Source organism: Pogona vitticeps, chromosome 2 (genome assembly GCF_051106095.1).
Source record: "Pogona vitticeps strain Pit_001003342236 chromosome 2, PviZW2.1, whole genome shotgun sequence".
NCBI lineage: Eukaryota > Metazoa > Chordata > Lepidosauria > Squamata > Agamidae > Pogona > Pogona vitticeps.
In genome coordinates, this window is record NC_135784.1 from 9245153 (window position 1) to 10395166 (window position 1150014).

Genomic DNA, 1150014 nt, shown 5'->3' on the forward strand with positions numbered 1-1150014 from the left:
ATCCTTCAGTAAAGAAGAAAGAAAGGAGGGAGGGAGGGTGGCCTTTGAGCTCCACCCTCCCCTTCCCCTCAAAACCAAAGAGCACCCCGCCCCGCTTGCTTCCACTTGAGGGCACACGGAACTCAAGAGTTGAGGCGAGGCTCTGGCGGGAAGGGAAAAGAGAGCGCACCTCGCGGAGTTGGCGGAGGGGGAGATTCTCTAGAAACCCAGCCACCTCCCTTCCCTTCTTCCTGGTGGTGGAACTCTAGGGACGGGAACTCTATGGATCAAGAAAGTATATTTTTCAAAGGACGCTTTGGCTCAATCCTAGAGCGTCCCTGCCGGAAATACAGAAGAGGTGGAGGGACATATGTATATATAAAATTCCTAGACGGTACCAACCCTCCCGGAAAAAGAGAGGAGGTGGCGACGAAACAGTTCCTAGAGTGTCCCACACCCATACACAAGCGGAGGGCGAGCTTCCCCGGGTGGAAGGCCCTCTTGGCAAACCGGTGAGCCTCCAGGCGGGGACGGGGGGCTTGCCTTAATTTGGGGGGAAGGAGCGACAGGGGTCAGCGAAGGTCGTGGTGGTGGGGGCTGTGGGGAAAAGGCATGTCCCTGGAAGAGCCCCCTCCCCCACTGGGGTTCCCGCAGGTCGGGTGGCCTCCCTTCTTTTTATGCCTTCTGGACTTCAATATGACTCCTTCCCTCTCTCCCCCCCCAAAAAAGAAGTCCAGGTGGGGCTGAAAGCGAGGGGGCGGTAGGGGGAGGGGCGCGTCCGGAATGGAGGGGGGTGAGATTGGGGGGAGGGGCGAAGGGAAGTCTGTCCTTCCTTCCTTTCCCCCCCTCCTCTCATCATCCTCTTATCTTTGCAGAGAGGAAGGAGGCCCTTGAAGCGGGGGGGGGGTGAGGTGGGTGGAGGGTCTCGTTGTCCTTCGAGTTCACCTCAGTTTCTTCTTTTTTCATTCATTCATTCATTCTCTCCCCCCCCCCCCCCCCAGAGGATATGAAAGTTCATAAGGGGCTTTTCATCCAGAAGGTGGGCTTTAAGGCTTTTCCTTCTGTTTTATTCCCTGGCTACACCTTTCTTCCTTCTCCTGAGGAAATCCTGCTAAATTGGGGAAGGGAGGGGGGAGATAAGAAAAAAAGGATAGATAGGTAGGTAGGTAGGTAAGTAGGTAAGTAGGTAGATAAGAAAAAAGGAAGGATAGATAGATAGGTAGATAGGTAGATAAGAAAAAGGATAGATAGATAGATAGATAGATAGATAGATAGATAGATAGATAGATAGATAGATAGATAGATAGATAGATAGATAGATAGATAGATAGATAGATAGATAGATAAGAAAAAAAGAAGGATAGATAGACAGACAGACAAGAAAAAAGGAAGGATGGATAGATAGATAGATAGATAGATAGATAGATAGATAGATAGATAGATAGATAGACAGATAGATAGATAGATAGATAGATAGATAACCCACCTCCCAGGGAGCTGGGAGGTAGTCCTTTTTTGTGCATTCCTGTGTGCAAATTGCCCAGCCCGCTTTGCAAGGTGGACCTTTTTTGGGGTTGGTCTCCTAATTCGGAATATTCTGGATGGAGATTTGTGGTCTGTGTGGGTCCACATCCCCCCTCTAGGGACAAGGGGATTCCCCCATGCCAGATGATCAACTGGAATTCCAGTCCTTACCAAGAAGCTTTGGAGTTCTCCAAAACTCTTTGTTAGCCTTGGTGATTAAAGTGGGGGGGGGGGGGAAACAGGTGTGCCTTTGTGGGTAAAGAGAGAACAACAGAGGCTGAAATATTTCTTTAAGGAATGGGCGAGAATGAGCTAAAATGCCTGGAATGGGGAAACAGTTCCGAATTGGTGCCAAGAGCTAAGAGGAGGCAGGTGAGTCTGTGTTGGGCAAGGGGGGCGGGCACAGAAATGACATTTCACAGGGCAAGGAAGGCTCTTCCCTTGTAAAAATATGACTTGGGGGTTTTGAGAGGGTCACCCTTGAAGCTCCTGCTGTGAGAGTCGCTGGCCCAGGATCACCAGGAGGCTTAACGTAGGATTCCCTGCGACCTGAGACTCACTTTCCCTGCTGGGTTTTCCTTGTGACTGCTGGGGGAGAAAAGGGAAAGAAAAGACTCCAGAACTGGTGTTTACACCTGTTTTCTCCCTGGGTTGGCAGCCCTTGTCATGGTTATTAGCCTGAGGCAGATCTTGGTGTCCCTCCGTGTTGCCTCATCTAAGGAAGAGCAGCTGGGGGCTGAAATAAAATAAGCCTTCCCTGTGATCCAGAAGACCTGTTTTATTTCTCCGCTGCTTTCTGTGGATAACAGTGATCCACATTGAGCTGTTCGATGACACAGAACAGGAAGACCTCTGACTGTTTCGTGCAATGAAAAGGGATCTTCCCCCAAAGACAACTGTGTTGTTGTTATGTCTGACCCTTCGTGACCGCATGGACCAGAGCACGCCAGGCCCTCCTGTCTTCCACTGCCTCCCAGATTTTGGGCAAATTCATGTTGGTCGTTTCGATGACCCTGTCCATCCATCTCATCCTCGGTCGTCCCCTTCTCCTCTTGCCATCACACCTTCCTAACATCAAGGTTTTTTTCCAAGGACTCTTTTCTTCTCATGAGATGGCCAAAGTCTTGGAGCTTCAGCTTCGGGATCTGTCCTTCCAGTGAGCACTAAGGGTGGATTTCCTTCAGGATGGATAGGTTTGTTCTCCTTGCAGTTCAGGGCATTCTCAAGAGCCTCCTCCAGCACCACAATTCGAAAGCATCCATTCTTCGGCGGTCAGCCTTCTTTATGGTCCAGCTCTCACTTCCATACATCGTTACTGGAAAAACCATAGCTTTGACTATGCGGACCTTTGTCGGCAAGACAAATGTAGAGGAGCAGAATTAATGGCGGAATCCCTCATTTCAATGGCTTTCCAGTGGGAACCAGCATAGGCTCAGAGGGCTGGTGGCTAATTTTTATTGTTGTTGTTGTTGACGTTGATGGGTGTCTTGGTTTGGCTCTTCCCCCCCCCCCACTTCTGAAAAGTCAGGAAAAGCAAGGAGGGGAGGCTACTATTGGGGACTGTTCTTACATCCACAGAGTCCTGGCAGAGTGACCATATGGCCTAGCAGTCATGCAGGAGGGGAAAAAGGGATGCAAGGAAGAAATGACCCAAGGGTCTCATCCTACTCCAACTGCACTGCTTGGGTTATTTGGTTGTTTCTGTCTCTGGTGTCCCTTTTTTCTCTTTGAGAAAAGAAGGATCCCCCCCCTTCCACTCGGCCAGCCAAGGTGGAGCTGCTGGGCAGGGCAGCCTATTGCTCAGACTGGACAAAAGGGCAGTTGACTTCACAACCCAAAGCCGTGGCCAAGGGTCAGGGTGTTGAGCCTCTGGCAGAGCCTTGCGGGAGTACTGCAGTCAAGTCTCCGCTCAAGACCTGGCTTCAATCCCAATGGGCTCAGGCGATTGACTCAAAGTTGACTCCACCTTTCATCCCATAATCAGGTCCTCTCTATGGTGGTCGCCTCGCTCTGCGATTCTCTTCGCCCAAAGTGTGCCTGGCCCCATCCCTCCCACGTCTCAGAAGGCAACTTAAGACCGGGTTGGTCTTCCAAACATTTCTTTTAATTTCCCCCAAAGTAATGTTACATTCTCCTGCTGGCCTGCCAGCCATTAATTCTTTGCAGCCCACGGGGCTTTGTGATCACTGTATCCATAGGATCATAGCTATCATGGTCCTGGAGCTTTGAATTTTTCTTTTCCAATTTTTAAAATTTCTTTCTATTGTATTCGCGAAGGCTTTCACGGCCAGGGTCTAATGGCTGTTGTGGGTTTTTCGGGCTTTTGGGCCGTGTTCTGGAGGTTGTTCTTCCTAACATTTCGCCAGTCTCTGTGGCCGGCATCCCCCACACTACACCAGAACACAGACAGAGTTCTGACTCCTATCCTCTGAAGATGCCGGCCACAGAGACTGGCAAAACGTTAGAAACAACAACCTTCAGAACACGGCCAAAGAGCCCGAAAAACCCACAACAACCATTTCTTTCTATTATTTTTATAGTTTTTTGTGTCTGCTGCTCAGAGTAGGAAGGCCGCTACTAACTGGGCAGGATAAAAAGGCAAATGAATGGATAAATAAAATAAAGGTTTCATCTGCATCTTCTCCTTGATTGGACAGTCCGTAGTCGATTCCAACATCCATATTCCTTCCATATTCCTATTTTCCTCCCAAATCTATTCTGTTCTGTTTGATAAAGTATTTTAACCTACCTTTCTTCTTTAAAAGGACCCGAGGTGGCTTACAACAATTAAAATACAGTATTTAAGGTTAGTATCAATGAGTATACAATACTAAAAGCATCAAGGAATACAATACCATATGTTTTTGATGGGACAACCAAGGTTAGTCTTTCTGCACTTCTGGGCAGATATATGTGTTTTTGACATAAACTGCAAACTCTCTTTTTGTTCTTTTGAACAATTTATGTTCTTAATAAATTAAAGCATGTAGAGTCCATAAGACATGTACTTGTAGTACTTCTAATTTTTTTAAAGGTTGAAAATAAAGCTTTTACTAGACAGACAGTATGCATTTCAAATGAATCAAAGACCCAAGTAAATCCTGAGGTTTGATTCCCAATGAGATTATCTCCAGGACTGTATTCTTTGCCAGAAATTCAAAATATTTGAATTTATGGGGTACAGAGGGGTGCCTTAAAAATGAAAAGTTATTTAAAAGTGTGCCCCAGAGAGGTTTGTTCAATGTGAACGTAAGTGCTCTGTGAAGATAGTTTATTTTACAAAACCAGGCCACCTCACTTGTTTTGATGCACGAGCTATTGATAAGATAACAAGGCAGAAGTAACCATTCAGTTTTGTGACAGTTTTCTTGAGAAAGAGTAAACAACAAGAAGATGATGATGATGTCATATGAAACAGGACAAAAAAGGGGGGAAATGAAGTGCATTTCAAAATGCTGGTTGTGCTGATGTTAATTAACAAAATAGATGTGGAAATCTGTGTTGAATTGATTTTGTTGAAGAGAATATAAAATTGCATGGGTACTGTAGTGTATTGACAACTATACAGTGGTGCCTCGCTTAACGAGTGCACCGTTTAACGACGAATCCGCATAGCGATCTATTTTTTGAGCTCGCTAATGCGATCGCATTGCAATGTTTTAACAGGCAAAACATTGCATTGCGATGATTGGTAAGCGTTTCGCTTACCGATCTTCACATTGCGATGTTTTGGGAACAGCTGATCGGTGGTTCCAAAATGGCCGCCGGGTGCCCATAATGGCCACCGCAGCCATTTTCGTGTGCTGCCCTTGCTTACCGAGGCGGCAAAAATGGTGGCACTAGGGAGGATCTTCACATAACGGTGAGTGGCATAATATAACAGATGGGTGGGATATAAATTAATTAATTAATTAATTAATTAAATAAATAAATAAATAAATAAATAAATGAGTTTTCGCCCTATAGGAATGCATTAAACAAAGTTTAATGCGTTTCTATGGGGTTTTCCTGCCCGCATTGCGATGTTTCCGGATAGCGACGATTAATCCGGAACGGATTAACGTCACTATGCGGGGCACCACTGTATTGCATTATACTGTCCATAGCTGCGGAAGGAAGGGGGAATTTTAGCTTTGACCTTGACATAGTCAGATGTTGTAGACGCCAGAAGTCTTTCCAGGCTCTGGAATCGGCAGGGTATAGGCTGCCAGAGGCTGTAGCCTTAGACCTCTGAGCTTCTGAGAGGCTGAGAAGTCTAAGTCTTGCAAAGATTTTCTTTTGGCTTTGTGCAGGCATTTTGAGTTGCGACCAGCTCCTGCTGCAAAATTTAGCTTCAACTTGCAGCCGGAGCTTCGAGTTGTGGCCGGAGCTTCGAGTTGCAACAGGAAAAAGGGAGGGGGGAAAAGGCAGGGAATTCAAATTTGCTAACCGTTGGTTGGCGAAGAGGCTGCTGCTTTGTAGTTATTTCACCCCAGCAGTTAGAGTGAATGCAATTGGAGGAGGCTTCGGACTGCCTGGAGCTGCTTTCTGCTGCTGATTAAGTACATTTACTCTGTTTTGCAGGGTGGGTTGGGGCGGGGGGGTATGTTTCTGTGCTGTGATTGTTTTTGTGTTTGTGTTGGTGTGTTTTTTTCCCCCCCTGCCCCATAGCGTTCTGCTGGGGCTGGCTGTGGCGGGTTGTTTTTGTGTGTGTTTTTTCCAAGCCCCATGGCATTCCACTGGGGCTGGCTGTGTGTGGGGGGGGTTGTGTTTTTTCCCCCAGCCCCATCGCGTTCCACTGGGGCTGACTGTGTGTTTGTGTGTTTGCGTGTGTTTGTGTTTTTCCCCATCCCCATGGCATTCCGCTGGGGCTGGCTCTGTGTGTGGGTTTTTGTGTGTGTTTTTTTCCCAGCCCCATGGCGTTCTGCTGGGGCTGGCAGTGTGGGTTTTGTGTGTATGTGTGTGTTTGTTTGTTTGTTTTCCGGCCTCCAGTCCTATGGGGCTTGTAGTGTTTAATTTTTGTTTGTTTGTTTGTTTGTTTTTCTGGCCGGAATGGATTAATGGGGTTTCAATGTATTTCTATGGGAAATGGTCCTTCGACTTAATGACCATTTTGAGTTACGCCCATCTTCTGGAATGGATTATGGTTGTAAGTCGAGGCACCACTTTACAGGTATTCTTTTTCATATGCTTTTTAAATTTATTTATTTATTTATTTTTTGGACTTATATACCGCCCCATAGCGCTACAAGCATCTGTAACGGCCTCCTTCCACCTCACAAAGGAAGGTCGCTACGTCACCACACTTCTACACTTCCGGTAGTCTGCCACCAACCATTCCCTGAACTGAGTCACACAGACTGGAATGGATTTAGAAATAAAAAAGAACTAAATGTTTATTGATTGGTACACACGGATTGGTAAAACACAAATATCATGTAATCAGGTAAAGAAAGGCTCAAGCTTATACAGACTCTCCACACGTGTTCACACAGAACCCAACTCCTTCTCCCTCACATCAAAACTCTCACTCTCTATATATACAACACAGCTCCTCCCCCTGATGTCCCGCCCTCCGACCACCATTGGATGACATCTTTCCCTCCAAACCCTTGAAGGACAGGTGACATCAGAGCTGACTGTAACACCTCCCCCCTTTATAAGTTGTTTTTGCGGGGGAAAGCTAGATTGCTTTTCTCCCAAAAACAACTAGGAGCAAAATCAACACATTATAACTTTATAACATTGCATTATTCACAAACTTACCAACACTATGCAACATATACTTAAATTATTTCATGCATCAAAACAATTATACTTACATCTCCATTGTTCATCTTTATTCATATACATAACACCATTTTAATCAACATGTATGCATAAACATTTAACCTTTTCCACCAAATTGCATAGTCCATAGTCCACCTGGTCGTCTTCATTCTTCTGGTCTTCGGGATAAGGCGTCAGCCACACAGTTCATCGTCCCTTTGACAACCTTAACCTCGAAGTCGAAGTCCTGTAACATCATAGCCCACCTCATCAGTTTGCTATTGTGGGTTTTCATTGTCTTTAACCACTGTAGTGGGGAGTGGTCCGTGCAAAGAACAAAATGTCTCCACCAGATGTAAGGCGATAACTTCTGGACTGCAAAAACGATGGCAAGACACTCCTTCTCCACGGTAGCTAAGTGTCTCCTTTCTGGAGCTTTTTACTAAGGTAGGACACTGGATGCTGGTCTCCGTTGTCATCAGCTTGGCACAGGACAGCTCCTACCCCGGTGTTGGACGCATCTGTGTACACGATGAACTCCCCGTCGAAGTCTGGAGCACGCAGCACTGGATGGTGGATTAGCGCCTCCTTCAACTTCTGGAACACCTCCTCGCAGTCGCTGGTCCACGGGACATGGTCATCGGTCTTCTTCCTCATCAGCTCCGTTAGCGGCGCTGCCATCTCGCTGAACCTAGGGATAAATTTTCTATAGTAGCCTACCAGACCAAGAAATGATCTGACTTTCTTCTTGGTATTGGGTCTAGGCCAATCACTTATTGCCTCTAGGCTTCTAGGGGTTTGATCACTCCTCCCCCTACCATATGACCCAAATATTTGATCTCTGGGCTACCCAACTGACACTTGCTTGCTTTCACAGTTAGCCCTACTGCACTTAACCTCTGCAGCACTACTTCTAGGTGGTTCAGGTGATCTTCCCAGATGTTACTGAAGACCCCTATATCATCGATGTAGGCTACTGTGAAGTCACTGAGACCTTCTAAAGTACGGTCCATCAGCCTTTGGAATGTAGCTGGTGAATTCCTGAGGCCGAAACTGAGGACACGAAATTCAAACAAACCGAAAGGGCTGCAAAAAGCGGTCTTCTCTTGATCTCTTGGATCAATCCTCACCTGCCAAAATCCCTTTACCAGATCTAATGATGATATGTACCGACAACCCCCTATGGTCTCAATCAGGTTGTCTAATCTGGGCATGGGGTAGGCATCAGGTGTGGTCACTAGGTTTAACTTCCTGTAGTCAACGCAAAACCTGACACTCCCATCTGGTTTGTCCACAAGTACTATAGGAGAGGACCAAGAGCTAGAAGATGGAACTATGATATTCTCCCTGAGCATCTCATCCAACTCCTTACGCACCTTGTCCTTATAGGGTCCTGTAACTCTGTATGGGGATACTGCCTGCGGGGGTGCATTCCCTGTATGGATCCTATGCATCACTCCCTTAGCTATCCCAGGCTTATTTGAAAAGACCTTATAATATTTGTTGATCAGCAATTTTAGTTCTTGTTGCTGATCTTGGGTGAGTGCCGGACTGATCTTCACCTCCTCTGGGTTGTATTTCACTTCACCTCTACCCTCCCAGAAAGGCAAGTCAGCTTCCTCACTATCAGCTGCTTTCATGGCAAATAAGACTCTCGGTTCCCCCCTGAAGTAAGGTTTCAGAGCGTTAACATGCACTACTCTCCTGACTTGGTGTTCCTCATTCTCGATAATGTAATTCAGGTCATTCATTTTTGAAATGACCCTGTATGGTCCTGCCCAATTTAACTGTAACTTGTTCCCTTTGCAGGGTTTTAACCACAACACCTCATCTCCCGGGCCAAAGTGCCTTTCTCGTGCCTTTTTATCGTACCAGGCCTTCTGTCTAGCTTTTTGTGCTTGCAAATTTTCTGACGCTAACTCTAAATTTCTCTTCAGATCATTCATTAGCGTGTCTATGTAGGTAACTACATCTTGGGGATCATCCTCTATGATCTGTTCCCAATTCTGTTTAATCAGCTCCAGTGGTCCCTTCACTTTCCTCCCAAACAAAAGTTCAAAAGGACTGAACCCTGTGCTGGCTTGTGGCACTGATCTATACGCAAACAACAATGACTGCAATTTCTGATCCCAGTTGTTCGGGTTTTCTGCCAGGTAAGCCCTGATCATTCTCATTAGGGTCCCATTAAACTTTTCCATTAACCCATTACTCTCAGGATGATACGCGGTGGTTTCTTTGTGTTTGATTCCACAAATTTGCCATAATCGTTTCATGAGCTTAGAAGTAAAAGATGTTCCCAAATCTGTTATTATTTCCGAAGCGAATCCCATCCTAGACATGTACCCTACCAAGGCATCAGCCACTGTGTTAGTTTCTATGTTACTTAGGGGAATGGCTTCTGGGTACCTCGTGGCATGGTCCACAATGGTAAGGATGAATCTGTTCCCTCTCTTTGTGGCCTTAGGCAATGGCCCCACAATGTCCACCCCTATGCATTTAAATGGCATAGATATCATGGGTAATGGGCATAACTTAGCTTTAGTTCTGTCGCGGTTATTCCCCTGCCTTTGACAAACATCGCATTGTCTGCAGAACTCCTTAATCTGCTTCCCCATCTCAGGCCAATAAAAATTTTGTGTGATCCTGTGCTTAGTTTTATTTACTCCCAAGTGTGCAGCAAATATGTCAGAGTGTCCCCTTTCTAATATCATCTGGCGATATTTAACCGGCACTACTATCTGACTTCTAATCCCATCTCCCCCTTTTGAGATATTCATTAGTGTCTCCCTGTATAATATTCCCTGTTTGATGTGAAATCTCTCTGGCGTTTCTGGTGTTAACTGGGTTTCTGTCATCTCACCAAAGCAATTTTTAAGCGTGCCATCTTCCTTTTGCTCTTGTGAAAATGTGCTGTCTTTGGGTAATACCATTTTAACTGCTTCATCTTTGTGTCTACCCTCATCTCCTTTCACCTCCTGTTCCTCAGTAACTTCCTGAACTGTCCCTGTTGGGTCTTGTGAACGTGTAAGCATTAACACCCTCTTGACATGTTCCGCCAAGTCATTTCCCACAAGCACGGCTGCTGGCAACTCCGATGAAATTCCAATCCGCCAATTGCCCCTCCAGCCTTGATAACGCACGAATACTTCAGCCACTGGCAGAGAAATTACTTGTCCTTCTATCCCTTTAACTTTTAGGCTCTCATGTGGGATAATATGCTCCTTAGGAATAATATCAGGGTGACAAAGAGTCACCTGGGAACAGGTGTCCCTTAGGGCCAAATAATCATGATCAAATATCCCTATTTTAACTCCAGCAGTCTCAAAAAGTTGGGAATTCGTCCTAACTACAAGACAGTACTTTATTTCAGCCAGAGGAATACACTCCGCATCCCCCTCAGCTGCAGTATCAAGTCGTGCCGGGGTCGCTATGGCAACGGTCTCTCCCAGTGGAGAAGAACTTTGCTCCTGCTGTACACAATAAACAGCTTTTGGCTTGTTCCCGCTCAAATTTTGAGGCAAATTTTCCTTTCTGTGTTTTAGTTTCTCACAGTTGGAGATCAAGTGGCCTTTTTCTTGGCAAAAGTAACATATTCTGTTGTTCACTGAGTATTTCTCATTTATCTTTGGTTTTCCCTCCAAAATCTGAGGTCTCTGTTGTTTATGGTCCGAGGGCTTCCCTTCAACATGGCTACCTCCACCCTGCTGACTCTTTACTTGTCCCTGAGAGAACCTATTATGTCTCCCCTGTCTTCCTCACAGCTTTTCCCTCAGAATATAGTGGTTTTCTGATCTGAGATATAAAATCAGCGATTTCCGTGGCCTCTTTCAGAGTTTTCGGTTTCTTTTCCTTAACCTGGAATTTTAATTCCCCATGTAGGATAGAATAGAATTGTTCCAACGCTATAACATCCTTCAATTGCTGGAATGTCTCTATCCCCTCTTGAGACAGCCATTTTTCCAAAAACCTCACCAGATCGGATCCTAACTGTGTGAAAGTTTGGTCTGGCCGTTTGGTAAGTGATCTGAACTTTTGACGCAACTGTTCAGCGTTGATACCATGCCGGGCAAACACCAGTTTCTTAAACTCTGAAAAATCTTTTAACATCTCTACTGGCATCTCGGCATAGACCTCAGCCAGGCTTCCACTAATTAAAGACCTCACAATGGTCATCTTTTCTGACTCCCTCACTGAGAAATCTATAAACGTTCTTTCCAGAAGAGAAAAGAAAACTTCAGGGCAATCTCCCTTCCTGTAAACTGGGAATTTCTTCAGGTCAGCTTTTGACAATTTGCCCTCATCACTTGGATTAACATTATTGTTATTATTTTCATTCATTACTTCCAACTTCCTCAGTTCAAATGCCATCCGTTCTTTCTCTATATTTATTCTCTCTCTCTCCAATTCAAATTGTCTTTGTTTCTCTCTTTCCTCCTTCTCTAGGGCAATCCTTTCCCTTTCTATTCTTTCGTCCTTTTCTAATTGTCTCATCCTATATTCATGTTCCTGAGCTAATTGAATTTTCCTCAGTTCTGATAACTTCCCCATTAATTTCTTCCTCCCGCTCTGAGGTAAATTCTTCTTCAGCCCCCTCATCCACCAGTGGGTCCCTCAGTTCCCCCATCTCTGACGTCTGACTGCGTGTTAGTGGCATACTCTAACCACACAAGGCTTTTTCCCAATTTCCAAGCCTCAGAATAAACGCACACCACTCTTTTTTTCTTTACTTAGAGTCTGTACTGTACACTGTTGCTGTCCTTCTAGCACCCCCCAGCTAGAAACAGTAACCAGGCAGGCTTCTGCTCCTTTCGCTAGGCCTCTCAGTAAACAGAGTGAAATCACTTTGCTCTGTCTGTGGTACCAATCTTAATTTCACACAGCTCTGCCTTTCCTCAGGCTCTGCTGTTCACAAATGGGAAGTTCCCTCAGCGTAGCTGTCTTTTTGGCTTCAGCCTTGTCCCTTCAGAGCTTCACTAAACTCAGGACAGACCAGCCCCACTACAGCCTCTGCCTTCTGGGCACTTTTCCCGCCAAAAGGTTACCTCAGAGCTTCCCTGTCTAGTCCCAATCTGAAGTTTCAGCGCCCCTCTACTAGACCTGCTCCCCGTGAGCCAGATCCTAGAAGGTTACCCACGCTTCGCCTCAGATTTCCCTGACTAAAAACCCTTGCTCTGGGCACGATTCAGCCAAGGCCTCACTGGATCTCTTCGTAATCCCACCGCTGCCACCACTTTTATATGTAACGGCCTCCTTCCACCTCACAAAGGAAGGTCGCTACGTCACCACACTTCTACACTTCCGGTAGTCTGCCACCAACCATTCCCTGAATTGAGTCACACAGACTGGAATGGATTTAGAAATAAAAAAGAACTAAATGTTTATTGATTGGTACACACGGATTGGTAAAACACAAATATCATGTAATCAGGTAAAGAAAGGCTCAAGCTTATACAGACTCTCCACACGTGTTCACACAGAACCCAACTCCTTCTCCCTCACATCAAAACTCTCACTCTCTATATATACAACACAGCTCCTCCCCCTGATGTCCCGCCCTCCGACCACCATTGGATGACATCTTTCCCTCCAAACCCTTGAAGGACAGGTGACATCAGAGCTGACTGTAACAGCGTCCTTTATATGACCTCCTTTTTGATTCAGACATGACCAAAGTCCTTGTCTAGATTTTGTTACAGCCTTACAATGGACACAAGTATTTTTCCAAAGCTTACATTCAGTTTTTAAGCATAGGTGCCTATGGTTTTTTCCCTCACAACTGTATGACTGTCTTTGATTGATTTATTTATTTATTTATTTATTTATTTATTTATTTATTTATTTATTTATTTATTTATTTATTTATTTATTTATTTGATTTATATGCCGCCCACTCTACCCAAAGAGTAGATATATATATATATATATTGGATTTGCTATTTTTAACACCGAACCTAGAAATGTTATAAATTAATATAACGTACAGAATTAACAAGTTTTGGAATTGCCTGGAATTATTGCAATGAAGGAAAGTCTGATACTGAGGTATGCAGAGGAGTTTGTAAAAGCTTTTCTGGTTTAATCCTTAGATTAACTCTTCATTGAGATAATGTCAGCTGTGATGAACTATAGCAGTGACAGTGAATCTTTTTGGGCTCATGTGCCAAAACTGGGGGGGGGGACACACACAGAGGGTGGCGGCAGAACCAGAAGTGGCACCGAAAGGGGAAATCCTGGGCATGGGGGTGCCTCAAGAGCCCACTCCAGATCCAGTACCCGCTGCTCCAGATCCTGTCCTACTGCCTGTCAAAGTCCCAGCACTGCAGCTGCCTCGTGAGGTTTGGCTGCGTGGGGGGGGGGGGGAGAAGCAGCAATCCAGCGACTTATGGCTCACGTGCCCGCAGAGAGGGCTCTGTATCCCAGCTGTGGCACATGTGCCATAGATTCACCATCGCTGAACTATAGGCTTATGTTCCTTGCCTGGGAGGTCTATACATTTCTGTAGGATTCCTGGGGGAAATCAGATATCCTTATCACGAACCCTACACTCTTCATGGTATCGTCTTCTCTTTTTCTTCATTAGGTAACAAATAAAACAGCCAGAATTATACAGAGCAACTTGTACTGCCACAAAAAAGGACCAAGTGTGAAGTAGGAAAAGGAACTGTAAAAAGAAGGGGAAAAAACAATTAGAAGGGAAGCTAGGCAACAATAAGGAAATGCACATCTCCAGTTTCACAGGATGCTGATGTTGGAGAACTTCTGGCCATCCAGAAAGAAAAATGAGAAGGACGGAGAAAGTGTCCCATGGGCAGAAAAGACATTCATATATATGTCAGATTTTAAATGCGCATAGCAGAATCCACCAAAAGGAAAAACAAAATCAGTGCATAGAATACAGAAGAAGTATCACTATGAATAGTAAGCATATTTCATTTGAAAACTGAGCCAAAGTAAATACCTTCGTTATCATCAAAGAACCCATGCTAGGGAGAAACCATATAAGTTCAGAGAATGTAGGAAGCGCTTCAGTGAGAATGCTACCATTACTTTACACTTTAAGAACTCATACTGGGGATAAACCATACAAATGCATGGAATGTGAAAAGAGTTTTAACCACAGCAGTGCCCTCAGTAAACATAAAAGATCCCACACAGGGGTGAAACCATATAAATGTATGGAATGCGGAAAGACCTTTAGTGACAGCAATCATCTCCATAGGCATCAAAGAACTCACACTGGGGAGAAACCCTATAAATGCATCGAATGTGGAAAGAGTTTCAATGACAGCAGTCATGTTACTGTACATCTAAGAACTCACACAGGGGACAAACCCTATAAATGCATGGAATGTGGGAAGTGCTTCAGTCAGATTGATCACCTTCGTACACATGAAAGAACGCATACTGGGGAGAAACCATATAAATGTACAGAATGTGGATTTAGCTGCAGCCATAAGTGTATTATTGATTCACATCAAAGAACTCACACAGGGGAGAAACCATATCAATGCCTGCACTGTGGATTGAGATTCAGTCAGAGCTGTAACCTCAGTTCGCATGAAAGAACTCACACAGGGGAGAAACCGTATAAATGCATAGAATGTGGAAAGAGCTTCAGACAGAGCAGTGCCCTAAGTACACATCAAAGAATTCACACAGGGGAGAAACCCTATAAATGCATGGAATGTGGGATGAGCTTTGGCCAAATCAGTAACCTCAGTCAACATCAAAGAAGCCATACAGAGGAGAAACCATATAAATGCATCGAATGTGGAAAGAGCTTCAGTCAAAGCACTCACCTGAGTAACCATCAAAGAACTCACACAGGGGAGAAACCATATAAATGCCTGTACTGTGGATTGACCTTCAGTCACAGCAATACCTTAAGTTCACATGAAAGAACTCACACAGGGGAGAAACCCTATAAATGCATGGAATGTGGAAAGAGCTTCATTCAGAGTGGTCACTTGAGTTCACATCAAAGGACTCACACAGGGGAGAAACCATACAAATGCCTACAATGTGGAAAGAGCTTCAGTCAGAGCAGTACCCTCCGTTCCCATCAAAGAACCCACACAGGGGAGAAACCCTATAAATGCATGGAGTGTGTGAAGAGCTTCAGTCAGAGTGGTCACCTGAGTTGCCATCAAAGAACTCACACCGGGGAGAAGCCATACAAATGTATGGAATGTGGAAAGAGCTTCAGCCAAAGCAGTAGCCTCAGTAAACATCAAAGAAGCCACACAGGGAGAAAATGTAACATTTCAAGGAATATCAATTGACTTGGACAGCTTGAATTCACATCAAAGAATTTGCAAAGGTGGGAAACCATGTAAATGCATGGAATATGGAAAAAAAAAATATCAATTGTAATCATAGCCGGAGTGTCCATAAAATAACACGCACTCTTTAGAAACCATATAAATGCACAGAATGTTGAAAGGACTTCAGTTCAGCTCAAAGAACTCACACACAGGGATTGGGAACGACATTAACACACACTTCATAAAAATTCAGTGAGAGAGAGGAGAACTCCTATGTATCGAATTGCTTCATCTGGCTGTACCGGGGTCGTTATCAAGGCCTACCACAGATGTTGCTGCTGTTGGAAGGGGAAGCAAAATAAGAGACAGTGGTTGTTTGAGTTTAGTGATAAAGGTCAGGATATAAAAGGACAAGAGGAAACAGAGAAACCCATAGAGTATGAGACACACATACCTTAACTTCATTAGAAGGAAGGTGAGGGGCTTTGCTGGTTGAGATTATTTTTTCTGATGTGATTTTTTTAAAATGCTACAATTAATGCAACATATTTTGCTTATAATGCTTTTGCAATTCATATAATATTTTGTTGTCTCTGTTTTAGGTAAAGGTAAAGGTTCCCCTTGACATTGAGTCCAGTTGTGTCCAACTCTAGGGTGTGGTGCCCACCCCCGTCTCCAAGCCTTAGAGCCAGCATTTGTCCATAGACATTTTCCATGGTAATGTGGCCAATGCAATTAGACACGGAATGCCGTTACCTTCCCACCATGGTGGTCCCTATTTATCTACTCGCATTTTTACATGTTTTTGAATTGCTAGGTTGGCAGGAGCTGGGACAAGCGACGGGCGCTCACTCCATCACATGAATTTGATCTTACGATGGCTGGTCTTCTGACCTTGCAGCACAGAGGCTTCTGTTTTTAAATTTTTAAAATGTTAAGGGCATCCTTTACTCAGTGTATTCCACAATACAATTTTTTCAAGTTATACTAATATAAATTTAAGGTTTATATGTTTGTGTGTGTACTCATTTTTAGCTAAAATAATGTTTAGTCATATTAAAAGACAAGACCTTTTAATATGAATGTTTAGATCTTGAGGCACTCTTATAGACTTTTCTAAATAAATATTAGAACAGGAAAAATTCTTTCTGGACATTTGACTGTTGAAATATTAGAAGTCAAAAAGACAGTCAGAAAAAAGACTTTGACTGAGTTTTAAGGGGTAGAAGATCTCTGGGACCACAGTAGATGCCTCTTTTAATAAACATTGTCAGGTGTGTCTGCAGAAATTAATATAGCTAAGTGAACTACTTTAAAACTGGTTATAAATTATATGAAGTCATCATCTTTACATTTGTTTTCCCGCCTACCATGTTCCAGGTTAAAGAGTTTAGTGAAGGAGAAGGGACAATAGAGTCAAGGAGCTGTTTTGAGTCAGCATGAACACAACCATTAAAATGGGCTCCAAAATTCATAAAGAGGTCCACTTACTATTTATTTATTTGTTTGTTTGTTTTGTTTTGTTTATTTATTTATTTATTTATTTATTTATTTATTTATTTATTTATTTATTTATTTATTTATTTATTTATTTATTTATTTATTTATTTATTTATTTATTTATTTATTTATTTGATTTATACCCCGCCTATCTGGCCCACCGGACCACTACTAGGTTTTGATTCTGCTTGTTTAATGTGTGTCCCTGATTTAGAATTGTGCAACATTCTGATATGAATTTTAAAAAACGACGCATTGGTAATCTCTAAAACAGAGTACTACAATGGTCTTTACATATGTCCGCCCTTGAAATCCGTACAGTCCAAAATGTGGTGGCCAGACTGGTTTCTGGGTGTCATAAATTCAGTCCTGCATCCCGAGTCTTAGCATGTCTTCAGTGACTCCTTGTTAATTTCTGTGCTCAACTCAATGGTCTACTCATGACCTATGAAGATCACAACTGTTTAAGACCTTGATACTTGTTGGAATGTTTATCCCAGAAATCAGGTACCTGTTTCACCCACTCTTCTTAAGCCGTGGTGGTAAAAATGGCTACACCGAAGGGAGTTCCCTCGAGAAAGATGAAGACAAGGAATTGGGACTTTCTCAGTTGCGGGCCCCAAGTCTCTGAAATAGTTATCAACTGAAATACACCAAGCTCCTTCCTTCCTTATCTTCATAAAATTGTTGAAAATTTAACTATTTAAAGTTGCCTTTTATAACCGAGTCTCCTGGATGCTGTTAATATTAGTATTTTACTTTTTTTTGTACACTGCTGGGGTAGTATATAAAACAAGTAGACAGCTAGACAGATAGATAATAAATAAAGGGTTTAAGTCATTTCCCCTAACAGTTCTGGTGATCGGGTGCACTGTGCACTGTGAATAGAGTCTGGTTTTTTAAAACCTCTTTAGCCCTGTTTATTAGATATAATTTGTTTTTTGTTGTACTTTTTAAAAATTCCAAATGAAATTATATTGAAGTTCAATTGTGACTGTTGTGAAAATTTCACGTGGTCAAGAGAAGAAGAAAAAATTAATATTCCCCTTTCTGTAGCCGAGTAGGGAGTGCGTTGGCATGAGCGTAGTCAGTCTCGTAACAGGCCAGAGAGAAAGGAGGACATGCTGTTTTTATAATGAGGGGAAAATCTAAATGCCAAAATATACCACCAGTATATAAACCCCATCCAGGGAAGCCCTCACTCAGGTGACAACACACATGCCACGGGACTCTATTTATTTAAAAGATTTTTACCCTGCCTTTCTCCTTGAAAAGGACACAAGGCAGCTTATAACAGTGAAAGACAATAGTGAAAGCTAAAAACAAAGAGTACGCAAAGAGTCGGCAGGAGCTGGGACAAGCAACGGGGGCTCACTCCGCCGCGTGGATTCGATCTTACGTCTGCTGGTCTTCTGACCTTGCAGCACAGAGGCTTCTGCGGTTTAACCCGCAGCAGCACCACGTCTGACTCGTGGTTTGTTCGTTCGTTTAGTCGTTTAGTCGTGTCCGACTCTTCGTGACTCCATGGACCAGAGCACGCCAGGCCCTTCTATCTTCCACTGCCTCCCGGAGTTGTGTCAAATTCATGCTGGTTGCTTCGCAGACACTGTCCAGCCATCTCATCCTCGGTCGTCCCCCTCTCCTCTTGCCGTCACACTTTCCTAACATCAAGGTTTTTTCCAAGGAGTCTTTTCTTCTCATGAGATGGCCAAAGTACTGGAGCCTCTGCTTCAGGATCTGTCCTTCCAGTGAGCACTCAGGGTTGATTTCCTTTAGAACTGATAGGTTTGCTCTCCTTGCAGTCCAGGGGATTCTCAAGAGTCTCCTCCAGCACCACAATTCAAAGGCATCAGTTCTTCGGCGGTCTGCTTTCTTTATGGTCCAGCTCTCACTTCCATACATCACAACAGGAAAAACCATAGCTCTGACTATTTGGACTTTTGTTGGCAATGTGATGTCTCTGCTTTTTAAGATGCTGTCAAGATTTGTCATCGCTTTCCTCCCAAGAAGCAGGCGTCTTTTAATTTCATGGCTGCTGTCTCCATCTGCAGTGATCATGGAGCCCAGGAAAATAAAATCTGTCACTGCCTCCATGTCTTCCCCTTCTATTTCCCAGGAGGTGATGGGACCAGTGGCCATGATCTTAGTTTTTTTTGATGTTGAGTTTCAGACCGTTTTTTGCACTCTCCTCTTTCACTCTCATTACAAGGTTCTTTAATTCCTCCTCACTTTCTGCCATCAGAGTGGTATCATCTGCATATCTGAGGTTGTTGATATTTCTTCCGGCAATCTTAATTCCGGCTTGGGATTCATCCAGTCCAGCCTTCCGCATGATGTATTCTGCATATATGTTAAATAAGCAGGGGGACATAATACAACCTTGTCGTACTCCTTTCCCAATTTTGAACCAATCAGTTGTTCCATGTCCAGTTCTAACTGTTGCTTCCTGTCACACATATAGGTTTCTTAGGAGATGGATAAGGTGGTCAGGCACTCCTATTTCTTTAAGAACTTGCCATAGTTTGCTGTGGTCCACACAGTCAAAGGCTTTTGCATAGTCAATGAAGCAGAAGTAGATATTTTTCTCGAACTCTCTGGCTTTCTCCATAATCCAGCGCAAGTTCGCAATTTGGTCTCTAGTTCCTCTGCCTCTTCGGAATCCAGCTTGTACTTCTGGGAGTTCTTGGTCCACATACTGCTGAAGCCTACATGGCAGGATTTTGAGCATAACCTTGCTAGCGTGTGAAATGAGTGGAATTGTACGGTAGTTGGAGCATTGCTTGGCACTGCCTTTCTTTGGGATTGGGATGTAGACTGATCTTTTCCAATCCTCTGGCCACTGTTGGGTTTTCCAAACTTGCTGGCATATTGAATGTAGCACCTTAACAGCATCATCTTTCAAGATTTTAAATAGTTCAACTGGAATGCCATCACCTCCACTGGCCTTGTTGTTATCCAGGCTTTCTAAGGTCCACTTGACTTCACTCTCCAGGATGTCTGGCTCAAGGTCAGCAACTACATTGTCTGGGTTGTACGGGATATCCAAATCTTTCTGATATAATTCCTCTGTGTATTCTTGCCACCCCTTCTTGATGTCTTCTGCTTCTGTTAGGTCCCTCCCATTTTTATCCTTTATCATGTTCATCTTTGTGCAAAATGTTCCTCTAATATCTCCAATTTTCCTGAACAGATCTCTGGTTCTTCCTTTTCTGTTATTTTCCTCTATTTCTTTGCATTGTTTATTTAAGAAGGCCCTCTTGTCTCTCCTTGCTATTCTTTGGAAGTCTGCATTCAATTTTCTGTAACTTTCCCTATCTCCCTTGCATTTTGCTTCCCTTCTCCTCTCTGCTATTTCTAAGGCCTCATTGTACAGCCACTTTGCTTTCTTGCCTTTCCTTTTCTTTGGGATGGTTTTTGTTGCTGCCTCCTGGACAATGTTACGAGCCTCTATCCAAAATTCTTCAGGCACTCTGTCCACCAAATCGAGTTCCTTAAATCTGTTCTTTACTTCCACTGTGTATTCATAAGGGATTTGGTTTAGATTATACCTGAGTGGCCCAGTGGTTTTTCCTACTCTCTTCAGTTTAAGCTTGAATTTTGCTATGAGAAGCTGATGATCAGAGCCCCAGTCAGCTCCAGGTCTTGTTTTTGCTGACTGTATAGAGCTTCTCTATCTTTGGCTGCAGAGAATATAATCAATCTGATTTCGATATTGCCCATCTGGTGATTTCCATGTATAGAATCGCCTCTTGTGTTGTTGGAAAAGAGTGTGATGACCAGCTCATTCTCTTGACAAAACTCTATTAGCCTTTGTCCTGCTTCGTTCTGAACTCCAAGGCCAAACTTCCCTGTTGTTCCTTTTATCTCTTGGCTTCCTACTTTAGCATTCCAGTCCCCTAGAATGAGAAGAACATGAGAAGACTCGTGGTTACCTGGACTTAATGTGCTGTCTGCCTCGGCTTTAGAGGTTAAGACCAGCAATTTGAATTGTGCCTGGTAACGGATTGGCAGCCAGTGGAGCTGCTGTCACAGCGGGGGTGGGGTGGTGGTGGTGGTGGTTATGTGATCCGTGTAACCAGCCCCAGCCAACAATCTGGCTGCATTTTGGACCCATTGAAGTTTCCTGATACTTTACATCAGTAACCGCACATAGAGCACGTTGCAGTAATCCAGCCAGGACGTAACTAATCTGTGCATGTCCTGTAGGCATCCTTCAGCCTTGAGAAACTATGGTAACGTGCTCTGTATGGAGATCTTGGAACAGTGTCTTGTGTGGCTGAAGAGGCCAATTCGAGAGTGACAATCTCTTTCACATTGAAGACAAATATAATCTGTCCCCTGTCCAGCTCCCTGGTTTTGCTTGTTTTGGGACTGCCTCTTTGCCTCGGCCTGCTGTACAAGTGTCTCTTCAAATTGCGAGAGGCCATGATGCACCACCTGCCTCCAGGCTGAACGCTCAGATGTCAAGGTTTCCCATCTGTTGAGGTCCATTCCTAAGGCCTTCAGATCCCGCTTGCAGATGTCCTTGTAACGCAGCTGTGGTCTCCCTCGGGGGCGGCTTCCCTGGACTAATTCTCCATACAGGAGATCTTTTGGAATCCGACCATCAGCCATTCTCACGAAGTGCCAAACCCAACGTAGACAGCGCTGTTTCAATAATGTATACATGCTGAAAATTCCAGCTCATTCTAGGACTACTCTGTTTGGAACTTTGTCCTGCCAGGTGATACCAAAAATGCGTTGGAGACAACGCATATGGAAGGTGTTCCTCTCCTGCCATGCATAAAGGGTCCAGGACTCGCTGCAGTATAGGAGTGTGCTCAGGACACAGGCTCTATAGACCTGGATTTTGGTGTATGCCGTCAACTTCTTATTAAGCCATACTCTCTTTGTGAGTCTAGAGAACATGGTAGCTGCTTTCTCAATGTGTTTATCCAGCTCAACATCTAGGGAGAGGGTGTCAGAGATTGTTGAGCCATGGTACACAAATTCATGAACAACCTCCAATTCTTGCATGGAGATAGTAATAGAGGGAGGTGAGTCCACGCCCTGGCACATGACTTGTGTTTTCTTCAGGCTGATAGTTAGTCCAAAGTCTTGGCAGGCCTTGCTAAAACTATTTATGAGTTGTTGGAGGACAGGGGACAGATTGTATTTGTTTTCAGTGTGGAAGGAATTGCCACTCTCGAATTGGGCTTCTCAGCCACACTGGAGCACATTACCACAGTCTCTCAAGACTGAAGGATGCCTCCATGCCTACACACACTTCCCCGTGGTCTGAATAGGCTCCTTAGACGGACAAAGGACTAGGGGTGAGGGATAATCCCCACTTGGATACGTAGTGAAACGTTTCAAGCTAACAAGAAAAAAATCCAGTAGCCATGACTCAAGTTCCAGATTCTTATTCAGATCTTGTTTCGGAAACCTGAAACACCAGGAAGCCCATAGAAATCTTGGATCTGGTTTATTGTGTGTTAAGCATTGTTGATTTCAATGGGATAAGAGAGCAATCTTTTTTTTTCTTTCCTGTATCTGAATTTCTGGATTCACAAACAGCCCTCTCTGTCCTGATGAACTTGTTATAGTGGGAAGGGAAAAGAGGGTGCACCTCGGAATCAGCAGGGGAGGAGGAGGAAGAAGAAGGAGAAGAAGAGAGGCGCTCTAGGAATGAAGGCATCCCTTCCCTTCTTTCTTTGGTACTCTAGGAACGGAGACTCGATCATTTTATTTCCAAAGAGGCCCCAGAGAATATTTGGCTATTATTTCTTGGTTTCAACATCTTTCTCTCTGAAAGAGTTTTTTTTTAACGCAGAAAGGCTTTTGGAAAAATAAAAAATTAAAACAAATTCTCTTCCTATTCATTCCAAATAGCTGTCCTTCCTACTCTATTCCTTAATTCATTCCTAGAACGTCCCCATCGGAAGGCTAGACGAGAGGCAACGACCGGCCCCTCCCATCATTCCTAGAGAGTCCTCCTCCCCTGGAAGGACGTCAGAGAGAAAGGCAGAGTCCTTCCTAGAGAGGCATCCCAGGAAAGTGAGTGAGGTGGGGATGCTTCACTCCTAGAGTGTCCCCCTCAGGGAGAAGATGAGCCGTGGAGCGGAAGTGGGTCCTAGAGCGTCCTCACACACAGGCGGAAAACATTTCTTCCGCTTAAGGAGCCTCTTTAGAAGGTGGGAAGCCTCCAGGTGGGGAGGAAGGAAAAAGGGCTCCTGGTTAGGATTGGGGGGGGGGGCAGCGGTGTGTGTGGGGCGCTAGGAGGGACTTGGGGGGGTCGGTTGGCGGGTGGGGAGCCCTTGGAAGAGCCCAGGGCGTGGGCAAGAAGATGGGGGGAAGGGGTCTGGCTAAAGGAAGTCTGTCCTTCCCCTTCCCCCAATCATCATTATCCTCTCATCTTGGCAGGGGGGAATGAGAAGCCCTTGGGGCGTTTCTCCTCTGGACCCGTCTGTATTTCACTGCTTTTTATTCCCCCCCCCAACTTCTGGAGACCCCCCAAATGTGTGTGCGTGCGTGCGTGCGTGAGTGAGTGAGTGAAGGGGTTTTTCTCCTCTCCCTGCCATTCAAAGGTGGTCTTTAAAGCCACCCCTTTCTTCCTTCTCTTGAGGAGACCCTGCCAGGCTCAAAGGGGGGGGGGTATCTGGGCTGATGCAGGTCAGACAGAGGAGCTTCCCCCCCACTCTCCATCTTTTAATGCTCTGAAACCAGGCTTGAGGGAAGAGACTTCGGCGTGTGGGTCTCCTTGGACAGCCGAGGGGGGACCCCTTCCCCCGGGGAGGGTGATGTTCCCGGCGAGCCTTTCAAACTGGCCTGTTCTCTGGAGGAGGAAACCAGTTAGAAAGTTGAGTCTATCACAAAACATAACAAGATGGTTTAGGAAATATATTTCGAGAGGAAGCTGAGGCGTCTTAGCGCTGGGCGAACTGCACCGGACAGATTCCCACCTGTGGTTCCTCATTTGCTTTCTGTCATGGCACCATGGTTAAGCAGCCATCTGGCTTTGGCATCTTCTGCCTTTATTTTCAGAAGTTTGGGTGGTTTGATGGCAAATCACTCATCTTTGCCATCAGGGCAGCCATCTTCTTCCTGTTGTGATCGAAGGCAACTCCTATCAAACACAATTTTTGTAACTCCTGAAGGGATTCACATCAATAGTAAACCTGTGGGATATTCTCACGGGTAATCCTTTTTGTTTGTTTGTTTTTACAGAGAGTCTCCAGAGTCTCAACTTGTGTCACCCTCAGATCACCACCGGAAAGAGAGTCCTCGGAACGTCCTCCAGGCATTGCCTCTTCCACTTTGCTGTGGGTCTTGCCGGCCGGGTTGGCTGGTGCCTCCCAAGCTGGAGGGAGGTGAAGGCTGGTGGCCCACCGGATTTTCGATGTGTTGAGGATCCAACGTCTGAGAGGCAGAAAGATCCACATGCCCGGCTTTGGAGGCCAACGAAGAACACTCTCCTGTCAAGCAGCAGGCTTCTAATGACCTTAACGCGTTGGCACCTACTGTTCGGAGGTCCAGTGGCAGGTAAAAGGTTTCCATCTGAAAGTGTGCTCCTTTTGACACTTCAGTTGTTGTCCTAGAACTGGCTTTCCCCAAACAACCCACAAAGATTCAAGATTTTGTGTGTGTTTGTGTGTGATATGAGACAGCTACAGATATTTCATCTCTCAGTATAGAAAATTATGGAAATAAGGTACATATTACAAGGTTGAGAAGTGTTCTTCTTAAGCAGAGAGGTTGAATCACAGAATTGTTGAGCTGGAGAAGACCCCAAGCTTTGTCAAGCCCAGCTCCCTTGTTGGCCTGGCGTCCTCCAATCATCGCCTCTTGGCCCCTTTCCTACCGCAAGAAGAACCAAAAGGCCGGTTGGGGAGATGTCAGGAGTGGCTTCTCTGCCCCCTTTGAACTCTGTGGGTCCTCTTTCTTTCCCGCCCTGATGGTGAGGCTGTTCTCCCTTGGGTTCTCTCTGTGCCGTCAGTGTCCCAAGAGCCTGTTTGGTAAAAGGGAAAGGCAGTGTGGTGTAGCAGATGGAGTGTCAGGCTAGGAATCGGGAGACATGGGTTCAAATTCCACCTTAACCAGAGAAGCTCACTGGGAAGGTTTGCAAGGATAAATAACTCTTCACATATGTCCCATAAAGGTTCCTGTAAGGTGGAAGAGATAAGCCGAAACATAGAAGAAAATAAAGTATTATTGGGCACTATTGTATCAGATTGTTGTTTGTTCAGGGAAGACCTGTCTAAACAGCCAGGTTTTAGTTTTTGAAAGGGCCGAGTGAAGGGGCCGGCTGGGCTTTGGGTAGAAGAGAGTTCCATAATTGTGGGGCTCTCGCCGAGAAGGCCCTATATCTGGTGGTTGTTTTCTGGGCCTCTCTCAGGGTCAGAACTCTGCCGCCCTGCCCGGGGCCGAGCTTATAGGATGGGCAGACCTAACTGGGAGGAGGCACTTGGGCAGATATCAAGGTCCGCGTGAAATGGGGAGACATGGAGAGCCCTAAGGAAAGGAGGCAGCCAACTTGTGACAGGTAGCTTATGTACGTAGTTGGTTCTAGCTTTTTTTTAAAAAAAAAAAGAAGCCAAAGTGGTTTGTTAGTTTTGCACCCCCAGATGTTCTTGAATGAGAGCTCTGAAAATGCCTAGATAGCACCGCTTGTGGTGAAGGCTTCCAAGCATTTGTGTCCAAGGGCATCTGGGGACCGAAAGTTGGAAACCACTGGGATGATCAGAGGGATTCGTCATGGGAAGCAGCCATGGATTTGTTGCAGGTCTCTCTATGTGTGAACCAATCTCTCTCTCTCTCTCTCTCTCTCTCTCTCCAGAGAGCTGGAGCAGCCTGTGGTTCACACAGGCATCCTATGTCTTATCCTGGAGCAGAGAGAGTGATGGCCTGGCCCTCCAGATATTTTGAATTCCGGTTCCCGGAAGCCTTGGCCCCATGGCGGATGGTCGGGGGGTTGTAGTCAAAAAAGGACCTGAAGAGTCAAGGGTTCCCTAACCCACCCTGGCAGATGTCTGCCACGACCCTTTGGGGACCTGCATTTATGATTTTCTATCCTAGGCCTGAGGAAGAGATTTTTATCCATGTCTTTTGGGGCGGGGAGCATGCCAGCCATTGCATGAAGGCACAGGGACACCCCCCTCACCCACCCTTATGATTCTGGTTCCCATTCATAGAGAACCCTTGGTTCATGCATGGGGTGGGGGTGGAAAGAGCCATTCTGCCTCTTTGTCCCCCTTCCTCTTCCAAGGAAGGGTGTGGAAAGACCTTCTTGTTGTTTAGTCGTTAAGTCGTGTCCGACTCTTCGTGACCCCATGGACCAGAGCACACCAGACCCTCCTGTCTTCCACTGCCTCCTGGAGTTGGGTCAGATTCATGTTGGTCGCTTCAGTGACCTTGTCCAGCCATCTCGTCCTCTGTCGTCCCCTTCTCCTCTTGCCGTCACACTTTCCCAAGATCAGGGTCTTTTCCAGGGAGTCTTCTCATGAGATGGCCAAAGTATTGGAACCTCAGCTTCAGGATCTGTCCTTCCAGTGAGCACTCAGGGTTGATTTCCTTCAAAATGGATAGGTTTGTTCTCCTTGCAGTCCAGGGGACTCTCAAGAGTCTCCTCCAGCACCACAATTCAAAAGCATCCATTCTCCGGTGGTCAGCCTTCTGGAACAGATCGTGAAGCGGTCATTGTGCAAGCACCTAGAAAACAAGGCAATCATAACTAGAAGCCAACATGGATTTGTCAAGAACAAATCCTGCCAAGCTAATTTGATTTCATTTTTTGATCAGGTCACCTCCCTGATAGACAGAGGGAATGCTGTAAACGTAGTATATCTTGACTTCAGCAAAGCGTTTGACCAAGTGCCCCATGATCTCTTGATTAGCAAGCTAACTAGGTGTGGGCTGGATAGATCAAGGGTCAGGTGGATACACAATTGGCTACAGAATTGTACTCAGAGGGTGATGATGAATGGCTCCTTCTCTAACTGGTAGGACGTCACAAATGGGGTTCCCAAAGGCTCAGTCCTGGGCCCGGTGCTCTTCAATATTTTTATTATTGACTTGGATGACAGAGAGCAGGGGAATGCTTGTCGAATTTGCAGATTATACCACATTGGGCGGAATAGCTAATACCCTAGAAGGCAGAAACAAAATTCAAAATGACCTTCATAGGATGGACAACCTTAGCCAAATGAAGTTCAACAGGGATAAGTGCAAAGTCCTGCACCTTGGAAAAAGAAACCAATGGCACAGTGACAAGATGGGGGATACATGGCTCAGCAAAACTACAGTACGAGCCAGAAGTATCTTGGAATTGTCGTAATATGAGCCAACCGTGTGATGTGGCAACAAAAAAAGCCAATGCTATTTTAGGCTGCATTAATAGAAGTATAGTTCCTAGATCCTGTGAGGCGCTAGTGTTACATACAGCACTGATGTTACCTGTCTGTCATGGGTTTGGAGGGAAAGTTCCATCCTATGGGGAGTGGAAGGCGGGACATCAGGAGGAGGGGCTGTACTGTGTATATATATGTGAAGCCTGTGTGGTGAAGTTGAGACGCTGGGATGTGAAGAAGCAGCAGCTGGGAAGAAGAAGCTGGTGTGGGAGTCTGTGTGTCAGACAGGGTACTACTGTGTGTCAGAGTACCAACCTGATAGGTTCAGGTGTCTGTTGGTTAGCCAGAACTGATAGGTTCAGGGTCTGTGCTTCAAGTTAAGGGTTCTGTGTGAACCAAACTGTATGTATGTATGAGTGAAACTAAGCCACGTTACTATATCTTATTCACCTGATCGTTTTATTTTCCCTGTGTGTTGTATTTAAATAAACCTTATTCTTTTATTTGTTTAAAAATCCATCCCTGGTCTGTGTGACTTCTTACAGGGAATGGTTGGTGGCAGCTTAGTTAACGTGTGGCAGATCCCAGTAGGTCTGGGTTTGTCACATTGATTGGTGTCCAGCGTGTGGGATACGACTGGTCCAGTTGTCCAGCGGTCCAGCAAAGCCTTGGCAAGTGTGCCCAGAGCAAGGGGGGTCTAGTCAGGGACAATCTGAGAGCACGTAGGTAATCTTCTAGGTGTACCTCACGGGGGGGTGCACTAGTAGAAGAACGTGTAACCTCAGATTGGGGACTAGATTAGGGTGCTCTGAGGCAGCCTGTTTTTGGCGGGAAAAAAGCTGAGGCAAAACTGTAAAGTAGAAGTGATTTAGCCTGCCTGCTGAGAGGCCCAGCAGAGGGGGGTAGACTCTAACTCGCTACAGTTGCAAGTAGTGCTGAAGGACAGCAGCAATCTATAGGGAAAGCTGGTTCTGAGGCAAAAGAAAAAAAAGTGGTCGTTTTATTTTGAGGCTTGACTTTTTAAAGCAGCCTGTTCTGAGGGGGGATTATGCCCTTGACTCGAAGCCAAATGGCAGAAATGGGTGAAGTGAAAGACCCCCAGGTAGACCAAGGTTCTGAGGATGAATTTGGCTCAGTGCAGGGTGACAGCACAGGAGAGCAGAACCCAGAACTCAGAAAATTGCTCCTAGCCCAACAGCATGAACTGAGGGTGAGGGAAATGGAGGAAAGATTAGAGAGAGAAAGAATGGAGGAAAGAGAAAAACAAAGGCAATTTGAAATAGAGAGAATGGAAAGAGCAGAAAGATTGGAGAGAGAGAAAATGGTGTTTGAATTAAGAAAATTAGAAATGATGAACCAGAACAATAATAACAATAGGGATTCTGAGGGAGGCCAATTGTCTAAAGCTGACCTGAAGAAATTCCCTGTGTACCACAAGGGAGATTGTCCTGAGGTGTTCTTTTCCTTAGTGGAAAGAGCGTTTGTGGACTTCTCAGTGAGGGAAACTGAGAAGATGACCATCATGCGATCTTTAATCAGTGGTAGCCTGGCCGAAGTCTATGCCGAGATGCCTGAGGAACTGATGAAAGATTTTGCAGAGTTTAAAAAACTGGTGTTTGCCAGACATGGGATAAATGCGGAGCAGCTGAGGCAAAGATTCAGGTCAATCACCAAGAAACCAGAGCAGACTTTTACCCAAGTGGGGGCTCAATTGGTGAGGCTGCTAGAGAAATGGCTATCTCAGGAGGGGACAGAGACCTTTCAGCAGCTCAAAGACGTGATAGCGCTGGAACAGTTCTATTCAGTCCTGCATGGGGAACTGAAATTCCAGGTGAGGGAAAGGAAACCAAAATCTGTGGCAGAAGCAGCCGAGATCGCAGATTTTATTTACCAGATAAGAAAGCCCTTAGGTGAGGAGAAATCTGTAGGAAAATCCAAAGAAACCTACAGCAAGTACTCTCAGGGACCAGGGAAAAGCCAGCAAGGGGGAGGGGCCCATGGTGCAGGGAAGCCCTCAGAAATGAAACCAAGACCTCAGATTTTGGAGGGAAAACCAAAACAAGATGAGAGAGAATCAAAATACACCAGAAAATGTTATTTCTGTCAGGGAAAGGGCCATCTAATCTCAGAGTGTGAGAAATTAAAGCAGTTAAAAGGAATTGTGCCTCAGGATTCGAGTGGAACCAAGCCAAAAGCTGTGTTCTGTGTCCAGGAAGAGCAAGGCTCATTGTCACTGAGGGAGCCTGTTGCCATGGCTACTCAATCTGGAACAGCTACATCTGCTGATCAGGCTGAGGAAAATGGTCCTCTTGTGGAGGTCAAGCGATGCTTGCTCGTGAGAACAGATTCTCAGTTGTTTGAGACAGCAGGGGTGGACGTAGGAATACTTGGCCATCAGTATCGGGGGCTGCGGGACACTTGTTCCCAGGTGACCCTGTGCCATCCAGATATTATTCCTAGGGAGTATGTAATCCCAAATGAGAGCATGAAGGTGGCAGGGATTGAGGGGCAGGTGATCTCTCTGCCAGTAGCGGAGGTACCTGTGAACTTTCAAGGCTGGAGGGGAGTTTGGCGGCTAGCAATTTCATCGACTCTGCCAGCAGCCGTGCTCGTGGGAAATGACCTGGCTGAACATGTGAAACGGGTGCTAGTGATTACACGCTCACAAGCCACCACGGGGACAGTTCAAGGGGGTAATGATGAGCCAGAGACGGAAGCAGAGGGGAGTTCAGAAGCTGTGGTGGAAACCTTAACCACAGACAGCAGATTTGGACAAGAGCAAAAGGCAGACGCCACTCTCCAAAAGTGTTTTGAACAGGTGACTGATGCCCAGCTAACACCTGAAACCCCAGTGAGATTTCTGGAGAAAAAGGGGATTTTATATAGAGAGACCCTGAGGAATATCTCAAAAGGGGGAGATGGGATCAGAAGTCAGCTGGTGGTACCTGAAAAGTATCACCCCATGATCTTACAAAGGGGGCACTCTGACATGTTTGCTGCACACTTAGGGGTGAACAAAACACAGCAGAGAATCACACAGAATTTTTACTGGCCTGACATAGGGAAGCAGATCAGGGAGTTCTGTAAACAATGTGATGTGTGTCAAAGGCAGGGGAATAGCCGCGACAGGACCAAAGCGAAGTTGTGCCCTTTGCCTGTGATTGACACTCCGTTCAAATGCATAGGGGTGGATATTGTGGGACCTTTGCCCAAGGCCACAAAGAGGGGGAACAGGTTCATTCTCACCATTGTGGACCATGCCACGAGGTACCCTGAAGCCATACCCTTGACTAACATTGAAACTAACACAGTGGCAGATGCTTTGGTGGGGTATATGTCCAGGATGGGATTTGCCTCAGAAATAATCACAGATTTGGGAGCATCGTTCACATCGAAGCTCATGAAACGCTTATGGCAAATCTGTGGAATTAAGCACAAGGAAACCACTGCCTATCATCCTGAAAGTAATGGGTTAACTGAGAAGTTCAATGGGACTCTAATGCGCATGATTAGGGCTTACTTGGCAGAGAATCCAAACAATTGGGACCAGAAGCTGCAATCCCTTTTGTTTGCTTATCGATCAGTGCCACAAGCCAGTACCGGGTTCAGTCCGTTTGAACTTTTATTTGGGAGAAGGGTGAAAGGGCCCCTTGATTTGATCAAACAAAATTGGGAGCAGATCACCCAGGATGACCCACAAGACGTGGTGACATACATAGACACCTTAAGGAATGACCTAAAGAGAAACCTAGAGCTAGCAGCAGAGACCCTGCAAGCTCAAAAGGTCAGAAAGAAAGCTTGGGATGACCAGAACGCCAGGGGGAGGCACTTTAACCCAGGGGAGGAAGTGCTTTGGCCTAGGCTCTGCAAAAAGAACAAACTGCAGCTGGGTAGCCCAGAAATAAAATACTTGGGTCACATGGTAGGGGGAGGAGTGATAAAACCCCTGGAGGCCAAAATAGAAGCTGTTCGTGATTGGCCCAGACCCAACACCAAGAAAAAAGTCAAATCATTTCTTGGGTTGGTGGGCTACTACAGAAAGTTCATCCCGAGGTTTGGCGAGATAGCGACTCCGCTGACCGATCTGACGAGGAAGAAGACTGATGACCGCATCCCGTGGACCAGCGACTGTGAGGAGGCGTTCCAGAGGTTGAAGCAGGCGCTCATCAACTATCCAGTGCTGCGTGCTCCAGACTTCGACCGGGAGTTCATCATCTACACCGATGCATCTAACAGCGGGGTAGGAGCGGTTCTGTGCCAGGAGGATGAGAATGGTGACCAGCATCCAGTGTCCTACCTGAGTAGGAAACTGCAAAAAGGTGAGAGACATTTGGCAACCGTGGAGAAGGAGTGTTTGGCCATAGTCTACGCGATCCAGAAGGCCAAGCCTTACATCTGGGGAAGACATTTTGTTCTGTGCACTGACCATTCACCACTGCAATGGTTAAAGACAATGAAAACCCACAATAGCAAACTTATGAGGTGGGCTTTAAACTTACAGGACTATGACTTTGAAGTGAAGGTGGTCAGAGGGTCAGTGAACTGTGTTGCTGACGCCTTGTCAAGAAGACCTGAAGATTGAAGACGGCGAAAGAACATGGACTATGTATATATATTGATGACAAAAGGTTAAATGTACCTGGTTTTTTTTGAATTTGGTTTGTATGAATAAAGGTAAATTGATGTAATGTATATGGTAAATGTTTAAATGCCTAATTGATATGGTTAACTTAGAATGTAAGTATAAGTAAGTATGATATTGTATGTATAACTGTTGTTGTGTGTTTTATCCAGGTTGTTTTTTGGGAAAAAGCACCTTAGCTTTCCCCCTACAAAACAACTTATAAAGAGGGGAGGTGTTACATACAGCACTGATGTTACCTGTCTGTCATGGGTTTGGAGGGAAAGTTCCATCCTATGGGGAGTGGAAGGCGGGACATCAGGAGGAGGGGCTGTACTGTGTATATATATGTGAAGCCTGTGTGGTGAAGTTGAGACGCTGGGATGTGAAGAAGCAGCAGCTGGGAAGAAGAAGCTGGTGTGGGAGTCTGTGTGTCAGACAGGGTACTACTGTGTGTCAGAGTACCAACCTGATAGGTTCAGGTGTCTGTTGGTTAGCCAGAACTGATAGGTTCAGGGTCTGTGCTTCAAGTTAAGGGTTCTGTGTGAACCAAACTGTATGTATGTATGAGTGAAACTAAGCCACGTTACTATATCTTATTCACCTGATCGTTTTATTTTCCCTGTGTGTTGTATTTAAATAAACCTTATTCTTTTATTTGTTTAAAAATCCATCCCTGGTCTGTGTGACTTCTTACAGGGAATGGTTGGTGGCAGCTTAGTTAACGTGTGGCAGATCCCAGTAGGTCTGGGTTTGTCACACTAGTCCCCCTCTATTCAGCATTGGTTAGGCCTCACCTTGAGGATTGTGTCCAGTTCTGGACACCCCACTTCAAGAAGGATCATCTTGATCTTGATCATCCCAATTCTTGATCAAAATCAGCTCAGGTTATGGGAAGCCAGATTTCTGCTCAATATCAAGATAAACTTGGACAACCATCTGTCAGATTTACATTGATTTTGAATCCTGCACTAAGCGTATGGTTGGATTCGGTTGCCTTACATCCCCTTTCCAAGTCAGTTATTCTATGAGCCTACGATTTTACGTGTTGTGAAAAAGAATTCTCTGCTATGCTGAAAGCTAAGAAAGTAAGTTTTAAAAATACTTTTGTTCTGTTACCCACTGCTTGAGAGGTAAGTGTGGTACAGTGGATAGCGCGACAGACTAGGAGGACTTTGGACAGACCAAGGTTCAAATCCCTGCTCAGCCAAGGAAATGCCCTTGGGGCTCTCTTGTGCCTTGGTCCCTTCCTGCCCCTCCTCTCTCTTGTGTGCCTTCTTCCTTGAAGAAGGGCCATTTTTCCCAAGATGGAGATGGCCTGAGCACATGTTTATCTGACGGTTCCCTTTCTCTCTACATCCACACTTCCCTCCAGGCCATCCAGCTTTAGGGGGTGGTTCACCCCTAATTCATCAAAGCTAAAGAAACTTGCCTAGAATATGTAAGACAAACAACCTTCCATTTTTCATTCAAAGGCTACATTTTGACTTTTGCTACTGAAATACTAAAGTCTGTACAGTGGGCTCTTGACTTAAGAACGGCTCGAGTTAAGAACATTTTGACTTAAGTACCACTCTCATAGGAAAATATTGACTTGACTTACATACTTAGATTTGAGTTAAGAACTGAAAAAAACCCACGTGGGAGGCAGGGAAAGTGCAAAATGTGAACTTTCAGTTAACTGTTGGCCAGTGAAAAGGGTGCCTGTCTGCTTCCTCACTCCTCCCAGCGTTTAGAGAGTGGATTGGGAGACAGTCTTCAGACTGCCTGGTACTGTACTGTCTGGACTGTATTTTCCCTGCCTTCCCTGAACCTTTCTTGACCTAAAAAAAAAAGAAACAATATATCCCCCTCCAGTGGTCGAAGGCGGAATAGCAGCTTCCCATTAGTTTCTATGGACAGAAAAAAGCAGATATGGATCAAATGGTTTTCAATGCATTCCTATGGGAAATGCAGATTTGACCTGAGAACTTTTTGACTTGAGAACCGCCTTCCAATACAGATTAAGTTCTCAAGTCAAGACCCCACTGTATTTAATAAACCTAAAGTTATTGCAAGGTCACTCCATCTTTTTGAGTTAATTTAGCTCATTGAAGATAATGGGTCAGAACACAAGATAGTCTCTAACCACTGGGAGAGTGGAATTCCTTAAATATCTCATATACATTGAATATCTCATATACATTGAAACCCCTGTAAGTCAGTTCTGACTTATACAGCTTTGAACTCACTACTTAGGTTGCACATTTATATATATATATATACGATTGAAATTTCCCAAAATCATGTGTAAGAGTTCCCAGCAATGGATATTTACATTTCTAGTTCTAAAACCTATGCAAAGTTGCCCCGTCTCAATAATTAAATATGGAATAATTTTCTTCCTTTGACTGCCTAGAGTTTCTTCTTTTACTTTTTTCTGTAGTACTATCTGTCCTGTTTCACTGTATCAAACTGTATCTAAACCCCTTGAGGATGCCTCCAAAATTTAGCCATGACTAGTCTGGCTATCTAACAAGTAGCTTATAAAAGATTTAAAAAGTACATTTGCATTATTATTATTTACATAAGGTGATCAAAATTCTAACTCTGCAGATTGGATTATGGATGGCCAGTAATCCTTTTTTATTTATTGAATACTGTGCCCTCTTAAACCTGGAACATGAGCCTCTTGCTTCAGGAATTCCTTCAATGAAAAGGTGAGTAAAGGGATTAAAGTCCTCATCTATAAATGGTTCTATTGGTGGTATCAAATGGCCCTTAAACTGGGTTGACTTCATGGATTTTTTTTTAACCATGTTGACCCTCTTCCCGATTTTAGGGCCCCAATCGTGTTCCTACACGACACGGAATCCCAGCAGAGGGGCCCGTTTCTAAATCCAGAAGACAAGAACGTAATTTTGATCATTACTTCCTTGATGCCATGTAACGAATCAGATGCCAGATTCCCCTAGTGCAGCAATGGCGAACCTATGGTAGATGGGCCACAGCTGGCATGCAGAGCCCTCTCTGCGGGCACGCAACCGATAAGTCACAGGATCGCTACTTCCCCCTGCACAGCCAAACCTCAGGAGGAGGTTGCAGCTATGGTGCTGGTGCCCTGATAGGCGGCGGGCCAGGATCCAGAGCAGCTGGTGCTGGCAGCGGATCTGGAGTGGTGTCTCGAGGCATCTCTGTGCCTGGGATTCCACCTTCCGCCACCACCACTTCCACTTCTGCCGCCGCTGCCCGCTGGGTTTTTTTGTGTTTTCTTTCCAGTTTCCTCGGTCCCAAAAAGGTTCGCCATCACTGCCCTAGTGGATTCTTCCAATCATCTTTTGGAGAGGGGTACGGATTGAGATAGAAATCTGATAATGCCTCCAACCAAACAAAAATGAATGATGTCTCAGATTCTTTCCTTCCTTCTGCTGGTCTTGGTGCAGCGGTGGGGTGCCTCCATTTCTCATGACAGTCGTAAACAAAACAAATGCCTAACAGTGATCCCCAATGAGGTTCCCTTCTGTAATTCATTCCTCCTTCTTTTTTTCTCCCCTCAAATAGCTTGAAACAGGACAACAGAATTTTACAGAAGTCACTTGTTCTGTCACTGAAGAGAACCAAAAAGGGAGGAAAAGGCAGAGTGGAAGCTGACCAACAACAGGAGAAAAGGCATCTGCAACTTTACAGAGAGTCCTTCTGTGAAATCCTGACAGTGAGAAGAAAAGAAAAAGGACAGAAAACTGTCCCTTTGGTAGAAATACATTGAAATACATTGAACAAACAAGGTGTAGGCATCCTTCAAGTCTCAAGAGATGATGTGGTCTGAAGAGAGGTCTTGGAACCAGCGTCTAGTGTGGCTGAGAAGGCCAATTCAATTGGGACCATCCCTTCCACACTGAAGACAAACAACGAAGTCCAACCAAAAGAAAAAAACAAACCAATGTATGGAACATGGAAGGAGCACCATTATGAACAGTAATCATCTTTCACGTGAAACGTTCCTGAGAGGTGAGAAACAGTATAAATGTCTGCAGTGTGGAGAGGCCTTCAGCCAAAGCTGTCAACTGAGTTTACATCAAAGAACTCACACTGGGGAGAAACCATACAAGTGCTTGGAATGTGGATGGAGTTTTAGACACAACTCTAACTTGACTTTGCATCAAAGAACTCATACGGGGGAGAAACCGTATGAATGCATGGAATGTGGGAAGCGATTTGGTCGCAGCAACCACCTTAGTTCACATCAAAGGGCTCACACGGGAGAGAAACCCTATCAATGCCTGGAATGTGAAAGGAGCTTCAGCCACAGCAGTCACCTGAGTACGCATCAAAGAACTCACACAGGGGAAAAACCATATGAATGCCTGGCATGTGGGAAGAGCTTCAGTCACAGCAGTAGCCTTAGTTCGCATTATAGAACTCACACTGGAGAGAAACCCTATGAATGCACGGAATGTGGAAAGAGCTTCACCCACAGTAGTAGTTTTAGTTCCCATCAAAGAACTCACACAGGGGAGAAACCATATACATGCATGGAATGTGGAAAGACCTTCAGTGAGAACAGTAGCCTTACCAGACATCACAGAACCCACAAAGCTGATAAAGAAGAAAAAGCATTCAGTTGCTTGGAATGTGCGAAGAGCTTCCATCATAGTGGTAACCTTATCTTACATCAAAGAACTCACACTGGAGAGAAACCCTATAAATGTATGGAGTGTGGAAAGAGCTTTAGTGACAGCAGTACTCTCAGTAGACATCAAAGAACTCACACAGGGGAGAAACCCTATAAATGCATTGAATGTGGAAGGAGTTTCAATCAATGCAGTAACCTCAATAGGCATCAAAGAACACACACAAGGGAGAAACCATACAAATGTATGAAATGAGAGAAGAGCTTTCCTTTAACATCAGATGCCTTAATTCACATCAAGGACTCACACTGGGGGAAAATGGATAAATATTAGATATATGGAAAAGCCTTCAATCATAGTACAGTGGTGCCTCACTTGGCGACGTTAATCCGTTCCAGGAAAAATGTTGCTAAGTGATTTTTAAAAGCCCATAGGAACGTATTAAAATGCATTTAATACGTTCCTATGGGCTAAAAACTTACCTTAAAGCGAAATTCCTCCATAGCGGCGGCCATTTTGGGTGCCTCTAAAGCGAGGCAAAACAGCGGTCGGCCATTTTGGGACTGCTGATCAGCTGTGCTTCCTCCAGGGAGACTGAGGCACTGTGCCGCCACCCCAGCCGAGAAAGACCCTCTGCGCCTGCAGCAAAGGTTGCTGCAGGCGCAGAGGGTCTTTCTTGGCCGGGGCGGCGGCAGCGGCGCCTCAGTCTCCCTGCCGAGGCTGTAGCTGCAATGGGTGGAGAGAGAGAGAGAGAGAGAGAGAGAGAGAGAGAGAGCAGCTCATGGACGGGCGGTCTCAAAGCGCTTCCCCACGATCATCGCAATGCGATTTCCCCCCATTTAAAACATCGCAATGTGATCGCTTTTGCGATCGCAAAAACTCCATCGCTATGCGGATTCATCGTTAAACGGGGTGCTCGTTAAGTGAGGCACCACTGTACGTATTTATGTTGACACCAAACAATTCTCACAGGAGAAGCCATAAAAATGTGGGAAGAGCTTCATGAACAGCTGTGCTGTTTGTAGGAGAGACCATATTAATAAAGATATACAGAATGGTGAGGAAGCCAACTCAAAGTAGGGAGAAACTATGAAGTGCATGGATGAAAAGCAGACCCCAGGGTGAAACCACACAAGCTAAATGGAATGCAGAAAGAGCTGCATTACTAGCAGAAACCTTGTTAAATGTCAAAGGAGTAACATATAGGGAAAAGCAAAGTGCGCCACTTAGCACTTAAAGGACTCTTTGGGTGGTTTCCAATTTAATTATGCAGGCTTACACATTGCACCCCCAGTGAGCTGGGCATTCAGTTTAATGATCTTGGAAGGCTGAATGAACCTCAAGCCAGCTACCTGGGATGGAGCCCGGGTTGTGAGCAGAGTTTTGGCTGCAGTACTGCAGTTTAAGCACTGTGCCACGAGGAAAGTGCCAAGATTTTAGGATGTGGGATGAATGAAGGCATTCATTTAAAGGAGAAAATGTATTTGACATCATAGAAAAGGCATTAGAGAAAATATGAATAGATGTTCAGTAGAAGAACATTCCGTTCCCTTTCCTCTTTCAAGGGAAGACAAAACTGCCATTCTAGATAGCAAAACTAGATCTTTGATTGATGAGCTACCTTTTTCTGATGCAAGATTTTATTGACAGAATGAATTTTGAAGGGAAAGGAAGAAATAGAAAACCTGTGTGAAGATCTATTTGAGTTTTTCAAGAGAATGAGCTCCTGTGGCTGGGGTCGTTGTCTTTAACTGGCTGATAAATCAGTTGAAATTGTTCTAGTGTAAAATTCAACCAGGTTATGCCCAAACAGTTCCATATTCACATTCACTGGACAACCACTTTTGCAAACAACTGTGCAATTTGATTATGGGACGAACCCCACAACAGAATATTCGACTATGTCCATGGATGTGACTTTCCCCTCTTGTGCCAGTTTGACAGCAATTTTCACAATGCCCCAAGTTTTTTTGCAGGCAGAGAATGATTTTGTCCCATTGTTCGTGTCACTGTTCATTCCATTCCTCCAAGCTGCACAAGCCTAACTGCACAGTGAGGTTTTGAGAAGTAAATGCATGAATCGCATACCGCTGTGATAAGGAGAAATCAGAAATTAGGATTTGGTAGTGGGGATACTGAGAATGGCTGATGTAAAATTGATGAACCACCCAGAGGTCTGTGTGGACATGAGCCCAAGACTGAGCTAGATGGAGGAGGTGTGGGGAAGTGGGTGCTTATTTAGAATGTAAGGAAGATTCAAGAGTGACATCCAGGAGTTTCCAAACACATTCTCCTTCTCGCCCCTGACTGTGCTGGGATTGCAATTTATCCATGGTGACATGTATTATGTGAACCACAGGAAGCTATCATGCATTTCTGTCCCTCACAGGACAGCACCCTAAGAACAAAATGGAGATACAGTTTAGAAACAGAAGTCCAGTTGGCCTGGGGTCCTCCCAGCATCTCCTCTTAGCCCCTGTCCAGCTGAAATGATCAGAAGTGGATTGGGGGGGGGGAAGAGAGGAACCAGGAGTGGCTTGTCTGTCCTTTTGATTTTCTGACCTCTTATTTCCTCCTGCGCTGGTTGTTAGGTACAGTGGTACCTCGCTTAACGAATGCCCCGTTTAACAAAGAATCCGCAAAGCGATTTGTTTTTTGCGATCGCATAGCGATGTTTTAAAAACAGCTGATTGGTGGTTCCATAATGGCCACCAGGGGAAAAAAGGGCCACCCACAGTGTTTTCGCGCCCATTCCTCGCATACCGGGCAGCGAAATTGGCGGCCGTATGGAGGATTTTTGCATAACGGTGAGTTTTAAGCCCATAGGAACGCATTTAAACTGGGTTTAATGCATTCCTATGGGCTTTTAGATTCCGCATAGCGACGAATCCGGATAGCGATGATTTTTCCGGAACGGATTATCGTCGCTGTGCAGGGCACCACTGTACTCTGAAAGGGCTGTCTACCAGCAGCAACTTTCTCTAAGAAGGAGCATGGAACTAACTCTGTCACACAGAGAGAAATACTTTTCTCTTTCAGTGCTTTTCTTCTCTTGATCTGACAAATTTTCACCACAGTTTCCCCATTGTCCCATTGAACCTAAGACCAGTGAGCTTTTTAAGTGAGATTAGTGGCACAAGGTTTAGTAAAGGTTGCCCTTGACATTTAGTCCAGTCGTGTCCGAATCAAGGGCATGGTGCTCATCCCTGTCTCCAAGTCGTAGAGCCAGTATTTGTCCAAAGACAGTTTCCGTGATCACGTGGCCAGTGCAACTAGACACGGAACGCCGTTACCTTCACACTGTAGTGGTACCTATTTATCTACTCATATTTACATGCTTTCGCACTGCTAGGTTGGCAGGAGCTGGGACAAGCGACAGGAGCTCACTCCGTCACGTGGATTCGATCTTAAGACTGCTGGTCTTGTCCGACCTTGCAGCACAGAGATTTCTGTGGTTTAACCCGCAGTGCCACCACGTCCCTTGAGAGATTACAGTACTAGGCAAATACTGGTAAATGATATATTAACAGATTAAGAGATTTAACATAAGTCCGTTGGGGGCGGGAATAGCACAAACACTGATGTTTAAGAGAATATAGTTCATGACTTCAGTTGAGGCCTTGAATCAATTCATCACTGCCATCCAAAACGCAGTGAACTTTGAGACATGTAACTTTGGCAGAACTTTCTCCTTATTCTCTCCTTATTTTGCTGTACTTTGCTAATGTTTTCCCTTGACCCCCGAAATCCACTTCCCCTTCTCTTTTTAGGAGAGTGCCTCCCTTATGTCATCCTTTCAGAAGATTCTGTCATCCAGAAGGGAAAACTCCTGGCGGGGAGAGTATAGTGGAAAGGGGAAGGCTGTAGGAGAAGAGGAGGACAGAACATGAGAGAGATTGACTCAAGAAGATAATCTTGAGCAGGACTATTAAAGAATAGGAGTTGTGGAGATCCTTCACTCACCGGATCTTGCTGCATCAGAAGCCACTTGTTGAAACAGAAAAACAACACCCATCATTGTTGATGTTCCCTTCCGAATGTAGGACACTCAAGATAGCATTCTAGTTTTTTGCTTTCCCTTATATTCAGCCTCATCAGGATCTTTGTACCTTTTCTCCATTCTATGTCAGGAACCAAAGCTCACTCATTCAATGTAATCCCACCCCTGCTCCTCCAGAACTGTCCAGGTGAAGAGGGTGCATGAATCTGTGGGGCAGGCACAGGCAAAGAAAGACACGGATCAGCCACAACGTTAACTCCACCAACAGGTGAAGAGAATGCCATTGATTATATCATTGCAATGGCACCTGTTCAGTTCAGGAAACCTGGGACCCACCGTTCATGTGGATGTTACCTTGACACATAGCACCTGACCAGAGAGCGTTGGAGGCCACACACACCCCTTCATGGCCATGGTGTTCCCAGAAGGCTGTGACCCCTTCCAACAGGTTTGTGCACCATGCCACACTGCAAAAAATGCTTCAGGTGTGGTTTTGAGGAACTTGACAATGCGTTCAAGGCGTTGCCTTGGCCTCCAAGCTCCCCAGATCTCAGTCTGATTGAGCACCCATGGGATGTGCTGGAGCACCCAATGGGATCCACATCACGACTTGCAGGATTCAAAGGAATGTGCTAATGTCTTGGTGCCCCAGGACACTTTCAGAGGTCTTCACAAAGTCCATGTCTCTGCGTGTCAGGGCTGTTTTGGCAGCACGACGGGGACCTACATAATATTAGGCAGGTGGTTTTGCCAATCAGTGTAGACGTCTAGCTAAGGCAGTGGCTATTTGGAATGAAGAGATATTGCCAAAGTGTTCCTCCAGTGGCTGTCCCAATCAATCTCACAATCCTCTTCCTCTCCCCTCTTGAGATCATTCAGGAGCTATCTGGGAGTGATGGGTGAATAGAGCATTTAATGTTTGTTTTCTGCATGTGTTCATAGAATCCTCATCGTAGGGTTGGAAGGGACCTTAAAGGTCTTCTTGGCCGACTTCCTGCCCGAGGCAGAAGAACCTCATCCCATCCTGGACCAGTTGAGAGAGAACTGCCCTTGACTGTCCTTGGACTGAGAAAGTTCCCTGCTTTTTCCCCTTCTGTTTTTGTGGGATGGGGGTGTCGAAGCAAATCTGGCCCTTTTTTTTCCTTTGCAGAGCTCCAGCCTCAAAGCAACAACAAGAGGGACGTCAGACAGGAATGGCCCCCATCTAGACTCACTGTTCAGCGGGCACTCCGGGCATCCCCTTAGTTGCAACTTAAGTTTGTTTTTCTACATTTTAGTTGGGTGTTTTTAAAAATAACTTAATGTTATTGTCATTTAATTCTTTCTAATTTGCCTTTTTTTTGGTGCTTTGACTATTACTGGTGTTAACATTGTGAGCTACCTGGGGTCCCCTTAATGTGAGAAAAGAGGCCTGCTAGGATTACTAATTTTCCAACTACGTAACTAAATAAAGGTGTATGTAAACTGGCATGTTAAAGCCTAGTCCTTGCCTCGCGTATGACGAACAACAGAGACCTTTGGGTAGTGTGGGCGGCATATAAATTAAATAAATAAATAAATAAATAAACTCAAGAGAACGCAGCCGGAGAAAGGCTTCTAATAATACTGTAGGTGGAACCGGTGGAAACAGCAGAAAGGGTGAAAAGACACCACGGGAGTCTGGGAGAATGACGGTTTCCTTCCCGTTGTGGTGTGCTCCAAAGTCACTTCAGACCTACGACAACCCTTTTTAGGGAAAAGGTTCAAGGAGTGGTTTTTCATGACCAAATGGGTTTCCTAGGCTTAGGAAGGATTTGAACCCGGATCTGTCATGTCCTGCTCCAACATAGCCTCTTGGGTGGGCTGGGGCATTGGTCCAAGGCTATGGAGCCATGTGCACTTCTTGTTTCCTCCTTTTAGGATGCGACTTTCCCCCATTTCGGCTTTTGTAGGTGTGCGTCCAGGCTCCTCCCCAGCCGGAAATGTTCATCCCTGTTTGTGACTTGGGGCTGGCTTTGCTACACTTCAGCCACCACAACAGTACCTGTGACAACTCAAGAAGGTGTCCTTCATAGAATGGTATAGATTTACCAGATGAGCGGGATATAAATCAAATAAATAAATAAATAAATAAATTCTTCACTGCAGCAATGAGTTCCATGCTCCCCATTTCTCACCCACACTCTGCACACTCATACCCGGCCACTTACAGGAGATGCTAATTCTTGGGGCTTATGAGACAAAACAGATGCATTTTTTTCATTTGTTTCCTCCTTTCCTGGTCCTTTCTCCCTCCATCCCCCCCAGCTGCACCCCACAAAAGCAAGAAGCCAAGCCCCCTTATCCCTGCTTAGCATCCTTCTTCAACTAGTCCACGGTGGGTGGCAATGACAAGCTGTTTCTTTTCTCCCAGCGACTGGGTACTCAATTTACTAACCTTAGGATGGAAGGCTGAGTGAACCTTGAGCTGGAGACCTGATCCTGTTGGGATTAAACTCAGGCTGTGAGCAGAGTCTTGTTTTAGTCCTATTTTTAATCCCGCCTTTTTCTAAAGGACCCAAGGCAGCTTATATGGCTAAGACAGTGAAAACAGTCAGAATTGGTGCCAGAAACTACATATGGGAAGTTGAATCCATGTTGGGGAGGCGGACAGATGACAATTGCAGGAACAGCTGGATAGCTCTGTGGTTAAGGTCTCCGGCTGCAGAGCCAGAGGCTGGGAGTCCGATTCTCCCACTAAGCCTCTTTGACAGGGGCTGGACTCGTTGATCCATAGAGTCCTTTGCAGTTCTAAGATGATGATGATGATAAAAGACAATAGAAAGGCTAATAACAGTGAGCATATAAGCAATACCAAAACACTTTCAAAGCACCCTACAGTCTGGACTGCAGTGAAGCATTTTAACCCCACACCACTTGCTACCTGGTCTTTCTTTTTTTAAAAATGGAAATGCTATTGAGGGATGTTGCAATTTCCATTATGCACAAGGCCCATGCTCTACCGGCAAATGCTTCTCCCTTAGGATCTCCAGGACCCTGATATCACCATCGCAAAAACTAATCGTCTTGCGGATTAATCACCCCGCGAGGTAATTGTCTTGCAAGCCACCACTGTACACTATATTTTATTTTATCAATAATTTCTGGCATTATATTCAATAATAACATTTCAGGTTTAAAACTTAATTTTTGCTGAACAATTTCTTGTAACATTTCCCAGACCTGTAACCAAAGCTTTTTTGCTTTCTCACATGACCACATGATCAGTCCCCGTATTTTTTTTTTACATTTCAAACAAACATTACCAATCCCTTCTGACATTTTTGCCAATCTTACAGGAGTAAAATGCCATCTATGAAACATTTTAAGGATGTTTTCTCTAAGATTAACTGGTTTAATCATTTTGTAGTTATCTTTCCACATTTTTCTACAATATTGTAGCCAAAGTTTTGTGCCCATTTTACCATCGCCTCCTTTACGCTCTCATCCTCTAGATCAGGGGTCCCCAACCCCCAGTTGGCGGCCCCGTGCCGGTCTGTGGGCTTCACAGGACTGGGCTGCCGAGACAGATCTCCCACCCACCCGCACGCACACATGGTGGGTGCCATGCCCCACTCACCCACAAGTGTGCCACGCCCATCTGCGCACATGTGGTGCCCCCACCCCGGGTAAAGACCCCACTCCCCCAAACAGTCTGCGGTTCCAAAAAGCTTGGGAACCACTGCTCTAGATCATACTCTAATACATATGTGTACTTTTTTGATTTTCTCTTTCGTATAAATCCATAATTCATCCACCTGAACATCTCCCTCAAAAAAGCCCATATCTTTTGTCCTTTTCACCAGGGATGTGGTGGCGCTGTGGGCTAAACCACAGAAGCCTGTGCTGCAGGGTCAGAAGACCAAGCAGTCGTAAGATCAAATCCACATGATGGAGTGAGCTCCCGTCGCTTGTCCCAGCTCCTGCCAACCTAGCGGTTCGAAAGCGTGCAAGTGCAAGTAGATAAATAGGGACCACCTCGGTGTCTAAGTCGCACTGGCCATGTGACCACGGAAGATTGTCTTCGGACAAAACGCTGGCTCTATGGCTTGGAAACGGGGATGAGCACCACCCTGTAGAGTTGAACATGAGTGGACAAAAATTGTCAAGGGGAACCTTTACCTTTACATATCTTGATTTTAGTTTCAACATTGATCGCTAGACCCTGTTTCTCTAGATCTTGTTTATCTTCCATAGTTTGATCTTTAGTTAACGAAACTTTATACCTGAGTAAAACTCCCTCATGGCTTAACACTTTCAATGTGGAAGCCTCTGTTGGGGCTAGCCATATTGGAATTTTCTTATAAGTTTGCATTTGAAATATTTCTGCCATAGTAGACATAACACTTTCCTCACAGTACGTTCTGAGAAATGTGTCTGTTCTTTGAACTTTCCATACCACACATATGCATGCTGGCCTGTTGGGTTATTATTGTTTGTTAGTACAGTGGACCCTCGACTTAGGCAGGACTCCACTTATGAAATTTTTTAGCTACGGGCTTCTCCAGCTGCAAAATTTATCTTCGGCTTGCGGCCGGAGAATAGACCTACAGACCTGAAGGGGGAGGCAGGGAAAGTGCCAAATTCAAATGCACATTCAAATTCAAAGTGCCGATCCAGGTGCCTTCCAGGGGTTCTCTGCCACCATGGGAGTCATCTCGGGGGTCCCCGCCACCGCCAATCATGCTTCGGAGGCACGATTGGCGGCGGCGGGGGGACCTCTGAGATGCCTCCCATGGCAGTGGAAAAGCCCTGGAAGGCATCTGGAGGTCCCCCTCCCTCTTCCTCGCCGGAGCCTTGCCTTACCTGGTTGCCTCTTTGGAACTTTGCGCTCACCTCATACCGCCTGCTGCCAACTTTTTGACTGGTGCGGCGGCAGCTTCATCTCCTCCTCCCTTGGCTCCTCAAGGTTGCAGCTGCCGCGGTGGTGGTGGAGAGGTGAGACACCGCTGGAAGGGCAACAGGGCGCCATATGGGGAGCAGCATCATGATCTGAACGCAGGACCCCAGTGGTGGCGGGAGGTTGCTTCTCCGCCGTCAGCGGCTGCCACCAGAACAAGGCAAGGCGACCATTGCTGCAGTGAAGCCGATGGATGGGAAGTCCCTGCTTCTCTTCCTCCTCCTCCAGCTGTGCCTGGGGATCCTGCATGGCTCTCCCCCTCCCCACTTTGCCTTTGTCTGCAATGCTATGAGGAGGTGAGTGGATCTCCCTGCCTGATCAAGAGCTCGTCTTTGCTCGCTGCCTCCTGATTTGGCAGCCTCCCTCATTTGGGCCCCTGAAGGCATCCCCTTTCTCCCTTTACAACTCGGGTAGGGGAAAAACCCGCCTCAACTGTGGGGCTGAAGTCTACTCCTGGGAAAGCTCTGGAGGGGGACCTCCAGATGCCTTCCAGGGCTTCTCTGCCACCATGGGAAACCTCTCAGAGTCCCCCCGGCCAATCATGCCAGCTACAGATTATGGGGTTTTCAATGCATTCCTATGGGAAATGGACCCTTGACCTATGGAATTTTCGACCTGCGGCCACCATTCCAATACAGATCAATTCCGTAAGTCGAGGGGCCACTGTAGTCTGGGTTCACTCCTCTTAGTTCTGTACACAACAAATAATGAAAAGAGATTGTTCAATCCATCAAACAGAATTTTTTATTTAGGAACTATATGTAAGAAGGGAAAAGTAAGTTTTGGAGTTTAGCTGATATGGGTGAAAACTCCTCAGTTGTCCCTACACACAGAGAGAGACACAGACTCCCCTACCTATACAGACTTTTCTTCATAAACTTTACTCCAAAACACTAGTCTCAAACAGACGTCTAATTTCCTTCAGCTCTCTCCTCTTTTTGATCCCCTCTTTAGACAACCGTGTAGAGCTGCTGGATAAATGAGTGGTTTAGGCATCGGGCTGCAGAACTAGAGGTTGGGAGTTAGATTCCCCACTGTGACCTTGTTGACAAGGGCTGGACTCGATGACCCATAGGGTCCCCTCCAGATCTGCAGTTCTACGATGATGATGACGACATCTCAACTCCATTCTCAAGAAACTATGCTATTCCCAAAAATCATGCAAAACTGTTTATATACAAACTTGGTATAAATACTGTAGCTGCAAACATACTGTCCTCAAAATGGTAGGGAGTTCCAAAGCCTGGGAGCATCTATTCTCTTCCATATCTACATGACACTGTTGATGTGACTAAAAAGGTCTTCCCCTGAAGATGCAGTATAAGACTCAAGTCTATACAAACACTTAATGAACAATATACAAAATCCAGCATTCTGTTCATATAATGGACAAGAGTGCAACACCAAGATACTGCCTCTAATAGAGATCAAACAGCATCTTCACTGTGTTGTGTGCTGTTGTGATGTTCAGTCAATTATAATTTATAGCAACCCTAGCAGGGTTTCAAGGTATGTGAGATATTTGAGGAGCAGTTTTGTACATGCCATTACCCCAGTGAACTTCCAAAGCCCATCCATGATACATAGCATGGATTGGAACCCAAGTCTTTTGAGTTTTAGCCTAATCAACTACATTGTCCTGACCCTCCATCTTCACCAAGGCTGGCAGTTCATGAAAAGCCCCCATAAATTCGTCCAGCGTGTCTTCATCTCTATGTCTTGTAGAAACAGATGAAAGGTTTTCTACACACCTCTCAAGCTCTAAATACTAAACCAGAATAGGCTAGGCTAAACCTACGGAGAGAAAAAGCTTGCTAAGTGGATAAATGCCAGAGGGTCTCTTCCACCAAGTCTAGATGCACCATCCGGAAATCACTTAAATAGACTTCCAAGTGAAGTAGGAAGCTCAAAGACTAATTAGGTAAAACAGGGCTAATTGTGGATATATGACAATTTTTCTGTGACTGTTGTTGTTTAGTTGTGTCTGACTCTTCATGATCCCGTGGACCAGAGCATGCCAGGCCCTCCTGTCTTCCACTGCCTCCCAGAGTTGGGTCAAATTCATGTTGGTCGCTTCGATGGCCCTGTCCATCCATCTCGTCCTCTGTCGTCCTCTTCTCCTCTTGCCTTCACACTTTCCCAACATCAAGGTCTTTTCCAGGGAGTCTTCTCTTCTCATGAGATGGCCAAAGTCTTGGAGCTTCAGCTTCAGGATCTGTCCTCCCAGTGAGTACTCAGGGTTGATTTCTTTCAGAATGGATAGGTTTGATCTCCTTGCAGTCCAGGGGACTCTCTGACTGTACAGGAATTCAATCTACACACTACTTATGGGTATGCAAGTTAGGCCTCCGTGTGGAAAAAAGATGAGTAGCCTACTTCTGGTCAAAATAGTCTTATCGTTTTAGCTTTTTAAATATTTCTTAATATTTTGAATATTATTTGTATTGCATTTCTATGATTTTAAATTGTTCAATGCTCATATACGAAGAAAGAAAGGAAGGCAGTGGATTCCACAACATCTCTTCCTTTTAACTGCAAAGGACCCCTCATAATTCAGCTTCCGTCTACGGGCACGTTGGGTTCTAATACAATGAGAGATGAAGGAAACGCTCCATCCTCCTGTTTTCTCATGAATAGCTTTATACACTGATTGACAGCAAAGTGGCCAAGATCACGTTAACTGAAAGCCACTGCAAAAATCGCACCAAAAAAGGAGATTAAAAATGTGCTCTCTGGAATGAGTTCAACGACCAAAAAAAGCATGAACATAACAACAGGTTAAAGCCGCATGTTTGTGTGCTCTTCCATAATAACTGATCAGTCCTGTTTGTGACGTCTCTAAAGATTCTTAAGGTTGACTTATGAATGAAGTAAAATTTTCACAGAGTCTCTGCCAGGATTGGATCTTCTAAAATGAAGAAATCTGTGCTAATAGACGGTCTCCCCACATTCCAATCATCCCTAAAATGAATTTTTTGATGTCTTTTCAGGGGCGTGCTGTGACTAAAACACTTCCCGCACTCGGCACATTTGTAGGGTTTCTCCCCCGTGTGGATCCTCTGATGCCTCTTGAGGGGTGCACTCTGAGTGAAACACCTTCCGCACTCAGAACATTTGTAGGGCTTCTCTCCTGTGTGTATTCTTAGATGCACCTTAAGGATTCTGTTGTCACCGAAACCCTTCCCACATTCGGGGCACTTGTGCGGCTTGTCCCCCGTGTGGGTTCTCTCATGTCTCTTCAGAAGGGTACTCTGGCTGAAGCTCTTTCCACACTCTGAGCACGTATAAGGCTTCTCGCCCGTATGGGTTCTTTGGTGCAGCTGAAGGTCGGACCGGTGGGTGAAATGCTTCCCACAGGTGGGACATTCATGGGGCTTCTCTCCGGTGTGAATCTGTTGGTGTCTTTTAAGGTGGGAACTCCGACCAAAGCACCTCCCGCACTCGGCGCATTTATACGGCTCCTCTCCCGTATGGATTCTCTGGTGTATATTAAAATGGGAACTGTGACTGAAGCTTTTCCCGCAGTCTAAGCATTTATAAGGCTTCTCCCCTGTGTGGATCCTTTCGTGCGACTTAAGGTCGGTGCCACGGCTGAAACTTTTCCCGCACTCGGCGCATTTATAGGGCTTCTCACCCGTGTGGATTCTTTGATGCGACTCCAGGGCTGACCTCCGGCTGAACTGATTCCCACAAACGGAACACTGATGCAGCTTCTCGCCTGTGTGGATTTTCTGGTGCCTTTTAAGGTGGGTGCTCTGGCCAAAGCTCTTCCCGCACTCCGCACACTCGAAGGGCTTCTCCCCGGTATGGATCCTTTGATGGGCTTTGAAGTAGGAACTCTGGCTGAAACTTTTCCCGCACTCCGAGCAATGATAGGGCTTCATCCCAGTGTGAATTCTTTTATGGGCATTGATGTGCGAACTCTGGCTGAAACTTTTCCCGCACTCTGAGCAATGGTACGGCCTTTGTCCGGTGTGGATTCTTTGGTGTGACTTTAGATAAGCTGTCTGAGAGAAGCTTTTCCCGCACACCAAGCATTGGTAGGGCTTCTCCCCTGTGTGGATCCTCTGATGCAAGTTAAGGTCTGACTTGGAACTGAACTGCTTCTCACACTCGGAGCATTTGTAAGGTTTCTCTTCGGCATGATTCACTTCATGTCTTTTAAGGTTTGAGCTCCAACAGAAGCCTTTCCCACACACTGAACATTTATAGGGCTTCTCCCCTGTGTGGATCCTCTGATGCAAGATAAGGCTTAGGCTATGGCTGAAGCTCTTTCCACATTCCATGCATTTATAGGGCTTGTTGCCAGTATGACTTATTTCATGCCATTTAAAGCTTATGCTGTGACGAAAACTCTTTCCACACTGGGAGCACTTATAGGGTTTCTCCCCGGTGTGAGTTCTACGATGCAGTTTAAGATACTGGCTGTGGGAAAAGGACTTCCCACACTCCAAACACTTGTAGGGCTTTTCCCCCGTGTGAATTCTCTGGTGCCGTTTAAGCCTTCTTCCGTCACTGAAACTCTTCCCGCACTCGGAGCATTTATAGGGTTTTTCCCCGGTGTGAATTCTTTGGTGCACGTTAAGGCCCGAACTGCGCCTGAATTGCTTCCCACACTCTGAGCATTTATAGGGCTTCTCACCCGTGTGAATCCTTTGGTGTCTCTTCAGGTTTGAACTCCAGCCGAACTTTTTCCCACAGTCAGGACATGTGTAGGTCTTCTCCGCTGTGTGCTGCTTTTGATGTAAAATAAGGCTCGTGACTTGACTGAACTGCCTTCGACATATCAAGCACAGATAGGTTTTCTTTGCAGTGTGAATTCTCTGATGGATTTTAAGGACCGTACTCCGACTGAAGCTCTTTCCACATACCGGACATTCGTAGGGCTTCTCTCCGGTATGGATTCTCCTGTGCAACCGTAGGTCAGTCTTGCACCGGAATTGCTTCCCGCACTCCGAGCATTCATAGGGCTTCTCCCCCGTGTGGATCCTTTCATGCGACTTAAGGTATTTGCTTTCACTGAAGCATTTCCCGCACACTGAACATTTATAGGGCTTCTCTCCTGTGTGACTTCGCTGATGAGACTTAAGGTACGTGCTCTGACGGAAGCTTTTCCCACACACCAGACATACATAGGGCTTCTCCCCTGTGTGGATTCTTTGGTGGGAGTTAAGATGCGACTTGCACACAAATTCTTTCCCGCAGTCAGAACATTTATGGGGCTTTCCTTTCGCATGGTTTACCTGATGTCTTCTAAGGCTTGAGCTGGAAGAAAAACTTTTCCCGCACTCTGAACACGTATAAGGCTTCTCTCCTGGGCAGTATACTGGAGGCACGTGAAAATCTAAGCCGTACCCCCACTGCTTTCCGCTCTCTAAATGCTTTTGGTTGTGAATGCGTTGATGAATAAGGTACATCTTGGGAGTGTAGCTCTTTCCGCACTCCGAGCATATTAACAACTCTTCCCCAGGGTCTTCTTCAAGTGCTGGAAATGTATGCCGATCAGTTCCTTCAAAAGCAGTATACATGTTCCCTTTTGATCCGTCTTTAGTTTCTTTCATTCTCTCCTGTTCTCCTTTCTTGCTTTCCTTCCTTTTACCTGAAACAATCGAACAAGAAATCTAATCAAGTCATGGGCAGAAACAGAACCCGACACCAGGGAAGAAACACAATTAAACAATTCTTTAACGAAAAAAAGTTAGCCTTTTCCTCCTAACTCTCCACTTTCTTGGACTGATAAAGGATCTAGCCCAAATAGACTGCTTCCAGACTGCATATCTAATGGCACTGTTGACCCAATAAGGCGTTGATTTATGGAGGGTCCCTCAATGGCATCTGAGAACACTTCTTGCTTCTTTGATTTTGGTTCCTGGCTTTAGATCTTTTGGACTACAAATCCGACAATCAACCACTTTGCGAGTTCCACCCAGCAAACTCCTATAGACAGTAAATATGGCGCACATGGGAGAAAGGTCTAAGCTGAAAAGCAATGTTTATTTTTTTTAATTGTTGCCTGGGTAATCCAGGTGCCACCCAAACGTCCTGTTCAGAATGGAAGCTTCCCAGTGCTACCTGGGAGCTTCCTTTCTGAACAGGAAGTTAGGCTGAGCTAGGCCTAGCTAGGCCACAAAGGCCTAGCTAGCTAGGCGGCCTAGTTTCCAGCTTAGGCCTTTCTCCTAGCTGAGCCACACTTAAGTGTCTATGCAGTGGAACTTCTATAAAGGAGAATTATATATATATATATATATATATATATATATATATATATATATATATATATATATATATATATATATATATATATATATATATATATATATATATATATATATCCCACCCATCTGGTAAATTCTTCCACCCTGGGCGGCTTGGTACAAACCATCCAAATGCTATAAATTCCACTGCTTCTGCACAAGATTCACTAGCACTTGCTGCAAAAATAATGAATTTCACGCAGTTGGATTAAATTTCCTTATTAATTAATTTCACTTAAAACGTTCTTACTCCACCTTTCTCTTCAAAAAGGACCTGAGGCATATTGATAAAACAAAATTAAAAATTAAGAACAGCAGTTACAGAATTATTTTCTAAAGGGCCAACGAATATAACACGAAAGGGTAAACAAAATCAATGTCAACAAAGGACGTAAAGCAACAAGGCACTGCCATATATTTAAAAACCCCGAATCTCAGACAGAGACACTCGGGGGGGGGGGGGAAGCTTGCAGTTTTGCCTGCAAAGCATTGTGCGAATTCTTCACAGGGAGCTCCAGTGTGGTCTGTGCTCTCTTCCTGCAGACCGGCATGTCACGGGGCCTTGACCACTTGATAGCGGCCCACCGGGCGACTCTGTGCAGATCCAACCATGGCAGAGAAGAAGGACTTCTTTGCTCCCACTGCTGCCATGGATTATGGAGATTTCTATCTCCATGACAAAGGTTCTAGGCACACTAAAACCCTTCCCTGACGATCCCCCACCCTCCATGGAGAGTTCGTCAAAGCTCAACAGATCTTCCTTCCACCAAAAGATGAAGTTGGAGACGGGATTCTGCAACCCTTGTGAGGAGAATCAAAATGGAGTCCTTAGCGCGATGCCCAGCTGAGTTTAAACGTACTGCATGTGTGGCAACAGTGCAAAGAATGTTAACAGGGTAAAAGATCAATATATACATAAGTTGGTGTCCATGAAAGGAGGAGAAGAGAGGAAAATTTAGAAAGTACAGTGGTGCCTCGACTTATGAACACCCCTGCATACGAACAGTTCGATTTATGAATAGCTCCATTTACAAAATTTTGCTTCAACTTGCGAACAGAGCTTTGACTTTCGAACAAAAAAAAAAACATGGAAAAAGTAGGAAATGGACTTTGGACTGCCTGGTACTGTAATTTTAAAATGTAAAGGCTGGTTTAAAAGGTGCTTGGTTTGGTTTAAAGCTGCTTGGTCCCCCCTTTCCTGCTCTTTTTTTAACCTTAGGTCATCTTAGGTTAAAAAAAATTTCTCCACCTAGTGGTAGAGGACGGATTAACCACTTTTACATTAGTTCCTATGGGAACAAATGCTTTGACTTACAAACAGCGCCTCTACATAAGAACAAAAAACAGCCGGAACGAATTAATCGGTTTTCAGTGCATTCCTATGGGAAATGCTGATTCGACTTACGAACATTTTGAAACACCATTTCATTACTGATTAAGTTCATAAGTCGAGGCACCGCTGTATTCTTCCTGTGGCTACATTACTCAAGTGACAAAACAATAAATAGTGAAGAAACAAAATAAAGGGTGTTTTGACAATAGTATGTGATAGAAGGGCATTTAGGTTCTATCACCCCCGTGAAGATTTTTAATGATCCAAAGAATAATGGCCCTCTTTTAACTTGTCCTCGAAGGATGAAATGAGGAAGAAGGACACCATTATAACCAAAGGAAGACGCATTTGAGTGAATCGGTGGGTTCCAAAATCATAGCGCAAAAGCAATCCCGGGAGAAATCTTAGAACACTGTGAGTTTGGAGGACTTCTTGTGGGGGAGGGATAATTAAGATGGGGAAGGAAAACGGCATCCATGCTGTCGTAACCAAGTAGGCACCTGGATTCCATTTTGGTTTGGACTCCAAATGCCATAATCCTCCATTCTGGGAGGTGTTCCACCTGCCACACCCGTCCCCTACTGACCACTCTGGCTGAGCTTGGTCGTAGAACTCCCAGCAGGCACTGGGACAGCTTCCTGTTCTAACAGGAAACTAGGCCTAGAAGGTCCTTCCGTTCTAGGCCTTGCAGCTCCCCACTTCAACCTTCCTCCAGGTGAGCACAATTTAGGTGTCTGTAGGGGTAGGTCTGGCAGGCAAAATTCCCGACAAAGAGGATGCTGGGATTTGGAGTCCTAACCAAAAAGGAATGTGTGAGCCTGTGACCCAGGGCTTCTGTGACACGGAACTGGCATTATAAACTTTGGGGACTGGGTGGATTTAGTCTTCGCCTGCTATTATAGAGGACCTCACCCAAGATAATCAGAGACTGCAACAGGATTCCCATCTCCAAAAACGTCCAGGATCTGCCGTCTTCCCACAAGCAAGCGTTCATCCTTAAAGCAGTTACCTGGGAAGTTATCGGCCACTCTTTTCTCCTCCTTAGGATCCAGGACAAAGGGATCTTCCCCTTCTTCCAGACAAGTGACGAGGTTAGGTCTGGGGACTTCCAGGGGTCGGAGCAGGGAGGCAAGCAGACACGAAACAAAGTCATCACGCCAGCCACAAAATACGGAGGATCCCACAGCAACCTACGTCATAAGCTCCCCCCCAAAAGGCAACTAAGGAGTTTCCCCCACCGCCACAACATGGACCATCCAAGCTCATTTGGCTCATTCTGAAATATTAATTGGGAATGAAGTGGGAAAGATGACCCCCAATGGTGATGTTTCCCCCAGAATGGAAAAAGTTACTTTTTTCACACTACAAGTCACAGAATTGCCCCAGTAGAGGTTTTTCCTTGGGATTATTTTCTCAAGAAGCTCCTTATGTGAGCCAGTGGCTTCTTTCACCACATCTCAGCACACGGGAGGGGAAAAGACCCAGCTGAGAAGACAACGACCGGCCAGCTTCCCAATTTATAGAGAACAGTGCTAGTGTGTGGGGAAGGTGCCCACCGGTGTAAAGCCAAGGTTGCACTCAAGGCGGGGAAGGGGTGAAGAAGCCTTTCATCCTCTCTGTGCCCTCCAGCTGTGGTTCGGGACCTTCCCCTGGAAAATCTCCGCCCCCTCACTTAGGTTCACTACATGGGGTGGTGGCCACTTTCCTCCAGGAAGCGAAAAGGCTGGGTGGAGGGAGAAAGTGCCTCAGCGCTAGATCGGCAGGATAAAAATGACAGATGGATGGATGGACTGACGGACGGACAGACAGACAGACAGATAGCAATACAAAATACATTTGGATGGATGGATGGATGGATGGATGGATGGATGGATGGATGGAGAGATGGGGAAGAGAGAATCAAAAGTTGGGCAGAGAATGAAAAATAAGGTGTGTCCTTGGCCTTCTAAAAATTTCCTTAGTCCCCAAGTCAGTCACGTTGGAGGAAAGGCTCTTTGGAGGGTCTCCCGTGTATGGTCTGCAGGAACACTCACATACGTCTTGTTTATTTATTCAAAATATTTATACGCCAGCTTTCTATGAAAAGGGGTTGAAGGTGACTTATAGTATTAAACGAGACAATACTCGAAGCTAAAACAACAGACTGTCACACTATTAAACAAAAGAATCAAGCAAAGGTTGAACAATGCTCTAAGAATTCAAGAGAAACTTAGATCACCATCTGGCAGATCTGCATTTATTGGGATTCCTGCCTTGAGCAAGAGGTTGGACTCGGTGGTCTGAGGGGCCACTTCCAATGCCATGACTCTATGGTTCTATGAAACATATGATATCAAAACTAGGACTATCCAGCGTGGCACAGCGGACAGAGCAATGGACCACGACTCAGGGACCTTGGGTCCAAATTCCCACTTGGCCGGGGAAGCTCACTGGAGTTGTCAAATGGGCAAAAACCACTCTTTAACCATCTCAGAATCTTAACTATCCTCAGGATGAAGGAAGGGAACCAGTCCTTACCCAGAGAGGCCACGTTTCCAAAATTCTCCACCATGACCTCTACGTACGAAGCTCTCTGGCCGGGATCCATCAGTGACCATTCGTCCTTGGTGAAATGCAAGGCCACCTCCTCAAAAGACCACAGACCCTGGACACAGCAGAAGAACAGGCTTTCTTTCGAGAAAGATAATTTACACACAAGGAACCAAAACAAACAAATGCGAATGGGGTGGGGTGGGCAGCTCACCCCAAATCTTTAGGGGGGGTGCTTATTCTGTGTACAGAAACACACTTTTGCCCATCGATTGAAAAACCCAAGATCAGGTAATATGGTATTTACTTTTTTTAAAAAAGCAGTCATTCTAGAAAAGGTAAAGATTCCCCTTGACATTTAGTCAAGTTGTGTCCGACTCTAAGCTCATCCCCGTTTCCAAGCCGTAGAGCGAGCATTTTGTCCGAAGACAGTTTCCATGGTCACATGGCCAGCGCGACTAGATACGGAACGCCATGACCTTCCCACTGAGGTAGTACGTATTTATCTACTCGCGTTTTTCAAACTGCTAGGTTGGCAGGAGCTGGGACAAGCGATGGGAGCTCACTCCATTGCATGGATTCGATCTTACGACCGCAGGTCTTCTGACCTTGCAGCACAGAGGCTTCTGCGGTTTAACCTGCAGCACCGCCATGTCCCACCTAGTCACTCTAGGGTTGGTCTAATACCGAGATACCAGCAGACAATCAAAAAAATGTAAGCACTGTCTCACCACAAATACAGGAAGACCATGTTATTGGCCTCTATGTATGTCAAAAAATGTATAGAGTGGTGCCCCGCATAGCAATGATAATCCGTGCAGCAAAAATCGTCGCTATGCAGATTCGTCGCTATGCAGATTCGTCGCTATGCGAAAATAAAAAGCCCATAGGAATGCATTAAAACCCGTTTAATGCGTTCCTATAGGCAAAAAACTTACTTTTAACCGAAAATCCTCCATACGGCCGCCATTTTCGTTGCCCGGTAAGCAAGGAATCTGGGCAAAAACACAGCGGACGACCATTTTTTTTTAACCCGGTGGCCATTTTGGAACCAGCAATCAGCTACTGGAAAATCATTGCTATGCGAAAATCTGTAAGCGAAACAGCTTACCGATCATCGCAAAGCGATATTTTCCCATTAAAAACATCGCAATGCGGTCGCAAAAACCATTGCAAAAAAATCATTGCTATGCAGATTTGGGGTTAAACGGGCCGCCCGTTAAGCAAGGCACCACTGTAGAGTGCTCTCCATTGCATGGTCTCTGTTAACTACAACTTGGAAATACATACCTATTTCTGTCTGTTACATTCTGTCATCCATGCCTCTTTTTAAAAATGCCACTCCCATAATCCCTTGTGGCACACTTGGAGCTCAAGAGGAACCCATTTTCAGTCATTAAAGACTTCCACTCTTCTAGTCCAATTCACAAGCAGTCCAATTCATTGCATGGAAGCCATGGGACAGGAGGAGGAAGTCTTTGGTTACCAAAACTCTCCCTTGCTGGTGAAGTCTCTTCCACAGGTGGAATGTAAAACAACAGAAACCTCATGCCGCAGGGCTTTAGACTGCAAGGATGCAGCCAAAACTGGGATCATGACCTGGGGTTGAATCCCAGGGAGCCGGCTCAAGGTTGACTCAGCCTTCTGTCCTTCTGAGGTCAATAAAATGAGCTTGCTAGGGGTGGGGTGGGGACAACGTGTAACTCATAAACCACCCAGAGAGTGCTTGAAGCACTATGGGAGGGTAAACAAGGAGCACGCTTGGCTTTTTGCTTTGATTTTGGCCGGCCGCTAACCTGATGATGCCATTGACTGTTGCTATCCCTTTCCAATCCTTCAAAAGGAGGTAGAATACTCAAGTGTAACGAGGAGTAGATCTGTCAGCCTCTTACATACGGGATACAGTGATCCTGCAGAGAGAACAGCTCAGCTCTCTAGGGCAACATTCAAGGGAGACCTCTCATGTGCATTGAGACCCTGATTTTTCAGGGTCTGGCTCCTGACTCACAGAGGAGAGCCACTTTAGATTGCTAGAAAAGTGAAGTTGGAAGGGACCTCTTAAGGCCATCTGGTCCAACCCCCGGCTCAAGGCAGGAATACAAATCAAAGCAGATCTGCCAGGTAGCGATCTCAGTTTCTCTTGAGTGCCTCCAGGGTCGGAGAGCTCGCCAACTCCAAAGGTCACCGGTTCCACCGTCGTACGGCTCTAACAGTTAGGAAGTTTTTCCTGATATTCAACCAAAATCTGGCTTCCTTTAACTTGAGCCCATTGTGGCGTGTCCTGCACTCTGGGATAATCAAGAACAGGTCCTGCCCCTCCTCTGAAGGACAGCCTTTCAAATATTTGAAAAGTGCTATCCTATTTCCCCTTCCGTCTTCTGTTCTCCAGGCTCAACATGCCCAGCTCTTTCAGCCTTTCCTCACAAGACTTGGTTTCCAGCTCCTTGATCATCCTCGTCACCCTCCTCTGAACTTTGTTAACATCCTTCCTGAAGTGTTGGTGTCCAGAACTGGACACAATCCTCAAGGTAAGGCCTAACAACTGCTGAATAGAGGGGGACCAGCACCTCGTGGGATTTGGAAACAATACCTCTATTAATGCAGCCTAAAATAGCATTGGGCCTTTTTGCAGCAACATCATGCTGTTGGCTTATTTTTAGCTTGTGACTGTAGACCGTACAGGCTGTCCCGCTTCAGACTTCTCCTCCTCTAACATGTGACAGGTTTCTGGAAATGACAATGGAAAGAATGGGGCTACAGCACTCCCCTTTCTGTGTCCATATTCTACTCAATTTTGAAAGCATAAACAGAGTGAAACAAGGGGGTATTCTTGACTGTCTATCTGACAATATTCGTATCTTTAAAATAGGTTTAGCCTGCCTTTCTCCTTAAAAAGGACCTGAGGCAGCTTATACAGTGGTGCCTCGCATAACGAGCGCACCGTTTAACGACGAATCCGTATAGCAATGCGGATTTTGCGATCAAAAAAGCGATCACATTGCAATGTTTAGATAGGGTAAACATCGCATTGCGATGATCAGTAAGCGTTTTGCTTACCGATCTTCGTATTGTGATGTTTTGGAACAGCTGATTGGCGGTTCCAAAATGGCTGCCGCATCAACAAAATGGCTGCCTGCAGCGTTTTTGCGTCGATTCCTCACTTACCGAGGCGGCGAAAATGGCGGCCGGCTGGAGGATTTCCACTTAGCGGTGAGTTTATCCTCCATAAGAACGCATTAAACGGAGTTTAATGCATTCCTATGAGGTTTTTTGCCCCGTATAGCGACGTTTCTGGATAGCGACGATTTATCTGAAACGGATAATCGTCGCTATGCGGGTCACCACTATATTATTAAAAAGGTAGCATTAAAAAAACACCAATTGTATAAATTGTCTATTAAAAATGATAAATAAAATCAATACTAAAACACATTAAAGCCAACAAGGTACAATAATCCATTAAAATAACCTTCACGGACAATTCAATCACTAAGGGAAAAGCTGCCTGAAGAGAACCGTCTTCGCCTGCTTGTGGAGGGACAGCCAAGATGGGGCCAGGCTGGCCTCTAGTGGGAGGGAGTTCCAGAGTCTCTGGGAGCCTCCACAGAGAAGGCCCTCTCCTGTGCCCCAACCAAACACACTGGTGAGGGTGGTGGGGCCAAGAGAAAGGCCTCTCCTGATGGATACGGTCCTTGAGATTACTTATGGGAACAGCAGCCACCAAGAATCTTCTGCTTGATGTCAATGTTTGTCTCCCAGGCTGCAACGTCCTTGCTCCTTCTCACCACTATCACACTTGTGAGTGACACACCCTCAAGGTCGCCCGAGTCATCTCTCCGGCACCTTCAACCTAAAAACCAGCCACCTCTTTCTCCTTAGGGGATATGAAGGTGAAAGGGTCGTCCAATCCACCTTCCGCCTTGCACCCAGCTCTCCTGTTCTCCATGCAATTCTCTCATTCGAGCCCCGAGTCTTGGCCCTGGAGCACTAGGTGGGCTCACCCCTCATGCATCATCCACAGGGACACACCGCATGAACCCGCTCTCACCATCCTACGCCCGTCCATCTCTAGCCAGACCGGGTGGAACGGCCGCACCGGCCACCTCGGTGGAAGGTGACTTGGTGGGACAGAGAGAAAAAAGAAGCTGGAGCTCCTTGAGGTGGAAAAGGAAAGAGGAGGAGGCTGTTTCCTCACCTTCCTGGCGATCTTCCCCCCCTACCTGTGCGGCTCGGGCAGGTGCTCTTCCCGCTCCCTCTGAAGGAAGAGGCCACTCAGAACTGGCCTCCAACGCCAGAGCACAGCCTGCAAAAATGAAGCAAAAGGGATGGGTGGGAAGACCTTCTTTATCCTTCATGTCATAAAAGCTTGTGGTTTTCAAAGGCATGTCCTCCCTCTGGCTGCGGAACGAATAAAAGGTAAAGCGGGGGGCAGGGGGGATCGTTAAAGCCACGTGCTTTCCAATGCAGAAGCTTGTGTGGCTTCACCCGTTTCGTTAGGTGTTCTCAAATATTTCTCACAGGCTTCCATCCAAGGATTTCGAAGCACTGCAGAGCATCAAGAATCACGGGCAGGCTATAAAAATGAGGCAACAAGACTTCTCTCCTATGAGACTGCCATGGAGATCTCTTCAGACCAACAAACAGCAATCCAGGAACACAGCTTCTTAAGCTCTGAATCACTTGCGTCACCTGAGGATGAGGGGGTGACTTGATTTCATAAATAAATAAACAGCCAGCCAGCCAACTAATATTTTTATTGATATAGCAAGTGAGATAGATAGACAGATAGATACACACACACACACACACACACACAGATGGAAGAGTGTGGAAAAGGGGAGGGAGGGAGAGAGAGAGAAAGAAAGAAAGAAAGAAAAAGAGGTAGGTAGGCAGGCAGGCAGGCAGGCAGGCAGGCAGGCAGGTAGGTAGATAAGTAGGTAGGAAGGGAGGGAGGGAGGGAGGGAGGATGGAAAGAGAAGGAAGGAGAGAGAAAGAAAGAAGGAGGGAAGGAGGGAAGGAGGGAAAGAGAAGGAAGGAAGTAAGTAAGTCATATCACTTTGCTGTATCTAAAAAAAACCTCTGAAAAATAATATTAAAAGACTGGTAAAGTTAGAAACTGGATAAAACATGTAGCAACCCCCGCAGAAAGTTATATTTTCAGCTTTCCTGTCAGTTACCAAATCCTGAGCAAAGTGACAAATCTTGGCCTCCTAGTGAAAAATATACCAGGGGGAGGGCTGACGTAACCTCATGTGGAAGGGAGTTCCACAGGCTGGAATCAGCCTCCAAAACATCTTCCCTCCCATGGTGCTAACCAAACCTGCCTTGCGAGGGTGGTGAAACTGAGACAACGGCTTCCTCACAGATATTAAAACTGGAGGAGGTTCATACAGTGACACATGCCCCCACAGAAGTATTTTAATACTTCTCTCTCCTTAGCTACTGCAATAAAGAGAGAGACAGAATTCTCAGTATCTCTCTCTCTCTCTCTCTCTGATTTCCTTTCATTACGGGGTTGCTAATCAAAACAGGGCCTTCTCGGCTGTTGCCCCCCCAACTTTGGAACACCCTCCCTATAGAGATCCTCTTGGCTCCAACACTTTTGGCTTTTCGGCGCCAGGCAAAGAGACCTTTCTGTTCGGCCAGCATTTTAATTAAACAGTATCCTTTCGCTGGCCATACGAGCAGCAGGATTTATTAATATCAATGTTTTAATGATTGTTTTTAAAATAGGATATTACTATAATATTGCCTATATTTAATGGTTTTCATCTTTTTAAAGTTTGAATATTGTTGTACGCCACTCAGAGGCCACTCAGAGGCCACTCAGAGGTGGCTAAAAAAAAATCTTGTAAGTAAGTAAGTAAGTAATCCATCAACGGAGCCTGTAAAAGCCAAAGGGTTTGCCGCTATTGACTGATGGCGGTCCTAAAACCAGCCAATTTTTGGCATGACCAATTCCTGCCTATTTACCGTATTTTTCGCTCCATAAGACGCACCTTTCCATAAGACGCACCAGTTTTTTAGGAGAAGAAAACAGGAAAATATAATCTGTTTTCTTCGCTCCATAAGACACACAGACTTTCCACCCCCCTGTTTTGTGGGGAAAAAGTGCGTCTTACGGTGCGAAAAATACGGTATGTATTTATGCATTGATTTATTTCTGCCTTTCTACCTCACCCGTCCACAGCATTTGGTGATCAGGTGAATAAAACCACCGCAAGCCAATGTAACGTCTACATACAGTTAAAACTATCACTTGGCATTGAACATAGTTTTGGGGAACCAGTTAAATCAACCAGCCAACCCAGATCCGTCAGTAAGAGTCATAAATTGCTCAGGGCTCCCGGAATGGATTGAGGGAGAGAGAGAGAGAGAGAGAGAGAGAAGGTGTTTGTACTCAGCTGACATTTGCCTTTTCAAGGCTTAGGCAGTACGGAACATGCCTAGAACTCTCAGTATTCAATAATAATATTCGATATTAGTTAATATTTTTATTTATTTATTTATTTAAAATACCCTGCCTTTCTCCTTAAAATGATCCAAGGCAGCTTGTAATGGTTAAAAGAGAATATTTAAAAGCTCAAAACATGGAATAGACAAATATTTAAAAAGGAGTAAACAAGTATTATATTAATAAGAGTCAATAAAAACATCATTTAAGAGCATCAGAGCAAAACAATCCGTTCACATTAAAAACAACCCTATTCATATATATATATATTTTTTAAAAAACCCCAAACTGCTTGTCTTTCATGAACAAGACAAGCTCTCTTTGACAGAAAAGAGAGAGAGTAACTTACCCAGGAAGGCTAAATTCCCATAATTTTCCAGCATGACATCGGTGTACAGATCTCTCTGAGTGACATCCAGCAGAACCCATTCTCCTCTGGTAAAATATATGGCCACCTCCTCAAAAACCACAGGACTCTGGAAAAGAAGAGAAAAAAAAACTTCAGTTCAAAAGAGATTCCCAAGGAGACTCTGGAAATTCACCTCAATTTTTTTTTTTGCAGTGAAGGTAAAGGGAGAGACTCAACTCAGGAAGATGGACATAGCAATTTTCTGCAGAGCGCAGACTTTCAAATGAGAAAATCAATATTTGTCTTGTGGCGCAGGGGTTAGACTGCTGTCCTGCAGCCAAAACTGTGTTCGCCACCCAGGATTCAATCCCAGGTAGCCGGCTCAAGGTTCACTCAGCCTTGTATCCTTCCGAGGCTGGTTCACAGACTGGAATAAACCAAAAGATTTCTTATGATCCTCATAACAAAATGAGAAATCTACCAAAAAAATACCCCTTTCCCCTCTTCCAGATAATATAGTCCATACCTGAGGTGGCTGCATTGGGTTTGTTTCCGACCCACCACGTTGAAAGGTTCAATGGCTCACAGGTGGCTGTGAAGGAGAACCATGAACTTTACTTTACATTTACTTTTCCATTTTCTTCTGCGAAGACACAGCCAAAGCCGAGGGTTACAAAGAGGAAAACCTAGATCGGATCCCTGGTTCAGCACAAAACTTTTTTGGAGAGCCGGAGTCCATCTCTACCCCCTGTGAAAATATAATGGAAAGCAACATGTTGAACTCTCTAGGGGAAAAGAGTGAGCAAATGTTTCTAGACACAAATGAAAATCCTTATTGAAGAGAGGTGATAATCTGGGACTGGAATCAGGTCTGTACCCAGCGTTTAAGCTCAGCTGTTTCGAATGATCCACTAATTTTGTGGAAAGGGCCCCAAAACAACAACATACAACTTAGCTGAACCCACAAATATACATTGCCAGATAAATTCTAAAATCCACATTGCATGTCACGGTGATAATGTTAGCCCAATTTTTAAATTGTTATTATTATTTTAAACTTCTAAAACCACCCATCTGGATAATGGTCACTCTGGGTAAGGTACAACTGTGTGACAATTCAATTAGCAACAAACTGAGAGTTAATTCAAAAAAGAACACCAAACATTTGAAGCAAGATGTAATCACTCGTCTTGCAAAAGTTGCATTTCAGCCCCTCGTCTATCGAATCTCTACACAGAACACATCATATGGAAAGCCAGACTAGATTCAGAGGGAGGAGGAGTGGAAATGGGCGGAAGAAGCATCAGTAGCCTAAGACGCATGGATGACACCATCTTTACTGGGAAAAACAGCAAGGACTTGATTTCTGATGAAAGCTGAATGTTAAGAAGGCAACAGATAGACATGCTATCAAAGAATTACCTAACTTCATTATTCATGAAGAAGAAAAAATGTCTATACCTTGATTCAGTCATGAACTTTTGGGTTATAAGAGAATACATATATTTTAGGGGTGGGGTAATAAATATATGTAATTATATAACAATAAATAAACCCATGTGGAGACCACAGCCAAGAAATTGGAAAAAGACTGACATCTGTTTTTTAAAAATCCATTTAAACTTATTTTTTAAATACTCAGGAGGAACTCTCTCTAGAAGAGAAAATACTTAAACTGAAACTATTATATTTTGAACCCATCGTGAGAAAATATGATTTGTTGGGAAAGACAATAATGTGGGTCAAAACTAAAGCCAGTGGGAAAAGAGGAAGACTGAAAGAACCCACTTGATTGCACATCCCGGCCAGATCCTGCTGCATGGTAGCATCTTGCAACCTCAGAGAAAAGTAATCTGAAAACCCACATCTTCTGTTTTTCCTTCCTTTTCCTCAAAAGTGGGATAGAATGGGGATGTGGAGACCTTAAGATCTGCTCTGTTTTTCTCCTCTTTTTGTCCATTTTTCTCATTCCTCTTCCCCCCCCCACCAAAACCTCGCACATCATTTTTGCGCCTTCTCATTTTTCTTAGGTTGGCCTAAAGCTGACGATACAGAACGCTTGGATTTTTGGAAATTGGTTCGCCTGGTTTCTTACCAATTGCGGTAAGCGACCACATCACTTCCTTCTGTCTCTTTTCATGTCATGAAAATGGCCATTTTAAATAATATACATTTTTTGGTCCTGCTTCGAATTAAATTTGTCTGGAAACACAATAATATATATATATATATATTTATATATATATATAAATTAAGGAGACACAGATCTCATTCCGAAAACATTGTTCTCCTCTGTGTGAGGCAATTAAAAAATACATCTGTTCCAGTCAGATCTAGTTCTAAGAAGAAGAAAAACGCTCACCAAGGTGTTCACTTCCTAAGAATACATTGATTTCTAAGTCCCTTATGTTTGAGGGTTGCTGTAGGTTTTTCGGGTTGTCTGGCCGTGTTCTTGAGGTTTTTCCCTTGAGAGCCTGAAAAACCCACAACAACCATTTTCCCCTTGTGTTTCTCTCTCCCCCCCTCCCCAAGTATTTTCTTTTTGTTTTAATGGGGACAGTTGATGTCTATTGCTGTCCAGGCAAAACCCACATTTCAGGGTTCATCTTCCCCAAAGTTTGGAATTTTTTTTTTACTATAGCACCCAGAATCCCCCAGGCAGCAACGCTACAACGCGCGCGCGCGCGCACACACACACACACACACACACACACACACACACACACACACACCCCACAGCCACACTCAAACATCCTCTCCCATCCTTCACACCGAAGATGCAAGATTGGGGGCTGGGGGGGAGAAAACCCCCCAAATTGATCAGCCTTAAAAGAGCCCCCCCCTTTTTGTTGGTATTTGAAGGGAGGGTCTTTCTCCCCCATAGACCCCCCACCCCCAACCCCACCCAGAGGGCACAACCCCCCCTTCGCCACCCCAAAAGCCGCCCCCCCCAATTGACGCTCACCCGCGCTCGCCCTTTGGTCCGGGGAAGCGGAGGCGTGGGAAAATCCCCGCCCGAATTCCCACGAGTGGAGGGAGGGGCCGGAAGTGGGGAGGAGGAGGAGGAGGAACAGCGCCGGAGGGCCTGCCTTTCCTTCCTCTCTATCCCTCTCTCTCTCTCTCTCTCTGCTCCTCGCCCGCCAGAGGTCTCTCTCTAGGAAGCACGACTCGTTGGCTTTAACTCTTCAGAGGACGGGAGCCTGGTTAGGCTTCCTGCTCGATCCCCAGCGCTTCATTTTCAGAGCCCGAGGCCTCGAAAGCCTCGAGGCTCTGGTTCTTCCCTCTGCGGCTTCGGACTACAAACCCCATCATGCGCCCCAGCCAACCCTGTCCACTGGGGTTTGTAGTCCCTAAAATGTCGAAAAGTCACAAGACTATTGCTTGTCTTCTGTTTTATTTTACTTTTATATATACCGGCCTCTTGGCACCCTGCCCGAATTCTGGGTGGAAATAAACAAAGAGATCGCAATAAATATACCAGTAAAGTGATTTTAGAAATTCACAAATATCATTAAAGCGGGCACTTAAAGGGAAAGGTTATCTCAGCCACGGCAGGACGGTGTGGAGTTCCCACAGTATACATGGAAATCATGTTGGGGGAACCTCTGGGGGCACCACAATTTTTTAATTTTTGCCTAAACATTTTTTTTCAATTTCTATGAATTCCATTTGGAACTTCACCTCTTTTGAATAAGGCCCTCCAAAGATTCATTCATCGTTTGGTGCAACGAGGCCTCGTCTCTTTTTTTGGAGATGATGGGTCTCTTATAGGGGGAAGCCATGTAAACCCCTAAAAGACTGGTGGGTGGATTCTGGGATTTATAGTCCAAAAGAGAGGGAGAGGGATTGAGAGAGAGAGAGAGAGGGAAGAACCTTTCCATCATTTCCTAGGCATGAATGTTCATGGAGAGAAGATGTCCTCATTTCCACTTGAAATGACTTTAATAGGCAGGCGACGGTCACTGCAAAAGAGAGAGGGACCTCCAGACCTTGACCAAGGCCGGCTCATTTTCACCGCCATCTTTTTTTGGTCTTCAAAGTATCTCAGAGGCCTGAGTGGGAATCTTTGCCCGATGCCTTGCCAAGCCGTGCCGGACCAGAGGAGATGGCGATGGGCGGGTTCCCCAGAGGCTCTGAGCCGGCCGGCATAAGTACCGTTTTTCCCCAAAAATAAAAACGGGTCTTTTACTAATTTTTGCTCCAAAAAATTGCCTTAGGGCTTATTTTCAGGGGATTTTTTTTAATTTTACAGTCCTGTCATCTTCTTCTGGTTGCTGCACAAGGGTTGGGGGCAGGGTTTCACTTAACCAGGGCTTATTTTGGGGGGTAGGGCTTATTTTCAGGGAAACAGGGTATGTGTGTATGTGGTATGCTTTGAGCTTTGTACTTAAGCATGGAAATGCCCACTATTCAGCCACTTTGTGTTTCATTGCTTCTATCTGCCTCCCGCCTTTCTCCACGGAGTTTGAGGGGAGATAGGCGCAGTCCAGAAACACAAGCATGCAGACTCCACCGTATTTCTCTCCCTCTTCTTGCCTTCCTTCAGCCTGTTTCTACTTTCAGGAACGAAGAAGCTGCCCGGTGGCTATTTGGGAGTCATAGCCCTTTCTGGGAGTGGTAGTCTCACTGCCAATTCAACTATATATAGAGTGCTTACCAAATAATTTTATTTTCTTCTCTCTCTAACAGCAGGAAACAAAGGCCAGAGCAGCTGACGGGTGGAAGCAAATTTATTTATTTATTTACTTAAAATATTTCTAACCCATCTTTCTCTTTAAAAAAGGACCCAAGGTACAACAGTCCATTTTAAAAAAACCCAATTGGTGGCTATTACACAGGGGACGCTTGCTTGTAGAGAAGGGTCCTCACCGTTTGTCTCTGAGCCTGGATGCCCAGGTTTGGACTGTGACCATGAGAGCATTTGCACAGTTAAAACATGTGTGTCCATTCCTGGAGAGATCTAATTTGGCCACAGGGAACACATGCCTTGGTTACATGCCGGCTGGATTACTATGATGTGCTCTACCTGGGGCTGCCTCTCGGAAATGGATCACATAACCTGTTATGAAAGCTCCACTGGCTGTTGATCTATATTGTGCACAATCGTGCACGTTCTTCACAGCGTGCTACAGTGTGGCCCGCATCCTCTTCCTAATACGCCCGCTTGAAAGCGCTCCACAGGAGAACTCGGTGCAGAGATGCAATGGGGGCAGAAAGGAAGGACTTCTTTGCTGCCGACGGGGTCTTGCCCGTGTTCACTTGGATTCACTCCCACGTTTTCTGCCATCACCATTCCAATCTCCATTGGCTTCGGCACTGCCAGCTGCCTCTTGGACTCCACTTTGCAGGAGGTGATGCTGCCGCAAGGATACAGCCAAGGGCAAAGGTAACAGAGGAACGTAAGTCCTGGCTCCTCAGACAGGCCTTCCGTCCTGTCAGTACCTATTTTAAAGAGTGTTGTTAGCCGCCCAGAGTAGACTTTGGTCTAAATGGAAATTTAAAAAATGAAATGAAAAAATTTAGTTCAATAAACCATCCTAAAAGTATAATAATTCTAGTGATTGATTTTTTTATAGATTCTTTCTTTTGCATTCTTAGCTAACCAATTACATCTCAGGATATCAATGCTTTACAATCACAAGAAATCAACATTCCAAAAAACCAACAGATATATTTATCTAAACTTAACTGTACAATCATATTATAATTCATATATGCCTAATATCTCTATGTGAGTGCCTTATAATCTCCAATATAGTGTTCATTCTAATATACATCTATGCATACATATCAATGTTTCAAATGTTATCAGCATTTAAGAAGACAGAGTTTACTTAATCATATTACAATTCATATATACTTCATTTCTCTAAGTAAGTGCCTTACAATCAACAATTTCTAATACAGTGGTGCCCCGCATAGCGACGATAATCCGTTCAGGAAAAAACGTCGCTATCCAGATTCCTTGCTATGCGGGGCAAAAAACCCCATAGGAACGCATTAAAACATGTTTAATGCGTTCCTGTGGGGAAAAAACTCACCTTTAAGCGAAAATCCTCCATCCGGCCGCTATTTTCGGTGCCCAGTAAGCGAGGCAACACCAGGCGGCCATTTGGAACCGCCAATCAGCTGTGCTTCTGCGCTGGCTCCGAGGGGAGAGAGAGCCAGCGCCGAAGCACAGCTCATCAGCGGGGGTTTGCAAAGATCGCGGGGAAGCCAGCTTCGCAAACCCCGCTTCATCTCTCTCTCTCTCTCTCTCTCTCTCTCTCTCTCTCCACCCCTCGCAACTCCAGCCTGGGCAGGGAGACTGAGGCACCGCGCCGCAATGGCCAGAGTCGGGGGGACTCATAGAAGCTGAGGATGTTGGCTCGTGGAGCAGAGCACGGGGCGAGGGGGCGGCCTCCCTCTGGGGCCCCTCCGAACCCCGGGATGCCAGGATGCCGGGACTCTCGGCATGGGCAGAAGAGACGGGGGGCGTCCAGGCTTGGAGGGGGGTGGAGGAGCCCCCTCTTCCCCTGTGGGGGCCCAGCGCTCCTGTCCCGTTGACCTGGGTTGCTCCGCCTGCCCACCTGGCTCACCCACCCACTCACCGGGGCCCCTCCGTCCCTGGATCCCTCCCTCCGTCCCGCCGGGCTTACCAGGCCAGAGGAGCAGCTTGTTGTGGGCCTTGGCCTGGGAGCCGGAGTCGCCAGCCAGGAGGGTGGAGGTGGTGCCGTAGGGCAGCGGCTCACCCAGGCAGGTGTGCTCCTGCAGGAGTTCACAGGGTGCGGCGTGCCAGCACCACTCCCCGTCCACTGCAGCCAGTTCAGCGGCCATGAGGGGAGGAGCCCCCCAAAGCCGAGGCTGAAGCACAGCAGCCCAGCGCTCCCATCCCATCGACCTGGTTGCTCCGCCTGCCCGCCTGGCTCACCCACCCACCCACCCATCGGGCCCCTCCGTCCCTGCATCCCTCCCTCCGTCCCACCGGGCTTACTGGACCAGAGGAGCAGCTTGTCGCAGGCCTCGGCCTGGGAGCCGGAGTTGCTGGCCAGGAGGGTGGAGGTGGCGCCGTAGGGCAGCGGCTCCACCCAGGCAGGCGCACTCCTCCAGGGGTTTGCAGGGCGTGGCGTGCCGGCACCACTCCCCACCCGCCCCGGCCCATTCAGCAGCTGCGAGGGGGGAGCCCCCGGACACCCAGGCCAAGGCTGAAGCACAGCAGCCTGAGCCCCAGGCCCAGCCCGACCAGCCGCCCACCCCGGCCATCACGCCCCACCATGTGCCATGCGCCTAGGGCACGCCCAGCAGGGCCACCACTGCCACCTCCGCTCTCTGTCCCGGGAGCCAGGCCTCTGAGGGGGCGGCCGTGCCAGCCAGCAGCGGCACCCTCCCCGACGGGGCCATGGGGACCTCTGCCGGGCCCGGCCCGGCCCACAAAGCCGCTCAGGCGCCGCGTGCAAACTTCAGCCAACTTCGGCCCAACTTTCGCCTGTCCGCCCGGCAGTCGTGGCGTGCCCCCGCCAGGCGCCCCGCACGGCCCCGGGAAAGAACTTTCGTGGGGTGGGAGTGGGGGACTCCCCCACGCCCTGAAAAGAGGAGGAGGAGGAAGAGGAGGAGGGGAGGGAACCTAAATTCCAGCCCGCCTCATCTCGCCTGCCGCCTCCTCTCTCCTTGCTCCCATCCCCCCGCGCGAGCCCTGAGGGGAGCGCGCAGCCCAGAGGAGGAGGAGACCCTGGAAGGAGGGTGCGCATCTGCCAGAAAGGAAGGAGGAGGGAGGGAGGGAGGGAAGACCGAAGGGAAGACGGTGAAGGAAGGAAGGGACCGAGAATGGAGCGAAGGAAGGAAAAAGGAAAGGAAGGAAGGGAGACTGACAAGATAGGAAAGACAGAAGCAATAAGAGAAGGAGCGCTCCCCTGCTCAAAGGTGTAAGCCCCCGCGGAAGGGGAAGAGAGACCCCACACACACCCTGCCGGGCCACATCCAGGAAGCCAGAAAGGGGAGCCGGGGATGCGCCCCAAGCGAAGCGGCGGCTGGCCCCCAGGGGCACCCCTTCCCACCACCCCTTTGCCCAGAGGCGTCGGCGCACGTGAGAGCTGAGGCGGGGGTTTGTGAAGCTGGCTTCCCTGCGATCTTCACAAACCCCCACCAATGAGCTGTGCTTCGGGGCTCTCACTCTCCACCCCTCCCAACACAGCTGATCGGCGGGGCCTTTGGGATGATTGTGGGGAAGGGCCATCGATCGCAAAAACCTCATCGGTATGCAGATTCATCGTTAAACGGGGCGCTCATTAAACGAGGCACCACTGTATTATATTCATCATAAGCATTTTTCAGATTACATAGTTAGAAATTCTTAACTACCATTTGAATCCAAACATAACCGGAATTGCTTACAGTATACAACTCACATCGATTTTATGTATAAATGTGTGCCTCTCAATCCATAATTTCTATTGTTATATATTCAGCAAGTAACATTCCCCCTTTTTTAATTTATGTATCTTAGCTCCATGCACAGGCCAGGAATCCCAAATCACTTATAGCATTATAAACCTAGAATTAAATTCTTGCATCCTTTTTACTAGTTTTAAAATACCATCTATAGAACTTCTTTAAGCCATTTTCTCTCTGATTTTCCTCTGAACTCTCTGATCAATTAGAATATGATTCATATTCCTCTATCAATCGTATTCTGCCTTTGAAGCCAGTTGATATCTAGTCTGTAATCAACATTTTGTTGCCCTTTCAGCTTTTCCCATCAGATAAGAGTCTATTTTTGGAGTGATCTTCTCCTTTCTACATATCTCTTTTTCATCCACCTGCTCCTCTCTCTCACCATACAAATTAATTTTTCTGGCCTCCGTTTTGGGGGTTTCACCCTCCTTTCTAAAAAGAAATAAAGTCTTTCTCTCTCTGGTGCTGCCTCCATTTCAATGAGCTGGTCTGACGTCTCCCGATGCTCTTCTTTTCCCTTCATACCTGAAAGCAATGTCTTAAGTTCAGAGATCTGGGTCGAAATGCAATTCACAATATTAATTTGCACCTCCTGTAAGGCGTCCATTAGGTCTTCCATTAGGTCCTCCTCCATTGTAAAGTTGATGGGCAAAAGGTGCTTTCTGATTCCTAAATATAAGTCTCGCATGAAGAAACGTTCCCTGTCGTAGAGAGAATAGCCACCAAATCAGCTTGTTTATTCTTTCTTCCAGCCAAAACCCATAAAATAATTAAGTAATAAAAGTCAATTGCTTAGTACAGCTCGTAATTTATTATGCTAGCCCAGACTTAACTTTCACCAAGCAGCTTCAATTGTAGATCCAGCCATAATAAAAGTTCCTTTAATTTATAATCCACCTCTTGCAGCACAGTTCAAGATCACTTAAGTTTCTCGCCTCCTTATACATCTTGTCTTCTAGTATAAAAGTTATTCCATCTATCAGAGGACAGGGGATGAGAAAGAAAAAGTCTCTGTCTGTATCTTTATCTGGTTTCTGTTTCTATTTCAGGCGTGATGCAGTAATAATTTATCGATGTGTCTGGGTTTAAAAGCTTCCTTGTGGCTTCAGGTAACACTATCTTCTTTAAAATCAGCCTCTTAAGTTTATTTTGTACTGTGTTGAGATCAATTAATCTCTGTTCATGCAGTCAGACGTAAATCTTTGTGCCTCCCTCCTGCCCGTGGAGCTTCACAGCTAAGACAACATTAGAAAATAGGTGTCAGAGGAATCCTCTGTCTGGAGAGGAAGAAAAGCCTGGGGGGGTTGCTCATCCACTCCCCCAGGATATCTCAGCTCTCATACGACTCGGGGTGTCCTCTTCTGCCTTACTGCACATGGATATAAACGAATAAGCATGTTTGTTATTTCATAACCAGAAAGTCCTGAAATTCAAGGCAGCTGAAGGTCTTCCCATGTTCGATGCATTTATGAGGCTTCTCACTTGGTGTGGGTCCTTTGATGTGAATGTAAATGGCCACTCCGGCAGAAGCTCTTTCCACATTCCATGCATTTATAGCATTTCTCCCCAATGTGAGTTATTTGATGTTTGATGAGGTTACTGCGCGAACTGAAGCTTTTCCCACATTCCATGCATTGATGTGCTTTCTCCCCGGTGTGGATCCTTTGATGTAAATGTAGAACGTCACTCCGGCAGAAGCTCTTTCCACATTCCATGCACGTAAAGGGTTTCTCCCCTGTGTGGATCCTTTGGTGTACACGTAGACCTCCACTCTGACGGAAGCTCGTCCCACATTCTAGGCATTTAAAAGGTTTCGCCCCTGTGTGGATTCTTTGATGTGTATTCAGCTGACCGCTGTGACTGAAGCTTTTTCCACATTCCATGCACGTAAAGGGTTTCTCCCCTGTGTGGATCTTTTGGTGTGCACGTAGATTTCTACTGTCACGGAAGCTTGTCCCACATTCTAGGCATTTAAAGGGTTTCTCCCCGGTGTGAGTTCTTTGATGTAAACTAAAATTACTGCTATATTTGAAGCTCTTTCCACATTCCATGCATTTATATGGTTTCTCCCCTGTATGGATTCTTTGATGCTTTCTATATGATCCACTGTCGCTCAAACTCTTTCCACATTCTAGGCATTTATACGGTTTCTCCCCTGTATGGATTCTTTGATGTGTATTCAGATGACCACTCTGACTGAAGCTCTTTCCACATTCCTCACACTTAAAGGGTTTCTCCCCTGTGTGGATCCTTTGGTGTTTATGTAGCTCTCCACTCTGACGGAAGTTCGTCCCACATTCTAGGCATTTAAAGGGTTTCTCCCCTGTGTGGATCCTTTGATGTAAATTAAAACTACTGCTCAAATTGAAGCTCTTTCCACATTCCATGCACTTAAATGGTTTCTCCCCTGTATGGATTCTTTGATGTTTTCTGTATGATCCATTGTCGCTGAAACTCTTTCCACATTCCATGCATTTATATGGTTTCTCCCCAGTGTGGATTCTTTGATGTGTGCTCAGGTGGCTTCTGTGACGGAAGCTCTTCCCACATTCCTCACACTTAAAGGGTTTCTCCCCTGTGTGGATCCTTTGGTGTTTATGTAGCTCTCCACTCTGATGGAAGCTCATCCCACATTCTAGGCATTTAAAGGGTTTCTCCCCTGTGTGAATCCTTTGATGTAAATTAAAGCTACTGCTCCGATTGAAGCTCTTTCCACATTCCATGCACTTAAATGGTTTCTCCCCTGTATGGATTCTTTGATGGTTTCTATATGATCCACTGTGGTTGAAGCTCTTTCCACATTTCATGCATTTGTATGGTTTCTCCCCTGTGTGGATTCTTTGATGGTGTCTATATGATCCACTATAACTGAAGCACTTGCCACATTGTGTGCACTTATAGGGTTTCTCACCGGTGTGGATCCTCTGGTGCAAATTTAAGTGTCCACTCCGATTGAAGCTCTTTCCACATTCCATGCACTTAAATGGTTTCTCCCCTGTATGGATTCTTTGATGGTTTCTATATGATCCACTGTAACTGAAACTCTTTTCACATTCCATGCATTTATATGGTTTCTCCCCTGTGTGGATTCTTTGATGTGTATTCAGGTGACTGCTCTGACTGAAGCTCTTCCCACATTCCTCACACGTAAAAGGTTTCTCCCCTGTGTGGATCCTTTGGTGTGTACGTAGATCTCCATTCTGACGGAAGCTCGTCCCACATTCCAGGCATTTAAAGGGTTTCTCCCCTGTGTGAGTCCTTTGATGAAAATTAAAACTACCACTCTGATTGAAGCTCTTTCCACATTCCATGCACTTAAATGGTCTATCCCCTGTTTCGGTCATTTTGATTCCAGGACTTCTCTGCTGCCCGTTTTTGGTCTTCTTTGATTTCCAACGTCTTTTTTCCTGCTTCTGACTCAGTTCTTTCCTGATTGTTCTTACTGTTCTGTTCTTTACCTGAGTGAAAAGGAAGAAAGAAATCTTATTCCTAGTTCAGAATAGAAATGGAAGACATCAGAGATTATACCCGGTTTCATCATCCCCAAGGCTCCTTCCTTCCTTCTTTATACCATCGGCTCAACTCTGTTTCCTTCAGAATAGGAAAACCTTTCCCAAGCTAAACTCTTTGATTCTGGGACTGAATCCTAATTCCCTGAAGGGTGTCATGGAACTCCAAGAAAATAGGAGCTTGTGGTAAGTGAATCAGCGGGTACTTGATCACATGGATATGGGGGTGCTCCTGTATTCTTTTATCTGGTTTAGTCATCTCCTCAGCTGCAAAGGTTATCTATCCTATCAGTTTTCTAACATTGTACCTTATGAAATAAGAACAAAATTCTCAAATGCTTCTATACAAATCTACATCTTCTCTGCATACGCAGTTAATCACTCTCACAGTAAATCAGCTAAGGCAGTGGTTCTTAACCTTTTTGAAAGAAACGCCCCCTTGAGTCATTGAGGAAGTTATCATCGCCCCTCTCCCCGCAGTGATGATATCTTATTTATTTATTTATTTATTTATTTATTTATTTATTTATTTAAGACACTTAAATGCAATGACCCCTGAAAACAAAATTCAATTCCAAGAAAATGAAATGCCTCCAAAAAGTAACATTTAATGATTTAGTTGCAAGCGAATTTTAAGACGCAAAAAGAAATATAAAAAGGGCATAAGAACAAACCGCAATGCAGGAACTAAAAATTTCAAGACGAAAACTCTGAACCTAAATTAAGATTGGAGGAAAATATATATTCATGCACATTGTAAAAAGGCTGCAGCCATCTTCACAGTTTTGGCTTGCTCCAGCACCACCCTACCACCCCCCCTTCTGCTCCAGCGCCCCCACACCACCCCTTTTTGTTCTACCGCCCCCCTGAGAAATGAAATCGCTCCCTGGGGGGCATTATCGCCCACGTTAAGAACCACTGAGCTAAGGTAAGTGGTTTATAGTCATTAGATATTTCAGATGTCAACAACTGTGTTTTAAGAGTTTTACATCAAAACATGGAGCTTCTCCCCACGTTCGACCCACTGATCTCAGACAGGAGGCTCATGAAGGTTTAATCTGAGCTCAAATGCCTTGGTCTGCATGATGGGGGGGGAGGCTTCAGCAGATAAATTCTTAAGATAAATTCTTTTCCATAGGTCCTTACCAAGTGCTGTTTTTTTGGGGGGGGGGAAGTATTTCCTCTCCTCTGTGAGGGCCCCACAAGGAGGACTGGACCAAGGCAGACTAGCCACATCAGCTGAAAGGGACTGATGAAGCAGGCGCGGCATTTAGTCAAAGGAAGGGGATTTGGGGCCTCCGGTTTCAGGCCTGCTCTCCTGAGGTGAGTGAATAAATTGTGAAAACCAGGCAGCCCTCCCTCCAAGTTGGAGGTACCTGGGTTGTGAAAAAAGTCCAGTTTGAGGAACTGGCTGGTTCCCTGAGCCTTCCTCCAGCAACGCCCCTTTCTGCCAAGTGGAGGAAAGCTTGTCCGGCAACCCAAGGAGCTCCCGAGGCCCCTTTTCCACCCTTTCCTCGGGAATTGAGGGCAGGACATGTCCCAACGGGCTTAAGCGACAGGAAGCCGGATTTCAGTTGAAGATCAGGGCAAAAGTTCCTAACGGTTTGAGGAGTACGACAACGGAACCTGTGACCTTACGAGGAGGTGGTGAGCGCTCCAAGGCTGGAGCCATTTCAAGGGGAAATTGGGCCACCCTCTGTCTGGCCAGCTTTGATTTGGATCCCTGCAGTGAGCAAGAGGTGTGGACAGGATGGCCTTGTTCCAGGATTCTAAGAAACAGAGAGGCAGGCTGCGCTGGATGGATTTTCGATCTCTCTGAAAACTCAGCTGCACAGCTTGGGGGTCCTCCTGGATTCATCCCTGAGCCTGAATGCTCAGGGTTTGGTGTCCCTTTTCATTCCCAAAGGACAGCGTTCCCTGGAAAATCCTGTTGAAAAATTGACATTTCATGTCCCTTTTCTCCATTTTCCAAGGATGAGGAGCTTAACCCAGCAGGCCAGGGAGAACGGGTTTCACCATTTATCTCTTTTTTCCTGAAACAAAATTGGGCCCCCGTTGGCATTGCTCTCCCACTCTGCCCTAAGTCAGTTTTTTAAGGTGGAGAAGTAAGAAATCTTCAGTTTTGGGCAGTTCGTGAATTGAAAAAAAGACCAAAGGCAGGAGAAGAAGCCTGGATTCCCAGAGGAGAAGACGAGGCCTCTGGGCTTTTTTTTTCCAGCCGGGTCAGTCCCTAGAGGGCGATGTGTCACCCCCCTCCTTCATGGCTCCTGGCCTCTCCTCCTGGCCCCAAGGAGCCCCTTCCCGGATCCTGGATTCCCCCCAAATGGCATGTGTTGGACCCCTCCCAGGACCTCGAAAGAGGCCATCCCCTCCCCACTCCCTTGGTGCACCTTCGCCCCCCCTCCTGGGGGGGCCTTATTCTCTTCCTCCTCCTCCTGTCCTCTCCTTTCCTTTTCCTGCAGCCTACACGAGAGGAGGAGGGGGTCCAGTACCTGTTTCCCTTTCTTGCCTCTTATTAGGTGGCCCTCGGAAGAGGGGCGGTGGGGGCTTCTCAGGGGCTCCTCTTTGGTGATGCCTCCCACCCTCAGACCCCTTTGGAGGAAGCTGCCTCTCAAAAAAACCCCGAGACCTCTTATTATTATTTTCCCTTCCTGAATGGAGGGAGGGGCCCTGAGACCCTCCCCCAGTTTGTGACCCCCAGCCAGAGAGGAAGGGGCTCCGACTTCTGGCTGGAGGGCTGCCCTTCTTTCCACCTGGGGCTCCAGAGAAGGCAGAGCCGCCCAACGGTTTCCTGGGGGGATCAGGATTATCATCTTCATCATCCCCTCTCTCTCTTTTGGGGGAGCTGTCAGAAGAGTTCCTGCAACCAGGGAAGTAGCCCGGATCAGGCCCCTCCTCTTCCCCCACAGCTGACCCCCCATCATCAACCCCCCCAAAGCTCCCATGTCTGGGACCCCCAACCCTCGCCCCCCCTTGGCAGCCCCTCCTGGAGCCCAGGGACCCCCCTCCTTCCCTTCTGACACCCATTTCATGTGACAAGGGGGTCTCCTCGCAGGAAAGGCCAGGATAATGCCCCTGAAGATGCACGGGGGGCAACGGGGGTGGGGGAAGGACCAACGCACCAGGTGTTTGTGTGTGGGGGAATTGCAAACCTGACAGCCCAGAAAAGATTCTCCCCCCAACACACAGACAAGCACAGGGTTTCCTTTTTCGCCACCCCATATCTCTCCCCCCCATCCATGCGGCGCACCTCCTTCCAGGTCCTGAGGGTTGAAAACCCGGAAGAATATTCCTCCACCGACCATAGAGATGAGGGGAGGGAGGGAAAGAGAGCCCAGCCCCCTCCTTCCACTTCCGGTGGCACCTAGAGCTACAAATAGACCCACCTCCCACTTTTTTCTAGCTCTAGGTTCCCCCACCCCGGCTTTGACGCCCGAATGAATGAATGAAAGGGGGGGGACTGGGGTGTGGGTGTGAAAGTGTTAAAACAAAACAAAGGGGGGGAGAAGAGAAGAGGGGGGCTTTTGTGTTCCTGCAAAAAAAGAGAGGGGGAGATCTCACAGATTCCCAGACCCCTCTCCCCCACCCCCTTCCTCTCCCTCCCTGATCGTTGCTGATTATTTTGTTTTTTATGTTATTGTTTAATTCTGTTTTTGTAAACTGCCCAGAGTGGCCTTGGCAGCCAGATGGGGGGTATCAAATTTTTTAAAAAATCAATAAATAAAAGAAGGGGGATGGGTCTCCATTAAAGTAAGGAATAGATTGTCTCCTTTAGTCCTAGGAGCCCAGTAAGTGTATATGTGGATTTGTTTTTTTGGGTTTTTTTGGCACTTTTAAAAACAAGAAAACACTGGCCAGTGTATTCTGAGGTTTGCAGTCCAAAAAAAGTAACTTTTCCAGTCTTGACCTTTCAAGACTGAGTAGGTTGAATGCTCATGGTATTGCCCCATATTCAAAGAGCTATTCTCCTCAATAGCTAATTCCAAATGCGACATGCCCCAACCTCACCCCGTGCAGAGAGCCCCCCCCAATACATCCTCCTTTGTCCTCATTTTTGGCTTACTATGTCCTCCTTTTTGTACCCATATATCTGGCAATCCTATTTCAGGGGGGCTTCCGCAACCCAGGTAAGGAAGCGGGCACCCTGGAAAAGCCACTGCCGCAGCACTGCCTGAAGGACAGACAGATGGACAGGGGCTGGGTTGGCCAGAGATCAAAAGGAGCTGGTATATTCCCAATGTTCTCCCTCCCCGCGAGGTCTCCCATGCTCAGCCGCACCATTTTATGATGATGATGATTTTCATTATTATTATAATATTTATTACTCATTGATTGATTTATTTTCTTTCTAATTTTTAATTTATTTATTTTTTACCTTATTTTGTGCTTTAAAAAGAGAGGTTTGATCAGATTGGAAATTTGTGAACAAAGCTTTTCTAGTGGAAAATCTGATGCGGACCAGCCTCAACCAGACTTTGCGTCCAGCGGCCCCCAGGTAAATTGATTTTGAGACCCCTGACGTACATTATGCTCTCTACTCATGTTTATTTCTTATAACAGTGGTCCCCAACCTTGGCCCTCCAGATGTTCTTGGACTAAAACTCCCAGAAGCCTTCACTACCACCTCTGCTGGCCAGGATTTCTGGAAGTTTATTTATTTATTTATTTATTTATTTATTTATTTATTTATTTATTTATTTATTTATTTATTTATTTATTTATTTATTTATTTATTTATTTATTTAATATCGCGCCTATCTAGTCACTTAAGACCACTCTAGGCGGCTAAGTCCAAGTTGAAGTTGAAGTCCAAGAACATCTGGAGGTCCAAGGTTGGGGATCACTGTCTTATAACACTGCCTCCATATCCTCCCCTTTTTTTGCCAGGAGGTGATGGGACCAGTGGCCATGATCTTAGTTTTTTTTTATGTTGAGCTTCAGACCATTTTTGATCTTTCAGTTGTAACTGTTGCTTCCTGTCCCGCATATAGATTTTTCAGGAGGTAGATAAGGTGGTCAGGCACTCCCATTTCTTTGCCATAGTTTGCTGTGGTCCACACAGTCAAAGCCTTCTGCATAGTCAATGAAGCAGAAATCGATGTTCTTCTGGAACTCTTCGGCTTTCTCCATCATCCAGCGCATGTTAGCAATTTGGTCTCTAGTTCCTCTGTCCCTTCAAAATCCTACTTGTACTTCTGGGAGTTCTCGGTCCACATACTGTTGAAAATATAAGCCCTACTCCCCCCCCCCAAAAAAACCAGTTAAGTGAAACCCTAACTTCCACCTTGTGTAGGAACCATAAGAAGATAACATGACTGTATATGAATAAAGGTAGATTGTTGTATATAAAGAAAAATAAATTGTTCCGGAAAATAAACCCTAATGTGTATTTTGAAGCAAAAATTAATATAAAACCCTGTTTTATTTTTGGGGAAACACGGTATTCAAAAGAAATAAAGAAGGCAAAAGCTGAGAATCAGCTAGCTAAAAGCCTGTAGCTTTATTGCAGAGTTGGTGCCCATATACGCGTATTTTTCACTCCATAAGACGCACCTCTCCATAAGACACACCAAATTTTTAGGAGAAGAAAACAGGAAAAAAGAATCTGTTTTCTTCCCCTAAAAATTGGAGAGGTCCATCTTATGGAATGCACCCTAGGATCCTTTGGAGGCTCACCCAGCCCCCCCCGGAGGCCAGAGGGGGCAAAATCGCCACCTTCTGGGACTCTTCTGAAGCTTCCCAAGCCTCAAATGAGTCCCAGAGGTGGTGATTTCGCCCCCTCTGACCCCCGGGGGGCAGGGTGAGTCTCTAATGGGTCCTAGGGTGTGTTCCAGGACCATTTAGAGACTCACCCTGCCCCCCTGGGGATCAGAGGGGGCAAAATCACCACCTTCTGCGACTCTTCTGAGGCTTCCCAAGCCTCAAAAGAGTCCCAGAAGGTGGTGATTTCACCCCCGCTGGCCCTATGGGGGTGGGGGAAGCCTCCCAAGGATCCTGGAAGGCAGACTCGGACCCTTGGGAGGCTCCACCCACTCCCGCAGGGCCAGAGGGAGCAAAATCACCAGCTTCTGGGAATCTTCTGAAGCTTCCCAAGCCTCAAAAGTCTGCCAGAAGCTGGCGATTTTGCCCACGCTGGTCCCGTGGGGGGAGATGGAGTGTTCCAAGGGTCCAAGTGAGCCTTCCCGGATCCTTCCAACACTCCCCCCACCTGGATGCTGGTGATTTCGCCCGCGCTGGCCCCGTAGGGGGGGAGAGCAGTGCAAGGGTCCAGGAAGGCCAGCAGGGGCGAAATCTCTGCCTTCGCTCCATAAGATGCACAGACTTCCCCCACACATTTTTTTTTTGGGGGGGAGTGCGTCTTAAGGACCAAAAAATATGGTATTTTCTATGGGGTGCTCCTGGATGTGTGTTAGTAGGTTGGGGGCTAGGAAAGCAACTGAGGGGACATCATTTTCTCCCATCCCTCTGTTCTGGTGGCAAGGAGTTTTTCCTTGAGGCAAACACTTTTGAAAAAGGAGGCACCTGCTTCATGCTGAGCTAAGACAACTCTTACTTTTATGAGTGTGTCAACATCCCTAGGCAGGAAAGCCCTGGGTTGCTTGGGTTCAGCAGGAGGGGTAACCCTGTAGGGGCTTGGGGTGGGTTGCTGTGTGTGTGGTCCTCATCATAGGGGAAGGACGATAGCCTTAATGAGAATATGTAGGGCCATCGCAGAGGGATCTCCAGCTTGAATGACAGAGAAAACCTGGGCCGTGAAAAAGGGCAGTCAGTATCACGCATTGACCTGGCCGATGATGTGTCATGAGTTCTGCCGAAGAAGATCTGGAATCTGAGGGGTTAATTACAGCTGAGGAGAATGCTAGGCAATCAGAATCACGGAGCTGAATCACCACCAGATTCTCCTCCTCCAGTAGCCAGAGTAAGGGACAAGCTTCGGCAAGGACTCATGACATGGAGAGCTTAAGCCCGCAGGAATGCTTCCCATAGGAACATCAAGTCGACCAACCCTGAGTTTTAGCAGGATGAGGTGTTTATATGGCTGCTGTTGCTATAAAATCTGCACCCAGATGCTGGCAAGTTTATGGAAGCAACAAGTCAAATCTCTGGCTCACATCCATGCTCCTGACTACCTTGAAGCTTGTTCTCTGGACCCTTGGCTTTGGACCCTGACCTCAGATTACGGTTTGTGATTTGGCTTTGGCATTTTGATATCGGCTCTGCATTCTCTGAACTTCTGACATTGTACTGGCTTATTGCACTCCACTGTTGAAACCCCCAGGAACGTGACATGATGGTGTTTTAAACATGTTAGAAAACAGACAAAAAGCAAAGGTGCACATCAAAGGCAAAGCAAAATTGACAGCTTGCTTTGTTTATGCACCCAGTTAAATAAGATTCCCCATAAGCATGGCTAGATGGTGTTTGTTAGCCTTGGAAGGCAGCCCATCTAGGAGAAAGAAAACTCTGATTTCAAACCTTCACTGCCTTGTGGCTATATTTGTCGATGGAAAAGGCTTCAGGAGTAAGGTCTTCTTCAAAATATTCTTAGTTGTGTGAGGCCTTTGGCAAGAAGATCAAGGTGCGGGCAAGTAGGCCTGCCAGAAGTAGAAATACGAGAGAAGAAACCTGCGCTGAGAGGAACCATCTGATGTATGACGACTCCCCCTTTTCTCCCCCACCCGTTTCGGTGTTCCCCCTTTTTGTTGTTCCTCTTCTAGTCCCTCCTTTGTTTTGATTTGTTTTATGGCTAGGGAGAAGAGGGAGGATAGATTAAGAGGTAAAGATCCTAAAAGGGCAATAAATAAAATAAAGAGGGGAGGGTATTAATGGAAAAAAGTAGGGTAGAATAGAAGCGAGAATTTGGCTGGGGTTTGGACTGGTGGGGGTGGTGTCTTCCGCCCCCCCCCCGAGCTCAAGTTGAATCCTAGTATGGTGCAGGGAAGTGGGGGGGGGGAGAAAAAGAGGTTATTTGTAGGGTGGAGGGCTAGGGATAAAGGATTGGAAAGTGTATTAGGTGAATTTGGTTGGTTTTTTTAAACTTTTTTTTGTTTTGTGGGGTGCCTTACAGGACCTAAAAAAGAGATGGGATCTAGAATGGACATGGGGAAAAACATAAGGGTGGCTACTTTAAATGTGAAAGGTCTAGGGTCTGTAAAAATGAGAGCAAAGCGTGCTGTTTATATACCGCCCCATAGCACTTCAAAAACTCTCTGGGCGGTTTACAAGGTAATTATGCAGGCTACACTTTGCCCCCCCCCCCCAGCAAGCTGGGTACTCATTTTACTGACCTCGGAAGAACAGAAGGCTGAGTCAACCTTGAACCGGTTACCTGGGATTGAACCCCATGTCGTGAGTGCAAAATATGAAAAGAACAGAAACATTATTGAAGAAGAATGAGATGGCCATTATTTACTTAAAAGACAGCCATCAATCAAAGGATGGAGTTAATGAACTGAAACTTCAAAATACACATATTTGTGAAAAAAGATTTGGGAGTATGGAATAAAAAGGTGTAGCAATATTGATCTCTGAACTGAAGAGAGTAGGAAAAAACACTGGGCTAGTCAGGTATAATCTAAACCAAATCCCTTAGGAATACACAATAGAAGTGAAGAACAGATTTAAGGAACTAGTTTTGGCGGACAGAGTGCCTGAAGAACTTTGGATAGAGGCTCGTAACATTGTACAGGAGGCAGCAACAAAAACCATCTCAAAGAAAAGGAAATGCAAGAAAGCAAAGTGGCTGTCCAAGGAGACCTTACAAATAGCAGAGAAGGGAAACAAAATGCAAGAGAGATAGGGAAAGGTACAGAAACTTGAATGCAGACTTCCAGAGAATAGCAGGGAGAGACAAGAGGGCCTTCTTAAATGAACAATGCAAAGAAATAGAGGAAGATAACAGAAAAGGAAAGACCAGAGATCTGTTCAGGAAAATTGGAGATATAAAAGGAACCTTTTGTGCAAAGATGGACATGATAAAGGACAAAAATGGTAGGGACCTCGCAGAAGCAGAAGACATCAAGAAGAGGTGGCAAGAATACACAGAGGAATTATACTAAAAAGATCTGGATGTCCCGGAAAACCCAGATACTGTAGTTGTGGACCTTGAGTCAGATATCCAGGAGAGTGAAGTCAAGTGGGCCTTAGAAAGCATGGCTAACAACAAGGCCAGTGGAGATGATGGCATTCCAATTGAACTATTTAAAATCTTGAAAGAAGATGCTGTTAAGGTGCTACACTCAATATGCCAGCAAGTTTGGAAATCTCAGCAGTGGCCAGAGGATTGGAAAAGATCAGTCTACATCCCAATCCCAAAGAAGGGCAGTGTGAAAGAATGTTCCAATTCCCGTACAATTGCACTCATTTCATATGCTAGCAAGGATATGCTCAAAATCCAGTAGTGATGCATGGAAGTGAGAGCTGGATGATAAAGAAGGCTGAGCACCAAAGGATTAATGCTTTTGCACTGTGGTGCTGGAGGAGACTCTTCAAAGTCCCCTGGACTGCAAAGAGAACATATAAATTTTGAGGGAAATCAACCCTGAGTGCTCACTTGAAGGACAGAACCTGAAGCTTTGGCCATCTCATGAGAAGGCTCCCTGGAAAAGACCCTGATGTTGGAAAAGTGTGAAGGCAAGAGGTGAAGGGGACGACAGAGGATGAGATGTTTGGAAAGTGTCATCAAAGCTACCAACATGAATTTGACCAAACTCCGGGAGGCAGTGGAAGACAGGAGGGCCTGGCGTGCTCTGGTTCATGAGGTCACGAAGAGTTGGACACGACATAATGACTAAACAATAACAAACCTTTCTGTTATTATGGGAACAGGCTGAAAAAACGGGGCAAAGATTAGTTGCATTCACAGGGGTGTCGTCTCCACATCCCGTCAGGTCTTCCTTCCACTCTACTCGGCAATTGCTAGGCCTCCTATAGACTCCTGTGTCCAGTTCTGCCCTTTAAGAAGGATGCTGGGGCATTAAGGATCACTGAGGAGGAACTAGAACACAAGTCCCAGGAGGAAAAAGTGAAAGAACTAGGGATGTTTAGCGTTCAGAAAAGAAGGCTGAAGGGTGATATGAACACACTCTTCAAATATTTGAAAGGTTATCATTCTGAGATGCAGGATCTGTTCTTAGTCTTAACAGAGTGTAGGACTCAAATTAATGCTCTCATGGGGCCAGATTTTGATTGAGTATCAGGAAAAACTTTATAACTGTCTCAGCAGTACAACAGTGGAATCGAAGGCTGAGGGATAATTGGGCTACCATCAGTCAGATACACTTTAATTTCTGCATTGAGCTGGTCATTGGGCAATATGACCTTTTAAGATTCCTTCCAATGCCATGATTCTGTGCTATAAATAAGGAACTACATCTTGCTTACCTTGGAAATGTTAAGAGGGATTTAGAATTGGGCTATTCCTTTTTCGTCCAGAGAAAGTGAGTGGAGATCTGCTCACTTTCAACCCCTGCCTTGGAGAGAAGAAAAACGATTAGTCTGGAGGCATCTTGGATGAAGCAAAGAAAACATGTTTCCTAATAGTGCATGGTTTTGTAGTTTTCATATTATGTGGAGACACCTCTCCATCTGTATCTCTCCCCTTTGGAAAGCAGAAAAAGGAAAATGGAAAGGCACCTAACAAACAAACCGCCAGGAGGGAGGAGGGAAAGAGGAAGGTGGAGGGGCCTCCCACAGACCTAGAGAAAAAAAAATCGGTCATTCAAGTTAGCTGGCCTGGATGGTGTAAAACAGAGAACTACAGACCATGCTTCCCTTTTGACACATGCAGGGAAAGAAGGGGCACCAGAAAAATGGGTTGGGGGCTGTAGGTGAAAGTGAGCTGAGTGGGCAGGGACAGATCCAGCCAATTTGCCTGAAATCAAGGATGCCTTGGAAGGGGTCAAATCCTTGCATGGCAATGGTGAACCACTTTCTGAACCCTGCATGGACCTCAAGAACCCTCCTACATGTGGTAATGTTGTGTCCTTTACACAATGTTTAAATATAATGTTTAAGATTGGGACTTCTGGTGGGTTGCATTTCTTCCCTCCTTCCCTCAATTTCTGTTGGTAGAAGGGGAAGTCGGGAGTTTGGCAACACCTGCGTCTGCTTGACTCAACTCGGTCCCTCCTTGCAAGTAAAAAGAGAACCTCAAAGCAGCACCTTTGCAGCACACACAGTGCAGTCGAGCGGAGTTTTATAAAGGACTACTTTCACAATGACATCTTGGGACTCCTTCCTTCCTGAAGGTTTTAAAGCACCACCGCCTCCCTAAATGCTCCGCTCCTCCTTTTCGTTCTTGTGTGAGATCTATCCCCACTCCCAGCCAGTTCAGGGGAGAAGCTGCTCACTTGGCCTTTGTCTGTTTGTGGAGGGATGTCTTTTGATGGTCTCATTGTGTGTATGTGGGGGAGAGAGAGAGAATCAGTGAGCAGCTACAGGACTTGTTCAAGGCAAAGGGAGATATGGTGAGGGGGAAGCACTCACAGCCCATTTGAGAGAGAAAGGGGGGGAAGGATATTGGTTGCCCCTAAGCCGTCCCCAAACTTAAACAGCTGGGATAGCCTGGGTGACCAACCCCCTGGGTTGAAACTCTTGCTGCCAAATGTCAGGTCATTCGAGGGTGCAAAAGAACTGCCATCTGGGACTTGATCCTGCAGGATCTGGCCCATCTGGTCTGCATCACCCGAGACTTGGTGGGATGAGGCTGGGAGTGTCCCTCCCACCAAACTTTGTCCACCCAGGATCTCCGGGGTGCAGCAGGCAATCCCCAGCACGGGGGGCAGTTCTAATGGTCTCTCGTGACTCACATCGTGCCACATTCCCCCCCCCTCCATTTCTAGGTTTGAAGGCGTGCCTTTGCAAGTAAGAGCCTGGATGTGCCCCAAATGTCTCCACTCCCATTCACGCTGCAGGGCACACTTCCAACCTGGTTTCCTCGACTGGGGAGGAGGGTGATGATCTGGATGTGCAGAGACTCTGTGGAAGCCTTAGATGGACCTTCCCAAGCTTTCACCATTGGGGCCCCTTGAACCTTGAGCAAGAGAAGGCGAAACTCAGAGGAAAGCCCAGTGACTTTCTCTCATCCCCTTCTTTGCACTGACGGGTGGAGGCAGGATGCAGAGGAAAGGTGGGGTCTCCTCGCAGGAAAACTCAGGAGCACTGGTCACCGACCTGGATGCCTTGCATGTAGGGGACATTGGGGGGGGGAGCTTTGTCTCTCTGCCCCTCCCTTGAGGAGGAGATATTGACACACACACCCCTCATCACCCACCCAGACATCCCGGCTCTTCCTTTAATATCCCTAAATGGGAAACTCTTTTTTAAAAAAAAGAGGGGGTGGGATCAACATTACTGTATAATCTATTAATGGCCGGATTGGAAGGGACCCTGTAAATAGATGGTCAATTCAAGGGGGAGCCATGGTGGGATGGAAACCCCCTTCCCCAAACCAGGCGACGAAACCACGGCAATCTGGCAAAGCATGCCAAACGGAGAGCCTGGCGACCGGGATTGCACGAGAAATGGGGTTGATTTTTAAAAATGCACCCCCCCACCCCTCCAAAGAGAAAGCCTTCCACTCTCCCCCTCCCAGCAACACACACAAAAGGCTCACCGCCTTCCTGGTCCTCCAGAGACAGGAAAACGCCCGGACAGACCACAACCCAGCGCGTTCGCCGCTGATCATAGAGATAGAGTGGGGGGGGAGGCGAGAGAATGAGTAGGGGGTGCCAGCGCCCCCAGCTTCCGCTTCCGGCGAGGAGACGCTCTATAAATCCTTTCCTCCCCCTCTCTCCCCCTTCTGCCCTCCGAGGAAAGCCTCCCGCAAGGAGCGTGGGCGGGGCTTACAAACTCGTGGGGTTGTTTTTCCAGGAGGCAGGTTTCTATGGGGGGGGGGGGTTCGGGTGCACAAAAGAGACATTAAGACAAAGTTTAGGTTTGTGGGTGGACACACATAAAAGGAGCTTGTGCTTTGCTGAGAGAAAGGGGGGGCGGGTGTTTTTTCTCACGTTCCCCCCCCCACCAAGGCTTCGTTACTTTCCCTGAAACGCCAGAGAGAAACCCCCTCCCTCCCTTGGCGTCTTCTTCCCCCCTCTTCCTCTCTCTCTCCCCCCCATCTCGCCCTTTTCTCCTAGGGGGTGGGAAGGGTAGCTCCCCACTTTGCCTTTTCTGGGCCGTCTGGGTGGGGGCAGAGAAGGAGCAACCGCCTACCAAATCCCCCTTCCCCCCCCATTACTGTCACATTGATCTGCATTGGAGCCTTGTGGTGCAGTGGTTAAACTGCAGTACTTTTGGTGACAATTTGCAGCGTTTAGCAGAGTTTTGTGCCGGTCCAGGCAGTCCAGTTGAATAACACATACACAGGCAGCTTCTTCCCAACACCACATATATTTACAATATATACTGAGGTTCTAGCAGTACAAACCGGCAGCACGAGAGCATGACATTCATCAGAAGAGATCCCAACATCTTTCTCCACATGCCCACACATTTATACACATGCACAGGTACATACAGCCAACCAGCACGGACATTGCATCACCCCAGACACTACACATCCCGCATGACACAGCACTTTGCCCGCCTGTCCAATACGGCTGCTGATTATCCTAGGCCTGGTTCTGCCTCAGTGTGGAAATTATCCTTGACAGTACTGCAGTCAAGACTCTGCTCATAAACTGAAAACAATCCCGACAGGGGCAGGTAGCCAGCTCAAGGTTCACTCAGCCTTCCATCCTTCTGAGGTTGGTAAAATGAAGTACAGTACCCAACTTGCAAGGGAGTGGGAGATGTGTAGTCTGCATAATTGGATTGTAGACTGCCTAGAGACTGCTTTAAGAGCTGTTGGTGTGGTATATAAGGAGCACACTTTGCTTTTGCTTTGCTATATCAGGATTGTGCCAGAGCCTCAAGACTCTGTGGGGGTCTCCACAAACATCCACACAACTGCAAGGCCTGAGGTATGTTTGTATGCAGAAAAACAGGTGTACATTTGAAAAATACAAGTGCATAAAGAGATGTATCACTGAAAAATCTGTGTGCACACATGCACAAACATGATTTAAGTCACGGGGAGACACATATAAAGGTACAGTCATAAGGAAACAAATATATATAAACCCATCTATCATGGGGCATGTGGGTGGGAATGAAAAAGTGAATCTCACAATACTATGGAGCAGGAATGGGGTGGATTTTGGAGAAGCACAGCCCAATTTAGACCCTGCTTTTGCCACAGGTCTTGCTATGAGCACACATGACCATGTCAGGCTTCTAGACGACTGCCCTTCCTCGCCCTGCCTGGAGATGCCTGGTGGTCTCTTGTCCACCCACGATCCGTGTGCAGCCCTGCTCAGCATCCCCATATCAATGAGATCACAGCCTTCAGTGGGGGTGGCAAAATCAGCCCTTACCTGGCTGATGGCTGTGGTACTGGACCCTTTCTCTTGAGGAGGCCCCATGGCCTTCACAAAGAAGTAGACGAGGAGTGGCCAGACCCCCTCCACTCGACAGAAGTGGACCTCATCCCAGAAGGTACACACTTGGAAATTGCCGAAGGTGGCACAGAGCTGGTGGCCTGGGGGGTGGATGTGCTTTTGGGCACAGTTCTTCTCATACATTGCAGATGTTCGGGGAGACTGAACCCCCCTCCCTATGGGGCCCAGCCATTCTGAACCAGGAGATGTGGGAAGTGGTGAACAACAGAGTGGGACATGAGGGTCCCACGGCAGGTGCCGGCCGGCATCCTCTGAGCACAGCTTCAGAAGGACTGCCCGGGGGGGCGCACAGGAGGTGGCAGCATCTCTGCCGGGGAGAGGCCTTTTAAGTTTTCCTCAGCAGCCTGATAGGCTGAGTTGCAACAGGAAATCCTGCAGTGGGCATGAACTGCAAAAAGGAAAAAAGGAATTAAACCACAGGAAGGGAAAGGGGGAATGTGTTAGCATGCACACACACACACACACACACACACACACACACACACACACACACACACGCACGCACGCACGCGCGCACACACACACACACACACACACACACACACACACACACACACACACACACACAAAACACCCTGAACCAAACCTTCTGAAGAGTACATCTCAAAAGTTTGGAAGATGGTCTTGAAAGGAATATCTCTGCCTACTTCCAACCCTCCTCACCACTCGCTTGGTTGTGGGTCACGTGAATTGCTGTGAAAGCTCTAAAAGCAAGTTACAGAGGCAAGATGGTTGCAGTTAGGCTAAGTTTTTCTTTTATATACAGTAAATGTGTGTTGATTTGACCCCTTCAGCTCAACACTAGCCTTTTCCCTTCAGTTGTAGAAGGCAAGGCTGCGAGAAATTGCTTTTCTTGACTCAAGGAGGTGGATGGAATCCCTGGGATTCATGAGATGCTCCCTCTGACCTCAGACTTCCCACTGCCCTTGAGGGATGGGGCTTGTGGGGTGGGGAGGAAAGGGGATGCCCAGAACCAAAGAATGGGGGCAGCCCCATTGGAACTCATCCCCACATGCACAAAGGCACCCAGTGTGCTTTCCACAAGGCGCCAGGAAGCAGTCCCAGAAAGGCAGGGAAGTGAGGAGGAGGTTTTGATGGCTCCCATTCACAAAATCCAGCCTGGCGGAGGAAAGGGGGTGGAAGAACCATCACATCCTGGGAAGGGAATTTTATTTATTTATTTTTCCACAAGTCTCATCCCAAATGCCTTTCTTTCTATCTTCCATCCTCTTTTTTTCATCTAACTCTCCCATGTTACTCCAGGGCCTATCTATATGTGAGACTGAACATTGTTCCTCCGCACGGGAAACCATGGGAAAGATTTTCAGCGCAACCTTAATGTGGGAGATTCTTCACATGAAAGCAGCAGCCTGGCTTGTTTTTCACACGTCCTCTGCTCTTGAATGTTTCATGCCATTGTGAGAGAGATGAAAAGAAGCAGGATGTAACATTTGTCTCCTCCTTCCTCCTCTCCCCCATATAATTTTACCCACCCATCCTGGCTTTGTAACTGTGTTCTGTTATCTGCACTGTTGTTTCAAGTTCTTAATAAAGAGGTGCATTGAACTGTGCAATTTCTCTTCATGCCTCCGACTGCATAACTATCAGCTTCCAGTGGCACATATTGTCTCCAACCCTATGCAGAGAATCCGAATGTGATGCTCAAAACCCAAAAGCTTGCACGCTGCAGTGGTGACTTGTCGTTGCCTCGGATTTCATATTAACTCCAATGGTAGTTGAGTTCACAGGCCTGATGGGAAGCAGCTCTCCCCCCTCCCCCAAATGACATTCTTTGCATAACTTCGACATTTACATCCTCTCATGGTCATCATCTTAGAACTGGAAAGCTGGAAGGGACCCTATGGATCCTTGTCTCCAGCCTCTGACAAGGAGTGCCAGTGGGGAATCGAACTCCCAACATCTGGCTCCACAGCTGGAAACCAAAGCCCCTGAGCTATCTAGCAGTCCCCCCCCCGCAGTCTCACTTCTCTATAGTTTCCCCTTTAATCCACAAAAGAAAATGCCCATTTCAGCCAACATCATCCTTTCTGGATCGCTTCTTACCTTAATACAGTGGTGCCTTGCATAACGAGTGCACCGTACAACGATGAATTCGCATAGCGATCCCTTTTTTGGGATCGCTAATGCGAAGGCATACCGGCAGCCCCAATGGGCAAAACTCGAGGGCGCGAAAATGGCTGCCGGCTATAGGAAAACTTCGCTGAATGGTGAGTTTTGGAGACTATTGGAACGCATTAAACTAAATTTAATGCGTTCCAATGGCTTTCCCCCTTCTGTACAGCGATGTTTTCACATAGCGACGGTTAATCCGGAACGGATTAACCTCGCTATGCAAGGCACCACTGTACTGGAGTGGCTTGCCAATGCCTGCTCCAGGTGGATCGCGTTTAGTCAGAACTCTCCACTATGACCTGTCCGTCTTGGGTGTTCCTGAACAGCATAGCCCATAGTTTCTCTGAATTACTCAAGCCCCTTCGCCACGATAAGGCAGCAATCCGTGTATTCTGCTTACTAATTTAAAAAAGAGGGATAAAAGATGCCCGTGCCAGTCAATTAATGCCCTAGAGATGGAGAAATAAGTGGCTTGGGATGGCATGAGAGAATATAGGGAGTTGTGGTTCAAACCCACAAGACTCTCCTCTGGCCCCCACCCTGACTGCTTGCACTGACCTTGCGAAGGTTTCAAAAGAGTGGACAGGACTTGGTGATTTTAACACCTTCGAGCTCTCCCTGGGGAGCAGCAGGACAGAAAGACCTCCAATTTTCCCTCCTCCCCACTTTCTCTTCTAAAGGGTCCAGAAGAAGTCCCTCAAACAGTCACTTCCTCTCACTGCGCGTCCTTATTTATGTCCTCCATTGACCACTTGCCCTCAAACAGGTGGCCACTTTTAGGCATTAAATCCAGGGCTGATGGAACATCTCTCTCTCTCTCTCTCTCTCTCTCTCTCACACACACACACACACACACACACACGAATTTTCCCCATGTTAGGGTTGCCAGATACACTGGTACCAAAAGGAGGACATAAAAAGACAAAAAAGGAGGACAAAGGACAACATATTGAATGTTTCATTTGAATCATTCCAGATTAAACCCACAATCAATACAATGTTATTACAATTGCTGCCAATAAACGTCTCTTAGTGAACTGACCAAGAAACAGTCATGTTAAAAAATAAAAATAAATTCAATGGAGGCTTTTTTCCCCAAAATACCAACAAACATTATTTAAACAGCTAATTGTACAATTATTACCTTTTAATTTTTATTAATTACATGACATATTTCTCAGAGGAGACAATGTTTTGCAGAAGATCTTCATTAGCAATCACATATGCATAAAACTGTTCACAAGTAATATTCTTCAAATTGTACTTTGTGAAAACGATTCCTTTTACAGAGTCAACTAGGAGTCTGTTCCTTTCCTTTGTCCATTGAGCATTAATCAAGGAGAACAGTCTTTCCACATTGCCATTGTGTCCAGAAATACACAAGAATAATTCACAAATTTTAAGTAACTCTGAAAAGCAACTTGCATTTGGGCAACTTTGGAAAAATAAACTCCACTGTTCATGCAAGAGTCTTTCAAAAAACTGTTCATTGTCTTGCACAAATGATTTAAGACTGCAGAAAAGTGGAAGAGTCAAGTCTCTATGTGTGTCCCCCCCCCTCTCTCTCTCTCTCTCACACACACACACACACACACACACACACACACACACACACACACAAACCCTTCCTCAATGTTCAACAATCAGTTGCTTCAGTTCAGTATGCCCATTTCCTCTTCAGTTTACTATGTCCATTTCCACCCATCCCTCCCTTCCACCTTTGAGCCTTCTCCCCCTTGCAGTCACGGCCTTTTTTCATGGTTTTATTAAAGTAAGTCTCTCTTTCACATACACCCTCCCTCCCTCCCTCCCTCCCTCCCTAAATTTTCTACAATCTTGCTGTTAAACAAGTTCTGTGAAGCCACTGTAACAGCCTCCTTATACCTCACAAAGGGGCCGTTACGTCACACTCAATCACTCTTGTTTCCGCTGACACCAACCATTCCCTCAAATGAAGCTTCAGGCCAAAGTATGATTTCAAAATAAAAACTTAGGTTTATTGTGTACAAACAAAAGGAATGGTAAATCACTTGAACATAAATAATAAAGCAATCACTATAATAATATAACCATCACACACACACACTCTCACAGACCCTGACTATATAGCACAGTTCTTATCTCACAGTATCTCCAAGCCCTATCTCACTATCTCAACCCTATCTCAAAGCCCTATCTGGCCCTATCTGAATCACTCACACCATTCACTCCCCTTATATACAACAGCTCCACCCCTTATGTCCCACCCTCCGTCATGCCATTGGCAGATGACACACAGCTTCAGCAGTGACGGGCAGGTGATGTCATAGCTGTATGTAACAGCCACCAGTCCCTCTCTCACACCTTTCTTCCCTCCTTAATTGAAGTTTTCCCTCATGCTCTCAGTCACCTCCAGCCGAAGCAGTCATTGATAGCCCTGAGCTTTGTTGTACAGCTGTAACCAATCAAGCTGGCTTATCTCCCATCTCTAAATGAAAGGAGGATTTACAAGTGCCTTACAACCAAGGAAGGAGAGGTAGTTTACATTTTGAGGTTGGGCTGGAGTGGATGGGGGTGAAGATAGAAAAGCCGAACATTTTAAAGCTTTTTAGATTTGCCTGCCGGACAGAGGACTTTAGCTTCAAAATGAGGACATATCCTCGTTTTGCCAGATATCTGGCAACTTTACCCCATGGCGTTTGTGCCAAAACTTTCTCTTCCATTCAAGAGGGTCCAGGCAGGAGCCTCTCCCAAGGACCCCTTGCCTGAAGTCCCTCTGATTCCCCTTTACAGCGGCAGCATCTCCTCCTCCTCCTCGCCCAGCATCCTCCCCCTGCTTCCTCTCTGTCCCCTCCCTGTTTATTCCTCCTCCTCCTCCTTGGGATTTCCTGGGACTCTTGATGCAATATTTTGGGGGATGGGGGTGGTTGATTCCCAGGGGACCCTCCCCAGGTCTCATGTCCTGCTTCAGAGATGATGTCGTCACTACCAAGTGTGAGACAGAGTTCCAGTGAGACTTTAGAAAGCGTGTGTGTGTGTGTGTGTGTGCGTGTGTGCGTGTGTGTGTGTGTGTGCGCATGCGCTCCGGAGGGGGGGAGAACCCTCCTGAAGAAGAGGGAGGCGGGAGAGAGAGAGGAAGAAGCCAAAATGGGGGGCTCCCAAGAGGGAAAGGGTTTTCTCTCTGGCGTTTCTGGTAGGAATCCCCTGCCTTCAGGGAAAGCAATCAAGACTTTGGGGGGGCTGAACGTGAGAAAAGACACCATCCACCCTCTCAGAAAAGCACCAGCTCTGTGTGTACGTGGGTGTGTGCGGGCGCCCCTCCTTGTGTTTGGAAGCCCCGCCCCGCCCACTGCTCTTGCGAAGGCACGCGTTGGAGGACAGAGGGGGAACATAGAGGAGGAAAGGGGTAGAGCGTCTCCTCACCGGAAGCGGAAGCAGGGAGCGCTTCCTCCTTTCTTTGTCTCTACGTTCAGCGGTGATTGCGCTGAATGGCGGCCTGTCTGGGCGTTTCCTGCCTCCGGAGGACCTGGAAGGCGGTGAGCCTTTTTCGAGAGGAGGGAGGATGATGAAGAGGAAAGGGGGGGGTCGTGGAAGGCTTTGTCTTTGGAGGGGTGGGAGTGGGGTGTGCGTTTTTAAAACCAGCCCCGTTACCCCGTGCAATCCCGGTTGCCAACCGCCCCTCTTCGCATCCCTTGCAGGAACGCGGCGGTTTCAGAGCCCGGTTGAGGGGGTTCGATCCCCCCACGCCGCCCCTTTGACTTCACGATCCATCGGGGGCCCCTTCCAGTCCGGCCATTAATCGATTATTGTATAAATCCATCCAACCCCACCCCTTTTTTCCCCCTGAGCGATTCCGATTTGGGGATATTCATGGAAGAGCCAGGGGATGTACTAAACGGATGATCACTGAAAGGGATGATCGGGATGATTGCCTGCAGTTCACCTCCAAGCCGCTAGATGGCACTATCTTTTTTCACTCAAGCTCAATTTAAACAAATAATAACCAACATAAAGCTTGTAAATATGTATGACTAATCTAAAAATGGGTTATTAGTGCATATATGTATACCTGGCACTGGTCTCTATGCGTTTCCTGTGGGATGATGGCTGTATCTTTCTGATTTACGTGGGATGATGGGGTTATTAGTGCATATATGTATACCTGGCACTGGTCTCTATGCGTTTCCTGTGGGATGACGGCTGTATCTTTCTGATTTACGTGGGATGATGGGGTTATTAGTGCATATATGTATACCTGGCACTGGTCTCTATGCGTTTCCTGTGGGATGACGGCTGTATCTTTCTGATTTACGTGGGATGATGGGGTTATTAGTGCATATATGTATACCTGGCACTGGTCTCTATGCGTTTCCTGTGGGATGACGGCTGTATCTTTCTGATTTACGTGGGATGATGGGGTTATTAGTGCATATATGTATACCTGGCACTGGTATCTATGCGTTTCCAGTGGGATGACGGCTGTATCTTTCTGATTTACGTGGGATGATGGGGTTATTAGTGCATATATGTATACCTGGCACTGGTCTCTATGCGTTTCCAGTGGGATGACGGCTGTATCTTTCTGATTTACGTGGGATGATGGGGTTATTAGTGCATATATGTATACCTGGCACTGGTCTCTATGCGTTTCCAGTGGGATGACGGCTGTATCTTTCTGATTTACGTGGGATGATGGGGTTATTAGTGCATATATGTATACCTGGCACTGGTCTCTATGCGTTTCCTGTGGGATGACGGCTGTATCTTTCTGATTTACGTGGGATGATGGGGTTATTAGTGCATATATGTATACCTGGCACTGGTCTCTATGCGTTTCCTGTGGGATGACGGCTGTATCTTTCTGGTTTACGTGGGATGATGGGGTTATTAGTGCATATATGTATACCTGGCACTGGTCTCTATGCGTTTCCTGTGGGATGACGGCTGTATCTTTCTGGTTTACGTGGGATGATGGGGTTATTAGTGCATATATGTATACCTGGCACTGGTCTCTATGCGTTTCCTGTGGGATGACGGCTGTATCTTTCTGATTTACGTGGGATGATGGGGTTATTAGTGCATATATGTATACCTGGCACTGGTCTCTATGCGTTTCCTGTGGGATGACGGCTGTATCTTTCTGATTTACGTGGGATGATGGGGTTATTAGTGCATATATGTATACCTGGCACTGGTCTCTATGCGTTTCCAGTGGGATGACGGCTGTATCTTTCTGATTTACGTGGGATGATGGGGTTATTAGTGCATATATGTATACCTGGCACTGGTCTCTATGCGTTTCCTGTGGGATGATGGCTGAATCATTCTGATTTACGTGGGATGATGGGGTTATTAGTGCATATATGTATACCTGGGACTGGTCTCTATGCGTTTCCTGTGGGATGATGGCTGTATCTTTCTGAAGATGGCGCCGGTAGCGGGCGGTTAGCGTTCTCCTCCGCCGCGCCGGCTTGCCTCTTGCGATTTTCATCCTCTTTTTTCTTTTTTTTTTTTCTTTTCTCCCTTCTCGTCTCCACTTCTCTCTTTTTCTTTTTCTCCCCTCCCCCCGACTTCTTGGACCCTCTCCTCACCTTGCGAACGCTCGCTGCCGATTTGAGTGCGGGGCCGCGGGCTGGAGCCAGAGCTTAGGCGCGGAGCCGTGCTGAGTTCGATCTGGGCTTCCTGGCTTCGGCGCAGCTCGGACGCTCGGGTGCCTGCGGTCCGAAGAAGGTGGCTGTTTGTTGTTTGTGGCGCTTGCCGCCTGAAGCGTTCTCCGCGCCATTGAAGACCCAGCTTAAGATCGCCCGGGGATTGTTTGCCGAGAACGGGCTTGTCGGCCAGGAGCCTTTCTGAAGTGGAAAATCGTCCGCTGGTGGCTGGTGACTAGTCGCTTACCCCCCCCCCGGGCTTGGAAGCCTAGAGCTTGGAGCCTAATTGGGAGATCTTTCGGGGTGAATGGTGGGGGCTTGCGTTTTTTCTGAAATTTGTGGTCCCTGCTGCTGGAATAAAATAAGGCGAAATTCCGGGGGTGAGGCGGTGGAAGGAAGACCCTCTCTGACTGATTTCAGCTTGTTGGATGACCGCCATGTTGGGCTCCCTGTGGGCAGCTCCTGCTTCGCTCCTAACCCCAGACTGCTTACCCTGCCTTCCCTGGACTACCTGCAGAAACATCTTGCTACTCCTTCAAGGAAGGGTAAAGGGGAAAACAGGGACTATTCATCATTGCATTTGGCTTTTGTTGTTCCCGCTGCTGCCTGTTGTCTATAAATTGAACAACTTAGTGAGTAACATCTCCACTCTGGCACTTTCTCTGGACTTAACATTAACTCAAACAGCCTGGGAAAAATCTACTACCATCAATAATATTACCAAGATCAGTAAAGCCCAAAAGGCAAGGCTGCGAGCCACTAGAGGATGGACTTGAGCCAATTGGGGAGTGGGGGGGGAAACACTATTATTCTTTTTATGTTTATTTATACCTATATATATTTAATTTAAATTAATTTACTTTGTATATGTTTTAAAATTGTATTAGAATATTTGTGTTATTAGTTAATTTTTTTTCTTTTTTCTTTTTTCTTTTTCTTTCTTTCTTTATTCTGCCTGGTATGGAGGGGGAGGCCTGTTTGACCAGCAAGGGGCCTTTCAACATCCCTGTGGTTATGGGTAGAGGGCGATATGGCGTTGGCGCAGCCCCCACTCGTGTTAGTAGAACGGTGAACAGATGTTTGAAGGCTGTTCACTGTTCTGAGGCTGTGACCAACCCCCAGAATCGAGGTAACCAGTTCAGCCAGCCTTCCACTCTAACTCTGCTGCTGTTGAATGCCAGGTCTGTATCCAATAAGCCCCAGCTAATTCAAGATCTTATTCTGGAGGAGGATGCAGACCTGGCATGCATAACCGAGACGTGGCTTAATGGGGAGGGTGGTCCTCCTCTGGCTCTCATCTGCCCGCCCGGTTATGATGTCCAGCACCAGGGTAGACTGGAAGGGCGGGGGGGGGGAGTAGCCATTGTATATAAATCCATCTTGGAGGTTACCAGGCGCTCCTCGGCGGTAAGGCCTGGTCTAGAGGCCCTTCACGTGTCGATTGGGGCCAGGGATGGAATTGGGATTTTGCTGGGCTACCGCGCTCCCTGCGGCCCAGCCACTTCCCTTCCGGAGCTGGCCGACTTTGTCTCCGCGGCATTGTTGGGATCCCCGAGGCTTTTAGTCCTGGGTGATTTCAACGTGCATGCGGAGGCAGAGGTTACTGGGCCAGCTTCTGAGTTCTTGGAAACCATGGCTTCCTTGAACATGTCCCAACATGTCAACGGCCCCACCCACGTGCGCGGTCACACACTGGACCTGGTCTTTTCCTCCAATTGGGGCGAGAGTGGTCTGATGGTGGCGGACCTGGTGTCAGTCCCCTTGTCATGGTCAGACCACCACCTGATCAAATGTAACCTCACAGTGGCTCTCCCCCCACGCAGGGAGCAAGGGCCTATTGCTATGGCCCGCCCTCGAAGACTACTGGATCCGATTGGTTTCCAAGATGCCATGAGAGGGATTACTGCTGACCTGGCTAGCGCTCCTGTCGACGTTCTGGTGGATAGCTGGTCTACCGCTGCCACCCGGGCAGTAGACACGATCGCGCCCAAACGCCCTCTCCGACGCAGAACACGTCCGGCGCCCTGGTTTTCCCAGGAGCTCCGGGCGATGAAGCGAATAAGGAGAAGGCTAGAGCGTAGATGGAGGAAGAATCCGACGGACGATAACTGGATAGCCGTCAAGGTCGCAACTAACCTTTACCTGAGTAAGGTGAAGGCTGCTAGTAGATCATTCTTCGCTAACCGGATAAGCGAAGCATCCAACCAGCAGGCGGAACTTTTCCGTATAGTACGCGACCTATCCGGAGTTGGCCCGGGAGATCGGCCTCCCCCTAGTTTTTCTCCGGACCAATTTGCGGCATTTTTTAAAGCTAAAGTGGAGGCCATCCGCCGGGAGCTCTCTCCCTTTTTAAATACAGTGAATCGAGCTGAGATGTCCAGCGCTCCGTCTTGCCCGGTTATTCTTGACTCTTTTCAGCCAGTTACACCTGACTCTGTGACCAGAGCGCTTGACCGCTGTCGGGCCACCACCTCCTCCTTGGACCCTTGCCCGGCCTGGCTAATCAAAGCAGCCAGGCCGAAAACAACTGAATGGGCCACAGCTATAATAAATGGGTCTTTCCTTGAGGGCAGATTTCCATCTGCCCTCAAGGAGACACTCATTAGGCCCATACGAAAGAAATCTAATTTGGCGGCGGACGAAATTGGCAATTATAGGCCCGTCGCCAATATTTCTTTCATGAGCAAAGTGGTGGAGAGGGTGGTGGCAGACCAGCTTCAGGCGCTCTTGGATGAAACAGATGCACTGGACCCATTCCAGTCGGGCTTCAGGCCGCGCCACGGGACAGAGACGGCATTGGTCGCCCTGTATGATGACCTCCTGAGGGAGGCCGACAGGGGCAAACTGTCTCTGTTGGTCCTCCTCGATATTTCGGCGGCCTTTGATACCGTCGACCACGGTATCCTCCTGGGGAGGCTCTCCGAGTTGGGAATCGGTGGCCAGGCGTTAGCCTGGCTCCGTTCCTTCCTGGAGGACCGTCCCCAGAGAGTTCAGCTTGGGGAGAGGGTCTCGGCCCCGTGGAGCTCCAATTGTGGGGTTCCACAGGGTTCGATTATCTCCCCAATGTTATTTAACATCTATATGAGGCCACTAGCGGGGGTCATCAGGAGGTGTGGAGCGAGGTGTCACCAGTACGCTGATGACACTCAGCTCTATATCTCCTTTTTGCCAACTGCAGGTGATGCCGTCCTGACCCTTCAGCGCTGCCTGGAGACTATACTGGAATGGATGCAGGAAAATGGTCTACGGCTGAACCCGGACAAGACGGAAGTCCTGAGGGTGGGGCCCCCCGTGGTTGGTGGCCTGGTTGGCCCTCTCTCTTTTGGGGGGGCGGCCTTGGCCCCGGCGAGTGGGGTCCGCAGCTTGGGCATACACTTGGACCCGACGCTCACCATGGAAACACAGGTGACGTCGGTTGTCCGCTCCGCCTATTTCCATCTTTGGCGGATTGCCCGGCTGCGGCCCTACCTCGACACGGGGGCCCTCACTACCTTAGTACACGCACTCGTAATCTCAAGATTAGATCACTGCAACGCGCTCTACGTGGGGCTACCTTTGAGGCTGATACGGAAACTTCAGATGGTGCAGAATGCAGCAGCCAGACTTCTCACCGGTGGGAGAAAATACCATCATATTTCTCCCATTCTGGCTAGACTGCATTGGCTGCCCATTTGTTTCCGTATCGACTTCAAAGTCTTAATGCTCACTTATAAGGCCCTAAACGGTTTGGGACCTCGATACTTGGCGGAACGCCTTCACCCACCAAGTTCTACCCGAACCACCCGCGCGAGCCTGGAGGTGAGGCTGAGGGGCCTGACGCCGAGGGAGGCCCGGAGAGAGAAGACAAGAAACCGGGCCTTCTCGGCGGTGGCTCCTCGCCTTTGGAACAATCTCCCTCCTGAGATTCGCGCGGCCCCTTCGCTGGGCACATTTAAAACTCAATTAAAAACTTGGCTTTATATCAAGGCCTTCCCTCCTGCCAGCGTTTAATTTAATTTAATTTACTTTTCTCTTCTTTTTTAGTTATTATTTATGATTCATTATGTTTTGCTAATTGACATTTGATACTTTTGGTTTATGCTGTTATAATTTGTATATTTTATGTTAGCCGCTCAGAGTGGTACTGACCTACCAGATGGGCGGGATACAAATCAAATAAATAAATAAATAAATAAATAAATAAATTTACGTGGGATGATGGGGTTATTAGTGCATATATGTATACCTGGCACTGGTCTCTATGCCTTTCCAGTGGGATGATGGCTGTATCTTTCTGATTTACGTGGGATGATGGGGTTATTAGTGCATATATGTATACCTGGCACTGGTCTCTATGCGTTTCCTGTGGGATGATGGCTGTATCTTTCTGATTTACGTGGGATGATGGGGTTATTAGTGCATATATGTATACCTGGCACTGGTCTCTATGCGTTTCCTGTGGGATGATGGCTGTATCTTTCTGATTTACGTGGGATGATGGGGTTATTAGTGCATATATGCATACCTGGCACTGGTCTCTATGCGTTTCCAGTGGGATGACGGCTGTATCTTTCTGATTTACGTGGGATGATGGGGTTATTAGTGCATATATGCATACCTGGCACTGGTCTCTATGCGTTTCCAGTGGGATGACGGCTGTATCTTTCTGATTTACGTGGGATAATGGGGTTATTAGTGCATATATGTATACCTGGCACTGGTCTCTATGCGTTTCCAGTGGGATGACGGCTGTATCTCTCTGATTTACGTGGGATGATGGGGTTATTAGTGCATATATGTATACCTGGCACTGGTCTCTATGCGTTTCCTGTGGGATGACGGCTGTATCTCTCTGATTTACGTGGGATGATGGGGTTATTAGTGCATATATGTATACCTGGCACTGGTCTCTATGCGTTTCCTGTGGGATGACGGCTGTATCTTTCTGATTTACGTGGGATGATGGGGTTATTAGTGCATATATGTATACCTGGGACTGGTCTCTATGCGTTTCCTGTGGGATGACGGCTGTATCTTTCTGATTTACGTGGGATGATGGGGTTATTAGTGCATATATGTATACCTGGCACTGGTCTCTATGCGTTTCCTGTGGGATGATGGCTGTATCTTTCTGATTTACATGGGATGATGGGGTTATTAGTGCATATATGTATACCTGGGACTGGTCTCTATGCCTTTCCAGTGGGATGATGGCTGTATCTTTCTGATTTACGTGGGATGATGGGGTTATTAGTGCATATATGTATACCTGGGACTGGTCTCTATGCCTTTCCAGTGGGATGATGGCTGTATCTTTCTGATTTACGTGGGATGATGGGGTTATTAGTGCATATATGTATACCTGGCACTGGTCTCTATGCCTTTCCAGTGGGATGATGGCTGTATCTTTCTGATTTACGTGGGATGATGGGGTTATTAGTGCATATATGTATACCTGGCACTGGTCTCTATGCGTTTCCTGTGGGATGATGGCTGTATCTTTCTGATTTACATGGGATGAAGGGGTTATTAGTGCATATATGTATACCTGGCACTGGTCTCTATGCGTTTCCTGTGGGATGATGGCTGTATCTTCTGATTTACGTGGGATGATGGGGTTATTAGTGCATATATGCATACCTGGCACTGGTCTCTATGCGTTTCCAGTGGGATGACGGCTGTATCTTTCTGATTTACGTGGGATGATGGGGTTATTAGTGCATATATGCATACCTGGCACTGGTCTCTATGCGTTTCCAGTGGGATGACGGCTGTATCTTTCTGATTTACGTGGGATGATGGGGTTATTAGTGCATATATGTATACCTGGCACTGGTCTCTATGCGTTTCCAGTGGGATGACGGCTGTATCTCTCTGATTTACGTGGGATGATGGGGTTATTAGTGCATATATGTATACCTGGCACTGGTCTCTATGCGTTTCCTGTGGGATGACGGCTGTATCTCTCTGATTTACGTGGGATGATGGGGTTATTAGTGCATATATGTATACCAGGCACTGGTCTCTATGCGTTTCCTGTGGGATGACGGCTGTATCTTTCTGATTTACGTGGGATGATGGGGTTATTAGTGCATATATGTATACCTGGGACTGGTCTCTATGCGTTTCCTGTGGGATGACGGCTGTATCTTTCTGATTTACGTGGGATGATGGGGTTATTAGTGCATATATGTATACCTGGCACTGGTCTCTATGCGTTTCCTGTGGGATGACGGCTGTATCTTTCTGATTTACGTGGGATGATGGGGTTATTAGTGCATATATGTATACCTGGGACTGGTCTCTATGCGTTTCCAGTGGGATGACGGCTGTATCTTTCTGATTTACGTGGGATGATGGGGTTATTAGTGCATATATGTATACCTGGGACTGGTCTCTATGCGTTTCCTGTGGGATGACGGCTGTATCTTTCTGATTTACGTGGGATGATGGGGTTATTAGTGCATATATGTATACCTGGGACTGGTCTCTATGCGTTTCCTGTGGGATGACGGCTGTATCTTTCTGATTTACGTGGGATGATGGGGTTATTAGTGCATATATGTATACCTGGGACTGGTCTCTATGCGTTTCCTGTGGGATGACGGCTGTATCTTTCTGATTTACGTGGGATGATGGGGTTATTAGTGCATATATGTATACCTGGCACTGGTCTCTATGTGTTTCCTGTGGGATGATGGCTGTATCTTTCTGATTTACATGGGATGATGGGGTTATTAGTGCATATATGTATACCTGGGACTGGTCTCTATGCCTTTCCAGTGGGATGATGGCTGTATCTTTCTGATTTACGTGGGATGATGGGGTTATTAGTGCATATATGTATACCTGGCACTGGTCTCTATGCCTTTCCAGTGGGATGATGGCTGTATCTTTCTGATTTACGTGGGATGATGGGGTTATTAGTGCATATATGTATACCTGGCACTGGTCTCTATGCCTTTCCAGTGGGATGATGGCTGTATCTTTCTGATTTACGTGGGATGATGGGGTTATTAGTGCATATATGTATACCTGGCACTGGTCTCTATGCGTTTCCTGTGGGATGATGGCTGTATCTTTCTGATTTACATGGGATGAAGGGGTTATTAGTGCATATATGTATACCTGGCACTGGTCTCTATGCGTTTCCTGTGGGATGATGGCTGTATCTTCTGATTTACGTGGGATGATGGGGTTATTAGTGCATATATGCATACCTGGCACTGGTCTCTATGCGTTTCCAGTGGGATGACGGCTGTATCTTTCTGATTTACGTGGGATGATGGGGTTATTAGTGCATATATGCATACCTGGCACTGGTCTCTATGCGTTTCCAGTGGGATGACGGCTGTATCTTTCTGATTTACGTGGGATGATGGGGTTATTAGTGCATATATGTATACCTGGCACTGGTCTCTATGCGTTTCCAGTGGGATGACGGCTGTATCTCTCTGATTTACGTGGGATGATGGGGTTATTAGTGCATATATGTATACCTGGCACTGGTCTCTATGCGTTTCCTGTGGGATGACGGCTGTATCTCTCTGATTTACGTGGGATGATGGGGTTATTAGTGCATATATGTATACCAGGCACTGGTCTCTATGCGTTTCCTGTGGGATGACGGCTGTATCTTTCTGATTTACGTGGGATGATGGGGTTATTAGTGCATATATGTATACCTGGGACTGGTCTCTATGCGTTTCCTGTGGGATGACGGCTGTATCTTTCTGATTTACGTGGGATGATGGGGTTATTAGTGCATATATGTATACCTGGCACTGGTCTCTATGCGTTTCCTGTGGGATGACGGCTGTATCTTTCTGATTTACGTGGGATGATGGGGTTATTAGTGCATATATGTATACCTGGCACTGGTCTCTATGCGTTTCCAGTGGGATGACGGCTGTATCTTTCTGATTTACGTGGGATGATGGGGTTATTAGTGCATATATGTATACCTGGGACTGGTCTCTATGCGTTTCCAGTGGGATGACGGCTGTATCTTTCTGATTTACGTGGGATGATGGGGTTATTAGTGCATATATGTATACCTGGGACTGGTCTCTATGCGTTTCCTGTGGGATGACGGCTGTATCTTTCTGATTTACGTGGGATGATGGGGTTATTAGTGCATATATGTATACCTGGGACTGGTCTCTATGCGTTTCCTGTGGGATGATGGCTGTATCTTTCTGATTTACGTGGGATGATGGGGTTATTAGTGCATATATGTATACCTGGGACTGGTCTCTATGCGTTTCCTGTGGGATGATGGCTGTATCTTTCTGATTTACGTGGGATGATGGGGTTATTAGTGCATATATGTATACCTGGGACTGGTCTCTATGCGTTTCCAGTGGGATGATGGCTGAATCATTCTGATTTACGTGGGATGATGGGGTTATTAGTGCATATATGTATACCTGGCACTGGTCTCTATGCGTTTCCTGTGGGATGACGGCTGTATCTTTCTGATTTACGTGGGATGATGGGGTTATTAGTGCATATATGTATACCTGGCACTGGTCTCTATGCGTTTCCTGTGGGATGACGGCTGTATCTTTCTGATTTACGTGGGATGATGGGGTTATTAGTGCATATATGTATACCTGGCACTGGTCTCTATGCGTTTCCAGTGGGATGACGGCTGTATCTTTCTGATTTACGTGGGATGATGGGGTTATTAGTGCATATATGTATACCTGGCACTGGTCTCTATGCGTTTCCTGTGGGATGATGGCTTTATTTTTTTAGTGGTCCCTCAACATGGAATATTAATTCGTTCCAGAACAGCAAATATATGTTGAACCCATAAATATATGGAAAACTGGTAATCTGTTATGGACCCATCAAACATGTAATCCCAGTATAAAAGAAAATAAATAAATGAAGGCATGTAAGCACACAAATAGGTCATAGAAACAGCTACTTGCCAAAAAAGTAGCAATTGTGTTCAAAGCAATTCTTTTTTTTTTTTTTTTAGTATGGAGCTCATGACTTGCCTGTTACCATTCACAGTACAGCTGCTATGTTTATTTTATATAAGGAGTATTATTTGTTTGCAGCTTATCAGGTGCTTTCACCTGCCTTGGTGCTGGCTGTTCTGTGGCCGGCTCCAATGGCCAGTGCTAGACATAGCAGGAAAGGATAAGACTACAGCTGAAGTCTGTATCTGATATCTCCCCATAGTGTACTCAGGTTACAGCGTAGCCAGCAGTGTACAGCAGCAGCACAGTTTAGCTTTAAAGGGTACCAGACACCTAGGACAGGCTTCCCCAATAACCCCAGTGGATTAAACTAGAGGTTATAAGATAAAATTTATTATATTGATTATTTATATTGTTACTTTGTTGTATTTTTTGTGATTGCTTATTGATCACTATGCAGTAAGGATTGTGTAATTTGCATATCAACCCAGCATTTGTCTGCATCCATTATCGGGTTTTTTATTCTTGTCTATTTATTGTCTGTTTATTTAATATTTAATAAAATGTATCATTTTTAATAAAGGCTGTAGTTTATGTCTTTTTTTTAGTGCATATGATCTAGTTTGACATATTGGCCCATATATTTGACCGTATTGGTCAGTTGTTTATAGGTAGTATATTGTAATTAGTATATTGTAATGCAGTATTGCTATCAAGCGGTCGCATAGTCTAATCTAGTCCCATAATGGGGCTAAAAACAAAACAGAATTAAAACACAATATTTAAAAAATCAAATAACCCTAAACCCAAACCGTAGGCCCAAAACCTAACCCTAACAATAAACCCTATGTTTAACCCCTAATCTTAACTCCAACTACAACCCATAACCATAATTCAACCTTCCACATGAGTTGACCTCATGCCCGTCAAACTTTCACAGTTAACCTAACGGCCATTGATTAAACAGCTGGAACTGCTGTGTTGATAATCCAGGTATCAGTACAGCGCACCCTTACTTTAGGCACATACTGTGATAGAACCTGTAACCCTGCATCACCTGTCTGTGAAGGCAAGCTGAGACCTATTGTACCACAACCAGTTTTGTCTGTAATAGCTGATTTACTCTCAAGGGTGACAGGTTAGTTTATTGGGGATCTGGCCGTCTATGGCCAGTAGGTCAATTCTCCTTAGGTCAACTGTGGAAAGTCGACAAGCAGAACATCGGCTCTTGTGCAAGATTGACTATATAAAATGATCGACTTGCAGAAGATCGTCTGTTCTGCAAGGTCAACCTCCACAAGGGTAATATTCTGACTGTCGAGTGTCCTATCATCGATATTATGAAATTAACCTTTAAAGGTTTGTGGTTAGGGTTACCCTAACCATATACTGGGATGACTCGCTGCAGGACCAACTCCCATTTGACTCCTCCTATATTTACCAATGCACATTCTGGCACACTCAATGCGCACGTGATGTGCAAAGAAAATTGATGGATCTTATGGTCAAATAGAAGGAACATAAGATTCAACGAACGTTGAGCGGGAGTGCGCGTTTAAACAACATCTTACATAAAAATATACTGTGACCACACGATGCATGATGTCATCCTAGTGTATGGCCAGCATTAGAGTTCAAACTAACAGATCTAGTTTATTGTTTTATCTATTATGGACAGTTTGTGATGCTGGAAGTTGTGGTTCTGCTGGAATTATTCAGTATAGCCAGTCTTTGAGAAAAATTATTTATTGAAACCATGCAGAAGAAGTTCATACAGTGTTTTTGCAACTATTTCACTGTATCCATTAGGATACCACACTAAAAGGTGTCAGACAGTTCCCTAACAGATGCTGTAAGAAAGCCACAGCAATCCCATGGGGGACAATAGAGCAGTGTGAATCCGGCCTACTCCGGTGATATCTCAAGTTGGACAGAAGGTCAGCAGGTTGGCTTGTCTGATGAAGAGTTGGTTAGATTTATGCCGCGCTGTTTTAGTTGGACAAACAGGTTTGATGGATGAAAGTTTGGAGGGTTGTGGTTAAGTGAGGCTAAGTCCACACCAGGTCCGTGCAGCCTCCGTTCGTGCTGCACGGACCTAGCACGGAATGTAGACAGAACACCGACGGAGCATTCTTCCGCCGATGTTCCGTTCAAGCCTATGGTTAGGCTTGTACGGAAGATCGACGGAAGAATTGCTGCATTCTCCGTCTATGTTCCGGCTAGGTCCGTGCAGCCCGAACGGAGGCTGCACGGACCTAGTGTGGACTTGGCCTTAGTCTGATGTATGGCCAACATTAGACATTGTATGCAACCATTTTTGAATCCCTTGTTAGGCTCTGTCCCCTTGCAGACACCCACTCCCCCCCACCCCCCTCATTCTGAAGGAAAAAAAAATATTGCATGACACATTTTTTATTCCATTTAAAAATAACAAAATTTTATGGACTTACAGAACCCCCAAAGAAGTCTACAGAGGTCACGTTTGTTCAGTCTGTATACACATGCAGACGGAAGAAATATGCCCATTCAGTCCGCTGAGCTGTTCTGGATGGAAAAGCTCTGCAGACTTTGTAAACACCAGTGTGGACCCAGCCTAAGCATTATTAAAGTATATCAAGTTCTTTGTGGGGGATTCTCTCTTCTTATCTTTGTCTACCTCTTGATAATTTCTGTTAATTATTCTGACCTGTTTATGACCTCCATGTATCTTTACCAATATACAACAATCTGGTCACATGTCCTTTCTGTGAGATGCAAAGAAGATACATTTAATTGAAAGCATAAAACCCTGTGTGATGCAGAGGTAAGTCAGATCTGTTGGACCTCTGAGATCTTTGAAGGTGCTCATAACTCCAGCTACTTGAGTATTTGTTACTGCTGAAAACTGGTCTTTGGAATTTTTCATCATGGCCAATAGACCATTTTTACAACATCTTCAAGAAGAACTCACATATGAATACATTTCTGATCTTATTGAAAAAGTATTCAAAAATGATATATCTGGTGAATGTGTCATGCACCAACCACCAGTGGCTCCAAAAGGAGGAGAAGTCTACATTTTTGTGGCTCTGGAAAGCCTACACAAGAATGACTATTCAAGGGACCAGTACAGATGGATCTCACGTGGAAACAACAAGCAGCAAAAATGGTTTATTGAAATGCAACTATACAAAGCGTAAGTACACTTAGTGTAATCTTTTTATGTTAGTTACAATAGTATCCTTTTGTTAATTATATATATATATATATATATATATATATATATATATATATATATATATATATATATATATATATATATATATATATATATATATATATATATATAATCCCAGTGGGGTGTGTGTGTGTGTGGCTGTGGCCAAAACTACCTCTGACAGCCAGCAGGTGGCAGCATCAGAAAGGGCATGTTAAAAAAGGGCTCTTGCCTCGGGAAGTAACTCACTTCCCCTGAGGAGGCCTGGGCTAGGCCGAAGCGCATGACAAGAACCTTTTTAACATCTTAAGTAGCTTGATTTGACTAGAATGCACGAGTATTAGTGCTGGAAAGGTACAGGTTTTTGTAGGACCCTTCCAAATGGGGACACCTTGGCGCTCGGTGAAAGGGTTCGACTTAAATGTAGGTGCCATGAGCCCCATTCATTCACTTTTGCCAGTTGGTAAGCTGGTGTTACATATTGTTGCAATACATGCTTATATCTTGGTACATTTAGCAGTGTGTCACTATAAGCATATATTGCAGCAATATGTAAAACCAGCTTACTGACTGGCAAAAGTTCAATATAGGCGTCATGAGCTCCTCTTTTTAAGGCAAACCCTTCCACTGAGCTCTATGTTGTCCCTGTTAGGAAGGGTCCTACAAACACCTGTCCCTTTTGCAAACTAATGCAAGAACTGCAATAGCAGCTTGGTTAGTTTAATCCATTAGACTCTGCCTGTTCTCCAATGTATGCTGTGACGCCCAGAAACCGTGTGTTCTACAAAACAAAAGCACATGTAGCCCAAATCCCATCGGCTCCATCATGGGCCTTTTTTTGCGGTGTACCAGCACATATTGTGCAACAACAAGCAAAATTCCGTGTGAACACTGCCTCAGTGTACATCATCATCATCATCATCATCATCATCATCATCATCATCATCATCATCATCATTATTATTATTATTATTATTATTATTATTATTATTATTATTATTATTATTATTATTATTGTTTATTACATTTTTTTTTATGTTGATAATCATTAAAGAAGTTTTGCTCAGTTTTAAACTGTATTTTACGCATTTGTTTTCTAGGTATTTTGCAATAAAGGATCCTAATGGCAGAGGAAAAAAATGTATTTTGTCGTTCAAGAAAAATGTATGGAAATATATCACGGGACGAAAGAAAAACATTGTAATAATTCATTATCTTGGCGATCATTCACTTTATCACCCTACTCAACATGGTAATGCGAAATCTTTCCGACCATTTATACCATCAACACCATCATTATTTGTGGAAGGAAGGTTAGAGTGTATTAAACATAATGCTCCTAAAAAAATATATTCTGAGATGCACAGTAAAGCGTCTGCAGAAGGAGATAATGCGAGAATTGCAGTAAACCGTCCCAGAGATTTGAAACAGATTCAAAATCTAAAATACTCTGAAGACCTTAAGAAGAGGAATAAAGATGATTTGTTTGCAACACTACAGCTTGCTTACCAAATAGAATTTATTCGAATTATTAATTTTTTTCCAGATCTTGTTGTATTAGCATGGAAAAAGGAAATAAGAGATCTAGCAAAAGACCTTTTAACCATGGCACAAAATGATCCAACAACTAATCAGATGATTTCCTATGATACAACATTCAACCTTGGTGACTTCTATGTTTCTAGTTTTGTACTAAGAAATACTATTTTACAAAATGATCCAATTTTTCCTGTTGCGTTTATGATTCATGAACGGAAATTTCAAAAACACCATGAAAAATTTATAAGTGAACTTTCACCTAGTCTAGACCTGAGCAGCATTAAACATATTCCTGTGGTAACTGATCGTGAAAAAGGAATAATTAGTGCATTCAATAAAGTTTTACCCAACATTCCACTAGTTTTGTGTGGAAATCACATCCTAAAAGATGTTGAATTTTGGGTAAAACGTGCTGGTGGAAAAAAAGACGACATCAAAGTTTTAAAAGATCACATTGAACAGTTACGAAATGCAGAGAGCAAAGAAGAGTGGGTAATTAAATATGAGCAATTTAGAATACTGTGGTCTGAGTCTTTTAGCAATTATTTTGAAAAATACCTACATGAGCCAATGTTTCAATTTTCAAGCAGGTTTTATACCAAACAGTTTCATGCATTTAAGAACAAAACATCAACCAATAATGTCAGTGAAAGTATGAATCGCATTTTAAAGGATGCAACTGATTGGAAGGAACTACCGTTGGACAGCATTCTACTTTGTTTTGAACATCTACAGACATTTTATTTGTATGAGTTCGAAAGGGCTCAATATGGCCTTGGAAAATTTAGACTAAAAGCTACATTTCAAGATCTTTTGAAAAGGCCAACAGAACATACACAGTTTCCAGACTACTTACCCATAGAAAAAATTGTTTTTAAGGTAAAATCACAGAATCCGGATACAACACCAACTATAAATAAACAATCATGTCAAAGAATGACACAGACTTCCATAGCCAATTGTGAAGGAGTGAGTCTGAGTGTGCCGTCCTCCGAAAGAAAGGAACAGTCAGAGGAGAGTGGCTGCGTGGAGGGCGTCCTGGTTGAGATAGAGCAGGACGAGGGAGTGAAGAGGAGGCCCACGGAAGTCTGCTTGGCAGATGAAGAAGGGGTGGAGTTTGATTTAATCATGTGGGAGGACATAAAAGAGGGGGAAAAGGCGCGGGAGTTCAGTTGGCTGGGGGAAGGAGCGCTAGCAGGATACGTAACCCGAGGGGTTCAGACGGAGCCCATGCTTGGGGCTGAGGGGTTTGGAGACTTCGCGCGCGACCTTCCTAATTGGGGACAAAGACGAGGCATATCGCCCGAACCATTACCTCCTGGTCGTAGCGGCCGCGTATACGACCAACTGGAATGGATAGTATCGGTCTACCCACGGAATTTCCTTGGTGGCCGGAAGGTGATCAGGCCGGGGCCTGAGTTCCAGCAGAGGCCATTGGAGGGAGATTGGGCCCGCCACCCCTGTTGCGGGACGGTGTGCGCGGTAAGAAGTGCCCCGTTATGACAGATGACGGATCGGGAGCGTTTTGGCCCGGCCCCCTGGTAGACTTCGAGAGTGGGGAGCCGCGGCCCCCTAAACGTTATCATTTGTTGTCTGATGATGTTCTAAAGGACCCATTTGATCCCGTTGAGTTGCATGTTCGTTCTAATAAACTTGTTAATTTTGAAGAAGACTCGCCTCCGCGCCTGTTTCCCGCCTTTACCACTCAGCCCCCCCCCGGCTACCGTACCCACTTATCACACCAATTTATGTATAGAAAGAAATTTAGTTTCTCTGAATACACAGTTACAGGTGTTTATAGTTAAAAATCCTTTTAAAAAAGAAGTGCATTCTGTCTTTTTATCCCCAAAGCCAAGTTGCTCATGTAAAAGCTCTGGTCTCTGCTTTCATATAATCGCTGTGCAAAAAGCTACTGGAATTTTTATACAAGACACTTTTTCATACTGCCTATCAACATTAAGAAAACAAGCAAGAAAAAAGCGCTGCGAGGGAAAATCAGGTCGCAAAAAACCACGCAAAGAAGATTATGCATATATAACAGAACCAGCGCCTGATTCAATGCTTGCACGTAGTACACAATTTGCCACAAAAGAAGAAACATCCATTATAGAGTTGTCATCAGAAAGTAATTCTGTTGATTTAATTGTTGAGGATTTCCCATGTCCAAAAAACACAAGTACCCCAAAGAAGATAAACATTCAGAAAGAGAATTATCCCTGGCACAATATTGAAGGCGACTTTGACATCCGCACACCATGTCTAAAACCCCAGGCTTGGCTGGAAGGAGACATTTTAGACTCTGCATTAATAAACATTATAAAGTCATCTGCTCTTTCCAGCTGTTGTTTTGCTGTGCCAACCCATTATTTCCATGCTGTGGCCAATGGAGGGTACTTGCCTTTTTTAAAACTGGCAGATCATATGTCCCTTTTAAACTTTGATGCCTTACTTTTTCCTATAAATACAGACCTATCTTTGTATGGTGGAGGGGTACATTGGCTTTTAGCTGTTGCTGATCTTCGCCAGAAGAAAGTAATAATACTGGATTCATTGTCAAACAATGCATATGACAAGTATTGCCAAATAATACAAAAAATACTTTATGGCATTTATGCTTTATGTTCAAATGTACAGTATCTAGAGACTGAATGGACCTGGATAGTAAGTGCAGACTGCCCAAAACAAAACAATGCCTATGACTGTGGATTACACGTTTTAATCCACACATATAGCATATGTAATGGACTTCAATATATAAAAATTTTTGACAGTTTAAAAGTGCGAAAGTGGCTAGATGCAGTGGTGAAACTACTGGATTACCAGCACATGGAAAAAAAAGGAGAAAAAATACACCAAAGAATATCACAAAAAATGTTAATTTATAATCCACCCATGATACAACTAATGGAAAGAAATACAGAAGAGGACATAAGAAATTTTGCATCCCACTATGGCAGTGCAGAAGGTTGGACAATGTGCTCATCAAGCCATTGTTTTCTAGACTTAGAACACGAAGAGAAACAAATTTTTTGTGTCATATGTCGAAAGTGGTATCACCAAAAATGTGAAGCATCAAAAGAAAGAATACCAACATATTATATATGCTTACAATGCAAAAGAGATAAAATACCTTCTTAAAAATTGGTTTACATAAAATGTTTATACAGGAAAAGCTTACCTCCCACCACTTGATAGAGATTGTACTACATCTCACTAATTACTTGCTTTGTTATTTTATTCTTAAACAGTATTAAAAAAAAAAGTTTGTACCAATTTTTTGCTTGTGGATTACTCTGTTGCATTTGGGGGTGTATACAGTATATCGGAGCATATTTGTGTGGTTACATGTGTGTATGTATACATCTATGTAGATGACAGATGATCATGAGCAGTGGGGACACTTTAACCCCTTCCTGATACATTTGTTTTTTTCTGAGCGTTCGTTTTTTCATCCTCGCCTTTCAAGAACATAATATTTATTTATTTTTTTGGTCTACGACCAAAAGGGGCTTAAGGGTTTGTTTTTTGTGCTTGTACTTTGTGTTCACATTGTTTATTTTAGCCTGTAATGTACTAAGAAATCAGTAAAAAATTACTATGTGGGGTAAAATGTGGGAAAAAAATGCAATTATGCAATTTTTGAGAGTGGTTACTTTTTTTGGAGTTCATAGTTCGTATAAATGACAAGTTGTCTTTTATTGTGCAGGTTGATACTATTCCAGTGAAACCAAATATGTGTAGTTTTTGGTACACTATGGTTTTAATACCTAAAAAAAAAAAACCTTATTTTTATTTTTTTATGCTCAAAATTAACAGGATTTTACAGACATTTATGGAATCCTCATTAAAGTCTATGGGTGTCCCTTCTGTTGTGTGTGCATAAGGAGGAAAACAAAAAAAAATAGGTCCATAAAGTGCCACTCAGCTGTTTCAGACGGAACAGCTAAGCAGAACTTGGAAACTCCAGTGTGGACCCAGCCTTAAACATGTTATACTATATTAAAGACCTCCATACACTACGGCGATATCTTGGACCAACAATGAGACTACCCCCCCCCCACTTTTCACATATATGAAGCCTATAGTAGACCACATTACACACACTAGCCAACAATGTTTATGGCCTGGACTACTTTACCCACTATAAATGCATTTCAGTCACACAAATGACTATTTCATTTTCTCAAGAAATATATACTATTCTAAATAGTCCAATGTGTTAGCAGAAGAAATTGAAGTTCCATATAAGTGTTGAAATTATTTACCCCATCATCCCACGTAAATCAGAAAGATACAGCCATCATCCCACTGGAAACGCATAGAGACCAGTGCCAGGTATACATATATGCACTAATAACCCCATCATCCCACGTAAATCAGAAAGATACAGCCGTCATCCCACTGGAAACGCATAGAGACCAGTGCCAGGTATACATATATGCACTAATAACCCCATCATCCCACGTAAATCAGAAAGATACAGCCGTCATCCCACTGGAAACGCATAGAGACCAGTGCCAGGTATACATATATGCACTAATAACCCCATCATCCCACGTAAATCAGAAAGATACAGCCATCATCACACAGGAAACGCATAGAGACCAGTGCCAGGTATACATATATGCACTAATAACCCCATCATCCCACGTAAACCAGAAAGATACAGCCGTCATCCCACAGGAAACGCATAGAGACCAGTGCCAGGTATACATATATGCACTAATAACCCCATCATCCCACGTAAACCAGAAAGATACAGCCGTCATCCCACAGGAAACGCATAGAGACCAGTGCCAGGTATACATATATGCACTAATAACCCCATCATCCCACGTAAATCAGAAAGATACAGCCGTCATCCCACTGGAAACGCATAGAGACCAGTGCCAGGTATACATATATGCACTAATAACCCCATCATCCCACGTAAATCAGAAAGATACAGCCGTCATCCCAAAGGAAACGCATAGAGACCAGTCCCAGGTATACATATATGCACTAATAACCCCATCATCCCACGTAAATCAGAAAGATACAGCCGTCATCCCACAGGAAACGCATAGAGACCAGTCCCAGGTATACATATATGCACTAATAACCCCATCATCCCACGTAAATCAGAAAGATACAGCCGTCATCCCACAGGAAACGCATAGAGACCAGTGCCAGGTATACATATATGCACTAATAACCCCATCATCCCACGTAAATCAGAAAGATACAGCCGTCATCCCACAGGAAACGCATAGAGACCAGTGCCAGGTATACATATATGCACTAATAACTCCATCATCCCACGTAAATCAGAAAGATACAGCCGTCATCCCACTGGAAACGCATAGAGACCAGTCCCAGGTATACATATATGCACTAATAACCCCATCATCCCACGTAAATCAGAAAGATACAGCCGTCATCCCACTGGAAACGCATAGAGACCAGTGCCAGGTATACATATATGCACTAATAACTCCATCATCCCACGTAAATCAGAAAGATACAGCCGTCATCCCACAGGAAACGCATAGAGACCAGTGCCAGGTATACATATATGCACTAATAACCCCATCATCCCACGTAAATCAGAAAGATACAGCCGTCATCCCACAGGAAACGCATAGAGACCAGTGCCAGGTATACATATATGCACTAATAACCCCATCATCCCACGTAAATCAGAAAGATACAGCCGTCATCCCACAGGAAACGCATAGAGACCAGTGCCAGGTATACATATATGCACTAATAACCCCATCATCCCACGTAAATCAGAAAGATACAGCCGTCATCCCACTGGAAACGCATAGAGACCAGTCCCAGGTATACATATATGCACTAATAACTCCATCATCCCACGTAAATCAGAAAGATACAGCCGTCATCCCACAGGAAACGCATAGAGACCAGTGCCAGGTATACATATATGCACTAATAACCCCATCATCCCACGTAAATCAGAAAGATACAGCCGTCATCCCACTGGAAACGCATAGAGACCAGTGCCAGGTATACATATATGCACTAATAACCCCATCATCCCACGTAAATCAGAAAGATACAGCCGTCATCCCACAGGAAACGCATAGAGACCAGTGCCAGGTATACATATATGCACTAATAACCCCATCATCCCACGTAAATCAGAAAGATACAGCCGTCATCCCACAGGAAACGCATAGAGACCAGTGCCAGGTATACATATATGCACTAATAACTCCATCATCCCACGTAAATCAGAAAGATACAGCCGTCATCCCACAGGAAACGCATAGAGACCAGTGCCAGGTATACATATATGCACTAATAACCCCATCATCCCACGTAAATCAGAAAGATACAGCCGTCATCCCACTGGAAACGCATAGAGACCAGTGCCAGGTATACATATATGCACTAATAACCCCATCATCCCACGTAAATCAGAAAGATACAGCCGTCATCCCACTGGAAACGCATAGAGACCAGTGCCAGGTATACATATATGCACTAATAACCCCATCATCCCACGTAAATCAGAAAGATACAGCCGTCATCCCACTGGAAACGCATAGAGACCAGTGCCAGGTATACATATATGAACTAATAACCCCATCATCCCACGTAAATCAGAAAGATACAGCCGTCATCCCACAGGAAACGCATAGAGACCAGTGCCAGGTATACATATATGCACTAATAACCCCATCATCCCACGTAAATCAGAAAGATACAGCCGTCATCCCACAGGAAACGCATAGAGACCAGTGCCAGGTATACATATATGCACTAATAACCCCATCATCTCACGTAAATCAGAAAGATACAGCCGTCATCCCACTGGAAACGCATAGAGACCAGTCCCAGGTATACATATATGCACTAATAACTCCATCATCCCACGTAAATCAGAAAGATACAGCCGTCATCCCACAGGAAACGCATAGAGACCAGTGCCAGGTATACATATATGCACTAATAACCCCATCATCCCACGTAAATCAGAAAGATACAGCCGTCATCCCACTGGAAACGCATAGAGACCAGTCCCAGGTATACATATATATGCACTAATAACCCCATCATCCCACGTAAATCAGAAAGATACAGCCATCATCCCACAGGAAACGCATAGAGACCAGTCCCAGGTATACATATATATGCACTAATAACCCCATCATCCCACGTAAATCAGAAAGATACAGCCGTCATCCCACAGGAAACGCATAGAGACCAGTGCCAGGTATACATATATGCACTAATAACCCCATCATCCCACGTAAATCAGAAAGATACAGCCGTCATCCCACAGGAAACGCATAGAGACCAGTGCCAGGTATACATATATGCACTAATAACCCCATCATCCCACGTAAATCAGAAAGATACAGCCGTCATCCCACTGGAAACGCATAGAGACCAGTGCCAGGTATACATATATGCACTAATAACTCCATCATCCCACGTAAATCAGAAAGATACAGCCGTCATCCCACAGGAAACGCATAGAGACCAGTGCCAGGTATACATATATGCACTAATAACCCCATCATCCCACGTAAATCAGAAAGATACAGCCGTCATCCCACAGGAAACGCATAGAGACCAGTGCCAGGTATACATATATGCACTAATAACCCCATCATCCCACGTAAATCAGAAAGATACAGCCGGCATCCCACAGGAAACGCATAGAGACCAGTCCCAGGTATACATATATGCACTAATAACCCCATCATCCCACGTAAATCAGAAAGATACAGCCGTCATCCCACTGGAAACGCATAGAGACCAGTCCCAGGTATACATATATGCACTAATAACCCCATCATCCCACGTAAATCAGAAAGATACAGCCGTCATCCCACTGGAAACGCATAGAGACCAGTGCCAGGTATACATATATGCACTAATAACCCGTTTTTAGATTAGTCATACATATTTACAAGCTTTATGTTGGTTATTATTTGTTTAAATTGAGCTTAAGTGAAAAAAGATAGTGCCATCTAGGGGCTTGGAGGTGAACTGCAGGCAATCATCCCGATCATCCCTTTCAGTGATCATCCGTTTAGTACATCCCGTAAACACCCTCCCAGGCTTTCCTTCGCCCACACTTGTCTGTGTGGCATTTGGATTCCCTTTGGGGGGGGGATCCAGAAGGAAGAGGCGATGCCCCACCCATTGGTAGGAGAAGCCTAGGGGTGGGTGGGGCATCTCTCTTTTGCTCCACCTCTTTTTTGCTTCTCCTAATCGCCCACCCCATGTCCTCCTCACCATAGGTGTGGGCAGGTGTCAGGGATGGTCTGGTACTTTCTTATGAGGATTTCCTTCCCCAACACAGTGCCAAAGCCTTACCGAGAAAAGGTAAGACTCTTTTCTCCTTCCCACTTCCAGTGGCCTTTGAGGAGGTGACCCGGTATTGACCCCAATAGAGTGTGGGATCTTCTGGATCACGGCTTGAGGTCTCTGCACGAGGACTACCTGCTGGAGATTTCTGGAAATAATTTCTCTCCAGGTAACTCTTTTTTTTAAAACAAATGTCTTGAACATCTACAATGCAATAGTAATTCTCATTACTTACTCTCTCCTCCCAGTCCACTCTCTGTCCCATTGCAGACATGGGATATAAGAGCTTTGAGACATGCTATTAAAATGTTCACATTTCAACCTGGCTCACAATCCCCCCAAATGTAAGACCCTCAGAGGCTGATATTAGCTTAGCTGCTCATCAGTATCTATGAAAGATTCTCCCTCCTCAATAAATAACATTAACGAGGTAGGTGAGTAGATTTAATTTCTTTGGCTGCCTGAAGCTTCTTTGTTAATTTTCCCTGTACTTCCATCTTCCCCCTTTCACTGTGTCGTAGGACGAGGAAATCGCTAGACAATTATTTTTTGCGAACACTATAGTGCTTCGCAAACCAGTTTTTCCTATGGGCGATTTTCGCTGGACGATCTTTTGTTCCACGCGTCACAAGTGGTTTTTTTCCCGAGGAACAATGCCTCGCTAGATGACGATTTTGACAGCTCGGTCCGTGCTTCACAAAACTGGTGTTTTCGGGACCGATGCTTCGCTAGCTGACGATTTTAACAGCTGATTGGTGCTTCTCACACCAGTTTTCTTATGGCCGATCTCCGCAAAACAACAATTTTCCCCCATTGGAACGCATTAAACGGATTTCAATGCTTTCCAGTGGGGAACCGCGCTTCACTAAATGATGTTTTCACAAGACAGTAATTTTGACAGAACGGATTAACATCATTTAGTGAGGCACCACTGTAATGGGTTATTGTTTGTTGTTTAGTCGTTAAGTCATGTCCGACTATTTGTGACCCCATGGACCAGAGAATGCCAGGCCCTCCCGTCTTTCCCTGCCTCCTGGAGTTTGAACACCTCTCCCTGTCCCGCCTGTCCCTCCTGTAGAATTTATATTCTGGGATTGCGGTATCCCACTGGTTCTCAGAATCCCACCAGGTTTCAGTTATGGCCACTCTATCAATCTTACATCTATTCTCCAAATGAAAATTAAGTAAATAAAAAAGTTAAATAAATAAAATGTTCCAGTTCTCTCATCTTTGCTCAGACGCTTCAGGTGTTTGCATGAAAGCACCTGCGTATGGGGTTCCCCAAGAAGGGTAGCTTGTTTCCTTCTCCTTCCTGTGGACCAACAATCCCATCCCATCACGCTCCTAGTCCTAATTCTGACACTATCATCATTTTGTTCTTTTCTGCCCCCTCCACCCTCATTCCACAGGGATGAGGAATTCCAAAATGAATGCTTGTCTCCTGTGGGCTTTCCCCCAGGATTCAGTTTAAAAGCTGCTCTGCCACCTTTTTAATGTTATGCAACAGCAGTTCAGTTCTGTGTTCATTCAAGTGAAGCCCCTCCCTCTTGTACAAGCCCAGCTTGTCCCAAAAAATTCTGGAGTGCCAAATCAATCTAGACTCCTCCTCTTAACACCACGTCTCATCCACGTGTGGAGACCCCTGAGCTCCACCTGTCTGATGACAACCAGCTCTACATCTCCTTTTCTCCAATCACAGTGGATGCTGTTCTGTCCCTTCAGCGCTGCCTGGAGGCTGTACTGCAATGGATGCAGGAGAATGGACTGAGGCTAAACGTGGACAAGACGGAGGTCCTGAGGGTGGGTTGCTCCTCCATTGGTGGTTTGTGAAATTCCCTCTCTTTTGGAGAGTGACTCTCACCGCAAAGAGTGAGATTTGCAGCTTGGGGGTCCATCTGGATCCGGCGCTCACCATGGAAACCCAGGTGGCTTCTGTGATCCGCTTTGCCTATTTCCATCTGTGGCAGATTGCCCAGCTACTTCCTTATCTTGATGTTGGGGTGATCACCACTCTGATTCATGCGCTTGCAATCTCAAGGTTAGACTACTGCAATGTGCTCTACATGGGACTACCTTTGAGACTGATGCGGAAGCTTCAAATGGTGCATAATGTACGAGTGTTTTCTAATAACAAGTCTTGGCTAAATAGAGAAGTGCGCCTTTTACTAAAAGCCAGAAATGCTGCTTTTCATTCTGGTGATGAACTACAGTATAGAGAGGCCAGAGCTAAACTGGAAAGGGGCATTAGGGATGCCAAAGCTATGTACAGCCAGAGAATTGAGCAACATCTTGAGAGTTCTGACACTTGTCGTGTATGGCATGGCCTACGACAAATCACGGGGCAGAGTAACAAAAACAGTCTGTGTAGCAGCAGCAATTTTTTGGCTGAGCAGTTAAATCAATTTTTCAGCCGTTTTGAGGTGGAAACAGGAACAACCATTATTCCAGCACCTACTGTCTATAATACATCACTAGAATCTACCATTGACAGACAACCACTACTACTGCAGATTTCAGATGTGAGACACGCTTTTCAGAATATTAACGTTCGAAAGTCAGCTGGACCAGATGGAATCATGGGACGAGTTGTTAGGGGCTGTGCTGCAGAATTAGCTGGAGTTTTTACGGGTATTTTCAATCTATCCTTGTTGCAGTGTTCTGTCCCCACTTGCCTGAAGACATCTATTATAGTGCCAGTCCCCAAGCAGTCAGCTGTGGTATCTCTCAGTTATTATAGACCAGTAGCGTTAACATCTGTTATTATGAAATGTTTTGAGAGATTGGTGCTGGATTACATTAAAGCTAGTCTTTCACCTTCTTTGGATCCATGGCAATTTGCATACAGGAGAAATAGATCTACTGATGATGCTGTATCCACTGTACTCCATACTGTATTGAGCCACTTAGAACAACAGGGAACTTATGCGAGACTGTGGATTATAGCTCTGCTTTTAATATCATTCTGCCAAATAGGTTGTTTTTTAAAATGATCAACCTGGGATTACCTCAGAAGATCTGTGTGTGGATAAAAGACTTTCTGACAGATAGGCCACTGTCAGTTAGGATGGGATCTCACCATTCTTCTACCCTGGTAATTAATTGATTGATTGATTGATTGATTGATTGGTTGATTGATTGATTAAATTTATATCCCGCTTATCTGGCATATCTATGCCACTCTGAGCGGCTAACAGCAACATATACTGTATACATTAAACCATAAACGTCAGCTATTAACAAAACATACCAAAATAATAAAGATAGATAAATAAAGGGAAAGATTAAATTAAATTAAATGCTGGCAGGAGGGAAGGCCTGGACAAAAAGCCATGTTTTAAGTTGAGTTTTAAATGTACCCAGTGTAGGGGTCGCGCGGATCTCAGGAGGGAGATTGTTCCAAAGGTGAGGAGCCACCGCTGAGAAGGCCCAGTTTCATGTCTTTTCCCTCCGGGTCTCCCTTGGCATCAGGCTCCTCAGCCTCACCTCCTGGCTCGCGCGGGTAGTCCGGGTAGATCTTGGTGGGAGAAGGCGTTCCGCCAAGTATCGAGGTCCCAAACTGTCTAGGGCCTTGTAAGTGGGCATTAGAACTGAAGTCGATACAGAAGCAAATGGGCAGCCAATGCAATCTGGCCAGTATAGGAGTAATATGATGGTATTTTCTCCCTCCCGTAAGGAGTCTGGCCGCTGCATTCTGCACCATTTGAAGTTTCCGTATCAGCCTCAGAGGCAGCCCCACGTAGAGCACGTTGCAGTGGTCTAATCTTGAGATTATGAGCGCATGCACTAAGGTGGTGAGAGCCCCCGTGTCAAGGTAGGGCCGCAGCCGGGCGATCCGCCAGAGATGGAAATAGGCGGAGCGGACAACCGACGCCACCTGCGTTTCCATGGTGAGCGTCGGGTGCAGATGTACGCCCAAGCTGCGTACCCCACTCGCCGGAGCCAGGGCTGTTCCCACGAATGAGAGAGAGCCGCCCAAACCACCGATCACGGGGGCGCCCACCCTCAGAACTTCCGTCTTGTCCAGGTTCAGCTTCAAGCCGTTCTCCTGCTTCCATTCCAGTATAGTCTCCAGGCAGCGCTGAAGGGACAGGACGGCATCACCTGTGGTTGGTAAGAAGGAGATGTAGAGCTGGGTGTCATCAGCGTACTGGTGACATGACACTCCACACCCCCTGATGACCCCAGTTAGCGGCCTCATATACAGTGGTGCCCCGCATAGCGAGGTTAATCCGTTCCGGATTAACCCTCGCTATGTGAAATCGTCGCTAAACGGGTAGGGGAAATGTATTGAAACGCATTAAACTTCGTTTAATGCGTTCCAATACCTTTGTTACTTACCCGTTCAGCGAGGATTCCAAGTGCCGGCAGCCATTTTCGCGCCTTCGCTAAGCGAGGGCAGGGCGCGAAAACGGCTGCCGGCAGCCATTTCCGGGCTTCCGGCGGCCATTTTGGAACCGCTGATCAGCTGTTCGGCGGCTCCAAAATGGCCGCCGCAATACCCGATCTTCGCAATGCGGGTTTTCCCCATTGCGACGATCGGGGATGTTTCCGTATAGCGATCCCGAAAAAGGGATCGCTATACGGAAACATAGCTATACGGTGCACTCGTTAAGCGAGGCACCACTGTAGATGATAAACAGCATTGGGGAGATAATCGACCCCTGTGGAACCCCACAGTTGGAGCTCCACGGTGCCGAGACGCTCTCCCCAAGTTGGACTCTGGGGACGATACTCCAAGAAGGAGCGGAGCCAGGCTAACGCCGAGCCACCAATTCCCAGCTCGGAGAGCCTCCCCAGGAGGGTACCGTGGTCGATGGTATCAAAGGCCGCTGTGATGTCGAGGAGGACCAACAGAGACGTTTTGCCCCTGTCGGCCTCCCTCAACAGGTCATCATACTGGGCGACCAATGCCGTGTCTGTACCGTGGCGTGGCCTGAAACCCAACTGGAATGGATCCAGGGCATCTGTTTCGTCCAGGAGTGCCTGAAGCTGATCTGCCACCACCCTCTCCACCACTTTGCTCATGAAAGAAACATTGGCGACGGGCCTATAACTGCCAATTCTGTCCTCCGCCAAACTAGATTTCTTTCTTATGGGCCTAATGAGTGTCTCCTTGAGGGCAGGTGGGAACCTGCCCTCAAGGAAAGACCCATTTATTATTGCTGTTGCCCATTCAGTTGTTTTTGGCCTGGCTGCTTTGATTAGCCAGGCCGGGCAAGGGTCCAAGGAGGAGGTGGTGGCCCGACAGCGGTCAAGCACCCTGGCCACAGAGTCAGGTGTTACTTGCTGAAAAGAGTCAAAAATAATCGGACAGGACGGAGCGCTGGACATCTCGGCTCGACTTGCTGCATTCAAAAAAGGAGAGCGCTCCTGGCGGATGGCCTCCACTTTAGATTTAAAAAATGCTGCAAATTGGTCCGTTGAAAGACTAGGGGGAGGCCCATCACCCGGACCAACTCCGGATAGGTCGCGAACTATACAGAAAAGCTCCGCCTGCTGATTGGATGCTTCGCTTATCCAGTTAGCAAAGAATGATCTACATGCAGTCTTCACCTTGTTCAGGTAAAGGTTAGTTGCGACCTTAACAGCTATCCAATTGTAATCCGTCAGATTCTTCCTCCATCTACACTCTAGCCTTCTCCTTATTTGCTTCATCGCTTGAAGCTCCTGGTTGAACCCGGGCGCTGGACAAGTTCTGCGCCGTAGAGGACGTTTGGGCGCGATTGTGTCTATGGCCCTGGTGGCAACAGTGGATCAGCTGTCAACCAGGGCATCGACAGGAGCACCAGCCAGGTCAGCTGTAGTCCCTCTCATGGCATCCTGGAATCCATCCGGATCCAGTAGCCTTCGAGGGCGGACCATAAAAATAGGTCCTTGCTCCCTGCGAGGGGGATGAGCCACTGAGAGGTTACATTTTACCAGATGGTGATCTGTCCATGACAGGGGGACTGACACAAGGTCAGTCACCCCCAGACCACACTCGTTCCAATTAGTGGAAAAAAACAGGTCCAGTGTATGGCCACCCACATGGGTGGGGCCGATGACATGTTGGGACATGTTCAAGGAAGCCATGGTTTCCAAGAACTCAAGATGCCTCTGCCTCCGCATGCACGTTGAAATCACCCAAGACCAAAAGCCTCGGGGATCCCAACAATGCCGCGGAGACAAAGTCAGCCAGCTACTGTACTAAGTACAGGAGCACGGCCCTGGGGAGCTCCTGTATTAAGTACAGGAGCTCCCCAGGGCTGTGTGCTAAGTCCCTTCCTCTATTACCTGTACGCACATGATTGCCCCCCACTGTTTAACATCAACACAATTATTAAATTTGCAGATGACACGACAGTGGTGGGGCTCATAAATAAGAACAATGAGTCTGCTTATAGAAAAGAAGTACAAAGGTTGATGTGTGTGTGTGTTTAGTCGTTTAGTTGTGTCCGACTCTTCGTGACCCCATGGACCAGAGCACGCCAGGCCCTCCTGTCTTCTACTGCCTTCCGGAGTTGTGTCAGGTTCATGTTGGTTGCTTCGCAGACACTGTCCAGCCATCTCATCCTCGGTCGTCCCCTTCTCCTCTTGCCATCACACCTTCCTAACATCAAGGTTTTTTCCAAGGACTCTTTTCTTCTCATGAGATGGCCAAAGTACTGGAGCCTCAGCTTCAGGATCTGTCCTTCAAGTGAGCATTCAGGGTTGATTTCCTTTAGAACTGATAGGTTTGTTCTCCTTGCAGTCCAGGGGATTCTCAAGAGCCTCCTCCAGCACCACAATTCAAAGGCATCAATTCTTCGGCGGTCTGCTTTCTTTATGGTCCAGCTCTCACTTCCATACACCATGACAGGAAAAACCATAGCTTTGACTATTCGGACTTTTGTTGGCAAGGTGATGTCTCTGCTTTTCAAGATGCTGTCAAGATTTGTCATCACTTTCCTCCCAAGAAGAAGGCGCCTTTTAATTTCAGGGCTGCTGTCTCCATCTGCAGTGATCATGGAGCCCAGGAAGATAAAATGTGACACTGCCTCCATATCTTCCCCTTCTATTTCCCAGGAGGTGATGGGACCAGTGGCCATGATCTTAGTTTTTTTGATGTTGAGTTTCAGACCGTTTTTTGCACTCTCCTCTTTCACTCTCATTACAAGGTTCTTTAATTCCTCCTCACTTTCTGCCATCAGAGTGGTATCATCTGCATATCGGAGGTTGTTGATATTTCTTCCGGCAATCTTAATTCCGGCTTGGTTTTCTTCCAGTCCAGCCTTCCGCATGATGTATTCTGCATATAAGTTAAATAAGCTGGGGGACAATATACAGCCTTGCCGTACTCCTTTCCCAATTTTGAACCACTCAGTTGTTCCATGACCAGTTCTAACTGTTGCTTCCTGTCCCACATATAGGTTTCTCAGGAGACAGATAAAGTGGTCAGGCACTCCCATTTCTTTAAGAACTTGCCATAGTTTGCTATGGTCCACACAGTCAAAGGCTTTTGCATAGTCAATGAAGCAGAAGTAGATATTTTTCTGGAACTCTCTGGCTTTCTCCATAATCCAGCGCAAGTTAGCAATTTGGTCTCGAGTTCCTCTGCCTCTTCGGAATCCAGCTTGTACTTCTGGGAGTTCTCGGTCCACATACTCCTGAAGCCTACCTTGCAGGATTTTGAGCATAACCTTGCTAGCGTGCGAAATGAGTGCAATTGTACGGTAGTTGGAGCATTCTTTGGCACTGCCTTTCTTTGGGATTGGGATGTAGACTGATCTTTTCCAATCCTCTGGCCACTGTTGAGTTTTCCAAACTTGCTGGCATATTGAATGTAGCACCTTAACAGCATCATCTTTCAAGATTTTAAATAGTTCAATTGGAATGCCATCACCTCCACTGGCCTTGTTGTTAGCCAGGTTTTCTAAGGCCCACTTGACTTCGCTCTCCAGGATGTCTGGCTCAAGGTCAGCAACTACATTGTCTGCGTTGTCCGGGATATCCAAATCTTTCCGATATAATTCCTCTGTGTATTCTTGCCACCTCTTCTTGACGTCTTCTGCTTCTGTTAGGTCCCTCCCATTTTTGTCTTGTATCATGTTCATCTTTGCGCAAAATGTTCCTCTAATATCTCCAATGTTCCTGAACAGATCTCTGGTCTTTCCTTTTCTGTTATCTTCCTCTATTTCTTTGCATTGTTCATTTAAGAAGGCCCTCTTGTCTCTCCTTGCTATTCTTTGGAAGTCTGCATTCAATTTTCTGTAGCTTTCCCTATCTCCCTTGCATTTTGCTTCCCTTCTCCTCTCTGCTATTTCTAAGGCCTCGTTGGACAGCCACTTTGGTTTCTTGCATTTCCTTTTCTTTGGGATGGTTTTCGTTGCTGCCTCCTGGACAATGTTACGAGCCTCTATCCAGAGTTCTTCAGGCACTCTGCCCACCAAATCTAGTTCCTTAAATCTGTTCTTTACTTCCACTGTGTATTCATAAGGGATTTGGTTTAGATTATACCTGAGTGGCCCAGTGGTTTTTCCTACTCTCTTCAGTCTAAGCTTGAATTTTGCTACGAGAAGCTGATGCTCAGAGGCACATTCAGCTCCCAGTCTTGTTTTTGCTGACTGTATAGAGCTTCTCCATCTTTGGCTGCAGAGAATATAATCAATCTGATTTTGATATTGCCCATCTGGTGATTTCCATGTATAGAGTCGCCTCTTGTGTTGTTGGAAAAGAGTGTTTGTGATGACCAGCTTATTCTCTTGACAAAACTCTATTAGCCTTTGTCCTGCTTCATTCTGAACTCCAAGGCCAAACTTCCCTGTTGTTCCTTTTATCTCTTGGCTCCCTACTTTAGCATTCCAGTCCCCTAGAATGAGAAGAACATCTTTCTTTGGTGTCAGTTCTAGAAGGTGTTGTAAATCTTCATAGAATTGTTCAATTTCAGTCTCCTCAGCAATGCTGGTTGGTGCATAAACTTGGATTATTGTGATGTTGAATGGTCTGCCTTGGATTCGTATTGACATCATTCTATCATTTTTGAGATTGTATCCCATTACAGCTTTTCCCACTCTTTTGTTGACTATGAGGGCTACTCCATTCCTTCTACGGGATTCTTGCCCACAATAGTAGATATGATAATCATCTGAGCTGAATTCGCCCATTCCTGTCCATTTTAGTTCACTGATGCCTAGGATGTCGATGTTTATTCTTGCCATCTCCTGTTTGACCACCTCCAGCTTCCCAACGTTCATCGATCTTACATTCCAGGTTCCTATGCAGTATTTTTCTTTGCAGCATTGGATTTTCCTTTCACTTCCAGGCACGTCCACAGCTGAGCGTCCTTTCGGCTTTGGCCCAACCACTTCATTAGCTCTGGAGCTACTTGTACTTGTCCTCCGCTCTTCCTCAGTAGCATGTTGGACGCCTTCCAACCTGAGGGGCCCATCTTCCAGCGTCATATCTTTTAGCCTTTTGTTTCTGATCATGGGGCGTTCTTGGCAAAGATACTGGAGTGGCTTGCCATTTCCTACTCCAGGTGGATTGCGTTTAGTCGGAACTCTCCACTATGTCCTGTCCGTCTTGGGTGTCCCTGCACGGCATAGCCCATAGTTTCTCTGAGTTACTCAAGCCCCTTCGCCACGACAAGGCAGCAATCCATGAAGAAGTTGATACAAAGGTTGATACTTTGGTGTAAAGAAAATTATCTCACACTTAACATTAAAAAAACTAAAGAACTCATAATTGATTTTAGGAGGAAGAGAAATGTACATTTACCACTGTACATAAATGGCGAAGAAGTGGAGAGAGTTGGTAGTTTTAAATTTCTGGGCACTTACATCTCAGAGGACCTCTCATGGACTATAAATGCCAACATGCTAGTGAAGAAGGCACAGAAGAGGCTGTATTTCCTGAGAATGCTCGGGAAGTTAAATTTATCTCAGCATTTACTTCTGTCATACTATCGTAGCACCATTGAGAGTGTCCTAATCTATGGCATTCTGGCATGGTTTGGGAGTAGCTCTGTAGCGGACAAAAAAGCTCTACAGAGAACCATTAAAATCAGCGGGCTCCAGCTACCAACCCTGGATGACATCTTCACATCCCACTGTCTGAGGAAGTCACACAGCATCCTGTGATACTCTTCCCATCCTGCTTATAACTTTTTTGAACTGTGCCGTCTGGCAGAAGATATAGAACAATTAAGACTCGGACCACACGTTTTCAGAATAGTTTTTATCCCAGAGCTATAATTGCACTTAATAATGAGCTTAAAGACCACCAGTAGTGAATAGTTAGTTGGACTGTGTTACTTGGCCTGCGGTGTAGATGTTTGTATTTTAGTGGGAACATTTAGTGGGTAGGGAGTGTTGGGGGATTTTTTTAGTGGGTGGGGAGTGTTGGGGAATTTTATGTGTGTGCATGTGTCTGGTCTCTGGATGTCTGTGAATTTCATTGTATGGGTATACAGTACTGTGTATATACTTACAATGACAATAAATAAATAAAATAAAAATAAAATAAAATAAATAAATAATGCAGCGGCCAGACTTCCCAGTGGGAGGAGAAAATATCAGCATATTTTCCCCACTCTGGTTGCCTTGCGTTGGCTGCCCATTCATTTCCGCATTGTTTTCAAAGCATTTATGATGACAAAAAGCCCTAAACGTTTCAGGACCTCGATATCTAGCAGAATGTCTCCTCCCAGCTATATCTACCTGAATCACTCATTCTAGCCAGGAAGGGTGGCTGAGGGGCCTAACGCAGAGGGAGGCCCAGAGAGAAAAAACAAGAAACAGGGCCTTCTCAGCAGTGGCCCCTCGCCTTTGGAACAGTCTCCCTTTCGAGTTCTGATTGGCTCCCTCGCTGGGTGTTTTTAAGAGCAAACGTAAGACCTGGCTTTTTAGGCAGGCTTTCCCTCCTGTCATCACTTGAATTTTTTCCCTCCATCTTGAACTATATTACCATTGTTGTTGTTTTTTATTGTATTCTTTTTATTTCTTTTTTAATATTATCTGCCAGAGTAGACTTTGGTCTTGATGGGCGTTGTATAAATTTAATAAGTAAATAAATAAATAGCTGGCCCTGTGCTTTTAACAGGTAGCACTTCCAAGAACAAGACATTTGAGGTACAGTAGTATCTCCTTTTATGTACACCTAGGTTTACATAATTTCTGGTTTACGAATGGAAATCAGTTAGAAATAATGCTTCGGTTTAAATGTCTCCCCCCCCCCATTTCTTTCACTTTGTGAAGGAAGTTTCCCTATGCCTGGAGGTTTGTAGCGCCACCACCATCGCTATGGCAATCCACATTACGGTTTATGTATATTTTTTTGCATGATGTAATGTCCTGGATAACACATTGATTTCATAAACCGAGGTACAACTGCAATATCTAGCATTTAGGATTTGTAATAATTAATTTAGCTGGGGTCAAATACCTTCTGACTTTCAATGTTTAAATGTTTACTTTTATTCTCATAGATGTGGTTTATCAAATTCTTCCCTCCCCCCTTTCCATACACATTGATTTAAGTACCTAACTCCGGAGCCAGAAGTTGGGAGTTTATTCCCTTCTAGCTCTGCAGTTCTAAGATTATACTAACTGAACGATTTTAATTGGTTCCAAAAAAATCATCGCTATGGGAAAACATTGCTAAGCGAAACGCGTTTTCCCATAGAGATGCATTGAAAACCGGATAATCCATTCCAATGGGAATGGATTGCCGTCCTTAAGCAAAAATCGCCATAGGAAACATCACTAAGCAAAACAATGTTTCCCCCATTGGAATGCATTGAAGCCTATTCAATGCATTTCAATGGGGGGGAAAATTACAAAAAATTCAAAAAGAGTCAGAACGAAGCCAAATCATTTTAACAAAGGGTTTATTAAGTGCACTTTATGATTTCAAACATTTTAAACAGTAAACTTTAGCTTTATAAATATAGTAACAGAAAAAGATTTAAACAACAGTAGACATGAGTCAGGAACTTTAAGTTCATACCCTTTGCAGTACAGTACAGTAGCATAGAAAAACATTTTTAAAAACAGCAAACGATGCAGGAACATTGGATTGTACATAAACATTTTTAATAACAGCAACCTTTAACATTTTAACATTAACTGTGCAGTACAGTAAACATTAGGGTACAGTACAGGTACAGAAACATTTTTAAAGTGAACAAGCCTCTAAACCACCCGGACCAGTGTTCAATGCAGGGACCTGGAGGCACACAGAACTGTCCCTACATCACAGCAGCAGTCTTCTAGGAGGAGGAGGGGGGAGCAAGAAGAGGAGATGGTAGAAGGCAACTGGGCACTACTGGTGGAAGGAGCAGGTTCCTCTTCCTGTCTTAGCCTCTTTGTGAGGAACCTCTCCATAGTCAGCTGCCTCTGCCGCCTTTTCAGCATTCCTCTGAAAGGGGACATGATCCTTTCATCATAGGAGTTTGAAAAGTTATGTGCCAGAGCTGTGCCCGGGTGGTGCTGCTGTGCTACAGTCTGCACAAACTGCTAGTAGTGCAAGAACTTCTTTAGGTTGCTGGTGGACAGCTGTTCCTCCTCTGGCTCTTCTTCTTCTTGCTCCTCCCTAGCCTGTGCCTGCATCTCGACCAGCTCCTGGGTGGACAGTGCCTGGTCGTGGCCCTCCACCAGTTCAGCAATGTCCTCCTCAGTGACCTCGAGACCCATGTTCCTCTCCAAGTCCACAATGTCCTGCATCACTGTGGACTCAGGTGCAGGCGCAGAAGCACCAGTAGCCACACAGTCTGGCCAGAGTGGCCGCCACGCAGAGTTCAAGTTCCTCTGGCTGATGCCATTTCAGGCCCTGATGATCATCTTCAGGCAGCTGACGATGTCAAAGTGTTCTTTCCAAATATCACGGAGGGTGAGGTGGGTGGCCTTGGTCACCTTGAAGCACTCACGGAAAAGCTTCTTTGTGTAGCTCTTTTTAAAGTTGGCTACCACCTGCTGGTGCATCGGCTGGAGTACTGGGGTGGTGTTAGGCAGCAGGAACATGATTTTGATGAAACTAAACTCCTGCAACAAGTCGTCCTCAAGGCCTGGAGGATGGGCAGGCGCATTGTCCATGAGGAGCAGGGCCTTCAGTGGCAGGTCCTTCTTCACCAGGTAACGCTTCACAGCTGGGCCAAAAGCATGATTGACCCAGTCCACAAACAGAGTGCATGTGACCCAAGCCTTGGCATTGGATTGCCACATCACCCTCAGCTGGGCTTTGTCCACCTTGTGTTTTTTGAAAGCCCGTGGATCTTTAGGTCCCCGCTGGCATTGGCGTAGAAGAGGGTGAGACGGTCCTTCATGGGCTTGTGGCCAGGCAGCTTGCTCTCCTCTTGCGTCAGGAAGGTCCTTTTGGGCATCCTCTTCCAAAACAGCCTGGTCTCATCGCAGTTGAAGACCTGCTGTGGAAGGTAGTCCTCTGTTGCAACAACATTGAGGAACTCCACGGCAGTCCTCAGCTGCAGGAACATTGGAGCTGGCAGCCTTTCCATGTCTTGCCATGTTGTGGATTCCGGATCTGGTTTTGAAGCATTCAAACCAGCCTCTGCTTGCCTTAAACTCTTCTGGCTCAGCAGAGGTTCCAAGCTGTTGCTCAACAAGGTCCGCATACAAGGCCCTGGCCTTCTTGCAGATGACAGCCTCAGTCACTGTGTCCCCTGCACGCTGCGTCTCCTCCATCCAGATGACAAGGAGCTTCTCCACCTCCTCCAGGACAGCTGACCGGTTCTTTGCAATCCTGTGACCCCCTGCGCTGCATCCGTGGCAAGGATCTTCTCCCTCATCGCTACAATGGTGCCAATGGTGGATGCATTCCTGCCGTATTCCCTGGCAATGTCCACAATGCGCTTTCCTCCATCGTACTTCCAGAGGATCTCCTTCTTCATCTCCAGGGTAATCTCCTCCCTGGTTGGCTTACCAACCTGGGCAGAAGCAGGCTTCTTGGGACCCATGTCAGCTGTTGCTACGTTAAAGGGGGGAAAAACAGTCAGTGCTTTACATCTGCTTCACCTTCCCACGCCTGGCCAAAACTGCCCTGGACAAACAAGTGGCGTAACACCCCCCCAGCACAAGCTAAGAAAAAAAAAACATAGGAGAACAAATTCAGACCTACCTCTTCTGGTCCCAGAAGCTATGGAGAACTAGACTGCAGGCCACACCACACCACATCCCAGGAGGATGCCTGAACAAAGAAATTTAGAGAGAAATTAGACTTAGCATAACAAACTCCGCCCCAGCACAAGGTAAGAAGCAATCCGAGGGAAAAAATTAGAAAGGCAGTTTTAAATTTTAAATCCCTCGCAGCCCCCCACACCCCAAATAAGAATGAGACCTCTGCAGAAGTCCCTCACAACGAAGGAACCTCTGCAGAAATCTCTCACCCTGAAGAAAAGCAATCCAAGGGGGAAAAAATCAAAAAGGTAGTTTTAAACTTTAAATCCCTCTGCAGCCCCCCCATGCCGCAAATAAGAATGAGACCTCTGCAGAAGTCCCTCACACCCAAGGAACCTCTGCAGAAATCTCTCACCCCCAAGGAAAGCAAGGGAAAAAATTCAAAAAGGCAGTTATAAACTTTAAATCTGCAATTTTAAAAGGCATGCACAAATCAAACCCCAGCAATTTAACCAATACAGTACAGTATAGTAATAAGGAAATAAAAAATACAGTACAGTACAGGTTTTAATAGTAGGCATCCTTCAGTCTCAAAAGACTATGGTAGCGTGCTCTGTATGGAGGACTTGGAACAGAGTCTAGTGTGGCTGAGGAGGCCAATTCGAGAGTTACAATCTCTTCCACACTGAGGACAAATCCAATCTGTCCCCTGTCCGTGTGTGTGTTCAGTCGTTTAGTCGTGTCCGACTCTTCGTGACCCCATAGACCAGAGCACGCCAGGCCCTCCTGTCTTCTACTGCCTCCCGGAGTTGTGTCAGGTTCATGTTGGTTGCTTCGCAGACACTGTCCAGCCATCTCATCCTCGGTCGTCCCCTTCTCCTCTTGCCGTCACACCTTCCTAACATCAAGGTTTTTTCCAAGGACTCTTTTCTTCTCATGAGATGGCCAAAGTACTGGAGCCTCAGCTTCAGGATCTGTCCTTCCAGTGAGCACTCAGGGTTGATTTCCTTTAGAACTGATAGGTTTGTTCTCCTTGCAGTCCAGGGGATTCTCAAGAGCCTCCTCCAGCACCACAATTCAAAGGCATCAATTCTTCGGCGGTCTGCTTTCTTTATGGTCCAGCTCTCACTTCCATACATCACAACAGGAAAAACCCTAGCTTTGACTATTCGGACTTTTGTTGGCAAGGTGATGTCTCTGCTTTTCAAGATGCTGTCAAGATTTGTCATCGCTTTCCTCCCAAGAAGAAGGCGTCTTTTAATTTCAGGGCTGCTGTCTCCATCTGCAGTGATCATGGAGCCCAGGAAGATAAAATTTGACACTGCCTCCATATCTTCCCCTTCTATTTCCCAGGAGGTGATGGGACCAGTGGCCATGATCTTAGTTTTTTTGATGTTGAGTTTCAGACCGTTTTTTGCACTCTCCTCTTTCACTCTCATTACAAGGTTCTTTAATTCCTCCTCTCTTTCTGCCATCAGAGTGGTATCATCTGCATATTGGAGGTTGTTGATATTTCTTCCGGCAATCTTAATTCCGGCTTGGGTTTCTTCCAGTCCAGCCTTCCGCATGATGTATTCTGCATATAAGTTAAATAAGCTGGGGGACAATATACAGCCTTGCCGTACTCCTTTCCCAATTTTGAACCACTCAGTTGTTCTAACTGTTGCCTCCTGTCCCACATATAGGTTTCTCAGGAGACAGATAAAGTGGTCAGGCACTCCCATTTCTTTAAGAACTTGCCATAGTTTGCTGTGGTCCACACAGTCAAAGGCTTTCGCATAATCAATGAAGCAGAAGTAGATATTTTTCTGGAACTCTCTGGCTTTTTCCATAATCCAGCGCAAGTTAGCAATTTGGTCTCGAGTTTCTCTGCCTCTTCGGAATCCAGTTTGTACTTCTGGGAGTTCTCGGTCCACATACTGCTGAAGCCTACCTTGCAGGATTTTGAGCATAACCTTGCTAGCGTGTGAAATGAGTGCAGTTGTACGGTAGTTGGAGCATTCTTTCGCACTGCCTTTCTTTGGGATTGGGATGTAGACTGATCTTTTCCAATCCTCTGGCCACTGTTGAGTTTTCCAAACTTGCTGGCATATTGAATGTAGCACCTTAACAGCATCATCTTTCAAGATTTTAAATAGTTCAACTGGAATGCCATCACCTCCACTGGCCTTGTTGTTAGCCAGGCTTTCTAAGGCCCACTTGACTTCGCTCTCCAGGATGTCTGGCTCAAGGTCAGCAACTACATTGTCTGGGTTGTCCGGGATATCCAAATCTTTCTGGTATAATTCCTCTGTGTATTCTTGCCACCTCTTCTTGAAGTCTTCTGCTTCTGTTAGGTCCCTCCCATTTTTGTCTTTTATCATGTTCATCTTTGCGCAAAATGTTCCTTTAATATCTCCAATTTTCCTGAACAGATCTCTGGTCTTTCCCTTTCTGTTATCTTCCTCTATTTCTTTGCATTGTTCATTTAAGAAGGCCCTCTTGTCTCTCCTTGCTATTCTTTGGAAGTCTGCATTCAATTTTCTGTAACTTACCCTATCTCCCTTGCATTTTGCTTCCCTTCTCCTCTCTGCTATTTCTAAGGCCTCGTTGGACAGCCACTTTGCTTTCTTGCATTTCCTTTTCTTTGGGATGGTTTTCGTTGCTGTCTCCTGGACAATGTTACGAGCCTCTATCCAAAGTTCTTCAGGCACTCTGTCCACCAAATCTAGTTCCTTAAATCTGTTCTTTACTTCCACTGTGTATTCATAAGGGATTTGGTTTAGATTATACCTGAGTGGCCCAGTGGTTTTTCCTAATCTCTTCAGTCTAAGCTTGAATTTTGCTATGAGAAGCTGATGCTCAGAGGCACATTCAGCTCCCAGTCTTGTTTTTGCTGACTGTATAGAGCTTCTCCATCTTTGGCTGCAGAGAATATAATCAATCTGATTTCGATATTGCCCATCTGGTGATTTCCATGTATAGAGTCGCCTCTTGTGTTGTTGGAAAAGAGTGTTTGTGATGACCAGCTTATTCTCTTGACAAAACTCTATTAGCCTTTGTCTTGCTTCGTTCTGAACTCCAAGGCCAAACTTCCCTGTTGTTCCTTTTATCTCTTGGCTTCCTACTTTGGCATTCCAGTCCCCTAGAATGAGAAGAACATCTTTCTTTGGTGTCAGTTCTAGAAGGTGTTGTAAATCTTCATAGAATTGTTCAATTTCAGTCTCCTCAGCAATGCTGGTCGGTGCACAAACTTGGATTATTGTGATGTTGAATGGTCTGCCTTGGATTCTTATTGACATCATTCTATCATTTTTGAGATTGTATCCCATTACAGCTTTTGGCCCCCTGTCCAGCTCCCTGGTTTTGCTTCCTTTGTGACTTCCTCTTTGCCTCAGCCTGCTGGACAAGGGTCTCTTCAAATTGCGAGAGGCCGTGATGTACTGCCTGCCTCCAGGCTGAACGATCAGATGTCAGAGTTTCACATCTGTTGAGGTCTATTCCTAAGGCCTTCAGATCCCTCTTGCAGATATCCTTGTATCGCAGCTGTAGTACAGGTAGAGGAATATTTTTAAACTTTTAAAAGGCATGCACAAAACCCCCCTGCAATTTAAAGAAAGACTTATGCAATACTGTACAGTAAAACCCACCACCCACACAAGAGAACAAATGCAAACTTACCTTCTGCTAGGCAAGTTCCACAGAAGAAGCCAAATTTCTGTTGCTGCAAGCGAAGTCAGCTCTGGAACTTCAAGTGCAAGAGTAAAGCCAGGCAGCATGGGGACCGGTTTTTAAACCTTCCCTGCACAAGGCACAATGCATCCTGGGTATTGACTGTTTAAATGAAAGAAAGCAGCAACAGGGAAAAACAGCCAATGCATCCTGGGTATTCACAGTTTAAATTAGAAAGATAATAGCAACAAGGAAGAAAACACCCTGGAGCAGGAGGGTACTCAAACTGTGAAGAAGCATTGCAAAATGACCGTTAAAAAGACATTCAAGCAATGCACATTCCCCGGGCTGTCAAAAGCATTGCAAAGCCTAACGGGGACCGAAAACCTAATCGTTATGCGAAGCATGGTCCCAAAATTGCTAAGTGAAAATCACCCATAGGGAACATCGTTAAACAGAGCGCAAACCCACTCCGAAAAAATCATCGCTAAGCGAATTCATCGTTATCCGAAGCACTCATTATGCGAGGCACCACTGTATCTATTTCCCTGACCAATCTGCTTCCTATACTGTTTTCAGAAATTCCTGATGATTCTCTACCCATAATTGTAGCAGTCCGGCCGCCACACAGGTGTGGAAGAATCACACAGGACACAAAGATCAGGGCCCAATGAGTTCTGGAGCGACACGGTCAGCCGTGGTGTATTTTGGCTTGAGGGAAGAAAAAACTCTGCCCTGCACGCCTGTGGCCCTTTTTTATGAAAAACAAAATGTCCTCCAATACAAGGGTTACACAGCCAATCACCATACAGTATACGAACTTACATAACATATCTTCTTACAGAGCATGCTCAGGGTAATACAACATTACCATGTATGGCATAGAACGTAAGTTTCCTAGCTTGCTGGTGTATGCAACTGCTTCGCTTAAGCATAATGGCATACTCCCACATCTCCTCCGTTTTTATTTTAATTTGTTCTAGAAGCCATTGCCAATTAACTACTCCTTTATATAAACAGTTCTTCATCTAGAGGAAGGGATCAGTATTAAGCACATGGTAACGGATTTGGTATAATTGCTTCAGGGTTAAGGAGAAGGTAGGAGTAGCACGAGCAAGGCAATTACGAAATGTGTGAATCAAGCTTGGAATATACTGTATGCAGCAATAAATCAATAGAAGCAACAACAAGCAACAATAATGAAGTACATATGTAATTGTCGAAGCCATCCAAAACCGAATGATGGTATGAGTCCCAAAAGGGAAAATCTGATAGCTAATTGAATTAAGTAATGCAATGTTCCATGTCAGAATGTCTTTGAGAAATACAGTGGTGCCCCGCATAGCGATGATAATCTGTTCCAAAAAAATCATCGCTATACGGATTCCTCGCTATGCGGGGCAAAAAAACCCATAGAAATGTATTAAACTCTGTTTAATGCGTTCCTATGGGGACAAAACTCACCGCTCAGCTGGGGGGAAATTCCGGCGGTAGCCTCGGAAGGTCCCCTTTATGCAGAAAGTGTTAAAAGCAAGAATAACAGCAGCTAGTTCAGAGCGTTGAGCAGAGGAGCAAGAAGTAGTGTAACGAGACTGCCATTTGCCTTCTTCATCTTTCCAGGTAACAACCCCGTGGGATGGAGAGCAATAGGTGAAAACAGTAGTAGTGGAATCGGACGATCTGCAAAAAAGGAACTAAGAGTATAAGAGACATAAGAGAGAAAGGTAAGCCATCTATCCTTAGGAGGATTGGCGAGTACAGCACCAGAGAAGCCTGCGAAAGCCACCTGAAAAGGAACAGAGGTTTGTAGGAGTCTTTCTACTTCTCCCGGGGAGAAAGGTAAGTAAAGTGACACAGGATCTGTCCCGGTGAGTTGAAGAACACGGGAGCGAGCCTTGGCAAGTAAGTCTGAAGTAGCTTCAATCAAGCTGTAGGTCTTCTTCGGTGGAGTGTGTGGAAGATGAAGTCATTCTACTGTATAGACTTGATTTGGACCGGGAGAGTAGATAATTCCCGTTGGTAATGCTGTAGGAGATGAAAGCGGGAAAATAGCACAGGCAACACACCAGTCTGTCTCTCATCTGGAGAGTGAAACCCCTGGGATTTTACGGGGCCTGGGGCTGGCCCCCTCTTGCCCGAGCCTCTTCGTTTTCCACTTGACGTTCGGTGGCAGTCATGAGCCGACTAACGAAGTCTGAATATGACTCAGTGGCTCCCTGTCGAATACTGTAAAAACCAAGAGATCCGATACCATCACGGAGGCTGGGAAGCTTCGACCATGCCTTCTGAATAAGTTGTGCAATTTGCTGAATTGCCACATCTGTTAAAGCGAGTTGCTGAGTGACCATTGCAAAATCACGAGTGCCATTACGCTGACCCTCAGTGATAAGCCGTACAGCGGCAATATTTGATTGTGCATTTCGGGCAGCCTGCACTTCCGCTAAAAATCTGAATTCATCTAGGACAATGAGGGCCTGAGCAGGGGGTAGGGCAGACCTAACAAGCAATTTCCAGTCACCAGGTGTCAAGCTTAAGGCAGATATGTTAGCGAGCAGTGCCTTAACAAAATAAGAGTGAGGACCCTAATCTTGAACAGCCTGCATAGCGATCTGGCGTAGCAGGGATGCCTGCGACACCTGGGTATTGATCGTTCCCAGGCTGCCCAGGAATAGCCGGATTTCCCCGAATAATAGCAAATGCAGTGGCAGTGGCAACAGTAGAATGGTGAGAGTTTCCCGTCTCTACCAGAGCTGCAGCAATGGAACAAGCAATAGGAGAAGGTTGAAATAGCTTAGGAAGTGGCTTCTCATAAAATAGCTTGTCATGTTCATCCTCAGAGAACAAATTAAAGTTGTCCGAGTTGTTATTAGCCCATTTTTTCAATCCTTGATCCAGTGGTATAGGATGGATCTGTCAGGATTTGGTGACAGTAGAAATACGCAGAGTTATTGAAGACACAAGTTCTTCTTTTGTTGCAAGACGGTTGTATTTACAAATATTTACAGTTATTTACAGGCAGGCTTCTCAACAGCATGGCAGGAAATTTTTATACAATCTGACATAATGCATGGCAGCAAGTGGTGGAGGAGGAAGAGAAAGACATAAAGACACTGTCCACTTATATACATGTATATGGCATTTTTAGTCCAATCAGAAGACAGATGACTTCATCCTTTGCACCTGGTCTTCTTCTTGTTTCAAGACATTGCATCATCTCCAGAGTGATTCAGCATTCTCACATCTGTGCACAATGGCAGCTCGTTAATGATACACTTATACATGTTCGTTTGTTTCGTCGTGTCCGACTCTTCGTGACCCCATGGACCAGAGCACGCCAGGCCCTCCTATCTTCCACTGCCTCCCGGAGTTGTGTCAGATTCATGTTGGTTGCTTCGGTGACACTTTCCAGCCATCTCATCCTCGGTCGTCCCCTTCTCCTCTTGCCATCACACTTTCCTAACATCAAGGTTTTTTACAAGGAGACTTTTCTTCTCATGAAATGGCCAAAGTACTGGAGCCTCAGCTTCAGGATCTGTCCTTCCAGTGAGCACTCAGGGTTGATTTTCTTTAGACTTGATAGGTTTGTTCTCCTTGCAGTCCAAGGGACTCTCAAGAGCCTCCTGCAGCACCACAATTCAAAGGCATCAATTCTTCGGCGGTCTGCCTTCATTATGGTCCAGCTCTCACTTCCATACATCACAACAGGAAAAACCCTAGCTTTGACTATTCGGACTTATGTTGGTAAGGTGATGTCTCTGCTTTTTAAGATGCTGTCAAGATTTGTCATCACTTTCCTCCCAAGAAGCAGGCGTCTTTTAATTTCGTGGCTGCTGTCTCCATCTGCAGTGATCATGGAGCCCAGGAAAATAAAATCTGTCACTGCCTCCATGTTTTCCCCTTCTATTTCCCAGGAGGTGATGGGACCAGTGGCCATGATCTTAGTTTTTTGATGTTGAGTTTCAGACTGTTTTTTACACTGTCCTCTTTCACCCGCATTACAAGTTTCTTTAATTCCTCCTCACTTTCTGCCATTAGAGTGGTATCATCTGCATATCGGAGGTTGTTGATATTTCTTCCGGCAATCTTAATTCCGGTTTGGGATTCCTTCAGTCCAGCCTTCCGCATGATGTATTCTGCATATAAGTTAAATAAGCTGGGGGACAATATACAGCCTTGTCGTACTCCTTTCCCAATTTTGAACCAATCAGTTGTTCCATAGTCAGTTCTAACTGTTGCTTCCTGTCCCACATATAGGTTTCTCAGGAGACAGATAAGGTGGTCAGGCACTCCCATTTCTTTAAGAACTTGCCATAGTTTGCTGTGGTCCACACAGTCAAAGGCTTTTGCATAGTCAATGAAACAGAAGTAGATGTTTTTCTGGAACTCTTTGGCTTTCTCCATAATCCAGCGCATGTTAGCAATTTGGTCTCGAGTTCGTCTGCTCCTTCGAAATCCAGCTTGCACTTCTGGGAGCTCTCGGTCTACATACTGCTGAAGCCTACCTTGGAGGATTTTGAGCATAACCTTGCTAGCGTGTGAAATGAGTGCAATTGTACGGTAGTTGGAACATTCTTTGGCACTGCCCTTCTTTGGGATTGGGATGTAAATTGATCTTTTCCAATCCTCTGGCCACTGTTGGGTTTTCCAGACTTGCTGGCATATTGAATGTAGCACCTTAACAGCATCATCTTTCAAGATTTTAAATAGTTCAACTGAATTGCCATCACCTCCACTGACCTTGTTAGCCAGGCTTTCTAAGGCCCACTTGACTTCACTCTGCAGGATGTCTGGCTCAGGGTCAGCAACTACATTGTCTGAGTTGTCCGGGATATCCACATCTTTCTGGTATAATTCCTCTGTGTATTCTTGCCACGGCTTCTTGACATCTTTTGCTTCTGTTAGGTCCCTCCCATTTTTGTCCTTTATCATGTCCATCTTTGTGCAAAATGTTCCTCTAATATCTCCAACTCCTTCATGGATTGCTGCCTTGTCGTGGCGAAGGGGCTTGAGTAACTCAGAGAAGCTATGGGCTATGCCGTGCAGGGACACCCAAGACGGACAGGACATAGTGGAGAGTTCTGACTAAACGCAATCCACCTGGAGTAGGAAATGGCAAGCCACTCCAGCATCTTTGCCAAGAACGCCCCATGATCAGAAACAAAAGGCTAAAAGATATGACGCTGGAAGATGGGCCCCTCAGGTCGGAAGGCGTCCAACATGCTACTGAGGAAGAGTGGAGGACAAGTACAAGTAGCTCCAGAGCTAATGAAGTGGTTGGGCCAAAGCCGAAAGGACGCTCAGCTGTGGACGTGCCTGGAAGTGAAAGGAAAATCCAATGCTGCAAAGAAGAATGCTGCATAGGAACCTGGAATGTAAGATCTATGAACGTTGGGAAGCTGGAGGTGGTCAAACAGGAGATGGCAAGAATAAACATCGACATCCTGGGCATCAGTGAACTAAAATGGACAGGAATGGGCGAATTCAGCTCAGATGATTATCATATCTACTATTGTGGACAAGAATCCCGTAGAAGGAATGGAGTAGCCCTCATAGTCAACAAAAGAGTGGGAAAAGCTGTAATGGGATACAATCTCCAAAATGATAGAATGATGTCAATACGAATCCAAGGCAGACCATTCAACATCACAATAATCCAAGTTTATGCACCAACCAGCATTGCTGAGGAGACTGAAATTGAACAATTCTATGAAGATTTACAACATCTTCTAGAACTGACACCAAAGAAAGATGTTCTTCTCATTCTAGGGGACTGGAATGCTAAAGTAGGGAGCCAAGAGATAAAAGGAACAACAGGGAAGTTTGGCCTTGGAGTTCAGAATGAAGCAGGACAAAGGCTAATAGAGTTTTGTCAAGAGAATAAGCTGGTCATCACAAACACTCTTTTCCAACAACACAAGAGGCGACTCTATACATGGAAATCACCAGATGGGCAATATCGAAATCAGATTGATTATATTCTCTGCAGCCAAAGATGGAGAAGCTCTATACAGTCAGCAAAAACAAGACCGGGAGCTGAATGTGCCTCTGAGCATCAGCTTCTCATAGCAAAATTCAAGCTTAGACTGAAGAGATTAGGAAAAACCACTGGGCCACTCAGGTATAATCTAAACCAAATCCCTTATGAATACACAGTGGAAGTAAAGAACAGATTTAAGGAACTAGATTTGGTGGACAGAGTGCCTGAAGAACTTTGGATAGAGGCTCGTAACATTGTCCAGGAGGCAGCAACGAAAACCATCCCAAAGAAAAGGAAATGCAAGAAAGCAAAGTGGCTGTCCAACGAGGCCTTAGAAATAGCAGAGAGGAGAAGGGAAGCAAAATGCAAGGGAGATAGGGAAAGTTACAGAAACTTGAATGCAGACTTCCAAAGAATAGCAAGGAGAGACAAGAGGGCCTTCTTAAATGAACAATGCAAAGAAATAGAGGAAGATAACAGAAAAGGAAAGACCAGAGATCTGTTTAGGAAAATCGGACATATTAGAGGAACATTTTGCGCAAAGATGAACATGATAAAAGACAAAAATGGGAAGGACCTAACAGAAGCAGAAGACGTCAAGACGAGGTGGCAAGAATACACAGAGGAATTATATCAGAAAGATTTGGATATCCCGGACAACCCAGACAATGTAGTTGCTGACCTTGAGCCAGACATCCTGGAGAGCGAAGTCAAGTGGGCCTTAGAAAGCCTGGCTAACAACAAGGCCAGTGGAGGTGATGGCATTCCAGTTGAACTATTTAAAATCTTGAAAGATGATGCTGTTAAGGTGCTACATTCAATATGCCAGCAAGTTTGGAAAACTCAACAGTGGCCAGAGGATTGGAAAAGATCAGTCTACATCCCAATCCCAAAGAAAGGCAGTGCCAAAGAATGCTCCAACTACTGCACAATTGCACTCATTTCGCACGCTAGCAAGGTTATGCTCAAAATCCTCCAAGGTAGGCTTCAGCAGTATGTGGACCGAGAACTCCCAGAAGTACAAGCTGGATTCCGAAGAGGCAGAGGAACCCGAGACCAAATTGCTAACTTGCGCTGGATTATGGAGAAAGCCAGAGAGTTCCAGAAAAATATCTACTTCTGCTTCATTGACTATGCGAAAGCCTTTGACTGTGTGGACCACAGCAAACTATGGCAAGTTCTTAAAGAAATGGGAGTGCCTGAGCACTTTATCTGTCTCCTGAGAAACCTATATGTGGGACAGGAAGCAACAGTCAGAACTGGTCATGGAACAACTGAGTGGTTCAAAATTGGGAAAGGAGTACGGCAAGGCTGTATATTGTCCCCCAGCTTATTTAACTTATATGCAGAATACATCATGCGGAAGGCTGGACTGGAAGAAACCCAAGCCGGAATTAAGATTGCCGGAAGAAATATCAACAACCTCAGATATGCAGATGATACCACTCTGATGGCAGAAAGTGAGGAGGAATTAAAGAACCTTGTAATGAGAGTGAAAGAGGAGAGTGCAAAAAACGGTCTGAAACTCAACATCAAAAAAACTAAGATCATGGCCACTGGTCCCATCACCTCCTGGGAAATAGAAGGGGAAGATATGGAGGCAGTGTCAAATTTTATCTTCCTGGGCTCCATGATCACTGCAGATGGAGACAGCAGCCCTGAAATTAAAAGGCGCCTTCTTCTTGGGAGGAAAGCGATGACAAATCTTGACAGCATCTTGAAAAGCAGAGACATCACCTTGCCAACAAAAGTCCGAATAGTCAAAGCTATGGTTTTTCCTGTCGTGATGTATGGAAGTGAGAGCTGGACCATAAAGAAAGCAGACCGCCGAAGAATTGATGCCTTTGAATTGTGGTGCTGGAGGAGGCTCTTGAGAATCCCCTGGACTGCAAGGAGAACAAACCTATCAGTTCTAAAGGAAATCAACCCTGAATGCTCACTTGAAGGACAGATCCTGAAGCTGAGGCTCCAGTACTTTGGCCATCTCATGAGAAGAAAAGAGTCCTTGGAAAAAACCTTGATGTTAGGAAGGTGTGAAGGCAAGAGGAGAAGGGGACGACCGAGGATGAGATGGCTGGACAGTGTCTGCGAAGCAACCAACATGAACCTGACACAACTCCGGGAGGCAGTAGAAGACAGGAGGGCCTGGCGTGCTCTGGTCCATGGGGTCACGAAGAGTCGGACACGACTAAACGACTAAACAGACAGAATATCTCCAATTTTCCTGAACAGATCTCTGGTTTTTCCTTTTCTGTTATTTTCCTCTATTTCTTTGCATTGTTCATTTAAGAAGGCCCGCTTGTCTCTCCTTGCTATTCTTTGGAAGTCTGCATTCAATTTTCTGTAACTTACCCTATCTCCCTTGCATTTTGCTTCCCTTCTCCTCTCTGCTATTTCTAAGGCCTCGTTGGACAGCCACTTTGCTTTCTTGCATTTCCTTTTCTTTGGGATGGTTTTCGTTGCTGTCTCCTGGACAATGTTACGAGCCTCTATCCAAAGTTCTTCAGGCACTCTGTCCACCAAATCTAGTTCCTTAAATCTGTTCTTTACTTCCACTATGTATTCATAAGGAATTTGGTTTAGATTATACCTGAGTGGCCCAGTGGTTTTTCCTACTCTCTTCAGTCTGAGCTTGAATTTTGCTATGAGAAGCTGATGCTCAGAGGCACATTCAGCTCCCAGTCTTGTTTTTGCTGACTGTATAGAGCTTCTCCATCTCTGGCTGCAGAGAATATAATCAATCTGATTTCGATATTGCCCATCTGGTTATTTCCATGTATAGAGTCGCCTCTTGTGTTGTTGGAAAAGAGTGTTTGTGATGACCAGCTTGTTCTCTTGACAAAACTCTATTAGCCTTTGTCCTGCTTCGTTTTGAACTCCAAGGCCAAACTTCCCTGTTGTTCCTTTTATCTCTTGGCTCCCTACTTTAGCATTCCAGTCCCCTAGAATGAGAAGAACATCTTTCTTTGGTGTCAGTTCTAGAAGGTGTTGTAAATCTTCATAAAACTGTTCAATTTCAGTCTCCTCAGCAATGGTGGTTGGTGCATAAACTTGGATTATTGTGATGTTGAAAGGTCTGCCTTGCATTTGTATTGACATCATTCTATCATTTTTGAGATTGTATCCCATTACAGCTTTCCCCACTCTTTTGTTGACTATGAAGGCTACTCCATTCCTTCTACGGGATTCTTGCCCACAGTAGTAGATGTGATAATCATCTGAGCTGAATTTGCCCATTCCTATCCATTTTAGTTCGCTGATGCCTAGGATGTCGATGTTTATTCTTGCCATCTCCAGTTTGACCACCTCCAGCTTCCCAAGGTTCATAGATCTTACATTCCAGGTTCCTATGCAGTATTTTTCTTTGCAGCATTGGACTTTCCTTTTACTTCCAGGCACGTCCACAGCTGAGCGTCCTTTCGGCTTTGACACAACCACTTCATTAGCTCTGGAGCTACTTGTACTTGTCCTCCGCTCTTCCTCAGTAGCATGTTGGACGCCTTCCGACCTGAGGGGCCCATCTTGCAGCGTCATATCTTTTAGCCTTTTGTTTCTTTTCATGTGGTTTTCTTGGCAAAGATACTGGAGTGGCTTGCCAGTTCCTACTCCAGGTGGATTGCGTTTAGTCGGAATTCTCCACTATGTCCTGTCAGTCTTGGGTGTCCCTGCATGGCATAGCGCATAGCTTCTCTGAGTTACTCAAGCCCCTTCACCACGACAAGGCAGCAATCCATGAAGGGCCTTATTGGATACAGACCTGGCATTCAACAACACGAGGCGTAGAGTGGTCCGGCCGCCACACAGGTGTGGAAGAATCAAACAGGACACAAAGATAAGGGCCAAATGGGTTCCAAAGTGACACAGTCAGCTGTGATGTATTTTATGAAAAACAAAATGTCCTCCAATACAAGGGTTACACAGCCAATCGCCATACAGTACAGTGGTGCCTCGTATAACAAGTGCCTCGTATAACAAGGAATCCACATAACGATGGCTTTTTTGCGATGGCTTTTGCGATTGCGTACCGATGTTGCCTATGGGGAAAAATTGCTTTGCGATGTTTTCCGCATAGGCACCATTTGCCAGCTCAAGAAGCGGGCGTTCGCTTGGGAGGAGGTAGGGGAATCTTCCCACCTCCTCCTGCCCGATCGCCGGCCTGTCAGCAGGCTGAAAACCCGGCGTTCGCTCAGGAGGAGGTGGGGGAATCTTCCCACCTCCTCCTGCCCGATCGCCGGCCTGTCAGCTGGCTGAAAACCCGGCGTTCGCTCGGGAGGAAGTGGGGGAATCTTCCCACCTACTCCTGCCCGATTGCCGGCCTGTCAGCCGGCTGAACAAGCAGGCATTCGCTTGGGAGGAGGTGGGGGAATCTTCCCACCTCCTCCTGCCTGATCGCCGGCCTGTCAGCCAGCTGAAAATCTGGCGTTCGCTCGGGAGGAGGTGGGGGAATCTTCCCACCTCCTCCTGCCCAATCGCCGGCGTCTTAGCCGGCTGAAGTCCGGCTATGCTTCCGACCCTCCCCCCATGGCTTGGATCCGAGCCACGGGGGGAGGGTGGTGGGATCCGGATGCCTTTCAGGCATCCCGGGCTTGGATCCTCCCGCCGCTGGTTACCCATGGCTTGGGTAACCGGCAGGGGGTGGGATCCAAGCCCGGGATGCCTGAAAGGCATCCGGACCCCCCACTCTTCCCCTGCGGCTTGGATCTGAGCCGCGGCGGCTACCCCAGCCATGGCCGGACTCTAGGGAGTCCAGCCATGGCTGAGGTAGCCACCGCGGGTCAGATCCAAGCCGCGGGGGAGGGAGAAAACTGGATAATCCGTTCCTATTAGAACGGATTATACGGTTTTCAATGCATCTCTATGGGAAAACTCATTTCACTTAACGATGTTTTCCCATAACGATGTTTTTTTACAACAAATGAACCTCGCTATGCGAGGCACCACTGTATATGAACCTACATAACATATCTTCTTACTGAGCATGCTCAGGGTAATAGAACATTACCATATATGGCATATAACATAAGTTTCCTAGCTTGCTGGTGTATGCAACTGCTTCACTTAAACAGAATGGCATACTCCCACACATAATAGCCTTTTATAAATTCTACGTCCCATCCGTTTCGTGGACTTGTCCTTTCTCTTCTCCCTCTGAATAATAATCTCTGCAGACTTTGTCAGTTCCCAGCATCTACCACTAACTTCTCTTTACCCGTTCTTGAGTCAAATAATCTAGCTGCATTCATCCACTTTCACACTTCCTTTCTAACACTGTCCTTTCCCCCCTTGTTATTCATTTTTGCTTTTAAAAAATCCTTAAATTCAATTATTTGGCTCCTCTTTAATCAAGTTTGAGGAATTCCTTTCTGATTTTCTGGAAACTTAAGTATAATCATTGGGGAGAATTTGCGAAGGAAAAAAGTTAACATAACTTATTTTGAATTCTATGTACTTACATGGGTGTGGAAATGATCCTCCCTTCATGACTCCTTGCTCCATATGGTCCCTCACTCAAGAGCCCATCCAACCTCAAGCCCAAAGGAATAATCTCCGGTCTGGCATCATCCCCTCCCCTGGTTCTCTTCCCTCACCTTTTTGGCTTTCTTTCCTTCCTACTCTGTGACTCAGGTGGAACCCGGACACATCATTCCTTATTCGTGCAGATTTTGGATGTGATTGTTTTCTTCTTTTTCTATTCTACTAGATGATGAACAGGCGGAGAATTGCCCGGCAACATCTGGGAAAACCTGGTCAGGAACTCACAATCAAGCAGGAAAACAGAGAATTGAAAATAGGAATGGGCAGGCATGGACTTTACATGGAAGGACTGATGCAGGAGAGAAACCACATAAATGCATGTCACCTCAATAGACATAAAAGAACATATGAAGGGGAGAAAATGTATCCATGTATGGAATGTGGAAAGAGCTTCAGTCAGAGTACTATCCTTAGGTCACATCAAAGAACTCACATTGGGGAGATACCACATACATGCATGGAATGTGGAAAGAGCTTCGTTCGCAGTAGCAATCTTAGGCTACATCAAAGGAGTCACACTGGGGAGAAACCACATAAATGCTTGGAATGTGGAAAGAGCTTTAGTCAGAGTGGTCACCTTAGGTTACATCAAAGGACTCACACTGGGGAGAAACCACATAAATGCATGGAATGTGGAAAGAGCTTCAGTCAGAGTGGTCAGCTTCGGTTACATCAAAGGACTCACACTGGGGAGAAACCATATACATGCTTGGAATGTGGAAAGAGCTTTAGTGACAGCCGTGCCCTTAGGTCACATGGAATCACACACACTGGGAAGAACCCACATCAATGCATGGAATGTGGAAAGAGCTTCAGTCAGAGTGGTCACCTTAGGTTGCATGAAAGGACTCACACTGGGGAGAAACCACATAAATGCATGGAATGTGGAAAGAGCTTCAGTCAGAGTGGTCACCTTAGGTTACATCAAAGGACTCACACTGGGGAAAAACCACATAAATGCATGGAATGTGGAAAGAGCTTCAGTCAGAGTGGTCACCTTAGGTTACATCAAAGGACCCATAGTGGGGAAAAACCACATAAATGCATGAAATGTGGAAAGAGCTTTAGTCGGACTGGTGAACTTAGATCACATGAACGAACTCATACTGGGGAGAAACCATATAAATGCACGGAATGTGAAAAGAGCTTTAGTCACAGTAGCGATCTTAGGTTACATCAAAGGACTCACACTGGAGAGAAACCACATAAATGCATGGAATGTGGAAAAAGCTTCAGTCAGAGTGGTCACCTTAGGTTACATCAAAGGACTCACACTGGGGAAAAACCACATAAATGCATGGAATGTGGAAAGAGCTTTAATCGCAGTAGTAACCTGAGGTTACATCAAAAAACCCACACTGGAGAGAAACCACATAAATGCATGGAATGTGGAAAGAGCTTTAGTCACTGTTGTTCCCTTAAAGTACATCGAAGGACTCACACTGGGGAGAAACCACATAAATGCATGGAATGTGGAAAGAGCTTTACTCACAGTGGCAACCTTAGGTTACATCAAAGGATTCACACTGGGGAGAAACCACATAAATGCTTGGAATGTGAAAAGAGCTTTAGTCAGAGTAGTCACCTTAGATTACATCAAAGAACTCACACTGGGGAGAAACCACATAAATGCATGATATGTGGAAAAAGCTTTAGTAACAGTGGTGTCCTTAAAGTACATCAAAGGACTCACACTGGGGAGAAACCATATATATGCATGAAATGTGGAAAGAGCTTTCGTTACAGTGGTGTTCTTAAATTACATCAAAGGACTCACACTGGGGAGAAACCACATAAGTGCATGGAATGTGGAAAGCGCTTTAGTGAGAGTAGCCACCTTAGGATACATCAAAGGACTCACACTGGGGAGAAACCATATAAATGCATACACTGTGGAAAGAGCTTTAGTCACAGTGGTGTCCTTAGATTACACCAAAGAATTCACACTGGAGAGAAACCATATAAATGCTTGGAATGTGACAAGAGCTTTAGTCAGAGTGGTCACCTTAGATTACATCAAAGGACTCACACTGGGGAAAAACCACATAAATGCATGGAATGTGGAAAGAGCTTTAGTGACAGTAGCGCCCTTAGGTTACATCACAAGAATCACACTGGGTAGAAACCACATAAATGCATGGAATGTGGAAAGCCCTTTAATGACAGTGGTGTCCTTAAGTTACATCAAAGGACTCACACTTGGGAGAAACCACATAAAAGCATGGAATGTGGAAAAAGCTTTAGTTAGAGTGGTCAGCTTAGGGTACATCAAAGGATTCACACTGGGGAGAAACCACATCAATGTATGGAATGTGGAAAGAGCTTTAGTAACAGTGGTGTCCTCAGATAAAGGTCCCTTTTTACTATTTTTTTCCAGTTGTGTTCGACTCTAGGGGGCAGTGCTCATCCCTGTTTCCAAGTCATAAAGCCAATGTTTGTTGGAATGCAATCTTCCGTGGTGACATGGCCAATGGGACTTTGACACGGACTGCTGTTACCTTCACACTGAGGTGGTCCCTGTTTATCTACTCACATTTGCATGCTTTCGAACCTCTAGGTTGGCTCAGTCCATCACATGGATTCTATCTTACAGTTGAAGATCTACAGACCTTACAGCAGAGAGGCTTCTGTGGTTTAACTCGCAGCGCCACCACATCCCCGGTTTTCGCAAAGCGAATTTTTCCCCATTAGGCATCCGAAGGGGAATCCTGGCAGTGACCTCGGAAGGACCCTTCGGAAGGGTCCTTCCGAGGCTACCGCCGGCATTTTCCCCCAGCTGAGCAGCGGGGCTCCCGCTCAGCTTGGGGAAAATGCCCCCTCCGAAGGGGAATCCCGGCGGTGGCCTTGGAACGACCCTTCGGAAGGGTCCTTCCGAGGCTACCACCGGCATTTTCCTCCAGCTGAGCAGCGGGAGCGGTCCTTTGGAGGCTCCCACCACTCAGCTGGGGGAAAATGGGGCCCATGGGGAAAACATCGCAAAGCGATTTTTCCCCATAGGCAACATCGCAAAGCGATGGCAAAAGAGTTTGCTTTTTTGCCATCGCTATGCGGATTCATCGTTAACCGGGGCACTCGTTAAACAAGGCACCACTGTATGTATATATATATAGATATAGATATAGATATATAGATATATAGACATATAGATATATAGATATATATAGAGAGAGAATTATTTATGAATAACTAGGCGCTTCTATGCAGAGTAGTCTGCTTTGTCATGGCAGGAATTGTTGGAAGAAGTGTAAAGTTTTGTTTTTTAAGTTCTGGTTTCTTCAGGCCCTGGACTGCACTGGGTCAGAGGTTTTTCTGACTGATGCAGAATAAAGGAATATAAAAATTGGAAAAGATCTCTCACAAAGTGTTATTTCTATGGACAGAAAAGAGCAGATACGGATTAAATGTATTTCTATGGGAAATGCAAATTCGACCTACGAACTTTTCGACCTACGAACCACCTTCCAATGCTGATTAAGTTCGTAAGTCGAGACCCCACTCTAGTGAAGAGTGAGAAGCTGTCATTTGTTTTAGAAGGCTTTTTCCTCCTAAATAATAGTAATTGAATTTTAAAGAGGGTGTCAATGAGTTTGTATTACTTAATTTTAATAAACAAATAAACAGAAAGGAATGGAGAAACATATTGTAGATATTTGGTTTCATGATGCTGGGTGAAAATCCTTGGAAGAGCGGAAAGATAACAGTGTGGCAATGACAGCCACCAATGGATTTTACAAACGTCTGGGTGAGAACAACATTTTCTGTTTCTTAACAACACACTTATAGCCAAATAGTGCTTTTAAAAATGTATTTGCGAAGGCTTTCACCGCTAGGATCTAATGGTAGTTGTGGGTTTTTCGGGCTCTTTGGCCGTGTTCTGAAGGTTCTTTTTCCTAACATTTCACCACTCTCTGTGGCTCTGGTTGCTGTCCTCTAAAGATGCCAGCCACAGAGACTGGCGAAACGTTAGGAAAAACAACCTTCAGGACACGGCCAAAAAGCCCGAAAAACCCACAACAACCAGTGCTTTTTTTTTACTTTGTATTTATTTATTTTAAATTTTAAAGAATTTTGCATTTCTTTCATGGAAAATAATACTTTTAAAATTATTTTTATCGTATTCTTAGGAAGTTCAAAGTGTTCTGAAGATGTATTCTGTTTTTCCGGATTATGAGCACCAGTGTTTTAATGTGTTTGGATTTTAGATTCAAACACGCCTTAAATTTTCCCTATTATCCAAATTTAAGTTGCTGCATCTTTTTACGTGGTGCAAGGATGTATTTTAATTAAGCCTGTAGTTTTTGCGTAACTGTATGATGTTTGGATTTAGAGATCTCTACCAAGAGTTTTTTTTCCCTCACGCCTGTAAGAGTGCCTTATATTTTCTTTTTAATTTAGTGTATTTAAGTATGGAATCTAAAACAATGTAAATAAATGAACTTGTACAGAATTAACAAGTTTTGGAATTGCCTGGAATCACTGCAACAATGAAAAGACTTCCTATGAAATACCCAGATGAACTTCAAACACCTTGTCACTGGCTGTCTATCTGACCAAGAAAGTCGGGCTGAACCCATCCTGACTGGATTGCCGTCCTTTCCTGAGAAGAGGAGGAAGAAGCCCATGGAGCCCCAGAGACAGAACATATGACCTGTCAGAGAAGTGAAACCTCTTTGGGGAGAACAGAAAGATAGAGAGATGAGGTCACAGAGAAAACCAGGAAGATAGAGATAGTTCCGGGTGAAGAATCCAAGGTCTAGGCCAATGAAGGGAAGGGAGAGTCTGGAAATAAAGAGCCAGGGGTGTCTCTTCCTCCCAAGGAGGGAGACAGCGGAAGCTGGAGAGGCGGATAGCCCAGCTGCGGCCCTATCTCGATGTGGGGGCGCTCACTACCTTGGTGCATGCGCTCATAATCTCAAGATTAGACCACTGTAATGTGCTCTATGTGGGGCTGCCTTTGAGGCTGCTGCGGAAACTTCAGGTGGTGCAGAATGCAGCGACCAGACTTCTCAGTGTGATGAAAAAATACCAATACGTCTCACCCAATCTGGCCGCATTGCATTGGCTGCCCATCCACTTCCGCATTGACTTCAAAGTGTTGATGCTTACCTATAAAGCCCTAAATGGTTTGGGGCCTACTCACACCAAGATCTATCCGTGTCACTCGCGCGAGCCAGGAGGTGAGGCTGAGGAGCCTAAAGCTGAGGGAGGCCCAGAAGGAAAAGACAAGAAATCGGGCCTTCTCAGCGGTGGCTCCTCGCCTCTGGAATAATCTACCTCCTGATATTCGCGCAGCTCCCTCGCTGGGTATTTTTAAATAGCAACTAAAAACATTGATGTTCTGGCAGTCCTTCCCCTCAGTCAATTCCTGACCTCCACTTCCTCCCCTTTCCCCCCTTCGGAGGACCAGCCTGCCTCCCCCACCCTCATCCCCATCCTCAGCAAAGGCCTTCTGTGGGCCGCAGCTGGGCAGAAAGGTTTCTCAAGATGTCCAAACAGTTGGAGACCCCCTTCCAGTCAGATGTAGTGGGAAGAACAGGGACAACTTGACCACAAGATGCAGTGATTGCTTCTCTGGTTGCAAGGAAATAAATTCAGAGTGGTTTGGCGGCATCCACCCTCACCAGTCAGGATGGCGGTTAATGATTAGGTTGCAAACTGACCAATACCACTTGTTGTGGAACATGACCCACAAGCTACCACCCAGTTAAGCTTGGGTTACTCAGGAGTTTTGGACTGCAACTCCCAGAAGCCTTCACCACCAACTGTGCTGGCTGGGGTTTCTGGGAGTTGCAGTTCAAAAACATCCGAGTAACAAAGGTTAAGAACCACTGGCTTAGTATAGTAAATCCCGCTAGAGTATGACCATTGAATTAACTGGGATTTAGGGAATCAGCTCCTTCATAAACTCTATTGATTGAAAGGCAGCTTCTCTCAGTGCCTTGCTCTGCTACAATAAGTTGCATTTAGAGCAGGCTTGTCAGAGGAATTTTTGGATGAGCTGAATTACTGAATTCCTCAGGGATGCAAGGAGCCTCCTTGAGTGCACTTTTCTACACTAAGGAACAGGATTTTGGACTGGGAGTGCAACCATCTGCCCGCCCTCCCTTCTCTGATGGGTTTCCCACTGGGACTGGTGGCTGATCACTGCCTGGACCAAATGCAAGGGCCAGAAAGATGACCTTCGTTCTGATCCACCTTCAGTGCTTTCCCGGTAGTCCCATCCACGGAGCCATCCTGAACGTCCTAGCCCAGGATCCTGTTCCATTTACTTCAGACAGGTAATCATTTTCTCCGTTCAGGAAGGTGTGTGTCTGTTGCATGGCTTATGGCACATCCAGTTCTGCAACTAGGTGTACAAGAGACAACCCCTCCGCAAATACTGGCCTTCAACTAGCCTTCCTCCTCATCCCTTCCTGGTTCTTACCCGGCTTCTCCACAGCTGGGTCAGGATCCCTGAGCAGGCTGTCGTGCTCCACAGTGCAAAGATATTGGTTGCGCTCCTCAGGGTCAGACTCAATACTGAGCCAGGTGTGGAAGGTCCTGTCTGAGTTAGGAAGCACATTCACGCAAAGAGTCTTGGCATCCAAGCCCCCTCCGTTCTTCCACCACCTGGCATCAATTGCCTTGGGGTAGAAACCGTGAATGTGGCTGATGAGTTATTTTAAAAAATGAGCGGCTACTAAAACTCGCCAACTCCTACCCCTTATCAGTTGAAATCCCAAAGCAGGCCCTGAGGGAAAACTAATCTCTCCCTTTGTCCTGATTTGGAGACCTTCCTGGAAGACGGCCAGTCTCAGGCCACCTGGACAGGAGCTGGATTCCATCCTGTCCCCTTTTGCGCAGGCCAGCTTTTGCTGCCTTTCAGGGCCCCTAAATCAGGCAGGAGATGGCTCGGGTTGCAGGGGAGGCCGGCCTTCTTTTGAGTTTATGGGGGCTTATTGAGGGCAAGTTCCGTGGAGAGGGTCTGCTTCGCGTGATCTCCTTGTGATGACCTTCTAACCACTAGGACTTTTTGGAAACCAATAGGGAGCCATCAGTCTTCAGGGGAAAAAAGGGCGGCTCTCCTTTCCTCGCCTACCAAGATCTCAGGTCAGCCTTTCCCTCTTCTGTCAGGTCTCATTGGACCCACCCGGCTTTTAACAGTCCCATGTGCAGATCAGAAGGTCGGCTGATAGGGCTACCTTGATTCTGCTGGCTGAGAGGAGGAGGAGGGGTAACAGACCATCTCCCACCCAATATCATCACAACTGGTATAACCCCACTCACAAGGGCATTGCCCACAAGGGTATTGACCTAACTTTGGGAGCCTGGATGTCTTTTCTCTTTTTTTAGCTAAAAGCACTAGCATTCTATCCTGAGGGCGAGGACAAAACCCTGCAGGTTAAACAGAACAGGCTGGGCAGCGGAGGTGGGGCAGGGATTGTCACTAGACAACATGCGACCTGGGTTTTGCGAGGCGCAGAAGGCAGGCTGCCTCTGTCATGAGAGACTCCCTCCCTCAGACTCTCTCCACTGGAGAGGGGAAATCTGGCTGCGCTACACGGCCAGGGGGTCGGAGTGCAGCCTCTTGGCCCCTCCTCACAGATGAAAGGGCCCAGTGCTCCTTCTCAGCCCCCTCGGCCCCATCCTGCAGAAAAGGGACGAAAGTGGGGAACAAGCTGGATCAGGACGGAGGAAGAAAATCCCCTCCCCAACAAAAAAAATACTAAAAAAGGATAAAGAGTGGGATGGTGGGGGTCTCTCTGTAGAAAGGAGGGGGGCAAAACAGAAATCTGGGGTGCAAGGTTACCTCCCAGTTGACTCTGGGCAACCACCATGACCTGCTCCAGTCTCTCCCAGTTGGGTTGCATAGTGTGACTCCAATGGGTAGTCCCGGTTGAGTCTGGAGAAAGAGGGAAATTTCTTCAAGGGGGAGATTTTTATTTCCATGGGGGTGTGGGGGTGGGCGGGAACGCAGCTTCCTGTGAAGTCCCTCTGGGAGAAACTGGCCAGGAGCCCTGTGGAGCCCTGAAGTGGATGGCCTCAGTTTCCTTGTGATTTCAGGCCAATTTTCCGAGAAAGGGGAGGTTACGCTGGGGGTGTCTCCCGACCTTCAGCCTTTCAAGGGACCTCCTCCCACTTTTCCTCCCCAGGAAGCCCAACGCCCTCCCTGCCTTGGAGTCCACGCAGGGCATAAAGGGGGGAGGCTTCGCTTGCCATCTCTCCGCCCCCCACTCTCCATCCAGTCCTTCGCCCCCTTTAATGATGGTGGGGGTGGTGGCCCCCCACCGGAGTTCTGCTGTCCCAAGAGGACAAGGCTGAAGGGGGGGAGACTCTGACTCCGTCTGCAGGCTGTGGCTCCGCCCAGGGAAGAACAATGGGGACCCAATGAGAACTTCTCTCGCGCGTCACCTGTTCCTGGGCGGAAGCCGTCCTGGGGTGCTTCCCTTGGGCTTCGCCCTGCCGTATTATGGCTTCTATGAGGGGGTTGCCTGGCAACCCGGGAACACTCAGGGTATAGGCTGAAGACAATGGAGACCCTATGAGACGTCGCTCCTCCTCTTGCTCCGGGCAGAAGCCCATCCCTCTGAAGGGTTGGCTGGGCAAGAACGGCCGTTTCCCCCACCCCTTTTCTTCCCCGTCAAGTGACTGACAGGCTGCCTTCCAAGCCCCACTCACGGCTCGTCTCTGCGCAAGCGCAATATCCCCTCACTGGCTGCTCGGGCTCGCTCTCCCTCTCGCGCATGCGCTCCTCTTTCTCACAAAGGGGGGCTAGCCAGTGGGGCGCATGCGTAGTTGAGAAGGCAGCTGGAACGTCTCGCCTCAGGAAGGCGGTTGGGCGAGTTTTAGGAACCTCTTCTGGTAAGTAGCCCCCCCCACGGTCCCCAGTAGAGTGGGGTGAGGTGGGGTGAGGGGCTGAGTTTTCCCCAACAGGTTTCAGGATCGTGGGCGAGGCGTCACTTCCTAGAAGCATCTGGCCGGACCAGAGAGAGCCATGGTCTCATTTAGGAGGGCTTTCCTCATGTTATTTTTAGATGCGTTTAGCTTCTTTTACCACGAAAATGTGTTTACAATGTCCGCAACATCTGTTCACCCGTGAAGTTTGGCCTAAATTTCAAATTCCACCCAAGAGCTAACTACCTGGAAAAACCTAACTGCCATCCCAAATTACTGGCAGGCCTTTTCAGGAGCTAGATTTAACTGCCTTCCATCTGCAGTTTTAGAGGGACGTTACCACAGTATACCCCATGAAAATCGATTGTGCCCCTGCAGTGATAAACTGAAACATTAGACCATGTCTTTTTCATATGTAGTTTTTACAGGGATGATTTATGGGGAGAGAGAGAGAGAATGAGAGAGAGAGTGCAGGGAATCATCTTGGGGGGGTGGGGGTGGTTTTTTCCCCTCCTGTGTATAGAGACCTCCCTTTTCTGTTTTGTTTTCTTTCCTACATTTGGGAGGGTTTCCAAAGGGAAGGAGAGGCAGTGACTCTCTGGGTAAACCCTCCCAGGCTTTCCTTCGCCCACACTTGTCTGTGTGGCATTTGGATTCCCTTTGGGGGGGGGATCCAGAAGGAGGAGGCGATGCCCCACCCATTGGTAGGAGAAGCCTAGGGGTGGGTGGGGCATCTCTCTTTTGCTCCACCTCTTTTTTGCTTCTCCTAATCACCCACCCCATGTCCTCCTCACCATAGGTGTGGGCAGGTGTCAGGGATGGTCTGGTACTTTCTTATGAGGATTTCCTTCCCCAACACAGTGCCAAAGCCTTACCGAGAAAAGGTAAGACTCTTTTCTCCTTCCCACTTCCAGTGGCCTTTGAGGAGGTGACCCGGTATTGACCCCAATAGAGTGTGGAATCTTCTGGATCACGGCTTGAGGTCTTTGCACGAGGACTACCTGCTGGAGATTTCTGGAAATAATTTCTCTCCAGGTAACTCTTTTTTTTTTAAAACAAATGTCTTGAACATCTACAATGCAATAGTAATTCTCATTACTTACTCTCTCCTCCCAGTCCACTCTCTGTCCCATTGCAGACATGGGATATAAGAGCTTTGAGACATGCTATTAAAATGTTCACATTTCAACCTGGCTCACAATCCCCCCAAATGTAAGACCCTCAGAGGCTGATATTAGCTTAGCTGCTCATCAGTATCTATGAAAGATTCTCCCTCCTCAATAAATAACATTAACGAGGTAGGTGAGTAGATTTAATTTCTTTGGCTGCCTGAAGCTTCTTTGTTAATTTTCCCTGTACTTCCATCTTCCCCCTTTCACTGTGTCGTAGGACGAGGAAATCGCTAGACGATTATTTTTTGCGAACACTATAGTGCTTCGCAAACCAGTTTTTCCTATGGGCGATTTTCGCTGGACGATCTTTTGTTCCACGCGTCACAAGTGGTTTTTTTCCCGAGGAACAATGCCTCGCTAGATGACGATTTTGACAACTCGGTCCGTGCTTCGCAAAACTGGTGTTTTCGGGACCGATGCTTCGCTAGCTGACGATTTTAACAGCTGATTGGCGCTTCTCACACCAGTTTTCTTATGGCCGATCTCCGCAAAACAACAATTTTCCCCCATTGGAACGCATTAAACGGATTTCAATGCTTTCCAGTGGGGAACCGCGCTTCACTAAATGATGTTTTCACAAGACAGTAATTTTGACAGAATGGATTAACATCATTTAGTGAGGCACCACTGTAATGGGTTATTGTTTGTTGTTTAGTCGTTAAGTCATGTCCGACTATTTGTGACCCCATGGACCAGAGAATGCCAGGCCCTCCCGTCTTTCCCTGCCTCCTGGAGTTTGAACACCTCTCCCTGTCCCGCCTGTCCCTCCTGTAGAATTTATATTCTGGGATTGCGGTATCCCACTGGTTCTCAGAATCCCACCAGGTTTCAGTTATGGCCACTCTATCAATCTTACATCTATTCTCCAAATGAAAATTAAGTAAATAAAAAAGTTAAATAAATAAAATGTTCCAGTTCTCTCATCTTTGCTCAGACGCTTCAGGTGTTTGCATGAAAGCACCTGCGTATGGGGTTCCCCAAGAAGGGTAGCTTGTTTCCTTCTCCTTCCTGTGGACCAACAATCCCATCCCATCACGCTCCTAGTCCTAATTCTGACACTATCATCATTTTGTTCTTCTCTGTCCTCTCCACCCTCATTCCACAGGGATGAGGAATTCCAAAATGAATGCTTGTCTCCTGTGGGCTTTCCCCCAGGATTCAGTTTAAAAGCTGCTCTGCCACCTTTTTAATGTTATGCAACAGCAGTTCAGTTCTGTGTTCATTCAAGTGAAGCCCCTCCCTCTTGTACAAGCCCAGCTTGTCCCAAAAAATTCTGGAGTGCCAAATCAATCTAGACTCCTCCTCTTAACACCACGTCTCATCCACGTGTGGAGACCCCTGAGCTCCACCTGTCTGATGACAACCAGCTCTACATCTCCTTTTCTCCAATCACAGTGGATGCTGTTCTGTCCCTTCAGCGCTGCCTGGAGGCTGTACTGCAATGGATGCAGGAGAATGGACTGAGGCTAAACGTGGACAAGACGGAGGTCCTGAGGGTGGGTTGCTCCTTCATTGGTGGTTTGTGAAATTCCCTCTCTTTTGGGGAGTGACTCTCACCGCAAAGAGTGAGGTTTGCAGCTTGGGGGTCCATCTGGATCTGGCGCTCACCATGGAAACCCAGGTGGCTTCTGTGGTCCGCTTTGCCTATTTCCATCTGTGGCAGATTGCCCAGCTACTTCCTTATCTTGATGTTGGGGTGATCACCACTCTGATTCATGCGCTTGCAATCTCAAGATTAGACCACTGCAATGTGCTCTACATGGGACTACCTTTGAGACTGATGCGGAAGCTTCAAATGGTGCATAATGTACGAGTGTTTTCTAATAACAAGTCTTGGCTAAATAGAGAAGTGCGCCTTTTACTAAAAGCCAGAAATGCTGCTTTTCATTCTGGTGATGAACTACAGTATAGAGAGGCCAGAGCTAAACTGAAAAGGGGCATTAGGGATGCCAAAGCTATGTACAGGCAGAGAATTGAGCAACATCTTGAGAGTTCTGACACTTGTCGTGTATGGCATGGCCTACGACAAATCACGGGGCAGAGTAACAAAAATAGTCTGTGTAGCAGCAGCAATTTTTTGGCTGAGCAGTTAAATCAATTTTTCAGCCGTTTTGAGGTGGAAACAGGAACAACCATTATTCCAGCACCTACTGTCTATAATACATCACTAGAATCTACCATTGACAGACAACCGCTACTACTGCAGATTTCAGATGTGAGACACGCTTTTCAGAATATTAACGTTCGAAAGTCAGCTGGACCAGATGGAATCATGGGACGAGTTGTTAGGGGCTGTGCTGCAGAATTAGCTGGAGTTTTTACGGGTATTTTCAATCTATCCTTGTTGCAGTGTTCTGTCCCCACTTGCCTGAAGACATCTATTATAGTGCCAGTCCCCAAGCAGTCAGCTGTGGTATCTCTCAGTTATTATAGACCAGTAGCGTTAACATCTGTTATTATGAAATGTTTTGAGAGATTGGTGCTGGATTACATTAAAGCTAGTCTTTCACCTTCTTTGGATCCATGGCAATTTGCATACAGGAGAAATAGATCTACTGATGGTGCTGTATCCACTGTACTCCATACTGTATTGAGCCACTTAGAACAACAGGGAACTTATGCGAGACTGTGGATTATAGCTCTGCTTTTACTATCATTCTGCCAAATAGGTTGTTTTTTAAAATGATCAACCTGGGATTACCTCAGAAGATCTGTGTGTGGATAAAAGACTTTCTGACAGATAGGCCACTGTCAGTTAGGATGGGATCTCACCATTCTTCTACCCTGGTATTTAATTAATTAATTAATTAATTAATTAATTAATTAAATTTATATCCCACTTATCTGGCATATCTATGCCACTGAGCGGCTAATAGCAACATATACTGTATACATTAAACCATAAACGTCAGCTATTAACAAAACATACCAAAATAATAAAGATAGATAAATAAAGGGAAAGATTAAATTAAATGAAATTAAATTAAATGCTGGCAGGAGGGAAGGCCTGGACAAAAATCCATGTTTTAAGTTGAGTTTTAAATGTACCCAGTGTAGGGGTCGCGCGGATCTCAGGAGGGAGATTGTTCCAAAGGTGAGGAGCCACCGCCGAGAAGGCCCAGTTTCGTGTCTTTTCCCTCTGGGCCTCCCTCGGCATCAGGCTCCTCAGCCTCACCTCCTGGCTCGCGCGGGTAGTCCGGGTAGATCTTGGTGGGAGAAGGTGTTCCGCCAAGTATCGAGGTCCCAAACTGTCTAGGGCCTTGTAAGTGAGCATTAGAACTGAAGTCGATACAGAAGCAAATGGGCAGCCAATGCAGTCTGGCCAGTATAGGAGTAATATGATGGTATTTTCTCCCTCCTGTAAGGAATCTGGCTGCTGCATTCTGCACCATTTGAAGTTTCCGTATCAGCCTCAGAGGCAGCCCCACGTAGAGCACGTTGCAGTGGTCTAATCTTGAGATTATGAGCGCATGCACTAAGGTGGTGAGAGCCCCCGTGTCAAGGTAGAGCCGCAGCCGGGCGATCCGCCAGAGATGGAAATAGGCGGAGCGGAGAACCGACGCCACCTGCGTTTCCATGGTGAGCATCGGGTCCAGATGTACGCCCAAGCTGCGTACCCCACTCGCCGGAGCCAGGGCTGCTCCCATGAATGAGAGAGAGCCGTCCAAACCACCGATCACGGGGGCGCCCACCCTCAGAACTTCCGTCTTGTCCAGGTTCAGCTTCAAGCCGTTCTCCTGCTTCCATTCCAGTATAGTCTCCAGGCAGCGCTGAAGGGACAGGACGGCATCACCTGCGGTTGGTAAGAAGGAGATGTAGAGCTGGGTGTCATCAGCGTACTGGTGACATGACACTCCACACCCCCTGATGACCCCAGTTAGCGGCCTCATATAGATGTTAAACAGCATTGGGGAGATAATCGACCCCTGTGGAACCCCACAGTTGGAGCTCCACGGTGCCGAGACGCTCTCCCCAAGTTGGACTCTGGGGACGATACTCCAAGAAGGAGTGGAGCCAGGCTAATGCCGAGCCACCAATTCCCAGCGCGGAGAGCCTCCCCAGGAGGGTACCGTGGTCGATGGTATCAAAGGCCGCTGTGATGTCGAGGAGGACCAACAGAGACGTTTTGCCCCTGTCGGCCTCCCTCAACAGGTCATCATACAGGGCGACCAATGCCATTTCTGTACCGTGGCGTGGCCTGAAACCCAACTGGAATGGATCCAGGGCATCTGTTTCGTCCAGGAGTGCCTGAAGCTGATCTGCCACCACCGTCTCCACCACTTTGCTCATGAAAGAAACATTGGCGACGGGCCTATAACTGCCAATTCTGTCCTCCGCCAAACTAGGTTTCTTTCTTATGGGCCTAATGAGTGTCTCCTTGAGGGCAGGTGGGAACCTGCCCTCAAGGAAAGACCCATTTATTATTGCTGTTGCCCATTCAGTTGTTTTTGGCCTGGCTGCTTTGATTAGCCAGGCCGTGCAAGGGTCCAAGGAGGAGGTGGTGGCCCGACAGCAGTCAAGCACCCTGGCCACAGAGTCAGGCGTTACTTGCTGAAAAGAGTCAAAAATAACCGGACAGGACGGAGCGCTGGACATCTCGGCTCGACTTGCTGCATTCAAAAAAGGAGAGCGCTCCTGGCGGATGGCCTCCACTTTAGATTTAAAAAATGCTGCAAATTGGTCCGGTGAAAGACTAGGGGGAGGCCCATCACCCGGACCAACTCCGGATAGGTCGCGAACTATACGGAAAAGCTCCGCCTGCTGATTGGATGCTTCACTTATCCAGTTAGCAAAGAATGATCTACATGCAGTCTTCACCTTGTTCAGGTAAAGGTTAGTTGCGACCTTAACAGCTATCCAATTGTAATCCGTCAGATTCTTCCTCCATCTACGCTCTAGCCTTCTCCTTATTTGCTTCATCGCTTGAAGCTCCTGGTTGAACCAGGACGCTGGGCAAGTTCTGCGCCGTAGAGGACGTTTGGGCGCGATCGTGTCTATGGCCCTGGTGGCAACAGTGGATCAGCTGTCAACCGGGGCATCGACAGGAGCACCAGCCAGGTCAGCTGTAATCCCTCTCATGGCATCCTGGAATCCATCCGGATCCAGTAGCCTTCGAGGGCGGACCATAAAAATAGGTCCTTGCTCCCTGCGAGGGGGATGAGCCACTGAGAGGTTACATTTTACCAGATGGTGATCTGTCCATGACAGGGGGACTGACACAAGGTCAGTCACCCCCAGACCACACTCGTTCCAATTAGTGGAAAAAAACAGGTCCAGTGTATGGCTACCCACATGGGTGGGGCCGATGACATGTTGGGACATGTTCAAGGAAGCCATGGTTTCCAAGAACTCAAGATGCCTCTGCCTCCGCATGCACGTTGAAATCACCCAAGACCAAAAGCCTCGGGATCCCAACAATGCCGCGGAGACAAAGTCAGCCAGCTACTGTACTAAGTACAGGAGCACGGCCCTGGGGAGCTCCTGTATTAAGTACAGGAGCTCCCCAGGGCTGTGTGCTAAGTCCCTTCCTCTATTACCTGTACACACATGATTGCACCCCACTGTTTAACACCAACACAATTATTAAATTTGCAGATGACACTACAATGGTGGGGCTCATAAATAAGAACAATGAGTCTGCTTATAGAAAAGAAGTACAAAGGTTGATACTTTGGTGTAAAGAAAATTATCTCACACTTAACATTAAAAAAACTAAAGAACTCATAATTGATTTTAGGAGGAAGAGAAATGTACATTTACCACTGTACATAAATGGCGAAGAAGTGGAGAGAGTTGGTAGTTTTAAATTTCTGGGCACTTACATCTCAGAGGACCTCTCATGGACTATAAATGCCAACATGCTAGTGAAGAAGGCACAGAAGAGGCTGTATTTCCTGAGAATGCTCAGCAAGTTAAATTTATCTCAGCATTTACTTCTGTCATACTATCGTAGCACCATTGAGAGTGTCCTAATCTATGGCATTCTGGCATGGTTTGGGAGTAGCTCTGTAGCGGACAAAAAAGCTCTACAGAGAACCATTAAAATCAGCGGGCTCCAGCTATCAACCCTGGATGACATCTTCACATCCCACTGTCTGAGGAAGTCACACAGCATCCTGAGATACTCTTCCCATCCTGCTTATAACTTTTTTGAACTGTGCCGTCTGGCAGAAGAGATAGAACAATTAAGACTCGGACCACACGTTTTCAGAATAGTTTTTATCCCAGAGCTATAATTGCACTTAATAATGAGCTTAAAGACCACCAGTAGTGAATAGTTAGTTGGACTGTGTTACTTGGCCTGCGGTGTAGATGTTTGTATTTTAGTGGGAACATTTAGTGGGTAGGGAGTGTTGGGGGATTTTTTTAGTGGGTGGGGAGTGTTGGGGAATTTTATGTGTGTGCATGTGTCTGGTCTCTGGATGTCTGTGAATTTCATTGTATGGGTATACAGTACTGTGTATATACTTACAATGACAATAAATAAAATAAAAATAAAATAAATAAATAATGCAGCGGCCAGACTTCCCAGTGGGAGGAGAAAATATCAGCATATTTTCCCCACTCTGGTTGCCTTGCGTTGGCTGCCCATTCACTTCCGCATTGTTTTCAAAGCATTTATGATGACAAAAAGCCCTAAACGTTTCAGGACCTCGATATCTAGCAGAATGTCTCCTCCCAGCTATATCTACCTGAATCACTCATTCTAGCCAGGAAGGGTGGCTGAGGGGCCTAACGCAGAGGGAGGCCCAGAGAGAAAAAACAAGAAACAGGGCCTTCTCAGCAGTGGCCCCTCGCCTTTGGAACAGTCTCCCTTTCGAGTTCTGATTGGCTCCCTCACTGGGTGTTTTTAAGAGCAAACGTAAGACCTGGCTCTTTAGGCAGGCTTTCCCTCCTGTCATCACTTAAATTTTTTTCCCTCCATCTTGAACTATATTACCATTGTTGTTGTTTTTTATTGTATTCTTTTTATTTCTTTTTTAATATTATCTGCCAGAGTAGACTTTGGTCTTGATGGGCGTTGTATAAATTTAATAAGTAAATAAATAAATAGCTGGCCCTGTGCTTTTAACAGGTAGCACTTCCAAGAACAAGACATTTGAGGTACAGTAGTATCTCCTTTTATGTACACCTGGGTTTACATAATTTCTGGTTTACGAATGGAAATCAGTTAGAAATAATGCTTCGGTTTAAATGTCTCCCCCCCCCCCATTTCTTTCACTTTGTGAAGGAAGTTTCCCTATGCCTGGAGGTTTGTAGCGCCACCACCATTGCTATGGCAATCCACATTACGGTTTATGTATATTTTTTTGCATGATGTAATGTCCTGGATAACACATTGATTTCATAAACCGAGGTACAACTGCAATATCTAGCATTTAGGATTTGTAGTAATTAATTTAGCTGGGGTCAAATACCTTCTGACTTTCAATGTTTAAATGTTTACTTTTATTCTCATAGATGTGGTTTATCAAATTCTTCCCTCCCCCCTTTCCATACACATTGGTTTAAGTACCTAACTCCGGAGCCAGAAGTTGGGAGTTTATTCCCTTCTAGCTCTGCAGTTCTAAGATTATACTAACTGAACGATTTTAATTGGTTCCAAAAAAATCATCGCTATGGGAAAACATTGCTAAGCGAAACGCGTTTTCCCATAGAGATGCATTGAAAACCGGATAATCCATTCCAATGGGAATGGATTGCCGTCCTTAAGCAAAAATCGCCATAGGAAACATCGCTAAGCAAAACAATGTTTCCCCCATTGGAATGCATTGAAGCCTATTCAATGCATTTCAATGGGGGGGAAAATTACAAAAAATTCAAAAAGAGTCAGAACGAAGCCAAATCATTTTAACAAAGGGTTTATTAAGTGCACTTTATGATTTCAAACATTTTAAACAGTAAACTTTAGCTTTATAAATACAGTAACAGAAAAAGATTTAAACAACAGTAGACATGAGTCAGGAACTTTAAGTTCATACCCTTTGCAGTACAGTACAGTAGCATAGAAAAACATTTTTAAAAACAGCAAACGATGCAGGAACATTGGATTGTACATAAACATTTTTAATAACAGCAACCTTTAACATTTTAACATTAACTGTGCAGTACAGTAAACATTAGGGTACAGTACAGGTACAGAAACATTTTTAAAGTGAACAAGCCTCTAAACCACCCGGACCAGTGTTCAATGCAGGGACCTGGAGGCACACAGAACTGTCCCTACATCACAGCAGCAGTCTTCTAGGAGGAGGAGGGGGGAGCAAGAAGAGGAGATGGTAGAAGGCAACTGGGCACTACTGGTGGAAGGAGCAGGTTCCTCTTCCTGTCTTAGCCTCTTTGTGAGGAACCTCTCCATAGTCAGCTGCCTCTGCCGCCTTTTCAGCATTCCTCTGAAAGGGGACATGATCCTTTCATCATAGGAGTTTGAAAAGTTATGTGCCAGAGCTGTGTCCGGGTGGTGCTGCTGTGCTACAGTCTGCACAAACTGCCAGTAGTGCAAGAACTTCTTTAGGTCGCTGGTGGACAGCTGTTCCTCCTCTGGCTCTTCTTCTTCTTGCTCCTCCCTAGCCTGTGCCTGCATCTCGACCAGCTCCTGGGTGGACAGTGCCTGGTCATGGCCCTCCACCAGTTCAGCAATGTCCTCCTCAGTGACCTCGAGACCCATGTTCCTCCCCTAGTCCACAATGTCCTGCATCACTGTGGACTCAGGTGCAGGCGCAGAAGCACCAGTAGCCACACAGTCTGGCCAGAGTGGCCGCCACGCAGAGTTCAAGTTCCTCTGGCTGATGCCATTTCAGGCCCTGATGATCATCTTCAGGCAGCTGACGATGTCAAAGTGTTCTTTCCAAATATCACGGAGGGTGAGGTGGGTGGCCTTGGTCACCTTGAAGCACTCACGGAAAAGCTTCTTTGTGTAGCTCTTTTTAAAGTTGGCTACCACCTGCTGGTGCATCGGCTGGAGTACTGGGGTGGTGTTAGGCAGCAGGAACATGATTTTGATGAAACTAAACTCCTGCAACAAGTCGTCCTCAAGGCCTGGAGGATGGGCAGGCGCATTGTCCATGAGGAGCAGGGCCTTCAGTGGCAGGTCCTTCTTCACCAGGTAACGCTTCACAGCTGGGCCAAAAGCGTGATTGACCCAGTCCACAAACAGAGTGCATGTGACCCAAGCCTTGGCATTGGATTGCCACATCACCCTCAGCTGGGCTTTGTCCACCTTGTGTTTTTTGAAAGCCCGTGGATCTTTAGGTCCCCGCTGGCATTGGCGTAGAAGAGGGTGAGACGGTCCTTCATGGGCTTGTGGCCAGGCAGCTTGCTCTCCTCTTGCGTCAGGAAGGTCCTTTTGGGCATCCTCTTCCAAAACAGCCTGGTCTCATCGCAGTTGAAGACCTGCTGTGGAAGGTAGTCCTCTGTTGCAACAACATTGAGGAACTCCACGGCAGTCCTCAGCTGCAGGAACATTGGAGCTGGCAGCCTTTCCATGTCTTGCCATGTTGTGGATTCCGGATCTGGTTTTGAAGCATTCAAACCAGCCTCTGCTTGCCTTAAACTCTTCTGGCTCAGCAGAGGTTCCAAGCTGTTGCTCAACAAGGTCCGCATACAAGGCCCTGGCCTTCTTGCAGATGACAGCCTCAGTCACTGTGTCCCCTGCACGCTGCGTCTCCTCCATCCAGATGACAAGGAGCTTCTCCACCTCCTCCAGGACAGCTGACCGGTTCTTTGCAATCCTGTGACCCCCTGCGCTGCATCCGTGGCAAGGATCTTCTCCCTCATCATTACAATGGTGCCAATGGTGGATGCATTCCTGCCGTATTCCCTGGCAATGTCCACAATGCGCTTTCCTCCATCGTACTTCCAGAGGATCTCCTTCTTCATCTCCAGGGTAATCTCCTCCCTGGTTGGCTTACCAACCTGGGCAGAAGCAGGCTTCTTGGGACCCATGTCAGCTGTTGCTGTGGTAAAAGCGTTCCTTAGAACTGCCTTTACATGAGACAGAGAGGGATTCAGAATGATCAGTCCCTATTGCCAGCAAAATCGGGTCCTGTAATTTTGCTCTAGGCGACTTCTCACTCCTTCACCCAAGTCTGTCTCGATTTTAAATAAACAATCTGGAAGGTCTGCTTTTCCTCTTTTATTACTTTAGGACCCTCCTTTGGTAGCGTAATGTGGCCAGATCAAAACAATCCTAGTTCTAAAATATCCAATTTACTACAGTAGCTTGGTCTAAACAAGGAGACAGCTTACAGACAATTTGTCTTTTTATATTTTATTACAAAAGATATCATTTCAACAAACTCATTTTAACGTCATTCAGTATTTCCAAAATAACCCCCAGCCTTAGCCACCAGTCATTTCCTCTATAAAGTGAAAATAATGAAATGTCTAACTATATCTTAAATAAGCATTCTTACGCAATCTCAAAATAAAGTCCTGTCGGCTGCATTTCTCTCGGTGTCGTCTCTCTTCCTTCCATCTCTTCTCCGTCCTTCTTCTTCCGTCTCTCTTAAATTAAGAAGTTATGTCCTTGTCCATCGGAGTTGAGATAAGATAAGGGTCAGCTTGCTCTTCTTAACTCTTTTTTTTTTCTTTAGCTGGAGAAGAACTGACCTTGTACATTTTTCTCTCTAATTAGCACCTGGACACAAGCAGATTTCTAGCTTTTTCGTTGCAGCTCTGAACTAAATCCTATGAAATACAACTCTATTCTATTTTCATAATCAAATTCCTGACAGTTGCTACGTTAAAGGGGGGGGAAACAGTCAGTGCTTTACATCTGCTTCACCTTCCCACGCCTGGCCAAAACTGCCCTGGACAAACAAGTGGCGTAACACCCCCCCAGCACAAGCTAAGAAAAAAACCCATAGGAGAACAAATTCAGACCTACCTCTTCTGGTCCCAGAAGCTATGGAGAACTAGACTGCAGGCCACACCACACCACATCCCAGGAGGATGCCTGAACAGTACAGTATAGTAATAAGGAAATAAAAAATACAGTACAGTACAGGTTTTAATAGTAGGCATCCTTCAGTCTCAAAAGACTATGGCAGCGTGCTCTGTATGGAGGACTTGGAACAGCGTCTAGTGTGGCTGAGGAGGCCGATTCGAGAGTTACAATCTCTTCCACACTGAAGACAAATCCAATCTGTCCCCTGTCCAGCTCCCTGGTTTTGCTTCCTTTGTGACTTCCTCTTTGCCTCGGCCTGCTGGACAAGGGTCTCTTCAAATTGGGAGAGGCCGTGATGTACCGCCTCCAGGCTGAACGATCAGATGTTAGAGTTTCCCATCTGTTGAGGTCTATTCCTAAGGCCTTCAGATCCCGCTTGCAGATATCCTTGTATCGCAGCTGTAGTACAGGTAGAGGAATATTTTTAAACTTTTAAAAGGCATGCACAAAACCCCCCTGCAATTTAAAGAAAGACTTATGCAATACTGTACAGTAAAACCCACCACCCACACAAGAGAACAAATGCAAACTTACCTTCTGCTAGGCAAGTTCCACAGAAGAAGCCAAATTTCTGTTGCTGCAAGCGAAGTCAGCTCTGGAACTTCAAGTGCAAGAGTAAAGCCAGGCAGCATGGGGACCGGTTTTTAAACCTTCCCTGCACAAGGCACAATGCATCCTGGGTATTGACTGTTTAAATGAAAGAAAGCAGCAACAGGGAAAAACAGCCAATGCATCCTGAGTATTCACAGTTTAAATTAGAAAGATAATAGCAACAAGGAAAAAAACACCCTGGAGCAGGAGGGTACTCAAACTGTGAAGAAGCATTGCAAAATGACCATTAAAAAGACATTCAAGCAATGCACATTCCCCGGGCTGTCAAAATCATCGCAAAGCCTAACGGGGACCGAAAACCTAATCGTTATGCGAAGCATGGTCCCAAAATTGCTAAGTGAAAATCACCCATAGGGAACATCGTTAAACAGAGCGCAAACCCACTCCGAAAAAATCATCGCTAAGCGAATTCATCGTTATCCGAAGCACTCATTATGCGAGGCACCACTGTATCTATTTCCCTGACCAATCTGCTTCCTATACTGTTTTCAGAAATTCCTGATGATTCTCTACCCATAATTGTAGCGGTCCAGCCGCCACACAGGTGTGGAAGAATCACACAGGACACAAAGATCAGGGCCCAATGAGTTCTGGAGCGACACGGTCAGCCGTGGTGTATTTTGGCTTGAGGGAAGAAAAAACTCTGCCCTGCACGCCTGTGGCCCTTTTTTATGAAAAACAAAATGTCCTCCAATACAAGGGTTACACAGCCAATCACCATACAGTATACGAACTTACATAACATATCTTCTTACAGAGCATGCTCAGGGTAATACAACATTACCATATATGGCATATAACATAAGTTTCCTAGCTTGCTGGTGTATGCAACTGCTTCGCTTAAGCATAATGGCATACTCCCACATCTCCTCCGTTTTTATTTTAATTTGTTCTAGAAGCCATTGCCAATTAACTACTCCTTTATATAAACAGTTCTTCATCTAGAGGAAGGGATCAGTATTAAGCACATGGTAACGGATTTGGTATAATTGCTTCAGGGTTAAGGAGAAGGTAGGAGTAGCACGAGCAAGGCAATTACGAAATGTGTGAATCAAAACCGAATGATGGTATGAGTCCCAAAAGGGAAAATCTGATAGCTAATTGAATTAAGTAATGCAATGTTCCATGTCAGAATGTCTTTGAGAAATACAGTGGTGCCCCGCATAGCGATGATAATCTGTTCCAAAAAAATCATCGCTATACGGATTCCTCGCTATGCGGGGCAAAAAAACCCATAGAAATGTATTAAACTCTGTTTAATGCGTTCCTATGGGGACAAAACTCACCGCTCAGCTGGGGGGAAATGCCGGCGGTAGCCTCGGAAGGTCCCCTTTATGCAGAAAGTGTTAAAAGCAAGAATAACAGCAGCTAGTTCAGAGCGTTGAGCCATTTGCCTTCTTCCTCTTTCCAGGTAACAACCCCATGGGATGGAGAGCAATAGGTGAAAACAGTAGTAGTGGAATCGGACGATCTGCAAAAAAGGAACTAAGAGTATAAGAGACATAAGAGAGAAAGGTAAGCCATCTATCCTTAGGAGGATTGGCGAGTACAGCACCAGAGAAGCCTGCGAAAGCCACCTGAAAAGGAACAGAGGTTTGTAGGAGTCTTTCTACTTCTCCCGGGGAGAAAGGTAAGTAAAGTGACACAGGATCTGTCCCGGTGAGTTGAAGAACACGGGAGCGAGCCTTGGCAAGTAAGTCTGAAGTAGCTTCAATCAAGCTGTAGGTCTTCTTCGGTGGAGTGTGTGGAAGATGAAGTCATTCTACTGTATAGACTTGATTTGGACCGGGAGAGTAGATAATTCCCGTTGGTAATGCTGTAGGAGATGAAAGCGGGAAAATAGCACAGGCAACACACCAGTCTGTCTCTCATCTGGAGAGTGAAACCCCTGGGATTTTACGGGGCCTGGGGCTGGCCCCCTCTTGCCCGAGCCTCTTCGTTTTCCACTTGATGTTCGGTGGCAGTCATGAGCCGACTAACGAAGTCTGAATATGACTCAGTGGCTCCCTGTCGAATACTGTAAAAACCAAGAGATCCGATACCATCACGGAGGCTGGGAAGCTTCGACCATGCCTTCTGAATAAGTTGTGCAATTTGCTGAATTGCCACATCTGTTAAAGCGAGTTGCTGAGTGACCATTGCAAAAGCACGAGTGCCATTACGCTGACCCTCAGTGATAAGCCGTACAGCGGCAATATTTGATTGTGCATTTCGGGCAGCCTGCACTTCCGCTAAAAACCTGAATTCATCTAGGACAATGAGGGCCTGAGCAGGGGGTAGGGCAGACCTAACAAGCAATTTCCAGTCACCAGGTGTCAAGCTTAAGGCAGATATGTTAGCGAGCAGTGCCTTAACGAAATAAGAGTGAGGACCATAATCTTGAACAGCCTGCATAGCGATCTGGCGTAGCAGGGATGCCTGCGACACCTGGGTATTGATCGTTCCCAGGCTGCCCAGGAATAGCCGGATTTCCCCGAATAATAGCAAATGCAGTGGCAGTGGCAACAGTAGAATGGTGAGAGTTTCCCGTCTCTACCAGAGCTGCAGCAATGGAACAAGCAATAGGAGAAGGTTGAAACAGCTTAGGAAGTGGCTTCTCATAAAATAGCTTGTCATGTTCATCCTCAGAGAACAAATTAAAGTTGTCCGAGTTGTTATTAGCCCATTTTTTCAATCCTTGATCCAGTGGTTTAGGATGGATCTGTCAGGATTTGGCGACAGTAGAAATACGCAGAGTTATTGAAGACACAAGTTCTTTTTTTGTTGCAAGATGGTTGTATTTACAAATATTTACAGTTATTTACAGGCAGGCTTCTCAACAGCATGGCAGGAAATTTTTATACAATCTGACATAATGCATGGCAGCAAGTGGTGGAGGAGGAAGAGAAAGACTTATAAGTGGACACTGTCCACTTATATAGATGTACATGGCATTTTTAGTCCAATCAGAAGACAGATGACTTCATCCTTTGCACCTGGTCTTCTTCTTGTTTCAAGACATTGCATCATCTCCAGAGTGATTCAGCATTCTCACATCTGTGCACAATGGCAGCTCGTTAATGATACACTTATACATGTTCGTTTGTTTCGTCGTGTCCGACTCTTCGTGACCCCATGGACCAGAGCACGCCAGGCCCTCCTATCTTCCACTGCCTCCCGGAGTTGTGTCAGATTCATCTTGGTTGCTTCGGTGACACTTTCCAGCCATCTCATCCTCGGTCGTCCCCTTCTCCTCTTGCCATCACACTTTCCTAACATCAAGGTTTTTTACAAGGAGACTTTTCTTCTCATGAAATGGCCAAAGTACTGGAGCCTCAGCTTCAGGATCTGTCCTTCCAGTGAGCACTCAGGGTTGATTTTCTTTAGACTTGATAGGTTTGTTCTCCTTGCAGTCCAAGGGACTCTCAAGAGCCTCTTCCAGCACCACAATTCAAAGGCATCAATTCTGCGGCGGTCTGCCTTCATTATGGTCCAGCTCTCACTTCCATACATCACAACAGGAAAAAACCATAGCTTTGACTATTCGGACTTTTGTTGGTAAGGTGATGTCTCTGCTTTTTAAGATGCTGTCAAGATTTGTCATCACTTTCCTCCCAAGAAGCAGGCGTCTTTTAATTTCGTGGCTGCTGTCTCCATCTGCAGTGATCATGGAGCCCAGGAAAATAAAATCTATCACTGCCTCCATGTTTTCCCCTTCTATTTCCCAGGAGGTGATGGGACCAGTGGCTATGATCTTAGTTTTTTGATGTTGAGTTTCAGACCGTTTTTTGCACTCTCCTCTTTCACCCGCATTACAAGTTTCTTTAATTCCTCCTCACTTTCTGCCATTAGAGTGGTATCATCTGCATATCGGAGGTTGTTGATATTTCTTCCGACAATCTTAATTCCGGCTTGGGATTCCTTCAGTCCAGCCTTCCGCATGATGTATTCTGCATATAAGTTAAATAAGCTGGGGGACAATATACAGCCTTGTCGTACTCCTTTCCCAATTTTGAACCAATCAGTTGTTCCATAGTCAGTTCTAACTGTTGCTTCCTGTCCCACATATAGGTTTCTCAGGAGACAGATAAGGTGGTCAGGCACTCCCATTTCTTTAAGAACTTGCCATAGTTTGCTGTGGTCCACACAGTCAAAGGCTTTTGCATACTCAATGAAACAGAAGTAGATGTTTTTCTGGAACTCTTTGGCTTTCTCCATAATCCAGCGCATGTTAGCAATTTGGTCTCGAGTTCCTCTGCTCCTTCGAAATCCAGCTTGCACTTCTGGGGGCTCTCGGTCTACATACTGCTGAAGCCTACCTTGTAGGATTTTGAGCATAACCTTGCTAGCGTGTGAAATGAGTGCAATTGTACGGTAGTTGGAACATTCTTTGGCACTGCCCTTCTTTGGGATTGGGATGTAGATTGATCTTTTCCAATCCTCTGGCCACTGTTGGGTTTTCCAGACTTGCTGGCATATTGAATGTAGCACCTTAACAGCATCATCTTTCAAGATTTTAAATAGTTCAACTGGAATGCCATCACCTCCACTGACCTTGTTAGCCAGGCTTTCTAAGGCCCACTTGACTTCACTCTGCAGGATGTCTGGCTCAAGGTCAGCAACTACATTGTCTTAGTTGTCCGGGATATCCACATCTTTCTGGTATAATTCCTCTGTGTATTCTTGCCACGGCTTCTTGACATCTTTTGCTTCTGTTAGGTCCCTCCCATTTTTGTCCTTTATCATGTCCATCTTTGTGCAAAATGTTCTTCTAATATCTCCAATTTTCCTGAACAGATCTCTGGTTTTTCCTTTTCTGTTATTTTCCTCTATTTCTTTGCATTTTTCATTTAAGAAGGCCCTCTTGTCTCTCTTTGCTATTCTTTGGAAATCTGCATTCAATTTTCTGTAATTTTCCCTATCTCCATTGCATTTTGTTTCCCTTCTCCTCTCTGTTATTCCTAAGGCCTCATTGGACAGCCACTTTGCTTTCTTGCATTTCCTTTTCTTTGAGATGGTTTTTGTTGCTGCCTCATGGACAATGTAACGAGCCTCTCTCCAAAGTTCCTCAGGCACTCTGTCAACGAAATCGAGTTCCTTAAATCTGTTCTTTACTTCCACTGTGTATTCATAAGGGATTTGGTTTAGATTATACCTGAGTGGCCCAGTGGTTTTTCCTACTCTCTTCAGTCTGAGCTTGAATTTTGCTATGAGAAGCTTATGCTCAGAGGCACATTCAGCTCCCAGTCTTGTTTTTGCTGACTGTATAGAGCTTCTCCATCTCTGGCTGCAGAGAATATAATCAATCTGATTTCGATATTGCCCATCTGGTTATTTGCATGTATAGAGTCGCCTCTTGTGTTGTTGGAAAAGAGTGTTTGTGATGACCAGCTTATTCTCTTGACAAAACTCTATTAGCCTTAGTCCTGCTTCGTTTTGAACTCCAAGGCCAAACTTCCCTGTTGTTCCTTTTATCTCTTGGCTCCCTGCTTTAGCATTCCAGTCCCCTAGAATGAGAAGAACATCTTTCTTTGGTGTCAGTTCTAGAAGGTGTTGTAAATCTTCATAAAACTGTTCAATTTCAGTCTCCTCAGCAATGGTGGCTGGTGCATAAACTTGGATTACTGTGATGTTGAAAGGTCTGCCTTGGATTCATATTGACATCATTCTATCATTTTTGAGATTGTATCCCATTACAGCTTTTCCCACTCTTTTGTTGACTATGAAGGCTACACCATTCCTTCTACGGGATTCTTGCCCACAATAGTAGATGTGATAATCATCTGAGCTGAATTTGCCCATTCCTATCCATTTTAGTTCGCTGATGCCTAGGATGTCGATGTTTATTCTTGCCATCTCCAGTTTGACCACCTCCAGCTTCCCAAGGTTCATAGATCTTACATTCCAGGTTCCTATGCAGTAATTTTCTTTGCAGCATTGGACTTTCCTTTCACTTCTAGGCACGTCCACAGCTGAGCGTCCTTTCGGCTTTGACACAACCACTTAATTAGCTCTGGAGCTACTTGTCCTTGTCCTCTGCTCTTCCTCAGTAGCATGTTGGACGCCTTCCGACCTGAGGGGCCCATCTTCCAGCGTCATATCTTTTAGCCTTTTGTTTCTGATCATGGGGTTTTCTTAGCAAAGATACTGGAGTGGCATTGCCAGTTCCTACTCCAGGTGGATTGCGTTTAGTCGGAATTCTCCACTATGTCCTGTCAGTCTTGGGTGTCCCTGCATGGCATAGCCCATAGCTTCTCTGAGTTACTCAAGCCCCTTCACCACGACAAGGCAGCAATCCATGAAGGGCCTGATTGGATACAGACCTGGCATTCAACAACACCAGGCGTAGAGTGGTCCGGCCGCCACACAGGTGTGGAAGAATCAAACAGGACACAAAGATAAGGGCCAAATGGGTTCCAAAGTGACACAGTCAGCCGTGATGTATTTTATGAAAAACAAAATGTCCTCCAATACAAGGGTTACACAGCCAATCGCCATACAGTACAGTGGTGCCTCGTATAACAAGTGCCTCGTATAACGAGGAATCCACATAACGATGGCTTTTTTGTGATGGCTTTTGCGATTGCGTACCGATGTTGCCTATGGGGAAAAATCGCTTTGCGATGTTTTCCGCATAGGCACCATTTGCCAGCTGAACAAGCGGCCGTTCGCTTGGGAGGAGGTAGGGGAATCTTCCCACCTCCTCCTGCCCGATCTCCGGCCTGTCAGCCGGCTGAAAACCCAGCGTTCGCTCGGGAGGAGGTGGGGGAATCTTCCCACCTACTCCTGCCCGATCGCTAGCCTGTCAGCCGGCTGAACAAGCGGGCGTTTGCTCAGGAGAAGGTGGGGGGAAGCTTCCCACCTCCTCTTGCCCGATCGCTGGCCTGTCAGCAGGCTGAAAACCCGGCGTTCGCTCAGGAGGAGGTGGGGGAATCTTCCCACCTCCTCCTGCCCGATCGCCGGCCTGTCAGCTGGCTGAAAACCCAGCGTTCACTCGGGAGGAGGTGGGGGAATCTTCCCACCTACTCCTGCCCGATTGCCGGCCTGTCAGCCGGCTGAACAAGCGGGCATTCGCTTGCGAGGAGGTGGGGGAATCTTCCCACCTCCTCCTGCCTGATCGCCAGCCTGTCAGCCAGCTGAAAACCTGGCGTTCGCTCGGGAGGAGGTGGGGGAATCTTCCCACCTCCTCCTGCCCAATCGCCGGCGTCTTAGCCGGCTGAAGTCCGGCTATGCTTCCGACCCTCCCCCAATGGCTTGGATCCGAGCCACGGGGGGAGGGTGGTGGGATCCAGATGCCTTTCAGGCATCCCGGGCTTGGATCCTCCCACCGCTGGTTACCCATGGCTTGGGTAACCAGCAGGGGGTGGGATCCAAGCCCGGGATGCCTGAAAGGCATCCGGACCCCCCACTCTTCCCCTGCGGCTTGGATCTGAGCCGCGGCGGCTACCCCAGCCATGGCCGGACTCTAGGGAGTCCAGCCATGGCTGAGGTAGCCACCGCGGGTCAGATCCAAGCCGCGGGGGAGGGAGAAAACTGGATAATCCGTTCCTATTAGAACGGATTATCCGGTTTTCAATGCATCTCTATGGGAAAACTCATTTCACTTAACGATGTTTTCCTATAACGATGTTTTTTTACAACAAATGAACCTCGCTATGCGAGGCACCACTGTATATAAACCTACATAACATATCTTCTTACTGAGCATGCTCAGGGTAATAGAACATTACCATATATGGCATATAACATAAGTTTCCTAGCTTGCTGGTGTATGCAACTGCTTCACTTAAACAGAATGGCATACTCCCACACATAATAGCCTTTTATAAATTCTACATCCCATCCGTTTCGTGGACTTGTCCTTTCTCTTCTCCCTCTGAATAATAATCTCTGCAGACTTTGTCAGTTCCCGGCATCTACCACTAACTTCTCTTTACCCGTTCTTGAGTCAAATAATCTAGCTGCATTCATCCACTTTCACACTTCCTTTCTAACACTGTCCTTTCCCCCCCTTGTCATTCATTTTTTGCTTTTAAAAAATCCTTAAATTCAATTATTTGGCTCCTCTTTAATCAAGTTTGAGAAATTCCTTTCTGATTTTCTGGAAACTTAAGTATAATCATTGGGGAGAATTTGCGAAGGAAAAAAGTTAATATAACTTATTTTGAATTCTATGTACTTACGTGTGTGTGGAAATGATCCTCCCTTCATGACTCCTTGCTCCATATGGTCCCTCACTGAAGAGCCCATCCAACCTCAAGCCCAAAGGAATAATCTCCGGTCTGGCATCATCCCCTCCCCTGGTTCTCTTCCCTCACCTTTTTGGCTTTCTTTCCTTCCTACTCTGTGACTCAGGTGGAGCCCGGACACATCATTCCTTATTCGTGCAGATTTTGGATGTGATTGTTTTCTTCTTTTTCTAATCTACTAGATGATGAACAGGCGGAGAATTGCCCGGCAACATCTGGGAAAACCTGGTCAGGAACTCACAATCAAGCAGGAAAACAGAGAATTGAAAATAGGAATGGGCAGGCATGGACTTTACATGGAAGGACTGATGCAGGAGAGAAACCACATAAATGAATGTCACCTCAGTAGACATCAAAGAACATATGAAGGGGAGAAAATGTATCTATGTATGGAATGTGGAAAGAGCTTCAGTCAGAGTACTATCCTTAGGTCACATCAAAGAACTCACATTGGAGAGATAGCACATACATGCATGGAATGTGGAAAGAGCTTCGTTCGCAGTAGCAATCTTAGGCTACATCAAAGGAGTCACACTGGGGAGAAACCACATAAATGCTTGGAATGTGGAAAGAGCTTTAGTCAGAGTGGTCACCTTAGGTTACATCAAAGGACTCACACTGGGGAGAAACCACATAAATGCATGGAATGTGGAAAGAGCTTCAGTCAGAGTGGTCAGCTTCGGTTACATCAAAGGACTCACACTGGGGAGAAACCACATACATGCTTGGAATGTGGAAAGAGCTTTAGTGACAGCCGTGCCCTTAGGTCACATGGAATCACACACACTGGGAAGAACCCACATCAATGCATGGAATGTGGAAAGAGCTTCAGTCAGAGTGGTCACCTTAGGTTACATGAAAGGACTCACACTGGGGAGAAACCACATAAATGCATGGAATGTGGAAAGAGCTTCAGTCAGAGTGGTCACCTTAGGTTACATCAAAGGACTCACACTGGGGAAAAACCACATAAATGCATGGAATGTGGAAAGAGCTTCAGTCAGAGTGGTCACCTTAGGTTACATCAAAGGACCCATAGTGGGGAAAAACCACATAAATGCATGAAATGTGGAAAGAGCTTTAGTCGGACTGGTGAACTTAGATCACATGAACGAACTCATACTGGGGAGAAACCATATAAATGCACGGAATGTGAAAAGAGCTTTAGTCACAGTAGCGATCTTAGGTTACATCAAAGGACTCACACTGGGGAGAAACCACATAAATGCATGGAATGTGGAAAAAGCTTCAGTCAGAGTGGTCACCTTAGGTTACATCAAAGGACTCACACTGGGGAGAAACCACATAAATGCATGGAATGTGGAAAGAGCTTTAATCGCAGTAGTAACCTTAGGTTACATCAAAAAACCCACACTGGAGAGAAACCACATAAATGCATGGAATGTGGAAAGAGCTTTAGTCACTGTTGTTCCCTTAAAGTACATCGAAGGACTCACACTGGGGAGAAACCACATAAATGCATGGAATGTGGAAAGAGCTTTACTCACAGTGGCAACCTTAGGTTACATCAAAGGATTCACACTGGGGAGAAACCACATAAATGCTTGGAATGTGAAAAGAGCTTTAGTCAGAGTAGTCACCTTAGATTACATCAAAGAACTCACACTGGGGAGAAACCATATAAATGCATGAAATGTGGAAAAAGCTTTAGTAACAGTGGTGTCCTTAAAGTACATCAAAGGACTCACACTGGGGAGAAACCATATATATGCATGAAATGTGGAAAGAGCTTTCGTTACAGTGGTGTTCTTAAATTACATCAAAGGACTCACATTGGGGAGAAACCACATAAGTGCATGGAATGTGGAAAGAGCTTTAGTGAGAGTAGCCACCTTAGGATACATCAAAGGACTCACACTGGGGAGAAACCATATAAATGCATACACTGTGGAAAGAGCTTTAGTCACAGTGGTGTCCTTAGATTACATCAAAGAATTCACACTGGAGAGAAACCACATAAATGCTTGGAATGTGAAAAGAGCTTTAGTCAGAGTGGTCACCTTAGATTACATCAAAGGACTCACACTGGGGAAAAACCACATAAATGCATGGAATGTGGAAAGAGCTTTAGTGACAGTAGCGCCCTTAGGTTACATCACAAGAATCACACTGGGTAGAAACCACATAAATGCATGGAATGTGGAAAACCCTTTAATGACAGTGGTGTCCTTAAGTTACATCAAAGGACTCACACCGGGGAGAAACCACATAAAAGCATGGAATGTGGAAAAAGCTTTAGTTAGAGTGGCCACCTTAGGTTACATCAAAGGATTCACACTGGGGGGAAACCACATCAATGTATGGAATGTGGAAAGACCTTTAGTAACAGTGGTGTCCTCAGATAAAGGTCCCTTTTTACTATTTTTTTTCAGTTGTGTTCGACTCTAGGGGGCAGTGCTCATCCCTGTTTCCAAGTCACAAAGCCAATGTTTGTTGGAATACAATCTTCCGTGGTGACATGGCCAATGGGACTTAGACACGGACTGCTGTTACCTTCACACTGAGGTGGTCCCTGTTTATCTACTCACATTTGCATGCTTTCGAACCTCTAGGTTGGCTGGAGCTAGGACAAGCGATGAGCCCTCAGTCCATCACATGGATTCTATCTTACAGTTGAAGATCTACAGACCTTACAGCAGAGAAGCTTCTGTGGTTTAACTCTCAGCGCCACCACATCCCAGTGTCTTTAGGTGACATGAAAAACTCACACTGGTGAGAAACTACATAAATACATTGAATGTGGAAAGGGCTTTAGTCACAGTGATGCCCTTAGATTACATCAAAGGTTTCACACTCAGGAGAAACCATAGAAATGCATGGAATGTGGAAAGAGCTTTATTACGTGCTCCTGATAATTAAACAAGGCATAAGAAGCTCATTGAGTTTTGTGCTGGCTTCCAGTGTAAAGATTAAGCAACCAAAAGCTGACAATGCAAAACAGAGAGAAAAAGTGAAAAAAATGGAGTGCATTTTGAAGTGCCACTTGTGATGTGTTTTACTTCTATCGTTAATTAACAGATAGATAGCACAAAATAGACGTGGAACTTTTTGCTAAAAAAATGAGAATAAGAATATATGATGCTATGGAAGCTTTTACAAAATTAATGTAAAAAGAAAAATATGGATTTTCTAAGGCTAACTGTTGAAAGAAAAGCAAGTAGTGAAGTGAGAAACTGTCATTTGTTTTAGAAGGCTTTATCCTATTTTAAAGGGAGTGCCAATGAATTTGTAGTACTTAATTTTTATAAACAAATGTATGTATGTATGTGTGTGTATGTATATATATATACACACACACACACACACACAGTGGTGCCTCGCACAACGATTGCTTCATACAACGATGAATTCACATAGCGATGGGTTTTTTTGAGGAATTTTCCCCATCGTTTAATGATGTTCTCTATGGGGGAATTTCATTTAATGATGTCCATTTTTGCTCATTTAAAAGTGTCTTATGTTTGAAACCTGTTTTTAATGCTTGGATTCCATAGTGTACCTTGTGAAACATGTGCAAACGTAATTTGGTTTTGTTCTGAGGCTTCATTAATTTTTGGTGATTTTTTTCCCCCATTTAAATCAATTGAATGTACAGTTCAATGCGTTTAAATAGGGAAAACAAAAAATCAACAAAATTAAGGACGACTCAGAACAACACCAAATTAAGTTTGCATAGGGTTCAGGAGGTGGGCTAACGATTGCAAGCATTTAAAACCTGTTCCAAACATTGTAAGACACTTAAAAATGAGCGAAAAGGGACATCGGAAAAGACTTCAAAAGCACTGAAGCCGGCTTCAGTGCTTTTGAAGCTCTTCCATTTTTGCTCATTTTTAAGGGTCTTACAATGTTTGGAACAAGTTTTAAATGGTTGTAATGGTTAGCCCACCTCCTGAACCCTATGCAAACTTAATTTAGTGTTGTTCTGAGTCGTCCTTAATTTTTAGTGATTTTTTGAATTTTCTCTCATTGGAATGTATTGAACTTTCCGTCCAATGTATCCCAATGAGAGAAAATTCAAAAAATCACCAAAAATTAAAGACAACTCAGAACAACACCAAATTAAGTTTGCTTAGGGTTCAGGAGGTGGGCTAACGATTGCAAGCATTTAAAACCTGTTCCAAACATTGTAAGGCACTTTTAAATGAGCGAAAAAGGACATCGGAAAGAGCTTCAAAAGCAGGAAAACGGAGGCACCACTGTGTGTGTACACACACACACACACACACAGAGAGAGAGAGAGAGAGAGAGAGAGAGAGAGAGAGAGAGAGAGAGTGAGTGGTGGCTCGCATAGCGAGGTTAATCCGTTCCGGATTAACCTTCGCTATGCTGAAGCATCGCTGAACGGGGCAGCGATTTCCATTGGAACGCATTAAACATCGTTTAATGCGTTCCAAATAGGCCAAATACCGTTCAGCGAAGCTTCAGGATGGCCTGCAGCCATTTTCGCGCCCTCGCCTCGCTTAACGAGGGCGCGAAAATGCTGCGCGCGGCCATTTTGGGCCATTTCCCAGCTTCCGGCGGCCATTTTGGCCGCCGAACAGCTGATCGTCGGGGTTCGTTTTGCGAAGATCGGTAAGCGAAACACTTACCGGTCTTCGCAAAGCGAATTTTCCCCATTAAAAAAACGTTCAGCGATCGCATTAGCGATCCGAAAAAACGGATCGCTATGCGATTTCATCGTTATACGGTGCGCTCGTTAAGCGAGGCTCCACTGTAGAGATATATATATGCACAGTGGTGCCTCGCATAGCAACGTTAATCCGTTCCGGATTAATCGTCGCTATACGAAAACATCGCTGAATGGGACGGAAAAAGCCATAGGAACACATTAAACTTTGTTTAATGTGTTGCTATGGAGGATAAACTCACCGTTCAGCGATGTTCCTCCATAGGGGCGGCCATTTTCGGTGCCTCTAAAGCGAGGCAGCACAGCCGGTCGGCCATTTTGGAACCGCCGACCAGCTGACCGAAAATGGGGCCTTTGGCATTTTCCCCCAGCTGAGTGGCGGGAGCTTCAAAGCCCCGCCACTCAGCTGCGGGAAAATGTCGGCAGTCGGCGGTGGCTTTGGATGCACCCCAAAGCCACCGCTGACCGCCGACATTTGCCTTCCGAGCTCTCAAAGGGCTTCCCCCCACACACATTGGAGAAAGCCCTTTGAGAGCTCGGAAGGCTCTCAGCAGCGGCGGGGACAGGGTAGGGGGTGTCCCAATGGCTTCCAGGTGAAGCAGTGGAAGCCATTCGGAACCCCCCTGCCCCCGCCGCCCCCGCTGCTTGGAGCCGCCCCACGCCCGGCTTTCCCTTCCATGGTCGGACTCTCAGGAGTCCAGCCATGGATGGGGTAACCGGCCGGGGGGGCAGATCCAGGCCCCTACCGCTGCTGCCGCCGCTTGGATCCGTCCCCCGGACGGTTCCCTTTGCATGGTCTGATCCGACCATGCAAGGGGAACCGGCCGGGGGCCGGATCCAAGCTCCTACCGCCGCCGCCGCTTGGATTCGCCCCCTGGCCGGCTTTCCCTTCCATGGTCGGACTCTCAGGAGTCCAGCCATGGATGGGGTAACCGGCCGGGGGGCGGATCCAATCCCCTACCGCTGCCGCCACCGCTTGGATTCATCCCCCGGCCGGTTCCCCTTGCTTGGTCTGATCCGACCATGCAAGGGGAACTGGCCGGGGGGCGAATCCAAGCGGCGGTGGCGGTAGGGGCTTGGATCCGGCCCCCGGGCGGTTCCCCTTGCTTGGTCTTATCTGACCGTGCAAGGGGAACCGGCTGGGGGCCGGATCAATGCTCCTACCACCGCCGCCGCTTGGATCCGGCCCCCAGCCGGTTCCCCTTGCATGGTTGGATCAGACCATGCAAGGGGAACCGGCCGGGGGGGGGCGGTTCCAAGCGGCGGCGGTGGCGGTAGGGGCTTGGATCCGCCTCCCGGCCGGTTACCCCATTCATAGCCGGACTCCTGAGAGTCCGACCATGGAAGGGGAACCGGCCGGGGGGCGGATCCTAGCCCCGGATGCCTAAAAGGCATCCGGACCCCTGCCGCCACCGCCGCCACTTGAATCCGCGTCGCGGCCGGCTACCCCATCCATGGTCGGACTCCTGAGAGTCCGACCATGGCGGGGGTAACTGGCCGCGGGGTGGATCCAAGCGGCGGCGGCGGCGGCAGGGGTCCGGATGCCTTTCAGGCATCCGAAGGGGAATCCCGGCAGTGACCTCGGAAGGACCCTTTGGAAGGGTCCTTCCGAGGCTACCGCCGGCATTTTCCCCCAGCTGAGCAGCGGGGCTCCCGCTCAGCTTGGGGAAAATGCCCCCTCCGAAGGGGAATCCCGGCGGTGGCCTTGGAACGACCCTTCGGAAGGGTCCTTCCGAGGCTACCACCGGCATTTTCCCCCAGCTGAGCAGCGGGAGCGGTCCTTTGGAGGCTCCCGCCACTCAGCTGGGGGAAAATAGGGCCCATGGGGAAAACATCGCAAAGCGATTTTTCCCCATAGGCAACATCGCAAAGCGATGGCAAAAGAGTTTGCTTTTTTGCCATCGCTATGCGGATTCATCGTTAACCGGGGCACTCGAGAGAGAGAGAGAGAGAGAGAGAGAATTATTTATGAAGAACTAGGTGCTTCTATGCAGAGTAGTCTGCTTTGTCATGGCAGGAATTGTTGGAAGAAGTTTAAAGTTTTGTTTTTTAAGTTCTGGTTTCTTCAGGCCCTGGACTGCACTGGGTCAGAGGTTTTTCTGACTGATGCAGAATAAAGGAATATAAAAATTGGAAAAGACCTCTCACAAAGTGTTATTTCTATGGACAGAAAAGAGCAGATACGGATTAAATGGTTTTCAATGTATTTCTATAGGAAATGCAAATTCGACCTACGAACTTTTCGACCTACGAACCACCTTCCAATGCGGATTAAGTTCGTAAGTCGAGACCCCACTGTAGTGAAGAGTGAGAAGCTGTCATTTGTTTTAGAAGGCTTTGTCCTCCTAAATAATAGTAATTGAATTTTAAAGAGGGTGTCAATGAGTTTGTATTACTTAATTTTAATAAACAAATAAACAGAAAGGAATGGAGAAACATACTGTAGATATTTGGTTTCATGATGCTGGTTGAAAATCCTTGGAAGAGCGGAAAGATAACAGTGTGGCAATGACAGCCACCAATGGATTTTACAAATGTCTGGGTGAGAACAACATTTTCTGTTTCTTAACAACACACTTATAGCCAAATAGTGCTTTTAAAAATGTATTTGCGAAGGCTTTCACCACTAGGATCTAATGGTAGTTGTGGGTTTTTCGGGCTCTTTGGCCGTGTTCTGAAGGTTCTTTTTCCTAACATTTCACCACTCTCTGTGGCCAGCATCTTCAGAGAACAGCAACCTGTGCTCTGGTTGCTGTCCTCTAAAGATGCCGGCCACAGAGACTTGCGAAACGTTAGGAAAAACAACCTTCAGGACACGGCCAAAAAGCCCGAAAAACCCACAACAACCAGTGCTTTTTTTTTACTTTGTATTTATTTATTTTAAAGTTTAAAGAATTTTGCATGCCTTTCATGGAAAATAATACTTTTAAAATTATTTTTATCGTATTCTTAGGAAGTTCAAAGTGTTCTGAAGATGTATTCTGTTTTTCCGGATTATGAGCACCAGTGTTTTAATGTGTTTGGATTTTAGATTCAAACACGCCTTAAATTTTCCCTATTATCCAAATTTAAGTTGCTGCATCTTTTTACATGGTGCAAGGATGTATTTTAATTAAGCCTGCAGTTTTTGCGTAACTGTATGATGTTTGGATTTAGAGATCTCTACCAAGAGTTTTTTTCCCTCACGCCTGTAAGAGTGCCTTACATTTTTTTTATTGAGTGTATTTAAGTATGGAATCTAAAATGATGTAAATAAATGAACTTGTACAGAATTAACAAGTTTTTGAATTGCCTGGAATCACTGCAACAATGAAAAGACTTCCTATGAAATACCCAGATGAACTTCAAACACCTTGTCACTGGCTGTCTATCTGACCAAGAAAGTCGGGCTGAACCCATCCTGACTGGATTGCCGTCCTTCCCTGAGAAGAGGAGGAAGAACCCCATGGAGCCCCAGAGACAGAACATATGACCTGTCAGAGAAGTGAAACCTCTTTGGGGAGAACAGAAAGATAGAGAGATGAGGTCACAGAGAAAACCAGGAAGATAGAGATAGTTTCGGGTGAAGAATCCAAGGTCTAGGCCAATGAAGGGAAGGGAGAGTCTGGAAATAAAGAGCCAGGGGTGTCTCTTCCTCCCAAGGAGGGAAACAGTGGAAGCTGGAGAGGCGGATAGCCCAGCTGCGACCCTATCTCGATGTGGGGGCGCTCACTACCTTGGTGCATGCGCTCATAATCTCAAGATTAGACCACTGTAATGTGCTCTATGTGGGGCTGCCTTTGAGGCTGCTGCGGAAACTTCAGGTGGTGCAGAATGCAGCGACCAGACTTCTCAGTGTGATGAAAAAATACCAATACGTCTCACCCAATCTGGCCGCATTGCATTGGCTGCCCATCCACTTCCGCATCGACTTCAAAGTGTTGATGCTTACCTATAAAGCCCTAAACAGTTTAGGGCCTACTCACACCAAGATCTATCCGTGTCACTCGCGCGAGCCAGGAGGTGAGGCTGAGGAGCCTAACGCCGAGGGAGGCCCGGAAGGAAAAGACAAATCGGGCCTTCTCAGCGGTGGCTCCTCGCCTCTGGAATAATCTACCTCCTGATATTCGTGCGGCTCCCTCGCTGGGTATTTTTAAAAAGCAACTAAAAACATTGATGTTCCGGCAGGCCTTCCCCTTAATCAAATTCTGACCTCCCCTTCCTCCCCTTTCCCTACTCTTTGTCCTACCTTGCTGTAAGTTTTGTCTTTATGTAAAATTGTTTTTTATAGCTGTATGTTTTGCTGTCAGCCGACTAGAGTGGTCTTAACCAACTAGATAGGTGGGATATTAAATAAATGAAGAAAGAAAGAAAGAAAGAAAGAAAGAAAGAAAGAAAGAAAGAAAGAAAGAAAGAAAGAAAGAAAGAAAGAAAGAAAGAAAGAAAGAAAGAAAGAAAGAAAGAGAAGGGCAAAAGAAGGAGAGGATATTACCACAAGGCTGGGAGTGGATATGAATGGAGAATCCCTGGACCAAACAGTGGGAGAACTTGATGATACCTCATGAGAGGCAGAAAGAAGACAGAGAGAAGTAAGACGGGAGAAACCCTCCTATTGGGGAGAGAAAGAGGTTAGAAAGTGGAGGTGAAAGATCAGGGAGGAGAGAGGCACGGTAGCTGAATAGTGAAAGGGAGAGATGGACCAACCTCTCGGAGAGGGCTTTTGGCAGGACCCTGGTGGATCAGTTGTCTTCCAGTAGTGACAACATTGATGTACTTAGACTCTCCTTGATGGTGCTGGCGGTGCCCTTCAGAGATCCAGCCTGCCTCCCCCACCCTCATCCCCACCCTCAGCAAAGGCCTTCTGTGGGCCACAGCCGGGCAGAAAGGTTTCTCAAGATGTCCAAACAGTTGGAGACCCCCTTCCAGTCAGATGTAGTGGGAAGTACAGGCACAACTTAACCACAAGATGCAGTGATTGCTTCTATGGTTGCAAGGAAATAAATTCAGAGTGGTTTGGCGGCGTCCACCCTCACCAGTCAGGATGGCGGTTAATGATTAGGTTGCAAACTGACCAATACCACTTATTGTGGAACATGACCCAAAAGCTACCACCCAGTTAACCTTGGGTTACTCAGGAGTTTTGGACTGCAATTCCCAGAAGCCTTCACCACCAACTGTGCTGGCTGGGGTTTCTGGGAGTTGCAGTTCAAAAACATCCGAGTAACAAAGGTTAAGAACCACTGGCTTAGTATAGTAAATCCTGCTAGAGTATGACCATTGAATTGGCTGGGATTTAGGGAATCAGCTCCTTTATAAACTCTATTGAATGAAAGGCAGCTTCTCTCGGTGCCATGCTCTGCTACAATAAGTTGCATTTAGAGCAGGCTTGTCAGAGGAATTTTTGGATGAGCTGAATTACTGAATTCCTCAGGGATGCAAGGAGCCTCCTTGAGTGCACTTTTCTACATTAAGGAACAGGATTTTGGACTGGGCGTGTAACCACCTGCCCGCCCTCCCTTCTGATGGGTTTCCCGCTGGGGCTGGTGGCTGATCACTGCCTGGACCAAATGCGAGGGCCAGAAAGATTACCTTCGTTCTGATCCACCTTCAGTGCTTTCCCGGTAGTCCCATCCACGGAGCCATCCTGAACGTCCTAGCCCAGGATCCTGTTCCATTTACTTCAGACAGGTAATCATTTTCTCCGTTCAGGAAGGTGTGTGTCTGTTGCATGGCTTATGGCACATCCAGTTCTGCAACCAGGTGTACAAGAGACACCCCTCCCGCAAGATACTGGCCTTCAACTAGCCTTCCTCCTCGTCCCTTCCTGGTTCTTACCCGGCTTCTCCACAGCTGGGTCAGGATCCCTGAGCAGGCTGTCGTGCTCCACAGTGCAAAGATATTGGTTGCGCTCCTCAGGGTCAGACTCAATACTGAGCCAGGTGTGGAAGGTCCTGTCTGAGTTAGGAACGACATTCACGCAAAGAGTCTTGGCATCCAAGCCCCCTCCGTTCTTCCACCACCTGGCATCAATTGCCTTGGGGTAGAAACCGTGAATGTGGCTGATGAGTTATTTTAAAAAATGAGCGGCTACTAAAACTCGCCAACTCCTACCCCTTATCAGTTCAAATCCCAAAGCAGGCCCTGAGGGAAAACTAATCTCTCCCTTTGTCCTGATTTGGAGACCTTCCTGGAAGACGGCCAGTCTCAGGCCACCTGGACAGGAGCTGGATTCCATCCTGTCCCCTTTTGCGCAGTCCGGCTTTTGCTGCCTTTCAGAGCAGGGCCCCTAAATCAGGCAGGAGATGGCTGGGGTTGCAGGGGAGGCCGGCCTTCTTTTGAGTTTATGGGGGCTTATTGAGGGCAAGTTCCGTGGAGAGGGTCTGCTTCGCGTGATCTCCTTTTTGGAAACCAATAGGGAGCCATCAGTCTTCAGGGGAAAAAAGGGCGGCTCTCCTTTCCTCGCCTACCAAGATCTCAGGTCAGCCTTTCCCTCTTCTGTCAGGTCTCATTGGACCCACCCGGATTTTAACAGTCCCATGTGCAGATCAGAAGGTCGGCTGATAGGGCTACCTCCATTCTGCTGACTAAGAGGAGGAGGAGGAGGGGTAACAGACCGTCTCCCACCCAATATCATCACAACTGGTATAACCCTACTCACAAGGCCATTGTCCACAAAGATATTGACCTAACTCTGGGAGCCTGGATGTCTTTTCTCTTTTTTTAGCTAAAAGCACTAGCATTCTATCCTGAGGGCGAGGACAAAAATCTGCAGGTTAAACAAAAGAGGCTGGGCAGCGGAGGTGGGGCAGGGATTGTCACTAGACAACTTGCGACCTGGGTCTTGCGAGGCACAGAAGGCAGGCTGCCTCTGTAATGAGAGACTCCCTCCCTCAGACTCTCTCCACTGGAGAGGGGAAATCTGGCTGCGCTACACGGCCAGGGGGTTGGAGTGCAGCCTCTTGGCCCCTCCTCACAGATGAAAGGGCCCAGTGCTCCTTCTCAGCCCCCTCGGCCCCATCCTGCAGAAAAGGGACGAAAGTGGGGAACAAGCTGGATCAGGACGGAGGAAGAAAATCCCCTCCCCATCAAAAAAATACTAAAAAAGGATAAAGAGTGGGATGGTGGGGGTCTCTCTGTAGGAAGGAGGGGGGCAAAACAGAAATCTGGGGTGCAAGGTGACCTCCCAGTTGAATCTGGGCAACCACCATGACCTGCTCCAGTCTCTCCCAGTTGGGTTGCAGGGTGTGACTCCAATGGGTAGTCCCGGTTGAGTCTGGAGAAAGAGGGAAATTTCTTCAAGGGGGAGATTTTTATTTCCATGGGGTTGTGGGGGTGGGCGGGAACGCAGCTTCCTGTGAATTCCCTCTGGGAGAAACTGGCCAGGAGCCCTGTGGAGCCCTGAAGTGGATGGCCTCAGTTTCCTTGTGATTTCAGGCCAATTTTCCGAGAAAGGGGAGGTTACGCTGGGGGTGTCTCCCCCCCCTTCAGCCTTTCAAGGGACCTCCTCCCACTTTTTCTCCCCAGGAAGCCCAACGCCCTCCCTGCCGTGGAGTCCACGCAGGGCATAAAGGGGGAGGCTTCGCTTGCCATCTCTCCGCCCCCCACTCTCCATCCAGTCCTTCGCCCCCTTTAATGATGGTTGGGGTGGCGGTCCTCCTCCTCGCTTCCTTTTATTTAATTTTATTTAATTTTCTTTTTATTATATAAATCCATCCATACTGATTTAACATCGTGCCACCAGGGTACAGCTTATAATCCTCCTGCCTTCCCAGCTGCCATCGTCCTCCTCCTCCTCAATGGCGGACTGATCCAGACTCTCCACCCACCCACCGGAGTTCTGGTGTCTCAAGAGGACAAGGCTGAAGGGGGGGAGACTCTGACTCCGTCTGCAGGCTGTGGCTCCGCCCAGGGAAGAACAATGGGGACCCAATGAGAACTTCTCTCGCGCGTCACCTGTTCCTGGGCGGAAGCCCTCCTGGGGTGGTTCCCTTGGGCTTCCCCCTGCTGTATTATGGCGTCTATGAGGGGGTTGCCTGGCAACCCGGGAACACTCAGGGAATAGGCTGAAGACAATGGAGACCCTATGAGACGTCGCTCCTCCTCTTGCTCCGGGCAGAAGCCCATCCCTCTGAAGGGTTGGCTGGGCAAGAACGGCCGTTTTCCCCACCCCTTTTCTTCCCCGTCAAGTGACTGACAGGCTGCCTTCCAAGCCCCACTCACGGCTCGTCTCTGCGCAAGCGCAATATCCCCTCACTGGCTGCTCGGGCTCGCTCTCCCTCTCGCGCATGCGCTCCTCTTTCTCACAAAGGGGGGCTAGCCAGTGGGGCGCATGCGTAGTTGAGAAGGCAGCTGGAACGTCTCGCCTCAGGAAGGCGGTTGGGCGAGTTTTAGGAGCCTCTTCTGGTAAGTAGGTTCCCCCCCCCCGTCCCTGGGGGGCTGAGTTTTCCCCAACAGGTTTCAGGATCGCGGGCGAGGTATCTTTCTAGTAGGATCAGGAGGCTTAAAAAGTCCCTTCAAGGTAGAGCCTGGGCCGGAGGGGACTTCTCAGGCTCCCTCCCTGGCTCAGCGCCTGGCTTAAAGCTGTAGAGAAAGGCCTGTTTTCCAGTGGAAGCGAAGGCCTCCAGAAGGAGGCGAAGGGGGATTCAAAGGGGAGAGGGGATCTCTGGGGCCCTAGATCTCTCTCTCTCTCTCTCTCTCTCTCTCTCTCTCTCTCTCTCTCTCTCTCTCTCTCTCTCTCTCTCTCTCTCTCTCTCTCTCTCTCTCTCTCTCTCTCTCTCTCTCTCACACACACACACACACACACACACACACACACACACACACACACACACACACACACACACACACACACACACACACACACACACACACACACACACACACACCCCTTCTCTTCCAAGGCTTCTCCGTGTTCTTTGCGATTCCTCCCCTTCCCCCCCACCTCCATCACATGCTTACAGTCTTCCTAGAAGCATCTGGCCGGACCAGAGACAGCCATGGTCTGATTTAGGAGGGCTTTCCTTATTTTTAGGTGGGTTTAACTTGTCTTACCAAGAAAAGGTGTTTACAGTGTCCGCAAAAATCTGTTCCCCCGTGAAGTTTGGCCTAAATTTCAAATTCCACCCAAGAGCTAACTACCTGGAAAAACCTAACTGCCATCCCAAAATACTGGCAAGCCTTTTCAGGAGCTAGATTTAGCTGCCTTCCATCTGCAGTTTTAGAGGGACGTTACCACAGTATACCCCATGAAAATCGATTGTACCCCTGCAGTGATAAAGAAACTGAAACATTAGACCATGTCTTTTTCATATGTAGTTTTTACAAGGATGGTTTATGGGATGGAAAGAGAGAGGAATGGTCACAATCCCACCCTGTGGGGACACTAAGCTCGAGGGATCTCTGTTTATGTGTGTGTGAGAGCGTGCGGGTAATCATCCTGGAGTGGTGGTGGTTGTTTTTTCTCCTGTGTATAGAGACCTCCCTTTCTCCTGTGCATAGAGACCTCCCTTTCTCCTGTGCATAGAGACCTCCCTTTCTCCTGTGCATAGAGACCTCCCTTTCTCCTGTGCATAGAGACCTCCCTTTCTCCTGTGCATAGAGACCTTCCTTTTCTGTTTTTGCTTTCCTTCCTACATTTGGGAGGGTTTCCAAAGGGAAGGAGAGGCAGTGACTCTCTGGGTAACCCCTCCCAGGCCTTCCTTTGCCCACACTTGGCTGTGGGGCATTTTGGATTTCCATTGGGGGGAATCCAGGAGGAGGAGGAGGAGAAGAAGATGCCCCACCCATCGGTAGGAGGAGCCTTGGGGTGGGTGGGGCATATCTCTCTCTTTTGCTCCACCTCTTCTTACTTCACTTCTACCCACCCACCCGATGTCCGCCTTGCCATAGGTGTTGGTGGGTGTGTCAGGGTTGGTCTGGGACTTTCTTATGAGGAACTCTTGCCTGCCCCGACACAGTGCCAAAGCCTGACCGAGAAAAGGTAAGACTCTTCTCTCCTTCCCGCTTCCAGTGGCCTTTGAGGAGGTGACCCGGTATTGACACCAATAGAGCTTGGGATCTTCTCGATTGGGGCTTGAGATCTCTGCGCGAGGACCTCCTGCTGGAGATTTCTGGCAACAACGTCTCTTCAGGTAACTCTTTTTTTTAAAACAAATGTCTTGAACATATACAGTGCAATAGTAATTCTCATTACTTACTCCTTCCTCCCACCTCACTCTCTGTTCCATTGCAGATGTGGGATATAAGAGCTTTGAAACATGCTCTTAAAACGTTCACATTTCAACCTGGCTCATAATTCCCCCAAAATGTAAGAGCCTCAGAGGCTGATATTAGCTTCATCATCAGTATCTATGGAAGATTCTCCCTCCTCAATAAATAACATTAACTCGGTGGGTGTGTAGATTTAATTCCTTTGGCAGCCTGAAGCTTCTTTGTTATTTTTTTCCTGTACCGCCATCTTCCCCCTTTCACTGTGTCCGGTTGGTAATATACAGTGGTGCCCAACTAGACGATTGCCTTGCAGGCTGAGGAATTAGCTAGATGATGGGTTTTTGCGAGCGCTATAGCGCTTTGCAAACCGCCTATCCCTGTGGGCGATTTTCACTGGACGATCTTTCGTTCCGCGCTTTAGAAGACTTTTTTTCCCCCTGGCACTGATAGCATGGTCCGCGCTTCGCAAAATGAGTGTTTTCAGGGCCGATGTCTCACTAACCGATGATTTTAACAGGTCTTCTCTTCTCATTAGATGGCCAAAATATTGGAGCCTCAGTTTCAGGACCTTGCGTAGCTGCTGTCATAATCTGCAGTGGTCATGGAGCCCAAGAAACTATAATCTGTCACTGCCTCCATACCTTGCCCTTCTATTTGCCAGGAGGTGGCGGGACCAGTGGCCATGATCTTAGTTTTTATGCATGTTGAGCTTCAGACAATTTTTGGGCTCTAATCTTTCATCCTCATTAAGAGGTTCTTTAATTCCTCACTTTCTGCCATCAGAGTGATATCATCTGCAACAATCTGCGGTTGTTGATATTTCTTCCAGCAATCTTAATTCCTGTTTGGGATTCCTTCAGTCCGGCTTTTCACATGGTGTATTCTGCATATGTTAAATTAGCAGGGAGACAATATACAGCCTTGTCGTACTCCTTTCCCAATTTTGAACCAATCAGTTGTTCCATATCCCTTTCTAATTGTTGCTTCCTGTCCCACATATAGATTTCTCAGGAGGTAGATAAAGTGGTCAGCCACTCCCATTTCTTTAAGAACTTGCCATAGTTTGCTGTGGTCCACACAGTCAAAGGCTTTTGTGTAATAGATGCTTTTCTGGAACTCTCTGGCTTTCTCCATAATCCAGAGCATGTTAGCAATTGGGTTTCTAGTTCCTCTGCCCCTTTGAAATCCAGCTTTTTATGTGTGCACATGTGGGTTGGTCTCTGGATGTCTGTGTGAATTCTGTTGTATGGGTATGCTATGTATATACTTACAATGACAATAAATTTATTTGATTTATTTGATTTGTAATTTTGGGATTTCTCGGTCCATATACTGCTGAAGCTTACCTTGGCGGATTTTGAGCATAACCTTGCTAGCGTGGGAAATGAGTGCAATTGGAGGGTAGTCGGAGCATTCTTTGGCACTGCCCTTCTTTGGGATTGGGATGTAGACTGATCTTTTCCAGTCCTCTGGCCACTTCTGAGTTTTCCAAACTTGCTGGCATATTATTTGTAGCACCTTAACAGCGTCATCTTTTAAGATTTTAAATAGTTTCACTGGAATGCCATCACCTCCACTGGCCTTGTTGTTAGCCAGGCTTTCTAAGGGCCACTTGACTTCACTCTCCAGGATGTCCGGCTTAAGATAAACAACCACTCTATCTGGGTTGTCTGGGACATCGAGATCTTTCTGGTATATTTCCTCTGTGTATTCTTGCCACTTCTTTTCGATGTCTTCTGCTTCTGTTAGGTGCCTACCATTTTTGTCCTTTAGTACGATTCTGTAGCCAACTCTGTATCCTCATGGCAGTTATTCTATCCAGCCCATATATATTTAGCTTGCTAATCAGAAGATCATGGGGCACTTGGTCAAAAGCTTTGCTAAAGTCAAGCTATACAGTGGTGCCCTGCATAGCTATGATAATCCGTGCAGCAAAAATCGTCGCTACACGGAGTCGTTGCTATGCGAAATTTAAAAGCCCATAGGAATGCATTAAAACCCGTTTAATGCATTCCTATAGGCTTAAAACTTACCTTTTAAGAGAAAATCCTCCGTACGGCGGCCATTTTAGCTGCCCGGTAAGCAAGGAATCCGTCCCTGTTTTACCCGGCGGTCATTTTGGAACCGCCGATCAGCTGGGGAAAAATCATCGCTGTGCGAAAATTGGTAAGCGAAACAGCTTACCGATCATCGCAAAGCGATTTCCCCGCATAGGAAACATTGTTATGCGATTGCATCGCTATGCGAATTCATCATTAAACGGGGCGCCCGTTATGCGAGGCTCTACTGTACTATGTCTACAGTATTCTCTCTTTCTGTCAGGAAGGTTAAACATGAGATCAAGTTAGTCTAGAAGGATTTGTTCTTCACATATCCATATGAGCTTCAATTTTTTTATAGCAGTGTTTTCTAGGTGCTTGCGTAATGTCTGCTTAATAATGTGTTCTAGAATTTTCTCTCGAATTGATGTTAGGCTGATTGGTCTATGTGAGGAGATTGATTTTGTAGTACTTGTTTTTTAGAGTTTCCACAGGTGGTGTATCTGCTTGGGAAGCAGGTGTGATTGGAAACTATGGACTATCTTCTATCTAACTATTCATTTTTAAATCTCATGTTGTTAAAAGAAAATGCCCTGTAAATCTTGTCCAGAGTACAGGACCGAAACAGACGAGATCAAACGCCAGATCCCCCCGACCTTTGGAAGGCAGTTGGGCTTTTTATTACCATCTGAGGCACCACCATCCTATTAAAACAGTCATCATCATCCTTCTCCTGGGACGGTGGAGCTGGCCCAAGGCTGTCCCGGCTGGCTGTTCTCACGGGAGGTGGCCCAATTGGGGGGGAATCAAATTCCCAACCTCTGGCTTCACAGGCACCGATCCGAAATCCCAGAGCTCTCCAGCCAGCTACTCTCCCGTCAGCAGAAGGCGCTTTCTTGTGCCACTTGGATAAGGACGTCGGAAGATTTGAGCCCCATCGCCAGCAACCCCAGGAGCCTTTTAGGGAGGGGGTCGCCACCCCCATGTCTCCTGTATCCGCTCTCGAGGGGCAGAGAGGCCACGGAGATGGGCTTGACCCGACCGGTCCTTCTTCTCCATCCTTCGCAGAGGACTGGGATTGTGCAGCTGAACCAAAGTCCAAGCAAGACCCAGATTTATGGCCTTCAGCCTCTCGGTCCCTGCTGTGTTTTATATTTTGACTATTTTGGATCATCAGCTAGGAGAACTGATATGACTGTATTACAGTTCCGAGCAGGGGGTTGGACTTGATGGCCTTCTAGGCCCTTTCCAACTTCACTTTCCCATGATTCTATGCTTCTATCTGTGTTTGGCCTCTGGGCAGCATTCCTAACTGGGCCATCTGTTAGTTGAAAGGTGGGGGACTGGAAGGTGTGAAATATAGGCCTTTGACTTAATACACAGCTCAAGGGAGAAGAAATATTGGGAAAAATATGTAGAAGAAGATTATCTACCCCAAGACCAGGAATAAAACTAATTTTGGCCATATCCAGGCATCACTTCCCTCCCCCTTTTTAAATTTCCGACAATAGAAATGATGGTGAATCTAAATCTCCTCCTCTTTGTTTAGCTGTTCCTGGGCTTGGAGTTGTAGAAAAAGCAACACAGAGAGGCAAAAGTCTAGATATAGCACATACAAATAATCCCCAAATAATAAGAACCACAATTTGAATTACAAATGGTCCCGTGACAACACAGGGTCCGGTCCAACCCTCAGTCCACTCCATCACACGGGCTCGGGTGTTTTCTAGATGTTGATTTTGTTTACCATCCATAGTGTAGCTTTGGTGTGATTCATTTTAATGCTTGTAGTCTTGAAGTTCTTCACTTTTAAAGATTGCCTTTTTCTGATGCACGTAAGCAATCTTGGGTCTTTTTTAAGGACAAAGGCTAGATTAAAATATTTTATATAAACAGTGAGAGACATGTCATCTTGTAGGTGTTACATACAGCACTGATGTTACCTGTCTGTCATGGGTTTGGAGGGAAAGTTCCATCCTATGGGGAGTGGAAGGCGGGACATCAGGAGGAGGGGCTGTACTGTATATATAGGTGAAGCCTGTGTGGTGATGCTAAGAGATGCTGAGAGACACTGGGTTGTGACGAAGCAGCAGCTGGGAAGAAGAAGCTGTTGTGGGAGTCTGTGTGTCAGACAGGGTACTTCTGTGTGTCAGAGTACCAACCTGATAGGTTCAGGTGTCTGTTGGTTAGCCAGAACTGATAGGTTCAGGGTCTGTGCTTCAAGTTAAGGGTTCTGGGTGAACCAAACTGTGTGTATGTATGAGTGAAACTAAGCCACGTTACTTTATCTTATTCACCTGATTGTTTATTTTTCCCTGTGTGTATTTAAATAAACCTTATTCTTTTTATTGTTTGAAAATCCATCCCTGGTCTGTGTGACTTCTTATAGGGAATGGTTGGTGGCAGCTTAGTGTAACTGTGTGACATATCCCAGTAGGTCTGGGTTTGTCACATTGATTGGTGTCCAGCGTGTGGGATACGACTGGTCCAGTTGTCCAGTGGTCCAGCAAAGCCTTGGCAAGTGTGCCCAGAGCAAGGGGGGTCTAGTCAGGGACAGTCTGAGGCGCGTAGGTAATCTTCTAGGTGTACCTCACGGGGAGGTGCGCTAGTAGAAGAACGTGCCAACTGGGGAGACTTAGATTAAGGTGCTCTGAGGCAGCCTGGTTTTGGCGGGAAAAAGCTGAGGCAAAACTGCGTAGCAACAGCGAGCTAGCTTGCCAGCTGAGAGGCCCAGCAGAGGGGGGTAGGCTCTGACTTGATACTGTTGCAAGTTTAGTGCTGAAGAACAGCAGCAATCTCTAGGGAGAGCTGGTTCTGAGGCAAGAAGGAAAAAAGTGGTCGTTTTATTTTGAGGCTTGACTTTTTAAAGCAGCCTGTTCTGAGGGGGGATTATGCCCTTGACTCGAAGCCAGATAGCAGACATGAGTGAAGTGAAAGACCCCCAGATTGACCAAGGTTCTGAGGATGAATTTGGCTCAGTGCCAGGTGACAGCACAGGAGAGCAGGACCCAGAACTCAGAAAAATACTCCTAGCCCAACAGCATGAACTGAGGGTGAGGGAAATGGAGGAAAGATTAGAGAGAGAGAGAATGGAAAAGGAAGAAAGATTAGAGAGACAGAGAATTGAATTGGAATTGCAGAGAGAGAAAATGGCGTTTGAATTAAAAAAATTGGAACTGATGAACAAGAACAATAATAACAATAGGGATTCTGAGGGAGGCCAACTGTCTAAGGCTGACCTGAAGAAATTCCCTGTGTACCACAAGGGAGATTGTCCTGAGGTGTTCTTTTCCTTAGTGGAAAGAGCGTTTGTGGACTTCTCAGTGAGGGAAACTGAGAAGATGACCATCATGCGATCTTTAATCAGTGGTAGCCTGGCTGAGGTTTATGCCGAGATGCCTGAGGAACTGATGAAAGATTTTGCAGAGTTTAAAAAACTGGTGTTTGCCAGACATGGGATAAATGCGGAACAGCTGAGACAAAGATTCAGGTCCCTCACCAAAAAGCCAGAACAGACTTTTACCCAAGTGGGGGCCCAATTGGTGAGGCTGCTTGAGAAATGGCTATCGCAGGAGGGGACAGAGAACTTTCAACAGCTTAAAGATTTGATAGCGCTGGAACAGTTCTATTCAGTCCTGCAGGGGGAATTGAAATTCCAGGTGAGGGAAAGAAAACCGAAATCTGTGGCAGCAGCCGCAGAGATTGCAGATTTTATTTCCCAAATAAGAAAGCCCTTGGGTGAGGGGAAATCTGTGGGTAAACCCAAAGAAACCTACAGCAAGTACTCTCAGGGACCAGGGAAAAGCCAGCAAGGGGGAGGGGCCCATGGTGAAGGGAAGCCCTCAGACATGAAACCAAGACCTCAGATTTTGGAGGGAAAACCAAAACAAGATGAGAGAGAATCAAAATACACCAGAAAATGTTATTTCTGTCAGGGAAAGGGTCATCTAATCTCAGAGTGTGAGAAATTAAAGCAGCTAAAAGGAATGGTGCCTCAGAATTCTAGTGGGACCAAGCCAAAAGCTGTGTTCTGTGTCCAGAAAGAGCAAGGCTCAGTGTCACTGAGGGAGCCTGTTGCCATGGCTACTCAGTCTGGAACAGCTACCTATGCTGATCAGGCTGAGGAAAATGGTCCTCTTATAGAGGTAAAGCGCTGCTTGCTGGTGAAAACAGATTCTCAGTTGTTTGAGACAGCAGGGGTGGACGTAGGAATACTTGACCGTCAGTATAGGGGGCTGCGGGACACTTGTTCCCAGGTAACCCTGTGCCATCCAGATATTATTCCTAGGGAGTTTATAATCCCAAATGAGAGCATGAAGGTGGCAGGGATTGAGGGGCAGATAATCTCTCTGCCAGTAGCGGAGGTACCTGTCAACTTTCAAGGCTGGAGGGGAGATTGGCGGCTAGCGATTTCATCGACTCTGCCAGCAGCCGTGCTCGTGGGAAATGACCTGGCTGAACATGTGAAACGGGTGCTAGTGATTACACGCTCACAAGCCACCACAGGGACAGTTCAGGGGGGTAATGATGAGCCAGAGACGGAAGCAGAGGGGAGTTCAGAAGCTGTGGTGGAAACCTTAACCACAGACAGCAGATTTGGACAGGAGCAAAAGGCAGACGCCACTCTCCAAAAGTGTTTTGAACAGGTGACTGACGGCCAGCTAACACCTGAAACCCCAGTGAGATTTCTGGAGAAAAAGGGGATTTTATATAGAGAAACCTTGAGGAATATCTCAAAAGGGGGAGATGGGATCAGAAGTCAGCTGGTGGTACCTGAAAAGTATCGCCCCATGATATTACAAAGGGGTCACTCTGACATGTTTGCTGCACACTTAGGGGTGAAAGGGCCCCTTGATTTGATCAAACAAAATTGGGAGCAGATCACCCAGGATGACCCACAAGACGTTGTGACATACATAGACACCTTGATGAATGACCTAAAGAGAAATCTAGAGCTGGCAGCAGAAAACCTGCAAGCTCAGAAGGTCAGACAGAAAACATGGTATGACCACAAAGCTAGAGAGAGGCACTTTGACCCAGGGGAGGAAGTGCTTTGGCTTAGGCCCTGCAGAGAGAATAAACTGCAGCTCAAATGGGCAGGACCATATAGGGTCATTTCCAAGATGTCAGACCTGAACTACCTTATAGAGCAGGAGGAGAACCAAGCAAGGAGGGTGGTTCATGTGAATGCCCTAAAACCCTACTACCGAGGGGAACAGAGGGTTTTATTCGCGATAAAAGCAGCTGAGAGTGAGGAAGCGGAATTACCCTTCTGGGAGGGTAGAGGGGAAGTAAAATACAACCCAGAGGAAGTAAAGATCAGTCCTGCACTCACCCAAGACCAGCAGCAAGAACTAAAAATGCTGCTTAGCAAATATCAACAGGTGTTTTCCAACAAGCCGGGGATAGTGAAGGGAGTGATGCATCGGATCCACACAGGGGATGCACCCCCGCAGGCAGTATCCCCATACCGAGTAACGGGACCCTATAGGGACAAGGTGCGGAAGGAGCTGGACGAGATGCTGAGGGAGAACATAATCGTCCCCTCTTCTAGTCCTTGGTCCTCTCCGATAGTCCTTGTGGACAAGCCTGATGGGAGCATTAGGTTTTGTGTTGATTACAGGAAATTAAACCGTGTAACCACTCCTGATGCCTACCCAATGCCCAGGCTAGACAACCTGATTGAAACCATAGGGGGTTGTCGGTTCATCTCACCATTGGACCTGGTAAAGGGATATTGGCAATTAAGAATTGATCCCAGGGATCAAGAAAAGACTGCCTTTTGCAGCCCTTTTGGTCTCTATGAGTTTCGAGTCCTGAGCTTTGGTCTCAGAAATGCACCAGCCACATTCCAAAGGCTGATGGACCAGACCTTGGCAGGGCTCAGTGACTTTACAGTGGCCTACATTGACGACATAGGGATCTTCAGTAATACCTGGGAAGATCACCTGATACACCTGGAGTTAGTGCTGCAGAGGTTAAGTGCAGCAGGGCTAACAGTAAAGGCCAGCAAGTGTCAGCTGGGTAGCCCAGAAATAAAATACTTGGGTCACATGGTAGGGGGAGGAATGATAAAACCCCTGGAGGCCAAAATAGAAGCTGTTCGTGATTGGCCTAGACCCAACACCAAGAAAAAAGTCAAATCATTTCTTGGGTTGGTGGGCTACTACAGAAAGTTCATCCCGAGGTTTAGCGAGATTGCGGCTCCGCTGACCGATCTGACGAGGAAGAAGGCTGATGACTGCATCCCGTGGACCAGCGACTGTGAGGCGGCGTTCCAGAGGTTGAAGGAGGCGTTAATCAACTATCCTGTCCTGCGTGCTCCAGACTTCGACCGGGAGTTCATCATCTACACCGATGCGTCTAACAGCGGGGTAGGAGCAGTTCTGTGCCAGGAGGATGAGAATGGTGACCAGCATCCAGTGTCCTACCTGAGTAGGAAACTTCAAAAAGGTGAGAGACATTTGGCAACCGTGGAGAAGGAGTGTTTGGCCATAGTCTACGCGATCCAGAAGGCCAAGCCTTACATCTGGGGAAGACATTTTATTCTGTGTACTGACCATTCACCATTGCAATGGTTAAAGACAATGAAAACCCACAATAGCAAACTTATGAGGTGGGCTTTAAACCTACAGGACTATGACTTTGAAGTGAAGGTGGTCAGAGGGTCAGTGAACTGTGTTGCTGACGCCTTATCAAGAAGACCTGAAGAATGAAGACGGCGAAAGAACATGGACTATGTGTATATAATGATGACAAAAAGTAAAATGTACCTGGTTTTGAATTTGGTTTGTATGAATAAAGGTAAATTGATGTAATGTATATGGTAAATGTTTAAATGCCTATTTGCTATGGTTAACTTAGAATGTAAGTATAAGTAAGTATTATATGGTATGTATAACTGTTTTTGTGTATTTTATACAGGTTGTTTTTTGGTGAAAAGCACGTTAGCTTTCCCCCTACAAAACAACTTATAAAGAGGGGAGGTGTTACATACAGCACTGATGTTACCTGTCTGTCATGGGTTTGGAGGGAAAGTTCCATCCTATGGGGAGTGGAAGGCGGGACATCAGGAGGAGGGGCTGTACTGTATATATAGGTGAAGCCTGTGTGGTGATGCTAAGAGATGCTGAGAGACACTGGGTTGTGACGAAGCAGCAGCTGGGAAGAAGAAGCTGTTGTGGGAGTCTGTGTGTCAGACAGGGTACTTCTGTGTGTCAGAGTACCAACCTGATAGGTTCAGGTGTCTGTTGGTTAGCCAGAACTGATAGGTTCAGGGTCTGTGCTTCAAGTTAAGGGTTCTGGGTGAACCAAACTGTGTGTATGTATGAGTGAAACTAAGCCACGTTACTTTATCTTATTCACCTGATTGTTTATTTTTCCCTGTGTGTATTTAAATAAACCTTATTCTTTTTATTGTTTGAAAATCCATCCCTGGTCTGTGTGACTTCTTATAGGGAATGGTTGGTGGCAGCTTAGTGTAACTGTGTGACATATCCCAGTAGGTCTGGGTTTGTCACAGTAGGTTGCTCCTTTCATTGTATGTGCCAGAGGGAAGATATGCCTTCCTGCCTGCCCGCTTTTGTGTTCGTCTTGTTCTGCTGCCTGAAGACAAGAGAGAGATGGGTATGGAGCCCCATTCGATATAGGCATTAGGAAGAAACCTCCCACAAGGAAATGTCTTTGATTTGCTTTTATCCATGAAGCCTCCAGAGTGATCTTTTCTATTTTTCTTTCCTCCCAGGAAGGAGTGAAACAGAGCTGTTCTCTTTGCAGTTTTTGGGACCAGAAACAAAGAATCAAATCCCAGATCCCTCCAACATTTGCAAGGTAAGTGAGATTTCAAAAGGTGGCTTAAGTAGCCTTGCCAACCACTCTCTCTCTTCTGTCACTTTCCCTGATCCAGCAGGGATTTGAATCCAGGTCTCCTGGTTTCCAGTCTGGTCCTCCATCCACGACACCACACGTCTTCTTTGAACATGTGCACAGTGGTGGTGTTTTGGGGTATGGCTTACTTTGCATCTTATTTAGTTTTTTTTTTAATAGCTCAATCCTGCTCACCCCAACCCCATGCTCACCAAGGGCCGGTCCTGTTGACAAGAGGCAAACCTTTGTTGTCCTGATTTGGGGTGTGTGTCTGGGGGGGGGGTTCCCCTTCAAGGCTCCCTTCTTGTCCCTCCTCGACAGACAAGCCAGACTGGGGAATTTTGCTTTGCACCCTCCACCTATACTTCAGACTCTTATGATAATTGATTAACAGGGAACGTCATTTCTGTTCCCACCTTCTCCTTCAATGGGAGGGTAAAGGGACCATAGACGAAGGCTGAACCCAAACAATATGGGGATCCTCCAACCGTGTTGTCTGTGATTTGGGTGTTTCTCAATGCAATCTGGGTGTTCTTCTGGAGCCGTCACTGTCAGTGGAGAAGCAGGTGGTGCCCGTGGTCTGATCCACCTACAGTGGGGTCTCTACTTCAGAACTTAATCCGTATTGGAAGGTGGTTCTCAAGTTGAAAAGTTCTTATGTTGAATCTGCATTTCCCATAGGAATGCATTGAAAACCATTTAATCCGTATCTGCTCTTTTCCTTCCATAGAAACTACAGTGGAACCTCTACTTAAGAACTTAATCCATTTTGGAATGGTGTTCTTAAGTTGAAATGTTCTTAAGTTGAAGCAAAATTTCCCATAGGAATGGACTGAAAACCAATTAATCCGTTCTGGCTGTTTTTTTGTTATGTAGAGGTGCGTTCGTACATTTACCAAAGCTGGTTAATACGTACTCTACCACTATGGGGAGAATTTTTTTTAACCTAAGACCCAGACCTACTGGGACATGCCACACGTTAACTAAGCTGCCACCAACCATTCCCTATAAGAAGTCACACAGACCAGGGATGGATTTTCAACAAATAAAAGAATAAGGTTTATTTAAAACAACACACAGGGAAAATAAAATGATCAGGTGAATAAGATATAGTAACGTGGCTTAGTCTCATTCATACATGCCCACAGTTTGGTTCACACAGAACACTTAACTTGAAGCACAGACCCTGAACCTATCAGTTCTGGCTAACCATACAGACACCTGAACCTATCAGGTTGGTACTGACTGACACACAGTAGTACCCTGTCTGACACACAGACTCCCACACCAGCTTCTTCTTCCCAGCTGCTGCTTCTTCTCCAAACTCTCCACACACGCTCCACATATATATACAGTACAGCCCCTCCTCCTGATGTCCCGCCTTCCACTCCCCATAGGATGGAACTTTCCCTCCAAACCCATGACAGACAGGTAACATCAGTGCTGTATGTAACACCTCCCCTCTTTATAAGTTGTTTTGTAGGGGGAAAGCTAACGTGCTTTTCACCAAAAAACAACCTGGTTAAAACACACCAAAACAGTTATACATACAATATCATACTTACTTATACTTACACTCTAAGTTAACCATATCAATTTGGCATTTAAACATTTACCATATACATTACATCAAGTTACCTTTATTCATACAAACCAAGTTCAAAAAAACCAGGTACATTTAACCTTTAGTCACCAAAATATATACATAGTCCATGTTTCTTTCGCCGTCTTCATTCTTCAGGTCTTCTTGACAAGGCGTCAGCAACACAGTTCACTGACCCTCTGACCACCTTCACTTCAAAGTCATAGTCTTGCAAGTTTAAAGCCCACCTCATAAGTTTGCTATTGTGGGTTTTCATTGTCTTTAACCATTGCAGTGGTGAATGGTCAGTGCACAGAACAAAATGTCTTCCCCAGATGTAAGGCTTGGCCTTCTGGATCGCGTAGACTATGGCCAGACACTCCTTCTCCCCGGTTGCCAAATGTCTCTCACCTTTCTGGAGTTTCCTACTCAGGTAGGACACTGGATGCTGGTCACCATTCTCATCCTCCTGGCAAAGAACTGCTCCTACCCCGCTGTTAGACGCATCGGTGTAGATGATGAACTCCCGGTCGAAGTCTGGAGCACGCAGCACTGGATACTGGACGAGCGCCTCCTTCAACCTCTGGAACGCCGCCTCACAGTCGCTGGTCCACGGGATGCGGTCATCAGTCTTCTTCCTCGTCAGATCGGTCAGCGGAGCCGCAATCTCGCTAAACCTCGGGATGAACTTTCTGTAGTAGCCCACCAACCCAAGAAATGATTTGACTTTTCTCTTGGTGTTGGGTCTAGGCCAATCACGAACTGCTTCTATCTTAGCCTCTAGGGGTTTTATCACTCCTCCCCCTACTATGTGACCCAAGTATTTTATTTCTGGGCTACCCAGCTGCAGTTTGTTCTCTTTGCAAGGCCTAGGCCAAAGCACTTCCTCCCCTGGATTAAAGTGCCTCTCCCTGCCTTCCTGGTCATCCCAAGCTTTCTTTCTGACCTTTTGAGCTTGCAGGGTCTCTGCTGCTAGCTCTAGGTTTCTCTTTAGGTCATTCCTTAAAGAGTCTATGTATGTCACAACGTCTTGTGGGTCATCCTGGGTGATCTGCTCCCAATTTTGTTTGATCAAATCAAGGGGCCCTTTCACCCTTCTCCCAAATAAAAGTTCAAATGGACTGAACCCGGTACTGGCTTGTGGCACTGATCGATAAGCAAACAAAAGGGATTGCAGCTTCTGGTCCCAATTGTTTGGATTCTCTGCCAAGTAAGCCCTAATCATGCGCATTAGAGTCCCATTGAACTTCTCAGTTAACCCATTACTTTCAGGGTGATAGGCAGTGGTTTCCTTGTGCTTAATTCCACAGATTTGCCATAACCGTTTCATGAGCTTCGATGTGAACGATGCGCCCAAATCTGTGATTATTTCTGAGGCAAATCCCATGCTGGACATATACCCCACCAAGGCATCTGCCACTGTGTTAGTTTCAATGTTAGTCAAGGGTATGGCTTCAGGGTACCTCGTGGCATGGTCCACAATGGTGAGAATGAACCTGTTCCCCCTCTTTGTGGCCTTGGGCAAAGGTCCCACAATATCCACCCCTATGCATTTGAACGGAGTGTCAATCACAGGCAAAGGGCACAACTTTGCTTTGGTCCTGTCGCGGCTATTCCCCTGCCTTTGACACACATCACATTGTTTACAGAACTCCCTGATCTGCTTCCCTATGTCAGGCCAGTAGAAATTCTGTGTGATTCTCTGCTGTGTTTTGTTCACCCCTAAGTGCGCAGCAAACATGTCAGAGTGCCCCCTTTGCAAGATCATGGGGCTATACTTTTCAGGTACCACTAGCTGACTTCTGATCCCATCTCCCCCTTTTGAGATATTCCTCAGGGTCTCTCTATACAAAATCCCCTTTTTCTCTAGAAATCTCACTGGGGTTTCAGGTGTTAGCTGGGCGTCAGTCACCTGTTCGAAACACTTTTGGAGAGTGGCGTCTGCCTTTTGCTCTTGGCCAAATCGGCTGTCTGTGGTTAAGGTTTCCACCACAGCTTCTGAACTCCCCTCTGCTTCCGTCTCTGGCTCATCATTACCCCCCTGAACTGTCCCTGTGGTGGCTTGTGAACGTGTAATCACTAGCACCCGTTTCACATGTTCAGCCAGGTCATTTCCCACGAGCACGGCTGCTGGCAGAGTCGATGAAATTGCTAGCCGCCAAACTCCCCTCCAGCCTTGAAAGTTCACAGGTACCTCCGCTACTGGCAGTGAGATCACCTGCCCCTCAATCCCTGCCACCTTCATGCTCTCTTTTGGGATTATATATTCCCTAGGAATAATATCTGGATGGCACAGGGTCACCTGGGAACAAGTGTCCCGCAGCCCCCGATACTGATGGTCAAGTATTCCTACGTCCACCCCTGCTGTCTCAAACAACTGAGAATCTGTTCTCACGAGCAAGCATCGCTTGACCTCCACAAGAGGACCATTTTCCTCAGCCTGATCAGCAGATGTAGCTGTTCCAGATTGAGTAGCCATGGCAACAGGCTCCCTCAGTGACAATGAGCCTTGCTCTTTCTGGACACAGAACACAGCTTTTGGCTTGGTTCCAGTCGAATCCTGAGGCACAATTCCTTTTAGCTGCTTTAATTTCTCACACTCTGAGATTAGATGGCCCTTTCCCTGACAGAAATAACATTTTCTGCTATATTTTGAGTCTTTCTCATCTTGTTTTGGTTTTCCCTCCAAAATCTGAGGTCTTGGTTTCATGTCTGAGGGCTTCCCTTCACCATGGGCCCCTCCCCCTTGCTGGCTTTTCCCTGGTCCCTGAGAGTACTTGCTGTAGGTTTCTTTAGGTTTCCCCATCGCTTTCCCCTCACCCAAGGGCTTTCTTATTTGGGAAATAAATCTGCGATCTCGGCTGCTTCTGCCACAGATTTCGGTTTCCTTTCCCTCACCTGGAATTTCAGTTCCCCATGCAGGACTGAATAGAACTGTTCCAGCGCTATCAAGTCTTTGAGCTGTTGAAAGGTCTCTGTCCCCTCCTGAGATAGCCATTTCTCTAGCAGCCTCACCAATTGGGCCCCCACTTGGGTAAAAGTCTGCTCTGGTTTCTTGGTGATTGACCTGAATCTTTGTCTCAGCTGTTCCGCATTTATCCCATGTCTTGCAAACACCAGTTTTTTAAACTCTGCAAAATCTTTCATCAGTTCCTGTGGCATCTCTGAATAAACTTCAGCAAGGCTGCCACTGATTAAAGATCGCATAATGGTCATCTTCTCAGTTTCCCTCACTGAGAAGTCCACAAACGCTCTTTCCACTAAGGAAAAGAACACCTCAGGACAATCTCCCTTGTGGTACACAGGGAATTTCTTCAGGTCAGCTTTAGACAACTGGCCTCCCTCAGAATCCCTATTGTTATTATTGTTCTGATTCATCAGTTCCAGTTTTCTTAACTCAAACGCCATTCTTTCTTTTTCCAGAGCAATTTTCTCTCTCTCCCTCTCCATTTCCATTCTCTCTCTCTCTACTTCAAATTGCCGTTGTTTCTCTCTTTCCCTTTCCTCCATTTCCCTCACCCTCAGTTCATGCTGTTGGGCTATGAGCAATTTTCTGAGTTCTGGGTTCTGTTCTCCCGTGCTGTCACCTTGCACTGAGCCAAATTCATCCTCAGAACCTTGGTCACCCTGGGGGTCTTTCACTTCACCCATTTCTGCCATTTGGCTTCGAGTCAAGGGCATAATCCCCCCCCCCAGAACAGGCTGCTTTCAAAAGTCAAGCCTCAAAATAAAGCGACCACTTTTTTTTTTCTTTTGCCTCAGAACCAGCTTTCTCTATAGATTGCTGCTGTCCTTCAGCACTAACTTGCAACAGTTGCGAGCTAGAGTCTACCCCCCTCTGCTGGGCCTCTCAGCAGGCAGGCTAAATCACTTCTACTTTACAGTTTTGCCTCAGCTTTTTCCCGCCAAAACAGGCTGCCTCAGAGCTCCCTAATCTAGCCCCCAATCTGAGGTTACACGTTCTTCTACTAGTGCACCTCCCCGTGAGGCACACCTAGAAGATTACCTACCCGCTCTCAGATTGTCCCTGACTAGACCCCCCTTGCTCTGGGCACACTTGCCAAGGCTTTGCTGGACCGCTGGACAACTGGACCAGTCGTATCCCACACGCTGGACACCAATCAATGTGACAAACCCAGACCTACTGGGATATGCCACACTTTAACTAAGCTGCCACCAACCATTCCCTATAAGAAGTCACACAGACCAGGGATGGATTTTTAACAAATAAAAGAACAAGGTTTATTTAAAACAACACACAGGGAAAATAAAATGATCAGGTGAATAAGATATAGTAACGTGGCTTAGTCTCATTCATACATGCCCACAGTTTGGTTCACACAGAACACTTAACTTGAAGCACAGACCCTGAACCTATCAGTTCTGGCTAACCATACAGACACCTGAACCTATCAGGTTGGTACTGACTGACACATAGTAGTACCCTGTCTGACACACAGACTCCCACACCAGCTTCTTCTTCCCAGCTGCTGCTTCTTCTCCAAACTCTCCACACACGCTCCACATATATATACAGTACAGCCCCTCCTCCTGATGTCCCGCCTTCCACTCCCCATAGGATGGAACTTTCCCTCCAAACCCATGACAGACAGGTAACATCAGTGCTGTATGTAACAGAAATGTTCTTAAGTTGAAGCAAAATTTCCCATAGGAATGGACTGAAAACCAATTAATCCGTTCTGGCTGTTTTTTTGTTATGTAGAGGTGCGTTCGTACATTTACCAAAGCTGGTTAATACGTACTCTACCACTATGGGGAGAATTTTTTTTAACCTAAGATGACCTAAGGTTAAAAAAAGAGCAGGAAAGTTTTTTTTCCTGTTCTTATCTTGGATTTCTGTTCTCAAGTAGAAGCAAAATTTAGCAAATGGAGCTGTTCTTAAGTTGGATTGTTCTTAAGTAGGGACGTTCTTAAGTAGAGACCCCACTGTACTTCCCTCTTAGATGGATTGTGCAGCTGGGCCCCTGCCTGGATGTAATTATCACTCCCCGGATTGGTCCACGCTCAGATAGTTTCAAGAGTAGACTACCGTAATCCGCTTTCTGTGGGGCTTCCCTTGAGGCTGACACCAGCCAATACAAGAGGGGTAGCATCTCCTCAGTTCAACATTCTCCCCCTCCAGTCGTCTCCTCTGGGAAGGCGATTCCACACTTCTGTGTGGGTGACGGTTCTTCCGCTTTGCATTCTCTCTTTTCTCCATTTGCTATTTGCGTCCACTCTTCCCTTAACTTTCGGCTCCATCCTGTACTTTCCCGATTGCCCCAGTAGAAAGGTTTCCTGGCTGAGCTATGTTTTCTTCCCCTTCATCCTCTGCCCCTGTTTGCTGACTTCAACTCCCTCCACTTTTTTTGGGCAAAGGGTAGGACCCTTCTGCCCCCTTTCTCTCATGGGGCTCTTGTGAGTCCAGAACTGTCTGCATTTACATTTTTCTCATACTGAACCGTATTTGTCATTTTGCCACCCATTCTCCCAGTTTGCAGAGATACTTCAGGAGCTCTTCACAATCCCTTCTGGCCTTCACCACCTGGAAAAGTTTCATGTCATCTGCAAACTTGGCCACCTCACTGCTTATCCCTGTCTCCAGGTCATTGATGAACCGGTTGAAAAGCACTGGTTCCAGGACCAGTCCCGGGGACACGCTGCTCTTTTCCCATCCCTCCATGGTGAAATTTGCACATTGACATCTCCTTTGTTGTTTTAAACATTTTATTAGTTTTCCGGTCTATCTACATTGTTTTGTGCTTATCAGACATCGTGTTACATATTTTGCTTACAATTATTTGTTTTTTACATCTCAGTATTTTCCTGGTTGTCCCCCCCAATTCCAAACATCTTTCAAGCATTGAAACCATTCACATACAGATTTTAGTACACAATATGACCACTATCCTTCTTCATGGATTGCTGCCTTGTCGTGGCGAAGGGGCTTGAGTAACTCAGAGAAACTATGGGCTATGCCGTGCAGGGACACCCAAGACGGACAGGACATAGTGGAGAGTTCCGACTAAACGCAATCCACCTGGAGTAGGAAATGGCAAGCCACTCCAGTGTCTTTGCCAAGAACGCCCCATGATCAGAAACAAAAGGCTAAAAGATATGACGCTGGAAGATGGGCCCCTCAGGTCGGAAGGCGTCCAACATGCTACTGAGGAAGAGCGGAGGACAAGTACAAGTAGCTCCAGAGCTAATGAAGTGGTTGGGCCAAAGCCGAAAGGACGCTCAGCTGTGGACGTGCCTGGAAGTGAAAGGAAAATCCAATGCTGCAAAGAAAAATACTGCATAGGAACCTGGAATGTAAGATCTATGAACATTGGGAAGCTGGAGGTGGTCAAACAGGAGATGGCAAGAATAAACATCGACATCCTGGGCATCAGTGAACTAAAATGGACAGGAATGGGCGAATTCAGCTCAGATGATTATCATATCTACTATTGTGGGCAAGAATCCCGTAGAAGGAATGGAGTAGCCCTCATAGTCAACAAAAGAGTGGGAAAAGCTGTAATGGGATACAATCTCAAAAATGATAGAATGATGTCAATACAAATCCAAGGCAGACCATTCAACATCACAATAATCCAAGTTTATGCACCAACCAGCATTGCTGAGGAGACTGAAATTGAACAATTCTATGAAGATTTACAACACCTTCTAGAACTGACACCAAAGAAAGATGTTCTTCTCATTCTAGGGGACTGGAATGCTAAAGTAGGGAGCCAAGAGATAAAAGGAACAACAGGGAAGTTTGGCCTTGGAGTTCAGAACGAAGCAGGACAAAGGCTAATAGAGTTTTGTCAAGAGAATAAGCTGGTCATCACAAACACTCTTTTCCAACAACACAAGAGGCGACTCTATACATGGAAATCACCAGATGGGCAATATCGAAATCAGATTGATTATATTCTCTGCAGCCAAAGATGGAGAAGCTCTATACTGTCAGCAAAAACAAGACCTGGAGCTGACTGCGGTTCTGATCATCAGCTTCTCATAGCAAAATTCAAGCTTAGACTGAAGAGATTAGGAAAAACCACTGGGCCACTCAGGTATAATCTAAACCAAATCCCTTATGAATACACAGTGGAAGTAAAGAACAGATTTAAGGAACTAGATTTGGTGGACAGAGTGCCTGAAGAACTTTGGATAGAGACTCGTAACATTGTCCAGGAGGCAGCAACAAAAACCATCCCAAAGAAAACGAAATGCAAGAAAGCAAAGTGGCTGTCCAACGAGGCCTTAGAAATAGCAGAGAGGAGAAGGGAAGCAAAATGCAAGGGAGATAGGGAAAGTTACAGAAACTTGAATGCAGACTTCCAAAGAATAGCAAGGAGAGACAAGAGGGCCTTCTTAAATGAACAATGCAAAGAAATAGAGGAAGATAACAGAAAAGGAAAGACCAGAGATCTGTCCAGGAAAATTGGACATATTAGAGGAACATTTTGCGCAAAGATGAACATGATAAAATACAAAAATGGGAGGGACCTAATAGAAGCAGAAGACGTCAAGAAGAGGTGGCAAGAATACACAGAGGAATTATATCAGAAAGATTTGAATATCCCGGACAACCCAGACAATGTAGTTGCTGACCTTGAGCCAGACATCCTGGAGAGCGAAGTCAAGTGGGCCTTAGAAAGCCTGGCTAACAACAAGGCCAGTGGAGGTGATGGCATTCCAGTTGAACTATTTAAAATCTTGAAAGATGACGCTGTTGAGGTGCTACATTCAATATGCCAGCAAGTTTGGAAAACTCAACAGTGGCCAGAGGATTGGAAAAGATCAGTCTACATCCCAATCCCAAAGAAAGGCAGTGCCAAAGAATGCTCCAACTACCATACAATTGCACTCATTTCGCACGCTAGCAAGGTTATGCTCAAAATCCTCCAAGGTAGGCTTCAGCAGTATGTGGACCGAGAACTCCCAGAAGTACAAGCTGGATTCCGAAGAGGCAGAGGAACTCGAGACCAAATTGCTAACATGCGCTGGATTATGGAGAAAGCCAGAGAGTTCCAGAAAAATATCTACTTCTGCTTCATTGACTATGCGAAAGCCTTTGACTGTGTGGACCACAGCAAACTATGGCAAGTTCTTAAAGAAATGGGAGTGCCTGACCACTTTATCTGTCTCCTGAGAAACCTATATGTGGGACAGGAAGCAACAGTTAGAACTGGTCATGGAACAACAGTGGTTCAAAATTGGGAAAGGAGTACAGCAAGGCTGTATATTATCCCCCAGCTTATTTAACTTATATGCAGAATACATCATGCGGAAAGCTGGACTGGAAGAAACCCAAGCCGGAATTAAGATTGCCGGAAGAAATATCAACAACCTCAGATATGCAGATGATACCACTCTGATGGCAGAAAGTGAGGAGGAATTAAAGAACCTTGTAATGAGAGTGAAAGAGGAGAGTGCAAAAAACGGTCTGAAACTCAACATCAAAAAAACTAAGATCATGGCCACTGGTCCCATCAACTCCTGGGAAATAGAAGGGGAAGATATGGAGGCAGTGTCAAATTTTATCTTCCTGGGCTCCATGATCATTGCAGATGGAGACAGCAGCCCTGAAATTAAAAGGCGCCTTCTTCTTGGGAGGAAAGCGATGACAAATCTTGACAGCATCTTGAAAAGCAGAGACATCACCTTGCCAACAAAAGTCCAAATAGTCAAAGCTATGGTTTTTCCTGTCGTGATGTATGGAAGTGAGAGCTGGACCATAAAGAAAGCAGACCGCCGAAGAATTGATGCTTTTGAATTGTGGTGCTGGAGGAGGCTCTTGAGAATCCCCTGGACTGCAAGCAGAACAAACCTATCAGTTCTAAAGGAAATCAACCCTGAATGCTCACTTGAAGGACAGATCCTGAAGCTGAGGCTCCAGTACTTTGGCCATCTCATGAGAAGAAAAGAGTCCTTGGAAAAAACCTTGATGTTAGGAAGGTGTGATGGCAAGAGGAGAAGGGGACGACCGAGGATGAGATGGCTGGACAGTGTCTGCGAAGCAACCAACATGAACCTGACACAACTCTGGGAGGCAGTGGAAGACAGGAGGGCCTGGCGTGCTCTGGTCCATGGGGTCACGAAGAGTCGGACACGACTAAACGACTAAACACACATGACCACTATCATAATATTACTCTCATATTATATAAAATTCTTCTAATAATTCTTCTATTAACAGTCTTCTAGTAACATTTTTATTAAAGGTGGTTCCAGATCCATAACGCAGCTTTATATCTAATTTAGTTTACCTAAAATAAAAAAATCACCATATTACATCTTTACTCTAATTAGGCCTCCCTTATTTCAATTTAATTCTCCTTTTTAATATACAGAATATACCCTTTTACAAATCCAAATGGTGAATATAAACCTGTTTTCAATATTAAGGGGCCCTTCCTTGTTTTCCCTTTTTTCATCTTTCTAGGTAATTCTCTCTCTAATTTCATTCTCATGTAATATTACTGTGTTTTCAAGTTTTCTGTCATCCCTCATGTCCTCTGAAACCATTTATAGGTCTGATCTATGCCCACCAACTCTCTATGCACCCAGTCCATCCTCAGTGAGTCCTCCAGGCATCTTCTGGTTAATTTTGCTGTCTTTTCCCCCTTGTCCCTCCCTGGCACTCCTCCCTGATCCAAGACCGGTGCCTCTCTTGGAACAATTTCCTCAAGCTGCTGTTTTAATTGGGATGCCTCATCTGAGATATTCCCATCTCCTTCCTTGCAGCTCCCTGCTGCCTGCAGACCACAATCCATCTGATGTTGATTAGCTAATTTTGCTTCTTCATTGTGAGATTTCACGGTGTCCAAAATTCTTTCAAGTGCAAGTTTTATTCCGTTCCAGAATTCTCCTTGTTGGGCCATCGCAATATTGTATCCACAGCTGATGGCCTTAAAGTCCACTTTAGGGTTAATTTCCCACCCAAGCTCAGAGGAAGTCAAAAGCTCCTGGGCTCCACGCCAAGAGATTCCAAATAGTCAAAATAAAATTCAGATTATCAAATATAGGTTGCCTAAGGCTAACTGATGAAAGAAAAGCAAGTAGTGAAGAGAGAGACGCTGTCATTTGTTTTAGAAGGCTACAAATTGACACAACTCCGGGAGGCAGTGGAAGATAGGAGGCCCTGGCGTGCTCTGGTTTATAAACAAACGTTTATATATATATACACACACATACATACAGTGGTGCCCCGCACAGCGAGGTTAATCCGTTCCGGATTTACCTTCGCTGTGGGAAACATCGCACTACGGAACGGAAAAAGGCTTTGGAACGCATTAAACAGCGTTTAATGTGTTCCAATGCCTGCAAATACTCATCGTTGTGCGATGTTTCCCAGGGGCTGGCAGCCATTTTCGCGCCCGCCCCTCGCACAACAAGGGCGCGAAAATGGCTGCCATCAGCTGTCCGGTGGTTCCAAAATGGCCGCCGGAACAGCCGAAAGGGGCCGGGGCGCAGTGTTTTCGTGCCCTTGGTAAGCAAGGAGGGGGTGCAAAAACGCTGCCGGAAGCCCCGAAATGGTTGCGCGCAGAGGTGCAGGAGAAAAAGAAAGGAATAAGACAGGAGGAGGGAAGAGAAATATATCTTCTAGGAACAATCAAGAAGGGAGACAGTGGAAGCTGGAGAGGTAGAAGGGCAAAAGAAGGAGAGGATATTACCACAAAGCTGGGAGTGGATATGAATGGAGAATCCCTGGACCAAAGAGTGGGAGAACTTGATGATACCTCATGAGAGGCAGAAAGGAGGCAGTGAGAAGTAAGACCGGAGAAACCCTCCCATTGGGGAGTGAAAGAGGTTAGAAAGTGGAGGAGAAAAATCAGGGAGGAGAGAGGCACGTTAGCTGAATAGTGAAAGGGAGAGATGGACCAACCTCTCGGAGAGGGTTTTTGGCAGGACCCCGGTGGGTCAGTTGTCTTCCAGTGGTGACAACATTGATGAACTGTAGAATCTCCTTGAGGCGCTCGCAGTGCCCTTCAGAGGACTAGCCTGCCTCCCCCACCCTCAGCCCCACACCCAGCAAAGGCCTTTTGTGGGCCACAGCTGGGCAGAAAGGTTTCTCAAGATGCCCACACAGTTGGAGACCCCCTTCCAGTCAGATGGAGTGGGAAGAACAGGCACAACCTGACCCCAACCTGATCGCTTGTATGGTTGCCAGGAAATAAATTCAGAGTGGTTTGGCGGCATCCACCCTCACCAGTCAGAATGGCAGTTAATGGTTATGTTGTAAACTGACCAGTACCACTTGTTGTGGAACATGATCCACAGGCTACCACCCAGTTGCTTAGTATAGTAAATCCCGCTAGAGTATGACCATTGAATTAACTGGGATTTAGGGAATCAGCTCCTTCATAAACTCTATTGATTGAAAGGCAGCTTCTCTCAGTGCCTTGCTCTGCTACAATAAGTTGCATTTAAGGTAGGCTTGTCAGAGGAATTTTTGGATGAGCTGAATTACTGAATTCCTCAGGGATGCAAGGAGCCTCCTTGAGTGCACTTTTCTACACTAAGGAACAGGATTTTGGACTGGGAGTGCAACCATCTGCCCGCCCTCCCTTCTCTGATGGGTTTCCCACTGGGACTGGTGGCTGATCACTGCCTGGACCAAATGCAAGGGCCAGAAAGATGACCTTCGTTCTGATCCACCTTTAGTGCTTTCCCGGTATTCCCATCCACGGAGCCATCCTGAACGTCCTAGCCCAGGATCCTGTTCCATTTACTTCAGACAGGTAATCATTTTCTCCGTTCAGGAAGGTGTGTGTCTGTTGCATGGCTTATGGCACATCCAGTTCTGCAACCAGGTGTACAAGAGACAACCCTGCCGCAAGATACTGGCCTTCAACTAGCCTTCCTCCTCGTCCCTTCCTGGTTCTTACCAGGCTTTTCCACAGCTGGGTCAGGATCCCTGAGCAGGCTGTCGTGCTCTACATTGCTCCTCAGGGTCAGATTCAATACTGAGTCAGGTGTGGAAGATCCTGTATGAGTTAGGAACCATGCTCACGTAAGGAGTCTTGTCATCCAAGCCCCCTCTCTTCTTCCTCCAAGTGGCATCAATTGCCTTGGGGTAGAAACCGTGAATGTGGCTGATGAGTTATTTTAAAAAATGAGCGGCTACTAAAACTCGCCAACTCCTACCCCTTCTCAGTTGAAATCCCAAAGCAGGCCCTGAGGGAAAACTAATCTCTCCCTTTGTCCTGATTTGGAGACCTTCCTGGAAGACGGCCAGTCTCAGGCCACCTGGACAGGAGCTGGATTCCATCCTGTCCCCTTTTGCGCAGGCCAGCTTTTGCTGCCTTTCAGAGCAGGGTCCCTAAATCAGGCAGAGATGGCTGGGGTTGGAGGGGAAGCTGGCCTTCTTTTGAGTTTATGGGGGCTTATTGAGGGCAAGATCCGTGGAGAGGGTCTGCTTCGCGTGATCTCCTTGTGATGACCTTCTAACCACTAGGACTTTTTGGAAACCAATAGGGAGCCATCAGTCTTCAGGGGAAACAAGGGCAGCTCTCCTTTCCTCTCCCACCCAGCTCTCAGGTCAGCCTTTCCCTCTTTTGTCAGGTCTCATTGGACCCACCCAGCTTTTAACAGTCCCATGTGCAGATCAGAAGGTCGGCTGATAGGGCTACCTCGATTGTGCTGGCTGAGAGGAGGAGGAGGAGGGGTAACCGACTGTCTTCCACCCAATATCATCACAATTGGTATAACCCTACTCGCAAGGTATTGACCTAACTCTTGGAACCTGGATGTCTTTTCTTTTTTTAGCTAAAAGGACAAGAATTCTAGCCTGAGGGTGAGGACAAAACTCTGCAGGTTAAATAGAAGAGGGTAGACAGCGGAGGTGGAGCAGGGATTCCAACTAGAAGTTTGGGTCACACTGAGATGCCTGCGGGAAGGGCAGGTATGACTCGCAACATGGGTCTTGTGAGGAGCAGAAGGCAGGCTGCCTCTGTCATGAGAGACTCCCTCCCTCAGACTCTCTCCACTGGAGAGGGGAAACCAGACTGCAAATACAGGGCAGAGGGGTCGGAGTGCAGCCTCTTAGCCCCTCCTCACAGATGAAGGAACCCAGTGCTCCTTCACAGCCAGCACAGCCCCATCCTGCAGGAAAGGGACGAAAGTGGGGGACAAGCTGGATCAGGAGAGAGGAAGAAAGTCCCCTCCCCCCTCAATACCAAAAAGGGGATCAAGAGTGGGATGGTGTGGGGTCTCTCGGTAGGAAGGAGAAATCGGGGGGCAAGGTCGCCTTCAAATTGACTCTGGGCCACCATCATCACCTGCTCCAGTCTCTCCCAGTTGGGTTGCAGGGTGTGACCCCAATGGCTACTCCCAGTTCAGTCTGGAGAAAGAGGGAAGTTTCTTCAAGGGGGAGATTTTCATTTCCATGGGGGTGTGGTGGGGGTGGCGAATGCAGCATCCTGTGAAGTCCCTCTGGGAGAAACTGGCCAGGAGCCCTGTGGAACCGCGAAGTCTATGGCCTCGGTTTCCTTGTGATTTCAGGCCAATTTCCCCACAAATGGGAGATTACGCTGGGGGTGTCTCCCCCCCTTCAGCCTTTCAAGGGACCTCCTTGGCTCTCAGACCCACTTTTTCTCCCCAGGAAGCCCAACGCCCTCCCTGCCTTGGAGTCCACGCAGGGCATAAAGGGGGGAGGCTCAGCTTGCCATCTCTCCCACCCCCCACTCTCCATCCAGCCCTTTGCCCCCTTTAATGGTGGTGGTGGGGTGGCGGTCCTCCTCCTCGCTTTCATTTCTTTCCTCCTCGCTTCCATTTCTGAGGGGTCGCCCCGGCCGCCATCCTCCTCCTCCTCCTCCTCAATGGGGGACCGACCCAGACACCCCCAACCCCCCGCCCCACGCCCGGACTTTTGGGATCTTAAGAGGAGGAGGCTGAAGGTGGGGAGACTCTGAGTCCATCTGCAGGCTCTGGCTCCGCCCTGGGAAGAACAATGGGGGCCCAATGAAAACTTGCTGCTCTTGCGCGTCACCCGTTGCTGGGCGGAAGCCCTCCTGGGCTGGTCTCCTTGGGCGTCCCCCCCATCTCTCTGGTTGGGTGGTTGGGGCAAGAACGGCCGTTTCCCCTACCCCCTTTCATCCCCATCGAGTGACTGCCAGGCTGTCCTCCAAGCCCCACCCGCGGCTCGTCTCTGCGCACGCGCCAGATCCCCTCACTGGCTGCTCAGCTCGCTCTCCCTCTCGCGCATGCGCTCCTCTTTCCCACAAAGGGGGGGGCTAGCCAGTGGGGCGCATGCGTAGTTGAGAAGGCAGCTGGAACGTCTCGCCTCAGGAAGGCGGTTGGGTGAATTTTAGGAGCCTCTTCTGGAAAGTAGGGCCCCCCCACGGTCCCCAGGAGAGTGGGGTGAGGTGGGGTGAGGGGCTGAGTTTTCCCCAACAGGTTTCAGGATCGTGGGCGAGGCGTCACTTCCTAGAAGCATCTGGCCGGACCAGAGAGAGCCATGGTCTCATTTAGGAGGGCTTTCCTCATGTTATTTTTAGATGCGTTTAGCTTCTTTTACCACGAAAATGTGTTTACAATGTCCGCAACATCTGTTCACCCGTGAAGTTTGGCCTAAATTTCAAATTCCACCCAAGACCTAACTACCTGGAAAAACCTAACTGCCATCCCAAATTACTGGCAGGCCTTTTCAGGAGCTAGATTTAACTGCCTTCCATCTGCAGTTTTAGAGGGACGTTTCCACAGTATACTGCATGAAAATCGATTGTGCCCCTGCAGTGATAAACTGAAACATTAGACCATGTCTTTTTCATATGTAGTTTTTACAGGGATGACTTATGGGGATGGAGAGAGAGAGAGAGGAAGGGTCACAATCGCATCCTAGGGGATAGGAAGCACCAGGGATCTCCTCCATGTTTGTGTGTGTGTGTGTGTGTGTGTGTGTGTGTGTGTGTGTGTGAGAGAGAGAGAGAGAGAGAGAGAGAGAGAGAGAGAGAGAGAGAGAAAATGAGAGAGAGAGTGCAGGGAATCATCTTGGGGGGTGGTGGTTTTTTCCCCTCCTGTGTATAGAGACCTCCCTTTTCTGTTTTGTTTTCTTTCCTACATATGGGAGGGTTTCCAAAGGGAAGGAGAGGCAGTGACTCTCTGGGTCAACCCTCCCAGGCTTTCCTTCGCCCACACTTGTCTGTGTGGCATTTGAATTCCCTTTGGGGGGGGATCCAGAAGGAGGAGGCGATGCCCCACCCATTGGTAGGAGAAGCCTAGGGGTGGGTGGGGCATCTCTCTTTTGCTCCACCTCTTTTTTGCTTCTCCTAATCACCCACCCCATGTCCTCCTCACCATAGGTGTGGGCAGGTGTCAGGGATGGTCTGGTACTTTCTTATGAGGATTTCCTTCCCCAACACAGTGCCAAAGCCTTACCGAGAAAAGGTAAGACTCTTTTCTCCTTCCCACTTCCAGTGGCCTTTGAGGAGGTGACCCGGTATTGACCCCAATAGAGTGTGGAATCTTCTGGATCACGGCTTGAGGTCTCTGCACGAGGACTACCTGCTGGAGATTTCTGGAAATAATTTCTCTCCAGGTAACTCTTTTTTTTTTAAAACAAATGTCTTGAACATCTACAATGCAATAGTAATTCTCATTACTTACTCTCTCCTCCCAGTCCACTCTCTGTCCCATTGCAGACATGGGATATAAGAGCTTTGAGACATGCTATTAAAATGTTCACATTTCAACCTGGCTCACAATCCCCCCAAATGTAAGACCCTCAGAGGCTGATATTAGCTTAGCTGCTCATCAGTATCTATGAAAGATTCTCCCTCCTCAATAAATAACATTAACGAGGTGGGTGAGTAGATTTAATTTCTTTGGCTGCCTGAAGCTTCTTTGTTAATTTTCCCTGTACTTCCATCTTCCCCCTTTCACTGTGTCGTAGGACGAGGAAATCGCTAGACGATTATTTTTTGCGAACACTATAGTGCTTCGCAAACCAGTTTTTCCTATGGGCGATTTTCGCTGGACGATCTTTTGTTCCACGCGTCACAAGTGGTTTTTTTCCCAAGGAACAATGCCTCGCTAGATGACGATTTTGACAACTCGGTCCGTGCTTCGCAAAACTGGTGTTTTCGGGATCGATGCTTCGCTAGCTGACGATTTTAACAGCTGATTGGCGCTTCTCACACCAGTTTTCTTATGGCCGATCTCCGCAAAACAACAATTTTCCCCCATTGGAACGCATTAAACGGATTTCAATGCTTTCCAGTGGGGAACCGCGCTTCACTAAATGATGTTTTCACAAGACAGTAATTTTGACAGAATGGATTAACATCATTTAGTGAGGCACCACTGTAATGGGTTATTGTTTGTTGTTTAGTCGTTAAGTCATGTCCGACTATTTGTGACCCCCATGGACCAGAGAATGCCAGGCCCTCCCGTCTTTCCCTGCCTCCTGGAGTTTGAACACCTCTCCCTGTCCCGCCTGTCCCTCCTGTAGAATTTATATTGTGGGATTGCGGTATCCCACTGATTCTCAGAATCCCACCAGGTTTCAGTTATGGCCACTCTATCAATCTTACATCTATTCTCCAAATGTAAATTAAGTAAATAAAAAAGTTAAATAAATAAAATGTTCCAGTTCTCTCATCTTTGCTCAGATGCTTCAGGTGTTTGCATAAAGGCACCTGCGTATGGGGTTCCCCAAGAAGGGTAGCTTGTTTCCTTCTCCTTCCTGTGGACCAACAATCCCATCCCATCACGCTCCTAGTCCTAATTCTGACACTATCATCATTTTGTTCTTCTCTGCCCCCTCCACCCTCATTCCACAGGGATGAGGAATTCCAAAATGAATGCTTGTCTCCTGTGGGCTTTCCCCCAGGATTCAGTTTAAAAGCTGCTCTGCCACCTTTTTAATGTTATGCAACAGCAGTTCAGTTCTGTGTTCATTCAAGTGAAGCCCCTCCCTCTTGTACAAGCCCAGCTTGTCCCAAAAAATTCTGGAGTGCCAAATCAATCTAGACTCCTCCTCTTAACACCACGTCTCATCCACGTGTGGAGACCCCTGAGCTCTACATCTCCTTTTCTCCAATCACAGTGGATGCTGTTCTGTCCCTTCAGCGCTGCCTGGAGGCTGTACTGCAATGGATGCAGGAGAATGGACTGAGGTGAAACGTGGACAAGACGGAGGTCCTGAGGGTGGGTTGCTCCTCCATTGGTGGTTTGTGAAATTCCCTCTCTTTTGGGGAGTGACTCTCACCACAAAGAGTGAGGTTTGCAGCTTGGGGGTCCATCTGGATCCGGCGCTCACCATGGAAACCCAGGTGGCTTCTGTGATCCGCTTTGCCTATTTCCATCTGTGGCAGATTGCCCAGCTACTTCCTTATCTTGATGTTGGGGTGATCACCACTCTGATTCATGCGCTTGCAATTTCAAGATTAGACTACTGCAATGTGCTCTACATGGGACTACCTTTGAGACTGATGTGGAAGCTTCAAATGGTGCATAATGTACGAGTGTTTTCTAATAACAAGTCTTGGCTAAATAGAGAAGTGCGCCTTTTACTAAAAGCCAGAAACGCTGCTTTTCATTCTGGTGATGAACTACAGTATAGAGAGGCCAGAGCTAAACTGAAAAGGGGCATTAGGGATGCCAAAGCTATGTACAGCCAGAGAATTGAGCAACATCTTGAGAGTTCTGACACTTGTCGTGTATGGCATGGCCTACGACAAATCACGGGGCAGAGTAACAAAAACAGTCTGTGTAGCAGCAGCAATTTTTTGGCTGAGCAGTTAAATCAATTTTTCAGCTGTTTTGAGGTGGAAACGGGAACAACCATTATCCCAGCACCTACTGTCTATAATACATCACTAGAATCTACCATTGACAGACAACCACTACTACTGCAGATTTCAGATGTGAGACACGCTTTTCAGAATATTAACGTTCGAAAGTCAGCTGGACCAGATGGAATCATGGGACGAGTTGTTAGGGGCTGTGCTGCAGAATTAGCTGGAGTTTTTACGGGTATTTTCAATCTATCCTTGTTGCAGTGTTCTGTCCCCACTTGCCTGAAGACATCTATTATAGTGCCAGTCCCCAAGCAGTCAGCTGTGGTATCTCTCAGTTATTATAGACCAGTAGCGTTAACATCTGTTATTATGAAATGTTTTGAGAGATTGGTGCTGGATTACATTAAAGCTAGTCTTTCACCTTCTTTGGATCCATGGCAATTTGCATACAGGAGAAATAGATCTACTGATGATGCTGTATCCACTGTACTCCATACTGTATTGAGCCACTTAGAACAACAGGGAACTTATGCGAGACTGTGGATTATAGCTCTGCTTTTAATATCATTCTGCCAAATAGGTTGTTTTTTAAAATGATCAACCTGGGATTACCTCAGAAGATCTGTGTGTGGATAAAAGACTTTCTGACAGATAGGCCACTGTCAGTTAGGATGGGATCTCACCATTCTTCTACCCTGGTATTTAATTAATTAATTGATTGATTGATTGATTGATTAAATTTATATCCCGCTCATCTGGCATATCTATGCCACTCTGAGCGGCTAACAGCAACATATACTGTATACGTTAAACCATAAACGTCAGCTATTAACAAAACATACCAAAATAATATAGATAAATAAAGGGAAAGATTAAATTGAATGAAATTAAATTAAATGCTGGCAGGAGGGAAGGCCTGGACAAAAAGCCATGTTTTAAGTTGAGTTTTAAATGTACCCAGTGTAGGGGTCGGGCGGATCTCAGGAGAGAGATTGTTCCAAAGGTGAGGAGCCACCGCCGAGAAGGCCCGGTTTCGTGTCTTTTCCCTCCGGGCCTCCCTCGGCATCAGGCTCCTCAGCCTCACCTCCTGGCTCGCGTGGGTAGTCCGGGTAGATCTTGGTGGGAGAAGGCGTTCCGCCAAGTATCGAGGTCCCAAACTGTCTAGGGCCTTGTAAGTGAGCATTAGAACTGAAGTCGATACAGAAGCAAATGGGCAGCCAATGCAATCTGGCCAGTATAGGAGTAATATGATGGTATTTTCTCCCTCCCGTAAGGAGTCTGGCCGCTGCGTTCTGCACCATTTGAAGTTTCCGTATCAGCCTCAGAGGCAGCCCCACGTAGAGCACGTTGCAGTGGTCTAATCTTGAGATTATGAGCGCATGCACTAAGGTGGTGAGAGCCCCCGTGTCAAGGTAGGGCCGCAGCCGGGCGATCCGCCAGAGATGGAAATAGGCGGAGCGGACAACCGACGCCACCTGCGTTTCCATGGTGAGCGTCGGGTCCAGATGTACACCCAAGCTGCGTACCCCACTCGCCGGAGCCAGGGCTGCTCCCACGAATGAGAGAGAGACGCCCAAACCACCGATCACGGGGGCGCCCACCCTCAGAACTTCTGTCTTGTCCAGGTTCAGCTTCAAGCCGTTCTCCTGCTTCCATTCCAGTATAGTCTCCAGGCAGCGCTGAAGGGTCAGGATGGCATCACCTGTGGTTGGTAAGAAGGAGATGTAGAGCTGGGTGTCATCAGCGTACTGGTGACATGACACTCCACACCCCCTGATGACCCCAGTTAGCGGCCTCATATAGATGTTAAACAGCATTGGGGAGATAATTGACCCCTGTGGAACCCCACAGTTGGAGCTCCACGGTGCCGAGACGCTCTCCCCAAGTTGGACTCTGGGGACGATACTCCAAGAAGGAGCGGAGCCAGGCTAACGCCGAGCCACCAATTCCCAGCTCGGAGAGACTCCCCAGGAGGGTACTGTGGTCAATGGTATCAAAGGCCGCTGTGATGTCGAGGAGGACCAACAGAGACGTTTTGCCCCTGTCGGCCTCCCTCAACAGGTCATCATACAGGGCGACCAATGCCGTGTCTGTACCGTGGCGTGGCCTGAAACCCAACTGGAATGGATCCAGGGCATCTGTTTCGTCCAGGAGTGCCTGAAGCTGATCTGCCACCACCCTCTCCACCACTTTGCTCATGAAAGAAACATTGGCGACGGGCCTATAACTGCCAATTCTGTCCTCCGCCAAACTAGGTATTTATTGTTGCTGTTGCCCATTCAGTTGTTTTTGGCCTGGCTGCTTTGATTAGCCAGGCCGGGCAAGGGTCCAAGGAGGAGGTGATGGCCCGACAGCGGTCAAGCACCCTGGCCACAGAGTCAGGCGTTACTTGCTGAAAAGAGTCAAAAATAACCGGACAGGACGGAGCGCTGGACATCTCGGCTCAACTTGCTGCATTCAAAAAAGGAGAGCGCTCCTGGCGGATGGCCTCCACTTTAGATTTTAAAAATGCTGCAAATTGGTCCGGTGAAAGACTAGGGGGAGGCCCATCACCCGGACCAACTCCGGATAGGTCGTGAACTATACGGAAAAGCTCCGCCTGCTGATTGGATACTTCGCTTATCCAGTTAGCAAAGAATGATCTACATGCAGTCTTCACCTTGTTCAGGTAAAGGTTAGTTGCGACCTTAACAGCTATCCAATTGTAATCCGTCAGATTCTTCCTCCATCTACGCTCTAGCCTTCTCCTTATTTGCTTCATCGCTTGAAGCTCCTGGTTGAACCAGGGCGCTGGGCAAGTTCTGCGCCGTAGAGGACGTTTGGGCGCGATCGTGTCTATGGCCCTGGTGGCAACAGTGGATCAGCTGTCAACCAGGGCATCGACAGGAGCACCAGCCAGGTCAGCTGTAATCCCTCTCATGGCATCCTGGAATCCATCCGGATCCAGTAGCCTTTGAGGGCGGACCATAAAAATAGGTCCTTGCTCCCTGCGAGGGGGATGAGCCACTGAGAGGTTACATTTTACCAGATGGTGATCTGTCCATGACAGGGGGACTGACACAAGGTCAGTCACCCCCAGACCACACTCGTTCCAATTAGTGGAAAAAAACAGGTCCAGTGTATGGCCACCCACATGGGTGGGGCCGATGACATGTTGGGACATGTTCAAGGAAGCCATGGTTTCCAAGACTCAAGATGCCTCTGCCTCCGCATGCACGTTGAAATCACCCAAGACCAAAAGCCTCGGGGATCCCAACAATGCCGCGGAGACAAAGTCAGCCAGCTACTGTACTAAGTACAGGAGCACGGCCCTGGGGAGCTCCTGTATTAAGTACAGGAGCTCCCCAGGGCTGTGTGCTAAGTCCCTTCCTCTATTACCTGTACACACATGATTGCCCCCCACTGTTTAACACCAACACAATTATTAAATTTGCAGATGACACGACAGTGGTGGGGCTCATAAATAAGAACAATGAGTCTGCTTATAGAAAAGAAGTACAAAGGTTGATACTTTAGTGTAAAGAAAATTATCTCACACTTAACATTAAAAAAACTAAAGAACTCATAATTGATTTTAGGAGGAAGAGAAATGTACATTTACCACTGTACATAAATGGCGAAGAAGTGGAGAGAGTTGGTAGTTTTAAATTTCTGGGCACTTACATCTCAGAGGACCTCTCATGGACTATAAATGCCAACATGCTAGTGAAGAAGGCACAGAAGAGGCTGTATTTCCTGAAAATGCTCAGCAAGTTAAATTTATCTCAGCATTTACTTCTGTCATACTATCGTAGCACCATTGAGAGTGTCCTAATCTATGGCATTCTGGCATGGTTTGGGAGTAGCTCTGTAGCGGACAAAAAAGCTCTACAGAGAACTATTAAAATCAGCGGGCTCCAGCTATCAACCCTGGATGACATTGTTACATACAGCACTGATGTTACCTGTCTGTCATGGGTTTGGAGGGAAAGTTCCATCCTATGGGGAGTGGAAGGCGGGACATCAGGAGGAGGGGCTGTACTGTATATATATGTGAAGCGTGTGTGGAGAAGGGAAGACGCTGGGATGTGAAGAAGCAGCAGCTGGGAAGAAGAAGCTGGTGTGGGAGTCTGTGTGTCAGACAGGGTACTACTGTGTGTCAGAGTACCAACCTGATAGGTTCAGGTGTCTGTTGGTTAGCCAGAACTGATAGGTTCAGGGTCTGTGCTTCAAGTTAAGGGTTCTGTGTGAACCAAACTGTGTGTATGTATGAGTGAAACTAAGCCACGTTACTTTATCTTATTCACCTGATCCTTTTATTTTCCCTGTGTGTATTTAAATAAACCTTATTCTTTTTATTGTTTGAAAATCCATCCCTGGTCTGTGTGACTTCTTACAGGGAATGGTTGGTGGCAGCTTAGTAAACGTGTGGCAGGTCCCAGTAGGTCTGGGTTTGTCACATTGATTGGTGTCCAGCGTGTGGGATACGACTGGTCCAGTTGTCCAGCGGTCCAGCAAAGCCTTGGCAAGTGTGCCCAGAGCAAGGGTGGTCTAGTCAGGGACAATCTGAGAGCACGTAGGTAATCTTTTAGGTGTACCTCACGGGGGGGTGCACTAGTGGAAGAACGTGCCAACTGGGGAGACTAGATTAGGGTGCTCTGAGGCAGCCTGGTTTTGGCGGGAAAAAAGCTGAGGCAAAATTGTAAAGTAGAAGTGAGCTAGCTTGCCTGCTGAGAGGCCCAGCAGAGGGGGGTAGACTCCAACTTGCTACAGTTGCAAGTTAAGTGCTGAAGGACAGCAGCATTCTATAGGGAAAGCTGCTTCTGAGGCAAAAGAAAAAAAAAGTGGTCGTTTTATTTTGAGGCTTGACTTTTTAAAGCAGCCTGTTCTGAGGGGGGGATTATGCCCTTGACTCGAAGCCAAGTGGCAGAAATGGGTGAAGTGAAAGACCCCCAGGTTGACCAAGGTTCTGAGGATGAATTTGGCTCAGTGCAAGGTGACAGCACAGGAGAGCAGAACCCAGAACTCAGAAAATTGCTCCTAGCCCAACAACATGAACTGAGGATGAGGCAATTTGAAATGGAGGAAAGGGAAAGAGAAGAAAGATTAGAGAGAGAAAAAAGACAATTTGAATTAGAGAGAGAGAGAGAGAGAATGGAGAGGGAAGAAAGAATGGAGAGAGAGAAAATTGCTCTGGAAAAAGAAAGGATGGCGTTTGAATTAAGGAAATTGGAAATGATGAACCAGAATAATAATAACAATAGGGATTCTGAGGGAGGCCAATTGTCTAAAGCTGACCTGAAGAAATTCCCTGTGTACCACAAGGGAGATTGTCCTGAGGTGTTCTTTTCCTTAGTGGAAAGAGCGTTTGTGGACTTCTCAGTGAGGGAAACTGAGAAGATGACCATCATGCGATCTTTAATCAGTGGTAGCCTGGCTGAGGTCTATGCCGAGATGCCTGAGGAACTGATGAAAGATTTTGCAGAGTTTAAAAAACTGGTGTTTGCAAGACATGGGATAAATGCGGAACAGCTGAGGCAAAGATTCAGGTCCCTCACCAAGAAACCAGAACAGACTTTTACCCAAGTGGGGGCCCAATTGGTGAGGCTGCTTGAGAAATGGCTATCTCAGGAGGGGACAGAGACCTTTCAACAGCTTAAAGATTTGATAGCGCTGGAACAGTTCTATTCAGTCCTGCATGGGGAATTGAAATTCCAGGTGAGGGAAAGGAAACCAAAATCTGTGGCAGAAGCCGCCGAGATTGCAGATTTTATTTCGCAAATAAGAAAGCCCTTGGGTGAGGGGAAATCTGTAGGTAAACCCAAAGAAACCTACAGCAAGTACTCTCAGGGACCAGGGAAAAGCCAGCAAGGGGGAGGGGCCCATGGTGAAGGGAAGCCCTCAGACATGAAACTAAGACCTCAGATTTTGGAGGGAAAACCAAAACAAGATGAAAGAGAATCAAAATACACCAGAAAATGTTATTTCTGTCAGGGAAAGGGCCTTCTAATCTCAGAGTGTGAGAAATTAAAGCAGCTAAAAGGAATGGTGCCTCAGGAGTCGAGTGGAACCAAGCCAAAAGCTGTGTTCTGTGTCCAGAAAGAGCAAGGCTCATTGTCACTGAGGGAGCCTGTTGCCATGGCGACTCAATCTGGAACAGCTACCTCTGCTGATCAGGCTGAGGAAAATGGTCCTCTTGTAGAAGTCAGGCGCTGCCTGCTGGTGAGAACAGATTCTCAGTTGTTTGAGACAGCAGGGGTGGACGTAGGAATACTTGACCGTCAGTATAGGGGGCTGCGGGACACTTGTTCTCAGGTGACCCTGTGCCATCCAGATATTATTCCTAGGGAATATGTAATCCCAAATGAGAGCATGAAGGTGGCAGGGATTGAGGGGCAGATAATCTCACTGCCAGTCGCGGAGGTACCTGTGAACTTTCAAGGCTGGAGGGGAGTTTGGCGGCTAGCGATTTCATCGACTCTGCCAGCAGCCGTGCTCGTGGGAAATGACCTGGCTGAACATGTGAAAAGGGTGCTAGTGATTACACGTTCACAAGCCACCACGGGGACAGTTCAGGGGAGTAATGATGAGCCAGAGACGGAAGCAGGTGGGGGGAGTTCAGAAGCTGTGGTGGAAACCTTAACCACAGACAGCAGATTTGGACAAGAGCAAAAGGCAGACGCCACTCTCCAAAAGTGTTTTGAACAGGTGACTGACGCCCAGCTAACACCTGAAACCCCAGTGAGATTTCTGGAGAAAAAGGGGATTTTATATAGAGAGACCCTGAGGAATATCTCAAAAGGGGGAGATGGGATCAGAAGTCAGCTGGTGGTACCTGAAAAGTATCGCCCCATGATCTTACAAAGGGGGCACTCTGACATGTTTGCTGCGCACTTAGGGGTGAACAAAACACAGCAGAGAATCACACAGAATTTCTACTGGCCTGACATAGGAAAACAGATCAGGGAGTTCTGTAAACAATGTGATGAGTGTCAAAGGCAGGGGAATAGCCGCGACAGGACCAAAGCAAAGTTGTGCCCTTTGCCTGTGATTGACACTCCGTTCAAATGCATAGGGGTGGATATTGTGGGACCTTTGCCCAAGGCCACAAAGAGGGGGAACAGGTTCATTCTCACCATTGTGGACCATGCCACGAGGTACCCTGAAGCCATACCCTTGACTAACATTGAAACTAACACAGTGGCAGATGCCTTGGTGGGGTATATGTCCAGGATGGGATTTGCCTCAGAAATAATCACAGATTTGGGCGCATCGTTCACATCAAAGCTCATGAAACGCTTATGGCAGATCTGTGGAATTAAGCACAAGGAAACCACTGCCTATCATCCTGAAAGTAATGGGTTAACTGAGAAGTTCAATGGGACTCTAATGCGCATGATTAGGGCTTACTTGGCAGAGAATCCAAACAATTGGGACCAGAAGCTGCAATCCCTTTTGTTTGCTTATCGATCAGTGCCACAAGCCAGTACCGGGTTCAGTCCATTTGAACTTTTATTTGGGAGAAGGGTGAAAGGGCCCCTTGATTTGATCAAACAAAATTGGGAGCAGATCACCCAGGATGACCCACAAGACGTTGTGACATATATAAACTCTTTAAGGAAGGACCTAAAGAGAAACCTAGAGCTAGCAACAGAAACCCTGCAAGCTCAAAAGGTCAGAAAGAAAGTTTGGGATGACCAGAAAGCCGGGGAGAGGCACTTTAACCCAGGGGAGGGAGTGCTTTGGCCTAGGCTCTGCAAAGAAAACAAACTGCAGCTGGGTAGCCCAGAAGTAAAATACTTGGGTCACATAGTAGGGGGAGGAGTGATAAAACCCCTGGAGGCCAAAATAGAAGCAGTTCGTGATTGGCCTAGACCCAACACCAAGAGAAAAGTCAAATCATTTCTTGGGTTGGTGGGCTACTACAGAAAGTTCATCCCGAGGTTTAGCGAGATTGCGGCTCCGCTGACCGATCTGACGAGGAAGAAGACTGATGACCGCATCCCGTGGACCAGCGACTGTGAGGCGGCGTTCCAGAGGTTGAAGGAGGCGCTCGTCCAGTATCCAGTGCTGCGGGCTCCAGACTTCGACCGGGAGTTCATCATCTACACCGATGCGTCTAACAGCGGGGTAGGAGCAGTTCTGTGCCAGGAGGATGAGAATGGTGACCAGCATCCAGTGTCCTACCTGAGTAGGAAACTTCAAAAAGGTGAGAGACATTTGGCAACCGTGGAGAAGGAGTGTTTGGCCATAGTCTACGCGATCCAGAAGGCCAAGCCTTACATCTGGGGAAGACATTTTGTTCTGTGCACTGACCATTCACCACTGGAATGGTTAAAGACAATGAAAACCCACAATAGCAAACTTATGAGGTGGGCTTTAAACCTACAGGACTATGACTTTGAAGTGAAGGTGGTCAGAGGGTCAGTGAACTGTGTTGCTGACGCCTTGTCAAGAAGACCTGAAGATTGAAGACGGCGAAAGAAACATGGACTATGTATATATATTGATGACAAAAAGTTAAATGTACCTGGTTTGTTTTTTGAACTTGGTTTGTATGAATAAAGGTAAATTGATGTAATGTATATGGTAAATGTTTAAATGCCTAATTGCTATGGTTAACTTAGAATGTAAGTATAAGTAAGTATGATATGGTATGTATAACTGTATAACTGTATGTATAACTGTTGTTGTGTGTTTTATCCAGGTTGTTTTTTGGTGAAAAGCACCTTAGCTTTCCCCCTACAAAACAACTTATAAAGAGGGGAGGTGTTACATACAGCACTGATGTTACCTGTCTGTCATGGGTTTGGAGGGAAAGTTCCATCCTATGGGGAGTGGAAGGCGGGACATCAGGAGGAGGGGCTGTACTGTATATATATGTGAAGCGTGTGTGGAGAAGGGAAGACGCTGGGATGTGAAGAAGCAGCAGCTGGGAAGAAGAAGCTGGTGTGGGAGTCTGTGTGTCAGACAGGGTACTACTGTGTGTCAGAGTACCAACCTGATAGGTTCAGGTGTCTGTTGGTTAGCCAGAACTGATAGGTTCAGGGTCTGTGCTTCAAGTTAAGGGTTCTGTGTGAACCAAACTGTGTGTATGTATGAGTGAAACTAAGCCACGTTACTTTATCTTATTCACCTGATCCTTTTATTTTCCCTGTGTGTATTTAAATAAACCTTATTCTTTTTATTGTTTGAAAATCCATCCCTGGTCTGTGTGACTTCTTACAGGGAATGGTTGGTGGCAGCTTAGTAAACGTGTGGCAGGTCCCAGTAGGTCTGGGTTTGTCACATTGATCTTCACATCCCACTGTCTGAGGAAGTCACACAGCATCCTGAGATACTCTTCCCATCCTGCTTATAACTTTTTTGAACTGTGCCGTCTGGCAAAAGATATAGAACAATTAAGACTCGGACCACACGTTTTCAGAATAGTTTTTATCCCAGAGCTATAATTGCACTTAATAATGAGCTTAAAGACCACCATAGTGAATAGTTAGTTGGACTGTGTTACTTGGCCTGCGGTGTAGATGTTTGTATTTTAGTGGGAACATTTAGTGGGTAGGGAGTGTTGGGGGATTTTTTTAGTGGGTGGGGAGTGTTAGGGAATTTTATGTGTGTGCATGTGTCTGGTCTCTGGATGTCTGTGAATTTCATTGTATGGGTATACAGTACTGTGTATATACTTACAATGACAATAAATAAATAAAAATAAAATAAAATAAATAAATAATGCGGTGGCCAGACTTCCCAGTGGGAGGAGAAAATATCAGCATATTTTCCCCACTCTGGTTGCCTTGCGTTGGCTGCCCATTCACTTCCGCATTGTTTTCAAAGCATTTATGATGACATAAAGCCCTAAATGTTTCAGGACCTCGATATCTAGCAGAATGTCTCCTCCCAGCTGTATCTACCTGAATCACTCATTCTAGCCAGGAAGGGTGGCTGAGGGGCCTAACTCAGAGGGAGGCCCAGAGAGAAAAAACAAGAAACAGGGCCTTCTCAGCAGTGGCCCCTCGCCTTTGGAACAGTCTCCCTTTCGAGTTCTGATTGGCTCCCTCGCTGGGTGTTTTTAAGAGCAAATGTAAGACCTGGCTCTTTAGGCAGGCTTTCCCTCCTGTCATCACTTGAATTTTTTCCCCTCCCTCTTGAACTATATTATCATTCTTGTTGTTTTTTTATTGTATTCTTTTTATTTCTTTTTTAATATTATCTGCCAGAGTAGACTTTGGTCTAGATGGGTGTTGTATAAATTTAATAAGTAAATAAATAAATAGCTGGCCCTGTGCTTTTAACAGGTAGCACTTCCAAGAACAAGACATTTGAGGTACAGTAGTATCTCCTTTTATGTACACCTAGATTTACATAATTTCTTGTTTACGAATGGAAATCAGTTAGAAATAATGGCTCGGTTTAAATGTCTCCCCCCCCCCCCATTTCTTTCACTTTGTGAAGGAAGTTTCCCTGTGCCTGGAGGTTTGTAGTGCCACCACCATCGCTATGGCAATCCACATTACGGTTTATGTATATTTTTTTTGCATGATGTAATGTCCTGGATAACACATTGATTTTATAAACCGAGGTACAACTGCAATATCTAGCATTTAGGATCTGTAATAATTAATTTAGCTGGGGTCAAATACCTTCTGACTTTCAATGTTTAAATGTTTACTTTTATTCTCATAGATGTGGTTTATCAAATTCTTCCCTCCCCCCTTTCCATACACATTGGTTTAAGTACCTAACTCCGGAGCCAGAAGTTGGGAGTTTATTCCCTTCTAGCTCTGCAGTTCTAAGATTATACTGAGTACAGTGGTGCCTCGCTTAACGATTTTAATTGGTTCCAAAAAAAATCATCGCTATGGGAAAACATTGCTAAGCGAAATGCGTTTTCCCATAGAGATGCATTGAAAACCGGATAATCCATACCAATGGGAATGGATTGCCGTCCTTAAGCGAAAATCGCCATAGGAAACATCGCTAAGCAAAACAATGTTTCCCCCATTGGAATGCATTGAAGCCTATTCAATGCATTTCAATAGGGGGGGAAATTACAAAAAATTCAAAAAGAGTCAGAACGAAGCCAAATCATTTTAACAAAGGGTTTATTAAGTGCACTTTATGATTTCAAACATTTTAAACAGTAAACTTTAGCTTTATAAATACAGTAACAGAAAAAGATTTAAACAACAGTAGACATGAGTCAGGAACTTTAAGTTCATACCCTTTACAGTACAGTACAGTAGCATAGAAAAACATTTTTAAAAACAGCAAACGATGCAGGAACATTGGATTGTACATAAAGAAACATTTTTAATGACAGCAACCTTTAACATTTTAACATTAACTGTGCAGTACAGTAAACATTAGAGTACAGTACAGGTACAGAAACATTTTTAAAGTGAACAAGCCTCTAAACCACCCGGACCAGTGTTCAATGCAGGGACCTGGAGGCACACAGAACTGTCCCTACATCACAGCAGCAGTCTTCTAGGAGGAGGAGGGGGGAGCAAGAAGAGGAGATGGTAGAAGGCAACTGGGCACTACTGGTGGAAGGAGCAGGTTCCTCTTCCTGTCTTAGCCTCTTTGTGAGGAACCTCTCCATAGTCAGCTGCCTCTGCCGCCTTTTCAGCATTCCTCTGAAAGGGGACATGATCCTTTCATCATAGGAGTTTGAAAAGATATGTGCCAGAGCTGTGTCCAGGTGGTGGTGCTGTGCTACAGTCTGCACAAACTGCCAGTAGTGCAAGAACTTCTTTAGGTCGCTGGTGGACAGCTGTTCCTCCTCTGGCTCTTCTTCTTCTTGCTCCTCCCTAGCCTGTGCCTGCATCTCGACCAGCTCCTGGGTGGACAGTGCCTGGTCGTGGCCCTCCACCAGTTCAGCAATGTCCTCCTCAGTGACCTCGAGGCCCATGTTCCTCCCCAAGTCCACAATGTCCTGCATCACTGTGGACTCAGGTGCAGGCGCAGAAGCACCAGTAGCCACACAGTGTGGCCAGAGTGGCCGCCACGCAGAGTTCAAGTTCCTCTGGCAGATGCCATTTCAGGCCCTGATGATCATCTTCAGGCAGCTGACGATGTCAAAGTGTTCTTTCCAAATATCACGGAGGGTGAGGTGGGTGGCCTTGGTCACCTTGAAGCACTCACGGAAAAGCTTCTTTGTGTAGCTCTTTTTAAAGTTGGCTATCACCTGCTGGTGCATCGGCTGGAGTACTGGGGTGGTGTTAGGCAGCAGGAACATGATTTTGATGAAACTAAACTCCTGCAACAAGTCGTCCTCAAGGCCTGGAGGATGGGCAGGCGCATTGTCCATGAGGAGCAGGGCCTTCAGTGGCAGGTCCTTCTTCACCAGGTAACGCTTCACAGCTGGGCCAAAAGCGTGATTGACCCAGTCCACAAACAGAGTGCGTGTGACCCAAGCCTTGGCATTGGATTGCCACATCACCCTCAGCTGGGCTTTGTCCACCTTGTGTTTTTTGAAAGCCCGTGGATCTTTAGGTCCCCGCTGGCATTGGCGCAGAAGAGGGTGAGACGGTCCTTCATGGGCTTGTGGCCAGGCAGCTTGCTCTCTTGCGTCAGGAAGGTCCTTTTGGGCATCCTCTTCCAAAACAGCCTGGTCTCATCGCAGTTGAAGACCTGCTGTGGAAGGTAGTCCTCTGTTGCAACAACATTGAGGAACTCCACGAGAGTCCTCAGCTGCAGGAACATTGGAGCTGGCAGCCTTTCCATGTCTTGCCATGTTGTGGATTCCGGATCTGGTTTTGAAGCATTCAAACCAGCCTCTGCTTGCCTTAAACTCTTCTGGCTCAGCAGAGGTTCCAAGCTGTTGCTCAACAAGGTCCGCATACAAGGCCCTGGCCTTCTTGCAGATGACAGCCTCAGTCACTGTGTCCCCTGCATGCTGCGTCTCCTCCATCCAGATGACAAGGAGCTTCTCCACCTCCTCCAGGACAGCTGACCGGTTCTTTGCAATCCTGTGACCCCCTGCGCTGCATCCGTGGCAAGGATCTTCTCCCTCATCATTACAATGGTGCCAATGGTGGATGCATTCCTGCCGTATTCCCTGGCAATGTCCACAATGCGCTTTCCTCCATCGTACTTCCAGAGGATCTCCTTCTTCATCTCCAGGGTAATCTCCTCCCTGGTTGGCTTACCAACCTGGGCAGAAGCAGGCTTCTTGGGACCCATGTCAGCTGTTGCTACGTTAAAGGGGGGAAAAACAGTCAGTGCTTTACATCTGCTTCACCTTCCCACGCCTGGCCAAAACTGCCCTGGACAAACAAGTGGCGTAACACCCCCCCAGCACAAGCTAAGAAAAAAAAACCATAGGAGAACAAATTCAGACCTACCTCTTCTGGTCCCAGAAGCTATGGAGAACTAGACTGCAGGCCACACCACACCACATCCCAGGAGGATGCCTGAACAAAGAAATTTAGAGAGAAATTAGACTTAGCATAACAAACTCCGCCCCAGCACAAGGTAAGAAGCAATCCGAGGGAAAAAATTAGAAAGGCAGTTTTAAATTTTAAATCCCTCGCAGCCCCCCACACCCCAAATAAGAATGAGACCTCTGCAGAAGTCCCTCACAACGAAGGAACCTCTGCAGAAATCTCTCACCCCGAAGAAAAGCAATCCAAGGGGGAAAAAATCAAAAAGGTAGTTTTAAACTTTAAATCCCTCTGCAGCCCCCCCATGCCGCAAATAAGAATGAGACCTCTGCAGAAGTCCCTCACACCCAAGGAACCTCTGCAGAAATCTCTCACCCCCAAGGAAAGCAAGGGAAAAAATTCAAAAAGGCAGTTATAAACTTTAAATCTGCAATTTTAAAAGGCATGCACAAATCAAACCCCAGCAATTTAACCAATACAGTACAGTATAGTAATAAGGAAATAAAAAATACAGTACAGTACAGGTTTTAATAGTAGGCATCCTTCAGTCTCAAAAGACTATGGTAGCGTGCTCTGTATGGAGGACTTGGAACAGCGTCTAGTGTGGCTGAGGAGGCCAATTCGAGAGTTACAATCTCTTCCACACTGAAGACAAATCCAATCTGTCCCCTGTCCGTGTGTGTGTTCAGTCGTTTAGTCGTGTCTGACTCTTCGTGACCCCATGGACCAGAGCACGCCAGGCCCTCCTGTCTTCTACTGCCTCCCGGAGTTTATTTTATTTTATTTATTTATTTATTTTATTTCTATCCCGCCTATCTGGACATATTAGCCCACTCTAGGCGGCTTACAATAAAAGAAACAATATAATTTTAAAACATTGCACCTAGACTAAGATAGAAATCAAAGAAAGATATAAGAAAAGAAAAATCGTCAGGAGTTTTCTGTTGGGAAAGCCTGCCTATACATCAATGTTTTTAGTTGTTTCTTAAAAATGTCCAGCGAGGGAGCCACGCGAATCTCAGGAGGTAAGTTGTTCCAGAGACGAGGAGCCACCGCCGAGAAGGCCCGATTTCTGGTCTTTCCTTCCGGGCCTCTCTCGGCGTTAGGCTCCTCAGCCTCACCTCCTGGCTCGCACGAGTGACACGGGTAGATCTTGGTGGGAGAAGGCGTTCCACCAAGTATCGAGGTCCTAAACCGTTTAGGGCTTTATAGGTAAGCATCAACACTTTGAAGTCGATGCGGAATCGGATGGGCAGCCAATGCAGTGCGGCCAGAGTGGGCGAGATATGTTGGAATCTTCTCACTCCACTAAGTAATCTGGCCGCAGCATTCTGCACCACCTGTAGTTTCCGCAGCAACCTCAAAGGTAGCCCCACGTAGAGCGCATTACAGTGGTCTAATCTTGAGATTACGAGCGCATGCACCAAGGTAGTAAGCGCCCCCACATCAAGGTAGGGTCGCAGCTGGGCTATCCGCCTAAGATGGAAAAAAGCGGTACGGACCACAGACGCCACCTGAGATTCCATAGTGAGCGCCGGGTCCAGATGGATCCCCAAGCTGCGGACCCCATCCCTGGCGGGCAGAGTCACACCCCCAAAAGTGAGGGAGTTTCCCAAGTCCCCAACTGTGGGAGCGCCCACCCTTAGTACCTCCGTCTTGTCCGGAGTTGTGTCAGGTTCATGTTGGTTGCTTCGCAGACACTGTCCAGCCATCTCATCCTCGGTCGTCCCCTTCTCCTCTTGCCATCACACCTTCCTAACATCAAGGTTTTTTCCAAGGACTCTTTTCTTCTCATGAGATGGCCAAAGTACTGGAGCCTCAGCTTCAGGATCTGTCCTTCCAGTGAGCACTCAGGGTTGATTTCCTTTAGAACTGATAGGTTTGTTCTCCTTGCAGTCCAGGGGATTCTCAAGAGCCTCCTCCAGCACCACAATTCAAAGGCATCAATTCTTCGGCGGTCTGCTTTCTTTATGGTCCAGCTCTCACTTCCATACATCACAACAGGAAAAACCCTAGCTTTGACTATTCGGACTTTTCTTGGCAAGGTGATGTCTCTGCTTTTCAAGATGCTGTCAAGATTTGTCATCGCTTTCCTCCCAAGAAGAAGGCGTCTTTTAATTTCAGGGCTGCTGTCTCCATCTGCAGTGATCATGGAGCCCAGGAAGATAAAATTTGACACTGCCTCCATATCTTCCCCTTCTATTTCCCAGGAGGTGATGGGACCAGTGGCCATGATCTTAGTTTTTTTGATGTTGAGTTTCAGACCGTTTTTTGCACTCTCCTCTTTCACTCTCATTACAAGGTTCTTTAATTCCTCCTCTCTTTCTGCCATCAGAGTGGTATCATCTGCATATTGGAGGTTGTTGATATTTCTTCCGGCAATCTTAATTCCGGCTTGGTTTTCTTCCAGTCCAGCCTTCCGCATGATGTATTCTGCATATAAGTTAAATAAGCTGGGGGACAATATACAGCCTTGCCGTACTCCTTTCCCAATTTTGAACCACTCAGTTGTTCTAACTGTTGCCTCCTGTCCCACATATAGGTTTCTCAGGAGACAGATAAAGTGGTCAGGCACTCCCATTTCTTTAAGAACTTGCCATAGTTTGCTGTGGTCCACACAGTCAAAGGCTTTCGCATAATCAATGAAGCAGAAGTAGATATTTTTCTGGAACTCTCTGGCTTTTTCCATAATCCAGCGCAAGTTAGCAATTTGGTCTCGAGTTTCTCTGCCTCTTCGGAATCCAGCTTGTACTTCTGGGAGTTCTCGGTCCACATACTGCTGAAGCCTACCTTGCAGGATTTTGAGCATAACCTTGCTAGCGTGTGAAATGAGTGAAGTTGTACGGTAGTTGGAGCATTCTTTCGCCCTGCCTTTCTTTGGGATTGGGATGTAGACTGATCTTTTCCAATCCTCTGGCCACTGTTGAGTTTTCCAAACTTGCTGGCATATTGAATGTAGCACCTTAACAGCATCATCTTTCAAGATTTTAAATAGTTCAACTGGAATGCCATCACCTCCACTGGCCTTGTTGTTAGCCAGGCTTTCTAAGGCCCACTTGACTTCGCTCTCCAGGATGTCTGGCTCAAGGTCAGCAACTACATTGTCTGGGTTTTCCGGGATATCCAAATCTTTCTGGTATAATTCCTCTGTGTATTCTTGCCACCTCTTCTTGAAGTCTTCTGCTTCTGTTAGGACCCTCCCATTTTTGTCTTTTATCATGTTCATCTTTGCGCAAAATGTTCCTTTAATATCTCCAATTTTCCTGAACAGATCTCTGCTCTTTCCCTTTCTGTTATCTTCCTCTATTTCTTTGCATTGTTCATTTAAGAAGGCCCTCTTGTCTCTCCTTGCTATTCTTTGGAAGTCTGCATTCAATTTTCTGTAACTTACCCTATCTCCCTTGCATTTTGCTTCCCTTCTCCTCTCTGCTATTTCTAAGGCTTCGTTGGACAGCCACTTTGCTTTCTTGCATTTCCTTTTCTTTGGGATGGTTTTCGTTGCTGTCTCCTGGACAATGTTACGAGCCTCTATCCAAAGTTCTTCAGGCACTCTGTCCACCAAATCTAGTTCCTTAAATCTGTTCTTTACTTCCACTGTGTATTCATAAGGGATTTGGTTTAGATTATACCTGAGTGGCCCAGTGGTTTTTCCTACTCTCTTCAGTCTAAGCTTGAATTTTGCTACGAGAAGCTGATGCTCAGAGGCACATTCAGCTCCCAGTCTTGTTTTTGCTGACTGTATAGAGCTTCTCCATCTTTGGCTGCAGAGAATATAATCAATCTGATTTCGATATTGCCCATCTGGTGATTTCCATGTATAGAGTCGCCTCTTGTGTTGTTGGAAAAGAGTGTTTGTGATGACCAGCTTATTCTCTTGACAAAACTCTATTAGCCTTTGTCTTGCTTCGTTCTGAACTCCAAGGCCAAACTTCCCTGTTGTTCCTTTTATCTCTTGGCTTCCTACTTTGGCATTCCAGTCCCCTAGAATGAGAAGAACATCTTTCTTTGGTGTCAGTTCTAGAAGGTGTTGTAAATCTTCATAGAATTGTTCAATTTCAGTCTCCTCAGCAATGCTGGTCGGTGCACAAACTTGGATTATTGTGATGTTGAATGGTCTGCCTTGGATTCTTATTGACATCATTCTATCATTTTTGAGATTGTATCCCATTACAGCTTTTGGCCCCCTGTCCAGCTCCCTGGTTTTGCTTCCTTTGTGACTTCCTCTTTGCCTCAGCCTGCTGGACAAGGGTCTCTTCAAATTGGGAGAGGCCGTGATGTACTGCCTGCCTCCAGGCTGAACGATCAGATGTCAGAGTTTCCCATCTGTTGAGGTCTATTCCTAAGGCCTTCAGATCCCGCTTGCAGATATCCTTGTATCGCAGCTGTAGTACAGGTAGAGGAATATTTTTAAACTTTTAAAAGGCATGCACAAAACCCCCCTGCAATTTAAAGAAAGACTTATGCAATACTGTACAGTAAAACCCACCACCCACACAAGAGAACAAATGCAAACTTACCTTCTGCTAGGCAAGTTCCACAGAAGAAGCCAAATTTCTGTTGCTGCAAGCGAAGTCAGCTCTGGAACTTCAAGTGCAAGAGTAAAGCCAGGCAGCATGGGGACCGGTTTTTAAACCTTCCCTGCACAAGGCACAATGCATCCTGGGTATTGACTGTTTAAATGAAAGAAAGCAGCAACAGACTAAAACAGCCAATGCATCCTGGGTATTCACAGTTTAAATTAGAAAGATAATAGCAACAAGGAAGAAAACACCCTGGAGCAGGAGGGTACTCAAACTGTGAAGAAGCATTGCAAAATGACCGTTAAAAAGACATTCAAGCAATGCACATTCCCCGGGCTGTCAAAAGCATTGCAAAGCCTAACGGGGACCGAAAACCTAATCGTTATGCGAAGCATGGTCCCAAAATTGCTAAGTGAAAATCACCCATAGGGAACATCGTTAAACAGAGCGCAAACCCACTCCAAAAAAATCATCGCTAAGCGAATTCATCGTTATCCGAAGCACTCATTATGCGAGGCACCACTGTATCTATTTCCCTGACCAATCTGCTTCCTATACTGTTTTCAGAAATTCCTGATGATTCTCTACCCATAATTGTAGCAGTCCGGCCGCCACACAGGTGTGGAAGAATCACACAGGACACAAAGATCAGGACCCAATGAGTTCTGGAGCGACACGGTCAGCCGTGGTGTATTTTGGCTTGAGGGAAGAAAAAACTCTGCCCTGCACGCCTGTGGCCCTTTTTTATGAAAAACAAAATGTCCTCCAATACAAGGGTTACACAGCCAATCACCATACAGTATACGAACTTACATAACATATCTTCTTACAGAGCATGCTCAGGGTAATACAACATTACCATGTATGGCATAGAACGTAAGTTTCCTAGCTTGCTGGTGTATGCAACTGCTTCGCTTAAGCATAATGGCATACTCCCACATCTCCTCCGTTTTTATTTTAATTTGTTCTAGAAGCCATTGCCAATTAACTACTCCTTTATATAAACAGTTCTTCATCTAGAGGAAGGGATCAGTATTAAGCACATGGTAACGGATTTGGTATAATTGCTTCAGGGTTAAGGAGAAGGTAGGAGTAGCACGAGCAAGGCAATTACGAAATGTGTGAATCAAGCTTGGAATATACTGTATGCAGCAATAAATCAATAGAAGCAACAACAAGCAACAATAATGAAGTACATATATAATTGTCGAAGCCATCCAAAACAGAATGATGGTATGAGTCCCAAAAGGGAAAATCTGATAGCTAATTGAATTAAGTAATGCAATGTTCCATGTCAGAATGTCTTTGAGAAATACAGTGGTGCCCCGCATAGCGATGATAATCTGTTCCAAAAAAATCATAGCTATACGGATTCCTCGCTATGCGGGGCAAAAAAACCCATAGAAATGTATTAAACTCTGTTTAATGCGTTCCTATGGGGACAAAACTCACCGCTCAGCTGGGGGGAAATTCCGGCGGTAGCCTCGGAAGGTCCCCTTTATGCAGAAAGTGTTAAAAGCAAGAATAACAGCAGCTAGTTCAGAGCGTTGAGCAGAGGAGCAAGAAGTAGTGTAACGAGACTGCCATTTGCCTTCTTCATCTTTCCAGGTAACAACCCCGTGGGATGGAGAGCAATAGGTGAAAACAGTAGTAGTGGAATCGGACGATCTGCAAAAAAGGAACTAAGAGTATAAGAGACATAAGAGAGAAAGGTAAGCCATCTATCCTTAGGAGGATTGGCGAGTACAGCACCAGAGAAGCCTGCGAAAGCCACCTGAAAAGGAACAGAGGTTTGTAGGAGTCTTTCTACTTCTCCCGGGGAGAAAGGTAAGTAAAGTGACACAGGATCTGTCCCGGTGAGTTGAAGAACACGGGAGCGAGCCTTGGCAAGTAAGTCTGAAGTAGCTTCAATCAAGCTGTAGGTCTTCTTCGGTGGAGTGTGTGGAAGATGAAGTCATTCTACTGTATAGACTTGATTTGGACCGGGAGAGTAGATAATTCCCGTTGGTAATGCTGTAGGAGATGAAAGCGGGAAAATAGCACAGGCAACGCACCAGTCTGTCTCTCATCTGGAGAGTGAAACCCCTGGGATTTTACGGGGCCTGGGGCTGGCCCCCTCTTGCCCGAGCCTCTTCGTTTTCCACTTGACGTTCGGTGGCAGTCATGAGCCGACTAACGAAGTCTGAATATGACTCAGTGGCTCCCTGTCGAATACTGTAAAAACCAAGAGATCCGATACCATCACGGAGGCTGGGAAGCTTCGACCATGCCTTCTGAATAAGTTGTGCAATTTGCTGAATTGCCACATCTGTTAAAGCGAGTTGCTGAGTGACCATTGCAAAATCACGAGTGCCATTACGCTGACCCTCAGTGATAAGCCGTACAGCGGCAATATTTGATTGTGCATTTCGGGCAGCCTGCACTTCCGCTAAAAATCTGAATTCATCTAGGACAATGAGGGCCTGAGCAGGGGGTAGGGCAGACCTAACAAGCAATTTCCAGTCACCAGGTGTCAAGCTTAAGGCAGATATGTTAGCGAGCAGTGCCTTAACAAAATAAGAGTGAGGACCCTAATCTTGAACAGCCTGCATAGCGATCTGGCGTAGCAGGGATGCCTGCGACACCTGGGTATTGATCGTTCCCAGGCTGCCCAGGAATAGCCGGATTTCCCCGAATAATAGCAAATGCAGTGGCAGTGGCAACAGTAGAATGGTGAGAGTTTCCCGTCTCTACCAGAGCTGCAGCAATGGAACAAGCAATAGGAGAAGGTTGAAATAGCTTAGGAAGTGGCTTCTCATAAAATAGCTTGTCATGTTCATCCTCAGAGAACAAATTAAAGTTGTCCGAGTTGTTATTAGCCCATTTTTTCAATCCTTGATCCAGTGGTTTAGGATGGATCTGTCAGGATTTGGTGACAGTAGAAATACGCAGAGTTATTGAAGACACAAGTTCTTCTTTTGTTGCAAGACGGTTGTATTTACAAATATTTACAGTTATTTACAGGCAGGCTTCTCAACAGCATGGCAGGAAATTTTTATACAATCTGACATAATGCATGGCAGCAAGTGGTGGAGGAGGAAGAGAAAGACATAAAGACACTGTCCACTTATATACATGTACATGGCATTTTTAGTCCAATCAGAAGACAGATGACTTAATCCTTTGCACCTGGTCTTCTTCTTGTTTCAAGACATTGCATCATCTCCAGAGTGATTCAGCATTCTCACATCTGTGCACAATGGCAGCTCGTTAATGATACACTTATACATGTTCGTTTGTTTCGTCGTGTCCGACTCTTCGTGACCCCATGGACCAGAGCACGCCAGGCCCTCCTATCTTCCACTGCCTCCCGGAGTTGTGTCAGATTCATCTTGGTTGCTTCGGTGACACTTTCCAGCCATCTCATCCTCGGTCGTCCCCTTCTCCTCTTGCCATCACACTTTCCTAACATCAAGGTTTTTTACAAGGAGACTTTTCTTCTCCTGAAATGGCCAAAGTACTGGAGCCTCAGCTTCAGGATCTGTCCTTCCAGTGAGCACTCAGGGTTGATTTTCTTTAGACTTGATAGGTTTGTTCTCCTTGCAGTCCAAGGGACTCTCAAGAGCCTCCTGCAGCACCACAATTCAAAGGCATCAATTCTTCGGCGGTCTGCCTTCATTATGGTCCAGCTCTCACTTCCATACATCACAACAGGAAAAACCCTAGCTTTGACTATTCGGACTTATGTTGGTAAGGTGATGTCTCTGCTTTTCAAGATGCTGTCAAGATTTGTCATCACTTTCCTCCCAAGAAGCAGGCGTCTTTTAATTTCGTGGCTGCTGTCTCCATCTGCAGTGATCATGGAGCCCAGGAAAATAAAATCTGTCACTGCCTCCATGTTTTCCCCTTCTATTTCCCAGGAGGTGATGGGACCAGTGGCCATGATCTTAGTTTTTTGATGTTGAGTTTCAGACTGTTTTTTACACTGTCCTCTTTCACCCGCATTACAAGTTTCTTTAATTCCTCCTCACTTTCTGCCATTAGAGTGGTATCATCTGCATATCGGAGGTTGTTGATATTTCTTCCGGCAATCTTAATTCCGGCTTGGGATTCCTTCAGTCCAGCCTTCCGCATGATGTATTCTGCATATAAGTTAAATAAGCTAGGGGACAATATACAGCCTTGTCGTACTCCTTTCCCAATTTTGAACCAATCAGTTGTTCCATAGTCAGTTCTAACTGTTGCTTCCTGTCCCACATATAGGTTTCTCAGGAGACAGATAAGGTGGTCAGGCACTCCCATTTCTTTAAGAACTTGCCATAGTTTGCTGTGGTCCACACAGTCAAAGGCTTTTGCATAGTCAATGAAACAGAAGTAGATGTTTTTCTGGAACTCTTTGGCTTTCTCCATAATCCAGCGCATGTTAGCAATTTGGTCTCGAGTTCGTCTGCTCCTTCGAAATCCAGCTTGCACTTCTGGGAGCTCTCGGTCTACATACTGCTGAAGCCTACCTTGGAGGATTTTGAGCATAACCTTGCTAGCGTGTGAAATGAGTGCAATTGTACGGTAGTTGGAACATTCTTTGGCACTGCCCTTCTTTGGGATTGGGATGTAAATTGATCTTTTCCAATCCTCTGGCCACTGTTGGGTTTTCCAGACTTGCTGGCATATTGAATGTAGCACCTTAACAGCATCATCTTTCAAGATTTTAAATAGTTCAACTGGAATGCCATCACCTCCACTGGCCTTGTTGTTAGCCAGGCTTTCTAAGGCCCACTTGACTTCGCTCTCCAGGATGTCTGGCTCAAGGTCAGCAACTACATTGTCTGGGTTGTCCGGGATATCCACATCTTTCTGGTATAATTCCTCTGTGTATTCTTGCCACGGCTTCTTGACATCTTTTGCTTCTGTTAGGTCCCTCCCATTTTTGTCCTTTATCATGTCCATCTTTGTGCAAAATGTTCCTCTAATATCTCCAATTTTCCTGAACAGATCTCTGGTTTTTCCTTTTCTGTTATTTTCCTCTATTTCTTTGCATTGTTCATTTAAGAAGGCCCTCTTGTCTCTCCTTGCTATTCTTTGGAAGTCTGCATTCAATTTTCTGTAACTTACCCTATCTCCCTTGCATTTTGCTTCCCTTCTCCTCTCTGCTATTTCTAAGGCCTCGTTGGACAGCCACTTTGCTTTCTTGCATTTCCTTTTCTTTGGGATGGTTTTCGTTGCTGTCTCCTGGACAATGTTACGAGCCTCTATCCAAAGTTCTTCAGGCACTCTGTCCACCAAATCTAGTTCCTTAAATCTGTTCTTTACTTCCACTATGTATTCATAAGGAATTTGGTTTAGATTATACCTGAGTGGCCCAGTGGTTTTTCCTACTCTCTTCAGTCTGAGCTTGAATTTTGCTATGAGAAGCTGATGCTCAGAGGCACATTCAGCTCCCAGTCTTGTTTTTGCTGACTGTATAGAGCTTCTCCATCTCTGGCTGCAGAGAATATAATCAATCTGATTTCGATATTGCCCATCTGGTGATTTCCATGTATAGAGTCGCCTCTTGTGTTGTTGGAAAAGAGTGTTTGTGATGACCAGCTTGTTCTCTTGACAAAACTCTATTAGCCTTTGTCCTGCTTCGTTTTGAACTCCAAGGCCAAACTTCCCTGTTGTTCCTTTTATCTCTTGGCTCCCTACTTTAGCATTCCAGTCCCCTAGAATGAGAAGAACATCTTTCTTTGGTGTCAGTTCTAGAAGGTGTTGTAAATCTTCATAAAACTGTTCAATTTCAGTCTCCTCAGCAATGGTGGTTGGTGCATAAACTTGGATTATTGTGATGTTGAAAGGTCTGCCTTGCATTTCTATTGACATCATTCTATCATTTTTGAGATTGTATCCCATTACAGCTTTCCCCACTCTTTTGTTGACTATGAAGGCTACTCCATTCCTTCTACGGGATTCTTGCCCACAGTAGTAGATGTGATAATCATCTGAGCTGAATTTGCCCATTCCTATCCATTTTAGTTCGCTGATGCCTAGGATGTCGATGTTTATTCTTGCCATCTCCAGTTTGACCACCTCCAGCTTCCCAAGGTTCATAGATCTTACATTCCAGGTTCCTATGCAGTATTTTTCTTTGCAGCATTGGACTTTCCTTTTACTTCCAGGCACGTCCACAGCTGAGCGTCCTTTCGGCTTTGACACAACCACTTCATTAGCTCTGGAGCTACTTGTACTTGTCCTCCGCTCTTCCTCAGTAGCATGTTGGACGCCTTCCGACCTGAGGGGCCCATCTTGCAGCGTCATATCTTTTAGCCTTTTGTTTCTTTTCATGTGGTTTTCTTGGCAAAGATACTGGAGTGGCTTGCCAGTTCCTACTCCAGGTGGATTGCGTTTAGTCGGAATTCTCCACTATGTCCTGTCAGTCTTGGGTGTCCCTGCATGGCATAGCCCATAGCTTCTCTGAGTTACTCAAGCCCCTTCACCACGACAAGGCAGCAATCCATGAAGGGCCTTATTGGATACAGACCTGGCATTCAACAACACGAGGCGTAGAGTGGTCCGGCCGCCACACAGGTGTGGAAGAATCAAACAGGACACAAAGATAAGGGCCAAATGGGTTCCAAAGTGACACAGTCAGCCGTGATGTATTTTATGAAAAACAAAATGTCCTCCAATACAAGGGTTACACAGCCAATCGCCATACAGTACAGTGGTGCCTCGTATAACAAGTGCCTCGTATAACGAGGAATCCACATAACGATGGCTTTTTTGCGATGGCTTTTGCGATTGCGTACCGATGTTGCCTGTGATGAGATGGGTTTTTAAGTTAAAATCTTTTAAAGGCATATGGGTTTTGTAATTATGAAGTGAGCCAGAGAGGTTCCATTTTGTTTCTTTGTATATAATATCTGTGCTATGCTGACAAGTTGTTTTCTAGGCGAGCAGAGAGCATGTTATTCTGAAGGCCTGAGAAGGACTCTGTGTGATAAGATAGATGGAAATTGTTGTGACTCTTTGAGAAACCACCGTAACCCAAATAACATCTGCTGTGTATGAGAAAGAATTCATGTGATGTAACAGGACTGTTTGCCTAGTAACGGACCCTGATTGGATGACATCGTGGGAAGGTGCATTAGGCCCTTGCCAGTTACTCTTGAAAAAGGAACTTTTTACCTATGGACTTTGTCTTTCCAAGACCGACCTTTCAGTGATTCGTGACCTACATTTCAGCCATATGGGACTTACCCTGATGTCTTGAGAGAGTGTGTGGTGGCCTACCTACATGGACTGGTTTCTATGCTTTGCTGGATTGCTTTTGGACTTATGGGATTTTACCTAAGGACTGTACATGGACTATTTTCTATGGACTGTTACCTATGGAATATTCTTTATGGACTTCTTTTCTTGGAATACTCCATATGGACTATGCTCTTGTAATTTAGTAAGGACTATGGTATATTTACTGGATTTTTCTTTTCTAAGGACTATGGGACATATAATGGATTTTTACTTTTGTTTAGGGGTTTTTATTCTATAGGATCACTGAGGACTATAGCCTTGTTATAACCAACTTGGATTATTTTGTTTACTAATGATTTCTTGGACTGGAACTGTTTTTATTCTTTTTAATGGCTTTTTGGGTTTTTGAATACTTTTCTATTTTTCATGTTTTCTTTGCCTCACTACAACTGTGTAACTAAACAGCACAATGCTAGTTTATTTGTTTTGGTTTAATTTGGCTTAGTAACATGCTTTTTCTTTAATAAAATAAAGAATATAAAACTCATTTGGTTTCCTGAACAGTACACTTGCCATAGGGTCATCTGAGAGTGCTGCCTCGGCCTAGCTTACTTAGAGTCCTGTCAGTGGTGCAAGTTAAGTCTAAGGACTACAAAGCCCACTTGACCTGTTCACAATAATATCTGAGAGTACCAGGGTGTTCTTATGTGGGCAGACTTGTGAGAAGGAGTGTTGTAGCATGGCTGGCTGAATTGGACTCTTTCAGCTCATTTTAGCATGTGCAAACTCCTGATTGCTCTCTGTCCAAGCGTACACGTGTGTTTTCGAACCCGTGTTCGTCACATTGCCTATGGGGAAAAATTGCTTTGCGATGTTTTCCGCATAGGCACCATTTGCCAGCTCAACAAGCGGGCGTTCGCTTGGGAGGAGGTAGGGGAATCTTCCCACCTCCTCCTGCCCGATCGCCGGCCTGTCAGCAGGCTGAAAACCCGGCGTTCGCTCAGGAGGAGGTGGGGGAATCTTCCCACCTCCTCCTGCCCGATCGCCGGCCTGTCAGCTGGCTGAAAACCCGGCGTTCGCTCGGGAGGAAGTGGGGGAATCTTCCCACCTACTCCTGCCCGATTGCCGGCCTGTCAGCCGGCTGAACAAGCAGGCATTCGCTTGAGAGGAGGTGGGGGAATCTTCCCACCTCCTCCTGCCTGATCGCCGGCCTGTCAGCCAGCTGAAAATCTGGCGTTCGCTCGGGAGGAGGTGGGGGAATCTTCCCACCTCCTCCTGCCCAATCGCCGGCGTCTTAGCCGGCTGAAGTCCGGCTATGCTTCCGACCCTCCCCCCATGGCTTGGATCCGAGCCACGGGGGGAGGGTGGCGGGATCCGGATGCCTTTCAGGCATGCCGGGCTTGGATCCTCCCGCCGCCGGTTACCCATGGCTTGGGTAACCGGCAGGGGGTGAGATCCAAGCCCGGGATGCCTGAAAGGCATCCGGACCCCCCACTCTTCCCCTGCGGCTTGGATCTGAGCCGCGGCGGCTACCCCAGCCATGGCCGGACTCTAGGGAGTCCAGCCATGGCTGAGGTAGCCACCGCGGGTCAGATCCAAGCCGCGGGGGAGGGAGAAAACTGGATAATCCGTTCCTATTAGAACGGATTATACGGTTTTCAATGCATCTCTATGGGAAAACTCATTTCACTTAACGATGTTTTCCCATAACGATGTTTTTTTACAACCAATGAACCTCGCTATGCGAGGCACCACTGTATATGAACCTACATAACATATCTTCTTACTGAGCATGCTCAGGGTAATAGAACATTACCATATATGGCATATAACATAAGTTTCCTAGCTTGCTGGTGTATGCAACTGCTTCACTTAAACAGAATGGCATACTCCCTAACATAATAGCCTTTTATAAATTCTACGTCCCATCCGTTTCGTGGACTTGTCCTTTCTCTTCTCCCTCTGAATAATAATCTCTGCAGACTTTGTCAGTTCCCAGCATCTACCACTAACTTCTCTTTACCCGTTCTTGAGTCAAATAATCTAGCTGCATTCATCCACTTTCACACTTCCTTTCTAACACTGTCCTTTCCCCCCTTGTTATTCATTTTTGCTTTTAAAAAATCCTTAAATTCAATTATTTGGCTCCTCTTTAATCAAGTTTGAGGAATTCCTTTCTGATTTTCTGGAAACTTAAGTATAATCATTGGGGAGAATTTGCGAAGGAAAAAAGTTAACATAACTTATTTTGAATTCTATGTACTTACGTGGGTGTGGAAATGATCCTCCCTTCATGACTCCTTGCTCCATATGGTCCCTCACTCAAGAGCCCATCCAACCTCAAGCCCAAAGGAATAATCTCCAGTCTGGCATCATCCCCTCCCCTGGTTCTCTTCCCTCACCTTTTTGGCTTTCTTTCCTTCCTACTCTGTGACTCAGGTGGAACCCGGACACATCATTCCTTATTCGTGCAGATTTTGGATGTGATTGTTTTCTTCTTTTTCTATTCTACTAGATGATGAACAGGCGGAGAATTGCCCGGCAACATCTGGGAAAACCTGGTCAGGAACTCACAATCAAGCAGGAAAACAGAGAATTGAAAATAGGAATGGGCAAGCATGGACTTTACATGGAAGGACTGATGCAGGAGAGAAACCACATAAATGCATGTCACCTCAATAGACATAAAAGAACATATGAAGGGGAGAAAATGTATCCATGTATGGAATGTGGAAAGAGCTTCAGTCAGAGTACTATCCTTAGGTCACATCAAAGAACTCACATTGGGGAGATACCACATACATGCATGGAATGTGGAAAGAGCTTCGTTCGCAGTAGCAATCTTAGGCTACATCAAAGGAGTCACACTGGGGAGAAACCACATAAATGCTTGGAATGTGGAAAGAGCTTTAGTCAGAGTGGTCACCTTAGGTTACATCAAAGGACTCACACTGGGGAGAAACCACATAAATGCATGGAATGTGGAAAGAGCTTCAGTCAGAGTGGTCAGCTTCGGTTACATCAAAGGACTCACACTGGGGAGAAACCATATACATGCTTGGAATGTGGAAAGAGCTTTAGTGACAGCCGTGCCCTTAGGTCACATGGAATCACACACACTGGGAAGAACCCACATCAATGCATGGAATGTGGAAAGAGCTTCAGTCAGAGTGGTCACCTTAGGTTGCATGAAAGGACTCACACTGGGGAGAAACCACATAAATGCATGGAATGTGGAAAGAGCTTCAGTCAGAGTGGTCACCTTAGGTTACATCAAAGGACTCACACTGGGGAAAAACCACATAAATGCATGGAATGTGGAAAGAGCTTCAGTCAGAGTGGTCACCTTAGGTTACATCAAAGGACCCATAGTGGGGAAAAACCACATAAATGCATGAAATGTGGAAAGAGCTTTAGTCGGACTGGTGAACTTAGATCACATGAACGAACTCATACTGGGGAGAAACCATATAAATGCACGGAATGTGAAAAGAGCTTTAGTCACAGTAGCGATCTTAGGTTACATCAAAGGACTCACACTGGGGAGAAACCACATAAATGCATGGAATGTGGAAAAAGCTTCAGTCAGAGTGGTCACCTTAGGTTACATCAAAGGACTCACACTGGGGAAAAACCACATAAATGCATGGAATGTGGAAAGAGCTTTAATCGCAGTAGTAACCTGAGGTTACATCAAAAAACCCACACTGGAGAGAAACCACATAAATGCATGGAATGTGGAAAGAGCTTTAGTCACTGTTGTTCCCTTAAAGTACATCGAAGGACTCACACTGGGGAGAAACCACATAAATGCATGGAATGTGGAAAGAGCTTTACTCACAGTGGCAACCTTAGGTTACATCAAAGGATTCACACTGGGGAGAAACCACATAAATGCTTGGAATGTGAAAAGAGCTTTAGTCAGAGTAGTCACCTTAGATTACATCAAAGAACTCACACTGGGGAGAAACCACATAAATGCATGATATGTGGAAAAAGCTTTAGTAACAGTGGTGTCCTTAAAGTACATCAAAGGACTCACACTGGGGAGAAACCATATATATGCATGAAATGTGGAAAGAGCTTTCGTTACAGTGGTGTTCTTAAATTACATCAAAGGACTCACACTGGGGAGAAACCACATAAGTGCATGGAATGTGGAAAGCGCTTTAGTGAGAGTAGCCACCTTAGGATACATCAAAGGACTCACACTGGGGAGAAACCATATAAATGCATACACTGTGGAAAGAGCTTTAGTCACAGTGGTGTCCTTAGATTACACCAAAGAATTCACACTGGAGAGAAACCATATAAATGCTTGGCATGTGACAAGAGCTTTAGTCAGAGTGGTCACCTTAGATTACATCAAAGGACTCACACTGGGGAAAAACCACATAAATGCATGGAATGTGGAAAGAGCTTTAGTGACAGTAGCGCCCTTAGGTTACATCACAAGAATCACACTGGGTAGAAACCACATAAATGCATGGAATGTGGAAAGCCCTTTAATGACAGTGGTGTCCTTAAGTTACATCAAAGGACTCACACTGGGGAGAAACCACATAAAAGCATGGAATGTGGAAAAAGCTTTAGTTAGAGTGGTCAGCTTAGGGTACATCAAAGGATTCACACTGGGGAGAAACCACATCAATGTATGGAATGTGGAAAGAGCTTTAGTAACTGGTGTCCTCAGATAAAGGTCCCTTTTTACTATTTTTTTCCAGTTGTGTTCGACTCTAGGGGGCAGTGCTCATCCCTGTTTCCAAGTCATAAAGCCAATGTTTGTTGGAATGCAATCTTCCGTGGTGACATGGCCAATGGGACTTTGACACGGACTGCTGTTACCTTCACACTTAGGTGGTCCCTGTTTATCTACTCAAATTTGCATGCTTTCGAACCTCTAGGTTGGCTCAGTCCATCACATGGATTCTATCTTACAGTTGAAGATCTACAGACCTTACAGCAGAGAGGCTTCTGTGGTTTAACTCGCAGCGCCACCACATCCCCGGTTTTCGCAAAGCGAATTTTTCCCCATTAAATAAACGTTCAGCGATCGCATTAGCGATCCGAAAAAACGGATCGCTATGTGATTTCATCGTTATACGGTGCGCTCGTTAAGCGAGGCACCACTGTGTATATATATATATATATATATATATATATATATATGCACAGTGGTGCCTCGCATAGCAACGTTAATCCGTTCCGGATTAATCGTCGCTATGCGAAAACATCGCTGAACGGGACGGAAAAAGCCATAGGAACACATTAAACTTTGTTTAATGTGTTCCTATGGAGGATAAACTCACCGTTCAGCGATGTTCCTCCATAGGGGCGGCCATTTTCGGTGCCTCTAAAGCGAGGCAGCACAGCCGGTCGGCCATTTTGGAACCGCCGACCAGCTGACCGAAAATGGGGCCTTTGGCATTTTCCCCCAGCTGAGTGGCTGGAGCTTCAAAGCCCCGCCGCTCAGCTGGGGGAAAATGTCGGCAGTCGGCGGTGGCTTTGGATGGACCCCAAAGCCACCGCCGACCACCGACATTTGCCTTCCGAGCTCTCAAAGGGCTTCACCCCCACACACAATGGAGAAAGCCCTTTGAGAGCTCGGAAGGCTCTCAGCGGCGGCGGGGACAGGGTAGGGGGTGTCCCAATGGCTTCTGCCGCCCCCACTGCTTGGAGCCACCCCGTGCCCGGCTTTCCCTTCCATGGTCGGACTCTCAGGAGTCCAGCCATGGATGGGGTAACCGGCTGGGGGCGGATCCAAGCCCCTACCGCTGCCGCTGCCGCTTGGATCCGTCCCCCGGACGGTTCCCCTTGCATGGTCTGATCCGACCATGCAAGGGGAACCGGCCGGGGGCCGGATCCAAGCTCCTACCGCCGCCGCTTGGATCCGTCCCCCGGCCGGTTCGCCTTGCTAGGTCTGATCCGACCATGCAAGGGGAATCGGCTGGGGGCCGGATCAAAGCTCCTACCGCCGCCGCTTGGATTCACCCCCGGCCGGCTTTCCCTTCCATGGTCAGACTCTCAGGAGTCCAGCCATGGATGGGGTAACCGGCCAGGGAGGCGGATCCAAGCCCCTACCGCTGCCGCCGCCGCTTGGATCCATCCCCCGGGCGGTTCCCCTTGCTTGGTCTGATCTGACCATGCAAGGGGAACCGGCTGGGGGCCGGATCAAAGCTCCTACCGCCGCCACCGCTTGGATTCACCCCCGGCCGGCTTTCCCTTCCATGGTCGGACTCTCAGGAGTCCAGCCATGGATGGGGTAACCGGCCAGGGAGGCGGATCCAAGCCGCTACCGCTGCCGCCACCGCTTGGATCCATCCCCCGGGCAGTTCCCCTTGCTTGGTCTGATCTGACCATGCAAGGGGAACCGGCTGGGGGCTGGATCAAAACTCCTACCGCCGCCGCCGCCGCTTGGATCCGGCCCCCGGCAGGTTCCCCTTGCTTGGTCTGATCTGACCATGCAAGGGAATCGGCTGGGGGCCGGATCAAAGCTTCTACCACCGCCGCCGCCGCTTGGATTCGCCCCCTGGCCGGCTTTCCCTTCCATGGTCGGACTCTCAGGAGTCCAGCCATGGATGGGGTAACTGGCCGGGGGGCGGATCCAAGTCCCTACCACCGCCGCTGCCGCTTGGATCCGGCCCCCGGCAGGTTCCCCTTGCTTGGTCTGATCCGACCATGCAAGGGGAACTGGCCGGGGGGCGAATCCAAGCGGCGGCGGTGGCGGTAGGGGCTTGGATCCGCCTCCCGGCCGGTTACCCCATTCATAGCCGGACTCCTGAGAGTCCGACCATGGAAGGGGAACCGGCCGGGGGGCGGATCCTAGCCCCGGATGCCTAAAAGGCATCCGGACCCCTGCCGCCACCGCTGCCGCTTGAATCTGCGTCGGACCGGCTACCCCATCCATGGTCGGACTCCTGAGAGTCCGACCATGGTGGGGGTAACTGGCCGCGGGGTGGATCCAAGCGGCGGCGGCGGCAGGGGTCCGGATGCCTTTCAGGCATCCGAAGGGGAATCCCGGCAGTGACCTCGGAAGGACCCTTCGGAAGGGTCCTTCCGAGGCTACCGCCGGCATTTTCCCCCAGCTGAGCAGCGGGGCTCCCGCTCAGCTTGGGGAAAATGCCCCCTCCAAAGGGGAATCCCGGCGGTGGCCTTGGAACGACCCTTCGGAAGGGTCCTTCTGAGGCTACCACCGGCATTTTCCTCCAGCTGAGCAGCGGGAGCGGTCCTTTGGAGGCTCCCACCACTCAGCTGGGGGAAAATGGGGCCCATGGGGAAAACATCGCAAAGCGATTTTTCCCCATAGGCAACATCGCAAAGCGATGGCAAAAGAGTTTGCTTTTTTGCCATCGCTATGCGGATTCATCGTTAACCGGGGCACTCGTTAAACAAGGCACCACTGTATGTATATATATATAGATATAGATATAGATATAGATATAGATATATAGATATATATAGAGAGAGAATTATTTATGAATAACTAGGCGCTTCTATGCAGAGTAGTCTGCTTTGTCATGGCAGGAATTGTTGGAAGAAGTTTAAAGTTTTGTTTTTTAAGTTCTGGTTTCTTCAGGCCCTGGACTGCACTGGGTCAGAGGTTTTTCTGACTGATGCAGAATAAAGGAATACAAAAATTGGAAAAGATCTCTCACAAAGTGTTATTTCTATGGACAGAAAAGAGCAGATACGGATTAAATGGTTTTCAATGTATTTCTATGGGAAATGCAAATTCGACCTACGAACTTTTCGACCTACGAACCACCTTCCAATGCTGATTAAGTTCGTAAGTCGAGACCCCACTCTAGTGAAGAGTGAGAAGCTGTCATTTGTTTTAGAAGGCTTTTTCCTCCTAAATAATAGTAATTGAATTTTAAAGAGGGTGTCAATGAGTTTGTATTACTTAATTTTAATAAACAAATAAACAGAAAGGAATGGAGAAACATACTGTAGATATTTGGTTTCATGATGCTGGGTGAAAATCCTTGGAAGAGCGGAAAGATAACAGTGTGGCAATGACAGCCACCAGTGGATTTTACAAACGTCTGGGTGAGAACAACATTTTCTGTTTCTTAACAACACACTTATAGCCAAATAGTGCTTTTAAAAATGTATTTGCGAAGGCTTTCACCGCTAGGATCTAATGGTAGTTGTGGGTTTTTCGGGCTCTTTGGCCGTGTTCTGAAGGTTCTTTTTCCTAACATTTCACCACTCTCTGTGGCTCTGGTTGCTGTCCTCTAAAGATGCCGGCCACAGAGACTGGCGAAACGTTAGGAAAAACAACCTTCAGGACACGGCCAAAAAGCCCGAAAAACCCACAACAACCAGTGCTTTTTTTTTACTTTGTATTTATTTATTTTAAAGTTTAAAGAATTTTGCATTTCTTTCATGGAAAATAATACTTTTAAAATTATTTTTATCGTATTCTTAGGAAGTTCAAAGTGTTCTGAAGATGTATTCTGTTTTTCCGGATTATGAGCACCAGTGTTTTAATGTGTTTGGATTTTAGATTCAAACACGCCTTAAATTTTCCCTATTATCCAAATTTAAGTTGCTGCATCTTTTTACGTGGTGCAAGGATGTATTTTAATTAAGCCTGCAGTTTTTGCGTAACTGTATGATGTTTGGATTTAGAGATCTCTACCAAGAATTTTTTTTCCCTCACGCCTGTAAGAGTGCCTTATATTTTCTTTTTAATTTAGTGTATTTAAGTATGGAATCTAAAACAATGTAAATAAATGAACTTGTACAGAATTAACAAGTTTTGGAATTGCCTGGAATCACTGCAACAATGAAAAGACTTCCTATGAAATACCCAGATGAACTTCAAACACCTTGTCACTGGCTGTCTATCTGACCAAGAAAGTCGGGCTGAACCCATCCTGACTGGATTGCCGTCCTTTCCTGAGAAGAGGAGGAAGAAGCCCATGGAGCCCCAGAGACAGAACATATGACCTGTCAGAGAAGTGAAACCTCTTTGGGGAGAACAGAAAGATAGAGAGATGAGGTCACAGAGAAAACCAGGAAGATATAGTTCCGGGTGAAGAATCCAAAGTCTAGGCCAATGAAGGGAAGGGAGAGTCTGGAAATAAAGAGCCAGGGGTGTCTCTTCCTCCCAAGGAGGGAGACAGCGGAAGCTGGAGAGGCGGATAGCCCAGCTGCGGCCCTATCTCGATGTAGGGGCGCTCACTACCTTGGTGCATGCGCTCATAATCTCAAGATTAGACCACTGTAATGTGCTCTATGTGGGGCTGCCTTTGAGGCTGCTGCGGAAACTTCAGGTGGTGCAGAATGCAGCGACCAGACTTCTCAGTGTGATGAAAAAATACCAATACGTCTCACCCAATCTGGCCGCATTGCATTGGCTGCCCATCCACTTCCGCATTGACTTCAAAGTGTTGATGCTTACCTATAAAGCCCTAAATGGTTTGGGGCCTACTCACACCAAGATCTATCCGTGTCACTCGCGCGAGCCAGGAGGTGAGGCTGAGGAGCCTAAAGCTGAGGGAGGCCCAGAAGGAAAAGACAAGAAATCGGGCCTTCTCAGCGGTGGCTCCTCGCCTCTGGAATAATCTACCTCCTGATATTCGCGCAGCTCCCTCGCTGGGTATTTTTAAATAGCAACTAAAAACATTGATGTTCTGGCAGTCCTTCCCCTCAGTCAATTCCTGACCTCCACTTCCTCCCCTTTCCCCCCTTCGGAGGACCAGCCTGCCTCCCCCACCCTCATCCCCATCCTCAGCAAAGGCCTTCTGTGGGCCGCAGCTGGGCAGAAAGGTTTCTCAAGATGTCCAAACAGTTGGAGACCCCCTTCCAGTCAGATGTAGTGGGAAGAACAGGGACAACTTGACCACAAGATGCAGTGATTGCTTCTCTGGTTGCAAGGAAATAAATTCAGAGTGGTTTGGCGGCATCCACCCTCACCAGTCAGGATGGCGGTTAATGATTAGGTTGCAAACTGACCAATACCACTTGTTGTGGAACATGACCCACAAGCTACCACCCAGTTAAGCTTGGGTTACTCAGGAGTTTTGGACTGCAACTCCCAGAAGCCTTCACCACCAACTGTGCTGGCTGGGATTTCTGGGAGTTGCAGTTCAAAAACATCCGAGTAACAAAGGTTAAGAACCACTGGCTTAGTATAGTAAATCCCGCTAGAGTATGACCATTGAATTAACTGGGATTTAGGGAATCAGCTCCTTCATAAACTCTATTGATTGAAAGGCAGCTTCTCTCAGTGCCTTGCTCTGCTACAATAAGTTGCATTTAGAGCAGGCTTGTCAGAGGAATTTTTGGATGAGCTGAATTACTGAATTCCTCAGGGATGCAAGGAGCCTCCTTGAGTGCACTTTTCTACACTAAGGAACAGGATTTTGGACTGGGAGTGCAACCATCTGCCCGCCCTCCCTTCTCTGATGGGTTTCCCACTGGGACTGGTGGCTGATCACTGCCTGGACCAAATGCAAGGGCCAGAAAGATGACCTTCGTTCTGATCCACCTTCAGTGCTTTCCCGGTATTCCCATCCACGGAGCCATCCTGAACGTCCTAGCCCAGGATCCTGTTCCATTTACTTCAGACAGGTAATCATTTTCTCCGTTCAGGAAGGTGTGTGTCTGTTGCATGGCTTATGGCACATCCAGTTCTGCAACTAGGTGTACAAGAGACAACCCCTCCGCAAATACTGGCCTTCAACTAGCCTTCCTCCTCATCCCTTCCTGGTTCTTACCCGGCTTCTCCACAGCTGGGTCAGGATCCCTGAGCAGGCTGTCGTGCTCCACAGTGCAAAGATATTGGTTGCGCTCCTCAGGGTCAGACTCAATACTGAGCCAGGTGTGGAAGGTCCTGTCTGAGTTAGGAAGCACATTCACGCAAAGAGTCTTGGCATCCAAGCCCCCTCCGTTCTTCCACCACTTGGCATCAATTGCCTTGGGGTAGAAACTGTGAATGTGGCTGATGAGTTATTTTAAAAAATGAGCGGCTACTAAAACTCGCCAACTCCTACCCCTTATCAGTTGAAATCCCAAAGCAGGCCCTGAGGGAAAACTAATCTCTCCCTTTGTCCTGATTTGGAGACCTTCCTGGAAGACGGCCAGTCTCAGGCCACCTGGACAGGAGCTGGATTCCATCCTGTCCCCTTTTGCGCAGGCCAGCTTTTGCTGCCTTTCAGGGCCCCTAAATCAGGCAGGAGATGGCTCGGGTTGCAGGGGAGGCCGGCCTTCTTTTGAGTTTATGGGGGCTTATTGAGGGCAAGTTCCGTGGAGAGGGTCTGCTTCGCGTGATCTCCTTGTGATGACCTTCTAACCACTAGGACTTTTTGGAAACCAATAGGGAGCCATCAGTCTTCAGGGGAAAAAAGGGCGGCTCTCCTTTCCTCGCCTACCAAGATCTCAGGTCAGCCTTTCCCTTTTCTGTCAGGTCTCATTGGACCCACCCGGCTTTTAACAGTCCCATGTGCAGATCAGAAGGTCGGCTGATAGGGCTACCTTGATTCTGCTGGCTGAGAGGAGGAGGAGGGGTAACAGACCATCTCCCACCCAATATCATCACAACTGGTATAACCCCACTCACAAGGGCATTGCCCACAAGGGTATTGACCTAACTTTGGGAGCCTGGATGTCTTTTCTCTTTTTTTAGCTAAAAGCACTAGCATTCTATCCTGAGGGTGAGGACAAAAATCTGCAGGTTAAACAGAACAGGCTGGGCAGCGGAGGTGGGGCAGGGATTGTCACTAGACAACTTGCGACCCGGGTCTTGCGAGGCGCAGAAGGCAGGCTGCCTCTGTCATGAGAGACTCCCTCCCTCAGACTCTCTCCACTGGAGAGGGGAAATCTGGCTGCGCTACACGGCCAGGGGGTCGGAGTGCAGCCTCTTGGCCCCTCCTCACAGATGAAAGGGCCCAGTGCTCCTTCTCAGCCCCCTCGGCCCCATCCTGCAGAAAAGGGACGAAAGTGGGGAACAAGCTGGATCAGGACGGAGGAAGAAAATCCCCTCCCCAACAAAAAAAATACTAAAAAAGGATAAAGAGTGGGATGGTGGGGGTCTCTCTGTAGAAAGGAGAGGGGCAAAACAGAAATCTGGGGTGCAAGGTGACCTCCCAGTTGACTCTGGGCAACCACCATGACCTGCTCCAGTCTCTCCCAGTTGGGTTGCATAGTGTGACTCCAATGGGTAGTCCCGGTTGAGTCTGGAGAAAGAGGGAAATTTCTTCAAGGGGGAGATTTTTATTTCCATGGGGGTGTGGGGGTGGGCGGGAACGCAGCATCCTGTGAAGTCCCTCTGGGAGAAACTGGCCAGGAGCCCTGTGGAGCCCTGAAGTGGATGGCCTCAGTTTCCTTGTGATTTCAGGCCAATTTTCCGAGAAAGGGGAGGTTACGCTGGGGGTGTCTCCCCCCCCTTCAGCCTTTCAAGGGACCTCCTCCCACTTTTCCTCCCCAGGAAGCCCAACGCCCTCCCTGCCTTGGAGTCCACGCAGGGCATAAAGGGGGAGGCTTCGCTTGCCATCTCTCCCCCCCACTCTCCATCCAGCCCTTCGCCCCCTTTAATGATGGTGGGGGTGGCGGTCCTCCTCCTCGTTTCCTTTTATTTAATTTTATTTAATTTTCTTTTTATTATATAAATCCATACATACTGATTTAACATCGTGCCACCAGGGTACAGCTTATAATCCTCCTGCCTTCCCAGCTGCCATCGTCCTCCTCTTCCTCAATGGTGGACTGATCCAGACTCTCCACCCACCCACCGGAGTTCTGGTGTCTCAAGAGGACAAGGCTGAAGGGGGGGAGACTCTGACTCCGTCTGCAGGCTCTGGCTCCGCCCAGGGAAGAACAATGGGGACCCAATGAGAACTTCTCTCGCGCGTCACCTGTTCCTGGGCGGAAGCCCTCCTGGGGTGCTTCCCTTGGGTATCGCCCTGCCGTATTATGGCGTCTATGAGGGGGTTGCCTGGCAACCCGGGGACACTCAGGGGATAGGCTGAAGACAATGGAGACCCTATGAGACGTCGCTTCTCCTCTTGCTCCTTTTGCGTCACCTGTTTCCGGGCAGAAGCCCATCCCTCTGAAGGGTTGGCTGGGCAAGAACGGCCGTTTCCCCCACCCCTTTTCTTCCCCGTCGAGTGACTGACAGGCTGCCCTCCAAGCCCCACTCACGGCTCGTCTCTGCGCAAGCGCAAGATCCCCTCACTGGCTGCTCGGGCTCGCTCTCCCTCTCGCGCATGCGCTCCTCTTTCTCACAAAGGGGGGGGCTAGCCAGTGGGGCGCATGCGTAGTTGAGAAGGCAGCTGGAACGTCTCGCCTCAGGAAGGCGGTTGGGCGAGTTTTAGGAGCCTCTTCTGGTAAGTAGGGTCCCCCCCTCGGTCCCTGGGAGAGTGGGGTGGGGGTGGGGTGGGGCTGAGTTTTCCCCAACAGGTTTCAGGATCGCGGGCGAGGTATCTTTCTAGGAGGATCGGGAGGCTTAAAAAGTCCCTTCAAGGTAGAGCCTGGGCCGGAGGGGGGGGAGGGGGAGGAGGGGAATCCACTCCCCCCCCCCCCCCCGTTGAGGAAGCCGGCCGGGGCAGGGACTCGCCCGGCTCCCTCCCTGGCTCAGCGCCTGGCTTAAAGCTGTAGAGAAAGGCCTGTTTTCCAGTGGAAGCGAAGGCCTCCAGAAGGAGGCGAAGGGGGATTCAAAGGGGAGAGGGGATCTCTGGGGCCCTAGATCTCTCTCTTACTCTCTCTCTCTCTCTCTCTCTCTCTCTCTCACACACACACACACACACACACGCACGCACGCACGCACGCACACACAAACACACAAACACACACACCACCTTCTCTTCCAAGGCTTCTCCGTGTTCTTTGCGATTCCCCCCCCACCTCCATCACATGCTTACAGTCTTCCTAGAAGCATCTGGCTGGACCAGAGACAGCCATGGTCTGATTTAGGAGGGCTTTCCTTATTTTTAGGTGGGTTTAACTTGTCTTACCGAGAAAAGGTGTTTACAGTGTCCGCAAAATCTGTTCCCCCGTGAAGTTTGGCCTAAATTTCAAATTCCACCCAAGAGCTAACTACCTGGAAAAACCTAAATACCGTCCCAAATTACTGGCAAGCCTTTTCAGGAGCTAGATTTAACTGCCTTCCATCTGCAATTTTAGAGGGACGTTTCCACAGTATACCCCATGAAAATCGATTGTGCCCCTGCAGTGATAAAGAAACTGAAACATTAAACCATGTCTTTTTCATATGTAGTTTTTACAAGGATGGTTTATGGGATGGAGAGAGAGAGGAATGGTCACAATCCCACCCTGTGGGGACACTAAGTTTGAGGGATCTCCTCCGTTTATATGTGTGTGAGAGCGTGCGGGTAATCATCCTGCAGTGGTGGTTGTTGTTTTTTCTCCTGTGCATAGAGACCTCCCTTTCTCCTGTGCATAGAGACCTCCCTTTCTCCTGTGCATAGAGACCTCCCTTTCTCCTGTGCATAGAGACCTCCCTTTCTCCTGTGCATAGAGACCTCCCTTTCTCCTGTGCATAGAGACCTCCCTTTTCTGTTTTTGCTTTCCTTCCTACATTTGGGAGGGTTTCCAAAGGGAAAGAGAGGCAGTGACTCTCTGGGTAACCCCTCCCAGGCCTTCCTTCGCCCCCACTTGGCTGTGGGGCATTTTGGATTTCCATTGGGGGGGAATCCAGGAGGAGGAGGAGGAGAAGATGCCCCACCCATCGGTAGGAGGAGCCTTGGGGTGGGTGGGGCATATCTCTCTCTTTTGCTCCACCTCTTCTTACTTCACTTCTCCTACCCACCCACCCGATGTCCGCCTTGCCATAGGTGTTGGTGGGTGTGTCAGGGTTCGTCTGGGACTTTCTTATGAGGAGCTCTTGCCTGCCCCGACACAGTGCCAAAGCCTTGCCGAGAAAAGGTAAGACTCTTTTCTCCTTCCCGCTTCCAGTGGCCTTTGAGGAGGTGATGCCTTATTGACACCAATAGAGCGTGGGATCTTCTCGATTGAGGCTTGAGATCTCTGCGCGAGGACCTCCTGCTGGAGATTTCTGGCAACAACGTCTCTTCAGGTAACTCTTTTTTTTAAAACAAATGTCTTGAACATATACAGTGCAATAGTAATTCTCATTACTTACTCCTTCCTCCCACCTCACTCTCTGTCCCACTGCAGACGTGGGATATAAGAGCTTTGAAACATGCTCTTAAAACGTTCCCATTTCAACCTGGCTCATAATTCCCCCAAAATGTAAGAGCCTCAGAGGCTGATATTAGCTTCATCATCAGTATCTATGGAAGATTCTCCCTCCTCAATAAATAACATTAACTCGATGAGTGTATAGATTTAATTCCTTTGGCAGCCTGAAGCTTCTTTGTTATTTTTTTCCTGTACTGCCATCTTCCCCCTTTCACTGTGTCCGGTTGGTAATATACAGTGGTGCCCAACTAGATGATTGCCTTGCAGGCTGAGGAATTAGCTAGATGATGGGTTTTTGCGAGCGCTATAGCGCTTTGCAAACCGGCTATCCCTGTGGGCGATTTTCACTGGACGATCTTTCGTTCCGCGCTTTAGAAGACTTTTTTTCCCCTGGGACTGATAGCATGGTCCGTGCTTCGCAAAACGAGTGTTTTCAGGGCCGATGTCTCACTAACCGACGATTTTAACAGGTCTTCTCTTCTCATTAGATGGCCAAAATATTGGAGCCTCAGTTTCAGGATCTTGCGTAGCTGCTGTCATAATTTGCAGTCGTCATGGAGCCCAAGAAACTATAATCTGTCACTGCCTCCATACCTTGCCCTTCTATTTGCCAGGAGGTGGCGGGACCAGTGGCCATGATCTTAGTTTTTATGGATGTTGAGCTTCAGACAATTTTTGGGCTCTAATCTTTCATCCTCATTAAGAGGTTCTTTAGTTCCTCACTTTCTGCCATCAGAGTGATATCATCTGCAACAATCTGCGGTTGTTGATATTTCTTCCAGCAATCTTAATTCCTGTTTGGGATTCCTTCAGTCCGGCTTTTCACATGGTGTATTCTGCATATATTAAATTAGCAGGGAGACAATATACAGCCTTGTCGTACTCCTTTCCCAATTTTGAACCTATCAGTTGTTCCATATCCCTTTCTAATTGTTGCTTCCTGTCCCACATATAGATTTCTCAGGAGGTAGATAAAGTGGTCAGCCACTCCCATTTCTTTAAGAACTTGCCATAGTTTGCTGTGGTCCACACAGTCAAAGGCTTTTGTGTAGTTAATGAAGTAGATGCTTTTCTGGAACTCTCTGGCTTTCTCCATAATCCAGAGCATGTTAGCAGTTGGGTTTCTAGTTCCTCTGCCCCTTTGAAATCCAGCTTTTTATGTGTGCACATGTGGGTTGGTCTCTGGATGTCTGTGTGAATTCCGTTGTATGGGTATGCTATGTATATACTTACAATGACAATAAATTTATTTGATTTATTGGATTTGATTTGTAATTCTGGGATTTCTCGGTCCATATACTGCTGAAGCCTACCTTGGAGGATTTTGAGCATAACCTTGCTAGCGTGGGAAATGAGTGCAATTGTAGGGTAGTTGGAGCATTCTTTGGCACTGCCCTTCTTTGGGATTGGGATGTAGACTGATCTTTTCCAGTCCTCTGGCCACTGCTGAGTTTTCCAAACTTGCTGGCATATTATTTGTAGCACCTTAGCAGCGTCATCTTTTAAGATTTTAAATAGTTCCACTGGAATGCCATCACCTCCACTGCCCTTGTTGTTAGCCAGGCTTTCTAAGGGCCACTTGACTTCACTCTCCAGGATGTCTGGCTTAAGATAAACAACCACTCTATCTGGGTTGTCTGGGACATCGAGATCTTTCTGGTATAATTCCTCTGTGTATTCTTGCCATTTCTTTTCGATGTCTTCTGCTTCTGTTAGGTGCCTACCATTTTTGTCCTTTAGTACGATTCTGTAGCCAACTCTGTATCCTCATGACAGTTATTCTATCCAGCCCATATATATTTAGCTTGCTAATCAGAAGATCATGGGGCACTTGGTCAAAAGCTTTGCTAAAGTCAAGCTATACAGTGGTGCCCTGCATAGCTATGATAATCCGTGCAGCAAAAATCGTCGCTACACGGAGTCGTTGCTATGCGAAATTTAAAAGCCCATAGGAATGCATTAAAACCCGTTTAATGCATTCCTATAGGCTTAAAACTTACCTTTTAAGAGAAAATCCTCCGTACGGAACTAATGCAAAGCCGGTTAATCTTTTCCTACCACTAGGGGTAGTTTTTTCCCTTTTTTTCCTTTTAACCTAAGATGACTTAGGTCTTTAAAAAAGGGGGGGGGAAAGAGGGAGGGAAGGAGGGAACAGAACACCTTGAAAAGCACCTTTTCAGCCAAGACAATCACCTTCTGGGAAAAACCAAGCACCTTTCAGACAACAGATCACTTTGAAAAGTACCTTTTCAATCAAGACAAGCCAATACAAGCACCTTTTGGGGAAACAAGGGAGCAGCAAAGGAGGGAGGGAACGCCTTTAAAAATCCAAAAATCAAAAATTTTTTAAAAGCCAAAGAATAAAAACACAGTCCATACAGCACTGTACCAGGCAGTACCAGGCAGTCTGAAGACTGCCTCCAAATCCTCTCTCAAAACACTGGGAAGAGCGAGGAAGCAGTCACGCACCCTCTTCACTGGCCAACGGTTAACTGAATGTTGAGATTTTGCTCTTTCCCCACCTCCCGCGCAGTTTTTTCGGTTTGTCACTCAAATCTAAGTTTGCAAGTCGAGTCAATATTTTTTCTATCAGAGCGGTTTTTAAGTCGAAATGTTTGTAACTAGGGCCGTTTGTAAATCGAGGGTTGACTGTACAATTGGATGTGTTAAAAGGGAGTTTGGACCTGGACTGACCCATTTAACACAAAGACTGACTGACCAATAGTTTTACTGTTTTGTGGATCTTGACTGAATTTGGAGTACAGGAAAGGGAAAAAAAATGGATTTGCTGGAGGTGGTGTTAACTGGAGAGAAAACGGAAGCAGAGATGAAACTGCCGGATTTATAAGAAGTGGTATCAAAGTATCTGAACTTGCTAAAAGCTGAATTGCTTATTTCTCAGTGGAAAGTGTTGTCTTAAAATAAATCTATGCCCAAGAAACAGAAACGACAGCCTTTAGTCATTGTACAAGTCAATCAAGATTCTTTTACAACTATATACAGGAGTTCCAAATGAACATTGTTAATGAATTTAAGAATCAGATTAAAACCCAGACGTTAGAAATTAAGGTGGTAACTTCAGGATTTAAAGAGGACGTGGAACGGAGTATTCAGAATGAAGACCATTTTACCAGAGCAGCGGGAACAGCAGGAAAAAAAAGATTTTAGAATCAAGATTGAAGAAAGATAAAATGATTGGTTTTTATGGGAGGAAGGCCCAGGTGGATGAGCTGTGGATTTCTACTCATGAGAAGATTTTTCAAAAATGTATAATTGTTTATTAGAAGAGAATTCAGAGATGAGTGAAAGCAGTGATGATGGAAGGGATACAAAATCTTGGCAATAATTTAGACATATGTTATTGGATTCTGATGTGGAATAATAATTACAGAGGAATTAAATCAGTAAATTTGTGACAAAATATTTTAAAGATGTTCTATAGATGGCACTTCAAAACTGGCAGAAAGAGTGTTAGAAATTAGAAGAGTCTGTGTCGGTCGAGTCTTTCCTTGGGCAGCTGTGAGAACCTCTCCACTCGGCCATTTCCCTCTTTGGAGCCTCCCTGCCTTTCAAGCCCCCCCCCCCCGCCCGCCTGCCTTGTTTCTACATTCTCTCCCCCCCCCTCGTTCGTGCAGGAGGGGGAAAGGGGAGGAACATGGAGCTACGAAGGGGAAGAAAGAGCCCCTCCCCTGGACGCCCTTCGAACGGGAGCCGGAAGAAGCGGGGATCGCTGCGCCTGCCTCTTCCCCCTTCGGCCCAAGAAAGGCGCCTGGAGGAGAGAAGCGGGGCTTTTGGGGCGCCTCCCGGATCGGGACCTGGACGGAGGTGGGCGCTGGAGGGTGGGGCAGGTCAGGGGTGAGGATTGCATGGGGGGTGAGATGGCCGCATCCCCGCCAGTCTGGGAGGGGGAGCGGGGACGGCTTCTCCAGGCATTGTGTGTGGTGCCGGGTTGTGGATTGCCCTGCTCGACCTTCGTGCAAGGCAGTTTTTCCTTCTGGGTCTCCTCCTCGGGAGGGGGAGGGGCATTCAAAGGGGAGAGAGGATCTCGGGAGCCCAGATCCCACCCCCCAGAGGCAGGGAGACCAAAACCCCTTGCAAGGTTATCTAGGGCTTCATCGAGTGCGTGTGTGTTTTTGTGTGTCGGGAGGGGGGTGGTAAGGAGTCCCTGCCTTCCCTTGAATCCTGCGAACAAAGGAACGGGAGAGAAAGTAACTTCCCTTCCATCTTCCCCCCCCCCGTTCCTTCTAATGACGGAGGACACCCCCCTCCCCTCCCTTAAAAGGACAAAAGTCCCAGGTGGGGCTGGAGAGGCAAAGGGGGCTGCGATGGGGGGGCGACAGGCGGGAGGTGGAGGACTTGGGGGGCCGGGCAGGAGCAATGGGGTTTGTGAGGGTGGGGTTTCCTCCCTGAACTTTCCCTGCCAGGGGGAACATCTGCTGGACCTCTTGCACTTTTGCACACATGCGCTATATATCTGTGTGTGCGCCCCGGCTTCTCTCTCTGCGTGTTTCTCTTTTCCTGGATGATCTGGCAGAGAGGAGGGCTGAGGATGAACTGCTGGAGGAGGAGGGAAGACACACACACACAAAGACACACACACACACAAAAACACACAGGCTTGGCAGCTTCCTTGTTGCGTTGTTGTTTGTGAACACAGAACCTTTTTTTCTGAAAGGCAAGCAGGAGAGAGAAAGTGGTGGACTTTCCTCGGTGGGAGGTTTCCTAGCGGAGGCTGAACTGGAAATCTCCCCAGGAACGTTCATGAAATTTGTTCTTCCCGCAGGGCCAAAACTGTTCTGGTCTTTGGGTTCTGAAGGCACAATTCAGGGCCATTCACTGTACAAAAGACCTGCCCCTCTTCCTAGGGGTTCTCCCTCCTGCCTCCAATTCGTGGCCCTCCATGGGGTGGAGCAAAGGGGGCTTTGGAAAGAGGCCGAAGGAGTTCCTGTCCTTCCACATGGAGGGCAAGAGGAAAGAAGGACCGGAAAGCAACACAGCCTCTCCTTCTGGGACACTCCCTCTCCTGGCAGGTCTTTTGCGGAGTCAATGGCTCTGAATTGATCGTGAAACACTTTGTTTTACAGCAGGGGGAACCAACACCAAGACGCCCCACCCTCGGTTGCCCCCCTTCCAAGCCCCTGTGAGTTTCGCAGAGCTCAATGGGGAGAGCGAAGCCTAAACAAGGTTGGGGGCTGGAAGACAGCAGGCAAGAAAAGTCCTGAGACCGGAACTTGGGCTGGCAACCCCACAACACAGGGCACTTGGCACGGAGGGCACGGAGGCCGAGGAGCCCCTTTGGAGACCCCCCCCGTGTTAGAATCCCTGAAGTGACAGAAATAACGAACGGTCTCACAACAACAGAGGGCCTCGTGCAAACCTCGGTGCAGTACATCACACTGTGTTCTGTGTTTTCGAGATCTTGATTTTGTTTGCCATTTTAGAGTAGGTTTGGGTTGATTCTTAAGATTTCTAGACTTGCTGTTTTTAACTTCTAAATATTGTGTTTTAAACATTTACATAAGCCACCTTGGGTCCTTTTAAAGGAGAAAGGCGGATTAAAAATATTTTAAATAAATTGTGGGTGAAATACACTCTTGTATGCTGCTGCTTTCATCGCATGTCTCAGCAGGAAGAAGGTCCTGTTGCTCTCTCGTTCCCTGCTGTTGCCCCCTCCTCACTGGGACGGTGGGAGCTTTTATCCTGGAAGCTTGCCTGCCTGCCTGCCAGTGGGGTTGATTTCATTGTCGGCTGCCTTTCTGTTTCTCCTGTTCTGCTCCCTGAAGGAGAGAGAAGGTATGTAGGGCCGTTCAACAGGAACATGACAAAGGCAGATCCTGGAAGGTAATGTTTTTTGTTTGCTTTATCTGTAAAACCTCCAGGCTGATCTTTTCTATTTTTTCTTTTCTCCTAGGGAAGGGGCGAGACTGAACTGATGTCTCTTTGCTTTTCTTGGGACCAAAAACGAAGAACCAAACCTCATATCTTTCCAACATTTGCAAGGTAAGTGAGATTTCAAGAGGTGGCTTAAGTAGCCTTGCCACACTCTCTCTCCTCTCAGTTTCCCCGGCCCAGCAGGGATTTGAATCCAGGTCTCCTGGATTCCAGTCTGGTACTCCATCCACGACACCACACTTCTTCTTTGAAGATGTGCAAATTGGTGGTGTTTGGAGGGTATGGTTTTCTTTCATCTTATTTAGGTGGCGTTTGTTTTGTTTTGAAGAAATCTCGGTCCTGCTCACCCCGAGCACATGCTCTTTTAAAAAAAATATTTTATTGTGGTTAAGGGGAAGAGGAGAAACAATGTCATACTAACATCCATTCTATACATATTGCCATATCAAAATTCCAAATTGCTCTTTTTACTATTTTCTGCCTTCCAGATTTAAGTTCTCATTTTAATGCACGTTGTTCAAGCGATGTCTGATGACTCAAACCATTTGTAGAATAAGTCCCATCTTTCAGTTGCTTTTTGTAGAAGACAGTCCTTCATCACTTCTGATAAAACATCCATTTCCGCTGTTTCCCGTATCTTCTTTATAAGATCTTGTTTCAGTACCGTTGGACTTTTCCAATTTTTGGCATAAAGAATTCTAGCTGCAGTGACTATGTATATAACTATATACTTCTCTGCCTTATCTATATTATCAGGTATCATACTCAATAAAAACAGTTCTGGGGTTAATGGAACCTTACAAAGCAATATTTGTTGCAGCACAGCATGCACTCTTTTCCAATACTGTTTCGCTACTCTACATGACCATCACATATGATAATAACTTCCCAGATGTGCTTCACATTTCCAACACATATTTGGTACATCTGTATACATCTCCAACATTTTTTCTGGAGCCATATGCCACCTGTAAAACATGTTATATATATATTCTCTAAAATTAACCGATCTTGTAAGCTTTATATTATTTTGCCATATTTTCAGCCATTGATCAATATCAATATTATGCCCTATGTTTTGTGCCCACTTAATCATAATTCTTTAACCATTTCATCTTGCATTTTGATTTCTAACAGATAATTATACATTTTCTTAACTATTTTACCTTTTTAACCTAATAAAAGCTTATCAAATGTCATTTGTTCTGAATAAAAACCTTCTATTTTGTCTTTTGTATACATTCGTGCCCCGCTTAGCGATGAACCAATCATCGGTAAGTGAAAAAAACCCATTCAAACATCGTTTTGTGATTGCTTTTGCGATCGCAAAAACATCATCGTGAAGGAGATTCATCATTAAACGGGGTAATCGTCAAGCGGGGCCTCTCCTGGGACGTTTCCTCTCCCGGCCGGTCTTTTGCAGAGTCAATGGCTCTGAAGGGTCCATTCCAGACCAATTGAATGTGAAATGCTTTATTTTATGGCAGGGACACATAACACCAAGACCTCCTCCCTTGGTTGCTGCCCCTCCAAGCCCCTGTGAGATTTGGAGTGAGCTCAATGGGGAGAGGGAAGCCTAAGCAAGGTTGTGGGTTGGAAGACAACAGGCGAGAAAAGTCCTGAGACCTGATCTCTGCCCACCGTGGGTTGGCAACCCCACGACACAGGGCACTTAGCATGGAGGGCACTGAGGCCGAGGAACGCCTTTGGAGATGCCCCCTGTGTTAGGATACTTGAAGTGCCAGAAATAAGGAACGGTCTCGTGACAACAGAGGGCCTGGTGGAAGCCTTGGTGCACTACATCACAGTGTGTCTTGTGTTTTCGAGATGTTGATTTTGTTTACCATTTTTAGTGTAGGCTTGGGTTGATTCTTTTTAAGATTTCTAGGCTTCCTGTTTTTAACTTTTAAACCTTGTGTTTTGATGATTTATATAAGCCGCTGTCATGCACCCGTTCCCCTGTTTGTTTCTCCACAGAACCCAGGTTCACTTTTGGAAAATGACATTTATTTTTTCCAACCCTTTTCCGCTGCCACCAGAGGGTTTCTCCTCACTCTTTCAAATAGAACTCTTCAATCCGTGTTGTTCAAGAAAACAGTGTTTATCAAAGTGTTCATAAGTAAATCATGGATTGTCTTATTTTATTAATCAACTGTGCTTTTATAACATTTATATTTGCTTAGATAGAATCATGTTAATCTATGTATTTATTCATTTCATATCTGATCCTCTATCTCTCTATTCTTCTCTAACACATGACTGGTCCTAACTGCCTAAACGTCTCTAACTGAAGTTCCTAACTCATCCCTAACTGAAACTCTTAACTGATCCCTAACTGAAATTCTCTCTTACTGCTCTTTAACTGTCATCCATACTCCTTATATTTCCTTAGTTCCGCCCCTTCTGTACACCCATTGGCTCCTGAATCAGGGTTTCATTGTGATGGACAGGAGTGGTCACTGACCTGTCCGTCACAGCCGCCTTGGGTGCTTTTAAAGGAGAAAGATGGAGTAAAAAAAAAATTTAAATAAATTGTGGGTGAAATACACTCTTGTATGCTGCTGCTTTCATCACTATTTGTCAGCAGGAAGAAGGTCCTGTTGCTCTCTGGTGCCCTGCTGTTGCCCCCTCCTCACTAGGACGGTGGGAGCTTTTATGCTGGAGCTTTGCCTACCTACCTGTCTGCCTGTGGGGGTGGTTTCTTTGTTGGCTACCTTTCTGTTTCTCCTGTTCTGCTGCCTGAAGAAGACAGAAATTCAGCATTCAGAATTTGTAATATTTAATTTTGCTGGGGTCAAATACCTTCTCAATTTCAATGCATACATTATTGCTTTTATTCTTACAAATGGGGTTTATCAAATTCTTCCCTCCCCTCTTTCCATACATATTGCTTTAGGTATCTAACTCTGGAGCCAGAGGTTGGGCGTTGACTTCCCTTCTAGCTCTGCATTTCAAAGATTCTATTACCTCAGTACCCATTTCTCTGACCATCTTTGCTGCCTATCCTGTTTTTAGAACTTCCTCCTGATTCTCTACCTGTAACAGCATTTATAAGCTGTACATCCCATCACTTTCATGGACCTGTCCTTTCACTTCTCCCTCTGAATCATGCAGACGTTGTCCATTCCCGGCATTGACCACTGCTCTTTCCCCGTTCTGCAGTCCAATAATCTCGCTGCATCACATTCATCCACTTTTACTCTTCTTTTCTAACACTGTCCTTTCCCCCCCTCTTGTTATTCATTTTTTGTATTCGCGAAGGCTTTCACGGCCGGGCTCTAATGGTTGTTCTGGGTTTTTTGGGCTCTTTGGCTGTGTTCTGAAGGTTGTTCTTCCTGACGTTCGCCAGTCTCTGTGGCTGGCATCTTCATTTTTTATTAGTGCGTGAACATGCAGAAATGACTCACTCAGACACGATCAGCTTTTTCCACCACCAGACGTGTATTTACAGGATATTTACAAATTTACAGAGTGACAGCATGACACCATGAATTCATCAGAAGAGCAGGAATACATCTTCTCTGCACAGACCACATATATACACTAATGCATCTGGCTGTATCCAATCAGCACAGATGTTGCATCATCTTTGAGCCAGCCCTCCTGAGTCACTGTGATTCAGCATTTTGACACAACTGAACATCATGGCTGCTCATTGATCCATTTGTTCTGCTCAGGCCTGTAAATTTTATACTCTGACATTTGCTAAACAGTCTTTTAATTATTTGATTCCCCTTTAATGATTTTTGAGAAATTCCTTTCTAATTTTCTGAAAATTTAAATACAATCATTGGGGGGAATTTGAGAAGGTAAAAAAGTTAATATACTTTGAATTTAATTTACTTATTTGGGTGTGGAACTGATTCGCCCCTTCATGACTCCTCCATCCAAATGGTCCCTCAGTGAAGAGTCCTTCCAACCTCAAGCCCAAAGGAAGAATCTCTGCTCTGGCCTCATCCCCTCCCTGGTTCTCTTCCCTCACCTTTTTGTCTGTCTTTCCTTCATCCTCTGTGACCCAGGCGGATACTGCACACATTCCTTATTCCTGCAGATTTTGAAAGTGGATGTTTCTCCTCTTTTTCTAATCTACCAGATGATGAACAGGAGAAGAAAAATTGCCCAGCAACTTCGGGGCCAAACCGGACAGGAACTGAAAAGCAAGCAAGAAAACATAGAATTCAAAATCGGAATGGGCAGGCAAGGAGTTCACATGAAAACAGTGACGCAGGGGAGAAACCATGTAAATGCATGTCACCTCAGTAGACTTCAAAGAAAACATGCAGGGGAGAAACGGTATCCATGTACAGAATGTGGAAAGAGCTTTAGTCACAGTGGTGTCCTTAGGTTACATCAAAGGACTCACACTGGAGAGAAACCACATAAATGCATGGAATGTGGAAAGAGCTTTAGTCAGAGTGGTAACCTTGAGTTACATCAAAGAATTCACACTGGGGAGAAACCACATAAATGCATGGAATGTGGAAAGAGCTTTAGTCAGAGTGGTCAACTTCAGTTACATCAAAGGATTCACACTGGGGAGAAACCACATAAATGCATGGAATGTGGAAAGACCTTTATTCATAGTGGTCACCTTAAGTTACATCAAAGGATTCACACTGGGGAGAAACCACATAAATGCATGGAATGTGGAAAGAGCTTTATTCAGAGTGGTCACCTTAAGTTACATCAAAGGATTCACACTGGGGAGAAACCACATAAATGCATGGAATGTGGAAAGAGTTTCAGTGATAGTGGTAACCTTAGATCACATGAAAGGACTCACACTGGGGAGAAACCTTATAAATGCATGGAGTGTGGAAAGAGTTTTAGTCATACTGGTCACCTTAGATCACATGAAAGGACTCACACTGGGGAGAAACCACATAAATGCATGGAATGTCAAAAGAGCTATAGCAGTAGTGGTGAACTTAGGTTACATCAAAGGACTCATACTGGGGAGAAACCACATAAATGCACGAAATGTGGAAAGAGCTTTAATGAGAGTGGTGAACTTAAGTTACATGAAAGGACTCACACTGGAGAGAAACCTTATAAATGCATGGAATGTGGAAAGAGTTTTTGTTGCAGTGGTGGCCTTCGGTTACATGAAAGGACTCACACTGGGGAGAAACCATATAAATGCATTGAATGTGGAAAGAGCTTTAGTCATAGTAGTAACCTTAGGTCACATGAAAGAACTCACACTGGGGAGAAACCACATAAATGCATGGAGTGTGGAAAGAGCTTTAGTCGCAGTGGTGCTCTAAGGGTGCATCAAAGAACTCACACTGGGGAGAAACCACATATATGCATGGAATGTGGAAAAAGCTTTAGTAGGAGTGATGACCTTAGGTCACATGAAAGAGCTCACACTGGGGAGAAACCACATAAATGCATGGAATGTGGAAAAAGCTTTAGTCGGAGTGAGGTGCTTAGGTCACATGAAAGAACTCACTCTGGGGAGAAACCATATAAATGCTTGGAATGTGGAAAGAGCTTTAGTCATAGTAGTAACCTTAGGTTACATCAAAGGACTCATTCTGGGGAGAAACCACATAAATGCATGGAATGTGGAAAGAGCTTTAGTCAGAGTGGTCACCTTAGGTTACATCAAATGATTCACACTGGGGAGAAACCACATAAATGCATAGAATGTGGAAAGAGCTTTAATCGCAGTGGTCACCTTAGATCACATGAAAGGACTCACACTGGGGAGAAACCACATAAATGCATGGAATGTGGAAAGAGCTTTAGTCAGAGTCGTAACCTTAGGTTACATCAATGGATTCACACTGGGGAGAAACCACATAAATGCATGGAATGTGGAAAGAGCTTTAGTCAGAGTCGTAACCTTAGGTTACATCAAAGGATTCACACTGGGGAGAAACCACATAAATGCATGGAATGTGGAAAGAGCTTTAGTCAGAGTGGTAAGCTTAGGTTACATCAAAGGATTCACACTGGGGAGAAACCACATAAATGCATGGAATGTGGAAAGCGCTTTAGTCACAGTAGCACCCTTAGGTCACATCAAAGGACTCACACTGGGGAGAAACCACATAAATGCTTGGAATGTGGAAAGAGCTTTAGTCAGAGTGGTCAACTTCAGTTACATCAAAGGATTCACAGTGGGGAGAAACCACATAAATGCATGGAATGTGGAAAGAGCTTTAGTCAGAGTGGTCAACTTCAGTTACATCAAAGGATTCACACTGGGGAGAAACCACATAAATGCATGGAATGTGGAAAGAGCTTTAGTCATAGTGGTAGCCTTAGATCACATCAAAGGACTCACTGGGGAGAAACCTTATAAATGCGTGGAATGTGGAAAGGGATTTAGTCGCAGTGATTACCTTAGGTTACATCAAAGAACTCTGACTGGAAAGAAACCACATAAATGCATGGAATGTGGAAAGAGCTTTAGTCAGAGTGGTCAACTTCAGTTACATCAAAGGATTCACACTGGGGAGAAACCACATAAATGCATGGAATGTGGAAAGACCTTTATTCATAGTGGTAAGCTTAGGTTACATCAAAGGATTCACACTGGGGAGAAACCACATAAATGCATGGAATGTGGAAAGCGCTTTAGTCACAGTAGCACCCTTAGGTCACATCAAAGGACTCACACTGGGGAGAAACCACATAAATGCTTGGAATGTGGAAAGAGCTTTAGTCAGAGTGGTCAACTTCAGTTACATCAAAGGATTCACAGTGGGGAGAAACCACATAAATGCATGGAATGTGGAAAGAGCTTTAGTCAGAGTGGTCAACTTCAGTTACATCAAAGGATTCACACTGGGGAGAAACCACATAAATGCATGGAATGTGGAAAGAGCTTTAGTCATAGTGGTAGCCTTAGATCACATCAAAGGACTCACTGGGGAGAAACCTTATAAATGCGTGGAATGTGGAAAGGGATTTAGTCGCAGTGATTACCTTAGGTTACATCAAAGAACTCTGACTGGGAAGAAACCACATAAATGCATGGAACGTGGAATTAGGTTTAGTCACAGCTTCTGGTAAGTTAAGGCATAAGGAGCTGATTGAGGTTTGTGCTGGTTTTCACTGGAAAGAATAAACAACCATATGCTGATGTAATGCTAAACAGAGAGAAAAGACAAAAAATTGAGTGCCTTTTGAAGTGCCTCTTGTGATCTATTTTACTTTTGTCGTTAATTGACATAGAGATATCAGAACATAGACTTGGAACCATGTGCTATAAAAATGAGAATAAGCATATATTGTGCACCAGAAGCTCTTACAAAATTAATGTAAAAATAGAAAAGGGTGTATGTTCTAAGGCTAACTGATGAAAAAAAAGCAGGTAGAGAAGAGAGAGTAGCTGTCTTTTGTTTTAGAATGATTTACCATTTGTTTTCTCTTTTTTTATGAACAAAAATATATATTGTATGATTTATGAAGAACTAAGTGTTTCCAAGCTATTATATTGCGAGTATACTGCTTTGTAATGGCATGGATTGTTGGAAGGTGTGGAAATTTTGGTTTTTCAAGCTCTGGTCTCTGCGGGCCCTGCACTGCACTGGGTCGGCGGTGACCAAGTCCTTCGATCCTTAACATCTGAGCTTCTCTGAGGCTGGGAAACCCAAGCTTTGGGAAGATTTGTTTTTTCTGACTGATGCACAACAAAGGAATATAAATATTGGGGGAGATCTTCCACAAACTGTTATTAGAAAGGAACAGAGAACCGTAGATGTTTGGTTTCAAGGAGTACAACAGATGATGGAACTGATGCTGGGTGAAAGTCCTTGGAAGAGCAGAAAGATAACGGTGAGACAGTGACAGCCAGCCATGGATTTTACACATGGCTGTGTGAAAACACAATTTTCTGTGTGTAAACAACACACTTGCATCCAATAGTGCTTTTTTTTACTTTGTTTACATTCATTTTTAATTTTTAAATACTTTTGCATACCTTTCATTGAAAATGATAAACTTTTTTCTTTTATGTCATTGTATTCTTAGGAAGTCTGAAATGTTCTTAAAATGCATTCTCTGTCTTTCTAGATAATGAGCTCCATTGTTTTAATGTGTTTGTATTTTAGTTTCAAACACGTCTTAATTTTTCCCTATTATCTAAATTTAAATTCCTGCTTCTTTTTACAAGGTGCAGTGAGGCATTTTAAATAAGCCTGCAGTTTTTGCATAACGGTATGATGTTTGGATTTGAAGATCTGTACCTAGAATTTTTTCTTCATGCTTGTAAGACTCCCTTACATTTTTAAATTTAGTACATTAAATAAATGAATGTCTACAGAACTAACAAGTTTTGGAATTGCCTGGCATGATTGCAACAAGGAAAAGACTTCTTATTAGATACCCAGATGAGCTTCAAACACCTTGTCCCTGGCTGTCTATGTGACTGAGAAAGTCGGGCTGAACCCATCCTGACTGGAGTGCCGTCCTTTCCTGAGAAGAGGAGGGAGAAGCCCATGGAGCCCCAGAGGCAGAACATATGACCTGTTAGAGAAGTGACACCTCCTTCGGGAGAACGGAAAGAGAGATGAGAACGGTCACAGAGGATGGAGATAGTTGCAAATGAAGAATCAAAGGTTTAGGCCAATGAAGGGATGGGAGAGTCTGGAAATAAAGAGCCAGGGGTGTCTAAGGTGGAAGAAGTTCCAGTGAGGGAAGCAGAAGGTCCATCAGAGGAAAGGATCAACTAGGTAAAGGAATATGAGGATACCAGCAGAGGTGCAGGAGAAAAAGAAAAGAATAAGAGGAGGAGGGAAGAGAACTATATCTTGGGGAACCATCATGAAGGGAGACAGCGGAAGCTGGAGAGGTAGAAGGGGAAAAGAAGGAGAGGATATTACCAAAAGGCTGGGAGTGGATATGAATGGAGAATCCCTGGACCAAACAGTGGCAGAACTTGATGATACCTCATGAGAGGCAGAAAGGAGACAGAGAGAAGTAAGACGGGAGAAACCCTCCTATTGAGGAGAGAAAGAGGTTAGAAAGTGGAGGAGAAAGATCAGGGCGGAGAGAGGCACGCTATCTGAAGAGCAAAAGGGAAAGATGGACCAACCTCTCAGAGAGGGCTTTTGGCAGGACCCCGGTGGATCAGTTGTCTTCCAGTAGTGACAACATTGATGAACTGTGGAATCTCCTTGATGGCCCTGGCGGTGCCCTAAATCAGGCAGGAGATGGCTGGGGTTGGAGGGGAAGCTGGCCTTTTGAGTTTATGGGGGCTTATTGAGGGCAAGATCCGTGGAGAGGGTCTGCTTTGCGTGATCTCCTTGTGATGACCTTCTAACCACTAGGACTTTTTGGAAACCAATAGGGAGCCATCAGTCTTCAGGGGGGAAAAGGGCGGCTCTCCTTTCCTCTCCTACCAAGATCTCAGGTTAGCCTTTCCCTCTTCTGTCAGGTCTCATTGGACCCACCCGGCTTTTAACAGTCCCATGTGCAGATCAGAAGGTCGGCTGATAGGGCTACCTCGATTCTGCTGGCTGAGAGGAGGAGGAGGGGTAAGAGACCATCTTCCACCCAATATCATCACAACTGGTATAACCCCACTCGCAATGACATTGCCCACAAGGGTTTTGACCGAACTCTGGGAACCTGGATGTCTTTTCTCTTTTTTTAGCTAAAAAGGACTGGAATTCTATCCTGAGGGTGAGGACAAAACCCTCCAGGTTAAACAGAAGAGGCTGGACAGCGGAGGTGGGGCAGGGATTCTAACTAGAAGTCTGGGTCACACTGAGACGTCTGCAGGAAGGGCTGAGATGTACAACTCGCGGCGGGTCTTGCGAGGAGCAGAAGGCCTCTGTCATGAGAGACTCCCTCCCTCAGACTCCCTCCACCAGAGAGGGGAAACCTGATTGTGCTACACGGCAGGGGGGTTGGAGCGCTGCCTCTTAGCCCCTCCGCACAGATGAAAGAACCCAGTGGTCCTTCTCAGCCACCACGAGCCCATCCTGCAGGAAAGGGACGAAAAGGGGAGAACAAGCTGGATCGGGACAGAGGAAGAAAGTCCCCTCCCTGCCCCCTCATAAAATACCAAAAGGGGGATCAAGAGTGGGATGGTGGGGGGTCTCTCGGTAGGAAGGAGGGGGGCAGAAGAGAAATCAGGGGTGCAAGGTCACCTCCCAATTGACTCTGGGCAACCACCATTATATGCTCCAGTAGTCCTGGTTGAATCTGGAGAAAGAGGGAAGTTTCTTTAGGGGGAGATTTTCATTTCCATGGGGGTGTGGTGGGGGCCGTGAATGCAGCATCCTGTGAAGTCCCTTTGGTGGAAACTGAGCAGGAGCCCTGCGGAGCCCTGAAATGTGTGGCCTCAGTTTCCTTGTGATTTCAGGAGGTTACGCTGGAGGTGTCTCCCCCCTTCAGCCTTTCAAGGGACCCCCTTGGTCCTCAGCCCCACTTTTTCTCCCCAGGGAGCCCAACCCCCTCCCTGCCTTGGCTAGGTAAAGGAACATTAGCGTACCAGCAGAAGTGCAGGAGAAAAAGAAAGGAATAAGACAGGAGGAGGGAAGAGAAATATATCTTGGGGAACCATCAAGGAGGGAGACAGCAGAAGCTGGAGAGGTGGATAGCCCAGCTGCGGCCCTATCTTGATGTGAGGGCGCTCAGTACCTTGGTGCATGTGCTCATCTCAAGATTAGACCACTGTAATGTGCTCTACGTGGGGCTGCCTTTGAGGCTGCTGTGGAAACCTCAGGTGGTGCAGAATGCAGCGGCCAGACTTCTCAGTGGGATGAAAAATACCAATACATCTCACCCACTCTGGCCGCATTGCATTGGCTGCCCATCCGCTTCCGCATCGACTTCAAAGTGTTGATGCTTACCTATAAAGCCCTAAACGGTTTAGGGCCTCGATACTTGGCGGAACGCCTTCTCCCACCACGATCTATCCATGTCACTCGCGTGAGCCAGGAGGTGAGGCTGAGGAGCCTAACGCCGAGGGAGGCCTGGAAGGAAAAGACAAGAAATCGGGCCTTCTCGGCGGTGGCTCCTCGCCTCTGGAATAATCTACCTCCTGATATTCGTGTGGCTCCCTCGCTGGGTATTTTTAAAAAGCAACTAAAAACATTGATGTTCCGGCAGGCCTTCCCCTTAATCAAATTCTGACCTCCCCTTCCTCCCCTTTCCCTACTCTTTGTCCTACCTTGCTGTAAGTTTTTTCTTTATGTAAAACTGTTTTTTATATATTGCTGTATGTTTTGCTGTCAGCCGATTAGAGTGGTCTTAACCGACTAGATAGGTGGGATATTAATAAATAAATAAATAAATAAATAAATAAATAAATAAATAAATAAATAAATAAATAAATAAATAAATAAATAAATAAAAAAAAAAAAAGAGAAGGGCAAAAGAAGGAGAAGATATTACCACAAGGCTGGGAGTGGATATGAATGGAGAATCCCTGGACCAAACAGTGGGAGAACTTGATGATACCTCATGAGAGGCAGAAAGGAGACAGACAGAAGTAAGACGGGAGAAACCCTCCTATTTGGGAGAGAAAGAGGTTAGAAAGTGGAGGTGAAAGATCAGGGAGGAGAGAGGCACGCTAGCTGAATAGTGAAAGGGAGAGATGGACCAACCTCTCGGAGAGGGCTTTTGGCAGGACCCTGGTGGATCAGTTGTCTTCCAGTAGTGACAACATTGATGTACTTAGACTCTCCTTGATGGTGCTGGTGGTGCCCTTCAGAGGACCAGCCTGCCTCCCCCACCCTCAGCCCCACACCCAGCAAAGGCCTTCTGTGTGCCACAGCTGGGCAGAACGGTTTCTCAAGATGCCCACACAGTTGGAGACCCCCTTCCAGTCAGATGGTCTGGGAAGTACAGACACAACTAGACCACAAGATGCAGTGATTGCTTCTATAGTTGCAAGGAAATAAATGCAGAGTGGTTTGGCGGTGTCCACCCTCACCAGTCAGGATGGCGGTTAATGATTAGGTTGTAAACTGACCAATACCACTTGTTGTGGAATATGATCCACAGGCTACCACCCAGTTGCTTAGTACAGTAAATCCTGCTAGAGTATGACCATTGAATTAACTGGGATTTAGGGAATCAGCTCCTTCATAAACTCTATTGATAGAAAGGCAGCTTCTCTCAGTGCCTTGCTCTGCTACAATAAGTTGCATTTAGAGTAGGCTTGTCAGAGGAATTTTTGGATGAGCTGAATTCCTCAGGGATTCAAGGTGCCTCCTTGAGTGCACTTTACTACAATAAGGAACAGGATTGGGAGTGCAACCACCTGCCCGCCCTACCTTCTGATGGGTTTCCCGCTGGGGCAGGTGGCTGATCACTGCCTGGACCAAATGCGAGGGCCAGAAAGATGACCTTCGTTCTGATCCACATTCAGTACTTTTCCAGTATTCCCATCCACGGAGCCATCCTGAATGTCCTAGCCCAAAACCCTGTTCCATTTACTTCAGACAGATAATCATTTTCTCCGTTCAGGAAGGTGTGTGTCCATTGCATGGCTTATGGCACATCCAGTTCTGCAACCAGGTGTACAAGAGACACCCCTCCCGCAAGATACTGGCCTTCAACTAGCCTTCCTCCTCGTCCCATCCTGGTTCTTACCAGGCTTCTCCACAGCTGGGTCAGGATCCCTGTGCAAGCTGTCATGCTCCACTGTGCAAAGATATTGGTTGTGCTCCTAAGGATCAGACTCAATACTGAGCCAGGTGTGGAAGGTCCTGTCTGAGTTAGGAACGACATTCACACAAAGAGTTGGCATCCAAGCCCACTCCCTTCTTCCTCCACATGGCATCAATTGCCTTGGGGTAGAAACCATGAATGTGGCCAATGAGAAATTTTTAAAAATGAGCGGCTACTAAAACTCGCCAAGCCCTTCCCTTCTCAGTTCAAATCCCAAAGCAGGCCCTGAGGGAAAATTCATCTCTCCCTTTGTCCAGGTTTGGAGACCTTCCTGGAAGATGGCCATTCTCAGGCCACCTGGACAGGAGCTGGATTCCATCCTGTCCCATTTTGCACAGGCCAGCTTTTGCTGCCTTTCAGGGCCCCTAAATCAGGCAGGAGATGGCTGGGGTTGGAGGGGAGTTTATGGGGGCTTTCTCTCTCTTTTTTTCAAAAAAATATTTATTTCTAAAGAATAAAAAGACTATCGACCATATTACAACTATTAAATGTCAAAATATAGAAATTTTATAGGCCTGAACATGTATAAGTGTATCATTAACAAGCTGCCATTGTGCACAGATGTGAGAATGCTGAATCACTCTGGAGATGATGCAATGTCTTGAAACCAGAAGAAGACCAGGTGCAAAGGATGAAGTCATCTGTCTTCTGATTGAACAAAATATGCCATGTACATGTATATAAGTGGACTGTGTCTTTGTGTCTTTCTCTTCCTCCACCACCACTTGCTGCCATGCATGCTGTCCAATTTTATAAAGAGTTCCTGCCATGCTGTTAAGATGCCTGCCTGTTAATATCTGTAAATACTTGTAAATACAACCATCTTGCAACAAAGAAGAACTTGTAAGTGTCTTCAATAACTCTGCGTATTTCTACTGTCGCCAAAACCCTGCAAGAGGTCATGGGCTCAGCAACGTGTGCTGCGCAAGCCAGATAAAGTCAAGACGGTGGTGAGTAACATGGGTGAAGTATATAAATGAAGGAGGAGAGCGAAAGTGGCAGTGAAATAGAAGATTTGGGAGAAGACAGTTCATCTGTTAGCCCAGGAGGGGAAAGGAAACAGAGAACTGCAAGAGAAGGCAGGATGTCGTACAGCGCAGGAAGCATAGGGGGATTAGCCATAAACAGGCTGAATGACAAAAACTATAGAACATGGGCAGTGAAAGCAGAGATGCTGTTACGAAGAGAGTCTTTATGGTCATATGTGAGTAATCCTCCAGCCCAATTAACAGAGGAGCAAGAGGAAGAGCATCAGAGGGCTTTGAGTACCCTCATTTTGTCCCTTGAAGATGAACAGTTAATGCATATACAAGGACTGACCACAGCCAAGGCAATCTGGGAAGAGAAACAGCAGGCACAACCAGAAGGCTGTATAAGTGCCAGATGCAGTCTGGGGAAAGTGCCTCTAAGAATCTACAAACCATAAAGGGGCTGTTCAATGAACTGCAATTAATGAACGTTAATTTTCCAGAGGAGCAGAAGGTCTTCTTGATTCTGAGCGGTTTATATCCTGAATTTAATATGCTTATTACAAGTTTGGAAAATCTGCCTGACACACAACTAACTCTTGAGTATGTTACAAGTAGAATCTTGCAGGAAGAGGATCACTAGAAGGAGAGATTCCAGGCTGCTGAAGGAAGCCATGTGGGAGCTGACCGGGAGAGACGGAGACAGACTCCGGACGGCAGCATGAGAAGAAGGACACCAGCTACAGACAGAGAGCAGCGTGGACGTGGCATGATGATTAAAGCCTGTTTTAAATGTGGATAGGAGAGACGCCTTCAAACAGCAGAAAAGCAGCAGATTACAGACGCTCTGCAGAAAGCGGCAGCAGGAAAGCAATTAACAAAACAAGAAATAAGGCGTCCAAGGTCGCAAACACAGCTGAGTGGTTAATAGACTCAGGAGCTGTAAATCACCTCGCTAATGATTTAGAGATGTTTTCTCTTCTAGGGAGGACGGAGCTGAGGAATGTGACGCTGGCAAATGGACAGAAAACAGACGTTGAAGCACAAGGGAAAGTGTATGTTCCCAGTCTGAAGGAAGAGATAAGTAACGTTTTACTGGTTCCCAGCATTGACTATCACATTTTAAGCGTCTTAGCCCTTGACAGACAAGGGTTTTGTGTGATGTTTGAAAAAGGGGAATGTATAATTAAGAAAAATAACAGAGTAGTTGCAAGAGCAAAGCAAGAGGACAATTTATATGTGTTAAAAAGCAGAACACATAGAGACACGCACATGGTACATAAAAACAAACCCCAACATGACAGTTGCATCCACTTACTACACAGGAGACTGGGTCATGTGAACTTTAAAACTGTGCAGAGAATGAAGAACATGGCTAGAGGTGTGAACATAAAAGATTGTAAAAATTACTTGGATTGCCAAGTTTGTAAACAATGTAAAACACATGTGGCTCCAAAGGGGAAACAGAGTCTCAGAGAGACAAGCAGGCCTTTTGAATTGGTACATGCTGATCTGATAGGGCCATTTCCACCCTCATTAGGAGGGGCAAAATTTGCACTGGTGATAGTGGTAAAAATACACGCTTTTCGTTCTGTTTTACACTGAAATAAAAAACAGAGGTCTTTCAGACATTTAAAAATTGGGTGAAATCAATTGAACGACGCTTTGGCCACCAGGTGGCGCAATTGCAGTCTTATAGAGGTTCAGAGTTCATGAGCACACAATTTCAAAGGTGGCTAGAGTGCACAGGAATCAGACACAGAAAAACTAGCCCATATAGTCCATTTCAAAATGGTGTGGCTGAAAGGAGAAATGGGGTGCTCCAGGAAATGAAGGATGCACTGCTAGCGGACGCAGGGATGCATCATGGGTACTGGGCCGAGGCCCTGAAGACGTCGAATTTTTTGGTGAACAGAATTTGGTCATCTGCCGTAGATCAGACCCCATATTTCATGCTGTTTGGGAAGGAACCTTCGTTAAAGCACTTAAGGGTATTTGGTTGTGCTGCATGGGTACACGTGCCAAAACAGCTAAGGAGAAAAGGTAAAGCTAAAACAAAGAAAATGAGGTTCCTAGGTTGAGCCTGGATCAAAAGCATATAGGTTTGTGGATGGTAACAGAAACATAGTGATATCCAGGTCTGCTAGCTTCAATGAGGGAGAGAATTGGGATAAGGTACATGCGAATTCACAAATATATATCCCATTAAATGACAGCAGAAGTCAGCTTAGACAGACAGAAACATATGAACAAGACACGAATTCCTCTGCTGATGAAGATGATGAAGAACATGAAGAACACGAAGAAAGACATATTAGCCAGTCAGAGATAGAGACAGAAACACAGGGTCCCAGGAGGTCTGAAAGGACAAACAAGGGTGTGCCACCCAAGAGATTTGGAGTGGGTGGAGTGAGAGTCTGTCATGTTTATGTTGAACCCAGAAATTACAAAGAGGTTATGGAACTTCCTGATTTTGAAAAGAGAAAATGGCTAGATGCCATGGATGAGGAAATGAAATCCATGGAGAAGCAGAAGGTGCTTACAGAAGCAAAGTTACCTGCAGAACACAGAGGTTACAGGTAACAAATGTGTGTTTAAATGAAAGTTAGAAAATATATAGTTAAAGAATGAAACAAGTGGTGCAATAAAAGTGACTGAAGACAACATAGCAGACGTACTGACTAAGCCTTTATGTACAGAGAAGCATGAGAAATGTGTAAATGAGATGAGAATTTGTTATGTTCAGGCATAAAAATTAGGAGGGGTGTCAGAATATAGAAATGTTATAGGCCTGAACATGTATAAGTGTATCATTAACGAGCTGCCATTGTGCACAGATGTGAGAATGCTGAATCACTCTGGAGATGATGCAATGTCTTGAAACCAGAAGAAGACCAGGTGCAAAGACCTCAGCGGCCTTTGATACCATCGACCACGGTATCCTTCTGGGGCTCTCCGAGCTGGGAATTGGTGGCCTGGCGCTTGCCTGGCTCCGTTCCTTCTTGGAGGACTGTCCCCAGAGATTACAGCTTGGGGAGAGTGTCTCAGCCCCGTGGAGTCTCAATTGTGGGGTTCCACAGGGGTCGATTATCTCCCCAATGCTGTTTAATATCTTTATGAGGCCGCTGGGTGGCGTCATCAGGGGATGTGGGGCGTCGTGTCATCAGTATGTGGATGACACCCAGCTCTACATCTCCTTTTCACCAACTGCAGGTGATGCTGTCATCTCCCTTCAGCGCTGCTTGGGGGCCGTACTGAAATGGATGCAGGAGAATGGGCTGAGGCTGAACCCGGACAAGACGGAGGTCTTGAGGGTGGGTGCCCCCACTGTTGGCGGCTTGGGCGACTCCCTCTCATTTGGGGGGGTGACCCTTGCTGCAAAGAGTGGGGTTCGCAGTCTGGGGATCCATCTGGACCCAGCGCTCTCCATGGAGACTCAGGTGGCGTCGGTGGTCTGCACCACCTTTTTTCATCTCTGGCGGATAGCCTGACTGCGACCCTATCTCAATGTGGGGGCGCTCACCACCCTGGTCCATGCGCTCATAATCTCAAGATTAGACCACTGTAATGCGATCTACGTGGGGCTACCTTTGAGGCTGACGTGGAAACTCCAAGTGGTGCAGAATGCAGCGGCCAGACTCCTAAGTGGAGCACGAAGATATCATCACATTTCTCCTATTCTGGCCACGCTGCATTGGCCGCCCATTTGGTTTTGACGCTTACGTTTAAAGCCCTAAACGGTTTAGGGCCTCGATACTTGACGGAACACTTACTCCCACCAAGATCTATCCATGTCATCCGGGCGAGTCAGGAGGTGAGGCTGAGGAGCCTGATGCCAAGGGAGGCCCGGAAGGAGAAAACAAGAAACCGGGCCTTCTCGGCGGTGGCTCCTCACCTGTGGAACAACTTACTTTCTGACATTCGCGCAGCTCCCTCACTGGGTATTTTCAAGAAACAACTCAAAACATGGATGTTCAGGCAGGCCTTCCCCCCTTCCATCTAATGTCTAATTATTATTTTTTCTTTCTGTTATAATATACCCTGTTTCTCGCTATCTTTTAATTTTGTAAATCTGTTATGTGATATAAGTTTGTTTTTAGTCTGTGTTGTAAGCCGCTTAGAGTGGTCTTAACTGACTAGATAGGCGGGGTATAAATGAAATAACTAACTAACTAACTAACTAACTAACTAACTAAATAAATAAATAAATAAATAAATAAATAAATGTAGAATTTGAAAAATTGTTGAGATTTGTGGAAAGGAAAACTGGAAAGAAAGTGAAACAAATCCAGACTGACAATGGAACAGAATTTACTAATGCTAAGTTCCAATCAATTTTGAATAAAAATGGGACTATATACCCTAACCCAAAATGCATTTATTGAAGGAGAGGCCAAACACTACAGAATATGGCAGAGGCAATGCCAAGAGGTAGCAAACTATCTGATAAATATTGGGGACACCTGTTCTTTGTGCGAAATTTTATATGAATAACCTGTGGCATACAGGAATAAATAATATTCCCTACACAATTTGGACAGGGAGAAAACAAAATTTAAAATGTTTACATGTATTTGGATCACCAGCATGGGTGAACATTCCTAAAGAAACAAGGAAGAAAGTTGACAGGAAGGCAAAACTAATGTATTTTCTTGGCTATCAACAAAACAAGAAAGCATTTAGATTTGGTCTACCTAATACTAACAAAGTAATTATAAGTAGTAGTGCATCTTTTAATGAACATGCATACTGGGATAAAATTAGTTTACCACCTGAAACAATCATCCATATCCCAAACATGCAAGAGAACAGGGAAACTAAGAAAAGAGTAAATTTACAACCAGAACAGGAAATTAAGCAAGAAAGTGAACCTGTTGAATTACAGCCAGACCAAGAAATCCCTTCTACTTCAGAGGAGAGGGAAACTCAGGAGGAGGGGAGAGTAATTCCAAGGAGATCTGCCAGGGAGCACAGACCCCCTGATCGATTTAAACCTGGGACATATTACTGTCTGAATGTAACTGAGCCACAGACATATAAAGAAATATGCAATATGCCTAAATTAGAACAGGAGAAATGGAAAGAAGAAATAGAGAAGGAATTGAATTTACTAAAGAAACTTAATGTATATGAAGAAATAGAACAACCTGCTAACACTAAAGTAATAGGATGCAGGTGGATATTTAAAAGAAAAGTTGATGCAGATGGGAATCTGAGGTACCGAGCTAGATTAGTAGCTAAAGGCTATTCACAGACATCTAATGACTATGATCAGATATTCTCACCTGATTTGAGGCCTGAAACACTGAGATTTGTATTAACTTATGCTGCAAAACATAACTTAGTGTCAAGGCATATTGATATTGAAACTGTGTACCTATATGCTAATCTTCAACATAAATTTTATATGAAAACACCACCCAGCATAAATAATACAGTGGTGCCTCGAATAACGAGGTTAATCCATTCCGGATTAACCTTCGCTATAGCGAAACATCACTGAACGGAACTAAAAAACCCACTGGAACGCATTAAACTTAGTTTAATGCGTTCCAATAGGCTCCTTTACTCACCATTCAGCAATGTTTTCCTATGGCCGGCAGCCATTTTCACGCCCTCGTTAAGCGAGGGGAGGGCGCAAAAACGCTGCACGCGGCCATTTCAGGGCTTCCGGTGGCCATTTTGGAGCCGCCGAATAGCTGACCGCGGGTCACAAAGCGAAGGTTGGTAAGCGAAACGCTTACCGATCTTCGCAGAGCAATTTTTCCCCATAGAGGCCATCGGTATGCGATTGCATTTGCGGATTCGTCGCTCATTATGTGGATTCTCGTTATGCGGATTCGTTGCTCTACGGTGCACTCGGTAAGCGAGGCACCACTGTAGGTAAATGTTGGATACTAAAGAAGAGTTTGTATGGATTAAAGCAGAGTGGATATGAATGGAACCAGCATCTTTCCAAAACACTCAAGAGTAATGGGTTTCTGCAAGGGATAGCAGATCCATGTTTATTAAGAAAGATGAACAAGCAATTATTCTAATTTTTGTAGATGATATTGCAATATTTACTAAAAATGCGAAATCTGCTGAAAAAATTATAAAAATGCTAAAGAAAAATTACAATCTAAGAGATCTGGATCAGTAACTATTGAGGAGTTGAAATTGAGAAATACTCTAAAGGATTTAAGATATCTCAGAAAACCAAAATATTGAAACTTCTAAAACAATACAATAAGGAAAATTGTAAAGAAGTTAACACACATGACGATTGAATTTGAGAAAGAATCATTTACAGGTCCTGAGTGTGACTCAGAATTGTATAGATCTTTAATAGGAAGTTTGTTATATTTGTTGGTCCAGACCAGATATTTCCATAGCTACAAGCCTATTATCCTGTAATGTAAGCAAACCAAGTGAGAGACACTGGCAGGCTGCAAAACGTGTCTCAGATATTTAAAGGAAACAAAAGACAAGGAATTATACTTAGAACCAAAAGGAGAGTTATTATTAACTGCTTATGCTGATGCCAACTCTGGTAACGATGAAAATACTAGAAGGTCAACATCTGGTATGACGGTTCATTTAGGTAAGGCACTGATTAATTGGAAAACTGCTAGATAAAAGTTCATTTCTCTATCTTCTGCAGAATCAGAGTACACCACACTTTCAGAACTGTGCACAGACCTAGTATTTTATAAACAGCTAGCAAAAGATATAGGGATTGATACAAATGAACCCATAGAAATAAATGATCAAGCAGTGATTCAAATGGCAACATCTCCAGGTATTAAGAATAGGTCTAAACACACAGACATTAGATACCAAAATGTAAAACAGATCATAGAAAAGGGTTTGATAAAGCTGATTTATTGTGCAACAAAGAATAATGTTGCTGATTATATGACCAAAGTACTTGGACCAACAAAACATGAACATTCATGTACAGTGGTGCCTCACATTGTGACGTTAATTCGTTCTGCAAAAATTGCTGCTAAACAAAAATGTCGCAATGCAAAAATAAAAAACCCAAAGAAAGGCGATTAATGTGTTCCTATGGGCTTAAAACTCACAGTTCAGTGAAGATCCTCCATAGCGCTGCCATTTTCGCTGCCTCTAAAGCAAGGAATCCATCCCAGAAAATAGCGGGTGGCCATGATTTTTCCCAGTGGCCGTTTTGAATCCACCGATCAGCTGTTTGAAAAGGGTTGCTTTGCGAAGATCGCAGGGAATCAATCATCGCAAAGCGAAAATACCCCATAGGGAACATCGCAAAGTGATCGCTTTTGCGATCGCAAAAAATGTGTTCCTAATTCATTTGGTCACTAAACTGAGCGATTGCTAAGCGAGGCACCACTGTATTATGTTAGGAATAAAATAAAGAATGATTATGTATATGTGTAATTTAAAAATGAAAAATGATTTAAGAAAGTATACATGTAAACAAAACTGCATGAACAATTGGCGGAGATTGACAGGTCTGATAAGAACCTGATGGGAATTAATACAGTTTTGTGAAACTAGTTGTAAAGAGCCTGAAATATTGTAAGTAATTGTAAGGATATATGTAAAGAAAGCCTGAAAAATAATGATTTATACAGCTGTGAAGATACAAGATATATGTGGTGAAACCTATAAGAGCTGTGAGAGAAAACCAAGGATTGGATGAAGCTGGAATAAAGCCAGCAGTCTCAGCACACACAACCTCGTGGCGTCGTGGTGTGATGTGGATCATGGATAAGAAGAAATGCTGCTGGATGGATTTACAAGGCCATTGACTACTGAACTGATTTATGGACTGAACTCTGTTGATATTGCTGTGCATGACCATTGGACTGGATAAGGACAAAGCTTTGGCACACTACCAACTCTGTCACCTCTTGCTCATAGTTTCGCTGAGACATGTATCCCCCACCTTGTAACTGTGCAATTTGTTTCTTTTTCCAAGGTGCAGGCCTTCGCACTTAACCATGGCCAGGTAGGATCTTACCGAAAAGAGGGGGAAAATATTATTAAATGTAGTGGTGAGGGTTTATGGGTTAGGTTTTTTTTTTAAGGAAAATACTTCATGTTTGAGGATTTGTTATTATTGGGTGTTGCTTTGCTGGGGTATGTCATCAGAGTATGGAACCAAATGGAGATATGATGCTAAAATGGAATGGTTCAAAGTCTTCATAAATAAATGTTAATGGATGAAGAGGAAGATAAGTTAAACCCTACCAAGGATGAAAGAAAGTATAATATTACAATATGAAATAAACTGATAAAAAGAAATGACATGCAAGATGTTTGGAGAGAAGTGAAAGGAGATGTAAAGAAGTTTACTTTGTATTCATCAGCACATAAAAGTTATTTTCGGATAGATTATATATATTTGCATCTAGTGATTGTGATTTAGAGTTTGTAAGACAAACGTAGGGTTAATAAAAGTAGCAGATCACACATTGGTGAATATGTATTTTGAGGGTGTCATGGGTTAATTTATGTGGTTTAAATCATGTATTGAAGATGGGATATGTAGAAGGCGGAGCTTGATTGCAGTCAAGCCAGCAGCTCCCGGGAAAAGTTGGAACTGCGCAGTCTGGGGTCCCTCTAGAAAGGGCGGGACCAAAGGGGAGGCCAGGAAAAGGTCACCTTGAAGCAGATGGTGAGCCCAGATGGTAGACGATTTGGCAGCAACCGGAACTTTCTTCCCTCTGGAAATTCACCCGAGCACAGACCGGAGTCCATTTTATGGCAGAAAGCTGTGAGAAACTCCATCCCCAAATTCCCGAGGAAGGAGAACAAAAATACGGCCGAAAATATACAATAACAAAGTAAGTCTTTGATTTATGAATAACCTCAGTAAGATGTAAAAGAAATTAAAGTGAAAATACTTGACTGAAAGAAGAGAGAGGAAGCGGTGAGCTGTGCCTGCCAGCCTGTTTCTTCAAAGCGAACTGACTCTTAAACAGCAAGTTTATAATTAACAGGCTGGCTCAAGGTCAGTGAGATAGACCAGTGGTTCTTAACCTGGGCGATAATGCCCCCCAGGGATTAAATGTCTTAAATAAATAAACAAACAAACAAACAAACAAACAAACAAACAAACAAACAAACAAACAAACAAACAAACAAATAAATAAATAAATAAATAAATAAATAAATAAATAAATAAAAAGATATAATAAGAAATAAGAGGGGGGCGATGATAACTTCCTCAATGGCTCAAGGGGGCGTTTCTTTCAAAAAGGTTAAGAACCACTGAGATAGACCATGAGATGGAAAAAAATTGTGTTTCTGGGGAAAAAATCCCAGAGGAAATACTACTCAACAGGCTTCAAGGGACTGAAATCTTGTCAATGCTGTGCAGTCTGGATTTTTCTCTCTAATTTTGACAGATAAAGAATGGCTGGTTACCATGCAAATGACAATAATAACAAGATTTCAGCAGGTAAATGAGCGCCTCAACCAGGTAGAAGACCTGATGAAAGGGAAACCATCAGAGGTTAAACAACAGTTAAATGAAACTGTATTAACTCCAAAATAGTTTTTATTGAAAGCGATGCCAGGTAACATAGCTGAGATTAAGAGTTATCCTGTGAGCTACTCAGCTATAATAGTCAGAAAAGGTGATGTTAAAAATCAGACTACTGTCCTGGATTCAATTTTATCTCCCCAAAACTGGAAGAAAATCCAGTCACAGAAACAAGAGAAGGCTACTGAGAAAATATGGGAAGTGCTAGAAATGGATGTCTTTCCAAGACAGAAGGAAATTGAAAGAGGGGATGTATTTTATAATTGGTCTTGATTTCTTGATAGAGTTGGAATAACCTAGATTTAAATTAAAACATGAATATAAGCTGATATTTAGAGGATAACCAAACAGTATATATATTTAAAAGAATATAAAGTTGTTTTTTGCATTGAAAAATGAATAGATCAGATGCATGTATACCTAATATGAATAGATTGGATGACTGTATACTCTGTGTTCTCCTATCCTTAAAACCCTTTCCCCATCCCTTACACTTCCTTTTTCCTTTTATATTCCCTACCCTATTCCTAGTAGTTTAAAAATAAAATATTTAAATAGAGCAAAGAAGATGGGATATGTAGATGTGAACAATGTAAAATGGATTCCATATTGGTTCTCTGTATAAATGATTTTGCATGCTGGGAGTGTATTTCCAGAGAGCTGTGGGAATGCTTTTCCTTTAGGCCTGGACAAGCCATTACAAGATAAGAAGACCAGACACTTGTTGTGGTGTAGAAGGCGATAAACTGAGAAAAACAACACCTGTTTCTCATGAGAAGAGAGGGAGGGACTGTTTCCATAACCTTATGTTGTGATTGGATGACAGCTTGAGAGGCGGAGGAGAAGGGTGGTTCCAAAGAAGCTTGAAAAAGGAATTTTACTATGTGCAGAGATTCCTTCTTTTGTTCTACAATTTTTCTCCTATTTTTCCATCATAGTTTTCCTAGGTCTGTTTGCCTGCTGCCCAGTGCAGGCAAAGGACTGAGGGAGATGTAGGGAGACAAGGAAGTAAGGAAGGGGGGCTTTATGCCTTTTGCCTACCTTAAGAAAGCTTTTAGAAATTTTTAGAGCTATTGTAATTAAAGGGAATTACTGCTTTATTTCTATTTTATATCAAGCCTTGAAAACGGTAATATGCTATGCTTTTGCATCAAACTGACTTTATTCTGTAAATCTTTATTTTTTCAATAAAAATAATAATTATAAAATCTTTTGGTCTCTTGAACAGTGAAGCTGTCTTAGTAATACCCTGAGGGGAAAGCAAGGCCACAGTAAGCTACTGAGTCCTACCTTATTGAGCCAAGTAGGTCTAAGGGCTACAAAGCTCATATGTAATTTCTTATTGATTTTTCTTAAGGTTGAGCAAGTATCTTTTTAGGGCAGATTTGTAAGAGGAAGTTTGTTGCTTGCCTTGGCTGAGGTCACCTAGGACTCAAGCCAGCTGCATGAGGGTGCAAAGACGTCCAATTACTCTGTGTCCAACCAGTCAAGCATTCCTTTAGAGGAAGCTGATCATGACAGAGGGTACATATGATTACAAAGAAGCTAGGAGGTGGAGGTTACATACAGGAATATTATGCCAAAATATTTTTATGCATCAGGTCACGGAGAAAGGGACGTGGTGGCGCTGCGGGCTAAGCCGCAGAAGCCTGTGCTGCAGGGTCAGAAGACCAAGCAGTTGTAAGATCGAATCTTTTCACTACTTGCTTTTGTTTCAACAGTTAGCCTTAGAACATCCATCTTTTTCTTTATACACTAATTTTGTAAAAGCTTCCATAGCACAATATATGCTTATTCTCATTTTTTTAGCAAAAAGTACCACGTCTATTTTGTGCTATCTGTTAATTAACGATAGAAGTAAAACACATCACAAGTAGCACTTCAAAATGCACTCCATGTTTTCTCTTTTTCTCTCTGTTTTGCACTGTCAGCTTTTGGTTGCTTAATCTTTCCACTGGAAACCAGCACAAAACTCAATGAGCTTCTTATGCCTTGTTTAATTATCAGGAGCACCTAATAAAGCTCATTCCACATTCCATGCATTTCTATGGTTTCTCCTGAGTGTGAAACCTTTGATGTAATCTAAGGGCATCACTGTAACTAAAGCCCTTTCCACATTCAATGTATTTATGTGGTTTCTCACCAGTGTGAGTTCTTTCATGTGACCTAAGGACACTGGGACGTGCTGGCACTTAAACCACAGAACCCTCTGTGCTGTAAGGTGTGTAGATCTTCAGCTGTAAGATAGAATCCATGTGACAGACAGAGCGCCCGTCGCTTGTCCTAGCTCCAGCCAACCTAGAGGTTTGAAAGCATGCAAATGCAAGTAGATAAATAGGGACCACCTCGGTGGGAAGGTAACAGCGTTCCGTGTCTAAGTCGCACTGGCCATGTGACCACAGAAGATTGTCTTCGGACAAAATGCTGGCTCTATGGCTTCGAAACGGGGATGAGCACCGCCCCCTAGAGTCGAACACGACTGGACAAAAATTGTCAAGGGGAACCTTTACCGTTACCTTTTACACGGATAAATAAATTAAAGTCTTCAACATACTCACATAGGAAAGCTGGAGAAACAAACTGCATGTAAGTCACCTAAACCCCTGAAGCTGATTTACTGGGAAAGTTTGAGGCTGCTGTAGCCACAGGCAGGCGCCTGCGATTGTAGGGGCTGAAGTTTGTATAAAAGCAGCTTAAGGGCAGTCAGGCTGACAGTGGGTTCGTGAGCAAACAGTCATATGTTCTGTACATGCTGTTATGCAGACATTAAGCTATTTAAGTTAAATATTTAAATACAAAGTATTTTTCTAATTCCGTTCGCCTATCATAAGTTTTTGCATCCGGAGAGAAAGACAAAGCACGGAGTTTGTCAGCTCTCTCTCATTCCTTCCACAGGGGCAACATCTACACTTCCACCAAGGATACTGTTTGTGTCCATGTATCAAATGTTTCTTGACATTTTACAACATAAACATATATTAGAGAAAATGGACAAAGAATAGACGGAAATATGGAAATTATGAAATAATTCATAAGAGAGGACAGTAAGGAAAGCCTAATTTGACACACTATGAAATGTGTAACAAAGGGTTGCTACCTAAAATTATTTTTTTATGATGAAACTAATAAAGATTTGAAAAAACTGGAAAAACACAATTAACAGACTTTGAAATGGTGATGAAAAAGCAAGGATTAATAAAAAGTACTAGAATTAATATCAGAAACAAGGAGGATTATGTTAGTTATTTTTCTACATTGTTTTAATGTGTTTTAATGTTTGTAAGCCGCCCTGAGTAGACGTTGTCTAGAGGGGCGGGGTAGAAATTGAATAAATAAATAAATAAATAAATAAATAAATAAATAAATAAATAAAATTTACCAAGGAGTGGGGAACTAGCACCTCATGGGATTTGGAGACTCTCCCTCTCTTAATGCAACCTAAATAGCATTGGCCTTTTTTGCAGCCACATCACACTGTTGGCTCATCTTTGGCTTGTGACCTAAGATGATTCAAAGGTTCTTCTCTCTCCTAGTACTGCTGAGCCAGGTGTTACATACAGCACTGATGTTACCTGTCTGTCATGGGTTTGGAGGGAAAGTTCCATCCTATGGGGAGTGGAAGGTGGGACATCAGGAGGAGGGGCTGTACTGTATATATAGGTGAAGCCTGTGTGGAGAAGTGGAGACGCTGGGATGTGAAGAAGCAGCAGCTGGGAAGAAGAAGCTGGTGTGGGAGTCTGTGTGTCAGACAGGGTACTACTGTGTGTCAGAGTACCAACCTGATAGATTCAGGTGTCTGTTGGTTAGCCAGAACTGATAGGTTCAGGGTCTGTGCTTCAAGTTAAGGGTTCTGTGTGAACCAAGCTGTATGCATGTATGAATGAGAATAAGCCACGTTACTATATCTTATTCACCTGATTATTTTATTTTCCCTGTGTGTTGTATTTAAATAAACCTTATTCTTTTATTGGTTAAAAATCCATCCCTGGTCTGTGTGACTTCTTATAGGGAATGGTTGGTGGCAGCTTAGTGAAACTGTGGCATATCCCAGTAGGTCTGGGTTTGTCACATTGATTGGTGTCCAGCGTGTGGGATACGACTGGTCCAGTTGTCCAGTGGTCCAGCAAAGCCTTGGCAAGTGTGCCCAGAGCAAGGGGGGTCTAGTCAGGGACAATCTGAGAGCACGTAGGTAATCTTCTAGGTGTACCTCACGGGGGGGTGCACTAGTAGAAGAACGGGTAACCTCAGATTGGGGACTAGATTAGAGTGCTCTGAGGCAGCCTGGTTTTGGCGGGAAAAAAGCTGAGGCAAAACTGTGTAGTAGCAGTGATCTAGCCTGCCTGCTGAGAGGCCCAGCAGAGGGGGGTAGACTCTAACTCGCTACAGTTGCAAGTAGTGCTGAAGGACAGCAGCAATCTATAGGGAAAGCTGGTTCTGAGGCAAAAGAGAAAAAAAAAAGAAAAAAAAAGTGGTCGTTTTATTTTGAGGCTTGACTTTTTAAAGCAGCTTGTTCTGAGGGGGGATTATGCCCTTGACTCGAAGCCAAGTGGCAGAAATGGGTGAAGTGAAAGACCCCCAGGTTGACCAAGGTTCTGAGGATGAATTTGGCTCAGTGCAAGGTGACAGCACGGGAGAACAGAACCCAGAACTTAGAAAATTGCTCATAGCCCAACAGCATGAACTGAGGATGAGGCAATTTGAAGTGGAGGAAAGATTAGAGAGAGAAAGAAGGGAGGAAAGAGAGAAACAAAGGCAATTTGAAATAGAGAGACAGAGAATGGAAATGGAGAAGGAGAGAGAGAAAATTGCTCTGGAAAAAGAAAGAATGGCGTTTGAGTTAAGAAAACTGGAACTGATGAATCAGAACAATAATAACAATAGGGATTCTGAGGGAGGCCAATTGTCTAAAGCTGACCTGAAGAAATTCCCTGTGTACCACAAGGGAGATTGTCCTGAGGTGTTCTTTTCCTTAGTGGAAAGAGCGTTTGTGGACTTCTCAGTGAGGGAAACTGAGAAGATGACCATCATGCGATCTTTAATCAGTGGTAGCCTGGCTGAGGTCTATGCCGAGATGCCTGAGGAACTGATGAAAGATTTTGCAGAGTTTAAAAAGCTGGTGTTTGCAAGACATGGGATAAATGCGGAACAGCTGAGGCAAAGATTCAGGTCCCTCACAAAGAAACCAGAGCAGACTTTTACCCAAGTGGGGGCCCAATTGGTGAGGCTGCTTGAGAAATGGCTATCTCAGGAGGGGACAGAGACCTACCAGCAGCTTAAAGACTTGATAGCACTGGAACAGTTCTATTCAGTCCTGCATGGGGAACTGAAATTCCAGGTGAGGGAAAGGAAACCAAAATCTGTGGCAGAAGCAGCCGAGATTGCAGATTTTATTTCGCAAATAAGAAAGCCCTTGGGTGAGGGGAAATCTGTAGGTAAACCCAAAGAAACCTACAGCAAGTACTCTCAGGGACCAGGGAAAAGCCAGCAAGGGGGAGGGGCCCATGGTGAAGGGAAGCCCTCAGACATGAAACCAAGACCTCAGATTTTGGAGGGAAAACCAAAACAAGATGAGAAAGACTCAAAATACACCAGAAAATGTTATTTCTGTCAGGGAAAGGGCCATCTAATCTCAGAGTGTGAGAAATTAAAGCAGCTAAAAGGAATTGTGCCTCAGGATTCGAGTGGGACCAAGCCAAAAGCTGTGTTCTGTGTCCAGAAAGAGCAAGGCTCATTGTCACTGAGGGAGCCTGTTGCCATGGCTACTCAATCTGGAACAGTGACATCTGCTGATCAGGCTGAGGAAAATGGTCCTCTTGTAGAGGTCAGGCGCTGCCTGCTGGTGAGAACAGATTCCCAGTTGTTTGAAACAGCAGGGGTGGACGTAGGAATACTTGGCCATCAGTATCGGGGGCTGCGGGACACTTGTTCTCAGGTGACCCTGTGCCATCCAGATATTATTCCTAGGGAGTATGTAATCCCAAATGAGAGCATGAAGGTGGCAGGGATTGAGGGGCAGGTAATCTCCCTGCCAGTAGCGGAGGTACCTGTCAACTTTCAAGGCTGGAGGGGAGTTTGGCGGCTAGCAATTTCATCGACTCTGCCAGCAGCCGTGCTCGTGGGAAATGACCTGGCTGAACATGTGAAACGGGTGCTAGTGATTACACGCTCACAAGCCACCACGGGGACAGTTCAGGGGGGTAATGATGAGCCAGAGACGGAAGCAGAGGGGAGTTCAGAAGCTGTGGTGGAAACCTTAACCACAGACAGCAGATTTGGACAAGAGCAAAAGGCAGACGCCACTCTCCAAAAGTGTTTTGAACAGGTGACTGACGCCCAGCTAACACCTGAAACCCCAGTGAGATTTCTGGAGAAAAAGGGGATTTTATATAGAGAGACCCTGAGGAATATCTCAAAAGGGGGAGATGGGATCAGAAGTCAGCTGGTGGTACCTGAAAAGTATCGCCCCATGATCTTACAAAGGGGGCACTCTGACATGTTTGCTGCACACTTAGGGGTGAACAAAACACAGCAGAGAATCACACAGAATTTTTACTGGCCTGACATAGGGAAGCAGATCAGGGAGTTCTGTAAACAATGTGATGTGTGTCAAAGGCAGGGGAATAGCCGAGACAGGACCAAAGCAAAGTTGTGCCCTTTGCCTGTGATTGACACTCCGTTCAAATGCATAGGGGTGGATATTGTGGGACCTTTGCCCAAGGCCACAAAGAGGGGGAACAGGTTCATTCTCACCATTGTGGACCATGCCACGAGGTACCCTGAAGCCATACCCTTGACTAACATTGAAACTAACACAGTGGCAGATGCCTTGGTGGGGTATATGTCCAGGATGGGATTTGCCTCAGAAATAATCACAGATTTGGGCGCATCGTTCACATCAAAGCTCATGAAACGCTTATGGCAAATCTGTGGAATTAAGCACAAGGAAACCACTGCCTATCATCCTGAAAGTAATGGGTTAACTGAGAAGTTCAATGGGACTCTAATGCGCATGATTAGGGCTTACTTGGCAGAGAATCCAAACAATTGGGACCAGAAGCTGCAATCCCTTTTGTTTGCTTATCGATCAGTGCCACAAGCCAGTACCGGGTTCAGTCCGTTTGAACTTTTATTTGGGAGAAGGGTGAAAGGGCCCCTTGATTTGATCAAACAAAATTGGGAGCAGATCACCCAGGATGACCCACAGGACGTTGTGACATACATAGACTCTTTAAGGAAGGACCTAAAGAGAAACCTAGAGCTAGCAGCAGAGACCCTGCAAGCTCAAAAGGTCAGAAAGAAAGCTTGGGATGACCAGGAAGGCAGGGAGAGGCACTTTAACCCAGGGGAGGAAGTGCTTTGGCCTAGGCTCTGCAAAGAGAACAAACTGCAGCTGGGTAGCCCAGAAATAAAATACTTGGGTCACATGGTAGGGGGAGGAGTGATAAAACCCCTGGAGGCCAAAATAGAAGCTGTTCGTGATTGGCCCAGACCCAACACCAAGAAAAAAGTCAAATCATTTCTTGGGTTGGTGGGCTACTACAGAAAGTTCATCCCGAGGTTTAGCGAGATTGCGGCTCCGCTGACCGATCTGACGAGGAAGAAGGCTGATGACCGCATCCCGTGGACCAGCGACTGTGAGGCGGCGTTCCAGAGGTTGAAGGAGGCGCTCGTCCAGTATCCAGTCCTGCGGGCTCCAGACTTCGACCGGGAGTTCATCATCTACACCGATGCGTCTAACAGCGGGGTAGGAGCAGTTCTGTGCCAGGAGGATGAGAATGGTGACCAGCATCCAGTGTCCTACCTGAGTAGGAAACTTCAAAAAGGTGAGAGACATTTGGCAACCGTGGAGAAGGAGTGTTTGGCCATAGTCTACGCGATCCAGAAGGCCAAGCCTTACATCTGGGGAAGACATTTTGTTCTGTGCACTGACCATTCACCATTGCAATGGTTAAAGACAATGAAAACCCACAATAGCAAACTTATGAGGTGGGCTTTAAACCTACAGGACTATGACTTTGAAGTGAAGGTGGTCAGAGGGTCAGTGAACTGTGTTGCTGACGCCTTGTCAAGAAGACCTGAAGAATGAAGACGGCGAAAGAAACATGGACTATGTATATATATTGATGACAAAAAGTTAAATGTACCTGTTTTTTGAACTAGGTTTGTATGAATAAAGGTAAAATTGATGTAATGTATATGGTAAATGTTTAAATGCCTAATTGCTATGGTTAACTTAGAATGTAAGTATAAGTAAGTATGATATGGTATGTATAACTGTTGTTGTGTGTTTTATCCAGGTTGTTTTTTGGGAAAAAGCACCTTAGCTTTCCCCCTACAAAACAACTTATAAAGAGGGGAGGTGTTACATACAGCACTGATGTTACCTGTCTGTCATGGGTTTGGAGGGAAAGTTCCATCCTATGGGGAGTGGAAGGTGGGACATCAGGAGGAGGGGCTGTACTGTATATATAGGTGAAGCCTGTGTGGAGAAGTGGAGACGCTGGGATGTGAAGAAGCAGCAGCTGGGAAGAAGAAGCTGGTGTGGGAGTCTGTGTGTCAGACAGGGTACTACTGTGTGTCAGAGTACCAACCTGATAGGTTCAGGTGTCTGTTGGTTAGCCAGAACTGATAGGTTCAGGGTCTGTGCTTCAAGTTAAGGGTTCTGTGTGAACCAAGCTGTATGCATGTATGAATGAGAATAAGCCACGTTACTATATCTTATTCACCTGATTATTTTATTTTCCCTGTGTGTTGTATTTAAATAAACCTTATTCTTTTATTGGTTAAAAATCCATCCCTGGTCTGTGTGACTTCTTATAGGGAATGGTTGGTGGCAGCTTAGTGAAACTGTGGCATATCCCAGTAGGTCTGGGTTTGTCACACCAGGTACCCCCCGTCTTGTAATGGTGTGAAATAGGATGGGAAACCATGGAACCAGGAGACACTCCAGCGGCCAGGAGGTCAAGGGGTGGAGCAGGAGTCCCCGAGCACCACTACCGTTCACAGAGCAACACCCCACAAGGGGAAATCCCAGAAGCTGACAGTCCAACAGTCCACTGCTTCTCTCCCAAACCCAAGGCAGTGGTCAGGGCTGTTTTTCAACAAGTGTGGAAGGCAGGGAGCAGAAGAGAGGGTGTCCTGTGTAGACCATCTTCACTGCTCCCAGTCCTGCTGTCAATATTCAGGCTGCCCTTTCCTAGGGGGAGCCTGGCAACTTTTTCTCCTGCTGGCAACACAGGCATGACATTATGCAGCAATATCGTGGCTACAGAAGCACACTATCCCACATTCACACTGTCAGGTTATATAAAATAAGCCAAAGAAAACAGAACCTGAATTTTACAGCCACGAACACTCAGCACAGAGATCACATACAAAGTGTCAGCAGGTGTCCCCGACAAGGACACTGGAATACACAAGTTAAGGATGAAGATGACGTCAGGTCTCTGACCACCGACTGGACAGTATGATAGTCTATATGGACACTGGGTAATGATTTTTTTCCCTCTTGGCTAATGCAGATGGTTATGGACTGTTACACTGCTGTAGCTATATATAAATGTTAATAGATTTAGTTGATACAAATCTAATGTCTCTCCCTGATTTTCTTGACTGCTGGGACTGGAACAAGGATCTTCGGCAACAGGCACTGGTAAAAAAACTGTGCCACTCTGACATAAGCACCATGTAGGTTGATGAAGAGCTCTGGAGGACTCCTATGCCGCTCAGATTTAGATTTGGTTTAGATGGGCAGGGTAGAAATGCAATTAATTAATTAATTAATTAAATAAGCTTGCACACCAGGCTGGAATTTCACAGCTGACCCTAATAAAGGAAAGCTCACCCACCTGACCGCAAACCGCCTGTGCACCGAACAGACCTCCTCGGCCTTTGCTTTTTCATTTACTTTCTTCCCAAGCACACCAGGGTAAAGATCACTGTGGAATTTATTTATTTATTTATTTATTTATTTATTTATTTATTTATTTATTTATTTATTTATTTATTTATTTAGTTGTTTATTTAGTTGTTTATTTAGTTGTTTATATGTTTATTTATTTATTTATTTAGTTGTTTATATGTTTGTTTGTTTGTTTGTTTGTTTGTTTATTTATTTATTTATTTATTTATTTATTTATTTATTTATTTATTTATTTATTTATTTATTTAATTTATATGCCGCCCACACTACCCAGAGGTCTCTGGGTGGCTTACAATAATTAAAATTCAATACAGTAAAAGATAAAATAATTAAAATACAATTAAGATACAATTAAAATTGCCATTAGCACCCACAGTTGATATTATTTCAATTAAAAGCCTTCTGGAACAGGAAGGTTTTGACCTGGCGCCGAAATGTCATCAGCGTTGGCGCCAGACGAATCTCAGTCGGGAGGGCATTCCATAGTCTGGGGGCAGCTGCCGAAAAGGCCCTTTGTCTACAAGCCGTCCCTCTTACCTCCTTAAGGGACGGCTCTTTCAAAAGGGCCCCCTGGCTAGATCTTAACTGCCAGGTAGGTTCATATGGAAGGAGGTGGTCCTTCAGGTATCCAGGGCCCAAGCCGTTTAGGGCTTTATATGTCAAAACAAGCACTTTGAATTGGGCCCGGGCAGCAACTGGTAGCCAATGTAACTTATACAGAATCGGCTTGATATGTTCCCTGGCGGCTGCTCCACTCACCAGCTGCGCAGCTCGATTCTGGACCAGTTGCAGTTGCCGGACTGTCTTCAAAGGCAGCCCCACGTAAAGCGCATTGCAGTAATCTATGCGGGATGTTGCCAGTGCATGTGTGACTGTCATGAGACTCCGCTCGTCCAGGTAGGGCCGTAGGTGGTATAATTTCCGCAGCTGAAGGAAGGCGCCCCTGGCCACCGAGTCCACCTGGGCTTCCAGTGTTAGACTGGGGTCCAGGAGCACCCCCAAGCTGCGGACCCTGTCCCTTAGGACTGTAACCCCATTCAGGGCAGGGAAATGGCCCTCCAGCCTGTCCGGTGAAGCACCCACTAACAGCACCTCCGTCTTGTCTGGATTGAGTTTCAATTTATTAACCCTCATCCAGTCCATTATCAGGTCCAGACACGAGTTCAGCACAGAAACTGCCTCACCTGGTTTGGTGGAAAACGAGAGGTAGAGCTGAGTATCGTCAGCATATTGCTGACTCCTCAGCCCAAACCTCCTGATGACCTCTCCCAGCAGTTTCATGTAGATGTTGAACAGCATGGGGGACAGTATCGAGCCCTGAGGAACCCCATGACATAACTGCCATGGGGCAGAACAACTATCCCCCAGCACCACCCTCTGGACACGGTCAGCCAGGAAGGAGCGGAACCACCGTAAAGCGGTGCCCCCAACTCCCAACCCAGTCAGCCTATCCAGAAGGACACCATGGTCGATGGTGTCGAAAGCCACTGAGAGGTCCAGGAGTATCAACAGGGTCACACTCCCCCTGTGTCTCTGTACCAAAACCCGGCCTGAAACCCGATTGAAATGGATCCAGAAAATCCGTTTCATCCAGCAGTGCCTGGAGTTGCCCGGCCACAACCCGCTCCAACACCTTGCCCAAATAAGGGAGGTTCGCCACTGGTCAGTAGTTGACCACCAGCCTTGAGTCCAGGTTAGGCTTTTTAAGGAGTGGTCGAATTACCGCCTCTTTCAAGGCGGTAGGGACCACTCCCTCTCTCAGAGAGGCGTTCATGGCCTCCTGGACCCAGGTGCGAACCCCCCTGGCTGATCTTCCAATTAGCCAGGATGGGCAAAGGTTGAGCAGAGTGGTGGTAGAACGGACAGATCCAAGCACCGTGTCCACATCATCAGGTCTCAACAATTGAAACTTATTTACAAGATGTATTTAAAATGAACTTGGATAGGTTGAGAAAAAAGAGGTGAAAATATAAAATTTAAAAACATTAATTTTTTCTGGTTTTGCAGAATGATGATGATGATGATGATGATGATGATGATGATGATGATGATGATGATGATGATGATGTTAGGTTAGTTTAGTTTAGTTTAATATATATGCCGTATTTCTCCCAACAAGGGACTCAAAGTGGCTCAGATAAATATTAGAAAACAAATTAAACAATATATGGTTTAAAATACAATTAAAAGGTTAAAACAGGAAAAAATTAATATTGTCTGATAAAATGGTTTAGTCGTTTAGTCTTTTCTTCCTTCCTTCCTTGGAGTGGCGGGGGGGTTACAAAGGGAAGGAGAAAGGGCCACTTGTTCTCCCCCCCTTTAGTCTCTTCCTCCCCCTCCTTGCCTTCCCCAGACAAAGCCCCCCCCCAAGGGTCCCTGTGTGTGAATGAGTTGTGTTGCGGGTGGGTGGGATTTCAGACAAGAACACTAGCTCTTCCTTCCCCACTCCCCAGGGAGGATCCCCTCCAGGCAATTGGGGGGGGGAATAAGCGCAGCAAAGCCCCCTTCCCTGTTGCTCCAGATGGACGGAAAGAAGGATGTCCTTTCTCTCTGGGGGTGGGACAAGGAGGCTCACCGGAATCCACTCCATGCCTTGTGCGTGTGCTTGTGCAGGGAATCATCGGGGGGGGGAGCTTGGTGTTTTTTTCCCCTCCTAGATAGACACTCACCTTTTTCCTTTTTTGCTTTCCTTCCTTCCTTTCTCGGGGAGGTAACCCTTGTCCTTCAGGGACCTCCATTGTTAACATGCATGGCTTTTCTGTTTTCTGGCAGATTCAAAACACAAGCCTTGTTTTCCTCTGTGCTAGGGAGAAATACTTAGTAGCTTAGACAGCCTAGCCTAGGCTTGCTTCGCTACTTTTGTTATTCCAGGCACTCTCCCTGAGCTCCTTGTGGGATACACTATTTCTTTTGGCTTCCAGCCACACACTTATTACTGTTTATTTTTCTGATTTCCCAACTTCTCTGCTTGTTTCTATTTCCCTCAGATCTGTGTTTTGACCCTGGCTTCCGCTTCTTGTCCCCTCAGAACTCTCTTTTCAGAGCCCAGGACCCCAAAGCTAGCCCCCCTGGTCTTTCACAATCTTGAGGTAAATTTTAAACTGTTGAATTTTCCTCAGAGCTTCCCCTTTCTGTAGTCTTTTCCTGGTCTGCCTCAGGAGTCCCTTTTTAAGCTTTTCACCAAGCTACTTTCAAGGGCCCCACTCCTGCCCTGGCAGCATCAGACTGTTAGGTTCCCTAAGCTCAGGAAATTCAAGTTTTATTTTGCTTTCTGAAATCTTTTGGATCACTGGATTATCTTTCGAATCCCACCAAGCCGCCAACCACTTGTGGCGCTCTCCCTTGTTGCCCCTTATTTCCCTGGGCTCCACAAAGGTAAACACTGATGAGGGATCCTAGCCCAGGATCCAGCAATCAAGACACGGAGACAAGTGTCATGAACCAAAAGCTCTCTCTCACCCAAGTGAGAGGTTTATTTTATAGTACAGAGTAAACAATACTACAGCTAGTAAGCTTCATAGTGATGGAGTACATCCGTGCGTTGATGAGCAATGCTAATGAGCAGGTGTGTTATCAATGTTTTGTCTTCATGCAAGGCCTTGGCTCCAGATAAAGGCAAGATGATCTAATTGTTTTCTGGCTACTGAATCAGGGTCAACATGACCTTTCCAGTCGTGGTTTGCCAGCGATCTAGACGAGGTCACATCTCCCCCTTTTCTTTAGCCGTTGATAATAAACCTGTCGAGGTGATAATGGTTTTGTTTTGGAGCATGAAGACATGAAAAGATTGAGTAAATTTGGCAGGCATTGCAAGAAGCAGCAAAGGGCGATTAAAATGAACCCAGACATGATAAGCCATTGCACTACCTTTCGAATCCAGCCCACAGGTAACCAGCTCCAGAGAGCATCCCACCATGCTGGACCGATTTGCTCTTTGATAGAGGCTGCATAACTTTTTAGAGTGTTGATCTGTTGTTGAATTCTATTACTGTTGTCTGTTAGATTAAAGCAACACATTTCTTTTATGGCTTCACAGCCCAAATGCTGTTGTAATAATAGATAATCAATAGCAGCCCGATTGTCCAAAATGGCTTGTCGCAGTTCCTGCTGTTCAGTTGCCAATAAACTGATAGCAGTTGAAGTAGTGTTAATGGTTTTTGCTAATAAGCAGGCAATTCGTGCAGTGTTGCGAGCATTTACTTTTACCATAGCTGGTAAGCCTACAAAACTTAAAATAAGAGCAGAATATTCAGCTTTTGAGTATAAGATTATACTGTAATATGAGTGATGTTTCTGGTACAATTCCATTGGGGATTGCCAGGGTTCAGAACCCCCAAAAACCTTTGAGTGGGTACAGTTTATTATGCGGGCACATGTGGTGACTGCATTAGCAACATGAGGTGTAAGTACCTGAAATGCTTCTGCAGGCAGCTGTTGTTGAATAGGTCCCCAATTCGGTAGAGAGGAATATTGTATCTGTGACTCATTCATGAGTTTACTTAATCCTGAGTCAGTACCAATATTACCAGGGGCTTTACAAACTGGTACAAGACAAGTACTTAATAAGCCATGTATGTCAGGTACTTGAGAAAGACAGAAGTCAGTAGTGTTAACCTCCTCAGCAAGACGAACCAAAATGTTATATTGTAAGCGATCGTGTAAAAGCAATGCATGTGTTGGTGCACACAACATAATTGGAAAGATACAAATAAAATACATTACAATAGTAAGAGCAGAGTTATAATTAAGAATGGTGATAATGGCGACCAGGAAATTCTCGGGTGTAGGTTCCATCTGAGTAAATTGCAAATGTCCTGCGGCCTCTGCTGAGAGAGTCTTAAGAGCACCCCATGTCACAGGTGGCGGCTGAGGCTCCTGCTGTTGCCATCTCTGTTCCCTTGGTGTCATCCTGGGACTGTTCTGGCGTGAGCTGAAGTCTGAGATTGGAGTGGTCAGATGTCGAGGCCACAACATGATGTGGTCGCACCGAGCTGGCACCCTCAAAGGACCGTCTGGAGTGTCAACCGCCACGTAATCAGCCAACCTGGACCTGGAGGCTTCCGACAGCGAACTAAGGGTTGGACAGCTAGAGTGACTATGAACACAAGTGGTTAGTTTGGAAGAAAAAGAAACAAAGGATTTAATAAAATGATAAAGGACAAAGCATTGATGAACGTTAAACTAACGTGGAAGCCTTTAATGGACTTTGTAGGTCTTTGACTGTAATAAAGAATGATGATATATAGCTAAGGAGACCTTTAAAACTTTGAGTATGAACAATTATTAATGCAGTAACTATTGAAATGATTCTTAGAAGAAAGTGAAGAGAATTGATGCAAGAGTGAATTCTTTATACATGAGACCATGGATTCTTTATTCATGAGACCCATCCTTGAGACCCAGGCCTAGGGATAGTCCAGGGATCATTCCCCCTTTTCTTTTAATTGTGCTAAGGCTGACTTAATACCAAAAGTATCCATGGGCCATAAGTGATTTGGCTCTAAACCATGTGGAGTGGGATAGATACGTAAGTTCAATTTGATTAGCAATATTAAAGACTATTTACAATGAGACTGAATTCTTGTCTAGTGAATTAAGAAAGACTAAGATAGCAGCAGCCAACTTTGCTCTTTGAGTTGTTGTTTGCAGTCCTGTAAATTTGGATCTTTCAGAAACATGTGAACACAGATAAAACCTGATCTTGTAATTGTACAGTTAGCTGGCATGAAAAGAAAATTTAGATAGATATCTCCCAATGTGGAATGTTCTAATTAGGGAGGTATTCAAACATTGTCACATATAGTAGAACTCCTTAAAGCTTTAAACACAAAAACGTGAGTGTGGTGTGCGAACAGCTATGTATAAACACTACAGCATTTCTTCAACCTATCTACTGGGCTTAGCTTACATGCCCCTATAGGACCTAAATATGGAAAGATACATAACCAGAATTAGCTAATAAGCTCTATGTTTTACCATCAGTAGAACCATTGCAAAATCCATCTCTGCGCAATCAGTGAGTCATAAGCATCACCTTGTTTCCATTGCTAGGAGTGCATGAACACAGCAGACTGCTACAAGGAAAAAGGCAGAAAACGTTAAGGTACACAGAACTGTTGCATAGAAATATCTGGAGAATTAAATGTTAAATGTGCGCTTTCCACAATTTCTTGCTCTGTAGACTTAAAAAGAAATCCTATGCTTCAGGGTGATTCCTTATTGAGCACACAAGATATTCAAATACAGTGTTAGATCACATATCTTAAAGCAAGTAACAATTAAAGTCATAGAAAAAATTCAAAAGCTGTCACGTAACAAAACCTCGAGAAGATGAACTGTCTGTGAAGAGAATACAAGATGCTGGGAAGAAAACAAATGGTTAATTGACAGAAAACACAGAGAAGCAGGTGCTTGTCCTTTGGAGAATTCAACATTACATGCAGACGACAAAAAATTAGCAGAAGTTGATTACGGCACTATCTGGAACAAGCTTTGGCAACACAAATCTGTAACTGCTTTAACGCGGGAGTACAAGTTCAAAGGAGTGTCTGATAAGTGCATCTTTCACTAATTGTAAGCCTATCCTTCTAGTTAGGGATGAAGAAGAGAACTGTAATTGACAGCCGTGGTATAGCTAAGATTGACAGACCATCCACAGATGAAGCTGTTGAGAGATCATGTGTATACAATGCTAAAACTGACATGCACTAGATGTGTTAAAGATGCAAAATTTTTATGCTCAGGCTGCACAAGCATTTTGCAGGAGGTAAGTGTTAACAAATGATTCTCCCTTAGACTGTCCGAGATGAATAGCATTCTCTTGCAGAACGCCCAGAATCGCTGATAAGAAGTCTGGGCTTTACGCCAGGCTATGACCTAGAGTTTTCTACTTCACAGAGCAGGGAAAACAATACAGACTTTATGTCCTAGCAGGCTGCACTGTATCCGTGGATGAGATTAGACCCATCACGCTGAGATATTTAGGAAACTACTAAGCAATGCAAGGTATGATAGAGGAACAATGCTTTCATGTTATAATAAATATGAAGTGAATATTAGCTTCCATACATGTCCCAGTATTTTTACTGCTGGGTCACTAATTAAATTACCTGTTGATGAATGACTGGCCTCATAACAAAAAATTACCTGTAAAAATGCTTAGGTGTCATCATGGAGCTGTGATCATAACACAGTCCTACAGTATACAGACTTGAACAGCCATAGACTCAGAGCAAATTTAACCCTATGCAATAATGGCTCTTTGACAGTAATCTCAAGAAAACTTTTACATCTGTTGAATTTATTTTGCCTCTTATTACTGTAAGAAATAGGGACAAAGCTTTCGCATTTTCTGAGCTTTAAACTAAGAATTGTTTCTCTGAAATTCAATACTTATTACCCTTAAATATCTGGCCAGCTGATAAGACAGAAGAAAGCGCTCCTTAACGACAGCATTCCACAGAAAAGAACATAAACAGTTCCTGACACAAGCAATCATTTACTCGGAGATATAGCAAACTGCATTTAGCAACCATGAGATCAACTCCTGTGGAGGTGTAACAGCTGCCCCCTTACTCAGGGACGTAGCAAACTACCTGCACAGAAGACACACAGCAAGCTTCCCTTGCAAACATGACCTGAAATAACTCTCGCAAATCCCCTGGGGGCTGCCCTGGGGGCTGCCCTGAATCCCATTTCTCTCCGCTGTAATGTGACCCCATCAGCAATGTGGCTGGTGCATCCAGACCTGCCCAGAAAGGAGGCAAGCAGTCAGCTGTTTCCCCTGTTCTGGCTATCTCTGATTTTTGAAGACCATCAGTGGCTGATGCAAGATTAATTTTCATTTGCTTAGGGCAAATGAGTCCTTCCTCTTGTGGCAGGAGACCCCTGCTCCAGTCACTAGGGACTGACTGTTGGACAGATGAGCATTTGGGGAGAGCCTCTGTCCCTTTGTCTGTAAGACTGAGTTGCAGTTCACAGACCCCTTGAGATGGGAGCAAGTCACAGCAAGCAGAAACAGCTGCCTCATCTCTCTGAGCTAAAATCACACAAGCAGGGTCCAACACAGGAAGACTGCGAGGCATCCCAGGCGGTTCCACAATTAGCAGGGAGGCCGAAGGGAGGGGAAGAAGAATTTGAGGGAGTTGTTTAAACAAATTACTTTCACCTTCTGGAGCAAGAAGAATGTTACGTTGACTCACTGGGGTCTCTCGTATGCCAGATACTACACAACCCTCTCGAGAACTCTCACTTAAAGTTTCAGTTTTTTCCTCTACAGGAGCAGACGGTAAAGGATCTAAATTTGGTGGAGGCAATGCTGAAGAAGCAGCAGCAAGGGGGGCCGGTGGAGGCAGCGCTGTAGAAGCAGCGGGGGGGGCTAACACAAACTGCGGAGATGAAGGTTTTTCCTCTGCTCCTTTTAAAAGCAAATTGTAGTTTCCATGAAATACAGAGAGTGCCTCATAAATAACTTTCCAAGTTAACAAACATGTAATACTTGCTCTTGGCTCTGACTGCAATTCTTTCCCTATCCTTTGCCAAACTTCTAACTTCAAACTTCCATGCAGAGGATACCAAGCACAACTCTGATCTATCTCACTTAACAATTCCAATATTTCTTTATCTGACACTTGTCTCTTGCAATTCTGCTGAACGAGCCTACTTAGCTCTCGAGCGTGTTGCTCCTGTTCCTTAGTATATGAAGAGCCCATGCTTACCCGGGGAGCCCGTGGGCTGGGTGCACGAAGACTATTCCAGTCGAGGGCAGCAGGGTGATGGGAGCTGAACCTACATCAGAAGACTGTCGGCTCGGCTGATGGGAGCTGGCGTATCACGTCGGGGTCACCAACTGATGAGGGATCCTAGCCCAGGATCCAGCAATCAAGACACGGAGACAAGTGTCATGAACCAAAAGCTCTCTCTCACCCAAGTGAGAGGTTTATTTTATAGTACAGAGTAAACAATACTACAGCTAGTAAGCTTCATAGTGATGGAGTACATCCGTGCGTTGATGAGCAATGCTAACGAGCAGGTGTGTTATCAATGTTTTGTCTTCATGCAAGGCCTTGGCTCCAGATAAAGGCAAGATGATCTAATTGTTTTCTGGCTACTGAATCAGGGTCAACATGACCTTTCCAGTCGTGGTTTGCCAGCGATCTAGACGAGGTCACAAAACACACCTTTTTCCTTCTTTTCGCTGCCACCAGGTATTTCTCCTAATACCACTACAATTCCCACACACAGGAGCTGCTCATATAACTTAGGAATCAGGGGTTTGATCAAATATTCTTTTATTAATGAACAAAATCATAAGGAGAATCAAATATATAACTGTGTCAGGTGTGCATATATTAGATCATGTATTCAATCACTGGTATTTCTCATGTTATGCTTATGTGTTCATCCCTGCTTGTTTAATATATTTTACTCTTTCAATTTCCTTTCTTAACCCCTTTTTAGCTATTCCTAAACCCTAGCACTCTCTCCACATCTTCTTGTCCCTACTTCTCTCTATCCCTATCTGACTCCAACTGTCCTCTTCCAACTGTCCAATTGTCATTCTGACTCCGCCCCTCCTGCTCTGTCCTCTGATTGACATGCAGAAATGATGTCATCTTTTGGGGTCCGCTACATGGACCTAATTGTCAACCTGAGTCATTTGGGGCCTTTCGGCCACAGGTGGTGCAACAAAGGGATTTCCAAGTGTGATTGGGTTCTTTGTCTAAGGTAGGCGGGCCCAGGGATTTGGCAGGAATGACAGCCGGAGTGGACGTTTTGGTTCCAAACGGTTTAACTTTATTATTCTTAAAATCAGATAACTCAGGACCAACAGCGTATACTTTTTGGGTTTAACAACATTCCCCACTTTTCCCATTCTTAAGGTTTCTTCGCTCCGAAAAGGAGGGTTTTGGTTGGGTTCATTACGGGAGTGCTCAACACTGCACATGTCGTCCCGCAACGGGGATGCTTCATGACAAAGCCCTCCAGCCTGGCTAGAAAGGGGGTGATCCCATAAGAGGTCTCGCAGGCCTCCAGGGATGGGATAGCTGAACCCACTTCCCAATTCCATTCCTTCTTTCTCTCACCTGCTCCAATCCTTCTTAGCTCTTTGGGTAAAGGCAGCAGTCCATCCTCTCTCATGAGGTTTGGGAAATCTCTCACTAATTTGGCTATCCTTTCCCTTTCAGCTCCCGTCTCCTCCGTCTGTGTCTCTCTCGTCACCCTTGATGTTCTAACCCCTCCTCCTTTCTCCCCTTCTTTTATATCATTGTCCCATCTCCACTCACTAGACTCCTCCCCCCAGTCTCTCGCTCTCTCTGCCAAGAACACTAGTATGGCTTTATTTGTTCCTCCTTCATCCTCATCAAGTTTTATCAGTTCACCTACAGCACAGCCTTTACTTTCTTCCTTCGCTTTCTCACACGAGGATGGCTCACTTCTGTTCCTCCACTCACACCAAGACAGAAGCTTTTTAATGCTGTTTGTGGAAGAACAATATTCTCAAGACAATGGTGTAGCTTATAGGGCAGGGGTTCCCACCACGAGCTGTGCCGGCCAGGATTTCTGGGAGTTGTAGTCCAAGAACATCCAGGGACACAAGGTTGGGCACCAAGGTATAGATCATGAGGTGGACTCTGTGGTGTTGCATCATTCTGCAGCTGCTCCTTTCTGCTCAAAGTAGCTACAGGAGTCTGCTTAATGTTAGGGCTGACCCCAGGGTATGCGGGACAGTTTGAGGACAATAGATGGAGGTGTGCCCCAAAGCAAATGGACCATTGCCCTCTGAAGAGCAAACCTAAATGACAGAGGCTATGGTCATGGCATAGCATGCTTTATTTCTGAATTTACTGTTCCCCCACCCATCCATCTTTGCTTTTTGTACCTCCTAACTCAGTGTTAGGAAAATTGCCCATCCAAATCCTTTGGGGCTGCCCCTGTTGTCATGTCTCACCGCTGGCTGTGCTAACTAGAGTAGCAGTTCCCCACCTTGGGTCTGCAGAGGTTCTTGGACTAAAACTCCCAGAAGCCTTCAACCCTTGCTGGGTTGGCTGGGGTTTCTGGGAGTTGTAGTTGAAGCACAAATGGGAGTTCCCAAATTTGGGAACCACCAGACATTATTCTGTTGAGCAGAGTTAAATCGGTGTATGTCCTTGGGTGATTCGTTCCATTCCAGACCCATAAAAATAGATGAAACCGTGAAAACAAAAATAGCTAACTTTATTGAGAAGGTTGGAAAGTTGAAAAGCCTGCCTCATTTTTTTATGAGGAAAAGGAAGGGGTCGGTGCAGCGAGGCTCACCTTGTTGAAGGATATGGCAGGAGGGGAAGCCTGCCCAAATAGCCAGGTTTTAAGTTTAGGTCCATATATAAGACACCCTTACATTTTTAGTGTAATGATTTTATGGAAAAGTAGCATCTTATACATGGAAAAATACAGTAACTCAATGGAAAATACAATTACAACAATTACGATCTTTATTTTGCGGTCTCCAACCCATTAAAATACATACATATAATATTTAAAATAAATGGAAACTATTAAAACATTTCAAAACAGCTAAAACTGTATAAATTGGTAAAATGGATTACCTATACAATGTTTTTTTGTTTTTGTTTTTTGATTTTTAATCACAGGATTAGGTAGAGGTTAAGATTGTTTTTCGTATTCTTTGGGCAGAGAGGAGGAATTTGGCCACTGATTTGGTGGTTTTCTTGTTTGTGTCACTTAATAAATATTTTGTATGCCAAATCAGAGTCCTACCTGGGAAGACATTCATTATGGGCTTAAGGAATTTAATATGCCCGTTTCTGTAAAAAGTGCACTCAAAAAAGAGATTCAATAGTTTCAATTTCTCTATCCTTACAAGGGCACAATCTTTTTTCATGAGGGGTACCAGAATATCACCCATCTAAGATTGCGGATTGGAGACGGTTAAATCGGGCTCTTGAGAATACATGCCTGTATTTTGGGGTAATCAAGTTCTCTAAATACCAAGCACTTTGGGAGAGATTATAGTTTAGGCCAAGGTGCAAGATGGAGCATGTTTTGCAAGCCATTGAAATAGAATATTGGAAGTCAATGTCCCTGATCCGCTTTTCTAAGCTAGAGTTGGCTGCCTTGGATTCCTGGGCATAAAGGAAGTCTAAAGAGAGCCCTAATAGATGCAGTTTGGAAAAGCTTTAAGCCATGAGCTGTTATGGACCTCTTTCTGTAGAAGGTTAAGATATCCCATGAAGGGATCAGCATGTATTACTTTGTTCCAATATCTAAAAGCAAAGAGCCAAGTGCTGCATTCTAGTGATGTTAGACCAGTCTCTAATCGTAAGGCAGCTGCAGGGACGCATCTCAGCATTCCCAAAATGGATCTTAGAAAAATCAAAAGAATACTCTCTATACTTGTGTGAAATCCTAGGATCCACGTTGGTATACCATATAACAGTTGGGGCAGAATCTTGAGCCTAAAAACTTAGATAACAGCTGGTATAAATTGTAACCCTTAATAAAGAAAAAATTCAAGATAGCTTTCTGCATGTTCTGGGCTGCTTGGATTATGCACCATCTATGGGCAGCCCAGGAAAGTTTATGGTGGAATGTAATACCTAGATACTTTAGCTGTTTTACTTGCTCAATGCAAGAACCATTAATTGTCCAATTTCTAGGTGTTATAGACTGAGCAAAAAACATACTTTTGGTTTTAACAAAGTTTATAACTAATTGGTTGTTCTTACGTCGTTGTTTAGTCATTTAGTCGTGTCTGACTCTTCGTGACCCCATGGACCAGAGCACGCCAGGCCCTCCTATCTTCCACTGCCTCCCAGAGTTGTGTCAAATTCATGTTGGTTGCTTCGATGACACTGTCCAACCATCTCATCCTCTGTCGTCCCCTTCTCCTATTGCCTTCACACTTTCCCACCATCAAGGTCTTTTCCAAGGAGTCTTCTCATGAGATGGCCAAAGGATTGGAGCCTCAGTTTCAGGATCTGTCCTTCCAGTGAGCACTTAGGGTTGATTTCCTTTAGAATTGATAGGTTTGTTCTCCTTGCAGTCCAGGGGGCTCTCAAGAGCCTCCTCCAGGAGGAGGTTGTTCTTACAATAGCCCATAAATGTACGGATCAGCCAATTGGTCTCTGCCAATTTAGGAGGATGGAAGTCTGTTCCAAGACACCGCCCAAGCAGACCGTTTAAATACAGGATAAATAATGTGGGGGCTAATATACAGCCCTGTTGAATCCCTTTATTAGCCTGAATAGGTTTTGTCAGGTTTCCTTCTATACCACATCTAACACGGAGTGTGGTGCCTTGATAGAGACATAAAATAAGATATAGGAGTCGCTTATCTATGGAGGTTTTGTATAATTTTGTCCATAGAATATCTTTTGGGAGATAAGCCTTTAACATTTCAGGGAGAATGGCATCTGTTCCCTGGGCCTTGCCTGATTTCATACTTCTAATCATTGTTTTGGTTTCAGTCACTGTGACTGGCCTCCATAGAGTGTCATTTAAATTTATAGTTGGAGAGAAATTTGTTGAGTTCTCTTTAATGTCCCCGAATAAAGTAGAGAAGTGCTGTTCCCAGATGTCTGGTGAAATGTTACAGCTGAGGTGGTTTGAGGACAAGCTCAGGGCATCAGTGACAAGAGCCCAGAAGAGTTTAGATTTTTTATTTAAAGTACATTCTATTAATACATTCCATCCCTTTTGAATTTCTTATCTCTTTTTATATGCTATTAATTGTTTATATTTCTTTCTATAGTTGTTATATACCTCTCTCAGTCGTTTTTTAACTGCATAACATTCCCTGTCAAACCACGTAGGGCCGCTTATCTTAAATAAGGCTTGTGGAAGCAGTTGTTTGAAGGTTAGGGCCATATTCATCGCCTTGATTAGGATTGAGTAGCTATTTATGGCAGTAGTGGCATTTGTGGCTCCTATGATTGAATTTTTAAAACATTTTTAGTTTTTCAATCTATCTACATTGGTTTGTGCTTGTCAAACATCGTGTTACATGCTTTGCTTACAATAATTTGTTTTTTACATCTCAGTGTCTTCCCGGTTGTCCCTCCAAATTCCAGACATCTTTCAAACATTCAAACCATTCATGTACATATTTTACTATAAAATATGACTACTATCATAATATTACTCTCATATTGTACAATATTCTCAAGGTCTTCTAATAAAATTCTTACTGAAAGTGGTTCCAGATCCATGCCCCAGCTTTATATCAAGTTTTCGTTCATTCGTTTAGTCGTTCAGTCGTGTCCGACTCTTTGTGACCCCATGGACCAGAGCGCGCCAGGCCCTCCTATCCTCCACTGCCTCCCGGAGTTGTGTCAAATTCATGTCGGTTGCCAACCATCTCATTCTCTGTCGTCCCCTTCTCTTGCCTTCACACTTTCCTAACATTAAGGTCTTTTCCAAGGAGTCCTCTCTTCTCATGAGATGGCCAAACTACTGGAGCCTCAGCTTCAGGATCTGTCCTTCCAGTGAGCACTCGGGGTTGATTTCCTTTAGAATTGATAGGTTTGTTCTCCTTGCAGTCCAGGGGACTCTCAGGAGCCTCCTCCAGCACCACAGTTCAAAAGCATCAATATCTAGTTTACTTAAAATGAAAAATCACCATATTACATCTTTACCCTGATTAGGGATCCCTTATTTCAATTTATTTCTCCTTTTTAATATAAAGGATATACCCTTTTACAATTCCCGACGTTAAATATATAGATGTTTTTCAACATTAAGGGGGCCCTTCTTGTTTTCCACGTTTTCATCTTTCTAAGTAATTCCCTCTCTCATTTCTCGTTTTTCACTTTGTCTTTGTGTCTCTAAGCATTCTGCCATCTTTCATGCCGCCTGAAACCATTTTGTGCATCTGATTTATGTCCACTAGCTCTTTATGCACTTGGTCTATCTTCAATGGATCTTCCAGGCATTTTTTTTGTTAATTTTGCTGATTTTTTCCCCTTGTCTTCCCTTAGTACTCTCCTCTGATCCAAGACTGACGTTATTTCTCGTAGGTTTTCCCCATTAATTCCTTCCAGTTCCTCTTTTGATTGGGATACATCATCCGGCACACTCTCATTTCCTTCTTTGTTGTTCCCCGTTGCTTGTTGACTATAATTTTTCAGATGTTGATTTAATAATTTTGCCTCTTGATAATGGGATCTCACTATTTCTAGTATTGTTTGAAGGGTAGATTTTGTTTCATCCCATAATTGTCCTTGTTGTGCCATTCTGTTCCAGCTACCCAAGCGCTTAAGCCAAGATTCAAAGTCCCCAAGTTTCACAGTCCAGATCGATGATTGTATCTGTGTCCTAATTGATCCTTGGCAAATTGATGCCAGCTAAACAGATATTCCAAGTTTCCAGAGTGATTTCAAAAAGTCCGCTTTGGCTAAATAGGCCTGAACCAAATTTAAACCCCCAAAGTACCAGGGTAGAATGCAATGGTTGTATCCACAGCCTGATGGCCTAATTCCCACAGGTTTACTAATTCCCAAGGCACAGTTTTTTAAAAAGTCCACTTTAGGGTTAATATATCCAGCCAGGCATAAAAAAAATCAAAAAGAAATAAACAGGTTTCCAAGCTTTAAGCAGCAGTAGAGTACTCAAGGTCCTGGGCTTTTTGCCAAAAGACTTCAGGTAGAAAAAACAAAGTCCAGATTTATCAAGTATAGCTTATGAGAAAATTTCTTAAGATTTATAATGCCAAATTATAATCTTCTTGAAGTATATTTTAAATGTATTTGAATGAGTAGTTAATGTCCCATTAATCTTTAAATTACCGTATTTTTTGCTCCATAAGACGCACTTTTTCCCCTCCAAAATGTGGGGGGGGGAATATCCGTGCGTCTTATGGACCGAATGCAGCAATTTCGTCGCCGCTGGCCCCATGGGGGGGAGCGTCGCAAGGGTCCGGGTGAGCCTTCCAGGACCCTTGCAAGGCTCCCCCACCCCCCACGGGGCCAGCGCCAGCAAAATCGCCAGCTTCCAGGTGGGGGGAACATTGCAAGGGTCCTGGAAGCTCACTCAGACCCTTGCGACGCTCCTCCCACCCCAGCATGGGCCAGCACCGGCAAAATCGCCAGTTTCTGGGAGTGTTTTGAGGCTCACCAAGCCTCAAAACACTCCCAGAAGCTGGCGATTTTACCCTGCCTGGCCCCATGTGGGGGTGGGGGGAGTGTCACAAGGGTTTGAGGGAGCCTCCCAGGACCCTTGCCATGCTCCGCCCCCGCACAGGGCCAGCACCGGCAAAATTGCCAGGTTCTGGGAGTGTTTGGAGGCTTGGGGAGCCTCCAAACACTCTCAGAAGCTGGTGATTCTACCCCCTGGCCCCATGGGGGTGGGTGGGGGGAGCTTGGCAAGGGTCCAATGAGCCTCCCAGGACCCTTGCCAGGCTCCCCCCACCCCCACCCCACGAGGCCAGCGCTGGCGAAATCACCAGGTTCTGGGAGTCTTTTGAGGCTTGGGAAGCCTCTGAAGAGTCCAAGAAGGTGGCAATTTTGCCCCCTCTGACCCCCAAGGGGGGCAGGGTGAGTCTCTAAAGTGTCCTGGAACACACCCTAGGACCCTTGCCAGGCTCCCCCCACCCCCACCCCATGAGGCCAGCGCTGGCGAAATCACCAGGTTCTGGGAGTCTTTTGAGGCTTGAGAAGCCTCTGAAGAGTCCCAGAAGGTGGCGATTTTGCCCCCTCTGACCCCCAAGGGGGGGCAGGGTGAGTCTCTAAAGTGTCCTGGAACACACCCTAGGACCCTTTGGAGGCTCACCTTGCCCCCCCCCCCCGCTGGGCCAGAGGGGGGAAATCACCAGCTTCTGGGACTCTTCTGAAGCTTCCCAAGCCTCAAGTCCCAGAAGCTGGTGATTTCGCCCCCTCTGACCCCGGGGGGGGGCAGGGCGAGCCTCCAAAGGGTCCTAGGATGTGTTCCATTAGATGGACCTCTCCATAAGGCTCACCAATTTTTAGGAGAAGGAAACAAATTATTTTTCCTGTTTTCTTCTCCTAAAAATTTGGTGCGTCTTGTGGAAAGGTGTGTCTTATGGAGCGAAAAATACGGTATTTTCTTTACATCAGCTATCTCTCCAGATTTTCTGCCGCTTTATGATTACTGAGATTGATAGCAGGTTCTTTTTTCTGTATATAGGAATTGTCTTCTCCAGGGGTAATCATAAGCCATTAGTTGTAAAAATATATCTCACGCGATAGTAACACTGATGCCAGATAGCTGATTGTTCCTTCTCTTAGCCGGCTGCCGACGACTTGCAAGCGAGCTAAGCTGCTTGTTTCTGCCCGTTGGCTGATTAGGGAGTTTCCTGTATCAAACGGGGGTGACCACCATCCCCCCCCGTGATCAACAGGCTTCCCCCCCAGTTCACCACATCTCCGGGGTGGTTTCGACACCCTGGGGTGTCCCAAACAGATCAGAATTCAGCCCAGGGGACAGAGCTCTGTCCTCCTCCTGCTGTCTCGTAGCAGCATCAAGCCGGAACTATGATTGAATTTTTTTAGGGACTCCCCTTTGGTGGAGCCAAAGAAGCCTTCTAGCTTATTGTGGGTTTTCTCAGTCCAGTGTATTCTCTTTTGTTTGAAGCTTAGAAATTTCTCTTGGAGATGAGGTTTTGCACTCAGATGGACACATTGTGAGAGAAGGAGGGTGGTATTAAGGGGGAGGTGGTCAGTATCCAGGTCACTATCCTTAGACCTGCAGAAAATTCCAGTACCTCTTTAGATAAAGAGTGGGAGATTAGCACAAAATCCACTGCACTGCTTCCATGTCCTGATACATAGGTGAATTCAGGGCATTTGTCATAGTGGGGGGTTCCCGTTTAATATTATAAGCCCAAGGCGGTACACCATTTGGATCATACAGAGGCCACCATAATTCACCTTAGTATCTTTGGACATTGTATCATAGCTCGGGGCAAAGATCTCATTGACAACTGCCCCCCTAAGACTAGAAGAAAAGAGTGTGCTGTTATTTGAGCCTAATCTTGCATTAAACTCCCCCATTATGAGTAACTGGGCTCTAGGAAGTTTGCATTCTAGTCCTATTATATAGTTTTCCAGGTCTTCCAAAGCTTGTTTTGTGCTCTTCTGAGATGAGAAAGGTGGGATATAAACACTGACCAGAAGAAGGGTCTTAGGCCCAAAGACTATATGCCTGGCCATTGCTATTTTCCCACAAATAGAGAGTGAGTTGACAGATGCCTGGAGAGCAGTAGATATTATTGCTAAGCCTGCTTTAGGTCTACCTTTCCTTTTGGTGGTCTCAGTGGACATATCATATACAGCATATCCATTTAGCTTGATTTGTTTGGTGAACCATGTTTCCTGAATAAAAATTATATTGTGATCCCTCAGATGTTCCAGAAACTTGGGGTCATTTTGCTTCGAGGTCCACCCTGCTATGTTCCATGAGACAACTTTGAGTTTATTTATTTATTTATTTGATTTATATCCCGCCCATCTGGTATATTCTACCACTCTGGGCGTCTTACAGAATATAAAAAACAATTAAAAAGAGTTGATCCTGTGATGCATTCAAGATCTCCCCTTTATCCCATGGATAGCTATCAGGTTGTTCATATACGTATTTTACATTCATATACATAATTTAGTATATAATACAGTGGGGTCTCTACTTAAGAACTTAATCCGTATTGGAAGGTGGTTCTCACGTGGAAAAGTTCTTATGTAGAATCTGCATTTCCCATAGGAATGCATTGAAAACCATTTAATCTGTATCTGCTCTTTTCCGTCCATAGAAACTAATGGGGAGCTGCTATTCCGCCTTCTACCACTAGAGGGGGATATTTTTTATTTTTTTCCCCCTTAGGTCAGGGAACAGTGTTAAAAGCACTTCTGACGAAGCTAATTTTGAAGTAATGGACTGAAAACCAATTAATCTGTTCTGGCTGGTTTTTTTGTTATGTAGAGGTGCGTTCGTACATTGAAGCATTAGTTCCCATAGGAACTAATGCAAAGCTGGTTAATACGTACTCTACCACTAGGGGGAGAACTTTTTTTTAACCTAAGATGACCTAAGGTTAAAAAAAGAGCAGGAAAGTTTTTTTTCCTGTTCTTATCTTGGATTTTTGTTCTCAAGTAGAAGTAAAATTTAGCAAATGGAGCTGTTCTTAAGTGGAATTGTTCTTAAGTAGGGACGTTCTTAAGTAGAGACACCACTGTATTGGTTACTATCGTAATATTACTTTCATAGTGTACAAGATCTTCTAATAACATACTTAATAAAAGTAGTTCCAGATCCATGCCCCAACCTTATATCTAGTTTAATTTATCTAAAACGAAAACCCACCATATTACGTCTTAACCCTGGGTAGTTTATTTCTCCTTTTTAATATAAAGGATATGCTCCTTTACAATTCCCGAAGTTATACACATGCTTTTCAACTTCAAGGGCCCCCTTCCTATTTTTCCCTTTTTCATCTTACTAAGTAATTCCCTCTCTTATTTCTCATTTTTCACTTTTTGTTTCTGTCTCTCTAAGCATTCTGCCATCTTTCATGCCCTCTGAAACCATTTTGTGCATCTGATTTATCCCCACTAGATCTTTATGCACTTGGTCTATCTTCCATAGATCTTCCAGGCCTTTTAAAATTAATTTTGCTGATTTTCACCCCTTGTCTTCCCTTAATACTCTCCTCGGATTCAAGATTGAAGTTGTTTCTCTTAGGTTTCTGCCATTAATTTCCTCCACCTCCTCTTTTGATTGGCATACATCATCCAACACTCTCTCATTTCTTTTGTTTGTTATTCCCTGACTCTTCTTGACTATAGTTCTTCTTCTGAGGTTCGTTGAATAATTTTGCCTCTTGGTAGTGGGATCTCACTATTTCTAGGATTGTTTGAAGGGTAGATTTAGTTTCATCCCAAAATTGTACTTGTTTTGCCATTCTGTTCCAGCTGCCCAAGAGCTTAAGCCAAGATTCGAAATCCCCAAGTATCACAGTTTAGTTCGATGATTGTATCTGTGGCCTTATTGATAGCTGGCAAACAGATATTTCAAGTCTTTAGAGTCAATTCAAAGAGTCTACTTTGGCTAAATAGACCTGAACAGAAGTTAAACCCCCCAAGTACCAAGGTACAATAAAATAGTTGTATGCGTGGCCTGATGGCCTAATTCCCACAGGTTTGCACCAGCTAGTCAAACACAAACACTTCCAGCTCCCAGGGCAGTTTCAGTGGATCTACTTTGGCCAAATAGGCCCAAAACCGAAGTTCAAAACCACCAAATTTCACAGTCCAATTCAGTGTTTGTATCCATGTCCTGGTAGCCTAGTTCCTGCAATTCTGCATCAACCAAAACTGAAATTCCAGGTCCCTGGAGGTGGTTCAAAAAAGTTTACTTTGGCCCAATACACTGATTCCCAAAGTACAGTTTAAAAAGATCTACTTTAGGGATAATTTGTCCATGTTCCAGCCAGGCATGAAAAAAAATCAAAAGGAAATTAAAAACAGGTTTCCAAGCTTTAAACAGCAGTAGAGTGCTCAAGGTCATTATGCCAAAAGACTTCATGTACCCAAAACATGAGACGATAACTCCAAACTTGCTACTTAACTGATAATAGCTTACGAGAAAAGTTTCTTGAGATTTATAATGCCAAATTATAACATTCTTAAAATATATTTCAAATTTATTACTCTTTAAATTATTTCCTTTGCATCAACTATCCCTCTTTCCAGATTTTCTGCCGCTCTACAAATGAGATTGATAGAAGATTCCTTTTTCTGTATACAGTAATAGCCTACCAGCCCAAGAAAAGATCTAACTTTCTTCTTAGTGGTGGGTCTAGGCCAACTACTTATAGCATATACTTTAGCTTCCAGGGGTTTTATTCTACCTCCCCCTACTACATGACCCAAGTACTTCATTTCAGGGCTACCCAGCTGGCATTTGCATGCTTTCACCATTAGCCCAGCTGCTTTTAATCTTTGCAGCACTATTTCTAAGTGACAAAGGTGATCCTTCCAGGTGTGACTGAAGATACAGTACCTATGTCGTCTATATAAGCTACAGTAAAGGACAAAAATGGGAGAGACCTCACAGAAGCAGAAGACATCAAGAAGGGGTGGCAAGAATACACAGAGGAATTATAGCAGAAAGATTTGGATATCCCAGACAACCCAGATAATGTGGTTGCAGACCTTGAGCCAGACATCCTGGAGAGTGAAGTCAAGTGGGCCTTAGAAAGCATGGCTAACAACAAGGCCAGTGGAGGTGATGGCGTTCCAGTCGAACTATTTAAAATCTTAAAAGATGATGCTGTTAAGGTGCTACATTCAATATGCCAGCAAGTTTGGAAAACTCAACAGTGGCCAGAAGACTGGAAAAGATCAATCTACATCCCAATCCCAAAGAAGGGCAGTGCCAAAGAATGCTCCAACTACCGTACAATTGCACTTATTTCACACGCTAGCAAGGTCATGCTCAAAATCCTCCAAGGTAGGCTTCAACAGTATGTGGACCGAGAACTCCCAGAGGTACAAGCAGGATTCCGAAGAGGCAGAGGAACTCGAGACCAAATTGCTAACATGCGCTGGATTATAGAGAAAGCCAGAGAGTTCCAGAAAAACATCTACTTCTGCTTCATTGACTATGAAAAAGCCTTTGACTGTGGACCACAACAAACTATGGCAAGTCCTTAAAGAAATGGGAGTGCCTCACCACCTTATCTGTCTCCTGAGAAACCTATATGTGGGACAGGAAGCAACAGAACTGGATATGGAACAACTGATTGGTTCAAAATTGGGAAAGGAGTACGACAAGGCCGTATATTGTCCCCCTGCTTATTCAACTAATATGCAGAATACATCATGCGAAAGGCTGGACTGGAGGAATCCCAAGCCGGAATTAAGATTGCCGGAAGAAATATCAACAACCTCCGATATGCAGATGATACCACTCTGATGGCAGAAAGTAAGGAGGAATTAATGAACCTTGTAATGAGGGTGAAAGACAAGAGTGCAAAATACGGCCTGAAGCTCAACATCAGAAAAACTAAGATCATGGCCACTGGTCCCATCCCCCTGGGAAATAGAAGGGGAAGACATGGAAGCAGTGACAAATTTTACTTTCTTGGGCTCCATGATCACTGCAGATGGAGACAGCAGCTACGAAATTAAAAGATGCTTGCTTCTTGGGAGGAAAGTGATGACAAATCTTGACAGCATCCTAAAAAGCAGAGACATCAACTTGCCAACGAAAGTCCGCATAGTCAAAGCTATGTTTTTTCCTGTTGTGATGTATGGAAGTGAGAGCTGGACCATAAAGAAAGCTGACCGCCGAAGAATTAATGCTTTTGAATTGTGGTGCTGGAGGAGGCTCTTGAGAGTCCCCTGGACTGCAAGGAGAACAAACCTATCAATTCTAAAGGAAATCAACCCTGAGTGCTCACTGGAAGGACAGATCCTGAAGCTGAGGCTCCAGTAGTTTGGCCATCTCATGAGAAGAGAGGACTCCTTGGAAAAGACCTTAATGTGAGGAAAGTGTGAAGGCAAGAGAAGGGGATGACAGAGAATGAGATGGTTGGACAGCATCATCGAAGCGACCAACATTAATTTGACCCAACTCCGGGAGGCAGTGGAAGATAGGAGGGACTGGCGTGCTCTGGTCCATGGGGTCACGAAGAGTCGGACATGACTAAACGACTAAACAAAAGTCGCTAAGCCCTTGCAAAGTCTTGTCCATAAGTCTTTGGAACGTAGCTGGTGAATTCCTTAACCCAAAACTTAGGACACGAAACTCAAATAGGCCAAAAGGGCTACAAAATGCTGTTTTCTCCTGATCCTTGGGGTCAATTCTCACTTGCCAAAACCCTTTGGTCAGGTCTAGGCAGGAAATATACTGACATCCCCCTATGGTTTCTATCAGGTTGTCCAATCTGGGCATAGGGTAAGCATATGGCTTGGTTACCAGGTTAAGCTTTCTATAATCAACACAGAACCGAATACTTACATCTGGTTTGTCCACCAGGACTATAGGAGCAGAACAAGGGCTTGATGATGAAACAATAATATTCTCCTTCAACATTTCATCTAGCTCCTTGTGCACCTTGTCAACATATGGCCCAGTGACTCTATATGGAGTTACTGCTTGTGGGGGTGCATCTCCTGTATCTATCTTGTTCACCACTCCCTGGGCTAACCCAGGCTTGTTAGAGAAAACATGTTGGTACTTTGTAACTAAGGATTTCAATTCATTCTGCTGCTCTTGGGAAAGTAAAGGGCTGATTTTGACTTCAGGGTTGTACCTAACTTTTTCTCTTCCTTCCCAATAAGGCAAATCATGTTCCTCCTTGTCAGCTGCTTTCATGGCAAATAACACCCTATTCTCCTCTCTATAATATGGTTTAATCATATTCACATGAACCACCCTCCTGCCTGGTTCTCCATCTTCTTTAATGATGTAATTAAGATCATTCATTTTGGCAATAATTCTGAATGGTCCTGCCCAGCTCAATTGTAATTTGTTCCCTTTGAGAGGTCTCAGCATCAGTACCTCATCCCCAGGGTTAAAACGTCGTTCTCTGGCTTTTCTGTCACACCAGACTTTCTGTTTGGTTTTCTGCACTTGTAGATTCTCAGCTGCTAGTTCTAAATTTCTTTTCAGGGTGTTCATCAGGGTGTCTAAATATGAGATTACGTTCTCAGGATCTTCTTTTATTTGCTCCCAATTCTGTCTAATTAAATCAAGGGGTCCTCTCACTTTTCTCCCAAACAGCAACTCAAAAGGACTGAATCCTGTACTGTCTTGGGGTACTGATCTATATGCATACAACAGTAACTGTAATCTCTGGTCCCAATGGTTAGGGTTTTCAGCAGAATAGGCCCTAATCATGCGCATCAGGGTACCACTAAATTTTTCTGTTAGCCCATTTGATTGCAGGTGATATGGGGAAGTATTTAAATGTTTGATCCCACATATTTGCCACAGTCTCTGCATGAGTTTTGAGGTAAAAGATGTTCCTAGGTCAGTCACTATCTCTGACGCAAAGCCCATTCGACTCATATAACTTAGCAGGGCATCATCCACAGTATGAGTCTCAATATTCCTCAGAGGAATAGCCTCTGGGTATCGTGTGGCATGTTCCACAATAGTTAGAATAAATCTGTTCCCCCTTTTCGTGACTCTAGCCAATGGCCCTACAATATTCACGCCAATACGTTGAAATGGGGTAGAAATTATGGGTAATGGGCACAGCTTTGCCTTTGTTTTATCTCTGTTATTACCCTGTCTCTGACAAATATCGCAACTCTGACAGAAACTCTTAATCTGCTTTCCCATCTCTGGTCAATAGAAATTTTGCGTTATTCTTTGTTTGGTTTTAGTAATTCCTAGATGAGCAGCAAATATATCTGAATGTCCTCTTTCTAATATTTCCTGGCAGTATTTTACAGGAACTACTAACTGCTTTTGAATATCTTCCCCTCCTTTCGTGGGGTTTACCAGGGTCTCTCTGTACAATAATCCCTGTTCACGGTGGAAACTTTCAGGTGTTTCAGGGGTTAACAGTATTTCAGACACTTTCTCAAAGCAGCATTTTAGTGTGGGATCTGCTTGTTGTTCTTATCCAGTGTAAATAGCTCAGCTGTGTCTCTATTGTCGGTCACTCCCTTCCCCTGACTGTCACTCTTTTCTTCAGCTGCTTCTGCTTGCTCTTGTTGTGAACGTGTTAGAACTAGAACTCTCTTAATATGCTCAGAGAGGTCTGTACCAATCAAAATGGTCGATGGCAACTGTGAGGAAATTCCTACGGACCAATTTCCCTGCCATCCCCGATATCGAATTGGTAATTCAGCCACAGGCAAAATAACAGTTTCTTGTCCTATTCCCTTCACTGCCATGCATTCTTCTTTTAAAATGTATTTCTGAGGTACGATATCTGTCCTATTCCCTTCACTGCCATGCGTTCTTCTTTTAAAATGTATTTCTGAGGTACGATATCTGGGTGACATAGAGTTACTTGTGAACAAGAATCTTTCAGAGCCATGTATTTGTTATCTAAAACACAAATATTGTCCCCAGCCGTTTTAAATAATTCCTGATCCGTTTTAATTAGAAAGCAATGTCTAATCTCGGCAAAAGGAAAATCAGGTTCAATATTATCATCTTGTATAGAGAGCTCTGCTGCTGGACACAGTAAACAGCTTTAGGTTTGCTTAAATTTACTTTCTGTGCTAAAAATTCTCTGTTTTCTCTGTTTTTACCACACTGGGACGCAATATGACCTTTTTCATTACATTTAAAGCAGGTTCTAACATTCCATTGGTCATTTCCAGGACCTTTTCCTACTTTGCCCTCCAAATTTTGCCCTCTGGCTTGGCTCCGTTTTGAGGACTTTACCCCAAAATGGCTGCCAACCCTCTGCTGGTCTTTGAATTGTCCTCTGGGATATTTATTAGAGTCCTCCCAAGTTTTCCTCACACTTTTTCAATCAGAAAAGCTGGTTTTTCATATCTGGGAAATGAAATCAGCAATCTCCCCTGCCTGTTTCAAATTCTGGGGTTTCTTGTACTTTACCAAATATTCTAGTTCACCATGTAAGAGAGAATAAAACTGTTCCAACCCCACAACATTTTCCAGATCCTGAACTGTCTGAACTCCCTCCTGTAACAGCCATTTGTTTAAATATCTGTACAAGTTTGCCCCTAATTTTGAGTAGGATTCATCAGGTTTCTTAGTTAGTGACCTGAATTTTTCCCTCAGATGTTCTGAGTTTATGCCATACCTGGCAAACACTAACTTTTTGAATTTAGTATAATCTTTAATTAATTCGATTGGCATCTCCGCATATATCTCAGCCAGGCCTCCACTAATTTGGGATCTCAATATAATCATCTTTTCAGATTCCCTCACTTGAAAATCCTCACACACTCTTTCATACATCACAAGGAATGATTCTGGATCATCTCCCTTCCTAAAAACAGGGAATTTCTTCAGGTCTACCTTAGATAACTGACTCCTCTCAGGGTTGCCCCCCCTATTGTTATTATTGTTTTGATTTTCCAATTATAACCTTCTGAGTTCAAAAGCCATATGTTCTTTCTCTAATTGGGCATCCATTTCTCTCTGCCTCAGTCTTTCCTCCCTCTCCATTTTCTCTTTCTCTTTCTCCATCTCCATTTTCTCTTTCTCCATTTGCAAGGCTCTTTCCTCAGCTTTGGCTTTGGCCTGCATTTCTAGCTCCTTCAACCTGTATTCATGCGCTTGCGCTAATTCCAACTTTCTGAGTTCTGTTGGGTCTTCCTTTGAGGAGTTTTCTCTCTCCTGATCAGAGGTAAAACCTCCCTCAAAATCCCCATTTTCCTAATCTGTCCCAGCTGCTGTTTCACACGGCACCTGCTCAGTTTTCTTGCCTCTAGTCAAAGGCATTTTCCTCTCTTAAGGCTTATTATTCCCTTTTAAAAGCCTTGATTTTAAAAGTCCACTTTTTCTCCTGTCAGTGAGTGTCTGTGATATAATCTAGCTTCCAGCACTCATTCACTGGCAAGCTATCTACTGTTACCAGGCTTCAGCCTCCAACTAGGCCTCACACCAAAGACAGAATTTCTCTCTCTGCCTCAGGCACTAAAATCTTAAACACACAGCTTCACCCTGTCCCAGGTTTAGCTGTTTTGAGTCCCCTCAGCCTCACTGCCCTTGGCTCCACTTTGTCCCCTCAGAGTTTTCCCTAAACTCAGGACAAGCCAGCCAATCTGCCACAGATTTTGCTTTGGGCAACTCTCCACAGAAATGGTCACCACAGAGCTTCCCTGTCTTAGTCCCCAATCTGAGGTCCCGCGCCCTTCTACTAGACTCGCTGCCCGTGAGACAAGTCCTAGAAGGTTACCCACGCATTCACTCAGACCTCCCTAACTAAAGACCCCTGCTCTGGGCACTGTTCCAGTCAAGGCTTCACTAGATCTTCGAATCCCGCTGCTGGACACCAATTTTATTGTGACGTAGCATCAGGCCACTGATGTCACTGCCAACTCAGGCTTCTCAGGATGCCCTCCACACTACTTCACTCACTGCCAACAATTGTAATGACTATTTAAGAAGGACAAAGGTTTCCTTCAAAACAAAACAAGTTTATTGAGATAACAAAATAAAATATGAAAATCACAAGTAGCTAATCATGATGTCAATCACTGTATCTTATTTAATCAATCACAGACTTCCCTCACTGAACACTTTGGCACGCAGGCCTCTAAACAAGCTCTTTCTCTCTCACACTCCAGATCTGATCTCCCACACTCTCTTCACACACCTTTTTATTCAAGCTCCTACCTCTTCAGCTCCACCCTCTGTCACCCCATTGGCTGATGATTCACTGCCTAGCCATGATGGACAGGTGAGGTCAGGGCTGCCTGTTACAGGCACCACTATGACTAAAGCTCTTTCCACATTCCATGCATTTATGTGGTTTGTCCCCAGTGTGAGTCCTTTGATGTAACCTAAGTTTATCACTACGACTGAAGCTCTTTCCACATTCCATGCATTTATGTGGTTTCTCCCCAGTATGGGTCCTTTGATGTAACTTAAGTTTATCACTACGACTGAAGCTCTTTCCACATTCCATGCATTTATGTGGTTTCTCCCCAGTGTGAGTCCTTTGATGTAACCTAAGTTTACCACTCAGACGAAAGCTCTTTCCACATTCCATGCATTTATGTGGTTTCTCCCCAGTGTGAGTCCTCTGATGTAACCTAAGGTGACCACTCTGACTGAAGCTCTTTCAACATTCCATGCATTTATGTGGTTTCTCCCCGGTGTGAGTCCTTTGATGTAACCTAAGGCCAGCACTGTAACTAAAGCTCTTTCCACATTCGATGCATTTATGTGGTTTCTCCCCAGTATGGGTCCTTTGATGTAACCTAAGTTTATCACTACGACTGAAGCTCTTTCCACATTCGATGCATTTATGTGGTTTCTCCCCAGTATGGGTCCTTTGATGTAACCTAAGTTTATCACTACGACTGAAGCTCTTTCCACATTCAATGCATTTATGTGGTTTCTCCCCAGTATGGGTCCTTTGATGTGATGTAAGGTGACCACTACGACTAAAGCTCTTTCCACATTCCAAGCATTTATGTGGTTTCTCCCCAGTGTGAGTCCTTTGATGTGACCTAAGGGTGCTACTGTGACTAAACCTCTTTCCACATTCTATGCATTTATGTGGTTTCTCCCCAGTATGAGTCCTTTGATGTATCCTAAGGGCACCACTCTGACTAAAGCTCTTTCCACATTCCATGCATTCATGTGGTTTCTCCCCAGTATGAGTCCTTTGATGTAACCTAAGGTCAGCACTGTAACTAAAGCTCTTTCCACATTCAATGCAGTTATGCGGTTTCTCCCCAGTATGGGTCCTTTGATGTAATCTAAATTTATAACTCTGACTGAAGCTCTTTCCACATTCCATGCATTTATGTGGTTTCTCCCCAGTATGGGTCCTTTGATGTGCCCTAAGCTGACCACTCTCATTGAAGCTCTTTCCACATTCCATGCATTTATGTGGTTTCTCCCCAGTATGAGTCCTTTGATGTATCCTAAGGGCACCACTGTGACTGAAGCTCTTTCCACATTCTATGCATTTATGTGGTTTCTCCCCAGTGTGAGTCCTCTGATGTAACCTAAGGTGACCACTGTGACTGAAGCTCTTTCCACATTCCATGCATTTATGTGGTTTCTCCCCAGTATGGGTCCTTTGATGTACCCTAAGCTGACCACTCTGATTGAAGCTCTTTCCACATTCCATGCATTTATGTGGTTTCTCCCCAGTATGGGTCCTTTGATGTACCCTAAGCTCACTACTCTGATTAAAGCTCTTTCCACATTCTATGCATTTATGTGGTTTCTCCCCAGTATGAGTCCTTTGATGTATCCTAAGGGCACCACTGTGACTGAAGCTCTTTCCACATTCCATGCATTCATGTGGTTTTTCCCCAGTGTGAGTCCTTTGATGTAATCTAAGGTCAGCACTCCGACTGAAGCTCTTTCCACATTCTATGCATTTATGTGGTTTCTCCCCAGTATGGGTCCTTTGATGTAACCTAAGTGTATCACTCCGACTGAAGCTCTTTCCACATTCCATACATTTATGTGGTTTCTCCCCAGTGTGACTCCTTTGATGTGGACACAGATTTCTTCTTCCGCAGAAACTCTTTTCACTTTCCATGTTTTTGTATGATTTTTCCCCAGGATGACTTTTTTAAAGTCAACTAGCGGCAGTGGTCTGAAGCTGTCTATTTAACCCCTTGTTCCTCTAGTTCATGGGTTTTTCCCCCCAGCTTCACACTTGAGTCTTTTCAGGGCTAGAAAAAGTGGCTCTGTATAATTCTGCCCATCAATTTTTTTAACCTGGTAAGAGAAAAAGAAGATGTCTTGAAAATGTAGCACAGAACAGAATCTAACTGGAGGTCAAACCAAATAATTTGCTCTGAGTCCTTTGAAAGTCATATGTCTCCTGAAGGCTTTACTGGCAACATTTGAAAAATTAGCCCTATTTTGAAAACAGCATGGACTCTCCAAAGGGGTAGTGATGGGAAAATATAGTTGATTAAAATTAACCACTATCCAAAATAATATTAAACATGGGCCATCAAGTCCATTCTGACTGATGGCAACCCTTTTTTCAGGGGGTTCTAGGTAGAGAATACTCAAAAGTCGTTCCCTGCCTCTGGGATTGTGCAGTTTCCCAAAGGCCACACAGTCTGACCTTACCCGTGGGAGACACAGTGGGGAACCTCTAGTTCTGCAACCAGATATTTAAACCACTATACAGCCAGCTTACTCAGAAATACAAGGACAGGGTTTGATTAGAATTGAGGTTTTACTGGAAAGGTTCCATGGTTTAAATGCAAATTTCCTCCACTGTGTGTTTAGTCGTTTAGTCGTGTCCGACTCTTCGTGACCCCATGGACCAGAGCACGCCAGGCCCTCCTATCTTCCACTGCCTCCCAGAGTTGTGTCAAATTCATTTTGGTTGCTTCGCAGACACTGTCTAGCTATCTCATCCTCGGTCGTCCCCTTCTCCTCTTGCCGTCACACCTTCCTAACATCAAGGTTTTTTCCAAGGACTCTTTTCTTCTCATGAGATGGCCAAAGTACTGGAGCCTCAGCTTCAGGATCTGTCCTTCCAGTGAGCACTCAGGGTTGATTTCCTTTAGAATTGATAGGTTTGTTCTCCTTGCAGTCCAGGGGATTCTCAAGAGCCTCCTCCAGCACCACAATTCAAAGGCATCAATTCTTCGGCGGTCTGCTTTCTTTATAGTCCAGCTCTCACTTCCATACATCACAACAGGAAAAACCATAGCTTTGAGTATTCGGACTTTTGATGGCAATGTGATGTCTCTGCTTTTCAAGATTCTGTCAAGATTTGTCATCGCTTTCCTCCCAAGAAGAAGGCGTCTTTTAATTTTGGGGCTGCTGTCTGCATCTGCAGTGATCATGGAGCCCAGGAAAATAAAATCTGTCACTGCCTCCATGTCTTCCCCTTCTATTTCCCAGGAGGTGATGGGACCAGTGCATGGTCTTAGTTTTTTTCATGTTGAGTTTCAGACCGTTTTTTGCACTCTCCTCTTTCACTCTCATTACAAAGTTCTTTAATTCCTCCTCACTTTCTGCCATCAGAGTGGTATCATCTGCATATCGGAGGTTGTTGATATTTCTTCCGGCAATCTTAATTCTGGCTTGCAATTATACGGTAGTTGGAGCATTCTTTGGCACTGCCTTTCTTTGGGATTGGGATGTAGACTGATCTTTTCCAATCCTCTGGCCACTGTTGGGTTTTCCAAACTTGCTGGCATATTGAATGTTGCACCTTAACAGCATCATCTTTCAAGATTTTAAATAGTTCAACTGGAATGCCATCACCTCCACTGGCCTTGTTGTTAGCCAGGCTAAGGCCCACTTGACTTCGCTCTCCAGGATGTCTGGCTCAAGGTCAGCAACTACATTGTCTGGGTTGTACGGGATATCCACATCTTTCTGATATAATTCCTCTGTGTATTCTTGCCACCTCTTCTTGACGTCTTCTGCTTCTGTGAGGTCTCTCCCATTTTTGTCTTTTATCATGTTCATCTTTGCGCAAAATATTCCTCTAATATCTCCAATTTTCCTGAACAGATCTCTGGTCATTCCTTTTCTGTTATTTTCCTCTATTTCTTTGCATTGTTCATTTAAGAAGGCCCTCTTGTCTCTCCTTGCTATTCTTTGGAAGTCTGCATTCAATTTTTTGGGTAACTTTCCCTATCTCCCTTGCATTTTGCTTCCCTTCTCCTCTCTGCTATTTCTAAGGCCTCATTGGACAGCCACTTTGATTTCTTGCATTTCCTTTTCTTTGGGATGGTTTTTGTTGCTGCCTCCTGGACAATGTTACGAGCCTCTATCCAAAGTTTTTCAGGCACTCTGTCCACCAAATCTAGTTCCTTAAATCTGTTCTTTACTTCCACTGTGTATTCATAAGGGATTTGGTTTAGATTATACCTGAGTGGCCCAGTGGTTTTTCCTACTCTCTTCAGTCTAAGCTTGAGTTTGGCTATGAGCAGCTGATGATCAGAGCTGCAGTCAGCTCCAGGTCTTGTTTTTGCTGACTGTATAGAGCTTCTCCATCTTTTGCTGCAGAGAATATAATCAATCTGGTTTGATATTGCCCATCTGGTGATTTCCATGTATAGAGTCGCTTCTTGTGTTGTTGGAAAAGAGTGTTTCTGGTGACTAGCTTATTCTCTTGACAAAACTCTATTAGCCTTTGTCCTGCTTCGTTCTGAACTCCAAGGCCAAACTTCCCTGTTGTTCCCTTTATCTCTTGGCTCCCTACTTTAGCATTCCAGTCCCCTAGAATGAGAAGAACATCTTTCTTTGGTGTCAGTTCTAGAAGATGTTTTAAATCTTCATAAAATTGTTCAATTTCAGTCTCCTCAGCACTGGTGGTTGGTGCATAAACTTGGATTATTGTGATGTTGAAAGGTCTGCCTTGGATTCGTATTGACATCATTCTATCATTTTTGAGATTGTATCCCATTACAGCTTTTCCCACTCTTTTGTGGACTATGAGGGCCACTCCATCCCTTCTACGGGATTCTTGCCCACAGTAGTAGATATGATAATCATCTGAGCTGAATTCGCCCATTCCTGTCCATTTTAGTTCACTGATGCCCAGGATGTCGATGTTTATTCTTGCCATCTCCTGTTTGACCACCTCCAGCTTCCCAAGGTTCATAGATCTTACATTCCAGGTTCCTATGCAGTATTTTTCTTTACAGCATTGGACTTTCCTTTCACTTCCAGGCACGTCCACAGCTGAGCGTCCTTTCGGCTTTGGCCCAACCACTTCATTAGCTCTGGAGCTACTTGTCCTTGTCCTCCGCTCTTCCTCAGTATCATGTTGGACGCCTTCCGACCTGAGGGGCCCATCTTCCAGCGTCATATCTTTTTTCCTTTTGTTTCTGATCACGGGGCATTCTTGGCAAAGATACTGGAGTGGCATTGCCAGGTCCTACTCCAGGTGGATTGCGTTTAGTCGGAACTCTCCACTTTGTCCTGTCCGTCTTGGGTGTCCCTGTACGGCATAGCCCATAGCTTCTCTGAGTTACTCAAGCCCCTTCGCCACGACAAGGCAGCAATCCACTGTACAGTACTTAATTTAAAGGCATTGCAATTCCATAAATATATTAAAAATGGTGAACCGATGAAAGGAGAAAGGGAAGGAAGAGTTGGAGAACCTTGATTAAGAAAAAGCCACTATTGGCTCATATTTAGCTTGCGATCTACAACAATTCTAACATCCGTCTTGACAGGTCTGATAAGAACCTGATGGGAATTGTTAATACAGTTTTGTGAAACTAGTTGTAAAGAGCCTGAAATACTGTAAGTAATTGTAAGGATCTATGGAAAGAAAGCCTGAAAAATAATGATTTACACAGCTGTGAAGATACAAGATATACATGGTGAAACTTGTAACAGCTGTGAGAGAAAACCAAGGATTGGATGAAGCTGGGATAAAGCCAGCAGCCTCAGCATTCACACTCTTGTGGCGTCGTGGTGTGATGTGGATCGTGGAGAAGAAGAAATGCTGCTGGACGGATTTACAAAGACATTGACTACTGAACTGATTCATGGACTGAACTCTGTTGATATTGCTGTGCATGACCATTGGACTGGATAAGGACAAGGCTTTGGCACACTTGGCATGCTACCAACTCTGTCAATGATTATGGGCCCAGGAATACACTGCCAAGGTGAACGCTGACCTGAAGGAACCCAGAGGGAGTGAGCCAAGCAGCAGCAGTAAATAAAACAGCTTTAATCTACAGTCTGAGAAATGGCCAGTGAAATCATGATATCGGGACTGACAATAACGAAACTGAATGGGGAGAATTACCCCACATGCCAGGAAAAAAATCCAGCTACTTCTCCAGAAAGAGTCATTATGAGATATAGTTGAAAGTCCACCAGCTGTGTTAAATGAAAGAAAGAAGAAACTTATTAATAAAGCACTTGCAATAATTGGCTTGATTCTAGAAGACCGTCTCCTAATCCATCTTAGAGGCTTGACTTCAGCGAAGCAGGCGTGGGAGGATCTAAGGGGACTCTTTGTACGAGTCAGCGTTGGGAGTCAGATACAGCTTGCAAGGAAATTATTTTGTACAAGGTTACAAGCAGGTGAAAGTATGCTGCACCATTTAGAGGAAATGAAAGGAATGCTCATGGATTTAAGAGAAAAGAATGTTGTATTTATAGAGCTGCAAGAAGCTTCCATTATTCTTTCTTCATTAGACCAGACATATGATCAATTTGTGTCAAATTTGGAAGTTCTACCCCAAGCTGAACTGACTGTTTTGAATGTAACTAGTAGGCTTTTGGAGGAGGAACAGAAAAGGAAAGATAATATGCAACTCCGTGACACTAAACCCTCTAATCAGTATAGGCATAGGCATAGGCATCCTTCAGTCTCGAGAGACTATGGTAACATGCTCTGAATTGAGGGGTGTCCTCTCCAGAGCATGAAGCCCGGGTAAGGTAATATGGAGGATAGGCTGTTACCCAAACAGCAGATCCCCCCTCTCCACATTGCTGAAATGGTCCAATGGAAAGGCAGGAGCCAGTACAACTGGTTCCAGCAGTGTCGCAGGAGTTGGCAGAACGATACATGCTGCCTTCGGGACTCCAGCTCCGGATTTTGCCTCGAGGTTAACTCCTGAAGCCTTTTCCATGAGTGGATATAGCCACAAGGCAGTGGAGGTTTGAAATCAGAGTTTTCCTTCTCCTTAATTTTAATTAATTTTAAGAAATGGCAGAGATTAATTTTAAGAAATGCCAGAGATTTATGTGAACCAGGTCATAGAGAGGCTCCAACTTGGAAAAGTGGTGACTGCCATGACCCTATAAGAGAGTACAAGTTTCCAATTAGACATGCATTTATATGTGAGCAAAGCTTGAATTAGCTGTCACTATACCAATACATGTTGAGTGAGAATTTCTTTACCCTCCACTAAAGAATCACTCCGCCCAAAAGAAGTATTATTCTCAAAATTTTTACGTACCTGCGTCTCTCTCTGACCTCTGATGTTGAGGACACAGTGCCAGAAGTAGTAGTAGTCAAGGCTGTGGTAGCTGTTGTGGTGTTCACAACTGATGGTGCAACAGGAACAGTCACCGCTGTAGGAACATTATCCTTCTCTCTCTCAACACTATCCTCAGCCCATAAACGATTTGAGTATAAACTTCAGTATAAACTTCAAAGAAACATGCCAAAAGAACTTGGGGAGGAGGAGGAGGTAACAGCTGCAATTACTCAACCAGGAAAGCGATGTTTTGCCTGCAGTTCAAGCAAACACTTAGTGTATATGAAGAAATACAACAACCTGCCAACACTAAGGTAATAGGATCCAGGTGGATATTTAAAAGAAAAGTTGATGCAGATGGGAATCTGAGGTACCGAGCTAGATTAGTAGCTAAAGGCTATTCACAGACATCTAATGACTATGATCAGGTATTCTCACCTGATTTGAGGCCTGAAACACTGAGATTTGTGTTAACTTATGCTGCAAAACATAACTTAGTGTCAAGGCATATTGATATTGAAACTGCGTACCTATATGCTGATCTTCAACATAAAATTTATATGAAAACACCACCCATATTTATTTGTTTGTTTGTTTGTTTGTTTGTTTGTTTATTTTGTATTCGCGAAGGCTTTCACGGCCAGGATCTAATGGTTGTTGTGGGTTTTTCGGGCTTCTTGGCCGTGTTCTGAAAGTGGTTCTTCCTAACGTTTTGCCAGTCTCTGTGGCCGGAATCTTCAGAGGACAGCAAACTGTGCAAAACAGTTTGCTGTCCTCTGAAGATGCCGGCCACAGAGACTGACAAAACGTTAGGAAGAACCACTTTCAGAACACAGCCAAGAAGCCCGAAAAACCCACAACAACTATTTATTTATTTATTTATTTATTTATTTATTTATTTATTTGATTTACATCCCACCCATCTGGTATATTATACCACTCTGGGTGGCTAACGACAAACATATATATAATTAAAATAATATACATCCATTAACATCATTACTAACAAAACATTCCAATGGATAATAAATAATAGATAGCCAAGAGAAAGAAAATTAAATTAAATGCTGGCAGGAGGGAAGGCCTGGATGTAAAGCCATGTTTTACATGTAAAGCGGCAAAGGGGCCACGTGAATCTCAGGAGGAAGATTCTTCCAAAGGTGAGGAGCCACCGCTGAGAAGGCCCGATTTTGAGTCTTTTCGCTCCAGGCCTCCCTCGGCATCAGGCTCCTCAGCCTCACCTCCTGGCTCGCGTGGGTGGTCCGGGTAGATCTTGGTGGGAGCAGGCTTTCCCCCAAGTATCGAGGTCCCAAACCTCAAAGGCCGCCGAGATGTAGAGGGGAACCAACAGAGACATTTTGCCTGTCAGCCTCCCTTAACAAGTCATCATACAGGGCGACAAATGCCATCTCTGTGCCGTGACGTGGCCTGAAACCTGACTGGAATGGATCCAGGGCATCTGTTTCATTCAAGAGTGCCTGAAGCTGATCTGCCACCACCCTCTTCACCACTTTGCTCATGAAAGAAACATTGGTGATGGGTCTATAATTGCCAATTTAATCTGCCGCCAAACTAGGTTTCTTTCTTATGGGCCTAATGGGTGTCTCCTTGAGGGCAGGTGGGAACCTGCCCTCAAGGAAAGACCCATTTATTTTTGCTGTGGCCCATTCTGTTGTTCAAGGAGGAGGTGGTGGCTCGACAGCGGTCAAGCACCCTGGCCACAGAGTCAGGCGTTACTGGCTGAAAGGAATCCAACATTTACCTTCACAGCATAAATAATAGTGAAGGTAAATGTTGGATACTAAAGAACAGTTTGTATGGATTAAAGCAGAGTGGATATGAATGGAACCAGCATCTTTCCAAAACAGTCAAGAGTAATGGGTTCCTGCAAGGGATAGCAGATCCATGTTTATTTATTAAGAAAGATGAACAAGCAATTATTCTAATTTTTAGATAATATTGCAATATTTACCAAAAATGAGAAATATCTGCTGAAAACATTATAAAAATGCTAAAGAAAAATTACAGTTTAAGAGATCTGGGAGAGATCAGTAACTACCTAGGAGTTGAAATTGAGACTCTAAGGCAGTGGTTCTTAAAGTGGGCAATAATGCCCCCCAGGGGCGATTTCATTTTTCAGGGGGGTGGTAGAACGAAAAGGGGCGGCGGAACAAAAGGGGGCGCTGGAGCGACCCAAACCTGTGAAGGTGGCTGCAGCCGCGGTGCTGGCAGTAGATCGGGGGGCCGCCAATGCCAGACAATCCAGCTCTTTCTGCCTGCCACATCTCGCCTTTCTCCCTTAGGTGAGCACCAAGTGTGGATTGGGTGGAAGGAAAGGGTATCTCGGGTACCCGTCCTTGCCCGCTGATGTGCTGCCTCGCACCCTGGTGGGGAGGGAGAGACGAGCCCCGTTTGTCCTGCCTTCCCGCCCACCTTCCCACCCATTGCAAGGGAAGCACAGAGAGAAACAGGTAGGTTTGGGGTGGCGCGGCAGGATTTCTAGGGACAGGGCTGGCTCGGGTCCATCCTGGGTGGGTGGGAATTCGACAGCTTTTTCAGCCAAGAAAACCCCATGAACAGAAACAAAACGCTAAAAGATATGATGCTGGAAGATGGGGCCCTCAGGTCGGAAGGTGTCCAACATGCTACTGCAGAAGAGCGGAGGACAAGGACAAGTAGCTCCAGAGCTAATGAAGTAGTTGGGCCAAAGCCGAAAGGCGCTCAGCTGTGGACGTGCCTGGAAGTGAAAGGAAAATCCGATGCTGCAAAGAAAAATACTGCACAGGAACCTGGAATGTAAGATCTATGAACCCTAGTAAGCTGGATGTCGCCAAACAGGAGATGGCAAGAATAAACATTGACATCCTTGGCGTCAGTGAAGTAAAGTGGATGGGAATGGGAGAATGCAGTTCAGACGATTACCATATCTACTATTGTGGGCAAGAATCCCATAGAAGAAATGGTGTCGCCCTCATAGTCAGCAAAAGAGTGAGAAAAGCTATACTGGGATATAATCTCAAAAATGATAGAATGATTTCAATAGGAATCCAAGGCAGACCTTTCAACATCACAGTAATCCAAGTCTATGCACCAACCACCAATGCTGAAGAGGCTGAAATTGACCAATTATATTAAGACTTACAACACCTTCTAGAACTGACACCAAAGAAAGATGTTCTTTATTCTAGGGGACTGGAATGCTAAAGCAGGGAGTCAAGAGATAAAGCTTATTGGACTTATATGCAGAATACATCAAAGGCTGGACTGGAGGAATCCCTAGCTGGAATCATGATTGCCGGAAGAAATATCAACAAGCTCAGATATGCAAATGATACCACTCTGATGGCAGAAAGTGAGGAGGAATTAACGAACCTTTTAATGAGGGTGAGAGGAGATTGCAAAAAATTGTCTGAAGCATAACATAAAAAAACCCTAAGATCATGGCCACCGGTCCCTTCATCTCCTGGAAAATAGAAGGGGAAGATATGGAGGCAGTGCCATATTTTGCTTTCCTGGGCTCCATGATCACTGCAGATGGAGACAGCAGCCACGAAATTAAAAGACGCCTGCTTTTTGGGAGGAAAGCGATGACAAACCTAGGCAGCATCTAAAAAGCAGAGACATCACCTTACTGAAAAAGTCCACATGGTTAAAGCTATGGTTTTTCCTGTTGTGATGTATGGAAGCGAGAGCTGGACCATAAAGCAAGCTGACCACCGAAGAATTGATGCTTTTGAATTGTGGTGCTGGAGGAGGCTCTTGAGAGTCCCCTGGACTGCAAGGAGAACAAACCTATCCATTCTGAAGGAAATCAACCCTGAGTGCTCACTGGAAGGACAGATCCTGAAGCTGAGGCTCCAATACTTTGGCCGTCTCATGAGAAGAGAAGCCTCCTTGGAAAAGACCTTGATGTTAGGAAAGTGTGAGGGCAAGAGGAGAAGGGGACGACAGAGGATGAGATGGTTGGACAGTGTCATCGAAGCAACCAACATGAATTTGACCCAACTCCAGGAGGCAGTGGAATACAGGAGGGCCTGGCATGCTCTGGTCTATGGGGTCACGAAGAGTCGGACATGACTAAATGACTAAACAACAACAATGAAGACTAACTCTTGGTGAAACTAGAATGGGCCATTAATACATAGTCCTGGCTATGTTTTCATCAGGATGTGGCCAGAAGCCATGGAGACATATTGTTTTTAATTGCCACCCTTTAGCCACATTTAAATATCAGAGGTAGTTTGTGGAAGATAAAGCGAAACTTTTATCAAGATGCATTTTTCGAGCTTTGGAATACACAGGTTTGTGTCCAGTAAGGATCATCTTGCTGGTGGAAGGAGAAATTAGGCTGCTTCCCTACCCCAATTTTCTTTCTCCTGTGCTGTCCTCATTCTCCATTGCCACCACACCAAACTCAGTTACCCAACTCACACTTAACAGCAGATCTGAAGTGGGAGGGGCATCACTGAAAACTGTCTTCCCTCTTCTGAAAGGGACAGCGCCTTCTATCAGTGGAGTGACTTCCACTAGATAAAAACATCAGCACCCTTTTTTTCATTTTCATGTCTTGTTTTGGGTTTTGCCCATTGATTGATTAGGCATCCTTCAGTCTTGAGAGACTATGGTAACGTGCTCTGTATGGAGGACTTGGAACAGTGTCTAGTGTGGCTGAGAAGGCCAATTCGAGAGTGACAATCCCTTCCACACTGAAGACAAACATAATCTGTCCCCTGTCCAGCTCCCTGATTTTGCTGCTTTCAGGACTGCCTCTTTGCCTTGGCCTGCTGGACAAGGGTCTCTTCAAATTGGGAGAGGCCATGATGCACCGCCTGACTCCAGGCTGAACGCCCAGAAGTCAGGGTTTCCCATCTGTTGAGGTCCATTCCTAAGGCCTTCAGATCCCGCTTGCAGATATCTTTGTATCTCAGCTGGGGTCTCCCTCTGGGGCAATTTCACTGCACTAATTCTCCATATAGGAGATCTTCTGGAATCCGATATCAAAGGGATCTGATGTTGAGCCATCAAAAACTACGGTGTCCTTCATTCCCTCATAAAAGGACCTGATTATGTTAAGGAATCGAGATGGACATCCAGTCTTGGGAAGTATTTTAAAAAGGCCATCTCTGCTAATTAAATCAAAGGCCTTAGCTCAAAATCCACACTGTGATTCTGGACAGACTCTATCTGCAAGCACCTGGAATCTCTTCAGCACAACACAGGCAAGCAACCAGGGTAGTTATTGCAGTCGCCCCTGTCTCCTTTGTTCTTATACAGTGGGACAATGTTTGCTTCGTTTTTGAATTCTTGTTGTGCTCTGTAAAACATTTTGTGTATCTCTTAGTATTGTACTTTTTTAACGTGGGGAGGGGGGCATGATATCTTCCTCAATGGCCCAAGGGGGCGTTTATTTCAAAAAGGTTAAGAACCACTGTTCTCAGGGATTTAAGATATCTCAGAAAAACAAAATATTGAAACTTCTAAAAACACACAGACATTAGATACCAAAATGTAAAACAGAGCATAGAAAAAGGTTTGATAAAGCTGATTTATTGTGCAACAGGGCATAATGTTGCTGATTGTATGACCAAAGTAATTGGAGCAACAAAACATGAACATTCATGTATTATGTTAGGAATAAAATAAAGACTGATTATGTATATGTGTAATGTAAAAATGAAAAATGATTTAAGAAAGTATACATGTAAACAAAACTGCATGAACAATTGGAGGAGATTGACAGGTCTGATAAGAACCTGATGGGAATTGTTAATACAGTTTTGTGAAACTAGTTGTAAAGAGCCTGAAATACTGTAAGTAATTGTAAGGATCTATGGAAAGAAAGCCTGAAAAATAATGATTTATACAGCTGTGAAGATACAAGATATACATGGTGAAACTTGTAACAGCTGTGAGAGAAAACCAAGGATTGGATGAAGCTGGAATAAAGCCAGCAGCCTCAGCATTCACACTCTTGTGGCGTCGTGATGTGGATTGTGGAGAAGAAGAAATGCTGCTGGATGGATTTACAAGGACATTGACTACTGAACTGATTCATGGACTGAACTCTGTTGATATTGCTGTGCATGACCATTGGACTGGATAAGGACAAGGCTTTGGCACACCTGGCACGCTACCAACTCTGTCATCTCTTGCTCATAGTTTTGCTGAGCCAAGTATCTCCCACCTTGTAACTGTGCAATTTGTTTCTTTTTCCAAGGTGCAGGCCTTCGCACTTAACCATGGCCAGGTAGGATCTTACCAAAAAGAGGGAGAAAATATTATTAAATGTAGCAATGAGGATTTATGGGTTAGGTTTTTTTTAAGGAAAATACTTCAAGTTTGAGGATGTGTTATTACAGTGGGGTCTCGACCTATGGAATTAATCTGTATTAGAACGGAGTCCGTAGGTCGAAAGGTTCGTTGGTTGAAAATGCATTCCCCATAGGAATGCATTGAAAACCTATTAATCCGTATCTGGCCCAAGAACCCACACACACACAGAAAAAAAAATTTAAAAATTAAAAAAACACTTTACCTTTCTGAAGTCTTCAAGGGGTCTGCCGCCGCCACCATCGCTGCTGTTGGAGGACTCCGAAGGCTTCGGCGTGGCTGCCAGTGGCCTCTCGGAGGTCTCCTGCCGCTGCTGATAGTGCTTTGCAGGCACTATTGGCAGTGGGGGGGGGACATCCAAGAGGCCTCCCATGGAGGAAGGGAAGGCCTTTGGAGGTCCCACGCACCCACCGGGAGCCGCGCCACGCCCGGCTATCCCAGCCATGGTTGGACTCCCAGGAGTCCGACCATGGCTGGGAAACCTGGCGCCGCGCGGCTCCAAGCGGCAGCGGCGGCAGGGTAGGGGGGTCTGGATGCCTTCCAGTGCTTCACCTGGAAGCCATCCGGATCCACCCTACCCTGCCCCCGCCGCCGCTGAGAGCCTTCCGAGCTCTCAAAGGGCTTTCTCCAATGTCGGGGGGAAAGCCCTTTGAGAGCATGGAAGGCAAACAGGCAGTGAGAAAAAGGCTGGAAATTCGAATTTCCTGCCTTTTCTCCCTGCCTTCTTGCTTTCGGAGCTCTGAAATGGCTTCCTCCGATGTGGTGCAGAAAGCTCCGAGGCATCCGGACACCCCTACGCTACCGCCGCCGCTTGGAGCTGCGCCACGCCGGGTTTCCTATCCATGGTTGGACTCCTGGGAGTCCAACCATGGCTGGGATAGCCGGGCGCGGCTTGGCTCCCAGCGGCGGTAGAATGGGGAACTCCGGATGCCTTCCAGGCAGAGAAGCACTGGAAAGCATCCGGACACCCCCTACCCTGCTGCCGCCGCTGCTGGAAGCCGCGCCGCGCTGGGCAACCCAAGCTGGGCTCAGACTGGAGTCCCACAACAACCAAATAAAGAAACCACACTAGGATCTGCACTAGGATATGCAGACAGCTCTAACTCTCCTGGTTGCAGGTGTGATTCAACAGCACATATAAACACTACCAATGGCTGTTACTAAAGCCCAGAAAACGTGTGCTGGAAGTAACAATTCACCAGAAGTAAAAGTCAAAGGGATATAGTAGACTTCTGCATGCTTTTAACCTCCATAATCAACAGGACTTTTCGCAGACACTGTCCAGCCATCTCATCCTCAGTCGTCCCCTTCTCCTCTTGCCGTCACACTTTCCTAACATCAAGGTTTTTTCCAAGGCGCCCTATCTCCCTTGCATTTTGCTTCCCTTCTCCTCTTGGCTCCCTACTTTAGCATTCCAGTCCCCTAGAATGAGAAGAACATCTTTCTTTGGTGTCAGTTCTAGAAGGTGTTTTAAATCTTCATAAAATTGTTCAATTTCAGTCTCTTCAGCACTGGTGGTTGGTGCATAAACTTGGATTATTGTGATGTTGAAAGGTCTGCCTTGGATTCGTATTGACATCATTCTATCATTTTTGAGATTGTATCCCATTACAGCTTTTCCCACTCTTTTGTGGACTATGAGGGCCACTCCATCCCTTCTACAGGATTCTTGCCCACAGTAGTAGATATGATAATCATCTGAGCTGAATTCGCCTATTCCTGTCCATTTTAGTTCACTCATGCCCAGGATGTCGATGTTTATTCTTGCCATCTCCTATTTGACCACCTACAGTTTCCCAAGGTTCATAGATCTTACATTCCAGGTTCCTATGCAGTATTTTTCTTTGCAAGGCTATAGCAAACACAAAAAAGTCATTGTCCTGCGGATTCGTCGTACAGCGGGGTCATTGTGTAGCGAGGTACCACTGTACTCCTTCTATCTTAGACAATCAAGTGGGCCTTAGAAAGAATGGCTAACAACAAGGCCAGTGGAAGTGGTGCCTCGCAAGACTATGTTAATTCGTTCCATGAAAATCGCTGTTTAGCGAAAACATCGTCTTGGGAAACACGTTTTCCCATTGAAATGCATTGAAAATCTGATAATCCGTTCCAATGGGAACGGATTGTCATCGTTAAGCAAAAATTTCCATAGGAAACATCGTTAAGCAAAATGCGGTTTGCTAGCAAAGAAAGCGGTCTAACGAAACAGACCATTAAAAGACTCGTAAAGTGAAGCAAGACCAAGCTGTCAAAAACATCGTAAAGCGAAAAACAGGGACCTAAAATTTAATCGTCTTGCGAGGCAAGGTCCCTAACATGGTAAAGCGAAAATTGCCCATAGGAAACATCGTTAAACGAAGCGCAAGATCACTCCGAAAACTTCATCCTAAAGCGAATTCATCGTTAAATGAAGCAATCGTCTAGCAAGACACCACTGTATTTAAAATCTTAAAAGATGACGCTGTTAAGACTCAATATGCCAGCAAGTTTGGAAAACTCAACAGTGGCCAGAGGATTGGAAAAGATCAGTCCACCTCAGTCTCTTGACAAAACACTATTAGCCTTTGTCCTGCTTCGTTCTGAACTCCAAGGCCAAACTTCCCTGTTGTTCCCTTTATCTCTTGTGTGTTTAGTCATTTAGTCGTGTCCGACTCTTCGTGACCCCATGGACCAGAGCACGCCAGGCCCTCCTGTCTTCTACTGCCTCCCGGAGTTGTGTCAGGTTCATGTTGGTTGCTTCGCAGACACTGTCCAGCCATCTCATCCTCGGTCGTCCCCTTCTCCTCTTGCCATCACACCTTCCTAACATCAAGGTTTTTTCCAAGGACTCTTTTCTTCTCATGAGATGGCCAAAGTACTGGAGCCTCAGCTTCAGGATCTGTCCTTCAAGTGAGCATTCAGGGTTGATTTCCTTTAGAACTGATAGGTTTGTTCTCCTTGCAGTCCAGGGGATTCTCAAGAGCCTCCTCCAGCACCACAATTCAAAGGCATCAATTCTTCGGCGGTCAGCTTTCTTTATGGTCCAGCTCTCACTTCCATACATCACAACAGGAAAAACCATAGCTTTGACTATTCGGACTTTTGTTGGCAATGTGATGTCTCTGCTTTTTAAGATGCTGTCAAGATTTGTCATCGCTTTCCTCCCAAGAAGCAGGCGTCTTTTAATTTCGTGGCTGCTGTCTCCATCTGCAGTGATCACGGAGCCCAGGAATATAAAATCTGTCACTGCCTCCATGTCTTCCCCTTCTATTTCCCAGGAGGTGATGGGACCAGTGGCCACGATCTTAGTTTTTTTCATGTTGAGTTTCAGACCGTTTTTTGCACTCTCCTCTTTCACTCACGTTACAAAGTTCTTTAATTCCTCCTCACTTTCTGCCATCAGAGTGGTATCATCTGCATATCTGAGGTTGTTGATATTTCTTCCGGCAATCTTAATTCTGGCTTGGGATTCATCGAGTCCAGCCTTCCGCATGATGTATTCTGCATATAAGTTAAGTAAGCAGGGGGACAATATACAGCCTTGTCGTACTCCTTTCCCAATTTTGAACAAATCAGTTGTTCCATGTCCAGTTCTAACTGTTGCTTCCTGTCCCACATATAGGTTTCTCAGGAGACAGATAAAGTGGTGAGGCACTCCCGTTTCTTTAAGAACTTGCCATAGTTTGCTGTGGTCCACACAGTCAAAGGCTTTCGCATAGTCAATGAAGCAGAAGTAGATATTTTTCTGGAACTCTCTGGCTTTCTCCATAATCCAGCGCAAGTTAGCAATTTGGTCTCGAGTTCCTCTGCCTCTTCGGAATCCAGCTTGTACTTCTGGGAGTTCTCGGTCCACATACTGCTGAAGCCTACGTTGTAGGATTTTGAGCATAACCTTGCTAGCGTGTGAAATGAGTGCAATTGTACGGTAGTTGGAGCATTCTTTGGCACTGCCTTTCTTTGGGATTGGGATGTAGACTGATCTTTTCCAATCCTCTGGCCACTGTTGAGTTTTCCAAACTTGCTGGCATATTGAATGTAGCACCTTAACAGCATCATCTTTCAAGATTTCAAATAGTTCAACTGGAATGCCATCACCTCCACTGGCCTTGTTGTTAGCCAGGCTTTCTAAGGCCCACTTGACTTCGCTCTCCAGGATGTCTGGCTCAGGGTCAGCAATGACATTGTCTGGGTTGTACGGGATATCCAAATCTTTCTGATATAATTCCTCTGTGTATTCTTGCCACCTCTTCTTGACGTCTTCTGCTTCTGTTAGGTCCCTACCATTTTTGTCCTTTATCATGTTCATCTTTGCGCAAAATGTTCCTCTAATATCTCCAATTTTCCTGAACAGATCTCTGGTTTTTCCTTTTCTGTTATTTTCCTCTATTTCTTTGCATTTTTCATTTAAGAAGGCCCTCTTGTCTCTCCTTGCTATTCTTTGGAAGTCTGCCTTCAATTTTCTGTAACTTTCCCTATCTCCCTTGCATTTTGCTTCCCTTCTCCTCTTGGCTCCCTACTTTAGCATTCCAGTCCCCTAGAATGAGAAGAACATCTTTCTTTGGTATCAGTTCTAGAAGGTGTTTTAAATCTTCATAAAATTGTTCAATTTCAGTCTCTTCAGCACTGGTGGTTGGTGCATAAACTTGGATTATTGTGATGTTGAAAGGTCTGCCTTGGATTCGTATTGACATCATTCTATCATTTTTGAGATTGTATCCCATTACAGCTTTTCCCACTCTTTTGTGGACTATGAGGGCCACTCCATCCCTTCTACAGGATTCTTGCCCACAGTAGTAGATATGATAATCATCTGAGCTGAATTCGCCTATTCCTGTCCATTTTAGTTCACTCATGCCCAGGATGTCGATGTTTATTCTTGCCATCTCCTATTTGACCACCTACAGTTTCCCAAGGTTCATAGATCTTACATTCCAGGTTCCTATGCAGTATTTTTCTTTGCAAGGCTATAGCAAACACAAAAAAGTCATTGTCCTGCGGATTCGTCGTACAGCGGGGTCATTGTGTAGCGAGGTACCACTGTACTCCTTCTATCTTAGACAATCAAGTGGGCCTTAGAAAGAATGGCTAACAACAAGGCCAGTGGAAGTGGTGCCTCGCAAGACTATGTTAATTCGTTCCATGAAAATCGCTGTTTAGCGAAAACATCGTCTTGGGAAACACGTTTTCCCATTGAAATGCATTGAAAATCTGATAATCCGTTCCAATGGGAACGGATTGTCATCGTTAAGCAAAAATTTCCATAGGAAACATCGTTAAGCAAAATGCGGTTTGCTAGCAAAGAAAGCGGTCTAACGAAACAGACCATTAAAAGACTCGTAAAGTGAAGCAAGACCAAGCTGTCAAAAACATCGTAAAGCGAAAAACAGGGACCTAAAATTTAATCGTCTTGCGAGGCAAGGTCCCTAACATGGTAAAGCGAAAATTGCCCATAGGAAACATCGTTAAACGAAGCGCAAGATCACTCCGAAAACTTCATCCTAAAGCGAATTCATCGTTAAATGAAGCAATCGTCTAGCAAGACACCACTGTATTTAAAATCTTAAAAGATGACGCTGTTAAGACTCAATATGCCAGCAAGTTTGGAAAACTCAACAGTGGCCAGAGGATTGGAAAAGATCAGTCCACATCCCAATCCCAAAGAAGGACAATGCCAAAGAATGTTCCAACTACTATACAATTGCACTCATTTCACACGCTAGCAAGGTTATGCTCAAAATCCTCCAAGGCTGGCTTCAGCAGTATGTGGACCGAGAACTCCCAGAAGTACCAGCTGGATTTCAAAGGGGCAGAGGAACTAGAGACCAAATTGCTAACATGTGCTGGATTATGGAGAAAGCCTGAGACTTCTAGAAAAACATCTACAGTGGTGCCCCACATAGCGACATTAATCCATTCCAGGATTAACGTCGCTATCCGGAAACATCGCTAAACTGAACAAAAAAACCCCATATTAACGCATTAAACCCTGTTTAATGCATTCCTATGGGGTAAAAACTCTCCATAGGGGCGGCCATTTTTGGTGCCTCTTAAGCGAGGAATCCGTGAAGAACACAGCGGGCGGCCATTTTGAAACCACCGATCAGCTGTTAAAAAAGCATTGCTTTGCCATGATTGTTTCCCCAAGCAGGAAACCAATCATGGTAAAGCACTGCCAGCCAGCCAGCCAGCCCGGGAGACACCGGGTGTCCTAGGCAGTGGGCGAGCGAGGGCTCGGGAGGAGAGCACCCCCATCCCCGTCGCTGCTGCAGATGCCGGGAGGAGAGCAGCCGGGGCTTGCTCTTCCTCCTAGCTCTCCCCCACCCCAGTCGCCACCACCACCAGGCCGCAAAGGCAGACCTCCCACCCAACCCTGTGGAGACACACCCCTTACCCTTGTCTCCGCTGGGAGGAGGGCTGCCGGAACACCTGGGCCTTGCCCTGCCTCCCAGCTCCCCCCAAGCCACCCCCTCACCCCCGTCGCCGCCGGCGGGCGGAGGGCGGGGAACACCTGCCCCCGCCGGTCAGCTGGGGGAAGGTATGGGGGAAAATCACAAAGCGATTTTCCCCATAGAGAATATCGCAATGCGATTGCAAAAGCGATCGCAAAATCTTCATCGGCATGCGGATTCGTCGTTAAACGGGGTGCCCGTTAAGCGAGGCACCACTGTACTTCTGCTTCATTGACTATGCAAAAGCCTTCGACTTTGTGGACCACAACAAACTATGGCAAGTTCTTCAAGACTAAAAAATAAGAAAAAAAATACTTTGATATGTAAAATGTATATAATGGAAGCTATATACGACCATTTGGTCTCCTCCACTCTATTCTCCATCCTGTGCCCAGGAACACAAACAGTGAATCTGTTGCTGAAGAGCATAGTTGTTTCACTTTTCTGAACAGACACTTGTGTTTTCTTAAAGCTACGCAGCCAGCAGAAATTCACTTTTTCCTGATCAAAGTACATAACTGCTGGGAACACTCAACATGCATAATATTTACCTATTGTTCCCTATTTGGGATAGGGCATTGACTACCTTTCTGTTTTTATGGGAATCGACTGCACAAAAAGATAAATAAATAAAGACTCTATTGAGCTGCATTCACAGGGGGGTCGTCTCCACATCACATCAAGTCTTCCTCCCTACTCGGCACTTGCTAGGCTTCCTATAGACTATAGACTACCGTGTCCAGTTCTGCTCCTTAAGAAGGATTCAGGCCAACAGGAACAGGGTCAGAGAGAGGAGCAGTAAGGACGACTGGGGAGGAACTAGAAACCAAACCCCAGGAGGAGAGATTGAAAGAACTGGGCATTTTTAGCATTCAGAAAAGAAGACTGAAGGATGATATTAACCCACTCTTTAAATACATGAAAGGTTATCAGACAGAGAGACAGAATCTATTCTGTCTCACCAGAGTGTAGGACACAAATTAATGCACTCAGAGAGCCAGATTTTGATTATCAGGAAAAACCTTCTAACTAATTGACCAGGACAACAGTGGAACTTGAGGCTGAGGGAAAATTGGGTTGCCATCAGTCAGATACACTTTAATTTCTGCATTGAGCTGGTCATTGGGCTATATGACCTTGTAAGATTGCTTCCAATGCCATGATTCTGTGCTATGAATAAAGAATGACATCTTGCTTACCTTGGAAATGTGAAGAGGGATTTGGAATTGGGCTATTCCTTTTTCGTCCAGAGAGACATGAACGGAGATCTGCTCACTTTCAACCCTGCCTTGGGGAAAAGAAAAACAATCAGTCTGGAGGCATCCTGGATGAAGCAAACAAGAGACATTTCTTAATAGTGCCTGGCTTTGCAGTTTTCAGATCATGCAGAGGAGTCTCTCTCTCCTTTGGAAAAGAAAAAAGGAAAATGGAAAGGTAGCTAACGAAGAAACAACAAGGAGATAGGAGGGAAAGAGGAAGATGATGGAGGAACCTCTCACAGATCCGGAGAGAAAAATTTGGTCATTCAAATTAGCTGGCCTGGATGGTGGGAAGCAGAGAACAACAGAACGTGCTTCCCTCTTAACACACGTAGGGAAAGAAGAGGCGCCAGAAAAATGGTTTGGTGCTGTAGGTGAAGGTGAGCTGAGTGGACAGGGACTGATCCAGCCAATTTGACTGAAATCTATGATGTCTTGGAAGGGGTCAAATCCCTCCATGGCGATGGTGAACCCCTTTCTAAACTCTGCAAGGACCTCAAGAACCTTCCTACAAGTGGTAATGTCATGTCCTTTACAGCAGTTGTTTCCAACCTTGGGCCTCCAGATGTTTTTGGACTTCAACTCCCAAAAATCCCGGCCATCAGAGGTGGCGGTGAAGGCTTCTGGGAGTTGTCATCCAAGAACATCTGGAGGCCTAAGGTTGGGGACCATGGCTTTGTAGTACAATGTGTTAGACTGGGACTTCTGATGGGTTGTATTTCTTCCCTCCTACACTCAATTTCTCCTGGTGGAAGGCTATATCAGCAGTTTGGCTACACTTGGGGGGAGCTCCCTGATTCGTCTCGTTCCCTCCCTACAGGTATAAAAAGAACCTCACCGTCACATAGTGCAGTCGAACCGAGAACCTCTGCCCCAGCCTCCAAGGAAGCTTCATAAGGGACTCCTTCCACAAGGACATCTTGGGAATCCTCCCTCCCTGGAGATCTGAAAGCACCACTGCCTCCCTAAATATCCCCTTCTCCTTTTTGTTCTTGTGTAAAATCTTCTCCCCATTCCCAGCCAGTTCAGGGGAGTAGCTGCTAAATTGGTCTTTGTCTCCTTGTGGATGGATGTATTTTGTTGGTAAAGATCACTGTGTTTGTGTGGGGGGGGGAATTAGGGAGCAGCTACAGGACATGTTCAGGCAAGAGAGAAGGGCGGGGAGGATGTTGGTTGCCCCTAAGCTGCCCCGAAACTTAAAACAGCTCGGATAGCCTGGGTGACGAACCCTCTGGGTTGAAACTCTTGCTGCTAAATGCCAGGTGAGTCGAGGGTGCAAAAGAACCCCCATCCAGGACTTGATCCTGGGCGATCCGGCCGATCTGGTTTGCATCATGGGAGACTTGGTGGGATGAGGCTGTGGGTCTCCTTCCCACTCAGCTTTGTCCACCCTTGTTCTATGGGGTGCAGAAAGCAATCCCCAGCAGGGGGGTGAGTTGTAGTGGTCTCTCGTGATGCTTCCCCCCCCCTTTTCTGGATTTGATGGGTGCCTTTGGAAGCAAGAGCCTGCTTCTGCCTCCAATGGTCTCCACTCCCCTTCACGCTGCAGGGCACACTTCCAACCTGGTTTCCTCCATTGGGGTGGAGGTTGGCGATCTGGGTGTGGGGCGACTCCCAGGATGCCTCTGAGGGACCTTCCCAATGTGGGGCCCCTTGAAATTTGAGCGGGAGGAGGAGAGACTAAAGGGAGAGACCAGTGATTTTTCTCTCGTCCCGTTTTTTGTACTGCCAGGTGGAGACAGGATGCAGGGGAGAGGTGGGGTCTCCTCGGAAGAAAAACCAGCAGGAGCGCCGGCCACCCACCCGGATGCCTTGCAAGGAGGGGGACATTCGGGGGGATTGACCCCCCATCCACCCAATATTGAAAATATCCGTGGGTGGGGATTTATATAATAAGCGATTAATGGCCGGACTGGAAGGGGCCCCCGATGGATCGTGAAGTCAAAGGGAGCGCCGTGGGAGGGGGATCGAACCCCCTCAACCGGGCGGTGAAACCACCGAGTTCCTGCATGGAAAGAGGAGCGGTTGGTAACCGGGATTGCATGGGGTAATTGGGCTAGTTTTAAAAACGCACCACCACCACCCCGACACCCTCCCCTCCAAAGACAAAGCCTTCCACGACACCCCCCCCCCCCCCACCGTTTCCTCTTCTTCCTCCTCTCGAAAAAGGCTCACCGCCTTCCAGGGTCCTCCGGAAGCAGAAAAAGCCCAGACAGGCCGCCGTCCAGCGCGGTCACCGCTGAACGTAGAGACAAAGAAAGGAGGAAGCGCTCCCTGCTTCCGCTTCCGGTGAGGAGACGCTCTACCCCTTTCCTCCTCTCCATTCCCCTTCGGTCCTCCACCGCACGCCGTCGTAGGTGGAGGGGGCGGGACGGGGCTTCCAGACACAAGGAGGGGCGGACGCACAAACCCACAAACACACATACGCTCAGAGGGTGGTGATTTGCTGAGGGGACAACGGTGGGAAGGGAGGGCGGGTGCCCTTTCTCACTCCCCCCCCAAGGCTTGGTTGCTTTCCCTGAAGGCAGGAGATGCCTCCTGAAACGCCAGAGAGAACCCCCCCCTTTCCCTCTTGGGAGCCCCCTCCCCTTTGGCGTCTTCCTCCTCCACAAATCACACACGCACCTTCCCAATACAGGGGAGAAGCAGAGGGAAGGTTTGCAGGCAGCCAGGCAGAAAGAAAAAAGGCACTTTCAGCTCTTCAGTCTCTCTCTCTCTCTCTGTTCAGATTATTAGATGAGTTTAACTTTTAGGTGGATATGCAACATTTATATTTAATACATATTGAGATCAAAATCTCAAACAAGAAACTGTACAAAAATTAACCCTTCTGTCCAAGTTTGCAACTCCCCATCGTGTGCTGGTGGGGAGCATGTGAAGGTGCATTCAGATATCAGGTCCCCAGATCTTGCTGAAACTAAATCTGAAAAGCCACTTATTCTGAAATCACTCCCTCCCCAAGGTAGCGGAGTTGGAAGCACTAGTTGTTGCTGCCGTTCTAGCCAAAGGAAGGTGGGTAAACATATAAACAGACAACCGTTTCTCTTTCCTGCCATCTCTCTCTCTCTCTCTCTCTCTCTCTCACACACACACACACACACACACACACACACTAAACAGACAACCGTTTCTCTTTCCTGCCATATCTCTCTCTCTCTCTCTCTCTCTCTCTCTCTCTCTCACACACACACACACACACACACACACACACACGACTTTGGAAAGTTACATGTTTCCGTAGTACTGATGGGAAACCTTTGAAAATGAAGCCTCTGTTAGAGAGACTCATGGCTACTTTACTTTTCCCCTTGAAATTGCTGTAGTTCATTGCTGAGGTCACCAAATTGGTGACAGTCCAGTGGTGTTGTTCTTTAGTCGTTTAGTTGTGTCCAACTCTTCGTGATGCCACAGACCAGAGCACGCCAAGCTCTTCTATCTTCCATTGCCTCCCGGAGTTGGGTCAAATTCATGTTGGTTGCTTTGATGACACTGTCCAGCCATCTCATCCTCTGTCGTCCCTTTCTCCTCCTGCCTTCACACTTTCCCAACATCAGGATCTTTTCCAGGGAGTCTTCTCATGAGATGGCGAAAGTATTGGAGCTTCAGCTTCAGGATTGAGCACTCAGGGTTGATTTCCTTCAAAATGGAAAGGTTTGTTCTCCTTGCAGTCTAGGGGACTCTCAAGAGTCTCCTCCAGCACCACAATTCAAAAGCATCCATTCTTTGGTGGTCAGCTTTCTTTATGGTCCAGCTCTCACTTCCATACATCACGACAGGAAAAAACATAGCTTTGACTATGCAGACTTTTGTTGGCAAGATGATGTCTCTTCTTTTTAAGATGCTGTCGGGGTTTGTCATCGCTTTCCTCCCAAGAAGCAGCCATCTTTTAATTTCAGGGCTGCTGTCATCATTTGCAGTGATCATGGAGCCCAAGAAAGTAAAATCTGTCACTGCCTCCATATCTTCCCCTTCTATTTGCGTGGAGGTGATGGGACCAGTGATCTTAGTTTTTTGATGTTGAGCTTCAGACTGTTTTTTGCACTCTCTTTCACCCTCATTAAGAGGTTCTTTAATTCCTCCTCACTTTGGACTACAGTGGTGCCTTTCTTAGTGATTGCCTCGTTTAACGATGTAATCACTTAACGATTAGTTTTCCAGAGCGATCTTGCGCTGCGTTTAGTGATGTTTCCAATGCACGAATTTCACATAGCGATGTTTGGGACCTTGCTTCGCTTAGCGATGACAGTTTAGGTCCCCCTGTTTCGCTTAACGATGGTTTTGACAGCCCCGTGTTCGCTGTTTTTTTAAGTTTTTAAAATGTTTTTAAAAGGTTTAGAATGCTTGAAATCGTTAGCACACTTTGTTAAACTAATTTGGCTTCGTTCTGACTCTTTTTGAATTTTTTGTAATTTTTCCCCCATTGAAATGCCTTGAATAGTTTCAATGCATTTCAATTGGGGAACCGCGTTTCTCTTAGCGATTTTTCCTATGGCGATTTTTGCTTAAGGATGGTAATCCGTTCCCATTGGAACGGATTATCTGGTTTTCAATGCATCTCTATGGGAAAACGCGTTTTGCTTAGCGATGTTTTCTCATAGCGATGTGGTGGGTTTTTTTGCACCAATTAAAATCCTTAAGCCAGGCACCACTCTATACCAAAAGAATACTCCCCTTTTAATCCATCAAAAATCAACATAAGTGCCGCTAAGGGTCAAAATTAGAAAACAGAGGAACGAAGGGGTCAAATCAATCCATATAAACGCTGGGACTGGCTCTGGATCTCAGTCTAGCAAGGTTTTGAAAGTCTTTTGAAATGCAACAGCAGGGCAGGAAGCCTGCTCGGTGGTGTTTTTGGTGGTCCCAGAAGGAGAAGGGAAGAGCTCATGTAAAGAAAATCCATCTGCAAAATTTTATCCTAGTCAGGTATGCAAGGAAGGAGCAGGAGCTGAGGGACTGGTGATCATAAACGGCAAGAGGAAGGCAACTTCAGATGATGCCTATTTAAAGAAGTGTAAAAAGGATCGCAGTAGAAGACCACAGTCTTGTGTCGGGATCTGCAAGATGAGGGGAAGTAGGGGTCTTGCAGATGAAGCCAGTCTCGGGATCTGCAGATGAAGCCTCCCTCCCCTCTTGACCAGCAAGGAGAAAGGAGACAAGCGCTGAGGGGTATGTTTCAGGGCGGGATCCGGATGAACAAGGACAGCTTACTCACAGGCATCTGTCCAGAGGAATCTCCTCCTCCTTTGCCGCACCCCCTTTTTTATTGTACTCTACTACCTTTGCACTAGTTAATCAATACAGAGGTAACTAATTTCCTTGAATACACAGCAGAATAACCAGAGTGCTGGTAAACAGAGACAGCTAATTTCCTTGAATACAAAGGCATCAGTAAACAGAGTGGTTGGTAAACAGACAGGCTGGTAAACAGACAGTTAATAGTAAACAGACACAGATAACTCCAAATATACAGACAATGTAAACATTCCTGAGGAAGACACTTTAACTACATTACCCAGAGACAATAGACAGCAGGCTAATGATCATCCTTACTGGAAACTAGTGACTTGCAGTTTTAGCATGAGGCCTGCCATTGTCATAGATATACATTTGCTACTGCCACAGACATATACATTGTAACAGCATAACAGCATAAATTTTCCCCACATCCCAACCGTTTTTTGTTGTTGTTGTTGTTGAAGACAATGGCTGTTGTCAACTCTTGAATATTCTGAGTCCAAGGAGTTCTGGTATGATGGCATGAAGTCAGGCTCATCTTCAGCAGAGGACGGAATAGCATGTTCCAGGCCACTGGGAATAAGGAAAGCATTCAAATAGCCTAACCTGCTTCCTTGTTGCGCTGAGAGGCAAAACTCATTCTTTACAACTTTAAAACATTGTTCAGATGGAATGAAACCTGGAATCTTGCAAGAGAATTAGATGGCATATTCTGATGACATCAACATTACAGATATATAAGCACAATATATTGCTAAGAGGCAAAAGCAAAACATTTTAAGGTATACAGATTTTTTGCATAGAAATATGTGACACAGACAACTTCCCCACTGAAGACACACACACCATGAATTTCTTGTATGATACTTGACTGGAGAGATACATATAGAGCTTGGCAAAAGAACAGCAACTTATTTTGAGGGATGAGTAGTAAAGAATGGTGCTTGTATGCATCTGCCTGGCTCCGGGCAAAGCTCTTAAACTGTAGAACTGACTGAATTAAAAAAAGGTGTCTGCTAGTGCCCTTAAATTTCCCCTGGATTGAAAATGTGTTTCTACAGGCAAGCATATCAGATGTATCAGCATCACAGTGTACAAAATTGCCTACTGTGGGGCCTACTTGTAGGGAATAATATGCTTCTCTGTCTCAGGGATAAACAGACAAAGTTTTCATATTACATTAGAAAATAATTTTCAAGGAAAACTGTGACGTAAAAGAATAAACATACAGTGTCTACAACAAAATTAAATTCATATTAGGAAAAACTCAAAGGCTAAAACTGCATTTAATTCTGAGCATAAAACTAAGAATTGCTTCTCTAAAATTCAATACGTTAAGATCTGGCTAACAGAGGAAACACATGTCATGCACTCTTATCCTGCAGAAAGAAAAACAAACATTTTTGACAATTTACAGCATTTGCAACAAACATTTTCTCAGGGATGTGACACTGTTACTCCTGGAAGGCAGAGACAGGAATGCAGGCTTGTATGAAGTCCCATATGCTCACAGCAATGCAAGGTGTGATAGGATTTGTAGTTCTAAGAACATGGAACCTAGAGTGTGCAGGACATCATTTGGATCCTTACAAATGGCTTGAGTGTAAACAATGCTTTCTCTAGATTGGAAGGTGATGGGGGAAAACTTTCTGGTTCGCCTCCTCCCACCCCAATATGCAGCATTAGTCTCTCTACTGGCCAGATGGGAGGCATTCTTTGGTGATCTATATAATTGCCATGTCCGGCTGAGTAGGACTTTTCATTCAAACAGGATTAGCACATGGAAAAAGCAGTTCAAAACAAGCTTCATGTTGGGGTGTAGCAGTCACCCCCCCTTAGATTCTCTTCCTTCTCCCCTTCTTTATATGATCCATCCAATGCTTGTAGAGCTGCTTTTGTACCCCAGTCCATGATATCAAAGAAATCTGGGCCTGGGTCCCAATTCGCTAGGACATAATGCAACTTTGGCTGAACCGGCGGAGATACTGAGGTAGCTGCTGCTTCTTTTAGACCAGCAAGGAAGGGAGTCAGGCATGCAGTTTGATTTGCTGATTGGAATGCATTTATAGCTACTCCTGCTGCTTGAGTTAAAGCTGTTTTTGTGAAGCCTTGCTGAACAGTAGTAGCAAATGCAGCTCCTCCCATAAACATTAGAGGACTATCAGGGGATGCACCAGCATTAATTTTTGCTCGCTTGAATGCTAAATCTTGCCATTCTGGAAGGCAAGTGAGTCCTTCTGCTGGTGGAAAGGAATCTTTTGTCAAGGCCTTGCAGTCATTAAACCATGGGGCAGATAAAGAGTCCATCCCATTGTCCTGGTTACTGCTTTGCAGTTTGCGGATGCCTTGAGATGGGGGCAGTTCACAACTAGCAGAAACAGCTGGCACATCTCTCTGTGCTTCTGCTGCTCCTTCAATGACAGGAGGGGCAGAAATGACACCAGTTTCTGCACAAGAACCTGTTGTATCCATTGAAGGATGGTTATCAATCTCAGTTGCTTGAGGTGGCAGTGCTTTTAATTCATCAGGCTGGTCAGAATGAGACGAAGGGTGCAGCAGGGAAGCCAAAGAGGCTGAAGGGAGGGGAGGCAGAATTTGAGGGAGTTGTTTGACTAGATTAGCCTCGAATTCTGGATCGGAAAGGATGTTACATGTGTCTTGAAGGCAAGTACACACTAGAAATTGTTCCTGAAGATTTGATAAAGAAGTTCCCATGTTTCTAAAAGTGTAGGTGTCTTACTTGACCAATTCCACTCACCCGAGGGATCCTTGCGGATGATTGACGCGTCTTGGGGCCTGTGCCAGGCGAGATGAGTGCGAATTGTCGAAAGTTGACCTCAGTCCTACTCATCGGGATCCAGAGGATGCGTGCGCGCGCTGTAGCCCTTCCACACCGGGCGTGATGAGTAGGACGATAGGTGAATTACCTCAGAGAGGGCACCATTTTGTCGGGATCTGCAAGATGAGGGGAAGTAGGGGTCTTGCAGATGAAGCCAGTCTCGGGATCTGCAGATGAAGCCTCCCTCTCCTCTTGACCAGCAAGGAGAAAGGAGACAAGCGCTCAGGGGTATGTTTCAGGGCGGGATCCGGATGAACAAGGACAGCTTACCCACAGGCATCTGTCCAGAGGAATCTCCTCCTCCTTTGCCACACCCCCTTTTTATTGTACTCTACTACCTTTGCACTAGTTAATCAATACAGAGGTAACTAATTTCCTTGAATACACAGCAGAATAACCAGAGTGCTGGTAAACAGAGACAGCTAATTTCCTTGAATACAAAGGCATCAGTAAACAGAGTGGTTGGTAAACAGACAGGCTGGTAAACAGACAGTTAATAGTAAACAGACACAGATAACTCCAAATATACAGACAATGTAAACATTCCTGAGGAAGACACTTTAACTACATTACCCAGAGACAATAGACAGCAGGCTAATGATCATCCTTACTGGAAACTAGTGACTTGCAGTTTTAGCATGAGGCCTGCCATTGTCATAGATATACATTTGCTACTGCCACAGACATATACATTGTAACAGCATAACAGCATAAATTTTCCCCACAGTCTTGGAGGTCATCTCTAAAAACCTTTTGCAACCCATCCCTTTAGGACGAGAAAGTGGAGTGGTCTTGCCTGTCGCTGAAGCACATATTGCTAATAAAAAGGGAGGGTAGGAATTAACTGTTCTGTAAATTCTTCAGAAGCAGAAGCAAGCCTAGGCAGGAAGGTCAGGCCACTGGCTTACAAGGGGCTTGAGGGAGCCCAGAAAGAGGAGGAAAAAGAGGACCCAGAGAAGCCGAATACACTCCTCAGGTCAGGCTTCTCGTTTTATTTTTCATCGTTTGTTTTAATCTTATGTGTTTTTGATTGTAAACCGCCCAGAGTGGACTTGTTCCAGATGGGCAGTAGAAAAATCAAATAAATAAATATATAAAAATATCCTAGCTTTACCATAGCCATCTTGCTTTCTGTAACTTCCTTTGCTGTATGGTGTAAACCAGTTTTCAGCAGGCAAGAATGAACAAGGGAGGAGGAGGTGTCCGTCTGAGGTTCTTTCACTTTATATTAAAAGGTTTCGAATTGGAAATTTGTCCTTGGAGAAGACTGGGCGCTTGACACGGAGCTAGAAGTGTGAATTATTGTCCTCATTCCGGACACCTGCAGAATCACCTCCCATTGCTCCTCCTCCTTAGCCCTTCTTTCATGTTTGCCTCATAAAAATAAAGACTTTTTTTATTGGGGCATGCTTCTCCACATGTTTCTGTGGGTTAAGTTGGTGTCTGTTTCCTTGCTCGACGTACGTAAGGAGCACACTTTGCTGCAATCTATCATGTCATTCCTTATCACATACTGTATTGTCTGTACATACCATTGTATTAAGACCTGCTGTATCTGTTATTTATTTATTTATTTTATTTTATTTATTTTATTTATACTCCGCCTATCTGTTCAAAATGACCACTCTAGGCAGCTGTTAATTGCCTATATACCTCCAACTAGAGTTATTTGACTATTTTGCACTAAAATTATCGCATTTGGCTTTCAAATTCTAGAACGGATCCAGTTATATATAGGTTCCCATTTTTGGACTGAATTGCCTTTCAAAGCTTTTTTTTACTATGCCCATCTCTGCCACTTCCATAATCTTTTCCATTAATTCTTCAGTTTGGTATTTAAAATTTCTTCCATTTCCATGCATATAATATTCCGGCTGCGGTTATTATATGTATTGACAAATCGCTCTCTTTCCTATCCAAAGTCTCTGGCAACATTTTTAATAAAAATAATTCTGGTTTAAATGGAATACTACATATTAGAATTTTCTGCAAACATTCATGTATTGGCATCCAATAGTTTTTTGCTTCTCTACATGTCCACCACATATAATATAAGGTTCTCTCTTGTAATTTACATTTCCAACATGTCATCTGTTTCTAATAGTCACCATTTCTTTTTAGTAATTATTTGTATCGTAGGTGGACAGGAGACCACCAGGCATCTCCAGCCTGGACCCTTTCTCTTGAGGAGGCCAAAGAGGTAGTGGTTGTCCTGTGGTGGCCAGGCCCCCTTCACTCGACTGGTGTGGACCTCATCCTGGAAGGTCCACACTTGGAAATCGCTGAAGGCAGCACAGGGCTGATGGCCTGGGGGGTGGCTGTGCTTTGGGACAAAGTTCTTGTGTGTTGCACACATTTCGGGAGGTTGAACCCCTCTCCCTGCTTTTTCCACCCTCCATGCATTTAGATGATGTCCCCCCCAGTGTGAATTCTTTGATGCGACTGAAGGTTGTTGCTGTTTCTGAAGCTCTCCCCACAATCCATGCATTTCTGTGGTTTCTCCCCAGTGCAGACACTTCTATGTGAATGAAGGACACTACATTGAGTGAAGCCCTTTCTTTCCACAATCCAAATCCAGAGCAATACTTTTGGGCCTGAACTGCTCTTCATGCCTGCTTGTCTTTCTCAGCTGATTTGTATGTGGGTCACGTGAGCTGCCGTGAAAGCTCTAAACTAGCCCATTCCCTTCATATGCAGAAGGCAAGGTTCAAAGAAATCACTTTTCTTGACTCATGGAGGAGTGGAAAATCCCCAGGATTCATGGGATGATCCCTCTGACCTCAGACTTCCCACTGCCCTTGACGGATGGGGCTTTTAGGTGGGGGAGGAAAGAGGATGCCCAGAGCTTGAGAACCGGGGCAGCCCCCATTGGAACTCATTCCCACACACACTTTTGTGTGTCCCAGGGAATCCCTGCGACTCACAAAGGCACCCAGTGTGTTTTCCACAAGGCACCAAGAAGCAGCCCCGGAAAAGCAGGGAGGTGAGAGGGATGCGGTTTCGATGGCTCCCATTCACAAAATCAGGCCTGGCGGAAGAAAGGCGGGGAATTTTTTTTCCTTCTCCATGAGTCTCGTCCCAAATGCCTTTCTTCCTGCCTTGCATCCCCTTTTCCCCATCTAATTATTCCATGTTACTCCAGAGCCTTTCTATATGTGAAATTCTTCACGTGACAGCTACTGTTTCCTGGTTCTGAACCAAATCTCAATCCATCAGCGGACCTGCCCTCTTATCCCCTGACTGTTGAGTTTTCTCAGCAGCCTTTGGTGAGGGATCATGTCAAACGCCTCCTGAAAATCCAGATAGACCATCTCCACTGGTTCACCTGCATGCTGCATCCACATGGCTGCTCACTGTTTCAAAGAAGTCTAGAAGGTTTGTGAGGCAAGACATGCTGATTCTCCCTCTCATCACCCACTGAGAATCACGCTAGACAAAGTCGTACAGCTGTTTGGTGCCTGCCATGCCACCTTAAGGACCATCCCCATGACACTGGCAGCCGATTTTATATTGTTCTCTTGTTTGTTGAGCGCAGGTACCTCAGTCTTTACTAAGGTACCCAAGACATTTTCCTGTTTTTACATGAACGTTTAAAAATACATCCAAATGGCTCACACCAACTTTGCTTTCTTGTATTCTGCTTACTACAGTGGGGTCTTGACTTACGAACGGCCTGAGTTATGAACATTTAGACTTACGAACCGCTCTCATAGAAAAATATTGACTTGACTTACGTACTTAGATTTGAGTTACAAACTGAAAAAAAAACCACGTGGGAGGCAGGGAAAGTGGAAAATTTGAACTTTCAGTTAACTGCTGGCCAGTGAAAAGGGTGCCTGTCTGCTTCCTCACTCCTCCCAGCATTTAGAGAGTGGATTGGGAGACAGTCTTCAGACTGCCTGGTACTGTACTGCCTGGACTGCACTTTTCCCTGCCTTCCCTGAACCTTTCTTGACCTAAGGAAAAAAAAAAAGAAACAACATATCCCCCTCTAGTGGCAGAAGGCGTAATAGCAACTTCCCATTAGTTTCTATGGACGGAAAAGAGCGGATACAGATCAAATGGTTTTCAATGCATTCCTATGGGAAATGCAGATTTGACCTGCGAACTTTTTGACTTGAGAACCGCCTTCCAATACGGATTAAGTTCTCAAGTCAAGACCCCACTGTAATTTTAAAAAAGAGGGATAAAAATCACACCCGCAAGTGAAACTTTCCCCTAGAGATGGAGAAATAAAGTGTTTTTGGATGGCCACTCCTCAAAGTGCATGAGAGAATCAGGAGAGTTTTGGTCCAAAACCACAACACTCTCCTCTGGCACCCTGACTGCTTGCACTGACCTTAGGAAGCTTTGAAAAGAGTGGAGAGGACTTGGTGATTCCCCCCCGCCCCACTTTGCCGCTGCCCCTGGGGAGCAGCAGGACAGAAAGACCTCTAATTTCCCCTTCCTCCCCACTTTCTCTTATAAAGGGTCCAGAAGACCCCCTCAAACAGCCACTTCCTCTCCCCGCCTGTCCTTATTTATGTTCTCCATTGATGATGTCACTTCAAGTGTATGTGAGGGTGAAAGAGAGATCCCATGAAGAGCTGAAGGTGCCTTTCTTTCTTTCTTTCTTTCTTTCTTTCTTTCTTTCTTTCTTTCTTTCTTTCTTTCTTTCTTTCTTTCTTTCTGCCTGACTGCCTGCAAATCTTTCCTCTCTTTCTCCCCTGTATTGCTTGCACCCCATAACGGGTAGTGAAGGGGGGAGAGGTCTCCTGAAGAAGAGGGGGGAGAGAGAGAGAGAGAGAGAGAGAGAAGAAGCCAAGGGGGGGGGGCTCGCAAAAGGGAAGGGGTTTCTCTAGGGGCTTCCTGGGAGGTATTTCTTGCCTTCAGGGAAAGCAACCCAGCCTTTGGGGGTGTGTGAATGTGAGAAAGGACACCCGCCCCCCTCCTCTCAGCAAAGCACCACCTCTCTCTCTCTCTCTCTCTCTCTCTCTCTCTCTCTCTCTCTCTCTCTCTCTCTCTCTCTCTCTCTCTCTCTCTCTCTCTCTCTGTGTGTGTGTGTGTGTGTGTGTGTGTGTGTGTGTGTGTGTGTGTGTGTGTGTGTGTGTGTGTGTGTTCAGGCGTGCACCCAATCCTGGAAACTGCCCCCTCCCGCCCCAGCGAAGGCATGCGTTGGAGGTCAGAGGGGGAGCACAGAGGAGGAAAGGGCTAGAGCGTCTCCTCACCGGAAGCGGAAGCAGGGAGCGCTTCCTCCTTGTTTGTCTCTAAGTTCAGCGCGCTTGATGGCGGCCTATCTGGGCGTTTCTTGCCTGCAGAGGACCCTGGAAGGGGGTGAGGAGGAGGAAGAAGAGAAAATGGAGGGAGGGTCGTGGAAGGCTTTGTCTTTGGAGGGGTGGGAGTGGTTGCCAAGCTCCCCCCTTTACATACTTTGCAGGAACGCGGTGTTTCCGGCAGCTAGTTGGAGGGTTCGATCCCTTCACTAGGTGGTCCATCGAAGGTCCCTTCCAGCGGGGACGTTAATCGATTATTATTATTATAAATTCCCACCCACCGCTTTTTTAAAAAAAGGGGTTTCCGATTTGGGGATATTCAAAGAAGAACTAGGATGTCTTGGAGGGTGGGTGAGTGGGTGGGTCAGGATGTGACCCTCTGGGGACAGAGAGACAACCCCCCTGCCAATGTCCCCTCCATGCAAGGCATCCGGGTGGGTAACTGATGCTCCTGCTGGGTTTTCCTGCGAGGAGACCCCCCACCTCTCCCCTGCATCCTGCCTCCACCCGTCAGTGCAAAAAACAGAACGAGAGAAAATCACTGGGCTCTCCCCTTGGTTTCGCCTTCTCCTGCTCAAGGTTCAAAGGGTCGTATTAGCAAAAACTTGGGAAGGTCCCTCAAAGGCGTCCTGAGAGTCGCTCCACACCCAGATCACCAACCTCCACCCCAGTGGAGGAAACCAGGTCGGAAGCGTGCCCTGCAGCGTGAAGGGGAGCGGAGACCATTCGGGGCAGACCCGGGCTCTTGCTTCCAGAGGCACCCCTTCAAACCCGGAAAGCAGGGGGGGGGGAGATGTGCCACCAGGTGAGGGGAATAGCACCACGAGAAACCACTAAAACTCTCACACACATACCTGGGGATTGCCTGCTGCACCCCAAAGACCCCAGGTGGACAAAGCTGGGTGGGAGGGAGACCCCCCAGCCTCATCCCACCAAGTCTCTGTTGATGCAAACCAGATTGGCCGGATCACCCAGGCTCAAGTCCCGGATGGCGGTTCTTTTGCACTCTCGACTCACCTGGCATTTAGCAGCAAGAGTTTCAACCCAGAGGGTTCGTCACCCAGGCTATCGGAGCTCTTTAAGTTTGGGGCCAGCTCTTTCCCCCCCTTTCTCTCTTGCCTGAACATGTCCTGTAGCTGCTCCCCAACTCCCCCCCCCACATACACACAATGTGACCTTTACCGTCAAAAGACATCCATCCACAAGGAGACGAAGACCAATTTAGCAGCTTCTCCCCTGAACTGTCTGGGAGTGGGGAAAAGATTTCACACAAGAACAAAAAAGTAGGAGGGGAGCATTTAGGGAGGTGGTTGTGCTTTCCAATCTCTAGCGAGGAAAGATTCCCAAGATGTCCTTGTGGAAGGCCTAAGGTTGGAAACCATTGCTGTAAATGACACAACATTACCACTCGTAGGAAGGTTTTTGAGCTCCCTGCATAGTTCAGAAAGGGGTCCACCATCGCCATGGAGGGATTTGACCCCTTCCAAGACATCATAGATTTCAGTCAAATTGGCTGGATCAGTCCCTGTCCACTCAGCTCACCTTCACCTACAGCACCAAACCATTTTTCTGGCGCCTCTTCTTTCCCTGTGTGGGTTAAGAGAGAAGCACGTTCTGTTGTTCTCTGCTTCCCACCATCCAGGCCAGCTAACTTGAATGACCAAATTTTTGTCTCTAGGTCTTTGAGCGGTCTCTCCATCTTCTTCCTCCTCTTTCCCTCCTATCTCCTCGTTGTTTCTTCGTTAGCTGCCTTTCCATTTTCCTTTTTCTCCTTTCCAAAGGGGGGAGGGAGAGATGTATCTCCTCATGATCTGAAAACTGCAAAGCCAGGCACTATTAAGAAATGTCTCTTGTTTGCTTCATCCAAGACGCCTCCAGGCTGATCGTTTTTCTTTTCCCCAAGGCAGGGATTGAAAGTGAGCAGATCTCCGTTCACGTCTCTCTGGACGAAAAAGGAATAACCCAATTCCAAATACCTCTTCACATTTCCAAGGTAAGCGAGATGTCATTTTTTATTCATAGCACAGAGTCATGGCATTGGAAGGAATCTTAAAAGGTCATATAGCCCAATCAGCAGCTCAATGCAGAAATTAAAGTGTATCTGACAGATGGCAGCTCAATTTTCTCTCAGCCTCTAATTCCACTGTTTGGAGGTTTTCCCTGATAATCAAATCTGGCTCCCTGAATGCATTAATTGCTCTCCAATCCACCCCCATTCACACACTGTGATCTTTACGGTCAAAACTCAACCCTCCAGAAGCAGACAAAGACCAAGTGAGCAGCTTCTCTCCAGAGTTCGCTGGGAGTGGGGAAAAGATCTCACACAAGAATGAAAAAGAGAGGGGGGAATTTAGGGAGGTGGTGGTGCTTTTAAACCTTTAGGGAGGGAGGAATCCCGAGATATTGTTGTGGAGGGAGTCCTTTATAAAGCTCTCTCGAAGGCAGGGGCTCAGGTTCCTCAGCTCGACTGCGCTGTGGGCGCTGCATAAGTGCTGCCTCGGCAGGGTGAGGTTCTTTTTATACTTGAAGGAAGGGAACAAGACGAGTCAGGGAGCCCCGAGGTGTTGCCAATACATGACCTCTCCTTCCGCCAGCAGAAATTGAGGGTAGGAGGGAAGAAAAGCGATGATTGCCACATTAGGAGGGTTCTTGTGATCCATGCAGAGTTCAGAAAGGGATTCTCCATTGCCGTGCAGGGATTTGATCCCTTCAAAGACATCCTCTCCTTCATGGATTGCTGCCTCCTTCATGGATTGCTGCCTCTCCTTCATGGATTGCTGCCTTGTCGTGGCGAAGGGGCTTGAGTAACTCAGAGAAGCTATGGGCTATGCCGTGCAGGGACACCCAAGACGGACAGGACATAGTGGAGAGTTCCAACTAAACGCAATCCACCTGGAGTAGGAAATGGCAAGCCACTCCAGTATCTTTGCCAAGAACGCCCCATGATCAGAAACAAAAGGCTAAAAGATATGGCGCTGGAAGATGGGCCCCTCAGGTCGGAAGGCGTCCAACATGCTACTGAGGAAGAGTGGAGGACAAGTACAAGTAGCTCCAGAGCTAATGAAGTGGTTGGGCCAAAGCCGAAAGGACGCTCAGCTGTGGACATGCCTGGAAGTGAAAGGAAAATCCAATGCTGCAAAGAAAAATACTGCATAGGAACCTGGAATGTAAGATCTATGAACCTTGGGAAGCTGGAGGTGGTCAAACAGGAGATGGCAAGAATAAACATCGACATCCTGGGCATCAGTGAACTAAAATGGACAGGAATGGGTGAATTCAGCTCAGATGATTATCATATCTACTATTGTGGGCAAGAATCCCGTAGAAGGAATGGAGTAGCCCTCATAGTCAACAAAAGAGTGGGAAAAGCTGTAATGGGATACAATCTCAAAAATGATAGAATGATGTCAATACGAATCCAAGGCAGACCATTCAACATCACAATAATCCAAGTTTATGCACCAACCAGCATTGCTGAGGAGACTGAAATTGAACAATTCTATGAAGATTTACAACACCTTCTAGAACTGACACCAAAGAAAGATGTTCTTCTCATTCTAGGGGACTGGAATGCTAAAGTAGGGAGCCAAGAGATAAAAGGAACAACAGGGAAGTTTGGCCTTGGAGTTCAGAACGAAGCAGGACAAAGGCTAATAGAGTTTTGTCAAGAGAATAAGCTGGTCATCACAAACACTCTTTTCCAACAACACAAGAGGCGACTCTATACATGGAAATCACCAGATGGGCAATATCGAAATCAGATTGATTATATTCTCTGCAGCCAAAGATGGAGAAGCTCTATACAGTCAGCAAAAACAAGACCTGGAGCTGACTGCGGTTCTGATCATCAGCTTCTCATAGCAAAATTCAAGCTTAGACTGAAGAGATTAGGAAAAACCACTGGGCCACTCAGGTATAATCTAAACCAAATCCCTTATGAATACACAGTGGAAGTAAAGAACAGATTTAAGGAACTAGATTTGGTGGACAGAGTGCCTGAAGAACTTTGGATAGAGGCTCGTAACATTGTCGAGGAGGCAGCAACGAAAACCATCCCAAAGAAAAGGAAATGCAAGAAAGCAAAGTGGCTGTCCAACGAGGCCTTAGAAATAGCAGAGAGGAGAAGGGAAGCAAAATGCAAGGGAGATAGGGAAAGCTACAGAAACTTGAATGCAGACTTCCAAAGAATAGCAAGGAGAGACAAGAGGGCCTTCTTAAATGAACAATGCAAAGAAATAGAGGAAGATAACAGAAAAGGAAAGACCAGAGATCTGTTCAGGAAAATTGGACATATTAGAGGAACATTTTGCGCAAAGATGAACATGATAAAAGACAAAAATGGAAGGGACCTAACAGAAGCAGAAGACGTCAAGAAGAGGTGGCAAGAATACACAGAGGAATTATATCAGAAAGATTTGGATATCCCGGACAACCCAGACAATGTAGTTGCTGACCTTGAGCCAGACATCCTGGAGAGCGAAGTCAAGTGGGCCTTAGAAAGCCTGTCTAACAACAAGGCCAGTGGAGGTGATGGCATTCCAGTTGAACTATTTAAAATCTTGAAAGATGATGCTGTTAAGGTGCTACATTCAATATGCCAGCAAGTTTGGAAAACTCAACAGTGGCCAGAGGATTGGAAAAGATCAGTCTACATCCCAATCCCAAAGAAAGGCAGTGCCAAAGAATGCTCCAACTACCGTACAATTGCACTCATTTCGCACGCTAGCAAGGTTATGCTCAAAATCCTGCAAGGTAGGCTTCAGCAGTATGTGGACCGAGAACTCCCAGAAGTACAAGCTGGATTCCGAAGAGGCAGAGGAACTCGAGACCAAATTGCTAATTTGCGCTGGATTATGGAGAAAGCCAGAGAGTTCCAGAAAAATATCTACTTCTGCTTCATCGACTATGCGAAAGCCTTTGACTGTGTGGACCACAGCAAACTATGGCAAGTTCTTAAAGAAATGGGAGTGCCTGACCACTTTATCTGTCTCCTGAGAAACCTATATGTGGGACAGGAAGCAACAGTTAGAACTGGTCATGGAACAACTGAGTGGTTCAAAATTGGGAAAGGAGTACGGCAAGGCTGTATATTGTCCCCCAGCTTATTTAACTTATATGCAGAATACATCATGCGGAAGGCTGGACTGGAAGAAACCCAAGCCGGAATTAAGATTGCCGGAAGAAATATCAACAACCTCCGATATGCAGATGATACCACTCTGATGGCAGAAAGTGAGGAGGAATTAAAGAACCTTGTAATGAGGGTGAAAGAGGAGAGTGCAAAAAACGGTCTGAAACTCAACATCAAAAAAACTAAGATCATGGCCACTGGTCCCATCACCTCCTGGGAAATAGAAGGAGAAGATATGGAGGCAGTGTCAAATTTTATCTTCCTGGGCTCCATGATCAGTGCAGATGGAGACAGCAGCCCTGAAATTAAAAGGCGCCTTCTTCTTGGGAGGAAAGCGATGACAAATCTTGACAGCATCTTGAAAAGCAGAGACATCACCTTGCCAACAAAAGTCCGAATAGTCAAAGCTATGGTTTTTCCTGTCGTGATGTATGGAAGTGAGAGCTGGACCATAAAGAAAGCAGACCGCCGAAGAATTGATGCCTTTGAATTGTGGTGCTGGAGGAGACTCTTGAGAATCCCCTGGACTGCAAGGAGAACAAACCTATCAGTTCTAAAGGAAATCAACCCTGAATGCTCACTTGAAGGACAGATCCTGAAGCTGAGGCTCCAGTACTTTGGCCATCTCATGAGAAGAAAAGAGTCCTTGGAAAAAACCTTGATGTTAGGAAGGTGTGATGGCAAGAGGAGAAGGGGACGACCGAGGATGAGATGGCTGGACAGTGTCTGCGAAGCAACCAACATGAACCTGACACAACTCCGGGAGGCAGTAGAAGACAGGAGGGCCTGGCGTGCTCTGGTCCATGGGGTCACGAAGAGTCGGACACGACTAAACGACTAAACACACAAAACACAAAGACATCCTGGTTTTCAGTCAAGTTGTCTGGATCAGTCCCTGCCCACTCTGCTCACTTTAACCTACACCGCCCAAATCATTTTTCTGCTGCCCCTCCTAAGAGGGAATTACGGTCTGTTGTTCTCTGCTTCCCACCATCCAGGCCAGCTAACTTTAATGACCAAATTTTTGTCTCAGAGTCCGTGAGAGACGCCTCCATCTTCTTTCTCCTCCTTTTTCCCTCATCGCTCCTCATTGTTTCTTCGTTAGCCACGTTTCCATTTTTGTTTTTCTGCTTTCCAAAGGAGGTAGAGAAAGAGAGAGAGAGAGAGATGGAGATGTAACTCCACATGCAAACAAAACTACACAGCCAGACACTATTGGGAAATGTCTTTTGTTTGCTTTATCCAAGATGCCTCCAGACTGATTCTTTTTCTTTTCTCCAATGCAGGTGATGAAAGTGAGCAGATCTCTGCTCACTTCTTTCTGGACAAAAAAGGAATAACCCAATTCTAAATCCCTCTTAACATTTCCAAGGTAAGTGAGATGTCTTTCTTTATTCATAGCACAGAATAATGCCGTTGGAATGACTCTTATAAGGTCATATTGCCCAATCACCTGCTCAGCGCAGAAATGAAAGTGTATCTGACTGATGGCAGCCCAATTTTCCCTCAGCCTCACGTTCCACTATTGTCCTGCTCAAATAGTTAGGAGGTTTTCCTGATAATCAATCAAAATCTGGCTCTCTGAGTGCATTAATTTGTGTCCTACACTGTGGTAAGTCTGAGAATAGATCCTGCCTCTCTATCCAATAACTTTTCATGTATTTAAAGAGTGGGTTAATATCATCCTTCAGTCTTCTTTTCTGAATGCTAACCGTGCCCAGGGAGTCTTCTCTTCTCATCAGATGGCCAAAGTATTGGAGCCTCTGCTTCAGGATCTCACTTTCCAGTGAGCACTCAGGTTTTTTATTTTTTTATTTTTGGCAGTATAGAATTTATTTTATTAGTATTTGAAAATAATTTTCTAACATACAGAAACCCATAAAACACAAAAAGAGAGAGAGAGAGAGAGGAAAAGAACGAAAAAAAGACAACAGAAAAAAAAAACCAGACCACATATGCAAGGAAAAAAAAACTAACTCCTCTATTTAAAGTACAACCTCCCCCCTTTGGAGTCAGAGACTCCAGCCTTGTTAGCTCCTTCACTCTCCCTGTATCGATTTCCAATATATACTAAATGGACATACATATATCATAAATTTTACCCTACACTCCTGTCTTTTTCTGGGCCCAGAAATACATTAGTCCCCAGCTTTGTTTTACATAGTCTCTTGGTTGTCCCCGTAGTGCTTCTGATAGTGTGTCCAGTTCTGCAATGTCCCATAGCTTCTTTAACAGCTCTTCTATCGTCAGAACCTCTTCCGTTTTCCATTTTTGGGCCCAGAGTAGTCTAGCTGCTGTGAGTATATACATGAGACAATGCTTCAATTTTTTATCATTTACTCCTGAAATGACGTTCAGTAATGCCATTTCAGGTTTTATATCTGACTTCTGCTGAGTACAGTGGTGCCCCGTATAGCGAGGTTAATCCGTTCCGGATTAACCCTCGCTATACGGAATCATCGCTAAACGGGTAGGGGAAAGGTATTCCTTTGTTCCAATACCTTTGTTACTTACCCGTTCAGCGAGGATTCCAGGTGCCGGCAGCCATTTTCGCGCCTTCGCTAAGCGAGGGCAGGGCGCGAAAACGGCTGCCGGCAGCCATTTCTGGGCTTCCGGCGGCCATTTTGGAACCGCCGATCAGCTGTTCGGTGGCTCCAAAATGGCCGCCGCAATACCCGATCTTCGCAATGTGGGTTTTCCCCATTGCGAAGATCGGGTATGTTTCCGTATAGCGATCCCGAAAAAGGGATCGCTATACGGAAACATCGCTATACGGTGCACTCGTTAAGCGAGGCACCACTGTAATTTCTTTTGCTAAATCCCATACCTGGGTCCAATATATTTTGACCTCTTCACATGTCCACCACATATGATAATAAGTTCCTGCATTTTTCTTACACTTCCAACATAACCCTCTCATCCTCTAAATCATATTCTAATAAATATGTATACATTTTCTTGATTATTCTTTCATCCGTATATATCCACAATCTGTCCACCTGGACTTTGCCCTCGAAAATCCCACAGTCCTATCTTTTTTTATCTTGATTCTAATTTTACCATTGACCACCAATCGACAGCTATACCTATTGTTTCAAGCTCTTGTTTGTCCTTTATCTTCAGCTCTTTGGTTAACAGATTTTCATATGTGGTTAACCTTCCTTTCTGGTTCAGAGTTTTTAATGTAAATGCTTCTATCGGTGCCACCCACAATGGGATTTTCTCATAGGTTTGCGCTTGAAATTTCTGCCATACCATCCCTAGGGCCTTCCTAATCATATGTTCTCCAAACTGAGAGTGTTCCTTGTGTCTCCCATACCATACATATGCATGCCAAGTGAGCACTCAGGGTTGATATCCTTTAAAATGGAAAGGTTTATTCTCCTTGCAGTTCAGGGGACTCTCAAAAGTCTCCTCCAGCACCACAATTCAAAAGCATCAGTTCTTCAGAGGCCAGCCTTCCTTATGGTGCAGCACTCACTTCCATACATCACTACAGGAAAAACCACAGCTTTGACTATGTGGACCTTTGTTGGCAATTTGATGTCTCTGCTCTTTAAGATGGTGTCTAGGTTTGTCATTGCTTTCCTCTCAAGAAACAGGTGTCTTTTAATTTCGTGGCTGCTATCACCATCTGCAGTGATCATGGAGCCCAAGAAAGCAAAATCTGTCACTGCCTCCATATCTTCCCCTTCTATTTGCCAGGAGGTGATGGGACCAGTGGCCATGATCTTAGGTTGTATTTTTTTATGCTGAGCTTCAGAACATTTTTGGTGCTCTCCTCTTTCACCCTCATTAAGAGGTTCTTTAATTCCTCCTCACTTTATGCTTTAGAGTGATCTCATCTGCATATCTGAGGTTGTTGATATTTCTTCTGGCAATCTTCATTCTAGTTTGGGATTCTTCCAGTCCTGCCTTTCGCAGGATGTATTCTGCATATAAGTTAAATAAGCAGGGAGACAATATACAGCCTTGTCGTACTCCTTACCCAATTTTGAACCAGTCAGTTGTTAGATATCTAGTTCTAACTGTTGCTTCCTGTCCCACATATAGATTTCTCAGGCAGTTAGATAAGATGGTCAGGCACTCCCATTTCTTGAAGAAGTTGCCATAGTTTGTTGTGGTCCACACAGTCAAAGGCTTTTGCGTAGTCAATGAAGCAGAAGTAGATGTTTTTCTAGAACTCTCTGGCTTTCTCCATAATCCAGCACATGGTAGCAATTTGGTCTCTAGTTCATCTGCCCCTTTGAAATCCAGTTTGTACTTCTGGGAGTTCTTGGTCCACATATTACTGGGATGTAGACAGATCTTTTCCAATCCTCTGTCCATTGCTGAGTTTTCCAAACTTGCTGGCATATCAAGTCTTAACAGCGTCATTTTTAAATATTTTAAATAGTTCATCTGGAATGCCATCACCAGTTGATGTCAGCAGGGCTTTCTAAAGCCCACTTGTCTTCACTCTCCAGGATGTCTGGCTCAAGATCAGCAACTACACTATCTGGGTTGTCCGGGACATCCAGATCTTTTTGGTATAATTCCTCTGTGTATTCTTGCCGCCTCTTCTTGACGTCTTCTGCTTCTGTGAGGTCCCTCCCATTTTTGTCCTTTATCATGTCCATCTTTGCACAAAATGTTCCTTTAATAACTCCAGTATTCTTGAACAAATATCTGGTTTTTCCCTTTCTATTATTTTCCTCTGTATCTTTGCACTGTTCATTTAAGAAGGCTCTCTTGTCTCTCCTTGCTATACTTTGGAAGTCTGCATTCAATTTTCTGTTACTTTCCCCCTCTCTCTTGCATTTTGTTTCCCTTCTCTGCTATTTGTAAGGCCTCGTTGGAAAGCCACTTTGCTTTCTTGCATTTCCTTTTCTTTGGGATGGTTTTTGTTCCTGCCTCCATCTGTAGGTCCTCAGCCACTCTGTCCACCAAATCTAGTTCCTTCAATCTGTTCTTCACTTCCATTTCTGAGGGTTCGATTCCAGGCTCCAGTTTTGCTTCAAATAAATCACTGGACGTGCGAGGTTTTTGTAGCTGGCATAACATTTGTTGCATTATTTAAAAAGAAACCTGTATCAGCGAATGCATTCTAAACCTTTTCTCCCTCCAACAACAGGTCCTATAGGGGTTCCTCCCTTGATCATTCCATGGCCCCGGCCAGTCTTGGGATAAGTTAGGGTTCGATATCTGTCCTGGTTCCCCTTCCAGTAAGGGGATCGTGTCCTCGTCCCGGTCATCCAGCCAGGCCAGTTCTCTGGAGGGGGTGTACATCTGCCAGGGTCCCCTCTGTGTCCCTTCGTCTCGAGCTCCCTCACCCTCCATTTTAGTCTTTCCCTCCTCTCCCCTTCTACTTTCTCCTCTTCTTCTCTGAGCTTCCTTCTCCACTCCCTCGCTTCTCTTTCACCCCAATAAGATGGTTTAGGGGTGTTTTCTCTCTTTCTCCCCACATCCTCCTCCTCCTTGGGGATCTGGAGCTTCTCTGCCTTTCCTGTCCAAGGATTCTCTAATCATATCCATTCCCAGCCTGCGTAGAACTCCTGTTCCTCCCTTTTTATATCCGCCAGACCAGTTTCAACCTCCACCCATGGTTTCCATTCCACCCAAAATAGTCCCAGTCTCTCCGACTGTTAGTCTCTTCAAATCTTTCTCTATCTTCCCCGAGTCAGGCTCTGGCGGTCTTATCTTCCTGGGAGGGGGAATAGGTATCATCTGTATTTCCTTGTCAGCAGTAGGTGGGAGAGGGATGGCACTCCCGTGAGAGGGGCTTTACTCTCACCTCCAGTCTTAGATACCCCCCCATCCGAGAGGACCGTCCATTCTGCCTTGCTCCTGGCCGATGGACCCTGCCGAGAGAAATAGTCCACGTTAGCATGCTCATTCTCTTTTATATACTGTGCAATAAAACCAAAAGTTTGGAGTGAAAGGTACCAACATGTGAGTCTGTGATTGGTGTTCATTTGTACCAACCACTGCAGGGGTGCATGATTGAGGGAATTAACACTGAGGGAAGGGTAACCAGAGTGAAAGGGCCCCCAATAGGTAGTATCTGTCGGTGCCTGTTTCTCGATGACAGCATATTTCCCTTCCCTCGGTGTTAATTTCCTACTTAATATAGGACCCGGTACTCAATCCCATTGCGCACCTGGGCCAGAACAGCTCCTAGGCCTAAATCTGAGGTATCTGTGAACAAGACAAAGGGTAAGCTGTAATCTGGGGCAAACCTGGTGGGGAGTTCACATAAAATAGATTTAAGGGTTTGGAGCCCCCTCTCTTGGGGTTCTCCCCACTGTACCCATCAACTGGCTCTCTTTCTAGTGAGGTCAGTTCAAGGGGCAGCCAAGGTAGAAAATTTGGGAAGGGGTCTCAGGTCCCAGTTCTACTTCTCCATAGTCTCCAAACAAGGCTTCTCTGTCTACCCATAAGTTTAACAGGTTCACATGGAGTGCTTGTAATTTCCTTTTCTTATCTACCATGTTTACCTCATAATCCACCTCACTGACTCTACATGTTACCTTATATGGCCCCTGCCACTTTGCAAAACGTTTGGCAGATTCGGTGGGTAGCAACCTTCTGGCTGGGTTGAAACTCCCTAGGTCTTACCCTTTTGTCATATCTCTCCTTTTGGTTTCCTTGTGTTCTGCCCAGGGCTTCTTGAGCCAGGCCCCAAGCCATGTGTGGGCTCTCCCTCAAATCCATGATCTGCTGTAATACCAGCTTGGAAAGATTAGTCCTTTCGTCCTATTTTTCCCTCAGGAGGTCTAAAACCCCTCTAGGGTTTCTCCTGTACAGTAACTCGAATGGGGAGATCCCGGTTGAAGCCTGGGGAACCTCCCTTATTGCGAACATTAAGGGCGCTAGGAAAGTATGCCACTGTTGTGATTTCTCCTGGACCAATTTTCGGAGCATCCTTTTCAAGGTCCAGTTAAACCTTTCCACCAGGCCATTTGCCTGGGGATGATAGATCGAAGATTTCATTGGTTTCACTCCCAGTAGTTCCCACATTTGTTTAAATGTCAAACTCATGAAATTCGACCCCTGTTCAGTCAGTACCTCCCCGGGGAACCCCATCCTAGAAAAAACCCCAATTAATTCCTTGCCCAATACCTTTCCTGTAGTAGTGCACAATGGTATGGCCTCCGGGTAGCTGGTGGCATAATCGATTATTACCAGGACATATAGATGCCCCCCTGGCAGATTTTATCAATGGTCCCACAATGTCCAAGGTGATCTGATAGAAGGGGTGGTCGACCAGGCATCAGTTCTCCCCCTGGTCGGGGCTTTGGTTGGGTCACCTGGCATTTGGGGCATGAGCGGCAGTAGTCCTCAATGTCCTTGCTGATGCGTGGCCAAAAGAACCTTTGCTGAACCCGTGGCAATATCTTTTGTACTGCCAGGTGTCTTGCCATCAGCACATCATGAGTAAGCTTCGAAACTGTTCATCTTAGTCTCTCTTCTATCTCCCTGTTGAGGGCCTCGACCTCTGTTTGAGTTAATAGTTCTATGCTGGGCCAGTCTCTTCCTAGTAGCATTTCTCTACCCAAACTGGGGACTAGGCCTACCTCAAGTTCTCCCCGATTTCTATCTGCACCATCACTACGTATGGTTTAACATCACCATGTATGCATCTAACATACATTGGCTCGGAGGGTTCATTTTCCTTGTATTTCTCTAACAAGAGTCCTAGTGCAGCGTGTATCGACGAGGGCCTCCTTCCACACTCGGTTGACCCTAGCATCTAACTACCTAACCCGGATGATCTTCTGTACCAACCTTGGCCGACAAGGCATAAACATTCATCCAGACGTCCTCCTTGGCTGGGCAATGCTTCTTGATATGGCCGTACTGGCCTCCTCCGCTCCTTCTGGGTGTACCACGTGGCCAGCTGCTTCAATTGCCCTGCGTCTGTTGTGATGGTGGATCTGGGTACCCAGTTGCCGGTTGGGTTCACAAACTCCACTTGGCCAGGTCTTGCTTTTTGGATATTCATGTTCGTCGGGCCACGTGTGTTTGCTCCTGCTGTATTCGCCATCTTCTCTTGGCTTCTGGACTTTTCTACCTGCGTCACCATTTTATATATCTACAGCTTTTCTGCTCTCAGGTAATCACCAGTAGGGTTACAGCACTTCTTCACCACCCAATTCCTGTGTCACTTCAATCCTGTGCACCTGTGGAACAATACCAGCATGAAAATGAAGAGTTGTAGACCATGGACCCATTTTCTTTTCTCCCTTAGGACAGTATGGCCTCACAGAAATCTCAGAGAGGAAGTGGAAACAAAAATAAGATAGGAAGCAGAAGGAAGGTTAATGCCACTAAGAACAGAGATGATTAGCCAAGAACTTCAAGAATGGCATTAGAAAGGCAAAAGCTGATAATCAGCTTAGCTAAAAGCTACAAAAACGTTATTCATTATGTACGTACATAAAAACTTTATTGTTTCTCACCATAGCCCTTTACAATGTACTAGCTACTGTAACATATCAAATCCAATTAAAACAGGTAATTACCTTAAAACCATCAAAACCAATAAAACCCGGTCATAACGTATAATGTCAGTCCACTATATTCAGCGTTTATATGGCATTATGATCCTTGACAAATCGAAGCCTCAGCTTCTTAGCTGCTAGTGCAAAATGTGCTACACGATATGTATTGTGCAACTGTGGATCTGCAAGCAATCCTACTACTGTTTCAGTGGTGTTGCAGTTAAAATACATCTGAATGATGGGTGACAGAAATCTTTCTCTAGGATTTTTATAGAGAGGATAGAACAGGTTCTGAGAAAGACTCTCTTTTTTAAAATCATTTTTTCAGCCCAAGCGATGGGGATGGAGGCCTCGTGCCCAGGGAGAGCTTTTGCTAATAAAGCCCCTTTCTCCCTTTTTCTTTCCCCAGAAAGGGCTGTGATCTGCTGCTGAGTGGGCAACCCCAATGAAAAGGGAGGGACCCGCCATGGTTTCTCCCCCACGGCTCCGCATCTCTCTCTGTGTGTGAGTTGCCCGAGTCCCCATTTGAGTTTTTGTTTTTTCCCATCCCTTTTTGTTCTCTCGGCTTTTTTTTTCCAGCCATGGCTGCTTGCTTCCCCCTAAGGAAGTGAGGAGGCAGCCGCTGATATATTTGTGTATGTATGTGTGGGTGTGTGGGTGTAAAAAGGAAGAGGAAACTGGGCGAGCAGAGCTGGGAGGGGGAGAAGCAGAGCCGAGGATTTCTAGCAAGTAAGATGCTCCTGGCCCACTAGACCCAAGACTACTTTTTTAACTTTAATTGGATTTATACCCCGCCCCTCTAGACAAGGTCTATTAGTGGCGGCTTACATACACAAAAACATAACAAGCAACATCTTAAAAGCATTTAAACATAAAAATTTTAACGATTATATAAAAGCCTTGCCAAGATGGAAAGATTAAAGAAAGTGAAGGTCAGTTTAATTGATTGGAGGGAAAGCCTGCCTGAAAAGCCATGTTTTCAAATGGTTTTAAAAAACATCCAGTGAGGGTGCCAGACGAATTTCTGTCGGAAGGCAGTTCCAAAGCCAAGGGGCCACTGCCGAGAAGGCCCAGTTTCTTGTTCTTTCTTTCCAGGCCCCTCTCGGCATTCGACCCCTCAGCCGTCCCTGCTGGCTTTGTCCGGTGATTCAGGTAGAACTAGGTGGGAGAAGACACTCTGCCAGGTATCGAGGTCCCAAACCATTTAGGGCTTTACACATCATCGTTAGTACTTTGAAGTCAATGCGGAAACGAATGGGCAGCCAGTGCAGAGCAGCCAGAGTGGGGGAGATATGCTGATATTTCCTCACCAAAGGAGCCTGGCTGCCGCATTCTGAACCATTTGAAGTTTCCTCATCAACCTCAAAGGCAGCCCCACATAGAGAGCATTATAATGGTCTAATCTTGAGATTACGAGCGCATGGTGAGAGCCCCCCTATCAAGATACAGGCGCAGCTGGGCAATCCGCCATAGATGGAAATATGTGGATCAGGCCACGGACACCACCTGGATTTCCATGGTAAGCGCCGGATCCAGGTATATCCCCAAGCTGCAAACTTCACTCTTTGCAGCAAGGGTGGTCCCCCCAAAAGCGAGGGAGTCACCCAGACTGCTGAGGGAGGAACCACCCACCCTCAAGACCTCCATCTTGTCTGGGTTCACCTCTCCCTAAATAGAATATAAACTTTGAACAAGGAGTCACTGTGAGCGCAAAACTACCACTTTTATCTCTGAGGTAGGTCCTTTAGGCCTCAGAAGAGTGTAACATAAGCCTCATGGACTATCTTGGCCTTAAAAGAAAACTTTGCTTACTTTCAAAGCAATCAAGCATTGACTTTCTGTTCCTTTGTTGCAGAATAGTTCCAACTTGATTCCTTGCGATTGTAACAGAATTCAAGTCACAGTATTCTCTGTATAAGGCATTTCTGTTGCATGTAAAATTTATGATTTGTATTAGGGTTTTGAATATATATTTTGGCTTCTAGTCAGATTTAAATATATTTGCATATTGTGCAGTTTGGTGCCTTTTTGGTATACTGGATGAACCTTTTCTTGAGTGTGGATTTGCAGTTTAATTAATACATTTTCTACGCATTAGAAGAGGCCATATGCTTTCTAATGAAGTTAAAGAATGGAAAATATTCCTAATGTTATAGTGACTCACAAAAGCTAAAGCGGTCTTAAAATCATCAAGTCCCAAATTCCAAAATGTTGTGGAAAGCCTAGATTTAAAAAAAAAACAGTGTAGGTAACAATTTCCATACAATAGGCACGGTTGCTTATGATTCTTACTCTTAAAGGTAAAAATCACAATAGTAATTAGCTCAGAGAACACACTGTTACTAGCTTTCAATGAAAACTAGATGGAAAATACTTAATTTGGATGTGGACAGAATACATTTTCCTATGGACATAAGTATAGACTCTTCTAGAGTCCTTATGTTCTGAGTTCTTTCCTTGGTAGGCACACTGATAATTTGGATGTACACGTGCAGATTTTAATAAGTAATTCAATGTTTGATTGCATCGATGTTCCAATAAACTCTTAACAAGGTACCAAAGTGTAAATTGACATCCCTTTTACCCAGATTTGATTATTTCTCATGTCTCCCACCCGTTGCATTGATAATGTGACTGAGAGATTCTGCGGTAGAAGCCTACTGCTCCAAAGTCATGGCAACAGGGTGGTTCCTTCAGATATAAAAATTCACCAATCCTCTTTGGGAGGACACTAGGAAAATTTTGTGGGTTTTTCTTTGCTGTTTAAAATTTTCATTTTTCCAAACAAATACACCAATACAAAATACTTACTAATACAACCAAAAAACCCCATACCCATGGGACCCTTTGGAGGATTTCTTTATTACAAACCTTCTTTCAAAAATTGTATTGGTTGTTGCTTAGAGGCTTTCCTCTTTCCTTTCACTAAGAGAAATTCAATAAATCTACTCCAAATAGCATAGAAAATATTTAAACTTATTTCCCCTCTTTTCATCCTATGTTCAGTAGTCAGTTTGTCATTTAGCACAATTTTCCATACTTCATTATGTTGTTGTTGTTTTTAGTTGTTAAGTTGTGTCCAACTCTTCGTGACCCCATGGACCAGAACATGCCAGGCCCTCCTGTCTTCCACTGCCTCTCAGAGTAGGGTCAATGACACTGTCCCATACTTCATTATACCAATCTTCTAATTTAATATCATGTTTGTCTTTCCAGTATCTAGCTATTAATGATCTAGCACTTGTCATAAAATTAGAAACCAATTCCTTTGATCAGGTTCTATCTTATCAAAAAATGACAGCAAGGCAAGTTTAGAATTAAATTCATTATCTTTTCCAAATATATCACTTATTTCCTTTTCTGTCTTCTCACTCTCACAACTCATTTTAAGCAAAAAGGTTTTCTTTATTTCTTTTGAATATTTATATCCCATCTAGTATCTCAAAACTTTGCAGCTGGGTTCATCAAGAATGACAAAGTCCATAGTTCAAACTGCACTAAATCATTACTAAAATACTTTTAAAAGTAAAATGTAAAATAATTGAAGCTACATAGAACCATTTGGTCTCCTCACCTCTATTCTCCATCCTGTGACCAGGAACACAAAAAGGGTATCTGTGGCTGAAGAGTGTAGTTGTTTCACTTTTCTGAACAGACACCTGTGTTTTCTTAAAGCCACGGAGCCTGCAGAAAATGTGTTTTTTCTCATAAATGTACCTAACCAGTGGGGAACACTCTACAAGATAATATCTGCCTGTTGTTCCCCAACCTTTGACAACCTTTCTGTTATTATGGAAAGGAACTTAAAAAAAAAAACAGGGCAAAGTCTCTTTTCAGCAACATTTACAAGGATGTAATCTCCAAATCTTGTCAAGTCTTCTTTCCTCCCTACTCAGCACTTGCTAGGCCTCCTATAGATTACAGTGTCCAGTTCTGTCCTTTAAGAAGGATGCCAGTCAATGGGAACAGGCTCAGAGGGAGGGCCAGGAAGGACGACTGAGGAGGAACTAGAAACCAAGCCCCAGGAGGAAAGACTGAACAAACTGGGCATGTTTTGCCTTCAGGAAAAAAGACAGAAGGGTGATATGAACACACTCTTTAAATACTTGAAAGGTTTTTATACAGAGGGGCAGGATCTGTTCTCAGCCCTACCAAAGTGTAAGACACAAATTAATGCACTTTTTTATTTGAAAATTTCTTTTGCTCAGTGGGAGCAACTGGGGTGGAGGGCCAGAGGAGAGTGTTGTGGTTTGGGGCCACAACTCCCCAGATTCTCTCATGCAATTTGAGGAGTGGGCATCCAAAAACACTTTATTTCTCCATCTCTAGGGGAAAGTTTCACTAGCTAGTGTGCTTTTTATCCAGCTTTTTAAAAATTAGCAAGTAGAATACAAGAAAGCAAAGTTGGTCTGAGCTATTTGAATGTATTTTATTTATTTATTTATTTATTTATTTATTTATTTATTTATTTAATTTATATGCCACCCACTCCACCCAAAGGTCTCTGGGCGGCTCACAAACATTTTAAAACATTAATGTAAATACAGGAAAATGTCTTCGGTACCTTATTAAGAATTGAGGTACCTGCACTCAGCAAACGGAGTCTTGCAAAGTCACAGCTGTGGATTCCCTTCTGAAGTCAATCCATCTCACATTCGGTCTTCCTCTCTTCAGGCTGTCATCAACTATTTCTGGTGAATCTTGTCCTGTCGCAATGTGTCCAAAGCACACTGACTTCTTTTTTCATTTGTTTTTACTTATACACTGGTGCCTCACTTAGCGATGTTAATTGGTTCCCAAAAAAACATCGCTATGGGAAAGCATCGCTAAGCGAAACACCATTTCCCATAGGAATGCATTGGAAACGTCGTAATCCGTTCCAATGGGAACGGATTGCCTTCGCTAAGCGAAAATTGCTATAGGAAACATCGCTAAGCGATACACGGTTCCCTCATTGAAATGCATTGGAACCTATTCAATTCATTTCAATGGGGGGAAAAATTCACGAAAAATTCAAAAAGACTCAGAACACAACCAAATTTATTTATTTATTTATTTATTTATTTATTTATTTATTTATTTATTTATTTATTTATTTATTTATTTATTTATTTATTTATTTATTTATTTGATTTATACCCCGCCTATCTGGACCGATGGTTTTATTAGGTGCACTAACGAAAACAAGCACTTTAAACATTTGTAAAACATTTTAAAACATTTTTTAAATAGCGAAAACGGAGCTGTCAAAGAGATCGCTAAGTGAAACAGGGGGACATAAATTGCCATCGCTAAGCAGGGCAAGGTCCTGAAGATCACTAAATGATATTCCCCCATAGGGAACATCGCTAAACGGAGTGCAAGATTGCTCCAAATTCCTAATCGCTAAGCGAAAACTCGTTAAACGAGTCAATGGCTAAGCGAGGCACCACTGTAGAGGTACTTTAGAGTTTATTGTGTTTCCCAAGTCTAATCAGCCTCATCTAAGCTCAATATAAAAAAAAAACTAAGATCATGGCCACTGGTTCCATCACCTCCTGTCAAATAGAAGGGGAAGATATGGAGGCAGTGACATATTTTACCTTCTTGGGCTCCATGATCACTGCAGATGGAACAAAATTAAAAGACTCCTGCTTCTTGGGAGGAAAGCAATGACAAACCTAGATAGCATCTTAAAAAGCAGAGACATCACCTTGCCGACAAAGGTCCGCATAGTCAAAGCTATAGTTTTTCCAGTAGCAATGTATGGAAGTGAGAGCTGGATCCTAAAGAAGGCTGACTGCCGAAGAATTGATACTTTTGAATTGAGGTGCTGGAGGAGACTCTTGAGAGTCCCCTGGACTGCAAGGAGAACAAACCTATTCATTTTGAAGGAAATCAACCCTGACTGTTCACTGGAAGGACAGATCCTGAGGCCTAAAGGAAAAACCTTCCCACAGCTCTCTGGAAATACACTCCCAGCATGCAAAATCATTTGTACAGAGAACCAATATGGAATCCATTTTACATTGTTCACAACTACATATCCCATCTTCATTACATGATTTAAATCACATAAATTAACCCATGACACCCTCAAAATCCATATTCACCAACGTGTGATCTGCTACTTTTATTAACCCTATATTTGTCTGACAAACTCCAAATCACAATCAATAGATGCATAAACCCTTACTGCTACATTTAATAATGTTTTCCCCCTCTTTTCGGTAAGATCCTACCTGGCCACGGTTAAATGCAAAGTCCTGCACCTTGGAAAAAGAAACCAATTGCACAGTTACAAGGTGGGGGGATACTTGGCTCAGCAAAACTATGAGCAAGAGGGATGTTGGAATTGTTGTAGATTGCAAGCTAAATATGAGCCAACAGTGGCTTTTTATTAATCCAGGTTCTCGATCTCTTCCTTGCCTTTCTCCTTTCATGGGTTCACCATTTTTAATATATTTATGGATTTGCAATGCCTATAAATTAAGTACTGTACAGTGGAGGAAATTTGCATGTAAACCATGGAATTTTTCCATCAAAACCTCAATTCTAATCGAACCCTGTCCTTGTATTTCTGAGTAAGCTGGCTGTATAGTGGTTTAAATATCTGGTTGCAGAACTAGAGGTTCTCTGCTGTGTCTCCCACGGGTCAGGTCAGGCTGTGTGGCCTTTGGGAAACTGCACAGTCGCAGAAGCAGGGAATGACTTTTGAGTATTCTCTACCTAGAACCCCCTGAAAAAAGAGTTGCCATCAGTCAGAATTGACTTGATTGCCCATGATTAATATTATTTTGGATAGTGGTTAATAGTAATCAACTATATTTTCACAATATGGCTAATTTTTCAAATGTTGCCAATAAAAACTTCAGGAGACATTTGACTTTCAAAGGAGTCAAAGACAGAGCAAATTCTTTGGTTTGACTTCCAGTTAGATTCTGCTCTGTGCTACATTCTCAAGACATCTTTTTTCTCTTATCAGGTTAAAAAATTCGATGGCCAGAATTATACAGAGCCACTTCTTCTAGCCCTGAAAAGACTCAAGTGTGAAGCCGGGGGGGGGGACCCATGAACTAGAGGAGAAAGTGGTTAAAGAGACAGCTTCAGACCAGTGCCACTAGTTGAGTTTAAAGAACTCGCCCTGGAGAGAATACATACAATAACATGGAATGTGAAAAGAGTTTCAGCGGGAGAAGAAATCTGTGTTTACATCAAAGGACCCACACTGGGGAGAAACCACATAAATGCATGGAATGTGGAAAGAGCTTCAGTCGGAGTGATACACTTACGTTACATCAAAGGACCCATATTGGGGAGAAACCACATAAATGCATGGAATGTGGAAAGAGCTTTTGTCGAACTGGTGACCTTAGGAGACATCAAAGAACTCACACTGGGGAGAAAGCACATAAATGCATGGAATGTGGAAAGAGGTTTAGTCAGAGTTGTGACCTTAGGTTACATCAAAGGACTCACACTGGGGAGAAACCACATAAATGCATGGAATGTGGAAAGAGATTTAGTCAGAGCTCTCACCTTAGGACACATCAAAGGACCCATACTGGGGAGAAACCACATAAATGCATGGAATGTGGAAAGAGGTTTAGTCACAGTGGTGCCCTTAGGTTACATCAAAGGACCCATACTGGGGAGAAACCACATAAATGCATGGAATGTGGAAAGAGGTTTAGTCACAGTGGTCTCCTTAGGATACATCAAAGGACTCACACTGGGGAAAAACCACATAAATGCATGGAATGTGGAAAGAGCTTTAGTCGCAGTGATAAACTTAGGTCACATGAAAGGACTCACACTGGGGAGAAACTACATAAATGCATGGAATGTGGAAAGAGATTTACTCAGAGCTCTCACCTTAGGACACATCAAAGGACCCATACTGGGGAGAAACCACATAAATGCATGGAATGTGGAAAGAGCTTTAGTCAGAGTGGTCAGCTTAGGTTACATCAAAGGACTCACACTGGGGATAAACCACACAAATGCATGGAATGTGGAAAGAGCTTCAGTCGTAGTGGTAACCTTAGGTCACATCAAAGGACTCACACTGGGGAGAAACCACATAAATGTATGGAATGTGGAACGAGCTTTGGCCGGATGCATCAGCTTAGGGTACATCAAAGGACTCACACATGGGAGAAACCATATAAATGCATGGAATGTGGAAAGAGTTTCATTAGTAATGTTCATTTGAATTCACATCACAGAACCCATACAGGTGAGAAACCATATAAATGCCTGAAATGTGGAAAGAGGTTTAGTCACAGTGGTGTCCTTAGGTTACATCAAAGGACCCATACTGGGGAGAAACCACATAAATGCATGGAATGTGGAAAGAGCTTTAGTCGGAGTGATCACCTTAGGCTACATCAAAGGACTCACACTGGGGAGAAACCACATAAATGCATGGAATGTGGAAAGAGCTTCAGTCAGCGTGGTCACCTTAGGTTACATCAGAGGACTCACACTGGGGATAAACCACACAAATGCATGGAATGTGGAAAGAGCTTCAGTCGTAGTGGTAGACTTAGGTCACATCAAAGGAGCCATACTGGGGAGAAACCACACGAATGCATGGAATGTGGAAAGAGATTTAGTGAGAGTTCTCACCTTAGGACACATCAAAGGACTCACACTGGGGAGAAACCACATAAATGCATGGAATGTGGAAAGAGCTTTAGTCAGAATGGTCTGCTTAGGTTACATCAAAGGACTCACACTGGGGAGAAACCACATAAATGCATGGAATGTGGAAAAAGGTTTAGTCACAGTGGTGCCCTTAGGTTACATCAAAGGACCCATACTGGGGAGAAACCACATAAATGCATGGAATGTGGAAAGAGATTTAGTCAGAGCTCTCACCTTAGGGCACATCAAAGCACCCATACTGGGGAGAAACCACATAAATGCATAGAATGTGGAAAGAGCTTTAGACTGAGTGGTCAGCTTAGGTTACATCAAAGGACTCACACTGGGGAGAAACCACATAAATGCATGGAATGTGGAAAGAGGTTTAGTCACAGTGGTGCCCTTAGGTTACATCAAAGGACCCATACTGGGGAGAAACCACATAAATGCATGGAATGTGGAAAGAGCTTTAGTCAGAGTGGTCAGCTTAGGTTACATCAAAGGACTCACACTGGGGATAAACCACACAAATGCATGGAATGTGGAAAGAGCTTCAGTCGTAGTGGTAACCTTAGGTCACATCAAAGGACTCACACTGGGGAGAAACCACATAAATGTATGGAATGTGGAACGAGCTTTGGCCGGATGCATCAGCTTAGGGTACATCAAAGGACTCACACATGGGAGAAACCATATAAATGCATGGAATGTGGAAAGAGTTTCATTAGTAATGTTCATTTGAATTCACATCACAGAACCCATACAGGTGAGAAACCATATAAATGCATGAAATGTGGAAAGAGTTTTAGTCAGTGTGGTCACCTTAGGTTACATCAAAGGACCCATACTGGGGAGAAACCACATAAATGCATGGAATGTGGAAAGAGCTTTAGTCGGAGTGATCACCTTAGGCTACATCAAAGGACTCACACTGGGGAGAAACCACATAAATGCATGGAATGTGGAAAGAGCTTCAGTCGTAGTGGTAGCCTTAGGTCACATCAAAGGACCCATACTGGGGAGAAACCACACGAATGCATGTAATGTGGAAAGAGATTTAGTGAGAGTTCTCACCTTAGGACACATCAAAAGACTCACACTGGGGAGAAACCACATAAATGCATGGAATGTGTAAAGAGCTTTTGTCGAACTGGTGACCTTAGGATACATCAAAGGCCTCACACTGGGGAGAAACCACACAAATGCATGTAATGTGGAAAGAGATTTAGTGGGAGCTCTCACCTTAGGACACATCAAAGGACCCATACTGGGGAGAAACCACATAAATGCATAGAATGTGGAAAGGCTTTAGACTGAGTGGTCAGCTTAGGTTACATCAAAGGACTCACACTGGGGAGAAACCACATAAATGCATGGAATGTGGAAAGAGGTTTAGTCACAGTGGTGCCCTTAGGTTACATCAAAGGACCCATACTGGGGAGAAACCACATAAATGCATGGAATGTGGAAAGAGCTTTAGTCAGAGTGGTCAGCTTAGGTTACATCAAAGGACTCACACTGGGGATAAACCACACATGCATGGAATGTGGAAAGAGCTTTAGTCACAGTGGTGCCCTTACCTTACATCAAAGGAGTCACACTGGGGGGAAACCACATAAATGCATGGAACATGGAAAGCTTTAGTAGTCAGCTTAGGGTACATGAAAGGACCCACACTGGGGAGAATCCGCATAAATGCATGGAATGTGGAAAGAGCTTTAGAGTGGTCAGCTTAGGGTATATCAAAGGACCTGTACCGGGGAGAAACCACAGAAATGCATGGATTGTGGAAAGAGCTTTAATCACAGTAGCTTAGGTTACATCAAAGGATTCACACTGGGGAGAAACCACATAAATACATGGAATATGGAAAGAGCTTTAGTCAGAGTGGTGCTCTTGGATTTCATCAAAAGACCCACACTGGGTAGACTGGCTTGGAGACTGGCTTGATGCCACGACAGCAGCAGGAGGATGGAGCTCTTGTCTCTTGGGCTGAATTCTTACCTGTTTGGGACACTCCAGGGTGTCGAAACCACCCCGAAGTGGTGGAAGCCTGTTCATCACGGGGGAGACTGCGGTCATCCCCCTTTGATCCAGGAAACTCTGCAATCAGCCAACAGGTAGAAACAAGCAGCTAGGAAGCTTGCTTGCAAGTCGTTGGCAGTCAGCAATAAGAGAAGCAACAGTCAGCTATTCAACATCAGTGTTATTATTGAGTGAGATATATTTTTACAACTAATTGATTATGATTACCCCTGGAGTAGACAATTCCTATATACAGAAAAAGGAATCTTTTATGAATCTCATCATTTGTAGAGCAGCAGAAAATCTGGAGAGAAGGATAGTTGATGCAAAGAAAATAAATTAAAGATTAATACTGCTGTATAAAGCTTGGAAACGTGTTCTTAATTTCCTCTTGATTTTTTCATGCCTGGCTGGAACATGGACAAATTAACCCTAAAGTGGATCTTTTTAAACTGTACTTTGGGAATCAATACAGTGGTGCCTCGCTTAACGATTGCTTCATTTAATGAAATATTCGCTTCGCGATTGCTTTTTCAGAGCGATTTTGCGCTCCTTTTAACGATTTTCCCCATGGGTGATTTTCGCTTAGCGATTTCGGGACCAAGCTTTTCATAACTATTAGGTTTTGGGTCCCCCTGTTTCGCTTAACGATTTTTTTGACAGCCCCGTTTTCGCTATTTTTAAAATACTCTGAAATGATTAAAAAGTTTAAAATGCTTGGAATCGTTAGTGCACCTAATAAAACCTTCGTTAAATTAATTTGGCTTTGTTCTGAGTTCTTTTGAATTTTTTGTGATTTTTTTCCCCATTGAAATGCATTGAATAGGTTTCAATGCATTTCAATGGGGGAACCGTGTTTCACTTAAAGATGTTTCCTATGGCGATTTTCGCTTAAGGATGGCAATCCGTTCCTATTGGAACGGATTATCCGGTTTTCAATGCATCTTTATGGGAAAACGCGTTTCGCTTAACGTTTTTCCATAGCGATATTTTTTAACCAATTAAAATCATTAAGCGAGGCATCACTGTATATTGCGCCAAAATGAACTTTTTGGAACCACCTCCCAGGGACTTGGAAGTTCAGTTTTGGCTGATGCAGAATTGTGGGAACTAAGCTACCAGGACATGGATACAAACACTGAATTGGACTGTGAAATTTGGTGGTTTTGAACCTAGGTTTAGGCCTATTTCACCAAAGGAGATCCACTGAAACTGCCCCGGGAGCTGGAAGTGTTTGCGTTTGACTAGCTGGTGCAGACCTGTGGGAATTAGGCCATCAGGCCACAGATACAATCGTTGTATTGTACCTTGGTACGTGTGGGGTTTAAATTCTGTTCAGGTCTATTTAGCCAAAGCGGACTCTTTGAATTGGCTCTGGAAACTTGGAATATCTGTTTGGCTGGCATTGCCAGGGATCAATTAGGCCACAGATACAATAATCAAACTGAACTGTGATACTTGGGGGTTTCGAATCTTGGCTTAAGCTCTTGGGCAACTGGAACAGAATGGCACAACAAGGATAATTTTGGGATTAAACTAAATCTACCCTTCAAACAATCCTAGAAATAGTTAGATCCCACTATCAAGAGACAAAATTATTCAACAAACATCAGAAGAAGAATTATAGTCAACAAGAGTCAGGGAATAACAAAAAAGGAAATGAGAGTGTGTCAGATGATGTATGCCAATCAAAAGAGGAGCTGAAGGAAATTAATGGGGGAAACGTAAGAGAAACAACTTCAATCTTGGGTCCGAGGAGAGTATTAAGGGAAGACAAGGGGAGAAAATCAGCCAAATTAATTTTAAAAGGCCTGGAAGATCTATTGAAGATAGACCAAGTGCATAAAGATCTAGTGGGGATAAATCAGATACACAAAATGGTTTCAGAGGGCATGAAAGATGGCAGAATGCTTAGAGAGACAGAAACAAAAAGTGAAAAAAGAAATAAGAGAGGGAATTACTTAGAAAGATGAAAAAGGGAAAAATAGGAAGGGGGCCCTTAAAGTTGAAAAGCATGTATATATCTAACTTCGGGAATTGTAAAGGAGCATATCCTTTATATTAAAAGGGAGAATTAAATTGAAATAAGGGAGCATTAACCAGAGTTAAAACATAATATGATGGGTTTTCGTTTTAGGAAAATTAAACTAGATACAGTGGTGCCTCAATTAGCGAGCGCTTCGATTAGTGATGAAATTGATTAGCGATGACTTCCTGGGCATTTTTGCACTTCGATTAGCGATGGTCCCTATGGGCGATTTTCGACTAACAATGGTTGGGACCATGTTTCAAATAGCGATTAAATTTTGGGTCCCCTGTTTCGATTAGCGATGGTTTAAACAGCCTCATGTTCACTGTCTTTTAAATGTTTTTCTGTTATTTATAAAGTTAAAGTTTACTGTTTGAAATGTTTGAAATCATAAAGTGCACTTAATAAACCCTTTGTTAACCAAATTTGACTTTGTTCTGACTCTTTTTAAATTTGTTGTTGTATTTTTCCCCCCATTGAGATGCATTGAATAGATTTCAATACATTTCAATTGGGGAACCGTGTTTCTATTAGCGATGTTTCCTATGGAGATTTTCACTTACAGATGGCAATTCGTTCTCATTGGAACGGATTATCCAGTTTTCACTGCATTTCAATGGGAAACCCATTTCGATTAGCCATGAAATCGAATAGCAGCGATTTTTGAGGAATGCATTAACATTGCTAATCGAGGCACCACTGTATAAGGCTGGGGCATGGATCTGGAACTACTTTTATTAAATATGTTATTAGAAGATCTTAATAATATTGTACACTATGAAAGTAATATTATGATAGTAGCCAATATTATATACTAAAATACGTACATGAATGGTTTGAGTATTTGAAAGATGTCTGGAATTTGGGGGGATAACAGTACTTCGGGAATCAGTATATTTGGCCAAAGTGAACTTTTACTGAGATGTAAAAAAACAAATAATTGTAAGCAAATCATGTAACACAATGTTTCACAAGCACAAATCAATGTAGATAGAGTGAAAAACTAATAAAATGTATTTTTTTTAAAAAAGACCCACACTGGGGAGAAACCACATAAATGAATGGAATGTGGAAAGAGCTTTAGTCGCAGTGATGCCCTTAGGTTACATCAAAGGATTCACACTGGGGAGAAACCACATAAATGCATGGAATGTGGAAAGAGCTTTTAGTTACAGTGATGCTCTTGTATTACATCAAAAGACCCACACTGGGGAGAAACCACATAAATGGAATGTGGGGGAGGAGGTGGAGCCAAGATGGATGGAGGTTGCAAAGTGAGAGTTCTCTCTCATTTGTAACCACTGATGGGGGTTCTGTAATAATTTTCCAGGAGGGGAAATATATTCCAAAGAAGAGAAGTGTTGTCTGAGAAGGCAGGGGGAGTCGGTTGCTGCCTCCCTATCCATGCAGGTCTGAAAAATTGAGACAGTCCAGAAGGCTGGAGGAGGACGGACACACAATTATATTCGAGATTTACAGACATTGCTGCAAGCAAATGCATGACATTATTATATTCAAGCTGAACATTTATAAAGCTACTGTGATATATGAGGATTGCGGGAGTAGGCTGGAAGACTGAACGGGAGAAACGGGTTGCTGAAGAGGATGGGAGGAACACAGAGCATTGAAGCTTGCTAAAAAGAGATTTCAGCCTGATAAGCTGCTAAACTATTTATCTGTAAAGTTCCCCTTTAGACTTTTCTCTGTTACAAATGAACATTATTGAATAATCTTACAATACTAACTATTCCAAAGGTGCCTACACCCACTGTGAGTTTATCCAATGAAGATTATTTATCCATTTCAATTCAACTTTCTCCAAGAAGATTGCTTATGATCGGAGTGACACCTTGGATTATGAAAGGGAAGAGATTGGGGTTTGATTTCCTTTTTTCTGACTTTATTTCTTTTGTTGAGTGTGGTTGGGGGAGGAGTTGAAAAAATAATCTTTTGGGTTTTATTATTTAATTTCCCTGTCGTTTTTGAAAATCTGTGACGATGCTGAAAGAGACTGCTCTTCCTCCCCCCCCTCAGGAGCTTATATTCCACAAAGTTGCTCAGAATGCTGAACTAGCTGGCTTTGCCTCTTCTTTTTTTTAACCTCAAATTTAGACATAAATAGACATGAAGTGGAGCAATATGGACTATATATATTATATTTAGGATACATTCTCCTTGGAAAGTTTTTTAATTATATATATGAGGGACGTGGTGGCACTGTGGGCTAAACCGCAGAAGCCTTTGTGTGCTGCAGGGTCAGAAGACCAGCAGTCGTCTCAGAGCTCAAATCTGCAAAAACTGTTAGCTCAGGATTCCGTGAGAAATGGACTACAAGACATTCAGACGAGCATTGTTAAACAGTTATCGGAACAAATGCAGGAATTCAGAAATGAAACCAAAGCTAGTGCATCGACACGCTCTGTGAAACTCTCCAAAAAACACTATACAGGTTCACAAGAATGGAACAAGACATACAAGAGCTGAAAGCTGAAAGAGATGAGATGCAAACACGCCTTGCAACTCTAGAGATGGAAAAAGCCTCTTACTTTCTATGAATTCAGAATGTGGTCCAACTCGAGGGAGAGACAGAAGAGGACCTACTGACATTAATATCCGAAGAATTATTGGAGCAAACAGGGATAGAGCGACAGGAATTTACTCAAGCTGTGGAGAGAATCTTCAGAGTCAGCAATGCATATACCAGGCGCAACAAGTTACCAAAAGAGGTCCACATAAAATTCTTAAGGAGAACAGTGGAGAAAAGCTCCTTAAAGTAAACAGAGAAAAAGAGCTAACAATAAAAGGAGTAAAAATCAATATACTTAAACAGGTACCCTGGACGGTGAGAAAGAAGAGACAAGAATATGCCTTCTTAACTAAGATATTACTGGACAGGAAGATACCATTCCAACGGAGAATCCCGGAAGGGCTGCTTCTGAACTTCCAATCCAGGAGATTCAATATCAACAGTAAAATGAAAGCCAGAAACTTTATGAGAGAAATGAGGCAGGAACTGAAACTATCAGAAAGTGATCTACAATTCTCAAGTGAAGAATCAGAAGAGGAAGAGGAGGAGGAGGAGGAGGAGGAACAAGAAACAAGAGGGGCCGGAAGCCAAAGGAAATCATCTCCAGGAAGGAAAATCAAGGGAAAGAAACAGAGAAATAAAAGGTAGTAAAGATCAGCAAGATGTCTAAACAAACTAAGTTTCTCTCAGTGAATGTTAAAGGACTCAACTCACCCCCAAAAAGAAGGAAAATATTTACTAAACTTCTCAAAGCCAAGGCAGACATTATATTTATTCAGGAGACTCACATTATAGAAAAAGATAAAAAACTGCAAGAAAATCTAAAATTAGGCAAAGTCTTTATAGCTTCAAGTAAACAAAAGAAAAATGGAGTTGCGTTGTACATCAAAAAGGAATTAGAGCCAGAATTAGTGCTTGCCGCTGAAGATGGGAGACTATTAATGGTAGAAATTTCCAAGGAAGGAGAAAAAATCCTCTTGCTAAATATATATGCACCAAATGAAGCCCTGGGCAAATTTTACTCCCGATTGAAAAACCAATTAGTACAAAGACCAGAACAGAAAATATGTATCATGGGAGATTTCGATGCAATAATTGATAAAGAGAAAGACACATCCAAAAGAGCCTCGTGGCGCAGTGGTTAAATCGCTGTACTGCAGCTAAAACTGTGCTCACGACCTGGGGTTCAAATCCCAGGTAGCCGGCTCAAGGTTGACTCAGCCTTCTATCCTTCCGAGGTCGGTAAAATGAGTACCCAGCTTGCTGGGGGGGCAATGTGTAGCCTGTATAATTAAATTGTAAACCGTCCAGAGAGTGCTTGAAGCGCTATGGGGTGGTATATAAGCAGCACGCTTTGCTTTTTTTGCTTTGCAAAGAAACTCAACACGGGAGGAAAAAAATCAAGGAATATGATACCCAAGGTGTTTCTTGAAATGGCAGAGGAACTGAACCTAATTGATCTATGAAGATTAAGAAATCCGAATAGAAGAGATTACACATTCTACTCTAACAGACATAAATCATGGTCAAGAATAGACAATTGCTGGATATCAGCAGAAGTTACACACCAAGCAGAGGACATTGAAATTCTACCAAATACATATGCAGATCATAACCCAATACTGATAACCTTGGGACAGAGAATAAGAAATGGCTCTTGGAGACTTAATACCCAATTGCTGAGAGAAGAAACCTTTGTAAATAAAATTAAAAACGAAATGAACATTTTTTTTTCAAATAAATAAACCTCAAGATACAGGAATGACAATACTATGGGACGCAGCCAAAGGATATTTTTGAGGGTTAGGTTAGGCATCCTTCAGTCTCGAAAGACTATGGTAGCGTGCTCTGTATGGAGGGCTTGGAACAGCGCCTAGTGTGGCTGAGAAGGCCAATTCGAGAGTGACAGTCCCTTTCACACTGAAGACAAATCCAGTCTGTCCCCTGTCCGGCTCCCTGGCTTTGCTGCTTTTGTGACTTCCTCTTTGCCTCGGCCTGCTGGGCAAGGGTCTCTTCAAATTGGGAGAGGCCATGATGCACCGCCTGCCTCCAGGCTGAACGCTCAGATGTCAGGTTTCCCCATCTGTTGAGGTCTATTCCTAAGGCCTTCAGATCTCGCTTGCAGATGTCCTTGTATCGCAGTTGTGGTCTCCCTCTGGGGCGCTTTCCCTGCACTAATTCTCCATAGAGGAGATCCTTTGGAATCCGACCATCAGCCATTCTCACGATGTGCCCGAGCCAACGTAGACGTCGCTGTTTCAGTAATGTGTTCATGCTGAAAATTCCAGCTCGTTCTAGGACTGCTCTGTTTGGAACTTTGTCCTGCCAGGTGATACCAAAAATCCGTCGGAGGCAACGCATATGGAAGATGTTCAGCTTCCTCTCCTGCCGTGCACAAAGAGTCCTTGATCACTGCAGTACAGGAGTGTGCTTAGAACACAGGCTCTATAAACCTGGATCTTCGTATGTGTCGTCAGCTTCTTATTGAGCCATACTCTCTTTGTGAGTCTAGAGAACATGGTGGCTGCTTTGCCAATGCGTTTATCCAGCTCGACATCTAGAGAGAGGGTGTCAGAGATGGTTGAGCCGAGGTACAACCTCCAATTCTTGTATGGAGATGGTAATAGAGGGAGGTTAGTCCACGCCCTGGCCCATGACTTGTGTTTTCTTCAGGCTGATTGTTAGTCCAAAGTCTTGGCAGGCCTTGCTGAAACGATTCATGAGTTGTTGGAGGTCTTCAGCAGAGTGGGCAACAATGGCTGCATCATCTGCGAAGAGGAAGTCCCGCATGCATTTCAGTTGGACTTTGGTCTTCGCTCTCAATCTAGAGAGATTAAAGAGCTTTCCGTCTGATCTAGTCCGGAGATAGACGCCCTCGGTTGCAGCTCCAAAGGCATGCTTCAGCATGACAGCAAAAAAGATCCCAAAAAGTGTTGGTGCGAGGACACAGCCCTGTTTCACTCCGCTTTGGATGTCAAAGGGGTCTGATGTTGAGCCGTCAAAAACTACAGTGCCTTTCATTCCCTAATGGAAAGATCTGATGATGTTAAGGAGACGAGGTGGACATCCAATCTTGGGAAGTATTTTAAAAAGGTCATCCCTGCTAACCAGATCAAATGCTTTTGTAAGGTCTATGAAGGCCACTAAGAGTGGCTGTTGTTGTTCCCTACATTTCTCCTGCAGCTGTCGGAGGGAGAATACCATGTCAGTGGTGGATCTATTAGCTCGAAAACCGCACTGTGATTCTGGATAGACTCTATCTGCAAGCACCTGGAGCCTCTTCAGCACAACACGGGCAAGCAGCTTCCCTATCACACTAAGAAGAGAGATGCCACGGTAGTTATTGCAGTCACCCCTGTCTCCTTTGTTCTTGTACAATGTGATAATGTTTGCATCCTTCATGTCCTGTGGTACTCCACCTTCCCTCCAGCAGAGACAAAAGACTTCGTACAGTTCGGAGGTGATGATCTCCTTACAGCATTTCAGCACTTCAGCGGGGATGTTATCCTTTCCAGGTGCCTTGCCGGAGGCGAGGGAGTCCAAGGCCGCTTTTATTTCTGCTAGGGTTGGTTCACTGTCCAGCTCTTCCAAGATGGGCAGGCACTCAATGTTATTTAATGCTTCTTCGGTTACTACATTCTCTCTGGAATATAGCTCAGAGTAGTGCTGTACCCAGTGTTCCATCTGCTGTGCTCGGTCCTGGATGAGCACACCTGTAGCAGACTTCAGGGGAGCAGATTTCTTCTGTACTGGACCTAAGGCCTGCTTGATACCGTCATACATTCCTTTGATGTTACCTGTGTCCGCTGCTAACTGTATCTGAGAGCAGAGCTGGAGCCAATAATTGTTGGAGCATCTCCTGGCAGCCTGTTGGACTTGACTGCGAGCAGCTCGAAGAGCTTGCAAGTTGTACTCACTAGGACAGGCTTTGTATGCTGCTAGAGCTCTTCTCTTATCCTTGATGGCTGGCATTAACTCCTCTGAATGGGCTTCGAACCAGTCAGCCATCTTTTTGGTCATCTTGCCAAAGGTGGACAAGGCGGTGTTATAGACAGTGTTCTTGAAGTGTTCCCATCGTTCAGGTGCATTTGCATTAGCCGGACCTGGAAGGACTTCCTCAAGTGCTTCGGCAAATTCCTTCACTTTTCTTTGATCGCAAGTCTTGCTGATGTCAATGCGTGGTCTTCCTTCCTTTTTTCGTGTGATATACTCTCTTTGTTCGTAGTTTTACTCTACTACACACCAGGGAGTGATCAGAATCACAATCAGCACTCTGGTAACTGTGTGTGATCGTAATACTAGGAAGGCTGGAACGTCTAGTGAGGATTAGATCAAGCTGATGCCAATGCTTGGATCTTGGATGCCTCCAGGAAACTCTGTGTTGCAGCTTCGTGTTAAAGAATGTGTTGCTGACACAAAGACCATAATAGCAGCAAAACTCCAGCAAGCGTTGGCCATTTTCATTCATCTTTCCAATGCCAAAACGGCCTAGACAAGTGGGCCAAGAATTATGATCAGCACCCACTCTAGCGTTAAAGTCTCCAAGAATGAACAGTGCCTCTCTTTCAGGGACTTTTTGGATAGTAGCTGCCAGATTGTCATAGAATTTGTCTTTCATTTCTGGAGTGGATGACAGTGTTGGTGCATATGCGCTAATGAGGGTTACTGGTCCTGCTGATGAGTGGAGCTGCAAAGACAGGATTCTTTCACTCCCCACAGTAGGTGGAACAATGCATCTCAGGAGAGTATTTCTGACTGCAAAGCCAACACCATATTCCCTGGTCTCATTCGATGGTTTTCCCTGCCAGAAGAATGAGAAGTTTTTTTTCTTTGACAGATCCTGAGTCTGGCAGTCTTGTCTCTTGTAAGGCAACAATGTCCATCTGCAGTCTACTCAGTTCCATGTCAATGACAGCTGTCTTGTGCACATCGTCTATTTCTTGCAGGTCGTTAGGAAAGCCGTAGTCAGGAAAGCCAGGGGTCATTGTCCGTACATTCCAGGTGCCCAGCTTAAGGGCAGAAATTTTCTTACGATTGTTGCATGGTGCACGGTTATCGATCTGCTTGTCGGGTTTGACCCTAAACCCCACGCACCCTGTGAAGTTAACAGACCGTGGCGAGGTAGCACCTTACTGGCTGGGGGCTGCCCAGCTTAAGGCGGGCGGTATCTACCTAGTGAGGTGCAGTGACCTCTCCCACCATCAGAAGTAGCCCCTGGAGTCCTGCTCCACGCCAATTGAGCAAAGACTTATAACCGGTAACTGCTACTTCCCGTGTTGTTTCGACGCTGTATGCAAAGCTGGAGTGTCCTCTCCAGAGCACGAAGCCTGGGTAAAATAAATCACTCAGACAAGTTATAGGATATGATATGTGTTGCGACTGCCACCTCCTCCTACGTCACCACAAGAACTGACAGGTCACGATCCTTCACTCACCCATACACAACTTCGCTGCCACCAACCACACATAAACCTGACACATCAGACTTACTATGGATTTCAAAATAAAAATGATGATTTATTGAATACAAAAATAAAATGTAAATCACTGAATGAAAGAATCACTTGTCACACTATATTTCTCAGACCTTAACCCTGCACAGTTCTTTGTTACTTAACACTCAATTACCTAACCTATATCTAACCCTGTCTACAGATTTTCTTTCAAGCTCTCACTCAACTCTCTCTCCAACCCTATCTCAACCCTCTCCCCTTCTCTTTGCACTTCACCCTTATATACATAAACTCCACCCCTTTAAGACCCACCTCCTGTCCTGCCATAGGCCAGGAAACCCCAGCCTTAGCCAAGACAGGCAGGTGACGTCATGGCACACGTCACATACCTTCCCCCTTTAATAAGTTGTTTTGTGGGGGAAAGCTAAGGTGCTTTTTCCCCAAAACAACTGAAAACAACATCAAGCATTACATTTCTTACATATCAACACAGTTTTATATAACCACATTATTCAAATATACTTACACGTCCGCCATACAGGTATATGAAAACATGCAATGCATAAAATTTATCATAACACAACACATAACTGTCCAAACATTTTACTTTGCCATATACCATGTACAGAGTCCATAAGTTCTTCAGATGTCGTCTTCCGGTCTTCTGGATAAGGCGTCAGCCACACAGTTTATAGTCCCTCTGACCACCTTAACCTCGAAATCATAGTCCTGCAAAAGAAGCGCCCACCTCATCAGTTTACTGTTCTGTGATTTCATAGTCCGCAACCACGACAGAGGTGAGTGATCGGTGCACAAGGTAAAATGTCGACCCCAGACGTAAGCCTTCAACTTCCGGATCGCGAAGATGATCGCCAAACACTCTTTCTCGATGGTAGAAAGACTCTTCTCCCTGGGAAGCAACTTCTTGCTCAGGTACGCCACCGGATGTTGGTCTCCGCTGTCATCCTGTTGGCACAGTACCGCTCCCACACCGGCATTAGACACATCTGTGTAGATGATGAACTCTCTGCTGAAGTCAGGAGCATGCAGCACCAGATGGTTGGTTAGAGCATCTTTCAGCCATCTAAACGCCATCTCGCACTCTTCCGACCAGGAAACGCTGTTGCTTCTCTGCTTCTTTGTCAGGTCGGATAAAGGTGCAGCAATCTCACTGAAACCGGGTATAAACTTTCTATAATACCCTGCCAGACCTAAAAAGGATCTCACTTTCTTTTTAGTGGTAGGTCTGGGCCAGTTCAGGATTGCTTCTACCTTGGCCTCTAAAGGTTTGATTAGGCCTCCTCCCACTATGTGACCTAGGTACTTCATCTCTGTGTTACCTAGCTGACACTTACTAGCTTTAACGGTTAAGCCAGCATCTTTCAACCTTTGTAGCACTAATTCTAAATGATGTAGGTGATCTTGCCAGGTGTTGCTAAAGACCCCTATGTCATCGATATAAGCTACCGTGAAGTCACTGAGCCTTTTCAGAGTATGGTCCATGAGCCTTTGAAATGTTGCTGGTGAATTTCGCAAGCCAAAACTAAGGACTCGAAATTCAAACAGGCCAAATGGACTACAAAACGCGATCTTCTCTTGGTCCTTAGGATCAATTCTCACTTGCCAAAAACCTTTAGTTAGGTCCAAGCAAGAAATGTACCTACACCCCCCAATGGTTTCTATAAGGTCATCAAGCCTGGGCATAGGATATGCATCAGGTTTGGTTACTGCATTTAGCTTTCTGTAATCTACGCAGAACCTCACACTGCCGTCCGGCTTGTCCACCAAAACTATAGGGGCTGACCAAGCACTAGAAGAAGGTACAATAATCTGATCCTTCAGCATTTCATCCAGTTCCTTCCTAACTTTCTCTACATATGGCCCTGTTACTCTATATGGAGTTACAGATTGAGGGGAAGCATTCCCTGTGTCAATCTTGTGTAACACTCCCTTGGCAACACCAGGTTTGCTTGAGAACACTTCACGATATTTTGTCACTAGTGCTAAAAGACTATTCTGCTGTTCAGTGGATAGGGAAGGGTTGATCCGCACATCCTGTGGATTATATTTTTGCTGCCCTCTCCCTTCCCAAAAGGGTAATTCAGGCTCCTCCTTGCTAGCGGCTTTCATCGCAAACAGCACATGGTTGGTCTCTCTGTAATAAGGCTTCAGGGCATTGATATGAACAACTCTCCTGCCTGAACCTTCCTCATCCTCAATAATATAATTGAGGTCACTCATTTTCTCAATCACTTTGTAAGGACCATCCCATTTAAGTTGTAATTTGTTCCCTTTTATGGGTTTCAGCCTGAGAACATCATCTCCAGGGTTGAACTGACGTTCTCTTGCCTTTCTATCATACCATTGCTTTTGTTTGGCCTTTTTAGTGGTTAAATTTTCCACAGCTAAATCCATATTCCTCTTTAGGCAATTCACTAGGGAGTCAATATAGGCTACCACGTTTTGTGGATCATCTTCAAAGCATTGCTCCCAATTTTGCTTGATCAAATCTAGCGGTCCCCTCACTTGCCTTCCAAATAATAATTCAAAGGGACTGAAACCGGTGCTCTCCTGGGGTACTGATCTATATGCATAAAGGAGTAGCTGTAACTTTTGGTCCCAGTTATTTGGATTCTCTTGTAAGTATGCTCTGATCATTCTTATAAGAGTTCCATTAAATCTTTCTGTCAACCCGTTGCTTTCTGGGTGATAAGGGGTGGTTTCCAGGTGTTTGATCCCACAAATTTGCTATAACCTCTTCATTAGTCTGGATGTAAAAGAGGTTCCTAAATCTGTGATTATCTCAGAAGGAAAACCCATCCTACTCATGTAATTTACTAAGGCTTCTGCTACAGTCTGGGTCTCTATATTACGTAATGGGATCGCTTCCGGATATCTCGTTTCATGGTCTACTATAGTTAAAATAAATCTGTTCCCCCGCTTAGTGGCGTTGGGCAATGGACTACCCATATCAGGCCAGTAAAAGTTTTGGGGCTATTCTTTGTTTGGTCTTATTTATCCCCATATGAGCTGAGAAAATGTCTGCATGTCCCTTTTTCAGAATCATAGGGCGATATTTCTCAGGCACCACCAACTGTCTCTTAACTTCAGGCCCCCCTTTTGAAATATTATTCAGTTTTTCCTTATAAAGTAAACCACCCTTAATAATAAAACGTTCTGGGCACTCAGGTGACAAATCTTTATCAGTCACTTTTCCGAAACAGTCTTTTAAGGTGGGGTCTGCTGTTTGTTCCTTGACAAAGAGGCTTTTCTGAGGTATCTCAACTGAGAATGCCTCAGGTTGGGGTACAAATTTCTCTTGCTCTTGAGAGTCAGTCTCCTTACTGGCTTCACTTTGTACTGATTGTGAACGTGTTACCACCAGGGCACTCTTGACTTGCTTTGTTAAGTCATTACCAATAAGAAATGGGGTAGGAATCTCAGAAGACACCCCCACTCTCCAAAATCCGTTCCAACCTTGATATTCAATTTTCATATCAGCTACAGGTAATGAAATTAGTTCTGAACCAATCCCTTTCACAGATAGAGTCTGGCCAGCAATCATACAACTTTGTGGTACTATGTCTGAGTGGCAAATAGAAATTTGAGAGCAAGTGTCTCTCAAAGCAGTATACTGTAGTTATTTTCAAAAATCTTTATTCTGTCCCCAGCAGATTCCAGTAACTGAGAATTAAGTCTCTATGTAATAACAGTGGACAACTTCAGCGAGAGGTAGCTCCTTCAATGTATCCAATTCAGAGCTCCTAACTGCTTCTGCCTGGGTTTCCATGGTAACAGAACTTTCAGTAGAAGAAGCTTGAGGTTTACTCTGAACACAAAATACAGCCTTTGCTTCTTTTACATTAACTTTCTGAGGTGGAATTTCTTTATTTTGCCTTGTATTAAAACATTGTGCTGCAATGTGGCCTTTCTTTTTGCAAATGAAGCAGATTTTCTCCCCCCATGAGCTTTTCCCATCAAATCTTTCAAGTTTCTCTTTTCCCTCCAAAACTTGTTTACTGTGCTGGCCCTGTTCTGAGGGCTTTTCACTAAAATGGCCGCCTACTTTAGTCTGTCTCTGTCCTTGTTCCTTAGAGAACTTTGGGTCCCATGTTTTCCTCACACCTTTCCCCTCATAACAACTAGGACCCCTTATTTGAGAAATAAAATCAGCTATTTGAGCAGCTTTTCTAACGTCAGTTGGTTTCTGTTCTTGAACTAAATATTTAAGTTCCCCATGGAGTAAGGAATAAAACTGCTCCAGGCCCACAACATTTTTCAATTCCTGAAAAGTTTTTACATTCTCCTGTTCAAGCCACCGATCTAAACACTTTTCTAAGTTAAAACCAAGTTGGGTATAAGATTCATCTGATTTTCTAGTAAGTTTTCTGAACTTCTGCCTAAGATGTTCTGAATTAACGCCAAATCTATTGAAAACCATTTTTTTGAACTCTGAATAATCTTTACTGAGCTCAACTGGCATATCAGCATACACATCAGCCATTTTTCCACTCAGGAGAGACCTCAAAATTATCATTTTCTCTGTTTCCCTCACAGAAAAATCAGCACAACTTCGTTCAAAGATTTTAAGGAAGTTTTCAGGACAATCCCCCTGTTTATATGTAGGAAATTTCTTCAAATCTGATTTTGATAACTGGCTCTCCCCATTTTCCCTATTATTATTATTGTTCTGGTTCAGTAATTCCATTCTTCTTATCTCAAATGCCATTTTCTCTTTCTCTAAGGCAATCCTCTCTCAGCCTCCCTTTCCATCTTCTCTCTCTCCAATCTTTCCTCTTTTTCTAATTGTCTCATCCTATATTCATGTTCTTGGGCTAATTGAATTTTCCTCAGTTCTGATAACTGTCCCCCATTAGCTTCTTCCTGCACTGAGGCAACTCTTCCCTCACCATTTGACTCATCCCCAGACCAGTCTGACGTCGCTTGGTCTCTTAGTTCACTCATTTCTGCCATTTGACTGCGTGTGAGAGGCATTTTACTAACTCAAAAGGCTCCTGTCAATTTCCACGCCTCTGTGTAAAATACTTTTCTTCTTGCTGTGCTTTAGGACTGACACTCTTTAACAGGGTATACCAACAGGTACGGCTAGGCTTGTTACTGTAATCTCTAATGGCTTCTACCCCTTCACCGGGCCTCTTGCCAGATTTAGAGCTACTTTAATTTTCTGCCCTTGGCTCTACTTCAGAATCCACCACAGCTTCACCTTCTCTCAGGTTCTGTAGTTCACTAGAGAAATCCCAAATCTTCGCTGTCCTTGGTCTGTCTGTCCCTTCCGAGTTCTCCCAACTCTGGACTCTCAGACCAAGTCACAACAGCCTCCTACTTTGGGCCAATCTCCCTCACAAAATGGACCTTCCAGAGCTCATAAGTCAGTTCCCTCACTCTGATGTTTAGGTGCCTCTCTATTAGATCTGCTCCCCCCTTGAGACAAATCCTCGAGAGTTACCCACATCTGACTTCAGGTGCACCTAACTGAAATCCTTTTGCTCTGTCCACAATAGCCAAGGCTTTTCTGGGCAACTGGGCAACTGGACCCTCGTATCCCAACCGCTGGACACCAGTTTTGTCGTGACTGCCACCTCCTCCTACATCACCACAAGAGCTGACAGGTCACGATCCTTCACTCACCCATACACAACTTCGCTGTCACCAACCACACATAAACCTGAGACATCAGACTTATTATGGATTTCAAAATAAAAATGATGATTTATTGAATACAAAAATAAAATGTAAATCACTGAATGAAAGAATCACTTGTCACACTATATTTCTCAGACCTTAACCCTGCACAGTTCTTTGTTACTTAACACTCAATTACCTAACCTATATCTAACCCTGTCTACAGATCTTCTTTCAAGCCCTCACTCAACTCTCTCTCCAACCCTATCTCAACCCTCTCCCCTTCTCTTTGCACTTCACCCTTATATACATAAACTCCACCCCTTTAAGACCCACCTCCTGTCCTGCCATAGGCCAGGAAACCCCAGCCTTAGCCAAGACAGGCAGGTGATGTCATGGCACACGTCACAATATGCAATAGAATTTAATATCCGAAGAAAAAAAGGAAAGGAACAAACAATATCAAACTCTAATAACATCTCTAAAAAATGAGGAAGCAAAGCTTAAGAAGGCATCAACAAAGAAGGAACTACTCAAAAAATAAATATCCTACAGCACAAAATTAACCTATTAGATCAGGAAGAGATGGAGAAAAAAATTAAATTTACAAGGCAAATTTTTTTTGAAAACACAAATAAACCAGGAAGATGGCTAGCATATAGAATAAAAAGAGAAAGAGAGAAAATGATGATAACAACATTGCTTGACAAGCAAGGGACAGAAATATACAAAGAAAAGGAAATCGAGGAGGAGATCTGTGGATTCTTCAATGAACTATATAAGAAAAGAGAAGGAGAAGAACAGGGGATTGGAAATTATTGGAATAATATTCCAGAATGGAAACTGAATCCCCAACAACTGGGAAAAAAATGAATAAACCAATTACAACAGAAGAGATTAGTGAAGCATGGAAGAAACAAAAAAACGGTAAATCGCCTGGCCCGATGGACTTCCAGCAGTATCTTATAAGACATTTGAAGAAATCTTAAGCCCAAACTTCAAGAAATTAACTGAAGATATACAGACTAAAGGGAAAATTCCGGAGTCATGGAAAGAAGCACATATCTCCCTAATACATAAAGAAGGCACGGATAAAAGATCAGTCAAGAATTATAGGCCAATCTCTCTATTAAATGTTGATTATAAGATCTTCACAACCATCTTAGCCACAAGACTAAAGGAGATACTCGAAACAATAATACACAAAGACCAAACAGGCTTTTTATCTAAAAGGATACTATCCTCAAATATAAGGACAATAATAGACATATTGGAATATTATGAATTACACCCAGGAAAACATGATGCTAATCTTCCTGGATGCAGAAAAAGCCTTTGATAATGTCAACTGGGACTTTATGTTTTCATTACTGGAAAGAATGGGCATACAAGGAACATACCTGAAAATGATCAAGGCAATATACACTAAACAAATAGCCAAGATAAAAGTGAACGGTAACTTAACTGGAAATATACAGATCGAACAAGGAACAAGGAAGGCCGGCAATTATCCCCCCTATTATTCATCTTAATATTGGAAATACTTAACAGACCGATCAGGAATAATGAAGCTATTAAAGGACTTAAAACTGAGGGAGAAGAATTCAAGTTACAAGCATATGCGGACGACTTAGTGATAATATTAGAAAATCCTATGGAAAATCTTGAAGCATTGATGGAAGTTATAGGAGAGTTTGGGCAGGTGGCAGGCTTTAAAATAAACTATCAAAAAACAAAATTTATGACAAAAAACATAAAGCAAGAAGATGTGGAGAAATTAGCACAGAACTCTAATTTTGAGGCGGTAAAAAAAAATCAAATATTTAGGGGTGATCATCACTAGAAAACCAAGCAATTTAATGAAAGAAAACTACTTGGCAATGCAGAAAGAAATTCAGAAAAATCTGGAGGAATGGAGCAAACTACAAATCTCATTTATGGGAAGAGTATCAACAATAAAAATGATGATCCTACCTAAACTTTTATTTCTATTTTCAAATCTCCCAATATTACTGAACTTTAAATATTTCAAGGACTTGGACAGACTAACAGCAAACTTCCTTTGGAATCACAAGAGGTCAAGAATAAAACTTAAACTGTTGCAAGATTTGAAAGAAAGAGGGGGAGTGGGCGTGCCGAACTGGTTACTATATTACAAGGCATGTGCAATGACTTGGATTAAGGAATGGATAACTCTAGAAAATCAAAGACTGCTGAAATTAGAAGGACACGACTTAAAGATGGGATGGCATGCATATGTATGGTATAGGAGACTCAAAGAACACTCAGTTTGAAGAGCATATTATTAGGAAGGCTTTAGGGATGGTATGGCAGAAATTTCAAGCACAAACTTACGAGAAAATTCCAACATGGGTAGCACCAATAGAAGCATTTTCATTAAAAACCTTGAACCAGAAAGGAAGGTTAACCACATATGAAAATCTGTTAACAAAAGATAAGGGATAAACAAGAGCTCGAAAAAATAGGTATAGCGGTGGACTGGTGGTCAATGACAAAATTAGAATCAAGATACAAAAAAGACAGGACTGTGGGTTTTTTCAAGGGCAAAGTCCAGGTGGACAGACTGGTTGTATACGGATGAAGCAATAATTAAGAAAATGTATACCTATCTACTAGAATATGAACTAGAGGATGAGAGGGTGAAAGAAACAATGATAAAATGGGCAAACATTTTTGGGTACAATGTAGACCTTGATAACTGGACTAAGATGTGGAAAGAAAGCTATAAGATTTTGAAACCAGCAAATCTAAGAGAAAACATACTCAAAATGTTTTACAGATGGCACTATACACCTGTAAGATTGGCAAAAATGTCAGAGGGTAACAGCAACATATGTTGGAAATGCAGAAAAAAATGTAGGAACTTACTATCATATGTGGTGGACATGTGAAAAGGTCAAAATCTGTTGAACACAGGTATGGGATCTAGCAAAAGAAATTATACAGCAGAAGTTAAGAGCTAAAACCTGAAATGGCATTATTGAATGTCATTTCAGGAGTAAATGATAACAGATTGAAGCATTGTCTTATGTATATACTCACAGCAGCTAGATTACTCTGGGCCCAGAAATGGAAAACAGAAGAAGTTCCGATGATAGAAGAGCTGTTAAAGAAGCTATGGGACATAGCAGAACTGGACACGCTATCAGAAGCACTACGGGAACAGCCAAGAGACTATGTAAAACAAAGCTGGGGACTAATATACTCTTGGGCCCAGAAGAAGACAGGAATCTAGGGTGAAACTTATGATATATGTATGAACTAATTAGTATACACTGTAAACTGATATAGGGAGAATAGAGGGGTTAACGAGGCTGGAATCTTTGACTCCAAAGGGGGATGGGGGGATTTCAAATAGAGGGGGTAGCGAGGTTTTTTTTCTGTATATGTAGTCTGGTTTTCTCTTTCTGTTTTTGTCTTTTTCTTATTCTTTTCCTTTTTTTAGTGTTTTATGGTTTTCTGTATGTCAGAGAAAATAAAATTAAACAAAAAACAAAAAAAGAAGACCGGCAGTCGTAAGATCGAATCCATGCGACGGAGTGAGCGCCCGTCGCTTGTCCCAGCTCCCGCCAACCTAGCGGTTTGAAAGCATGCAAAATGCAAGTAGATAAATAGGGACCACCTTGGTGGGAAGGTAACAGCATTCGTGTCTAAGTCAAACTGGCCATGTGACCACAGAAAGATTGTCTTCGGACAAACACTGGCTCTATGGCTTGGAAACGGAGATGAGCACCGCCCCCTAGAGTTGAACACAACTGGACAAAAATTGTCAAGGGGAACCTTTACCTTTACCTTTACATGACAAAGTGGAGCCAGCAAACCCAGTCACAAATCAGTCAACCAGCAGATAAAGATCTCCCTTTATCTGGGCCCATAACAAAGGTTATGGGCCCAGCGATGCGCACACGCGCACACACACACACACACACACAAACACACACTAATTACTAGATTACTTAAACTTGTGTAAGAAGGGAGGGGAGGAAAGTATGTATTTGGGAAGACTACTGAAGAATTTATATAAAAAGGTATATTAAAAAATGAATGCTAAACCAAAGTTGGGGAAAGGAAGTCCAGCAGCAGAAATCACACCACTAATGCAGGAAACTCAATCTTCTATATTAAGAAAATAAAATGTTGAGAAGTTTATGAACACCATGTTCAGTCAACAAACAGTTCATTTTGACAAGAAGTTTGATGAGATTAAGTCTGATATCTCAGCCTTGGAAACGAAAGTATCAGATCTCACTAAGTAACAGGAGGAATTAAAGCTACAACTGAGACAAATGAAAGATGAGGTAACACAACAAAATAAAGAATTATAGAAGACAATGAAAACAGCAAAGAAAATGGAGAAGAGAATGACAGAACTTCCGGAGGATTTAAGAAAGATGGAAACCTGACAAAAGCAAAATGAGACATCAATGATTTGAATCCAGATGGAAAATGCTTCTCACATCTTAAGCATTCAGAATGCACCGGAAACCCAGAATGAAGACCTCCTGGAAGTCACAAGTGATCTATTATCAGATTGGGTGGAGAGTGACAAGGTGGAAATTAAGGAATACATAGACGGGGTCAGCAGAACTTCTTCACAATTTATCAAAAAAAAACACCCCTAGTTCCTTCTACTCTTGTTTGCATATAAGATACTCAGCTTGTGGCAGAAGACTCCGAATTAAAGTTTTCCAATCCATAGGGATCACCCATTGTAAGGCTAGAGTCTGTCAGAGTACAGTATTGAAAAGTTACAGGCCTGAACAGACCAGAAGTAATGAGCTGCCATGATATACAGGTGTGTAATATGCTGAGTCACAGTGACTCTGGAGAGGTGGTAACTTGGATGATGCAACACCTGCAGAGATTGGATAAGGGCAGAGGCTCAACTGTATATATATGAACTGTACAGAGAACATGTATCACCACCTTCATTTGATGATGCCATACTGTCATGCTGCCGCTTTCTACACTTGTATACATGCTGTAAATACATGTGTTGTGCTGGAGGAAGCTGAACTTGTCTGAGTGATTTATTTTGCCTTCTGGACCTCTGCTGGATTCTATGTGGGTTCACGATAACAAAGGTTATGGGCCCAGCGATGCACCCTGTGCAGACCGCCTAGTGAGAAGATCCTTGGTAAGTACCAGAGGGTGCCACTGTAGTGAATGAAGGAAGAAATAGAGGTCCTAGAAGAGAGCAGTTCTGCCGTTAGGAGCCCAGCAGGAGAAAGAAACTGGAGGACTGATAGAAGAGCAAACAGCTTAACTAAATTAAATGCTTTACGAAGTTAAATGACAGTAATTACCAGACCTGATCCGTGAAAGCAGAAATGCTGTTAAGGAGGGAAGAATTATGGCAAATTGTTGCCAATCCCCACCAAGCTTTGATGAGAAGGAAGAGAAAATTAATGAGAAAGCTTTGAGTACACTGATACTTTGTTTAGAAGACAACTAACTAATCCATGTGCAAGGCTTAACTACAGCGAAAGCAGTTTGGGACTGTCTCAAAAGGATTTATGTCAGAGACATGGCAGGCTCTAAAGTGTCTTTAACCAGGGAGCTCTACAGGTGTAGATTACAGTCTGGTGAAAAGCCTATTTAATGAGCTACAGCAAAGGGGAGTCCAGTTCCCAGAAGACCACAAAGTTTACTTAATTCTAAGTAGTTTATCTCATGAATATGATACTCTAGTTACGAGCTTAGAGTCAATGCCTGATGCAAATTTGACTCTGGAATACTTGGCGGGCTGTTTGCTTGAGGAGGAGCAACGTCAGAATGAGAGATCTGATAGCAGAGAAAAAACAGATAGCCTGCTTCAAAGGAACCAGGACAGCTTAATGCAGAAGACAAATGACAGCCCACAGCATGGGGGAGAAAACAGCCCACAGTGCAGAAGAACTGCTTCCAGGAGGGGAGATGGCCGTGCCATGACCGTGAGACGCTGTTTCGGCTGTGGATCTGAGCAACATCTTCTGAGAGACTGTGAAAAAGCCAGCATCAGATGCAACCAAGAAGCCAGCAACAGAAGCAGCAGAAACAAAAAGTGAAAGGGGAGGATTTCTCTTGTTCAATCAACAAGAGATAAGTCCAAGGACACTGTGCAGGCTTGTCAGCGAGCCTCCCGGATAATTGATAGTGGTGCAGTTGTAAACTTAACTAATGAGAAAGATTTATTTTCTTCTTTAGGTGTATCGGAGCAACGAAGTGTGAGCCTGGTGAATGGACAGAAATTAAAAGTTGCTGCTGAAGGGATAGACTTTATACCAGGTTTGGGACAGAAACTTGAAAGTGTGTTATATGTTCCACATCTAGATTGCAATATACTGAGTGTATCTGCATTAGATAAGCAAGGCTATGTAATAACATTTGAAAAAGGTGAATGTGAAATTAAGAAAGGAAATTATGTTTGTGCAAGGGCAAAACAAGAAAATAATTTGTATGTATTGAAGTGTAAAATGCAAAATGACACACACACATTTGGAAGAAACACCACAACATGACCAGTGTGCACATTTATTACACAGGAGATTAAGTCATGTGAAATTCAGAACACTTCAGAAAATGTAAACAATGGCAAAAGATGTTCAATTAAAGGAGTGTAAAAACTACTTAGACTGCAACATTTGTAAACTGGCAAAATCTAAGGTGTCTCCTAAAAGTAAAGAACCAATTAGTCAGACAAAAAGGCCTTTTCAGCTAGTGCATGCAGGCTTAATTGGACCTTTTGCCCCATCTTTGGGTGGAGGAAAATATGTGCTGGTGATAGTTGACGATTATTCGAGGTACTCATTTAGTTACCTTTTGAAGTCAAAAGCAGAAGTGTTCAATAATTTCAGAAATTGGTTGAGATTTATTGAAAGACATTATGGCCACAAGGTGGCACAAATTCAAATGGATAGAGGCACAGAGTTCATGTCAAGTAAATTTCAAGGTTGGTTACAAGAAAATGGGATATATCACAGAAAAACTAGCCCTTATTCACCCTTCCAAAAATGGTGTGGCAGAATGAAGAAATGGCATTCTGCAAACTATGAAAGATCCTTTGTTAGTTGATGCTAACACGAGTCACGGTTTGTGGGCAAAGCCCTGCTTACCTCGAATTACATAGTGAACAGACTGATGTCATCCACGATAGGGCAAATGCCTTACTTCATGTTGTATGGAAAAGAGCCATCATTAAAGCACATGAGGGTGTTTGAGTGCAGTGCAAGAGATCAGAAGGAAGGGAAAACCAAAGGCAAAGAAAATCAAATTTTTGGGTTATGAGAGAGGTTCAAAAGCATACCGCTTTTTAGATGGGAACCAAAATGTAGTGATATCTAGGTCCACTAATTTCTGTGAGCATGAAAATTGGGATAGAGTACATGGTAATTCTCAAGTTTTCATGCCCATTTCAGACACAAGAAGAAGAAGTGAGAATAGACAGTTAAAGCCAAAAGAAGAAGAGGCTGAAGAAGGCAGGAGCCGGTCCATGACAGAAGAACAAGAAGAGGATGATAGGCAATGCAGTGAGTTAGAAAGTGAGATAGGAATTAAGCAGGAGTACGAGTCGGGGAAGAACCACAAATCCCCAGATCTGAGAGGGCCAACAAAGGGATTCCGCCTACAAGGTTTGGAGTAGGGGAAATAAGGGTGTGCCATGTGTACCAGGAGTCTAAAACTTATGAAGAAGTAAAGTCATTTCCTGATGTAGAAAAGAATAAATGGCAGGAGGCCATGAAGGAGGAAATGAAATCAATGTATGACCACAAGGTCTTCACTGAGGCTAGGCTGCCACCTGAGCATAAGGTGATTGGCAGCAAGTGGGTTTTCAAAAGAAAATTGCAAAACAATGGGGAATTTAGGTACAAAGCGAGGTTGGTGGCTCAGGGCTTATAATGAGGTGTTTTCATCTACTGTAAAAGCAGAAACCATGAGGGTAGTGTTGGCTTTAGCAGCATCCAGGAATTGTCTCATAAACCATTGTGATATAACAACTGCATATTTAAATGCAGACTTGAAAGAAGAGTTGTACATGGCAAAAGCACCTGGCTTTGAAGGGTCAAAACCAGGGATGGTTTATAAATTAAGTAAGGCTATTTATGGGTTACGGCAATCGGCTCAAAATTGGAACCAATGTCTACATGCAGTGTTAGAAAAAATGAATTACAGGAACAGTCTGGCTGATCCATGCCTATACATAAAAGAGAATGGAAGTGAATTGAATATATTGTTGGCATATGTGGATGACCTATGTTTCATGTCAAGGGATCAGAGCCAGATAAACATATTTGAAAAGCAACTGAAAAAGGAATTTAAATTGAAAAAATTGGGTCCAATACTAAATTATTTAGGGGTGCAAATAAAGAAACAAAACAAAGGTTTTGTACTAAGTCAAAAGATGAAAATTTAGCAGATGCTAGAATGATACAATTTGCAGGATTGTAAAAGTATACAAACCCCTATGGTTATAGATTTCCAAAAGTGATGAAATAAACAAAAAGTTCAAAAATCAAGGAATTTACCAATCTGCAATTGGGAGTTTAATGTATTTAGTGAATTGGACCAGGCCAGACATTGCAGCAGCAGTGAATATACTTAGCAGACATGTGTCTAAGCCAACTGTAAAACACTGGCAATATGTTAAAGGAGTATTTAAATATTTAAAAGGAACAAGTGACAAATGTTTATTTATAAAGCCTTCTAAAGAATTGAATTTAATGGCTTACGTTGATAGCGATTGGGTGAATGATGAAGGGGATAGAAAGCCAATGTCTGGATTTGTAATAATGTTTGCAAACACCCTAGTAGGATGGAAATCTAGGAAGCAAAGTTTAGTTGCTCCTTCTACAGGAGAAGCTGAGTTTGCTGCTTTATCAGAACTATGTTCTGAAGTAGTCTGGTATAAGCAAATGATTAAGGATTTAAAGGTTGAAACACATAACAATAAAAGTGTTAGAAGACAACACAACCTGCATACAGATGGCTGTAACTGAAAAAATGAGGAATAAGAGCAAACATGTAGATATTAAGTATCATAATGTGAGAGACGCTATAAAAGAAAAGTTAATAGAATTGCAGTACTGCGAAACAAAAGAATATGGCCAACATTATGATGAAACCTTTGAATGCACAAACACATGATGAAATAACTAAGGAACTGGGTATGATTTCTGTTCAGGCGTAAATTAGGAGGGGTGTCAGAGTATTGAAAATTTACAGGCCTGAACAGAAGTAATAATGAGCTGCCATGATATACAGGTGTGTAATATGCTGAGTCACAGTGACTCTGGAGAGGTGGTGCCTTGGATGATGGTGGTGCCTTGGATGATGCAACACCTGCAGTGATTGGATAAGGGGAGAGGCTCAACTGTATATTTATGAACTGTATAGAGAACATGTATCACCACCTTCATTTGATGATGCCATGCTGCTGCTTTCTACACTTGTATATATGCTGTAAATACACTTGTTGTGCTGGAGGAAGCTGAACGTGTCTGAGTGATTTATGTTTCCTGAAAATATTATCTCTGCAGGATTCTACACAGGTTCGCGATAACAGAGTCTCTAGAATGGCTTTGGTGTATGAAGCTTGCGTCCCATTTTCTTTAATACTACATTGCAGCTTTTGATATACTGATATGGGAGTGGTTCGTATCTGTCAGGAACTGCAGGGTTATTTCCCTGACAGGGTGTGCATCGATGGACGGGATAAGCAGCAACCATACTGCTCAAGGGTGGCAGCTGCAAGAATTATTTCAATTGAGCGCCTAGTAGGAGGCAAGTTGGTAGAACTAGAGGGGACCTCGACACTTGGAGGAGGATTAGGGGAGTCCAGATGTGATGGTCTGGGTTCATCCGGAGGCTTGGGAGGAGTAGCATAAGAAGACTGATAATCCAGTGGTGGAGCTGAGGGAGTTGGGGCCAGTGGCAAGAGCTGTGGTAACAGTGTAGGGAGGCCATTTTCCAATTGTTGATTAAAAAGAATATTATTGGGCATCAAACCTTGAAGGCACGCATGCACCTTACACCAAGTGAAGAAAACGTGAGCAGTAACCCATGGGTGTCCTTGAAAGCAGCTTGTCATGAGTGCAGCTGAAGACTTGGAACCAGAACGGTTAACTGAGACTGAGGAAAATGCTGACAAATCAGAAACACCTGAACTGCCTCCAGATTCTCCTTCCCCAGCAGACAAGCTTCGGGCCAGGGTTCGGGAAAGACTTAGGACAAAAAGGTCAGAGGATCGCTCAAAGGCTGTCCACAGAAATATCCGTTCAACTAGCCCTGAGTATTAACAGGATGGAAAGGTTTCTAGCAGCACAAGGGGCTGTTTTACTCTAAAACAGCTCCTAATCAGCTAGAATTTCTGTGGAAGCAACGAGTCAAAACCCCTGACTTGCATCCACACTCCTTGAACCGTGTTCCTGACTCTGGACTCTGACCCTGGACTACATTGTGTATTTGACTCTGGACTCTGACCTTGGACTACGTTCTGCGAGTTGGTTTATGGATATTGGCTTTGCATTCTTGGTATTCCTGACCCTGGACTAGTTTATCGGACTTTGGCTGTTGTATCCCCTGGGAACGTGACACAGCTGCCTTCACAACAGTCCTTCAAGTCCAATGTTCCCCCTTCTGGAACCCAGGGACAGACATCATCAGTAGTGTGAACTAAGTCTTCCACTTCTTTATGGGTGGAGGTATGCCCATTGCATGGTAAGAGAAAGTGGAGGTCTTTTGCATATTGTTGTTGAAGGCTTGATATGGAACTTCCCATGTTAGGTGTCTAATTTGACAATCACACTCACCTGGGATCTGAAGATGTGTAGCATGCCTGAAACGTTTGCCGGGCGTGGGTGAGCAATAGGCGGATGCGAAGATTGTTAGGCCTCACACAGAACACCACTTGTCGGAGTCCTGCTCCGGCAATCCGTGGTGGAGGGAGATCTCTGAATGAACAATGCTAATCCGTGGTGGAGGGAGAGATCTCTGAATGACCAAGACTGCAGTCGGGAATTGGAGTATAAAGCATGTTCCAACGAGGTCTCTCGAGAACTGCCCAAAACCTCCTTTTATTAACACAGCACGCTACATAAGAAAAACATCTTAACCAATCGGGCATCGAGTACAATCTGCCCGGTAACAGCTAGCACAGAAGTGGCCTTGCCCTGTTCCATGCATGTGTCTCAGCCATACCATGTAATGGCGGATTCCTACATATTACCTTTCTAGTTGCACTGCAAATAAATTGTCAAGAGGGAGGTCTGTAGGTATCTAAGTTTGTGGCCAAAAACGTGAAAATATTTACATGTATTCTGGTTCAGATAAAAGGAAGAAGCGTGCTTTTGACTATGTAAGGTTTCTTTTTTCTTATCCTTTTTCCTTTGCAGAACTCTGAAACTGTTTTGTTGACTTTCCCTCAGGCTGTCTAGAGCAGATCCCTAAGGAAAGATGAATTCACATTTGGCAAACTTCCAAATGATACTTGGGTTACACAGAGCTTTTATCAGAGCTGTGGGCAAATTAGGAGAGCACTTGAATTATTGAACATTCTCACAATTTCTTCTGCTTCCCTCTCGTGGATGAAGTTGGGAACTAAGTGTAGCTGAACAGCAAAAGAAATCATGGTAAAGATTTTTACAGTCTGGTCTAAATCCTGCTTCTTTTTCTTCTGTAAGCAAGTCCCATAGTTTGTTTTGTTTTGTTTTCTTACAATATGAACTTATAGGTATTGAGGCTTAAGGTTGCAGTTCTGCGCACCAGTCTCATCTAAGAATACTAACTTGAAGCAAAGTCAGTGGCTCAGTAGCAGAGCTTAGAAAATGTATAAGAGTAACCCACTTATCTGTAGAAAGCCTTATTTAACTTAGTGGAATTTACTCCTTAGTTGACATGATAACTGGTGTAATGTGTTGGCCTTTCAGGTTTCTTTTTTAAAGCTAAAATTATGTGCGACACAGCACTAGTTTAGTGAGCTTGATACTTTTCTTCCAAAACCCTAAGTGTAGGAGACTGTAATTGTATTTGATGTATGGTTCCGGTAGGGAGTTGCGTCCCTCATGTTCCTGCTCTTTTGCTTTTATTCTACTTTTTAATTTTTATACATAGTTTTTTTAAACTATGTTTAACTCTCTCTAAATAGCTTCAAATTAGCTCTTGAAGAAGCTTTTGAAGCCAAGCATTTAGGGAGTTAAAACAACCTCTGGAATTTTCCGCTGTTTTACCAATACGACAAAGAAAAGGAGAGAAGAAACAACTGAACTGCTGACCTACTGCTCTGAAGAATTTATTTTCAGGCAGAGGTTGTTTGAGGCAGCGCAGGAGCCATCCCCTTCCCCCCTTGAAATAAAAGGCCACCAGGAAAGGCAAACGAAGTGGAGATGCTGGTTCCTCATTTTTACTAGAGCAAGTGCGAAATATGGACATAGATTTACAGCTTGCATTCTGGTGATCTCCCAAGCCCTTAGAAGGTAGTGGACATGTATTTGCCTTTACAACCTTACAACGTTGGGTGAAAGCCATATATCCTCACAGCCTCATTGTTAAGCAAATACTTACAATCAAGCAGCGACTCCACGGTGCAAGAACATCAGGTGTGGTAAGCAAATGGAATTTTCTGCTCCGCCTTCCCCCAATTGTTTAAAAGTATTGCTGAAAATCTTAGCAGACTAAGACAGATTGTTTTTATTTCTGGACAATAGGGGATGAATGGGGCCTAAGGCAGATACTTGATTGTGGGATCTCTAAGCACTCCAAAGTAATTGAGGGCCCCCGTTCTGTGCTTGTATCTGCACACCTACCTCTGGGTTTAGGTCAAGCATGTATATATCTTATGGTCTAGTACAGGAATAACCTGCTCTTGTTGGACAGTGGTTTTTACTAGATGGGGTTATAAAGAACATGGGGTTTCTCCAATACATGGAAACTTAGTAGCAGAGAGGAAAGGGAGACAAGAGAAAATTACACATTTCTTTTCTCCCAAAGAGGTCACTAAAAATACCCAAGAAATTACAACAATATCATCACCAGCTTCCAATCTAGACTGGTCAGTTGAGTATCGATGTTCAATAATAGAAACAAATAAGGAAGATTATGCTTTTGACCTGGCGACAGAGTTAGCAGCTGCAGAGAACGTTTTGGACTCCAGCAGGGTGGAAAAGAAGGGGGAAAAGGAAGTAGATTATCTTATGTTAAAACAAACAGATGAATTGGTACAAGGATATTTGGTCCAGGGATTCTCCAATCATATCCACTCCCAGCCTTGTGGTAATGTTCTCTCCTTCTTTTGTGCTTCTGCCTCTTCATCTTCCTCCGTCCCCCTTCTTGATTGTTCCTCCTGATTTATCTCTCTTCCCTCCTCCTGTCTTCTTCCTGTCTTTTTTCTCCTGCACATCCCCTGCTCCTAACGTTCCCTCGCCCAGTGGATTCTTCCTTTCCTCTGATGGACCTTCTGCTTCCCTCACTGGAACGTCCACCTTAGACACCCCAGACTCTTTATTTCTGGGCTCTCCCATCCCTTCCCTAGTCTGAACTTCAGATTCTTTACCCAGACCTATCTCTACCTTCCTGGTTTTCTCTGTGACTCTTCTCATCTCTCTATCTTCCTGTTCTCCCCACAAAGTTGTCACTTCTCTGATGGGTCATATGTTCTGCCTCTGGAGCTTTATGGGCTTCTCCCTCTTCTTTTCAGGAAAGAACAGCATGCCAGTCCAGATGGGTTCAGTCTGACCATCGCCCTCAGACAGACCATCAGTGACAAGGTATTCAAAGCTCATCTGGGTATCTCACAAGAAGTCTTTTCATTTTTGCAATGATTCCAGGCAATTCCAAAACATGTTAATTCTGTACAAGTTCGTTTATTGACATAATTTCTGGATTCAATACTTAAATATATTAAAGGCAGTATTACATGTGTGAGGAAAAAACTGTAGGTACAGATCTACAAATCTAAAAGTCATGCAGTTGTGCAAAAACTGTAGGCTTCCTTAAAACACATCCTTGCACCTTGTAAAAAGATGCAGGTATTTAAACTCAGGTTATTTAAGACATGTTTGAATTAAAAATATAAACACATTAAAACATATGAAAGCTCAATCTAGAAAAACAGAGAATGCATTTTCAGAAAACTTCAAAGTTTCTAAGAGTACAATGAAAAAAAGGCAAAAACCCTTTCAATGAAAGACCTGCAAAAGTATTTAAATGTTCAAAATAAATATATGCAAAGTAAAAATCTTTATTTGGAGCTAAGTGTGTTGTTAACACAGAGAAAATGTTCTTCTCACCCCACTGTATGTAAAATCCATTGCTGGCTGTCACTGCCATATGGTTACAGCATCTTTCCACTCTTCCCAGGACTTCCACCCGGCATCAATTCCATCATCTGTTGTACTCCAAGAAAATGAAGCCTGCGTGATTGGTTCTCCATTGTTTTCTAATAGCAGTGTGAGCAAGAGCTCTCCCGATATTTCTATCCCTTCTTCTGCAACAGTCGGCAAAACCAAATCTTCTCTAGGCTTGGGTTTTCTCAGCCACTCAGAAGCTCAGATGTTGAGGATCACAGGGTTTGGTCACCTCCGACCCAGTGCAGTCTAGTGCCCGAAGAGACCAGAGCTGGAAAATGCCTAGTTTTTCATAAAGGTATGTATTGATTTATACCCTCTTCAAAACTCAATTACTATTATTTATAAGGGAAACGTCTCATAAAACAAATGGCACCTTTTCTCTTTTCCTAATTGTTCATCTTTCATCAGTTAGCCTCAGAACATCCATCTTTTTCTCCTTCTACACTATTCTGTAAAAGCTTCCATTGTACAATATATTGTTCTCCTTGGTTTGACAAAAGTTTCCACATCTACTTTGTGAGATTTTTTTGTTAATTAACGTTAGAAGTAAAAGACATCACAAGCGAAAGTTCAAAATTCACTTCAATTTTTCTCTTTACTCTGTTTCACATTACATGAATTTTGTTGGTTATACTTTCCAGTGGAAGCCAGCACATAACTGAATGAGCTACTTATGCATTGTTAACGTAACAGTGTTTTTAAAAGCAAAACAAGGGGCTCCAATGTAAATTATACCCACAGGTGTAATTATTTCTAAAAGCTTTCACTTTTGATGCACCTCTGAAGCATCTTTCAAAAAGCAGTTTTCAGTTTTAGGTGAAATAGTTTGCCTCCCATTAAGTTAATTTTTAGAATACTTCAGACAATTAAGATTACCTCTTCAACTGAAGCTGTTGCCATATTCTCTATATTTCTATAGTTTCTCCCCCATGCCAGTTCTTTGATTTGAACTAAGGCAATTTGTCAAATTAAAGATTTCTTCATACAATGCATTCAGATGGTTTCTTCCCTCAGTGAGTTCTTTGATATGAACAATGAAAACTGCTCCTATTGAAGTTCTTTTTACATTCCACATGTTTCCATGGTCACAATTATTCCCCAGTGCGAGGTCTTTGATGTGACCTAAGCTGAAGATTGTCTGAAGCTCTTTCCAGATTCTGTGCATTTATATGGTTTCTCCTTTCTGTGAGTTCTTTGATGTGACGTAAAGTTATCACTGTGAATAAAGCTCTTTCCACGTTCTATAGATTTATATGGCTTCTCCCCAGTGTGTGTTCTTTGATATATCCTAAAGTAATCACTCCAACTAAAGCTTTTTCCACATTCCATGCATTTATATGGTTTCTCCCCTGTATGAGTTCTTTGATGTGACCTAAAAGTATTGCTCTGATTGAACCCTTTCCCACAGGCTAAGCATGTATATGGCTTATCCCCAGTTTGTTTTTTTATGTAAGCTAAGGTGACCACTCCGATTGAAGCTTTTCCCACATTCTATGCATGTATATGGTTTCTCTCCTGTGTGAGTTCTTTGATGTGCATTCAGGTGACCACTATGGCTAAAACTAATTCCACAGTCTATGCATTTACAGTGGTGCCTCGCTTAATGTTTGCTTCATTTAACGTTTTTTTCGCTTAACGTTTATTTTTTCAGAGGCAGATTGTGCTTCGTATAACGTTTTTCCCTATGGGCGATTTTCGTATAGCGTTTTTGGGACCATGCTTCGCTTAACCTTTTTGGTTTTAGGTCCCCTGCTTCGCTTAACATTTTTTTTGTTTTCAATTTAAAAAGTGTCTTAGACGGGTCCAAAACGGTTCTAAATGCTTGGATTCGTTAGAGGACCCCTTAAGTCATGTGCAAACCTGATTTGGCTTTGATCTGACGTTTCGTTTATTTTTTGTGAATTTTTGTTTTTTGGCCCATAGATGCACCTTCTCCTTCCTTTTCCTAGACGTTTTCCCAATCATCAGGAGTTGTTATCTGAATAAAAAAAAAGACGAATATAGCATAGAACCAATTAAAAACATGCAGAAATGGTTCATCTATTCAGAATGATAAAATCATAGAATAATTTAGTTGGAAGGGGCCTTTAGAGCAATACGACAGTAAAACCAGTTACTTCGGGAGCTGGTGAGTGCCCCAACACAGAAGTACTAGAAAAACTTGCATAATCACCTGGCAGATACACTTTGATAGTAGTGTTAAACAGGGGATTGGACTTAATGGCCTTGTAGGCCCCTTCAAATTTCAATTTTCTATGATTCTATAGGTTCATTGATACCCCATCTCCAGGAATCACAATCAACATATATCAAAAATCTGGTGGTCTTCACATCTCTTTCCGACATCACTGATTTAATGATCAGACTGCTCTAATGTTTAAGGTTTTTTCCTAATATTCAATAAAAACCTGGGTTTCTCTGTTTCCTGCATTTTGCAATGATTAAGAACAAATCCTGTCCCTCCTCCTTCAAGGTTGCCTTTCAAGTCTTTCAAGCTGCTATAAACTACAAATGAATCCATCCAAGACATAGGTGTTGTTGGTCAGCCAAAAGACTCATGAAAGAATAGGGATTCAGTCTGTAGTGGATATGGTGACATTACCCCTGAAAACTCTAGTGTGAAGTTTGGTGGTGATCCTGGAGTCATCTATGTGCCTGCATGCCCAGTTGTTGGTGGTGGCCAGGAGTGCCTTTGCACACTTAAAACTAGTGTGCAAGCTGTACACATTTCTGGAGACGTCTGAGCTGGCCATAGTCTCTCACTCCTTGGTTACTTCCTGACTCAAGGACTGTAATTTGTGCTATATGAAGTTTTCTTTGGTGAATTATTTGGAAATTTGAGCGGTTAAAAAATGCTGGTGCCAGATAGAAACTGGGGCTGGTTACAGGCAGCATACAACTTAAAGCAGCACCACTGGCTGCTAATCCATTTACGAGCACAATTCAGGGTGTTAATTCTAACCCACAATGCCCAAATAAGTTGGATTCAAGCAACCCAAAATACTAATCTCCCATTATTAGCCTATTTGGATATTGATATCATTGCGAGATATCTTTCTCGTGGTCCCTTTTTCACAATCACATCTCACTATTGGCTCATATTCAGCTTGTGAATCAAAACAATTTCAATTTCATTCTCTCTTTTCGTATTATTTCATTTATTTATTTAATTTATACCCTGCCCATCTAGACTGAAGTCTACTCTGGGTAGCTAGCAATAAAAAATAGAATAAAAACAATATGATAAAATAAAAAACAAGAATAATAATATAGTTCAAGATTATGGAGCCAATAATAGGGCACCAGGCTCACCACTGAGACTTGTGGTTACCTCACTTGTTACCTCTTCCCTGTTTGAGAAGGAGCCATTGATAGCCGCTCAGAGTGGTCTATTTGATCAGATGGGCAGGATACAAATCAAATAAATACATAAATAAATAAAATGATAAACGTCCTCTGAGTATGATTCTGTAGCCAACGGTGTCCCCACCGGCCATCCAACCCACACTGGGGTAGCATGCAAATCAAGATCTCATGGGGCACTTGATCAACAGCTTTGTTGAAATCAAAATATGTATTACATTTAGAGCAATGTTTCCAAACCTTTTTTATAGTTTTTTCTTATTTTTTAAAAACATATCAACATACAAACAAAAACTTACAAGACAAAACAAAGAAATATACAGTGGTGCCTCGCTTGACAAGGATAATCCGTTCCAGCAAAATCACTGTTAAGCGATATCCTCATCAAGCGAAATAAAAAATCCCATTGAAATGCATTGAAAATCCATTCAATGCGTTCCAATGGGCTGAATAACTCACCGTCTAGTGAAGATCCTCCATAGGGCGGCCATTTTCTGCTCCCTGTATTGAGAAAAAGGCTTCCTAAACACAGCAGGGAGCCATTATGTACACCCGGTGGCCATTCTGAAACCCAAAGATCAGCTGTTTTTGATCGCCGTAATGCAAATAATCGGTTCCCGAAGCAGGGAACAGATCATCACAAAGTGAAAAAACCCATTCAAACATCGTTTTGTGATCACAAAAGCGACCGCAAAAACTTCATCGTGAAGCGGATACATCGTCAAGCAGGGTAAGTGTTAAGCAGGGCACCACTGTATAAGACAGACACAACATATAGGCAGGGAGGTATTTTCCATACATACTTATCCATTATATACTTCTGACTACAGTAGATCTTATACCATATTTCCATACTCCCTCATGTTATATACTCATATTATATTTCATATGAGTTATATACTCATATTATATTCAATAAATTGAATAAATAAATATCTCTATTTCAAAATATAGTGGTGCCCCGCATAGCGATGGTTAATCCGTTCCGGATTAATCATCGCTATGGGGAAACATCGCTAAACGAAACCAGAAAACCATTTGGGAGGCATTAAACTTTGTTTAATGCATTTCAATGGGCCCCAAATTTACCGTTCTGCGAAGTTTCCCCATAGCACAGGCATTTTCACGCCCTCGGTAAGCGAGGGCAGGATGCGAAAATGCTGCGCGTGGCCATGTTGGGTCATCCGGCGGCCATTTTGGAACCGCCGAACAGCTGATCCCCCGACATCACAATGCGAAGATTGGTAAGCAAAACGCTTACCGATCTTCGCAATGCAATGTTTAGCCATTCAAAACGTCGCAATGCAATCGCATTTGCGACCTGAAAAAATGGGTCGCTATGCGAATTCTTCGTTAAACGGTGTGCTCGTTAAGCGAGGCACCACTGTATCTAAATTAATCTTACATTCTAAATTTGTAATAATTTTATAAATTCTTTCACCTGCATTACCATCTATCCAATACTCATCATAAACATTCCTAATTCTATCTTTAAGATTGCTTATCTACCAAAAAGATCCAAGCCAGGACAATACATTCCTCAAAAATCTCCATTTTGCAGACAAAAAGATATTATAATGTTATCTAATAAATCACTGTATTAATGCACACATATTTGATCTCTATGTATGTGCCTTAGAAAACAAAAGTATATAAATGTTGTTATTCATCATCAACATTTTAAAAAATCATAATTATACAGTGGTGCCTCGCACAGCGAGGTTAATCCATTCCGGATTAACCCTCGCTGTGTGAAAACATCGCTAGCGGGGCAGAAAACTCCATTGGAATGCATTAAACAGTGTTTAATGCGTTCCAATCGGCTGCTGTACTCACCGTTCAGCAATGTTTCTCCGATGGCCGGCAGCCATTTTCGCGCCCTCCCCTCGCTTAACGAGGGCGCGAAAACGCTGCGTGCTGCCATTTTGCGGCTTCTGGCGGCCATTTTGTAGCCGCCGAACAGCTGATTGGCGGGTCGCAAAGCGAAGGTCGGTAAGCGAACCGCTTACCGACCTTCGCTCTGCGATTTTTTCCCTATTGAGGCATCGGTATGCGATCGCATTTGCAATCGCAAAACCGGCCTCGTAGAGCGAATTCATCGCTCTACGGTGCACTTGTTGTGCGAGGCACCACTGTATATGCTTGTCTATCCTTGGGATTCCTACCTGGCCATTATTGCTTATAATATATTACTCATATTGCTTTGAAATGTAAATATATATCTCTCAAACCAATGATTTTTATTATTTAGTCAGCAAGTAACTTTTCCTTTTAATTTTTGCTTATCAGCTTATCAGCTCCCATTGCTTATAGTATAGTATATGTCAATTTATATGTAAATATATATCTCTCAGACCAATGGTTTTTATTATTTAATCAGCAAGTAGATTTCTTTTCAATTTTGCTTAACAACTCTAGTATCATAGGTCCAAGATTCGCCTCTTGCCTACTTTTTCCCAGTTTTAAAATGTTATATATGGAATCTCTTTACAGCATTTTCTGAATTGCTTACAGTATATTACTCATATATTACTTTATATGTAAATACACACCTATCAAACCAAAGAGTTTTATTATTTAATCAGCAAATAACTTTCTCCCTTTTCATTTTTACTTATCAGCTTCAGTATCATAGGACCCAGATTTGCCTCTTGCCTCCTTTTTGCCAGTTTTAAAATGCCATCTGAAAACTCTATTTAAGGCATTTTCTATCCAGTTTACTAGTTTCAACTCTGTATAAAAAAGTCTTGATTTTGGAGCAACATGGATCTGTCCGATCTCTGATCATAAATTTCTCCCCCCAAATTCGCCCATCTCTCCTCTTTTACATTTTCCCCTATCAACGCAATCTCCTTATGCTTTTCCCCCTCATCCCAACCCCTCCCCTCCTCCTTTTTAAACACATCCTTTTTAATGATAACCATCTTTTTCTCTCTCTCTCCATTGATGGCAAATGTTCAGTGAGTTCAATTGGTTTGCCCTCCATCTTCTGCTTTGTAAGAAAGCCTCTCTCTCTGTCAATAGCAGTTGTTCCGTGGATTAAAAGTCGATTCATCTCCCATCTTCATTTTAATTTCTAGGTCATGAAAAAAATGCCTTGATTTCTGTTTAAAATTCTGAAATTTCCGCCTTAAAATGGTTTATGATATCCTCTTGGAATTCTTGAAGAAATGTCTCCATTGTAAAATTTCAATAAATAAGTCTTGGCATCTATCTCCAAACCGTGGCTATAAAAGTCAAAACAAGCTACTTGCCCTTCATAGTTCCTTTAGTCAGCCTGAACTGAAAGTCCTGCAGAGAGCAATCTAGTCGTAAAGATGATTATTTGATTTATAATCCACATTTATAGCCCCACGGAGAGTCACATAGATTAAATTATTCAAAGTTATTTAAAGTCCTCAAGCCTCTCTGATTTATAAAAAGCCAAATTCTTGGGAAGGAAGGGAGGGTTGGGGGGAAAGACAGATTAGTTTCTCTTTTGCCAGTTCTCTCAGCTGTGACGCAGTGAAAAAAAAGCTCCAAAATTGTAGGGGTTACCAAAGTTCTTGCCGTTTGAGATCTATTTCCACAATCACCTTCCAAGAAGAAGAAAAAAATACATCTGATATTTTGCTCGCCATAGAAATAGCAGTTCCTTTAGTCTTTGTTCTTGTATTCAGGTCATAAATCTTCATACCTCCCCCTTCCTCCAGGCAGCTACACACCATTCATCATGGCATCTTCACGAGTCAGTTGCGATGTGGAAAGGAAACTCTTCCGAAAAAAGATTGCAGGTCTGAATCTCGGAGGCTTCCAAGCCACACTTGCTGCAAGTCCACTCTCCTGTGGAAAACCTGCCCCCCTTTCCTGGGGGGGGGTCCACTGACTTGGAGTAAAACCCAGGGGTTCTCAGAGCCCTGAGAATTCCCCTGTTCTTGCTGTCCGTTGCTCCTCCCTCCTCCTTTCCAAACCTTTTTTGAATGGCCACTCTCTACAGTAACCTGCGACCCCACCACGTTTACATAAGAAGACTTTTTAATGAGTAAAGAAAACACATAAAGAACAGAGTTTTTTAAATATAATTCTACCCTAATATTTAATGGAATGGTTGGACTTGCATATTGGCAATAAAATTAGTGCAGAAAATTTTCATGGTGAGATTTCATATAAAAGTATTTGCAGCTAAAAATAACCACATTGACTTTTCAAAGGACAATCTCTTTAGGTATCATTCAACCCCCAGCTTGGTGATTGCTGAAAATCAGGATGAAGCTAAGAATAAAACATATGAATCAAAAAAAAGAGAGGAAAAAGTGTCTTCTGGTATTGGGGGGGAGTTCATATTGGGGGTGCAAAGGGAATTCCTCAGAGATCCTTGAGGAGTCTCTAGAGGAAGATGGAGGAAAAGGGATGCCACCGCCGAGCCCTGAGGCTGATGACTCAAGAGAGCCGCAGTGGAGACCTTGAGGATGGAATGAGATAAAGCTTGTTGAAGAGAAGCAGAAGGAAAGGGAGGAGAGCGTCCAGAGAAGGGGTCGTAGCAGGCAGACTGTGAGCCTCTGCAAACTTGGAGAAAACATTCCATTTGTAGAATACAAGTTGTTGACAGTTTTATCGTTCTGGCTAGGGCAAGGGCTATCGAGGGTGAATTCTCCATGCTATGAGGTGGAGAGTCTGAAGGATGAGAGATGCTGCCATTGTCTTGAGGGAGTAAATGAGACAGTATCGGGAGTGGAAGGAGGTCAGCTGCCATTGACTTCAGCGTTCTGAATCATGACTGGCCAGGCCATAATGCCACCATTAGTATTGCCTCCGACTGATCTTGTCAGAGCTTGACTATAACTCTTTGCAGAAGTGGGAAAGGAGGGAAAAGATACAGGAGGCTTGGAGATCATTGTGTCATGAAGGTGTCTCCTAATGATCCTCTGCCAATACCTGCTTTTGAATGGTAATGGCCACATTCCTTGTTTCTGGTAGTAGCAAAGACGTCCAGGGAAGAGGTGCCCCACTTGTGGCACAGCAGAAGAACAACCAGCGAAGCTTCAAATCAGCAGGCGGAGCTCTTCCGCATAGTTCGCAATCCTATCCGGAATTGGTTTATGTGATGGGCCTCTCCATAGTATCTCACCAGACCAATTTGCAACATTTTTAAAATCTAAAGTGGAGACCATCAGCTGAAAACTCTCTCCTTTTTTTGGGTACAGCGGGCTGAGCAGAGATGTTGCCCTGTGAGATTTGATCATTTTCAGCCAGTGGACAAGATTGTGGACAAGGTACTTGATTGCTGTCATACCATCACCTCATCCCTTGACCCTTGCCCGGCCTGGCTAATCAAAGCAGCCAGGCCCTAAACTACTTTTCCAAAATCTACCAATATTATTGAACTTTAAATAGTTTAAAGAACTGGATCACCTGACAACTAAATTTACATGGAAGACTAAGAAACCAAGAATAAAACTTAAGCTATTACAGGACTTGAAAGAAAGGGGAGGTGTTGGACTTCCAAACTGGCTATTATAAGGCGTATGCAATGACATGGATAAAAGAATGGATAACCCTGGAAAACCAAAGATTACTGAAACTAGAGGGGCATGACCTAAGCATGGGTTGGCATGCATATGTGTGGTAGGAAGGATAAGGAACAATCACGCTTTATGGAACATATTGTAAGGAAAGCATTGGGGCTAGTGTGGTATAAATTCCGAGTACAAACATATAAGAAAACCCCATTATGGGTAGCCCCCATAGAAGCCTTTACAATGAAAATGATGAATCAGAAAGGGATGATGCTAACCTACAAAGAACTACTTAATAGAGAACAAAATATAAAAAGTAAGCAAGAATTAGAGGAACTAGGGGTGGCAACAGACTGGTGGTCATTGAATAAATTCGAATCAAGATACAGAAAAGATAGAAATTTGGGTTTTTTTGAAGGTGAAGTACAGGTAGATAAACTCTGGTTTTATACTGACTAGAAAATAATAAAGAGAATGTATACATATTCATTGGAATATGAATTGGAGGATGAGAGGGTAAAGGAGACAATGATAAATTGGGTAAGGGATTTCGGCTATAATATTGACATTGATCACTGGACGATGATGTGGAAAGACTGTTATAAAATGATTAAGCCAGTAAATTTAAGAGAAAATATCCTCAAAATGTTTTATAGATGGCATTATACTCCTATAAAACTGGCAAAAATATCAGAAGGTAGCAGTAATATCTGTTGGAAATGTAAAAATAAGGTGGGAACTTATTATCATATGTGGTGGTCATGTGAAAAAGCCAGGGTTTATTGGTTACAGTTGTGGGAAATGATAAAAGGAATTATTCAAAAGAAATTAAATTTCAAACCTGAAATAGCATTATTAAACATTATGCCAGAAATTACTGACAAGAAAATTAAATATTGTTTGATGCATATATTGATAGCAGCTAGGTCACTCTGGGCCCAAAAATGGAAAAGTGAAGACGTACCTACAATGGAGGACCTCCCGAAGAAGCTGTTGGACATTATAGAACTGGATTCACTATCAGAAGCGCTATGAGAGCAACCAAGAGACTATGCAAAACGAAGTTGGAACTTAATACATGCTTGGGCCCAGGGTCAGACTTGAAGATAGGGCAAAATGATTGATGGGCTTTGTCTTTTTTTAGTCTTTCTTTTCTTTTTTTCAATGCTCTCTGGAGTTTGGGAAAGCTGGAATGTAATGAGGTCTGAATCCCTGTCCTCAAAGGGGGGGGGGAAGGTTTGGGGTGTCTGTACTATGTGTTTGTAGTTGAAATAAAATTTTAAAATTCAAAAAAAAAAGCCAGGCCTATAACAACAGAATGGGCAACAGCAATAATCAATAGGTCTTTCCTGGAGGCAGGGTTCCCCTTGCCCTCAAGGAGACACTCATCAGGCCCATTAAAAAGAAACTAAATTTGGCAGTGGATATACAGTGGTGCCCCGCTTACCGATCGCTCCATTTAGCGATGAAATCGCTTAGCGACGGGGTTTTGGCCATCACCAGAGCGAGCGGTTAGCAATGGCCCCTATGGGGATAAATCACTTTGCGATCATGGCAAAGCGACCCTTGCACGTCTGGGAGGTGGGAGGATCCACCCAGAGGAGAGCAGAGCAGCAGAGGGGGGGGTTAAGGGGAAGGGGCCAAGGGATCCCGTGGAAGCCCACCCTCCACTGGGAGACCCCACCACCACCACGCTCTCTCCTCCACCGGCTTCCCCCTTTCGCCTTCTAGCCCGGAGTCTGTCCTCCCCCCTCCTCGCAAGGGGTGCCTCTGCAGCCACTTGGGCCATCAGGACACCCACACGTCCACCTCCTGCCCCTCCAAGCCGGGTGTGTGTGTCAAAGACTGTCCACCCCAAAAACCCCCCGCATACAGCCGCCTCCTTCTCCCACCCTCCAAATGGCAGCCTTGCTCTGCGGTGGGGAAAGAAGTGCCACCCCCCCACCACACACACACACTCCCTCACTGACCAGCTTCATCATCTGCAGGCTTTGCTTGCCTTTTTGGCCTGGTCGGGCTCTTCTTGTCGCCCATGGTCATGGACTGGCGGAGACGAGCCCCCCGCCTGCCTTGCCTTGCCTTGCGCCCAAGTAGGAGAGAGGGCTACGGGGCTGACTCCTCCTCAGACCAGCAGGCTCCGGTGGCGGCTGCTCCTGCTGCTCCGCCGCTGCCAGGCTCCCACTCCAGACTAGGCAGCGCAGGGAGCGCGGCCCCGCTATTCTACCCTTGCCTCGCCTCCCTTCTCTCTTTTCCCCCTTCCTTCTCACTCTCTTGCTTTCTTCCAAGCCAGGCTCAAACAGGCAGAGCTGGGGGCCCTTGGCGGCCAATCCCAGCCGTCTGGCCTTGGGCTCCGTTGGGGCGAGGGGAAGGGGAACGTGCACCCACCCACACACAAACCACACACTTGGTCGAGGAAAGCAGTGGCGGGCTCAGGCAGGTGGGCAGGAAAGAAAAAAGTAGAGGAGAAATGGCTCCCTCGACAAGGAGAGCAGAAGGGGATGCTCCTTAACGCTTTTGCAATGCAAACAGTTCAAGAGAAGTTCCCGGACCTGATCGGCGGTTTCAAAATGGCCCCCGCTGTTTTGCCTTGCTTAAGAGGCACAGCTGCCTTTGAGACTGATGCAGAAGCTTCAAATGGTGCAAAATGCACCATATTAGTGGGGTGAGGAAACACCATCATATCTCTCCCATTCTGGCTGCATTGCATTGGCTGCCCGTACTCTTCCACGTCAATTTCAAAGTCCTAATGATATTACTTATAAAGCTCAAAACGATTTAGGACCTCACTATTTGACGGAATGCCTTCTTCCACGAAAGTCTACCTGTTTCACTAGTCTGGAGGTGCAACTGAGGGGCCTAATGCCGAGAGAGGCCCAGAAGGAAAAAAACAAGAAACCGGGCCTTCTCAGCGGTGGCTCCTCGGTTGTGGAAAAACTTACCTTGAGAGATCCGTATGGCCCCTTCGCTGGGTGTCTTTAAAAGCCAATTAAAAACATGGCTGTTTAGCCAGGCCTTCCCTCTGCCCATTATTTGATTTATTTTTGTTTTCCATCTTGAATACTTATTTATTTTATTTTTGGATGTTGATATTATTTTAATTGTTTTTGTTGTGTTTGACGTATGCCGCCCAGAGTAGGCGAAATGACTAGATGGGCGGGATAAAATGTAATAAATAAATAAATAAATAAATAAATAAATAAATAAATAAATAAATAAATAAATAAATAAATAAATAAATAAATAAATAAATAAATAAAATAAAATAAAATAAAATAAAATAAAATAAAATAAGTAGGGAGTTAAGAGATAAAATAACGTCTGGGCAGAAAGAGAAAAAAACAGAGAGACAAACCAGAAATGGCTGGTGTATCTTTTTCGGGCTGTTTGGCTGTGTTCTGAACATTTATTTATTTATTATTTATTTTATTTATATCCCGCCTATCTGGTCGGGTCAGGACCACTCTAGGCGGCTAGAGTAGGTTTTTTGGGCTGTTTTGGACAAACACCCCAAAAAACCTACAACAAGCATTGGATCCCGGCCCTGAAAACCATCGAAAATAGAAACCGGAAATGGTTCATTTTGTCATTTGTTTATAGGAACAAATGAACGTTTTGGAGTACTTTTAATGCTATTGCGATATCTCTACGTACTCTACATCCAAGCGCAGGTGCGCAGAATACAGTTTTGTATTTATATGCAGTGTCTGAACATTGCGGCTGAAGACTGCACCCCTGTCCACTTGGTCTAAGTACGTTTTCTGCTCATTATATGTTCAATGGTGTGAGGTTTGGATCGTTTCTGTCTTCCCATTCTCACAACTCATTTTAAACTCTAAGGTTTTCTTTATTTCTTTTGACTATTTATATCCTATCGAGTATCAGAAACTGCAGCAGGGCTCATCAAGAACAACAATTCCCATAGTTCAAACTGGATGAAATCAGTACTAACATACTTTTATAAGTAAAATGTAAAACAACTGACGGTACATAGAACCATTTGGTCTCCTCCCCTTTATTCTCCATCCTGTGTCCAGGAACAGAAACAGGGAATCTGTGGCTGAAGAGTGTAGTTCTTTCGCTTTTCTGAACAGACACCTGTGTTTTCTTAAAGTGACGGAACTGGCAGAAAATGTCTTTTACCACATAAAAAATGCTGGGAACACTGAAAAAGCATAATATCTACCTATTGTTCCCCATTTGTGATAGGGAATTGACAACCTTTCTGTTATTATGGGAAATGGCTGCAAAAAAGGGGGGAAGGATCTTTACAGGGGCGTAATCTCCAAATCATGTCAAATCTTGCTCCCTCCTACTCAGAACTTGCTATGCCTCCTATAGACCACTGTGTCCAGTTCTGCCCCTTAAGAGGATGCAAGCCAACAGTGACAGGCTCAGAGGGAGGGGCAGTAAGCACTGAAAACTGAAGGGTGATATGAACACTCTTCAAATACTTGAAAGTTTATCAGACAGAGAGGCAGGATCTGTTCTCAGTCCTACCAGAGTGTAGGACACAAATTTATGCACGGAGGGAGCCAGATTTCGATTGAATATCCAGAAAAAACTCCTAACTATTTGAGCAGGACAACAGTGGAACTGGAGGCTGAAGGAAAATTAGACACCCACCTGTCTGATACACTTCAATTTCTGCATTTTATCTATCTATCTATCTATCTATCTATCTATCTATCTATCTATCTATCTATCTATCTATCTATCTATCTATCTATCTATCTATCTATCTATCCATCCATCCATCCATCCATCCATCCATCCATCCATCCATCCATCCATCCATCCATCCATCCATCCATCCATCCATCCATCCATCCATCCATCCATCCATCCATCCATCCATCCATCCATACAAATGTAGCAACCCCAGACCTACTGGAGTATCCCACCCTGTAGTTATGCTGCCACCAACCCTTCGCTCTCCCAAGTCACCCAGACCAGGGATGGATTTTAATAAACAAGAGAACAAGGTTTATTGAAAAAACAAACAGGGTAAATAAAAGGATCAGGTAAATAGGATACTGGAACTTGGGATAGTCCCAATCATACACATACAACAGATTGGTTCCCACGGAACACTTTAAGGTAACGCACAGACCCTGAACTTATCCGTTCTGGCTACCTAGATAGAAACCTGAACCTATCAGGTATGTACTATCTGACGAACAGTTGTACCCAGTCTGACCCACAGACTCCAACTCCACTTCTCCACGTCAGCTCTCTTACGAAGGACTTCCCCCAAATATATACAGTACAGCTCCTCCCCCCTGATGTCCCGCCTTCCACTCCCCATAGGATGGAACTTTCCCTCCAAACCCATGACAGACAGGTACCATCAGTGCGGTATGTGACACCTCCCCCCTTTATAAGTTGTTTTGCGGGGGAAAAGCTAAAGTGCTTTTCTCCAAAAAAAAACAACCAGGATCAAAACACATAAACAGTTATACATTATAATACAATCCCATTACCCATACTTACTCACTCTAGGTCAAACATATCACTTATGCATTTATACATTAATATTTGCAATACATTAAGTTACCTTTATTAATACAAACCAAGCCTGTTCAATAAACAGGTACATTTAACTTTTGGTCACCAATATACACAGTCCATGGTTTCTTCGCCGTCTTCACTCGTCGGGTCTTCTTGACAAGGCGTCAGCAACACAGTTCATTGTCCCTCTGACCACCTTCACTTCAAAGTCAAAATCTTGCAGGTTTAAAGCCCACCTCATAAGTTTACTATTATGGGTTTTCATTGTCTTTAACCACTGCAGTGGTGAGTGGTCAGTGCACAGAACAAAATGTCTTCCCCAGATGTAAGGTTTGGCCTTCTGAATCGCGTATACTATGGCCAGGCACTCCTTTTCCATGGTTGCCAAATGTCTCTCACCTTTCTGGAGTTTCCTACTCAGGTAGGACACTGGATGCTGGTCACCATTTCCATCCTCCTGGCAAAGAACTGCTCCTACCCCGCTGTTAGACGCATCGGTGTAGATTATGAACTCCCGGTCGAAGTTGGGAGCACGCAGCACTGGATAATGGATGAGCGCCTCCTTCAACCTCTGGAACGCCTCCTCACAGTCGCTGGTCCACGGGATGCGGTCATCAGTCTTCTTCCGCGTCAGATCGGTCAGCGGAGTCGCCATCTCGCTAAACCTCGGGATGAACTTTCTGTAATAGCCCACCAACCCAAGAAATGATTTGACTTTTTTCTTGGTGTTGGGTCTGGGCCAATCACGAACGGCTTCTATCTTGGCCTCTAGGGGTTTGATCACTCCTCCCCCTACTATGTGACCCAAGTATTTTATTTCTGGGCTACCCAGCTGACACTTGCTTGCCTTTACTGTTAGCCCTGCTGCACGTAACCTCTGCAGCACTATCTCCAGGTGTTTCAGGTGATCTTCCCAGGTATTGCTGAAGATCCCTATATCGTCAATGTAGGCCACAGTAAAGTCACTGAGCCCTGCTAAGGTCTGGTCCATCAGCCTTTGGAATGTGGCTGGTGCATTTCTGAGACCAAAACTAAGGACTCTAAACTCATATAGACCGAAAGGGCTGCAAAATGCGGTCTTTTCCTGATCCCTGGGATCAATCCTTAATTGCCAGTAACCCTTTACTAGGTCCAACGATGAAATGAACCGACAACCCCCTATGGTTTCAATCAGGTTGTCTAGCCTGGGCATTGGGTAGGCATCAGGAGTGGTTACGCAGTTTAATTTCCGGTAATCTACACAAAATCTAATGCTCCCATCAGGCTTGTCCACCAGGACTATCGGAGAGGACCAAGGACTAGAAGAGGGGACGATTATGTTCTCCCTAAGCATCTCGTCCAGCTCCTTCCGCACCTTGTCCCTATAGGGTCCCGTCACTCGGTACGGGGATACTGCTTGCGGGGGTGCATCCCCTGTGTGGATCCGATGCATCACTCCCTTCACTATCCCCGGCTTATTTGAAAAAACCTTATGATATTTAGTGAGCAGCACTTTTAGTTCTTGCTGCTGGTCTTGGGTGAGTGCAGGACTGATCTTCACCTCATCTGGGTTGTATTTCACTTCCCCTCTACCCTCCCAGAAGGGCAATTCAGCTTCCTCACTCTCAGCTGCTTTTATGGCAAATAAAACCCTCTGTTCCCCTCTGTAGTAGGGTTTCAGGGCATTCACATGTACCACCCTCCGTGCTTGGTGTTCCTCCTGTTCTATAAGGTAGTTCAGGTCCGACATCTTGGAAATGACCCTGTATGGTCCTGCCCATTTGAGCTGCAGTTTGTTCTCTTTGCAGGGCCTAAGCCAAAGCACTTCCTCCCCTGGGTCAAAGTGCCTCTCCCGGCCTTCCTGGTCATCCCAAGCTTTCTGTCTGACCTTTTGAGCTTGCAGGGTCTCTGCTGCTAGCTCTAGGTTTCTCTTCAGGTCATTCATTAAAGTGTCTATATACGTCACAACATCTTGTGGGTCACCCTGGGTGATCTGCTCCCAATTCTGTTTGATTAAATCAAGTGGACCTTTTACTTTTCTCCCAAACAAAAGTTCAAACGGACTGAACCCGGTACTGGCTTGGGGCACTGATCGGTAAGCAAACAAAAGGGATTGCAGCTTCTGGTCCCAATTGTTTGGATTCTCTGCCAAGTAAGCCCTAATCATGCTCATCAGAGTCCCATTGAACTTCTCCGTTAACCCATTACTTTCGGGGTGATAGGCAGTGGTTTCCTTGTGTTTAATTCCACAGATTTGCCATAACCGTTTCATGAGCTTTGATGTAAACGATGTGCCCAAATCTGTGATTATTTCTGAGGCAAATCCCATCCTGGACATATACCCCACCAAGGCATCTGCCACTGTGTTAGTTTCGATGTTAGTCAAGGGAATGGCTTCGGGGTACCTCGTGGCATGGTCCACAATGGTGAGAATGAACCAGTTCCCCCTCTTTGTGGCCTTGGGCAAAGGTCCCACAATATCCACTCCTATACATTTGAACGGGGTGTCAATCACAGGCAAAGGGCACAACTTCGCTTTGGTCCTGTCACGGTTATTCCCCTGCCTCTGACACACATCACATTGTTTACAGAACTCCTTGATCTGCTTCCCTATTTCAGGCCAGTAAAATTTTTGTGTGATTCTCTGCTGTGTTTTGTTCACCCCCAAGTGCGCAGCAAACATGTCAGAGTGCCCCCTTTGTAAGATCATGGGGCGATACTTTTCAGGTACCACTAGCTGACTTCTGATCCCATCTCCCCCTTTTGAGATATTCATCAGGGTCTCTCTATATAAAATTCCCTTTTTCTCGTGAAATCTCGCTGGGGTTTCAGGTGTTAGCTGGGTGTCTGTCACCTTTTCAAAACACTTTCAGAGAGTGGCATCTGCCTTTTGCACTTGGCCAAATTTGCTGTCTGTGGTTAAGGTTTCTGCCACAGCTTCGGGACTACCCTCATCTGCTTCAGCCTCGGGCTCTTCAGTACCCCCCTGAACTGTCCCCGTGGTAGCTTGTGAGTGTGTAATCACTAGCACCCGTTTCACATGTTCAGCCAGGTCATTTCCCACGAGCACGGCTGCTGGCAGAGTTGATGAAATCGCTAGCCGCCAAACTCCCCTCCAGCCTTGAAAGCTCACAGGTACCTCAGCTACTGGCAGTGAGATCACCTGCCCCTCAATCCCTGCCACCTTCAGGCTCTCATTTGGGATTATATGCTTCCTAGGAATAATGTCTGGATGGCACAGGGTCACCTGGGAACAAGTATCCCTTAGCCCCCTATACTGATGGTCAAGTATTCCTACGTCCACCCCAGCGGCCTCAAACAATTGTGAATCTGTCCTAACTAGTAAGCAGCGCTTGACCTCCACAAGAGGACCATTTTCCCCAGCCTGATCAGCAGATGTAACTGGTCCAGAGTGAGTCGCCATGGCAACAGGCTCCCTCAGTGGCAAGGAGCTTTGCTCTGTCTGGACACAGAACACAGCTTTTGGCTTGGTTCCACTCAAATCATGAGGCAAATTTCCTTTTAGCTGCTTTAATTTCTCACACTCTGAGATTAGATGGCCCTTTCCTTGACAGAAATAACATTTTCTGCTGTACTTGGAGTCTTTCTCCTCTGTTTTTGGTTTTCCCTCCAAAATCTGAGGTCTTGGTGGTTTCATGTCAGAGGGCTTCCCTTCAACATGGGCCCCTCCCCCTTGCTGGTTTTTCCCTGGTCCCTGAGAGTACTGGCTGTAGGTTTCTTTGGGCTTACCCACAGTTTTCCCCTCAGCACCTAAGGGCTTCCTTATTTGGGAAATAAAATCTGCGATCTCCGCCGCTTCTGTCACAGTTTTAGGTTTCCTCTCTCTCACATGGAACTTTAGTTCCCCATGCAGGACTGAATAAAATTGTTCCAGCGCTATCAGGTCTTTGAGCTGCTGGAAGGTCTCTGTCCCCTCCTGAGACAGCCATTTCTCTAGCAGCCTCACCAGTTGGGCCCCCACTTGGGTAAAAGTCTGCTCTGGTTTTTTTGTGAGTGACCTGAATTTTTGCCTCAGCTGTTCAGCATTTATCCCATGCCGGGCAAACACCAGTTTTTTAAACTCAGCGAAGTCTTTCAGCAGTTCCACTGGCATCTCTGCATAGACTTCTGCCAGGCTGCCACTGATTAAAGATCGCATAATGGTCATCTTCTCAGTTTCCCTTACTGAGAAGTCCACAAACGCTCTTTCCACGAGGGAAAAGAACACCTCAGGGCAATCTCCCTTGTTGTACACAGGGAATTTCTTCAAGTCAGTTTTAGACAGGCTGCCTTCCCCATTCCCTGGGTTCCCCTCATTATTATTGTTATTCCTATTTCTACTCATTATTTCCAGCTTCTTCAGCTCAAACGCCATTCTTTCTAACTCCAACTGTCTCTGTTTCTCTTCCCTTTCCATTTCAAATTGTCTTTGTTTCTCCCTTTCCCTTTCCTCCATTTCCCTCACCCTCAGTTCATGCTGTTGGGCTAGGAGCATTCTTCTGAGTTCTGAGGTCAGTTCTCCCGTGCTCTCATCCTGCACTGAGCCAAATTCCTCCTCAGAACCTTGGTCTCCCTGTGGTTCTCTCACTTTCCCCATTTCTGCCATTTGGCTTCGAGTCAAGGGCATAATCCCCCCCCAGAACAGGCTGCCTTCAAAAGTCACGCCTCAAAATAAAACGACGACTTTTTTCCTTTTGCCTCAGAAACAGCCTTCTATAGACTGCTGCTGTCCCTCCAGCACCCACTTGCAACTGTTGCCAGACAGAATCCACCCCCTCTGCTAGGCCTCTCAGCAGACAGGCTAGATCACTGTTACTTCACGCAGCTTTGCCTCAGCCTTTTCCCGCCAAAACGGGTTGCCTCAGAGCTCCCCAATCTAGTCCCCCAATCTGAGTTTGCACGTTCTTCCACTAGCCTACCTCCCCGTGAGGTAAGCCTAGAAGATTACCTACGCGCCCTCAGATTTTCCCTGACTAGACCCCCCTTGCTCTGGGCACACTAGCCAAGGCTTTGCTGGACCACTGGGCAACTGGACCAGTCGTATCCCACCCGCTGGACACCAACAAATGTAGCAACCCCAGACCTACTGGAGTATCCCACCCTGTAGTTATGCTGCCACCAACCCTTCGCTCTCCCAAGTCACCCAGACCAGGGATGGATTTTAATAAACAAGAGAACAAGGTTTATTGAAAAAACAAACAGGGTAAATAAAAGGATCAGGTAAATAGGATACTGGAACTTGGGATAGTCCCAATCATACACATACAACAGATTGGTTCCCACGGAACACTTTAAGGTAACGCACAGACCCTGAGCTTATCCGTTCTGGCTACCTAGATAGAAACCTGAACCTATGAGGTATGTACTATCTGACGAACAGTTGTACCCAGTCTGACCCACAGACTCCAACTCCACTTCTCCACGTCAGCTCTCTTACGAAGGACTTCCCCCAAATATATACAGTACAGCTCCTCCCCCCTGATGTCCCGCCTTCCACTCCCCATAGGATGGAACTTTCCCTCCAAACCCATGACAGACAGGTACCATCAGTGCGGTATGTGACACCATCCATCCATCCATCCATCCATCCATCCATCCATCCATCCATCCATCCATCCATCCATCCATCCATCCATCCATCCATCCATCCATCCATCCATCCATCCATCCATCCATCCATCCATCTACCTATCTACCTATCTATCTTTTACCCCACCTATCTAGATTCATACAAAACTACTCTGGGAGGCTTACAGTCTGGGCAATAAAAAAAAGAAATTAAAACAGACAATATCCAAACAGAAAAGAGAAAAAAGCAAAGTCCAAGATGGGAAAACGCAGGGAACTAAGTGATGGAAGGGGAGAAGTCTTCCCTGAAGAACCAAGTCTTCAGCTTGTTCTTAAAAACTCCCAGCGAGGTAGCCAGGCGAATCTCAGGGGGCAAAATGTTCCAGAAGCGAGGGGCCACCACCGAGAAGGCCCAGTTTCTAGTTCTCTCCCCCTGGGCCTCTCTCGGGGTTAAGCCTCTCAGCTGCCCAGCCTGGATAGATCGAGTGACACAAGCAGAGCTAGGTGAGAACATGTGCTCTGCCAGGTATTGAGGTCCTAAACCCTTTTGGGCTTTATATGTAGGCATTAATCCCTTGAAGTCAATGCGGAAATGAATGGGCAACCAGTGTAAGGACGCCAGAGTGAGGGGAAATGGCGAGGATATTTTTTCACCCCAGTTAATAGCCTGGTGGCCGTGTTCTGTTCTCAAGGGCAGCCACACATAGAGTGCATTGAGCTGGTCATTGGCCAATATGACCTTATAAGATTCCTTCCAATGCCATGTTTCTGTGCTATGAATAAAGAAAGACATATCGCTTACCTTGGAAATGTTAAGAGGGATTTAGAATTGAGTTATTCCTTTTTTGTCCAGAGAGAAGTGAGTGGAGATCTGCTCACTTTCAACCCCTGCCTTTGGGGAAAAGAAAAACGATCAGTCTGGAGGCATCTTGGATAAAGCAAACAAAAGACAATTCCTAATATAATGTCTGGCTTTGTAGTTTTCATAGCATGTGGAGATACATCTCCACCTATCTCTCTCCCCTCTGGAAAGCAGAACAAGGGAAATGGAAAGGCAGCTAACGAAAAAACAACAAGGAGGGAAAGAGGAAGAAGATGGAGGGGCCTCTCACAGACCCAAAGATACAAATTTAGTCATTCAAGTTAGCTGGCCCGGATGGTGGGAAGCAGACCGTGCTTCCCTCTTAACACACACCGGGAAAGGAGAGGCGCCAGAAAAATGATTTGGAGGCTGTAGGTGATGGTGAGCTGAGTGGGCAGGGACTGATCCAGCCAATTTGCCAGAAACCTAGGATGTCTTTGAAGGGTTCAAATCCCTGCATGGCAATGGTGACTTCTTTTTGAATGCTGCAGGGACCTCAAGCACCCTCCTATGAATGGTATGTCGTGTCCTTTACAGCACAATGTGTAGGGCTGGGACTTCTGGTGGATTGCAGTTCTTCCCTCCTACCCTCGGAGAAGAAGTCGGGATTTTAGCAACACGTGGGGGCTCCTTGACTCATCTCGTCGCCTCCCTGCAGTTATGAAAAGAACTGCACCAGCTGAGGCAGCACCTCCGCAGTGCACACAGTGTAGTCCAGCAGAGGAACCCGAGCCCCCGCCTCCGAGAGAGGCTTATAAGGGACGCCTTCCTCCCTGAAGGTTTTAAAGCACCACCGCCTCCCTAAATTCTCCCCTCTCCTTTTCGTTTTTGTGTGAGATCTTTTCCCCTCCCCCAGCCAACTCTGGAGACAAGCTCCTTACTTGGGTCTTTGTCTGCTTGTGGAGGGATGCGTTTTGATGGTAAAGAACACAGGGTGTGTATGGGGGGGTAATCGGGGAGTGGCTATCGGACTTATTCAGGGCAGGGGGAGAAATTATGGGGGGAAAGCACTCACAGCCCCATTCAAAAGAGAAGGGGGGAAGGGATATTGGTTGCCTCTAAGTCATCCCCAAACTTAAAAGAGCTTGGACTGTTACCTTTGAAATTAATGTTCAGAATCTCTGGCAAGAACAACAGGCTAAGACACACACAGCTGATACTGAAGCCAATTTTTATTTAAAAAGTACAGCCGGACTCTTCATCTTAAAAGCAGAGAAGAGCCCCGATTAGAAATTGCATAGGCATTTTATAGGGTTTTACACAAAGAGCCATAAAGAGAAGTATTACGATTGGTGCCTTGAACCCATACCTTTCAATCCTGCTTGTTATTGGCCACAGATATTTTGTAAATTCATTCTATTGGTCCCGTTTGAATTTCTTACGTAGTACCTCGTGTCCCTACCCCAAAAAGAGTCAACGTGTCTACTCTGAGCATGTCTGGATTTCCCTTATCTCTATTCGCATGTTTATGTAACTCTTGTCTGTCTTCCTGGGCCTTGATATATGGCCTTCAAAAGAAGCAATTCTCCTCAATGTGTCAAACTCCAGATGACTGTAGCTTCCTCCCCCCTCATTCCGTCTCTAATTGTTATGGGAAACGAAACCCAAATACTCTCTTCTTGGAGACATTATCTCTTATGCCTGCTTTGGCATGCAGGAATGTGAAATGCTAGGTGTAAGTCTTTCTGGCCCAAAGGTCAGGAGTTATGGGGTTGAATTAAAGGCACCCAGAAAAGAGATACACATACACATATAGATATAAATGTATACTAAAATAATCAATAAATGCAAGGATTAAATCATAGTACATTACAAAATAGCATAATCAATGCAGGAAATAGTGTTATGGGTGAGGGTGAAGACAAGAGCAAGAAGATCTCAAAGAAGAATCCGGCCATAGCTGTTCTGGCAATGCTTAAGACTCATTACAGAAAAATCTATTATTGAAAATATACATCAACCATTAACTATGAATAAGAATGAAACATAAAAGAATAAAGCATAATATTGCTTGTTAAAATAAGGTTTCATCTTGGCTCACTCACAAGACAGCCTGGGTGACCAACCCTCTGGGTTGAAACTTTTGCTGCCAAACAAGGTCAGTCAAGGGTGCAAAAGAATCGAGGACTTGACCCTGGGCATCACCAGAGATTCAGTGGAATGAGGCTGGGGGTGTCCATCCCACCCAGCTTTGTCCACCCTTGTTCTCTGGAGTGCAGCAGGTAATCCCCAAGTGTGTGTGTGAGTTGTAGTGGTCTCTCCTGAAGCTTTCCCCCTCACCTGCTGCCACATCCCCGTTTTCTGGGTTTGAAGGGGTGCCTTTGGAAGTAAGAGCCCAGGTCTGCCCCAAATGGTCTCCCATTCACGCTGCAGGGCACACTTCCAACCTGGTTTCCTCGACCGGGGAGGATGTTGGCGATCTAGGTGTGGAGCGAATCTCGGAAAGCCTTAGACGGACCTTCCCAAGCTTTTGCCAATGGGGCCCCTTGAACCTTGAGCAAGAGAAGGCGAAACTCAGGGGAGAGCCCGGTGACTCTTCTCTCCTCCCCTTCCCATCACCCACCCAGACTTCCCGGCTCTTCCTTGAATAACCCCAAATGGGAAATCAATTTTAAAAAGGCTTTGTCGGGATTTTATATAATCATCTTAGGATGGAAGGCGTGACAGGGCACCCTATGGATCGTCACGTGAAGGGGGGGGATCGAACCGCCAACTGCAGTGCAAAAGGAGCCAAGGGGAGCGCTGGCGACCCGGATTGAATGAGAAATGGGTCTGGTTTTTAAAAACGCATCCCGGAACCCTCCCCCACCCCTCCAAAGGCAAAACCTTCCACGAAGCCCCTCCTCCCTTCACCCCCCCTCCACACCGCAAAGGGCTCACCGCCTTCCAAATCCGCCAGAGGCAGGATAAAGTCTAGGTTGGTGGGTACACATACATACACAGAGCTGGTGCTTTCCTGAGAGTAGGGGTGTCCTTTCTCACGTCCCCCCCCAAGGCTTGGTTGCTTTCCCTGAATGGAGGAAACCCGCCTCCCCCTTTGGGAGACCCCCCCCTTGGTGTCTTCTTCTTCTCCCTCTCCATCTCTTAGTTTTGTCCTTTGGTCTTTGTACACCAGCCCTACCAGGTAGGACAGCCCAAATAACCAAAACAGCCGATGAAACCTTTGTGGGGCCCCCCATGGCTTCTTCTCTCTCTCTTTCTCTCCCTATTCCCAATAAGGGTTCTCCCCCCCCATCCACAAGCACACACACCTATTTTACCTCTGAGTTAAGGGGTGCCGGCAATACAGGAGAGATACTTGCACAGATCTCCGTCACCAGAAAAAGAAGCGAAGGTGATATGTATTGACTTCAGAAGGGAATCCACTGCTGAGACTTTACAAGAGTCTATTGAGTGCAGGTACCTCAATCCTTAATAAGGCACCCAAAATATTTTCCTTTTTTTTACATTCACGTTTAAAAATACATGCAAAGGGCTCACACCAACTTTGCTTTCTTGTATTCTACTAATACTGTAAAAAAAAGGGATAAAAAGCGCACCTGCAAGTGAAACTTACCCATAGAGAGGTAGAAATAAACTGTTTTTTGGACCCCCACTCCTCGAATTGCTGGAGAGTTTTGGTCCAAAACCACAACACTCTCCTTTGCCCCCCCCCGTTGCTCCCACTGACCAGAGGAAGCTTTCAAAAGAGTGGAGAGGACTTGGTGACCCCCCCCCCCCGAAGCTCTCCCTGGGGAGCAGCAGGAGAGAAAGATTTCCCCCTTCTTCCTCCCCACAAGCCATGCGCATGCGCGCCCACCAACCTAGTGTGTGTGTGTTTGTGTGTTTAGTCGTTTAGTCGTGTCCGACTCTTCGTGACCCCATGGACCAGAGCACGCCAGGCCCTCCTGTCTTCTACTGCCTCCCGGAGTTGTGTCAGGTTCATGTTGGTTGCTTCGCAGACACTGTCCAGCCATCTCATCCTCGGTCGTCCCCTTCTCCTCTTGCCATCACATCTTCCTAACATCAAGGTTTTTTCCAAGGACTCTTTTCTTCTCATGAGATGGCCAAAGTACTGGAGCCTCAGCTTCAGGATCTGTCCTTCAAGTGAGCATTCAGGGTTGATTTCCTTTAGAACTGATAGGTTTGTTCTCCTTGCAGTCCAGGGGATTCTCAAGAGCCTCCTCCAGCACCACAATTCAAAGGCATCAATTCTTCGGCGGTCTGCTTTCTTTATGGTCCAGCTCTCACTTCCATACATCACGACAGGAAAAACCATAGCTTTGACTATTCGGACTTTTGTTGGCAAGGTGATGTCTCTGCTTTTCAACCTAGACTGCATCCTATTCCCGGATCCTATTCCCACTAGTGTTGGGAAGCCCCGCCCCTGGCCCCGCCCACTCCGCCTGCGGGGAAAACTTTCATGGGAGGACAGAGAAGGAACAGAGAGAGAGGAAAAGGTTAGAGCGTCTCCTTGCTGGAAGCGGAACCGGGGGGGGGGAGGATTGCGGGGGCGACGTGCTTTCTCTCCACCTCTATGGTCAGCGGTCTAGGCGCTGGATGGCGGTCGGTCTGTCCCGGCGTTTCGTGCTTCTGGAGGACCTGGAAGGCGGTGAGCCTGTTTGGGGGGAGGAGGAGGAGGAGGGGGTCGTGGGGGGTCTTTGTCTTTGAAGGGGTGGGGTGGGGGGGTGCATTTTTAAAACGTGCAATTCGCTGGCCAACCGCTCTACTTGGAATGTTTTGCAGGAACGCGGTGGTTTCGTCGCCTGGTTGGGGGGTTCGATTCCACACACACACCTCACATTGCTCCCTTGACGATCTAACCTCCCCCCAATGTCCCCTCCGTGAAAGGCATCCGGGTGGGTGACTGGTGCTCCTGCTCGGTTTTCCTGCGAGGAGACCTCCACCTGTCCCCTGCATCCTGCCTCCACCCGTCAGTGCAAAAAAAGGGAAGAAAGTCCCTGGGGTCTCCCCTGAGTTTCGCCTCCTCCCGTTCAAGGGGCCCCGTTGGCAAAAGTTTGGGAGGCACCGTCTAAGGCTTTCCGAGAGTCACTCCACACCCAGATCGCCAACATCCTCCCCAGTCGAGGAAACCAGGTTGGAAGCGTGCCCTGCAGTGTGAAGGGGAGCGGAGACCCTTTGGGGCAGACCCTGGCTCTTACTTCCAAATGCCCTCCTTCAAACCCAGAAAACAGGGGGATGTGGCAGCAGGTGAGGGGGAAAGCATCACGAGAGACCATTACAATTCCCCCCCACACACACACACACCTGGGGATTGCCTGCTGCACCCCAGAGAACAAGGGTGGACAAAGCTGGGTGGGTGGGAGACCCCCAGCCTCGTCCCACCAAGTCTCCGGTGATGCAAACCAGATCGGCCGGATCGCCAAGGATCAAGTCCTGGATGGCGGTTCTTTTGCATCCTCGACTGACCTGGCGTTTGCAGCAAGAGTTTCCACCCAGAGGGTTGGTCACACAGGCTATCCAATCTGTTTTAAGTTTGGGGGGGGGCAGTTTAGTAGAAACCGACATCCTTTCCCCCCCTTCTCTCTTGCTTGGGGTTGTGAGTTCTTTCCCCCCACCATTTCTCTCCCAGCCCTGAACAAGTCCTGTAGCTGCTCCCCAATTTCCCCCTCCCACATACACACCCTGTGATCTTTATTATCAAAACACATCCCTCCACAAGGAGACAAAGACCAAGTGAGCAGCATCTCCTCAGAGTCGTCTGGGAGAGGGGAAAAGATCTCACACAAGAATGAAAAGGGAGCATTTAGGGAGGCTGTGGTGCTTTTAAACCTTCAGGGAGGAAGGAGTCCCGAGATGTCCTTGTAGAAGGAGTCCCTTATGAAGCTCCTTGGGAGGTGGGGGCTTGAGTTCCTTGGCTCGACTGCATTGTGTGCAGGTAAGGTTCTTTTTATACCTACAGAGAGGGAACAAGAGGAGTCAGGGAACCCCCAGGTGTTGCCAAACTCCCAACTTCTCCTTTGGGCAGCAGAAATTGAGGGCAGGAGGGAAGATACGAAATGTAATGCTGTACATTATACTGTAAAGCATGGTCTCCAACATTGGGCCTCCAGATGTTCTTGGACTTCAACTCCCAGAAATCCTGGCCAGCAGAGGTGGTGGTGAAGGCTTCTGGGAGTTGTAGTCCAAGAATATCTGAAGGCCCAAGAAAAGGACCACTGCTGTAAAGGACACAACATGACCATTCGTAGGAGGGTGCTTGAGGTCTTTGCAGCGTTCAAAAAGGAGTTCACCATTGCCATGCAGGAATTTGATCCCTTCAGAGAAATCCTAGGTTTCAGGCAAATTGCCTGGATCAGTCCCTGCCCACTCAGCTCACCTTCACTTACAGCCCCCAAATTGTTTTCCTTTCCCTGCATGTGTTAAGAGGGAAACACGTTCTGCTGTTCTCTGCTTCTCCCTATCCAGGCCAGCTAACCTGAATGACTGTAATTTTGTCTCTAGGTCTTTGAGCGGTCCCTCCATCTTCCTTCACTTTCCCTCCTCCCTCTTCATTGTTTCTTTGTTAGCTGCCTTTCCATTTTCCTTTTTCTGTTTTCAAAGAAGAGATAGAGATGTATCTCTGCATGATACGGAAACTACAAAGCCAGGCACTATTAAGAAATGTCAGCTGCCTTCACTCATGCTTAGCTTTCCTTTACAGCTCTGATCCTTACCATACTTATGCTTGGTTGCCAAACTGCATTTAACAATTTCTCCACAGGTTTAGCCCAATCCTGTCATGCTCAAATAGTTAGGCAGTTTTTCCTGATAATCAAAATCTGACTGAGTGCATTAATTGCTCCCCAATCCACCCCCATATACACCCTGTGATCATTATCATCAAAACGCATCCCTCCACAAGGAGACAAAGACCTAGTGAGCAGCATCTCCTCAGAGTCGGCTAGGAGTGGGGAAAAGATCTCACACAAGAATGAAAAGGAAGAGGGGAGCATTTAGGGAGTCAGGCTGTGATGCTTTAAAACCTTCAGGGAGGGAGGAGTCGCAAGACATAGTTGTCCTTTATAAAGCTCTCTCGGAGGCAGGGGCTCAGCACTGCACTGTGCAGGCGAGGTTCTTTTTATACCCACAGAGAGGGAACGAGAGGAGTCAAGGAGCCCCCAGGTGTTGCCAAACTGCCTTTCCCTGCGGGTGTTCAGAGGGAAGCACGGTCTGTACAGTGGTACCTCAATTTACAAACTTAATCCATATTGGAACGGCGTTCGTAAGTCAAAACATTCATAAGTTGAAGTACCATTGAAATGCATGAGAACAGAATTAATCCTTTCGAGCATTTAAAAAAAAAAACCACCACCAAAATAAATATAAACATAGCAAGTCCCACATGCTGGGACTGCAAAAAACAACACGAATCCAAAAACAAAACATAGAAACATAACCCCCCCAGTGCAAACCCACCCTCTAAAACCCACCCAAAACAGTTTCTTTAAAAAGGACTTACTAGTCCGAAGCCTCCCGGTGCTCCACTGCCTCCGCCGCGGCTGAGGGCGAGCAGCCAAGCGTCTGGCCAGCTCAAGCAAGCCAGTGGTGAGTGGCCAAGCACCCGGCCATAGGCCCGGTTTACTCCCCAGGAAGGCCCGGTAGACTGGGCCTACCAGGGGAAGCCCTCCTGAGTGCTTCCCCGATAGGCCCAGTCTACCCCCCCGGAAAGCCTGAAGGCGCCGATCATGGTGGCGGGGGCCCCCCAGGAGATCTCCAATGGTGATGGAGAAGCTCTCAGGGCTTCCCTGCCGCCATCAGAGGCCTCCTGGGGGTTCGATGGGGGTGGCGGAAAAGGGCGGGAAATTTAAAATTGCTCCCCTGGGACCCTTGGAGCTTCCATGCCACCACTGGAGACCTCCTGAGGATCCCTTTTTCTAACCGTTGGGGTGAAAGAGCAGCCTCTTTGCCACCAACAGTTTGAATGGAACAAAAAAAGGCAGGGGAAATTTTAATTTTCTGTCCTTTTCCCCTTCCTCTTTTTTCGTAGGTCGAGGCTCCGTTTGCAAGTCGAAGTAGATTTTTGCAAGCGGAGCCATACGTAAGTCGAATCGTTCGCAGGTAGGGACGTTCGTAAGTCGAGGGCCCACTGTAGTTCCCTGTTTTCCACCATCCAGGCCAGCTGACTTGAATGACCAAAGTTTTATCTCAGTGTCTGTGAGAGGCCCCTCCATCTTCCTCTTCCTCTTTCCCTCCTCGTTTCTTCATTAGCTGCCTTTCCATTTTCCTTTTTCTGCTTTCCAAAGGGTAGAGAGAGAGAGATGGAGATGTATCTCCACATGATATGAAAACTACAAACACATGCACTGTTAGAAAATGTCTTTTCTTTGCTTTATCCAAGATGCCTCCAGACTTATCGTTTTTCTATTCTCCAAGGCAGGGGTTGAAAGTGAGTAGATCTCCTCTTACTTCTCACTGGACAAAAAAGGAATAACCAATTCCAAATCCCTCTTAGTATTTCCAAGGTAAGTGAGATGTCATTCTTTATTCATAGCAGAGAATTATGGCTTTGGAAAGAATCTTATAAAGTCATATAGCCGAATCACCTTCTCAGTGTAGAAATTAAAATGCATCTGACAGATGGCTGCCCAATTTTCTCTCAGCCACCAGTTCCACTGTTGTACTGCTAAAATAGTCAGAAGGTTTTTCCTGATAATTGAACTCTGGCTTCCTGAGTACATTAATTTGTGTCCTACGCTCTAGTAGGACTGAGAACAGATCCTGCACCTCTGAATGATAACCTTTCAAGTACAGTGGTGCCTCGCACAACGAGTGCCTCACACAACGATAAATTCACACAACAATGGCTTTTCCTAAAAAATTTGCCGCCTCACACAATGATGTTTCCTATGGGGAATTTTCACACAAAGATGTCCCTTTTCGCTCCTGTAAAAGTGCCTTAAACTGTTTGAAACCTGTTTTAAATGCATGGCATCGAAAGTCCAGCTTGTGAAACGTAATCAAACTTAATTTGGTCTTGTTCTGAGGCATTGTTAATTTCTGGTGAATTTTTTTATTCTCCATTGAAAGCCATTGAACGGTCCGTCCAATGGCTTTCAATGGAGAAAACAAAAAAATCACCAAAAATTAACAAAGACTCAAACAACACCAAATTAAGTTTGCATAGGTTTCAGGAGGTGGGCTAACGATTGCAAGCATTTAAAACAGGTTTCAAACAGTTTAAGACACTTTTACAGGAGCAAAAAGGGACTTTGCAAACCCATTCAAATGCATTGAGTCGGCTTCAATGCATTTCAACTGGGGAACCGCGTTTCCCTCAACAATGTTTCCTATGCCGATTTTCACTTAAGGACGGCAATCCGTTCCAATTGGAACGGATTAACCGGTTTTCAATGCATTCCTATGGGAAATGGTGTTTCACAGAACGATGTTTCACAGAACCTTTTTTTGAACCAATTAACATTGTTGTGCGAGGCACCACTGTATTTGAAGAGTATGTTCATTAGCCTTCAAGCTTCTTTTCTGAAGGCTAAACATGCCCAGTTTGTTCAGTCTTTCATTCTGGGGCTTGGTTTGTAGTTCCTCCTCAGTTGTCCTTACTGCCCCTTACTGACAAGAGGTGTCAAATGTTTGTTGGAAATGTGAAGCACAAGAGGGAAGCCTTTACCATATGCGGTTGACTTGTAGAGTAGCGAAACAGTATTGAATAGCATATATATTCTGTAACAAAAATATTTCTTTGTAATGTTCCACCGACCCCAGAATTGTTTTTACTGAGCATTGTACCAGGCAGCATAGATAAGACAAAGAGCTACCTAGTTAGATATACGTATAGTCACTGCAGCCAGAATTCTTTATGCTAAGAATTGGAAGAAATCGGAGATACCAAAACAAGCGGAACTCATTGAGAAGATGTGGGAAGCAGCTGAAATTGATATTCTATCAAAAGTGCTGAAAGACTGTCCAATACAGAAGGCAACTGAATGATGGGATTTATTATACAAATGGCTTCAGTCTCCAGATGTTACTCAAGCACTAACATAGATTTAAACTTAGATGTAACTAAGTTGAAAGCTGGAGGGCAATCAAATTGTAGAAAGGCGGAAAGTCGACTTGATATCGCAACATGAATAGATGGGATGATTGTACATTTTGTCTTCTGCTACCCCCCTCCCCCCCATATCCCCTTTATCCTCCGTATTCCCTACCTTAATCCTAATTGTTAAAAAATAAATTTAAAAAAGACCTGCTGGTTTTCTACCAGCTTTGTGCTTTCAAGAAAATGCAGATGTCTCTTCAGAAAAGTGAAACAAATACACTCTTGAGGAAGAGATTCCCTCTTTGTGTTCCTCTGCATAGGATGGGGCATAGACGGGAGGAGACCAAATGGTTCTGTCTGTCTGTCTGTCTGTCTGTCTGTCTGTCTGTCTGTCTGTCTGTCTGTCTGTCTGTCTGTCTGTCTGTCTGTCTGTCTATCTATCTATCTATCTATCTATCTATCTATCTATCTATCTATCTATCTATCTATCTATCTATCTATCTATCTATCTATCTATCTATCTATCTATCTATCTAATACCCCGCCTATCTGGTCTTAGGACCACTCTGTGTAGTTTCAATTGTTTTACATTTTACTTATAAAAGTATTTCAGTATTGATTTTATGAAGTTTGAACAATGGAAATTGTTGTTCTTGATGAGCCCAGCTGTAAAGGATTGTAATACTAGATGAGATATAAATACCCTGTTTCCCCAAAAATAAGACGTATCCTGAAAATAAGCCCTAGCATGATTTTTCAGGATGCTCGTAATATAAACCCTATGTACCAAAACAAGTCCCGGTTAAGTGAAGCCCCACCCTCCACCATTGTACAGCAACCAGAAGAAGATAACATGACTGTATTTGAATACTGTGCAGCGAAAATGGCGGCCGTATGGAGGATTTCCGCATAACGGTGAGTTTTTTGCCCATAGGAGCGCATTAAATGTGTTTTAATACGTTCCTATGGGCTTTTTCCCCCGCATAGCGACAAATCCGTATAGCGATGATTTTTTTTGAAACGGATTATCGTCGCTATGCGGGGCACCACTGTACTGTAAGATACAGATAGGAAGCAGAAGGTAGGCCAGGCCACTAAAGATAGAGGAGGATAAATGATTAGCCAAGAATTGCAAGAATGGCATTAGGAAGGCAAAAGCTGAGTGACGCCTAAAGAGATTGTCCTTTGAAAAGGCACTCTGGTTATTTTTAGTTGCGATTATTTTATACAAAGTCTCACCATGGTTTTCTGCACTAATTTTATTGCCAACATGCAAGTACAACCATCCCATTAAATATTCGGGGAGAATTATATTTTGAAAGCTCTGTTCTTCATGTATTTTCTTTACTCGTTAAAAAGCCTTTTTACGCAAACGTGGTGGGGTCACAGGTGACTGCAGAGGGTGGCCATTCAATAAAGGTTGGGAAACATTGCTCTAGATGTAATATACCTTGATTTCAGCAAAACCGTTGATCACGTGCCCCATGAGATCTTTATTTCCATGCTAACTCAGTGTGGGTTGGATGGAACAAGTGGCAGCTGGAGACACTGTTGGCTACAGAATTGTACTCAGAGAGTGTTTATCAGACGTGGGAATAGTAGGAAGTGAGGTAACTACAAGTCTCAGTGGTGAGCCCAGTGCACTATTATGAGTTGGATGAGAGAATGCAGCCATATTTCTCCAATTTGCAAATGACACAAAATTGGATGGAATAGCTAATATCCTGAAAGGCTAAAAAAAAACCTGAAGATCTTGATAAATATGAGCACTGTTCTGCGAAGAACAGAGTGAAATTTAACAGGGATAAGTGCAAATTCTTACACGGGGGAAGAACACACACGATGAGGGTTAATTGGCTGCATAATGCTAAAAGATAGAATGATCTTGGAATTGTTGTTACTCACAAGCTGAATACGAGCCAATAGTGCGATGGGGCTGCGATAAAGGGACGAGAAAGGTATCTCGTGATAATCTTAATACCCAAATAGGCTCATAATGGGAGATTGGTATTTTCGGTAGCTTGAGCCCAAGTCATTTAGGCTTTGCACACATTGAATTGTATTCGGAAAGCGAGTGGAGCTGCTTTAAGTTGTATGTTGCCTGTGTCTGGCCCCAGCGTTTTTTAACCGATGATATTTCCAAACAATTCACCTCATATAGTGCATGTTACAGTCGTCGAGTCAGGAATCAACCAAGGAATGTGAGACTATGGCCAGCTCAGATGTCTCCAGAAACGGGAAAACCTGGCACACTAGTTTTAAGTGTGCAAAGGCACTCCAGGCCACCTGGGGAAGCAGGCTAAGAGATGATTCCATGACCACCCCCAAACTTCACACCTCGGGTTTCAGGGTAGTGTAACCATATGTAGTATAGACAGAATCTCTATTCTTTTGTCTGCATTTTGGCTGACCGACAACACCTCTGTTTTGGATGGATTCGTTTGCAGTTTATTTGGGCTCATCCAGTCCACTGATGTTCAGTGTCAATGTTCAGAGAATTCAGTGTCATCCGCATAGTGATGACATCCAATTCCAAACCTCCTTTCCCAGCTTGGCTTCATCTTTAGAAAGGATGCTGGCAAACTAGAGGTGGTTCAGAGAAAGACAAGAAGGATGATTCGGGGACTGGAAACCAAGCCCTATGAGGAGAGACTGCAAGAACTGCGCATGTTTAGCCTTGAGAAAAGAAGACTGAGGGGAGAACTGATGGCAGTTTTCAATGACTAGAAAGGTAGTCTTGAAAGAGGAGGGGCAGGATCTGTTCTTAGTCATCCCAAAATAACTAAACGTATTAGAGAAAGCCAGAGTTTAATTGAATATCAGAAAAAAACTCTTAAGTGTTAGAGCAGTCTGATCATGAAATCAGTTGTCTCAGAAAGTAATGTGAAAATTAAGTCAACCATATTTCTGCTATCTTTGAATATTGATTCCAGCAGGTGGAGTATGACCCTATAGGCCCCTTCCAACTAAATTATTCTATGATTCTATTCTTCTGAATAGTTGAACCATTTCTATATGTTTTTAATAGATTCTGTGCTATATTCCTCTTTTTTAAACCAGATAACAAACCAGGAGAACCGCAAATCTGTACACTAAGCTGTTCAGTCAGTTACAAGAACAAAGTGTGAAGCAAGAAAAGAAAACAGACAACGAAAAGTAGACAAAAAGACAGAATGGAAGCCGACCAATGACAGGGAAGAGTATATCCCCAATTTCAGAGTGCTGAGTTTTAGGAACTTCTGATCATTGGTAAAAACAGCAAGGAAAAGGAAGGAGAAGGTGCTTCATGGGGATAAAAGCACTGAAAAGATCTTCAGATACCAATGCACATGGCAACATCGACCCAAAGGAAAAACTGAATCAATGGAACATGGGAAGACCATGAATATGAACAATAATTTTTCTGGTGAAAAATTCCTTGGGGGCTGAAGCAGTATAAATGTTTGCAGTGTGGAAAGAGCTTCAGCCAAAGTGCTAACCTTAGTACACATAGAAAAACTCATACAGGAGAGAAACCATATAAATGCATAGAATGTGGAAAGAGTTTCAGTCAAAGTGGTCACCTAAATTCACATCAAAGAACTCACACAGGGGAGAAACCACATAAATGCGTAGAATGTGGAAAGAGTTTCAGTCAAAGTGGTCACCTAAATTCACATCAAAGAACTCACACAGGGGAGAAACCATATAAATGCATAGAATGTGGAAAGAGCTTCAGCGCAAACGGTCAGCTTAGTAGATATAGAAGAACTCACACAGGAGAGAAACCATATAAATGCATAGAATGTGGAAAGAGTTTCAGTCGAAGTGGTCAACTAAATTCACATCAAAGAACTCACACAGGGGAGAAACCATATAAATGCATAGAATGTGGAAAGAGTTTCAGTGAAAATGGCCACCTAAATTCACATAAAAAAACTCACACAGGGGAGAAACCATATAAATGCATAGAATGTGGAAAGAGTTTCAGTCGAAGTGGTCACCTAAATTCACATCGAAAAACTCACATGGGGGAGAAACCATATAAATGCATAGAATGTGGAAAGAGTTTCAGTGAAAGTGGTCACCTAAATTCACATAAAAAAACTCACACAGGGGAGAAACCATATAAATGCATAGAATGTGGAAAGAGTTTCAGTCAGAGCAGTTCCCTGAGTTCACATCAAAGAACTCACACAGGGGAGAAGCCATATAAATGCATGGAATGTGGAAAGAGTTTTATTCAGAATGGTACCTTTAGGTCACATCAAAGAACTCACACAGGAGAGAAACCATATAAATGCATAGAATGTGGAAAGAGCTTCAGACTGAGTTATACCCTTAGGTTACATCAAAGAACACACACAGGGGAGAAACCATATAAATGCATAGAATGTGGAAAGAGCTTCAGGCAGAGCGGTCAGCTTAGGTCACATCAAAGAACTCATATTGGGGAAAAACTATAGAAATGTGTGGAATGTCAAAAGAGCTTCAGGAGGAGGAGATCATTGTTCATATCAAAGAACTTACAATGGGGAAAAAACCATATGAATGCATCAAATATGGAAAGCTTTAATTAGACAAATAGACTTAATTCTCATGAAAGAACTCAGATGGGGGAGAAACCATGGAAACACAAAATGTGGCTTGAGCTTCAATCAAAGTTACAACCTTAGTTGTGTGAATTATTCCAAAATTTTATCATAATGGGAGGGAAACCTGTCGACCGAAAACTCAAAACTGCTTTTTGAAAGATCCTTCAGAGATGCATTAAAAGCGAAAGCTTTTAGAAAAATTACTATCTGGGATATAGTTCATATTGCAGCCCCTTGTTTTGGTACAAAAGGTACTGATAAGTTATCAAGGCATAGAAAATGCTGACATAATGCAAAACGGAGAGAAAAGAGAAAAACGAATCAATTTTGAAGTGTTGCTTGTTATGTTTTTTACTTATACTGTTAATTAACAAAGAGTTAACACAAAATATATGTGGAACTTTGTATTAAACAAATGGGAATAAATATATTGCACAATGGAAGCTTCTACAGCATTAGTGTCAAAGGAGAAAAAGATGGATGTTCTTATGCTAACTGATGAAAGATGTGCAATTAGTGAAGAGAGAGGTGTCATTTGTTTTATAAGGCTTTACCCCCATAATTAATAATAATAATAATAATAATAATAATAGTAATAATAATAATAATAATAATAATAATAATAATAATAATAATAATAATAATAATAATAATAATAATAATAATAATAATAATAATAATAATAATAATAATAATAATAATAATAATATAATTCTGAAGGGGGTATCAATGAATGCATATTCTGCATTCTTTATGAAGATATAGGTATATGTATGCCATTGTATTGAGAGCATACTGCTTTGAAGAGGCAGGTATTATTCAAGGGAGGGGAACTTTTGTTTATACTTTGAGTTTTTCAAGCTCTGGTCTACTCAAGCCCTGGACTGCAGTGGGTGGGAGGCAACCAGACGAAACCGAAGCTTTGGGAAGAATTTTATTTTGTTGACATGCAGAAGAAGGGATAGAAATAGCGGGAGAGATCTTGCTCACACACTGTTATTAAAAAGGAATGGAGAACTATAGAAGCTGAGAATGGGAGAAGGCCATGGGTCCCATCTTGCCCCATCTTGGTGATTCTCTAGCAGCTCCACACACTTGTGGCTGGGTGGAGATTTTTCCTGGAGCTTCACGGTGTTGAAACAGACCAGAAGTGATTGGCCCAGTGATACCTTTCTGAGACCGGGGGCATTTTTAGAAGGGTGTTTATTATTTTTTTGGGGGGGGGGTTGATCTGCATTCCTGTCTGAAGTGTCCTTCTTTGCCACAGGAAAAACATTTACAATCACACACAGTGTTCAAGGAGGTAGCCATGGCTGTGGCCAAAAGCTGTGTCTTGTGAGTTTCTGTCCCAATGTTCTGACACAATTTTAGCACAACAGCAATGTCAGTCTCTGGTTTGTTGTCAATAGTACTAAGGGCCGTTTTACAATCCATGTTATGATTTTCAAACAGGACGCGGACAAAAATGGAACAAATTCAGAGGAGGCTAAACAAGGATGATTCGGGGACTGGAGACCAAGCTGTATGAGGAAAGACTGAATAAACTTGACATGTTTAGCCTTGAGAAAAGAAGACTGGGGGAGTTAGCACTTTTCAAAGATCCATGGGGCTGAGACACTCTCCCCAAGCTGAACTCTCTGGGGACGGTCCTCCAAGAAGGAACAGAGCCAGGTCAGTGCCAGGCCACCTATTCCAAGCTCGGAGAGCCTCCCCAGGAGGATACCGTGGTCAATGGTATCAAAGGCCTCTGAGATATCAAGGAGGACCAACAGAGACACTTTGCCCCTGTCAGCCTCCCTCAATAGGTCATTGCACAGGGCAACCAATGCTGTCTCTGTACCATGGCGGAGCCTGAAGCCCGACTGAAATGGATCCAGGGCGTCTGTTTCATCCAGGAGCGCTTGCAGCTGATCGGCCACCACCCTCTCCCCCACCTTGCTTAGGAAGGAAACGTTGGCGACGGGCCTACAGTTGCCAATTTCATCTGCCGCCAAACTAGGTTTTTTCCTTATGGGCCTAATGAGTGTGTCCTTCAGGGCAGATGGAAATCTGCCCTCAAGGAAAGACCCATTTATTATAGCCGTGGCCCATTCCGTTGTTAAAGGCCTGGCTGATTTGATTAGCCAGGCCGGGCAAGGGTCCAAGGAGGAGGTGGTGGCACGGCAGCGATCAAGCGCCCTGGCCACAGTATCAGGCGTAACAGGCTGAAAGGTATCAAGAATCACCAGGCAAGATGGAGCGCTGGACATCTCTGCTCGACTCACTGTGTTCAAAAAAGGAGAGAAGTCCCGGCGGATGGCCGCCACTTTTGATTTTTAAAATGCTGCAAATTGGTCTGGCGAGAAACTAGAGGAAGGCCCATCACTCAGACCAACTCCGGATAGGTCGTGTACTATATGGAATAACCGCCTGCTGGTTGGATGCTTCGCTTATCCGGTTAGCGAAGTATACTCGACTGGCAGCCTTTACCTTGGCCAGGTAAAGGTTAGTAGCGACCTTGACAGCTATCCAGTTATAATCCGTCGGGTCCTTTCTCCATTTGCGCTCTAGCCGTCTCCTGACCCGCTTCAACGCCCGGAGATCATGGTTGAACCAGGGCGCCAGGCAGTCTCTGCGGCGGAGAGGGCGTTTAGGAGCGATCATGTCTACAGCCCTAGCCGCGGCTGCGAACCAGCCATCAACCGGAGCCTCGACAGGAGCGCCAGCCAGGTCAGCCGTAGCACCTCTCATGGCTTCCTGGAATCTAACCGGATCCATTGGCCTTCGAGGGTGAACCATAACAATAGGTCCCTGCTCGGGGACATGTTCAAGAAGGCCATGGTCTCCAAGAACTCAAGAGCTGGCCCGGAAGTCTGTGCTCCCGAATGCACATTGAAGTCCCCCAGAACCAATAGTTTTGGGGAACCCAACAGTGCCGCAGAGACAAAGTCCACCAGCTCTGGTAGGGAAATGGCTGGGTCGTGGAGAGCACGGTAGCCCAGCAAGATCCCAATACCATCCCTGGCCCCATTCGACACGTGCAGAGCCTCTAGACCTGGTTTTATTACTGAGGAGCACCTAGCCACCTCCAAGCTGGATTTATAAACAATGGCTACTCCCGCCCTGGTCTTCCAGTCTACCCTGGTGTTGGACAGCATAACCGGGCGGACAGATGAGTGCTAGGGGAGGTCCCCCCTCTCCGCCAATCCATGTTTCGGTTATGCATGCCAGGTCTGCATCCTGCTCCAAGATAAGATCGTAAATTATTTGGGCCTTGTTGGATACAGACCTGGCATTCAACAACACCAGGCGCAGAGTGGATTGCCAACTGAACTGGCTACCTCGATACTGGGGGTTGGCCTCCGTCTCAGAACAATGAACAGCTCTTAAGCATCTGCCCATAGTTCTTCTAACATGAGCAGGGACGAGGCCAACGCCGTATCTCCCACTACCCATGACCACTGAGATGTTTTGGGGGCCCTCTCTGGGAGGCAGGCCCTCCATTCCATAACCAAGGGAAGAAAGAGGGAGGAGGGGAGAGGAGAAAGGAAGAAAGAAAGAAAGAAAGAGAAAAGAGAAAAGTGGAACTTAATATAAACAAATCAAATAATAATAAAAAACGTAATCATATACAGTGCAGCGAATAGAAATAATATACATACATTTTTAAAAAAGTCTTTTCAAAGACTTGAAAGGCCTTCATTTAGAGGAGAAGCAGGACTTGTTCTTGATCAACCCAGAGTGCAGGATACGCAACCATGAGCGGATACAGGAAGCCAGATTTTGCTTCAATATCAGGAAAAACACCCTAACTGTTAGAGCAGCAAGACAGTGGAAGCAATTATCTTGAGAGGTGGTGAGCGCTCCAACACTGGAGGGAGTCAAGAGAAATTTAGACAGCTACCCGCAGATTTCCTTTGATTTGTGTTCCTGCATTGAGTAGGTGGTTTGACTTGATGAGTGGCAAAGCACTCGCCAGGCTGCTGTTCCAGAGAGCCTGAAGAAATCACACGGGTCCCCTCAGGATGGGGGCAAGGTGAAACCTCCTTCCCCCTATAAGCCATTCAAAAATTCATCTGTATACTTGCACACTTATCTCTGTGCAGTGTCATGATAGACTATGAGACAAGGGAATACATCCCAACAACCATTGGCATCAGCTGGTGTTGACCCATGGAAAGATCCCAAGCCAATTCCCTGTTTAACAGATCACCCACCTCTATGTTCTTATTCAGTCCTTGCCAGTTGTCATCTATGCGCCAAGAAAGTTTTCCCACATCTCACTAAGGTTTAGAGCTTTCCTTTGGGTGCCCCTCTTGTTTTCAAAACAAGCGCCTTACAAATACCATATGTTGGAGAGTGTTGGGCCGAGTATGTAGAGGAAATGGTCTGACTTCCATTTGGAGCTGCTTCATCCTTCTCCCAGTTTGGAGAGAGTACGAAAGATGGACAGGAAAGTCTCATCAGCTTTTGGGAAGAGAAGTGTGCTGGAGACAACAGGTGTGCTTCTCTAATGCTGCTAAAAAGTGTTTTTCTATTTTAGCCGTGCACACCTGAGCTTGTCATAGTGGGATACTGAACAGAGCATAGTTCACACGTCTGTCATGGTTGTGAACATTAAGGTTAAAAACTGAAGATGGGATATGTAACTGTGGAAAGTTATAGAATGAATCCATATTGGATCTGTGTTAGCAGGATTTTGTACCATGGGAATGTTTTCTCCAAGATGGGATGGGAAAGTTCCATGTAAACAGCCATGTTAGGAGTCAAGACACAACTCCATTGTCTGGATCTAGACCCGAGACGAGGAGATGGAAAACAACACCTGTACTTCTCATGGGAAAAGGTGGCATGAGGGGAATGGACTGTCCTTTACACCCATTGGTCAACATCTCGAAGAGACAAAGAAGAAAGGTGATGCCAATAAGATAGAAAATGGAGGATGGTGCCACATGGACAGAGCTGGAAGAGATTGGTTGGCTTAGAGAGCTTCCAGACTCAGATGCCAGATTCTAGTTTCTAAAGAGCCATTTTGTATGCTTTATGCTAAGATGTAGTAGAGAGAGAGAGTTAGAGGGGGGCTAACAGTTGCCTACCCTTAAAGAAGCTTTTTAGAATTTTATTTTATTTTTGCTAGTTGAATTCTGTTAAGATTCTAATTGCAATATCTTATGGAAATGTAACATTCAACAAACTGAATATCTCTAAATACATTGTTTTTTCAATAAAAAATATTCTTAAAATCCTTAAAATTGGTCTCTTGAACAGCAAGTCTGCTAAGCCTCCTTCCAGAAGAATAGTTAGGCCACAGAATGCTACAGAGTCCTTTTTCCCTGAGCTTTGTTTGTCCTGGCACACTCCAAAGCTCATTATTTTTCTCTTTTATTTTCCTTGTTTAACTTACTTAAGTATAAGCAAGGAATTTCTTTTGAACAGACTTGTGGTGAGGGATTTGTGTTATGTCCTGGCTTAGTCACCTGGACTCTGCTCAGCTAATTAGGAATACACTAACAGCTGGACAAACTCTGTTTGGGAAATGAGCAATCCTTCTGGGGATCTCAGTTCTATATCACATTTTAAACTCACAATGACAAGAAGATTCAGTGGGTCCAAAATGCCGCAGCCAAATTTCTGGCTTGGGATGGTCTCCGTTACCACAATACCCCCACTTTGATCCTTTAGAGGAACTAGAGACCAAATTCCTACCATGCGCTGGATTATGGAGAAAGCCAGAGAGTTCCAGAAGAACATCTACTTCTGCTTCATTGACTATGCGAAAGCCTTTGACTGTGTGGACCACAACAAACTATGTCAGGTTGTTAAAGAAATGGGAGTGCCTGGCCACCTTCTCCTTCTCCTGAGAAACCTATATGTGGGACAGGAAGCAACAGTCAGAACTGGATATGGAACAACTGATTGGTTCAAAATTGGGAAAGGGGTACGACAAGGTTGTATATTGTGTCCCTGCTTATTTAACTTACATGCAGAATACATCATGCGAAAGGCTGGACTGCATGAATCCGAAGCCGGAATTAAGATTGCCGGAAGAAATATAAACATCCTCAGATATGCAGATGATACTACTCTGATGGCAGAAAGTGAAGAGGAATTAAAGAACCTCTTAATGAGGGTGAAAGAGGAAAGCACAAAACATGGTCTGAAGTTCAACATCAAAAAAAAAGAAGATCATGGCCACTGGTCCCATCACCTCCTGGCAAATAGAAGGGGAAGATATGGAGGCAGTGAGAGAGTTTACTGTTTTGGGCTCCATGATCATTGCAGATGGTGACAGCAGCCATAAAATTAAAAGATGCCTGCTTCTTGGGAGGAAACCTAAACAGCATCTTAAAAAGCAGAGACATCACCTTGCCGACAAAGGTCTGCATAGTCAAAGCTATGGTTTTTTCCAGTAATGACGTATGGAAGCGAGAGCTAGACCATAAAGAAGGCTGACCGCCAAAGAATTGATGCTTTTGAATTGTGGTGCTGGAGGAGACTCTTGAGAGTCCCCTGGACTGCAAGGAGAACAAACCTTTCCGTTCTGAAGGAAATCAACCCTGAGTGCTCACTGGAAGGACAGATCCTGAAGCTGAGGCTCCAATACTTTGGCCACCTCATGAGAAGACTCCCTGGAAAAAATCCTGATGTTGGGAAAGTGTGACAGCAAGAGGCGAAGGGTATGACAGAGGATGAGATGGTTGGACAGTGTCATCGAAGCAACCAACATGAATTTGACACAACTTCAGGAGGCAGTGAAAGACAGGAGGGCCTGGCGTGCTCTGGTCCATTGGGTCATGAAGGGTCGGACACGACTGAACAACTAAACAACAACATAATTACCTTTGAGAGCTTTAAATATTTTCTTTTAATGTTGTAAACCACCTTTGGGTCCTTGCTAAGGAGAAAATATTTCAAACAAAGAAATATAGCAGAAATGTATTAGCAAGCTCTAACTTATTGATGGAAATTGGAAAAAAAAGTGGGAATTCAGACTTCATGCTTTGATTACTCAGCCATGTTTAAGTAATGGATGCCTCTGTCACTTATTTGGTCAACTTTTGTCCATGTAAGGAACCATGGTGTTTATCTGTTGTTTCCTTGGGATTTGTCCAATCTTACTCCCATGGCAGGCAGGTGATAGGGAGGGGATTTTCCCCATCCCTGAGCTATCCAACATTTCGTATGTGCTCCACTGTCATTGAAACCCTTCCTTACGCCACAGGCTTATAAATTACTTCCATGTGGGTTTTTGGATATATCCTAATGTTTCTGCTCAGACTGAAGCTGTTTCCACATTGTTTGCATTTCAAAGGTTTCCTCTTTGTATGAGATCTTTGAATAGGAAGATGGCTGCTACATTCTATGCATTTCAATGGCCTCTCCCCTGTATGACAAGGAGATTCTACAATTTATCAATTTTGATATGATTGCAGGAATGGAGGTTTGGTATTCTCAGACATCTAGAGACATGCACTTTCTCCTGTGAGTTCCAATAGACAACTGATCCATCAGGGTCCAGCCAAAAGCCCTCTCTGAGGGGTTGGCTCATCTCTCCCTTTCTCTCTTCAGCTAGCTTGCTTCTCTCCTCCCTGATCTTTCTCCCCCACTCACTCACCTCTTTCTCTCCCCAATAAGAGGGCTTCTCCGGTCTTATTTCCCTCCAACTCCTTTCTGCCTCTTCGTAAGGTATCATCAAGTTCTCCCACTGTTTGCTCAGTTTCTCCATTCATATCCACTCCCAGCCTTGTGGTAATATCCTCTTCTTAGTTTTCCTTTCTACCTCTCCACCTTCCACTGTCTCCCTTCTTGATTGTTCCCCAATCAAATCTTCCCCCCTCATGTCTTATTCCTTTCTTTTTGTCCTGCACTTCTGCTGCTCCTAACGTTCCTTTACCCGGCGGATCCTTCCTTTCCTCTGATGGGCCTTCTGCTTCCCTCACTGGAACTTCCACTTTAGACACCCCCATTGGTCTCAACCTTTTATTCTTCACCCGGAATTATCTCTATCCCCCTGGTTTTCTCTGTAACCCTTCTCATCTCTCTATCTTCCCATTCTCCCCATGAAACTGTCTCTTCTCGGACAGGTCATATGTTCTGTCTCGGGAGCTCCATTTAGTTCTCCCTCCTCTTCTCAGGAAAGGACGGCAATCCAGTCAGGATAGGTTTAGCACGACTTTCTCCCTCATATAGACAACCAGTGACAAGGTGTTTGAAGCTCATCTTTTTAGTTCTGAAGAAGTCTTTTCATTGTTGCAATGATTTCATGCAATTCCAAAACTTCTTAATTCTGTACATGTTCATTTATTTACATCATCTCTAGATTCCATACTTAAATATACTAAATCAAAAAAATGTGTAAGGCAGTATTACAGGCATGAGGAAAAAACAGTAGGTACAGTTCTTCAAATACAAATGTCACAGTTATGCAAAAACTACAGGCTTGCTTAAAATACATCCTTGCACCTTGTAAAAAGATGCAGGAATTTAAATTTAGATAATAGGGAAAATTCAAGACGTGTTTGAATCTAAAATACAAACACATTAAAACACTAGAGCTCATAATCTAGAAAGACCGAGAATATATCTTCAGAATACTTAAAACTTCCTAAGAATACAATGATAATAAGAAAAAACTTTATCATTTTCAATGAAAGACAAGCAAAATTATTTAAACTTTAAAAATAAATATAAACAAAGTAAAAAAGCACTATTCGGCTGTATGTGTGTTGTTAACACAAAGAAAGTTTTGTTGTCACCCAGCCATGTGTAAAATCCATGGCTGGCTGTCACTGCCTTAGGATTATCTTTCCGCTCTTACAAGGACTTTCACCCGGCATCAGTTCCATCATCTGTCGTACTCCATGTACTCCATGAAACCAAACATTTATGGTTCTCCATTCCTTTCTAATAAGAGTTTGTGGGAGGTGTCTCCCAATATTTATATTCCTTTCTTCTGCACCAGTCAGCATAACCAAATCTTCCCAAGGCTTGGGCTTCCCAGCCTCTGAGTAGCTCAGATGTTAAGGATCAAAGGATTTGGTCAATTCCGACCCAGTGCAGTCCAGGGCACGAAGAGACCAGAGCTTGAAAAATCAAAATTTCAATTCCAAAAATCCATACCATTACAAAACAGTATACTCTCAATATGATAGCATAGAAACCCCTAGTTATTCATAAATCATACAGAATATATATATTTTTTGGTTCACAAAAATAGAAAAAACAATTCATTTGTACCCTCTTTGAAACTCAATTACTATTATTATTCATGAGAGTAAAGCCTTCTAAAACAAAAGACAGCTTCTCTCTTCATTACTTACTTTTCCTGTATCCGCTAAACTTAGTACATCCATCCTTTTCTCTTTCTACAGTAATATTGTAAATGCTTCAATTGCACAATATATGCGTATTCTCATTTTTAGCACATCATTCCATGTCTATTTTGTGATATCTTTGTTAATTAACGATATCACATGTGGCACAGCAAAACGTGCTCCATTTTTTGCCTTTTCTCTGTTTTCCAATACATCAGCATTTGGTTGTTCATTCTTTCCAGTGGAAACCAGCATAACACTTAATCAACTCCTTATGCCTTAACTTATCAGGAACTCTGAAAAAAAGCTCTTTCCACATTCCATGCATTTCTATGGTTTCTCCCCAGTGTGAGTCCTTTCATGTGACCTAAGGTTACTACTCTGTATAAAACTCTTTCCACATTCAATGCATTTATATGGTTTCTCCCCAGTGTGAGTTCTTTGATGTGACCTAAGGTTACTATTCTGACTAAACCGCTTTCCACAGTCCATGCATTTATGTGGTTTCTCCCCAGTGTGAGTCCTTTGATGTAACCTAAGGACAGAAGTGCGACTAAAGCTCTTTCCACATTCCATGCATTTATGTGGTTTCTCCCCAGTGTGAGTCCTTTGATGTGACCTAAGGTCACCACTCAGGCTAAAACTCTTTCCACATTCCAGACATTTATGGGGTTTCTGCCCAGTGTGAATTTTTTCATGTGACCTAAGGTTACTACTCACACTGAAGCTTTTTCCACATTCCATGCATTTATGTGGTTTCTCCCCAGTGTGAGTCCTTTGATGTAACCTAAGTACATAATTGCGACTAAAGCTCTTTCCACATTCCATACATTTATGCGGTTTCTCCCCAGTGTGAGTCATTTGATGTGACCTAAGTTCACCACCCTGACGAAAGCTCTTTCCACATTCCATGCATTTATGTGGTTTCTCCCCAGTGTGAGTCCTTTGATGTGATCTAAGTTGACCACTCTGGCTAAAACTCTTTCCACATTCCATGCATTTATGTGGTTTCTCCCCAGTGTGTGTCCTTTGATGTGACCTAAGCTTATCACTCTGTCTAAAACACTTTCCACATTCCATGCATTTATGTGGTTTCTCCCCAGTGTGAGTCCTCTGATGTGACCTAAGGGCACCACTGTGACAAAAACTCTTTCCACATTCCATGCATTTATGTGGTTTCTCCCCAGTGTGAGTCCTTTCATGTGACCTAAGGTCACCACTCTGATTAAAACTCTTTCCACACTCCATGCATTTATGTGGTTTCTCCCCAGTGTGAGTTCTTTCATGTGACCTAAGCATATCACTCCGACTAAAGCTTTTTCCACATTCCATGCATTTATGTGGTTTCTCCCCAGTGTGAGTCCTTTGATGTAACCTAAGCTTAGCATTCTGTTTAAAACACTTTCCACATTCCATACATTTATGTGGTTTCTCCCCAGTGTGTGTCCTTTGATGTGACCTAAGGTTAGAACTTTGTCTAAAACACTTTCCACATTCCATGCATTTATATGGTTTCTCCCCAGTGTGAGTCCTTTGATGTGATCTAAGGTCACCACTCTGATTAAAACTCTTTCCACATTCCATGCATTTATGTGGTTTCTCCCCAGTGTGAGTCCTTTGATGTAACCTAAGTACATAATTGCGACTAAAGTTCTTTCCACATTCCATGCATTTATGTGATTTCTCCCCAGTGTGAGTCATTTGATGTAAACTAAGGTGACCACTCTGACTAAAGCTCTTTCCACATTCCATGCATTTATCTGGTTTCTCCCCACTGTGAGTCCTTTGATGTGACCTAAGTTCACCACTGCTACTATAGCTCTTTTGACATTCTATGCATTTATGTGGTTTCTCCCCAGTGTGTGTCCTTTGATGTGACCTAAGGTTAGCACTCTGTCTAAAACACTTTCCACATTCCATGCATTTATGTGGTTTCTCCGCAGTGTGAGTTCTTTCATGTGACCTAAGGTGAGCTCTCAGACTGAAGCTCTTTCCACATTCCATGCATTTATGTTGCTTATGCCCAGTTTGAGTCCTTTAATGTATATGGATGCTCTTGTTCTGACAGAAGTTTTTGCCACATTCCATCTATGGATACAGTTTCTTCCCTGCATGTGTTCTTTGTCTACTGAGGTGACATGCATTCATGTGGTTTCTCCACTGCCTCAGTCCTTTCATGCCTGCCCACTCCAATTTTCCATCCTCTTTTTTCTCGCTTGATTATGAGTTTCTGCCCAGGTTGCACAAAATGTTGTTGTGCAATTCTTCTTCTCCTGTTCATCACCTGGTAGATTAGAAAAAGAAGAGAAACAACCACTTCCAAAATCTGTAGGAGTAAGTAATGATTTGTTCCAGCTTCGCCTAAATCATGTAGGAGGAAGGAAAGAGAGCCAAAAAGGTGAGGGAAGAGAAGCAGGGAAGGAATGTGGCCAGACCAGAGGATGTTCCTTTGGGCTTGAGGTTGGAAGGGCTCTAAACTGGGCATTACGTTATGCAAAAAATATATAAACCAGAACGTGGATTGTCATAGTGATGGTAGCAGAGCTACAAACCTCCAGGCACAGGGAAACTTCCTTCACAAAGCAAAAGAAACGGGGGAAAAGAAGTGTAAACTGGGGACTTATTTCTGTTCATAAACCAGAAATTATGTAAGCTGAGGAGTACGTAAACCGAGATGCTACTGTACCTCAAAGGTAGTGTTCTCGGAAGTGCTACCTGATCCTGTATCAGGTTTTTTGTCAGAGTGTGACTGTTCCTTAGTTTTGGAGGGAAATGGCAAGAGATAGAACCCTTAGATTTCTCAACAACAACCTCAATGGGTTCAAAATGTCCAACACCAACAGGAACATCTGTCCATAACAACGGTAAAATCTATTCATAACTATCTTCAATTGGGGGCATGTCCGAATCATTCCTGGTCTGTTGGCTTTCTCAAACAGCTACTCCTGACAGCACATATCATCCCGCAACAGGGATGACAAGACTAATCTCCCTCGGGTGGCTTCTCGTTTGGTTGAAGAGTTCTTGGCCAGATTACCTTTCTCCAGGGACCCGGTCCTCGAGGGTATACTAGTACCGTCCATTCTTCAGGTCCTAATCCTTCTACTGGCAATTTCACTTCCTTCCCTTTTATATCTGATTCTTTGTTATCGCAACTTCCATCTCCTATTTCTCCCTTCGGAGGTATCTTAAATACCTTTGGTCCTTCTTCTTCCACCTGCCATTCATCTTCTAAAACAACCACTTTTCTTGTTTCCCCTGATTTCTCCCCCTTCTTCATTGTCAAGAAAACATCTACCATCTTTCTGCCCCTCTTTTCTAACTCCTCCCCCTTCCCCCCCGCGGTCAGCTCTTTAACCCTTTCCATAACTTCCATTACCTCTCTCTATCTCTCTCCTCTCTATCTTTTCCCTCTCCTATAGACATATGAGCGGACTGCTCGCTCTCTCTCTCTCTTCTTGTCTTTTATCCTACGGGTCACACGCCCCCCGATGAATGGGCAGTCGTCCCTTTGTCTAGGTCTTCCCATGTGGCCTGTCGGGAAAAATAATCAGCCTTACCATGTGTGATCCCCTTTTTATATTACACCTGAAATACAAAAGTTTATAGGTTTAAATACCACCTAGTTAAGCTTGCACTAGAGTCCTTCACTCAATTTAACCATTGTAGAGCATGATAGGTTATCAGAATAAAAGGTGCTCCCAATAAATAATACTTCAGTGTTTGTACTGTCCACCTCACTGCTAAAGATTCTTTATTTATACTTGCACATTTTTGTTCCCTATCAGTCAACTTTTTGCTCATCTACATCACTGGATACTCTAGGCCTTCTCTCCTTTGGGTCAACACTGCTCTTATGCCCCTATCAGAAGTGTCGGTTTGCACCAAAGAGGGCAAATTGAAATCAGGAACATACCGAGAGGGTAAATGGCTTAACATTTCTTTTAGTCGGCCAAAGGATTTTTGTTCTTATTCACCTCATCTAATTTTTTTTCGTCAGTGGGGTCATTAAGAGGCACTGTCACTTCTGCAAGGTTAGGTACGAACTGTCTATTATATCCAGCTGAACCTAGAAATTGTTGGACTTCTTTTTTAATCCTGGGAACTAGTCATCCTGAAACTTTTTAAAATATTTTTATTTATCTAAAACATAAACATAAAATACACAAATCAAAATACAATATAACTGTGTTCCCCACCACCGCAGATGGGACCTCTTGCTATAATCTTCTTCCTCCATCTATATTCTTCCTCATCTTTTATTGTTCTCCAGAACTGCATTGATTTGAAGCTTTCCCCCTTTCCTCTTAATACATATTCCAAGAATCTGCCCCATATTTCATAAAAACTATTCTTTTTCAATTCTCCTTTCTTAACCTTTAAATTACAAGTTAATTTATCATTTAGAGCTATACTCCATATTTCACTATACCACTCATCCATTTGAAAGTCGGATTTTGATTTCCATTGCCTAGCTATTATTAATCTTGCTGCTGTTAATAAATTAGTTATCCATTCTTTAATCATCTTATCATACTCCACATTCTCAAATATTGATAACAAAGTGATCTCAGGATTCAATTCAATGTCTTTTCACATATCTCATTTAATTCTTTAAAAATTTGTTTCCAAAATCTTTGTACTTTTTCACATTCCCACCACATATGAAAGTATGTACCAATTTCCTTCTCACATTTCCAATAGACATTCAGATAACTAGCTTTAATTTTATTTAATTTTGTTGGTGTTAAATACCATCTCAAACACAGTTTAAATTTTTCCCCTTATTCTCACTGACATAATCTTAAAACCCTCATATTCCACATATTCTTCCATTCTTCCTCTTTTATCCTTTTTCCAAGGTCTTGTTCCCACACTAACTTCACCCTTTCTTTATCACTTTCATCTTCTTCTAAATTGATCAGGAATCCTTAAATTTAACACTGTGCCCTTTACTGAATCAGTCATGTGAATGTCTTCATGTGATTATAGAAATTGTTCATACTTCCTGTATTCTCTAGCTTTGTTATATTTCTTTACCCAGTCATTAGTCCATCTTTCTAATTGTAAATAGTTCAACCATGAAATATTCTTACTGTGAAGAAATTCTTTCATTTGCTCTATTGATCTCATTTTGTTCAACCAATATTTCAATCTAATCACTTTTTTCTTTAAATAATTCCGCATAAACTTTCATATTGACAGGAAAATTTTCTATTTCTTCCACTAATCCAAATGGAGAGTAAGTTGAGCATAAATTCTTTCTATATTTATACCATATATTTAACATTGTCTTTAAGAACGGGTTTTTAATTTCACTTATTTTATACTTCATATCGTTCATTTTATTTTCTATTTATTACAGAGCTTTTTCTTTCCACCAATCATAAACTAAATTCCAGATTAGGTAATAAATTGATTTTTCTTGCCCTTATAATCTCTTTGTTAGTCTATTCATTTTGCGCATTCTAGTATGTTTTTTAATGATCATATCATCCTTTGGTGGATCTCCCTCCTTCCAGAACTGTGCACATATTAATCTGGCTGCTCTCAGAACATGTGATATTAGGTAATAGCTTTACATATTTATATTATTTGGTAATATTCCCAGCAAGAAAATTTCTGGTTTGAATTCTATTTCTTCCTTGGACATTTGTTTAATCCACATAAGAAGTTTGATCCAATATTTTCTTTGTATGTCACATGATGCATGGTAATAAGTTCCTTCCTGATTTTTGCATTTCCAACATTTGTTGGATACATTTGCAGAGATTTTTCAAGTCTGGATGGATGGAGATGTCATGTGTAGAACATTTTATATAAATTTTCTTCATAAGAGGTTGCTAATGTAAGCTTGAAGTTATCATCAAGAGTCTGAAGTACATGTTGATGGTGCAAAGCAAAATTCCCGTCTGGCTTGTCTGTTCAGGGGGAACAAGTAGGGAGCCTTGAAGGGGAATCCCCACACCCCAAATCAGGATGACCAAAGATTGCCTTTTATCAAGAGGACCTGCCCTTGGTGACCGTGGGGTTGGGGTAAGCAGGATCAAGACTTAAAAAAAAAAAACTGAGTAAAATGCAATGGAAACTATACCCCCCAACGCCAACACTTTGCACATGTTCGAAGAAGACCGGTGGTGTTTCGGATGGAGAACCAGATTGGAAACCAGGAGACCTGGAAGTAAATCCCTGCTGGGCCAGGGAAACTGAGAGGAGAGAGTGTGTGTGTGGCAAGGCTACTTAAGCCACCCCTTGAAGTCTCGCTTACCTTGCAAATGTTGGAGGGATCTGGGAATTGGTTCTTTTTTCATCAACTCAAGTCTCACCCCTACCTAGGAGAAAATAAAATGAAAAAGGGTTTATGGATGAAGCAGATCAAAAACATTTCCTTCCTGGATGTTCCTTTCTTGTGTTTATATTGAATGGGTTCACATCCCCATCTCTCTCTCTCTTCTTCAGGCAGCAGAACAAGAGGAACAGAAAGGCGGCCAAGAAAGAATCGACGGGTGGACAGATGGACGGAAGGACGGAGCGAGCATATGCTGGGCTCTGAGCTAAAAGCTCCCCCATCCCAGTGAGGAGGGGGCAACAGCAGGGAACCAGAGAGCAACAGGTCATGCTTTCCACCGACACATGCGATGAAAGCAGCATGATGTTATAATTTCCCACTATTTATTTTTTCCCCGCCTTTCTCCTTAAAAAGGATGTAAGGCAGCTTCCTTGAAAGGCAATATTTAAAAATGAAAAACAGCAGGTCTACAAACGTTAAAAAGAAACACATTTAGCTACACTAAAAATTGTATATAATAATAATAACATCTAGAAAGCACCAGAGCCCGTGTGATGTAGTGGACCGAGGGCTGGACTAGTCCCCCTGTTCTCACGGGACCATTCATTATTTTTGTCATCCCAAGGGTTCTAAGGCAGGGGGCGTCTCCAAAGGCGCTCCTCGGCCCCCGTGCCCTCCGTGCCAAGGGCCCTGTGTCGTGGGGTTGCCAACCCAAGGCGGGCAGAATTCAGGTCTCAGGGCGTTCCTCGCCTGCTGTCTTCCAACCCCCAGCCTCCCTCAGGTTTCACTCTTCCCTTTGAGCTCACTAAAAAAAACACAGTGGCTTGGAAAGGCAGCAACTGAGGTGGGGGTCTTGGTGTTGGTTCCCCCTGCTGTAAAAGAAAGCCTTTATACGACCACTTTGCCTGGAACAGACCCTTCAGAGCCATTGACTCTGCAAAAGACCTGCCAGGAGAGGAAATGCCCCAGAAGGAGAGGCTGGGTTCCCATCGGGTCCTTCTTTCCTCCTGCCCTCCATGTGGAAGGATCGGAGCTCCTTCGGCCTCTTTCCAAAGCCCCCTTTGCTCCACCCCATGGAGAGCCACGAATTGGAGGCAGGAGGATGAGGGGCAGGTCTTTTGCACAGCCGATGGACCTGAAAGACCAGAACAGTTTTGGCCCCCTGGGAAGGACGACTTCGAACAGGAGAGCGTCCCTGGGGAGATCTCCCCTTTCAGCCTCTGCTAGGAAACATCCCAGGGAGGAAAATCCACCCCCTTCTCTCTCTCCTGCTTCTCTCCTGCCTCCCTTTCGGAAAAAGACGGTCTGTGTTCACAAGCAACACAACAAGTTCCTCCCCCATTCTGCGGGTGATTGAAAAAAACACAGAGAGAGAGAGAGAGACAGACACACTGCAGGGTGGGGATCTGGGCTCCAGAGATTCCCTCTCCCTTTTGAACCCCTTCCCCTCCCTCTCGAGGAGACCCAGAGGAAACAAACCACAATCGGGCACCTTTTGGCTCCTTCCTTTTGTTTCCATCCACCGGATGCTCCTCGCAGGATTCAAGGGAAGGCAGGGGCTCCTTAACCCCCCCTCCGACACACACTCACACACACGCACGCACGCACGAACGCGGACTCGATGAAGCCCTAGAGAGTCTTGCAGGGGGGTTTGGTCTCCTTGCTCCTGTGGGGGGTGGGATCGGGACCCCAGAGATCCTCCTCTCCCCCCTTTGAATCCCCCTCCCCCCAGGAGACCCAGAGGGGAAAAAAGGCCTTGCATGAAGGTTGAGCAGAGGAAACCACAAAGGGACACCACCGGCAATGCCCGGAGAAGCCGCCGCCCCCCCCCACGGGGGTCCGGCCATCTCCCCCACCCCCACCCCCGACCTGCCCCCCCCAATCCAGCACCCCACCTCCGTCCAGGTCCCGATCCGGGAAGGCGCCCCCAAAAGCCCCGCTTCTCTCCTCCAGGCGCCTTTCTTGGGCCGAAGGGGAAGAGGCAGGCGCTGCAGGATCCCCCGCTTCTTCCGGCTCCCGTTCAAAATGGCGTCCAGGGGAGGGGCTCTTCCTTCGCCTTCGTAGCTTTAGGTTCCTCCCCTTCCCCCCCCGCACGAACGGGGTGGTGGTGGGGGGAGAAGAGAAATGACCTCACATCAGCTTCTTCCATCATCTGGTCTTGCAAGGGGCTGGGACCTGGTCTGTTCCCAAAGGGAGCAACCATGAGGAAGGGACAAAAGGCTTCTGGGGAAGGAGGGAAACAAGCTTGCTTTGCCATGACTGTAGAAAAGGGTCAGGATCCTTACCCCAGGGTCTCCGCTTGGCTGGGCAACCCTAGAGGTGTGGATCCATATTTACTCTGTCCTGTTTCATGAAACCAGGAAACGAACACCCGGGTGACCCAAGGTGGGGGGCGAGGACTAACTGCTTATGGGGAAGGGCCTGTCCCTTCAATCCTTTGAGATCTCCTTGAGCGTCCCCTTGGATTGTGCCTCGGATGGGGCTGATGGTGTTTGTTCCCTTTGGGATTCATTGGACCATCCTCCTGAGATGTAAGAGGCATGAAATATAAAACATTGGTACTATATTCAGGTCTTAGTTGTTTAAAATGTGCTTATATATTTCAGGCATCCCTATACTGCTGACAGTGATTAGCACTACTCTAGATGTTTTACCGCAGCATGATATATATAAAATGATCACCCAAACCCACGTGAAACACCTTTTCCCTTATTTTGATTTGTAACCCCACCCCCCACAATGGCTCAAATTGTTTTTAACACTGAGCTGGGAAATGCAGATTTTTCTAAGAAATCTAGGGAATAACATCAAAATAATAAAAAAGCAATAGACCTTTTATATAAAATTTAAATTATTAACCGCTTACAACTCCAGCAAGCTCAATCACAAGGGAAGCTGGTGGGGGACAGAGTGATTTCCCCCCCTTCTCAATGAATGCACTCTGTCCTGCTTCCTTGCTAATTACTGTATGCTGATTACATGACCCATTCAGGTTTCCTTTAGCCCAAGATGCTGCATTTCTCCTACCCCCCATGGAAGATCATGATGCTTGTTTTCCTCTTCTCTTTCATCCCCACCTTTATTCATCCCCTTTCTCCTCCTCTGCCAGAATCATGATCTCCCCTCTCTGACATTTTAAAGCTCACACCCTTTTCCAGTCCTACTACTCCTGATGTATAAGTGGGGTATAAACTTCCAGATTTTCTTGGAGACAGGGGTTCTCCACGATGTTTTTCCATGCATGTATTTCTTGCTTCTCTTGCATGAAGCCATTGGCTCAGGCCAATGTTACTTTTCACATGCAGTGATTTCTGGTCTATGTTTGGTGGTAGATTCTACCATAAACATTCCTACAGGAGATACACAAGAGATGACAGGTGTGAGCACAAGGGAGTGAGAAGAAGAAGTGGGAGTGTGAAGACTTAAAAACTCAAGGGAAGAGCTGTAAGAATATAAAAGAAGAAGAAGATAAGAGAGGAGGAAATGTGTGGTATTGTAGAGAATGTTGACAGTTTTTACCTTTCAGACTCCTGAAGAGAGATGGCCCTGGTAGTTGTGAAGGAAAATAGAGGGGCAGTAGTAAAGACCTGATTTACTTGCTCCACAAAGTTCACCATGGTGTATCTGCCTCAGTGCAGGATTTATTGACACATTTATAGAGTAGGAAAAAAGTATAGCTGAAAACGGTCTCCATAGCAGTTTTACTCTTGGGCTGGTGATGGACTACGAGGAACTGGAAATCTTATTCCAGCTGACTGAAAAGTTTTGGTTAAAGCAATGCTCACTCCTGCTCAATACGTATTGCTTATACAGGAATGGAAAGACGCCACAGCTATACTGGCCATGGATAATCTACAAAACAATATTGCTGTTTCTGCAGCTATGCTAAATGGAGATGGACTCTTTGTCACCATAGCACAGCAAATTACCATGCCTAACAGGGGATTGGCACAAGTGGGTGACATTGTAAAAGCAGCCTGGTTAAAAATCCCAGACAAAGGTGCCCCTTTAGGGACTTTTGCCAATTTGCATCAGGGTCCTACAGAGGACTATATTAACAAATTGCAAAGAGCGATTGAGTGGCAAGTGGAGAATACTAAGGCTACTGACATTTTCATGAAACAGCTGGTGTTTGAAAATCATAACATGGATTGTAAAATGGCCCTTAGTACTATTGACAACAAACCAGAGACTGACATTGCTGTTGTGCTAAAATTGTGTCAGAACATTGGGACAGAAACTCACAAGACACAGCTTTTGGCCACAGCCATGGCTACCTCCTTGAACACCGTGTGTGATTGTAAATGTTTTTCCTGTGGCAAAGAAGGACACTTCAGACAGGAATACAGATCAACCCCCCCAAAAAATAATAAACACCCTTCTAAAAATGCCCCCAGTCTCAGAAAGGTTATCACTGGGCCAATCACTTCTACTCTGTTTCAACACCGTGAAGCTCCAAGTCGGGTGGACCTCCAGCCCTGGGTCCAGTGGGGGGAACTCAGTGAATACTACCCCAGTTCAAGAAATCTCATCTGCTACTCTTAAAAATGCCGGTCATGATTCTATCACAGCCGAAGAGGCTGACTATCAATCCCCTCTTGCTGTCTACAAAGTCAAAACAGCACATCATGGACCAATACCCAAAGACACTTTGGGTCTCATTCTCCCCCGCTCTAGCATCTCTGCACTGAGTTTATTTGTTGTACCAGGTGTCATTGATAGGGATTTTGAAGGTCCCCTAATTATTCAAAACTGGTCTAATATACCGCAAGTTCTTCCTGAGGGTGAATCGATCACTCAATTGTTGTTGTTTACATTAACAAAGATTGGTCCTTCTACCAACCCTTGTAGTGGGGTTTTTGGTTCTACTCGAGTTGCTGCCTTAACTATCATTGAGCACTCGCAGTCCCAACTCCCCCTAAAAATGGGATTGCTTGTTCTTAATGGCCTGATTGATAAAGGAGATGATGTTATCATTATTGCAAAGAAAGACTGGCCAAAAAGCTATCCCACCCAGACGGGGCATGACATTTGGGGAGTTAGAGGATATGAGCAAGCCCAGAAATGCCTTTAGCCCATTGTTCTGGAAAGTCTAGGTGACTCTCCTCGACAAATCATAATCACTCCTTACCTTCTACCTATTACCGTTTCCATCTGAGGTTGGGATCTCTTGAAAAAGTACAGCTCACCTAATCCAAATCTGATACACCTATTAGCTTATGGTAGTAGCCCTCAAGGAGACACTCATTAGGCCCATCCGAAAGAAACCTAGTTTGGCGGCGGACAAAATATATTATAGGCCCGTCGCCAATGTTTCTTTCATGAGCAAAGTGGTCAAGAGGGTGGTGGCGGATCAGCTTCAGGCCCTTTTGGATGAAATAAATGCCCCGGATTTTTTTCAGTCGGGCTTCAGGCCGCGCCACAGTACAGAAACAGCATTTGTCACCTGTTGAGGGAGGCCGACAGGGGTAAAACGTCTCTGTTGGTCCTCCTCGACATCTCGGAGGCCTTTGATACTGTCGGCCATGGTATCCTCCTGGGGAGGCTGTCCGAGTTGGGAACTGGTGGCTCGGCGCTTGCCTAGCTCCGTTCCTTCTTGGAGGACCAGCCTCAGAGAGTACAGCTTGGGGAGAGTGTTTTGGCCCCGTGGAGTTCCAATTGCAGGGTTCCACAGGGGTTGATTATTTCCCCAATGCTGTTTAACATCTACATGAGGCTGCTGGGTGGGGTCATCAGGGGTGTGGAGCATCGGGTCATCAATATGCGGATGACACTTAGCTCTAAGTCTCCTTTTCACCAACTGCAGGTGATGCCGTCCTGTCCCTTCAGCACTGCCTGGGGTCTGTACTGCAATGGATGCAGGAAAATGGGCTGAGGCTGAACCCAGACAAGACGGAAGTTCTGAGGGTGGGGGCCCCCGTGGCTGGTGGCCTGGATGACTCTCTCTCATTTGGGGGGGTGACCTTGGCTGCCAAGAGTGGGGTCCACAGCTTGTGCATGCATTTGGACCTGATGCTCACCATGGAAACACAGGTGGCGTCGGTAGTCCGTACCGCCTTCTTCCGCCTTTGGCAGATAGCCTGGCTGTGGCACTACCTTGACACAGGGGCGCTCACTACCTTGATGCATGCGCTCATAATCTCAAGATTAGACCACTGTAACACGCTCTACGTGGAGCTGCCTTTGAGGCTGATGTGAAAACTTCAAGTGGTGCAGAATGCAGCAGCCAGACTCCTTACTGGAGTGAGAAAACACCAGCACATTTCTCGTATTCTGGCCATGCTGCACTGGCTGCCCATTCGTTTCTGCATTGACTGTTTCTTCACTATTCCAGGGGAAAAATTGCCTTTACATTCCCTGCGTACAACAATTCCCAACCTACTTCTAGTAGGTTGAAAATCTTGCCCCAGAGAATGTTGAATTCCCCAACATTATGTCAACATTTTGTAGATCTAGCCTTTTGTAGATCTAGCCCTACAGCAATTTCCCTTGGAATATCCTGAATTGCTTGTATATCATTACATGGATGACATTTTGGTGGCCGGGCACTACTAGGAGAAAGAAGAGCTCAGGGGATGGAAGGAAGATTGTGGGGAAGTCACAGAACAAACCCCACGTATGCCCCTCATTACTCCACAGAGGCCACCCCCTGCAATGAAGTAGTGTGGGCTGCTCTGACTCCGATCACAAGAGGAACACCCCTGAGGCACTTTCCTCCTCCTTTTCCTCCATCGTCATCCCTCCATTCCCCATCAAGGACCAAGTAGGCCTTGAGCAGAAGCATCTTCCTACCTCAGCAGACTCTCTTGTCCCATCTTGGTGGTTCTCTAGCAGCTCCACGCACATTTGGCTGGGTGGAGATTTTTCCTGCATAAGATCCAAAGCCTTATGTTGCCAGAGTTCATGGGATGTTCACATGTATGGCTCAGAGAGAGGCCAAGCAAGAGCTGCTTGCTTTTTGGCTACTTTTCAAGAGGTTGAGAGGCCATCAGCCTCTCAACAGGAAAAGCTGCGAGCTCCGATGCAGCAATATCAGTCTCTCTTTTCCAGTTAGCCAGGTTGAACTTCACGGACTACACATTCTGTAGAAACGGGAGAGCATCCACCTGTTCAGTTTGCTCCTTAGAGAGCTGTGGGCCAGTGTGCCAGGCTCATGGAACAGGAAATCGAAGCCATGTTAGACACGGGAGTGACAAAACACTCTAACTCACCCACCAATGAGTGGGTGAGTAGAGTGTAACTTGCATGACCAGTGGTGGGGGATGTAAAGAAGAATACTTTTGGAAACGTTCTGTCAGGACTGGGGCCATGCCGGCACCATGGAACCTCAGTGCATGCGGGATTTGACCCATCCCTCTGGGGAGAACTGTTCTAGAGATTGCAGGACTGGACTCTTTCCCTGCAGCTGTTGCCCAGCTCCTTGGGAGTGCCACCGAAGGAATCAGAGGACTGGCCTATATGAGAACAGCCTTTCACTGCAGACCTCTGCCTCAGCTGTGCTGTTGTGTTATTCCTGCCTTGCCTTGCCTGCCAGCCTCATTGTCCCTGCCCTGCCTGGTGGTTCCTGCCTTGCTTGGCTGTTCCTCCTATGTCTGCTTACCTTGTTGCTCCTGCCTTGCCTCTTCTTGACTCCCTGGACCCGCTGCCTCAATCCTGTTCCTCCTGGCTTTGACTCCTGGACTGTCTGACCACAACTCGCCTCATCCTTCGACAGCTGTTTGGACTAAAAATCCCAGCTGGTTGGTCTCTACATGGGCTGTGGGGTTGTGTTACATACAGCACTGATGGTACCTGTCTGTCATGGGTTTGGAGGGAAAGTTCCATCCTATGGGGAGTGGAAGGCGGGACATCAGGGGGGAGGAGCTGTACTGTATATATATTTGGAGCTGGTGTGGAGAAGGTGTTGGAGTCTGTGTGTCAGACTGGGTACAACTGTTTGTCAGTTAGTACATACCTGATAGGTTCAGGTTTCTATCTAGGTAGCCAGAACTGATAGGTTCAGGGTCTGTGTGTTACTTTAAAGTGTTCTGTGGGAACCAATCTGTTGTATGTATATGATTGGGACTATGTCACGTTACAGTATTCTATTTACCTGATCCTTTTATTTACCCTGTTTGTTGTTTCAATAAACCTTGTTCTTTTGTTTATTAAAATCCATTCCTGGTCTGTGTGACTCCTTATAGGGAATGGTTGGTGGCAGCAAAAATAAAGGGTGGTATACTCCAGTAGGTCTGGGGTTGTCACAGGTTGTTTCTACCTTGTTCCTGTGGTCTTGCTCTGGACTGGGTCCTGGCCTCTTTTCTACTGAACCCTGGCAGTTAGCCGAGGCCACGTCCACCACAACCAGTTCATTATGACCACAGATGTAAGACATGTCATCCAGGGTCTACAAGCAGAGGTCCCGGCCCTGCATCCCCAGGTTGGTACACTTCAGAATGTGTCAACACTTTCACCACCAGTCAGGGATCCAGCACCCCTTTTACCAACCTGTTTTTTGGGGGACTGCAAGGAGTTAAGGGGGTTCATTAACCAATGCTGGATTTTTTTCTTATGTGTCCTGATGCCTACTCTAGTGAACAAAGCAAGGTGGCACTGATGGTCAGTTTGCTGTCAGGCCCTGCATTAGCCTGAGTGTCTCCTCTACTGGGATCAGACCACACATCATTGGGAGGTCTGACTCTGTTTTTACAGGCTCTTGAGCAGATGTTTGGGGACAGTAATCAGCAGCATTCAGCTACAGCGTTGGCTCTGCTGTCACCAAGACAGAGCCGCCGATCAGTGGCTGACTACGCAGCGGAGTTTCACTGCCCTGCAGCTGATACTGCTGGGAATGAAGCGGCACAGCAGTTCTATTTCCGGGCTGTCTGGAAGGGTGCTCCTACCACCTTGAATGAATTCATTTCCCTCTCTATTAACATAGACGCTCAGTTGGTGGGGCGGGAATGTGAGCACCATGAGTCTTGGTTTGAGAACAGCTGCCATCATGCTGGGGTTGGGCCTTCCCCATCCCCAGAGCCTATGCGGGTGGATGGTTTTCTTTGCCACTTAACCGCTGCTGAGAAGCAGTGCCCTCACAAAGAGGAACTCTGCCTTTTCTACTTAAAGCCACTATGCGGCCACCTGCCCTGCCAAGGGTCGGCCAGCAGGAAATGGCTCCTCCCAGCAGTTGTGCGGGGTAACCTACGAGGAGCTGAGTTTTCACCCCCACACTTTGTGATAGGTAAAGGTTCCCCTTCACATTTAGTCCCGTCGTGTCCGACTCTAGGGGGCGATGCTCATCCCCATTTCCAAGCCGTAGAGCCAGTGTTTGTCTGAAGACAGTTTCCATTGTCACGTGGCCAGCGCAACTAGACACTTTGTGATACCAGTGCAATTACTGCTATCGCAGGGGGCTACCCTTGTCATGTGGCTACAAAAAAGGCCAACACTATTTTAGGCTGCATTAATAGAAGTGGAGTCTCCGAATCCGCAATGTACTAGTTTCCCCTGTGTTCTGGCCCCGGTTAGGTCTCATCTTCTAGAGAACTTTGTCCACTTCTGGACACTGCACTTCAAGAAGGACGCGGACAAAAATGGAACAAATTCAGAGGAGGCTAAACAAGGATGATTTGGGGACTTGAGACCAAGCTGCATGAGGAAAGACTGAATAAACTGGACATGTCTAGCCTTGAGAAAAGAAGACTGGGGGAGGTCTGTTAGCAATTTTCAAATACTTGAAATGCCTTCATTTAGAGGAGGAGCAGGACTTGTTCTTGATCAACCCAGAGTGCAGGATACGCAACTATGAGCAGATACAGGAAGCCAGATTTTGCTTCAATATCAGGAAAAACACCCTGTTAGAGCAGTAAGACAGTGGAAGCAATTATATTGAGAGGTGGTGAGTGCTCTAACAGACAGCTACCTGCAGATTTCCTTTGATTTGTGTTCCTGCATTGAGTAGTGACAGAGTTAGCGGAATTTCATTCTCCAGTACTTTATTACACTTATCCAGCCCAGACCTAGGCAACTTACATTTATTTTTATTTTTCACAGGCTCTTCTATATTCACACAATGAAATGTTTCTGGCTTGTACCTTTCAGGTTGTCTGCGTTCCCTTGCAGACCTCCTTGGTAGTACTCTCTCCTCCTCAGGAGTTTCCTTTTTCTCAGGTGTAGATGGCACTTCACTATCTGTCTGCAGCTCAACAGGTTCAATCTCACCTTTTATTCCCTGTTCTGGGTGTGAGCTCTCCTCCTCACAGTCTTCACTCTCTTGCATGTCATGTGTGTGGATGATTGTTTCAGGTGGCAAACTTACTTTATCCCAGTAGGCATGCTCATTAAATGTTGCACTACTGCTAATTACAACTTTATTGGTATTGGGTACAGCAAACCTAAATGCTTTTCTGTTCTGCTGGTACCCTAGAAAGTACATTAGTTTTGCCTTCCTCTCACCCTTTCTCCTGGTCTCCTTGGGTATGTGCACCCATGCAGGTGACCCAAACACATGCAAAAATTTTAAATTTAGCTTTCTTCCCGTCCAGATAGTGTAAGGTATGTCTTTAATGCCACTATGCCAAAGTATATTTAAATAAAAGTTTGCGCATAAAATCGCTTCACCCCTGTAGTGGTCTGGTAACTTACTCCCTCTCAACATGGCCTCTGCCATATTTTGGAGTGTTTGACCTCTCCTTTCTATGAAGGCATTTTGTGTTGGAGTGTAGGGTGCAGATTTTCTGTGACTTATACCATGTTGTTTCAATATTCCCTGAAATTTAGCATTGGTGAATTCCGTACCATTATCAGTTTGAATCTGTTTCACCTTCTTGCCTGTTTTTCTCTCCACAAATTTCAACCATCTCTCAAACTCTATATGTGTTTGCCCTTTGTCCTTCATTAAATAACAAAATCCAAACCTTGACTTTTGGTCCTGAATTGAGAGAATGTATTTTGCTCCTCCCAAAGATGCTCTATTACATCTATTGACACTAAATCTAGAATGTTGCCAACTTCTATGTTACTAGGCTTCTTTACAGGAGCACATTTACTTTTTGCTTCTTGACAGACTTGGCAATTAATGTATTTCTCACATTGCCTTAAATTCACTCCATTTGCATTTTCAATTGTTTTTCTTACTGCCTTATAATTTGCATGTCCCAACCTCAAATGCCACAAATGTATGCATTCATTATGAGGTTTTACATTCTCATACACATTGTTTGCCTTAGCACTACTTAGCCTATATAGGTTGTTTCTTACATAACATGTTAGCTTTTCATTCTTTTCACCATTTATAACACACTTGTTTCTATAGAATGTGCGAACAAGCCCCTTTTGCTAATTGGCTAACTGACAATAAATTGTGTTTTAACTTTGGCACGTATAATACCTCTATTGGCACCTTTAAACATGGTAATTTTACTTTACCTTTACCCATGATTTTTGCACTCACTCCATCAGCCAACATTGCTTGCTGATCAAACACAGCCTTAAAATTGGTTATCAGCCTCTTATCTCTGCACATGTTAGCTGTTGCCCCTGAGTCTACTACCCATTCTGCTTCTTGGTGGTGGTTGTAAATAGTCTCTGTTAGGTTTGTTGCTACTTTCTCATGTCGTGGCTGTTTTCTTATCTTCTTTTTAAATTTGCATTCTTTGATAAGATGCTGTCTGGACCCACAGGAAAAACATCTCCTCCCAGGCTGGATATTTGCAGCTGTGACCTCCTCCTTCCCAACCACACTTGGCTTATTGCTTACAGAGTTTTTGGAGTCACGCAGTTCCTGGTTGTCTTTCCTTTTCTGTTCCTCCTCCAGAAGTCTACTGGTCACATTTAGCACTGTTAGTTCAGCTTGTGGTAGTACCTCCATGTTCGCTACAAGCTGGTCATATGACTCATCAAGTGAAGAGAGAATTATAAATGCTTCTTGAATTTCAGTAAATGTGATATTTTTCTCTCTCAAGTCCATAAGCATTGCCTTCATGTGCTCTAAATGTTGCAGCATGCTCCCACCAGGTTGCAATCTGGTACAAAATAGCCTCCTTGCAATTTGTATCTGGCTACCCATGCTGACTCATACGAAGAGTCCCCTCAGGTCCTCCCATGCCTTTCTTGCTGAAGTCTGGCCTCTTATGTGGACTAGGAGACGATCTTCTAGAGTCAGACCGATGATTGCAAGTGCTTTGTCATTCTGTACCTTCTCTTCATCATCTAGCACAGCTGGTGCATTCACTACAATGTCCCATACTGATTCCTTCTGGAGCAATAACTGGACTCTCTGCTGCCAGGTGGAGTAGTTATCTCCATTCAACTTACTGATAGACAGTCCTGACATTAGCAGCTCACTTGCCATTTTTCACACAGACTGCAGGACAAAGCTGTTCTACTCACTGCTGCTACATGGACACCTCTGGGCACTTCCTTCTGGATATTTCTGGTCAGCAAACTCACTGGTATCTTCCTGGGCGTGTCCCTTGGCGCACCGCTGGGCCCATAACCATTGACAGAGTTAGCAGAATTTTACCAGGTTTTTCCCAGGTGGTGATAACCAGCAGAGTTCCCAGTGAAGTGCAGACACAGTCAGCAAACACTCTTGTAGCAGAAATTCTTGGTTTATATGCAGAATATTTACATATATATACAGCTTCAGTCCTTGTTCTATACACAGCAGTTTCACAGTCACAGAGCCTTAAATCAGTGTCACAGTCCAGTAAATAGTCATATACCATATATCAGTCCGTTCTGCCTGAGTTCCACTCTCCAAGCACGTAGGTACGGCTTCCTCTGAACTCTCAGGCTTGGCTCCACGGCTACAGCACTTCACGACGATACAACACACAGCAACAATCCATCAGCAACCCACAATGTTGTGTTCTAGTTCTCTAGCTATATACTAGAGTTAACCAATCATATTCACCCTTCTGGCACATTCTAACACAGCTGTTTATGCTCATGCTTGGGTTTCCTTTGCAGTGCTGGTCCTTGTAAATACTTACATCTTGGTGTTAAATTGCATTTCACAATTTTAGGTTTATCCAAACCCTGTCAAGTAGGGGGTTTGACTTGGTGAGTGGCAAAGGGCTCACCAGGCAGCTGTTCCAGAGAGCCTGAAGAAATCACATGGGTCCCCTCAGGATGGGGGCAAGGTGAAACCTCCTTCCCCCTATAAGCCATTCAAAAATTCATCTCTATACTTGCACACTCTTATCTCTGTGCAGTGTCATGATAGACTATGAGACAAGGGAATACATCCCAACAACCACTGGCATCAGCTGGTGTAGACCCATGGAAAGATCCCAAGCCAATTCCCTGTTTAACAGATCACCCACCTCTATGTCCTTATTCGGTCCTTGCCAGTTTTCATCTATGCGTCAAGAAGGTTTTCCCACATCTCACTAAGGTTTAGAGCTTTCCATTGGGTGCCCCTCTTGTTTTCAAAACAAGCGCCTTACAAATACCATATGTTGGAGAGTGTTGGGCCGAGTATGTAGAGGAACTGGTCTGACTTCCATTTGGAGCTGCTTCATTCTTCTCCCAGTTTGGAGATAGAATGAAAGATGGACAGGAAAGTCTCATCAGCTTTTGAGAAGAGAAGTGTGCTGGACACAACATGTGTGCTTCTCTAATGCTGCTAAAAAGTGTTTTTCTATTTCAGCCGTGCACACCCGAGCTTGTCATGGTGGGATACTGAACAGAGCATAGTTCACACATCTGTCATGGCTGTGAATATTAAGGTTAAAAACTGAACTGAAGATGGGATATGTAGTTGTGGAAAGTTACAGAATAAATCCATATTGGATTTGTGTTAGCATGGTTTTGTACCATGGGAATGTTTTCTCCAAGAGGGGATGGGAAAGTTCCATGTAAACAGCCATGTTAGGAGTCAAGACACAACACCATTGTCTGGATCTAGACCCGAGATGAGGAGTTTGAAAACAACATCTGCACTTCTCATGGGAAAAGGCAGTGTGATGTGAATGGACTGTCCTTTACACCCATTGGTCAACATCTCGAAGAGACAAAGAAGAAGGGTGATGCCAAGAAGATATAAAATGGAGGATGGTGCCACATGGACACAGCTGGAAGAGATTGGTTGTCTTAGAGAGCTTTCAGACTCAGATGCCAGATTCTAGTTTCTAAAGAGCCATTTTGTATGCTTTATGCTAAGATGTAGTATAGAGCAGTGGTCCCCAACCTTGGGCCTCCAGATGTTCTTGGACTTTAACTCCCAGAAATCCTGGTCAACAGAGGTGATGGTGAAGGCTTCTGGGAGCTGTAGTCCAAGAACATCTGGAGGCCCAAGGTTGGGGACCACTGATATAGAGAGAGAGTTAGAGGAGGGCTAACAGTTGCCTACCCTTAAAAAAACTTTTTAGAATTTTATTTTATTTCTGCTAGTCTTTTCACTGTTGCAATAATTTCAGGCAATTCCAAAACTTCTTAATTCTGTACATGTTCATTTATTTACATCATCTCGAGATTCCATACTTACATATAATAAATCAAAAAATGTGTAAGGCAGTCTTACAGGCATGAGGAAAAAACAGTAGGTACAGATCTTCAAATCCAAACATCACAGTTATGCAAAAGCTACAGGCTTGCTTAACATACATCTATGCACCTTGTAAAAAGATGCAGGAATTTAAATTTAGATAATAGGGAAAAGTTAACACTTGCTAGAATCTAAAATACAAACACATTAAAACATTGGAGCTCATAATCTAGAAAGACAGAGAATATATCTTCAGAACACTTCAAAGTTCCAAAACCAAATCTTCCCAAGGCTTGGGTTTCCCAGCCTCTGAGTAGCTCAGATGTTAAGGATCAAAGGATTTGGTCAATTCCGACCCCGTGCAGTCCAGGGTAAAAAGAGACCAGAACTTGAAAAAAAAAATTTCCGTTCCTTCCAAAAATCCATATCATTACAAAACAGTATACTGCTAATATGATAGCACAGAAACGCATAGTTTTTCATAAATAATACAGAATATGGTGCCTCGCATTACGACAATTCGTTCCAGCGAAATCGCTGCAGAATGAAAATGTCGTAAAGCGAAATTAAAAAGCCCATAGAAACGCATTAAAACCCGATTAATGTGTTCCTATGGACTTGAAACTCACTGTCCAGTGAAGATCCTCCATAGCGCGGCAATGTTCGCTGCCTGTGCAGCGAGGAATCCATCCCAGAAAAGAGCGGGGAGCCATGGTTTTTACCATGCGGCCATTTTGAAACCACTGATCAGCTGTTTTAAAATCGTCGCTTTATGAGAATTGGTTCCCGAAGCAGGGAACCAATCATCGCAAAGTGAAATACCCCACTGAAACCATCATAAAGCGGTCGCAAAAAGCTCCCCGTCAGGTGATTTCGTCGTAAAATAGAGCACTCGTCTTGCGAGGCACCACTGTATTTTGGTTTACAAAAAATAGAGAAAACAATTCATTGATACCCTCTTTAAAATTCAATTACTATTATTATTCATGTGAGTAAAGCCTTCTAAAACAAATGACAGCTTCTCTCTTCATTAATTACTTTTCCTATATCTGTTAACCTTAGTACATCCATCTTTTTCTCTTTCTACATTAATATTGTAAATACTTCAATTGCACAATATATGCTTATTCTCATTTTTAGCACATCATTCCATGTCTGTTTTATGATATCTCTGTTAATTAATGACAGAAGTAAAAGATATCACATGTGGCACAGAATTTGCCTCCTTTTCGCAGTTTTCCATTACGTCAGCATTTGGTTATTCTTTCCAGTAGAAACCAGGATAACACTTACTCAACTCCTTATGCCTTAACTATCAGGAACTCTGAAAAAAGCTCTTTCCAAATTCCATGCATTTCTATGGTTTCTCCCCAGTGTGAGCCCTTTCATGGGACCTAAGTTCACCACTGCGATGAAAGCTCTTTCCATATTCCATGCATTGATGTGGTTTTTTCTCCAGTGTGAGTCCTTTGATGTAACCTAAGGCCATAAGTGCGAGTAAAGCTCTTTCCACATTCCATGCATTGATGTGGTTTCTCCCCAGTGTGAGTCCTTTGATGTGACCTAAGGGCACCACTGTGACAAAAACTCTTTCCACATTCCATGCATCGATGTGGTTTCTCCCCAGTGTGAGTCCTTTCATGGGACCTAAGGCCATCAGTGCGACTAAAGCTCTTTCCACATTCCATGCATTTATGTGGTTTCTCCCCAGTGTGAGTCCTTTCATGGGACCTAAGGCCATCAGTGCGACTAAAGCTCTTTCCACATTCCATGCATTTATGTGGTTTCTCCCCAGTGTGAGTTCTTTCATGTGACCTAAGGTGAGCAATCCGACTGAAGCTCCTTCCGCATTTCATGCATTGATGTGGTTTCTCCCCAGTGTGTGTCCTTTGATGTAACCTAAGTTCACCACTACTACTAAAGCTCTTTTGACATTCTATGCATTTATGTGGTTTCTCCCCAGTGTGAGTCCTTTGATGTGACCTAAGGTTAAAACTCTGTCTAAAACTCTTTCCACATTCCATACATTTATGTGGTTTCTCCCCAGTGTGAGTGCTATGATGTGACCTAAGGTTAGCACTTCGACTAAAGCGCTTTCCACATTCCATGCATTTATGTGGTTTCTCCCCAGTGTGAGTCCTGTGATGTAACCTAAGATCAGCACTCTGACAAAAACTCTTTCCACATTCCATGCATTTATGTGGTTTCTCCCCAGTGTGAGTCCTTTGATGTAACCTAAGGTCACCACTGCGACTAAAGCTCTTTCCACATTCCATGCATTGATGTGGTTTCTCCCCAGTGTGAGTCCTTTGATGTAACCTAAGGTCACCACTCTGACTAAAGCACTTTCCACATTTCATGCATTTATGTGGTTTCTCCCCAGTGTGGGTCATTTCATGTATCCTAAGTTGACCAATCTGACAAAAACTCTTTCCACATTCCATGCATTTGTGTGGTTTGTCCCCACTGTGAGTCCTTTCATGTGATCTAAGGTTAGCACTCTGTCTAAAGTTCTTTCCACATTCCATGCATTGATGTGGTTTCTCCCCAGTGTGAGTCCTTTGATGTAACCTAAGGCCATAAGTGCGAGTAAAGCTCTTTCCACATTCCATGCATTGATGTGGTTTCTCCCCAGTGTGAGTCCTTTGATGTGACCTAAGGGCACCACTGTGACAAAAACTCTTTCCACATTCCATGCATTGATGTGGTTTCTCCCCAGTGTGGGTCCTTTGATGTATCCTAAGTTGACCACTCTGAATAAAACTCTTTCCACATTCCATGCATTTATGTGGTTTCTCCCCAGTGTGGGTCATTTCATGTACCCTAAGTTGACCACTCTGACTAAAACTCTTTCCACATTCCATGCATTTATGTACTCTCTCCTCAGTGTGAGTCCTTTCATGTGTCCAAAGGTTACCAGTTTGACTAAAGCTCTTTCCACATTCCATGCATTTATGTGGTTTCTCCCCAGTGTGAATCCTTTGATGTGACCTAAGCTTACCACTACGACTGAAGCTCTTTCCACATTCCATGCATTTATTTGGTTTCTCCCCAGTGTGGGTCCTTTGATGTGTCCTAAGTTGACCACTCTGACTAAAACTCTTTCCACATCCCAAGCATTTATGTGGTTTCTCCCCCGTGTGGTTCCTTTGATGTGTTCTAAGTTGACCACTCTGACTAAAACTCTTTCCACATTCCAAGCATTTATATGGTTTCTCCCCAGTGTGAGTCCTTTGATGTAACTTAAGGACACCACCATGACTAAAGCTCTTTCCACATTCCATGCATTTGTGTGGTTTGTCCCATTGTGAGTCCTTTGATATATATGGAGGCTCTGGTTCTGACAAGCTTTTTCCACATTCCATATATGGATACAATTTCTCCTCTGCATGTGTTCATTGATGTTTACTGAGGTAACATGCATTCATTTGGTTTCTCCATTGCCTCTGTCTTTTCATGTCAAGTTCATGCCTGCCCACTCCAATTTTCAATTCTCTCTTTTCTTGCTTGGTTATCAGTTACTGCCCAGGTTGCACGAAATGTTGCTGTGCAATTCTTCTCCTGTTCATCACCTGATAGATTAGAAAAAGAAGAGAAACAGCTACTTCCAAAATCTGTAGGAGTAAGTAATGATTTGTTCCAGCTCCGCCTAAATCATGTATGAGGAAGGAAAGAGAGCCAAAAAGGTGAAGGAAGAGAAGCAGGGAAGGAATGGGGCCAGACCAAAGAATGTTCCTTTGGGCTGGAGGTTGGAAGGGCTCAAAGCCAATTAAAGAAGAAACAAATAATTGAATTAAACAATTATTTAAGAAAAATGAACAACAAGAGGGAAAAAGGACAGTGTTAGAAAGGAAGTGGATGAATCTGATGCAGATAAATTGTTGGAGAATGGGTAAAGTGCAGTTACTGGTAAATGCCGGGAACTGACAAAGTCTGCAGAAATTATTATTCAGAGGGAGAAGAGAAAGGATAGGTCAATGAAAGAGATGGGATGTAGAGTTTATAAAATGCTGTTACGGGTAGAGAATCCTCAACATTTTTTTTACAGGATAGGAAGCAAAGATGGTCAGGGAAATAGGTATTATGTAATAGAATTATAGAAATGCAGAGCTAGATGCCTCCAGAGTTAGATACCTAAACCAATGTATATGGAAAGGTGGGGAGAAGAATTTGATAAACCACATCTGTGAGAATAAAAGGAGAATTGTAAACATTGAAATTGAGAATGTATTTGACCCCAGCAAAATTAAATACAGTGGTGTCTCGTATAACGAGCGCCCCGTTTAACGACGAATTCACATAGTGATGGCTTTTTCCCATCGCTTTTGCGATCGCATTACGATGTTGCCTATTGCGAAAAATTGCTTTGCGATTTTTCCCCATAGGCACCATTTCCCCCCAGCTGACCGTCGGGAGCCTCTGAAAGACCGCTCCCGCCGCTCAGCTGGGGGAAAATGCCGGCGGTAGCCACCGCAGATATTCCCCTTTGGAGGGGGCATTTTCCCCCGAGCTGAGCGGGAGCCCCACCACTCAGCTGGGGGAAAATGTCGGCAGTGGGCGGCGGCCTCGGAAGGTGGCTCCTTCCTTCGCAAGAGCCCGCTGCCCAGCTGGGTAGAAAGGCTCTTGCGAAGAAGAGCGGGGACCTCCAGCTCCCTCCTTCGCAAGAGCCTGCTGGTGTTTCAGCTGGGCAGCAGGCTCTTGCAGAGGAGGGAGGTGGCTCCCTCCTTTGCAAGAGTCCGCCACCCAGCTGATTGACGGTTCCAAAATGGCCGCCTGTTTCGCGCCTCGCTTACCGAGGGCGCGAAAATGGCGGCGTTATGGAGGAACTTCGCTGAACGGTGAGTTTATCCCCCATAAGAACGCATGAAACAGAGTTTAATGCATTCCTATGGGGTTTTTCTTTCCGTTTAGCGATGTTTTTGTATAGCGATGTTAATCCTGGAACGGATTAACGTCGCTATGCGAGGCACCACTGTATTACAAATTCTAAATGCTGCATATTACAGTAGTACCTCAATTTACAAAATCAATATATCCTCCTAGACATTACGTTATGCAAAAAATATATAAACCGGAATGGGGATTGTCATAGTGATGGTGGCGGAGCTACAAACTTCCAGGCACAGGGAAACTTCCTTCACAAAATATAAAATAAAAAACCGGGTGAAAAGAAATGTAAACTGAGGACTTATTTTTTTTCATAAACCAGAAATTATGTAAGCCGAGGTGTACGTAAACCGAGATACTACTGTACCTCAAAGGTAGTGTTCTCGGAAGTGCTACCTGATCCTGTATCAGGTTCTTTGCCAGAGTGTGACTGTTCCTTAGTTTTGGCGGGAAATGACAAGAGAAAAATTTCTTTAACAATAAACTCTTTTTAAATAGAACCCTTAGGTTTCTCAACAACCTCAATGGGATCAACAAGTCCAACACCAACAGGATCATCTATCCATAACAACGGTAAAATCTATTCATAACTATCTTCAATTGGGGGCATGTCCGAATCGTTCCTGGACTGTTGGCTTTCTCAAACAGCTACTCCTGACAGCACATATCATCCCGCAACAGGGATGACAAGACCAATCTCCCTCGGGTGGCTTCTCGTTTGGTTGGAAAGTTCCTGGCTTAATTACCTTTCTCCAGGGACCCGGTCCTCGAGGGTATACTAGTACCGTCCATTCTTCAGGTCCTAACCCTTCTACTGGCAATTTCACTTCCTTCCCTTTTATATCTGATTCTTTGTTATCGCAACTTCCATCTCCTATTTCTCCCTTCGGAGGTATCTTAAATACCTTTGGTCCTTCTTCTTCCTCCTGCCATTCATCTTCTAAAGCAACCACTTTTCTTCTTTCCCCTGATTTCTTCCCCTTCGTCATTGTCAAGAAAACATCTACCATCTTTCTGCCCCTCTTTTCTAACTCCTCCCCCTTTCCCCCTCTGTCATCTTTTAACCCTTTCCATAACTTCCATTACCTCTCTATCTCTCTCCTCTCTATCTTTTCCCTCTCCTATAGACATATGAGCGTACTGCTCTCTCTCTCTCTCTCTCTCTTCTCTCTTTTATCCTATGGGTCACACGCCCCTGATGAATGGGCAGTCGTCCCTTTGTCTAGGTCTGTCAGAGTATAGAAATTTTATAAGCCTGAACCTGTATATGTGTTTCATTAACGAGCTGCCATTGTGCACAGATGTGAGAGTGCTGAATCACTCTGGACATGATGTAATGACTTGAAACCAGGAGAAGACCAGGTGCAAAGCATGAAGTCACCTGCATTCTGATTGGACTGAACAAAGCCATGTACATGTATATAAGTGGACCGTGTGTTTGCTTCTTTCTCTTCCTCCACTATCACTTGCTGCCACGCATGCTGCCAGTTTGTATAAAGAGTTCCTGCTGTGCTGTTAAGATACCTGCCTGTATATAACTGTAAATACGTGTAAATACAACTGTCTTGCAACACAAGAAGAACTGGTAAAGTGTCTTCAATAACTCTGCGTATTCTACTGTTGCCAAAACCCTAACAAGGTCTTCCCATGTGGCCTGTCGGGAAAAATAATCAGCCTTACCATGTGTGATCCCCTTTTTATATTACACCTGGAATGCAAAAGTTTATAGGTTTAAATACCACCTAGTTAAGCTTGCACTAGAATCCTTCATTCAATTTAACCATGGTAGAGCATGATCAATCATCAGAATAAAAGGTGCTCCCAATAAATAATACTTCAGATTCTTTATTTGTTGTCATTTAGTCGTTTAGTCGTGTCCGACTCTTCGTGACCCCATGGACCAGAGCACGCCAGGCCCTCCTATCTTCTACTGCCTCGTGGAGTTGTGTCAAATTCATGTTGGTTGCTTCGCAGACACTGTCCAGCCATCTCATTCTCAGTCGTCCCCTTCTCCTCTTGCCATCACACCTTCCTAACATCAGGGTTTTTTCCAAGGACTCTTTTCTTCTCATGAGATGGCCAAAGTACTGGAGCCTCAGCTTCAGGATCTGTCCTTCCAGTGAGCACTCAGGGTTGATTTCCTTTAGAACTGATAGGTTTGTTCTCCTTGCAGTCCAGGGGATTCTCAAGAGCCTCCTCCAGCACCACAATTCAAAGGCATCAATTCTTCGGCGGTCTGCTTTCTTTATGGTCCAGCTCTCACTTCCATACGTCACGACAGGAAAAACCATAGCTTTGACTATTCGGACTTTTGTTGGCAAGGTGATGTCTCTGCTTTTTAAGATGCTGTCAAGATTTGTCATTGCAGGCGTCTTTTAATTTTGTGGCTGCTGTCTCCATCTGCAGTGATCATGGAGCCCAGGAAAATAAAATCTGTCACTGCCTCCATATCTTCCCCTTCTATTTCCCAGGAGGTGATGGGACCAGTGGCCATGATCTTAGTTTTTTTGATGTTGAGTTTCAGACCGTTTTTTGCACTCTCCTCTTTCACCCTCATTACAAGGTTCTTTAATTCCTCCTCACTTTCTGCCATCAGAGTGGTGTCATCTGCATATCGGAGGTTGTTGATATTTCTTCCGGCAATCTTAATTCCAGCTTGGGATTCCTCCAGTCCAGCCTTCCGCATGATGTATTCTGCATATAAGTTGAATAAGCTGGGGGACAATATACAGCCTTGTCGTACTCCTTTCTTTATTTGTACTTGCACATTTTTGTTCCCTATCAGTCAACTTTTTGCTGATCTACATCACTGGATATTCTAGGCCTTCTCTCCTTTGGGCCAACACTGCTCTTATGCACCTATCAGAAGTGTCGGTTTGCACCAAAGAGGGCAAATTGAAATCAGGGGCATACCGAGAGGGTAACTGGCTTAATACTTCTTTTAGTTAGCCAAAGCATCTTTGTTCTTATTCACCCCATCTAATTTTTTTTTAGTCAGTGGGGTCATTAAGAGGCACTGCCACTTCTGCAAGGTTAGGTACGAACTGTCTATTATATCCAGCTGAACCTAGAAATTGTTGGACTTCTTTTTTAATCCTGGGAACTAGTCATCCTGAAACTTTTTTATATATTTTTAATTATCTAAAACATAAACATAAAATACACAAATGAATACAATATAACTGTGTTCACCACCACTGCAGATGGGACCTCTTGCTATAATCTTCTTCCTTCATCTATATTCTTCCTCTTCTTTTATTGTTCTCCAGAACTGCATTGATTCTTGATTTGGAGCTTTCCCCCTTTCCTCTTAATACATATTCCACAAATCTGCACCATATTTCATAAAAACTATTCTTTTTCAATTCTCCTTTCTTAACCTTTAAATTACAAGTTAATTTATCATTTAGAGCTATACTCCATATTTCACTATACCACTCATCCATTTGAAATTCGGAGTTTGATTTCCATTGCCTAGCTATTATTACTCGCTGCTGTTAATAAATTAGTTATCCATTCTTTAATCATCTTATCATACTCCACATTCTCAAATATTGATAACAAAGCGATCTCAGGATTCAAGTCTATGTCTTTTCCACATATCTCATTTAATTCTTTAAATTTAACTTTTTCATATTCCCACCACATATGAAAGTATGTTCCCACACTAACTTCACCCCTTCTTTATCACTTTCTTCTTCTAAATTGAGCAGGAATCCGCAAATTTTACTCACTGTGCCCTTTACTGTATCTGTCATCTGAAGATTTCTGTGAGGGTTCAGTTTTCGGGGCTGTCTGTTCCTCCAATAAAGGACGAGTCGGTTGAGGTAAATCAAAGGGTTCAGTATTTATTGCAACATCTACTCCAACAGGGTTCCCCCCTAAAAAGGGGTTCAAAGATTCTTGCAACATATTGCTCAGTTTTAACGGGGTCCATAAACCATTTATAAAAGGGTTTGTTGTCTCTGGGTTCCAAGTCCTGTTAATAACGGCACAGTCCCTTGCCCAGGGTCCAGTTCTTTGTCCAGGGATATCAACGGTAGAGTCTCTTCATCCCCGCTCCACTCACCCCAGGACGACCCATCTCTTCCTTCAACTCCCCAAGGGCCGGGTAACCCCCCAGCTTCCTCAATTTGGCTATATGCCATTGCTTCTTCCATTCTAGCTCTCTGGCTACCGCTTCCCTCTCTTCCTGGAGCTTCCTCCTCCACTCCTTGGACTCGGTTTCACCCCAATATGAAGGGCGAGGCTTCAGCCCAAGTTGGCGGCGTTTCTCCGCCTCCTCATGGGGGACTCAGACTTGCTCCCACTTGTGGGTCCAGGGATCCTCCATCCAGATCCACTCCCATCCCCCCGGTATCTCTGTCGGCTTCCCTCTTATATCTCCCGCCGCTGCCTCAATCTCCTCCCTCCTTCTTCCCGCCAAAGATTCCCCGGGTTCCGGGGAAAGGGTTAACCCTTTCATAGTCGCCTCCAAGTCTTGCATATCTACCCCCTTATTCAAGGTAAAGGGGTCGGCGACCACTTGTTCCCAATCTGGGGTCTCCACGCCTTTCTCTTCCCAACGCGTTGGGAACGGAGGTGGGGATGTCTGCGTGTGAAGGGTTCTCTTCGAGAGCGAAGGCACTCCCACTAAGGCCTCCAGTTTGGGGGCCTCACACTTCATATGATAGATATTGTTTGTACTTCGTGTATTCTCTGCCTTTATTATATTTCTTTACCCATTCATTAGTCCATCTTTCTAATTGTAAATAGCTGAACCATGAAATATTCTTACTCTGAAGAATTTCTTTCATTTGCTCTATTGATCTCATTTTGTTCAACCAATCTTTCAATCTAATCACTTTTTTCTTTAAATAATTCCGCATATACTTTCATATTGACAGGAAAATTCTCTATTTCTGTCACTAATCCAAATGGAGAGTAGGATGAGCATAAATTCTTTCTGTATTTATACCATATGTTTAACATTGTCTTTAAGAATGGGTTTTTAATTTCACTTATTTTATGCTTCTTAAGCATACCAAATAAATATCTACCTGTATTTCTGATGATACCACTTTCTACCTGTATATCTACCTGTATTTCTGATGATACCACTTTCCATCAAATTAACCTTTCTGTGTTATATAGAATTTCTCCAATAAACCTCATCTGCTTAGCCAAATAATACTTTTTTTATATTTGGTAAACATATACCACCCTTTTTTGTTGTTCTATACCAATCTTTTTTTATTTATTCTGGCTCTCTTCCCCTCATTACAGTATTTGTTAATCATTTCTTGCCAAAATTTCAAATTTTCCTCTGTTAACTGTAATGGTAACGTTCTAAAAAGAAAATTAATTTTTGGTAAGATTTTCATTTTTATCAATGTGACCCTTCCAAACCAAGAAAGTTTGAAATAATTAGTATATTTAATTTATTTTTAATTACTTTCTTTAATTTATTATAATCATACTCCTTCATTTTTTGTATTTTTTGTAAATCTATACCTAAATATTTGACTGATTTGCATATCCTAAAATCATATTTCTCAGCAAACCTTTCTTGTTCTAATTTAATATAATTAAACAACATTAGTTCAGATTTTTGCTAGTTTACATATAATCCAGTTAGTTTTCCAAATGAATTTTAATTCTATCTATACTTTCTAATGGGTTTATCACTATCAATAAGGAATCATCAGCAAATAAATTAATCTGTATTTTATTTTCACCCATACCTTTTATTATGTCATCACTCCTTATTACATTTGCTAACATTTGAATAATCAGACAAAACAGAACTGGAGAAAGAGGGCAGCCTTGTCTAGTGCCTCGGCCTAAAGCTATCTGTTCTGTCATTCCATCATTGACTATTACTACAGCGGTATTTTCCACATATAGTTGGTCTATTATCCCCCTAAATTTCTTTCCCAAACCCCAGCCCTTTAAAAGAATCTTTAATGTTGGCCATTCAACACAGTCAAATGCCTTAAAAATATCTAATGATACCTGCCTTTAATTTATCTTTTTCTATATTATATATAATGTTCAAGACTCTCCTAGTTAAATGTATTCGTGAAGGCTTTCACGGCCGGGATCTAATGGTTGTTGTGGGTTTTTCGGGCTCTTTGGCCATGTTCTGAAGGTTGTTCTTCCTAACATTTCGCCAGTCTCTGTGGCCAGCATCTTCAGAGGACAGCACTCTGTGCTCTGGTTAAATTTTCTCCTCTCCTAGTTAAATTTTCCATTTCTCTTCCCTTTAGAAACCCATTCTGATCCTCTTCAATATATTTTGTGATAAACTTATTCATTCTATTCACAGGTATTGCTGTAAATATCTTTGCATCTTGGTTTAATAATGAAATGGGTCTATATCAACTTGGGTCTGTTAAATCTATTGGGTTCTGGAATAAGAGTTATCAATGAATGTTTCCAAGAGTCTGGTATTTTTTCTCCTTTTGCCTGGTTGAAAACCATAGGAACATGACAGATTGCTTCCACCACACTCTCTCTCCACAAGATGGAGGGAGAAGCAAGCAAAGGTTCTGGTCAGCTGAATGCTGTGCTTACTCAGGTGCAGTTTCTTACACATACGGTGGCACAGCTTCAGCAGCAACAACTGCAATCCCAGGCCAATGCTGCTGCCCAGGTCAAGTGCCCTGTGCTTCCTCCAGAAAAGTTTGGAGGAAAGGTGGAGGAGTTTCCAGCATTCCTGGCACAGTGTAAATTGTATATTAGGCTGTGTGCCAGAGACTTTCCCACGGACAAAATCAAGGTATGCTTCATAGTCAGCCTTCTCAAGGGACAGGCAGCTAAATGGGCTACTCCTCTACTCCTTCACCCCTGTTAACCAATTACCAGGGCTTTTTGGACCATATTTCAGCAGCTTTTGCTAATCCCTTGCAAGCTGTTACTGCCAATAGGAAGATTTGGGCCCTGAAACAGGGTAAGGGTTCGGTCTCCCAGTATTCCACTGAGTTCAGACTCTTGGCTCAAGACTTGCTATGGAATGAGGCAGCTCTCATGGACCAATATATGGAGGGGTTGGCTGATGATATCCTGGATGAGCTGGTGTGTGTAGACCGACCCAATACGCTGCAAGAACTAATCACGCTGTGCCTTCGCATTGATGGCCACCTAGAGAGTCAACGCCTAGTATGGGGCAGTTCTCATCCCTCGCACCTACTCCTGACGCCCATCAACACTAGACAAGAGGATTCTGAGCCCATGCAGTTAGGGGCTGCTCGGCCACGCCTCACCCCTGAGGAAAAACAACAACGCTGTTCCCCAAATCTCTGTCTGTACTGTAGGGGGAGCAGGACACTTCGCCTCCGGCTGCTCTGTCAAGCCGCGCATCCCCAGCTCCGCACTACCACCACCAGCGAAAGTTTTGCCCCATGTCTGGGTGGACCCTCAGACATGGGGCACTTAGCTGGGTCCCTCAAACCCTATGTTAATATCCAGGGTCCATTCCTTGTGCCCATGAAGCTTTGCTTACTGGATGGGTGCTGGCTGTTTATGCCATGGTCAATTCTGGGGCCAACCACTGCTTCATTGACATGGCCTTCATGAAACAACATTGGATCCCTGTACAGGACAAAGAGACCCCGACCCTAGTTGAGTCCATAGACCGGCGTCTCCCCAGCTCTGGCCTAGTGACCCAGGAAATCTATCCACTTATTCTCCAGGTCCAACACCATCAGGAGCAACTGCAATTCAGTGTTGCACATATGCCCTGTTTTCCGCTCATTCTGGGACTTTCCTGGCTCCGAACACATAACCCCCTAGCAGACTGGGCACAAGGGGTGTTGTGCTTCAGGGACCCATGTCCACATTTGATTCCACCGGCCACCTTGGCTGCAGCAGGATCAACAGACAGTCCCATGACACCTTGGGAATACAGGGACTTTGCCAATATTTTCCGACCAGCTACCCCCGCATCGACACTATGATTGTGCCATCAATTAGGTGCCTAGATCTAGGATAGATCCTGTGGCGTGGATCTATCCTATATCTGAACCAGAACTTACGGCCCTGCGGGCCTTTCTTGACAAAAACCTGAAACGGGGATTCATCCGGCCATCCACGTCACCCGTCTGCACCCGTTATCTTTGCCAAAAAAATGGCAGAGAGCTCAACCCCTGCAATGATTACTGGGCCTTGAATAAAATAACTATTCGGGACCACTACCCCCTGCCATTGACCGGTGAACTCCTGGATCACCTTAAGGGGGCACGTATCTATACCAAATTGGACCTCTGTGGCGCCTTCAATTTGGTGAGAATCTGTGCAGGTGACTAGTGGAAAATGGCTTTCGGGACTCGTTATGGCCAGCATGAATACCTGGTTGTGCCTTTCAGCCTGACCAATGCTTCGGCTGTATTCCAGCGGTTCATGGACATCATCTTTCGAGAGCTGCTTGATCATTTTGTGATCATTTATTTGGATGACATTTTGATTTACTCCCAAGACCCAGCTCGGCACACAGAACACATTCGTCAGGTCTTACAATGACTACGAGATCACCGACTCTACGCCAAGCTGGAGAAGTGTGAGTTCAACCTGCAGGAAGTCGAGTTCCTAGGCCACATTGTATCACCCCAAGGGATCCAGATGGACCCAAAGAAAACAGAATCGGTTCTGACCTCGCAGAAGCCCTGGAACCGTAAAGATGTGCAGCAGTTTCTTGGCTTCGCAAACTATTACTGCGAGTTTATACCAGCCTATGTGGACATAACCACGCTGCTGACCCGTCTCCTCCGGCCCTAAGAGCCTTTTCTTTGGACTCCAGAGGCAGACCATGTCTTCACCACACTGAAAACTTGCTTTGAAACCAAGCAAATTCTGCATTATCCAGAGCCCCAACTACCATTGGAGATGGATGCCTCCAGTGTCACCCTCGGTGCAGTGTTGTCTCAGCAGGAGGACTCCTAACAGACACTGCAGCCCTGCACTTTTTCCTCCCAGCACCTCACTCCTTCAGAACGCAACTACACCGTCTGGGAGAGGGAACTCTTGGCCATCAAAACCACTTTTGAGGTCTGGAGGCATTACTTTGAAGAGGCCCATCACCCCGTCCAAGTTTTGACTGACCACCGGAATCTGGAACACTTGCAGACAGCCCGACGCCTCAATCAATGCCAGATCAGGTGGCGCCTCTTCTTCTCCCGGTTTGACTTCCACATTACCTATATCCCGCAGACTCAGAATCGGAAAGCCGACACCCTGTCCCGCAAACCAGAATACGCTGTGTCACCCTCTGAAGAGTCTCTGACTGCATCTATCCTATCACCCTCAATCTTCACAGCTACAGCCCGCTTGTCCCTGGTGGAGGAAATTCAAGCCAGCCAAGCTCAAGATCCCTGGGCCAAGCAACGCTTGCAGGCACTCCAAGAGGGCCCTGCTGGAGACTTTGCTAACCACCAGGGTCTCCTACTGCACCGAGGGTGCATGTTCCTCCAGGGCCCCTCTGAACCAACGTGCTCTATTTGACCTATGATTCCCCTTCTACAGGACACTTTGGTCAGTAAAAGACTCTGAATCTACTCACATGGGAGTTCTGTTGGCCCCAGGTTCACTCATTATGTCGATTCCTGTGAGATTTGTCATCAAACCAAGAACGTACCAGCCAAACCTCCAGGGGTGCTACATCCACTACCCATGCCAGCTGGCCCTTGGGACACAGTATCTCTGGACTTCATCACTGATCTCCCACGGTCACAAGAGTACACCTACATTTTGGTAATAGTGGACCTGTTCACCAAAATGGCTCATTTTGTCCCGTGTTCCAAGCCTCCCACAGCTCCTGAAAGAGCTCAGCTCTATCTTCAACATGTTTTCTGTCTACACGGGCTCCCGACACACTTAATTTCCCATTGGGGCTCCCGATTTACCTCCCACTTCTGGTAAGCCTTGCACACCAATTTAGGTACCCAGGTGCACTTATCGTTGGTGTACCATCCTCAAGCAGATGGACAGACCGAGCGTACTAACACCACCCTTGAACAGTATCTACATTTCTATACCTCCTATCAGCAAGATGATGGGGCTACATTGCTAGCTCTGGCTTAGTTCGCCCACAACGCTATACATTTGTTCACAAAACAGACCCCATTTGCAGCCACCTATGGATACCACCCTCATTTTTCCCAGCTGTCCTGCCGTCGACCATAGTTCCTGCTGCTGATGCTCATGTATGTGAGTTGCAGGCTCTCCAAGATTTACTCTGAGAGCAGCTTCAGCAAGCTAAGGATGCCTATAAGACAGCGGCCAACAGAAAACGGCAAGAAGGGCCACCGCTGAAACCAGGGGACCAGGTATGTTCTCCTGCTGATTTATTCAAAGTGCTCCACTATATCTAAACCTGTCTATATCTAAACCCCACTGCATCTAAACCGGTCAAAGGGATGGTCTACTAAAGGCATAAGTATTAATGGTGCTCTGGGTTTGGGCTTAGATTGGGTAAGCAGACACCCCTTATACATCTTGCAATATTCTTCTATTTCATGATTTATCCTTCTATTTCATGGTTTATCCTAGGCCACCAAATCTCTGTAACACCCAAGGTCCCATCTTCTCAGCAGAGCCAATTTCAATAATGCCATATACTGTATACATATTTCTTTTGGCAAGATCTTCTCCATATTGTTCATTTTATTGATTTTTCTTGTCCTTGTAATCTCTTTGTTAGTCTATCCATTTCTGTGCATTCTAGTATTTTTTTAATGATCATATCATCCTTTGGTGGATCTCCCTCCTTCCAGAACTGTGCCCATATTAATCTGGCTGCTCTCAGAACATGTGATATTAGGTAATAGCTTTGCATATTTATATTATTTGGTAATAATCCCAGCAAGAAAATTTCTGGTTTGAATTCTATTTCTTGCTTGGACATTTGTTTAATCCGCATAAGAACTTTGATCCAATATTTTCTTGGTATGTCACATGTCCACCATGCATAGTAATCAGTTCCTTCCTGATTTTTGCATTTCCAACATTAGTTTGATACATTTGCAGAGATTTTTGCAAGTCTGGATGGAGGGAGATGCCATCTGTAGAACATTTTATATAAATTTTCTTTATAGGAGGTTGCTAATGTGAGCTTGAAGTTTTCTGGCCACATTTGTTGCCATTATACAATTTTTGAATTTGATGTTTTTCTGTAGTGAATAATATTCTATCAAATATTGTATATTATTTATAGAATCCTTGTGTTTTTTTGTCTTGATTGTAGATTGACTGATTGTAATTGCATTTGAGGCAACCAGTAAAAAGTTAGTCCTTGGCACTCTAGTTGAGCTTTTGTCTTTAATAGTTCCTCCTCATTTAGAAGCTCATTATAAGTCATTATTTTCCCAAAATGTAACAGGTTTGGGTGAGTAAATGCTTCCATGGGTGAAATCCATCTAGGTGTTTTCAGATGTATTTTAAATTTAATTTCCCCCCCAGACTTTTAACAAAGAATTCCTTATTACATTCCTTTCAAAACATTTGTGAGTTTTTGCTCTTCCATACCATAGAAAGGCATGCCAGCCTGCCTGCAAATCATGTCCCTCTAGGTATAGCATTCTCTTGTTTTTTAGCTTTAGCCATTCCTTAATCCTAGTTAAAGCACTTGCTTGGTAGGATAGATTCCAATTTGGCAGACCAAATCCTCCCCTTTCTTTTGCGTCTTGTAATAATTTACGTTTGATTCTTGGCTTTTCCTTTTGCCACATAAACTTTGCAAATGAAGTGTTTAGCTCTTCAAAGGATTTCTGCTCTAATTTGATTGGTAAGTTCTGAAAGAGGAAGACTAATTTTGGAAGAATGTTCAATTTCATCATTGCGATTTTACCTAAAACTGATAGTTGTAATTTCTCCCATCTTTCCAACTCTTGTTTAATCTGCTGGTGTCAGCCCCAAGGGAAGCCCCACAGAAAGAGAATTCCTCTAGTCTATACCTGAGACTATCTGAGCGTGGACCAATCCAGGGAGTGACAAGGCATCCGGGCAGGGGCCCAGCTGCGCAATCCATCTAAGAGGGAAGTAGACGGATCAGACGATGGGCGCCACCTGGTTCTCCACTGACAGTTTTGGCTCCAGAAGAACACCCAGATTGCGTTGGGAACCACCCAAATCACAGACATCAGGGGCACCCAGTTCAAGGCCCCCCATCTTGTTTGGGTCCCGCTTTAGTCTATTATTCCTTCTATCTTCCCACTGAAGGAGAAGGTGGGGACAGAACTAACGTTACCTGTTTTCATAGAAATCCGAAGTACAGGTGGATGGTGCAAATGCAAAATGCCCAGTCTGGCTTGTCTGTTAAGGGGGAACAAGAAGGGAGCCTTGAAGGGGAAACCCGACAACTTAAATCAGGATGACCAAAGTTTGCCTCTTATCAAGGGGATCTCCCCTTGGTAACCGTGGGGTTGGGGTAAGCAGGATCAAGATTAAAAAAACCCTAAGTAAAATGGAAAGAAAACTATACCCCCAAACACCAACACTTTGCACATGTTCAAAGATGACCAGTGGTGTCGTGGATGGAGTACCAGACTGGAAACCCGGAGATTTAGATTTAAATCCCTGCTTGGCCGGGGAAACTGAGAGGAGAGAGAGTGTGTGGCAAGGCTACTTAAGCCACCCCTTGAAGTCTCACTTACCTTGCAAATGTTGGAGGGATCTGGGATTTGCTTCTTTTTTCATCCACTCAAGTCTCATCCCTACCTAGGAGAAAATAAAATGAAAAAGGGTTTATGGATGAAGCAAATCAAAAATATTTCCTTCCTGGATGTTCCTTTCTTGTGTTTATATTGAATTGGGTTCACATCTGCATCTCTCTCTCTCTTCTTGAAGCAGCAGAACAAGAGGAACAGAAAGGCGGCCAAGAAAGAATTGACGGATGGACGGACGGAAGGACGGAGCGAGCATATGCTGGGCTCTGAGCTAAAAGCTCCCCCATCCCAACATCAGGGAACAACAGATCATGCTTTCCACTGACACATGAGATGAAAGCAGCATGATGTTATTATCCCCCACTATTCATTTAAAATATTTTTACCCCGCCTTTCTCCTTAAAAAAGATGTAGGGCAGCTTGCTTAAAAGGCAATGTTTAAAAGTGAAAAACAGCAGGTCTACAAATGTTAAAAAGAATCAAATTTAGCTACACTAAAAAATGGCAAATAATAATAACATCTAGAAAACACCAGAGCCCGTGTGATGTAGTGGACCGAGGGTTGGACCAGCCCCCCTGTTCTCACGGGACCATTCATTATTTGTGTCACCTCAAGGATCCTAACGCAGGGCGTGTTTCCAAAGGCGCTCCTCGGCCTCCGTGCCCTCCGTGCCAAGGGCCCTGTGTTGTGGGGTTGCCAACCCAAGGCGGGCACAGTTCAAGTCTCAGGACTTTCCTCGCCTGCTATCTTCCAACCCCCAGCCTCGCTCAGGCTTCGCTCTTCCTTTTGAGATCACTAAAAAAACACTCACAGGGGCTTGGAAAGGCAGCAACTGAGGATGGGGGGGTCTTGGTGTTGGCTGCCCCTCCTGGAAAGCAAAGACCTGACGGGAGAGGAAATGCCCCAGAAGGAGAGGCTGGGTGGCCTTCTTGTCCTTCTTTCCTCCTGCCCTACATGGGGGCTCCTCTTTCCAAAGCTCCTTTGCTCCACCCCATGTAGAGCCACAAATTGGAGGTAGGAGGATGAATCCGTAGGAAGAGGGGCAGGTCTTTTGCACAGCCGATGACCCTTAATTGTGCTTTCAGGACTGAAAGACCAGAATAGTTTTGGCCCTGCGGGAAGAACAACTTCCAAGAGGAGACCCTTCCTGGGGAGATCTCCCTCTCGGCCTCTGCTAGGAAACATCCCAGGGAGGAAAATCCACCCACTTCTCTCTCTCCTGCTTCTCTTCTGCCTCCCTTTCTGGGAAAAGACAGTCTGTGTTCACACAAGCAACAACACAAGAAGGAAGCCCTCAAGCGGGGGGGGGGGAAGAGTCGTTCCTCCCCCATTCTGCAGGGGATTAAAAACACACACACAGAGAGACAGACACACTGCAGGGCGGGGATCTGGGCCCCAGAGATCCTCTCTCCCCTTTGAATCCCCCTCCCTCCCGAGGAGACCCAGAGGGGAAAAAAGGCCTTGCACGAAGGTCGAGCAGAGCAAACCACAAAGGGACACCACCGGCAATGCCTGGAGAAGCCGCCCCCCCCCCACGGGGGTCCGGCCATCTCCCCCCCCCCCTCCCCGATCTGCCCCCCTCCAGCGCCCACCTCCGTCCAGGTCCCGATCCGGGAGGCGCCCCAAAAGCCCCGCTTCTCTCCTCCAGGCGCCTTTCTTGGGCCGAAGGCGAAGAGGCAGGCGCAGCGATGCCCGCTTCCGGGTGGAGTCAAGGGGAGGAGCTCCTCTCTCGCCTTCGTAGCTCTAGGTTCCTCCCCCTTCCCCCCTCCTGCACGAACGGGGGGGGGGAATTGCAGAAACATGGCCGGGGGGGGGCGTTGAAGGCTCCAAAAAAGAGAAAAATGGCGGGAGTGAGGAGCTTCCTCCGGGCGGTCCAAGTTCTTCCACTTCTAGTGGAAGGAAAGACTCAGACGAGACAGAAGAGTTCCCCGTCACCAGAGTCTGTTCACAAATATTTGAAGAGACAGAAAGGAGACAAACGAGCAGGGAGTTCAGGCTCTCAGACCGACCCGGATTGTGCTTCTCTCCTTCCAAAGGGAGACTCACAACAGCCGAGGAGAAATGAGGCTCCATCACCATCTTCCATCATCTGCCTACACAGCAGGACTCTTCTCTTTGCCGTCATTAATTGCACCTCCTGAGCTTTGCTTTTACCATACATTTCTCTCTCTCTATTTTTTGGGTCATAAATTCTTTTAATTTAAAATTATATAAGAAACAAACAATACATACATGCAAGGAACTCCATAACTGTATATTATATTCTCTACTCATTTATATTTCTGGGCTCAATCAGAAAACATTTTCCAGTTTTCTTTAACATAACTTCTCAAATTCTTAGAAAATATCTCTAACAAGCTATCCCATTATAAGCCCAGATCAACCATATAATTATAAATATTTATCATTTTACACTATCATTATATAACAAACAAACAATATATACATGCAGGGAACTCCATAACTCATGTTGATTTCTGGGCTCAATCAGAAAACATTTTTTCAGTTTTCTTTAACATAACTTCTCAAATTCTTAGAAAATATCTCTAACAAGCTATCCCATTATAAGCCCAGATCAACCTTATACTTATCAATATTTATCGTTTAACTCTGTCAGTTATTCACCACCTATAGAAAAGAGCATCGAAGTTGCTGACAATACTTTAACCTGAATTTCTAATTTCTAACACTCTTTCTGCCAGTTTTGAAGTGCCATCTATAGAACATCTTTAAAATATTTTGTCACAAATTTACTGATTTAATTCATCTGTAATTATTATTCCACATTAGAATCCAATAACATATGTCTAAATTATAGCCATGATTTTGTACCCTCTCCCATCATCACTGCTTTCACTCTTATCTGGATTCTCTTCTAATAAAAAATACACATTTTTGAATAATCTTCTCATAAAAGCCCATCATTTTATCTTCAATCTTGATCCTAAAATCTTTTTTTCTGCTGTTCCCGCTGCTCTGGTAAAATGGTCTTCATTCTGAATATTCCATTCCATGTCCTCTTTAAATCCTGAAGTTACCACCTTAATTTCTAACGTCTGGGCTTTAATCTGATTCTTAAATTTATTGATAATGTTCATTTGGAACTCCTGTATATAGTTGTTAAAAGAATCTTGCATTATCAATTTTGATTGACTTATACATTGACTAAAGGGTGTCGTTTCTGTTTCTTGGGTACAGATTTATTTTAAGATACCACTTTCCACTGAGAAATAAAACAATTCAGCTGTTAGCAAGTTCATATAATTTGATACCACGTCTTATAAATCCAGCAGGCCCGTTTCTGCTTGTGTCTTCTCTCCAGTTCACACCACCTCCAGCAAATCCATTTTTTTCCTTTCCTGTACTCCAAGTTCAGTCAAGATCCATAAAACAGTAAAACATTGGTCAGTCAGTTTTTGAATTTAAATGGGTCAGGCCAGGCCCAAACTCCCACTGAACACATCCAATTGTACAGTCAACCCTTGATGTACAAACGACCCTAGCTACATTTTGACTTACAAACCGCTCTGATAGAAAAATATTGACACGACTTGCAAACTTAGATTTGAATAAGAAAGACGTCCAGTGGCCAGGTGTCACCTGTCTGAGAATCTCACTTGGAGGATGGAGAATCTTCCTAGATCAATGGGATCTGGACCGTGACAGGGTGCATGAGCTGGGCAGGTCATTGAATTGGTCTTGCAAGGGGGGGACCTGGTCTGCTCCCAAAGGGACCAGCTATGAAGAAGGGCCAATAGGCTTTTGAGGAAGGAAGAAAACAAGCTTCTTTTTCATGATTTTGGAAAGAGTTGGTACCCTTAGCCCAGGGTCTCCAGTTGGCTAGGCACCTTCACAACTGTGGATCGGTATTTGCTGCAGCCTGTTTTATGAAACCAGGAAACTCGGGCCAAGGAAACATGCTCTGATGTCTTTTATCTGAAAAGGTCTGTTACCCAAGGGATTGGGGTGACCGTCCAGGATAAAGATTTGGGGAAGCCTCAAACGGTGGTGGAGAATTCACCTCTTTCATGGAAGTCCCTCCGCTCCACGTGGAGTCTAAAGGTCTCCCTGTCATGGACGCTGGAGCAGCAGCTTCTTCCTACCAATGGGAAGGGGGTTGGACTAGATAACCTTTGGATTCCTTGTCGGTTCTCCAATTGGTGGTTCCCAACCTTGGGGAACCCGGGAGTTCCCGGATGGCACTTCCCAGAAAACCAGGCCAGCAGACGTGGTCCAGAAGGCTGTGGGAATTGTGGTCCAAGAACACCTGGGATACCCGACGTGGGGGGACCCACTGCTAATGAGGAACAGCCTGTCTCTTCAAACCTTCAAGACCTCCTTGAGTGTCCCCTTCGATTCAACCTAAGTTAGGGCCGATTGTGTTTGTGAATGTCAGTTCCTTTTGGGATTCCTCAGACCTCCATCCTTGGATGTCAGAGGCATGAAAGATAAAATATTGGCACAAGATTTATGAGTTAGTTGTTTAAAGTGCTTAGTGCTACCCTCAGTGTTTTGCCACAGCTATAATATCTAACAATATAAAATCCCATTCACAGATTGCTGCCTTGTCGTGCTGAAGGGGTTTGAGTAATTCAGAGAAGCTATGGGATATGCCATGCAGGGAAACCCAAGATGGACAGGTGATGGTGGAGAGTTCTGACTAAATGCGATCTACCTGGAGCAGGAACTGGCAAGCCAATCCAGTATCTTTGCCAAGAAAACCCCATGAGCTGGAAAAAAAAAGGCTAAAAGATATGACGCTGGAAGATGGGTCTCTCAGATAGGAAGGTGTCCAATATGCTACTGAGGAAGAGCGGAGGACAAGGACAAGTAGCTCCAGAGCTAATGAAGTGGTTTGGCCAAAGCCAAAAGGCCACTCAGCTGCAGATGTGTCTGGAAGAGAAAGTCTGATGCTGCAAAGAAAAATACCGCATAGGAACTTGGAATATAAGATCTATGAACCTTGGTAAGTTGGATGTGGTCAAATAGGAAATGGTAAGAATCAACATTGACATCCTGGACATCAATGAACTAAAATGGATGGGAGTGAGTGAATTCAATTCAGACGATTATCATATCCACTATTGTGGGCAAGAATCCCATAGAACAAATGGAGCAGCCCTCATTGTCAGCAAAAGAGTGGGAAAAGTTGTATTGGGATACAATCTCAAAAATGATAGAATTATTTGAATGCGAATCCAAGGCAAACCTTTCAGTTTCCAGGTTTATGCACCAACCACTAATTCTGAAGAGGCTGAAATTGACCAATTCTATGAAGACTTTTCCAATTGACCAATTCTATGCTCACTGGAAGGACAGATCCTTAAACTGAGGCTCCAATACCTTGGCCATCTCATGAGAATAAAAAAACTCCCTGGAAGACCATGATGATGGGAAATTGTGAGGGCAACAGGAGAAGGAGACGACAGAGATGGTTGGACAGTGTCATCGAAGATACCAACATGAATTTGACCCAACTCCGGGAGGCAGTGGAAGACAGGAGGGCCTGGCGTGCTCTGGTCCATGGGGTCACGAAGAGTCAGATATGATTAAAGGATGAAACAATAACAACATGAAGACTTACACCTTCTAGAAGTAACACCAAAGAAAGATGTTCTTCTCATTCTAAGGGACTGGAATGCTAAAGTAGGGAGTCAAGAGATAAAAGGAATAACAGGTAAGTTTGGCCTTGGAGTTCAAAATGAAGCAGGGCAAAGGCCAATAGAGTTTTGTCAAGAGAACAAGCTGGTCATCACAAACACTCTTTTCCAACAACACAAGAGGCGACTCTATACATGGAAATCACCAGGAGGGCAATACTGAAATCAGATTGATTATATTCTCTGCAGCCAAAGATGGAGAAGCTCTATAAAGTCAGAAAAAAACAAGACCTTGAGCTGATTGTGGCTCTGATCATCAGCTTCTTATAGCAAAATTGAAGTTTAAACTGACCATACTAGGAAAAACCATTGGGCTAGTCAGGTATAATCTAAACCAAACCCCTTATGAATACACAGTAGAAGTGAAGAACAGATTTAAGGAACTCGATTTGGTGGACAGAGTGCCTGAAGAACTATGGATGGAGGCTTGTATCATTGTACACAACGCAGCAACAAAAAACAGCCCAAAGAAAAAGAAATGCAAAAAAGAGAAGCGGCTGTCCAAAAAAGACTTACAAATAGCAGAGAAGAGAAGGGAATTAAAATGCAGACTTCCAAAGAATAGCAAGGAGAGATAAGAGGGCCCTCTTAAATGAACAGTGCAAAGAAATAGAGGAAAATAATAGCAAGCGTAAAATCTGAGATTTGTTCAAAAAAAATTGGAGATATTAAACAAACATTTTGTGCAAAGATGGATATGATAAAGGACAAAAATATTAGGGACCTCACAGAAGCAGAAGACATCAAAAAGAGATGGCAAGAATATACAGAGGAATTATACCAGAAAGATCTGAATGTCCCGCAAAACCCAGATACTGTAGTGTGGTTGCTGACCTTCAGCCAAACAGCCTGGAGAGGGACGTCAAGTGGGCCTTATAAAGCATGGCTAACAACAAGGCCAGGAATGGCATTACAGCTGAACTATTAAAATCTTAAAAGATGATGCTGTTAGAGTGCTACACTCAATATGGAAAACTCAGAGGTGGCCAGGGGATTAGAAAAAAACAGTCTACATCCCAATCCGCCTAGAGTGGTCTAATTGGATCAGATAGGCGGGATAGAAATAAAATAAGTAAATAAAAATAAATAAATAAATCCCAAAGAAGGGCAGTGCCAAAGAATGCTCCAACTACCGTACAATTGCACTCATTTCACACACTAGCGAGGTTATGCTCAAAATCCTTCAAGGCAGGCTTCAGCAGTAGAAGCTGGATTTTGAAGGGGCAGAGGAACTAAAGACCGAATTGCTAACATGATCTGGATTATGGAGAAAGCCAAAGAGTTCCCAAAAAACATCTACTTCTGCATGGACCGCAGCAAATTTATGGCAAGTCCTTAGAGAAATGGGATTGCCTGCCCACCTTTTCTATCTTTCCTGAGAAATCTATATGTGGGACAGGAAGCAACAGTTAGAATTGGATACGGAAACACTGATTGGTTCAAAATAGGGAAAGAAGTACGACAAGGCTGTATATTGTCTCCCAGCTTATTTAACTTATGTTGAATACATCATGCGAAAGGCTGGACTGAATGAATCCCAAACGGAATTAAGATTGCCGGAAGAAATCTCTATAACTTCAGATATGCAGAAGATACCACTCTGATAGCAGAAATTGAGGAAGAATTAGAAAAATCTTAATGAGGGTGAAAGAGGAGAGCACGAAAAAGGGTCTGAAGCTCAACATCAAAAAATCTAATATCGTGGCCTATCACCTCCTGACGCTTCAATACTTTGGCCAACTCATGAGAAGACAAGACTCCCTGGAAAAGACCGTGATGTTGGGGAATTGTGAAGGCAAGAGGAGAAGGGGAGACAGTCGACGAGATGGTAGTACACTGTCACTGAAGCTACCAACATGAATTTGACCCAACTCCGGAAGGCAGTGGAAGACAGGAGGGTCCGGCGTGCTCTGGTCCATGGGGTCACTAAGTGTCGGACATGACTTAACAACTGAACAACAACAACAACAAAGTCCTATAGCCTTAGTATAGTGTAATTGTCAGAAAATAGAAATTTTGTAGACCTGAACCTGAATAAATGTGTTATTAACAAGCTGCCATTGTGCACAGATGTGTGTATGCTGAGTCACTCTGACTACTGAGAAGATGATGCAATGTCTGGAAATAAGATAACACCCAGGTGCAGAAGATGAAGTCATGTGTCTTCTGACTGGACTAGAGAAGCCATGTATATGTATATAAGTGAACAGTGACTTTGTATCATTCTCTTCTCTCTACATCAAATGCTGCTATGCACTATGCCGGTTTGTGTAATGATGTCCTGCCATGCCATGCTAATGTGATACCTGCCTGTACATACTTGTAAATACTGTAAATACAGCCATCTTGCAAAAAGAGAACAACTTGTGTCTTCAATAACTCTGTGTTTTTCCTGTTGTCAAAATCCCTGACAGTAATATCTGTGCCATGGATAAGCTTGACCATTGAAAAACACTTTACTTTGAAAGTACTTAAACATGGCCTTTGTGATTCCTCAGAACTCGCATCTGTAAGGTAGGACTTCTCTATGGTAGCCAGTTAGTGACCTTTCCATTCCACTGGATTTAAGCCTAACCCTGCTGTTCCAAGAGACTAGTCCTCATTTAAGATTTTATAATTACTGTATTTTTATTAAGAAAATATAGATTCATAGAAATAGTTTGTTTGCTAAAACAGAGCATAAAACATATCCAAAAATTCCAATAAGTAAAGCTGCTAATCTCTTTAAAAGAAGAAAAACTATATTCTAAGCTAATTAGCTTCTAAAAAGGGCTACTCACCCCTCCTCCTTCTGTCTCTACGTTCTGTAAGCATTTTCTCACATGGCACATTCCATTCCGAAACTCCCCTCTCCAAGCTTGCAAAGCTAGGAGAAGCTTCCTTTGCAACCCATTCTCCATCTTTTTCTACATCATTTAGCCCTCCTTCTTCTTGGCCCTTCTTAGCTGTAAACCAATTAACTTCAAAGAAGCGTAACCCTATTCTCCACCCCAAATTCCCACGCTGGGGCCAGGTGTTTTATCTCGTTCCCAATTAGGATGATATTCTTGTTTGGTCTCCTGGGCCTCTCGCTTCCTCCTTCGTTTTTCTTGGGGTTCTCTCTGTACCAGCCTAGTTGTAAATTAGGAAAAACACTGGCATGGCTCTTACTACATTCCAAGGCCTTCAAATCATTTCACTTTGAACCTAACAGGTTCCATTTTCCTCTGACTACAAATCCCACTCTCCTTCAAATCATCACAGAACTCGTGGCATGAATAAAAGCCAACAGCGATATTTTTTACCTCTTGTTGTAAAGGCTGGGCAACTTTGGTCAGGGATTTTGCTGCATCTGGAAATAACAAAAATTTAATTGCTCCCTATTTATTTATTTATTTATTTATTTATTTATTTATTTATTTATTTATTTATTTATTTATTTATTTATTTATTTATTTAATGTGCCACCCACACTACCCAAAGTTCTCTGGGTGGCTTACAACATTTAAAATACAATAAAAATTCATAACAATTAAAATATAATTAATATATATATAAAATTGCCATCGGACCCACAGCTAATATTGTTTCAGTTAAAAGCCTTCTGGAATAGGAAGGTTTTGACCTGGGGCCAAAATGTCATCAGTGTCAGCGCCAGATGAATCTCATTTGGGCATCCAGCAGGGGCCCAACCACAGTTCCACTGCCTCTCACCCAGTGGGCTGTGGCCGGCAGATGGTCTCCGGCTTCCTCTGCACACAGGCACGCTGGTCCAGTCAGGTCCCAAGGGCAGCTCCAGCTAAAAGCTCTCTCTCCCCCTAGGCCAGGTGGCTGGTGTTGAGAGGGGAATGAGGCAGCCAGGTGCAGCATCAGAAATAGCCAACATTTACAGTGGGGTCTTGACTTAAGAACGGCTCGAGTTAAGAACATTTTGACTTAAGAACCGCTCTCATAGGAAAATATTGACTTGACTTAAGTACTTAGATTTGAGTTACAAACTGAAAAGAAACCACGTGGGAGGCAGGGAAAGTGCAAAATTTGAACTTTCAGTTAACTGTTGGCCAGTGAAAAGGGTGCCTGTCTGCTTCCTCACTCCTCCCAGCATTTAGAGAGTGGATTGGGAGACAGTCTTTGGACTGCCTGGTACTGTACTGCCTGGACTGTATCTTCCCTGCCTTCCCTGAACCTTTCTTGACCTAAGAAAAAAAGAAACAAAATATCCCCCTCTAGTGGTCGAAGGCAGAATAGCAGCTTCCCATTAGTTTCTATGGACGGAAAAGAGCAGATACGGATCAAATGGTTTTCAATGCATTCCTATGGGAAATGCAGATTTGACTTGAGAACTTTTTGACTTGAGAACCACCTTCCAATACGGATTAAGTTCTCAAGTCAAGACCCCACTGTAATTGCTTCCTATTTCTTTTTAATGTGAGGGAAGGGCCCTTGGAGGGGAGGAAATAAGGCAAAAACAGCTGCATCATTCCATGAGACAAGCTCAGATTGGACTCACTGATCTCTTTTTTTGGTATTTCGATTGATTGTCTTGTCAGGATGGGGAAGGGGTCAAAACAGCGTTCAGTGCTCCGTTGGTCTACTAGTCCAGGTTCAGAGATAGCTGGTTTTGCAGTGGCTCCAGGAGTGAAGGTCTTTCACAAAAGGGGCCGCAATGGTATTGAGACCCTCATCTGCCACATTCACGGTTTCTACCACAAGGCGATTGACGCCACGTGGAGGAAGAGCGGGGAGATCTTGGAAGCTGAGACCTTCCATGGGAATGTGGTTCCTAACTCGGACGGGACCTTCCTCAACTTGCTCAGTATTGAGTCTGGCTCAGAGGAGTGGAACCAATATCTTTGCACCACGGAGCATGATAGCCTGCTCGGGGATCCTGACCCAGCTGTGGGGCAGCCTGGAAAGAACCAGGAAGGGATGAGGAGGAAGGCCAGCTGAAGATCCATATCTGGGGGAGAGGTGTCTGGTGTACACCTTGTTGCTGAACTGGATGTGCCATCAGCCATTCAACAGAGACACACCTTCCTAAACGGAGAAAATGACTGCCTGTCTGAAGTAAATGGAACAGGATCCTGGGCTAGGACATTCAAGACGGCTCCATGGATGAGAATACAGGAAAGGCCCTCAAGGTAGATCAGAACGAAGGTCATCTTTCTAGCGTTTGGGTCATTCGGGGATCAGCCGCCAGCCCCAGCGGGAAACTTTCCATCCGAAGGGAGGGTGTATGTGTGGTTACACTCCCAGGCCCAAATTCTGCTCCTTAGTGTAGTAAGGTGCACTCGAGGAGGCCCCTTGAATCCCTGGGGTAGTCAGTGAGTCAGCTCACCCAAAAACTCCTCTGACAAGCCTACTCTAAATGCAACTTATTGTAGCAGAGCAAGGCACCGAGAGAAGTTGTGTTTCAATCCATAGAGTTTATGAAGGAGTATCTCCACTCCCAGACTTGTGGTAAAATCCTCTCCTTCTTTTACCTTTCTACCTCTCCCAACTTCCACTGACTCCCTTCTTGATCGTTCCTCAAGATATATTTCTCTTCCCTCCTCCTGTCCTATTCCTTTCTTTTTTCTTTTGCACCTCTGCTGCTCCTAAGGTTCCTTTACCCAGTGGATGCTTCTTTTCCTCTGATGGACCTTCTGCTACCCTGACTGGAACTTCCACCCGGAACTATCTCTAGCCTCCTGGTTCTCTCTGTGACCCTTCTCATCTCTCTATCTTCCCATTCTCCCCATGAAGGGGTCACTTCTCAAAGAGGTCATATGTTCTGTATCTGGGGCTCCATGAGATTTTCGCTCCTCTTCTCAGGAAAGGACGGCAATCCAGTCAGGATGGGTTCAGCCCAACTTTCTCTCTCATATAGACATCCAGGGACAAGGTGTTTGAAGCTCATCTGGGTATCTAAGAAGAAGTCTTTTCCTTGTTGCAATCATGCCAGGCAATTCCAAAACTTGTTAGTTCTGTAGACATTCATTTATTTAATGTACTTAATTTAAAAATGTAAGGGAGTCTTACAAGCATGAGGAAAAAATTGTAGGTACAGATCTTCAAATCCAAACATCATACCGTTATGCAAAAACTGCAGGCTTATTTAAAATGCCTCACTGCACCTTGTAAAAAGAAGCAGGAATTTAAATTTAGATAATAGGGAAAAATGAAGACGTGTTTGAAACTAAAATACAAAGACATTAAAACAATGGAGCTCATTATCTAGAAAGACAGAGAATGCATTTTAAGAACATTTCAGACTTCCTAAGAATACAATGACAAAAAGGAAAAAAAGTTTATCATTTTCAATGAAAGGTATGCAAAAGTATTTAAGCATTAAAAATGAATGTAAACAAAGTAAAAAAAAGCACTATTGGTTGCAAGTGTGTTGTTTACAAACAGAAAATTGTGTTTTCACACAGCCATATGTAAAATCCATGGCTGGCTGTCACTGTCTCACCGTTATGTTTCTGCTCTTCCAAGGACTTTCACCCAGCATCAGTTCCATCATCTATTGTACTCCTTGAAACCAAACATCTACGGTTCTCTGTTCCTTTCTAATAACAGTTTGTGGAAGATCTCCCCCAATATTTATATTCCTTTGTTGTGCATCAGTCAGAAAAAACAAATCTTCCCAAAGCTTGGGTTTCCCAGCCTCAGAGAAGCTCAGATGTTAAGGATCGAAGGACTTGGTCACCGCCGACCCAGTGCAGTGCAGGGCCCGCAGAGACCAGAGCTTGAAAAACCAAAATTTCCACACCTTCCAACAATCCATGCCATTACAAAGCAGTATACTCTCAATACAATAGCTTGGAAACACTTAGTTCTTCATAAATCATACAATATATATTTTTGTTCATAAAAAAAGAGAAAACAAATGGTAAAGCATTCTAAAACAAAAGACAGCTTCTCTCTCTTCTCTACCTGCTTTTCTTTCATCAGTTAGCCTTAGAACATACACCCTTTTCTATTTTTACATTAATTTTGTAAGAGCTTGTTGCACAATATATGCTTATTCTCATTTTTATAGCACATGGTTCCAAGTCTATGTTCTGATATCTCTATGTTAATTAACGACAAAAGTAAAACAGATCACTAGAGGTACTTCAAAATGCACTCAATTTTTTGTCTTTTCTCTCTGTTTAGCATTACATCAGCATATGGTTGTTTATTCTTTCCAGTGAAAACCAGCACAAACCTCAATCAGCTCCTTATGCCTTAACTTATCAGGAGCTGTGACTAAAGCTATTTCCACGTTCCATGCATTTATGTGGTTTCTTCCCAGTCAGAGTTCTTTGATGTAACCTAAGGTAATCACTGCGACTAAATCCCTTTCCACATTCCATGCATTTATAAGGTTTCTCCCCAGTGAGTCTTTTGATGTAACCTAAGGTTACCACTATGACTAAAGCTCTTTACACATTCCAAGCATTTATGTGGTTTCTCCCCAGTGTGAGTCCTTTCATGTGATCTAAGGTTAGCACTATCACTAAAGCTCTTTCCACTTTCCATGCATTTATGTGGTTTCTCCCCAGTGTGAATTCTTTGATGTAACCTAAGGTGACCACTCTGACTAAAGCTCTTTCCACATTCTATGCATTTATGTGGTTTCTCCCCAGAATGAGTCCTTTGATGTAACCTAAGGTTACCACTCTGACTAAAGCTCTTTCCACATTCCATGCATTTATGTGGTTTCCCCCCAGAATGAGTCCTTTCATGTGATCTAAGGTTACCACTATGACTAAAGCTCTTTCCACATACCATGCATTTATGTGGTTTCTCCCCAGTGTGAATCCTTTGATGTAAACTAAGGTGACCACTCTGACTAAAGCTCTTTCCACATTCCAAGCATTTCTATGGTTTCTCCCCTGAGTGAGCTCTTTCATGTGACCTAAGCCCCTCACTCTGACTAAAGCTTTTTCCACATTCCATGCATTTATGTGGTTTCTCCCCAGTGTGAGCTCTTTCATGTGACCTAAGGTCATCACTCCTACTAAAGCTTTTTCCACATTCCATGCATATATGTGGTTTCTCCCCAGTGTGAGTTCTTTGATACAACCTTAGGGCACCACTGCGACTAAACCTCTTTCCACATAATAATAATATAATTTATTGTCATTGTAAGTATATACACAGTATATCATACAACGAAATTCACATTCCTTTGATGTAATCTAAGTTCACCAGTGCTAATATAGCTCTTTAGACATTCCATGCATTTATGTGGTTTCTCTCCAATGTGAGTCCTTTCCAAACTACATGCATTTATGTGGTTTCTCCCCAGTGTGAGTTCTTTCATGTGACCTAAGGGTAGAACTTTGACTAAAGCTCTTTCCACATTCCATGCATTTATGTGGTTTCTCCCCAGTGTGAGTCCTTTCATGTAACCGAAGGCCACCACTGCGACAAAAACGCTTTCCACATTCCATGCATTTATAAGGTTTCTCCCCAGTGTGAGTCCTTTCATGTAACCTAAGTTCACCACTCTGATTAAAGCTGTTTCCACATTCCATGCATTTATGTGGTTTCTCCCCAGTATGAGTCCTTTGATGTAACCTAAGTTCACCACTGGTATTAAAACTCTTTTGACATTCCATGCATTTATGTGGTTTCTCCCCAGTGTGAGTCCTTTCATGTGATCTAAGGTTACCACTATGACTAAAACTCTTTCCACACTCCATGCATTTATAAGGTTTCTCCCCAGTGTGAATTCTTTCATGTGACCTAAGCACATCACTCCGACTAAAGCTTTTTCCACATTCCATGCATTTATATGGTTTTTCCCCAGTGTGAATCCTTTGATGTAACCTAAGTTCACCACTGGTATTAAAACTCTTTTGACATTCCATGCATTTATGTGGTTTCTCCCCAGTGTGAGTCCTTTCATGTGATCTAAGGTGACCAGTATGACTAAAACTCTTTCCACACTCCATGCATTTATAAGGTTTCTCCCCAGTGTGAGTCCTTTCATGTGATCTAAGGTTACCACTATCACTAAAACTCTTTCCACATTCCATGCATTTATGTGGTTTCTCCCCAGTGTGAATCCTTTGATGTAACTTAAGGTGACCACTCTGAATAAAGCTCTTTCCACATTCCATGCATTTATGTGGTTTCTCCCCAGTGTGAATCATTTGATGTAACTTAAGGTGACCACTATGAATAAAGCTCTTTCCACATTCCATGCATTTATGTGGTTTCTCCCCATTGTGAATCCTTTGATGTAACTTAAGGTGACTACTCTGACTAAAGCTCTTTCCACATTCCATGCATTTATGTGGTTTATCCCCAGTGTGAATTCTTTGATGTAACTCAAAGTTACCACTCTGACTAAAGCTCTTTCCACATTCAATGCATTTATGCGGTTTCTCTCCAGTGTGAGTCCTTTGATGTTTCCTAAGGTTACCACTGTGACTAAAGCTCTTTCCACATTCCATGCATTTATGTGGTTTCTCCCCAGAGTAGTCCATTGGACTAGATAGGCGGGATATAAATTAAATAAATAAATAAATAAATAAAGTAACTCAAGTTTACCACTCTGACTAAAGCTCTTTCCACATTCCATGCATTTATGCGGTTTCTCTCCAGTGTGAGTCCTTTGATGTTTCCTAAGGTTACCACTGTGACTGAAGCTCTTTCCACATTCTGTACATGGATACCGTTTCTCCCCTGCATGTTTTCTTTGAAGTCTACTGAGGTGACATGCATTTACATGGTTTCTCCCCTGCGTCACTGCTTTCATGTGAACTCCTTGCCTGCCCATTCCGATTTTGAATTCTATGTTTTCTTGCTTGCTTTTCAGTTCCTGTCCGGTTTGGCCCCGAAGTTGCTGGGCAATTCTTCTTCTCCTGTTCATCATCTGGTAGATTAGAAAAAGAAGAGAAACAACCACTTTCAAAATCTGCAGGAATAAGGAATGTGTGCAGTATCCGCCTGGGTCACGGAGGATGAAGGAAAGACAGACAAAAAGGTGAGGGAAGAGAACCAGGGAGGGGATGAGGCCAGAACGGAGATTCTTCTTTTGGGCTTGAGGTTGGAAGGAATCTTCACTGAGGGACCATTTGGATGGAGGAGTCATGAAGGGGCGAATCAGTTCCACACCCAAATAAGTAAATTAAATTCAAAGTATATTAACTTCTCAAATTCCCCCCAATGATTGTATTTAAATTTTCAAAAAATTAGAAAGGAATTTCTCAAAAATCATTAAAGGGGAATCAAATAATTAAAGGACTGTTTAGCAAATGTCAGAGTATAAAATTTACAGGCCTGAGCAGAACAAATGGATTAATGAGCAGCCATGATGTTCAGTTGTGTCAAAATGCTGAATCACAGTGACTCAGGAGGGCTGGCTCAAAGATGATGCAACATCTGTGCTGATTGGATACAGCCAGATGCATTAGTGTATATATGTGGTCTGTGCAGAGAAGATCTATTCCTGCTATTCTGATCAATTCACGGTGTCATGCTGTCACTCTGTAAATTTGTAAATATCCTGTAAATACACGTCTGGTGGTGGAAAAAGCTGATCGTGTCTGAGTGAGTCATTTCTGCGTGTTCACGCACTAATAAAAAATGAAGATGCCAGCCACAGAGACTGGCGAACATCAGGAAGAACAACCTTTAGAACACAGCCAAAGAGCCCCAAAAACCCAGAACAACCATTAGAGCCCGGCCGTGAAAGCCTTCGCGAATACAAAAAATGAATAACAAGAGGGGGGGAAAGGACAGTGTTAGAAAAGAAGAGTAAAAGTGGATGAATGTGATGCAGCAAGATTATTGGACTGGAGAACGGGGAAAGAGCAGTGGTCAATGCCGGGAATGGACAACGTCTGCAGAAATTATGATTCAGAGGGAGAAGTGAAAGGACAGGTCCATGAAAGGGATGGGATGTACAGCTTATAAATGCTGTTACGGGTAGAGAATCAGGAGGAAGTTCTAAAAACAGGATAGGCAGCAAAGATGGTCAGAGAAATGGGTACTGAGGTAATAGAATCTTTGAAATGCAGAGCTAGAAGGGAAGTCAACGCCCAACCTCTGGCTCCAGAGTTAGATACCTAAAGCAATATGTATGGAAAGAGGGGAGGGAAGAATTTGATAAACCCCATTTGTAAGAATTAAAGCAATAATGTATGCATTGAAATTGAGAAGGTATTTGACCCCAGCAAAATTAAATATTACAAATTCTGAATGCTGAATTTCTGTCTTCTTCAGGCAGCAGAACAGGAGAAACAGAAAGGTAGCCAACAAAGAAACCACCCCCACAGGCAGACAGGTAGGTAGGCAAAGCTCCAGGATAAAAGCTCCCACCGTCCTAGTGAGGAGGGGGCAACAGCAGGGCACCAGAGAGCAACAGGACCTTCTTCCTGCTCACAAATAGTGATGAAAGCAGCAGCATACAAGAATGTATTCATCCCACAATTTATTTAATTTTCTTTTTACTCCATCTTTCTCCTTTAAAAGCACCCAAGGCGGCTGTGACGGACAGGTCAGTGACCACTCCTGTCCATCACAATGAAACCCTGATTCAGGAGCCAATGGGTGTACAGAAGGGGCGGAACTAAGGAAATATAAGGAGTATGGATGACAGTTAAAGAGCAGTAAGAGAGAATTTCAGTTAGGGATCAGTTAAGAGTTTCAGTTAGGGATGAGTTAGGAACTTCAGTTAGAGAGAAGTTTAGGCAGTTAGGACCAGTCATGTGTTAGAGAAGAATAGAGAGATAGAGGATCAGATATGAAATGAATAAATACATAGATTAACATGATTCTATCTAAGCAAATATGTTATAAAAGCACAGTTGATTAATAAAATAAGACAATCCATGATTTACTTTACATGATTTACTTATGAACACTTTGATAAACATTGTTTTATTGAATAACACGGATTGAAGAGTTCTCTTTGAAAGAGTGAGGAGAAACCCTCTGGTGGCAGCGGAAAAGGGTTGGAAAAAATAAATGTCATTTTCCAAAAGTGAACCTGGGTTCTGTGGAGAAACAAACAGGGGAACGGGTGCATGACAGCGGCTTATATAAATCATCAAAACACAAGGTTTAAAAGTTAAAAACAGGAAGCCTAGAAATCTTAAAAAGAATCAACGCAAGCCTACACTAAAAATGTTAAACAAAATCAACATCTTGAAAACACAAGACACACTGTGATGTAGTGCACCAAGGCTTGCACCAGGCCCTCTGTTGTCACGAGACCGTTCCTTATTTCTGGCACTTCAAGTATCCTAACACAGGGGTCATCTCCAAAGGCGTTCCTCGGCCTCAGTGCCCTCCATGCTAAGTGCCCTGTGTCGTGGGGTTGCCAACCCACGGTGGGCAGAGTTCAGGTCTCAGGACTTTTCTCGCCTGTTGTCTTCCAACCCCCAACCTTGCTTAGGCTTCCCTCTCCCCATTGAGCTCACTCCAAATCTCACAGGGGCTTGGAGGGGCAGCAACCAAGGGAGGAGGTCTTGGTGTTATGTGTCCCTGCCATAAAATAAAGCATTTCACATTCAATTGGTCTGGAATGGACCCTTCAGAGCCATTGACTCTGCAAAAGACCGGCCGGGAGAGGAAACGTCCCAGGAGAGGCCCCGCTTGACGATTACCCCGTTTAATGATGAATCTGCTTCATGATGATGTTTTTGCGATCGCAAAAGCGATCGCAAAACGATGTTTGAATGGTTTTTTTTCACTTACCGATGATTGGTTCATCGCTAAGCGGGGCACGAATGTATACAAAAGACAAAATAGAAGGTTTTTATTCAGAACAAATGACATTTGATAAGCTTTTATTAGGTTAAAAAGGTAAAATAGTTAAGAAAATGTATAATTATCTGTTAGAAATCAAAATGCAAGATGAAATGGTTAAAGAATTATGATTAAGTGGGCACAAAACATAGGCCAGAATATTGATATTGATCAATGGCTGAAAATATGGCAAAATAATATAAAGCTTACAAGATCGGTTAATTTTAAAGAAAATATATATATAAGATGTTTTATAGGTGGCATATGACTCCAGAAAAAATGTTGGAGATGTATACAGATGAACCAAATATGTGTTGGAAATGTGAAGCACATCTGGGAAGCTATTATCATATGTGGTGGTCATGTAGAGTAGCGAAACAGTATTGGAAAAGAATTGTTGCTTTGTAAGGTTCCATTAACCCCAGAACTGTTTTTATTGAGTATGATACCTGATAATATAGATAAGGCAGAGAAGTATATAGTTATATACATAGTCACTGCAGCTAGAATTCTTTATGCCAAAAATTGGAAAAGTCCGACGGTACTGAAACAAGATCTTATAAAGAAGATACGGGAAACAGCGGAAAGGGACGTTTTATCAGAAGTGATGAAGGACTGTCCTCTACAAAAGGCAACTGAAAGATAGGACTTATTCTACAAATGGTTTGAGTCATCGGACTTCGCTTGAAGAACATGCATTAAAATGAGAACTTAAATCTGGAAGGCAGAAAATAGTAAAAAGAGCAATTTGGAATTTTGATATGGCAATATGTACAGAATGCATGTTAGTATGACATTGTTTCTCCTCTTCCCCTTAACCACAATGAAATATTTTTTAAAAAAGAGGACCTGCCCTTGGCGAGCATGTGCTCGGGGTGAACAGGACCGAGATTTCTTCAAAACAAAACAAAACAAAACAAACACACCTAAATAAGATGAAAGAAAACCATATCCCCCAAACATCACCACTTTGCACATATTCATATAGGAAGTGTGGTGTCATGGATGGAGTACCAGACTGGAAAGCAGGAGACCTGGATTCAAATCCCTGCTGGGCCAGGGAAACTGAGAGGAGAGAGAGTGTGGCAAGGCTACTTAAGCCACCTCTTGAAATCTCACTTACCTTGCAAATGTTGGAAAGATATGAGGTTTGGTTCTTCGTTTTTGGTCCCAAGAAAAGCAAAGAGACATCAGCTCAGTCTCGCCCCTTCCCTAGGAGAAAAGAAAAAATAGAAAAGATCAGCCTGGAGGTTTTACAGATAAAGCAAACAAAAAACATCACCTTCCAGGATCTGCCTTTGTCATGTTTCTATTGAACGGGCCTACATACCTTCTCTCTCCTTCAGGGAGCAGAACAGGAGAAACAGAAAGGCAGCCGACAATGAAATCAACCCCACTGGCAGGCAGGCAGGCAGGCAGGCAGGCAAGGTTCCAGGATAAAAGCTCCCCCCGTCCCAGTGAGGAGGGGGCAACAGCAGGGAACGAGAGAGCAACAGGACCTTCTTCCTGCTGACAAATAGTGATGAAAGCAGCAGCATACAAGAGTGTATTTCACCCACAATTTATTTAAAATATTTTTAATCCGCCTTTCTCCTTTTAAAAGGACCCAAGGTGGCTTATGTAAATGTTTAAAACACAATATTTAGAAGTTAAAAACAGCAAGTCTAGAAATCTTAAGAATCAACCCAAACCTACTCTAAAATGGTAAACAAAATCAACATCTCGAAAACACAAAACACAGTGTGATGTACTGCACCGAGGTTTGCACGAGGCTCTCTGTTGTCGTGAGACCGTTTGTTATTTCTGTCACTTCAGGGATTCTAACACAGGGGGGGGGTCTCCAAAGGGGCTCCTCGGCCTCCGTGCCCTCCGTGCCAAGTGCCCTGTGTTGTGGGGTTGCCAGCCCAAGTTCAGGTCTCAGGACTTTTCTTGCCTGCTGTCTTCCAACCCCCAACCTTGTTTAGGCTTCGCTCTCCCCATTGAGCTCACTGCCAAACTCACAGGGGCTTGGAAGGGGGGCAACCGAGGGTGGGGCGTCTTGGTGTTGGTTCCCCCTGCTGTAAAACAAAGCGTTTCACGATCAATTCAGAGCCATTGACTCTGCAAAAGACCTGCCAGGAGAGGGAGTGTCCCAGAAGGAGAGGCTGTGTTGCTTTCCGGTCCTTCTTTCCTCCTGCCCTCCATGTGGAAGGACAGGAACTCTTTTGGCCTCTTTCCAAAGCCCACTTTGCCTCACCCCATGGAGGGCCACGAATTGGAGGCAGGAAGGGGAACCCCTAGGAAGAGGGGCAGGTCTTTTGTACAGTGAATGGCCCTGAATTGTGCCTTCAGGATCCAAAGACCAGAACAGTTTTGGCCCTGCGGGAAGAACAAATTCCAAGAACGTTCCTGGGGAGATTTCCAGTTCAGCCTCCGCTAGGAAACATCCCACGGAGGAAAGTCCACCACTTTCTCTCTCCTGCTTGCCTTTCAGAAAAAAACAGTCTGTGTTCGCAAGTAACAACACAACAAGGAAGCCGCCAAGTGGGGTGGTGGTGGTGGTGAGGTGTGGGGGAGGAGTCATCCTGCAGTTGATCCTCAGCTCAGGATCTAGTCTTGAGGGGGATCTGGTTAGCCCTCCTCTCTGCCAGATCATCCAGGAAAAGAGAAACACGCAGAGAGAGAAGCCCGGGCGCACACACAGATATATCGCGCATGTGTGCAAAAGTGCAAGAGGTCCAGCAGATGTTCCCCCTCGCAGGGAAAGTTCAGGGAGGAAACCCCACCCTCACAAACCCCATTGCTCCTGCCCGGCCCCCCAAGTCCTCCACCTCCCGCCTGTCGCGCCCCCCCCCATCGCAGCCCCCTTTGCCTCTCCAGCCCCACCTGGGACTTTTGTCCTTTTAAGGGAGGGGAGGGGGTTGTCCTCCGTCATTAGAAGGAACGGGGGGGGGGGGGAAGATGGAAGGGAAGTTACTTTCTCTCCCGTTCCTTTGTTCGCAGGATTCAAGGGAAGGTAGGGTCTCCTTACCCCCCCCTCCCGACACACAAAAACACACACGCACTCGATGAAGCCCTAGAGAGCCTTGCAAGGGGTTTTGGTCTCCCTGCCTCTGGGGGGGGGTGGGATCTGGGCTTCAGAGATCCTCTTTCCCCTCTTCAACCCCTCCCCTCCCGAGGAGACCCAGAGGAAAAAAACTGCCTTGCACGAAGGTCGAGCAGCACAAACCACAACCGGGCACCACCCACAATGCCTGGAGGAGCCGTCCCCCCTCCCCCGAGACTGGCGGGGATGCGGCCATCTCACCCCCACCCCATGCAATCCTCACCCCGACCTGCCCCACCAATCCAGCGCCCACCTCCGTCCAGGTCCCGATCTGGGAGGCGCCCCCAAAAGCCCCGCTTCTCTCCTCCAGGCGCCTTTCTTGGGCCGAAGGGGAAGAGGCAGGCGCTGCAGGATCCCCGCTTCTTCCGGCTCCCGTTCAAAGGGCGTGCAGGGGAGGGGCTCTTCCTTCGCCTTCGTAGCTCTATGTTCCTCCCCTTCCCCCCTCCTGCACGAACGAGGGGGGGGAGAGAATGTAGAAACAAGGCGGGGGGGGGCTTGAAAGGCAGGGAGGCTCCAAAGGGGGAAATGGCGGATGGAGAGGTTCTCACAGCTGCCCAAGGAAAGACTCGACCGACACAGACTCTTCTAATTTCTAACACTCTTTCTGCCAGTTTTGAAGTGCCATCTATAGAACATCTTTAAAATATTCTGTCTCAAATTTACTGATTTAATTAATCTGTAATTATCATTCCACATTAGAATCCAACAACATATGTCTAAATTATTGCCAAGATTTTGTATCCCTTCCATCATCACAGCTTTCACTTATCTCTGAATTCTCTTCTAATAAACAATTATACATTTTTGAAATATCTTGTCATGAGTATAAATCCACAGCTCATCCACCTGGGCCTTCCTCCCATAAAAGCCAATCATTTTATCTTTCTTCAATCTTGATTCTAAAATCTTTTTTTTCCTGCTGTTCCCGCTGCTCTGGTAAAATGGTCTTCATTCTGAATATTCCATTCCACATCCTCTTTAAATCCTGAAGTTACCAGCTTAATTTTTAACGTCTGGGCTTTAATCTGATTCTTAAATTCATTGACAATGTTCATTTGGAACTCCTTTACATATATAGTTGTTAAAAGAATCTTGCATTATTAATTTTGATTGACTTGTACAATGACTAAAGGCTCGCGTTTCTGTTTCTTCCGTATAGATTTATTTTAAGATAACACTTTCCACTGAAAAATAAAACAATTCAGCTTTTAGCAAGTTCAGATACTTTGATACCACTTCTTATAAATCCAGCAGTTTCATCTCTGCTTCCGTTTTCTCTCCAGTTCACCACCTCCAGCAAATCCGTTTTTTTCCTTTCCTGTACTCCAAATTCAGTCAAGATCCACAAAACAGGAAAACTATTGGTCAGTCAGTCTTTGTGTTAAATGGGTCAGTCCAGGTCCAAACTCCCTCTTAACACATCCAATTGTACAGTCAACCCTCGACTTACAAACGGCCCTAGTTACAAACATTTCGACTTAAAAACCGCTGATAGAAAAAAATATTGACTCGACTTCCAAACTTAGATTTGAGTTACAAACCGAAAAAACTGCGTGGGAGGTAGGGAAAGAGCGAAATCTCAACATTCAGTTAACCGTTGGCCAGTGAAGAGGGTGCGTGACTGCTTCCTCGCTCTTCCCAGTGTTTTGAGAGAGGATTTGGAGGCAGTCTTCAGACTGCCTGGTACTGCCTGCTACAGTGCTGTACGGACTGTGTTTTTATTCTTTAGCTTTTTAAAAAATTTCGATTTTTGGATTTTTAAAGGCGTTCCCTCCCTCCTTTGCTGCTCCCTTGTTTCCCCAAAAGGTGCTTGTATTGGCTTGTCTTGATGGAAAAGGTACTTTTCAAGGTGATCTGTCGCCTGAAAGGTGCTTGGTTTTTCCCAGAAGGCGCTTGTCTTGGCTGAAAAGGTGCTTTTCAAGGTGTTCTGTTCCCTCCTTCCCTCCCTCTTCCCCCCCTTTTTTTAAAGACCTAAGTCATCTTAGGTTAAAAGGAAAAAAAGGGAAAAAACTACCCCTCGTGGTAGGAACAGATTAACCGGCTTTGCATTAGTTCCTATGGGAACTAATGATTCAAATTACAAACCGCCCCTCAACCTAAGAACCAAAAACAGCTGGAATGGATTAATTGGTTTTCAATGCATTCCTGTGGGAAATGCTGATTCGATGTACGAACTTTTCGACTTACAAACTTCCTTCCGGAACACATTAAGTTTGTAAATCGAGGGTTGACTGTAAATCTTAATTTGGTCGGGGCAGTTTTAATTTATAATCCACCATTAACAGATCACAGCAAAGCCGCTTGAGGGGTCCCCCTTTTTGTATATCAACACCCAAAATTCTCCCGAAGTGCGTCTGTTAAACACTCCCTTTAAGAACTCAAATTGTCTTAGGTAAAGGTAAAGGTTCCCCTTGACAATTTTTTTTCTCCAGTCGTGTTCGACTCTAGGGGGCGGTGCTCATCCCTGTTTCCAAGCCATAGAGCCAGCGTTTTGTCTGAAGACAATCTTCCGTGGTCACATGGCCACCGAGGTGGTCCCTATTTATCTACTTGCATCTGCATGCTTTCGAACTGCTAGGTTGGCGGGAGCTGGGACAAGCGACGGGCGCTCACTCTGTCACGTGGATTTGATCTTACAACTGCTTGGTCTTCTGACCCTGCAGCACAGGCTTCTGCGGTTTAGCCCACAGCGCCACCACGTCCCTAATTGTCTTAAACCTATTCTATTATGGGTCTCTATATGCCATTGAGGGAGGACAGGGGGATGAGAAATAGATTTCCGTCCATGTATTTTAACTTTCTTTTCTCTTTAGAGTGTGATGCAGTTAAAAATCAGTCCATTTTTCAGAGATACAATAATAAAACCATTTAGAAAATAAAGTTCTCCCTTTGATTTCAAAGAGAGATTGAGTAACAGCTATTTTGTCTCTGAATTGCCCCAATTTAGCTGGCTTTTATTCTTGTTTTTTTAATTTTGCTTTCTCTATTGCTCCTCTGCTACTTTGTTAATTTCTTCTCTGCTTTTAAGTCAGCAGGCTCAGTTTGAGCTGTGCTTGCTGATGAGAAATAAAAGGTCAGTTACTGACAGTTCATGTAGACATGCAAGAATTTTCTTCACATTTCCCACCTTGGCAAGGTTAGGCAGCTAATTCACCAGAAATGGCGTCTCCCGCGGCAGATGCACTGAGAAAGGAAACTCTCACAGATTGCTGTCCGAATTCTGAGTTTTTCCAGCTCTCCTTCATTACAAGCCCTACTCTCCCGTAGAACTTGCCTCCCCCTTCCACTGCTGGGGGTGTGCTGATCCAAAGTTTACACAGCGGTGACCAGAGCCCTGGGATTCCCTCTGCTCTTGCTGCTGTCACGTTGCCTCCCCAGAATTGAGATACTAAAGGCCTCCACCTCTCTTTTTTTGTAAATAAATTCTAACTGAATGACAATATCAAAACCTTGACCGTCTCTTCCTTCATGATCCTCGTCAGCCCAGCACAGACCTCTAGGGTTTGGCTCATGAAACTTAAGGCAGTCGAGTCCTGGCCACATGACTTCCTATCCACGGAATCAGGAGGACGTCCAGTGGCCAGGAGTCACCTGTCTGAGAACCTCACTTGGGGGATGCAGAATCTTCCTAGATCAATGGGGTCTGGACCATGACAGGGTGCACAACCCGGGTGGGGGCTCAAATTGGTCTTGCAAGGGGGAGACCCGGTCTGGTCCCAAAGGGAGCAGCCGTGAAGATGGGACAATAGGCTTCTGCGGAATCAAGGAAACAAGCTTCTTTTTCATGACTACAGAAAGAGTTGGTATCCTTAGCCCAGGGTCTCCGGTTGGCTAGGCAGCTCCACAACTGTGGATCGGTATTTGCTGCTGCCTGTTTTATGAAACCAGGAAACTCAGTCCAAGGAAACGTGGTCTGATGTCTTTTATCTGAAAGTCTGTTACCCAAGGGGTTGGGGTGACCAGACGGTGGTGGAGAAGTCACCTCTTTCATGGAAGTCCCCCCGCTCCACGCGGAGTCTAAAGGTCTCCCTGTCATGGACGCTGGAGCAGCAGCTTCTTCCTACCAATGGGAAGGGGGTTGGACTAGATAACCGTTGGATTCCTTGTCGGTTCTCCTGTTGGTGGTTCCCAACCTTGGGGAACCCAGGATTTCCTGGATGGCTCTTCCCAGAGACTCAGGCCAGCAAAGGTGGTTGGGAAGGCTTGTAGGAATATTGGTCCAAGAACCCTCGGGCCACCCAAGTTGGTGGGTGGGATACCCACTGCTAATGAGGAACAGCCTGTCTCTTCAAACCTTCAAGACCTACTTGAGTGTCCCCTTCCATTCAACCTAAGATAGGGCTGACTGTGTGAACGTCAGTTCCTTTTGGGATTCCTCGGACCTTCATCCTTGGATATCAGAGGCATGAAAGATAAAAAGTTTGCACAAGATTTACGAGTTAGTTGTTTAAAGTGCTTAGTTCTACCCTCAGTGTTTTGCCACAGCTATAATATGTAACAATATCAGGCAGATTGCTGCCTTGTCGTGGCGAAGGGGTTTGAGTAATTCAGAGAAGCTGTGGGCTATGCCGTGCAGGGAAACCCAAGACGGACAGGTGATAGTGGAGAGTTCTGACTAAATGTGATCTACTTGGAGCAGGAACTGGCAAGCCAATCCAGTATCTTTGCCAAGAAAACCCCATGAGCTGGAAAAAAAAGGCTAAAAGATATGACGCTGGAAGATGGGCCCCTCAGGTCGGAAGGCGTCCAACATGCTACTGAGGAAGAGCGGAGAACAAGGAGAAGTAGCTCCAGAGCTAATGAAGTGGTTGGGTCAAAGCCAAAAGGAAGCTCAGCTGCAGACGTGCCTGGAAGTGAAAGTCTGATGCTGAAAAGAAAAATACTGCATAGGAACCTGGAATGTAAGATCTATGAACCTTGGTAAGTTGGATGCGGTCAAACAGGAGATGGCAAGAATCAACATTGACATCCTGGGCGTCAGTGAACTAAATTTGCCGGGAATGGGTGAATTCAATTCAGACGATTATCATATACAATATTGTGGGCAAGAATCCCACAGAAGAAATGGAGTAGCCCTCATAGTCAAGAAAACACTGGGAAAATTATATTGAGATACAAACTCATAAATGATAGAATGATTTCAATATGAATCCAAGGCAAACCTTTCAGTTTAATTAATTCTGAAAAGGCTGAAATTGACCAATTCTATGCTCACTGGAAAGACATATCCTTAAACTGGGCCTCCAATATCTTGGCCATCTCATGAGAATAAAAAACTCCCTGGAAAAGACCCTGGTGTTGGGAAAGTGTGAGGGCAAGAGGAGAAGGGGATGGCAGAGGATGAGATGGTTGGACAGCGTCATCGAAGCTATCAAGATGAATTTGACCCAACTCCAGGAGGCAGTAGGGCCTGGCGTGCTCTGGTCCATGGGGTCACGAAGAGTCAGACATGACTAAAGGACTAAAAAACAACATGAACACTTACAACACCTTCTAGAAGTCACACCACAGAAAGATGTTCTTCTCGTTCTAGGGGACTGGAATGCTAAAGTAGGGACTCAAGAGATAAAAGGAACAACAGGTAAGTTTGGCCTTGGAGTTCAAAATGAAGAAAGGCAAAGGACATCATCAGATGGGCAATACCAATATCAGATTGATTACATTCTCTGCAGCCAAAGATGGAGAAGCTCTATAAAGTCAGCAAAAACAAGACCTTGAGCTGGTTGTGGCTCTGATCATCAGCTTCTTATAGCAAAATTCAAGTTTAAACTGACCATAGTAGGAAAAACCATTCGGCTAGTCAGGTATAATACCTTATGAATACACAGTGAAATTGAAGAACAGATTGAAGGAAATCGACTTGGTGGACAGAGTGCCTGAAGAACTATGGATGGAGGCTCGTAATATTGTACACGATGCAGCAACAAAAAACATCCCAAAGAAAAATGCAAGAAAGCAAAGTGGCTGTCCAACGAGGCCTCACAAATAGCAGACAAGAGAAGGGAATTAAAATGCAAGGGAGATAGGGAAAGTTACAGAAAACGGAATGCAGACTTCCAAAGAATAGCAAGGAGCAATAAGAGGGCCTTCTTAAAAGAACAGTGCAAAGAAAGAGAGGAAAATAATAGCATGGTGAAATCTGAGATCTGTTCAAGGAAATTGGAGATATTAAACAAACATTTTGTGCAAAGATAGATATGATAAAGGATAAAAATATTAGGGACTTCACAGAAGCAGAAGACATCAAAAAGAGGTGTCAAGAATATACGGAGGAATTATACCAAAAAGTCTGAATGTCCCAGAAAACCCAGATACTGTACTGTGATTGCTGACCTTCAGCCAGACATCCTGGAGAGGGAAGTCAAGTGGGCCTTAGAGAGTATAGCTAAGAACAAGGCCAGGAATGGCATTACAGTTGAACTATGGAAAATCTTAAAAGATGATGCTGTTAGAGTGCTACACTCAATATGGAAAACTCAGAGGTGGCCAGAGGATTAGAAAAAAACACTCTATATCCCAATCCCAAAGAAAGGCAGTGCCAAAGAATCCTCCAGCTACCATACAATTGCACTCATTTCACACACTAGCAAGGTTATGCTCAAAATTCTTCAAGGCAGGCTTCAGCAGCAGAAGCTGGATTTCGAAGACCAAATTGCTAACATGATCTGGATTATGGAGAAAGCCAGAGAGTTCCAGAAAAACATCTCTTGATACCCTTATGCCTTTTGATCCATAGAGTTTATGATGGAGTATATCCACTCCCAGCCTTGTGGTAATATCCTCTCCTTCTTTTACCTTTCTACCTCCCCAACTTCTGCTGACTTTCTTCTTGATCGTTCCTCAAGATATATTTCTCTTCCCTCCTCTGGTCTTATTCCTTTCTTTTTCTCTTACACCTCTGCTGCTCCTAAGGTTTCTTTACCCGGTGGATCCTTCTTTTCCTCTGATGGACCTTCTGCTACCCTGACTGGAACTTCCACCCGGAACTATCTCTAGCCTCCTGGTGTTCTCTGTGAACCTTCTTGCCTCTCTATCTTCCCATTCTCCCCATGAACGTGTGACTTCTCAAACAGGTCATATGTTGTGTTTCTGGGGCTCCATGAGATTCTCGCTCCTCTTCTCAGGAACGGAAGGCAATCTAGTCAGGATGGGTTCAGCCCGACTTTCTCTCTTATATAGACAGCCAGTGACAAGGTGTTTGAAGCTCATCTGGGTATCTCATAAGAAGTCTTTTCATTGTTGCGGTGATTTCAGGCAATTCCAAACTTGTTAGTTCTGTAGAACTTCATTTATTTAATGTACTAAATTTTAAAAAAAATGTAAGGGATTCGTACAGGCATGAGGAAAAAATTGTAGGTAAAGACCTTCAAATCCAATCATCATACAGTTACGCAAAAACTGCAGGCTTATTTAAAATACATCATTGCACCTTGTAAAAAGAAGGAGGAATTTAAATTTAGATAATAGGGAAAATTTAAGACGTGTTTGAATCTAAAATATGAACATATTTAAACAATGGAGCTCATTATCTAGAAAAACAGAGAATACATCTTAAGAACACTTCAGGCTTCCTAAGAATGCAATAACAAAAAGGAAAAAAAGTTTATCATTTTCAATGAAAGGTATGCAAAAGTATTTAAACATTAAAAATGAATATAAACTAAGTAAAAAAATATTGGTTGTAAGTGTGTTGTTACACAGAAAATTGTGTTTTCACACAGCCATGTATAAAATCCATTGCTGGCTGTAACTGCCTCACGGTTATATTTCTGGTCTTCCAAGGACTTTCACCCGGCATCATTTCTATCGTTTACTGTACACGATGAAAACAAACATCTACACTTCTCCGTTCGTTTCGAATAACAGTTTGTGGAAGATCTCCCCCAATATTTATATTCCTTTGTTCTGCATCAGTCAGAAAAAACAAATCTTCCCAAGGCTTGGGTTTCCCAGCCTCAGAGAAGCTCAGATGTTAAGGATCAAAGGACTTGGTCACCGTCGACCCAGTGCAGTCCAGGGCCCGCAGAGACCAGAGCTTGAAGAACCAAAATTTCCACACCTTCCAACAATCCATGCCACTGCAAAGAAGTATACTGTCAATACACGTACCGTATTTGCCGGGGTATAAGGCGACTTGGCATATAAGATGACCCCCGAACATTTCCATTTAAAATGTAGAGCTTGTTTTATATACTTGCCGTATAAGACTACCCTCTCTTCTGCATGCGTGATTCTGCTTTGGCTGCATCATTGGGAGAGTTCGTTTTGCCGCTTTTGGTTCCTTTTGCTGGGAGAGAGCGAGGGTTTGCTAGAAGGACAGCATCAGTGCTGAACAGCTGACTTTCATAACCAACAGAGAGGCGGCAGCCATTTTGGAGAGGCGGCACCCATTTTGTGAGGCAGCAGCCGTGTGGTCACAGCTCAAAATGGCTGCCACCTCTCTGCTGGTTCCCGACAGTCAGCTGTTCAGCTGTTCAGTCCCACTGTTCCCAGGCTACCAAGGAGAAGCGGGGCTCGGTCTACTCGGTCTTACTACCAGGTAAGTGACTTCGCTGTGAGAGAGCGAGGGTTTGGTGGAAGTGCACCCGGCGTATAAGATGAGTCCCCCACTTGGAGGCATGTATTTCAGGGCAAAAAAGTCATCTTGTACACCGGCATATACCGTAGTTCTTCATAAATAATACAATATATATTTTTGTTCACAAAAAATAGAGAAAACAAAGGCATTGGTACTCTCTCTAAAACTCAATTACTATTATTAATTATGAGGGTAAAGCCTTCTAATACAAAAGACAGCTTCCATCTCTTCACTACTTGCTTTTCTTTCATCAGTTAGCTTTAGAACATCCACACTTTTCTCTTTTTACACTAATTTTGTAAGAGCTTCTGTAGGAAAATATATGCTTATTCTCATTTTTATACAACACATGGTTCCTTGTCTATGTTCTGACATCTCTATGTCAATTAACGACATAAGTAAAACAGATCACAAGTGGTACTTCAAAATGCACTCAATGTATTGTCTTTTCTCTCTGTTTAGCCTTACATCGGTATTTGGTTGTTTATGCTTTCCAGTCAAAACTAGCACAATCCTCAATCAGCTCCTTAAAGCTTAACATATAAGAAGCTGTGACTAAAGCTATTTGTACGTTCCATGCATTTATGTAATTTCTCCCCAGTGAGAGTTCTTTGACGTGACCTAAGGTGATCACTGCGACTAAATCCCTTTCTAAATTCCATGCATTTATAAGGTTTCTCCCCAATGAGTCCTTTTATGTAACCTAAGTTCACTACTGCGATTAAAGCACTTTCTACTCCATGCATTTATGTGGTTTCTCCCCAGTGTGAGTTCTTTCATGTGACCTAAGGTTAGCACTTTGACTAAAGCTCTTTCCACATTCCATGCACTTATGTGGTTTCTCTCCAGTGTGAGTTCTTTCATGTGACCTAAGGTTAGCACTTTGACTAAAGCTCTTTCCACATTCCATGCACTTATGTGGTTTCTCCCCAGTGTGAGTTCTTTCATGTGACCTAAGGTTAGCACTTTGACTAAAGCTCTTTCCACATTCCATGCATTTATGTGGTTTCTCTCCAGTGTGAGTCCTTTGATGTAACCGAAGGCCACCATTCCAACTAAAGCTCTTTCCACATTCCATGCATTTATAAGGTTTCACACCAGTGTGAGTCCTTTGATGTAACCTAAGTTCACCACTGCTACTATAGCTCTTTTGACATTCCATGCATTTATATGGTTTCTCCCCAGAATGAGTCCTTTCATGTGATCTAAGGTGACCAGTATGACTAAACCTCTTTCCACACTCCATGCATTTATAAGGTTTCTCCCCAGTGTGAATCCTTTGATGTAACTTAAGTTGACCACTCTGACTAAAGCTCTTTCCACATTCCATGCATTTATGTGGTTTCTCCCCAGTGTGAGTCCTTTGATGCAACCTTAGGGCACTACTCTGACTAAAGCTCTTTCCACATTCCATGCATTTATGTGGTTTCTCCCCAGTGTGAGTCCTTTGATGCAACCTTAGGGCACCACTGCGACTAAAGCTCTTTCCACATTCCATGCATTTATGTGGTTTCTCCCCAGTGTGAGTCCTTTGATGTAACCTAAGTTCGCCAATGCTACTATACCTCTTTCCACATTCCATGCATTTATAAGGTTTCTCCCCAGTGTGAATCCTTTGATGTAACTTAAGTTGACCACTCTGACTAAAGCTCTTTCCACATTCCATGCATTTATGTGGTTTCTCCCCAGTGTGAGTCCTTTGATGCAACCTTAGGGCACCACTGCGACTAAAGCTCTTTCCACATTCCATGCATTTATGTGGTTTCTCTCCAGTGTGAGTCCTTTGATGTAACTTAAGTTGACCACTCTGACTAAAGCTCTTTCCACATTCCATGCATTTATGTGGTTTCTCCCCAGTGTGAGTCCTTTGATGCAACCTTAGGGCACCACTGCGACTAAAGCTCTTTCCACATTCCATGCATTTATGTGGTTTCTCTCCAGTGTGAGTCCTTTGATGTAATTTAAGGTGACCACTCTGACTAAAGCTCTTTCCACATTCCAAGCATTCATGTGGTTTCTCTCCAGTGTGAGTCCTTTGATGTAACTTAAGGTTACCACTCTGAATAAAGCTCTTTCCACATTCCATGCATTTATGTGGTTTCTCTCCAGTGTGAGTCCTTTGATGTAACTTAAGCTGACCACTCTCAATAAAGCTCTTTCCACATTCCATGCATTTATGTGGTTTCTCTCCAGTGTGGGTCCTTTGATGTAATTTAAGGTGACCACTCTGAATAAAGCTCTTTCCACATTCCATGCATTTATGTGGTTTCTCCCCAGTGTGGGTTCTTTCATGTTTCCTAAAGTCACCACTGTGACTAAAGCTCTTTCCACATTCTGTACATGGATACAGTTTCTCCCCTGCATGTTTTCTTTGAAGTCTACTGAGGTGAAAAGCATTTACATGGTTTGTTCCCTGCGTCACTCCTTTCATGGAAAGTCCATGCCTGCCCATTCTGATTTTGAATTCTATGTTTTCTTGCTTGCTTTTCAGTTCCTGTCCGGTTTGGCCCCGAAGTTGCTGGGCAATTTTTCTTCTCCTGTTCATCATCTGGTAGATTAGAAAAAGAAGAGAAACAACCACTTTCAAAATCTGCAGGAATAAGGAATGTGTGCAGTATCCGCCTGGGTCACGGAGGATGAAGGAAAGACAGACAAAAAGGTGAGGGAAGCGAACCGGGGAGGGGATGAGGCCGGAGCGGAGATTCTTCCTTTGGGCTTGAGGTTGGAAGGACTCTTCACTGAGGGACCATTTGGATGGAGGAGTCATGAAGGGGCGAATCAGTTCCACACCCAAATAAGTAAATTAAATTCAAAGTATATTAACTTCTCAAATTCCCCCCAATGATTGTATTTAAATTTTCAAAAAATTACAAAGGAATTTCTCAAAAATCATTAAAGGGGAATCAAATAATTAAAGGACTGTTTAGCAAATGTCAGAGTATAAAATTTACAGGCCTGAGCAGAACAAATGGATCAATGAGCAGCCATGATGTTCAGTTGTGTCAAAATGCTGAATCACAGTGACTCAGGCGGGCTGGCTCAAAGATGATGCAACATATGTGCTGACTGGATACAGCCACATGCATTAGTGCAGTGGTTCTTAACCTTTTTGAAAGAAATGCCCCCTTGAGCCATTGAGGAAATTATCATCACCCCCCTCCCCGCGGTGATGATATCTTTCTTATTTTTATTTATTTATTTATTTATTTATTTATTTATTTATTTATTTATTTATTTATTTATTTATTTATTTATTTATTTATTTATTTATGACACTTAAATTCAATGACCCCTGAAAACAAAATTCAATTCCAAGAAAATGAAATGCCCCCAAAAAGTAACATTTAATGATTTAGTTGCAAGCGAATTTTAAGACCCAAAAAGAAATATGAAAAGGGCATAAAAACAAACCACAATACAGGAACTAAAAATTTCAAGACAAAAACGCTGAAACTAAATTAAGATTGGAGGCAAATATATATTCATGCACACTGTAAAAAGGCTGCAGCTATCTTCGCAGGTTTGGCCTGCTCCAGTGCCCCCCTACCGCCCCCCTTCTGCTCCAGCGCCCCCACGCCGCCCCTTTTCGTTCTACCGCCCCCCTGAAAAATGAAATCGCCCCCTGGGGGGCATTATCGCCCACGTTAAGAACCACTGCATTAGTGTATATATGTGGTCTGTGCAGAGAAGATCTATTCCTGCTATTCTGATGAATTCATGGTGTCATGCTGTCACTCTGTAAATTTGTAAATATCCTGTAAATACACGTCTGGTGGTGGAAAAAGCTGATCGTGTCTGAGTGAGTCATTTCTGCGTGTTCACGCACTAATAAAAAATGAAGATGCCAGCCACAGAGACTGGCGAACATCAGGAAGAACAACCTTTAGAACACAGCCAAAGAGCCCCAAAAACCCAGAACAACCATTAGAGCCCGGCCGTGAAAGCCTTCGCGAATAGAAAAAATGAATAACAAGAGGGGGAGAAAGGACAGTGTTAGAAAAGAAGAGTAAAAGTGGATGAATGTGATGCAGCGAGATTATTGGACTGGAGAACGGGGAAAGAGCAGTGGTCAATGCCGGGAATGGACAACGTCTGCAGAAATTATGATTCAGAGGGAGAAGTGAAAGGACAGGTCCATGAAAGGGATGGGATGTACAGCTTATAAATGCTGTTACAGGTAGAGAATCAGGAGGACGTTCTAAAAACAGGATAGGCAGCAAAGATGGTCAGAGAAATGGGTACTGAGGTAATAGAATCTTTGAAATGCAGAGCTAGAAGGGAAGTCAACGCCCAACCTCTGGCTCCAGAGTTAGATACCTAAAGCAATATGTATGGAAAGAGGGGAGGGAAGAATTTGATAAACCCCATTTGTAAGAATAAAAGCAATAATGTATGCATTGAAATTGAGAAGGTATTTGACCCCAGCAAAATTAAATATTACAAATTCTGAATGCTGAATTTCTGTCTTCTTCAGGCAGCAGAACAGGAGAAACAGAAAGGTAGCCAACAAAGAAACCACCCCTACAGGCAGACAGGTAGGTAGGCAAAGCTCCAGCATAAAAGCTCCCACCGTCCTAGTGAGGAGGGGGCAACAGCAGGGCACCAGAGAGCAACAGGACCTTCTTCCTGCTCACAAATAGTGATGAAAGCAGCAGCATACAAGAATGTATTCCACCCACAATTTATTTAATTTTCTTTTTACTCTATCTTTCTCCTTTAAAAGCACCCAAGGCCGCTGTGACGGACAGGTCAGTGACCACTCCTGTCCATCACAATGAAACCCTGATTCAGGAGCCAATGGCTGTACAGAAGAGGCAGAACTAAGGAAATATAAGGAGTATGGATGACAGTTAAAGAGCACTAAGAGAGAATTTCAGTTAGGGATCAGTTAAGAGTTTCAGTTAGGGATGAGTTAGGAACTTCAGTTAGAGAGAAGTTTAGGCAGTTAGGACCAGTCTTGTGTTAGAGAAGAATAGAGAGATAGAGGATCAGATATGAAATGAATAAATACATAGATTAACATGATTCTATCTAAGCAAATATGTTATAAAAGCACAGTTGATTAATAAAATAAGACAATCCATGATTTACTTTACATGATTTACTTATGAACACTTTGATAAACATTGTTTTATTGAATAACACGGATTGAAGAGTTCTATTTGAAAGAGTGAGGAGAAACCCTCTGGTGGCAGCGGAAAAGGGTTGGAAAAAATAAATGTCATTTTCCAAAAGTGAACCCGGGTTCTGTGGAGAAACAAACAGGGGAGCGGGTGCATGACAGCGGCTTATATAAATCATCAAATCACAAGGTTTAAAAGTTAAAAACAGGAAGCCTAGAAATCTTAAAAAGAATCAACGCAAGCCTACACTAAAAATGTTAAACAAAATCAACATCTTGAAAACACAAGACACACTGTGATGTAGTGCACCAAGGCTTGCACCAGGCCCTCTGTTGTCACGAGACCGTTCCTTATTTCTGGCACTTTAAGTATCCTAACACAGGGGTCATCTCCAAAGGCGTTCCTCGGCCTCAGTGCCCTCCATGCTAAGTGCCCTGTGTCGTGGGGTTGCCAACCCACGGTGGGCAGAGTTCAGGTCTCAGGACTTTTCTCGCCTGTTGTCTTCCAACCCCCAACCTTGCTTAGGCTTCCCTCTCCCCATTGAGCTCACTCCAAATCTCACAGGGGCTTGGAGGGGCAGCAACCAAGGGAGGAGGTCTTGGTGTTATGTGTCCCTGCCATAAAATAAAGCATTTCACATTCAATTGGTCTGGAATGGACCCTTCAGAGCCATTGACTCTGCAAAAGACCGGCCGGGAGAGGAAACGTCCCAGGAGAGGCCCCGCTTGACGATTACCCCGTTTAATGATGAATCTCCTTCACGATGATGTTTTTGCGATCGCAAAAGCAATCACAAAACGATGTTTGAATGGTTTTTTTTCACTTACCGATGATTGGTTCATCGCTAAGCGGGGCACGAATGTATACAAAAGACAAAATAGAAGGTTTTTATTCAGAACAAATGACATTTGATAAGCTTTTATTAGGTTAAAAAGGTAAAATAGTTAAGAAAATGTATAATTATCTGTTAGAAATCAAAATGCAAGATGAAATGGTTAAAGAATTATGATTAAGTGGGCACAAAACATAGGCCAGAATATTGATATTGATCAATGGCTGAAAATATGGCAAAATAATATAAAGCTTACAAGATCGGTTAATTTTAAAGAAAATATATATATAAGATGTTTTATAGGTGGCATATGACTCCAGAAAAAATGTTGGAGATGTATACAGATGAACCAAATATGTGTTGGAAATGTGAAGCACATCTGGGAAGCTATTATCATATGTGGTGGTCATGTAGAGTAGCGAAACAGTATTGGAAAAGAATTGTTGCTTTGTAAGGTTCCATTAACCCCAGAACTGTTTTTATTGAGTATGATACCTGATAATATAGATAAGGCAGAGAAGTATATAGTTATATACATAGTCACTGCAGCTAGAATTCTTTATGCCAAAAACTGGAAAAGTCCGACGGTACTGAAACAAGATCTTATAAAGAAGATACGGGAAACAGCGGAAATGGACGTTTTATCAGAAGTGATGAAGGACTGTCCTCTACAAAAGGCAACTGAAAGATAGGACTTATTCTACAAATGGTTTGAGTCATCGGACTTCGCTTGAAGAACATGCATTAAAATGAGAACTTAAATCTGGAAGGCAGAAAATAGTAAAAAGAGCAATTTGGAATTTTGATATGGCAATATGTACAGAATGGATGTTAGTATGACATTGTTTCTCCTCTTCCCCTTAACCACAATGAAATATTTTTTAAAAAAGAGGACCTGCCCTTGGCGAGCATGTGCTCGGGGTGAACAGGACCGAGATTTCTTCAAAACAAAACAAAACAAAACAAACACACCTAAATAAGATGAAAGAAAACCATACCCCCGAAACATCACCACTTTGCACATATTCATATAGGAAGTGTGGTGTCATGGATGGAGTACCAGACTGGAAAGCAGGAGACCTGGATTCAAATCCCTGCTGGGCCAGGGAAACTGAGAGGAGAGAGTGTGTGGCAAGGCTACTTAAGCCACCTCTTGAAATCTCACTTACCTTGCAAATGTTGGAAAGATATGAGGTTTGGTTCTTCGTTTTTGGTCCCAAGAAAAGCAAAGAGACATCAGCTCAGTCTCGCCCCTTCCTAGGAGAAAAGAAAAAATAGAAAAGATCAGCCTGGAGGTTTTACAGATAAAGCAAACAAAAAACATTACCTTCCAGGATCTGCCTTTGTCATGTTTCTATTGAACGGCCCTACATACCTTCTCTCTCCTTCAGGGAGCAGAACAGGAGAAACAGAAAGGCAGCCGACAATGAAATCAACCCCACTGGCAGGCAGGCAGGCAGGCAGGCAGGCAAGGTTCCAGGATAAAAGCTCCCACCGTCCCAGTGAGGAGGGGGCAACAGCAGGGAACGAGAGAGCAACAGGACCTTCTTCCTGCTGAGACATGCGATGAAAGCAGCAGCATACAAGAGTGTATTTCACCCACAATTTATTTAAAATATTTTTAATCCGCCTTTCTCCTTTTAAAAGGACCCAAGGTGGCTTATGTAAATGTTTAAAACACAATATTTAGAAGTTAAAAACAGCAAGTCTAGAAATCTTAAGAATCAACCCAAACCTACTCTAAAATGGTAAACAAAATCAACATCTCGAAAACACAAAACACAGTGTGATGTACTGCACCGAGGTTTGCACGAGGCTCTCTGTTGTCGTGAGACCGTTTGTTATTTCTGTCACATCAGGGATTCTAACACAGGGGGGGGGGTCTCCAAAGGGGCTCCTCGGCCTCCGTGCCCTCCGTGCCAAGTGCCCTGTGTTGTGGGGTTGCCAGCCCAAGTTCAGGTCTCAGGACTTTTCTTGCCTGCTGTCTTCCAACCCCCAACCTTGTTTAGGCTTCGCTCTCCCCATTGAGCTCTGCCAAACTCACAGGGGCTTGGAAGGGGGGCAACCGAGGGTGGGGCGTCTTGGTGTTGGTTCCCCCTGCTGTAAAACAAAGTGTTTCACGATCAATTCAGAGCCATTCACTCTGCAAAAGACCCGCCAGGAGAGGGAGTGTCCCAGAAGGAGAGGCTGTGTTGCTTTCCAGTCCTTCTTTCCTCCAGCCCTCCATGTGGAAGGACAGGAACTCCTTCGGCCTCTTTCCAAAGCCCACTTTGCCTCACCCCATGGAGGGCCACGAATTGGAGGCAGGAAGGGGAACCCCTAGGAAGAGGGGCAGGTCTTTTGTACAGTGAATGGCCCTGAATTGTGCCTTCAGGATCCAAAGACCAGAACAGTTTTGGCCCTGCGGGAAGAACAAATTCCAAGAACGGTCCTGGGGAGATCTCCCCCTTCAGCCTCCGCTAGGAAACCTCCCACGGAGGAAAGTCCACCACTTTCTCTCTCCTGCTTGCCTTTCAGAAAAAAACAGTCTGTGTTCGCAAGTAACAACACAACAAGGAAGCCGCCAAGTGGGGTGGTGGTGGTGGTGAGGTGTGGGGGAGGAGTCATCCTGCAGTTGATCCTCAGCTCAGGATCTAGTCTTGAGGGGGATCTGGTTAGCCCTCCTCTCTGCCAGATCATCCAGGAAAAGAGAAACACGCAGAGAGAGAAGCCCGGGCGCACACACAGATATATCGCGCATGTGTGCAAAAGTGCAAGAGGTCCAGCAGATGTTCCCCCTCGCAGGGAAAGTTCAGGGAGGAAACCCCACCCTCACAAACCCCATTGCTCCTGCCCGCCCCCCCCAAGTCCTCCACCTCCCGCCTGTCGCCCCCCCCCATCGCAGCCCCCTTTGCCTCTCCAGCCCCACCTGGGACTTTTGTCCTTTTAAGGGAGGGGAGGGGGTTGTCCTCCGTCATTAGAAGGAACGGGGGGGGGGAGATGGAAGGGAAGTTACTTTCTCTCCCGTTCCTTTGTTCGCAGGATTCAAGGGAAGGCAGGGTCTCCTTACCCCCCCCTCCCGACACACAAAAACACACACGCACTCGATGAAGCCCTAGAGAGCCTTGCAGGGAGTTTTGGTCTCCCTGCCTCTGGGGGGGTGGGATCTGGGCTCCCGAGATCCTCTCTCCCCCTTTGAATCCCCCTCCCCCTCCCGAGGTGGAGACCCAGAAGGAAAAACTGCCTTGCACGAAGGTCGAGCAGCACAAACCACAACCGGGCACCACCCACAATGCCCGGAGAAGCCGTTCCCCCCCCCCCCCGAGACTGGCGGGGATGCGGCCATCTCACCCCCCCCATGCAATCCTCACCCCAACCTGCCCCCCTCCAGCGCCCACCTCCGTCCAGGTCCCGATCCGGGAGGCGCCCCAAAAGCCCCGCTTCTCTCCTCCAGGCGCCTTTCTTCTTGGGCCAAAGGGGAAGAGGCAGGCGCAGCGATCCCTGCTTCTTCCGGCTCCTGTTCAAAGGGCGTGCAGGGGAGGGGCTCTTCCTTCGCCTTCGTAGCTCTATGTTCCTCCTCTTCCCCCTCCTGCACGAACGAGGGGGGGGAGAGAATGTAGAAACAAGGCCGGGCGAAGCGGGGGGGCTTGAAAGGCAGGAAGGCTCCAAAGAGGGAAATGGCGGAGTGGAGAGGTTCTCACAGCTGCCCAAGGAAAGACTCGACCGACACAGACTCTTCTAATTTCTAACACTCTTTCTGCCAGTTTTGAAGTGCCATCTATAGAACATCCTTAAAACATTTTGTCACAAATTTACTGATTTAATTCCTCTGTAATTATTATTCCACATTAGAATCCAATAACATATGTCTAAATTATTGCCAAGATTTTGTATCCCTTCCATCATCACTGCTTCCACTCATCTCTGAATTCTCTTCTAATAAACAATTATACATTTTTGAAAAATCTCATGAGTATAAATCCACAGCTCATCCACCTGGGCCTTCCTCCCATAAAAGCCAATCATTTTATCTTTCTTCAATCTTGATTCTAAAATTTTTTTTTCCTGCTATTCCCGCTGCTCTGGTAAAATGGTCTTCATTCTGAATATTCCATTCCACATCCTCTTTAAATCATGAAGTTACCACCTTAATTTCTAACGTCTGGGCTTTAATCTGATTCTTAAATTCATTGACAATGTTCATTTGGAACTCCTGTATATAGTTGTAAAAGAATCTTGATTGACTTGTACAATGACTAAAGGCTGTCGTTTCTGTTTCTTCGGTATAGATTTATTTTAAGGTAACACTTTCCACTGAGAAATAAGCAATTCAGCTTTTAGCAAGTTCAGATACTTTGATACCACTTCTTATAAATCCGGCAGTTTCGTCTCTGCTTCCGTTTTCTCTCCAGTTAACACCACCTCCACCAAATCCATTTTTTCCTTTCCTGTACTCCAAATTCAGTCAAGATCCACAAAACAGGAAAACTATTGGTCAGTCAGTCTTTGTGTTAAATGGGTCAGTCCAGGTCCAAACTCCCTCTTAACACATCCAAGTGTACAGTCAACCCTCGACTTACAAACGGCCCTAGTTACAAACATTTCAACGTAAAAACCGCTGATAGAAAAAAATATTGACTCGACTTCCAAACTTAGATTTGAGTTACGAACCGAAAAAACTGTGCGGGAGGTGGGGAAAGAGCAAAATCTCAACATTCAGTTAACCGTTGGCCAGTGAAGAGGGTGCGTGACTGCTTCCTCCCTCTTCCCAGTGCTTTGAGAGAGGATTTGGAGGCAGTCTTCAGACTGCCTGGTACTGCCTGGTACAGTGCTGTACGGACTGTGTTTTTATTCTTTGGCTTTTTAAAAAATTTCGATTTTTTGATTTTTAAAGACGTTCCCTCCCTCCTTTGCTGCTTCCTTGTTTCCCCAAAAGGTGCTTGTATTGGCTTGTCTTGATTGAAAAGGTACTTTTCAAAGTGACCTGTTGTCTGAAAGGTGCTTGGTTTTTCCCAGAAGGTGCTTGTCTTGGCTGAAAAGGTGCTTTTCAAGGTGTTCTGTTCCCTCCTTCCCTCCCTCTCCCCCCCCCTTTTTTAAAGACCTAAGTCATCTTAGGTTAAAAGGAAAAAAAGGGAAAAAAACTGCCCCTAGTGGTAGGAAAAGATTAACCGGCTTTGCATTAGTTCCTATGGGAACTAATGATTCGAATTACAAACCACCCCTCGACCTAAGAACCAAAAACAGCTGGAATGGATTAATTGGTTTTCAATGAATTCCTGTGGGAAATGCTGATTTGACGTACGAACTTTTCGACTTACAAACTTCCTTCTGGGATGGATTAAGTTTGTAAATCGAGGGTTGGTTGTAAATCTTAATTTGGTCGGGGCAGTTTTAATTTATAATCCACCATTCACAGATCACAGCAAAGCCGCTTGAGGGGTCCCCCTTTTTGTATATCAACACCCAAAATTCTCCCGAAGTGCGTCTGTTAAACACTCCCTTTAAGAACTCAAGTTGTCTTAGGTGAAGGTAAAGGTTCCCCTTGACAATTTTTTTCTCCAGTCGTGTTTGACTCTAGGGGGCGGTGCTCATCCCCGTTTCCAAGCCATAGAGCCAGCGTTTTGTCTGAAGACAATCTTCCGTGGTCACATGGCCACTGCGACTTAGACACGGAACGCTGTTACCTTCCCACCGAGGTGGTCCCTATTGATCTACTTGCATTTGCATGCTTTCGAACCGCTAGGTTGGCGGGAGCAGGGACAAGCGACGGGCTCTCACTCTGTCGCATGGATTTGATCTTACAACTGCTTGGTCTTCTGACCCTGCAGCACAGAGGCTTCTGCGGTTTAGCCCACAGCGCCACCACGTCCCTAATTGTCTTAAACCTATTCTATTATGGGTCTCTATATGCCATTGAGGGAGGACAGGGGGATGAGAAATAGATTTCCTTCCATGTATTTTAACTTTCTTTTCTCTTTAGAGTGTGATGCAGTTAAAAATCAGTCCATTTTTCAGAGATACAATAACAAAATCATTTAGAAAATAAAGTTCTTCCTTTGATTTCAAAGAGAGATTGAGTAACAACTATTTTGTCTCTGAATTGCCCCAATTTAGCTGGCTTTTATTCTTGTTTTTTTTAATTTTGTTTTCTCTATTTCTCCTCTGCTACTTTGTTAATTTCTTCTCTGCTTTTAAGTCAGCAGGCTCAGTTTGAGCTGTGCTTGCTGATGAGAAATAAAAGGTCAGTTACTGACAGTTCATGTAGACATGCAAGAATTTTCTTCACATTTCCCACCTTGGCAAGGTTAGGCAGCTAATTCACCAGAAATGGCGTCTCCCGGGCCAGATGCTCTGAGAAAGGAAACTCTCACAGATTGTTGTCCGAATTCTGAGTTTTTCCAGCTCTCCTTCATTACAAGCCCTACTCTCCTGTAGAACCTGCCTCCCCCTTCCACTGCTGGGCGTCTGCTGATCCAAAGTTTACACAGCGGTGACCAGAGCCCTGGGATTCCCTCTGCTCTAGTTGCTGTCACGTTGCCTCCCCAGAATTGAGATACTAAAGGCCTCCACCTCTCTTTTTTTGTAAATAAATTCTAACTGAATGACAATATCAAAACCTTGACTGTCTCTTCCTTCATGATCCTCGTCAGCCCAGCACAGACCTCTAGGGTTTGGCTCATGAAACTTAAGGCAGTCGAGTCCTGGCCACTGGACTTCTTATCCACGGAATGAGGAGGATGTCCAGTGGCCAGGAGTCACCTGTCTGAGAACCTCACTTGGGGGATGGAGAATCTTCCTAGATTAATGGGGTCTGGACCGTGACAGGGTGCACGACCCGGGTGGGGGCTCAAATTGGTCTTGCAAGGGGGAGACCCGGTCTGGTCCCAAAGGGAGCAGCTGTGAAGAAGGGACAATAGGCTTCTGATTAAGGAAGAAAACAAGCTTCTTTTTCATGACTATAGAAAGAGTTGGTATCCTTAGCCCAGAGTCTCCGGTTGGCTAGGCAGCTCCACAACTGTGGATCGGTATTTGCTGCTGCCTGTTTTATGAAACCAGGAAACACAGTCCAAGGAAACGTGCTCTGATGTCTTTTATCTGAAAGTCTGTTACCCAAGGGGTTGGGGTGACCATCCAGGATAAAGATTTGGGGAAGCTTCAGACGGTGGTGGAGAAGTCACCTCTTTCATGGAAGTCCCCCCGCTCAACGCGGAGTCTAAAGGTCTCCCTGTCATGGATGCTGGAGCAGCAGCTTCTTCCTACCAATGGGAAGGGGGTTGGACTAGATGACCTTTGGATTCCTTGTCGGTTCTCCAGTTGGTGGTTCCCAACCTTGGGGAACCCGGCAGTTCCTGGATGGCACTTCCCAGAAAACCAGGCCAGCAGACGTGGTCCAGAAGGCTTGTGGGAATTTTGGTCCAAGAACACCCGGGCCACCCAAGGTGGGGGGCGGGATACCCACTGCTAATGAGGAACAGCCTGTCTCTTCAAACCTCCAAGACCTACTTGAATGTCCCCTTCCATTCAACCTAAGATAGGGCTGACTGTGTGAATGTCAGTTCCTTTTGGGATTCCTCGGACCTTCATCCTTGGATATCAGAGGCATGAAAGATAAAACGTTTGCACAAGATTTATGAGTTAGTTGTTTAAAATGCTTAGTGCTACCCTCAGTGTTTTACCACATCATAATATATAAGAATATAAAATCCCATTCACAGATTGCTGCCTTGTTGTGCCGAAAGGGTTTGAGTAATTCAGAGAAGCTATGGGATATGCCATGCAGGGAAACGCAAGACGGACAGCTCATAGTGGAGAGTTCTGACTAAATGCGATCTACCTGGAGCAGGAACTGGCAAGCCAATCCAGTATCTTTGCCAAGAAAAACCCATGAGCTGAAAAAAAAGGCTAAAATATGACACTGGAAGATGGGCCCCTGAGATAGGAAGGTGTCCAACATGCTACTGAGGAAGAGAAGAGGACAAATACAAGTGGTTGAGCCAAAGCTAAAAGGACGCTCAGCTGCAGACGTGTCTGGAAATGAAAGTCTGATGCTGCAAAGAAAAATACTGCATACGAACCTGGAATGTAAGACCTATGAACCTTGGTAAGCTGGATGCGGTCAAACAGGAGATGGCAAGAATCAACATTGACGTCCTGGGCGTCAGTGAACTAAAATGGATGGGAGTGAGTGAATTTAATTCAGACGATTATCATATCCACTATTGTGGGCAAGAATCCCATAGAAGAAATGGAGTAGCCCTCATAGTCAACAAAAGAGTGGAAAAAGCTATATTGGGATACAATCTCAAACTGATAGATTTGAATGCAAATCCAAGGCAAAACTTTCAGTTTCCAAGTTTATGCACCAACCAATAATTCTGAAGAGGCCGAAATTGACCAATTCTATGAAGACTTTTCTAATTGACCAATTCTATGCTCACTGGAAAGACAGATCCTTAAACTGAGGCTCTAATACCTTGGCCATCTCATGAGAATAAAAAACTCCCTGGAAAAGACCCTGATGATGGGAAATTGTGAGGGCAAGAGGAGAAGGGGACGACAGAGGAAGAGATGGTTGGACAGTGTCATTGAAGCAACCAACATGAATTTGACCCAACTCCGGGAGGCAGTGGAAGGCAGGAGGAGCCGGCGTGCTCTGGTCCATGGGGTCACGAAGTGTCGGACATGACTTGATGACTAAACAACAACAACATGAAGGCTTACAACACCTTATATAGAGGTTCTAATTCTAGGGGACTGGAATGCTAAAGTAGGGAGTGACTGAAAAACGACTGAAAAACAACAACAGCAACAGCAACAGCAACAGCAACAGCAACAACAACAACAACAACAACAACAACAACAACAACAACAACAACAACAAAGTCCTTAAGTAGTGTGTAGCATCTGTGCCATGGATAAGCTTGACCATTAAAAACACTTTACTTTGAAAGTACTTAAAATGGGATTTGTAATTCCTCAGAACTCACAACACATCTGCAAGGTAGGACTTCTCTATGGTAGCCAGTAAATGACGTTTCCATTCCACTGGATTTAAGTCTAACCCTGCTGTTCCAAGAGACTAGTCTTTATTTAAGATTTTATAATTATTTTTATTAAGAAAATATAGATTCATAGAAATAGTTTGTTTGCTAAAGCATAGCATAAAACATATCCAAAGATTCCAATAGTTAAATAAATCTGCTACTTCTCTTTAAAAGAAGAAAAACTATATTTTACGCTAAGTAGCTTCTAAGAAGGGCTATTCACCCCTCCTCCTTCTGTCTCTACGTTCTGTAAGCATTTTCTCACATAGCACATTCCATTCCGAAACTCCCCTCTCCAAGCTTGCAAAGCAACGAGAAGCTGTCTTTACATCCTCCATCTTTTTCTACATCACTTAAGCCCTTCTTCTTCTTGGCCCTTCTTAGCTATAAACCAATTAACTTCAAAGAAGAGTAACACCATTCTCCACCCCAAATGCCCACGCTGGGGCCAGGTGTTTTATCTCGTTCCCAATTAGGATGATATTCTTGTTTGGTCTCCTGGGCCTCTTGCGTCCTCCTTCGTTTTTCTTGGAGTTCTCTCTCTACCAGCCTAGTTGTAAATTAGGAAAAACAGTCTCATGACCCTTACTACATTCCAAGGCTTTCAAATCATTTCACTTTGAACCCAACATGTTCCCTTTTCCTCTGACTACAAATCCCACTCTCCTTAAAATCATCACAGAACTCGTGGCATGAATAAAAGCCAACAGCGACATATTTTACCTCCTGTTGCAAAGGCTGGGCAACTTTGGTCAGGCCGAGAGTCGGAATTTTGATGCAGCTGGAAATAGCCAAAATCTAATTGCTTCCTATTTCTTTTTAATGTGAGGGATGTGCCCTTGGATGGGAGGAAATAAGGCAAAACCAGCTGCATCATTCCATGAGACAAGCTCAGATTTGGCCTATTGCACTTTTTCATTTGGTATTTTGATTGATTGATTGTCAGGATGAGGAAGGAGTCAAAACAGCCTTCAGTGCTGTGTTGGTCTACCAGTCCAGGTTCAGAGATTGCCCTTTTTGCAGTGGCTCCAGGAGTGAAGGTGTTTCACAAAAGGGGCCGCAAATGGTATTGAGACCCTCATCTGCCACATTCACGGTTTCTACCACAAGGCGAATGATGCCACGTGGAGGAAGAGTGGGGAGATCTTGTAAGCTGAGACCCTCCACGGGAATGTGGTTCCTAACTTGGACGGGACCTTCCCCACCTGGACAATCAAGCTGAGTCCGTGGATGGGATTACAGGAAAGGCCCTGAAGGTAGATGAGAACAAAGGTCATATTTCTGGCCCTAGCACTTGATCCAGGCAGTGATCAGCCACCAGCCCCAGCGGGAAACCCATCAGAAGGGAGGGTGTATGTGTGGTTGCACTCCCAGGCCCAAATCCTGTTCCTTAGTGTAGTAAGGAGCACTCGAGGAGGCCCCTTGAATCCCTGGGGTATTCAGTGAGTCAGCTCAACCAAAAATTCCTCTGACAAGCCTACTCTAAATGCAACTTATTCTAGCAGAGCAAGGCATCGAGAGAAGCTGCCTTTCAATCAATTGAGTTTATGAAAGTGTATATCCACTCCCAGCCTTGTGGTAATATCCTCTCCTTTTACCTTTCTACCTCTCCAACTTCCACTGTCTCCCTTCTTGATTGTTCCCAGAAGATATATTTCTCTTCCCTCCTCCTGTCTTATTCCTTTCTTTTACTCTTGCACCTCTGCTGCTACTAAGGTTTCTTTACCTGGTGGATCCTTCTTTTCTTCTGATGGACCTTCTGCTACCCTGACTGGAACTTCCACCCAGAACTATCTCTAGCCTCCTGGTTTTCTCTGTGACCCTTCTCATCTCTCTATCTTCCCATTCTCCCCACGAAGGTGTCACTTCTCAAACAGGTCATATGTTCTGTATCTGGGGCTCCATGGGATTCTCCCTCCTCTTCTCAGGAAAGGATGGCAATCCAGTCAGGATGGGTTCAGCCCAACTTTCTCTCTCATATAGACAACCAGTGAGAAGGTGTTTGAAGCTCATCTGGGTATCTCATAAGAAGTCTTTTCATTGTTGCAATGATGCCAGGCAATTCCAAAACTTTTTAGTTCTGTAGAAGTTCATTTATTTAATGTACTAAATTGTAAAAATGTAAGGGAGTCTTACAGGCATGAGGAATAAAATGTAGGTACAGATCTTCAAATCCAAAAATCATACAGTTATGCAAAACTGCAAGCTTATTTAAAATACCTCATTGCACCTTGTAAAAAGAAGCAGGCATTTAAATTTAGATAATAGGGAAAATTTAAGACGTAAACAAAATGGCCTCCCGCTGTGTTTTTGCACGGATTCCTCGCTGCACAGACAGCGAAAATGGCCGCGCTATGGAGGATCCTTGCTGGACGGTGAGTTTGAAGCCCCTAGGAACGCATTAATCTGATTTTAATGCGTTTCTATGTTCTTTTAAAAATTGCATTACGCTTTCGTTCTACAGCGATTTCGCCGGAACAAATTAACGTCGTAATGCGAGGCACCACTGTACTTGCTTTTCTTTCATCAGTTAGCCTTAGAACGTCCAGCCTTTTCTTTTTACACTAATTTTGTACAAGCTTCCGTTGCACAATATATGCTTATTCTCATTTTTATAGCACATGGTTCCATGTCTACTTTCAGACATCTCTATGTCAATTAACGACATAAGTAAAACACATCACAAGTGGTACTTCAAAATGCACTCCGTTTTTTGTCTTTTCAATTTTATTTATTTATTTATTTATTCAATTTTTACCCCGCCCCTCTAGACAACGTCTACTCGGGGCGGCTTAAAAAAATAAAAACACATTAAAAGAATGTAGAGAAATAACTAGCATAATGCAATTATTATAATTAATACTATCCAAGATGGCAACATTAAGAACCAGAAAAAAGGGGAAAAAAGAACTTAGGTGACTGGGGGGAAGGCCTGTCTGAATAACCATGTTTTTAGTTGGTTTTTGAACACACCCAGCGAGGGTGCCAGCCGAATTTCAGTGGGAAGTGTGTTCCACAGCCGAGGGGCAACCGCCGAGAAGGCCCGGTTTCTTGTTTTCTCCTTCCGGGTCTCCCTCGGCATCAATCCCCTCAGTTGTCCCTGCTGGCTATGTCGGGTGACTCGGGTAGATCTGGGTGGGAGGAGGCGATCTGCCAAATATTGAGGTCCCAAACCGTTTAGGGCTTTATATGTAATCATTAATACTTTGAAGTCAATGCGGAAACGAATAGGTAACCAGTGCAGCACAGCCAGAGTGGGGGAGATGAGCTGATATTTTCTCACCCCACTAATAAGCCTGGCTGCTGCATTCTGGACCATCTGAAGTTTCCGCGTGAGCCTCAAAGGCAGCCCCACGTAGAGTGCGTTACAATGGTCTAGTCTCGAGATTACGAGCGCGTGGACTAGAGTAGTGAGGGCCCCCCGATCATGATATGGCCGCAGCTGGGCAATTCGCCATAGATGAAAATAGGCAGAACGGACCATGGACGCCACCTGGGTTTCCATGGTTAGTGCCGGGTCCAGATGTATCCCCAAGCTGCAGACCTCACTCTTTGTGGCAAGGGTCGTCCCTCCAAAAGAAAGGGAGTCACCTATGCCGCTGACGGGAGGGCCACCCACCCTAAAGACCTCCATCTTGTCCAGGTTCAGCCTCAATCCATTTGACTGCATCCATTCCAGTACGGTGTCCAGGCAGCGCTGGAGGGACTGGACGGCATCCACTGAAGTTGGAGTAAAAGAGATGTAGAGCTGTGTGTCATCAGCATACTGGTGACACGATGCCCCACACCCTCTGATGACCCCACCCAGCAGCCCCATGAAGATGTTAAACAGCATTGGGGAGATGATTGACCCCTGTGGAACCCCACAATTGAGACTCCATGGGGCCGAGACATTCTCCCCAATCTGCACTCTCTGGGGGCGGTCCTCCAGGAAGGAGCGGAGCCAGGCAAGTGGCAGGCCACCGACTCCCAGCTTGGAGAGCCTCCCCAGGAGGATACTGTGGTTGACGGTATCAAAGGCAGCTGAGATGTCGAGGAGAACCAACAAGGACACATTGCCCCTGCCGGCCTCCCTCAACAGGTCATCCAGCAGTGCAACCAGTGCCGTCTCTGTACCATAGCGCGGCCTGAAGCCCAACTGAAATGGGTCTAGAGCATTGGTTTCATCTAAGAGCGCCTGAAGCTGGTCTGCCACCACCCTCTCAACCACTTTGCTGAGGAAGGACACACTGGCGACGGGCCTATAATTGCCAATTTCATCTGCCGCCAGATTTGGTTTCTTCCTGATGGGCCTAATGAGTGTCTCCTTGAGGGCAAGGGGTACCTTGCCCTCCTGGAGAGACCCATTAATTATTGCAGTGGCCCATTCAGTTGTTATCGGCCTGGCTGCTTTGATTAGTCAGGCCGGGCAATGGTCGAGAGACGAGGTGGTGGCCCGACAGCGACCAAGCGCCTTGTCTACCAGCTCTGATGTTACAGGCTGAAAAGAATCGAGAATTACCGGGCAGGACGGAGCGCTGGACATCTCTGCTCGATCCATTGTATTTAAAAAAGGCGAAAGGTCACGGCGGATGGCCTCCACTTTAGATTTAAAAAACACTGCAAATTGGTCAGGGGAGATGATAGATGGAGGCCCTTCACCCTAGCCAATTCCGGATAGATCGAGAACTATACAGAAAAGTTCCGCCTGCCGGTTGGATGCTTCGCTTATCCGGTCAGCGACGTAAGCTCTTCTAGCAGGCTTTACCTTAGCAAGGTAACGGTTAGTTGCGATCCGGACAGCAATCTTATTGTAAGCCGTCGGTTCCTTCCTCCAAATGCACTCTAGCCGTCTCCTTATTCACTTTATTGCTCGTAGATCCTGGGTATACCAGGGTCCTGGCCGAGCTCTGCTCCTGAGAGGGCGTTTGGGTGCGATCGTGTCAGCAGCCCTAGTAGCGGCGGAGAACCAGCCATCCACCAGAGCTTCAACAGGAGCGCCAGACAGTGCCGCTGGAATCCCTCTCATGGTATCCTGGAATCTCATGGGATCCAGTAACCTTCGAGGGTGGACCATCAAAATAGGCCCCTGCTCCCTGCGGGGGGGGGGGGAGGTGCCATTGCGAGGTTACATTTTATCAGGTAATGGTCTGACCATGACAAGGGGACTGACACAAGGTCAGTCACCATCAGACCATGCTCGCTACACTTGGTAGAAAAGACCAGATCAAGCATATGGCCACCCATGTGTGTGGGGCTGTTGACATGTTGGGACAAGTTCAAGGAAGCCATGGTTTCCAAAAACTCAAGAGCTGGCCTGGCTACCTCCGCCTCCGCATGGATGTTCAAGTCACCCAGGACCAGAAGTCTCGGGGACTCCAACAGTGCCGCAGAGACGAAGTCTGCCAGCTCCAGTAGGGAGGTGGCTGGGTTGCTGGGAGCACAGTAACCCAGCAAGATCCCAATACCATCCCTGGCCCCAATCCACACATGGAGAGCCTCCAGACCTGGCCTCACAAGCGAGGAGCGCCTAGTAACCTCTATTGATTTTCTATAAACAATGGCAACTCCCCCCCCACCCCTCCAGTCTGCCCTGGTGCTGCACTGCATAACCCGGACGGCAGGAAAGGGTCAAAGGGACCCCTCCTTCCCTACCCATCCAGGCCTCAGTTATGCATGCCAGGTCTGCATCCTCATCCAGAATAAGGTCTTGTATAAACTGGGATTTATTGGATAAAGACCTGGCGTTCAGAAGCACCAACTTCAGAGTGGAGGGCCAGCTGGGCTGCCTACCTCGATTTTGGCAGTTGGTCACAGTGTCAGAACAGTGAACAGCCTTCAGACATCTGTTCACTGTTCTTCTGACATGAGTAGTCACTGTGCCAACACCTTTATACCTCCCTCTACATGTTATCACACCGATATTAGACATCTCGCTGGGGAAACAGGCCATCCTGTCCATGTCAAGAAGGGGGGGGTGGAGAAGGAGGGAGATCGAGAAAAAGAAGGAAAAGAACAAAGAAAAAGAATACTACAATGATCAAATAAGCAATAAGAAATTAACGTATAATATGTAATAGTAACCTTAAAACATGAAATAAAAATATATTAAATTAGACAAAGATTAAACCACCCCACATTACTTCTCCAAATTATACACAAATTAAAAGATTCAGTACATTAGAAAATTCAATAAAATTCAAATTATACAATTTAAATAATTACAATACTGAAATTTAAAATATGCATTTGTTTAAAATGGATTAAACAATAAATAGAATGGGGCAAGCTAATGACAACAAACGGAATAATACAGAATAAAACATAAACATCTGTTTACCATTACATCAGCATTTCGTTGTTTATTCTTTCCAGTGAAAACCAGCACAAACGTCAATCAGCTCCTTATGCCTTAACTTATCAGGAGCTGTGACTCCACGTTCCATGCATTTATGTGGTTTCTTCCCAGTCAGAGTTCTTTTATGTAACCTAAGGTAATCACTGCGACTAAATCCCTTTCCACATTCCATGAATTTATAAGGTTTCTCCCCAGTGAGTCCTTTGATGTAACCTAAGGTTACCACTATGACTAAAGCTCTTTCCACATTCCAAGCATTTATGTGGTTTCTCCCCAGTGTGAGTCCTTTCATGTGATCTAAGGTTAGCACTATCACAAAAGCTCTTTCCACATTCCATGCATTTATGTGGTTTCTCCCCAGTGTGAATCCTTTGATGTAACCTAAGGTTACCACTCTGACTAAAGCTCTTTCCACATTCCATGCATTTATGTGGCTTCTCCCCAGTGTGAATCCTTTGATGTAACCTAAGGTTACCACTACGACTAAAGCTCTTTCCACATTCAATGCATTTATGTGGTTTCTCCCGAGTGTGAGTCCTTTGATGTAACCTAAGGCTACTACTATCACTAAAACTCTTTCCACATTCCATGCATTTATATGGTTTCTCCCCAGTATGAGTCCTTTGATGTGTCCTAAGGTGACCACTCTGACCAAAACTTTTTCCACATTCCATGCACTTATGTGGCTTCTCCCCAGTGTGAGTCCTTTGATGTAACCTAAGGTGACCACTCTGACTAAAGCTCTTTCCACATTCAATGCATTTATGTGGTTTCTCCCCAGTGTGAGTCCTTCTATGTAACCTAAGGCTACTACTATCCCTAAAACTCTTTCCACATTCCGTGCATTTATGTGGTTTCTCCCCAGTGTGAGTCCTTTCATGTGAACTAAGCTGGCTACTCTGACTAAAACTCTTTCCACATTCCATGCATTTATGTGGTTTCTCCCCAGTGTGAGTCCTTTCATGTGACCGAAGGTTACCACTGCAACTAAAGCTCTTTCCACATTCCATGCATTTATGTGGTTTCTCCCCAGTGTGAGTCCTTTGATGTAACCTAAGTTCACCATTGCTTCTATAGCTCTTTAGACATTCCATGCATTTATGTGGCTTCTCCCCAGTGTGAGTCCTTTGATGTAACCTAAGTTGACCACTATGACTAAAACTCTTTCCACATTCCGTGCATTTATGTGGTTTCTCCCCAGTGTGAGTCCTTTCATGTGACCTAAGTTGGCCACTCAGACTAAAACTCTTTCCACATTCCATGCAGTTATGTGGTTTCTCCCCAGTGTGAGTTCTTTGATGTAACCTAAGATTACCACTCTGACTAAAGCTCTTTCCACATTCCATGCATTTATGTGGTTTCTCCCCAGTGTGAGTTCTTTGATGTAACCTTAGGGCACAACTGTGACTAAAGCTCTTTAGACATTCCATGCATTTATGTGGTTTCTCCCCAGTGTGAGTCCTTTGATGTAATCTAAGGACACCACTGCAGCTAAAGCTCTTTCCACATTCCATGCATTTATGTGGTTTTTCTCCATTGTGAGTCTTTTGATGTAATCTAAGGACACCACTGTGACTAAAACTCTTTCCACACTCTATGCATTTATAAGGTTTCTCCCCAGTGTGAGTCCTTTCATGTAACCTAAGCTCATCACTCCTACTATAGCTCTTTCCACATTCCGTAGATGGATACAGTTTCTCTCCTGCATGTTTTCTTTGATGTCTACTGAGGTGACATGCATTTACGTGGTTTCTCCCCTGCGTCACTGCTTTCATGTGAACTCCATGCCTGCCCAATCCGATTTTCAATCCAATGTTTTCTTGCCTGCTTTTCAGTTCTTGTTGCTGGGCAATTCTTCTTCTCCTGTTCATCATCTGGTAGATTAGAAAAAGAAGAGAAACAACCACTTCCAAAATCTGCAGGAATAAGGAATGATGTGTTCGGTCTCCGCCTGAGTCACGGAGGATGAAGGAAAGACAGGCAAAAAGGAGAGGGAAGAAAACCAGTGAGGGGATGAGACCGGAGTGGAGATTGTTCCTTTCGGCTTGGGATTGGAAGGGACCATTTGGAGGGAGGAGTCATGAAGGGGGGATCATTTTCACGCCCAAATAAGTACATCAAATTCAAAGTATGTTAACTTCTTTTCCTTCTCAAATTCTCCCCAATGATTGTACAGTGGTGCCTCGTATTCCGAGTGCTCCGTTTTACGATGAAATCGCTTTACGTTGATGTTTTTGCGATCACAAAAGTGATCGCAAAACGACGTTTCCTATGGGGGAATTTCTCTTTGCGATGGTCGGTTCCCTGCTTCGAGAACCGATCATCACAAAGCGATGATTTTCGGTCAGCTGATCGGTGGTTTCAAAATGGCAGCCGAGTAAAAAACATGGCTCCCTGCTTTGTTTCTGGACAGATTCCTCGCTGCATAGGCAGCGAAAATGGCCGCGCTATGGAGGATCTTTGCTGAATGGTGAGTTTCAAGCCCCTAGGAACGCATTAATCGGGTTTTAATGCGTTTCTATGGGATTTTAATTACGCATTACAACGTTTTTGTTTTACAGCGATTTCGCTGGAACGAATTAACGTTGGAATGTGAGGCACCACTGTACAGTGGTGCCTCGCTTAGCGATTGCATCGTTTAACGATGTTTTTGCTTATTGATGAGGTTTTTGGAGCGATCTTGCGCTCCGTTTAGCGATGTTCCCTATGAGGGAATTTTGCTTAGCGATGTTCCGGAGCTTGCTTCACTTAGCGATGTTTTTGATAGCTCCGATTTTCGCTTAGCGATGTTTTTGACAGCTCTGTTTTCGCTGGTTTTAAAGTGTTTTAAAATGTTTAAAAAGGGTTTAAAGTGCTTGGAATCATTAGTGCACTTAATAAACCCTTTGTTAAACAAATTTGGCTTCAATGTATTCGCGAAGGCTTTCACGACACGGATCTAATGGTTGTTGTGGGTTTTTCAGGCTTCTTGGCTGTGTTCTGAATGTGGTTCTTCCTAACGTTTTGCCAGTCTCTGTGGCTGGCATCTTCAGAGGACAGCAAACTGTTTGCTGTCCTCTGAAGATGCCGGCCACAGAGACTGGCGAAACGTTAGGAAGAACCACCTTCAGAACATGGCCAAGAAGCCCGAAAAACCCACAATAACCAAATTTGGCTTCGTTCTGACTCTTTTTGGATTTTTAGTGATTTTTTTCTTCCCCACTGAAATGCATTGCCAATGCATTTCAATGGAGAAACCGCGTTTTGCATAGCGATGTTTCCTATGGCGATTTTCGCTTAGCGATGGTAATCTGTTCCCATGAATCTCTATGGGAAAACGTTTTTCACTTAGTGATGTTTTCCCATAGCGATGATTTTTTTGGCACTAATTAACATCGTTAAGCGAGGCACCACTGTACTTCAGTGGTGCTGAAGTACAGTGGTGCCTCGCAACCCCCAACCTTGCTTAGGGTTCACTCTCCCCATTAAGCTCACTCCAAACCGCACATGGGCTTGGGGGGGCAGCACCCAGGGAGGAGGTCTTGGTGTTAGGTGCCCCTGCTATAAAAGAAAGCATTTCAGGATCACCTGGTGCGGAACAGACCATTCAGCACCATTCACTCCACAAAAGATCTGCCGGGAGAGGGAATGCCGCAGAAGAAGAGGCTGGGTAATCCTTCTTTCCTCCTGCCCTCCATGTGGAAGGGCCAGAGGCTTCGGCCTCTTTCCAAAGCCCCTTTTTGTTCCACTCCATGGAGAGCCACAAATTGGAGGCAGGAGGGCGAACCCCTAGGAAAAAGGAGCAAGAAGAAAGTCCACCACCACCTCCCTCCTACTTGCCTTTCAGAAAAAAACGGTCTGTATTCACAGGCAACAGAAGGAAGCTGCCAAGCCGTGTGTGTGTGTGTGTGTGTGTGTGTGTGTGTGTGTGTGTGTGTGTGTGTGTGTGTGTGTGTGTGTGTGTGTGTGTGTGTGTGTGTGTGTGTGTGTGTGTGTCTTCCCTCCTCCTCCTGCAGTTGATCCTCAGCCCTCCTCTCTGCCAGATCATCCAGGAAAAGAGAAACACACAGAGAGAAGCCCGGGCGCGCACACACAGAGACACAGAGCATGTGTGCAAAATTGCAAGAGGTCCAGCAGATGTTCCCCCTCGGAGGGAAAGTTCAGGGAGGACCCCCCTCCCTCACAAACCCTATTTCTCCTTCCCGCTCCCCAAGTCCTCCACTTCTCGCCTACCCCCCAGCACCCCCCCTTACCTCTAGAGCGCCACCTACGACTTTGTCCTTTTAAGGGAGGGAGGGGGTTGTCCTGGGTCATTAGAAGGAAGGGGGGAGATGGAAGGCAAGTTTCTCACTTCCTTTGTTTCCATCCACCGGTGCTCGCAGGATTCAGGAGAAGGCAGTGTCTCTTACCCCCCTCGACACCCACATACACCCACACATGCAGTTGATGAAGTCCTAGGGCCTTGCAGGGGCGTTGGCCTCCCTGTCCCCGGGCGGTGGGGTGGGTGATCGGGGGAGAGCGTTGAAGGGCAGGAAGGCTCCAAAGAGGAGGAAATGGCTGAGTGCGGAGCTTCCTCGGGGCTGCCCAAGTTCTCCACTTCTTGTGGAAGGAAAGACTCAGAGGACACAGAGTTCCCGTCACCAGAGTCTGTTCATGAATATTTGAAGAGAGAAAAGGAGACAAACAGGCAGAGCCTTTCCTGCATCTTGAATTAAAGAGCGCTCAGACCAGGGAGTTCAGGCTCTCAGACCCACCCGGATTGTGCGTCTCTCCTTCCAGCTCTACTGAACATCACTACTGGAAAAACCATAGCTTTGACTATGCGGACTTTTGTCAGCAAGATGATGTCCCTGCTTTTTAAAATGCTGTCGAGGTTTGTTCTCGCTTTCCACCCAAGAAGCAGGCATCTTTTAATTTCGTGGCTGCAGTCAAGCCCTAATCTCCTGTAGAATTTGCCTCCCCTTCCACTGCTGTGGGGAGTGTCTGGTGACCCAGAGTTTACACAGCGATTCCCAGAGCCCTAGGATTCCCTCTGCTCTCGCTGCCATCATGCCACCTCCCCAGAACTAAAGGCCTTCCCCATTTTTCGATAATAAATTCTAACTGAATTACTATATCAAAACCTTGACCGTCTCTTCCTTCGTGCTCTCTGGTTCGGCTCATGAAACTTCAGGCAGTTGAGTCCTGGCCACTGGACTTCTTATCCACAGAATCAGGAGGACGTCCAGTGGCCAGGACTCACCTGTCTGAGAATCTCACTTGGAGGATGGAGAATCTTCCTAGATCAATGCGGGTCTGGACCATGACAGGGTGCACGACCCGGGCGGGGGCTCGAATTGGTCTTGCAAGGGGGGGACCTGGTCTGGTTCAAAAGGGAGCAGCCGTGACAAAGGGACAATAATGGAAAGAAGGAAACAAGCTTGCTTTGCCATGACTATAGAAAGAGTTGATATTCTTAGGGTCTCCGGTTGCTCTAACCCCTTGGGTAACAGACACCAAACCTTGTTACCTTGGACCGGTTTTCCTTGTTTCATGAAACAGGCTGCAGCAAATACCGATCCACAGTCGTGGGGGTGCCCAGACAACTGGAACGGTGGCAGAAGCCCAATTATTGCAGCCCCCTTGGAAGACGAGCCGTTCGCTTGCTGGCAGAGCTTTTCGGGGATCACGACCCAGTTTTTGTCTCCACTGAGAAGTGAAGCTCGGACAGAGCTTTGCTCATTGTCACTGTGCCTGGAATGGGTTGCGTCGCAGAGTTCAGCCCCGCTGCCTCGGGAGGAACCTGGTTTCCCTCCAAAGGGAAGGAGAATCCTGCACAGGAGCCCTGCAGCACCCTGAAGCTTGCATCACTGCACAGGCTCACCTCTTTCCTTTCAGGGAATCAAAAAAAGCTCTATCATGTTTAAAATTGCATCTTAAAATTGAAGACATGATCAGGGGTGGCGGTGGTGGTGTATCTTCATTTTGCATGGCCTCAGAAGGCATGAAGGGTGTGAAGAAAGAAGCCACTGATGTAAGTGGAGGGTTTTCTGCCTGTGTTTCTCTTCCCGGGCAGGAGGTTCCTTTCTCTGGAAGAAAGCAGGCGATCCTGGGCGGTCTTTCTGGGGAGAGGCAGCTGCCAACCGAGAGTGGCTATCACAGTAAACGGTGTGTCTGTGTGTAAAACTAAAACGGTTTTTTGTGTGTGTGTGTCTGTGTGTAAAACTAAGTTTGTCAAAGCAAAACCTAGACTTTTGGTATGACTAGCATGTTTCATGGTGGGATCGGTTTTTCTTTTCTTTGTTTTTTAAAGCATTTCATAAATTTTTCACTATAGCTACACTCAGTTTTTGCTTATTGAACATCGTGTTACAATGGTTGCTTATAATTATTTGGGTTTTTTGTCTCTCGGTGTCTTCGTAGTTGTCCCTTCAAAATCTATACATTTCTTAAATATTTAAACGATTCATGTGTATATTTTAGTATACTGTACAATATTGGCTACTATCATAATATTGCTCTCATAGCATACAATGTTCTTAAAATCTTCTAATAACATACCAAATACAAACAATACCCCTTTCAATTCTATATATTTCTGAAGTTATTTAACTGACTAACTTTGTATTTTATACCAATAATAACTAATTATGTTCCTAATTATGTTTGGGGACAAAATGGGCTTGTACAAGCGAGATGGGCTTCGCCTGAATGAAGACGGAACCGGACTACTGACGCAATAACATTAAAAAGGTGGCAGAGTTGTGATGTGTGTGCATGTTTGGCCTGGATCAGGTGAAGAACCAGAGAGAGAGAGAGAGAGAGAGAGAGAGTTAGGGCACAAATGATGGAGACCAACAAAACCCAGAGGAACTATGGGCCTTTATATTTCTAGCTAGAAGCCCTCATTGTGAGAGAGTCAACTTTTGAACTGTTATCGTTTTGAACTCAGTTGACAAAAACCATCTGCTGTTGGGAGTAGAGTCAAGGGGATTAAGACGACCCTGGTACGAAGATCCTCCTGAGCAAAGCTGATTCCACACCTGTCCACTAAGTGATGGAAGACATATTAAGCATTCCACACTTCACAATAACTGATAAGGACCATGTATCTAGGGGGAAACAAAGGAATCTCTGCCATGCATGCTCTGTGAGCAATCTGAGACAAAGAAATGTATTTGACGCATGCTCTACTATAAGAACTGCCTAAATAGAATATAAGAAGAGGGGTCTGGGAAAACATTAGTCTGTCTGTTTTGTCTGTTAGTCCGTCTGCTGAGACCAAAAGGCTTTTGGAACAAATTACTTTGGAACTTGGACAATGCAAATAAAGAATTCTTCTCTCTTTGGTGAGTATGTATGTGGTGTGAATGTGCTGAAGGCATGAAACCCCTTTATTTAGAATTGCAATCAATAGGTAATAAAGTATATTTCTTTTTGCATTTATTAATGTGTCTTGTGAGGTTCTTTGCTGTTTAATGTTGTTCTTCCTGGGATACGAAAGAACCAGCAGTCACCCTTTTGTGACAGAGCAGCTTTTAAACTGAATCCGGGAGGAAAGCCGACAGGAGCCAAGCGGCATCCATTTTGGGACTCCTCAAACCTATGGAATGAGGGTGGAGAGAGCGTAGAGAACAACGAAGTGAGGATAGTGCAGTAACTAGGAGTGGGAGCATGACGGGATTGTTGGTCCACTGGAAGGCAAAGCAAACAAGCAGCCCTTCTTGGGGGACCCCATACGCAGGTGCTTTTAGGCAAATGTCCGAAGCGTCTGAGCAAAGAAGGGACAGCTGGAATATTTGGTGGCTAAGGAAAACACTGATATAGTGGCCATAACGGAAACCTGGTGGGATACAGAGAACAAATGGGATGCCGCAATCCCAGACTACAAACTCTGGAGGAGGGATAGGGAGGGGCATGTTGGAGGTGGGGTGGCCATCTAGGTCAAAGAAGGGGTAGAATCAAGCAGAATGGAGATGAATGGTGGGTCTGACGCCATCATAGAATCACTGTGGGTTAAACTGGCAGGCCCATGGAGCAATGTGATACTGTGTGGGGGGGTGCTATCAACCTCCAGATCGGGGACCTTGAAATGTGGAGAGAAATCAGGAAGGTGTCCAGAAGGGATAGGATTGTAATCATGGGGAACTTCAATTATCCTCACATTGACTGAGTCATTGCATGCTTCTTGACATGCTAAATGACTGTTCCTTGGAGCAAATTTTCATGGAGCCCACCAGAGGACAGGTGACTCTGAATCTAATATCGTGTGGTACTCAGGACCTGGTTAGGGATGGGAATGTCACTGAGTCGCTAAGGAATAGTGACCATGCAGATGAAAGAGGGATGGACAAATTTAAACAGGAGGAAATAAAAAAGACTGTTGAGGATTTCTAGCAGAATTTATACAATAAAAAGGAAGTAGATAAAGAAGCTCAGAAAGAATATGTATGGAAACATAAAAATGAAACTGACTAAAGAACAAATTCAGTCCCTAAACGAGCCTTTAACGTATGCAGAAATTATAGAAGCCCTCAAAAAACAAAAAAATGGGAAAGCACCAGGCCCAGATGGTCTGCCAGCAGAATATTATAAAGAATTGGAAGATGTATTACTTAACCCATATAAGAAACTTTTGGAATGTGTTGAAAAAGAGGGGAAATTGCCATCAACATGGACAAAAGTGATAATTTCCCTTATTCACAAGGAAAACACGGAGGGTAAAGAAAGCCAAAACTACAGACCGATTTCTTTGCTGAATGTGGATTATAAAATACATGCGACCATGTTGGCAACTAGACTGAAAATAATTTTAATGCAGTTAATACAGTGGTGCCTCGCTAGACGATTGCTTCATTTAACGACGAATTCACTAAACGATTAGTTTTCCGGAACGATCTTGTAAACGATTAGTTTTCCAGAACGATCTTGTGCTCCGTTTAACAATGTTTCCTATGAGCGATTTCTGCTCTATGATGGCGGGGACCTTGCCTCGCAAGACGGGTAGTTTTTGGGTCCCTGTGTTTTGCTTTACGATGTTTTTCACAGCTTGAGTTCGCTTCGCTAAACTGGTGTTTGAATGGTCGCTGTTTTGGTAGACAGCTGTGTTCGCTTGGGAAACACGTTTTACTTAATGATGTTTCTTATGGCGCTTTTCGCTTTACGATAGTAATCCGTTCCCATTGGAATTGATTATCAGGGTTTCAATGTATTTCAATGGAAAACTGTTTCGCTTAAGGACGAAATCGCTTGACAGCGATTTTTGGGGAATGCATTAACCTCATCTTGCAAGGCACCACTGTACATCAAGATCAGTCTGGGTTCATCCCAAGAAGGCAGATGAAAAACAATATAAGGGTAATCCTGAATTCTCTGGAATACTACGAAGCACACCCAGAGAAACAGATGGCTATGATATTCTTGGATGTGGACAAAGCCTTTGATAATCTTTATTGGAAGTTTATGTTATATCAGCTGGAAGTGTTATAAGTTGGAGAAAGATTATTGAAACTTATCAAAGCAATTTATACTCAACAAAAGGCAAAAGTGAGAATTAATGGAGAGTTGACGAAAGAAATACAAATAGAGAAAGGTACTAGACAGGGGTGTCCACTCTCACCACTACTATTTATCTTGACTCTAGAAATCTTAACTGAACAAATCAGAGATAAAAAGGAATTTAAAAGACTGAAAGTAAGGTCATACTTATAAACTCCAAACTTTTGCGGATGATTTAGTCATTATACTGGAAGATCCACTGGACTCAATAGAAGATTTGATGGAGATGCTGAAAAACTTTGGTGATATGGCAGGAATCAGAATAAACCAAAAGAAAACAAAAATACTTGTTAAAAATATGAGAGAACAAGAATGACAGAAGTTAATAGAAAAGACTAACTGCCAAGAGGAAAAGAGAATTAGATATTTAGGGATTCAAATTACAAAGAAGACGAGCACATTATTCAAAGATAATTACAGTGGTGCCTCGCTTAACGAGCACACCGTACAATGACGAAATCTCTTAGCGATGAGGTATTTGTGATCACAAATGCGATTGCATACCGATGTTCTGAATGGGCGAAAATCGCTTTGCGTTTTGCTTACCGATCTTCGCAAAGCGAGGCCCGACGATCAGCTCTTCGGCGGCTCCAAAATGGCTGTTGGAAGCCCCAAAATGGCTGCGCGCAGTGTTTTCACGCCCTGCCCTCGCTTACCGAGGGTGCGAAAATGGTTGCCGGACCGGGAAACATCGCTGAAGGGTGAGTTTTTGCCCATTAAACATCGTTTAATGCATTCCAATGGGCTTCCCCATTCCGTACAGCGATGTTTTCACATAGCGAGGGTTAATCCGGAATGGATTAACTTCGCTATGCAAGGCACCACTGTATATGAAATTGATTAAAGAGATACAGATCAACTTGGAGAGATGGGCCAAGTTACAGCTATCGTTGATGGAAAGAATTGCAACTATCAAAATGAATGTCCTAACAATCCCTATATTAACGCAGTCCTTTTTCAAGAACTCAATAAGATAATTATGTGATTTGTATGGCAAGGTAAAAAAAAATCAAGAATTAAAATTAAAGCAATGCAAGATGCCAAACAGAGGGTCGGTTTTGGCCTTCCAGATTGGGTTCTGCATTATAGATCCTGTGTATTAGATTGGATAAAAGAATGGATAACTTTGGAAAATGACAGATTACTCAATTTGGAAGGACATGATTTGCAGTTCGGCTAGCATGCTTTTTTATGGTATAAAAAGGATAAAGAAGAAAAACATTTTAATTCACATATGATAAGAAGAGCTTTATTAGGAACTTAGAAAAAGATTATTCAACAAATTTACCAAAAAACACCAGTACTGGTATCACCTATAGAGGCTGTTACACAACCTAATCTTATAACGAAAGCAAAATTTCTAAGATATCAAGATTTATTTAAAAAGGATTGTGAGTTAAGGTCTAAAGAAGAATTAGAGACACAGAATATTTACATAGACTGGTGGTCCAGAGCTCAGCTGCAATCTAGATACAGAAAAGACAAAATAGAGGGTTTAATATCAAGCAAAGTATATAGTTATATATATATAGTCATCAGAGCCAGAATTCTTTAGGCCAAAAACTGGAAAAGTCCGGTGGTACCGAAACAAGAAGATCTTATGGAGAAGATAAGGGAAACGGCAGAAATGGACATTCTGTCAGAAATGATGAAGGACTGTCCTTTACAAAAGGTAACTGAAAGACGGGACTTATTCTACAAATGGTTAGAGTCACCAGACAATGCTTGAATAAGATAGAGCAAAATTTGAGCTAAAATCTGGAAGGCAGAAAATAGTAGAAAAGCAGAATTTGAATTTTGATATTGCAATATGAATAGAATGGATGCCAGCATATTTTGTTTCTTCTCTCCACTCAACCCATACTCTTTTTTCCACTCACACACCTGCCTCTTACCTTCTGTACCCCATACCCTAACCCAAGCTATTAACACAATAAGAAAAGGGGAATCGTGACCATGCTGCCATCTCTTTTGCCATGCATGTTGGGGGGAGAGTGTCAAGCAAATCTGACACAAAACCCCTTGATTTCCAAAGGGTGGACTTCCCTCAGATGAGGAAGCTAGATGAAAGGGAAGGTAAAAAGGAAAAAAGAAAAGAAAAATCTCTCCAGAGGGTATGGAGTCTGTTGGAAGTTGGAAGGGGACTACAAGGCCATCAAGTCTAACCCCCTCTTCAGTGCAGGAATACGGTCGAAGCATATCTGCCAGGGGATGATCTAAGTTTTTCTTGAATGTCTCCAGTGTTGGGGCACTCCAAAGTAGTTGAAACATAAAACATTGAAGGGAGCCGGAGGCTGTACGCCATACATCTGGGCTCTGCTTGGTAACCTAAATATATAAGGATGTTGGGGTACACTTTCCTCTAGACAGTGTGGGGGAATCCTACAGGGAGGTCATCAAAGGGAGGTGGTCACACCCCAAATATCAATAGGTGATCAATTTGAGTCTCGACAGACTATGGTAACATGTTCTGAACGGAGGACTTGGAACAGTGTCTAGTGTAGCTGAGAAGGCCAATTTGAGAGTGACAGTCCTTTCCACACTTGAAGACAAATACAATATATATATATATATACCCTGTTTCCCCAAAAATAAGACATATATATATATATATACCCTGTTTCCCCAAAAATAAGACCTAACCGGAAAATAAGCCCTAGTATGATTATCAAGGATGCTCGTAATGTAAGCCCTACCCCAAAAATGAACCCCAGTTAAGTGAAACCCTGCCCTCCACCCTTGTGCAGCAACCAGGAGATGACATGGCTGTATTTGAATGAATGTAGATCTTTGTACAGAGAGAAGACTCCCTGGAAAAGATGCTGATGTTAGGAAAGTTTGAGGGCAAGAGGAGAAGGGGACGACAGACGATGAGATGGTTGGACAGCGTCATCGAAGCTATCAAGATGAATTTGACCCAACTCCGGGAGGCAGTGGAAGACAGGAGGGCCTGGCGTGCTCTGGTCCATGGGGTCACAAAGAGTTGGACACGACTAAACGACTAAACAACAACAACAAAATATCTTTGTACAGGAAAAAATGAAAGATCCCCTGAAAATGAGCCCTAATGCATTTTTGGAGCAAAAATTAATGTAAGACCCTATATGTTGTTGCACATATTTATAGTTATATGGTTGATCTGGACTCAAAATGGGATAGCTTATCAGAGGCGGTCTCTGAGAATTCGAGAAGGTATGTTAAAGAAAGCTGGAAAATGTTTTATGATTGGGCCCAGAAACAAATATGAGTAGAGAATATAACATTTGTTATGGATTTTATTATTGTAATACAGTTACGGAGTCAAAATTATACTAGATATTGTATTACTGTAAACACTTCCCTGTATGTATGTTTTGTATGGTGTCATTTTCCTTTCCCCTCCCCCCCGTATTTGTATTCCTTTGATTGTTATCTATTTGTCTGTTACATAATAAAAAAATATATCATGCTGGGAAAAAAAAGTATCTGACCTAAAAAATTCCCATCCGTCCTGAAATCCCTTCTCCTTTAGTGCTTCCGTCCATGGAATTTCAGCCATTTATTTCCTAAATTTACAAAAAATTGACTTTCTTGAAGTCTGGAATGCTTATGGTAGAATAAGACGGGACTTATTCTACAAATGGTTACATGTGGTTAGACAAAAGGGATGTGGTGGCGCGGCGGGCTAAACTGCAGAAGCCTTTGTGTGCTGCCGGGTCAGAAGACCAGCAGTGGTAAGATCGCAAGATCGAATCCACACGACGGAGTGAGCTCCCGTCGCTTTGTCCCAGCTTCTCGCCAACGTAGCAGTTTGAAAGCATGTAAATGTGAGTAGATAAATAGGTACCATCTCGCTGGGAAGGTAAACAGCATTCCGTGTATAGCTGCGCTGGCCACGTGACAACGGAAACTGTCTTCGGACAAACGCTGGCTCTACGGCTTGGAAACGGGGATGAGCACCACGCCCTAGAGTCGAACACGACTGACTAAAATGTCAAGGGGAACCTTTACCTTTATCTAGAATGCTTACACTTGGCTTTCCCTTCCCACTGTAAAACAAATTTCGAGAGAGGGTGGTCACTCCCACCTACGGCTCCCACCACTTCAACCTCATTAACAAGATCCTCCCTGTTGGTTGAGATGAGATCTAAAATAGCTGTTCCCCTTGTTGCCTCTTCCACTTTCTGGACCATGAGATTGTCTGCAAGACCAGAAAGGAATTTGTTGAAACTTGTGTTCTTGGCAGAGTCTAACAACCATCATATATCAGGATAGATGAAATCTCCCATTACTACTGCATCTTTCCCTTTTGAATGTGTGGCCATCTGCTCCAGGAAGGCTTGGGACTATCTCTGCATGGACCAATCTGGGGAGTGACAGGGGGTCCAGGCAGGGACACAGCTGCGCAATTCGTCTAAGAGGGAAGTGAGTGGATCAGACCACGGGCACCATCTGGCTCTCCATTGACCGCGTTGGGTCCAGAGGAACGCCCAGCGAGTGTTGGGAACCATGCAAATCACAGGCATCAGGGGCACCCAGTTGGAGGACCCCCGTCTTGTTTGGGATCAAGCCTCAGTCTATTGTCCCTTTTATCCTCTCACAGAAGGAGAAGGTGGGAACAGAACTGGCATTACCTGTTAATCAGTTATCAGAGTCCGAAGTACATGTTGATGGTGAAAAGCAAATTTCCCCAGTCTGGCTTGTCTGTTCAGGGGGAACAAGAAGGCAGGCTTGAAGGAGAAACTCCACAAATCCCAAATCAGGATGACCAAGGCTTGCCTCTTATCAACAGGACCTGCCCTTGGTGAGCATGTGCTCGGAGTGAGCAAGACCGAGATTTCTTTAAAAAATAAGATGAAAGAAAACCAGACCCCCAAACACCACCACTTTGCACATCTTCAAAGAAGAAGTGTGGTGTCGTGGATGGAGTACCAGACTGGAAACCAGGAGACCTGGATTCAAATCCCTGCTGGGCCAGAGAAACTGAGAGGAGAGAGAGTGTGTAGCAAGGCTACTTGAGCCACCTCTTGAAATCCCACTTACCTTGCAAATGTTGGAGGGATCTGGGATTTGGTTCTTTCTTTTTGGTCACAAAAAAAGCAAAGAGAATTCCACTCAGTCTCGCCCCTTCCTAGGAGAAAAGAAAAATAGAAAAGATCAGCCTGGAGGTTTTATAGATAAAGCAACCCAAAAACATTTCCTTCCAGGATGTGCTTCTGTCATGTTCTTATTGAACAGGGCTACATACCCTCTCTCTTCTTCAGGCAGCAGAACAAGAGAAACAGAAAGGCAGCCAACAATGAAACCAACCTCGCAGGCAGGCGGGCAGGCCGGCCGGCCTCGGAGATAAAACCTCTGCCATCCCAGTGAGGAGGGGGCAACAGCAGGGAACCAGAGGGCAACAGGCCATGCTTCCTGCTGACAAACAGTGATGAAAGCAGCAGCATACAAGAGTGTATTTCACCCACAATTTATTTAAAATATTTTTACTCCATCTTTCTCCTTTAAAAGCACCCAAGGCGACTTATGTAAATCATTAAAACACAATATTTAGAAGTTAAAAACAGGAAGTCTAGATATCTTAAAAAGAATCAACCCATACCTACTCTAAAATGGTAAACAAAATCAACATCTCGAAAACACAAAACACAGTGTGATGTACTGCACCGAGGTTTGCACGAGGCCCTCTGTTGTCGTGAGACCATTTGTTATTTCTGTCACTTCAGGGATTCTAACACAGGGGGGGTCTCCAAAGGGGCTCCTCGGCCTCCGCGCCCTCCGTGCCAAGGGCCCTGTGTCGTGGGGTTGCCAGCCCAAGTTCCGGTCTCAGGACTTTTCTTGCCTGCTGTCTTCCAACCCCCAACCTTGTTTAGGCTTTGCTCTCCCCATTGAGCTCACTACCAAACTCACAGGGGTTTGGAAGGGGGGCAACCGAGGGTGGGGGGTCTTGGTGTTGGTTCCCCCTGCTGTAAAACAAAGCGTTTCACGATCAATTCAGAGCCATTGACTCCGCAAAAGACCCGCCAGGAGAGGGAGTGTCCCAGAAGGAGAGGCTGTGTTGCTTTCCGGTCCTTCTTTCCTCCAGCCCTCCATGTGGAAGGACAGGAACTCCTTCGGCCTCTTTCCAAAGCCCCTTTGCTCCACCCCATGGAGGGCCACGAATTGGAGGCAGGAGGGAGAACCCGTAGGAAGAGGGGCAGGTCTTTTGCACAGCCGATGGCCCTGAATTGTGCCTTCAGGACCCAAAGACCAGAAAAATTTTGGGTGAGGAACAAATTTCAAGAACGTTCCAGGGGAGATTTCCAGTTCAGCCTCCGCTAGGAAACATCCCACCGAGGAAAGTCCACCACCTTCTCTCTCCTGCTTGCCTTTCAGAAAAAAACAGTCTGTGTTCGCAAGTAACAACACAACAAGGAAGCTGCCAAGTCGGGGTGTGTGCCTGTGTGTGTGTGTCTTCCCTCCTCCTCCTCCTCCTGCAGTTGATCCTCAGTCCTCCTCTTTGCCGGATCATCCAGGAAAAGAGAGAAGACCTTGTGTGCAAAATGGCAACCGGTCCAGGAGATGTTCCCCCTCGGAGGGAAAGTTCAGGAAGGACCCCCCACCCTCACAAACCCCACTTCTCCTGCCCGCCCAAGTCTTCCACCACCCGCCTGCCCCCCATCGCAGCCCCCTTTGCCTCTCCAGCCCCACCTGCGACTTTGTCCTTTTAAGGGAGGGGGGGGTGTCCTACGTCTTTATAGAAGGAACAGGTGCTGGCAGGATTCAGGGGAAGGCAGGGTCTCCTTAAAACCTCCCCCCCCCGACACACACACACACACAAACACACACACACACACACACACACACGCACGCGCACGCACGCACTTGCAGGGGGGTTTGGTCTCCTTTGAGGAAGGACAAACCACAACAGGGCACCACCGGCAATGCTCCGAGAAGCATCCCCCTTGCAAATCTCACCCCCACCCACCCCGACCTGCCCCCCCTTCCAGCGCCCACCTCCGTCCAGGTCCCGATCCGGGAGGCGCCCCAAAAGCCCCGCTTCTCTCCTCCAGGCGCCTTTCTTGGGCAGAAGGGGAAGAGGCAGGCGCAGCAGGATCCCCGCTTCTTCCGGCTCCCGTTCAAAGGGCGTCCAGGGGAGGGGCTCTTCCTTCACCTTCGTAGCTCTATGTTCCTCCCCTCCCCCCCTCCTGCACGAACGGGGGGGGGGAAGGAGGGAATGGCAGGAACAACGGGGGGGGGGGGGTGGCGTTAAAAGGCTCCAAAGAGGAGGAAAATGGCGGGAGTGAGGAGCTTCCTCCGGGCTGCCCAAGTTCTTCCACTTCTGGTGGAAGGAAAGATTCAGACGAGACACGAGAGTTCCCGTCACCAGAGTCTGTTCACAAATATGCAAGGAGAGAAAAGGAGACAAACGAGCAGGGAGTTCAGGCTCTCAGACCGACCCGGATTGTGTTTCTCTCCTTCCAAAGGGAGACTCACAACAGCCGAGAAAAAATGATGTCACATCAGCTTCTTCTTCTTCTTCTTCTTCTTCTTCTTCTTCTTCTTCTTCTTCTTCTTCTTCTTCTTCTTATTATTATTATTATTATTATTATTATTATCATCATCATCATCATTATCATCATCATTATTATTATTATTATTATTATTATTATTATTATTATTATTATTATTATTATTATTATATAACAGACAAACAATAGACACAACACACATGCTGGGAAGTGTTTACCATATTACAAAATCTAATATATATTCTTGACTCCATAACTGTGTTACAGTACTGAAATCTTTAACCTATGTTATAGTCTCTGCTCATATTTATTTCTGGGCTCAGTAATAATACATTTTTCAGTTTTCTTTAACATAACTTCTCAAATTCTTAGAAAATATCTCTAACTCCTTCTCCCATTATAAGCCCAGATGAACCTTATAATTATAAATATTTATAACCATATTTTTTCTATGTAATTTCTTATATAATACATTTTTTATCTATTTCCAAAATCATTTTACTGTCAGTCATTCACCACCTATACAAAAGAGCGTCCAAAGTTGGTGACAATATTTTAACCTGAATTTCTAATTTCTAACACACTTTTCTAACACACCAGTTTTGAAGTGCCATCTATAGAAGATCTTTAAAATATTTTGTCACAAATTTACTGATTTAATTCCTCTGTAATTATTATTCCACATTCAAATCCAATAATATATATCTAAATTATAGCCAAGACTTTGTACCCTCTCTCATCACTGCTTTCACTCTTCTCTGAATTCTCTTCTAATAAACAAATATACATTTTTGAATAATCTTCTCATAAAAGCCCATCAATTTATCTTTCATCAATCTTTATTCTTAAATCTTTTTTTTCTGCTGTTCCCGCTGCTCTGGTAAAATGGTCTTCAATCTGAATAATCCATTCCACGCCCTCTTTAAATCCTGAAGTTACCACCTTAATTTCTAACGTCTTTTGATAGAAAGATATTGACTCGACTTGAAACTTACCTTTGTGTTACGAACCGAAAAAGCCATGCGGGAGGTGGGGAAAGCGCAAAATTTCAACTTTCAGTTAACCGTTGGCCAGTGAAGAGGGTGCGTGACTGCTTCCTCGCTCTTCCCAGCGTTTTGAGAGTGGATTTGGAGGCAGTCTTCAGACTGCCTGATATTGCCTGGTACAGTGCTGCACGGACTGTATTTTTATTTTTTGGCTTTTTTCAAATGTTGGATTTTTTCGATTTTTAAAAGGTGTTCCCTACGTCCTTTCCCCAAAAGGTTCCTGTATTTGCTTGTCTTGATGGAAAAGGTACTTTTCAAGGTGATCTGTCGCCTGAAAGATGCTTGGTTTTTCCCAGAAGGTGCTTGTCTTGGCTGAAAAGATGCTTTTCAAGGTGTTCTGTTGAAAAGGTGTCTGCGCCCTCCTTCCCTCCCTCTTTTCTTTTTTCTTTTAACCTAAGTCATCTTAGGTTAAAAGGAAAAAACGAAAAAACTGCCCCTAGTGGTAGGAACAGATTAACCGGCTTTGCATTAGTTCCTATGGGAATTAATGATTCGAATTACAAACCACCCCTGGACCTAAGAACCAAAAACAGTCTGAAAGGCTTAATTCGTTTGCAGTGCATTCCTGTGGGAAATACTGATTCGACTTAGGAACTTTTCGACTTACAAGCTTCCTTCTGGAATGGATTAAGTTTGTAAATCGAGTGTTGGCTGTAAATCTAAATTTGGCTGGGGCAGTTTTAATTTATAATCTACCATTGAAAGATGATAGCAAAGCGGCTTGGGGACGTTCCCCTTTTTCTATATCAACACCCAAAAAGTGCCTCTGTTAAACACTCCCTTTAAGAACTCTAATTGTCTTAAACCTCCTGTATTATGGGTCTCCATATGCCATTGAGGGAGGACAGGGGGATGAGAAAGAGATTTCCGTCCATGTATTTTAACTTTCTTTTCTCTTTAGAATGTGATGCAGTTATAAATCCATTTTTCAGAGATACAATAACAAAACCTTTTAGAAAATAAAGTTCTCCCTTCGATTTCAAAGAGAGATTGAGTAAGAACTACATAATTTGTCTCTGAATTGCCCCAATTTAGCTGGCTTTTATTCTTGGTTTATTTGTTTTGCTACTTTGTTAATTTCTTCTCTGCTTTTAAGTCAGCAGGTTCAGTTTGAGCTGTACTTGCTGATGAGGAATAAAAGGCCAGTTACTCACAGTTCATGTAGTCATGCAAGAATTTTCTTCACATTTCCCACCTTGGCAAGGTTAGGCAGCTAATTCACCAGAAATGGCATCTCCCGGGCCAGATGCTCTGAGAAAGGAAACTCTCACAGATTGTTGTCCGAATTCTGGGTTTTTCCAGCTCTCCTTCATTACAAGCCCTACTCTCCTGTAGAACCTGCCTCCCCCTTCCACTGCTGGGCGTCTGCTGATCCAAAGTTTACACAGCGGTTCCCAGAGCCCTGGGATTCCCTCTGCTCTTGCTGCTGTCACTCTGCCTCCCCAGAACTGAGATACTAAAGGCCTCCACCTCTCTTTTTTTGTAAATAAATTCTAACTGAATTACAATGTCAAAATCTTGACCGTCTTTTCCTTCATGATGCTCGTCAGCCCAGCACAGACCTCTAGGTTTTGGCTCATGGAACTTCAGGCAATTGAGTCCTGGCCACTGGACTTCTTATCCACGGAATCAGGAGGACATCCAGTGGCCAGGAGTCACCTGTCTGAGAACCTCACATGGAGGATGCAGCCATGAAGAAGGGACAATAGGCTTCTGCGGAAGGAAGAAAAGAAGCTTCTTTTTCATGCCTATAGAAAGAGTTGGTATCCTTAGCCCAGGGTGTCGGGTTGGCTAGGCACCTCCACAACTGTGGAGGTATTTGCTGCAGCCTGTTTTATGAAACCAGGAAACTCGGGCCAAGGAAACATGCTCTGATGTCTTTTATCTGAAAAGGTCTGTTACCCAAGGGGTTGGGGTGACCATCCAGGATAAAAATTTGGGGAAGCCTCAAATGGTGGTGGAGAAGTCACCTCTTTCATGGAAGTCCCTCCACTCCACGTGGAGTCTAAAGGTCTCCCTATCATGGATGCTGGAGCAGCAGCTTCTTCCTGCCAATGGGAAGGGGGTTGGACTAGATGACCTTTGGATTCCCTGTCAGTTCTCCAGTTGGTGGTTCCCAACCTTGGGTAACCCAGGAGTTCCCGGATGGCACTTCCCAGAAAACCAGGCCAGCAGAAGTGGTCCAGAAGGCTTGTGGGAATTGTGGGAACACCTGGGCTACCCAAGGTGGGGCGGCACCCACTGCTAATGAGGAAGAGCCTGTCTCTTCAAACCTTCAAGACCTCCTTGAGTGTCCCCTTTGATTCAACCTAAGATAGGGCTGACTGTGTTTGTGAATGTCAGTTCCTTTTGGGATTCCTTGGACCGTCATCATTGGATATCAGAGGCATGAAAGATAAAACACTGGGGTCAGTGAACTAAAATCGTTGGGAATGGGTGAATTCAATTCAGATGATTATCATATCCACTATTGTGGGCAAGAATCCCATCAAAGAAATGGAGTAGCCTTCATAGTCAACAAAACAGTGGGAAAAGCTGTGTTGAGATACAAACTCAAAAATGATAGAATGATTTCAATATGAAACCAAGGCAAACCTTTTAGTTTCCAAGTTTATGCACTAACCACTATTGAGTGGTTAGTGAAATTGACCAATTCTCTAAAGACTTTTCCAATTGACCAATTCTATGCTCACTGGAAGGACATATCCTTAAACTGAGGCTCTAATACCTTGGCCATCTCATGAGAATAAAAAACTCCCTGGAAAAGACCCTGATGTTGGGAAAGTGTGAGGGCAAGAGGAGAAGGGGACAACAGAGGATGAGATGGTTGGATAGCATCATCGAAGCTACCAACATGAATTTGACCCACCTCCGGGAGGCAGTGAAGGACAGGAGGTCCTGGCGTTCTCAGGACTAAACAATAACAACATGAAGACTTACAACACCTTCTAGAAGTAACACCAAAGAAAGATGTGTCTGGTTAGCAATGCGAAAATATGCAGAGTTAATTGATTGAAGACACAGACACGTTCTTCTTCTATAGCAAGACACATGTATTATACAAAATATACAAATATACAAACTGGCAGCACTTCGGCATAGCAGGCAATCATCAGACAAACTGGCATAGAGGATAGCAGCAAGTGATAGAAGGAGAAGAATACATTATGTACACACTGTTCTCTTATATACATTTACAGAACCTCTGTCCAATCACAGGACACATTACATCCTTTTCTTCACCTGGGTGTCACCTCTTCTTCAGACATTGCATCATCCTTCTCTGTCACAGTGACTCAGCAGTCACACATCTGTTCATTATGGAAGTTCATTAATATCACATCTAATCCAGTTTCAGGCCTACAAAAATTGCAATATCCTGACAAGATGTTCTTCTCAATCTAGGGGACTGGAATGCTAAAGAAGGGAGTCAAGAGATAAAAGGAACAACAGGTAAGTTTGGCCTTGTAGTTCAAAGCGAAGAAGGGCAAAGTCTAATAGAGTTTTGTCAAGAGAACAAGCGGGTAATCACTGTCATGAATTTGATTATGAAAATAGAATAGTGTTGTATTTCATAGGATTTAGTTCAGAGCTGCAACGAAAAAGCTAGAAATCTGCTTGTGTCCAGGTGCTAATTAGAGAGTAAATGTACAAGGTCAGTTCTTCTCCAGCTAAAGAAAAAAAAGAAGAGCAAGCTGACCCTTATCTTATCTCAACTCTGATGGACAAGGACATAACTTCTTAATTTAAGAAAGATGGGAAAAGAGAGAAGGAAGGAGAAGGACGGAGAAGAGAGATGGGGGAAGAGTTTGCTTCCACGACAGCCAGAGACGACACATGGAGAGAGATGCGTCTGGCAGAACTTTAATCAGAAGACTGCGTAAGAATGCTTATTTAAGATATAGCTAGACTGTTTATTGTTTTCACTTTATAGAGGAAATGACTGGTGGCTAAGGCTGGGGGTTATTTTGGAAATACTGAATGACGTTAAAATAAGTTTGTTGATATAGTATCTTTTGTAATAAAATATAAAAAGACAAATTGTCTGTAAGCTGACTCCTTGATTAGACCAAGCTACTGTAGTAAATTGGATATTTTAGAACTAAGATTGTTTTGATCTGGCCACATTACGCTACCAAATGAGGGTCCTGAAGTAATAAAAGAGGAAGAGCAGACCTTCCAGATTGTTTATTTAAAATCGAGACAGACTTGGGTGAAGGAGTGTGAAGTCGCCTAGAGCAAAATTACAGGACCCGATTTTGCTGGCAATAGGGACTAATCATTCTGAATCCCTCTCTGTCTCGTGTAAAGTCAGTTCTTAGGAACACTTTTACCACATGGTGGCAGCGGTGGGATCAGAGTCTCACGTGCCGTGTTTACAGTATAGCGCTGGTAATTGTTTTATGAAGGCAGATGTGTGAGTAAGCAGATACACACTGCTAAATAAAGGACAAGAGAAACTTCTCTGGCGTGAGCTTCAGAGCAAAGCAGGGAAGGTTGTAAATTATTGTGACTGGAGAAGACTCCTATGCAGAAAGCTCAGGCTAAAGTAATGCAAGGAGAGATTCTGCCAGTGGCTTAAGAGTTCTAAGGAACAAGCATTGTGTTGTTTAAAAAGTGCCAGCTCGTTTCACTCAGGTGACAGAGTGGCAAAATTGTTTTGAGTGTAGCAGGAGTCTATAAGAAGCAGCCAGGATAATAAAAGTAATTTAAAAGTAATTAAATAAAATTAAAAAAGGGAAAATTTCCTACCCCAAGCCAGAGCCAAAAGGATTTCCTGGAGGGAAAGTAGGATCAGTCAAAGCTGACAGTTTAATTGTTTTATTGCTCCTCCCGTGCTTCGGCCAAGGCTGCAGGGAGGGAGAGGGAAAAAAAGGAAAAATGGCTTTTAGCAGTCGGTTTTCACTGCCTGAAGTATCAGTGGATAAGGAGATTTTTGAAGCAGTGGAACACTGGGAAGTAGATAACCCAGAGGATGAAGAAGATGCCCAAAGATTAATGGAATCAAATCCAGATGTAGTTAAACCTAAAGTGAAGCCAAGAAGGACACAGCAGTACACTGGGGCGGAACAAGTTCCAACTCAGCAGGACCTGCTAACAGGAGAAATAACCATGCAGAGGGGAACAGCTGGAGCAGAGGCCAGCAGCAGTCCAGTAGATGCAAAGGATATAAGTCTCAAGTTGCAAGAACAGCTTACCCTGATGATGGCAGACTTCCTGGGTTGCCAGAAACAATGGGTGAATGCACACACAGCTAATGAACTTCAAACAAGAAGATACCACGAAATGAAACTACAGATTTTAGAGAAGGAAATTGCTGAGAAACAACAAGCCAGAGACTCAATATCTAACATTGACAGGAGAAACCTACCATATTACCAAGAGGGCGATGACATTTTTTCATTTTTATCACTTTTTGAATTTTCGTGTGCTGATCTGAACGTGCCAACACAATTATATTTAAAACTTCTACGATCACAAGTTTCCGGGGAGTTAGCCACCATTTTAGCAAGAAGTTCCAGCCAAAATTTAACTTGGGAACAGTTTAAAATTTTGGTTTACCAAAGAGAAGGTTTTACACCAGAACTGCTAAGGCAACAATTTAGAAAATTGAGGAAGACCCCTCAAATGAGTTATTCTGCCCTTGCTGATCAAATAGAGGTGTTAGGCGACCGTTGGTTAGAGGCTGCCAAAGTCAATACATTCAAGGACTTAAGAATGCTACTGTATATAGAACATTTTCTAAATTTAGTACCACCAGAGTTGAAGAGTAGCTTATTGGAGAAAAATTGCACAGACCTCCAAACGTTGGCGCTCAAAACCGATGAATTAATTTCCTTCAAGAAGAATGAACCTATTACCAGAGGAAGGCCTATTCCAGAAGTGCTTAGAAGGCAGAGTCAATACGAATCCAAGAAGACAGTGGTTCCTGAACCAAGACAGTCTTTGGCTGGAGAGCGAAGAAGCATGGGCCCTAGCCAGACTAGGTCACCCTTGACTTGCTTTCAATGCGGAGGAGCCCATTTAAAAAGGGATTGTCCACGACTGGCGGGATCAACTAATCAAGAGGAGAAGCCAGTTGGCAAAACCCCGTTACCTGCCCCACGGAGATTTCAGCAGACACCCTTACCAGCACCAAGGAGATTCGAGAAGGCGCCCATACCGGCTCAACGGAAATACAAATCAACAACCCCGAAGGTCAACTATCTCAGTGCAACATCGCTAGAAATACCAGAACAACCAACAGAACCACATGAAGTTAATCAACTAAGGAATGTGCCACCCCAGCGACAAGGAGGAGTCAAGCCAAATTTTTCTGAAACCAGTGAAATGCAAGCAACGGAGCCAAGGATTGTGCCAAGGATAATGGGTTTACAAGTAGCTCAAGTCTCTACAACAGTAAACCAGCAGACATCCTCAGGGGAGAAATTTTCAGTTATAGAGCCCAGTAGCATCCTACCGGAAGAACAGTTATATTGGTCACTGAAAAGTTTCTCAGAACCGGTAACCCTACATTTTTCTACGGGAGATTTGACCATAAATGCCTCTAGGGATACCGCTGCCGATATCTCATCAATTAACAAACAGTTTGTGGATCCAGAACTAATCTTGAATAACCTGAGATGTCCAGTGAAAACATATGGATCAGGAGAAGTAATCGAGCGATTCGTACCACTCGTGTATGTGCAAATTAGCTACAAAAATTGGAAAGGCGCAAAATATCTATTAGTGCATGAAGGTAAACCTGATTTTTTATTGGGAAACGATCTAGCATTTCTTAACCACCAACACACTTTAAAATCAGCTTCCATACAAGCAGTGACACATGCGCGAAGCAAAGCAATAGAGCAAGTCCCAACTGAAGATAACTCTGAGGAGCAACCAGATGGACATGTAACGCAACATCAACCCCTTGCAGATGAAACGGATAGTACAACTGAGATAAAAACTGAACCAGAGGATTTACTAGTACCAATGGGATCAGAGGAATTCAAACGAAAACAGATGGAAGACCCTACATTGGATTCTTTGAGGTCTCAAGCAGACAGTTACGCAGTACAACCGGTACAACAAAAAGTAACCTTTTTGTGGGGACAAAATGGACTATTGTACCGAGAATATTTTCCCAAATCAAATGAACAGGCGGAACCAGTACAACAACTAGTCATTCCAAGAGAGTACAGAGAAAGAATTCTGCAACTTGCCCATGATAGTCCAAGTAGCGGACATCTTGGAATCCAAAAAACTTTAAGCAGGATTTCACAACATTTTTATTGGCCCGGAATTTATAAAACCGTTAAGGACTACGTTAGTACCTGTGATTACTGTCAAAGAACAGGGAAACGGACTGATTGTACAAAACAAAAATACTATCATGACAAGAAGGCCCGTCACCGAGAGTTTGCAGTGGGTGATATGGTATTGGTACTAAACCCGCTCAAACCTTCAAAATTGGAAGTAGTCTGGAAAGGTCCAGGGGTAATCATACAAAAAGTGGGAAATGTGAATTATCTTGTGAAAATGTTAAATTCATCCAAGAAACCAGTTATGTATCGCGTAAATAGTTTAAAAATGTATAGAAACAGATGTGCAAACAATTCTGATTGTAACAATGTGGGGAGAAAAATCGAACGTAATGTAACAGATCAATGAAAAATGGTATGCTGTAATATGGTTACCTTGAATTTATGGTTAAAATTAACTAACGTGCTTATTTTTCTGTATACTCATAGAGATATTTAGCTATAAGAACAAATGGTTACTATTAATCAACTTGTTTACTTGTCTGTATATTGATAGAGATAGGCATTACTGTTATGAGTTTAATAATTTGTTAAGATAATTGTAAGTTCACATGTAGTCTTGTTAACTTTTCATAATCAAATGTTAAGTAAGTATAAAAATAAGAACTCTAATAGTTCTGTATTTTGTATCTTTAAGGGGGGGTTGTCATGAATTTGATTATGAAAATAGAATAGTGTTGTATTTCATAGGATTTAGTTCAGAGCTGCAACGAAAAAGCTAGAAATCTGCTTGTGTCCAGGTGCTAATTAGAGAGTAAATGTACAAGGTCAGTTCTTCTCCAGCTAAAGAAAAAAAAGAGTTAAGAAGAGCAAGCTGACCCTTATCTTATCTCAACTCCGATGGACAAGGACATTGTGACAAACCCAGACCTACTGGGATCTGCCACACAGTTACACTAAGCTGCCACCAACCATTCCCTATAAGAAGTCACACAGACCAGGGATGGATTTTTAAACAATAAAAAGAATAAGGTTTATTTAAATACACACAGGGAAAAATAAACAATCAGGTAAATAAGATAAAGTAACGTGGCTTATTCTCACTCATACATACACACAGTTTGGTTCACACAGAACCCTTAACCTGAAGCACAGACCCTGAACCTATCAGTTCTGGCTAACCAACAGACACCTGAACCTATCAGGTTGGTACTCTGACACACAGTAGTACCCTGTCTGACACACAGACTCCCACAACAGCTTCTTCTTCCCAGCTGCTGCTTCGTCACATCCCAGTGTCTCTCAGTGTCTCTCAGTGTCTCCCCACACAGGCTTCACATATATATACAGTACAGCCCCTCCTCCTGATGTCCCGCCTTCCACTCCCCATAGGATGGAACTTTCCCTCCAAACCCATGACAGACAGGTAACATCAGTGCTGTATGTAACACCTCCCCTCTTTATAAGTTGTTTTGTAGGGGGAAAGCTAAGGTGCTTTTCACCAAAAAACAACCTTGATAAAACACACAACAACAGTTATACATACCATATCATACTTACTTATACTTACATTCTAAGTTAACCATAGCAATTAGGCATTTAAACATTTACCATATACATTACATCAATTTACCTTTATTCATACAAACCAAATTCAAAAAACCACAGGTACATTTAACTTTTTGTCCTCATTATATACACATAGTCCATGTTTCTTTCGCCGTCTTCATTCTTCAGGTCTTCTTGACAAGGCGTCAGCAACACAGTTCACTGACCCTCTGACCACCTTCACTTCAAAGTCATAGTCCTGTAGATTTAAAGCCCACCTCATAAGTTTGCTATTGTGGGTTTTCATTGTCTTTAACCATTGCAATGGTGAATGGTCAGTACACAGAATAAAATGTCTTCCCCAGATGTAAGGCTTGGCCTTCCGGATCGCGTAGACTATGGCCAAACACTCCTTCTCCACTGTTGCCAAATGTCTCTCACCTTTTTGAAGTTTCCTACTCAGGTAGGACACTGGATGCTGGTCACCATTCTCATCCTCCTGGCACAGAACTGCTCCTACGCCGCTGTTAGACGCATCGGTGTAGATGATGAACTCCCGGTCGAAGTCTGGAGCACGCAGGACAGGATAGTTGATTAACGCCTCCTTCAACCTCTGGAACGCCGCCTCACAGTCGCTGGTCCACGGGATGCGGTCATCAGCCTTCTTCCTCGTCAGATCGGTCAGCGGAGCCGCAATCTCGCTAAACCTCGGGATGAACTTTCTGTAGTAGCCCACCAACCCAAGAAATGATTTGACTTTTTTCTTGGTGTTGGGTCTAGGCCAATCACGAACAGCTTCTATTTTGGCCTCCAGGGGTTTTATCATTCCTCCCCCTACCATGTGACCCAAGTATTTTATTTCTGGGCTACCCAGCTGACACTTGCTGGCCTTTACCGTTAGCCCTGCTGCACTTAACCTCTGCAGCACTAACTCCAGGTGTATCAGGTGATCTTCCCAGGTATTACTGAAGATCCCTATGTCGTCAATGTAGGCCACTGTAAAGTCACTGAGCCCTGCCAAGGTCTGGTCCATCAGCCTTTGGAATGTGGCTGGTGCATTTCTGAGACCAAAGCTCAGGACTCGAAACTCATAGAGACCAAAAGGGCTGCAAAAGGCAGTCTTCTCTTGATCCTTGGGATCAATTCTTAATTGCCAATATCCCTTTACCAGGTCCAATGATGAGATGAACCGACAACCCCCTATGGTTTCAATCAGGTTGTCTAGCCTGGGCATTGGGTAGGCATCAGGAGTGGTTACCCGGTTTAATTTCCTGTAATCAACACAAAACCTAATGCTCCCATCAGGCTTGTCCACAAGGACTATCGGAGAGGATCAAGGACTAGAAGAGGGGACGATTATGTTCTCCCTCAGCATTTCGTCCAGCTCCTTCCGCACCTTGTCCCTATAGGGTCCCGTTACTCGGTATGGGGATACTGCCTGCGGGGGTGCATCCCCTGTGTGGATCCGATGCATCACTCCCTTCACTATCCCCGGCTTGTTGGAAAACACCTGTTGATATTTACTAAGCAGCATTTTTAGTTCTTGCTGCTGGTCTTGGGTGAGTGCAGGACTGATCTTTACCTCCTCTGGGTTGTATTTTACTTCCCCTCTACCCTCCCAGAAGGGTAATTCAGCTTCCTCACTCTCAGCTGCTTTTATCGCGAACAAAACCCTCTGTTCCCCTCTGTAGTAGGGTTTTAGGGCATTCACATGAACCACCCTCCTTGCTTGGTTCTCCTCCTGCTCTATTAGGTAGTTCAGGTCTGACATCTTGGAAATGACCCTATATGGTCCTGCCCATTTGAGCTGCAGTTTATTCTCTCTGCAGGGCCTAAGCCAAAGCACTTCCTCCCCTGGGTCAAAGTGCCTCTCTCTAGCTTTGTGGTCATACCATGTTTTCTGTCTGACCTTCTGAGCTTGCAGGTTTTCTGCTGCCAGCTCTAGATTTCTCCTTAGGTCATTCATCAAGGTGTCTATGTATGTCACAACGTCTTGTGGGTCATCCTGGGTGATCTGCTCCCAATTTTGTTTGATCAAATCAAGGGGCCCTTTCACCCCTAAGTGTGCAGCAAACATGTCAGAGTGACCCCTTTGTAAGATCATGGGGCGATACTTTTCAGGTACCACCAGCTGACTTCTGATCCCATCTCCCCCTTTTGAGATATTCCTCAGGGTTTCTCTATATAAAATCCCCTTTTTCTCCAGAAATCTCACTGGGGTTTCAGGTGTTAGCTGGGCGTCAGTCACCTGTTCAAAACACTTTTGGAGAGTGGCGTCTGCCTTTTGCTCCTGTCCAAATCTGCTGTCTGTGGTTAAGGTTTCCACCACAGCTTCTGAACTCCCCTCTGCTTCCGTCTCTGGCTCATCATTACCCCCCTGAACTGTCCCCGTGGTGGCTTGTGAGCGTGTAATCACTAGCACCCGTTTCACATGTTCAGCCAGGTCATTTCCCACGAGCACGGCTGCTGGCAGAGTCGGTGAAATCGCTAGCCGCCAAACCCCCCTCCAGCCTTGAAAGTTGACAGGTACCTCTGCTACTGGCAGAGAGATTACCTGCCCCTCAATCCCTGCCACCTTCATGCTCTCATTTGGGATTATAAACTCCCTAGGAATAATATCTGGATGGCACAGGGTTACCTGGGAACAAGTGTCCCGTAGCCCCCTATACTGACGGTCAAGTATTCCTACGTCCACCCCTGCCGTCTCAAACAACTGAGAATCTGTTTTCACCAGCAAGCAGCGTTTTACCTCCACAAGAGGACCATTTTCCTCAGCCTGATCAGCAGAGGTAGCTGTTCCAGACTGAGTAGCCATGGCAACAGGCTCCCTCAGTGACACTGAGCCTTGCTCTTTCTGGACACAGAACACAGCTTTTGGCTTGGTCCCACTAGCATTCTGAGGCACCATTCCTTTTAGCTGCTTTAATTTCTCACACTCTGAGATTAGATGACCCTTTCCCTGACAGAAATAACATTTTCTGGTGTATTTTGATTCTTTCTCATCTTGTTTTGGTTTTCCCTCCAAAATCTGAGGTCTTAGTTTCATGTCTGAGGGCTTCCCTTCACCATGGGCCCCTCCCCCTTGCTGGCTTTTCCCTGGTCCCTGAGAGTACTTGCTGTAGGTTTCTTTGGGTTTACCTACAGATTTCCCCTCACCCAAGGGCTTTCTTATTTGGGAAATAAAATCTGCGATCTCTGCGGCGGCTGCCACAGATTTCGGTTTCCTTTCCCTCACCTGGAATTTCAATTCCCCCTGCAGGACTGAATAGAACTGTTCCAGTGCTATCAAATCTTTAAGCTGTTGAAAGTTCTCTGTCCCCTCCTGCGATAGCCATTTCTCAAGCAGCCTCACCAATTGGGCCCCCACTTGGGTAAAAGTCTGCTCTGGCTTCTTGGTGAGGGACCTGAATCTTTGTCTCAGCTGTTCCGCATTTATCCCATGTCTGGCAAACACCAGTTTTTTAAACTCTGCAAAATCTTTCATCAGTTCCTCAGGCATCTCGGCATAAACCTCAGCCAGGCTACCACTGATTAAAGATCGCATGATGGTCATCTTCTCAGTTTCCCTCACTGAGAAGTCCACAAACGCTCTTTCCACTAAGGAAAAGAACACCTCGGGACAATCTCCCTTGTGGTACACAGGGAATTTCTTCAGGTCAGCTTTAGACAATTGGCCTCCCTCAGAATCCCTATTGTTATTATTGTTCTGGTTCATCAGTTCCAGTTTTCTTAATTCAAACGCCATTTTCTCTCTCTCCAATGCCAATTCAAATTGTCTCTGTTTCTCCCTTTCCTCCCTTCTTTCTCTCTCTAATCTTTCTTCTCTTTCCCTTTCCTCCATTTCAAATTGCCTCATCCTCAGTTCATGCTGTTGGGCTATGAGCAATTTTCTGAGTTCTGGGTTCTGCTCTCCTGTGCTGTCACCCTGCACTGAGCCAAATTCATCCTCAGAACCTTGGTCAATCTGGGGGTCTTTCACTTCACCCATTTCTGCTACTTGGCTTCGAGTCAAGGGCATAATCCCCCCTCAGAACAGGCTGCTTTAAAAAGTCAAGCCTCAAAATAAAACGACCACTTTTTTCCTTCTTGCCTCAGAACCAGCTTTCCCTAGAGATTGCTGCTGTTCTTCAGCACTAAACTTGCAACAGTATCGAGTCAGAGCCTACCCCCCTCTGCTGGGCCTCTCAGCTGGCAAGCTAGCTCACTGTTACTACGCAGTTTTGCCTCAGCTTTTTCCCGCCAAAACTAGGCTGCCTCAGAGCACCTTAATCTAAGTCTCCCCAGTTGGCACGTTCTTCTACTAGCGCACCTCCCCGTGAGGTACACCTAGAAGATTACCTACGCGCCTCAGACTGTCCCTGACTAGACCCCCCTTGCTCTGGGCACACTTGCCAAGGCTTTGCTGGACCGCTGGACAACTGGACCAGTCGTATCCCACACGCTGGACACCAATCAATGTGACAAACCCAGACCTACTGGGATCTGCCACACAGTTACACTAAGCTGCCACCAACCATTCCCTATAAGAAGTCACACAGACCAGGGATGGATTTTTAAACAATAAAAAGAATAAGGTTTATTTAAATACACACAGGGAAAAATAAACAATCAGGTAAATAAGATAAAGTAACGTGGCTTATTCTCACTCATACATACACACAGTTTGGTTCACACAGAACCCTTAACCTGAAGCACAGACCCTGAACCTATCAGTTCTGGCTAACCAACAGACACCTGAACCTATCAGGTTGGTACTCTGACACACAGTAGTACCCTGTCTGACACACAGACTCCCACAACAGCTTCTTCTTCCCAGCTGCTGCTTCGTCACATCCCAGTGTCTCTCAGTGTCTCTCAGTGTCTCCCCACACAGGCTTCACATATATATACAGTACAGCCCCTCCTCCTGATGTCCCGCCTTCCACTCCCCATAGGATGGAACTTTCCCTCCAAACCCATGACAGACAGGTAACATCAGTGCTGTATGTAACAGACATAACTTCTTAATTTAAGAAAGATGGGAAAAGAGAGAAGGAAGGAGAAGGACGGAGAAGAGAGATGGGGGAAGAGTTTGCTTCCACGACAGCCAGAGACGACACATGGAGAGAGATGCGTCTGGCAGAACTTTAATCAGAAGACTGCGTAAGAATGCTTATTTAAGATATAGCTAGACTGTTTATTGTTTTCACTTTATAGAGGAAATGACTGGTGGCTAAGGCTGGGGGTTATTTTGGAAATACTGAATGACGTTAAAATAAGTTTGTTGATATAGTATCTTTTGTAATAAAATATAAAAAGACAAATTGTCTGTAAGCTGTCTCCTTGATTAGACCAAGCTACTGTAGTAAATTGGATATTTTAGAACTAAGATTGTTTTGATCTGGCCACATTACGCTACCAAATGAGGGTCCTGAAGTAATAAAAGAGGAAGAGCAGACCTTCCAGATTGTTTATTTAAAATCGAGACAGACTTGGGTGAAGGAGTGTGAAGTCGCCTAGAGCAAAATTACAGGACCTGATTTTGCTGGCAATAGGGACTAATCATTCTGAATCCCTCTCTGTCTCGTGTAAAGGCAGTTCTTAGGAACACTTTTACCACAATCACAAACACACTTTTCCAACAACACAAGGGGCGACTCTACACATGGACATCACCAGATGGGTAATACTGAAATCAGATTGATTATATTCTCTGCAGCCAAAGATGGAGAAGCTCTATACAGTAAGCAAAAACAAGACCTGGAGCTGATTGTGGCTCTGATCATCAGCTTCTCATAGCAAAATTCAAGCTTAAACTGGAGAGAGTAGGAAAAAACACGGGGCTAGTCAGGTATAATCTAAACCAAATGCCTTATACATACAAAGTGGAAGTGAAGAGCAGATTTAAGGAACTTGGTTTGGTGGACAGAGTGCCTGAAGAACTATGGATGGAGGCTTGTAACAATGTACATGACGCAGCAACAAAAACCATCCGAAAGGAAAAGAAATGCAAAAAAGCAAAGCACCTGTCGAACGAGGTCTTACAAATAGCAGAGAAGAGAAGGGAATTAAAATGCAAGGGAGATAGGGAAAGTTACAGAAAATGGAATGCAGACTTCCAAAGAATAGCAAGGAGAGACAGGAGGACCTTCTTAAATGAATAGCACAAAGAAACAGAGGAAAATAATAGCAGGGGGGAAATCCAAGATCTGTTCAAGAAAGTTGGAGATATTACATGAACATTTTGTGCAAAGATGGATATAATAAAGGGCAAAAATGGTAGGGACCTCACAGAAGCAGAAGACATCAAAAAGAGGGGGCAAGAATACACAGAGGAATTATACCAGAAAGATCTGAATGTCCCGGAAAACCCAGATACTGTACTGTGTTTGCTGACCTTCAGCCAGACATCCTGGAGAGGGAAGTCAAGTGGGCCTTAGAAAGCATGGCTAACAACAAGTCCAGGAATAGCATTACAGCTGAACTATTTAAAATCTTAGAAGATGATGCTGTTAGAGTGCTACACTCAATAGGAAAAACTCAGAAGTGGCCAGAGGATTAGAAAAAAAAACACTCTACATCCCAATCCCAAAGAAGGGCAGTGCCAAAGAATGTTCCAACTGCCATACAATTGCACTCATTTCACACACTAGCAAGGTTATGCTAAAAATCCTTCAAGGCAGGCTTCAGCAGTAGAAGCTGGATATTGAAGGGGTGGAGGAACTAATGACCAAATTGCTAACATAAACTGGATTATGGAGAAAGCCAAAGAGTTCCAGAAAAACATCTACTTCTGCGTGGACCGCAGCAAACTATGGGAAGTCCTTAAAGAAATGGGATTGCCTGTGCACCTTGTCTATCTCTCCTGAGAAATCTATATGTGGGACAGGAAGCAACAGTTAGAACTGGATTTTGAATATCTGATTGGTTCAAAATTGGGAAAGAAGTACGACAAGGCTGTATATTGTCTCGCAGCTTATTTAACTTATATGCAGCATACATCATGCAAAAGGATGGACTAAATGAACCCCAAACGTAATTAAGATTGCCGGAAGAAATCTCAATAACCTCAGATATACAGATGATACCCCTTTGATAGCAGAAATTGAGGAAGAATTAGAAAAATCTTAATGAGGGTGAAAGAGGAGAGCACGAAAAATGGTCTGAAGCTCAACATCAAAAAATCTAAGGTCATGGCCACTGGTCCTATCACCTCCTGGCAAATAAAAGGGGGTGATATGGAGTGACAGATTTTACTTTTCTGGGCTCCGTAATCACTGTAGATGGTGACAGCAGCCACAGAATTAAAAGATGCCTGCTTCTTAGGAGGAAAGCGATGACAAAACTCAACAGCATCTTAAAAAGCAGAGACATCACCTTGCTGACAAAGGTCCAGGTTTTTCCAGTAGGGATGTATGGAAGTGAGAGCTGGACTACAAAGAAAGCTGACCACCGCAGAATTGATGCTTTTGAATTTTGGTGCTGGAGGAGGCTCTTGAGAGTCCCCTGGACTGCAAGGAGAACAAACCTATCTGTTCTGACAGACATCAACCCTGAGTTCTCACGGAAAGGACAGATTCTGAAGCCGAGGCTCCAATACTTTGGCCAACTCATGAGAAGAGAAGACTCCCTGGAAAAGCCCCTGATGTTGGGGAATTGTGGAGGCAAGAGGAGAAGGGGATGACAGAGGACGAGATGGTAGAACAGTGTCACTGAAGCTACCAACATAAATTTAACATCCAGTGAAAGACTGGAGGGGCCAGCGTGCTCTGGTCCATGGGGTTACAAAGTGTCGGACATGACTTAACGACTAAACAACAACAACAACAACAACAACAACAACAAAGTCTTCAAGCCTCAGTTTAGTGTAATATCTGTGCCATGGATAAACTTGACCATTAAAAAACACGTTAATTTGAAAGTACTTAAACATGGGATTTGTGATTCCTCAGAACTCACAACACATCTGTAAGGTAGGACTTCTCTATGGTAGCCACTTAATCACCTTTCCATTCCACTGGATTTAAGTCTAACCCTGCTGTTCCAAGAGACTTGTCCTCATTTAAGATTTTATAATTATTTTTATTAAGAAAGTATAGATTCATAGAAATAGTTTGTTTGCTAAAGCAGAGCATAAAACATATCCAAAGATTCCAATGATTAAAGCTGCTATTTTTCTTTAAAAGAAGAAAAAACATATTCTAAACTAAGTAACTTCTTAAAAGGGCTCCTTCTCTCTCTACGTTCTGTAAGCATTTTCTCACGTAGCACATTCCATTCCGAAACTCCCCTCTCTAAGCTTGCAAAGCTACGAGAAGCTTCCTTTACAACCCATTCTCCATCTTTTTCTACATCACTTAGCCCTCCTTCTTCTTGACCCTTCTTAGCTCTAAACCAATTACCTTCAAAGAAGCGTAACCCTATTCTCCACCCCAAATGCCCACGCTGGGGCCAGGTGTTTTATCTCGTTCCCAATTAGGATGATATTCTTGTTTGGTCTCCTGGGTCTCTCGCTTCCTCCTTCGTTTTTCTCTGAGATCTATCTCTACCAGCCTAGCTGTAAATTAGGAAAAACACTGGCATGGCTCTTACTACATTCCAAGGCCTTCAAATCATTTCACTTTGAACCTAACAGGTTCCATTTTCCTCTGACTACAAATCCCACTCTCCTTAAAATCATCACAGAACTCATGGCATGAATAAAAGCCAACAGCGATATATTTCACGTCCTGTTCCAAAGGCTGGGCAACTTTGGTCAAGGCGAGTGGACTTTTTTTGGTATTTTGATTGATTGATTTGTCTTGTCAGAAAGGGGAAGGGGTCAAAACAGCCTTTGGTGCTGCATTGATCTACGAGTCCAGGTTCAGAGATTGCTGGTTTTGCAGTGGCTCCAGGAGTGAAGGTGTTTCACAAAAGGGGCCGCAATGGTATTGAGACCCTCATCTGCCACATTCACGGTTTCTACCACAAGGCGAATGACGCCACGTGGAGGAAGAGTGGGGAGATCTTGGAAGCTGAGACCCTCCACGGGAATGTGGTTCCTAACTTGGATGGGACCTTCCTCACCTTGCTCAGTATTGAGTTTGACCCGGAGGAGTGGAAACAATATCTTTGCACCACGGAGCACGATAGCCTGCTCGGGGATCCTAACCCAGCTGTGGAGCAGCCTGGAAAGAACCTGGAAGGGATGAGGAGGAAGACCAGCTGAAGGTCAGTATCTTGGGTAGGGGTGTCTGGTGTACACCTGGTTGCAGAACTGGATGTGCCATCAGCCGTGCAACGGAGACACACCTTCCTGAATGGAGAATATGACTGCCTGTCTGAAGTAAATGGAACAGGATCATGGGCTAGGACATTCAAGACAGCTCCGTGGTTGGGAATACAGGAAAGGCCCTGAAGGTAGATCAGAATGAAGGTCATCTTTCTAGCCCTAGCATTTGGTCCAGGCAGGGATCAGCCACCAGCCCCAGCAGGAAACTATTCATCAGAAGGGATGGCATTCGTGTGGTTGCACTCCCAGGTCCAAATTAGTGTAGTGTAGTAAGGTGCACTCGAGGAGGCTCCTTGAATCCCTGGGGTATTCAGTGATTCAGCTCACCCAAAAATTCCTCTGACAAGCCTACTCTAAATGCAACATATTGTAGCAGAGCAAGGCACCGAGAGAAGTTGTGTTTCAATCCATAGAGTTTATGAAGGAGTATATCCACTCCCAGCCTTGTGGTAATATATTTCTCTTCCCTCCTCGTGTCCTATTCCTTTCTTTTTCTCTTGCACCTCTGCTGCTCCTAAGGTGTTTTTTGACCTGGTGGATCCGTCTTTTCCTCTAATGCACCTTCTGCTACCCTGACTAGAACTTCCACCCGGAACTATCTCTAGCCTCCTGGTTTTCTCTGTGACCCTTCTCATCTCTCTATCTTCCCATTCTCCCCATGAAGGGGTCACTCCTCAAACAGGTCATATGTTGTGTCTCTGGGGCTCCTTGAGATTCTCGCTCCTCTTCTCAGGAAACGACGGAAATCCAGTCAGGATGGGTTCAGCCCAAGTTTCTCTCTCACATAGACAACCTGTGACAAGGTGTTTCAAGCTCATCTGGATGTCTCATAAGAGGTCTTTTCATTGCTGCAATGATGCCAGGCAATTCCAAAACTTGTTAGTTCTGTAGAAGTTCATTTATTTAATGTACTAAATTTTAAAAAAGGAAGGGAGTCTTACAGGCATGAGGAAAAAATTGTAGGTACAGATCTTCAAATCCAAACATCATACAGTTATGCAAAAACTGGAGGCTTAAAATACCTCATTGCACCTTGTAAAAAGAAGCAGGAATTTAAATTTAGATAATAGGGAAAATTTAAGATGTGTTTGAATCTAAAATACAAACACATTAAAACAATGGAGCTCATTATCTAGAAAGACAGAGAATACATTTTAAGAACACTTTAGACTTCCAAAGAATACAATGAAAAAAAGGAAAAAAAGTGTATCATTTTCAATGAAAGGTATGCAAAAGTATTTAAACATTAAAAATGAATATAAACAAAGTTTAAAAAGCACTATTGGATGCAAGTGTGTTGTTAACAGAGAGAAAATTGTGTTTTCACACAGCCATGTGTAAAATCCATGGTTGGATGTCACTGCCTCACCATTATCTTTCTGCTCTTCCAAGGACTTTCATCCGGCATCAGTTCCATCGTCTGTCGTACTCCATGAAACCAAACATCTACGGTTCTCCGTTCCTTTCTAATAACAGTTTGTGGAAAATCTCCCCCAATATTTATATTCCTTTGTTGTGCATCAGTCAGAAAAAACAAATCTTCCCAAGGCTTGGGTTTCCCAGCCTCAGAGAAGCTTAGATGTTAAGGATCAAAGGACTTGGTCACCGCCAACCCAGTGCAGTCCAGGGCCCGCAGAGATCAGAGCTTGAAAAACCAAAATTTCCATATCTTCCAATAACCCCTGCCATTACAAAGCAGTATACTCTCAATACAATAGCTTGGGAACACAGTTTTTCATCAATAAAACAATATATATTTTTGTTCATAAAAAAAATAGAGAAAACAAAGTAATTGGTACTCTCTTTAAAACTCAATTATTATTATTAATTAGTAACAGCTTCTCTCTCTTCACTACTTGCTTTTCTTTCATCAGTTAGCCTTAGAACATCCACTATTTTCTCTTTTTACACTAATTTTGTAAAAGCTTCTGTTGCACAATGTATGCTTATTTTCATTTTTATAGCACATGGTTCCATGTCTACTTTCTGACATCTCTATGTCAAATAACATAAGTAAAACACATCACAAGTGGTACTTCAAAATGCACTCAAGTTTTTGTCTTTTCTGTTTAGCAGTACGTCAGCCTTTGGTTGTTTATTCTTTCCAGTGAAAACCAGCACAAACCTCAATCAGCTCTTTATGCCTTATCAGGAGCTGTGAATAAAGCTCCCTCCAAGTTCCATGCATTTATGTGGTTTCTCCCTAAAGTGAGTCCTTTGATGTAACCTAAGGTGACCACTCTGACTAAAGCTCTTTCCACATTCCATGCATTTATGTGGTTTCTCCCCAGTGTGAGTCCTCTCATGTGACCTAAGGTGATCACTGCGACTAAAGCTCTTTCCACATTCCATGCATTTATGTGGTTTCTCCCCAGTGTGAGTTCTTTCATGTGACCTAAGGTGATCACTGCGACTAAAGCTCTTTCCACATTCCATGCATTTACGCGGTTTCTCCCCAGTGTGTTCTTTCATGTAACCTAAGTGTACCACTCTGACTAAAACTCTTTCCACATTCTATGCATTTATGTGGTTTCTCCCCAGTGTGAGTCATTTGATGTAACCTAAGTTCACCACTGCGACTAAAGCTCTTTCCACATTCCATGCATTTATGTGGTTTCTCCCCAGTGTGAGTCATTTGATGTAACCTAAGTTCACCACTGCGACTAAAGCTCTTTCCACATTCCATGCATTTATGTGGTTTCTCCCCAGTGTGAGTCCTTTCATGTGACCTAAGGTGATCACTGCGACTAAAGCTCTTTCCACATTCCATGCATTTATGTGGCTTCTCCCCAGTGTGAGTCCTTTGATGTGACCTAAGCACATCACTCCGACTAAAGCTTTTTCCACATTCAATGCATTTATGTGGTTTCTCCCCAGTGTGAATACTTTGATGTAACCTAAGTTGACCACTCTGACTAAAATTCTTTCCACATTCCATGCATTTATACGGTTTCTCCCCAGTGTGAGTCATTTGATGTAACCTAAGTTCACCACTGCGACTAAAGCTCTTTCCACATTCCATGCATTTATGTGGTTTCTCCCCAGTGTGAGTCCTTTCATGTGATCTAAGGTTACTACTCTGACTAAAATTCTTTCCACACTTTATGCATATATGTGGTTTCTCTCCTGTATGGGTTCTTTCATGTTTCCTAAGGTCACCACTGTGACTAAAGCTCTTTCCACATTCCGTACATGGATACAGTTTCTCCCCAGTGTGTGTTCTTTCATGTAACCTAAGTTCACTACTCTGTCTAAAACTCTTTCCACATTCTATGCATTTATGTGGTTTCTCCCCAGTGTGAGTCATTTGATGTAACCTAAGTTCACCACTGCGACTAAAGCTCTTTCCACATTCCATGCATTTATGTGGTTTCTCCCCAGTGTGAGTCCTCTCATGTGACCTAAGGTGATCACTGCGACTAAAGCTCTTTCCACATTCTATGCATTTATGTGGTTTCTCCCCAGTGTGAGTCCTTTCATGTGATCTAAGGTTACTACTCTGACTAAAATTCTTTCCACACTCTATGCATATATGTGGTTTCTCTCCTGTATGGGTTCTTTCATGTTTCCTAAGGTCGCCACTGTGACTAAAGCTCTTTCCACATTCCGTACATGGATACAGTTTCTTCCCTGCATGTGTTCTTTGATGTCTACTGACGTGACATGAATTGATGTGGCTTCTTCCCTGTTTCAGTCCTTTCATGTCAAGTCCATGCCTGCCCATTTTGATTTTCAATTCTATGTTTTCTTGCTTGATTATGAGTTCCTGCGCAGGTTGCCCCAGATGTTGCTGGGCAATACTTCTTCTCTTCTTCATCATCATCTGGTAGATTAGAAAAAGAAGAGAAACAACCACTTCCAATATCTGGAGGAATAAGAAATGATATGTTTGGCGTCCGCCTGAGTCACAGAGCATGAAAGAAAGACAGACAAAAAGGTGAGGGAAGAGAACTAGTGAGGGGATGAGGCCGGAGCTGAGAATGTTCCTTTCGGCTAGAGGTTGGAAGGGCTCTTCACTGAGGAACCTTATCGACGGATGACTAATGCCAAAATAAGTACATCAAATTCAAAGTATGTTAACTTCTTTTCCTTCTCACATTCTCCCCAATGATTGTACTTCAGTTTCCAGAAAATTAGAAAGGAATTTCTGAAAGTTGATTAAAGAGGAATCAAATATTTGAATTAAATGATTGTTTGTAGTGTAGCAGAAATGAATAACAAGAGGGGAAAAAAGGACAGTGTTAGAAAGGAAGAGTAAAAGCGGATGCAGTTAGATTATTGGACTCGAGAACGGGGAAAGAACAGTGATCAATGCCAGGAATGGACAATGTCTGCAGAAATTATTATTCAGAGGGAGAAGTGAAAGGACAGGTCCATGAAAGGGATGGGATGTACAGCTTATAAATGCTGTTATAGGTAGAGAATCAGCAGGAAGTTCTGAAAACAGGATAGGTAAGAATTTGATAAACCCCATTTGTAAAAATTAAAGCAATCATGTATACATTCAAATAGAGAAGGTATTCGACCCCAACAAAATTAAATATTACAAATTCTAAATATTAAATTTCTCTCTTCTTCAGGCAGCAGAACAAGAGAAACAGAAAGGCAGCCAAGAAAGAAACCAACCTCGCAGGCAGGCGGGCAGGCAGGCAGGCCTCGGAGATAAAAGTTCCCCCATCCCAGTGAGGAGGGAGCAACAGCAGGGCACCAGAGAGCAACAGGCCATGCTTCCTGCTAACACATGTGATGAAAGCAGCAGCATACAAGAGTGTATTTCACCCACAATCTATTTTAAAAATTTTTACTCCACCTTTCTCCTTTAAAAGCACCCAAGGCAGCTATAAATCTTTAAAACACAAGGTTTAAAAGTTTGGAACAGGAAGTGTAGAAATCAAAGCCTTTTATAATCTTTATTGGAAGTTTATGTTGTATCAGCTGGAAGAGATACAACAGAGACATTTGGGTAGAGTGGGCGGCATATAAATTAAATAAATAAATAAATAAATAAATAAATAAGTGTTATAAGTTGGAGAAAGATTATTGAAACTTATCAAAGCAATTTATACTCAACAAAAGGCAAAAGTGAGAATCAATGGAGAGTCGACGAAAGAAATACAAATAGAGAAAGGTACTAGACAGGGGTGTCCACTCTCACCACTACTATTTATCTTGACTCTAGAAATCTTAACTGAACAAATCAGAGATAAAAAGGAATGAAAAGGACTGAAAGTAAGGTCATACTTATAAACTCCAAACTTTTGCGGATAATTTAGTCATTATACTGGAAGATCCATTGGACTCAATAGAAGATTTGATGGAGATGCTGAAAAACTTTGGTGATATGGCAGGAATCAGAATAAAACAAAAGAAAACAAAAATACTTCTTAAAAATATGAGAGAACAAGAATGACAGAAGTTAATAGAAAAGACTAACTGCCAAGAGGAAAAGAGAATTAGATATTTAGGGATTCAAATTACAAAGAAGAAGAGCACATTATTCAAAGATAATTATATGAAATTGATTAAAGAGATACAGATCAACTTGGAGAGATGGGCCAAGTTACAGCTATCATTGATGGGAAGAATTGCAACTATCAAAATGAATGTCCTGACAATCCCTATAATATTAAAGCAGCCCTTTTTCAAGAACTCAATAAGATAATTATGAGATTTGTATGGCAAGGTAAAAAAAAAAATCTAGAATTAAAATTAAAGCAATGCAAGATGCCAAACAGAGGGTCGGTTTTGGCCTTCCAGATTGGGTTCTGTATTATAGATCCTGTGTATTAGATTGGATAAAAGAATGGATAACTTTGGAAAATGATAGATTACTCAATTTGGAAGGACATGATTTGCAGTTCGGCTGGCATGCTTTTTTATGGTGTAAAAAGGATAAAGAACAAAAACATTTTAATTCACATATGATAAGAAGAGCTTTATTAGGAACTTAGAAAAAGATTATTCAACAAATTTACCAAAAAACACCAGTACTGGTATCACCTATAGAGGCCGTTACACAACCTAATCTTATAACGAAAGCAAAATTTCTAAGATATCAAGATTTATTTAAAAAGGATTGTGAGTAAAGGTCTAAAGAAGAATTAGAGACACAGAATATTTACATAGACTGGTGGTCCAGAGCTCAGCTGCAATCTAGATACAGAAAAGACAAAATAGAGGGTTTAATATCAAGCAAAGTGTATAGTTATATATATATATAGTCATCAGAGCCAGAATTCTTTATGCCAAAAACTGGAAAAGTCCGGTGGTACTGAAACAAGAAGATCTTATGGAGAAGATAAGGGAAACGGCAGAAATGGACATTCTGTCAGAAGTGATGAAGGACTGTCCTTTACAAAAGGTAACTGAAAGACGGGACTTATTCTACAAATGGTTAGAGTCACCAGACAATGCTTGAATAAGATAGAGCAAAATTTGAGCTAAAATCTGGAAGGCAGAAAATAGTAGAAAAGCAGAATTTGAATTTTGATATTGCAATATGAATAGAATGGATGCCAGCATATTTTGTTTCTTCTCTCCACTCAACCCATACTCTTTTTTCCACTCACACCTGCTTCTTACCTTCTGTACCCCATACCCTAACCCAAGCTATTAACACAATAAGAAAAGGGGAATCGTGACCATGCTGCCATCTCTTTTGCCATGCATGTTGGGGGGAGAGTGTCAAGCAAATCTGACACAAAAACCCTTGATTTCCAAAGGGTGGACTTCCCTCAGGTGAGGAAGCTAGATGAAAGGGAAGGTAAAAAGGAAAAAAGAAAAGAAAAATCTCTCCAGAGGGTATGGAGTCTGTTGGAAGTTGGAAGGGGACTACAAGGCCATCAAGTCCAACCCCCTCTTCAGTGCAGGAATACGGTTGAAGCATATCTGCCAGGGGATGATCTAAGTTTTTCTTGAATGTCTCCAGTGTTGGGGCACTCCAAAGTAGTTGAAACATAAAACATTGAAGGGAGCCGGAGGCTGTACGCCATACATCTGGGCTCTGCTTGGTAACCTAAATATATAAGGATGTTGGGGTACACTTCCCTCTAGACAGTGTGGGGGATCCTACAGGGAGGTCATCAAAGGGAGGTGGTCACACCCCAAATATCAATAGGTGATCAATTTGAGTCTCGAGAGACTATGGTAACATGTTCTGTACGGAGGACTTGGAACAGTGTCTAGTGTAGCTGAGAAGGCCAATTTGAGAATGACAGTCCTTTCCACACTTGAAGACAAATACTATATACTCTCTCTCTCTCTCTCTCTCTCTCTCTCTCTATATATATATATATATATATATATACACACACACACACACACACACACACACACACACACACACACACACACACACACACACACACACACACACCTGTTTCCCCAAAAATAAGACCTAACCGGAAAATAAGCCCTAGTATGATTATCAAGGATGATCATAATGTAAGCCCTAACCCAAAAATGAACCCCAGTTAAGTGAAACCCTGCCCTCCACCCTTGTGCAGCAACCAGGAGATGACATGGCTGTATTTGAATGAATGTAGATATTTGTACAGAGAGAAGACTCCCTGGAAAAGATGCTGATGTTAGGAAAGTTTGAGGGCAAGAGGAGAAGGGGACGACAGACGATGAAATGGTTGGACAGCGTCATCGAAGCTATCAAGATGAATTTGACCCAACTCCGGGAGGCAGTGGAAGACAGGAGGGCCTGGCGTGCTCTAGTCCATGGGGTCACAAAGAGTTGGACATGACTAAACGACTAAACAACAACAACAAAATATCTTTGTACAGGAAAAAATGAAAGATCCCCTGAAAATGAGCCCTAATGCATTTTTGGAGCAAAAATTAATGTAAGACCCTATATGTTGTTGCACATATTTACAGTTATATGGTTGATCTGGACTCAAAAATGGGATAGCTTATCAGAGGCGGTCTCTGAGAATTCGAGAAGGTATGTTAAAGAAAGCTGGAAAATGTTTTATGATTGGGCCCAGAAACAAATATGAGTAGAGAATATAACATTTGTTATGGATTTTATTATTCTAATACAGTTACGGAGTCAAAATTATACTAGATATTGTATTACTGTAAACACTTCCCTGTATGTATGTATTTGTATTCCTTTGATTGTTATCTATTTGTCTGTTACATAATAAAAAATATGCGGGGGGAAAAAGTATCTGACCTAAAAAATTCCCATCCGTCCTGAAATCCCCTCTCCTTTAGTGCTTCCTTCCATGGAATTTCAGCCATTTATTTCCTAAATTTACAAAAAATTGACTTTCTTGAAGTCTGGAATGCTTATGGTAGAATAAGACGGGACTTATTCTACAAATGGTTACATGTGGTTAGACAAAAGGGATGTGGTGGCGCGGCGGGCTAAACTGCAGAAGCCTTTGTGTGCTGCCGGGTCAGAAGACCAGCAGTCGTAAGATCGTAAGATCGAATACACACAACGGAGTGAGCTCCCGTCGCTTTGTCCCAGCTTCTCGCCAACGTAGCAGTTTGAAAGCATGTAAATGTGAGTAGATAAATAGGTACCATCTCGCTGGGAAGGTAAACAGCATTCCGTGTATAGCTGCGCTGGCCACGTGACAACGGAAACTGTCTTCGGACAAACGCTGGCTCTACGGCTTGGAAACGGGGATGAGCACCACGCCCTAGAGTCGAACACGACTGACTAAAATGTCAAGGGGAACCTTTACCTTTATCTAGAATGCTTACACTTGGCTTTCCCTTCCCACTGTAAAACAAATTTCGAGAGAGGGTGGTCACTCCCACCTACGGCTCCCACCACTTCAACCTCATTAACAAGATCCTCCCTGTTGGTTGAGATGAGATCTAAAATAGCTGCTCCCCTTGTTGCCTCTTCCACTTTCTGGACCATGAGATTGTCTGCAAGACCAGAAAGGAATTTGTTGAAACTTGTGTTCTTGGCAGAGTCTAACAACTATCATATATCGGGATAGATGAAATCTCCCATTACTACTGCATCTTTCCCTTTTGAATGTGTGGCCATCTGCTCCAGGAAGGCTTGGGACTATCTCTGCATGGACCAATCTGGGGAGTGACAGGGGGTCCAGGCAGGGACACAGCTGCGCAATTCGTCTAAGAGGGAAGTGAGTGGATCGGACCACGGGCACCATCTGGCTCTCCATTGACCGCGTTGGGTCCAGAGGAACGCCCAGCGAGTGTTGGGAACCATGCAAATCACAGGCATCAGGGGCACCCAGTTGGAGGACCCCCGTCTTGTTTGGGATCAAGCCTCAGTCTATTGTCCCTTTTATCCTCTCACAGAAGGAGAAGGTGGGAACAGAACTGGCATTACCTGTTAATCAGTTATCAGAGTCCGAAGTACATGTTGATGGTGAAAAGCAAATTTCCCCAGTCTGGCTTGTCTGTTCAGGGGAAACAAGAAGGCAGGCTTGAAGGGGAAACCCCACAAATCCCAAATCAGGATGACCAAGGCTTGCCTCTTATCAACAGGACCTGCCCTTGGTGAAGCATGTGCTCGGAGTGAGCAAGACCGAGATTTCTTTAAAAAATAAGATGAAAGAAAACCAGACCCCCAAACACCACCACTTTGCACATCTTCAAAGAAGAAGTGTGGTGTCGTGGATGGAGTACCAGACTGGAAACCAGGAGACCTGGATTCAAATCCCTGCTGGGCCAGAGAAACTGAGAGGAGAGAGAGTGTGTAGCAAGGCTACTTGAGCCACCTCTTGAAATCTCACTTACCTTGCAAATGTTGGAGGGAGCTGGGATTTGGTTCTTTCTTTTTGGTCACAAAAAAAGCAAAGAGAATTCCACTCAGTCTCGCCCCTTCCTAGGAGAAAAGAAAAATAGAAAAGATCAGCCTGGAGGTTTTACAGATAAAGCAAACCAAAAACATTTCCTTCCAGGATGTGCTTCTGTCATGTTCTTATTGATCGGGCCTACATACCCTCTCTCTTCTTCAGGCAGCAGAACAAGAGAAACAGAAAGGCAGCCAAGAAAGAAACCAACCTCGCAGGCAGGCGGGCAGGCAGGCAGGCCTCGGAGATAAAAGTTCCCCTATCCCAGTGAGGAGGGGGCAACAGCAGGGAACCCGAGGGCAACAGGCCATGCTTCCTGCTGACAAAGTGATGAAAGCAGCAGCATACAAGAGTGTATTTCACCCACAATTTATTTAAAATATTTTTACTCCATCTTTCTCCTTTAAAAGCACCCAAGGCGACTTATGTAAATCATTAAAACACAATATTTAGAAGTTAAAAACAGGAAGTCTAGATATCTTAAAAAAGAATCAACCCAAACCTACTCTAAAATGGTAAACAAAATCAACATCTCGAAAACACAAAACACAGTGTGATGTACTGCACCGAGGTTTGCACGAGGCCCTCTGTTGTTGTGAGACCGTTTGTTATTTCTGTCACTTCAGGGATTCTAACACAGGGGGGGTCTCCAAAGGGGCTCCTCGGCCTCCGCGCCCTCCGTGCCAAGTGCCCTGTGTTGTGGGGTTGCCAGCCCAAGTTCCGGTCTCAGGACTTTTCTTGCCTGCTGTCTTCCAACCCCCAACCTTGTTTAGGCTTCGCTCTCCCCATTGAGCTCTTCCAAACTCACAGGGGCTTGGAAGGGGGGCAACCGAGGGTGGGGGTCTTGGTGTTGGTTCCCCCTGCTGTAAAACAAAGCCTTTCACCATCACTTGGTCTGGAACGGACACTTCAGAGCCATTCACTCTGCAAAAGACCCCCCAAGAGAGGAAAACTCCCCAGAAGGAGAGGCTGGGTTGCCTTCCGGTCCTTCTTTCCTCCTGCCCTCCATGTGGAAGGACTGGAGCTCCTTCGGCCTCTTGCCAAAGCCCCCTTTGGAGGGCCACGAATTGGAGGCAGGAGGGGGAATCCCTTGGGAAGGAGGAGTGAGAAGCAGGTCTTTTGCACAGCCGATGGCCCTGAATTGTGCCTTCAGGACCCAAAGACCAGAACAATTTTGGGTGAGGAACAAATTCCAAGAACATTCCTGTGGAGATTTCCAGTTCAGCCTCCGCTAGGAAACATCCCACCGAGGAAAGTCCACCACCTTCTCTCTCCTGCTTGCCTTTCAGAAAAAAACAGTCTGTGTTCGCAAGTAACAACACAACAAGGAAGCTGCCAAGTCGGGTGTGTGTGTGTGTGTGTGTGTGTGTGTGTGTGTGTGTGTGTGTGTGTGTGTGTGTGTGTGTGTGTGTGTGTGTGTGTGTGTGTGTGTGTGTGCGCGTGCGTGCGTGCCTGTGTGCGTGTTTGTGTGCGTGTGTGTCTTCCCTCCTCCTCCTCCTCGTGCAGTTGATCCTCAGTCCTCCTCTCTGCCAGATCATCCAGGAATAGAGAGAAGACCTTGTGTGCAAAATGGCAAGCGGTCCAGGAGATGTTCCCCCTCGGAGGGAAAGTTCAGGGAGGACCCCCCTCCCTCCCCACCCCCACTTCTCCTGCCGCCCCCCAAGTCCTCCACCACCCGCCTGCCCCCCAGCGCTGCCCCCTTTGCCTCTCCAGCCCCACCTGCGACTTTGTCCTTTTAAGGGAGGGGGGGTGTCCTACGTCTTTATAGAGGGAACAGGTGCTGGCAGGATTCAGGGGAAGGCAGGGTCTCCTTAAAACCTCCCCCCCCCCGACACACACACACACACACACACACACGCACACGCACACACGCACTTGCAGGGGGGTTTGGTCTCCTTTGAGGAAGGACAAACCACAACAGGGCACCACTGGCAATGCTCCGAGAAGCATCCCCCTTGCAAATCTCACCCCCACCCACCCCGACCTGCCCCCCCCTCTCCAGCGCCCACCTCCGTCCAGGTCCCGATCCGGGAGGTGCCCCAAAAGCCCCGCTTCTCTCCTCCAGGCGCCTTTCTTGGGCCGAAGGGGAAGAGGCAGGCGCAGCGATCCCCGCTTCTTCCGGCTCCCGTTCAAAGGGCATCCAGGGGAGGGGCTCTTCCTTCGCCTTCGTAGCTCTAGGTTCCTCCCCTTCCCCCCTCCTGCACGAACGGGGGGGGAGAGGGAAAGGTAGAAACAAGGCGGGGGGGGGCGTTAAAGGGCTCCAAAGAGGAGGAAAATGGCGGGAGTCCGGAGCTTCCTCCGGGCGGCCCAAATTCTTCCAGTTCTGGTGGAAGGAAAGACTCAGACGAGACACAAGAGTTCCTGTCAGCAGAGTCTGTTCACAAATATGCGAGGAGAGAAAAGGAGACAAACGAGCAGGGAGTTCAGGCTCTCAGACCGACCCGGATTGTGTTTCTCTCCTTCCAAAGGGAGACTCACCACGGCCGAGGAGAAATGACATCACATCAGCTTCTTCCATCATCTGCCTGCACGGCAGGACTCTCCACTTTGTCCTCATTAATTCCATCTGCTCTGTTTCGCCTTTACCACACCTCTTTTTTGTCATAAATTTATTATTATTATTATTATTATTATTATTATTATTATTATTATTATTATTATTATTATTATTATTATTATTATTATTATTATTATTATTATTAAACAGACAAACAATAGACACAACACACATGCTGGGAAGTGTTTACCATATTACAAAATCTAATATATAATCTTGACTCCATAACTGTGTTACAGTACTGAAATCTTTAACCTATGTTATAGTCTCTACTCATATTTATTTCTGGGCTCAATAATAATACATTTTTCAGTTTTCTTTAACATAACTTCTCAAATTCTTAGAAAATATCTCTAACTCCTTCTCCCATTATAAGCCCAGATGAACCTTATAATTACAAATATTTATAACCATATTTTTTCCATGTAATTTCTTATATAATACATTTTTTATCTATTTCCAAAATCATTTTACTGTCAGTCATTCACCACCTATACAAAAGAGCGTCCAAAGTTGGTGACAATATTTTAACCTGAATTTCTAATTTCTAACACACTTTTCTAACACACCAGTTTTGAAGTGCCATCTATAGAAGATCTTTAAAATATTTTGTCACAAATTTACTGATTTAATTCCTCTGTAATTATTATTCCACATTCAAATCCAATAATATATATCTAAATTATAGCCAAGACTTTGTACCCTCTCTCATCACTGCTTTCACTCTTCTCTGAATTCTCTTCTAATAAACAAATATACATTTTTGAATAATCTTCTCATAAAAGCCCATCAATTTATCTTTCATCAATCTTTATTCTTAAATCTTTTTTATCTGCTGTTCCCGCTGCTCTGGTAAAATGGTCTTCAATCTGAATAATCCATTCCACGCCCTCTTTAAATCCTGAAGTTACCACCTTAATTTCTAACGTCTTTTGATAGAAAGATATTGACTCGACTTGAAACTTACCTTTGTGTTACGAACCGAAAAAGCCGTGCGGGAGGTGGGGAAAGCGCAAAATTTCAACTTTCAGTTAACCGTTGGCCAGTGAAGAGGGTGCGTGACTGCTTCCTTGCTCTTCCCAGCGTTTTGAGAGTGGATTTGGAGGCAGTCTTCAGACTGCCTGATATTGCCTGGTACAGTGCTGCACGGACTGTATTTTTATTTTTTGGCTTTTTTCAAACGTCTGCTGATCCAAAGTTTACACAGCGGTTCCCAATGCCCTGGGATTCCCTCTGCTCTTGCTGCTGTCACGTTGCCTCCCCAGAACTGAGATACTAAAGGCCTCCACCTCTCTTTTTTTGTAAATAAATTCTAACTGAATTACAATGTCAAAATCTTGACCGTCTTTTCCTTCATGATCCTCGTCAGCCCAGCACAGACCTCTAGGGTTTGGCTCATGAAACTTCAGGCAGTCGAGTCCTGGCCACTGGACTTCTTATCCACGGAATCAGGAGGATGTCCAGTGGCCAGGAGTCACCTGTCTGATAACCTCACATGGAGGATGCAGCCATGAAGAAGGGACAATAGGCTTCTGCGGAAGGAAGAAAAGAAGCTTCTTTTTCATGCCTATAGAAAGAGTTGGTATCCTTAGCCCAGGGTGTCCGGTTGGCTAGGCACCTCCACAACTGTGGATCGGTATTTGCTGCAGCCTGTTTTATGAAACCAGGAAACTCGGGCCAAGGAAACATGCTCTGATGTCTTTTATCTGAAAAGGTCTGTTACCCAAGGGGTTGGGGTGACCATCCAGGATAAAGATTTGGGGAAGCCTCAAACGGTGGTGGTGAAGTCACCTCTTTCATGGAAGTCCCTCCACTCCACGTGGAGTCTAAAGGTCTCCCTATCATGGATGCTGGAGCAGCAGCTTCTTCCTGCCAATGGGAAGGGGGTTGGACTAGATGACCTTTGGTTTCCCTGTCAGTTCTTCAGTTGGTGGTTCCCAACCTTGGGTAACCCAGGAGTTCCCGGATGGCACTTCCCAGAAAACCAGGCCAGCATAAGTGGTCCAGAAGGCTTGTGGGAATTGTGGGAACACCTGGGCTACCCAAGGTGGGGCGGCACCCACTGCTAATGAGGAAGAACCTGTCTCTTCAAACCTTCAAGACCTCCTTGAGTGTCCCCTTCGATTCAACCTAAAATAGGGCCAACTGTGTTTGTGAATGTCAGTTCCTTTTGGGATTCCTTGGACCTTCATCATTGGATATCAGAGGCATGAAAGATAAAACACTGGGGTCAGTGAACTAAAATCGTTGGGAATGGGTGAATTCAATTCAGATGATTATCATATCCACTATTGTGGGCAAGAATCCCATCGAAGAAATGGAGTAGCCTTCATAGTCAACAAAACAGTGGGAAAAGCTGTGTTGAGATACCAACTCAAAAATGATAGAATGATTTCAATATGAAACCAAGGCAAACCTTTCAGTTTCCAAGTTTATGCACCAACCACTAATTCTGAAAAGGCTGAAATTGACCAATTCTATAAAGACTTTTCCAATTGACCAATTCTATGCTCACTGGAAGGACATATCCTTAAACTGAGGCTCTAATACCTTGGCCATCTCATGAGAATAAAAAACTCCCTGGAAAAGACCCTGATGTTGGGAAAGTGTGAGGGCAAGAGGAGAAGGGGACAACAGAGGATGAGATGGTTGGATAGCATCATTGAAGCTACCAACATGAATTTGACCCACCTCCGGGAGGCAGTGAAGGACAGGAGGTCCTGGCGTTCTCAGGACTAAACAATAACAACATGAAGACTTACAACACCTTCTAGAAGTAACACCAAAGAAAGATGTGTCTGGTTAGCGATGCGAAAATATGCAGAGTTAATTGATTGAAGACACAGACACGTTCTTCTATAGCAAGACACATGTATTATACAAAATATACAAACTGGCAGCACTTCGGCATAGCAGGCAATCCTCAGACAAACTGGCATAGAGGATAGCAGCAAGTGATAGAAGGAGAAGAATACATTATGTACACACTGTTCTCTTATATACATTTACAGAACCTCTGTCCAATCACAGGACACTTTACATCCTTTTCTTCACCTGGGTGTCACCTCTTCTTCAGACATTGCATCATCCTTCTCTGTCACAGTGACTCAGCAGTCACACATCTGTTCATTATGGAAGTTCATTAATATCACATCTAATCCAGTTTCAGGCCTACAAAAATTGCAATATCCTGACAAGATGTTCTTCTCAATCTAGGGGACTGGAATGCTAAAGAAGGGAGTCAAGAGATAAAAGGAACAACAGGTAAGTTTGGCCTTGTAGTTCAAAGCGAAGAAGGGCAAAGTCTAATAGAGTTTTGTCAAGAGAACACACTTTTCCAACAACACAAGGGGCGACTCTACACATGGACATCACCAGATGGGTAATACTGAAATCAGATTGATTATATTCTCTGCAGCCAAAGATGGAGAAGCTCTATACAGTAAGCAAAAACAAGACCTGGAGCTGATTGTGGCTCTGATCATCAGCTTCTCATAGCAAAATTCAAACTTAAACTGAAGAGAGTAGGAAAAAACACGGGCTAGTCAGGTATAATCTAAACCAAATGCCTTATACATACAAAGTGGAAGTGAAGAGCAGATTTAAGGAACTTGGTTTGGTGGACAGAGTGCCTGAAGAACTATGGATGGAGGCTCGTAACAATGTACATGACGCAGCAACAAAAACCATCCGAAAGGAAAAGAAATGCAAAAAAGCAAAGCAGCTGTCGAACGAGGTCTTACAAATAGCAGAGAAGAGAAGGGAATTAAAATGCAAGGGAGACAGGGAAAGTTACAGAAAATGGAATGCAGACTTCCAAAGAATAGCAAGGAGAGACAGGAGGACCTTCTTAAATGAATAGCACAAAGAAACAGAGGAAAATAATAGCAGGGGGGAAATCCAAGATCTGTTCAAGAAAGTTGGAGATATTATATGAACATTTTGTGCAAAGATGGATATAATAAAGGGGAAAAATGGTAGGGACCTCACAGAAGCAGAAGACATCAAAAAGAGGGGGCAAGAATACACAGAGGAATTATACCAGAAAGATCTGAATGTCCCAGAAAACGGAGATAGTGTAGTGTGGTTGGTGACCTTCAGCCAGACATCCTGGAGAGGGAAGTCAAGTGGGCCTTAGAAAGCATGGCTAACAACAAGTCCAGGAATAGCATTACAGCTGAACTATTTAAAATCTTAGAAGATGATGCTGTTAGAGTGCTACACTCAATAGGGAAAACTCAGAAGTGGCCAGAGGATTAGGAAAAAAAAAAAACACCCTACATCCCAATCCCAAAGAAGGGCAGTGCCAAAGAATGTTCCAACTGCCATACAATTGCACTCATTTCACACACTAGCAAGGTTATGCTAAAAATCCTTCAAGGCAGGCTTCAGCAGTAGAAGCTGGATATTGAAGGGGTGGAGGAACTAATGACCAAATTGCTAACATAAACTGGATTATGGAGAAAGCCAAAGAGTTCCAGAAAAACATCTACTTCTGCGTGGACCACAGCAAACTATGGGAAGTCCTTAAAGAAATGGGATTGCCTGTGCACCTTGTCTATCTCTCCTGAGAAATCTATATGTGGGACAGGAAGCAACAGTTAGAACTGGATTTTGAATATCTGATTGGTTCAAAATTGGGAAAGAAGTACGACAAGGCTGTATATTGTCTCCCAGCTTATTTAACTTATATGCAGCATACATCATGCAAAAGGCTGGACTAAATGAACCCCAAACGTAATTAAGATTGCCGGAAGAAATCTCAATAACCTCAGATATACAGATGATACCACTTTGATAGCAGAAATTGAGGAAGAATTAGAAAAATCTTAATGAGGGTGAAAGAGGAGAGCACGAAAAATGGTCTGAAGCTCAACATCAAAAAATCTAAGGTCATGGCCACTGGTCCTATCACCTCCTGGCAAATAAAAGGGGATGATATGGAGGCAGTGACAGATTTTACTTTCCTGGGCTCCGTAATCACTGTAGATGGTGACAGCAGCCACAGAATTAAAAGACGCCTGCTTCTTAGGAGGAAAGCGATGACAAAACTCGACAGCATCTTAAAAAGCAGAGACATCACCTTGCTGACAAAGGTCCAGGTTTTTCCAGTAGGGATGTATGGAAGTGAGAGCTGGACTACAAAGAAAGCTGACCACCGCGGAATTGATGCTTTGGAATTGTGGTGCTGGAGGAGGCTCTTGAGAGTCCCCTGGACTGCAAGGAGAACAAACCTATCTGTTCTGACAGACATCAACCCTGAGTTCTCACGGAAAGGACAGATTCTGAAGGCGAGGCTCCAATACTTTGGCCAACTCATGAGAAGAGAAGACTCCCTGGAAAAGCCCCTGATGTTGGGGAATTGTGGAGGCAAGGGGAGAAGGGAAGACAGAGGACGAGATGGTAGAACAGTGTCACTGAAGCTACCAACATAAATTTAACATCCAGTGAAAGACTGGAGGGGCCAGCGTGCTCTGGTCCATGGGGTTACAAAGTGTCGGACATGACTTAACGACTAAACAACAACAACAACAACAACAACAACAACAAAGTCTTCAAGCCTCAGTTTAGTGTAATATCTGTGCCATGGATAAACTTGACCATTAAAAAACACTTTAATTTGAAAGTACTTAAACATGGGATTTGTGATTCCTCAGAACTCACAACACATCTGTAAGGTAGGACTTCTCTATGGTAGCCAGTTAGTGACCTTTCCATTCCACTGGATTTAAGCCTAACCCTGCTGTTCCAAGAGACTAGTCCTCATTTAAGATTTTATAATTATTTTTATTAAGAAAGTATAGATTCATAGAAATAGTTTGTTTGCTAAAGCAGAGCATAAAACATATCCAAAGATTCCAATGATTAAAGCTGCTATTTTTCTTTAAAAGAAGAAAAAACATATTCTAAACTAAGTAACTTCTTAAAAGGGCTCCTTCTCTCTCTACGTTCTGTAAGCATTTTCTCACGTAGCACATTCCATTCCGAAACTCCCCTCTCTAAGCTTGCAAAGCTACGAGAAGCTTCCTTTACAACCCATTCTCCATCTTTTTCTACATCACTTAGCCCTCCTTCTTCTTGACCCATCTTAGCTCTAAACCAATTAACTTCAAAGAAGCGTAACCCTATTCTCCACCCCAAATGCCCACGCTGGGGCCAGGTGTTTTATCTCGTTCCCAATTAGGATGATATTCTTGTTTGGTCTCCTGGGCCTCTTGCATAGTCCTTCGTTTTTCTCGGAGATCTATCTCTACCAGCCTAGCTGTAAATTAGGAAAAACAGTCTCATGACCCTTACTACATTCCAAGGCCTTCAAATCATTTCACTTTGAACCTAACAGGTTCCATTTTCCTCTGACTACAAATCCCACTCTCCTTAAAATCATCACAGAACTCATGGCATGAATAAAAGCCAACAGCGATATATTTCACGTCCTGTTCCAAAGGCTGGGCAACTTTGGTCAAGGCGAGTGGATTTTTTTTGGTATTTTGATTGATTGATTTGTCTTGTCAGGATGAGGAAGGGGTCAAAACAGCCTTCAGTGCTGTGTTGGTCTACGAGTCCAGGTTCAGAGATTGCCCTTTTTGCAGTGGCTCCAGGAGTGAAGGTCTTTCACAAAAGGGGCCGCAAATGGTATTGAGACCCTCATCTGCCACATTCACGGTTTCTACCACAAGGCGAATGACGCCACTTAGAGGAAGAGCGGGGAGATGTTGGAAGCCGAGACCCTCCACGGGAATGTGGTTCCTAACTCGGATGGGACCTTCCTCACCTTGCTCAGTATTGAGTTTGACCCGGAGGAGTGGAAACAATATCTTTGCACCACGGAGCACGATAGCCTGCTCGGGGATCCTAACCCAGCTGTGGAGCAGCCTGGAAAGAACCTGGAAGGGATGAGGAGGAAGACCAGCTGAAGGTCAGTATCTTGGGTAGGGGTGTCTGGTGTACACCTGGTTGCAGAACTGGATGTGCCATCAGCCGTGCAACGGAGACACACCTTCCTGAATGGAGAATATGACTGCCTGTCTGAAGTAAATGGAACAGGATCATGGGCTAGGACATTCAAGACAGCTCCGTGGTTGGGAATACAGGAAAGGCCCTGAAGGTAGATCAGAATGAAGGTCATCTTTCTAGCCCTAGCATTTGGTCCAGGCAGGGATCAGCCACCAGCCCCAGCAGGAAACTATTCATCAGAAGGGATGGCATTCGTGTGGTTGCACTCCCAGGTCCAAATTAGTGTAGTGTAGTAAGGTGCACTCGAGGAGGCTCCTTGAATCCCTGGGGTATTCAGTGATTCAGCTCACCCAAAAATTCCTCTGACAAGCCTACTCTAAATGCAACATATTGTAGCAGAGCAAGGCACCGAGAGAAGTTGTGTTTCAATCCATAGAGTTTATGAAGGAGTATATCCACTCCCAGCCTTGTGGTAATATATTTCTCTTCCCTCCTCGTGTCCTATTCCTTTCTTTTTCTCTTGCACCTCTGCTGCTCCTAAGGTGTTTTTTGACCTGGTGGATCCGTCTTTTCCTCTAATGCACCTTCTGCTACCCTGACTAGAACTTCCACCCGGAACTATCTCTAGCCTCCTGGTTTTCTCTGTGACCCTTCTCATCTCTCTATCTTCCCATTCTCCCCATGAAGGGGTCACTCCTCAAACAGGTCATATGTTGTGTCTCTGGGGCTCCTTGAGATTCTCGCTCCTCTTCTCAGGAAACGACGGAAATCCAGTCAGGATGGGTTCAGCCCAAGTTTCTCTCTCACATAGACAACCTGTGACAAGGTGTTTCAAGCTCATCTGGATGTCTCATAAGAGGTCTTTTCATTGCTGCAATGATGCCAGGCAATTCCAAAACTTGTTAGTTCTGTAGAAGTTCATTTATTTAATGTACTAAATTTTAAAAAAGGAAGGGAGTCTTACAGGCATGAGGAAAAAATTGTAGGTACAGATCTTCAAATCCAAACATCATACAGTTATGCAAAAACTGGAGGCTTAAAATACCTCATTGCACCTTGTAAAAAGAAGCAGGAATTTAAATTTAGATAATAGGGAAAATTTAAGATGTGTTTGAATCTAAAATACAAACACATTAAAACAATGGAGCTCATTATCTAGAAAGACAGAGAATACATTTTAAGAACACTTTAGACTTCCAAAGAATACAATGAAAAAAAGGAAAAAAAGTGTATCATTTTCAATGAAAGGTATGCAAAAGTATTTAAACATTAAAAATGAATATAAACAAAGTTTAAAAAGCACTATTGGATGCAAGTGTGTTGTTAACAGAGAGAAAATTGTGTTTTCACACAGCCATGTGTAAAATCCATGGTTGGATGTCACTGCCTCACCATTATCTTTCCGCTCTTCCAAGGACTTTCATCCGGCATCAGTTCCATCGTCTGTCGTACTCCATGAAACCAAACATCTACGGTTCTCTGTTCCTTTCTAATAACAGTTTGTGGAAAATCTCCCCCAATATTTATATTCCTTTCTCCTGCATCAGTCAGAAAAACCAAATCTTCCCAAAGGCTTGGGTTTCCCAGCCTCAGAGAAGCTTAGATGTTAAGGATCAAAGGACTTGGTCACCGCCAACCCAGTGCAGTTCAGGGCCCGCAGAGATCAGAGCTTGAAAAACCAAAATTTCCATATCTTCCAATAACCCCTGCCATTACAAAGCAGTATACTCTCAATACAATAGCTTGGAAACACAGTTTTTCATCAATAAAACAATATATATTTTTGTTCATAAAAAAAATAGAGAAAACAAAGTAATTGGTACTCTCTTTAAAACTCAATTATTATTATTAATTAGTAACAGCTTCTCTCTCTTCACTACTTGCTTTTCTTTCATCAGTTAGCCTTAGAACATCCACTATTTTCTCTTTTTACACTAATTTTGTAAAAGCTTCTGTTGCACAATGTATGCTTATTTTCATTTTTATAGCACATGGTTCCATGTCTACTTTCTGACATCTCTATGTCAAATAACATAAGTAAAACACATCACAAGTGGTACTTCAAAATGCACTCAAGTTTTTGTCTTTTCTGTTTAGCAGTACGTCAGCCTTTGGTTGTTTATTCTTTCCAGTGAAAACCAGCACAAACCTCAATCAGCTCTTTATGCCTTATCAGGAGCTGTGAATAAAGCTCCCTCCAAGTTCCATGCATTTATGTGGTTTCTCCCTAAAGTGAGTCCTTTGATGTAACCTAAGGTGACCACTCTGACTAAAGCTCTTTCCACATTCCATGCATTTATGTGGTTTCTCCCCAGTGTGAGTCCTCTCATGTGACCTAAGGTGATCACTGCGACTAAAGCTCTTTCCACATTCCATGCATTTATGTGGTTTCTCCCCAGTGTGAGTTCTTTCATGTGACCTAAGGTGATCACTGCGACTAAAGCTCTTTCCACATTCCATGCATTTATGTGGTTTCTCCCCAGTGTGAGTCCTCTCATGTGACCTAAGGTGATCACTGCGACTAAAGCTCTTTCCACATTCCATGCATTTATGTGGTTTCTCCCCAGTGTGAGTTCTTTCATGTGACCTAAGGTGATCACTGCGACTAAAGCTCTTTCCACATTCCATGCATTTACGCGGTTTCTCCCCAGTGTGTTCTTTCATGTAACCTAAGTGTACCACTCTGACTAAAACTCTTTCCACATTCTATGCATTTATGTGGTTTCTCCCCAGTGTGAGTCATTTGATGTAACCTAAGTTCACCACTGCGACTAAAGCTCTTTCCACATTCCATGCATTTATGTGGTTTCTCCCCAGTGTGAGTCATTTGATGTAACCTAAGTTCACCACTGCGACTAAAGCTCTTTCCACATTCCATGCATTTATGTGGTTTCTCCCCAGTGTGAGTCCTTTCATGTGACCTAAGGTGATCACTGCGACTAAAGCTCTTTCCACATTCCATGCATTTATGTGGCTTCTCCCCAGTGTGAGTCCTTTGATGTGACCTAAGCACATCACTCCGACTAAAGCTTTTTCCACATTCAATGCATTTATGTGGTTTCTCCCCAGTGTGAATACTTTGATGTAACCTAAGTTGACCACTCTGACTAAAATTCTTTCCACATTCCATGCATTTATACGGTTTCTCCCCAGTGTGAGTCATTTGATGTAACCTAAGTTCACCACTGCGACTAAAGCTCTTTCCACATTCCATGCATTTATGTGGTTTCTCCCCAGTGTGAGTCCTTTCATGTGATCTAAGGTTACTACTCTGACTAAAATTCTTTCCACACTTTATGCATATATGTGGTTTCTCTCCTGTATGGGTTCTTTCATGTTTCCTAAGGTCACCACTGTGACTAAAGCTCTTTCCACATTCCGTACATGGATACAGTTTCTCCCCAGTGTGTGTTCTTTCATGTAACCTAAGTTCACTACTCTGTCTAAAACTCTTTCCACATTCTATGCATTTATGTGGTTTCTCCCCAGTGTGAGTCATTTGATGTAACCTAAGTTCACCACTGCGACTAAAGCTCTTTCCACATTCCATGCATTTATGTGGTTTCTCCCCAGTGTGAGTCCTCTCATGTGACCTAAGGTGATCACTGCGACTAAAGCTCTTTCCACATTCTATGCATTTATGTGGTTTCTCCCCAGTGTGAGTCCTTTCATGTGATCTAAGGTTACTACTCTGACTAAAATTCTTTCCACACTCTATGCATATATGTGGTTTCTCTCCTGTATGGGTTCTTTCATGTTTCCTAAGGTCACCACTGTGACTAAAGCTCTTTCCACATTCCGTACATGGATACAGTTTCTTCCCTGCATGTGTTCTTTGATGTCTACTGACGTGACATGAATTGATGTGGCTTCTTCCCTGTTTCAGTCCTTTCATGTCAAGTCCATGCCTGCCCATTTTGATTTTCAATTCTATGTTTTCTTGCTTGATTATGAGTTCCTGCGCAGGTTGCCCCAGATGTTGCTGGGCAATACTTCTTCTCTTCTTCATCATCATCTGGTAGATTAGAAAAAGAAGAGAAACAACCACTTCCAATATCTGGAGGAATAAGAAATGATATGTTTGGCCTCCGCCTGAGTCACAGAGCATGAAAGAAAGACAGACAAAAAGGTGAGGGAAGAGAACTAGTGAGGGGATGAGGCCGGAGCTGAGAATGTTCCTTTCGGCTAGAGGTTGGAAGGGCTCTTCACTGAGGAACCTTATCGACGGATGACTAATGCCAAAATAAGTACATCAAATTCAAAGTATGTTAACTTCTTTTCCTTCTCACATTCTCCCCAATGATTGTACTTCAGTTTCCAGAAAATTAGAAAGGAGTTTCTGAAAGTTGATTAAAGAGGAATCAAATATTTGAATTAAATGATTGTTTGTAGTGTAGCAGAAATGAATAACAAGAGGGGAAAAAAGGACAGTGTTAGAAAGGAAGAGTAAAAGCGGATGCAGTTAGATTATTGGACTCGAGAACGGGGAAAGAACAGTGATCAATGCCAGGAATGGACAATGTCTGCAGAAATTATTATTCAGAGGGAGAAGTGAAAGGACAGGTCCATGAAAGGGATGGGATGTACAGCTTATAAATGCTGTTATAGGTAGAGAATCAGCAGGAAGTTCTGAAAACAGGATAGGTAAGAATTTGATAAACCCCATTTGTAAAAATTAAAGCAATCATGTATACATTCAAATAGAGAAGGTATTCGACCCCAACAAAATTAAATATTACAAATTCTAAATATTAAATTTCTCTCTTCTTCAGGCAGCAGAACAAGAGAAACAGAAAGGCAGCCAAGAAAGAAACCAACCTCGCAGGCAGGCGGGCAGGCAGGCAGGCCTCGGAGATAAAAGTTCCCCCATCCCAGTGAGGAGGGAGCAACAGCAGGGCACCAGAGAGCAACAGGACATGCTTCCTGCTAACACATGTGATGAAAGCAGCAGCATACAAGAGTGTATTTCACCCACAATCTATTTTAAAAATTTTTACTCCACCTTTCTCCTTTAAAAGCACCCAAGGCAGCTATAAATCTTTAAAACACAAGGTTTAAAAGTTTGGAACAGGAAGTGTAGAAATCAAAGCCTTTTATAATCTTTATTGGAAGTTTATGTTGTATCAGCTGGAAGAGATACAACAGAGACCTTTGGGTAGAGTGGGCGGCATATAAATTAAATAAATAAATAAATAAATAAATAAATAAATAAATAAATAAATAAATAAATAAATAAGTGTTATAAGTTGGAGAAAGATTATTGAAACTTATCAAAGCAATTTATACTCAACAAAAGGCAAAAGTGAGAATCAATGGAGAGTCGACGAAAGAAATACAAATAGAGAAAGGTACTAGACACTCTCACCACTATTTATCTTGACTCTAGAAATCTTAACTGAACAAATCAGAGATAAAAAGGAATGAAAAGGACTGAAAGTAAGGTCATACTTATAAACTCCAAACTTTTGCGGATAATTTAGTCATTATACTGGAAGATCCATTGGACTCAATAGAAGATTTGATGGAGATGCTGAAAAACTTTGGTGATATGGCAGGAATCAGAATAAAACAAAAGAAAACAAAAATACTTGTTAAAAATATGAGAGAACAAGAATGACAGAAGTTAATAGAAAAGACTAACTGCCAAGAGGAAAAGAGAATTAGATATTTAGGGATTCAAATTACAAAGAAGAAGAGCACATTATTCAAAGATAATTATATGAAATTGATTAAAGAGATACAGATCAACTTGGAGAGATGGGCCAAGTTACAGCTATCATTGATGGGAAGAATTGCAACTATCAAAATGAATGTCCTGACAATCCCTATAATATTAAAGCAGCCCTTTTTCAAGAACTCAATAAGATAATTATGAGATTTGTATGGCAAGGTAAAAAAAAAAATCTAGAATTAAAATTAAAGCAATGCAAGATGCCAAACAGAGGGTCGGTTTTGGCCTTCCAGATTGGGTTCTGTATTATAGATCCTGTGTATTAGATTGGATAAAAGAATGGATAACTTTGGAAAATGATAGATTACTCAATTTGGAAGGACATGATTTGCAGTTCGGCTGGCATGCTTTTTTATGGTGTAAAAAGGATAAAGAACAAAAACATTTTAATTCACATATGATAAGAAGAGCTTTATTAGGAACTTAGAAAAAGATTATTCAACAAATTTACCAAAAAACACCAGTACTGGTATCACCTATAGAGGCCGTTACACAACCTAATCTTATAACGAAAGCAAAATTTCTAAGATATCAAGATTTATTTAAAAAGGATTGTGAGTAAAGGTCTAAAGAAGAATTAGAGACACAGAATATTTACATAGACTGGTGGTCCAGAGCTCAGCTGCAATCTAGATACAGAAAAGACAAAATAGAGGGTTTAATATCAAGCAAAGTGTATAGTTATATATATATATAGTCATCAGAGCCAGAATTCTTTATGCCAAAAACTGGAAAAGTCCGGTGGTACCGAAACAAGAAGATCTTATGGAGAAGATAAGGGAAACGGCAGAAATGGACATTCTGTCAGAAGTGATGAAGGACTGTCCTTTACAAAAGGTAACTGAAAGACGGGACTTATTCTACAAATGGTTAGAGTCACCAGACAATGCTTGAATAAGATAGAGCAAAATTTGAGCTAAAATCTGGAAGGCAGAAAATAGTAGAAAAGCAGAATTTGAATTTTGATATTGCAATATGAATAGAATGGATGCCAGCATATTTTGTTTCTTCTCTCCACTCAACCCATACTCTTTTTTCCACTCACACCTGCTTCTTACCTTCTGTACCCCATACCCTAACCCAAGCTATTAAGACAATAAGAAAAGGGGAATCGTGACCATGCTGCCATCTCTTTTGCCATGCATGTTGGGGGGAGAGTGTCAAGCAAATCTGACACAAAAACCCTTGATTTCCAAAGGGTGGACTTCCCTCAGGTGAGGAAGCTAGATGAAAGGGAAGGTAAAAAGGAAAAAAGAAAAGAAAAATCTCTCCAGAGGGTATGGAGTCTGTTGGAAGGGGACTACAAGGCCATCAAGTCCAACCCCCTCTTCAGTGCAGGAATACGGTTGAAGCATATCTGCCAGGGGATGATCTAAGTTTTTCTTGAATGTCTCCAGTGTTGGGGCACTCCAAAGTAGTTGAAACATAAAACATTGAAGGGAGCCGGAGGCTGTACGCCATACATCTGGGCTCTGCTTGGTAACCTAAATATATAAGGATGTTGGGGTACACTTCCCTCTAGACAGTGTGGGGGATCCTACAGGGAGGTCATCAAAGGGAGGTGGTCACACCCCAAATATCAATAGGTGATCAATTTGAGTCTCGAGAGACTATGGTAACATGTTCTGTACGGAGGACTTGGAACAGTGTCTAGTGTAGCTGAGAAGGCCAATTTGAGAATGACAGTCCTTTCCACACTTGAAGACAAATACTATATACTCTCTCTCTCTCTCTCTCTCTCTCTATATATATATATATATATATATACACACACACACACACACACACACACACACCCTGTTTCCCCAAAAATAAGACCTAACCGGAAAATAAGCCCTAGTATGATTATCAAGGATGATCATAATGTAAGCCCTACCCCAAAAATGAACCCCAGTTAAGTGAAACCCTGCCCTCCACCCTTGTGCAGCAACCAGGAGATGACATGGCTGTATTTGAATGAATGTAGATATTTGTACAGAGAGAAGACTCCCTGGAAAAGATGCTGATGTTAGGAAAGTTTGAGGGCAAGAGGAGAAGGGGACGACAGACGATGAAATGGTTGGACAGCGTCATCGAAGCTATCAAGATGAATTTGACCCAACTCCGGGAGGCAGTGGAAGACAGGAGGGCCTGGCGTGCTCTAGTCCATGGGGTCACAAAGAGTTGGACATGACTAAACGACTAAACAACAACAACAAAATATCTTTGTACAGGAAAAAATGAAAGATCCCCTGAAAATGAGCCCTAATGCATTTTTGGAGCAAAAATTAATGTAAGACCCTATATGTTGTTGCACATATTTACAGTTATATGGTTGATCTGGACTCAAAAATGGGATAGCTTATCAGAGGCGGTCTCCGAGAATTCGAGAAGGTATGTTAAAGAAAGCTGGAAAATGTTTTATGATTGGGCCCAGAAACAAATATGAGTAGAGAATATAACATTTGTTATGGATTTTATTATTCTAATACAGTTACGGAGTCAAAATTATACTAGATATTGTATTACTGTAAACACTTCCCTGTATGTATGTATTTGTATTCCTTTGATTGTTATCTATTTGTCTGTTACATAATAAAAAATATGCGGGGGGAAAAAGTATCTGACCTAAAAAATTCCCATCCGTCCTGAAATCCCCTCTCCTTTAGTGCTTCCTTCCATGGAATTTCAGCCATTTATTTCCTAAATTTACAAAAAATTGACTTTCTTGAAGTCTGGAATGCTTATGGTAGAATAAGACGGGACTTATTCTACAAATGGTTACATGTGGTTAGACAAAAGGGATGTGGTGGCGCGCCGGGCTAAACTGCAGAAGCCTTTGTGTGCTGCCGGGTCAGAAGACCAGCAGTCGTAAGATCGTAAGATCGAATACACACAACGGAGTGAGCTCCCGTCGCTTTGTCCCAGCTTCTCGCCAACGTAGCAGTTTGAAAGCATGTAAATGTGAGTAGATAAATAGGTACCATCTCGCTGGGAAGGTAAACAGCATTCCGTGTATAGCTGCGCTGGCCACGTGACAACGGAAACTGTCTTCGGACAAACGCTGGCTCTACGGCTTGGAAACGGGGATGAGCACCACGCCCTAGAGTCGAACACGACTGACTAAAATGTCAAGGTGAACCTTTACCTTTATCTAGAATGCTTACACTTGGCTTTCCCTTCCCACTGTAAATTTCGAGAGAGGGTGGTCACCCCCACCTACGGCTCCCACCACTTCAACCTCATTAACAAGATCCTCCCTGTTGGTTGAGATGAGATCTAAAATAGCTGTTCCCCTTGTTGCCTCTTCCACTTTCTGGACCATGAGATTGTCTGCAAGACCAGAAAGGAATTTGTTGAAACTTGTGTTCTTGGCAGAGTCTAACAACCATCATATATCGGGATGGATGAAATCTCCCATTACTACTGCATCTTTCCCTTTTGAATGTGAGGCCATCTGCTCCAGGAAGGCTTGGGACTATCTCTGCATGGACCAATCCGGGGAGTGACAGGGGGTCCAGGCAGGGACACAGCTGCGCAATTCGTCTAAGAGGGAAGTGAGTGGATAGGACCACGGGCACCATCTGGCTCTCCATTGACCGTGTTGGGTCCAGAGGAACGCCCAGCGAGTGTTGGGAACCATGCAAATCACAGGCATCAGGGGCACCTAGTTGGAGGACCCCGTCTTGTTTGGGATCAAGCCTCAGTCTATTGTCCCTTTTATCCTCTCACAGAAGGAGAAGGTGGGAACAGAACTGGCATTACCTGTTAATCAGTTATCAGAGTCCGAAGTACATGTTGATGGTGAAAAGCAAATTTCCCCAGTCTGGCTTGTCTGTTCAGGGGGAACAAGAAGGCAGGCTTGAAGGGGAAACCCCACAAATCCCAAATCAGGATGACCAAGGCTTGCCTCTTATCAACAGGACCTGCCCTTGGTGAGCATGTGCTCGGAGTGAGCAAGACCGAGATTTCTTTAAAAAATAAGATGAAAGAAAACCAGACCCCCAAACACCACCACTTTGCACATCTTCAAAGAAGAAGTGTGGTGTCGTGGATGGAGAACCAGACTGGAAACCAGGAGACCTGGATTCAAATCCCTGCTGGGCCAGAGAAACTGAGAGGAGAGAGAGTGTGTAGCAAGGCTACTTGAGCCACCTCTTGAAATCTCACTTACCTTGCAAATGTTGGAGGGATCTGGGATTTGGTTCTTTCTTTTTGGTCACAAAAAAAGCAAAGAGAATTCCACTCAGTCTCGCCCCTTCCTAGGAGAAAAGAAAAATAGAAAAGATCAACCTGGAGGTTTTACAGATAAAGCAAACCAAAAACATTTCCTTCCAGGATGTGCTTCTGTCATGTTCTTATTGATCGGGCCTACATACCCTCTCTCTTCTTCAGGCAGCAGAACAAGAGAAACAGAAAGGCAGCCAAGAAAGAAACCAACCTCGCAGGCAGGCGGGCAGGCAGGCAGGCCTCAGAGATAAAAGTTCCCCCATCCCAGTGAGGAGGGGGCAACAGCAGGGAACCAGAGAGCAACAGGCCATGCTTCCTGCTGACAAATAGTGATGAAAGCAGCAGCATACAAGAGTGTATTTCACCCACAATTTATTTAAAATATTTTTACTCCATCTTTCTCCTTTAAAAGCACCCAAGGCGACTTATGTAAATCATTAAAACACAATATTTAGAAGTTAAAAACAGGAAGTCTAGATATCTTAAAAAAGAATCAACCCAAACCTACTCTAAAATGGTAAACAAAATCAACATCTCGAAAACACAAAACACAGTGTGATGTACTGCACCGAGGTTTGCACCAGGCCCTCTGTTGTCGTGAGACCGTTTGTTATTTCTGTCACTTCAGGGATTCTAACACAGGGGGCATCTCCAAAGGGGCTCCTCGGCCTCCGCGCCCTCCGTGCCAAGTGCCCTGTGTTGTGGGGTTGCCAGCCCAAGTTCCGGTCTCAGGACTTTTCTTGCCTGATGTCTTCCAACCCCCAACCTTGTTTAGGCTTTGCTCTCCCCATTGAGCTCACTACCAAACCCCACAGGGGTTTCGAAGGGGGGCAACCGAGGGTGGGGGGGTCTTGGTGGTGGTTCCCCCTGCTGTAAAACAAAGCGTTTCATGATCAATTGGTCTGGAACAGACCCTTCAGAGCCATTGACTCTGCAAAAGACCTGCCAGGAGAGGAAATGCCCCAGGAGAGGCTGGGTTCCCATTGGGTCCTTCTTTCCTCCTGCCCTCCATGTGGAAGGACCGGAGCTCCTCCGGCCTCTTTCCAAAGCCCCCTTTGCTCCACCCCATGGAGACCCACGAATTGGAGGCAGGAGGGAGAACCCCTAGGAAGAGGGGCAGGTCTTTTGCACAGCCGATGGCCCTGAATTGTGCCTTCAGGACCCAAAGACCAGAAAAATTTTGGGTGAGGAACAAATTCCAAGAACGTTCCTGGGGAGATTTCCAGTTCAGGCTCCGCTAGGAAACCTCCCACGGAGGAAAGTCCACCACCTTCTCTCTCCTGCTTGCCTTTCAGAAAAAAACAGTCTGTGTTCGCAAGTAACAACACAACAAGGAAGCTGCCAAGTCGGGGTGTGTGCGTGTGTGTGTCTTCCCTCCTCCTCCTCCTCCTGCAGTTGATCCTCAGCCCTCCTCTCTGCCAGATCATCCAGGAATAGAGAGAAGACCTTGTGTGCAAAATGGCAACCGGTCCAGGAGATGTTCCCCCTCGGAGGGAAAGTTCAGGAAGGACCCCCCCACCCTCACAAACTCCACTTCTCCTGCCCGCCCCCCAAGTCCTCCACCACCCACCTGCCCCCCAGTGCTGCCCCCTTTCCTCTCCAGCCCCACCTGCGACTTTGTCCTTTTAAGGGAGGGGGGGTGTCCTACGTCTTTATAGAAGGAACAGGTGCTGGCAGGATTCAGGGGAAGGCAGGGTCTCCTTAAAACCTCCCCCCCCGACACACACAAACACACACACACACACACACACACGCACGCACGCACGCACACACGCACTTGCAGGGGGGTTTGGTCTCCTTTGAGGAAGGACAAACCACAACAGGGCACCACGGGCAATGCTCCGAGAAGCATCCCCCTTGCAAATCTCACCCCCACCCACCCCGACCTGCCCCCCCTCCAGCGCCCACCTCCGTCCGGGTCCCGATCCGGGAGGCGCCCCAAAAGCCCCGCTTCTCTCCTCCAGGCGCCTTTCTTGGACGGAAGGGGAAGAGGCAGGCGCAGCGATCCCCGCTTCTTCCGGCTCCCGTTCAAAGGGCGTCCAAGGGGAGGGGCTCTTCCTTCGCCTTCGTAGCTCTAGGTTCCTCCCCTTCCCCCCTCCTGCAGGAACGGGGGGGGGGGAGACGGAAAGGCAGAATCAAGGCGGGGGGGGCGTTAAAGGGCTCCAAAGAGGAGGAAAATGGCGGGAGTGAGGAGCTTCCTCCGGGCGGCCCAAATTCTTCCAGTTCTGGTGGAAGGAAAGACTCAGACGAGACACAAGAGTTCCTGTCAGCAGAGTCTGTTCACAAATATGCGAGGAGAGAAAAGGAGACAAACGAGCAGGGAGTTCAGGCTCTCGACAGACCCGGATTATGTTTCTCTCCTTCCAAAGGGAGACTCACAACAGCCGAGAAAAAATGACGTCACATCAGCTTCTTCCATCATCTGCCTGAACGGCAGGACTCCTCACTTTGCCCTCATTAATTCCATCTGCTCTGTTTCGCCTTTACCACACCGCTTTTTTGTCATAAATTTATTATTATTATTATTATTATTATTATTATTATTATTATTATTATTATTATTATTATTATTATTATTATTATTATTATTATTATTATTATATAACAGACAAATAATAGACACAACACACATGCTGGGAAGTGTTTACCATATTACAAAATCTAATATATAATCTTGACTCCATAACTGTGTTACAGTACTGAAATCTTTAACCTATGTTATAGTCTCTGCTCATATTTATTTCTGGGCTCAGTAATAATACATTTTTCAGTTTTCTTTAACATAACTTCTCAAATTCTTAGAAAATATCTCTAACTCCTTCTCCCATTATAAGCCCAGATGAACCTTATAATTATAAATATTTATAACCATATTTTTTCTATGTAATTTCTTATATAATACATTTTTTATCTATTTCCAAAATCATTTTACTGTCAGTCATTCACCACCTATACAAAAGAGTGTCCAAAGTTGGTGACAATATTTTAACCTGAATTTCTAATTTCTAACACACTTTTTGCCAGTTTTGAAGTGCCATCTATAGAAGATCTTTAAAATATTTTGTCACAAATTTACTGATTTAATTCCTCTGTAATTATTATTCCACATTCAAATCCAATAATATATATCTAAATTATAGCCAAGACTTTGTACCCTGTCTCATCACTGCTTTCACTCTTCTCTGAATTCTCTTCTAATAAACAAATATACATTTTTGAATAATCTTCTCATAAAAGCCCATCAATTTATCTTTCATCAATCTTTATTCTTAAATCTTTTTTTTCTGCTGTTCCCGCTGCTCTGGTAAAATGGTCTTCAATCGGAATAATCCATTCCACGCCCTCTTTAAATCCTGAAGTTACCACCTTAATTTCTAACGTCTTTTGATAGAAAGATATTGACTCGACTTGAAACTTACCTTTGTGTTACGAACCGAAAAAGCCGTGCGGGAGGTGGGGAAAGAGCAAAATCTCAACATTCAGTTAACCGTTGGCCAGTGAAGAGGGTGCGTGACTGCTTCCTCGCTCTTCCCAGCGTTTTAAGAGTGGATTTGGAGGCAGTCTTCAGACTGCCTGATATTGCCTGGTACAGTGCTGCACGGACTGTATTTTTATTTTTTGGCTTTTTTCAAATGTTGGATTTTTTCGATTTTTAAAAGGTGTTCCCTACGTCCTTTCCCCAAAAGGTGCCTGTGTTTGCTTGTCTTGATGGAAAAGGTACTTTTCAAGGTGATCTGTCGCCTGAAAGATGCTTGGTTTTTCCCAGAAGGTGCTTGTCTTGGCTGAAAAGATGCTTTTCAAGGTGTTCTGTTGAAAAGGTGTCTGCGCCCTCCTTCCCTCCCTCTTTTCTTCTTTTTTTTAACATAAATCATCTTAGATTAAAAGGAAAAAAAAGAAAAAACTGCCCCTAGTGGTAGGAACAGATTAACCGGCTTTGCATTAGTTCCTATGGGAACTAATGATTCGAATTACAAACCACCCCTGGACCTAAGAACCAAAAACAGTCTGAACGGCTTAATTCGTTTGCAATGCATTCCTGTGGGAAATACTGATTCAACTTAGGAACTTTTCGACTTACAAGCTTCCTTCTGGAATGGATTAAGTTTGTAAATCGAGTGTTGGCTGTAAATCTAAATTTGGCTGGGGCAGTTTTAATTTATAATCCACCATTCACAGATCACAGCAAAGCTGCTTGGGGGGTCCCCCTTTTTCCATATTAACACCCAAAATTCTCACCAAGTGCCTCTGTTAAACGCTCCCTTTAAGAACACAAATTGTCTTGAACCTCTTCTGTTATGGGTCTCCATATGCCATTGAGGGAGGACAGGGGGATGAGAAAGAGATTTCCGTCCATGTATTTTAACTTTCTTTTCTCTTTAGAGTGTTATGCAGTTAAAAATCCATTTTTCAGAGATACAATAACAAAACCGTTTAGAAAATAAAGTTCTCCCTTCGATTTCAAAGAGAGATTGAGTAACAACTAATTTGGCTCTGAATTGCCCCAATTTAGCTGGCTTGTATTCTTGGTTTATTTATTTTGCCACTTTGTTAATTTCTTCTCTACTTGTAAGTCAGCAGCATCAGTTTCAACTGTACTCACTGATGAGAAATAAAAGGTCAGTTTGTGAGGGTCGCTTTGTCTTCGCCTCCCCCGACCCCAATAAAACAGGAGACGCCTTAGTACCAAACAACTTGTCTTCATTTATTAACTGGGGGAAGGGTATAGAAGTGTCTATTAAGCTGGGGATAAACTTCTCTTGAGGGAGCAACGGCTCAATCGGGGGCACCCAATCTTCGTCAAACGGATTACTTGACTTCAAAGCCCATGGACCAGCCTGAACCCGTGAGGGTTCTTCGGGTTCGAAGCCAACTGGATCTGGTATCAATAGTGGGGTGGCCTCTTCATACCCGGCATATCCCCAGGGTACATGGTTCTCCGTCCCTGAGTCACCCCAGGGTCCTGGTAGCAACCCAGTTTCCTCAATTCCTCCAGATGCCATCGCCTCTTTTCTTCTCTCTCTTTCTCCACTCTCTTCTTCTCCTCAACCAACTTACGTCGCCACTCCCTGGTCTCTCTTTCTCCCCAGTAAGAGGGGCGTACTACCATTTCTCTCCTTCTCTTCTCCTCAGCCTCCCTCCTAGTGAGACGCACCTGTTCCCACTGGCCGGTCCAAGGGTCTTGGATGGACACCCATTCCCATCCACCCTCGTCCACGTCACTCCAGCTACTGACTTCCCCTGCCGCTCCCTCCTCTGGCTCCTTCCAACCTCTTCCCGCCCAAACCTGAGGAGTCTGGGTCCCTATACTTAACCCCTTCATGCCCCGTTCTAAATCAACGGTATCCACTGCCTGATGTAACATCCGGGGTGGAAATGGCTTTGGTGCTGTCTGGGTGCCCACGGAGGCTCTAGGGCGAGATGGCACTCCCAACATCACCTCACGACCCGGGGAGCGGGTATCACACATCCCCCCCCTCCAAGAGTGCCGTCCGCTCTTACTCGCTGCGCGCCCACGGACCCTGCCGAGAAAAATAGTCGACATTAGTATGCTCTTTGCCTTTTCTGTATCTTACTTGAAAAGAGAACGGTTGTAAAGCTAAGTACCACCGACTTAATCGTGGATTGGTTTCTTTCATTCGCTCCAACCACTGTAATGGGGTATGATCGGTGACCAAGTCAATGGGAGCTCCTAATAAGTAATATTTAAGACTATGGGTAGCCCACTTGATGGCTAAAGCTTATCTTTGTTCTCGGGGCGACAACTTACGACTCAAATACAACACCGGGTATTCCACCCCTTCTTTAACCTGTGATAAGACTGCCCCTATACCCCGATCCGATGCGTCAGTAAAAAGGGTAAAGGGTATATCAAAATCAGGTGCAAACCTAACTGGTAATTCACAAATGATTTCTTTCAACGTTTTGAACGCTTTTTCTTGGGAAGGACCCCATATTACTTTCACCGGGGCCTTTTTCCTCGTTAAATCAGTTAGCGGAGCAGCTATGGAGGCAAAGTTCGGCACAAACTGGCGGTAATAACCTACCAGACCCAAAAATTGTTGAACTTCCTTCTTTGTCCTGGGTCGGTACCACTTAGATATTTTGGTCACTTTCTCCTCCTGGGGTTGGATTTCTCCTTGCCCGACTTTGTATCCCAGGTAATCTACTTTGGGCAGCCCTATCTTGCACTTCTTAGGATTAACAATCAAACCTGCTTCGTGTAGCCTCTCCAGCACCCTCCTAAGGTGGGATACTGTTCTTCCCAAAAAATTATAATGTCGTCAATATAGGCGGCTGCACAATCTTGTAGGGGTTCCAACACCCGGTCCATTAATTGTTGGAACGTTGCAGCTGCCCCATGCAGCCCAAACAGCATCTTTTTGAATTGAAATAAACCCTTAGGGGTACAGAATGCCGTTTTCTCCTTATCTTGGGGCCTTAACGGGATCTGCCAATACCCCTTTGTTAAATCGATTGAACTGAGATATTTAGCCCCCCCTAGCATTAACCTTTCTGAAGTCAATACAGAACCTGAGAGATCCATCAGGTTTAGGAACCATTACAGGGAAGCTTCTCCAAGGCCCATTGGATGGTTCTATGACCCCCAGTTTAAGCATTTACTCTACTTCTTGGTTAATAACCCCCGTTATGTGTCGGGGCCAAGACCTTCCACTAACTCTCACAATGTTACCAGGAGGTGTTTCTATAATGTGTTCCACCAACTGGGTACACCCAGGTATTGGAGAGAATACTTGGGGAAAGTCTTCCTTCAACTGCCCCGCTTGTTGTTTTTGTTCCTCTGACAAGAGGTCTCCTACAACTATGTCTCCTCCCGAGGTCAGGTCTTCTCTTTTGGGACCCAACTCGTCATCTACCTCAGTCCCGAACAACACTTCTCTATCTATCCATTCTTTTAACAAATTCACGTGGAACACTTGGGTCTTCTTTTTTCTATCTGGGGTCTCTATTTCATAATCTACTTCATTTATTTTCCTTAGCACTTTGTAAGGCCCATGCCACTTAGCCAAGAACTTGGAAGTGTCTGTGGGTAATAGTACTAATACTTTTTGCTGAGGTTCAAAACTCCTCGGGCGAACCTTTTTATTATAGTAGCCCTTTTGTCTAACCTGCGTTTGTCCTAGATTCTCTCTAGCCATCTCCCACGCCAATTGTAAACTATTTCTCATCTCAACTATCTGCTGTAGCGCACCCTTGGAATGATCTTCCCCTTCTTCCCATTTTTCTCTTATTAAATCAAGTACCCCCCTGGGTCTTCGGCCATACAATAATTCAAAGGTGGCGAAACCCGTGGAGGCTTGAGGGGCCTCCCTAATCGCAAACATCAATGGGGCTAGGAAGGTATGCCACATCTTGGGTTTTTCCATTGACAACTTTCTGAGCATACCCTTCAAGGTCCGGTTAAACCTTTCTACTAGCCCATTGGCTTGAGGATGATAGACAGAGGTTCTCAAAGGTTTAACCCCTAACAGGTCCCACATCTGCTTGAATGTCAGGCTCATAAAATTAGAGCCTTGATCTGTTAACACCTCTTTTGGAAAGCCCACTCGGGAGAACATCTCTAATAACTCTTTAGCCAATACTTTAGCTGTGGTGGACCTCAGGGGCACTGCCTCTGGGTACCAGGTGGCATAATCAATGATTACTAGTATATACTGATGCCCCCCCCCGCTGATTTGGCTAGCGGTCCCACAATGTCCAGAGCAATTCTGTCAAATGGTCTATCTACCAGAGGCATGGGTATGAGCTCTGCCCCCGGTCCTGACTTAGGTTGAGTCATCTGGCACTTAGCACAGGACCGACAGAACTCTTCCACATCGTGGGCCATCCCTGGCCACCAAAACTGCTGTTTTACTCTATCCAAAGTCTTTTGTGCAGCCAGATGTCCCGCCACTGGTAAGTCATGAGCCCAATGCATTACCCAAAACTGCAGGCCCTTTGGAATTACCAGCTGGGATTCTTCTTCGTTGGACGCCTTGTTTACGTGATACAGCAAGCCTCCCCTCAACTCAAATCCTTGCACCCCTTCTGGGGTAGTCCCTTCTGCCAGCGCTTGCTGTAAACAGTTGTTAAGTCCTGCATCATCTTGTTGGAGGCTTCGTATCTGATCTCTAGACAAATTCATAACTTCTAACTCCCTGGCCTCAGTTTCTTCTTGGACCCAGCCTATTTCCCCGGGCGCCTTAGCTAAATTGCTCAGTCCAGGCCCGTCTCTCCCTAGCAGCATTTCACGGGTCATACCGGGAACTATCCCCACTTCCATGTCTCTTTTAAGGCCGTCTACCTCGACCTCGGCCATAGTAGTCGCATACTCTTTCACATCCCCGTGAATGCAACGGATTACAGCAATCTCAGGCAAACGTTCTCCCTCTAGCTCTTTTACCAGCGTTTTGCTGCATCCGGTATCCACTAAAGCCTTCTTAGTTTGTCCATTAACTCTTGCCTCCACTACCCAACCCGGGTGGTTCTCCTCACCCACCTTGGTCATCCTGGTACAAGCCTCAGCCCACGCACACTCCGTAACGGGGCAATACTTCCAGATGTGGCCGAACTGGCCACAGCTGAAGCAAGCGGTCATCTTCTCCTTTCCCAGGTTCCAGGTCGTCGCTTGTTTTGAGGCCGCTGGGTTGTTCGTTACTGTTGGCCTAGGTACCCGCGTTCCTACCAGGTTCGCATACTCGATTCGGTCGGGTCTGTTCTTTTTGGCCCCTGTCTCTGTTGCTCCGCGAAAGTCCGCTTGCCCGCTCGCCTCCGCCATTTTCTCCCTCTGCTTAGCTCCTTCTGCTTGTGACGCACTTCGAATTTGCCATGTGTCCTCAGCCTCTAGGTAGTCTTCCAACAGCCTCACAGTGCCCTCTAGGCTGGAGGGTTTGTTCTTGATGACCCAATTCCGAGCCCCACTGTTTAGAGTCGAGATTAACTGTTCCATAATCACAATTTCTAAGACTTGTTCCACTGTCTTCCCCTTTGGTTGTATCCACCTTGTGGCATTGACCCTTACTTTTTGGGCTAGTGTCCTGGGGTGCAGCCCGGGTTTCAACTTTAATCCCCGAAATTTCCTCCAGTAGGCCTCCTCGTTTAAGTTGAAGGTGTTCAAAATGGCCGTCCGTACCATGTCGTAATCACCCGCTTCTTCTGGGTCTAGGGTATCTACTATTTCTTGGGGTAATCCGGTGAGATATGGGGTCAATATGAGTGCCCACTGATCTTTCGGCCAATGCGCCGAGGTGGCAATCCTCTCGAATGTGTGTAAGAACGCTGCCGGGTCGTCCTGAGGGCCCATTTTCTGTAACTTAACCGGGGGCCGCGTTGCTATGGGTTGTTTCTGCCCGGCGCTCTCTGAGGGCTGGTTTATCTGAGGGGATTTCAGCTGTTCAATTATCATCCGTTGCTGATCGGCTAGCTGTTTTAACAAGACCTCCTGCCCTTCAGTTATCCGTTGCATCCATTTCTCCGTGTCTGTGGGTTGCGGGGGAGGCCCCACGTTCTGGGCGCCAATATGTGAGGGTCCCTTTGTGTTCGCCTCCCCCGACCCCAATAAAACAGGAGACGCCTTAGTACCAAACAACTTGTCTTCATTTATTAACTGGGGGAAGGGTATAGAAGTGTCTATTAAGCTGGGGATAAACTTCTCCTGAGGGAGCAATGGCTCAATCAGGGGCACCCAATCTTCGTCAAACGGATTACTTGACTTCGAAGCCCATGGACCGGCCTGAACCCGTGAGGGTTCTTCGGGTTCGAAGTCATCTGGATATGTTAAGGGAGTGTGCGTCTGTGACTTTATCTTGTCTCTCTCAGAGTAAAGCGCAGATAAACGCACACAACAGCTTCTTCTTTTCAGCAGTGTATTTACAAAATATATACAGGATATACATACATACAGCACTTCAGTATTCAGTATTCAAACCGGCAGCATGACATGCAGACATCAGTACACAGGAGAAGAGAATGACTGTACAGAGTTCATTTCTTAAATACAGTTCTGGCATCAGTCTGGTCCAATCCCGTCTAAGGTGACTTCATGCACACAGGTGTGGCAATCTTCATATTGCAGAGAATTGCATCAGTCAGGGATGAAGGAATGACGTCATCTTTATCTTGTTCTGCACACACACATATTATGTTCAGGCTATATAAAAATTATATACCTTAACACTCCTCCTAATTTTTAAATTGCCTGAACCCATTACACATTCCCAATGCATCTATACACATTTCATGCTTTTGAGCACACAACGGTTTAGTCAATATGTCTGCAATATTTTCTTCAGTCTTACAATATTCTAATTCAATTAGTTTTCCTTTTACAGCTTCCCTTACGTTATGATATTTAATATCAACATGTTTGCTCCTGTTTTTTACTCTATCTGTTTTGGCCATTTGTATACAGGTGGTATTATCTTCCATTACTTTTATTGCATTATCTGTTTTACACTTTAAGTCTTTTGTTAATTGTTTATACCAGATTAATTCAGAGCATAAATCTGACAAGGCAGCAAACTCTGCTTCAGAAGTTGAGATTGCTACAGAATTTTGCTTTCGTGATTTCCAACCAACTATATTACTTCCAAATTTTATGACAAATCCAGTCATAGATTTTCTGTCTTTTTCATCGTTGGCCCAGTCACTATCCACATAAGCTGACAGTTTTAAATTTTTTGATGGTTGCAAAGTTAAACGATAATTATATGTTCCCTTTAGGTATCATCATAATGTATAAACCTTTTCTGTGTAAAACCTTGTGCAACCAACCTTGCTTTATATCTGTAGTTTCCGTCATTTTGCAATTTTCTTTTGAACACCCACTTACTACCTATTACCTTATGCTCTGCTGGTAGTTTGGTTTCAGTGAACATGTGATGTTCCTCCATGGAATTCATCTCCTCCTCCATGGCCTCTAACCACTTATTCTTCTCATAATCAGGAAGCTTCAAAACATCTTTATAGTTTCTGGGCTCAATATAAACATTACACACTGTAATTCCACTCACTCCAAATCTACTGGGTGGCACACCCTTATTTGCCCTCTGGGACCTCCTGGGACCATGTGAATTTGTGTGTGTTTCTATCTGACTACTAGTGTGTGCTTCCTCCTCTTCGTGTCCTTCCTCATCACTACCTTCTTTTTCTTCTTCTTCTTCTTCATCTGTAGTAGCTCCTCCTTCTTCATCATCAGCACAGGACTCCACGCCATGCTTAAGTGTTCCTGTCTGTCTTAATTGACTTTTTCTTTCGTGTAGAGGGATGTATAACTGTGAGTTTGCATGTACTTGGTCCCAGTTTTCCCCTTCATTAAAACTGGCTGACCTAGAGATTATCACACTTCTATCCCCATCAAAAAACCGGTATGCCTTTGAATTGGGTTCATACCCTACAAATGTCATTTTTCTTGTTTTATTTTTACCTTTTCTTCTGAGTTGTTTCGGGATATGCACCCAAGCCGTGCATCCAAACACCCTCAAATATTTTAAACATGGTTTCTTACCGTATAACAAGAAATATGGTGTGTCATCTATCGAGGAAGAATAAATTCTGTTAACCAAAAAGTTAGAGGTTAGTATCGCTTCACTCCACAGACCATGACGCAACCCAGAGTCTGCCAACAATGCATTTTTCATCTCTTGTAACACTCTGTTGCGTCTCTCAGCAACACCATTCTGAAATGGGCTATATGGGCTCGTTTTTCTATGTCTAATTCCCAGGCTTTCTAACCATCTTTGAAACCTAGTGTTTGTAAACTCTGTACCTCGATCCGTTTGCAACTGCGCCACCTTGTGGTCAAATCTCCTCTCTACTGAAAATAACCATTTTCTAAATGTATCAAATACTTCTGTTTTAGATCTTAGTGTATAACAAAAAGAAAACCTTGTAAAATCATCCACTAGAACCATTGCATATTTCGCTCCTCCTAATGATGGAGGAAATGGTCCCATTAAATCTGCATGAACTAATTCAAATGGCCTGGTTGTGACTCTGTCACTTTTCCTCCCTTTTGGGGCCACATTTGTCTTGCTACTTTTACAGACATTACAGTCCAAGTAATTTTTGCATTCCTTTATGTTTACATCCCTGGCAAAATGTTCCATTTTCTGTAATGATCTAAAATTTACATGACCCAGCCTCCTATGCAGTAAATGTATACAGTTATCATGTTGTGGTTTGTTTGTATGTATCACATGTGCACTTTCATGTGTCTGGCTCTTTAACATGTACAGATTGTTTTCTTGCTTCACTTTTGCAACTATTTTACCATTTTTCTTAATTATACACTCCTGTTTCTCAAAAGTGACAGTGAACCCTTGCTCAGCCAACGCTGATACACTTATTATATTAAACGACAATTCAGGAGCGTAAAATACCCCACTTATCTCAGTATTCAACGAAGGAATGTAAACAGTTCCTTGTCCTTCAACGGCCGTCTCTTGTGAATTTGCCATCATCACACTTCTGAGGCTGGTTTCATCTAAAAGACAAAAGAGATCCCTATTATTTGTCAAATGTACGACAGCCCCCGAGTCAATGAGCCACTCAAATGTGTGGCTGCCGGGAACCTTGTCCCTCGTTCCTCTGGTAACCAAGGAGACCGGCCTCATGTCGTTTCTTTGTTGAAACCGTTTGGAGACCTTCTTCCTGCCTTCTCTGTTGCTTGGAGGACTTCCGCTTTTGTCACAGTTCCGTTGCAGGTGATTGGTGGATCCGCAGAGGAAACAGGCTTTCGTCATCATCACTCTTCCTCTTTGTTCTCCGTCTGCCCGCCTCCTGGGCACGCTGCCATCAGCGTATCTCTGTCTCTCATGGTCAGCACGCACGTGGTTTGCCTTTTTGTTCAGCATTCTCTGTTTTAAATGCTGTTCCTCCTGGAGAATTCTGTTTGTCACATATTCTTCTGAAAGCTCTGTTTCTGGCATGCTTTCCAAACTTGTTACTAGCATGGAGTAATCGTCATTCAGAGAACTTAGCAAAATATAAACGCGCTGTTCCTGAGGGAAGACAACATTCATTAATTGCAGTTGATTAAACATGTCCTTCATATTTTTTAAGTGTTCCGAAGCACATTCATCCTGTTTCATCCTGCATTGAAACAACCTCCTGGTAAGAGAAATCTTTGTGCCTGTCGTCTCCCTCTGATAAATGCCTTTTAGTTTATCCCAGACTGCTTTTGCTGTTGTCAGTCCTTGAATGTGGGTTAGAAGCGAATCTTCAATGGCCAAAATGATCGTGGCTAGAGCTCTCTCATGCTCTGCCTCTTCCTCCTCACTGGGCTGCACTGGGGGGGCTGTAACGTAGCGAAACAGACCCTCCTTTCTCAACAACATCTCCGCTTTAATTGCCCACGTTCTATAATTATTTTCATTCAGTCTATTTATGGCCAGGCCACCTATATTTCCTCCCGTGCTGTATGCCATCCTTGCAGCTCTCTGTATCCTTCCCTTCCCCGGGTTTACAGACGAACTGGTTTCACTATCACTGCTGCTTAGGCTCTCCTCCTCTTTCATTTACTCATTTACTCACGTTTGCAGCGCAGCGGAACGTTGCTGGGCGCATAACCTCTGTTAAGGGAGTGTGCGTCTGTGACTTTATCTTGTCTCTCTCAGAGTAAAGCGCAGATAAACGCACACAACAGCTTCTTCTTTTCAGCAGTGTATTTACAAAATATATACAGGATATACATACATACAGCACTTCAGTATTCAGTATTCAAACCGGCAGCATGACATGCAGACATCAGTACACAGGAGAAGAGAATGACTGTACAGAGTTCATTTCTTAAATACAGTTCTGGCATCAGTCTGGTCCAATCCCGTCTAAGGTGACTTCATGCACACAGGTGTGGCAATCTTCATATTGCAGAGAATTGCATCAGTCAGGGATGAAGGAATGACGTCATCTTTATCTTGTTCTGCACACACACATATTATGTTCAGGCTATATAAAAATTATATACCTTAACAGGATATCCCCAGGGTACATGGTTCTCCGTCCCTGAGTCGCCCCAGGGTCCTGGTAGCAACCCAGTTTCCTCAATTCCTCCAGATGCCATTACCTCTTTTCTTCTCTCTCTTTCTCCACTCTCTTCTTCTCCTCAACCAACTTACGTCGCCACTCCCTGGTCTCTCTTTCTCCCCAGTAAGAGGGGCGTACTACCATTTCTCTCCTTCACTTCTCCTCAGCCTCCCTCCTAGTGAGACACACCTGTTCCCACTGGCCAGTCCAAGGGTCTTGGATGAACACCCATTCCCATCCACCCTCGTCCACGTCACTCCGGCTACCGACTTCCCCTGCCGCTCCCTCCTCTGGCTCCTTCCAACCTCTTCCCGCCCAAACCTGAGGAGTCTGGGTCCCTATACTTAACCCCTTCATGCCCCGTTCTAAATCAACAGTATCCACTGCCTGGTGTAACATCCGGGGTGGAAATGGCTTTGGTGCTGTCTGGGTGCCCACGGAGGCTCTAGGGCGAGATGGCACTCCCAACATCACCTCACGACCCGGGGAGCGGGTATCACACAGTTACTCACAGTTCATGTAGTCAAGCAAGAATCTTCTTCACATTTCCCACCTTGGCAAGGTTAGGCAGCTAATTCACCAGAAATGCTGTCTCCCAGGCCAGATGCTCTGAGAAAAGAAACTCTCACAGATTGCTGTCCGAATTCTGAGTTTTTCCAGCTCTCCTGCATTACAAGCCCTACTCTCCTATAGAACGTGCCTCCCCCTTCCACTGCTGGGGGTCTGCTGATCCAGAGTTTACACACCGGTGCCCAGAGCCCTGGGATTCCCTCTGCTCTTGCTGCTGTCACGTTGCCTCCCCGGAAATGAGATACTAAAGGCCTCCAACTCTGTTTTTTTGTAAATAAATTCTAACTGAATTACAATGTCAAAACCTTGACCATCTCTTCCTTCGTAATCCTCATCAGACCAGCACAGACCTCTAGGGTTTGGCTCATGAAACTTCAGGCAGTCGAGTCCTGGCCACTGGACTTCTTATCCACGGAATCAGGATGAGGCCCATTTGCCAGGACTCACCTGCCCGAGAACCTAACCTGGAGGATGGAGAATCTTCCTAGATCAATGGGGTCTGGACCATGACAGGATACATGACCCAGGCGGGGCCTTGAATTGGTCTTGCAAGGGGGGGACCTGGTCTGGTCCCAAAGGGAGCAGCCATGAGGAAGGGCCAATAGGCTTCTGAGGAATCAAGGAAACAAGCTTCTTTTTCATGACTATAGAAAGAGTTGGTACCCTTAGCTCAGAGTCTCCGGTTGGCTAGGCAGCCCCACAACTGTGGATCGGTATTTGCTGCCGCCTGTTTTATGAAACCAGGAAACTCGGGCCAAGGAAACGTGCTCTGATATCTTTTATCTGAAAAGGTCTGTTACCCAAGGGGTTGGGGTGACAGTCCAGGATAAAGATTTGGGGAAGCCTCAGATGGTGGTGGAGTAATCACCTCTTTCATGGAAGCCCCCATGCTCCATGCGGAGTCTAAATGTCTCCCTGTCATGGACGCTGGAGCAGCAGCTTCTTCCTGCCAATGGGAAGGGGGTTGGACTAGATGACCTTTGGATTCCCTGTCTGTTCTTCATTTGGTGGTTCCTGTGACGTGTGCCATGACGTCACCTGCCTGTCTTGGCTAAGGCTGGGGTTTCCTGGCCTATGGCAGGACAGGACGTGGGTCTTAAAGGGGTGGAGTTTATGTATATAAGGGTAGAGTGCAAAGAGAAGGGGAGAGGGTTGAGATAGGGTTGGAGAGAGAGTTGAGTGAGGGCTTGAAAGAAGATCTGTAGACAGGGTTAGATATAGGTTAGGTAATTGAGTGTTAAGTAACAAAGAACTGTGCAGGGTTAAAGTCTGAGAAATATAGTGTGACAAGTGATTCATTCAGTTATTTACATTTTATTTTTGTATTCAATAAATCATCATTTTTATTTTGAAATCCATAATAAGTCTGATGTGTCAGGTTTATGTGTGGTTGGTGGCAGCGAAGTTGTGTATGTGTGAGTGAAGGATCGTGGCCTGTCATCTCTTGTGGTGACGTAGGAGGAGGTGGCAGTCGCGACAGTTCCCAACCTTGGGGAACCCAGGAGTTCCTGGATGGCTCTTCCCAGAGACTCAGGCCAGCAAAGGTGGTTGGGAAGGATTGTAGGAATTGTGGTCCAAGAACACCCGGGCCACCCAAGGTGGGGGGGGCACCCACTGCTAATGAGGAACAGCCTGTCTCTTCAAACCTTCAAGACCTCCTTGAGTGTCCCCTTCCATTCAACCTAAGATAGGGCTGACTGTGTGAATGTCAGTTCCTTTTGGGATTCCTCGGACCTTCATCCTTAGATATCAGAGGCATGAAAGATAAAACATTGGCACAAGATTTATGAGTTAGTTGTTTAAAGTGCTTAGTGCTACCCTCAGTGTTTTACCACAGCATGCTATCTAACAATATAAAATCACATTCACAGATTGCTGCCTTGTTGTGCCGAAAGGGTTTGAGTAATTCAGAGAAGCTATGGGATATGCCATGCAGGGAAACCCAAGACGGACAGGTCACAGTGGAGAGTTCTGACTAAATGCGATCTACCTGGAGCAGGAACTGGCAAGCCAATCCAGTATCTTTGCCAAGAAAAACCCATGAGCTGGGAAAAAAGGCTAAAAGATATGACGCTGGAAGATGGGCCCCTTAGATATGAAGCCGACCAACATGCTACTGAGGAAGAGCAGAGGACAAGGACAAGTAGCTCCAGAGCTAATGAAGTGGTTGGGCCAAAGCCAAAAGGACACTCAGCTGCAGATGCGCCTGGAAGTGAAAGGAAAGTCTGATGCTGAAAAGAAAAATAGTACATAGGAACCTGGATTGTAAGACCTATGAACCTTGGTAAGTTGGATGTGGTCAAACAGGGGATGGCAAGAATCAATATTGACATCCTGGGCATCAGTGAACTAAAATCGCCGGGAATGGGTGAATTCAATTCAGACAATTATCATATCCACTATTGTGGGCAATTATCCTATAGAAGAAATGGAGTAGCCTTCATAGTCAACAAAACAGTGGGAAAAGCTGTATTGGGATACAAACTCAAAAATTATAGAATGATTTCAATACGAATCCAAGGCAAACCTTTCAGTTTCCAAGTTTATGCACCAACCACTAATTCTGAAAAGCCTGAAATTGTCCAATTCTATGCTGACTGGAAGGACATATCCTTAAACTGAGGCTCCAATACATTGGCTATCTCATGAGAATAAAAAACTCCCTGGAAAAGACCCTGATGTTGGGAAAGTGTAAGGGAAAGAGGAGAAGGGGACGACAGAGGTTGAGATGGTTGCACAGCGTCATCAAAGCTATCAACATGAATTTGACCCAACTCCGGGAGGCAGTGGAAGACAGGAGGGCGTGGCATGCTCTGGTCCATGGCGTCACGAAGAATCAGACATGACTAAAGGACTAAACGACAACAACATGAAGACTTACAACACCTTCTAGAAGTAACACCAAAGAAAGATGTTCTTCTCATTCTAGGGGACTGGAATGCTAAAGTAGGGACTCAAGAGATAAAAGGAACAACAGGTAAGTTTGGCCTTGGAGTTCAAAACAAAGAAAGGCAAAGGTTAATAGAGTTTTGTCAAGAGAACAAGCTGGTCATCACAACCACTCTTTTCCAACAACAAAAGAGGCTACTCTACACATGGACATCATCAGATGGGCAATACCAAAATCAGATTGATTATATTCTCTGCAGCCAAAGATGGAGAAGCTCTATAAAGTCAGCAAAAACAAGACCTTTATTTCTTTATGTATGTATGTATGTATGTATGTATGTATGTATGTATGTATGTATGTATGTATGTATGTATGTATGTATGTATGTATGTATGTATTTAATTAATTAATTAATTAATTAATTAATTAATTAATTAATTAATTAATTAATTAATTAATTAATTAATTAATATCCCGCCTATCTAGTCCTACAGGACCACTCTAGGCAGCTTACGACAAACATATGGCAATATAATTAAAACAATTTTACATAAGGAAAAAAAACATTAGACAGGATGGAGGAAACACTAGGAAAGAAGAAAAGGAAAAATCAGGAATTAACTGAAGGGAAGGCCTGCCGAAACATCAGTGTTTTTAGTTGATTTTTGAAAATACCCAGCGAGGGAGCCGCGTGAATGTCAGGAGGAAGGTTATTCCAGAGGCGAGAAGGCCCGATTTCTTGTCTTTTCTTTCCGGGCCTCCCTCGGCGTTAGGCTCCTCAGCCTCACCTCCTGACTCGCGTGAGTGACACAGGTAGAACTTGGTGGAAGTAGGCGTTCCGCCAAGAATCGAGGCCCTAAGCCATTTAGGGCTTTATACATAAGCATCAACACTTTGAAGTCGATGCGGAACCGGATGGGCAGCCAATGCACTGTGGCCAGACTGGGAGAAATATGTTGGTATTTTTTCACACCAGTAAGGAGTCTGGCCGCAGCATTCTGCACCACCTGTAATTTCCACAGCAGCCTCAAAGGCAGCCCCACGTAGAGCGCGTTACAGTGGTCTAATCTTGAGATTACGAGCGCATGTACTAAGGTAGTGAGGGCCGCCACATCGAGATAGGGCCGCAGCTGGGTTATCCGCCTAAGATGATAGAAGGCGGTTCGGACCACAGACGCCACCTGGGATTCCATAGTTATCACCAGGTCCAGGTGGATCCCCAAGCTGCGGACCCCATCCTTGGCAGGGAGGGTCACCCCCCCAAAGGAGAGGGAGTTTCCCAAACCCCCCACTGTGGGGACACCCACCCTCAGCACCTCCATCTTGTCCAGGTTCAGCATCAGCCCGTTCTCCTGCATCCATTCGCCAGGCAGTGCTGAAGGGACAGAACGGCATCTCCTGCAGAAGGTAGAAAGGAGATGTAGAGCTGAGTATCATCAGCATACTGATGACATCGAGCTCCACACCCCCGGATGACCCCTCCCAGCGGCCTCATATAGATGTTAAACAGCATTGGGGAAATAATCGACCCCTGTGGAACCCCACAATTGAGACTCCACGGGGTCGAGAAACTCTCCCCAAGCTGTACTCTCTGGGGGCAGTCCTCCAAGAAGAAGCGGAGCCAAGCCAACGCAAGGCCCCCAATTCCCAACTCAGAGAGCCTCTCCAGGAGGATACCGTGGTCAGTGGTATCAAAGGCCGCTGAGATATCGAGGGGGACCAGCAGGGACACTTTTCCCGTCGGCCTCCCTCAAGGGAGCAACGCCGTTTCTGTACCATGGCGCGAGCAACGCCGTTTCTGTACCATGGCGCAGCCTGAAGCCCGACTGAAATGGATCCAAGGCATCTGTTTCGTCCAGGTGCGCCTGAAGCTGATCAGCCACCACCCTCTCAACTACCTTGCTTAGAAAAGAAACATTGGCGACGGGCCTATAATTCCCAATCCGTCCGCTGCCAAGCTTGGTTTCTTTATAATGGGCCTAATGAGTGTCTCCTTGAGGGCAGATGGAAATCTACCCTCAAGGAAAGACCCATTAATTATTACAATGGCCCATTCCGTTGTTGTAGGCCTGGCCGCTTTGATTAGTCAGGCCGGGCAAGGGTCAAGGGAGGAGGTGGTGGCATGACAGCGATCAAGAGCCCTGGCCACAGTGTCGGGCGTGACAGGCTGAAAGGAGTCAAAAGCCACCAGGCAAGACGGAGCACTGGACATCTCTGCTCGACTCACTGTGTTCAAAAAGGGAGACAGGTCCCGGGGGATGGCCTCCACTTTAGCTTTAAAAAATGCTGCAAATTGGTCCGTGAAAAACTAGGGGAAGGCCCATCACCCGGGCCAATTCCGGATAGGTCGCACACTATACAGAATAATTCCGCCTGCTGGTTGGACGCTTCGCTTATCCGGTTAGCGAAGTATGCTCGACTGGCAGCCTTTACCTTAGCCAGGTAAAGGTTAGTGGCGACCTTAACAGCTATCCAATTATAATCCGTCGGGTCCTTTCTCCATTTGCGCTATAGCCGTCTCATAAACCGCTTTTCACGCCCTAAGGTCCTGGTTAAACCAGGGCGCCGGGCGGGCTCTGCGTTGGAGAGGGCGCTTAGGTGCGATCATGTCTACAGCCCTAGCCGCCGCAGCAAACCAGCTGCTGGTCAGAGTCTCGACAGGAGCGCCAGCCAGGTCAGTCATAACACCTCTCATGGTATCCTGGAATCCAATCGGATCCAGTAGTGTTCGAGGGCGGACCATAACAATAGGTCCCTGCTCCCTGCGAGGGGGGAGGGCCATGTTGAGGTTACATTTTATTAGGTGGTGATACAACCATTACAAAGGCACCGGCTCAAGGTCAGTCACTATCGGACCACTCTTGCTCCAATTGGTGGAAAAAACCAGGTCAAGTGTGTGGCCGCCCACATGGGTGGGGCCGATGACATGTTGGGACATGTTCAAGAAGGCCATGGTCTCCAAGAACTCAAAAGCTGGTCCAGAAATCTCTGCCCCCGCGTGCACGTTGAAGTCCCCCAAAACCAGCAGCTTCGGGGAGCTCAGCAGTGCCACGGAGACAAAGTCCACCAGCTCCGGTAGGGAAATGGCTGGGTCGCGGGGAGCACGGTAGCCCAGCAAGATCCCAATACCGTCCCTGGCCCCGATCGACATGTGGAGAGCCTCCAGACCCGGCTTTACCACTGAGGAGCGCCTCATAACCTCCAAGGTGGATTTATAAACAATGGCAACTCCCCCCCCCGTCCTTCCAGTCTACCCTGGTGCTGGACAGCATAACTGGGCGGACAGATGAGTGCTAGGGGTGGGCCCCCCTCTCCGCCTATTCATGTTTTGGTTATGCAAGCCAGGTCTGCATCCTCCTCCAGGATAAGGTTGTGGATTACCTGGGCCTTATTGGATGCAGACCTGGCATTCAACAGCACCAGGCGTAGAGTGGAAGGATGACTGAGCTGGCTGCCTCGATCCTGAGGGTTGGTCACAGTCTCAGAACAATGGACAGCCTTCAGACATCTGTCCATTGTTCTTCTTACACGAGTAGGGACTGTGCCGCCGCCATATCTTCCACTACCCGTGATCACAGAAATATTTTGAGGCCCCTTGCTGGGAGGGTAGGCCTTCCACCTTGAGCTGATTGTGGCTCTGATCATCAGCTTCTTATGGCAAAATTCAAGTTTAAACTGAAGATAGTAGGAAAAACCACAGGCTAGTCAGGTATAATCTCAGCCAAATCCCTTATGAATACAAAGTGGAAGTGAAGAACAGATTTAAGGAACTAAATTTGGTGGACAGAGTGCCTGAAGAACTTTGGATGGAGGGTCGTAACATTGTACAAGATGCAGCAACAAAAACCATCCCAAAGGAAAAAAAATGCAAAAAAGCTAAGTGGCTGTCCAACCAGGCCTTACAAACAGCAGACAAGAGAAGGGAATTAAAATGCAAGGGAGATAGGGAAAGTTACAGAAAATGGAATGCAGACTTCCAAAGAATAACAAGGAGCGATAAGAGGGCCTTCTTAAAGGAACAGCACAAAGAAAGAGAGGAAAATAATAGCAAGGGGAAAATCCGAGATCAGTTCAAGAAAATTGGAGATATTAAACGAACATTTTGTGCAAAGATGGATATGATAAAGGACAAAAATATTAGGGACCTCACAGAAGCAGAAGACATCAAAAAAGGTGGCAAGAATATACAGAGGAATTATACCAGAAAGATCTGAATGTCCCGGAAAACCCAGAGAGTGTAGTGTGGTTGGTGACCTTCTGCCAGACATCCTGGCGACCGAAGTCAAGTGGGCCTTAGAGAGTATGGCTAACAACAAGGCCAGGAATGGCATTACAATTGAACTACTGGAAATCTTAAAAGATGATGCTGTTAGAGTGCTACACTCAATATGGAAAATTCAGAAGTGGCCAGAGGATTAGAAAAAAAACACTCTACATCCCAATCCCAAAGAAGGGCAGTGCCAAAGAATGCTCCAACTTACCGTACAATTGCACTCATTTCACACACTAGCAAGGTTATGCTCAAAATCCTTCAAGGCAGGCTTCAGCAGTAGAAGTTGGATTTTGAAGGGGCAGAGGAACTAAAGACCAAATTGCTAACATGAGCTGGATTATGGAGAAAGCCAGAGAGTTCCAGAAAAAACATCTACTACTGCATGAACCACAGCAAACTATGGCAAGTCCTTAAAGAAATGAGATTGCCTGCCCACCTTCTCTGTCTCCTGAGAAATCTATATGTGGGACAGAAAGCAACAGTTAGAACTGGATTTTGAATAACTGATTGGTTCAGAATTGGGAAAGTACGACAAGGCTCTATATTGTCTCCCAGATTATTTAACTTATATGCAGAATACATCATGCGAACGGCTGGACTGAATGAATCCCAAATGGAATTAAGATTGCTGGAAGAAATCTCAGAAACCTCACATATACAGATGATACCACTCTGATAGCAGAAATTGAGGAAGAATTAGAAAAATCTTAATGAGGGTGAAAGAGGAGAGCACGAAAAATGGTCTGAAGCTCAACATCAAAATATTTAAGATCATGGCCTCTGGTCCTATCACCTCCTGGCAAATAAAAGGGGATGATATGGAGGTAGTGACAGATTTTACTTTCCTGGTCTCCATAATCACGGTAGATGGGGACAGCAGCCCCGAAATTAGAAGACGCCTGCTTCTTAGGAGGAAAGCGATGACAAACCTAGACAGCATCTTAAAAAGCAGAGACATCACCTTGCCAACAAAAGTCAGAATAGTCAAAGCTATGGTTTTTCCTGCAGTGATGTACGGAAGTGAGAGCTGGACCATAAAGAAAGCTGACCGCCGAGGAACTGATGCTTTTGAATTGTGCTGCTGGAGGAGGCTCTTGAGAGTCCCCTGGACTGCAAGGAGATCAAACCTATCCGTTCTGAAGGAAATCAACCCTGAGTGTTCACTGGAAGGACAGATCCTGAAGCTGAGGCTCCAATACTTTGGCTAACTCATGAGAAGAGAAGACTCCCTGGAAAGGACCCTAATGTTGGGGAATTGTGAAGGCAAGAGGAGAAGGGGATGACAGAGGATGAGATGGTTGGACAGCATCATCGAAGCTACCAACATGAATTTGACCCAACTCTGGGAGGCAGTGGAAGACAGGAGGAGCCGGTGTGCTCAGGTCCATGGGGTCACTAAGTGTCGGACATGACTTAACAACTGAACAACAACAAAAAAGTCCTTAAGACTCAGTATAGTGTAATATCTCTGCCATGGATAAGCTTGACCATTAAAAAACACTTTACTTTGAAAGTACATAGACATGCGCTTGGTGATTCCTCAGAACTCACAACACATCTGTAAGGTAGTACTTCTCAATGGTAGCCAGTTAGTGACCTTTCCATTCCACTGGATTTAAGCCTAACCCTGCTGTTCCAAGAGACTAGTCCTCATTTAAGATTTTATAATTACTGTATTTTTATTAAGAAAATATAGATTCATAGAAATAGTTTGTTTGCTAAAACAGAGCATAAAACATACCCAAAGATTCCAATAAGTAAAGCTGCTAATTCTCTTTAAAAGAAGAAAAACTATATTCTAAGCTAATTAGCTTCTAAAAAGGGCTATTCACCCCTCCTCCTTCTGTCTCTACGTTCTGTAAGCATTTTCTCACATAGCACATTTCATTCCGAAACTCCCCTCTCCAAGCTTGCAAAGCTAGGAGAAGCTTCCTTTACAACCCATTCTCCATCTTTTTCTGCATCACTTAGCCCTCCTCCTACTTGACCCATCTTAGCTGTAAACCAATTAACTTCAAAGAAGAGTAACACCATTCTCCACCCCAAATTCCCACGCTGGGGCCAGGTGTTTTATCTCATTCCCAATTAGGATGATATTCTTGTTTGGTCTCCTGGGCCTCTCGCTTCCTCCTTTGTTTTTCTTGGAGTTCTCTCTGTACCAGCCTAGTTGTAAATTAGGAAAAACACTGGCATGGCTCTTACTACATTCCAAGGCCTTCAAATCATTTCACTTTGAACCTAACAGGTTCCATTTTCCTCTGACTACAAATCCCACTCTCCTTAAAATCATCACAGAACTTGTAGCATGAATAAAAGCCAACAGCGACATAGTTTACCTCCTGTTCCAAAGGCTGGGCAATTTTGGTCAGGGCGAGAGTCGGGATTTTGATGCAGCTGGAAATAGCCAAAATTTAATTGCTTCCTATTTCTTTTTAATGTGAGGGATGTGCCCTTGAATGGGAGGAAATAAGGCAAAAACAGCTGCATCATTCCATGAGACAAGCTCAGATTTGGCCTACTGCACTTTTTCATTTGGTATTTTGATTGATTGATTGTCTTGTCAGGATGGGGAAGGGGTCAAAACAGCCTTCGGTGCTCCGTTGGTCTACTATTCCAGATTCAGAGATTGCTGGTTTTACAGTGGCTCCAGGAGTGAAGGTGTTTCACAAAAGGGGCCACAATGGTATTGAGATCCCCATCTGCCACATTCACGGTTTCTACCACAAGGCGAATGACGCCACTTAGAGGAAGAGCGGTGAGATCTTAGAAGCCCAGACCCTCCACGGGAATGTGGTTCCTAACTCGGATGGGACCTTCCTCACCTTGTTCAGCATTGAGTCTGACCCGGAGGAGTGGAACCAATATCTCTGCACCACGGAGCACGATAGCCTGCTCGGGGATCCTAACCGAGCTGTATAGCAGCCTGGTAAGAACCAGGAAGGGATGAGGAGGAAGGCCAGCTGAAGGTCAGTATCTGGGGAAGAGGTGTCTGGTGTACACCTCGTTGCAGAACTGGATGTACCATCAGCCGTGCAACAGAGACACACCTTCCTGAACTGAGAAAATGACTGCCTGTCTGAAGTAAATGGAACAGGATCCTGGGCTAAGCCATTCAAGACGGCTCCGTGGATGGGAAATACAGGAAAGTCCCTGAAGGTAGATCAGAACGAAGGTCATCTTTCCGGCCCTAGCATTTGGTCTAGGCAGGGATCAGCCACCGGCCCCAGCAGGAAACTTTTCATCAGAAGGGACTATGTCTGTGTGGTTGAACTCCCAGGCCCAAATTCTGTTCCCTAGTGTAGTAAGATGCACTCGAGGAGGCCCCTTGAATCCCTGGGGCATTCAGTGAGTCAGCTCACCCAAAAATTCCTCTGACAAGCCTACTCTAAATGCAACTTACTATAGTAGAGCAAGGCACCGAGAGAAGCTGCCTTTCAATCCATAGTTTATGAAGGATTATCTCCACTCCCAGCCTTGTGGTAATATCCTCTCCTTCTTTTACTTTCTATCTCTCCAACTTCCGCTGACTCCCTTCTTGAACGTGTGGTAAAAGCGTTCCTTAGAACTGCCTTTACACGAGACAGAGAGGGATTCAGAATGATTAGTGCCTAATGCTAACAAAACCGGGTCCTGTAATTTTGCCCTAGGCGACTTCTCACTCCTTCACCCAAGTCTGTCTCGATTTTATATAAACAATCTGGAAGGTCTGCTCTTCCTCTTTATTTACTTCAGGACCCTCATTTGGTAGCGTGGTAATTTGGCTAGATCAAAACAATCTTAGTTTAAACATATCCAATTTACTATAGTAGCTTGGTCTATACAAGGAGACAGCTTACAGACAATTTGTCTTTTTATATTTTATTACAAAAGATACCATTTCAACAAGATTAGTTTAACGTAATTTAGTATTTTCAAAATAACCCCCAGCCTTAGCCACCAGTCATTTCCTCTATAAAGTGAAAACAATAAAATGTCTATCTAGATCTTAAATAAGCATTCTTACGCAGTCTTCTGATTAAAGTTCTGCCAGACGCATCTCTCTCCATGTGTCGTCTCTGGCTGTCGTGAAAGCAAACTCTCCCCCATCTCTCTTCTCCGTCCTTCTCCTTCTCTTCCATCTTCCTTAAATTAAGAAGTTATGTCCTTGTCCATCGAGGAGTTGAGATAAGATAAGGTCAGCTTGCTCTTCTTAACTTTTTTTTTCTTTAGCTGGAGAAGAACTGACCTTGTACATTTTCTCTCTAATTAGCACCTGGGCATAAGCAGATTTCTAGCTTTTTCGTTGCAGCTCTAAACTAAATCCTATGAAATACAACACTATTCTATTTTCATAATCAAATCCATGACACGCCCCCCCTTAAAGATACAAAATATAGGACTATTAAAGTTCTTATTTTGTTACTAACTTAACATTTGATTATGAAAGGTTAACAAGACTATATGTGAACTTACAATTATCTTAACCAAGTATTAAGCTTATCAAAGTAATATCTCTTTACTCATAGCTAAGTACATCTCTATGAAAAATACAGAAAAAGAAAACAAGTTAATTAATTTTAAACAGAAATTCAAAGTAACCATATTATATCAGCATACAATTTTTCAACGATCTGTTACATTATGTTCGATTTTTCTCCCCACATTGTTACAATCAAAATTATTAGAAACAATCTTTTGACTTTTACCCCATTTAGTTACCATGTCAGTAGGTTCATTATCTGGTTTAAAACACGCCACATGACACTGATACACCATTGCCGATCTGTCTCTATACAATTTTAAACTATTTACATGATACATTATTGATTTCTTGGATGAATTTAACATTTTCACAAGATAATTCACATTTCCTACTTTTTGTATGATTTCCCCTGGACCTTCCCAAACTACTTCCAATTTTGAAGGTCTGAGCGGGTTTAGTACAAGTACCATATCACCCACTGCAAACTCTCGGTGACGGGCCTTCTTGTCATGATAGTATTTTTGTTTTATTTGGGATTTCAACAAATTGTCTCTTGCCAATTCTTGCACTGCTAGAAGTTTTTCTTGTAGTCTCCGGACGAAATCTGCGACTGGAACCGTGCTACTTCTGACCACACCTTCCCAGTCTGATCGTAGTAGATCTAATGGTCCTTGTAGGTTTTTCCCAAACACTACCTCACTCGGCGAAAAACCTCCCAGAGAAACATGAGGTGCACTTCTGTACGCAAACAAAACAAAAGGTAATAGTTCGTCCCAAATGTTCCCATATTCTTGGACTAGGGTTTTAATCATCCTCAACAAGGTTTGTTGTCCTCTTTCCACCATTCCGTGAGATTCTGGATGATAAGGAATGCTAAAGTTTAATTTAATTCCGCTGATCTCACAAATTCGGCTCATCAATTCGCTTTTAAAAGCACCGGCTTGATCGCAAATAATTTGAGTTGGTATCCCTATTCTAGAGCATAAATCCACTACCACTCTAGCAATAGTTTGGGCTGAAAGATTGCTGATGGCGTATGCCTCGATCCATCTGCTGGCTTGACAGATGAACGATATGATGTATTTTTTCTTTGACTTCGTGGGTACAAAAGGTCCTAGTACGTCCATTTGAAGATACTGGAATACTTGATCTGGAATTTCAGTTAGTTGCATATTAGCTTTCGTACTGTCGGTCTGTTTCCCCGTTCTCTGACAATAATTGCAGGAATTAACATAGTCCTTGACGTTTTTGGAAATGCCGGGCCAATAAAAATGCTGCGAAATCCTACTTAAAGTTTTTTGGATTCCCAGATGTCCGCTACTTGGATTATCGTGGGCCATTTGTAGAATTTTTTCCCTGTACTCTCTTGGAATGACTAGTTGTTGTACTGATTCCGCCTGTTCGTTCGATTTTGGGGAATATTCCCGGTATAACAATCCATTTTTCCCCCACAAAAAGGATACTTTTTGTTGTACCGGTTGTCTGGCGTAATCGTCGGCTTGAGACCTCAAAGAATCCAATGTAGGGTCTTCCATCTGTTTTTGTTTGAATTCCTCTGATCCCATTGTTACAGGTAGATCCTCTGGTTCCATTTTTGTTTTGGTTGAACTATCTAGTTCGTCCTCAAGGTGCTGCTGCAGCTGTGCTAATTGTCCTTCTGAGTCATCCTCCGAGTCTTCTTCAGTTGGTACATGTTGCATTGTTTTGCTTTGAGACCTTGTTACAGCTTGTATCGATGTGGACTTTTCCGTATGTTGGTGATTAAGAAATGCCAAGTCGTTGCCTATCAAGAAATCGGGTTTACCTTCATGCACTAATAGATATTTTGCGCCTTTCCAATTTTTGTAGCTAATTTGCACGTAGACTAATGGTACGAATCTCTCGATTATTTCTCCGGATCCATAAGTTTTTACTGGACATCTCAGGTTATTCAAAATTAGTGCCGGATCCACAAACTGTTTGTTAATTGATGAGATATCTGCAGCGGTATCCCTCGAGGCGTTTATGGTTAAATCTCCTGTAGAAAAATGTAGGGTTACCGGTTCTGAGAAACTTTTCAGTGACCAATATAACTGTTCTTCCGGTAGGATGCTATTAGGCTCTATAACTGAAAATTTCTCCCCTGAGGATGTCTGTTGGTTTACTGTTGTTGAAACTTGAGCTACCCGTAAGCCCATTATCCTTGGCACAATCCTTGGCTCCGTTGCTTGCATTTCACTGGTTTCAGAAAAATTTGGCTTGACTCCTCCTTGTCTCTGGGGTGGCACATTCCTTAGTTGATTAACTTCATGTGGTTCTGCTGGTATTTCTTCTGGTATTTCTAGTGATGTTGCACTGAGATAATCCACTTTAGGGGTCGTTGTCTTGAATTTCCGTGGAGTGGGTATGGGTGCCTGCTGGAATTTCCTTGGTGCAGGTACCGGTGTTTTGCCAACTGGCTTCTCATCTTGGTTAGCTGATATGGACAGTCTTGGACAATCTTTCTTTAAATGGGCTCCTCCACAATGGAAACAAGCCAAGGGTAAACTAACCTGGCTAGTGTCCATGCTTCTTTGCTCTCCAGCAAAAGACTGTCTTGGTTCAGGAACCACTGTTTTCTTAGCTTCATATAGGCTCTGCCTCCTAGGCACTTCTGGAATAGGCCTAACTCTGGGAGTAGGTTCAATCTTCTTAAAGGAAATTATTTCTTCAGTTTCCTGGTAATCAGCCAGGTTTCCACTGTCCATGCTCCCTAAAGAGCCTCTGGTCCACTCTTCCTCAGCAATCTTCCTCTGCAAAAGATGCAGTTTCATCTCATGGTATTCCCTTGCTTTTCTCTGACTCGTGGAGTGGGCTTCAAACCGTTGCCTCTGGCTCTCCATGAAGTCTGCCATCATCAGGGTAAACTGCTCTTGCAACCTGAAACTCTCATCTCTTTTATCTGCTGGACTGCTGCTGGCCTCTGCCATTGCTGCTCCTGACGACCTCTGGTCATTAGCAAGAATTTTCTCTGTTAGCAGATCCTGCTGAGTTGGAACTTGTTCCGCCCCAGTGTACTGCTGTGCCCTTCTTGGCATTACTTTAGGTTTAACTACTTCTGGATTTGCTTCCATTAACCTTTGGGCATCCTCTTCAGTAAATCTTGTGACAGCACTCCTCATATGAAATACTTTGGGTATCTGTAGCGATCTACTAATAGTTGTTGATCTTGCTCCACTCTGCAGTAAGGAACTATGCTCCATTGCTGACAAAATCTCCTTATCCACTGATAATTCAGGCAGTGAAAACCGACTGCTAAAAGCCATTTTTTTTCCTTCTCCCTGCAGCCTTGGCCGAAGCACGGGAGGAGCAATAAAACAATTAAACTGTCAATTTGACTGATCCTACTTTCCCTCCAGGAAATCCTTTTGGCTCTGGCTTGGGGTAGGAATTTTCCCTTTTTAAATTTTATTTAATTACTTTTAAATTACTTTTATTATCCTGGCTGCTCCTTATAGACTCCTGCTACACTCAAAACAATTTTGCCACTCTGTCACCTGAGTGAAACGAGCTGGCACTTTTTAAACAGCACAATGCTTGTTCCTTAGAACTCTTAAGCCACTGGCAGAATCTCTCCTTGCATTACTTTAGCCTGAGCTTTCTGCATAGGAGTCTTCTCCAGTCACAATAATTTACAACCTTCCCTGCTTTGCTCTGAAGCTCACGCCAGAGAAGTTTCTCTTGTCCTTTATTTAGCAGTGTGTATCTGCTTGCTCACACATCTGCCTTCATAAAACAATTACACGCGCTAATTCAGCCCTTAAGCAAAGCGCAAACCAAATCCCATCTGCCACTATACTGTAAACACGGCACGTAAGGCTCAGATCCCAAGATGCCACCATGTGGTAAAAGCGTTCCTTAGAACTGCCTTTACACGAGACAGAGAGGGATTCAAAATGATTAGTCCCTAATGCTAGCAAAACCGGGTCCTGTAATTTTGCCCTAGGCGACTTCTCACTCCTTCACCCAAGTCTGTCTCGATTTTATATAAACAATCTGGAAGGTCTGCTCTTCCTCTTTATTTACTTCAGGACCCTCATTTGGTAGCGTGGTAATTTGGCTAGATCAAAACAATCTTAGTTTAAACATATCCAATTTACTATAGTAGCTTGGTCTATACAAGGAGACAGCTTACAGACAATTTGTCTTTTTATATTTTATTACAAAAGATACCATTTCAACAAAATTAGTTTAACGTAATTTAGTATTTTCAAAATAACCCCCAGCCTTAGCCACCAGTCATTTCCTCTATAAAGTGAAAACAATAAAATGTCTATCTAGATCTTAAATAAGCATTCTTACGCAGTCTTCTGATTAAAGTTCTGCCAGACGCATCTCTCTCCATGTGTCGTCTCTGGCTGTCGTGAAAGCAAACTCTCCCCCATCTCTCTTCTCCGTCCTTCTCCTTCTCTTCCATCTTCCTTAAATTAAGAAGTTATGTCCTTGTCCATCGAGGAGTTGAGATAAGATAAGGTCAGCTTGCTCTTCTTAACTTTTTTTTTCTTTAGCTGGAGAAGAACTGACCTTGTACATTTTCTCTCTAATTAGCACCTGGGCATAAGCAGATTTCTAGCTTTTTCGTTGCAGCTCTAAACTAAATCCTATGAAATACAACACTATTCTATTTTCATAATCAAATCCATGACAGAACGTTCCTCTATATATGTTTCTCTTACCTCCTCCTGTCCTATTCCTTTCTTTTTCTCTTGTACCTCTGCTGATCCTAAGGTGTTTTTTGACCTGGTGGGTCCTTCTTTTCCTCTGATGGACCTTCCGCTATTCTGACTGGAACTTCCACCCGGAACTATCTCTAGCCTCCTGGTTCTCTCTGTGAACCTTCTCGCCTCTGTTACTTCTCATTCTCCCCATGAAGGTGTCACTTCTCAGACAGGTCACATGTTGTGTCTCTGGGGCTCCCTCCTCTTCTCAGGAAAGGATGGCAATCCAGTCAGGATGGGTTCAGCCCGACTTTCTCTCTCACATAGACAACCAGGGACAAGGTGTTTGAAGCTCATCTGGGTATCTCATAAGAGGTCTTTTCATTGTTGCAATGATCTCAGGCAATTCCAAAACTTGTTAGTTCTGTAGAAGTTCATTTATTTAATGTACTATATTTAAAAAAATGTAAGGGAGTCTTACAGGCATGAGGAAAAAATTGTACGTAGAGACCTTCAAATCCAAACATCATACAGTTGTGCAAAAACTGCAGGCTTATTTAAAATACCTCATTGCACCTTGTAAAAAGAAGCAGGCATTTAAATTTAGATAATAGGGAAAATTTAAGATGTGTTTGAATCTAAAATACAAACACATTAAAACAATAGGGCTCATGATCTAGAAAGACAGAGAATACATTTTAAGAACACTTCAGACTTCCTGGAGGAGGAGCTTCATCTTGGTGAAGCTAGCAGCTCTCAGGAATAGCTCCCGGGAATAGCTAGAACCACTTCGGTCTGGGACCCTCCCAGAAACGGGGAACCGAGGAAGAGTCAGGAGAGACCCTTCTGCAGCAGTTGGTGAGCCACAGAAGTTAGAAGATTGGGCAGCAACTCGATTTTTCTTTCTTCTGGAAATTCACATCAGCACAGACGAAGACGGGCGCCATTTTTGGCAACTAGCCAAAGACAGCTCCGTTCACAGAGAATAAGAAAACAGAAGCACGGCGAAAGTATACATCAAAGTAAGTGGAAGCCCTTGTTCTATGAAAAACCTCATTAAATAAAGAACAAGTGATTGTGTGCAAATTTATGACCAAATGAGATAAGGAGCGGCATTCCTAGCATACCAGCTTTACCCAAGCTGAAGGTCGAGTCATCTCTAAAGGAACAGCCAGGCAGAAATAGCTCGTGTCTCCATTAAAGGAGGAAAAATAACTCTTGAAGAATCAACTGACAGGCTTTGAAAAAATAAATTCTGTTGCAAGCTGTTCACTTTGGACCCCTTTTCCTCTTTGGATATATATTTTTAGACTGTGTGGGACTCTGCTTTCCGTGGATAATATATTTGCCGGGACTCTGATTGCTGGACCTCTCTTTTCGGGGGAGGAGAAGGAAGCCTCTGGAAGTAAAAGGGAGAAACGGACTGTGAGCTGTGAACTGGGGGCTATGTGGTTTGAACTGAACTGGGATCTTGACAAATGACATTCTAATAATAGAGTCTTGCCGGGTGAAGGTTAAAACAAACTTGGAGAAGAGAAAAGAAGGGAAAAGAAAAAGCAACCGGTCTGAAAGTTATCAGCGACGTGGAAAAGGGCTGGACTACAAAGACACTTGAGAGATTTATGTTTTAGATTCCATCTCTTACTTGAATGTACCTGCTATCTTATTGCTAATATTGTATAGTTGCAAGGTGAAATATTCCCCTTCATGGACTGCTGCCTTGTCGTGGCGAGGGGGCTTGAGTAACTCAGAGAAGCTATGGGCTATGCCGTGCAGGGCCACCCAAGACGGACAGGTCATAGTGGAGAGTTCTGACTAAACGCAATCCACCTGGGGTAGGAACCGGCAATTCCACTCCAGTATCTTTGCCAAGAATGCCCCATGATCAGAAACAAAAGGCTAAAAGATATGACACTGGAAGATGGGACCCTCAGGTCAAAAGGCGTCCAACATGCTACTGAGGAAGAGAGGAGGACAAGTACATGTAGCTCCAGAGCTGATGAAGTGGATGGGCCAAAGCCGAAAGGACGCTCAGCTGTGGACGTGCCTGGAAGTGAAAGGAAAGTCCGATGCTGGAAAGAAAAATACTGCATAGGAACCTGGAATGTAAGATCTATGAACCTTGGGAAGCTGGAGGTGGTCAAACAGGAGATGGCAAGAATAAACATCGACATTCTGGGCATCAGTGGACTAAAATGGATGGGAATGGGTGATTTCAACTCAGATGATTATCATGTCTACTATTGTGGGCAAGAATACCGTAGAAGGAATGGAGTAGCCCTCATAGTCAACAAAAAAGTGGGAAAAGCTGTAATGGGATATAATCTCAAAAATAATAGAATGATGTCAATATGTATCCAAGGCAGACCTTTCAACATTCTCAATTTCTCTATCAATTGAGGAATGGAACAAAATATCTTTATAAAAATCTTTATAAGATCTTCATTGTGTCCTGGGCTGCAGAAATGTTTTGCCACAGGAAAATGTGTCTTTTTCTCATTTATTCTGTGGTGATGGGACCTCATATATGTGTTTCTTCAGATGCCTTGTTATATCATGGATAATGAAGAGATTTGAGAAGTCTGAAAAGCTTGCTATTTAACATAATTTCTTTTATTTTTGTTGGACATTACAAGGTATCCTATCTGCAAGATTGCTATATTGTTTTTATCACCAAACAATTAAACTTTGATGTGAGCCAGTGTCAAAAAAACTCACTAAAGCTGCCCATACACTTGTGAGATATCTGGTACAATAATATAATTTCAATGTATCTGTACCATTTATCTCATGTAAAAAGTGCAAATTTTACATGCCCCACGTACAATTACGATTGAATGTCTCATGTCAAGATCTTGTCTGCTGTAGAGAAGATTTTGATTCCTCACGTGCAATTCTGTAAAATTCTATGAAGATAATATATTTCTTATTGTATGTACAAAAAAGTGAAATCATGCTCCAGGACTGCAGGGGGCTGCTGGGGAGTCCAACGGAAATCTGGAGATAAATCTCATGTAATTTCCCACCTCACAAGTGTATGGTCAGCTTAAGGTCTGTACAAGATCCATCTACAACCTCCCCCCCCCCTTTATCTGTTACTTTAACCAAAGTCAGAAAAGTCACTAAGATTATTGTGACATGATCTCCCACCAGTAAATCCATGCTGCTTTGGATCATGTAAATTGCTATATTAAGATAGTCTGGAATTTCTACTTTTAACAGGGTTTCCATACTAATAATGTAAGGGTCACAGGTTGCCAGCTTCTTTCCTACATTAAGTTTTATGAAGAGGGACTACTAGTTAATTTTGTTAGTTAAATATTATTGTTGACAACAAGCGTATTAAAGATATATATTAAGCAGAATCCATATACAAGAAAATATTATATTATAAATATATTTTATGTTACCAGCGGAACAATTTCTTGTGATGGCATAAGAAAGTTTTCAAGAAGAGAATTCAGACATGGTTTTCCTTGCATATTGTTTGTTACTGTTGTGAAAACACCAACAGATGATCCTTTGACGTGTCCCTCAAGCTATACTGCACTTCCATCTATTGTTAACGTTTCCGGAAAAAGGTAAGTTACTGTTTACATTGTATAGATTAGTATTCCTTTACATTTGTATTTTATTTGAATGGCTTTGTAAAATTTCCAATTCTCTTGTAGTTGTTTTAATTCGTGCAGTCTCCATGGTGCTCCTTTAGGGAGGCATCAGTCCTTTAACAAAATGGCCGCTCTTTGATCTTTTGAACATATGTGTGGCAGCATCTTGCAAGGGCGTGCAGTGAGGTCAGTATCTAGTGAAGCACTGGCTGAGGGGGAGAAGAGCTTGCCTGCCCCTCTATCAACCCCAGATTCCCTGTCCCTCTGTCACCCCCAGAGAGAAAATATTCACTGTTAGGGACATGCAGTCAATTACTGCTGGCCATAGGCTCCTGCTGGCTCCTTTCAGCCAGCCCTAGAGGGCAAAGTGATGATGTGGTTAGCTGTGATTGCCATCTTACACACAGAGGCATAATAAGTGCCTCCTGACATTAATTATAAGACATACACTGCAGTACACACAGGAATCAGCATTTCCTGTGTGCACTGCAAAAAGGCTCATTCTTAATCCTAAATGACGGGGAGGCCCTGCCTCACCTGCTTCCCCTGACTGCAGGTCCCTAATATCTTGTTACTTTTTTCAAACACCACAGTGTGTCACAGATGCACTTAGCTCTAAGAGACATGCATTATTTGTAGGACAAGGGCCATCTTAACATCTGGATACACTGGGCAGCTTCCTCTGAATGCCCCTGAAATCTCTTGGATGGCAGGTAGAGAATGCCACTAGCATGTTAACATGTGTCCTGCAGCAGAGATGTGGCCACTTGCTAGCATTCGGGCCACACAGCAGGGAATAGATCAGCAGCCTATACCAGAGCATCTACTCTCCCATGTTCTTAATACTCTCCCTCTTCATTCCTGTGGACCACAAGATAACACCAGCTGCCTTTCACATCTGTACTACATCTACAACTGCTGCAGAAAAATGACATCATGATGCTGCCACCTGGGATCTCAAAGGCACTCCGTATCCTCTAAAAGCCAAACATGTGCATAGAAGGAAGAAAACCCTGCAGGGATCTCAGAGACCACTAATACAATAGATTCTGCGACTTCACTGAGGTCTAGGCCATGCAATGGTCAGCATCCATATACAGTAATTCCAGCTAGAGTTGGGAAAATTGCAAAATAAATATGATGAAAAAAGTAATAGAAAAAGAGCATGTGTGACTAAGAGAGAAAAGGCATAACACGCACATGTGCACAAACACTCAGCTATGCACAGGGCAGTTTTCAAGGGCTTAAAAATCAGTATACAGTAGATAAAAAAATTCTTTAATATATGGAACTGCAGGGTTCTATATAACCATTTGTGTATTAAAATTTTTATAGATACCTGTCGTGTGATGGGTATTGTTTGCAACATATTAGCAATTCTGTCCTATTTTTCAATTTTGCCTTAGGGTTTAGAAAAATATTATAAATAAATATTATGTAATATCAGATATATAAACAATCACAATATTCACATCAATAAACTGCACATGTGCCTCACTCACATGGTGCATGCACCAAGGTACTTTTTCAAAGCTGCTTGAACTGAGGATGTTATTGCAGTTTTGTGAGATGTAATGGGGAGTGGAATAAAAAAACAGATGTATCTCAACTGTTATCGGGTCACGTCTCTGCCAACATTTGCCTAAAAAGCTAAAAAGTCCCCATACAACATTGGAGATATCATACATTCTGTAGTTATTACGGTACGTACAATGAAAATATTGGAAAAAATACCTCCCAACATTCCTGCCACCAAAATCAAGACACTTCCACCGAAATGGTGGTGTGGCCACAGTAAAAGTGTGTGTGACCATGGTCAAATGGGGCATGGCTATGTGGAAATGCCACAATTATGAGCCACACAGAGCCCCTTATGTGCAAGTGCAAAGCATCTATTCACCAGGGTCACTGCAGCCTCTCAACTGCCTCACCACTGTGTCCCGCTAATGGGACAGCAGGACAGTTTAGGAGGTATGGAATAAAGATTTTATTATTATTATTATTATTATTATTATTATTATTATTATTATTATTATTATTATTATTATTATTATTATTATTATTATTATTATTATTATTAAATATATGTGTTATTATTTATTAACACCAGCTCAAAAATTGATAAAAACAACAATTTCATCAATATGTGGCAATACAAATATCAGTAAACTTTAAACTATTAAATATGTAAAGACATATTCTAAAACTATAATATATCTTCCCTACATAGGTACAAACCAGTAGCAGTAACCTACAATGTAGGAGAACATTTTGTTTGCTTCTTCAACCTAACAGCTGATGATTTATGGCACTACTATGATGGGATAAAAGAATTTAAACATCCTGGAAAAGGAATTCAAGATGCCACTACAGAGCTTGCAGAAGAAGTTCTTGTACCAGGAGTCACTGTAGGTCATGTAATCATGATTTGTCTCAAGGATTCTTAATTGAATATTGTGCAGGTAAATTGATATTGGTGGATTTATTTTTGGGGGGGTCTAATCCAGCCCTTCCCAAATTTGACTAATTTTTGCAGACTGTGAATGTGTACATAATTTAGATTGCGATGGCTCCAGTCAATGTTTTTTTTTTATTTTTGGGTGGCAACAGGAGCTGCTAACATTAGCAGCTCCGTTGCCTAGAATATAGCAATTGATTCAGTACAAATCTGAATTTGGCCCTATGAATGCCCCTTTATCTAGTATGCTGCAACTTTTACACAAACCTCAAATACGACAGCTCTGTCTTAAGTCTTTAGCTCCTAAGGAGTGACTTGGTGACAACCACTTTGGCACTGGGGAAAACGGTGTGGCCTCGTGACAAGGGGGGTGCAGCATTGGGAACAAACCCCTGTTTTCACTCCTGCAATATTACAGTGCAGCACTCCGCTCCTGTCACTGAGGAGCTGGCATTTTAGTGTCTTGCAGGGTAATACTAATAAGCGTCCTGTACCCCCTAGTGATGCAACTGACCCACAGCATGTCTGTACTATTTGATGCATGCTATTTGCTCAAGCCCAAAGGCCCAAATGGGTAGTTAATCTTTAAAAATGTTTTACATGTCCATGATAAAGAAAAAATATTAAACCATTGGACTCTATAAATAGTCAATAATTTAAAAACCAACATCCTCATATTTGTAAAACAATATGTCTTAAAATTGTTTTCTCTTGTACAATCCATCACACTGTTATGGTTCATATGGATAAAAGATTTTGAAAGTTCATATTTGATATTTTTAATTTGTAGGAACCTACAATACTAAATGACATGATGGCTGCACAGAAATGGGTGGAAGACCATAAACATACTTTTGCAGGTCAAGTTTTTATACCATCACTACTATCAATGACAAAATCCGACGCCGAAGAACGCATTAAAAATACCAGAATGATCAGAATTTGGATAATGAGATGGATGACTATCATGAGCATTTTGTTTTCACTTTCACGGAGAGAGATGATATGGAAAAATTTCTTAGAGCAACAAGAGACAAACAAAAACTACTTGTACATACCATATTAACGGGGTAATTCAATCAGCCCTATTAATTTACCATCTGTTAACATATTCAATACACCCCAGAAACAGGATATTATTCAAAGATAAATGCAGCTGGCTGCATTTGGTTCTAACGTAATTGTTTTGAGTGAACAAAGTTTTAGTAAATTAGTCTGTTTCTTATTCAATTTTGATATATTATTGTAAATAGATATTCTTGTTTTGTACAGAATTATTGAACAATCTCATTTATACATTTTTGTGCTCCATTAATATATTAAAGTTTTTTCAGTTATCAGTGACTCTATGACGTAAAAGGTAGACATATTATCAGCGCTTGAAAGATTTAGCAAAAACGGAAAATCAACAATAAAATTATCGTCACTATGAGAATCAAGAAGTTGACCATGACTTGTTAATCCTTCCAACACTCCAGCTTCTTATTCAAAATGGCAAAATATGCAGCGGTGCCCACTTTGCCAGCCTATTCTGTGCCCAAAACGGCGTTGGGCAATGCAAAATACAAGTGGGTCATGTGTAAGTGAGCCCCCTCTGTCGGTTTCTGGTGTGAAAGTTATTGCCCAAGGCTCGTTAGCCCTTGCAACACTCCAGCTTCTTATTCAAAATGGCAAAATATGCAGCGGTGCCCACTTTGCCAGCCTATTCTGTGCCCAAAACGGCATTGGGCAATGCAAAATACAAGTGGGTCATGTGTAAGTGAGCCCCCTCTGTCGGTTTCTGGTGTGAAAGTTATTGCCCAAGGCTCATTAACCCTTGCGTAACCCCAGCTTCTTATTCAAAATGGTAAAATATGCAGCGGTGCCCATTTTGCCAGCATATTCGGTGCCCAAAACGGTGTTGGGCAATGCAAAATACAAGTGGGTCATGTGTAAGTGAGCCCCCTCTGTCGGTTTCTGGTGTGAAAGTTATTGCCCAAGGCTCGTTAACCCTTGCAACACTCCAGCTTCTTATTCAAAATGGTAAAATATGCAGCGGTGCCCACTTTGCCAGCCCATTCCGTGCCCAAAACTGCGTTGGGCAAGGCAAAATACAAGTGGGTCATGTGTAAGTGAGCCCCCTCTTTCGGTTTCTGGTGTGAAAGTTATTGCCCAAGGCTCGTTAAACCTCGCAACACTCCAGCTTCTTATTGAAAATGGCAAAATATGCAGCGGTGCCCACTTTGCCAGCCCATTCCATGCCCAAAACGGCGTTGGGCAATGCAAAATACAAGTGGGTCATGTGTAAGTGAGCCCCCTCTGTCGGTTTCTGGTGTGAAAGTTATTGCCCAAGGCTCATTAGCCCTTGCAGAACCCCAGCTTCTTATTCAAAATGGTAAAATATGCAGCGGTGCCCACTTTGCCAGCCCATTCCGTGCCCAAAACGGCGTTGGGCAAGGCAAAATACAAGTGGGTCATGTGTAAGTGAGCCCCCTCTGTCGGTTTCTGGTGTGAAAGTTATTCCCCAAGGCTCGTTAACCCTTGCAACACTCCAGCTTCTTATTCAAAATGGTAAAATACGCAGTGGTGCCCATTTTGCCAGCCCATTCCGTGCCCAAAACGGCGTTGGGCAATGCAAAATACAAGTGGGTCATGTGTAAGTGAGCCCCCTCTGTCGGTTTCTGGTGTGAAAGTTATTGCCCAAGGCTCGTTAACCCTTGCAACACCCCAGATTCTTATTAAAATGGTAACATATGCAGCGGTGCCCACTTTGCCAGCCCATTCCGTGCCCAAAACTGCGTTGGGCAAGGCAAAATACAAGTGGGTCATGTGTACGTGAGCCCCCTCTGTCGGTTTCTGGTGTGAAAGTTATTGCCCAAGGCTCGTTAAACCTCGCAACACTCCAGCTTCTTATTCAAAATGGCAAAATATGCAGCGGTGCCCACTTTGCCAGCCCATTCCGTGCCCAAAACGGCGTTGGGCAAGGCAAAATACAAGTGGGTCATGTGTAAGTGAGCCCCCTCTGTCGGTTTCTGGTGTGAAAGTTATTGCCCAAGGCTCGTTAACCCTTGCAACACTCCAGCTTCTTATTCAAAATGGTAACATATGCAGCGGTGCCCAATTTGCCAGCCCATTCCGTGCCCAAAACGGCGTTGGGCAATGCAAAATACAAGTGGGTCATGTGTAAGTGAGCCCCCTCTGTCGGTTTCTGGTGTGAAAGTTATTGCCCAAGGCTCATTAGCCCTTGCAGAACCCGAGCTTCTTATTCAAAATGGCAAATTATGCAGCGGTGCTTACTTTGCCAGCCTATTCGGTGCCCAAAACGGCGTTGGGCAATGCAAAATACAAGTGGGTCATGTGTAAGTGAGCCCCCTCTGTCGGTTTCTGGTGTGAAAGTTATTGCCCAAGGCTCGTTAACCCTTGCAACACTCCAGCTTCTTATTCAAAATGGTAAAATATGCAGCGGTGCCCACTTTGCCAGCCCATTCCGTGCCCAAAACTGCGTTGGGCAAGGCAAAATACAAGTGGGTCATGTGTAAGTGAGCCCCCTCTTTCGGTTTCTGGTGTGAAAGTTATTGCCCAAGGCTCGTTAAACCTCGCAACACTCCAGCTTCTTATTGAAAATGGCAAAATATGCAGCGGTGCCCACTTTGCCAGCCCATTCCATGCCCAAAACGGCGTTGGGCAATGCAAAATACAAGTGGGTCATGTGTAAGTGAGCCCCCTCTGTCGGTTTCTGGTGTGAAAGTTATTGCCCAAGTCTCATTAGCCCTTGCAGAACCCCAGCTTCTTATTCAAAATGGTAAAATATGCAGCGGTGCCCACTTTGCCAGCCCATTCCGTGCCCAAAACGGCGTTGGGCAAGGCAAAATACAAGTGGGTCATGTGTAAGTGAGCCCCCTCTGTCGGTTTCTGGTGTGAAAGTTATTCCCCAAGGCTCGTTAACCCTTGCAACACTCCAGCTTCTTATTCAAAATGGTAAAATACGCAGTGGTGCCCATTTTGCCAGCCCATTCCGTGCCCAAAACGGTGTTGGGCAATGCAAAATACAAGTGGGTCATGTGTAAGTGAGCCCCCTCTGTCGGTTTCTGGTGTGAAAGTTATTGCCCAAGGCTCGTTAACCCTTGCAACACCCCAGATTCTTATTAAAATGGTAACATATGCAGCGGTGCCCACTTTGCCAGCCCATTCCGTGCCCAAAACTGCGTTGGGCAAGGCAAAATACAAGTGGGTCATGTGTACGTGAGCCCCCACTGTCGGTTTCTGGTGTGAAAGTTATTGCCCAAGGCTCGTTAAACCTCGCAACACTCCAGCTTCTTATTGAAAATGGCAAAATATGCAGCGGTGCCCACTTTGCCAGCCCATTCCGTGCCCAAAACGGCGTTGGGCAAGGCAAAATACAAGTGGGTCATGTGTAAGTGAGCCCCCTCTGTCGGTTTCTGGTGTGAAAGTTATTGCCCAAGGCTCGTTAACCCTTGCAACACTCCAGCTTCTTATTCAAAATGGTAACATATGCAGCGGTGCCCAATTTGCCAGCCCATTCCGTGCCCAAAACGGCGTTGGGCAATGCAAAATACAAGTGGGTCATGTGTACGTGAGCCCCCTCTGTCGGTTTCTGGTGTGAAAGTTATTGCCCAAGGCTCATTAGCCCTTGCAGAACCCGAGCTTCTTATTCAAAATGGCAAATTATGCAGCGGTGCTTACTTTGCCAGCCTATTCTGTGCCCAAAACGGCGTTGGGCAATGCAAAATACAAGTGGGTCATGTGTAAGTGAGCCCCCTCTGTTGGTTTCTGGTGTGAATGTTATTGCCCAAGGCTCATTAACCCTTGAGTAACCCCAGCTTCGTATTCAAAATGGAAAATGTGCAGCGGTGCCCACTTTGCCAGCCCATTCTGTGCCCAAAACGGCGTTGGGCAATGCAAAATACAATTGGGTCATGTGTACGTGAGCCCCCTCTGTCGGTTTCTGGTGTGAAAGTTATTGCCCAAGGCTCGTTAACCCTTGCAACACTCCAGCTTCTTATTCAAAATGGCAAAATATGCAGCGCTGCCCACTTTGCCAGCCTATTCTGTGCCCAAAACGGCGTTGGGCAATGCAAAATACAAGTGGGTCATGTGTAAGTGAGCCCCCTCTGTCGGTTTCTGGTGTGAAAGTTATTGCCCAAGGCTCATTAACCCTTGAGTAACCCCAGCTTCTTATTCAAAATGGTAACATATGCAGCGGTGCCCACTTTGCCAGCCTATTCTGTGCCCAAAACGGCCTTGGGCAAGGCAAAATACAAGTGGGTCATGTGTAAGTGAGCCCCCTCTGTCGGTTTCTGGTGTGAAAGTTATTGCCCAAGGCTCGTTAACCCTTGCAACACTCCAGCTTCTTATTCAAAATGGCAAAATTTGCAGCGGTGCCCAATTTGCCAGCCCATTCCGTGCCCAAAAAGGCGTTGGGCAAGGGCAAAATACAAGTGGGTCATGTGTACGTGAGCCCCCTCTGTCGGTTTCTGGTGTGAAAGTTATTGCCCAAGGCTCGTTAACCCTTGAGTAACCCCAGCTTCTTATTCAAAATGGCAAAATATGCAGCGGTGCCCACTTTGCCAGCCCATTCCGTGCCCAAGACGGTGTTGGGCAATGCAAAATACAATTGGGTCATGTGTACGTGAGCCCCCTCTGTCGGTTTCTGGTGTGAAAGTTATCGCCCAAGGCTCGTTAACCCTTGAGTAACCCCAGCTTCTTATTCAAAATGGCAAAATATGCAGCGGTGCCCACTTTGCCAGCCTATTCCGTGCCCAAAACGGCGTTGGGAAATGCAAAATACAAGTGGGTCATGTGTACGTGAGCCCCCTCTGTCGGTTCCTGGTGTGAAAGTTATTGCCCAAGGCTCATTAGCCCTTGCGGAACCCCAGCTTCCTATTCAAAATGCTAAAATATGCAGCGGTGCCCACTTTGCCAGCCTATTCCGTGCCCAAAACGGCGTTGGGCAATGCAAAATACAAGTGGGTCATGTGTACGTGAGCCCCCTCTGTCGGTTTCTGGTGTGAAAGTTATTGCCCAAGGCTCATTAGCCCTTGCAGAACCCCAGCTTCTTATTCAAAATGGCAAATTATGCAGCGGTGCTTACTTTGCCAGCCTATTCTGTGCCCAAAACGGCGTTGGGCAATGCAAAATACAAGTGGGTCATGTGTAAGTGAGCCCCCTCTGTTGGTTTCTGGTGTGAATGTTATTGCCCAAGGCTCATTAACCCTTGAGTAACCCCAGCTTCGTATTCAAAATGGAAAATGTGCAGCGGTGCCCACTTTGCCAGCCCATTCCGTGCCCAAAACGGCGTTGGGCAATGCAAAATACAATTGGGTCATGTGTACGTGAGCCCCCTCTGTCGGTTTCTGGTGTGAAAGTTATTGCCCAAGGCTCGTTAACCCTTGCAACACTCCAGCTTCTTATTCAAAATGGCAAAATATGCAGCGCTGCCCACTTTGCCAGCCTATTCTGTGCCCAAAACGGCGTTGGGCAATGCAAAATACAAGTGGGTCATGTGTAAGTGAGCCCCCTCTGTCGGTTTCTGGTGTGAAAGTTATTGCCCAAGGCTCATTAACCCTTGAGTAACCCCAGCTTCTTATTCAAAATGGTAACATATGCAGCGGTGCCCACTTTGCCAGCCTATTCTGTGCCCAAAACGGCGTTGGGCAATGCAAAATACAAGTGGGTCATGTGTAAGTGAGCCCCCTCTGTCGGTTTCTGGTGTGAAAGTTATTGCCCAAGGCTCATTAGCCCTTGCAGAACCCCAGCTTCTTATTCAAAATGGCAAAATATGCAGCTCTGCCCACTTTGCCAGCCCATTCCGTGCCCAAAATGGCGTTGGGCAATGCAAAATACAATTGGGTCATGTGTACGTGAGCCCCCTCTGTCGGTTTCTGGTGTGAAAGTTATTGCCCAAGGCTTATTAACCCTTGAGTAACCCCAACTTCTTATTCAAAATGGCAAAATATGCAGCGGTGCCCACTTTGCCAGCCTATTCCGTGCCCAAGACGGCGTTGGGCAATGCAAAATACAATTGGGTCATGTGTACGTGAGCCCCCTCTGTCGGTTTCTGGTGTGAAAGTTATTGCCCAAGGCTCGTTAACCCTTGAGTAACCCCAGCTTCTTATTCAAAATGGCAAAATATGCAGCGGTGCCCACTTTGCCAGCCTATTCCGTGCCCAAAACGGCGTTGGGCAATGCAAAATACAAGTGGGTCATGTGTACGTGAGCCCCCTCTGTCGGTTCCTGGTGTGAAAGTTATTGCCCAAGGCTCATTAGCCCTTGCGGAACCCCAGCTTCTTATTCAAAATGCTAAAATATGCAGCGGTGCCCACTTTGCCAGCCTATTCCGTGCCCAAAACGGCGTTGGGCAATGCAAAATACAAGTGGGTCATGTGTACGTGAGCCCCCTCTGTCGGTTTCTGGTGTGAAAGTTATTGCCCAAGGCTCATTAGCCCTTGCAGAACCCCAGCTTCTTATTCAAAATGCTAAAATATGCAGCGGTGCCCACTTTGCCAGCCTATTCCGTGCCCAAAACGGCGTTGGGCAATGCAAAATACAATTGGGTCATGTGTATGTGACGCCCCTCTGTCGGTTTCTGGTGTGAAAGTTATTGCCCAAGGCTCATTAGCCCTTGCAGAACCCCAGCTTCTTATTCAAAATGCTAAAATATGCAGCGGTGCCCACTTTGCCAGCCCATTCCGTGCCCAAAATGGCGTTGGGCAATGCAAAATACAATTGGGTCGTGTGTACGTGAGCCCCCTCTGTCGGTTTCTGGTGTGAAAGTTATTGCCCAAGGCTCATTAACCCTTGAGTAACCCCAGCTTCTTATTCAAAATGGCAAAATATGCAGCGGTGCCCACTTTGCCAGCCTATTCCGTGCCCAAGACGGCATTGGGCAATGCAAAATACAATTGGGTCATGTGTACGTGAGCCCCCTCTGTCGGTTTCTGGTGTGAAAGTTATTGCCCAAGGCTCGTTAACCCTTGAGTAACCCCAGCTTCTTATTCAAAATGGCAAAATATGCAGCGGTGCCCACTTTACCAGCCTATTCCGTGCCCAAAACGGCGTTGGGCAATGCAAAATACAAGTGGGTCATGTGTAAGTGAGCCCCCTCTGTCGGTTTCTGGTGTGAAAGTTATTGCCCAAGGCTCGTTAACCCTTGCAACACTCCAGCTTCTTATTCAAAATGGTAACATATGCAGCGGTGCCCAATTTGCCAGCCCATTCCGTGCCCAAAACGGCGTTGGGCAATGCAAAATACGAGTGGGTCATGTGTACGTGAGCCCCCTCTGTCGGTTTCTGGTGTGAAAGTTATTGCCCAAGGCTCATTAGCCCTTGCAGAACCCGAGCTTCTTATTCAAAATGGCAAATTATGCAGCGGTGCTTACTTTGCCAGCCTATTCTGTGCCCAAAACGGCGTTGGGCAATGCAAAATACAAGTGGGTCATGTGTAAGTGAGCCCCCTCTGTTGGTTTCTGGTGTGAATGTTATTGCCCAAGGCTCATTAACCCTTGAGTAACCCCAGCTTCGAATTCAAAATGGAAAATGTGCAGCGGTGCCCACTTTGCCAGCCCATTCCGTGCCCAAAACGGCGTTGGGCAATGCAAATACAATTGGGTCATGTGTACGTGAGCCCCCTCTGTCGGTTTCTGGTGTGAAAGTTATTGCCCAAGGCTCGTTAACCCTTGCAACACTCCAGCTTCTTATTCAAAATGGCAAAATATGCAGCGCTGCCCACTTTGCCAGCCTATTCTGTGCCCAAAACGGCGTTGGGCAATGCAAAATACAAGTGGGTCATGTGTAAGTGAGCCCCCTCTGTCGGTTTCTGGTGTGAAAGTTATTGCCCAAGGCTCATTAACCCTTGAGTAACCCCAGCTTCTTATTCAAAATGGTAACATATGCAGCGGTGCCCACTTTGCCAGCCTATTCTGTGCCCAAAACGGCATTGGGCAATGCAAAATACAAGTGGGTCATGTGTACGTGAGCCCCCTCTGTCGGTTTCTGGTGTGAAAGTTATTGCCCAAGGCTCATTAACCCTTGCAACACTCCAGGTTCTTATTCAAAATGGCAAAATATGCAGCGGTGCCCAATTTGCCAGCCCATTCCGTGCCCAAAACGGCGTTGGGCAATGCAAAATACAAGTGGGTCATGTGTACGTGAGCCCCCTCTGTCGGTTTCTGGTGTGAAAGTTATTGCCCAAGGCTCATTAGCCCTTGCAGAACCCGAGCTTCTTATTCAAAATGGCAAATTATGCAGCGGTGCTTACTTTGCCAGCCTATTCTGTGCCCAAAACGGCGTTGGGCAATGCAAAATACAAGTGGGTCATGTGTAAGTGAGCCCCCTCTGTTGGTTTCTGGTGTGAATGTTATTGCCCAAGGCTCATTAACCCTTGAGTAACCCCAGCTTCGTATTCAAAATGGAAAATGTGCAGCGGTGCCCACTTTGCCAGCCCATTCCGTGCCCAAAACGGCGTTGGGCAATGCAAATACAATTGGGTCATGTGTACGTGAGCCCCCTCTGTCGGTTTCTGGTGTGAAAGTTATTGCCCAAGGCTCGTTAACCCTTGCAACACTCCAGCTTCTTATTCAAAATGGCAAAATATGCAGCGCTGCCCACTTTGCCAGCCCATTCCGTGCCCAAAACGGCGTTGCGCAATGCAAAATACAAGTGGGTCATGTGTACGTGAGCCCCCTCTGTCGGTTTCTGGTGTGAAAGTTATTGCCCAAGGCTCATTAACCCTGGCGTAACCCCAGCTTCTTATTCAAAATGGTAAAATACGCAGCGGTGCCCACTTTGCCAGCCCATTCCGTGCCCAAAACGGCGTTGGGCAATGCAAAATACAAGTGGGTCATGTGTAAGTGAGCCCCCTCTGTCGGTTTCTGGTGTGAAAGTTATTGCCCAAGGCTCATTAGCCCTTGCAGAACCCCAGCTTCTTATTCAAAATGGCAAAATATGCAGCTCTGCCCACTTTGCCAGCCCATTCCGTGCCCAAAATGGCGTTGGGCAATGCAAAATACAATTGGGTCATGTGTACGTGAGCCCCCTCTGTCGGTTTCTGGTGTGAAAGTTATTGCCCAAGGCTTATTAACCCTTGAGTAACCCCAACTTCTTATTCAAAATGGCAAAATATGCAGCGGTGCCCACTTTGCCAGCCTATTCCGTGCCCAAGACGGCGTTGGGCAATGCAAAATACAATTGGGTCATGTGTACGTGAGCCCCCTCTGTCGGTTTCTGGTGTGAAAGTTATTGCCCAAGGCTCGTTAACCCTTGAGTAACCCCAGCTTCTTATTCAAAATGGCAAAATATGCAGCGGTGCCCACTTTGCCAGCCTATTCCGTGCCCAAAACGGCGTTGGGCAAGGCAAAATACAAGTGGGTCATGTGTAAGTGAGCCCCCTCCGTTGGTTTCTGGTGTGAAAGTTATTGCCCAAGGCTCGTTAAACCTCGCAACACTCCAGCTTCTTATTCAAAATGGCAAAATATGCAGCGGTGCCCACTTTGCCAGCCCATTCCGTGCCCCAAATGTCATTGGGCAAGGCAAAATACAAGTGGGTCATGTGTAAGTGAGCCCCCTCTGTCGGTTTCTGGTGTGAAAGTTATTGCCCAAGGCTCGTTAACCCTTGCAACACTCCAGCTTCTTATTCAAAATGGCAAAATATGCAGCGGTGCCCACTTTGCCAGCCTATTCTGTGCCCAAAACAGCGTTGGGCAATGCAAAATACAAGTGGGTCATGTGTACGTGAGCCCCCTCTGTCGGTTTCTGGTGTGAAAGTTATTGCCCAAGGCTCATTAACCCTTGAGTAACCCCAGCTTCTTATTCAAAATGGTAACATATGCAGCGGTGCCCACTTTGCCAGCCCATTCCGTGCCCAAAACGGCGTTGCGCAATGCAAAATACAAGTGGGTCATGTGTACGTGAGCCCCCTCTGTCGGTTTCTGGTGTGAAAGTTATTGCCCAAGGCTCATTAACCCTGGCGTAACCCCAGCTTCTTATTCAAAATGGTAAAATACGCAGCGGTGCCCACTTTGCCAGCCCATTCCGTGCCCAAAACGGCGTTGGGCAATGCAAAATACAAGTGGTTCATGTGTACGTGACGCCCCTCTGTCGGTTTCTGGTGTGAAAGTTATTGCCCAAGGCTCATTAGCCCTTGCAGAACCCCATCTTCTTATTCAAAATGTTAAAATATGCAGCGGTGCCCACTTTACCAGCCTATTCCGTGCCCAAAACGGCGTTGGGCAATGCAAAATACAATTGGGTCATGTGTACGTGAGCCCCCTCTGTCGGTTTCTGGTGTGAAAGTTATTGCCCAAGGCTCGTTAACCCTTGAGTAACCCCAGCTTCTTATTCAAAATGGCAGAATATGCAGCGGTGCCCACTTTGCCAGCCCATTCCGTGCCCAAAACGGCGTTGGGCAATGCAAAATACAAGTGGTTCATGTGTACGTGACGCCCCTCTGTCGGTTTCTGGTGTGAAAGTTATTGCCCAAGGCTCATTAGCCCTTGCAGAACCCCAGCTTCTTATTCAAAATGTTAAAATATGCAGCGGTGCCCACTTTACCAGCCTATTCCGTGCCCAAAACGACGTTGGGCAATGCAAAATACAAGTGGGTCATGTGTACGTGAGCCCCCTCTGTCGGTTTCTGGTGTGAAAGTTATTGCCCAAGGCTCGTTAACCCTTGAGTAACCCGAGCTTCTTATTCAAAATGGCAAAATATGCAGCGGTGCCCACTTTGCCAGCCCATTCCGTGCCCAAAACGGCGTTGGGCAATGCAAAATACAAGTGGTTCATGTGTACGTGACGCCCCTCTGTCGGTTTCTGGTGTGAAGGTTATTGCCCAAGGGTCATTAGCCCTTGCAGAACCCCAGCTTCTTATTCAAAATGTTAAAATATGCAGCGGTGCCCACTTTGCCAGCCTATTCCGTGCCCAAAACGGCATTGGGCAATGCAAAATACAAGTGGGTCATGTGTACGTGAGCCCCCTCTGTCGGTTTCTGGTGTGAAAGTTATTGCCCAAGGCTCATTAACCCTTGCAACACTCCAGGTTCTTATTCAAAATGGCAAAATATGCAGCGGTGCCCACTTTGCCAGCCTATTCCATGCCCAAAACGGCGTTGGGCAATGCAAAATACAATTGGGTCATGTGTACGTGACGCCCCTCTGTCGGTTCCTGGTGTGAAAGTTATTGCCCAAGGCTCATTAGCCCTTATAGAACCCCAGCTTCTTATTCAAAATGCTAAAATATGCAGCGGTGCCCACTTTGCCAGCCTATTCCGTGCCCAAAACGGCGTTGGGCAATGCAAAATACAAGTGGGTCATGTGTACGTGAGCCCCCTCTGTCGGTTTCTGGTGTGAAAGTTATTGCCCAAGGCTCGTTAACCCTTGAGTAACCCCAGCTTCTTATTCAAAATGGCAAAATATGCAGCGGTGCCCACTTTGCCAGCCTATTCCGTGCCCAAGACGGCATTGGGCAATGCAAAATACAATTGGGTCATGTGTACGTGAGCCCCCTCTGTCGGTTTCTGGTGTGAAAGTTATTGCCCAAGGCTCGTTAACCCCTGAGTAACCCCAGCTTCTTATTCAAAATGGCAAAATATGCAGCGGTGCCCACTTTGCCAGCCTATTCCGTGCCCAAAACGGCGTTGAGCAATGCAAAATACAAGTGGGTCATGTGTAAGTGAGCCCCCTCTGTCGGTTTCTGGTGTGAAAGTTATTGCCCAAGGCTCGTTAACCCTTGCAACACTCCAGCTTCTTATTCAAAATGGCAAAATATGCAGCGGTGCCCACTTTGCCAGCCTATTCTGTGCCCAAAACTGCGTTGGGCAATGCAAAATACAATTGGGTCATGTGTACGTGAGCCCCCTCTGTCGGTTTCTGGTGTGAAAGTTATTGCCCAAGGCTCATTAGCCCTTGCAGAACCCTAGCTTCTTATTCAAAATAGCAAAATATGCAGCGGTGCCCACTTTGCCAGCCCATTCCGTGCCCAAAACAGCGTTGGGCAATGCAAAATACAATTGGGTCATGTGTACGTGACGCCCCTCTGTCGGTTCCTGGTGTGAAAGTTATTGCCCAAGGCTCATTAGCCCTTGCAGAACCCCAGCTTGTTATTCAAAATGCTAAAATATGCAGCGGTGCCCACTTTGCCAGCCTATTCCGTGCCCAAAACGGCGTTGGGCAAAGCAAAATACAAGTGGGTCATGTGTACGTGAGCCCCCTCTGTCGGTTTCTGGTGTGAAAGTTATTGCCCAAGGCTCGTTAACCCTTGAGTAACCCCAGCTTCTTATTCAAAATGGCAAAATATGCAGCTGTGCCCACTTTGCCAGCCTATTCCGTGTCCAAGACGGCGTTGGGCAATGCAAAATACAATTGGGTCATGTGTACGTGAGCCCCCTCTGTCGGTTTCTGGTGTGAAAGTTATTGCCCAAGGCTCGTTAACCCTTGAGTAACCCCAGCTTCTTATTCAAAATGGCAAAATATGCAGCGGTGCCCACTTTGCCAGCCTATTCCGTGCCCAAAACGGCGTTGGGCAATGCAAAATACAAGTGGGTCATGTGTAAGTGAGCCCCCTCTGTCGGTTTCTGGTGTGAAAGTTATTGCCCAAGGCTCATTAGCCCTTGCAGAACCCCAGCTTCTTATTCAAAATAGCAAAATATGCAGCGGTGCCCACTTTGCCAGCCCATTCCGTGCCCAAAACGGCGTTGGGCAAGGCAACATACAAGTGGGTCATGTGTAAGTGAGCCCCCTCTGTTGGTTTCTGTTGTGAAAGTTATTGCCCAAGGCTCGTTAACCCTTGCAACACTCCAGCTTCTTATTCAAAATGGTAAAATATGCAGCGGTGCCCACTTTGCCAGCCCATTCCGTGCCCAAAACTGTGTTGGGCAATGCAAAATACAATTGGGTCATGTGTACGTGAGCCCCCTCTGTCAGTTTCTGGTGTGAAAGTTATTGCCCAAGGCTCATTAACCCATGAGTAACCCCAGCTTCTTATTCAAAATGGTAACATATGCAGCGGTGCCCACTTTGCCAGCCTATTCTGTGCCCAAAACTGCGTTGGGCAAGGCAAAATACAAGTGGGTCATGTGTAAGTGAGCCCCCTCCGTCGGTTTCTGGTGTGAAAGTTATTGCCCAAGGCTCGTTAAACCTCGCAACACTCCAGCTTCTTATTCAAAATGGCAAAATATGCAGCGGTGCCCACTTTGCCAGCCCATTCCGTGCCCCAAATGTCATTGGGCAAGGCAAAATACAAGTGGGTCATGTGTAAGTGAGCCCCCTCTGTCGGTTTCTGGTGTGAAAGTTATTGCCCAAGGCTCGTTAACCCTTGCAACACTCCAGCTTCTTATTCAAAATGGCAAAATATGCAGCGGTGCCCACTTTGCCAGCCTATTCTGTGCCCAAAACAGCGTTGGGCAATGCAAAATACAAGTGGGTCATGTGTACGTGAGCCCCCTCTGTCGGTTTCTGGTGTGAAAGTTATTGCCCAAGGCTCATTAACCCTTGAGTAACCCCAGCTTCTTATTCAAAATGGTAACATATGCAGCGGTGCCCACTTTGCCAGCCCATTCCGTGCCCAAAACGGCGTTGGGCAATGCAAAATACAAGTGGGTCATGTGTACGTGAGCCCCCTCTGTCGGTTTCTGGTGTGAAAGTTATTGCCCAAGGCTCATTAACCCTGGCGTAACCCCAGCTTCTTATTCAAAATGGTAAAATACGCAGCGGTGCCCACTTTGCCAGCCTATTCCACGCCCAAAACGGCGTTGGGCAATGCAAAATACAAGTGGGTCATGTGTAAGTGAGCCCCCTCTGTCGGTTTCTGGTGTGAAAGTTATTGCCCAAGGCTCGTTAACCCTTGAGTAACCCCAGTTTCTTATTCAAAATGGCAAAATATGCAGCGGTGCCCACTTTGCCAGCCCATTCCGTGCCCAAAACGGCGTTGGGCAATGCAAAATACAAGTGGTTCATGTGTACGTGACGCCCCTCTGTCGGTTTCTGGTGTGAAAGTTATTGCCCAAGGCTCGTTAACCCTTGCAACACTCTAGCTTCTTATTCAAAATGGCAAAATATGCAGCGCTGCCCACTTTGCCAGCCTATTCTGTGCCCAAAACGGCGTTGGGCAATGCAAAATACAAGTGGGTCATGTGTACGTGAGCCCCCTCTGTCGGTTTCTGGTGTGAAAGTTATTGCCCAAGGCTCATTAACCCTTGCAACACTCCAGGTTCTTATTCAAAATGGCAAAATATGCAGCGGTGCCCACTTTGCCAGCCTATTCCATGCCCAAAACGGCGTTGGGCAATGCAAAATACAATTGGGTCATGTGTACGTGACGCCCCTCTGTCGGTTCCTGGTGTGAAAGTTATTGCCCAAGGCTCATTAGCCCTTGCAGAACCCCAGCTTCTTATTCAAAATGCTAAAATATGCAGCGGTGCCCACTTTGCCAGCCTATTCCGTGCCCAAAACGGCGTTGGGCAATGCAAAATACAAGTGGGTCATGTGTACGTGAGCCCCCTCTGTCGGTTTCTGGTGTGAAAGTTATTGCCCAAGGCTCGTTAACCCTTGAGTAACCCCAGCTTCTTATTCAAAATGGCAAAATATGCAGCGGTGCCCACTTTGCCAGCCTATTCCGTGCCCAAGACGGCGTTGGGCAATGCAAAATACAATTGGGTCATGTGTACGTGAGCCCCCTCTGTCGGTTTCTGGTGTGAAAGTTATTGCCCAAGGCTCGTTAACCCTTGAGTAACCCCAGCTTCTTATTCAAAATGGCAAAATATGCAGCGGTGCCCACTTTGCCAGCCTATTCCGTGCCCAAAACGGCGTTGGGCAATGCAAAATACAAGTGGGTCATGTGTAAGTGAGCCCCTCTGTCGGTTTCTGGTGTGAAAGTTATTGCCCAAGGCTCGTTAACCCTTGCAACACTCCAGCTTCTTATTCAAAATGGCAAAATATGCAGCGGTGCCCACTTTGCCAGCCTATTCTGTGCCCAAAACTGCGTTGGGCAATGCAAAATACAATTGGGTCATGTGTACGTGAGCCCCCTCTGTCGGTTTCTGGTGTGAAAGTTATTGCCCAAGGCTCATTAGCCCTTGCAGAACCCTAGCTTCTTATTCAAAATAGCAAAATATGCAGCGGTGCCCACTTTGCCAGCCCATTCCGTGCCGAAAACAGCGTTGGGCAATGCAAAATACAATTGGGTCATGTGTACGTGACGCCCCTCTGTCGGTTCCTGGTGTGAAAGTTATTGCCCAAGGCTCATTAGCCCTTGCAGAACCCCAGCTTGTTATTCAAAATGCTAAAATATGCAGCGGTGCCCACTTTGCCAGCCTATTCCGTGCCCAAAACGGCGTTGGGCAAAGCAAAATACAAGTGGGTCATGTGTACGTGAGCCCCCTCTGTCGGTTTCTGGTGTGAAAGTTATTGCCCAAGGCTCATTAGCCCTTGCAGAACCCCAGCTTCTTATTGAAAATGGCAAAATATGCAGCGGTGCCCACTTTGCCAGCACATTCCGTGCCCAAAACGGCGTTGGGCAAGGCAAAATACAAGTGGGTCATGTGTAAGTGAGCCCCCTCTGTTGGTTTCTGGTGTGAAAGTTGTTGCCCAAGGCTCGTTAACCCTTGCAACACTCGAGCTTCTTATTCAAAATGGTAAAATATGCAGCGGTGCCCACTTTGCCAACCCATTCCGTGCCCAAAACTGCGTTGGGCAATGCAAAATACAATTGGGTCACGTGTACGTGAGCCCCCTCTGTCAGTTTCTGGTGTGAAAGTTATTGCCCAAGGCTCATTAACCCTTGAGTAACCCCAGCTTCTTATTCAAAATGGTAACATATGCAGCGGTGCCCACTTTGCCAGCCTATTCTGTGCCCAAAACTGCGTTGGGCAAGGCAAAATACAAGTGGGTCATGTGTACGTGAGCCCCCTCTGTCGGTTTCTGGTGTGAAAGTTATTGCCCAAGGCTCATTAACCCTTGCGTAACCCCAGCTTCTTATTCACAATGGTAAAATACGCAGCGGTGCCCACTTTGCCAGCCTATTCCGTGCCCAAAACGGCATTGGGCAATGCAAAATACAAGTGGGTCATGTGTAAGTGAGCCCCCTCTGTCGGTTTCTGGTGTGAAAGTTATTGCCCAAGGCTCATTAGCCCTTGCAGAACACCAACTTCTTATTCAAAATGGTAAAATATGCAGCGGTGCCCACTTTGCCAGCCTATTCTGTGCCCAAAACGGCGTTGGGCAAGGCAAAATACAAGTGGGTCATGTGTAAGTGAGCCCCCTCTGTCGGTTTCTGGTGTGAAAGTTATTGCCCAAGGCTCGTTAACCCTTGCAACACTCCAGCTTCTTATTCAAAATGGTAAAATATGCAGCGGTGCCCACTTTGCCAGCCCATTCCATGCCCAAAACTGCATTGGGCAATGCAAAATACAATTGGGTCATGTGTACATGAGCCCCCTCTGTCGGTTTCTGGTGTGAAAGTTATTGCCCAAGGCTCATTAACCCTTGAGTAACCCCAGCTTCTTATTCAAAATGGTAACATATGCAGCGGTGCCCACTTTGCCAGCCCATTCCGTGCCCAAAACGGCGTTGGGCAAGGCAAAATACAAGTGGGTCATGTGTAAGTGAGCCCCCTCTGTCGGTTTCTGGTGTGAAAGTTATTGTCCAAGGCTCGTTAACCCTTGCAACACTCCAGCTTCTTATTCAAAATGGCAAAATGTGTAGCGGTGCCCACTTTGCCAGCCTATTCCGTGCCCAAAACGGCGTTGGGCAAGGCAACATACAAGTGGGTCATGTGTACGTGAGCCCCCTCTGTCGGTTTCTGGTGTGAAAGTTATTGCCCAAGGCTCGTTAACCCTTGCAACACTCTAGCTTCTTATTCAAAATGGCAAAATATGCAGCGCTGCCCACTTTGCCAGCCTATTCTGTGCCCAAAATGGCGTTGGGCAATGCAAAATACAAGTGGGTCATGTGTAAGTGAGCCCCCTCTGTCGGTTTCTGGTGTGAAAGTTGTTGCCCAAGGCTCATTAGCCCTTGCAGAACCCCAGCTTCTTATTCAAAATGGTAAAATATGCAGCGGTGCCCACTTTGCCAGCCTATTCCGTGCCCAAAACAGCATTGGGCCAGGCAAAATACTATTGTAATTTGTGTTAGAGTTATGATTTATTATTAATACCCTGATATTTGAGTGATCCAACTTGGTTTAATGGTTTAAATACAACATGTTCTGAATAAGAAGCTGGGACACGAATAAGAAGTGAATAAGAAGCTGGATCTCGAATAAGAAGTGAATAAGAAGCTGGCCGAATAAGAAGCTAACTTCAACCTCGTGCCGGATTGTGCGTCTGTCCTTCCAAAGGGAGACTCACAACAGCCAAGGGAAAATCAGCTTCTTCCATCATCTGCCTGCACAGCAGGACCCTGCACTTTGTCCTCATTAATTGCACGTACTCAGCTTTGCTCTTAGGACACATTTCTCTCTCTCTCTCTCTCTTTTTTGGTCATAAATTCTTTTAATTTAACATTATATAACAAACAAACAATACATACACGCAGGGAACTCCACAACTGTATATTATATTCTCTACTCATGTTTATTTCTGGGATCAATCAGAAAACATTTTCCAGTTTTCTTTAACATAACTTATCAAATTCTTAGAAAATATTTCTAACAAGCTATCCTTTTATAAGCCCAGATCAAACTTACACACACACACACACACACACACACACACACACACGTGTGTGTGTCTGTGTGTGTATTATTTTAACCTGAATTTCAAAATTCTAACACTATCCCATTATATAAATATTTATAATAGTTTTTACTATATACAGTGGTGCCTCGCATAACGTTTTTAATTGGTTCAAAAAAAAAAAACACCTTATGCGAAAAAAACTTTATGCGAAACACCATTTCCCATAGAGATGCATTGGAAACCGGTTAATCCGTTCCAATAGGCACGGATTGCCATCCTTAAGCGAAAAAACCCATAGGAAACATCGTTAAACGATACAATGTATCCTCCATTGGAATGTATTGTAGCTGACTCAATAGGTTTCAATGGCTTTGCGAAGTCAATTTTTGCAAAATTAAGTGTGTCATAAAAGGGTCAAAATGGTTTTAAATGCTTGGATTAGCTTCTGCACCCTCTAAAACGGATGCAAAAGTTAATTTGGCTTTGATCTGACTTTTCGTTAATTAATGGTGAATTCCCCCCCCAACTTTTGACAGCTGTCAAAATCTGACAGCTCCATTATTTCCTATGGGGGAAGAAAAAATTCACAAAAAATTAATGAAGACTCAGCAACTGTTCTAAATTCTTGGGTTCGTTAGAGGACCCCCTAAGTTGTGTGCAAACCTGATTTGGCTTTGATCTGAACTTTCGTTAATTTTTTGTAAATTGTTTTCTCCCCCATAGGAAAGCATGGAGCTGTCAGATTTTGACAAGTCCATTGGTTCCTATGGGCCAAAAAACAAAAATTCACAAAAAATTAACGAAAAGTCAGATCAAAGCCAAATCAGGTTTGCACATGTCTTAAGGGGTCCTCTAACGAATCCAAGCATTTAGAACCGTTTTTGACCCTTCTAAGACACTTTTTTAATTGAAAAAAAAAACATCGTTAAGTGAAGCAGGGGACCTAAAACAAAAAACGTTAAGCGAAGCATGGTCCCAAAAACGCTATGCGAAAATCGCCCATAGGGAAAAACGTTATACGAAGCACAATCTGACTCTGAAAAAATAAACGTTAAGCGAAAAAAACGTTAAACGAAGCAAATGTTATGCGAGGCACCACTGTACATACATACATATATACATATATACATACATACACATATATCTATATACAGATATATACATACATATGTATGTATATATATATATATATATATAATACACAGAGAGTGTGTGTGTGTGTGTGTGTGTGTGTGTGTGTATTTTAACCTGAATTTCAAAATTCTAACACTATCCTATTATATAAATATCTATAACAATAGTTTTTACTATATATATACATATACATATACATACATATACACATATATATATATATACACACACACACACACATATATACACATACATACACATACATCTATATACAGATATATACATACATATATATGTATACATACATACATATATATATATATATACACACATATACATATATATACATATATATACATATACATACATATACATATATACATATATACACATATACACATACATACACACACACACACACACACACACATATAATACACAAAGAGAGAGAGAGAGAGATACATATGTGTGTGTGTTTGTGTGAATTATTTCAACCTGATTTTCTAATTTCTTACAATCTTTTGGCCAGTTTTGAAGTGCCATCTATAGAACATCTTTAAAATATTTTGTCTCAAATTATTGTTTTAATTCATATATAATTATTATTCCACATTAGAATCCAATAACATGTCTAAATTATAGCCAAGATTTTGTACCCCTTCCATCATCACTACTTTCACTCTTTCCATCTCTGAATTATCTTCTAATAAACAAATTATATTTTTGAATCCTCTTCTCACACCTTCCATATGAGTTGTCTCCAACGCATTTTTGGTATCACCTGGCAGGACAAATTTCCAAATAGAGTAGTCCTAGAACAATCTGTAATTTTTAGCATGTATACGTTGGCTTGGGCATGTCGTGAGAATGGCTGATGGTCGGATTCCAAAAGATCTCCTGTATGGATAATTAGTGCAGGGAAATTGCCCCAGAGGGAGATCACAGCTGTGATACAGTTATCTGCAAGTGGGATCTGAAGGCTGATGGGCTTTGTGATGATCACCAGATAATTAGTATAGCAAATACAGTGGTGCCCCGCATAGCGAGCGCACCATTTAACGACGAATCTGCCTAGCGATGCGGATTTTGTGATCGCAAAAGCGATTGCATTGTGATGTTTTAAATGGGCAAAAATTGCATTGCGATGATCGGTAAGCGTTTTGCGATGTTTTTTAAACAGCTGATCAGCGGTTCTAAATGGCCACCGGGTAAGTAAAATGGCCAGCTGCAGCATTTTCGCGCAATTTCCTCGCTTACTGGGGCGGGGAAAATGACAGCCGTATGGAGGATTTCCGCATAGCGGTGAGTTCCCCCCCATAGGAACACATTAAACGGGGTTTAATGTGTTCCTATGGGGTTTTCCATTCTGTACAGCGATGATTCCGGATAGTGACGATTTTCCTGGAACGGATTATCATCGCTATGAGGAGCACCACTGTAGTCTTAGAGATAGAAGTTAAAGAAGCCACACACACAGGGATGTCTGCCAGCAGTGCTCCTGATGGGTGACTAGTAGAAGAGGCAGAATAACACCAAATGGGTTCCCAGTGAATTCTGCCCTGCCTGCAGGAGGACTGTGCTTTTATTAACCTTACAAGCTCACAGATAGTTGACAGTATACAGATAGTTTACAGAGTTCAGATAGGACAGTGGTTACATCATGCCATTATAATTGGACTAAGGAAAGGCTCTATGCAAGCTCTCTAGCACCTATGAGAAAGAAGAAGAACGGTGGGCAGTCATGCCCCTCAGAAGCAGCTGTGACGTCATCCAGGAGGGTTTGCCCTCTACTGTAGATTAAGCCAACAGTTTAGCAACCTTGGGCATGGCACCCCCACAGGAATGGACCATCTGGTGACAATGTTGAGAATTTGTTAACATTTCTGGATGTAAGCAGAGTTAGGAAATATCAAGTTGCAAAGACACTAAAACACAGAGATAGTAAAATTCAACTTAGTCTATTTACAAATATAAAGAGAGCATAGATTTTAGACATTCAGCTGGCAGCATGACATGACATGATACAATACATGATATAGAAATAAATGATCTGACTTACAGCAGATAACATGTTCCCTTTACACATGTTGGCATCTAATGACCAATCACAATGTACATAATGAAATGTGGAACATTGCTATAAATGATAAGTTAACTTGTAACTTAAAAGTTAAGAAATGAGAGATGAAAAAGAATAATTCCTATGATATATGGGGCAGATTTCTTGCATATGTACAAACAAGAGGAAAAGGGAATGTTATTACGAGGCAGCGGTTTACCAAAAAAAAAAGAAAAGAAAAAAGAAAAGAAAAGAAAAAGAAAAAGAAAGATGGAAATTTTGAAAAGGCAACACTGAGGTAGTAAAAGAACTGAACAATGATTAATGGACCAGAGAAGGTTTACCATCTGGAGTAAAGTGTTTTCAAAACTAGAATTGGAAGAACTAGAAAAGGTGGCAAAATCAACACAGAACAACGACCATAGTGGGGAAGGCAAATGGAGGGTAGAGGTAGACACAATAGTGGAAGAAAACTCATCAATAAAGGAACAGTTTATGGAACAATCCAGAAATTATGACTTGACAGAATGGCAAACATCACTGAGGGGGAAAAAGAACAATCCATATTAGCCAGAAGTCAGATAGGCAAAGGCTCCCCAATTAGATCTAATTACAAAGCAAACCAGTAAAAGACCTACTGAATAATGCAAATGTTGTCATCAGAACAGCACACTAAAAGAAACAAACCAGCTCATGTCTAGCACAGCTACCACAGGAATGGGCTTTTTAATATCACATTATCACATTTTCGCTCAACAGCAATTTCGCTGGAACGAATTAACGTCGCAATGTGAGGCACCACTGTATGTAGATCACAGGCCAAACATGAGCCAACAGTGTGATGTGGCTACAAAAAAGGCCAATGCTCTTTTAAGCTGCATCAATAGAAGAAGAGTCGCCAAATCCTCCAGACACTAATTCCCCCTCTATTCTGGCACTGGTTAGGCCTCATCTTGAGGACTGTGTCCACTTCTGGACACTTCACTTTAGTAAGCATACTGACAAACTGGAACAAATTCAGAGGAGGGCAACAGGGATAATTAGGGACCAGAAACTAAGCCCTAAGAGAAATGATTGAAAAAAAACTGTGCATGTTCAGCCTTGAGAAAAGAAGACTGAGGGTAGATGTGATAGCACTTTTCAAAGACTTGAAAGGCTTTCATTTAAAGGACCTGTTCTTGGTCAACCCAAAGTGCAGGACACGCAATAGAGGAAGGCAGATTTTGGTTGAATATCAGGAAAAACATCCTAACTGTTAGAGCAGTAAGAAAGAGGAAGCGAATATCTTGAGAGGTGGTGAGCACTCCAACACTGGAGGCAGTCAAGAGAAATTTAGACTGCTAACCGGCATATATCACATAGTTCACATGCCCATATTATGTTTTCAACCTACAATGTGAAGAAACTTCAGTGAGTTCAAAATGCAGCAGCCGGATTGCTGGTTTTGGCCCACATGGGGTCACAGGAACATGACCCCCACTTTGATCCTTTTAAATATTTGTATCGTTACCCTTGAGTGCTCTTATTGTGTTTTAATGATCTAAACCAGTGGTTCTTAACCTCTTTGAAAGAAACGCCCCCTTGAGCCATTGAGGAAGATATCATCGCCCCCCTCCCTGCGGTGATGATATCTTTCTTTCTTTCTTTCTTTCTTATTTATTTATTTATTTCTTACACTTAAATCCAATGACCCCTGAAAACAAAATTCAATTCCAAGAAAATGAAATGCCCCCTAAAAGTAACATTTAATGATTTAGTTGCAAACGAATTTCATCAGTTAGCCTTAGAACATCCTTCCTTTTCTATTTTTACACTAATTTTGAAAAAGCTTCCATTGTAAAACATATGCATATTCTTATTTTTTTTAAAACAAGGTTCCATGTCTATTTTGTTAATTAATGATAGAAGTAAAATGCATCACAAGTGGCACTTCAAAATGCAGTCCATTTGTTCTCTTTGCTCTTTGTTTTACATTACGTCAGCATTTTGCTGTTTATTTTTTCCAGTGGAAATCAGCACAAAATTGAACAAGCTCCTTATGCCTTCTTAGCATATCAGGAGCTCTCAATAAAGCTCTTTCCACATCCCATACATTTCTAAGGTTTCTCCCCAGTGTGAGTCCTTTCATGTAACCTTAGGGAACCACTGTAACTAAAGCTCTTTCCACATTCCATACATTTATGTGGTTTCTCCCCAGTGTGAGCTCTTTCATGTAACCTTAGGGAACCACTGTAAGTAAAGCTCTTTCCACATTCCATGCATTTATAAGGTTTCTCCCCAGTGTGAATCCTTTCATGTAACCTAAGGTTACAACTGCGACTAAAGCTCTTTCCACATTCCATGCATTTATAAGGTTTCTCCCCAGTGTGAGTTCTTTCATGTGACCTAAGGCTACAACTCTGACTAAAGCTCTTTCCACATTCCATACATTTATGTGGTTTCTCCCCAGTGTGAGTTTTTTCATGTAACCTAAGTTTACCACTGCGACTAAAGCTCTTTCCACATTCCATGCATTTATAAGGTTTCTCCCCAGTGTGAATCCTTTCATGTAACCTAAGGTCACAACTGCGACTAAAGCTCTTTCCACATTCCATGCATTTATAAGGTTTCTCCCCTGTGTGAGTCCTTTCATGTAACCTAAGGTCACAACTGTGACTAAAGCTCTTTCCACATTTCATGCATTTATAAGGTTTCTCCCCTGTGTGAGTCCTTTGATGTGACCTAAGATTACCACTCTGACTAAAGCTCTTTCCACATTCCATGCATTTATGTGGTTTCTCCCCAGTGTGAGTCCTTTCATGTAACCTTAGGGAACAACTGTAAGTAAAGCTCTTTCCACATTCCATGCATTTGTAAGGTTTCTCCCCAGTGTGAATCCTTTCATGTAACCTAAGGTTACAACTGCGACTAAAGCTCTTTCCACATTCCATGCATTTATAAGGTTTCTCCCCAGTGTGAGTTCTTTCATGTGACCTAAGGCTACAACTCTGACTAAAGCTCTTTCCACATTCCATACATTTATGTGGTTTCTCCCCAGTGTGAGTTTTTTTATGTAACCTAAGTTTACCACTGCGACTAAAGCTCTTTCCACATTCCATGCATTTATAAGGTTTCTCCCCAGTGTGAATCCTTTCATGTAACCTAAGGTCACAACTGCGACTAAAGCTCTTTCCACATTCCATGCATTTATAAGGTTTCTCCCCAGTGTGAATCCTTTCATGGAACCTAAGGTCACAACTGTGACTAAAGCTCTTTCCACATTTCATGCATTTATAAGGTTTCTCCCCTGTGTGAGTCCTTTGATGTGACCTAAGATTACCACTCTGACTAAAGCTCTTTCCACATTCCATGCATTTATGTGGTTTCTCCCCAGTGTGAGTCCTTTGATGTAACCTTAGGGAACAACTGTAAGTAAAGCTCTTTCCACATTCCATGCATTTATAAGGTTTCTCCCCAGTGTGAGTCCTTTCATGTAACCTAAGGTCACCACTGTGACTAAAGCTCTTTCCACATTCCATGCATTTATAAGGTTTCTCCCCAGTGTGAGTCCTTTCATGTAACCTAAGGTCACCACTGTGACTAAAGCTCTTTCCACATTCCATGCATTTATAAGGTTTCTCCCCAGTGTGAGTCCTTTCATGTAACCTAAGGTCACCACTCTGACTAAATCTCTTTCCACATTCCATGCATTTATAAGGTTTCTCCCCTGTGTGAGTCCTTTGATGTGACCTAAGATTACAACTCTTACTAAAGCTCTTTCCACATTCCATGCATTTATAAGGTTTCTCCCCAGTGTGAGTCCTTTGATGTGACCTAAGGTCACCACTGTGACTAAAGCTCTTTCCACATTCCATGCATTTATAAGGTTTCTCCCCAGTGTGAGTCCTTTGATGTAACCTAAGGCCAGCACTGTGACTAAAGCTCTTTCCACATTCCATGCATTTATAAGGTTTCTCCCCAGTGTGAGTCCTTTGATGTGACCTAAGTTCACTATTGCTACTAAAGCTCTTTCCACATTCCATGCATTTATAAGGTTTCTCCCCAGTGTGAGTCCTTTCATGTAACCTAAGGACACCACTGTGACTAAAGCTCTTTCCACATTCCATGCATTTATAAGGTTTCTCCCCAGTGTGAGTCCTTTGATGTAACCTAAGGACACCACTCTGACTAAAGCTCTTTCCACATTCCAAGCATTTATGTGGTTTTTCCCCTGCATGTGTTCTTTGATGTCTACTGAGGTGACATGCATTGATGTCATTTCTCCCATGCGTCAGTCCTTTCATGTGAAGTCTATGCCTACCCATTTTGTTTTTCAATTCTTTGTTTTCTTGCTTGGTTATGAGTTCCTGCCGAGGTTGTTGGGCAATTCTCCTTTTCCTGTTCAGCATCTGGTAGATTAGAAAAAGACGAGCAACAACCAGTTCCAAAATCTGCAGGAATAAGGATTGATGCGTTGAGACTCCACCTGAGTTATGAAGGAGGAAGGAAAGACAGGCAAAAAGGTGAAGGAAGACAACCATGGAAGGGACCAGAGGAAGTGGCTTTGGGCTTGAGGTTGGAAGGTTCCTCCCTGAGGGATCTTTACAAGGGAAGGATCATTTCCACATCCAAATAAATACAATTAGGGTTGATGGCTACTGTTCCTACATTAACAGTGCAATACCCGGGACTGGGCTGAGGAGGCTCAAAGAAGGCCTGTGTCTGTTGGTTTCCATCTCCTTAGGAGTAAGCTGTAGACAACTCTTCCCTTTGGAGCACTGGGTGATGGCAATTTGCCTCAAATTCAAAGATCTAATGGTCTTGGTGGTTAATATTTATCTCAACCCCCAACACGCAAAGGCTCATATCAGGAACACCTGGTTCGCCCTGGAGGGCTATATAGACTATTTAATATTGGAGAACCCTGTAGATGGGATTATAGGTAAAGATTCTCTTTGACAAATGTCTATTCATGTCTGCTCATCCCCGTTTCCAAGCCGTAGAGCCAGCATTTGTCCGTAGACAGTTTCCATGGTGACAGGGCCAACGCAACTAGACGTGGAACGCTGTTACCTTCCCACTGTGGTGGTACCTATTTATCTACTTGTATTTGCATGCTTTTGAACTGCTAGATTGGCAGGAGCTGGGACAAGTAGCAATGGCTAGGCGACTCAATCTCCAAATTTTGAACAGGTCTACCACAGGAGATTATCCTGGAGAGTTCACCTTCATGGCTGGTACAAGGTGCAGCACCATAGATTACATTTTGGTCAGCAATAACATATTACCACTAGTCACAAGCCTCCACGTCATTCCAGACCTGCCTCCCACCTAGTCCATCTTAAAAAGCTGCCCAAAATAAACATCAGACCCTCCAGTCAGGATCCAGCTAATTGCAGACATATTAGTCTACTAAGTATAATTTGCAAACTCTATGCCAGTTACCTTTTATATAAACTTAAATGTTGAGTGGACCAAGAAAATCTGGTCGCAGAGGAACAGCCAAGATTTAGGGAGGGAAGGTCTACACCAGGGGTCATCAACCCCCGGTCCGTGGCCCACTGCCGGTCCGCAGGCTGGCTGGAACTGGGCCATGGACACAGATCTCTGCCCCTCCCAATTGGGGGGGATGTCACCCTTGTAGGTGGGTCTGTCTCACTTGCTTGTGGTAACCATTCCCCCAATGCCCCTTGTGGGGCAGCCCACACAGGAAGTGCCAACAGCTGGCCATGGGGCTCAGCACCACTCCACCCAGTGCAAGCAGATGGGCAGGAGCGTGCACCAGCGATCCTACTGCTTCTTGCCTGGACAACCCTTCCCGGGAAGAGGTGGGCTGGGCCAGATCGCATGGGACGCTGCTGCTTGTCTGCAGAACTTCCACCTTCTGGGGCCTCCCATCAGAGCTTCGCTCCCACCTTGTGGTGGCGGCGTGGCCACCCACCCACGCCGAAGTGAGGCCGGACCGCAACTGCCCCAAAGAAGGAAGGAAGGATGGACCGATGGGCAGGCGGACGAGCAAGCGACACAGGTGCAGAAGGCAGAGATAAGCCCCATCCTTGGGTTCCCCCCTGTGTCACCGTCCCTGGGAAGAGGAGCCCGGTGTACCCTCACCCCGTTGCCCTGGGACCCCTGGCAGAGCAGGAAGAGGAGGAAGGGGGAATTCCTTAATGCCAGCCTGATCCTGCGCCCGCCTCTCATTCAGCGCCGTCGTCTCCCCTCCTCCACTCCGCTCTCCCCGGATGGCCCTTCCACTTGCAGGCCGCGCCACGCCAGCCCTTCTGGGAGAGAGCCTGGCTAGGACAGGGAGGGGTGGCAGTGGCAGCAGAGCCCCCCTTTCGGAGCTTGGAGGTGGCCAGAGGTTGGTAGCGCTGGCATCTTGGGACCTTGGCCGGGCAAGGGGCCGTCCGGACAGACAGGGCGGGCAGCCAAGGGCGCAGCTAGGCAGGGCGTCCCCGCTGCTGCGGGAGGGGGTGGCAGTGGTGGCATCCAGGGCCCCGACAGCTCCTCGGGCACAACACCACCACCCCCTCCACCCCTACTGCTACTACGACTACTACTACTCCTGAGTGCAAGGCAGGATCCGTGTTCTGGATTTAAAAGCTCCCTGGGCCTCACCTAGAAAGGTGGGCTGGGCACCCCAGTTGCCTCTGGCAGCAGCCAACAAGCTGCATCAGGTATGCCTGGCACAAGCCACCAGGTCTTAATTAGCCCTCCCTCCTCCGTGTGCCCCCCCATTAAGAGGGCGATGGGGTGGGCTGTGGGGGCAGGAGGAGGAGGAGACCCAGCCACCCCTGGAAAAGGACCCCCACCCCACCCTGTCCCCACCCCAGAACTGCGCAGGGATTTGTTTGGACATGGAGAAAGGTGTGCCTTGACGGCTGCAGGCTGGCAGGGAAGGTGGAGTGGAGGACACCTGCACGCTGGCACACACTGGAGGGTCAGTTCCTTCTTCCCCCCTTTAAAAAGCAGGGGAGAAAAGGTGGTCCCCGGGAGGCTGAGGAGGCTTGGGACTGGTAAGGTGCTGCTTTTAAAAAAAGTTTTGGGTGGCTTGAGGTTTGGTGTTTTGTTTTTTGGTGGGTTTTTTTTTTTTGCAGTCTCAGCATGGGACTTGCTCTGTTTACGTATTTTTATTTTTACCATAGGCCCCCCTGCTTGGGAACAACAAGAATTAAAATTAATAAAGTGTGGCCCTAATTAATCCAACACCTGTGTCATGCCTCTTTGTTCTGGGGTGGGGGTGGGGACAAAGGGCACAATACATGTAATGTGTTTGATTCACAGCTATCCACCAACAACCTTCTGCATAACAAGTATCCCCCCACACAGACGTACCCCAGCACCTCCATTCACAGATGCCAGCTGCAGCAGCCCCCACCCCACCCCGGTCCTTGGAAGAATGGTCTTCAACAAAACAGGTCCCTGGCATTAAAAAGGTTGGGGACCACTGGTCTACACTGAATCAGGTTATGATAATGCAACATCTGATAGAAAAATATGGGGCAGTCAATACAGGGACATTGCATGCCGTCTTTATAGATCTAAAAACAGCCTTTGACTCCATCTCAAGGGTAAAACTGTGGGAGAAGCTTGAGGGCACATCCATTGATCGTAGGCTGCTATACTTGATCAGAGTATTATATACGAACACATCCCTCATGGTGAGATGCTCTGCAAATGGGCATTATTCCAACCTGATTCCTACTCACAAAGGGCAAAACAGGGATGTGTCTTGGCACCCATTCTGTTGAACGTTTATATTAATGGTTTGGTAGAATTCATGAATACACAAGACTCACATCCTCCAACTCTAGCTAACTGCAAGGTGCCGCTACTCTTATACACAGATGGTACAATCATTCTATCCAGAATCCCAGTGGGTCTCCGAAGGGCGATGAGTAGTTTCAGCCAGTTCTGTGACGACAATCAGCTAGAGCTTAACTATCTCAAAACCAAGGTTGTATCATTTGGCAGGAGACATAAAAAATTCTATCATGAACATGTAGCTTCAGTGGGTCATCAGTCGGCCCAAGCTGCTGCAAAGTTTGCACAAACTAAAGGTGGCCATTACATCCCTGTGGCAATCAAATTATATCAAGCCAAAGCCCTGCCCCAACTATTATTGGGTCATCCTTCATCTAGCTTCGCCCTATTGGAACGGGTTCAATCAAAATTCCTGAGGTCCACTTTCCAGGTCTCCAGTTATGCATCCAATGCTAGTCTACGACTGGAGACAGGGATGATAAAAGTTGAGGCCAGAGTTTTACTTTCCTCCATTAACCTCTGGCTCAAACTCAATCACACAACATCAGATTTAGCATCCTTGGTCCTATGTGACAACTTCCAATCTTCTTGGACTAAGATGGTACAAGCAAAGCTGAGATACCTGGGATTTTCCCAAGAGGCTGTTCTGGCTATGGACATAAACCATCTGGCTATGGACATAAATCGCCATGAGACAAAGAGTACGGGACACAGAGAGACAGCGCCATATTCATCAAAGCACTAATTCCTTAGCATTAGGGTTAGAGTAATGCTGCACCCAGCGGTCCATCTGCTGTGCTCATTCCTGGATGATCAAGCCTGTAGCAGGATTCAAGGGAGCGTGATAGTATTGTTCCTCATGGCTATAAGGCTGGTATGGAGAGGCATGCTTCTGCTTCTCCGTTCTTTTTTGGAGTGCATTGAGCAGACTCCTGTTCAGATTCGATGTCAATGTCTGCCCACCCTGAAGATTGAGGGTTAGAATGGGCCGTGGCTGGGCTGGAAGCTACATCAGCCTCAAATCGGCCTGAGCTTGGAGAAATGCTGAGTATGGCGTGAAGTGTCTGGGCTGGAGGAATTGCATGCTCCTCTCTGTCTGAGAGACCGAGTTCTTCCCTTGAAGATTCCTCCACGGGTAACGGGGCCGGAGGAAGGGGTGCGGTGGTCGGTTTGGCAATTTTCTTTTGTTTCTTAGTTTTATCCTTGTCCTGCCTCTTTTTCAGAGAGTCATTGGACTGTGTCTGAGCCCTGGCAGAGGCTGATTTGGATGGTTTTTGAGAGTCCTTAGGTTTAGTAAGTACAGTGGTGCCTCGCATAACAAGCGCCCTGTTTAACTATGAATCCGCATAGCGATGTGGATTTTGTGATCACAAAAGTGGTCGCATTGCGATGTTCTGAATGCCAAAACATCGCATTGTGATGATCAGTAAGTGTTTCGCTTACCGATCTTCGCACTGCAATGTTTTTAAAACAGCTGATTGGCGTTTCCAAAATGGCTGCCCGCAGCGTTTTCGCACGGTGTCCTCGCTTACCGGGGTGGCGAAAAAGGCAGCTGGATAGAAGATTTCTGCATAGCGATGAGTTTCCCCCCATAGGAACGCATTGAAGGTGTTTCAATGCGTTCCTATGCGGTATTTTGTTTTGGATAGTGACGTTTCCGGATAGCAACGATTTTTTCGGAACGGATTATTATCGCTATGTGGGGCACCACTGTATAGAAGTCATGCTGGATAGAGATTGTGGAGCTGGACCGGAGATGGTCTTAGCAGCCTCCGGTAGTGGAGAGTTAGACAAGGGAGGGGTCTGCACCTCAATAGTAGGATTCAAAGTCTTTTCATACAGAAAGGATCTTAGGCGCTGTAGTCTCAGTTTAATTGCTGGCTTAGAGAGCCTTCTGCATGCAGTGCATGACTGGGTTTGGTGGAATTCCCCCAGGCAAAATAAATATTTATCATGTCCATCCGTGAATGGAATTTTACGGAGGCAAGCAAAACACCTCTTAAAGCCCAGAGGGGCCATAAAAAGTAGGGGAGAAAAAAGGGAAATGGGGAAAATCTGACGGTTGGGGGGGAAAGGTGGGAAGGAGCGAAAAGAACAAAACAACGGTCTAATTGATACAGGAAAAGCAAATAAGATTTAAGGTTGAAAAAGAAAAGAAAATAACAGGTAAGAAATAGCTAGAATAGCTAGATTCACTTTCCTCAACGCTCTACTGTTCCTCACGTCCTAACCCAATGGCAGAAAGAAAGGAACTGAGGGGAAGGCTGAGGAGGCGGAGCTCTCGCCCTGGTGGGGGGGACTAAATTGTTTCTTTTTTTAAGCTCTAGAATTTCCGAACGTCCTGCGCAGGAGCAGAATAAACCCATTTGTGTGCATTTACAGAGGCCACTACGAAGAAGCCGAAGAGTTCCAGAAAATCATCTGCTTCATAGACTACGCAAAAGTTTTTGACTGTGTTGACTACAACAATCTATGGCAAGTTCTTAAAGAAATTTTATTTATTTTATTTATCTCCTGAGAAATCTATATGTGGGACAGGAAGCAACAATTAGAACTGGATATGGAACAACTGATTGGTTCAAAATTGGGAAACGAGTACCGCAAGGCTGTATATTGTGTCCCTGCTTAATTTATATGCAGAATACATCATGCGAAAGGCAGGAGTGGATGACTCCCAAGCTGGAATTAAGATTGCTGGAAGAAATATCAACAACCTCCGATATGCAGATGATACCACTATGATGGCAGAAAGTGAGGAGAAATTAAGGAACCTTGTAATGAGGGTGAAAGAGGCGAGTGCAAAAATGGTTTGAAACTCAACATCAAAAAACAAAGATCTTATATATAAGAATGGAGATCATCATGGAAGGAATAGGACTATGTGGATTTATGGTAGATAAGTAATTTTTAAGAGGAAATGCTATGATGAGAGTCAGATGGATGGAATGCAGATGAGGGAATAGAGAAGTTACTTACCTGTAACGATGGTTCTTCTAGTGATACTCTGTGAATTCACACATGTGGGTTAGTTCAGCACCTGCGCTGGAGAATTCGGAACCTTCTAGAGCTTTTGATCTGAAAGATAGATAGCACAGGTTGTCCCTATGCACATGTCCATTGGTCCCTTTTGCCTCCCAGTTCCCATGCATCCGCCATTGCCAGGGCAGGAGCTCCCGGTATATAAAAAAGTGATGGAAAGAGGGGAGGCTGGGAGGGTATGTGTGAATTCACAGAGTATCACTAGAAGAACCATTGTTACAGGTAAGTAACTTCTCTTTCTTCTGCTTGAACACTGTGAATCACACATGTGGGTGACTAGCAAGCCAACTTACCGGAATGTGGGCCGTCACTGTAAGACTGATGTCAGAACAGTCCTTCCGAAAGATGTCTCCTTTTTAGCCTGAAGGTCCAGCCTGTAGCGGGTGATGAACGCCGACTCTCTAGACCAGGTAGCTACTTTGCAAATGTCTGGAACCTCGACACCACGGAGCAAGGCTGTGGAAGTCGCCATGGACCTGGTGGAGTGTCCCCGGAGACCTTCAGGAACCTCTGCCTGCAATCTGGTAAGCAAGAGTAATCGTGGAGACTAACCACCTAGAGAAAGTAGAGGAAGTAGCTGGAGAGCCCTGGTGGGGTCCAAAAAAGCACAGAAAGAGTTTCTCAGATTCCCTGAAGTCCTTTGTTCTGGAAACATAGTAAGCCAATGCCCTTTTAACATCTAGGCAATGGAGCATCTTTTCAACATTCGAAGAAGGATTGGGAAACAAGGTAGGTAAGGAAATGGGCTGATTCAAATGGAAATCGGAAACAACTTTGGGTAAAAAGGTAATATCCGGAAATAACATAACTTTATCCTTATAGAACTGTAGGTAAGGATTGTCAAATCTTAAAGCCGCTAGTTCACTCGCCCTTCTGGCAGATGTGATGGCAACAAGGAATAGAGTCTTTAGAGACAGAAAGTACAAGATGCCATGGGCTTGAAAGGAGGCTTCATGAGTGCATTCAGGACCATGGTAAGTGACCACTGAGGTATTGGAGGTCTCGTAGGTGGACGAGAATTGACAAGTCCTTTTAAAAAGGCTTTCAATGTAGGGTGAGAGAAAAGGCAAGAAGAATCAGAGTCTCTAGGCTGAAAAGCCACTATAGGAGCAGTGTACACCTTCAGTGTTGACACCGAGAGGCCTAGGTCAAACAAATGTTTGAGAAATAGCAGCAACGTCTTCAAAGAGACTGGGGATGATGACAGCTGCTTAGTTGTAGCAAAGTGAAGAAAGTTATTCCATTTATAACGGTACAGTATCTTAGTAGAAGGCTTCCTGGCTTTCTCTAATATTTCTCGGAGATCCTCCACGCAGTCAAATGTAGGGTTTCCAAGTCCGGGTGGAGGATTTTGCCCGCATCCTGTGTCAATAGGCCTGGTAGGAGCGGCAACCTGATCAATGCTGTGGTTATCCATTTCAGGGCTGAGAACCACGGTTGACGAGGCCAGAACGGGGCCAGAAGGATTGCAGACGACCTGTGCTGCATGAGTCTGATGACAGTTCGCTGAACTAGAGGAATTGGAGGAAACAGGTATATGAGAGGGGCCTTCCAAGAGATCATGAAGGCATCCCCCATGGATGCAGGGCCTATCCCAGCCCTGGAAGCATACAGCTGACATTTTTTGTTTTGTAAGAAGCAAACATGTTGATGACTGGGTGACCCCAGTGATGGCAGAGCATCTGAAAAACTGTGTCTTTCAATTCCCACTCATGGGACTGACCCTTCATACAGCTTAGTTTGTCCGCTAATTGGTTGTCTATAGTCGAGATGTGAACAGCCATCGGACGAATGTGGTGGACGCAGCACCACTCCCAGAGGTGCAGTGCCAGATAGAGAAGGGACCGTGACTTCGTTTCTCCCTGTTTGTTGATGTAGTACAGGGTTGTGGTGTTGTCTGCCTAGAGTGGGCCTAGTTGCTAGATAGGCGGGATATAAATATAATAAATAAATAAATACTTGAACACCACGACCCCGTATCAGCGGGAGGAAGGCTTTGAAAGCCTTGATCACTGCAATCATCTCCAGGTGGTTAATGTGTAGACCTTTCTGACGATGTGACCATAGGGCATGCATGGTGTGACCGTCGCAGTGAGCCCCCCAACCCATAGGGCTCGCATCTGTTGTCACTTGGCCGGACAACCTCAGAGGATGGAAAGGTCGACCCATGAGAAGATGTGGAGTGAAGTCCCACCAGTGTAACTGCTTTGCTAACTCGGGTGTGACTTGAATCTGTTTCCTTGGGTCGTCCGTCATGGGGTTGAAGTGACTGAGGTACCATGCTTGCAGTGGCCGCATCTTCAGTCTGGCATGCAGTAGAGCAGCTGTGGTGGAAGCCATTAGACCTAGTAAATGCTGAGCTTGATGAGCTGAGACCATGGTGTAAGGACGGAACCCAAGAAGAGCCATCTGTATTTTCAGTATGCGGTCTGGTGGAAGAAACAAGCGTGCCTTCTTTGAATCCAAGATTGCTCCTATATAAGGTATCACCTGAGCAGGTTTTAAAATGGACTTTTCTAGATTTATCGTGAGACCCAGTGTCTGCAGGGTGTGAAGAGCGAAACTCGTATCTTGAAAGGCCTCCCATTTGGATAGTGACACTACGAGCCAGTCGTCGATATAAGGGTATACTGTCACACCCTGTAACCTTAGGAACGCAGCTACTGGGGCAATGCACTTTGTAAAAGTGTGTGGTGCCGTTGCTAAACCGAAGGGTAACGCTGTCAAGGAAAACTGGAGGCCTGAGCAGAAGTAGAGTGGATTAATGAGAATCCATATTGAACAGATGTGTTAAAACTGAGTCAGGATGACTCAGCAGTGCTGATGTAACCCATGGCTGATGCAACCCCAGGGTGAGGTAATGTGTAACCTGATTGGTTCTATATGTATATATAAGTGTGAACTGTATAGTCAGTTGTATCTTCTTGCTTGAAGATCACTACTACATGTTATGCTGCCAGACTGCTGTAAATGCTGCTGTAAATACACGTTGGTGAAGGAAATGCTGCTGGACTGCGTGTGAGTTATTTCTGGACTGCCTGGACTGCGATTTACTTTGCTAAAACTGTGATTTCCGCTAGAAACGCGGACAAACGCCATGTACTGGAAGGCTGTGTTGTTGATCATGAACTTGAGGTACTTCCGGTGTTGATGATGGATTGTGACATGAAAATAAGCGTCTTTCAAGTCTATGACAGTGAACCAATCTCCTTTTCTTAACAGATGAATGATGGATTCTAACATGACCATCCGGAATCAACGTGGACGGAGGTAAGTATTGAGGTTTCTTAAATCCAAAATGGGGCAAAGGCCCCCATCTTTTTTGGGAACGATGAAGTATTGGGAATAGAATCCCTCGTGAACATCCTGATGTGGTACAGGCTTTTGGCATCCTTTTGGAGTAGAGCCAGTTACCTCCTCCTCTAGTGTAGGGTTGGATGTTGTTACTCTTATGTACCACAGGGGAGGAGGTTCTAGAAACTCTAACCGGTATCCAAATCTGATTATGCTTAGAACCCAACTGTCCTGTGTTATGGTTTGCCAATTTTCGAAAAATGGAGAAAGTCGAATCAAATGGTGTGGAAGAGGAATGGTGGCCAAGTCAAAGATACTGCTTAGAGCAGTGGTCCCCAACCTTGGGCCTCCAGATGTTTTTGGACTACAACTCCCAGAAGCCTTCACCACCACCTCTGCTGGCCAGGATTTCTGGGAGTTGAAGTCTAAGAACATCTGGAGGCCCAAGGTTGGGGACCACTGGCTTAGAGTGTTTGCCGGCTGGGCAAAAAGACTGACTTTTAAGTGATGCTTATTGTTTATATGCAGGTGCAGTGGATGATTGCTGAGGAGGCCTATTATTGGAGCCTCTATATGGCCGATAACTCTGAGTGGACTGCTGCTGGTACTGCTGCTGAGGAAACTGTCTGTGCCACTGTTGCTTGTAAAATCTTGGTTGCTGGACTATAGTATAAGATTTTGCCGTCTTTTTACTTTCATGTATGGTTTTTACAGATTCATCAGTCTTCTCATTGAATAAACCTTTTGTATCAAATGGCTGCTCTTCAATTTGTTTCTTGAGGTTTTCAATAATTCCGGAGGCCCTAAGCCAAGCGTGGCGTCGAATGGTAATAGCAGAGTTAAGGGACTTGGCAGCAACATCCGTAGCATGTCTGGCTGCCAAGGTTTGGTGTTTGGATAATGTCATCACCTCAGCATGAGCATTAAGACAGTCCTGTCTAATGTCCTGGGGGGGGCGGCTTGTAAGGCTGGTAGAACTTTATCCCAAAGATGTTTCTGGTATGCCCCCATTGCAACTTGATAGTTACATACAGTGGGGTCTTGACTTGCAAACTTAATCCGTATTGGAAGGCGGTTCGCAAGTCAAAAAGTTCGCAGGTCAAATCTGCATTTCCCATAGGAATGCATTGAAAACCATTTGATCTGTATGTGCTCTTTTCCGTCCATAGAAACTAATGGGAAGCTGCTATTCCGCCTTCTGCCACTAGAGGGGGATATTTTGTTTCTTTTTTTCTTCAGTCAAGAAAGGTTCAGGGAAGGCAGGGAAAATACAGTCCAGGCAGTACAGTACCAGGCAGTCTGAAGACTGTCTCCCAATCCACTCTCTAAACAATGGGAGGAGTGAGGAAGCAGACAGGCACCCTTTTCACTGGCCAACAGTTAACTGAAAGTTCATATTTTGCACTTTCCCCCACCTCCCACGTAGTTTTTTTTTCAGTTTTTTCAGTTCGTAACTCAAATCTAAGTACGTAAGTCAAGTCAATATTTTACTATGAGAGCGGTTCGTAACTCAAAATGTTCGAAACTCGGGCCATTCGTAAGTCAAGACCCCACTGTATCTTCAGGAGAAAGGATTGAAAAGTATAAAGCTTTCTCCCCAGAGCATCTATCTCCCTACTTTCTTTATTTGTAGGGGTGACATGTGGTCTACCCGAGGCCTTAGAAGCATTGGCGTGGACAATGACAGAGTTTGGGGCTGGGTGTTCAGAGAGAAAATTAACCTCGTCCCCATGTACCCTGTACATATTCTTCGTCCTACGAGAAACAGATAGTGGTGTGGCTGGCTGTGAACAAGCGTCCATGAGCAAGGTGTATAGTTTAGCAATGTAATTCAGGCTCAAGGGCTGTGCAGATTCTTTATCAATATACCCAAAGATGGGATCATCTGTAGGTGCAGGAGGAACCTGTGTCTGCATCTTTAAGGCTTGAGCCATTCTAGTGACCATTTGGGAATATGAAGAAAAATCTTCAGTAGGGGATGAAGGATGAGGGTTCCCAGTATCAGAATTGAAGGACTCAGCTTCTTCAGGAGACTGAGACTGGACCGGGGGATAATCCCCTTCTTCTGGATCTGAAGATGCCTCACAGGTGTATTCCTGTCCTTCTGAAGGGAGAGAGTATATGGAGACTTCAGCTAGAGAAGCTTGGGATTGTGGCTGGGAATCCCTCACTCTCGACATCATGGGGGCAGGTACTGCAGGCTTTTTGGTTGCAGGTACCGCTGGTTGAGAATGAACATGTCGACGTCGTCTTGGAGGTGATGGAGATGTCGAAGTGGAAGAAGGAGAATAGTCCCGCCTCTTATGTCTGCAACAACTGGAGGAGGACGACGTTGACGAGTCTGAATCATGTGGACGACGTCGGTACTTGGAGCGGCCCTTTCTGTAATGGTCATGGCCGGACCTCGCATGTTTATGCTTCTTGTGCTGGTGAACATCCTCCACGTCAGAGTCACGACGTCGATCGGAGGAAGAGGGCCGCCTCTTCGAGGTCTTCTTCCTCGGGATCTCCCGCATAGGAGAAGGGGAGGGAGAGCGCGGCAAATCAATCGCCCGGCCGGCCGAAGCAGAGCCAATATGGGCAGGAGGAGGGCTGGATAAGTCAGCCTCTACAACCCTTTCAGGACTCGGGGAGCGCTCACGTTCTGGCAGTGTTTGGAGTTATTGGGAGGCTGGTAAAGAAGGCGCCATTTCAGACAGGGAGTCACGATCCCGGGAGGAGTCCTCCAAAATCAGTGACGGATGCGATGGTGTCACGGGTGCTATCGACGTGGAGTCTTTAGCCTTGGGCTTTTTAGTATGTCCTGGTTGTTTCTTAGGCTTCACAACGTCTTTAGAGCTCAACGTCGTAACTGCCGATTTTTTGGCGGGAGTCGCAGAGGGCTTTTTTGAAGATTTTGAAGACTTCGATGTCCCAGGAGAAAGGAGGGAAACAGTCGCCTCAGAGAGAGGTGTGCCAGATGGGTCAGAAGCTGCCTCCATAGTGGAAGAAAGCGATTTTTCCCAAAGTTAGTTTTAGTCTCTGTTGGCGGGCTTTTGAGGCAGCTTTAATAAATTCTTTACACAGGGGACAAGTCAACGCGTTATGCATATCCCCAAGACAAAAGAGACAATAGGAATGCCGGTCATAAAAGGGTATTTTTCTTCCACAGGTTTTACATTGGGAAAAAGGCCCGGAGAGTGACATGCAACAGGCAGAGCGTAGGCTAAGAACCTAACTTCCCAGGACACTCAAGTAAAGTAGATAATTGGGCCTCCTGTGGAGGCGATAATCACGCTTCCGCTGAGGTAATCAGGCAGGCAATAAAGCCTATTGCCGTGGGGAAAAGGCACCAAATTTACCAATATACAGGGGCAACGGAAGTCAAAGTAGCGAAAAATACACAGTCCAAGGTCAATAACAATACCGACAGGAGCTAGGTCCGAAAACGTCCAATCGCAATGGCGGAGAAAAAGGAACTGGGAGGCCAAAGGGACCAATGGGCATGCGCGTAGGGGCAACCTGTGCTATCTTTCAGATCAAAAGTTCTAGAAGGTTCTGAACTCTCCAGCGCAGGCGCTGAACTATCCCACATGTGTGATTCACAGAGTTCACGCAGAAGAAACATAATATCCTTTTTATAGAGTTAGGATGTCTAGATACTTTATCAGATATACAAATAAGGATGTGGAATACAGTGGACCCTCTACTTATGGAATTAATCCGTATTGGAACGGTGGCTGCAAGTCGAAAAGTCTATAGGTCGAATCTCCATTGACCTACAATGCATTGAAAATGATTAAGCCCATAACTGGCAGTTTTTATTCTATTTTTGTTACATTTTGGTTTTTTTCTGGTCTGTAAGTCGATTCTCCGGCTGCAAGTCGAATCTAAATTTTGCGGCCAGAGAAGTCTGTAACTCGAAAAGTCTGTAAGTCGAGCCGTCTGTAAGTCAAGGGTCCACTGTATAGCTTGTGCAGATGCACAGGGATATTTTATTTCTGTAGTCAGAAGTTATACAATAGATAAGCTGGTATGGGAAATACCTCCCCATTGTATGTTTTGTCAGTCTTGTATGTATTGTTAGTTTCTTTGTGTTAGTGTTTTGTAGGTATTTCTGTTTTTTTGGTTCTTTCTTGTATTTGTCTTGTAGGTATGTATGTCACAAAAAATAATAAAATGTTAAAACAAAACAAAACAAAAACAAAGATCATGGTTACTGGTCCCATCACCTCCTCACAAATAGGACAAGATCTGGAGGCAGTGACAGAGTTTACTTTCTTAGTCTCCATGATCACTGCAGGTGGTGACAGCAGCCATGAAATTAAAAGACTGCTGCTTCTTGGGAGGAAAGCAATGACAAACCTAAACAGCATCTTAAAAAGTAGAGACATCACCTTGCTGACAAAGGTCTGCATAGTCAAAGCTAAGGTTTATCCAGTAGCGATGTATGGAAGTTAGAGCTGGACCATAAAGAAGTCTGACCACCAAATAATTGATGGTTTTGAATTGTGATGCTTGAGGAGACTGTTGAGCATCTCCTGGATTGCATGGAGAACAAACCTATCCATTTTGAAGGAAATCAACAGGGAGTGCTCACTGGAAGGACAGATACTGCAGATGAGGCTCCTTGGCCATCTCATGAGAAGAGAAGACTCCCTGGAAAAGACCCTGATGTTGGCAAAGTGTGAAGGCAGGAGGAGAAGGGGACAACAGAGGATGAGATGGTTGGACAGTATCATCAAAGCTACCAACATGAAACTGACCCAACTCCAGGAGGTAGTGGAAGACAGGAGGGCCCGGCGTGCTCTGGTCCATGGGGACACGAAGAGTTGGACATGACTTAACTACTAAACAACAACATGGTGTAGGATCCAAATATTAAGTAGATTTTAGCCAATGAGTTTGTAGAAATTTCAACCTCTATTATGGTTCCTGTACAGTGTATTTTTGGGGTCTTCTCTGTCTTTAAGAGAAGTCCGAGATGACTTTGCATTGCATACATAAAAAGTATAGTTGAGAACCAAGAAAAAGGAGATATCAACGCAATGTTCACAATGGAGAGAGGGGAACAGTGGTTTGTCCCAGGGATCTGTCCTGGGAGTGGTGCTTTTCTTCCTGTTCATCAATGACCTGGAGACAGGGATAAGCAGTGAGGTGGCCAAGTTTGCAGATGACACAAAGCTTTTCTGGGTGGTGAAGACCAGAAGGGATTGTGAAGAGCTCCAGCTAGATCTCTCAAAACTGGGAGAATGGACAGCAAAATGGCAAATAAGTTTCAGTATAAAAAAAGTAAAGTATTGCACACTGGGACATAAAATCTAATCTTTTTTTAAAATCAGCTAATGGGTTCTGAGCTATCTGTGATGGATCAGGAAAGAGGTGTTGGTGTGCTGGTGGACAGCTCAATGAAATGGTCAACCCAGTGTGTGGTGGCACTGAAGAAGGCCATTTCCATGCTTGGGATAATTAAAAAGGGGGTTGAAAATAAAACAGCCAACATCACCTGGAGTATTGCGGACAGTACTGGTCGACGTAGCTCAAAAAAGACAGAGGAACTGGAAAAGGTGCTCTAGAGAGCAAGTAAAATTATGACAGGGCTGGGGCCCCTCCCTGATGAGGAAAGGCTACAGCGTTTGAGGCTCTTGAGTCTAGAGAAAAGGTGCCTGAGGGGGGACGTGACAGAGAGCTATAAAATTCTGCAGGGGATGGGAAAAGTGGATAAAGGGAAGCTGTTTTCCCTCTCACAAAATACTAGAACCCTCAGGGGACATCCACCCCAATGGAGTGTTGGGAGAGTGAGAACAGAGGAAAGAAAATATTTCTTTACTCAGCCTGTCATTAGTCTGTGGAACTCCATGCCACAGAATGTGCTGGTGACATCTAGCCTAGATGCTTTGAAAGGGGGATTGGAGAGATTTCTGAAAGAAAAGCTCAATACAGGTGACAAGCCATGATGGGGATGTTTAGTTCCCAGGCTTCGAAGGAAGGGACCGCAAAAGGCCACATGCAGGGAAGCGGAATCAGCACACAAGTCCCTCGCCGTCTCGTGTGGTCCCAAAGGCATCTGGTAGAGCCAATGTGAGATATAGGAGGCTGGACTAGATCGGCCTTTGGCCTGATGCAGAAGGGCTCTTCCGTTAATTACGTTATTTCTCCGGAGACAACAACCTCTGCACAGGAAAAGCTGCCAGCCTTCCCCTCTTCCCTAAAGAAGAGATGATATGAGTTAGGCCTCTGATGGCACCACAAAGCCTGTGGAGGAAAAGACACAGGAGGGCTGAAAGAAAGCCATTTCTCAGGCTTTGACATTCCTCACCATCGAACACACGGAAGGGAGAAGAAGCTGATGTGTGATATTTTTTCTGAAGAAAGATGTATTTTCTACACATCTGGGCTTCATAGCCCTCAAAGCAAAAGAAAAAAAAGTGCTCCATTCTTTGTGGGGTAGGGCCGATGGGCAACTTACTCACTTTCCTTCTTTGCTTCATTTTCTAGAGGGTTAGGAGGGTGTTTATTCTTTGTTTGTTTTGTTTTTATATCGAAAGGTACAAATGCCCAACAGCCCCTTTCAAGATGGTCAGAGAGACTTACTTCCAGGAAAAGTCGATTTAAGATTGCCACCTAAAGATGGGGTCCTTTCCTAGTCATGCTTAAAACCAATCAGAGAAGAATGAAGGGAATGAAGGGAGTGTGTTTCTTCAATTTTTTTTTTATTTCAACGGGTCTGATCAAAGCCCTGCTAACCAAATAAAGCAGCAGAAGCAACAGGAGGAGTTGGAGAAAAAGAAAGCAGAATACTGGCCCAGGTCAAAGTGAAGGAGCATTTTCTACTCTCTGGCTATTTCTTACATCATTTTTAATTCCTTAGTTTGGAATCACTCCCTTGTTCTTTCTAAATGGAGGAGACCCACCTGCCAGCCTGTGGGAGTTTGTCAAGGCAACTCCGAGGTCAATCCATGGATTAAAGAGCCCTGCCCTTGATAAGATTAATAATCGGATCGTTATTTTGTATTTCCTTTTCCAAAGTTCCCCAAGTCTTCAGTTCATTCTTCAGGATCCCAAAAGGAGGAAGAAGAGATTCACAAGAGCCCCATCAGAGAAGGGGGCGAAAGGGTCCTACCCTTCGCCCAAAGAAAGCGGAGGGAGTCCAAGCCAGCAAAGAGGGGAAATGGGAGAAAGAAGGAAAGGTATTGCTAGAAGGGTGGGAATGTTTCTGGGTGTAGAATGCATGGAGAGGATGATGATACCAAGAGAAGAGGCAGAACCATCACTCAGCCAGGAAACCTTTCTAGTGGGGCAAATGGGAGAGTACAGGATAGAGCCGGAAGTTAAAGGAAGAGCGGACACAAATAGGAAAGGAGGAAAGAGTGAATGCAAAATGGAAAACCCACATGTTACCCACGAGATAGTGGAATTGCCTTCCCAGAGGAGATGACTGGAGGGGGAGAGCGGTGGATTGAGGAGACGCTGCCCCTCTTGCATCTGCTTCAAGGGAAGCCCAACATAAAGAGAATTATGGTAGCCTCTTCTTGAGAATATCTGTGTGTGGATCAATCTGGGGAGTGACAGGGCATCCAGGCAGGAGTGCAGCTGTGCAACCCCTCTAAGAGGGAAGTAGGTGGATTGGACCATGGGCACCATCTGGTTCAAAATTGAAGACATTGGGTCCAGAAGAACACCCAGAGAGTGTTGAGAAACATGCTAATCAGAGACATCGGGGAACCCAGTTGGAGGCCCCCCCATCTTCTTTGGGTTCAGCCTTAGCCTATTGTCCCTTTTATCCTCCCACTGAAGTGTGGTGTCATGGAATAAGTACCACACTGGAAACCAGGAGACCTGGATCCAAATCTCTGCTGGGCCAGGAAAACTGGGAGGAGAGAGTGTGTGGCAAGCCTACTTAAGCCACCTCTTGAAATCTCACTTACCTGGCAAATGTTGGAGGGATCTGGGATTTGGCTTTTTGTTTTTGGTCCCAAAATCAGCAAAGACGACTCAGCTCAGTTTCACCTTCTTAGGAGAAAAGAAAAAGAAAAAGATCAGCTTGGAGGCTTTATGGATAAAACAAATAAAAAATGTTTCCTGCCAGAATGTGCCTTCGTCATGTTTCTATTGAATGGGGCTCCATCCCCATCTCTCTCTCCCTTCTTCAGGCAGCAGAACAAGACAAACACAAAAGCAGGCAGGCAGGGGTATCTTCCCTCTGACACATGCGATGAAGGCAGCAGCATACAAGATGGGCTGTCTCTCGCTGTTTCTTTTAAAATATTTTTATCTTGCCTTTCTCATTAATAAAGATCCAAGATAGCTTATGTCCACCAGAAAAAGGCAGTACTTAAAAGTTAAAAACAGCAACACTGCAAACATTAAAATGAATCAAACCAAAGATACACTAAAAATGCCGAACAAAATCAACGTTTAGAAAACATCAGAGACCGTGTGATGTAGTGGACGAGGGTTGGACCGGCCTCTGTGTTGTCACAGGACCATTTGTAATTCAAATTGTGGTTCTTATTATTTTGTGATTATTTGTATGTGCTATATCTAGACTTTTGCCTCTCTGTGTTGCCTATTCTTCAGGAAAAGCTAAACAAAGAGGAGCAGATTTAGATTCAGCGTTGTTTGTACTGTAAGAATTTTAAAAGGGGGGAGTGATACCTGGAAATAGCAGAAATTAGTTTTATTCCTGGTCTTGGGGTAGAAAATTTTATTGAACATATTCTGTTTTTTTCCAACATCACTTCTCTCTTGAGCTTTGTATTAAATGCCTATATTGCACACCTTCCCCCTTTCACCTTTCAACTAGCAGATGGCCCATCTAGGAATGCTGCCTGGAGGCCAAACGTAGATAGAATCAGAGAATCATGGAAAGGTGAAGTTGCAAGGGGCCCACAAGGCCATCAAGTCCAACCCGCTGCTCAATGCAGGAATACAGTCAAAGCAGATCTGCCAGGTGATGATCCAAAAGAGTCGAAACATAAAACCCAGCAGGGAGCTGGAGGCTGAAGGCCATACATCGGGGTCCTGCTTGGACTTTGGTTCAGCTGCTTGCGTCTTGTCTGACCTCTTGTTGGAGCTAAAATATTGGCTAGCGGGCTTGGTCCATAACAAAACGGTCACAGTGCCAGAGGACTGGAGGAAAGCACACTTCACGCCAATCTTTAAAAAGGGGAAGAGGGGGGAACCCGAGAAACCACAGGCCGGTTAGCCTAAAGTCTGTCCCAGAGAAGACAGTGGAAAACCTCATCCAAGATAAAATCTTAAAATACACAGAACAACTAGCCTTGCTGAGGGAGAATCAGCATGGCTTTTTTAAGGGCAAGTCTTGCCTCACAAACTTTTTAGAACTCTTTGAAAAGCTCAACAGGCATGTGGATGCGGGCAAATCGGTGGATACTGTTGTGGCGTTCAGCCCTGCCCTCACCTGTCTGTCACAGCTGAGCAGGGGAGGGGGAGCCAATGAGTGGATGGAGGGTGGTGTAGAAGGGGGAGTGGCTTGTATATAAAGGGGGGTGTATAGTGTGAGAGGGGAGATCGAGAGTTTTGTGGGCGTCAGTGAGAGTAGAGTCCTGTGTATTAGTGAGTTCAGTGAGTGAGAGAATTATTAGCAACTTGTGATTTACATATTGCTTATTACTGATCAAATAAACAAGTTTTTGTTTCAAAGAAACAAATGTTTCAGTGATTACAGTGGGGTCTCTACTTAAGAACGTCCCTACTTAAGAACAATCCAACTTAAGAACAGCTCCATTCGTTAAATCTTGTTTCTACTTGAGAACGGAGCTCCAAGATAAGAACGGGGAAATAAACTTTCCTACCCTTTTTTTTACCTTATGTCATTGGTTCTTAACCTTGGGTTACTCAGGAGTTTTGCACTGCAACTCCCAGAAGCCTTCACCACCAACTGTGCTGGCTGGGGTTTCTGGGAGTTGCAGTTCAAAAACATCAGAGTAACAAAGGTTAAGAACGTAGGCCTTAGGTCATCTTAGGTTAAAAAAAATATCCCCCTAGTGGTAGAGTACGGATTAACTGGCTTTGCATTAGTTCCTATGGGAACTGATGCTTCAACGTACAAAGGCGCCTCTACATAAGAACAAAAAACAGCTGGAACGGATTAATCAGCTTTCAATGCATTCCTATGGGAAATGCAGATTCAACATAAGAACTTTTCAACTTGAGAACCACCTTCCAATATGGATTAAGTTCTTAAGTAGAGACCCCACTGTAATTGGTATTGAAACAGCAATACCTGGTGGCAGCAACTTGAGAAGAAGAGTGAACACCTCCTGGAGGCCTGAGATAATAGAGGCCCCAGGGTGCTCGCGACAACTGTCTATCTGGATTTTCAGAAGGCGTTTGACACAATCACTCGCCAAAGGCTGTGGAGAAAACTCCAGTCAGGGAATAAGAGGGAAAGTCCTCTTATAGACTAAGAATTGGTTGATGGGCAATTTTCAAAATTGAGAAAGGAGAACAGCGGTGTGCCTCAGGGATCTGTGCTTTTCAACCTGTTCATAAATGATCTGGAGACAGGGATAAACAGTGAGGTGGCTAAGTTGACAGATGACACAAAGCTTTTCCGGGTGGTGAAAACCACAACGGATTGTGAAGAACTCCAGAAGGATCTCTCCAAACTGGGAGAACGGGCAGTCAAATGGCAAATACATTTCAATATAAGAAAATGTAAAGTAATGCACATTGGGGCACGAAATCAAATCTTTTTTTATCAGCTAATGGGTTCTGAATGATCTGCAATGGATCAGGAAATAGATCTTGGTGTGCTGGTGGACAGCTTGATGAAAGTGTCCACCTAGTGTGTAGCAGCACTGAAGAAGGCCAATTTGATGGATCTAAGGATCACCCTAAGGATCCTATTTCCTTATCAAGCATGCTGTTCATCTTTAGAACTGCTTGTCAGAGGATGTGGTGATGACATCTGGCCTAGATGCCTTGAAAAGATGGATTGGAGAGATTTCTGGAAGAAAAGTCCATCACAGTTTACCAGCCTTGATGGGGATGCACAATCTCAAGGTTTAAAAGAAAGGTACCTCAAAAGGCCAGATGCAGAGAAGGGATATCGAAAGACAAGCCTCTCCTCGTCTCGTGTGGTCCCAAAGGCATCTGGTAGAGCCAAAGTGAGATATAGGAAGTTGGATCAGATGGGTCCTTGACCTGATCGAGAAGGGCTCTTCTGTTAATTACGTTATATTATATTTCTAGAGCCAAAAACCTCTGAACAGGAAAAGCTGGTAGCTTCCACTCCACCCCGTGAGACAGAGGATGGCTGAAGGAATGCCGTTCCTCAGGATTGGACATCCTTCACCGTTGAACACAAGGAAGGGAGAAGCTGATGTGTGACACCTTTTCCAAAGAGAGACATGGATGTATTTTCTACATATCTGGGGTTCATAGCCCTGAAAATAAAAGAAAAAAGTTGCCCCCTCCTTTGTGGGGTGGGCTGATGGGCCACTTATTCACTTTATTTATTTGTTTGTTTCACTTTCCAGACAGTTAGCAGGGTATTTTTATTTGGGTTTTTTTTTACATCCCAAACTACAAATGCCCGGCAACCCCTTTCAAGATGATCACAGGGACATACTTCTAGTAAAAATAGATTTAGGATTCCAACCTAAAGTTCGGGTCTTTCCCTAGTTGTGCTAAAAGGAGATCTGATAAGAACTAAGGGAGTGTGTTTCTTCATTTCATTTATTTCAATTGAGCTGATCAGTTCAGGTCTCAGGACTTCTCTCGCCTGCTGTCTTCCAACCCACAACCTTGCTTAGGCTTTGCTCTTCCCTTTGAGCTCACTTCCAACCTCACAGGGGCTTGGAGTGGCAGCAACCGAGGGAGGAGGTCTTGGTGTTATGTGCCCCTGCTATAAAAGAAAGCATTTCAAGATCAATTGGTCTGGAACAGACCCTTCATAGCCATTCACTCTGCAAAAGACCTGACGGGAGAGGGAACGCCCCAGAAGGAAAGGCTGTGTTGCCTTCCGGTCCTTCTTTCCTCCTGCCCTCCATGTGGAAGGACCGGAGCTCCTTCGGCCTCTTTCCAAAGCCCCGTTGCTCCACCCTATGGAGAGCCACTAATTGGAGGCAGGAGGGTGAACCCCTAGAAAGGAGGAGCGAGGGGCAGGTCTTTTGCACAGCCAATGGCCCTGAATTGTGCCTTCAGGACCCAAAGACCAGAACAGTTTTGGCCCTGCGGGAAGAACAAATTTCAAGAATGTTCCTGGGGAGCTTTCCAGTTCAGCCTCTGCTAGGAAACATCCCACGGAGGAAAGTCCACGACCTTCTCTCTCCTGCTTCTCTCCTGCTTGCCTTTCAGAAAAGAAACAGTCTGTGTTCACAAGCAACAACACAACAAGGAAGCTGCCAAGCCGGTGTGTGTGTGTTTGTTAATGTGTGTCTTCCCTCCTCCTCCTGCATTTGATCCTCAGCCCTCCTCTCTGCCAGATCATCCAGGAAAAGAGAAACACAGAGAGAGAAATGTGCGCTCGTGCGGACACACACATACAGCGTGTGTGGAAAAGTGCAAGAGGTTAAAGGTACCAAAATAAAGGACGAGTGCTACAAACTACAAGCATTTGCAGATGACTTGGTGTTTAAATTGGAAGACGCACTGGAAACAACATTGAGACTACTGGACAAAATTGATGAATTTGGAAAAGTAGCAGGATTGAAGATGAATAAAGAAAAAACTAAAGTTATAGTGAAAAACTTAACAGCCAAGCCAAAAAAAAAAAAATCAACTCTCAAAGATGTCAGATTTACAAAAAGTTAAAAAAGTTAAGTACCTTGGAATATATTTAACTGCTAGATGTGTAACTATAAAAGAAGATAATTATATGAAACTACTTAAGCAAATAAAAATAGACCTAGAAAAATGGAAAAACCTACAATTATCAGTATTAGGAAGAATTGCAACAATCAAAATGAACATTTTGCCAAAGCTACTTTTTTGTTTCAAACAGTGCCAGTGAAAATAGAGAATACTTGGATGATCTAAACAAAATATTACAATGTATATGGCAAGGGAAGAAAGCCAGAATCAAACTAAAAATGCTCCAAGAATCCAAGGAAAACTGAGGATTTGGTTTACAGGACTGGAGCTTATATTACCTATAAACTGTTCTAACTTGGCTGAAAGAATGGATTAGCCTGAAAAACAAAAGACTTCTGTATTTAGAAGGACATGATCTACAGTTGGGTTGGCATGCCTTTTTATGGTATCAGAAAGCCAAAACTCATAGGTATTTTCAAAACCATTATATTAGAAACTCCCTGTATATAATATGGGAAAAAATAAAAATGAAAATGTACACAAAAATACCAGGATGGGTTTCACCCATAGAAGCATTTGTTCATCCCAACCTTTTGAATGTTAGGAAAATTTTGACTTATACAGATATTTTAGACATAGAAAGGAGATTAAAGCCAAAACAAGATCTTATAGACCAGGGATTAGATGCATAGTGGTGGTCTATAATGCAAATACAATCAAGATATGAACGGGACCTAAAAATGGATGATTTTTATAAAGAACAGACAACTTTTGACCAAATGTTAACATCAGATGATAAATTAGGAAAAAATATAAATTCCTTTTAAACTGGAAAATGGAGGAGGAACAGGTCAAAGAAACGATGGTTCAATGGGCAAAAATTTTTGGATACAATATTGACTTAGAAAAATCGCAAGAGCTGTGGTCTAGAAACTATAAGATGACAATGGCAACATCTTATAAAGAGAATTTATATAAAATGTTTTATAGATGGCATTTACCTCCCAATAGATTGGCTAAGATGTATTCTAATAGGTCAAGTAAATGTTGGAAATGTCATAACAAATTGGAACCTATTATCACCTCTGGTGGACTTGTGATAAAGCAAAAAAATTTTGGAACAAAATACATACATGGCTTTTAAAAATAATTAAAAAGCATGTAGATTTTAGGCCAGAGCTCTTTCTGTTAGGTATAATACCAGAAAGTGTTGATAGACAAAATGTATATTTAATATTGCATATTCTAACAGCTGTGAGGATTATTTATGCACAGTACTGGAAAAATGAAGGAACACCTACGGATCAAGAAATAATTAAAAAGACATTGGACTGCGCCAAAATGGACAGACTAACACTGAAAATTAAAGGAAAAGAAGATACAAAATATTATCAAACATGGGACTTATTCTATCAATGTTTAGAAGGATGTTGTAGAGGAGCGCAATGTGTATAGTAGTTGTTTTACAAATGATTATAAACTGTACCCTGGTGGCATGATGTTAAGGCAATTCAAAGGGTGATTAAGACGGCCCAAAACATCATTGGCTGTTCACTCCCCTCTTTGGAAGAATTGTATAAGAACAGATGTAAGAGGAAGATATCTAACATACTGAAAGACTCCTCTCATCCGGGATATCAGCTCTTTAAACTATTACCATCAGGAAGGAGATTCAGGGTATTGAAAGCAAGGACAAGCAGATTCAAGAACAGTTTTTACCCAAGTGCAGTATTGAGTTTAAATGTGGGGCCATAGGTTTTTGGTGGATTTTAATTGCTGAGAAAAAACGGGGTATCTATATTTGGATGGTGAAAGTTGTGTATATTTTAACTTTTTTTTGTAGTGTTGTCCAGTTTTACCTTGGGGAAGAGCACCTCATTTCGTTGCACCCACTTGTGAGCGCAATGACAAATAAATTTCTTATGTCTTATGTCTTATGTCTTATGTCTTAAATCAGCATGGATGGATTTTATATAATAAAAAGAAAATAAATTTTTTTTTAAAAAGGCTTGATGATGGATCTTGTTGCTGAACCTTTCTCTGTCAGTAAAATCATCACCCTTGTAGCATAAAAAAGAAAAGTGCAAGAGGTTCAGCAGATGTTTCCCCTTGCAGGGAACCCACTCCCTCCACAACCCCATTTCTCCTGCCCATCCCGGCTTCTCCACCTCCCGCCTGCCCCCCCATCGCAGCCCCAGCCCCACCTGCGACTTTTTATCCTTTAAGGGAGGGAGGGATCCGAAATCAGGATCATCACGTTTTTCCTCTTAGCATGGGGTTGGGGTGAGCAGGATTGAGATATTTTTTTTAAAAAAAGTAAGTAAGATCCAAAGTAAACCATACCCCAAAACACCACCGCTCTGCACATCTTCAAAGAAGAAGTGTGGTGTCGTGGATGGAATACCAGACTGGAAACCAGGAGACCTGGATTCAAATCCCTGCTGGGCCGGGGAAACTGAGAGGAGAGTGAGTGTGTGGTAAGGATACTTGAGCCACCTCTTGAAATCTCACGTACCTTGCAAATGTTGGAGGGATCTGGGATTTGGTTCTTTGTTTTTTGATCCCAAAAAAAGGAAAGAGAATTCCGCTCAGTCTCGCCCCTTCCTAGGAGAAAAGAAAAACAGAAAAGATCAGCCTGGAGGTTTTATAGATAAAGCAAAACAAAGACATTTCCTTCCAGGATGTGCCTTCGGCATGTTTCTATTGAACGGGGCTACATACCTTCTCTCTTCTGCAGGAAGCAGAACAAGAGGAACAGAAAGGTAGTCAAGAAAGAAACCACCCCTCTGAGATAAAAGCTCCCATCATCCCAGTGAGGAGGGGGCAACAGCAGGGAACCAGAGAGCAGCAGGACCTTCTTCCTGCTGAGACATGCGATGAAAGCAGCAGCATGCAAGAGTGTATTTCATCCACAATTTATTTAAAATATTTTTACTCCACCTTTCTCCTTTAAAAGCACCCAAGGCGGCTTATGTAAATCTTTAAAACACAAGATTTAAAAGTTAAAAACAAGAAGTCTAAAAATCTTTAAAAGAATTAATCCAAACCTACACTAACAATGGTAAACAAAATCAACATCTATTAAATACCAGAGATAATGTGATGCAGCGGACCGAGGTTTAGGCCAGGCCCTCTGTTGTCACAAGACCATTCGTTATTTCTGGCACTTCAAGGATCCCCAACATACGGGGCATCTCCAAAGGCGCTCCTCGGCCTCTGTGCGTTCCCTCCAAGGGCCTTGTGTCGCGGGGTTGCCAACCCAAGGCGGGCACAGTTCAGATCTCAGGACGTTTCTCGCCTGCTGTCTTCCAACCCCCAACCTTGCTTAGGCTTCGCTCTTCCCTTTGAGTTCACTGCAAACCTCGTAGGGGTTGGAAAGGCGGCAACCGAGGGTATTAGGTGCCCTTGATGTAAAAGAATGCATTTATACAATCACTTAGTCTGGAACAGACCCTTCAGAGCCATTCACTCCGCAAAAGACCCGCTGGGAGAGCGCACACCCTAGAAGCAGAGGCTGGGTTGCCATCAGGTCCTTCTTTCCTCCTGCCCTCCATGTGGAAGGACCGGAGCTCCTTCGGCCTCTTTCCTTTGCTCCACCCCATGGAGAGCCACAAATTGGGGGCAGGAGGGAGAACCCCTATGAAGGAGGAGTGAGGGGCAGGTCTTTTGCACGGCCAATGGCCCTGAATTGTGCCTTTCAGGACCCAAAGACCAGAATAGTCTTGGCCCTATGGGAAGAACAACGTCCACCAGGAGACGCTTCTTGGGGAGATCTCCCTTTCAGCCTCCGCTAGGAAACATCCCAGGGAGGAAAATCCATTACTTTCTCTCTCCTGCCTGCCTTTCAGAAAAAGATGGTCTGTGTTCACAAGCAACACAACAAGAAAGCCGCCCCTACAGTTGATCCTCAGCTCAGGATCTCCTCTCTGCCGGATCATCCAGGAAAATACAATCAGAAACACATCATCACACAACACACAGCGAGACAAACACACAGAGTGTGTGCAAAAGTGCAAGCGGTCCGGCAGACGTTCCCCCTCGCAGGGAAGGCGCAGGCAGGACCCCCCCCTTCCCTCCCAAACCCCATTTCTCCTGATTGCGCCCCCCAAGTTGCTGAGGATGGGGCTCCTCCACCTCCTGCCTGCCCCCCCCCAGCGCTGCCCCCTTTGCTGCTCTGCCCCCCCCCGGAGTTTGGCCCTTTAAGGGAGGCGTTGGGGGGGGAAGAGAGATGGGGGGGGGCAAGTAACTTTCTCTGCCGTCCCTTTGTTTCCATCCACTGGATGCTCCTCGCAGGATTCAAGGGAAGGCAGGGTCTCCTTACCCCCCCCCTACACACACACACACGGACGCACTCGATGAAGCCCTAGAGAGCATCTGGGCCCCAGATATTTTCTCTCCCCTTTGAATCCCCCTCCCCCTCCCTCCCGAGGAGACCCAGAGGAAAAAAACTGCCTTGCACGAGGGTCCAGCAAGACAAACCACAAAGGAATCACACACACCCTTGAGACTGGCGGGGTGCCGGTCATCTCATTCCCCCCCATGCAATCCTCCCCTGTAAATCTCACCCCCACCCCACCTCCGACCTGCCCCCCCCTCCAGCGCCCACCTTCTTCCCGCTCCCATTCAAAATGGCGTCCAGGGGAGGGGCTCTTCCTTCGCCTTCCTAGCTCTAGGTTCCTCCCCTTCCCCCTCCTTCAACGAATGGGGGGGGGGAAGAGGGAAAGGCAGGAACAAGGCGGGGGGCGGGGCGGTTGAAGGCTCCAAAGAGAAGGAAAATGGCGTTCGTGCAGGAGGGGGAAGAGGAGGAACATAGAGCTATGAAGGCGAAGGAAGAGCCCCTCCCCTGGACGCCATTTTGAACGGGAGCGGGAAGAAGCGGGGATCCTGCAGCGCCTGCCTCTTCCCTTTCGGGCCAAGAAAGGCGCCTGGAGGAGAGAAGCGGGGCTTTTGGGGGCGCCTCCCGGATCGGGACCTGGACGGAGGTGGGCGATGGATTGGGGTGGGGCAGATTGGGTCTAATATTTGAATGGGGGGGGGGAGTTGAGATGGCCAGTCTCGGGAGAAGGGGGGGCGGTTTCTCCGGGCATTGCCGATGATGACGTGTTACGGATTTGCGCTGCTCGACCTGCTTGTAAGGCCTTTTTTCCCCATCTGGGTCTCCTTCGGAGGGAAGGGGATTCAAAGGAGGGAGAGGATCTCTGGGGTCCAGATCTCACTCCTAGATGCAGGGAGACCAGACCCCCCCCCTTGCAAGGCTCTCTGCGCTTCAATACCGAGAGCGTGTGTGGGGTGTGTGTGAGGAGACCCTGCCTTCCCTTGAATCCTGCCCTGGATGGAAAGAAAGAAACGCGAGAAAGTAACTTGCCTCCCATCTCCTCCCCCCCCCCGCCTCCCTCTAATGACCCAGGACAACCCCCTCCCCTCCCTTAAAAGGGCCAAAGTCCCAGGTGGGGCAGGAAAGGCAAAGGGGGCTGCGATGGGGCGGGCAGGCAGGAGGTGGAGGAGCCCCATCCTTGGCAACTTGGGGGGGCGGGCAGGAGAAATGGGGTTTGGGAGGGAGGGGGAACGTCTGCCGGACCGCTTGCTCTTTTGCACTATTTCTCTCTCTGTGGTGTGTGTGTGTGTGTTTTCCTGGATTAACTGGCAGAGAGGAGGGGTAACCCGATCCCTCTCGAGACCAAATCATGAGCTGAGGATCAACTTTAGGACTGGGGGGGGGGCTTCCCTATTCTGAACACAGACTGACTTTTTCTGAAAGGGAGGCAGGAGAGAAGCAGGACAGAGAAGAAGGTGGTGAACTTTCCTCTCTGAGATGTTTCCTAGCCGAGGCTGAAAGGGGGATCGATCCATCCTTCCTGCCAGGGGCTGCTTTCTTCCTCCTGTTCTGCTGCCGGAAAAAGAGAGAGAGAGATGAGGATGGAGGCCCATTCAATATAAACATGACGAAGGCACATCTAGAAAGGAAACGTTTTTGATTTGCTTTATCTGTAAAGCCTCCAGGCTGACCTATTTCTTTTTTTCTTCTAGGAAGGTTTGAGACGGAGCTGATGTCTCTTTACAACCAGTTCCCCGATCTCTTCAACATTTGCAAGGTAAGTGGGATTTCAAGAGGTGGCTTAAGCAGCCTTGCCAACCACTCTCACCTCCCAGTTTCCCTGGCCCAGCAGGGATTTGAATCCAGCTCTCCCGGTTTCCACTCTGTACTCCATCTACGGCACCACACTGCCTGTCTGAAGATGTGTAGAGTGGCGGTGTTTGGTTTTCTTTGCCTTTTATTTAGGTTGTGGTTTTTTTAAAGATCTCAATCCTGCTCACCCCAACCCCATGCTCACCAAGGATAGGTCCTCTTGATAGGAGTGGGCATGGGGGTCCCCCTTCAAGGCTCCCTTCTTGTTCCCTCTTAACAGACAATCCAGATTTAGCTTTGCACCACCAGCATGTACTTCGGACTCTATTGATTAAGAGGTAACATCATTTCTGTTCCCACCTTCTTCTTCCCATCACTCCCCAGATTCATCCACAAGAATAGACTACCGTAATTCTCTTTCTGGGGGTTTTCCCTTGAAGCTGACACCAGCAGATGCAAGAGGGGCAGCGTCTCCTCAGTCCACCACTCTCCCCCTCCGGTCGTCCCCTCTGGGAAGGCGATTCCACACCCCTGCGTGGGGGAAGGTTCCTCCATTCCACATTCTCTCTTTTCTCCTCTCCTGTTTGCGTCTGCTCTTCCCTTATCCTTCAGCTCCATCCTCTTCTTTCCTGTTTATCCCAGTGGAAACGTTTCCTGACTGAGTGACGGTTCCTTCCCCTTCCTCCCTCTTCTCTTGGTATCATCATCCTCTCCCAGATAGGAACCCATGCTTTCTCCGTCCAGAAACCTTCCCACCTTTCTAGCAGTATCTTACTCTCTTCACCTCTACTGTACTTGCCACCACTTCTCTGTTTCTCTCTCTCTGCTCCTGGTCCTTCTTACTTCTCCTCTCCTTCCTTTTCTCCTCTCTTCATGTCCCAACAGGGGCATTTCCACTGATGCCCTTGGGAAGGAGAAGACAATTATGGGAAACCGGAAAATAAAACACAACGTTGCTTCTTGGGTTCGAGCATCCAGGATTCTGAGTACTTGTGAACGTCATTGTTAAGCACACCTTGATGCCTCCCCCTAACAAATGATCCAAGAAATAGCTGGAGAATTAAAAAATCTCCTTTACTTTGACCTGGGCTGGTATTCTGGTTTCTCCTGTTGTTGCTGCTGCTGCTTTATTCGGTTAGCAGGGCTTTGATCAGACCCGTTGAAATAAATGAAATGAAGAAACACACTCCCTTCATTCTTGTCCAATCTCTTTTTAGCACAACTATAGAAAGACCCAATCTTTGGAATCCTAATTTTTTTTATTGGAAGTAAGTCCTTCTGATCATCTTGAAGGAATTACTAGGCATTTGTACCTTTCGATGTAAAAACAAACAAACAAAAAGCACCCTACTAACCCTCTGAAAAATGAAGCAAAGAAGGAAAGTGAGTAAGTAGCCCATTGGCCCTCGCCCAAAGGAAGGGAAACCTTTTTTTCCTTTATTTTCAGGGCTATGAGCCCCTGATGTATAGAAAGTGCACCCATGTGTCTCTTCAGAAAGAGTATCACACATCAGCTTCTTCTCCTGCCTTGTGTTCAACGGTGAAGGATGTCAACGCCTGAGAAATAGCATCATTTAGCTTTCAGTCTCCCCCTCCACAGGCATCGTGGTGGCATCAGAGCGCTTACCCATGTCATCTCTTCTTTGGGGTGGAGTGGAAACTGGCAGCTTTTGCCTGTTGAGAGGTTGTTGGCTCTGGAGATATAATATGATGGAATTACAGTGGGGTCTCTACTTAAGAACGTCCCTACTTAAGAACAATCCAACTTAAGAACAGCTCCATTCACTAAATTTTGCTTCTACTTGAGAACAGAAATCCAAGATAAGAACAGGAAAAGAAAAACCTTTCCTGCTCTTTTTTTTAACCTTAGGTCATCTTAGGTTAAAAAAAAATTCTCCCCCTAGTGGTAGAGTATGTATTAACCAGCTTTGCATTAGTTCCTATGGGAACTAATGCTTCAATGTACGAACGCACCTCTACATAACAAAAAAACAGCCAGAACGGATTAATTGGTTTTCAGTCCATTCCTATGGGAAATTTTGCTTCAACTTAAGAACGTTGAGGTGATGGCATTCCAGTTGAACTATTTAAAATCTTAAAGGATGATGCTGTTAAGGTGCTACATTCAATATGCCAACAAGTTTGGAAAACTCAACAGTGGCCAGGGGACTGGAAAAGATCAGTCTACATCCCAATACCAAAGAAGGGCAGTGCCAAAGAATGCTCCAACTACCGGACAATTGCACTCATCTCACACGCCAGCAAGGTTATGCGCAAAATCATACAAGGTAGGCTTCAGCAGTATGTGGACCAAGAACTCCCAGAAGTACAAGCGGGATTCCAAAGGGGCAGAGGAACTCGAGACCAAATTGCCAACATGCGCTGGATTATGGAGAAAGCCAGAGAGTTCAAGAAAAACATCTACTTCTGCTTCATTGACTATGCAAAAGACTTTGACTGTGTGGACCACAGCAAACTATGGCAAGTCCTAAAAGAAATGGGCGTGCCTGACCACCTTATCCATCTCCTGAGAAACCTATATGTGGGACAGGAAGCAACAGTTAGAACTGGATATGGAACAACTGATTGGTTCAAAATTGGGAAATGAGTACGACAAGGCTGTATATTGTCACCCTGCTTATTTAACTTATATGCAGAATACATCATGCGGAAGGCTGGACTGGAGGAATCCCAAGATGGAATTAAGATTGCAGGAAGAAATATCAACAACCTCCGATATGCAGATGATACCACTCTGATGGCGGAAAGTGAGGAGGAACTAAAGAACCTTGTAATGAGGGTGAAAGACGAGAGTGCAAAAAACGGTCTGAAACTCAACATCAAAAAAACTAAGATCATGGCCACTGGTCCCATCACCTCCTAGTTGTGTCCGACTCTTCGTGACCCCATGGACCAGAGCATGCCAGGCCCTCCTGTCTTCCACTGCCTCCCGGAGTTGGGTCAAATTCATGTTGGTCGCTTCAAAGACATTGTCCAACCATCTCATCCTCTGTCGTCCCCTTCTCCTCCTGCCTTCACACTTTCCCAACATCAGGTTCTTTTCCAGGGAGTCTTTTCTTCTCATGAGATGGCCAAAGGATTGGAGCCTCAGCTTCAAGATCTGTCCTTCCAGTGAGCACTCAGGGTTAATTTCCTTCAAAATGGATATGTTTGTTCTCTTTGCAGTCCAGGGGACTCTCAAGATTCTCCTCCAGCACCACATAATTCCTCTGTGTATTCTTGCCCTTTCTTCTTGATGTCCTCTGCTTCTCTGAGGTCCGTACCATTTTTGTCCTTTATCATGTCCATCTTTGCACAAAAGGTTCCTTTAATATCTCCAATTTTCTTGAAGAGATTTCTAGTTTTTCCCTTTCTCTTATTTTCCTCTACTCCTTTGCACTGTTGATTTAAGAAGGCCTTCTTGTCCCTCCTTGCTATTCTTTGAAAGTCTGCATTCCATTTTCTGTAACTTTCCCTATTTCTTTTGCATTTTGTTTCCCTTCTCTTCACTTCTATTTGTAAGGCCTCCTTGGACAGCCACTTTGTGTTTTTTTGTATTTCTTTTTCTTTGGGATGGTTTTTGTTGCTGCCTCCTGTACAAAGTTACAAGCCTCCATCCAAAGTTCTTCAGGCACTCTGTCCACCAAATCGGGTTCCTTAAATCTGTTCTTCACTGTGTATTCATAAGGGATTTGGTTTAGATTATATCTGACTGGCCCAGTGGGTTTTCCAACTTTCTTCAGTTTAAACTTGAATTTTGCTATAAGAAGCTGATCATCAGAGCCACAATCAGCTCCTGGTCTTGTTCTTGCTGACTGTATAGAGCTTCTTCATCTTTGGCTGCAGCGAAGATAATCAATCTGATTTCGGTATTGCCCATCTGGTGATGTCCACGTGTAGAGTCACCTCTTGTGTTGTTGGAAATGAGTGTTTGTGATGACCAGCTTGTTCTCTTGACAAAACTCTGTTAGCCTTTGCCCCGCTTCATTTTGAACTCCAAGGCCAAACTTACCTATTGTTCTTTTTATCTCTTGATTCCCTACTTTAGCATTCCAATCCCCTAGAATGAGAAGAACGTCTTTCTTTAGTGTCAGTTCTAGAAGTTGTTTTAAGTCTTCATAGAACTGATCAATTTCAGTCTCCTCAGCATTGGTGGTTGGTGCATAAACTTGGATCACTGATGTTGAAAGGTTTGCCTTGGATTCATATTTAAATCATTCTATCATTTTTTCATTGCATCCCAATACAGGTTTTCCCACTCTTTTGTTGACTATGAGGGCTACTCCATTTCTTCTACAGGATTCTTGCCCACCCATTCCCGTCCATTTTAGTTCACTGACGCCCAGGATGTCAATGTTTATTCTTGCCATCTCCTGTTTAACCACATCCAGCTTACCAAAATTCATAGATCTTACATTCCAGGTTCCTATGCAGTATTTTTCTTTGCAGAATCGGACTTTCCTTTCACTTCCAGGCACGTCCACAGCTGAGCGTCCTTTCGGCTTTGTCCCAATCACTCTATTAGCTCTGGAGCTACTTGTATTTGTCCTCCACCCTTCCTCAGTAGCATGTTGGACGCCTTCTGACCTGAGGGGTCATCTTCCACCGTTATATCTTTTAGCCTTTTGTTTCTGTTCATGGGGTTTTCCTGGCAAAGATACTGGAGTGGCATTGCCAGTTCCTACTCCAGGTGGATGGCGTTTAGTCGGAACTCTCTACTATGACCTGTCCGTCTTGGGTGTCCCTGCATGGCATAGCCCACAGTTTCTCTGAATTACTCAAGCCCCTTCGCCACGACAAGACAGCAATCAATGAAGGGGTGTGCATTACTTTACATTTTCTTAAATTTTCTTATATTGAAATGCATTTTTCATTTTACTGCCCATTCTTCCAGTCTAGAGAGATCCTTCTGGAGTTATTCACAATCCCTTGTGGTGTTCACCACCCGGAAAAGCTTCATGTCATGTGAAAACTTGTCTGCCTCAATGCTTATCCCTGTCTCCAGGTTATTGATGAACAGGTTGAAAAGCACCAATCCCAGGAGAGATCCATGGGGCACACTGCTCTTCCCCTCTCACCATTGTGAACATTGGAAACAATTCTCTGTTTCCTGGTTCTCAACCAATTCTCAGTCTATAAGGGGATTTGCCCTTTTATTCCCTGACTGTGGAGTTTTTTCAGCAGCCTTTGGTGAATGATCGTGTCAAATGTCTTCTGAAAATCCAGATAGACAGTATCCACCGATTTGCCCGCATCCGCATGCCTGTTGAGCTTTTCGAGATCTAAAAAGTTTGTGAGGCAAGGCTTGTCCTTACAAAAGCCATGCTGATTCTCCCTCAGCAAGGCTTGTTGTTCTGTGTATTTTAAGATTTTATCTTGGATGATAAAATCTTAAAATACCCAGTCTTCTCTGGGACAGACTTTAGGCTAACAGGCCTGTGGTTTCTCGGGTTCCCCCCTCTTTTCCTTTTTAAAGATTGGCGTGATGTGTGCTGTCTTCCAGTCCTCTGACACTGTGACCATTTTGTTATGGACCAAGCCCGCTAGCCAATATTTTAGCTCCAGCAAGAGGTCAGACAAGACGCAAGCAGCTGAACCAAAGTCCAAGCAGGACCCCGATGTATGGCCTTCAGCCTCCGGCTCCCTGCTGGGTTTTATGTTTCGACTCTTGGATCATCACCTGGCAGATCTGCTTTGACTGTATTCCTGCGTTGAGCAGGGGGTTGGACTTGATGGCCTTGTGGGCCCCTTCCAACTTCACTTTTCCATGATTCTCTCGTTTTATCTGTGTTTGGCCTCCAGGCAGCATTCCTAGATGGGCCCTCTAGTTATTGAAAGGTTAAAGGGTGGAAAGTGTGAAATATAGGCATTTAATACAGAGCTCAAGAGAGAAGTAATGTTGGAAAAAACAGAATATGTAGAATAAGATTTTCTACCACAAAACCAGGAATAAAACTAATTTCTGCTACATCCAGGTATCACTCCCCCCTTTTTAAATTTTTACAATACAAACAACGCTGAATCTAGATCTGCTCTTTTTTGTTTAGCTTTTCCTGAAGAATAGGCAACACACAGAGGCAAAAGTCTAGATATAGCACATACAAATAATCTCAAAATATTAAGAACCACAATTGGAATTACAAATGGTTCCGTGACATCACACAGGCTGGTCCAACCCTCGGTCCACTACATGACACGGGCTCTGGTGTTTTCTAAATGTTGATTTTGTTTTCTAATTTTAGTGTAGCTTTGGTTATTATTATTATTATTATTATTATTATTATTATTATTATTATTTGATTGATTGATTGATTGATTGATTGATTGATTGATTGATTGATTGATTAATATGCCGCCCACACTACCCAAAGGTCTCTGGGCGGCTTACAGCATTTAAAATACAATAAAGATATGTAACAATTATAATACAATTAAAAAAATATATAAAATTGCCATCAGACCGACAGCTAATAGTATTTCAGTTAAAAGCCTTCTGGAACAGGAAGGTTTTGACCTGGCGCCAAAATGTCATCAGTGTCGGCGCCAGACGAATCTGAGTCGGGAGGGCATTCCATAGTCTGGGGGCAGCTGCCGAAAAGGCCCTTTGTCTACAAGCCGTCCCTCTTACCTCCTTGAGGGACGGCTCTTTCAAAAGGGCCCCCTGGCTAGATCTTAACTGCCGGGTAGGTTCATATGGAAGGAGGCGGCCCTTCAGGTATCCAGGGCCCAAGCCGTTTAATCATTTTAATGTTTGTGGTCTTGCTGTTTTTCACTTTTAAGTATTGCCTTTTTCTGATGGCCGTAAGCTATCTTGGGTTTTTTTTAATGAGAAAGGCAAGTTAAAATTATTTTAAATGAGCAGTGAGAGACATCCCATCTTATACAGTATGCTGCTCCTTTCATCACATGTGTCAGAGGGATGATCCGCCTGCCTGCCTGCCTTTGTGTTCCTCTTCTTTTGCTGCCTGAATAAGAGAGAGAGATGGGGACGGAGTCCCGTTCAATAGAAACATGACGAAGGTACATCCCAGAAGGAAACGTTTTTGATATGCTTTATCCATGAAGCCTCAAGGCTGATGTTTTTCTTTTCTCCTAGGAAGGGGTGAGACTGAGCTGAGTTATCGTTGCTGTTTTGGGGATGAAAAACGAAGAACCAAATCCCAGGTCCCTCCAACATTTGCAAGGTAAGTGAGATTTCTAGAGGTGGCTTAAATAGCCTTGCTAACCACTCTCTCCTCACAGTTTCCCCGGCCCAGCAGGGATTTGAATCCAGGTCTCCTGGTTTCCAGTCTGGTACTCCATCCACGACACCGCACTTCTTCTTTGAACATGTGCAGAGCGGTGGTGTTTTGGGGTATGGTTTACTTTGTATCTTACTTAGGTTTTTTTTTAATATCTCAGTCCTGCTCACCCCAACAATATGCTCACCAGGGGCAGGTCCTCTTGATAAGAGGCAAAATCCTGATTTCGGGTGTGGGGTTTCTCCTTCAAGACTCCCTTCTTGTTCCCCTTTAACAGACAATCCAGACTGGGGAATTTTGCTTTACACCATCCACCTGTACTTCTGACTCCGATGATAATTGATTAACAGATAACATCAGGTCTGAAAAATATTGGACCCTTCTTGGTGGAGATATTATGGCTGGGTTTTGTACTTCCAGCCTGGAGGAGCCGGCCATGATGGCCCAAAATAGTTTGTTGTTTTTCTGGGTCACTGCCTGTTGGAGACATCACCTTGCCAACAAAAGTCCGAATAGTCAAAGCTATGGTTTTTCCTGTCGTGATGTATGGAAGTGAGAGCTGGACCATAAAGAAAGCAGACCGCCGAAGAATTGATGCCTTTGAATTGTGGTGCTGGAGGAGGCTATTGAGAATCCCCTGGACTGCAAGGAGAACAAACCTATTGGTTCTAAAGGAAATCAACCCTGAGTGCTCACTTGAAGGACAGATCCTGAAGCTGAGGCTCCAGTACTTTGGCCATCTCATGAGAAGAAAAGAGTCCTTGGAAAAAACCTTGATGTTAGGAAGGTGTGATGGCAAGAGGAGAAGGGGACGACCGAGGATGAGATGGCTGGACAGTGTCTGCAAAGCAACCAACATGAACCTGACACAACTCCGGGAGGCAGTAGAAGACAGGAGGGCCTGGCGTGCTCTGGTCCATGGGGTCACGAAGAGTCGGACACGACTAAACGACTAAACACACACACGCCTGTTGGAGCTTGCTCTATTGCTCCATAATAAAATTCTTCTGTCGGGATCTGCAAGATGAGAGGAAGTAGGGATCTTGCAGATGAAGCCTCAGGGGCAGGGATCTTTCTCCTTGACCAGCAAGGGGGAAAAGAAAAGACGGGACACTCGAGTGTATGGCAGCTGTTCAGAGGCGGAATCTCTCGTTCCCCCGCCTCCTCTTCTTTTATTGTATCCCCCTACTACATTTGCTCTAGTTAATAAATACAGAGGTAACTAATTTCCTGAATACACAACAGAGCAACCAGAGTGCTGGTAAACAGAGACAGCTAATTTCCTTGAACACAAAGACGTCAGCAAACACAGTGGTTGGTAAACAGACAGGCTGGCAAACAGACAGTAAACAGACACAGCTAACTTCAAATACACAGCCAATGTAAACATTCCTCAGGTAGACATTTTAACTACATTACCCAGAGACAATAGACAGCAGGTCAATGATTTATCCGTTACTGGAAGTTAGCAGTTATGTACGTGTCTTGCAGCTAGGGCATGATGCCTGCTACTAGCATACAGATATATACATTTATAATATTCATTTGCTACTGCCATAGATATATACATTTTAAAGGCATACAATTTTCCCACATCCCAACCGTTTTTTATTTATTTTGTTAAAGACAATTGCTGTTGTAAACTCCTGAAAATTCCGAATCCAGGTATGATATGAAGTCAGGCTCATCTTCAGCAGAGGGCTGAATAGCATGTTCCAGGCCACTGGGAATAAGGAAAGCATTCAAATAGCCAATCCTGCTTCCTTGTTGCACTGAGAGGCAAAACTCATTCTTTACAACTTTAAAACATTGTTCAGCTGGAATGAAACCTGGAATCTTGCAAGAGAATTAGATCTACAGTCTGATGACATCATCATTACAGTGTAGATTAAAGAAAACCCAATACTGGATAATTAGAATTACAATTACAATAAGATACGCATAATAAGAGTACTTAATTTTCAGGAAAAGAAAACACATTGAAAACATATTATTCAGATATATAAGCACAACATACTGCTAAGAGGCAAAAGCAAAAAACTTTAAGGTATACAGAACTTTTGCATAGAAATATGTGACACAGACAACTTCCCCACTGAAGACACACACACCATGAATTTCTTGTATGATACTTGACTGAAGAGATACATATAGAGCTTGGCAAAAGAACAGCAACTTATTTTGAGGGATGAGTAGTAAAGAATGATGCTGGTATGCATTTGCCTGGCTCCGGGCAAAGCTCTTCTACTGTACAACTGACTGAATTAAAAAAGTTGCCTGCTAGTGCCCTTAAATTTCCCTTGGACTGAAAATATGTTTCTACAGGCAAGCATGTCAGATGTATATATCACAGTGTACAAAATTGCCTACTGTGGGGCCTATTTGTAGGGAATAATATGCTTCTCTGTCTCAGGGATAAACAGACAAAGTTTTCATATTACATTAGAAAATAATTTTCAAGGAAAACTGTGACATGTAAAAGAATAAACATGCAGTGCCTACAACAAAATTAGATTCATATTAGGAAAACTCAAAGGCTAAAACTGCAGTTAATTCTGAGTATAAAACTAAGAATTGTTTCTCTGAAATTCTTATCAACCTTATCCTGCAGAAAGAAAAACAAACATTTTTGACAATTTACAGCATTTGCAACAAACATTTTCTCAGGGATGTGACACTGTTACTCCTGGAAGGCAGAGACAGGAATGCAGGCTCATATGAAGTCCCATATGCTCACAGCAATGCAAAGTATGATAGGATTTGTAGTTCTAAGAACATGGAACCTAGAGTGTGCAGGACATCATTTGGATCCTTACAAGTGGCTTGAGTGTAAACAATGCTTTCTCCAAATTGGAAGGTGATGGGGGAAAACTTTCTGGTTCGCCTCCTCCCACCCCAATATGCAGCATTAGTCTCTCTACTGTCCAGGTGGGAGGCATTCTTTGGTGATCTGTATAACTGCCATGTCCGGCTGAGTAGGATTTTTCACCCAAACAGGATTAGCACATGGAAAAAGCAGTTCAAAACAAGCTTCATGTTGGTGTGTAACAGTTACCCCCCTTAGATTCTCTTCTTCCTCCCCTTCCTTATAGGATGCATCTAATGCTTGTAAAGCTGCTTTTGTACCCCCAGTCTATGATATCAAAGAAATCTGGGCCTGGGTCCCAATTCCATGAAATATCATGCAACTTTGGCTGAACAGGCGGAGATACTGAGGTAGCTGCTGCTTCTTTCAGACCAGCAAGGAAGGGAGTCAGGCATGCAGTTTGATTTGCTGATTGGAATGCATTTATAGATACTCCTACTGCTTGAGTTAGAGCTGTTGTCGCGGAGCCTTGCTGAACAGTAGTAGCAAATGCAGCTCCTCCCATAAACATTAGAGGACCATCAGGGGATGCACCAGCATTAATTTTTGCTCGCTTAAATGCTAAATCCTGCCATTCTTGAAGGCAAGTGAGTCCTTCTGCTGGTGGAAAGGAATCTTGTATCAAGGCCTTGCAGTCATTAAGCCATGGGGCAGATAAAGAGTCCATCCCATTGTCCTGGTTACTGCGTTGCAGTTTGTGGATGCCTTGAGCTGGGAACAATTCACAACTAGCAGAAACAGCTGGCACATCTCTCTGTGCTTCTGCTGCTCCCTCAATGACAGGAGGGGCAGAAATGACACCAGTTTCTGCACAAGCACCTGTTGTATCCATTGAAGGATGGTTATCAATCTCAGTTGCTGGAGGTGGCAGTGCTTTTAATTCATCAGGCTGGTCAGAATGAGACGAAGGGTGCAGCAGGGAAGCCAAAGAGGCTGAAGGGAGGGGAGGCAGAATTTGAGGGAGTTGTTTGATTAGATTAGCCTCGAATTCTGAATTGAAAAGAAAATTGCGTGGGCCTTGAAGGCACGTACTCACTTTGGAGCATGTAGAAATCTCTTCTGCTTTAACTCTTGGCTGTTCATGCAAACAGCTGTCTATTTCAGACCATTCCTGGTCCTGTATATATTGTTCTTGCTGAAGACCTGATAAATTAGTCCCCATTTTGCTAAAAGTGTAGGTTCTAGGTGTCTTACTTGACAAATTCCACTCACCCGAGGGATCCTTGCGGATGATTGACACGTCTTGGGGCCTTTGCCAGGCGAGATGAGTGCGAATTGTCGAAAGTTGACCTCAGTCCTACTCATCGGGATCCAGAGGATGCATGCGCGCGCTGTAGCCCTTCCACACCGGGCGTGATGAGTAGGTGGTCTTCAAGAATGGACCTCAGAGAGGTGAATTACCTCAGAGAGGGCACCATTTTGTCGGGATCTGCAAGATGAGAGGAAGTAGGGATCTTGCAGATGAAGCCTCAGGGGCAGGGATCTTTCTCCTTGACCAGCAAGGGGGAAAAGAAAAGACGGGACACTCGAGTGTATGGCAGCTGTTCAGAGGCGGAATCTCTCGTTCCCCCGCCTCCTCTTCTTTTATTGTATCCCCCTACTACATTTGCTCTAGTTAATAAATACAGAGGTAACTAATTTCCTGAATACACAACAGAGCAACCAGAGTGCTGGTAAACAGAGACAGCTAATTTCCTTGAACACAAAGGCGTCAGCAAACACAGTGGTTGGTAAACAGACAGGCTGGCAAACAGACAGTAAACAGACACAGCTAACTTCAAATACACAGCCAATGTAAACATTCCTCAGGTAGACATTTTAACTACATTACCCAGAGACAATAGACAGCAGGTCAATGATTTATCTGTTACTGGAAGTTAGCAGTTATGTATGTGTCTTGCAGCTAGGGCATGATGCCTGCTACTAGCATACAGATATATACATTTATATACATTTATAATATTCATTTGCTACTGCCATAGATATATACATTTTAAAGGCATACAATTTTCCCACATTCTTCCTTTTTTCTTTTACACAATTCCTTAATTGAGTTTTTAAGGGTAGATTTTTGTGCCAATCTTGGGCAGAGTCAGTCTTCCTATATTCCCTATATGAATGGCGGAATTGTACTTTCAAATCCCTATAATTAGGATCAAACTGAAGTTCTTTGTTTTGAGAGATTGTAGCACCTTTCAGCTGAAGGAGTTTGTCCTAATTCCCAGTGGAGATGTTCCATTAATCCATCAAATGCTTTAATTTCATCAAGGGGTTCGATGGATTTTGTGATGGAAACGTGGAGGTCCTAACACTTGTCCCATAATAGCAGATTTTAGAACCAGCTAACACATCATGATCTCCTACTAGTTCTTTTGAGGCATCCTGGTACATACAACGTGTCTGATTTACATACGCACGCAGGCCGGCACGATGCAGGAGCATCCTATCAATGGTTAACCTCTGTTGCAAAGCCATATTTTTCAGGGAAACTATTTCAGCCTTTAATTTTGCGTGTATCTCCATAGTGACATTCTCCATGAAATCTATGGCTCCTGAAGTGTTCTATACAAATTCTGCCAAGGTGTATAGAAGGTATCGTTTTCTGTCACCTCTACTGCTGGAAAAAGGCTCCTTACCATTTGAGTCCCTGTTGAACTTTTCCAGGCCTCCGGAGAAGACCTCCTAGTGACATCTGTGGCTTGAGTAGAATAACATGGATCTGATTTAATTCATTATTCAAGAAGGGCCGTTTGGGTAGCAGAAAGTCATCTGTCGTGAAGACAGATGCAAAAAACTCATTTAATTTATCTGCAATCTCCAAGTCCCCCATTTCCCTCCCTTTTCCCTCCCTCACCGCCCAGAGGGCCAGCTGCTTCTGTGGCAAATCTCCTACTTCTAAAATACAGTATTTAAAGAAGCTTTTTTGGTTACCCCTTATATTGCTGGCCATATGTTCCACAAGGTCTTTCATTGCCCTTCATATAATCTTATTATATTTCTTTTGCCAGAGTTTGTGTACCTTTTAATTTTCTTCATTTGGGAAGAATTTCCATTTATGGAAGGGCCCCTTCTGTCCCGTTAACACCTCGGTAACTTTCCTTGTTAACCACTCTGGCATTCTTGGACTTAGTTGACCCTCCTTTTTTTGCAGTATACACTTCCACTTGGCCTCTACTACCGTTATTTTAATAGACTCCAAGCACTCTGGGGAGATTTGTTTTTAAACCTTCCCTTTCAACTTCTTTCTAACTTCCTTCCTCATCTGAGGGAAGTCCACTCTTTGGAAATCACTCTTTGGAAACCGTTGGTATGGCAATCCACGTTCCGGTTTATGTATTTTTTGCATGATGTAATATCCTAGATGAGACATTGATTTCGTTAACCCAGATATTACTGTATTATGTAGTCTTTAGAATTTGTAATATTTAATTTTGCTGGGGTCAAATATCCTCTCAATTTCAATGTAGAAAATTTTGCTTTTATTCTCATTATTCCCTCCGTCTTTCCATGCACATTTATCTAAATCTGGAGCCGAAGGTTGGGAGTTCTCTTCCCTTCTACCTCTGCAGTTCTAAGATTCTATTACCTCATTACCTATTTCCCTGACCATCTCTGCTTCCTATCCTGTTTTCAGAAATCCCTAATGATTCTCTACCCATAACAGTATTTTATAAATTCTACATCCCAACCCCTTCATAGACCTGTCCTTTCTGTTCTCCCTCTGAATAATGATCTCTGCAGACATTGTCAGCTCCCGGTTTCTCCCACTAACTGTTCTTTACCAGTTCTCGCATCCAATAATCTAGCTGCATCACATTCCTCCACTTTTCCTTTTCCTTTCTAACACTGTTCCCCCCCCCTTTGTTATTCATTTTTGCTAACCAATCCTTTAATTCAATTATTTCTTTCCTCTTTAATCAAATTTGAGAAATTCCTTTCTAAATTCCTGGAAACATAAGTACAATTATTGGGGAGAATTTGAGAAGGAAAAAAAGTTAATATACTGTGAATTTGATGTACTCATTTAGGCATTACTCCTCCCTTGAAAAGGTCCCTCCGTGAAGAGCCCTTCCAACTTCCAGCCCAAAGGAACATCCTCCAGTCCAGCCTCATCTCCTCACTGGTTCTCTTCCCTCACCTTTTTGGCTGTCTTTCCTTCCTCCTTCATGACTATGGCAGAGTCCGAACACATTATTCCTTATTCCTGCTGATTTTGGTTGTTTCTCTTTTTTTTGTAATCTACAAGATGATGAACAGGAGGAGAAGAATGGCCTAACAACATCTAAGGCAAGCTGGGCAGGAACTGATAATCAAACAAGAAAACAGAGAATTGAAAATTGGAGTGGGCAGGCATGGACTTCACATGAAAGGACGGATGCAGGGGAGAAACAACATCAATGCTTCGAATGTGGAAAGAGTTTTAGTCAACGTTGTCACCTTAGGTCACATCAAAGGACTCACACTGGGGAGAAACAACATAAATGCTTGGAATGTGGAAAGAGTTTTAGTCACAGTGGTGTCCTTAGGTTACATCAAAGGACTCACACTGGGGAGAAACCACATAAATGCACGGAATGTGGAAAGAGCTTTAGTCAGCGTGGTCACCTTAGGTCGCATCAAAGGACTCACACTGGGGAGAAGCCACATAAATGCTTGGAATGTGGAAAGAGTTTTAGTCAACGTTGGCACCTTAGGTCACATCAAAGGACTCACACTGGGGAGAAACCACATAAATGCTTGGAATGTGGAAAGAGTTTTAGTCACAGTGGTGTCCTTAGGTTACATCAAAGGACTCACACTGGGGAGAAACCACATAAATGCACAGAATGTGGAAAGAGCTTTAGTGAGTGTGGTCACCTTAGGTCACATCAAAGGACTCACACTGGGGAGAAACCACATAAATGCTTGGAATGTGGAAAGAGCTTTAGTCACAGTGGTTCCCTTAGGTTACATCAAAGGATTCACACTGGGGAGAAACCACATAAATGCTTGGAATGTGGAAAGAGTTTTAGTAAGAGTGATTACCTTAAGTTACATCAAAGGATTCACACTGGGGAGAAACCACATAAATGCATGGAATGTGGAAAGAGTTTTCGTCACAGTGGTTCCCTTAGAGGACATCAAAGGATTCACACTGGGGAGAAACCACATAAATGCTTGGAATGTGGAAAGAGTTTTAGTCAGAGTGGTCTCCTGAGGTCACATCAAAGGACTCACACTGTGGAGAAACCACATAAATGCTTGGAATGTGGAAAGAGCTTTAGTCACAGTGGTTCCCTTACGATACATCAAAGGATTCACACTGGGGAGAAACCACATGAATGCACGGAATGTGGAAAGAGCTTTAGTAGCAGTGGTGCCCTTAGGTCACATGAAAGGACTCACACTGGGGAGAAACCACATAAATGCATGGAATGTGGAAAGAGCTTTAGTCACAGTGGTGTCCTTAGGTTACATCAAAGGACTCACACTGGGGAGAAACCACATAAATGCACGGAATGTGGAAAGAGCTTTAGTCAGCGTGGTCACCTTAGCTCGCATCAAAGGACTCACACTGGGGAGAAGCCACATAAATGCTTGGAATGTGGAAAGAGTTTTAGTCAACGTTGGCACCTTAGGTCACATCAAAGGACTCACACTGGGGAGAAACCACATAAATGCTTGGAATGTGGAAAGAGTTTTAGTCACAGTGGTGTCCTTAGGTTACATCAAAGGACTCACACTGGGGAGAAACCACATAAATGCACAGAATGTGGAAAGAGCTTTAGTGTGTGTGGTCACCTTAGGTCACATCAAAGGACTCACACTGGGGAGAAACCACATAAATGCTTGGAATGTGGAAAGAGCTTTAGTCACAGTGGTTCCCTTAGGTTACATCAAAGGATTCACACTGGGGAGAAACCACATAAATGCTTGGAATGTGGAAAGAGTTTTAGTCAGAGTGATTACCTTAAGTTACATCAAAGGATTCACACTGGGGAGAAACCACATAAATGCATGGAATGTGGAAAGAGTTTTCGTCACAGTGGTTCCCTTAGAGGACATCAAAGGATTCACACTGGGGAGAAACCACATAAATGCTTGGAATGTGGAAAGAGTTTTAGTCAGAGTGGTCTCCTGAGGTCACATCAAAGGACTCACACTGGGGAGAAACCACATAAATGCTTGGAATGTGGAAAGAGCTTTAGTCACAGTGGTTCCCTTACGATACATCAAAGGACTCACACTGGGGAGAAACCACATGAATGCACGGAATGTGGAAAGAGCTTTAGTAGCAGTGGTGCCCTTAGGTCACATGAAAGGACTCACACTGGGGAGAAACCACATAAATGCTTGGAATGTGGAAAGAGCTTTGGTCAGAGTGGTAACCTTAGGTCACATCAAAGGACTCACACTGGGGAGAAACAACATAAATGCTTGGAATGTGGAAAGAGTTTTAGTCACAGTGGTGTCCTTAGGTTACATCAAAGGACTCACACTGGGGAGAAACCACATAAATGCACGGAATGTGGAAAGAGCTTTAGTCGGACTGATCATCTTAGGTCACATCAAAGGACTCACACTGGGGAGAAACCACATAAATGCTTGGAATGTGGAAAGAGTTTTACTCAACGTTGGCACCTTAGGTCACATCAAAGGACTCACACTGGGGAGAAACCACATAAATGCTTGGAATGTGGAAAGAGTTTTAGTCACAGTGGTGTCCTTAGGTTACATGAAAGGACTCACACTGGGGAGAAACCACATAAATGCACAGAATGTGGAAAGAGCTTTAGTCAGTGTGGTCGCCTTAGGTCACATCAAAGGATTCACACTGGGGAGAAACCACATAAATGCTTGGAATGTGGAAAGAGTTTTAGTCAGAGTGATTACCTTAAGTTACATCAAAGGATTCACACTGGAGAGAAACCACATAAATGCATGGAATGTGGAAAGAGTTTTAGTCAATGTTGTCAACTTAGGTCACATCAAAGGACTCACACTGGGGAGAAACCACATAAATGCTTGGAATGTGGAAAGAGTTTTCGTCACAGTGGTTCCCTTAGAGGACATCAAAGGATTCACACTGTGGAGAAACCACATAAATGCTTGGAATGTGGAAAGAGTTTTAGTCAGAGTGGTCTCCTGAGGTCACATCAAAGGACTCACACTGGGGAGAAACCACATAAATGCACGGAATGTGGAAAGAGCTTTAGTAGCAGTGGTGCCCTTAGGTCACATGAAAGGACTCACACTGGGGAGAAACCACATAAATGCATGGAATGTGGAAAGAGGTTTAGTAAGAGTCGTAACCTTAGGTCACATGAAAGAACTCACACTAGGGAGAAACCACATAAATGCTTGGAATGTGGAAAGAGCTTCAGTATTAATAGTCATCTTAGGAAACATAGAAGAACTCACACTGGGGAGAAACCACATGAATGCACGGAATGTGGAAAGAGCTTTAGTAGCAGTGGTGCCCTTAGGTCACATGAAAGGACTCACACTGGGGAGAAACCACATAAATGCTTGGAATGTGGAAAAAGCTTCAGTATTACTAGTATTTTGGTTCCATCAAAGAATTCACACTGGGGAGAAACCACATAAGAGTGCTGTCCTGTGAAGATGCTGGCCACAGAGACTGGTGAAACGGTAGGAAGAACAACCTTCAGAACATGGCCAAGGAACCCAAAAAACCCACAACAACCAAACCACATAAACGCTTGGAATGTGGAAAGATCTTTAGTTGCAGTGGTGCCCTTAGGTTACATGAAAGAACACACACTGGGGAGAAACTGTATGAATGCATGGAATGTGGAAAGAATTTTAGTCAGAGTGGTCACCTTAGATGTTCGGTTTTATGGAGTACAACAGATGATGGAACTTATGCTAAGCGAAAGTCCTTGGTGGAAAGATAACTGAGGGAGTGACAGCCAGCAATGTATTTTATTCACGGCTGGGTGGGAACAAAATTTTCTCTCTGTTAACAAATCAAAATGTGCTTTTTTACTTTTTATATATTTATTTTTTAAGTTTAAATACTTTTGCATGTCTTTAATAGAAAATATAAGGATTTTTTTTCCTTTTTATCATTGTATTTTTAGGAAGTTTGAAGGGTTCTGAAGATGTACACTCTGTCTTTCTAGATTATGAGCTCCAGTGTTCTAATGTGTTCGTATTTTAGATTCAAACACAAATTTTCCCTACTATCTACATTTAAATTCCTGAATCTTTTTACAAGATGCAACAATGTATTTTATGTAAGCCTGTAGTTTTTCCATAACTATCTGACTTTGGGATTTGAAGATCTGTACCAACAGTTTTTTCCTCATGCTTGTAAGACTATCTTACATATTTCTTGGATTTAGTATATTTATGTATGGAATCTAGAAATGATGTGAATAAATGAACTTGTACAGAATTAACAAGTTTTGGAATTACCCGGAATCATTGCAACAATGAAAAGAGTTCTTATGAGATACCCAGATGAGCTTCAAACCCTTTGTCACTGGTTGTCTATCTGACAGAGAAAGTTGGGCTGAACCCATCCTGACTGGATTCCCGTCCTTTCCAGAGAAGAGGAGGGAAAAGCCCATGGAGTGTTGGCTGGGTGCCAACTCCAAAAACCCATTCTTATTTATTTATTTATTATTTGATTTCAACCCCGCCTCTCTAGACAGAGTCTAATTGGGGCGGCTTACAAACAGTTATAAAACATCATGAAGTATAATCATATATAATGTCATATAACTATTAAAATACAGTGGTGCCCCGCATATCGACGTTAATCCATTCCGGATTAATCATTGCTATCTGGAAACATCGCTGAACAGAACAAAAAAGCCCATAGAAATGCATTAAAACACGATTAATGCATTCCTATGGGCTTAAAACTCAACATTGAGTGAAGATCCTCCATAGGGGTGGCCATTTTTGGTGCCTCTAAAGCGAGGCAACACAGTGGGCGGCTATTTTGGAACCACCAATCAGCTGGCCAAAAATGGGGCCTTTGGCATTTTCCCCCAGCTGAGCAGCTGGAGCTTCAAAGCCCTGCCGCTCAGCTGGGGGGAAATGGCGGTGGTCGGTTGGCAGTGGCTTTGGAAGGACCCCGAAGCCACCGCCGACTGCCGACATTTGCTTTCCAAGCTCTCAAAGGGCTTTCCCCTGACAATGGAGAAAGCCCTTTGAAAGCTCGGAAGGCTCTCGGCAGCGGCAGGGTAGGGGGGTCCGGATGGCTTCCAGGCGAAGCACTGGAAGCCATCCGACCCCCCTACCCTGCCCCTGCCACCAGGAGCCTTGCCACGCCCGCCTATCCCAGCCATGCTCGGACTCCCAGGAGGGTAGGGGGGTCGGTTGGCAGTGGCTTTGGAAGGACCCCGAAGCCACCGCCGACTGCCGACATTTGCTTTCCAAGCTCTCAAAGGGCTTTCCCCTGACAATGGAGAAAGCCCTTTGAAAGCTCAGAAGGCTCTCGGCAGCGGCAGGGTAGGGGGGTCCGGATGGCTTCCAGGCGAAGCACTGGAAGCCATCCGAACCCCCTACCCTGCCCCTGCCACCAGGAGCCTTGCCACGCCCGCCTATCCCAGCCATGCTCGGACTCCCAGGAGTCCGAGCATGGCTGGGATAGGCGGGCGCGGGGCGGCTCCAAGGAGAAAGGCCAGATCGACTCCCTCCCCTGCACTCCTTCCCAAGCGCCCATCAGCTGGGTGAAAATGGGAAACCGGGTGCGGGGCGGCTCCAAGCAGCAGCAGAGGCAGGCAGGGGGGGTCTGGATGGCTTCCAGTGCTTTGCCTGCCCCCACCACCGGGAGCCACGCAACGCCCGCCTATCCCAGCCATGATCGGACTCCTGGGAGTCCAAGCATGGCTGGGATAGGCGGGTGTGGGGCAGCTCCAATGAGAAAGGCCAGATCGGCTCCTGCCTTCCTTCCCCACCGGGCACCTCCTCCGCTGCTGCAAGCACCATCGGGGCAGCCCTTTGGTGCTTGCAGCACCGGAGGAGATGCCTGGTGGAGAAGAAGGCAGGAGCCGATCTGGCATTTCTCCCCCACCGGGCAAGCGGAGGTCAAGATGGGGGGAAAAGCTGGCCAGCGCTTGGGAAGGAGCGTGAGGGAGCCCTCCCCTGCACTCCTTCCCAAGCGCCCGTCAGCTGGGGGGAAAAGCCAGCCTGCGCTTGGGAAGGAGCGCAGGTGAGCCCTCCCCGCCCTCCTTCCCAAGCACCTGTCAGCTGGGGGGAAATTGGGCCTATGGGGAAAAATCGCAAAGCGATTTTTCCCCATAAGGAACATCGCAATGTGATTGCTTTTGCGATCGCAAAATCCACATCGGTATGCGGATTCGTCGTTAAACGGGGCGCCCATCAAGCGAGGCACCAATGTATTTCATAAGACAATCACATGATTAAATCAACAAATTTAGAAGTTCAAGATGGAGAAAAAGAAAACTAAAGAGAAAAAAGAATCAAGTGTTGAGTGGAGGGAAGGCCCGCCTAAAGAGCTAAGTCTTTAAATGACTCTTAAAAACACCCAGAGAAGACTTCCGGCTTGATGTCGCGACGAGACAGCAGCAGGAGGACAGAGCTCTGTCCCCTGGGCTGAATCCTGACCTTGTTCGGGACACCGTAGGGTGTCGGAACCACCCTGGAGGGGTGGTGAACTGGGGGGGGGAAGCCTGTTGATCACGGGGGGGGGGGGCGGCGGCCACCCTATTCAATCCAGGAAACTCCCAAATCAGCGAACAGGCAGAAACAAGCAGCTTCGGCTTGCTTGCAAGTCGCTGGCAGCCAGCCAAAGAAGCAAGAACCAGCCTTTTGACATTGCTGTTTACCATCGGGTGAGACTTTTATAAGTAGGCATCCTTCAGTCTCGAAAGACTATGGTATCGTGCTCTGTATGGAGGACTTGGAACAGCGTCTAGTGTGGCTGAGGAGGCCAATACGAGAGTGACAATCCCTTCCACACTGGAGACAAATCCAATCTGTCCCCTGTCCAGCTCCCTGGTTTTGCTTCCTTTGTGACTTCCTCTTTGCCTCAGCCTGCTGGACAAGGGTCTCTTCAAATTGGGAGAGGCCATGATGCACTGCCTGCCTCCAGGCTGAACGATCAGATGTCAGAGTTTCCCATCTGTTGAGGTCTATTCCTAAGGCCTTCAGATCCCGCTTGCAGATATCCTTGTATTGCAGCTGTGGTCTCCCTCTGGGGCGATTTCCCTGCACTAATTCTCCATATAGGAGATCCTTTGGAATCCGACCATCAGCCATTCTCACAACGTGCCCAAGCCAGCGTAGACGTCGCTGTTTCAGTAATGTATGCATGCTGAAAATTCCAGCTCGTTCTAGGACTATTCTATTTGGAACTCTGTCCTGCCAGGTGATACCAAAAATCCGTCGTAGGCAACGCATATGGAAGGTGTTCAGCTTCCTCTCCTGCCGGGCACAAAGGGTCCAGGACTCGCTGCAGTACAGGAGTGTGCTTAGGACACAGGCTCTATAGACTTGGATCTTTGTATGTGTCGTCAGCTTCTTATTGAGCCATACTCTCTTTGTGAGTCTAGAGAACATGGTGGCTGCTTTGCCAATGCGTTTATCCAGCTCGACATCCAGAGAGAGGGTGTCAGAGATGGTTGAGCCAAGGTACACAAAGTCATGGACAACCTCCAATTCTTGCGTGGAGATGGTAATAGAGGGAGGGGAGTCCACACCCTGGCCCATGACTTGTGTTTTCTTCAGGCTGATTGTTAGTCCAAAGTCTTGGCAGGCCTTGCTGAAACGGTTCATGAGTTGTTGGAGGTCTTCAGCAGAGTGGGCAACAATGGCTGCATCGTCTGCAAAGAGGAAGTCCCTCATGTATTTCAGCTGGACTTTGGTCTTTGCTCTCAATCTAGAGAGATTAAAGAGCTTTCCATCTGATCTAGTCCGGAGATAGACACCTTCTGTTGCAGTTCCAAAGGCATGCTTCAGCATGACAGCAAAAAAGATCCCAAAAAGTGTTGGTGCGAGGACACAGCCCTGTTTCACTCCGCTTCGGATGTCAAAGGGATCTGATGTTGAGCCGTCAAAAACTACAGTGCCTTTCATTCCATCGTGGAAGGACCTGATGATGTTAAGGAGACGAGGTGGACATCCAATCTTGGGAAGTATTTTGAAAAGGCCATCCCTGCTAACCAAGTCAAATGCTTTTGTAAGGTCTATGAAGGCCACTAAGAGTGGCTGTTGTTGTTCCCTGCATTTCTCCTGCAACTGTCGGAGGGAGAATACCATGTCAGTGGTGGATCTATTTGCTCGAAATCCACACTGTGATTCCGGATAGACTCTGTCTGCAAGCACCTGGAGCCTCTTCAGCACAGCACGGGCAAGCAGCTTCCCTACAACGCTAGGGACTTTTATAACTAATTGCTTATACCCCTGAAAAATTCCTATACAGTATATGGAAAAAGAAATGCTGTCCCTCAGAAAGTAAAAAGCGGCAGAAGATCTGGTGAGAGGGATAGCTGATGGAAAGGAAATAACTTTAAAATATACTTTGAGACTATTACAGTTTGATGCTGTGAAGCTTGAGAAATTTTCCTGCAACCTATATTTGATAATCTGAATTTTATTTTGACTATTTGGAATCTCTTGGCGTGGAGCCCAGGAGCTGTGACCTTGACTACTTGGCTGTTATTCCCTTTTGACTTCCTCTGAGCTTGGCTAGGAAATTAACCCTAAAGTGGACTTTTAAGGCCATCAGCCGTGGATACAATATTGCAATGGCACAACAAGGAGAATTCTGGAACGGAATAAAACTTGCACTTGAAAGAATATTGGATACCGTGAAATCTCACTATGAAAAAGCAAAATTAGCTAATCAACATCAGATGGATTGTGGTCTGCAGGCAGCAGGGAGCGTCAAGGGAGGAGATGGGAATATCTCAGATGAGGCATCCCAATTAAAACAGCAGCTTGAGGAAATTGTTCCAAGAGAGGCACCGGTCTTGGATCAGGGAGGAGTGCCAGGGAGGGACAAGGGGAAAAAGACAGCAAAATTAACCAGAAGATGCCTGGAGGACTCACTGAGGATGGACTGGGTGCATAGAGATTTGGTGGGCATAGATCAGACCTATAAAATGGCTTCAGAGGACATGAGGGATGACAGAAAACTTGAAAACACAGCAATATTAAATGAGAAAGAAATTAGAGAGGGAATTACCTAGAAAGATGAAAAAAGGGAAAACAAGGAAGGGCCCCTTAATATTGAAAACAGGTTTATATTCACCATTTGGATTTGTAAAAGGGTATATTCTGTATATTAAAAAGGAGAATTAAATTGAAATAAGGGAGGCCTAATTAGAGTAAAGATGTAATATGGTGATTTTTTATTTTAGGTAAACTAAATTAGATATAAAGCTGCGTTATGGATCTGGAACCATCTTTAATAAAAATGTTACTAGAAGACGGTTAATAGAAGAATTATTAGAAGAATTTTATATAATATGAAAGTAATGTTATGATAGTGGTCATATTGTGTACTAAAATCTGTATGTGAATGGTTTGAATGCTTGAAAGATGTTTGGAATTGGGGGGGACAACCAGGAAAACACTGAGATGTAAAAAACAAATAATTGTAAGCAAAATATGTAACACGATGTCTGATAAGCACAAAACAATGTAGATAGACCGGAAAACTAATAAAATGTTTAAAACACAAAACACCCAGCGATGATGCCACGGTGATTTCCAGTGGCAAGGTGTTCCATAGTCGAGGGGCCAATGCCAAGAAGGCCCAGTTTCTTGTTCTTTCTTTCTGGGCTTCTCTCAGCATCAGGCCCCTCAGCCATCTTTCCTGGCTAAAATGGGTGACACAGGTAGATCTAGGTAGGAGAAGGCATTCCGCCATGTATCAAGGTCGTAAACTGTTTAGGGCTTTATAAGTCGTCATTAACACTTGAAATGGATAGGAAATGAATTTGAAGCCAATGCAAGGTGGCAAGAGTGGGAGAGATATGCTGGTATTTTCTCGTTCCACTGAGAATCTGACCACCGCATTTTGCACCATTTGAAGTTTCCACCTCAATCTCAAAGGTAGCCCCACATAGAGTGCATTACAGTGGTCTAATCTTGAAATTACGAGCGCATGGACAAGAGTGGTGAGCACCCCAACATCAAGATAGGGACGCAGCTGGGCAATCCACCGCAGATGGAAATAGACAGAGCGGACCACTGACACCACCTGGGTCTCCATAATGAGTGCTGGGTCCAGATGTACTCCCAAGCTGTGAACCTCATTCTTTGCAGTGAGAGTCACTCCCCCAAAAGAGGGGGAGCTTCCCAAACCACAGATGGAGGGGCCATCCACCCTCAGGACCTCTGTCTTGTCCGGGTTCAGCCCCAGCCCATTCTCCTGCATCCACTACAGTACAGCCTCCAGGCAGCGCTCAAAGGACAGGATGGCATCCACTGAGGTAGGTGAAAAAGAGATGTAGAGCTGTGTGTCATCAGCGTACTGATGGCACAAAGCCCCACCCCCCCTGATGACCCCTCCCAGTGGCCTCATATAGATGTTAAACAGCATTGGAGAGATGATCGAACCCTGTGGAACTCCACAATTGAGGCTCCACAGGGCCGAAACACTCTCTCCAAGATGGACTCACTGAGGGTGGTCCTCCAAGAAGGAATGGAGCCAGGCAAGTGCCTGTCCACAGATTCCCGACTCGGAGAGCCTCCCCAGGAGGATACCGTGGTCGACAGTATCAAAGGCTGCTGAAATGTCGAGGAGGACCAACAAGGACATATTGCTCCTGTCAGCCTCACTGAACACGTCACCCAGTGTGACCAGTGCCATTTCCGTATCATGGCATGGCCTGAAGCCTGACTGAAATGGGTCCAGGGCATTGGTTTCATTTAAAAGAGCCTGCATCTGATCGGTGTCAAAAGGTTCGCCTTTTCCCTCAGGCGGCCCCTCCATGTCAGCAGGAAATAATAAAGGCTGAGTCCTTATAACTTTAACAACAGAACTTTTATTGCTACCTCCACTCTCCAGCACTCCCTTTAACGGTTCCAACGGTTTACAACTGGGCAACAAGTCCTCATCAACATGCTCCAAACTTTGAACATAGTCCCAGGGGGTCAACGGCGATGGTCCCCAAAGGGTTTCTTGTAACCCATTGAGAGGGTGGGGGACTCCTCTTGGCACAAATTGTCCCACAGCATTTGTGCCGAATCCACCCCCTCTCATCCGGACCCTCATCAAACTCCCCTCTTCTCCAACCACGCTCCTGCTGCAATTCTTCTTCTTCCCATGGAGCAACGATTACAACCATCACTGAGACCAATTCCGGATAGATCGCGACCTATAAGGAAAAGTTCCGCCTGCTGATTTGAAGCTTCGCTTATCCAGTCAGCAAAGTGTGATCGTCTAGCAGCCTTGACCTTAGCCAGGTAACAGTTAGTTGCGATCCTAACAGCTCTCTTATCCGTCAGTTTGTCTCTCCAAATGCACTCTAGCTTTCTCCTATTTCGCTTCATAGCTCGTAGTTCCTGATTATACCAGGCCCCTGGCCGAGCTCTGCGGTGGAGAGGGCATTTAGGAGCGATGGTTTCTACAGCCCTAGTTGCGGCAGCAATCCAGCCATCAACCAGAGCTTTGACAGGAGCGCCAGATAGATCAGCTGGAATCCCTCTCATGGTATCTTGGAATTGTAATGGATCCAGTAACCTTCGAGGACGGACCATCAAAATAGATCCCTGAGACGTTACATTTTATTAGGTGATTCTTCACTTGTTAGGAATAAATCTTGACACTCCTCCTTAAATTTATATATTGTTTAAACACATCTGATTACATATATACACAAGTTTTTCAGTTGTTAATTTTCGTGAAAATATCAGACATATTATTTGTGGTGATGGCGGAACGAAGGAAAAGCTAATTGCTCTGGAGAGAGAGAACAAAGGAATCAACAGCAGTTGTCAGAGCCAGCAGAGTCTTCTGACAACGCCCCAAGGGCTCTTTTTATTGACTTAGCATGATTACACAGTATGTTATGAGAGAAACAGGTAGGATGGTGGTTACCTAATCATTAACTAGGATTGGCTAAAATAACACTTTGCTCTTATGCTCTACCTCTAAGTGAAAGGGCAGAAGAAAGGGCTATCGCACCTGCCAGCCACTGCCATATCCTGCCAGGAGTGTGTGCACATCACTGAAACAGAATCACAGCATCAACCTTTAGGCAGAAGTTTCCCACATCTCCCCCCCCCTTTTTTTTTGGTTTATTAAGCAAAGGCACATATTCTTTCATATTTTTGCAGACTACATCTAAGTTTTTTTGGTGAAGGCCTGAGGGTGAAGCTTTGAGACAGGTAGTTATGGAAAAGAAGGTTGGTGTACATTGAATAAAGCAACAGCAGCTTATAAGGAGTATGGAGAGTATAATTCCATACATTAATTAACAGTGTGAAGCCATCCAAAGTGGGGTAGCCATGACCACAAACTGTCCCACCAGGAGGGGAGTATGTCCTGTCTTATGTTATTGGCAAGCTGTCTAAGCTGAGCAAGCTGATTATTTACTGAATGACAATTATCAGATAAGTTAAAGCAACAGAGATTGGCAAAAGACTCACAACCAATGTGATTGCGCAACATGAGATAATTCAATGCTGCACGGTTGTCTAAAATAGTGTCACGTAGCTGTTGTTCCTGATCAGCAGGGCAATAGCAGTGGAAGTGCAGTTAATGGCTCTAGCTAAGGAGCACACAATGTTGGCAGGAGTGCGGGAATTATGAACAGCAAGGCCAGGGACACCAACAAGCAATACAGCCAGCGAAACATACAGTGGTGCCTCGTTCAACGAGTGCACCGTACAACAATGAATTCGCATAGCGATCCCTTTTTGGGGATCGCTAATGCGAAGGCATCCTGATCGTTCTAATGGGCAAAAATAGCTTTGTGAAGATCGGTAAGCGTTTTGCTTACCGATCTTCGCAAAATGAAGCCCGACGATCAGCTGTTCGGCGGCCAAAATGCCCACCGGAAGCCCCGAAATGGCAGCGCGCAGCGTTTTCGCACCCTCCCCTCGCTTAACGAGGGCGCGAAAATGGCTGACGGCTATGGACAACATCGCTGAACGGTGAGTTTTCTGCCCATTTGGAACGCATTAAACGATGTTTAATGCATTCCAGTGGGTTTTTTTGATCCTTTCAGCGATGTTTCGCTATAGCGAAGGTTTTGCTGCCTTGTCGTGGCGAAGGGGCTTGAGTAACTCAGAGAAACTATGGGCTATGCCGTGCAGGGACACCCAAGACGGACAGGACATAGTGGAGAGTTCCGACTAAACGCAATCCACCTGGAGTAGGAAATGGCAAGCCACTCCAGTATCTTTGCCAAGAACGCCCCATGATCAGAAACAAAAGGCTAAAAGATATGACGCTGGAAGATGGGCCCCTCAGGTCGGAAGGCGTCCAACATGCTACTGAGGAAGAGCGGAGGACAAGTACAAGTAGCTCCAGAGCTAATGAAGTGGTTGGGCCAAAGCCGAAAGGACGCTCAGCTGTGGACGTGCCTGGAAGTGAAAGGAAAATCCAATGCTGCAAAGAAAAATACTGCATAGGAACCTGGAATGTAAGATCTATGAACACTGGGAAGCTGGAGGTGGTCAAACAGGAGATGGCAAGAATAAACATCGACATCCTGGGCATCAGTGAACTAAAATGGACAGGAATGGGCGAACTCAGCTCAGATGATTATCATATCTACTATTGTGGACAAGAATCCCGTAGAAGGAATGGAGTAGCCGTCATAGTCAACAAAAGAGTGGGAAAAGCTGTAATGGGATACAATCTCAAAAATGATAGAATGATGTCAATACGAATCCAAGGCAGACCATTCAACATCACAATAATCCAAGTTTATGCACCAACCAGCATTGCTGAGGAGACTGAAATTGAACAATTCTATGAAGATCTACAACACCTTCTAGAACTGACACCAAAGAAAGATGTTCTTCTCATTCTAGGGGACTGGAATGCTAAAGTAGGGAGCCAAGAGATAAAAGGAACAACAGGGAAGTTTGGCCTTGGAGTTCAGAACGAAGCAGGACAAAGGCTAATAGAGTTTTGTCAAGAGAATAAGCTGGTCATCACAAACACTCTTTTCCAACAACACAAGAGGCGACTCTATACATGGAAATCACCAGATGGGCAATATCGAAATCAGATTGATTATATTCTCTGCAGCCAAAGATGGAGAAGCTCTATACAGTCAGCAAAAACAAGACCTGGAGCTGACTGCGGTTCTGATCATCAGCTTCTCATAGCAAAATTCAAGCTTAGACTGAAGAGATTAGGAAAAACCACTGGGCCACTCAGGTATAATCTAAACCAAATCCCTTATGAATACACAGTGGAAGTAAAGAACAGATTTAAGGAACTAGATTTGGTGGACAGAGTGCCTGAAGAACTTTGGATAGAGGCTCGTAACATTGTCCAGGAGGCAGCAACGAAAACCATCCCAAAGAAAAGGAAATGCAAGAAAGCAAAGTGGCTGTCCAACGAGGCCTTAGAAATAGCAGAGAGGAGAAGGGAAGCAAAATGCAAGGGAGATAGGGAAAGTTACAGAAACTTGAATGCAGACTTCCAAAGAATAGCAAGGAGAGACAAGAGGGCCTTCTTAAATGAACAATGCAAAGAAATAGAGGAAGATAACAGAAAAGGAAAGACCAGAGATCTGTTCAGGAAAATTGGACATATTAGAGGAACATTTTGCGCAAAGATGAACATGATAAAAGACAAAAATGGGAGGGACCTAACAGAAGCAGAAGACGTCAAGAAGAGGTGGCAAGAATACACGGAGGAATTATATCAGAAAGATGTGGATATCCCGGACAACCCAGACAATGTAGTTGCTGACCTTGAGCCAGACATCCTGGAGAGCGAAGTCAAGTGGGCCTTAGAAAGCCTGGCTAACAACAAGGCCAGTGGAGGTGATGGCATTCCAGTTGAACTATTTAAAATCTTGAAAGATGATGCTGTTAAGGTGCTACATTCAATATGCCAGCAAGTTTGGAAAACTCAACAGTGGCCAGAGGATTGGAAAAGATCAGTCTACATCCCAATCCCAAAGAAAGGCAGTGCCAAAGAATGCTCCAACTACCGTACAATTGCACTCATTTCACACGCTAGCAAGGTTATGCTCAAAATCCTCCAAGGTAGGCTTCAGCAGTATGTGGACCGAGAACTCCCAGAAGTACAAGCTGGATTCCGAAGAGGCAGAGGAACTCGAGACCAAATTGCTAACTTGCGCTGGATTATGGAGAAAGCCAGAGAGTTCCAGAAAAATATCTACTTCTGCTTCATTGACTATGCGAAAGCCTTTGACTGTGTGGACCACAGCAAACTATGGCAAGTTCTTAAGGAAATGGGAGTGCCTGACCACTTTATCTGTCTCCTGAGAAACCTATATGTGGGACAGGAAGCAACAGTTAGAACTGGTCATGGAACAACTGAGTGGTTCAAAATTGGGAAAGGAGTACGGCAAGGCTGTATATTGTCCCCCAGCTTATTTAACTTATATGCAGAATACATCATGCGGAAGGCTGGACTGGAAGAAACCCAAGCCGGAATTAAGATTGCCGGAAGAAATATCAACAACCTCCGATATGCAGATGATACCACTCTGATGGCAGAAAGTGAGGAGGAATTAAAGAACCTTGTAATGAGAGTGAAAGAGGAGAGTGCAAAAAACGGTCTGAAACTCAACATCAAAAAAACTAAGATCATGGCCACTGGTCCCATCACCTCCTGGGAAATAGAAGGGGAAGATATGGAGGCAGTGTCAAATTTTATCTTCCTGGGCTCCATGATCACTGCAGATGGAGACAGCAGCCCTGAAATTAAAAGGCGCCTTCTTCTTGGGAGGAAAGCGATGACAAATCTGGACAGCATCTTGAAAAGCAGAGACATCACCTTGCCAACAAAAGTCCGAATAGTCAAAGCTATGGTTTTTCCTGTCGTGATGTATGGAAGTGAGAGCTGGACCATAAAGAAAGCAGACCGCCGAAGAATTGATGCCTTTGAATTGTGGTGCTGGAGGAGGCTCTTGAGAATCCCCTGGACTGCAAGGAGAACAAACCTATCAGTTCTAAAGGAAATCAACCCTGAGTGCTCACTGGAAGGACAGATCCTGAAGCTGAGGCTCCAGTACTTTGGCCATCTAATGAGAAGAAAAGACTCCCTGGAAAAGACCCTGATGTTGGGAAAGTGTGACGGCAAGAGGAGAAGGGGACGACCGAGGATGAGATGGCTGGACAGTGTCTGCGAAGCAACCAACATGAACCTGACACAACTCCGGGAGGCAGTAGAAGACAGGAGGGCCTGGCGTGCTCTGGTCCATGGGGTCACGAAGAGTCGGACACGACTAAACGACTAAACACACACACAATCCGGAACGGATTAACCTCGCTATGCGAGGCACCACTGTATTCTGCTTTGGATAACAAAATAATTTTACCATCACAAGTACTATCAAGAGATAAACTTTCTCATCTCAGCCGAGTTGAGGAATTCTGCAAAGCAAAAGGTTGCATTAAGTTGATTACTAATCTACTAAGACAGCATTGTGTTTCTGACAGACTGGCTGGAATGTAGCTAAACGTACGTTAACCACATGTAAAAAAACACCACCCTGTAAGTAAGATGATATTTGCTAAATTATACGAAATGTTGATAGCATGAGTACAATTCCATGTGGCTTTGGTTGTAGAAATGCACGTGTCAGAGGAACAGTTGATGACATTAAGTAATCATAGCTTTGGAAATAGGTAAGTAAGAACACAGAAGAGTTGTTTGGCGCGATGGTGACCTTTGATTACAAGATCTATAATCGCATTTAGAATGGAGTAAACATTTCAGGGAGGAGTGTTAGATAAATAAAGCCATTCTGCTATATAAATGGCCTTGTCAGACTTCGGGCTACACAAAAACCCAGTAGGCAATTGGGGAGTGTTCAAGATAACCACCTGCAAGGGACCAAGAGAAGGAATGCGGTTGACCATGGTACGTCACAAGGCTCATTAATTGGATGGCACGTTTCATAGCCTTAGTGATGGCTCCACTGTGTGGAGCATTTCTTTAGACAATGGTCATTGATCAACCGAGACAGATGGTCCAGGGAGGCACATTAATGGCAAGATTGCATAGAGGCCTGTATTATTGTGAAGCCAGAGACCTAGGACAGGAGGTCTTATTGGGAGTGCCGTCTCTCCCCAAGGCTTCTAAGGGGATGCAGATCACTCCAACACCTCCCCATCCGAGAATGATGCATCAGGGTCTAGACACTCGGGACTTGGAGGACAAGTTCCTCCCCCCCCGGGGACGGCCCCTCATTGTTGGCAGGAAACAATAAAGGAGTAATCTTGATAACTTTCAAACTTTCATCTTTATTTTCTCCCACATCCACCAGCACATCGCTTACAGAAACAAGGGGTTCTAACAAGCCACAATGTCCTGAAGCATAACTCTTATTATAGTCTCATGAACTCACAAGAGGTGCTCCCCACGCCATCCCTTGGCTTCTGGTTTCTGGGGAGGGGTGCTCCGTATTGCACAGATAGTCCCACAGCACGAATGCCTCACCCACCCTCTTTCATCAGGTCCTTCAGAATGTTTATATTTCGACGCTTCCCACTCACGCTTCAATTCCGTTTCTCTAGGCGCCACAATTACTGTCCACTCTCGTGCCACCACTCGTTGGGGTCTCTCTCCTTCACGGTCTGGATCTGGCAACAGTCCTCCCACTCTTAAGTTCGGAAAGTCCTTCATAAGACCCTGGGTGTGCACTCTTTCAAACACTCTCCTGCAAAAGGAGGGAGAGGCTGAGACATCAAGGAGTGGACACCCAGGATTTGGAAACATTCGAACCTTCACAATTATAAATTGGTCTGCAATTTTGCATAAATCCTTTTCAAGAGATGCCAACCCCAGATGGAAAAGAGAATAGACCCATTTAACACAAAGACTGACCAGTCGATGTTTTTACTGCTTTATGGATTGTGACTCAATTTTAAGTACAGAAAAAAAAAAAGGATTCGGTTGACGTGGCGTGTCTTGGAGAGTAGATGGAAGCAGAGGTAGTCCTCCTGCATTTATAAAAAAGATGTTTCAAAGTACCTGAACTTTTAAAAAGCTGAATTATTAAGCTGTTGTGTTTTTGATATATTTGTGATATAAATATAATTAGGCTTCTCTGTGAATTGAGTATCTTAGGGACAAATTTAAGCTAAAAAGGTAAATGGAGATTTTATTTCTTAGTGGAAATTGTTACTTTACAATATATTTAGACCCAAGAAATGGAAATGGCAGATTCTTTTAAGAACTATATGCAGGAGATTCAAATGAACATTATTAATCAACTTACAGATCAGATCAAAGCCCAAACTCTAGAAATTAAGGTGGTAACTTCAGGACTCAAAGAGGACGTGGAATGGAATATTCAGAAGAAAGACCAATTCACCAAAGCAGTGGGAGTAGCAGAAAATGACAATTTAGAATCAAGACTGAAGAAAGGCAAAATAATGAACTTTTATGAGAGGAACGTCCAGGTGGATGAGCTGTGGATTTATATCAGTGAAAAGATCATACAAAAATGTGTAGTATCTTTTTGTTAGATACTATAGATGGCAACCAGAAGATGACATACCTGTATATGAATAAATGTAGATCTTTGTACCGGGAAAAAATGAAACATCCCCTGAAAGTCAGCCCTAATGCCTTTTTTGGAAGCAAAAATTAATATAAGACCCTGTCTCATTTTCGGGGAAACACGGTTGTAAATATTTATTTATTTATTTATTTATTTATTTATTTATTTATTTATTTATTTATTTATTTATTTATTTATTTATTTATTTATTTATTTATTTATTTATTTATTTATTTATTTATTTATTGTATTTGTACCCTGCCAATCTAGTCATTTCGACCACTCTAAGCGGCTTACAACATAATGATAACAAGTTCTAAAAAATTTACAATTAATTAATTATATGATTCTATAAGATGGGAAAAATAAAAATAAATCAAATAAAGAGAGAGAAAAAGGAAATAGGACAGGAATTAACTGGAAGGGAAGGCCTGCCTTAACATCCATGTTTTTACTTGATTCTTAAAAGTACCCAGCGAGGGTGCAGCACGAATGTCTGGAGGTAGGTTATTCCAGAGACGAGGAGCCACCGCCGAGAAGGCCTGGTTTCTAGTTCTTTCTTTCCGGGCCTCCCTCGGTGTCAGGCTCCTCAGCCTCATCTCCTGGCTCGCACGGGTGACACGGGTAGAACTAGTTGGGAGTAAGCGTTCTGCCAAGTATCGAGGTATATGTTGTTGCACATATAGCTTTAACGTTGATCTGGAGTCAAAATGGGATAGCTTGTCAGAGGCATTATCTAAGAATTTGAGAAGATATGTTAAAGAAAGCTGGAAAATATTTTATGATTGGACTCAGAAACAAATATGAGTAAAGAATATAACATATGTTATGGATTTTAGTATTGTAGCACAGTTATGAAGTCAAGATTATACTAGATATTGTATTACTGTAAACACTTCCCTGTGTATGTTTTGTATGGTGTAATTTTCCTTTCCTTCCACCTCCCCCCCCCCCCGTATTTGTATTCCTTTGATTGTTCTCTGTATTATAATAAAAAATATATCGTGCTGAAAAAAATATTTCAGCCAATAATTCTCTAAAACAAAAATTGGCTTTCTTGAAGTCTAGAATGTGTGTGTGATTATGCTTGGCTTCCCGTTCCACTATGTAACAAATTCCAAGAGAGGGTGGTCACCCCCACCTACGGCTCCCACCACTTCAACCTTATTAATAGACCAGCCTGTGAAAGAGAGAGACCGAACAGACAGGCAAAGAGACACAGAGATCCGGGGTGGGAAACGGGGGCCTTCCATGTCCGAACTAAGCCGTACCTCTTAGGAGGCAGTGGTCCACCTCGGGGGTCAATAGCTGAAGACATCCTGGCTACCTGTAGCCAACCTCCCCGAACCCTTTCTGTTTCAAGGAGCGGGCTCTGCGCTGCCAAAACAAACACAGACACTAGTTTTAAGTTTAGAAGAGGTAGCCCCCCTGTTGTCTGTGCAATACATTGAATAAATAAACCAATAAACCAAAAGGTGGTCCAGGAAAGCTCACATTAAAATATAACAGCTAGTCTTTAAGGGGCCACATGGTGTTTCGACTAGTTTTATTTCTTTGGATTTGATGGGAACAAAATTGATTAGACTTTCCGGGGCCACAAGGTGATGGCCTCGGGTTTCTCTCCCAGCCCTCAGTGTTGCCATCAGGCGGCTCCCCACATGTGGGTCAGTCAAGCAGGCAAGGGATTCTGGGAGCTGTTCCTCCTGCCAAAGGTTGTTCAGGATCAGACCAGCCTTTCCTTCCCACCCCCGCCGGCCAGCAGGACCACCATACCTTGGGCCTGGCCCAGCCCGTTTGTGTGTTTAGTCGTTTAGTCGTGTCCGACTCTTCGTGACCCCATGGACCAGAGCACGCCAGGCCCTTCTGTCTTCTACTGACTCCCGGAGTTGTGTCAGGTTCATGTTGGTTGCTTCGCAGACACTGTCCAGCCATCTCATCCTCGGTCGTCCCTTCTCCTTTTGCCATCACACCTTCCTAACATCAAGGTTTTTTCCAAGGACTCTTTTCTTCTCATGAGATGGCCAAAGTACTGGAGCCTCAGCTTCAGGATCTGTCCTTCCAGTGAGCCCAGCCCAGCAACAGAGATACACGGAAATTCACTAACAGTTGTGTCGTCTCAACAAAGCTGGGATGAAGCAGGACTGTATTTGCGTAAAATAAACCATTAATTTTTTCTTGGCTCTGAGAACAAGTGAGGAAGCTTCTAGAAGTTCCAGATGCGTAAAGCACCCCTGAGCTGTCAGTAGCTGTCTCGGCCCTCTGGGGAAAAGCAGCGCCATTTCCCTCCCATTCTGCTGTGAGTTGGGGGGTCTGCACCTCAACGCGCGTCCTTCCCTTGGCTGGAAGAAAGAGGTCCTTTTTATGTCCTGGACATGATTGATTGATTGATTGATTGATTGATTGATTGATTGATTGATTGATTGATTGATTGATTGATTGATTGATTGATTGATTGATTGATTGATTGATTGGCAATGGCAGGGGCCTCATTCAGCCACGGGGAGGGCCAAGCCCACGGGATCCCCGCATGGACCGGGCTGCTCCGGTCCAGGACACCACTTTCCTCCAGAGGAAGGCGAGCAGTTTCCCCATCGGGGCTTTCCAGGATCACAAGGAAAACTGATCTCACTGCGCTCCACTTCCTTGTGCCTCAAAAACATGTTGCGTCTTGGAGAGGAGGAGGTGTGACTCCGTTTCCCAGGCGATCCAAAGCAGCCCCATCGGCGCCGCCCTCAAGACCCAACCGCGCCCTTCGAGCGCTGTCCTGGGAAAAACTAAGAACCGGGCGGGGATCCAGAAGTGGCGCCAGGATTGGCCGGTGGGAGAAGAGTCCTCCAATGGAGAAAAAAAGCCTGGCAAATGCAGCCGGTTGCTGGGCAGACTTCGCCTGGTCGACGGCATTACATAGTGGAGCGCAACGAGGACTGTTTTCCTTGGGATCCTGGAAAGCTCCGATGGGGAAACTGCTCGCCTTCTGCACGGGGGTGGGGGTGGGGGTTGGATCTGTGATCCTCCAGTTTCTGCTGCCTCTGAAAGAGCGGCTCCATCCCCTTGGGGTCGGGGGGGGGGGGCAAATCCCTTGGCTCAATGTGGCACCTGCAATAATCACTCACTCAAGCAAGCAAGCAAGCAAGCAAGCAAGCAAGCAAGCAAGCAAGCAAGCGATCCATCCAAATATCAGGCTCTCTCACTTTCTGAGCGCCAAGGCAAGAAAATGCGGTGAGCAGCTTCCCGAGGGGGTTTTTGGTCTGTGTGCGAATTATGCAAAGCGATGCCCAATGCGCACATGCCCCCCCCAAAAGTACTCAGCAGTGCAAGGGCTCTTCAGGAGGGGGAGTGGACTCTCCCAGCAGCAAAAGGGGGTCCCCGTTGGTCTCCCATCTGGATCCACTTTTCCTAGTGGACCAGGACCAGCCGAGGAGGGAGAAGCCGCCTTCAATCAATAAGGAAACCTCCTGCCAGTGGTGTCCTCGCTTTCGTTTGGAAAACAGCCAACCTGATCGTCGGTGGGGGTAGGAGAAATGCAGCATCTTAGGCTAAAGAAAACACGAATGGCTCATGTGATCAGCAACCATATGGAAATAAAATCATTCTGTTTCCCACCAGCTTCCCCTGTGATTGAGCTTGCTGGGGTGGTGAGCTGTTACTATTTTAAATTTTATATAAAAGGTCTATTGCAATTTTACTATTTTGATGTCATTCCTTAGATTCCTTAGCAGTGTTAGAAACAATTTGAGCTACTTTGGGAGATAGAACTCAAAATAATAGAAAAACAATTTGAGGTGCTTCACGTTGTTTGCTTGGGTGAACATTATTTATATCATGATGCAGTAAAACACTGACAGTAGCACTAAGCAGTAAGTCAGCAGTATAGAAATGCATGAAATGAAGAAACAGGTTTTAAACAAGTAAGACGTGAATATTATGTCACTGTTTTATCTTTCATGCCTCTTATATCCCAGGAGGAAATGTCTGATGAATCCCAAAGGGAACTGGAGTTCACAAACACAGTCAGCTCCATTTGAGGCTGAATCCAAGGGAACAATCAAGGAGGTCATGAAGGGTTGAAGGGACAGGCCCTTCCCCATAAGCAGTGGGTCCTCCCCCCCCCCACCTTGGGTCACCCAGGTGTTTTTGGACCGCAATTCCCCAAAGCTTTCCCAACCAGCTCTGCTGGCCTGGGTTTGTGGGAAGAGCCATCCAGGAACTCCTAGATTCCCCAAGGTTGGGAACCACTAACTAGAGAACCGACAAGGAATCCAAAGGTCATCTAGTCTAACCCCCTTCCCATTGGCAGAAAGAAGCTGCTGCTCCAACGTCCCTGACAGGGAGACTGTGGAGCAAGAGGGGACCTGCAAGGAGGAGGTGACTTCTCCACCACCACCTAAGACTTCCCCAAATCTTTCTCTTGGACGGTCACCCTAACCCCTTGGGTAACAGACCCTTTGGGAGAAAAGACACCAGACTATGTTTCATTGGACCGAGTTTCCTGGTTTCATGAAACAGGGTGCAGCAAATACTGATGCACAGTTGTGGGGATGCCCAGCCAACCGGAGACCCTGGGCTAAGGATACTGACCTTTTCTACACTCTTGGCAAAGCAAGCTTGTTTCCTTTCTTCTGCAGACGTCTATTGTCCCTTCCAAATGGTCACTCCCTTTGGGAACAGACTGGGTCCCCCCTTGGAAAACCAGTATGAGCCCCCGCCTTGGTCGAACGCCCTGTCACAATCCAGACCTCCATCAATTGGGGAAGATACTCCATCTTCTGATTGGTTCAAAATTGGGAAAGGAGTACGACAAGGCTGTAGATTGTCCCCCGGCTTATGCAGAATACATCATGCGGAAGGCTGGACTGGAGGAATCCCAAGCTGGAATTAAGATTGCCGGAAGAAATATCAACAACCTCCGATATGCAGATGACACCACTCTGATGGCAGAAAGTGAGGAGGAATTAAGGAACTTTGTAATAAGGGTGAAAGAGGAGAGTGCAAAAAATGGCCTGAAACTCAACATCAAAAAAAAACTAAGATCATGGCCACTGGTCCCATCACCTCCTGGCAAATAGAAGGGGAAGATATGGAGGCAGTGACAGATTTTATTTTCTTGGGCTCCATGATCACTGCAGATGGAGACAGCAGCCACAAAATTAAAAGACACCTTTTTCTTGGGAGGAAAGCGATGACAAACTTAGACAGCATCTTAAAAAAGCAGAGACATCACCTTGCCAACAAAAGTCCGAATAGTCAAAGCTATGGTTTTTCCTGTCGTGATGTATGGAAGTGAGAGTTGGACCATAAAGAAAGCAGACTGCCGAAGAATGGATGCCTTTGAATTGTGGTGCTGGAGGAGACTCTTGAGAGTCCCCTGGACTGGAGGCAGAACAAATCTATCAGTTCTAAAGGAAATCAACCCTGAGTGCTCACTGGAAGGACAGATCCTGAAGCTGAGGCTCCAGTACTTTGGCCATCTCATGAGGAGAGAAGACTCCTTGGAAAAGACCTTGATGTTAGGAAAGTGTGATGGCAAGAGGAGAAGGGGACGACAGAGGATGAGATGGCTGGACAGTGTCTGCGAAGCAACCAACATGAATTTGTCACAACTATGGGAGGCAGTGGAAGACAGGAGGGCCTGGCGTGCTCTGGTCCATGGGGTCACGAAGAGTTGCACACGACTAAACAACTAAACGACTAAACGAACGAACGAACTCCGTCTTCCAGGTGAGGTTCTCGAGCAGGTGAGTCCTGGCCACTGGGCGTCCTCCTGATTCAGTGGAGAAGTCCAGCTGCCAGGACTCAAGTGCCCCCCATCGCAAAGTTTCATGAGCCAAACAGGAGAGATCTGCCCCAGGATGACAAGGACCGTGAAGGAAGAAACAAACAAGTTTTTGATATTGTAATAGGTAGAATTTTTTAACCAAAAAAAAAAAAAAAAGAAGAAGAAGACATGTGCTGTAAAGGCCAAACAAAGCAGATGGAATTAATGAGGACAAAGTGAAGAGTCCTGCTGTGTAGGCAGATGATGATTTTACGTAATTTCTCCTCGGCTGTTGTGAGTCTCCCATTGGAAGGAGAGAAACACAATCCGGGTCAGTCGGAGCGCCTGAACTCCCTGCTCGTTTGTCTCCTTTTCTCTCTTCAAATATTTGTGAACAGACTCTGGTGACGGGGACTCTTGTGTGGAAGAACTTGGGCAGCCCGGAGGAAGCTCCTCAGTCCGGCCATTTCCCTTCTCTTTGGAGCCCTTTAACGCCCCCCCCCCGCCTTGTTTCTGCCTTTCCCTCTCGCCCCCCCCCGTTCCTGCAGGAGGGGGGAGAAGAGGAGGAACCTAGAGCTACGAAGGCGAGAGAGGAGCTCCTCCCCTTGACTCCACCCGGAAGCAGGGATCCTGCAGCGCCTGCCTCTTTCCCTTCGGCCCAAGGAAGGCGCCTGGAGGAGAGAAGCGGGGCTTTTGGGGCGCCTCCCGGATCGGGACCTGGACGGAGGTGGGCGCTGGAGGAGGGGCAGGTCGGGATGAGGAATGCATGGGGTGTGTGAGATGTCCAGTTTCCCGCCAGTCTCGTGGGGAGGGGGGGCTGCTTCTCTCGGCATTCCCGATGGTGCCCCGTTGTGGCTTGTCCTGCTCGACCTTCATGCAGGGCAGTTCCCCCCCCCCCCCGGGTCTCCTTCGGAGGGAGGGGGATTCAAAGGGGAGAGAGGATCTCTGGGGTCCGGATCCTACCCCCAAGGGCAAAGAGACCAAGGCCCCCGAGCCACCTTCCTGCAAGGCCCTAAGGGGTGGGGTGGGGGAGCGTATCCTTCTCTGCAAGGAGACCCTGCCTTCCCTTGAATCCTGCCCTGGATGGAAAGAAAGGAACGCGAGAAAGTAACTTGCCTCCCATCTCCTCCCCCCCCCCGCCTCCCTCTAATGACCCAGGACAACCCCCTCCCCTCCCTTAAAAGGGCCAGAGTCCCAGGTGGGGCAGGAGAGGCAAAGGGGGCTGCGATGGGGCGGGCAGGCATGAGGTGGAGGAGCCCCATCCTTGGCAACTTTGGGGGGCGGGCAGGAGAAATGGAGTTTGGGAGGGACGGGGTCTTCCCTGTGAGGGGGAACGTCAGCCAGACCTCTTGCTCTTTTGCACACACTGTATGTGTGTGTTTTTTTCCCCCTGGATGATCTGGCAGAGAGGAAGGGTGACCCGATCCCTCTCAATACCAGATCATGAGCTGAGGATCAACTTTAGGACTGGGGGGGGCAACGATGACTGCTCCCTCCTCTCGCTTGGCGGCTTCTGTCTTTTGTTGCTTGTGAACACAGACCGTCTTTTCGCAGAAAAGCAAGCAATATCACTCCCCAGATTGGTCCACAAGAATAGACTACCATAATTCTCTTTCTGGGGGTTTTCCCTTGAAGCTGTTTTTTCTGAATGACAGGCAGGACAGAGAAGGAGGTGGACTTTCCTCCATGGGATGTTTCCTAGTGGAGCCTGAAAAAGAGGTTTTCCTTCCTTCATTCCCTCCATCCCTGTCCCTCCCTGCTTCCTTCCTCCCTTCCTTCTCTCCTTCCTTCCTTCCCTCCCGCGCCTGATGTCTGCCCGCTGTCTGTCTGTTCTGCCTGCAGCTTCTTTCTTCCTCTTGTTCTGCTGCCTGAAGAAGAGAGAGAGATGGGGATGGAGCCCCATTCAATATAAACACGAAGGAGGCACATCCCACAAGGAAACGTTTTTGATTTGCTTTATCTGTAAAGCCTCCAGGCTGACCTATTTTTTTTTTCTCCTAGGAAGGGGTGAGACTCAGCTGATTTCTCTTTGCTCTTCTTAGAACGAAAAACAACGAACCAATTCCCAGACCCCTCGAACATTTGCAAGGTAAGTGGGATTTCAAGAGGTGGCTTAAGCAGCCTTGCCACACTCTCTCACCTCCCAGATTTCCTGGCCTAGCAGGGATTTGAATCCAGGTCTCCTGGTGTCCAGTCTGGTACTCCATCCATTACATCACACTGCCTGTCTGAAGATGTGCAGGGTGGCAGTGTTTTGTTTTCTTTGCTTTTTATTTAGGATTTTTTTATTAAAGATCTCAATCCTGCTCACCCCAACCCCATGCTCTCCAAGGGCAGGTCCTCTTGATAAGAGGCAAAACTTGATGTTCCTGATTTGGGGCGTGGGGTTTCCCCTTCACGGCTCCCTTCTTGTTCCCCCTAAACAGACAATCCAGACTGGGGAATTTTGCTTTATACCATCCAGCTGTACTTCAGACTCCTATAATAATTGATTAACAGGTAACATCATTTCTGTTCCAACTTTCCTCTTCAATAGGAGGATAAAAGGGAGAATAGACTAAGGCTAAACCTAAAGAAAACGGGGGGGGGGGTCCTCCAACTGGGTTCCCCTGATGCCTGTGATTTGCATGGTTCCCAGCACTCGCTGGGCGTTCTTCTGGACCCAACATGGTCAATGGAGAACCAGATGGTGCCTGTGGTCCGATCTGCTCACTTTCCTCTTAGATGAATTGTGCAGCTCCACCCCTATCTGGATGCCCTGTCACTCCCCAGATTGGTCCACACACGGATGTTATCAAGAATAGGCTACAGTAATTCTCGTTTTGTGGGGCTTCCCTTGGGGCTGTCAGGAGCAGATGCAGGAGGGGCAGCATCTCCTCAGTCCACCACTCTCCCCCTCCGGTCGTCCCCTCTGGGAAGGCAATTCCACACCACCGCGTGGGGGAAGGTTCTTCCGTTCCACGTTCTCTCTCTCCTCCTTTGCTACTTGCATCCACTCTTCCCTTAACTTCTGGCTCCATCCTCTGCTCTCCCATTGGCCCCAGTATAAAGGTTTCCTGGCTGAGTGTTGGTTCTGCCTCTTCTCTTGGTATAATCATCCTCTCCCACATATGAATCTATGCATTCTCCATCCAGAAACATTTCCATCTTTCTACCAATACCTTTTCTCCTTTTTCCCCTTTCCCCTCTTTGCTAGCTTGGGCTCCCTCCGCTTTCTTTGGGCGAAGGGTAGGACCCTCTTGCCCCCTTTCTCTCATGGGGCCGTTGTGAATCTCTTCTTCCTCCTTTTGGGATCCCGAAGAATGAACTGAAGATGCCGCTTCTGCCTTGGGGAACTTTGAAAAGAGAATCCTGTCCAGAGTGGTATAATATACCAGATGGGCGGGATATAAATCAAATAAATAAATAAAATTAATAAATATAATAAAAGCAAATTAACGATCCAATTATTAATCTCATCAAGTGCAGGGCTTTTTAATCCATGGATTGACCTCAGAATTGCCTTGACAAACTCCCACAGGCTGGCAGGTGGGTCTCCTCCATTTACAAAGAACATGGGAGTGATTCCAAATTAAGGAATTAAAAATGATGTTAGAAATAGCCGGGGAGTTACAAATACTCCTTCACTTTGACCTGGGCCGGTACTCTGCTTTCTCCTTCTCCTCCTGTTGCTCATGCTGCTTTCTTTGGTTAGCAGGGCTTTGATCAGACCCGTTGAAATAAACGAAATGAAGAAACACGCTCCCCTCATTCTTGTCTAATTGGTTTTAAGCATGACTAGGGAAGGACCCCATCTTTAGGTGGCAATCCTAAATCTACTTTCCTGGAAGCAAGTCTCTCTGACCATCTTGAAAGGGGTTGTTGGGCATTTGTACCTTTCGATATAAAAATAAAACAAAGGAGAAAGACCCTCATAACCCTTTGGAAAATGAAGCAAAGAAGGAACGACAGGCTGGGTGAAGAAATATTTTCTTTCCTCTGTTCTCACTCTCCCAACACTCCATTGGAGTGGATGTCCCCACGTTCTGGTCTTGCGTGAGAGGGAAAAGAGCTTCCCTCTGTCCACTTGATCCATCCCCTGCAGAATTTTATGAATCTCAATCATGTCCCCCTCAGGAACATTTTCTCTATACTCAAGAGCCTCAAACGCTGTAGCCTTTTCTCATCAGGGAGGGGCCCCAGCCCTGTCATAACTTCACTTGTTCTTTAGTGCAGTGGTCCCCAACCTTGGGCCTCCAGATGTTCTTGGACTTCAACTCCCAGAATTCCTGGCCAGCAGAGGTGGTGGTGAAGGCTTCTGGGAGTGGTAGTCCAAGAACATCTGGAGGCCCAAGGTTGGGGACCACTGCTTTAGTGCACCTTTTTCAGTTCCATGCTGCCTTTTTTGAGGTGCGTCAACCAGAACTGTCCGCAATACTCCAGGTGTGGCATTACCAGCCTCTTGTACAATGGCATGATAAAGTTGGCTGTTTTATTTTCAATCCCCTTTTTAATTATCCCAAGTATGGAATTGGCCTTCTTCAGTGCCCTGCGTTTTTGTGGACACTTAAGCAGGGAAAGGAAAGCAGCTGGTTTATTTTTTTTCAAATTTTTTATTTTTTTAATATAAAGGGTGACAAAAAGGGAAAAAGGAACTTGGAATTTATGAGGAAGAGGAGAGACAATAACATACTAACAATCATTCTATACTTATTGCCATATCAAAGTTTTAAATTATTCTGTTTACTCTTTTCTGCCTTCTAGCTTAGGTTCTCATTTCCGTGTATGCTATTTACACGTTGCCTGTTAATTTAGTCCATTTATTGAATTGGTCCCATCTTTCTGTTGCCTTTTGTAGGGAATAATCCTTCATGACTTCTGATAAAATATCTATTTCTGCTATTTCCCATATTTTTTCAATAAGATCCTCTTGCTTCGGTATCGTCGGACTTTTCCAATTTTTAGCATATAAAATTCTAGCTGCTGTAACGATATACACAACTACATATTCCTTTGATTTATCCACATTATCAGGTATCATACTCAATAGGAACAATTCTGGGGTTAATGGCACATTACAGAGCAATATTTGTTGTAACATGTACTCTTTTCCAGTATTTTTTCGCTCTTTCGCATGATCACCACATACAATAATAACTTCCCACTTGCGTTTCACATTTCCAACACTTATTTAATACATCTGTATACATCTTTGACAGTTTTTCTGGGGTCATGTGCCACCTACATATTTTCAGCCATTGGTCAATATCGATATTATGCCCTATGTTTTGTGCCCACTTTATCATGCATTCCTTAACCATTTCATCCTGCATTTTAATTTCCAACATATAGTTATACATTTTCTTAACAATTTGTTCTTTTGAACCCAACAGCAGCTTATCAAAAGATGTTTGCTCTGAATAGAAACCCTCTATTTTATCTTTTGCATGTCTAGATTCTAGCTGTGCTCTATGCCACCAATCTATTTAAACATTCTATGACTCTAGTTCTTCCTTAGACCTTAATTCCCCATATTTTTTTAGTAAGTCTTGATATCTTTGTAAATTTACTTTTGTCATGAATCTAGGTTGTGTAAAAGCCTCTATCGGTGACACCCATACAGGTATTTTGTAGTAAATTTGTTGTATAATCTTTCTCCACGTTCCCAATAAAGCTCTTCTTATCATGTGTGAGTTAAAATTCTTTTGTTCTTTATCCTTTTTATACCATAGATAAGCATGCCATCCTAATTGCAAATCGTGTCCTTCCAAGTTGAGTACTCTATCATTTTCTAGAGTTACCCATTCTCTTATCCAGTCTAGGATACAAGCTCTATAATACAGAACCCAATCCGGAAGACCAAAGCCACCCCTCTGTTTAGCATCTTGCATTGCCTTAATTTTAATTCTTGATTTTTTTCCCCTTGCCATATAAATCTCATGATTATCTTGTTAAGTTCTTTAAAAAATGACTGTTTTAGTATGATAGGAATTGATTGGAATAAAAATAAAATTTTTGGCAAGATGTTCATTTTAATTGTTGCAATTCTTCCCAATATCGATAGTTGTAATTTATCCCATTTCTCCAAGTTGTTCTGTATCTCCTTCATCAATTTCATGTAGTTATCTTTAAATAGTGTGCTTGTCTTCTTTGTGATTTGTATCCCTAGATATCGAATTTTCTTTTCCTCTTGGAAGTTCGTCTTCTCTATTAGCACCTGCCTTTCGTCTTCTCTCATGTTTTTAGTGAGTATTTTGGTCTTCTTTTGATTTATTCTCATTCCTGCCATGTCACCGAAATTTTTTACCATTACCATCAAGTCTTCTATTCAGTGCAGTGGATCTTCCAATATAATGACTAAATCATCCGCAAAGGCTTGAAGCTTATAGACTTGTCCTTTTACTTTTAGTCCTTTCACTTCCTTTTTTTCTCTAATTTGGTCATTTAATATTTCTAGAGTCAAGATGAATAGGAGTGGGGACAATGGACACCCCGTCTGGTACCTTTCTGTATTTGAATTTCTTTTGACAATTCGCCATTTATTCTTACTTTTGCCTTTTGTTCAGTATATATTGCTTTAATTAGTTTCATAAATCTTTCTCCAACTTGCAGCATTTCCAACACATATATCAAAGAATTCCAATCAAGATTATCGAAGGCTTTTTCTGCATCCAAGAATATCATGGCCGTCTGTTTCTCCGGGTGTGCTTCATAATATTCTAAGGAGTTTAAGACTATCCTTATAATATTCTTCATCTGTCTTTTTGGAAGAAACCCAGACTGATCTTGATGCATCAAATGAATTAAAATTCTTTTCATTCTAGTTGCCAAAATGGTCACATATATTTTGTAGTCCACATTCAGCAATGAAATCGGGCTATAATTTTGTATTTCTTTACCCTCCGTGTTTTCTTTAGGTATAAGAGAGATTATCGCTTCAGTCCATGTTGCTGGTATTTTCCCCTCCTCTTCAATGCATTCTAGCAGCTTCTTGAATGGCTGAAGTGACACTTCTTCCAGTTCTTTATAATATTCTGCTGGTAGCCCATCCGGGCCTGGTGCTTTGCCATTTTTTTGTTTTTTAAGAGCTTCTATAATTTCTGCATATGTTATAGGCTCATTTAAGGACTGAATTTGTTCTTTAGTCAATTTCATTTTGTTATGCTTTAATATGTATTCTTCCTGGGTTCCTCTATCAACTTCTTTTTTCTTGTATAGTTTACGATAGTAATCTTCAGCGATTTTTAAAAATTCTTCCTGTTTAAATTTATTTATTCCCTTTTCATCTTTCAAAGTTCGGATTGCTGTCTTCTCCTTCTCTTTCCTTAATTTATATGCTAGCCATCTTTCCGGTTTATTTGCGTTCTCAAAAAAGTTTTGCTTTGCAAATTTAAACTTTGCAGTTTCTTCGGTGAGCAATATGTTAATCTGATGTTGTATGGATTTTATCTTCTCTATCAATTCTTTATTGGTTGGATTTTGTTTCAACTGCCATTCCTCTGACGCTAGCCTGTTTTCTAAGATCTCATATTTTTCCATCTTTCACTTTTTTGTTTTGCTGCGAATCTTATGGCTATTCCTCTAAAGAAGGCCTTACTTACCTCCTATACCATAAACATTGAGGTGTCTGGTCTCATATTCTGTTTAAAGAAAAAGTCCATTTCTTCTTTTGCTTGTTTCTTGAATTCTTTGTTTTTTAAGTGAAGGGAAGCAGCTGGTTTAAAGGGGATGTGGGAAAACAGTGGTGAAGAGGTCTTATTGGCTGTGTTCCATAGTTCCTGGAATTCAATGTCCAAAATCCTTCTTTTGATCATTTGGAAGGCTTGCCCTTGATTTAGTGAGCCTGAGGAGTCACTATCTAAGCCAATCCATTTCAGTTTTTTAAAAAGGGCAGTTGTCTCAAAGGGAGGTTTAGAGTCCAGAAATAGTTGATATAATAAACTATCTGGGTCAGAGTTTTAGAAAAGTTTTAGCCAGAATTGAAATGGTCTCAGCCAGGCTATAATTTCCAAACAGGAAAATCCAGATTCTAGATAAAGCATCGAGTAGGGAAAACAATTTGGTAGCCCTAGCACTTTATGTAAGAATTGAGATTGTATCCGTTCAATTGACCTATCCATGGCATTTAACCAGATTGAGATGCCATACGATATTTGTGGGATAATTTAGGATTTAAAAACCTGTAAAGCCACCAGAACATAACAATTGCCATAATTATAATAGAAACAAAATATTGCCTGACCAGTGAACCTAGCTACATTTAAAACCGTTTTGCGATGGGGAGACCAGGAATGTTTGTAATAGAACAGGGTGCCTAGGTATTTATAATCTTTCACCTATTTGATTTTGTGCCCATTCACATTCCATTGAAATTGCTTCCATGACTTTGAGAAAACCAAAGTTCATTAAAATTTAGTTGCATTTTGTTTTTGTCCAGGTATTCAACAGTTCCGTTAAAACCTCATGAACTTTCCTCGTTAACCATTCTGGCATTCTTGAACTTAGTTGACCCTCCTTTTTTGCAGTATACACTTCCACTCAGCCTCTACTACCGTTGTTTTAATAGACTCCAAGCACTCCGGGGTGATTTGTTTTTAACCTTCCCTTTCAACTTCTTTCTAATTTGCTTCCTCGTCTGAGGGAAGTCCACCCTTCAGAAATCAAGGGGTTTTGTGTCAGATTTGCTTGACGCTCTCCCCCAACATGCAAGGCAAAAGAGATGGCAGCATGGTCACTATTCCCTAGGGTCCCTAACCAGGTCCTGAGTACCACACAGTATTAGATCCACAGTTACCTCTCCTGTGGTGGACTCCATGAGAACTTGCTCCAAGGCACAATCATTTAGCATGTCAAGAAACTCAATCTCTCTTTTTTGACCCGAGCACGCATTGGCACAGACAATGTAGGGATAGTTGAAGTTCCCCATTATTAAAATCCTGTCCCTTTTGAACACCTCCCTGATTTCTCTCTGCATTTCAAATTTTCCCCCTCAAGTTTTTCCCCACATTTCCCCCTCAATATTTTGATCTGGTGGATGATAGCATCTCCTTCCCACCACCACATTGCTCCTTGGGCCTCGCAGTTTGACCCACAGTGATTCTATGATGGAGTCCGACTCACCGTACATCTCCATTCTGCTGGATTCTACCACTTCTTTGACCTAGATGTCCTCCCCGCCTCCAACATGCGCCTCCCCATCCCTCATATAGAGTTTATAGTATGGGATTGCAGCATCCCACTGGTTCTCTGAATTCCGCAAGTTTTCCGTTATGGCCACTATATCAGTGTTATCCCTAGCCACCAAATGTTCTAGCTCTCCCATCTTTGCTCAGACACTTTGGGCATTTGCATAAAAGCACCTGCATATGGGGGTCCCCCAAGAAGGGCTGCTTATTTGCTTCTCCTTCCAGTGGACCAACAATCGCATCCCATCATGCTCTCAGTCCTAATACCTGCATTGTCATCACTTTGTTGTTTTCTACCCTCTCCACCCTCATTCCGTAGGCATGAGGAATCCTGAAATGAATGCAGCTCAGCACATGTTGGCTTTCCCCCAGGATTCAGTTTAATAGCTGCTCTGCTACCTTTTTAATGTTACGCGCCAGCAGTTCAGTTCTGTATTGAAGTGAAGATCATCCCTCTTGCACAAGCCCGGCTTGTCCGAAGACATTAACGTGCCAAATAAATCTAACCTCTTTGCCTTGACACCCCCTTCTCATCAACACACTGAGACCCCTGAGCTCTGCCTGTCTAGCTGGCTCTGCACATGGAACAAGTAGCACTTCTGAGAACACTACCTTTGAGGTACAGTAGTATCTCAATTAATGTATGCCTCAGTTTACATAATTTCTGGTTTACGGACAGAAATCAGTTCGAAATGATGCATCGTTTATGGTCATTTTCCCCCCATTTCTTTCGCTTTGTGAGGGAAATTTCCCTGTGGGGTTTTGTCACTGTGCTGTTCATCTGCACCTGGGGCGAAAGCCACCGGGAAAAGGCTGAAAACCGACCAGCCTGAAGACCCTTAGGGACAACAAGGGTCAGGAGGGGCCAGGAGAGGCTCTTCTGGACTGTGAGTGAGCATCAGACGAAGGAATGAGGGGCAGCGGCTCATCTTTTTCTCCCTCTGAAGAGAATCACGAAGCACAGGCTGGAACAGAATGCCATATTGGTGGTGACGAACAATGAGTAGCTGCGATTACCCCCGGGAAGAGGGAGAATGGAGAATTACAGTTAAAAACTGATAACAACAAACAAAATTGAAGCCCTTAATCTAAATGAACTGGTAAAGAGATAAGGGCCGAAAGGAGTATAGAAGCGGGGAATATTTGCTTACCGGTTCTGCTAGCACACTAATCTGAAAATGAAACTAAGCTTTGAGCAGACCCGATTCAAGGTCAAAAAAATAAAGCTGTTTCAGGAAAACTGCTTGATGAATTAAGCAATTGCGGGCAGAGCTTATGTTGATGTTATAAAGAATTTGACAGAGTTTTTAACAGTAGCTTGAGTACCAGTTTTTGAGACTTTGGGACTATATTTTATCTCCGCGGGGGAGAAACCCCCCTCCTTTGGAGGCTACGGCTGTAGAGTGGAGGGGAAAGCAGCTCTGGTTCGGAGTCACAGTGGATTTACAGTGCCTTGGACAGACTGTGTATTGGAAGATAATGACACCTACTGGAAGAAAGCAGAATACCAATGCCAACTTTAGTACATTTAACTGACTTATAAAAGAAAAAAAAGCCTTTGGGACCTAGAGACTGCATTAAGAATGGAACTGTGGAAACATCGAGGTAGGAAAGGCAAGGTTTCTCTTTTTTTCTTCTAGTTCCAACTTGGCTGTTGAAATAATACTGGGAACTGTGGAACATTAGCCGCCTAGAGTGGTCCTCACCGACCAGATAGGCAGGGTATAAATTAAATAAATAAATAAATAAATTGATTCTTATGCTGGTGGGATTGTACATGGCTTGGTTTTTTCCCTAGTACATTCAACGTTCTGGGATGCCCTTGGGATGCCAGAACTTTATATTAAGGACGGAAACGTGAAAACATCGATGGCAAAGGCAGGGGTCTCTTTTTCTTAGCTTCAGTTTGGCTTTTGGAATAATATTGGGAATCGTGGAATATTGACTCTTGTGTCTTCTGGACTCTATCTAGCCTGGATCTCTTCTGATGGACTACGTGGGCAACTCAAGATCAGTGGTGTATTAAAGTTGTAATTTAAAGTGTTAGTTTAAAAACTGATTCATATACAGTGGTGCCTCACAAAACGATGTTAATTGGTTCCAAAAAAATCAACGTTGTGTGAAACATCGTTCTGTGAAACACCATTTCTCATAGGAATGCATTGAAAACCGGTTAATCCGTTCCAATTGGAACGGATTGCCATCGCTGAGTGAAAATCCCCGTAGGAAACATCGCTGTGTGAAACAATGTTTCCTTCATTGGAATGTACTGAAGCCGACTCAATACATTCCAATGGCTTTGTGAAGTCCTTTTTCGCTCCTGTAAAAGTGTCTTACAATGTTTGGAAGCTGTTTTAAATGATTGCAATGGTTAGTCCACCTCCTGAAACCTATGCAAACTGATTTTGGTGTTGTTCTGACACTTCGTTAATTTATGATGATTTTTTGAATTGTCTCCATTGGACAGAGAAGAAAGGAATATTCCTCTCTGGCACAGCTACTCCAACAAAATGGAATCTCATATAGATGGCTAACACCAGAAGGGTTATTTTTCCGGATTGACACACAGAGATATAATATAACATCCCCGATGAAAGCGCGAGACTTTATGGAAAAAATGAGAAGAATTTGAAAATACCCAGCGATGGAGAGGAGAAGAAACCAGAAGAAAGATCTTGAGAGAAACCAATGCAATCACCACAACTAGAATCAGACACTGAATCAGGAGAACAGGAAGCAACCGAGCCAAGATGTACTAGAAGCATGATGAAGAAAACACAAACGGATAGTAATCTGCAACAATCTGATATTATATGCATGCAAGAAACTCATGTGAAAAGAAAAGACTTGAAACTGTTAGAATGGCCAAGGATAGGAAAATTATTTGCAGCTTCGGACACGAGTAAGAAGAAGAAATATGTAGCCATCTATATTAAGAAAGAATTAGAACCAAACCTGATTTTTGCTTCAGATGATGGAAGGATATTAATGGTGGAAATTGAAAGAGAATCAAAGAAATTGTTAATCGTTAATATCTACACACCAAATGGAAATCAGGAAAATTTCTATAAACAACTGCAAGGAGAATTGGCAAATAAAGATTATGATTACTGTGTAATTGGAGATTTTAATGCCGTCTTTGATAGAGAATTAGACACAAAATCAGAAAAAATAAGTAAAAAGAAGAGAAGCACAATTCCAAGAAATTTTCTACAACTGGCAGAAGAATTAAATATTGTAGATACATGGATAACATGTAATCCAAGGACAAGAGATTATACTTTTTACTCTAATAGACATAAATCATGGTCAAGAAGTGATACATGCTGGATGTCAACAAACTTAATGAAAGAATTGGAACAAATAGATATTCTACCTAATACATTTGCAGACCATAATCCAGTTTTGTTACAAGTAGGTAGTAGACCAAGAGAATTTAATTGGAAGCTTAATACACTTCACTTAAAAAATAAAGAATTCAAGAAACAAGCAAAAGAAGAAAAGGATTTCTTTTTTAAACAGAATATGAGACCAGATACCTCAATGTTTATGGTCTGGGAGGCAAGTGAGTTTTTTTTTTAGAGGAATAGCCATAAGATTTGCAGCAAAACAAAAAAGAGAAAGACCGGAAAAAATATGAGACTCTGGAAAACAGATTAGCTTCAGACGAGAGGCAGTTGAAACAAAACCCAACAAAGAAATAATTGACAGAGGGGATAAAATTTGTACAACACCAGATAAATATATTACTCACCAAAGAAGCTGCAAGGAAGTTTAAATTTGCAAAGCAAAATTTTTATGAGAACGCAAATAAACCAGGAAGATGGCTAGCATATAAATTAAGGAAAGAGAAGGAGAAGACAATAATACGAACTTTGAAAGATGAAAAACGAGTGGACAAATTTAAACAGGAAGAAATAAAAAAGATTGCTGAGGATTTCTATCGGAAGCTATACAAGAAAAAAGAAGTTGTCAAAGAAGCTCAGAAAGAATCTATATGGAAACACAATAAAATGAAATTGACTAAAGAACAAATTCAGTCCCTAAATGAGCCCTTAACATATGCAGAAATTATAGAAGCTCTCAAAAAACAAAAAAATGGGAAAGCACCAGGTCCAGATGGGTTACCAGCGGAATATTATAAAGAATTGGAAGAGGTGTTACTTCAACCATTTAAGAAGCTTTTAGAATGTGTTGAAGAAGAGGGGAAAATACCAACAACATGGACTGAAGCGACAATCTCTCTCATCCATAAGGAAAATACGGAGGGTAAAGAAATCCAAAATTACAGACCGATTTTATTGTTGAATGTGGGTTATAAAATATATGCGACCATCTTGGCAACCAGAATGAAAAGAATTTTAATCCAGTTAATACATCAAGATCAGTCTGGGTTTCTTCCAAAAAGGCAGATGAAAAATAATATAAGGATAGTACTAAACTCCCTGGAATATTATGACTCACACCTGGAGAAACAGATGGCTATGATATTCTTGGATGCAGAGAAAGCCTTTGGTAATCTCGATTGGAATTTTATGTTGTATTTGCTGGATGCGTTGCAAGTTGGAGAAAGATTTTTGAAGCAATTTATACTCAACAAAAGGCAAAAGCGAGAATTAATGGCGAGTTGTCGAAAGAAATACAAATATTTTGTATTTTTTTTATACAATGTATTTTTAAATACAATGGATCGAGCAGAGATGTCCAGCGCTCCATCCTGCCCGGTTATTCTCGACTCCTTTCAGCCTGTAACACCAGATTTGGTAGGCAAGGCGCTTGATCGCTGTTGGGCCACCACCTCTTCTCTCGACCCTTGCCCGGCCTGGCTAATCAAAGCAGCCAGGCCGGTAACAACTGAATGGGCCACTGCAATAATTAATGGGTCTCTCCAGGATGGCAAGGTCCCCCTCGCCCTCAAGGAGACACTCATTAGGCCCATTAGGAAGAAACCAAATTTTGTGGCGGACGAAATTGGCAATTATAGGCCCATTGCCAATGTTTCCTTCCTCAGCAAAGTGGTTGAGAGGGTGATGGCAGATCAGCTTCAGGCGCTCTTGGACGAAACCAGTGCTCTGGACCCATTTCAGTTGGGCTTCAGGCCGCGCTATGGTACAGAGACGGCACTGGTCGCACTGTTGGATGACCTGTTGAGGGAGGCCGATGGGGGCAACATGTCCTTGTTGGTCCTCCTCGACATCTCAGCTGCCTTTGATACCGTCGACCACGGTATCCTCCTGGGGAGTCTCTCCAAGTTGGGAGTCGGTGGCCTGGCACTTGCCTGGCTCCGCTCCTTCCTGGAGGACCGCCCCCAGAGAGTACAGCTTGGGGAGAGGGTCTCGGCCCCATGGAATCTCAATTGTGGGGTTCCACAGGGGTCGATCATCTCCCCAATGCTGTTTAATATCTATATGAGGCCGCTGGGTGGGGTCATCAGGGGGTGTGGGACATTGTGTCATCAGTACGCTGATGACACACAGCTCTACATCTCCTTTACACCAACTTCAGTGGATGCCGTCCGGTCCCTCCAGCACTGCCTGGACTCTGTACTGGAATGGATGCAGTCAAATGGATTGAGGCTGAACCTGGACAAGACGGAGGGATGACCCTTGCCGCAAAGAGTGAGGTCCGCAGCTTGGGAATACATCTGGACCCAGCGCTTACCATGGAAACCCAGGTGGCGTCCGTGGTCCGCTCCGCCTATTTTCATCTATGGCGGATTGCCCAGCTGCAACCATATCTTGATCAGGGGCCCCTCACTACTGTAGTCCATGCGCTCGTAATCTCAAGATTAGACCATTGTAATGCACTCTACGTGGGGCTGCCTTTGAGGCTGACGCGGAAACTTCAGATGGTCCAGAATGCAGCAGCCAGGCTCCTTAGTGGGGTGAGAAATCACCAGCATATCTCCCCCACCCTGGCTGCTTTGCACTGGTTGCCCATCCGTTTCCGCGTTGACTTCAAAGTGCTAATGATCACTTATAAAGCCCTAAATGGTTTGGGACCTCAATATTTGGCAGATTGTCTTCTCCCACCCAGATCTACCCGAATCACCCGACATAGCCAGCAGGGGCGGCTGAGGGGTCTGACGCCGAGAGAGGCCCGGAAGGAAAAAACAAGAAACTGGGCCTTCTCGGTGGTGGCTCCTCGGCTGTGGAATGCCCTCCCAACAGAAATTCGGCTGGCACCCTTGCTGGGTTTTTTTAAAAGCCAGTTAAAAACTTGGTTATTCAAGAAGGCCTTCCCTCCAGTCAATTAAGTCTTTCTCTCTCTTTTTTTTTTCCTCTTTGCTGTTCCATCTTGGTAATCCTCTCTTTAAATTAATTGTTTAAAATTGAAATTTGTAATTTTATGATTTTATATATTTTTATACTGTTTTGTTTTATTTTGTAAGCCGCCCCGAGTAGACATGGTCTAGAGGGGTGGGGTAAAAATCAAATAAATAAATAAATAAATAAATAAATAAATAAATAAATAAATAAATAAATAAATAAATAAATAAATAAATACAGAAAGGTACCAGACAGGGGTGTCTGCTTGTGCCATTACTATTTATTTTGACTCTATAAATATTAACCGAACAAATTAGAGATGAAATGGAATTGAAAGGATTGAAAGTAAAAGGTCAAATTTATAATCTTCAGGCTTTTGCAGACGATTTAGTCATTATACTGGAAGATCCAGTGCATTCAATAGAAGACCTGAGGGCAATGTTGAAAAATTTTGGTGATATTGCAGGAATGAGAATAAACCAAAAGAAAACAAAAATACTTACTAAAAATATAAGAGAACAAGAACGGCAGAAGTTAATAGAGAAGACGAACTTCCAAGAGGAAAAGAGAATTCGATATTTAGGGATCCAAATTACAAAGAAGACGAGTACACTATTTAAAGATAATTATATGAAATTGATGAAGGAGATACAGAACAATTTGGAGAAATGGGATAAACTACAATTATCATTGTTGGGAAGGATTGCGACGATTAAAATGAGTGTCTTGCCAAAAATTTTATTCTTATTCCAGACAATTCCAAGAACTTAATAAGATAATTATGAGATTTGTATGGCAAGGTAAAAAACCAAGAATTAAAATTAAGGCAATGCAAGATGCTAAACAAAGGGCTGGCTTTGGTCTTCCAGATTGGGTTCTGTATTATAGATCTTGTATTTTAGATTGGATAAAAGAATGGATAACTTTGGAAAATGATAGATTACTTAACTTGGAAGGATATGATTTACAACTAGGCTGGCATGCTTATCTATGGTATAAAAAGGATAAAGAGCAAACGCATTTTAATTTACATATCATAAGAAGAGCTTTATTGGGAATGTGGAGAAAGATTATACAACAAATTTATCACAAAACACCTGTATGGGTATCACCTATAGAGGCCTTTACACAATGCTTTAGCGTCTGAAAGTTTGTAGTGCCACCACTGTTGCTGTGGTAATCCGCATTCCGATTTATGTATTTTTTGCATGATGTAATGTACTGGAGGAGACATTGATTTCGTAAACCCAGATATTACTATAATATGCAGCATTTAGAATTTGTAATATTTAATTTTGCTGGGATCAAATATCTTCTCAATTTGAATGTAGAAATTTTTGCTTTCATTCTCACAGATGTGGTTCATCAAATTTCCTCCCCCTTTCAAAGACATTGGTTTAGGGATCTAACTCTGGAGCCAAAGGTTGGGACTTCTAGCTCTGTAGTTCTAAGATTCTATTACCTCAGTACCTAATTCCCTGACCATCTCGGCTTCCTATCCTGTTTTCAGAAATTCCTAATGATTCTCTACCTGTAACAGCATTTTATAAATTCTACATCCCATCCCTTTCGTGGACCCGTCCTTTCACTTCTCCCTCTGAATAATAATCTCTGCAGACATTGTCAGTTCCCGGCATTGATCACTAACTGCTTTTTACACTTTCTTGAGTCCAATAATCTAGCTGCATCACATTCATCCACTTTTACTCTTCCTTTCTAACACTGTCCTTCTTTCCCTCTTGTTATTCATTTTTGCTAAACAATCCTTTAATTATTTGTTTCCTCTTTAATGAACTTTTGAGAAATTCCTTTCTAATTCTCTGGAAACTTACCGTATTTGCCGGCATACAAGATGACTTTTTGGCCCTGAAAAACATGCCTCCAAGGGGGGGGTCATCTTGTATGCCAGGTGCATGTCCAGCAAACCCTCCCTCTCTCCAAGCGAAGTCACTTACCTGGTAGTAAGACCGAGTAGAGCCCCGCTCCTAGCCTGGGAACAGCCTGACCCTAGCGCAGAACAGCTGACTGTCGGGAACAGCAGAGAGGCAGCAGCCATTTTGAGATGTGACCACATGGCTGCTGCCTCTCAAAATGGCTGCCACCTCTCCAAATTGGCTGCCGCCTCTCTGCTGTTCCTTCTTCCAGCAAACCCTGGCTCTCTCCAAAAAGGAACCAAAAGGGGCAAAAGGAACTCTGCCCATGATGCAGCCAAAGCAGAATCACACATGCGGAAGAGGGGTTAGTCCTATACAGCAAGTATATAACAAACTCTACATTCTGAGTGGGAATGTTGGGGGGGGTCATCTTATACTCCCAGTCACCTTATACACAGGCAAATATGGTAAGTAAAATCATTGGGGAGAATTTGAGGAGAAAAAAAGTTAATATACTTTGAATTTGATGTACTTATTTAAGCATTACTTCTTCCTTCAAAAGGTCTCTCAGTGAAGAGCTGTTCCAACCTGAAGCCGAAAGGAACAATCTCCAGTCCGGCCTCATCCCCTCCCTGGTTCTCCTCCCTTGCCTCTTTGGCTGTCTTTCCTTTCTCCTTTGAGACTGAGGCAGAGTCTGAACACATTATTCCCTATTCCTGCTGATTTTGGTTGTTTCTCTTCTTTTTCTAATATACAAGATGATGAATAGGAGGAGGAGAATTGCCCAGCAACATCTAGGGCAAGCTGGGCAAGAACTGATAATCAAACAAGAAAACAGAATTGAAAATTGGAGTGGGCAGGCATGGACTTCACATGAAAGGACTGATGCAGGGGAGAAACCACATCAATGCTTCGAATGTGGAAAGAGCTTTAGTCAGAATAGTCAGTTTAGGTTACATCAAAGAACTCACACTGGGGAGAAACCACATAAATGCATGCAATGTGGGAAGAGTTTTAGTCAGAGTGGTCACCTTAGGTCACATCAAAGAACTCACACTGGGGAGAAACCACATAAATGCATGGAATGTGATAAGAGCTTCAATAGGAGTAGTCACCTTAAGTTACATCAAAGGACTCACACTGGAGAGAAACCACATAAATGCATGCAATGTGGGAAGAGCTTTAGTGATAGTGGTTCCCTCAGGTCACATGAAAGAACTCACACTGGGGAGAAACCACATAAATGCATGGAATGTGATAAGAGCTTCAATAGGAGTAGTCACCTTAAGTTACATCAAAGGACTCACACTGGAGAGAAACCACATAAATGCATGCAATGTGGGAAGAGCTTTAGTGATAGTGGTTCCCTCAGGTCACATGAAAGAACTCACACTGGGGAGAAACCACATAAATGCATGGAATGTGGAAAAAGTTTTATTCAGAGTGGTCACCTTAGGTTACATGAAAGAACTCACACTGGGGAGAAACCACATAAATGCTTGGAATGTGCAAAGAGCTTTATTCACAGTAGTGCCCTTAGGATACATCAAAGAATTCACACTGGGGAGAAACCACATAAATGCATGCAATGTGGGAAGAGCTTTAGTGATAGTGGTCACCTTAGGTCACATGAAAGAACTCACACTGGGGAGAAACCATATAAATGCATGGAATGTGGAAAAAGCTTTAGTCGGAGTGATGTGCTTAGGTCACATGAAAGAACACACACTGGGGAGAAACCACATAAATGCTTGGAATGTGGAAAGAGCTTCAGTATTAGTAGTAATCTTACGAATCATAGAAGAACTCACACTGGGGAGAAACCACATAAATGTTTGGAGTGTGGAAAGAGCTTTAGTGAAAGTGGTAACCTTAGGTCACATGCAATAATTCACACTGGGGAGAAACCACATAAATGCTTGGAATGTGGAAAGAGCTTTAGTCAGATTAGTCACCTTAGGTTACATGAAAGAACTCACACTGGGGAGAAACCACATAAATGTTTGGAGTGTGGAAAGAGCTTTAGTCACAGTGGTAACCTTAGGTCACATGAAAGAACTCACACTGGGGAGAAACCACATAAATGCTTGAAATGTGGAAAGAGCTTTAGTCAAAGCAGTGCCCTCAGGTCACATGAAAGAACTCACACTGGGGAGAAACCACATAAATGCTTGGAATGTGGAAAGAGTTTTAGTCAGAGTAGTTACCTGAGGCTACATCAAAGGATTCACACTGGGGAGAAACCATATAAATGCGTGGAATGTGGAAAAAGCTTTAGTCGGAGTGGTGTGCTTAGGTCACATGAAAGAACTCACACTAGGGAGAAACCACATAAATGCTTGAAATGTGGAAAGAGCTTTAGTCAAAGCAGTGCCCTCAAGTCACATGAAAGAACTCACACTGGGGAGAAACCACATAAATGCTTGGAATGTGGAAAGAGTTTTAGTCAGAGTAGTTACCTGAGGTTACATCAAAGGACTCACACTGGGGAGAAACCCATAAATGCATGAGATGTGGAAAGAGCTTTAGTAGCAGTGGTGCCCTTAAAAGACATCAAAGGCCACACACTGGGGAGAAACCACATAAATGCTTGGAATGTGGGATGAGCTTTAGACATTGTGGTTATCTTGGAGTACAACAGACGATGGAACTGATGCCAAGTGAAAGTTCTTGGCAGAAAGATTACCATGAGGGAGTGATGACCAGCAATGGATTTTACTCACGGCTGGGTGAGAACAAAATTTTCTCTGTGTTAAGAACACACCAAATTGTATTTTTTACTTTGTATATATTTATTTTTAAAGTTTAAATACTGTTGCATGTCTTTCATAGAAAATATAAGTTTTTTTTTCTTTTTATCATTGTATTCTTAGGAAGTTTGAATTGTTCTAAAGATGTATTCTCTCTCTAGATTATGAGCTCCAGTGTTTTAATGTGTTTGTATTTTAGATTCAAACACAAATTTTCCCTACTATCTCAATATAAATTTCTCCAACTTTTTACAAGGTGCAAGTATGTAGTTTAAGTAAGCCTGCAGTTTTTCCATAATTGGAGGACTTTTGGATTTTTAGATCTGTACCAACAGTTTTTTCCTCACGCCTGTAAGACTGTCTTCTATATTTCTTGGATTTAATATATTTGGAATCTAGAAATGATGTAAATAAATGAATTTGTACAGAATTAACAAGTTTTGGAATTGCCCGGAATCATTGCAACAATGAAAAGACTTCTTATGAGATACCCAGATGAGCTTCAAACTCTTCGTCACTGGTTGTCTATCTGACAGAGAAAGTTGGGCTGAACCCATCCTGACTGGATTCCCGTCCTTTCCTGAGAAGAGGAGGGGAAACCTCACGGAGTGTTGGCTGAGTGCCAACTCCAAAAACAGATGTGGCATTTGCTCTCCAGAAGTTTGGGGTCAGCATTTGGATATTGAAACTCCAAGAGCACTCTGTTGATGAAGACAAACCTTGGGCTCAAGATAACTCGTTAAACAGAGTCCCTTATCAGGCAGCTTCAAATCCTCCCTTCTAATAAGCAGAGTAAAGATGCGGAGGATTTAGGAAAAACACCGAGAGAGTTTGATAAAAACGTATGATATAATATATTCAGGCTCCATATATTATTTGTCAGCATAGATCAGACATATATACATGTTAATATATACATAGCTTGCGCATGTATCTCTTAGAGCAACATAGACATTTAAAGAAGTAAAGGCCACCAGACTCACTACTATGTGACAATGTGCTGTTCTTACTCTTGCTTATTTAGTAAGAGCAGCCTATCACAATACACAAAGCAGTTGAATGTAGTTAACCAGCACTACTTAAGCTTTTTCCAGCTGCATGTCATCAGTCATCCATTTTACATTAACTTTACATTCACCCAACAATATTAAATTTAACCCATTGTTTACTTGTTAGGAATAAATCCTGACATTCCTCCTTAAATTTATATATTGTTTAAACTCATCTGATTACATATATACACAAGTTTTTCAGTTGTTAACCATTTCGTGAAAATATCAGACATATTATTTGTGGTGATGACGGAACAAAGGAAAGGCTAATTGCTTTGGAGAGAGAGAACAAAGGAATTGACAGTTTTCTGAGCCAACGGAGCCTGCTGACAACGCCCCAAGGGCTCTTTTTATTGACTTAGCATGATTGTACAATATGTTATGAGAGAAACAGATAGGATGCTGATTACCACAGTGTCTTTGAGTATTGGTCCACGATGTACTGTTTTGACTTTGTAGACAGCGAGAAGGAATTGATAGGCGACCTCTTCAGCTGTGATCAGTGCGAGAACACCGCCCATATCTCCAAGGAGACTTTCGGGGGGTTCCGGAGAATGGGATGGATACGAAAGACAGACAAACCACAGTACTGCTGAGTAGAGCCCATGGGATCTCAGCCGGGTCTTGTCTAATCCTTCTTCTCCAAAAGCCACACTCCTTTTTTAAACCAAGTAGCCAACACAGACATAACCATGAGATGTACTCAGATTAATCTGGGCTCTAGAGATCTTTGGTAGCGAACATATAAGGCCAATTAATATTCCTCAGCTAGTCTGAACAAGAAACAATGCTTCTAGATAGAAATCAATCATTACTGTTTTATTAATAAAAGTTGTTAAAGTAAAGAAACCAAATGTTTAGTTGGTACATTTTTCAATACAAGGCACAGATAATTCCTCCCCCACTCCAGCTAGAAAAATAAAGAAATGAAACTATGCTAACTAATATAAAGGGTAACATAGTCCATCTCACGTGTCCTGGGTTCACAAGCTGTTGTAGATGCAATTCAGGTGTTTCCCCTCAGTCCATGGCAGAGGAAAAATATTTGTAATCCATGATGGAACACACTCCACTTTCTTTCCTCTCCCCCATCGCTTCTTCTTCCCAGAGTTCGCAAGGGCAAGAAACTTCTGAACAGGTCACGCCCCATATTCCCACGAGAGCTACAGAAATGCTTTGGCTACCAGGAATGTTTCTCCTTAGTAACTAGATAAGAGATAGCCACGGTGGCTCATCTCAGAAACTACACAGAAATCCTAATTCAAAATGGATTCTATTGAGACAGGCTTACCCATAAAAACACATCTCATCACATGCCCCCCGTGATTACAAATAAAATTCAGAGAAGTTAATCTGATCTAATTTTTCGTAATCAAGTATAAGTAACTAAAAATTAATTCAAAGTAACTAACTGGTTATATATCAAAATTCAACTACAAAGCAAATATAATACTGAAACAGCACACTGTTGAATACATTGTTTCAACGTTCAGGTTCATAAGAATCTTCACTGTACATTCTCGAAAGACCATCTGCCACAACATTCAATTTTCCAGGAATGTGTTGAACTTCAAAATCAAAGTCTTGCAATGCTAAACTCCATCTCAACAATTTTTGGTTGTGAGACTTCATCTTCTGCAACCAAACTAGAGCTCTGTGATCTGTTTGAAGAGTAAACATACGCCCCCATAGATAAGGTCTAAGTAAATTTAGAGACCAAAATATAGAAAGAGCCTCTTTTTCAGGTACTGCGTAATTTCTCTCTCTCTCCAAGAGTTTTCTAGAGAAGTAGGAAATAGGGTAAAGATTCCCATCTTCTCCTTGCTGTAACAAAACGGCTCCAAGTCCTAATTCAGAGGCATCTGTTTGTAGAACGAATGGTTTGTCGAAATCTGGGGACTTCAATATGGGTGCATTCACAATCTTAGCTTTTAAAGCATCAAAAGCACCTTGACACTCTGGAGTCCATTTTACCTTGACAGGCTGTCTCTTCTTAGTAAGCTCTGTCAGAGGCGAAGCCAAATGACTAAAATCAGGAATGAATTTTCTATAGTAACCAACTAGGCCCAAAAACGAGCATACCTGTTTCTTAGTTTTTGGAATAGGCCAATCATTAATAGCTTGTACTTTGGCTTGCAGAGTTTGAATTTCTCCCTGTCCAATCAAATGACCTAAGTACATGACTTTCCCTTGCATCCATTGACATTTGCTGGCTTTGACTGTCAGCCCTGCTTGCTGAAGTCTGGACAAAACAGTTTCAATGTGAGACATGTGAGAATCAAAATCAGAACTGAAAATAGCAACATCATCAAGATAAGCACTTGCAAAAGGTAAACCTTGTAAAAGTTTGTCTATCATCCTTTGAAATTAAGCACCAGCATTCTTCAAACCAAAGGGTAAACGTCGGAAACGAAAAGTTCCCACGTGCGTGATGAAAGCGGTCTTATCTCGTGAATCTTCGGCCAAATCTAACTGCCAATACGCATTCTTTAGATCGAGAATGCTGATAAACTTAGCTTTAGCAAGATGTTCAATTAAATCATCCATTCTAGGTAATGGGTAAGGATCTGGAACAGTAACACTGTTTAACTTTCTGTAATCAACACAAAATCTTACTTCCTCGAGAATTTCACCCATAGCATTTCGTTTTGGCACCAGAACCACCGGAGAAGCCCAAGGAGAGAGCGACGGTTCAATCACTCCCAATGATAACATCTCTTGTATCTCTTGTTCAATCTGGGTAGCATGATTTCCAATTGCTCTATATGGGCTAGATCGTATGGGCTGGGTATTGTTCTCAGTAGTTATCACATGACTGACCAAATTGGTGTAACCCGGTTTATCTGAGAACACATCTTGGTGTTGTTCTAAGATCTGGAACAACCTTTCCTTCTGATTAACGGTACCTGTTAAAACAAGATTGTCAGACCAAGTACCTGCATCTTGCAATTCAGACAACATATCAATGGGTTCATTTGCAGCATGCAAATATTCAGCATGATATTGAAAAACCATTGCAGATCTATCCTTGTAAAGTTTCAATCTATTGACATGATAAAGAACAGGTTTCTTGTTAGAACCCAACATTTTGACAAGATAGTTGACATTTCCCAATTTTTGAACAATTTCTCCTGGACCTTCCCAGACAACTTCTAACTTAGAAGGTCTGAGTGGGTTCAGAACCAGTACCAAATCACCCACAGAAAATTCCCTGTGTCTGGATCTCTTGTTGTGGTAGTACTTCTGGCTGGCTTGGGCGTCCATCAAGTTGTCTCTGACCAACTCCTGGACAGCCAAGAGTTTCTCTTGAAGCTTTCCGATGAAATCAGCAACTGGGGCAGTACTACTTTTAACCACGCCCTCCCATTCGGATTTTAGGAGGTCCAATGGTTCTTGTAGATTTCTTCCGACGACCACCTCACTTGGGGAAAAACCACCTAGTGATGAATGTGCTGAACTACGGTAGGCAAACAAAGCAAAAGGCAAGAGTTCATCCAGATGTTTCCATATACTTGGGTCAATGTTTTAATCATCCGAAGCAAAGTTTGTTGACCTCTCTCCACCATACCATGAGATTGAGGATGATGGGACGTGCTGAAACTGAGGGTTATTCCACTTATCTCGCAGATCTTACACATGAGTTCACTTGTGAAAGCTCCTGCTTGATCACAAGTGATTTTGGATGGTACACCAATACGTGAACACAAGTCAACGATGATTCTAGCTATGGTGGTAGCTGTAAGGTTGCTAATAGCATAAGCTTCTATCCATCTGCTAGCGGAACAGATGAAAGTAATGATGTACTTCTTGGTTTTAGTAGGAACGAATGGTCCTAGCACATCCATTTACAAATACTTGAACACTTGGTCGGGAACTTCCATAACTTGCATATCAGCTTTCACCTGGTCAGTTTCATGGCCTGTTCGTTGGCAAAAGTCACAGGAACTGACATAGTCCTTTACAGTTTTAGAAACACCAGGCCAGTAAAAATGTTGAGAAATTCTCTTGAGGGTTTTTTGTATTCCTTGGTGCCCACTGGAAGGATGGTCATGAGCCATTTCTAGAATTCTTAGTCTATACTCAGAAAGCACCACTAACTGTTGAATAGGTTGGGCATCCATATTGGACTTGGGGTAGTACTCTCGATACAACAGTCCATTTTCACCCCATAAAAAGCTAACTTGCTGCTGTGCAGGACGTTCAGCATAGTTGTCTGCTTGTGATCTCAAAGAAGCTAGAGAGGGATCATTAAGTTGCTTCAGTCTAAAGTCCTCTGATCCCTTTGGTATCACCTCCTCTATTTTAGTTTCAGTTGTAGCTGCATTATCGGGTTCGGTCACAAGAGGCTGCTGTTGGGTAAGGTCTCCATCTGAGCTATCCTCAGTGGATTCCTGCTCCAGTTCAGGATCATGCATCTCCCTACTTTGAGAACGGGTGACTACCTGCATCGAAGCTGCATTTTGACTTTGCATGTGATCAAAAAAGGCAAGATCATTCCCAAGGAGAAAATCAGGTTTTCCCTCATGGGTTAGGATATGTTTTGAAGCTGACCAGGACTTGTAAGTAATTTTTACATATGCCAAAGGAATGAACTTCTGCTCAGTCTCTATGGACCCATAAGTTTTTATTGGACACCTCAGATTGTTCAGAATCAAGGTGGGGTCTAGAAACTGTTGACTTATCGAAGAAATGTCGGCACCCGAGTCGCGAAAAGCGCTCAAAGCCATATCGCCTGTTGGTGTGTGCAGGAAGACTACCTCAGTGAATGAGTGGGTCACCCAGTCCCTCTGCGTATCTGGCACTATGCATTCAGGGTCCATAACAGAAAACCTCTCTCCTGATGCAGTCTCTTTTACAATTTCTGAGGAAATTGAAGCAATTTGTAAGTCCAAAATTCTAGGCACATAGTGGTTTACTTTGGCCTGTGTTCCACTGGCTTGAGAAGGGGTTACAGATGTGCTAACTCCCTCTGGATTCTGTGGAGGCCTAATGCTTGACTGGTTAGGCACAGAAGTTGCAGTACTGGTGGCTGGCGCTTGTATAGTTCCCACTGGCTCAGAACTAACATACGCCATCTTGGGAGTACTTGTTTTATTTCTGCGTGGAGTTGGGACAGGAGTTTTTCTAACTGGCTCCTTATCTTGGTTAGCGGACACATTCAACCTTGGGCAATCACGTCGCAGATGTGAGCCACCACACTCATAGCATTTAAGAGGTGTTTTACTCTGGCTAGGAGTTAGGCTCCTTCATGGTTCAAATGAACTTTGTCTGGGGTCTTGGGAAAAAGACTTTCTAACTTCAGGCTGACTTTGTCTCTTAGGGACCACTGGAGCAGTCCTTGCTCTAACAGCTGGTTCAGGCTTCCTAAAGGAAAGTATCTCGTCATTTCTTAAGGCCAGGGCCTGCAGGTCTTTGAAGTCTTTCTCCAACAAAGTACTCCTTCTCTCTGTAGGTACCAAACTAAGAAAATGCTCCATGTACATCACTGTTCTCAAATCTTTGAAGGTTCTCACGCCTAATGAGTCCAACCATTGATCTCCTAGTTGCTCTAACCGATCAGCCAATGCAGAATAACACTCATTAGGTTGTTTTTTGATTTGTCTAAAGTTCTGACGAAGTATCTCAGGAGTAAAACCATATTTTTTCTTCACTGCCTCTCTGAAAACACGCCACTCCACTCTTTCATCAGGTAATTTAGCTACAATGTTGGCAAGCTGACCACTGCACTGAGTACATATTAACTCAACATACCAGTCCTCAGGAATATTAAGGTCTCTGCACGATTTTTCAAATAGCTCCAAAAATGCTAAGACATCTTGGCCATCGTGGTAATAAGGCAGGTTACTTCTGTCAACACTAGCTATGGATTTTTTAAAAGCTTCCTTTCCCTTCCTTTCAGCCTCTAAATTTGCGATCTTCATCTGTCTGTACTCCTTTAGTAATCTCTCAGACAGGTCCTGATTACGAATAGATTGAGAGTGACATGCAACAAAATCAGTAAACATCAGGGTTAACTTGTCCACTACTGACAAACTCTGATTAGGGTCTTGCCCTGCAGCACCTGCTGCTGCTGCTCCTGTTGTTTCATCAGGCCTTCCCCTGTCTGGCACTTCCCGTGTGCTGGTATCCTCCATGTCCTCAGCCTGATCTGAATCAGAGGCAAGGTCCTCTTCCTCAGGTGGTAACTCAGCCATCAAATTGCCCTTTTGCAATTCCCTTCGTAGCTGTGGAGAACTGTAACTGACCCTTTGCTTAGGTCTGCTCCGAGTCAAAACGCTGTGCTCAACTGCCTCCAAAATCTCCTGATGCAAAGCCTTTTTTACTGTAATACCAGGCTGACCAGCAGATGTCCCTCCAATCTTAACTGTTCTCTGAGTCACAAACCGCTGACTAGGCAACTGCAAAAAGTCGTCTCCTTCCATACAAGCCTCATTCAACGCCAACACCAATCAATTCCAAAAGGAAAAATCCTCTCCCCCACCCCTGCAGCCTAAACTGTAGGGTGAGGGCAAGCCATAAAACATCCCTACCTGGAGCTTGAAAAGAGGCAATCGCTACCTTGCCTGAAAATGCCCACTCATAGCCAAATTAAACAGTTTTTAATGTCTGTTAAAATCTAAGCGTTGTTTCTTAACAGACTTCGCTGTAGCTAAGTCTTTATGTAAGATCCTTAGCTGGAAAGAGAAAAGCAATTTGGCTAATTTACAGCCTGTCAGCATGCACGCACTCCCTCAGCCAAGGCTTCCGGAAAAATGCATGCAGCTTCACTTCCAAAGCAAACACCATAAATCACACTAAAGCACGCGTTCCGTTCCACGCTGCCGCCATGTGAGAACACCGCCCATATCTCCAAGGAGACTTTCGGGGGGTTCCGGAGAATGGGATGGATACGAAAGACAGACAAACCACAGTACTGCTGAGTAGAGCCCATGGGATCTCAGCCGGGTCTTGTCTAATCCTTCTTCTCCAAAAGCCACACTCCTTTTTTAAACCAAGTAGCCAACACAAACATAACCATGAGATGTACTCAGATTAATCTGGGCTCTAGAGATCTTTGGTAGCGAACATATAAGGCCAATTAATATTCCTCAGCTAGTCTGAACAAGAAACAATGCTTCTAGACAGAAATCAATCATTACTGTTTTATTAATAAAAGTTGTTAAAGTAAAGAAACCAAATGTTTAGTTGGTACATTTTCAATACAAGGCACAGATACTTCCTCCCCCACCCCAGCTAGAAAAATAAAGAAATGAAACTGCTAACTAATATAAAGGGTAACATAGTCCATCTCACGTGTCCTGGGTTCACAAGCTGATGTAGATGCAATCCAGGTGTTTCCCCTCAGTCCATGGCAGAGGGAAAATATTTGTAATCCATGATGGAACACACTCCACTTTTTCTCCTCTCCCCCGTCGCTTCTTCCCAGAGTTCGCAAGGGCAAGAAACTTCTGGACAGGTCACGCCCCATATTCCCATGAGAGCTACAGAAATGCTTTGGCTACCAGGAATGTTTCTCCTTAGTAACTAGATAAGAGATAGCCACGGTGGCTCATCTCAGAAACTACACAGAAATCCTAATTTAAAATGGATTCTATTGAGACAGGCTTACCCATAAAAACACATCTCATCACAATCAGATCATGAGCAGCACTTTTAACAGTAGGAGGTGTGATTTCTTGAACTGGGGTATTATTCACTAAGTTTCCCCCACTGGATCCGGGGCTGGAGGTCCACTCGACTTAGAGTTTCCCGGTGTTGGAACAGACTGGCATTGATTGGCCTAATGATAACCTTTCTGACACCGGGGGCATTTTTTAGAAGGTGTCACGTTCCCGGGGGTTACAATAGCCAAAGTCTGATAAACCAGTCCAGGGTCAGAGATACCAAGAATGCAAAGCCAAAGTCCCGAAGGAAACTTACAGAGTGCAGTCCAGTGTCAAAGTCCAGGGTCAGATACACAGTCAGAGTCCAGAATTCAGAGTACAATACCAACGTAGCCCAGGGCCAAGGTCTGAAGTCCAATACCAGCACAGTCCAGGGTCAAGGTCCAGAGTTCAGAGACAGGAACAAGATGCAAGAGACGTGGATGCCAGCCAAGGTTTTGACTCCTTGCTTCCACAAAGTTTCTGGCTTCACTGGAGCTTGTTTTATACTGAAACAGCTCCTTGAGCTGTTGGAACGCTCTCCATTCTGCTAGTACTCAGGACTAGGTGAACGTAGGTCCCTGTGGAAAATGGAAGCTGCCTAGAGTGGTCCTATGTGATTCAGATAGGCGGGATATTAATTAATTAATTAATTAATTACTTAAATAAATAAATAAATAAATAAATAAATAAGAACCTTCACCCACGTGGGGGTGTGGAATTGCCTTCTGAGAGGAGACGACTGGAGGGGGAGAGTGATGGATAGAGGAGATCCTGCCCCTCTTGCATCTGCTGGTGTCAGCCCCAAGGGAAGCTCCACATAAAGAGAATTACGGTAGTCTATTCTTGAGACTATCTGTGCGTGGACCAATCCGGGGAGTGACAATTGCATCCAGGCAGGGATGCAGCTGTGCAATTCGTCTAAGAGGGAAGTTGGTGGTTCAGACCACGGGTCCTTTCTGGTTCTTCACTGACAGCATTGGGTCCAGAAGAACACCTAGCAAGTGTTGGGAACCACACAAATCATAGACATCAGGGGCTCCCAGTTGGAGGACCCCCGTCTTGTTTGGGTTCGGCCTCAGTCTATTGTCCCTTTTATCCTCCCACAGAAGAAGGTGGGAACAGAACTGAGGTTACCTGTTAATCAATTATCATCAGAGTCGGAAGTACAGGTGGATGGTGTAAAGCAATATTCCCCAGTCTGGCTTGTCTGTTAATGGGAAACAAGGAGGCAGGCTTGAAGGGGAACCCCCCCACCCCAAATCAGAAAGGTCAAGGTTTGCCTCTTATCAACAGGACCTGCCCTTGATAAGCATGGGGTGTGGGGTGAGCAAGATTGAGATCTTTAAAAAAAACACTTAAATAAAATGCAAAGAAAACTATAGCGTCAAACAGGAACACTTTGCAAATGTTCAAAGAAGAAGTGTGGTGTCGTGGATGGAGTACCAGACTGGAAACCAGGAGACCTGGATTCAAATCCCTGCTGGGCCAGGAAAACTGAGAGGAGAGTGTGTGTGGCAAGGCTACTTAAGCCACCTCTTGAAATCTCTTTTACCTTGCAAACGTTGGAGGGATCTGGAGTTTGGTTCTTTGTTTTTGGTCCCAAAAACAGCAAAGAGAAATCAGCTCAGTCTCACCCCTTCCATTTCTTTCCAGGATGTGTCTTCATCATGTTTATATTGAATAGGGCTACATCCCCTCTTCTTCAGGCAGCAGAACAAGGGGAACAGAAAGGCAGCCAACAAAGAAACCACAAGAAGGAAGGAAGGAAGGAAGGAAGGAAGGAAGGAAGGAAGGAGCATCTCACTCCAGGCTCTGAGATTAAAGCTCCCCCCCATCCCAGTGAGGATGGGGAAACAGCAGGGAACTAGAGAGGAACAGGACCTGCTTCCCACAAACACCTGCGATGAAAGCAGCAGGAAACATAAGTGTAATTTCCCCACTATTTTTTAAAAATATTTTTACCCCACCTTTCTCCTTTAAAAGGACCCAAGGTGGCTTATGAAAATCTTTAAAACACAAGACTTAAAACCTAAAAACAGAAAGTCTAGAAATCTTATAAAGACTCAAACCAAAGCTACACTAAGAATGGTAAACAAAATCAACATCTAGAAAACACCAGAGCCGTGTGATGTAGTTGTCATGGGATCCTTTGTTAATTTTCTCACCTCAAGGATCCCAACACAGCGGGTGTCTCCAAAGGTGCCCTTCAGCCTCTGTGCCCTCCGTGCCAAGGGCCCTGTGTCATGGGGTTGCCAACCCAAGGCAGGCAGAGTCCACGTCTCAGGACTTTTCTTGCCTGCTGTCTTCCAATTCCCAAACTTAATTAGGCTTTGCTCTTCCTTTGATATCACTCCAAACTTCACATGGGCTGGGAAAGGTGGGAACCGAGGGTGGTGGTCTTGGACTTCGTTCCCCCTGCTGTAAAAGAAAGTATTTCAGGATCACTTGGTCTGGAACAGACCCTTCAGAGCCATTCACTCTGCAGAAGACCTGCCGGGAGAGGGAACACCCCAGAAGGAGAGGCTGGATTCCCATCGGGTCCTTCTTTCCTCCTGCCTCCATGTGGAAGGACCGGAGCTCCTTCGGCCTCTTTCCAAACCCCCTTTGCTCCACCCTATGGAGAGCCATGAATTGGAGGCAGGAGGGGGAACCCCTAGGAAGGAGGAGCGAGGAGCAGGTCTTTTGCACGGCCAATGGCCCTGAATTGTGCCTTGAAGACCCAAAGACCAGAATGAGGCTGAAGTTAGCTTCTTATTCGGCCAGCTTCTTATTCACTTCTTATTCAAGCTCCAGCTTCTTATTCACTTCTTATTCGTGTCCCAGCTTCTTATTCAGAAAATGTTGTATTTAACATATTAAACCAAGTTGGATCACTCAAATATGAGTGTAATAATAATAAATCATATCTCTAACACAAATTAGAATAGTATTTTGCCTGCCCCAACACTGTTGTGGGCACAGAATAGGCTGGTAAAGTGGGCACCGCTGCATATTTTACCATTTTGAATAAGAAGCTGGAGTGTTGCAAGGATTAATGAGCCTTGGGCCACAAATTTGACACCAGAAACCAGCAGAGGGGGGTCACTTACATATGACCCACTTGGATTTTGCCTGGCCCAACGCTATTTTGGGCACGGAATAGGCTGGCAAAGTGGGCACAGCTGCATACTTTACCATTTTGAATAAGAAGCTAGAGTGTTGCAGGGTTAATGAGCCTTGAGCCACAAATGTGACACCAGAAACCAGCAGAGGGGCGTCACTTACATATGACCCAATTGTATTTTGACTGGCCCAACGCAGTTTTGGGCACGGAATAGGCTAGCAAAGTAGGCACATCTGCATATTTTACCATTTTGAATAAGAATCTGGAGTGTTGCAAGGGTTAATGAGCCTTGGGCCACAAATGTGACACCAGAAACCAGCAGAGGGGGGTCACTTACATATGACCCACTTGGATTTTGCCTGGCCCAACGCTGTTTTGAGCACGGAATAGGCTGGCAAAGTGGGCACAGCTGCATATTTTACCATTTTGAATAAGAAGCTGGAGTGTTGCAAGGGTTAATGAGCCTTGGGCCACAAATGTGACACCAGAAACCAGCAGAGGGGGGTCATTTACATATGACCCAATTGTATTTTGACTGGCCCAACGCTGTTTTGGGCACGGTATAGGCTGGCAAAGTGGGCACGGCTGCATATTTTACCATTTTGAATAAGAAGCTGGAGTTTTGCAATGGTTAACGAGTCATAGCCAACTTCTTTATTCTCATAGTGTTGATTTTCCGTTTTTGCTAAATCTTTCAAACGCTGATAATATGTCTAATTACCTTTTACGCCAGAGTCACTGATAATTGAAAAAACTTTATTAATGGAGCACAGAAATGTATAAATGAGATTGTTTAATAATTCTGTGCAAAACAAGAATATCTGTTTACAATAATACAATAGTGCCTCGTTTAACGAGTGCACCGTATAACGACGAATCCGCATACCGATGAGGTATTTGCGATCTCAAATGCGATTGCATATCGATGGTACCTATGGGCAAAAATCGCTTTGTGATGATCGGTAAGCATTTCGCTTACCGATCTTCGCAAAGCGATGCCTAGGAATCAGCTGTTCGGTGGTTCCAAAATGGCCACCGGAAGCCCCAAAATGGCCACGTGCAGTGTTTTCGCACCCTGCCCTCGCTTACCGAGGGCGCGAAAATGCCTGCACTATGGAGCAACTTCGCTGAACGGTGAGTTTGCAGCCTATGTACAGTGTACAGTGTACAGTGCTGTCCCGCATAGTGACGTTAATCCGTTCCAGATTAATCGTCGCTATGTGGAAACATCGCTAAATGGAATGGAAAAATCCTTAGGAACGCATCAAACTTGTTTAATGCATTCCTATGGGTGATAAACTCACCGTTCAGCGATGTTCCTCCATAGGGGCACCCATTTTCAGCAACGCAGTGGGCCAGCCATTTTGGAACCACCGACCAGCTGACCGAAAATGGGGCCTTTGGCATTTCCCCCCAGCTGAGCGGCGGAAGCTTCAAAGGCCCGCCGCTCAGCTGGGAGAAAATATCTGCAGTTGGTCAGCGGTGGTTTTGGAAGGACCCCGAAGCCACCGCCGACCGCCCCGACATTTGCCTTCCGAGCTCTCAAAGGGCTTTCCCCCCGACATTGGAGAAAACCCTTTGAGAGCTCGGAAGGCTCTCAGCGGCGGCGGGGGTAGGGTAGGGGGTGTCCGGATGGCTTCCAGGTGAAGCACTGGAAGCCATCCGGAACCCCCTACCTGGCCCCCGCTGCCAGGAGCCATACCTTGCCCACCTATCCCAGTCATGTTGGGACTCCCGGGAGTCCGGGCATGGCTGGGATAAGCGGGTGCGGCGTGGCTCCCGGCGGCAGAGGCATGGTAGGGGGGTCTGGATGGCTTCCAGGCGAAGCACTGGAAGCCATCCGGAACCCCCCTGCCCCCGCCCCCGCCGCTTGGAGCTGCCCCGCACCTGGCCCGCGCATCCAAGCAGCGGTGGAGAAGCCTTTCCCCGAGGCCTCTCGGAAGCGCTAGCCGCGAAAATGCCGGCCAGCACTTCCGAGAGGCCTCGGGGGAAGGCTCCTCCTCCACCCCTTAGATGTGCTGGCCGCCATTTTCGCGGCCAGCGCTTCCGAGCAGCGGTGGAGAAGCCTTCCCCCGAGGTGTCTCGGTCGCGCTGGCCACAAAAATGCTGGCCAGCGTGTCCGAGCGCTGGCGGTGGAGCCTTCCCCCTTCTCCCGGCTCTGCATGAACCACCCCTCACCCTCATCGCCGCTGTCGCCGCTGGGTTTCAGAAGCGGCTTCCAAAGCCCAGCGGCAGGAGCCTTGCTCTCCTCGATCCACCCCTCACCCTCATCTCCGCCGCCGTCGCTGGGCTTTTGGAAGCCACTTCCAAAGCCCAGCAGCGGTGTCAGAGAAGGGTTGAGGGGTTGGGAGCAGGGCAAGGCTCTGGAATACCCAAGCCTTGCCCTCCTTGACCCACCCCTCACCCTCATCTCCGCCGCTGCTGCTGGGTTTCGGAAGCCGCTTCCAAAGCCCGGCGGCGGTGGCGAAGAAGAGGGTGAAGGGTTGGGAGGAGGGCGGCCGTGATCCGCATCGTGGCCGGCTACCCCATCCATGGATGGACTCCCAAGAGTCCGACAATGGGGGAGGTAGCTGGCTGGGACCCGGATCCCGGCCGTGGGGGCTGGGTGGGAGGGATCTGGATGCCTTTCAGGCATCCGAAGTGGAATTCTGGCAGTGGCCTCAGAAGGACCCTTCGGAAGGGTCCTTCCGAGGCTACCGCCGGCCTTTTCCACCAGCTGACCGGCGGGGCTCCCGCTCAGCTCGGGGAACATGCCCCCTCCGAAGGGGAATCCTGGCGGTGGCCTCAGAAGGACCCTTCAGAAGGGTCCTTCCGAGGCTACTGCCTGCATTTCCCTCCTGCTGAGCAGCAGGAGTGGTCTTTCGGAGGCTCCCACCGCTCAGTTGGGGGGAAATGGTGCCTATGGGGAAAATCGCAAAGCGATTTTTCCCCATAGGCAACATTGTAATGCGATTGCAAAAGGGATAGCAAAAAAGCCATCACTATGCTGATTCATCGTTAAACGGGGCGCTCGTTATATGAGGCACCACTGTATATCAAAATTGAATAACAAACAGAATAATTTACTAAAACTTTGTTCACTCAAAACTATTCCGTTAGAACCAAATGCAGCCAGCTGCAGTTATCTGTGAATAATATCCTGTTTCTGGGGTGGATTGAGTATGTTAACACATGGATCTGCGCTTTTATCTCTTATTATTTATGTGAGAGTGACAAATAGAGGTGCTTATTGAATGGATTTAAGTTCTTTTTCACAATTGGTAAATTAATAGGGTCGATTGAATTACCCTGTTAATGTGGTATGTAGAAGTAGTTTTTGTTTGTCTCTTGTTGCTCTAAGAAATTTTTCCATATCATCTCTCTCCGTAAAAGTGGAAAAAAAATGCTCGCGATAGTCATCCATCTCATTATCCAAATTCTGATCATTCTGGTATTTTTAATGCATTCTTCGGCGTCGGATTTTCTCATTGATAGTAGTGATGGTATAAAAACTTGACCTGCAAAAGTATGTTTATGGTCTCCCACCCATTTCTGTGCAGCCATTATGTCATTTAGTATTGTAGGTTCCTACAAATTAAAAATATCAAATATGAACTTTCAAAATCATTTATCTGTATGTACCATAACAATGTGTTGGATTGTACAAGAGAAGAATTTTTTAAGACATATTGTTTTACAAATATGAGGATGTTGGTTTTTAAATTATTGATTATTTATAGAGTCGAATTGTTTAATATTTTTTCTTTATCATTCACATGTAAAACATTTTCAAACAATATTAACTACCGACTTGGGCCTTTGGGCTTGAGCAAATAGCATGCATTAACCCTTGCAACACTCCAGCTTCTTATTCAAAATGGCAAAGTATGCAGCCGTGCCAACTTTGCCAGCCTATTCCGTGCCCAAAACTGCGTTGGGCCAGTCAAAATACAATTGGGTCATATGTAAGTGACCCCCCTCTGCTGGTTTCTGGTGTCACATTTGTGGCCCAAGGCTCGTTAACCCTTGCAACACTCCAGCTTCTTATTCAAAATGGTAAAATATGCAGCGGTGCCCACTTTGCCAGCCTATTCCGTGCCCAAAACAGCGTTGGGCCAGTCAAAATACAATTGGGTCATATGTAAGTGACCCCCCTCTGCTGGTTTCTGGTGTCACATTTGTGGCCCAAGGCACATTAACCCTTGCAACACTCCAGCTTCTTATTCAAAATGGTAAAATATGCAGCGGTGCCCACTTTGCCAGCGTATTCCATGCTCAAAACAGCGTTGGGCCAGTCAAAATACAATTGGGTCATATGTAAGTGACCCCCCTCTGCTGGTTTCTGGTGTCACATTTGTGGCCCAAGGCTCATTAACCCTTGCAACACTCCAGCTTCTTATTCAAAATGGCAAAGTATGCAGCCGTGCCAACTTTGCCAGCCTATTCCGTGCCCAAAACTGCGTTGGGCCAAGCAAAATCAAACTGGGTCATTTGTAAGTGACCCCCCTTTGCGGGTTTCTGGTGTCACATTTGTGGCCCAAGGCTCGTTAACCCTTGCAACACTCCAGCTTCTTATTCAAAATGGTAAAATATGCAGCGGTGCCCACTTTGCCAGCCTATTCCGTGCCCAAAACAGCGTTGGGCCAGTCAAAATACAATTGGGTCATATGTAAGTGACCCCCCTCTGCTGGTTTCTGGTGTCACATTTGTGGCCCAAGGCACATTAACCCTTGCAACACTCCAGCTTCTTATTCAAAATGGTAAAATATGCAGCGGTGCCCACTTTGCCAGCCTATTCCGTGCCCAAAACAGCGTTGGGCCAGTCAAAATACAATTGGGTCATATGTAAGTGACCCCCCTCTGCTGGTTTCTGGTGTCACATTTGTGGCCCAAGGCTCATTAACCCTTGCAACACTCCAGCTTCTTATTCAAAATGGTAAAATATGCAGCTGTGCCCACTTTGCCAGCCTATTCCGTGCCCAAAACTGCGTTGGGCCAAGCAAAATCAAACTGTGTCATTTGTAAGTGACCCCCCTTTGCGGGTTTCTGGTGTCACATTTGTGGCCCAAGGCTCGTTAACCCTTGCAACACTCCAGCTTCTTATTCAAAATGGTAAAATATGCAGCGGTGCCCACTTTGCCAGCCTATTCCGTGCCCAAAACAGCGTTGGGCCAGTCAAAATACAATTGGGTCATATGTAAGTGACCCCCCTCTGCTGGTTTCTGGTGTCACATTTGTGGCCCAAGGCACATTAACCCTTGCAACACTCCAGCTTCTTATTCAAAATGGTAAAATATGCAGCGGTGCCCACTTTGCCAGCGTATTCCATGCTCAAAACAGCGTTGGGCCAGTCAAAATACAATTGGGTCATATGTAAGTGACCCCCCTCTGCTGGTTTCTGGTGTCACATTTGTGGCCCAAGGCTCATTAACCCTTGCAACACTCCAGCTTCTTATTCAAAATGGTAAAATATGCAGCTGTGCCCACTTTGCCAGCCTATTCCGTGCCCAAAACAGCGTTGGGCCAGTCAAAATACAATTGGGTCATATGTAGGTGACCCCCCTCTGCTGGTTTCTGGTCTCACATTTGTGGCCCAAGGCTCATTAACCCTTGTAACACTCCAGCTTCTTATTCAAAATAGTAAAATATACAGCCGTGCCCACTTCGCCATCCTATTCTGTGCCCACAGCAGCGTTGGGCCCGGCAAAATACTATTCTAATTTGTGTTAGAGATATGATTTATTATTATTACACTGATATTTAAGTGATCCAACTTGGTTTAATAGGTTAAATACTACATGTTCTGAATAAGAAGCTGGGACACGAATAAGAAGTGAATAAGAACCTGGAGCTTGAATAAGTGAATAAGAAGCTGGCCAAATAAGAAGCTGACTTCAGCCTCCTAAGACACGAACAGTTTTGGTCCTGCGGGAAGAACAACTTCGAACACGACACCATTCCTGGGGATATCTCCCTTTCAACCTCCGCTAGAAAACATGCCACGGAGTAAAATCTACCCCCTTCTCTCTCTCCTGCTTCTCTACTGTCTCCCTTTTGGGGAAAAGACCGTCTCTGTTCACAAGCAACACAAGGAAGCCCTCAAGAGGGGTGGGGGGGTGAGGAGTCATCCCCCCGCCCTTGCATTTGATTGTCAGCTCAGGATTTGCTCTTAAGAGCGACCCGGTTACCCCTCCTCTCTGCCAGTTAATCTAGGAACGAACACACACACACACACACACACACACACACACACACACACACACACACACACACACATGGACTCGCTGAAGCCCTAGGGCCCTGGGAGTGGGTGGGGGTGTGGGTGGGATCGGAACCGCAGAAATCCTCTCCCCCCTCCCTCCCTCCGTCCCGAGAAGACTCAGAGGAAAAAACTGCACGAAGGTCCAGCAGGGAAACCACAATTGGACACCATCGACAATGCCCGGAGAAGCAGCCCCCCCCTCACCCGAGACTGGCCATCTCACCCCCCCATCATGACCTGCCCCCCCAATCCAGCGCCCACCTCCGTCCTGGTCCCGATCCAGGAGGCGCCCCAAAAGCCCCGCTTCTCTCCTCCAGGCGCCTTTTTTGGGCCGAAGGGGAAGAGGCAGGCGCAGCGATCCCCACTTCTTCCGGCTCCCCTTCGAAGGGCGTCCAGGGGAGGGGCTCTTCCTTCGCCTTCGTAGCTCTATGTTCCTCCCCTTCCCCCTCCTGCACAAACTGGGGGGTGGGGGTTGAAGGTGCCAAAGAGGGAAATGGCGGGAGTGTGGAGCTTCCTCCAGGCTGCCCAAGTTCTCCACTTCTGGTGGAAGGAAAGACTCAGACGAGACACAAGAGTTCCCGTCACCAGAGTCTCTGTTCACAAAGATGCCATGAGAGAAAAGGAGACTAACGGGCGGTATAGAGTACAGGTAAAGAAGGAGAGAGAGAGAGAGAGAGAGAGAGAGAGAGAGAGAGAGAGAGGAGGTCATTGGGAAAGAGAGAGGACAAAGGGAACTGAATGTTGTTACTCGGATGTTTTTGAACTGCAACTCCCAGAAGCCCCAGCCAGCACAGTTGGTGGTGAAGGCTTCTGGGAGTTGCAGTCCAAAACTCCTGAGTAACCCAAGGTTAAGAACCAGTGGACTAGAGGATTATGATCTGATTTTCCCAACCTCAAAGTGTGAGGATTGTTACCCGATTCACCAGATGTAAAGGTTGAAGGATGGCTACCAGACCCCTTAGAATGGACAGTGGTGGTCTTCCCATGCGGATAAGGTCCCTGGAGGAAAGGGGTTCGTCCGGGACCTATACCTACCAGCTGAAAGCCGGACGGAGATTCGGTTTGCCACCCATGCTGCGGGATGATTCGTTCAGTCTGGAACACTCCTCTGAGAAAGCCTACCGACCAGGAGCAGTTTGGACGACACCCCCGGTTAAAGGAGGAAAGTTAGATGGAGAATTAACGTTGTCCTGGGTTGAGTCCCCGTTTACTGTTGGCACAGTTGACCCTTTTGAAATTGTCGTGCACTCCCCTGAAGTTAATGTTAATAAAGAGTTGAAAGGAAATAATGAGACTCAGTTATTCCTTTCGGGAGGCCCGAAAGGATAAAACAAGAAATCAGGCCTTCTCGGCGGTGGCTCCTCGCCTCTGGAACAATCTGCCTCCAGAGATTCGTGCAGCCCCGTCACTGGGTATTTTTAAGACCCATCTAAAAACTTGGATGTTTAAGCAGGCCTTCCCTCCAGATAATAATTTTTCTTCCTTTATCCTTTGCCATCTTGAAGAATCTGCTTATTGCTTATTGTTCATTGTTTATTTTTTACTGTCTATCGCTGGATATTTTTATTTTTCTATATGTATATGGTTTTGTATTTTTACCTGTCTGGAAGCCGCCTAGAGTGGTCATATTGACCAGATAGGCGGGGTACAAATAAAATTAATAAATAAATAAATATTCACATCGAAAGAGAAGAACTGCTCAGTCTTTTTACTAAACCTAACCCAGGAGTTCCTAGACGGCTCTTCCCAGAAACCCAGGCCAGCAGAGCTGATTGGGAAAGCTTCTGAGAATTGCGGTCCAAAAACACCCAGGTGATCCAAGGTGGGGGGGAATGACCCACTGCTTATGGGGAAGGGCCTGTCCCTTCAACCCTTCATGACCTCCTTGAGCGTTCCCTTGGATTCAACCTCAGATGGAGCTGATTGTGTTTGTGAATGCAAGTTCCCTTTGGGATTCATCGGACCTTCCTCCTCGGATATAAGAGGCATGAAAGATAAACCATTGTCACAATATTTGTGACTTAGTTGTTAAAAATGCTTAGTGCTACTCTCAGTGTTTTACCCCAAGCATAATATAATGGAAGACAGGAGGGCCTGGCGTGCTCTGGCCCATGGGGTCACGTCGAGTCAGACACGACTTAACGACTAAATAATAAACAAATATATAATGATATAAATTATAGTAATCCAAGCACACAACGTGAAACACCTCGAATTGTTTTTCAGTTATTTTGAATTCTATCTCCAAAAGATAACTCTGTCCCTCGAGGTTCAGCTGGATAAACGCATTGGCAAAGCAGCTACTATGTTCTCTAGACTCACAAAGAGAGCATGGCTTCATAAAAAGCTGACGGCACATACCAAGATCCAGGTGTATAAAGCCTGTGTCCTGAGCACATTCCCGTCCTGCAGTGAGTCCTGGACCCTTTTGTGCACAGCAGAAGAGGAAGCTGAACACGTTCCATATCCATTTTCCAAGGGGAGCACAGAACATCTAGACTTCAGGGGCTCCAGCCCTCATTTCACTGAATACCTAGCACGGGGGGTAGGGGTCTAGTGCTAGAATTCCTGCAGAGTCTTCTTGGAAAGTTGGTGTCAGTTCAGCAAAAATGGAGAAAACACTGACCATTATCACCTTTCAGACACGCAATGAGATATGGCCCGGGAAATAATGAACAAAATAAGAGGGGGCAGTAGTTAACAGTAGACGTGTTTACATTTGGTAATGACTTCAGAAACCTGGGCCGATATATTACTTGCATATATATGGGTGTCCATCAAGCGTATAAATGTTTATCTCAGCTGTTTATCTTTAGAGTAGTGCCAAGGAATGAGAGGGAGAGGGAGAAGCGTGGCTCCCGCAGGACAGTCTTCCCTTGCGAGACGTGATGTGTGTTCCTAGAGCAACCGGCAATTATTATGTGGGTCTGTTTCGGTTGGGGAGCGTTGCGCTCCGTGCCAGGAGGTCAGACGCCTGGGTGTGATTCGGTCCCTGATTCCGTTCCTTTCTCTTTCTGGAGACGAAGAAAGCAGAGCCCAGCCGAGCCTGTGAAAGAGAGAGACCAAACAAACAGGCAAAGAGACACAGAGATCCGGGGTGGGAAACGGGGGACTTCCATGTCCGAACTAAGCCGTACCTCTTAGGAGGCAATGGTCCACCTCGGGGGTCAATAGCTGAAGACATCCTGGCTACCTGTAGCCAACCTCCCCGAACCCTTTCTGTTTCAAGGAGCGGGCTCTGGACTGCCAAAACAAACACAGACACTAGTTTTAGGTTTAGAAGAGGCAGTCCCCCTTTCGTCTTACAATACATTGAATAAATAAACCAATAAACCAAAAGGTGGTCCAGGAAAGCTCACATTCAAATATAACAGCTAGTCTTTAAGGGGCCACATGGTCTTTGGACTGGTTTGATTTCTTTGGATTTGATGGGAACAAAACTGATTAGACTTTCTGGGGCCACCAGGTGACGGCCTCGGGTTTCTCCCCCAGCCCTCAGTGTTGCCATCAGGCGGCTCCCCACATGTGGGTCATTGGAGCAGGCAAGAGATGATGAGAGCTGTTCCTCCCGGCAAAGGCTGCTCAGGATCAGACCAGACTTTCCTTCCCACCCCGGCCGGCCCGCAGGACCACCACACCTTGGGCCTGGCCCAGCCCAGCAACGGAGATACGCAGAGACACACTGACTGCTGTGTCGTGTCAACAAAGCTGGGATGGGCTAGAGCTATATTTGCGTAAAACAAACTATTAATGTTCTTCCTGGCTCTGAGAACAAGTGAGGAAGCTTCTTAAAGTTCCAGACGTGTAAAGCACCCCTGAGCTGTCAGTAGCCGTCTCGGCCCTCTGGGGAAAAGCAGCGCCATTTCCCTCCCATTCTGCTGGCAGAAAGAGGTCCCTTTCATATCCCGGACATGTTGGTTGGTTGACTGATTGATTGGTTGGTTGGTTGATTGATTGATTAATTGATTGGTAATGGCAGGCGCCTCATTCAGCCACGGGGAGGGCCAAGCCCACGGACTCCCCCCATGGACCGGGCTGCTCCCGTCCAGGACACCACTTTCCTCCCGAGGAAGGCGAGCACTTTCCCCATCGGGGCTTTCCAGGATCACCAGGAAAACTGATCTCATTGCGCTCCACTTCCTTGTGCCTCAAACACGCTGCGTTTTCGAGAGGAAGAGTCCTGCTGTGCAGGCAGATGATGGAAGGCGCTGATGTGACGTCATTTCTCCTCGGCTGTTGTGGGTCTCCCTTTGGAAGGAGAGAAACACAATCCGGGTCCGTGGAGAGCCTGAACTCCCTCCTCGTTTGTCTCCTTTTCTCTCTTCAAATATTTGTGAACAGACTCTGGTGACGGGGACTCTTCCTTGAGAAGCTCCGCCATTTTCCTCTTTCGAGCCTTCAACGCCCCTCCCCCCCAGTTGTTTCTGCCTTTCCCTCTCGGCCATTTTCCCTCCTCTTTGGAGCCTTTGTACCCTTCAACGCCCCCCCCCGCCTTGTTCCTCCCCCCCCCGTGCAGGAGGGGGGAAGAGGAGGAACCTAGAGCTACGAAGGAAGAGCCCCTCCCCTGGACGCCCTTTGAACGGGAGCCGGAAGAAGCGGGGATCGCTGCGCCTGCCTCCTCCCCTTCGGCCCAAGAAAGGCGCCTGGAGGAGAGAAGTGGGGCTTTTGGGGCGCCTCCCGGATCGGGACCTGGACGGAGGTGGGCGCTGGAGGGGGGCAGGTCGGGATGAGGATTGCATGGGGTGTGTGAGATGTCCAGTTTCCCGCCAGTCTCGTGACGAGGGGGGGCTGCTTCTCTCGGCATTCCCGATGGTGCCCCGTTGTGGCTTGTCCTGCTCGACCTTCATGCAGGGCAGTTTTTCCCCCTCTGGGTCTCCTTCGGAGGGAGGGGGGTTCAAAGGGGAGAGAGGATCTCTGGGTTCCAGATCTCACCCCCAAGGGCAAAGAGACCAAGGCCCCCGAGCCACCTCCCTGCAAGGCCCCAAGGGGTGGGGTGGGGGAGCGTTTCCTTCTCTGCAAGGAGACCCTGCCTTCCCTTGAATCCTGCCCTGGATGGAAAGAAAGGAACGCGAGAAAGTAACTTGCCTCCCATCTCCTCCCCCCCCCCCGACTCCCTTTAATGACCCAGGACAACCCCCTCCCCTCCCTTAAAAGGGCCAAAGTCCCAGGTGGGGCAGGAGAGGCAAAGGGGGCTGCAATGGGGCGGGCAGGCAGGAGGTGGAGGGGCCCCATCCTTGGCAACTTTGGGGGGCGGGCAGGAGAAATGGAGTTTGCGAGGGACGGGGTCTTCCCTGTGAGGGGGAACGTCAGCCAGACCTCTTGCTCTTTTGCACACACTGTATGTGTGTGTTTTTTCCCCCCTGGATGATCTGGCAGAGAGGAAGGGTGACCCGATCCCTCTCAATACCAGATCATCAGCTGAGGATCAACTTTAGGACTGGGGGGGCAACGATGACTGCTCCCTCCTCTCGCTTGGCGGCTTCTGTCTTTTGTTGCTTGTGAACACAGACCAAGCAGGAGAGAAGCAGGACAGAGAAGGAGGTGGACTTTCCTCCTTGGGATGTTTCCTAGTGGAGGCTGAAAAGGAGATCTTCCTTCATTCATTCCCTCCATCCCTGCCCCTCCCTGCTTCTTTCCTCCCTTTCTTCTCTCCTTCCTTCCTTCCCTCCCGCGCCTGATGTCTGCCCGCTGTCTGTCTGTTCTGCCTGCAGCTTCTTTCTTCCTCTTGTTCTGCTGCCTGAAGAAGAGAGAGAGATGGGGATGGAGCCTCATTCAATATAAACATGATGAAGGCACATCCTGCAAGAAAACATTTTTTTATTTGCTTTATCCGTAAAGCCTCCAGGCTGACCTATTTCTTTTTCTTTTCTCCTAGGAAGGGGTGAGACTCAGCTAATTTCTCTTTGCTCTTCTTGGAACGAAAAACGAAGAACAAAATCCCAGGTCCTTCCAACATTTACAAGGTAAGTGGGATTTCAAGAGGTGGCTTAAGTAGTCTTGCCACATGCTCTCACCTCCCAGTTTTCCTAGCTCAGCAGGGATTTGAATCCAGGTCTTCTGGTTTCCACTTTGGTACTCCATCCACGGCACCACACTGCTTGTCTGAAGATGTGCAGAGTGGCGGTGTTTGGTTTTCTTTGCATTTTATTTAGGTTTTTTTATTAAGTATCTCAATCCTGCTCACCCCAAACCCTGTGGTCACCAAAGGCAGGTCCTGTTGATAACAGTCAAGCCTTAGTCATCCAGATTTGGGATTTGTGCGGTTTCCCTTCAAGGCTCCCTTCTTGTTCCCCCTTAACAGACAATCCAGACTGGGGAATTTTGCTTTGGACCACCAATATGTACTTCGGACTCTATTGATTAAGAGGTAACGTCATTTCTGTTCCCACCTTCTCCTTCAAAATCACTCCCCGGATTGGTCCACAAGAATAGACTACCATAATTCTCTTTCGGGGGGTTTTCCCTTGAAGCTGACACCAGCAGATGCAAGAGGGGCAGCGTCTCCTCAGTCCACCGCTCTCCCCCTCCGGTCGTCTCCTCTGGGAAGGCGATTCCACACCCCTGCGTGGGGGAAGGTTCCTCCATTCCACATTCTCTCTTTTCTCCTCTCCTGTTTGCGTCTGCTCTTCCCTTACCTTTCGGCTCCATCATCTTCTCTCCTGTTTACCCCAATAGAAAGGTTTCCTGGCTGAGTGACAGTTTCTTCACCTTCCTGCCTCTTCTCTTGGTATCATCATCCTTTCACAGATATGAATCCATGCTTTCTCCATCCAAAAACATTCCCACCTTTCTAGCAATATCTTGCTCTCTTCACCTCTACCGTTCTGGCCTCCACTTCTATCTCTCTCTGCTCCTGGTCCTTCTTACTTCTCATCTCCTTCCTTTTCTCTTCGTGTCCCAACAGGGGCCTTTCCACTGATGCCCCTTGGGAAGGAGAAGACAATTATGGGAAGAGGGAAAATAAAACACAACTTAACGTTTCTTCTTGGTTTCCAGCATCCAGGACTCTGAGCACTTGTGAACGTCGTTGTTTTTGGTGCCTCCCCCTAACAGATGATCCAAGAAATAGCTGGAGAATTGAAAGTCCTCCTTCGCTTTGACCCCGGCCGGTAATCTGGCTTCTCCTGTTGCTGCTGCTGCTTTATTCGGTTAGCAGGGCTTTGATCAGACCCGTTGAAATAAATGAAATTAAGAAACACACTCCCTTCATTCTTGTCCGATCTCTTTTTAGCACAACTATAGGAAGACCCAATGTTTAGGTTGGAATCCTAATTTTTTCATTGGAAGTAAGTCCCTCTGATCATCTTGAAAGGAGTTACTGGGCATTTGTACCTTTCGATGTAAAAACAAAACAAACAAAAAAGAAGCACCCTGCTAACCCTCTGAAAAATGAAGCAAAGAAGGAAAGTGAATAAGTAGCCCATTGGCCCACCCCCAAAGGAAGGGAAACCTTTTTTCCCTTTATTTTCAGGGCTATATTTATTTATTTATTTATTTATTTATTTATTTATTTATTTATTTATTTATTTATTTAATATCCCGCCTATTTAGTCGGTTAAGACCACTCTAGCCGGCTTACAAAAAACATACAGCAATATATATAAAAACAGTACTACATAAATAAAAAAATTTCAACAAGGTGGGACAAAGAGTAGGGAGAAGAGAGGAAGGGGAGGTCAAGAATTGATTGAGGGGAAAGCCTGCCGGAACATCAGTATTTTTAGTTGCTTTTTAAAACTACCCAGCGAGGGTGCCGCGCGAATATCAGGAGGTAGATTATTCCAGAGGCAAGGAGCCACCGCCGAGAAGGCCCAATTTCTTGTCCTTTCCTTCCGGGTTTCCCTCGTCATTAGGCTCCTCAGCCTCACCTCCTGACTCGCGCGGGTGACACGGGTAGATCTTGGTGGGAGTAGGCGTTCCGCCAAGTATCGAGGCCCTAAACCATTTAGGGCTTTATACGTAAGCATCAACACTTTGAAGTCGATGTGGAAACAGATGGGCAGCCAATGCAATGTGGCCAGAGTGGGTGAGATGTATTGATATTTTTTCACACCACTGAGAAGTCTGGCCGCTGCACCACCTGAAGTTTCCGCAGCAGCCTCAAAGGCAGCCCCACGTAAAGCGTATTACAGTGTTCTAATCTTGAGATTATGAGTGCATGCACCTAGGTAGTGAGTGCCCCCACATTGAGATAGGGCCGCAGCTGGGCTATCCGCCTAAGATGGTAAAAGGCGGTTCGGACCGCCGACACCACCTGGGTTTCCATAGTGAGTGCCTGGGTCTAGATGGATCCCCAAGCTGCGGACCCCGTCCTTGGCAGGGAGGGTCACCCCCGAAAGAGAGGGAGTTTCCCAAACCCCCAGCTGTGGGGGCACCCACCCGTCTTGTCCGGGTTCAGCCTCAGCCTGTTCTGCTGCATCCATTGCAGTACGGCCCCCAGGCAGTGCTGAAGGTACAGAACGGCATCTCCTGCGGTTGGTGAAAAGGAGATGTACAGCTGAGTGTCATCAGCGTACTGATGACACAAGGCTCCACACCCCCTGATGACGCCACCCAGCGGCCTCATATAGATGTTGAACAGCATTGGGGAGATAATTGTCCCCTGTGGAACCCCACAATTGAGACTCCACAGGGGCGAGACACTCTCCCCAAGCTGTACTCTCTGGGGACGGTACTCCAAGAAGCAACAGAGCCAGGCCAGTGCAAGGCCACCAATTCCCAACTCGGAGAGCCTCCCCAGGAGGATACCGTGGTCAATGGTATCAAAGGCCGCTGAGATGTCAAGGAGGACCAGCAGGGACACTTTTCCCCTGTCGGTCTCCCTCAGTAAGTCATCGCACAGGGTGACCAATGCCGTTTCTACAGCTCTAGCTGCAGCGGCGAATCAGCTGTCAGCCAGAGCCTCGACAGGAGCACCAGCCAGGTCAGCCGTAACACCTCTCATGGCATCCTGGAATCCAATCGGATCCAGTAGCCTTCAAGGGCAGACCATGACAATAGGTCCCTGCTCCCTGTGAGGGGGGAGGGCCATGTTGAGGTTACATTTTGTTAGGTGGTAATCTGACCATGACAAAGGGACCGACTCGAGGTCAGTCACCATCGGACCACTCTCGCTCCAACTGGAGGAAAAAAACAGGTCGAATGTGTGGCCATCCACGTGGGTGGGGCTGGTGACATGTTGGGACATGTCCAAGAAGGCCATGGTCTCCAAGAACTCAAGAGCTGGTCCAGAGGTCTCTGCCCCCGCATGCACATTGAAATCCCCCAAAACCAACAGCTTCGGGGAACCCAGCAGTGCTGCGGAGACAAAGTCCACCAGCTCCGGTAGGGAAATGGCTGGGTCGCGAGTAGCACGGTAGCCCAGCAATATCCCAATGCCGTCCCTGGCCCCAATCGACACGTGGAGAGCCTCCAGACCTGGCTTTACCACCGAGGAGCGCCTAGTAACCTCTAAGGTGGATTTATAAACAATGGCAACTCCCCCCCCGCGTCCCTCCAGTCTACCCTGGTGTTGGACAGCATAACCGGGCAGACACATGAGTGCATGCCAGGTCTGCATCCTCCTCCAGGATAAGAACTATGAACCCCTGATGTATAGAAAATACATCCATGTCTCTCTTCAGAAAGAGTATCACATATCAGCTTCTTCTCCCTTCCTTGTGTTTGATGGTGAAGGATGTCAAAGCCTGAGAAACGGCATTCCTTCAGCCGTCCGCTGTCTCCCCCTCCATAGGCATTGTGGCGGCATTAGAGCCCTTACCCATATCGTCTCTTCTTTGAGGTGGGGTGGAAGGCTGGCAGTTTTTGCCTGTTCAGAGGCTGTTGGCTCTGGAGATATAATATAACATAATTAACAGAAGAGCCCTGCTGGATCAGGCCAAGGACCCATCTGATCCAGCTTCCTCTATCTCACATTGGCTCTACCTGATGGCTTTGGGACCAGACCAGATGAGGAGAGCCCTGTCTCCCGAGACCCTTTCCCTGCATCCGCCATTTTGAAGTACCTTCCTGTGGGGGAATGCCGAGGTGCCACCTGTCCATCAGGTGGAGCTCTAGAGCTGGAGCCTATGAGAGGAGAGGAGGGCGGAGTCAAGGGAACAATTCGGGCAGTTGGGAGACAGAGAGGGAATGAGAGGAGAGGTTTTGAGAGTTTTATGAGAGAGAAGGGAAAGTCGATGTGGTATAATTGGTTTATGGATTAAAAGATAGAAGTATAATAAACAGACAGTCATCTGAAAGTATTCCAGTGATTAACAGTTATTAATATGAAAAGTGATGCCCATGAATAAACTTAATACCCAAGCAATGAGTGCAATATAATAAAATCTAATCTATGAATAATACTTACGTGATTTAACAACAAAATATATTTGAATGCGTGTGTCTCTGCGGTAACTCATGTCCAACTCTGTGACCCCATCTACCAGAGCACGCCAGGCCCTCCTGTCTTCCACTGCCTCCCGGAGTTGGGTCAAATTCATGTTGGTAGCTTCGATGACACTGTCCATCCATCTCATCCTCTATCGTCCCCTTCTCCTCTTGCCTTCACACTTTCCTAACATCAGCGTCTTTTCCTGGGAGATTTCTCTTCTCATGAGATGGCCAAAGTATTGGAGCCTCAGCTTCAGGATCTGTCCTTCCAATGAGCACTCAAGGTTACTTTCCTTCAAAATGGATAAATTTGTTCTCTTTGCAGTCCAGGGGACTCTCAAGAGTCTCCTCCAGCACCACATAATTCCTCTGTGTATTCTTGCCCTCTGTTCTCTATGTCCTCTGCTTCTGCGAGGTCCCTACCATTTTTTTCCTTTATCATGTCCATCTTTGCACAAAATGTTCCTCTAATATCCAATTTTCCTGAACAGATCTCTGGTTTTTCCTTTTCTGTTATTTTCCTCTATTTCTTTGCATTGTTCATTTAAGAAGGCCCTCTTGTCTCTCCTTGCTATTCTTTGGAAGTCTGCATGCCATCTTCTGTAACTTTCCCTATTTCCATTGCATTTTGTTTCCCTTCTCTTCACTTCTATTTGTAAGGCCTCGTTGGACAGCCGCTTTGCTTTTTTGCATTTGTTTTTCTTTGGGATGGTTTTGTTGCTGCCTCCTGTACAATGTTATGAGCCTCCATCCATAGTTCTTCAGGCACTCTATCCACCAAATCGAGTTCCTTAAATCTGTTCTTCACTTCCAATGTGTATTCATAAGGGATTTGTACCTTGGTACCTTGGTACATGCGCTCGTAATCTCCAGATTAGACCACTGTAATGCGCTCTACGTGGGGCTACCTTTGGGGTTGCTGCGGAAACTACAGGTGGTGCAGAATGCGGCGGCCAGATTAATCAGTGGTGTGAAAAAATACCAACATATTTCACCCACTCTGGCCGCCTTGCACTGGCTGCCCATCCGTTTCCGCATCGACTTCAAAGTGTTGATGCTCACGTATAAAGCCCTAAACGGTTTAGGGCCTCGATACTTGGCGGAACGCCTTCTCCCGCCAAGATCTACCCGTGTCACTCGTGCGAGCCAGGAGGTGAGGTTGAGGAGCCTAACGCCGAGGGAGGCCCGGAAGGAGAAGACAAGAAATCGGGCCTTCTCGGCGGTGGCTCCTCGCCTCTGGAACAACTTACCTCCTGTGATCCGCAGGTCCCCCTCGCTGGGTGCCTTCAAGAAGCAATTGAAGACTTGGTTGTTCCGGCAGGCCTTTCCATCATACTCCTCTTGACCCCCCTTTTTTTTGTTTTTGTTTTTTGTTTTGTATATTATATGATTTAATGTAGTGCCTTCTTTTAGAATTGTCTGTCTTCGTTGTTTATATTATCTTTATGGTTGTTAGCCGCCTAGAGTGGTCCGTTTGGACCAGATAGGCGGGGTATAAATCAAATAAATAAATAAATAAATAAATAAATAGATTATACCTGACTAGCCCAGTAGGTTTTCCAAGTTTCTTCAGTTTAAGCTTGAATTTTGCTATAAGAAGCTGATGATCAGATCCACGATCAGCTCCAGGTCTTGTTTCTGCTGACTGTATAGAGCTTCTTCATCTTTGGCTGCAGAGAACATAATCTGATTTCGATAATGCCCATCTGGTGATTTCCATGTGTAGAATCGCCTCTTGTGTTGTTGGAAGAGAGTGTTTGTGATCACCAGCTCGTTCTCCTGACAAAACTCTATTAGCCTTTGTCCCGCTTCGTTCTGAACTCCAAGTCCAAACTTCCCTGTTGTTCCTTTTATCTCTTGGCTCCCTACTTTAGCATTCCAGTCCCCTAGAATGAGAAGAACATCTTTCTTTGATGTCAGTTCTAGAAGGTGTTGTAAGTCTTCATAAAATTGGTCAATTTCAGTCTCCTCAGTATTGGTGATTGGTGCATAAACATGGATTACTGTGATGTTGAAAGGTCTGCATTGGATTCGTATTGAAATCATTCTATCATTTTTGAGATTATATCCCATTACAGCTTTTCCCACTCTTTTGTTGACTATGAGAGCTACTCCATTCCTTCTACGGGATTCTTGCCTACAATAGTGGATATGATATTCATCTGAATTGAATTCGCCCATTCCCAACCATTTTAGTTCACTGACACCCAGGATGTCAATGTTTATTCTTACCATCTCCTGTTTGACCGCATCCAGCTTTCCAAGGTTCATAGATCTTACATTCCAGGTTCCTATACAGTATTTTTCTTTGCAGCATCGGACTTTCATTTCACTTCCAGGCATGTCCACAGCTGAGCATCCTTTCAGCTTTGGCACAACCACTTCATTAGCTCTGGATCTACTAGTCCTTGTCCTCCGCTCTTCCTCAGTAGCATGTTGGACGCCTTCCAACCTGAGGGTTCTCATCTTCCAGCATCATATTTTTTACCCTTTTGTTTCTATTCATGAGATTTTCTTGCCAAAGATACTGGATTGGCCTGCCAGTTCCTACTCCAGGTGGATTGCATTTAGTCAGAACTCTCCACTATGACCTGTCTGTCTTGGGTGTCCCTGCACGGCATAGCCCATAGCTTCTCTGAATTACTCAAGCTCCTTTGCCACATTACATTTTCTTAAATTTTCTTATATTGAAATGCATTTGCCATTTTACTGCCCATTCTTCCAGTCTAGAGAGATCCTTCTGGAGTTCTTCACAAGCCCTTGTGGTCTTCACCACCCGGAAAAGCTTCATGTCATGTGAAAACTTGTCTACCTCACTGCTTATCCCTGTCTCCAGGTCATTGATGGACAGGTGGAAAACCACCGATCCCAGGACAAATCCATGGGGCACACTGCTCTTCCCCTCTCACCATTGTGAACATTGCCCATTGACAATTCTGTTTCCTGGTTCTCAACCAATTCTCAGTCTATAAGGGGATTTGCCCTCTTATTCCCTGACTGTGGAGTTTTTTCAGCAGACTTCGGCGAGTGATTGTGTCAAATGTCTTCTGAAAATCCAGATAGACAGTATTCACCGATTTGCCCGCTTTTGAGCTTTTCAAAGAGATCTAAAAGGTTTGTGAGGCAAGGCTTGCCCTTACAAAAGCCATGCTGATTCTCCCTCAGCAAGGCTTGTTGTTCTGTGTATTTTAAGATTTTATCTTGGATGAGGTTTTCCACTGTCTTCTCTGGGACAGACTTTAGGCTAACAGGCCTGTGGTGTCTTGGGTTCCCCCCTCTTTCCCTTTTTAAAGATTGGCGTGAAGTGTTCTATCCTCCAGTCCTCTGGCACTGACCGTTTTGTTATGGACCAAGCCCGCTAGCCAATATTTTAGCTCCAGCAAGAGGTCAGACAAGACGCCTCATCAGCTGAACCAAAGTCCAAGCAGGACCCCGATGTATGGCCTTCAGCCTCCGGCTCCCTGCTGGGTTTTATGTTTCGACTCTTTTGGATCATCACCTGGCAGATCTGCTTTGACTGTATCCCTGCGTTGAGCAGGGGGTTGGACTTGATGGCCTTGTGGGCCCCTTGCAACTTCACCTTTCCATGATTCTCTGATTCTATCTACGTTTGGCCTCCAGGCAGCATTCCTAGATGGGCCCTCTACTTATTGAAAGGTGAAAGGGTGGAAAGTGTGCAATATAGGCATTTAATACAGAGCTCAAGAGAGAAGTAATGTTGGAAAAAACACATTATGTAGAATAAGATTTTCTACCACAAGACCAGGAATAAAATTAATTTCTGCTATATCCGGGTATCACTCCCCCCCTTTTAAAATTTTTACAATACAAACAACGCTGAATCTAGATCTGCTCCTCTTTGTTTAGCTTTTCCTGAAGAATAGGCAATACACAGAGGCAAAAGTCTAGATATAGCACATACAAATAATCTCAAAATAATAAGAACCACAATTACAATTTCAAATGGTCCCATGACAATAGAGGGTCCGGTCCAACCCCTGGTCCACTACATCACAGGGGCTCTGGTGTTTTCTAGATGTTGATTTTGTTTACTATTTTTAGTGTAGCATTGGTTTGATTCATTTTAATGTTTGTGGTCTTGCTGTTTTTCACTTTTGCCTTTTGCTGATGGATGTAAGCTATTTTGGGTCTTTTTTAATGAATAAGGCAAGATAAAAATATTTTCAATGAACAGTGAGAGACATCCCATCTTGTATGCTGCTCCTTTCATCGCATGTGTCAGGGGGAAGATACCCCTGCCTGCCTGTCTGCCTGCTTTTGTGTTCGTCTTGTTCTGCTGCCTGAATAAGAGAGAGAGAGAGATGGGGATGGAGCCCCGTTCAATAGAAACATGACGAAGGTACATCCCGGAAGAAAATGTTTTTGATTTGCTTTATCCATGAAGCCTCCAGGCTGATGTTTTTCTTTTCTCCTAGGAAGGGGTGAGACTGAGCTGAGTTATCTTTGCTGTTTTGGGGATGAAAAACGAAGAACCAAATCTGAGATCCTTCCAACATTTGCAAGGTAAGTGAGATTTCAAGAGGTGGCTTAAGTAGCCTTGCCACACACTCTCTCTCCTCTCAGTTTCCCTGGCCCAGCAGGGATTTGAATCCAGGTCTCCTGGTTTCCACTCTGGTACTCCATCCACTACACTGCACTTCTTCTTTGAACATGTGCAGAGCGGTGATGTTTTGGGGTATGGTTTGCTTTGCATCTTACTTAGTTTTTTTTAATATCTCAATCCTGCTCACCCCAAACCCCATGCTCACCAAGGGCAGGTCCTCTTGATAAAAGGCAAACTTTGGTCATCCTGATTTGGGGTGTGGGGATTCCCCTTCAAGGCTCCCTTCTTGTTCCCCCTAAACAGACAATCCAGACTGGGGAATTTTGCTTTGCACCATCCAGCTGTACTTCAGACTCCTATAATAATTGATTAACAGGTAACATCATTTCTGTTCCCACCTTCTTCTTCAATAGGAGGATAAAAGGGAGAATAGACTAAGGCTAAATCTAAAGAAAACAGGGGGGGGGCTCCAACTGGGTTCCCCTGATGTCTGTGATTTGCATGGTTCCCAGCACTCGCTGGGCATTCTTCTGGACCCAACATGGTCAATGGAGAACCAGATGGTGCCTGTGGTCCGATCGGCTCACTTCCCTCTTAGATGAATTGCGCAGCTCCACCCCTATCTGGACGCCCTGTCACTCCCCAGATTGGTCCACACACGGATGTTATCAAGAATAGGCTACAGTTCTCAAGAATAGGCTCTTTCTGTGGGGCTTCCCTTGGGGCTGTCAGGAGCAGATGCAAGAGGGGTAGCGTCTCCTCAGTCCACCACTCTCCCCCCCCCAGTCGTCTCCTCTGGGGAGGCGATTCCACCCCACTATGTGGGGGAAGATTCTTCTGTTCTGCCTTCTCTCTTTCCTTCTTTCCTATTTGTGTTCGCTCTTCCCTTAACCTCCGGCTCCTTCCTCATGTCTCCCGATTGCCCCACTGGAAAGGGTTCCTGGCTGAGTATTGGTTCTGCCTCCTCTCTTGGTATCATCATCCTCTCCATGCATTCTACATCCAGAAACATTCCCACCCTTCTAGCAATACCTTTCCTTCTTTCTCCCATTTCCCCTCTTTGCTGGCTTGGGCTCCCTCCGCTTTCTTTGGGCGAAGGGTAGGACCCTTTTGCCCCCTTTCTCTGATGGGGCTCTTGTGAATCTCTTCTTCCTCCTTTTGGGATCCCGAAGAATGAACTGAAGACGCCACTTCTGCCTTGGGGAACTTTGGGAATGCAAATTAACAATCCGATTATTAATCTCAGTGATCGCAGGGCTCTTTAATCCATGGATTGACCTCGGAGTTACCTTGACAAACTCCCACAGGCTGGCTGGCGGGTCTCCTCCATTTAGAAAGAAAAAAGGAGTGATTCCAAATTAAGGAATTAAAAATGATGTTAGAAATAGCTGGAGAGTTAAAAATACCCCTTCACTTTGACCTGGGCCGGTATTCTGTTTTCTCCTTCTCCTCCTGTTGCTTCTGCTGCTTTATTTGGTTAGCAGGGATTTGATCGGACCCATTGAAACAAAGGAAATGAAGAAACACACTCCCTTCATTCTTGTCTGATTGGTTTTAAGCATGACCAGGGAAGGACCCCATCTTTAGGTGGCAATCCTAAATCGACCTTCCTGATCATATTGAAAGGGGTTGTTGGGCATTTGTACCTTTCAATGTAAAAACAAAACAAACAAAGGAAAAACACCCTCTGGAAAATGAAGCAAAGAAGGAAAGTGAATAAGTGGCCCATCGGCCCACCCCACAAAGAATGGGGCAAATTTTCCTTTTGCTTTTAGGGCTACAAAGCCCAGTTGTGTGTAGAAAATACGTATTTCTTCAGAAAAGGTGTCACACATCAGCGTCTTCTCCCTTCCTTGTGTGTGATGGTGATGGATGTCAAAGTCTGAGAAATGGCTTCATTCAGCTCTCCTCTGTCTTTTCCTCCACAGGCATCGTGGTGCCATCAGAGGCCTAACTCATATCATCTTTAGAGTGGAAGGGAAGCTAGCAGCTTTTCCTGTTCAGAGGCAGTTGGCTCCAGAGATATAATATAATGTAATAAACAGAAGAGCCCTTATGGATCAGGCCAAAGGCCCATCTAGTCCAGCCTCCTATATCTCACATTGGCTCTACCTGATGCCTTTGGGACCACATGGGATGACGAGAGACTTGTCTCCCGATCCCCCTTCCCTGCATCTGACCTTTTGTGGTCCCTTCCTTCGAAGCCTGGAGGTTATACATCCCCATTATGGCTTGTCACCTGTGATAAACTTTTCTTCCAGAAATCTCTCCAATACCCCTTTTCAAGGCATCTAGGTTAGATATGACCAGCACATTTTGTAGCATGGAGTTCCACAGACTAACAGCAGGCTGGGTAAAGAAATATTTTCTTTCCTCTGTTCTCACTATCCCAACACTCCATTGGAGTGGATGTCCCCTGGTTCTAGTATTTTGTGAGGGGGAAAAGAGCTTCCCTTTATCCACTTGATCCATCCCCTACAGAATTTTATAGATCTCTGTCACGTCCCCCCTCAGACGCCTTTTCTCTAGACTCAAGAGCCTCAAACACTGTAGCCTTTCCTCATCAGGGAGCGGCCCCAGCCGTGTCATCATCTCACTCAATCTCTAGTGCACCTTTTCCAGTTCCTTTCTGTCTTTTTGAGGTGCGTCGACCAGAACTGTTCGCAATACTGCAGGTATGGCCTTACCAGCCTCTTATGCAATGGCAGGATAAAGTTGGTTGTTTTATTTTCAATCCCCTTTTTAATTATCCCAAGTATGGAATTGGCCTTCTTTACTGCTGCCATACACTGGGTTGGCCCTTTCATTGAGCTGTCCGCCAGCACAACCAGATCTCTTTCCTGATCCATCACAGATAGCTCAGAACCCATTAGATGATGAAAAAAATGTTTGATTTTATGTCCCAGTGTGCAGTACTTTACATCATAGGTCGTCAACCCCCAGTCCATAGCCCGGTGCCGGTCCGTGGGCTGAGCCAGACCAGATTGTACAGACCTATCGGCTGCCCCTGCATGCACTCCCCTCCCCACAGCTGTTTTATGCACACGAGTGCGTGCCGGCGTGAGCACTCCCCACATCTTCACGCTTGCACCCCAGTGCCCACGCGAAGGGGTGGGCGAGTGCTCATGCCGGCTGTGGGGACTGCTGAGTTACATTTTTTTATACTGAACTGTTGTGATTAGGTTCGTTGTTTGCCGGGGACGACCCCTGTCTTGGTGGCAGAATGAGAGTCGGAGGCTGTTCCTTATTTTTAACACAACTAGATTTATTTGTAAACAAACTCAACTTTATTGGCTCAAACGGATCCATTAAACTAAGTTCCGGCAACGGATGATAATGCCGCACCTTAACATCAGGCGTAAGAATATCTATAGAGGGGCCGGATCAAACTGTTCCTTGTCGGTCATGGGCCTCAGGGGGGTGCTCCTCACCGCACACACCGTCCCATGGCATGGGTGTCGTGCCCAGTCTCCCTCTCGTTGTGGTTGGAGTAAAGAGGGACTGGGATGGATCACCCTCATCCCCCCACGTTGGTTGTGTGGAAACACCACTACCATCTTTTCCAGAGGTTCAAGTCCTTCCTCCTTCGCGCGCAGCTCGGTAAGGTCTGGTAGGAGTCCACCGCCAGCTTGTAGATTTGGGAACTCCCGAAGCAGTGTGGAAAAGCCCTCCTTTCCGGCACTCCACTCTGTCTACTGCCCGACCCTTCTTGTCAGGATGTATGCCCGTTAGAACGTTAAAACTTTGTGCGCCTTCTGACTCTTTTATATCTGCCTCCCATATAATCAAGTATAGCTCCTCCCCCTCTCATCTGCTAAACACACCTCCAAACTCTCTCTCTCTCTCTCCACTACTTGCTCCTGCTCTATATCCACCAGTATTCCTTCTACGCATCTCTCGCCCTCTTCCGCTCTCTGTGGTGGGGAGGACGGCACACACACTCTCTCTCCTTCACAACTGTATTTGCCATTTTGCAACCCATTCTCCCAGTTTGGTTCAGGAGCTCTTCACAATCCCTTCTGGTCTTCACCACCCAGAAAAGCTTTGTGCCATCTACCAACTTGGCCACCTCACTGCTTACCCCTGTCTCTAGATCATTGATGCACAGGTTGAAAAGCACCACTCCCAGGACAGATCCCCCAGGCACACTGCTCTTCCCCTCTCTCCATTCTGAACATTGCCCATTGACATCTCCTCTCAACCATACCGAGAACACCCTGAAAATACCGTGTACAGAAACTTTATACCATAATAAACAGAATCTTAAATTTCTACAAACTCATTGGCTAAAATCTACTTAATATTTGGATCCTCCCCTGGACTGAGAGTCCCCTGGACTGCAAGGAGAACTAATCTATCAATTCTAAAGGAAATCAACCCTGAGTGCTCACTGGAAGGACAGATCCTGAAGCTGAGGCTCCAATACTTTGGCCATCTCATGAGAAGAGAAGACTCCCTGGAAAAGACCTGTTAGGAAAGTGTGAGGGCAAGAGGAGAAGGGGACAACAGAGGACGAGATGGTTGGACAATGTCATCGAAGCTACCAGAATGAATGACCCAACTCCGGGAGGCAGTAGAAGACAGGAGGGCCTGGCGTGCTGTGGTCCATGGGGTCATGAAGAGTCGGACACGACTAAATGACGTCACCTAATTGAGTACAAACGTGGAAAACAAACACATTGGTCCCTTATAGATATTTGGGGTGTGCCCACCTCCCCTTGATGACCTTCTTTTAGGATGCACCACACTGTCTGGAAGAAAGTTTATCCCAACTTCCTTGTCTTATTAATCTGTTTCTGTTACTAAGCAGGGCCAAGATGTACAGCTTTCAACCTCTGGCTCCCTGCTGGGTTTTATGTTTTGACTATTTTGGAGTGCTCCAACACTGGAAGCATTCAAGAAAAACATAGATAATCACCTGGCAGATCTGCTTTGACTGTATTCCTGCATTCAGCAGGGGGTTGGATTTGATGGCCTTCTAGGCCCCGTCCAACTGCACTTTTCCTTGATTCTGTGTTCTATCTGTGCTTGGCCTCTGGGTAGCATTCCTAACTAGGCCATCTGCTAATTGAAAGGCGAGGGGCTGGAAGGTGTGCAATACAGTGGGGTCTTGACTTAAGAACGACTCGAGTTAAGAACATTTTGACTTAAGAAGCGCTCTCATAGGAAAATATTGACTTGCCTTAAGTACTTAGATTTGAGTTACAAACTGAAAAAAACCCACGTGGGAGGCAGGGAAAGTGCAAAATGTGAACTTTCAGTTAACTGTTGGGCAGTGAAAAGGGTGCCTGTCTGCTTCCTCACTCCTCCCAGCGTTTAGAGAGTGGATTGGGAGACAGTCTTCGGACTGCCTGGTACTGTGCTGCCTGGACTGTATTTTCCCTGCCTTCCCTGAACCTTTCTTGATGTAAGAAAAAAAGAAACAAAATATCCCCCTCTAGTGGTCGAAGGTGGAATAGCAGCTTCCCATTAGTTTCTATGGACGGAAAAAGCAGATATGGATCAAATGGTTTTCAATGCATTCCTATGGGAAATGCAGATTTGACCTGAGAACTTTTTGACTTGAGAACCGCCTTCCAATACGGATTAAGTTCTCAAGTCAAGACCCCACTTTACGCATTTGACTTAATACAAAGGTCAAGAGAGAAGTAATGTTGCTAAAACATAAAATGTAGAATAAAATTTTCTACTTCAAGGCCAGGAATTAAACCAATTCCGGCCATATCCAGGTATCATTCCTCCCTTTTAAATTTCTAACAATAGAAACAACACTGAATTTAAATCTGCTCATCTTTGTGTAGCCGTTTCTGTTCTTGCAGTTCAAGATAAAGCAACACAGAGAGGCAAAATTCTAGACATAATCCCAAATAATAAGAGCCACAATTTCAATTACAAGATATATGGCAGGGTCGAGAAATCCAGCATCCATGAAGTTATCCAAGACCAACCCCATGAACCTGAATTCATCTCTTTGTAAGTTCTATCCCTATCATCAGAATTCCTGCCAATCAAGTCTGCTAACAGACAGACAGAACAACCTTTATAGGCATTAAAGAGAATAAATCATAACCAAACTGGTTCATTAAGTGCTCCACATATATAAAATCCCAGAGGGAGGAAAGCAGACAGTTCCCCAAAAACATTTAATTGAAAGCAAGACTTCACTTTCTCATCTTTGAGCTGATGACATCTGCAATTCTTTCCAGAATGTCAGGCACCTCCACAGATAACATAAAATGGACTTTGTGCACATCAGATTTCCCCTCCAATATTGACAGGGTCGGTGCCACAAATTTGGAGCAATCACTCTGGTGGAGTGGACAGCGCCGAAACATGTGGGCAAGAGTTTTCAATTCACGCTGCTCGCATGAAAAATGTCTTTTGCGGTACGGGATTCCTTTGAACCTACCATATAGTAAGGCTGCAGGGATGACATTGCACCTGGCTAGGGAGAAGGACCTGTGTTTTTGTGGACACTTAAGGAGGGAAAGGAAAGCAGCTGGTTTAAAGGGGATGTGGGAAAACAGTGGTGAAGAGGTCTTATTGGCTGCGTTCCATAGTTCCTGGAATTCAATGTCCAAAATCCTTCTTTTGATCATTTGGAAGGCTTGCCCTTGATTTAGTGAGCCCAAGGAGTCATTATCTAAGCCAAACCATTTCAGTTTTTTAAAAAGGGCAGTCGTCCCAAAGGGAGGTTTAGAGTCCAGAAATAGTTGATATAATAAACTATCTGGGTCAGAGTTTTAGAAAAGTTTTAGCCAGAATTGAAATGATCTCAGTCAGGCTATCGTTTCCAAACAGGAAAATCCGGATTCTAGACAAAGCATCGAGTAGGGAACACAATTTGGTAGCCCTAGCACTTTACGAAAGAATTGAGATTGTATCCGTTCAATTCACCTATCCATGGCATTTGATCAGATTGAGATGCCATACGATATTTGTGGGATAATTTAGGATTTAAAAACCTGTAAAGCCACCAGAACATAACAATTGCCATAATTATAATAGAAACGAAGTATTGCCTGACCAGTGAACCTAGCTACATTTATAACCATTTTGCGATGGGGAGACCAGGAATGTTTGTAATGGAACAGGATGCCTAGGTATTTATAATCTTTCACCTATTCAATTTTGTGCCCATTCATATTCCATTGAAATTGATTCCATGACTTTGAGAAAACCAAAGTTCATTAAAATTTAGTTGCATTTTGTTTTTGTCCAGGTATTCCACAGTTCTGTTAATTAAACATTTCAAACCTGGATGGGAGTGCAAGATGATAACAGCATCATCCACATAAAGCAATAATGGGGCACAATGCATCCCCAGTTTTGGTGGATGACCCTCCACACTGGCTAGAAAGAGGGCTGGGTCATTCGTAAATAGGTTGAATAAGGAGGGAGCAAGAATGCAGCCTTGCTTCACTCCCTTGTTGGTTGGAAATTGACAAGATAACTCACGTTCCCAAGAGGCTGAACGTGGCATGTTGTGTGTGTGTGTTTAGTCGTTTAGTCGTGTCCGACTCTTCGTGACCCCATGGACCAGAGCACGCCAGGCCCTCCTGTCTTCTACTGCCTCCCGGAGTTGTGTTAGGTTCATGTTGGTTGCTTCGCAGACACTGTCCAGCCATCTCATCCTCGGTCGTCCCATTCTCCTCTTGCCGTCACACCTTCCTAACATCAGGGTTTTTTCCAAGGACTCTTTTCTTCTCATGAGATGGCCAAAGTACTGGAGCCTCAGCTTCAGGATCTGTCCTGAATGTTGTGCCAGAGTATAAAATTCTTATGAGGGAAAGGAGTCTTTTAGCTACGCTTATATTTTCATGTTTTTCCAAGAGAATCTCTCTGTCTACCAAATCGAAAGCTGCCTTTAAGTCAAGGAAAGCTACAAACAATTTAGAATTTTCATGCTTGACTGTTTTGTTAATAAAATGGGAAAATATTAAGCAGTTATCTACTATGGCCTTACCTTTCCTGAAACCAGCTTGCTCAGGGCCAAGCAGTGGCTGATTATTGATCCAGGAATTAAGTTTAATTAGTAGCTGTTTTGCATAGAGTTTCTCAATTACTGATAATTACTGAAGTTTTCTGGGAGGTGGGGGTCCCCCCCCTTTTATAAATGGAGGCAAGAATTGCATTGGCAAGATCCCAGTATCAGCTATAGCTGTGAAAAGGGAAGCCCACCAGTCCGGTTCCATTTCAGTAAGTCCGGTGGGATGGCATTGGAGGCCAGCTGCTTTTCCAGCTTGTAACTGAGTGATTAGCTCTTTGGTCTCTTCTATGGTTAGTGGTGGATAAACAGGAAGATCAGACAGAGCAAAGGGAGTAGAGGGTCTAACAGCTACATCTTTGTCCACATGAAGGTCTGAAAAATATTGGACCCATCTTTGTGGAGTTAGCCGGGTCTTGTACTTCCATCCTGGAGGTGCCGGCCACGATGGCCCTAAATAGTCTATTGTTTTTTGGGTCACTGCCTGTTGGAGCTTGCTCCATTGCTCCATAATAAAATTCTTCCTTTTTTCTTTTACACAATTCCTTAATTGAGTTTTTAGGGAGAGATATTTTTGCCAATCTTGGGCAGAGTCAGTCTTCCTAAATTCCCTATATGAATGGCGCAATTGTACTTTCAAATCCCTATAGTCACGATCAAACCAAAGTTCTTTGTTTTGAGTGATTGTAGCACCTTTGGGCTGAAGGAGTTTGTCCTAATTCACAGTGGAGATGTTCCATTAATTCGTCAAATGCTTCAATTTTATCAAGTGGTTCGATGGACTTTGTGGTGGAAATCTGAAGGTCTTAACACTTGTCCCTTAATAGCAGATTTTAGAACCAGCTAATGCATCATGATTCCATACTAGTCCTTTTCAGGCGTCCTGGTACATATAACGTGCCTGATTTATATACACACAAAGACTGCCATGATGCAGGAGCATCTTATCAGTGGCTAACCTCTGTTGCAAAACCATATTCTTCAGGGAAACTATTTCAACCTTCATTTTTGCTTGTATCTCCATAGTGACAGTCTCCAAGAGATCTATGGCTCCTGAAGTGTTCTATACAAATTCTGCCAAGGTGTGAATATCTTTGTATCTTTCTGCTGCCTCTACTGCTGGAAGAAAGCTCCTTCCCATTTGAGTCCCTGTTGACCATTTCGAGGCCTCCGGAGAAGACCTCCTGGTGACATCTGTGGCTCGAGGAGAATAACTTGTATCTGATTTAATTCATTAGTCAAGAAGGGCCGTTCGGGCAGTGGAATCGCACCAAAGTCGTCTGTTGTGAAGACAGATGCAAAAAACTCATTTAATTTCTCTGCAATCTCCAAGTCCCCCGTTTCCCTCCCTTTTCCCTCCCTCACCGCCCAGAGGGCCAGCTGCTTCTGTGGCAAATTTCCTATTTCTAAAATATTTAAAGAAGCTTTTCTTATTACCCTTTATGTTGCTGGCCACATGTTCCACAATGTCTTTCTTTGCCTTTCGTATCATCATCTTACATTTCTTTTGCCAGAGTTTGTGTTCCTTTTTATTTTCTGTATTTGGGAATAATTTCCATTTACGGAAGGACCCCTTCTTTACCGTTAACACCTCATGAACTTTCCTCGTTAACCATTCTGGCATTCTTGGACTTAGTTGACCCTCCTTTTTTATTTTAATAGACTCCAAGCACTCCGGGGAGATTTGTTTTTAACCGTCTCTTTCAACTTCTTTCTAACTAGCTTCCTCGTCTGAGGGAAGTCCACCCTTCAGAAATCAAGGGGTTTTGTGTCAGATTTGCTTGACAGTCTCCCCCCAACATGCATGGCAAAAGAGATGGCAGCATGGTCACTATTCCCTAGCGACTCAGTGACATTCCTGTCCCTAACCAGGTCCTGAGTACTGCACAATATTAGATCCACAGTTACTTCTCCTGTGAGCTCCATGAGAAATTGCTCGAAGGCACAATCATTTAGCATGTCAAGAAACTCGGTCTCTCTTTCTTGACCCAAGCACACATTGGCACAGACAATGTAGGGATAATTGTTCCCCATGATCACAATACTGTCCCTTTTGAACACCTCCCTGATTTCTCTCTGCATTTCAAATTTTCCCCCTCAAGTTTTTCCCCACATTTCCCCCTCAATATTTTGATCTGGTGGATGATAGCATCCCCTTCCCACCACCACATTGCTCCTTGGGCCTCGCAGTTTAACCCACAGTGATTCTATGATGGAGTCTGACTCACCGCCCATCTCCATTCTGCTGGATTCTACCACTTCTTTGACCTAGATGTCCTCCCCGCCTCCAACATGCGCCTCCCCATCCCTCATATAGAGTTTATAGTATGGGATTGCAGCATCCCACTGGTTCTCTGAATTCCGCAAGGTTTCCGTTATGGCCACTATATCAGTGTTATCCCTAGCCACCACATGTTCCAGCTCTCCCATCTTTGCTCAGACACTTTGGGCATTTGCATAAAAGCACCTGCGTATGGGGGTCCCCCAAGAAGGGCTGCTTTTTGCTTCTCCTTCCAGTGGACCAACAATCCCATCCCATCACGCTTCCAGTCCTAATTCCTACACTGTCATCACTTTGTAGTTCTCTACTCTCTCCACCCTCATTCCATAGGCATGAGGAGTCCTGAAATGAATGCTGCTTGGCACATGTCGGCTTTCCCCCTGGATTCAGTTTAAAAGCTGCTCTGCCACCTTTTTAATGTTACGTGCCAGCAGTTCAGTTCCGTGTTCATTCAAGTGAAGCCCATCCCTCTTGCCCGCCTTGTCCGAAGACATTAACCAGTGCCAAATATTTCTAACCTCTTTGCCTTGACACCCCCGTCTCATCGACACACTGAGACCCCTGAGCTCCGCCTGTCTGCTGGCTCTGCACGTGGAACAGGTAGCACTTCTGAGAACACTACCTTTGAGGTACAGTAGTATCTCAATTAACGTATGCCTCGGTTTACGTGATTTCTGGTTTATGAACAGAAATCAGTTTGAAATGATGCATCAGTTTATGGTCATTTTCCCCTGTTTTTTTCGCTTTGTGAGGGAAATTTCCCTGCATCTGAAAGTTTGTAGCTATGGCAATCTGCGTTCCGGTTTATGTATTTTTTTGCATGACGTAATGTACTGGAGGAGACTTTGATGTCGTAAACACAGATATTACTGTAATATGCAGCATTTAGAATTTGTAATACCGTGTTGCCTCGCAAGACAAGGTTAATGCGTTCCGCAAAAATCGCTGTCAAGCGATTTCGTCGTTAAGCGAAACACAGTTTTCCATTGAAATGCATTGCAACCCTGATAATCCGTTCCAATGAGAACGGATTACCATCGTAAAGCGAAAAACGCCATAGAAAACATCGTTAAGCGAAACGCGTTTCCCAAGCGAACACAGCCGTCTACAGAAACAGCGACCATTCAAACACCCATTTAGCGAAGCGAAGCCGAGCTGTCAAAACCATCCTGAAGCAAAACACAGGGACCCGAAAATTAACCGTCTTACGAGGCAAGGTCCCCGCTATCGTAGAGTGAAAATCGCCCATAGGAAACATCATTAAACGGAGCACAAGATCACTCCGGAAAACTAATCGTTATGCAAATTCGTCATTAAACAAAGCAATCGTCTAGCGAGGCACCACTGTATTTAATTTTGCTAGGGTCAAATACCTTCTCAATTTCAATGTAGAAATTTTTGCTTTTATTCTCATTCTTCCCCCCGTCTTTCCATGCACATTGGTTTAGGTATCTAACTCTGGAGCCAAAGGTTGGCACTTCCAACTCTGTAGTTCTAAGATTCTATTACCTCAGTACCTAATTCCCTGACCATCTCTGCTTCCTATCCTGTTTTCAGAAATTCCTAATGATTCTCTACCCGTAATAGCATTTTATAAATTCTACATCCCTTCCCTTTCATGGACCTGTCCTTTCCTTTTCCCTCTGAATAATAATCTCTGCAGACATTGTCAGTTCCTGGCATTGATCACTAACTGCTTTTTACACTTTCTTGAGTCCAATAATCTAGCTGCATCACATTCATCCACTTTTACTCTTCCTTTCTAACACTGTCCTTCTTTCCCTCTTGTTATTCATATTTGCTAAACAATCCATTAATTATTTGTTTCCTCTTTAATGAACTTTGAGAAATTCCTTTTTAATTTTCTGGAAACTTAAGGAAAATCATTGGGGAGAATTTGAGAAGGAAAAAAGTTAATATACTTTGAATTTTATGTACTTATTTAGGCATTACTCCTCCCTCAAAAAGGTCCCTCAGTGAAGAGCCCTTCCAACCTGAAGCCAAAAGGAACAATCTCCAGTCTGGCCTCATCCCCTCCCTGATTCTCTTCCTTCACCTTTTTGGCTGTCTTTCTTTCCTCCTTCATGACTCAGGCAGAGTACGAACACATTATTCCTTATTCCTGCTGATTTTGGTTGTTTCTCTTCTTTTTCTAATCTACAAGATGATGAACAGGAGGAGAAGAATTGCTCAGCAACATCTAAGGCAAGCTGGGCAGGAACTGATAAACAAACAAGAAAACAGAGAATTGAAAATCGGAGTGGGCAAGCATGGACTTCACATGAAAGGACTGATGCAGGGGAGAAACCATGTAAATGCTTGGAATGTGGAAAGAGCTTTAGTCAGAGTGGTGTCCTTAGATTACATCAAAGAACTCACACTGGGGAGAAACCACATAAATGCATGGAATGTGGAAAGAGCTTCAATCAGAGTAGTCACCTTAAGTCACATCAAAGAACTCACACTGGGGAGAAACCACATAAATGCATGCAATGTTGGAAGAGCTTTAGTGATAGTGGTCACCTTAGGTCACATGAAAGAACTCACACAGGTGAGAAACCACATAAATGCATGGAATGTGGGAAGAGCTTTAGTAGCAGTAGTGCCCTTAGGATACATCAAAGAACTCACACTGGGGAGAAACCACATAAATGCATGGAATGTGGAAAGAGTTTTAGTCAGAGTGGTCACCTTATGAGACATGAAAGAACTCACACTGGGGAGAAACCACATAAATGCATGGAATGTGAAAAGAGCTTTAGTCTGAGTGGTAACCTTAGGTCACATCAAAGAACTCACACTGGGGAGAAACCACATAAATGCATGCAATGTGGGAAGAGCTTTAGTGATAGTGGTCACCTTAGGTCACATGAAAGAACTCACACAGGGGAGAAACCATATAAATGCTTGGAATGTGGAAAGAGTTTTAGTCAGACTGGTCACCTTAGGTCACATGAAAGAACTCACACTGGGGAGAAACCACATAAATGCTTGGAATGTGGAAAGAGCTTTAGTCAGAGTGGTCACCTTAGGTCACATGAAAGGACTCACATTGGGGAGAAAGAACATAAATGCTTTGAATGTGGAAAGAGCTTTAGTCACATTGGTATCCTTAGCTCACATGAAAGAACTCACACTGGGGAGAAACCACATAAATGCATGGAATGTGGAAGGAGCTTTAGTTGCAGTAGTAACCTTAGGTCACATCAAAAAACTCACACTGGGGAGAAACCATATAAATGCTTGGAATGTGGAAAGAGCTTTAGTCAAAGAGGTAACCTTAGGTCACATGAAAGAAGTCACACTGGGGAGAAACCACATAAATGCATGGAATGTGGAAGGAACTTTATTTCAAGTAGTGACCTTAGGAAACATGAAAGAATACACACTGGGGAGAAACCACATAAATGCTTGGAATGTGGAAAGAGTTTTAGTCAAAGAGGTAACCTTGGGTCACATGAAAGAATTCACACTGGGGAGAAACCACATAAATGCTTGGAGTGTGGAAAGAGCTTTAGTCAAAGAGGTAACCTTGGGTTACATGAAAGAATTCACACTGGGTTAAAACCTCATAAATGTTTGGAATGTGGAAAGAGCTTTAGTCAGATTAGTCACCTTAGGTTACATGAAAGAACTCACACTGGGGAGAAACCACATGAATGCACAGAATGTGGAAAGAGCTTTAGTCTCAGTGGTAACCTTCGGTCACATCAAAGAACTCACACTGGGGAGAAACCACATAAATGCTTGGAATGTGGGAAGAACTTTATTGATAGTGGTCACCTTAGGTCACATGAAAGAACTCACACTGGGGAGAAACCACATAAATGCTTAGAATGTGGAGAGAGTTTTAGTCACAGTGCTTCCCTTAAGTTACATCAAAGAACTCACACTGGGGAGAAACCACATAAATGCATGAGATGTGGAAAGAGCTTTAATAGCAGTGGCGCCCTTAGAATACATCAAAGGACACACACTGGGGAGAAACCACATAAATGTATGTAATGTAGAAAGAGCTTCAGTCGGAGTACTCACCTTAGGTCACATCAAAGAACTCACACTGGGGAGAAACCACATAAATGCATGGAATGTGGAAAGAGTTTTAGCCAGAGTGATCACCTTAAGTTACATCAAAGGACTCACACTGGGGAGAAACCACATAAATGCATGGAATGTGGAAAGAGCTTTAGACATAGTGTTATCTTGGAGTACAACAGACAATGGAACTGATGCCGAGTGAAAGTCCTTGGTAGAAAGATAATCGTGAGGGAGTGACGGCCAGCAATGGATTTTACACACGGCTGGGTGAGAACAAAATTTTCTCTGTGTTAACAACACACCAAATTGTGCCTTTTTACTTTGTATATATTTTTAAAGTTTAAATACTGTTGCATGTCTTTCATAGAAAATATAAGGTTTTTTTTCCTTTTTATCTTTGTATTCTTAGGAAGTTTGAATTGTTCTAAAGATGTATTCTCTCTCTTTCTAGATTATGAGCTCCAGTGTTTTAATGTGTTTGTATTTTAGATTCAAACACAAATTTTCCCTACTATCTAAATATAAATTTCTCCAACTTTTTACAAGGTGCAAGTATGTAGTTTAAGTAAGCCTGCAGTTTTTCCATAATTGGAGGACTTTTGGATTTGAAGATCTGTACCAACAGTTTTTTCTTCACGCCTGTAAGACTGTCTTACATATTTCTTGGATTTGGTATATTTAAGTATGAAATCTAGAAATTATGTAAATAAATGAGCTTGTACAGAATTAACAAGTTTTGGAATTGCCCGGAATCATTGCAACAATGAAAAGACTTCTTATGAGATACCCAGATGAACTTCAAACTCTTCGTCACTGGTTGTCTATCTGACAGAGAAAGTTGGGCTGAACCCAACTGGATTCTTGTCCTTTCCTGAGAAGAGGAGGGGAAACCTCACGGAGTGTTGGCTGAGTGCCAACTCCAAAAACAGATGTGGCGTTTGCTCTCCAGAAGTTTGGGGTCAGCATTTGGATATTGAAACTCCAAGAGCACTCTGTTGATGAAGACAAACCTTGGGCTCAAGATAACTCGTTAAACAGAGTCCCTTATCAGGCAGCTTCAAATCCTCCCTTCTAATAAGCAGAGTAAAGATGCGGAGGATTTAGGAAAAACACCAAGAGAGTTTGATAAAAATGTATGACATAATATATTCAGTCTCCATATATTATTTGTCAGCATAGATCAGACATATATACATGTTATTATATACATAGCTTGCGCATGTATCTCTTAGAGCAACATAGACATTTAAAGAAGTAAAGTAAAGGCCACCAGACTCACTACTATGTGACAATGTGCTGTTCTTACTCTTTTGCTTATTTAGTAAGAGCAGCCTATCACGATACACAAAGCAGTTGAATGTAGTTAACCAGCTGCATGTCATCAGTCATCCATTTTATATTAACTTTACATTCACCCAACAATATTAAATTTAACCCATTGTTTACTTGTTAGGAATAAATCCTGACATTCCTCCTTAAATTTATATATTGTTTAAACTCATCTGATTACATATATACACAAGTTTTTCAGTTGTTAACCATTTCGTGAAAATATCAGACATATTATTTGTGGTGATGACGGAACAAAGGAAAGGCTAATTGCTTTGGAGAGAGAGAACAAAGGAATTGACAGCAGTTTTCCGAGCCAGCGGAGCCTGCTGACAATGCCCCAAGGGCTCTTTTTATTGACTTAGCATGATTGTACAATATGTTATGAGAGAAACAGATAGGATGCTGATTACCACAGTGTCTTTGAGTATTGGTCCACGATGTACTGTTTTGACTTTGTAGACAGCGAGAAGGAATTGATAGGCGACCTCTTCAGCTGTGATCAGATCATGAGCAGCTCTTTTAACAGTAGGAAGTGGGATTTCTTGAAGTGGGGTAGTATTCACTGAGTTCCTCCCACTGGATCCGGGGCTGGAGGTCCACTCGATTTGGAGTTTCCTGGTGTTGGAATAGACTGGCATTGATTGGCCTAATGATAACCTTTCTGACACCAGGGACATTTTTTAGAAGGTTGTTTATTACTTTGGGGGGGTTATCTGCATTCCCATCTGAAGTGCCCTTCCTTGCCACAGGAAAAAATCTACGATCTTAGGCAGGGTTCCAAGAGGTAACCATGGCTATGGCCAAAAGCTGTGTCTTGTGAGTTTCTGTCCAGATATTCTGACCCAATTTTAACATGGCAGTAATGGCAGTCTCAGGTTTGTTGTAAATAGCCTGAAGGGCCGTTTTACAATCCATATTAACATTTTCAAGTGCCAGCTATTTCATCAAAATATCAGTGGCCTCAGTATTCTTCACCTGCCGCTCAATCACTCTTTTGTTAATGAAAGACATATAGTCCTCTGTAGGACCTTGCTGGAGGTTAGCAAAAGACCCTAAAGGGGTACCTTTGTCTGGGATTTTTAACCAGGCTGCTCTAAGAATGTCAGCCACTTGTGCCAGTCCCCTGCTAGGGATGGTAATCTGCTGTGCCATGGTGATAAAGAGTCCATCTCCATTTAGCAGATCTGCAGACAGCAATAATGTTTTGTAGATTATCCATGGCCAGAATAGTATCGGCATCTTTCCACCCCTACATATTGGGCAGGAGTGAGCATTGCTTTAACCAAAACTTTCCAGTCAGCTGGAATAAGATTTCCAGTTCCTCGTAGCCCATCAACCAGCTTAAGAGTAAAACTGCTATGGTGACTGTTTTCAACTACACTTTTTCCAACTCTTTAAATGTGGCAACGGGAAGACTTTCATGGACATGCTGTCCCTGATTGTTATGAACCATGGGACAGACAAACATAAGAGGCAAGGTGGCAGCAATATCCTCCAGGCTTCCTTGGGCCATAACATCAGATAATATTTGCTGCACTGCTGAATGAAGAGGGGGAGGAGAAAGGGGAGAAGGGGCTGTTGGAAAAGTGGCAGGACCTTCATAGGAAGGAGGATTGTTTCTGTTTTCATGGAAATCTGGTGGCTTAGAGGGTGGCAAAATCTGAGGGGCTGTTGGAAGGTTAGCCAAGGACTGGGCTAACAAAGGTTTCGTGATTTTTGAAATCGGGTCCCAGAAAAGATGCCATGTATGGAGGACTTTAACTGGAGCAACAGGGTCTTTGTGGAATTTATTCCCAATGTTATCCCAATCTGAAAGCTTAAGGCTGCCCTCTTCTGGATACCAAGGACATTGAGCATCGATTTCTTTCAACAAATCCCCTACCAAGGCAGATACACCATGGTGGCCTCCTTTATGGAGCAAATAAATCAGATCCTTTTTATGTTGAATTTGAAGGCCCGTGAAAGTGTTTCCCATTTTGTACTAATAAGTAGTAGAAGGGCATAGCATTCATCAAACGCTGTTTTGACAGCTACAACACCCCTATAAGGTGGGCCTTCCAGGTCAAGGTTCGACCCAGGCCCCTTCAAGTGGAAGGGGTGGGTTTTGAGGTGATGTCAGGGGCTGTGGAGGTCACTGTGGACCTATAGGAGGGTTTCCTAGAGTCCGGGGTCCCCGTGACCAGAGAGCGGCCTGAGGATTGGCCCCCTGAAGGATCTTGTCACCCCGCGGACCTGTAGGCCAATGGGGAGCAGCTAAAGGGGCTTGGCTAGAAAAAGGGGCTGCCGCAGGGCATGCCCTGACATGCCCTTAGGCCTCTTGGTTAGGGAAAGGGCACAGCATTGATTTTGGAGAGATCTGTGCACGCTGACCGTTCTTTGCAGAGGTTGTGGTGCATTGGAGATGATGGAGAACAAAGAAAACCAAATTCCCGAGACAAGCCAAAAGGAGGCAGGGAGACCCAAAAGGTGTTTGCACCCCAAAGGCTACTACCATGGGGCTTTGGGTTTTTCCAAGCCCCTGTACACCTTAGGAGCCCCTACAAGTCTCTTGTACATAAAGAAAATTATGAAATGCTTAGAAACCTCTCAAAAGGCCTATACTTTTTAAAATAGACTATGGAAGCCAACAGATGAGACATTTCTACTGGATCCCTTATTAGCGATTAAAGGTTTGGATTATAAAAAATTCTACTGTGTCTGAATAAAGCACTTTTGAAAAACACACAGTTCTGTTTTATTTGTGTCACCTGAGATTCAGGTCTTCCATTTTTGCATTTACAAAGGCGGTAATTTTGAAATACAGAAGCATTCTTATTTATTTATTTGTTTGTTTGTTTGTTTAATTTATATCCTGCCTATCTGGTCGGTTAAGACCACTCTAGGTGGCTAACAACATAATAGAAAACAATAAATATATATAAAACGAGTTACATAGAGTATAGATTACGAAAACTGAGAACAAACAATGAGGAATAGAGAAAAAGGACATCAGGGATTGACTGGAGGGAAGGCCTGCCGAAACATCCATGTTTTTACCCGGCGAGGGAGCCACACAAATCTCAGGAGGTTGGTTGTTCCAGAGGCGAGGCGCCACCTCCGACAAGGCCCGATTTCTTGTCTTTTCCTTCCGGGCCTCCCTCGGCGTTAGGCTCCTCGGCCTTACCTCCTGGCTTGCGTGAGTGACACGGGTAAATCTTGGTGGAGTAGGCATTCTGCCAAGTATCGAGGCCCTAAACCGTTTAGGGCTTTGTATGTAAGCATCAACACTTTGAAATCGATGCGGAAGCAGATGGGCAGCCAATGCAGTGCGGCCAGAGTGGGTGAAATATGCTGGAATTTTCTCACTCCACTAAGTAGTCTGGCTGCTGCTTTCTGCACCACCTGAAGTTTCTGCAGCAGCCTCAGAGGCAGCCCCACGTAGAGTGCATTGCAGTGGTCTAATCTTGAGATTACGAGCGCATGCACCAAGGTAGTGAGCGCCCCAACATCGAGATAGGACCACAGCTGGGCTATCCGCCTAAGATGAAAAAAGGCGGTATGGACCACCGATGCCACCTGAGTTTCCATAGTGAGCATCGGGTCCAGATTGATCCCCAAGCTGCGGACCCCATCCTTGGTGGGAAGAGACACCCCCCCAAAAGAGAGGGAGTTTCCCAGGCCCCAAACTGTGGGGGCGCCCACCCTCAGTATCTCCGTCTTGTCCGGGTTCAGCCTCAGCCCATTCTCCTGCATCCATTGCAGTACAGTCCCCAGGCAGCGCTGAAGGGACAGAAGGGCATCTCCTGCGGTTGGTGAAAAGGAGATGTAGAGCTGAGTGTCATCAGCATATTGATGACACATGGCTCCACACCCCCTGATGACCCCACCCAGAGGCCTCATATAGATGTTGAACAGCATTGGGGAGATGATCGACCCCTGTGGAACCCCACAGTTGAGACTCCACGGGGCCAACACACTCTCCCCAAGCTGCACTCTCTGGGGACGGTCCTCCAAGAAGGAATGGAGCCAGGCCAGTGCCAGGCCACCAATTCCCAACTCAGAGAGCCTCCCCAGGAGGATACCATGGTCAATGGTATCAAAGGCCGCTGAGATGTTGAGGAGGACCAGCAGAGACACTTTGCCCCTGTTGGCCTCCCTCAGTAGGTCATCACACAGGGCGACCAATGCCGTTTCTGTACCATGGCACGGCCTGAAGCCCAACTGAAATGGATCCAGGGCATCTGTTTCATCCAAGTGCGTCTGAAGAAGGGGAGACCTGGAGGAAGGACTGCCAACATGGCGTTGGCGTTCCGATGCTCCAAAGACCTCACAGGCTCCCTCCACTCTCGCAAGAGTCTTACGCCCTCCTGGCTGCTTCTGCTCTCGGAGCTCCTCTCGCCCCCCAACACGACGGACCGAGGTTAGTAGACTCCTGAGTTCTTACAGGCGTCACAGCCAGCCACAGAGCCCGGTGTTCTCGACTCTAGGCTTTTTAGCTTCCTGCACGCCGTCAGAGTTCGCCGGGGAGGGGGGTGCCGAGTTCCCAAGCCTCTTGATCCTCTGGTTCTCCTTCCCTCCGATGACCACCTCCAGAGCTCGGCTGGTTCCTGGATCCTCTCCCTCCGCGACTGGTCAATTCACTCCTGGGTCGAGTAAGGGCTTCCGAGCGTCCAAGCCCCATGTTAAAGCTCCGGCTCCAGCCCAGCGTTTCTCTCCGGCACGAGCCCAGCAATCCTTCTTGCAGCCCCTGTGATCTGTGGCAGGCAGAAGATCTTCCTCTCTCCCAAATGCAGGAATGCTGGTCCGGTAGGGCCCTGAAAACACCTTCGGCTTAAAAAGCCTTCCACTCCCCCTAAGCCAGGTGGCTGATGTTGGGAGGGGATGAGGCAATCAGGAGTAGCAGGGCCTCGTCCTGCAGAACGGAGGGAGATTGAGCCAAACTCTGGATGGCAGTTGGCAACAGCCCAGCCACAGAGCTTACTCTGCATTCATTGGCTAGCTGAATACATGCTGTGTTGTCACAAATACTGTATGTGATTCAATTTATTACACTTACGTCCTTGTTTGAACTATGTGTCTTCGTTGCACATTTCACCCAAGGCAGCATACTCTACTTCTGCTGTACTTGTTGCAACTATGGTTTGCTTTTTAGATTTCCAGCTGATTAAGGACTTATCTAAAAGCATAGCTAAACCTGAAATTGACTTCCTATCAACTTCACTAGCTGCCCAGTCAGAATCTGCAAAACAATGCAGTTCTAGATTGTCACCTACTTTTAACAACATTTTAAAATCTTTTATGCCTTTTAAATACCTTAGTGCCCTTTTTACTCCATTCCAGTGATTTGGGGAAAGTTTTGCAGCAAACTGACGTAGAATGTTAACAGACGCTGCAATATCTGGACTTGTCCAGGATGCTAAATATAAAAGTGATCCTATTCCGGATTGGTATAGTTCCCTGTCTGAGAATTCCTCACTTTCAAGATCTCTATGAAAGTTTGTTTCCATAGGGGTTTTAACTGGATTACATTTTTCCATGCTACTTTCTTCTTGACAACGGAAAGTACGGTCAGTCAAAGGAAACGGAGAAAATAACTGTGTTTGAGGAAATTTGGGGAAATGAGTCTGATGAGGTTATTTAAGATACCTAAGGAAGATGGGAAATTAGGTTTGGAAAGGGGAGATGCACTTGAGGTAGAAAAGAAAGTGAAAAGATAAAAGAAAAGCCAATAATAGAAGAACTGTTCCCAGAAGAATGGATGGTCTTGGTCTTCCCACGGGGATGTGGTCCGGAGAAATTTGTGAATCAGCTGAAGCCTCTCCAGCTGAACAAGAAACCCAGGGAAGGCAAATGGTCCCAACACCTATGTTGCGGGACCATATGTGCGGTCTGGAGTGGGAATCTGAGAAGACCTACCGACCAAGAAAGGTTTTCAAAAACATATTGTTTTTAGAAGAAGAGTTGTTAAATAAACCGTTACCTATGTTACATCACTGTTCCTCTGACAAGTTGCCAATTGATGTTAACAAGAACTCAGTTATGAAACCACAAGTTGATACAGTTAATAAAAACATGTAAAATGATGATGCTTTTATGTCCTTTCATTAAGAATCGGAGGAATTGCCTGAACACCATAATGAACCCGATGACAACAGCATACATACTACATTGGTGTTTAACAGTTACAGTGCAACCTCTACTTACAAACTTAATCTGTATTGGAATTGTGTTTGTTAGTTGAAACGTTCCTAAGTAGAAGCAAAATTTTTGGTTTTTATGTAGAGGTGCTGTTCGGACATTGAAGCATTCGTTCCCATAGGAACGAATGCAAAGCTGGTTAATCCGTACTCTACCACTAGGGGGAGAATTTTTCTTCTTTTAACCTAAGATTAACTTGGGTTAAAAAAAGGGCAGGAAAGGATTTTTTCCGTTTGTAAGTTGAAGCTCCGTTTGCAAGTAGAAGCAAAATTTTTGGTTCTTATGTAGAGGTGCTGTTTGGACATCGAAGCATTCGTTCCCATAGGAACTAATGCAAAGTCGGTTAATCCGTACTCTACCACTAGGGGGAGAAATTTTCTTCTTTTAACCTAAGATTAACTTGGGTTAAAAAAGGGCAGGAAAGGATTTTTTTCCGTTTGTAAGTTGAAGCTCCGTTTGCAAGTAGAAGCAAATTTTTTGGTTCTTATGTAGAGGTGCTGTTCGGACATTGAAGCATTCGTTCCCATAGGAACGAATGCAAAGCTGGTTAATCCATACTCTACCATTAGGGGGAGAATTTTTCTTCTTTTAACCTAAGATTAACTTGGGTTAAAAAAAGGGCAGGAAAGGATTTTTTTCCGTTTGTAAGTTGAAGCTCCATTTGCAAGTAGAAGCAAAATTTTGCGGACGGAGCTGTTCGTAAGTTGAAATGTTCGTAGGTAGGGACGTTCTTAAGTAGAGGTTCCACTGTACTTGGGTTTTTGGTTAAAAGTTGTTCTGTTATATAATACCAGTCAATGTTTATATAATTTTGACTGTGCCTGGAGTATTTGAATCATCATCATCATCATCATCATCATCATCCCCTCCATGGGCACAGGCCTTGTTGAGGTGAAGGGACTTGCATGCTTCAGTGAGGTTGAGAGCTATGCTGAAGGGTCTCCCAAGTCAGATAAGTCTCAGCTGAGAAGCCAGACCAACGGTGTCCACCAACCATCAAATATGATGAAAGGAAATAAACAGAAATCCATACCGGATCAGTCATCCCCCGGGTCAACAAGGACCATGTCAGATGCTATAGCCCCTGGGCATCGGGTGACAATTTTGAGAATTTGTTAATATTTTTGGATGCAAGCAGAGTTAGGAAATGTCAGGTTGCAAAGACACTAAAACACTGGGACAGTAAAATTCAGCATGGTCTATTTACAAATATAGAGGGCATAGATTTCAGGCATTCAACTGACAGTACGACACAACATGATACAATACGTGATACAGAAATAAATGATCTGACTTACAGCAGATAGCATGTCCCTCTTACAGATGTCTTTTATACATCTAATGACAAATCACAATTTACATTACATCATTGGACATAAGATTACATAATTTTCTCCAGCTGCACAATATTAAGTCTTTAACCTTTATACACACCTGAATCCACTTTGTACATGACTCAGGTTTTATCAGCCATTTTACTTTTTACTGTACAACATTCTATTTAATACTTTAGATCAAAAATTTCAAAAACAAACAAACAAATGAGCTACAGGGCGCAGCAGACCCTGTTGATGGACCAGGATAGGCTGCTGCAAAGCTACTAGAAAAACGTAAACGCAAAACTTGGACTCTCGCTGAAAATTGAGAAATTATGAAATGTTATGAGGCAAACCCATCAGCCTGTGGTTTTCAAAAAAAAAATGATGGAAATTTGGAAAAGGCAACTCCCAAGTAGTATATAACTGGACAACGATTAATGGACCAGAGAAGGTTAATCATGTGTTTTCAGAACTAGAATTGCAAGAACTAGAAAAGGTGGCAAAATCAACACAGGACAATGACCATAATAAGGAAGGCAAATGGAGGGTAGAGGTAAGCACAATAGTGGAAGAAAACATATCAATAGAGGAACAGCTAATGGAACAACCCAGAAATTATGAGTTGACAGAATAACAAACATCATTGAGGGGGAAAAGAGGAACTCATATTAGCTGGAAAACACATAGACAAAGGCTCCCCAATTTGCACTAATTACAAAGTAAACCAGTAAACAATCTACTGAATGATGCAAATGTCATCAGAACAATCCCAACCAACAGGCTCAAGGAAACAAACCAGCACAGCTGTCATAGTAAAACAACAGCAACAATTATAAGAGATTGATAGTGCCTGATATTTACAACCACCACCGCTACTACCACTGACTTCAAAGGGCAGAAAAAGCTCCCCAACTCCCTCCAGAGGAGAGCAGAAAGCAAGATGAATCACTCACTACGCAGCGTCATACTTTGTGAAGAGGGTGCTGACTTAGTCTGTGCAAGCATATCGGGCAAAATCCAAAGGAATAAAAGTGCAAAATGAAACAAAACTAAAACAGACAAAAAGATATGGCACCATAGAGACCGTTCTATTTTGATGTGAGCTTTTGTGGATCATGTCCAGTTCTTCAAACACATAAGGGGAAAAAAATGAAATATCCCTCTACTGACATACATGTTTATTCTGCTATATTCATTTACTTTTATTCCTATATTTTTAAGGAACATAGTTTTCCCCCTCTTCGTTTTGTGCATATTTTTGTTTAGTCAAGTTGTGTCTGACTCTACGTGACCCCATGGAGCAGAGCACACCAGGCCCTCCTTTCTTCCACTATATTATGCTGCTGTAAAACACTGAGAGTAGCACTAAGCATTTTTAACAACTGACAGGTAAATATTGTGCCAATGTTTTATCTTTCATACCTCTTATATCCGATGAGGAAGTCCGATGAATCCCAAAGGGAACTTGCATTCACAAACAGAGTCAACACAATCTGTGGCTGAATCCAAGGGGGCGCTCAAGGAGGTCTTGAAGGGTTGGAGGGACAGCCCCTTCCCCATGAGCAGTGAGCAGTCCTCCCGAAAGGAATAACTGAATCTCATTATTTCCTTTCAACTCTTTATTAACATTAACTTCAGGGGAGTGCAACTTTGCCAATAGTAAACGGGGACTCAATCCAGGACAACATTAGTTCTCCATCTAATTTTCCTCCTTTAACCGGGGGGTCTCGTCCAAACTGCTCCTGGTCGGTAGGCTTTCTCAGAGGAGTGTTCCAGACTGAACGAATCATCCTGCAGCATGGGTGGCATGCCTAATCTCCGACCTGCTTGCATTTGGTAGGTATAGGTCCCAGATGAACTACTTTCCTCCACTGTCCATTCTAAGGGGTCCGGTAGCAATCCTTCAACCTTTACATCTGGTGAGTCAGATAACAATCCTCCCACTTTGAGGTTGGGAAAATCAGATCATAATCCTCTAGTCTTTACATTCAGTTCCCTTCGTCCTCTCTCTGTCCCAGTGTCGTCGTCCTCCTCCTCTCTCTCTCTCTTTCTCCTTCTTTATTGGTTCTCTAAAAACTCGAGACCCTCCTTTATCTCCTTCCTCTTCCCAGACAACTGTTCTATCTCCGTCACACCTTTTATCTCTGACACCAGAAAAACCTCTACCTCCTTTCCCTCCAACTCCCTTTTCTCCTTGACACTCAGATCTTTAATCCCTTCCTCATTGCCCACTGTTGTCTCTTTTTCTTCGGTCTCAAGGGTTCTCTTTCATTTATCTCTATCACTCCTCCACAGTTCGGAACCACTAACTAGAGAACCGACAGGGAATCCCAGCATCCCTGACAGGGAGACTTTCAGAACTCTGTGTGAAGAAGGGATGACTGGCATGAAGGATGAGATCTCTCCACTACCTCCTGAAGCTTCTCCAATTTTTTCTCTTGGACGGTCACCCTAACCCGTTGGGTAACAGACCCTTTTAGAGAAAAGACACCAGACCAAGTTTCCTTGAACTGAGTTTCCTGGTTTCATGAAACAGGGAGCAGTACATACAGATCCAAAGTTGTGGGGGTGCCCAGTGACCCAGACTCTAGGCTAAGGATACCAACCCCTATCTACACTCTTGGCAAAGGAAGCTTGTTTCCTTCCTTCTGCAGAAGCCTATTGCCCCTTCCTCACGGTCGCTCCCTTTGGGAGCAGGCCAGGTCCCCCCTTGCAAGACCAGTTTGAGCCCTCACCCGGGTCGAGCACCCTGTCACGGTCCAGACCCCCATCGATCAGGGAAGATTCTCCGTCCTCCACGTGAGGTTCTCGGGCAGGTGAGTCCTGGCTGTTGGACATCCTCCTGATTCAGTGGAGAAGACGTCCAGCAGCCAGGATTGAAGTGCCTGATCCACCCCCACCCCACGAGGTTTCATGAGCCAAACAGGACAGGTCTGCCCTGGGCTGACAAGGACCGTGAAGGAAGAGCCAGTCAAGGCTTTGATATTGTAATGCAGTTAGAATTTATTAACAAAAAGACATTCAGTAAAGCTCAGTTTTTGTTTAGTCATGACTGACTCATCATGACCCATGGACCAGAGCACGCCAGGCCCTTCTGTCTTCTACTGCCTCCTGGAGTTTGGTCAGATTCATGTTAGTAGCTTCGATGACACTGTCCAACCATCTCATCCTCTGTCGTCCCCTTCTCCTCTTGCCTTCACACTTTCCCAACATCAGGGGCTTTTCCAGGGAGTCTCCTCATGAGATGGCCAAAGTATTGGCTCGTCAGCTTCAGGATCTGTCCTTCCAGTGAGCACTCAGGGTTGATTTCCTTTAGAATAGATAGATTTGTTCTCCTTGCTGTTCAGGGGACTCTCAAGACCCTCCTCCAGAACCACAATTCAAAAGCATCAATTCTTTGGCGGTCAACCTTCTTTAGGGTCCAGTTCTCACTTTCATACATCGCTACTGGAAAAACCATAGCTTTGACTATGTGGAGTTTTGTCAGCAAGGTGATGTCTCTGCTTTTTAAGATGCTGTTGAGGTTTGTCATTGCTTTCCTCCCAAGAAGCAGGCGTCTTTTAATATCAGGGCTGCTGTCTCCATCTGCAGTGATCATAGAGCCACAGAAAGTAAAATCTGTCACTGCCTCCATATCTTCCCCTTCTAGTTGCCAGGAGGTGATGGGACCAGTGGCCATGATCTTAGGTTTTTTCATGTTGAGCTTCAGAACATTTTTTCTGCTCTCCTCTTTCACCCTCATTAAGAGGTTCTTTAATTCCTCCTCATTTTCTGCCATCACATTGGTATCATCTGCATATCAGAGCTCCCGCATTTTTATCTTTGGAGTCCTCCTACCCTTAACACCCCTCTCCTTGTTCCTGCCCCCTCCCCCCCTTAGTTAGAATTTTTTAACAAAAAAAGGGATGTGCTGTAAAGGCCAAACAAAGCAGATGGTATTAATGAGGACAAAGTGAAGAGTCCTGCTCTGTAGGCAGATGATGGAAGATGGTGATGTGACGTCATTTCTTCTCGGCTGTTGTGACCCTCCCTTTGAAAGGAGAGACACACAATCCGGGTCGGTCCGAGAGCCTGAACTCCTTTTCTCTCTTCGCATATTTGTGAACAGAGACTCTGGTGACGGGAACTCTCGTTTCTCATCTGAATCTTTCCTTCCACCAGAAGTGGAAAAACTTGGGCAGCCCGGAGGAAGCTCCTCACTCCCGCCATTTCCCTCTTTGGAGCCTTCAACGCCCCCCCTTGTTCCTCCCCCCCCCCCCGTTCGTGCAGGAGGGGGAAGGAGAGGAACATAGAGCTATGAAGGCGAAGGAAGAGCCCCTCCCCTTGGACGCCATTTGAACGGGAGCCGGAAGAGGCGGGGATCGCTGCGCCTGCCTCTTCCTCTTTGGCCCAAGAAAGGCGCCTGGAGGAGAGAAGCGGGGCTTTTGGGGCGCCTCCCGGATCGGGACCTGGACGGAGGTGGGCGCTGGAGGGGGGGCAGGTTGGGGTGAGGATTGCATGGGGGGGATGAGATGGCCAGTTCCCCGCCAGTCTCGAGGGAGGGGGGGCTGCTTCTCTCGGCATTTCCGATGGTGCCCGGTTGTGGTTTGCGCTGCTCGACCTTCGTCCAAGGGAGTTTGTTTCCTCTGGGTCTCCTTCGGAGGGAGGGGGATTCAAAGGGGAGAGAGGATCTCTGGGGTCCCGATCCCACCTCCAAGGGCAAAGAGACCAAGGCCCCCAAGCCACCCCCCTGCAAGGCCCGGGGGCTTCACTGTGCGCACGCGGGTGTTTGTGTGTGTGTGGTGGTGTTTCCTTCTCTGCAAGGAGACCCTGCCTTCCCTTGAATCCGGGGGTGGATGGAAAGAAAGGAAGGCGAGAAAGTAATTTGCCCTCCATTTCTTCCCCCCCCACCCGCGCTTCTCTCTCTAATGACGTAGGAGGCCCCCCTCCCTCCCTCCTTCCTTCCTTCCTGTGGCTTTTTTCTTCCTCTTGTTCTGCTGCCTGAAGAAGAGAGAGAGAGATGGGGATGGAGCCCCATTCAATATAAACAAGAGGAAGGTACATCCCGGAAAGAAATCTTTTTTGACTTGCTTTATCCGTAAAGCCTCCAGGCTGACCTATTTCTTTTTCTTTTCTCCTAGGAAGGGGCGAGAATGAGCGGATTTCTCTTTCCTGTTTTGGGGACCAAAAACAAAGAACCAAATCCCAGACCCCTCCAGCATTTGCAAGGTAAGTGGGATTTCAAGAGGCGGCTTAAGCAGCATTGCCACACACTCCCAGTTTTCCTGGCCCAGCAGGGATATGAATCCAGCTCTCCTGGTTTCCAGTCTGTTACTCTATCCACTACACCACACTGCTTATCTGAAGATGTGCAGAGTGGCAGTGTTTGGTTTTCTTTGCATTTTATTTAGGTTGCTTTTTTTTTTAAAAAAAAGATCTCAGTCCTGCTCACCCCAAACCCCATGATCACCAAAGGCAGGTCCTCTTGATAACAAACCTTGTCATCCTGATTTGGGGCGTGGGGTTTCCCCTTCAAGGCCCCCTTCTTGTTCCCCCTAAACAGACAAGCCAGACTTGGGAATTTTGCTTTACACCATCCACCTGTACTTCAGACTCCTATAATAATTGAGTAACAGGTAACATCAGTTCTGTTCCCACCCCCTTCTTCAAAAGGAGGATAAAAGGGACAATAGACTAAGGCTGAACCTAAAGAAGATGGGGGGCTTCTAACTGGGTGCCTCTGATTTCTGTGAATTTCTCAAAACAAACTGGAAGTTCTTCTTGACCTGATGCTGTCAATGGACAACCAGACGGCACCCATGGTCCAATCCACCTACTACCCTCTTAGAGGGGTTGCACAGCTGCACCCCTGCCTGGACACCCTGTCACTCCCCGGATTGGTCCAGACACGGATATTCTCAAGAATAGAATATGGTGATTCTCTTCCTCTGGGGCTTCCCTTGGGGCTGACAGGAGCAGATGCAGGAGGGCAGCGTCTCCTCAGTCCACCACTCTCCCCTCCCCAGTTGTCTCCTCTGGGAAATTCCACACCACTATGTGGGGGAAGATTCTTCCGTTCTACGTTCTCTCTTTCCTCCTTTGCTACTTGCATCCACTCTTCCCTTAACTTCCGGCTCCATCCTGTACTCTCCCATTTGCCCCAGTAGAAAGGTTTCCTGGCTGAGCGATGGTTCTGCCTCTTCTCTTGGTATCATCATCCTCTCCCACACATGGGTCTATGCATTCTCCATCCAGACACATTCCCACCTTTCTAGCAATACCTTTTCTCCTTTGTCCCCTTTCCCCTCTTTGCTGGCTTGGCCTCCGTCCACTTTCTTTGGGCGAAGGGTAGGACTCTGGGCCAGTATTCTGCCTTCTTTTTCTCCAACTCCTCCTGTTGTTTCTGCTGCTTCATTTGGTGAGCAGGGCTTTGATCAGACCTGTTGAAACAAAGGAAATGAAGAAACACGCTCCCTTCATTCTTGTCCAAACTGTTTTAATCATGACCAGGGAAGGACCCCATCTTTAGGTGGCAATCCTATATTGACCTTCCTGGAAGAAAGTCCCTCTGATCATCAAAACAAACAAAGGAGAAACGCCCTCGTAACGCTCTGGAAAATGAAGCAAAGAAGGAAAGTGAATAAGTGGCCCATCGGCCCTACCTCAGAAAGAGTGGAGCAATTTTTTTCTTTTGTTTTTATGGCTATGAAGCCCAGATGTGTAGAAAATACGTCTTTCTTCAGAAAAAGTATCACACATCAGCTTCTTCTCCTTTCCGTGTGTTCGATGGTGAAGGATGTCAAAATCTGAGAAACGGCTTCATTCAGCTCTCCTCTGTCTTTTCCTTCACAGGCTTCGTGGTCCCATCAGAGCCCTAACTCATATCATCTCTTCTTTAGGGTGGAGGGGAAGGCTGGCAGCTTTTCCTGTTCAGAGGCTGTTGGCTCTGGAGATATAGTATAACATAATTAACAGAAGAGCCCTTATGGATCAGGCCAAAGGCCCATCTAGTCCAGCCTCCTATATCTCTAGGAGATGCCTTTGGGACCACACGAGATGATAAGAGACTTGTCTGCTGATAGACTTTCCCTGCATGTGTCCTTTTGAGGTCCCTTCCTTCAAAGCCTGGAGGTTATACATTCCCATCATGGTTTGCCACCTGTGATGGACGTTTCTTCCCCAAATCTCTCCAATCCTCCTTTTCAAGGCATCTAGGCTAGATGTCACCAGCCCATTCTGTGGCATGGAGTTCCACAGACTAACGACAGGCTGGGTAAAGAGATATTTTCTTTCCTCTCTTCTCACTCTCCCAACACTCCATTGGAGTGGATGTCCCCTGAGGGTTCTAGTATTTTGTGCGAGGGAAAAGAGCTTCCCTTTATCCACGTTTTCCACCCCCTGCACAATTTTATACATCTCAGTCATGGTCACCCCTCGGGCTCCTGTTCTCTAGACTCAAGATCCCCAAACGCTATAGCGTTTCCTCATCAGGGAGTTGCCCCAGTCGCTGTCTTCTCCACCTTTTCCAGTTCCGCTCTGTCTTTTTTGAGGTGCATCGACTAGAAATATCCACAATACTCTAGATGTGGCTTTACCAGCCTTTTGTACCATGCCATGATAAAGTTGGCTGTTTTATTTTCAACCCCCTTCTAAATTATCCCAAGCGTGGAATTGGCCTTCTTCAGTGCCACCGCACACTGGGTTGACCCTTTCATTGAACGGTCCACCAGCCCACCAAGATCTCTTTCCTGATCCATCACAGACAGCTCAGAACCCATTAATTGATTTTTAAAAAAATTTGATTTTATGTCCCAGTGTGCATTACTTTACATTTTTCATACTGAAGCATATTTGCTATTTTGCCACCCATTTTCCTACTCTGGAGAGATCCTTCTGGAGTTATTCACAATCCCTTCTGGTGTTCACCACCTGGAAAATTTTGTCCCATCTGCAAACTTGTCTATCTCACTGCTTATCCCTGTCTCCAGGCCATTGATGGACAAGTTGAAAAGCACCACTCCCAGGACAGATCCCTGGGACACACCACTCTTCCCCTCACTCCGTTGTGAAAATTGCACAATGACATATCCTCTCTTGTTTCCTGGTTCTCAACCATACTTATCAAGTATGCAATGCAAAGTCATCTGGGATTTCTCTTAAAGGCAGAGAAGACCCCGAAAAATACCATGCACAGGAACTTTATACCATAACAAACAGAGTCTTAGATTTATATAAACTCATTGGCTAAAATCTACTTAATATATGGATCCTATACCTAATTGGTTACAAACATGTGAAAAACAAACAAATTGGTCCCCTGTAGATATCTGTAGTGTGCCCACCTCCCCTTGATGACCTTCTTTTAGGATGCACCACATTGTCTGGAAGAAAGTTTATCCCGATTTATTTATCTTATTTGTTTCTGTTACCAAGACGGGTGCAGATGTACAGCCGTCAACCTCTGGCTCCCTGCTGGGTTTTATGTTTCAATTATTTTGTAGTTCTCCAACACTGGACGCATTTAAGTAAAACTTATCACCTAGCAGATCTGCTTGGACTGTATTCCTGCGTTGAGCAGGGGGTTGGACTTGATGGCCTTGTGGGCCCCTTCCAACTTCACTTTTCTATGATTCTGTGATCGTATCTGTGCTTGGCCTCTGGGTGGCATTCCTAACTGGGCTATCTGCTAATTGGAAGATGAGGGGGTGGAAGGTGTGAAATATGGGCATTTGATTTAATACAAAGGTCAAGAGAGAAGGAATGTTGCTAAGGACATAATATGTCAAATATAATTTTCTACTCCAAGACCAGGAATTAAACTAATTTCAGCCATAAGCAGTTATCATTCCCCCCTTTTAAAATTCTGACAATAGAAACAACGCTGAATTTAAATCTGCTAATACTTGTTTAGCCATTCCTGGTCTTGGAGTTCAACAAAAAGCAACACTGTAAGTCCGTGCCGGTTCAGCCGAGGGCAGCTCCGTGGAAGACATGCGGGAAAGAGGACAGGAGGCTGGTCCTTAGATTTAACTGAATCCATTTTATTCAAGTACAAACTCAACTCAACAGGCTCAAAAGGGTCCATCAGACTCAATTCGGGTAACAATTTATAACTTCTAACTCTTTCAACTTTCTCCATTTCTTTACGCCTCACTGGGGGGGCTGGCCCAAAGCGCTCTCGATCTGTCATAGGCCGTATTGGAGTAGTTCTGGCCGCGCAGACGGTCCCGCAGCACGGATGTCTCGCCCAGTCCCCCTCCCGCTGGCTCTGAAGCAAAGAGGGTTGGATCACCCTCCTCCTCTCACTTTGATTGCATGGATAAACCACCACAGTCCATTCTAGTGGATCCAATTCTTACCCGCACGTTAGGAAATCTGGTGGTTCTGGGAGTAAGCCTCCACTTATTTGCAGATTAGGAAATTCCTGTAACAATTTTTGGAAACCCATGCTCCATTCTGTTTGCACTGATCTGTCTTTCTTGTCAACCGGTTCACTCTTCACCACTCTGAAACTTCCCGCCTTTTCGCCCTCCTTTATATCCTCCCACACTATGAGATCAAGCTCCTCCCCCTTCTCATCGGCCAGGCACACTTCTCTGTATTCCTGGACTTCTCTCGCTCCACCTCTACCAGTATCCCTTCTACACATTCTCCTCCTTCTGCTCCTTTAAGTGCGGAGGATGGCTCACTCCCTTTCTCTCCTTCACAAACACATAAAGGCAAAATCTAGATAGAACACATACAAATATCGCAAAATAACAAGAACCACAATTCCAATTAAAAGATGCATAGTTTGGTAGAGAAATCTGGCATCTATGAAGTTATCCAAGACCAACCCCATGAACCTGAAATCAACCCTTCATAAGTTCTATCCCTATCATCACGATTCCTGCCATTCAAGTCTGCTAACAGACAGAGAGACCAACTTTTATAGGCATAAAAGAGAATAAAACATAACCAAACTGGTTCATTAAGCGCTCCACATATATAAAATCCCAGAGGGAGGAAAGCAGACCATTCCCAAAAAAACATTTAATTGAAAGTGAGACTTTAATTTCTCACAATTGAACTGATGAAATCTGCAATTTTTTCCGGAATTTCAGGCAGCTCCACAGATAGCATAAAATGTACTTTGTCTGCATCAGATTTTCCCTCCAATTATAACAGGATCGGTGCCACAAGTTTAGAACGATCACTCTGGTGGAGTGGACAGTGCAGACACATGTGGGCAAGAGTTTCCAGTGTACCTTGCTCACATTTTTTTTATTTTTTATTTATTTATTTGATTGATTGATTGATTGATTCATTGATTGATTGATTGATTGATTGATTGATTGATTGATTTATATGCCACCCACACTACCCAAAGGTCTCTGGGTGGCTTACTTTTAAAATACAATAAAAATTCAAAACAAAATAAAATTAAAATATATATAAAAATTGCCATCGGACCCACATGAGTAGTGTCTTTTGAGGTACAAGATTCTTTTGAACCTATAATATATCTGGCTAGAGAGAATGGAACAGGATGCCTAGGTGTTTATACTCGATTTTGTGCCCATTCAGATTCCATTGAAATTGCTTTCACGACTTTGAGAAACCACAAATTTGGGATTCATTACAATTTAGTTGCATTTTGTTTTTGTCCAGGTATTCCACAGTTCTGTTAAGTTAAACATTTCAAACCTGGACTGGAGTGCAAGATGATAACAGCATGATCCACATAAAGCAATAATGGGACACGATGCGTCCCCAACATTGGTGGATGACACCCCCCCCTGCACTGGCTAAAAGAGGGGAGGGTCACTCGTAAATAGGTTAAATAGGGAGGGAGCAAGAATGCAGCCTTGCTTCCACTCCCTTGTTGGTTGGGAACTGATTAGATAACTCACCTTCCCAAGAGGCTGAACTTGGCACGTTGTGCCAGAGTATAAAATTCTTATGCCCTTATTTTCAATTTTTTTCCCCAGAGAAACTATCTGTTGGTGCAGCCCTGGTAGAAATTAGCAGAGTCTTGCATATAGCCAATCACTGCAGATGTTGCATCATCCATGACTCAGCATTCTTGCACACCTCTACAAACATGGATGCTCATTAACACGAATCTTGTTCTGAGTTTCCCAATTACTGGTAATTAATGGAGTTTTCCAGGAGGTGGGGGTCCCCCCCCCCTATTTTATAAATGGAGGCAAGAATTGCATTGGTCCAGAATTTTGGCACGACCCCAGGATTAGCTATACCTGGGAAGTCCACCAGTCAGGTTTGCATTTCAATAGGTCCAGTGGGATAGCATTGGGGCCGGCTGCTTTTCCAGCTTTTAATTGAGTGATTAGATCTTTGATCTCTTCTATATTTCTTTGTTGTTTAGTTGATAAGTTGTGTTGAACTCTATTTTTTTTTAAAAATATATTTTTTATTTATTTTTAAAGAGAAAACAAACACAACAACAAAAACACAAATAACAGTGCTTGTGCACCCCATACCCACGGGCCCCCATTGAACAATATTTTTTATTACAAACTTCCTTTCGAAAATTTTATAGATTGTTTTTAAAGGCTTGCCCCTTTCCTTTCATGAATACAAATTAAACAAATTTAACCCAAATACCATAAAAAATATTGAAACTTACCGGTATTTTCCCCCTTTTCATCTTAATTTCAATAGTCAATTTATCATTTAATGCAATGTCCCATACTTCACCATACCAAACTTCTAATTTAATATCATTTTTGTTTTTCCAAAATCTAGCAATAAATATTCTAGCACTTTTCACAAAGTTGTTAATCAATTCCTTCGAGTAATAATCTATCTCATCAAAAACTGAGAATAAAGCAATTTTAGCATTAAATTCAATATCTTTACCAAATATATCAAAGGACTGACACTGGGGAGAAACCACATTATTGCATGGAATGTAGAAAGAGCTTTAGTCAAAGCGGTGTCCTTTGTTGTTGTTGTTTACTCATTTAGTCGTCTCCAACTCTTCGTGACCGCATGGACCAGAGCAGGCCAGGCCCTCCTGTCTTCCACTGCCTCCTGGAGTTCGGTCAAATTCATGTTGGCAGCTTGAATGACACTGTCCAACAATCTCTTCCTCTGTCATCCCCTTCTCCTCTTGCCTTCACACTTTCCCAGCATCACAGAGGTTTCCAGGGAGATTTGTCTTCTCATGAGAGAAGTTTTGAAGCCTCAGCTTTGTGATTTGTCCTTCCAGTGAGCACTCAGGGTTCATTTCCTTCAGAATTGATAGGTTTGATCTCCTTGGACTCCAGGGGCCTCTCAAGAGCCTCCTCCAGCACCACAATTCAAAAGCATCAATTCTTTGGCAGCCAGTCTTCTTTATGGTCCACCTCTCACTTCCATACATCACTACTGGAAAAACCATAGCTTTGACTATGTGGACCTTTGTCGGCAAGGTGACGTCTCTGCTTTTTAAGATGCTGTCTAGGTTTGTCATTGCTTTCCCCCCAAGAACCAGGAGTCTTTTAATTTCGTTGCTACTGTCACCATCTGCAGTAATCATGGAGCCCAAGAAAGTAAAAACTTTCACAGCCACCATGTCTTCCCCTTTTATTTGCCATGACCAATGGCCATGATCTTGGTTTGTTTGTCGTGGTGATATCCGTGTGCAGTGTCGCCTCTTGTGTTGTTGGAAAAGAGTGTTTTTGATGTCCAACTTGTTCTCTTGACAAAACTCTATTAGCCTTTCCCTTGCTTCATTTTGAACTCCAAGGCCAAACTTACCTGTTGTTCCATTTATCTCTTGACTCCCTACTTTAGCATTCAAGTCCCCTATAATAAGAAGAACATATTTCTCTGATGTCAGTTTTAGAAGGTGTTGTGAGTCTTCCTAGAATTGGTCAATTTCAGCCTCTTGGTTGGTGCATAAACTTCGATGACTGTGATGTTGAAAGGTCTACCTTGGATTCATATTGAAATCATTCTATCATTTTTGAGATGAATATCATTACACCTTTTCCCACTCTTTTGTTGACTATGAGGGCTACTCCATTTCTTCTACAGGATTCTTGCCCACAATAGTTGATACGATAATCATCTGAATTGAATTTGCCCATTCCCATCCATTTTAGTTCACTGACGCCCAGGATGGCAATATTTATTCTTGCCATCTTCTGTTTGACTACATCCAGCTGACCATGGTTCGTAGATCTTACATTCCAGGTTCCTGTGCAGTATTTTATTGTATTGCAACATCGGACTTTCCTTTCACTTCCAGGCGCATCTGCAGCTGAGCGTCCTTTTGGATTTGGCCCAACCACTTCATTAGCTCTGCAGCTACTTGTCCCTCGCTCTTCCTCAGTAGCATGTTGGATGCCTTTCGACCTGAGAGGCTCATCTTCGAGCATGATATATTTTAGCCTTTTGTTTCTGTCCATGGACTTTTCCTGGCAAAGGTACAGGAGTGGCTTGCCAGGTGGATCACGTTTAGTCAGAACTCTCCACTAGGATCTGTTCGTTTTGGGTGTCCCTGCATGGCATAGCCCATAGCTTCTCTAAATTACTCAAGCCCCTTTGCCACGACAAGGCAACAATCCATGAAGGGCTTCTGTGGTTACTCATGGCCAAACAGGATGATCAGAGAGAGCAAAGTATGAAGAAGGTTTAACAGCTCTCTCTTTGTAAAAAAAAAAAAAAAAGGGTGTGAAAAATATTGGACCCTTCTTTGCGGAGATATTATGTAAGTCTTGTACTTCCAGCCTGGAGGAGCCGGCCATGATGGCTCCAAATGGTTCATCGTTTTTCTGGGTCACTTCCTGTTGGAGCTTCCTCCATTGCTCCATAATAAAATTCGGCCTTTTTTCTTTTATACAGTTCCTTAATTGAGTTTTTCATCGTCATTTAGTCATGTCCCATTCTTCGTGACCCCATGGACCAGAGCACGCCAGGCCCTCCTATGTTCCACTGCCTCCAGTGTCTTTTCCAGGGAGTCTTCTCATGAGATGGCCAAAGTACTGGAGCCTCAGCTTCAGGATCTGTCCTTCCAGTGAGCACTCAGGATTGAGTTCCTTTAGAGTTTTTAGGGAGTTTTTAGGGAGAGATATTTGTGCCAATCTTGGGCAGAGTCAGTCTTCCTATATTCCCTATTTGAATAGTGGATTTGTACAGACCCCTATAATCAGGATCAAACCGAAGTTCTTTGTTTTGAGGGATTGTAGCACCTTTGGGCTGAAGGCGTTTGTCCTATTTCCCAGTGGAGATGTTCCATTAATCCCTCAAATGCTTTGATTTATCAAGTGGTTTGATGGATTTTGTGATGGAAATCTGAAGGTCCTAACACTTGTCCCTTAATAGCAGCTTTTGGAACCTGCTAACACATAATGATCCCATACTAGTCCTTTTGAGGTATCCTGGTACATACAACATGCCTTATTTACATACGCACACAGGCCGGCACGATGCAAGGAGCATCCTGTCAGTGGTTAACCTCTGTTGCAAAACCATATTCTTCAGGTTTTATATACAAATTCTGCCAAAATGCGAATGTTCATAGTTTTCTGCCACCTCTACTGCTGGAAAAAGGCTCCTTCCCATTTGAGTCGCTGTTGACCATTTCCTGGTCTCCGGAGATCTCCTAGTGACATCTGTGGCTTGAGTAGAATAACTTGGATCTGATTTAATTCATTATTCAAGAAGAGTGATTTGGGCAGCGGAATCTTCCCAGAGCCATCTGTCGTGAAGACAGATGCAAAAAATTCACTTAATGTCTCTGCAATCTCCAAGTCCCCCATTTCCCTCCCTTTTCCTTCCCTCACCGCCCAGAGGGCCATCCACGTCTGTGGCATGTTTCCTGCTTCTAAAATATTTAAAGATGCTTTTATTATTCCCCCTTATATTGCTGGTCATAAGTTCCACAAGCTATTTCTTTGCCTTTTGTATCATCTTCTTACTTTTTTTTGGCCAGAGTTTGTGTTCCTTTTTGTTTTCTACATAATTTTCCTCGTTAACCATTCTGGCATTCTTGGAATTGGTTGAGCCCACTTTTTTGCAGTATACACTTCCACTCGGTCTCTTCTACCATTGTTTTAATAGACTCCATTCACTCTGGATAGATATTTTTTTAAAAAAAAATCCCTTTCAAGTTCTTTCTAACTTGCTTCCTCGTCTCAGGGAAGACCACTCCAGAAATCAAGGGTTTTGTGTTAGATTTGCTTGGCACTCTCCCCTCAACATGCATGGTGAAAGAGATGGCAGCATGGTCACTATTCCTTAGCGACTCAGTGACATTCCCGTCCCTAACCAAGTCCTGAGTGCCACAAAATATTAGATCCAGAGTCACCTGTCCTCTGTTGGGCTCCATGATAAATTGCTCCAAGGCACAGTCATTTAGCATGTCAAGAAACCTGGTCTCTCTTTCATGACCTGAGCATGCATTGATCCAGTCAATGTGAGGACTCTTTACTTTAAATTAATTGTTAAAATTGTAAGTTCTTTGATTTTATATTTCTCTGTTTTTATATGTGTAAATTGTGTATATTTTAAATTGTTTTATTTCTATGTTGTGAGCCTCCCAGAGTAGACCATGTCTAGAAGTAAGTAAGTAAGTAAGTAAGTAAGTAAGTAAGTAAGTAAGTAAGTAATAAATAAATAAATAAATAAATAAATAAATAAATAAATAAATAAATAAATAAATAAATAAATAAATAAATAATGTAAGTTCCCTATGATTACAATCCTGTCCATTTTGGAAACCCCTGATTTTTCTGCACATTTAAAATTCCCCCCCCCGTCAAGTTTTCCCCTTCATTTCCCCCTCAATATATTGATCCGGAGGATGATAGCACCTCTCCCCACTATCACAGTGCTCCTTGGGCCTGGCAGTTTAACCCAAAGTGATTCTATGATGGAGTCAGACCCGCCGTCCATCTCCATTCTGCTGGATTCTGCCCCTTCCTTGACCTAGGTGGCCTCCCCACCTCCAACGCGCCCCTCCCTATCCCTTTATCATCTGGGACTGTGGGATCTCACTGGTTCTCTGAAATCCACCAGATTTCCGTTATGGCCACTGTGACAGCCTCCCTCTACCTCACAAAGGGTTGCCGTCACGTCACTCTCAATCACTCTTAATTTCCACTGCCACCAACCATTCCCTCAAATACGTAGCATCAGGCCAAATATGATTGTAAAATGAAAACTCAGGTTTATTGTGTACAAAACAAAAGGAATGGTAAAATCACTTATATGTAAATAATAATTCGATCACTATAATAATAACACTATCACACACACAGACTCTCACACTATAGCACAGTTCTTCTCTCAAAACCCTATCCAAGCCCTAACCAATCCCTATCTAAGCCCTACCTGTCCCTATCCAAGCCCTATCTAAACTCTCACACACATTCACTCCCCTTATATACAACAGCTCCCCCCTTATGTCCCACCCTCCGTCACATTATTGGTAGATGACTCACAGCTTTAGGAGTGACGGACAGGTGAGGTCACAGCCGTATGTAACAGCCACTATATCAATGTTATTCCTATCCTCCAAATGTTCCAGCTCTCCCAGCGAAATCTCTCCAGTCCTCTGAAAATACCGACAGGTGAAACGGTAGGAAGAACAACCTTCAGAAAATGGCCAAAGAGACCGAAAAACCCACAAAGCCCATCTCCCATCTTTCCTCAGAGGCTTTGGGCATTTTCATACAAGCACTTGCGTATGGGGGTCTCCCAAGAAGGGCTGCTTGTTTGCTTCTCCTTCCAGTGGACCAACAATCCCATCCCATCACACTCCCAGTCCTAATTCCTACACTGTCCTCATTTTGTGGTTCTCTATCCTTTCCACCCTCATTCCACAGCGAGGAGGAGTCCCGAAATGGACACCTCTCGGCTCTTGTCGGCTTTCCCCTGGGATTCAGTTTTAAAGCTGCTCTGCCACCTTTTTAATGTTACCCTACAGCAGTCTTCATTCTGTCTCCATTCAAGTGAAGCCCGTCTCGCGTGAACAAGCCCATCGTGTCCCAAAGCATTAACGAGTGCCGAATGAATCTAAACCCTTCACAACATCGTCTCATCCGCGTGTTCAGACCCCTGAGCTCTATCTGCCTAGCTGGCTCTGCACGTGGAACAGGGTAGCACTTCCGAGAACACTACCTTTGAGGAACACTAGGATTTCGGTCAATGTTCACCTCAGTTTATGTAATTTCTGGTTTCCAAACAGAAATCAGGTCAAAATAATGCCTCGTTTTAAGGATCCTTTCCCCCATTTCCTTTGCACTGTAAAGGAAGCTTCCCTGCGCCCAAAGGTTTGTAGTGCCACCACCATCGCTATGGCAATCCACATTCTGGTTTATGTACAATGTAATGTCCCAGAGGACACGTTGATTTCATAAACCCATATATTACTGTAATATGCAGCATTTAGAAATTGCAGTTTTTAATTTTGCTGGGGTCAAATACCTTCTCAATTTCAAAGTATAAATTTTTGCTTTTACAGTGATGCCTCGCTTAACGAGCGCACCGTTTAACGATGAATCCACATAGCGATCTTTTTTGAGATCGCTAATGCAATCACAGTGCAGTGTTTTAATAGGTAAAACATTGCATTGTGAAGTTTAATGGGTAAGATCGCATTTCTCTTACCAATCTTCCCATTGCAATGTTTTCTTCAACAGCTGATCAGTGGTTCAAAAATGGCCATCGCGCACCCAAAATGGTCGCCACAATCATTTTCGTGCCCTGCCCTCGCTTACCGAGGGTGCGAAAATGGCGGCGCTGTGGAGGAACTTCACTGAACAGTGAGTTTGGGGCCCCATAGGAATACATTAAACCAAGTTTAATGCATTCCTATGGGGTTTTTTTGATCCGTTTAGCGATATTTTTGCATAGCGATGATTAATCTGGAATGGATTAACATCGCTATGTGGGGCACCACTGTATATTCATTCGCCCCCTTTCCATGCACATTGGTTTAGATATCTAACTCTGGAGCCACAAGTAGGTATCTAACTCTGGAGCCACAAGTCTAATTAATTAGCCTTGTACCCGACCCATATAGATCAATGGTCTACTCTGGGCGGCATTACAAAATTTAATCTAAAATTCTAAGATTCTATTACCTCAGTACCTGATTCACTGACCATCTCTGCTTCCTATCCTGTTTTCAAAAATTTTCTACCAGTAACAGCATTTTATAAATTCTACATCCCATCCCTTTCATGGACCTGTCCTTTCTATTTTCCCTCTGAATAATAATCTCTGCAGACTTTGTTAGTTCCTGGCATCTACCGCTAACTGCTCTTTACCAGTTCTCAAGTACAATAATCTACCTCCATCACATTCATCCACTTTTACTTTTCCTTTCTAACACTTCTTCCCCCCCTTTGTTATTCATTTTTGCTAACCAATACTTTAATTCAATTATTTCTTTCCTCTTTAATCAAATTTGAGAAATTCCTTTCTAAATTCCTGGAAACTTAAGTACAATTATTGGGGAGAATTTGAGAAGGAAAAATAGTTAATATACTTTGAATTTGATGTACTTATTTGAGTGTGGAAAAGATCCTGCCTTCATTATTCCTCCCTCGAAAAGGTCCCTCAGTGAAGAGCCCTTCCAATGTCAAGCTCAAAGGAACAACCTCCGATCCAGCCTCATCCCCTCCCTGGTTCTCTTCCCTCACCTCTTTCTCTGTCTTTCCTTCCTCCTCCGTGACCCAGGTGGAGCCCAAACACATAATCCCTTATTCCTGTAGATTTTGAAACTGGTTGTTTCTCTTCTTTTTCTAATCTACCAGGTGATGAACAGGAGAAGAAGGATTGCCCAGCAAGATCTGGGGCAACCAGGCCAGGAACACATAATCAAGCAAGAAAATAGAGCACATAAAATAGGAGTGGGCAGGAATGGACTTCCCATGAAAGGAGTGACACAATGGAGAAGCCCATTAAATGCATGTGACCTCAGTAGACATCAAAGAACATGTACAAGGGAGAAAATGTATCCATGTATGGAATGTGGAAAGAGCTTCAGTCATAACAAAAGCCTCCATATACACAAAAGATCTCACACTGGGGAGAAACCACATATATGCTTGGAATGTGGAAAGAGTTTTAGTTGCAGTGGTCACCTTAGGTCACATGAAAGGACTCACACTGGGGAGAAACCACATAAATGCTTTGAATGTGGGAAGAGCTTTAGTCGAAGTGATACCCTTAGGTCACATGAAAGAATTCACATTGGAGAAAAACCACATAAATGCATGGAATGTGGAAAGACCTTTAGTCAGAGTGGTAAACTTATGTTACATCAAAGGATTCACACTGGGGAGAAACCACATCGATGCTTAGAATGTGGAAAGAGCTTTAGTAGAATTGACATCCTTAGGTCACATGAAAGAACTCATACTGGGGAGAAACCACATAAATGCTTGGAATGTGGAAAGAGCTTTAGTCACAGTGGTAACCTTAAGTTACATCAAAGGAATCACAGTGGGGAAAAACCACATAAATGCTTGGAATGTGGAAAGAGCTTTAGTCAGAGTGGTAACCTTAAGTTACATCAAAGGATTCACACTCGGGAGAAACCACATAAATGCATGGAATGTGGGAAGAGCTTTAGTCGAAGTGATACTCTTAGGTCACATGAAAGAATTCACATTGGAGAGAAACCACATAAATGCATTGAATGTGGGAAGAGCTTTAGTCGAAGTGATACCCTTAGGTCACATGAAAGAATTCACATTGGAGAGAAACCACATAAATGCATGGAATGTGGAAAGAGCTTTATTGAGAGTGATGCCCTTAGGAGACATCAAAGAACTCACACTGGGGAGAAACCACATAAATGCTTGGAATGTGGAAAGACCTTTAGTCAGAGTGGTAACCTCATGTTACATCAAAGGATTCACACTGGGGAGAAACCACATAAATGCTTGGAATGTGGAAAGAGCTTTAGTCAGAGTAGTCACCTTAAGTTACATCAAATTATTCACACTGGAGAGAAACCACATAAATGCTTGGAATGTGGAAAGAGCTTTAGTCGCAGTGGTTTCCTTCGAAAACATCAAAGGACTCACACTGAGGAGAAACCACATAAATGCTTGGAATGTGGAAAGAGCTTTAGTCACAGTGGTCACCTTAGGGCACATGGAAGGACTCACGCTGGGGAGAAACCACATAAATGCATGGAATGTGGAAAGAGTTTTAGTCGCAGTGGTTTCCTTCGAATACATCAAAGGACTCACACTGGGGAGAAACCACATAAATGCTTGGAATGTGGAAAGAGCTTTAGTCACAGCACTACCCTTAGGTCACATCAAAGTACGCACCCTCTGGAGAAACCATAGAAAGAAATGGAATGTGGAAAGAGATTTATTCAGAGCTCCCCGTAAGTTCCCAAAGCATAAGGAGCTCAATCAATTTTGTGCTGGAAAGTCTAAGGCACCAAATGCTGATGTAATACAAAATAGAGAAGAGAGAAAAGTGGAGTGCAGAGAGACGTGACAAAAGAGATGTGAGACTTTATGCTAAGTGAAATGAGAATAAGTATATATTGTGCCATCAAAGCTTTTACATAATTTGTGCAAAAAGAAAAAAGGATGGATGTTCCAAGGCTAAATGATGAAAGAAAGGCAAATAGTAAAAAGAGAAAAGCTATCATTTCTTTTAGAAGCCTTTACCCTCATAAATAATAGTAATTGAGTTTTAAAGAGGGTACCATTGAATATAAACTCTGTATTTATGAATAACTAGGCATTTCTATGCTATTGTATTGAGAGTACATTGCTTTGTAATGGCAGGGATTGTTGAAAGGAGTGGAATTTTTTTCGTACTTTGAGTTATTCAAGCTCTTATTTCTTCGGGCCCTGGAGTGCACTGGGTTGGAGGTGACCAAATTGTTTGATCCCCATCATCTGAGCTTCTCAGAAGCCGGGAAACCCAAGCCTTGGGAAGATTTTTGCTGACTGATGCACAACAAAGGAATATAAATATTGGGGGAGATCTTCCACAAACTGTTATTAGAAAGGAACAGAGAACCGTAGATGTTTGACTTCATGGAGTCCAACAGACGATGGAACTGATGCCGGGTGAAAGTCCTTGGTGGAAAGATAACCGTGAGGGAGTGACAGCCAGCAATGGATTTTACACACGGCTGGGAGAGAACAAAATGTTCTGTTTAGAGCCAAATATTGCTTTTTTACTTTGTATATATTTATTTTTTAAGTTTAAATACTTTTGCATGTCTTTCATAGAAAATATAAGGGTTTTTTTTCCTTTTTATCATTGTATTTGTAGGAAGTTGAAGTGTTCTGAAGATATATTCTCTGTCTTCCTAGATTAGGAGCTCCGGTGTTGTAATGTGTTTGTATTTTAGATTCAAACAAATCTTAAATTTTCCGTACTATCGAAATCTAAATTCCTGCATCATTTTACAAGGTGCAACAATGTATTTTAAGTAAGCCTGCAGTTTTTCCATAATTGTCTGCCTTTTGGATTGGAAGACCTGTACTGACAGTTTTTTCCTCATGCCTGTGAGACTGTCTTACATATTTCCTGTATTTAGTATATTTTAGTATGGAATCTAGAAATGATGTAAATAAATGAACTTGTACAGAATTAAGAAGTTTTGGAATTGCCTTGAATCATTGCCGCAATGAAAAGACTTCTTATGAGATACCCAGATGAGCTTCAAACACCTTGTCACTGATTGTCTATATGAGGGAGAAAGTCGGACTGAACCCATCCAGACTGGAGTATCCTCCTTACCTGGGGAGGGAGAATCCCATGGAGTGTTGGCTGGGTGTCAACTCAAAAAACAGATGGTGCGTTTGTCTCTCTAGAAGCTTGGAGTTGAAGCTCTGAGTCAGATTTTGGATACTGAAACTCCAAGAGCACTCTGTTGATGAAGACAAACCTTGGGCCCAAGATAGCAGGCTAAACAGATTCCCTTATCAGGCATCTTCAAATCCTCCCTTCTAAGAAGCAGAGTAAAGATGCGGAGGATTTAGGAAAAATACCGAGAGAGTTTGATAACAACTTATGACATAATATATTCAGACTTTATATACAGTATTGTCAGCTGTGGGAAATTATAGTGGTAAGTTTTAGCCTAAAGTTCCATCTTGTGGCTATTAAGGGATACTTCAGTGGTGTTTAGCATAATCAAGCTATTGTAGTATAAAGATGCATTGTTCTATGATTTTCTCTCTGCGCATGTGCGGAATGTGTAGACAAGATAAGTTTCTCGACGCCTCTTTGGCTAAAATCTTATCTTTATGCTAAAAATGCTAATGATGGTACTTAATAAAAAGACATCCCTCTGGAGAAGAAGAAAGCCATTTTACAGGCAGACATCTTCTTCACCGGTGATACGATTCATAACTAAAGTCTGCAGTCTGTCTTTCTTTATCAGAGATCTCTTCCATTTTCATGCAACTGCTACTTGGACTGATCCCAGTGGCGGTTCCCTGGGGATATCCCCATAGACAGCCTAGATCACACAAATATACATGGCGTTATATACAGTACATAGCTTGGGTATATATCTCTTAGAGCAGGGGCCCACGGGCCAAATCTGGCCCGCCAGACCTCGTCTGATGGCCCGCGGAGCAACCGCCTTACCGCCCCCCCTCCCTTCCCTGTGTCTCGAGTACAACAACAAATAAGCAGCGACATCCGGGTGCTGCTGGAACCTTTGGACCGCGCATGCTCCGCGTCGGCGGCTTCTGCTTTGCCAGCGCCACCAGTTTAAGGAGGCAACCGCGGCAGCTGCTGCCACAGTAGTGGTGGTGGGGGGGGAGGAAGAGGACTAAGACGGCGCCGCCGCCGCCTTCTCCTCACAGCGAGGGCCGTGTTTCCGTGTTATCAGGCGAGGAGGGAATAGGCGGGGCAGAGGCAATGGAATCCGGCGTAGCCGTGGAAGAGGATGGTGGTGGTTGTGGGGGCGTGTGACAGTCGGCGCCGCTGCAGCCGGGCCGAGACTCGCACTGAGGAGGGCGAAGGGAGTCTGTAAATCCGGAATAGTAGCCGCCCTTAGTGTTGGCAGCGTCCATTCGTGCGGCAGTTGCAGCGGTGCCTGAGGGGAGGGGGGAGGAGGAGTGGGGGGCACATGTTGGGATGATGACAGGAGTAGCAGCAGCAGCAGCAGCAGCTCCCCCTCAGCGAGACCGCTGGGAGGGGAAAGGGGTGGGAAGCTGAAGCGGTCATCGTCGCTGTCACTTCTCACCTCGCAGCCGCCTCACAAGGAGGGGGGAAGGGAGAGAAAAAAAGGAAGCTCGAGAGGCAGACGCCGGCTCTGCCTGCTTGAGAGACTCAAGGTGGGTGGGCGAGAGAAAGAGGCCTGACTCGGTGGCGTTGAGGGCTCGGACGAGGTGGCGCAGTGAGGCAGGGAAGGAACAGCCTGCTCGCGATTGCCTCAGAGGCCTGCCAGGAGCCTCCAGGAAAGGGGGGGAGCGCCAAGTGGTGCGGTTGCCTCAGAGGAGCCCCGGCCTCGCTTGCCTGCGAGTGTGCGCGTCTGCAGCAGCAGGAGGAGGAAGCGGTGCTGCTGCGTTAATCTCACCCTGTATTTATTTACCTCGTCCTTCCTTCCTGTGAGGCTCTTCCCTCTTCCTCGACCAGGTCCACTCCCTCCCCTACCTGACTGATAAGGGTGTCTGTGTGGCTCTCTCCACTTGCGGCTGCTTCTGGAAGTCTAGTTTAACCCCCCTCCTCTCTCTGCGCTCCCTTCCTCCCCCCCCCAATGCACATCATGGTGATGATCATTGGATGAAGGGAGGGTGGGAAAAAGAGAGACTTGCTATTTTTTTTGGAACCTGCCTGCCCGCCTCTTTCTTTCCCCAGCTTTTCTCTGCCGTGGCTTGCATGAGGTGTGTGTGAAGGCGGGAGTGGGAGCCACGGCGAGAGGGGGAGGAGAGGAGGAGGAGGGGGGAGAGAAGAAGAACAGGGTGCGTCGCCGAAAAGACCATGAGGAAATTTAACATCAGGAAGGTGTTGGACGGCCTGACAGTGGGCTCGTCTTCCTTCTCTTCGGCTACCTCCTCCTCGCAACAACAGCAGACTGCAAGGTGGGAGAATGACATCCAGGAGACCCTCCAGTCCGAGCACTTCCAGCTCTGCAAGGTGAATGCTGCAGCCCTTAACAACCGGTTGAGAAGAAATGGGGGGGGAGAAGGATGATGATGTAGCCATGATGAGTTCTGCAGGCTGTGGACTCCTGTGCTTCTAAAGATGTCAATTTACATTAAAAATGGGGGAGGGGGCACAGGCGTGGGGTATGCCTTGATGGCCCTTCCAATTGAAGAAGCATCTTCCTGCCTCAGTGACAATCTAGTTGCAATTTAGTTTGTTCATATATATATATATATATATATATATATATATATATATATATATATATATATCCTGCCTCAGTGACAATCTAGTTGCAATTTAGTTTTATGCACGAGTATATTTGAGGTAACTTCGGCCCAGGGAGAAAGGTCCAATCCAGTGCTGCTCAGATAGAATGTCTGGTTGGCAGGATGAAAGGACAGGGTGCCAAATTCTCTGCATTATTGGCAGCATAGGTTTTGTGTAGTCATTTAAATACTGTACTTATTACAAAAAACAGTAATAATTGAATGCAGTGACATTAATTTATGATAATAAAGAGTGGACACATAGATCTATAGATACAACCGGCCCTTTGATGGGGACCAAACTGCTGATGTGGCCCCCGATGAATTTGAGTTTGACATCCCTGTATTAGAGCAACATAGACATTTAAAGATGTAAAGGCCACCAGATTCACTCGTGTGTGGCAATGTGCTCGTAGCGTTCACCCTGTTACGCATTGTAAGTTATGAATTATAATGTGGTTCAGAGGTGGGCCCAAAAGATATGCTGAGAGGAGGAGCCTGAGAGGAGTCTGTCTGCGTCTTGAATAGAGAACATCTAAGGCAGGGGTCAGGGAACTTTTTTACCTTTTACCCCGCAAAAAATTTATATACGCCGACATTACCCCCTTGATTCGAAAGGAAGGAAATCATACATTATTTGAATTAAAAATATTATTGAATCTACATAGGCTGTGTACCGAACTAGCAGGATGCACCAAATTTGATAAAGATGTGCACTATTTTTGCTGGAACACATTGCACTCCAGCCATGGTGTGGTATAGGGAGTAGCAAGGCGTCCAACGTGCCTAGCAAGTTGCATTAAAGTTTTGCTAGCTTGCAGAGGATCATTAGTGGCTGCCAGAGTGGTACTAGCAATGACATGCTTTCTAGAGACAGCCAACGCAGAATTGGGGTGTGTGTGTTTCCCTACCACTTTAATCATTCTATGTGTGGTGTGCAAGATGGAACAAACCAGGCTAAAGGTCATGTCACCCACCCTTGTGCCACAGCCCAATATCAAAGGACCAGTGTGCTTTTTTTATCATCATCAATGGAAAACTCAGCAGTGCCTAGAGGACTGGAAAAGATAAGTCTACAATCCCACTCCCAAAGAAGGGCAGTGCCAAAAATGCTCCAACTACCATACAATTGCACTCATTTCCCACACTAGCAAAGTTATGCTCAAAATCCTCCAAGGTAGGCTTCAGCAGTATGGGGACCGAGAACTCCCAGAAATACAAGCTGGATTTCAAAGGGGCAGAGGAACTAGAGACAAAATGGCTAACATGCCCTGGATTATAGAGAAAGCCAGAGAATTCCAGAAAAACATCTACTTCTATTTCATTGACTATGCAAAAGCATGGCAGAAAGTGAGGACTTAAAGAAGCTCTTAATGAGGGAGAAAGAGGAGAACGCAAAAAATGCTCTGAAGCTCAAAATAAAAAAAGAAACAAGATCCTGGCCACTGGTCCCATCACCTCCTGGCAAACAGAAGGGGAAGATATGGAGGCAGTGACAGATTTTACTTTCTTGAGCTGCATGATCACTGCAGAGGGTAACAACAGCCACAAAATTCAAATATGCCTGCTTCTTGGAAGCAAAGCAATGATGAACCCAGACAGCACCTTAAAAAGCCACCATCTCCCTGCCTTAATTTAGTTTCTCTTTTGCTTGATTGGCTGTTCATTTTCAGTTTTGAGTCAGTCAGTCTGTCTGTCTGTCTCTCTCTCTCACACACACACAGACACACAAACACACACACTCCATTTCCTCCCTCTCCCCATTTTCTCCAATTACATTTAAATAAGCCTGATGAAGTCCTTGGTCTCTCGCACCCTTCTTTCTTTCTCCGCTCCTTTCCTTGCTTGCTCCTTTCCCGCCTTCTGCTTGCTCGCATTCACTTCCGGAGGAAGCAGTCATTCAGAAGGCCCAGATTGGCTGATTGCCTGGGCTAATCCCCACCTGTAAACTATTAGGGAAGCTTATCTCCCCGATCTCTGAACAAATGGAGCTTTTAGAAGTCCCCTGCTGCAAGGAAGGGACAAGGTAGTTTACACTTTGAGCTTGGCTGCAGAGGGTGGGTGGGAGGGGGGTACCAGCCTGCTCATTACCCCCAGGATTTTCACTTTTACCCCATTTGGGGTAATTTACCCCGGATCCCCGACCCATGATCTAAGGAATGATTAGTCTGAGTGTAACCTGTGATAATTAAATAGAAGGAAAAATTGAAGCTTGATGAATCTTGAAGAATGTGCTTAAGAATTATTCCACAAACCGTATGTAATTAATAAACCCGTTCTGTTCAAAAGTCAGTACTGTGTGGACCTTCAGCTTTTCTAAGTAAGGTGATAAAAGAGATCAGCTGGTGGCTGCGTAGCCGAGGGTGTGTGGAGGTACCTGGTGAGCTCCGTGTTTGGGGAAACAAGCAGGAGCCACGAGGCCGAATGCCACAGTACTGTTCTTACTCTTTTGCTTATATAGTAAGAGTAGCTATCACTATACACAAAGCAGCTGAACATAGTTAACCAGCATTACTTAAGTTTGTTCCAGCTGCATGTCATCAGCCATCCATTTTACATTGACTCTTACAGGTATGACTTTGCATTTGTTATCCATTTTACATTCGCCCCAAAATATTAAATTTAAGCCATTGTTCACTTGTTAGGAACAAATCCTGATGCTCCTCCTTAAATTTACATATTGTTTAAACCCATCTGATTACATATATACACGCCTTTCATTTAACGGCTTCTGAATGGTATCAGACATGTTATTTGTGGTGATCACGGAAAGAAGGAAAGGCTAATTGCCTTGGAAAGACAGAACAAAGGAGTCGACAGCAGTTGTCTGAGCCAGCGGAGCCTACTGGCAATGCCCCGAGGGCTCTTTTTATTGACTTAGCATGATTTCACAGTATGTTATGAGAGAAAGAGATAGGATGGTGGTTACCTAATTGCTAACTAGGATTGACTAAAATAAGACTTTGAACTGACTCTTAAGAGGAAAGAGGATCTGACTCTAAGAGGAAAAGCAGAAGAAAGGGCTACCCCGATGGGGGCAATGTGTCCTTGTTGGTCCTCCTCGACATCTCAGCCGCCTTTGATACCATCGACCACAGTATCCTTCTGGGGAAGCTCTCCGAGTTGAGAGTCGGTGGCCTTGCACTTGCCTGGCTTCGCTCCTTCTTGGAAGACTTCCCCCAGAGTACAGCTTGGGGATAATGTCTCGGCCCCGTGGAGTCTCAACTGTGGGGTTCTACAGGGGTCGATCATCTCCCTAATGCTGTTTAACATCTATATGAGGCTGCTGGGCGGGGTCATCAGGGGGTGTGGGGCATCATGTCACCAGTACACTGATGACACACAGCTCTACATTTCCTTTACTCCAACCTCAGTGGATGCCGTCCGTTCCCTCCAGCGCTGCCTGGAGACTGTACTGGAATGGATGCAGTAAAATGGTTTGAGGCTGAACCCGGACAAGATGGAGGTCTTGAGGATGGATGGCCCTCCCGTCAGTGGCACAGGTGACTCCCTCTCTTTTGGAGGGATGACCCTTTACCACAAAGAGCGAGGCCCGCACTTGGGGATACATCTGGACCCGGCGCTTACCATGGAAACCCAGGTGGAGTCCATGGTCCTTTCCACCTATTTTCATCTATGGGGGAATGCCCAGCTGCGGCCATATCTTGATCGGGGGGCCCTCACTACTCTAGTACATGCACTCATAATCTCGAGATTAGACCATTGTAATGCACTCTACATGGGGCTGCCTTTGAGGTTCATGCATTTCAGCATATCTCCCCAACTCTGGTTGCACTGCACTGGTTCCCTATTTGTTTCCGCATCGACTTCAAAGTGTTAATGATTACAGTGGTGCCTCGTTTAACGAGTGCCCCGTTTAATGATGAATCCACATAACGATTGGTTTTTTGCACTCGCAAAAGCGATCGCATTACGATGTTTTAAATGGGGGAAATCGCTTTGCGATGATTGTGGGGAAGCGCTTCCCCACGATCAACACAAAGGCCCCACCGATCAGCTGTGTTTTGAGGGGTGGAGAGAGCCCCAAAGAACAGCTGATGGGCGGGGGGGGTTGCGAAGCTGGCTTCGCAAACCCCCACTGGGCTTCGGTTTGTTCTCCTTGCAGTCCGGGGGACTCTCAAGAGTCTCCTCCAGCACCACAATTCAAAAGCATCAATTATTTGGCGGTCAGCTTTCTTTATGGTCCAGCTCTCACTTCCGTACATCACAACAGGAAAAACCATAGCTTTGACTATTCTGACTTTTGTTGGCAAGGTGATGTCTCTGCTTTTTAAGATGCTGTCAAGGTTTGTCATCGCTTTCCTCCCAAAAAGAAGGCATCTTTAAATTTCGGGGCTGCTGTCACCATCTGCAGTGATCATGGAGCCCAAGAAAGTAAAATCTTTCAATACCTCCATATCTTCCCCTTCTATTTGTCAGGAGGTGATGGGGCCAGTGGCCATGATCTTAGTTTTTTTATGTTGAGCTTCAGACCATTTTTTTGAGCTCTCCTCTTTCACCCTCATTACAAGGTCCCTTAATTCCTCCTCACTTTCTGCCATAAGAATGGTATCATCTGCATATGTGAGGTTGTTGATATTTCTTCCAGAAATCTTAATTCCGGCTTGGGATTCCTCCAGTCTGCCCTTCCGCATGATGTATTCTGCATATAAGTTAAATAAGCTAGGGGACAATATACAGCCTTGTCGTACTCCTTTCCCAATTTTGAACCAATCAGTGTTTCCGTATCCAGTTCTAACTATTGTTTCCTGTCCCATGTATAGGTTTCTAAGGAGACAGAAATGGTAGTCAGGCATCCCATTTCTTTAAGGACTTGCCATAGTTTGTTGTGGTCGACACAGTCAAAAGCTTTTGCATAGTCAATGAAACAGAAGTAGATGTTTTTGTGGAACTCTCTGGCTTTCTCCATAATCCAGTGTATGTTAGCAATTTGGTCTTCAGTTCCTCTGACCCTTCGAAATCCAGCTTGGACTTCTGGGAGTTCTGGGTCCACATGCTGCTGAAGCTTTCCTTGGAGGATTTTGAGCATAACCTTGCTAGCGTGGGAAATGAGTGCAATTGTCCGGTAGTTGGAGCATTCTTTGGCACTGCCTTTCTTTGGGGTTGGTATGTAGACTGATCTTTTCCAGTCCTCTGGCCACTATTGAGTTTTCCATACTTGCTGGCATATTGATTGCAGCACCTTAATAGCATCATCTTTCAAGATTTTAAATAGTTCCACTGGAATGCCATCACCTCCACTGGCCTTATTGTTAGACAGGCTTTCTAACGTCCACTTGACTTCACTCTCCAGGATGCCTGGCTGAAGCTCAGTAACCACACTATCTGGGTTATCCGGATATCCAAATCTTTCTGATATAATTCCTCTGTGTATTCTTGCCACCTCTTCTTGATGTCTTCTGCTTCTGTGAGGTCTCTCCCATTTTTGTCCCCTTCATGGATTGCTGCCCCTTCATGGATTGCTGCCTTGTCGTGGCGAAGGGGCTGAGTAATTCAGAGAAACTATGGGCTATGCCGTGCAGGGACACCCAAGGTGGACCGGTCATAGTGGAGAGTTCTGACTAAATGCAATCCACCTGGAGCAGGAAGTGGCAAGCCACTCCAGTATCTTTGCCAAGAAAACCCCATGATCAGAAACAAAAGGCTCAATCTACCACCAAATAGAGCCCAAAAACCACTGCATGTGAGATACAGCCACATACCCCAAACTCTTAGGATCCCATGAATATTTAGTATGTTTGACTTTTGAAATGGGTATTTCATCCAGAATTTCATAATTTCCCTATATGTCTGACGGAGCAGAAAGGGGCCACATGTTTTTGCTTTGTTTCATTTATTTGGATTTTACCTGATATGATTTGCGCTGGCACTAAACTGACACCAAATTTCCAGGAAGACTCTGTGGGAATTCTAGCGTGAGACCCACTGGTGCTAGGTTTTCAGTGAAATAAGGGCTGGAGTCCCTGAAGTCTAGATGTTCTGTGCTCTCCTGAGAAATTGATCAACCAATTCCACGCTATAATGTGGGTGGATGTTTTTCAAACGGCTTGAACCAATGGCTACATGCAAGACAAGCAAGAAATAACATGCATGGAAAGACATAGTGGGCAACTCCTGTCTCCCAAAAAATCTTGTAGTTTATACCCACTTATAAAATAGGGGAAGGAGGTCTAGAGAGTGTGAAAGCAAGTTGAAATGTTAGAAAAGCGAGATCATGATTCTGTAGGAGGAGGAGAAAAGGGATAAATAAAGGTGGAGATTAAAGAGAACAGGAAAACAGCCAATCTGATCTTCGGTGGGTGTAGGAGAAATGCAGGATCTTGGGCTAAAGAAAACACGAATGGGTCATGTGATCAGCAACCAAGCAGGACAGAGACCATTCATGGATAAGGAAATAAAATCATTCTGTTTCCCACCAGCTTCCCCTGTGATTGAGCTTGCTGGGGTTGTGAGCTGTTACTATTTTAAATTTTATATAAAAGGTCTTTTGCAATTTTACTATTTTGATGTCATTCCTTAGATTCCTTAGCAGTGTTAGAAACATTTTGAGCTACTTTGGGAGATAGAACTCAAAATGATGGAAAAAAATAATTTGAGGTGCTTCACGTTGTGTGTTTGCATGATCGTTATATATATCATGCTGTAGTAAAACACTGACAGTATCGCTAAGCAGTAAGTCAGAAATACATGAAATGAAGTAACAGGTTTTAAACAAGTAAGACGTGAATATTATGTTTTATCTTTCGTGCCTATTATATCCCAGGAGGAAGGTCCGATGAATCCGAAAGGGAACTGGAGTTCATAAACAGTCAGCTCCATTTGAGGCTGAATCCAAGGGGACGCTCAAGGAGGTCATGAAGGGTTGACGGGACAGGCCCTTCCCCATAAGCAGTGGGTCCTACCCCCCCCCAAACCTTGGATCACCCGGGTGTTTTTGGACCGCAATTCCCAGAAGCTTTCCCAACCAGCTCTGCTAGCTTGGGTTTGTGGAAAGAGCCATCCAGGAACTCCTGGGTTCCCCAAGGTTGGGAACCACCACCAAGAGAACCAACAAGGAACCCAAAGGTCATCTAGTCCAACCCCGTTCCCATTGGCAGAAAGAAGCTATTGCTTCAACGTCCCTGACAGGGAGACTGTGGAGCAAGAGGGGACCTGCAAGGAGGAGGTGATTTCTCCACCACCACCTAAGACTTCCCCAAATCTTTCTCTTGGACGGTCGCCCTAACCCCTTGGGTAACAGACCCTTTGGGAGAAAAGAAACCAAACCACGTTTCATTGGACCGAGTTTCCTGGTTTGATGAAACAGGGTGCAGTACATATGGATCCACAGTTGTGGGGGTGTCGAGCCATCCGGAGACCCTGGGCTAAGGATACCGAGCTTTTCTACACGCTTGGCAAAGCAAGCTTCTTTCCTTTCCACTGCAGAAGCCTATTATCTCTTCCTCAGGGTCGCTGCCTTTGGGACCAGACCGGGTCCCCCCCCCTTGCAAGACCCATTTGAGCCCCCGCCTTGGTCGAGCGCCCTGTCACAATCCAGACCCCCATCGACGGGGGAAGATTCTCTGTCTCCCAGGTGAGATTCTCGGGCAGGTGAGTCCTGGCTGTTGGACGTCCTCCTGATTCAGTGGAGAAGAAGTCCAGCGGACAGGACTCAACTGCCCCCCCACCCCGAAGTTTCATGAGCCAAATAGGAGAGATCTGTCCCGGGATGACAAGGACCGTGAAGGAAGAAATGAACGAGTTTTTGATATTGTTTATTTTATTTTTTTAAATTTTATTTTATTTATATCCCGCCTATCTACTCCCTCAGGACCACTCTAGGCGGCTATTGTAATAGTTAGAAATTTTTAACAACAACAAAAAAAGATGTGCTGTAAAGGGCAAACAGGGCAGATGGAATGAATGAGGACAAAGTGAGGAGTCCCGCTGTGCAGGCAGATGATGGAAGAAGCTGATGTGACATCATTTCTCCTGGGCTGTTGTGAGTCTCTCTTTGGAAGGAGAGAAACACAATCCGGGTCGGTCTGAGAGCCTGAACTCCCTGCTCGTTTGTCTCCTTTTTCTCTCTTCAAATATTTGTGAACAGACTCTGGTGACGGGAACTCTTGTTTCTCGTCTGAGTCGTTCCTTCCCCCAGAAATGGAAGAACTTGGGCAGCCCGGAGGAAGCTCCTCACTCCCGCCATTTCCCTTCTCTGTGGAGCCTTCAACGCGCCCCCCCAATATTTCCCTCCCCCCACTTTCATGCAGGAGGGGGAAGGGGAGAAATATAGAGCTACGACGGCTCCTCCCCTTGACGCCATTCTAACGCCTGCAGATGATGGAAGATAGTCATGCGATGTCATTTCTCTTCTCTCCTTATTCCCCCCCAGTTCGTGCAGGAGGGGGAAGGGGAGGAACGTAGAGCTACGAAGGCGAAGACGAAGGAAAAGCACCTCCCCTTGGACGCCCTTTGAACGGGAGCCGGAAGAGGCGGGGATCCTGCAGCGCCTGCCTCTTCCTCTTTGGCCGAAGAAGGCGCCTGGAGGAGAGAAGCGGGGCTTTTGGGGCGCCTCCCGGATCGGGACCTGGACGGAGGTGGGCGCTGGAGGGGGGGCAGGTCGGGGGTGAGGATTGCATGGGGTGGGGGTGAGATGGCCGCATCCCCGCCCGTCTCGGGGGAGGGGGGGCTGCTTCTCCGAGCATTTCCGATGGTGCCCCGTTGTGGTTTGTGCTGCTCGACTTTCGTGCAGGGCAGTTTCCTTCCTCTGGGTCGCCTTCGGAGGGAGGGGGATTCAAAGGGGAGAGAGGATCTCTGGGGCCCGGATCTCACCCCCCAGGGGCAAAGAGACCAAGGGGACTCCACCGTGCGTGCCGGGTGGGGTGGGGGTTAAGGAGACCCTGCCTTCCCTTGAATCCTGCGAGGAGCATCCGGTGGATGGAAATAAAGGAACGGGAGAGAAAGTAACTTCCCTTCCATCTCTCCCCCCCCCCGCGCCTCCCTCTAATGACGTAGGACAATCCCCTCCCTCCCTTAAAAGGACAAAGTCGCAGGTGGGGCTGCGAAGGGGGGCAGGCGGGAGGTGTAGGAGCCCCATCCTCGGCAACTTGGGGGACCATTTCCTCACACACACTTTCTCTCTCTCTGTGTGTGTGTGTGTGTGTGTGTGTGTGTGTGTGTGTGTGTGTGTGTGTGTGTGTGTGTGTGTGTGTGTGTGTGTGTGTGTGTGTGTGTGTGTGTGTGTGTGTGTGTGTGTGTGTGTGTTCGTTCCTGCATGATCTGGCAGAGAGGAAGGGTTACCCAATCCCTCTCAATACCAGATCATGAGCTGAGGATCAACTTTAAGACTGGGGACGACGACTGCTCCCTCCTCCCGCTTGGCGGCTTCCCTCTTTTGTCGCTTCTGAACACAGATGGTGTTTTTCGGAAAGAGAGGCAGGAGGGAGAAGGTGGTGGACTTTCCTCCCTGGGATGTTTCCTACTGGAGGCTGAAAGGGAGATCCTTCCCTTCTTCCTTTCCTCCATCCCTCCTTCCTGCCTTCCTTCCTGCAGCTTTTTTCTTCCTCTTGTTCTGCTGACTGAAGAAGAGAGAGAGAGATGGGGATGGAGGCCCATTCAATATAAACATGATGAAGGCACATCTCGAAAGGAAACGTTTTTGATTTGCTTTAAAGCCTCCAGGCTGGCCTATTTCTTTTTCTTTTCTCCTAGGAAGGGGTGAGACTCAGCTGATTTCTCTTTCCTGTTTTGGGGACCAAAAACAAAGAACCAATTCCCAGACCCCTCCAAAATTTGCAAGGTAAGTGGGATTTCAAGAGGTGGCTTAAGCAGCATTGCCACACACTCTCACCTCCCAGTTTTCCTGGCCCAGCAGGGATTTGAATCCAGGTCTTCTGGTTTCCACTCTGGTACTCCATCCACGGCACCACACTGCCTGTCTGAAGATGTGCAGAGTGGCGGTGTTTGGTTTTCTTTGCATTTTATTTAGTTTTTTTTATTAAAGATCTCAATCCTGCTCACCCCAAACCCCATGCTCACCAAGGGCAGGTCCTCTTGATAGGAGTCAAACCTTGGTCACCCTGATTTGGGATTTGTGGGGTTTCCCTTCAAGGCTCCCGTCTTGTTCCCCCTTAACAGACAAGCCAGACTGGGGAATTTTGCTTTGCACCACTGACATATACTTTGGACTCTATTAAGAAGTAACGTCATTTCTGTTCCCACCTTCTCCTTCAATATCACTCCCCGGATTGGTCCACAAGAATAGACTACCGTATTTCTCTTTCTGGGGGTTTTCCCTTGAAGCTGACACCAGCAGATGCAAGAGGGGCAGCGTCTCCTCAGTCCACCACTCTCCTCCTCCGGTCGTCTCCTCTGGGAAGGAGATTCCACACCCCCGCATGGGGGAAGGTTCCTCCATTCCACATTCTCTCTTTTCTCCTTTCCTGTTTGTGTTCAACTCTTCCCTTCCCTTTCGGCTCCATCCTCTTCTCTCCTGTTTACCCCAATAGAAAGGTTTCCTGGCTGAGTGACAGTTCCTTCACCTTCCTGCCTCTTCTCTTGCTATCATCATCCTCTCACAGATATGAATCCATGCTTTCTCCATCCAAAAACCTTCCCGCTTTTCTAGCAGTATCTTACTCTCTTCACCTCTACTGTACTTGCCACCACTTCTCTGTTTCTCTCTCTCTCTGCTCCTGGTCCTTCTTACTTCTTGTCTCCTTCCTTTTCTCCTCTCTTCATGTCCAACAGGGGCTTTTCCACTGATGCCCTTGGGAAGGAGAAGACAATTATGGGAAGCCGGAAAATAAAACACAACGTTTCTTCTTGGGTTCAAGCATTCAGGATTCTGAGTACTTGTGAACGTTATTGTTAAGGACACCTTGGTGCCTCCCCTTAACAGATGATCGAAGAAATAGCTGGAGAGTTAAAAATTCTTCACTTTGAGCCGGGCTAGTATTCTGGCTTCTCCTTCTGTTGCTGCTTTATTCAGTTAGCACGGCTTTGATCAGACACGTTGAAATAAATGAAATGAAGAAACACCCTCCTTTCATTCTTGCCCGATCTCTTTTTAGCACAACTATAGAAAGACCCAATCTTTAGTTTGGAATCCTGATTTTTTTATTGAAATTAAGTCCCTTGATCATCTTGAAAGGAGTTACTGGGCATTTGTACCTTTTGATGTAAAAACAAACAAACAAAAAGCACCCTGCTAACCCTCTGAAAAATGAAGCAAAGAAGGAAAGTGAATAAGTAGCCCATCAGCCCACCCCCCAAAGGATGGGAAACCTTTTTTTCCTTTCTTTTCAGGGCTATGAACCCCTGATGTATAGAAAATACATCTATGTCTCTCTTCAGAAAAACTGTCACACATCAGCTTCTTCTCCCTTCCTTGTGTTTGATGGTGAAGGATGTCAAAGCCTAAGAAACGGCATTCCTCCAGCCGTCCGCTGTCTCCCCCTCCATGGGCATTGTGGTGGCATTAGAGCCCTTACCCATATCGTCTCTTCTTTGGGGTGGAGTGGAAGGCTGGCAGCTTTTGCCTGTTGAGAGGCTGTTGGCTCTGGAGATATAATATAACATAATTAACAGAAGAGCCCTGCTGGATCAGGCCAAGGACCCATCTGATCCAGTTTCCTCTGTCTCACATTGGCTCTACCTGATGGCTTTGGGACCAGACCAGATGAGGAGAGACCTGTCTCCCACGACTCCTTCCCTGCATCTGGCATTTTGAAGTACCTTCCTGTGAGGGAATGCTGAGGTCCCACCTGTCCATCAGGTGGAGCTCTAGAGCTGAAGCCTATGAGAGGAGAGGAAGGCGGAGTCAAGGGAACAGTTGGGGCAGTTGGGAGACAGAGAGGGAATGAGAGGAGAGGTTTTGAGAGTTTTATGAGAGAGAAGGTGAATTTAATGTGGTATAATTGGTTTATAGATTAAAAGATAGTAGTATAATAAATAGGCAGTCAACTGAAAGTATTCCAGTGATTAACAGTTATTAATATAAAAAGTGATGCCCATAAAGAAACTTAATACCCAAGCAATGAGTGTAATGTAATAAAATCTAATCTATGAATAACACTTATGTGATTTAACAACAAAATAATAAACAGTCAATAATATTTGAATACATATGTCTCTGCGTTAAGTCATGTCCAAATCTGTGACCCATCTACCAGAGCACACCAGGCCCTCTTATAATCCACTGCCTCCCAGAGTTGGGTCAAATTCATGATGGCAGCTTCAATGACCCTGTCCAACCATCTCATCCTCTGTCATCCCCTTCTCCTCTTTCCTTCACAGTTTCCCATCAGGGTCTTTTCCAGGGAGTCTTTTCTTCTCATGAGATGCCCAAATATTGGAGTTCCAATGCCTTTTTGTGTTCTGTAGCGCGATGTTTCCCACAGCGAAGGTTAATCCAGAACGGATTAACCTCGCTGTGCGGGGCACCACTGTACTTTGAATTTGATGTACTTATATAGGCATTACTCCTCCCTTGAAAAGGTCCCTCCATGAAGAGCCCTTCCAACCTCAAACCGAAAGGAACAATCTCCAGTCCAGCCTCATCTCCTCACTGGTTCTCTTCCCTCACCTTTTAGGCTGTATTTCTTCCTCAGGCAGAGTCCGAACACATTATACCTTATTCCTGCAGATATTGGTTGTTTCTCTTTTTTTTTTCTAATCTACCAGATGATGAACAAGAGGAGAAGAATTGCCCAGCAACATCTAAGGCAAGCTCGGCAGGAACTCCTAATCAAACAAGAAAATAAAGAACTGAAAATAGGTGTGGGCAGGAATGGACTTCCCATGAAAGGAGTGACACAATGGAGAAGCCCATTAAATGCATGTGATCTCAGTAAACATCAAAGTACATGTGCAGGGGAGAAACTGTATCCATGTATGGAATGTGGAAAGAGCTTCAATCAGAACAAGACCCTCCATATACACAAAAGATCTCACTCTGTGGAGAAACCGCATAAATGTTTGGAATGTGGAAAGAGCTTTAGTCGCAGTGATCACCTTAGGTCACATGAAAGGACTCACACTGGGGAGAAACCACATAAATGCATGGAATGTGGAAAGAGCTTTAGTCTGGGTGGTCACCTTAGGTTACATCAAAGGATTCACACTGGGGAGAAACCACATAAATGCTTGGAATGTGGAAAGTGTTTTAGACAGAGTTCTAACCTTAGGTCACATCAAAGGACCCACACTGGGGAGAAACCACATAAATGCATGGAATGTGGAAAGAGCTTTAGTCAGAGTGGTGATCTTAGGTCACATCAAAGGACTCACACTGGGGAGAAACCACATAAATGCATGGAATGTGGAAAGAGCTTCAGTCAGAGTGGTGATCTTAGGTCACATCAAAGGACTCACACTGGGGAGAAACCACATAAATGCATGGAATGTGGAAAGAGCTTTAGTCAGAGTGGTGCGCTTAGGTTACATGAAAGAACACACACTGGGGAGAAACCACATAAATGCATGGAATGTGGAAAGAGCTTTAGTCACAGTGGTGCCCTTAGGTTACATGAAAGAACACACACTGGGGAGAAACCACATAAATGCATGGAATGTGGAAAGAGCTTCAGTCAGAGTGGTCACCTTAGGTCACATCAAAGGACTCACACTGGGGAGAAACCACATAAATGCATGGAATGTGGAAAGAGCTTTAGTCAGAGTGGTAACCTTAGATCACATGAAAGAACTCACACTGGGGAGAAACCACATAAGAGAGCTGTCCTCTGAAGATGCTGGCCACAGAGATTGTTGAAATGTTACGAAGAACAACCTTCAGAACACGGCCAAAGAACCCGAAAAACCCACAACAACCAAACCACATAAATGCTTGGACTGTGGAAAGGGCTTTAGTCGCAGTGATGCCCTTAGGTGACATGAAAGAACACACACTGGGGAGAAACCGTATGAATGCATGGAATGTGGAAAGAATTTTAGTCAGAGTGGTCACCTTAGATGTTTGGTTTCATGGAGTACAACAGATGATGGAACTTAAGCCAAGCGAAAGTCCTTGGTGGAAAGATAACTGTGATGGAGTGACAGCCAGCAATGGATTTTATTCACGGTTAGGTGAGAACAAAATTTTCTGTGTTAACAAATCAAAATGGTCTTTTTAACTTTTTATATATTTATTTTTAAAGTTTAAATACTTTTGCATGTCTTTAATAGAAAATATAAGGACTTTTTCCTTTTTATCATTGTATTCTTAGGAAGTTTGAAGGTTTCTGAAGATGTATTCTCTGTCTTTCTAGATTATGAGCTCCAGTGTTCTAATGTGTTCGTATTTTAGATTCAAACACAATTTTACCTAGTATCTACATTTAAATTCCTGAATCTTTTTACAAGTTGCAACAATGTATTTTATGTAAGCCTGTAGTTTTTCCATAACTATCTGACTTTTGGATTTGAAGATCTGTACCAACAGTTTTTTCCTCATGCTTGTAAGACTATCTTACATATTTCTTGGATTTAGTATATTTATGTATGGAATCTAGAAATGATGTAAATAAATGAACTTGTAAATAAGAAGTTTTGGAATTGCCTTGAATCATTGCAATAATGAAAAGACTTCTTATGAGATACCCAGATGAGCTTCAAACTCTTTGTCACTGGTTGTCTATCTGACAGAGAAAGTTGGGCTGAACCCATCCTGACTGGATTCCCGTCCTTTCCTGAGAAGAAGAGGGAAAAGCCCATGGAGTGTTGGCTGGGTGCCAACTCTAAAAACAGATCTGGCTCTTGCCTCTCCAGAAGCGTGGAGTCAGCGTTTGGATATTGAAACTCCAAGAGCACTCTGTTGATGAAGACAAACATTGGGCCCAAGATAATTCGTTAAACAGGGTCCCTTATTAGGCAGCTTCAAATCCTCCCTTCTAAGAAGCAGAGTAAAGATGCAGAGGGTTTAGGAAAAACACCAAGAGAGTTTGATAGGTCAAACATATATACATGTCATTATATACACAGCTTGTGCATACAGCAACATAGACATTTAAAGAAGTAAAGGCCACCAGACTCACTACTGTGTGACAATGTGCTGTTCTTACTCTTTTGCTTATACAGTAAGAGCAGCCTATCGTGATACACAAAGCAGCTAACCGTAGTTAACCAGCACTACCTTATCTTTTTCCAGCTGCCTGTCATCAGTCATCCATTTTACATTGACTTTTACAGGCATGACTTTGCATTTAACCCATTCTTATTAATTGATTGATTGATTGATTGATTGATTGATTGATTGATTGATTGATTGATTGATTGATTTCAACCCCGCCTCTAGACAGATTTCAACCCCGCCTCTACTTGGGGCGGCTTACAAACAGTTATAAAACAGCATGAAGTATAATCATATAAAACGTCATAACTATTAAAATATTTCATAAAACAATCACATGATTAAATCAACAAATTTACAAGTTCAAGATGGAGGAAAAAGAAAACTAAAGAGAAAAAAGAATCTTGAGTGGAGGGAAGGCCCGCCTAAAGAGCCAAGTCTTTAAATGACTCTTAAAAACACCCAGCGATGGTGCCATGGTGATTTCCAGTGGCAAGGTGTTCCATAGTTGAGGGGCCAATGCCAAGAAGGCCCAGTTTCTTGTTCTTTCTTTCTGGGCCTCTCTCAGCATCAGGCCCCTCAGCCATCTTTCCTGGCTAAAATGGGTGACACAGGTAGATCTAGGTGGGAGAAGGCGTTCTGCCATGTATCGAGGTCCTAAACCATCTAGGGCTTTATAAATCGTTATTAACACTTGAAGTGGATAGGAATTGAATGGGAAACCAATGCAAGGTGGCCAGAGTGGGAGAGATATGCTGGTATTTTCTCATCCTACCGAGAAGTCGGACCACCGCATTTTGCACCATTTGAGGTTTCCGCATCAATCTCAAAGGTAGCCCCACATAGAGTGCATTACAGTGGTCTAATCTCGAGATTACGAGCGCATGGACCAGAGTGGTGAGCACAGATGGAAATAGGCGGAGCGGACCACTGACACCACCTGGGTCTCCATGGTGAGTGCTGGGTACAGATGTACTCCCAAGCTGCGAACCTCATTCTCTGTGGTGAAAGTCATCCCCCCCAAAAAAGAGGGGGAGTTTCCCAAACCACAGGTGGAGGGGCCATCCACCCTCAGGACCTCCATCTTGTCCGGGTTCAGCCTCAGCCCATTCTCCTGCATCCACTACAGTACAGCCTCCAGGCAGCGCTCAAAGGACAGGACGGCATCCATTGAGGAAGGTGAAAAAGAGATGTAGAGTTGTGTTGCATCAGCGTACTGATGGCACAAAGCCCCACACCCCCTGATGACCCCTCCCAGCAGCCTCATATAGATGTTAAACAGCATTGTAGAGATGATTGAACCCTGCGGAACTCCACAATTGAGGCTCCACGGGGCCAGCCTTTCCTTCCCACCCCAGGCGGCCAGCAGGACCACCACATCCTGGGCCTGGCCCGGCCCAGCAACGGAGATACGCGGAGATGCACTGAACGCTGTGTCATCTCAACAAAGCTGGGATGGCCTAGAACTATATTTCCGTAAAACAAACTATTAATGTTATTCCTGGCTCTGAGAACAAGTGAGGAAGCTTCTGAAAGTTCCAAACGTGTAAAGCACCCCTGAGCTGTCAGGAGCCGTCTAAAACAGCTCCATTTCCCTCCCATTCTGCTGTGAGTTGGGGGGTCTGCACCTCAATGCATGTCCTTCCCTTGGCCGGCAGAAAGAGGTCCCTTTCATATCCCGGACATGTTGATTGATTGATTGATTGATTGATTGATTGATTGACTGACTGACAATGGCGGGCGCCCCATTCAGCCACGGGGAGGGCCAAGCCCACGGAATCCCCGCATGGACCGGGCTGCTCCCGTCCAGGACACCACTTTCCTCCCGAGGAAGGCGAGCAGTTTCCCCATCGGGGCTTTCCAGGATGACACGAAAACTGATCTCATTTCGCTCCACTTCCTTGTGCCTCAAAAACATGTTGCGTCTTGGAGAGGAGGAGGTGTGACTCCGTTTCCCAGGCGATCCAAAGCAGCCCCATCGGCGCCGCCCTCAAGACCCAACCGCGCCCTTCGAGCGCTGTCCTGGGAAAAACTCCGACTAAGAACCGGGCGGGGACCCGGAAGCGGCGCCAGGATTGGCCGGCGGGAGAAGAGTCCTCCAATGGGGGAAAAAAGCCAGGCAAATGCAGCCGGTTGCTGGGCAGACTTCACCTGGTCGGCTGCCTCTGAAAGGGCGGCTCCATCCCTTTGGGGGGGGGGCAAATCCCTTCACTCAATGGGGCGCCTGCAATAATCCCTCACTCACTCACTCACTCACTCATGCAAGCAAGCAATCCATCCAAACCTCTCTCACACCTCTTTCTGAGCGCCAAGGCAAGAAAATGCATTGAGCAGCATCCCGAGGGGGGTTCCTGGTCTGGGTGCGAATCATCCAGAGGGATGCCCAATGCGCGCGTCCCCCCCAAAAAAGTCCTCAGCAGTGCAAGGGCTCTTCAGGAGAAGGGGCGGACTCTCCCAGCAGCAAAAGGGGGTCCCCGCTGGTCCCCCATCTGGATCCCCTTTCCCTAGTGAACCAGGACCAGCCGAGGAGGGAAAAGCCCCTTTCAATCAATAAGGAAACCTCTCCTGCCGGCGCTGTCCTCAGTTTCCTTTGGAAATGAGTGAAATCACTTGGAAAGGCCTCTGGGGCTGGGAATTCCCTGCCCTCCCACATGAAGGAAGGAAGGAAGGAAGGAAGGAAGGCAGGCAGCGCCCTTGAAGGAGATCCAGGCATCTGACCTCACACCGAGCGCTCCGCTCCCCAACCCAAACAGACCCACACAATGGCTGGGGGGGGGGTTGCTCTAGGGACACAGATCACAAAATGTACGGGAATGCTGTCCTGTGGGAGCCTTGCCTCCCCTCCCTCTTTCCTGAAGGAGGCGGGAAAAGGAAGGAAGGCAGAAAGTGGAAGAACTAGGGCCTGAACTCCCTGCTCGTTTGTCTCCTTTTTCTCTCTTCAAATATTTGTGAACAGACTCTGGTGACGGGAACTCTTGGGTCTCATCTTGAGTCTCTCCTTGAGAAGCTCCGCCATTTTCCTCTTTCGAGCCTTCAACGCCCCTCCCCCCACAGTTGTTTCTGCCTTTCCCTCTCGGCCATTTTCTCCTCTTTGGAGCCTTTGTACCCTTCAACGCCCCCCCTTGCTATTCCCCCCCCCCCACCGTTCGTGCAGGAGGGGGGGAAGAGGAGGAACCTAGAGCTACGAAGGCGAGGGAAGAGCCCCTCCCCTGGACGCCCTTTGAACGGGAGCCGGAAGAAGCGGGGATCGCTGCGCCTGCCTCTTCCCCTTCGGCCCAAGAAAGGCGCCTGGAGGAGAGAAGCGGGGCTTTTGGGGCGCCTCCCGGATCGGGACCTGGACGGAGGTGGGCAGATTGGGGAGGGAGATGGAGGGGGTGAGGATTGCATGGGGGGATGAGATGTCTGGCTCCCCGCTAGTCTCGAGGGAAGGGGGGCGGCTTTGCCGGTGGTGACCGATTGTGGTTTGCCCTGCTCGACCTTCGTGCAAGGCAGTTTTTTCCTCTGGGTCTCCTCAGGGGGAGGAGGAGGGGGATTCAAAGGGGAGAGAGGATCTCTGGGGCCCAGATCCCACCCCAAGGGACAGGGAGACCAACGCCCCTGCAAGACCCTAGGGCTAATTTGAAATAGAGAGGTGGGGCTGGAGAGGCAAAGGGGGCTGCGATGGGGGGGGCGACAGGCGGGAGGTAGAGGACTTGGGGGGCGGGCAGGAGAAATGGGGTTTCCGAGGGAGGGGGTCCTCCCTGCGCCTTCCCTGCGAGGGGGAACGCCTGCCAGACCTTTGGCTCTTTTGCACACACTCCGTGTGAGTTTGTGTTTTCCTGGATTAAGTGGCAGAGAGGAGGGGTAACCGAGCCTTCTCCTTAAGAGTAAGGATCAACTCCAGGACGACTCCCCCTTCCCCCGCTTGCCAGCTTCCTTATCGTGTTGTTGCTTGTGAACACAGACCGTCTTTCTCTGACAGGGAGGCAGGAGAGAAGCAGGAGAGAGAAAGTGGTGGATTTTCCTCCACTGGATCTTTCCTATCAGAGGCTGAAAGGGGAGATCTCCCCAGGAAGGGTCTCCTGGTGGACGTTGTTCTTCTTCCCGCAGGGCCAAAGCTGTTCTGGTCTTTGGATCCTGAAATCACAATTCAGGGCCATCGGCTGTGCAAAAGACCTGCCCCCTCACTCCTCCTTCCTAGGGATTCTCCCTCCTGCCTCCAATTCATGGCTGTCCATGGGGTGGAGCAAAGGGGCTTTGGAAAGAGGCCGAAGGAGCTCCGGTCCTTCCACATGGAGGGCAGGAGGAAAGAAGGACACTAAGGCAACCCAGCCTCTCCTTCTTGGGCGTTTTCTCTCCCGGCAGGTCTTTTGCGGAGTGAATGGCTCTGAAGGGTCCGTTCCAGACCAAGTGATCCTGAAATGCTTTCTTTTACAGCAGGGGCAGCTGACACCAAGAACCCCTCCCTCGGTTGCCACCTTTCCATTTGAAGTTTGGAGTGATCTCAAAGGGAAGAGTGAAGCCTAAGCAAGGTTGACAGCAGGCGAGAAAAGTCCTGAGACCTGAACTCTACCCACCTTGGGTTGGCAACCCCATGACACAGGGCACTTGGCACGAAGGGCATGGAGGCTGAGGGTTACCTTTGGAGACGCCCCCTGCGTTGGGGTTGTTGAATTGACAGAAATAACAAATGGTCTCATGACAACAGAGGGCCTGGCCCAAACCTCGGTGCGCTACATCACACAGGCTCTGGTGTTTTCTAGATGTTGATTTTGTTTACCATTCTTAGTGTAGCTTTGGTTTGATCCTTTTTAAAATTTGTAGACTTCCTGTTTTTAACTTTTGAAATTTGTTTTTTAAAGATTTACATAAGCTGCCTTGTGTCCTTTTAAAGGAGAAAGGTGGGGTAAAAATATTTTTAAAAATTATTGGGAAAATTACACTCTTGTTTCCTGCTGCTTTCATCGCAGGTGTTTGTGGGAAGCAGGTCCTGTTGCTCTCTGGTTCCCTGCTGTTGCCCCCACCTCACTGGGACGGTGGGAGCTTTTATCTCAGAGCCTGGAGTGAGATTTTCCTTCCTTCCTTCCTTCCTTCTTGTGGTTTCTTTGTCAGCTGCCTTTCTGTCCCCCTTGTTCTGCTGCCTGAAGAAGAGGGGATGTAGCCCCATTCAATATTAACATGACGAAGACACATCCCGGAAAGAAATGTTTTTAATTTTCTTCATCTGTAAAGCCTCCAGGCTGATCTTTCTCTTTTTCTTTTCTCCTAGGAAGGGGTGAGACTCAGCTGATTTCTCTCTGCTGTTTTTGGTACAAGAACAAAGAATCAAATCCCAGATCCCTCCAACATTTGAAAGGTAAGTGGGATTTCAAGAGGTGGCTCAAGTAGCCTTGCCACACATCCTCTCAGTTTCCCTCGCCCAGCAGGGATTTGAATCCAGGTCTCCTGGTTTCCAGTCTGGTAGCCCATCCGCTACAGCACACGGCCTCTCTGAAGATGTGCAGGGTGGCAGTGTTTGATTTTCTTTGCATTTTATTTAGGCTGGATTTTTAAAAAGATTTTAGTCCTGCTCGCCCCAAACCCCATGGTCACCAAAGGCAGGTCCTCTTCATAAGAGGCGAACCTTGGTCATCCTGATTTGGGGTGTGTGGGAATTCCCCTTCAAGGCTCCCTTCTTGTTCCCTCTTAGCAGACAAGCGAGACTGGGGGATTTTCCTTTGCACCATCCAACCTATACTTCCGACTCTGATGATAATTAATAGGTAACATCATTTCTGTTTCCACCTTCTCCTTCAATGGGAGGATAAAGGGACAATAGACTAAGGCTCAACCCAAACAAGACGGGGGTCCTCCAAATGGGAGCCCCTGATGTCTGTGATTTTCATTGTTCCCAACGCATGCTGGGCGTTCTTCTGGACACAACACTTAATGGAGAACCAGAAAGTGCCCGTGGTCCAATCCGCTAACTTCCCTCTTAGATGAATTGCACAGCTGTATCCCTGCCTGGATGCAATTGTCACTCCCAGGTTTGGTCCACACACAGATAGTCCTAAGCCTTCCTGGAGCAGATGGCCACACATTCAACAGGGAAAGATGCAGAAGTAATGGGAGATTTCATCTATCCTGATATTTGTTGGCTGTTAGACTCTGCCAAGAGCACAAGGTCCAACAAATTCCTTTCTGGCCTTGCAGACAATCTCATGGTCCAGAAAGTGGAAGAGGCAACAAGGAGGACAGCTAGTTTAGATCTCATCTTCACCAACAGGGAGGACCTTGTTAACGAGGATGAAGTGGTGGGAGCCGTAGGTGGGGGTGACCACCCTCTCTTGGAATTTGTATTACACAGTGGGAACGGGAAGCTAAGTGTAATCACACAAGCACTCTAGACTTCAAGAAAGCCAATTCTTATAAATTTAGGGAATTATTGGCTGAAATTCCATGGATGGAGGGAGTAAAGGAGAGGAGAGTTCAGGGCGGATGGGAATTTTTTAGGACAGATACTTTTTTCCCCAGCATGATATATTTTTCATTATATAACAAACACGAACAATCAAAGGAATATAAACATGGGTGGAGGAAGGAAAATTACACCATAGAAAACATACACACAGGGAAGTGTTTACAGTAATACAATAACTAGTATAATCTTGACTCCATAACTGTGCTACAATACTAAAATCCATAACAAATGTTATATTTTCTCCTCATATTTGTTTCTAGGCCCAATCATAAAATGTTTTTCAGCTTTCTTTAACATACCTTCTCGAATTCTCAGATTATGCCTCTGACAAGCTATCCCATTTTGAGTCCAGATCAACCTTATAGCTATAAATATGTGCAACAACATATATTTACTACCGTGTTTCCCCGAAAATAAGACAGGGTCTTATATTAATTTTTGCTCCAAAAAAAGGCATTAGGGCTCATTTTCAAGGAATGTTTGATTTTTTTCCTGCACAAAGGTTTACATTTATTCAAATACAGTCATGTCGTCTTCTGGTTGCTGCAGAAGGGTGGAGGGTGGGGTTTGACTTAACTGGGGCTTATTTTTGGGGTAGGGCTTATATTATGACCATCCTCAAAAATCGTAAAGGTTATATTTATTAGTGTAATTCCTTGTGTAATATTTTTATCTATAATATCATTTTACTCTTGTCACGTATCCACCACCTATTCAAAAGAGAATCCGAAGTTTTGCCAACATTTTAAATATGAATTTCTAATGGCCAACACTCTTTTTTGTCAGTTTTAAAATGCTCTCTACAGAACATCTTTAAAACATTTTCTCTCAGGTTTACTGATTTAATCCGTCTATAGTTCTCATTCCACATTCGAATCAAATCATCTGTGTCTATATTGTAGCCAAAATTTTGTATCCCTTTCATCATCACTGCTTTCACCCTGTCATTCTGTAAATTCTTTTCTAACAAAAAGATACACTTTTTTGTATGATCTTCTCACTGATATAAATCCACAGCTCATCCACCTGGACCTTCCTCTCATAAAAGTCCATTATTTTGTCTTTCTTCAGTCTTGATTCTAAATTTTCTTTTTGTGTTACTCCCACTGCTTTGGTGAATTGGTCTTTCTTCTGAATATTCCATTCCACATCCTCTTTGAGTCCCTTAATTTCTAGAGTTTGGGCTTTGATCTGATCTGGAAGTTGATTAATAATGTTCATTTGGAACTCCTGCATCTAGTTCTTAAAAGAATCTGCCATTTCTATTTCTTGGGTATGAATTTATTCCACTAAGAAAATTGTCCCTAAGATTCTTAATTCACAAAGAAGCCTAATTATATTTATATCACAAATATACCAAACACACAATAGCTTAATAATTCAGCTTTTTAAAAGTTCAGGTACTGTACTTTGAAACAGCTTTTTCTAAGTCCAGGAGGACTACCTCTGCTTCCATCTTCTCTCCAAGACTCACCACGTCAAACAAATCCATTTTTTCTTTCCTTAAAATTCAGTCACAATCCGTAAAGCAGTAAAAACATCAGTTTTTGTGTTAAATGGGTCGGTCCAGGCCCAAACTCCCGTTTAGCACATCCACGTTGCCTATCCAAATTCAGCCAGAGGCAATTTTGATTTGTAATCCACCTTTTGCTCATCACAGCAAGGCCCCTTTGGGGTGGGGGGATTTTCCCTTTTTGTACATAAATACCCAGATTCTCCCCTAATACCTCTGTTAAACCGTCTCTTTAAAAACTCAAATCTTCTTAAACATCTAATATTATGGGCCTGTATGTGCAATAAAGTTTCATTTTTTAAGGTGTGACAGTTACAAATTGGCCGTTTTTTCAAGGATAGGATAATGAAACTATTTAGAAAATAAGCTTCTCTGGTACATTTCAATGGGAGATTAAGTACCAGCTAATTTGTCTCTTAATTGCCCTAATTTAGCTGCCTATTTGTTCTTCTTTTTTAGTCTTTTGTTTTCTTTATTGTTCCTCCACAGCTTTGTTTATTTCTTTCTGCTCTTTAGTTTGAACTGTACTTCCTCATGAAGAAGAAAAGGCTGGCTACTCACAGTCATGTCATCAAATACAGTGGTGCCTTGCATACTGATCGCTCTGTTTTATTATGAAATCGCTTTGCGATGGACTTTTTGCCATCGCAAGAGTGATCGTTTTGCAATGGCACCTATGGGGAAAATTCGCTTTGTGATGATCGTGGGGAAGCGCTTCCCAGCGACCATTGCAAAGCCCCCGCCAATCAGCTGTGCCTGAACAACAGTCTTATTACTAGTTGCTATTCATTGAGGGTGCACGCCTTAACCTTTGGAGAGGTTTGGGGAATGGGGGGGTGAAGGAGAATTCCAGAGTTTTTGCAAACTTTTCCTTCGTCCCCCTTCCTCGTACCCACACAAAACACACACACACACTGCTGCATCCCAGATCCCACATTCCTTTGGATGTTCTCCTGCCCTCCCCCCATCGCGTGTGCGTGCGCCCCTCTGCCTTTTAAACACAACTTTGTAAGAAAATCCGCTCGGCTTCCCTTTTGTGTGCTGGGAATCGAAGTGGGGAAGGGGAGGGGGTTACGGGCAGGCGGCCGACAAGAGAGCCAGACGTATCCCACCAAAAAGCAGGCGAAATTGGGGGGGGGGGGAGCGGAGATTTAAAAAAACAGATCAACAGATCCAGAAAAGAAAAAGAAAAAGCCACCCCACCGTTTCCAAAAGAAAGAAAGACTTCAGAGGTGATCACAAGAGTTGTGGAAGGAGAGGGTAGAGGAAGAGGAGGAAGAGTAAGTGCCACTTTTTAACAGATTTACCAGCAGCCTATTGCCTGGGCAGTGTTGTTGGAGAACTGCATGTGCTCCGGTCTTTTCGGTTCCCCCCCAGATGTGAGTGTGTCGGTGTGCCTGTGTTTGTAAATCTGCCTTTCCCCTCCCGTGCTCTCGCCGGCCAGCGCTCGTGCAAGTCGGCAGTTGCTCGGGATGCTGCTTCTTGTTGCTGGCAACTCCGCCGCCGCGCTCTCCTGGGGAAGGAGGAGGGAGAAGGAGGGGTGGTTGATGCCGGAGCTGAGTGGGTTGTTCACCCTGGTGGTCTCGCAATATTTTTCTTTCTGGCACCCCCATCCCTCTCCGCCTGCCTGCTTGTTTGTGCACGCTCGGTGCGCCCGGGTCTGGGTGTGTGCGCACCTTTGGTGTCCTCGTGTTCTCCCTTTCACCCTCACCAGCCACACAATAGCCGAATCCTTCCAGCCCCCCTGCACAGTTCTTTGTTACTTAACACTCAGTTACCTAACCTATATCTAACCTTCTCACTCTCCAACTCTCTAATTCCCCAACAACAACCCTCTCTTCTCTCTCCTTTGCACTCCCCCCCTTATATACAAAAACTCCACCCCTTTAAGACCCACCTCCTGCCTTGCCATAGGCCAGGAATCTCCAGCCTTAGCCAAGACAGGCAGGTGACGTCAAGGCATACGTCACATACCTTCCCCCTTTAATAAGTTGTTTTGTGGGGGAAAGCTAAGGTGCTTTTTCCCCAAAACAACTGCAACCAACATCAAGCATTACATTTATCACCACAGTTTAATATAACTACAGTATTCAAATATACTTACACTTCTGCCATACAGGTAAATAAAAACATGCAATGCATAACATTTATCATAACACAACACATAACTGTCCAAACATTTTACATTGCCATATACCATGTACAGAGTCCATAAGTCCTTTAGATGTCATCTTCCGGTCTTCTGGATAAGGCGTCAGCCACACAGTTTATAGTCCCTCTGACCACCTTAACCTCGAAATCATAGTCCTGCAAAAGAAGCGCCCACCTCATCAGTTTACTGTTCTGTGATTTCATAGTCCGCAACCACGATAGAGGTGAGTGATCAGTGCACAAGGTAAAATGTCGACCCCAGACGTAAGCCTTCAACTTCCGGATCGCGAAGATGATCGCCAAACACTCTTTCTCGATGGTAGAAAGATTCTTCTCCCTGGGAAGCAACTTCTTGCTCAGGTACGCCACTGGCTGTTGGTCTCCGCTGTCATCCTGTTGGCACAGTACCGCTCCCACACCGGCATTAGACGCATCCGTGTAGATGATGAACTCTCTGTTGAAGTCAGGAGCATGCAGCACTGGATGGTTGGTTAGAGCATCTTTCAGCTGTCCAAACGCCATCTCGCACTTTTCCGACCAGGAAACGCTGTTGCTGCTCTGCTTCTTTGTCAGGTCTGATAAAGGTGCAGCAATCTCACTGAAACCGGGTATAAACTTTCTGTAATACCCTGCCAGACCTAAAAAGGATCTCACTTTCTTTTTAGTGGTAGGTCTCGGCCAATTCAGGATTGCTTCTACCTTGGCCTCTAAAGGTTTGATTAGGCCTCCTCCCACTATGTGACCTAGGTACTTCATCTCTGAGTTACCTAGCTGACACTTACTAGCTTTAACGGTTAAGCCAGCATCTTTCAATCTTTGTAGCACTAACTCTAGATGATGTAGGTGATCTTGCCAGGTGTTGCTAAAGACCCCTATGTCATCGATATAAGCTACTGTGAAGTCACTAAGCCCTTTCAGAGTATGGTCCATGAGCCTTTGAAATGTTGCTGGTGAATTTCGCAAGCCAAAGCTAAGGACTCGAAATTCAAACAGGCCAAATGGACTGCAAAACGCAGTCTTCTCTTGGTCCTTAGGATCAAATTTCACCTGCCAAAAACCTTTAGTTAGGTCTAAGCAAGAGATGTACCTACACCCCCCAATGGTTTCTAAGCCTGGGTATAGGATATGCATCAGGTTTGATTACTGCGTTTAGCTTTCTGTAATCCATGCAGAACCTCACACTGCCGTCCGGCTTGTCCACCAAAACTATCGGGGCTGACCAAGCACTAGAAGAAGGTACAATAATCTGATCCTTTAGCATTTCATCCAGTTCCTTCCTAACTTTCTCTACATATGGCCCTGTTACTCTATATGGAGTTACAGATTGAGGGGAAGCATTCCCTGTGTCAGTCTTGTGTAACACTCCCTTGGCCACACCAGGTTTGCTTGAGAACACTTCACGATATCTTGTCACTAGTGCTAAAAGACTATTATGTTGTTCAGTGGATAGGGTAGGGCTGATCTGCACATCCTGTGGATTATATTTTTGCTGCCCTCTCCCTTCCCAAAAGGGTAATTCAGGCTCCTCCTTGCCAGCGGCTTTCATTGCAAACAGCACATGGTTGGTCTCTCTGTAATAAGGCTTCAGGGCATTGATATGAACAACTCTCCTGCCTGAACCTTCCTCGTCCTCAATAATATAATTGAGGTAACTCATTTTCTCAACCACTCTGTAAGGACCATCCCATTTAAGTTGTAATTTGTTCCCTTTTATAGGCTTCAGCCTGAGAACATCATCTCCTGGGTTGAACTGACGTTCTCTTGCCTTTCGGTCATACCATTGCTTTTGTTTGGCCTTTTTAGTGGTTAAATTTTCCACAGCTAAATCCATATTCCGCTTTAGGCAATTCATTAGGGAGTCAATATAGGCTACCACGTTTTGTGGATCATCTTCAAAGCATTGCTCACAATTTTGCTTGATCAAATCTAGTGGTCCCCTCACTTGCCTTCCAAATAATAATTCAAAGGGACTGAAGCCAGTGCTCTCCTGGGGTACTGATCTATATGCATAAAGGAGCAGCTGTAACTTTTGGTCCCAGTTATTTGGATTCTCTTGTAAATATGCTCTGATCATTCTCATAAGAGTTCCATTAAATCTTTCTGTTAACCCGTTGCTTTCTGGGTGATAAGGGGAAGTTTCCAGGTGTTTGATCCCACAAATTTGCCATAACCTCTTCATTAGTCTGGATGTAAAAGAGGTTCCTAAATCTGTGATTATCTCAGAAGGAAAACCCATCCTACTCATGTAATTTACTAAGGCTTCTGCTACAGTCTGGGTCTCTATATTACGTAATGGGATCGCTTCTGGATATCTCATTGCATGGTCTACTATAGTTAAAATAAATCTGTTCCCCCGCTTAGTGGCGTTGGGCAATGGACCTATGATATCCACCCCTAGACGTGTAAAAGGAGTTGAAATCACTGGTAATGGGCATAGCTTTGCTCTAGTTTTATCACAGTTAGAGCCCTGTCTCTGACAAATATGGCATCTTTGACAGAAACTCTTAATATGTTTACCCATATCAGGCCAGTAAAAGTTTTGGGCTATTCTTTGTTTGGTCTTGTTAATCCCCATATGAGCTGAGAAAATGTCTGCATGTCCCTTTTCCAGAATCATAGGGCGATATTTCTCAGGCACCACCAACTGTCTCTTAACTTCAGGCCCCCCTTTTGAAATATTATTCAGTTTTTCCCTATAAAGTAAACCACCCTTAATAATAAAACGTTCAGGGCACTCAGGTGATAATTCTTTATCAGTCACCTTTCCAAAACAGTCTTTTAAGGTGGGGTCTGCTGTTTGTTCCTTGACAAAGAGGCTTTTCTGAGGTATTTCAACTGAGAATGCCTCAGGTTGTGGTACAAATTTCTCTGGCTCTTGAGAGTCAGTCTCATTACTGGCTTCACTGTGTACTGATTGTGAACGTGTTACCACCAGGGCACTCTTGACGTGCTTTGTTAAGTCATTACCAATAAGAAAAGGGGTAGGAATCTCAGAAGACACCCCCACTCTCCACAATCCCTTCCAACCTTGATATTCAATTTTCAAATCAGCTACAGGTAGTGAAACTAGTTCTGACCCAATCCCTTTCACAGATAGAGTCTGGTCAGCAATCATACAACTTTGTGGTACTATGTCTGAGTGGCAAATAGAAATTTGAGAACAGGTGTCTCTCAAAGCAGTATAATCATTTTCAAAAACTTTTATCCTGTCCCCAGCAGATTCCAATAAAGCACAGTTGGTCTCTATGTAATAACAGTGGACAACTTCAGCGAGAGGCAGCACCTTCAATGTATCCAATTCGGAGCTCCTGACTGCCTCTGCCTGGGTTTCCATGGTAACAGAACTTTCACTAGAAGAAGCTTGAGGTTTACTCTGAACACAAAATACAGCCTTTGCTTCTTTTACATTAACTTTCTGAGGTGGAATTTCTTTATTTTGCCTAGTATTAAAACATTGTGCAGCAATGTGGCCTTTCTTTTTGCAAATGAAGCAGATTCTCTCCCCCCCATGAGCTTTTCCCATCAAATCTTTCAAGTTTCTCTTTTCCCTCCAAAACTTGTTTACTGTGCTGGCCCAGTTCTGAGGGCTTTTCACTAAAATGACCGCCTACTTTAGTCTGTCTCTGTGCTTGTTCCTTAGAGAACTTTGGGTCCCATGTTTTCCTCACACCTCTACCCTCATAACAACTAGGACCCCTTATTTGAGAAATAAAATCAGCTATTTGTGCAGCGTTTCTAACATCAGTTGGTTTCCGTTCTTGAACTAAATATTTAAGTTCCCCATGGAGCAAGGAATAAAACTGCTCCAGGCCCACAACATTTTTCAATTCCTGAAAAGTTTTTACATTCTCCTGTTCAAGCCACCGATCTAAACATTTTTCTAAGTTAAAACCAAGTTGGGTATAAGATTCATCTGATCTTTTAGTAAGTTTTCTGAACTTCTGCCTAAGATGTTCTGAATTAATGCCAAATCGATTGAAAACCATTTTTTTGAACTCTGAATAATCTTTACTGAGCTCAACTGGCATATCAGCATATATTTCTGCCATTTTCCCACTAATCAGAGACCTTAAAACTACCATTTTCTCTGCTTCTCTGAGGGAAAAATCTGAGGCTGCTCTCTCAAAACTTGTAAGGAACGCTTCAACTGAATCCCCTTGTTTATAGGATGGAAATTTCTTTAAATCTGCTTTTGATAATTGGCTCCCCTCATTTTCCCTATTATTATTATTGTTCTGGTTCATTAATTCCATTCTTCTTATCTCCAATGCTGTTTCTCCAGTTCAAATTGTCTCTCTCTTTCCTCCCTTTCCATCTCCATTTGTCTCATTCTTTCCTCCTTTTCTAAGGCAATCCTTTCTCTTTCTATTTCTAACTGCCTCATTTGAACTTCATGTGCCTGGGCTAACCAAATTTTCCTCAGTTCTGATAACTGTTCACCATTAGCTTCTTCCTGCACTGAGGCAACTCTTCCCTCACCATTTGACTCATCCCCAGACCAGTCTGACATTGCTTGGTCTCTTTGTTCATTCACTTCTGCCATTTGACTGCGGGTGAGAGGCATTTTACTAACTTAAAAAGGCTCCTATCAATTTCCACGCCTCTGTTTAAAAATACTTTTCTTCTTGCTGTGCTTTAGGTCTGACACTCTTTAACAGGGTATACCAACAGATACGGCTAGGCTTGTTACTGTAGTCTCTAATGGCTTCTGCCCCTTCACTGGGCCTCTTGCCAGATTTAGAGCTACTTTAATTTTCTGCCCTTGGCTCTACTTCCAAATCCACCACAGCTTCACCTTCTCTCAGGTTCTGTAGTTCACTAGAGAAATCCCAAATCTATGCTGCCCTTGGTCTGTCTGTCCCTTCCGAGTTCTCCTAACTCTGGACCCTCAGACCAAGTCACAACAGCCTCCTACTTTGGGTCAATCTCCCTCACAAAATGGACCTTCTAGAGCTCATTAGTCAGTTCCCTCACTCTGAAGTTTAGGTGCCTCTCTACTAGATCTGCTCCCCCCTGGAGACAAATCCTAGAGAGTTACCCACACCCCACTTCAGGTGCACCTAACTGAAATCCTTTTGCTCTGGTCACACTAGCCAAGGCTTTTCTGGACAACTGGGCAACTGGACAACTCGTATCCCACCCGCTGGCACCAGTTTTGTCGCGACTGCCACCTCCTCCTACGTCACCACAAGAGATGACAGGTCACGATGATTCACACACACACACACTTCGCTGCCACCAACCACACATAAACCTGACACTTCAGACTTAGTGTGGATTTCAAAATAAAAATGATGTTTTATTGAATACAAAAATAAAAAGGAAATCACTGAGTAAATGAATCACTTGTCACACTATATTTATCAGACCTTAACCCTGCACAGTTCTTTGTTACTTAACACTCAGTTACCTAACCTATATCTAACCCTCTCACTCTCCAACTCTCTAATTCCCCAACAACAACCCTCTCTTCTCTCTCCTTTTCACTCCCCCCCTTATATACAAAAACTCCACCCCTTTAAGACCCACCTCCTGCCTTGCCATAGGCCAGGAAACTCCAGCCTTAGCCAAGACAGGCAGGTGACGTCAAGGCATACGTCACAATAAGCACCAATTAGGCAGCTTTAAAATGACTGTGATACTCAGCTCCTTCTAGACATTTACTGGTGTGGTTACAAACATGGTGAAGTCAAGAGAATGGTCCAGGAAGACAAGAGAAGAGGTGATTTGTCTTCACAGGAAGGGCAATGGCTATAAGAAGATTGCAAAGAAGTTAAACTTACCAAGAGACACCATAGGAAGCATCATTCGCAAATTCAAGGCAAAGGGCACTGTTGAAATGCTACCTAGTCGTGGAAGAAAGAAGATGCTGACTTCGACTGCTGTGCGCTACCTAAAGCGTAGAGTGGTGAAAAGTCCCCGTGTGACTGCTGAGGAACTGAAAAAAGATTTGTCAGATGTGGGTATAGAAGTTTCAGCTCAGACAATAAGGTGCACACTGCGTAATGAAGGTCTCCATGCCAGAACCCCCAGGCGCACCCCCTTGCTGTCTCCCAAGAATAAGAAGAGTCGACTGCAGTATGCCAAAAGTCATGTGGGCAAACCACAAAAGTTGTGGGATAGTGTTCTGTGGACTGATGAAACAAAATTAGAACTGTTTGGGCCCATGGATCAACGCTATGTTTGGAGGAGGAAGAACAAGGCATATGACGAAAAGAACACCTTGCCTACTGTGAAGCATGGCGGAGGGTCACTAATGCTTTGGGGCTGTTTTGCTTCTGCAGGTACAGGGAAGCTTCAGCGTGTACAAGGTACCATGAATTCTCTTCAGTACCAGGAGATATTGGATGAAAATGTGATGCAGTCCGTCACACACCTGAGGCTTGGGAGACGTTGGACCTTTCAACAGGACAATGATCCCAAGCATACCTCCAAGTCCACTAGAGCATGGTTGCAGAGGAAAGGCTGGAACATTTTGGAGTGGCCATCGCAGTCACCAGACTTAAATCCGATTGAGAACCTCTGGTGGGACTTAAAGAAAGCAGTTGCAGTGCGCAAGCCTAAGAATTTGACTGAACTGGAGGCTTTTGCCCATGAAGAATGGGCAAAGATACCCGTAGATCGCTGCAAGACACTTGTATCAAGCTATGCTTCACGTTTAAAAGCTGTTATAACTGTAAAAGGATGTTGTACTAAGTACTAAGATTGAATGTCACTTGGGGGTTGAATAAAAACTAATAATGATGTGAGCACAGAAAAGACATTTGTGGTTATTTCATTATAAACTTAAGGTTATATTTCTCTGACCTACAAGTGCCTCTTTCATGTAAATGTAAGCAAGATGACTGAATGATCAAAATCAATGTCAAAATGGCCAAAACATTCAATTTCAGTGGGGGTTGAATAATTTTGAACACAACTGTATGGCCCTCAAGCGGCTTCTGTCTGGCCCGCCGGACATCAAAACCATTTATAGCTTCTTGTTTAAAGTTGATCAGTTGCTTATCTTTAACATATTGCAAAAAACGTCTTTAGTATTTGTGAAGATTAACAAGTTAAAAATAAAAACAATCATAACATCACTGTTTCATTGTCTTTTTAAGTAAAGTTGGTTCAACCCCCGAAAACAGTTCAGATTTTTCATGTGGCCCCCCTATATAAATTAATTGCCCACCCCTGATGTAGGGGGATGGTAAGAAAAGCTAAAGCACAGCATGAATTTAGGCTTGCTAGAGAGTTTAAAGATAATAAAAGGGGATTTTTAAAGTTCTGTCAGCATTAAAAGGAAAAAAAAGGAAACAATAGGGTCTCTGCATGGAGATGATGGCCAATCACTAACAGGAGACAAGGAAATAGGCGGAACTACTCAACACCTTCTTTGCCTCAGTTTTTTTCAAAAAAGGAAAATAGTGCTCAACCTGAGGGAGGAAGAGCAGGTGAAATGCAGTGCGGGAAATGTAGCACAGAAGAGGTAGAGAAGTAGTACAGGATTACCTGGCTACCGTGGATGAATTTTAGTCTCCTGGGCCAGACGAATTCCATCCAAGGATATTAAAAGAACCGGCAGAAGTAATATCAGCACCATTGGCAATAATCTTTGAGAATTCTTGGAGAACAGGGGAAGTCCCCACAGATGGGAGGATGGCAAATGTTGTCCCTATCTTCAAAAAGGGAGAAAATAAGACCCAAATAATTATCACCCCATCATTCTGAAATCAATTCCTGAAAGATTCTAGAGAAGATCATTAAGCAGACAGTTTGTAATTACAATGGTGCCTCGCATTGCGATGTTAATTCGTCCGAAAAAATCGCTGTTGCACAAAAACGTCGCAATGCGAAATAAAAAAGCCCATAGAAATGCATTAAAACGCGATTAATGCGTTCCTATGGGCTTGAAAACTCACAGTTCAGTGAAGATCCTCCATAGCGCAGCCATTTCCGGTGCCTCTTAAGCAAGGAATTTGTCCCAGAAAACAGCGGGCAGCCATGTTTTTTCCCAGTGGCCATTTTGAAACCGGCAATCAGCTGTGCGAAATGGCCGCTTGAAAATACCCCATAGGGAACATCACAAAGCGATCGCTTTTGCAATAGCAAAAAGTTTGTCGCAAATCGATTTCGTCGCTAAACGGAGAGATCGCTATCCGAGGCACCACTGTACATACATCTTTCTTTGGTGTCATTTCTAGAAGGTATTGTAAGTCTTCATAAAATTGGTCAATATCAGTCTCAGCATTGGTAGTTGGTGCATAAACTTGAATTACTGTGATGTTGAAAAGTCTGCCTTGGATTTGTATTGAAATCATTCTATCATTTTTGAGATTATATCCCATTACAGCTTTTCCCACTCTTTTGTTGACTATGAGGGCGACTCCATTCCTTCTATGGCTTTCTTGCCTACAATAGTCGATATGATAATCATCTGAATTGAACTCGCCCATTCCTGTCCATTTGAGTTCACTGACGCCCAGGATGTCAATGTTGATTCTTGCCATCTCTTGTTTGACCACATCCACTTTATCAAGGTTCATAGATCTTACATTCTAGGTTCCTATTAGTATTTTTCTTTGCAGCATCAGACTTTCCTTTCACTTCCAGGCACGTCCACAGCTGAGCGTCCTTTCGGCTTTGGCCCAACCACTTCATTAGCTTTGGAGCTACTTGTACTTGTCCTCCCCTCTTCCTCAGTTGGATGTTGGGTGCCTTCCAACCTGAAGGGCTCATCTTCCAGCGTCATATCTTTTAGCCTTTTGTTTCTGTTCATGGGGTATTCTTGACAGAGTTGCAGTGTACTGTACCAGGTGTGCCAGCTGACACTAACAAGTAGAATTTCCCAGATTTATGAAGTTACCAGTCAAGGAGACAGTATTTATAGCAGAGAAATTGTATTGAATCAAGGTTGTTGCAGGATATATACATATACATACAGCTTTGTCCTTGTTTCCAGTCCAGTGGTCATGCACAGCAATTCCAATAGAGTTCAGGCGTAAATCAGTTCAGAGTCCTTGTAAATCAACTCAGCAGTCAGAGTCCATATACAATGGTGCCTCGCTTAGCGATGTTAATGCATTCTGAAAAAAACATTGCCAAGCAATTTCATCGCTAAGAGAAAGAGAAAAGCCCATAGAAATGCATTAAAACGTGATTAATGCATTCCTATGGGCTTGAAAACTAACCTTATGCGAAAATCCTCCATAGGGGCGGCCATTTTTGGTGCCTCTAAAGCGAGGTAAAACAGCGGGGGCCATTTTGTTTTTCCGGTGGCCATTTTGAAACTGCCGATCAGCTGTTTAAAAAGGGTCACTTTGCCATGATCGCTTCACCGCGATCATCGCAAAGTGAATTTTCTCCATAGGGATCATCACAAAGCGATCGCAAAAACCCCATCGATAACCAATTTCATCGCTCAACGGAGCAATCACTAAGCAAGGCACCACTGTCATTCAGTCCAGGAGTCAGAGTCCTTCTCCAAGATTCTTCACAACGACACAGCACCTTCCACCACCACGACCACCACCACCACACTACCACAGAGTGTGTGATCTGAGGCTGCTTGTTTTATCCCAGGGCTAGCCAATCCTAGGTTTTCTTTCTCAGCTGATACAAGTCTTGTATTACCACAGCTGTATAAATTCTTACTTTACTTATTTTCTTAGCATGGATCCTTATAATTACTTACAGCATTTTTGCTCTTTACAACTGCTTAGCACAAAACTGTATTAACAATTCCTCCAGGTTTATATCAAACCTGTCAATTCTTGGCAAAGATACTGGAGTGGCTTGCCAATGCCTGCTCCAGGTGGAGCGTGTTTAGTCAGAACTCTCCACTATGACCTGTCCGTCTTGGGTGTCCCTGCACGGCACGGCCCATAGCTTCCATGAATTACTCAAGCCCCTTCGCCACAGCAAGGGAGCAGTCCTTGAAGGGGGCCATGATAGCCATGTTTAAATCTTTGAAAGGTTGTCATGTTGAAGGTGGGGCAGGTTTGTTTTTCCAGGGCTCCAGAGACTAGGACACAGAACAATGGTTTCAAACTACAGGAAAAGAGATTCCATCTGAACATTAGGAAGAACCTCCTGATGGTCGGAGCTTTCCGGTAGTCAAATAGGATGGCTTGAAGGCTGGCAGAGTCTCCTCCTTTAGAGGCTTTTAAGCAGAGGCTGGATGGCCATCTGTTGGGAGTGCTTTGATGGATGTTCCCACATGGTGGGGGTTGGACTGGATGGCCTCTGAACCTTGTCTAAGAATAGACTCTAGATAGAACATACAAATAATCCCAAAATAATACAGTGGTGCCTTGTGAATACATCGTCTAGCAAAAAGCGTTTCCCCATTGGAATGCACTGAAACCCATTTAATGTGTTCCAGTGGGAAAAATCGTCGTCGTCCAGCGAAGATCGCCCATAGGAAAGCCATTTTGCGAAGCGCAGACTGAGCTGTCAAAATCATCATCTTGCGAAAAAACAGTCTGCGAATATAGACCAAATAATCGTGCAGGGAAATTCCCCCATAGAAAACGTTGGTCGTTATAGTGATCACAAAAACTCATCATCATGCAGATTCTTTGTTTTGCGGGTTAATCATCTAGTGAGGTACCACTGTAACCACAATTCCAATTAGAACATTCTGTAGGGTGAAGGAATCCAACATCCATGAAGTTATCCAAGATTCTGATCCCATACTAGTCCTTTTGAGGCATCTGGTACATACAACATGTTTGATTTACATACGCACACATGCCACCATGATGCAGGAGCATCCTATCAGTGGCTAACCTCTGTTGCAAAACCATATACTTCAGGGAAACTACTTCAGCCTTTAATTTTGTTTGTATCTCCATAGTAACATTCTCCAAGAGATCTATGGCTCCTGAAGTGTTAAATACAAATTCTGCCAAGATGGAAATGTCTTTATAGTTTTCTGCCACCCTTACTGCTGGAAAAAGGCTCCTTCCTACTTGAGTTGAGCATTTGAAGGCCTCCGGAGAAGGCCTCGGTGACATCTCTGGTTTGAGTAGAATAATTTGTACAGTGGTGCCTCGATTTACGAACGTCCCAATTTGCTACCATTTTGAGTTACGACCAGCTCCAACTGTGGCCAGAACTTCGAGTTACAACCAAAAATAGACAGAGGGAAAAGGTGGGGGATTCACATTGCTACCTGTTGGAAGGTGAAGAGGCTGTTTTTTTGTAGCTCTTTCACCCCAGCAGTTAGAGAGTGTACAATCAGAGGACACTTTGGACTGCCTGGTTAGGTAAGATGCTGCTTTCTGCTTTTTTAAAACTGTTCTGGGTGGGTTTTGCAGCGTGGTTTTGGACTGAGGGGATTACGTTTCTGTGCTGTGATGGGTCTTACTTGTTTTTTGAGTTTTCCCCCCATTTCCGATGGGTCTTGGAGGGTTTGCTTGGTTTGTTGATTTTTCCCCCCTCCATTTCTGATGGGCCTTGGAGAGTTTGATTTTTCGGGTTTTTTCCCAGTCCAATGGGTCTTGGGGAGTTAGTTTGCTATTTGGGTTCCCCCCCATTTCTGATGGGTTTTGGGGGGTTTGCTTCTATTTTCGTTTTCCACCATTTCCGATGCATCTTCCACGTTTGGCTTGTTTTCTGCTTTGCTTTATTTGCATTTCTGATGGGTCTTGCACACTTGGCTTGCTTTCTCCTTTGCTTTTTTGCATTTCTGATGGTTCTTGCATGCTTGGCTTGCTTTCTGCTTTTTTCCCATTTCCGATGGGTCTTGGGGGCTTGGATTTTTTTGGTAATTTTTTTCTTCAGCTGGAATGGATTAATTCATTTCAGTGCATTTCAATGGGAAATGGTGCTTCGACATACAACCATTTTGAGTTATGACCATCTTACAGAATGGATTAAGTACATAAGTCAAGATATCACTGTATCTGATTTAATTCATTATTCAAGAAGGGCACTTTGGGCAGTGGAATCTGTCCAAGGTCGTCTGTCATGAAGACAGATGCAAAAAACTCATTTAATTTCTTTGCAATCTCCAAGTCCCCCTTTCCCTCCCTTTTCCCTCCCTCAACATCCAGAGGGCCAGCCACTTCTGTGGCAAGTTTCCTGCTTCTAACATATTTAAATACAGTGGTGCCCTGCATCGCTATAAGGAAACATCGCTAAATGGGATGGAAAATGCCATTGGAACACATTAATTAGTTTAATGCGTTCCAGTGGCTTCAATACTCACCGTTTAGCGAAGTTTCCTCATACCGCCCCCATTTTTGCGCCCTCAGTAAGCAAGGGCAGTGTGCGAAAATGGTTGCGGCGGCCATTTTGGGTCACGCGGTGGCCATTTTGGAGCCGCCGAACAGCTGATTTCCCGGCGTCGCAATTCGAAGATCGGTAAGCAAAACATTTACCGGTCTTCGCAATGTGAGTTTTGCCCATTGGGGCTGCCAGTATGCCTTCGCATTAGCGATCCCAAAAAAGGGATCGCTATGCGAATTCATCGTTGTACGGTGCGCTTGTTAAGCGAGGCACCACTGTGTTTATTATTCCTCTTTATATTGCTGGCCATACATTCCACAAAGTCTTTCAGTTCTGTACCATCTTTTTTTGCCAGGGCTTGTGTTCCTTTTTATTTTCCTCATTTGGGAAGGATTTAAATTTACGGAAGGACCCCTCCTTTCCCTTCAAAGTCTTTCCAATTCTGCTTGTTAACCAGCCACATTCCTGGACTTAGTTGACCTCCTTTTTTTCGGTATACACTTCGGCTGGGCCTCTACTACTAATAACAAGCCTTGGCTAAATAGAGAAGTGCGCCTTTTATTAAAAGCCAGAAATGCTGCTTTTCATTCTGGTGATGAACTACAGTACAGAGAGGCTAGAGCTAAACTGAAAAGGGGCATTAAGGATGCCAAAGCTATGTACAGCCAGAGAATTGAACAACACCTTGAAAGTTCTGACACTCGCCGAGTGTGGCACGGCCTAAGACAAATCACTGGTCAGAGTAACAAAAACAGTCTGTGTAGCAGCAGTGATTTTTTGGCTGAGCAGTTAAATCAATTTTTCAGCCGTTTTGAGGTGGAAACAGGAACAACCATTATTCCAGCACCTACTGTCTATAATACATCACTAGAATCTACCATCAACAGACAACCACTAGTACTGCAGATTTCAGATGTGAGACGCGCTTTCCAGAATATTAATGTTCGAAAGGCAGCTGGACCAGATGGAATCATGGGACGAGTTATTAGGGGCTGTGCTGCAGAATTAGCTGGAGTTTTTACGGATATTTTCAATCTATCCTTGTTGCAGTGTTCAGTCCCCACTTGCCTGAAGACATCTATTATAGTGCCAGTCCCCAAGCAGTCAGCTGTGGTATCTCTCAATGATTACAGACCAGTAGCTTTAACATCTGTTGTTATGAAATGTTTTGAGAGATTGGTGCTGGATTACATTAAGGCTAGTCTTCCACCTTCTTTGGACCCATGGCAATTTGCATACGGGAAAAATAGATCTACTGATGATGCTGTGTCCATTGTACTCCATACTGTATTGAGCCACTTAGAACATCAGGGAACTTATGCGAGGCTGTTGTTTGTGGATTATAGCTCTGCTTTTAATACCATTCTACCAAATAGGTTGTTTTTTAAAATGATCAACCTGGGATTACCTCATGAGATATGCATGTGGATAAAGGATTTTCTGACAGATAGGCCACAGTCAGTAAGGATGGGATCTCACCATTCTTCTACCCTGGTACTAAGTACAGGAGCTCCCCAGGGCTGCGTGCTAAGTCCCTTCCTCTATTCCCTGTACACACATGATTGCACCCCACTGTATAACACCAATGCAATTATTAAATTTGCGGATGATACGACAGTGGTGGGGCTCATAAATAAGAACAATGAGTCTGCTTATAGAAAGGAAGTACAAAGGTTGATACTTTGGTGTAAAGAAAATCATCTCACACTTAACATCAAAAAAACTAAAGAACTCATAATTGATTTTAGGAGGAAGAGATATGTACATTTACCACTGTACATAAACGGTGAGGAAGTGGAGAGAGTTGGTAGTTTTAAATTTCTGGGTACTTACATCTCAGAGGACCTCTCATGGACTATAAATGCCAACATGCTAATGAAGAAGGCACAGAAGAGGCTGTATTTCCTGAGAATGCTCGGCAAGTTAAATTTATCTCAGCATTTGCTTCTGTCATACTATCGTAGCACCATTGAGAGTGTCCTAACCTATGGCATTCTGGCATGGTTTGGGAGTAGCTCTGTAGCGGACAAAAAAGCTCTACAGAGAACCATTAAAATTGCCCAGAATATCATCGGGCTCCAGCTACCAACCCTGGATGACATCTTCACATCCCGCTGTCTAAGGAAATCACATAGCATCCTGAGAGACTCTTCCCATCCTGCTTATAACTTTTTTGAACTGTTACCATCTGGCAGAAGATATAGAACAATTAAGACTCGGACCACACGTTTTCTCAATAGTTTTTATCCCAGAGCTATAATTGCAATTAATAATGAGCTTAAAGACCATCAGTAGTGAATAATTAGTTGGACTGTGTAACTTGGCCTGCGGTGTAGATGTTTGTATTTTTAGTGGGGGACTTTTAGTGGGTGGGGAGTGTTTGGGAATTTTATGTGTGTGCATGTGTCTGGTCTCTGGGTGTCTGTGAATTTCGTTGTATGTGTATATACTTACAATGACAATAAATTATTATTATCATTACTATGGTTGTTTTAAGCAGACTCCATGGCCTCTGGAGAGCTTTTCCTTTCTTTTTTAATCTTCTCTTTCAACTTCTTTATAATTTGCTTCCTTGTCTGAGGGAAGTATGCCCTTCAGAAATCGAGTGCTTTTCTTTCTGGAGATTTGCTTGACATTCTCTCTCATGCAAGGTGAAAAGGTTGACAGCTGGGTCACTATTCCCTAGTGACTCAGTGACGTTCCCATCCCTAACCAGGTCCTGAGTACCACACAATAGTAAACCCAGAGTCACCTTTCCTCTGTTGGGGTCCATGAGAATTTGCTCCAAGGAAGAGTCCTTTAGCGTCAAGAAACCCAGTCTCTCTTGACATGAGCATGTATTGACCCAGTCGATGTGAGGACAATTGGAGTTCAACATGATTACAATCCTGTCCCTTTTGGACACCTCCCTTATTTCTCTCTGCATTTCAAATTCCCCCCCTGGAGGTTGATACCCCCCCCTTCCAACTATCACATTGTTCCTTGGCCCGGCAGTTTAACCCACAGCGATTCTATGATGGAGTCACCCTCTCTGTCCATCTCCATTCTGCTGGACTCTACCCCTTCTTTGACCTAGATGGCCACCCCACCTCCAACATGCCCCTCCCTATCCCTCCTATCAAGTTCATAGTCTGGGGTTGCAGCATCCCACTGGTTCTCCAAATCCCACGAGGTCTCCATTACGGCCACTATATCAGTCTTATATCTATCCTCCAAATGTTCCAGCTCTCCCATCTTTGCTCAGACACTTCGGGCATTTGCTTAAAATCACCTGCATATAGGGGTCCCCCAAGAAGGGCTGCTTGTTTGCTTCTCCTTCCAGTGGACCAACAATCCCATCCCATCATGCTCCCAGTCCTATTTCCTCCACTGTTGCCACTTTGTTGTTCTCTTCCATCTACACCCTCATTCCACAGGGTTGAGAAGTCCCAAAATGAACACCACTCGGATCCTGTCAGCTTATCCCCGGGATTCAGTTTAAAAGCTGCTCTGCCACTTTTTAATGTCACGCCCCAGCAGTTCAGTTCCGTATTTATTCAAGTGAAGCCTGTCCCTCTTTTACAAACCCGGCTCCTCCTAAAATATTCCCCAGTGCCTGATTAATCTAAACCCCTCCCCTTGACACCACCGACTCAACCACACATTCAGACCCATGAGCTCTGCGTGCCCTACCTGGCCTCCCTTCATTACTCCTCCCTCCAAAAGGTCCCTCAGGAACATCCTCCGGTCTGGGCTAATCCCCTGCCTGGTTCTCTTCCCTTGCCTTTTTGGCTATCTTTCCTTCCTCTTCCATGACCCAGGTGGAGCCTGAACAGATCATTCTTTATTCCTGTAGATTTTGGAAGTGATTCTTTCTCTTATTTTTCTAATCCAACAGATGATGGACAGAAGAAAAATTGCCCAGCAGCATCTGGTGCAACCTGGGCAGGAACTCATAATCAAGCAAGAAAACAGAGAACTGAAAATAGGAATGGTCAGGCATGGACTTCACATGAAAGAAGTGTCAGAGGGGAGAAACCACGTCAATGAATGTCACCTCAGTAGACATCAAAGAACACATGCAGGAGAGAAATTTTGTCCATGTATGGAATGTGGAAAGAGCTTCCGTCACAGTAGTAACGTTAGGAAACATGAAAGAAATCATAGTGGGGAGAAACTGTATAAATGCATAGAATGTGGAAAGAGCTTTAATCAGGGTTCTGCCCTCTGTATTCATCAAAGAATTCACACTGGGGAGAAACCACATAAATGCATGGAATGTGGAAAGAGCTTTATTCGTAGTTGTCATCTTAGGTCACATGAAAGGACTCACTCTGGGGAGAAACCACATAAATGCATGGAATGTGGAAAGAGCTTTAGTGGCATTGGTCACCTTAGGTTACATCAAAGGATTCACACTGGGGAGAAACCACATAAATGCATGGAATGTGGAAAGAGCTTTAGTGGCAGTGGTACCCTTAGGTTACATCAAAGGACTCACACTGGGGAGAAACCACATAAATGCATGGAATGTGGAAAGAGCTTTAGTCAGAGTGGTCACCTTAGGTCACATGAAAGGACTCACTCTGGGGAGAAACCACATAAATGCATGGAATGTGGAAAGAGCTTTAGTCAGAGTGGTCACCTTAGGTTACATCAAAGGACTCACACTGGGGAGAAACCACATAAATGCATGGAATGTGGAAAGAGCTTTAGTGGCAGTGGTCACCTTAGGTCACATGAAAGGACTCACTCTGGGGAGAAACCACATAAATGCATGGAATGTGGAAAGAGCTTTAGTCAGAGTGGTCACCTTAGGTTACATCAAAGGACTCACACTGGGGAGAAACCACATAAATGCATGGAATGTGGAAAGAGCTTTAGTGGCAGTGGTGCCCTTAGGTTACATCAAAGGATTCACACTGGGGAGAAACCACATAAATGCATGGAATGTGGAAAGAGCTTTAGTCACAGTGGTCACCTTAGGTTACATCAAAGGACTCACACTGGGGAGAAACCACATAAATGCATGGAATGTGGAAAGAGCTTTAGTCAGTGTGGTCGCCTTAGGTCACATCAAAGGACTCACACTGGGGAGAAACCACATAAATGCATGGAATGTGGAAAGAGCTTTACTCAGAGTGGTCACCTTAGGTTACATCAAAGGACTCACACTGGGGAGAAACCACATAAATGCATGGAATGTGGAAAGAGCTTTAGTCACAGTGGTAACCTTAGGTTACATCAAAGGATTCACACTGGGGAGAAACCACATAAATGCATGGAATGTGGAAAGAGCTTTAGTGGCAGTGGTGTCCTTAGGTTACATCAAAGGACTCACACTGGGGAGAAACCACATAAATGCATAGTATGTGGAAAGAGCTTTATTGAGAGTGGTCACCTTAGGTCACATCAAAGGACTCACACTGGGGAGAAACCACATAAATGCATAGTATGTGGAATGAGCTTTATTGAGAGTGGTCACCTTAGGTCACATCAAAGAACTCACACTGGGGAGAAACCACATAAATGCATGGAATGTGGAAAGAGCTTTATTTGTAGTTCTCATCTTAGGTCACATGAAAGGACTCACATTGGGGAGAAACCACATAAATGCATGGAATGTGGAAAGGGCTTTAGCAGCAGTGGTACCTTTTGGTTACATCAAAGGATTCACACTGGGGAGAAACCATATAAATGCATGGAATGTGGAAAGAGTTTTAGTCATAGTGGTCACCTTAAGTTACATCAAAGGACTCACAGTGGGGAAAAAACATATAAATGCGTGGAATGTGGAAAAAGCTTTATAGGGAGTAGTGCCCTTAGGAGTCATCAAAGAACTCACACTGGGCAGAAATCACATAAATGCATGGAATGTGGAAAGCTTTTACAAAATTCATGTAAAAGAAAAAGATGGATGTTCTAAGTCTAACTGATGTAATAAAAACAAGTAGTGAGAGAAAAGCTGTCTTTACACTCATAAATAATAAAACTAATAATTGAGTTTTAAAATGGATGCCAATGAATATATATTCGGTATTATTTATGATATAACTATTATTATAATTATGATATATTTTTATTAGTTAGAGACCAAATTGCTAACATGCACTGGATTATGGAGAAAGCCAGAGAGTTCCAGAAAAACAATTACTTCTCCTTTATTGATTATGCAAAAGCCTTTGACTGTGTGGACCACAACAAACTTATGGCAAGTCCTTAACGAAATGGGATTACCTGACCACCTTATCTATCTCCTGGGAAATCTATACGTGGGACAAAAAGCAAGAGTTAGAACTGGGTATGGAACAACTGGTTGGTTCAAAATTGTAGAAGGGGTACGACAAGGTTGTATGTTGTCCCCCTCCTTATTTAACTTCTATGCAGAATACAGCATGTGAAAGGCTGGACTGGAGGAATCCCAAAACAGAATTAAGATTGCCGGAAGAAATATTAATAGCCTCAGATATGTGGATGATACTACTCTGATGTCAGAAAGTGACAAGGATTTAAAGAACCTCTTAATGAGTGTAAAAGAGGAGAGGGCCAAAAATGGTCTGAAGCTCAACATCAAAAGAAAAACTAAGATCATGGCCACTGGTCTCATCACCTCCTGGCAAATAGAAGGGGAAGATATGGAGGTAGTGACAGATTTTACTTTCTTGGGCTCCATGATCACTGCAGATGGTGACAGCAGCCACGAAATTAAAAGACGCCTGCTTCTTGGGTGGAAAGCGATGACAAACCAAGACAGCATCTTAAAAAGCAGAGATCTCACCTTGCTGACAAAGGTCCGTATAGTCAAAGCTATGGTTTTTCCTGTAGTGTTGTATGGAAGTGAGAGCTAGACAATAAAGAAGGCTGACTGCCGATTAGGCATCTTTCAGTCTCAAGAAACTGGTAACGTGCTCTGTATGGAGGAGTTGGAACAGCGTCTAGTGTGGCTGAGGAGGCTGATTCAAGAGTGACAATCCCTTCCACAGTGAGGACAAATACAATCTGTCCCCTGTCCAGCTTCCTGATTTTGCTGCTTTCGGAACTGCTTCTTTGCCTCGGCCTGCTGGACAAGGGTCTCTTCAAATTGTGAGAGGCCATGATGCACCGCCTGCCTCCAGGCTGAATGCTCGTATGTCAGGATTTCCATCTGTTGAGGTCCCTTCCTAAGACCTTCAGATCCTGCTTGCAGATATCCTTGTATTGCAGCCGTGGTCTCCCTCTGGGGAGATTTCCCTGCACTAATTCTCCATACAAGAGATCTTTTGGAATCTGACCATCAGCCATTCTCACAACATGCCCAAGCCAACGTAAACTTTGCTGTTTCAGTAAAGTATACATGCTAAACATTCCAGTTCATTCTAGGACTACTCTGTCTGGAATTGGTCTAGGCGATGGGCCTCCCCTTAGTATCTTACCAGACAAATTTGCAGCATTTTCTAAATCTAAAGTGGAGGCCATCCGCCGGGTACGTTCTCCTTTTTCGGGCACAGTGAGTCGAGCAGAGATGTCCAGTGCTCTGCCTTGCCTGCTGATAATTGATTATTTTCAGCCAGTGACACCAGCGGTTGTGGACAAGGCAATTGATCGCTGTTGTGCCACCACCTCCTCCCTTGACCCATGTCCAGCTGACCAGCTGCAGGCTCTTTTGGATGAAACAAACGTTCATTCCAGTCGGGATTCAGGCCATGCCATGGTACAGAAATGGCATTGGTCCTGTATAAGGATCTGTGGAGGGAGGCTGACAGGGGAAAAACCTCCCTGTTGGTCCTCCTCAACATCTCAGCCACTTTTGATACCATCGACCACAGTATCCTCCTGAGGAGGCTTTCCAAGTTGGGAATTGGTGGCCTGGCATTTGCTTGGCTTAAATCCTTCTTGGAGGACCACCCTCAGAGAGTACAGCTTGGGGAGAGGGCCTCGCCCCCGTTGAGCCTCAATTGTGGGGTCCCGCAGGGCTCGATCATCTGTTTCACTCTGCTTCGAATGTCAAATGGATCTCATGCTGAGCCATCAAAAACTACGGTGCCCTTCATTCCCTCATGAAAGGACCTGATGATGTTAAGGAGTCAAGGTGGACATCCAGTCTTGGGAAGTATTTTTAAAAGGCCATTTCTGCTAACCAAATCAAAGGCCTTTGTGAGGTCTATGGAGGCCACAAAGAGTGGCTGTTGTTCCCTACTATGACCACCAAAGAATTGATGCTTTTGAATTGTGGTGCTGGAGGAGACTCTTGAGAGTCCCCTGGACTACAAAGAGAACAAACCTATCTATTCTGAAGGAAATCAACCCTGAGTGCTCACTGGAAGGACAGATCCTGAAGCTGAGGCTCCAATACTTAGGCCATTGCATGAGAAGAGAAGACTCCATTGAAAAGACCCTGATGTTGGGAAACTGTGAAGGCAAGAGGAGAAGGGAATGACCGAGGACGAGATGGTTGGACAGTGTCATTGAGCTACCAACATGAATTTGACCCAACTCCGGGAGGCAGTGGAGGACAGGAGGGCCTCGCGTGTTCTGGTTCATGGGGTCATGAAGAGTTGGACACAACTTAATGACTGAACAACAACAACCATGAAGAAGGTAGAAAGGGCTACATTTCCTAGGCAGAAGAACTTGAACTTGAATGTCCAATGGGTGACAGCTGACAGGAGGTCTTCCATGCTCCTCATATTTCTGGAGGTTCAATTCATTGTACTTGTGTTTCTTCAGTAAAGCATCAGGTGGCTTTTGATATTTGCTTTCCTGCCGAAAATCTGCATGCAAAAAAAGGGGGAAAATAAGGAAAAAGGGGAAATAAAGATGGAGTTTAAGGATTCCATACTGAATAAATCATCTTTAGGGGCTTTTCTTCCTTTCCGTTCCAAGATTCTCCCTGTTCATCTCAAGATGTCCGGTTAGATGCCCTGTAGGAAAGCATTACTCTGTCAGCCAATATCCCCAATCTCATTCTGGCCTGTTTCCCATTGCATTTTACAGGTTCGAGACGGGTGTGATTCTTTTCCTCCCAGGTGACATACCATGTGTGGTGATCTTCCCTTGTCGCCCCTATTTATTTGGCCTTCACAAGGGATCACACCCTTCTTCCTTCACACTGCCACTCTTCTCCTAATACCAAAGAAGTTATACTCGTGTGCTGCCAAAACTAAGGGTTATAGAACTTAGGAATCAGAGGTTTAATTAAATGGTTCAGAATGCGGCAGCCAGGCTCCTCAGTGGAGTGAGGAAATATCAGCATATCTCCCCCACCCTGGCTGCTCTGCATTGGCTGCCCATTCGTTTCCGCATTGACTTTAAAGTATTAACGACGACGTATAAAGCCCTAAACAGTTTGGGCCTCGATACTTGGCAGAGTTTCTTCTCCCACCTAGTTCTACCCGAATCACCCGACAAAGTTAGCAGGGACAGCTGAGGGGCCTAATGCCGAGAGAGGCCCAGAAAGAAAGAACAAGAAACCGGGCCTTCTCAGCAGTGGCCCCTCAGCTTTGGAACAGCCTCCCAACGGAAATTCGTCTGGCACCCTCGCTGGATGTTTTTAAAAACCATTTGAAAACATGGTTCTTCAGGCAGGCTTTCCCACCAGTCAATTAAACGCATCTTTATTTTTTATTTTTTAATCTTTCCATCTTGGTAATGCTTTTATATAACTGCAAACATTTTTAATGCCCAATGTTTTTAAGATGTTATTTGTTATGTTTTTATCTATGTAAGCCACCCTGAGTAGACCTGGTCTAGAGGGGCGGGGTATAAATTCAATTAAAGTAAATATAAGTAAAAGTAATTAAGTATTCCTTAATTGTCAAACAAATCATAAAGGTAAATCACATAAGATCACTTAAGAACTGTATCAGGTTTTAACACGGATTGGATTATGTATGCAATCACTTTTATTCCAATAACTATGTACTTTCAATCAATATCTTTCTGGTAGTACTAGTAACTTCATTCATGCTTGTTCAATATCTTTAATCTCCATTCCCTCGCCTAACACTCTCAGCTCAAATCCCTAACTTTCTTCTTCTCACTGCTAAACGCTAACTGCCATTCCACATCTCCAACTGTCTCTCTCTGTCTAACTCCGCCCCTCCTGCCCTATCCTTGGCTCCTCCCCGTTGAGCTTCTGTGATGGACAGGCAGGAATGACGTCACCTTTTGGCATTTCGCTACACCATCGAACCCAACATCAGATTACCATTGAAGAGAAAGAAGACAGAAATCACCTCAGGAAATTACGACAATTGTAATAGAAGACTTTGACATTGTAGGCTGGATGGCTGTTTATCAGCCATCTGGTGCAGCTGTGCATCAAAGTGAGGCCTGCTGATGAGGCAGAAGGCTGAGGTGATTCATATGAGTTCACCTGGGGTGAGATTAAAGTTAGCTGATTGGTTACCTCTACTACGATTCTACAGAGGAAGACAGATGTGGCGTGGAGAGTGTGGAGATTTCCTGGAGGACATGCTGTTGGAGCACTTTGTAAAAAGACTGTAGATACTGTAATGTAAGCTTCGAAGAAGAAGCTGATGCCTCGTCTTTTTCTTCACTGAGAGGAGAAAGGAGGCTGGTGGTACCCCTGCTTTGCTCAGTGCACCCCACAAATACGTGACACAAGTTCTGCGTCCAGCACGCTTCCACTGCAGAAGAAAGCATGTGACTTGTGGGTCCTGAGGAAGTCCAGAAGTGCTGGGAGTTTTCAGGGGCCCAGAGGAGGTGAGAGTTCCTGCCTGTCAAGACCAGGAGAGGAAAGAGGATGGCTAGAGACAGAAGGAAACTAACTTAGACTTCAACGCTGCAATCTAACTCAGCAGCAATGGGAGGATTTCCTCTAGTAAAGTTAAATGGTAAGAACTACATGTCATGGTTCTTAAAAATGGAGGTGTTTTTGAAAAGAGAGAAAACCTGGACTGTAGTTGAAACTCCACCTGATGACCTTGATGAAGATAAGGAGTTAATTTAGAGAGTGGATTGATGGCATAGCCCCTGCACACACCTACTCAGAAATCAGTACCGTTGTTCAAAGTTATTCATGTTGAAGTAAATGTGCAGAGGATTGAGACTTTTGGTGACAATAACCAAACTGATTAAAAACTGTATGTAACACTTCCTTTAAAATAAGCAAAAGGGAGGAAAATCTCAGTCAAGAGGATGGTAACAGGCTGTTCAGCGGTGTTCTCCGAGCAGCATACATCATTAAAACTTTAAAAACATTAAAATAGTCAATATTATAATAATATCCAATATAAAAAAATGATTAAAACATTAATATTAATAAATAAATCCTGCTGCTCCTGTGGCCAGCTAAAGAATATTATTTAATTAAAATGCTGGCTAAACAGAAAGGTCTTTGCCTGGCGCCAAAAAAGCCAACAGTGTTGGAGTGTGTTTTTCCCCTGGATGATCAGGCAGAGAGGAGGGCTAACCCGATCCCTCTCAAGAGCAGATCCTGAGCTGAGGATCAACTGCAGGATGACTCCTTAACCCCCCCTTTTGGCAGCTTCCTTGTTGTGTTGTTTGTGAATACAGACCTTTCTCAAAGGGAGAAGCAGGAGAGAGAAGGGGGTGGACTTTCCTCCTTGGGATCTTTCGTAGTGGAGGCCGAAAGGGAGATCTCCCCAGGACTTCCTGTGGAAGTTGTTCTTCCCGCAGGGCTAAAACCGTTCAGGTCTTTGGGTCCTGAAGGCACAATTCAGGGCCATTGGCTGTGCAAAAGACCTGCCCCTTGCTCCGTCTTCCTAGGGGTTCTCCCTCCTGCCTCCAATTTGTGGCCCTCCTTGGGGTGGAGCAAAGGGGGCTTTGGAAAGAGGGTGAAGGAGCTCCAGTCCTTCCCCATGGAGGGCAGGAGGAAAGAAGGACCGGAAGACAACCCAGCCTCTCCTTCTGGGGCGTTCCCTCTCCCGGTGGGTCTTTGCAGAGTGAATGGCTCTGAAGGGTCTGTTCCAGACCTAGTGATTGTGAAATGCTTTCTTTTACAGCATGAGGAACCAACACCAAGACCCCCCACCCTCGGTTCCCGCCTTTCCCAGCCCCTGTGAAGTTTGGAGTGAGCTCAGTGGGAAGAGCAATGCCTGAGCGAGGCTGGGGGTTGGAAGACAGCAGGCGAGAAAAGTCCTGAGACCTGAACTCTGCCCCCCTTGAGTTGGCAACCCCATAACACAGGGCACTTGGCACGGAGGGCACGGAGGGCCTTTAGGCTTATTTGGTGCTGCTGGGCTCGAGAGGCTGCTTGTGTCTCTTCCTGCTTCCAAGCTGAGATGTTCTTTGAGGCAGGAAACCCGGTCAGTCGACTTGGAAACCGGAAATATAGTCAGTGACGTAATAGGTGCTAAAGTTTTTCCCATGATGTGAGGTTGCTTCTGACCCAGGGTGACCATAAGAGGGATCCGTGAGAGATTATTAAGATGTTCACCATTGCTAACCCACCCCCATGACTTCCCTTGGTTGAGAGGACATTTGAACCCAGGTCCCAACCCTGCACACTTTATAAAGGACACTACCTTGCTACTCATAGGTATGTGAGCTCTTCAAGGAGGAGTTTGCCCTTATTCCCAATCTTCCAAGTCAGCATCCGTGGCTGCAGGGATTTGAACCCAGGTCTCTCAAGATCTGGTCCAACCCTCTGTCCACTACATCGCACTGGCTCTGGTGTTTTCTAGATGTTGATTTTGTCTGCTATTTTTAGTGCAGCATTGGTTTGATTCTTTTTAAGGTTTGTTTTTCCCTTTTAAATGTTGCTTTTCATCGGTCTATGTAATCTGGTTTGGGTCCTTTTTAATGAGAAAGGTGGGGTAAAAATACTGTAGTGGGAGCCTGTGATTGAGTTCACTTTGTAAAAGTAGCAGTTCCCTGTTTTCTACTTGAGTGATGACAAGAGACGATGTTTCTTTAACCAAACCTTTCGTATTGGGAGGTGGGGAGTAGCGCATTTCAACTTCTGAGGTCTAATCAACAATGGTAAACCACCTGGTGTCAGAGTCATTTGTCATAAGTTTCCGTCAATCCGGCGCCATTCCAAAATTCTCGAGATCAGTCGGTTAATCTAGGAACACACACACACACACACACACACACACACACACACACACACACACACACACTCTAGATGAAGCCCTAGGACCTTGCAGGGAGGTAGCATGGGATGTGGGTCTCCCTGCCTCCATGGGTGGGATCTGTACCCCTGAGATCCTCCCTATTCCTTTTGAATCCTTCTCCCCTCTCCTCCCTCCAGAGGTGACCCAGAGGAAAAAAACTGTGTTGCATGAAGGCTGAGCAGCGCAAGCCACAACGAGACACCATCGGCAATGCTCAGAGAAGCAGCCCCCCTCCCTGGACACGGGCAGGGAGCTGGCCATCTCACACACCTCATGCAAATCTCACTCCCACCCCCAATCTGTCCCTCCACCAACCACCTCCATCCATGTCCTGATCCCTGAGGCACCCCAAGAGCCCCGCTCCTCTCCAGGTGTCCTGTTGGGCCAAAGGGGAAGAGGCAGGTGCAGGTAATCCAAATCCGGTTCCTGTTCGAAGGAGCTCCTCCCTCTCCTTTGTAGCTCCAGTGGCCAGGACCTTCTCGGTGGTGTCTCTTGCCCCCTGAGATTCGCTTGGCTCCCTCACTGGAACAAGCTGAAGACTTCCATTTCTTAATTTCCTAAGAGTTACCATCTTGGTTTTTGCTTATCTCCATGTTGTTTAATATCGTTTGTTTTAAATTTAGTTTTATATTCGGAATGTAAGCCGGCCAGAGTAGATTCATTGAATCTAGATGCGTGGAGTAAAAGCCGGATGGATGGATAAATAAATAAATAAATAAATAAATAAATAAATAAATAAATAAATAAATAAATAAATAAATAAATATTAACTTTATTAAACTGTTTGGTTCCAGTTGAGAGAGGGAGAACTATGGCAAAACAAATAACTGCTCTGAACAAAAAAAAAGGTGAACACGGAAGTCAATCTGCTACTTCAAGTTGGGGTGTTAACTGCCTTTTTTAATTCCAAAGGGCAAGATCTAGGCACAAGCACTTTTGGGGTTGTCTCCTTTATCAGGCTGCAATCTGCGGCATATAAAGTTGATAAGGTTATGTTGCCCGGCCCTATTTTTACACCTCAGGTAGATCCCACCTCACCTTGAGACACCATGTAGGACACCGTCCTCATCCATTGATGTAGGTTTTTCACGCTGTCTGGCCATGTTCTGGAGGTTTTTAATCCTAATGTTTTGCCAGTCTCTGTGGCCAGCATCTTCAGAAGACAGGATTCAGAACTCTGTCTGTGCTCTGGTGCAGTTTGTGGGATAGCTGAATATTTATAGTTGTGGATTCAGCTTTTTGACAGAAAGCTATTGTATTTCATCATCAAATATTACCAAGCACTGTAAAGTAGATCCCACCTCATCTTGAGACACCATATCAAACACCGATCAAATTCCTTAATCAACCAAACCACTTTGGTACCACAACCAAACCCAGCAGTACAATGCAAGTACAAGTACAAGGCCAGACTGGAGGAATCCCAAACTGGAATTAAGATTGCTGGAAGAAATATCAACAACCTCAGATATGCAGATGATACCACTCTGATGGCAGAAAGTGAGGAGGAATTAAGGGACCTTGTAATGAGGGTGAAAGAGGAGAGCTCAAAAAATGGTCTGAAGCTCAACATAAAAAAAAAAAACTAAGATCATGGCCACTGGTCCCATTACCTCCTGGCAAATAGAAGGGGAAGATATGGAGGTAGTGACCGATTTCAATTTCTTGGGCTCCATGATCACTACAAATTGTGACAACACCTCGTAAATTAAAAGATGCCTTCTTCTTGGGAGGAAAGCGATGACAAACCTCAACAGCATCTTAAAAAGCAGAGACATCACCTTGCCAACAAAAGTCCGAATAGTCAAAGCTATGGTTTTTCCTGTAGTGATGTACGGAAGTGAGAGTTGGACCATAAAGAAAACTGACGGCTGAAGAATTGATGCTTTTGAATTGTGGTGCTGGAGGAGACACTTGAGAGTCCCCTGGACTGCAAGGAGAACAAACCGATCCATTCTAAAGGAAATCAAGCCTGAGTGCTCACTGGAAGGACAGATCCTGAAGCCGAGGCTCCAATACTTTGGCCATCTCATGAGAAGACTCCCTGGAATAGATCCTGATGTTGGGAAAGTGTGAAGGAAAGAGAAGGGGACGACAGAGGATGAGAATTTGGCCCAGTGGAAGACAAGTCGGAAAAGGAGGGTCGCCCACTGCTGGCATCCTCCACAATAATCTTCACTGGAGAGTGCTCAGACAAAATACCATGGCAGAACCTTGTTTTCAATAAAAGTTCATGTGGGAGGATACCAGCGGTGAGCCACCCTCCTTTTCAACTGGCATTAAATTGTATTATTATTCTCCTGATACCAGGGAAGGCAGAGACAAGGGGGCCCTACAGCTCCACAGAGAGGTGCAGGATCTGTCGGTGGAGTTCTCGCCTCCTCTCTGCTGCTGAAACAAGGTGGGAGCGGAGACGGGGAGATCACCCAGAGACGTAACTTGAGGATCGTGGGCCCTGATGCAGAGGCTGATCAAATGTCCCCCAAATCCCAAACATGTGCAGTGAATTTATTAGAAAAATATTAATATTATGGGAATAATGGTTAGAAATAAACAACATAAACTAATGTATATGTTGATGATATACTTTGATTCCTAGAATTCCCGATGGAAAGTATAGAAACAAAGGGAAAAAAAGGGAGAATTCAAATATTATACAGGATTAAAAATTAATTATGATAAATCTATACTGCTATACATAAATACTCCTAGAACAAAAAAAATCAAGAAAAGAACAGGTTTGGACCAATGTTATTCAAGTTTCAAATATTTGGGGATCTGGATAAAAATATATATAAGGCAACTAGTCTATAGGAACTATAAAAAAGTATTTAGTTGTGCAAAGGAAAAAAAATTAAAATGGAAAAAATTAATTCTAACATTATTGGGAAGTATTACAATAATTAAAGAATGCAAACAATGAAGTTTTCTTGCCAACATCTAATGACCAACAGGGTCATGAACAAATTAAAGAGGAAAATGTTAGAGAATAGAAGCCGAGGAGGAGCATGGAGCTTGCACTGAAACAGAGGAACAAAGTCCAGAGGGAGTAGTTCCTAGATGTTCTCAAAGTTCACATTTTGGAGTTCTACCTCAAAGATTTACACTAAGAAACGTAAATTAGTTGTAAGTGAGCCAGAGGACTAAGAGCAAATGTTAAAATTGCCAACAGCCCAGCAACAAAAGTGCAAAGAGGCCATGGTTGCTGAATACAATTCATTAAAGGAACATACAGTGGTGCCTCGCATTACGACATTAATTCATTCCAGCGAAATCGCTGTAGAACGAAAATGTAATGCGAAAATAAAAAGCCCATTGAAATGCATTGAAACCCCTTCATGTAAAAATTGTAATAATTGAATCACCCATTGAAGTGTTTTGTGACAACACAGCATGTATTCAGCTAGCCAACGAATGCAGAATAAAAGGCAGGAGTAAACACATTGACATAAGATTTTGCATTGTGAAAGATGCTGTAGATAGTAAGTTGACTGACCTAAAATATTGGCCGAGTAAAAATGATTGTGGGAAACTCCTGCCTAAACTTTGTAGCTGTGATTCTGTTTCAGTGACGTGCGTATACTCCTGTCAGGATACGGCAGTGGTCGGCAGGCGGGGTATTTTATGCATGCATGCATGCATGCATGCATGCATGTATGTATGTATGTATGTATGTATGTATGCATGCATGCATGTATGTACGTATGTACGTACGCAAGTATGTATGTATGTACATTGGAGCCCCGCATAGCAATGATAATCTGTTCCGGAAAAATCGTCGTTATACGGATTCGTCGCTATACGGGGCAAAAAAGACGATAGAAACACATTAAAACGTGAATAATACGTTCCTATGGGCTTCAAACTCACCGTTCAGCAAAGATCCTCCATAGCAAGGCCATTTTTGCTGTTCGGTAAGGGAGGAATCCGTCCCAGAAACAGCGGGTGGCCATTTTGAAACCGCCAGTCAGCTGTTATGAAAGCATTGCTATGATCGGAACCGATCATAGCAAAGCAAAGTTCCACTGCCAGCCAGCCCCGGACAGCGCCCAGTCTCCTTGCGGGGGCTGTCCCGGGGAACAGACTGGTAGGCCGGAGGGTCTTTCTCCGGTGAGCGAGGGCTCGGAGGAAGGCAGCCGCCTGGGGTGGGAAGGGGCGTGGGAAGGGGCTCGGGAAGGAGCGCGCAGGCCACGCACCACTCGCCAGCAAGTCAGCTAGCCCAGGAGACACCCGGCTAACGCCGGCAAGCGAGGGGTTGGAGGGAGGCAGCCGCCTGGGGGGAGGGGAGGAGGGGAGGGAAGAGGCGCTCCAGCCTAACGCTGCTTGCCAGCTAGCGTGGGAGACACCGGGAGAAGGCTGGCGAACAGCGGGCTGGAAGAAGGCAGCTGTCCGGGGTGGGGAGGAGGGGAGGGAAGGGGCATGCCAGCCTAAGGCCACCAGCCAGCCCCGGAAGCCTGGTCTTCATGGCCGGGCGAGAGCGAGGGGGAGGGAGCGTGGCTGTCTCCAGCCAGCGAGGGCTCAGAGGCAGCCAGCCGGGAAGGGGCGTGCCCCTGACCGCCAGCCAGCCAGCCAGCCCCGGACGCCCGGTCTCCTTGGCAGGGCACAGATGGGGCGAGGAGGAGGTCTCTGGTGAGCCGCCCTGCCCGTCCAGCCTTTGCCGCCCTGATCCCGGTCCAGAGCCTCCTCCTTTGCAGCACTCTGGCTCAGCGCCAGCCCCAGGAGTCTGGTGGGGATTGGGACCAGGCCCTTCACCCCTCCTTCCCTCCCTCCTCCCAAGGCAGGCGCCAATCAGGAGCGCCCCGCTCCCCCCCAAAGGCCCACCTGTCAGCTGTTCCAAAAGGCAAACCTTTGGGCTGCTCGCAGGGAAGCGATTCTCCAGAGCAGCACAAAACTCCGCCCATCTGCTGCTCTGGGCAGGAGCAGGTGATCTGCCAAATATTGAGGTTCCAAACCGTTTGTACTCATTAACACTTTGAAGTCGATGCGGAAACGAATAGGTAACAAGTGCAGTGCAGCCAGAGTGGGGGAGATATGCTGAAATTTTCTCACCCCACTAATAAGCCTGGCTGCTGCATTCTGGACCATCTGAAGTTTTCGCATGAACCTCAAAGGTAGCCCCACGTAGAGTGCATTACAATGGTCTAATCTCGAGATTACGAGTGCATGGACTAGAGTAGTGAGGGTCCCCTGATCAAGATATGGCCGCAGCTGGGCAATCCCCCATAGATGAAAATAGGTGGAACGGACCCACCTGGGTTTCCATGGTAAGCGCTGGGTCCAGATGTATCCCCAAGCTGCGGGCCTCGCTCTTTGTGGCGAGGGTCATCCCTCCAAAAGAGAGGGAGTCACCTATGCCGCTGACAGAGGGGCCACCCACCCTCAAGACCTCCGTCTTGTCTGAGTTCAGCCTCAATCCATTTGACGGCATCCAATCCAGTACAGTCTCCAGGCAGTGCAGAGCTGTGTGTCATCAACGTACTGGTGACAGGATGCCCCACACTTCGATGACCCCACCCAGCAGCCTCATATAGATGTTAAACAGCATTGGGGAAATGATTGACCCCTGTGGAACCCCACACTTGAGACTCCTTGGGGCCAAGACATTCTCCCCAAGCTGTACTCTCTGGGAACGGTCCTCCAAGAAGGAGCGGAGCCAGGTAAGTGCAAGGCCACCGACTCTCAACTCGGAGAGCCTCCCCAGAAGGATACCGTGGTCAACGGTATCAAAGGTGGCTGAGATGTCGAGGAGGACCAACAAGGACACATTGCCCCCATCAGGATAGCCCTTTCTTCTGCTTTTCCTCTTAGAGTCAGATCCTCTTTCCTCTTAAGAGTCAGTTCAAAGTCTTATTTTAGCCAATCCTAGTTCACAATTAGGTAACGACCATCCTATCTGTTTCTCTCATAACATACTGTGAAATCATGATAAGTCAATAAAAAAAGCCCTCGGGGCATTGCCAGTAGGCTCCGCTGGCTCAGACAACTGCTGTCGACTCCTATGTTCTGTCTCTCAAAGGCAATTAGCCTTTCCTTTGTTCCGTGATCACCACAAATAACATGTCTGATACCGTTCAGAAGCTGTTAACTGAAAGACGTGTATATATGTAATCAGATGGGTTTAAACAATATGTAAATTTAAGGAGGAGCATCAGGATTTGTTCCTAACAAGTGAACAATGGCTTAAATTTAATATTTTGGGGCGAATGTAAAATGGATAACAAATGCAAAGTCATACCTGTAAGAGTCAATGTAAAATGGATGGCTGATGACATGCAGCTGGAACAAACTTAAGTAATGCTGGTTAACTATGTTCAGCTGCTTTGTGTATAGTGATAGCTACTCTTACTATATAAGCAAAAGAGTAAGAACAGTACTGTGGCATTCGGCCTCGTGGCTCCTGCTTGTTTCCCCAAACACGGAGCTCACCAGGTACCTCCGCACACCCTCGGATACGCAGCCACCAGCTGATCTCTTTTATCATCAAACAGTACTGACTTTTGAACAGAACAGGTTTATTAAATGCATATGGTTTGTGGAATAATTCCTAAGCACATTCTTCAAGATTCATCAAGCTTCAATATTTCCTTTTATTTAATTGTCACAGGTTACACTCAGACTAATCACTCCTCAGATCTTCTCTATTCAAAAACCCCAACCTATCCTCTCTCTCTCTCTGACTCCTGACTCTTCTCTCAGGCTCCGCCTCTCAGCACATATTTTGGGCCCTCCTCTGAACCATATTAACATATACCATGAATAATTCATAACTAACAATGTGTAACAGGGTGAACGCTACGAGCACATTGCCACACACGAGTGAATATGGTGGCCTTTACATCTTTAAATGTCCACGTTGCTCTATACACAAGCGATGTATATAACGCCATGTATATTTGTGTGATCTAGGCTGACAAATACATAAAGTCAGAATATATTATGTCATAAGTTTTTATCAAACTCTCTCGGTGTTTTTCCTAAATCCTCCGCATCTTTACTCTGCTTATTAGAAGGGAGGATTTGAAGCTGCCTGATAAGGGACTCTGTTTAGCCTGTTATCTTCGGCCCAAGGTTTGTCTTCATCAACAGAGTGCTCTTGGAGTTTCAGTATCCAAAATCTGACTCAGAGCTTCAACTCCAAGCTTCTAGAGAGACAAACGCCACATCTGTTTTTTGAGTTGACACCCAGCCAACACTCCATGGGATTCTCCCTCCTCAGGTAAGGAGGATACTCCAGTCTGGATGGGTTCAGTCCGACTTTCTCCCTCATATAGACAATCAGTGACAAGGTGTTTGAAGCTCATCTGGGTATCTCATAAGAAGTCTTTTCATTATGGCAATGATTCAAGGCAATTCCAAAACTTGTTAATTCTGTACAAGTTCATTTATTTACATCATTTCTAGATTCCATCCTTAAATATACTAAATACAAGAAATATGTAAGACAGTCTCACAGGCATGAGGAAAAAACTGTCAGTACAGGTCTTCAAATCCAAAAGTCAGACAATTATGGAAAAACTGCAGGCTTACTTGCACCTTGTAAAATGATGCAGGAATTTAGATTTAGATAGTAGGGAAAATTTAAGACTCGTTTGAATCTAAAATACAAACACATTAAAATACTGGAGCTCATAATCTAACAGAAAATATATCTTCAGAACACTTCAGACTTCCTAAGAATACAATGATAAAAAGGAAAAAGAACTTATATTTTCTATTAAAGACATGCAAAAGTATATAAACTTTAAAAATAAATACATTCAAAGTAAAAAAGCAATATTTGGCTCTAAACAGAACATTTTGTTCTCACCCAGCTGTGTATGTAATCCATTGCTGGCTGTCACTCCCTCATGGTTATCTTTCCGCCAAGGACTTTCACCCGGCATCAGTTCCATCATCTGTTGTACTCCATGAAACTAAACATCTACGGTTCTCCGTTCCTTTCTAATAACAGTTTGTGGGAGGTCTCTCCCTATATTTATATTCCTTTGGTCTGCATCAGTCAGCAAAAATCTTCCCAAGGCTTGGGTTTCCCAGCTTCTGAGAAGCTCAGATGATGGGGATCAAACAATTTGGTCACCTCCAACCCAGTGCACTCCAGGGCTCGAAGAGATAAGAGCTTGAATAACTCAAAGTACGAACTAAATTTCCACTCCCTTCAACAATCCCTGCCATTACAAAGCAATGTACTCTCAATACAATAGCATAGAAATGCCTAGTTATTCATAAATACAGAATGTGTATTCAATGGTACCCTCTTTAAAACTCAATTACTATTATTTATGAGGGTAAAGGCTTCTAAAAGAAATGACAGCTTTTCTCTCTTTACTACTTGCCTTTCTTTCATCATTTAGCCTTAGAACATCCATCCTTTTTTCTTTTTACACTAATTATGTAAAAGCTTTGATTGCAGAATATATGCTTATTCTCATTTCACTTAGCACAAGGTTCCACGTCTATTTTTTCATGTCTCTCTGCACTCCACTTTTCTCTTTTCTCTATTTTGTATTACATCAGCATTTGGTGCCTTAGATCAGTGGTTCTTAACCTTTGTTACTCGGATGGTTTTGAACTGCAACTCCCAGGAACCCCAGCCAGCACAGTTGGTGGTGAAGGCTTCTGGGTGTTGCAGTCCAAAACTCCTGAGTAACCCAAGGTTAAGAACCAGTGCCTTAGACTTTCCAGCACAAAATTGAATGAGCTCCTTATCCTTTGTTAACTTGAGAGTTCTGAGTAAAGCTGTTTCCACATTCCATGCATTTCTATGGTTTCTCCCCAGTGTGAGTCCTTTGATGTGATCTAAGGTAATCACTGCGACTAAAGCTCTTTCCACATTCCATGCATTTATGTGGTTTCTCTCCAGTGTGAGTCCTTTGATGTGACCTAAGGTCACCACTCTGATTAAAACTCTTTCCACATTCCAAACATTGATGTTGTTTCTCCCCAGTGTGAGTTCTTTGATGTGACCAGAGGGTACTACTGTGACTAAAGCTCTTTCTACATACCATGCATTTATGTGGTTTCTCCCCAGTATGAGTCCTTTGATGTGATCTAAGGTAATCACTGCGACTAAAGCTCTTTCCACATTCCATGCATTTATGTGGTTTCTCCCCCGTGTGAATTCTTTGATGTCGCCTGAGGGCACTAATGACACTAAAGCTCTTTCCACATTCCACACATTTATGTGGTTTCTCCCCAGTATGAGTCCTTTGATGTAACTTAAGATGACCACTGTGACTAAAGCTCTTTCCACATTCCGTGCATTTATGTGGTTTCTCCCCAGTGTGAGTCCTTTGATGTAACATAAGGTGACCACTCTGACTAAAGCTCTTTCCACATTCCATGCATTTATGTGGTTTCTCCCCAGTGTGAGTCCTTTGATGTAACCTAAGGACACTACTGCGACTAAAGCTCTTTCCACATTCCATGCATTTATGTGGTTTCTCCCCAGTGTGAGTCCTTTGATGTAACCTAAGGTCACCACTCTGATTAAAACTCTTTCCACATTCCATGCATTTATGTGGTTTCTCTCCAGTGTGAGTCCTTTGATGTGACCTAAGGTCACGACTCTGATTAAAACTCTTTCCACATTCCATGCATTTATGTGGTTTCTCCCCAGTGTGAGTCCTTTGATGTAACTTAAGTGCACCACTGTGACTAAAGCTCTTTCCACATTCCAAGCATTCATGTGGTTTCTCCCCAGTATGAGTCCTTTGATGTAACTTAAGATGACCACTGTGACTAAATCTCTTTCCACATTCCAAACATTGATGTTGTTTCTCCCCAGTGTGAGTTCTTTGATGTGACCAGAGGGTACTACTGTGACTAAAGCTCTTTCTACATACCATGCATTTATGTGGTTTCTCCCCAGTGTGAGTCCTTTGATGTGACCTAAGGGTATCACTTCGACTAAAGCTCTTTCCACATTCCAAGCATTTATGTGGTTTCTCCCCAGTGTGAGTCCTTTGATGTAACCTAAGGACACCACTGCGACTAAAGCTCTTTCCACATTCCATACATTTATGTGGTTTCTCCCCAGTGTGAGTCCTTTGATGTGACCTAAGGGTATCACTTCGACTAAAGCTCTTTCCACATTCCATGCATTTATATGGTTTCTCCCCAGTGTGAGTTATTTCATGTGATCTAAGGTGACCAATCTGACTAAAGCTCTTTCCACATTCCATGCATTTATGTGGTTTCTCCCCAGAGTGAGATCTTTTGTGTATATGGAGTCCCTTGTTCTGACTGAAACTCTTTCCAAATTCCATACATGGATACAGTTTCTCCCCTGCACATGTTCTTTGATGTCTACTGAGGTCACATGTATTTAATGGGCTTCTCCCCTTCGTCAGTCCTTTCATGGGAAGTCCATTCCTGCCCACTCCTATTTTCAATTCTCTATTTTCTTGCTTGATTATGAGTTCCTGGCCTGGTTGCCCCAGATGTTGCTGGGCAATTCTTCTCCTCCTGTTCATCATCTGGTAGATTAGAAAAAGAAGAGAAACAACCAGTTTCAAAATCTACAGGAATAAGGGATTATGTTTTTGGGCTCCACCTGGGTCACGGAGGAGGAAGGAAAGACAGAGAAAGAGGTGAGGGAAGAGAACCAGGGAGGGGATGAGGCCGGATCGGAGGTTGTTCCTTTCAGCTTGACATTGGAAGGGCTCTTCACTGAGGGACCTTTTCGATGGAGGAATAATGAAGGGAGGATTTTTTCCACACCCAAACAAGTACATAAAATTTAAAGTATATTAACTTTTTATCCTTCTCAAATTCTCCCCAATAATTGTACTTAAGTTTCCAGGAATTTAGAAAGGAATTTCTCAAATTTGATTAAAGAGGAAAGAAATAATTGAATTAAAGGATTGGTTAGCAAAAATCAGTAACAAATGGGGGGAAGAAAAGTGTTAGAAAGGAAAAGTAAAATTGGATCAATGTGATGCAGGTAGATTATTGGACTTGGGAGCTGGTAAAAAGCAGTTAGAGGTAGATGCCAGGAACTAACAAAGTCAGCAGAGATTAATATTCAGAGGGAAAATAGAAAGGACAGGTCCCTGAAAGGGATGGGATGTAGAATTTATAAAATGCTGTTACTGGTAGAAAATTTTTGAAAACAGGATAGGAAGCAGAGATGGTCAGTGAATTAGGTACTGAGGTAATCGAATCTTAGAATTTTAGATTAAATTTTGTAATGCCACCCAGAATAGAGCATTGATCTTGATGGGTCGCGTATAAGTCTAATCAATTAATTAATAAAGGGAAGTGTACACCCAACCAGTGGTTCCAGAGTTAGATACCTAAACCAATGTGCATGGAAAGGGGGCGAATGAAAATAAAAGCAAACATTTATACATTGAAATTGAGAAGGTATTTGACCCCAGCGAAATTAAATATTACAATTTCTAAACGCTGCATATTACAGTAATATCTGGGTTTATGAAATCAATGTGTCCTCCAGGACATTACATCAGGCAAAAAAAAAAAAATACATGAACCAGAACATGGATTGCAGGGAAGCCTCCTTCACAATGCAAAGGAAATGGGGGGAAAAAGGAACCTAAACCGAGGCATTATTTTGACCTGATTTCCGTTTGGAAACCAGAAATTACATAAACTGAGGCATACATTAACCGAGATCCTAGTGTATCTCAAAGGTAGTGTTCTTGAAAGTGCTACCCTGTTCCACGTACAGAGCCAGCTAGGCAGGCAGAGCTCAAGGGTCTAAACATGTGGATGAGACGATGGTGCCAAAGTCAGGGGGTTTAGATTTATTTGGCACTGGTTAATGTCTTCGGACAAGCCAGGCTTGTGCAAGAGGGATGGGCTTCACTTGAATGAAGACGGAATGAAGACTGCTGTAGGGTAACATTAAAAAGGTGGCAGAGCAGCTTTTGAACAGAATCCCAGGGGAAAGCTGACAAGAGCCGAGAGGCGTCCATTTCGGGACTCCTCATCCCTGTGGAATGAGGGTGGAGAGGGTAGAGAACCACAAAGTGATGACAGTGTAGGAATTAGGACTGGGAACATGATGGGAAGGGATTGCTGGTCCACTGGAAGGAGAAGCAAACAAGCAGCACTGTGGGGAAAATGTATGCTGTTATGCTGTTAAAATGTATATATCTGCGGCAATGGCAGACCTCATGCTAAAACTGATTCATTAACCTGCTGTTTACCTATCTCTGGATAATATAGTTAAAGTGTCTACTCTGTTCGTGTATTCAGGAACTTGTCTAACTTGTCTGTGTATTTGGATGTTATTTGTGTCTGTTTACTATTAGCTGTCTGTTTACCAGCCTGTCTGTTTATTCTGGCTGTGTACTCAGGAAATTAAATGCCTGTGTTTAAAATAGTATTGATTAACTAGAGCAATTGTAGTAGAAAAACAATAAAAGAGGAGGAGGCGAAAGATCGAGAGATTCCCTCTGAACAGCTGCCTCACACTCGAGTGTCCCGTCTCTTCCTTTCCCCCTTGCTGGTCAAGGGGGAGTCTTCATCTACAAATTCCTGCACTGAGGCTTCATCTGCAAGATCCCTACTTCCCTTCATCTTGCAGATCCCAACATGTGGTGCCCTCTCTGAGGTCCACTTTCGAAGACCACCTACTCATCACGCCCGGTGAAGGGCTACAGCACGCGCATGCATCCTCAGGATCCCGATGAGTAGGACTGAGGTCAACTTTCAACAATTCACATTCATCCCGCCTGGCACGAGCCCCATGATGCGTCAATCATCCGCAAGGATCCCTCGGTGGGTGTTGAATTTGTCAAGTAAGACACCTAGACTCCTAGCAAAATGGGGACTTATTTATCAAGTCTTCAGCAAGAACAATATGTACAGGACCAGGAATGGTCTAAAATAGACAGCTATTTTCATGAACAGCCAAGAGTTAAAGCAGAAGAGATTTCTACATGTTCCAAAGTGCGTACTTGCCTTCAAGGCCCACACAACTTTCTTTTCGATCCAGAATTTGAAACTAAACTACTCAATCAACTTCCTCAAATTCTGCCTCCTCTCCCTTCAGCATCCTTGGCTTCTTTGCTGCAGCATGAGAACACCTTCTGGAAAACCCAGGATGAATTAAAAGCATTGCCACCTCAGGCAACTGAGGTTGATAACCATCCTTCAATGGATACAACAGGTGCTTGTTCAGAAAATTGTCCAGAAACTAGCTGTGTAATTTCTGCTGTCATGCAAGAATCTGCCATAGCAGTTCCTGTTGGATCTGAACTTTTCCCAGCTCATGGCATCTGCGAACTGCAACTCAGTCTTAAAGACAAAGGGACAGCGGCTCTCCCTGAATGCTCTTCTGTCCAACGGCCCGTCCCTAGTGACTGGAGCAGGGGTATCCTCATTAGCCCTCAGCAAGTAAAAATTAATGTTGCTGTGAACCCTGATGGTCCTCTGATGTATTTGGGAGAAGGTGCATTTGCTTCTGCAGTACAGCAAGTCTGCCTCAGAGATGCATCTCTAGCAGACAAAGCTTGGAAGCAGACATTCCAATCAAAAATGACTCTCTTCTTCCCTCCCCCTTGGGCCAGCCTTGACACAGCAGCGCCTGGTCAGCTGAGGTCATATTCCAGCACAGAGCGATGGGACTCAGGGCAGCCCCCAGGCTCAGAGAAAATAACAGGGGATTTTGTTCCATGTTTTTCACAAAACTGCAAATCCTATCGCACCTTACAGACCTTGCATTGCTGAGTTTCCTGAGTAGCTGAGCATACGGAACTTCATACAAGCCTGAACTCTTACAGCTCATGCAAAATATGGGTTTTGTGTAACCCTCTCACTCTATCAGTGAGAGCTGCAACTGATCTCTCAGTGAATTTTCATCTGCAAGCTGTGGTTTGCTACTTCATGGCTGCTAAATGCAGTTCTCTACATCCCTGAAAGAATACCTACCTGTTCCAGATGTTTGTTAAACTGTCAGGAACATATAATTAAATGTTTGTTTTTCTTTCTGCAGGATAAGAGTGCATGACATGTGTTTCCTCTGTTAGCCAGATCTTAAAGGTTAATGGGTATTGAATTTCACAGAGCTTCATTTTAATGCTCAGAATTAGCTGTAGTGTTTTAGCCTTTGAGCTTTTCCTAATGATGAAGTTAATTTTGTTATAGACTACATGTTTATTTCTTTTGCATTTCATGTCTATTACAATTGATAGTGGTTATATTTTCTGAGTTTCTTCATGGAGAGACTTTAAAACATGTGATTTAACATTATCTCACTGCAGCTCTCTCCTATGTCAAAAGCTTTCCTTGAAAACTTTGAAAACTTTGTCTGTTTATGCCTGAGACAGAGAAGCAAATCATTCCCTTGAGGGACATAAAAATGTGTCACAAGTAGGCCCCACAGTAGGCAATTTTGTACACTGTGATGCTGATCCATCTGACATGCTTGCTTGTAAAAACATATTTTCAGTCCAGGGGAAATTTAAGGGCACTAGCAGACACTTTTTAATTCAGTCAGTTCCACAGTTTACGCATACTAGATCATATTAATTCCTGTAGCTCTTAGGTCACAGTAAAGTTTTTGTTTTGATATGTATCTCTCCAGTAAAGTCTCATACAAGAAATTCATGGTGTGTGTGTCTTCAGTGGGGAATCACACTGAAGCATTTCCTTTAATTCCACAGGGCAAGCAAGTGTGAAAAGAGCACATTTAACTTTTTATTCTCTTTTGCAGAAGCAAGCTGTGTCATATGTTTCTATGCAAAAGTTCCATGTACCTTAAAAAATTTTGCTTTTGCCTCTTAGCAGTATGTTGTGCTTATATATCTGAATGTTTTCAATATGTTTTCTTTTCCTGAAAATTGTTATGTACTCTTGTTATGCAAACATTATTGTAATTGTAATTTTAGTTATCCAATATTGTGTTTTCTTTAATCTACACTGTAATGTTGATGTCATCAGAATATGCCATCTAATTCTCTTGCCAGATTCCAGGTTTCATTCCATCTGAACAATGTTTTAAAGTTGTAAAGAATGAGTTTTGCCTCTCAGTGCAACAAGGAAGCAGGTTTGGCTATTTGAATGCTTCCATTATTCACAGTGGCCTGGAATATTCCACATCTTGATACTATTCCGCCCTCTGCTGAAGATGAGCCTGACTTCATGCCATCATACCAGAACTCCTTGGACTCAGAATTTCCAGGTGTTTTACAACAGCCCTCGTCTTCAACACAACAAATAAAAACAGATGGGATGTGGGGAAAATGTATGCTGTTATGCTGTTAAAATGTATATATCTGTGGCAATGGCAGACCTCATGATAAAACTGCAAGTCACTAACCTCCAGTAACATGATTCATTAACCTGCTGTTTACCTATCTCTGGATAATGTAGTTAAAGTGTCTACTCTGTTTGTGTATTCAGGAACTTGTCTAACTTGTCTGTGTATTTGGATGTTATCTGTGTTTACTATTAGCTGTCTGTTTACCAGCCTGTCTGTTTATTCTGGCTGTGTACTCAGGAAATTAAATGCCTCTGTTTAAAATAGTATTAATTAACTAGAGCAATTGTAGTAGGAAAACAATAAAAGAGGAGGAGGCGAAAGATCGGGAGATTCCCTCTGAACAGCTGCCTCACACTCGAGTGTCCCGTCTCTTCCTTTCCCCCTTGCTGGTCAAGGGGGAGTCTTCATCTACAAATTCCTGCACTGAGGCTTCATCTGCAAGATCCCTACTTCCCTTCATCTTGCAGATCCCAACGCAGCCCTTCTTGAGGGACCCCCATAGGCAGGTGCTTTTATGCAAATGACCAAAGCCTCTTTGGACATTTTCTGCTTCCTAACGTTTCACCTGTCGGTATCTTCAGAGGACTGGAGAGATTTCGCTGTGAGAGCTGGAACATTTGGAGGGTAGGAATAACATTGATATAGTGGCCATAACGGAAACCTGTTGGAATTCAGAGAACCAGTGAGATCCCACAATCCCAGATGATAAAGGGATAAGGAGGGGCGCATTGGAGGTGGGGAGGCCATCTAGGTCAAGGAAGGGGTAGAATCCAGCAGAATGGAGATGGACGGCGGGTCTGACTCCATCATAGAATCACTTTGGGTTAAACTGCCAGGCCCAAGGAGCACTGTGATAGTGGGGAGAGGTGCTATCATCCTCCGGATCAATATATTGAGGGGGAAATGCAGGGGAAAACTTGAGGCGGGGGGAATTTTAAATGTGCAGAGAAATTAGGGAGTTGCCCAAAATGAACAGAATTGTAATCATAGGGAACTTACATTATCCTCACATCGACTGGATCAATGCATGCTCAGGTTACTTGACGTGCTAAACGACTGTGCCTTGGAGCAATTTCTCATGGAGCCCACCACAGGAGAGGTGACTCTGGATCTAATATCGTGTGGCACTCAGGACCTGGTTAGGGACGGGACTGTCACTGAGTGGCTAGGGAATAATGACCATACTGCCATCTCTTTCGCCATGCATGTTGAGGGGAGAGCGTCAAGCAAATCTAACACAAAACCCTTGATTTCTGGAGTGGTCTTCCCTGAGACGAGGAAGCAAGTTATAAAGAAGTTGAAAGGGAATATTTTTTTTTAAAAAAAAATCTATCCAGAGTGAATGGACTCTATTAAAACAATGGTAGTAGAGGCCCAGTGGAAGTGTATACTGCAAAAAAGTGGGCTCAACCAATTCCAAGAATGCCAGAATGGTTAACGAGGAAAATAATGAAGAAAACAAAAAGAAACACAAACTCTGGCAAAAAAAATGTAAGAAGATGATACGAAAGGCAAGGAAAGAGTTTGTGGAACATATGGCCAGCAATATAAGGGGGAATAATATTTGTGTTTTTGTTGTTGTGTTTGTTTTCTCTTTAAAAAATAAATAAATAAAATATTTTTTTAAAAAAATAGAGTTCAACACAACTTATCAACTAAACAACAAAGAAATATAGAAGAGACCAAAGATCTAATCACTCAATTAAAAGCTGGAAAAGCAGCCGGCCCCGATGCTATCCCACTGGACCTGTTGAAATGCGAACCTGACTGGTGGACTTCCCAGGTATAGCTAATCCTGGGATCGTGCCAAAATTCTGGACCAATGCAATTCTTGCCTCCATTTATAAAATGGGGGGGGGGACACCCACCTCCCAGAAAACTCCATCAATTACCAGTAATTGGGAAACTCTATGCTAAACAGCTATTAATTAAACCTAATTACTGGGTCAGTAATCAAGCATTGTTTGGCTCTGAGCAAGCTGGTTTTAGGAAAGGTAAGGCCACAGTAGATAACTGCTTCATACTTTTTGCATCTTATTAACAAAAGTTAAGCATAAAAATTCTAAATTGTATGTGGCTTTCCTTGTCTTAAAGGCAGCTTTCGATTCAGTAGTGTTAAGGATCATTTCCAAACCTGAGACAGAACAAGATTCGTGTTAATGAGCATCCATGTTTGTAAAGGTGTGCAAGAACGCTGAGTCATGGATGATGCAATATCTGCAGTGATTGGCTATATGTAAACATGTATATGTGTGTGTGTATATATATACCCATTGTTTATAATATATATAAACATTGTTTAATGCGTTCCAATGGGCCCCAAAGTTACCGTTAAGCGAAGATTTCCCTATCCGCAGCCATTTTCGCGCCCTCAGTAAGCGAGGGCAGGGCGCGAAAACGCTGCGCGTCGCCATTTTGGGTTGCGCGGTGGCCATTTTGGAGCCGCCGAACAGCTGATTTTTGGCCGTCAGAATGCGAAGATCGGTAAGCGAAACACCGATCTTCGCAATGCGAGTTTCGGCCATAGAGGCCATCGGTAAGCGATCGCATTAGCGATCCCAAAAAAGGGATCGCTATGCGATTTCGGAGTTATACGGTGCACTCGTTAAGCAAGGCACCACTCTGTGTGTGTGTGTGTGTGTGTGTGTTTGTGTGTGCATATTGATATACACACATATACATATACATATACATATACATATACATACACACACACACACATACATACATACATACATACAGTGGTGCCTCGTATAACAAGTGTCCCGTTTAACGATGAATCCGCATACCGATGCGGATTTTGCAATCACTTTTGCGATCGCATTGCGATTTTTCCCCAAAGGCCCCATTTTCCCCCAGCTGAGTGGCGGGAGCTCCCGCTCAGCTGGGGGAAAAATGCCTGCGGTGACCTCCGAAGGACCCTTTCAAAGAGTCCTTGCGAGGCCACCGCAGGCATTCCGCTTTTGAGGGGGCATTTTCCCCGAGCTGAGCAGGAGCCCCGCTGCTCAGCTGGGGGAAAATGTCGGCGGTGGGCGACATTTTCGGATTAACCTCGTTATGCAAGGCACCACTGTATGTATGTATGTATGTATGTATGTATGTATGTATGTATGTATGTATGTATGCATGCATGTATGTATGTATATGTATATGTATATGTATATGTATATCCAGTGCAGGGGGTGTCATCACCCCAAATTGGGGATGCAGTGTGTCCTGTTATTGCTTTATGTGGATGATGCTGTTATCATCTTGCATTCCAGTCCAGGTGTGAAATGTTTAACTAACAGCACTGTGGAATTCCTGGACAAAAACAAAATGCAACTAAATTATAATCAATCCCAAATTTTGGTTTTCTCAAAGTCGTGAAAGCAATTTCAATGGAATCTGAATGGGCACAAAATCGAAGAGGTGAAAGAGTATCAACACCTAGGCATCCTGTTCCATTCTCTCTAGCCAGATATATTATAGGTTCAAAAGAATCTTGTACCTCAAAAGACACTACTCATGTGGGTCCGATGGCAATTTTTATATATACAGTGGTGCCTCGCACAATGAGTGCACCGTAGAGCGATGAATTCGCTCTACGAGGCCGGTTTTGCGATCGCAAATGCAATCGCATACCGATGCCTCAATAGGGCGAAAATCGCAGAGCGAAGGTCGGTAAGTGGTTCGCTCCAAAATGGCCGCCGGAAACTGCAAAATGGCCATGCGCAGCATTTTCATGCCCTCCTTAAGCGAGGGGAGGGCTCGAAAATGGCTGCCGGCCATTGGAAAAGCATCGCTGTACGGTGAGTAAAGCTGCTATTGGAACGCATTAAACTAAGTTTAATGCATTCCAATGGTTTTTTCCTTCCCGTACAGTGATGCTTTCACACAGCGAGGGTTAATCCGGAACGGATTAACCTCGCTGTGCGAAGCACCACTGTATTTTAATTATTATTGTATTTTAAAAGTAAGCCGCCCAAGGACCTTTGGGTAGTGTGGGCGGCATAGAAATCAATCAATCAATCAATCAAATACATACATAAATAAATAAAATGTGAGCAGGATACACTGGAAACTCTTGCCACATGTTTCTGCACTGTCCACTCCACCAGAGTGATCGTTCCAAATTTGTGGCACTGCTCCTGTTATAATTGGAGGGAAAATCTGATGCAGACAAAGTACATTTTATGTTATCTGTGGAGTTGCCTGAAATTCTAGAAAAAAAATTGCAGATTTCATCAGTTCAATTGTGAGAAAATGAAGTCTTTCTTTCAATTAAATGTGTTTTTTGGGGAATTGTCTGCTTTCCTCCCTCTGGGATTGTATATGTGTGGAGCACTTAATGAACCAGTTTGGTTATGTTTTATTCTCTTTTATGCCTATAAAAGTTGGTCTGTTTCCCTGTTAGCAGACTTGATTGGCAGGAATCGTGATGATAGGGATAGAACTTACAAAGAGATGAATTCAGGTTCATGGGATTGGACTTGGACAACTTCATGGATGCCAGATTTCTCTACCAAACTATATATCTTCTAATTGGAATTGTGATTCTTATTATTTTGCAATATTTGTATGTGTTCTATCTAGATTTTGCCTTTGTATGTTGCTTTTTGTTGAACCCCAAGACCAGGAATGGCTAAACAAAGATTAGCAGATTTTAATTCAGCGTTATTTCTATTGTCAGAATTTAAAAGGGGGGGAATGATACCTGGATATGGCTGAAATTAGTTTAATTCGTGGTCTTGGAGTAGAAAATTTTATTCAACATATTATGTTCTTAGCAACATTACTTCTCTCTTGACCTTTCTATTAAATCAAATGCCTATATTTCACACCTTCCACCCCTCATCTTTCAATTAGCAGATGGCCCAGTTAAGAATGCCACCCAGAGGCCAAGCACAGATACGATCACAGAATCATAGAAAAGTGAAGTTGGAAGGGCCCTAACAAGGCCATCAAATCCAACCCCCTGCTCAATGCAGGAATACAGTCCAAACAGATCTGCCAGGTGATTAGTTTTTCTTAAATGCGTCCAGTGTTGGAGCACTACAAAATAGATGAAACATAAAACCCAGCAGGGAGCCAGAGGCTGATGGCCGTACATCTTCACCTATCTTGGTTACAGAAATATAGAAGATAAATAAGTTGGGATAAAATTTCTTCCAGACAATGTGGTGCATCCTAAAAGAAGGTATTCAAGGGGAGGTGGGCACACCCCAAATATCTATAGGAGACCAATTTGTTTGTTTTCCACATGTTTGTATAGGATCCATATATTAAGTAGATTTTAGCCAATGAGTTTGTAGAAATCTAAGACTCTGTTTGTTATGGTATAAAGTTCCTGTGCACGGTATTTTTCGGGGTCTTCTCTGCTTTTAAGAGAAATCTCAGATGACTTTGCATTGCATAATTGATAAGTATGGTTGAACACCAGAAAACAAGAGAGGAGATGTCAATGTGCAATTTTCACAATGGAGAGAGGGGAAGAGTGGTGTGTCCCAGGGATCTGTCCTGGGAGTGGTGCTTTTCAACCTGTCCATCAATGGCCTGGAGACAGGGATAAGCAGTGAGGTTTGCAGATGACACGAAGCTTTTCCAGGTGGTGAAGGCCAGAAGGGATTGTGAATAACTCCAGAAGGATCTCTCCAGACTGGGAGAATGGGTGCCAAAATGGCACACTGGGACATAGAACCAAATCTTTTTTTAAAATCAGTTAATGGGTTCTGAGCTGTCTCTGATGGATCAGGAAAGAGATCTTGGTGGGCTGGTGGACAGCTCAATGAAATGGTCAACCCAGTGTGTGGTGGCACTGAAGAAGGCCAATTCCACGCTTGGGATAATTTAAAAGGGGGTTGAAAATAAAACAGCCAACTTTATCATGGCATTCTACAAAAGGCTGGTAAGGCCACACCTAGAGTATTGCAGACAGTTCTGGTCAATGCACCTCAAAAAAGACAGAGGGGAACTAGAAAAGGTGGAGAAGAGAGCGACTGGGGCCCCTCCCTGATGAGGAAACGCTATAGTGTTTGGGGCTCTTGAGTCTAGAGAACAGGAGCCCGAGGGGTGACCATGACAGAGATGTATAAAATTGTGCAGGGGGTGGAAAAAGTGGATAAAGGGAAGCCCTTTTCCCTCTCACAAAATACTAGAACCCTCAGGGGACATCCACTCCAATGGAGTGTTGGGAGAGTGAGAAGAGAGGAAAGAAAATATTTCTTTACCCAGCCTGTCGTTAGTCTGTGGAACTCCATGCCACAGAATGGGCTGGTGACATCTAGCCTAGATGCCTTGAAAAGGAGGATTGGAGAGATTTGGGGAAGAAAAGTCCATCACAGGTGGCAAGCCATGATGGGGATGTATAACCTCCAGGCTTTGAAGGAAGGGACCTCAAAAGGCCACATGCAGGGAAAGTGTATCAGCAGAAAAGTCTCTTATCATCTCGTGTGGTCCAAAAGGCATCAGGTAGAGCCAATGTGAGATATAGGAGGCTGGACTAGATGGGCCTTTGGCCTGATCCATCAGGGCTCTTCCGTTATTTACATTATATCTCCGGAGACAACAACCTCTGAATAGGAAAAGCTGCCAGCCTTCCCCTCCTCCCTAAAGAAGAGATAATAGGAGTTAGGCCTCTGATGGCACCTCTGATGGAGGAAAAGACAGAGGATGGCTGCAGGATGCCGTTTCTCAGGCTTTGATATCCCTCACCATCGAACACAAGGAAGGGAGAAGAAGCTGATGTGTGACACCTTTTCTGAAGAAAGACATATTTTCTACACATCTGGGCTTCATAGCCATAAAAACAAAAGAAAAAAATTGTTCCACTCTTTGTGAGGTAGGGCCGATGGGCCACTTATAGACTTTCCTTCTTTGCTTCATTTTCCAGAGGATTAGCAGGGTGCTTTTTTATTTGTTTTGTTTTTATATCAAAAGGTACAAATGCCCAACAGCCCCTTTCAAGATGGTCAGAGGGACTTTCTTCCAGGAAGGTCAATATAGGATTGCCACCTAAAGATGGGGTCCTTCCCTGGTCATGATTAAAACAGTTTGGACAAGAATGAAGGGAGCGTGTTTCTTCATTTCCTTTGTTTCAACAGGTCTGATCAAAGCCCTGCTCGCCAAATGAAGCAGCAGAAACAACAGGAGGAGTTGGAGAAAAAGAAGGCAGAATACTGGCCCAGAGTCCTACCCTTCGCCCAAAGAAAGTGGACGGAGGCCAAGCCAGCAAAGAGGGGAAAGGGGACAAAGGAGAAAAGGTATTGCTAGAAAGGTGGGAATGTGTCTGGATGGAGAATGCATAGACCCATGTGTGGGAGAGGATGATGATACCAAGAGAAGAGGCAGAACCATCGCTCAGCCAGGAAACCTTTCTACTGGGGCAAATGGGAGAATACAGGATGGAGCCGGAAGTTAAGGGAAGAGCGGATGCAAGTAGCAAAGGAGGAGAGAGAGAACGTGGAACGGAAGAATCTTCCCCCACATAGTGGTGTGGAATTTCCCAGAGGAGACAACTGGGGAGGGGAAGAGTGGTGGACTGAGGAGACGCTGCCCCTCCTGCATCTGCTCCTGTCAGCCCCAAGGGAAGCCCCAGAGGAAGAGAATCGCTGTACTCTATTCTTGAGAATATCCGTGTGAGGGCCAATCCGGGGAGTGACAGGGCGTCCAGGCAGGGGTGTAGCTGTGCAACCTCTGTAAGAGGGAAGTAGCTGGATTGGACCACAGATGCCGTCTGGTTGTCCATTTGACAGCATCAGGTCAAGAAGAACTTCCAGTTTGTTTTGAGAAATTCACAGAAATCAGAGGCACCCAGTTAGAAGCCCCCCATCTTCTTTAGGTTCAGCCTTGGTCTATTCTCCCTTTTATCCTCCTTTTGAAGAAGAAGGTGGGAACAGAACTGATGTTACCTGTTACTCAATTATTATAGGAGCCTGAAGTACAGGTGGATGGTGTAAAGCAAAATTCCCAAGTCTGGCTTGTCTGTTTAGGGGGAACAAGAAGGGGGCCTTGAAGGGGAAACCCCACGCCCCAAATCAGGATGACAAGGTTTGTTATCAAGAGGACCTGCCTTTGGTGATCATGGGGTTTGGGGTGAGCAGGACTGAGATCTTTTTTTTAAAAAAAAATAACCTAAATAAAATGCAAAGAAAACCAAACACCACCAGTCTGCACATCTTCAGACAGGCAGCGTGGTGTAGTGGATAGAGTACCAGACTGGAGACCAGGAGAGCTGGATTCAAATCCCTCCTGGGCCAGGAAAGCTGGGAGGTGAGAGTGTGTGGCAATGCTGCTTAAGCCGCCTCTTGAAATCCCACTTACCTTGCAAATTTTGGAGGGGTCTGGGAACTGGTTCTTTGTTTTTGGTCCCCAAAACAGGAAAGAGAAATCAGCTCAGTCTCACCCCTTCCTAGGAGAAAAGAAAAAGAAATAGGCCAGCCTGGAGGCTTTAAAGCAAATCAAAAACGTTTCCTTTCGAGATGTGCCTTCATCATGTTTATATTGAATGGGCTTCCATCCCCATCTCTCTCTCTCTTCTTCCGGCAGCAGAACAAGAGGAAGAAAGAAGCCGCAGGAAGGAAGGCAGGAAGGAGGGATGGAGGAAAGGAAGAAGGGAAGGATCTCCCTTTCAGCCTCCAGTAGGAAACATCCCAGGGAGGAAAGTCCACCACCTTCTCTCTCCTGCCTCTCTTTCCGAAAAACACCGTCTGTGTTCAGAAGCGACAAAACACACACACACACACACACACACACACACACACACACACACACACACACACACACACACACACACACACAGAGAGAGAGAGAGAGAGAGAGAGAGAGAGAGAGAGAGAGAGAGAGAGTGTATGTGAGGAAATGGTCCCCCAAGTTGCCCAGGATGGGGTTCCTCCACATCCCGCCTGCCCCCCTTCGCAGCCCCACCTGCGACTTTGTCCTTTTAAGGGAGGGAGGGGATTGTCCTACGTCATTAGAGGGAGGCGCGGGGGTGGGGAGAGAGATGGAAGGGAAGTTACTTTCTCTCCCGTTCCTTTATTTCCATCCACCGGATGCTCCTCGCGGGATTCAAGGGAAGGCAGGGGCTCCTTAACTCCCACCCCACCCCGCACGCACGGTGGAGTCCCCTTGGTCTCTTTGCCCCTGGGGGGTGAGATCTGGGCCCCAGAGATCCTCTCTCCCCTTTGAATCCCCCTCCCTCCGAAGGAGACCCAGAGGAAGGAAACTGCCTTGCACGAAGGTCGAGCAGCACAAACCACAACCGGGCACCATCGGAAATGCCCGGAGAAGCCGTCCCCCCTCCCCCGAGACTGGCGGGGATGCGGCATCTCACCCCCCCCATGCAATCCTCACCCCCGACCTGCCCCCCCCTCCAGCGCCCACCTCCGTCCTGGTCCCGATCCGGGAGGCGCCCCAAAAGCCCCGCTTCTCTCCTCCAGGCGCCTTTCTTGGGCCGAAGGGGAAGAGGCAGGCGCTGCAGATCCCCGCTTCTTCCGGCTCCCGTTCAAAGGGCGTCCAGGGGAGGGGCTCTTCCTTCGCCTTCGTAGCTCTATGTTCCTCCCCCTCCCCCATGAACAAGGGGAGGGAGACAATGTAGAAACGGGGGGGGGCGTTGAAGGCTCGAAAGAGGAAGAAAATGGCGGAGTGTGGAGCTTCCTCCGGGCTGCCCAAGTTCTTCCACTTCTGCTGGAAGGAAAGATTCAGACGAGACAGAAGAGTTCCCGTCACCAGAGTCTGTTCAGAAATATTTGAAGAGAGAAAAGGAGACAAACGAGCAGGGAGTTCAGGCTCTCAGACCGACCCGGATTGTGGGTCTTTCCTTACAAAGGGAGACTCACAACAGCCGAGGAGAAATGACGTAAAATCATCATCTGCCTACATAGCAGGACTTTTCACTTTGTCCTCATTCATTCCATCTGCTCTGTTTGCCGTTTACAGCACATCTTTTTTTGTTGTTGTTAAAAATTTCTAACTATTACAATATAAAAAACTCGTTCATTTCTTCCTTCACGGTCCTTGTCACCCCGGGGCAGATCTCTCCTGTTTGGCTCATGAAACTTCGGGGTGGGGGGGCGGTTGAGTCCTGTCCGCTGGACTTCTTCTCCACTGAATCAGAATGAGGCCCATTTGCCAGGACTCACCTGCCCGAGAATCTCACCTGGAAGACAGAGAATCTTCCCCCCTCGATGGGGGTCTGGATTGTGACAGGGCGCTCGACCAAGGCGGGGGCTCAAATGGGTCTTGCAAGGGGGGGGGGACCCGGTCTGGTCCCAAAGGCAGCGACCCTGAGGAAGAGATAATAGGCTTCTGCAGTGGAAAGGAAAGAAGCTTTCTTTGCCAAGCGTGTAGAAAAGCTCGGTATCCTTAGCCCAGGGTCTCCGGATGGCTCGACACCCCCACAACTGTGGATCCATATGTACTGCACCCTGTTTCATCAAACCAGGAAACTCGGTCCAATGAAACGTGGTTTGGTGTCCTTTCTCCCAAAGGGTCTGTTACCCAAGGGGTTAGGGCGACCGTCCAAGAGAAAGATTTGGGGAAGTCTTAGGTGGTGGTGGAGAAGTCAACTCCTCCTTGCAGGCCCCCTCTTCCTCCACAGTCTCCCTGTCAGGGACGTTGAAGCAGTAGCTTCTTCCTGCCAATGGGAAGGGGGTTGGACTAGATGACCTTTGGGTTCCTTGTTGGTTCTCTTGGTGGTGGTTCCCAACCTTGGGGAACCCAGGAGTTCCTGGATGGCTCTTCCCACAAACCCAGGCCAGCAGAGCTGGTTGGGAAAGCTTCTGGGAATTACGGTCCAAAAACACCTGGGTGACCCACGGTGGGGGGGTAGGACCCACTGCTTCTAGGGAAGAGCCTGTCCCTTCAACCCCTCAAGACCTCCTTGAGCATCCCCTTGGATTCAGCCTCAAATGGAGCTGACTGTGTTTGTGAACTCCAGTTCCCTTTGGGATTCATCGGACCTTCCTCCTGGGATATAATAGGCATGAAAGATAAAACATAATATTCACGTCTTACTTGTTTAAAACCTGTTTCTTCGTTTCATGCATTTCTATACTGCTGACTTACTGCTTAGCGCTACTGTCAGTGTTTTACTACAGCATGATATATATAACGATCATGCAAACACACAACGCGAAGCACCTCAAATTGTTTTTCCTTTATTTTGAGTTCTATCTCCCAAAGTAGCTCAAATTGTTTCTAACACTGCTAAAGAATCTAAGGAATGACATCAAAATAATAAAATTGCCAAAGGCCTTTTATATAAAATTTAAAATAGTAACAGCTCACAACCCCAGCAAGCTCAATCACAGGGGAAGCTGGTGGGAAACAGAATGATTTTATTTCCTTATCCATGAATGGTCTCTGTCCTGCTTGGTTGCTGATCACATTCATTTGTGTTTTCTTTAGCCCAAGATGCTGCATTTCTCCTACCCTGACCAAAGATCAGATTGACTGTTTTCCTCTTCTCTTTAATCTCCACCCTTTTCTCCTCCTCCTACAGAATCATGATCTCTCTATTCTAACATTTCAACTTGCTTTCACACCCTTTCTAGACCTCCTTCCCGTATTTTATAAGTGGGTATAAACTACAAGATTTTTTTGGAGACAGGAGTTGCCCACTATGTCTTTCCATGCATGTTATTTCTTGCTTGTCTTGCATGTAGCCATTGGTTCAGGCCGTTTGAAAAACATCCACCCACATTATAGCGTGGAATTGGTTGATCAATTTCTCAGGAGAGCACAGAACATCTAGACTTCAGGGACTCCAGCCCTTATTTCACTGAAAACCTAGCACCAGTGGGTCTCACGTTAGAATTCCCACAGAGTCTTCCTCGAAATTTGGTGTCAGTTTATGCCAGCTCAAATCATATCAGGTAAAATCCAAATAAATGAAACAAAGCAAAAACATGTGGCCCCTTTCTGCTCCGTCAGACACATAGGGAAATTATGAAATACCCATTTCAAAAGTCAAACATATTAAATATTAATGGGATCCTAAGAGTTTTGGGTACAGTATGTGGATGCATCTCACATGCAGTGGTTTCTGGGATATATTTGGTGGTAGATTCTATCATAACCATTCTTACAGGAGACAGAGAAGAGACGACAGGCGTGAGCAAAAAAATTTGAAGAGGTGGGGGTGAAAACTGTTGAAAACTCAAGGGAGGGGCTTTAAGAGAATATAAAAGAAGAAGAAGATAGCAGAGGAACCATGTGTGTTTATGTAGAGAATACTGACCGTTTTTACCTATGTTATATTCTTTACTCATATTTGTTTCTGAGTCCAATCATAAAACATTTTCCAGCTTTCTTTAACATATCTTCTCGAATTCTCAGATTATGCCTCTGACAAACTATCCCATTTTGACTCCAGATCAACATTAAAGCTATAAATATGTGCAAGAACATATATTTACTACCGTTTCCCCCCAAAAATGAGACAGGGTCTTATATTGATTTTTGCTTCCAAAAAAGGCATTGGGGCTTACTTTCAGGGGATGTTTCAATTTTTTTTCTGTTACAAAGATCTACATTTATTCAAATACAGGTATATCATCTTCTGGTTGCTGCACAAGGGTGGAGGGTGGGGTTTCACTTAACTGGGGCTTATTTTTAGGGTAGGGCTTATATTACGAACATCCTCAAAAATCATACTAGTTCAGGTTATGTCTTATTTTTGGGGAAACAAAGTACAGTGGTGCCTTGCTTAATGATGACAATCCGTTCCAGGAAAATTGGCGTGTAGCGAAAACATTGTAAAGCGAAAATAAAACCCCATTGTAACGCATTGAAACCCATTCAATGTGTTCCAATGGGGTAAAAACTCACCGTCCAGTGAAGAGCCTCTATACGGCAGCCATTTTCACTGCCTGTATAGCGAGGAATCCTTCCCTAAACACAGCGGGTTGTTAAGCGGATTCGTCATAATGTGAGGCAATTGTAAAGCGAGGCACCACTGTATGTGTGTGTGTGTGTATATATATCTTTTAAATCAACTATTTCTAACCTCATATTCAACAAGAGTATTTCTGGTTTAAAGGTTATATTTACTTGTGTAATTCCTTGTGTTATTTTTTTTAATCTATCTCCAATATCATTTTATTTTTGTCACATATCCACCCCCTATGCAAAAGAGAGTCCAAAGTTCCTGCCAACATTTTTAACATGAATTTCTAAAGGCTAACACCCTTTTTGCCAGTTTTAAAATGCCATCTATAGAACATCTTTAAAACATTTTCTCTCATGTTTACTAATTTAATCCGTCTATAGTTATAATTCCACATTTGAAGCCAATCATCTGTGTCTATATTGTAGCCAAATTTTTGTATCCCTTTCATCATCACTGCTTTTACCCTTTCCCTTTCTAACTTCTCATCTAACAAAAAGATACACATTTTTGTATGATCTTCTCACTAGTATAAATCCACCTGGACCCTACTCTCATAAAAGTTCATTATTTTGCCTTTCTTCAGTCTTGATTCTAAATTGTCGTTTTCTGCTACTCCCACTGCTTTGGTGAATTGGTCTTTCTTCTGAATATTCCGTTCCACGTCCTCTTTGAGTCCTGAAGTTACCGCCTTAATTTCTAGAGTTTGGGCTTTGATGTGATCTGGAAGTTGATTAATAATGTTCATTTGAATCTCCTGCATCTAGTTCTTAAAAAAATCTGCCATTTCTATTTCTTGGGTATAAATTTATTGTAAAGTAACAATTTCCACTAAGAAATAAAATCTCCATTTATCTTTTTAGCTTATATTTGTCCCTAAGATTCTCAATTCACAGAGAAGCCTAATTATATTTATATCACAAATATATCAAACACACAACAGCTTAATAATTCAGCTTTAAAAAAGTTCAGGTACTTTGAAACATCTTTTTGTAAATCCAGGAGGACTACCTCTGCTTCCATCTTCTCTCCAAGATATGCCACGTCAACCGAATCCTTTTTTTCCCTGTACTTAAAATTAAGTCATAATCCGTAAAGCAGCAAAAACATCGACTGGTCAGTCTTTGTGTTAAATGGGTCGGTCCAGGTCCAGCCACCCTGAGTAAACATTGTCTAGCGGGGCAGGGTAAAAATCGAATAAATAATAAAATAAAATAAATAAATGAACTCCCATTTAGCACACCCACGTTGTCTATCTAAATTCAGCCAGAGACAGTTTTGCTTTATAATCCACTGTTCGCAGATCATGGGAAGGCCGCTTCGGGGCGGGGGTAATTTCCCTCTTTTTGTACATAAACACCCAGATTCTCTCCAAATACCTGTTAAACCGTCTCTTTAAAAACTCAAATCTTCTTAAACATCTAATATTATGGGTCTGTATGTGCAATAAAGTTCCATTTCTTTAAGGTATGAGGGTGCATGACACTTGGGGCGTTGGAGGCTATGAGCAAGCCCAGAAAAGCCTTCAGCCCATTGTTCTGGAAAGTCTAGGTGAATCTCCTAGACAAATCACAATCACTCTTTACATTCTGCCTATTCTCTTTTCCATCTGGGGTTGGGATCTCTTGAAAAGGATTAATGCAAAATTGCAGACCAATTTATAATTGTGAAGGTTCGAATGTAAGGGCCTCCTTTTCTTCAAATAAACCATGAGTCATTTTGGAATCAAACAAATTCTCTCTACAGTGGACCCTCGATTTACAGACAGCTCGACTTACAGACTTTTCGAGTTACAGATTTCTCTGGCTGTAAAATTTAGATTCGACTTGCAGCTGAATCGACTTACAGACCAGAAAAAAAACAAAATGGAACAAAAATAGAAAAAAATTGCCAGTTATGGGATTAATCGGTTTTCAATGCATTGTAGATCAATGGAGATTCGACCTACAGACTTTTCAACTTGCAGCCACCATTCCAATATGGATTAATTCCGTAAGTAGAGGGTCCACTGTATTTATTGATTCTGGTAACTGAACATTAACATCAACAGGCTTAGCTGGGAACGGTTCTCGCAAGGGCGACCACATGTCCGTTTCAAAGGGATTCAAAGACTTTAGTTCCCAAGGTCCTGCCAAGACCTTTTCAGGTTCTTGGGTTTCTACTTCTGTGCCCTCCGTAATCAGTAGTGGGAGGGTTTCCTCATCGCCTGTCCATCCCCACAACGGGGATCCCTCTCCTGGCTGGGTGTCCCACGGTCCAGGTAATAGCCCATCTTCTGCAGCTCCTCCATATGCCATGCTCGGAGTGCCTCCGTCTCTCCCTCGCGATCGCTTCCTTCTCCTCCCTAAGGCGACACCGCTGCTCACGGGTCTCTGATTCTCCCCAATAAGACGGGCATTGGGGCAACCCCTTTCTTCTCCTGTTTTCAGCTTCCTGTTTAGGTACCTGGACCTGCTCCCATTTCCCTGTCCAGGGGTCATGCAGCCAGATTGTCTCCCAACACCCTGTCAGCAAACACGGGTCCAAAAACACGTGTAAGCCTGGACAGAGAGCAATTAGGAGTTTGCACATGCTAAAATGGGCTGAGTGAGTCCAATCTCAGCTAGCCTTGATACAACACTCCTTCTCGCAGGTCTGCCCACATAAGAACACCCTGGTACTCTCAGATATTATTGTGAAAAGGTCAAGTGGGCTTTGTAGTCCTTAGACTTAACTTGCACCACTGACAGGACTCTAAGTAAGCTAGGCCGAGGCAGCACTCTCAGATGACCCTATGACAAGTGTACTGTTCAGAAAACCAATTGAGTTTTATAATCTTTATTTTATTAAAGAAAAAGCATGTTACTAAGTATCAAAGCCAAATTAAACCAAAACAAATAAACTAGCATTGTGCTGTTTAGTTACACAGATGTAGTGAGGCAAAGAAAACATGAAAAATATAAAAGAGTTCAAAAACCTTACAAAAACACAAAAAGCCAATAAAAAGAATAAAAACAGTTCCAGTCCAGGAAATCATTAGTAAAAACAAAATAATCCAAATAGGTTATAAAAAGGCTATAGTCCTCAGTGATCCTGTAGAACAAGAATCCTGTACTAAAAAGAAAGGTTCAGTAAAAGTCCCATTATCCTTAGAAAAGTCAAATCCAGTAAATGTACCATAGTCCTTACAAAATTACAAGAGCATAGTCCATATGGAGTATCCCAAGAAAAGAAGTCCATAAAGAATATTCCATAGGTAACAGTACATAGAAAATAGTCCATGCATAGTCCTTAGGGAAAAATCCCATAAGTCCATAGGTAATCCAGTATAGTAAAGGTTAGTCCCATGTGTCACGAATGACTGAAGGATCGGTCTTGAAAGACAATGTCCATAGGCAAAAAGTTCCTTTTTCAAGAGTAACTGGCAAGGGCTTATCGCACCTTCCCACGATGTCATCCAATCAGAGTTTGTTACTAGGCAAACAGTCCTGTTGCATCACATGACTTCTTTCCCATACGCACCAGATGTTATTTGAGTTTTCTGTGGTTTATCAAAGAGTCACAACAATTCCCATCTAATCACACCGAGTCCTTTCTCAGGCTCTCAGAATAACATTCTCTCTGCTCACCTAGAAAACAACCTGTCAGCATAGCAAAGTTACTATACACAAAGAAACAAGATGGAACCTCTCTGGCTCATTTCTTAATTACAAAACCCATATGCCTTAAAAGATTTTAACTCAAAAACCCATCTCATCACACACACACACACCCGTATGTTGTCCTGGGTTGTATTTCTATCCCCCTTTCCCACCTCTACCACAGACTGCCCCTTTTCTCCTTTCCCGCCAATTCAGGTTTTGTCTGGGTAGAGACGGTTAACCCCATTTCCAAATCCCGGGTGTCCACTCCTCGATGTCTCAGCCTCTCCCTCCTTTTGCTGTCTGTGGAGGAATAGTGGATTAGAGTGTGCCGTCACCGGATATAAAAAGCAAAAAAACGTGCTGCTTATATACTACCCCATAGTGTTTCAAGCACTCTCTGGGCGGTTTACAATTTAATTATGCAGGCTACACATTGCCTCCCCCCCAGCGAGCTGGGTACTCATTTTACCGACCTCGGAAGGATAGAAGGCTGAGTCAACCTTGAGCCGACTACCTGGGATTGAACCCCAGGTCGGGAGCACAGTTTTGGCTGCAGTACAGCAGTTTAATCACTGCACCACGAGGCTCTTTTTTATATAAGAGATGTAGGAGGTGAAAGAAAGCCAAGTGAAAGGGATCATCCAACTGACCTGATGACAGTTGCTAATAAGGCGGGAGAATTAAACCTTGAAGACAGGGCGGGAAAGATGGAGGTTTGCTTAGTGGAAGGAGAATGGGCGGAGCAGGAGGTGTCAGTATTGGAGGAGGATATAAATGAGGAGGGAGTGAAGTGGTTCTGCTCCGTGGTGGAGGAGTATGAAAGGAAGAAACAGGAGGAACGTAGGAGAGTGTTTGAAAGAGTGCACACCCAGGGTCTTATGAAGGACTTTCCGAACTTAAGAGTGGGAGGACTGTTGCCAGATCCAGACCGTGAAGGAGAGAGACCCCAAAGAGTGGTGGCGCGAGAGTGGACAGTGATTGTGGCGCCTAGAGAAACGGAATTGAAGCGGGAGTGGGAAGCGGCAAAATACCAACATCCTGAAGGACCTGATGAAAGAGGGTGGGTGAGGCATTCCTGCTGTGGGACTATCTGTGCAATACGGAGCACCCCTCCCCAGAAACCAGAAGCCAAGGGATGGCGTGGGGAGCACCCCCTCTGAGTCCATGGGACTATAATAAGAGTTATGCTTCAGGAGGTTGTGGTTTGTTGCCCAAGTTAGAACCCTTTGTTCCTGTAAGCGATGTGCTGGTGGATGTGGGAGAAAATAAAGATGAAAGTTTGAAAGTTATCAAGACTACTCCTTTATTGTTTCCCGCCGACAATGAGGGGCCGTCCCCAGGGGGGAGGAACTTGTCCTCCAAGTCCCGAGTGTCTAGACCCTGATGCATCATTCTCGGATGGGGAGGTGTTGGAGTGGTCTGCATTCCCTTAGAAGCCTTGGGGAGAGATGGTACTCCCAATAAGACCTCCTGTCCTAGGTCTCTGCCTTAACAATAATACAGGCCTCTATGCAATCTTGCCATTAATGTGCCTCCCTGGACCATCTGTCTCGGTTGATCAATGACCATTGTCTAAAGAAATGCTCCACACAGTGGAGGCATCACTAAGGCTATGAAACGTGCCATCAAATTAATGAGCCTTGTGACGTACCATGGTCAACCGCATTCCTTCTCTTGGTCCCTTGCAGGTGGTTATCTTGAACACTCCCCAATTGCCTACTGGGTTTTTGTGTAGCCCGAAGTCTGACAAGGCCATTTATATAGCAGAATGGCTTTATTTATCTAACACTCCTCCCTGAAATGTTTACTCCATTCTAAATGCAATTATAGATCTTGTAATCAAAGGGCACCATCGCACCAAACAACTCTTCTATGTTCTTACTTACCTATTTCCAAAGCTGACCATGATTACTTAATGTCGTCAACTGTTCCTCTGACACGTGCATTTCTACAACCAAAGCCACATGGAATTGTACTCATGCTGTCAACATTTCGTATAATTTAGCACATATCATCTTACCTACAGGGTGGTTTAGCTACATTCCAGCCAGTCTGTCAGAAACACAAGGCTGTCTTAGTACCAGTGGGGTCTCTACTTAAGAACTTAATCCGTATTGGAAGGTGGTTCTCAAGTTGAAACGTTCTTATGTTGAATCTGCATTTCCCATAGGAATGCATTGAAAACCATTTAATCCGTATCTGCTCTTTTCCGTCCATAGAAACTACAGTGGAACCTCTACTTAAGAACTTAATCCGTTTTGGAATGGTGTTCTTAAGTTGAAACGTTCTTAAGTTGAAGCAAAATTTCCCATAGTAATGGACTGAAAACCAATTAATCCGTTCTGGCTGTTTTTTTGTTATGTAGAGGTGCGTTCGTACATTGAAGCATTAGTTCCCATAGGAACTAATGCAAAGCTGGTTAATACGTACTCTACCACTAAGGGGAGAATTTTTTTTTTAACCTAAGATGACCTAAGGTTAAAAAAAGAGCAGGAAAGGTATTTTTCCTGTTCTTATCTTGGATTTCTGTTCTCAAGTAGAAGCAAAATTTAGCAAATGGAGCTGTTCTTAAGTTGGATTGTTCTTAAGTAGGGACGTTCTTAAGTAGAGACCCCACTGTAGATTAGTAATCAACTTAATGCAACCTTTTTCCTTTGCAGAATTCCTCAACTCGGCTAAGATGAGAAAGCTTATCTCTTGATAGTACTTGTGATGGTAATATTACAGTGGTGCCTCACTTAACAGGCACTCCGTTTAGCGACAAAATCGCTTTGCGATTACTTTTTTGGAGCGTTTTTGCGCTATGTTTAGCGATGATCCCTATGGGCGATTTTCGCTTAGCGATGGTTGGGACCATGCTTCACATAGCAATTAAATTTTGGGTCCCCTGTTTCGCTTAACAATGGTTTAAACAGCCTCATGTTTGCTGTTTTTTAAATGTTTTTCTGTTATTTATAAAGTTAAAGTTTACTGTTTAAAATGTTTGAAATCATAAAGTGCACTTAATAAACCCTTTGTTAACCAAATTTGACTTTGTTCTGACTCTTTTTAAATTTGTTGTCATATTTTTCCCCCATTGAGATGCATTGAATAGATTTCAATGCATTTCAATTGGGGAACCGTGTTTCGCTTAGCGATGTTTCCTATGGCGATTTTCGCTTAAGGACAGCAATTCATTCCTATTGGAACGGATTATCCAGTTTTCAATGCATTTCAATGGGAAACCGCGTTTCGCTTAGCGATGAAATAGCTTACCAGCGATTTTTTCGGAACGAATTAACATCGCTAAGCGAGGCGCCACTGTACTTTGTTATCCAAAGCAGAATATGTTTTGCTGGCTGTATTGCTTGTTGGTGTCCCTGGCCTTGCTGTTCATAATTCTCACACTCCTGCCAACATTGTGTGCTCCTTAGCTAGAGCCATTAACTGCACTTCCACTGCTATTGCCCTGCTTAATCAGGAACGACAGCTATGTGACGCTATTTTAGATAACCATGCAGCATTATCTCATGTTGCGCAATCACATTGGTTGTGAGTCTTTTGCCAATCTCTGTTGCTTTAACTTATCTGATAATTGTCATCCAGTAAATAATCAGCTTGCTCAGCTTAGACAGCTTGCCAATAACATAAGACAGGACAGACTCCCCTCCTGGTGGGACAGTTTGTGGTCATGGCTACCCCACTTTGGATGGCTTTGAACTGTGTTAATTAATGTATGGAATTATACTCCTCATACTCCTTATAAGTTGCTGTTGCTTTATTCAATGTATACCAACCTTCTTTTCCACGATAGCTACCTGTCTCAAAGCTTCACCCTCAGGCCTTGGCCAAAAAGACTTATACGTAGTCCACAAAAATATGAAAGAATATGTGCCTTTGCTTAATAAACAAAAAAAGGGGGGGGAGATGTGGGAAACTCCTGCCTAAACGTTGTTGCTGTGATTCTGTTTCAGTGATGTGCACACACTCCTGGCAGGATATGGCAGCGGCCGGCAGGTGCGGTAGCCCTTTCTTCTGCCCTTTCACTTAGAGGTAGCGCATAAGATCAAAGTGTTATTTTAGCCAATCCTAGTTAATGATTAGGTAACCACCATCCTACCTGTTTCTCTCATAACATACTGTGTAATCATGCTAAGTCAATAAAAAGAGCCCTTGGGGCGTTGTCAGAAGGCTCTGCTGGCTCTGACAACTGCTGTTGACTCCTTTGTTCTCTCCCTCCAAAGCAATTAGCTTTTCTTTTGTTCCGTCATCACCACAAATATGTCTGATATTTTCACGAAAGTTAACAACTGAAAAACTTGTGTATATATGTAATCAGATGCGTTTAAACAATATATAAATTTAAGGAGGAGTGTCAGGATTTATTCCTAACAAGTGAAGAATCATCTAATAAAATGCAACCTCTCAGGGACCTATTTTGATGGTCCACCCTCAAAGGTTACTGGATCCATTACAATTCCAGGATACCATGAGAGAGATTCCAGCTGATCTGTCTGGTGCTCCTGTCAAAGCTCTGGTTGATGGCTGGATTGCCGCCGCAACTAGGGCTGTAGAAACCATCGCTCCTAAATGCCCTCTCCACCGCAGAGCTCGGCCAGGGGCCTGGTATAATCAGGAACTACGAACTATGAAGTGAAATAAGAGAAAGCTAGAGTGCATTCGGAGAGACAAACTGATGGATAAGAGAGCTGTTAGGATCACAACTAACTGTTACCTGGCTAAGGTGAAAGCTGCTAGGCAATCACACTTTGCTGACTGGATAAGTGAAGCTTCAAATCAGCAGGCGGAACTTTTCCTTATAGATCGCAATCTACCTGGCATTGGTCTCAGTGATGGGCCTCCCACTAATATCTCACCCGACCAATCTGCAGCATTTAAAAAATCTAAAGTGGAGGCCAACCGCCGGGATCTCTCTCCTTCTTTAAATACAGTGGATTGAGCAGAGATGTCCAGTGCTCTGCCTTGCCTGATGAGACTCGAATTCTTTCAACTTCTGACGCCAGATTTGGTGGACAAAGCGCTTGATCGCTGTCGGGCCACCACCTCCTTTGACCCTTGCCCGGCCTGGCTAATCAAAGCAGCCAGGTCTATAACAACTGAATGGACCACTGTGATAAATTAATGAGTCTCTCCTTGAGGGCAAGGTTCCTCCTGCCCTCAAGGAGACACTAATTATGGCCATTAAAAAGAAACCAAATTTGGCGGTGGATGACATTGGCAACTACAGGCCCGTTGCCAATGTTTCTTCCCTTAGCAAAGTGGTGGAGAGGGTGGTGGCCGATTGTGAAGACAGCCTTTGTCACCCCTAAAGGGTTATACCAATTTCTGAAAATGCCATTTGGGTTGCATGGGGCAGGAGCCACGTTCCAACGCTTAATGGATAGAGTTCTGGAGCCTGTTAACACCTTTGCTGGAGCTTACATCGACGATATACTTATTTTTAGTAAGAGTTGGGAAGAACACATAATCCATATTAGACAAGTACTAGGAGAACTCAGGAAAGCAGGATTGACCGTTAATCCTTCGAAGTGTAAGGTCGCCCAAGAGAAGGTAAAGTTTCTAGGTCATGTTGTAAGTAAAGGAGAGATACACCCATCAGAAGAAAAAATTGACAAGCTATTGGATTGGCACGTTCCCAAAACAAAGAAGGAAGTGCAACAATTTTTAGGTTTGGCTGGGTATTATCGACAATTCGTACCTCACTTTTCTGGCATTGCAGCCCCACTAACTGATCTTACTAAAAAGAAAGTGAATAAATATGTTAAATGGGGTAAATTAGAACAAGAGGCGTTCGACAAGTTAAAGAATATTCTGAATGAATTACCTAAGAGGTATGCGCCAGATTTCTCTCTTCCTTTCATTGTACAAACGGATGCGTCAGATAGAGGTATCGGGGCAGTGTTGGCACAAGAAAAGTCAGGGGTAGAGTACCCAATTATGTATCTCAGTAAAAAATTGAGTCCTCGGAGGAGGAGCTTCGTCTTGGTGAAGCTAGCAGCTCTCGGGAATAGCTCCCCGGGGGAAGCTAGAACCACTTCGGTCTGGGACCCTTCCAGAAATGGGGGGGGGCAAGGAAGAGTCAGGAGAGACCCTTCTGCAGCAGCTTGTGAGCCACAGAAGTTAGAAAATTGGGCGGCAACTCGATTTATCTCTCTTCTGGAAATTCACATCAGCACAGACGAAGATGGGCGCCATTCTTGGCAACTAGCCAAAGACAGCTCCGTTCGCCGAGAATAAGAAAACAGAAGCACGGCGAAAGTATACATCAAAGTAAGTGGAAGCCCTTGTTCTATGAAAAACCTCATTAAATGAAGAACAAGTGATTGTGTGCAAATTTATGACCAAATGAGATAAAGAGCGGCATTCTTAGCATTCCAGCTTTATCCAAGCTGAGGTCGGGTTATTTCGAAAGGAACAGCCAGGCAGAAATAGCTCGTGTCTCCATTAAAGGAGGAAAAATAACTCTTGAAGAATCAACTGACGGGCCTTGAAAAAATAATTTCTGCTGCAAACTGTTCACTCTGGATTCCTTTGCCTCTGTGGTTATATATTTTTGGACTGTGTGGGACTCTGCTTTCCGTGAACAATATACTGCCGGGACTCTGCTGGATCTCCCTGTTCGGGGGAGGAGAAGCAAGCCGTTGGAAGTAAAAGGAAGAGCTGTGAACTGGGGGCTATGTGGTTTGAACTGAACTGAGATCTTGACAAATGACATTCTAATAATAGAGTCTTGCCGGGTGAAGGTTAAAACAAACTTGGAGAAGAGAAAAGAAGGGGGGGGGGAAGAAGCAACCGGTCTGAAGATATTAGCGACTACAAAGACACTTCAGAGATCTATGTTTTAGATTCCATCTCCTACTTGAATGTACCTGCTATCTTATTGCTAATATGGTATAGTGGTAAGGTGAAATATTAGAAATATTGGATGTGTACTGGGATAAAGGGGTGAGGGAATATTAAGTGAAAATACTGGAAAATGGATCCTCCCCCTTAGAAAAATACTGATCGGTGGCTAGACTGGAAAACTTCTTTTCAGATGTCATTGTTGCAAAAATTCATGCAGGTAAATTATTATATTGACCAGATGGAAGACGTGATTGGAGGCTCTAGGGGAGGGAAGGTAGCAGAGGTTAAATTACACCAAAAAGAGATTCCAGAACCGGCTGTATTGATGAAGATATCAGATAATATACAAAGGATGGAGGACCACCCAGTAAGAGATGTAGCGATTGAGGCTGAAAAGCAAACTTTGAATGATATTGTTTCCCCTTTTAAAATATGGAAGGAAAAAGAGTCGCAGAAACAAAACAAGTACAGGGAGGAAAGGGGAGGAGAGAGCAGGATTTATATTATTTTGGGTCTGCTGAGTGCATTCTCAAGAAAAAAGGAGGGTGAAAGAGGGGATATATTTCACAAATGGCCCTGGTGTTCTGATGCCGTGGGAATAACATAGATTTAAGCTGTATTACATGTATAAGCCGAAAGCTATAGAGGTTAATATATAGACAAAATAGTCAAAAGAAGAAGAAGAAGAAGGAAAAGAAGAAGAAAGATGAATCTTTATTGGAACATGAATAGATTAGATGTGTATATATTTGATATGTAAGACTGAATGATTATGTATTTGATGTCTTCTTATTCTCAAAACCCTTTTTCCATCCCCCCCACTGCCCTTTGCCTTTTGTATTCCTTCCCCATCACCCAATAGTTTTAAAAATAAAATTAAAAAAAAAAAGTAAAAAAAAAAGTAAAAAATTGAGTCCTCGAGAACAAAAATATGCAACTATTGAAAAAGAGGCGTTAGCAGCAAAATGGGCCATTTTGACACTAAAATATTATTTGTTGGGAGCACCTTTTACATTAGTAACTGACCATGCGCCCCTTCAATGGCTAAATAGAATGAAAGATGCTAATCCACGACTGACACGATGGTACTTGAGTTTACAACCTTATGCATTTCAGGTGAAATATAAAAAGGGGACCAACCATGCTAATGCTGATTATTTTTCGTGACAGGGAGAAGGAAATATGCGCGGTGATGAAGAGCGGACGGCCCACTCCTCCGGGGGTGCGTGTGAAGGTATAGAAAGAGAGAGTGTGCCGTCCGCAGAGACGAAGGAGGAAAAAGATGATGAAAAGAAAGAACAGCTGAATAGCAGTGAAAGTAATAAAGAAGAGAGGAAAGGGTTAACAGATAAAGAAGGGGAGGTAAAGGTGGAAGTGTGTTTAGCTGAAGGGGAGTGGGAGGAGTCAGAAGTGACGGTTGGAGGAGGATATAAGGATGAGGGGGGAGTAGTGTGGTTCAGTGCGGTGGTGGAAGAATATGAAAGAAAGAGGAGGGAAGAAAAACGACAAGCATTTGAGAAAGTTCGCACCCAAGGTTTAATTAGAGATTTTCCAAACCTGCGAGTGGGCGGACTCTTGCCCGATCCCTCACCTCAACAAAGCCCACCTGTGTGTGTACCAGCAAAGGAGTGGAAAGTAATCGTTGCTCCGTGGGAAGAAGAATTGCAGCAGGAGCGCGGTTGGAGAAGAGGGGAGTTTGATGAGGGTCCGGATGAGAGGGGGTGGATTCGGCACAAATGCTGTGGGACAATTTGTGCCAAGAGGAGTCCCCCACCCCCTCAATGGGGTTACAAGAAACCCTTTGGGGACCATCGCCGTTGACCCCCTGGGACTATGTTCAAAGTTTGGAGCATGTTGATGAGGGCTTGTTGCCCAGTTGTAGACCGTTGGAACCGTTAAAGGGAGTGCTGGAGAGTGGAGGTAGCAATAAAAGTTCTGTTGTTAAAGTTATAAGGACTCAGCCTTTATTATTTCCTGCTGACATGGAGGGGCCGCCTGAGGGAAAAGGCGAACCTTTTGACAACGATCAGATGCAGGCTCTTTTAAATGAAACCAATGCCCTGGACCCATTTCAGTTGGGCTTCAGGCCACACCATGATACGGAAACGGCACTGGTCGCACTGGATGACCTGTTGAGTGAGGCTGACAGGGGCAATATGTCCTTGTTGGTCCTCCTTGACATTTCAGCAGCCTTTGATACCATCGACCACGGTATCCTCCTGGGGAGGCTCTCCGAGTCGGGAATCTGTGGACAGGCACTTGCCTGGCTCCAATCCTTCTTGGAGGACCACCCTCAGTGAGTCCATCTTGGAGAGAGTGTTTCGGCCCCATGAAGCCTCAATTGTGGGGTTCCGCAGGATTCGATCATCTCTACAATGCTGTTTAACATCTATATGAGGCCGCTGGGAGGGATCATCAGGGGGTGTGGGGCTTTGTGCAATCAGTACGCTGATGACACACAGCTCTACATCTCTTTTTCACCTTCCTCAGTGGATGCCGTCCTGTCCTTTGAGCGCTGCCTGGAGGCTGTACTGTAGTGGATGCAGGAGAATGGGCTGAGGCTGAACCCGGACAAGATGGAGGTCCTGAGGGTGGATGGCCCCTCCATCTGTGGTTTGGGAAGCTCCCCCTCTTTTGGGGGAGTGACTATCACTGCAAAGAATGAGGTTCACAGCTTGGGAGTACATCTGGACCCAGCACTCATTATGGAGACCCAGGTGGTGTCAGTGGTCCGCTCTGTCTATTTCCATCTGCGGTGGATTGCCCAGCTGTGTCCCTATCTTGATGTTGGGGTGCTCACCACTCTGGTCCATGTGCTCGTAATCTCAAGATTAGACCATTGTAATGCACTCTATGTGGGGCTACCTCAAATGGTGCAAAATGCGGTGGTCAGACTTCTCAGTGGGATGAGAAAATACCAGCATATCTCTCCCACTCTTGCCACCTTGCATTGGCTTCCCATTCATTTCCTATCCACTTCAAGTGTTAATAACGACTTATAAAGCCCTAAACGGTTTAGGACTTCGATACATGGCGGAACGCCTTCTCCCACCTAGATCTACCTGCGTCACCTATTTTACCCAGGAAAGATGGCTGAGGGGCCTAATGCTGAGAGAGGCCCAGAAAGAAAGAACAAGAAACTGGGCCTTCTTGGCATTGGCCCCTCAACTATGGAACACCTTGCCACTGGAAATCACCCTGGCACCATCGCTGGGTGTTTTTAAGAGTCATTTAAAGGCTTGGCTTTTTAGGCGGGCCTTCCCTCCACTCAACACTTGATTCTTTTTTTCTCTTTAGTTTTCTTTTTCCTCCATCTTGAACTTCTAAATTTGTTGATTTAATCATGTGATTGTTTTATAAAATATTTTAATAGTTATAATGACGTTTTATATGATTATACTTCATGATGTTTTATAACTGTTTGTAAGCCGCCCCAAGTAGACTCTGTCTAGAGAGGCGGGGTTGAAATCAAATAAATAAATAAATAAATAAATAAATAAATAAATAAATAAATAAATAAATAAATAAACAAACAAACAAACAAACAAACAAACAAACAAACAAACAAACAAACAAACAAATAAATAAATAAATAAGAATGGGTTAAATGCAAAGTCATGCCTGTAAAAGTCAATGTAAAATGGATGACTGATGACATGCAGCTGGAAAAAGCTAAGGTAGTGCTGGTTAACTACAGTTAGCTGCTTTGTGTATCACGATAGGCTGCTCTTACTATATAAGCAAAAGAGTAAGAACAGCACATTGTCACACAGTAGTGAGTCTGGTGGCTTTTACTTTACTTCTTTAAATGACTATGTTGCTCTAAGAGATATATGCACAAGCTGTGTATATAATTTTTTTTTATTTATTTTATTTATATCCTGCCTATCTAGTCGATTGACCACGGGTTCGAAAACACACGTGTACGCTTGGACAGAGAGCAATCAGGAGCTTGCACATGCTAAAATGGGCTGAAGAGTCCAATTCAACCAGCTATGCTACAACACTCCTTCTCACAAGTCTGCCCACATAAGAACACCCTGGTACTCTCAGATATTATTGTGAAAAGGTCAAGTGGGCTTTGTAGTCCTTAGACTTAACTTGCACCACTGACAGGACTCTAAGTAAGCTAGGCCGAGGCAGCACTCTCAGATGACCCTATGACAAGTGTACTGTTCAGGAAACCAAATGAGTTTTATAATCTTTATTTTATTAAAGAAAAAGCATGTTACTAAGCCAAATTAAACCAAAACAAATAAACTAACATTGTGCTGTTTAGTTACACAGATGTAGTGAGGCAAAGAAAACATGAAAAATAGAAAAGTATTCAAAAACCCAAAAATCCATTAAGATGAATAAAAACAATTCCAGTCCAGGAAATCATGAGTAAACAAAATAATCCAAGTAGGTTATTGTGACACCCGTTCCCCGGGTCGTGAAGTGATGTTAGGAGTGCCGTCTCGCCCTAGAGCCTCCGTGGGCACCCAGACCGCACCCAAGCCTTTTCCACCACGGATGCTGCACCAGGCAGTGGATACCTTTGATCTAGATAAGGGCATGAAAGGGTTAAGCATAGCGACCCAGACTCCTCTAGTCTGGGCAGGGAGGGGAAGGAAAGATCCAGAAGAGGGAGCCGTTGGGGAAGTCAGTCAGAGACAGGCGGGGAAAGAAGGCGAATGGGAATGGGTCTCAATCCAGGATCCCTGGTCGGGCAAGTGGGAACAGGTGTGTATGACCAAACAAGAAGCTGAGGAGAGAAGGAGGAATGAGGCTCGGGTCCGTCCCTCTTACTGGGGAGAAAGAGAGACCCGTGAGTGGAGGCGAAAGCTAGCTGAAGAAAAGAAACGGGTAGAGAGGGAAAGAGAGGAAAAGACCCGATGGCATCTGGAGGAGCTGAGGAGGCTGGGGTATCATCCGGACCCTGGGAAACCCTCGGGTCAACAACAGCTTCACCCTGGGGATATGCAGGGCTCGAGGAGACGACCCCATTATTGACGATGGAGCGAGATGACTTCGATCCCGAAGAACCCTCCCAGGTTCAGGCCGGTCCATGGGCATCGAAGTCCAGTAACCCTTTTGACGAAGATTGGGTGCCCCTGTATGAACCGTTACTTCAACAGGAGAAGTTTATCCCCAACCTAATTGACGTTTCTATCCCGTTACCACAGTTAAATAAAGAAGACAAGTTATTTGGTTTAAATGCGTCTGAGGCTTTATTTGGGAAGGGGGAGGCGAAGAATAACGGACCCTCACATACTGGCGCCCAGCACGTGGGGCCTCCCCCGCAACCCACAGACGCAGAAAAATGGATGCAACGTATAACAGAAGGGCAGGAGGTCTTGTTGAAACAACTAGCAGATCAGCAGCGGATGATAATCGAACAGTTAAAATCACCTCAGGGAAATCAACCTTCAGAGAGCATAGGACTGAAACAACCCATAGCAACACGGCCCCCGGTTAAGTTACAGAAAATGGGCCCCCAGGATGACCCGGCAGCGTTCTTACACACGTTTGAGAGGATTGCCATCTCCGCGCAGTGGCCAAAGGATCAGTGGGCACTCATACTGACCCCATACCTCACTGGGTTACCTCAAGAAATAGTAGATACCCTAGACCCAGAAGACGCGGGAGATTACGACGTGGTAAGGACGGCCATTTTGAATACCCTCAACTTAAACGAGGAGGCCTACCGGAGGAAATTTCGGGGACTAAAGTTGAAGCCCGGGTTACACCCCAGGACACTAGCGCAAAAGTTGAGGGTAAACGCCACGAGATGGATACAACCAAAGGGGAAGACAGCAGAGCAGGTCTTAGAAATCGTGATTATGGAACAGTTAATATCAACGCTCAACAGCGGAGCTAGGAACTGGGTCATCAAGAACAAACCTTCCAGCCTAGAGGGCGCTGTGACGCTGCTGGAAGACTACTTAGAAGCAGAGGACACGTGGCAAACTAGAAGTACGCCACAAGGAGAAGGAGCCAAACTGAGAGAGAAAATGGCGGACGCTAACAAACAGGCGGATTTTCGCGGAGCAGCGCAGACGGGGACCAAAAAGAATAGACCCGACCGCATTGAATACGCAAACCCAGTCGGAACGAGGGTACCAAGGCCAACGGTGACAAACGACCCGGCAGCCTCCAAACAAGCGGCGACCTGGAACCTAGGGAAGGAGAAGATGACCGCTTGCTTCGGCTGCGGCCAGTTCGGACATATCCGGAAGTATTGCCCAGTGACTGAGTGTGCGTGGGCAGAGGCTTGCACCGGGATGACCAAGGTGGGTGAGGAGAATCACCCGGGTTGGGTAGTAGAAGCGAGAGTAAATGGACATCCTAAGAAGGCCTTAGTGGACACAGGATGCAGCAAAACGCTGGTAAAAGAGCTAGAGGGAGAACTTTTACCTGAGATTACTGTAATCCGGTGTATCCATGGGGATGTGAAGGAATATGCGACTACCATGGCAGAGGTCGAGGTAGATGGCCTTAAAAGGGACATGGAAGTGGGAATAGTACCCGGTATGACCCGGGAAATGCTACTAGGGAGAGACTGGCCTGGACTGAGCAATTTGGCTAAGGAGCCCGGGGAAATAGGCTGGGCTCAGGAAGAAACAGAGGCCAGGGAGTTAGAAGTGATGAATTTGTCTAGAGACCAGATACGATGCCTCCAACAAGATGATGCGGGACTTAACAGCTGTTTACAGCAAGCGATGACTGAAGGGACTACCCCAGAAGGGGGGCAAGGCTTTGAATTGAGGGGAGGTTTGCTGTATCGCGTAACCAAGGCTGGCAACGAAGAAGAATCCCAACTGGTAACCCCAGAGGGCCTGCAGTTCTGGGTAATGCATTGGGCTCATGACTTACCGGTAGCAGGACACCTGGCCACCCAAAAGACTCTGGATAGAGTAAAACAGCGGTTCTGGTGGCCCAGGATGGCTCACGACGTAGAAGAGTTCTGTAGATCCTGTGCCAAGTGCCAGATAACTCAACCCAAGTCGGGACCAGGGGCAGAGCTCATACCTATGCCTCTGGTAGATAGGCCCTTTGACAGAATCGCTTTGGATATTGTAGGTCCGCTAACCAAATCAGCGGGGGGGCATCAGTACATCCTGGTTGTCATTGATTATGCCACTCGGTACCCGGAGGCAGTGGCCCTGAGATCCACTACAGCTAAGGTCTTAGCCAAAGAACTGTTAGAAATGTTCTCCCGGGTGGGTTTTCCAAAAGAGGTCTTAACAGATCAGGGTTCTAATTTTATGAGCCTGACCTTCAAGCAGATGTGGGATCTATTGGGGGTTAAGCCTTTACGAACCTCGGTTTATCATCCTCAAGCCAATGGGCTAGTCGAAAGATTTAACCGAACTTTGAAGGGCATGCTTAGGAAATTATCAATAGAAAAACCCAAGATGTGGCATACATTCCTCGCCCCGTTAATGTTTGCAGTTAGGGAGGCCCCCCAAGCTTCCACGGGTTTCTCCCCCTTTGAGCTGTTATATGGTCGAAGACCCAGGGGGATACTAGATTTAATACGAGAGAAATGGGAAGAAGGGGAAGATCATTCCCAGGGGGCCCTCCAACAGATAGTTGAGATGAGGAATAGCTTACAATTGGCGTGGGAGATGGCTAAAGAGAACCTGGGGCAAACGCAGATTAAACAAAGGGGTTACTATAATAAAAAGGTTCGTCCTAGGAAATTTGAACCTCAACAAAAGGTACTAGTGCTCTTACCCACAGAGACTTCCAAGTTCTTGGCTAAGTGGCACGGGCCTTACAAAGTACTAAGAAAATTGAATGAAGTGGACTATGAAATAGAGACCCCTGATAGGAAAAAGAAAACCCAAGTGTTCCACGTAAATTTGTTGAAAGAGTGGATAGACAGAGAAGTGTTGTTTGGGACCGAGGTCGATGACGAGTTAGGCCCCGAAAGGGAAGATTTGACCTCCGGAGGAGATATAGTGGTAGGAGACCTCTTGTCAGAGGAACAAAAACTACAAGCAGGGCAGTTGAAGGAAGACTTTCCCCAAGTATTCTCCCCAGTACCCGGATGCACCCAGTTGGTGGAACACAGTATAGAAACACCCCCTGGCAATGTGGTAAGGGTGAGTGGTAGGTCTTGGCCCAGACACATAACTGGGGTAATTAACCAGGAAGTTGATGAGATGCTTAAACTGGGGGTCATAGAACCATCCAATGGGCCTTGGAGAAGCTTCCCTGTAATGGTTCCAAAGCCTGATGGGTCGCTTAGGTTCTGTATTGACTTTAGAAAGGTTAATGCCATATCCAGGTTCGATGCTTACCCCATGCCCAAAGTAGGGGACTTGTTAGATAAGCTGGGAGGGGCCAAATTTCTCAGTTCGATCGATTTAACAAAGGGATATTGGCAGATCCCCTTGAGACCCCAAGATAAGGAGAAAACGGCTTTCTGTACCCCTAAGGGTTTATTCCAGTTCAAGAAGATGCCGTTTGGGCTCCATGGGGCAGCTGCTACGTTCCAACGATTAATGGACCGGGTGTTGGAGCCCTTACAAGATTGTGTGGCCGCCTATATTGACGACATTATAATTTTTAGCAGTTCCTGGGAAGAACACCTAGCCCACCTTAGGAGGGTGCTAGAAAGGCTGCACGAAGCAGGTTTGACGGTTAATCCCAAGAAGTGCAAAATTGGGCTACCCAAAGTAGATTACCTGGGTTACAAAGTCGGACAAGGAGAAATCCAACCCCAGGAGGAAAAAGTAACTAAAATATCCAAGTGGTACCAACCCAGGACAAAGAAGGAAGTCCAGCAATTTTTAGGTTTAGTAGGTTATTACCGCCAGTTTGTGCCTAACTTTGCTTCTATAGCTGCACCACTAACTGATTTAACAAGGAAAAAAGCCCCGGTAAAAGTAATATGGGGTCCTTCACAAAAGGAAGCATTCGAGAAGTTAAAAGAAATCATTTGTGAGTTACCGGTTAGGTTTGCACCCGATTTTGATATACCCTTCACCCTTTTTACTGATGCATCAGATCGGGGTATAGGGGCTGTCTTATCACAGGTCAAAGACGGGGTAGAATACCCGGTGTTGTATTTGAGTCGTAAGCTGTCACCCCGAGAACAAAGATATGCTGTCATCGAGAGAGAAGCTTTAGCTATCAAGTGGGCCACACATAGTCTTAAATACTATTTGCTAGGAGCTCCCTTTGACCTGGTCACCGATCATGCCCCTCTACAATGGTTGGAACGAATGAAAGAGACCAACCCACGCTTAACTCGGTGGTATTTAGCTCTGCAACCGTTCTCTTTTCAAGTAAGATATAGAAAGGGCAAAGAGCATACTAATGTCGACTATTTTTCTCGGCAGGGTCCGTGGGCGCGCAGCGAGGAAGAGCGGACGGCACTCTTGGAGGGGGGGATGTGTGACACCCGTTCCCCGGGTCGTGAAGTGATGTTAGGAGTGCCGTCTCGCCCTAGAGCCTCCGTGGGCACCCAGACCGCACCCAAGCCTTTTCCACCACGGATGCTGCACCAGGCAGTGGATACCTTTGATCTAGATAAGGGCATGAAAGGGTTAAGCATAGCGACCCAGACTCCTCTAGTCTGGGCAGGGAGGGGAAGGAAAGATCCAGAAGAGGGAGCCGTTGGGGAAGTCAGTCAGAGACAGGCGGGGAAAGAAGGCGAATGGGAATGGGTCTCAATCCAGGATCCCTGGTCGGGCAAGTGGGAACAGGTGTGTATGACCAAACAAGAAGCTGAGGAGAGAAGGAGGAATGAGGCTCGGGTCCGTCCCTCTTACTGGGGAGAAAGAGAGACCCGTGAGTGGAGGCGAAAGCTAGCTGAAGAAAAGAAACGGGTAGAGAGGGAAAGAGAGGAAAAGACCCGATGGCATCTGGAGGAGCTGAGGAGGCTGGGGTATCATCCGGACCCTGGGAAACCCTCGGGTCAACAACAGCTTCACCCTGGGGATATGCAGGGCTCGAGGAGACGACCCCATTATTGACGATGGAGCGAGATGACTTCGATCCCGAAGAACCCTCCCAGGTTCAGGCCGGTCCATGGGCATCGAAGTCCAGTAACCCTTTTGACGAAGATTGGGTGCCCCTGTATGAACCGTTACTTCAACAGGAGAAGTTTATCCCCAACCTAATTGACGTTTCTATCCCGTTACCCCAGTTAAATAAAGAAGACAAGTTATTTGGTTTAAATGCGTCTGAGGCTTTATTTGGGAAGGGGGAGGCGAAGAATAACGGACCCTCACAGTTATGAAAAGGCTATAGTCCTCAGTGATCCTATAGAATAAAAATCCCTAAACAAAAGTAAAAATCCATTATATGTCCCATAGTCCTTAGAAAAGAAAAATCCAATAAATATACCATAGTCCTTACTAAATTGCAAGAGCATAGTCCATATGGAGTATTCCAAGAAAAGAAGTCCATAAAGAATATTCCATAGAACAGTCCATAGAAAATAGTCCATACACAGTCCTTAGGAAAAATCCCATAAGTCTATAAGTAATCCAGCAAAGCATAGAAACCAGTCCATGTAGGTAGGCCACCAAACTCTCTCTCAAGACATCAGGGTAAGTCCCATATGGCTGAAATGTAGGTCACGAATCACTGAAAGGTCGGTCTTGGAAAGACAAAGTCCATAGGTAAAAAGTTCCTTTTTCAAGAGTAACTGGCAAGGGCCTAATGCACCTTCCCACGATGTCATCCAATCAGAGTTCGTTACTAGGCAAACAGTCCTGTTGCATCACATGAATTCTTTCTCATACACAACAGATGTTATTTGGGTTACGGTGGTTTCTCAAAGAGCCACAACAATTTCCATCTATCTAATCACACAGAGTCCTTCTCAGGCCTTCAGAATAACATTCTCCCGGCTCGTCTGGAAAACAACTTGTCAGCATCGCACAGATATTATATACAAAGAAACAAAATGGAACCTCTCTGGCTCACTTCATAATTACAAAACCCATATGCCTTTAAAAGATTTTAACTCAAAAACCCATCTCATCACAAGCCCCCTGAAGATTAACAAAATTCCTAAACAATTTAAGTTTAAATTTTGATAACTGAATAAGATGAGATGCCATAATTAAGCAGTAACTAAATAAAGATATTAACTTGAACATAAAGTAATACATTTCAAATATGATTCTAAAATAGCAAAACAATTGATATATGAGAACTATTATAATTACAGTATTTACCATACATGAGAGAAAATTGCGTTAGACACTTCTACTAGTCTGAAAAACAGAAGAATAAACATGTTAGTATACTTAATCAAATCATCACTCTGCATATGCTCAGATAATACTCTAGTCATCAAACAGTAAATTAGTGAAACCAGGGTTAACATCATAATAACTTGTTAATCAAATACAGTATACTGATATGAAGTAATAATAGTGAAAACACTCTATGTATGCTCAGGAACATAGTCATACAGAATAACAAGAAAATTAAACATCAGTGCTTTATCAATTCTAGCCATTTTCTCCCCTTGCATCTGCACAAAACATTCGAGATAAGCAATGGGGAATTAACAGTAGATGTTCAACATCAAAATTATATTTTTGCAATCTGAAATACCACTGCACTAATCTTGGGCTTCGATGTCTCTGCTTCTCTAAGCATGACAAAGCATTTTGGTCTGCTTGAATTGGATCAGGGCTGTAAATTACAAGGTTGCCTACATAGCCAATCACATAATAATATAAATCACCAAAGAATTCATCAACCAATTTCTGAAAAGTAACATAGGTATTTTCCATTCCAGGTGCTAGTTTTCTGAGTTGGTAAATTCCCTGAGGGCAATTAAATGATGTATAAGGGCGATGTTCCTCTTTGATTAAAATCTGATAAAGCCTTTCAACAGTTCCAGACACTAAATTGCCCTTAGACCCTTCTAGATCTATAGGAACAGAAACAGCAGTAAATCCTTCATTGACTGTAATAAAAAGTTTCACCACATCAGTTTCTCCCGGTGAATTCGAGAAGACGTTTTGGGGTTTAGCTAACACAGGCTCCAATATCTGTCCTGGGCCAAATTGATCAATGCCTTCCACGCCTTGGTCCAGAAATGCCACACCCCTGGACACATGTATTACTGAATTAGCTGTGCTATCAGGTTTGGTCACAAGAGGCCGCTGTTGCAACAAAGTTCCCTCGGGAGTACTCTGCATAGCCTCAGAAACAGTACCAGCATTCTCACCACTTCCTTGGAAAATAGGCTGTTGAAAATAAGTATTGTCCCAAACCTCTGCTTTTCTTTCTAAAGATCTTTCTGAGAAGATTAACTGTGGTACTGGGCCAAATCTTTCAGTCTCTGAAGAAACATCAGTACTTTGTAATCCCAAAAAGTTAGCGCTTCCCCCTTCATTGGTTGTGTTAGAAACAGTCACACAATGTGAAAGTCCATGCTGCAAGGTCTCTGTACAAATAACTCCTCCTGTAACATTACTCAACGTCTCTGGTAAAGGTACTTTATCTTTTTCGGTCTGCTTTGATGTGTTCTGTCCGGTCCTAATTAGTTCCCCGTTATGGAGCATTGCCTCCCTGCAAAGCTGCCAGGAAGACCAAGGAATGCCCTCCAACTTCACAGTATCTGATTCCACTGTTCTCTCTGGGCTAAGAGAAGGGGGGTTGTTTGAGATCTGACATGCATCAAGATCTGCTGACACAAGTCCTGTTGCTTCTAAGCTCTCAGTCCCAGCAATTGCTTTATTACTTTGGAAAATCCCTTGCTCTCTTTCTTCTAGCAAACCCATAGTCTCCTCCCGAATTATTTCAGAACTTCTCACCTGTCCTGTGCTCGGAGTAAGAGCTGAGGTTGGTGCTGAGCTGATTTCCAATGCACTGCAATGGTCGCCCGATGTTAATTTCCTCAAGGACACAGCTTCTCGGGAAACTTTTTCCTGCATTCCTCTCTCTGCGCGCGTCTCCAGGGCCTGTAAATCCTCTGTTTGGACGGACGATGAATCGCTGTCTTCTCTGGAATGCTCCTTAGCATTCCACTGGGCCTCGTTAACTCTTTCCACACAAACATCTTGCATCTCAGGGTTGCTTCCAACTGTATGAAGCGTCTCATTGCAGTAATCCCCAAAGGAACCCTGCTGAACTTGGAAAAACCTTTGCATCAAGCCAGGTTCTGTGCTAAGAAAACGTTTTAAAAGGACGTTTTCCTGATAAAGCTCACGTATCAGGAAATCTCTTTCCCTAATTTTCTGCTTGGCTTGCTCGAAAAATCTCGAAGCCATTTCTAAGAGTATATCTACGGTTTCTGACTGTTTTTTCTCCTCCATATCTGCTGGCCCTCTAGCCTTGGCTAGGTCAGCGAAAACAAACAAAAAGGAGAGAAAAAAAAATTTAAAAATCTCCTCTGCACTTCTGACCAACTGCTGTCCCTTTTGCTATCCTAAGATAGGCGAGAGAACAAACAGCTGCCAAACCAAAATAAAATTAAAAATCTCTTCTGCACTTTCGACCAACTGCTGTCCCTGTGACCCTAAGGTCTGTGAGAGGCCAGACAGCTGCCAAACCAAAATACTGAAAAATCCAAAAGGAAGAGAAAAGAAAAACTGTGATCACTCTGTGAACCCTAGAGTTACAGAGATGATCAATGACTGAACTGGGTGCAGATAGATACCTCCAAGATCCTAGGGCATGACTCTAGGCCAAGCCAGATGCAACTAGGTACTCCTGCTAGATCCTAAGATCGTAGTGGGGAGACCCAGAGCTAGTCTGGAACACGGCCAGGTGCTCCGGCAAATCCTAAGATTATAGGAGTACACTTAGGCCAAAAACAAAAACAAAATACCTGGATGCAAGTTCCAAAACAATATAGCCAGAACAAAGTGGCCAGAGTCATTTATGCAAGCCTAAGATTGTGAAATGACCTGCTGCTTTTACAGAGTGCAAGCACTCTAAAAATAAAGGACATGCATCTTGGAATTTCTTCACTACAACGTTGTAACAACCTGCACATGCCTACTGATTAAATCAAATTGTTTCCTAACAGTTTGCTTGTCCCACTGGGAATCTCTTTCTTAAAAGAGCACCCCAGATTCTAACACACATTACCACAGCCTGAAGATTTAACACCTCTCACCACAGCCTTTAGATCTAACTGCTGGCAAATAGCGTTTCCTAGGAAATTACTGTTTACACCCAGGGAAGCACCTAGCTCCTTGAAGCCTCAGTGTCCCACTGCAATCAAAACTTAGCTTGTGGATCAGGGTCACTCAAGCTGTTAGATAGAACAAAAATTGGTCATCCTGAGGTACTACAAAACCCAGCACGTGGTTCATCGCGCAGCTGCCACCATGAGACGAACACGGGTTCGAAAACACACGTGTACGCTTGGACAGAGAGCAATCAGGAGCTTGCACATGCTAAAATGGGCTGAAGAGTCCAATTCAACCAGCTATGCTACAACACTCCTTCTCACAAGTCTGCCCACATAAGAACACCCTGGTACTCTCAGATATTATTGTGAAAAGGTCAAGTGGGCTTTGTAGTCCTTAGACTTAACTTGCACCACTGACAGGACTCTAAGTAAGCTAGGCCGAGGCAGCACTCTCAGATGACCCTATGACAAGTGTACTGTTCAGGAAACCAAATGAGTTTTATAATCTTTATTTTATTAAAGAAAAAGCATGTTACTAAGCCAAATTAAACCAAAACAAATAAACTAACATTGTGCTGTTTAGTTACACAGATGTAGTGAGGCAAAGAAAACATGAAAAATAGAAAAGTATTCAAAAACCCAAAAATCCATTAAGATGAATAAAAACAATTCCAGTCCAGGAAATCATGAGTAAACAAAATAATCCAAGTAGGTTATGAAAAGGCTATAGTCCTCAATGATCCTATAGAATAAAAATCCCTAAACAAAAGTAAAAATCCATTATATGTCCCATAGTCCTTAGAAAAGAAAAATCCAGTAAATATACCATAGTCCTTACTAAATTGCAAGAGCATAGTCCATATGGAGTATTCCAAGAAAAGAAGTCCATAAAGAATATTCCATAGAACAGTCCATAGAAAATAGTCCATACACAGTCCTTAGGAAAAATCCCATAAGTCTATAAGTAATCCAGCAAAGCATAGAAACCAGTCCATGTAGGTAGGCCACCAAACTCTCTCTCAAGACATCAGGGTAAGTCCCATATGGCTGAAATGTAGGTCACGAATCACTGAAAGGTTGGTCTTGGAAAGACAAAGTCCATAGGTAAAAAGTTCCTTTTTCAAGAGTAACTGGCAAGGGCCTAATGCACCTTCCCACGATGTCATCCAATCAGAGTTCGTTACTAGGCAAACAGTCCTGTTGCATCACATGAATTCTTTCTCATACACAACAGATGTTATTTGGGTTACGGTGGTTTCTCAAAGAGCCACAACAATTTCCATCTATCTAATCACACAGAGTCCTTCTCAGGCCTTCAGAATAACATTCTCCCGGCTCGTCTGGAAAACAACTTGTCAGCATCGCACAGATATTATATACAAAGAAACAAAATGGAACCTCTCTGGCTCACTTCATAATTACAAAACCCATATGCCTTTAAAAGATTTTAACTCAAAAACCCATCTCATCACAGCGGCCATGTACATATGTCTGATCTATCAAACTCTCTTGGTGTTTTTTCCTAAACCCTCTGCGTCTTTACTCTGCTTCTTAGAAGGGAGGATTTGAAGCTGCCTGATAAGGGACCCTGTTTAACGAATTATCTTGGGCCCAATGTTTGTCTTCATCAACAGAGTGCTCTTGGAGTTTCAATATCCAAATGCTGACTCCACGCTTCTGGAGAGGCAAACACCACATCTGTTTTTAGAGTTGGCACCCAGCCAACATTCCATGGGCTTTTCCCTCTTCTTCTCAGGAAAGGACGGGAATCCAGTCAGGATGGGTTCAGCCCAACTTTCTCTGTCAGATAGACAACCAGTGTTTGAAGCTCATCTGGGTATCTCATAAGAAGTCTTTTCATTATTGCAATGATTCAAGGCAATTCCAAAACTTCTTAATTCTGTACAAGTTCATTTATTTACATCATTTCTAGATTCCATATATAAATATACTAAATCCAAGAAATATGTAAGACAGTCTTACAAGCGTGAGGAAAAAACTGTTGGTACAGATCTTCAAATCCAAAAGTCAGACAATAATGGAAAAACTACAGGCTTACATGAAATACATTGCTGCACCTTGTAAAAAGATTCAGGGATTTAAATGTAGATAGTAGGGAAAATTTGTGTTTGAATCTAAAATACGAACACATTACAACACTGGAGCTCATAATCTAGAAAGACAGAGAATACATCTTCAGAAACCTTCAAACTTCCTAAGAATACAATGATAAAAAGGAAAAAGTCCTTATATTTTCTATTAAAGACATGCAAAAGTATTTAAACTTTAAAAATATATAAAAAATAAAAAAGCACATTTTCATTTGTTAACACAGAGAAAATTTTGTTCTCACGTAACTGTGAATAAAATCCATTGCTGGCTATCACTCCCTCACAGTTATCTTTCCACCAAGGACTTTCGCTTGGCATAAGTTCAATCATCTGTTGTACTCCATGAAACCAAACATCTAAGGTGACCACTCTGACTAAAATTCCTTCCATATTCCATGCATTCATACGGTTTCTCCCCAGTGTGTGTTCTTTCATGTCACCTATGGGCACAACTGTGACTAAAGCCCTTTCAACAGTCCAAGCATTTATGTGGTTTGATTGTTGTGGGTTTTTCGGATTCTTTGGCCGTTTTCTGAAGGTTGTTCTTCCTAACGTTTCGCCAGTCTCTGTGGCCAGCATCTTCAGAGGACAGCTCTCTTATGTGGTTTCTCCCCAGTGTGTGTTTTTTGATGTGACCTAAGGTCACCACTCTGATTAAAACTCTTTCCACATTCCATGCATTTATGTGGTTTCTCCCCAGTGTGTGTTCTTTCATGTAACCTAAGGGCACCACTGTGACTAAAACTCTTTCCACATTCCATTCATTTATGTGGTTTCTCCCCAGTGTGAGTCCTTTGATGTGACCTAAGGTGACCACGCTGACTAAAACTCTTTCCACATTCCATGCATTTATGTGGTTTCTCTCCAGTGTGAGTCCTTTGATGTGACCTAAGGTCACCACTCTGATTAAAACTCTTTCCACATTCCATGCATTTATGTGGTTTCTCCCCAGTGTGAGTTCTTTGATGTAATCTAAGCTCATCACTTCGACTAAAGCTCTTTGCACATTCCATGCATTTATGTGGTTTCTCCCCAGTGTGAGTCCTTTGATGTAACCTAAGGGCACCACTGTGACTAAAGCTCTTTCCACATTCCATGCATTTATGTGGTTTCTCCCCAGTGTGTGTTCTTTCATGTAACCTAAGGGCACCACTGTGACTAAAACTCTTTCCACATTCCATGCATTTATGTGGTTTCTCCCCAGTGTGAGTCCTTTGATGTAACCTAAAGTGACCACGCTGACTAAAACTCTTTCCACATTCCATGCATTTATGTGGTTTCTCTCCAGTGTGAGTCCTTTGATGTGACCTAAGGTCACCACTCTGATTAAAACTCTTTCCACATTCCATGCATTTATGTGGTTTCTCCCCAGTGTGAGTTCTTTGATGTAATCTAAGCTCATCACTTCGACTAAAGCTCTTTGCACATTCCATGCATTTATGTGGTTTCTCCCCAGTGTGAGTCCTTTGATGTGACTTAAGGTGACCACTCTGATTAAAACTCTTTCCACATTCCATGCATTTATGTGGTTTCTCCCCAGTGTGAGTCCTTTGATGTAACCTAAGGGCACCACTGTGACTAAAGCTCTTTCCACATTCCATGCATTTATGTGGTTTCTCCCCAGTGTGAGTCCTTTGATGTGTCCTAAGGGCACAACTCTGATTAAAACTCTTTCCACATTCCATGCATTTATGTGGTTTCTCCCCAGTGTGAGTCCTTTGATGTGACCTAAGGTGACCACGCTGACTAAAACTCTTTCCACATTCCATGCATTTATGTGGTTTCTCTCCAGTGTGAGTCCTTTGATGTGACCTAAGGTCACCACTCTGATTAAAACTCTTTCCACATTCCATGCATGTATGTGGTTTCTCCCCATTGTGTGTTTTTTGATGTGACCTAAGGTGACCACTCTGACGAAAACTCTTTCCACATTCCATGCATTTATGTGGTTTCTCCCCAGTGTGAGTCCTTTGATGTAACCTAAGGGCACCTCTGTGACTAAAGCTCTTTCCACATTCCATGCATTTATGTGGTTTCTCCCCAGTGTGAGTCCTTTGATGCAACCGAAGGGCGCCACTGTGACTAAAGCTGTTTCCACATTCCATGCATTTATGTGGTTTCTCCCCAGTGTGCGTCCTTTGATGTAACCTAAGGTGACCACCCTGACTAAAGCTCTTTCCACATTCCATGCATTTATGTGGTTTCTCCCCAGTGTGAGTCCTTTGATGTAACCTAAGGTGACAAATCTGACTGAAGCTCTTTCCACATTCCATGCATTTATGTGGTTTCTCCCCAGTCTGAGTCCTTTGATGTATCTTAAGGTGACAAATCTGACTGAAGCTCTTTCCACATTCCAAGCATTTACATGGTTTCTCCCCTGCATCAGTCCTTTCATGTGAAGTCCATGCCTGCTCATTCCGATTTTCAATTCCGTGTTTTCTTGCTTGATTATCAGTTCTTGCCCAGCTTGCCTTAGATGTTCCTGGGCAATTCTTCTCCTCTTGTTCATCATCTGGTAGATTAGAAAAAAAAGAGAAACAAGCAATATCTGCAGGAATAAGGTATAATGTGTTCGGACTCTGCCTGAGCCACAAAGGAGGAAGAAATACAGCCTAAAAGGTGAGGGAAGAGAACCAGTGAGGAGATCAGGCTGGACTGGAGATTGTTCCTTTTGGCTTGAGGTTGGAAAGGCTCTTCATGGAGGGATCTTTTCAAGGGAGGAGTAGTACACCAAAGTATATTAACTTTTTTCCTTCTCATATTCTCCCCAATGATTGTAGTTAAGTTTCCAGAAAATTAGAAAGGAATTTCTCAAAGTTCATTAAAGAGGAAACAAATAATTAACAAATTGCTTAGCAAAAATGAATAACAAGGAGGGGGGAAAGGACAGTGTTAGAAAGGAAGAGTATGTGATGCAGCTAGATTATTGGATGTGAGAACTGATAAAGAGCAGTTAGTGGGAGAAGCCGGGAGCTGACGAAGTCTGCCGAGTTTATTATTCAGAGGGAGAAGAGAAAGGACAGGTCCATGAAAGGGATGGGATGTAGAATTTATAAAATAATGTTACAGGTAGAGAATCATTAGGGATTTCTGAAAACAGGATAGGAAGCAGAGATGGTCAGGGAATTAGGTACTGAGGTAATAGAATCTTAGAACTGCAGAGGTAGAAGGGAAGTGAACTCCCAACCTTCGGCTCCAGAGTTAGATAAATGTGCATGGAAAGACGGAGGGAAGAATGAGAATAAAAGCAAAATTTTCTACATTGAAATTGAGAAAATATTTGACCCCAGCAAAATTAAATATTACAAATTCTAAAGGCTACATATTACAGTAATATCTGGGTTAACGAAATCAATGTCTCATCTAGGACATTACATCGTGCAAAAAATACATAAACCGGAACGTGGATTGCCATAGCAACGGTGGCACTACAAACCTTCATAGGCAGGGAAATTTCCTTCACAATGGAAATAGCCGCCCCGAGTAGAGGGGCAGGGTAAAAATCCAATAAATAAAGAACATAAATAAATGGGGGAAAATGACCGTAAACTCATGCATCATTTCGAACTGATTTCTGTTCGTAAACCAGAAATTATGTAAACCAAGGCGTACATTAATCGAGATACTACTTACCTCAAAGGCAGTGTTCTCGGAAGTGCTACCTGTTCTATGCACAGGGCCAGCTAGGCAGGCAGACCTCAGGTGTCTAAACACATGGATGAGATGATGGTGTCAAGGTGAGGGATTTAGATTTATTTGGTTCCTGTTAATGTCTTCAGACAAGCCAGGCTTGTACAAGAGGGACAGGCTTCACTTCAACACGGAACTGAACTGCTGGTGCGTAACATTAAAAAGGTGGCAGAGCAGCTTTTAAACTGAATCCCAGGGGAAAGCCAACATGTGCTGAGCGGCATTCATTTCGGGACTCCTCATCCCTGTGGAATGAGGATGGAGAGGACAGAGAACAACAAAATGATGAAAGTGTAGGAATTAGGAACGAGAGCATGATGGAATGCGATTGTTGGACCACTGGAAGGAGAAGCAAACAAGCAGCCCTTCTTGGGGGACCCCCCATACGCAGGTGCTTTTATGCAAATACCCGAAGCATCTGAGCAAAAATGGGAGAGCTGGAACATTTGGAGGGGAGATATAAGATTGATATAGTGGCCATAACGGAAACTTGGTAGGATTTAGAGAACCAGTCGGATGCCACAATTCCAGACTATACACTCTATAGGAGGGATAGGGAGGGGCGTGCTGGAGGTGGGGTGGCCATCTAGGTCAAAGAAGGGGTAGAATCCAGCAGAATGGAGATGGATGGCGGGTCTGACTCCATCATAGAATCACTGTGGGTTAAACTGTGAGGCTCAAGGAGCAATGTGATAGTGGGAAGGGGGTGCTATCATCCTCCAGATCAAAATATTGAGGGGAAAATGTGGGGGAAAACTTGAGGGAGGAAAAACTGAAATGCGTAGAGAAATCAGGGAAGTGTCCAAAACGGACAGGATTGTAATCATGGGGAACTTCAGTTACAGTGGGGTCTCTACTTAAGAACGTCCCTACTTAAGAACAATTCCACTTAAGAACAGCTCCATTTGCTAAATTTTGCTTCTACTTGAGAACAAAAATCCAAGATAAGAACAGGAAAAAAAAACTTTCCTGCTCTTTTTTTAACCTTAGGTCATCTTAGTTTAAAAAAAAGTTCTCCCCCTAGTGGTAGAGTACGTATTAACCAGCTTTGCATTAGTTCCTATGGGAACTAATGCTTCAATGTACGAACGCACCTCTACATAACAAAAAAACAGCCAAAACAGATTAATTGGTTTTCAGTCCATTGCTTCAAAATTAGCTTCCTCAGAAGTGTTTTTAACACTGTTCCCTGACCTAAGGGGAAAAAAAAGAAAAAATATCCCCCTCTAGTGGTAGAAGGCGGAATAGCAGCTTCCCATTAGTTTCTATGGACGGAAAAGAGCAGATACAGATTAAATGGTTTTCAATGCATTCCTATGGGAAATGCAGACTCTACATAAGAACTTTTCCACTTGAGAACCACCTTCCAATATGGATTAAGTTCTTAAGTAGAGACTCCACTGTATCCTTACATTGTTTGTGCTAATGCGTGCTCGGAGACCAAGTTTCTTGACATGCTAAATGGCTGTGCCTTGGAGCAAGTCCTCATGGACCTCACAGGAGAGGTGACTCTGGATCTAATATTGTGTGGTACTCAGGACCTGGTTAGGGATGCTAGGGAAAAGTGACCATGCTCCCATCTCTTTTGCCATGCATGTTGGGGGGAGAGTGTCAAGCAAATCTGACACAAAAACTCTTGATTTTAGAAGAGTGGACTTCCCTCAGACCAGGAAGCTAGTTAGAAAGAAGTTGAAAGGGAAGGTTTAAAAACAAATCTCCCCAGAGTGCTTGGAGTCTATTAAAACAATGCTAGTAGAGGCCGAGTGGAAGTGTATACTGCAAAAAAGGAGGGTCAACTAAGTCCAAGAATGCCAGAATGGTTAACAAGGAAAGTTAATGAGGTTTTAATGGGAAAGAAGGGGCCCTTCCATAAATGGAAATTCTTCCCAAATGAAGACAATTAAAAGGTACACAAACTCTGGCAAAAGAAATATAATAAGATTATATGAAGGGCAAAGAAAGACCTTGTGGAACATATGGCCAGCAATATAAGGGGTAACAAAAAAAAGCTTCTTTAAATATTTTAGAAGTAGGAGATTTGCCACAGAAGCAGCTGGCCCTCTGGGCGGTGAGGGAGGGAAAAGGGGGACTTGGAGATTGCAGAGATATTAAATGAATTTTTTTGCATCTGTCTTCACGACAGATGACTTTGGAGAGATTCTGCTGCCCGAACGACCCTTCTTGAATAATGAATTAAATCAGAACCAAGTTATTCTACTCAAGTCACAGATGTCACTAGGAGGTCTTCTCCGGAGACCTGGAAAAGGTCAACAGGGACTCAAATGGGAAGGAGCTTTCTTCCAGCAGTAGAAGCAGCAGAAAGATATGAAGATATTCACACCTTGGCAGAATTTGTATAGAACACTTCAGGAGCCATAGATTTCTTGGAGAATGTTACTATGGAGATACAAGCAAAATTAAAGGCTGAAATAGTTTCCCTGAAAAATATGGCTTTGCAACAGAGGTTAACCATTGATAGGATGCTCCTGCATCGTGGCGGCCTGTGTGCGTATGTAAATCAGACACGTTGTATGTACCAGGATGCCTCAAAAGAACTAGTAGGGGATCATGATGTGTTAGCTGGTTCTAAAATCTGCTATTATGGGACAAGTGTTAAGACCTTCACATTTCCATCACAAAATCCATCGAACCCCTTGATGAAATAAAAGCATTTGATGGATTAATGGAACATCTCCACTGGGAATTATGACAAACTCCTTCAACTGAAAGGTGCTACAATCCCTCAAAACAAAGAACTTCGGTTTGATCCTAATTATGGGGATTTGAAAGTACAATTCTGCCATTCCTATAGGGAATATAGGAAGACTGACTCTGCCTAAGATTGGCACAAATATCTCCCCCTAAAAACTCAATTAAGGAATTGTGTAAAAGAAAAAAGGAAGAATTTTATTATGGAGCAACGGAGCAAGCTCCAACAGGTAGTGACCCAGAAAGCAATAGACTATTTTGGGCCATTGTGGCCGGCTGCTCCAGGCTGGAAGTACGAGACCCGGCCATAATATCTCCACCAAGACGGGTCCAATATTTTTCAGACCAGACGTTACCTGTTAATCAATTATCATAGGATTCCGAATTAAAGGTGGATGGTGTAAAGCAAAATTCCCCAGTCTGGATTGTCTGTTAAGGGGGAACAAGAAGGGATCCTTGAAGGAGAAACCCCACACCCGAAATCAGGATTTTGCCTCTTATCAAGAGGACCTGCCCCTGGTGAGCATGTGCTCGGGGTGAGCAGGACTGAGATATTTTTTAAAAAACTAAGTAAGATGCAAAGAAAACCATATCCCCAAAACACCACCACTCTGCACATGTTCAAAGAAGAAGTGCGGTGTCGTGGATGGAGTACCAGACTGGAAACCAGGAGACCTGGATTCAAATCCCTGCTGGGCCGGGGAATCTGAGAGGAGAGTGTGTGTGGCAAGGCTATTTAAGCCACCTCTTGAAATCTCACCTTGGAAATGTTGGAAGGATCTGGGATTTGGTTCTTCGTTTTTCATCCCCAAAACAGCAAAGATAACTCAGCTCAGTCTCACCCCTTCCTAGGAGAAAAGAAAAAGAAATAGGTCAGCCTGTAGGCTTTCTTGTAGGCATCCTTCAGTCTCAAGAGACTATGGTATCGTGCTCTGTATGGAGGTCTTGGAACAGTGTCTTGTGTGGCTGAGAAGGCCAATTCGAGAGTGACAATCCCTTCCACACTGGAGACAAATCCAATCTGTCCCCTGTCCAGCTCCCTGGTTTTGCTTGTTTCGGGACTGCCTCTTTGCCTCGGTCTGCTGTACAAGTGTCTCTTCAAATTGGGAGAGGCCATGATGCACCGCCTGCCTCCAGGCTGAACGCTCAGACGTCAAGGTTTCCCATCTGTTGAGGTCCATTCCTAAGGCCTTCAGATCCCGCTTGCAGATGTCCTTGTAACGCAGCTGTGGTCTCCCTCGGGGGCGGCTTCCCTGCACTAATTCTCCATACAGGAGATCTTTTGGAATCCGACCATCAGCCATTCTCACGACGTGCCCAAGCCAACGTAGACGGCGCTGTTTCAATATTGTATACATGCTGAAAATTCCAGCTCGTTCTAGGACTACTCTATTTGGAACTTTGTCCTGCCAGGTGATACCAAAAATGCGTCGGAGACAACGCATATGGAAGGTGTTCAGCTTCCTCTCCTGCCGTGCACAAAGGGTCCAGGACTCGCTGCAGTATAGGAGTGTGCTCAGGACACAGGCTCTATAGACCTGGATTTTGGTGTATGCCGTCAACTTCTTGTTAAGCCATACTCTCTTTGTGAGTCTAGAGAACATGGTAGCTGCTTTCCCAATGCGTTTATCCAGCTCGACATCTAGGGAGAGAGTGTCAGAGATTGTTGAGCCAAGGTACACAAATTCATGAACAACCTCCAGTTCTTGCATGGAGATAGTAATAGAGGGAGGTGAGTTCACGCCCTGGCACATGACTTGTGTTTTCTTCAGGCTGATAGTTAGTCCAAAATCTTGGCAGGCCTTGCTAAAATGATTTATGAGTTGTTGGAGGTCTTCAGCAGAGTGGGCAACAATGGCTGCATCATCAGCAAAGAGGAAGTCCCGCATGCATTTCATTTGGACTTTGGTCTTCGCTCTCAATCTAGTGAGATTAAAAAGCTTTCCATCTGATCTAGTCCGGAGATAGACACCTTCTGTTGCAGTTCCAAAGGCCTGCTTCAGCATGACAGCAAAGAAGATCCCAAACAGGGTTGGCGCAAGGACACAGCCTTGTTTTACTCCGCTTCGGATGTCAAAGGGATCTGATGTTGAGCCATCAAAAACTACAGTGCCCTTCATTTCCTCATGAAAGGACCTGATGATATTAAGGAGTTGAGGTGGACATCCAATCTTGGGAAGTATTTTAAAAAGTCCGTCCCTGCTAACCAAGTCAAAGGCCTTTGTGAGATCTATGAAGGCCACAAAGAGTGGCTGTTGTTGTTCCCTGCATTTCTCCTGCAGCTGTCGGAGGGAGAATACCATGTCAGTGGTGGATCTGTTAGCTCGAAAACCACACTGTGATTCTGGATACACTCTGTCTGCAAGCACCTGAAGTCTCTTCAGCACAACACGGGCCAGCAGCTTCCCTACAACACTGAGAAGAGAGATACCACGGTAGTTATTGCAGTCGCCCCTGTCGCCTTTGTTCTTATACAATGTGACGATGTTTGCGTCCTTCATGTCCTGTGGTACTCCACCTTCTCTCCAGCAAAGAGAAAAGAGTTCATACAGCTCAGTGGTGATGATCTCTTTACAACACTTCAAAACTTCAACGGGGATGTTGTCCTTTCCAGGTGCCTTGCCAGAGGCAAGGGAATCCAAGGCTGCTTTTATTTCTGCTAAAGTTGGTTCACTGTCCAGCTCTTCCAAGAGAGGCAGGCACTCAATGTTATTTAGTGCCTCTTCCGTTACTACATTCTCTTTAGAATATAGGTCAGAGTAGTGCTGTACCCAGCGTTCCATCTGCTGTGCTCGATCCTGGATTATCACGCCTGTAGTAGACTTCAAGGGAGCAGATTTCTTCTGTATTGGACCTAAAGCCTGCTTGATACCATCATACATTCCCTTGATGTTACCTGTGTCCGCTGCTATCTGTATCTGAGAGCAGAGCTGAAGCCAATAATCATTGGAGCATCTCCTGGCAGTCTGTTGGACTTGGCTACGAGCAGCTCGAAGAGCCTGCAAGTTGTACTCACTAGGGCAGGCTTTGTATGCTGCTAGAGCTCTCCTCTTATTCTCGATGGCTGGAATCAGCTCCTCTGAATGGGCTTCGAACCAGTCAGCCGTCTTTTTGGTCTTCTTGCCAAATGTGGACAAGGCAGTGTTATAAACAGCGTTCTTGAAGTGTTCCCATCGTTCAGGTGCATTCGCATCAGCCGGGCCTGGAAGGGTTTCCTGAAGCGCTTGGGCAAATTCCTCCACTTTTCTTTGATTGCAAATCTTGTTGATATCTATACGTGGTTTTCCTTCCTTTTTAGTGTGATACAATCTCTTTGTTTGCAGTTTTATTCTGCTACACACCAGGGAATGATCAGTGTCACAATCAGCACTCTGGTAACTGCGTGTGATCGTAATACTAGATAAGCTAGAACGTCTAGTGAGGATCAAATCAAGCTGATGCCAATGCTTCGATCTTGGATGTCTCCAGGAAACTTTGTGTTGAGGCTTTGTATTAAAGAATGTGTTGGTGACACAAAGACCATAATAACAGCAAAACTCCAGCAAACGTTGGCCGTTTTCATTCATCTTCCCAATGCCAAAACGGCCTAGACAGGTGGGCCAAGAGTTGTGATCAGCACCAACTCTCGCGTTAAAGTCTCCGAGAATGAACAGCGGCTCTCTCTCAGGGACTTTTTTGATAGTAGCTGCCAAATCGTCATAGAATTTGTCTTTGACTTCTGTTGTGGATGACAGTGTTGGTGCATATGCACTGATGAGGGTGACCAGTCCCGCTGATGAGTGGAGCTGCAGAGACAGGATTCTTTCACTCCCCACAGTAGGTGGAACAATGGATCTCAGCAGAGTATTTCTGACCGCAAAGCCAACACCATATTCCCTGGTCTCGTTTAATGGTTTTCCCTGCCAGAAGAATGAGAAGTTTTTTTCTTTGACAGATCCCATGTCTGGCAATCTCGTCTCTTGCAGGGCAACAATGTCCATCCGCAGTCTACTCAGTTCAATGTCGATAACAGCTGTCTTGCGCACGTCGTCTATTTCCTGCAGGTTGTCAGAAAAGCCAGGGGTCATTGTCCGAACATTCCAGGTTCCCAACTTTAGGGCAGATGTTTTCTTTTGATTGTTGCGTGGTGCATGGTTATTGATCTGTTTTTCGGCTCTCTGACCATCAGAAGTAGTCCCTGGCATCATGCTCTGTGCCAATCGAGCAAAACGTATAACCAGTAACTGCTAGTTCCTGTGTTATTTCGACACTGTATGCAAAGCTGGAGTGTCCTCTCCAGAGCACGAAGCCTGGGTAGAATAATATGGAGGATAGGCTGTTACCCAAGCAGCAAATCCCCCCTCTCCACGTCACTGAAATAGTCCAATGGAGAGGCAAGAGCCAATACAACTGGTTCCAGCGACGTCGCAGGAGTTGGCAGAACAACACGAACTGTCTACGGGACTCCGGCTCCGGATTTTGCCTCGAGGTTATCTCCTGAAGCCTTTTCCATGAGTGGATATAGCCACAAGGCAGTGGAGGTTTGAAATCAGAGTTTTCCTTCTCCTAGATGGGCTGCCTTACATGGCTGACGAGTCCCACCTACCCGGCCTGCTCCCTAATAGTGTGGAAGTATGATCCTACTCCTGAAACATTCCTGCCGCCAGGTGTAAGAAATACTATTTGGCTATCCTATTTAGCAGATTAAAGTTAAAAAAAAATAGAGTGAGAGGATTTCGCGCGCCGTTAGGCGCGCGCTTCTGCAGGCACTAATTTAAAGCCAAAGCCCCGCCCCCTCAGACCATGTGGTCAAAGGGTCAGCCTACCAGGAAGAACTCACCAACTAAAATGGCTCCCAAGCACAGCTCCCTCCTGCCTCTGCTTCCTCTTCAGGAAAGGGGCTTAGAGCTTCTGCAGGCACTAATTTAAAGCCAAAGCCCCGCCCCCTCAGACCATGTGGTCAAAGGGTCAGCCTACCAGGAAGAACTCACCAACTAAAATGGCTCCCAAGCACAGCTCCCTCCTGCCTCTGCTTCCTCTTCAGGAAAGGGGCTTAGAGCTTCTGCAGGCACTAATTTAAAGCCAAAGCCCCGCCCCCTCAGACCATGTGGTCAAAGGGTCAGCCTACCAGGAAGAACTCACCAACTAAAATGGCTCCCAAGCACAGCTCCCTCCTGCCTCTGCTTCCTCTTCAGGAAAGGGGCTTAGAGCTTCTGCAGGCACTAATTTAAAGCCAAAGCCCCGCCCCCTCAGACCATGTGGTCAAAGGGTCAGCCTACCAGGAAGAACTCACCAACTAAAATGGCTCCCAAGCACAGCTCCCTCCTGCCTCTGCTTCCTCTTCAGGAAAGGGGCTTAGAGCTTCTGCAGGCACTAATTTAAAGCCAAAGCCCCGCCCCCTCAGACCATGTGGTCAAAGGGTCAGCCTACCAGGAAGAACTCACCAACTAAAATGGCTCCCAAGCACAGCTCCCTCCTGCCTCTGCTTCCTCTTCAGGAAAGGGGCTTAGAGCTTCTGCAGGCACTAATTTAAAGCCAAAGCCCCGCCCCCTCAGACCATGTGGTCAAAGGGTCAGCCTACCAGGAAGAACTCACCAACTAAAATGGCTCCCAAGCACAGCTCCCTCCTGCCTCTGCTTCCTCTTCAGGAAAGGGGCTTAGAGCTTCTGCAGGCACTAATTTAAAGCCAAAGCCCCGCCCCCTCAGACCATGTGGTCAAAGGGTCAGCCTACCAGGAAGAACTCACCAACTAAAATGGCTCCCAAGCACAGCTCCCTCCTGCCTCTGCTTCCTCTTCAGGAAAGGGGCTTAGAGCTTCTGCAGGCACTAATTTAAAGCCAAAGCCCCGCCCCCTCAGACCATGTGGTCAAAGGGTCAGCCTACCAGGAAGAACTCACCAACTAAAATGGCTCCCAAGCACAGCTCCCTCCTGCCTCTGCTTCCTCTTCAGGAAAGGGGCTTAGAGCTTCTGCAGGCACTAATTTAAAGCCAAAGCCCCGCCCCCTCAGACCATGTGGTCAAAGGGTCAGCCTACCAGGAAGAACTCACCAACTAAAATGGCTCCCAAGCACAGCTCCCTCCTGCCTCTGCTTCCTCTTCAGGAAAGGGGCTTAGAGCTTCTGCAGGCACTAATTTAAAGCCAAAGCCCCGCCCCCTCAGACCATGTGGTCAAAGGGTCAGCCTACCAGGAAGAACTCACCAACTAAAATGGCTCCCAAGCACAGCTCCCTCCTGCCTCTGCTTCCTCTTCAGGAAAGGGGCTTAGAGCTTCTGCAGGCACTAATTTAAAGCCAAAGCCCCGCCCCCTCAGACCATGTGGTCAAAGGGTCAGCCTACCAGGAAGAACTCACCAACTAAAATGGCTCCCAAGCACAGCTCCCTCCTGCCTCTGCTTCCTCTTCAGGAAAGGGGCTTAGAGCTTCTGCAGGCACTAATTTAAAGCCAAAGCCCCGCCCCCTCAGACCATGTGGTCAAAGGGTCAGCCTACCAGGAAGAACTCACCAACTAAAATGGCTCCCAAGCACAGCTCCCTCCTGCCTCTGCTTCCTCTTCAGGAAAGGGGCTTAGAGCTTCTGCAGGCACTAATTTAAAGCCAAAGCCCCGCCCCCTCAGACCATGTGGTCAAAGGGTCAGCCTACCAGGAAGAACTCACCAACTAAAATGGCTCCCAAGCACAGCTCCCTCCTGCCTCTGCTTCCTCTTCAGGAAAGGGGCTTAGAGCTTCTGCAGGCACTAATTTAAAGCCAAAGCCCCGCCCCCTCAGACCATGTGGTCAAAGGGTCAGCCTACCAGGAAGAACTCACCAACTAAAATGGCTCCCAAGCACAGCTCCCTCCTGCCTCTGCTTCCTCTTCAGGAAAGGGGCTTAGAGCTTCTGCAGGCACTAATTTAAAGCCAAAGCCCCGCCCCCTCAGACCATGTGGTCAAAGGGTCAGCCTACCAGGAAGAACTCACCAACTAAAATGGCTCCCAAGCACAGCTCCCTCCTGCCTCTGCTTCCTCTTCAGGAAAGGGCCTGTAGGCTTTACGGATAAAGCAAATAAAAAAAAAAAAAAAAAAAATAAAAAAAATAAAAAAAATAAAAAACGTTTTCTTGCAGGATGTGCCTTCATCTTGTTGATATTGAATGGGGCTCCATCCCCATCTCTCTCTCTCTTCTTCAGGCAGCAGAACAGGAGGAAGAAAGAAGCCGCAGGCAGAACAGACAGACAGCGGGCAGAAGGAAGGAAGGAAGGAAGGAAGGAAGGAAGGAAGGAAGGAAGGAAGGAAGGAAGGAAGGAAGGAAGGAAGGAAGGAAGGAAGGAAGGAAGGATCTCCCTTTCAGCCTGTGCTAGGAAACATCAAACTATGGCAAGTCCTTAAAGAAATGGGCGTGCCTGACCACCTGATCCATCTCCTGAGAAACCTATATGTGGGACAGGAAGCAACAGTTAGAACTGGATACGGAACAACTGATTGGTTCAAAATTGGGAAAGGAGTACGACAAGGCTGTATATTGTCTCCCTGCTTATTTAACTTATATGCAGAGTACATCATGCGGAAGGCTGGACTGGAGGAATCCCAAGCTGGAATTAAGATTGCCGGAAGAAATATCAACAACCTCCGATATGCACAAGATACCAGTCTGATGGCAGAAAGCGAGGAGGAACTAAAGAACCTTGTAATGAGGGTGAAAGAGGAGAGTGCAAAAAACGGTCTTAAACTCAACATCAAAAAAACTAAGATCATGGCCACTGGTCCCATCTCATCCTGGCAAATAGAAGGGGAAGATATGGAGGCAGTGACAGATTTTACTTTCTTGGGCTCCATGATCACTGCAGACGGAGACAGCAGCCATGAAATTAAAAGACGCCTGCTTCTTGGGAGGAAAGCGATGACAAACCTTGACGGCATCTTAAAAAGCAGAGATATCACCTTGCCAACAAAAGTCCGAATAGTCAAAGCTATGGTTTTTCCTGTAGTGATGTATGGAAGTGAGAGCTGGACCATAAAGAAAGCTGACCGCTGAAGAATTGATGCCTTTGAATTGTGGTGCGGGAGGAGACTCTTGAGAGTCCCCTGGACTGCAAAGAGAACAAACCTATCAATTCTAAAGGAAATCAACCCTGAGTGCTCACTGGAAGGACAGATCCTGAAGCTGAGGCTCCAATACTTTGGCCATCTCATGAGAAGAGAGGACTCCCTGGAAAATACCTTAATGTTGGGAAAGTGTGAAGGCAAGAGGAGAAGGGGACGACCTAGGATGAGATGGCTGGACAGTGTCATCGAAGCAACCAACATGAATTTGACCCAACTCCGGGAGGCAGTGGAAGATAGGAGGGCCTGGCGTGCTCTGGTCCATGGGGTCACGAAGAGTCAGACATGACTAAACGACTAAACGAAGGAAACGTCGCAGGGAGGAAAGTCCACCCCCTTCTCTGTCCTGCCTGCCTTTCAGAAAAAACACGGTCTGTGTTCACAAGCAACAAAAGAGGGAAGCCGCCAAGCGAGAGGAGGGAGCAGTCGTCCTTCCCCCCCCCCCCCCGCAATCTTAAAGTTGATCCTCAGCTCATGATCTGGTATTGAGAAGAATCCGGTCACCCCTCCTCTCTGCCAGATCATCCACACAGAGTGTGTGCAAAAGAGCAAGAGGTCCGGCAGACCTTGTGGCCAGACCTTGTGGCCGGGAAGTTGCAGGGAGGACCCCCACCCTCGCAAACCCCATTTCTCCTGCCCGCCCCCCCCCAGTTGCCAAGGATGGGGCTCCTCCACCTCCAGCCTACCGCCCAATCGCAGCCCCCCCAATCGCAGCCCCCTTGCCTCTCCAGCCCCACCTGGGACTTTAAAGGAGGGAGGGGGGTCTCCTACGTCATTAGAGAGAAACACGGAAGGGGGGGGAAGAGAAGGAGGGCAAGTTATTTTCTCGCCTTCCTTTCTTTCCATCCATGGCAGGATTCAGGGGCAGGCAGGGTCTCCTTGCAGGGAAGGAACCGTGCCCCCCCCCCCCACGCGATGAAGCCTTAGGGCCTTGCAGGGAGGTGGCTTTGGGCTTTGGTCTCTTTGCCCTTGGAGGTGGGATCTGGACCCCAGAGATCCTCTCTCCCCTTTGAATCCCCCCTCCCTCCGAAAGAGTCTCAGAGGGGGAAAAAAGAGCCTTACAAGCAGGTCCAGCAGCGCAAATCCGTAACAAGGCACCATGCCCTCCTCCCCGAAACTGGCAGGGAACTGGCCATCTCATTCCCCCCATGCAATTCTCAACCCCCTACTCCACCCCCGACCTGCCCCCCAATCCATCGCCCACCTCCGTCCAGGTCCCGATCCGGGAGGCGCCCGAAAAGCCCCGCTTCTCTCCTCCAGGCGCCTTTCTTGGGGAAAAGGCAGGCGCAGCAATCCCCGCTTCCGGGTTGAGTCAAGGAATGGAGCTCCTCTCTCACCTTCGTAGCTCTATGTTCCTCCTCTTCCCCCCCCCTGCACGAACGGGGGGGGGCGTTCCCGTCACAAATACGGGAGGAGAGAAAAGGAGATAAACAGGCGGTATAGGCAGTGGTTCTTAACCTTTGTTACTCGGATATTTTGGAACTGCAACTCCCAGAAACCCCAGCCAGCACAGTTGGTAGTGAAGGCTTCTGGGAGTTGCAGTCCAAAACTCCTGAGTAACCCAAGGTTAAGAACCAGTGGAGTACCGGGTAAAGGACAGAGTTCCTGGATGGCTCTTCCCACAAACCCCGGCCAGCAGAGCTAGTTGGGAAGTATTCTGGGAATTATAGTCCAAAACACCAGGGTGACCCAACGTGTGGGGGGGGATGACCCATTGCTCATGGGGAAGGGCCTGTCCCTCCAACCTTTCAAGACCCCCTTAGGCGTCTCCTTGGATTCAACCTCAGATGGAGCTGATTGTGTTTGTGAATGCAAGTTCCCTTTGGGATTCATCGGACCTTCCTCCTGGGATATAAGAGGCATGAAAGATAAAACACTGGCACAATATTTACCTGTCAGTTGTTTAAAATGCTTAGTGCTACTCTCAGTGTTTTACCGCAGCATAATATAGTGGAAGGCAGAAAGGCCTGGCGTGCTCTGGTTCATGGGGATCACGTAGAGTCAGACACAACTTGACTAAACAACAAACAGCAAGAAATGTATAATTACGTTCTCTAGACTCACAAAGAGAGTATGGCTTAATAAGAAGCTGACAGCACATACCAAGATCCAGGTCTGTAGAGCCTGTGTCCTGAGCACATTCCTGTACTGCAGTGAGTCCTGGACCCTTTTGTGCACGGCAGGAGAGGAAGCTGAACATGTTCCATATCCAGTTTCTCAGGGGAGCACAGAACATCTAGACTTCAGGGATTCTAGCCCTCATTTCATTGAATACCTAGCACGGGTGGGTCCAGACCTAGAATTCTTGCAGAGTCTTCTTGGAAAGTTGGTGTCAGTTCAGTGAAAATGGAGAAAACATTGACCGTTATCACCTTCGAGACACGTGATGAGATATGGCCCTGGAAGTAATAAATGAAATAAGAGGGGCAGTAGTTAACAGTAGACGTTTTTACATTCGGTAATGGCTTAAGAAACCTGGGCTGATATTACTTGCATATATATGGGTGTCCATCATGCATATAAATGTTTGTCTCAGCTGTTTATCTTTGCAGTAGTGCCAAGGAATGAGAGAGGGAGGGGGAAGCGTGGCTCCCACAGAACTGTCTTCCCTTGCGAGACGTGAGCTGTGTTCCTAGAGCAACCGCCAACTATTATGTGGGTCTGTTTCGGTTGGGGAGCGTTGCACTCCCTGCCAGGAGGTCAGACGCCTGGGTGTGATTCAGTCCTTGATTCCATTCCTATCCCTTTCTGGAGACGAAGAAAGCAGAGCCCAGCCGAGCCTGTGAAAGAGAGAGACCAAACAGACAGGCAAAGAGACACAGAGATCCGGGGTGGGAAACGGGAGCCTTCTGTGTCTGAACTAAGCCGTACCTCTTAGGAGGCAGTGGTCCACCTCGGGGGTCAACGGCTGGAGACATCCTGGCTACCTGTAGCCAACCTCCCCGAACCCTTTCTGTTTCAAGGAGCCGGCTCTGGACTGCCAAGACAAACACAGACACTAGTTTTAAGTTTAGACGACATAGTCCCCCTTTCGTCTGTGCAATACATTGAATAAATAAACCAATAAACCAAAAGGTGGTCCAGGAAAGCTCACATTCAAATATAACAGCTAGTCTTTAAGGGGCCACATGGTCTTTGGACTGGTTTGATTTCTTTGGATTTGATGGGAACAAAACTGATTAGACTTTCTGGGGCCACCAGGTGACTGCCTCAGGTTTCTCCCCCAGCCCTCAGTATTGCCATCAGGCGGCTCCCCACATGTGGGTCATTCGAGCAGGCAAGGGATTCTGGGAGCTGTTCCTCCTGCCAAAGGCTGCTCAGGATCAGACCAGCCTTTCCTTCCCACCCCAGCCAGCCAGCAGGACCACCACACCCTGGGCCTGGCCTGGTCCAGCAAGGGAGATATGCAGAGACGCACTGACTGCTGTGTCCTCTCAACAAAGCTGGGACGGGGCAGGACTTTATTTGCGTAAAACAAACTATTAATGTTCTTCCTGGCTCTGAGAACAAGTGAGGAAGCTTCTTGAAGTTCCAGATGCGTAAAGCACCCCTGAGCTGTCAGGAGCCGTCTCGGCCTTCTGGGGAAAAGCAGCGCCATTTCCCTCCCATTCTGCTGTGATTTGAGGGGTCTGCACCTCAATGCATGTCCTTCCCTTGGCCGGCAGAAAGAGGTCCCTTTCATATCCCGGACATGTTGGTTGGTTGGTTGGTTGGTTGGTTGGTTGGTTGGTTGATTGAGTGATTGATTGATTGATTGATTGATTGATTGATTGATTGATTGATTGATTGGTTGGTTGGTTGGTTGGTTGGTTGGTTGGTTGATTGGTTGGCAATGGCAGGCGCCTCATTCAGCCACGGGGAGCGCCAAAGTCCACAAACTCCCCGCATGGACCGGGCTGCTCCCGTCCAGGACACCACTTTCCGCCCGAGGAAGGCGAGCACTTTCCCCATCGGGGCTTTCCAGGATCAAAAGGAAAACGGATCTCATTGCGCTCCACTTCCTTGTGCCTCAAACAGGTTGCGTCTTTGAGAGGAGGAGGTGTAATTCCGTCGCCCAGCAACCGGCTGCATTTTCCCCCCATTGGAGGACTCTTCTCTGGCCGGCCAATCCTGGCGCCGCTTCCGGGTTCTTAGCCGGGAGTTTCCCGCGGCAGTCTTGCGGGCGCCGCCGATGGGGCTGCTGTGGATCGTGGGGGCGGCAGCCCTCTTGCTGGGGGTCAGCTCCGGTGAGAGGCTTCCAGGGGGTCCACTTTCTCCCCCAAGGGGAGGGGGTGGGGAGAGAGGGGCTACGGGTGCTTGCGGGACCTCCCTGGCTTTCGAAAGGGCGTAGATCTGGGGAGGGAGGATGTTGTGGGGCGCGATTCCAATGGGGTTTGGGATTCCTCCGCCTCCCGCGCCCCCCAGGAGACCCAGAGGGTGGGCGGAGGGCCTTTGGGTGGGAGGCGCCCGAAAAGTGCTGCCCCCTTGGAAGACGAGCCGGTCGCTTCTCGGCGGAGCTTTTCGGGGATCGCAACCCAGTTTTCCTCTCCACGGAGAAGTGAAGCTCGGACAGAGCTTTGATCATCATCGCTGTGGCTGCAACGGGTTGCATGGCAGGGTTCAGCCCCCCCCCCCCGCCTCGGGAGGCACCTGGCTTCCCAAAGCTGCCAACCTGTCAGGGAAGGAGAATCCGGAGACCCTGCCGAGGAGCCCTGCAGCACCCTGAAGCTTGCATCACCTCTTCCCTTTCAGGGGATCAAAACAGCTCTATCGTGTTTAACATTCCATCTTCAAATTGCACTGAGGACATAATCAGGGGTGGCGGCGGTGGTGTGGGTTGTATCTCCATTTTGCACGGCCTCAGAAGGCATGAAGGGTGTGAAGAGATACTGGCTATTGATTCAAGTGGAGGGTTTTCCTCCCCTGTATCTCTTCCCCTGCAGGAGAGGTGGCTTTCCGTGGGAGAAAGCAGGGGATCCTGGGGGGGGCGGCTTTTGGGGGGGAGAGGCAGCTGCCAACCGAGAAACAGGAAACGGTGGTGGTGGTGGTGTGTGTGTGTGTGTGTGTCTGTCTGTCTGTGTGAAACTAAGTTTGTCAGAACAAAGCCTATTCTTTTGGTATGATTAGCGTGTTTCATGATGGGATCAGTTCTCATGGACTGTGCAGGGGATGGATGAAGTGGACAGAGGGAAGCTCTTTTCCCTGTCACACAATACTAGAACCAGTGGAGTGTGAGGAGAGTTAGAACAAAAGAAAGAAAATATTTCTTGACCCAGTGTGTTGTTAGTCTGTGGGACTCCTTTCCACAGGATGTGCTGATGGAATTTGGCCTAGATGCCTTGAAAAGGGGATTGGACAAAAGATTTCTGGCGGAAAAGTCCATCGCAGGTGACAAGCCTTGTGATTATAATCACAAGGTTTAAAAGGGGGATGTATAATCACAAGGTTTAAAAGGAAGGTACCTCAAACAGGGTTTAATGCGTTCCTATGGGGTTTCTTTGCCCCATATAGCAACGTTTCCAGATAGCGACGATTTATCCGGAACAGATTAACGTCGCTATGCAGGGCACCACCGTACATTTCTTTCCCAGTGTTTCTTTCCAAAACAAATTCTTCCAACTACCTAACTCCTTCTCTAACTCCTGACTAACTGTCCTAGCTTATCAGTAACCGAAGCCCCTAACTCCTGTCTAACTGAAATCCTAACTCTAACTCTCTCTCTCATCCCCAACTGAAATCCCCAACTGATCTTTAACTGTCTTCCATTCTCTTCTTATATTTCCTTGGTTCCGCCCCTTCTGTTCAGCCATTGGTTGCTACATCAGGGTTCCATTTGTGATGGACAGGTGTGGTTTCTAGCCTGTCCCTCATAATACCCCCCATCCAAAAGAGAAAGTAGAGATGGAGGAAGCTGCCTTCGCCTCAATCAGATCCTCTGTCTCCATCAAGCCCGGCTCTGCCCATCCGAACCGTAAGCATCCACGGAGCATCTTCCTCCCCATCCCTCATCTGTTTGGTTCATCATTTATCCTGACATCCTCTCTTCCCTCCGGTGAGCAGCGGGGCCTTCTGTAAGAGAACGAACGGGTTTTCTTTCCTCCCTAAAAAGTAAAAAGGTTTCCAGAGTGGTGGCCATCCTGGGCTAGAACCCATCCATGCTGGTTCACGTGTCTTAGATCCGGTCCTGTGACTGTTGACTCACAGGTTTTCTTTGATGGCCACCTTGATGGACTGAAGCAGCCCACGGCCTCTGATCCATCGGGAGTAAGTCTTCTGTTGACAAAAGATTAGGGTTCTTTTGGAAGTTTCACTCCTGATAGACTCTTGATGTTTCCCCATTTTTCCCCTCCAGGTTCCTCTCCCTCAGCCTTTTCGCACTCCCTCCACTATCACTTCGTGGTTATGTCCGAGCCCGGCTTGGGGCGGCCCCAGTTCCTTCTCACGGCTCACTTGGATGGTCAACTCTTTGCTTCCTACGACACTGAGGGGAAGAACTGGGAGCCTCGTGAGCCCTGGATGGAGGAGATGATCCAGGTGGACACCGAGTATTTGGACTGGCTCAACCGAAATGCCAGAAACACCGAGCACCTCCTGAAGTGGCAGATCCGGACCGTGATGAGTCGCTACAACCACAGCGGAGGTGCGCAAGAGGTGTCTGCCAGGCTCCCATCATGTGCTTGGCATGTTTTTTGGAACAGGAAGGGAGTTTCTGATCACTTCCAGTTTTGGGAGTCGGGAAATGGAGAATTTGGGACCTCTTTGGGAAGCAGGGAACATCCTGTGAAAGGTCTCAGCCACCTCCCCAGAGTGTCCCTTTCCACTGGAGAAGGACGTATGGAGAACCACTCAGGGGGTTGCGGCTAAGCATGACTCAGTCATTCCCCTGATACAGTGGTGCCTCGCTTAGTGATTGCTTCGTTTAACGATGTATTCGCTTTGCGATGGGTTTCTTTGAGGAATTTTCTGCATCATTTAACAATGTTCTCTATGGGGGAATTTAACTTAACGATGTCCGTTTTTGCTCATTTAAAACTATCTTAAAATGTTTGAAACCTGTTTTAAATGCTTGGAATAGTTAGTCCACCTTGTGAAACCTATGCACACTTAGTTTGACTTTGTTCTGAGTCTTCGTTAATTTTTGGTGATTTTTTGTTTTCCCCTCATTGAAAAGCATTGGACGGACAGTCCAATGCTTTTCAATGAGGGGGAAAAAATCACCCAAATCATCAATGTATTTCAATAGCTTTCCGATGGGGGAAACATTGTTTCACTTAGCGATGTTTCCTATGGGGATTTTCGCTTAAGGACGGTAATCCGTTCCCATTGGAACGGATTAACCGGTTTTCAATGCATTCCTATGGGAAATGGTGTTTCACTTAACGATGTTTTCCCATAGCGATGTTTTTTTGGAACCAATTAACATTGTTAAGTGAGGCACCACTGTACTTGAAATTAACTGGTGTGGGAAGACTGATGTTTGATGTACATAGTATTTTCTAAACTAAAAGCCCGGCCAGATCGAAAGGGAAGTCTGTCCATGAAATCTCAAGATCGTGTCTTCCTTTATAGACTTAATTCAACCTTCTCTTGGTCTGTTCCCTTTTCCTGTTCCTTGCCATCATGGTTTTTCCTGGTGAATTTTGTTTTCTCGTGCTGTGCTGAAAGTACAAGACTTTCCGTTCCATCCTTTTTACTTCTAGAGGGAGTTCAGACCTGATTTGATCTCAAATCCCCTTATTGGTCTTTTGGGCACCATATGTGGAAAGCAGCAGGAAAAGAGATGGACTGACTCAATTAAGGAAGGCAGTTTTGAGTCATTAATTAGTGAGACGGCCGTAAGCCAGAACTGACTTGACTGAGCAAGAGAACAAGATCTTTTGAGCCATCTGTGAGGAGCCCTCCCTCGACGTAACTGTGCCGGTTGGACCTTCCCTAAGTTCAGAAACAGCACCATCTGTCCACATGAGTTCAGTTCATCCATGCAGTGCAATGATGTCTTTTGAAAACCTGTGCTTCTCTGTTTCCTTTTTTGTTTCTGGGTTGGTTTGCTTGTTTGGGGGAGATGTTGTTTGGCTTTTGTCTTTGCCCTTTGGTTGATCTGCTTACACAGATAAATACGGCTACGTCTTGGAAACCCAACCCTATCCTAAACATTACTATTTTTTTTAGGGTTCCACACCCTCCAGTGGCTGTTCGGCTGTGAACTGAGCCAGGATGGACTCAAGGTCGGGGTCAACAAGTTCAGCTACGACGGGAAGGAGGCCCTCAGCTTCGATAAGGACACCCTGACCTGGACAGCCTACGATCCTGTTGGCCAGGAGTACAAAAGGGAATGGGAGTCTGAGCCGGGACGCACCCAGCGCTCCAAATACTACCTGGAAGAGAAATGCATCGGCATGTTGCGCCAGTTCCTGAAATTTGACAAGAAGGAGCTGCAGAGAAGAGGTGAGGCTGGAGACCCGACCATAACAATTTGTGTATGAGTGAAGTCTGGAAAGGCACAGCCTGTAAAAATTTTGTTTTCTCCTTCTGAATCTTTGAAACCCACAGCCAAGACATTCTGGGAACTGCAGTTCCAGATATGTCAAAAGCTCTGTGTGTGTGTGTGTTTTGGCAGGTTGTCTGCTCATTCAGGACTGCTACCTGCACAGATGCCTCTGCTGCATCCTCTGAGGCTTGATGTCTGCCTGGTTTTTAAAATGCACCTGTTGCAACATTGTCTTGCAGACCCCCCCCCTTTGTCCAGCTCAGTAGTAATCACAGAGTGAGGCCCCACATTGCCCATTCTCCCATTGGTGGCATCCTCCTCCCTCCGCCAGGTGCGTCCTGGTCCATCCTCTTCCTCTTCCTGTGGCCAAAATCACCTGCTCTCTGAAATGGGGGGCTTGTGGCCAGCAGAGAGAGCAGGAGCTGGCCGCAACATTTCAGCCATGAATCTGTGCTGCCCAGTGTGGGGTCATGAAATGAGAAGGCTGATGGGCTAGTTAAGGAACTCACCACACACGCAGGGATGTCTGCCAGCAGTGCTCCTGATATGCAACTAGTAGAAGAGGACCTCAAATAAGACCCCCCTGCCCCCAGGAGGACTGTGTTTTATTAACCTTACAAGCTCTCAGATTGTTGACAGTATACAGATATGTATTTGCGAAGGCTTTCATGGCCAGGATCTAATGGTTGTTGTTGGTTTTTCGGGCTCTTTGGTCGTCTTCTGAAGGTTGTTCTTCCTAACGTTTCGGCAGTCTCTGTGGCCAGCATCTTCACTGTCCTCTGAAGATTCCAGCCACAGAGACTGACGAAACGTTAGGAAGAACAACCTTCAGAAGACGACCAAAGAGCCTGAAAAACCCACAAAAACCAGTATACATATAGTTGACAGAGTTCAGATAGGACAATGGTTATATAATGCCATTAGGTAAAGATAAAGGTTCCCCTTGACAATTTTTGTCCAGTTGTGTTCCACTCTAGGGGGTGGTGCTCATCCCTGTTTCCAAGCCATAGAGCCAGTGTTTTGTCCGAAGACAATCTTCCGTGGTCACATGACCAGTGCGACTTAGACACGGAACGCTGTTACCTTCCCACCGAGGTGGTCCCTATTGATCTACTTGTATTTGCATGCTTTCGAACCGCTAGGTTGGAGGGAGCTGGGACAAGTGACGGGAGCTCACCTTGTTGCATGGATTCGATCTTACGACTGCTGGTCTTCTGACCCTGCAGTACAGGCTTCTGCGGTTTAGCCCGCAGCGCCAACACACCATTAGGATTGGCCCAAATAAAGGTTTTGAAGTTAGCTCCCTATCACTGTGAAAAAGAGGAAGAATTGGTGAAGAATCCATAGCCATGCCTCCTTTCAGAAGAAGCTGTGACATCATCCAGGAGAGTTTGCTCTACTACAGTAGAATCAGCCATTAGCTTAGCAACTTTGGGGAGGGGCATTCCCCCACAGCCCAGGCTTTTTGTAAAATTTGCAAAGCTGTATCCCACTCCCAGGTTTCCCCAAACCAACCCCCCCCGAAAATCCCCATGGTTCCTTATTCAAGGGGTTCCCACTTCCTTTCCAAACTTTTGATTGCAATACAACTGATAGTTACAAAATTATGTTCTGGGGATGACTTTCAAAACTTGCTTAGAAGGGTCTTGTAACATATTCTACCAGGCTTTGCATTTATTTATTTATTTATTTATTTATTTATTTATTTATTTATTTATTTATTTATTTATTTATTTATTTATTTATTTATTTATTTATTTATTTATTTATTTATTTATTTAATATCCCGCCTATCTGGTCGTGTCAGGACCACTCTAGGCGGCTAACAACATAAAAAAAATAATACAATAAAAATACATATAAATTTTCAGACTTACTTCCACTGTGCCATGAGAGGGAAGGAGGCGTTTGGGTAAGACTCATTAATGACGGGCGATGTATTGAATTAAGCATCGGGAAGGTGAAGGGCGACCGGGCTACCCAGAACCACGAAGCAGACGTGCCTTTGAAACGTCACAGTCTAAGCTCTGAGAAAATAAGGACTCAACTCGTGGCACAAATAAAAGGCAACAGCAATATATATTTGCCTCCTGCTGCAAAGACTGGGCAACTTTGGCAGGCAGAGAGTCAGTTTTTGTGCATCCGGAAATAGCCAAAATCTATTTTTAAAAAGCAAGCTGATGGCAACTAGATCTCTCCTTCTGCTTCTGCTTACCTTTTAAGGTGGGGAAGAGATCAAAACAGCATTCAGTGCTGCGTTGGTTTAGGAGTCCAGGTTAAGAGATTGCTGTTTTTGCAGTGGCTCCAGATGTGAAGGTGGTTCACAAAAAGGGCCGTGATGGTGTCGAGACCCTCGTCTGCCACATTCACGGTTTCTACCCCAAGGCGATTGACGCCACGTGGAGGAAGAACGGGGAGGTCTTGGAAGCCGAGACCCTCCACGGGAATGTGGTTCCTAACTCGGACGGGACCTTCCACACCTGGCTCAGTATTGAGATTGACCCAGAGGAGCGGGACCAGTATCATTGCACCGTGGAGCACGACAGCCTGCTTGGGGATCCTGACCCAGTTGTGGAGCAGCCTGGTAAGAATCTGGAAGGGATGAGGAGGAAGGCTAGTTGAAGGCCAGTATCTCCAGGGAGGGGTGTCTGTGGTACACATGGTTGCGGAAATGTTTGTGCCATCAGCCATACAACAGAGACACACCTTCCTGAATGGAGAAAATGATTACCTGTCTGAAGTAAATAGAACAGTATCCTGGGCTAGGACATTCAAAATGGCTCCGTGGATGGGAATACAGGAAAGGTCCTGAAGGTGGATCAGAATGCAGACAGTCTTTCCTGGGGGTAGGGGTGAATGTGAGGGAGGGGGGCTGATCCTCAGAAGCACACCGCCAGCACCATCTTAGTTTGATGCCCAGCCTGGACGCCTCATCGTTGAAGACACAGGCAGCCCCCTCTTCCCCACCTGAGAGCAAGGGGGGGTTGGTTTGATATTCTATCATAACATTTCATTCCCTTCTCCTGTTTCAATCCCAGGGATCAGTCTGTGGGTGATGGTTGGTGTGATCCTTGGGCTTGTCCTCCTGGTTGTTCCTTTGATCATCATCATCATCATGATCATAAGTGAGTCTGGTGTGGGGCATGGTGGTAGGTGGGAGGAAGGATAGGTTACAGTCCTTGGTCAGGCAGGAATGAGAAGTACAGTGGTGCCCCGCATAGCAACGATAATCCATTCCGGAAAAATCCTCACTATATGAATTCATCGCTATGCAGGATAAAGAATCCCATAGGAATGCATTAAAACACGTTAGACATGATTTTCTGGGCAAAAAACTCACCGTTATGCGAAGATCCTCCATGCAGCCGCCATTTTCGCTGCCCGGTAAGCGAGGAAAGGGCACGAAAACACAGCGGGCGGCCATTTTATTTACCCAGCGGCCTTTTTGGAACAGCCGATCAGCTGTTAGAAAACATCGCAATGCAATCGATTTTGCGATCGCAAAAAACACATCGCTATGTGTTAAACGAATCGTTTGTTATGTGGGGCACCACTGTACTTCTATCATCAGCGTTCTCCTGGTTTTCTCTTTCTTCCCCTCTGTCATCTAATGGCCTTTTCGAGCTAGAAAGTAAAGTCATCTAGAAGGTCGTTTAGTTCTGTTCTGTGCTGTCAAGGCAGAACCATCTTACAGCGATCCGAATAGTGACTTTCCACGGCAAAGCGGGGGCATCCTAGTCCACTCGATAATTTAAAACCAACGTTCTTCTTACATATATCTCCAACATCAATCCATCTCTCGTCATCTTTCTGTGTACCTGTGTGAGCTAATCTGTTTATCTATTGATTTAGCTAGCTCCTTGTTATTGACTTAGTGAACCCTTTCTAATCTTACAAATCCTGAGAGCACTAAGGAAAAGGTGCAATGAATAAAATCCCTCTAAAGGAAAGATAGACATCAATATAATTTAAATATGTTACAATAAATGGAATGTCTAAAAACCGCATAAAGGGAATTGAACTTAAGATGAATAACAGCCATCAGAGAGGGAAGACCAAACTGTTTCTCCTTTCCAGGACACCGACGAGAAAGGAGCCCTCCAGCCCCCAGTGAAGAAATGCGGAGTATAAATCCACCCCGAAAGCGACGCCATGTTTTGATCCAACAGGAACACTAAGGACACTTTGAAAAGCTCTCCGGGGACCCTGAAATGAAACCTTATTAGGTGGGGAGTGGCGTGGCCAGCGCCATCCTGCTGGCATCCTCCCAGGATGCGCCAGGCAAACCCCAAACCAATCCTTTGGAGTTGTGGAATTAACTGGCATTTCCAGGAAGACGTAGTCATCGTCCTCTGGAGAGTGTGGTTCTCTTGAACGATAGAGAAGCTTTCCTTATTCACGCAAAAGTACGCAGTACATAAGTGACATTAAAAAGGCACCGTTGGGTAAGGCCTTTAAGGGGCACCAAAATGCATATTGCAAAAGCCAGCCGTTGAGTCCTCGAGAACTTTTTGTCGGACTTGTAAAACCTGGGCAGGACATGTGAGGATATGGGTTCTGTAGTACTTATTTTCCAGAGTTTGCAGGTGTTCTGTCTGGGCCTGAGACCAAGATCTTGCTGTGGAGAAAAAAAAACAAGGCCACATCTGAAGACTGAAAAATGATGCCATCACAAAGTAGACACTTCCAAGTTATAGAAGGGGGATAAGGTATGTGGGTACACTGGAGGAGGAGAAAAAGATGGACGACAGTTTATAGCCTTCTTTGATTGATGAAGGAGATTTAGCCATGGTGATTTAGAGCAGCCTAGCCATTAAGTAGTAAAACGATGAGCTAGTTCATACTTTTATTGTTTTATGGGAAAGGCTTTTGGGAGTTGGCATTTAATCAGTACAATTTGTCTTTTTTGTAATTCTTTTGTTTTATAGCTTTTTATTCTTTTTAAACATATGTTTTATCTGTTACCCAATTGTGATCCTTGGGGGCAAAGGTGGGAGTGGCTGAAGTAAGGGTCTTCGCCACAAGTGCTTTATCTGCTATTTTTGATTCTTTGAGTGTGTGTCCTACTTGGTCAGGGTGATGTGCAAGGTTCAAAGTTCACGGCTAAAGATTTTTGAGCTTAACGAGGTGAGTCAACTGGAAATCGAGGGATAGAAGCCTGCCAAAATTGCCCAGTCACTCACCTTCTCGATCTCACCCAGTCAAGAATGGAAATTGGGCATTGGGAAAGACAGTTTGACTCCTTCCCTTAATGGAATGTCTTCTGTAAGGAGACGCATTCCTGACAGGATGGAGGAAGGAGGAAAGACAGTCCAAAGGCAAGCTGGCCAGCAGGAGGCTGCAAGCTGAAACAGAGAGCTTGAGCTGTAGCATTGTGACATTGTATTTCTCAGGAAATGGGGGAATTTGCTGACGTTATTTTACAGTATCACTCAGAAGTGGTTTCCTCTCATGCACAAGATGGCTGTAATTACAGGAGGCACAGTGAGGATACTGACCACTACTTTTCGCTAATATATACAGTGGTGCCACGCTTAACGATGTGAATTCATTTCAGCAAAATCGCTGTAGAGTGAAAACGTTGTAAAGCGAAATAAAAAAGCCCATTGAAATGCATTGAAAACCATTCAGTGCATTCCAATAGGCTGAATAACTCACCGTCCAGCGAAGATCCTCCATGGGGTGGCTGTTTTTGCTGCCTGTAAAGTGAGGAATTCATCCCAAAACACAGGGAAGCCATTTTGAGCAGTCGGCAGCCATTTTGCAAAGCCGACGATCAGCTGTTTTGATCATCGTAATACAAAGAATCACTTCCCGAAGCAGGGAACTGATCGTCGGGAAGTGAAAAAAGCCCAATAAAACATCATTTTGCGATCACAATTGCGATCACAAAAACATTGTTGTGAACGGGATTTGTCGTTATATGGGGTAATAGTTAAGTGTGGCACGAATGTATTTGTGTTTTGATTGTTTTGCAATAATGAAACATGAGAGGGATATGCAATAATCTACAGTTGTAGAAATTGCATATATGTGGAAGAATGATGAATTCATAAATGGATAGGTTTTGTTGCGTTGACTTCCATTTGCCTGTGGTTGGTCTTTTGACCGTAATAAAGTTTTATCTATCTGTGACTTCAAAAAATAAAAGCCCAATTATTGTATTGTAACCAATCCAAAATGTATTTGCTTCTCAATGCTATGGATCACTTGTCCTTTTATGTCCAACAAGACCATAAAGTAGAAGGAAATGTCCACGTAGTCAAAGCTATGGTTTTTCCAGTGGTGATGTATGGAAGTGAGAGCTGGACCATAAAGAAAGCAGACTGCCGAAGAATGGATGCTTTTGAATTGTGGTGCTGGAGGAGACTGGTGTCAGGGATGCTGGAGCAGCAGCTTCTTTCTGCCAAAAGGAAGGGGGTTAGACTAGATGACCTTTGGATTCCCTGTCGGTTCTCTAGTTAGTGGTTCACAACTGTGAAGGAGTGATAGAGATAAATGAAAGAGAACTCTTGAGACCCAAGAAAAAGAGACAACAGTGGGTGTGAAGGAAGGGATGAAAGATCTGAGTGTCAAGGAAAAAAGAGAGGTGGAGGTAAGTCGGGGGAAAGGGAGGTAGAGGTTTTTCTGGTGTCAGAGAAAAAATGGGTGGAGCAGATAGAACAGTTGTCCATTTGGGAAGAGGAAAAGGAAGGAGATGAAGGAGGGTCTTGGGTCTTTAGAGTACCAGTAAAGAAGGAGAGAGGGAGAGGGAGAGAGAAAGAGGAGGACTGGGACAAAGAGAGGATGAAGGGAACTGAATGTGAAGACTAGAGGATTATGATCTGATTTTCCCAACCTCAAAAGTGGGAGGATTGTTACCCGACTCACCAGATGTAAAGGTTGAAGGATTGCTACCGGACCCCTTAGAATGGACAGTGGTTGTCTTCCCACATGGACGAGGTCCTTGGAGGAAAGTGGTTCGTCTGGGACCTATACCTACCAAATACAAGCAGGACGGAGATTGGGCACGCCACCCGTGCTGTGGGATGATTTGTGCAGTCCGCAACACTCCTTTGAGAAAACCTACCAACCAGGAGCGGTTTGGACGAGACCCCTGGTAAAAGAAGGAAAGTTAGGTGGAGAATTAATGTTGTCCTGGACTGAGTCCCCATTGAATGTTGGCACAGTTGACCCTATTGAGGTTGATGTGCACCCCCTGAAGTTAATGTTAAGAAAGAGTTGAAAGGAAATAATGAGACTCTGTTATTCATGCACACCGAAAGAGAGGAACTGCTCAGTCTCTTTACTAAACCCAATCACACCAACCTTGGGGAACCCAGGAATTCCTGGACAGCTCTTCCCAGAAACCCAGGCCAGCAGAGCTGGTTTGGAAGGCTTCTAGGAACTGCAGTCCAAGAACACCCGGGTGACCCAAGGTGGGGGGGAGGACCCACTGCTCGTGGGGAAGGGCCTGTCCCTCCAACCCTTCAAGACCTCCTTGAGCATCCCCTTGGACTCAGCCACAGATGGAGCTGATTGTTTTTGTGAATGCAAGTTCGCTTTGGGATTCCTCGGACCTTCCACCTCAGATATAGGAGGCATGAAAGATAAAGCATTGGCACAATATTTACCAGTCAGTTGTTACAAATGCTTAGTGCTACTCTCAGTGTTTTACCGCAAGGATAATATAGTGGAAGACAGGAGGGCCTGGCATGCTCTGGTCCATGGGGTCATGTAGAGTCAGACACAACATAACGATTAAACAACAAACAACAAGAAATTTGTAGTTATGTTCTCTAGGCTCACAAAGAGAGTATGGCTCAATAAGAAGCTGACGGCACATACCAAGATCCAGGTCTATGAAGCCTGTGTCCTGAGCACACTCCTGTAGTGCAGTGAGTCCTGGACCCTTTGTGCATGTTAGGAGAGGAAGCTGAACACGTTCCACATCCAGTTTATCAGGATCACACAGAACATCTAGACTTCAGGGGCTCCAGCCCTCATTTCAGTGAATACCTAGCACGGGTGGGTCTAACGGTAGAATTCCTGCAGAGTCTTCTTGGAAAGTTGGTGTCAGTTCAGTGAAAATGGAGAAAACATTGACCGTTATCACCTTTGAGACATGTGATGAGATATGGCCCTGGACGTGATTTGTGTTCCTGGAGCAACCCCAGCCATTTATTTATTTATTTATTTATTTATTTATTTATTTATTTATTTATTTATTTGTTTATTTGTTTATTTGTTTATTTGTTTATTTGTTTATTTATTTATTTATTTATTTATTTATTTATTTATTTATTTATTGGACTTATATACCGCCCCATAGCGCTACAAGCACTCTCCGGGCGGTTTACAATTTTAATTATACAGGCTACACATTGCCCCCCCCCAGCAAGCTGGGTACTCATTTTACCGACCTCGGAAGGATGGAAGGCTGAGTCAACCTTGAGCCGGCTACCTGGGATTTGAACCCCAGGTCGTGAGCACAGTTTTAGCTGCAGTACAGCATTTTAACCACTGCGCCACGTCTGTTTCGTTTTGGGAGTGTTGCGCTCTGTGCCAGGAGGTCAGATGCCTGGATCTCCTTCCAGGGCACTGCCTTTCTGCCTTTCTTCCTTTTTCTGCCTCCTTCAGGCGGGAGGGCAGGGAATTCCCAGCACCAGAGGCCTTTCCAAGGTATTTCACTCATTTACAAAGGAAGTCGAGGACATCACAGGCAAGGAGGTTTCCTTATTGATTGAAAGGGGCTTCTCCCTCCTCAGCTGATCCCAGTTAACTAGAGAAAAGGGATCCAGATGGGGGGGCCAACGGGGACAAGTGAGGAAGCTTCTTGAAGATCCAGATGTGTAATGCACCTCTGATCTGTCAAGTAGCCCTCTCGGGCCTCTGGGGGAAAGCAGCGCCATTTCCCTCCCGTTCTGCTGTGAGTTGGGGGGGGGGAGAGGCCACACCTCAACACATGTCCTTCCCTTGGCCGGCAGAAAGAGGTCCCTTTCATGTCCTGGACATGTTGATTGATTGATTGATTGATTGATTGATTGATTGATTGATTGATTGATTGATTGATTGATTGATTGATTGATTGATTGATTGATTGGCTGGCAATGGCAGGCGCCTCATTCAGCCACGGGGAGGGCCAAGCCCAAGGACTCCCCCCATGGACCGGGCTGCTCCCGTCCAGGACACCACTTTCCACCCGAGGAAGGCGAGCAGTTTCCCCATCGGAGCTTTCCAGGATCAAAAGGAAAACTGATCTCATTTCGCTCCACTTCCTTGTGCCTCAAACATGTTGCTTCTTTGAGAGGAGGAGGTGTAATTCCGTTGCCCAGCAACCGGCTGCATTTTCCCCCCATTGGAGGACTCTTCTCTGGCCGGCCAATCCTGGCGCTGCTTCCGGGTCCCCACCCGGTTCTTAGCCGGGAGTTTCCCACGGCAGTCTTGCGGGCGCCGCCGATGGGGCTGCTGTGGATCCTGGGGGCGGCAGCCCTCCTGCTGGGGGGCAGCTCCGGTGAGAGGCTTCCGGGGTCCACTTTCTCCCCCAAGGGGAGGGGTTGGTGAGGAGAGGCGCCGGGTTCTTGCAGGATCTCCCTGGCTTTCAAAACAGTGTAGATCTCGGGGGGGGGGGGGATAAGGATGTTGTGGGGCGCGATTCCAATGGGGTTTGGGGTTCCTCTGCCTCCCGCGCCCCCCAGGAGACCCAGAGGGTGGGCGGAGGGCCTCTGGGTGGGAGGCGCCCGAAAAGTGCCTGCCCCCCTCGGAAGACAAGCCGGTCGCTTCTCGGCGGAGCTTTTCGGGGATTGCAACCCAGTCTCCCTCTCCACGGAGAAGTGAAGCTCGGACAGAGCTTTGCTCATCGGGTTTCGTCGCAGCTGCCTCGGGAGGCACCTGGCTTCCCAAAGCTGCCAACCTGTCAGGGAAGGAGAATCCGGAGACCCTGCCGAGGAGCCCTGCAGCACCCTGAAGCTTGCATCCCCTCTTCCCTTTCAGGGGATCACAACAACTCTGTCGTGTTTAAAATTCCATCCTCAAATTGCACTGAGGACATAATCGGGGTGGCGGTGGCGTTTTGGGTTGTATCTCCATTTTGCATGGCCTCAGAAGGCATGAAGGGTGTGAAGAAAGAAGCCACTGATGCGAGTGGAGGGTTTTTCGCCTATGTTTCCTGGGAGGAGGTGGCTTTCTCTGGGAAGAAACAGGAGATACGGGTGTGTGTGTGTGTGTGTGTGTGTGTGTGTGTGCTTTCTGGGGAGTGGCAGCCGCCAACCGAGAGCAGCTATCACAACAAACGTTGTTGGTGTGTGTGTGCATGTGTCTGTCTGTGTGTGTGAAACTAAGTTTGTCAGAGCAAAACCTATTCTTTTGGCATGATTAGAGTTTTTCATGATGGGATCAGTTCTCATGGACTGTGCATGGGATGGACAAAGTGGACAGAAGGAAGCCCTTTTCCCTCTCGTGGAATACCACAACCAGGGGACATCCACTCCAATGAAGGGTGGGGAGAGTTAGAACAGAAGAAAGAAAACATTTCTTGACCCAGTGTGTTGTTAGTCTGTGGAACTCCTTGCCACAAAATGTGGTGGTGGCATTTGGCCTAGATGCCTTGAAAAGGGGATTGTAGAGATTTCTGGAAGTCCATTGCAGGTTACAAGCCACAATGGGGATGTATAATCTCAAGGTTTAAATTGAAGGTACCTCAAAAGACCAGATTCCAGGGGACGGGGATCAGGAGACAGGAATCTCGTTGTCTCATGTGCTCCCAGAGGCATCTGGTGGGGCCACAGGGAGATACAAGGAGCTGGACTAGAGGGGCCCTTGGCCTGATCCAGCAGGACTCTTCTTATGTTCTTTTGCTCCTTAACCAAACCTACCCCTAAAGCTCAAGCTCTCATTTGCATGTGGATCTATGTCTTTTTTTTTTTTTTTGTACAAAGACTTACAAGTCTGTGGTGAACATGGTGGGAAAAGAAGCTGGAGCTGGGGAAAGTGGCTTTTCCCCTCGACCCAGAGCGTGGCTGAGCCCAGGGCGGGTCCTTCAGGAAACTGAGGGGACTCCTTCTGTGATCCGGCTTTCCTGTGCAGAGGAACAAAGGAAGCTGAGCCCGGGGCAGAAAGGGCTGCATGGAAGCGAGAGGCTGACAGGCAGGGAAAGGAGGCACAGGGAGCGGAAGGGAGACTGGCCACCTCGCGTGTCCTCAGTGGTGCCTCTGAGAAATCAGGGCTCCAACTTCCGAGTCCAAACTGGGGAAGACCTGGCTTTGTAGCCCAGCTTCCCCAAACCCCTGGATCTTAAGGAGTAGGTTCTGATTTGCCAAAGTTCCCCCCGGGAACCCCTTGGTTAGCCTTTCTGGTGCCAAAATATGTGGACCTGGGCGTCTTCCCCTTTCCAGGTTCCCCCCCTCCTGCTTAATTTTGCCCTCATGCAGACCCGGGTCTCTTGCTCCTTCCAACTGAAGGGTGACTTGGATCTGTCAAGACTTCCCGGTCTCCTCATCTCCCTTTCCTCCTGGGACTGATGGGTCTGGTGACCACTTCCTCAGCCAGCCTGGGCTCTGGCCTGGAGGGGGCCCCCTCCTTTCACCCTACTCTTCCTATCCCTTTCTCCCCAAAATGAATGACATGAGACAAGTGTGTGTGTCAAACTTGCTATTCCTCTTGATTTTGAAGAACCCAAACGTTTTTCATATATCCCACCAATTACATTTCAATTTATGTAGAGCCTCTTTTTTCCCCCTGGTGAGTTTCTTGTAAAAACACCACGCCCACCTTGAAGACTTACTCCCGATGGATCGGAGGCCGTGGGCTGCTTCAGCCCACCAGGGTGGCTGTGACGATCACCTTGAGGTACCTACGTTTTGTGCCCTCACAAAGGTTCCAGTCATTTCTTTTCGCTGCCACCAGTGGATTACCTCAATCCACAAAATAACTGACATTTGATCAGACACTTTCTGTAGCGTTCACCCTTTGTTAGGTATAAGTCATGTATTATTCATGTTCTATGCAAATATGGTTGAGAGGCAGAGCCGAGAGGGAGGTTAAAAGGCACAGCCTGAGAGCAGGAGTCAGTCAGTCAGAGTCAGTCAGGAATGAGTTGGTGATTTAGTCAGAGGCAGAGGCAGAAGAAATAGAAACTGAGTTAGAGACTGGTTAAGATAAATAGATAGAGAAGGTGGAAATTATATGGCAAGAGAATAGTATGTACATCTGAAGAACTTCTGTGATGATTAAAATTGGCTTCACTTTAATAAATAAGTTTTGTTTGCATTCACTATCCAAGTGTCTGATCAAACATCATTTATGTTGTGGATTGAGGTAATCCACTGGTGGCAGTGAAAGGAAAATGACTGGAACCTTTGTGAAGGCACAAAACATAGGTGCTTCAAGGAGGTGCTTGTCACAATTGGTGTCCAGTGGCGGGATCTGAAAAAATCCAGTCAAGCCAGAGTTAAAAGTGAATTTTCTTTGCGTCAAGGGTACCTTTTAGTCAGAGGTCTAGTAAAGAAGTTACCTGCTAGAGCTTTAGTGGTAAAGCTTAGTGGCGAGGCTTCTAATGCTGGATCTGGGATGGACTAAGATAGGGAACGACTCTGAAGGGAAAATTCCTTTGGCGGTTACCTCAGAATTTGAACAGACCCAGTGGGCTAGCTTAAACTCCAAGGCTCTGGGTGCACTTGTGAATAAAGAGTAGAAGCCAGGGTCAGAAGAGGTCTGAGGTGAAAGGAACATAAAAAGCAGAGGCTTGAAAACAGAATTTCTTTTGTGTCTGGAGGCAAGAAGGTTGTCTCAGACCAAGAAACATCGTGGCTGGTGCAGTACCTGAAAAAGTGGAAGCTGGAACAGGAATTTAAATTGAAGGAGCTAGCTATGAGAACGCAATTAGAATTGGAGAAAGAAAAAGCCAGAGCTGATGAGCTAGCTATGAAAAACCAATTAGAATTAGAAAAAGCAAGAGGCCAGACAAATGGCACTTGAGCAGGAAAAAAGACTTCTAGAGATGAGAGAAAAAGCTGAGCAAGAAAACATAGTAATGGAGTTAAAACAAATGGAATTTCAAATGGAAATGAAAAGATTAGAATTGGCTGCTCAAAACAATAATACAGTGGTGCCTCGCATGATGACGTTAATTCGTTCCGCAAAAATCGCTGTCAAACGAAAACGTCGTCATGCGATTTTAAAAAGCCCATAGGAACACATTAAGACCCAATTAATGCGTTCCTAGAGGCTTAAAACTCACCGTTCAGTGAAGATTCTCCACAACGCGGCCTTTTTCGCTGCCTGTGCAGTGAGGAATGCATGCAAAAACACAGCGGGTGGCCATTTTGTTTACCTGGTGGCCATTTTGAAACTGCCGATCAGCTGTTAAAAAATCATCGCTTTGCGATGATTGGTTCCCGAAACAGGGAACCGATCATCGCAAAGTGAAATTCCCCCATAGGGAACATCGTTTTGCGATCACAAAATCTTCAACGTCATGCGATTTTGTCATCAAATGGAGTGCTCGTAATGTGAGGCATCACTGTAGTAATAACAATAACTACTCAAATGAGGGAAATCTCTCAAAAATTGACTTAAAGAAATTTCCCCAATATAGAAAATGAGACTGCCCTGAATCTTTCCTCATATCATCTGAAAGGGCATGCTGGGACTTTAATGTTAACAATGATGAAAGGATGATGGTTTTGAGATAACAAATAAGTCGAGGTTTAGCTGAGTTCTATTCTCAGATGCCTCTGGAGCAGACTAGAGATTTTGAAACATACAGAAAAATGGTATTTTCTTGATTTGGTATCAATGCAGAACACCTGAGGTGAAAATTTTGTTCCCTGACCAAAAAGCCTGAGGAATCTTATTCTCAGCTAGAGGTTAACTGCTGCAATATTTGGAGAAATGGATGGAATGTGAAAATGTCACTTCTCTTGAGCAGATGAAAAATGTGATTGGGTTGGAACAATTTTATTCTATCTTGCCTGGGGAATTGTGTTATTTAGTTAAGGACAAAAATCCTAAAAATCTATTAGAAGCAGGTGAAACAGCAAATTACAATGGGGAGATTCAAAACCCCCGATTCTCTGAGGTAAAATTTAACAGGCCTACCTGGGACAACTATAAGAAACCCTTTAATAAAAATTACCTCAGCGAAGCATCAGGAAAAGGCAGCCAGGATAGTACTTCACCTAAATTAGCACGGCCTACCTCTCAGAACCAAAAGAACCCTGAGGAAGTTTTAACAGATCTCCTCAGAATGAGGGAAGGTTAATAATGGGAGGGATGATGGTCAGATCAAGAAAGTATACTGCTTAAAAACTGCAGAAGCTACTGAAGGTTGTAACAATGGTGGTTCTGTCTCCATGGCAACCAGCACGACAGAACATTCTGATCTGCCACTAGCCCAGGTCGTTCAGTGTTTTCTAGTAAAGGCAGAAGATATTTTAGTTCATAAGCCTGGTGTGAGGATTCTTATTAATGGAAAGTCTTATGCATGTGGGGTTGATACTTGTTCTAAGATAACCCTCTGTCATCGTGAGGTGATTCCTAAAGAGCAAATTCTCCCAAACCAGACTGTTACCATCAAGGGAATAAGTTCTATGCCAGTGATTTTACCCATGGCTAAAGTGAAAATAAACTATAGAGATTGGATCGGAAATTGGGACGTGGCAATTTCTGATCAAATTCCTGCACCTTGTTTAATTGGGCGAGATCTCACTAAGCATGCACAGAGTGTTTGTGAAGTAACAGGTTCCCTGAGAGACCAATTAACAATCCATGAAGGAAAAATGGATTTCCTAGCCACTGAATCTATCCAGGGATGCCCCAAGTTAGAAAAGAACCATGAGATAACCAAAATGGCTAATGAGGCTATTTTGAAAACCCCTAATGATCCTTCCTGTATTAAGGAACAGATGGAAGATAGTTCTTTTAAGGATTGTACTACACTGACCCCTGAACAGGCAGAGAGGTCTATGACTGATACAGGCCTGACATATAGAGAGGGTTTACATTTGATAGAGCATGTTAAGAATTCTTTTGTACTTATACGCTCACAAGGGGGCCAGGAATCACCCACTGCAGCAGAAATGGATACAGTAGCAGAGGGAAGCCTGGAGGGAAAAATTCTCTTTGGAAGTCAGCCTAATTATCATCCAGAAGCTGATCTTATGCTTCTAAAGAATAAAAAAATAGTTTGGCTCAGGAGCAGAAGGAGGAAACTAGTTTGGTAAGTTGCTTTGAAGTAGCAACGAGTACACCCATCTTATTATCTCCTGAATGCTCTGAAAGGTCTTGCCTGGTATGTATATGTGAAGAACTTCAGTGATTATTAAATTGGCTTCGCTTTAATAAATAAGTTTTGTTTGCATTCACCATCCAAGTGTCTGATCAAACATTTATTTTGTGGAAAGATGTAATCCACCAGTGCCAGTAAAGGGAAAACAACTAGAACTTTTGTGAGGGCACAAAACGTAGCTGCCTCAAGGAGGTGATCATCACAGCCACCCTGATGGACTGAAGCAGCCCATAGCCTCTGATCCGTTGGGAGTAACTCCTCTGTTGACAAATGGGGATTGTGTTGGAAGTTTCACTCCTGATAGACTGTTGATGTTTGTCTGTTTTTTCTGTTTCCAGGTTCCTCCCCCTCCCCCTTTTCACACTCCCTCCACTATCGCTTCATGGTTGTGTCTGAACCCGGCGTGGGGTTCCCCCAGTTCATTGTCACGGCACACTTGGATGGTCGACTCTTTGCTTACTATGACAGTGAGGGGAAGAAAGGGCAGCCTCGGGAGCCCTGGATGGAGGAGATGATCCAGGTGGATACCCAGTACTGGGACTGGCTCAACCGAAATGCCAGAAACACTGAGCACATCCTGAAGTGGCAGATCCGGACGGTGATGGGTCGCTACAACCACAGCAGAGGTGCACAAGGAGTGTCTGCCAGGCTCCCATCGTGTGCCTGCAATTTTTTCAGAACAGGAAGGGAATTTCTGATCACTTCCAATTTTGGGTACAGAAATGGAGAATTTGGGTCCTCTTTGGGAAGCAGGGTACATCCTGTGAAAGGTCTCAGCCACCTCCCCAGAGTGTACCCTTCCACTGTAGCAGGACATCTGGAGAACCACTCAGGGGTGTTCAGCTAAGCACGAGGCGGGCATTCCCCTGAGTAGCTGGTGTGGGAAGACTTCTGTTCGATGTACGTAGTACAGTGGTGCCTCGTTTAGCGATGTTAATCCGTGTAGGAAAAAATGTCGCTAAACAATTTAATCGCTAAGCGATTTTAAAAAGCCCATACGAACTATTAAAATGCGTTTAATATGTTCCTAAGTGCTAAAAACTTACCTTAAAGTGAAATTCCTCCATAGCGGCAGCCATTTTGGGTGCCTCTTAAGCGAGGCAAAACAGCGGTGCCCATTTTGTTTTTGCGGTGGCCATTTTGGAACCGCCGAACAGCTGTTTTTAAAAGATCGCTTTGCGGTGATTGCTTCCCCGCAATCATCGCAAAGTGATTTTTTCCCATTGGGTCCATCGCTAAGCGATCGCTCCAGTGATGGGCAAAACCCCATCGCTAATCAATTTTGTCGCTGCACGGAGCGATCGCTAAGCGAGGCAGCACTGTATTTTCTAAACTAAAAGCCCGACCAGATCGAAAGGGAAATCTCCTTTCCATGAAAACTCAAGATCGTGGCTTCCTTTATTGACTCATTTAACCTTCTCTTGGTCTGTTCTCTTTGCCTGTTCCTTAACATCATGGTTTCTCCCGGTGAGTTTTGTTTTCTCGTGCTGTGCTGAAAGTACAAGAGTTACCGTTTCATCCTTTTTCCTTCTGGAGAGAGTTCAGGCCCGATTTGATCTCAAATCCCCTTATTGGTCTTTTTGACACCATGTCTGGAAAGCAGCAGGAAAAGAGATGGACCAACTCATTTAAGGAAGCCAGTTTTGAGTCCCTAATTAGTGAGACGGTCATAAGCCAGAACTGACTTGGCTGAGTGAGAGAACAAGATCTTTTGAGCCATCTGTGAGGAGCCCTCCCTCAATGTAACTTTGCTGGTTGGAGCTTCCCTAAGTTCAGAAACAGCACCATCTGGCCACAAGAGTTCACTTCATCCATTCAGTGCAATGATGTCTTCTTTTTCTTTTAATTTGTGCTTCTTTGTTTGCTTTTTTGTTTTGTTTCTAGGTGGGTTCATTTGTTTGGGCGTGGGAATGTTGTTTGACCGATCCGCTTCCACAGATTAAGATGGCTGCTTCTTGGAAACCCAACCCTATCCTAAACATTACTTTTTTAAAGGGTTCCACACCCTCCAATGGGTGTTCGGCTGCGAACTGAGCCAGGATGGACTCAAGGCCGGGTTCAACAAGTTCAGCTATGATGGGAAGGAGGCCCTCAGCTTCGATAAGGACTCCCTGACCTGGACAGCCTACGATCCTGTTGGCCAGGAGTACAAAAGGGAATGGGAATCTGAGCCGGGACGCACCCAGCGCTCGAAACACTACCTGGAAGAGAAATGCATCGGCATGTTGCGCCAACTTCTAAAATTTGACAAGAAGGAACTGCAGGGAAGAGGTGAGGCTGGAGACACGACCAGAACAATTTGTGTAGGAGTGAAGTCTGGAAAGGCATAGCCTGGAAAAAAATTTGTTTTCTCCTTCTGAATCTTTGAAACCCCCAGCCAACTCATTCTGGGAATTGCAGTTCCAGATATGACAAAAGCCGTGTGTGTGTGTGTGTGTGTGTGTGTGTGTGTGTGTGTGTGTGTGTGTGTGTGTGTGTGTGTGTGTGTGTGTGTGTGTGTGTGTGTGTGTGTGTGTGTGTGTGTGTGTGTGTGTGTGTTCTGGCAGTTCTTCTGCTCATTCAGGACTGCTACCTGCACAGACGTCTCTCCTGCACCCTCTGAGACTTGATGTCTGCTTGGTTTTTGAAATGCACCTGTTGCAACATTGTCTTGCAGATCCCCCCTTGTCCAGCTCCTTAGTAATCACAGGATGAGACCCTACGTCGCCCATTCTCCCATTGGTGGCATCCTCCTGCCACCACCATTTGTGCCCTGGTCCATCCTCTTCCTCTTCCTGTGGTCAAAGTCACCCAGTCTCTGAAATGGGGGGCTTGTGGCTGGCAGTGAGAGTGGGGGCAGACCCCAACATTTCAGCCATCAATCTATGCTGCCCAGGCTTCTTGTTAATTTGCAAAGTGGTATCTCACTCCCAGGTTTCCCCAAACCAGCCCCCCCCCCCAAAAAATAAATGGTTCCTTATTTGAGTTGTTTCTACTTCCTTTCCAAAATTTAGATTGCAATACAACCGATAGTTACAAAGTTATGTTCAGGGGATGACTTTCAAAACATGCTTAGAAGGGCCTTGTAACATATTCTGCCAGGCTCTGCATTTACAGACTTATTTCCACCGTGCCAAGAGAGAGAAGCAGGCATTTGGGTAAGACTCATTAATGATGGGCAATGCATTGAATTAAGCATCGGGAAGATGAAGGGCAACCTGGCTACCCAGAACCAAGAAGCAGACGTACCTTTGAAACGTCACAGTCTAAGCTCTGAGAAAATAAGGACTCAACTCGTGGCACAAATAAAAGGCAACAGCAATATATATTTGCCTCCTGCTGCAAAGACTGGGCAACTTTGGCAGGCAGAGAGTCAGTTTTTTGTGCATCCGGAAATAGCCAAAATCTATTTTTTTAAAAGCAAGCTGATGGCAACTAGATATCTCCTTCTGCTTCTGCTTACCTTTTAAGGTGGGGAAGGGATCAAAACAGCATTCAGTGCTGCGTTGATTTAGGAGTCCAGGTTAAGAGATTGCTGTTTTTGCAGTGGCTCCAGATGTGAAGGTGGTTCACAAAAAGGGCCATGATGGTGCCGAGACCCTCGTCTGCCACATTCACGGTTTCTACCCTAAGGCGATTGACGCCACGTGGAGGAAGAACGGGGAGGTCTTGGAAGCCGAGACCCACCGCGGGAACGTGGTTCCTAACTCGGACGGGACCTTCCACACCTGGCTCAGTATTGAGATTGACCCAGAGGAGCGGGACCAGTATCAATGCACCGTGGAGCACGACAGCCTGCTTGGGGATCCTGACCCAGCTGTGGAGCAGCCTGGTAAGAATCTGGAAGGGACGAGGAAGGCGGCCAGTTGAAGGCCAGTATCTCCGGGGAGGGGTGTCTGTGGCACACCTGGTTGCGGAAACATTTGTGCCATCAGCCATGCAACGGACACACACCTTCCTGAATGGAGAAAATGACTGCCTGTCTGAAGTAAATGGAACAGGATCCTGGGCTAGGACGTTAAGGAGGGCTCCATGGATGGGAATACAGGAAAGGCCCTGAAGGTGGATCAGATCACAGATAGTCTTTCCTGGGGGTGGGGGTGAATGTGAGGGAGGTAGGCTGATCCTCAGAAGCGCACCACCAGCACCATCTTAGTTCGATGCCTGGCCTGGACGCCTCATCTTTGAAGACAGGCAGCCCTCTCAACCCACCTGAGAGCAAGGGGGATTGGTTTGATATCCTATCATAACATTTCATTCTCTTCTCCTGTTTCAGTCCCAGGGATCAGTCTGTGGGTGATGGTTGGTGTGATCCTCGGGCTCGTTCTCCTGGTTGTGCCTTTGATCATCGTCATCGTCATGACCATAAGTGAGTCTGGTGTGGGGCATGGTAGGAGGTGGGAGGAAGGATAGGTTACAGTCCTTGGTCAGGCAGGAATGAGAAGTATTTCTATCGTCAGCTTTCTCCTGGTTTTCTCTTTCTTCCCCTCTGTCGTCTAATGGTCTTTTTGAGCTAGAAAGTACAGTGTACCCTCTACTTATGGAATTAATCCGTATTGGAACGGTGGCTGCAGGTTGAAATGTCTGTAGGTCGAGTCTCCATTGACCTACAATGCATTGAAAACCAATTAATCCATAAATGGCCGTTTTTGTTCCGTTTTGGTTTTTTTCTGGTCTGTAAGTCGTTTCTCCGGCTGCAAGTCAAACCTAAATTTTGCAGCCAGAGAAGTCTGTAACTCGAAAAGTCTGTAAGTCGAGCCGTCTGTAAGTCGAGGGTCCACTGTAAAGTCATCTAGAAGGTCATCTAGTTCTGTTCTGTGCTGTCAAGCCAGAACCATCTTACAGCGATCTGAATAGTGACTTTCCATGGCAAAGTGAGGTCACCTAGTCCACCCCATAATTTAAAACCAGAGTTCTTCTTACATATATCTCCAGCATCAATCCATCTCACCTCATCTTTCTGTGTACCTGTGTGATCTAATCTGTTTATCTATTGATTTATCCAGCTCCCCGTTATTGACTTAGTGAACTCTTTCTAATCTTCCTGATACTGAGAGCACTAAGGGAAAGGTGCAATTAGTAAAATTGCTCTAAAGGAAAGAAAGACATCAATATAATTTAAACACATTACAATAAATGGAATGTGTAAAAACCGCATAAGGGAATTGCATTTAATTAAGATGAATAACAGCCACCAGAGAGTGAAGACCAAACTGTTTCTCCTTTCCAGGACACCGACGAAAAAGGAGCCCTCCAGCCCTCAGAGAAGAAATGCGGGACATAAATCCACCCCGAAAGCGACGACATGTTTTGATCCAGCAGGAACACTAAGGACAGTTTGAAAGGCTCTCCGGGGACCCTGAAATGAAACCTTATTAGGCGGGAGTGGCGTGGCCAGCGCCATCCTGCTGGCATCCTCGTAGGACCCGCCAGGCAAACCCCAAACCGGTCCTTTGGAGTTGTGGAATTAACTGGCATTTCCAGGAAGACGTAGTCATCGTCCTCCGGAGAGTGTGGTTGTCTTGAAGAATACAGAAGCTTTCCACATTCATGCAAAAGTACGCAGTATGTAAGTGAAATAAAAAAGGCACCGTTGGGTAAGGCCTTTAAGGGGCACCAAAATACATATTGCAAAAGCCAGCCGTTGAGTCTTCGAGAACTTTTTGTCGGACTTGCAAAACCTGGGCAGGACGTGTGAGGATATGGGTTCTGTAGTACTTGTTTTCCAGAGTTTGCAGGCGTTCTGTCTGGGCCTGAGACCAAGATCTTGCCTTGGAGAAAAAAGCTCACACCTAAGAATGACAAATGATGCCATCACAAAGCAGACACTTGTAAGTTATAGAAAGGGGGGGGTGAAGGTATGTGGGTGCACTGGAGGAGGAGAAAAAGATGGAAGGTTTATAACCTTCTTTGATGGATGAAGGAAATTTAGCCATGGTGATTTAGAACAGCCCAGCCATTAAGTAGTAAAACGATTAGCTAGTTCATAATTTTATTGTTTTATGGGAAAGTCTTTTGGGAGTTGGCATTAAATCAGTACAAATTGTCTTTTTTTTGTATTTCTTTTGTTTTATAGCTTTTTATTCTTTTTAAACATATGTTTTATCTGTTACCCAATTGTGATCCTTGGGGGCAAAGGTGAAAGTGGTTGAAGAAAGGGTCTTCGCCACAAGGGCTTTATCTGCTATTTTTGGTTCTTTGAGTGTGTGTCCTACTTGGTCAGGGTGATGTGCAAGGTTCAAAGTTCACGGCTAAAGAGTTTTCAGCTTATAGAGGTGAGTCAATTGGAAATGGAGGGATAGAAGCCTGCCCAAAGTTGCCCAGTCACTCACCTTCTCAATATCACCCAGCCAGGAATGGAAAGGTGTTGGGCGTTGGGAACGACAGTTTGGCTCCTTCCCTTAATGGAATGTCGTCTCTAAGGAGACACATTCCTGACAGGATGGAGGAAGGAGGAAAGACAGTCCAAAGGCAAGCTGGCCGGCAGGAGGCAGCAAGCTGAAACAGAGCTTGAGCTGTAGCATTGTGACATTGTATTTCTCAGGAAATGGGGGAATTTGCTGACGTTATTTTACAGTATCACTCAGAAGTTGTTTCCTCTCGTGCACAAGATGGCTGTGCTTACAGGAGGCACGGTGAGGATATTGACCACTACTTTCAGCTAATATATACAGTGGTGTCTCACTTAACAACATTAATTTGTTCCAGCAAAATCACTGTAGAGCGAAAACGTCGTAAAGCGAAATTAAAAAGCACATTGAAACGCATTGAAAACTGTCCAATGCGTTCCAATGGGTTGAATAACTCACCGTCCAGTGAAGATCCTCCATAGTGGCGTCCGTTTTCACTGCCTGTAAAGTGAGGAATTCGTCCCAAAACACAGCGGGGAGCCATTTTGAGCAGCCGGCGGCCATTTTGCAAAGCCGACGATCAGCTGTTTTGATCGTCGTAAAGCAAAGAATCGGTTCCCAAAGCAGGGAACCGATCGTCAGGAAGCGAAAAAATCCCATTAAAACATCATTTTGCGATCGCAATTGCGATCACAAAAACATTGTTGTGAACCAGATTCGTTATTATATGGGGTAATCGTTAAGTGTGGCATGACTGTATTTGTGTTTTGATTGCTTTGCAATAATGAAACATGTTTGTTGCTTAAGAACAAATTGAGAAGGATATGCAATAATATACAGTTGTAGAAATTGCATATATGTGGAAGAATGATGAATTCATAAATGGATAGGTTTTGTTGCGTTAACTTCCATTTGCCTGTGGTTGGTCTTTTGATCGTAATAAAGTTTTATCTATCTGTGACTTCAAAAAATAAAACCCCAATTATTGTATTCCAATCAATCCAAAATGTATTTGCGTCTTAATGCTATGGATCACTTGTCCCTTTATGTCCACAAGCGCCATAAATTAGAAGGAAAGGTCCACATAGTCAAAGCTATGGTTTTTCCAGTAGCGATGTATGGAAGTGAGAGCTGGACCATAAAGGAGGCTGACCACCGAAGGATTGATACTTTTGAATTGTGGTGCTGGAGGAGACTCTTGAGAGTCCCCAGGACTGCAAGGAGATCCAACCAATCCATTCTGATGGAAATCAACCCTGAGTGCTCACTGGAAGGACAGATCCTGAAGCTTAGGCTCCAATACTTTGGCCGGCTTATGAGAAGAGAAATCTCCCTGGGAAAGACTCTGATGTTGGGAAAGTGTGAAGGCAAGAGGAGAAGGGGACGACAGAGGATGAGATGGATGGACAGTGTCATCGAAGCTACCAGCATGAATTTGACCCAACTCCAGGAGGCAGTGGAAGACGGGAGGGCCTGGAGTGCTCTGGTCCATAGGGTCATGAAGAGTTGGACATGACTTAACAACAACAACAAAAATAGCAGATAAGGGGTTACTGGTAACCAATTATTTCTCCAGCAAATTACAGTACAATTGTGGTGCAATGAGGAAATGTAGTGCAAATATAGTGCCTTCTTAAATTTCTTTTCTAATTACAGGGAATAGTTACAGGGAATGTGTGGCTCCAGGAACGTATTGCACTACGCTTCAGGACTCCTATGAATCCTCATTTTAAAAAACACACAATACATTTAATTTCTGTGAAGATGCTTAAAAAACACACTGTGGCGTTCACCCTTGTGGCCCCTGCTCGGTTTTTTTTTTCCTCACAAAGGCTCACGTCCCTTTCTCTTCTTGCTGCCAACAGTGGATTACTTCAATCCACATACAAATGACATATATCAGAACACTTGTAAACAGAAACAGAGCTTATTTTATTGAAGTGAAGCAGATTAAACATTAACAGAAGTTCTTCAGATACACAATATACATAAGCAGTTCATCAACAATTCTCTCAGTACATACTTCTTTTCTCTAGCTATATCATTACCACCTCTCTACCTAATTTCCTAACCAGCTTTATCACTCAGTATCTGTTTCCTCTCTGACTAACCATCCCTTATCTATCTCTATCTCTATCCCACGACTCCTTCACCCGCCAAAACTCATGTAGCTGCTGACTCCGCCTCTCCAGTCCGCTCATAGGTTCATGCAAATCCGCTCATGAATATGAATGGCTTGAGTGACATGGGAGATTGTCACACACACTCATACCTGTAACTCACCATTTTGAGGCGCTTTGCAATGAGAACAGCTGACCAAAGATTTGAACTCTATCTTTGGGGGAAAGTCATTTGACTTTATTATTTTCATTGCTTTATCTTTTAAAAGTAGTGTCACTTTTATCGTACAAGCAATAAAATAATGCAAAAATTACAAACCATACTGTAACATACACAATATAAAAATAGAGTAGAAAATAAATAAGGGGAGAATAAACAGAAAAACCAGATATTAGCTGGAGGGAAGGCCTGAATGTATAGCCATGTTTTTAATTGACTTTTAAAAGTGCCCAGAGTGGGGGCCGCGCGAATCTCAGGAGGGAGATTGTTCCAGAGGCGAGGAGCCACCGCCGAGAAGGCCCAGTTTCATGTCTTCTCCTTCCGAGCCTCTCTCGGCATCAGGCTCCTCAGCCTCACCTCCTGGCTAGTATGGGTGATCCGGGAAGATCTTGGTGGGAGTAGGCATTCACAGAAGTTCTTTCCCCCTTTGTTATGCTTCTAAATAGTCTTGTTTTTTAAAAAATCCAGTGCTTCTGCTTTGTTACATCATGGTAATTTCTTTTTTCTTTCTTTTTCTTTATATGCTACAGTGGGAAAGTTGTGATCCCACCAGTTCTGAACAGTGGATTGATTGATTCTGCTGTTGCCTGGGCCTTGGGAATCGCGGTCTGTGGAGGGCATGGGGAGACAAGCCACGCCCACACCAAGGCACGCAGTGGCGGTGGTATTTCCACCTCCTCCTCCACTCCTTAGAGGGTGGGTGGATCAGGCCCCTGGCAGCAGATGGAACACTCAGCAGCCAGGTAGTTCAGGCTGGACATGCCACCTGGAGGGTACGGCCAAGATCCGCGCTTCACTGTGCACCCCCCTCTTAGGGAACAGGTGATGGAGAGGTCAGGGGGATGGGTGTGGACCTCCTGTGGTGGGGCTTGGAATCTGGCTTGGCTGCCTGCCTCCCGGCTTGCCACCCTGCTTGGCCAGCCCTGGCACAACATGGAGGAGGGAGAGGAAGGAGAGGCAATGCCGACACACCTCCCCCAGGTCTCCACCCATTCTGGGCTTGCCTCTCCCCCTTCCAGCCAGCCAGCCAGCCCTCGCTGCTCATCTGTCCTGGCCGCCTGGTACTTCCGAGGCCACGGACTGGGGTTGGGGACCACGATCCTGCCACACTGCAAGGGCCGACATGAAACAGCCCGGCGGGTCGGGTTTGGCCCGCACACCTTGAGTTTGACTTACGTTCTCTGGATGTGTAGGTCCCAAAAGGCGCTTGCAATTTGGGAGTCACGCCGGGGGCGGGGCGGCTGCGTGTTGTATTTACAAGAGATCCTCTGAGGACATGCAGAATGCTTTCCCATTGCAAAAGAAACTGAACCCAAGGCAGAGCTCAAAGCAAGACCCGAGAATCCTGGAAGAATAACCATTTTGTGGAAGGCAGCCCCTTTCTTAGACCCGCAGCGTTTTCATAAATGAAGCAAACTCCAGACCCTCAAGAGGCGGGGATAGTGAATTGCACAGATGCTGCTGCTCCCCTCCCCACCTCCTCAGTGGATCAGCAATTTACATGTCGCCCCCCCCCAGCTTACACACACACCTGTCCTTGGCTAGATCTCCCAAACAGGAGCAAGAGGTCACTTGAGGAGGGGCTGGAAGTGAGCGCATGCTGGGCTCTGGTGAGCCAGAGGAGAGCATCAGCGGCACCTCCCTTTATGAGTGGGTGACAAACCGGTTCGTGCCCATCTCTCTAACACAAATCTTCTCCTCCTGTTGCAAAAAGACAGAGCAAGCCGGGGGGGGGGGGGGAGGCGATGCATGGATCGGATAGGGGAAGAGCGATGGTGTGTGTGTGGGGGGGGGGGCGGTGCGTGCGTGGGAATGCCAAGTTTTACCTTAGGGGTAAAGATAGGGGGCAGAAGGCATTCCCCCCCTCCCCATGATCTCTTCCAGAATTCGGAGTAAGTCTTTGCCCCTTGCAAGCCATCAGATACGAAGTGGGGCCAGAGAGGGGGTGTGGGGAGGGTCTGTAGGCGACTAAGCCTCTGTGACCGTCCCTCCCTCCCCGTTTTACTCTGGAAGAGGGACAAAGACCAACGGCGGGGGGGGGGAAGGAGACGGGGATGCAGGTCCGATCCAGGGGCTAACGGGGGTCCCGCCAGGGGGCAGCAGAAGGCGGTGGGGGGGGTCTCCGCCGCCCAAAGAGAGAGGGGGGGAGCGAGTATGCACAGCAGGTCCGGTTACCCCCTGCACAACACGCGGCCATTCGGGGGAACGCAGAGCTCGAGAGGAGGAGCCGAACAGTTTTGCCCCCCCCCAGGCCCAGTGTTGTTAATTGAGAACCGGAACCGGAAGCAGCGGCCCTGCCCGGCCTCTTCGCCCACCCCTCTCCTATGCTCTCTGGTGGAGTCGCTGTGCCGCCCAGGGGGGTGGGGTGGGGTGAGGGGGCGCTGGGCGTTGCAATTGCAACGGGGGCGAGATCCAGGTGAGAACCTGGGGTGGGGGTGGGGCAGCAATTCCTCGCTGGCAAAAGGCTTCCTCCCCCCCCCCCATCCTTTCCCCTATGACAAGCCCCTTCTCCTCTGCAAGGCAGGCTGGAGGTACCCCGGGAGCCTCCCCCAGGAGAAGGAGGGGGACTCAAAGAGATGCTATTTGGGTGGCGCGGAATCAGCCTGATCAGGAAACTGGGGTGTTTGTGTGTGTGTGCGTGTGTGTGTGTGTGCATGTGTGTGTGTGTGCGTGCCTGTGTGCATGCATGCATACAGCCTGAACTGGGGGGTGTATGTGTGCATGCATGCAGCCTGAACTGGGGGGTGCATGTGTGCATGCATGCAGCCTGAACTGGGGGGTGCATGTGTGCATGCATGCAGCCTGAACTGGGGGGTGTATGTGTGCATGCATGCAGCCTGAACTGGGGGGTGTATGTGTGCATGCATGCAGCCTGAACTGGGGGGGTGTATGTGTGCATGCATGCAGCCTGAACTGGGGGTGCATGTGTGCATGCATGCAGCCTGAACTGGGGGGTGCATGTGTGCATGCATGCAGCCTGAACTGGGGGGTGTATGTGTGCATGCATGCAGCCTGAACTGGGGGGTGTATGTGTGCATGCATGCATGCATACAGCCTGATCAGGGAATTTGTGTGTGTGTGTGTGTGTGTGTGTGAGAGAGAGAGAGAGAGAGAGAGAGAGACCTTATTTCTGCACATTCTTTTGTTTGCCTGCAATTGGAGATGTCAAATTTTGAAGCCCTTTTAGGAAGAAAAGAAAAATCAGGAGGAAAAACTGTTCTCCCTCCGCCCCCCCCCCCCCCAGTTTTTCCAGGCTTTCCCAATGACTCGGCTATGGCAGTCGGCCAGTAGTTTTCCCCTAACCAGGGCTAGGAGGAGATAAATGGGGAGGGAGGGGGCTGTGCTCCCTCCACCCACCTGTTTTGGGGTTGGGTCTCCCAGACCATCTCTGACCAGCCCTGGACAGAGCCTTGAATTCCCTCCTCCTGGCAAAAGGCAGGTGTCGGTTGTTTCCCCCTGCAGGAAGAAAGGCACTCTGCACATGCTTGGGTTGGGTTCTGCTTGGCACCTGCTTTGACAGGTCAGTTTTTCCATGGAAGAAGCCCTACGGGCAGCTCCTCAGAGGACTCTTTTGTAAAAGCCAACCCCAGTTCCCAAAATGGAGACGCCTGGCCTTTGCTGTGGAGGGGGGGAAGGCCCTGATCCAGCCTTCGGTCTTTTTCTACGAAGCTTCTGGGGAGGGCTTCCTCTGTGAGCCTTTCTCATCTGGGTGCAGCTGTTTCCTGATGTTGCCTCTGTGCCTCCGATTCAGCTTACGCCAATTTCTTGAGACCGGCGCTCTCTTGGATCCCCTCCAGTGGCGCTTAAGTGGCTGCCCTGGTCCGCCGCCCCCTCCCTCACCTGTGGGACCCTCCGAGGGCATCCAACCGCACCCCCCACCCCTCAAAGATCAAAGGAAAACAATCTGGAGCCCCTTTTTGCCGACTAGCCCTATATATCTCCATTTTACACCCCTGGGTGTAAAATGGCATAGAGTAATGGGGTGGGGGCTGGCAATTGGGGGTGGTTGGGTGGGAGTTTCATGAGTCCTTGACTGCGATTTTTAAGGAGAAATCATCCTCTCTGGGAGAGCAGGTCATGCCTTTCTCTTAAAGAGAGTGGAGCTTACTCTAAGGCTGGTGTAGGCTGGTGTAAGGGGCAAAGGCAGGAAGGGGGTATAGCCGTATTGTCTGCTCCACTTCCTGTTCCTCACAGGAAAGCAGGGGTACCAGAGCAGAGACATGTCAGATTCCAACACCTGAACATCTGAACTCTGAGCGCGTGCAGAGGGCTCTCTTTTCTTCCGGTCTTTTCTTCCCAAATCCACATGTTGTTGGTTTTGAGAACATATGACTCCCCCCTCCAGCCCATTCCTGGTTAAGGGACTCCTAATCATTGATGGTTGGAGTCAGACATTCATTGGTAAAGTGGCTGGAAATGAGTGGCTGACTTTCTAGCACAGAACAACAAATGGTTTGGCGATTCCATTTCTGTAGGCTGGGTGTCTTTTGTGTTGTTGCAGGGACAGGAGCAAACGGATCCGTCTCCGGGCCAAATCCCTGGCGGGCAGAGAGGACAGTCCGTTGCTTGCATCCCCACCCTGTGGCCGCTGAAGAATCTGTGGGGTAATTTGGGGAAGCCGGATGAGAATTCCCTGGCTAGCCATCTCAGGCATATGTGTGTGTGTGTCCTTTTAGAAAAACATCAGCTGGGGGGGGGGAGAGAGAAATGCACCTTTTAATCAGTAGAAAATGTGTTTATAACTCCGTTGCCACAGAGTGGGCTCTCCTTAAAAGTGCAAGGATGTGTAAGGGAAAAAAATTGCAGAGAAGAGGAGTTGTGCTATTCAGTCCTCCTAAAGGTTTACAAATATTGAGCTGTACATGCTCGAGAGGCAGGAGGATATGGGGAGGATCAGCTGGAAATGAGTCTCTCCCCCCCCCCCCCCATATTGCAGGAGGGAAAAGCCCTCTGATCTCTGTGAGACCTCTATGGGTCCGTTCTCCAAGCGGTGACATGGGGGCTTGCCTTCATTTCTGGGCCTGGGTTTGGTGCTGGTAGTGGCCGGGTGGAAAGAACTGCTCTTGTTTCTCCCTGGAGGGGGAATATGGAAGAAAATTCCCTTACTGGGATCCACTTGCACAGTTTCCCCTCTGCCTTGTTCCCAGGATCTCATGGTCTCCCTGCTGTATCACTAGCCATTTCATGGCCCTATCTGGAATAGCAGACAAGATGAGACTAGCTGAGTGTTCATGTTAACTTGGTGGCCACTGGCCGCCCCGTTTTTCCAGGCCTTGGTGGTTTCCTCCACCCTCCACCCTGGCAAAAAATAATGTTGGCTCTTCATTTTCTATGAGTCTTTGGAGTGTGACACAACTTCAGTTTCTTGTCCAGAGTGGAGAGTGGGAGAGTTAAGTAGATATGTGGAGTTAAGTAGATACAGTGGTGCCTCGCATTGCGACGTTAATTCGTTCTGCAAAAATTGCTGCAGAACGAAAACGTCGCTATGCGATATTAAAAAGCCTATAGAAACGCATTGAAACCCCTTCAATGCGTTCCTATGGGCTGGAAACTCACTGTTCAGCGAAGATCCTCCATAGCACGGCCATTTCTGGTGCATCTTAAGCGAGGAAAAACAGCAGGTGGCCATTTTGTTTACCCGGCGGCCATTTTGAAACCGCCAATCAGCTGTGTGAAAATGGTCGCTTTGTGATGATCGGTTCCCCAAGCACGGAACTGATCATCGCAAAACGAAATTCCCCCATAGGGAACAAAGCGATTTCGTCGTAAAACAGAGTGATCGCTATGCGAGGCACCACCATATGTGGGAAGGCAAAGGCAGCAATTGAGATCTCTGGTTGCGGATTCAGAGGCTGGGGGTTCGATTCCCCACTTGTGCCTCCTTGGCAGGGGCTGGAACCAATCATCCACAGGGTCCCTTCCAGCTCTGCCATTCTATGATGATGATGATGACAGCAATGACAACGATGACAAAAGAAAACAAAAGGCTGTCTTTAGGCCAACTGCGATTACAGCAAAATGTGCAGGCGTTTGAGTTCTGTAAAGTTCCTCGTCAGGCTAGGCTTTATGAAAGGAAGGAACTGCGGAAGCCAAAATAACGGAATCCCAAGAGTCCAAATTAATAGGACCCTAGAACTGCAGGAAGCTGGGAAGGGACTCTGAGGGTCATCAAGTCCAGCCCCAGCTTAGAAAGCATGCCATTCTTGCCTGAAAGCATTCCTGAGTGGTGGCCCTCCTTCAGCCTCTCTAGAAGGACTTGCATTGCAGGAAAGTCCACCAACATCCAAGACACCTTATTCCATGGATCAGATCCTGCCCCTCTGGAGTTGCAGAAAACAAGCTTGCTCCCTTTTCTAGCTGGAAGCCTTTCAGATATTTTGAGATGGGCATCGGATCACCTTTCAGTCTTTCTTTTGGTGAATCTACTCCTTTGCCTTTCTAGTGGCTCTCCTCTGGACACATTCCAGCTTCTAAAAAAATAGCTGGCAACATAGAGAGAGAGAGAAAAAATCCCTTGACCTAGTACAGTGGTGCCTCACTTAACGGGCGCCCCGTTTAACGACGAAATCGCATAGCGATGAAGATTTTGCGATCGCATTGTGATGTTCCCTATGGGAAAAAATCGCTTTGCGATGATCGGTACCCTGTTTCGCTTGCCGATCATCGCAAAGCAATGATTTTTTAACAGCTGATCGGCGGTTCCAAAATGGCCGCCCGCTGTGTTTTTGCGCCAATTCCTCACTTACTGGGCAGTGAAAATGACGGCCGTATGGAGGATTTTCGCTTTAAGGTGAGTTTTAAGCCCATAGGAACGCATTGAAGGGGTTTCAATGCATTCCTATGGGCTTTTTAGAATCGCATAGCGACGAAATCACTTTGCAGCTATTTTTGCTGCACTGATTATCGTCGCTATGCGAGGCACCACTGTATATGCGGGAGTTCAGAGGCATATCCGTGGTCAAACCTTTCAGTCTACACAACAACCCAATGAGGTAGGCTCACTTCTGGGAGTGGCTGGCCCAGGATCATCAGCAACTTGCTTTGCAAGCTCCCCAGAGAGCATCAGTGCCCTCGTGAAAAAATGAGACACAGATCATGTCTCCTTGGCTGCCTTTATTCAGCTCTTAATACCAGGAGTGTGATGGAAAGAGATGTTGAGATTGGGACATCTGTGAATGGTAGCCTTTAGCACAGGTCGGGGAGGCAATGTAACGTTGCTTCTGTGAAATGGTGGTTGGTGATTGGCTGTTCTTTCTCTTTCCTTCTCCCGGTGCCTGGTGTGTCTTTTGAGGAGGTGGCTGTGCATTTCAACCAGGGGAGCAAGGGTGTGCTGGACTGAGGCCAGACAGCTCCGCAGAAAGACGTCATGCTGGAGGCTGAAGGGAACGAGGCCTCTCCAGGTAAGGGATCCCTTTGCATTTCATATTTGTATTTTTCACCGCACTGTTGACCTGGGTGGAAGCGGGCAACCAGATCCTGTGCCTTCAAAGCCGCCTTGCGCCTGGCCTGAGCTTTGCTGGCACCATTTTAAAATATAAAATTCCAATTTTTGGAAACATGAAACTTCCAAGGGGATGTTCCTCATTGGCTTTCTTTCTCATCTGTTGCCCGGACGCTTCCAATAGAAGAAGAAGATACAAACCAGTGAACTCCAGCAGGACCGTACAGGATGCAGCTTATCTTGGGTATTAAATGTTGCCAGTCTTTCAACCTTTGTTTTGTTTACCATATTTGTTGACATATTCTTGTATGGAGTTTGACAGACTAAGCCACAGTAGCCTAAAATAGCTCTCGGTATCCCAACAACTCTTAGGGATTTATTTCTTCCAAGTGGTTTGAGAGCAGGTTTCACTTCACTTTCTAAATTTCCTGGTTATTCATGGCATGATTCACCATCACAGGAATCTATTATCCTCACATCTTTTCTGTATACAGTTCTTCAGTGTATAGTTTCTTTTTATTTTATTCTGGCCAGATAGCATGCTTCCCTGTCTTTCATTTCTTGGATTTTATGGAAGAGAGGTCTTGTTTTCCCTCTTTCTTTTTTCCCCCTTCTATTTCTTTGTGCTAGTCATTGCAACAATTCTCTTTGTGTCTATTGAAATATTCACTGAAACATTGCATTCAGGATTTTGGCTCTATTTACCTTTTTCCTTTTGCTTCTCTCCTGTCCTCAAGAATGTTAAGTGTTTTCTTGTTTATTTATCTAGACTCTTCTTTTGATTACAGAAGTTGTCTTTTTACATTCTCACTAGCAGTATCTCTGCTTTTAACTGACAATTTGAAGACTTTCATGTAAGGTTGGGTTTTGGGTTTTTCGGGCTCTTTGGCCGTGTTCTGAAGGTTGTTCTTCCTAAAGTTTCGCCAGTCTCTGTGGCCGGCATTTTCAGAGGGCAGCACTCTGTGCTCTGGTGTGCTCTTTCATGTAAGCTTTTGATTTCTTCTTCCTCAGAAACTGCAATTTGGAGCATAGACTTAAATGGCATTTTTCCAAACAGTCTGGTTGTTATTATTCAGGTAGACTTTGGAATTGCTTGTGATACATCATACCTCAATATTAGAGTCATGCCATTTCTTCAGATTTGGTCATGGCCAGAGCGAAACACTTCATAACTGCCTAGAGTGGTCGTTCGACTAGATAGGCGGGATATAAATGCAATAAATAAATTAAAGAAAGAAATAACTGAAAATGTTCCATGTTGGCTCACAAGTACTGTGATGTACAAACCTCTCATTTCTCTTGTAGTGTTTTCACTTTGTCTTGATTCTTGCTTCTCAAGGGCCATGTTCTAACTGTACATGTTGCATAGGTTGGACAACTCTGTCCCCATTGACTACGAGGTGCCCTTTCAGCTGTCACGTGCTTGCTTCATTGTCAACAGTATTTGTACTTCCTTTGTCCTCTTCCCCAATAGCTGATCGAGTGCCTTTGTACCTTGGGAGTCTTGTCTTCCAGCACTATCTCTTGTTTCATTTGGGATTGTCTCCTCATAGGGTTTTCAAGGGGGAAAAAAGAGATCCAGCAGCGGTTTCCAGGCGACTGGAGTGTTTGCCATTATCTTTCTCTGTGAGATACTAGCAAATGTTAATTTGAGTGTCAGTCCTGTTTTCCATGAAAAGACACAGTGTCACCTTTAGAAACTGTGGCTGCCCTTTAGGAGTTTACCTGCCTCCATCATCACTGAAAGGGTGAATTCTCTTCTGCTGATGTCACTCTGAGACCTTAAGAGGGTACAGTGGTGCCTCGCTTAGCAACGTTAATCCGTTCCGGAAAAAACATTGCTAAGCGATTTCATCGCTAAGCGATATTAAAAAGCCCATAGAAACGCATTAAAACGCGATTAATGCATTCCTATGGGCTTAAAAACTCACCTTTAAGTGAAAATTCTATAGCGCCGCCATTTTCGCTGCCTCTTAAGCGAGGAAAAAATGGGCGGCCATTTTGTTTTTCCGGCGGTAATTTTGAAACTGCCAATCAGCTGTTAAAAAAGGGTTGCTTTGCCATGATCGCTTCCCCGCAATCATCGCAAAATGAAAAAACCTCATAGGGACCATCGCAAAGCCATTCAGCTTTGTGTGGTCTTGCTAACAGTCCAATGAAGTCTTGTCTGCTGATGGCTTTGATTCTGGCTTCCCTGACACATTGAAAACCCCATAACCATTCTAAATTTTGCATCCAAGAGAAGAGAGGACTGGGGAGAAAGAGGTTTTAAGGTATCAGGAAAGAAGTGGATTCAGGGGACCTGGAGGGGGGAAATCTGAGTCAATAGGCTAATCAGACACCGAAAAGTAATAGCCAAAAGTTCAGAGCATTAATCAGTGAGAGTAATTTTGAAGAGTTTTGTTTTACAGTGTTACCTCAAGTCTCTCGTTCTTCCCAGACTACCCAAACAGCAGCCGCTGCTAAGCCGGGTTGAGGATGGATTTCCTAATATGTGGGAAGTGGTCTGATGCTCTTCCATCTTTTTAAAAACTCGAACAAAAAAAAAATACTGCGAGAGTGTGTGTCAGGCACCACGAAGAACATACAGAGTGTCCTTCCCTTGGAAAAGCAGTGCTTTCTCATAGCTTCAACCTTGAGCCCAAAGAGGCAGAATGAAAGGCAGTGCTAACATCAGAGAAGTGCCATGTGCGATGACATCTCATGTCATAAGAACCTAAGAAGAGCCCTGCTGGATCAGGCCAAGGGCCCATCTAAGTCCAGCTTCCTGTATCTCACAAATGGCCCCACCAGATGCCTCTGGGAGCACACGAGACAACTAGATACCTGTCTCCCAATACCCTTCCCTTGCCTCTGGCATTTGGAGGATCCTTCCTTTGAAGCCTGAAGATTATACATCCCCATCATGGTTTATAACCTATGATGGACTTTTCCTCTAGGAATCTGTCCAATCCCCCTTTGAAAGGCATCTAGGCCAGATGCCATCACCACATCCTATGGCAAGGAGTTCCACAGACTACCAACATGCTGGGTCAAGAAATATTTTCTTTTTATCTGTTCTCACTCTCCCAAAACTCCATTGGTGTGGATGTTCCCTGGTTCTGGTATTGTATGAGAGGGAAAAGATCTTCCCTCAGTCCACTTTATCCTTCACCTGCAGAATTTGATACATTTCAATCATGTCTCCCCTCAGATGCCTTTTCTCTAGATTCAAGAGCCCCAAACACTGTAGCCTTTCCTCATAAGGGAGGTGCCCCAGCCAATCATCATTTGAATCGCTCTCTTCTGCGCCTCCTGACAGTCTCAGAATTAACCCAAATTCTTTGGCAGGCAAAGTTTTCTGTCATAAATATTATATGACAAGAAAGAAGCTGCTTTCATGTTGAGTGTGGGAAGGTGGGTGGAAGTTTGATTTCTTCATTTCTTCCATTGGATTCTGTGCTATTGCTCCGGCTGTTTGAGAAGATTCCCATTCTATCCAAACTCTTCATTTGTGCGAAGCACAAAAAAAGAGAAAAATCCAAGGAAGTTGGCAATATCGGGGAAGAGAAGCAATTTGAACTGGGTTGGGAAGTTCCCTGATCCCCCGATGTTTTTACTTCCAGCTAAAGCAAGAAGATCTTCACCTCTCTGTATCTGCAGATAGAAAAGATTGTGTGTCTAAGGCTGCTCAGAATCTGGCCCTCTGGAAATTGCGATGCGGTTCTCAATGGAGGCCATCCTGTCCCCCTGGGAGTCCTTGGCACATTTCATGTATTTATGTTTAGTCATTTAGTCGTGTCCGACTCTTTGTGACCCCATGGACCAGAGCACGCCAGGCCGTGCTGTCTTCCACTGCCTCCTGGAGCTGGGCCAAATTCATGTTGGTCGCTTCGATGATATTGGCACATTTCAAGGCGGCCATAAACTGGAAACAATTCTTCACACACCACCCTATAAGGTTCTTTATGTGTCTTGTACAATCTTGATTTGGCCGACATGTCTTTCATATTGTGCTTCTGACCATGACCAAGGAAAGTTGGGAATGGCTAGTTTATGGGACGAGATCACGAGGCCTCGATGACTAAAGAGGAGGTCCCCTTTGGCTGGCGTTGTATCTTTTCTTCACAGGGGATAAATGGAATGGTCTTCCTGACAGAGGCTGGCAGGTGATGGCAGTGCCTCTGAGGTCGTCTACTTTTCTGGAGGGGGGGTTGCCCTGGGACATTTAGGGTCATCAAGAAATGGAAAGAAGAGCACCAGGTCTCAAGTGTCATGGCAGGGCAGGAGGGAGGGATTGTGAAACATACCTTGCTTGCACTCTGAATTCTTCCCCTGCCAAAACTATTCAACCGGTGTCATATTCTGGGATACACTTTCTTCTGTGTTTTGTTGTACTGTAGTTTAGTCGTGTCCGACTCTTCGTGAATCCATGGACCAGAGCACGCCAGGCCCTCCTGTCTTCCACTGCCTCCCGGAGTTGGGTCAAATTCATGTTGGTCGCTTCCATGACACTTTCCAACCATCTCATCCTCCGTCGTCCCCTTCTCCTCCTGCCTTCACACTTTCCTAACATCAGGGTCTTTTCCTGGGAGATTTCTCTTCTCATGAGATGGCAAAAGTATTGGAGCCTCAGCTTCAAGATCTGTCCTTCCAGTGAGCACTCAGGGTTGATTTCCTTTAGAATGGATCGGTTTGTTCTCCTTGCAGTCCAGGGGACTCTCAAGAGTCTCCTCCAGCACCACAATTCAAAAGCATCAATTCTTCAGCGATCAGCTTTCTTTATGGTCCAGCTCTCACTTCCATGCATCACTACAGGAAAAACCATAGCTTTGACTATGCAGACTTTTGCTGGCAAGGTGATGTCTCTGCTTTTTGAGATGCTGTCGAGGTTTGTCATCGCTTTCCTCCTAAGAAGAAGGTGTCTTTTAATTTCGGGGCTGCTGTCACCATCGGCAGTGATCATAGATCCCCAAAAAGTAAAATCTGTCACTGCCTCCATATATTCCCCTCCTATTTGCCAGGAGGTGATGGGACCAGTGGCCATGATCTTGGGTTTTTTTGATGTTGAGTTTCAGGCCATTTTTTGCACTCTCCTCTTTCACCCTCATTACGAGGTTCTAATTCCTCCTCACTTTCTGCCATCAGAGTGATATTATCTGCATATGTTAGGTTGTTGATATTTCTTCCAGCAATCTTAATTCTGGCTTTGGATTCATCCAGTCTGGCCTTTCACATGGTGTATTCTGCATATAAGTTAAATAAGCCAGGGTTTCTTCTGTGTTAGTCTCCAGATTTTGGGGAGACTTTCCTGAGCCTGGGGGCAGGAGGGCATTTAGCTTCTTCCCAGTGAGGGGTGACGAGAATGCAGCCCTCCAAAAAGGTAAAGGGTGATTGGGCCTTGTGAGATTTGTAGCCAAACAACATCTGGAGGGACCACCTTTTTTTCCCAGTTCTTCCTTTAGAAAGCCGAGCCGCAATCACAGGACAGACAGGAGATGCCTCATTCTCGATGGCTGTATCTATTTCCAAGTAGAATTCTAATGGCAGGTGTTCCCTTTTCATTCCAGGTGGTGATGACCAGGAGAAGTATAGTTCTGAGGCACAACCCTGGAGATCGCCAAGACTGAGAAAGGAGGAAGAGACCATGGGGGAACAAAAGAGTTCAAAGAAGCAGGCAGAAAATCCAGCCAAGATTTGGGGGAAGGGCACATTTCCCAGCCAGGCTGATGGCATCTGTGAGGTCCCAATTCGGTAAGAAAATCGAGATGGAAAGAGACAGAATGAGTGGGCTCATTCCATTCTAAATCTCAGTTTAATTTCCATTGCAGATGTGATGAAGCGGGGAAATCCTATCCATGCAAACAGTGCGACAAGAGCTTTGGCTGTAGCAGGAGCCTGGCTCTGCATCAGAGAAGCCACACTGGGGAGAAACCATACAAGTGCCTGGAGTGTGGGAAGACCTTTGGTCAACGTGCACACCTCACTGTGCATCAGCAAATCCACACCGGGGAGAAACCGTATCAGTGCACGGAATGTGGAAAGAGCTTCAGCCAGAACTACAGCCTTATTTCACATCGGAGAGTTCATACCGGGGAGAAACCGTATAAATGCTTGGAGTGCGAAAGGACCTTTAGCAGTAGCTCAGGCCTTTCGGCGCACCAAAGAACACACACAGGGAAGAAACCCCACAAATGCATGGAATGTGCAAAGAGCTTCAGGAATGGCTCATACCTCACTTCACATCAGAGGATTCACACGGGGGAGAAACCGTACAAATGCCTACAGTGTGGGAAGACTTTCACTCATAACAGAGGTCTTGCTTTCCATGAAAGAACACACACAGGAGAGAAACCGTACAGATGCTTGGAATGCGGAAGGAGTTTTGGTTATACCTCCAGCCTGGCTTCGCATCAGAGGATCCACACTGGAGAGAAACCATACACGTGCGTGGAATGTGGAAAAACCTTCAGTCATAGCGGTACCCTAACGGAGCATCGAAAAACACACACAGGGGAAAAACCATATTCCTGTTTGGAATGTCAGAAAAGCTTCACTAGCAGTACACACCTCACTTTACACAAGAGGGTTCACACCGGAGAAAAACCGTACACCTGTGTGGTATGTGGCAAGAGCTTCAGTCATAGCACGGGCCTTGGTTATCACAGAAGGATTCACACTGGGGAGAAGCCATATAAATGCTTGGAATGTGGCAGGACATTTACTCAGGGCTCACACCTTCTGTTACACCGACGATTCCACCGAGGGGAGAAGCCTTATGAGTGCTTTGAGTGTGGAAAGAAGTTTAGTCAGAGTTCGCATCTAACGCAGCATCAGCGAATCCACACAGGTGAGAAACCTTATAAATGCCCGATATGTGGGCAGAGCTTCAGTATTCGCACATACCTGACTTCCCATCAAAGAATTCATACAGGGGAGAGGCCCTATAAATGCTTAGAGTGTGGGAAGAGCTTCACTCAGAGTGGAAGCCTCAGTATACACAAAAGGATTCACAGCGGAGAGAAGCCGTATTCTTGTCTGGAATGTGGGAGAAGCTTCTGTCACACTGCAAGTCTTAGTAGACACCAAAAAACTCACGCCGAAGTGAAAACCAGTGGATCTAATCAAAGTCTATATTAAAGAAGTCCAGAAGTGGCAAACCCCTAAGCTGTTTGCAACCTGGAAGGAGCTTTAATAGAATCATAAATGTCCATTGACATAGGAAAATCCACGAGAGACTAAGAACACAGTCGTTATGTACGTGGAAAGAATGGCACATCAAAGTAGGAAGTAAAGCGGGACTGACAGATTTTGACCTGGGGGTCAGAAAACAACGTAGGAGAATAATTCATAGAGTTCTGTGGAGCCAACCATCTTAGCATCTTTTTTGACCAGGATAAAGTAAAGAGAAGGTGGAAAGAATATACTGAAGACCTGTGTTATGAGTGTCAGGTCACTTAAAAAAAATAAAAATAGCAAAAGCTGTTCTCCACAAATTAAATAATAAATGGTGTGACTTAAAAGACACAAAACAACTTGGGACATGTGTTTGTTTTCAAGTGCTGAGGCAGAGATTTGTAGACAGCCTATTTTCATCCTTTTAACTCTCTTACATGCTTCACTTAACTTCTTTTTGTGTTTTTTTTTTCCAGCACTGTTTTGGACATCTGCTTTTGGCTTCTTTTCCATTCTTTTTACCACCAGGGTCACTTTTAAGCAACTTTACTACCATCAGCTAACCTTAAAGTCACTTCAGTATAATTGCATTTAATATCAAGGCCTAGCAAATCATATCAAGCTTTCGCATAGCCGTTAAGCTGTTGATTTTAAATAATAGATTACAGTGGTATCTCGCTAGATGATGACATCGTAAAACAATGTTGTTTGGCTCCCCTGAGCACAGGAATGCTGGTCTTCAGAAAACACTCTCATAGCACTTAGAAAAATACATCCAGGAGAAGAGATAGTGGTTCAGTTCTATCACAGCATGTACAGTATATGCCATGAATAGAATGCTAGCTTCATAGAACTTTATGGGTTGTCTTCCAGCTTCCTTTCTGTCCCCTAGGCCAAATTCTCCAACAACATGTGGTTCTGCTTTGTTCCCTACCTTTGCATTCCAGTCACCTATGATTACATGTCTTGTTTCCATTTGTGAACTATTTCCTCTTGGATACTTGCATAAAGGCATTTAGTTTCACCTTTTCAGCAGACTAGAGGGCAGACTTGGATTATGGTTAAGTTGGTAGGTTTTCCAGGAATTCTGAATGATATTATTCAGTCAGATCTTGCGTTATAGCCCCTAACTACTTGTGCTATACTTTACAGACTATAGCAAAGCCCTCAACTGTGTAAATCACAAGAAATTATGGATTGTTTTGAAATAAATGGGTGTGCCTCAGCACTTGGTTGTCCTGGTGCAGGAGATGCCTCATTTATCTTTAGGGAGTCCATAAAGGCAAGAAGCCACAGTAATGCTTTGAGTATGGAAAAAGTTTCAGCCAGTGTGGAAGCTTTAGTATATGACAGAAAATTCATAGAGGGGATAAAACTATACTCCTTTTTGGAGTGTGAGAAGTGCTTCCATCAGAAAAATGAACTTACTTCCTCTGGAAGCATTCACATGGGGAAGGAAAATCCGGATACTTGGAATGTGGGAAAAGCCGCTGTCCTATCTCAAGCTTCAAGTGGAAGAGAAACCGTATACTGTAAACAATGTGGGGAAGGAACTTTTATTATACTCCCTCATCTAAGTCAACCTCAGATATGCTAGGAAAACCCCTTATTGTGTTTGCATGTGGATGGTGTCTTTATAGAACCATAACCATCAGTCCACCCATAAAAGGTGTCCTTTTTAAAATCTCTCTTTCTCTTTTGCTTTTAAAACTGCTCTTCCAAATAAAATGTAGAAACCAGAATGGAACTCTGTGCTTTTTTAGCCCCTGGAGATACTGGATGACAGTTTGTATCCTACAAGACAGACTTGGAGGATTTCCACCTGCATTTTTCTTGCCTCCAAAAAGCCTCTTTTAAATTTCAAAAATCTGTTCCTCCTCCCCCTTCATGCAAGGAATGGTGAGGTATTTTGTGGGGCACCAGGGCTGTAATGCTGATCTCATGTACCTTATTCATGAACTCTCTTCCCCAACCTGATGTTCTCAAGGGATTCAGGACTACAGGTCCCATGATTCTGTCTCATTGGGGTGTGCTGGCAAGGGCTGAAGCAAGAGGATATTTTTGTGTTGTTTTTGTTTACTGTTTTTCAATGTGCTGTTTGTTTGATCCTTTTAAGTAGTTGTATACTTACTGCTGTTAGCTTTGAGTATTGTATTTTAATGACGTGAGACACCTTGGGCTTTATTATGGAGAATGAATGAATGAATGAATGAATGAATGAATGAATGAATGAATGAATGAATGAATGAATGACCAAGAGACTTGTGGAGTCTGAAAGATTAACACATTGGCTGGAATCCACTACAGTAGGATCCCTGTGGGAAATAACCAGGGAACTGTTACCAGGCCTGCCCAGCAACAGTTGATGAGAAAACTCTCTGAGAAAAAAGACACTGCAGACTTTATCTTGTTAGTATTCAGGTACCGGTAGTGAAGAAGAAGAATATGGCTACCTTCTTCACCCCAGACGCTTTTATTAAGCATGCAAAACAAGCAAAATTAGCATAAGATAAGAATTTGGCCATAGAGGTGTCGTGTGGTTATCAGTCTTAAGGCATTCCACGCTTGCGCACAACGAGAATCACATAACAATGGGATGATTATAAGGAGAATCACAGGAGAATGCATGATTATACTAAAATAATGATTATGTTAAACATCACTGATGTATCCCTAAACAACCACAAGATGGAGCTCTAAACTCCAAAATCCCGACATTCCCTCCGTTTTTATTTCATTTTGGATGAGCAAGGTGCTGCCAGTTATAGACATCAGCAGGCTCCGAATCCAAAGAATGACGTTGTTGATGGAGGGGAACATCCATGGCATCCCATCCTGTAGGTGGTGCATCAAGGGCAGGAAAAAATTCTTCATCATCTCTAGAATGCAATACATGATATTTGATTTGATACATTTGCTTAGCAGATAAAGACATTGATTTCACAGATTTGTGGCAGCACTTAAGGAAAACATGAATCAATGAAGGAATACATTGCAAAAAACAGCAGATGACAATAGCAATGATCAAGAAAATGATACCATACATCAGGAGCATGCGAAGCCATCCGAGATCTGGAAGCCAGGACCACAAAAAATCCCAAAAGCCAGTCCACGGGGAAGTGTAAATATTATTGGTAATGGCAGCATGTAAATCAGCTAATTCATGTTCAATTGAACGATTCAAATTATGAAAGCGAACAATACATTGAGTACCTACTATTTTGCAAAAGCCTGTATGAGAGCGTGCAAGCAGATAATCAAGAGCCAAACGATGCTGCAATTGGATTTGTTGCAACTGTTCTATTTCATTCTGCAGATCTCTAATAATTTTCGTAGTAGCATTAACTGTTTTTTCCAGGCGACAAGTCAGGCCCAAAATGCTATGCCTGTTTTCTTGTGCAATGATGCCTGGATAGGATCCTAAGGTGAGCATACCTGTAACTGACCCTCCTCCAACACGGCCTGCATCAGAGGATGACATTTGTGCTCGCACTATCACTTCATCCTTGCAATGAGGACCCAATGGTCCAAAGTGACGGTCCTTGTGAAGATTAACTGACCGTCTCTTTCTCCTCTCACTAAAAGATGAATTAGAATAGGCAGGAGGGGAGGAAGTAGGATATGGAACAGAAAAAGGTAGTGTGGAATCAGAAACTACATCATTAGTAACAGTCAGAGGATCGAATACTTGTACAGGGAAGGTTAAAAACCCTATACCTGCACAAGCGCCAGAAAGATAACCAGGATGAAAATTTGTCGCATACTGATCAAAAAAGAACCATAAATTTGGATCTTTTACAAACATGTGACCACAGATTGAACCTGATCCTGTAAAATTAGCCTGCATGAAAGGAAAATCAGGATAAATGTCAGCCAAGGTGGAATGTTCCGTAGAGACATTCACAAGGCCAGTGGGATTAAGGGAGGCATTCATATAACCAAATTTGCCTCCGTGTTGTGCTGAGAGCCAGAATTCATTGTTACATGCTGTATAATTTTTTAAAGCTTTAAAGCGGTGTGCAGATTGATTGAAACCTGGAACCTTGGTATTCCAGTTCCCTTTATGTGTACAACAGAAACACAAACCATGAGTATGGCGAGTGAATTGAAACCATCTAACCTTTGACATCTTAGGAGTAGGAGGAACAGCATGGAAAAGAAGTTCAGATTGACCAGGTTCTGAAATACTTTGCAAAGAGGCAAGAATTAGGGTTGGATCATTAATAAGAGCAGGCAGCAGGCTCATGGAACCCACAGCTATAGGGGATTCATACACAAGAGAAACATTCTGTCCATGAACATCAAACATATACCGAGCATGTTGTACCCAAGAGTTACCCCCCGTGCCCGGGGCAGAAATATATGGAAAGAAGAACAGTTCAAGCAGTCCTAAGAGTTGGATTGCGGAGGTCCACGCCATGGCCGAACACATCTCGCTGGAATCCAAGCAGCTCCTTTGTCCAAAGCGACCGCGGCGGATCCTCTTCCCCAAGTTATCAAAGGAACCGGGCCCTGCCACTCTGGATTTGGCGGCTGGCGGTAGGAGACCAGTGGTCGAGGAAGCGGCTCTTCGGACCTGAAATGAAGTTCGACTGGAGTGTGAGCCCTGTTATGAGGGAAAAGCAAAAAATTTAAGGTATACAGAACTTTTGCAACAACCATTGGAACATCTGCCACAGAAATCCCTTTGCCGGAGGTTTGCTTCTGCAAAAGAGATTTAAAGGTTAAATGTGCTCTTTCCACAATCGCTTGCCCTGTGGAATTAAAAGGAATTCCATGCTTCAGTTGGATGCCCCATTGAACACAAAAATCTTGAAAGGCAGATGATGTATAGGCCGCTCCATTGTCCGTTTTTAAAACCTTTGGACGGCCCATTACAGCAAAAGTTCGGATGCAATGCTGAATGACATGTCTTGCAGTCTCTCCACGAAGCGGAGTAGCCCAAATAAAACCAGAGAATGTATCCACAGTCAAATGTAGTTTAGACAACGGAGCTAAAGCCTGCACTTGTGTGACGTCCATTTGCCAAATTTCATTTGCTAGTTCCCCCCTGGGATTAACAGCATCATACTGTAGGTTTAAGGGAGATCTGCTGCAGGCAGGGCAGGCTGCTACAATGTCTCTTGCCTGTGTCATGGGGATAGAAAACATTTTGTGAAGAGTTTTCGCAGACTGATGAAACATTTCATGTGAAGCAAACGGATCAGAAAAAATATTGAAGGCACATGCATTCTGCTTGAGAAATGAATCAGCAACAGCATTCCCTTCAGTTATATATCCAGGAAGTTGAGAATGAGAACGTATATGTGCAATGAAACAAAATGTTGTTCTGCTCTGAAGTAACGATTGAAGCCGGGAAAAGAGAGAATACAGGTTCTTATCCATACAAGGAGAGAGATAAGAAGAAGGCAGATTTATGAGGAGTTTATAAACATATTGTGAGTCTACAATAAGGTTAAAATCATCATTAGAAAAAAGTTCAAAGGCTAATATGACAGCAGCTAATTCTGAGCGCTGGGCTGAAGATTGCGTGTCTGTGAAATTCGATACCCATTGTCCTTCATGATCCTGCCACACGACAACACCTCGAGAAGGCGAACCATCTGTGAAGAGAGTGCGTGCATGGGGGAGAGGCTGGGGAGAAAAACAGGAGGTTAATTTATAAGAAACACAGGAAAGGAATGTCAAGCGTTTGTCTTTTGGAGGGTTAGGCAAAATTTTTCCAATGAAATCAGCAGAGGCGATTTGAAAAGAATGTGATGTTTGTAGCAGCTTGTCAACATCATCCTGTGAAAAAGGAAAATAAACAGAGTTAAGATCTGTCCCTGACAGTTGGCAACATCTGGAGCGAGCTTTGGCAAATAAATCTGCCACTGCGTTGACCCAGGGGTACAAGTTCCTTGAGGGAGTGTGGGGCAAGTGCAGCCATTCAATAATTGCAATTCTATCCTTCTTGTCCGGAGCATATAGGACTGCAGTTGGCAGCAGTGGTGTAGCTAAGATAGCACATGAAAGGAGAGTGTCTTTTGTGGGCAGACGATCCACAGCCTGCAGACGAAATCTTTGAGAGATCAGCTGTAATGCGGCTTTCATAGATGCAGTAACAGGGATTACATCAGCAGGAGAGGTATGACCAGCAAGTGCAGCAAACAGTGGTGAGAGATCATTGGTAGACAGTGCCAAAAAAGGACGTGCCCAATTGATGTGTCCCAAAAGGCTCTGAAGTTCCATTAGCGTAAAGGAAGAAGGTATTTTAAGCTGTGGTAAAGCAGGGATGGATGCTGTTTCAGACAGCTTGTGGCCCAAATATAGAAATGGAGGTACTGTTTGAACCTTATCCGGGGCAATACAGAGTCCAAATGATGTTAATGTAGCAGTGAGGAACTCCATATGCTGTGAAGTAATTTCTTTAGCAGATATCAAGATATCATCCATATAATGATATACCAGTATGTGAGGGAAGGCTTTGCGGAATGGTTCAAGGGCTGTAGCAACAAATAATTGACACAAACTGGGGCTATTTGCCATTCCTTGTGGGAGGACACAAGGTTCAAAACGTGGGGTTGGATGGTCATTGTTATACACTGGAAGTGTGAATGCAAATTTTTCCCTGTCTTCTGAGGCCAATGGAATAGAAAAGAAACAGTCTTTGAGATCAATGACCCTTAAGTCAAACTCAGTTGGTATCATGTTAGGATTAGGCATACCACATTGCAATGGTCCCATAATTTGCATTTTTTCATTGACTTTTCTTAAGTCCTGTAACAATCTCCAGTTGCCAGACTTCTTTTTTATCACGAAAATAGGACTATTCCATGGACTGGTGCTGTACTGAATGTGCCCTAGTCTGAGTTGTTCCTGAATAATGGCCTCCGCCGCTCGCAACCTCTGTGACGTCATAGCCCATTGTGGAACCCACACAGGAGTAGTGTCCATCCATTTAATGGGCAGAGCGTGCAGCGGCGCTGAGGGGGAGGCCCTTACAATAAATTTGTATGAATAACAGCTCCGAGCTGAGACAGCAAGTCTCGCCCCCACAGTGTTATCGGAATGTCCATGACTAAAGGCTTCAGTTGCACAGCCTTGTTTTCTGACTGAAAAATGATACTGTGAGCGCTCTGTTCTGCAGCAGTAAAACCTCCCACACCATACACTGCAGCTGCCTGTTGCAAAGGTAAAGATGCTGGCCAGTCCCGTTTTGCTACAACTGTAACGTCGGCTCCTGAGTCCAGCAAACCACGGACAGCTTGTCCTGCCATTGTAATTGTTAACAAAGGTCTTTGATCAGAAAGAGCAATAGTGGCCATAAGCAAATTATCAGGCACTTTCACAGGGGTGGAGGACTTTTCATTAGAAGCATTTGGAAGCAAAAACATCTTTCCAATTCCCATCCCCGCCGGGAGGTGTAAGGGAGCAGATGAACGAACATGAATCACAAATGTGGAGGAGTCAGAAGGAAAAAACATCCCCGGAGTGACCTCCAAATTAGAGTTAGGCTCAAGTGGCAACAAAAGTCCCATAAAGCCTGAAGGAATTGGAGCAGGAATGCCAACTAGCACTGGAGAATTTATCCCTGGGAGGTTTAAAAACACAGGATCTGCTACTTTGACTATGATGCCGTTGTTTCCAGCTGTCTGAGCAGTATCCACTGACCACCCCCAGTTTGCAGCCTCTCTACGATTGCATATTTCTATCCAGTCTTTAGCAAGTGGTGGTATGTAGTCTTGGGAGCCAGTGTCCTCATTTGGGGTAGGATTATCCTCATGTGGGGCCCCTAATTCTTTTCCTGGGCCTGGGGCTGGCCCGTCTTGGCGTTTCCCTGATTGTTTGGGCGAGAACGGCATTGATTAGCCCAATGAAATCCTTTATTACAAAGGGGACATTTTCTGGTAGGGCGGGCACCCTCTTTAGGGGCGGATCTGCAATTTGCCCGAAAATGCCCCTCCTTTCCACAAGCGAAGCATTTTTTGCCAGCAGCAGGGTTTGCTGCAACTTGCACTGCAGCGGCAAACAGCTGTGCTTTATGGGCATGAGAGCCTATATTTTGGCATACCTTCAGCATGTCCTGAATGGTGGTATCAGCTTTGCCATAAATGGATGCCAATGCCTGCTTGCACTCCTGGTTAGCGTTTTCAAATGCCAATTGCTTTGACAGCATTGTGCGAGCTTTAAAGCTCTCCACTTGTCTATCCAGGGCTGTTAGGAGGCGATTGACAAAGTCCACATAGGGTTCTTTAGCTCCCTGGTGTATGCCAGCAAATGTGGAGACAGACTCTGCCCCTGTCCCTGGTATCTTTCTCCAAGCTTTTTGAACAAGCTGACCAGTCTGAGTAAGGGCTTGGTCAGTTAAAGCAGTTTGTTGCTGTATTGTAGTAAAGTTGCCTTCTCCTATTAACATATCCCTAGTAATTGGGATAACAGGATTAGCCCTTGCATTCTTTTCATGTTGCTCAGTGGCAAGGTGCTTCCACTCCTCTATGCAGAGGAGTGCTTGAGCTGGGGGCCATAAGGATCGGATGAGCAACTTCCAATCAGCAGGAGTTAGGCGCTGCTCAGATAAGTTCTCCAAAAGTGCCTTGGTGTATGGTGCATGAATTCCATTTTCCTTAGCACTACGCTGCAGCTCCTTTAACATCTGATAGCTTAGGGACTCATAACGAGCAGGTCCCGGCGCCCCATCAGCAGCCGGGGGTCCCCTGATTATTGGGAAGGCAGAAATCATGTCATTGCCTGCATCTCCTGAGTCCATAAGTGCTGCAGCCAGAGTTGCAGAGAAATTTTGGGACACAGGGACTGAAACTGTGCTTGTAACCCCCCCGTGCTGAATGTCAGTTGAGAAAAAGTCCAGGGGATTGGAGTCCTCATTGTCCTGTTTATCTCTGTCTGGAGGCTTTCTTGGCAACAGCCATTCCTGCTCATTTGGAGGCGGCAGAACCGAAGGAAGAGGTGGCGGCAGAGCCGAAGGAAGAGGTGGCAAAATTTGAGGCAATGGAGGTAATTGTCCACCCCCGCATTCCAAGTGCTGATTGAATAAGATGTTATTCGGTGTCAAGTCTTTTAAACAGGCTCTGACTTTACACCAAGTGAAAAGCACACGGGAGTGAACTTTTGGATTGCTTTGAAAGCTCGTGCCAATTTTAGTCCATTTCTCAAGATCAAAAGTACCGTATGCCGGCATCCAAGGACAAACCTCATCAATTGCCCAGATAAGGTTTTCCACCTCCTTTTTTGTGACTGAATGCCCATTTTCCGTCAGGAGATGAAAGAGGTCGTTGCAAAATTTTTGTTGTTCATGAGACAATGAGGACCCCATTTCTTTGTGTTCTTACTTGACCGATAACACTCACCCGGGATCTTTTTAAGATGTAAGCGCGCAGAAACCCATGCCGGGCGTGGATGAGAACGAAGAACCTTTCGTCGAGGAACCTTTCGTCGGTCGTTGAAACCCGTGTGGCCTCACACAGGGGGCACCAGATGTGGGAAATAACCAGGGAACTGTTACCAGGCCTGCCCAGCAACAGTTGATGAGAAAACTCTCTGAGAAAAAAGACACTGCAGACTTTATCTTGTTAGTATTCAGGTACCGGTAGTGAAGAAGAAGAATATGGCTACCTTCTTCACCCCAGACGCTTTTATTAAGCATGCAAAACAAGCAAAATTAGCATAAGATAAGAATTTGGCCATAGAGGTGTCGTGTGGTTATCAGTCTTAAGGCATTCCACGCTTGCGCACAACGAGAATCACATAACAATGGGATGATTATAAGGAGAATCACAGGAGAATGCATGATTATACTAAAATAATGATTATGTTAAACATCACTGATGTATCCCTAAACAACCACAAGATGGAGCTCTAAACTCCAAAATCCCGACAGATCCCCTTCTCTGTGTCTGTTGATTCACTTATGGTGGTCTGAAAATGTTAAAAATATTAAAAGAAAAATCCCCTGAAATATCTATTTTTAATGATGAAATTACCAGAACTGGCCACTACAGGGAGCCAGAGACCATGCTATGTATAGCATTCTGCATTTTTTTCAACATCTGTGCAGGCCAGCTTGGAACGGATCCCGAACAGATACAGGGGGTCGTATTGCAATAAATTTGCAACTAAAGAAGGCTTGTTGAATTAATGGAACACATGGAGGAGTTGACTCACCAAATCCTCACATATTCAGCAGGCCTACTCTAGTTGTGGCAAGCTACTGAATTTCTACCCTTGGGTATGCTTAGAGCTGCCCTGGACAGCTGCTGTCCCTTTCCACGGCACAATCCTCACCCCGACTGCCATCAGATGTCCAGAGAAGGTCCTTTCACCAGCAAGCCCAGCGGTGGGGCAGATGTTCTTCTGCACTGTCAAGTTGAAACTGATTGATAGCAATCCTAAGAGGGCTTTCAGAGGCATTTAAGGAGTGGCTTTACCAGTTCCACTCCCCCAGGGAGTTTCCATGGTTGAGTGGAGATTTGAACCCAGGCCTCCAGGGCTCTTCCTAGGGTTCAGGAAACTGAAGAAAGGACAGCCTGCTTCTGATGGCAGGGAAAAGTTATTACGACGTATAAAAATGGTTAGTTTGGTGGTGCCACCAGACTCTTTTCAATTTTTTTCCTGTCTTTCCAGAAGTTTTTTGGAGACATGCTGCTCTTTCCGCCCGCCAAACCTCTGTTCCAATGGGAATCCTTGGGTTAAGCGGGTGGTTTGTGGAGGGGGAGAGCTTCAAATAGCAAAGACTTAGGCGCTGTTAAACACCACTTTTTTCCCAAAGTTGGCCAGAGGGTACAAATATGAAAAGTGTTTTGTTTTAAAAGTTTTAAACCTGTTAGCCTGCATTTTAGCCTGCATTTTCTGACAGCCATTACACATAGAAAATACGATGCTGGTGCACATTGTTCTACAAGGGGCTCTATCACAACAGATCTGTATTATCTGTGGGGTGAAACGAGGGCGCATTTTAGCTCCTTTTCCATTTCTATATAAACAGTTTGATCCCTTCAATGGTTTCCCCCTCTTTTTTCTCCCCAGCCATCAGCTGTCAGACAATCTCAGAGCTGCTTTATGCCAATGACCTGGTTTTGCTATCCTGAACAAAATAGGTCTTAAAAGTCCATATATACTTTTAAGTAGGGACGTGGTGGCGCTGTGGGCTAAACCGCAGAAGTCTTTGCTGCAGGGTCAGAAGACCAAGCAGTTGTAATATCGAATCCATGCGATGGAGTGAGTGCCCGTCACTTGTCCCAGCTCCCACCAACCTAGCGGTTCGAAAGCATACAAAATGTGAGTAGATTAATAGGGACCACCTCAGTGGGAAGGTAACAGCGTTCCGTGTCTTAAGTCGCACTGGCCATGTGACCACGGAAGATTGTCTTTGGACAAAACGCTGGCTCTATGGCTTGGAAACGGGGATGAGCACCGCCCCCTAGAGTCGAACATGACTGGACAAAAATTGTCAAGGGGAACCTTTACCTTTTTACTTTTAAGTATATGCTTCTGGGATGGATGAGCAAATGGACTGAGGTTGAATCCAGACAAGACGGAAAACGTGTGCATGGGCGACCCTGGCGTCAGTGGGTTGGGAAACTCCCTCTCCGTTGGGGGAGCGACTCTTCCCATGAAGAGTGAGGTTTGCAGCTTGGGCATCTGCCTGGACCCGGATCTCACCATGGAAACCCAGGTGGCATTTGTGGTCCAGGCAGCCCATTGCCATCTTTGGAGGATTGCCTTTCTAGACACGGGGGGCACTCACAATGTTGATTCATGCCCTCGTAATCTCAAGAGTAGTGCTCTCTATGTGGGGCTACCCTTGAGGTTGATGCGGAGACTTTAACTGTTCCAAAATTCGGTGGCCAGATTAATAACTGGGGTGAAGAAATGTCAGCACATCTCCCCCATTCTGGCTGCCCTTGATCGGTTCGTTTCCACCTCAACTTCAAGGTTATGATGATACCATTCAAAGCCCTAAACGGACCTTGGTACCTATCAGAACGCCTGCACCCAGCCAGATGTGTCTGTAATACCCATTCTTCACAGGCAGGGCAGTTGAGGGCCTTGACCCCGAAGGAGACCCGGAGGGAAAGAACAAGAAACTGGGCCCTCTCAGTGGCTGCCCCCTCGCCTGTGGAGCAATCTGCCCATGGAGATCTGCCGAGCACCCTCGCTGGATGGGTTCAAAAGAGCACTGAAAACTTGGCTGTTCCGCCAGGCTTGACTTGAGCATTAAGTTTTTTGATATTGCAGCTTCCCTTTTATGATCCTTTTTGTCATCCTTTCATCATCCTCCGTAGCTAACTGTTTTAATTTATCCCACTGGTTATTGTATCTGTTTGAATGTATGTATTATTTTATTTTTTATTGTGTTTTGATATTGTGTTGTATGTCTTGTTGTTAGCCGCCCAGAGTGGCCTGGTTGCCAGATGTTGCGGGGTATAATAAACAAACAAATAAAAATTTGAATTTTTCTTAAAATTTTGAATTTTAAGATCCCATGCAACTCTTTTTCATTCATGCCCTGTTTGTGTCATCTCCCCATGATTCTGAGGGGTGAGCTTCTTTGTTTCACCCTCTCCTCCAAAGTTCATTTCTCCCTTCCGTGTTCCACCTTCACGTTTTCTCCCTTCCGTGTTCCACCTTCGCGTCCTCCTCCTTGAGGAATCGGCCTCCTCCTCCTCCTCCTCTGTCAAAGATCCTCAGAACTCCCCCTTGCCCTTCCCAAAACAGAGATGCAGCTTCACACATCTCAGTCCTTTTTCCGTTCTAGTGGGGAGATGCAGTTTCTCCGCATATTTGGTTGAGGGTGTCTTCTTCTTAATCCCAAAATCTCCCCTTTCCACTGCTCCACCGATGCTCCCGAGCTTTCATCCATTCAGCCAGCGGATACCTGAGTGAGTAAACCTTCTTGCTCCTCCTGCATAAAGGTGTGTGTGTGTGTTTTCCATCTGCTTCCCCCCCTCACATCTGCAGCATTAAAGCGCTTTCAACAATTTGGGCTCCCTTGGGTTTTCATAGAGGGCAAGTGAAGACACTGGAAATAGGTGAGTCCTGGTTTTGCCCACTGGAGTGTTCAAAGGGGAATGTCTTTTCCTCCTTTTTTTTAAATTGGGAAGGCAGAGAATACTAATCAAATTTCCAAGTTAATACCTTGGAAGACAAAATTCAAAAATATCTTGACAGGCTTGAATCATGAATTGTTTTAGTAAGGCCTGCCAAGACGTTTGATTGACAACAAGCCTGAAGAAAACACAAGTCATGGTCCAGGGCGTGGACTGACCTCCCTCTATTACCATCTCTACACAGGAATTGGAGGTTGCTCATGATTTCATGTATCTTGGCTCAATGATCTCTGACACTCTCTGGATGCTGAGCTGGATAAACACATTGGCAAAGCAGCTACCAAGTGCTCTAGACTCTCAAAGAGAGTATTTCTCAATAAGAAGCTAATGGCATACACCAAGATCCAGGTCTATAGAGCCTGTGTCCTGAGCACACTCCTGTCCTGCAGTGAGTCCTGGACTCTTTGTGCACGGCAGGAGAGGAAGCTGAACACGTTCCACATGCTTTGTCTCTGACGCATTTTTGGTATCACCTGGCAGGACAAAGTTCCAAATAGAGTAGTCCTAGAACGAGCTGGAATTTTCAGCATGAACACATTACTGAAACAGCGACATCTACATTGGCTTGGGCATGTGGTGAGAATGGCTGATGGTTGGATTCCAAAGGATCTCCTGTACGGAGAATTAGTGCAGGGAAATTGCCCCAGACGGAGACCACAGGTGCGATACAAACATATGTGCAGGTGGGATCTGAAGGCCTTAGGAATGGAGCTCAACAGATGGGAAACCTTGACATCTGAGCGTTCAGCCTGGAGGCAGGTGGTGCAGCATGGCCTCTCCCAGTTTGAAGAGACCCTTGTCTAGCAGGCCGACAGAAAGAGGCAGTCCCAAAACCAGCAAAATCAGGGAGCCGGACATCGGACAGATTGGATTTGTCTTCAGTGTGGAAGGAATTCTTACTCTCAAATTGGCCTTCTCAGCCACAGTAGACGCTGTTCCAAGACCTCTATTCAGATCACGTTACCATAGTCTCTTGAGAGTGAAGGATGCTGTAACACAGTGGTCCCCAACCTTGGGCCTCCAGATGTTCTTGGACTACAACTCCCAGAAGCCTTCACCACCATCTCTGCTGGCCAGGATTTCTGGGAGTTGAAGTCCAAGAACATCTGGAGGCCCAAGGTTGGGGACCACTGCTGTAACGGGCAGCCAAAACATCACCTGTCTGTCACAGCTGGGCAGTGAGTTATCAGCCAATGGTGTGACGGAGGGTGGAACTTAAGGGGAGGAGCCGGTATAAAAAGGGGGGTGAAGAGTGTGTGAGGGGAGATAGAGATTGGAGATCAGAGTCTGAGCTGAGAGTTTAAAGTGATTGTTAGTTTAGCGAGTGAGAGAGCCTGTCAGTGTGAAATAGTCTGTGTGAGCCAGTGTTTATTAACAGTGATTGATTAATTGATTCTTTACCAGTGATTTATTATTTATTTTTATGTAATCAATAAACCAGTTTTTGTTTTAAAAGATATACTGGTCCTTTTATGATTTTTAAGGATAAGTTGGTGGCAGCAGAGGTTTTTAAAGTGAAGTAGCAACCACTCTGTGAAGTGTGAGGGTGGCTGTTACAGATGCCTACAACACTAAGTGAGCAGTATAGAAATGCATGAAAGGAAGAAACACATTTTGAACAACTAAGACATGAATATTGTGCCCTTTCGGATAACAGACACCAGATGAATTTTCCTTGAACTGAGTTTCCTGGTTTTATTAAGCAGGGCCCAGCAAATACCAATCCACATTGGTGGGGGTTACTAGCCAACCAGAGACTCAGAGCTAAGGGTACCAACCCTTTCTACAGTCATGGCAAAGCAAGCTTGTTTCCTTCCTTCTGCAGAAGCCTATTGTCCCTTCCTCACGGTCGCTCCCTTTAGGACCAGACCGGGTCCCCCCTTGCAAGACCAGTTTGAGCCCCCACCTTGGTCGAGCGCCCTGTCACGATCTCGGCCCCCATAGATCTGGGAAGATTCTCCATCCTCCAAGTGAGGTTCTCGGGCAGGTGTGTCCTGGCCACTGGACGTCCTCCTGATTTAGTGGAGAAGACGCCCAGATACCAGGATTGAAGTGCCCGATCCAGACCAGCCGATGTTTCATGAGCCAAATCAGAGAGGTCTGTGCTGGGCTGACGAGGGCCGTGAAGGAAGAGATGGTCAAGGTTTTGCTATTGTAATGCAGTTAGAATTTATTAACAAAAAAAAGAGATGTGCGGTAAAGGTGAAACAGAGCAGATGGAATTAATGAGGGCTGTCAGTATTTTGTGTAAAATACAATATGGAACTGCCTTGGTGGTTTGTGGGGAGAGTTCAATATGCTGCATCATTGTTGCAACAGAGTATAATATATAAGCAAGTTACTGATTAAGATTATGTGTTGGGTTGGATGTATGTATAGAGGAGCAGCTCCTTAATATATCTGAAGGAACTGCGGATTTGCCAGTTCTGAGGTTTGTAAATACTTGGTGAAAGGAACGTCTCCTGTGTCCAGAGACTTTGTTTTTGCTCTCTCTGTGGAAATTACTGAAGAAAACCTCAAACAACATAATATTAGCTGTGTAATTCTTATCAAGGACAAAGTGAAGAGTCCTGCTGTGCAGGTAGATGATGGAACAAGGTGATGTGACGTCATTTCTCCTCCGCTGTTGCGAGTCTCCCTTTAGAAGGAGAGACACACAATATGTGTCGGTCTGAGAACCTGAACTCCCTCCTCCTTTGTCTCCTTTTTCTCTCTTCAAATATTTGGTGACGGGAACTCTTGTGTCTCGTCTGAGTTTTTCCTTCCACCAGAAGTGGGAGAACTTGGGCAGCCCGGAGGACGCTCCGAACTCCCCCCCATTTTCCTCCTCTTTGGAGCCTTTCCTAACCTTAACCTCCCACTCACACACCCGCCTTGTTCCTGCCATTCCTCCCCCCCCCCATTTCGTGCAGGAGGGGGGGAAGGGGAGGAACATAGAGCTACGAAGGCGAAGGAAGAGCCCCTCCCCTGGACGGGCGAGCAGGAACCGGAAGCGGGGATCGCTGCTCCTGCCTCTTCCCCTTCGGCGCGAAAGGACTCCTGGAGAGAAACGGGTATCTTGGAGCGCCTCCCGGATCGCGACCTGGACGGAGGTGGGCGCTGGAGGGGGGGCAGGTCGGGGGTGGGGGGTGAGATTTTCTTGGGGGGGGGTTGAATCAGTCTCGGGGGAGGGGGGGCTGCTTCTCCGGGCATTGCCGATGGTGCCCGATTGTGGTTTAACCTGCTCGACCTTCGTGCCTGGCAGTTTTTTTCCTCTGGGTCTCCTCGGGAGGGGGAGGGGGAGAGGATGTCAGAGGGGAAAGAGGATTTCTGCGGTTCCGATCCCCACACACACACACACACACTCCCAGGGGTGGGAAGACCAACGCCCCTGCAAGGCCCTAGGGATTCAGCGAGACTGTGTGTGTGTGCGTGCGTGCGTGCGTGCGTGCGTGTGTGTGTGTGTGTGTGTGTTTTTCCTAGATTAACTGGCAGAGAGGAGGGGTAACCAGGTCTCTCTCAAGACCAGATCCTGAGCTGACAATCAGATGCAAGGGTGGGGACGATGACTCCCCACCCCCTGCTTGGCAGCTTCCTTGTTATGTTGCTTGTTGAACACAGACCGTCTTTTCCCCGAAAGGGAGGCAGGAGAGAAACAGGAAAGAGAAAATGGTGGATTTTCCTCCCTGGGATGTTTCCTAGCAGGGGCCGAGAGAGAGATCTCCCCAGGAAGGGTCTCCTGGTGGATGTTGTTCTTCTTCACGCAGGGCCAAGACTGTTCTGGTCTTTGGGTCCTGAAAGGCACAATTCAGGGCCATTGGCTGTGCAAAAGACCTGCCCCTCACTCCTCCTTCCTAGGGATTCGCCCTCCTGCCTCCAGTTCATGGCCCTACATGGGGTGGAGCAAAGGGGGCTTTGGAAAGAGGCCGAATGAGCTCAGGTCATTTCAACATGGAGGGCAGGAGGAAAGAAGGACCAGAAGGCAACCCGGCCTCTCCTTCTTGGGCATTTCCTCTCCTGCCAGGTCTTTTGCGGAGTGAATGGCTCTAAAGGGTCCTTTCCAGACCAAGTGATTCGAAAAGGCTTTGCTTTCCAGGAGGGGCAGCCAACACCAAGACCCCCCACCCTCAGTTGCCCCCCTTCCAAACCCCTGTGAGGCTGGCAGTGAGGTCAATGGGAAGAGCGAAGCCTAAGCAAGGTTGGGGGTTGGAAGAGAGCAGGCGAGAAAAATCCTGAGATCTGAACTGTGCCCGCCTTGGGTTGGCAACCCCAGTACACAGGGCACTTGGCACAGAGGGCACGGAGGCTGAGGGGCACCTTTGGAGACGACACCTGCGTTGGGATCATTAGGGTGAGAAAAATAACAGATGGCCCCATGAGAACAGGGCGCCTGGTCCAACCCTCGGTCACGGACTCTGGTGTTTTCTAGATGTTGATTTTGTTTACCATTCTTTGTGTAGGTGTGGTTTGATTCTTTTTAAGGTTTGTAGACTTGTTATTTTTAACTTTTAAATCTTGTGTTTTAAAAATGTACATAAGGGGCCTTAGGTTCTTGTAAAGGAGAAAGGTGGATTAAAAATATTTTAAATAAATTGTGGGTGAAATACACTCTTGCATGCTCCTGCTTTCATCACATGTGTCAGCAGGAAGAAGGTCCTGTTGCTCTCTGATTGCCTGCTGTTGCCCCTCCTCACTGGGACAGTGGGAGCTTTTATTTCAGAGTCCAATGTGAGATTCTCCCTCCCTCCCTTCCTGTGGTTTCTTTCTGTTCCTCTTGTTCTGCTGCCTGAAGAAGAGAGGGGGGAATATGTAGCCCCGTTCAGTAGAAACATGACGAAGGCAGATCCCGGAACGAAACATTTTTGGTTTGCTTTATCTGTAAAGCCTCCAGGCTGAACTTTTCTATTTTCCTTTTCTTCTAGGAAGGGGTGAGACTGAGCAGAATCCTCTTTGCTTTTTTTTGGGATCAAGAAACAAAGAACCAAATCCCAGATCCCTCCAACATTTGTAAGGTAAGCGAGAGTTCAAGAGGTGGCTTAGGTAGCCTTGTCACACACACTCTCCTCTCAGTTTCCCTGGCCCAGCAAGGATTTGAATCCAGGTTTCTTGATTTCCTGTCTGGTACTCCATCCAGAACACCACACTTTTTCTTTGAAGATGTGCAGAGTGGTGGCGATTTGGGGTATGGTTTTCTTTGCATCTTATGTAGGTGTATTTAAAAAAAAACAACTCGATCCTGCTCACCCCAACCCCATGCTCACCAACGTTAGGTCCTCTTGATAAGAGGCAAGCCTTAGTCATCCTGATTTGGGGTGTGTGGGGGTTCCCCTTCAAGCCTGCTTTATTGTTCCCCCTTAACAGACAAGCCAGACTGGGGAATTTTGCTTTGCACCATCCAAGGTTCCTTCGGACTCTTATGATAACTGATTAACAGGTAACGTAATTTTTGTTCCCACCTTCTCCTTGTGTGGGAGGATAAAAGGGACAATAGACCAAGGCTGAACCCAAACAAGATGGTGGCCTCCGACTGGGTGCCTCTGATGTCTGTGATTTGTGTGGTTCCCAATACACGATGGGTGTTCTTCTGTACCCAACGCCGTCAGTGGAGAACCCGATGGTGCCCGTGGTCCAATCCACTCACTTCCCTCTTAAACTATCCGCTAATTTCCTGCCTGGATGCCTTGTCACTTCCTGGATTGGTCCACGCACAGATAGTCCCAAGCCTTCCTGGAGCAGATGGCCACACATTCAAAAGGGAAAGATGCAGAAGTAATGGGAGATTTCATCTATCCCGATATTTGTTGGCTGTTAAACTCTGCCAAGAACTCAAGGTTCAACAAATTTGTTACAGGCAAATTTGCAGACAAATTCATGGTCCAGAAAGTGGAAGAGGCAACAAGGGGAACAGCTATTTTAGATCTCATCTGAACCAACCGGGAGGACCTTGTTAATGAGGATGAAGTGGTGGGAGCCGTAGGTGGGAGTGACCACCCTCTCTTGGAATTTGTTATATGGTGGGAAGGGGAAGCCAAGTGTAATCACACATGTATTCTAGACTTCACGAAAGCCTCTTTTTTCGTAAATTTAGGGAATTATTGGCTGAAATTCCATGGATGGAGACACTAAAGGAGAGGGGAGTCCGGGATGCACGGGAATTTTTTTTTGAAAGGTACTTTTTTCCCCCTCAGCATTATATATTTTGTGAGGCAAAGAGGAAGTGACAAAAGCAGCAAAATCAGGGAGCTGCACAGGGGACAGATTGGATTTGTCTTCAGTGTGGAAGGGATTGTCACTCTCGAGTTGGCCTCTTCGGCCACGCTGGACACTTTTCCAGGTCCTCCATGGGGAGCATATTACCATGGTCTTTCGAGACTGAAGGATGCCTAATATTTTGTATTATATAAGAAACAAACAGTGAACAATCAAAGGAATACAAATATGGGGGCGGGGGGGATGGAAGATTATTTATTTATTTATTTAATTTATTTAATTTATTATTTGATTTGATTTATATCCCACCCATCTCGTCTATACGACCACTCTACACCATACAAAACATACACACAGGGAAGTGTTTACAGTAAGGCAATATCTAGTATAATCTTGATTCCATAATTGTGTTACAATACTAAAATCCATAACATATGTTGTATTTTCTACTCGTACTTGTTTCTGAGACCAATCATAAAACATTTTCCAGCTTTCTTTAACATATCTTCTCAAGCTATCAGATTTTGAGTCCAGATCAACCTTATAGCTATAAATATGTGTAGCAACATATATTTACTACTCTCTGTGTATATCATATACAGTGGTGCCTCGCATAACGAGCACACCATTTAACGACGAATCCGCATATTGATTTATTTTTTGGGATCGCTAATGCGATCGCATTGCAATGTTTTAAATGGTAAAACATTGCATTGTGACGATTGGTAAGCGTTTCGCTTACTGCTCTTTGCATTGCGATGTTTTTAGAACAGCTGATCGTCGGTTCCAAAATGGCCACCAGGTGCCCAAATCGGCTGCCGCAAGCATTTTCACGCAATTTCCTCACTTACTGAGGTGGCGTAAATGGCGGCGCTATGGAGGATCTTCGCTGAACAGTGAGTTTGGGCCCCATAGGAACGCATTAAATGAAGTTTAATGCATTCCTGTGGGGTTTTTAGTTCTGTTTAGCGAGGTTTCCGGATAGCGACGATTACCGTATTTTTTGCACCATAAGACGCACTTTTCCCCCTCCAAAATATGGGTGGGGAAGTCAGTGCGTCTAATGGTGTGAATGCAGCAATTTCGTCGCTGCTGGCCCCGTGGGGGGGAGCGTCGCAAGGGTCCGGGTGAGCCTTCCAGGACCCTTGCGAGGCTCCCCCACCCCCCCACGGGGCCAGCACCGGCGAAATCGCCAGCTTCCAGGTGGGGGGGAACGTCGCAAGGGTCCTGGAAGCTCACTCAGATCCTTGCGACGCTCCTCCCACCCACGCACCGGCCAGCACTGGCAAAATCGCCACGTTCTGGGAGTGTTTTGAGGCTTCCCAAGCCTCAAAACACTCCCAGAACCTGGCGATTTTACCCCCCCTGGTCCCATGGGGGGTGGGTGGAGGGTGGCAAGGGTCCAAGGGAGACTCCCAGGACCCTTGCCACCCTCCCCCCCCCCACGGGGCCAGCCCTGGCGAAATCGCCAGGTTCTGGGAGTGTTTGGAAGCTTGATAAGCCTCCAAACACACTCAGAAGCTGCCGATTTTAAAACCCCCCCGCTCCGTGGGGGGGTGGGTGGACGGTGGCAAGGGTCCAAGGGACCCTCCCTTGGACCCATGCCACCCTCCCCCCACCCACCCCCACGTGGCCAGGGGGGCTAAAATCGCCAGCTTCTGGGAGTGTTTGGAGGCTTGGGGAGCCTCCAAACACTCCCAGAACCTGGTGAATTTACCCCCCCTGGTACCATGGGGGGGTGGGTGGAGGGTGGCAAGGGTCCAAGGGAGCCTCCCAGGACCCTTGCCACCCTCCCCCCACCCCCCCACAGGGCCAGCCCTGGCGAAATCGCCAGGTTCTGGGAGTGTTTGGAAGCTTGATAAGCCTCCAAACACACTCAGAAGCTGGCGATTTTAAACCCCCCCGCTCCGTGGGGGGTGGGTGGACGGTGGCAAGGGTCCAAGGGAGCCTCCCTTGGACCCATGCCACCCTCCCCCCACCCACCCCCACGTGGCTAGGGGGGTAAAATCGCCAGCTTCTGGGAGTGTTTGGAGGCTTGGGGAGCCTCCAAACACTCCCAGAACCTGGTGAATTTACCCCCCCTGGTCCCATGGGGGGGTGGGTGGAGGGTGGCAAGGGTCCAAGGGAGCCTCCCAGGACCCTTGCCACCCTCCCCCCACCCCCCCACGGGGCCAGCCCTGGCGAAATCGCCAGGTTCTGGGAGTGTTTGGAAGCTTGATAAGCCTCCAAACACACTCAGAAGCTGGCGATTTTAAACCCCCCCCCACTCCGTGGGGGGTGGGTGGACGGTGGCAAGGGTCCAAGGGAGCCTCCCTTGGACCCATGCCACCCTCCCCCCACCCACCCCCACGTGGCCAGGGGGGGTAAAATCGGGAGCTGGTGATTTTACCCCCCCTGGTCCCATGGGGGGGTGGGAGGCTCCCTTGGACCCTTGACAGGCTCCCACCCACCCCCACGGGGACAGCGGGGGCAAAATCGGGAGCTTCCAGGACCTTTTCTGAGCCTGGAAAGGCTCAGAAAAGATCCTGGAAGCTGCCTATTTTGCCCCCTCTGTCGCCCGGGGGAGGCAGGGTGAGTCTCCAAAGGGTCCTAGGGTGTGTTCTAGGACTCTTTGGAGACTGACCCTGCCTCCCCTGGGGGCCAGAGGGGATGAAATCACCACCTTTGGGGGCTCTTCTGAGGCTTGGGAAACTTCAGAAGAGCCCCAGAAGGTGGCGATTTCACCCCCTCTCGCCCCCGAGGGAGGCAGGGGGAGGCTCCAAAGGGTCCTGGAACACACCCTAGGACCCTAGGGTGTGTTCCATAAGATGGACCTCTCCATAAGGCTCACCAGATTTTAGGAGAAGAAAGCAGATAATTTTTTCCTGTTTTCTTCTCCTAAAAATTTGGTGCGTCTTATAGAAAGGTGCGTCTTATGGAGCGAAAAATACGGTAATCTGGAACAGATTATCATCGCTATCTGGGGCACCACTGTATCATATATCTCTTTTAAATCAACAATTTCTGGCCTTATATTCAAAAGAGCATTTCTGTTTCATGGGACTTTGGAAAGAGGCCGAAGGACTCCGGTACTTCCACATGGACGGAGAAGGACAGGAAGGCAACCCGGCTTCTGCTTCTGGGGTGTTTCCTCTCCTGGCAGGTCTTTTGCAAAGTGAATGGCTCTGAAGGGTCCGTTCCAGACCAAGTGATCCCGAAAGGCTTTCCTTTACAGAAGGGGCAGCCAATACCAAGAACCCCCACCCTCAGTTGCCACTTTTCCAAGCCCCTGTGAAGTTTGGAGTGAGCTCAAAGGGAACAGCGAAGCCTAAGTGAGGTTGGGGGTTGGAAGACAACAGGTGAGAAAAGTCCTGAGACCTGAACTTGGGTTGGCAACCGCCTTGGGTTGGCAACCCCACAACACAGGGCACTTGGCACGGAGGGCGAGGAGCCCCTTTGGAGACGCCCCCTGCATTGGGATCCTTGAATTGACAAAAGTAACGAATGGTCCTGTGAGAACAGGGGGCTGATCCAACCCTCAGTCCACTACATCAGAGGTTCCAACTCCCCGGCCTGCGGCCCGGTGCCCATCTGTGACCTCTCCCCCGTGCACGCAAGCGCAGGGGGTGTGTGCCCCGCTTTCCCCAGCTGATAAAGGTAAAGGTTCCCCTTGACAATTTTTGTCCAGTCGTGTTCAACTCTAGGGGGCGGTGCTCATCCCCGTTTCCAAGCCATAGAGCCAGCGTTTTGTCCGAAGACAATCTTCTGTGGTCACATGGCCAGTGCAACTTAGACACGGAACGCTGTTACCTTCCCACCGAGGTGGTCTCTATTTATCTACTCGCATTTTGTATGCATTCAAACCGCTAGGTTGGCGGGAGCTGTGACAAGTGATGGGTGCTCACTCCGTCACGTGAATTTGATCTTACAACTGCTTGGTCTTCTGACCCTGCAGCAAAGACTTCTGCAGTTTAGCCCACAGCACCACCACGTCCCCAGCTGGACCGCAGAGCAAAAAAATATTGGGGACCCCTGCACTTCATGACAGTGACTCTGTTGTTTTCTAGATGTTAATATTATTTACCATTCTTATTGTAAATTTTGTTTGAATCTTTTAAAGATTTCTAGACTTCCTGTTTTTAATTTTTAAATCTTGTGTATTCAAGAATTGCATATGCTGCCTTGGGTCCTTTTAAAGGAGAAAGGTGGAGTAAAATATCTTAAATAATTTGTGGGAAAAATACAGTATTTTATGCTGCTGCTTTCGTCACGTTTCAGCAGGAAGCAGGTCCTGTTGCTCTCTGGTTCCCTGCTGTTGCCCCCTCCTCACTGGGACCGTGGGAGCTTTTTTCTCGGAGGCTTGCCTGCCTGTGGGGTTGATTTCTTTGTTGTCTTCCTTTCTGTTTCTCTTGTTCTGCTTCCTGAAGAAGAGAGAGAGTATGTAGTCATGTTCAAAAGAAACATGACAAAGGCACATCCTGGAAGAAAAAGTTTTTGGTTTGCTTTATCTGTAAAACCTCCAGGCTGATCTTTTTTATTTTTCTTTTCTCCTAGGAAGGGGTGAGACTGAGCAGAATTCTCTTTGATTTTTTTGAGACCAAAAGCAAAGAAGCAAATCCCAGATCCCTCCAACATTTGCAAAGTAAGTGAAATTTCAAGGGGTGGCTTAAGTAGCCTTGCCACACATACTCTCCTCTCAGTTTCCCTGGCCCAGCAAGGATTTGAATCCAGGTTTCTTGATTCCCAGTCTGATACTCCATCCAGAACGCCACAGGCCCCCCCCCGCACCCCCTCGCGCCACCCCCACGGCAAAGCGCCACTTTCAGAGGTGCATTTTCACTGCTGAAATAGCCCCAGCAGGCTTCCGAAAGCGGCGCGACGGTGGCGGGAGGGTGGCGGGTCTGTCCCTGCCACCCCCCCCACCCCCACCCCGACAAAGCACCGCTTTCAGAGGCTTCGGCAGTGCATTTACACTGCCTATTTAGCTGCTAGGGAAGGTTCTAAGAGCAGCAGCAGCTCCCGCCTGTCAGCTGTAAGGCAGGGAGGGGGAGGGGCTGGAGCGGGGAAGATGGCTCCAGTTCTTTTCTGGGATGATCACTTCCCCCCCCCTCATCGCAAGCTCTGTAAAAATGGAGCATTTGCGATGATGGGGAGGAGCCGTCATCGCAATGCAATTTTCCCTATAGGAAACATCGCAATGCGATGGCAAAAGCAATCCCAAAATCTTCATTGTTATGTGGATTCTTCGTTAAACGGGGCACCACTGTAGTTTAGATCTCATCTGAACCAACAGGAGGGAGGACCTTGTTGAAGTGATGGGAGCTGTAGGTGGGAGTGACCACCCTCTCTTGGAATGTGTTATAAGTGGGAAGGGGAAGTCAAGTTTAATCACACATGCATTCTAGACTTTATGAAAGCCAATTTTTGTTAATTTAGGGAATTACTTGCTGAAAATCCATGGACAGAGGCACTAAAGGAGAGGGGTGTTCAGGATGGATGGGAATTTTTTAGACCTGAGCACAATCTAAAGACTGTTCAAACAAGAAGGAAAAATGGGAGATGTCTAAGGAAACCAGAATGGTTGATTAAAAAACTTTCAGTTCAGTTAAGTGTTAAAAAAATCATGTACAAGAAATGGAAAAATGGGGAAAGCATCAAAGAAGAATACAAGCTAATAGCCAGAACATGTAAGGGAATGGTAAGAAAAGCTAAAGCGTAGAACGAACTGAGGCTTCCTAGAGAGATTAAAGATAATAAAAATGGATTTTTTTAGTTATGTCAGCAATAAAAGGAAAAAGAAGGAAACGATAGGGTCTCTATGTGGAGATGATGGCTAGTTACTAACGGGACAGGGAAAAGACAGAACTACTCAACACCTTCTTTGCATCATTTTTTCCAAAAAAGGAAAATACAGTGGTGCCCCACATAGCGACAATCCATTCCAGAAAAATCGTCCCTATGTGGATTCGTTGCTATACGGAACAAAAAAGCCCATATGAATGCATTAAAACACGTTTAATGTGTTCCTATGGGCTTAAAACTCACTGTTATGGGAAAATCCTCCATACGGCTGCCATTTTCTCTGCCTGGTAAGCAAGGAATGGGCGCGAAAACACAGCAGGCGGCCATTTTTTTTAACCCGGTGGCCATTTTGGAACCACCGATCAGCTGTTCCAAAAACATCGCTATCCGAAAATCGGTAATCCAAACAGCTTACTGATCATCGCAAAGCGATGTTTTACCATTTAAAACATCGCAATGAGATCGCAAAAACGATTTTAAAAAAAAACATCGCTATGCAGATTCGTCGTTAAACGGGACACCCGTTATGTGGGGCACCACTGTAGTGCTCTACCTGAGGGAGGAAGAGCAGGTGAAATGCAGTATGGGAAATGCAGCACAGAATAGGTAGAGAAGTAGTATTGGATTACCTGGCTACTTTGAATGAGTTTATGTCTCCCGGGCCAGACAAATTACATCCAAGGATATTAAAAGAACTGGCAGAAGTAATATCAGAACCATTGACAATGGTTTGGAGAACAGGGGAAGTCCCCAGAGATGGGAGGAGGGCAAATGTTGTCCCTATATTCAAAAAAGGGAAAAAAGACCCAAAAATTTTCTGCCTGTCAGTCTGATGTCAATTCCTGGAAAGATTCTAGAGAAGATAATTAAACAGACAGTTTGTAATTACCGTGGTGCCTTGACTTACAAACTTAATTGGTTCCAGAACTCTGGTTGTAACTCGAAATGGTTGTAAGTTCAATCACCATTTCCCATAGGAATGCATTGAAATACAATTAATCCAATCCAGCCGAAGGGGAAAAAAATCACCAAAAAAAAAAAAGACTGCAGAAAATGCAATTAATCTGTTCCATCAAAAGGAAAGAAAAAGAGAAGAAAAGCAAACAAACTATGTGAGATCCTTCAAAAATGCAAAAAAAGCAAAGCAAAAAGCTTTGTGGCCTCCATAGATCTTACCAAGGCCTTTGATTTGGTTAGCAGGGACGGCCTTTTTAAAATACTTCCCAAGACTGGATGTCCACCTCGACTCCTTAACATCATCAGGTCCTTTCATAAGGAAATGAAGGGCATCGTAATTTTTGATGGCTCAACATCAGATTTGTCCCTCCTTCCGAGTTTCTGACCTCTACTTCGTCCTGCGCACCACGGTACTCAAGATACTCGTCAAGGTTTGAAACTCTGTACAAATAAAATGTTAAAAATGAGTCATAGATTTGGAAGAGACCACTGAAGCCATCCATTCCAAACCCCCCCCCCCAATAATGGCCCTGTGAGAACAGAGGGAGGCAACTCATCATGGCAGTGGGAGCAGGCATTCTCCTCTTATTATCAGATATAAACACACTTGAAATTCTTTAGATCCAACTGGAAAATATATAAAATCCATAACATGTCATATGTAGAAGATCCAGCCAAGTGAACACTCTGACCATTTTAGAATTTTTGCTGTTGGTTTTAATTAATTATTTATTTATTTATTTTTATTTTTTGGACTTATATACTGCCCCATAGCGCTACAAGCACTCTCCGGGCGGTTTACAATTTTAATTATACAGGCTACACATTGCCCCCCCCAGCAAGCTGGGTACTCATTTTACCGACCTCGGAAGGATGGAAGGCTGAGTCAACCTTGAGCTGGCTACCTGGGATTTGAACCCCAGGTTGTGAGCACAGTTTTAGCTGCAGTACAGCGTTTTAACCACTGCGCCACGAGGCTCTTTATAAATAAAAATGTCCTATTTTTATTTTTGTTTTCTGTTTTACATCAATGAATGCGTAAACCAATGAATCATTAATATTTCAGTTGCCAGTTAACTGCCCAGAGTAGACCTTCGGGATAGATGGGCAGGATAGAAATTCCAATAAATGAAACAAATAAAACTCCTTTTTTAGCAACATAAATGAAACTTTTGCACAAACATTAAGGAGGAGAACAATGGCAAAATTTCAGGCTCGCCTATCCTCTAAATTAAATTCCGGTAAGTGCTCCAAGTCCTCATATAGTCTTCAAGAACACCAGATTTCAGTCCAGCATGTCAATCAGTTTTACAAGTCTTTCAACTGAATTTCAATGGTTGGGATGCCTTTCAGTAGACACTCCAATGAAAAATGTTCAGCTTACAAGCCTTTGAAAGCCGGTCCCCTCCTCATCTTCCCCCCCCCAATTAATCTTAGCTGGACTTTTAAGGGAATTAATCAGAAATCCTTTCATTTTGGAGATGAAAAGGGGTATGATGCCTGATGCCTTCCTTTTCTGTGATGAACAGGGAAGGATTTTTAATTTATTTATTTATTTATTTATTTATTTATTTATTTATTTATTTATTTAATCTCAGGTGAAGAACAGGACAATAAGAACAGTGTGGATGAGAAGAAGGAATCCTGTGCGTCTCGAAGCTGTGTTTGAGCCCCAGAACCCAATCACCAAAGAAAGAGACAAGGAAGCTAGCCCAGTCTGTGAAGAAATAACCCTGAAAATGCAAAATCTCCACACAGAGGAGAAACCATATAAACATTTGGCTTGTGGGAAAAGCTTAAGTTGGAGAGGAAATCTACAGTCACATCAACTGACCCACACAGAGGAGAAACCATATAAATGCGTTGAATGTGGGAAGAGATTCACTTGTACCAGTTACCTGAGTTCCCATCAAAGAACTCACACAGGGGAGAAACCATATAAATGCATAGAATGTGGAAACAGCTTTATTCGGAGCGATACCCTTCGATCACATCAAAGAACTCACACAGGGGAAAAACCCTACAAGTGCATGGAATGTGGAAAGAGTTTCACGCAGAGTGCTCACCTGTTTTCCCATCAAAAAACTCACACTGGAGAGAAACCATATACATGCATGGAATGTGGAAAGAGTTTCAGTCGCAGCCATAGCCTTAGTTTACATCAGAGAACTCACACAGGGGAGGAACCATATAAATGCATGGAATGCGGAAAGAACTTCAGTGAGAGTGCTGCACTTAGGTCACATCAAGGAACTCACACAGGGGAGAAACCGTATAAATGCATGGAATGTGGAAAGAGCTTCAGTAAGAGCAATAACCTCAACATACATCAAAGAACACACACAGGGGAGAAACCCTATGAGTGCCTTAAATGTGGGAAGAAATTCAGAACGGGTGGACACCTACATGTACATCAAAAAACACACACAGAGGAGAAACCCTATACATGTGAGGAATGTGGGAAGAGCTTCAGTGTCAGCAGTAGCCTCAGTTCACATCAAAGGATCCACACTGGGGAGAAACCATATGCATGTATGGAATGTGGAAAGAGTTTCAGCTACCCTGGATCATATAGAATACATCAAAGAATCCATATAGGGGCGAAACCATTTAAGTGCATGGAATGTGGAAAGAGCTTCAGTCAGAGTGGTAGTTTTAATTTACATCAAAGGACTCACACAGGGGAGAAACCATTTAAATGCCTAGAGTGTGGAACAAGCTTCCGTCAGAGTGGAGTTCTATGTGCACACCAAAGGATCCACACAGGGGAGAAACCCTTTAAGTGCAATGAATGTGGAAAGAGTTTCAGTCGGAGTGGAAGTTTACGTTCCCATCAAAGGACCCACACTGGGGAGAAACCATATAAATGCATGCAGTGTGGAAAGAGCTTCAGTCAGAGCAGTAACCTGAATTCCCATCAAAGAATTCACACAGGGGAGAAATCCTATAAGTGCATGGAATGTGGGAAGAGCTTCAGTCAGAGTGGTAGTTTTAATTTACATCAAAGGACTCACACAGGGGAGAAACCATTTAAATGCCTAGAGTGTAGAACAAGCTTCCATCAGAGTGGAGTTCTACGTGCACACCAAAGGATCCACACAGGGGAGAAACCCTTTAAGTGCAATGAATGTGGAAAGAGTTTCAGTCGGAGTGGAAGTTTACGTTCCCATCAAAGGACCCACACTGGGGAGAAACCATATAAATGCATGCAATGTGGAAAGAGCTTCAGTCAGAGCGGTAACCTGAGTTCCCATCAAAGAATTCACACAGGGGAGAAATCCTATAAGTGCATGGAATGTGGGAAGAACTTTAGTCACAGCCGTAGCCTTAGTTTTCATCAAAGAATTCACACAGCGGAGAAACCTTATAAATGTATGGAATGTGGAAAGTGCTTTAGTCATAGCTGTAGCCTTAGTTCCCATCAAATAATTCACACAGAGGAGAAACCCTAAAAATGTATAAAATGCACAAAGAGCTTCTTTCAATGTAACCGCCCACACTCATATCAAATGACCCATACCAAGCGAGAAGCCTCATAAATGCATTGAACACGAGAAGACCTTCAGCTGCCTTGCTTTTTACACAGTGAAGGTGGAAGGATTGCCATGCTTGAAACAACAAAGAGGACCTGTCTTAAGAATGAGATGTCATTCAGGTTTATCAGGACTTGACTGGAAAAACAATCCGGAGATGTAAAGAGTGGAAGCGATTTATGGAAGCAGCAGCTACGGTGGAAGGGTGCAGAGAGGAAGAAAAAACTAGAAGGGAAAGACTTTGCTTGAATCCTGAAGGAGACAATTGGGTAAAGAACTTTTGGCCTGAATCACATTTATGACATTCATGGTGTTCCAGTTGTGAAATTACAAACATGCTTATCCATTAATATCCATGTTCAGTAATGCAGGTCATGAGAATGGAAATGGTCCTTTCCTGACCATTCCTGATAAGCATTGCTTTTGGCCTCACCAAGATAACCCACGTGGAACAGGCCAGTCATGGAATCCAGAAGCTACGTCACCTCACTACATTTGGTGGTCCACGCACTTTTGACTGTGTGGACCACAGCAAACTATGGCAAGTTCTTAAAGAAATGGGAGTGCCTAACCACTTTATCCTTCTCCTGAGAAATCTATATGTGGGACAGGCAGCAACAGACAGATTTTACTTTCTTGGGCTCCGTGATCACTGCAGATGGTGACAGCAGCCACGAAATTAAAAGACGCCTGCTTCTTGGGAAGAAAGCAATGAGAAACCTCAACAGCATCTTAAAAAGCAGAGACATCACCTTGCCGACAAAGGTCTGCATTTCTTTCTTTCTTTCTTTCTTTCTTTCTTTCTTTCTTTCTTTCTTTCTTTCTTTCTTTCTTTCTTTCTTTTTATTTATTTATTTATTTATTTATTTATTTATTTAATTTATTTATTTATACCCTGCCCATCTGGTCTAAAAGACCACTCTAGGCGGCTAATTAAAGATTGTAAACAGTATTTCAATCTCTCTTTTGATTTTTTGTTGTTACCAAAGTGCAAGATGCAAGGTTGCCCTAAGCCTTCAGTAGTGCTTTTCTTGTAAATAATCCTTCATTTTGTTTGGCAAAGGCAGTTTTTGAATCGGATCTATTCTGGTATACTGGCGTATAACAAAGCGACACAAATACTGCAAAGAGCGCACCTGCATAAAATGAGATACCGGATTGGTCAGTCTGACTGGATAAGTTGTAGATCCAGGCACTCGAGATCTTGAATAGCAGAATGCTCCATTTTTAGAGTCCCTGATTGAATGCTCAATTAGATCAACTATAGAGGTATGTCCCTCCATATCTGGTTGTTCATAAAAGCTAAATCTACCATTTGAATGTTCAATTCTAGTATGAAGAGTTTTACCATGGGAACAGAAACTCAGAATTAAAAGGTATTGGTCATCAGAGCTGTCTCGTACAAGAAATGAAACATCAGGGACATTGGCCAGCTTCCCCTCTGCTTCCCATCGTGTAATTGGGTCCCAGTATCATCCTTGTTTTGCAAGTTTTTCCAGTTCTACTGTGAGACTTGTCACAACCATAGGACCACTGTTCTGTACAGAATAATAAACTCTTCCAACTCCAGGCGCAGAGTTAGGATCAAAATTCAAATGGTACCACATACTTTCAGCCACATGGACAGCTGTGCCATTCAGGCCATTGAAGTTCCTTTGGATTTGATTATTCTGTATTGGAGGTAGCAGTGGGGAGAGTGGAGGAACATCACTGTGATTAACTCTTGGGCTTTGCAACATGACTCCTGTGGTACCAATTAATAAACCACTTACTGCTTGGTCCACAAAGATATCTGGAGGAACTACTACATCTTGACTCACTGAAGCTTCTTCTTCACGAAATGCACTACCACCCATTTGAGAAGAAACAGTTGAAACTTCCATGGGCGAGGAACTATCCAAACAGTAATTACGTGATCATTCCAAAGGATACATTCCCTCATCTAAAGGTACAGTATACTGAATGTAGTCCTGAGGCATAAGTCCAATAGCTACAGGCACATGGTCATCAATATAGAGATGCAAATCTCCATTCTGAGATTCTGTACTTTTTAATGCATTGTTTTGTTCCTGGAGCATGCTATCTGACTGCAAGTCATGGAAATCTTTACGAACACCATTCAGTGCAGGGCTTGGATTTGAGAACTGGACCAAGGCTTTTACTTTTACTTCCATTTTTATACATGTTTCTTCTGAGTTTGTTGGACGAACTGAACTATTCTCCCAGAGAGGTTTGCTTAATTAAATATTGTCCTTGTTTTTCATGGTTGGTTTTTTTTTTTTTGGAACAATAAAATGAAAGGGTAAACTTCTTTTCTTTCTTTCTTTTTCTTTCTTTTAATTTATATGCCGCCCACTCTACCCAAAGGTCTCTGGGCGGCTTGTGTATGGACTTCCTAATTCTATAAAGCTTAAGCTAGTGAAACCAAACCTCTAGTTATTAGAAGAAATCACAGCAGAACCCCTGTATCTATGTGGGATGGTTCCTACCCTTCACGGATGCAGAAAACCACAATAATAGTTGTGTCATTAAGTCGTGTCTGACTCTTTGTGACCCCGTGGACCAGAGCACGCCAGGCCCTCCTGTCTCTAACTGCCTCCAGGAGTTTGGTCAAATTCATGTTGGTCGCTTTGGTGACACTCTTCAACCATCTCATCCTCTGCCATCCCCTTCTCCTCTTGCCCTCACACTTTCCTAACATCAGGGTCTTTTCCAGGGAGTCTTCTCTTCCCCTGAGATGGCCAAAGTACTGGAGCTTCAGGATGCCAGTGCATTCTCTGGGCAGTTTACAATTTAATTATGCAGTTTACATATTGTCTCCTCTCCCTCCCCTGCCCAATGAGCATTTTACTTACTTCAGTAGAGAAGTCTGTGTCAACCTTGAGTTGGCTACTTGAACCCACTGGGAGCAAACTAGGGATGAGCACAGTTCTCATTGCAATACTGCAGTTTAACCACTGAGCCATTCTCCTGATTATTTTTTGGAATTTTAAAAATACTTTTAGCCCACTCTTGATTATTTTAATCTACGGTAAATCACCTTGTGCTGGTGTAAAAAATTCTTTAAATACATGAATGAATAGGCAGATGCTTGAATAAATGAGCAGTGGCCAGCTTGACACATCCACCCTTTAGTAGAAGCCATTTCTCCGGTCAGAACTAAGTTGTTTTCTTGTTTAGTCATTTAGTCATGTCCAACTCTTCGTGATCCCATGGACCAGGGCACACCAGGCCCTCCTGTCTTCCACTGCCTCTCAGAGTTGGGTGAAATCCATGTTGATACGTTCCGTGACACTGTCCAGCCATCTCATCCTCTGTCGTCCCCTTCTCTTTCCCTCGCACTTTCCCAACATCAAGGTCTTTTTCAAGGAGTCTTATCTTCTCATGAGATGGCCTAAGTATTGGAACCTCAGTTTCAGGATCTGTCCTTCCAGGAAGCACTCAGGGTTAATTTCCTTCAGAATGGATAGGTTTGTTCTCCTTGCAGTCCAGGATACTCTCAAGAGTCTGGCCATTGCTGAGTTTTCTAAACTTGCTGGCATATTGAGTGTAGCACCTTAATAGCATCATATTCTAAAATTTTAAATACAGTGGTGCCCCGCATAATGAGCGCTTCATTTAACGACGAATCCGCATTGCCACAATTTTTTTGCGATTGTTTTTGCAATCGCATTGCAATGTTTTAAATAGTAAAAAATCCCTTTGCGATGATCGGTAAACTGTTTTGCTTACTGATTTTTGCATAGCAGTGTTTTTGGAACAGCTGATCAGCAGTTCTAAAATGGCCGCCGGGTAAAAAAATGGCCACCTGCTGTGTTTTCGCGCCGATTCCTCGCTTACCGGGCGGTGAAAATGGTGGCTGTATGGAGGATTTTCGCTTTGAGGTGAGTTTTTTGCCCATAGGAACGCATTAAATGGTTTTAATGGATTCCTATGGACTTTTTTTTCACATAGCGATGAATCCGTATAGCAACGATTTTTGCTGCATGGATTATCATAGCTATGCGGGGCACCACTGCAGTTCAACTTGAATGCCATCACCTCCACTGGCCTTGTTGGAATGCCCGCCTCGTGCTTAGCAGCAAACTCCAGAGTGATTCTCCATACATCCTGCTACAGTGGAAAGGGACACCCTAGGGAGCTGGCTGAGACCTTTCACAGGATGTTCCCTGCTTCCTAAAAAGGCCTCTAATTCTCCATTTCCCTACCCCCAAACCAGAAGTGATCAGAAATTCCCTTCCTGTTCTGGAAAATATGTCAGGCACATGATGGGAGCCTGGCAGACACCCCTTGTGCACCTCCGCTGTGGTTGTAGTGACCCATCATTGTCCGGATCTGCCATTTCAGGAGGTGCTCAGTATTTCTGGCATTTCATTTGAGCCAGTCCTGGGTGTCCACCTGGATCATCTCCTCCATCCAGGGCTCCTGAGGCTCCCCGTTCTTCCCCCCATTGTCATAGTAAGCCGTGACAATGAACTGGGGCAACCCCAAGCCGGGCTCAGACACAACAATCAGGCCGCGCCATGGCATGGAAACTGCATTGATCGCCCTGCTTGATTACCTGCTGAGGGAGGCTGACAGGGGCAAAATGTCTCTGCTGGTCCTCCTTGATATCTCAGCTGCCTTTGATACTGTCGTCCACAGTATTCTGGGGAGGCTCTCTGAGTTGGGAATCGATGGCCAGGCTTTTGCCTGGCTCTGTTCCTTCTTGGAGGACCGTTCCCAGAGAGTGCATATTGGAGAGAGTTTCTCAGCCCCGTGGAGCCTCAATTGTGGGGTTCTGCAGGGCTCGATTATCTCTCCAATGCTGTTAACATCTATATGAGGCCGCTGACAGTGGTCATTAGGGGATGCGGGGCTTCCTGTCATCAGTATGCTGATGATACTCAGCTTCACATCTCCTTTTTTCCAGCAACACTAGATGCTGTCTCCTCCCTTGAGTGCTGCCTGGGGCTGTTCAGTAATGGATGCAGGTGAATGGACTGAGGCTGAATCTTGGCAACAGGTCCTTCGGGTGGGTGCCCCAGGCACCAGTGATCTGGGAAACTCCCTTTGCTTTGGGGGGGGTGACTCTTACCACCCAGAGTGAGGTTCATAGCTTGGGTGTACATCTTACCCGTCGCTCACCATGGAGACCCAGGTGTCATCAGTGGTCCGTTCCTCACATTTCCACCTTTGGCGGATTGCCCAGCTGCATCCTTATCTTGATGTGGGGGTGCTCACCACTTTGGTTCATGTGCTTGTAGTCTCAAGATTGGAGTACTGTAATGCACTCTACGTGGAGCTGCCTTTGATACTGATGTAGAAACTTCAGATGGTACAAAATGCGGCAGCCAGACTTCTTACAGGGGTTGAAAATGTACCAACATATTTCCCCCATGCTGGCCACCTTTCATTGGCTGCCCATTCGTTTCCGCGTTGATATAAAAGTTCTTACAATTACATATAAAGCACTACATGGTTTAGTGCCTCGATATCTGGCAGAGTGCCTTCTCCCACCAGAGTCACTCATTCTAGCCAGGCCAGGCAGCTGAGGGGCCTAATGCCAAGGGAGGTCCAGAAGGAAAGAACAAGGAACCGGGCCTTCTCGGCAGTGCCCCTCGCCTCTGGAACAACTTGCCCATGGAGATCTGCCTGGCTCCCTCTTTGGTGTTTTTTTTTTCAGAAGCAAACTCAAGACCTGGCTATTTGAACAGGCTTTCCCTCCTGCTGTATCCTAAAATTCACATCTTATCCTCTTGGATGTTGTGGCGATCCCCCTTGTGCCCTTTATATCTTTGGGCTCCACAAAGGTAAACACGTCCTTTTCGCTGCCACCAGGTATTCTCTTAATACCAATACAATTCCCATACACATAGGAGCTGATCATATAACTTAGGAATCAAAGCAAAAGCAAAGCGTGCTGCTTATATACCACCCCATAGCGCTTCAAGCACTCTCTGGGCAGTTTACAATTTAATTATGCAGGCTACACATTGCCCCCCCCCCCCAGCGAACTGGGTACTCATTTTACCGACCTCGGAAGGATAGAAGGCTGAGTCAACCTTGAGCCGGCTACCTGGGATTTGAACCCCAGGTCGTGAGCACAGTTTTAGCTGCAGTACAGCGATTTAACCACTGCGCCACGAGGCTCCTCAGGGGTTTTAAATTAAACATTCTTTTATTAATAAACAAAATCATCAGGAAAATCAAATATATAACTGAGTCAGGTGTTCATGTATAATAAATCACGTATTCAATCATTGGTATTTCTTATTTTATGCTTCTGTGTTCATTCCTGCTTGTTCAATATATGTTACTCTTTCAATTTTCAATGAGCCTCGTGGCGCAGTGGTTAAAACGCTGTACTGCAGCTAAAACTGTGCTCATGACCTGGGGTTCAAATCCCAGGTAGCTGGCTCAAGGTTGACTCAGCCTTCCATCCTTCCGAGGTCGGTAAAATGAGTACCCAGCTTGCTGGGGGGGCAATGTGTAGCCTGTATAATTAAAATTGTAAATCGCCCGGAGAGTGCTTGTAGCACTATGGGGCGGTATATAAGTCCAATAAATAAATAAATAAATAAATAAAATTTCCTTTCTTAACCTCTTCTTATCTATTCTTAAACCCTAGCACTCTCTCCACATCTTCTTGTCCCTACTTCTCTCTATCCCCATCTTATTCCAACTCTTTCTGTCTCCTCCAGCTGTCTTAACTGTCATTCTGACTCCACCCGTCCTGCTCTATCTTCTGATTGACATTCAGGAATGACATCATCTTTTGGGTTCCGCTACAGATGTATTGCATGTTTATTGGTTTAACTGTTTTAAAATTTGTAATGCCACCCAGAATAGAACTTTGTTCTAGATGGGTGAGGTAGAAATCTAATAAATAAATAAATAAATAAATAAATAAATAAATAAATAAATAAATAAATAAATAAATAAATAAATAAATAAATAAATAAATAAATAAATAAATAAATAAAACCATGAAGTGATAATGGATGGTGCCAAAAGGGGAGGGGGGAAAGGAGGAACCGGAACAGGGGAGGGGAGGACAAACATCAAGAGTCTATCAGGAATGAAACTTCCAACACAACCCTAAAAATTTGTAGACAGAGGATTCACTCCCGATGGATCAGAGGTTGTGGGCTGCTTCAGTCCACCAAAGTGGCCATCGAAGAAAACCTGTGAGTCAACAGCCACAGGACCTGATCCAAGACATGTGAACCAGCATGGATGGGTTCTAGCTCAGAATGGCTACCACTGCAGAAACCTTTTTACTTTTTAGGGAGGAAGCAAAACATTCCTCAGTTCCTTCCCTCGCTTTGATGGTTGGGGTCAACCCATCTTGCCCTGGACAGGGTCCAGGTTGAGTCTCAAGGGGGAACAATGTTCTCAGAAACAGCTCTTTTCCCAAATATATAAAATGTGTTGAATAAGAGTAACATGGACATGGTGCTTTTACAAGAGTAGGTGTCCTTCAGTCTTGAGAGACCATGGTAACATGCTCTGAATAGAGGACTAAGAACAGCATCTACTTTGGCTGAGAAGGCCAATTCGAGAGTGACCATCCCTTCCACACTGAAGACAAATCCAATCTGTCCCCTGTCCAGCTCCCTGATTTGGCTGGTTTCGGGCCTGCCTCTTTGCCTCGGCCTGCTGAACGAATTGGGAAAGGCCATGATGCACCATCTGTCTCCAGCCTGAACACTCAGATGTCAAAGTTTCCCATCTGTTCAGGTCCATTCTCAAGGCCTTTTAGATTCTGCTTGCAGATATCCTGGTACAGTACAGTACAGTACAGAAACCTTTATTGGCATGCTGCATAAATAAAACGATAAAACAATAAAATACCGGGGAAAGATTCATTACTGGGGGGAGGAGGAACCAGAACATCAAAGTTGGAGCCCCTCGTTTTGGGGGAACATGTTGCGGCGTCTCTGGATAATGGCCTGGACGTATCTGGCGGTTGATAGAGTGACTTCCTTGCTAAGGTCACCTAGAAGGTATTGTATTTTCCTCAGGTCTGCCCATCCGGAATGAAGGGGGAGAAAGACCATCTGATGTGACAGGCGGATATCCTTGTAGAGTGTACAATAAAATAGCATGTGCTGCAGGGATTCAGTCTTTCCCTGCCCACATGGGCAGATTCTCAATTCTGTTGGTAAGCCCCTATACCTGCCTTGCGCTAGACTTGATGGTAGTATGTTACATCTAGCGAGGGTGAATGCCCAGCGGTCTTGTGGCTGTTCTAGAAGATGAAGGTAGTTGGGTCTGCGTCCGAGGGTGAGAGGTAGATGGAAGTACAGCGGAGAGCAGACTTTCAGGGCCGCGCTAAACAGCGTTTGTCCTTCTATGTCCAAGACCCTGTTTTTGATGGTTTGGAAGACCCTAGAGGGGGGTATTGAGCCCATTAGGTCTGGTGACAGCCCTAGGGTCTTGATTTTCTTTAAGAATAGGGCCAGGCCTTTGGGTAACAAACTGTCAGCAAGCAGGGCTTGAAGCAGGGTGTCCTTAGGAGAGAGAAAACAGATTTTGACCCGGTATTTTAGGAAACTGAGCCAGGCCCTAGTTTCAATTCTCTGTTGACCGCATTCAAGACATAGGGCAGCATATGGAACACAGTGGGGAAGGCCTAAGATTTTGTATAGAAATACAGATTGGACTCTCTCCACGGAGCTGTGTAGTGAAGACATCCAGATGGGGACGCCGTATAAGAGCTGTGAGACTGATTTCGAGTTGAAGATCTGCAGGGCGGCGGGGATGTAGCCATGGCCCCAGATGTGGTGGAAACGTAGGATGGCTTGTGCCGAGAGCTTGGCAGACTTAGTTGCTGCCCGTTGGTGAGTTGTCCAGGAGTGACGGTAGTGAAAGAAAACGCCCAAATACTTGAACTCTCTGACCTGCTGGATAGATTTCCCATGGAAGGACCATGGGAAAGATTTCCAAGCCTTCCCGAAGACTATGATTTTGGTTTTCTCGAAGTTTAATTGAAGGTTATTGTGTGATAAATAGTCAAGGCAGCAGGTAATGAGCCGCTTTAGGCCGACCTGGTATCACATCTGTGGTCTTCCTCTGGGGAACTTACCCTGCACTAATATTCCATACAGGAGATCTTTTGGAATCTGATCATCAGCAATTCTCATGACATACCCAAGCCAACCTAGACGTCGCTGTTTCAGTAATGTATACATGCTAAGAATTCCAGCTCATTCTAGGACTACTCTATTTGGAACTTTGTCCTGCCAAGAGATATCAAAAATGCTTTGGAGACAATGCATCTGGAACGTGTTCAGCTTCCTCTCCTGCCGTGCACAAAGGGTCCAGGACTCACTGCAGTACAGGAGTGTACTCAGGACACAGGCTCTATAGACCTGGATAGCCAATGCATTTATCCAGCTCAACATCTAAGGAGAGGGTGTCAGAGATTGTTGAGCCAAGGTACATAAAGTCATGAACAACCTCCATTTCTTGCGTGGAGATGGTAATAGAGGGAGCTGAGTCCACGCCCTGGCCCATTGTGTTTTCTTCAGGCTGATTATTAATCCAAAGTCTTGGCAGGCTTTGCTAAAACGATTCATAAGTTGTCGGAGGTCTTCAGCAGAATGGGCGACAACAGCTGCATCATCGGTGACGACCAAGTCCCGCATGCATTTCAGCTGGACTTTGGTCTTTTCTGTAAATCTAGAGAGATTAAATAGCTTTCCATCTTATCTAGACCAGAGATAGACACCTTCTGTTGCAGTTCCAAAGGTATGCTTCAGCATGACAACAAAAAAAGATCCCAAACAGGGTCAGCATGAGGACACAGCCCTGTTTCACTCCGCTTCGAATGTCAAAGGGATTTGATGTTAAGCCATAAAAAACTACAGTGCCTTCATTTCCTCATGAAAGGACCTGATGATGTTAAGGAGTCAAGGTGGACATCCGACCTTGGGAAGTATATTAAAAATCAAAGGCCGTTCTAAGATCTATGAGATCCCTCCCTCCCTCCCTCCATCCATCCATCAACATGTCTGGGTCACATGGACCTCTTTCTGCCAGCCAAGGGAAGGATGTGGGTTGAGGTGTGGAACCACAATTCACAGCAGAACAGGTGGGAGCTGGCGCTACTTTTCTCAAGAGGGCTGAGAGGGCTACTGACAGCTCAGAGGGGCTGTGCACATCTGTAACTTCAAGAAACATCCTCATTTGTTCTCAGAGCCAGGAAAAAAATTATAGTTTGTTATACGCAAATAAAGTCCTGCCCTGTCCCAGCCTGGCTGAGTCAACACAGCTGTCAGTATTTCCATTGCTGGGCAGGGCCAGGCCCAGGGTGTGGTGGTCCTGCTGGCCGGCTGGGGTGGGAAGGAAAGACTGGTCTGATCCTGAGCAGCCTTTGCCGGGAGGAACAGCTCTCATCATCTCTTGCCTGCTCCAATGACCAGCAAGTGGGGAGCCGCCTGATGGCAACACTGAGGGCTGGGGGAGGAACCCGAGGCCGTCACCTGGTGGCCCCAGAAAGTCTGATCAATTTTGTTCCCATCAAACCCAAAGAAATCAAACCAGTCCAAAGACCATGTGGCACCTTAAAGACTAGCTGTTATATTTGAATGTGAGCTTTCCTGGACCACCTTTTGGTAAAGTTGTTCATTTATTCATTTTATTGCAGAGATGAAAAGGGGCACACGGAAGGCCCCCTGTTTCCCACCCTGGATCTTTGCGCCTCTTTGCCTGTCTGTTCGGTATGTCACTTTCACAGGCTGGGCGGGGCTCTGCTTTCTTCATCTCCAGAAAGGGAAAGGAACGGAGTCAGGGACTGAATCGCACCCTCATCTCTTAGATACAAGGATGCAAAATGTTTGAGGCACAAGGAAGAGGAGCGTCAGTTTTCCTTGGACACTAAAAACTGGGTTGTGACCTTGGAAAGCTCTGATGGGGAAACTTCTCTCTTTCTGGGGGAGGGAGTCTGCAATCCTGAAGTTTCTGTTGCCTCTGAAAGGGCAGCTCCATCCCCTTGGGGGGCCAAAGCCCTCCGCTAAATGTGGCACCTCTAATTATCAATCAAACAAACAAACAAATAAACAATCAATCTAAATCTCCAGCTCTCTCACACCTCTTTCTGAGCACTAAGGCAAGAAAATGCGTTGAGCAGCTTCCCAACCGGGTTTCAAGGTCTGGGTGTGAATTATGCAAAGGGATGCCCAGTGTGCCCCCCCCCACGAAAGTACTCAGCAGTGGAAAGGGTCTTCAGGGGGGTGGAGTCTCCCAGCAGCAAAAGGGTTCCCTGTTGGTTCCCCCATCTGGATCCCCTTTCCCTAGTGAACCCAGACCAGCCGAGGAGGGAGAAGCCCCCTTCAATCAATAAGGAAACCTCCTGCTGGCCGTGTCCTTGGCTTTGTTTGTAAATCAGTGAAATCACTTGGAAAGGCCTCTTGTGCTGGGAATTCCCTGCCCTCCTGCCTGAAGGAGGTGGAAAAAAGAAGGAAGGCAGAAAGGCAGCGCACTTGAAGGAGATCCAGGCATCTGACCTCCTGGCACAGAGTGCAACGCTCCCCAACCGAAACAGACCCACACAATGGCTGGGGATTTCTTTAGGAACACAGATAATGTCCCACATGGGAATTCTGTCCTGCGGGAGCCACGCTTCACCCTCCCCCCTCTCATTCCTTGGCACTAGTGCAAAGATTAAGAGCTGAGATAAACTGAACTGACACCAACTTTCCAGGAAGATTGTTGTGGATTTTTCGGGCTCTTTGGCCATGTTCTGAAGGTTGTTCTTCCTAACGTTCATCCTAACGTCGTTCTTCCTAATGTTGTTCTTCCTAACGCCAGTCTCTGTGGCCGGCATCTTCAGAGGACAGCATTCTGTTCAATGATGTAGTTGGCTTTGGGAGTGCAATATTTATGGCTGTGAGATAGCCTTTGTCTTTTTCTGTAGATGGGTGATTAGTGTGTCTTGTTGTGGGTGTATTGTTGTGCTAAGGAGAAGAGATTATCTGTTCCTGTGGTTGATGGGTGTCATTAGCTGGTCTTTTGTGTATAGTGATCCCCTGTCCTTGTATGCTGATGTTTCCTCACCCCACTAGGAAATCTGGCTGCTGCATTCTGCACCATTTGTAGTTTTCGCATTAACCTCAAAGGTAGCCCCATGTAGAGCGCATTGCAGTGGTCTAATCTTGAGATTCCGAGCGCATGGACCAAGGTGGTGAGTGCACCAATGTCACGAAAGCCAGGCAATCCGCCAAAGATGGAAATAGGCAGTGCGGACCACTGATGCCACCTGGAATTCCATGGTGAGCGCCGGGTCCAGATGTATCCCCGAGCTGCGAACCTCATTCTTAGCAGTGAGAGTCACCCCCCGAAAAAAAGAAAGGGAGTTTCCCAAACCACTGACTGTGGGTCCACCCACCCTGAGGACCTCCGACTTGTCCGGGTTCGGCCTCAGCCCATTTTCCTGCATCCATTGCAGTACAGACCCCAGACAGTACTGCAGGGACAGAACAGCATGTAGAGCAGAGTGTCATCAGCATACTGATGGCATGATGCTCCACATCGCCTGATGACCCAACCCAGTGGTCTCATATAGATATTAAACAGCATTGGGGAGAGGGTCGAGCCCTGCAGAACTCTGCAATTGAGGCTCCACAGGGCCGAGTCCCCCTCATCAAGCTGGACTCTCTGAAGACGATTCTCCAAGAAGGATTGGAGCCAGGCCAAAGCCAGTCCACCGATTCCCAGCTTGGAGAGCCTCTCCAGGAGCTTACCGTGGTTGATAGTATCAAAGGCAGCTGAGGAGGACCAACAGAGATATTTTCCCTCTGTCAGCCTCCCTCAATAGATCATCTAACAGGGCGACCAATGCCGTTTCTCTACCATGGTGCAGCCTCAATCCTGACTGGAATGGATCCAGGGCGTTTGTTTCATCCAAATGCACCTGAAGCTTACATGGAGAAGGGGGGATTTGCTGCTTGGGTAACAACCTATCCTCCATATTATTTTGCACAGGCTTCGTGCTCTGGAGAGGACACTCCAGCTTCGCATACAGCATTGAAGCAAAATCAGGCAAAGAGGCAGCCCCAAAACCAGCCAAATCAGGGAGGTGGAGAGGAGACAGATTGTTTTTGTCTTCAGTGTGGAAGGGATTGTCATTCTCAAATTGGCCTTTGCAGCCACACTAGACATTCCACATCCTCCATACAAAGCACGTTATCATTGCCTCTCGAGACTGAAGCATGCCTAGACTTATTGGATTTGAATGTGGAATGATAATTATAGATGGATTAAATCAGTGAATTTGAGAAAAAAGGTTTTAAAGATGTTCTATAGATGGCACTTCAAAACTGGCAAAAAGGGTGTTAGAAATTAGAAAATCAGGTTAAAAATATTGTCAGCAACTTTGGACTCTCTTTTGTATAGGTGGTGAATAAGTGACAGCGTAAAATGCTTGTGGAGATAGATAAAAGCTATTCTATAAGAAATTACATAAGTATATATATCACCTTTAAACTAGAAATGCCCTTGCTGAATATAATATCAAAAATTGTTGATTTGAAAGAACTTGAGGTTATGTTAAAGAAAACTGAAAAATTGTCAGTACTTGAGCTTTATTTGTTATTTTAATTTTCTGTCATTAATTTTTCATTTCATTGCTTTTCCATCTTGAGCTACACTATTATTACTATGCTTAAATTGTGGTTGTATTGAGTGTTTGAATTGTTTTAATTCTCCTTTGTTGTAAGCCACCCAGAGAAGACTATGTCTAGATGGATGGGATATAAATTCAATAAATAAATAAATAAATAAATAAATAAATAAATAAATAAATAAATAAATAAAGTTTTATAGCTGAGCCCAGAAACACAGGTTAAAGATTTTAGTACTGTAACACAGTTATGGAGTCAAGGTTATATATTAGATATTGTATTATGGTAAACAGTTCCCTGCATGTATTTATTGTTTGCCTGATATATAATAATAATAAAAATAATAATTTATTAACAAAAATGTGATGTGTGGTAAACGCCAAGCTCAAGAGGTGCAATTAATGAGGACAAAGTGCAGGGTCCTGCTGTGCAGGCAGATGATGGAAGAGGCTGATGTTACAGTCATTTCTCCTCGGCTGTTGTGAGTCTCCTTTTTCTCTCTTCAAATATTTGTGAAGAGACTCTGGTGACGGGAACTCTTGTGTCTCGTCTGAGTCTTTCCTTCCACTAGAAGTAGAAGAACTTGGGCCGCCCGGAGGAAGCTCCCCACTCCCGCCATTTTCCTCCTCTTTGGAGCCTTCAACGCCCCCCCCCCCGCCATGTTTCTGCCATTCCCTCTCCCCCCCCACCCCGTTCGTGCAGGAGGGGGGGAAGGGGAGGAACATAGAGCTACGAGGGCGAAGGAAGAGCCCCTCCCCTGGACGGGCGAGCAGGAACCGGAAGCGGGAATCGCTGCGCCTGCCTCTTCCCCTTGGGCGCGAAAGGACTCCTGGAGAGAAACAGGTATCTTGGAGCGCCTCCCGGATCGCGACCTGGACGGAGGTGGGCGCCGGAGGGGGGGGGCAGATCGAGGGTGGTGGGGTGAGATTTTCTTAGGGGGGGGGTTGAATCAGTCTCGGGGGAGGGGGGGCTGCTTCTCCCAGCATTGCCGATGGTGCCCGATTGTGGTTTAACCTGCTCGACCTTCGTGCAAGGCATTTTTTTTCCTCCGGGTCTCCTCGAGAGGGAGGAGAAGGGGGGGTTCCAAGGGGGAGAGAGGACCTCTGGGGTCCAGATCCCACCTCCAGAGGCAGGGAGGCCAACGCTCCTGCAAGGCCCTAGGGCTTCATCCTCTCTCTCTCTCTCTCTCTCTCTCTCTCTCTCTCTCTCTCTCTCTCTCTCTCTCTCTCTGTGTGTGTGTGTGTGTGTGTGTGTCGGGAGGGGGGGTAAGGAGCCCCTGCCTTCCCCTGAATCCTGCGAGCATCCTCCGGTGGATGAAAACAAAGGAACGGGAGAGAAAGTCACTTGCCTTCCATCTCCCCCCCCCCTTCCGTCTAATGACCTAGGACAACCCCCTCCCTCCTTCCCTCCCTTAAAGAAAAAAAAGTCCCAGATGGGGCTGAAGAGGAAAGGAGGGCGGCGCTGGGGGGGGGGCAGGCAGGAAGTGGAGGAGCCGGGATGGGCAGGAGAAGTGGGTTTTCCTCCCTGCACCTACTCTCCGAGGGGGAACGTCTGCCCGACCTCTTGCTCTTTAGCACACACTCTCTCTGTGTGTATTTGTGTTTTTTTCCCCCTGCAGGATCTGGTAGAGAGGCGAGGTAACCCAATCCATCTCAAGAACAGATCCTGAGCTGACGACCAACTGCAAGTGGGGGACTACCTCCCCCCCCCTTAGCGGTTTCCTTGTTGTGTTGCTTCTGAACACAGATCATCTTTTTCCGAAAGGCAGGCAGGGGAGAAGCAGGACAGAGAATGTGGTGGATTTTCCTCCATGGGATGTTTCTTAGCGGAGGCTGAAAGGGGAGATCTCCCCAGGAACAGTCAGGGCACAATTCAGGGCCGTCAGCTGTGCAAAAGACCTGCCCCTCGCTCCTCCTTCCCAAGGGATTCGCCCTCCTGCCTCCAATTCGTGGCCCTCCATGGGGTGGAGCAAAGGGGGCTTTGGAAAGAGGCCGAATGAGCTCCGGTCCTTCCACATGGAGGGCAGGAGGAAAGAAGGACCGGAAGGAAACCCGGCCTCTTTCTGGGGTGTTTCCTCTCCTGGCAGTTCTTTTGCAGAGTGAATGATTCTTAAGGGTCCCTTCCAGACCAAGTGATTGTGAAATTCTTTTCTTTACAGCAGGGGCAGCCAACACCAAGACACCCCCCCCCCACCCTCGGTTGATGCCTTTCCAAGCCCCTGTTAGATTTGGAGTGAGGTCAAAGGGAAGAGCGAAGCCTAAGCAAGGTTGGGGGCTTGGAAGAGAGCAGGTGAGAAAAGTCCTGAGACCTGAACTCTGCCCGCCTTGGGTTGGCAACCCCACAACACAGGGCATTTGGCACGGGGGCTGAGGAGCACCTTTGGAGACGCCCCCTGCGTTGGGATCCTTAGGGTGAGAAAAATAATGAAGGCTCCCGTGAGAACAGGGGGCCTGGTCCAACCCTCGGTCCCCTACATTACATGGGCTCTGGTGTTTTCTAGATACAGTGGTGCCTCGTTTAACGAGTGCCCCGGTTAACGATGAATCCGCATAGCGATGGCAAAAAAGCAAACTCTTTTGCCATCGCTTTGTGATGTTGCCTATGGGGAAAAATCGCTTTGCGATGTTTTCCCCATGGGCCCCATTTTCCCCCAGCTGAGTCGTGGGAGTCTCCAAAGGACCGCTCCCGCTGCTCAGCTGGGGGAAAATGCCGGTGGTAGCCTCGGAAGGACCCTTCCAAAGGGTTGTTCCAAGGCCACCGCCGGGATTCCCCTACGGAGGGGGCATTTTCCCCTAGCTGCGCGGGAGCCCCGCTGCTCAGCTGGGGGAAAATGCCGGCGGTAGCCTCGGAAGGACCCTTCCGAAGGGTCGTTCCAAGGCCACCGCATAATTCCCCTTCGGAGGGGGCATTTTCCCCTAGCTGAGTGGGAGCCCCGCTGCTCAGCTGGGGGAAAATGCGTCCTTCCGAGGCCACCGCCGGGATTCCACTTCGGATGCCTGAAAGGCATCCGGACCCCTTCCGCCGCCGCCGCTTGGATCCACCCCGCGGCCAGCTGCCCCCCGCCATGGTCGGACTCTCAGGAGTCCGGCTATGAATGGGGTAACCGGCCGGGAGGCGGATCCAAGCGGCGGCGGCAGTGGTAGGGGCTTTGATCCGGCCCCCAGCCGGTTCCCCTTGCATGGTCGGATCAGACCAAGCAAGGGGAACCGGCCGGGGGCCTGATCCAAGCGGCGGCGGCAGCGGTAGGGGCTTGGATCCACCCCCCGGCCGGTTACCCCATCCATGGCTGGACTCCTGAGAGTCCGACCATGGAAGGGAAAGCCGGGCGCGGGGCAGCTCCAAGCGGGGGCGGGGGCAGGGGGGTTCCGAATGGCTTCCAGTGCTTCGCCTGGAAGCCATTCGGACACCCCCTACCCTGTCCCCACCGCCGCTGAGAGCCTTCCGAGCTCTCAAAGGGCTTTCTCCAATGTGTGGCGGGGAAGCCCTTTGAGAGTTCGGAAGGCAAATGTCGGCGGTGGCTTTGGGGTCCATCCAAAGCCACTGCCGACTGCTGACATTTTCCCCCAGCTGAGCGGCGGGGCTTTGAAGCTCCCGCCACTCAGCTGGGGGAAAATGCCAAACGCCCCATTTTCGGTCAGCTGGTCGGCGGTTCCGAAATGGCCGACCGGCTGTGCTGCCTCGCTTTAGAGGCACCGAAAATGGCCGCCACTATGGAGGAACATCGCTGAACGGTGAATTTATCCTCCATAGGAACACATTAAACAAAGTTTAATGTGTTCCTATGGCTTTTTCTGTTCCGTTCAGCGATGTTTTCGCATAGCGACGATTAATCCGGCACGGATTAACGTCGCTATGCGAGGCACCACTGTATTCATTTTTTTACCATTCTTAGTGTAGTATTGGGTTGATTCTTTTAAAGATTTCTAGACTTCCTGTTTTTAAATTTTAATTCTTGTGTTTTAAAAATTTACATAAGCTGCTTTTAAAGGCAAAAAGTGAAGTAAAACATTTTTAAATAAAGAGCGGGAGAAATACACTCTTTTATGTTGATGCTTTCATCGCATGTCTTCGTGGGGAGAAAGTGCTGTTGCTCTCTGGTTCTCTCCTGTTGCCCCCGCTTCACTAGGAGCTTTTATCTCAGAGCCCAGCATGAGATGCTCCTTCCCTCCCTCCCTCCCTGCCTCCCACCCTCCCTTACTGTGGTTTCTTTGTCAGCTGCCTTTCTTTTCCTCTTGTTCTGCTGCCTGAAGGAGGGAGAGGGGATGGAGTCCCGTTCAATAGAAACATGAGGAAGGCATACTCCAGAAGGAAACGTTGTTGATTTGCTTTATCCATAAAGCCTCCAGGCTGATCTTTTCTATTTTTCTTTTCTCCTAGGAAGGGGCGAGACTGAGCTGAATTCTCTTCGCTTTTTTAGGAACAAAAACCAATAACCAAATCCCAGATCCCTCCAACATTTGCAAGGTAAGCGAGATTTGAAGAGGTGGCTTAAGTAGCCTTGCCACACACACTCTCCTCTCAGTTTCACTGGCCCAGCAGGTTATCGTCTTGGTAAAACTTGGTCATCTGGATTTGGGGTGTGGGGGTTCCCCTTCAAGCCTCCCCTCTTCTTCCTCCTTAACAGATAAGCCACAGTGGGGAGTTTTGCTTTGCACCATCAACATGTACTTCAGATTCTGATGATAATTAAGATGGAATGTCATTTCTGTTCCCACCTACTCCTTCAATGGGAGGATAAAAGGGACAATAGACTAAGGCTGAACCCAAACAAGACAGGGGGGCCTCCAACTGGGTGCCCCTGATGTCTGTGATTTGCATGGTTCCCAATGCACGCCGGGCATTCTTCTGGAGCCAACGCTGTCAATAGAGAACCAGAAAGTGCCTGTGGTCCAATCCACTCACTTCCCTCTTAGACGAATTGTGCAGCTGCGTCCCTGCCTGGATGCAATGGTCACTCCCTGGATTGGTCCACACACAGATAGTCCCAAGCCTTCCTGGAGCAGATGGCCACACATTCAAAAGGGAAAGATGCAGAAGTAATGGGAGATTTCACTTATCCCGATATTTGATTGCTGTTAGACTCTGCCAAGAACACAAGGTTCAGCAAATTCCTTTCTGGGCTTGCAGAGAATTTCATAGTCCAGAAAGTGGAGGAGGCAACAAGGGGGACAGCCAGTTTAGATCTCATCTTCACCAACAGGGAGGACCTTGTTAATGAGGTTGAAGTGGTGGGAGCCGTAGGTGGGAGTGACCACCCTCTCTTGGAATTTGTTTTACAGTGGGAAGGGGAAGCCAAGTGTAATCACACATGCATTCTAGATTTCAAGAAAGCCAATTTTTGTAAATTTAGGTAATTATTGGCTGAAATTCCATGGGTGGAGGTACTAAAGGAGAGGGGAGTTCAGGACGGATGGGAATTTTTTAGGACAGATACTTTATTTTCCAGCCTGATATATTGTTTATTCTATAACAAACAGATAACAATTAAAGGAATACAGGAGGAGGGGGGAGGAAAGGAAAATTACACCATACAAAACATACACACAGGGAAGTGTTTACAGTAATACAATATCTAGTATAATCTTGATTCCATAACTGTGTTACAATACTAAAATCCGTAACATTTGTTATATTCTCTACTCATATTTTTTTTCTGGGACCAATCATAAAACATTTTCCAGGTTTCTTTAACATTCTCAGAGAATGCCGCTGACAAGCTATCCCATTTTGAGTCCACATCAACGTTATAGCTCTAAATATGTGCAACATTTCTTGCCTTGCATTCAAAAGAGCATGTCTGGTTCATGGGGTGGGGTAAAGGGGCTTTGGAAAGAGGCCGAAGGAGCTCCAGTCCTTCCACATGGAGGGCAGGAGGAAAGAAGGACCTGAAGGCTACTCAGCCTCTGCTTCTGGGGTGTTCCCTCTCCCAGCAGGTCTTTTGCGGAGTGAATGGCTCTCAAGTGTCCGTTCCAGACCAAGTAATGGTGAAATGCTTTACAGCAGGGGCAGCCAACACGAAGACCCCCACCCTTGGTTGCCGCCCCTCCTAGCTCTTGGGAGGTTGACAGTGAGCTGAAATTTATTTATTTATTTATTTATTTATTTTATTTATATCCCGCCTATCTAGTCGATAGACCACTCTAGGTGGCTTACAACATGGGATAGCACTATAAAAACAACAGAATTACATAATAGAAAACTTTCAACAATTGGGTTAAAACATTAGGAAAGAAAAGAGAAGGGGATCAGGAATTACCGTATTTTTTGCACCATAAGACGCACTTTTTCCCCACAAAACCGGGGGGTGGAAAGTCTGTGTGTCTTATGGAGCGAAGAAAACAGATTATATTTTCCTGTTTTCTTCTAAAAAATTGGTGCATCTTATGGAAAGGTGCGTCTTATGGAGCGAAAAATACGGTAACTAGGAGGGAAGGCCTGCCGAAACATCAATGTTTTTAATTGCTTTTTGAAAATACCGAGCGAGGGGGCCGCGCGAATATCAGGGGGAAGGTTGTTCCAGAGGCGAGGAGCCACCGCCGAGAAGGCCCGATTTCTTGTCTTTTCCTTCCGGGCCTCCCTCGGCGTTAGGCTCCTCAGCCTCACCTCCTGGCTCGCGCGAGTGACATGGGTAGAAAGGGAAGAGCGAAGCCTAAGCAAAGTTGGAGTTGGAAGACAGCAGGCGAGAAAAGTCCTGAGACCTGAACTCTGCCCGCCTTGGGTAGAGAACCGCACGACACAGGGCCCTTGACACAGAGGGCACGGAGACCAAGGAGGACCTTTGGAGACACCCCCTGTGCTGGGATCCTTGAAGTGAAAAGAATAATGAATGGTCTCATGAGAACAGGGCACATGGTCCAATCCTCCGTCCACTACGTGACACAGACTCTGGCATTCTCTAGATAGTCATTTTGTTTACCATGCTTAGTGTAGTATTGGACTGATTCTTTTTAAAATTTCTAGACTTTCTGTTTTTTAATTTTAAAACTTGTGTTTTAAAAATTTACAGTACATAGGCTGCTTTGGGTCATTTTAAAGGTGAAAGGTCGAGTAATTTTTAAAAAAATAAATAGTGGGAGAAATATACCCTTGTATGCAAATGCTTTCATTGCAGGTCTTCATGGGAAGAAGGTCCTGCTGCTCTTTGGTTCCCTGCTGTTGCCCCCTCCTCACTGGGACGGGGGGGGGGCTTTTATCTCAGAGCCCAGCAAGAGATGCTCCTTCCTTCCTTCCTTCCTTCCTTCCTTCCTTCCTTCCTTCCTTCCTTCCTTCCTTCCTTCCTTCCTTCCTCCCTCCCTCCCTCCCTTCCTCCCTCCCTCCCTCCCTTCCTTCCTTCCTTCCTTCCTTCCTTCCTTCCTTCCTTCCTTCCTTCCTTCCTTCCTTCCTTCCTTCCTTCCTTCCTTCCTTCCTTCCTTCCTTCCTTCCTTCCTTCCTTCCTTCCTTCCTTCCTTCCTTCCTTCCTTCCTTCCTTCCTTCCTTCCTTCCTGTGGTTTCTTCGTTGGCTGCCTTTCTTTTCCTCTTGTTCTGCTGCCTGAAGTAGAGAGAGGGGATGGAGCCCTGTTCAATAGAAACATGAGGAAGGCACATTCCAGAAGGAAACGTTTTTGATTTGCTTTATCCATAACGCCTCCTGGCTGATCTTTATTTTTCTTTTCTCCTAGGAAGGGGCGAGACTGAGCTGAATTCTCTTTGCTTTTTTGGGAACAAAAACGAAAAGCCAAACCCTAGATCCCTCCAACATTTGCAAGGTAAGCGAGATTTCCAGAGTTGGCTTAAGTAGCCTTGCGACACACACTCTCCTCTCAATTTCCCCGAAAATAAGACAGGGTCTTATATTAATTTTTGCTTCCAAAAAAGGCTTTAGGGCTTATACTTTCAGGGGATGTTTCATTTTTTTCCTGTACAAAGATCTATGTTTAATCAAATTTATTTATTCATTTATTTAATTTATATGCCGCCCACTCTAGCCAGAGGTCTCTGGGCGGCTTACAATAATTAAAATTCTATACAATAAAATGATTAAAATACAATTAAAATACAATTAAATTTGCCATCATCAGGACCCACAGTTGTTATTTCAATTAAAAGCCTTCTGGAACAGGAAGGTTTTGACCTGGCGCCGAAATGTCATCAAGTGCCAGAGGAATTTCAGTTGGGAGGGCATTCCATAGTCTGGGGGCAGCTGCCGAGAAGGCAGCCATGTCATCTTCTGGTTGTTGCACAAGGATGGAGGGCGGGGTTTCACTTAACTGGGGCTCATTTTTAGGGTAGGGCTTACGGTATATTACGACCATCCTCAAAATCATACTAGGGCTTAATTTCAGATTAGGTCTTAATTTGCAGAAAACAAGGTATATATATCTTTTAAATCAACAATTTCTGGCCTTTTATTGAAATAGAGCATTTCTGATCTAAAGGTTACATTTAATCCATCTATAGTTATCATTCCACATTCAAATCCAATCATCTGTGTCTATATTGTAGCCAAAACTTGGATCCCTTTCATCATCACTCCTTTCACACTTTCATTCTCCTAATTCTCTTCTAACAAAAAGGTAAACATTTTGGTATGATCTTCTCTCTAGTATTGTGACAACCCCAGACCTACTGGAGTATACCACCCTTTAGTTATGCTGCCACCAACCATTCCCTATAAGGAGTCACACAGACCAGGAATGGATTTTAATAAACAAAAGAACAAGGTTTATTGAAACAACAAACAGGGTAAATAAAAGGATCAGGTAGATAGGATACTGGAACGTGGCATAGTCCCAATCATATACATACAACAGATTGGTTCCCCCGGAACACTTTAAGGTAACGCACAGACCCTGAACCTATCAGTTCTGGCTACCTAGATAGAAACCTGAACCTATCAGGTATGTACTAACTGACTAACAGTTGTACCCAGTCTGACACACAGACTCCAACTCCTAACTCTTCACACCAGCTCCAAATATATATACAGTACAGCTCCTCTCCCCTGATGTCCCGCCTTCCACTCCCCATAGGATGGAACTTTCCCTCCAAACCCATGACAGACAGGTACCATCAGTGCTGTATGTGACACCTCCCCTCTTTATAAGTTGTTTTGCGGGGGAAAAGCTAAAGTGCTTTTCTCCAAAAAACCAACCAGGATCAAAACACATAAAGAGTTATACATTATAACACAATACCATACTTACTCACTCTAGGTCAAACATATCACTTATGCCTTTAAACATTAATATTTGCAATACATTAAGTTACCTTTATTAATACAAACCAAGCCTGTTCAATAAACAGGTACATTTAACTTTTGGTCACCAAAATATACACAGTCCATGGTTTCTTCGCCGTCTTCACTCGTCGGGTCTTCTTGACAAGGCGTCAGCAACACAGTTCATTGACCCTCTGACCACTTTCACTTCAAAGTCAAAATCTTGCAGGTTTAAAGCCCACCTCATAAGTTTACTATTATGGGTTTTCATTGTCTTTAACCACTGCAGTGGTGAGTGGTCAGTGCACAGAACAAAATGTCTTCCCCAGATGTAAGGTTTGGCCTTCTGAATCGCGTATACTATGGCCAGGCACTCCTTTTCCACGGTCGCCAAATGTCTCTCACCTTTCTGGAGTTTCCTACTCAGGTAGGACACTGGATGCTGGTCACCATTTTCTTCCTCCTGGCAAAGAACTGCTCCTACCCCGCTGTTAGATGCATCGGTGTAGATGATGAACTCCTGGTCGAAGTCGGGAGCACGCAGCACTGGATAATGGATGAGCGCTTCCTTCAACCTCCGGAACGCCTCCTCACAGTCGCTGGTCCACGGGATGCGGTCATCAGTCTTCTTCCGCGTCAGATCGGTCAGCGGAGTCGCCATCTCGCTAAACCTCGGGATGAACTTTCTGTAGTAGTCCACCAACCCAAGAAATGATTTGACTTTTTTCTTGGTGTTGGGTCTGGGCCAATCACGAACGGCTTCTATCTTGGCCTCTAGGGGTTTGATCACTCCTCCCCCTACTATGTGACCCAAGTATTTTATTTCTGGGCTACCCAGCTGCAGTTTGTTCTCTTTGCAGGGTCTAAGCCAAAGCACTTCCTCCCCTGGGTTAAAGTGCCTCTCCCCGGCTTTTTGGTCATACCAGGTTTTCTGTCTGACCTTCTGAGCTTGCAGGTTTTCTGCTGCTAGCTCTAGGTTTCTCTTCAGGTCATTCATTAAAGTGTCTATATACGTCACAACATCTTGTGGGTCATCCTGGGTGATCTGCTCCCAATTTTGTTTGATTAAATCAAGTGGACCTTTTACTTTTCTCCCAAACAAAAGTTCAAACGGACTGAACCCAGTACTGGCTTGGGGCACTGATTGATAAGCAAACAAAAGGGATTGCAGCTTCTGGTCCCAATTGTTTGGATTCTCTGCCAAGTAAGCCCTAATCATGCGCATCAGAGTCCCATTGAACTTCTCCGTTAACCCATTACTTTCGGGGTGATAGGCAGTGGTTTCCTTGTGTTTAATTCCACAGATTTGCCATAACCGTTTCATGAGCTTTGATGTGCCCAGATCTGTGATTATTTCTGAGGCAAATCCCATCCTGGACATATACCCCACCAAGGCATCTGCCACTGTGTTAGTTTAGATGTTAGTCAAGGGAATGGCTTCGGGGTACCTCGTGGCATGGTCCACAATGGTGAGAATGAACCGGTTCCCCCTCTTTGTGGCCTCGGGCAAAGGTCCCACAATATCCACTCCTATACATTTGAACGGGGTGTCAATCACAGGCAAAGGGCACAACTTCGCTTTGGTCCTGTCACGGTTATTCCCCTGCCTCTGACACACATCACATTGTTTACAGAACTCCTTGATCTGCTTCCCTATTTCAGGCCAGTAAAAATTCTGTGTGATTCTCTGCTGTGTTTTGTTCACCCCTAAGTGCGCAGCAAACATGTCAGAGTGCCCCCTTTGTAAGATCATGGGGCGATACTTTTCAGGTACCACTAGCTGACTTCTGATCCCATCTCCCCCTTTTGAGATATTCATCAGGGTCTCTCTATATAAAATTCCCTTTTTCTCGCGAAATCTCGCTTGGGGTTCAGGTGTTAGCTGGGTGTCTGTCACCTTTTCAAAACACTTTCGGAGAGTGGCGTCTGCCTTTTGCTCTTGGCCAAATTTGCTGTCTGTGGTTAAGGTTTCTGCCACAGCTTCGGGACTACCCTCATCTGCTTCAGCCTCGGGCTCTTCAGTACCCCCCTGAACTGTCCCCGTGGTAGCTTGTGAGCGTGTAATCACTAGCACCCGTTTCACATGTTCAGCCAGGTCATTTCCCACGAGCACGGCTGCTGGCAGAGTCGATGAAATCGCTAGCTGCCAAACTCCCCTCCAGCCTTGAAAGCTCACAGGTACCTCTGCTACTGGCAGTGAGATCACCTGTCCCTCAATCCCTGCCACCTTCAGGCTCTCATTTGGGATTATATACTTCCTAGGAATAATGTCTGGATGGCACAGGGTCACTTGGGAACAAGTATCCCTTAGCCCCCTATACTGATGGTCAAGTATTCCTACGTCCACCCCTGCGGTCTCAAACAATTGCGAATCTGTCCTAACTAGTAAGCAGCGCTTGACCTCCACAAGAGGACCATTTTCCCCAGCCTGATCAGCAGATGTAACTGGTCCAGATTGAGTAGCCATGGTAACAGGCTCCCTCAATGGCAAGGAGCTTTGCTCTGTCTGGACACAGAACACAGCTTTTGGCTTGGTTCCACTCAAATCATGAGGCAAATTTCCCTTTAGCTGCTTTAATTTCTCACACTCTGAGATTAGATGGCCCTTTCCTTGACAGAAATAACATTTTCTGCTGTACTTGGAGTCTTTCTCATCTGGTTTTGGTTTTCCCTCCAAAATCTGAGGTCTTGGTCGTTTCATGTCTGAGGGCTTCCCTTCAACATGGGCCCCTCCCCCTTGCTGGTTTTTCCCTGGTCCCTGAGAGTACCTGCTGTAGGTTTCTTTGGGCTTACCCACAGATTTCCCCTCAGCACCTAAGGGCTTCCTTATTTGGTAAATAAAATCTGCGATCTCTGCCGCTTCTGTCACCGATTTCGGTTTCCTCTCCCTCACCTGGAACTTTAGTTCCCCATGCAGGACTGAATAAAATTGTTCCAGCGCTATCAGGTCTTTGAGCTGCTGGAAGGTCTCTGTCCCCTCCTGAGACAGCCATTTCTCTAGCAACCTCACCAGTTGGGCCCCCACTTGGGTAAAAGTCTGCTCTGGTTTTTTGGTGAGTGACCTGAATTTTTGCCTCAGCTGTTCAGCATTTATCCCATGCGGGGCAAACACCAGTTTTTTAAACTCAGCGAAGTCCTTCAGCAGTTCCACTGGCATCTCTGCATAGACTTCTGCCAGGCTGCCACTAATTAAAGATCGCATAATGGTCATCTTCTCAGTTTCCCTTACTGAGAAGTCCACAAACGCTCTTTCCACGAGGGAAAAGAACACCTCAGGGCAATCTCCCTTGTTGTACACAGGGAATTTCTTCAAGTCAGTTTTAGACAATTGGCCCACCTCAGAATCTCTATTATTATTGTTCTGGTTCATCATTTCCAATTTTCTTAACTCAAACGCCATCCTCTCTCTCTCCAATCTTTCTTCTCTTTCCATTCTCTCTCTCTCTCTCTCTAATTCGAATTGTCTTTGTCTCTCTTCCCTTTCAAACGCCATTCTTTCTAACTCCAACTGTCTCTGTTTCTCTTCCCTTTCCATTCTCTCTCTCTCTAATCTTTCTTCTTTTTCCATTTCTAATTGTTTCATCCTAAATTCATGCTGTTGGGCTAGGAGCATTTTTCTGAGTTCTGAGGTCAGTTCTCCCGTGCTCTCATCCTGCACTGAGCCAAATTCCTCCTCAGAACCTTGGTCTCCCTGTGGTTCTCTCACTTTCCCCTTTTCTGCCATTTGGCTTCGAGTCAAGGGCATAATCCCCCCAGAACAGGCTGCCTTCAAAAGTCAAGCCTCAAAGTAAAACGACGACTTTTTTCCTTTTGCCTCAGGAACAGCCTTCTATAGACTGCTGCTGTCCCTCCAGCACCAACTTGCAACTGTTGCCAGGTAGAATCCACCCCCTCTGCTAGGCCTCTCAGCAGACAGGCTAGATCACTGTTACTTCACACAGCTTTGCCTCAGCCCTTTCCTGCCAAAACGGGTTGCCTCAGAGCTCCCTAATCTAGTCCCCCCAATCTGAGGTTGCACGTTCTTCCACTAGCCTACCTCCCCGTGAGGTAAGCCTAGAAGATTACCTACGCGCCCTCAGATTTTCCCTGACTAGACCCCCCTTGCTCTGGGCACACTTGCCAAGGCTTTGCTGGACCACTGGGCAACTGGACCAGTCGTATCCCACATGCTGGACACCAATCAATGTGACAACCCCAGACCTACTGGAGTATACCACCCTTTAGTTATGCTGCCACCAACCATTCCCTATAAGGAGTCACACAGACCAGGAATGGATTTTAATAAACAAAAGAACAAGGTTTATTGAAACAACAAACAGGGTAAATAAAAGGATCAGGTAGATAGGATACTGGAACGTGGCATAGTCCCAATCATATACATACAACAGATTGGTTCCCCCGGAACACTTTAAGGTAACGCACAGACCCTGAACCTATCAGTTCTGGCTACCTAGATAGAAACCTGAACCTATCAGGTATGTACTAACTGACTAACAGTTGTACCCAGTCTGACACACAGACTCCAACTCCTAACTCTTCACACCAGCTCCAAATATATATACAGTACAGCTCCTCCCCCCTGATGTCCCGCCTTCCACTCCCCATAGGATGGAACTTTCCCTCCAAACCCATGACAGACAGGTACCATCAGTGCTGTATGTGACAAGTATAAATCCACAACTCATCCACCTGGACCTTCCATTCATATAAGTCCATTATTTTGTCTTTCTTTAGTCTTGATTCTAAATTTTCTTTTTCTGCTACTCCCACTGCTTTGGTGAATTGGTCTTTTTTCTGAATATTCCATTCCACATCCTCTTTGAGTCCTGAGGTTACCACCTTGATTTCTAGAGTTTGGGCTTTGATCTGATCTGTAAAAATTTATTAATAATTTTCATTTGAATCTCCTGCATCTAGTTCTAAAAAGAATCTGCCATTTCTATTTCTTGGGTATAAATTTATTGTAAGGTAACAATTTCCCCTAAGAAATAAAACCTCAATATAATTTTTAGATTGAATTTGTCCCTAAGGTTCTCAATTCACAGAGAAGACTAATTATATTTTAGTTAGTTAGGCATCCTTCAGTCTCGAAAGACTATGGTAAAGTGCTCTGTATGGGGGACTTGGAACTGCATCTAGTGTGGCTGAAAAGGCCAATTCGAGAGTGACAATCCCTTCCACACTGAAGACAAATGCAATCTGTTCCCTATCCAGCACCCTGATTTTTCTGCTTTTGTGACTGCCTTTTTGCCTCGGCCTGCTGGACAAGTGTCTCTTCAAATTGGGAGAGGCCATGATGCAGTGTCTGCCTCCAGGCTGAACGCTCAGATGTCAGGGATTCCCATCTGTTGAGGTCCATTCCTAAGGCCTTCAGATCCTGCTTGTAGATGTCCTTGTATTGCATCTGTGGTCTCCCTCTGGGGTGATTTCCCTGCACTAATTCTCCATACAGGAGATATTTAGGAATCTGACCATCTGCCATTCTCACAACATGCCCAAGCCAACGTAAAGTTGCTGTTTCATTAATGTAGACATACTAAAAATTCCAGCTCGTTCTAGGTCTTTGACCTGCCAGGTGACACCAAAAATGCGTTGGAGATGCACAAAGGGTCCAGGACTCACAGTGGTGCCCCGCATAGCAACGTTAATCCGTTCCGGATTAATTGTCACTATCCAGAAACATTGCTATGTGGGGGGGAAACCCCATAGGAACGCACTAAACTCCATTTAATGTGTTGCTATGGGGCGAAAACTCACCGTTGAGTGAAGATACTCCATAGCGCCGCCATTTTCGCTGCCTCAGTAAGCGAGGAAACTGCGCGAAATGCTTGTGGCAGCCATTTTGTGCACCCAGCAGCCATTTTGGAACTGCCGATCAGCTGTTCTAAAAACATCACAATGTGAAGATTAGTAAGCAAAACGCTTACCGATCATCGCAATGCGATGTTTCCCCTATCTAAACATCGCAATGCAATTGCATTAGCGATCGCAAAAAACAGATCGCTATGCGGATTCGTCGTTAAACGGTGCGAGGCACCACTGCATTCCCACATTCCAATAGGCATTAAATTAAATTCATAAGTCGAGGCACCACTGTACTTGCTCATGAGGAAGAAAAGGCCGGCTTGTCATAGTCATGTCATCAAATTAAAATCGTCTTCAAACTTTCCACCTTGACAAAGTTAGGCAGCTAATTCACCAAGACATGGTATCTCCTGGTCAGATGCTTGACAAAGGAAATTCTCACGAAGAGAGGTTGCTGTCTGAGATCTCCGGTGATCCTTCGCTGACAGCCCTAGTCTCCTGTAGGATCATGTCCCCCTTCCACTGCTGGGGGGAGTGTCTGCTGACCCGGAGTTTCCACACGGGTTCTCAGAGCCCTGGGATTCCCTTTGCTCTCGCTGCCCTCGCTTCGCCTCCCAAGAACTGAGATACTAAAGGCACAATCTAAGACTGTTCCAACAAGAAGGAAAAATGGGAGATGTCTAAAGAAACGGAATGGATGACTAAAAAAATTTCAACTCAACTAAGTGTAAAAAAATGTGGAAGAAATGGAAAAATGGGGAAAGCAAAGAGGAAGACAAGCAAATAGCCAGTAGATGTAGGGGGATGTTGAGAAAAGCTAAAGCACAGCACAAACTTAGACTTGCTAGAGAGTTTAAAGATAAAAAAGGGATTTTTTTTAGTTATGTTAGCATTAAAAGGAAAAAGAGGAAGTGAGAGGGTCTCCGCGTGGAGATGATGGCCAATTACTTACATGGGACAGGGAAAAGGCAGAACTACTCAACACCTTCTTTGCTTCCGTTTTTTTCATAAAAGGAAAATAGTGCTCAACCTGAGGGAGGAAGAACAGGTGAAATGCAGTGCGGGAAATGCAGCACAGAATAGGTCGAGAAGTAGTACAGGATTACCTCGCTAACTACCAGAGTGGTAGAATATACCAGATGGGCAGGATATAAATCGAATGAATGAATGAATGAATGAATGAATGAATGAATAAATAAATAAATAAATAAATAAATAAATAAATAAATAAATAAATAAATAAATAAATAAATAAACTTGGATGAATTTTAGTCTCCTGGGCCAGACGAATTCAATCCAAGGATATTAAAAGAACTGGCAGAAGTAACATCAGAACCATTGGCAATAATCTTTGAGAATACTTGGAGAACAGGGGAAGTCCCCACAGATGGGAAGAGGGCAAATGTTGTCCCTATCTTCAAAAAGGGGGGAAAGACCCAAAGAATTATTGCCTCATCAGTCTGACATGAATTCCTGAAAGATTCTAGAGAAGATCATTAAGCAGACAGTTTATAATTACTTAGTAATGCTGTCATTACTTGAAGTCAACACGTGTTTCTCAAAAAACAAGTCATGCCAGACTAATCTGATCTCTCTCTTTTTGATAGAGTTACAGGCCTGGTGGGTAAAGGGAACACTGTGCATAGCGTATCTTGATTTCAGTAGGGCCTTCAACAAGGATCCTCACGATATTCTTGCAAAGTAGAACGTGGGATAGGCAGTGCTACTATTAGGTGGATTTGTAATTGGTTGACTGACCGAACCCAAAGGGTGATCACAAATGGCTCCCCTTCTTCCTGGAAAGAGGTGACTAGTGGGCTGCCCCAGGGTTCTGTTCTGGGTCCCGTGTAATTCATCATCTTTATCAATGACTTGGATGAATGACTAGAGAGTATGCCAATTAAATTTGCAGATGATACCAAATTGGCAGGGGCTGCTAATTCCCCAAAGGACAGGATTAAAATTCAAAATGACCTTGACAGATTAGAGTCCCGGGCCAAAACTAACAAAATGAATTTCAAAAGGGAGAAATGTAAGGTCCTACAGCGAGGCAGAAAAAGAATGATCTGCACAGATATAGGATGGAAGACACCTGGTTAGACAACAGGACCTGTGAAAGGGATCTAGGAGTCTTGGCAGACAACAGGCTGAGCAACAGTCAGCAGGGTGATGCGGCTGCCAAGAAAGCCAATACGATTCTTGGTTGCATCAATAGGAGTATAGTGTCTAGATCAAGGGAAGTGATAGTACCACTCTATTCTGCTTTGGTCAGACCTCACCTGGAGTATTGTGTCCAGTTCTGGGCACTTCAAATCAAAAAGGATGTTGACAATGTGGAACGTGTCCAGAGTAGGGCGACTGAAATGGTTGAGAGGGGACATGATAGCCATGTTTTAATCTTTGAAAGGATGTCACGTTGAAGAGGGGACAGGTTTGTTTTCCAGGGCTCCAGAGACTAGGACAAGGAGCAATGGTTTCAAACTAGAGGAAAAGAGATTCCATCTGAACATTAGGAAGAGCTTCCTGACGGTTAGAGCTGTCCGGCAGTGGAATGGGCTGCCTTGAAGGGTGATAGAGTCTCCTTCTTTGGAATGGAGTCTGACCTGCCGTCCATCTCCATTGTGCTGGATTCTACCCCTTCTTTGACCTAGATGGCCATCCAACATGCCCCTCTCTATCCCTCCTGTAGAGTTTATCATCTGGGACTGCAGCATCCCACTGTTTTTCTGAATCCCTCCAGATTTCCATTATAGCCACTGTATCAATCTTATATCTACCCTCCAAATGTTCCAGCATTCCCATCTTTGCTCAAAGGTTTGGGGCACTTGCCTAAAAGCACCTGCATATGGGGGTCCCCCAAGAAGGGCTGTTTGTTTTCTTCTTCTTCCGGTGAACCAACAATTCCATCCCATCACGTTCCCAGTCCTAATACCTACACTGTAATCACTTTGTTGTGCTCTACCCTCTCCACCCTCATTCCACAGGGATGAGGAGTCCTGAAATGAATTCCACTTTGCTCCTGTTGTCTTTCCTCCCGTGGTTAATTTAAAAGCTGCTCTGCCACCTTTTTCTATGTTACACACCAGCAGTCAGGCTCCGTATTCATTCAAGTGAAGCCGGTCTCGCTTTTACAAGCTCGGCTTGTCCCATATAGCGAGAAATCAGCTTGCTATTTTATGATTCTGTAAAGCAGTGGTTCTTAACCTTTTTGAAAGAAACGCCCCCTTGAGCCATTGAGGAAGTTATCATCGCCCCCTCCCCAAAGTGATGATATCTTATTTATTTATTTATTTATTTATTTATTTATTTATTTATTTGTTTGTTTGTTTGTTTGTTTATTTGTTTATTTATTTAAGACACTTAAATCCAATGACCCCCGAAAACAAAATTCAATTCCAAGAAAATGAAATGCCCCCAAAGTAACATTTAATGATTTAGTTGCAAGCGAATTTTCAGACGCAAAAAGAAATATAAAAAGGGCATAAAAACAAACTGCAATGCAAGAACTAAAAATTTCAAGACAAAAACTCTGAAACTAAATTAAGATTGGAGGAAAATATATATTCATGCACACTGTAAAAAGGCTGCAGCCATCTTCACAGGTTTGGCTTGCTCCAGTGCCCCCCTACCGCCCCCTTCTGCTCCAGCGCTCCCACGCCGCCCCTTTTCATTCTACTGCCCCCCTGAAAAATGAAATCACCCCCTGGGGGGCATTATCGCCCACGTTAAGAACCATTGCTGTAAAGTAATCTCTCATGGACACACACACAAAAAAAACTTGCTGTAACTCTTTCAGCTAGCTGGGAAAAAGCCTATGTCTGTCCATTGGATTATCTTTTCAGCATCTCTTTGTTCTCTGCTCTTCAGCTCTCCCCCTTTTCCCCCGTCTCTCCCAGCTAACCGTCAGAGTGATTTATTGCCTCCATAAAAACGCCTACTTGCCGGCAGAGTTTTAGCCTATGGCAAATACATACTGTGGCATTCCTATCCTATTACACATTCTTTCTACAGGGCTTAACTTATACACGCCCTATGAGTACACAGATATATGGCAAGATACATAGATACATGAAAAACCATAGCTACATAACTAATAATAAGCTCTCTGTTCTGTCCCATCAGCAGAATCATTTCCTAACAGTCCCAAAACATTAACAAGTGCCAAATGAATCTAAACCCTTCCCCTTGACACCACCATCTCATCCACATGTCGAGACCTCTGAGCTCCGCCTGCCTAGCTGGACCTGTGCATAGAACAGGTAGCACTTCCAAGAACGCTACATTTGAGATACTGGCTTTGAGCTTCCTCCCTAACAACCAAAATTTGGCCTCCAGGACCGCTTGGCTACATTTCCCCACATCTTTGTTGCCAACATGCACCACCAATGTTACTTCGTCCCCAGTACTCTTTACACCGCTCTCCAGGTGAGACTTAATGTCCGCAACCTTTGCACCAGGCAGGGGAGTCACTGTGCGGTCCTCACAACCGTCTCAGACCCCTCGCTCTGTTTTCTTGAGGATCAAATAGACCACTACCAGAAGCCCCCTAACTCCCTCCTCACAAGGAGTATCCTCAATGTAACTGTGTACAGACCCATCAACTGAAGAAGGGGTCTCCTTGAGGGTGTGGTTTTCCTCTTGTCAAGACTGGCGTATTCCAGTCCGCAGACTTCCAATTCCAGCAGCTGAGGAGCTGCTTGTTAATGGGTGGGATGATGCCTGAAGGTCCCTGGAGGTCTCACCGTGGTCCCTCCCTCTCCGCCTCTGCTTCCCCCTGTCTGCAACCAAGACCTCAAGGGAGCAAATCCATTCCCTGAGCTCCTGGAGAGCTCCTTGCAAGGAGGACACACCCCTGACTTTTGGCCATTAAGCATGCAGTCATGTATCTGACCCTTGGTGCAAAACACAGGATAAACTCCAACCCATTGCTGGCTTCCTGACTGCATGCTGGTCTTTGTTTCAAGCTTGCCAAACCTCTTCTCAAAGGATGTGAAAGGCAGTATCTGGGGCCCAGGCTTCCTCGCCCTGCAGCTGAATTCACTGTGTCTTCTTAGCCTGTACTTGGTCGCTGCATCACATTCACCCACTTTTACTCTTCCTCTCTAACACTGTCCTTGGTATTTATTTTTGCTGACCAATCCTTTAATTCAAATATTTGTTTCCACTTTAATCAACTTTGAGAAGTTCCTTTCTAATTTTTTACAAACCTAAGTACAATCATTGGGGAGAATAAAAGAATGAGGATTGTTTTAAACGAATTAAAAAATTGATCTTCGGGACATTCATTTTAGACAGGACAATTCTACCAAAGTCTGATAGCTGACCTTCCTATAAACATTTAATTTATTTTTAATTTCTAATTTCAACTTCTCAAAATCTTGTTATTTATAATTTTTTAATTTTTAGTAATATTTATTCCTCCCTAGTCTAATATATATAGTAATAGTATTTTTCATCTTTATTCTAATTAAAGGAGGTCATCTCAGGTTTATTCCAGTTCATTTTGTCCTTTTCCCACTGATTATAATTACTGCTGATAATGGTGATCTCTCCTTAAGATGCATGTAGAGTAGTGTTTCCCAACCTTTTTTGGAGTCGTGACCGCCTTCTATAAACGCTAAGTGATCTGCAATTCCACCTCTCACATTTTCCTTTGAAAGTCATTTTAATGGGAGAATGAAATTACATCAAAATAGACTTTTCAGAATAGAGTTCTACCCTAATAATTAAAGGAGGGCTGCAAATCTACCTCTATTTATTTATTTATTTATTTATTTATTTATCTATCTATCTATCTATCTATCTATCTATCTATCTATCTATCTATCTATCTATCTATCTATCTATCTATCTATCTATCTATCTATCTATCTATCTATTTATTTATTTATTTATTAAATTGATACCCCACCCATCTAGAATGAAGTCTACTCTGGGTGTCTAACAATAATAGATAAAATATAACTATTATAATAAAATAAAAATAACAGTAATAATGTTGTTCAAGATGGGGGAAATAATGAGGTGATGACAGGAGGGAAACCCTGCCTAAAGAGCCAGGTCTTAAGTTTACTCTTAGAAACACCCGGTGAGGGAGCCAGAAAGATCTCCGGGGATAGAGTGTTCCAGAGGCAAGGGGCCATTGCTGAGAAGGCCCAGATTCTTGGACTTTCTCTCTGGGCGTCCTTGAGTGTTAGGCCCCTTACTGGCCCTTCCTACCTAGAATGAGGGTTTTGAGTAGATCTAGGTGGGAGGAGGAGTTTCGCTAGACATCGAGGTCCTAAACCATTTAGGGCTTTATATGTCTTCATTAACACTTTGAAACTAATGTGGAAATCAACAGGCATCCAATGCAAGGGAGCCAGAGTGGGGGAACTACAGTGGAACCTTGACTTACAAATGACCCTACTTGTGAATGATTCAAGTTACAAATGGCTCCGTTTGCATAAAGTTGCTTTGACTTGCAAGCGGAGCCTCGACTTACAAATTGAAAAAAAAACTTTCCTGCTCCTTTTTTTACACAAATTAATCTTGGGTCAGGGATGTGGTGGCGCTGCGGGCTAAACCGCAGAAGCCTGTTCTGCAGGGTCAGAAGACTAGCAGTCATAAGATCGAATCCACGCAACGGAGTGAGTGCCCATCGCTTGTCCCAGCTCCTGCCAACCTAGCGGTTCGAAAGCATGCAAATGCGAGTAGATAAATAGGGACCACCTCTTTGGGAAGGTAACAGCGTTCCGTGTCTAAGTTGCACTGGCCATGTGACCACGGAAAGATGGTCTTCGGACAAACACTGGCTCTATGGCTTGGAAACGGGGATGAGCCCCTAGAGTCGAACACGACTGGCCAAAAATTGTCAAGGGGAACCTTTACCTTTTTAATCTTAGGTCAAAAGAAGAAAAATAAGAAAACTTCACATCCTAGTGGCAGAGTATGGATTAACCAGCTTTGTATTAGTTCCTATGGGAACTAATGCCTCTACCTATGAACAGTGCCTCGACATATGAATGGAAAACAGCAGGTACGGATTAAATGTTTTCAATGCATTCCTATGGAAAAATTTTCCTCAACTTATTTATTTATTTATTAAATTTATATCCCACCCCTCTAGACCAGTGGTTCCCAACCTTTGTTACTCAGATGTTTTTTAACTGCAACTCCCAGAAACCCCAGCCAGCACAGTTGGTGGTGAAGGCTTCTGGGATTTGCAGTCCAAAACTCCTGAGTAACGCAAGGTTGGGAACCAGGGCTCTCGACCATGTCTACTCGGGGCGGCTTACAACATAAAATAAGACAGTATAAGATGTAAATAATCAAAAAATACAATATATTAGTTAATACAATTAGATTAAAGTTATCAGAATGGAATGAGATGACAGAAAGAAAATAAAAGACTTAGCTGACTGGAGGGAAGGCCTGCTTAAATAGCCAAGTTTTTAGCTGTTTTTAAAGACACCCAGTGAGGGTGCCAGCCGAATTTCTGCTGGAAGGGCATTCCACAGCCGAGGGGCCAGCGCCGAGAAGGCCCAGTTTCTAGTTTTTTCCTTCCGAGCCTCTCTCGGCGTCAGACCCCTCAGCCATCCCTGCTGGCAATGACAGGTGATTCGGGTAGATCTGGGTGGGAGAAGATGGTCTGCCAAATATTGAGGTCCCAAACCGTTTAGGGCTTTATAAGTGATCATTAGAACTTTGAAGTCGACGCGGAAACGGATGGGCAACCAGTGTAGTGCAGCCAGAGTGGGGGGAAGATATGATTGTGTTTTCTCACCCCACTAAGTAACCTGGCTGCCGCATTCTGGACCATCTGAAGTTTCCACATCAGCCTCAAAGGCAGCCCCACGTAGAGTGTGTTACAATGGTCTAATCTCGAGATTATGAGCGTATGTACTAGAGTAGTGAGGGTCCCCTGATCAAAATATGGACGCAGCTGGGCAATCTGCCATAGCTGGAAATAGGCGGAGCGGACCACGGACGCCACATGGGTTTCCATGGTAAGCGCCGGGTCCAGATGTAGCCCCAAGCTGCGGACCTCATTCTTTGCGGTAAGGGTTGTCCCCCCAAAAGAAAGGGAGTTACCTATACCGCTGACGGGAGGACCGCCCACCCTCAAGACCTCCGTCTTGTCTGGGTTCAGCCCCAACCCATTTGACTGCATTCATTCCAGTACAGTCTTCAGGCAGCGCTGAAGGGACTGAACGGCATCCACTGAGGTAGATGTAAAGGAAATGTAGAGGTGCATGTCATCAGCGTACTGGTGACACGAAGCTCCACACCCCTGATGACCCCTCCCAGCGGCCTCATGTATATGTTAAACAGCATTGGAGAGACGATCGACCCCTGTGGGACCCCACAATTGAGGCTCCACGGGGTTGAGACCCTCTCTCCAAGCTGTACTCTCTGGGGCCGGTCCTCCAAGAAGTAACGGAGACAAGCAAATGCCAGGCCACCTATTCCTAACTCAGAGAGCCTCCCCAGGAGGATACCATGGTCAATGGTATCAAAGGCCACTAAGATGTCTAGGAGGACCAACAAGGACATATTACCCCCATCAGCCTCCCTCAACAGGTCATCAGTGCGACCAGTGCCGTTTCCGTACCATAGCGCGGCCTGAAGCCCGACTGGAATGGGTCCAGATCATTGGTTTCGTCCAAGAGCACCTGGAGCTGATCTGCCACCACCCTCTCGACCACCTTGCTGAGGAAAGAAACGTTGGTGACAGGCTCATAATTTCCAATGTCGTCCGTCACCAAATTTGGTTTCTTCCTAATGGGCCTAATGAGTGTCTCCTTGAGGGCAAGCGGAACCTTAGCCTCCTGGAGAGAACCATTAATTATTGCGGTGGCCCATTCAGTTGTTACAGGCCTGGCTGCTTTGATTAACCAGGTCGGGCAAGGGTCGAGAGAAGAGGTGGAGGCGAACTTTTCAATGTACAAATGCCGTTCCGATATGGATTACAACCGTAAGTCGAGGTACCACTGTATGTCGATGTTTTCTCACCCCAGTGAGAAGTCTGGCCACTGCATTCTGGACCATTTGAAGCTTCCACATCAGTCTCAAAGGCTGCTCCACATACAGCACATTACAGTAGTCTAATTTTGACATTACAGGCACATGAACTGTCTTTCCTTCCTTCTCTATGACTCAGGTGGAGCCTGAATGGTTCTTTCCTTATCCCTGCAGATTTCTGACATAGTTGCTTCACTTCTTTTTCTAATGTATCAGATGATGAACAGAAGAGGAATTTCCCAGCAACACCTGGGGCATCCTGGGCAGGAACTCATATTCAAGCAAGAAAACAGAGAATTGAAAATCCAAGAGGATAGGAATGGACATCAAATGAAAGAAGTAACGCAGGGGAGACAGCACATAAAAGCATGTCACCTCAGTAGACAACAAATAACTCATGCAGGGGAGAAACTGTATCCATGTATGGAATGTGGAAAGAGCTTCAATCACAGTGGTGCCCTCAGGTCACATCAAAGAACTCACACTGGGGAGAAACCATATAAATGCATGGAATGTGGGAAAAGCTTCAGTCAGAGTTCTAACCTCAGGAGACATCAAAGAATTCACACTGGGGAGAAACCACATAAATGCACGGAATGTGGAAAGTGCTTTAGTCTTAGAGGTAACCTTAGGAAACATGAAAGAACTCACACTGGGGAGAAACCACATAAATGCTTGGAATGTGGAAAGAGCTTTAGTCGTAGTTGTCATCTTAGGTTACATGAAAGAACTCACACTGGGGAGAAACCACATAAATGCATGGAATGTGGGAAAAGCTTCACTAAGAATGGTAACCTTAGGTTACATGAAAGAACTCACACTGGGGAGAAACCACATAAATGTATGGAATGTGGAAAGAGCTTCAGTGACAGTGGTAAGCTTCGATTACATCAAAGAACTCACACTAGGGAGAAACCACATAAATGCATGGAATGTGGAAAGAGGTTTAGTCAGATTAGTAACCTTAGGTTCCATGAAAGAATTCACACTGGGGAGAAACCACATAAATGCTTGGAATGTGGAAAGAGCTTTATTCATAGTTGTCAACTTATGTTACATGAAAGAACTCACACTGGGGAGAAATCACATAAATGCATGGAATGCGGAAAGAGCTTCTGTTGGAGCAATAGTCTTAGGTCACATGAAAGAACTCACACTGGGGAGAAACCACATAAATGCATGAAATGTGGAAAAAGGTTCACTCAGAATAGTAACCTTAGATCACATGAAAGAACTCACACTGGGGTGAAACCATATAAATGCATGGAATGTGGAAAGAGCTTTAGTCACAGTTGTGTCCTTAGGTTACATCAAAGGACTCACACTGGGGAGAAACCACATAAATGCATGGAATGTGGAAAAAGCTTCACTCAGAATGGTAGCCTTAGGTTACATCGAAGAACTCACACTGGGAACAAGCCATATAAATGCATGGAATGTGGAAAGAGCTTTATTTCGAGTGGTGAACTTAGGTTACATGAAAGAACTCACACTGGGGAGAAACCACATAAATGCATGGAATGTGGAAAGAGCTTTAGTTGCAGCAGTGCTCTTAGGATACATGAAAGAACTCACACTGGGGAGAAACCACATAAATGCATGGAATGTGGAAAAAGCTTTAGTCAGAGTTCTACCCTCAAGGTACATCAAAGAATTCACACTGGAGAGAAACCACATAAATGCATGGAATGTGGAAAGAGCTTCAGTCACAGTGGTGCCCTAAGGGTACATCAAAGAACTCATACTGGGGAGAAACCACATAAATGCATGGAATGTGGAAAGAGCTTTAGTTCCAGTAGTGATCTTAGGAAACATGAAAGAACTCACACTGGGGAGAAACCACATAAATGCATGGAATGTGGAAAGTCCTTCAGACGGAGAGGTATCCTTAGGCAACATGAAAGAGCTCACACTGGGGAGAAACCACATAAATGCATGGAATGTGGAAAGAGCTTTATTTCGAGTGGTGAACTTAGGTTACATGAAAGAACTCACACTGGGGAGAAGCCATATAAATGCATGGAATGTGGAAAGACCTTCACTCAGAATGGTAGCCTTAGGACACATCAACGAACTCACACTGGGGAGAAACCACATAAATGTATGGAATGTGGAAAAAGCTTCAGTCAGAGTTCTAACCTCAGGTCACATCAAAGAAATCACACTGGAGAGAAACCACATAAATGAATGAAATGTGTAAATAGCTTCAGTCAGTGTAATAACCTTAAAAGTACCCTTGACAGTTATGTCCTGTCGTGTCTAATTCTACATCACCTTTTCAAGCCATAGAGCGAGCGTTTGTCTATAAACACTTTGTATCTACGGACAAAGCTTTAGTCAAAAAGGTAACCTTAGGTCACATCAAAGAATTCAGATGGGGAGAAACCATAGAAATGTGTGGAATGTAAAATGAGTTTTAGCAGGCGCAGTTATCTTTGTTGATAACAAATCATGTCAGTGCATCAGATGTGGAATGGTTTTATTAAACAGCCTTGTAGAATGAATACATGTGGAACCTTGTGTTAAACAAATGAGAATAAGAATATATTGTATAATGTTTTATAAAGCTTTATCCTCATAAATAACGATAGCCATTGAGTTTTGAAAAGGATAGCAATGAATACATATTCCATATTTATGAAGAACTAGGTGTTTCTATGCTACTGTATTGAGAGTAGATTGCTTCGGAATGGCAGGGATTGTTGAAAGAAGTGGAAATTTTGTTCGAACTTTTGAGTTTTTCAAGCTCTGGTCTCTTCGGGCCCTGGACTGCACTGGGTTGGAGGGGACGAAACCCTTTGATCCTCAGCGTCTGAGCCTCTCAGAGGCTGAGAAACCCAAGCGTGCTCGCATGAGCAATGTCTTTTGAGGTATGGGATTCCTTTGAACCTACCATATAGTAAGGCTGCAGGCATGACATTGCATCTGGCTAGGGAGAATGGTCCTCCAATTTTGTGGACACAAGCAGGGAAAGGAAGGCAGTTAGCTTTCCAATCTTAAAGGGGATGTGGGAAAAAGGTAGGTTACCTACCTGTAACTTTGGTTCTTCTAGTGGTACTCTGAATTCATAGAAATGGTTTAATCCTGCACCTGCGCAGGATGTTCAGAAGATTCTAGAGTTTTAGAAAAAAGAGTCAATTAAGTTTTCCCGCCGAGGGTATATAGGCTCCAGCTCCTCCAGCTTCCTTTCAGTTCCCTGAGTCTGCCGTTACCGTATAAAGAGTAGATAAGCAAGGTATCATAGAACGGTATAGTGACGGACAGAGGGGAGGAAGCGATGGATGTGTGAATTCACAGAGTAACACTAGAAGAACCAAAGTTACAGGTAGGTAACCTAACTTTCTTCGTAGTGGTCTCTAAATGCACACAAACGGGTGAACACCAAGCTGTACTCACCAGAATGAGGGCCGTCATGATATCAAGGATGACAGTATCGCCCGTCCAAAGGATGCATCACTCTTGGCTCTGACATCCAGGTGGTAGTGTCTGGCGAAGGTCAGTGGGTTGGCCCAGGTAGCCACCTTGCAGATGTTCTGGATATGGACACCTTTGAATAGAGCTGTCGAATTGGAGACCACTCTGGTAGAACGGGCCTTCAATCCGTCCAGTACAGACTTGTTGGCAAGCTGCTAAACCAGCTGTATAAGCTGTACAATCCATCTGGATATTGATTGTGGAGAAGCAAGAGCACCTTTATGTGGTCCATGATAACACAGGAGGAGATGCGGGGAGCACCTAATTTGGTACGATGTAGGTAGAAGGCAAGAGCGCTTCTGACATCGAGAGTATGGAGTTTGCGCTCTAATGGCATGGACGGAGAAGGAAACAACGTTGGGAGCACAACGGGCTGGTTAATGTGAAAGTCCGATACAACCTTCTATAAAAAGGAGATGTCGAGGTATAAGGTGACCTTGTCAGGATGCATTTGAAGGTAAGGAGGATCTGACCGGAGTGCAGCTAGTTCACTCGCTCTTCTGGCCGATGTGATAGCCACGAGAAAGGTGGTCTTCAAGGAAAGCAATTTCTCGGAACACATAGCCATGGGTTCAAATAGTGGCTTGGTAAGGGCTTCCAGTACAAGTGGAAGGGAACATTGTGATACAATGTGCTATGAAGGGGGCCATATATTCCTGAAGACTTTAAAAAAATTTAAGTGTAGAGTCAGAAAAGCCTGGCAGAACGGGATCAAAGAGGTTGATGAGCCACGATTGCTGAAATGTAGACTTTGAGTGTGGAATGAGCCAGTCCCAGATTGAAGAGATGTAGCAGAAAGGTAAGTACCATGGATAGGGATGCCAGTACGGTGGCCATGCCTTCAGCTTGGGCAAACTTAGTGAAGACTTTCCATTTGCTGTCATATAAGCGAGAAGTAGATGGTTTTCATGCTTGGTCTAAGATCGCACGGAATTGGGGGTTATCCTCCACGCTGTCAGGTGAAGAGACCGGACATCGGGATGGAGAAGGGCCCTGTTGTTCTGCGAGAGGAGAGACGGTATTTGAGGTAAGTGGAATATTTCCTCCACTCTTTCTGCTAGGTGGGCAACCTCTTGTGACAGAAACCGGTAACACAGCTACTGATGACAATTTTGAAAGTAATCAGCCTGAAAATGTTGTTCAATTATCTGGTTCAGTTGAATTTAAAAGAAAGCAAGAATCTGATCCTGCACTGGCTGCTTTTCGGTCTCAGGCAGATCAATACGCTGTTAAGCAACCTAATCAACAAGTAAGCTTCTTGTGGGGGCAAAATGGACTGCTTTATAGACAATATGCCACAAAAGGGAAACTAGAAGCACAGCCAGTACAGCAACTGATTGTTCCTAAAGAATATAGGGAAAAAGTTTTAGAAATAGCTCATAGCAATCCTTGTAGTGGACATCAGGGGTTCAGAAAGACTTTAAGCAGAATCACTAAGCATTTTTATTGGCCTGGAATTACAAAGATTTTTAAAGACTACATTTATTCCTGTGATTCTTGTCAAAGGCTAGGTCATCAGACTGATCGCACGAAAGCTGAGGTTCAGCCTGTGGTTATTGCTGATCAAGTATTCAAATGCTTGCAGATGGACATACTGGGACCTTTCATTCCTACTAAATCAAATGTTACATATTTCCTTCGTATGCCAGACTAGTCATTGGATCGAGGTCTTCCCCACAAGCAATCTTTCTGCAATTTTTCTGTTTTTGTGGATTTATGTGCCCACATTGGTATACCTTTGAAACTGATTTGTGATAGAGCAGGTGCTTTTAGAAGTTAGCTTTTGAGGAAAATCTGTGAAATCAGTAAGATCCAAATCAATTATAGTGTGGTTTATCATGCAGAATCTCATGTTTTAATTGAACGAAGTCAACAAACCTTGTTGAAGATGATTAAAACTCTTGTTCAGGACTGTGGGTAAAGTTGGTATGAACTTTTGCCTTATGCATTGCTTGCTTACCGAAGTACGCCACACAAATCTTCTGGTGGATTTTCACCTAGTGAGATTGTGTTTGGGAAGAACTTGCAAGGACCTTTGGATTTGTTGAAAGCAGACTGGGAAGGAGTTGTACAGTCTAGTTCTATACCAATTGCTGATTTTGTTATGAAATTGCAAGACAGACTGTTAGCCGTGAAAGATCTAGCTAAAGAGAATCTACTGAAATCTAAGCAGAAATATTCTCATGACAGAGGCAGTAGGTGATTTAGTGCTTATTCTAAACCCACTCAGACCCTCTAAAGTTGATGTTACCTGGGAAGGACCTGGGAAAATTGTTCAGAAATTGGAAGCTGTCAATTTTGACAGGTTTGGGCTAAACCTGATAGAATTGTTAAATCAAATTTTGTATATGACAATAAGTAATTGTCAGAATCAGTACTATAAGGAGAAGCAAAGCTTGAATGTATACAGCTGAGGTGATTAGAAAAGCTGTGATTGTAACCCTAGGAATGGTCATCCATGGGATAAAAGTAGCAGACCAAGCATACACAATCTGTGGGTTGTTGTTGGTGATGCTGGTTAGTGTGTTTGTGGAGAAGAGTCATCTTGTTCCTGTGCTAGAGAATCTTGGAGGAAGCCGTGTCTATGAGCTTGAAATTGAAAAGGAACTCTGGCTACCTGTATGAAATGTATGGTATACTGAAATTATTTACTGGACATTGACTCTGATATATGCACTAAACTCTGTGGAAACTGTTGTGTATTACTTTGGGACTGAGAACAAAGACCTAGCTGTAAATATACCTGTATATTCTGTAAATAATACAATATCTGCTATCAACACTACTCTTGTGCTTGCTGTATTCATCATCTCAGGGAAGATCTTATTTGGTTATCTCAACCTGGTGTTTACCTGTACTACTGCTACTCTGTCAATGGTTATGGGCCCAGGTGTGCACCCAGGGACACGCCCAGGAAGATACCAATAAGATAGCTGACCTGAAAAAACCCCGAAGGAAGAGCCAAGAGGTAATTGAGCAGCAAAAGTGAGTAAAAATAAAAAACAAATTTGTCTGCAATCTGTGAAAATGGCAAGTGAAATGCAAATGTCAGGCCTGTGTATTAGAAAGCTAAATGGAGATAACTACTCCACTTGGAATAAAAAGTCCAATTACTGCTCCAGAAGGAATCATTCTGGGATATTATTGAGAACCCACCAGCTGTGCTGAATGAGAGAAAAATGAAACAAAATTCCAAAGCACTTGCAATAATAGGGTTGACTCTAGAAGATCGTCTCCTAATCCATATTAGAGGCCAAACGTCTGCAAGACAGGCATGGGAGGATTTAAGGGGACTCTTTGTATGAGTCAGCATTGGAAGCCAAATCCAAATTGCAAGACGGCTATTTCGTAGCAGATTGCAAACTGGGGGAAGCATGCTGCAGCATTTAGAGCTAATGAAAACTATGATAATGGACTTGAGAGAGAAAAATATAAAATTTACTGAATTGCAGGAAGCATTTATAATTCTATCATCACTAGACAAAACATATGATCAGTTTGTAACAAATTTAGGAGTACTTCCAAAAGCCGAGCTGACAGTATTAAATGTGACCAGTAGACTTCTGGAGGAGGAGCAGAAAAGAAAAGATAACCAGCAACTACGTGACTCCAAAATCTCTAATGAGAAAAACAAACCGATTGAAATTGGGGAGGAGGAGGTCACAGCTGCGAATATCCAACCTGGGAGGAGATGTTATTCCTGTGGTTCTAGGCAACATCTCATTAAAGACTGTAAATGTAAGAAGAAAAAAAGAAAACAACCATGATGTAATAGAGATACATCAAACCTGACAGAGACTATTTATAGCAACAACCACCACGAAGAAGAATGGATTGTTGACTCAGGGGCAACAGCTAACATGCACAAGGAGAAGAAGTTAATATCCAATTTTAAGGCAGTGTTTGATCAGCAAGTAATGTTGGCTGATGGAGTAAGTGCCAAAATTATGGGTAAAGGTAAAGTGAAATTACCATGTTTATCACAGCCAATAGATGTAATATATGTGCCAAAGTTAAAACACAATTTACTATCAGTTAGTCAATTAGCCAAAGAGGGATTTATTAGCACATTCTATAGGAGTAAATGTATAATTACTGGAGAAAAGAATGAAAAGCTAACATGCTGTATCAGAAACAATCTACATAGATTGAACAGTGCAAAAGCAAATAATGTCTATGAAAATGTAAATCCTCATAAAGACTGCATTCACCTGTGGCACTTGAAATTGGGGCATGCAAATTATAAGACATTATGTAAAACTATAGAAAATTCAACTGGAGTGAATTTAAGGCTATGTGATAAATACATTAATTGCCAAGCCTGTCAAGTAGCTAAAAGTAAAAGTGCTCCTGCTAAAAAACACAGTAACATAAAAGTTGACAACATTTTAGATTTAGTATCAATAGATCTAATAGGTCCTAAAAGAGCTTCTTTGGGAGGAGCAAAGTATATTCTTTCCATTCAAGACCAAAAATCTAGATTTGGATTCTGTTATCTGATGTAGGACAAAGGCTCAACCCACATTGAATTTGAGAAATGGTTAAAATTTGTGGAGAGGAAGACAGGCAGAAAAGTAAAGCAGATTCAGACAGATAATGGGACTGAATTCACAAATGCAAAATTCCAGTCCATATTGAATGTTAAGGTATATTTTTTCATTGCCTGAAAATTGATATATGTGTGTGTGTGTGTGCACAGAACAAGACAGATGACATCACTTCCTCTAGACCTGGCTGATGCAACTGCATTGCAATACTTGATGAACACACCTGAGTAGATGAGATCACCACTTTATGATTGGACAGACTAGGCTGGACTTATGTATAAAAGTAGTCAGAGAACACTGTTCGCTCTCTCCTCTATTACTCAATTTCTGCGTGTCACTCTGTCGGTTTGAACACTGTATGCTGATGCTGTTGATGATACAAAGCTGTATGTATGTCCTGTAAATACTGTAAACTATTTGTAAATACACCACCGAGAAAAGGCAGCATTGTGGTCGTTTATCTGCGCCGTACTCTGCTGTACTCTGCAAAGAAGAGATAAAGACGCACCCGAACCACACACGTTCCCGGGTACAGAGGTTATGCGCCCAGGACGCTCCCGCTGCGCAAGATAAAAGGTGGTGAGTAAACGTTGTGCAACGTGGGAAGAATAAATAAATGAAAAAAGAGGAGGAGAGCAGTGACAGCGAGACAGAAGCTAGTTCGTCTGTGGGGAAGGTACAGAGAACAAAAAGGCTTCAGAGAGACAGGACAATGGCAACATACAGCTCAGGAGTTGGTGCTCTGGCTATAAACAGGCTAAATGAGCAGAACTATAAAACGTGGGCAATTAAAGCGGAGATGTTGTTGAGAAAGGAGGGTCTTTTTCGCTACATTATTAACCCCCCAGCGCAGCCCGATGATGAGGAATTGGAGCAGAGTGAGAAAGCTCTAGCAACTTTAGTGTTGTCCCTTGAAGATACCATTTTAGTTCATATACAGGGACTAACAACAGCCCGGGAGGTCTGGAATAGACTAAAAGGGATTTATCAGCGAGAAACAACTGGAACAAAAATAGCACTTACCAGAAAATTGTTCCAGTGCAGAATGCAGCCGGGGCAGAGTGCATCGGAGCACTTAAAAAATATGAAAGACATGTTCAATCAGCTTCAACTCATGAACGTTGTATTTCCCCAAGAGCAGCAGGTTTATATACTTCTTAGCTCGTTAAATGACTCTTATTCTATGCTGATAACAAGCTTGGAATCGTTAACAGATGCTCAGCTAACTTTGGAATATGTTTCGAGTAGAATTTTGCAGGAGGAACAGCATTTACAGGAAAGAAAAATGAATAAACGCCAAAGCCACGTGGAGGCTGGACGGGATGGATATCCGGAAGCCAGCAGACGTGCCGCGGAAGAACAAAGGGGGCGAGTCCTGATGACAAAAGCTTGCTTCTTGTGCGGTTCCACCAATCATCTCCGGAAAGACTGTGATGCAACAAGAAGTCCTCCAAACCATAGAGGTACAACAGGAAGTCCTCCAAATCATAGAGATGTGACCGGAAGTCCTCCGGACCATAGAGTCTACAGAAAAAAGGGCTCCAGGAGATTTCAAAAAAGAGACAACGTGGGACAAATCTCTTCAGTAACGAATGACACAAGAAACAGCAACAAAACAGAAATGATTAGATGGCTGTTAGATTCTGGAGCTGCAGAAAATTTGTCTAATTCTTTAGAAATGTTTTCTTTTATAGGTAAATCTGATCTACGGCATGTGACGATGGCGAACGGCCAGCAGGTGGCGGTCAAAGGCAAAGGAACTGTGTACGTCTCTGCATTGAAAACTGAGATAAGGGAAGTCTATTACACTCCAGGTTTAGAATTTAACATTATTTCTATTGCGTCTTTGGTAGATCAGAAGTTTGCTGTAAGTTTTGAAAAACAGGAGTGTGTGATAAAGAAAGAGGGCACTTTAATTGCAAAAGTGAGGCAAGAAAATAAATTGTATTTCTTACAGAGCCAGGCACATGAAGGTGCAAACACATTGCAAGTGAACAGACCACAACATGATAATTGCATACACTTGTTGCATAGGAGGTTGGGTCATGCAAATTTTAGAACAATACAAAAGATGGAGCACTTAGCCAGGGATGTAAGTTTGAAGAAATGTCATAATTACCTGGACTGTGCAGTTTGCAAAGCAAGTAAAACATGTATAGCTCCAAAAGGAAAGAAAGCTGAAAGAATTACTACTAGACCTTTTGAATTAGTGCATACTGATTTAATGGGACCATTCCCACCATCGCTAGGGGGAGCGAGATTTTGTATGGTAATTACTGATGATTTTTCGAGATTTTCTTTTTGTTATACGTTAAAGTCTAAGACAGAGGTTTTTGACACATTCAGAAAATGGTTGGTTGCAACAGAGAGAAAATTTGGTCTCAAGGTAGCTCAGCTACAAACAGACAGGGGCACAGAGTTTACAAACCACAGGTTTCAGAGGTGGTTGGAGAGTCTAGGCATTAGACACAGATTGACAAGCCCTTATAGTCCCTTTCAAAATGGTGTTGCAGAAAGAAGGAACAGAGTATTGCAGGAGATGAAAGACTCAATGCTTGCAGATGCTAAACTGCCACATGGGCTTTGGAGTGAAGCAATACTCACAAGTAATTTTATTGTTAACAGAATCTATTCTTCTGCCATAGATGAAACGCCATACTTTCTATTATACGGTAAGAAGCCATGTATGAAGTACTTACGCGTGTTTGGGTGCACGGCTTTTGTGCACATACCAAGACAGCTACGAAGAAAAGGTAAAAGTAAAACGAGAAAATTAATTTTTGTGGGTTATGAACCAAACAGCAAAGCTTACAGGTTTTTTGATGGCAACAGGGGCGTGATCATATCAAGGTCTGCTAGTTTCAATGAGGGTGAGAACTGGGACCAGGTACATGCCAATTCACAATTATACATTCCTCTGCACTCAAGAAGAAACCAAATTAGAAAGGCAGGAACACAGATGCGAGATGAGGAACCCTATGATGAAGATGCCACAGATAACGAGGCAGATGTCGATGAAGAAGAAGAAGCTACTGCAGAAAAAGAAGGGCCTGCTACAGATGATGAAGGAAAAGAAGATGAAGAACATGAAGCTCACACAAGTAGGCAGTCAGAGAATCAGACACATAGTCCCAGAAGGTCTCAGAGGGCTAACAAAGGGGTTCCACCACAAAGATATGGTTTGGGTGGTGTTACAGTATGTAATGTGTATGTTGAGCCTAAAAATTATAAAGATGTCCTAAAGCTACCTGATTTAGAAAAGAAGAAATGGATGGAGGCCATGGATGAGGAAATGAAGTCCATGAAGAAACACAATGTATTCTCTGAGACCAAACTGCCAGCAAAAAACAAGGTAATAGGATGTAAGTGGGTGTTTAAAAGGAAGTTACAAAATGATGGAAATTTCAGATATAAAGCAAGGTTAGTGGCACAAGGTTTCACACAGAAAAGATTTGAACATTATGACCAGGTATTTTCGCCAGCAGTTAGGTCTGAAACACTAAGAGCTGCACTCACATTTGCTGCCGCCAAAAATTATGTGATTCACCATTACGATATTACTACTGCTTACTTGAATGCAGATTTAAAAGAAGAATTGTACATGGCGAAAGCACCAGGTTTCCAAGGTGACAAACCAGAATTAGTATACAGATTAAATAAATCCATTTATGGCCTCAAACAATCCGCCAGAAACTGGAATGACTGTTTACATCATGTATTGGTAAATTTAGGTTACAAAAACAGTCTGGCGGATCCTTGCATGTACACCAAGAAAGTAGGTAATGAGTTGAATGTACTGCTTGCTTATGTAGATGACCTATGTTTCATAACCAAAGACCACAGTCAAGTAGAGCTATTTGAAAGACAATTAAAAAAGAAATTTGAATTTAAAAGTCTGGGCCCCATACAAAATTACCTAGGCGTACAAATAAAGAAAACAGAAAAGGGGTTTGAGTTAAGCCAAGAACTAAAAATAAAACAAATGCTAGAAAAGTATAACATGGAAGAGTGCAAATGTGTAAGTACACCTATGGTAGTAGATTTTCAGAAAGAAGATGAAATAAGCAAAGAATTTGAGGACCAAGAGTTATACCACTCTGCAATTGGCAGTTTAATGTACTTGGCCAATTGGACGCGTCCTGACATTGCAGCGTCAGTAAACATCCTTAGTAGATATGTGGCAAATCCAAAAGAAAAACACTGGCAAGGTGTGAAAAGAATATTTAGATATTTAAAGGGAACGTGTAATTATCACTTAATATTGAAGGCATCAAAGAGTTTAAAGTTGTCAGCCTATGTAGATAGCGATTGGGCCAACGATGAAACTGACAGGAAATCAATGACTGGGTTTGTCGTCAGACTTGGAAACAGCATAATTGGTTGGAAGTCAAGGAAACAAGGGTCCGTGGCTACCTCAACTTCAGAGGCAGAATTTGCAGCTTTGTCTGAATTATGTTCAGAATTGATGTGGTACAAACAATTAATAAAAGATCTGCAATGCAAAACTGATGACACGATAAAGGTAATGGAGGATAATACAACATGCATACACATGGCTAATTCTGATAGAATAAAGAGCAGAAGTAAGCATGTTGATATAAAATATCATAATGTGAGGGAAGCTATTAGAGAAAAGTTAATTGAGTTACAGTATTGTAGCACTGAAGAGAATGTGGCAGACATTTTAACAAAACCATTATGTGCTCAGAAACATGAAATGTGCATAGATGCAATGGGAATGTGTAATGTTTAATAAGTAACGGATTCATGCAATTCAAAATAGGGGGAGTGTTAAGGTATATTTTTTCATTGCCTGAAAATTGATATATGTGTGTGTGTGTGTGCACAGAACAAGACAGATGACATCACTTCCTCTAGACCTGGCTGATGCAACTGCATTGCAATACTTGATGAACACACCTGAGTAGATGAGATCACCACTTTATGATTGGACAGACTAGGCTGGACTTATGTATAAAAGTAGTCAGAGAACACTGTTCGCTCTCTCCTCTATTACTCAATTTCTGCGTGTCACTCTGTCGGTTTGAACACTGTATGCTGATGCTGTTGATGATACAAAGCTGTATGTATGTCCTGTAAATACTGTAAACTATTTGTAAATACACCACCGAGAAAAGGCAGCATTGTGGTCGTTTATCTGCGCCGTACTCTGCTGTACTCTGCAAAGAAGAGATAAAGACGCACCCGAACCACACACGTTCCCGGGTACATTGAAAAAGCATGGGATATTTCATAGAAAATCTGTACCTTACACCTTACACAGAATGCCTTTATTGAGAGAAGGAGCCAAACACTCCAAAACATGGCAGAGGCTATGATGAGAGGAAGTAGAGTCCCAGACCATTACTGGGGCAAGGCTATTCTATGCGCAAATTTCTATTTGAGCATACTTTGGCACAGTGGGATTAATAACATACCTTATACTATCTGGACAGGAAGAAAACCAAATTTAAAATTTCTGCACGTGTTTGGGTCACCTGCATGGGTGCATATACCTAAGGAGACCAGGAGAAATGGTGAAAGGAAGGCTAAGCTAATGTACTTTTTGGGATACCAGCAAAACAGAAGGGCATATAAGATTTGGTTTACCCAAAACTAACAAAGTAGTCATTAGCAGTAGTGCATCATTTAACAAACATGCCTACTGGGACCAAATTAGTATGCCTCCAGAGACCATCATCCACACACATGATATACAGCAGAATGGGGGAAATGATGATGAGGATAGCTCACAGCCAGAACAAGGGATAAAGGAAGAGTCTGTTGAACTGCAGCCAGATAGTGAATTACCTTCTTCATCAGAAGAAAGGGAAACTCCTGGGGAGGAGAGAGTAATACCTAGGAGATCTTCAAGGGAACGTAGACCACCTGAGAGATATCAATCAGAAACCTATTTCTGTTTAAATGTAGCTGAACCTGAAACATACGAAGATATATGCAAAATGCCTAAGGTAGAGCAAGATAGGTGGAAGGAAGCATTAGAGAAGGAGCTAAATTCTCTAAAACAGCTCAGAGTATATGAAGAAATTGTGGAACCTCCTAATACCAAAATTATTGGTTGCAGATGGATATTTAAAAAGAAAGTGAATGCTGATGGAAATCTGAGATATAGGGCAAGACTAGTAGCAAAAGGTTACTCTCAGACATCTAGTGATTATGATGAAGTGTTTGCACCAGCTCTGAGGCCAGAAACATTGAGGTTTGTGTTAGCATATGCAGCCAAACACAATCTAGTTTCGAGGCATGTGGACATAGAAACAGCTTACCTGAATGCAGATTTACAGTACACTATTTACAGGAAGTTACCACCTAACATAGAGAAGAAAGGTAAATGTTGGTTACTAAAGAAAAGCCTGTATGGATTAAAGCAGAGTGGGCATGAGTGGAATAAGCATTTAACTAGAACACTCATAGGTGAAGGATTTTCACAAGGCAAGGCAGATCCGTCTTTATTTACAAAAAAGGGATGAGAAAGCTATCATTTTGGTGTTTGTAGACGACAGCCGTATTTACAAGAGATGAAAAATCTGTCAATAACATCATTAAAATGCTGAAAAGAAACTACAAATTGAGGGACTTAGGTGAAATTAGAAACTATTTAGGAGTTGAAATAAAGAGATATGATAAAGGATTTAAATTAGCACAGAGAAATAAAATACTGAAGTTACTGAAGCAATATACTATGGAAAATTGCAAGGGTGCTATAACTCCTATGAATGTAGAATTTGAAAAAGAAAATGTGACAGGACCTGAATGTGATAGTGATATGTATAGATCATTGATTGGTAGTCTGTTATATCTGAATAGATGGTCGAGACCTGATATATCAATTGCTGTGAACTTACTGTCAAGGAATGTGAGTAAACCAAATGAGAAACACTGGCAAGCAACTAAAAGGATAAGATATTTAAAAGAAACCCAAAACAAGGAATTACATATAGAACCCAAGGGAGAATTGATTATAACAGCTTATGCAGATTTATTATTTTATTTATTTTATTTATTTCATTTATATCCTGCCTATCTGGTCGTGTCAGGACCACTCTAGGCGGCAGATGCAAACTATGGGAATGATATTATTACAAGAAGATCCATGTCAGGGATGACTGTACATTTAGCTGATAGCATAGTTAACTGGAAAACAGCTAGACAGAAATTTATATCACTTTCATCAGCTGAATCTCAATATGCAGCTCTATCAGAACTTTGTACAGATCTTATATTTTACAAACAATTAGCAAAGGATCTAGGAATAAATATAAAAAATTCAATTTCTGTAAATGAAGATAACCAAGCTGTGATACAAATGGCAAATTCTCCAAATGTAAAAAGCAGGTCAAAACACACAGACATACGTTACCAGAATGTGAAAGAAAGTACAGAAAATGGTCTAATAAAACTGATATATTGTGAGACTGAGAAGAACGTTGCTGATAGCTTAGCAAAAGTATTAGGACCCACAAAACATGAAAAAGCATGTACAATGTTGGGAATGAAATGAAGTGAATAAAAAATGTGAATGTACTGTAAATGTATAATAATGGAAATTTAAATAATATAAATGTATGAACAAAATTTCCCCTTCATGGATTGCTGCCTTGTCGTGGCGAAGGGGCTTGAGTAACTCAGAGAAGCCGTGCAGGGACACCCAAGACGGACAGGACATAGTGGAGAGTTCCGACTAAACGCAATCCACCTGGAGTAGGAACTGGCAATGCCACTCCAGTATCTTTGCCAAGAACGCCCCATGATCAGAAACAAAAGGCTAAAAGATATCACTTGTCCTCCACTCTGAGGAAGAGTGGAGGACAAGTAGCTCCACAGCTAATGAAGTGGTTGGGCCAAAGCCGAAAGGACGCTCAGGTGTGGACGTGCCTGGAAGTGAAAGGAAAGTCGGATGCTACAAAGAAAAATACTGCATAGGAACCTGGAATGTAAGATCTATGAACCTTGGGAAGCTGGAGGTGGTCAAACAGGAGATGGCAAGAATAAACATCGACATCCTGGGCATCAGCGAACTAAAATGGACAGGAATGGGTGAATTCAGCTCAGATGATTATCATATTTACTATTGTGGGTAAGAATCCCGTAGAAGGAATGGAGTAGCCTTCATAGTCAAAAAAAGAGTGGGAAAAGCTGTAATGGGATACAATCTCAAAAATGATAGAATGATGTCAATACGAATCCAAGGCAGACCTTTCAACATCACAGTAATCCAAGTTTATGCACCAACCACCATTGCTGAGGAGACTGAAATTGAACAATTTTATGAAGATTTACAACACCTTCTAGAACTGACACCAAAGAAAGATGTTCTCATTCTAGGGGACTGGAATGCTAAAGTAGGGAGCCAAGAGATAAAAAGAACAACAGGGAAGTTTGGCCTTGGAGTTCAGAACGAAGCAGGACAAAGGCCAATAGAGTTTTGTCAAGAGAACAAGCTGGTCATCACAAACACTCTTTTCCAACAACACAAGAGGCGACTCTATACATGGAAATCACCAGATGGGCAATATCGAAATCAGATTGATTATATTCTCTGCAGCCAAAGATGGAGAAGTTCTATACAGTCAGCAAAAACAAGACCTAGAGCTGACTGCGGCTCTGATCATCAGCTTCTCATAGCAAAATTCAAGGTTAGTCTGAAGAGAGTAGGAAAAACCACTGGGCCACTCAGGTATAATCTAAAACAAATCCCTTATGAATACACAGTGGAAGTAAAGAACAGATTTAAGGAACTAGATTTGGTGGACAGAGTGCCTGAAGAACTTTGGATAGAGGCTCGTAACATTGTCCAGGAGGCAGCAACAAAAACCATCCCAAAGAAAAGGAAAGGCAAGAAAGCGAAGTGGCTGTCCAGTGAGATCTTAGAAATAGCAGAGAGGAGAAGGGATGCTAAATGCAAGGGAGATAGGGAAAGTTACAGAAAATTGAATGCAGACTTCCAAAGAATAGCAAGGAGAGACAAGAGGGCCTTCTTAAATGAACAATGCAAAGAAATAGAGGAAAATAACAGAAAAGGAAAAAAACAGAGATCTATTCAGGAAAATTGGAGATATTAGAGGAACATTTTGCGCAAAGATAAACATGATAAAGGACAAAAATGGGAGGGACCTAACAGAAGCTGAAGACATCAAGAAGAGGTGGCAAGAATACACAGAGGAATTATATCAGAAAGATTTGGATATCCTGTACAACCCAGACAATGTAGTTGCTGACCTTGAGCCAGACATCCTGGAGAGTGAAGTCAAGTGGGCCTTAGAAAGCCTGGCTAACAACAAGGCCAGTGGAGGTGATGGCATTCCAGTAGAACTATTTAAAACCTTGAACGATGATGCTGTTAAGGGGCTACATTCAATATGCCAGCAAGTTTGGAAAACCCAACAGTGGCCAGAGGATTGGAAAAGATCAGTCTACATCCCAATCTCAAAGAAAGGCAGTGCCAAAGAATGCTCCAACTACCGCACAATTGCACTCATTTCACACGCTAGCAAGGTTATGCTCAAAATCCTGCAAGTTAGGCTTCAGCAGTATGTGGACCGAGAACTCCCAGAAGTACACGCTGGATTTCAAAGGGGCAGAGGAACTCGAGACCAAATTGCTAACATGCCCTGGATTATGGAGAAAGCCAGAGAGTTCCAGAAAGATATCTACTTCTGCTTCATTGACTATGCAAAAACCTTTGACTGTGTAGAGCATAGCAAACTATGGCAAGTTCTTAAAGAAATGGGAGTGCCAGACCACCTTATTTGTCTCCTGAGAAACCTATATGTGGGACAGGAAGCAACAGTTAGAACTGGACATGGAACAACTGATTGGTTAAAAACTGGGAAAGGAGTACGACAAGGCTGTATATTGTCCCCCAGTTTATTTAACTTGTATGCAGAATACATCATGCGGAAGGCTGGACTGGATGAATCCCAAGCCGGAATTAAGATTGCCGGAAGAAATATCAACAACCTCAGATATGCAGATGATACCACTCTGATGGCAGAAAGTGAGGAGGAATTAAGGAAGTTTGTAATGAGGGTGAAAGAGGAGAGTGCAAAAAACGGTCTTAAACTCAACATCAAAAAAACTAAGATCATGGCCACTGGTCCCATCACCTCCTGGGAAATACAAGGGGAAGACATGGAGGAAGTGATAGATTTTATTTTCCTGGGCTCCATGATCACTGCAGATGGAGACAGCAGCCACAAAATTAAAAGACGCCTGCTTCTTGGGAAGAAAGCGATGACAAATCTTGACAGCATCTTAAAAAGCAGAGACATCACCTTGCCCACAAAAAGTCCAAATAGTCAAAGCTATAGTTTTTCCTGTAGTGATGTATGGAAGTGAGAGGTGGACCATAAAGAAAGCAGACCGCCGAAGAATTGATGCCTTTGAATTGTGGTGCTGGAGGAGGCTCTTGAGAATCCCCTGGACTGCAAGGAGAACAAACCTATCAGTTCTAAAGGAAATCAAAACTGAATGCTCACTGGAAGGACAGATCCCGAAGCTGAGGCTCCAGTACTTTGGCCATCTCATGAGAAGAAAAGACTCCTTGGAAAAAACCTTGATGTTAGGAAAGTGTGACGGCAAGAGGAGAAGGGGACGACTGAGGATGAGATGGCTGGACAGTGTCTGCGAAGTAACCAACATGAATTTGACACAACTCCGGGAAGCAGTGGAAGATGGGAGGGCCTGGCGTGCTCTGGTCCATGGGGTCACGAAGAGTCGGACACGACTAAACGAAATGAACAAAATTTAAAGATTTAACAATTGGAGGAGTTTGAGAGGTTTGGGCTAAACCTGATAGAATTGTTAAATCAAATTTTGTATATGACAATAAGTAATTGTCAGAATCAGTACTATAAAGAGAAGCAAAGCTTGAATGTATACAGCTGAGGTGATTAGAACAGCTGTGATTGTAACCCTGAGATTGGTCATCCATGGGATAAAAGTAGCAGACCAAGCATACACAATCGGTGGGTTGTTGGTGGTCATGCTGGTTGGTGTGTTTGTGGAGAAGAGTCATCTTGTTCCTGTGCTAGAGAATCCTGGAGGAAGCCGTGTCTATGAGCTTGAAATTGAAAAGGAACTCTGGCTACCTGTATGAAACGTATGGTATACGACTACTGAACTTATTTACTGGACATTGACTCTGATATATGCACTAAACTCTGTGGAAACTGTTGTGTATTACTTTGGGACTGAGAACAAAGACCTAGCTGTAAATATACCTGTATATTCTGTAAATAATACAATATCTGCTATCAACACTACTCTTGTGCTTGCTGTATTCATCATCTCAGGGAAGATCTTATTTGGTTATCTCAACCTGGTGTTTACCTGTACTACTGCTACTCTGTCAAATTATTTAGTCAAAATGCTTGATTCTGGGGGGGGGGGAACTATTACGTCCTACGCAAAACTGACTTCTGACTGGGACACAAGGTCTACAGAAAACCCACCCACACAGACCGGTACCTACACAAAAACTCCAACCACCACCCACAGCAAAAAAGAGGCATAATGAAAACACTGGTAGATGATGCAAATCGGAACTGTGAAGCTCAGTTTCTCAGCACTGAACTCAACCATCTGAATTGTGCCCTACAGGCAAATGGCTACTCCAAAAATGAAATCACAAGAGTCATCAAACCAAGAAAACAACACCGAACTGCTAAGGGGAAGAGATTATATGTTCCTGTGGTTGATGGGTGTCATTAGCTGGTCTTTTGTGTGTAGCGATCCCCTATCCTTGTGGCTGGGTAGTGTTCGTTGACCTTTTGCACTCTGTTTTTTTGAGAGCCGGGAGCCAAATTTTGTTGAGTTTCAAACTGTCCTCTTTTTTGTTGACGTTCTGCTGGTGCTTGTGGATTTCAATGGCTTCCCTGTGCATGGAAGGCTTTTATAACAGAAAGCAGTTCCAACTGATTTATGACGTGTGGCCCAGAGGCTGTGCACTCATAACTCTTGGCAAGGTGCCCCCCAGCCTAAGGGGCTGGCATCCGTGATGACCTGTATGGACAGGTGTGAAGGATTGTTGGGGATAGTCCACCAAATGAGATGTCGCACTACGTGAAGAAGGACCCATAGCTTTTTTTGTAGGCGGGTCTGTCATGGGATCATACTGGGTGAGGAACCAGGACTGAAGTGGCCTGAGCTTTAGTCTTGCGTAAAGTACTACCGAAGTGGTGGACATCTTCATACCTAAGATGTGTTGAGTATCGTGTATGGTTACGGTTGCAGACAGAGTGAATTTTAGAGCTGCCGCCTGGATCTTGCGAATCTGTTGGGGCGGTAGAAAACCTCTCGTCCAAACAGTCCAGGGTTGCTCCTATATAGGAGATGATCTGGAAAAGCATTAGGTTTGATTTTTTTTTTCCCTGTTGATTCTTAACCCGAGTCTGTTTAGTGTATGGAGGGTAAATTCTATGGCAGAGACTGCATCCTGATTGGATCTTGCCACTAGAAGCCAATCCTCGATGTAGGGAATTTTTTTTATCCCTTTGATGTGAAGGTATGCCACAACTGGTGTCATGCATTTTGTGAATGTCCTGGGGGCTGTGGAGAGCCTGAAAGGGAGAGCGGTGAATTGGAAGGTGTCATGGTGGAACTGGAACAGGAGAAATTTTTGATGAGACGGGTGGATGGAAATATGGAAGTAGGTGTCTTGCAAGTCAATGGTGACGAACCAGTTTCCCTGAGACAGAAGAGGGAGAATGGACTCAAGAGTCAACATACGGAACCTCTTGTATAATATGTACTGATTGAGGTCTCTGAGATCCATGATGGGTCTTATACCACCGTCCTTTTTGGGGACTGCAAAGTAGCGAGGGAAAAAGCCCTCGCTGGTGTCTGAGGAAGGTACAGTGAGGTCTCGACTTACGAACGGCTCGACATACAAACATTTCGACTTACGAACCACTCTCATAGGAATATATGGACTCGACTTACGAACTTAGATTTGAGTTACGAACTCTTTTTTTCCTTTTTTAAAAGCTAAGTCATCTTAGGTTAAAAGGAAAAAAGAAAAAATATCCCCCTCTAGTGGCAGAAGGCGGAATAGCAGCTCCCCATTAGTTTCTATGGACGAAAAGAGCAGATACAGATTAAATGGTTTTCAATGCATTCCTATGGGAAATGTAGATTCGACTTAAGAACTTTTCGAGCTGAGAACTGCCTTCCAATACGGATTAAGTTCGTAAGTCGAGACCCCACTGTACTCTGATTATAGCCCCTTTGGAAAATAGAGACGAAATTTCCAAATGCAGTGGTATGGAAAATGGAGTAGTTTTAACTGAGTTTGGTAAAGGGGTTCATGAGAATTCAGTCAGGTAGCCTTTCTCAATGTTGTTAAGAACCCACTTGTCAGTAGTGATGGCGTGCCATTTGGGAAGGAATGGAAGCAATCTGGTAGTAAATGAAAAATTGGGAGAATTGCTTACCCCTGTGTTGAGTCTTATGAAAGGACTACTTGGGGTTACGAAAACGTTGTTGCTTGAACAGCGGAGTGGTGGACTGTTGGGGTTGATAGGTCCGGTCCTGCTGTTGTTTGTTGTACCGAAATGGTTGGTACTGAGTAGAAGATTAATACAAAGGCTTTTTGTAGGCCTGTTTGTGGTACCGATATGACTGGTATGGTACGTAAGATTTTGCTGTCTTCCTCATTTTATGAATGTTCTCCACAATCTCATCAGTTTTGGAGTTAAATAATCCAATGGCGTCAAAGGGAAGATCTTCGATTTTAATTTTAGTGTCATCAAGGATATTAGCCATTCTAAGCCACGCGTGTCGTCTGACAGCTATGGACTTGGAGGCGGTATCGGCCTTGTGTTTCGCGGCAAACCTCTGTTGGCTGGTGAGGGTGTAAGCCTCTTCGGAGACGTTGAGGGCATCAGTTTTAGAAGGATCAGGCAAAGTTTGTAACATCGGGAGTATTTTATCCCAAAGATGTTTCTGGTAAGCTCCCATGGCCGATTGGTAGTTTGTTACTTGATTAGTAAGGCAACAAAGGCATAGAGCTTTTTGCCCAAGGTGTCTGTTTTCTTTCCCTCTTTGTCAGTGGGTGTAACCGATGATCAAGTATGCAACTTGTATTGGGTAGCTTCGATCACGATGGAGTTGAGCAAAGGATGCTTGGTGACAAGAACAAAAGCAACAGGGGCGACTGCAATAATTATCGTGGCATCTCACTTCTCACTTAAGCCCGTGTTGTGCTTAAGGGACTGCAAGGTGCTTGCAGACAGAGTATATCGGAATCACAGTGTGGGTTTCCAGCTAACAGATACACCATTCACATGATATTTTCCCTCAGACAATTACAGGACAAAAATAGGGAACATATCTTACAAAGGCCTTTCATTTGTTCAGCAGGGATGATCTTTTTAAACTACTTCCCAAGATTGGATGTCTACGTCGACTCCTTAACATCATCAGGTCCTTTCTGGCTCAACATTACATCCCTTCGACATCCGAAGCAGAGTGAAACAGGGCTGTGTCCTTGCGCAGACTCTGTTTCAGTTTTTTGTTTGTTTGTTTCTTGCTGTCATGCAGAAGCACGCTTTAGGAACTGCAACAGAAGGTGTCTACCCCGACTAGATCAAGGGAAAGCTCTTTAATCTCTCTAGATTGAGAGCAAAGAGCAAAGTCCAGCTGAAATGCATGCGGGACTTCTTCTTTGCCAGTGTTGCAGCTGTCGTTGCCCACTCTGCTGAAGACCTCCAACAACTCATGAATTGTTTTAGTAAGGCCTGCCAAGACTTTTGATTAACAGTCAGCCTGAAGAAAACACAAGTCATGGGTCAGGGTGTGGACTCACCTCCCTCTATTACCATCTCTACACAGGAATTAGAGGTTGCTCATGATTTCGTGTATCTTGGCTCAATGATCTCTGACACTCTCTGGATGCTGAGCTGGATAAACACATTGGCAAAGCAGCTACCAAGTGCTCTAGACTCACAAAGAGAGTATTTCTCAATAAGAAGCTAATGGCATACACCAAGATCCAGGTCTATAGAGCCTGTGTCCTGAGCACACTCCTATACTGCAGTGAGCCCTGGACCCTTTGTGCACGGCAGGAGAGGAAGCTAAACACGTTCCACATGCTTTGTCTCCGACACATTTTTGGTATAACCTGGCAGGAAAAAGTTCCAAATAGAGTAGTCCTAGAACGAGCTGGAATTTTCAGCATGCATACATTACTGGAACAGCGACATCTACATTGGCTTGGGCATGTGGTGAGAATGGCTGATGGTTGGATTCCAAAGGATCTCCTGTATGGAATATTAGTGCAGGGAAATCACTCCAGAGGGAGAACCCAGCTGCAATACAAGAATATCTGCAAGCGGGATCTGAAGGCCTTAGGAATGGACCTCAACAGATGGGAAACCTTGACATCTGAGCGTTCAGCCTGGAGGCAGGCGGTGCAGCATGGCCTCTCCCAGTTTGAAGAGACCCTTGTCTAGCAGGCCGACAGAAAGAGGCAGTCTCAAAACCAGCAAAATCAGGGAGCTGGACAGAGGACAGAGTGTCTTTAGTGTGGAAGGAATTGTTACTCTCAAATTGGCCTTCTTAGCCACACTAGACGCAGTTCCAAGACCTCTATTCAGATCACGTTACCATAGTCTCTCGAGAGTGAAGGACGCCTACAGCACTATGTGAGCAGTATAGAAATGCATGAAAGGAAGAAACACATTTTAAACAACTAAGTCATGAATATTGTGCCCTTTCGGATAACAGACACCAGATGAATTTTCCTTGAACTGGTTTTATTAAGCAGGGCACAGCAAATACCAATCCACATTTGTGGGGGTTACTAGCCAACCAGAGACCCAGAGCTAAGGGTACCAACACTTTCTACGGTCATGGCAAAGCAAGGTAGTTTTTCCCCCTTCCACAGAAGCTTATTGTCCCTTCCTCATGGCCGCTCCCTTTGGGGCTAGACTGGGTTCCCCCATTGCAAGACCAGTTTGAGCCCCTGCCTGGGTCGAGTGCAATCTCGGCCGCCTCCGCCACAGATTTCGGTTTCCTTTCCTTTCACAATCCAGACCCCTATCGATTTGGGAGGATTCTCCGTCCTCCAGGTGAGGTTCTCCGGCAGGTGAGTCCTGGCCACTGGACCTCCTCCTGATTTAGTGGAGAAGTCCAGCTGTCAGGTGCAGACTTGATGCAGACCAGCCGATGTTTCATGAGCCAAATCAGAGAGGTCTGTGCTGGGCTGACGAGGGCCATGAAGGAAGAGATGGTCAAGGTTTTGCTATTGTAATGCAGTTAGAATTTATTAACAAAAAAAAGAGATGTGCAGTAAAGGTGAAACAGAGCAGATGGAATTAATGAGGGCTGTCAGTATTTGGTGGTTTGTGGGGAGAGTTCAATATGCTGTATCATTATTGCAACAGAATATAATATATAGTAAGCAAGGTGCTGATTAAGATTATGTGTTGGGTTGGATGTATGTATGGAGGAGCAGCTCCTTAATATATCTGAAGGAATTGCGGATTTGCCAGTTCTGAGGTTTGTAAATACTTGGTGAAAGGAACGTCTCCTGTGTCCAGAGTCTTTGTTTTTGCTCTCTCTTTGGAGATTACTGAAGAAAACCTCAAACAACATAATATTAGCTGTGCAATTCTTATCAAGGACAAAGTGAAGAGTCCTGCCGTGCAGGTAGATGATGGGAGAAGGTGGTGTGACGTCGTTTCTCCTCGGCTGTTGTGAGTCTCCCTTTGGAAGGAGAGAAACACAATCCGGGTCTGTCTGAGAGCCTGAACTCCCTGCTCGTTTGTCTCCTTTTCTCTCTTCAAATATTTGTGAACAGAGACTCTGGTGACGGGAACTCTTGTGTCTCGTCTGAGTCTTTCCTTCCCCCAGAAATGGAAGAACTTGGGCCGCCTGAAGGAAGCTTCTCACTCCCGCCATTTTCCTCCTCTTCGGAGCCTTTCCTAACCTTAACCTCCCACTCACACACCCGCCTTGTTCCTGCCTTTCCCTCTCCCCCCCCCCCCCATTCGTGCAGGAGGGGGGAAGGAGAGGAACATAGAGCTATGAAGGCGAAGGAAGAGCCCCTCCCTTTGACGCCCTTTGAACGGGAGCCGGAAGCGGGGATCGCTGCGCCTGCCTCTTCCCCTTCGGCCCAAGAAAGGCGCCTGGAGGAGAGAAGCGGGGCTCCGCACTCCCGCCATTTTCCTCCTCTTTGGAGCCTTTGTACCCTTCAAACAACCCCCCCCGCCTTGTTCCTGCCATTCCTCCCCCCCCCATTTCGTGCAGGGGGGGGAAGGGGAGGAACATAGAGCTACGAAGGCGAAGGAAGAGCCCCTTCCCTGGACGGGCGAGCAGGAACCGGAAGCTGGAATCGCTGCGCCTGCCTCTCCCCCTTCGGCGCAAAAGGACTCCTGGAGAGAAGCGCCTCCTGGATCGGGACCTGGACGGAGGTGGGCGCTGGAGGGGGGGCAGATCGGGGGTGGGTGATATTTTCTTACGGGGGTTGAATCAGTCTCGGGGGAGGGGGGGCTGCTTCTCCCGGCATTGCCGATGGTGCCCGATTGTGGTTTAACCTGCTCGACCTTCGTGCAAGGCATTTTTTTTCCTCCGGGTCTCCTCGGGAGGGAGGAGAAGGGGGGGTTCCAAGGGGGAGAGAGGATCTCTGGAGCCCAGATCCCACCCCCAGAGGCAGGGAGACCAAACCCCCTGCAAGGCCCTAGGGCTTCATCGAGTGTGTGCGTGTGTGTCTGTATGTGTGTATGTAGGGAGGGGAGGGTTAAGGAGCCCCTGCCTTCCCCTGAATCCTGAGAGCATCCGGTGGATGGAAACAAAGGAAGGAGAGAAAGTAACTTGCCTTCCATCTCCCCCCCTTCCTTCTAATGACCTAGGACAACCCCTACTCCCTCCCTCCCTCCCTTAAAGAAAAAAAAGTCCCAGGGGGGGCTGGGGAGGAAAGGGGGGGCAGGCAGGAGGTGGAGGAGCCGGGATGGGCAGGAGAAGTGGGTTTTCCTCCCTGCACCTACCCTCCGAGGGGGAACGTCTGCAGGACCTCTTGCTCTTTAGCACACACTCTCTCTCTGTGTATTTGTGTTTTTTTCCCCCTGCAGGATCTGGTAGAGAGGCGAGGTAACCCAATCCATCTCAAGAACAGATCCTGAGCTGACGACCAACTGCAAGTGGGGGGACTACCTCCCCCCCCACTTAGCGTTTTCCTTGTTGTGTTGCTTCTGAACACAGACCATCTTTTTCTTAAAGGCAGGCAGGGGAGAAGCAGGACAGAGAATGTGGTGGATTTTCCTCCATGGGATGTTTCTTAGCGGAGGCTGAAAGGGGAGATCTCCCCAGGAACAGTCAGGGCACAATTCAGGACCATGGACTGTGCAAAAGACCTGCCTCGCCCTCCTGCCTCCAATTCAGGCTCTCCATGGGGTGGAGCAAAGGGGGCTTTGGAAAGAGGCCGAAGGAGCTCTGGTCATTTCCACATGGAGGGCAGGAGGAAAGAAGGACCGGAAGGCAACCCAGCCTCCTTCTGGAGCGTTCACTCTCCCAGCAGGTCTTTTGTGGAGTGAATGGCTCTTAAGGGTCCGTTCCAGACCAAGTGATTGTGAAATTCTTTTCTTTACAGCAGGGGCAGCCAACACCAAGACACCCCCCCCCACCCTCGTTTGATGCCTTTCCAAGCCCCTGTGAGATTTGGAGTGAGCTCAAAGGGAAGAGTGAAGCCTAAGCAAGGTTGGGGGGGTTGGAAGAGAGCAGGTGAGAAAAGTCCTGAGACCTGAACTCTGCCCGCCTTGGGTTGGCAACCCCACGACACAAGGCCCTTGGCACAAAGGGCACACCCTGCTTTGGGATCCATGAGGTGACAAAAATAATGAAGGCTCCCGTGAGAACAGGGGTCCTGGTCCAACCCTCGGTCCACTACATCACACGGGCTCTGGTGTTTTGTAGATATTCATTTTTTACTATTCTTAAGTGTAGTATTGGGTTGATTCTTTTAAAGATTTCTAGACTTCCTGTTTTTAAATTTTAATTCTTGTGTTTTAAAAATTTACATAAGCTGCTTTTAAAGGCAAAAAGTGAAGTAAAACATTTTTAAATAAAGAGTGGGAGAAATACACTCTTTTATGCTGATGCTTTCATCGCAGGTCTTCGTGGGGAGAAAGTGCTGTTGCTCTCTGGTTCTCTCCTGTTGCTCCCGCTTCACTAGGAGCTTTTATCTCAGAGCCCAGCATGAGATGCTCCTTCCTTCCCTCCCTCCCTTACTGTGGTTTCTTTGTCGGCTGCCTTTCTTTTCCTCTTGTTCTGCTGCCTGAAGGAGGGAGTGGGGATGGAGTCCCGTTCAATAGAAACATGAGGAAGGCATACTCCAGGAGGAAACGTTTTTGATTTGCTTTATCCGTAAAGCCTCCAGGCTGATCTTTTCTATTTTTCTTTTCTCCTAGGAAGGGGCGAGACTGAGCTGAATTCTCTTCGCTTTTTTAGGAACAAAAACCAATAACCAAATCCCAGATCCCTCCAGGATTTGCAAGGTAAGCGAGATTTGAAGAGGTGGCTTAAGTAGCCTTGCCACACACACTCTCCTCTCAGTTTCACTGGCCCAGCAGGTTATCGTCTTGGTAAAACTTGGTCATCTGGATTTGGGGTGTGGGGGTTCCCCTTCAAGCCTCCCCTCTTCTTCCTCCTTAACAGATAAGCCACAGTGGGGAGTTTTTCTTTGAACCATCAACATGTACTTCAGATTCTGATGATAATTAAGATGGAATGTCATTTCTGTTCCCACCTACTCCTTCAATGGGAGGATAAAAGGGACAATAGACTAAGGCTGAACCCAAACAAGACAGGGGTCCTCCAACTGGGAGCCCCTGATGTCTGTGATTTGTGTGGGTCCCAACACACACTGGGCGTTCTTCTGGACCCAATGCTGTCAATGGAGAACCAGAAAGTGCCCGTGGTCCAATCCACTTCCCTCTTAAACGATCTGCTAACTTCCCTGCCTGGATGCAATTGTCACTCCCCAGATTGGTCCACGCACAGATAGTCTCACACCTTCCTGGAGCAGATGGCCACACATTAAACAGGGATAGATGCAGAAGTAATGGGAGATTTCATCTATCCTGATATTTATTGGCTGTTAGATGCTGCCAAGAGCACCAGGTCCAACAAATTCCTTTCTGGGCTTGCAGGCAATTTCATGGTCCAGAAAGTGGAAGAGGCAACAAGGGGAACAGTTATTTTAGATCTCATCTTCGCCAACAGGGAGGACCTTGTTAATGCGGTTGAAGTGGTGGGAGTGACCGCCCTCTCTTGGAATTTGTTTTACAGTGGGAAGGGGAAGCCAAGTGTAATCACACATGCATTCTGGACTTCAAGAAAGCCAATTTTTGTAAATTTAGGGAATTATTGGCTGAAATTCCATGGACGGAAGAACTAAAGGAGAGGGGAGTTCAGGATGGATGGGAATTTTTTAGGACAGATATTTTGTTTTACAGCATGATATATTTTTTATTATATAACAAACAAACAGAGAACAATCAAAGGAATACGGGGGAGGGGGGAGGAAAGGAAAATTACACCATCCAAAACATATACACAGTGAAGTGTTCACAGTAATACAGAACTGTATCTAGTATAATCTTGACTCCATAACTGTGTTACAATGTTAAAATCCATAACATATCTTATATTCTTTACTCATATTTGTTTCTGGGCCCAATCATTAAACATTTTTCAGCTTGCTTTAACGTATCTTCTCAAATTCTCAGATAACGCCTTTGACAAGCTATCCCATTTTGAGTCTAGATCAATCTTATGGCTATAAATATGTGCAACATTTCTGGTCTTATATTCAAAAGAGCATTTCTCATTCAAGGGGTGGAGCAAAGGGGGCTTTGGAAAGAGGCCGAAGGAGTTCTGGTCTTTCCACATGGAGGACAGGAGGAAAGAAGGACCGGAAGGCAACCTGGCCTCTTTCTGGGACATTCCCTCTCCCGGCAGGTCTTTTGCGGAGTGAATGGCTCTGAAGGGTCCGTTCCAGACCAATTGATTGTGAAATGCTTTTTTTTACAGCAGGGGGAACCAACTACAAAACCCTCACCCTCGGCTGCCGCCTTTCCAAGCCCCTGTGAGGTTTGCAGTGAGCTCAAAGGGAAGAGCAAACCCTAAGCAAGGTTGGGGGTTGGAAGACAGCAGGCGAGAAAAGTCCTGAGACCTGAACTCTGCCCGCCTTGGGTTGGCAACCCCACAACACAGGGCCCTTGGCACGGAGGCTGAGGAGCTCCTTTGGAGACGCCGCCTGCGTTGGGATCCTTAGGGTGAGAAAAAATAACGAACGGGTCCCGTGAGAACAGGGCGCCTGGTTGAATCCTTGGTCCACTACATGACACGGACTCTGGTGTTTCCTAGATATTCATTTTGTTTACCGTTCTTACTGTAGCTTTGGTTGGATTCTTTTTAAAATTTCTAGACTTCCTGTTTTTAAATTTTAAATCTTGTGTTTTTTAAAACATTACATAAGCTGCTTTGGGTCCTTTTAAAAGTGAAAGGTGGGGTAAAATTTTTTAATAAATAGTGGGGAAAATATACTCTTGTATGCTGCTGCTTTCATCACAGGTCTTTGTGGGAAGAAGGTCCTGTTGCTCTCTGGTTCCCTGCTGTTGCCCCCTCCTCACTGGTAGGGGGGAGCTTTTATCCAGGAGCCCAGCATGAGATGCTCCCTCCCTCCCTCCCTCCCTCCCTCCTGTCTTCCGTCCTTCCTTCCGTCCTTCCTTCCGTCCTTCCTTCCGTCCTTTCTTTCTTTCTTTCTTTCTTTCTTTCTTTCTTTCTTTCTTTCTTTCTTTCTTCTTTCTTTCTTTCTTTCTTTCTTTCTTTCTTTCTTTTCTTTCTTTCTTTCTTTCTTTCTTTCTTTCTTTCTTTCCTTTCTTTCTTTTCTTTCTTTCTTTCTTTCTTTCTTTCTTTCTTTCTTTCTTTCTTTCTTTCTTTCTTTCTTTCTTTCTTTCTTTCTTTCTGTTCTTCTTGTTCCGCTGCCTGAAGAGGAGAGATGGGGATGGAGCCCCGTTCAATAGAAACATGAGGAAGGCACATTCCAGAAGGAAACGTTTTTGATTTAGTTTATCCATAAAGCCTCCAGGCTGATCTTTTCTATTTTTCTTTTCTCCTAGGAAGGGGCGAGACTGAGCTGAATTCTCTTCGCTTTTTTAGGAACAAAAACCAATAACCAAATCCCAGATCCCTCCAGGATTTGCAAGGTAAGAGAGATTTCCAGAGGTGGCTTAAGTAGCCTTGCCACACACACTCTCCTCTCAGTTTCACCGAAAATAAGACAGGGTCTTATATTAATTCTTGCTCCCAAAAAAGGCATTAGGGCTTACTTTCAGGGGATGTTTCATTTTTTTCCTGTACAAAGATCTACATTTATTCAAATACAGTCATGTCATCTTCTGGTTGCTGCACAAGGGTGGAGGACGGGATTTCACTTAACTGGGGCTCATTTTTGGAGTAGGGGTTATATTACTACCATCCTCAAAAATCATACTAAGGCTTATTTTCAGGTTATGTCTTATTTTTGGGAAAACAGCATATACATATCTTTTAAAATAAACAATTTGTGGCCTTATATTCAACAAGAGCATTTCTGGTTTAAAGGCTATATTTACTTGTGTAATTCCTTGTGTAATATCTCTTTTTTATCTATCTCCACTATCATTTTCCTCTTGTCACATTTCCCTCACCTATGTAAAAGAGTGTCTGAAGTTGCTGCCAACGTTTTTAACATGAATTTCTAATCGCTAACACCCTTTATTGCCAATTTTAAAATGCCATCTATAGAACATCTTTAAAACATTTTATCTCAGGTTTACTGATTTAATCCGTCTATAGTTATCATTCCACATTCGAATCCAATCATCTGTGTCTATATTTTAGCCAAAATTTTGTATCCCTTTCATCATCACTGCTTTCACCCTTTCGTTCTCAAAATTCTCTTCTTACAAAAAGATGCACTACAAAAAGATGATCTTCTCACTAGTATAAATCCACAGTTTATCCACCTGGACCTTCCTCTCATAAAAGTCCATTATTTTGTCTTTCTTCAGTCTTGATTCTAAATTTTCTTTTTCTGCTACTCCCACTGCTTTGGTGAATTGGTCTTTCTTTTGAATAATCCGTTCCACGTCCTGTTTGAGTCCTGACATTACCGCCTTAATTTCTAGAGTTTGGGCTTTGATCTGATCTGTAAATTGATTAATAATGTTCATTTGAATCTCCTGCATCTAGTTCTTAAAAGAATGTGCCATTTCTATTTCTTGGGTATAAATTTATTGTAAAGTAACAATTTCCCCTAAGAAATAAAACCTCAATTTACGTTTAACTTAAATTTGCCCCTAAGATTCTTAATTCACAGAGAAGCCTAATTATATTTTAGTTAGTTAGGCATCCTTCAGTCTCGAAAGACTATGTATGGTAAAGTGCTCTGTATGGTTGACTTGGAACAGCATCTAGTGTGGCTGAGAAGGACAATTTGAGAGTGACAATTGTAAGCTTATCAGCTCTCCTAAGAGAATACTGACAGCTGGAATAGAGAGGTTCCAAGTCCAGTTGACCCCTATTTGAGTTGAGATGAGTCCTTGTCTCAACCAGGCTGTCCCACTGGCACTCTTTCCCAAGTCTATTCCCAATTAAAAACCACTGAGAAACCAAATTATAATCATCCAGAACTCTCAGAACTCATGAAAATACTGGACTCAAAGTAGCTTAGTTTGTGGCCTGTTAGAAAACAAAGTAAATATGGTAGCAGGTTATCTGTTCAAGAGACCAAGCATCAGCTTTTAAGTATTATTGTTTTATTAGAAAAATAAAGATTTAAATAAATTCATTTTATTGCAAAGCATAGCATTCAAAATCATTTCCATAACTAAGGTAGTTAGAAATTGAGCAAATCCCAGCTACAAAAATAAAATAAGAAAATTACTAACTAAGAAAAATAGGTAAGGCAGAGCCTCTCTTTTTATTCTCCTACTATGAACTACATCCTAGCAAATTTCTGGGAACTCCAAAGTCCATTCAAAAATCTATAATCCAAGGTAAAGTCCAAAAATCTATAAGTCCAAAAATCCAAAAAAGAGTCTCTCTCTCTCTCTCTCTCTCTCTCTGGAACATCCTGTCATTTTCTTCTCATGCTGGAACACCCCCCTTCTTCACTCTCTAGGAGATCTTTTGGAATCCAACCATCAGCCATTCTCATGACATGCTCAAGCCAATGTAGACGTCGCTGTTTCAGTAATGTATATATGCTAAAAATTCCAGCTCGTCCTAGGACTTTGACCTGCCAGGTGATACCAAAAATGTATCGGAGACAATGCATATGGAAGGTGTTCATCTTCCTCTCCTGTCATGCACAAAGGGTCCAGGACCAGTAGAGGAGTGTGCTCAGGACACAGGCTCTATAGACCTGGATCTTGGTATATGCCGTCAGCTTCTTGTTAAGCCATACTCTCTTTGTGAGTCTTGAGAACATGGTAGCTGCTTTCCTGATGCATTTATCCAGCTCGACATCTAGAGAGAGGGTGTCAGAGATGGTTGAGCCAAGGTACACAAAGTCATGAACAACCTCCAATTCTTGTGTGGAGATGGTAATAGAGCAGGGGTCAGGGAAGTTTTTTATCTCCCCCCCCAAAAAAAAAGTTATACATGCCAACATTACCCCCTTGATTTGAAAGGAAAGAAATCATACATTATTTGAATTCAAAATCTTATTGAATCTACACAGGCTGTGTACCAAACTAGCAGGATATATCATCAGTATCAATGGCTGCCAGGCGATGTGCCGAACTAGCAGGATGGACCATATTTAATAAAGATGTGCACTATTTTTGCTGGAAAACATTGCACATCAGCCATGGGGTGGTATAGGGAGTAGTAAGTTGTCCAACGTGCCTGGCAAGTTGCATTCCCTGGTCAGATGCTTGAGAAAGGAATTTGTCAGGAAGAGAGATTGCTGTCTGAATTTGAAGTTTTCCAGTGATCCTTTGCTGACAGCCCTACTCTCCTGTAGGATCTTGCCCCCCCTTCCACTGCTAGGGAGAGTGTCTGCTGACCTGGAGTTTCCACAGGGGTTCCCAGAGCCCTGAGATTCCCTCTGCTCTCTCTGCCCTCGCTCCGCCTCCCAAGAACTGATGTGCTATAGGCACAATCTGAGACTGTTCCAACAAGAAGGAAAAATGGGAGATGTCTAAAGAAACGGAATGGATGACTAAAGAAATTTCAACTCAGCTAAGTTTAAAAAAATGTGGAAGAAATGGAAAAACGGGGAAAGCAGCAAAGAGGAATACAAGCAAATAGCCAATAGATGTAGGGGGATGTTAAGAAAAGCTAAAGCACAGCACAAACTTAGACTTGCTAGAGAGTTTAAAGGTAAAAAAGGGGATTTTTTTTAGTTATGTCAGCATTAAAAGGAAAAAGAAGGAAACAATGGAGTCTCTGCGTGGAGATGATGGCCAATTACTAACAGGGGACAGGGAAAAGGCAGAACTACTCAACACCTTCTTTGCCTCAGTTTTTTCCTACCTGAGGGAGGAAGAGCAGGTGAAATGCAGTGCGGGAAATGCAGCACAGAATAGGTAGAGAAGTAGTACAGGATTGCCTGGCTACCTTGGATGAATTTTAGTCTCTTGGGCCAGACGAATTCCATCCAAGGATATTAAAAGGACTGGCAGAAGTAATATCAGAACCATTGGCAATAATATTTGAGAATTCTTGGAGAACAGGGGAAGTCCCCACAGATGGGAAGAGGGCAAATTATCTGCCTGTCAGTCTGACATCAATTCCTGAAAGACTCAAGAGAACATAATTAAGCAGACAGTTTGTAATTACTTAGAAAGCAATGCTGTCATTACTAGAAGTCAAAATGGGTTTCTCAAAAACAAGTAATGGCAGACTAATAGCCTCGTGGCGCAGTGGTTAAAACGCTGTACTGCAGCTAAAACTGTGCTCACGACCTGGGGTTCAAATCCCAGGTAGCCGGCTCAAGGTTGACTCAGCCTTCCATTCTTCCGAGGTCGGTAAAATGAGTACCCAGCTTGCTGGGGGGGCAATGTGTAGCCTGTATAATTAAAAAAAAAATTGTAAACCGCCCGGAGAGTGCTTGTAGCGCTATGGGGCGGTATATAAGTCCAATAAATAAATAAATAATTTGGTTTCTTTTTTCGATAGACTTACAGGCCTGGAGAATGAAGGGAACACTGTGTGTAGTGTATCTTGATTTCAGTAGGGCCTTCAACAAGGATCCTCACAAAATTCTTGCAAAGAAGCTAGTAGAATGTGGGACAGACAGTGCTACTGTTTAGTGGATTTGTAATTGGTTGACTGACCGAACCCAAAGGGTGATCACAAACGGCTCCCCTTCATCCTGGAAAGAGGTGACTAGTGGAGTGCCCCAGGGTTCTGTTCTGGGTCCTGTGTTATTCAACGTCTTTATCAGTTACTTGGATAAAGGAATAGAGAGTATGCCGATCACATTTGCAGATGATAGCAAATTGACAGGGGCTGCTAATTCCCCAGAGGACAGGATTTATTTATTTATTTATTTATTTATTTATTTATTAAATTTATACCCCGCCCCTCTAGACCATGTCTACTTGGGGCGGCTTACAACATAAAAATCAATATAAAATACATATAATCATTAAAAATACAGTTACTATATTAATTAAAACAATTAATTTAAGAAAAAAATTAACATTAAAATTCAAAATGACCTTGGCAGATGAGAGTCATGGGCCAAAACTAACAAAATGAATATCAACAGGTCCTGCAGCTGTGCGGAAAAAATGAACTGCACAGATATAGGATGGAAGAGACCTGTGAAAGGGATCTAGGAGTCTTGGTAGACCACAAGCTGAGCAACAGTCAGCAGGGTGATGCGGCTGCCAAGAAAGCCAATGCAATTCTTGGTTGGATCAATAGGAGTATAGTGTCTAGATCAAGGGAAGTGGTAGTACCACTCTATTCTACATTAGTCAGACCTCACCTGGAGTACTGTGTCCAGTTCTGGGCACCTCAAATCAAAAAGGATGTTGACAACCTGGAACGTGTCCAGAGTAGGGCGACTGAAATGGTTAAAAGTCTGGAAACCATGTCCTACAAGGAGTGTCTTAGGGAGTTGGGAATGTTTAGCCTTACAAAAAGAAGGTTGAGAGGGGACACGATAGCCATGTTTTAATCTTTGAAAGGATGTCACGTTGAAGAGGGGACAGGTTTGTTTTCCAGGGCTCCAGAGACTAGGAGACGGAGCAATGGTTTCAAACTACAGGAAAAGAGATTCCACCTGAACATTAGGAAGAGCTTCCTGATGGTCAGAGCTGTCTTGAGGTGGAGAAGGCTGCCTGGAAGGGTGGTGGAGTCTCCTTCTTTGCAATGGAGTCTGACCCGCCATCCATCTCCATTCTGCTGGATTCTACCCCTTGTTTGACCTAGATGGCCATCCAACATGCCCCTTCCTATCCCTCCTGTAGAGTTTGTCATCTGGGACTGCAGCATCCCACTGTTTCTCTGAATCTCTCCAGGTTTCCATTATGACCATTATTCCATTATGGCCACTGTATCAATCTTATATCTACCCTCCAAATGTTCCAGCTCTCCCATCTTTGCTGAGAGGTTTGGGGCACTTGCCTAAAAGCACCTGCATATGGGGGTCCCCCAAGAAGGGCTGCTTGTTTTCTTCTCCTTCCAGTGAACCAACAATTCCATCCCATCACGCTCCCAGTCCTAATTCCTACACTGTAATCACTTTGTTGTTCTCTACTCTCTCCACCCTCATTCTACAGGGATGAGGAGTCCTGAAATGGATGCTGCTCGGCTCCTGCCATCTTTCCTCCCATGTTCAATTTAAAAGCTGCTCTGCCACCTTTTCTATGTTACACACCAGCAGTCAGGCTCCGTCTTCATTCAAGTGAAGCCGGTCTCGCTTGTACAAGCCCGGCTTGTCCCAAAACATTAACGAGTGCCAAATGAATCTAAACCCTTCCCCTTGACACCACCGTCTCATCCACACGTCGAGACCTCTGAGCTCCGCCTGCCTAGTTCATCGTGCATGTAGAACAGGTAGCGCTTCCAAGAACGCTACCTTTGAGATACTGGCTTTGAGCTTCCTCTCTAACAACCGTAATTTGGCCTCCAGGACCGCTTGGCTACATTTCCCCCATGTGTTTGGTGCCGACATGCACCTCCAGTGCTACTTCATCCCCAGCACTCTTTACAACCCTCTCCATGTGAGACGTAACATCCACAACCTTTGCACCAGGCAGGGTAGTCACTGTGCAGTCCTCACAACCGTCTCAAACACCACACTCTGTTTTCTTGACGATCTAAACGCCCATTACCAGAAACCCTCTAACTTCCTCCCCATGAGGAGTATCCTCAATGTGACTGTGTACAGGCCCATCAACTGAAGAAGGGGTCTCCTCGAGGGTGTGATTTCCCGCTTGTCAAGATTAGCATCCTCCAGCCCGGAGACTTCCAATTCCAGCAGCTGAGGAGCTGCTTGTTAATAGGTGGGATGATGCCTGAAGGTCCCTGGAGGTCTCACCATGGTCCCTCTCTCCTTTCCTCTGCTTCTCCCTGTCTGCAACCAAGCCCTCTAGGGAGCAAATCCATTCCCTGAGATCCAGGAGAGCTCCTTGCAAGGAGGACACACCCCTGACTTTTGTCCAAGAGGCGTAAAGTCACGCATGTGACCCTCGGAGCAAAACACAGGATAACCCCCAACTCACTGCTGGCTTCCTGACTGCATGCTGGTCTTTGTTTCGAGCTTGCCAAACCTCTCCTCAAAGGACGTGAGAGGCAGTATCTGGAGCCCAGGCTTCCTCGCCCTGCAGCTGAACTCCCTGTGTCTTCTTAGCCTGCACTTGGTTGCTGCATCACATCTATCCACTTTTACTCTTCCTTTCTAACACTGTCCTTGGTATTTATTTTTGCTGACCAATCCTTTAATTCAAATATTTGTTTCCTCTTTAATCAACTTTGAGAAATTCCCTTCTAATTTTCTAGAAGTACAATTGTGAGGGAGAATAAAAGAATGAGGATTTTTTAAAAAGAATTTAAAAATTGATCTTCGGTACATTCATTTTAGACAAGACAATTCTACCAAAGTCTGATAGCTGACCTTCCTATAAACATTTAATTTATTTTTAATTTCTAATTTCAACTTCTCAAAATCTTGTTTTTTATAATCTTTTCATATTTAGTAATATTTATTCCTCCTTATTCTAATATATATAGTAATAGTATTTTTCATCTTTATTCTAATTAAAGGAGGTCATCTCAGGTTTATTCCAGTTCATTTTGTCCTTTCCCCACTGATTACAGTTACTGCTGATAATGCTGATCTCTCCTTAAGATGCATGTAGAGCTGTTTCCCAACCTTTTTTTGAGTCGTGACCGCCTTGTATAATGACTAAGTGATCTGCAATTCCACCTCCCACATTTTCCTTTAAAAGGCATTTTAATGGGAGAATGAAATTACATCAAAATAGACTTTTCAGAATAGAGTTCTACCCTAATGATTAAAGGAGGGCTGCAAATCTACCTCTATTTATTTATTTATTTATTTATTTATTTATTTTATTTTATTTTATTTTATTTTATTTTAATTTATTAATTTATTTATTTATTCATTCATTTATTTATTTATTTATTTATTTATTTATTTATTTATTTATTTATTTATTAAATTGATACCCCACCCATCTAGAATGAAGTCTACTCTGGGTGTCTAACAATAATAGATAAAATATAACCATTATAATAAAATAAAAATAACAGTAATAACATTGTTCAAGATGGGGAAAATAATTAGGTGATGACAGGAGGGAAACCCTGCCTAAAGAGCCAGGTCTTAAGTTTACTCTTAGAAACACCCGGTGAGGGAGCCAGACAACTCTCCGGGGGTAGATTGTTCCAGAGGCAAGGGGCCATTGCTGAGAAGGCCCAGGTTCTTGGACTTTCTCTCTGGGCCTCCTTGAGTGTTAGGCCCCTTACTGGCCCTTCCTACCTAGAATGAGGGATTTGAGTAGATCTAGGTGGGAGGAGGCGTTTCGCTAGACATCGAGGTCCTAAACCATTTAGGGCTTTATATGTCTTCATTAACACTTTGAAACCAATGTGGAAATGAACAGGCATCCAATGCAAGGGAGCCAGAGTGGGGGAACTACAGTGGAACCTTGACTTACAAATGACCCTCCTTGTGAATGATTCAAGTTATGAATGGCTCTATTTGCATAAAGTTGCTTTGACTTGCAAGCGGAGCCTCGACTTACGAATTAAAAAAAAAGAAAAAACCTTTCCTGCCCCTTTTTTTGACCTAAGTTAATCTTAGGTCAGGGATGTGGTAGCACTGTGGGCTAAGCCGCAGAAGCCTGTGCTGCAGGGTCAGAAGACCAGCAGTCGTAAGATCGAATCCACGCAACGGAGTGAGCGCCCGTCGCTTGTCCCAGCTCCCGCCAACCTAGTGGTTTGAAAGCATGCAAATGCGAGTAGATAAATAGGGACCACCTCGGTGGGAACGTAACAGCATTCCGTGTCTAAGTCGTACTGGCCATGTGACCACGGAAAGATTGTCTTCGGACAAAAACTGGCTCTATCGCTTGGAAATGGGGATAAGCACCGCCCCTAGAGTCGAACACAACTGGACAAAAATTGTCAAGGGGAACCTTTACCTTTTTAATTTTAGATCAAAGAAAGAAAAAGAAGAAAAATTCACCCCCTAGTGGCAGAGTATGGATTAACTGGCTTTGCATTAGTTCCTATGTGAACTAATGCCTCTACCTACGAACAGCGCCTCAACATACAAACAGAAAACAGCAGGTATGGATTAAATGGTTTTCAATGCATTCCTATGGAAATTTTTTCCTCAGCTTGCAAACTTTTCAATATACAAATGCTGTTCCAATACGGATTAAGTTTGTAAGTCGAGGTACCACTGTATGCTGATGTTTTCTCACCCCAGTGAGAAGTCTGACCACTGCATTCTGGACCATTTGAAGCTTCCACATCAGTCTCAAAGGCTGTTCCACGTACAGCACATTACAGTAGTCTAATTTTGACATTACAGGCACATGAACTGTCTTTCCTTCCTTCTCTATGACTCAGGTGGAGCCTGAATGGATCTTTCCTTATCCCTGCAAATTTCTGACATAGTTGCTTCACTTCTTTTTCTAATGTATCAGATGATGAACAGGAGAAGAGGAATTTCCCAAGACCACCTGGGGCATCCTGGGCAAGAACTCATATTCAAGCAAGAAAACAGAGAATTGAAAATCCAAGAGGATAGGAATGGACATCAAATGAAAGAAGTAACGCAGGGGAGACAGCACATAAAAGCATGTCACCTCAGTAGACAACAAATAACTCATGCAGGAGAGAAACTGTATCCATGTATGGAATGTGGAAAGAGCTTCAGTCACAGTGGTGCCCTCAGGTCACATCAAAGAACTCACACTGGGGAGAAACCATATAAATGCATGGAATGTGGGAAAAGCTTCAGTCAGAGTTCTAACCTCAGGAGACATCAAAGAACTCACACTGGGGAGAAACCACATAAATGCACGGAATGTGGAAAGTGCTTCAGTCTTAGAAGTAACCTTAGGAAACATGAAGGAACTCACACTGGGGAGAAACCACATAAATGCTTGGAATGTGGAAAGAGCTTCAATCACAGTGGTGTCCTTTGGAGACATCAAAGGACTCACACTGGGGAGAAACCACATAAATGCATGGAATGTGGAAAGACCTTTAGTCAGAGTGGTAACCTTAGGTTACATCAAAGGACTCACACTGGGGAGAAACCACATAAATGCATGGAATGTGGAAAGAGCTTCATTGACAGTGGTAAGCTTAGGTTACATGAAAGAATTCACACTGGGGAGAAACCATATAAATGCATGGAATGTGGAAAAGGCTTCACTCAGAATGGTAGCCTTAGGTTACATCAAAGGACTCACACTGGAGAGAAACCACATAAATGCATGGAATGTGGAAAGAGCTTTATTTCAAGTGGTACCCTTAGGACACATCAAAGTACTCACACTGGGGAGAAACCACATAAATGCATAGAATGTGGAAAGAGCTTTAGTCACAGTGGTGTCCTGAGGTTACATGAAAGAACTCACACTGGGGAGAAACCACATAAATGCATGGAATGTGGAAAGAGCTTTATTTCGAGTGGTGAACTTAGGTTACATGAAAGAACTCACACTGGGGAGAAACCACATAAATGCATGGAATGTGGAAAGAGCTTCATTGACAGTGGTAAGCTTAGGTTACATGAAAGAACTCACACTGGGGAGAAACCACATAAATGCATGGAATGTGGAAAGACCTTTAGTCAGAGTTCTACCCTCAGGGTACATCAAAGAATTCACACTGGAGAGAAACCACATAAATGCATGGAATGTGGAAAGAATTTCAGTCACAGTGGTAAGCTTAGGTTACATGAAAGAACTCACACTGGGGAGAAACCACATAAATGCATGGAGTGCGGAAAGAGCTTTTGTTGTAGTGGTGATCTTAGGAAACATGAAAGAACTCACACTGGGGAGAGACCACATAAATGCATGGAATGTGGAAAAAGCTTCACTCAGAATGGTCATCTTAGGTTACATGAAAGAACTCACACTGGGGAGAAACCACATAAATGCATGGAATGTGGAAAGAGCTTTATTTCGAGTGGTGAACTTAGGTTACATGAAAGAACTCACACTGGGGAGAAGCCATATAAATGTGTGGAATGTGGAAAAGGCTTTAGTCGCAGTAATGTCCTTAGATTACATGAAAGAACTCACACTGGGGAGAAACCACATAAATGCATGGAATGTGGAAAGGGCTTTAGTCACAGAGGTAACCTTAGTAAACATGAAAGAGCTCACACTGGTGAGAAACCATATAAATGTATGGAATGTGGAAAGAGCTTTATTTCAAGTGGTGAACTGAGGTTCCATCAAAGAACTCACACTGGGGAGAAGCCCTATAAATGCATGCAATGTGGAAAAAGCTTCAGTTACTGTAGTAACCTCAGGTCACATGAAAGAATACATACTGGAGAGAAACCACATGAATGAATGAAATGTGTAAATAGCTTCAGAGTAGTAACCTTAAAGGTACCCTTGACAGTTATGTCCTGTCGTGTCCAATTCTACATCACCTTTTCAAGCCGTAGAGCAAGCATTTGTCTATAGACACTTTGTATCTATGGATAAAACTTTAGTCAAGAGTGGTAACCGTAGGTCACATCAAAGAATTCACACTGGGGAGAAACCATAGAAATGTGTGGAATGTAAAAAGAGTTTCAGTAGGAGCAGTTATCTATGTTCATAACAAATAAATCATGTCAATGCATGAAATGTGGAATGGTTTTATTAAACAAATAGCCTTTTTGTAGAATGATTACATTTGGAACCTTGTGTTAAACAAATGAGAATAAGAATATATTGTACAGTGGTGCCTCGCAGAACGGGCGCCTTGTAGAGCAATGAATCCGCTCTACGAGGCCGGTTTTGCGATCGCAAATGCGATTGCAAAACGGTGTCCGCATAGGGCGAAAATCGCAGAGCGAAGGTCAGTAAGCGGTTCGCTTACCGACCTTCGCTTTGCAACCCGCCGATCAGCTGTCCGGACGGTCCAAAATGGCCACTGGAACAGCCTAAATGGCTGCGCACAGCGTTTTCGCGCCGTCGGTAGACGAGGGGAGGGCGGGAAAAAGCTGTGCGCAGCCATTTCGGCTGCTCAGGTGGTCATTTTGGACCCGCTAAACAGCTGATCCGTGGTCTCGCTGCAGCTGAAATGGCCGCGCGCAGCGTTTTCGCGCCCTCCCCTCGCTTACCGAGGGTGCGAAAATGGCTGCCGGACGCGGAAAAGCATTGCTGTACGGTGAGTTTTCGACCATTTGGAACGCATTAAACGCTGTTTAATGTGTTCCAGTGGCTTTTTTTGATCCGTACAGCGATGCTTTCACACAGCGAGGGTTAATCTGGAACGGATTAACCTCGCTGTGCGAGGCACCACTGTATAATGAAAGCTTTTACAAAATGAGTGTAAAAGGAGAAAAAGATGGATGTTCTAAGGCTAACTGATGAAAGAAAAGCAAGTAGTGAAGAGAGAAAAGCTATTTGTTTTATAAAGCTTTCATAGGCATCCTTCAGTCTCGAGAGACTATGGTAACATGCTCTGAATCGAGGAGTGTCTTCTCCAGAGCATGAAGCCCAGGTAAGGTAATATGGAGGATAGGCTGTTACCCAAGCAGCAAATCCCCCCTCTCCACATTGCTGAAATGGTCCAATGGAAAGGCAAGAGCCAATACAACTGGTTCCAGCAATGTCGCAGGAGTTGGCAGAACGACACATGCTGCCTTCGGGACTCCAGCTCCGGATTTTGCCTCGAGGTTAACTCCTGAAGCCTTTTCCATGAGTGGATATAGCCACAAGGCAGTGGAGGTTTGAAATTGGAGTTTTCTTTCTCCTAGATGGGCTGCCTTCCATGGCTGACGAGCCCCACCTACCCGGCCTGCTCTTTAATAGTGCAAAACTATGAACTGATCCTTAAAAACTTTCCTGACTCCCCGGCTTATGCAAATCTCATTGCCTTTCCTATTTACCATATTTACCATATAAAGCTTTACCCTCATAAATAATGGTAGTCATTGAATTTTGAAAAGGATAGCAACGAATATATATTCTATATTATTTATGAAGAACTAGGTCTTTCTATGCTACTGTATTGAGAGTACATTGCTTTGGAATGGCAGGGGTTGTTGAAAGGAGTGGAAATTTTTTTCAAACTTTTGAGTTTTTCAAGCTCTGGTCTCTTCAGGCCCTGGACTGCACTGGGTCAGAGGTGAAGAAACCCGTTGATCCTCAGCCTCTGAGCCTCTCAGAGGCTGAGAAAACCAAGCCTGCTCGCATGAGCAATTTCTTTTGAGGTACAGGATTTCTTTGAACCTACCATATAGTAAGGCTGCAGGCATGACATTGCATCTGGCTAGGGAGAATGACCCTCTGATTTTGTGGACAATTAAGCAGGGAAAGAAAGGCAGCTAGCTTTCCAATCTTAAAGGGGATATGGAAAAAAGTTAGGTTACTTCTAGTGGTACTCTGTGAATTCACACAAATGGGTTAATCCTGCGCCTGCACAGGATGTTCAGAAGATTCTAGAGCTTTAGAAAAAAGAGTCAATTAAGCTTCCCCCGAGGGTATATAGGCTCCCCCTCCTCCAGCTTCCTTTCAGTTTCCTAAGTCCGCCGTTACCGTATAAAGAGTAGATAAGCAAGGTATCATAGAACGGTATCGTAACAGACAGAGGGGAGGAAGGGAGGGATGTGTGAATTCACAGAGTACCACTAGAAGAACCAAAGTTACAGGTAGGTAACCTAACTTTCTTCATAGTGGTCCCTGAATGCACTCAAACGGGTGAATAGCAAGCTGTACTCACTAGAAGGAGGGCCGTCACGATATCAAGGATGACAGTATCGCCTGTCCAAAGGCCGCACCACTTTTGGCTCTGACATCCAGGTGGTAGTGTCTGGCGAAGGTCAGTGGGTTGGCCCAGGTAGCCGCCTTGCAGATGTTCTGGATATGGACACCTTTGAATAGAGCCGTCGAAGTGGAGACCGCTCTGATAGAATGGGCCTTCAATCTGTCCGGTACAGGCTTGTTGGCAAGCTGGTAAACCAGCAGTATAAGCTGTACAATCCATCTGGATATTGATTGTGGAGAAACAGGAGCACCTTTATGTGATCCATGATAACACAGGAGGAGACGCAGGGAGCATCTAATGTGTTTGGTGCGATGAAGGTAGAAGGCAAGAGCTCTTCTGACATTGAGAGTATGGAGTTTGCACTCTAATGGAGTGGACGGAGAAGGAAACTGTTGGGAGCACAACGGGCTGGGTAATGTGAAAGTCTGATACAACCTTCGGTAAGAAGGAGATGTCGAGGTATAAGGTGACCTTGTCAGGATGCATTTGAAGGTAAGGAGGGTCTGTCCGGAGTGCAGCTTGTTCACCCGCTCTTCTGGCTGATGTGATAGCCACGAGAAAGGCGGTCTTCAAGGAAAGCAATTTCTCGGAACACATAGCCATGGGTTCAAATAGTGGCTTGGTAAGGGCTTCCAATACAAGTGGAAGGGACCATTGTGATACAATGTACTGTGAAGGAGGCCACATATTCCTGAGGACTTAAAAAAAAAATTAAGTGTAGAGTCAGAAAAGCCTGGCGGAACGGGATCGAAGAGGTTGATGAGCCACGATTGCTGAAATGTAAACTTTGAGAGTGGAATGAGCCAGTCACAGATTGAAGAGATGTAGCAGAAAGGTAAGTACCGTGGATAGGGATGCCAGTTCAGTGGCCATGCCTTCACCTTGGGCAAATTTAGTAAAGACTTTCCATTTGCTGTCATATAAGCAAGAGGTAGACGGTTTTCGTGCTTGGTCTAAGTTTGCACGGAATTGGGGGTTATCCTCCACGCTGTCAGGTGAAGAGACCGGACATCGGGATGGAGAAGGGCCCTGTCGTTCTGCGAGAGGAGAGACGGTATTCGAGGTAAGTGGAATATTTCCTCCGCTCTTTCTGCTAGGTGTGCAACCTCTTGTGACAGAAACCGGTAACACAGCTACTGATGACAATTTTGAAAGTAATCAGCCTGAAAATGTTGTTCAATTATCTGGTTCAGCTGAATTTAAACGAAAGCAAGAATCTGATCCTACACTGGCCGCTTTTCGGTCTCAGGCAGATCAATACGCTGTTCAGCAACCTAATCAACAAGTAAGCTTCTTGTGGGGGCAAAATGGACTGCTTTATAGACAATATGCTGCAAAAGGGAAACTAGAAGCACAGCCAGTACAGCAACTGATTGTTCCTAAAGAATACAGGGGAAAAGTTTTAGAAATAGCTCATAGCAATCCTTGTAGTGGACATCAGGGGTTCAAAAAAGACTTTAAGCAGAATCACTCAGCATTTTTATTGGCATGGAATTACAAAGAATGTTAAAGACTACATTTATTCCTGTGATTCTTGTCAAAGGCTAGGTCATCAGACTGATCGCACGAAAGCTGAGGTTCAGCCTGTGGTTATTGCTGATCAAGTATTCAAATGCTTGCAGATGGACATACTGGGACCTTTCATTCCTACTAAATCAAATGTTATTTCCTTCGTATGCCAGACTAGTCATTGGATCGAGGCCTTCCCCACAAGCAATCTTTCTACAATCTTTCTGTTTTTGTGAATTTATGTGCACACATTGGTATACCTTTGAAGCTGATTTGTGATAGAGCAAGTGGTTTTAGAAGTGAGCTTTTGAGGAAAATCTGTGAAATCAGTAAGATCCAAATCAATTATAATGTGGCTTATCATGCAGAATCTCATGGTTTAATTGAACAAACCTTGTTGAAGATGATTAAAATTTATTTTTATTTATTTATTTATTTGTTTGTTTGTTTGTTTGTTTATTTGTTTATTTGTTTATTTATTTATTTCATTTATACCCCGCCTATCTAGTTAATTGTGACCACTCTAGGCGGCTTACAACATACACTTAAAAAATAAACATATAACAAACCACATCACAAAAAATAATTTATATAAATTAAAAGATAGAATAAATTTTTTTCCCCAAAGATGGCGAGAAACAGGATATATTATAAAAGAAAAAATAATTAGGTGGAAAGGGGGAAGGCCTGCCTGAACATCCATGTTTTCAGTTGTTTCTTAAAAATACCCAGCGAGGGAGCTGCGCGAATGTCAGGAGGTAAGTTGCTCCAGAGGCGAGGAGCCACCGCCGAGAAGGCCCGGTTTCTTGTTTTTTCCTACCCGGCCTCCCTCGGCGTCAGGCTCCTCAGCCTCACCTCCTGACTCGCTTGGGTGACACAGGTAGAACTGGGTGGGAGTAAGCATTCCGCCAAGTATCGAGGCTTTAAACGTAAGCGTCAGAATTTTTAACTCAATGCGGAACCGAATGGGCAGCCAATGCAGCGCGGCCAGAATAGGAGAAATGTGATGGTATCTTCGAGCTCCACTTAGGAGTCGGGCCGCCGCATTCTGCACCACTTGGAGTTTCTGCGTCAGCCTCAAAGGTAGCCCCACGTAGAGCGCGTTACAGTGGTCTAATATTGAGATTACAAGCGCATGGACCAGGGTGATGAATGCCCCCACATCGAGATAGGGTCGCAGCCGGGCTACCCGCCAGAGATGAAAAAAGGCGGTGCGGACCACGGACGCCACCTGAGTCTCCATGGAGAGTGCCGGGTCCAGGTGGATCCCCAGACTGCGAACCCCACTCTTTGCGGCAAGAGTCACCCCCAAACGAGAGGGAGTCACCCAAGCCGCCAACAGTGGGGGCACCCACCCTCAAGACCTCTGTCTTGTCCGGGTTCAGCCTCAGCCCGTTCTCCTGCATCCACTCCAGTACGGTCCCCAGGCAGCATTGGAGGGACAGGACGGCATCACCTGCAGTTGGTGTAAAGGAGATGTAGAGCTGGGTGTCATCCGCATACTGATGTCACGACGCTCCAAACCCTTGATGACCCCGCCCAGGGGCGTCATGAAGATATTAAACAGCATTGGGGAGATAATTGACCCCTGTGGAACCCCACAATTGAGGCTCCACGGGCTGAGACACTCTCCCCAAGCTGTACTCTCTGGGGACAGTCCTCCAAGAAGGAACAGAGCCAGGCAAGCGCCAGGCCACCAATTCCCAGCTCAGAGAGCCTCCCCAGGAGGATACCATGGTCGACGGTATCAAAGACCGCTGAGATGTCGAGAAGGACTAACAGAGAAATTTTTCCCCTGTCAGCCTCCCTCAGTAGGTCATCGTACAGGGCGACCAATGCCGTCTCTGTTCCGTGGCACGCCCTGAAGCCTGACTGGAATGGATCTAGGGCATCCGTTTCTTCCAAGTGAGCTTGCAGCTGGTCGGCCACCACCCTCTCCACCACTTTGCTCATGAAAGAAACATTGGCGACGGGCCTATAATTGCCAATTTCGTTCGCCGCCAAACTAGGTTTCTTTCTTATGGGCCTAATGAGTGTTTCCTTGAGGGCAGAAGGAAACCTGCCCTCAAGGAAAGACCCATTTATTATTACAGTGGCCCATTCTGTTGTTATTGGCCTGGCTGCTTTGATTAGCCAGGCCGGGCAAGGGTCAAGGGAGGAGGTGGTGGCACGACAGCGGTCAAGCACCTTGGCCACCGAAACAGGCGTGACAGGCTGAAAGGTGTCGAAAATCACAGGGCAAGATGGAGCGCTGGACATCTCTGCTCGACTCACTGTGTTCAAAACAGGAGAGAGGTCTCCACTTTAGATTTTAAAAAGGCTGCAAACTGGTCAGGTGAGAAACTAGGGGGAGGCCTATCTTGTTCAGGACTGGGGAAAGTTGGTATGAACTTTTGCCTTATGCATTGCTTGCTTACCGAAGTACGCCACACAAATCTTTGGGTGGATTTTCGCCTAGTGAGATTGTGTTTGGGAAGAACTTGCAAGGACCTTTGGATTTGTTGAAAGCAGACTGGGAAGGAGTTGTACAGTCTAGTTCTATACCAATTTCTGATTTTGTTATGAAATTGCAAGAGAGACTGTTAGCCGTGAAAGATCTAGCTAAAGAGATCTACTGAAATCTCAAGCTAAGCAGAAATATTCTCATGACAGAAAAGCCAGACACAGGGAGTTTGCAGTAGGTGATTTAGTGCTTATTCTAAACCCACTCAGACCCTCTAAAGTTGATGTTGCCTGGGAAGGACCTGGGAAAATTGTTCAGAAATTGGAAGCTGTCAATTTTGACAGGTTTGGGCTAAACCTGATAGAATAGTTAAATCAGATTTTGTATATGACAATAAGTAATTGTCAGAATCAGTACTATAAAGGGAAGCAAAGCTTGAATGTATACAGCTGAGGTGATTAGAACAGCTGTGATTGTAACCCTAGGATTGGTCATCCATGGGATAAAAGTAGCAGACCAAGCATACACAATCTGTGGGTTGTTGGTGGTCATGCTGTGTTTGTGGAGAAGAGTCATCTTGTTCCTGTGCTAGAGAATCCTGGAGGAAGCCGTGTCTACGAGCTTGAAATTGAAAAGGAACTCTGGCTACCTGTACGACACGTATGGTATACTGAACTTATTTACCGGACATTGACTCTGATATATGCACTAAACTCTGTGGAAACTGTTGTGCATTACTTTGGGACTGAGAACAAAGACCTAGCTGTAAATATACCTGTATATTCTGTAAATAATACAATATCTGCTATCAACACTACTCTTGTGCTTGGCGTATTCATCATCTCAGGGAAGATCTTATTTGGTTATCTCAACCTGGTGTTTACCTGTACTACTGCTACTCTGTCAATGGTTATGGGCCCAGGTGTGCACCCAGGGACACGCCCAGGAAGATACCAATAAAGATAGCTAACCCGAAAAAACCCAGAAGGAAGAGCCAAGAGGTAATTGAGCAGCAAAAGTGAGTAAAGATAAAAAACAAAATTGTCTGCAATCTGTGAAAATGGCAAGTGAAATGCAAACATCAGGACCGTGTATTAGAAAGCTAAATGGAGATAACTACTCCACTTGGCAACAAAAAGTCCAATTACTGCTCCAGAAGGAATCATTATGGGACATTATTGAGAACCCACCAGCTGTGCTGAATGAGAGAAAAATGAAACAAAATTCCAAAGCACTTGCAATAATAGGGTTGACTCTAGAAGATCGTTTCCTAATCCATATTAGAGTCCAAACCTTTGCAAGGCAGGCATGGGAGGATTTAAGGGGACTCTTTGTACGAGTCAGCATTGGAAGCCAAATCCAAATTGCAAGAAGGCTATTTCGTACCAGATTGCAAACTGGGGGAAGCATGCTGCAGCATTTAGAGCTAATGAAAACTATGATAATGGACTTGAGAGAGAAAAATATAAAATTTACTGAATTGCAGGAAGCATTCAGAATTCTATCATCACTAGACAAAAAATATGATCAGTTTGTAACAAATTTAGGAGTACTTCCACAAGCCGAGCTGACAGTATTAAATGTGACCAGTAGACTTCTGGAGGAGGAGCAGAAAAGAAAAGATAACCAGCAACTACGTGACTCCAAAATCTCTAATGAGAAAAACAAACCGAGTGAAATTGGGGAGGAGGAGGCCACAGTTGTGAATATCCAACCTGGGAGGAGATGTTATTCCTGTGGTTCTAGACAACATCTCATTAAAGATTGTAAATGTAAGAAGAAAAAAAGAAAACAACCATGATGTAATAGAGATACATCAAACCTGACAGAGACTATTTATAGCAACAGCCACCACGAAGAAGAATGGATTGTTGACTCAGGGGCAACAGCTAACATGTGCAAGGAGAAGAAGTTAATATCCAATTTTAAGGCAGTGTTTGATCAGCAAGTAATGTTGGCTGATGGAGTAAGTGCCAAAATTATGGGCAAAGGTAAAGTAAAATTACCATGTTTATCACAGCCAATAGATGTAATACATGTGCCAAAGTTAAAACACAATTTACTGTCAGTTAGTCAATTAGCCAAAGAGGGATTGATTAGCACATTCTATAGGAGTAAATGTATTATTACTGGAGAAAAGAATGAAAAGCTAACATGCTGTATCAGAAACAATCTACATAGATTGAACAGTGTAAAAGCAAATAATGTCTATGAAAATGTAAATCCTCATAAAGATTGCATTCACCTGTGGCACTTGAAATTGGGGCATGCAAATTATAAGACATTATGTAAAACTATAGAAAATTAAACTGGAGTGAATTTAAGGCAATGTGATAAATACATTAATTGCCAAGCCTGTCAAGTAGCTAAAAGTAAAAGTGCTCCTGCTAAAAAACACAGTAACATAAAAGTTGACATTTTAGATTTAGTATCAATAGATCTAATAGGTCCTAAAAGAGCTTCTTTGGGAGGAGCAAAGTACATTCTTTCCATTCAAGACCAAAAGTCTAGATTTGGATTCTGTTATCTGATGAAGGACAAAGGCTCAACCCACATTGAATTTGAGAAATGGTTAAAATTTGTGGAGAGGAAGACAGGCAGAAAAGTAAAGCAGATTCAGACAGGTAATGGGACTGAATTCACAAATGCAAAATTCCAGTCCATATTGAAAAAGCATGGGATATTTCATAGAAAATCTGCACCTTACACAGAATGCCTTTATTGAGAGAAGGGGCCAAACACTCCAAAACATGGCAGAGGCTATAATGAGCGGAAGTAGAGTCCCAGACCATTACTGGGGCAGGGCTATTCTATGCACAAATTTCTGTCTGAACATACTTTGGCACAGTGGGATTAATAACATACCTTATACTATCTGGACAGGAAGAAAACCAAATTTAAAATTTCTGCATGTGTTTGGGTCACCTGCATGTGTGCATATACCTAAGGAGACCAGGAGAAAGGGTGAAAGGAAGGCTAAGCTAATGTACTTTTTGGGATACCAGCAAAACAGAAGGGCACATAGATTTGGTTTACCCCAAACTAACAAAGTAGTCATTAGCAGTAGTGCATCATTTAACGAACATGCCTACTGGGAGCAAATTAGTATGCCTCCAGACACCATCATCCACACACATGATATACAGCAGAATGGGGAAAATGATGATGAGGATAGCTCACAGCCAGAACAAGGGTCAGAACCTGTGGAACTGCAGCCAGATAGTGAATTACCTTCTTCATCAGAAGAAAGGGAAACTCCTGAGGAGGAGAGAGTAATACCTAGGAGATCTTCAAGGGAACGTAGACCACCTGAGAGATATCAATCAGAAACCTATTTCTGTTTAAATGTAGCTGAACCTGAAACATACGAAGATATATGCAAAATGCCTAAGGTAGAGCAAAATAGGTGGAAGGAAGCAATAGAGAAGGAGCTAAATTCTCTAAAACAGCTCAGAGTACGGTATATGAAGAAATTGTGGAACCTCCTAATACCAAAATTATTGGTTGCAGATGGATATTTAAAAAGAAAGTGAATGCTGATGGAAATCTGAGATATAGGGCAAGACTAGTAGCAAAAGGTTACTCTCAGACATCTAGTGATTATGATGAAGTGTTTGCACCAGCTCTGAGGCCAGAAACATTGAGGTTTGTGTTAGCATATGCAGCCAAACAGAATCTAGTTTCGAGGCATGTGGACATAGATACAGCTTACTTGAATGCAGATTTACAGTACACTATTTACATGAAGTTACCACCTAACATAGAGAAGAAAGGTAAATGTTGGTTACTAAAGAAAAGCCTGTATGGATTAAAGCAGAGTGGGCATGAGTGGAATAAGCATTTAATTAGAACACTCATAGGTGAAGGATTTTCACAAGACAAGGCAGATCCGTCTTTATTTACAAAAAAGGGATGAGAAAGCTATCATTTTGGTGTTTGTAGACGACAGCCATATTTACAAGAGATGAAAAATCTGTCAATAACATCATTAAAATGCTGAAAAGAAACTACAAATTGAGGGACTTAGGTGAAATTAGAAACTATTTAGGAGTTGAAATAAAGAGATATGATAAAGGATTTAAATTAGCACAGAGAAATAAAATACTGAAGTTACTGAAGCAATATAATATGGAAAATTGCAAGGGTGCTATAACTCCTATGAATGTAGAATTTGAAAAAGAAAATGTGACAGGACCTGAATATGATAGTGATATGTATAGATCATTGATTGGTAGTCTGTTATATCTGAATAGATGGTCGAGACCTGATATATCAAAGCTGCAATACAGAGTTTCCTGGAGACATCCAAGATCCAAGCATTGCCATCAGCTCGATTTGATCCTCACTAGACGTTCTAGCCTTCCTAGTGTTACGATCACACGCAGCTACCAGAGTGCTGATTGCAATACTGATCACTCCCTGGTGTGTAGTAGAGTAAAACTGCGAACAAAGAAATTATATCACATGAAAAAGGAAGGAAGACCACGTATTGACATCAGCAAGACTCGCGATCAAAGAAAAGTGAAGGAATTTGCCCAAGCACTTGAGGAAACCCTTCCAGGTCCAGCTAATGTAAATGCACCTGAACGATGGGAACACTTCAAGACCGCTGTGTATAAGACCGCCTTGTCCACCTTTGTCAAGAAGACCAGAAAGATGGCTGACTGGTTCGACACCCATTCGGAGGAGTTAATGCCAGCCATCGAGGATAAGAGAAGAGCTCTAACAGCATACAAAACCTGTCCTAGCGAGTACAACCTGCAAGCTCTTCGAGCTGCTCGTAGCCAAGTCCAACAGGCTGCCAGGAGATGCTCCAATGATTATTGGCTTCAGCTCTGCTCTCAGATACAGATAGCAGCGGACACAGGTAACATCAAAGGAATGTATGATGGTATCAAGCAGGCCTTAGGTCCATTACAGAAGAAATCTGCTCCCTTGAAGTCTGCTACAGGTGTGATCATCCAGGACCGAGCACAGCAGATGGAATGCTGGGTGCAGCACTACTCTGAGCTATATTCCAGAGAGAATGTAGTAAGCGAAGAAGCATTAAATAACATTGAGTGTCTGCCTGTCTTGGAAGAGCTGGACAGCGAACCAACCCTAGCAGAAATAACTGCGGCCTTGGATTCCGTCGCCTCCGGCAAGGCAGCTGGAAGGGACAACATCCCTGTTGAAGTGCTGAAATGTAGTAAGGAGATCATCACCACCGAACTGTATGAAATCTTTTGCCCCTGCTGGAGGGAAGGTGGAGTGCCACAGGACATGAAAGATGCAAACATCGTCACATTGTACAAGAACAAAGGAGACAGGGGCGACTGCAATAACTACCGTGGCATCTCTCTTCTTAGCGTTGTAGGGAAGCTGCTTGCCCGTGTGGTGCTGAAGAGGCTCCAGATGCTTGCAGACAGAGTCTATCCAGAATCACAGTGTGGATTTCGAGCTAATAGATCCACCACTGACATGGTATTCCAACTCTGACAGTTGCAGGAGAAATGCAGGGAACAACAACAGCCACTCTTAGTGGCCTTCATAGACCTTACAAAAGCATTTGACTTGGTTAGCAGGGATGGCCTTTTTAAAATACTTCCCAAGATTGGATGCCCACCTCGTCTCCTTAACATCATCAGAACTTTCCATGAGGGAATGAAAGGCACTGTAGTTTTTGACGGCTCAACATCAGACCCCTTTGACATCTGAAGTGGAGTGAAACAGGGCTGTGTCCTCGCACCAACACTTTTTGGGATCTTTTTTGCTGTCATGCTGAGGCATGCCTTTGGAACTGCAACAGAAGGTGTCTATCTCCGGACTAGATCAGACAGAAAGCTCTTTAATCTCTCCAGATTGAAAGCAAAGACCAAAGTCCAACTGAAATGCATGCGGGACTTCCTCTTTACAGATGATGCAGCCATTGTTGCTCACTCTGCTGAAGACCTCCAACAACTCATGAATCGTTTCAGTAAGGCCTGTCAGGACTTTGGACTAACAATCAGCCTGAAGAAAACACAAGTCATGGGCCAGGGCGTGGACTCACCTCCTCCTATTACCATCTCCACACAAGAATTGGAGATTGTTCATGACTTTGTGTACCTTGGCTCAACCATCTCTGACACCCTCTCCCTGGATTTCGAGCTGGATAAACACATTGGCAAAGCAGCTACCATGTTCTCTAGACTCACAAAGAGAGTATGGCTCAATAAGAAGCTGACGACACATACCAAGATCCAGGTTTATAGAGCCTGTGTCCTGAGCACACTCCTGTACTGCAGTGAGTCCTGGACCCTTTGTGCACATCAGGAGAGGAAGCTGAACACCTTCCATATGCGTTGCCTCCGACGGATTTTTGGTATCACCTGGCAGGAGAAATTTCCAAACAGAGTAGTTCTAGAACGAGCTGGAATATGCAGCATGTATACATTACTGAAACAGCGACGTCTACATTGGCTTGGGCACGTCGTGAGAATGGCTGATGGTCGGATTCCAAAGGATCTCCTGTATGGAGAATTAGTGCAGGGAAATCGCCCCAGAGGGAGACCACAGCTGCAATACAAGGATATCTGCAAGCGGGATCTGAAGGCCTTAGGAATAGACCTCAACAGATGGGAAACCCTGACATCTGACCGTTCAGCCTGGAGGCAGGCAGTGCTTCACGGCCTCTCCCAATTTGAAGAGACCCTTGTCCAGCAGGCCGAGGCAAAGAGGAAGTCACAAAAGCAGCAAAACCAGGGAGCTGGACAGGGGACAGATTGGATTTGTCTTCAGTGTGGAAGAGATTGCCACTCTCGAATTGGCCTCTTCAGCCACTCTAGATGCTGTTCCAAGTCCTCCATACAGAGCACAACACCATACTTTCGAGACTGAAGGATGCCTAACTAAACTACTGTCAAGGAATGTGTGTAAACCAAATGAGAAACACTGGCAAGCAACTAAAAGGATATTAAGATATTTAAAAGAAACCCAAAACAAGGAATTACATATAGAACCCAAGAGAATTGATTATAACAGCTTCTGCAGATGGAAACTATGGGAATGATATTATTACAAGAAGATCCATGTCAGGGATGACTGTACATTTAGCTGATAGCATAGTTAACTGGAAAACAGCTAGACAGAAATTTATATCACTTTCATCAGCTGAATCTGAATATGCAGCTCTATCAGAACTTTGTACAGATCTTATATTTTACAAACAATTAGCAAAGGATCTAGGAATAAATATAAAAGATTCAATTTCTGTAAATGAAGATAACCAAGCTGTGATACAAATGGCAAATTCTCCAAATGTAAAAAGCAGGTCAAAACACACAGACATACGTTACCAGAATGTGAAAGAAAGTATAGAAAATGGTCTAATAAAACTGATATATTGTGAGACTGAGAAGAACGTTGCTGATAGCTTAACAAAAGTATTAGGACCCACAAAACATGAAAAAGCATGTACAATGTTGGGAATGAAATGAAGTGAATAAAAAATGTGAATGTACTGTAAATGTATAATAATAGGAATTTAAATAATATAAATGTATGAACAAAATTCAAAGATTTAACAATTGGAGGAGTTTGACAGGTTTGGGCTAAACCTGATAGAATAGTTAAATCAAATTTTGTATATGACAATAAGTAATTGTCAGAATCAGTACTATAAAGAGAAGCAAAGCTTGAATGTATACAGCTGAGGTGATTAGAACAGCTGTGATTGTAACCCTAGGATTGGTCATCCATGGGATAAAAGTAGCAGACCAAGCATACACAATCTGTGTATGTGTTGTTGGTGATGCTGGTTGGTGTGTTTGTGGAGAAGAGTCATCTTGTTCCTGTGCTAGAGAATCCTGGAGGAAGCCGTGTCTACGAGCTTGAAATTGAAAAGGAACTCTGGCTACCTGTACAAAATGTATGGTATACGACTACTGAACTTATTTACTGGACATTGACTCTGATATATGCACTAAACTCTGTGGAAACTGTTGTGCATTACTTTGGGACTGAGAACAAAGACCTAGCTGTAAATATACCTGTATATTCTGTAAATAATACAATATCTGCTATCAACACTACTCTTGTGCTTGGCGTATTCATCATCTCAGGTAAGATCTTATTTGGTTATCTCAACCTGGTGTTTACCTGTACTACAGCTACTCTGTCAAATTATCTAGTCAAAATGCTTGATTCTGGGGGGGGGGGGAGAAACTATTATGTCCTACGCAAAACTGACCTCTGACTGGGGCACAAGGTCTACAGAAAACCCACCCACACAGACCGGTACCTACAGAAAAACTCCAACCACCATCCACAGGAAAAAAGAGGCATAATCAAAACACTGGTAGACCGTGCAAATCGGAACTGTGAAGCTCAGTTTCTCAGCACTGAACTCAACCATCTGAATTGTGCCCTACAGGCAAATGGCTACTCCAAAAATGAAATCACAAGAGTCATCAAACCAAGAAAACAACACCGAACTGCTAAGGAGAAGAGATTATATGTTCCTGTGGTTGATGGGTGTCATTAGCTGGTCTTTTGTGTGTAGTGATCCCCTATCCTTGTGGCTGGGTAGTGTTCGTTGACCTTTTGCACTCTGTTTTTTTGAGAGCCGGGAGCCAAGTTTTGTTGAGTTTCAAACTTTCCTCTTTTTTTGTTGACGTTCTGCTGGTGCTTGTGGATTTCAATGGCTTCCCTGTGCAGTCTGATGTAATGATTGCTGGTGTTGTCCAGTATTTCAGTGTTTTGAAATAGAATTTCATGTCCAGTTTGTTTCAAGGCATGTTCAGCTACTGCAGATTTTTCTGGTTGTTTGAGTCTGCAGTTTTAGTCTATATTTTTGTGGTGGCTTGAATACTCTTTGTAGGTTGTGTTTTTTCAAAAGTTTCCCCATGCAGTCCATGACCCCTTTGATGTATGGGGATAGTCCACCAGGTGAGATGTCGCACTACGTGAAGGACCCATAGCTTTTTTGTAGGCGGGTCTGTCACAGGATCATACTGGGTGAGGAACCAGGACTGAAGTGGCCTGAGTTTTAGCCTTGTGTAAAGTACTACTGAAGTGGTGGACACCATCAAACCTAAGATGTGTTGAGTATCGTGTGTGGTTGCAGTTGTGGATGGAGTGAATTTTAGAGCTGCCACCTGGATCTTGCAAATCTGTTGGGGCGGTAGAAAGGCTCTCGTGCAAACAGAGTCCAGGGTTGTCCTATATAGGAGACAATATGGGAAAGTATTAGGTTTGATTTTTTCCCCCTGTTGATTCTTAACCCGAGTCTGTTTAGTGTATGGAGGGTAAAGTCTATGGCAGAGACTGTATCCTGATAGGATCTTGCCACTAGAAGCTAATCCTCTATGTAGGGAAAAATTTTTATCCCTTTGATACGAAGGTATGCTACGACTGGTGTCATGCATTTTGTGAATGTCCTGGGGGCTGTGGAGAGCCCGAACAGGAGAGCGGTGAATTGGAAGGTGTCATGGTGGAGCCGGAACTGGAGAAATTTTTGATGAGATGGGTGGATGGAAATATGGAAATAGGCATCTTGCAAGTCAATGGTGACTGTTACGGTAGCTTGGAAACCACCTGTCTGTCATTGCTGGAGCTGTATGTCATCTGCCAATAGCGTGACGGAAGGTGGGACACAAGGGGTGGAGCTAATGCATATAAGGGGGGTGAATGTGTGTGAGTGCTCAGATAGGATTTGAGATAGGGACTGGTTAGGGACCGGATAGGGTTGGTTAGGGAGTTAGGGCTTGTACCTATAGTGAAGAACTGTGCTATATATAGTGAGGGTCCGTGAGAGAGTGTGTGCGTGTGTGATACTTTATTACATTGATTGCCTTATTATTTGAGTTATTAAAGTGATTTATCATTCCTTTTGTTATTGCCAATAAACACAAGTTTTTATTTTGAAAATTATTTATTTGCCTGAAGAGTCTTTGAAGGAATGGTTGGTGGCAGCGTGAATAAAGTGTGGGTGTGAGAGTGACGTGGCAGCTCCTTTGTGACGTGTGAGGAGGCTGTCACAGTGACGAACCAGTTTCCCTGAGACAAAGGAGGGAGAATGGAGTCAAGAGTCAACATACGGAACCTCTTGTATAATATGTACTGATTGAGGTCTCTGAGATCCATGATGGGTCTTATACCACCGTCCTTTTTGGGGACTGCAAAGCAGCAAGGGAAAAAGCCCTCGCTGGTGTCTGAGGAACATACTCTGATTATAGCCTCTTTGGAAAACAGAGACGAAATTTCCAAATGCAGTGGCATGGAAAATGGAGTAGTTTTAACTGAGTTTGGTAAAGGGGTTCATGAGAATTCAGTCAGCCGTTGTTGCTTGAACAGCGGAGCAGTGGACTGTTGGGGTTGATAGGTCCGGTCCTGCTGTTGTTTGTTGTACCGAAATGGTTGGTACTGAGTAGAAGATTGATACAGAGGCTTTTTGTAGGCCTGTTTGTGGTACCGATATGACTGGTATGGAACGTAAGATTTTGCTGTCTTCCTCATTTTATGAATGTTCTCCACAATCTCATCAGTTTTGGAGATAAATAATCCAATGGCATCGAAGGGAAGATCTTCGATTTTAGTTTTAGTGTCATCAAGGATATTAGCCATTCTAAGCCACGCATGTCGTCTGACAGTTATAGACTTGGAGGCGGTATCGGCCTTGTGTTTCACGGCGAACCTCTGTTGCCTGGTGAGGGTGTAAGCCTCTTCGGAGACGTTGAGGGCGTCAGTTTTAGAAGGATCAGGCAAGGTTTGTAACATCGGGAGTATTTTATCCCAAAGATGTTTCTGGTAAGCTCCCATGGCCGCTTGGTAGTTCGTTACTTGATTAGTAAGGCAGCAAAGGCATAGAGCTTTTTGCCCAAGGTGTCTGTTTTCTTTCCCTCTTTGTCAATGGGTGTAACCGATGATCGAGTATGCAACTTGTATTGGGTAGCTTCGATCACGATGGAGTTGAGCAAAGGATGCTTGGTGACAAGAACAAAAGCAACAGAGGCAACTGCAATAACTACCATGGCATCTCTCTTCTCAGTATTGTCAGGAAGCTGCTTGCCCGTGTTGTGCTGAAGGGACTCCAAGGTGCTTGCAGACAGAGTATATCGGAATCACAGTGTGGGTTTCCAGCTAACAGATCCACCATTCACATGATATTTTCCCTCAGACAATTACAGGACAAAAGTAGGGAACTGTCACATACAGCACTGATGGTACCTGTCTGTCATGGGTTTGGAGGGAAAGTTCCATCCTATGGGGAGTAGAAGGCGGGACATCAGGGGGGAGGAGCTGTACTGTATATAAATTTGGGGGAAGTCCATCGTAGGGGAGCTGACCTGGAGGAGTGGAGTTGGAGTCTGTGGGTCAGACTGGGTACAACTGTTAGTCAGATAGTACATACCTGAAAGGTTCAGGTTTCTATCTAGGTAGCCAGAACTGATAGGTTCAGGGTCTGTGCGTTACCTTAAAGTGTTCCGTGGGAACCAATCTGTTGTATGTGTATGATTGGGACTATACCAAGTTCCAGTATCCTATTTACCTGATCCTTTTATTTACCCTGTTTGTTGTTTCAATAAACCTTGTTCTTTTGTTTATTAAAATCCATTCCTGGTCTGGGTGACTTGGTAAAGCGAATGGTTGGTGGCAGCATAACTACAGGGTGGGATACTCCAGTAGGTCTGGGGTTGCAACATTTATTGGTGTCCAGCGGTGGGATACGACTGGTCCAGTTGCCCAGTGGTCCAGCAAAGCCTTGGCAAGTGTGCCCAGAGCAAGGGGGTCTAGTCAGGGAAAATCTGAGGGCGCGTAGGTAATCTTCTAGGCTTACCTCACGGGGAGGTAGGCTAGTGGAAGAACGTGCAAACTCAGATTGGGGGACTAGATTAGGGAGCTCTGAGGCAACCCGTTTGGCGGGAAAGGGCTGAGGCAAAGCTGCGTGAAGTAACAGTGATCTAGCCTGTCTGCTGAGAGGCCTAGCAGAGGGGGTGGATTCTACCTGGCAACAGTTGCAAGTTGGTGCTGGAGGAACAGTAGCAGTCTATAGAAGGCTGTTTCTGAGGCAAAAGGAAAAAAAGTCGTCGTTTTATTTTGAGGCGTGACTTTTGAAGGCAGGCTGTTCTGGGGGGATTATGCCCTTGACTCGAAGCCAAATGGCAGAAATGGGGGCAGTGAGAGAACCACAGGGAGACCAAGGTTCTGAGGAGGAATTTGGCTCAGTGCAGGATGAGAGCACGGGAGAACTGACCTCAGAACTCAGAAAAATGCTCCTAGCCCAACAGCATGAACTGAGGGTGAGAGAAATGGAGGAAAGGGAAAGGGAGAAACAAAGACAATTTGAAATAGAAAGGGAAGAGAAACAAAGACAATTTGAAATGGAAAGGGAAAAGAAACAGAGACAGATGGAGTTAGAAAGAATGGCGTTTGAGCTGAAGAAGCTGGAAATAATGAGTAGAAATAGGAATAACAATAATAATGAGGGGAACCCAGGGAATGGGGAAGGCAGCCTGTCTAAAACTGACTTGAAGAAATTCCCTGTGTACAACAAGGGAGATTGCCCTGAGGTGCTCTTTTCCCTCGTGAAAAGAGCGTTTGTGGACTTCTCAGTAAGGGAAACTGAGAAGATGACCATTATGCGATCTTTAATCAGTGGCAGCCTGGCAGAAGTCTATGCAGAGATGCCAGTGGAACTGCTGAAGGACTTCGCTGAGTTTAAGAAACTGGTGTTTGCCCGGCATGGGATAAATGCTGAACAGATGAGGCAAAAATTCAGGTCACTCACAAAAAAACCAGAGCAGACTTTTACCCAAGTGGGGGCCCAACTGGTGAGGTTGCTAGAGAAATGGATGTCTCAGGAGGGGACAGAGACCTTCCAGCAGCTCAAAGACCTGATAGCGCTGGAACAATTTTATTCAGTCCTGCATGGGGAACTAAAGTTCCATGTGAGAGAGAGGAAACCTAAAACGGTGACAGAAGCGGCGGAGATCGCAGATTTTATTTCCCAAATAAGGAAGCCCTTAGGTGCTGAGGGGAAAACTGTGGGTAAGCCCAAAGAAACCTACAGCAGGTACTCTCAGGGACCAGGGAAAAACCAGCAAGGGGGAGGGGCCCATGTTGAAGGGAAGCCCTCGGACATGAAACCACCAAGACCTCAGATTTTGGAGGGAAACCCAAAAACAGATGAGAAAGACTCCAAGTACAGCAGAAAATGTTATTTCTGTCAAGGAAAGGGCCATCTAATCTCAGAGTGTGAGAAATTAAAGCAGCTAAAGGGAAATTTGCCTCATGATTTGAGTGGAACCAAGCCAAAAGCTGTGTTCTGTGTCCAGACAGAGCAAAGCTCCTTGCCACTGAGGGAGCCTGTTGCCATGGCGACTCACTCTGGACCAGTTACATCTGCTGATCAGGCTGGGGAAAATGGTCCTCTTGTGGAGGTCAAGCGCTGCTTACTAGTTAGGACAGATTCGCAATTGTTTGAGACCGCTGGGATGGACGTAGGAATAGTTGACCATCAGTATAGGGGGCTAAGGGATACTTGTTCCCAGGTGACCCTGTGCCATCCAGACATTATTCCTAGGAAGCATATAATCCCAAATGAGAGCCTGAAGGTGGCAGGGATTGAGGGACAGGTGATCTCACTGCCAGTAGCTGAGGTACCTGTGAGCTTTCAAGGCTGGAGGGGAGTTTGGCATCTAGCGATTTCATCGACTCTGCCAGCAGCCGTGCTCGTGGGAAATGACCTGGCTGAACATGTGAAACGGGTGCTAGTGATTACACGCTCACAAGCTATCACGGGGACAGTTCAGAGGGGTACTGAAGAGCCCGAGGCTGAAGCAGATGAGGGTAGTCCCGAAGCTGTGGCAGAAACCTTAACCACGGACAGCAAATTTGGCCAAGAGCAAAAGGCAAACGCCACTCTCCGAAAGTGTTTTGAAAAGGTGACAGACACCCAGCTAACACCTGAAACCCCAGCGAGATTTCGCGAGAAAAGGGGAATTTTATATAGAGAGACCCTGATGAATATCTCAAAAGGGGGAGATGGGATCAGAAGTCAGCTAGTGGTACCTGAAAAGTATCACCCCATGATCTTACAAAGGGGGCACTCTGACATGTTTGCTGCGCACTTAGGGGTGAACAAAACACAGCAGAGAATCACACAAAATTTTTACTGGCCTGACATAGGGAAGCAGATCAAGGAGTTCTGTAAACAATGTGATGTGTGTCAGATGCAGGGGAATAACCGTGACAGGACCAAAGCGAAGTTGTGCCCTTTGCCTGTGATTGACACCCCGTTCAAATGTATAGGAGTGGATATTGTGGGACCTTTGCCCAAGGCCACAAAGAGGGGGAACTGGTTCATTCTCACCATTGTGGACCATGCCACGAGGTACCCCGAAGCCATTCCCTTGACTAACATCGAAACTAACACAGTGGCAGATGCCTTGGTGGGGTATATGTCCAGGATGGGATTTGCCTCAGAAATAATCACAGATTTGGGCACATCGTTTACATCAAAGCTCATGAAACGGTTATGGCAAATCTGTGGAATTAAACACAAGGAAACCACTGCCTATCACCCCGAAAGTAATGGGTTAACGGAGAAGTTCAATGGGACTCTGATGCGCATGATTAGGGCTTACTTGGCAGAGAATCCAAACAATTGGGACCAGAAGCTGCAATCCCTTTTGTTTGCTTATCGATCAGTGCCCCAAGCCAGTACCAGGTTCAGTCCGTTTGAACTTTTGTTTGGGAGAAAAGTAAAAGGTCCACTTGATTTAATCAAACAGAATTGGGAGCAGATCAGCCAGGATGACCCACAAGATGTTGTGACGTATATAGACACTTTAATGAATGACCTGAAGAGAAACCTAGAGCTAGCAGCAGAAAACCTGCAAGCTCAGAAGGTCAGACAGAAAACCTGGTATGACCAGAAAGCCAGGGAGAGGCACTTTAACCCAGGGGAGGAAGTGCTTTGGCTTAGGCCCTGCAAAGAGAACAAACTGCAGCTCAAATGGGCAGGACCATACAGGGTCATTTCCAAGATGCCGGACCTGAACTACCTTATAGAACAGGAGGAACACCAAGCACGGAGGGTGGTACATGTGAATGCCCTGAAACCCTACTACAGAGGGGAACAGAGGGTTTTATTTGCCATAAAAGCAGCTGAGAGTGAGGAAGCTGAATTGCCCTTCTGGGAGGGTAGAGGGGAAGTGAAATACAACCCAGATGAGGTGAAGATCAGTCCTGCACTCACCCAAGACCAGCAGCAAGAACTAAAAGTGCTGCTCACTAAATATCATAAGGTTTTTTCAAATAAGCCGGGGATAGTGAAGGGAGTGATGCATCGGATCCACACAGGGGATGCACCCCCGCAAGCAGTATCCCCATACCAAGTGACGGGACCCTATAGGGACAAGGTGTGGAAGGAGCTGGACGAGATGCTTAGGGAGAACATAATCGTCCCCTCTTCTAGTCCTTGGTCCTCTCCGATAGTCCTGGTGGACAAGCCTGATGGGAGCATTAGATTTTGTGTAGATTACCGGAAATTAAACCGCGTAACCACTCCTGATGCCTACCCAATGCCCAGGCTAGACAACCTGATTGAAACCATAGGGGGTTGTCGGTTCATTTCATCGTTGGACCTAGTAAAGGGTTACTGGCAATTAAGGATTGATCCCAGGGATCAGGAAAAGACCGCATTTTGCAGCTCTTTCGGTCTATATGAGTTTACAGTCCTTAGTTTTGGTCTCAGAAATGCACCAGCCACATTCCAAAGGCTGATGGACCAGACCTTAGCAGGGCTCAGTGACTTTACTGTGGCCTACATTGATGATATAGGGATCTTCAGCAATACCTGGGAAGATCACCTGAAACACCTGGAGATAGTGCTGCAGAGGTTAAGTGCAGCAGGGCTAACAGTAAAGGCAAGCAAGTGTCAGCTGGGTAGCCCAGAAATAAAATACTTGGGTCACATAGTAGGGGGAGGAGTGATAAAACCCCTAGAGGCCAAGATAGAAGCCATTCGTGATTGGCCCAGACCCAACACCAAGAAAAAAGTCAAATCATTTCTTGGGTTGGTGGGCTACTACAGAAAGTTCATCCCGAGGTTTAGCGAGATGGCGACTCCGCTGACCGATCTGACGCGGAAGAAGACTGATGACCGCATCCCGTGGACCATCGACTGTGAGGAGGCGTTCCAGAGGTTGAAGGAGGCGCTCATCCATTATCCAGTGCTGCGTGCTCCCGACTTCGACCGGGAGTTCATCATCTACACCGATGCGTCTAACAGCAGTTCTTTGCCAGGAGGATGAAAATGGTGACCAGCATCCAGTGTCCTACCTGAGTAGGAAACTCCAGAAAGGTGAGAGACATTTGGCAACCGTGGAAAAGGAGTGCCTGGCCATAGTATACGCGATTCAGAAGGCCAAACCTTACATCTGGGGAAGACATTTTGTTCTGTGCACTGACCACTCACCACTGCAGTGGTTAAAGACAATGAAAACCCATAATAGTAAACTTATGAGGTGGGCTTTAAACCTGCAAGATTTTGACTTTGAAGTGAAGGTGGTCAGAGGGTCAATGAACTGTGTTGCTGACGCCTTGTCAAGAAGACCCGACGAGTGAAGACGGCGAAGAAACCATGGACTGTGTATATTTTGGTGACCAAAAGTTAAATGTACCTGTTTATTGAACAGGCTTGGTTTGTATTAATAAAGGTAACTTAATGTATTGCAAATATTAATGTTTAAATGCATAAGTGATATGTTTGACCTAGAGTGAGTAAGTATGGGTTATGGGATTGTATGATAATGTATAACTGTTTATGTGTTTTGATCCTGGTTGTTTTTTTGGAGAAAAGCACTTTAGCTTTTCCCCCGCAAAACAACTTATAAAGGGGGGAGGTGTCACATACAGCACTGATGGTACCTGTCTGTCATGGGTTTGGTGGGAAGGTTCCATCCTATAGGGAGTGGAAGGCGGGACATCAGGGGGGAGGAGCTGTACTGTATATATATTTGGGGGAAGTCCATCGTAGGGGAGCTGACGTGGAGGAGTGGAGTTGGAGTCTGTGGGTCAGACTGGGTACAACTGTTCGTCAGATAGTACATACCTGAAAGGTTCAGGTTTCTATCTAGGTAGCCAGAACTGATAGGTTCAGGGTCTGTGCGTTACCTTAAAGTGTTCCGTGGGAACCAATCTGTTGTATGTGTATAATTGGGACTATACCAAGTTCCAGTATCCTATTTACCCGATCCTTTTATTTACCCTGTTTGTTGTTTCAATAAACCTTGTTCTTTTGTTTATTAAAATCCATTCCTGGTCTGGGTGACTTGGTAAAGCGAATGGTTGGTGGCAGCATAACTACAGGGTGGGATACTCCAGTAGGTCTGGGGTTGCAACAGGAACATATCTTACAAAGGCCTTTCATTTGTTCAGCAGGGATGATCTTTTTAAACTACTTCCCAAGATTGGATGTCTACGTCGACTCCTTAATATTATCAGGTCCTTTCTGGCTCAACATTAGATCCCTTCGACATCCGAAGCGGAGTGAAACAGGGCTGTGTCCTTGCGCAGACTCTGTTTCAGTTTTTTATTTGTTTGTTTCTTGCTGTCATGCAGAAGCACTCTTTAGGAACTGCAACAGAAGGTGTCTACCCCGACTAGATCAGAGGGAAAGCTCTTTAATCTCTCTAGATTGAGAGCAAAGAGCAAAGTCCAGCTGAAATGCATGCGGGACTTCTTTGCCAGTGTTGCAGCTGTTGTTGCCCACTCTGCTGAAGACCTCCAACAACTCATGAATTGTTTTAGTAAGGCCTGCCAAGGCTTTTGATTAACAGTCAGCCTGAAGAAAACACAAGTCATGGGTTAGGGTGTGGACTCACCTCCCTCTATTACCATCTCTACACAGGAATAGGAGGTTGTTCATGATTTCGTGTATCTTGGCTCAATGATCTCTGACACACACTCTCTGGATGCTGAGCTGGATAAACGCATTGGCAAAGCAGCTACCAAGTGCTCTAGACTCTCAAAGAGAGTATTTCTCAATAAGTAGCTAATGGCATACACCAAGATCCAGGTCTATAGAGCCTGTGTCCTGAGCACACTCCTATACTGCAGTGAGCCCTGGACCCTTTGTGCACGGCAGGAGAGGAAGCTAAACACATTCCACATGCTTTGTCTCCGACAGATTTTTGGTATAACCTGGCAGGACAAAGTTCCAAATAGAGTAGTCCTAGAACGAGCTGGAATTTTCAGCATGCATACATTACTGGAACAGCGACATCTACATTGGCTTGGGCATGTGGTGAGAATGGCTGATGGTTGGATTCCAAAGGATCTCCTGTATGGAATATTAGTGCAGGGAAATCACCCCAGAGGGAGAACCCAGCTGCAATACAAGAATATCTGCAAGCGGGATATGAAGGCCTTAGGAATGGACCTCAACAGATGGGAAACCTTGACATCTGAGCGTTCAGCCTGGAGGCAGGCGGTGCAGCATGGCCTCTCCCAGTTTGAACAGACCCTTGTCTAGCAGGCCGACAGAAAGAGGCAGTCCCAAAACCAGCAAAATCAGGGAGCTGGACAGGGGACAGAGTGTCTTTAGTGTGGAAGGAATTGTTACTCTCAAATTGGCCTTCTTAGCCACACTAGACGCAGTTCCAAGACCTCTATTCAGATCACGTTACCATAGTCTCTCGAGAGTGAAGGACGCCTACAGCACTATGTGAGCAGTATAGAAATGCATGAAAGGAAGAAACACATTTTAAACAACTAAGTCATGAATATTGTGCCCTTTCGGATAACAGACACCAGATGAATTTTCCTTGAATTGGTTTTATTAAGCAGGGCACAGCAAATACCAATCCACATTTGTGGGGGTTACTAGCCAACCAGAGACCCAGAGCTAAGGGTACCAACCCTTTCTACAGTCATGGCAAAGCAAGGTAGTTTTTCCCCCTTCCACAGAAGCTTATTGTCCCTTCCTCATAGCCGCTCCCTTTGGGGCCAGACTGGGTTCCCCCATTGCAAGACCAGTTTGAGCCCCTGCCTGGGTCGAGTGCCCTGTCACAATCCAGACCCCCATCGATTTGGGAGGATTCTCCGTCCTCCAGGTGATGTTCTCCGGCAGGTGAGTCCTGGCCACTGGATGTCCTCCTGATTTAGTAGAGAAGTCCAGCTGCCAGGATTGAAGTGCCCGATCCAGACCAGCCGATGTTTCATGAGCCAAATCAGAGAGGTCTGTGCTGGGCTGACGAGGGCCGTGAAGGAAGAGATGGTCAAGGTTTTGCTATTGTAATGCAGTTAGAATTTATTAACAAAAAAAAAGAGATGTGCGGTAAAGGTGAAACAGAGCAGATGGAATTAATGAGGGCTGTCAGTATTTTGTGTAAAATACAATATGGAATTGCCTTGGTGGTTTGTAGGGACAGTTCAATATGATGTATCATTATTGCAATAGAATATAATATATAAGCAAGGTGCTGATTAAGATTATGTGTTGGGTTGGATGTATGTATTGAAGAGCAGCTCCTTAATATATCTGAAGGAACTGCGGATTTGCCAGTTCTGAGGTTTGTAAATACTTGGTGAAAGGAACGTCTCCTGTGTCCAGAGTCTTTGTTTTTGCTCTGTCTTTGGAGATTACTGAAGAAAACCTCAAACAACATAATATTAGCTGTGCAATTCTTATCAAGGACAAAGTGAAGAGTCCTGCTGTGCAGGTAGATGATGTAACAAGGTGATGTGATGTCAGTTGTCGGCTGTTGTGAGTCTCCCTTTGGAAGGAGAGACACAATCCGGGTCGGTCTGAGAGGCTGAACTCCCTCCTCGTTTGTTTCCTTTTCTCTCTTCAAATATTTGTGAACAGACTCTGGTGACGGGAACTCTTGTGTCTCGTCTGAGTCTTTCCTTCCATCAGAAGTGGAAGAACTTGGGCAGCCCGGAGGAAGCTCCTCACTCCCGCCATTTTCCTCCTCTTTGGAGCCTTTGGAGCCTTCAAACAACACCCCCCCGCCTTGTTCCTGCCATTCCTTCCCCCCCCCATTTCGTGCAGGAGGGGGGGAAGGGGAGGAACCTAGAGCTACGAAGGCGAAGGAAGAGCCCCTCCCCTGGACGGGCGAGCAGGAACCGGAAGCGGGAATCGCTGCGCCTGCCTCTGCCCCTTCGGCGCAAAAGGACTCCTGGAGAGAAACGGGTATCTTGGAGCGCCTCCTGGATCGGGACCTGGACGGAGGTGGGGGCTGGAGGGGGGGCAGATCGGGGGTGGGTGATATTTTCTTAGGGGGGGGTTGAATCAGTCTCGGGGGAGGGGGGGCTGCTTCTCCCGGCATTGCCGATGGTGCCCGATTGTGGATTAACCTGCTCGACCTTCGTGCAAGGCATTTTTTTTCCTCCGGGTCTCCTCGGGAGGGAGGAGAAAGGGGGGTTCCAAGGGGGAGAGAGGATCTCTGGAGCCCAGATCCCACCCCCAGAGGCAGGGAGACCAAACCCCCTGCAAGGCCCTAGGGCTTCATCGAGTGTGCGCGTGTGTGTCTGTATGTGTATGTAGGGAGGGGAGGAATAAGGAGCCCCTGCCTTCCCTTGAATCCTGCGAGGAGCATCCGGTGGATGGAAACAAAGGAACGGGAGAGAAAGTCACTTGCCTCCTATCTCTCCCCCACTCCGGCTCCCTCTCATGATCAAAGGAGGGAGGGGATCTCTGGGGTCGATATCTCACTCCTAGATGCAGGGAGACCAGACCCCCCCCCCCCGCAAGGCCCTAGGGCTTCAATACCGTGGGTGGGTGGGGTAAGGAGACCCTCCTTTCCCCTGAATCCTGTGAGCATCCGCTGGATGAAAACAAAGGAAGGAGAGAAAGTAACTTGCCTTCCATCTCCCCCCCCTTCCTTCTAATGACCTAGGACAACCCCCCCTCCCTCCCTTAAAGAAAAAAAAAGTCCCCGGTGGGGCTGGAGAGGAAAGGGGGGTGGCGCTGGGGGGGGCAGGCAGGAAGTGGAGGAGCCGGGATGGGCAGGAGAAGTGGGTTTTCCTCCCTGCACCTACCCTCCGAGGGGGAACGTCTGCAGGACCTCTTGCTCTTTAGCACACTCTCTCTCTGTGTATATTTGTTTTTTTTTCCCCCTGCAGGATCTGGTAGAGAGGCGAGGTAACCCAATCCATTTCAAGAACAGATCCTGAGCTGACGACCAACTGCAAGTGGGGGGACTACCTCCCCCCCCACTTAGCGTTTTCCTTGTTGTGTTGCTTCTGAACAC

General features: G+C 44.9%; 29 protein-coding genes, 13 long non-coding RNA genes and 1 pseudogene across 114 annotated transcripts; 22 read left to right on the forward strand and 21 right to left on the reverse strand.

The window, feature by feature from the left end:
- The first annotated feature begins 354 nt into the window (after positions 1-354).
- Positions 355-42041, forward strand: LOC140704338 (uncharacterized). The gene is made up of 4 exons (XM_078386765.1): positions 355-491; positions 13832-15530; positions 24222-24364; positions 35842-42041. The coding sequence occupies exons 2-4, from the start codon at positions 14232-14234 to the stop codon at positions 36824-36826; spliced, it is 2427 nt and encodes an 808-aa protein (XP_078242891.1). The 5' UTR covers positions 355-491; positions 13832-14231; the 3' UTR covers positions 36827-42041.
- Positions 22985-32716, forward strand: LOC144587342 (uncharacterized). Its single transcript, XM_078387400.1, has 3 exons — positions 22985-23188; positions 24222-24536; positions 25831-32716. Exon 3 carries the CDS (start codon positions 28389-28391, stop codon positions 31920-31922), a length of 3534 nt encoding a protein of 1177 aa, XP_078243526.1. The 5' UTR covers positions 22985-23188; positions 24222-24536; positions 25831-28388; the 3' UTR covers positions 31923-32716.
- A 1618-nt stretch (positions 42042-43659) lies between the features above and the next one.
- LOC110070819 (uncharacterized) lies at positions 43660-65501 on the reverse strand. Of its 4 annotated transcripts, XM_078387402.1 has the most exons (8): positions 65374-65501; positions 62935-63156; positions 62646-62835; positions 62409-62535; positions 59826-59908; positions 55594-55720; positions 54086-54181; positions 43660-51088 (listed from the first exon to the last, which is right to left on the reverse strand). In XM_078387402.1, the coding sequence occupies exons 4-8, from the start codon at positions 62440-62442 to the stop codon at positions 48369-48371; spliced, it is 3060 nt and encodes a 1019-aa protein (XP_078243528.1). In that variant the 5' UTR covers positions 62443-62535; positions 62646-62835; positions 62935-63156; positions 65374-65501; the 3' UTR covers positions 43660-48368. The 4 variants fall into 4 exon arrangements, with proteins under 4 accessions (XP_078243528.1, XP_078243527.1, XP_078243530.1 ...); XM_078387401.1 differs by lacking the exon at positions 62646-62835; XM_078387404.1 differs by lacking the exon at positions 59826-59908.
- On the forward strand, positions 56116-62322 carry LOC144587442 (uncharacterized). Its single transcript, XR_013542600.1, has 2 exons — positions 56116-58133; positions 60126-62322. It is a non-coding gene; the product is annotated as an uncharacterized LOC144587442 (long non-coding RNA).
- Positions 65502-67127: 1626 nt separating the features above from the next.
- On the reverse strand, positions 67128-87146 carry LOC144587351 (uncharacterized). Of its 8 annotated transcripts, none has more exons than XM_078387550.1 (4): positions 86964-87090; positions 84731-84819; positions 81824-81942; positions 67128-74296 (listed from the first exon to the last, which is right to left on the reverse strand). In XM_078387550.1, exon 4 carries the CDS (start codon positions 74180-74182, stop codon positions 72317-72319), a length of 1866 nt encoding a protein of 621 aa, XP_078243676.1. In that variant the 5' UTR covers positions 74183-74296; positions 81824-81942; positions 84731-84819; positions 86964-87090; the 3' UTR covers positions 67128-72316. The 8 variants fall into 8 exon arrangements, 6 of the variants coding, with proteins under 6 accessions (XP_078243676.1, XP_078243675.1, XP_078243673.1 ...); XM_078387549.1 differs by having other exon boundaries at positions 84731-84815; positions 86964-87083; XM_078387547.1 differs by lacking the exon at positions 81824-81942 and having other exon boundaries at positions 84731-84815; positions 86964-87146.
- A 6907-nt stretch (positions 87147-94053) lies between these two features.
- Positions 94054-152274, forward strand: LOC140703766 (uncharacterized). Of its 3 annotated transcripts, none has more exons than XM_078387641.1 (4): positions 94054-94493; positions 118626-118746; positions 137936-138039; positions 147994-152274. In XM_078387641.1, exon 4 carries the CDS (start codon positions 147994-147996, stop codon positions 149947-149949), a length of 1956 nt encoding a protein of 651 aa, XP_078243767.1. In that variant the 5' UTR covers positions 94054-94493; positions 118626-118746; positions 137936-138039; the 3' UTR covers positions 149950-152274. The 3 variants fall into 3 exon arrangements, with proteins under 3 accessions (XP_078243767.1, XP_078243766.1, XP_078243765.1); XM_078387639.1 differs by having other exon boundaries at positions 94382-94493; positions 118573-118746; XM_078387640.1 differs by lacking the exon at positions 137936-138039 and having other exon boundaries at positions 94371-94493.
- LOC144587441 (uncharacterized) lies at positions 129527-132736 on the reverse strand. The gene is made up of 2 exons (XR_013542599.1): positions 132666-132736; positions 129527-132515 (listed from the first exon to the last, which is right to left on the reverse strand). It is a non-coding gene; the product is annotated as an uncharacterized LOC144587441 (long non-coding RNA).
- Positions 152275-156564: 4290 nt separating the features above from the next.
- Positions 156565-180801, forward strand: LOC144587358 (uncharacterized). 2 transcript variants are annotated; one of them, XM_078387643.1, is made up of 4 exons: positions 156565-156668; positions 157616-157736; positions 170845-170948; positions 177844-180801. In XM_078387643.1, the coding sequence occupies exon 4, from the start codon at positions 177844-177846 to the stop codon at positions 179797-179799; it is 1956 nt and encodes a 651-aa protein (XP_078243769.1). In that variant the 5' UTR covers positions 156565-156668; positions 157616-157736; positions 170845-170948; the 3' UTR covers positions 179800-180801. The 2 variants fall into 2 exon arrangements, with proteins under 2 accessions (XP_078243769.1, XP_078243768.1); XM_078387642.1 differs by lacking the exon at positions 170845-170948 and having other exon boundaries at positions 156566-156668.
- Positions 180802-190581: 9780 nt separating this feature from the next.
- On the forward strand, positions 190582-251370 carry LOC110070836 (uncharacterized). Of its 7 annotated transcripts, XM_078387389.1 has the most exons (7): positions 190582-190691; positions 192298-192418; positions 202281-202366; positions 216543-216701; positions 219396-219516; positions 241212-241315; positions 249328-251370. In XM_078387389.1, the coding sequence occupies exon 7, from the start codon at positions 249328-249330 to the stop codon at positions 251281-251283; it is 1956 nt and encodes a 651-aa protein (XP_078243515.1). In that variant the 5' UTR covers positions 190582-190691; positions 192298-192418; positions 202281-202366; positions 216543-216701; positions 219396-219516; positions 241212-241315; the 3' UTR covers positions 251284-251370. The 7 variants fall into 7 exon arrangements, with proteins under 7 accessions (XP_078243515.1, XP_078243517.1, XP_078243512.1 ...); XM_078387391.1 differs by lacking the exon at positions 216543-216701; XM_078387386.1 differs by lacking the exons at positions 241212-241315; positions 249328-251370 and adding an exon at positions 225298-231428.
- Positions 196451-299788, forward strand: LOC144587340 (uncharacterized). The gene is made up of 2 exons (XM_078387384.1): positions 196451-201324; positions 299151-299788. The coding sequence occupies exon 1, from the start codon at positions 197428-197430 to the stop codon at positions 201250-201252; it is 3825 nt and encodes a 1274-aa protein (XP_078243510.1). The 5' UTR covers positions 196451-197427; the 3' UTR covers positions 201253-201324; positions 299151-299788.
- Positions 260049-276159, forward strand: LOC144587346 (uncharacterized). Of its 6 annotated transcripts, none has more exons than XM_078387472.1 (4): positions 260049-260146; positions 261735-261855; positions 267892-267980; positions 271966-274305. In XM_078387472.1, exon 4 carries the CDS (start codon positions 271966-271968, stop codon positions 274183-274185), a length of 2220 nt encoding a protein of 739 aa, XP_078243598.1. In that variant the 5' UTR covers positions 260049-260146; positions 261735-261855; positions 267892-267980; the 3' UTR covers positions 274186-274305. The 6 variants fall into 6 exon arrangements, with proteins under 6 accessions (XP_078243598.1, XP_078243595.1, XP_078243599.1 ...); XM_078387469.1 differs by having other exon boundaries at positions 269850-274185; XM_078387473.1 differs by lacking the exons at positions 260049-260146; positions 261735-261855 and adding an exon at positions 274404-276159 and having other exon boundaries at positions 266326-267980; positions 269850-274153.
- LOC140703737 (uncharacterized) lies at positions 261905-726962 on the forward strand. Its single transcript, XM_072987177.2, has 5 exons — positions 261905-265805; positions 708355-708419; positions 715551-715638; positions 722808-725958; positions 726125-726962. The coding sequence occupies exons 3-5, from the start codon at positions 715593-715595 to the stop codon at positions 726162-726164; spliced, it is 3237 nt and encodes a 1078-aa protein (XP_072843278.2). The 5' UTR covers positions 261905-265805; positions 708355-708419; positions 715551-715592; the 3' UTR covers positions 726165-726962.
- Positions 268232-271992, reverse strand: LOC140703899 (uncharacterized). Its single transcript, XR_012083078.2, has 3 exons — positions 271855-271992; positions 270551-270611; positions 268232-268840 (listed from the first exon to the last, which is right to left on the reverse strand). It is a non-coding gene; the product is annotated as an uncharacterized LOC140703899 (long non-coding RNA).
- LOC144587439 (uncharacterized) lies at positions 304347-317043 on the reverse strand. Its single transcript, XR_013542597.1, has 2 exons — positions 309630-317043; positions 304347-306986 (listed from the first exon to the last, which is right to left on the reverse strand). It is a non-coding gene; the product is annotated as an uncharacterized LOC144587439 (long non-coding RNA).
- On the reverse strand, positions 327981-344271 carry LOC110071594 (uncharacterized). The gene is given in 2 exon segments (XM_072987401.2): positions 327981-330270; positions 335457-344271. A coding segment is annotated over 1 exon segment (1818 nt). The 5' UTR covers positions 330089-330270; positions 335457-344271; the 3' UTR covers positions 327981-328270.
- LOC140703864 (uncharacterized) lies at positions 362429-389064 on the forward strand. Of its 2 annotated transcripts, none has more exons than XM_078387466.1 (4): positions 362429-362881; positions 364724-364813; positions 369238-369323; positions 383399-389064. In XM_078387466.1, the coding sequence occupies exon 4, from the start codon at positions 383581-383583 to the stop codon at positions 386104-386106; it is 2526 nt and encodes an 841-aa protein (XP_078243592.1). In that variant the 5' UTR covers positions 362429-362881; positions 364724-364813; positions 369238-369323; positions 383399-383580; the 3' UTR covers positions 386107-389064. The 2 variants fall into 2 exon arrangements, with proteins under 2 accessions (XP_078243592.1, XP_078243593.1); XM_078387467.1 differs by having other exon boundaries at positions 364728-364813.
- LOC144587440 (uncharacterized) lies at positions 370982-383403 on the reverse strand. Its single transcript, XR_013542598.1, has 2 exons — positions 375719-383403; positions 370982-373791 (listed from the first exon to the last, which is right to left on the reverse strand). It is a non-coding gene; the product is annotated as an uncharacterized LOC144587440 (long non-coding RNA).
- LOC144587405 (uncharacterized) lies at positions 386349-389064 on the forward strand. The gene has a single exon (XR_013542551.1). It is a non-coding gene; the product is annotated as an uncharacterized LOC144587405 (long non-coding RNA).
- On the reverse strand, positions 416580-442275 carry LOC140703867 (uncharacterized). Its single transcript, XR_013542569.1, has 4 exons — positions 442167-442275; positions 441413-441659; positions 437797-437886; positions 416580-419059 (listed from the first exon to the last, which is right to left on the reverse strand). It is a non-coding gene; the product is annotated as an uncharacterized LOC140703867 (long non-coding RNA).
- On the forward strand, positions 442330-452852 carry LOC110070884 (uncharacterized). 2 transcript variants are annotated; one of them, XM_078387975.1, is made up of 3 exons: positions 442330-442447; positions 446216-446300; positions 450896-452852. In XM_078387975.1, the coding sequence occupies exon 3, from the start codon at positions 451843-451845 to the stop codon at positions 452278-452280; it is 438 nt and encodes a 145-aa protein (XP_078244101.1). In that variant the 5' UTR covers positions 442330-442447; positions 446216-446300; positions 450896-451842; the 3' UTR covers positions 452281-452852. The 2 variants fall into 2 exon arrangements, with proteins under 2 accessions (XP_078244101.1, XP_078244102.1); XM_078387976.1 differs by having other exon boundaries at positions 442333-442447; positions 446212-446300.
- On the reverse strand, positions 459236-521927 carry LOC140703764 (uncharacterized). The gene is made up of 4 exons (XM_078387983.1): positions 521697-521927; positions 499975-500038; positions 483941-486033; positions 459236-463665 (listed from the first exon to the last, which is right to left on the reverse strand). The coding sequence occupies exons 3-4, from the start codon at positions 485824-485826 to the stop codon at positions 462033-462035; spliced, it is 3519 nt and encodes a 1172-aa protein (XP_078244109.1). The 5' UTR covers positions 485827-486033; positions 499975-500038; positions 521697-521927; the 3' UTR covers positions 459236-462032.
- On the reverse strand, positions 463996-470052 carry LOC110070883 (uncharacterized). Its single transcript, XR_013542567.1, has 3 exons — positions 469887-470052; positions 467971-468034; positions 463996-465236 (listed from the first exon to the last, which is right to left on the reverse strand). It is a non-coding gene; the product is annotated as an uncharacterized LOC110070883 (long non-coding RNA).
- On the reverse strand, positions 513707-568539 carry LOC140703771 (uncharacterized). Its single transcript, XM_078388001.1, has 6 exons — positions 567828-568539; positions 565875-565962; positions 564941-565032; positions 551886-553210; positions 530807-531142; positions 513707-514428 (listed from the first exon to the last, which is right to left on the reverse strand). Exons 3-6 carry the CDS (start codon positions 565022-565024, stop codon positions 513876-513878), a joined length of 2298 nt encoding a protein of 765 aa, XP_078244127.1. The 5' UTR covers positions 565025-565032; positions 565875-565962; positions 567828-568539; the 3' UTR covers positions 513707-513875.
- LOC144587419 (uncharacterized) lies at positions 533203-537345 on the reverse strand. 2 transcript variants are annotated; one of them, XR_013542574.1, is made up of 2 exons: positions 537146-537345; positions 533203-535268 (listed from the first exon to the last, which is right to left on the reverse strand). It is a non-coding gene; the product is annotated as an uncharacterized LOC144587419 (long non-coding RNA). The 2 variants fall into 2 exon arrangements; XR_013542573.1 differs by lacking the exon at positions 533203-535268 and adding an exon at positions 536030-536739.
- Positions 582727-618769, reverse strand: LOC144587409 (uncharacterized). 2 transcript variants are annotated; one of them, XM_078387991.1, is made up of 6 exons: positions 616887-618174; positions 616620-616707; positions 609405-610750; positions 608987-609322; positions 589908-590999; positions 582727-589825 (listed from the first exon to the last, which is right to left on the reverse strand). In XM_078387991.1, exons 3-6 carry the CDS (start codon positions 610748-610750, stop codon positions 589579-589581), a joined length of 3021 nt encoding a protein of 1006 aa, XP_078244117.1. In that variant the 5' UTR covers positions 616620-616707; positions 616887-618174; the 3' UTR covers positions 582727-589578. The 2 variants fall into 2 exon arrangements, 1 of the variants encoding a protein (XP_078244117.1); XR_013542557.1 differs by lacking the exons at positions 582727-589825; positions 589908-590999; positions 608987-609322; positions 609405-610750; positions 616887-618174 and adding exons at positions 611648-615778; positions 618584-618769.
- Positions 626522-630638, reverse strand: LOC144587424 (uncharacterized). The gene is made up of 2 exons (XR_013542580.1): positions 630206-630638; positions 626522-629673 (listed from the first exon to the last, which is right to left on the reverse strand). It is a non-coding gene; the product is annotated as an uncharacterized LOC144587424 (long non-coding RNA).
- LOC140703800 (uncharacterized) lies at positions 674914-704946 on the reverse strand. The gene is made up of 2 exons (XM_078387722.1): positions 704843-704946; positions 674914-679880 (listed from the first exon to the last, which is right to left on the reverse strand). The coding sequence occupies exon 2, from the start codon at positions 679878-679880 to the stop codon at positions 677589-677591; it is 2292 nt and encodes a 763-aa protein (XP_078243848.1). The 5' UTR covers positions 704843-704946; the 3' UTR covers positions 674914-677588.
- LOC144587362 (uncharacterized) lies at positions 707083-767462 on the forward strand. 7 transcript variants are annotated; one of them, XM_078387736.1, is made up of 3 exons: positions 707083-707309; positions 748970-749057; positions 763757-767462. In XM_078387736.1, the coding sequence occupies exon 3, from the start codon at positions 765034-765036 to the stop codon at positions 766783-766785; it is 1752 nt and encodes a 583-aa protein (XP_078243862.1). In that variant the 5' UTR covers positions 707083-707309; positions 748970-749057; positions 763757-765033; the 3' UTR covers positions 766786-767462. The 7 variants fall into 7 exon arrangements, with proteins under 7 accessions (XP_078243862.1, XP_078243865.1, XP_078243864.1 ...); XM_078387739.1 differs by having other exon boundaries at positions 764838-767462; XM_078387738.1 differs by lacking the exon at positions 707083-707309 and adding an exon at positions 744306-747739.
- LOC140703887 (uncharacterized) lies at positions 748128-789090 on the reverse strand. The gene is made up of 3 exons (XR_013542575.1): positions 785329-789090; positions 777889-778141; positions 748128-748836 (listed from the first exon to the last, which is right to left on the reverse strand). It is a non-coding gene; the product is annotated as an uncharacterized LOC140703887 (long non-coding RNA).
- On the forward strand, positions 789075-921263 carry LOC140703769 (uncharacterized). 19 transcript variants are annotated; one of them, XM_078387562.1, is made up of 6 exons: positions 789075-789342; positions 790943-791030; positions 791369-791434; positions 792064-799798; positions 799875-799962; positions 812435-815041. In XM_078387562.1, exons 5-6 carry the CDS (start codon positions 799917-799919, stop codon positions 814273-814275), a joined length of 1887 nt encoding a protein of 628 aa, XP_078243688.1. In that variant the 5' UTR covers positions 789075-789342; positions 790943-791030; positions 791369-791434; positions 792064-799798; positions 799875-799916; the 3' UTR covers positions 814276-815041. The 19 variants fall into 19 exon arrangements, 13 of the variants coding, with proteins under 13 accessions (XP_078243688.1, XP_078243692.1, XP_078243693.1 ...); XM_078387563.1 differs by lacking the exon at positions 789075-789342 and adding an exon at positions 789546-789809; XM_078387561.1 differs by lacking the exon at positions 789075-789342 and adding an exon at positions 789546-789766.
- On the forward strand, positions 827481-862009 carry LOC140703814 (uncharacterized). Of its 2 annotated transcripts, XM_072987733.2 has the most exons (4): positions 827481-827594; positions 828257-828344; positions 841868-842958; positions 860569-862009. In XM_072987733.2, exons 3-4 carry the CDS (start codon positions 841871-841873, stop codon positions 861209-861211), a joined length of 1731 nt encoding a protein of 576 aa, XP_072843834.2. In that variant the 5' UTR covers positions 827481-827594; positions 828257-828344; positions 841868-841870; the 3' UTR covers positions 861212-862009. The 2 variants fall into 2 exon arrangements, with proteins under 2 accessions (XP_072843834.2, XP_072843835.2); XM_072987734.2 differs by lacking the exons at positions 827481-827594; positions 860569-862009 and adding an exon at positions 828094-828173 and having other exon boundaries at positions 841868-845455.
- Positions 829415-832378, reverse strand: LOC144587428 (uncharacterized). The gene is made up of 2 exons (XR_013542585.1): positions 829778-832378; positions 829415-829555 (listed from the first exon to the last, which is right to left on the reverse strand). It is a non-coding gene; the product is annotated as an uncharacterized LOC144587428 (long non-coding RNA).
- Positions 905272-923209, reverse strand: LOC144583017 (uncharacterized). 2 transcript variants are annotated; one of them, XM_078387762.1, is made up of 3 exons: positions 922502-923209; positions 921443-921530; positions 905272-908387 (listed from the first exon to the last, which is right to left on the reverse strand). In XM_078387762.1, the coding sequence occupies exon 3, from the start codon at positions 908385-908387 to the stop codon at positions 906672-906674; it is 1716 nt and encodes a 571-aa protein (XP_078243888.1). In that variant the 5' UTR covers positions 921443-921530; positions 922502-923209; the 3' UTR covers positions 905272-906671. The 2 variants fall into 2 exon arrangements, with proteins under 2 accessions (XP_078243888.1, XP_078243887.1); XM_078387761.1 differs by having other exon boundaries at positions 921443-921526; positions 922502-923208.
- A 17171-nt stretch (positions 923210-940380) lies between these two features.
- On the forward strand, positions 940381-946651 carry LOC140707556 (uncharacterized). The gene is made up of 2 exons (XM_078387558.1): positions 940381-942750; positions 945811-946651. The coding sequence occupies exons 1-2, from the start codon at positions 941353-941355 to the stop codon at positions 946444-946446; spliced, it is 2034 nt and encodes a 677-aa protein (XP_078243684.1). The 5' UTR covers positions 940381-941352; the 3' UTR covers positions 946447-946651.
- A 5819-nt stretch (positions 946652-952470) lies between these two features.
- LOC140703784 (uncharacterized) lies at positions 952471-968608 on the reverse strand. Of its 5 annotated transcripts, none has more exons than XM_078387728.1 (3): positions 968349-968608; positions 959850-959937; positions 952471-955202 (listed from the first exon to the last, which is right to left on the reverse strand). In XM_078387728.1, exons 2-3 carry the CDS (start codon positions 959893-959895, stop codon positions 953452-953454), a joined length of 1797 nt encoding a protein of 598 aa, XP_078243854.1. In that variant the 5' UTR covers positions 959896-959937; positions 968349-968608; the 3' UTR covers positions 952471-953451. The 5 variants fall into 5 exon arrangements, with proteins under 5 accessions (XP_078243854.1, XP_078243855.1, XP_078243858.1 ...); XM_078387729.1 differs by lacking the exon at positions 968349-968608 and adding an exon at positions 968207-968289; XM_078387732.1 differs by lacking the exon at positions 968349-968608 and adding an exon at positions 956324-956396 and having other exon boundaries at positions 959850-959939.
- A 2636-nt stretch (positions 968609-971244) lies between these two features.
- LOC110071290 (major histocompatibility complex class I-related protein 1) lies at positions 971245-981866 on the forward strand. Of its 4 annotated transcripts, none has more exons than XM_078387902.1 (6): positions 971245-971370; positions 973476-973763; positions 975293-975568; positions 977911-978195; positions 978644-978736; positions 979689-981866. In XM_078387902.1, the coding sequence occupies exons 1-6, from the start codon at positions 971316-971318 to the stop codon at positions 979787-979789; spliced, it is 1098 nt and encodes a 365-aa protein (XP_078244028.1). In that variant the 5' UTR covers positions 971245-971315; the 3' UTR covers positions 979790-981866. The 4 variants fall into 4 exon arrangements, with proteins under 4 accessions (XP_078244028.1, XP_078244026.1, XP_072843960.2 ...); XM_078387900.1 differs by lacking the exon at positions 971245-971370 and adding an exon at positions 971421-973175; XM_072987859.2 differs by lacking the exon at positions 971245-971370 and adding an exon at positions 971421-973175 and having other exon boundaries at positions 978650-978736.
- A 3136-nt stretch (positions 981867-985002) lies between these two features.
- On the forward strand, positions 985003-998212 carry LOC110071502 (major histocompatibility complex class I-related protein 1-like). The gene is made up of 6 exons (XM_072987882.2): positions 985003-985104; positions 991215-991502; positions 992872-993147; positions 994403-994687; positions 995132-995224; positions 996086-998212. The coding sequence occupies exons 1-6, from the start codon at positions 985050-985052 to the stop codon at positions 996184-996186; spliced, it is 1098 nt and encodes a 365-aa protein (XP_072843983.2). The 5' UTR covers positions 985003-985049; the 3' UTR covers positions 996187-998212.
- A 3620-nt stretch (positions 998213-1001832) lies between these two features.
- On the forward strand, positions 1001833-1015883 carry LOC110070882 (uncharacterized). Of its 2 annotated transcripts, none has more exons than XM_072987607.2 (5): positions 1001833-1001961; positions 1004047-1004149; positions 1006837-1006945; positions 1012536-1012719; positions 1012797-1015883. In XM_072987607.2, exons 3-5 carry the CDS (start codon positions 1006912-1006914, stop codon positions 1014103-1014105), a joined length of 1527 nt encoding a protein of 508 aa, XP_072843708.2. In that variant the 5' UTR covers positions 1001833-1001961; positions 1004047-1004149; positions 1006837-1006911; the 3' UTR covers positions 1014106-1015883. The 2 variants fall into 2 exon arrangements, with proteins under 2 accessions (XP_072843708.2, XP_072843709.2); XM_072987608.2 differs by having other exon boundaries at positions 1006840-1006945.
- A 659-nt stretch (positions 1015884-1016542) lies between these two features.
- LOC144587414 (uncharacterized) lies at positions 1016543-1024018 on the reverse strand. 2 transcript variants are annotated; one of them, XR_013542562.1, is made up of 2 exons: positions 1023489-1024018; positions 1016543-1018717 (listed from the first exon to the last, which is right to left on the reverse strand). It is a non-coding gene; the product is annotated as an uncharacterized LOC144587414 (long non-coding RNA). The 2 variants fall into 2 exon arrangements; XR_013542561.1 differs by having other exon boundaries at positions 1016543-1018747.
- A 6101-nt stretch (positions 1024019-1030119) lies between these two features.
- LOC140701301 (uncharacterized) lies at positions 1030120-1046922 on the forward strand. Its single transcript, XM_078387721.1, has 5 exons — positions 1030120-1030339; positions 1032149-1032238; positions 1037970-1038057; positions 1041773-1044472; positions 1045041-1046922. The coding sequence occupies exon 4, from the start codon at positions 1041803-1041805 to the stop codon at positions 1043624-1043626; it is 1824 nt and encodes a 607-aa protein (XP_078243847.1). The 5' UTR covers positions 1030120-1030339; positions 1032149-1032238; positions 1037970-1038057; positions 1041773-1041802; the 3' UTR covers positions 1043627-1044472; positions 1045041-1046922.
- Positions 1044672-1045785, reverse strand: LOC140703842 (suppressor of cytokine signaling 6-like; annotated as a pseudogene).
- Positions 1046923-1059442: 12520 nt separating the features above from the next.
- Positions 1059443-1093219, forward strand: LOC140703756 (uncharacterized). Of its 8 annotated transcripts, none has more exons than XM_078387619.1 (6): positions 1059443-1059603; positions 1061692-1061778; positions 1063245-1063381; positions 1064973-1065059; positions 1079200-1079333; positions 1081535-1093219. In XM_078387619.1, exons 5-6 carry the CDS (start codon positions 1079316-1079318, stop codon positions 1083503-1083505), a joined length of 1989 nt encoding a protein of 662 aa, XP_078243745.1. In that variant the 5' UTR covers positions 1059443-1059603; positions 1061692-1061778; positions 1063245-1063381; positions 1064973-1065059; positions 1079200-1079315; the 3' UTR covers positions 1083506-1093219. The 8 variants fall into 8 exon arrangements, with proteins under 8 accessions (XP_078243745.1, XP_078243746.1, XP_078243747.1 ...); XM_078387620.1 differs by having other exon boundaries at positions 1063248-1063381; XM_078387621.1 differs by lacking the exon at positions 1063245-1063381.
- A 13193-nt stretch (positions 1093220-1106412) lies between these two features.
- Positions 1106413-1122713, forward strand: LOC140703753 (uncharacterized). Of its 3 annotated transcripts, none has more exons than XM_078387672.1 (6): positions 1106413-1106774; positions 1107950-1108080; positions 1108767-1108853; positions 1110391-1110635; positions 1111482-1111568; positions 1120542-1122713. In XM_078387672.1, the coding sequence occupies exon 6, from the start codon at positions 1120542-1120544 to the stop codon at positions 1122429-1122431; it is 1890 nt and encodes a 629-aa protein (XP_078243798.1). In that variant the 5' UTR covers positions 1106413-1106774; positions 1107950-1108080; positions 1108767-1108853; positions 1110391-1110635; positions 1111482-1111568; the 3' UTR covers positions 1122432-1122713. The 3 variants fall into 3 exon arrangements, with proteins under 3 accessions (XP_078243798.1, XP_078243799.1, XP_078243797.1); XM_078387671.1 differs by lacking the exon at positions 1106413-1106774 and adding an exon at positions 1120046-1120179 and having other exon boundaries at positions 1106839-1108080; XM_078387673.1 differs by lacking the exon at positions 1107950-1108080.
- The last annotated feature ends 27301 nt before the right edge of the window (positions 1122714-1150014 follow it).

Bases quoted from the DNA above. Each gene is read 5' to 3' on its own strand.
- LOC140707556 (XM_078387558.1), top strand. From the start codon at position 941,353: ATGGCATCTGGAGGAGCTGAGGAGGCTGGGGTATCATCCGGACCCTGG. The intron at 942,751-945,810 runs GTGGGTGAGGAG...TTTTCTCGGCAG, and splicing joins CTTGCACCGGGATGACCAAG to GGTCCGTGGGCGCGCAGCGA.
- LOC140703784 (XM_078387728.1), bottom strand. From the start codon at position 959,895: ATGAAAAACGAAGAACCAAATCCCAGATCCTTCCAACATTTCCAAG. The intron at 955,203-959,849 runs GTGAGATTTCAA...CTAATCTACCAG, and splicing joins ATCCTTCCAACATTTCCAAG to ATGATGAACAAGAGGAGAAG.
- LOC140703766 (XM_078387641.1), top strand. From the start codon at position 147,994: ATGATGAACAGGCGGAGAATTGCCCGGCAACATCTGGGAAAACCTGGT.
- LOC140703771 (XM_078388001.1), bottom strand. From the start codon at position 565,024: ATGGTCCAGAAAGTGGAAGAGGCAACAAGGGGAACAGCTATTTTAGAT. The intron at 531,143-551,885 runs GTTACATCAAAG...TGGTGAACTTAG, and splicing joins AGTGATAGTAGTAGCCTTAG to GTTACATCAAAGGACTCACA. The intron at 514,429-530,806 runs GTCACATGAAAG...TGGTGAACTTAG, and splicing joins AGTCAAAGTGCTAACCTTAG to GTTACATCAAAGGATTCACA.
- LOC110070819 (XM_078387401.1), bottom strand. The intron at 59,909-62,408 runs GTAAGTTACTCT...TCATTTTTGCAG, and splicing joins TGGGAATTTAGCCTTCCTGG to GCTGTGCTCTGGCGTTGGAG. The intron at 55,721-59,825 runs GTAGGGGGGGAA...TGCTGTGTCCAG, and splicing joins CACCTGCCCGAGCCGCACAG to GGTCTGTGGTCTTTTGAGGA.
- LOC144587362 (XM_078387736.1), top strand. From the start codon at position 765,034: ATGATGAATAGGAGGAGGAGAATTGCCCAGCAACATCTAGGGCAAGCT.
- LOC110071502 (XM_072987882.2), top strand. From the start codon at position 985,050: ATGGGGCTGCTGTGGATCCTGGGGGCGGCAGCCCTCCTGCTGGGGGGC. The intron at 985,105-991,214 runs GTGAGAGGCTTC...TTCTGTTTCCAG, and splicing joins CCTGCTGGGGGGCAGCTCCG to GTTCCTCCCCCTCCCCCTTT. The intron at 994,688-995,131 runs GTAAGAATCTGG...CTCCTGTTTCAG, and splicing joins CCCAGCTGTGGAGCAGCCTG to TCCCAGGGATCAGTCTGTGG.
- LOC140701301 (XM_078387721.1), top strand. From the start codon at position 1,041,803: ATGAGAAGAAGGAATCCTGTGCGTCTCGAAGCTGTGTTTGAGCCCCAG.
- LOC144587358 (XM_078387643.1), top strand. From the start codon at position 177,844: ATGATGAACAGGCGGAGAATTGCCCGGCAACATCTGGGAAAACCTGGT.
- LOC110070882 (XM_072987607.2), top strand. From the start codon at position 1,006,912: ATGCTGGAGGCTGAAGGGAACGAGGCCTCTCCAG. The intron at 1,006,946-1,012,535 runs GTAAGGGATCCC...TTTTCATTCCAG, and splicing joins AGGGAACGAGGCCTCTCCAG to GTGGTGATGACCAGGAGAAG. The intron at 1,012,720-1,012,796 runs GTAAGAAAATCG...TTTCCATTGCAG, and splicing joins ATCTGTGAGGTCCCAATTCG to ATGTGATGAAGCGGGGAAAT.
- LOC140703737 (XM_072987177.2), top strand. From the start codon at position 715,593: ATGAAAAACGAAGAACCAAATCCCAGGTCCCTCCAACATTTGCAAG. The intron at 715,639-722,807 runs GTAAGTGAGATT...GTAATCTACAAG, and splicing joins GTCCCTCCAACATTTGCAAG to ATGATGAACAGGAGGAGAAG. The intron at 725,959-726,124 runs TCACACTGGGGA...CCATCAAAGAAT, and splicing joins CTTAGGAAACATAGAAGAAC to TCACACTGGGGAGAAACCAC.
- LOC144587351 (XM_078387546.1), bottom strand. From the start codon at position 87,035: ATGATCAGCGGCGAACGCGCTGGGTTGTGGTCTGTCCGGGCGTTTTCC. The intron at 74,297-86,963 runs GTGAGCCTTTTG...CTTTTCACTCAG, and splicing joins TCTGGAGGACCAGGAAGGCG to GTAAAGAACAGAACAGTAAG.
- LOC140703864 (XM_078387466.1), top strand. From the start codon at position 383,581: ATGGAATGTGAAAAGAGTTTCAGCGGGAGAAGAAATCTGTGTTTACAT.
- LOC140703769 (XM_078387560.1), top strand. From the start codon at position 888,729: ATGATGGACAGAAGAAAAATTGCCCAGCAGCATCTGGTGCAACCTGGG.
- LOC144583017 (XM_078387762.1), bottom strand. From the start codon at position 908,387: ATGATGAACAGGAGGAGAAGAATTGCCCAGCAACATCTGGGGCAACCA.
- LOC140704338 (XM_078386765.1), top strand. From the start codon at position 14,232: ATGCTAGGGAGAAACCATATAAGTTCAGAGAATGTAGGAAGCGCTTCA. The intron at 15,531-24,221 runs TGACTTGGACAG...TTGTTTTTACAG, and splicing joins ACATTTCAAGGAATATCAAT to AGAGTCTCCAGAGTCTCAAC. The intron at 24,365-35,841 runs GTGAAGGCTGGT...TCCACACTGAAG, and splicing joins GCCTCCCAAGCTGGAGGGAG to ACAAACAACGAAGTCCAACC.
- LOC110070836 (XM_078387386.1), top strand. From the start codon at position 226,601: ATGCCCTTGACTCGAAGCCAAGTGGCAGAAATGGGTGAAGTGAAAGAC.
- LOC140703753 (XM_078387672.1), top strand. From the start codon at position 1,120,542: ATGATGAACAGGAGAAGAGGAATTTCCCAAGACCACCTGGGGCATCCT.
- LOC140703764 (XM_078387983.1), bottom strand. From the start codon at position 485,826: ATGGAATGTGGAAAAAGCTTGTCAGAACCAGAGCCTCCATATATATCA. The intron at 463,666-483,940 runs GTTACATCAAAG...AGCTCACCTTAG, and splicing joins ACTCGCACTTATGGCCTTAG to GTCACATGAAAGAACTCACA.
- LOC144587342 (XM_078387400.1), top strand. From the start codon at position 28,389: ATGCCCTTGACTCGAAGCCAAATGGCAGAAATGGGTGAAGTGAAAGAC.
- LOC144587340 (XM_078387384.1), top strand. From the start codon at position 197,428: ATGCCCTTGACTCGAAGCCAGATAGCAGACATGAGTGAAGTGAAAGAC.
- LOC110070884 (XM_078387975.1), top strand. From the start codon at position 451,843: ATGGGGGAGAAACCATATAAATGCATAGAATGTGGAAAGAGTTTCAGT.
- LOC140703814 (XM_072987733.2), top strand. From the start codon at position 841,871: ATGAACAGGAGAAGAAGGATTGCCCAGCAAGATCTGGGGCAACCAGGC. The intron at 842,959-860,568 runs GTTACATCAAAG...TGGTCACCTTAG, and splicing joins AGTCAGAGTGGTAACCTCAT to GTTACATCAAAGGATTCACA.
- LOC110071290 (XM_078387900.1), top strand. From the start codon at position 973,025: ATGGAGGAAGCTGCCTTCGCCTCAATCAGATCCTCTGTCTCCATCAAG. The intron at 978,196-978,643 runs GTAAGAATCTGG...CTCCTGTTTCAA, and splicing joins CCCAGTTGTGGAGCAGCCTG to TCCCAGGGATCAGTCTGTGG. The intron at 978,737-979,688 runs GTGAGTCTGGTG...TCTCCTTTCCAG, and splicing joins CATCATCATCATGATCATAA to GACACCGACGAGAAAGGAGC.
- LOC144587346 (XM_078387473.1), top strand. From the start codon at position 271,747: ATGACTCCTCCATCCAAATGGTCCCTCAGTGAAGAGTCCTTCCAACCT. The intron at 274,154-274,403 runs ATCAAAGGACTC...AGCTTAGGTTAC, and splicing joins TAGTGGTAGCCTTAGATCAC to ATCAAAGGATTCACACTGGG.
- LOC144587409 (XM_078387991.1), bottom strand. From the start codon at position 610,750: ATGATGATGAAGAAGAGAAGAAGTATTGCCCAGCAACATCTGGGGCAA. The intron at 609,323-609,404 runs GTTACATGAAAG...TGATCACCTTAG, and splicing joins AGTCAGAGTGGTACACTTAG to GTCACATGAAAGAACTCACA. The intron at 591,000-608,986 runs GTTACATCAAAG...TGGCGACCTTAG, and splicing joins AGTCAGAGTGGTCACCTTAG to GAAACATGAAAGAACCCATA.
- LOC140703800 (XM_078387722.1), bottom strand. From the start codon at position 679,880: ATGCTGAACAGGAAAAGGAGAATTGCCCAACAACCTCGGCAGGAACTC.